General features: G+C 48.9%; 4 protein-coding genes and 2 pseudogenes across 11 annotated transcripts; 3 read left to right on the top strand and 3 right to left on the bottom strand.

The window, feature by feature from the left end:
* Positions 1-13,700: 13,700 nt before the first annotated feature.
* AGO2 (argonaute RISC catalytic component 2) lies at positions 13,701-104,486 on the top strand. 4 transcript variants are annotated; one of them, XM_057734223.1, is made up of 20 exons: positions 13,718-13,870; positions 46,614-46,859; positions 60,715-60,910; positions 72,479-72,599; positions 79,308-79,489; positions 81,120-81,256; positions 81,794-81,928; positions 82,679-82,766; positions 83,980-84,127; positions 84,921-85,040; positions 85,196-85,318; positions 88,289-88,422; positions 89,724-89,908; positions 91,097-91,256; positions 94,123-94,213; positions 94,790-94,984; positions 96,919-97,053; positions 100,897-100,998; positions 103,042-103,241; positions 103,502-104,486. In XM_057734223.1, the coding sequence occupies exons 3-20, from the start codon at positions 60,834-60,836 to the stop codon at positions 103,608-103,610; spliced, it is 2,442 nt and encodes an 813-aa protein (XP_057590206.1). In that variant the 5' UTR covers positions 13,718-13,870; positions 46,614-46,859; positions 60,715-60,833; the 3' UTR covers positions 103,611-104,486. The 4 variants fall into 4 exon arrangements, with proteins under 4 accessions (XP_057590205.1, XP_057590204.1, XP_057590206.1 ...); XM_057734222.1 differs by lacking the exon at positions 46,614-46,859 and having other exon boundaries at positions 13,701-13,870; positions 103,111-103,241; XM_057734221.1 differs by lacking the exon at positions 46,614-46,859 and having other exon boundaries at positions 13,705-13,870.
* A 15,759-nt stretch (positions 104,487-120,245) lies between these two features.
* CHRAC1 (chromatin accessibility complex subunit 1) lies at positions 120,246-123,990 on the bottom strand. 2 transcript variants are annotated; one of them, XR_009053998.1, is made up of 4 exons: positions 123,251-123,990; positions 122,306-122,494; positions 121,889-122,015; positions 121,285-121,294 (listed from the first exon to the last, which is right to left on the bottom strand). XR_009053998.1 is itself a non-coding variant. In XM_057737116.1 (3 exons), the coding sequence occupies exons 1-3, from the start codon at positions 123,395-123,397 to the stop codon at positions 121,173-121,175; spliced, it is 396 nt and encodes a 131-aa protein (XP_057593099.1). In that variant the 5' UTR covers positions 123,398-123,598; the 3' UTR covers positions 120,246-121,172. The 2 variants fall into 2 exon arrangements, 1 of the variants encoding a protein (XP_057593099.1); XM_057737116.1 differs by lacking the exon at positions 122,306-122,494 and having other exon boundaries at positions 120,246-121,294; positions 123,251-123,598.
* Positions 123,991-157,638: 33,648 nt separating this feature from the next.
* Positions 157,639-648,305, top strand: TRAPPC9 (trafficking protein particle complex subunit 9). 4 transcript variants are annotated; one of them, XM_057735068.1, is made up of 24 exons: positions 157,639-157,749; positions 165,098-165,691; positions 176,599-176,744; positions 179,581-179,709; positions 187,877-187,903; positions 199,188-199,309; positions 203,075-203,200; positions 210,320-210,536; positions 215,633-215,776; positions 257,199-257,325; positions 266,027-266,175; positions 271,742-271,827; positions 276,267-276,393; positions 278,710-278,842; positions 281,576-281,739; positions 292,142-292,294; positions 307,248-307,292; positions 317,290-317,414; positions 460,171-460,313; positions 480,327-480,437; positions 524,870-525,023; positions 538,993-539,083; positions 646,660-646,880; positions 647,511-648,305. In XM_057735068.1, exons 2-24 carry the CDS (start codon positions 165,108-165,110, stop codon positions 647,676-647,678), a joined length of 3,492 nt encoding a protein of 1,163 aa, XP_057591051.1. In that variant the 5' UTR covers positions 157,639-157,749; positions 165,098-165,107; the 3' UTR covers positions 647,679-648,305. The 4 variants fall into 4 exon arrangements, with proteins under 4 accessions (XP_057591051.1, XP_057591054.1, XP_057591052.1 ...); XM_057735071.1 differs by lacking the exons at positions 187,877-187,903; positions 307,248-307,292; XM_057735069.1 differs by lacking the exons at positions 157,639-157,749; positions 187,877-187,903.
* LOC130853350 (60S ribosomal protein L31-like) lies at positions 190,836-191,199 on the bottom strand (annotated as a pseudogene).
* LOC130853351 (protein CEBPZOS-like) lies at positions 219,321-219,561 on the bottom strand (annotated as a pseudogene).
* A 26,341-nt stretch (positions 648,306-674,646) lies between the features above and the next one.
* On the top strand, positions 674,647-757,212 carry KCNK9 (potassium two pore domain channel subfamily K member 9). Its single transcript, XM_057736918.1, has 2 exons — positions 674,647-675,310; positions 756,371-757,212. Exons 1-2 carry the CDS (start codon positions 674,647-674,649, stop codon positions 757,210-757,212), a joined length of 1,506 nt encoding a protein of 501 aa, XP_057592901.1.
* Positions 757,213-1,112,483: the final 355,271 nt, after the last annotated feature.

The raw sequence follows: 1,112,483 nt of genomic DNA, 5'->3' as shown, positions 1-1,112,483 counted from the left end.
TCCTATACTTACTGGCCATTTGTGTGTCTTTCCTGGGAAGTGTCTGCTCAGATATTTTGCCCTGTTTAAAACTGGGCTGTTTGGGAATTCCCTGGCGGTCCGTTGGTTACGACTCCACACTTTCATTGCCGAGGGTGTGGATTCAGTCCCTGGTCAGGGAACTAAGATACCACACGCCATGTGGCGTGGTCCAAGTAAGTAAATAAATAAATTAATTTAATTGGGCTGTTTATCATTCTGTTACTGGGTGGAAGGAGTTCCCTCTGTGTCCTGGATACTAGTCTTTGTCAGATACTTGTTTGCACACGTTTTCTCCCAGTCTGGGGCATGGCTGTTCATTTTCTTAACCGTACCTCAGTGTGATTTTACCTTAAAAATTGGTGGAGGGATTCTTGTGATTGGAACTTCATTGGCTTCATAGGTCAGTTTGGGGAGAACAGATACCTTCAGAATATTGAGTCTTCAAAAACATGAACTTAATATATCTCTATTCCTTTATATCTTTAATTTCAGTAATATCTTGCTATTTTCAGTGTATATAAAGGTCTTAAACATCTTTTGTTAGCTGTTAGCTGCATTCCTGTTCCATGTTTTTGATGCTATTATGTTTTAAATTTTTCTCTTTTTTTAAATTTTAAAACTGGATTCTCATTTAATTGATCTCAAAAACCAAAAACATACATCAGTACACACATTCACACACACTTACCAAAGGAATATGGTGCCTCCTATCAAGCCCCTTGCTTGGTAAGTGCCTTATCATGCTAGGTACATGCTACATTGTATTATTGCAACTTAAATAATGTTAAAGAGCATATCAATTTATTTTCTTGCTCTGGAAACATTATAAAATAGATGCATTAATTATATTAGACCTTTATGAATTTAATCTTGACTACTTTTAGTAATCTTTCTTACAAAATGCATTCCTTGATTTAATTCTAAATGGATTCTATAATATTCCTGTATTAGCATTTGAATCATAGAGCTAAGTCACCTTCTGACGGAAGCGTGTCTCTTTGGCTGGCAGGTTTGACAAGGCGGAAGGGCTCCACAAATCAGATTCTATGCCATATTTTTGCATAAATCGAATAAACTAAATCCGCAGCTCTAAGAGTTTGACAGGAAAATATATTTAAAGAAGTAATAAAAACTTTCATCTTTAAAAACATTTTATTGTCAAAGGTATAAATGAATGAACAATACTTTATGCCCCGTAAACCTTGAGTTAAACTTAGCGCCTCTAAGTGAAAGAATATTAGACATTGATCTCAGGAAGTTACTTCTCTGCCCAGACCACGCCACCTTTGATGACTTGCGCTTTATAATGTCTTGAAGTTGCCGGTGTGAGTCATCTAACTTTGTTCTTTTTTCAGGATATTTTCTTTTTGGCTCTTCTAACTCGTTTGAGGGAATTCCAGTCCAGAGAAAGGACTCTGTGCTTTCACTGCCAAGGGCACCAGTTCAATCCCTGGTCAGGGAACTAAAAGCCATGCAGCCAAAAAAAAAAAAAATTGAAATCAGTTTGTCAGTTTTCCTTTTTACAAAAAGCCCCTTGGGGTTTCGAATCCGCTTTTGCTGTGTAACATCACTTGCTCACTTCACTGTGCATCTGTGCACCAGCTGGTGGTCTGCTGGCCCCGCTACACTCGGCCTGGAGGCTCCCAGTCACCCAGGGCCCAGGACAAGGACAGTTCCTTTCGGTGACCTGGGTGGGCCATGAGAAGGGGGCCAAGCCCCGGCTGAACCCCACAACCGCACGTTAAGTCCTCTTAGGGCAGCTCTGCCGACATCCTAGTGGCCTAAGCAAGTCACATGGTTGAGCCCAGCATCAGCGGAGCGAGAAATAAACTATTCCTGTGGGAGAAGGCGTGGGAGCCATGACCCTTGGTCAGTGATCAGATCCACTGTGCCTTTCTTGCAGACTCTGTTGGGGTCATAAAAGATACCTGAGAAAGCCAGGTGATTTCCAGCACGGGGCTTTCCTCCCCCTGCAGGCAGAGCTCGTTGAAGGGTCCGATCACCACTTGTGATTGTCGGGGGAGGTCACTGTGCAACTCGCACCTCGCCCAGGAGGGGTCGGAGCTGCCACTCCTGCCACCTCTGATGTGAACATGGCCCTCAGCACTGACATCTCCGGAAATGAGCCTTGTCTCAATCCGGCGAGCAGTCCTTCCCTGCTCCGTGAACTAATCAAAAAAGAAAGCCCCATTCGTTACTTTAAAAGATGCGTTTCCAAATGAACCTACTTACAAAGCAGAAATGGACTCACAGACTTAGAGAAGGAACTTACGGTTACCAGGGGGAAAGGTGAGGGGGAGGGATAGGGAGTTTGGGGTTGACATGTATGCACTGCTGTATTTAAAATGGGTAACCAACAAGGACCTACTGTACAGCAAGGGGAGCTCTGCTCAGTGTTACGTGGCAGCCTGGATGGGGGCAGCGTCTAGGGGAGAATGGATACGTGTATGTGTATGGCTGAGTTCCTTTGTTGTGCACCTGAAACTATCACAGCATCGTTAATCGACTATACTCCAACATACAGTAAAAAGTAATTTTAAAAAAGATGCATTTCCAACAGAAGTGCACTTTTCATGGCTAAGAACTATTCCTCCAAATGTGCCACATATTTGTATTTCTCTCAGTTGTGAATTGACAGTCATAATGGTAAACCCAGAAGAATTATTTTTAACACAGCCTCGCAGGAAATAAAACAAACTTCAAAATTTCAACTTGTATATACATTTTTTGTTGTAGAGGAGTATGTTGTAGAGTGATCCATAAGACTTTTAAATGTAAAAATATTACTTTAGGATAAATATCTGGAAGAATTGAAAGGAAAAGGTGATTTCCGTGGGTAACAGATGTGGAGTGTCTAAACATTAAAGAGGTTCATCATGTACTGCTTGCAGTGGGTCGTGTTGGTTATCAAATCGATATAGTATTTATATTCCATCTGGTTACATTTTAAAGTGATATGACAGTTTTATTTTTAAGTGTCAATATTTACAGTATGCCAGAAATTGTATTCTTTGTAGCTATTTAAACTTATGAAATATTTTAGGTGTCAACTTAATGTGTGAGGGAGATAAAACATATTTTAAACTACTTTAGGGATTATGTGAACAAAACTGGGGACCAGCAATGCCACATGCATCAGTGAACCTGACAGTCAGAAGCAACCAAGAGATCAGCTGTGGAACCCTTAGTGTGACAGCCTCTCCACGCCTGTCGGGAAGTGGCTGGTGTCAAGGTTTGGACCAAGCCACTTGGGTTCAAAGCCAGGCTCTGTGCTCACGGGCTGTGTGGTCCCCTGCCTGTTTCCCACCTGTAGCCTGAGGGTTGAATGAGGAAATACCTGTGTGGTGCCGAGAACAGGCACGTGGACTGGAGGGAGCTGACGATGCCAGTGTTCACGCTCCTGCACGATCCCAGGGGGCAGGAGGTTATTCCTCTCCGGGAGCCACACTCAGCTCTGCTTTTTCAGGAAACACAGAACGAGACCCTTGGCTTCTCAACTTGACAGCCCAATAGGAGGATGGAAGCAGCAGCCCCTCCAACCCCAGATGGATTCACATCGTCCTCTGCTGTGACGACACTGTACCCAAATGTGTCCCGGTTCTGATTGTCCTCTGCGTGCCTGGCCGTGGGGCAAGGGCAGGAGCTTGAAGCACGGGACCTCAGGTGGGTGTTGGGGCACCATTGCAGAGCACCCACTGACGTACCAGGCCCCACCATAGGAATGAGACGTGTAGCCTCACTACTGACCACACCCAGCCCAGGAGGTCCCAGCAGGTGCGGGGGGACACAGGACCCATTCCAGAGCAGTGAGGCTCCACCCACTACCTCTTCAGAGAAGTGAGGCCATCCAGCTTCGCCAAGATGATGTTTATGAGACAGAAACCCGAGCACGGCATAAACGCCAGCTTTCTTCCTGTCTTGGTCAACGTCCCTCGCGGGGTGCTATTCAGCAGTGGAGGTGACGTTCTAGGTGTGGGCAGAAGACAAGCATGTTGGTCTCTGACTTCCTCCAGTGTGAAAACCTAGGTTTACCTCTGGGTTCTCTTTTCCTAACGCCCCTCAGTCCAGGCTCAGGGCATCATGAGGACAAGTGATGAAGGCGGCCAGGGTGGCCTCGCACAAAGCAGTGGCGGAGGGTTGGGGGCTGTTCCCGAGGAGGGAGGCCTCACCAGCCGGTGTCTTTACCCCCACAAGCAACAGGGTGGCAGAAGAAGTTTTTCAAGAAGTGACAGAGTCTAACATGTTTTGAAGAGTGGCAACTAGACTAGAGTAGGGCAAGGGGAGCCAGTCGCAGCAGGTAGGGCAGGAGGCTGTGAGAGGAGAGAGCTGGGTGCTCTAAGGTGTTGAAGAGGTGATGTCAGTGGTCATGGTGGAGGGTTGGCAGGTGATGGAGCGGAACTTCTAACATAAAACATTTGGGGAGGGCTTCCTAGGTGGCGCAGTGGTTAAGAATCTGCCTGCCAATGCAGGGGACATGGGTTCGATCCCTGCTGCAGGAAGATCCCACATGCCGTGGAGCAACTAAGCCCGTGTGCCACAACTGTTGAGCCCATGTGCCTCAACTACTGAAGCCCACGTGTCTAGAGCCTGTGCTCCGCAACAAGCTAAACCACAGCGATGAGGAGCCCATGCATCACAACAAAGAGTAGCCCCTGCTCTCTGCAACTAGAGAAAGCCTGCATGCAACAATGAAGACCCAACACAGCCAATAAATACATACATAAATAAATTTGTTAAAAAGAAAAATTTAAAAAAAAATTGGGGGAGGGGCTTCAGTGGTTAAGAATCTGCCTGCCAATGCAGGGGACGTGGGTTCGAGCCCTGCTCCAGCAAGATTCCCACATGCTGTGGAGCAACTAAGCTCATGTGCCACAACTATTGAGCCTGCATTCTAGAGCCCGTGAGCCACAACTATTGAGCCTGTGTGCCACAACTACTGAAGCCTGCATGCCTAGAGCCCATGCTCTGCAACAAGAGAAGCCACTGCAATGAGGAGCCCACTCACTGCAACTAGAGAAAGCCTGTGTGCAGCAACGAAGACCCAACACAGCTAATAAACAAATATAATTAATTAATTAAAAAACAAATGAAAGAAAATAAAATAAATTTGAGGAATTCCTTGGTGGTCCAGTGGTTAAGACTCCTCGCTTTCACTGCCATGGCCTGGGTTTGATCCCTAGTTGGGGAACTAAGATCCCGAGAGTGGTGCCACGTGGCCAAAAAAAAGGATAAGGACTCTTTTTTTTTTTTATATATATAAATTTATTTTATTGGCTGCGTTGGGTCTTCGTTGCTGCACACGGGCTTTCTCTAGTTGCTGCGAGGTGGGGCTGCTCTTCATTGAGGTGCGCAGGCTCCTCATTGTAGTGGCTTCTCTTGTTGTGGAGCACGGGCCCTAGGTGTGTGGGCTTCAGTTGTTGCGGCACATGGGCTCAATAGTTGTGGCTCACGGGCTCTAGGGCACAGGCTCATTAGTTGTGGCGCACAGGCTTAGTTGCTCCGTGGCATGTGGAATCTTCCCAGGGCAGGGCTCGAACCCGTGTCCCCTGCATTGGCAGGTGGATTCTTTACCACAGCACCACCTAGGAAGTCCAGGACTCTTTTTTTTTTTTTTTTTTAATTGACATAATCAAAACACCATTATCATAGCTTTAAAAATTTAATAATTATCCCTTATATCCCTTATATCAAATATCCAGTCAGAATTCAGATTTTCCTAATAGTCTCATGATTTTTTTCTAGTTTTTAAAAAAATCAATTCCAGATAAGGGGCACACTTATGGTGTCTTCCAATGAACAGAAGTTCTTAATTTAATGAAGTCCAATTTTTCAGCTTTTTTCTTCACGGTAGTGTTCTTTTGCCTCATTTAAGGAATCTGTCCCTACCTCAAGGTCATGAAAACAGTCTCCTATGTTGTCTTATAAAGCTTTATTGTTTTACCTTTCACATTTAGCCCAGAATCGCCTGGAATCGAGTTGTGATGCATTTTCCCCACATAGATACCTCAGTGTCCCAGCACCTGAGAAAGCCCATCCTTCCCCCACTGCTCCGAGGTACCAGCTGCTTCATAAGTTGAGTGCCTGCATATGTGTGGTCATTTGCTGGCCTCTCTCTTCTCTCCTGTTGATCCCTGTCTGCTGAGACTGTCTTAATTCTAAGTCCTGATCTGGCAGAGCAAGCCCTGCCGCCTGCTGCTTCTCAAGAGGGTCTTGGCTATTTTTCCTGTGAGTTTCCATACAAATTGTAAAATAAGCTTGTCAAGTCCCATACGCTGCAACCACCCCACCAAAAGCAAGCAGACAAACAAACAAACCTATTGGGATTGCAGTGAATCTATAGATCAGTCTGGGGACCAGTGACCTCTTTACACTAGTGAGTCCAGGAACATGCTGTCTTCCTCCATTTATTTCGGTCTTATTAAATTTCTTGGTAATGTCTTACAGATTTGTTTTATAGATTTCTTTCTTTTTTTAAGACTTTTTTTTAATGTGGACCATTTTTAAAGTTCTTATTTGTTACAACATTGCTTTTTTTTTTTTTTTTAATGTTTTGGTTTTTTGGCCATGAGGCATGTGGGATCCTAGCTCCCTGACCAGAGATCAAACCCGCACCCCCTGCATTGGAAGGTGAAGTCCCAACCACTGGACCGCCAGGGGAGTCCTTGTTTTATAGACTTCTGATGTGTTTTGCACATCTTTTATTACATAGATTCCTAGATTTTTGATGTTTTACTCTGTTTACATTTAATTTTTAATTGTTTGTCACTAGTATATAGAATTATGGTTAATTTAAAAATACTGACCTTATAGCCAAAAACCTTGCTAAATGATAATTTATCAGTCGATTCTTTCAAAGAAACATCATGCTAGGTGACAAAAAATGGCAGTATAAAGAAGTTGTTGTGGAGAGTTAAAAACCAATACTTGTTTACACTTTACATGCTTTACTCCTTTGATAAATGGTACAATGTTTACTTAATGGTTTCTCCCTATATGAAAAATAGCTTTTATTTATTTCTTTTGACTCCAGGAAATGCTATAAGTTGCCTACACCACATCCACACTCACCCCCAAGAACTTCAGGGAACAGGTATTTGGATGAGTTTGTAACCTTGTAACATTGATCTTAGAGCGGAAACAAGTTCTCCATGGCGCTGGCCCCTGCTTGGTGGGGGAGGGGCTGGTCCTCACACTGTGCTCCAGAAACCTGGGCTGTCCTAAGGCTGGGACCAAGGGAGGCAAGGCCACCCACACCTTGCGGGGGAGACCCAGGGTCCTTCAAAGGGGAACAGGATCTTGAGTTAAGTTTAAGGGGTGTCAAGGAAGTGTATCAGCCTGAAAGGTAGTGTTCAACGCTCGTGTGAAAAATGCAGCAGTTTGAGGAGAAACACTTCATAAAACCGAAAAGGACTAATCCTTGTCTGGAGAAGCAGAAGGTGTAGCCAGTGTTCAGACAAGACAAGCTCACAAAGGAGGGAGTGTGACATGCATGTCCCTTGACCCCATCTCGCCTGGGTCCAGGTCATCAGGCCACAGAGGATGGTGGTGGCAGATCTGAAAGAGGCTCACCTCCAGGCTCTGTGAGGTGGATGGGGCTGAGAAGGGGTGGATGGACAGGGGTCTGGATGGCTCCTGTCCCACTGCCAACCCTCTCTTCTCTGGTTGGATGATGAGGCTGTCTTTTGGCTGCTTCTTACCCTCCTAATAAAGGCGGCAGTCGTGAGGATACAGTCTGCACAGTATACTTCGTTGCCTTCGGGATGTTATGGGTAAAGACACGTGCCATATGTTACCTGAATCACCGAGCAGCTCAGCTGCTAACTTAGTTCTTCCGGGAGAGCATGGCACCCCTGGGGTGTTTCAGCTCTTTTTTTTCAGACTACCAACAGTTTGCTTTCAATGGGTAATCCCATGAGATAGCCAAAGTGCACATTTCATATTTCAATGACAGATGAAGGAAACAAACAAACAAACAGGTGGGGCTTTCCCAGGGCACATCTGTTCCTGATATTTTTTTCTGACAGTCCCTGATGGTGGTGATGGAACGGTCTACTTGAGTACAGGTGTGTGGGGGTGGGGCGGGGAATGACAGAAACCCTCATGGGCGAACCTGAGGTCGGCCACACAGGTGAATCTCCTCACTCCTCACATAGCTTCAGAGGTAAGTGACCTTGGTTGGGAGGTTGGATTGTGTTGTAATTCCCTGGAAAGCAGTTTCAAGTGTCCTAGGAACTGTTTTTTAGAGATTTAAGCCTGGGACCTGACTTCTCCAGGCAGGAAAAAGACCTTTCTTGCAAGGTGCCTTGGGATTAATCTAATAATTCTGTCCTGGGGTGGGTGTAGGTATGTGTGTGTGTGTGTGTGTGTGTATGTATGTGTGTGTTTGCGGGGTGGGGTGGGGTTCCAGCATATGAGGGTGTTTTTAAATTATTATTATGAACCTATTTGCTTTGAGATAATTATATGTTTACATGCAGTTAAGTAAGAAATAAAATGGAGAGATCCTAGGTACCCTTTATCCAGTCTTCCCAATGGTAATGTCTTGCAAAACTACCATACAATATCACAATCAGGATATTAACATTGATAAAATCAAGATGCAGACCTTTTCTATCACCAGGAGGGTCCTTCGTGGCATCTTTTCATAACCCACCGTCTTCCCTCCCATCCACTCCCTTTCAGCCCCTGGCAACCACTAATTTGTTCTTCATTTCTATTATTTTGTCATTTCAGGAGTGGTATATAAATGCAGTCAAACAATATGTAACCTTTTGGAACTGGCTTTTTCGCACTGTGCATAATTCTTGAGAGTCATCCAAGTGGTTGTGTATTTCAGTAGTTGCTCCTTTTTACTGCTGAGGAGTGTTCCATGGTGTGGACCAACCACAGTTAATTTAACCATTCACCCTTTAAAGGACATTTGGGTTGTTTCCAGTTTTTGGTTATACAGATAAATCTGCGAAAAATATTCATGTACAGGTTTATGTGTAAACTTGAGTCATCACTTCTCTGGGAGAAATGCCCAGGAGTATGATTGCTGGGTCACGCGGTAGCTATACGTTTGGTTTTTAGAGAAACTGCCAACCTGTTTTCCCTAAAGGATGTACTGTTGGACTCCCTACCAGCAAAGCAGGAGTGATCCACTTCCTCCACATTCTCCTTCACTTCGTTGCTGTCACTGTTTTCCATTTTAGCCATCCTGATAGGTGCGTGTTGCTATCTTATTGTGGCTTGAATTTGCGTTTCTCTAACAATCAGTGATGCTGAACATCTTTTCATGTGCCTCTTTGCCATCAGCATCTTCTCTGCAGTGAAATGTCTCTCTGTGTCTGTTGCCCACGTGCTCAATGGACTGTTTACAATTGAGTTTTGAGAGTTTTTCTATATTCTAGATACTAGTCCTTTGTCAGATGTGTGGTATGCAGATATTTTCTCCTACTCTACAGCTTGTCCTTTTATGCTTTTAACAGAGGCTTTCACAGACCAAAAGCTTTAATTTTGATGAAGTCCAGGGCATCCACTTTTATTTTTATGAATTGTCCCTAAGAGCTGTTTGCCTAGCCCTAGAACCTAAAGATTTTCTATTGTTTAAAATTTTATTTACTTATTTTATTTTTGGCTGCGTTAGGTCTTCATTGCTGCATGTGGGCTTTCTCTAGTTGTGGAGAGCTGGGGCTACTCTTTGTCATGGTGCGCGGGCTTCTCAGTGCGGTGGCTTCTCTTGTTGCAGAGCACGGGCTCTAGGCGCACAGGCTTCAGTAGTTGCGACACGTGGGCTCAGTAGCTGTGGTTCATGGGTTCTAGAGCGCAGGCTCAGTAGTTGTGGCACACAGGCTTAGTTGCTCCATGGCATGTGGGATCTTTCCGGACCGCGGATCGAACCCGTGTCCCCTGCATTGGCAGGTGGATTCTCAACCACTACGCCACCAGGGAAGCCCATCTCCTATTATTTTTAAAGTTTTATAGCTTTATGTTTACACTTAAATTCTTTATCCATTTTGAGTTAATTTTTCAATGTCAGTGGCATCTTGGCTGTTCTTTTATTATATGGAGGAAAGAACACACCCTAGAGTCAACTGTGTCTCCTGGACAAAGATTAGATTGCCCCCCGCCCCGTGCACTTCCGTGTTCCAGTGGCTGACAGTCTCTGTGCACAGTGGTGTCTGCACCCCCGGTTGGTGCGAGGAGGTGGCCCTGGTTGCCTCCATATTTAGGATTCTCGACTTAGCCTCTGTTGAGTGCTGAAATGACAAAGTGATTTATGTATCCAGACTAAGTGGTTTCTATTTAATGTTGCGTTCAGTGAGAAGAAATTTCTTAGGAGTATAGTTTGTTCTTAATATGATAGAAGTCTTTGTCAACTCACAACCACACTCTTAAGTTTTTAATTAGGAAAAACAGCCAATATTTTTATTCAGAAAATATTAGAACCTTAGAGCTGGAAGGTATCAGAGAAGAGCTCTACCTCAGTGTTTCCCAAAGCGTGCTCCACGGAACCTGGAGGTACCCTGTGATAAAAGAGTTCTGTGGTAAAGTGGGCTGGGACAGGTTACGTACAGTGTGTTTCCCTCCTTCATCTTTGTAGAATCACAACTTTTTTTTTTTTTTTGCCACCTGCGCAGTAGGCGGGGATCTTAGTTCCCCAATCAGGGATTGAACCCATGCCCCCTACAGTGGAAGCATGGAGTCTTAACCACTGGACCGCCAGGGAAGTCCCTACTGTTAATACTAGTCTCTTAATACTGTGATATAGGCTCTGAGAAGGTCTGCAGCCAATAAATCTGTTTAGTGTTGTTTAACTCAATGCTTCCCAGTTTATTTGGCCTCCTAACTCCTTGTTTACCACATGCAGAACATGTTTTTAGGAACTGTTTTATTTCAGGGCTCACATTTTAGTCTTGAAGAGACAAAGGGCCCCCAACATTGAGCGTCTTGTGGGCCTGGTGGCCACAGCAGCGAGCTGTATGTTTTCCCGAGTGTCCTTTGCCTTTGCTGTGGGGTTACTGCTCTGGATCTGGTGCACCCAGCATGCAGACCTGGGGGGTCCTTGGCTGTGATGACAGCCCTGCAGGCTTAGCAGAGCAGAGGGATCCAAATACAGAGCAATGAATCGTATCAGAGAGAAGGACTGGGCCCCAGGAGACCTAGGAGTCCACCCTGCGTGGTCAACACCCCAGTGTTGGATGAAGGCCTGGAGGAACAGAGCAAGTGAACAGCTGGAGAAGGTTCTAGAGGCATTTCCTAGACAACCGAGTGGACTGGATTAAGTGGGTTAAGTGAACTCACTCCTTGGGGGAGAGGCACAAGGCAGATGGGTCTGGGCTTTTCTTCGGTGGGTGGTGAATGTTGGCCCTGCAGAGGACACGGGACAGAGCGGGTTGGGAGGAGGGGAGAGATGTACTGGCTTGATGTTGTGGGTCTGGAGCTCGCGGGGGGCCAGGCGGGCTCGCAAAAAAGGGGGCGGGGTTCCTCGACACCAGCGGTGGAGGCTGACGCCTCGTGCGCGAAGGAGGACCGAGCGCGGGGAGGGGAGGCTGGCTAGTGCGTTCTCTGCGGAGAAGCAATGCAGTGAAGCGCTAGGGAGACAGTATCTGGCTGGACAGTAGCTGGCAGGGAGCCCTTGCAACAAAGTTACCCAACTAGAGCAATCAAAGAAGCGGAAGGCGAGATGAAGGGAGGCAGCAGTCACAGCGCCTTCTGCGCGCCTTTTGAGGCTCGAGATTATGATAGCAGACAGCAGAGCCGTGAGGCCTCTCAGTGATTCAGTGATTTCGGGCAGAAAATAGTGCGGTGGGTGTGTGAGGGAGCCAGGCGGACACAGAGCAGCCCCGGGGGGTGGCGGATTCCTAAACAGGAAAGTGATAACATTTATGCCTATGATTTTAAAGTGTCTTTATGGTGAAATATAGCAAAGGTACAGAAAAGTATATTTTTTTAAAAAATGTGCAGCTTAAGAGGTTTGCAAAATGAACAGCTCTCTCATGGGAAGGGGGCTCGTGCCTCCAAAGCCTCAGGCCTCTGGGTAGTCAACAGCACCCCTACCCCCAGCAGTACCCACCCCTCATTCTCTTAGGTAACCACTTTTTTTGCTTCAGTGTTTTACTACTAAATGATGCATCCGTAAACAATGTAGTTCAATTTTGCCTGTTTTAGAACTTTTATCCATGGACTCCTGCAGTATGGCTCTAGCTTCTTTCACTCAACTTTGCACAGATTCATCCACGTTGTACTTGGATGAAGGGTGTTCATTTCCATGGCCAGATTCCACCTGATGAGTATACATGGCTCTAAGGCTGATGGACATCAGGGTGGGACCCCGACTTCCTGGGCTCCTAAGCACACATTTCAGCTGAGTAGCTGCCTAGGGTGAAGTGCAGATTTGTGTTCCCACAGGGTGAGTGTCAGGTGGAGAGGCGGTCCAGGCCTCCGTGAGGGTGGAGGTGGTGGACAGAAGACTAGAGAGGGATGGATGGGTGTCTCTGAGGCTGATGCCACGGGACCGACTCCTGCTCGTATCAATGACTTGGTGATGATCGAAGTCCTTTTAAGTTTCTCTCTGGAGAACAGGCTGGTTTTCCTGCATTTACTGAAGAATGTCCTTGAGGACCTCAGAGACTAGAAATAAACCTATTGGATGCTTGCAGGCAAGACTCCCATTCATCTTTGTACCATCCTAGGCCAAAGGAATACAGTTACTGGCACCCAGTGTGCAGATGATATCTGCTTATAGGATGAAGGAATGAGCAGGCAAATATGTTAAAAACATGAGCAATTTCGGATTGCGTCTCACCTTCTGGTTTCTAATTACCACCAATTGGGGAGAAAGGAGTTGACCTCTTGCTGGACTCCTTGGAAAAGCCTCCAAAAAACAGCTGGATCTGGGGGGACTTGATCCACGGAGGAGGATTTGGGTTGGAGGGAGAACGTTTCCGCACACATGAGGCAAATACAGAGATGCAGGAGGAGCATGAGGGGATCCGATGAGGGCCCCCGGTAAAGAAACTGGGGAGGCCCCGGGGGCTGGAACGGGGGGTTTTCCTCTGACCGGATCATTGATAGCAGCCAAAATTGACCAAAAACTGGAGTTCTTTACAAGGATTATCTGGGTTCTCGGCCGGGAGGTGGCGGTGTGGTAGTGCGCGAGAGCCGGGGCGCGTTCAAGTTCAAGCTCCGGGTCGGGAGGAACCTTCGCGACATTCGCGTTTCCTTAATAACTTAAGAAAGCCTGGCCGAGACGCCGCCGCGCCCGCACGGTGCCCGAGCGCGCCCGGCCCGGCGGCGGCTGAGCGCGGGGAAGGGGCCGGCCCGCCCGCGCGCGCCGGCGGCGGCGGCGGCGGCGGGGAAACGAGGGGTGTGTTTTCTTTTCTTTCTTCCCGGTCTCCGGGGGCAGCGCCGCGCGGCCCGCTCCGCCCAGTCGGAGGAGACGTCGCCCTTCTGAGTGGCTGCGAGGGCGCCCCGCCCCCGCCCCGCCCCCGCGGCGGGGCCTCGCGCCACCCGGGCCCGCCGCCCCGGATCCCCCGGCCCCCCCCCCGCCTCCCCGGCCCCCGCCTCCCGCCTCCCGCCTCCCCGCCGCCGCGCGCGGCCCGGCCCGGCCCCGCCCCGCCGCCCGCCCCCCCGCGCTCCTCCCGGCCCCCGCCCGCCCTCGCCCCTCCCCCGCCCGCCGGCCGCCTCCGCCCGCCGCCCCGGCCGCGTCGGGTAAACCTGTTTGGCGGCCGCGCCGGGGCGGATCGTGCGGCCGGCGGCTCCCTCGCGGCTCGCGGCGTCGGGGCCCGTGGCGCGCGCGCGCGCGGCCGCCCCTCGGCCCCGGAGCCCCTCGGCGGCGCCACCATGTACTCGGGAGCCGGTCCCGGTGAGTCCTCGCGCTCGGGGCGCCGGCGCGGCCGCTCGCGCGCTCCTCCCCGCGGCGCCGGCGGCGGTTGGCGGGCGGGGGCCGGGGGCCGGGGCCTCTCGCTCGGCCCCGCGGCGGGCGCGCAGTCCCGGCCTCCTCGGGCCCCCGTCGTCGGGGCGCCCCGCGCGGCCTGGGCCCTCCTCGCGCCCCGTGCGCGACGCGGCCCTGCGGGCCGGAACCGGGCCGGCGCGGGGACTGGGCCGGGCGGCCCGCGTGTAGGCCCGAGGCCCGGGCGCCCGCCTGCGCCGGCCTCCTGCGCCTGGCGCCTGGGCCCCTGCGCCGCGCGGGGCCGGCGGGGCCGGCGGGGCCGGGGCCGCGGGCGCGCGGGGGGCGCGGAGGCCCGGGCCGGGGGCGCCGAGCTCGGGGTGCGGGCGGCGGGCGGAGGAGCGCGGCTGCTGGCGCAGACCGAGCCGCGGCGAGCCTGGAGCGCTCTCAGTTTCGTTTTTCTTTTTGCCAGCACTTCTGCGGCCCCTTCTCTGAAGGAAAGTCTGGAAATGCTGAATGTGGGCCAGCTCTTGCTGGTCGTTAGGACCGTAGACTGAGAGGGCTGGGAAGCGGCAGCCTAAAACCCTACAACTGCGTGCGTCTCATTTTCATTCCAGACACGCCGGCTCCTTATTCAAGTGCTAATTGCCTTTTATAATTTACTAGAGGAAGGTAAGGAGATGTGTTGATTTCCTTAGCATCCTTTTTCATAGTCAGCCTCTCTTTCTCTAGAAAAGTTCTAAAAAACTTAAAGCAGTAACACATTTTTTTAAACTTTTTTTTTTAATGCAGGGTAGGAGGGCGGTTAACTTTCTGGGCCAAGAAAATGGTCAAGTGTTGTTGAGCTTTTTCCCTCCTCCCGCCAGGCACGTGGCTCCTAAATTTCCCGCTGGCCCTGCCACTTGGACAGGGCATATCCTGTCCCTTTTGTCCACTAGGCTCCAGCGGGCTTGAGGCCCTGCCGGCTCAGCTTAGTCCTGCCTTCTGCTAGGTGCCCTGGCCCTCCCCAAGCCTGCTGCTGGTGGGGCCCTGGCCTGACCTGTTGCAGCCTCTGCTGATCCGTTTGGGCCCCTTGACATTTTCCCCCACTGCTGTGTCTGTTCACAAACAGTTCTGTGCTTTGTGGATACTTCTTTTTTTGATGTCACTTAGAAAGCGTCTCCAAGGCTGAGCCTGACCAACTTTTAAATCCTTCCAGACTCTCAGCAGTTTGATAGGAGAGTGGTTTTAAGCATAATGGTTTTAAACCGTTATCTGGGAGGTGACTCAGCGCTGGTGGGGAAGTGCCAGGGGCTCCATAGTCACCTTCCTGGGGGCTTCTTGAAACCCTGGATGGGCAGCTCCCACCCATGACATGGCAGAGTAGCCCCTCACCTGTGTGAGTGAGAATCTCCTCACTGATCCCTGTAAAAGGACCCAGCAAGTGTTAGCCACTACACGGTACATTTTTTCAGATTTTCAGCTTAAAAGTTGAAGGCCAGAAAAAATGAAGAACCTTGAGGAGGGTCAAGCTTTTGTGTTGTGTCTGATGTAAAGTAATCCGCTGGACAGCTTGCTAAGTTGGTGGTGGTCATTTTGAAGATGGACAGCAGAGGCTCAGAGCGGTTAAGAGCCTTGCGAAGGTCATGCGGCCAGCGAGCATGAGGACGGTGTGTTGGATCCCACGCTGGCTCCCCGTACACTCGCCTTAGGGGAGTGGCTCTCCGTCCTTTTGACCTTGACCCCCAATAAGAAAAACCTGTTACGTGTGGACTGGACCCACGTCCTCACGTGTTCGGGTGTGATTGAAACTTGAGTTTCCGGAAGCACCGCTAACCTGTGCTTTGTGCTCTGTACTGGGATGTTTTCTCGTCTGTCTCATTTTCAAAACAGCCTTAGTTCTCTGGATCTCCAGGCTTATTTCAGGTCCTTAACGGCTCTTAGAAGAATCTTGCTCAGATGTGGGCCTCTGCATTGTGGCCTGGTGGGGAGAGGGCCCCTTGTTCTCGGTGTACAGATAAACCTGCCCTGAAATCGGACAGCTTTGGTTAAAAAAATACGTGTGTCTGTAGGATAGTTCTTAGCCAGTGGCAGGACAGGAATGAACCCAAATTTCAGGCTGTACAAGCGTGCTGTAATTATAAGGCTGTGGTGCACTTCATTCTATACACTAAGGCTTTTAATTTTGTTTAAAAGGAATTTTTGGAATAGTCTCTTCAATGAAACTTTTTAATGTATTTCCTCATTTAGAATAATAAAAAGACATTTGATCTGGATTGTAGGAAAAAATCACAAATAGTTTTGCTGCTTTCAACTTTAATACACTTATTCAGTGACTTAGTAAATTAATATAAAAAATAGAGCCCACAGTAGGCCTCTGTTACGCCCGTTACAAATGCTATTACAAATGTGAATTGATATCTGGACTCTAAAATTTAGTGTTACTGTTTCTCAGTTTTTTTAACTATTTGAAAGCGTTAGTGGTTTAGAATGGATGGATGGATTCTCCAGTGACCCTGAACCTTCATAGGTGATCAGTTTTGTTTTTTTTTTTAACCGCTTAAAGACCTTAAACCATCTCAGTATTGCCTGCTCCAAGCGACTGTCTCGGTTTCACTGTGCACAGACTCCTGTGCCTTTCATTCCTCACAAATTTGCTACAAAGTTACTTCAGCAACATCTAAGTCTTATTTGAAGGTTGTCTCAACAGGATTGTGACTTTGACCAACTTTCACTGTGGTTTCTAGTGTCATTTAACTTCTCCTGCTCCCACTTCTCCCCCACCCTCAGTTATCTCAATGAAGATATGACCCGTCTCCCAATAACCGCGCACCGTTGTGGACCAGCAGCCGGCTCTCTGCGCCTGCGAAGCTGCCTGGGGCTGGAGGGCGTGGCTGGGTAGTCCAGCAGAGGGCCTGTTTTGTGAATTGCTATTGCGAACACTCAAAATGTATCACTGGACTATTAAAATAGTTTCTATTGTGAAATAATGTAAAATACACAGAAGTAGAGTGACTGGTGTAATGTGCTCCCATTTGCCTGTCGCCAGCTTCAAGAATTATCAGGATTTTCCACATCTGCTTCAGATTTGCCCTTTCCCCTTTTTCTTTGTGGAAATATTCTAAAGTGAATTCCAGATCTGTGGTTTCACCCTGAATACTTAAGTACCATGTCTGAAGGCTGGGGACATTTAAAACTCAGTGCCATTATCACACTTAACAGTCTGTGATCAATTTCTCTCATTATTTCAGGAGTGTGTTTACTTCCTGGTTGTTTTGGATCCTGAATTTTATTAAAAGTTCACAGATGAATTTGGTTTTATGCCTTTGAGGCTCTATAATCTAGACTCTACAGCTAGGGCACCCCCTTCCCCTGCCCCCAGTTGACTTGTGAAGACGTTGAAGTCCTTAAGATCTCTTCTTCAGAGGATGTAGATCTTTTCCCCCAGTTTTCTTTAATTGTTTCTAGAAAGATGCCTGTTGTTCAAGGTCCCTGTGTTTCATTGGTGCAGGCTGGTGAGACCCAGTTGCTTGTCACTTTCATTCAGACACACTTCAGTGTTGTTTCGGGACAGGTTGTTTTGCATCTTTAATTCTCAGTGCAGTGGAATCCACTTTTTACGTGGGGCTCTGTCGGCAGGAGGGCCATGGTGTGATGTGTGGAAAACGTGCCTGAGGCTTGTGCCTCTCCTGCAGCTTCTCCTTCTCGTTGGACTCCGTGGATCCCCTCCCCTCCCAGTGTACGGCGGGGAGATGGCTTTCAGTGCCCTCTGTGCTGTTTGCTCCCAGCCATCCCTCTAGACTTTACGGCCTCACCCCCAGCTTAGCTACTTCCTCCTCAGTTGGTGCTCCTCAGGCAGCACCCTCGCCTCCCGGGCTGGCGTGTGCTGCTGGAGTTACAGGCCTGTCCTTTTTCGCTCTAGGCAGTAAAAAGGTCATTTAGTATTTACTATTCTAATTTTTTCTCTGCTTTTTTTTTTCCCTCAAAATTTAAAAACCTGAAACCTCCTCACTCTGTGACTAGACAGCTGTGCCCTTCTAATTTAGCTTTGGACAGAGTGGTACCCTTGGCAACGCCACAGTTTATCATCTAAACTGGAAGCTTGTGCACATGAAACAGGGTACTGTTAATTACTTCCCTGGGACGACGACAGGTGTGCGCGCGGACTGTGGGCACACTGGGATGGAGGTCTCCCTGCCTGACAGTGTTTCTTAAGCTTTAGGCTTGTAGACAGGCTCAGAGATAAGGGGCTTCAACATTTTTCACTTGTTTCACTCTTCAGTGCTTCCCACTTACGAAAACCCTGACACGACCTGAAGGTCACAGGCGTCGTCTTAGGCTGCTGATTTGTGCCGCGGGGATGCGGCTGCGCCCCTCCTCTGTGATCAACTTCAGGTGGGGGACTCTGCCTGCTGAGAACTTGAAACCCCACCTTCTAGCCTTTCTCACTTGCTTCAAGGTCATGGCTCGAGCAGTGGACAGACAGGGAGCCTGGTCATGGGCCCCAGCCCTGTCCTCACCCTGGGCCTCAGGTTCCTCGTCTGGGCCCGGCTGCTTTAGGTTTGCGTGTCTTCGTCCTGAGGTGCGTTTGCTCCTCCGCGGACCTGTGATGTGACTGGAGCTGAGGAGGGAGCCCGTGGGCCCTGGGAACAGAGGGTGTGAATGCCCAGCAGCTGGTGGGCAGGTGATGGGGGAGGCCGCGCGTCCCACCGGGAAAAGCCCCATCTGCTCTGCTGGGCATGTGGAGTGTCATGGGATCAGACTGGTTCTAGGAAGGTAATCCCAGCAGCACTGGCCGTGGAAGAGGGGGTCTTGGCAGAGCAGCGTCGGGGGCAGAGTGTGATGGAAGCGGGACGAGGAAATTGTAGGTGGGCAGTCGGGGCCTAAGACAGTGGGCCCCTCTGGGTGGGATGGCCATGTGAGTAGAAGCACTCAGTACTCTGGCTCTGGCCCAGCTTTGGGTCTTGTTGTCTGCACTTACTAGGGAGACCCCACTTACTCAGCAGTGGCATCTGCTAGTATCTGGGCTCCAGACCACCCCTCACCAGCTCTGTGACTTTGGCAAGTTGCGTATCTTTTCTAGGCCTCAGCGTTTGTACTCTGAAAATGGGCACAACAGCACCGACCTCGGGGTTGCTGTGAGATGAGATGAGATGAGATGTGCTGGACCTTGACCTTGGGTGAGGGCGGGCACGAGTCTGCACAGAGCCTGCACGGGGGTCAGATCCTGCCTCCTCACGGGGAGAACCCAGGGACCCAGAGCAGGAGCCCCCCGCGTGGGGAGGGGGGAGCTGGCTGCAGCCTCGCCGTCCTGACCCCGCCTGTTGAGTGTTTGGACGAGAAGGTGCCGTGGCATCTAGCTTTACTGCCGGCAGATGGTGACACATGAACAAACATAAGGAGTAAGGAAGGACCAGCAAGCTTTGGGCAGGAGAATCATGCGTGGCGTTTGGCCATGTAGAGTTTGAGGTTCTGGGAGGCTGAGGTGGGCGCTGGAGGTGGAGGACAGGGTCTTGGGTTCGGGGGGACATGGGTTCACGGGCCTGCCCACAGCCTGTGCTCGCTGAGCGGGAACTGGGGCCCTGAGAGCCTGCAGCCTGGCGCACCTCCCCCCGCCCCCAGCAGCTGGTCGCAGAATCACCTGAAGGCTTTCCCCTACCTCTGCCCCTGCAGACCCAGGAAATTACATGTTGCAAATGTCCCAGGTGCTTGCTCTTTTAGCAGGAGGTCAAGACCCATTGGTGTGGGGAGAGGAGGCAGGGAGAAGAAATAGAAGTGAGCACCTTCATTGGTGATCGCCCCCTGGTAGGACCTCCTGCCGGAAGTACCCCTTAGAAGGCAGCCCTGAGAGAGTGTGGTTGCGGGTAGGGGCAGGGGTTCTGGGAGAGAGTGTGGGTGTTCCTTCCAAAGAGGCCTTTGCGATGGACCAGGTTCCCTTCCTGATAAAGCTGGAAGGTCTGACCGAATGACGACCACTCCTTTTCTTGGCTGTTTTGTGGTTCCATGTTGCTTTGAATGCAACTTGTCTACAACTTCACCTAGAATTGGGGCAGGAGGAGACTTGTGAAGGTTATTGCTGGGGACATCAGCGAACTCTCGGTGAAAATTGTTCTGTACCTGTGTCTTTAAGAACCCGTAGCAACTAACAGAACCGTAACCAGGCTGAAACCAGCCAGCTCCAGAATCGGGTAGTTTCTCACCTGAGTCTCTTTCGCTGTAGCTGAAGCCCATCTTGACTCACAGGTCCCACTGTCTCCTGGGCGGTCACTCAAGGGGCATTGTTTTTATGGTTTTTCACGTTGTTTCTGGGTGTTTCATCTCTGAGCTCTAGTACTTAGAGAATTGCACATAAAAGGTCAAAATGCTGAGGTTCATAGGTCTGAGTCATTTGAGATGTTTTGTCAGCTTTGACTCAAAGTGAAGTAATACAGCCATTGAGAGTAGATTCTTACAGTGTCACATGTGTGTCGTGGAGGAGCTTGACTCCAGCGGGCCCGTTCACATGGTCGAGGGCTGGGTGGGGGTGCTTTGTGCCATCCGTTTGTGAACTTGGAGCGTGGAAGGCCCCTGCATTGGGAACCTGCTCACCGCCTTCTCAGGCCCCCAGGGTCCGTCTTGCTTTAACTGAGCGTATGCAAGACAGGAAGGCGGCAGGGTGTTCAGTGTGACTGGGGCGCTCTGTAGCTGGTGCTTTGGGTGGCGGTCTCTGAGTCTCGGAGACCGTGACAGAGACCCCTGTCCCAGCGGCACTTGTGTTCTCGGAGTCCTTGCTGCCGCTCTTGTGGAGTGTGGTCCTGTCCATGCGGTGGGCTGAGCACAAGAGAGAAAACGGAGGACTTCTCCTGGCCTTCCAGGTGGCAGGCAGCGGCATCATTTGTGTTTTGTAGGAACGAAGGAACTAACAAAGAAATACAAGTGAAAAGTGGACAGAAAGCAAAGGAAGATGCAGAGCGATAGAAAAGGGTGACTTTGGACAAAACCTGGGATCTGGAGCTCCCAGGAGCTAGGTGTCCCTGTGATGCGAGCAGCCCTCCTCTCGCCGTGACGCAGACCCAGAGCATGGGCTCCAGGTCAGACTGACCTCACTTGAATCCTGGCTACGTGACCGGGCATTCACTCGGCCTCTCTGAACCTCAGTCTCCTCCTCGAACAGAGAATGAGCACCTGATGGTGGAGGTGCTGATCAGATGAGAGGATGTGGGCAGATGGCTGTCGCTTCCCTGTGTGCGTGCCCACAGGAAGTGCCTACTAGTTATTGCAGTTCCTCCCTCGGTCAGTGTATCCTTGCTGTTTACTCTGCACACAGTGGCTTCTCTCCCTCCGGTTCTGTCAGATGACTGCTCCTCTCCTTGACCCTCCTGGCTGACCTCTGGGTCTTTACTTTGTAAGCATGAGGGATAAGAACGCATTTTACAAGTCACATCCCTGATAAATACCACATACCAGGTGCTGTGTGTCCACAGCAGCCTTGTAAGGCTCAATACCAGGGAAATGAAAGGTTGGTCTTGGCGCTCGGAGCTCATATTCCTGGTGGAGTGGTTCAGAACAGACCCAGCTGTGCCGTGCAGTGGGGACCCACCTTGCGCGGTCACGTGGCAGGGGTGACGGGGTGGGAGCGCCAGGTTCTGTCTCCAGATGAGGAGCTGGCACAGCTGGGTCAACCAGGAGACAGTCTTCTGCCTGTGATTCTACGTGGTGACTGGGGGTGGAGGACATTGCTGGGGCTCTTTTGTTCCCTCCGTGTGCCACTGCTTTAACAGGTGTGCGGTTCGTTAAACGTGAACACGCGTGGCTCACTACAAGAGCATCATGTTAGTCTGCTAGTCTTGGAGGGCGTCTCAGTGCTGAGACTGGTAATTACAACTTAACCTTGAGCTGGAGGCATTGAAAGCTTTTGAGGGTGAACAGTCGGAGCACATGGGAAGGGAGATGGGGAATCTAAAGTCATGCACAAGTGACGTGGTTGTAAAGTGTGCCTGGGGCACCTGTGATGGAGAAGCCCCATGAGCGGGACCGGGGCCCTGCTACATGGTGGTCAGTTCAGGTGCATTGAGAAGGCACCTTGAAGCAGCTTTACCAGAAGAAGGGGAAGGAGGGAGGGCAGGCTGATCTCGGAGCCCAGGAGGGACTGGGCAGAGGAGGGCATCAGCTGGCAGGGTTTTTACAGGGATCTCTGTGGGCAGGTGGAGGCAGGGAGCCAGCCTGGAGGAGGTTTGTGGAGGGGCAGAGCCAGTGTCCTGCCTCCACCCACCCCCACAGACAGCCTTGTTTCATCAGGAGCCCTACTCACAGTCCTGCCCCTCCTCTTTTTTTGGGGGGCTGTGCCGGGATCTTTGTTGCGGCATGTGGACTTCTTAGTTGTGGCGTGCGAACTCTCAGTTGCAGCCTGCATGCGAGATCTAGTTCCCCAACCAGGGATTGAACCCGGGCCCCCTGCAGTGGACGCACAGAGTCTTACCTGCTGGGCCCCTGGGGAGGCCCCGCTGCGGCTTGTCTTGATGCAGACCCCAGTCATCTCAGTTAATTTACAGTGTGGCAGGAGATGCCTGTGAGGGAAGGTTGTCTGTCTTTTCCTCCCCCTCTCCCCTGATGTGACCCCTGGTTACAGGTGTCCTGGACGGCAGAGCTAGTGTCCAGATCTGCTCAGTTTCTCACGTGTCATAGGTTGTTAACAGCTGATTGAATCAGGGTCCAGGTAAGGCCCACACTGCGGTTGGCTGATGTGTCTCTTCAGTGTCGTCTTAAAATAAGAGCTTTATTGAGATGTAACTCATGTACCATACAATTCAGCATTTAAAGTGTAAAACGCCGTGTGCTTTAGTACATTCACAGACGTGTGCAGCCATCCTCACAATCTAATTTTGGAGATTTTTGTCCCCTCCCCCCAAAGAAAGGCTGTACCTATGAGCTGTCACTCCTCATCCCTGCCCGCCCCCCGCCCCCCGCCCCCCACCAGACCTAAACAACCACTGTCTTAGTCTCTAGTTTTCGCCTTCCTCTTTCCCCCTGCTTACTGTTGGGCTGAAGAAACCGGCTCGCGTGTGCTGCTACGTTTGCCACTGGCTGGGTTTGGCTTGCGTCTTCTTGGTATAATTCAGCGTGTTTGTCTATCCTCTGTGGTTTTCCTGCAAATAAGTGGTCAGATCCAAAGCCATGATCTGATGCAGGATCTACTCTGTGGGGTTTTGTTGCTTCTTTTTTGGTGTGAACACTAGCTGCTGCTGTGTTTGTTAGAATACCGAATGTAATCGTTAGGTTCCGTGAACTCATTAGGGTTTATACCACGTGGATGCTCTGTTTCCAAAACAAAAACTTCCCCTGGGCAGCTGTTTGGGTTTGAATCTGTCTTGACAGCAGAGGAATGTGAACAGATGAAGGCAGGACACCCTGTTGAGAAGAGAGGCTGGTCCAGGTAGGTGGGTTTGGGGGTGATGCTGTGGGTACCTGGTAGGTACCTGGTAGGTAAGCTGAGGGTGGGGCTTTTTTGTTCTGTAGGTAACGGGGACCCTCTGAGAGTATTTGGCAGGCGTGTGACAGAACGGGGTAGTCTGGCCTGGTGGCAGGAGTCTTCATCTGTGTCTGGTGGGGACGTGGTAAGATTCCCTGTTGGTGGCAGCTCGGTGCTGAGGGGAGGAGAGTGGAGAGAGCAGGGAGGCCTGCGTCTGGGGTGGGAGGCCACGACCACACCCCCAGTTGACTTGCTGGCCTCTGCACTGCAGACCACGGGTAAGGAAGGAGCAGCAGGGGTAAGTTTTCTTTTATAGATATGCTAAATTTAAGGCGATTCTAAGAAATCTGGGAGAAAAAAATCTGTGGCATTCACTTTGCATCTTTATAGCACCCAGTGCGTTTTGCCTGGTGGGGGTCTGTGTCCTTCACTGGGTTGTAAACTCCGTCTGCTCGCCGCCCAGGACCATCTCGTGTGTCTTTTTGCCCCGTTTCAGTGTCCGCCGTAGCGTGTTCTTTTTACTTGATGAATCCTCATTACCTGCAGTTCTTTGTTGCTTAAGAGTTGAATCTATTGAATTGAAACTTGTGGATGCTTCTGAAAAGCCCGGCCTGGCGCCGCTTCGCTCCGCTTGGCCCTGCCTCACCCCTGGTGCTCTGCGGTTCTCTCCAGCTGTCTGGGGTAGAAGGGGGCACCGCACGTCGAGGATGCTCACTGTCGAGCAGTGTGGAGGGACGTGGACCGAGGGGGGCGCTTGCCGATGGATTTACTCAGACAGACAATGGATGTACATGGGAAAGTAAACGCATACCTCTCAAAGGGCAGGCAGTGAGGTCTTCCCCCCATGCCCTGCAACCTCTCCACTCCCCTCCTGTGACTAAATGGGCTCTCGGTGTTGGTAGATTCAGCACAGGTGACACGGAGCTGGACCACGGATCTGGCCGTTAGAGGCTAACCACCTCCTTCTTGGCTTCCTTAGATCTTGTCCAAAGCTGTGGCCTCAGGAGACAGGCTTGGAAAGAGACACCCAGCTAGAAGCTGCATGGACCGTGGAGGGGGAGCCTGAGAGAGCACCTGTGCCTGTTTTCAGCCCAGTGTCTTCACCTGTGAAGTGGGGATGAGTGCCCCCATTCTGGTGAGGGTGAAGCACAGTAGCACGTAGACGTGCCCGGGGCAGCGCTGGCAGGTGTGCTGCTGGGATGGGACCAGGCCTGAGCTGGGACTTGTGGTTCGCCCGGTGCTGGCGTCCTGTGGTGAAGGGCTGCTGAGCCACCTTCGCTCAGTGATGGGTTTCTAGAGGGGAGGTAAGGAAGAAATGCGTGTCTTGGGTGAAAAGGCTCTGAAAAATAAATGCTGTAAAGTAAATAGAAAAGATGGTGAGAAATTTGGTTGTGTACCTGTCAGAGCTCTGAATGGCAATTTTCTTTTGTCTGTAGAAGAAAACAAAGAAGAACTAGGTTGACTTCTTGAGGGATTGGAATTTCATTCCACCAGGAAAGCCTCTCCCCTGAAATGATGGGCATCCTAGGTGCCTGGAGCAGCATGTTAAGAAAGAGGCTGAGCCCCAGTTTATCGGCGGAGGAGGGCGCCCAGAAGGGTTTATCAGCATCTGCCACTGGGGCAGCCGGCGAGGGTGGTGCCCTCCCGGCTGGCCAGCGGGTTGTGGGCCTTTCCAGCGCGACGTACTTCGAGAACGAGACACACCCTACTAAACTATCCGATGGTACCTGGTGTCGTTCCAACAAACATTTATTTGAAGAGCGGTTTATATTTTATTTTTGTATGTTTTTATTGAAATAAGGTGTTTTTAAGTCCATGTTGTAGAAGGATGGTTGTTAAAGAATCTTGCAGAGTCGCCTTTCAGGTTGGGCATTCTCAGACTGGTGCTGTAAGGTGGGGTTTTATTCCCCTGGTCCAGGTCCGCAGCCTCCTTTCCTCACCTTAACTTGGAGGCAAACCTACAGCACTTTCCGCTGCTGCTTCTGTTACTTGTGTGGTCTCTTCCAAATGTGTCTGCACGTTAACAAAGGGAGAGAAAAAAGATCGGTGTTTAGGAGAGGCAGTGTTTTCAAAATGTCATAGCCTCTTTTTTTTTTTAATGGATGTGAAATTCACATGACATAAACCATTTTAAAGGGAACAATTCAGTGGCGTTTAGTGCATTCAGTGTTAGGCAACCATCACCTCTATGTAGTACCAAAACATTTCCATCACCCCAGAAGAAAACCCTGTACCCATGAAGGAGGCACTCCCTGTTCCCCACTCCCTCCACCCCCGGCAGCCACCAGTCTGCATTCTGTCTGTGGAGTTGCTTTATCTGGTTGTTCCATGCAAAGGGAATCATAATATATGACCTTTTACATCTGGCTTTTCTCACCGCGCGTAGTGTTCTCAAGATTCGTGTGCTAGTGTGTGTCAGCACTTCGTTTCTCTCCGGGGTTGAATAATCCATTACGTGGCTCTATCACAGTTTGTTTACCCATTCGTCTGCTGTTGACGGGCATTTGGGAGGTTTCTGCCTCTTGGCTGTTGCGAGTATTGCTGCTGTGAACACACAGGTTGGTGTGTGGCGTATGTCTGCGTTTGTCTTGGGCGCGTACCTAGGAGTGGAAGTGTTGGGTTTTACTCTGTAAGTTTGTGAAGAGCTGCTGAACTGTTTCCATGACAGGTGCGCCACTTTACATGTCTGCCAGCAGCGGTTTCAGTGTCTCCACATCCTCACCAACCCTGATAACTGTCATCACAGCCTTTTAGAACGTGAAGTTTTGGGGGTTTTTTTGTTTGTTTTTACAATAAGCTGCATATATCTAAAGTGTGCAATTTGTTATTTTTTTTCTTATCAGTAATGTATATATGTCAATCCCAATCTCCCAATTCATCCCCCCACCCCGCAACCCCCCTCTTTCCCCACTTGGTGTCCATATGTTTTAGAACGTGACGTTCTTAATGTAATATATCATATCTGGCATATTCTATTACTTACCAAAGTGGAAAAAAAATATTAGATTCAAGCATGTTTTGCCCAGATCTACCTAATAGCTATAAGGTACATCCATTTCTTTGTGCTAGAGTTTAGAGTATGTTTGGAACCTGGACAATTAGATAAACACAGTAAAGCTAAACATACTTTAATAGAGTGGGAAAGAATATGAGAGTCCAGGACCCAGATCAGGCCTGTGTGTCTAGTGTCAGAAGCGTTCACTCTGAGTAAATACTGAGTGCCAGCTACATGCTAGGCGTCTTGCCCAGTGCCCAGAGAGCAGTGATGGGTGCCAACCCAGGTGGCTCCTGCCCCCCGAGCTCACTGACTGAGTCCTGAACACAGACGTGAATCGCATGGTCACCACAAACCATGGGAGATGGCAGGTGTTTTAATGCAGGTGGGAGGAGGGCACATTCCAGAGTGAATGTGACAGGGAGCCTGGCCTGTCAGGGTCCTGGGATGGAGCCACAGGGGCCCAGGGGCGGAGGCTGCCCTGAACACGGCGGATTTCATCCAGAATGCTGGGGAGCAGATGCGTGTGTGCCTGAGGAGCCACTGGCTGCAGGTGGAGAAGAGACGGGAAGTGGCATGGAGATGCACAGAAGTGTCACGTTGGAGAGGTCCTGAGGGTGGAGGATGGAGTGGATGTGGGTTAGGGAGAGCAGAGGGTCTGATGTCTGATTTATTTGGAGCTTGGTTGGGTGGTGATGCAATGTACTAATAGAAGTGGGCAGATTTCAGTTGAGTATTCAGTTTAGGCTTTGAAAACAGTTTTAAAGGATTTTTTTAATGAGGGAAAATTCAGTTGTACGTGAAAGTGGAGGGAACAGTACAAGGAGCCCTCCTGTGGCCATCATTGCGTCAGCCGTTCAGTCCAGCCTCGCTCTTCTGTGTCTCCCCCGCTCCCCCGCCCCCCCATACTTGAAGCATCATGTCACTGCATTCATAAGTATTCATGTGTTTTGAAATAATTTTACACTTATAGGGAAGTAGCCAAAATAGTACAGAGTTCCCATCCTTCCACCTAATGATAGCATCTTATGTAATCAGGGGACAGGTACCAAAATCAGGAAATTAACAGTGTTCCAGTACTGTTACCTCATCTAAAGGTCTTACTCAGGTTTGGCTGTTAGTCTGACTAGTGTCTGTTTTCTGGACATCCCACGTCCAGCGCTGGGCCCCTGTCCAGCCTACAGGGCCTACCTTGCATTTGTTGCCACGTCCCCTCACTTTCTCCAGCCTGTGCATTTCTTTTTCTTTCTTTGTCTTTCGTGACCTTGATGTGGGAGCTCTTTCAGGTTGGTGCCTGCGTCTTTTCAGCACGCCCCCATCATTTTCTGATTATCTCCCTTCCGGCCCCAGATACTGCAGTCTCGTCTTGTATTTTTCCTGGCCCAGTTCATTTCGTCAAGGAGCCCTGGTCCTTTTTGTTGGAGAAAGGGTGTGAGAAGCTAAGACCTGGCTGCCGAGTGTGCTCCCAGCCCCTGGGGTGTCCTCCCTCCCGGTTCTCTTGGTGGACACAGGATATACATGTACTTGTACTCACATGCCTGTACATACATGTATGTGTTAGAAACCGTGAGTTCACACTTGGCTTCTGCTTCCAGTCCAGTACCACAGAGTATATGCATGCTTCCCTCGTCCCCTACGTACAGCGTCTTCCTCAGATGGTGAGAAGTCTGGGTCTCATTATCCACAGGGTATGTGTGTATTTGTTGAGACCTGGCACGTTCAGAAAGTAGCTTTAGGATAGCTCCCGAGCCCCGGGAGACAAGCTTGCTGCTGGAGAGCTGATCTGCGGTATGTGCGCAGTCAGGGTGTCGGCTTCCGAAGCTCCCCCCTCGCCGCTGGTCCACCCCCTCTGGTGGGGTTACCACGCAGTCCTAGGGCGCCCGCTGTGCTCTGTCCTCCCGTCTCTGACAGTGACCGAGTGAGCTGTGCAGCGTGTGCTACACTGCATTATTGTTTTATTTTTAAGTAATTTATTTTAATTAAAGTATCGTTGAGCATTATTGTTTTGTGTCTCTTGTGTCCTTGTGTTCCAGGTTCTTCTAGTAGATGAGAAGTTCAGTTTAGGGAATTCCCTAGCGGTCCAGTGTTGAGGACGCGACACTTTCACTGCCGAGGGTGTGGGTTCAATTCCTGGTTGGGGAACTAACATCCCACAAGCCGCATGGTGTGGTGAAAAAAAAAAAAAAGAGAAGAAAAAAATTTAGTTTCTTGTTTGTGGATGGTAATAAGCAGTCCGGGGAAATGAGACTGTTATTTGTGTTGCGGTTGCAATCTGAAACAAATTGAGGAGACTCAGGACCCCAGCTCTGTTACAGGTGTTGCCCTATACCTGTTGCTGCAAGGATGTGCTGGGGCCCAGGAGCCCTGAGTTGGTAACACACTTGGTAACAGAGGCGGCTGCGGGGAGGGCGGGCTGTTTGCTCCACGCAGGTGGAATGTGGGCGCGGTTAGAATCCCGGGCGCGCGCCGCCCGCTCACTGGCTGGCGCGGGGCAGCCTTCCTGGGCCAGGAGCAACAGCCGTGATCTCCAGAACGGGGGGCGCCGACCGCTCCCCTCCATTCCACAGGTACTTCTTCCCGCCTGGACTGTGACCACAGGCACTGTGGTCTTTTGGTTCTAGTTTAAAAAAAAAAAATTATTCTATCCTTCATGATAGAAGGAATACACGCTCAGTTCAAATAATTTAGAAGATACTGAAATAAAAAGAAAAAAAATCCACCGGTAGTATTCCTTAGAAACAGTAGTTATGTGTTAACAATATGTATGTGTTTGGTTCCAGACTTTTTTTTTTTCTATACATACATAGTAGGGGTTAGCCTGCACTTAAAATTTTATGTTGTTTCTTTTCACCTAGTATCTTGAGCATTTCTGAGTGCTGTTTATTTGTTGGGGGGGGGGGCATGTTTACAACAGCATTGAAAGTGAAAACTGGTGACAGCACACGCGTGTCAGGTGGGGGCCTCCCACGGGACACAGGTAGTGCGCACGGGCAGCTGTGGCCTGAGTCCTGGTTGTGTGCCACCAAGCCACGTGACCGTGATCGTGTCCGTTGCGCCGAATGAGAAGACTGACGTGTCAGTGTTTCCCTCAAAGAGTCATTATGAAGGTTCGGTGGGTTAATAGGCGCAAGCACTCCGGTAGCTGCTGGTTTCACTACCATCCTTATGTGTACTCGGAGCTCTTGCTCTTCTCCTTCAGAGCACTTTTTTACCATCTGCAAGAAGGAGTTGCAGGGATGGCTTGGTGTCTTGTCTCTCACTGACTCTCAGCTGCCAGAGGACAGGGCTGTGTCTCTGGCTGTGGCTGCAGCGCTGTTGCTAGTGGAGACAAGGTCGTGATACGAGGTCATCGGTATCCATGTGGTGGAGGCGTGTGTGTGGAGGGGTGTGGAGGGCAGGGAAGGAGGCAGGCTGCTTACTAAAAACACACAGGCACTTAGAAAAGAGTCAGTGCTAAGACATGGCTATTCCCTAGGGGCTAACTACAGCCGCGCCTCACTAATAAGCCAACTTCACGCATGAGGTGGGCTCTGGGACACCTGCTGAGCACCGCCTGGGTGGGTGCTGCACCCCAAGGCTGAGAGCAGAGAAGAATGGAGCGACTGCAGCCCCTGGGGCGCTCCCGTTCTGGGAGAACCCAAGGGAACCGGGCAGGGGCTCTGCAGCTGCCTCCTGGGCTCACGGCATCACCTCACTCGCCATGTTACTTCTGGTGCTTCTAAAACGGGGATGGTGATAGCACCAATTTTTATTATAATTAATAACAATGTAAAGTTACATGTCATAGAGCTGTGAGAACCTTTGTGGACATACTGTGTTGTATTGTATGTAATGTGGAGATACGGTTGTAACAGATGTCCGCTGTACTTACGTGTTGTGACTGTCGGTGTCAGGGTGGTGGATGACGTACTGATTAACATAAGTCCTTGTTCCAGTGGTCATAATCGGCAGTCTCTTCATCGGATGGTAAAATGCGCTAACGTGGAATGTGCCTGCTGGTGCCTGGCACGTGCTCAGTGCGTGTTGCCTGTTGCTGCGGCAGTGGTTTCAGCGGGTGAAGCAGTGTTGCAGCTTCCTTGAGGAGTATGCCCTTCTCGGAGGAGTCTGAACATTATGCTTAGAGGGACGTCCGTGCCAGTGCTGCTCGGGGCTGGTGAGGCTGCACGAGGCAGGTGTGGCCGAGGCGGTGGGGGTGTCTTGGGGAGGCTCCTCTCTGTCCTGGGCCACGGGGGCCATGGGGCAGAGACATCGTGCAGGGATTGGTCACAAGGGTGCCTGTGCAAGGATGTGGGCCAGCCAGTGCAGACCTTCTATAGCCTCCCCGATACTCCACGGAGCGAGCCCCGCGTGTCAGCATATCCGTCAGTCCACAGGACCTTCCATTGTGTTCCAGAAAGTTGCGCCCGCTGGGGGTGAGCTTTGAGTTAGAGATTACAAATTGATGTAGATGAGTGATGTAGCATGTGTTTCTCATAAAAAACCCTTCTTCGAATGGGAACAGATCTCTCTTGTTCTAAGTGACTGTTCCCGTCTTCAGTCCCAGTTGTTGGCTTGCACACTGTCCGAATTATTTCTAAACAAAGCCCCAGAAGGAACAAAGCAGACCTGTGAGTGCTGTAACTCAATAGTGTGTTCTAATTTGAAACAGACCTCTGCGTGGATGGGTCCGTGGTGCCTGGAAGGGGAGCATCTCTGTGTGTGACAAAGCCGCGTGGAGAGCTGGAAATCGACACTTCCAAGAAGCTCGTCCAGCTTTTTAAACAAGCTGAACCACTCAGCGTGTTAAAATTTCATTTAGCCTGTGTTTATCTCCCCAAAACATGTCACAGGCCACGGAAACGACTGTTTCTGAACTGATGTGTGGTGTCCTTTTATTCTGTCTCTAAAATAGCCACTAGTGGGTTGAGGTCCCCCCTCATCTCGGTTCTTTGGCTTTGTTTCTGGGCAGCTCAGGTGGCTGTTTCAGTGGTTGTGAAAGTGGGGCCGTGTGCTCAGAGGACCCCCCTGGGTCCAGGGCGGCAGCGAGTGGCCACCTGTGGGGCCTGGGGTCTAAGAGCAGGTGTAGGCAGCTGGCGGCGGCTGACCCCTGGTCGGCCGCTCCTGGGCCAGCAGGACCTGCGTCCCGTGTGGTACCCTGTCCCCACCCACTTTATAACATTTTTGCTTATTTTAAAAGTGGTTTGTTTTACATGTTTGCATTTAGCCAACCGGTACCTGTATGCTTACAACTAAAGTGCCATTTACAGCGTGATTACAGGAGTTAGGAAGCAATTACTTGTGGACTGTGCTGAAAGCACTGAATGAGTGACGGCAGGGACCTTCGGGGAGTGGCCACAGGTCCCTGTGTGGTAAGGGCGCTGCTGAGAACCACACACGTGAAGCCTGAGGCTCAGGAAGTGTACGTAGCCTGCGAGGTGCCGGAGGTCCGTTCAGGGATGCCATCAGCAGCTCAGTGGGCGTCCTGCAGGCTGTGTGCCAGGCACTCGGAAGTGCTTTTCATATTCAGACTTGACCTTCGGGGGACCTGTCCCCCTCCCCCTCCCCCCCATTTTGGAATTGAGGAGACTGAGGCACAGAGTGCAGGGCACACAGCAGGAAGTGCTGGATCCCTGACTCGGACCTGGGCAGCCACCTGCGGTCCTAGGGCCTTGACCCCTGAGGGCCCAGACAGGTGGGTGAACTGGCCGGGGGGCTGGTGAGCACATGGGGAGAGTAGCTGTGTGGCTTTGCCATCATTATGCAAACGTGCAGGACTTTGTAAGGGAGTTCTTTGTAGTAGCACACACTTCATTGCGAAATAAAAGGGAAAAATTGACTTCGCTTAAGTGGGTTTGGATTTTCCAGTCTTTTAATTAAAGAACAGTCCGTTGATTTTGAGGGGGAGGGCTGCTGTTTTGAATTAGTGAGTACTAACTGCTTTTTACTTCTGCTTTCTTTAAAACCATGGATTTCTGAGTCTGTTTTGGGCCACGGGGTGCCCTCTGGTCTCTCCCCAGAGGGCATTTCCATTAACCGTCCTCTGCTCACATCCCAGGCGTTTTCTTACGCAGCCCCTGCCGCTCCCTGGCGTCTGGCTGTTTTCACGTGGGTCTGTGAAGGGTGATGACCAGGATGGGGTGGTGGGGTGAGCGGGGCCTTGTTACAGCCCCGTCCCTCCGTCCCGGTGCTGTTCTCATCCTGTTGCGTCAGGATGGAAAGGGCTGCGCTCAGGGCGGCGGCCCGGGGCGCCTCCGCGTGCGGGTGCTCCGTGGCTCCGTTCACGCTGCTCTCCTTGGCTGGTGAGGCGGCTGTCCCCGTCGCCCCTTCATGTGTGTCTTCGTCACGTGTCGCCACGTTGAGAGCTGGTTCCATCGTGTGGTGTGTCAGTGCAGGAGTGGGAGGTGATGGGGGAGCAGGTGCCAGGGTTGTTTTGCTTGTTTGTTTGTTTTTAAGGTTAAACGGAGAAACAGGCGAAGGAAGGCAGATTGTGGGCGTCTGAGGGCCCTCAGGTGATCTCCCTCCTCCTCTGTAGCTCCGTACCCTGTGCAGACCCTGGGCGGGGGAGCAGCGGGCACCGGCCCCTGACCCTGCAGCCTGGCGGCCGTTGATGATGCTGTTGGCTTTGCTCACTCCACGTGGTGAAGAGCCTCTGTTTGCTCAGGCGTTGTCCCTGGTGAGATTTTATGTATTTTGAAGTGAATGATGTTTGCTGTCTCAGACTTGAGCACTTGATAAAAAATCGTTGTTTAAACTGAAGTCACTGGATACCCTTGGAGGTAGCATGATGATTTGCCAAACCTTCAAAAACAAGCAAACAGACAGAAGGACAGGGAGTGTGCGTGGTGCGCTTGTCCCTGTATTACAGGATCCTGAGCGTTCAGTACTCGCCCAGACTTTGTGTCCCCACCTTCCTCCCTGTCCCGGCTTGTGTGTGTTAGCAGAAAGCTGTTCATCCAAAGACGTTTGTGAATCCCTTACGTCTGCTGTTGTGCGTCATCTCATTTCCTTTGAAACAAGCGTGGGCTACTTCCATGTTTACCAGCGATTGATTCTGTGTTTATTCTGGTGATGTTTTCCGTGTGTGTCCGTCTCCCATTTTGGGAGCTCGTATCCTAGAGGGCGGCGAGGGAGTGCGGTCTTCCATCGCTCGGCTCTCATCCCGGCAGCACACGCGACGGGGTGACGCCGTCTCCGGTCAGCTGCCGAGAGGAGCCCTTGACAGCGGCCGGAGGCCCCCGTGACCTGGGATGGTCAGACCACCGCCCTCTCCTGTTGCTGTTGTTGTCATCTGCTGGGAACCAGGTCAGAAATGCCTGCCTTGCCTGCTGTACTAGTCAGAGTGTCTTTTGTGTCACCGACATTTGCCACTCTTGCCTTTATTCCTGGAGAAACGTGAGACAGAACCACTCTGGGTGACAGGCCACACCCGTAAGATGACAAATTCAGACGGTGGTTCTGAAACCTTTTTTTGTCAGGACCTCTTCGTATCTCCCATTACCAAGGCCCGCAGAGATCCTCTGTTTAAGCGGGTTATAGACTGTATAAGATGTTAGCATTGAGGGGGTTGAAAATATTTAATGCATTGTACCGACAGGAAATCTGATATGTATTAGTGCATCATATTCTTATGGAAGAATTGCTTAAATCTAAAAAAAAAAACAAAACTGTAGTGAGAAGAATGGTGTTACATTTTGGTGACTCAGGTTTGGCTCACCAAAGGCAGCCGCTGGTCTCTGCGCTCAGTCTGCTGGGACGTGCTGTGTTGGTGGAAGCGTATGAAGGAGACCTGGCCCCATGCCGCTCTGTGGCTGAAAGGGAGGAGTATCAGTGGCCCCGGCAGGTTGTGGGTGCTCTTCTTTGCCGCCACACCAGAGTGCGACACGTCGTAGTTTCTTAAGAGCTAGTTGCTGTGTGGGGTCCAAGACCGTACCAGTTGCAGCCTGAGTCGATCTGTAGCCGGCTGACTTTGGGACATCGTGTCATCACCGGAGGACGCTGGTGTGCCGAGCTTTCAGGTCTTCCAAACACAGGGAAGAATCACGTTTGGGGACGTCACCTCACCACTGCTCTTGCCACAAGTCTTTAAGTATTTGGAGGCTTTAAGCTCCTGGTGGCGAATACAAGTTTTTCACAATTCTTATTTTCACGTTAAAGCTTGAATTTTATCATTGCAGCAAATACCGGCAGCCATGTCCTTGAAGGGGCAGGCCCTCTTGGTTCAGTTTTGAGAAAGTGTCTGCCCAGCTGCCAGCTCCAGTCTCCATGGAGAAAGGGGCTCAGCTCATAGCTCACACTGGGACAGTCGCTCTGCCTGGAGATTCCGTCGTGTTTAGGGATGTGAGCATTTCCTGTTTCTCACACAGATAGTGAGAAGGCCTGAGAGTCAGTGTTTCGCGAACCCATTCTGCTGCTTTGTGAAGGACATCTCTAGGGGAACTGGCGTTTCCCCGTTGCGGCGATGGTGCCGGCAGGAGCACAGGGTGGCACCACCGCCTCGGTTGGCGCTGAGGCGCCTGCAATTTTACCTGCCATTGAACCATCGATGGGCAGCTGTCAGCACAGAAAGGGCAAATGACATCTCAGTGTTAGAGGAACACCGTTGGGAATCCCCTCAAAGGGTCTTAGGGCCCCCCCAGGAGTTCCCAAGACCACGCATGGAGAATTGCTGAGTTACAAGAATCCTGAGTTCTGTTCTGTTTCAACCTACCGAACGATCTGTATGTGAATACTTAATTCCACAGTGTGTTAGAGAGATGTTCCACTTTCATTAAATTGTATCATGATTTACAAGCACGCTTTAATAAAACTACCCAAGAAGACGGTCTGACATGGAGTCTGAATTCTCGCTTGTGTGGCCCTCCTGGGACTGCAGGAGGGCTTTGGGGCTGGAACAGCCCGGGATGGGCTGTTCCCTGGAGGAGGTGTGGGTGGGAGGCTGTAGGACTGACTGTGGGAGGGAGAAGGGTCCTCATCTCTGCTGCAGAAGGGAGTGGGGTCAGTGCTTTCTTCGGGATCTTGTGAAGCACTGTGGCTCTCCCTCAGGTCTCAGAGCTCTTTTTGAAAATAGGAGCTTCAGTGAGTGGTGGTTTTAGTTTGCTGAATTCTATTTGTGCTTTTTGTGAGGTGTGTGTGAAGGTTGTCCTGTTGAGAAAGCCGCTGTCTTTGCCAGCAGATGCTGATGGGTTTTTCTGATCATCTGAGTACACATCGAGTTGGGGTGTCCATCTAAGAAAGGTTATCCGTCTGGAAGTGCTTCCATTCCTGGCTGACATCCAGAATGAGGTTAAAACATTTTTGTGGGCCTAGGAAAAGACCCTCCCCTTCCCTGCCACCCGTTCTGCTTGTTCTTTATCACCACCGTATTTAAAAATAAAGTGTATCCCCACCTGCCCACTTGGAGATTTGTTGCCGGGGGCGTCTGGGTGACGCGCCATCGCCGGGCCACATCCTAGAGTGGTTTTTATGGGCTTTTGCTCGTGGCTTCTGACCTCTAGAAAAAATGTGAGTGAACGGTGTGACCTACAAAGAGAAAAGTGTCCTAATTGATTCCTAACCAGCGGGCAGTCACTTCCACGTGTGTGAAAATTGTTAGTAAAGAGTTGTGCCGACTTACCTGCTGTCGTGTCGCAGCCCTGGCCCCGGGACAAGGACAGAAGCCCCCATCTGCCACCAGGATCAGGGCTGTGTCCCCCGCTGCCCTCTGTGCTCCTGGCTGCTGTCACGGTCCCCGCCCGCCTTCCGTGTGTGGAGCACCTGCTCTGGCGCTGGGCCCTGTCCTGGATGCTGAAGAGAACGGGGACCGCAGCAGGTGATTCCTGCTCGCAGGGAGCGTAGGATCTGGTTGGGGAGACAGGCAAACGGTCAGTGAATGGCATGTGTCGTGCACTGGGCAGGAGCGGGGAGCAGCACACAGTCCCACACGGCACGGTCCCGCAGGGCTGCGGCCGGGGCCCTGCTGCGGTCACACTGCCTACTTGGACACAATCAAAGGTTGCCGGTTATTTATAGAACTCGTTCTAACCCCTGGCGTGGCGTCAGGACAGGGACCTCACCCGGCCCGCCTGGCTCCGCTCCCTGCTTTGCCGTCCGTGCCCTGCTCTGGCCGTGTGGCTCCATGGTCACGGTGCTGGTCCCGCCCACTTTTCTGCAGATGGAAGTTCCTTCTTTCCCGGATCTGCTCTAAACGGGGTTTCCGTGAACCCCTGCCTGACAGCCAAGTCAGAGCGCCTCGGGCTCCCACCTCCCACGGCCCCCTCGGTCTCCTGCCAACGCGGCCGCTTGTTTCCGGGAGTTTATCTCCTTCCCTTTGTGTTCTCCGTGACCTCGCAGGCCCATCTCCCCAGCAAGGGGACCAGCAGCCCATCAGGGAGCTCGTGGTCCTGCCCAGCCGGCACACGGTTGGCAGGGTCTGGTGGGTGTCAGCCCCTGGAGGGGGTGTGTCGGTGGGACCCGCAGAGAGTTGCGGTGTAGCAGGAGGCGCTGAGTGGGCAGAGGAGCACTGGATGCTGGACAGATGGACAGGCACGTGGACGGACAGACCTGGCCCTGGACAGGGGCTTCGAGATTGGCTCCTTTGATGTGCTGATCCTGCGTGGGGAGACCTTCCTTGAGGCCACTGTAAAGTGCCCGTTTTGGTGTTCAGACGTCCAGAACATTCTGTTCTGACCCAGCAGGTGACCCTGGTGTCACTTTTTGGAGCAACTGGAGGGCAGAAACCAGGCAGAGGAGCCCCTCCCTTACTGCTTCCGTCCGGTCCCTGTAGCATTTAGGACTCCTGGCATTTTTTAGGGCTTGCAGATTGCTGGCCCCAAAGCACAGAAGGTCTGCCGGCTGAGAGTGCAGGACTTGCTGGTTTTCCTGGCGCCTCTGCCCGCCTGGGTAGCTGAGAGCAGCTCTGCCTGGGTGAGGTTTCCAAATGACAAGCTGAGTGCCACCGGCCGTGACCTTCCCTCAGCCCTGCTGCGTGGCCTGAGCAGCTCCCAGGAGAGGGGACAAAGACTGTATGTTAGGGTCTCCACCGATGATTTGGAGAGGAGGATGAGAGGGGTATGGCTTCCCGGAGGGTGTGGCTGAGTAAGAACAGAAGTGGTGGGTCATTATTGTCAGAGACATGTAAAAACCCATTGGTTACCTCTGTCTTGTATGACCTAATATTCAAAAACCCAGCTTTATTTTCTCAAGACCTAGCTCACAAAGCCCCAAATTACTGCTGTATTTTTATGTGTGATAATTCACGCGAGTGTGTTCTCCACTGAAGACCCCAGAGGAAGTCCCAGTTCCTCTCCACCGGCTCAGGAGCTCAGTGCCGAGAAAATACATCCATTAAATGCGGTGTATATGTGTATGTACACGTGCATATATGTTTGTATATGTGTGTGTAGGTGCATACGATAACATATGACATAAAATTTACCATTTTGAAGTATACAGGGCATGAGGTACATTCACAATGTTTGCACACCACCACCTCTTACCTGGTCTCAAATTTTTTGTCACCGCGAACAGCTGTACCCACAGCTGTCACTCTCCATCCTGCGTTCTCCCAGCTGCTGGCAGCCACAATTGTGCTCTGTCTCAGTGTGTCTGCCTGTCCTGGATATTTCGCATGAATGGAATCATACGCGAGGTGGACTTCCGTGTCAGGCTTCTCTCGGCTAACAGTGTTCTCAAGGCTCATCCAGGTTGTAGCAGGTGTCAGTACGTCATTCTTCTCTGTGGCTGAATAATACTTCACTGTAGAGATAGACCACATGTTTTATCTGTTCATTTGTTGACGGAAATTTGGGGTTGTTTCCAAATATTAAATTTTAAATTGTAAGATTCCTAATTTGCTGTGCCTTCGAGCCTGGCCAGAAATAAAGCATGTGTGACTCTCTGTCAGGGACACACAGATCCACCTGGCTCACCTTCCGCGGTGTGCTGAGAGCATCAGCCTTTGGAGGTCGCTGCTGTTGCTCCGTGTTTGCGTGGTGGGAAGGGAGGGCAGCAGGTGGGAGCTACAGGTGTCTGTTTGTGGGTCTCGCTGAGCCCCTCTTAGGGGTTAGAACCTACCTGCTTCCTTCGGGGGAATTAAAATGTAGTTGACGTTCTGAAGGACTGTTCTTCAATGTTGTTTCTCTGTGTATATAATTATGGGGAAATCTTACCTTATTTTTAGTAAACCTTTCTGAGCTGTAAGGTGTTTGTTTGTTTGTTTGTTTTGGTTTTGGGGTTTTTTGGCCGTGCAGTGAGGGCATGTGGGATCTAAGTTCCTGGACCAGAGATTGAACCCACATCCCCTGCAGTGGAAGTGTGGACTCTTAACCACTGGACCGCCGGAGAAGTCCCAGCTGTAAGGACTTTTAAGTCAAACTGCGTGAGCGTGACTGAGTTATAAGCACAAGAAAGCAATGTATTCTGCATGATTTGTTTATAATATTGGTCATGTTTAGTGTGTTTCAAGACTTGCAGGCATGGAGTAGTAAACAGAGTGGGGGAAACAGTTATTTTTGACACTTTGCTTCGTTTTACAGGAGTTAATTGACATGCCTCTTTGCCGAGGACCTCCACAGGCCTGGTGGTTTTCCCTGCACGAGGTGGTTTAACCCGCCCATCTTCTCTTTGCTTCTGGGCTGACTCTGAGGCCTCTGAGCAGGGCTGTAGCTCTCCCCCGCCTCCTGGAAAAGTTCCCTTCCCTCAGCTCCGTCAGCCGTGTTTGTGGTGACTCATCTTCCTGTTCACGCCTGTGGTCGGGAGGAGGCTGCTGGAGGGCCTGTGGCCTGGACTCGAGCGCGGGGCGTCATCGGCCAGGGGCACGGCTGACTCAGAGCCGGCTGCCCGCGCTCAGCGGCTCCAGCACCACCCGTGAATCGCGGACCCTCCCCGGAGGATGCCCGTGCACTCCCCCACGCCGCGGTTCCAGGCATGCGTGCCCTCTGGTTCGAGCCGGTGGCCGGGCCCTCGTGCGTCCGGGCGGGGGGGGCTGCCTCTGCGGCTGGCTGCAGCCCCACTCACGTCTTTCCTCTGGGTAGCCCGCCCACGATGGTCACCCGTGCATTTGCGCCCTTCTCACTTCCTAACACGTATGAAGGAAAGTCTCGTGGTCCCTGTGTATTCATCACTCAGCCTCAAGAAGAGCCAACACATGGCCTGTCTTCCTTCCTTACTGGAACATTTTGAAAGCAATCCCACATCTCATCATTTACCCACACATACTACTTCTATGTGTGTCTAAAAGATGGGGACTCACTCTAGAAACAGGGTTAGAACACTGACTCTTGAGGAAAGGTGGCTCCTTATACAGTTAGTGCTCAGGCTTCCCAGAGGGAGGTTTTCTCTTGGCGTGTGTGCGTCAGTGTTTGTGCACAGAACTAGCTGTTGACTCCACCGCACCTGAACATTTACAGGTACTTGAGAGCTGATTCCCAGCTGCCTGCCCAGCAGAGGCCGCATCTGCTTCCAACGTCCCCCCCACGGCACAGGACGTGCACTGGCCGCGCGTGTTTCAGGAGTGGGTGTTTTCCATTGCCTCATTTGCCTGTCGCTCCCTGAAACGGTGGCTTATAACAGCATCGACCCTTGGCCTGAGCCTCCAGGCCTGCTGGGTGTGCCCAGGCCACCACAGCCTGGCTGGACAGCTTTGCCACCTCAGCTGGGTCCCCTCACGGGCCTGGACGGCTAGCATCCTCTGTGCTGTGCTGCGCTGGCGTCTCATCCCCTGAAAGGTAGGGGAGCAGCAGAAACACACAGACTCTTTTGAAACCCCACGTCGTTGTGGAACGTTCAGGGCGGGCCGTGCACCTGAGGTGGGAGGGACCCTAGGTGCAGACCATCAGCCCCGCCTGCACAGCTCTTTGTGGAGACAGTGTGTTAAAACGTGCTCCCTCGAGGTTGAGTGCATTTGTATGAAATGCCCGGGGCAGGTAAAAGGATTGAGGCAAAGCAATGAGTGGTTGCGGGGCTGAGGGTAGGAGGGAACGCTAGGGTGTGGTTTCTTCTCAGGGTGATGAGAGTGTTCTGGAAATGGACAGTGGTGCAGGTTGCTCAACATTGGAAGGTACTGAAAGCCACTGAACTGTACACTTAAACATGGTTAGGATGGTAAATTTTATGTTATGTGAATTTTAATATGGTAAAAAACCCACAAAAACTGGCCTTGACCTTTCATACGAATTCATGATCCCAGATTTCCAAACTTGGTGTTGAACTTGAAGGCGCTAGCATACTTCGCTTTGAGGCATGCCTTTTTGGTTGATTTGTGACCAGCCAAAAGTGACATTTGGGGTTCTACCTTAAGCTCAGTGCGGCCCACCAGGATGCAGGAGACCCCAACTCTTGTCTTCGCCAAGCTGCAGAGAGCACTGGGCATACACAGAGACCTGACGGATGTGGGGCCCAGAGGGGATGGGAAAATGCCACGGTTGTGTCATTTCTAGAAAACAGCAGAGCGCATCTGGCACCATCCGCCATCTAGGATACGGGCAAGTATCATTAAATTTCTTTTCAGTCTTCTGAAAAACTCAGAAACACATTTCTATTTATTTTAAGTTGTGAGCTTGTTTCTCTTATAGAATTGATTAAAGAGGCCCAATAGTCCTGGGGTGTTATCTGCTTGATTTTCAACAAATTTACCCCAATTAATGACTCTGACTCAAAAAAATTGTACCTCTACGGGATGCCATTATTCAGAAGTGACGTTTCAAATATCTAGTTGTACAGATTTGGGGCATTTTCCAATTTCTGTGGTTTGGTAAATTTGCTTTTTTAAGTGTCCCCTCAAGGAGCTGTGTTCCTTCCATGTGTGGGGATTACAGTGGAATTAGTGCTCAGCTGAATTGGATTGAGCCATGGGTATCGGCCGCAGAAGCCTCGCTAAAGTGTGCAAGGAAATTTTACATCTTAAAGCGAAAGCTTATTTTATTTAGTCTTTTCAGATGCTTTTCTTGGTATAAGGAATATTCTGGGATTTGTTTGGTAGTAGCACCATGATACTTGGTATTCAATGGGTGCCTTGTTTTATTAACATTAAAGTAACATTTCTTTTCAAAGTATGGTGATTACAATTTAAAATAAACATGGGAGTATTCTTATAACAAAATCTGAGTTGAAATACTTGGTTTCTAAATATATCACTTAGGAGAGGAAATATTTTTTTCTTTTACATTGACAGTGTTGCAGACATGACCCTGTAGATATCCAGGCTGGAAATACTTTGATGTGTAACAAGAAACCGTGTTTATCACAAGAGACGATATGGTAAAGAGAAGGCTGAAGTCTTCCCTCATGGTGTTTATTTTTAACCTCTGTTTTACTCTATTAAAAATAAAGAGACTCCTGTTCATTGTAGAAAACGTAGTGACTACAGAAGGATGTACATGGGTGGGTCAAAAATTATCCACACTCTGGCTGTAGAATTTATTTTAATTAACTTTTAGAAAAGACAAATACATCATTTTTCGACATAATCTCCTTGCTTTTCAATACACTTTGTCCGTCTGTCAACAAACTTTCATATTCCCTCATTAAAAAATGTTTTAGGGTGAGCTGTGAGCCACGCATGCACCACTGTCTTCACTTCTTCATCAGAAGTGAATCTTCATCCTTGTAGGGCTGCTTTCAGGGGACCAAACAGGTGAAAGTCCAATGGAGGAAGACCAGGACTACAGGGAGGATGCTTTAACACCTCAAAACGAAGTTTCTGCAGAGTGTCGACAGTGTGGGCAGAAGTGTGCGGACGTGCACACCCTCAGACCACAAAAAGACGAATCCCTGCACGTTGCTCTTTCGTGCACATCACAAGTGGGGCATCCATTTTTGCTCACACCACAGTCACAAATGAACTGATGTAACACAGCAGTGACTGGGGAGACAGAGCCTTGAACCGAGAGTGCTGATCAGACAGTGTGGCCAACAGAAGTTTTAATATAACTGGAGTGCGGATAATTTTTGACTCACCCTCGTGTTAGTTGGGGCACATGAATATTTAGATCTTAACTAGATCTAAACATAGCAGCTCCTGCAGGAATCCAAACCCGGTAGAGATTGGTTTTTGCTGTGTGAGAATTTCCAGGGGTGTGTGGGCTTCATGCTCTACTCCTGGAGGGCCCTGAGAGCCAGGCTGCGTGCCTCTCCACCCTGAAGGCGAGGGGCCTGGAGGGCTGGTCTGTAGGGTTTCCAAGGGTCCGCCCGCAGCCTGTCTCCTGCCTACACACACCTAACCCACCGTTGCCTGCACAAGCCAGGTAGCCGGGCAGCATATGCCCATTTGCCACAGAGAAACAGGCAGCCAGACCATGGCAGACAGCCAGCAGACTGCCATGGTGAGGGGGCGACAGGAAAATTAGAGTCTACCTGAGCTCATCCATCACAACCACTTGCTTTTTGCCAGGTGTTGCCCTGACTGCTGGGGTAGCACAGTGCACGCTGCCCTCGTCGGGTTTGCTTGGTACAGGGAGGGCTCGATATGGAACGTGCCAGGCAGCAGATGCTATAGAGGCAGATAGAACAGGAGGTGGTGGAAGGGCAGATGCTGTTTTTAAGCAGGTGGTCAGCAGGGGTCTAAGAAGGTGACACCTAAACAAAGACCTGAAAGAGGCAAGCCAGCAAGCAAGCCACAGGGATCTCTGAGGAAAGAGGGTTTCAAGCAGAAGAACTGGCAGGTGCAAAGGCTCTGGGGTGGGAGCCTATTGGGAAAAAGGGAGCAGTGGGAGATGGGAGAGAGGCCGGGGCAGTGGAAGGACTCCGGCTGTTCCTTTGATTGAGATGGGGGCCTCTGGGGGTTTGAGCAGTGACATTGTCTGCCCCCCAGACAGAGGGGACCTGTTAGGAGTTGTGGGATCATCCACTGGGAGATATGACAGCTTGGACAATGGAGATGGTGGAGCTGAAGGTACAGGTATTGAAAGGGGGAGGCAATATGGGTTAGATGTGAGGAACAGAGTTGGGTGACACCAGCACTTAGACCTGAGCAGTGGCCTCAGGACTGAGGTGAGGACATGGGGTGGGGGTTGTTAATAATGCAGGGTCGTGGTGACCCCGTCCTGTGGGTTCAGAGGACTCAGGGGGACCAGCTGGTGCAGAGGGGGGAGGGGGAGGGAGCGCCAGCAGAGGTTCCTGGGGAGCGGGTCCGGGGGATGGTGGGCTGGGCTGGGACAGGCAGAGCCCAGAGTGCCTGGTCACGGAGTGCCTGCTGGATGGCCAGGCGGTGGTGTTGAGAGGGGAGCAGGGGGCTTGTGCGTCCTGTGAGCCAGAGGAGTCCAGCGGAGGCCAGAGCGCCGGCAGCTGCGCCACCAGGCGTGATCGCCGGGGTGCGCTGTGGACAGGTGCGCGGGGCAGACCTGGTGTACAGGGCTGAGAGGGCAGGGAGGGCGTGCGGGAGGAACTGGTGCGGACAGAGGAGGCGCCGCTGGGGAGCAAAAAGAGAAGCCGGAGGCAGCAGAGACTTTGTGGAGGAGGAGCTGCTGATAGCGGGGGGGGGGTTGATGGGGCAGCGTGGGGACCTTGCCGTGGTGGGGGCGCAAGCCCGACTGGGGAGAAGTAGGAGATGAGCAGCTGCCCCCAGTTGGTGGGTAGTTGGGGGAGGGCCGAGACGGTTGTGCTGCTGAGGCTGCTGAGGGCTCCCTCTCCGAGAACACCTTCATCGTCATTTTTAGAGAAAGTGTCTCTGAGCGCACATGGGTAGGTTGGGAGTCCTTTTCTTTTAGCGAGTCGATGTTCTTCCTCTCTTCTGGCCGCAGGTTGTTGTCCGAGTCAGCTGTCTGTGGTTGCGTTACCGCTGGCCTGTGTTTTTCTCTCCCGTGTCTTATAAGAGCTCTTCTCTTTGTCTCGCGGAAGATGAGAGTCATCCCCGCACACGCGTGTGTGCTCTTGGGGGAGAGCTGGCGCAGGGAGGATCTTGAGGCCGACGGAATGGGCGGCCCTGGCTTTGGCCGTTGGTCTGTGGCGGTGGGGGCGGGGGCTGGTCCCGGTGAGGCCCCCCACGGCTTATCCTGATAAGGTGAGACGCACAGAGTCCCCGGGGGTGGGGGGACCGTGGGCGCTCCCTCCTGACGGCCGTCGTTCCCTCTGCAGAGAGCCAGAAGCTGGGGCTGGGGGGGGTGCAGGAAGAAGGTGCCGGGGTGTGGGCGGGTGCGGGCCCCAGGAGTGCGTGCAGGGGTTGCTGGGAGGCTGGTGGTCACAAGGGTCTGTGGACCCAATGGCAGGTGGTGTCTGCCCCCATGGGGCTCCGGTCAGACCAGCGTGGCATCAGCCGTGGGCCCCAGGGGACCCCGCTCTCCCCGAGCTGACCGGCGTTGCGATCTGCCCTCTGTGGCTCAGCGGCGGCCTGCCCCGGCCCGCAGTGTCGCGAGGCCTGCTGCCCCCAGGCCTCAGCTGCTTGGCCGCGGGAGGCCTCTCCTGGAGGCGGGCTGTCTGTGCTCTGGGCACCTGGCGCCCAGACGTGTGCCGTCGACCCCTGACCCGCAGCCCCCGGTCCTTTGAACGGGAGCGTGACCCACAGGGGACGCCCCCCGGAACCTGCCTCGGCTCCGCCAGCCTTTCTCGGAAGACGCACACGGCGCCCGTTTATCGCGACAGGACTGAGGAGCAGGTGGCACTGCTCACAGATTGGTGTCTGTCCCTGTGGTCTGTTGCTGCCGGTGGCCTCTCTGGGTGGGGTCTGCGCCCGGCTCGGCGGGCAGGGTATCTCTGCTCCGAGCGGCCTCGGTGGGGAGGGAGGGCGGTGGCTCCGGGCCGGGACCGCCTGGGGACTTCTCCTCCACGGGGGCCTCTCCCGTGGCCCGGGCTGGGTTCCCCGAGGAAGGGGGTCGGGAGGACGTGTCTGGAGAGCACCCATTTCCAGAGGGGGGTGGAAGTGCCTGGCCTCACAAGTCTCTGGAGTTACTTCCCCTTCACACCCGACGGCTGATCCAAGCCGTCGCACGTCTGCCCAGGCTCACGGGAAGGGGGTGTGGACCCTGTCTGTCAATGGCAAAGGATGTGGGCCTTTTTACACCGCTCATGTCAGGTCCTTCCAAAAAACTGGACGCTGAAGCAGCAGCCTCGCGGTTGGCTCTGGTGTTGGAGACGGCCATCGGATGCCAGGAATTCCTCAGTGACAGCCTGTGGGAAGGACTGATCCCGTGTGCTTGGCTCCACGTCAGCACACGTTCTAGTAGCGAGTGACTCCTCGTCCGTCCAGACGGCCCCCCTGTCCCCGCTCAGCCGGCTTGGCTGGAGGGGGGGTGCAGGTCCCGCCCATGCCGCCGGCTGTGGGACCTCGGGCAGGTCACCTCACCTGCCAGTCTCTTCTGCACAGTGGTGATAATCCCTGCCTTGCAGAGGTGCTGTGAGCGTTACAGAAAACGTGAGGTGCCGGTGGTCCAGGGCCTGGGCGTGGCCTTGTCGAGTTCCGCAGTGCACCTCTGCACAGAGTTCTCACATGAGACAGCCTCTCAGGATCGGGTTTCCTCTCCTCCGGATGAGTGGACGTTTCTGGGGTCTTTAAGGCCCCGTGACGTGTGCTGCAGGCGTCTGAGTAGAGCGATGGTGGAGGCTGTCTCCGAGGGCAGCACTAATTAATTGAACTATCTTTCAGGTCAGTTTTATGCCTGCGCCTCTTTTGTACCTTACAGTTTGATGTTGTTTATAGACGGTGTCTTTGTAAATTAACTTTCCTAATTAGTAGTTGCTCACACATAGGAATGCAGTGGATTTCTGGAGTCTTCTTTCCTGCAAGCGTGTTGAGTTCTCTTTAGTTCTAATAGTGTCTGTGGATTCCGTCTTAACTTTGTGTAGGTGGTCATGTTGTCTGTGTGGCAGTTTTGTGTCTCCATTTCCAGTCACATCGCCTGTTTCTTCTCCTTCTGTTACTGCGCTTGCTCAGATCTGTTCAAGTGGTGACTCCAAGCCTCGCTGTTTGGTTCTGCCCTCAGCATTGCTGTGGAAGTGCTGTTTCCAGGAGGTTTTTATTAGATAATCTTTGTCAGGTCCAAGAAGTCCTTTACGCTAAGTTGGAAGGGGCCTTTGTCTGTTTTGTTTGTTTTTATTTTCTAAATCATGACAGGATCTTGTTTTCAAACAAGCAAAAACTTATAAGCCATGTAAAGAAGGTCTGTAGATGTGCCACCAAGTTTAAAGAAATCGCGTTAAAATGGTTCGAAGTGCTAGGACCACCTTTATGTAGGTGTTAAATGTCTCAGACCTCCCAGGCAGTGTAGCTTCAGGGCCCTGCAGGTGCAGACTTGAGGGCAGAGGCCGCCCCCGCCGGCCCCACAGCTGCGCCCCCTGTGCCCCGGCTGGCCTCGGGGTCTTCACTGTCTCTAAGACGTGAGGCCTCGAGATCCTGCCCTCTTTCGCTCCAGATCTCCGCACGCCTGCCTCCCCGCTGTGTGACCCTGATCGTCCATCCCAACCCATCCCGGCTGTGAAGTGGTGCCAGCGGTGGACCGCTTTACAGAGCTCTCCGTGCCGGCTGAGAAAATGAACCCCGTGTGCGCATTCACACGGGCCTGTCAGTGGGATGACGGACATCGTTACAGACGCTGAAGGCCGAGGCCTCACCTAGCCTCGACTCCCTGCAGGATCCCACCACGTGCTGGGGAGGAGACGTGAGTCAGCCCCAGGCTGGTGGGGAGACCGACATCTCGGCCGGCAGACCGCCTGAACGCAGGGTCACGTGGGCCTGGCACGGGACGCGTACGCAGTGGGATAGAAACATCACAAGGTTAGAGGCAGATTGGGGGAAATGTTGGGTTATTATCGCATTTCTCTAGTTGAGCAGACAGAGCAAAGGCAGAGCCGTGGGGAGATGTGCAGTAAGGTGGGCTCGCGGGCCCTGGAGCTCTGACTGCAGGATTTCCCGTTTTCAGGGGAGGAAGCGAGGAACAACTCACAGAGAGGGTGAGGAACGCACTCAGAGCAAGGGAAGCGGAGCTGAGGGTGTGAGAGCAGCCTCAGCAAGGAAGGAGGAAGGGCTGGGCCTCCCCTTGGGTAAAATGATTACAAAAGATAGTGGGTTAAACAGGAGGAAATGTAAAATCACTCCAGGTGAAGATTTCAGCAGTGTTTGGTTTTACAGTTGATTAGAAGGAACTGCTTTGGAATGTCACACCTCTGGGGACCAACCCGAACTTCTGCTTGGTTGAGTCCTGCTGCCTTGGTCCAAGATACTTCTTTTTGTGCAGTGACTTCAAAACATCTGGCCATCACCCCTGAAGTCATCCTCCAGGTGGGGACAGACTCTGTTCCCATAAGGTCAGATGTGGAAACCCTGGAGTACGTCCCTCTCCCACTGGTGTTGCCATGTTGGGTGGCTGAACTGCCTTGTGGACACTGGGGCCTGTCCATGCTGTCCCATCATGTTCCTTCCTCCTCCTCCTCCTCTTCCTGTGCTGGACCACGGAGAATAATTAACTTGGTGGTGGACAGATGCCCTGCAGCCTGGGCATCCAGGGTCACCTTTCAGTTCCCCAGATGGGCAGGTGGCATGGCACCTTGGTTCTCAGTGACAGGTGTGGGTGAGCAGCCACCAAGCTGGTAGAAATAGACATTTACTCTTTTCAAGGCAGGCAAAAGGCTGAGACTTCACTCGGTAGCCCTATGGGACAGAACTAAAATTGTGGGTTTTTTTCCTTCTTTTTTTGTTTTGTTCTGTTTTTTTAAATTAATTTATTTATTGGCTGCATTGGGTCTTCGTTGCTGCACACAGGCTTTCTCTGGTTGCGGCAAGCAGAGGCTATTCTTCATTGTGGTGCATGGACTCCTTATTGCAGTGGCTTCTCTTGTTGCGGAGCACGGGCTCTGGGTGTGCGGGCTTCAGTAGTTGTGGTATGCGGGCTCAGTAGTTGTGACTCGTGGGCCCTAGGGTGCAGGCTCAGTAGTTGTGCCTCACGGCCTTAGTTGCTGCACTGCATGTGGGATGTTCCCGGACCAGGGATCGAACCCATGTTCCGTGCATTGGCAGGTGGATTCTTAACCACTGCGCCACCTTGGATGTCCCAGTTTTTCATTCTTTGATGTCATTTTTATCTTCCTGATTCTTTTTCTCTGAAAACTCATCAGGCCTCACAGGTACTACTGGTAGATCAGGTTTTAGTGGATTTGCATTAGCTGGAGCTATGTGAATGCTAATTTATCCTTAGTCCATTACCGAAATTAAACTTAAGGCTTGAAGTCAGGAGGTGGTTCCCAGGGAAAGGGCCCTGGCTTGGAAGCCGGTCAGCGGCCAAGCCTTTACTGCCCGCATAGCAGTTGGGGGTGTGTGTCCACCGGCCCCGCTCTCCTGCTGCTCACCTGCGTGTGTGCAGATGGGACTCGAGTAGTTAATGGAGTGGTACCTGCTCTGAGAAGGTGAGGTGTGTTCTCTGTGTTGGGTTTTCTTTTACATTAAAAAAAAAAAAAAGAAAAAAAGAAAGAAATGTCGCCTGCCTGTGGGTGGCCACCTGCCGTTTGGTGTCACTGCTCCAGTGAGTCGTGTGCTACGCGTGCGAATCTCACCCTGCATCACGCTTCCCCAGAGCATGCCCTCCAACATCCAGCGGAATCCCCTTGTGCTTGCACATAAACAGGTGGTGGTTTCTCGCCACCTCAGAAGTTGATTCAGCCGGCGTGGAGGGCGAAGGGGTTTCCCGGCCTGAGTCAGAGCGCTGAGCCGTGGAGCAGGCCCGCCCCGTGTGCTGAGGGCCGCGTCTGTAAATGGGCAGAAACAGATCTGAGTTGATTTTTTTCTCGTGTTCAGTTCCAGTATGGGTTCCCTTTATCTGGGCTGTAAAACCCAAACTGTGGCTTTAATCTTGTGTTTCAAACAACATGTGTGCAGGCAAGTTCAGAAGCACGTGGTGAGCTTTGGGACAAGGACACCAAGGTTTACACCCTGCCCTGGAGGGTGAGTGCCCTTTGGTGGGTCCCCAGGCACTGCCCTGCACCTGGGGTCCTTCCAGGCCTGCTGGCTGCAGAGAGAGGCGGTGGCTGGCCCATCTTCCAGACGATGGAGCTGGGTGCCCTCTGCCTGCCGTGGGCCAGGGGCTTAACCGTCTCATCTCACGCTGTCTGTAAAACGCAGGTGGAAATCTTAACAGGCCTGCCGCAAATCCTGAATTAGGCAAGTTTTAAAATCAGTGTGGACATCTATTAAATGGGGGTAATGACTGTGCCTACATCTTATAGGTTTTTTAAAAATTAGCTTTATTATTATTTTTTCAATAAAATATATAATATGCCCACTTAAAAAATACAGAGGCGTAAAGAAGACTAACCATACTACGACCATTTGGGAATAATAAATAAACAATAAATAACAAATAAATAATCACTGTTAATATTTTGTTTTTTAATCCTTCCATGAATTTTCCCATTCATCGACCAAGCACATGTGTTGTGTGTGCGCATTTGTAAGTGGAGGGCAGATGTGATTGCATCAAACACTATTTTGGAAGTTTCTCCTACTTGGACATCTTTTCCACGTAATAATTATAGGTGTGTTGTGTCAGGAAATTACGGTGATGGTTTACTTAACCAGCCCTTCCCTGATGGACATTTACATCATTGTCCGTGCTCTTAGGTGTAGGTGTCTGAGTATTTTAGGGTAAACACCTAAATGTTGAGTTATTAGATCAAAAGGCACATGATTCTAAAAGATTTTTGAAACATACCTTCAAAACCACCTAGTTTGAATAAGAGTAATTTTTTTCCCCAAAGCTCTTATAAATGCCAGGTGGGCACAAAACTTACAGGGTTTTGTTTGTTTTGTGTTTCTTTGACTAAAGTCTGATTGTATTTTCTCTGTTTGTTGGCTACTAGAGTTTCCTATGTGCACTATCCATTCATAGATGTTGCCCAATTTCTAGTTGGAGTTTTAAGTCCTTAGAAATTTAAACTCTGTATCCAGGTTTATGTTTTTAGGTTTATGAGTTTATTATGTCAAAATTTTCTGAATTTATCCAGCGATTAGAGAAGTCTTAAAAAATCTCATGTACTCAAGCCTGCCTCCTGTGACCTCTGCTTTTGGCTTCCACCCCATAATTATAAAAGGTTATTCAACTTTAATATATTTCTTTGGATGTTTTTATTTCACTTTACAATGTCTATAGTTTGCACCCATTTGGAATTTTTTTTTAAGAAAATGTGAGGAAGCTCTCCTTAATTTTTTAATATTCAGAAAGCTCTTCCTGTCCTCCTGTCCCGCTCATGGACATGCCACCTTCTCCCGCCCTGACCTGTCCTGCGGCCCGCTTCCGGCCTCTCTCGTTTCTGCCTGCCCCGTTTTGAGGGTGAACGTCCTGAGAACAAGGTAGTCAGGGGTTCTCAGGAGATGCCCAGTGAGTGGAGTCAGGGAGCCAGTGTGTGGGAGCGCTCGGCACGGGGCCGGGCACGCAGATCTCGGGAAGGCAGCGAGCACCGTGCAGCTTGGCCTGGTGGCGAAGCTCTCATGCCGTGCGGGCAACAAGACGTGTGTCTGAGTCCCAACTTGGCCTGTCCATCACCTTCTGATCGCCTCCGTTTCCCGTCTGTAAAGCAGGGTCCTTCTGCCTCACCCGGGTGAGGACTAGACAAGATGATACACATGATACACAGCGTGTGTGCCTGGTGCCCTAGGGGTGGCCGTTACTTCCTGGATGAGTGTGGGAGCTTAAACACATGTTGCAAAGAGAAGTCACACGTTTTCTGTAGGTACCAAGAGGTGTTCTAGGTAACTAGGATGAAGTAGTTAGTGTGCAAGGGCACTAAATTGAGTTTTCTGAACTTTCCCAACTGCTTTAGAGGGATGATATGTTAGATTCTTGTATGTTTGGGGTGATGAAAAGGATTTAGGTTCTTTGGAGAAAAAGACTTTCCTGAAGTACAAGAAATGTCACGTGAACTCTTCCGCAAGGGAGGCTGGGGAGTGGGGGGTGGCATTGGTGGAGGCTCCGTGGGGACTGCTTTGGTTGGGGGGCACGGTGCCCCCCGTGTGGCCCTGGTTCCTCACCTGTGGGGGGACGGCGATTGGGGTCCGAGAGGATAGATATGAGGACAGTGAGGAGGCACCTGAGGTCTTATGCCCAGAACGTAGCAGGTGCTTGGTCAGTGCTGGCCTCTTGAGTTGAGATGGGGAAGGCTGCTCACCAAAGACGGAGTGATAGCCTTCACGTGAACGCCTCGTGTTCTTGCCCTAAACACTTGGCATTGAGTGTCATAAATCAGTAAAGGCGTTTCGACTAAGAGTTAGTGTGACGACACTCGGAATATTTTGTTTTCATCCGTTCATTCGTTTGTTCATTCATTCAGTAAACAATTGCACCAAACCAGGCATATTCTCTGCCCTGGTGATGCTGACGTTCGTGGGAGAGGCAGTTACTAATCAGAGGATCACAAAATAAATGTGAAATCAAAACTAGTAAGCGCTGCAGAGAAGTGTGTGGCAGAAATGCACATGTAAGATAGTTTTCCTGTTTTCACAGGGCTTTTTTGTAAAGCACTTCCAAATTTTCTGACAAACACTTGAAAGACCCACTAGTCCACAATAGTGTCACATCAGCCATTGGGGGGACCTTTCTATGGGAGGTTATTTACATTTTACAAGTATTTCTTTAATCTTTTCTTGTACTTTTTATAGTATTTCTAATATTGTTGAGTAAAGACAGATGGTGAATCAGAGGGGACATTTTTAACTGAAGAGGGAAAGTTTATTAAAACATTTTTTACGAGGAGAAAAAGCTTTCTTTTTTCAGATCACAGGGGTGGCTTTGGGGACCATTCCTCAAAGAAGACGGTGTTTTAAATGCTGGTTGGAGTTTCAGGTTGAACCACAAAAGCCCACTTAAAAACCCACTGTAGACAAAGTTCTTTGAGTTTGCAACAAAAATAAAGACTAATCTTGTCCACTGGCACGAGGGCAGCCGGGTGCTTGTCTCGTAATTAATCCTCAGTGACGGTCCATCTCTCTGACTCATGGCCTCTTCCCGTGCAAGCTGCATGCTCCCCTGGAGAAGGTTGCGGGTCAGCAGCGGTCCTGGCGCTGACCTGGCTGGGCCTGCGGGGCCGGCTCTCACCTGGGCACACCTGCCCCCAGGGTCTGCTCCCTGTTCAGGCTGCCTTCGGGGCCCTTTCTTTGCATGTTACCAAGAACCAGGCTGAGACAGGGGGAACTTCCAGTGAGAGAGGAAGATGTGAAAGGCTTACAGGAACTGGCCCGCGCGAGGATGACACATTTCCAGAGAACAGCTCTGCAGCCCACGCTGGCTGCCGTCCTTGTGGGGCCTGTCCCCACCCCCTCCCGGTCTGGGGAGGCTGCCCAGAGCGTCGCCGGGCTCTGCCCAGCCCGCCCTTCCTCTTCACCCGTGCTGACCAAGCCTGCCCGAGGGCGCAAGGAGGAAGCAAAAGTCCTCTGGGGGCTGGGGGTGCAGGGGAGGGGCTCCTGGTCCCAGCTGGGCCCTTCAGGCCTGGGGGCGTCAGCGGGGGCCTGATGGTCAGCCTGGCCGTGCAGAGTCCCTGGAGCCTCTGCGCTCTGGGCTGTGTGCTGACAGTGAGCATCCCCCTGTCTCCGAGCCCTGCCAGCCCCCGAGCTGACTCTAGTCGGTGGGGCGGCGGGAGTGAGGCCTGGGCCAGGCAGGAGGCGGCTGTGCCGCGGCCTGGAGTCCATCCCGGCTCCGCTTGGCGGGGCGCTCGGGCTGGACGTGCATGCGGGCCAGTGTTCCTGGGTCTTGGCATCTGGCCAGGCCGTCCGTTCCTCCGGAACCTAGCTGGGTTTGGTTTGTTTCTCTGCTCACAGTTGGCTGTCGGCCGCCCGGGCGAGCGTGGCAGTCGTGTCGGTGGTGTGACGGTCTGACCTGCTCTCCGGCTGACAGCAGGTGTGCCCCTCTGCATACAGAGTGCACGTCCTGAGACTGCTTCCACTCACCTCGCCGGGAAGGCTGCTGTGTCGGTTTGGCGCCGCTCAGTCAGTTTCCTGGCCCCAGGCGAGACCTGCCTGTGTCAGCAGCAGGTGGATTTGGCCAGTGGCATCCGTGTGTCCTGGTTTCAGCTGGAGAGTGCCAGTCAGATGGCATCTGCTGTCTGGTCTGTGCCCCCGAGCTCTTCTAGCCCACGAGGAGACCCAGGGGTGGAGGCACTCAGATCTGAGGAGTGGTCCTGCTTGGCCACTGCCTGGCCCGGGGAGCCTGACACATCACTCGTCCCCAAAGCCTCCGTACCCTCCTCACAGCGACGTCCAGAAAGCATAAAGAAGGTGACGTCCACACCCAGCGTGGCCTCAGGCGTGGTGTGGAAGGATTGGACAGCCCTGAGCTGTTTATATCACTTTCTTTTGCCTTCCTAGTTTCTGGCTGTGATACCCAATATAATGAACGGGGATGCATGACTTTGAATTCTAACACTTACTCTGGGATTCTGGAAAGAGCTTTACAATAGCCTCCTGGTATTTGGGTGGCAGACGTTTAATCCCAACACCACTAAGACGCCTCACTTCCTGGAGGAGTACCCTGCCCTCCAGCCTCCCAGCAAGGCTGTAACACACACACGTTCAAGTAGCACAGAACAGCCAGTGAGTACAGAACGGAACCTTTGGTTCCCTTGCCAATAACCAAAGCTGCTTAGTTTAAGAGCCAGGATATTCGTTTATTTATTGACTCTGTAATTCAGACTTTTCTTAAGGAACATTTCAGTCACCCAGGAGTGAACAGTCATGCAGATCTTTTTGTTTTTGAAGGTCAGATAACTCATAGTAAGATGTGGCGGAAGGAAGACTGTCGGGTGGGGGTGGTGGCAGGCGGCGCTGTGCCCCTTCTGGGAAGTCCTGGTGGTTGTCCCTCGGTGCTTTTACTGTTTCCTGGCCCCCAGGCCTGTCTCAGAGATGTGGCCTCAGCACCTGCCCAGAGCCGGCTCGTAGTTGATAACTCAGAGCAGGTGGGGGGTGAGTTACTCTCTCCTCTGGGTCTCCAAGGTTTTCCAAGGTGACTTCTGGCTCTAGGTTCTGTGATTTATTTCAAGCCGTCTGTGGTCAGAGATGCTGTTCTTGGCCCGATGGTGTAGGCTGGCGCCCAGACCTTTGTGTTTGTGCTTGTAACAGCAGACGCACCGTGAAGGCTGGAGTAGAAAGGGCAGGGGCAGAGGCTGAGGCTGATTCCAGATCCGTGTGCCTGACCTAATGTGGTTTGCAGTTTTTTTGAAAATTCAGTTCCATGTGCTTCAGTACTTAGAAAATAGCAGACCTGAAGAGCTTCTCTGAACAATGATGCCTGTCCCCTTGCTCAGCCCGGGACAGCTTGATGTCCACGCTGGTCATCGGGGAGACTCGCCTTGCTTCTTCCCAGGATCCGCTTCTGTGCCCTAGGTGGACAGCGGGCAGAGAGCCGTGAGGCCCTGGGGCGCTCTTGTCAGGCCTTCTCAGGATGTCTGATTTCTGACTCCCAGCTCAGCCGCGTGGTGGGCGGCCTGTGTGATGAGCAGAAGCCTGAAGAGCCTGTTGTCATGGCAGCCGGTAAATCATGAGCTCACATCACATCAGGGATGGGTGATCGCAGGGCAGCCATGGAGACAGGCCCCCGTTGGCCTGCTGGGCGTGGTGCTGTCTGCAGGGCTGTTCCTGGGGGAGGCATGTCAGACCTGCCCATCCTTCATGTCGCCACAGAAACCACGGAGGTTTTGTGACATTAGCAGCAGCCCAAACACCCTCTTCTCAGCTTAGAGATGAGGCCACCCTGTCCCCTTAGAGCAGGTGGTTCCCACAAGTGAGTGGTCATGAACCTCTCTGTCAGTCTGGTGATGCCTATGGACAGATCCCTTTCCAGAATAATGTTTTTTTAAGGCAAGGAACAAAATACATAGGATGACGAAGAAAACTGGTTGTATTGAAATAGTTCTCAAAATACCAAAACAAAAGGGTGACAATGTAACAAATGGGTCCTTTACCACATTTAATAACAAGGTCCAGCAGCAGGTCTAAAATATCATGATTTTGAAGTAGCAGCAGGTTTTAAGCACGCTTTGTGGGCCTGTGACTGCTGTCACGTGACAAGGGGGCCCTGTGCTCTCTGCTGTCTGGGTGCACAGTCAGACCTCAGGACGCGGCAGCGGTGATTACGCTCTCAGATGCTAATTGAATGCACTTGGTGAGGCTGCATTGTTAGGCACTGTTAGTGTATCTCTCTTACTAATTTTGTTTGCATGTTTTTAAAAAAGATATTTATTATTTGTTTGTTTATTTGGCTGCGTCTGGTCTTAGTTGCAGCGCACGGGCTCTTTCACTGTGGCGCGTGGGCCTCGTTGCCGCACAGCACATGAGATCTTAGTTCCCCGACCAGGGATCAGACCCACGTCCCCTACATTGGAAGGCAGATCCTTAACCACTGGACCACCAGGGAAGTCCCTTGTTTGGTTTAAACTTGTCTACTCTCACAGAAGGGCTTGAGGCAGCTCCGCTGGTGGAAAACCTCACCTGCTCTGAGGGCAGCAAGACCTGGGTTTTGAGTCTCAGCTTTGCCTGTTAGTCACCCTCTGACATAATAGGTGATTTAAATTTTCTTTGTATGTTTTGATAATCAAAGAGAAGGCTACAATATAGGAAAGATTCACCTGGTCTGCCCGCGTCTACCTACCGTGGTCACGGGCAAGGAAACAAGGCGGCTTCCTTGAGTGGAAATCACCCCCAGGTGCCGCTTTAGGAAGTGCCCTGTGATCTCGTCCGTCCCCACCGCGAGCTCTCGGTTACCTGGCACATCTGGAAGGAGGCCACACTGCCTTCTCTTGCAGGGGGTTGTGGGGTCCTGCTGGTGCTGGTCCACATAGTCAGCAGTCGCAGGGTGTCTCCTCGGGGCTGTGACCTGGGCCCCCAATTCCGGGTGGGAGAGACGAGAGGTGTCTGTGTGGTTTTGTGTCCACGTACCTCCATCCCTTGCAGAGGGCTGGGGTGAGGGAACCGCTCTGGCGAGGGGCAGGTGTCCAGCAGCCCTGCACTGGGACCCTCCTCTGACAAGTCGATGACAGTGCAGACCTTGTGGGGCAGTCTCTGTGGGGGGGGCCAGCGCAATGACAGGCTCTCCTCCCGTGGAATCTGTTGAAAGCGCTCTGGTTTCTATGACCTGGTTACTCATACAGGAAGTCGATTACTCATTCACTACGTTTCCCTTTCACTGATTGAGCTGTGGCTCTAAAAATGGAAACTGTAAACACACTTGTTGGACGATCGGCAGCAATTCCGCCAGCACTCGGTGCCTACTTTGTCCCTGATGCTGAGCTAGGTGCTCGGACTCGGGGAGCCCTGCCCACAGCGCTCTGGTCAGGAACAGGGGCTGGTGGCAGCTGCCAGGGACGCGTCCTCGCCCGCCGCAACAGCCAGTGTTCCTGGATGAGAAAGAGGGATTTTTGCCTTCCCCATCCTCAAGGTTCCACCCTGTGCAAAGGCAAGCCTGACAGCGGGAAGTCCATTCCAGACAAAGCTGTTTGATGAGTTGCCGGATGGGAAATGTGCTGTGTGTGCTGCCTGGGGTCAGGGAGGCACGCAGGCTGGGGTGTCTGCCGGCAGTTTTCACAGGAAAGTCAGCCCTGGCTTTCTCCATGAAGTGGGGGGGAGATGAGAGAGCCTGGAAGCTAGGGGATCCCTTGCTCAGCCTGCTGGCATGGCAGGAGTGGGGAGATGGGGTGGCCTCTTAGTGGGGCAGGCATTCGGGGCTGGGTCCCTGCTGAGCAGGTGGGGGGGGGGGGGACAGAGCCACAGCCAGTTGGCCTCATGCCGGCTCAGTGACGTCTCCCCAGACGCCGCCTCCTCTTGGGCTGTTCCTTGGGCTTCCATTTATTTGTCGATGTTGGTGGCACCCGCTCCTGGGAGCCCAGAGTAGGAAGGTCGACCAGGGAGCTCGTGCTCCGGGGGATCCCCAGGTCCCCTCCTCTTCCTTTCCCTCCGACACCCACCTGCCCAGTGCCCCTGTGTGTGGCAGCCCCCACGCCTGCTGCAGCAGCGAAGGGTCCGCTGAAGGGCCGCGGGCCGAGCAGGTGGAGGGCCTGGAGAGCTCACCTCTGGGTGATGCAGGGCTGGATTTTCAGTTTCCCCACGTCACACCCGTGTGAGCCCATTCATCCTTCTTTTGGCCTCGGGGCCAAGAGCTGACTCTTCCTCCCCTTCTCCTTGTGCCCCCCCGCCTGGGTGGAGCCCGTGCTGAGCTTCTCCAGGCACTGCATCCTCTCCGCAGCTTTGTCTGTGGGTCCGCCTGCTCATTTTGGCAGTTTACGCCCGGGGCTCCCCACGCACCAGAAAAACAGATCCACGGTGTCTCCCAGGACTGAGGCCCGGCGCAGTTCCCACGTCCCTCAGTGGGAGAGTGTCCTTCCCGAAGGTATAAAGCAGGTCCTCACCCTGTTCCCTCTGCTCAGAGGGCTTTAACTTGTGACTTTATATCCCGTATGCCTCCCCACTAACTGTCAGTATTTTCATTATTAGAAGCTAGAAGCAAGGAAGAAATATCTTATGAAATTATATATTTTATGAATATATTACCATTGCATTTTCCCCGTTGCTTTTATTAATAGAGGTTAGTAACGCAGCTCTCCTTGTTTCCCACGGCTTATTGTGTCGTAGGGGCCTGGGGGCATAGGAGGCAGAGGCTCAGCCTGAGGGCTGGGCCCCAGGCCTAACCCGGGTCCGTTGCTGGGATGTAGTAAGGCTGGGGACCAGTGGGGGAGGAAGCCTGGGTGCGGATGAAGTAGGCACATCAGCTGTGTTACTGTCTTGGGTGTGGGACAGCTTCACGGTTCACAGGTGACCCTTTTGCTCTGTGGTTGTGAGGTGCAATTAGAAAACATGTGAACCAGAAGGGACCTGCTGTGTAGCACAGGGAGCTTTACTCAATATTATGTAATAGCCTATAAGGGAAAAGACTCTGGAAAAGAATATATATACACGTGTGTGTGTGTATGTGTGTGTGTGTGTGTGTGTGTGTGTGTGTGTATATATAACTGAGTAGCTATGCTGTACACCTGAAACTTAGATAATGTTGTAAATCAACTACACTCCATTTAAAAGTCTGAAAAAGGAAACTGTGAACACACTTTGTGAGCTGGGACTCCCTTTAGTGTGGGTCATGCTTCGGTTCCTGAGGTTGCCCTAGGGGCCAGATTTCTGTGGCTCTGTGGCTGGACATTTCCTGGGACACAGAGGTTTAACCTTGACTCTGCATCCACAAGATTCCTCTTGCAGGGTAGGAGTCCACCTGAGAACAGGGAGCACTCAGTGCCGAGTGCAGAGACCCTGCAGCTGCCCCCAGGGAGCAAGTGTGCCCCCTCCGTGGTGTACTCAGGACCCTCAGTGCAAGGATCCTGTGTGACCTGCTGACTTTGGAGAAGTAAACACACGAATCCACTGGATGGCCTGCACTCAGACCCTCTCCCCCTCGGGAGGTGATGTGTGAGCTGCTTGAGGACACTGCTCATTTTTGTGTCTCTGGTCTCTGGCACACTACCCAGCACCTAAGAGGCACCCAGGCGTGCTTGTTGAAGGGATGGGCTGTTGTGAAAGGCTGTGAGTATGTCATCTATGAAGTCATAGTAGCTTAGTGGAGAGAGACCTGAAGGTCTCCAAATGGTTTAGCTCAGTGAGATTGATAACCTTTAGAGCATGTTTGTTTTCTCATAGAAAGAAACCAAAATATAAAACAAGTAATTCAAGGACTCTCTGAGTTTCTGTATGTCAGAAATCCAGTAAGAACAGCCTCTGTTATGTTTGTGGAGTGCTTTCGTTTCCAGTGAATGTCAGTAGGGATTGCAGTACATGGATTTTTTTTTTTTTAATGAGGATTTTTTCGAAACAAAGATATTCGAGCGAAAATTAAAGGTATTCTGTTATTGGAAATTGTTTTCATTGGTTTTTATCCTAAAACCACAGTTCGAATTTTATTAATGGAGTTACTGAAATTTTGGGTTGGGATGAAGGTTTTTTTGGCTTTTTGTTTGTTTGTTTGTTTGTTGTTTTTACTGTCTGTAGGGGGCGGGGAGCACTCCTAGATTAAATTAATGGATTTAAGAGCCATGAGGGAGGGACACTGTCCGGATGATCTTTTTTTTTTTTTGTCCGAATGATCTTGGTCCCTTTAATTCCATACGAGTCTCACCCCCTTTGGCCTTGTCTCATTTGCTGATAATTCACACTGCCCCGTCTTTAATCTCTCACATGCAAAGAAAGAGCCAGAAATGTACATGGCAAGTATGGTAACCAGAGAGGTATTACAGTGCATTTTTTAAATAATGAACTGGCGCCTCCTTTGTGGAAAGGTGATCTTGGTCTGTTGCAGAGAAGGGGGTGTCGAGTCTTGGCTTCCAGGAGAGAGATGGCAGGGGTAGTTGAGTGCTGTGTTGACCCAAGCACAGTTGTCGGAAGCCCCTGGAAGAGGGACTGTGGTGTAGCTAGTGGCGCTCATGGTGCGGTGTCACCGTCTCTTTGTGAGTGTGGGTGTCGGGGAGGCCTGGCTTTCTTGACTCTTGATATTGCAGACACCTTCCTTCATGACATTGGTGGTCTGTTGCGGAGGACACTTTGTGAGCGACCTTGGCAACCTTCCTTTGCCAGTCTGAGCCTGGGCTTCCCAGGTGTGAGTGGATGGGGTGGAGCCAGTGTTTCTGGGCTTGCGTGCATCAGGTGCTCTCTCAGACCTTGGTCCTCGAGCTGCTCATGGTCCAGCTAGGCAGGCAGCGAGCCAAGTGTGATGACAGCACGCATGAGGGCTACGGGCTGATGGATCCTTTGGGATTCTTGGGCAGGAGCTGGCATGTGCAGGGCTCTGCAGCGTGACGCTGGTTCTTGGGGGCGGGGGGGCGGTCTTAGAGTTGCAGAAGATAAGGCTGAGGCACAGGTGCCTAAATGTTGGGGTTGCGTGCTGGGGGCCACAAAGGTATTTGGCCAGGGTGAGGTGAGAATGTGTGGGACGTGGGTGAAGGGGCCTGAAAGCCGAGCCCCCTCTAGGATGGAACGGGAACCTGCGCTTAGGCAGAGAGAGCTGGATAGGAGAGGAGGAATTCAAGAGAAAAGCAGGTACAGTGATGAGTGTCGTTGAGCATTTGGCCGTGAAGAATGTGTGGGAAGGGTCTTGACAGTGAGTAGACCACAGCCTCATTGATGGAGGTGCAGGCGGGGGGGAAGGATGTTGTACTGTGGGTGCCGGGTTGGAACTGTGAGGCTGTCGTCGGAAGCCAGGAGGGCTGGGGGAGCAAAGGTGAGTGAGGAGGGGACCGGAGAGGAACAGTGTGACCGAGGAGGGACACGCTGTGGAGGGCCTTGAGCTTGGCACCTGGGGGCTCTGTGTTGAGGTGGCCCCAGGTGGGGGCGGGGCTGTGAGTGTCAGGAGGACGAGGAGCCGTGGGGAAGGAGGGCGTGGCAGTGCCGGAGGCGGCCTGGGTGGCGGGGTCCAGGGAGGTGGGGAGCGCCCAGCCGCCCGCTCAGCATGGGTGAGGCTGCGCGGAGAAGCCACCCCGGGTAACGGGCGTTCTCTTTGCTGTTTCTAGTGCTCGCACCCCCTGCACCACCACCGCCACCCATCCAAGGATATGCCTTCAAGCCTCCACCCAGACCCGACTTCGGGACCTCCGGGAGAACAATCAAGTTACAGGCCAACTTCTTTGAAATGGACATTCCAAAAATGGACATCTATCATTATGAGTTGGACATCAAGCCAGAGAAATGCCCAAGGAGAGTTAACAGGTATTCTCTTGTGTCCTTTATTTTAAAACGAATCAACCCTTCCATTCTTAGCTGATCCTTCTGACCTTTTTCCCTCGGGGGGCTTCTGTCGCGTTTATTTTTTTTTAAAGTGTTCTTGTACTGAGCTAGGACAAAAGCTGTGAGTGTGCAGCTTGGTGAGTGTCTCGGATGCTTATCCACGCTGGCCTCCTGGGGGGTGCCGCCCCCGCACCCACCCAGCAGCGCTGGGGTGGGTCCCTGGAGGCCCGCTTCCCGCCTGTGTAAATGGAGTCCACCGCCCGGAGAGCCCGGGCCGCCCCTTCATCCTGCTTCTCTCACTCAGCGGGTGAGCCTGACCTGTATCACTGTGTGTGTTAATAGCTTCTTATGTTTATTGCAGAAGAAGGTTACCATACAGTTATCTCATGATTCATTTACTCGTCCTCTCATTAGGTGCTTGGGCGCACTGGGCTTTGCTGTTACGAGCAAAGCTGCTGTGAACTGCTTGTTGAGGTCTTTTGTGGACATATGTTTTCATATCTCTGAATACACACCTGGGAGTGGAGTGGCTGGATCAAAGGGTAGTGTAGGGGCAGCTGCGTGAGACACCGGCAGGGAGCTTCCCGGTGCCCCTGCCGTGTCTCACGCCCCCTCGGCAGCGAGGGTTCCTGCTGCCCCATGCCCGTGTCAGCACTTGGTATGGTTAGTCTTTTCGTTTTTGCTGTTACGGTGGGTGAGCAGTGGTTTCTTGTTGTGGTTTAATTTTCATTTCTTGGTAACTAGTGAGTTGAGCACCTCTTCATGTGTTATTTCTAGTAAAGTGTCTGTTGAAGTCTTTTCCCTATTTTAGGGGGTTATATTTGTCTTATTGTTACTGATTTGTGGGGGGTTTTAAGTAAGATGTTCTAGGTGCAAGTCTGTATTGGGAATGTTTTCACGCAATCTGCGGCTTGCTGTCGCACTTTCGTAGTGGTGTCTTTAGTGAGCAGTTTCATGCCTTTACTGTCGTCCAGGCTGGAAGATTCTGGAAGCAATTGATTGTTTGTTGTGTGGTCTCTCTGAGAAATCTTCACTTCCTGAAGGTTACAGAAACACTTGTCAAATTTTTTTGAACAATTATAGCTTTAGTATAATTCTTTTTGCTACTGTTGTCATATATTTTACTGCTACATATGTTATAAACCCCATGGTACAATGTTGTTATTTTAAAGAAATTAAGAAAAGAAAATAGTGTATCTACCCACATGTTAATCACATCTGGTTCTCTTTATTTCTTCCTGTTGGTCAGTGTTTATACCTGGCATCAATTCCTCCTTAGCCTGAAGAATATCTTTTTTCCTTTCTTGTTGTGCAGACCTGCCAATGATGAATTCTCCCAGCATTTAAAAAAATCTGCAGATATGTTTATTTTCTCCTCATTTTTGAAAGATTTTTGCTGGACGTAGAATTTTAAATTGACAGTTTTTTCCCTGGCACCTTAAAGATGGTGTTACGTTGTCTTTTAATCCTCATTGTTTCTGATGAAATCTGTTTTTTGTTTTCTGTTTTAAATTGTAGTTCTCCAATATGTCTCTGTCTTTTTTCCTTCAAATACTTTCTGGTTAATTTTGTTTTTCAGCAGTTTGGCTATGATGTGCCAGGTGGAGTTTTCTTTGTATTTTTCCTTCTTCGGATCCTTAATGTTTATATCTTTTATGTTATTTGGGTGAAATACTGACAATCATTTCCCTTTTTTTTTTTAAGATTTATTATTTCTTTATTTTTGGCTGCATTGGGTCTTTATTGCTGCACACAGGCTTTCTCTAATTGTGGCAACGGGGGCTGCTCTTCATTGCAGTGCGCAGGTTTCTCGTTGCATTGACTTCTTTTGTTGCGGAGACGGGCTCTAGGTGTGTGGGCTCAGTAGTTGTGGCACGTGGGCTTAGTTGCGCTCCGCGGCATATGGGATCTTCCAGGATGAGGGATCGAAATTGGTAGGCAGATTCTTAACCACTGCGCCACCAGGGAAGCCCCTGGCAATCATTTCTTTACATTTTTTTCCTGTCCCATTTCCACCTCTACTTCCAGGATTGCAGTTATGTGTGTGTTAGACCATTTGATATTATCTTGTAATTGTGATTTAAAAAAAAAAAATGCTCCCCCTCTTCTCAGTTTGGATAATCTTCATTGATCTCTCTTTTACATCACTTTATCTTCTCCTCAGCTTTTTTTGGTAATATCCAATATTCTATGGTAACCATCCAATAAAAATTTTTCATTTATATACTGTGCTTTTTGGTTCTAGAATTTGCATTTGGTTCTTTTTCATAGTTTACGTTTTCTGCTCATAGTTTACGTTTTCTCGTCTGCCCATTCATAGCTGCTGCCTTTTTCCTTGATGACCTTGAGTGTATTCATAGTGATAGCATATTTACTACAGCAGCCCGTGTCTGCTCATTACAGCAGATGGGTCACTGCAGGGTCTGCTTCTTTTGGCAGGTTTTCCTTTGGATCACAGGTCGCCTTTCCTTGCTTGTTCACATGCAAACTGAATTTTCCGTTTGGTGAACATCACGTGTGTTACGTTGAGGGAGTCCGGCTTTTGCTGTGTCCTCTGGACCCCTGCCCCACAGACTCCTACCTCTCCTGCCCCCGCCTCCTCAGCACAAAGCCGCTGCTCCCTTATGCTCCCTCCCCATTTTGTGATTTGGAAATTGCTCCCAGCAGAGTGAGTGTATGTTTTCTTTCCCTCAATAATCACAGTCCTAAGCTGCCTGTTTTCCAGTGTCAAAAACAGCTCCCACGTTTTCTCTGGTTTTTTGTTTTTTAGGGCAGGAGAGGGAGTCTGCTTGCTTTGTCACGGTCAGAAACAGAGTTCTTAGTTGCAGTTTGATAAGTCAGATTGGTCACCCAGGTTGTGCTGGTGTCCTGTAATTTTTTGCTGTAATTTTTTTTTCCTGATCACAGTCTTTGTAAGAGAGAGACTGTTTGGGGATTCATTTCCCTTATTTGTAAAACTAAACAGTTGGATTCACTCAGTGTGGCCCAATATACATCAGTCCAGACTTTTTAAAAGGTGTCTTGGTGTATATGTTAAAATAAAAATATACCCTTTGACCCACCAATTCTGAGTATTTATCCCCAAAAGACATGTCTCCAGAGAAACAACACTTGACAGTTATATGAGGTCATTTAAATATGTACTTACTGAAAAATGTGTTTGTGAACCAAAACTCTGGACACAGCTGGTCTAAACAGCTCCGTTTACTAGAGGTCTTCTGAGATCTTTTCATGTGCCCTGTATGCTTTGTGACGCTTGGGGAATGGGGCTTGGTGGATTTTGAGTTTCCTTAGGACAAAATCCTGTGAGAATCTGTGATTTGGATATACTCTTAGAGCTGGAATGAAGGCGTGAAAAAGCGCATTTTCTGGGCTTTTGATTGGTATGGTGGCAGTTGGGCTCTTATTATGCCACCAACCACAGGGTACAAGAAGCTTTCTCTTATGAAAATAGGCATGACTAAGGCTTTGTCGTCTGGCAGCAGAAAAAGGCTGACGGTGATTAAAATGGGATGTTTTTACCTGATTGTACTCCCACAGTCCTGTTGTAGTTATGACTGTAAGGTTCTAAAGTTACCCAATATTTAGAAATTGCCTCCAGTCAAACAGGAAGTAGCAGCGCTGGGTGTTGAGCTGCATTTTGTGGCACGGCTAGCCTACGTGCTGGTGTGCCAGCCTGAGAGTTGCTGCCTAGTTAGATGTGTGAGCCTTCAGGGTTCTTCATTTTACTACTAATTCTGATGGACTTTGGCTAAGGTCCAATCTCAAAACTATAACCAATCCTAATAGCTTAGAAAAATGATGAAAGTAAAGTTTTTATGCGAGCAAAACCCACGTTCTAGCACCTTGACTTAGTCCCTCTCTGCAACCATGCTACCAACCGGCCAACATTTATGAAACCTCTGCCGTGTGATAGGCACCGTGCCCGCGGGCATACAGTGGGGCACAAGGTAGACACAGTTCCTGTCCCTAGTGGAGAAGAGAGAGTCAGGCCAGTGATTGACGGTGGAAGGGGAGGCGGAAGAGCAGGCAGTGTCCCCTGGCACTAGCCCTGGCCAGACGGTCCTCAACACCCCATCTTCTTTCACACTTGCAGCCTCTGTTAATGCAGTGTCTTAATTCTGAGTTCCCAAAACCTTGTGCAGTGCACATGGTAGATATTTAATAAATTCAACCCTGAGGCTTCGTGCAAGACTGAGAGGAAAATGCCATCTACACACGTTCTGATGAGTCATTGTGAATCCTAGCCAGGTGTGCCCTCAGTCTCTGGCAGTACAGTCGATCAGCGTTCTGAGTGGCTGCTGTGGGAGGGGGTTCAGTATAAGGCAAGGTCCCTCTTCTCAGGATGCTTCTAGTATTGTTGTGGCTGCAGGTGGTCACACACAACAGCCAGTGCCCAGAGCTGGTCTAGGCTGTGCTGGCCTTATGGCCAGCACTAGGAAACCTTGCCAGTGGGTCAGAATTAGCAGTGCTGTGCTTGGGAGCACGGGATGGGCCACTAGACGGGAGGGGTGCTCTTCGTCTTTTGACTGCACTTTCCCTCTTTGTTCTCTTGAGCTGTGTCAAGTGGCCCCAGGAGAGCACTGCACGAGTGCTGGCTCTGTGCTGGAGAAGAGGGGGCAGGGCAGCATGACTGTGTCATTTACAGCTGCCGCTGATGGGCACTGTCCATTGGAGGAAATGTACATTGGTCCAGACTTTTCAGAAGGTGGTTTAGTGTATATATTAGAATAAAAATAGTACCCCATATACCTGTGACCCACCAATTCTACTTCTAAGTGTTTATCCCAGAGAGAGAGATATACAAGGATGTCTAATAATGTGATGGCAAAGAGAGAAAAGAAGTCATTTGTATGTCAGCCAATGGAATGGTTAAACAAACGTACTGTGGAGTACTGTGACACTAGGGACAGCAATGAAATGGAGCTTCACAGTATGGATACCATGTCTGGAAACATAGACAACTATGTGGTTTGTTAATGTTACTTTACAGCACGTGATACAATAGCATTTCTAGTTCTAGACTTGATGCCACTTTGTATGTAGTGACAAGGAAAGGTCTTAAACTACATCCTGGGAAAACAGCAAGCTCCAGGACCATGTGTTTGATGCCATGTGTTTAAAAAATAATACACTATTTTTTTTATGTCCTTAGTATTTATATAAGTGCATAGGTTTAAAAATAATGAGGTTGCTTCTGAGAAGAGAATGGAAGTAAAGAGGTAGTCTAGGCAGACTTAGAGCATTATCCATATTTGAAATTTACAGTGAGAATGTATTAATGCGAAATGTGTGTAATTAGAAATTAACAAAAGAATACATTTTAAAATGTTTAGTGACTTGTTTATTTTATAACTGGAAGTTTGTGTACCTCTCGATCTCCCTCACCTATTTCACTCATCCCCTGCCACCAACCACCTGTTTGTTCTCTGTGTCTATGAGCCTTTCTGTTTAGCTATGTTTGTTTGCTTGTTTTAATTTTTAGATTCCATGCATAAGTGAAATCATACAGTATTTGTCTTTGTCTGACTTATTTCACTTAGCATAATACCTTCTAGGTCCATCCATGTTGTTGAAAATGGCAAGATTTTGTTCTTTCTTAAGGTTGTATAATACTCCAGTGTATGTGTGTGTGTGTGTGTGTGTGTGTATACATATACACACACACACTACATCTGTATTCATTCATCTATTAGTGGACACTTGGGTTGCTTCCATATCTTTGCTATTGTAAATAATGCTGCCATCAACATAGGGGTGCACATATCTTTTATATTGTATATCTAATTAATGTTTTTGTTTTCTTCAGAAAAATATCCAGAAGCATAATTGCTAGATTGTGTGGTGGTTTTTAACTTTTTGAGGAACCTCCATACTGTTTTCCATAGTGGCTGTACCAGTTTACATTCTCCCCAGCAGGACACAAGGGTCCCCTTTTTTCTTCATCCTTGCCAACACTTTTTGTTTGTTGTCAGCCATTGTGATAGGCGTGAGGTTATATCTCATTGTGGTTTTGTTTTGCATTTCCCAGATGATTCGTGATGTTGAACATCTTTTCAGGTGTCTGGCCATCTCTCTTCTTTGGAAAATGTCTGCTCAGGTCCTCTGCCTATTTTCCATCAGGTTGTTTGCTTTTTTGATGTTGAGTTGTATGAGTTCTTTGTATATTTGGATGTTAGCCCCTTATCAGATATATTGTTTGCAGATATCTTCTCCTATTAAGTAGGTGGCCTTTTCATTTTGTTAATAGTTTCCTTTGCTGTGCAAACGTTTTTCTTGAAGTAGTCCCATTTGTTTGTTTTTGCTTTTGTTTTCCTTGCTTGAGGAGACAGATCCACCCCCACCCCCAAAATACTGCTAAGATGATGCCAAAGAGCATGCTGCGTATGTTTTCTTCTGGGAGTTTCATGGTTTCTGGTCTTAAATATAAGTTTTTAATCCATTTTGAGTGTATCCCTGTAAAAAAGTAGTCCAGTTTGATTCTTTTACATGTAGCTGTCCAGCTTTCCTAACACCATTTAATGTCTTTTCCCCATTGTATTCTTGCCTTCTTTGTCATAGATTAATTGGTCATGTACATTGGGTTTATTTCTGGGCTCTCTGTTCTGTTCCACTGATCTGTGTGTCTGTTTTTGTGCCAGTACCATACTGTTTCGATTACTGTAGCTTTGTAATATCGTTTGAAATGAGGGAGCATGATACCTCCAGCTTTGTTCTTAAGATAGTTTTGACTATTTGGGGCCTTTTACATTTTCATACAAATTTTAGAGTTATTTATTTTATTTCTGTGAAAAATGCCATTGGTGTTTTGATAGGGACTGCGTTGAATCTGTAGAGTGCCTTGGGTAGTATGGTGATTTTAACAATATTAATTCTTGCACTCCATGAATGTGTCTCTCCATCTGTTTGTGTTATCTTCAGTTTCTTTCATGAGTGCCTCACCGTTTTCTGAGTACAGGTCTTTCGTTTCCTTGGTAAGATTTATTCCTATGTATTTCACTCTTTTTGATGCAGTTGAAATGGGGTTATTTCCTTAATTTCTGTTTCTGATAGTTTGTTATTAGTGTATAGAAATGAAACAGATTTCAGTATTATATTAATTTTGTATCCTGCACCTTTACCTAATTCATGTATTAGTTTTAATAGGTTTTTGGTGGTATCTTTAGGATTTTCTATATATGGTGTCATGTCATCTGCAAACAGTGACCGTTTTACTTACTTTCCAGTTTGCATTCCTTTTATTTCTTTTTCTTATCTGATTGCTGTGGCCAGGACTTCCAAAACTATGTTGTATAAAAGTGGTGTGAGTGGACATCCTTGTCTTCTTGTTTCTCTTCTTAGAGGAAATGCTTTCAGCTGTTCACCATTGAGTTATGATGTTGGCTGTTTGTCATATTATGGCTTTTGTTACGTTGAGGTATGTTCCCTCTGTACCCACTTTGTTGAGAATTTTTAATCATAAGTGGATGTTGAATTTTGTCAAAAGCTTTTTCTGCATTTATTGAGGTAATTGTGATTTTTATTCTTCAATTCATTAATGTGCTTTATCACATTGACTGATTTGCAGATATCGAAAGATCCTTGCATCTCTGATATAAATCCCACTTGATGGTGTATGATCTTTTTTAATGTATTAGTGAATTTGATTTGCTCATATTTTGTTGAGGATTTTTGCATCTGTGTTCATCAGATATCGGCCTATAATTTTCTGGTTTTTGTGGTGTCTTTGTCTGGTTTTGGTATCACGATGATGCGGACCTTATTGGATGAGTTCAGAAAGCACTCCTTCCTCTTCAGTTTTCTGGAATAGTTTCAGAAGAATAGGTTTAACTTTTCTTTAAATGTGTGGTAAGATTCACCTGTGAAGTTATTTGGTCCTGTACTTTTGTTTTTGTTGGGTTTTTGTTTTGTTTTGTTGTTTTATTACAAGAATGCATTTTTTTTTAAAAGAGGAAACTTCTCAGAGTGTTGGTAAGAAGGCAGACAAGCTGCCAGGGACTGTTTTAGCATCTCTGAATTAGAAGACATGTCCTGTTAACCATGAGGCAGTTTCACATCTGGCTACTGACACTCTCCAGTGTGTGGTTTGTGCCTCTGTGCCCTTGTGTATAAAACGGAGATGGTATTAACCTTCTAGGTTACTGTGAGGACCGAATGAGTTGTTCCATGTGCAGCCTGGCAGAGAGTAGGTGCCAACATGTTTGTCATCTTCACTCTACATTTTAATGTGTGCATCATTCTGTAAGATGCTGAGCACGTCATGTCTCTCTAGAATGTGTACAGATAGTATCTGGGGGCTGTTGCCTTTTGAGTGAGGTCAGGATCATAGCTTTAGGATTAGGTTCAGTAAAGGTGTTTGTCCAAGGAGCCAAACTGATGTAGTACAGGAACTTTGCTTTCCAGTGGTCAAACTTGATACGAAGAAAGAGCTAACCACAGGGACTTGAGGAATGACATGTCCCAGGTGCTGCCTCTCAGACATCTCTCAGCAGCGCCTGGGGAGAAGCTGGTCAAAAAAAGTCCATGGGCCTGGGTTGGGGTTGGGGTGGGGGAGTTACTATTTAATGGGAACGGAGCTTCTGTTGGGGAATAAGAAGAAGTTCTGGGCATGGATGGTGGTAGTGATTGTACAGCAATTGTGGATGTACTTGATGCCACTGAACTGTACATGTAAAAATGACTGATGGCAAATTTTATGTTATCTGTATTTTATCACAGTTAAAACAGAGAGAAGGACAAGAAGGAAGGAGGGTCAGTCACTGGTCAGTCTCTGGGGTCTGTCTGGGTTGATGGAGAGAGGGAAGTTTCACGTTTGAGAATTAGTTACCATCCTGTCATAAAAATTAAGCAGTATGATCCTTACTTATGTTTTGCACAAGATGATATGAGGTGCTCAAGTGGGCCGTTGAGGCATGGGGGTGGCGTGTGTGTGGTCAGGATGCTTTCTCTTGGCCCATGTGGTGGTCAGGGTTGTGTACCATGAGTCACCTGGGCAGGGTTGCTTCGTAGTCCATCCGGGCAACTCAAGAGGTAATGACTGAACAGCCTCCTTCTTTGAACAAATACTTACTGAGCCCCTGGTGTGCCACACTGCCAGGTGCTGGATGTTCCTGGGTGAGTAAGATGTGACTTCTGCCGACAGTTTGGTGTGTAAATGGAGTCATCATGCCAACTATTGAATTCAGCTGAGAATAGTAAGTGTTAGTATAGATAAATGTTTTGTGTCGCATGGACTCCATTTATTGCTTTGAATACTAGCTACCTAGTTACCTCAGCTCAAGGTATTGAGACGTGTACTCTGTCCTCTCTCTTCTCCTCCTTCCGTCATAAATGGAATGTCTGTGTGTCCGTGGGTCTTTTTCTGGGCCCTCTATTCTGTCCTGAGTTCCGGTTGTCTGTCCCTCCAGCACTACACTGTCTCTGTCACAGTAGCTTTTACGTCCACCATGTTCCTTTTGAAGAGTGTGCTTACCAGCCCTTAGCCTTCATTATTTCCAAATACATTTTAGAATTAGTTTATTAAATCTTATCAGATAAAAATTAACCCCTCTGGATTTTTCTTGGGATTGAAGGAATGAATTTGTTTGGGGAATTGAATATTCCTGTCCATGAATATGGTATATCAGTTGGTTGTTTAGTTTCTTATAGTGTTTCCAACTCCCAAATAAAAGAGTTGTGTAGCCCCTGTCCCTCCTTCCCTACAGGGATAACTGTGGGGAAGTCCATTTCTCATTGTAATACACTTTACTGGTCCCTTTAGGGAGGACCACATTGTTTTGGCTGGTCTACCCCAATCTTAGGGGAGAGAGGAGCAGTGGAGGGTGGGGCTTTCTCTTATTTTGTTCTGCATCTGTGTTTATAAGTGGGACTGTCCCATAATCACCTTGTTGTGTTTGAGATAAAAGTTTTTCTAGCCTCATAAAATGAGTTGGGGTGTGTTCCCTCTTAATTCTGTTCCTGATAAATTTGAGTTCAGTTGGATGATTTATTCTTTGAATGTGGGCGGAATTCCCCATTGGAGCCATCTGGACCTTGAGTTGACCATAAAATCTTGACCAGGCTTGGGGAGCAGTGGTCTGCAGACAGGGTGGAGGAAGGGGCCACCTTGTCTTGGGTGGCCCGGAGTAGTGTGTGGAGCGGCAGCTGAGACTGCACCCTGGCTGCTTGCTGGTCAAGGGCGGCGGGGATGGAGGTCAGAGCTGCACTGGCCGTCCTTGAGGCTTTACACCTGCTAGGGCTGTGATCTCCTGGTTGGCGTCAGAGGCCTGATGCATTCTTGGTGAAGCCAGCAAAGCAGAGGCTGCATCTGCCCCAGAGACTCGCCAGGCAGGGGGTGTTTGGGAGCAGAATTAGCTGGATCCCTAGACTCTCACTTCCTGCAACCAGCACAGTTGAAGGTCAGCTGGGCAAAGCCGGTTTGAATAAGGAATCCTTCTTAGGCCCACTTTTCTCATTCAAGGAAAAGAATGAAATGAATTTCTGATTCTTGTGTCCTGAAAGATGACCAAGGCTCTGCCCCAGAGAAAGACCCTTACAGCAAGGCTGAGCTCAGATGTGTCCCCCGCTCCTCCGTCGCCTCCGCTTTCCCTGCTGTCAGAGTCTCTCTCTCTCCCTTTTTACCACATCCCATGAGCTGCAGTTTCCTGGTGACTGGGATTCTGAGCCTCTAACAGCCCGTTTTCTATCAATGCTTCGCATGTTTCCCTTATGAGGACCTTTGGGGACCAGGCAGGCATCACAGCTTTTCCTGTCTATACTTTATCAGAGTCAGGTGAGGTGGGTGTGAAATTGTTGCAGAGATGTGCCAGGTGGGGCCCCCTTGGAGCAGAGATGTGTGGAGAGAGTGGTGGGTGGGCATTGCGCTTTCCCGGGCCTTGGGGCCTGCAGGAGAGCTGAGCTGTCTGGTCATCACAGTATGTTTCTGCGTGCTTCTCTGCGGAGCCGTGGACAGACAGGCAGCACAGGGCGAGGTGGGGCCACAGGTCTGGCGGTCCTCAGAGCTGCACAGTGGAACAGCTGCTTCGTGCTGGCCGGGTTCTTGCTGCGCCGGTTCACGCCCAAGGAGCAGGCAGCCCCAGTCTTCGCCGCTTATAGCCGCAAACCTCCATTTCACATTCAGGGTCAGTGTTGCGGGGCCCAGGCTGAAAGGGCAGCAGGACCCGGGGCGAGTTCTTCAGCAAATGACGGGAGCAAGAGGCCCGGGCCCAGCCTGCACCCGATCGGCGGGGTGGCGGTGCTCGGTGCATGTCTCATGCACAGCTGGTCCCGCGGCTTCAGGAGCGGAGCCCCGCCCGCCAGGCGTCAGTGGCTGCAGTGTGCACAGTGCTGGACACGGGGGCGGGCCGCCCATGTGTGAGTCGCTAAATGAGGGAGCATGAACCCACTAAGGTTCTAGTTTGATTTCTCATAGAGGGAAATTGAAAGTCATGTTATTAAAAGGAGCCACGGGGCTTATAAAATTGCTTAAAAGCCAGTGTCAGTAGAATGTCATCCTTGTATGCTGTTTCCCTGATTTTATTGACATTTTGCTCGAATTCTGTCTTGTTTCAGGGAAATAGTGGAACATATGGTTCAGCACTTTAAAACACAGATCTTTGGGGATCGGAAACCAGTGTTTGATGGAAGGAAGAATCTCTACACAGCGATGCCCCTTCCAATTGGGAGGGATAAGGTGAGCTCACAGAGGTGGCTTGGGTCAAGCAGTGTGCGAGCAGTCAAGTCCGTTGTTCCTCTTGTCACACACTGAATCACTTCAGCCAGGAGGAGAGAGCCGCTGCTTGGTCGTGTGCGTCATCGTGAGGTCCACAGAAACTGCCTTCCTGTGCTGTGGTTTTCAGCGGTCACAGGGGGTTAAGTTGTCTGAGTGCAGAGAAAAGCATTGAGAACTTCTCGAAACCACTAAACTTTTAAATGTAAAGTGCACACATGCAGGCACATGCCCCAGCCCAGCAGCAGACAGGAGCCCATATAGACCCACAGAGATGCGTGTTCGTACAGGGCGGGGTGGGGGGGCGGGGGGCGGGGGAAGGGGAGACAGGGTGGTAAAACACAGCGGTTACTCACTGAGGCAGTGATTCATCCGAGGTGATCGCCACAGCAGTCAGTCACCGCGGCAATGGTGGTGGTCTTAAATGTCGCCTTTCCTTATTGTGTGTGTCCTATCATGGTTTTATTTAAAAAGCAATAAAATTTCTGCCCAGAAGCTGTCACTAATTGGCACATCTTTCAGCCAGTGGGCTGCTCTGGGATGAAGATGGCTGTCGTTGATGAGAGAGGAAGACCAAAGATGGCTTGGAAATCATTTTTACCTGTCCTATTTTAAAAAAAAAAAAAAAAAAAAAAACCCAAACTAGTAATTTAACAATAACCCCAAAGAGACTGTGAAAGCTGATTCCCTTCAAGAATGACCTACACAATTAGCCTCTCACTCCCAGATTCCCCGAGAAGGAAAATAGCTCAGAGCTTAGAGGGTCTGAAAGTGCTGCCCCCATGACCTGCAAGTTCTCTACAGGCAGGACATTTTTTTTTTTTTTGCTTTTGCATTTTAATGATAATCTTAAAACAACTACTGTAAGCTCCTCTCTCCCATCTGGGTGGCCCGCAGGCCCATGGTTTCAGCTCCCAGCAGTGCGGCTCAGCTGGGAAGTGCGGCGCTCTGATAGGAGGAGTACGTAAGAGGAGTACGTTAAGGCCGAGGGTAGGCTGGTGGTGATAAGGGCTCCATCCTACCGGGCCTCCAGTGACTCTGGGAGATAGCAGAGGCTCCCGCCGGCCCTGCCTGGGCCCTGCCCTGCCTGGCTCCCTGGGACCTGGACCAGTGCCTGTCCGCTGAGCAGGGTTGCCCCGTGCAAGTTAACATGCTCTGCATTTGAAACGTTTCCGTGACAAGGTTTAATTTGCACGTTTGTTTTTGTTAAAGTTGTGTGAGAAAGAAAAGCATAAGGAGTTTGTTCACAGTTTTGCCTGTACGTATTTATAATTAGATACTGGGGGCTCAGGAGTGTTTTTCCTTCGGAAGGGGTGGGAGAGGATGTATGGTGTTCAAATTTGAGACACGTCGTTGTGGACATTCACACAGGCTCCAAGGTGATAAGAGGGCTGATCTGAGGCCTTGTTTCTCCCTCGCTCGTGGTGGGAGCTTGGCTGAGCTTCCTCACCCGCCACCCCTATAAAATGGGGACATGGTGCAGAAGCTGCCTTCCAGGGTTTTTGTGACAATCAAATGAGTGAACACACCCCAAGGAAAGCTCCTCCACCTTCAGTGTGCTTCCTGCAGCGCTGGGGCCTCTGTTCAGTGCTGGTTCTGGTTCAGCGTCTGGGGTGCCTGCATCTCTAAGCTGATCTCCTGGCGATGCCCCTAGGAGGACTGGGACATAGTAGGCACTTAGCAGGTGCTCACAGTTGCTGTTGCTGGTCTGAGGGTTCACATCTGTCATCCTGACCCGTGTTAGCGTCCCCGATGCCCACAGCAGCCTTTCGTACGTATTGCCAAGACTCAGTGTCTCTTAAACTGAGTCCCACCCATTCTCATCCTTTTTTTAGGTGAGCCCAGAGGACCTAGCCGAGGCCACAGCGTTTGGTTAGCTTGGGGTCTCCAGGTTCCAGACCCCTTCTTCCACTCATCTTTAAGGTTCTGTCAAATATTCCTGAGATGCAGAAGTTAATCTCTTCTGTTTGAGAGCTAAAGTAAGATGTTACCCTTTTCTATTCCCCTACCTTCACCTCTTGTAGCAAAGTGGCGTCCTTTTTTTCCTTTTCCTTTTATGTTTGCTCTCTTTTCTATGCAGTACTTTTCTTTGTGTCATGGGCACTTGTGTAGTAAGAGAGAACATCCTTTAATGTCCCAGTAACCCTGTGTCTGCTAGCGGCTGCCCGGGGGCTATAGGTGGCTCTGGCCCAGGTCTGTGCACAGAACGTGGCCCGGGGCCCTTACTCGGGGAAGGCAGCTGATGGGATCTATTCCTGCCCTCTCCTACTAGCTCCTCCCGACCTTGATCCCAGCCCTGTTATGGCTGAAAGACCCCCGTGCGCCAGGCAAGCCCCTCACTCCGCACGGGGTACTGAGGAGCTTGTGCGGCTGCTCGCAGTTTGGGGTTTGACTCCTGGATCCTCTTCAGCAGGAACGTGACGTGAGTTGCAAATGGGAAGATGTGTCATTTGTTGTCCTTGGTGCTGGGTCCAGCCCTCGGCCTCCCCCATCAGGTCTACAGCTTCCTGGAGCTACAGCCTCTCTGTTTATTCAGGGAAGGAAGGGGTGAGCATCTCCTTGTGAGGAGGAAGTGTCCCCTTAGGCCAGGGGCACACTCAGATCGATAGCAGACGGCGTGGGAGGCATTCTGGCCTCCACAGAGTCCACGGCGCTCCTTCTGCTCCCCCCGTGCCCCGGACCGCGAGCCAGGCCACACGTGCACAGCTGGAGGCGGCTGACTGGGGTGCCAGGCTGGAGAGTGTGCACAGGGCAGTGAGGCCTCTGCACTTGAGGGGCTCAGAGGTTTGAGGCGGGGCAGGAGGGGAGGGTGGAGGCGGGGGGGGGGGACAGGGAGCCATCCTTGGGGCCCCCTCCTTGGCGAGCACGCAGGGGGAGGGTCTGCTTGGCCTCGTTTGCCCCTCTTGGGGCTTCGTGCTGCCTTCTGGCTGAGGGTCCATCCAGTGAAGCTGCAGCACTTGTCAGGACGCTTGGGACCCGTCGGCGGGTGGAGGTGCCCGGCAAAGGCGGCTCCCCAGCAGCGCAGCCCCTCCCTGGCCCTGCCGTCCTCCTGCCGCGGTCACTGAACTCCCAGCCGTCTCCCAACACGTTGTCCCAGGTCATCTGAGGACAACTTGCTCGTTGGCGGAATTCTTTGTTGCCGTGCGTGGTCCCAGAGGACCTGTGCTCCCAGCAGCCTGTGCACCTGGAGCCTGGCGGCCCCAGGGCCTTGCCTCCAAGCCTGTCACTCTTCCTAACTTGGGACGGACATGACAGCCGTGTCTGGACGAGAAAAGCCCATTGAAAGCGTGGCTTCTGCTCCCCGGCTGTACACGCCTCTCCCTCCTCTTTTCAGTGCTGTTTTCGAGCTGCACAGCAGCACCACTCAGGACTGTTTCCATCCCAGGTCTAGCCTGTCACCCTGGTGACCTTAAAACAGAAGGGACTGAGTGTGTGGCTTTGATCTGTCTGGAGAGCCATCTCACCCTTTTCCAGGCCTGGGGTGGTGTCTCTATGATGTTGTCTGTGTTCGGAAGCTGGCAGTGGTCCCCTTCCTGTGTCACAGCTTCTGTGCTGCTGGCGTCCTCAGTTGGCACGGGCATCTGAGAGGCAGGTGGGCCTCCCTCCTGTCTCGTGCCCACAGTCAGGCCACTGAAGTTACAGAGCTGGGAGCCCGCACACCCTGTATAACCAGTCACTGTCCTTGGATGCTGCGTGGTTGGGACCAAGAGTTTCAGGCTGTTCAGAGACTGAGGTGTCTTGGTATGTGGAGCGGCTCGGGTGGCAGTAGCCCAGACAGGCACAGCTGAAGCCCAGTGCCACCCTACCCTGGGGGGTGACATTCCTCTTGAAACCTCCATCGTCCCTGAGATGCTAGATGTGTGTGCTGGTCAGCCTCTTGAGACGTGTGACAGAGAATGTCACAGAGCCTGGAGCTTATGCTTTTCCCTTTTTATGGGGACCCAAGAGGAGGCTGGTTTAGAATCTGTTTAAAAATAAAAGTACTTTTCGCTAAAGGAAAATGTGCCCCTCTGACTCCCCACTCAGTTGGATTACAGAGGCATTTTTAAAGAATGACATGAACAAGCATCTGATTAGCTCCAGTTCACAGAATTGTTCTTTAGATGCGCCAAGTGCTGCTGGGTGGAGACGTGTGCAGTGGGCATGAAGTGCCCGCTGTGGACATCGGTGGTGAGATGGACACGGGCGTGCGGTTTCCACCCACCTGTTGGCCGTGCCCTCCGGCCCCTCCCCCGTGGCCACGGTCCTGATGACCTGGGTCAGACTGACTCTTCCGTCACTGGTCTCATCAGCTGCCTGTACGTCCTTAACGTGTATTTTGCCCTGAAACGAAACAGACTGTACTGTCCCTCTGTGGCTGGCTGCTTCTCTTCAGTATTCGATGCTTGAAGTCCATCCCTTGTGGAGAACATGTTCCTTTCTCACTGCTCTGTTCTCTTCTGGGGGACCGTGGCTGTTCCCAGGTGGGGCCGTCGGGCTTGGCGTGTGGGCCTGCGTTGGAGCGCCCCAGGACGCAGGGCAGTCTGGTTGCGTCTCTGCTGCGTGAGGGAGGGGGCCCCTGGGAGTGGCGCGTGAGCGGAGGAGCTGAGTGCAGGCCGTTGGGGGAGGGCGGGACGGGGCGGGGAGGGGGGGCAAGGGAGTGAATGAACACGGAGCCTGGTGCCAGGACCTGTAGCACACCCCCCACCCCCATCATCGCGTAGCAAGTGGAAGGGCCTTTCACATCAGCCCAGCCGGCTCCCAGGTTCATGTCTGCCCTTTCATGGTGTGTGGCCTTGGGCTGGACTGTCCGTCTGAGGGTCTGTGTTCTTCTGTATAAAGCATGGTGAACAAGTCTCTCTTGCTGCGACTTTTGAGTGTTTAAGGCTGAAGTGTAGATAGTCTGTGCTCTATCAATAGATGTTCCGTAAACGTGAGGAAGTATTATCAGCAAATACTAAAATTGCTTCCGTCACCAACTGAGTGGGGTTTGTGTGTGCGGTGTTCAGTGCATTCATCAGTCAGCAGGTGGCCACTGAACGTGGCAGTGGTGGAGTGAAGTGCCTGGGCAGAGGTGCGCCTGGGCATCACGTGGAGCGGGGAGCGTGGGGGTGGTGAGGGGCGATGGAGAGCCTGGGAGGCGGGGAGAGAAGTGGATTCGCTGTTCATCAGAGGTGGGCTCCAGTGGGCACGCCGTAGACCACTGTCCTGTATACTGGCCACTAGCTGCACACGGCTGTGTGCGTTCAAACCTTCTAGAAGTTAATGAAGCTAAAAGTTTAATTCCTCAGTCACACCAGCTACATTTCAAGTGCTCAGTGGCCGCCTGTGGTCAGTGGCTTCTGTCCTGGTCAGCTCAAGAAAAGACTGTTTCCATCATCACAGAAAGTTCTGTTGGAAAGGGCTGTTATAAACATTGAGTGCTATTGTGTAAATATTCTGAGGGGAACTTCCTAGGTGGTGCAGTGGTTAAGAATCCATCTGCCAATGCAGGGGACACGGGTTCGAACCCTGCTCTGGGAAGATCCCACGTGCATTGGAGCAACTAAGCCTGTGCGCTGCAACTATGGAGCCTATGCTCTAGAGCCCGCAAGCCACAACTGTTGAGCCCATGTGCCGCAACTACTGAAGCCCACACACCTAGAGCCCGTGCTTTGCAACAAGAGAAGACACCGCAGTGAGAAGCCCTCACACTGCAATGAAGAGTAGCCCCTGCAGCAACTAGAGAAAGCCCGTGTGCAGCAACGAAGACCCCCACGCAGCGAATAAATAAATTTAATTAATTAATTAATTAATTAAATATTCTGAGGTCTTGCTGAGAATTTTCTTCCCAGGAAATTCTGATTGGTCTTGTGGTAGGTGAAGCTACTTTCTCTGCCATCGTGTACCTGGTGGTGCTGGTACCGCAGCAGCTTCCTGTGCACAGATGGGCATAGACAGCGCTCGGAACAGCATTGGGGCTTGCTTGCCTGGGGAAGAGCCCGGCGAGTGGTGTCCCCACCGCCCACATCCTTCATTCCGTGCCTGTGACCTGCCCTCGCTGTATCGTGGACGAGTTTAATCAGACCGAAAGGTGGGAGGAGCTGGAGGACGCACACCCGTCTGGGTTGCTGTTAGCGTTTTGCTGCTTCACCTCACGTCTGTTCCGAGAAGGCTTTTGTTGATGATTTATTCACTGCAAAACCAGCTTGTGGACTCAAAAGGGACCCAGAAAACAGGAGCGCCCAGACCCACCGCAGTTTTCTCAGTCCCACCGGAGGAAGAGTAACTCCTCAGGACCCCCCGGGAGCTGCCCACGCTCCCTTCCTCTGTCCCAGCAGCAGCCTCAGCATGGGCCCGCACCCCGCTTTCCTCTTCCTGGGGTGCCCCCCGCAGAGAGGCCGGCCCTGACCCCGGCTGAGCCGCTACCGTGCGGCCTCAGGACGCCGTCTCTGGCCGCGCGCTCTGACCGCCAGCGTGTGCGGGCGCGGGCGCGGGCGGCACTAGGTGGAGTATGGGAGGGGCTCGCCATCCTGCGTCAGTCACTGGCTGCTGGGGGAGGGGCTGAGCACGCCCTCTCCTGTGGGCTTGGAGAAGGACCGGCTGAGTTTCCCTATCCGGGGGTGCTCTGCAAGCTGACCCACCGCCTTTAACCTCCCGATAGCGTCTCAAGAGGGAAGCGTGAGTAACCGTGTGCTCTGTGTCCCCTGCCAGGTGGAGCTGGAGGTCACGTTGCCGGGAGAAGGGAAGGACCGCATCTTCAAGGTGTCCATCAAGTGGGTGTCCTGCGTGAGCTTACAGGCGTTACACGATGCACTTTCGGGGCGTCTGCCCAGCGTCCCCTTTGAGACGATCCAGGCCCTGGACGTGGTCATGAGGCATTTGCCGTCCATGAGGTGAGGACCGTCCGTGAAGGTGGGAACCAGAGAAGCAGGGGGTCTGCTTCTGACCACCCCCTCCCCCCGTTACCTGAGAGCATGAGTCCTCTGTCTGAGGGGGTGCTGGTTCTCGAGGTCGGGGTGGTGACGGCCACGTGGGCTTTTACGATGAGAACAGCAGCGGCGCCAGCTTGGGAAAAGCCGTAACGTAAAGTTAACTGGCCGGGTTCCCGCCGCGCACACACAGCTTGCCTGCCTGTCTCTGGGCACACGGTCACTCCACCTGACGTGCACGCTGGGTCCCGTCTCGCAGTCGCGCACACGCTCAGGACCTGTGTCCGAGGGTCTGTGCTTACCTGGCGCCCGCCCCGCGGAGGAGCCTTTCAGGACTGTGGGGAGCACCACGGATGCATCACATTTCGGCTTCTTTCTGTGGATGGCTTTCTTTCCCCTACTCACCACACTCGGACTTGCTGGGACAGAGGGTCAGGGACACTTTGATGGCTCGTAATTGACCAGATGGAGGCACGGGGCTGCCCCGACTCCCCCTGTGACAGCCGTGTGCGAGCCACACCCACAGCGCGGGTCCCCGGTGTGGGATACCTCTTCCTTCCACAGGTGTCGCACACAGTAGGGCCTCGGGAACTATGTGAATGGTAAAGTGAAAGGAGGAAAACCTAAAACTGAAATGAACCTCCTTACTGAGCTCCTTCAATACCCACCAGAACTCCAAGGTTTGAGGGGAGAGGGTACGTGTAAGAGGAGGCCCCCTGAAGGGCTGTGTTAGATTTTAAGTGGGACCCTGGTGTTCTCCAAACACAGGCTGTCCCTCCTGGCAGGGGTCCCCCGGCCCCCCGTCTGTCACTGCTTGGAACTGTTGATGTACGGAAGGCAGGTGGGCGCCAAAAAAAACAGCTGTTAAGGGTTATTGCCAAAATGTCGAATCCATGTTTTAAATGAGTGGCGGGAATTACCTTGACTTTTTTTTTTTCTGAATTCCTTTGAATTAATTACCATGTTACTTTTACAGTCAGGAGGAAAGTCTTACATTTGGGGAAAGTAGAGAAAGAGGCAGGGTTAATGTGTCTTCGGGGGAAGCAGAGGGCCGGGTGCGTGTCCTGGTTGGTGGTGCCGTCCGCAGGCAACAGGGTCTTTCCTCGGGGACCCTGCGCGATGCCGCGGCTGCTGACCGCTGCCCTGGAGGCGGAGGTGGCCTCCGGCCCTGGGCACCGTCCGTAACTGGCCCCTGGAGGGTGTGGGCCTCTTGGCACGCTGACCTCACTGTCGCCTGAGGCGAGCTCCGAGCTCCACAGCTCCCTCTCCCCTCTCCGTGGGGGAGCTGAGCGGGACGGGAGCGGGGCTGGGCGCTTGGTCTCTGTGAGGTCCTCGGCCCTCAGAGCCAGACGCCCCAAGGCCTGGGCTTGCCCCCTGCCCACCCCGTTCTAGCGGGCGTGAAGTGCTGCGCCCAGATCTGCTGGCTGCGGGCGAGGCGTCACGGTGGGAGGGTCGCGTGTCCCCAGCTCGCGGGAGGGAGGACGTTCTCCCGCGTGTCCCCAGCTCGCGGGAGGGAGGACGTTCTCCCGCGTGTGGCCAGTAGACGCAGGCGCGCGCAGCTGAGCGGCCGTCCCAGACGAGGCTCCCGTTCCAGGTACACCCCTGTGGGCCGCTCCTTCTTCACGGCGTCCGAGGGCTGCTCCAACCCGCTGGGCGGGGGCCGGGAGGTGTGGTTCGGCTTCCATCAGTCCGTCCGGCCTTCTCTTTGGAAGATGATGCTGAACATCGACGGTAAGTGGAGCCCGGGTCCCCGCTGCGGGCGGCGGGGCAGCGCCCCACGCGCCCGGCCCGGCGCGCTGCTCACGCGTGGCAGCAGAGCCCCTGCGGGGCCCGCCGTGCAGACACAGACGGTGGGTCAGGGGGCCGGGGGGGGGTTCCCGCTGCCCCTCTGTGTTGGATCCCCTGTAGGAACAGTGAGCTTCAAAGAGATGGTGAGCAGAAGGTCAGAAGGTGCCAGAAAAGCCAGGCTTGCAGTTGTCAGCATCATTGGGTTTTGTGTTTAAGCCCCAGCTTTTTTCTGAGGGTAACTTTATGTCTAGCCTCTACCCGTCCTCTTCCACTGCCCCTGACCGGAGCGGGAGCAGGAGAGCCCCTGTCTGCCCTGTCCCCGCCCCCCGCCCCCCGCCCGTGCTCTGCGGGTGGTGAGAGCAGAGGCCGGGTGCCCTCCCGCCTTGGTCCAGGCCCTCGGGGGGCGCGGGGGCGGCTGTGGGAGGGACTCTGCCAGGCAGACCCCGTCACGGCTCTGCTTTTGTCTCTTCCTGCCCATAGTCTCGGCGACAGCGTTTTATAAGGCACAGCCAGTAATCGAGTTTGTGTGTGAAGTTTTGGATTTTAAAAGTATTGAAGAACAACAAAAACCTCTGACAGATTCCCAAAGGGTTAAGTTTACCAAAGAAATCAAAGGTAACTAGCTTCCCAGCATGGAGGCAAAAGGGCGTGGCCTTGGTGGCCCTGGGACCCCCCAGTTCTTGTTCCTTCGCCTGTCTCCGAGGGGGAGGGGAGGGGGCCGCCGAGGGACGAGGACACCCGCCTCCCGGAGGAGAATGATTTCTGAGGGATGACTTTCTGTGCGGGGTGCCCTGGCAGTGTCCGAGCGTGGATGTGAGGGCCAGAGGGCAGCCGTATGGTGTGATCAGTTTCTCAGGACGTTCCGGAACATTGATTCCTTATCATTTAACTGTCACAACCTTGGCAGTGTCTGTACACTCTGAGCCTGGTTTCCACTCAAGGAGACGCAGTCCAGGGCCCAGTGACCTGGCTGGGTCCTCCTGCCCGTGGTCGGAGAGCTAGCAGGCCCCATAAGCCTGGCCCCTCTGCACCTGTCCTTCCCGGGGGTATTCAAAGGCCAACAGCAGTGCTCGTTGCTAAAAATAACCCCAAAGGAAGCACGGAAGGCCAAGGCGACTGACAGCCTGCTCTTAGCTGAGCCCGCGTCATCCCTTGTCTTTGAGAACACACCCCGCCTCTGGCCCGGACATCCCTGGGGCAGGGGGCATCCCTGCGGGTGAGATGGCCAGCCCAAGGGCCACCCAGAAGGCCCTCAACATGGGTCTGTGGGTGAGGTTCTCTGAGAGCTGATGGTCTGACCGTGGGGCATGCGCTGCAGGCCCAGGCGAGTCTCGATGCTCAAGCCCAGCTGCTGTGTGTTCTCAGGTCTAAAGGTGGAGATAACGCACTGCGGGCAGATGAAGAGGAAGTACCGCGTCTGCAACGTGACCCGGCGGCCTGCCAGCCACCAAACGTAAACGGCCTTTCCTTCAAACTCTTATCAGCTCTGACCTTCACTGTCAGTCAGATGTCCAAACTCCGCAGCAGTGACTTCTGGAAAGGATTTTCATTCTAGTTGTAAAATTCCAAAAGTACACCTTTGGCTTAGTCAATTCCATACTTTGCCTCATGAAATAAAATACTGAAGTTCCACCTGTACGGGCCGGGGGGGCCGGGGCTCCCTGCAGTTTTCCTCCTTGGGTGTCCCAGGTGAGAGAAGGGTCTCGTGGATCCGCTTTCCAGTCCTCCGTGCTGAGCGGGGTCCAGGCAGGGAGTGGGTGTTGCTCGCACTGCCTGGTCTGGCCTCACAGACACGGCCCCACCCACCTGAGGCCGGGGGCTCTGTCTTGTGCTCTCATCACTTCACAAACAGTTTGGGGCCCAGGTCTGTGTAGCACGTGTCCTGGCTGCACCGATGCGGCGCTGTCTTAGGTCGTGTGGCCCCCACACCCCACATTGAGGCCTCCTGGGTCCAGCGAGGACTCATTACTTTACTTTGTGGTCATTCCATGGGAGGTGCCTGGTGTGTCGCTGGGCATCAGTTATACCAAGATGCCCAGTACCCTGTGCGGCAGGAGGGCAAGGTGAGCCTGGGTCCTGGTCCCTGTGACCTCCTCCCAGCGGGCAGAGCAAAGGAGTCAGCAGACATCCCCCCCCGCTCTGTGCACGGCGCCCTCGGCCCCATCCTGCCTGGGGGCTGCCATGCGTGCAGGATGCCACCACACTCTCCCACCCCTGCATGTGGGCCTCTCCTGCCTCAGCTCACCACGCGTGGCCACAGAGGCCTGAGCAGACCCGGCTTGTCCTGGAAGGTTTCAGGTTCTCTGGGGCAGACACTCGGAGCACTCAGCCTGTAAACGACTTGCCGAGCCAGGGCGGGGCTGGCTGGAAGGTGCACAGGCCTTTCTTTCTGGGTGTGTGTGCATTTGTCCTGAACCCCTTCCGTGTACTCCAGACGCACGTGTCCTTTGTGATTAGTGCATACTGCAGGCGGCTCCAAAGATAAAAGGAAAATTTAGGGAGTTGGGAATGTCCCAGAGGGTGTGAGGTGGCTTTGAATCACCCCCCACCTTCTTCAGCCCTAAGAAAGCAGACCAAAGAAAGCCTCCCTGTGTGAGCAGGCACGTGGGATATGGCTGCCTGTGCCTTGGGGAGCTCCGGGCCTGAGCCGCCTCTTTCTTCCCTAGGTTCCCCCTGCAGCAGGAGAGCGGGCAGACGGTGGAGTGCACGGTGGCCCAGTACTTCAAGGACAGGCACAAGCTGGTTCTGCGCTACCCCCACCTCCCATGTTTACAAGTTGGACAGGAGCAGAAACACACCTACCTTCCCCTGGAGGCAAGTTCCCCCTCCCTCCGTCTCTGGGGGCTGGTGGGAGAGCTTCCAGGGTGGGGGCCCCAACTTTGCTATTCATGCCACTGTGGGACCCCGGGCAGGTTCACAGATGTGGCCCAGCCTCGGTTTGTGCATCACTAAGATGGGTTTGGTAACTCACAGGCCTCGTGTGCAGGTCAGGACCATGTGCGCCCAGCAGGCCCCAGCGCAGAGTGAAGTGTGTGCTCAGTCTAAAATTCACTTCTGGCTTGAAAATTCCGTGCCTGGGAAAGCGCAAATGCTGAAATTGACACAAGTTTTAACTCTTTTTCTGTTAGTGTTTTAAATTCTCAGTACTTGTCCAATAACTGAAACATCTGGGCCTTGGTTGGTTTTTCCTGTGCTGCGTCCAGAAGGTAGACTTCTTTCCGTCAGTGGCAGCTCTGTACACACCCCCACATCTGGGGACAGGGGAGTCCACACAGCCCATGGTGAGGACGCAGGCCCAATGCGCCCTGCGGCTGGGTGGGCTCAGAGGCTGTGCTGCTTTCGCCAGCGTGGCTCCCAGCTGGCGTTTGTGTTTTGCTGGGTTTCCCTGGGGGGGTTCTGCCGTGGACCAGAGGGCCTCCTCAGGCGTGCTATTCCTAGTGTATCTCAGGAACAGCCCCACCACTGGTGTCTGTGTGGCGCTTCACAGTTTACACAAGAGGGGTAGATGTGTCACTGGCAGAGCTGGGCACCGGCCCTCGTGCTCAGCCCCAGACCCACGGCCGCCCCCCAGCCCGGTGCTGACCCCCGCCCGTGTGTTTCTTCGTAGGTCTGTAACATCGTGGCGGGACAGAGATGTATAAAGAAGCTGACCGACAATCAGACCTCAACCATGATCAGAGCGACTGCCAGGTCAGCCCCCGATCGGCAGGAGGAGATTAGCAAGCTGGTGAGCGTCGCAGCCTCAGGCCAGTCGGGTGGGGACGCCAGACGCGGCGCAGGGTGCCCGGGGCAAGGCACCCCGCTGCTTTGGACAGACGCGGCTTCTGGAAGGAAGCCAAGACCACCTCTGACTCTGTGCCTTTTCTTTCTTCCCTCTTCAAGATGAGAAGTGCCAGTTTTAATACAGATCCGTATGTTCGTGAATTTGGAATCATGGTCAAAGACGAGATGACCGATGTGACCGGGCGGGTCCTCCAGCCACCCTCCATCCTCTATGGGGGCCGGGTAGGTGGACGGCTGGGAGGGGCGTGTTTTGTGGGTGTTGGGAGTGTGTGTCTGAACGTCGAGGGTGGAGCATCTGACCCCTTTTGGGATGGGACCCTCCCCGAGGTGTAAACCATGGTCAAGGTAAAGAATTCTTCCTGCTCCGGTGTGAACCTGTAACAGCTATGGGGCTTCGTAAGGGACTGGTTTCCTTGACCCTTTGAAAATTCTCTGAATCACCCTTTCTCTTCTCAGGAGGTAAAGTTTATTCTCTCATCAACATGTTTAAAGCATGGTTGTTTGTGGACGGGCGCTGTGCCGTGACGTGTTCCCTTCCAGCGGTTCGCGCTGCCCCTCTGCTCTCGGACGTCTATTTTGGGGGCGCCTGGGAGCAAGTGCGTCAGTTTAGTCATGGCACGGTTCCATTTGGTTTTGCCTGTTTGGCCTCTGGCTCTGACCCTTGAGCCCCTTAGAGCTCATGAGAAGTTCTTCTCCTTTCCTCCTGGGCCAAGGGCCACGCGCGCACGGGGTGGGCTCAGCTTCAAGGGCACAGCTTTGGTAATTCCTGGCGGTTCAGTGGTTAGGACTCGTCACTTTCACTGCTGGGGCCTGAGTTCAGTGCCTGGTCAGGGAACTAAGGTCCTGCAAGCTGTGTGGCGTGGCCAAAAAAGAGAGAGAAGGAGAGAGAGAAAACAAAGGTCAAGGCTTTTATGGGTCAGTGAGCACCCGTGGGAGCCTTGCTCTGCCTGACCTGACACCATTTTACCTGATGGGGTGGGACTCTAGTCCTCAGTGCTGTAGCAAGCCTTAGTTTTGTTTTGTTTGCAGGGCCTTTTCCTTTCTTGTTTTAAAATATAAGTTTTATTTTTTAAAATGTGTCAAAGTTCAAAAGATACAAACAATTATAGGGAAAAAAATCTCTTTTTTCCCAGATTCCAGTAGCTCTCCTAGGAGGCAATTCAAAATCGCTTCAGGTGTTTTTCACATATTTTTTTCAACCTTTCTTGTGCAAATAGCAGCATCTTAAATACACTTCTGTGCCTTGCCCTTTTTTACTTAATATTTTCTCTTAGACCTAATGGAGGTCGTGGAATGCGTGTGGCACTTGGTCTGTCGCGCGTCGGACTCCTTTGTGCAGGGAGCCCCGCCCAGTCCGTGGGTGTGGGAGCTGCTGCCCATTCTCTGCAGGAGGCCTTCTGAGCAAGGCCTCCTGGCTCCTTCTCAGCCCACTCGTGCACCTGGGAGCCCGGAGGCCACAGACATAGCACCCGCTTACCTGCCCTGCAGCCCGAGGAGGGAGAGGCGGATTCCCCTTGCCAAGCCGGTGGGGCGGCGCCCGAGGTGGTGGGACTCGCGCGGTGAAACTGGGATGGCGGATCCCCCGTCTAAAGACAGGAGGCGTCTGGGAAACAAAACAGCGCTCGTAATCTAACCTTTCAAGAATGTTAGCATTGTAAGGACTCAAACTTTTTTATATTTGTTCATTGTTGGCTGCATCGGGTCTTAGTTGCAACACGCAGGGTCTTTCATTGCAGCGCACAGATTCTTCGCGGTGGTGTGTGAGCTTCTCTCTAGTTGTGGTGCGTAGGCTCCGTAGTTGTGGTGTGCGGGCTCCGTAGTTGTGGTGCTCAGGCTTAGTTGCGCCTCGGCACCTGGGACCGTAGTTCCCCAACCAGGGATCGAACCCACATCCCCTGCATTGAAGAGCAGATTCTTAATCCCTGGACCACCAGGGACGTCCCAGGAGTCACACTTTTTAATGCTTCTAAATGAATGAATTTTTCCAGGTGTCTTAAACATTATAATGGAGCAAACACTTCTCATCACCTGCTCTACCCATGGTCCTGTTAAACAAAACATTAACTGTCCCCCGGGGATATTCAGCAATGTCTAAAGACTGGAATCTGATGGGCAGAGGCTGCTAGCATCCTCCCGTGCACAGGACGGCCCACAGCAGTCAGCCAGCCACGTGTCTTTAGGGCTGAGGCTGAGAAGCACTCAGGCAGTAAGAGTCCATTGCAATGTAAACTGTGTGTGCGTGTGTGTGTGTGTGTGTGTGTACCTACTGAGTCTGGAACACTACTTGGGTGGTCTTTTAGAGGAAGCTGGCAGGAGCAGAGTAGTGGTTTAGAAGGTATAGGAAACAAAAACAGTCATTTCTGTAATGTTTGATGTTTACAATATGCGTATATTATTTTAGTTGGAAAAAAGTGTTTTCCGTTAAACACTTATGCAGAGTAAATGACAGCAGCTGAGACACAGCCCTGTCCTTCAGGGCCTGGTGCCCACAGGCCTGCCCCCTCCACATGGCCCCTCCTGACCATCCCTTGTGCCCCAGAACCATTGAAGGCAGTTCAGAGACCCCTTAGGCGACAGCGCTGGGACCCTTCCCGATTGAGAGATGACAGAATTAAATGGATGCCTTACCTGCTGCTTTTCCTTCCCAAATGGGAGTAGCTTACACGACTGCGGGCAGCGGCACGTGGGCAGGGGGAGCTCGGTCCTCGCTGGCCTGTGGGCTCCCAGGCGTGGGACTGGGAAGAAGCACCTTGCTTCCTTTCCCTTCCTGGCTGCCCCACGGATGATGGATGAGGGAGAATCAACAGAAGCATGTTTATAAGACAGGAAGCCTTCCTGTAGCATCGAGAGCCTCTTCTGTTCTCCAGGCCGCCCGTGAGGTTGGATGGAGCTCTGGGCCCTCCCTGCTCATCCTTCCAGCCCCGCCCACGTCTACTTCTTCACCCGTCCCTCCTCTAACCCACCTCTTCATCCCTCCATCCACCCTCTGTCTTTCCTCCATCCATCCATCCATCCAACCTGCCCACACCTGCGGGCCCCCGCAGTGCCAGGCAGCCCAGAGATAGGAGGCCACACAGCCTCAGGGGCCACCGCCTGGTCGGGGACCAGCAGCACGGGGACAGTGACAAAATCCAGGGCTAGAGGAATATGTTTCCCATTCTCTTCTCACTCTAAACATGTCGCCATTTGCAGAATAAAGCGATTGCCACCCCTGTCCAGGGCGTCTGGGACATGAGGAACAAGCAGTTCCACACGGGCATTGAGATCAAGGTGTGGGCCATCGCGTGCTTCGCTCCCCAGCGCCAGTGCACGGAGGTCCACCTCAAGTAAGGCCGCCGGGAAGCGGCACCTGGCCTTGGATGGGTGGCGTGGGGGGACTCGAAGGGCACTGCCCGGGGTGGGCCGGGCCGGGAAGCGGGGGCCCCCAGGGCCGCTTCGCTGCTCAGACTTGCTGTTGGCATGAGGGTGCAGAGGTGGAGCAGGTTATGTAAGAAACAAAACAGGGAATGAAGAATAGTGTACAAAGTAGAGGCGAAGGAGAAAATTGTGTTCAGTGAATTAAAATTATTTTTGAAAGACACTTTAGGTTCATGTTTTTGTGTCAGCCCAGCCTGGCCCGGGGGCAGGCCCTTTGAAAGCAGCGCCGTAGACATGCAGCTTGGTCGCTCATGCTTTTGTGCCAGACAGACCTGATAGGGAAAGGCAGGCTTTGCCTCCCACCTCTCTTGGGCGGGGGCAGGAGAGCCTGCAAAGCCAGGGAAGGTAGCAGGTGGGCGTTTCAGCAGAGAGCGGCTCTGGAGAGCTGGGCCGAGGCGCAGGTGCCTTTCCTCCAGGCCGCCAGCTGAGCGAGCGGGCTTGGAGGGGAGCACGGGGTGGGGTGGGGAAAGGGGATAGAGTGGGTTAGAGTCTGATCTCGGGGTGCCTCTCCTCCCCGTCTTCTGTCTGTGGCCCTCATCTCACTTTTCCTGGAGCCAGATGGCCCTGGGATGTGTGCACCTGTGGTTGTAGGTGCAGGCCCAGGCTCATGTGTTTCTCTAACTGCACTAACATACTGGAGGTCGAGCGCTAACTGGTTGGGGTGCATCGGAGTGTCCTTCCTGTATTGTAAGAGGCTTAAAATAGAAGCCGTGGATCTCTCTCCCCCACCCCGCCTGTGACATCACAGGGCCTGTCGGCTGCAGCTGCTGGTGCTACTCTAACTGTGGGCTGTTTTGTCTTCTCCTGTGATTATGTCATCCAAGTCCAAGTTGTGCACCAGGAATAACTGGGGGGGGGTCCAAGGGGACAGGCCGCTCTCAGCTTTCCTCCCCTGACAATGCTCGGCAGCCGCGGGCAAGCGGGAGGCAGCTGCTCACACGCAGCTTTAGAAGGACAGCACTTGTCCCCGCCCTGGGAGTGTCACAGCTGGTGAGGAGCTCGTGGCCACGGTTTGAAGTGTCCTGTTTCATCGTGACTTTTCAGTAACCACCATGCTTAGCATGTGTGGCCGCCGTTGTACATTCCCATGTTGAAACGGCCCTGTGCAGGGCTATGACTGGGATTCGGATCTCGGCCCATAGCTTGGGGTCTGGATCTGTTAAAACTGTGCTCTTCCTCAGGGCTTCCCATAATGAGCTTCCTCCTTCAGGTCCTTCACAGAGCAGCTCAGAAAGATCTCCAGAGACGCGGGCATGCCCATCCAGGGCCAGCCGTGCTTCTGCAAATACGCGCAAGGGGCGGACAGCGTGGAGCCCATGTTCAGGCATCTGAAGAACACGTACGCGGGCCTGCAGCTGGTGGTGGTCATCCTGCCTGGAAAAACCCCCGTTTACGGTAGGCCTCGGCCAGCGCGGCCTCAGCCCTTTGTGTCTTTGCTACACGGAGGAGGGGCCTGTTTTTGGCCCACTTGAGAGCTAAGGAAGACCACGTGGTTTCTGATTGTGGCTGCACGCGTGCCCAGGGCTGCCCTCGGTAGTCTTGTCTGAGGCCGAGGTTCTTGGAGGGCAGCGTCCTGAGGTGGCACAGGTTCCGACACGTGTGCAGTTACCTTGTCCGCCGCCCGACATAGATGCCCTCACACTGATCCCCTCGGGGGCCGTTGTCAGGTCCTGCCTGGGACTCGGTCCTCCGCTGTGAGCGGTGCCGCCTCAGCATCCTCTGCAAGTCGATCAGAGTCCTCTTGGCCAGAAGGGCAGCTGCACTTTCACTTGGCTGGAAGTTCCCAGGCGCCTGTGGTGGAGCCCAGGCCCTGGTCCAGAGTTCCCCGGGGTGGTGGGGAGAGCCATGTAGACTGGGGATGGCGGGACAGGGAGGTGGGTGCTGTGTGTGTCTGCTGGAAGTCCCCTGGAACCAGAGGCCCCAGTACCGGGGGCATGTGGGCCTCCACAAGGTGAAGGGAAGAGAGAGGCGTGGTTGGTGTCAGCAGCCAGATTCCCCATCTAGGCAGTGACGGTATCCAGAAAGAGGAGGAAGGAGAAAGCCCTCAGTGTTCTCAACCTCCACATCTTTTCCCAGGAGTCACCTGCCTCCGCTGGCCCACCCAGGGAGCGGTTGACCAGTGGCTTCATGCAAGAACCCAGAAGTAGAGGGGGTGTGGGCCCAGAGAGCTCTTTGATGTCAGATTTGCATTTGCCAAGGATTTGAGGGTGCCATCGTTTATGTTTTTAATACTCAAACGCTTGCTTGCCATCCTGGAGACTGTGATGGAGGGTGGCCTTTGGAATGCGAACCCTGCGTTCCAGCCTGGCTCTGCTCGCACCACCCTGCAGGCCTGGATAAGTCGCAGAAACGGTCCTGATGGGGACTGGGCTGCACCCGCCTGGGCCTCCCCAAGTGACTGAGGGGGACGTCCTGCAGCTAGCGCAGGCCGGAGGCATGGAGCAGAGCTGGAACCCACCTCTGACCTCCTCTTGGGCCAGGCCCCTCTTCCACGGGCTTGGCTGCGTGTGGGATTGGGGCTCAGGGCGGGTGGAGGAGGGGAGTGCCAGGGGAGCCGTCGTGAGTGCACCGTTCTCTCCGCAGCCGAGGTCAAGCGTGTGGGAGACACGGTGCTGGGGATGGCCACACAGTGTGTGCAGATGAAGAACGTTCAGAGGACCACGCCGCAGACCTTGTCCAACCTCTGCCTGAAGATCAATGTCAAACTGGGGGGCGTGAACAACATCCTGCTGCCACAGGGGAGGTGAGGCCAACCCTTCCGCCACACGTGGGGCAGCCGGTGCGCGACTGCCTGGGGTGGGGGCGCCCGCGGCAGCATCCGCTCCCCTGTGCCACGCACCGTCCCGGACCTGGCAGAGGAAGGGAACAGGATGCTCCCAGTCTAGGGAACCAGGGCCGTCTGGGGGCCACTGAGGACCGGGTGCAGGGGCCCGAGGAGAAGGGACTTCTTACCCCGTCCAGGGCCGGGGGTCCCGCCTGTGAGACATGGCAGCTGCCCTGAGAGGGGGTGCGTGAGCGCGGGGAGCCGGCACGGTGCAGACGGGAGGGCCGGTCACAGACACGGCCTGATGGTCAGCGTTGGGAACAGAGGCTCTGAAACACTGAGGAGCAGGCTGTCCGTGGCCCAGGCCAGGGCCAGGTCTGTGCTCGGCGCTGGGGGCTGCGGCTGCAGGGCCCTGTGTCGTGTCCCCCCCCCCCCCCCGCCCTGTCTGGCTGGCAGCCCTGGGTGCGCGAGGGCAGGGCGGGGCTCAGAAACCCCAGCCCGTGGTGCAGGCAGGAGGAGATGGCCCACGATGAGACACGGGTGGGGAGAGGTTACTGGTAAGAATCAGAGATGCAGGACGACAGTCGGGTTGTTCAACGTGCCGTCCTTCAGCGGCTTTAACTGTCCTTGTGCAAAGGTGGGACTTGGGAAGGCCACAGGCAACCGTCGCTTCTTTTGCGTGCTTGGAAAACAGTTGTGAATGAGCACCAGCTGTGTGCAGTCTGCCCCGCTTTCTGTGTTTGCACACCTGGGTGAGGGTCGGGTCCCTGCGGGCCGTGCAGAACCCCAGAGGTTCTCAGCAGCGGTCCTGGCAAGTGGCCCAGTGATGCTGCCGCCGCCGGCCTGGGGGCCGCACTTGGAGGAACCACCGCGTGACACGGGAGGCAGCGTGGGAAAGTCCCGAATTTGGAGTCTCGCGGGCTTGAACTTGGATCGTGGCTCTAGGATGACGGGTCGTTAGACTCTCTCAGTTCACTCAGCAGCAGGTTCTGTTAATTGAGTGCCTACTCTGTGCAGGAGTCCTAGCCTTCCAGGGCAGGCCCTGGTGAGAGGGTCCATAAATGTGCTCCCGAGGTGAGCAAAGCCGCAGGGTCAGGAGCTGGGAAGGGTGATAGTCTCACTGGGGAGGTGGCACAAAGCAGCCTGCAGGCGCTGGGGGGCGGGATCTGTGGACGCCTGGAGAAGCGCGGTCCAGAGCGTGCCGGCCATGCAAGGGTCCTGTGGTGCAGCCTGCCAGGAGCGCGGCTGTTGTTCCAGTGAGAGACTGCGGGGCAGAGGATCGCTGGGGGGCCTGGCGCTCCCTCGGGGGCTGCAGCCATTGGAGGGAGGTTCACGAGGGGAGGTGTAGCTCCACTGACCTTGTTCTAAAAGGCAGCTCCAGCTCTGGATGGAGTGGGGACCAGGCCCTCCTGTGTTGTCCCAGGAGGGGGCCTGGGGGGCGCCCAGAAACGTGGATGATCTGGGGATGGAGCTGTGGGGCCTGCTGAGAGGCTGGATTTGGTCTGAATGGAAGAGGAGGATCAGGAATGCGCCCAAGGCTAGGCCTCTGGAGAGGAGGCAGCAGCCGGTGAGGAAGCTGGGGTGGTGGAGGTGGGGGGAGGGGGAGGGGAAACAGAAGCTAGGCGCTGGTGGGGGTTGTTTAGGGATCCTCACACGGAGGTGGTATTTAAAGCCTCTAGGCTAGAGAGAACCCCCAGGGCAGGGTGTAGACCCCTCAGCCGGGGGAGTCCAGGGTTAAAAGGTTGTGGCGGTGGGGTGCCAGCAGCACTGGAGCCTGAGAAGTGAGGGGCGGGGTGGGGATGAGCCGGCACGTGGCTGCATCACTGGGTACCGACCGGCCAAGTGTGATGAGGTCTGAGGCTCCACCATGGGGCTGGGGGACCCGTGTAGGTCGTCGGTGACCTTGCAGAGAGGAGTCTTGTCGCCATGGCAGCACGAGGCCTGCTTGGGAGGCAGTAAATGGGTTCAGCTAATTCTGGGAGCTTTGCCGCAAGGCGAGCAAGGGAAGCAGGGGAGCCGTGGGAGGAGAGTGGGGCCCGGAGGCAGGTGTGATTGTGCTGTTTAAGGTATGAGTCATCACTGCGTGTGTAGATGCAGCCGGGACCAATCCAGAACTGGGGGAAGGGGCGCGGGGAAGAGCCATGGGCTTGCGAGGCTTGGCACAGGGTGAGTGGGCAGAGCACACGCAGTCAGGGAAAAGAGGAGAGTGAGGCACAGAGAAGGCTCCAGAACGCACAGCCGGTGAGTCTGGGACACTGCCCCCCAGCACTGCCTCTTCAGGGTTGTGACCGCTGGAGTGCACCAGCGTTTGGGAGATCCAGGGAAAGAGCTTAGAGCGGTGCTTCTCAACTGGGGTGGTTTCCCCACCTGAGAGTATGTGGTCGTGTCTGGAGACATTGGGGTGTCAGGATGCGGGATGCTCCTGGCATCTAACACGTAGAGAGCAAGGATGCTGCTGGGCACGCTGCTGTGCTGCTGCAGGTCCAAGGTCAAGTAACAAGCAGTGGGACTCTTTGTATGTATCATCATCTTGGAGATTTTCATTTGTCAGCATGGGTAGAACCCTCCTGTCCCTGAGCCCAGCCTCAGCAGCCATCTGCACCTGACCACTCTTGTTCAGCCTGTACTCCCCCTACACCCTCTCCCCCACTGGGTTACTCTGAAGCAGTTCTCACACCAAGCGTCTTTTTGCCTGTAAGGTTTTGTGTACGTGTGATTGAAAGATAGTCTTTACAAACGCAGCCTCAGTACCCTTAGCACACAAAGTAACCCTGGTGCCGATACTCTGAGAGGTCCAGGCAGTGTCCCTGAGCCTCGACCTCTGACGCTCCTCTTCCCCTTGCAGGCCTCCCGTGTTCCAGCAGCCCGTCATCTTCCTGGGGGCAGATGTCACTCACCCACCCGCCGGGGACGGGAAGAAGCCGTCCATCGCAGCCGTGAGTGTCACTTCCCGTGGGGCTGTCTGTTGGTGTATGTTCCTGCATGTCCAGCGTCTCCGTCCTGCTGGGCCATTTCCTTGGCCATTTCTGATTGGCACGAACGGTGCAGCAGGGTGGCCCGGTGGGGTTGTGTCCCTGGCGCTTGCCATCTGGTTCCCTCTGGTTGGCACCTGCAGGCAACTGCTCTCAGGCCAGTTTGCTTTTGGGACACTCGTCACTCTTAGGGGTCGAAATCTTGAGTTTTCGTGAGTGGTTACGCATGTGGCTTTGGGAAAACAGTGTGCTTGAAAGAACTGGAAACACTATCACTGTCACCAGGTGCCTGCCCTGGGCTGATTGCATTCAGTCACCTCTGATCACCAGCGTCTAGGCTTCAGGACAGTTGTTGATTTCTTAGTTAGGTCCCTGGGGCAAACATTTGTCCTTGGGAACACATTTATAAACCCCACTGGCACACAGCAGAGGAGTCGTAAAGGTGGTGGGTTCGCATGTGACGAGCCCTCTGCCGGCTCCCACCGCCTCCCCAGAGCCAGGGCCCTCAGGGGCTCCTGCTAAACCCGTGTTGCCCCGCAGGTCGTGGGCAGCATGGACGCCCACCCGAACCGCTACTGCGCCACTGTGCGCGTCCAGCAGCACCGGCAGGAGATCATCCAGGACCTGGCGGCCATGGTGCGCGAGCTCCTCATCCAGTTCTACAAGTCCACGCGCTTCAAGCCCACCCGCATCATCTTCTACCGCGACGGCGTCTCCGAAGGCCAGTTCCAGCAGGTCAGCTGCCGCCTCCGCTCCTTCTCGCTCTGTTCTCAGTGTCTTAAATTCACCTGTTTCTCCGCAGGATAGCTTCTCGGGTTCGTTAATGAAGACAGTGGTGTGGTTTTTGTTGTGCCCCCAGGTTTATCTGGTCACCGTGTGGACGCTGGTCATGGGTGCGGGGTGCGGAATTCAGGCCAGCGCACAGCAGCCTCGGGCCCTTCCTGGTTCCAGGCTTTGCCTCATAGGCTGTGGGGAGTCTCTGTGGGGCAGGGACACCGTTGTGGCTGGGGGGTCACCTCTGTCTGCCGGAAAGGGGGACGGGCTGGAGCGGGGAGAGGGCAGAGCAGGGTGAGGACGGTGCAGGGCGGAGGGTGGGTGGGAGCCACTGTTTGGATATGGAAGGAGGGGCGGCACCTTGGGTGACGTGTGGGTCATCGCCTTGGGGAAACGTCCGGAAGGCAGGGAGCCTCTTAGATGCCGGGGCCTTGGGGGAGGGGCAGGTGAGGGCAGAAGGGGGTTGTTGCTGTGTTCCGGGTGAGAGCACCTGCAGCATCTCCAGGTCGAGGTGGCTGGGCAGCAGGGAATCCACCCAAACCTGGCACTCGGGAGGCTGGGGTCCTGAGTGTGTCCATGTTGGCCGGGGCTCATGCCACCTCCAGCCCCTCCACGGCCGCAGTGCACGCTTCGTCGAGAGAGGCCAGCAGGGGAGGCAGAAGCGAGGTGGACAGCTGTACCTGACGCTGTGGGAGACGCACCCAGACGGGAGGACGTCCTGAGAGGTGCCCCAGTGTGTCCAGGGGACCCAGGCCACCCTAGTAAACAGGCAGGATGGCATGTGACGAGGCGTGGACACCCGTGCCGTCCTGGTCCAGAGCAGGCGCCGCTGAGGCCCACAGTGGGTGAGGAGAGCGACCTCGAGGTTGCTTGGCCTCCTGGCAGCCTCTGGCCAGGGCCCCTGATTTGGAGCATCTGTGGGAACCCGGTCTGGGGGCTCCTGCGCCACCTCTCGGGTCCAGATCGAGCACGTGCCAACCGACCTCAGAGCTGCTTTTGTACTAGACCGCTGCTCTCCGGGTTCCTGCGTTGGCAGATGTTCTCCCCTCTTCTGAGCGCCTGTTCACCCTCTGCAGTCACAGGCTTTCTTACTGCAGAGGGGGGGTTGTGTCAGCCTCCGTTTTCTCTCTCTGTGAACCCCCTCCACGTCTTACAGAATCATTGCAGTGGGGTTTCTGGACCCAGAACCCAAGACATATTTTTGAGAGGTCACAACACAATACTTGATGAGGACAGTTGCTGAAACCCTGAGGTGTGTGGTCTCTGTAGCAGCCTCACCACCCCCGCCAGGCTCTGACACCGGTGGGGGGCAGAGACAGCGCCAGCATCCTGGTACCCTCACTCCTGCTGCTTTGGGGGTGACTTCAGTCTTCCCAGCAAGCTTGCAAGGTGGGATGCTCCCATTTTAAAACGGAAAAAAGTGGGAATCAGACAGGGTGTGTGGTTTTCCAAAGCCAGACAGGTACTGAATGGTAGAGCTAGGATTTGAACTCAGGTTCAGCTCCTAAGCCAGTGTCTTTTTTTTTTTTTTACTAGATTCTCTCCATCTTCTCCAATCCAGAAATAAGCTGTTGGGTTGGTTTGTTCACGTGTGTGTTTCCCACAGTGCCTCATGTCCACTGTGCGTGGTAGCACCTAGAACATTCCAGAGACTGTGCTCAGCCTGTTTATGCATTACCTAAGCTGAATCATTTAACCACGAAACCTGGGTATCATTTGCTCCTCGATGTAAGTGAAGAAACAGGCTCAGAGAGACAGAAGATGCAGCCAACAAGCTAGTGGAGCTGCAAGACTTCTATTTATGAAACATGCACATGACTGAGGGATTCATTCTGGGGGCCATGAGAGGCCTGGAAACATGATGATGCTCAGCGTGTTCTTCTTTCTTCCCGTAGGTTCTTCACCACGAGTTACTGGCCATCCGTGAGGCATGCATTAAGTTAGAAAAAGACTACCAGCCGGGGATCACATTCATAGTGGTCCAGAAGAGGCACCACACGCGGCTCTTCTGCACTGACAAGAACGAGCGGGTGAGTGTCCTCAGCCCTGGGCTGTGCGGCCTCGTGGGACACGGGTCTCACGCCTCGCACCACCTCCCGGGCTCTTGGGAGACCCGGCCCTTCGCAGCGACCCGGCCTGAGGCGTTGGAGAAGGGCTCTCCTCAGTTTGGTGAGAAGTTTGAACCTGTAAACCCCACAGGTCTGGGATAGGTCCGGTCAGATGTCATTTATCCGATAAGGAAATTACCAGAGATGAGGCTTCAAGGCCAGTTAGTAGCCGTGGTCACAGACAGCACAGTGTAAAGAATGCAGCAGGGTGCAATCAGGCGGGGAGCCTGCGGGCCGGTAGGGAGGGTGGGAGGGTCTGGGGAGCCCACTTGGGGTCTGGACTGGAGCCTCCTCCGCCTCCTGGCTGTTCTAGAACAAGAGGCACGCGTGTGCAGGAGACTCAAGACGTGCAGGTGTAACTGCTGAGAATTCTCCACAGTTGGAGACAGGTAGGAACCTTAGGTTAAAAGCCCTCTCCTGTTCCTAACAGGATAAATAAAAATGAATCCACACCTAGACATGTTGTCTTAAAGCTGCACAGCATCAAAGTAGCTGCATAAGAAAAAAGCAACCTCCCAGAAGGGAAGGATGTTACGTTAGACTGACCAGCAGCAGGGCCAGTAGTCGGGGGTTCGTGTCCATGCGGTGCAGCCCTCTGATGCCACGGTGGCACCACAGCACTGAAGATGCTTCCTGCCTAAACAGAGCACAGAGCGCATGTCTGTCTTGTGACTGAGAGTTAATAGAGAGGAAAGGGATACTTTGTCACGATCACAAGAATGATCCACGGGGAAGGTGTAGCAGCTGTGAGCGTGGATGTACCTTACACCGTGACTTAAAAATATGTAAAGGAAAAAAAGTGAAGCGAAAATGGATAGAATTTCAAGGAGAAATTGACAAACACACTATCAAAGAGGTCTGTTTTAACAGACCACTGTCAGAAAGTGAAACAGGCAGCAGTTAGTAAACACTGCAGATGGGAGGGGAGGAACGAGCCAGACCCGACAGTTAGAACCCTGCCCGTGGCAGGAGAGCGCGCGCCGAGGGCTTACGTGAGCCGACCTCGTCCCAGGTCACAGAGGAGGTCTCAGGAGGTTGCCAAACCTCTGTGTTCTACAAACCACATTTTGTGTTACACAATTTTAAATCAACAGTAGAAAAAAGCAAAAGAAAACTTAAAATTTTAAATTAAATTTTAAGGAGCACTGCATTAAAAATGTAAAGAGAATAATCAATTATGAAATGATCAGAAAGGAACAGAAATGAGAATTTCATATCAAACCTTGTGCAGTGCAGCTAAAGCCAGGCACTTAGAGGTAGAGTATAGACGTAGATGCTTTTGTTGTAAAACAAGAAAGAGAGCCATTAGTAAGTCCGAAGCTGCAGGAAGGAGGTTAGTCCCGGGGTCACGGGAAAGCTGAGGAGCTGGTGTACATAGGCCCCCTGCACCTCAGCCTTCAGACCTCTGCTTCCAGGAGACAGGCGGGTTCAAAGTCAGCTTGCTCCTGCATCCCACTCTCTCTCAGAATATAAAATACTGCACTAGAAAAAGAAGAAGCAGTGGAGCAGATTAACACAAGCGAAACGTACTTCTCTGAAGATAGCTAAACCTAGCAAGACTCAACAAAAAAAGAGAACACTTGTAATTATGTTGGGAGCAGAAGGGGAACGATGGCCGCGGGGGGAGTGTGTGTTATTTGAATCATAATGGGATGAGAACAGCTTCATGACAACGCATTGGAAAACTGAGAAGAAACAAAACACTTGTTTGTAGAGTTACATGTTGCCAAAATCAGCTGAGGAAGATAGTTCAATCATTGTTCCAAAAGGCATCAGGCCCAGAGAGTTTTACAGGCAAGCTTTACCAAGGCTTCAAGAATGGATCATCTTTAAAAAAAAAAAAAAGAATAGATCATCTTAAACTGTGGCAGAGACTAGGAAAAAGGGGGAAACGACTTAGCTTATTTTATGAAGTTAGTCCAGAGATTTTTATAGGCAAGTTTTACCAAACCTTCAAAGAGTAACCTTGTATAAAATATTTCAGAGAATGGGAGGCGTTGGGGGCTCCCCTTATGAGGTTAGCCTGATGAATACCACATGCTGTCAGGGATGTGGGAGCTGTGATGGGGAGCATCCCCTCAGCGTCCGGGCTGCGTGACCGCACGCTGTCAGCCCCTCTGCCCCCTGGACCACCTTCTCGGGATGTTAACACAAGAGCACTGAGCACAGAGTAGATGCATTATTGTGAAGACGACTCTACACTTTCGATGGGAGTACAAACGGATAACCAACTTGGAAAACAGTTTGGCAGTTCTAGAGATCTACCCTGGAGAAACCCACACACTTGTGTACAAGGAGCCATGTATAAGAATATTCTGGCAGTGTTGTTCATAGTTGCAAAAAATTAATCTGTCTGCTAACAGGAGAAAGGTTGTGATGTATTTATATATTGGCACTTATACAGCAATGAAAAGTAATAGACTATATTTGACTACCTCTCAAAATATGTAGGATACATGTATACAGTTTTAAAGTCTGCAAAGTAACACAGTGTAATGCTAACGGAGACTTAAAATATGTAGCAAAAAATAAAAGTATGTGTGGGAATAGTAAAGGCAAGATTAGAGACTGCAACGTGGAAGGGATATAAAGGTAGGCACTGTTTTCAAATATTTTACTTCTTTTAAAAATCTGGGGACTTCCCTGGTGGCACATGGTTAAGAATCCGCCTGCCAATGCAAGGGACATGGGTTCGATCCCTGGGCCTGAAGCCTGAGCGCCTAGAGCCCGTGCTTTGCAACAAGAGAAGCCACAGCAATGAGACGCTTCACGCACCGCAACGAAGAGTAACCCCCGCTCGCTGCAGCTAAAGAAAGCCCACACACAGCAATGAAGACCCAACACAGCCGATAGATAGATAGATAGATAGATAGATAGATAGATAGATAGATAGATAGATAGAGCAATATCAAAGTATATTTTAAAAATATATAAATAAATAAAAATCTGAAGATGTAAAAAAAAAAGGTTGACAAGAAGTAAAACAAAACAAAGCAAAACAAAAAAACCCCACACATCTGAAGATGCAAAGGGGTTACACTGGAGATTCTCTTTTTTGCACGTATATTTGAAAATGCACAACTAAAAAAAATTATTCAGTGACTTCGTGACTGATCAGGGGTTTTGCTGTTCTAGTAGCGTAGCTGGGTGTTTGGTGGTTTTTCGATGCTAGAGTGTAAGTTGAGAGTTAAGTGGTCTGATAGAACTTGTAGTCCCGCCCACAGGCCAGCTCCTGGGATGGTCTCTGATGGAGCAGCCCTTCCTTCCCTGTGGTGGTGACTGAACCCCTGCCGAGTGGGGAAGCGCCTGACAGCTGTCAGCGTTTTCTCGCTCTTGTGCCTTGAGTGTGTGTGTGTGTGTGTGTGTGTGTGTGTGTGTGTGTGTACACGCATGCGCACCCGTGCACAGGGGTAATGGCTGTCACGTGTCCATCGTCTGATCTTAGATTTGTATGTTGGTAGCAGTTTCCATCTTGGGCCTCAACAATAATGAGACCCTTCAAGTGGTCCACGCAGACGCTTCCGTGAAGGGAAGCCTGCGTTTCCCTCAGGGCCTTTACGAGATGGCAAGAAATAGCCCCAGCCCAAATAGAATGGGAACTAATTTAATTCAGTTGTTAGTACGTGTTAAATTTTCATACCATAGCACTGAGCAAGTGCATTGGCCAATTTAAAGACCTCAGAATAGAAGGCAGTGTGGCCGAGTCTTGTTTGCTTTACTTTGCTGTCCCCTGGACGTGTCTAATGGGTTCCTGTGTTGCTGAAGGTTGGGAAAAGCGGAAACATTCCAGCAGGCACAACCGTGGACACGAAAATCACCCACCCGACTGAGTTTGACTTCTACCTGTGTAGTCATGCTGGCATCCAGGTAAGGACAGAGGGTGCACTTTGGACCGTCTCAGTGTCTCTGAGGCGTCGTCCATACGTTCAGCAAACACTTGCAGAGCACGAACCTCGTGCCAGCGCTTCGGTGGGCACTGGGGACGCGGCGGTGAGCAGCACGGATGGGGCTCCAGTCCATCCCGAGGGAAAGCAGGCGGCTGACCAGGGAACAGTGGAGGCTCTGGACCGTCAGGTGCTGGGGACAAAGGACCCATTGGGGAGCTGTGCTGGGGGGGATTCCATTTTAGCCGAGATGAGGTCCAGGAAGAAGGAGAGTGAGCTGCAAAGGCCAGGCAGGCTGCCGGGGACGAGTGTCATCCCCATGTGCCTGGAGCTCGGCGAGTTCGACGAGGTCTGGGAGGTGACAGAGGGGCAGGTCAGCCTGCGTGTCCACCGCACTCGGGCACTGGTGTATGGGGAAGCTCATCACATGGCATTCCTTGTCACTCCCTGTGAAGAGACCCACCGCTTGCCAGGAGTGATTCTGAGGGAACGTTGCCACCTCAGCAGTGCCACGTGCAGCCATGCCTGTTCTCAGAGCTGAGCCACCGGGACCTGCAAGGCTGTGCCCCTTGGGACAGGAGGAACTCAGCTTTAGGCGCACATCCTGCTTCAGTACAGAGGGGCTTTTGGATGTTTCAAAGTATAAGTGAGGACTTTAATATCCTCCCCAAGGGATTTGAACATAAACTTGGAGGACTCCCTGTGAACTTGGTACTTCTCATGTGCGACGGGAAGTACACATCCACGTGCTGCACGTCACTGTGGCTCCAGAGCGGGGCTTGGCAGACTGGCCTGTGGGCCGCATCCCGCCTGCAGCCTGTCGGGGTGCAGCCCGAGGGCTGGGTGGTGTTTACATTTTTAAAGGTTTTTAAAAAGAAGGAAGAGGAACGAGGCTTAGAGAAGACAGAGACTTCTGCAGTGTTTCCTGCACACACCTGTCCCTATGATGGCTTCCATGTCTGGCGGGTGCCTTTTCTGTACAGGCCACCCTGGTTCCCATCACAGTCTCTTTCCTGGCTTCCCTCCTGGTGGGGGAAGCTGTTGCCCTCTGGAGCCTCTGGTGTGGTTAAGGGATAAACCTCTCTCCCTGCATTTTCTGTGCAGGCACTTTCTAATAGGGAAAATGTCACACTGGAGATACTTAAGTGCTGTGACAAAATGGGCCTTGGGGGGCCCTGCTCTGCTGTTATTGCCGTGTCCTCGGCAGACGCTCTGACACAAAACGCCCCGCTGCCCTCAGCCCCCATGACAGCCGGCGGTTAAATCCCACAAGTGGGGTGCAGAGTGCGTGGTTCATCAGGACAGGGGCGTCTGCCACCCACCAGCTCCCGGGAGCCTGAACACAGGCAATGGCGGGGCAGCGGAGACAGAGCCGGGAGTGTCAGGAAGGACCTGCTGGCTGGCTTGGGCTGAGTGGCAGGGGAGATGGGTGGGGAGAAGCCCGAGAAGGGCCCTTCCCTTGAGTCCACTTCTGGCTGACCCGCCCCGGGTGCCTCGGCAAGCAGCGCAGCGGCCGTGCCGGTGACAGAGCCCCCTCGGGCCCTCCGCGTGGGGGGCGGGCCAGGTGACCAACCCCACCTCCTTCCGTTCCAGAAGATTCCAAACTACGCACACTGCACAAAATAAATACCTTCCAACTCCCACTTAAAAGGTGTTCGTATGTAACTTGCTAGAGATTTTTTCTTGCCTTTTAAATAAAACATTGTAGAAAACCTGACGTATACAAATGACGTTATCCTCAAAACAACCGTTTCTGTATTGTTTTATATCTTCCCTGTGAGTTTTCTGGGCACAAATAAACGTGTGTGGTCTGCATTTTACCAGTAGGGGCTCACAGCATATGTGGCCCTGGTGCCTGTTTGTGATGACAGGTACTAAGATAACATAAACATCTTGTCAGCAAACGTCCGCCCACTGTATCCTCTGTGGGGCGGAAGTACAGCTTCTCCCAGCAATACCTTTTGCAAGTGAGTTCCGGACTTGTGTCTTGCACGTTTGCCTCTCTGACCCTCTGATCTGCTTTTAGGGCACAAGCAGGCCTTCCCACTATCACGTGCTTTGGGATGACAATCGTTTCTCTTCCGATGAGCTGCAGATTCTCACCTACCAGCTGTGTCACACCTACGTGCGCTGCACACGCTCCGTGTCCATCCCGGCGCCAGCGTACTACGCGCACCTGGTGGCCTTCCGGGCCAGGTACCACCTGGTGGATAAAGAACATGATAGGTGAGCGGCATGCCTTTCCCGGCTGGGGTCGTTTCTGCAACAGGCTTTGGCGGCTGCTTTTCCAGAATGGGAAGCAGGGGGTCCCAGTGGCTGGAGCCACCGTGACACAGACAGCCGAAAGCTAGCATCTTCACCGCCACTTGTTAGCTGTATGGCCGCCTCCCCAGATGGCTGGTACGTGGTCCTAACGTAGCTGTCACTGTGCTGCCTCGTGGTGCATTAAAGGCTGCGCTCTCTCTCTCTGTCCCCCATCCCTGCAGTGCTGAAGGAAGCCATACCTCCGGGCAGAGTAACGGACGAGACCATCAGGCGTTAGCAAAAGCAGTCCAGGTCCATCAGGACACTCTGCGCACCATGTACTTTGCTTGACGTGTCTTAGTGTTTACGATCGTGTACCGAGTTGGATTCACATGAGACCAGCTACCCTCAGAGCAACAAATGCCCAGCACTTCCGTGACAGCCAGCATCAAACATGAAACATCATTGATTTTAGTAGATTCTGCATTTTCCAGAAGGCCTTCTGTCCCAGATTTCAGACTTGGATTTTGAACTGCAGACCTGTATGAGACCCCATTGTCGTAGGAAATATGGTTTGCCAAAATCTTACAAGCTGCTTGTTAAAATAGAGTCCCGTGTTTCCTAAAAATCTCGTAAAACCAGTCTATGAACTCAGGGCTTTAAAACATTTTTAATTTATTTGGTCATTCAATTTACTTGTTTTTAACTCATAATTCTATGAAATTGATGGGCTCAAACTAGCTGTGAACGTGCTGTGAGCGTGAAAGCAACACAAAACACGTGGTTTTAAAGCCTTGAACATTCTGACATTGTCACTAAAGTTTATTTCAGAGTGACACCAGTGTGCTCCTGACCTGGCTCCACCAGCTGTCCAGGCCCCCGAGGACAGGGGCCGGGCGAGGTGCCCGGTGTCTCTCGTTCTGCCACTGCCCGCCTTTCACGCAGCTCGAAGGAAGGAGCGGTGGCAGAAGATGGGCCGAGTGTGTTTACAACATTTATAGGTCCAGAGAGATTGGCACAAGTGCCATTTTAATAAAAATTTATTTAAGAAAAGAAAAAGACAATATGCTGACAGTCTAATCATAAGATTTGTCCTATAGGACTGTGACATTTATTTTCCAAAGTTTCTAAAGAATACGGGTCTGTGGTGATAAATACAGTACAATCCTTTTTTCACTGTTATGTCTTTAATGTAAGAGAAAAAATATATATATCTGGTTTGCAGTATTCATGTGATAGATAGATGCTGTTTTTCATTTTATTGACTACGGGGTGCTTCTTGTGATCTGTTTAGCCTATCAAGAGTGTTTTGGCGCCTGGAGCCTGGACCACCCCTTGTGGTTCTCAGTGCTTAAGTACAGGAGTATGCAATTGACTCAGTGTGCCCGCGGCCCGCCCCCTCGTGTAGACCGTGCCGCCTGGACCCACCGGAGGACGGAGTGTGCTCCCGGCAGTCACTCCCCGCCGCCTCCCCATCCCCCTGTGTCGCTCAGCCGATGAAGCACAAATGGAATGTATGTACCCTTCCACTCCCAGGAACGCGTCCGCGTATCAGCGTGCACTTCTCTCTGCGTGTGGTTTGTTAGACAAGCGTCATAGGCTCTATGCACTGAAACAGAGAAGGCTGTCCGTGGCGGTGCTCTGCTGGCTGCGAGGCCACGGTCTGTGAAGGAGCCCAGCCCTCGGGAGGATGGCGGATGGTGAAGCCAGCGGGAGGGACAGACCCTTCTGCTAGGATTTGCGTCCTGGGCCCCGCACGTGGATCTGCCAATCTAGAAACCATTGCACTAAGAGGGATCCTGGGGACAGCTCGACATGGGTGACAGCAGAGAGCTCCGTTTGTGCTAAGTGGGCTTTTTGTTCTTGTAGGCAGTTTTTAAGAATCAAATCCACCTTCAGCACAGAGATTCTAGGAAGGAGACGAGCCCTCCTGTAGCGCTGCTTTGGGCTCCGTAGGCTTCCTCCGGCCCTGCTGAGGGCCCCTCTGTCCCGGCCTGACGTGGCCTGACACGGACCGCTGGCGCTGCGGCAGAGGGAGGGTCCCGGTCCCACGGGGCGCCTCTTGCTGGGTGAGCGCCCTCCTCTGTCTTGTGTGAGGGCTCCGAGGGGGCGAGAGGGGTGGGGAAGCGCTGTCATGGACACTCGGCCTGGATTTTGGTGGCAACTACAAAGGGATGACTATTATTTATGACAATATACTCAGAGTGGTGCGTGTGTGCGTGTGTGTACACACACGCATGTGAGTGTGTGTGTGCGCATGTAGGTTTCTTACTAATGGCATTAGTCTCTTCGTGCTGTATCTTTTTTTTTTTGTCTTTTTAAATAATGGAAGCCTCTGCTCTAAGAGATGTTGCAATTCCCTGTCATTTTATTAGCAAGTGGCACTTTCTTCTATTCAGAAGGATACTAGTACACTCTTGGCTTAAATTACCAGGAGCATTCACGCTAAGGAGGGGGTCTTCCCACTAATACACTTTTAAGATCTGAAATCAGGTTAGTTTTCAGTCACTTGGAGGATCATCTAGAACCTTGCGTCTGAAAGGTATGTTTCTACCACTTGCAGCAGGATCTCAGTGGTTGGGGCAGTGGCGGTAAAAATGCTCCCTGTGGCCTCGGAGTCAGATTCCCAGGGGCGGGGGCTGGGCGTCTGCATTTTACACCATCAGTTGGGGGTCCAGGGCTGCCTGGGACCGGAGAACCTCTGGTCTAGAGCCTTGTGGGGAGTGTGCTCCCTTGAGTACCAAGGGCCCAGCAGGGAGGGACTCCCCAGAAATGCAGGGAAACGTTTTCTAAGTTGATACCTGGCAGAAAATGAGACCTAAATTTTTAAAAAATCGTTTTGAAGGAAAAGCTTTCTTTCTAGAGGGCCAAAGTACTTTGAACGGGTACTTTTTACAGCCCTGTGCTTGTTTTATAAAACTTTTACTACTTAAAAGCATTCACCAATCGAACGTCTCCAGCTGGGTTAGCTGCATACCTTTGTACATCTCTGATGCTTCAGAATTCAAATGGCTGTAATTACAATTTCTCAGGTAAAGAACTGTTTTCCCAAATTTCTACCAATCCCGTCGTTATTAGGATAAATTTTGAGACAGTGTAAACCTCAAAGTGCAGTGAAGTGAGTCCAAGCCCTGTTCACGTGGGAGCGAAGAGGGGCCCTGCCCTTTCTGAGTGTGTGGTGGCCATGCGGCCGGCCCGAGAGGGGCTCCAGGACCTCCAGCCTCCACCTGGCCTGATGGGTTCCCTGAGGCCCGTGTGGGGCCTCGCAGGTTTCAGAGGTGTCCGCTCGCCGGCTTTGCCCCACCCCACTAAGTAAGGTGTGCCTTGCTTTAAGCAAACTGAATGTGAAAATTATGTTGCAGAAATCTGGATGCATTTCAGAGAAAAACTGGGATTTATCTCATCTCTCCAGAAGAGGTCTCCCTATTAGATTCTTATCCCGATACTCTTCCTAGTCTATTTTAACATATTCCCAGCCCTTCACCACTTGACAAGCTCTTGCCCTAAGAGCTCAGCGATGAGAGACACCCAGGGGAGCTGCTTCAGGTGGCTGTTTTGTAGGAGAGCGCTTCGGCCCTGCTGAGATTCCATCATGCTGTTCGTGTACTTATTATAAGCTCAGTGGTTCCTAGTTCAGATAAATTTTGTAAAACCGGTCACACCTGTACTTTTAGAAAGGGATTGTTTTATTTTGGTTTTGATTTTCTGTTTTGAGAAGTCTTCACATATACCCTTCATACTGCATTTCAGGGTCTGCCTTTGCTTTCCAAGATTGTGTTGCTTGTTGGCAGTGTTCTCACACTCCCGTGCATGGATGTTTGCACTCTAGAACCACGCGTGACCCCTGGCCATTGCGTTGGCTTCCCCAGGAGGGACTGGGAAGCAGAGGGATTTCCGTGCTGTGTGAGGCTGGCCGTCGCCAGTGCTGTGACTGAGGTTCCCCCAGCCCGTGCTCGTTAGAGGAGACCGTTTAAGTTCCGTCCCTGCAGCGGGGTTGGGGGGGGTGGGTGTTGATGCTATGTTGTGTGTTATTTTTATTGTTGTTAAATGCAAGTGTTGCTATTTATTTTTTCCTTTCTGCTCTGGTTTGATTTGGCTAAAGTGGGTATCCCAGCGCATGTGGTGCCTGATGAATACAATAGAAGTTGTTTCCCCAACTTTTATAATTTACCTGATGTCTACCGTCAGGTTTGCGGGATGATTTATTTTTGAAAGCCACAAGTGTAATTTTTCTGGATGAATTGTTTTTCTTACACATGCAGCAATGTAATTTTACATTGATCTGCAGGGTGATTTAAATTTTATTTTTACAAGGCAGTTTTTCAGTCAGATTATATATTTGATACAACATGTTAAGGGTAGACCAGCCAAGCGTCGTGCAGGCGGGACCCCAGCCTGCCTGGAGGAGGCCTCTGGAGGCTGCGATGGCTTCTCTTGTAGCTCGGCGTCGCGGGAGCGCTTGGCTCGTTTCGTGGAGCCGTGCATCAGGACCTGGACGGAGTCCTTGAGTGGGACTTGATCTGCTGGGCAGTTCAAAGGATTTTTCGTGGGCATTTTCCTATAGCTAAGGCAGTTCCATGAGGAGGAGCTTTACCAGCTGACGTTATCTGGACAGTGGACAATCCCAGTGGCCCAGACAAGCCATAGAAACTCCCCTGTGGCCTCTCTCTAGCTCATCTCTCACACACATGAGAAAGGAATGTACAGTAAATAGAAACTTGCTCATACGCCTCACTTTCAGAATGCAAATACTTTATTTATATTTTAAGCCCTCCCCTGAAGTAACCACGAATATTCTCTCTAGCTCCCATGCCAGCAGTTTCGGCTGCTGTGACATTTCTCAGTGTAGACACAGTGCACATGTGACTTCGTGATAGGGCTGTCCGTGTTACACACACGCTGACTTTTTTTGTAAGGAATTTTCAACTCAAAATAATTGCACTGATTTTTTGACAGCTTCCTTTTTATTATGTCCAACTTTGCATCTGCTGTACTTGTTTGAAATGATTGTAAATAGACTTAGGATAGCAGAGATGATGTGATACAACGCATTGCTTTGTTTTAGCGATCCTGCCACGTTTTTCAGTGTTATGTGTTAGAGCTGTGTGGGCTGGCCGCTGCCCTCCCCCTTCTGCAGCTGTGTGTGTGTGTGTGTGTGTGTGTGTGTGTGTGTGTGTGTGTGTGGACCATTCATGAAGGACAAATTAGCCTCGTTGCTGTCTTTTTCTGGAAGGAAGTTTGCAGTGTGTTGGAAAGAGAGTGTGCTCTCTCCTTGCCCTCTGAAGAGTTAATTCTAAGAGGATTAATTGTAAATCCTTTGAACACTGTTGGTCTGTTTAATTCCTTGTTATTTGCCAGGACTCCCTAAAGCATTTGCTGCTAGCTCCATCCAGCATTTGACAGCTTGGATAGAAGCATCTGAACGGCCAATGTTTCTACTGGAGAGTCAGGGCCTCCCTTGCTTCTCTTTCTTCACTCGTCATTTTAAAGCCATGAGGTCGCTATCGTGTCAAAAACACCATTTCTGGCTTCATCTGTAGGTGCCAGCCAGACCTGAAACCCAGTGCTGTTCCTTTAGGCCTCTTGATTTGGCCAGATGAGAAGTACTGCTCCAGCCCACAGTGTGTAATTCTGTTTGTGGTCAGGCTACCCACTGTCAGACACACAAAGGAGCTTTTAAGCCCAAACCAGTCATCTGAGTGGGTGTCAGTGTCACGTTGATGCCATCTCGGTGCCCTCACTTAATGCTTTTTTGGATGTTTTGCCATTTTATCGTCTAAAGTGAATGTATTGGCTTAGCCATATCACTACAGAAGGTGGTTTCTAAATACCTTTTAGTTTAAAAATAAATAAATGCAGATAAAGGCTACCTCTGAATTCTCAATAGATACATGTTTGCTTCTCAGCGTAGCTGTCCACACTGAAAATAGCCAAAATGTTGCCTGAATAAACTGAATTGTGAACATCTCTCTGTGCAGTTCTGGCTTGAATATTTGTGTGCCATACTGTGACCCACGGGCAGTCCCCTCCTCCCCCTCAGGGCTGCCCGGCTCCGAGATGCTAGGGCTGTCAGTGGCCAGCAGGAAGGAAACTCAAGGGCCTTTCTGCACCGTCCTCAGGTGCAGAGCCGTGTGTGGCGGGACCTGGAAGCGACCCGCTGTCCCTGGCTTTTCACTTTCCTGTTTGACATAAGAGAGCACTTTTTTTTTTTCTGCTTACTTATGAATGGGTTGAAAGTGGCTCCTTCTACTCTCTGCTCCCTTTTTGTACACTCTGTAAAATCACAAAGGTGCTTAAACACCGACTCTCGTGCAAATAGTACTTTTACAGTAGCTGCATGGTTTCAAAGTGCAGTGCAGATGTCGTTGACCTTTGACTTGGGAACCTTGAGTTACTGTCACTCCATGCATTAAAATGAGCTAAGGTTTGGAAGCAAAACGTTCTGCTCAAATCCAAGGCCCTTTGCTTGAAAGGAGCACAGGGTCCAGGGCGGCCGCATCTTGCAGTGGGGGTTCCAGGTCTGGGAGCGCGGGGTCACGTGTGATTAACCACTTTGCTGTCAGAAACGCCCTTTGCCCACATACTGCCATGGGCCAAGCAGTGTCACCCTCTGCTCCTCTGCGCCTTTTCTTTAGGTTGCTCGTGTTCTCTCGCCTTCAGAAGGTGAGCATTTGCTCCAGACCACTTGCGCTGGTTTGCTCCTAAGTTCTGGAGGGACAAGTGGGTGGTGTTGCAGTTGCAGACGTCTGGGTGTGCGGAGGTGGCTCTGCTCTCCTCTGGACCTTGACTTTGGCCCAAAGGGGTCCCAGGTGCACCACTACAAGGAAGTCCTTGCCTTTAACACTACATGCTGCGCTTTAATTCCGAAAGCGCCAAGTGTCCTTTTGCAGTTTAAGAATGTGTGATTCTGCAGCCGCACTCTCCTCTAGACACAGACGACCACAAGAAGCGTGGACACTGGGGGGTGCCTGCCACGTCTGATGACGTGCTTCCAGGGCCGCTGGGCTCCTCTGAAACGGCCTCGTTTTCAGCCAGAATCCCATACAGGGTCTTTCAGGGGCCGCTGTGCAGCCGCCCACCCCTCACTTCAGTGATAGGAGCCGTTGACTCAGATCTCCCAGCTGCTTTCTGCACTCCTGTCCCCGGGGTCCCCATGTGAGCCTCCCCCGCCATCTTTGTGTTCGTGAAAGATCATCAAAGATGAGGGAACTGAAGATTACTGGTGCTTTTGTTAACACTTTTCTATCTTATTGGTTGGTGTGGAAAATTCCGATGTGTTAGATCTTTACGTGCCCTTGGTGGTGTGACTGAAGCGTTGGGTCCTCACTCTCCCCCCACCCCCTCTTTAGGCAGTTAGAGGAGGCTGGATTATCTCCTAGTTACAACTTCCTTGGATTTAAGTAGTTCAGAGTGAAAGCTAAAACACCAAATATTGACTCCCCACACCCAACTCCCCACCCCAAGTGTCTCCAGGAGCCTGATGTTCAGGCCAACCTCATTCGGTACTTCTGGAATCTTCAAGGTCCTCAGAACTGTGAATTGATCCCAGGGACGTGCTCCCCCCTCCCCCCGCCAAACCTGGCCAAGGGGGTGTGATGCAGACGGGCTGCCTGCACCACTTGACAGAACCGGGTGCTCATGTGGGGGCCTGGGGCTCCTCTGAACTCTGGAAATCTGGGAGCAACCCGGGAGGGTGGGAGAGGGTAGCCCCTCTGACCCAGGAGGCAGGTGGCGCCCAGGCCTCCCCTGGTCTCCAGAGACCAGGGGTGCCAGACTGAGCATGTTCTGGAGACCCTGTCTCAGCCTCCGTGCCTTTCACGTCCCATCTGCAGTGTCCTTTCGGAATCCATTGGGGCTGCGTTGTTGTCGGGAAGGAAGCCTGGCCCGCTCCTCGGTCAGGCACTGGCCCTCTGCTCCTCGGCTCCCACGCACCATCTCCTACGGGAAATCACTGGGTTCTGGCTGCATGTCTCCTCCGGGCCCTGAGCAAGTCCGCCCACAGGACCCATCTCTTAGTCAGGTGCTGACCGTGACCACTGGCAAACCTGGGGGTTTAGTTCTCATGGTCACTCAAAGCGAATGTTGAGTGTAATGGGATGAGATGGTTTTCAGACAGGAATTGGAATTGGAGTCGTGTCTTTGTAAAATGCGTGTGAAGTCCTCAGATGTCAGGTGCTAGTTCAGTTGTTGGAGTGCTCTGCGTTGTTGTTGCTTGTTTTGTGATATGCAGGGAAACTGCTTCCTTGGGTTTTGATGTCTCGATGATGCAGGTTTTAGCTCTGACTTTTCCAAGCCAGGTATTGAGTTGAGCGGTTTTCTTGGCTGATGGTCTGGTTAACAGCCACCCTTCTCTGTCAATGGATGGTTTTAAGTGGGGGAAATAACCCAATGTTATTTATTTTAAACTGTCTAGCAAAGCCTTCTTTGGTGGCCACTCTTGGCCCTTCCCTCTCCTCCAACCCTCCGTTCTGAAAGGTAGAAGCACCGGCCTCAAGGGGGCTTTGGGGGCTGTACAGCAATGATGTGGGCTCCTCTTCAAAGCCAAATGTACATGTGACTAAAATTCTGAAAGTCTGCAGTTTAGCACAGACTAAATTCGCCTCCGAGTTTGATTGTGGATTTTAAATGTAGTTGTTGAAGGTATAAATTCATGTTTTGTAACTGTAGAGGCAAGTGAGTTTTTTACTTTTTAAAAAGTTTTAAGGGAATAATTGTAAGCTTCTGTGCAGCAAAGTGGCTAATTACTCATTAAATACAAGAATGTAGTATCTAAATCCAGATTTTTTCTTACCTCTGTACACTGCAGATTACTTACCTAATATGTATTGAGGGGTTTTAACCCTGTTTTATCAACTTTTCTAGTTTTATTTTATTTTTATAAAATAATTGAAAAAACCAAAAATGAATTCAAAAGTTCCATAGGTAGATCTTGCCCCTTCTTAATTTCCCCCCACAAAAAAACATTTTAGAAGACATTTTGAATCAAAATGTATTATGACCATTTAAAGTTTACTGTTTTCTAAGAAGCTGAGCAGCTAAAGGGCCTCGTTTCAGGTGGTACCGTGCATAGTCTGCGGACTCGTTTACCTGTGCAGTGGGTCTACGTGACAATGTCTTGTGCTTGCAATATAGAAACCGTGCAGTGCTGTTGTGTACATTGACAGTTCCTGTATAAACTAGTATTTATATACATGGCCTCTCTGTATAACTTTTCATTTGCTACATGAATTGTAAAATTAAATATAAAATTATAGTACCTGCTAAATATGATTCTGAGGCTTCCTGTCCTTGTCTTTAGTTTAATACCATTCTGTGTGTTTTGAGGATGTCCAATGCTTGCATGATGCTAGGTGGTAATGCCACTTTAAATTAAGCCTTAATCAGATGTTAAATTTGTAAGTTTCCAAGTATGCAAAAATATTAGGCAGAATGAGTTTAAACTGTTCAGATCAAGATGCTATATCATAATTCAACAAGTCTTTTCTCCAGAGTTATAAAGGGAAACTTTCAGTGATAGAGCTCTCTCTTCCTCTCCCTCCCCCTCTCCCCATCCCCCCCTACGCCGCGCCCCCCCCCCCCCCCCCCCCGCCCCCTCTCTGGTCTGGCTTGGCTGTTGCCATTGCTTGATGAAAATGGACCATTGTGCATTTCTATGGCAGTCAGTCAAAAAGACCTGTTCTGAAAGTCTTTAGACTTTTTCAGGGTTATTTTTAAATGTTTGATTTTTTTTTTTTCCCTCCAGTCTGAGATGTATTTATGGCCGATGGAGAGTATGATTTGGGCATAAATCTTCTTTGCAAACCTGCTCATGTTCTAAGCTTTCTTCAGGTAGAGCCACCTGTCATTGCTTCTGCATATGATTAAATGGATTTTTGTTTTTGTAAAAGCATCTTAAATTTAGACATAAAATGGAGGGGACCCAGCTTTCTTTACAATGTGGATCTACCTCAGTTAAACAGTTGGGTGCTATTTACTAAGTCTGTCAAATTAAATTGGAAAAAGTAACAAAACAGTGAACTATAACTCCACACGAAGCTTGAAATCATAATTTCCGTTTATTTAATATTTTTATTTATTTTGTGCCTTTTGTGTTGAATCCTAATGCATTGAAAAAATCAGTATGAAATTATTTTATATTGTACATGAGGAGAAAAAGCCCAATTGGCCGTGGAATTTGATAGATGACCCCCGCCAACTAAATACTAACATATATTGGAATCCCAACTGCCCCCTCTTGTGAAAAGAAACAGAGAATTATGTGCAAGAGCAAATTTGACATTTTACAAGCAAATTCCAGACTCTTCTATGCATATATTTGTAGCTATCACTTCATTTTCTGTGCCAATGAAGGGGCGGCCAAAACAACTCACAAAACGCTCGTCACTGCTTTTTTCACCACACGGGCCCCCCTTCCTCTGGCATATTTTGTATAAGTTTATATCATAAGCATCGAATGGACTGTTGTCGATTTCGTCTCTCCCAACCTCCTGGTGGGGGTGTTGATGACCTCAAAAGAGGAAGGGAGGGCCCTTGGCCATTAGGGTAGGAGGGTGGGGGGGTACTGTCTTCAGCAGCAGCCCCAGGGTTTCTGTAAGTTAGGAAAGCTTTCTGGCAGATGAGAAAATAAGATAGGAGATCGATGACTTTCCATGCTTTTATATTTGGCAGTTTACAAGTCTAGACTTTTCCTACTATGGCAGTCTTTTTTAACTTAATTCTTTGGAGGTAACACAATATTTTGGAGTCTTAAGAATTTGATTTTATACAAGAAATAAAAAGTCAGGATCTTTCCTGTAGTATATAGTTTTACTATTTTAAAGAGATCTCTGAATTTTACAAGAGAACCAACATTCCTTAGTGGCAAAACTTTGAAAGGTGACTTGGGAGGCTTTTTGCTGCAGGATCTCAAAAAAATTGGGATGATTCTAGTTAAATGTTTTTAATTTTTAAACTTCCATCAGGTCAATACTTAAGCTATATTTTGTAAAGAGTAAATCATCCTTTAGTATGCTGCATGTAAAGATCAGCGTCGTTGCACTTTCTCAATAATAATAAATGCCCTACAATTGGCTCACCAGTAAGCATTTTGTTTTTTACCTAACAAGAGTACTTTGGGGCAGGTGATTAAATTTATATAGGTACCTCAAGAAAAAGAACCTGAATATGCTGCATTTTGTTTCTTTAGCTTTTATATGTAGCATTTTGTTCTGCTCTTATTTTGTTTAGATATATGCTTTTTGGACCCCAATAGACTGTTGAAAGAGATTTTAAAGTTACTCTTGTCAGGATACAGTATCCTTTTTTTTTTTTTTTTTTTTTTTTAAACTTACTGCAATATCTGGTTCAAAGGTTGCCCACCAGGAGATTAGTATTTTACCCAAATATACCCAGAAAAAGGATACCATGTTTTTAAGCAGACAGTAGTGTTCCCAGTCCTTTCTGTTCATGCTGCTTTCTTAACTCTTTTCTCCGTATCATCAAGAGGTTGGATGACTTATTTCTAAGGTCAGACTTACACATCATGGCATCTTAATGTTTTCAACACAGACCTCACAAGGTTGCCATGGAGTAAGCAGCATGGCCCTAAAGGTATTGCTGGCGCTGGCAGCCGGATCCATCTGGGCTCTGAAGAGCCGGTCTTCACACTTCTCTTTCCCCAGCCCTCACCCCAAGCTGAACAGGCGGGGAGTGGTCTTGACTGACAAAGATTAAACTGGTGAAGAAAGCTAAAGGCTGAGACACTGAGCATCTATTGTCGTGTTTAAGCTTAGCTGGGTCCTTTCGAGTTTGTTTTACAGCTTACTAGGTTAAGTAGTTTGCACTATTTTTGCAATAAATCCATGGAAAACCTAACAGTTACTTGTTTTGTTTCTTATTGTGTGTATATAAACTAATACTAAAAGTTTGGCATAGTGTTTTTTTCACCTCCTTACATAACCTGTAACATGCACAGAATGCTGTAAATCTGATAAAATATGTGAATGATATTTTATAAACTTATTTTGTATAGTGTCCATTTTGTTTTGCCTCATAGTATGTCAGCAAAAAATAAAATAAAATTCCTCGTATTTACAGCTGCCTCTCCCAAAGATCTTCTATTACTTACATGTTTGTTTGGGGACTTCCTTCCACAAAGGTTAGGATTCCAGGCTTCTAAGATGGACGCTTGCCTTCAGTGATAGCAGTCTAGAGCTTTATTCTATGCACGGGGCCTGTTCCTTCAACAGTATACTCAGCAGAGCTGGGCACTGCCCCTGAGCATTTGGGGTCTAGGGGTAAAAATGTCAGGAATGAATTGGGTAGAAGAACAAATGTAGTATCTAGGATGAGATGGGTGTTTCTACTCCAGCAGCCATGAAAAAGGATGAAGTAAAAAGCCATTCAGCTAAACCCCACTCAAGTGCAGAACCCTGAGCTGCATGTTATGTGGGAATCAGAGCCACCTATATCTGGGGTTCTGGGCTTGGCGGGTCACTTAACACCCTCTGCCTGGTGGCCTTCCTCTGGGCTGTGTTTGACTTCTGTCTGCACTGAAAAGAATACAGTAAGTCCCCTACGTACGAACCTTCAAGTTGCAAACTTTCAAAGGTGCAAACGTGTTTGCGTGTCCGATCACATAAGTGAGTTCGTGTCTGCCATACATTGTCATGTGCGTGCATCCTCTACAAGTGGTTGTGCTTTTGTGTACTGTACAGTACTGTATAGAGTACAATAGTACAGTATCTTTATTTCAAGCCCAGGATGTCCAGAAGCAAGTGTGAAAACAGCAGTGATATAGCTGGTATTACTGTACTTTTCAAGGTACTATACTGTAAGATTTAAAATGTTTATTTTTTGTGTTCATTTGTGTGAAAAGTATTATAAACCTATTACAGTACAGTACTATATAGCCAATTATGTTAGTTGGGTACCTAGGCTAACCTTGTTGGACTTACGAACAAATTGTACTTATGAATGCATTCTCGAAAACGAACGCGTTCGTGTGTCGGGCACTTACTACTGTATGTGGTGTTGGGAAAGGAAAGGAAGGTTGAGTTAAACCAAAAAAAATAGCTGACAATCCCTAGGATATACATTGTTGCTAAAGCAAGCCAAAGTTTTATTTTCATTTTAAAGCTGTTTTCTGATGTTTAAGAATAATATTGGGACTTCCCTGGTGGTACAGTGGTTAAGAATCCACCTGCCCATGCAGGGGGGACATGGGTTTGATCCCTGGTCCAGGAAGATCCCACGTGCCACGGAGCAACTAAGCCTGTGTGCCACAACTACTGAGCCTACATATTGCAACTACTGGAGCCCGCGCACCTAGAGCCTGTGCTCCGCGATAAGAGAAGCCACCACAATGAGAAGCCTGCACACTGAAATTAAGAGTAGCCCCCACTCACCGCAACTAGAGAAAGCCAGCCTGCAGCAACAAAGACCCAACACAGCCAATAAACAAATAATAAAATTTTTTTAAAAAGAATGTTTTTATTAAAAACAGAATGATGTGTTCATTATAGAAAATGTAAAAATTCAGATAAAGATAGAAATTCTAAAATACGTGTAATCACAACACTGAGAGGTAATTACTCAACACTCTGGTGTATTTTGTTTGAGGCTTTTTTTTCCCCCTAATAAAATCAAGATGTAGTTCTTTTTCTTCCCCCCCTTAATGTATACAGGACCTAGTAGTCCTTACTTCTTCTTGGTATCCAAAACCACAAAGCACCTTTGTGACCACAGGCCCGGGACACGCTAGCTGAAACTGAAATACGCACGCGCTGCTGAGAGACCTACAGTACTCTTGATAAAGGCGTCCTGCCTTTCTTACCTTCCTGTCAGTGCACTGTCATGCACTGGCGGGCCAGAAGCAGCCATGACCTATGAAAACCCAAGTGTAAAAGCAGTGTATGATGATGTGCTATGTGAATTAGGAAAGGATTTCAAAAAGGAAATAGCTCCTTGATTGGAGGATGTACAAGGGATCTTTATGCTCCACAGAGGACAAGGAGCCCACCTAGCAGGAATGGAAGGTTAATGTAGAAAAACAGTAGGATACAGGGGTCAGATCAGTGTTGAGGGCCTTGATGGCCAAGTTGAGAATTGACCCCACTGACACTGGGGAGAACACACTTTTTTAAGCTCCAGTGAAGAGTGTAGTCTGGGCTTTGAATTCTAGTTCCATCACTTCCTAGGTGTTCCTTGGACTACTTCCTTAACCTGAGCTTTCATTCTCTTCTTTGTAAAACGTGGATACTTTGCAAGTTGTGAGGATTAGATGAAAATGTACACAACGCACACAGCCCCTAATGGCGCCTCCAATATCAGCTATTTTTAACACTTCAGGAAAAAAAGATTGTTATAAAATTGTTTTGATAATCTGATAGCAGCATGCAAAGATGGGAAGAGGAAAGAGGCTGTTTCAAGATGGTGAGGAGGGACTTCCCTGATGGCACAGTGGTTAAGAATCCGCCTGCCAATGCAGGGGACACGGGTTTGATCCCTGGGCTGGGAAAATCCCACATGCCTTGGAGCAACTAAGCCCGTGTGCCACAACTACTGAGCCCATGTGCCGCAACTACTGAAGCCTGCGAGTCTAGAGCCTGTGCTCTACAACCAGAAGCCACTGCAATGAGAAGCCCGAGCACCACAATTAAGAGTAGCCCCCACTTGCCGCAACTAGAGAAAGCCAGCGTGCAGCAACGAAGACCCAACGGAGCCAAAGAAATAAATAATATTAAAATAAAGATGCTGAGGAAACCAGTTAGGAAGCTACTGTACTAGACTAGCATGTGCTTTAAGGAGGAACCAAGAAGGATGAAAGCTCCCTCCGTAATTGGATCTGAAGGGCTTATGGTAGGATAAGGATGTTTCAGCTGGTTCACTCAAAAACCAGTTAGCATTTTTCCTGGGGATTTCTAAACCAGCATCACGTCACTATAGGCAGAGATACTGAAGGCAATGCAACGCACAGCATTTAAAACATACTGACACAGGAGATCTTTGTGACTCTGGCTTTGGTGACAAGTTTTTATATACAACAAGAAAAGCATGATCCCCAAAGGAAAAAACTGATAAAATAGATTTCCTCAAAATTAAGAATGTCGCAAAAATACAACTTATGTTCTCTGAACAAAACTGTTAAGGGAATGAAAAGACAAGCCACAGACAGGTAGAAAATATTTGCAAAGCACATACTCTAGCAAAGGCCTTGTACTCAGAACATATAAAACTCTGAAATCCCAACAACGACGACAATAACCCAGTAAAAAGATGAGCGAAAGGGCTTCCCAGGTGGCGCAACGGTTGAGAATCCGCCTGCCAATGCAGAGGTCATGGGTTCAATCCCAGCTCCAGGAAGATCCCACATGCCGCGGAGCAACTAAGCCCATGTGCCCAAAAAAAAAAAAAGATGAGCGAAAGATCTGGGCAGATCAAAGAAGATACGCAGAGCGTAAATAAGCAAATGGGGTGTTCAACATCATTTGTTTTTAGGAAAATGCAAATTAAAACCTACACCCACCAAAATGGCTAAAATTAAAAGCAAACTGATACCAAGCTTTGCAGAGGATGCAGAGCAGCTGAAACGCAGACTCACTGCTGGTGGGAATGCAAAATGGCGCAGACACTGGAACAGTGTGGTGGTTTCTTGTAAATTGAAATATGCAATTCCACTCAAGTGACATGAAATCATATGGTCACACAAAACCCGTACCAAATGCTTATAGGGCTTTGTTTGTAATCATCAAAACAGGAAACCAGAAAAGTTAAGGTTTTTAAAAGGAAAAAGAGAAAAAAACAAAAACAAAAAACAGGAAACAACCCAAATTGGGAGTTATCTATTCACCTGTGGAATGGATAAACAAACGGTACGTCCATACAAAGGAATCCTACGCAACAACAGAAAGGAACGGACTTCTGACACCTGCAACAACATGGATGAACCTCAAGTGCACTATGCTAGATACAAAGTCAGATTCGAAGGCTACATACTGTAGGATTCCACTTACATGACACTCTGGAAAGGTGGCTGGGCAAACCATGGTCTGTGGGTCAAATGTGGCCTGCGGTGTTTCTGTATAGCCTATAAGAAGATAATGGCTTTTACATTCTTAAATGGTTGAATAACAAGTCAAAAGATTTCACGACCCATGAAAATTTTACAAAATTTAAATTTCAGCGTCCAGCAATAAAGTGTTTTTGAAGCACAGCCACACTCATTCCTTTATGTTTTGTCTGTGGCTGCTTCTGAACTACAATAAAAGAGGTGACTAGTTGTGACAGAGATTATATAGCCCACAACATTTAAAATATTTTCCATATGGCCCTTTCCAGAAAAAGCTTGCTGGCTCCTGCCCTGGGGGCAGAGAATGGCTAGGTCAGCGGCTGCCAAGGTAAAGGGTAGGAATCGGTTTGACCATGAGAGAAGTTGGTGGAGGTGACAGAACTACTGTATCTTAATTGTGGTGGTGGTTACATTACATTGCATCTGTCAAAACTCAGAACTGTACACCAAAAAGTGGATTTTTAAATATTTTGAATTTTAAGAACAAGAGGGACAGAAAACATCAGTGACTGCCTAGGGATAAGGGAAGGAACTAACTCCAAGGGGATATAGAGGAATATTTGGGGTAAGGGAACTGTTCTATATATTGATGGTTTACAAAACCAACAGAATGGACATTAAAGGATGATTTTGCTGGATGAAAAGGGTTAGAGCCTGTGAGTCACAACTACTGAAGGCCGTGTGCGCCTAGAGCCCCTGCTCTGCAACAAGAGAAGCCACCGCAATGAGAAGGCCACGCACCACAACAAAGAGTAGCCCCCACTCCCTGCAACTAGAGCAAAAAGCCCACATGCAGCGACGAAGACCCAATGCAGCCAAAAACAAAACAAAAAAGACTGAAAAGAGCCAAAATTTACCCTGTGTGAAAAAAAAATTGGGCTTTATGGTTTTCTCTTGTGGACAGTAAAAATTACTGTGGGTGTGAAGAAAGGAACAGTAAAATGAGAGATCTTCAATACACAAAATGCTTTATAATTTTTTAAGAAAAACATGCTTACACAGAGGTAATATTTCTTACTGTATTTGATTTAATAATTTGACTTGAAATTCTTCTCCAGGAATAAAGGTACTAGAAAATGCTTATTTCTGCACTTCCCCAGTGGTCCAGTGGTTAAGACTCTGTGCTTCCACTGCAGGGAGCATGGATTCGATCCCTGGTCGGGGAACTAAGATCTCACATGTTGTGCAACACAGCCAAAAAAAGAAAGTACTTATTTTTAAATTTCACAAATGTTTCCAGGTAATAAGCGGGGCATTAGAATAACAGAGGGTTCTAAAACTAGTTCCATAAAACATTTCACTTTAAAAATATGTACAGCTTTTAAAAATGAAAAATTTATTTCTTTACAGGTTAAAAAAAAATGCAGTACTTAGACAAATACAAAGCCAAACAAATTTTCTTGAAGTAAAAAAGTTCAAATGTAACATACTAACCACAGACTACACGTTTAGCTAAAACAGGATCTAGCTGTTTACAAAAACTAATTTCAAAATATACATATGTGAATTTACATAACTGATATTTAGAAGTTCTTCAAAACCTATCTGTAAACCAGAAAGGTAAGCAAAGTCATCTCTGCCTCTACAGCTCACAGCTGCAGACTGGCTGTGGCTCATGTACACAGCCTTTTCTTGGTCCCCCCACCCCAGCTGCAGCGTGGGTCTGGGAAGGGAAGCTGCTGTCTGGGTTCCTTTCCTTCTGGCGATGTACAGCAGAGGCAGGCTGCTATGCTCAGTTTCAGCCAGGAAAGAACACAAGGTGCGGGAAGTCTCTGAAGAACGAACAGACTTGAGCCTGCTCGGAGCAAAGGCGCCAACCCCCGGGGGCCCTGCCCAGACCAGTCTCTGAAGCGCTTCTCTTCGGTCTAGGGTTCTGCTTCCTCGTCATCACGCTCATCGTTGCTGTCATTCTCCTCCTCCTCTTCTTCCTTCTTCTCTTTAAGCATTTTCAGATATTTACTAGCTAAAATCTTCTTTGGTAATATATCTTAAAAACATAAAGCTAACATCAGCAATGCAAATTTCAAAACGTGCTAGTTCCTGCTTTGACCTCTAAAATAGGTTTCAAGACAAGATAAAACCCAGACTACACATCTGGGTGAAATAGCAGGAAACGAGCACTGCCTCCCTGATGAATGCTACACAGCTGTTTCTATTCCACTGACTACAAACCACTCTCTCCTCTGTGCTGGTACCCAATGGAAGCAGCCCTGCCTGACCCACCCGCCACAGCAGCGGGCCCCAAGGATCCCCGTAAGCCCTTTTTGGCTGTGGTGCACACAGCTCATTCCACAACCACCATGAGGTTCTGTTTCCCCAGCCGAGTAAGGAGGAGTCTGAGGGGTGGGCCTGCCCGGCTCCCCCAGCCACCCTTATGCAGGTTGCCAACTTCTTGCTCTAGGTGAACTGCATTACAAACATACTCAAATAGACAAAATTAAAACTCTCCCTGCTTCAAGTAAACCCTTGCACCTGGAGAAAGCAGCAAAACGTCTATTTCAGTGAAAGGAGAAAAAGAGCAGGGAAAAAGCTGTAAATTACTAAGCATTTTTTAAACCAGAATGTTCCAAAGGCTAAGTACCTGCAAGAAACTGAAAAGTTTCTGATTCTTCTGCGGTATTTGATAAATCACTGTAAGTGAGTGCTTTCTTTTCTTTTCCACTGCCATGTCTGTACGAATAGGTGGCAAGATACTGAACAAAGAGTTCCTAAAATAAAATGAAAAAGTAAAATGAAAGATGTGCTTTGAAAAGTTACCACAGACCTTACTTTTTAATTCCATTCAGTTTAGATGACCTCTACAGTTAAAAAGAGGGGCGAGAGCGCCCCAGCACTGCAGGCGCTCAGGAATACACCGTTCGTCTTCTATCCCAGCAATCCCCGACCTTTTGTGGCACCGGGGACCGGTTTCGTGGAAGACAACTTCTCCACGCGAGGGGAGGGCCGGGGGTCACACCAGCGACGGGGAGTCGCAGGCGAAGCCCGCCCCCCGCCTCACCTCCTGCGGGGCAGGGTGGCGGTGCTCGGGACCCCTGCTCTCTCCGACCACGTCGTGTCTACGGTAGCGTCACACTCAACAACCTGCAGGTGAGAGACGACCAACTTCCCGTTCTGCCTCGACGCGCTCCCGAAGGCAACCACCTGGACCGAGCCGCCCTTTTCCTCAGAGTTTTGACTTTAAGTCCATCTAGTTCAGTTAGGAGGGGATTCAAGAAGTGCCTGCAAAACTCTTCTCACTCCCTAACGCCTACCGAGGGGACCGCGCGAGTGTCCCCGGGACCCCCCACGTCCGCCCCGGCGCGGGCGCCGTCCGCAGAGCCCGCGGGGAAGGAGACCCGCCGAGGCCAGGCCAGGGACGGGCGCGTCCGCGGGCGCCTCGGCGGGCACACGCGAAGGTCCCCGCCACGACTCGGTGCTGGCCCGGCGACGTCCCGCCCGCGAGACTGGGACACGGCGGCGAGCGGCAGGCCCTCTCACGGACCTGTGTGAGCAGCGGGGGCCTGAAGCCACGAACCATGCCGGAAGTGACAAAAGGAGAGGCTCTGGGGCCAGGAGTTCGGTGACGCTGGAGGGGGAGTCCCGAAAGGAGGCCCGCACTCTCTGCACCGCCTAGGCCGCCGGCGCGCGAGGGAGGGCGGGAGCGGAGTGGGCGGAGAGCGGGGCGCGCGAGGGAGGACGGGAGCGGAGTGGGCGGGGAGCGGGGCGCGCGAGGGAGGACGGGAGCGGCGCCGGGGGTGGGGCAGGGGCGCGCGCGACGTGGGAGGGGTGGGAGGCGGCTCTCAAAAGGGCGCGCGCGAGCCCGCGAAAAGGAGCCGGCGGCGCGCGGGCCGAAGGGGACGCGGCAGCTTGGCTGGGCCCGGCGGGTTGGGCGAGGCGGGACGGTTCCGGGCGGCCCCCACCACCGCCCCTTGGTCCTCACTCCTCCCCGCGCGGCCCGCCTCACCGTGGCCTTGGCCGTGAGCACCAGCGCCTCCTGGTTGATGCTGGACACCTCGGGGGAACTCTTCATGATGACCCGGATGCGGGACAGGGGCAGCGACACCAGCCGCTGCTCCCCGCACTTGTCCTTGCCCACGACCGCGTCCGCCATCTCTGCGCCCCGCCCCCGCGGCGGCAGCCCGGACCCGCCGCGAAGTGGCCGGCCTACACGGTCGGTGCGGGAGCTGCGTCCCGCTGCCCAGTGGGAGTTGTAGTGTCGGGAGGCGCGGCCGCGGGACGGACTACAAGCCCCGTGATGCCTCGCGCCTCCGAGGCTGCGCAGAGGGAGCGGAAGGGCGGCCGGCCGCTTCGGCGGGGCGGGGGTAGAGGGGCCGGCGGGAGGGCTGGCGGGCTCGGAGCCAACAGTGCGTGAGGGTTCTACGTGGGTGATGCTGAGAAATACCATGAAGGAAAACAAAGCAGTAAAAGAAGACAGAAACCGGGTCAGTCAGGGAGAAGGCGGGGCAGTGAACAGTGGAGAGAGAAAACAGCCCTATTGATGAGAAAGTGCTTTGCCAGGCAAAGGCCCAGGTGCAAAATGACCGCTGTGTGGGCCAGATGTGCTAGGTGAAGTCCGAGAGGTAGCCGAGGGGCAAGGTCCTGTTGGATTTTATTCTAAGAAAAATGGGAAGTGGTTGAAAAGTACCAGAGGGATGATGGGGTATGTCTTAAGTTTTAAAAGATACCTCTGGCTGCCGAGTGTGAATAGACCAGAGGGGAGTCGTGAGGATAGGGAGGTTGTGAGGGTGATGAATTGGATGCCTGTGGCCAAGGTGAAATGAGCTAAGAAAAGAAGGATAGGGGGACTTCCTGCTGGTTAAGAGAATCTGCCTGCCAATGCAGGGGACATGGGTTTGATCCCTGGTCCAGGAAGATCCCACATGCCTCGGAGCAGCTAAGCCCGTGTGCCATAACTGCTGAGCCTTCGTGCTGCAACTACTGAAGCCTGCACACCTAAAGCCCATGCTTCATGCTCTGCAACAAGAGAAGCCACCACAACGAAGAATAGGCCCCTGCTCACCACAGAGAGACAAAGTGGGCTCTCAGCAACGAAGACCCAACACAGCTAATTAATAAATAATTTTTTTTAAAAAAGAAGAATTGTATGAAGTGGCCACGGGCCAGGTCAGATAGGGCCTTGTAGATCATAGAATTCTTTCCAAAAGAGTTGGGAGGCCTTGGGAAGAATAAGGTGGTCCCACTTCAGTTTTACAAGGATTACTCAGGTTGCAGTGTGTGAATCGGCCGTAGAGGGGCGGGATTGGAAGCGGGGCAGAGAGTGCAGTTAGGAAGCTGTTACTGGGATGGAGAGAGCCAATGAGTTAGACTAGAGTGGAGGTGGTGGAGGTAGTAAGATTGGGGATCTAATTTGAACATAGAGCCAACAGGTTGTTGATGGAAGTTCAATTAACTGTCGAGAAAAAAGGGAATTTTATCCAAGTCAAACAGGATTATCACCCGGGAAAAGCAGATTCTCAGAAAGCCGTGAGAGCTGTTCTACCTGTTAGAAGTTGACGGCATAGTGTATATATTTGAGAGAAAGGATTGTACTTCAAAATGACATACTGATGTTTTACATAAAGTGCACCAAGGATACATAGTCCAGGTAAGCCCGTACAAAGCAAGCAGCAAGTCACCATGACCCCCTACAGAGCTGGGAAAGAAAAGTGTTCTTTTCAAAAGTTACATTGATCAGAAGAAAGAAAAAAAAAAATGGTCTTTACAGTTGAGCAGGCACTCCTATCTTTGAGGAGCTCTGGTTAGTGTGAACGCAGATGCACACTACACACAAGGGAGAGAGGGAGGAGGCCCAAACAGAATTTTATGTTTAATTTTTTTCCTTGTCCTGCCTTAAAATATAAATTTTATTTCATCAAGGTCTTACTAATGTGATATGGAGTATGAGTGAAAGGATGGTGATGCTGTTTACTAAGATGGGGAACCCTGTGGGAGGAGCAAATTTGGCAGAGGCCTGGTTTGGAGCAAGACAAGTCTCACTTGCCTATGAACACTAGTGGCAATGGTGAGTGGCCAACTGGCTATTACAGCCTAGAGTTCAGGCTAGAGCAATGGATTACAAGCCACTAGTGATAATTAAAACCAAGGACCTGAATGATTGTATCTGGGAGGAGAGTGTAGATGGAGCAGAAAGATCTAAGGACCACAACCTGGGGTACTCCAGCATTTTGAGATGAAGAGAAGGAAAATCCAGCAAAAGAAACTGGAAAGAAGTGGCCGTTGAGTAAGAGGAAAACCAAGAGATCATGTGTCCATAAAGTCAATCGAGGAAAGTTTTTTCTGAAAGGAGAAACTGATTAACTGGATTGAATACTGCTGGGAGGTGGAATAAGATTGTTCTACCACTCACAACAGTGTGACCTCAGGCAAAGCAGGTAGTCTTTCTGAACCACTGTTTCCTTATTTGCAAAGATGAGACAGGAGAGTCACACTTGTCTCAGGGTTGTTAAAAGGTGTGAACGTGCCTGGCACATAAACATCAAAGTCATCCCCCCATCCATCCAGCACTGCCACCCTCACAGGTCCCTGATACTTACAGGGAGTATCAAAGGAGCTGAGAATGAGAAAGCTCTTTGTCAACTGTACAGTACCCTGCAAAAACCTAAACTACCACGTAAAATCTCAGTGTTCCTGTTGCAAGGCCCTGTCACTCCAATCAACTTGGATTTCAAAGTTCACATGAAAAGGAGTCTGGAAAATTAAAAGTATATCTTGTTGAACCTTTCTGATTTCAATTCCACCCATCACTTAGGTAATGATTACAAAATATAAAATGCGTACTTGCAGAGCATGTTTCTGCAAGTTTGGTGGGTTCTGAAAATCACTGCCCTTCAGTCTGTGCGAGAAAAGTCTTCGCATCAACCTTCAGCCACAGTGACCCAGTCATCTTAGCAGCTGCTGTGTGCTTCGTCACTAGAAGGTGAAGGCCAAGGACGGAAGGACAGTGTCATCTTCATCTCAGGTCTTGGCCCAGTAGCACCCAGTACATGTCAGGCACGTCTAGGCACAAAGGAAAGGTACAGGCAGCGAGCAGGACAGCTATGGTCCCTGCTCTTACAGAATGTAGTTTCAAGTACAAGGAAGACAAGAAAAGTAACATCTCCAGTGGTAAGTGCTATGAGGAAACAGACCAGTGTGAGAGCGATGGGATAACCTCTCTGAAAAGGGAGATTTAAGGTCCGATCTGGAGGCGGGAAAGCAGCCAGCCGTGCAGAAGGGCTGGGACAAGAGGAGCACTCTGAACAGGATAGCCTGTGGGGAAACATCTGAGAAGCAAGATGTCTTGGCAAATTTGAGGAACAGAAAGGCCAGTGTGGGTGGAACTTCATGTTTGAGGCAGGCAGCACCAGAGATGTGATGGGCAAAGTAGGCTTGGCCTGCTCGGGCAGACAAGTGAGAAGCTTGGCTTTCGTTCTGAGAGCAACAGAAAGCCCAAAGAATCTAGAAGCAAGGGAGCGGGTCCAACTTAAAAGCTCATCCTTGTTGCCAAGGGATGACTGCGTGGCACCATGCCCTGTGCAGAGCAGAGCCAGAAGGTGCTGCTTCAGCCCCCAGGATTCAGCTCCAAAGCAAAGGAGCACCTTTCCTCCATAAACTGTCTATACAAGAGGGTCCTTGGGTCCACACAGGAAGCAAGCTGACATTTTAAAGTTTTTAGATGTTTTGTTTCTCTAGCAGGTACTGGTGTTTGATCGGGTTTGTCATTCTCTTCCGGTGTGTTTGAGAGCAGGACGGGTTAAGTTTAGGAAAGAGGACAGAAGAAGAAGGCACCTGGAGAATGAAAAGAGCCAGAAGAATTCAAGGAGCAAAGGAGGATGAGAAGCTCAGGTTGTGGAATCGGTGGGGCATCTTGCTGTCAGGAATCACTCTGAGAAGTAAGGAGTAGGGCAAACACAGAAATCTGCAGAAAAGAGGAAAAGTGCTCAGCATATAAAAAAAACAAAGTTTTGAACCTAAGACAGTGGGAGAAAGAATCTATGATCCTCAGATCTTTCTTGCCCTAGGAGAAGCACGAGTTCGTAGATATCCTGTTGTTGGTACTCTTACCCATCAGCCCGCTGATCCTCACGACGTCTCAGCGGTGCCCGACATCTCAGCTATGCCCTTCGCTTCTGCTGCCTTCCTTGCTTCCTGCTGTGTCTGTACCCCGAGTGCTGGGAGGCAGATAACTACACTTCCCAGAATCCCCCACCATCTGGCTTCTGGTTAGGGTCTGCCAATGGGAGACCCAGGTGAGAGAGTGCAGTGTGGATGGAGGAGGAGACATGATTTATGGTTGTGTGAAGACAGCAGGTGGGGCCTAGTAGGGGAGGGGGTAGGAGGTGGGGGTGGGGGCAGTTACAGTGAGTCACCGGCACCGGGGTGGGGGGGCCGGTTCACTCAGCAGTGGCACCTCAGGCAGGCTGGTGGGGAGTGTGGGCCCGGCACTTAGCCAGGAGCAGTACCAGCTTCCTGATCTCTGAGCAGCATCTCAGCACCGGCTCCCTCGTGCTCCTGCAGCTCTTCCACACCCTTGAAGTCAATTCTTGGCATTAAATCCCTCTCAGTTTGAAATATCTAAAGAAGTTTCTGCTTTCCTGATTGAATGTTGAAGCATATGTACTTGGTCCCAGGAAACAGACCCACAAAAATGGGAATCTGGGGCTGGTTATCTGATCTGATTGTGCTGGTGCAGAGATGACCTCCCTGGCAGCTTGCCCTGGCCAGTCACTTCAGTTGTCACCTGCCACTGCCTGGTTGGACGGCTCACTGAAGACAAGGCTGCCCCAAGTCAATGAAGCCTTGTGGGATGGGCTTCTCCTGAGGCTGGGAGAGATTTCAGAAAGAAAATTGAAAGCTCAGACTATAAACTCTCAGATCAAGCCCTAAGCCATTCCTTATCTTTTGTAGCCTCAGGGCTGATGGGGCTAAAGTTCACACTTGCCTTTAATCCTACCTGAGGCATAATTATGATGGAGGTTGAATTTACAGCTTCACCAGGACTTTTTTGTGAAGTTAGGCTGTTTATTGGGAATGGAGAAAAAGGACAGTTGAGAGGATACAAGCAAACTTTTAACCCCCCCATCCCTCGGCGCCTCTTTGTCAGTGGAAATAGCCCCCCTGCCTGCCTGATATCAGTCTTCACCTGCATGAAGTCCTATTAATGAGCTCACTTGTGCTTACCTGGCAGCCTTGGGGATGCTGAGTCTTCTCAAGACTTGCCCCTCATTAATTCCAATCCGTAATTGGAGTCAGATCCCAGCATGCCCCAGGGAAGCAACAGCAAAGCCCAATTCAGGAGATGTTCACACGATGAAAGAATTGCAGTGTGTTCCTGCATTTATCATCAGAAACTTGGGGGGATGTGGGGAAGGATGCTAAACGGCATCAGTCCAGGCAGACAGAGCTTAATGAAGGTTTGGGCTGAATGTATCAGTATCGTTGATTTACCAGAGATGCTTTATTCCGTGTGTGTTCACTGCAACAGCTGGGAAGCGTTGATCAGTCTGCTTAGCTAAGCTGGTGGAGCAAGGTTTGGAGTGACCTGAGCTGGTGACTCTGACTTGGAGAGACTGCTTGAACTTCATCTGAGTGTGCTGCTCTGCTCTCTTCACCAGATAACCTCGCAGATCTGGGACAGGGTGTCCGTGGCAGATCCAATAAGAGAGTCACAGCACAGTCTCTGGGGGATTTGGAGCAAAGATATAGAGCTTCTGCAAGTAATTATTCTCCATTTGAACAGCAACTGCAGATTTGCTGTGGACACTGGTAGAGACCAAATGCCAGACCCCTCATGAGTGTGTGAGCTGAGCTGGGTGTGACGTGTTCCACTGAGCCACATGCCACACTCCACCGTGGAAGGGAAGTCGACGTGGGCAACGATATCTGCCGTGAGCAGGTCCCAGGAGCACAAGTAAGTCCCATGAACAGTGGCTGAGACTCTCAGGGCACCTCCTCCAGCCCCTCCCCCTCACTCCCCACAGCAGGCCTCAGGGGATTCTCTGTGGGCAGAAGAGTGAAGACCCAGTTAATTGGTTGCTTTGTAAATATGCTGGCACCAGGCACGCAGGGAATGCTGAGCATAACAGCTTCACCCAGTGCCCGAAAGGTGGGGGTGAAGGGGCTCCCCCAGAGGGCCGCCTGCCCGGGTGGAGAGAAAGCCAGAGGTCCAGGATCTACACCAGCGCAGGGCAGCAGCTAATAGATTGACTGATGGTCTGGGAACTTGGAAAGAACAAGATTGGCGACTTAAAGACAAAAAGATCTGGGGAAAGGGTTTGTGGATGAACTCTTCAGAATGAGGAACGATGTGAGGGGAGGGGTAGTCCCTGTGCATGCTCACCAAAGGGCTCCTACACAGGAGGCCTCTAATAAACAAGTGGCAGGATGCCTCACTTGTACACGTCATTTGTTCTCTTTCTCCAGTCACCCCCCAGCACTGCCCAGTGCTTGCTCCGTTGAGCTTATGTATAGTGGCCATGGCCGCATGTGGAGCTAATGCAGCAAGGATGGCATCAAGGACCTTTGGTCTTTCCATCTTTCTGCTCTGTCATTCTTGGCATGTTGGCTTTAGGGCTCATGCTTATTGCCTCATGGTTCCAAAAGGGCTGCTGCTGTTCCAGACTTCATCACTGCATTAGACAGGAACAAGGGGAAAGGGCCATAGATAAAAGGCTCTTTCCTCATTAGGTCTCAAGGCTTTGTCTTTTCACTAAGGAAGGGGAATCTCCTTAGCAGTCTTCCCCTTACATCTCATTTGTCAGAATTGTGTCACTAGCTCACCCTGAGACCAATTACTGGCCAAAGGGAATGAGACTGCTAGGATTGCTCTGTACCGATTAAGATTTATCCGCTGGCTCTATCTTCCTGAAATCAAAGGATATCTGATCCCTACTGACAAAAACTGAGGGGGGTAGAAGGTGAGGTTTGAAGCAGGGAATGGTTGTAGGTTAGACAATAACCAGTATCCGTCAAAGTTGCCAACATTCGAAATTCTGGAGATTTGACCTATAACTAACCGGAAGAGTGGGAAGGTGAGACAGCATGACCCCACGTCTCCTCGTGGATACAGATGAGTCACAAGCTCTTGGGTTTGCCGCAGTCCCCGCCACTCTCTCTCTCTCACCTGTCTGCTTCACCATTTCTGTTGCCTGCTTGGCCTCTGTGAGCATTTGAGTTTGTGGCCCCTGAATTAGGCCGTTGTTTTAGAGCCATTTGTTTGCTTGTGTGTTTATCCCACTGGGCTGGCATGGCGTTTGGCACGTAAGATGTAAATAAGGTGAAAAAAAAAAAGCCCTTCCTAATGAGCCAAGCTGTGACATTGCATGGGAGGAGTGATAAAAGCTCTGCCATCACAAAGACCTAAATTACTAAATGACTGGCTCCCCCAGTCTGACTCTCACATTCCTCATCTGTAAGATGAGGCTAATCACATCTGCTCCCCAGCATCACTGAGAAGCTCATATGTTATAAAGCTTATGTGCATATAAAGCCCCGGGGAAAAAGCATAGAAGTTCCCTGTTCCTTCTCCAAGAAGGAGGAATCACCGACGTTGAAATGAATTTGGGATGGAATTAGGAAGGGAGATTTTTAAGAGCTGAGGCTACATCTTATTAGCTTTGCATGGCTAGAAGTGCTTAATAAATATTTAATAATGATAATAATGGTCATTTAGGTCAATAGAATATAATTATACAAATTGTGAAAATATAATTATGCCAGGCTGTCATTACCGATGACGGCCCGAATACAGGGATAACGTGGGCAAACCAGAGCCCACCGTGGGGATGGCTGCCAGCCGGCAGGAGGCTTGCGGTGCTGCTCCAGATATTTGTGTGGGGTGGGGGAGGGGCTGGCATCTGGTTTGGGGAGCCACACTACAGAGCCTCGGGGCCCAGGATGGAGTAGTGGGAAGGCACTGGAGAGTTTTCAGCGGGAAAGTGGCGAAAGCTGACATATGACTTTTTTTGATACATTTTTTTATTGTGGCAAAATATAACATAAAATTTAGCTTTTGAGCACTTTTTAAACGTACAGTTCAGCAGCGTTAAGCACATTCACAGTGTTGTGCAGCCACCAACACCATCCATTTCCAGGGCCTTTTCATCTTCTCAAACTGAGGCTCTGGCCCTTGTAAACACTCACTCCCCATCCCTCTCCCCTGGCCTCGGGCCCCCACCACCCTACTTTCTGTCTCTATGAATTCTGCTGCAGGTTCCTCACGCACGTGGAGTCACACAGCATGTGTCCTGTGGTGTAGCGCGTGTCGGGACTTCCTTCCTCTTTAAGGCCAAATAACATCCCCTTGTATGGATGGAGCACATTCGGTTTACCCATCCATCCATGGGTGCTTGGGCTGCTTCCGCCTTTGGACTGTCGTGAACAGTGCTGCTGTGGACACGGCTGTACGGATACCGGTTCCAGTCTCTGGAACTCTTGGGTGTATATATACCCAGAAGTAAAGTTGCTGGGTCATATGGGAGTTCTGTGTTTCGTTTTTCAAGGAACAACCATGGTGTTTTCTACAGTGGCTGCACCATATGCACGTTGCCACCAGCCATGGATAAGGGTTCCATTTTCTCCACCCCCCAGCCAACTTTTTCTGTTTGTTTTTTGGTAATAGCTATCCTAGTGGGTGTGAGGTAGTATCTCCTGGTTTGAATTTGCATTTCCATAATGATTAGTGAGACTGAGCATCTTTTCACAGGCTTATTGGCCATTTGTATATTTTCTTTCTTTCTTTTTTTAATTTTTATTGGAGTATAGTTGCTTTACAGTGTTGTGTTAGTTTCTACTGTACAGCAAAGTGTATGTATACATATATCCTCTCATTTGTACATTTTCTTTGGCGAAAAGGCTATTTAAGTCCTTTGCCTACATTTTAATCAGTTGTTTGTTTTTTGTATTTGAGTTGTAGTTCTTTATTCTAGATACTAACCCCTTATCAGATACATGATTTGCAGATATCCTCTCCCATTCCATGCCTGCCTTTTCACTCTTGATTCTGTTCCTTGATGCACACAGATTTTAAAGTCTGATGTAGTCCAGCATGTTTATTTTTCAGTTTTGTCACTTCTGCTTTGGTGTCATAGTCAAGAAATCAGTGCCAAATACAATGCTGTGAAGCTTTTTCCTTTGTTTCTTTTATGAGTTTTATAGTTTTAACTGTTAAGCTGGGGTCTTAGACCCATTCTGAGTTAATTTTTGTACATAGTAAAAGGTGAATCCAACTTCATTCTTTTGCAGGTAGATGTTCAGTTTTCCCAACATCATTTGCAAAAAGACTGTCCTTTCACATTGAGTGGTCTTGGTACTCTTGTTGAAAATCATTTGACATATATGCAAGGGTTTATTCCTGGGCTCTCTAGTCTCTTCTATTGGCCAGTGTGTCTGTCTTTATGCCCGTACACGCCGTTTTGATTATGACAGTTTTATAGTAAGTTTTGAAATGAAGAAATGTAAGACTTCCAACTTTGTTCCTCTTTTAAAAGATTATTTTGGCTATTCAGAGTCCCTTGAGATTCCACATGAATTGTAGGATGAATTTTCTGTTTCTGCAAAAAAAAAAATAATAATAATGGCTGATGCATGATTTTAACTTCAGGGTGTAATAATCATGGAAGCAGTTAAGAGGCAGTTCAGACAATGATTGCTGGTGTTTCTGAATGGCATGGTAGCATTGGACGTACAGAAACCTGGAGGGATTTGGGACGTGTTTGGATGGTGAAATCAATAGGATTTAGTGACACATCGGATGTGGGTGAGGAGGAAGAAAGGAATCAAGAATGCCTCCTTGGTTGTGGATTAGAGCAAATGGTGGTGCCCATTTCTGGGATGGAAAGAATGGAGCAGGAACAGGTTTGGGAACCAGGGGTGTCAAGAGTCCCTTTGAGGGCACAGGTGACTGGGAGGCAGCTGGATGGAAAGAAAGACAGTTGCATCATGGATACCCAAGCTTGGGGCACAGGGGAGACTACAGGGCTGGGGAAAGAAATATGAGTCTCAGGACTGGATGGGTGATGTGTAGAGCCCGGAGGCTGGTCTGGTGACTGAGGAGAGAGAGTAGCTGGAGAAGGGAGGCCCAAGGAGCCAGCCCACCCAGTTATTCAACGCGTGGGGCCAGGAGGAGCAAGAGTCAGCAAAGGTGGCTGTAAGCTCCTGGGGAGATTGTGCCCAAGCATGGACATCACCGCAAACCCAGGGGCCGGGCTCCTCCGTGACTCCGTGCATCCTGGGCTGGTGCTCTGTGGCTGCAGGGAGGTGCCCAGCATTTGAGGAGGCGGTGGGGCAGCAGGACCACTGGGCAGCATCCTCCTTAGCCTCGGGGTCAGGAAGTCCAAGTCCCCTATGCAGCCCATTTCTGGCCACGGCTCTCCACCAGGCCCCCAACGTGTCCCTTCTTCATGCCTCTCCACCCCCTTGAAGGCTTTCCTAACGGCCACCCCCATGTACCCCCTCTCCTCCTGCTGACCCCACGTGTGGCCCCTGTCCAGGCAGCTGGGGCCTGCGGAGCCTTGCAGACTGCCAGTGTGTTCCATTCATCTGTATTTTCCCAGCGCCCAGTACAGAGCCTGGAACATGGATCTCTGGATGGAGAGATTAAGGGGTCATTTTAAAATTATTTTTTCATTACTGTTCTAATTTTTATACCCTGGCCATGTATTATTTGTGTAATTATTAAAAATAACAAAAGATGAAAAAACACCCAGAGACGTGAAATAAACATTGGTTTGGAAATAACAAAATAACAAAAGATTGAAAAACACCCAGAGAAGTGGAATAAACATTGGTTTGGAAACGATTAAAAAATAACAAAAGCAAAATGCATGCACTCATGCGTTCCGTGATGTTGGACGGGGTACCCTTGGTGGGCAGCACCGGGCCAGGGACTGAGGATGTGAGTTCTGCAAGCAGAGGTCCGGTCGAGTGGTCCCCACTGTTGGGGAGAGGGTGCAGCAGCCGCCGCTCCCCCACGCTGCTGCTGACGAAGTTACATGGTACAGACACTTGGGGAAACAAGTTGGCGGTTCTTAAAAAGTTGTACATGTTATTACACATGACCCAGCAGTTCCAGCCCCAATATTTACCCAAAGAAACAAATGCTTATGTCCACACAGACGATTGCCCCTGAGTGTCCACATCCGCTCTATTCATGACGACTACAAATGGAACCAACCCAAATGCCCACGAGCAGTTGGAGCTCAGCGAACGGTAGCACCGGGCTTAGCCATAAACGAAGGACCGCTGCGCCGCATGGCAACCTGAATGAAGCTCAGAAGCCTCATGCTAAAGCAAAGAAGCTGGGCGCAGAGGGCACACATGGCCTGACTCCACCTGTGCGAACTTCCAGATCAGGCACAGCGAATCTGTGTTGACAGAAAACAGATCCCTGGTTGCCTGCGGGGTGGGGACGGAGCTGGCAGCAGGGGGCACGGGGGACATGTCTCGGAGCTTGATTGTGATGGTTGGTGACCAGGGTGTACACATTTGCCACAACTCATTAAACAGTACACTTTAAATGCCTGCCTTTTATCCTATGAAATTATACCGTGATGAAGTTGATTTTTTTAAAAAGGAAAGGCACTGTCCCTGCTCTTATGGAGTCAGTGGGGGTGAGAAATGTAATTCAAGTAACAGCAGAAATGCACACAGAGTCACGAACCGTGATCAGTGACCTGAAGAAAACGCACAGGGGCTCGGAAGGCACCTCACAGAGGGCTTCACCCCCACCCCCCAGAAGCAAGAGGCCGAGACGCTTGGGGGAGGGGAGGGGAGTTTCACAGCAGAGGTGAATCTGACGTGGGACGGAACCCGCACCCCCTGCGGTGGAAGCGCAGCATCTTAACCGCTGAACTGCCAGGGAAGTCCTGCTTGGCAGGACAAGTAATCTTTTTCTTTCTCAAAAGCAACATTTCTTGAGTGTAGAGGAAAATGAGAGGAAGCAGCTCTGTAAAAGGAAAACAAGGAGAGACCTCGTGCGGACAGCTACCACCCTGCCTCACACAGATTTCAGTGGCGGCCCCTCCAGACCTTCTGCCTGGAGCTGGGCCTTGAAGGGCAAGTAGGAAGGAGTTCCCCAGCTGCACAGAGAGGGAAAGGCACTCTGGGCGGAAGGAACAGCCCATACGAAGGCAGGGGTGCCAAGGAAACTCCGGGTAGAAGATCCAGCTAGGAACAGTGCCCCACCCCCCCAGGCCAGCTGAGCGAGCACCCACGTTGGAGAGGACAGCCAGACTCTCAGCTGCAGTTGGGGCTGCAAAGAGGGAGTGGCCAGGACCCAAATTCCTGATGGTGGGGGTGGGAAGGAGATGGAGGTAGAAATTTTTCCATTATCCCCGTGGGTCCATGCTGTCCCTCGGGCTTACAGAATTCACCTCTTGATTCACAAACCACAAAACTCTTTATTCCACTCATCAGCAATTAGGCTCAGAAATAATTGGGGGCAATCAGGCCCCCCAGGACACACATGTGTTGCCCACATGGCCAGATTCCTCTCCAAGCGGGCCTGCTAACTGTGTCCTGGGTCGCTAACACCCCTAGAGTCTCTCTCCTTTTCCTGTTCCTCATCAGAACCCAGCACTTTCCTGGGTCTGGGTTAAGGGCAGGCTGGAAACCTGGAGTGGCTTGGTTTGTGGGTGGGCCCTGGGGGGCCAGAGGCAGAAGCCTGGGGTCTGTCCCACGGAGAGCTGGGGTGGGGATGGGTGGGGGCGTGGGGGTGGGTTTCTTCTTCAGTGAGGGTTGTGTGGAGCTTTATCGTCATCACAGATCAGCCTCCACTATGAACCTTCTGCCCCAGCTCCCGGACCTGAGCTCAGCCCAGGTGGGGGCGTTTGCACAGCTCTCAGCCTCAGACCCAGCAACCTGCCCCCAGGTCTGGACGCCTCTCCCTCAGCACAGGGCCCCTGCTGGGAGCACTTTTTGTCCTGCTGCTCCTTTAGGTGCTCAGTTTCCTTGTTTCCCAGGGGGGGTTGCTGGTGTGTGGGGCACTGGGCACATTGCTTTGGCTCTCTGCCCCCCCCACGCCCCCCCCGCAGTAAAAGAACAGCACCCATTCGGCTGGTGTGAGTCCCCAGTGAGCCACTGTGAAAAGGCACCTCCCCAGTGCCTGACACCACGTGTGCAGTAGGTAAATGTCTAACCATCCATCCGTTCACACATCTTGCCCTGTGATTAAGCAGCTGAGTGTTTGCACATGTCCTGGTTTGCATAGAATGTCCTGGTTTACATCTTTTGAGCCAGAGTAGTAAACAAACAAACTTCCTTCACTCTCAGAAGTGTCCTAACTAGGGTGACAAGTGATATTGTTACAGTGGCACAAACCAACCACCTTGATCCTTTCTCATCTAGGAGGGGAAAAGGAACCACCTGAGAGCTTGTTTTATGTCATTTTACAGACTGGGAGTGAGCCAGCATCTCACTCCCAGTCTGATTAAGGAATCAACAAGATATATTAAAGAAAATGTCTTTACTGCTGTAGAGCACAGAAAACTATATTCAATCCCCTATGATAAACCATAATAGCAAAGAATGTAAAAAAAAGAATGTGTGTACATGTATAACTGAGTCACTTTGCTGTAAAGCAGTAATTAACACAACATTGTAAACCAGCTATACTTCAATTTAAAAAAAATTTTTTTAAATGTGCACATTTACAGTCATGTAATAGCAACTTCTAGTAATTTTGCATCATGGCCTAAAAAATATGTTTTTAAAAGACAAATGAAATATGTTCAGTGAATAAGAAAAAAAGAAAGAAAATGTCTTTAAACTGAAACACACAGAAGACAAAGTTACGTATGATGGTGTTGAAAATGGGACCAGGGGTTCACAGGAGCCCAGCCCTGTGTGTTCCCAAGGAGCAATGGCCCAGGATTTGCTAATTCAGTGTCAGTGGTGACTTAAAAACCACCACCAATAAGGAGCGTCAGCTGTGTTATAAAGCAAACGGAAGCAGTGGCGCTCCGGTGGTGAGGTTGCCAAGCCCTACTGCGGGGCCCTTCTGTGAGATGGTGACTTCCCCCGACCGCCAAATTGGACCCACTCACCTACCCTGCAGCTGGCCATATACCGCCACTTCTTTGGGCGCGTTCCTCAACTCTGTTGCCTTACTGTGTCCTTACCTGTAAAATGAGGATCGCACATCCTCAGTAAGGAGACAGTTGTGTAACCACCCCACCCTCCAGGTGCCCAACACTTACTTGTGCTCAGTTGATGTGCTACCTACCATGGTGTCATCTCCAGAACAGCTATCCTCTCTCTCTCACCAGCTGTCTTAGCCCTACTCTACAGACAGGACACGAAGGCTCAGAGCAGTCCCACAGCTTGCCTGGAGTCACATAACACAGAAGAGATGGAGTTCAGATTAAAAGTCAGGACTCGCTGACTCTGAAGACTGGGTTCTTTCTACTAGGTGAGTCTTCTTGTTCTTTCCGCATCTTATTTTGGACTCACTCACAAGCTTTACTCTGTGTAGCTCTGCCCCCAGAACACTCCCTTCTCTTATCTAAACTCCAGCTGTAAGGGCCATATCTCCACTGCGTAAAGTTTGGGAATTTAAAAAATTTTTCCATATCCCTCCACTGTCCCAGCCCCTTGATTTTCACATGTGTAAATTCCCTCCCAAGCATTTATGCAGATGTATTTTACGTGTTGCCTTTCTGCTCTTTGCCCAGTTCAGCATCTTGCATTTTTGCTCAGTATTAAAGTATTTCTCTTGCTCCTTTTAATGGCTTGTCTCTTCCTTAGACTCATAGAAGGAAATACATTTAATTGCCAGCAGTGTTTGTTATAGCAGTGCAATTCTGGAATATTTTACTTTCTCTCATTTTTAGATTTTGTGTAGTACATTTTAAGATTTAAAAATATGGCTAAAATGTCAGCCCTTGCTAGTCAGTGTCTTTAATTATTTTTTTTAATTATTTGTTTATTTATTTATTGGCTGTGTTGGGTCTTCATTGCTGCACACAGGCTTTCTCTAGCTGTGGCGAGCAGGGGCTACACTTTGTTGCGGTCCATGGGCTTCTCATTGTGGTGGCTTCTCTTGTTGCAGAGCACAGGCTCTAGGCATGTGGGCTTCAGTAGTTGTGGTGCATGGGCTCAAGAGTTGTGGCTCACAGGCTCTAGAGCCCAGGCTCAGTCGTTGCGGCTCATGGGCTTAGTTGCTCCGTGGCATGTGGAATCTTCCCGACCAGGGACCGAACCTGTGTCTCCTGCATTGGCAGGCGAAGTCTTAACCACTTCGCCACCGGGAAAGTCTGGTGTCTTTAATTCTTATCCACCCTTCTCACCAGCCTCCCCTGACTGTCCTGGCCCAAGTCATGTTTGAAAGAAAACACTCATAATCCCTCTCAGGAGGGCACCCTGGATATTTTTATTCTGAAGGAAGATAAGCATGGTCTAAATCGTGGCCACGTTTAAGGGAAGGAAAGATGTCCTGAAAAATCTCATCCCCATTTCTTTCCTGCTGCATTGAACAAATACAAGGCCACCCTTGAGCACTGGAAGGCAGGGACCGTTTCTTGCTCACCTGTTTCCCCAGTGTGCAGTACTGGGCCTGGCACATGGTAGGTACTTAGTAAATATTCAGAGAATGGGAGTGATTCATTTAGATTCACAGTGTCCCGGGGGGAAGGAATTTAAGGTTCATCCAGAGCATGTTTATTTCAAGGGCCCCAAGGAGAGATCAGAAAAATAAGCCTTTTGAAAAATCTCAATCAACAATCAAATGAAAAATGCCAGGGCCGCAGTGCCTGAGAACATTCTTCTTTGAGTTGCTAAATTGATGCAACCAGGGCTGCTTTCAGAAACCATCTTCTCCCATCTTATGAAATGAAATATGTGCCTTTTAATGAGAAAACCCCCAACATCGAGACAAAAGAACACAGGGCCCAGGCTTAGCTATGAATTTTCCGTGGAAATAACACTTTTTTGAGTGTTCTCTCGTGAATCTATACTGAAAATATTGACTAAAGTAGATTTACTTCAGGAGTGAAAAAATAAGAGCATAAATTCCTCTGGACCCAGGCTTCGGAGGGCTGCAGCCCCTGCTGCTCCAGGGGGAGGCAGGGTTAACTAGTAGGCATCTGGAGGTGCTTCTGGATATAAGTGGATATGCCTGCTGTGCGTCTACTAGTTCTTCCTCACACCGTGTGGTAGGCTGAATTATGGCCTCCAAAGGTATCCCCAGCCTAATGCCAGGAACCTGTGAATATGTGAGGTTGTGTGGCAAAGGGGAATTGAAGTTGCAGATTAAATTAGGGTTGCTCATCAACTGGCACTACCATAGGGGGATTATCCTATATTATCCATGTGCCCAGCACAAACACAAGGGTGTTTACAGGCAGAAGGAGAACTTAGGGAAGAGGCAGACCTCAGAGATGCTGTGGGTTCAGTTCTACCTCTGCAATCAAGTGAATATCACGATAAAGTGAGTTGCATGAATTTTATGGTTTCCCAGTGCATGTAAAAATTGTGTTTACACCGTACTATAAAAGTCTTTTAAGTGTGCAGTGGTATTATGTCAAAAAAAAAGGTATACATATCTTAATTTAGAAATGCTTTATTGCTAAAAGTGCTAACCATCACCTGAGCCTTCAGCAAGTCGTCTTTTTTGCTGGTGGGGGGTCTTGCTTGGGTGTTAATAGCTGCTGACTGATCGGGGTGCTGCTTGTTGAAGGTTGGGGTGCCTGTGATAATTTCTTAAAATAAGACAACAAAAGTTCGCTGCATTGATTGACTCTTCCTTTCACGAATGACTTCTCTGTAGCAGGCAAGCTGCTTGATAGCCTTTTACCCACGGTAGAGCTTCTTTCAAAATCAGAGTCAATCCTCTCACACCCTGATGCTGCTTCACCAGCTAAGGTTTTGTCATATTCTAAATCCTTTGCTGTCATTTCAACAACCAGGTTTGCCATCTTACACGGGAGTGGTTCGTGGTGCCCCCAAAACAATTATAGTAGTAACACCAAAGCTCCCCGATCACAGATCACTGTAACGAATATAACACTAAAGAAAAAAGTTTGAAATATTTTGAAAATTACCAAAATGGGACACAGAGATACAAAGTGAGCACATGCTGTTGGAAAAATGGTGCCAATGGACTTGCTCTGTGCAGGGTTGCCACAAACCTTTGATTTGTAAAAAATGCAACATCTGCAAAGCATAATAAAGAGAAGCACAATTAAAAAAAGGTGTACGTGTCGTCGAGATCACAGACACGTAGAATGGCATTTGCCAGGGGCTAAGGGGGAGGAGGAACGGCGGGTTGTTGTTTAATGAGTATAGAGTTTCAGTCTTGCAAGATGAAAAGAGGTCTGGAGATGGATGGTTGTACAATAGTGTGAATATCGGCTTAGTGCCACTGAATTGTTCGTTTAGAAATGGTTATATGCTAAACACTACTGAAGTGAACAGTTTAAAATGGTGCACCTTATTTATGTGAATCCTATCTCAATTTAAAAAAAGAAGTCTGAGACAGAACAATCCCTTTTTCCTGTCTCTGGGTTTAATATATAAGGGTGTGATGCCTGGAGCTGCTGCAACCATCTTGCAGCCATGAGGGACATTGGTCACACAAACAGAAGCCTAGCACAAAGATGGGAGGCCCCTGAAATAACTCACCTACACCTGACTTCTATGATGTGATATAGTGGAGATCCGGACTGTCAAAGCCAGTTACTAGGCTTTTCTGTTCCTTGTAGTGGAGACTATCCCTCCACAAGTCCCGAGCACACCATCAGGGGTTTCTCTCACCAGAGGAGCAAGTCTCACTCCCAGTGGCTGGGAGGAAGTAACATGCTCTCCTTGTTTTGCTCCTGCTGTGTCTTCTCCTCTGTTGCACCCACCTTGGGGCCAGCACTGCCTCCTTGGTTGTCCTTTTTGGCTCCTCTATGAGCTTCTGTTAAGCCCCCCCAATACAGCACTGGCCCCAGGGATTAGAGTTGACTAAGTGTCCTTCTGCCCCTTTCCTGGGGGGCAAGCCCTGGGCCTAACATTTTAAGCCTCCTTGCAGAGCCCGACACAGGCCCCAGCACTTAGTGTGTCCCCAGAAATTGCTTACTGAGTTGATCACAGAGGTGAGAGTGACTTAGTCACGGTGCACATGATGAGGTAAAATCAGCCTTGTTAGCAGGTGGGAGGAAGTTTGAGCAGAGCAGGAGCACCTACTATTCAGGCCCTAAGGCATTTAATCTCCACGGCTGCACCCTGAGGTCAGCGTTACTGTCTCCATTTTAGAGATGAAGCAGGAAGGCTCAGGTGGAGTCATGCGCCCAAGTCACGCGGCTGCTAGTGGTTAAGCTGGGATTCAGACACAGCTCTTGCTGACTCTGAGCTCAAAAAAATCTATAACAGCAACAGCTAACCTGTACGCAGTTGTCACTACTCGCCAAGCTCTGCTCTCCCTTGTTTGCCCTCCTGACAGCTCCACGAGGCGGTGGTGTCATCAGCTCCGTTGTATAGACCAGGAAACTGAGGTCGCAAGAGAGTAGAAGTCTCCCAGCAGGCAGGTGGCAGAGCCCGGCACTGGAGGCTGGTGGAGGCTCCAGAATCCTTGCTGTGCCCACCTGAAGTGTCCTGGCTCTAGCTCAGGACCTGGAACAGGGAGCTGGCCACCAGGCAGTGATGATGGTGATAGGGACAGGTTGTAGGCCAGTCATACACAGTGGCCCCACTGCAGGCTCTGGGGTGAGTTGTGTTGACCTCACTGTTCACTCATTGTAGGCTGACATGACCCCTCTGGTCTTTGAAACCCGACAGACCTGGGCTCTGCCTCTAACCAGCTCTGGGACCCGGGGCACACTGTCTCTGAGTGCAGTCTCCTGGAGGTAAGTGAGGGTGATTGTGTGCACAGGGTGGGTTGAGGGTCAGGAGAAAACAGGGACAGCCCCAAAGAAGCTCCCTGATGGTGGCTGTCATCTTGCCACTGAGTCTGATCCTCCCCTCAGGGCTCGGGTCCCTTCTTCTTGTGGTGGGCTGAGCAGTGGTCCTCAAAGAGGCCCATGAATATGCTACTTTACACGACAAAGGGGACTTTGCAGACATGATTAAGTTATAGGCCATGAGTTGGGAAGATTATCCAGGATTATCCAGATGTGCCCATTGTACTCACACTGAGCCCTTAAAAGAGGAGGAGGAACAGGAAGAGGAAGACAGAGAGTCTGTCGGACAATGAGGAGGACAGAAGAAGAGGCAGGAGAGACCTATAAGAGAGACTCATCTAGGCGTTGCTGGCTTTGCCGACGGAGGAAGGCAGCCTCTGGAAGCTGGACGTGGGTACCGGCCGACAGCCAGCAAGGAAATGGGGGCCTCAGTCCTACAACCACAAGGAACTGAATTCTGCCAACAACTCGAATGAACTGGGAAAACAGAAGCTACTAGACTTCCAACTACTGTGAACTGTGAGCTAATAAATTTGTATTGTCTTAAGCCTGTGAACTTGTGGTAATTTGTTATGGCAGCAATAGAAAATGATGCTCTCCTCAAACTCCCTATCCACTGGGAGTAAGGGTTGGTCCTCATCTCAGCCTTGAATTGAACCACAAGCGTGGGGCTCCCAGCCCTGTTCTCCTGAATCAACATGCAGGATCACTTTCCACAGTCTCCAGCTGGAAGGCAGGCAGGACGGTGGAGCCCTGCAAAGGCCAAGCTCACTTGGCTTTGTGCCCAAAATAAAGCTCTGGATATGAGTGTACTTGTTAAAAAAGAAAAAAAAGCCAAGTGCTGACCCACTTTTTTCTGACTGCTCTGGCTCAGACATGTCCATCTAAAAGGAAATTTACTTCCAGTACACGCTGTTCCCAGGGCTGACATCACCACCTCAGCTGGAAGGAGGAGCAGTACTTACAAGAGCTCTCAAGGGCTGGCGTCCAACATCTGATAATTAGCAAAGTTCTGCAAAAAGCTGGTGTTTTTTTTGTTTGTTTGTCTGTTTTTTAAACTGCATCAGCCTGGCGATAGAGGGGCTGGGAGTTTGGCCCAAGTCAGAATCTCCAGCCAGAAGAAATGCTCAAGGTGTCTGGTCCCAGGCACTACAGACCTCCTGCACAAACCCTGGCAGACCACAAAGCAGCAGTGTGGCCTGCTTTACAGTAGGGTTGACCACCCTTGCAGCCTGGCACAGGGGCTGCTTCCAGGGTAGACAGCCTCCCTTAGGAGACCGGGCCTTCCCAGTGGCCACATGTCTCTGAGCAGCTCTGGGTCTGTCCAGGGTGGCTCCGCTGGTGCCCTCTCAGAGGCCAGCACTAGCACTGGGATACAGAGATGCACTAGGTGGAGTCAGAGAGAGGATGTAGACTTTGGAGTTGACTAGCCTCTGCTTAAATCTGGACTCTTCACTCACTAACTGGGAGACCTGGCAGTGAGCACTGGGTACCCCGTCTGCAAAATGGGAGTTGTGTTAGTTTCCTGTTGTTGCTTTAACAAATAACCACAAACCTGGTTGATTGAAAAACATATTTATTCTCTTAACATTCTGGGGAACAAAACTCCTGAAATCAAAGTGTTGACAGGGCTGTGCTCCTCCTGGAGGTTCTCGGGAAGAAATCCATTCCTTACTTTTTCCAGCTTCTCGAGGCATCTGCATTCCTTGGCTCACAGCCCCTTCCTCCATCTTCAAAGCCAACAGTAATGCACCTTCAAGTCCCTCTCTGACCTCTGCTTTCATCACAGCTTCTTCTTTGACCCTGAGCATCCTGGCTCCTTTTATAGGGACCTTTGTGGTTTCATTGGGCCCATGCTGGGTAACCCAGGATAGTCTTCCATCACAAGACCCTTAATTGAAGCAGATCTGCAGAGTCCCCTTGGCCATGTAAGGTCACATGCTCACGAATCCCGGGAATTAGTGTTGACACCTCTGAGATCACTGTGTTGCCTCCCACAGGGGTGATCATGCATATTTTAAAGGTTGGGAGGTTTCACGACACGCATGGTCTGTTAGTTTGCTGGGACACCTTTCCTTAGTCCCCTTTCACAAGTGGGAGGGTCCCGCTGTGAGTCTGGACCTCGTGCCCTCGGTTCCACATCCCATCATGACATGGTGAACTTCTAATGTCAGTTCCCCTCATGGGTTTTCAGTCCCACTCTCGTCTCTCAAGTCAGGACCCCCACCCTCCATCCAGTTTTGGTCTTGTTACTTCTGTTTCTGGTCAGGGAATTCTTTATCTTGCTTTTTATGTACCATTACAAATATTTAAAATTTCCCTCTTTTATGCTTTCTTCAGCATTGCTGTGATTTGGAACAGAATGCGCGCCTGAAAGCTTGAATTTATCCTCCATCCTGATTAGAATTCTATTCCCTGAGAAGTTGTCTATACTACACCAGTGACCTTAAGACCTCTTGAAGAATTCTCAAAAACTATATATTCGCAAGTGGATTTTATGTTGATACCTGTATGTTTTCAACGTAAGCAGTCACAAAGGATATAAACCCTAGCATTTATAAATAGTGAAATTTTAACAGAAAAATATTACTTTTTAAAAAAAGTGTTACTTTAAACATATATCCAAGTGGAATCTAAATACCGTATCACCCTAACCCACTGAGAGCACACAGGCACACGCCATTCTTTAAACTGGGAACTGTATTTCCATTCCTGTTCCTCCACCAAGCTTCATCCTTTTACTGATCACCTGACATACTTCCCTTCCACCAAAAATCTATATAGATTAAAAATTTTAATATAAAAATTCCTACGCCTATAGGCACTAAGAATTAAAATCTTTTTCTTCTTCATTGATTTATCAATGTTACTATCGATTTATTAAAGTTACTATTGTACACAATTGACTAAAACATCATAAATATATTATACATTTTGATAACTATCCAATTAATATAAAGGTAAATTTTATTGGAAATAAATATCTTTTTGAAATAAATGCTTTTAAGCTATTTTATGGAGCCACAAACATTTATCGTTTTCTTGAATGGCAGAGATTACGCACCAAATGTATCCCAAGGTTTAGCTTTTGTGTGTAAGTGTTGAGAATCTTATTCACACTAATGTAGATGGGAATAGAGAAAATTATGTTGTGGCAGAGTCTCTCAATTCTCCAGACTTTTATAACAAAAATCAGATGGTGATGTAAGCTCAAAAATCAGTTTGAATGATTTTCAGTTAACAATTCAGCAGGTCGTCCTTTGATGTTGCTGAAAGAGAATAACTGAAACTGGTTAATTTGCAAAATGATTTGTCACCCAGTTGTTGAGTCATTCATGTTCTTAATTTCTGGGCAGTGTACTAAAAGTTCGAAATTTCAGGGCAGTAATACCAAGAATTAGCACATGACTCTTAAGTATACTTGTTACCCTTTTGCTTATAGGCACCTCCTTAAACCCAACATGCTCAGAAGAGGCTGGGAAAATGGAAGTGTTGTTAACTCCAGTTCACCTTTGCCAAGGTAAAAAACTTAGTATACATTTACAATATCCAATGATATTTTGGGAAATGTTAATGAAAATAATTGTCTTACGAGTCTGAATAATGGTCATGAAAATTTTTATAAAGTTAAAGTACATATGTCTAAATGTAATATTGATCTGTCAAAAGCAATATGAAAATTTTTTTTCTAAAAGGAAACTCTTGACCTCTTCCTCCCTCACTGAAATCATGTAAAATAGGCAACTGAGTTACAGACTGAGCTGCAGGAAAGTGAAAATACTCACAAATCCTTTCTCATTGCTGACAACAGTAAAAATGGAGAAAGAGCTTCATAGAAGATCGTTTTTTTCCCAGCATGCTTTTTACACATCTCAAGAATTCTAATTGTAAGGAAAAATTGTCCAAAACTTAGAAACGAGGCAGAGAGATTACTGTGTCCTGCTGAGTGTTTTGCTGGGTTAGTCTGGTGGTGTAATCTGGGGCTTTTATAAAGCTGTAAGGGTAGGTGTTATATTCTAGAAAACTGATAACGGTGCAAGATTCTTGAGCTATAGCACAGCAAATTAATATTGTCTTCTAGAAATGCAAATGAGAGATTACAATCCAAGACTCATAGCTTTATTTTGTATTCATTTCATGGTCTTATTCCTGTATTATTTATAATTTCTTTCAGGGAATAGTATATTTGCTTCTCTCTCACATCCTTTTTTTTTTTGGAAATGGCTTTATTAGCCTGCTGTTTCCTTCATTATGGAGTTAAGTTTGATATGGGTTCATTTTATATATTTGTTATCAGTTTTATTGAATACATTATTGCATACACTAACTACCCATTTTAAGAGTAGAATTCAGTGAGGTTTGATGAATGTGTATTCCTGTGTAACCACTGCCACAATCAAAGTATCAACCCAACCACCATCAATCACCATCAACAAAGAGTCCCTGTACCCCTTCCCACTGTACCCTGGCAACACTTGATTTGATTTGCCTTTTCTAGAGTCTCATATAAATGAAGTCATTTACTCTTCTATGTCAGACTTTCTTTCACCAGCACATCTAGGAGAGTATCATCGCTGGTTCCTGTTCAGGGCCCTGTAATATTCTTGTTTTCCTGTTGATGGACACTGGGTTATTTCTTTTTGTGACAGTTATGAATGAACTGCTATGAACATTCATGGACATATGTTTCTGTTCCTCTTCCTAAGAGGGGAATCACTGGGTCACATAGCGCATGGACATGTGTGGAGTGGAAACTGCCAAACCTTATTCCAAGGCGTTTATCCCCTGTGACATTCCCACTAGCAGTGTGGCTCTCCTTCCTCTGTCTTTTGTTATGTAGAGGGCACCAGCTGGAGAACCTAATTTGGGTAGCGGGAGATTTTTTCCCTCCTTTCCACGTACACACATGGGTGGGGAGCCCAGGAGCTCACATGCAGCTTTGTGGGTTAGCTGCCCCTGGCACTCTCCTTTCCAGTCCCTCAGCTCAGTGACACTGCTGGTCTGAGTGACTTCTCTCTGTGCCATGGATCAGACCTGGACTCCTGGCACAAAGCCCAAGTGGTCGCAGAGCTGACCTCATTTGTTCCTCTTCAGTCAGGATGCAGTCCTGAGGTGGCTGTTGTCCAATGTCTGAAAGCCGTTTTCTTTCTCCTCCCAGTTTTCTAGTTGTTCACAGTGGGAGGGTCAATCTGGACGCTGTTCTTCTCCTGACGTTTGTTTTTCGCCTTATGAAAATTATACTTTTACATAATTTTAAGGTAGATGTCTAGTTAAGGCATGAGGCTTTGCCATGAAATTTGTGGTGCGGGTGAAATGAGTATCTTTGCCTCTTGATATTATCTGCAGTTTCTCTCTCGGCGCTTACAGGCTCTCCCGTAGGTGGGAAAGGAGATTCTGTGCTTCACTGCATGTGGAGTCTGAGGTGGATCAATTTTAGGAAAGACGACACGTGGACACTGGGATTTTTGATGTGGAATTTGAGTTCCTTAAAGCAACGGAAAAGTGCGTGTAGTTCTTAAACTAGGGTCTGTCATACTTTAAGTGCTCAGTAAATGGTAGCTATTATTAGTACAAGATAATAAAGGAGGTGAGGTTTACATTGAAGACTGCCTCCTTTGTAGCATGCTACTTGATCCCCTGGGATGGTTATGTTATCCTTGCCAGCCCAGGGTTCTGAGCCAAACCTGCCTTCCTGGGCTGTAGCCATATTCCATGATCATTTCTCTTTTTACTCACATAGCAGCCTTCCACTAAAGTCCTTACCCCGTCCTGGTCCCTGTGCTAGAGATGAAACTCACAGAACTGTGAGTGGGTCAGATACAAGAATAGGGTAGAAAGTCTCAGGACAGAGAGATGCAGAGGGGGTTGAGGAAGCCCCGAGGACAAAGGAGCTTCCTCTGCTTAGGGAGTCAGGGTGGCTTCACAGAAGATGAAGGACTGAAATCAAGATTCAAAAAGTGAGTAGAAATTTGCCAGATGGGCACAGTAGGGGAGAGAAAGAGCAGAGCAGATGCAAAACTCAGAGGCATGGAAAGAATGATGTTCAGAAAATGGTAGCAGTTCCGTCAGGCTGAACGGCAGTGTGAGGGTGGGATTGCAGGGGGTGAGGCTGGATGGGTGGGCAGGGAAGTTTTTTTTAAACAACTTTATAAGTCACTTGGCACATAGTTCATCCATTTGAAGAGCACAATGCATTGGCTTTTAGTATGTTCAGAGTTGCATGAGACCATAGGAAACAATTTTGAAGCCCTTGTGCAGTCTTATTGAAGGTGGCCTGCCCAGGGCTTCCTGAAGTGTCTTTTGGGGGTTGTGTGGTGCAGAAAGTCTAGGGAAAGCCAGAGCAGCATTGGGTGGATCCAGACAGAAAAGAAAACAGGCAGCAGCCCTTGTGCTGAGCAAAGCAGAGCTCCATCAGGTTTCCTGTGGATTTTAAGGGAGGGGAAGGAAGCCCCCTGCAGAGCCCCCCACCACAGACCACAGCTTCTATAACCTGCGGTTGTGTCTTAATAGTCAAGGCAAAGGGGACCATAAAATACCAAGGGTGTGGTCCCAGACCAGACTGAGGCTCCCAGAAGTCCTGCCTTCCTGACAGATACCAAATGGAGGCCAGGTGCCCCAAATTGATTTGGGAAGTGCACTGAAATGAACACTTTTCAAGAAGTTCTTAGTCTTCTTGTTAAAGGTGGTCCTTTCTTAAATGGGAGAGAAAGAGTCTTCAGTTTAATGTCAGGAATGGAAAACAAACAGCTCAAAGGTTGATGGAGGCTGATTTTAACCAGGCAACTTGCAGGGAACAGCTTTTTTTGAGCTGCCCCAGTGACTGTCTGGATGAAAGGAAATGGGTCTGCACACACAGGCTGTTCTTCTTCACAGGCCATGGGAGTAGCTGCTTTACAAACCTGGCTGTGTTTTCACAAATACACATTTCAAGGCCACACCTCCAATGTTCTCATTCAGTACCTTTGAGTCAGGCCAGGAAATCATGGTGTATTTTTAACTGCTTGGACTTATTTTTGAATTCTCTTTTTGATGATTTTTAAACAACTGCAAACTTAATTTTCAACTACAGTACAAATAGTTTATTTTCCTTAACTGTTTTCGAGTAAGTGGCTGCCCCAACAGCCCTAGTTTAGTGTGGATTTTCCACAAACAAGGACCTTCCCTCGTAGCCCCACAACACAGCCATCCAAATCAGGAAATTAACATCAGTAAATTATTACCACCTGATCCTCAGGCTCCATTCAGGTTTCGTGAGTTGTTTCAGTTTTTTGTTTTAAAGCAAAATGATCAAGTCCAGATCGTGCATGACCTTTAGTTGTCCTGTCTCCTCAGTCTTCTTTCATCTGGGACAGTTCCACAGCCTTTCTGTGAGTTGCATGACCTGGACACCTGCTTTTGAAGATTGCAGCCCAGTTATGCTGTAGCATGTCCCTAATTTTGGTTTCTCTCTTGTTTCTTCACAATTAAGTCCAGGTCATGCATCTTTGGCAGGAATATCACAGAAGAGGTACTTTGTTCTATTGATTGCATCCTATCAGGTGGTACATGATTTAGATTTGTCCCATTACCATTGATTCAGTTTGATCCAAGTCCTCTTTTTTTTAATTGAGATATAATTGACATATAACATATAAGTTGAAGGTATACAATGAGTTGATTAGATACATTTCTATGTCGAAATATGATAACCACTTTAGTGTTAGCTAGCACCATCATTTCACGTGATTTCATTTCCTTTTGGTGGTGAAGACCTTTCAGATCTAGTCTGTTAGGACCTTTGAAATAGATAATACAGGATTGTGAACTATAATCACAGGGCTGAGCGCCAGATCCCCAGTTAGTCATCTTCTCACTGCAAGTTTGTACCCTGTGGCCACATCTCCCCTTTACTCCTACCTGCCAGTCCCTGGTAACCACCATTCTGTTGATACTTTGTTTCTCTGGGCAATCTGAATCCTCTTTCTCTGCTTTAGAGAAAGAAGGAAAGGGCAAAGTATGGGTAATTGAGGTTTAAAAAAAAACAAACCTTCCACTTTATGTCATTTGCATAATTTGATCTATGTTATTTGAATAATTCAGATAAATCCTGTATCGAGTTGGCAGAGAGCAGAGACTTAGTCTGTCCTTACTTTTATTTATTTTTATTTTTTATAAATTTATTTATTTATTGGATGCATTGAGTCTTCATTGCTGCACATGAGCTTTCTCTAGTTGCAGTGAGCAGCGAGCGGGGGCTACTCTTCATTGTGGTGCTTGGGCTTCTCTTGTGGAGTATGGGCTCTAGGCACATGCGCTGCAGTAGTTACAGCACATGGGCTCAATAGTTGTGGCTCATGGGCTCTAGAGCACAGGCTTAACAGTTGTGGCACTTGGGCTTAGTTGCTCCGTGGCATGTGGGATCTTCCAGGACCAGAGCTCGAACCTGTCTCCCCTGCATTGGCAGGTGGATTCTTAACCACTACGCCTCCTAGGAAGACACCCTAGTCTGTCTTTCCTTTTAATGCTGTAATATTTGATACACAAAGGCATAAATAACATAACTTGAATGGTAATAACTTGGTATGTAATACACAACATGTATTTTCAATTGGATTATTTATTACTTTATACGTAACATATAAGGCATATAATGTAGTGTAATATACAAGTTGAATTCTCAAGAATTACTGCCAGTTTAGCTAAATCTCTCTTGTGAATTCCTTCCTAACATCAGTCTGCTCTGAATTTGCCCAGAACTGACTGACCCAGGCTCACCTGACAAAGTGACAAAATCCCAGGTCTTGGAGGCAATTGTTGAGGCCATCCTAATTCAGACCAGACATGGATGTTTGTTTTTCTGGAGTAGCTACTTAGCTTGTTCTGGCATCTGGTGGTCACACATGGGATTGCAGCTACTCATATGTTACTCTTCTCAGGATTTTTCTTTCCCTTTTTGAATTTGTTTTTCGTTTGAACTTAAATTTGAAATATAAAATCCAATTTTATTTTATTAAGTTGGATATACTATAACTTATATTTACAAATTTCTAGCTCTACAAGTGGTCACCATGCATTGGTGAGAACTCAAGTATTAGCTGCTCACATTTATAATTTTTCAGTCTTTGATATAGTTTCTTGGGGGATGTGTGTGTGTGTGTTTGGGGGTGTTTTTCCTATGTTAATTCTAAAAATTTATTGCTACTATATGGCAGGCACTGAGGTAGATGCTGGCAGGAACAAGAATAATCTGGATGGCAAATTAACCTAGTGCTTCTGATTATACTCCATGAAAGAGGAAACCTCTTTGTTAAACTGTAAGGGAAGGAAACCTATCACTGTAAATAATATTTAGTGATCACCTGTTATCTTCTAGGTGAATACATGTTACTTCTCAGAAAATGTCACAGCACATGTGCATTGTTTGAAATGTAGTAAACAGTAAGTTACAATAGTTACTAGGCAGTTAGGTAATCATTCTTGAGATACCAGTGCATATTAAATTCACTGGTGAAAGTTTGATGAAGAAAAGGTTATTTATGCAATCTCAAAGTATCTTCAAAAGATCCACAAGTTACTTATTAATTACAATGTGAAAAATAGTAACTTTATAGTGGAGAAAGTTGGCAGACTGCACATTAATCAACCACAAACAGAAGAACCAACCTCATGTGCCTCCTGACATGATACACTAAGGACTCACATCACTTGTCTTCTCATTCTGCAAAAAACCATAACGTGAATCTAATCATGAGAACACATCAGACAAACTCAGAATGAGGAATGTTCTACAAAAATGACTGGACTGTATTCTTCCCACACAGTAAAGTCATGAAAGACAAAGACTGAGAAACTGTTCCAGATAAAAGGAAACTAAAAAAGATATGACAACTAATTGCAACCTGTAATCCTGGACAGGGGAAAATAGCTATGAAGTACACAACTGGGATCTATTTACCTAGAGAATGATAAAACCAATGAGGCAAAAATGTAAGTAATTGACGAACGTGGATAAAGGGTGTATGAGAGTTCTTGTGACAATTCGTGCCATTTCTCTGTGTTTGGAATTGCATATAAAAAAGTTAACCCCAAAAAAGTGTTTCCAAAAGTAACAAACTCTTTGATGACAAAGAACTGGTTTGTTTAAAAATGATTTATTTTTCATTATGAAATCAACGTATGTTCTAAAGGAGAAAAAAATATATAGGAAAGCTAAAAGAAGAGAAAGCATTAATCACCCACAGGTCTGTCACCGACCAAAGGCCGCGTGGGACGACGGAGAGGAGCGCCCTTTCACCGTGCAGGGATGTGCCGGGTGGAGGGCATCCTGGACTGAAGGAGCACACGGAAGAGACGAGGAGGCCTGACGAGGCACGGCTCAGGGGAAGACAGCAACGCTCTGAGGTCGGGAGGCGCGGGCTGGGACACTGAGCAGGTGAGCACGTGCTGTCGGCCCTCCCAGGGGGAGGGCGGTGCTGCAGCGGGAGACCGGCGCCGGCACGGGGCCCGGGTCCCTCCCCGCCCCGCAGCGCGCCCCGCAGCGCCCCCCGCAGCAGCGCCCCCGCCCGCCCGCCCTCCGCACGCCGCCGCCCCCTCGGCTCTGCCGACGCACTCGGGACGCCGGCCACGGGCTCGGTTTCCAGGGCGACAGGAGCCGGGCCTCCGTCCCCGCGCTCGCACTCGTGCGTCCCTTCCGGCCGCTCGCCGCCGGCCCGGCCGGCCTGTGGAGCGGCTCGGGGTGGGACCGCCTCCCTTCGTCTAGCCGGGGCGTCGCGGTGGGGACGGTGTGTGCCAGAACGACTGTTCGGCTCTGCGGGAGGAGCGGGTAGGGAGGCAGGTGGAGCGTAGTGTCCGGCCCCCAGCCAATCGCTTTCACATCCGCTACCCGAGCGCCGTCGGGAAGAGACGTCTCGTCGCGGCCAGACCTAGAGCATGCGCACTCGCGCCGAGGCGGCCTGGGCGCCTGTGTCCCGGGGTTTCCGGGCGGCGGCGGGGGGCGGCGAGGGGGCGGGGCACGCGGGGCGGGGCCTGTGGGGGCGGGGCACGCGGGGGCGGGCTGCACAAGCCGAGGCGTCGGTCGGCCCTTCGGGAGCCCGGCTGCGGCGGGCTCCGGAGTTTCACCGGCTTGCTCGCGCGCTCGCGGAACGGGTTGAGTCGCTCAGCCTTCTCCGAGAGCGCGCCGAGTCTGAGCTGTGCTCGGCGCTGGGGATTCGGGGATGAGCCGGTCTCCTGGACCCCACGATTTGGTGCATACTCTGCGGTGTCCCCTCTTTTCCTCCTGTGCAATCTCATGGCCTCTCCTCTCCGCTCAAGCCTGGTGTGACGTGCTTCTTGCACAGGAGGTGACACCCGGCCTCTCTCACTCCAGGGACCGTCCCTGAAGTGTCCCCATCCTTGAAAGCAACCGCTGAACACTGGATGATCTGAGGTGCAGTCCTGGGTAGCCGCTCAATTACTGCGCCACTTCCATCACCTTACATTCACCTCTGAAAGGAGAGTGGGTTAGTTTCGGAGGGGGTGTGAGGTTTAAAATGAACTTTGCTGCTTATCTTAGGGTTGAGACCCTGCTTTGCCCCTGATTAGCCTGTGTGACTCTGGGCCATTGAAGGGAGGCCTCTGTCCAGCACTGGCTGATACTCTTCTGGCTTCTTTTCTTTCCTTTTCTTTTCTTTCTTTTCTTTTCTTTTCTTTCTTTCTTTTTAACTGAAGTATACGTAGGTGATTTACAATGTTGTGTTAGTTACTGCTGTACAGCAAAGTGATTCAGTAATACATATATACTTTTTAAAAAATATTCTTTTCCATTATGATTTATAATAGGATGCTGAATATAGTTCTGTGTGCTATACTGTAGGACCTTGTTGTTTATCCATTCTATATATAAAAGTTTACATCTGCTAACCTCAGCGTCCCACTCTCTCCCTCCCCCAACCCCCTCCCCCTTGGTAACCACCAGTCAGTTCTCTATGTCTGTGATTCTGTTTCTGTTTCACAGATAGGTTCATTTGTGTCATATTTTAGATTCCACGTATAAGTTATGTCATATAGTATTTGCCTTTCTCTTTCTGACCTACTTCTCTTAGTATGATAATCTCTAGTTGCATCCATGTTGCTGCACGTGACATTATTTCATTCTTTTTTATGGCTGAGTAATATTCCATTATGTATATATATGTACCACATCTTCCTTATCCATTCATCTGTTGATAGACATTTAGTTTGTTTCCATGTTTTGGCTCTTGTGAATAGCGCTGCTTTGAGCATAGGGGTGAATACATCTTTTTGAATTATAGTTTTGTCTGGTTATATGCCCAGGAGTGGGATTGCTGGATCATATGGTAGTTCTTTTTTTAGTTTTCCGAAGAACCTCCATACTGTTTTCCACAGGGGCTGCACCATCTTGTATTCCCACCAGTGTAGGAGGGTGCCCAAGACTGTCTAATTCTAAGGTGAAGGATTTAGTAAACCTAAACCAAAACTTTTGGCTTCAGATCTAAAGCACCCCCTTCAACAGACATACTGGTAATAAAATTTACTTGTAAATATCCATTGTCTGACTTTTTTCTCCTATTCTTCAATTGTTCCACACTCAGGAAGAGAAACAAAGGCAGTGTTACTGCCTAGTCCCCCACATTAGAACAACCTACCTTATAGGCCCATTGTGAGATTATATGAGAAATTTGTACCAAGCACATTGCACTTTGCCTGCTGGATAAATGGTAGCTACCATGACTGTGTTATTTTGAGGGAGTAGATGTGGAAGCCCTGCTCAAGTGGCTGGTTCTTCATGGTACTAAATAAACAAATCTCTTCCCTCTTGACGTGGGCACTAGAAAGCCCAGGTGAGACACAGCCCTATGGACAAGTATCTGAGTGGACTGCATGGTACGAGAGCCCTACAATATGGAAAGGAGTAAGGAAACCTTTAAAATACTGTTGGTGGGTCAGAAATCTTGAGAGGTGATGGGCCTTGCCCAACATGGGGTGATCATATCACCCAACCAGAACACTTTTAGTCAGGACAACAGGCATAAACTGGGATTGTCCTAGGCAAATCAGGATATATGGTCACCCTATCCCAAAGCCATACAAGTAGCACATGAGAGAACTGAGACAGAACTTAGATCTATACCACTTGGTCTCAAAATGCTGTCTCATACTTGCTTCTATTAATCCTGAGAGTGACCTTATGAAGTGATTATTCCCATTTTATAGATGAAGAAATTGAATTTATATAGTTTGTGAGTAATGGAGCTTGTGCTCTGATCTGTACTTTTGACTGGTTTCAGTGGTAATTCTCAACTCCACCAAACCTCTTTGGGCATTGGTCTTCATCTTTGAGACTGCATGATTGGATGTTTCGGGGAGGCAGATTTACCTTACTGGAGAACTTTCTAACAGGGCTCTGTATCATTGTATGAAACTTTCTACCTCTGTTAGGACTTTTGTAGAGGGGATCTGGTGTGGGTATGGGGTTGGACTTGATGATTTTAGATGATCCTTCCAATCCAGCTGTAAGTGTCTAAAACTCCTTGAGAGCAGGTTTGGTTTATTCTTTGAATTCTCAACATTCAGAGGAGATGCTCAGGAAATGTTAAAACTATGTAAGGAACATAACTCCAGAAGCAAGATACACCTGGGACAAGCAAGCCTTTACCTTTTCTGGGCTTCAGTTTTCTCGTTGGTAAAGATGTAGAATAGTCTTTTCCCTCCCTCCCCCATAGATTTGCTAGGACAATGAAATAAATTAATGTGAGTACATTGTAAACAGAAACATTGTACAAAAATAGCAATGCTTCTTTTTGCCAGCTTTCAGTCTTGCTTTCCAAATTGCTTCTCTTATCCATTTATAGAGAGAATGAGAACAGAGAAGGACTATGGAAAGAGCACAGGCAACAGAATCAGACAGCCTGGGATTTGAATCCTAAATAGCACCAGCCTCTTGTGTGCCAAGTGGGGTGTTCTTTCTGGACCTCAGTGCTAAGAATAGCTACCTTGCTTGGCTCTTATGACGACATTGTGCGCTAAACATGGAGCTCTATTCCTGACACATAGACCTCCATAAAGGGTGGCCTCTTTTAATGTCTGTTTTCTGTGTTCCATAACTGTAAACCTGTGCTCTCAGCGCCATGGAGAAGCTACCTTGGAAAGCTTTTTGTAGTGTCCTTAGCTCTGGGCACCTGTGTTGAAAAATCCTTCCTGGCTGTCAGGTGTGCTGGAAATGCGCTCCACCTGTTTTGTCCCGAAGACGTGTTGTGCTTACTACTCCTTGGAAAACAATTCAATAAAAACTCAATTGGTTTTCCTCTGGCCCAGGGCAGGGATGAGGGATAGCACATTATTATTTTATAAAAAAATATAAATAAGAAGTCATAAAACACCACTGGTCATGGAGCAGAACGTCAATAAATGCTTGCTGGAGTAAAGTAAAAGTGATGGCTGTTTTTCCTTGGCTGCTGTATTGGCTGAACTATTCCTGTTCTCCGTTACCGTTTTTTTTTTTTTAAACTGAAAAAGAAATACATGCATATGTTAAAAAAAAAAAAATTCAAACAGAGCACAAAAATACACAAGGAAAAGAAGGTCTCCCTCATCCTCTGTTCTCTCAACCCTCCCGGAGATGCCACGGTTGACAGTTACTTGTGTATTTTTCAAATACGGTATGCACATCCCAACCCATGTATGTGAATTCCTTTTTAAGTTTTATTTATTTTTAACCTGGACGGGTTTAAATCCTTATGTGGCTTCTACCTCTACCTATCAAGCTGGGCTCTGGAAATAAGGACATCTGTCCTACAACAGGGAGCCTATTCAGAGCCCTTGATGGGACCCCCAGAGCCGGGAGTGGTTTTCCCAAGAGGGATGGGGACCACGCACCAGCCCTCGGGCAGCCTGCTCTGGGCTCAGGCTCCGACCTTCTGCCGCCCGCCCCCGCCCAGCCCCTGCGACCTCGCAGATAAGGCTTGCCCGGGAGACACGCGGCCTCAGTTTCCCAGCCTGTAAAATGGGAACTTATACGCTCCCCGAGGTAGATCAGAGCATCGGCGACAACGCCTGCGGGTGCTCGGTGCGCGCAGCGACGTGAAGCCCGGCTCGGCGCGGGGGCGAGGAGTGTGATCCCCTGGGGTGGTTCTGCAGGGGCCCCGTCCGGAGGACTCCACCACGGAGGGGAAGCTTGAGCTGCGCGCCTTGAGGGCCTGGGAAAGGGCGCGGAGGCAGGACTGGCCGTCTCCTTCGGGGCGGGCCGCCACGGGAGCCAAGGCCTTTCTTTCCGTTTCAGCCGCTCCCCTTCTCCCTCCAGGTGCCCCCATCCCGTCCGCCCGCCCCCCTCTCCCAGCGACCAGCGAGCTCCCTCCGCTCCTCTCCCCTCCCCTCCCCTCCCCTCCCCTCCCCTCCTCTCCCGCCCGCCTCCCTCCCCGGCCTTCCCGCGTCTCTCCCAAGACCCGGCGCGGACCGCCGACCCGGGGCGGGACCCGCGCATGCGCAGCGCGGTGCCGGCGCCGCGGCCAGGCGGAAGCGCCCGCGCTGAGCCGGGGGAGCTGCCGCAGAGGCTGCGCGGCCCCGCTGCCCGCCAGCCCGTCGGCTCCCGCTCCGGGCCCGGGGGTCCGGCCGTGTAAGTGCAAGGTGGGGGGCTCCCGGGCAGGGCGTCGGGCCGGCTGCGGGAGGGCCGTCCGCGTGTCAGGGCGCGCGAGGGGCCCGCCTCAGCCCACACCTGCCCGGGCCGCCTGCCCGCCGCGTTACCTGCCCCGGCCCGGCCCGGCCCGGCCCGGCTCTCCTCAGCTCGCGGCGGCCGCCCCCCACCCCCTCCTCCTCGGCCCCCTCCCCCCTCCCCTTCCCGCCTCCGGCTCCTCCTCCGCGATCTCTGCTGGACTCGGCGCCTCAGCTCCCGCTCGGCGGCGGCAGGCGCCGCTTCCCGGGGACGAGCTGAGAGCCCGGCGCCTCCCGGCCGGCTCTCGGGAGGAGCGCGCCCGCGCCCTGCCCGCCTCGGTCCCCTCCGCCGGCTCCCCGGCCCCACGGAGTTTCCTGGCCTCAGGATGCGGCGCTTGTTGGTGTCACGTGTTTTTAAAGAGCGAGGGATCACAGGGTTGAAAGCGGGGCTCGGTGTAGGTAAAAGGGAGCCGAAGGCCTGAGGCTGTGGCACCCTCCATCCTCCCCGCCGCCGTTTTAGAAGCGCCGGGCGCTCTGTAAAGGGTGGTTACAGCCGCTTCCTAGCCCGGCCCAGCCAGCATTCCTGAGCGTGAGATAACCGCGCTGAAGGCGTGATACTGGAGAGCCCGGAGTCTTGCAGTCCGAAAGGTCTCCTGGCAGGGTTTTTTGTTTTGTCTTTCTTCAGTTGTGGGGCGGTCCGGTAGTATAGAGGGAAACATAGTTGTCAAGAAGTCTTTTACCAGATAACAGCGTTACTGAGATCAGGTTCACATATGATAAAGTCCATCCATTTAAAAGTGTACAGTTCGGTGGTTCTTAGTATATTCATAGTTGTGCAACCATTATTATTCCAGGACACTTCCCTCACTTCAAAAATAAATTCCATACCTATTGGCAATCTCCTCTCCTGCAGCCGGGGGCAGCCACGAATTTACTTTCTGTCTCTCAGGAGCTGCATATGTTGGGCATTTCATGTAAATGGAATGATACCGTATGTGGCCTTTTGTGCCTGGCTTCTTTCACTTAGCATAATGTTTTCAAGGGTCACCCGTGTTGTAGCAGTGTCAGTAGTTTGTTCCTTTCTATGGCTGAGCAATAATCTATTGTTATGGCTAGACCACATTTTGTTTATCCCTGTATCAGGTGATGGACACGTGCATTGTTTCCACTTTTTAGCTGTTACGAATAATACTGCTATGAATGTACATGTACTGGTTTTTGTGTGGACATGCATTTTCAAATCTCTGGTATATACGTAGGAGTAGAACTGCTGTTTACATGGTAACTCTATGTTTAACTTTCTGAGGAACTACCAAGTTGAAGAAATATATTCTTGATATTTTAATATTTGTATTAGGTTAGTCTCAGACACCAGAGCTGGCTGTGTCAGGGCTTCATCTGATTCTTTCTCCCTTGAAGAAACTAGTGGAAAAGCATGGACTCTGGCTCCAGTTTGCCACTTACAGATTAGAGACCTTGAGCAGATGACTGAGCCTGGATTCTTCATCTGTAAGGTTGAAGATGGAAATGCTTGTTTCTTAGGATCGTTGTGAAGTCTAAATTTCGTAAGTTGTAAAGTGCCCAGTGCAGTTCCTCTTCCTACCTTATATGAGACAAATTTCCTCCCGTGTTAGTTGCATATTTTGAATCTGGGGCAAAAGTGAACAAGAAGTTTGCTGATACTGAGCTGCTTCAGGGAGAACCCTTGCTTGAGGTTGTAAGGCTTATTGAGCTGTGGCATGGATTTGATTGCTGGTCTGCTTTTCAGGGCCTAGCTGGAACTGGAACGGACCCAGAGGGATCTTTTAGTCCAGGGAGACTTGTTTAGATTTCATAGATTGGTAAGTGCTAAAAAGCTGGAGGGCCAATTATAGGATTGTCAGTTTTTATTTTTGCCCAGATAGAATGATGGAAAAACAACTGCTATCTACCCTCACTATTGTTTTATAAAAGCAAGAATGTTTCCGAGTTCCCTGGCAGTCCAGTGGTTAGGACTTGGTGCTTTCACTGCCGTGGCCCAGGTTCAATCAATCCCTGGTAGGGGAACTAAGATCCTCCCAGCTGCAGGGCACGGCCAATAAAAAAAAAAAAGAATGTTTTAACAGCAAAAAACAAGACAAGTCATAACCTAAAAATAAATGATAACAATAATAGTTAATATTTATAAAGCATGTACTAAATTTCCTTTAGTTTTATGGAAAGCTTATACATTATTCGCATTTTTCTCACTTTACTTCAGACTAGAGAAATTGAACATCTCCTGTCCTCAATCTGTGTGTGAGACCCACAGGCCACCTGTCTTCAGGCAGATCTGCATCTGTAACACACTTTCCTTTTCTGTGCATCGACTTTTTTGCTCATAGAAGAAGGGTGTTGCAGGGGCAGCAGAGTAGTCTCTCAATAGATGAGATGGGCTGGGCCAGGCCCTGAAGCTAGCCAACCTGCCGAAACCCACCCTGTAAGCTTTTTGAAGTTGGACCTTCTTCCTTTTTTAATTGCTATCTTTAACGTTTATGTACAGTTTAAAGAATGACAAAACAAGCACCCCTGGATCTACCATCTAGCTTAAGAGACAGGACATAACTACTACTGAAGCCTGCTGCTTCCCTCTCAGACTGCTTTCCTCTTTGCCACCCAAATAGCCACTGTACAAATTTATTTTTTCTTTATAATTTTACCATATGTGTGAACAGTATATGGTTTAGTGTTGCCTGTTTTTGGACTTTACATGAATAGAATGGTGCTGCTTGTACTCACTCACAGCTTGCTTTCTTTGCCCATCATGTTTTTGAGATTCATCTCTGTTCCTGCAGTGCAGCTCTAGGTCATTCATTTTCACTGTTCTAAAGTATTTCATGTTAAAAGACCACGGTTTAGTTACCCATTCTCCTGACAGTGGACATTTTGCGTTCTCTCCAGTTCTTGCTTCTGTGAACCTGCCAGCCACATGCCAGAGTTCCTCTAAGAGGGCAGTTTCCAGGTCTAGGATGTACCAGTCTACATGTCTACCTGTCAAATAGGAGAGTTACCTTTGGTCTGTATCCTTGCAAACACATGGTGTTTTTTATACTTGAAACATTTTGTCTGTATACCCATGTTCATAATAGTGTTATTCATAGTGGCCAAAGCTAGAAACAACCCAGATGACCTTCAAGGAATGAATAAATAAAATGTGCTATATACATACAACGGAATATTATTCTGCATTAAACAAGAAGGAAATTCTGATACATGCTACAACACAGATGAACCTTGAAGACATTCTGCTCAGTGAAATAAGCCAGTCACAAAAGGACAGATAGTGTATGATTCCATTTATGTGATGTGCCTAGAGTGGTCAAATTCACAGAGACAGAAAGTAGTTGGTGGGTGTGGGGGGGGCATTGAGGAGTGAGTGTTTAATGGGGACAAAGCTTTAGTTGGCAATGGTGAAAAGTTCTGGACATGGCTGCACAGCAGTGTAAATGTGCTTAATGCCACTGAACTGTACATTTTATGTATATTTTACCACAATAATTTTTTTCTTTTGGACAATCTGGAGGGTATGAAATGGTCTATTCCTGTGGGTTTTTTTTTTTTTTTTTGATTTATTTATTTATTGGCTGTGTTGGGTCTTCGTTGCTGCACTCCGGCTTTCTCTAGTTGCAGAGAGCAGGGGGGCTACTCTTTGTTGTGGTGTGCGGGCTCCTCATTGTGGTGGCTTCTCCTGTTGCAGGACACAGGCTCTAGGCACGTGGGCTTCAGTAGTTGTGGCTCACGGGCTCTAAAGCACAGGCTCAGTAGTTGTGGCACACAAGCTTAGTTGCTCCGTGGCATGTGGGATCTTCTTGGAGCAGGGAATTGAACCCGTGTCGCCTGCATTGGCAGGCGAATTCTTAACCGCTGCGCCACCTAGGAAGCCCTATCCCTGTGGTTTTAATTTGCTATTTCTCAGTTGCCATTGAGGTGGGGCATCGTTCTGAACACGTCTTGGCTACTTGAGTTTCCTCTTCAAAAATGTCTATTTGAGCATTTTGTCCACTTTCTGACTGGGTTATGCATCTTTTTCTTATTCGTGGATTACCCATTGTGCTAGTACTATTATTGAGGAGTCTGTCCTTTCCTACTGCCCTACAGTGGCACCTCAGCTGTATTTCAAATTACCATGCATGTGTGGGTCTGGTTCTGGGCTTGATGACATTTCCATTTTTCTCTCTATCCCTGTGCCAGTACTGTGCTGACTGTAGGTTTTTTTTCCCCTACAGATTTATTGAAATATAATTCACATGCTATACAGTTCAACCATTTAAATATATAATTTCATGGTTTTTAATGTATTCACAGAGTACAACCATCACCACAATCAAGGTTCGAACATTGCCTCACCCCAAAAAGAAACCCTGTATCCCATTAGCAGTTGCATCTGGTGGGACAGATGCCCCTCCCCAGTGGTGGTTCTTCAGGAGTCTCTTGGCTGTTCTTGACCATAAACTAACTTGTTACATTCCATGAAAAATCTGGTAGGAATTTTAATCAGCATTGTGTTGAATCTACATATCAAAATGGAGAGCATTAACATCTTTATGATATAAACTTTTTCTACCCATGACTATATCTGGCATCCTATCTTTTCATCTGTACAGAGCCTGGCACATGGGAAGTCCTCACTAGATGTTGGGGATGTGAGTGATGAGATTTTATACGCCATTAGTTTCAACCATAGATTCACACAAAAGAGAAAACTAACCTCGGTGAAGCTACGTGACTCACTTATGGTCACAAAGAGTGACAGTGAGTGCTGGAGCCGACCTGTTGGACGTGGTGCTTGCAACCACAATTCTCTGCCACCTACTGCTGATGGGGTAGCAGCATCCTTTTTGCTAATAATATATGCGGGTTGGCCGCTCTCAGTTTCATTAGTTCTGTCTTATCTGTAGGTGTTTATCTTCTGGTGGGCCTGTGTGTGATGTGTGACACATTAATAAAGATCTGTATTTGGGAGAACTCCAGGCTGGGTGCACAGAGTACCCACTGAGCACACGCTTGAATTGGGAAAAACCACAGTAAAGGTCTGAATTTTCATTACGGTTCAGACTTCTTGATTTCTGTGACCTATTATACCTTGATTTAGCCCACCTTAGTTTTGGAAGCACAAATATGGAATACCGTGATGAAACCTCATTGTATGGTATTGTAGAGAGAGGACCTTGTATGATTTTTCTCTGTTTTTTCTGACACTTGTTCTCCTGGGCCTCACAGATCCTGCATCCATTCAGCAGTACCCAGGGCTTGCTTGGTGCTGGAGTGAGGCAAAATTGTTTATAAGGGTCTTTCCTCATCTACTCTGGGCCTCTGTTTTCTTCTCTGCACAGTGAAGGCTTAGACTAGATAAGTGTTTTTCAATTTCTTTGCCACCTTTTAGAAACAGAAAATTCTCAAATCTCCCCCCATCTCAATGCTTAAGATTTTGATACATCCCCCAAGGGGTGACATACCTCTTTGTTGAAGGTTGATGTGCTTTTGGTTCTTTCCAGGCGGTGCAGAAAAGACTCTTCAGAGAATCATTGCAGGGAGGGGGTGGGCGGGCCAGTGTATCACACTTTATAGTGTGAGCGCTGGAGCAGGGGTTGGCGTGGCATGGGGTGGGTGGGGTGCCTGGGTTTAAATACTGCCCCTCATGTGGCCTCTCTGTGATCTTGTACAATGTGACACAATTCTCTTTCCCTCCGTTTCTTCATGTGTAAAGTTGGGGTGTATTATTTAAAGGTTTTCATGAGATAGTATACACATAAGCTATTTGTGTCCTATTAGTAGGCCAGGAGTGTCTTAAAAAAAAAAAAAAAAAGTCTTGTTCCTACTGCTCTGTCCCTGTGTGTTGTGAAGTTCCTGGAGGGTGAGGGTTGAATCTAAAGCCCAGCATGGGGTAGGTGGCCCCAGCATCTGTGTGCCCCCAGTTGCCCCTATCTCCCCAGTGTTTTCTCAGCCCAGGATGAAATCCTTGCCATCAGATTTACACAGAGGTCGAGTGGAAATGGCCTTTCATTTTTATTGTTTCAGCTGAGAGGGCTGCTCTCATTATCTCTGTAGTCAGGTTCTGGGGACCTGAAGGCTATGCAATTTGGAGTTCCTAGTCAAGAAAAAGGAAACACAATTACAAACACAAAATTAGACATAGGCCCATGGAAGGGGCTCTTGCATGTGGGGACCATTAGCTATTAGCTTCACGGTACAGTGGCCTCTGGCCATGAGTATGCATCCTTGTCCTCTCAAGTAGAAGAGACCAGTGGGGTTGGTGGAAGTACTTACTGTATCTCATAGGCTAGGCGTTTTCCTATTTGTGTGGTGTATTCCTTATTTGATACAATGAGCTCATTTAATCTCAAAAGCCTTTAAAAATTTAGACTTTTTATTTTGAGATGTACTGTAGATTCCCGTGCAGTTGTAAGAGATAATACTGAGAGAGCTTATGGACCCTTTGCCCAGTTTCCCTTAATGGTACCATCTTGCAAAGTTACAGTACAATATCGAAACCAGAATATTGACTCACCAACCCTTTGAGGTTTGTGTTATTATCCACATTTTTATTCATGATTAAACTGGGGCTTAGAGAAGCACACAGGCCTGCGCAGTGTAAAGTCAGGATGGAACGTGGGCTTCAGATTTCTGGGCAGTACCATTGTGATGGGGGGAGGGCTTCATTTGCTTGTTTGTTCATTCGTTCAGCAAACTTAACTCCAGTCGCAAGATGCTTTCATATGGGTTCTCTAATTGAATTCTTTAACAGTGCTGAGAATCAGGTAATGTGGTTTTCTTTCTTTTTCTTTCTTCCTTTCTCTTTCTTTTTAAAAATTAAAAAAACTTTTATTTATTTTTTCTTATATTTTTAAAGACATTTATTTATTTATTTGGCTGTGCTAGGTCTTAGTTGAGACATGTGGAATCTAGTTCCCTGACCAGGGATGGAACCCAGGCCCCCTGCATTGGGAGCATGGAGTCTCAGCCACTGGACCACCGAGGAAGTTTCCCTTTGTTCATTCATTTATTCAGCGTTTTTGAGCACTGACTCCATATCAGTGCCTGGCTAGGTGTTGGAAACAGAAAACAAGAGATGGCCCCTTTTCTGCAGGAGCTCCAGACCTGGCCCAAGACCAGGGTATTGTGATAAGAGCTGTGGTAGCCACGTGCAGAACTCCGAGGACACATTGTACCCCACAGCTTTGTGTGGAGCTTACCCTGCCTTCCAGCTGGCGGATGCCAGCAGCACTGCATCCCCTAGTGGGCCCGCAGCCTACAACACAGTGAGTACCTCAAAGCCTCTTTTTCTCTCTGGGCAGGGTGTTCACCATGAGTGTCCCTGACTACATGCAGTGTGCTGAGGACCACCAGACTCTCCTTGTGGTGGTCCAGCCCGTGGGGATCGTCTCGGAGGAGAACTTCTTCAGCATCTACAAGAGGATCTCGTCTGTGAGCCAGATCAGCGTGCGCGACTCGCAGCGTGTGCTCTACATACGCTACCGGCACCACTACCCGCCTGAGAACAACGAGTGGGGCGACTTCCAGACCCACCGCAAGGTTGTGGGCCTCATCACCATCACAGACTGCTTCTCAGCCAAGGACTGGCCACAGACCTTTGAGAAGTTCCACGTGCAGAAGGAGATCTACGGCTCCACGCTCTACGACTCGCGGCTCTTCGTCTTCGGGCTGCAGGGGGAGATCGCGGAGCAGCCGCGCACAGACGTGGCCTTCTACCCCAGCTACGAGGACTGCGGGGCGGTGGAGAAGAGGATCGAGGACTTCATTGAGTCGCTCTTCATCGTGCTCGAGTCCAAGCGTCTGGACAGGGCCACGGACAAGTCCGGGGACAAGATCCCGCTCCTCTGCGTCCCGTTCGAAAAGAAGGACTTTGTGGGACTGGACACGGATAGTAGGTAAGTCTGCCTGAAGCCCAGGCTCCTCTGTGCTGTTGCTTCCCAACATCCAGGAAGGGTAAGCACGTGGGGGGTTTACTTGGGGGTGAGGGGAAAAGCTGCAGTCCACTGGTTTTTAGACTTTTAAAATGGGACAGCCTTTGGTTCAGAGAAATCCTTTTAGGGTTCGTGTGACACTTACTCCCCCTTTTCAGCTGGGACCCCTGGTCGGACCCCTGGAGCAGCTGTCCAATAGGGTAGCCACTGTCACAAACTGAGGGGAGGATGGTCTGAGCCGAGGTGTCCTGCAGGTAAACCGCACGTCAGATGCGGAGACTTAGTCTAGGAAAAAGAATGTAAACTGTCTTGGTACGTTTTTTATTGATTACATGTCGAACTGATAACATTTTACCTGTAGTAGATTAAGTAAAATACATCATTAAAATTAGTTGCAAGTGTTTGTTTTTTACTTTTTAAAATGTGGCAACTAGAAAACTTTATGTGGCCCGCATTTTATTGCTATTGGACAGCACTGCCCTTGGGCGCAGTGTGGAGACTGTTTTTCGGCCTCATCCCTTCGAAGTGTGGGTGAGGTGCTGAACCTGGAGAGGCAGCAGAACGAGGGGCTAGCACCTGCAGGGCTCAGGCCCCTCTGGCCAGAGGGCAGGGCACCAGATCCCTCGCATATGGTTAGGGGTTAGGGTATCAGAACCGCACAGGGACTTCCTCAAGAGCTCCTCGCGCAGAGGAAGGTGTGTTCATAGTCTGTGTCTTAGGGAGTGTCGGACAGAGCAGGGAAAGCTCAGTCCTCCCTTTGTCCCTGGGATTAGTCACCAGAATTGCAGACGAGGATGAGATGCACGCCTTTGCTGGGGAGAGCACGGGTAGCTGTGTCAGTCCCAGCCTTGGGCGTGGGTGCCACAGTGCCCGCTGCAGAGCAGGTGCTCAGGGTTTCTTGAACTTACCTAGGGTCAAACCTGACTTTCCGGTTGCTGATAAGTTAGAGAAGATGTCAGAGAATTGAGGAAAAAAGTCCAGGCCAGCCCTGTGAGCGAGAGGCACAGAGTCCCCGAGTCACTCCTCCAGGTGGTCCCAGCAGAGTCTGGAGGAATTTTCATTTCCTTACCCGGACACGTCTGTATGGCCTAAGGAAAGGGGCAAGGCATGTTGTACCCATGATCCGCACTTAGTCCTCGCATGGCCCTGTGATCTACATGCCAGCGCTCCCCTTCTGCTCCTTGGGGCCAGGTGGCAAGGTTTAGGAGCCCGGGCACCACCGAAGGGCAGAGCTGCCAGCACCAGGCCCACTCCCTGCCAGCTCCTCAGGTCACCTGTTGCCTCCTGCTGAGCTGCAGGCGTCAGGGTAGGTGCTGAGGTAATCGTCCCTCACGAGGTGGGGCCACACATACACCCACGGCCAGCATTCCCCGCATCACAGGGCCTGCGGCCTCGGCAGGGCCTACCTTCTCCCCCCCGGGACAGACTGGTGGGTGAGCGGCTGAAGCCGGGAACCCTGCCCTGCCGCCTCAACCAGTGCCTTCTCCTTGCCACTGGAGGCACTGGTGACATTTTTGCTCTACAGCTTCTTGACTTGGAGGTTGCAGACTGACCAGAGAACGTTAGTTCGTTCTTGCCCTTTGAAATCTGTTCTTGCAACTTGGTGGGAGTAACTAGTTTCAGGACACTGTGCTTGACGCATGGTGGCGAATCCTGTTCCCAAGTGTTTCCCTAGAGTGAATGAAACCTCCCTCCTGGTGGGTCCATTCTCTTCTCACTGGTACCGTAAACACTCAGTCGTCACGTCACGTGCACTTCAGTGAGATGATGACGCCAGGGACCTCAACCCAAACACGTTCTCCTCCAGTCACTGTTCATCCCTTGCTGCTTTCACTCGTCTCAGTTATCTGATTTTTAAAACAGCGAGTAGGTGCAGGGGCAGAGCCTCACTCTCCTGCCGCTCTTGGTAGGTGTGATACAAAGTGTGCAGCCTGAAATGAGATTGCATTTCATGATGGAGTTCTGGTGTGAGGTGCTGAGCACACTGGCAGGCTCCATGGCAGGTGCTGCCAACCTTCCCGGGGCCGTAGGTGTGAGGGTGGGCTTTACTGAATGTCCACGTGTGCCCCTGGCCTCATCAAAGCCCTTGTCAATTCTTGAACATGCTGTCAAAGTTATTTTTGTTCTGGTGTGTTTCTAATTTTTGCTTGTTCCTCTTTCTTTTCTTTTCCTTCTTTCTTTTTCTGTCATACCGCCCTGTGAGTGTGTTGTTGGGTCTGAAAAGGTAGGCTGTGAACATGTTGCACTGAAAATAGCTAGATTTCCCTCTGAGCTGCCTTCTCACTGCCTTCATCGCTTTAAAAAACAAAAGCTAAACTGCTGCCTTGATCCGTGTATCACCCTGGTCATCTTTTTATTTTCTAATTTTTTTGAATTTTCGCTTTTTTAGCACATAACCCACTGGTGTTTGACAGCTGTTCAAATACTTGCTTTGGGGAACCTGTTTGGCCTTACTTATATTTGTTGATAAATGAGCCCTTATTAATTTTTGTTTGTTTTGAGGAAGTGAGATGCTAATTGATTTAAGTAGCTGCCGAGGGGTTTTTCATGGGATATTTTAACTTGGAAAGTCAAAGTCTGCCGCACCTTGCTTGATTCTGGCTTTTAAGTGAATGCCTCAGGCACGCGGTTCCTGGCTGTTGCTGGTGATGTGCATGGTGGTGCTTACTGGCCAGCAGTCACCGGTGAAGATGTGCCCGGCTTGGGAGTATGCTGGCTGCGCAGGGATGCTGTTGGAGGAAGCAGTCACCAGATTTTCCTTTGCTTTCACCTTGACCACACCTTTTACTTTACTTTGCCCTAGCAACTTCCATTCATAAAGGGGCAGAGGCTCGTCTAAAATCTGTGCCACTCTTTTGCCACCTTTACAAGGGCAGTTTTTCTAGGTATCAGAAAAATATGTCCTTCTCCTAAATAGCTAGTTCACTTGGATCTGGTGGACACAAGGATCTCTATAAGTGACCATGGCTTCCTCTCTGCTTTAGCCAGTAAGTGTTCAGAGCCAGGTCTGTGGTTTACCTTAGCAGATGTACAGGTCCTACCTGCACCAGCCTTTACTTTTAACCCAGGTTGGCAAGAAATAGCTCATTCTGTATTTGTTGAGGCTAATGGCTACCACTGAGAGGCATGTCGTTAGTTTGCAACTCCAACACCCAAGGTCAGCTGTGAAGGGAGATGATTTGGCTGACCTAGGACCTTGCATTCTTCCCCCTGATTCATCTCACCCCTGGGGAAGGGTTTTGTTACCATCACCATGCTGGCCAGGAGGCCTTGTTTCTCCTTTAATGCTCTGGTCCAAATGTGGACCCTTCATCTTTCATTGAGCTGGCCAGACTTTCTGGAAGGGTCCATTACATTCTGAGGTGGAGGGAACAAGGCAGAAGTAAGTGTAGCAGTTACAAGAAGAAGAGGCCGTCTGGGCTGGAAAACGCAGGGTGGGATCCTGTGATGGCTGGGCTGTGCCCTGGACACAGGTCCTGTCCCGTGACTCGCTAGATCCTGGGGATCAGAATGATAACAGCCTGGCCTCAGTTTCTCCATTCTCACCTGCTCACTGGAGGGTGTGCCTGCTCACCAGGAGCTCTCTCAGACCTTGAACCCTTCAAAATTCAGACCATGGGAGAAACTTGAGTCTCTTTTCCTGGGCTGCCTATGAAAGACTCGAGTGCCTTCCTAAGTGACGGGTGCCAGGAGACACCTCCCTCTTCAGCGAGCACCCTTCGGAGGACCATAACTCAGCACACACTTGTGAGCTTGTTGGGTCTGTGCTGGGTCCCGCGGAACCGGAGTTGAGATTGTCTTAGAGACAAAAATGACAGGACTGATTATGGGGCAGGGGTGGGGTGCGGGACGGGGGAAGTCAAATGTGACCTCAGGGTTTTGACTCAAACAGCTGGGCATGTGCTGGGACTGTTACTAAAACAGAGGAGACAGGGAGGTACTTGCTGGGGATTGAATTCAAGAGTAAATGGTGGACGTGTTTTTAAGAAGCCAGTCGACGTTCAGTTGATGCTTTCAAAGAGGCGCTTGGGTTTATGAGCCTGGGGCTCAGGTGACAGCCCTGGACTAGAGAGGTAGATTGGAGGTCGTCAGTGTCAGCCTGTGTTTATAATTGTGAATGGGATGAGCTCATCCAGAGGTTTGGGCTGAGGGGGAGGAAGGTCCGGGGCTGTAACTAGGTTGAAAGAAAGCCCAGATCATGGAGGTTTTGTGTGACATTTGAAGGTGTTTGGGATTTTAGGAGCAGCTGCCATTTATCCGCAGGTTGCCGAGGGGCAGGGCAGCCTCTGAGGAAGTCGAAGGGAACGTCGTGGCCAGGTCTGCATCTTAGGAAGATGCTCTGGCAGCAGGAGGGGGGAGGTGAGCCAGTGCAGAAGCCGGAGTTGGAGCAGCGTGGGAGAGGGGAGAAGGTGGGGTCACACTCACCTTTCGGGGAGGGAGGAAGGCCTGGGGAGGCATGAGCCCCGCCAGGTCCCGTGGACTGTCTTTCCCATGGACGCAAGGCAGGTCAGATGGGGGATCTGAGGAGGGGGGGATGGGCATCGGGAGGAGGGGCTGACGTGTGGAAGGATTGTTGGATAGTTCTGGAATGGTCTCTCCCCTCAGAATAGACTTAAAAAATCCAAATCTCTTAAGAACATTGATAGTTACTATGGAGGAAGCAGTTCTTTTTTGATCCTTCTAAGGGTGGATACAAAGGTGAACAGGACAGTCTGTCCCAGGAGTTTGATACTTACTAGGGGGAATATGCAAGTTTATGAGGGGAGGGAAACTAGCAAGGCTCTGTGTCAGGTACTAGCCAGCCCCCCCGCCTACGTATTTCATTCATGCCACATCGATGCCATCCATGGTGGGGGTTGGCAGCCCCCTTTTGCACAGCAGGAAGCCTTCTCAGAGAGGTTGTCATTAGCCCAGCATCACAGGGCTAGTAAATGCTGTAGCAGGATTCGAGCATGGCCTTGTCAGGCTTTAAGGGCGTGTTCTCTCTACTAATTCTGTTACCTCCTTGTTATATCTGGAATGGTAAAGTGGATCAGTTTTGGAGCCTTCCAGAAAGTCTCTGACTTCAGTGCTCCAGGTCTGTTTTGCAAAGCTCAGACTTGTCTGATGGTTAGGAAGCATCAAGGTGCTTTACATCCCAGAGATACAGGTCTCCATTTCACTCCTTCGACGATGACATGCTTGCAAATGACGCACAAGGTGCAAAATCAGACTTAGAAACTTCCTAACTTGTAATGGAAACTGTCCAGTCTTCCCTTAATCAGCTTTCCTCAGCAGAATGTGACTACCGCAGGGTACGCCTGGGCTTTCTTTACAGAGTGAGGGTTTGATATCCAACATTAGCATAAAACAGTTCAGATGGAGAAAATCAACACTGATGATTTATTTTCAGATTTCTTTAGATAAGATGCAGAATCAGTAAGGGCCCATATAGCATCTGAAATTGAGTACAGACCATTGCATTTCTTATTTTCTATTTAAAGCTCTCTTATAACGTAAAGTTGTCTACTTTGGAACTTCAGCTCCACCAAAGGGGCACCTCTCAGTGTGTTTATGTGATTGCATTTATGCTTTCGCACGTAATCTAGGCTTCCTCAGCCCCTAATATTCTAGTGCAAAATCATGGGCTGTAGCCATCACTTAATTATGCAAACACTTTTAAAACTATATAATACCAAAAAAAAAAAAAAAAAAAAAAGAGGTGAACTTTATCAAAGTTCCTTTGGATTTTAATTGCACACTCTTGTTGAACTGGTTTTCCTTTGGATTTGAATATATACATTCTTTGCATATAAATTGGGTTTTGGGTAAGAATATAACCAAGCCCTTGTTTTCTACAAGCCACGTAAATAGCACCCAAATCGCACACATAAGAAACATCTTCTTCTTTTATCTGACCAGAAGTCATGAGAATAATGCAGTGTATATCTGTAGTTGAATCGTTCTTAGAGTTAAATGTGGTGTGAGCGCCTCCTGTGACAGTGCTTGTGTCTGTGTGTTACGTGTTTTTGCACAGCTTCTAGAAAGGATGCCTTTCTCTTTTTCTGGGGAGGCTGGCAGGTCTTTGCCTATGATTTAGTTATGATTGATTTGAGGCTATTATGACTTGGGGGTTATCGGGTTGTTATTACTTTTTCTATCAATCCTTAGTTTCAATTCCTTTAACCTAGTGTTTATAACTTGTAAGAATAATGAAATAACAGGAGTCGCTTTTTGAAGTACTTAGAGCATAGTCACATTTTTGGCTAAGTTCCGTTGCTCATGGCTCTGAAATTCACCATTAGTTTTAAAAATTACAACAATTTATGGCATGTTTTGAATATTTGCATTTTGTGTTAACTTTACATTTATTTGCTACTGTGGCTTCATGTGTTTTTCTTTGTCATACTCATATGTTTTTTTCCCATATCCGTAAGCATATTCAACGGCCACGCAGTGTTGTTAACAGTTCTAATAATGTATATATGAGAACTCTGAACTTCTAGAGAGACTTAAAAAAACCTGATGTTATTGTTTTCAAATGATCCATGAAAGAAGGGTCCATGTCTTTTTGGAAAAAGAATTTTGATGCGAAAGCTTATATTCTAAATTCCAAAATTGGCTTAAAATATTTTAGTTTAAAATATCTTGTAGTTTTGCTAATTACAAGTCAAATTGTCTTAATTCCTTACCTGTTTCTTTTTCTTTTCTTTTTTTCTTAACATGCAATAAACTGCATATATTTAGAGTGTACAATTTGGTATCCCAGTCTCCCAATTCATTCCCCCCAACCCTCCCCACTTTCCCCACTTGGTGTCCATATGTTTATTTTCTACATCTATGTCTCTATTTCTGCCTTGAAAACCAGTTGATTTGTACCATTTTTCTATAGTCCACATATATGTGTTAATATACGATATTTGTATTTCTCTTTCTGACTCACTTCACTTGGTATGACAGTCTCTGGGTCCATCCATGTCTCTACAAATGTCCCAGTTTCATTGCTTTTTACAGCTGGGTAATATTCCATTGTTTATATGTACCACGTCTTCTTTATCCATTCATCTGTTGATGAATGTTTAGGTTGCTTCCATGTCCTGGCTCTTGTGAATAGTGCTGCAGTGAACACTGGAGTGCATGTGTCTTTTTGAGTTATGGTGTTCTCTGGGTATATGCCCCAGCAATGGGATTGCTGGGTCATATGGTAACTCTGTTTTTAGTTTTGCAAGGAACCTCCATACTGTTCTCCATAGTGGCTGTATCAATTCACAGTCCCACCAACAGTGGAAGAGCGTTCCCTTTTCTCCACACCCTCTCTAGCATTTACTGCTTGTCGATTTTCTGATGATGTCCATTCTCACTGGTGTGAGGTGATACCTCATTGTAGTTTTGATTTGCATTTCTCTAATAATTAGTGATGTTGAGCAGCTTTTCACGTGCCTCTTGGCCATCTGTATGTCTTCTTTTTTTTTAAAATAAATTTATTTATTTATTTTATTGGCTGTGTTGGGTCTTTTTTGCTGTGCCCGGGCTTTCTTTTCTGTTGTGGTGAGTGGGGGCTACTCTTTGTTGTGGTGCGCAGGCTCCTCGTTGCCATGGCTTCTCTTGTTGCAGAGCACGGGCTCTAGGCACGTGGGCTTCAGTAGTTGCAGCACATGGGCTCAGTAGTTGTGGCTCACAGGCTCTAAAGCGCAGGCTCAGTAGTTGTGGCACACAGGCTTAGTTGCTCCGCGACATGTGGGATCTTCTTGGAGCAGGGATCGAACCCGTGTCCCCTGCGTTGGCAGGCGGATTCTCAGACACTACGCCACCTAGGAAGCCCATCCGTATGTCTTCCTTGGAGAAATGCCTATTTAGGTCTTCTGCCCATTTTTTGATTGGGTTGTTTGTGTTTTTGATATTGAGCTGGATGAACTGTTTCTATATTTTGGAGATGAATCCTTTGTCTGTTGATACGTTTGCAAATATTTTCTCCCATTCTGAGGGTTGTCTTTTCGTCTTGTTCATAATTTCCTTTGCTGTGCAGAAGCTTTGAAGTTTCATTAGGTCCCACTTATTTATTTTTGTTTTTATGTACATTACTCTAGGGGGTGGGTCAAAAAAGATCTTTCTGTGATTTACATTGAAGAGTGTTCTTCCTATGTTTTCCTCTAGGAGTTTTGTAGTGTCTGGCCTTACACTGAGGTCTTTAATCCATTTGGAGCTTATTCTTGTGTATGTTGTTAAGGAGTGTTCTAATTTCATTCTTTTAACATGTAGCTGTCCAGGTTTCCCAGCACCACTTATTGAAGAGGCTGCCTTTTCTCCATTGTATATCTTTGGCTCCTTTATCATAAATTAGTTGACCGTAGTTTATCTCTGGGCTTTCTGTTCTGTTCCATGGATCTGTATTTCTGTTTTTGTGCCAGTACCATACTGTCTTGATCACTGTAGCCTTGTAGTATAGCCTGAAGTCAGGAAGCCTGATTCCACCAACTCCATCTTTCCTTCTCAAGATTGCTTTGGCTATTTGGGGTCTTTTGCGTTTCAATAGAAATCATAGGATTTCTTGTTCTAGTTTTGGTAATTTGATCGGGATTGCATTGAATCTGTAAATTGCTTTGAGTAGTACAGTCATTTTCATAATGTTGATTCTTCCAACCCAAGAACATGGTATGTCCCTCCATCTGTTTGTGTCATCTTTGATTTCTTTCATGAGTGTCTTATAGTTTTCTGAGTACAGGTCTTTTACCTCCTTGGTTAGGTTTATTCCTAGGTATTTTATTCTTTTTGTTGCCGTGGTGAATGGAATTGTTTCCTTAATTTCTCTTTCTGATCTTTCATTGTTAGTGTATAGAAATGCAAGAGATTTCTGTGTGTTAATTTTGTATCCTGCAACTTTACCAAATGTGTTTTCAAAGGATTGGAACAGAATTGCTCATAATCTTGAGATGACCCAGTCTTGGGGCATATGGCACTCCAAGAGTTAAATACTTTATATAAATCTATGATAGAATTTTGTTTGTCTGGTATTTTGGAAATTTTCTCCAAAGTATTAGGATTCATTCTACTTTTATATAATTTGAGATATTTTGTATTATTTTGTTGAATTGTATGACCTTAATATGAAAAATTATGAGCGTGTTTAGACGAATCCTTTTTTGTAAAAGTCCTATATTTTCAAAACCAACTGTTTCTGATCATAATGGTTGCACTTTTTATTTCTGAAAATGTTCTGGGCTGTATTTTGCTACAGCAGATGTGCACCTTTGTAAGTTCATACAAAGATATAAAAATTTACTTTTTTTGGAGAGTCAAGACAGGATGCTTTAAAGCAAATTTTAGTCTTAAGATAGGAGTAAAGTCTATTAAAAAAAAGTCTGAGTTAATATCATAGTGGTAGTTGTGAACTGAATCCCATGTTAAAAAATCCACAGTCATGTTAGTGGAGGAGGAAAATGTGCATTTGGATGCTGAATTCTTTTCTGGTTAGAACAGGAGGACACAGCAAGAAAGTGAGGCAAGCATGTCCACCTTTGGGAGGGAGAGGCACCAAAGTTGCAGAGGTTGGAGGCAGGGAAGTCTTTCTTGAGAGACTGAGTCAAAATGAGCCCTAAGGCAAGTGGGAAATAGCTATGGTGAAGGGTCAGGTGGCCCCTGAGGTCACTGGGGACCTTGGTACTCTGTGGTAAGGCTGGGGAGTGCAGGCGGGACTGTGGGAGGGGGCTAGAACTGTACTGGGGAAACTTTGAAGGCTCTGGGAGTGACATAATCAGATTTGTGCTTTGGGAAGGCCACTCTGGCTCTGTGTGTGTGTGTGTGTGTGTGTGTGTGTGTGTGTGTGTAGAAGGGATGAAGGGAGGGTGGTACAGAGTGGGAGGGTCATTAGAAGACCATTAGAGGGCTGCTGAGGTGACCAGTGGGGGAGAGATGGCACGGTCTGCTTGGGGATGGTGGGGCAGTTTAGTTGCAGTATTTTCTTGTGGGGAGGGATTGTTGGCGAGGGCCATCCTAGCAGCACCTTATGGCTGAGAAGAAAACAGGTGGAAGCCAGGCTGACTTTCCCCTTTCTCCTTCTCTGCCTCATGTGATGATCTTAGTTCGCCCAACATTTAGAACAGGAAAGCTACATTCCAGATTTAGAGCTGATGGGATTTAAGTTTGTATTGTGATCTGTACATTCATTTAGCTAGAAACTTCACATCTTTTGGATTAACATAGGGGTTTTTATCCTTGACAAGATTGCCTTCTTGGTGAGAGGAATTTGATACAGCTGCTGCGTTTCTTGAAAAAAATCTTATCTTTTAAGAAATTTAGTATTCAAAAGAATAGGAATATTTAAAAATGGTAAAGCAAAGAGTTTGGTGCAGTTTCTTTGGTTTCTGTGTTGATGTGGCATTAGAAGCTTTTGCATTATTTAATAGCACATCCTTGCCAATATTTAAAGAGCTGTTAGCCAGTGCTCCAGGCCCCACCTCTCAAAGCATCAGTAGAGTTTGCTCTGAAATAGTGAAGATAAAGGTCTTGTTTGCAAAAGCCAAACAGTTGGCTTATAATATGCGGCATAGTCCTCTTTATAAAATAATAGGTTTGAAGTTAAGAACGTGGAAGGTAATTGATTTTTTTAAAAAGCTGAAACAAACTTTCTTGTGCGAATGTCACGATTAGAAAATTTGAAAAGAGAAAGCCTACTCTAATATTATCCATGTGAAATACATATATGCTGTTAGGTTTAAAAAATAACTTCGCTCATATACTGGCAATGATGGTGGCTGACTTTCAATTGTAGAGCCTAAAGTTGCCTTCTTAGCATTTTTTTGTAGTGAGAGAATTGAATAGTGCTTGGCCAGTGTGCTTTTGGGGCAGAAGTCAGGCATTAGCAATGATACATTTCCCTGCATTTTACTTTTTAGACATTACAAGAAGCGGTGCCAAGGGCGCATGAGGAAGCATGTGGGGGATTTGTGCCTGCAGGCCGGGATGCTGCAGGACTCCTTGGTCCATTACCACATGTCCGTGGAGCTGCTCCGTTCAGTGAATGACTTTTTGTGGCTTGGAGGTAAGGTTATCTGATGAAGATGATCAGATATGTAATTATAGCAACCGTTACTTGAGATAAGAAAACCTAGAAACAGCCGCTCTGAAAACATAGGGTGAGGGAGGGAGGCAGTCAGCTGAGCTGGCGGCGTTGGGGAGTCTTCTGGGGTAACTGCCTCGCCTCATCTCCTGCCACTTTCCCACCTAGCCCTGCACTGCAGTCCTGCTGAAGCAACCGTGCACTTTTCTCAAAAACCCACTGAATTTCCCTGTTGCTCTTTTTTGTTTTTTTAAATCACATCTTGCCGTCTGCTTATAATGCCATTCCCCACGTTAGTCACCTCTTACACTCGTTCTTCATAACCTTATGCAGGGAATTCCCTGGTGGCGCGGGCTCAGTAGGTCCACAGGTCAGCTGGTGAGTGGATGAAGACAATGTGGTGTATCCATGGAGTGGGGCGTTATTCAGACACGAAGCGAACCCTGATCACATCCTGTCAAGTGAAAGGAACCAGACACAAAAGGCCACATGTGTAATTCTGATTATCTGAAAGGTCCACAATAGGCAAATCTAGAGGCAGAGAGCAGACTACGGGTTGCCTGGGGCTGGGCAGAGCGGGGAATGGGGAGGGACTGCTGATGGGCATGGGGTTTCTTTGGGGTGATGAAAAGGTTCTACAATTAGATAGTGGTAAGCGTTGCATAACTGAATATACAAAAGCTGCTGAACTGTACACTTTGAGGTGGGTGAGTTTTATGTTATGTGAATTATATCTCAATTAAAAAAAACAAAAAAAAATCCTGCATCAAAGGACAGCCTCTTCTGACCCCTCCATGCAGTGGGTGCCTGTGGGTCTTGTAGAGAATCCTGTCTGCACGGAGTTTACCGCCTGTGCTGGCACTGCCTGTTTATGTGTTTTTCTCCTTCAGGGACCATCTCCTGGAGGCGGGAGTGGGAGGCATGGTCTGTGTGTGTCCATCATCTAGCATATTGTAGATGTTCCATAAATGCTTGTTAAATAAATGTGGTGTGAGTGAGGACTAAAATAGGGTTCTCTTCTGGAAGAAGTTGACAGCTCAGTCAGAGGGCGCATCAGCCACTTGCGGTAAATACAAGTCAGAATGAAGTAACGAAGTTCTTCAGCAGAAAGTTAACAGCATCCTGTAGAACACGGTAAATATAAATTCTTAAAATGGACTTAAATTTCATAATTTGGCTTCCTAAAGAGCATAGGGAAATAAAAGTGGGAAAGAGAAGGAAAAGATGGAAAAGAAATGAGAAACGGGCTTCTTAGGTGGCGCAGTGGTTAAGAATCCGCTTGCCAATGCAGGGGACACGGGTTCGATCCCTGGTCCGGGAAGATCCCACATGCCATGGAGCAACTAAGCTCATGCACCACAACTACTGAGCCTGTGCTCTAGAGCCCGTGAGCCACAACTATTGAGCCCATGTGCCATAAGTACTGAAGCCCATGCGGCTAGAGCCCGTGCTCCGCAGCAAGAGAAGCCACCACAGTGAGGAGCCCATGCACCGCAATGAAGAGTATCCCCTGCTCTCCGCAACTAGAGAAAACCTGCGCGCAGTAACGTAGACCCAACACAACCAATAAAGAAAGAAAGAAAGAAGAAACGAGAAACAGATAAAGGATGAAGCAGGAGGGGAATGGCAAATGGGAGTTGTGCTTAGTTTTCTTGGAGCAGTCTGTAATGACTTGTGGACTGGCGGAGCAGAGCTGAAGGTTAAGTGCTTGTACAGGGAGAATGCCACCAGGCACCTGACCCATCCAGTGATAGTGGGTGATCAGGTGCCTGTGAAGGTGGTATGCAGTGGGCGGTGCTGGGTGCTGCTGGCCTCTTTTACTCTCGGTTCCTCAGAAACGCACAGTGGGGTTTCCCATGGGCTCCAGGACACATGACATCACAGCAGATTGAGCGCAGAAGCAGGTGTGAGAATCTAGTGCACTTGTCTCCAGCCAGACAGTAAAGAAATTTGTAAAAATACAGAACAGTGCCACTCTTCCAGCGTATTGTTTTTGTTCTGAAACATAGTTATTGTTCACAAAAATTTAACATGTAATGGGCCTATTATTATTTTAAAAGGAGTGAACACATAACTATTTAAGTCCTCTTCTAGTTTTATTTTTTAATATGGTAAATATCTATAGAGGTAATCTGCACAAAAAAAGCGCTGTTGGTGGTCCTCAGTGATTTTTCAGCATCAAGGAGTTCTAAGACCAAAAGGTTTAAGAACCGATGAGCTACTGGATAAAGCTGAACACCGCAGCCCAACTTGTGAGGCGAGTGACATAGCCCAAGGTGCTTAGGCTGTGCCTGCCAGTGGTAGAAGAATGAAAGGTTGCAGCAGCTCAGTGTGGCTGCCTTTGAGAGGGAGACAGACCTGCTAGGTGTTTGCTCCAAATGGGACAGGTGCATTCAGCGTGAATGATACAGAAAAGTATTCACGGTATGATTGTAAACATCTTTTCAGTCCAGGGCACTTTCTGCTACCCCTGTCTGTGGTGGCGGCAGCTGGCACAGAGCCTGCCATGCGGTGTGAACTAAGCTGTTGGTTATGTGAATGAGTGAACGGCCTGTCTCACGTGTGCTCAGCCCCTCGGTGAAACCTTGAGCATCGCGAGAGTTTTCTGTGCTGCCAGCCTCGACATGGGCCTGCAGAATGTAATAGGGGCCATGTTCCTGTTTGTAACAAAACCAGTGATCTGTAGGTTTGATCTCTATTTTGGGGAAAAGTTGGCATTTCCACATCATCAAAGTGTTCAAATTGTTCTTAGTCACTGCAGTTTTTGCTAAGGATGGGCCACTAACTGTATTAATTGAACTTTTATTTTAATGCCCAGCTGCCCTTGAAGGGTTATGTTCAGCTTCTGTCATCTATCACTATCCTGGTGGAACTGGTGGTAAAGCTGGGGCTCGAAGGTTCCAGGGTAGCTCGCTTCCTGCGGAAGCAGCCAACAGACATCGACCAGGTAAGCTCTGCTCTTGCCTCTGTCCTGGGCTCAGTTACTGTCCTTAAGCAAGCGGGAGTAATTTATTACTGTTCCCTCTGAGTGAAACTTGACTGATGTTTAAATAAAGTATAAAATCTGTTGCGTCAGAAATCCTGCGCGTGAGACATTGTCTTCTGATTCTATTGAATATGTATTGACCGTACTGAATCTTATCAAATGATATGAATGGATTACTATGAGGGGTTGATTTCTTGAACAATTGCATAAAATTTCATGGTAGACTGACTTTGAATTTCTGTGTCTGGGTCCTTGTCATAATTTCTGTGTATTTGGTGAAGTTAGTCCCAGATGTCAATTTTAACAGCTAATTCAGGGCCTGAGGGGGCTGTTTTATTTTTATGGTTGATGAAGTTCTCTTAATGAGTGAAGTTTGATTTGCTTATATGTTTGTTAGCACCTATGAAGAGTAAAAATTCATCTTTGGAGGAGCAGATCCACAAATGCATGTTGAATGAACTTGACCTGTCTGACCCTTAGCAAATGAATTTGCCTTAGATGTTCAGGATGTAGTTTTCATACCGCATAGGTCACAAAGATAATAACAAAGGATGCAGAGATCAAGGCTCTATACAAAACTACTAGGTGTTTTTTGATCCATGAGATTTTTATAGACTTTTTCCCCCAAAGAGAAAGCCCACAGCTGTTGATGTGTATTGGATGGGGAAATGGCTTAAATGTCCTTTTCCATTGAATTATACCATCCACCATCACCAGCAGAGACTGCAGAGACCACGTTTGTGAGACAATCTGTGTAGCCACACGGGCTGAATGTGGGTGCACTCTTTATAGAACTGCTCAGATGAATCTCTGATGGTTCCTGAGGATATTTTATTGTCCTTCAACAGACTGCTCCTAACAGTTTTAGTGGAGTCTCAGTTGTTGGAGAGGAAAGTAAAGTGGGCTGAGAAATGATAAAGTCTGAGGTCTAGAATGTCTCTGCTCCCCCCTTTCCTGTGCTTCGATTCTGACTTGAGATGTCTCCTGTGGGTGCTCACCTCCTCTGGATGCTCACCTCCTGTGGGTGCTCACCACCTGTGTGTATCCCTTGTTGGTATAACTGCTGCCTCTGCTGTGAGATTTCAGCATTTCAAGTCCACTTGTCTGCTCCCGCCAGCAGCCAAGTGTTAAAATCTCCAGCATGCAGGTGACAGCTGTTTTATCTTCTCCTTAGAAGAAAGTCTGCTGTCTCTCTGGGGGGTGCCTTTTGTTGGAGGTTGTTTTATTTTATTCTTTTTCTGCGATTTGAAGAGTTACAATGTGTTGAGACTGTTCTACTCATGTAGTTAGTGCGACTCCGGAGAGTTTTTAGGGTAATGTTTCACCTTCTCCCTTTGCTGAGTAGAGGCAGAAAAAGTTTTAAGCCTGAAAAAGTGCTCTGTGCAGTAGAGAAATGTTTTTATTTAGCTGTGCATAGTGTGAAACACTTGAGAACTTTTCATTGTTGAAGACAGTCTGTGGAAAAGAACATCCAGTGAAACCTGGATGAGAGCTGAGAGAGTGAGGCTCATCTCATTTATTGGGCTGGCCAACAGGTTCATTCGGGTTTTCCCGTAACATATTCCAGTAGTTGGAAATGATATTTACTACCTTTCAGGCAATAAAGGGTCCAGAGCCATGAATGGATTTGATATCATGAATATATATGTATATGTTGCTTCATCTTGGATATTAATTTCAAGATTAGTCAGTTTGTAGTGGCGGCCTCATCTTACATTAGGAATTTATGGTATCTACTCTTTGAGGTGAAGATCAGACAAACTGATTATTTAACATTCTCCCTTGAATTTATGTCTCAGGTTCATTTTTCACCAGCAAAATAGTAGCATATAGATGTCATTTAATGCCGATGTGACCCGGAGCAAGTTTAATCTCTCTGTGCCTCAATTTCCGTATCTGTGAATGGGGGAGATAATTGTTGTACTTCCCTCAGAGGGTTCTTGTGAAGCTGCTTGAGAAACCCGTGTGGAGGATCTGGACCAGCCCTAGCCAGTGCTGGATAAACGTTAGCAGCTCTCTTATGAGCAGTGTTATTACTGTTGATTGTCAAGTGGCTTCAAGACTTGGTAATATGAATTCGTGAATAATGGTAAAAGACTCTAGACATCTCAGATCCAGTTTACATAGTTTTCAAGATTTCCTCTGAGAAAAGGGATTTTTCCCACCTCTTAAAACTGAGTTTAGTTTCAAAAATTCTGTAGTCCCTACCTCTTTTTGCTTTAATTCTCCTTTTGTTGAAAAATTTTTTAAAAACTTCACTTTCTTAGTATTCAGAGGTTAGAGGCCACTAATTCTTTTTCTTGAGTCTTGTCCATGAACCTATAAGCCTGTAATTAATGAACAAAACTTGGTTTATTAAAAAATCAATAGGACGTTCTGCAATCAATCCAAAAGGAAATGCTTATTGACTCACGAATGTTTCTCCTTTATGGTTGTTTCTACTTTCTGGACCAGTTTAATTTATTAACAGCAAGTAGTGTCATCCACGAGTATTGAAACAGCTGTGAATGCTTTAGCACCTGCCCGAGGCCAGGCTGTGCTAAATGCTTTCCATACCTTTTACCTCATAGCAGGTGTTTGAGGGTAATTATCAGTAACTCCTTCTTGCAGGTGAGGGATGGCGGTTTAAAGAGATGGGGTAACTTGCCCCAAATCACGCAGCTGCCAGCGGCAGATTTGGGCTGGAACCAGGCTGGGGTTACACTGCACAGTACGCATCCTTAATTGCTCCTCCAATCAGCCTCCCATTGACTGGTTTCCCAAACTCCTGTGAATTCATAAATGATGGATTTTAGTGATCTCAGCCTGATGAGGTCTTAAAAGAAGAGATGTCAGTGAGACTATGAGATAGAGTGGCATAGATTAAAATTGTACATTTTCACAAATGTTTTATTCTAAACTAATGACCTAAAAAGTTAGTATTTTTTATTTTAATTCTGCAAGCACTAAAAACAAAACATTAAAAATGATTACAGTGCAAAAGAGAAATAGGCTTTGACAATCCAACCGTTGCAATGACTGCTTGTTTTTCTCTAGTGAGGCTTGTTGAGAGAAAAAGTTATAAAGACTGAATTGGTTTTATGTAGTCTTTAGTGTGGAAGAAAAGATTAAGCCTCTGAATGTTGAGAGAGTAAAAATCTTTACTCTTTTATTTCCTTATAATGAATATGTAAGTTGGTTTTTATGGCTTAAGTATATTTCCTCATTTGTGAAATTTGAATAATGTTATTTACCTTGTCTGACTGTGAGATACCTTGTACAAAGCACTCAAGAGATGGTCAGTAAAAATCTGCTGTCACAATGACAGTTTGGAAAGATTAACTCTGAATACTGAAGAGGGTGGTTTATTTCTGATGCATATTCAGTGTGTATATACATATGATATATGTGAATGTGAGTTAAAGTGATAAGGATTCAGTTGCTTTTTTTAGTGCAGTATGCAGTTTTGATGAGTGTCATCCTAGTAAGATAGGGACTGGCTAAATTGCCTTAAGCTGAAGAACTTGAAGATTATTTGTACAGAACGTATATTTTTACAACTCAGAATTCATATTGCCATGTAGTCATCCACTAGAACCTTTCAGTTGCTTGGAATTTGACCACAGCCATGACGTTTAGAAAAATCAGTATTGATTATTTTCAGAGAATAAACTTATATTTTTTGTGATTGAAATTTTGATTTTTTTTCTGTACCCTTAATAGATTTTAAATAATCAAAACTTTGATTTGAAATCTGTCACTTTTCCTTTATAGAGGGAATAAAAGTGGAGCTCATGCTATTTTAATATATAAATAAATGTTTTGTATTTCAACAAAATTGTGTAATGTGTAGTTAACTGCTCTTTGGGAAGTATTTTGCAAGACACTTAGGTTACCTACTGTTGGAAGCTTGCAGACATGACTTTTACGAATGTAGAGCTGGTACAGCTAGTGCAGGATGCAAGGACTAGGAGAGCTTTGCTGCAGACTGCTAGAAGGACGGATCCTGGGTGTCAGTCTCCTTGTCTGTAAGATGAAGAGGCCGCACTGGATTCCTTCTTCTTCGAAGATTTGTTTCCATGAGCCTATTTATATTCAGGAGTGTTAATTTCAGATTAAATATTGAATACCACTCCCTTCCTGAAGCAGAATTCAGTATGTGCTAGATAAGCCTTTAGTTACAGGCTCTGAGCATCCTGTTTTTAAAAACCTTACTGATGGTTTCTTATTATACAGGCAGTTTTTGTGTTGCATCTTTTACAGCAACCTGGAAAGCCTTTTTGGCCATAGGTGGCGCTGTTGTGCCTTTTAAAAGTCTTAATTTTCCTGTTTGTGAAAGAAGACTTAACTGACGTTCCTTTAATTTGACTTCTTTGTTTAATGCTTCAGGATAGCACAATGTCCGTTATGTCTGGATACCTGGAAAAATTATCCTAGTTATATCTTATTTTTATTCTGTTATCTCAGTGTGAACATTTCAGGCATGCTGCGCAAACAGTGGTGAAATTGGACTTTTCTTCCAGTATTAGAAACCAGTGAGCCGTGATTTTATAAAACAGATAGAAGCGGTCCCTGGGGCACCTTAAAACTGGAAAATGTCTTGAGCTCCCTGAGTATTGAACCCACCGCTGTGTGTTAATTAGCGGGGGGTGATTTGGTTGGTATAGGAAGGGGCGTAGTTTTTTCACTTGGGTTTGGGTGCACATGCTACCACTTAGCCATGTGAGCTTGAGTCTGTTCTTTCTGAGTTTTCCCCTTGTCTGTAAAATAGGGACGCTAATATCTGCTTTGTAGAATTGTGAGAATTAGAAATTATGTAAAGCGTTTAGCACGGTGGTTATCTCAAAAGAGCTCTAACCCTTAGCTATTGTTTTGTATGAAGCCATCATTTTATAGTCTTTAGCAATTACTAAGGAATTAAAATAGGAAAAGCCGGTTTTATGACAAAAGCTCCAATTAAGAAATGAGTAAAATATTTGAAGAGGGTCAGTAGTTCCTGTAATTTAGCAGCAGCAGCAGAATTAGGGCCGTTATACAGTCACCCTGAACTAAGCCACAGAATTCTTGGCTAATTAGTATATGTTGGGGCTTAAGTGGGCCCGGTAATTACGCTCCTCTTTTCTCCACTAGCCAACTGAGAGAGGAGACGAGGGTAGGTGGGTGCAGGTAAATGTCTCCTTTGTTACTGATAAAGCCACATTCTCTGTGAACTTTAGGGCTTCGGGAAAATGGGTGTCTTAATACTGTATCCTGGAACTAGAGAGACTCACCCAGTTGCAGGCAGCTCGGGCCACAGTGGGCTTCCTATCAGGAGACCTGTCCCCATCATGCTCAGGGCTGTCATGTCATGGAGCTGAGCATCCTGGGTGCTTCCCAGGGGTGGCCAGCACCCGGGGGAGAAGAAGGGTTTCCTATGCCCCACTTGTCTCCCAAACTCCCTGAGCCCACTCCTCACTCCACTAGTGTGAGGAGGGCTAGCCGTGGGCCAGGGGTCAGGAGTATTGAGGGAGAACCCTCCTCATGGCCCGGAGGAGTGGGGAGGAAGCGTCCCTTCCCCCGGTTTGAACAGGTGGTGGGGTGGGACAGAAGGATGCTCCCCAAGAATTTATAAATAGGGAAATAAGGATGTCCTCTGGGACTTAAACTAGCAAGGAAACTCTAAAGATGATTAGAAGGGAGACAAGCGGGCATGCTTCATAGTTAACAGTTGTTGAGCACCTAAAATGTGCTACATACTTTTCTAAGCATTTTACAGAAACTAACTTAATCCTTTAATCCTCACAACAACCAAGTGAGGTGGGATTGATTATTATCCCAATTTTACAGTTGTGGAAATTGAGGCACAGAGAGGGTAAGTAATTTGACCAGGGTCACAGAGCTAGAGAGTGGTGGAGCTGGGATTTAAACCTCAGCAGTCTGGTTTCCAGAGATGGGCTTTGGGTGTTTAGACGTGTCAGCCCATCTGTGGCTCTCTATGTACATCTGTCCATCATTCAGCCTGGATAGGGGAAAAGGGAGAGTTACACAAGCATTCACAGCTGTGTCTCAGCCACTGTCCATGCACCATGACCAGCATTCATTGTGGTCTAGGCAGCAGGTCTGTTCCTGTAACAGAAATTTAGTCCATCAAGTTAATCTAGGAAATCCCTCTTGCTCTGCATCTGTCCATGCTTGCCATGTGGCCTTCTGCCTATGATTGGGCTGTTGAGAAAATGTGCTGACTGCTAAACTCTGATATTTTAGTCTGATCGATAATTTTATGTCTCGTTACATTAATAAGTTAAACCTCTGGTTCCCTTACATCAGTCTCTTATGAGTTTAGTTAAAATGAAGTCAGTCCATTGCAGGCTGATGATGCTGATAATATAATTTCTGAGCACAGTGAGGTCATCCTACCCGTGGAGACCTGGCGGGAGGATGCCCCTTCCTCACTGTGATTTCTTCAAACAGCACCAGTTATTATCTCCCTACCCCCTCACACACACAAGACGAGAAGCCTTCTGAGTAGGCCAGAGAATCAGGTAGCAAAATCCATCGATCAGGAGACTGTTATATACATAGAAGTGGGTTTAATAAAAGGAAAGGGCTTTCAGGGAGTCCAATTAGATGTTAAAATCCATTTGGTAAAAAGCTGTCCAGTTTTTGTGGTTGAGCTTGTTCTTTGCTGTTCGAAAAGATTGGATTAGATGAATTACCTTAAAAGGCAGAAAAGGGTCGTTTCAGGTGGTACATCCACATCCGTGAGAAGTGATAGTTGACTGCCTGTGTGAGGCATGAGACAGAAAGGTTTTTACAAACTTCGTAAAACCACCTTAAGAGCTCTGCCATCTCAGCATACCTAGCGTGGGGCCCTGTTTGTTCCTGGATGCCCTGAGGGGTCACGTAATTGAGGATCAGGATACTGACTCTGAGGCATCAAAAAAGTCTGGATCACGTTCCCTATTTAAAGGTAGGGCACAGTGTAATATATTTCACCAGGTTTTTCACTGAACAGGAAGTTTTGAGCACTATCTGGACATCCCAAATTCCCTGAGGCTCCACACAGCTGAGTATCCCCTGAGTACCGGTCTCAGCACTCGTTGTGGGCACAGTGTCGTGGGCGTGTGATGGAGCAGCAGCCCGGCTCTGCATCCGCACTGCAGGCTTTCTCACCCCGGTCCACCTGGTAGGGCTGTCCTGACAATCACACATCGTGGCTGTCACACATCGTGTTTGGCACATGGTCGGTATCCAATAGAAAGCAGCTGTTTTTTATTATAATCGTGGCTTCCAAATTGCAGGGATTTTTAGTCTGCATTTAAAAATAGAGATTGCAATACACAAAGCAGCTCTTAAGAAGCATCATGGGACCTATTCTCTATATGGACAATTGAATACATACGCTCTTTCCGTAAGAATGTATGTTATTGGGACATACCTTTTTGAATCTTGTTCACATGTTTAAGAACGATTATTGCTAATGATAAGCAGGACTCTTGGACCCAGTACCTCTTAGGGTGTGTTTGCCATCATAGGAAATTATATTCTACAGAGAAGGCTCATTGGGTCTCATTGGTATTTGAATGGTTAAGCAGATGATCAGGGCTTTCAAAAACTTCTTGATAATAATGAAGTGAACTGTTTTGTGCTGTAAACTAACTACAGAGCTACTTCTAAACGTGGGGATTCCTCAGCCTGTGAAGTGTGCAGGACTTCTGCGTGTGTGTGTGTGTCTGTGATTTTAGGAAGGTAAAAATAAGTCCCGTATAGCCTTCTGATAGCTTTCTCCTCCAGGCCAAGGTGTGGGCATATACTTACACAAATAAATTGATATTTTCTGTCATTTGGCTTATTTGTGGGAATAAGAAATTTTCATACTTGTTTCGGAGGAGTTGGGGAGCATGCTCTTAGGAAGTGGGAAGGGGATGAAACAGGGAGGCACTTTAGAGTTTGTGCAGAATATGGGGACTGGTAGCTTTTTTCTTTTTTTCCTTCTAAAGCATAAAGGCACTGAATTGTAACATACGGTTACTCAGAATTGCTTTTTTGATCAGATACAAGTGTCTTAGATTTTTCAAGGCTATGTGAATTATGAAATGTGATTTAGTAGTTATCTGTAAAAGTGGTTTTGTTTTTCGAATAAAAGACCATAATCTGTTCTTTCTTCCAGGGGCACAGGAAGTTCTCATTGATCCAGGTACATGATCTACGTGCTTCGTTTCTTTGGTTCTTTTTACGTGCTTGTTTCACGGTGGTGTGAATGAGTGCTTAACGTGTCTGGATTATGATCTTTGGAACACATTGATTTAAGTAACTTTAAATCAGAACTGTTACGAACCTGATTGTTGTTTGGTCCTTGTTTGGTGGGGCCCCCCGTTGATTTATGTTGTCTGTCGCAGAGGGGCATTCTTCCTCCAGCATGGTCAAGTGAATGATCTGCAGTGTGCCTTTAAAATCCTCTGAATGCATTGAGCATGCCTGTCCTGTTAATTTTGAATTGACTACTAGTAATGACTTTGCTCTGATTCTGTGGCTTATGCTCCTCTCAGTGTGAATTTGAATTCTCTGTTGCATTTCATGTGTGTGTTCTTAAAAGGGAAAGACATTTTGCATTTTTTACAGAGGTGGGTTTTCCTTTCCCCTCTTAATGCCTTCTGTAATTAATACAGCAAAAATCTCTTTTATTGCAGTGCTTAATTATTTCATAATGAGCTCTGTTATTTTCTGCCTTAGTCAGAAACAATGACAAAGAGTAGTGATAAAAAATGCAAACCCTCCCTTCTTCTGAGCGCTAGAAATCAGGTGGTCATGCTTACACACGCTTTGTGACCAGCACATTTACTTCCATCTCACTGTATCTTGCTTCTGGAATGAAATTGCTTCAGGTGTTGTAGATTTTTGTTTTAACATTTGTGTTGCATTCTTTCTCTTGGCTGTTGTTTCCTGATGCAGTTTGTGGAAAGCATTTTCCTTCCTCTAGGAAGGGAAACAGATGCTTTGTTTTGTTTTTAGGAGACCTGAGTTGCTGATGAGAAAGCAGTTGTGGGTGGGCTGAGGAACTGAATGACACTCCCTCACTTCCCGCCCGAAACTGATGAACAATGAAATCAATGTTAGATGTACTGGTATTTGACTAATGGAAGCTGTTGAGCCCAGACTGGCTAGTTATGCCTGATGGAAAGTACCGGATTCACTTGTAGGAAAATTAGGTGCTTTACCAAGTAGAAGTAGCTTAGAGCTGTCAGAAAAACCAGTCCTATGTTGAGATTAAAAAAAAGAATATAATATTTTTAATTTCGGAAATTTTTCAAAATAAGGTTGTGTAGAGGTGTAATTGAGTTTCGAGCACTGGGAATGACGTGAGGGGGCTGTTGTTCACGGACGTGTCAAGATCCAGTGGTAGAGGTTGAAGCTTGCAGGAAGGGATGCAGAGCCAGGGTTTGGCGTCCCAGGGCACCCTCCACCGTGGGTCCAGAGTGAGGCTGATGCAGACTTGATCTCCCTTCCCCGAGGGAGAGCGAGGAGAGCACTGAGATTCTGCCCCCATCCCACCAATCCATTCCTGCCCCGGGGCCACACTCCAGTTCACCTGGGGCCCTCCTAGCCCCTGCCCATGGGGCCTGTGTCCCAGGACTGGCCGCAGCCTTCTCTTCACCTGCCAACGTCTCATCTGTCTTTCAGACGTTCTCTCTCCCTCTCTGCCCTTTAAACCCTGGCAGGTGTGTTGGTGGTCAGCCTGTGGGTGGGGACCCCTGGGAGCAGTGTGCTGTGATGCTCCTAAGTCTCTGCATCTGAACAGATAGCCTTCTGTCGGGGGTGACAAGACTGTTCGGCTTCATAGAAAACCCAGCACGAAATTATATCACTTTCATTTCATATAAATTATTTGAAGCAAACTGTTTCAGAGTTTTCACTGCTTGCTTTCCTCATGACGGTTTCGAAGACCAGAAGAAGGAGTTTGGTTGTCTTTGGTTGCTGGCTCCTCTGCTTGTTTGGTGTGGGAAGCGGGGTGGGTAGGGAGAACCAGGCGTCTTCTCCAGTCATTTCTAGCAGCTTAGCTTCTGAGCCCTTGATCGGCATTTGAAACAGAGTGCCTCGTGGTGTCACACTGTTATTTCTTGTTATTTCTGAATATTTCGTGTACATTCAATAGCTGTTTCAAGTGAAATGATCTTTTGTTCAATTTCAGTTAACTCAAACTTGCTTTTCTCATTTTTATGTAGATGGGAGTTTCTTCTTCCTATAGTAAAAATTAGCGATGTGAAGGCACTGGTCCAAGGTGCTTTTTTTCCTTAGCAGTTCTAATACAATGCACCCATTAAAATATATAGAGGTTTTTACTCTGCCCAGAGGTGTGTATCACCGTCAATCTTGGACATTTTCATCACCTCAGGAAGAAGCCCTGTACCCGTTAGCAGTCACCACTCACTTTCCCCATCTTTCTTTTGCCCCAGGCAGCCACTCTTCTGTCTCTCTGGATTTGCTCGTTCTGGACATTTCATATAAATGGAGTCATACAACTTGTAGCTTTTGTGCCTGACTTCTTTCACTCACTTAGCATCGTGTTTTCAAGGTTTGTCCCTGTCGTAGCCTGGATGAGTGCTTTGCGTTTTGTCTTTGCCGAATAGTATTTCACCTTATGGATAGACCGCCTTTTGTTTACCCCTTCATCAGCTGATGGGCATTTGGGTTCTTTCTACTCCTTGGCTGTTAGGAGTAATGGTGCTACGAACATTTGTGTGTAAGTTTTTATGTGAACATATATTTTCACTTCTTTTTTTTTTTTGGGCACACGGGCTTAGTTGCTCTGTGGCATGTGGGATCTTCCTGGAGCTGGGATCGAACCCGTGACCTCTGCATTGTCAGGCGGATTCTTAACCACTGCGCCACCTAGGAAGCCCTTCACTTCTTTTATGTATATGCCTAGGAAGTAGAACAGCTGGGTCATATGGTAATTAAATGTTAAACTATTTGAGGAGCTGCCCGTTTGTTTTCCAAAGTGGTTGTGCTGTTTTATGTTCTCACCAGCAACGTATGAGAGTTCCAGTTTCTCTATATCCTCATCAATATTTGTTATTACCTTTTTTTTTTTTTTTGGCAGTTCTGTAACTTTATTTGAAAATCAACAATTAGTTCTCATCCACATTAACTGTCTGTAGATTTTTGATAGTGGTGACAGGTACATAGGTAACCAGTGTACAGAGCTTGTTTGGTGAATCTTTGTCTTCATTGTGTCTTCTGGCCCCTGGATACAATACCGGTCGTGCCTTGTCCCTTTGGCCCAGCAGTTTTGTTGAGCCTGGTATCAAGGTGCACATCTGGAGTTCCCATCTCCTTCAAGGCACATTTCTGGATTTCTTTGAGTGCCCAAGGGGCTCGCTTCTTGAAACCCACTCCATGGTTGCGCCTGTGAATGTTGTTAGTGTGTTCTCTGGTCACCCCCTTGTTGATGGAGGATTGGCCCTTCTCGCTGCCCTTCTTTGCGGGAGCCATCTAAATCCAGGCAACAGGGAGGCTCAGAGCGGCATGCAACAAGCCCAAGCCAAGTCCTGCCTGCTGCCCGGCCTCCCGCAACCACCCTTGGTGCCCCTGGAGCTCCAGGTCAGGGTGTTATTATCTTTTTGTTTATCGCTATTCTAATAAATGTGAAGTGGTTTCTCTTTGTAGTTTTTTTTTTTTTTTTTTGTGGTTGTTGGTTAAAATGGAAATGGAATTTTTATTTGTATTTGTAATTATTTGTGTACGTTTACTAATATTAAAATATAAAAGTTTGCCATTATATATATAGTATTTCTTTTTAAAAAATTTTTATTGGAGTATAGTTGATTTACAGTGTGGTGTTAGTTTCAGGTGTACAGCAAAGTGAATCAGTTATACGTACACATATATCCACTCTTTTTTTTTAGGTTCTTTTCACATATAGGCCATTATGGAGTACTGAGTAGAGTTCCCTGTGCTATACAGCAGGTTCTTATTAATTATCTATTTGTATATAGTAGTGTGGATATGTCAATCCCAATCTCCCAATTTATCCCTCCCTGGCCTCACCTGGCAACCATAAGTTTGTTTTCTACGTGTGTGACTCTGCTTCTGTTTTGTAATAAATAAGTTAATTTGTACCATTTTTTTTAGATTCCACATATAAGCTGTATCATATGCTATCTGTCTTTCTGTGTCTGACTTACTTCACTCAGTATGACCATCTCTAGGTCCATCTGTGTTGCTGCAAATGGTATTATTTTGTTTCTTTTTATGGCTAATATTCCATTGTATACATACACCACATCTTCTTTATCCATTTCTCTGTTGATGGACATTTAGGTTGTTTCCATGTCCTGGCTATTGTAAATAGTGCTACTATGAACATTGGGTGCATGTCTCTTTTTGAATTATGGTGTTCTCCATCTCCTTGTAGTTTTTATTTGATTTCCCTTGTAGCTATTGATATCGAGCATCTTTTCATTGTGCTTATTGGACAGTCGTACATTTTCCTTGAAAAATGTCTTTTCATATCCTTTATGCATTTTTAATTGAGATATTTGTCTTTTTATTATTGAGTTGTAAGAGTTCTTTTTATATTGTAGATACAAGTTCCTCATCAGATATATGGTTTGCAAAAATTTTCTTCTATTCTGCGTGTTGTTTTTTCACACTTGATGGTGTCCTTTGAAGCATAGAAGTTTTAAATTTTTATGAAGTCCAGTTTATCTAAGTTTTCTTTGTTGCTTGTGCTTTTGGCGTCATATCTAAGATCTGAGGTGTTTTATATAAACTTTATATATAAAGCAATTTAGCTCTTGTAATGGTCGAGGTACTTGTTGTTATTCCCCAGTCTGTAGATGAGAAAACTGAGATGCAGAAAAGGTCACTGACTTGCCAAGGTTACAGCTAGTTAGTGATGATGTGGGCGTTGACACCCACTCGTTTGTCTCCAGCATCTGTTCTCTTAACTACCATACTCTATTCCTTTCTATGGGAATGTTTAATTAAAGTCTTTACTTTGATTTCTTACTAATTTTTTCCTCGTTAGGGGCCTCATCTCTTCATTTACCTCGCAGAGCTCAGTTTAGTTTTATTTTACGTCTAATGTAGGTGGAAGCATGGCTGTCAGTTAATTTCTGAGTTACTTACCCTCCAGTGATGATTGTTGCTAATTGACCTAGCGAAGTCATACTAAAGTCTCTTCTGGTCATTACACTGAAAGTAGAGTCGTGGCTGCAGAACGCTCTAAGAAAGTGTTTGGTTGATTTTATTTTGCTAACCAGTGAAATAAAAACCCCAGTGTTGACATAGATTATAAATAACTTTCCAGAGTAGGGTCATTGTCTTCCTTATATTTCATTTTTTTGGTCACAGTGTCTAGATAGTGCCTTATTGTCCGGCAGATTAGTTAGAACGTGGTGCTCATGAATCATTGTAATGACAGAATTTTGACAACAGTGTCTGTTGTTTGTTTCACAAGGAAAAAGATAATATAGAAATACTGCTCAGGTTTATTTTAAAAGTCTAGAATTTTGAGAAGAGTTCCACAAACCATACAAAGGTATTTTCACTAATTTTAGCTCTGAGACACATTATGGTTACATAGCAGAGTAAATTTATTAGCTAGATTTGACAGGAAAAGTATAATATTGATTATTTGTTTTAATTAAAATATTCTGCCTTGGATAAAGCAATTAGTGCCCATGAGTGAACAAAATAAGTTTGCATACATATATGACATGGGGGCAGACTTCCTACATATATATTATGTTTTGATCTCTTTTTCAGAGTATTTTTATAGCTTTTCAACAACGTTCTAACTTTAGAATTCTATTAAAAAAATCATCACTGTGTGTAGTGCTGTTTGTACTGAGTTTATCCTGTCTTATGCATAGAATTCCACTATCTCCTAGGTAAAGATTTTCCTCTCATTATGCTGAGTTAGTGTCAGAGTTACAGGAACTGTAATTTCTAGGTCTTTGCCCTTCATGTAGTTGAAGTTGGCTATCAAATACGATTTTCCCTTTGTTTCTTGGGTTTTCATTATTCAATTAGAATTTTTAAAATGAATATGTTTTAATATATTGTACAGATTTCCCTAGAAACTTGATGTGTTTATGCTTTTAAGTTTTCAGTTTATGGAAACCTTAAATGTACTCTTGTTTTTATTTTTTAAATTTTATTTTATCTTTGGCTGTACCACGTGGCTTGTGGCATCTTAGTTCCCTGGCCAGGGATTGAACCCAGGCTACTGCACTGAAGGCAGTGAGCCCTAACCACTGGACTGCCAGGGAATTCCCTACACTTATTATTATTATTATTTTTTCACATTTTAAAGTTCTTTATTGGAATATAATTGCTTTACATTGTTGTGCCAGTTTTTGCTGTACAACAAAGTGAATCATCTGTATTTATACATATATCCCCATATCCCCTCTCTCCTGCAACTCCCTCCCACCCTCCATATCCCATTCCTCTAAGTCATCGCCCATCATCAAATTGATCTCCCGGTGTTATGCAGCAGTTTCCTACCAGCTATCTGTTTTACATTTGGTAGTGTACATATGTCATTGCTACTCTCTCACTTCATTCCAGCTTCCCCTTCGCCCCCCCACCCCATCCTACTCTTGTTTTTAAGTAGTTACTTTTCACTAGGTATTTGTTTCTCTTTATAGTGAAGACTTTTTTTCAGTGAACGAATGGGTATGTATGTTTTAAAAAATATTTTTCCTCGTTGTAGAAGTTATGTTCATTGTGGAGGATTTAGAAAATAAGGATAAGCACAATAAGTAAATTTAGAAATTACGTGTAATCTCTCCAGTTAGAGATAAGTTGTAGTAAGTTTTTTTTTTTTAATATATATTTATTTATTTTATTGGCTGTGTTGGGTCTTCGTTGCTGCACACGGGCTTTCTCTAGTTGTGGTGAGTGGGGACGACTCTTCATTGTGGTGCGCAGGCTTCTCATTGCCGTGGCTTCTCTTGTTGTAGAGCACGGGCTCTAGGCGTGTGGGCTTCAGTAGTTGCGGCAGATGGGCTCAATAGTTGTGGCTCACGGGCTCTAGAGTGCGGGCTTATTTGTTGTGGTGCACGGGCTTAGTTGCTCCGCGGCATGTGGTATCTTTCTGGGGCAGGGATCGAACCCATGTCCCCTGCATTGGCAGGCGGATTCTTACCCACTGTGCCACCTAGGAAGTCCCTGTAGTAAGTTTTGAAATCAAGAAGTATAACTTTGTTCTTTTTTTTCAAGATTGTTTTAGGTATTCTGAGTCCCTTGGATTTCCATATGAATTTTAGGATCAGCTAGTAAGTTTCTGCAGAGAATCCAGCTGGGATTTTGGTAGGGATTATGTTGAATCTGTGGTCACTTTGGGGAGTATTGCCATTTTGAGGATATTGTCTTCTGATCCGTGAACATGGGATGTCTTTCCAGTTATTTAGGTCTTAAGTTTTTTTCAACAATGTTTTGAGTTTTCAGAGTGTTATTTTATACTTTTTTTTTTTGTCTTTATACTGAGGATAAGTATACAAAGTAATGGGATCAGAAGTTACTTGTATTTGTTCTTTAATCCTGCCTGTCAGTATAATTATGTTGTTTATTTGAAATATACTAAAGCCCACTTGTTTCTATTTGTATTCCATTATCAATCTTTATTGATAGATTCTGTTTTTACCATATGAATCATGAACATAGTTCCAAAAGTCAAACTCTATAAAAAGACATGCTCAGAGAAGCATCACTTCCTTTCTTCATCCCTCCCACCTTGTTGCCACCTGACCTACGCTTGTAGGTAACTAATCTCAGTTGCTGCTGGTTTTCCCCCTCTGGTGTTTTTTGTTATTGTTGAAAAAAAAAATAGATATTCTTATTTCTGCTTCTTGTGTACTTCGCTTTTTTTGTTTTATTTTTAATTTTATTATGTTTGTGTTTACCAATATATCCTGGAAATCAGTTCATATCAGCTTACAGACATCATCCTCATTCATTTTCACTACATGTCCATGAACCATGTTTTGTTTGACCAGTCTTCTCTATGTGGACATTTTGGTTGTTCCAATACTCTGTATCACAAATGACGCTGCAGTGAATAACCTTGTACACATGTGTTTTTGTGTTGTTAGATTTGTGTCTTCCTCATAAATTCCTAGAAGGGGAATTACTGGGTCAAAAGGTAGACATGTATGTACTTTTATTAGATTTTGTCAAATTTCTCTCCATCAAGGTCACACCATTTTGCATTCTCAGTGGCAGTGCGCGAGAGTGCCTTTTCAACACAGGTTCACCCACAGAGCCTGCTGTCAAGTAGGCATGTGAGAAATGGTATCTCTTACTGTTAGTGAAGTTGAATTTTTAAAAAGTGTTTAAAGGCCATTTTTATGTTTTTCTTTTATGAATTATCTGCTCATATCTTTTGCTCATTTTGTTCTATTGAATTTTTAGATTTTTTTTCTCTCAATTTTCATGGCCTCTTTCTATATTAGGAATGTTAGCCTGTGGGGATATGTGTTGAAAATATTTTCTCTCTGATTGTTGTTTATGTTTTGGCATTGTTTATGGTATTTTTCCTATATTTTCACATAATTGGATTTATCAATTTTTACAATTGCCTTTGGATTTGAATCACATTTAGAGAACCTTTCCCTATATCCAGGTTTGAGAGGAATTCTCCCATGTTTTTTGAACTTCTGTTATACTTTCCTGTTTTACATTTCAATCCTAGATCATTTGGAGTTTATTCTGGTGTTTGGTGTGAGGTGTGGGTCTGGTTTTATCTTTCTTCAAATGGCCAGTGAGCTGTCCCAGTGCTGTTTACTAAGAAGTCCACCTTTGCCCCTGTCATTGGTGGTGCTGGCGGAGTTTATCACACACTTGCTGGGCTTGACATCAGGCTTGCTGGCCGCGCTGTCTTCCTGCTGTGCTGCTGCAGAACAGGGCTGGTGGTACGCATGTGACAAGGTTTTTGTTTTCTCAGTAGGGGAGCAGATATGTGTGACCTTGTGAAGGGCCAGCCCGTTAGCTGTTCCTGGAATCATTGCCACACTGGTGACTGCCTGTTCTAAGCCCTCGTTGTTCTCCTCTTTTTACGGTTTTGCCTTTATCTCTCCTGCCTCATTTGTCTCTGCTTTATTCACTCTTATTTCTGCTTTGTTCTACTCTTTATGGACTTTCCAGCTTGTGCCTCCTACACAGTCTTGCATAGGATATGCCCTTGTGATTTGTTTTTCCAACTTTTTCCCGCTTCTTAACTTTGCTGTTTCTTTTCCTTTCCTCTAGCCTGGGTTTCAGCCTGCCTGTAGCATTGATTTTTCCTGTCTGTAGACTCCTTGTTTCACTGGTTCACAATAATGTCACATTTGGGCTGTCAAAACTTTATAGATGTCAAGAAAGATCAAATCCATTGTATACTAGTATTTTTAGAGTGTGTTATTCTTTTATTGAGTGAAATTAAATCAGTCTGACCCACTAAGCTCTCCCGTGAGCTATGCTCTTTTTACCTTCCTACAGGTCATATTCTGGGTTGCTGTGTATGCCTTTTCCCCCAGGCTCAGTACTGGAGTTAAGCAAATCATTAAGGGAACGCCCATCATCAGTGGCATCCTTTTTTTTTTTTTTTAAAGATGGAGGTAACGTTTGTTCCTTCTCCCTCGTTGGGGCCTTTTTGGATGAAGTGAGGTACCATAGGAAGAATGAAGAACCCACCTCATTCTCACCCCCACTCTTTCCCTTCCTTTCTCCAAGGGAAAAGAGTAAAATTCAACAACATAAAGACAAATTATTAGAGCTAATGAGGTAAATCAAGATGATGTATCATCTATTAACTGTTATTTCATGCCAGAAACAAATGTATTGTAAACATGAAAACCACACAAAGCAGGATAGTGCTGTGGTTAAAAATGTAGGCCTGAGTTCGAAACCTGCTCTGGAGTAACTGGCTCTGTAATCTGGAGAACTGGTAGGAATGCTCAGCTCTCTAGGACTTGTTTCCTCCCCTGCAGAAACAGGGCTCACTAGGAGTACCCCTTTCGTAGAGTTTCCATGGGTTGTAAATGAGGACACACGTGGACACCCCCTCACAGGTTCTGGTTCCTCATTAGTGCAGAATAACATAGCTTTTGCTGTGATGGCCTTATGACCACCCAGTGTAGACTCTCAGTGCTCCGAAGGGATGCCTTGTATTTTGGAGATGGACTTCTCAGTTCTGTAAGTCCCCAAGGATTGTGTCATTGGGCCTTGCTGATTTGAATCTGTTCTCTAGAAAGTGCGTGTTTTAGATTTTTTTTCAGGCATGCGTGCCCTTTTCTTTTATTATTTATAGTTCTACCCTCTCATCTCTTGCTGTGATTTTCAGTGAAATCTGTAGAAAAACAAAATCCTAAGCCACCTGCCTCTTCCCAGTTCTCTGTTGTGGTTCTTTCTTCCCCGACTAGAAGAGGATTTTGCATAGGAAATATTCTTTGTTTCCCTTTTCTTGGAGTCTCTCTGTCTGTCTGCCCATCTTTCACCTGTCCGTCTATCCATTTATCTATCCACCCACTCTTCTGTCTTGTTCCAAAAAGCATTTGAGGTAGCCTACAGAATAATAGAATACCACATGAGCAGGTGAGAAAAAAATGGGGTCAAATTTAGACAGCAAGGTGAGGAGATGAGCTTGCGTGAGGGTTGCAGGCCATGTGAGACACATGCCTTTGCCCGGTGAGTTCTAAGATCAACCGCAAATGTGTGCCTGAGTCTCCCAGCAGACATGAGGGAAACAGGATTTGTGTGATATGCTCATGGTCTGTGAAATAAACAAGTGGCTTAGGAGAAGCCCAGCTTTTCCTGCTATGAGGCTTAGGAGAATATTTTTTGAGAGTTCTGTGAAATCAAAGAGTGTTTCATCTTCTTCTTTATTTTCGGTCAGTGTTCTATGTGTGGTTGGTTACATTCTATAAATGGAAATGTCTCCAGAACTCTTCCCTCTGTGAGTTTGATGACCAGGAAACTAGGTAGTTCTGCTTATTGACAGGGTTTGGCCAGAAATAGAAAATGACAGCCTCAGAAATGGTGCCAGTATTTATAAGTGATGTTTTTTTCAGTGCTGTTCAGTTCAGAAAGTACTTTCACATAGTTTATCTCTACTTGAGGTTGCAGGGTGGTCTCTTGCTGGCATTAAGAGCTTAGCGCTAGAGATAATGCACACTGACTGCATTGCCATCAAGACAACTAAGCTAGTGATTGTAGACATGCTACTTTTAAATAATGCATTTCATGTTCTTTAATAAAAAGTTTCAACAGGGAGGAATACTTATTGTGAGTTAATTGACATTTAATACAATGCTTTGATGGTAAGACTATTCTAGGGAGTGTATAAGCTGTGAAGACTTTGAAAATGGTTTCATTATTTAAATTTCAGTCGGGAATACTCAAGCTTTATCTTATTTGTGCTCCTTTTTTAAAGTAACAAAGAGACAAGTCAGAAGAAGCAAAAGATTATTTCTTTTCTTCCTCTCGGTTTGCAGGTGCCCTCACCACCAATGGCATCAATCCAGACACCAGCACTGAGATTGGACGGGCTAAGAACTGCCTCAGCCCTGAAGACATAATTGACAAATACAAGGAGGCCATTTCCTGTTACAGCAAGGTGCCGTTACTCTGCAGAGCCTTTGTGTAACTGTGTTGTTTTAATCAGAAGTTCCTCTTTTACATTGTGTAATACTGCTGCAGTATCTCCTAATTATTTGTTTCTGTAAGTGTTCACATATTATTATTCCCCAGTGCATAATACTGTATGCTGAAAAATGGCATCTGTTGATTAAAAATAATGTATATTTAATTTAATAAGTCTGAGAAAAGGGGGAAAAGAGGCTGTCACAGCCCTGCTACTCAGAGATAATAACATTTTAATATCTATTTTCTGTTCTTTTTGTCGGTGTACATTATATCATAACAGTGGTGAGCATTCGGTATTTATTTACGGTGTGGAGACCTACATTTTTCATTTGGCAGATTATGTGTTTTTCTGTGTTACTGAATATTCCGTGGCATGATTTTTAATCACCTGTATAGCATTCCGTCTTGTGGATGCACCATTCTTGTTACTTTGGACTTAAAAATTTTTTAAATTCCAAATATATTTAACTGAAATGCTGAAGAAAAAGGACCGCGGTTGTACAGAAGAGTGGTATCAAGTAAAAAAGGAACATCCCCTACTTCCCCTCCCCTTATTCCCTGAGAGTAACAACTCTTAACAATCTGGTATCTCTCTTTCATGACCTTCATGCCTATGAAATATGTATGTATACATACACATATATGAGAAGTATATGCATATGCATATGTACATATATATGTTTCATTTACAAAAATGAGACCATACTGTATATTTTTTTCTGCAGCTTGGTTTATTCACTCAGTGATATATTGTAGATGCCCTCCCACGTCAGACCTGCTTGGTCCTTTCAAATAGAGTAGAGAAGTCTTCCAGGTCTTCACGTGTCCATCAGCTCCTTTCGTGGGAGACTGTATGAACAGGACACCTAGAACAGGATGGAGTGCCTGCCCCCAGAGCTCCCAGCTTGCCATGATTTACCCAATTATGGACACTTGGGTTTCCTTACTTTTTGACTCTTAGAAAAAATGTTTGAACATTCTTGTACTGTGTTCTTGTATGAGTATTTCTTTATTAAGATTTCTGAAAATTTAGTCGCTGGATATATTTACACTTATCATAGGTTACTTTCAAGTTACTCTCCAAATTCCTTCTCCAACAGGTAATGAAAAGATGAAGAATTACTCATTTAACCAATTCTCTATTACTGAATAGTATTGCATTTCAGTTTTTCTTTCCACCATTGTAAACAGTGCTGTGATAAATGCTCTGATGGATAAATCTTTTTGGACTAGTTTTTTTTAAAGGAAACAGAAGTGGACTTGAGTCAAAAAGTGTGCATACATTTTTTAGAGTTTATATATACATTGGTGTATCGTCCTCCAGAAAGGTTGCTAGCAGTTTGTTCTCCCACACACGGACACCATCCTTTTAAAGTATTTGCCATGTGATGACCAGTGAGGTATTGAACATTTTTCACTTGTTAGCCAATTGCATTTTTTAAAATGAATTATTTGTTTTTGTCCTTTGCACACATTTAAATTAGGGAGCATTTCTTGTTGCTCTGAGATAACTCTTTGTATGTTATGAATACTAGCTTCTTGTCTGTCATCCGCATATATCGCAAATCTTTTTCTTGATGTTGCTTGCCTTTTGTTTATGAGGTTTTTCATTTTGGTTGTGGTCAAAAGTGTTTTGAATATAGTAAGTGTTTTCCTTATGAGTTTTCTCTTTGGTATTATACTTAGAAATACCTTCTTACAGAGCTTTTCTGCTGATTTGCTGACACTTTGTAAACAAGACATGAGAAATTATTGGATATAAAATCTGTTTTGTTATAGTTTGCCCGGGAGTTCCTCTGTATGGGGTGCTGTCTAAGGCTATGAAAGGCTAGATCTGGACAAAGATAGGGTGATGGTCTGTGGTGCTGGACCCTCCCTAATGGAATGGGAGTTTCACTTTCATTTTGGAGTCATGCAGACCTGAGTTCGAATCCTGTCTTCACCAATTACTAGCTTTGTGACCTTGGGCAAGAAACTTTACTTTTTGGGGCTCTAATTCCTTCATCTGTAAATAAGTTCAGTATTTTAGGGTTTTGTTTTAGCATTGAATGAGATAATTCCCTCATTTATTTCTAAAATATTAATTGCATAGTTCTATGTTGATGCTTTGGTAGATGATTACTAGGGACTCAGCAGTGAAATGGGGGTATGGCCCCTGAGTCAGAAAGTGTATGTTCCGGGATAATGCTTGTAAAAGACTAGGTGTGTAGTAGACTTTAAGTAAATGTTCATTCTTTTGCTAATTCCCATTGATTCTATATATCTTTCTACTAATATATGAATGGTGTTTTTATGATTGCAGTTTAAACTTCATTGTAATATTTAAAATATGTAACTATAACCAAAATATGTGAAAAAAAAACTGAGTTGACTTTTATTTTCCCTTCAATATAAGTTGTTTTAAGATTTCAATGGAATCAAGTCCCCATTAGATTCATTTTTTTGTGTTGTTAAATGGTATAGAAAATTGATAGATTTTGACTTCTGTATTGGTAGTTAGGTGAGTACAGTTTTTTTTTTTTTTTTGGTGTCTTTGATAAATTATATATAATATATCACAAAATCTGTGCATGTTATATGTTGGAAACGAGGAAACACTGGAGACTGGCTCTTTCTGGCACAGTGATTTCTTTTTCCATTGTACAAGTAATTTTAGTAAGAGACATGAGCAGTTGTATATTTTTGCTTCTTAGTAATCAATAAGTGGGCAGACTGCATTTTTGTGAGTGTTTACACCAGACAGGCCTTGGGTCCTCAGCAGACACTTGCTGAGGGGGTGGCTGACTCCGTGGCATGTTTAGCGCCTCCGTTAGTGTTGGTGGGGGTCTCTGAGCCCCCGGCTCTCTTCAGGCACCAGAATACGTAGGCTTATCTCTGGAAGCCTCTTCCTCAGCTGCAGGAAGTCTTTTCAGATCAGATACCTCAGTTGAAAACCACTCCAGCTCGGGATAATTAGGGAAAAAGAAAAGAGAGCAGAAGAACAGGGGGCATGGAGGACTTTGAGGTGGGGCCTTGGGAAAGAGGAAGGCACAGGACGGGGGGGCCTGGGCTCCGAATCACACAGCTTTCATGTGGCCAAGGGCAGCTCTCCTGGCCGGATATCACTTGAGTAGAACTTTGAGAGCTGAAGGTGAGATTGGAGAAATTCTCGCCAGGATCATTACTGAGTGGATAAATGAAGTCCACAGTGCCTTTTTCTGTTCACGCGTCTTCATGTCTCCTTCATCTCAGGATCTGAGAAGCAGGAACAGGTAACTCAGAGAGAGAACCAGAAAGACATCAAACAGACATCAGAGGCTCTAAGAGAGGACAGATACAGTGATACAGGGAGCTAGAACTGTTGCAACAAAGTAACATGAATTGACAACTACTGCATCAAAGCTGCAGCTGTGAGAGAGTCTAAGAATGTTTTCCAGGACAAGAGATTAAGTGGAAATGAATAGCAAAGTTTCCATTGATAACTTTTTGAAAATTTGTGAAATATCCAGTACTGTTGGTTGTATTTCTTGAATGAATGCAAACGTATGTATATGGGCATTTATAGGCTCACTCAATCCCACCAAACCCCTTTTGCCCCCATAACGGATAGACTTTCTCAAACACAAATTCCCCCCCTTGCGTGGGCGGCACTGCAGGTCCTCGTGCTGGGGACGTGCTCTCAGTGTCACTGAGTCCCCATGGTATAGCCTTCACGATCTGACAGAAACATCTCTCTTCTTCTCTTTTGACCCTGCAGTATAAGAATGCTGGGGTGATTGAGTTAGAAGCGTGTGTCAAGGCCGTCCGTGTCCTTGCCATTCAGAAGCGGAGCATGGAGGCTTCGGAATTTCTCCAGAATGCAGTTTACATTAACCTTCGACAGGTGGGTGTGTGTCCACCTGTGAGCGGAAGAATTCATGCAGTTCTCCTGGAGCTTGTTCACCATGAGACCAAGTGATTTTGCTGTGCAAGGACTTGGTACGGCATGGTCAAAACTCTGGAGTCAGAATATGAAACCCTTATTAAGGGAGTTGTTTTACTTCTTTATATTATGGTCTTTTACTTTCAAAATTCAGAATTCTGTTCTTCAAAAAATTTTGTTGATTGAAGAAACAACTTTGCTCTCACCAGCTTTGTGACCTTGGACAAGCTTTATGCCTCTCACCTCACTTGGGTCACTTGTGAAGCAGTTCCATCTGTGACCCTGTCTGGGTTGTTCATGTTCACACACATGAAGTGTGTGAAAGTACTTTGTACAGCTCCTTTTACACCAAAGGCATTGTACAAATATTACTTGAATCTGGATGTGTTTTTAATAAGACAAAGTCATTAGAACATTTAGTTGTAGGTTACTAACGCAAAATCCCCAGATCGATAATCTAGCTAAACATCCACAACCTTTCTAATCTACCTTGGGTTTTTATGGCCAGGGCAACCAAGACTCAAGAGTAAAGCCGTTTGCTTACAGATCCCAGGATTAAAATATAGGTTACTGTAATTGAGCAGGTCTTTACTGAGCGCGGCATGGTGCTGGGAGGGGGCACGGAGGAGGAGAAGGCAGATTCTGCTCTCGTTGTGCTGACAGTTTCATGGCAAAGATAGACATTCTCCAGGTGAAGAACTTGGAGTTTATTCTAAGAACAGTGGGTTTTAAAAGAAATGTCTTAAAAGCATGGGAGCGATGGGATGTCCTTTGGCTTTGGGTGAGCATGGTGGGGCAGGCCAGGTGGGCAGTGTAGGTAAGTGGCTTCACTTGAGTGGTGGGACAGTCAATGGAAAAACACCAACAGATTGAAGACATGTTTAGGGGGTGAGAAGGAAGGGATTCATGACATAGGTGAGGGTCAGACAGAAGAAGCCCAGGTTTCTGGCTGGATTAATTAGGTAAGTGATGGTCATGCCGTGCTCGGAGAGGGGAAACCTGCAGAGGGAGTTTGGGGGAAGCTGGTGGATTCAGTTGTGGATATAATGAGAAGACTTAAATATGGGGTCTGGGGGGCTCAGGTGAGAGAGAGGGTAGTGGGTGGAGGGGAGGGGAGAGAGACTTTACAATCATTTTGTATTTTGAACGTATGAGAGAAAACGAGTAATTAGACACTCATGGCCTCTATCATCCGGGTTTAACATATTCACATTTTGCCATATTGGTTGCAGAGGTTCCTAATTTTTAAAATACAAATAAAATAGAAACAAAGCAGTGGAGCTGATGAACGTCTTAGAGTTGATTATACCCTGCTGATACGTATTTTGATGTCTCGTGTTTATAACCACAGTCTAGAAAAAGTTAAATATTTTAGCTTAAGAGTTAAGCACAGGGACTTGGAATACACACCGATGGGGCCTGCATCTCGCTGTGCCCCCTGGGTAGACTACTTAGCCTCTCTGTGCCTTGGTTCCCTCTTCTGTGAAGGTTGTAGCCTCTCCGCCCCCCACCCCCTCCAACTTCCTAGATGGGACATTGGGAGGGAGGTAGCTGAAGGGAGTGGGAAGTGGCAGCTGCCAGCCTGACACTGAAGGGAGAGACAAAAACAGAATTAAGCTGATAAACTGGGTACAAACAAACCAAAAAGAGAAAACAATCCCACGATGTGGTGAGCCATTTAGTGTAAGGGAAACAATACCACGTGGTCTCAAAGCTGCTGAGCACGGCGGTATCACGGGTGCGAATGTGTCATCAGAAAAAGGTTGAGAAAAGGTCTTTTGGTTTCCCTTGGTGTTTCTGGTAAAGATGGGCAGGGAGAACCAAAACCCACCACTTGACAGCGGAAGCTTCAGTTTCATGGGAAACTAACTGAAGGGTGGAAACCAGCTGTTAGCGGTGCTGGCAAATGAGCGGCTGTCTGGGTTGGATCCATCGTGCACCACAATTTCCGGGGGACCCGCTGCATGTGAGCTGCGAGCTGGGCAGCAGGTTTGCAGAGGTGACCAGGGCGTCATCCCTGGCTCTGCACTGCTGGTCCAATGAGCAGCCCAGGCGCACGCAGACCTCGTGGGACAGCCCAGGATGCAGCCCAGGGACCTCCCTGCTAAGGGCGAGAGGAGGGTCCCCCAGAGGCGTTTCCCTAAGGAGAGCGAGAACCACCCACTTGCAGGGGCTGAAGAGCCTCCAAGCAGGGGACCAGGTGTGGAGGCGTGGCCCGGCTTGAGCTCAGAGGGCTTGGGGAGCTGGAAGTGGACGGAAGAGATGCTTAAAAGGCAGACCTGTTGTAGGTTGTGAGTGAAAGTGAAGGAACGTGGACTTGTCAGGCGGGTGCGGGAGAGCCCTGCGGGTGTGGGGATCCTGGCTGGGGCGTCAGGCTGGACTGGGGAGTAGAGTCACGGGCTTGTGCGCAGACCCCACCGTGCCACCTGTTAGCTGCGTGGCCCTGAGCAAAGCCCCTCCACATCTCGATATTTTCATCTGTAAAATGATGGAATAACAAACTCATGGCGATCAGAAGGGGTGGTTTAGCTCAGATACTTTCTAGTGCAGCTCTGCAGAGATACTCAGCAGTTGCTCTTACACTCCGGCCAGAGGGCGTGGAGGGACATCTGTCATGGCCCAGGGGAGGCTGGGGTGGGGGTGGGGAGTGTTTTTAAATGGACATTCCCCTGCAGGCAGTTTGGCGGAGGGTCGGGTGTGGGGAGGACTTGGAAGACTTAAGTGTTCTAAGACTTGCCCTTATGGACCCGAGTTGCCTTTGCAGATTAATGTTGAACATTTGGGCTTTTGGTGAAGCTGTTTTCACAGGTGGGTATATATACACACAACATATTTTATACAATAAAATGCTTTTATTTAATGCATGGGAATTTGCAGCTGTTGGGAACAGCCCTTCTGTTGGCCTGGTCTTCGTAGAACACTAGAGGTCAGCAGAGCTGTGCGGAGGGCAAGCAGCCCGCCTTGCTGCAGCAGGTGTGACTTTTTTTTTTTTTTTTTTAATATTTATTTGACTGTGCCGAGTCTTAGTTGCGGCACACGGGATTTTTGTTGCTGCATGTCACATCCTCATTGCGGCATCTTTTAGTTGTGGCATGCACGTGGGATCTAGTTCCCGACCAGGGATTGAACCCGGGCCCCCTGCATTGGTAGCTTGGAGTCCTACCCACTGGACCACCAGGGAAGTCCTGACGTGGGGCCTTTTGGGTTCTCCCCAGCTCAGCGCTCTGCTGGAGTTGCCTCATCTCCATGTCTGTTGCCAGATGAGCAGACAGCAAAATAATGAGTCCTGGTAGGATTTTATAATGACAGTAACGAAGAGGGATCTGTAGTTTTTCTGAACCAGGACAAGCTTTTGGTTTTATTTATTTATTTATTGGCTGCATTGGGTTTTTGTTGCTGCACACGGGCTTTCTCTAGTTGCAGCTTTGTAGCAGCGTGCAGGCTTCCCATTGTGGCGGCTTCTCCTATTGTGGAGCACGGGCTCTAGGGGTGAGGGCTTCCGTATTTGTGGCACTCAAGCTCAGTAGTTGTGGCACACGGGCTTGGTTGCTCCATGGCATGTGGGATCTTCCCAGACCAGGGATCAAACCTGTGTCCCCTGCATTGGCAGGCGGATTTTTAACCACTGTGCCACTAGGGAAGCCCCAAGCTTTTAGTTCTTGATCCAGTGTGTTCCATTGTAGGGTCGATGCATTGCATCTATTCTGGAACTGATTTTGGCTAGTGTGGAAACTTTGAAAGGAACTGAAATGGAATTATTGCAGGTGCCATCTGCCTTAAGAAGCCCTGTGCAAATGTAGACATTGAAGAAGAGTACGTTTGGATCTGGTGATGTTGGGAAGGGTTTCTGCACGTTTCTGAAACATTTAAGGCAGAACCCTCCTCGCTGTGAGCAGGAACATGGATCTATCTGTCTTGTCTTTAGTTGTTTAAGAGAGTAGTTTCTGGTAATTAGCATTGACAGACGGCTGTGCGCATTGTATTTAAGAGCAGATTTGTTATCGGTAATTAGCATTGACAGACGGCTGTGCGCATTGTATTTAAGAGCAGATTTGTTATCGGACACGTAGATTTCACAGGCAAGTGGTCAGGTAGAAGTGAGAGAAAGAGCGAGAACCTTGGCAGCCCAGATTCACATTTCAATTGAGTTTCCTCTCCGTGTGACTTTGGACTGGAATATAACCTCCCTTAGCCTGTTCGCGAATCTGTAAAATGGGAATGATAATAATTGCTTCTTCCTGGATTTGTTGTAAGTTGTACATAGTATAACACATGTAGAGCGCTTTGCACACGGCTTGGCACTTAGAAAGTGTTCACTGTCTGCCCCACTGGTGATGTGTCAGAGCAATAAAGTAGCTCATGTTTGCTGAGGAACCACTAGCAGGCACTTGACTAGGCTGTGAATTTGGTTATTTCCTTTAATCTTTGTAACTCTGTGTGCTAAGTGGGTTTATTCCTATTGACAGAAATGGAGCCTCAGGGTAAAGAAGATTTTGTAATTTGTCCCAATCAGACCATAATTTGGGGTGTAGGGGCCTCGGGAAAGCATGCGCATTTGGGCTTTTCCTTCTCTACGTTCTGTACTGGAGGCTGGATGCTAGGCCCTGGACCTGCTGTCTCGTAGTCCGAGAATATTCAGCGGGCAGCCAAACAGACAGGGTCCTGTGCCGCTTGAGCAAAAAGTCCGGAGGGGCACACAGGTGCTAAATAGAAAAATGTAAAAACAAATGACTACAAGCTGTGATCAGCTCTGTAGAGGAAAAGAACATGCCTTGCCCTGCAGAGCTGGGGAATTTTCTAGTCGGGGCAGCTCTGCTGGTATTAATCTCAGGAAAACAAGTTCTGCTACCAGACGAAGACAGAAAGGCAAAGCATCTGCTATCAGGTAGACTGAAACCCGTTGATGATACTTACTGCTAACAAGCAGCGGGCTTGTTGTGCGCACTTACCTAGGGGTAGACACATCTTGGCCATAATCGTCACGGCAACTGTGCTCAGCAGTTTTACTGAAGCCAGTTTTAGCGATGAGGAAGTCGAGGCCAGGGTGTTTGCCTTGTAAAGGCCACCTCTGGTCTTCGGACCTAGTTTGCTGTGGCTCCAAAGTCCGAGCTCTGTGAACTGCATCATGTAGCTTCCCCCCAAACAACCCAGATGACTGAAATTCATTTTCTTCATTAGTAGGAAATGTAAATGACCATAAGAGAAAGAGGTAGTAAGGAATTGTTTTGAAAACTAGAGAAAGCCGAATACTTTACCAGCTGTTGGGACCATGCTCTAGCACCAGTGTACATTCAGCCCATGGCCGGGTGGGCGCCTCCTGCAGACCTGATGTTCAGGTGACTGAGCCGTTGACAGTGTTTTGGCGCTTCACACCATTGCTCAGAACCTGCGGCCTCTTTGTCTCTGGTTAATTTTCTCTTCAAAGCCATTTACATTTTCTATGGGCTATTCGGCTCAGATGTAAGAATAGCCTCTTTAAACTTCTTGATGCAGTTCCTTAATGAAGCTGTTGCTAAGGAAACCTAGCAAATGCCCAGTAGATACGCACATAATAATGGTAACCTCGGAACCTTATCAGTTTAAGGTCAGAATCGGAGGGACAGGAGATTCGGGAAAGGCTTTCTGAGATAGAAGAGGAAGGTGTGAGGACACAGCCCAGGTTAGAGGGAAATATCTTGGTCCTAGCCGGCAGGGTGCCTGGCTCTCAGGGTGGTATGGTCTCACAAAGAAAGAAACGGTTGAATGGGAAGGGAGGAAAGTCAAGTTTTTTACTGGAGAAAGAAAAAGAGGAGCTTTTTCCAAAAGGGAGCTGAAAAATTTCTGGTTGAACAGGAGTCAGGAATATGGCTTGATGTCCTTGTACTTAGGAGAGAGGAGTTTTGTGGGGACCCGTGTAGGAAGGAATCTCTGTTGGTGGGAAGTCAACGCAGCAGAGAAATGGGCAGGCCTGGGGGCCCCTGCTGGGTGAGCTGCCTGCCAGGCTGAGGCATGGGGCTGCCTCCCTCCTTCAGCTGGAGCTTCAGGCCTGGGTTTACAGCCCCGTACAGTGACAGGAGAGGGAGAGGGCTGATGGGAAAGGCAAGGCAGAGGCCGGGGCGCGGGCGCGTGCTTGTTGCGTTTAGCACGGGGGTCTGAGAATCACGCACGATGGTGAGACGGATGTTTCGATTTTCCCGCACGGGACATGCCAGCAGCTGATGCAGCCCTTTAACCCATGGGCATTGTGGCTCCTGCAGCTCATCATCTTTTTCTTTTTGCTTCAGCTGCCAGGGATCTTAGACCTGACTCTGTGGTCGGCCTCTATTAATTACCCGACCTCATGACATGCGTTTTTGTGACTTAACCTGCCCCTCGTTTCATTTAAGTATTAAATCCCCATTTTCTCTTCACCGTCATTTTTGTCTTTTTTATGTTGTTGTTAAATTGTGTTTAAAAAATTGATTTAGATCCTCTTTTAGAATGAGGCCGAAAGGAAATAAATGTGTACATAGACTATATCACAGACATTTACTGCTTTTAAAAATTCTAAGCTGTTTGCCTAGTAGTTACATTGCTGGCATGTAGTCGTGCTTAAGAAACACAAGTCATTACTACATCATAGAGTGGTTGGGACAATATGGTTGGGTCGTGGATGAAAAAAACTTTTTGTAAGCCATGAAGTCTTAATTTAAGTCCAAGTTAGGTGTGGTTATTATTAACGATTCATTGTCTAGCTACCTGGTTACCTGGTTCTATATATTTTGTGTTTTGGGAAGTTATGCATTTGATGAACGTTCCCGCCCAAATGCCAGTGTCTTTCCCTTTCTCTTTCCCTTCTCTGCATCTTATGTGCTGAGTAGCAAATACCGTTGTTCCAGAGAATACAGGCCTTCTTAGCAAAGGACAGGGTGAGCGTGGAGCAACAGAGGCTCAGAGGAGGCCTCGGAGCTCCACGTAGACTGTGTCCGTGCTTCTCTGGGTCCTGCCCTGTCAGGGTGCTAACTCGGCTTCCCTTTCCCTTTGTGTTTCCCTGGGCCTGTGTTTTACGAGAAGCTTCTCTGTGTGCGACTCTCTCACCCGCTTTTACTCCCCTGTGCCCAGCTCTCCGAGGAGGAGAAGATCCAGCGCTACAGCATCCTCTCCGAGCTCTATGAGCTGATCGGCTTCCACCGCAAGTCCGCCTTCTTCAAGCGCGTGGCCGCCATGCAGTGCGTGGCGCCGAGCATCTCAGAGCCTGGCTGGAGGGCCTGCTACAAACTCCTCCTCGAGACACTTCCCGGCTACAGCCTGTCGCTGGATCCGCAGGACTTCAGCAAAGGTACGAGAGCCGAAAGCTGCCTCAGTCCAGTTAATGGTGCGTGGCGTGAGCCCTGCTCTGCCTGTCGGACACGGTGACTGGTGTGGGTTCAAGATGAACTGCTGGTGGGTCCTGTGGCTGCCCCTCTGCGTGTGCTCTCTGCCCTGGGCTCTGAGCCTGTCACCTCTTGGGTGGCGGGGAGGATGTGCGCAGTGAGGCCCTGGTATGTGTGCTTGGAAGAGTCTCACTTGATTCTGAGAAGACTGATCTAGCTCCTACCCTCTCTTTACAGATGGGAAATTGGGGTCCAGAGGGGAGGGTGGGCTCTGCTTGGTCACGTTTCTGCTGGGAGCTCTTGTTGCTAATGGAGAGAGGAAGGGGATCCTGAGAGGGAGGCTGTTGGACAGGTGTGATGCGCGTTTCGGGAGGGGCTGGATTTGGGGAGCCAAGGTCAGACGAGTCAGAATGAGGGATTCGGGATGCAGGTCACGTTGGCCGTTGCCCTTGCATCTGTCTGGTGTTGCGCAGGGAGCTCTCCCGGGACACAGCCAAGTGAGGAAAGCAGCGAAGAGACCGCAAGGCCTGCAGGGGGCTAGGCTCCTGGCTCCTCACTGGTCTGCATTTACTTTCTTGTCTCCATGGAGTGAGCGCCCGTGTTCAGGGAGGCCCTTTCTGCATCCCGGGCTCTGTAGCCCTGCACAGTCTAGCTGTGAGCACCTTTCTGCTTCTTGGAGGAGAGGACAGAGCATGTAGACTGGACAGCACTCTCAGAGGCGTGCTATGTGCCCGGGGTTTACTTTAAGGATGGGGGGGCCGGGAGCTAAAAGGCAACACCCCCACGTGCTCTTCTGGCAGCTTTCCCTCCTCGATTTTCTACTCAGCACTGAGCGAAAGGTGGGACGACAGCAAAAGAGCCCCAGGGGTCGCCCGGTGGTGCTGGCGCGACAGGGTGTCTCCGTGTGTTCACACACGAGTCACGGGGAGTGGTTTCACCAATACGCCCATTTACCTAGGCGCTCCCCAACCCCCACCTCCCCATCATCAACAGCCCCACCAGACGGTGCATTTGTGACAGTGGATGAATCTGCACTGACTTCACCACCACCCAGAACCCACAGTTACGTTAGGATTTACTCTCTGTGGGTTTTTTTGCCATTACCACACTGCCTTGATTTTTGTAGCTTTACAGTGCATCTTGAAGTCAAGGATATCTTCATTTATTTAAAAAGTCATCCTTATACTTCCCAGTATTTTAAGTGACAAATACAGAGCAACGTCCTTGCTCGGTGGGGTCCCTGCCTGAGGGTGTGGCCTGCACAAAGGCACTGCCCTGGGTGCAGGTGAGGCCCAGAACCCAGAGCCTGCTGCCCAGGCCCAGCTGTGTCCCTGGCTCAGGGCTGGGGGGGTCAGGTGACTGAGCGGCTTGTCTACTTCACATGGTCTTTCTCGCAGCACACCTTGGACTTGCACTTGCCTTAGGCTGCTTGTGGCCTCAGGGTGAACGGTTTCATGTCTGTAACATCATTTCTCACGGCTTGGCACATGGGTGCCATGAGCCCCCTGCAGCACTTGAGGGAACAGAGCCTGGGGGAGGTTAAATGTTATTCCTGAGGTCTAACAGCTACTGAGAGGGCAACACGATTACTGACTAGCTGCGTGCTCTCCGTCAAGTCCTGTTCCTTATCCGTACAATGGGGAGGCTACTTTTATCTGTTTCATGGGGAGGTTGTTGTAAGGACTGAGTGAGTCAGTCCCTAGAAGATGCTAGGATAGGGCTCAGAAGATACTGTTAGGCGAGGTCCAATTCTGTCCCTCCCTCCGAGGCCACACGGAGGCTGGAATAAAGTGCCCTGAAAGCCAGCGCATCAGGCCTGGCCCCGCAGCTGGGGTGGCCCCCTGCCCTGGCCCTGGTAGCCGTGGTTGGAGTTAAGGGCAAAATAGCTGCACAGGCCCTAGAAGCTTGTGGGGTTTACATCTGAACAGCTGAGAGCTGCTGGTGTGAGAGATGAGAAGAGGCCTGTGGAGGGGACAGTTAAGCCTCCAGGCTCCTTCAGGCCATGTTCGGGAGAAATTTCATAGGGCGAGTTAGTGTCTGGGAAGAGGGTTTTTCCAGTGGTCACACTGTTGCTCTGTAGAGAGATGGGAAGGGGTATTGAGGTTCCAGGTGCACATCTGAGAGATGTCAGGAAAGGTCGCACTTGCTTTCCAGTGGCTCCATTTGTATCCCTCGAACATAACTGCAGGCTGGCTCCAGAGTAAACGCAAGCCTCCTGGGCTTCTGCAGTTACACTAGGATGGTCTTCACCTGTTCTTCCTGTGCTGGGCAGTTGTATACACTGTCCAAGAGTCCACTGCCAGGTCTCCTCCCAACTCCCCCTCCCTCAGGAACACTCCTCCCTGCCCGCCACCTGCCGCACCCCAGGTGTCCTTCAGGTCTGCAATGAGTGTCAGCTCTTCAGGAGGTCCCCTGCCATCTCTGCCTAAATGCAATCCTCTTATTTGCCTCTTTCATTGACTCCTCTGTTTTAATAGCATTTCCCATAATTTGTAAGTGCGTAAATAGGCTGAGCGGTGATTTAGCACCCGCCTCCCCCGCTCGGCTCTGTGCCCCGTGAGAACAGAGACCCTGCCCTCCCTGTGTCCCTGGCTGGCACAGGGCAGGTGTCCCCATAAATACCCGTAACGTGGGCCCAAACCTGACAAGCAGCTGGGATGACATGTGTTTGTTGCCATTTATTGAATAGTTTCTTGTTCTTAATTTTTAAATCACGTGAAGGAAATGTTTCTTTTGAAAAATGAAACAAGCGCACCTCCCTGTGATTTGTCACTTTTTACGTAACCTTCTGTTTCGGGAGGGGACAGTTACCATCATTTTGTGAAAGAGGTTGGGGAGGTAAGGCAAGAGATCAGATAAAGTAAAAATGATAAATGTCAGCTGGCTGTATTTTTAATGAGAAATAAAAGTTACTTTAAACCCTATCTCCACTGTCGGTCTGGACCACTTTAAACAATTTTCAGAGAATTAAATGGCAGTTTACTAAAACCCTGTAACTGTGGATAAAAGGCAAATTGTCTGTATTGGCAGGACCTGAAATGTATTTCTGTCTCTTTCTGGACGTGAACGTTTTCCCCGGCTGGTTCTGGAAAGCCAAGGCAGGGACACACAGTGTGCTGTGTACGTGCCGGCTTGGCAGGCTGCTGATTACCGTCTTCATCTTACTTGTGCTCCTGTACATGAAGGTTTTTTGATCATACCTTTTGCTCAGCCTTTTCCTGAACAGGGGATTAAATTTTCCTCAGGAATTCTTACCAAAGAGAGTGGCAAGGCATGTGAGTTTGCTGAAAGGCAGTAGTTGATGTAATGAACTCTCACATTGGTGAACTTTTTGCGTAGAAGTGTGTTGAAAATTTTATCACAGGCTCATATACTGCAGATCTGTCTTAATAAAAAGATTCAGATTTGATAGGAGGAGCAATTTGAATCTCATAGAAATTGTGACTTTTACACTATTTGGTGTTAAGAAAATTTATACTCGGTCTTATCGTAACTGCCTGTCGTAGAAGCTGGATCCCTGTCTGTGTGCCGCGTTCTTGGTATGGTGGGGTGGAGGTTAGTTAGGCGGGACATTTACACTTCCTGGCTAGGTTAGGCATGATGTTGATTTCAGCCTCATCATCCTTTTCAGAATCTCCTACTTCATTTCAGCCTTTGGGCTTTTTACAACCTGGAAATACTGCAGGGACTTGTCCTCCCCTCCTTTCCTGTCCTTGTGTGAAAAGATTTCTATAAGATAAGACTACTAGGATATCAAGGTTTTCATGTGTGGTTAGGTTTGGTCAGCTCTAAGAATTTCTGTTCGTAATTATTAGTAAATGTTGTTCAATTAATAGTTTAAAAATTATTAGGAAATAATTTAAATATACACAAATTAGAATAGTACAATGAGCCTGTCACCCAGATTAAGTGATTAATAAGATTTTGCCATATCTGCTTTATTCATACCTTTCTTTTTCTTCTTTTTGTTCTTTGTTGAAGTGTTTTACAGCAAATCCCAGAAATCATGTCATTTTACCCTATATACTCAAGTAGGCATGTCTGAAAAATAGGGGCCTTTTCTTTCATCGGGCTTTGAACTTGACCCACGAGCTGGTCAAGCTGTGTATCAAGCATCTTACTAGGCAGTAAGGATACTTGGGGGAATAAGACACCATCCTGGCTCTCAAGGAAATTAAGGACTGATGGAAGAAGCAAAGACACGAGCTTACAGGTGCCTCACTATACCTGGCAGATAACGCCTGTGGGACAAGATTTGTGCAGGATTCAGTGGAAGCTCACAAAAGGGACTGGTCAGCCTTGTAGGGCGGTCAGTGGAAGAGTTGATATAGGGCCATGAGAAGAGGAGTCCTTCGGTTGGAGCCGTAAATCCTTTCTCCCAACCCCACAGGACCCCTGGACACACAGCACTGGGTAGTAACTGTTTTTGACTCCTGTTACCATGTCTTCTTCATGAAGGATTTTAAGGTGGAAAACATTTAAAAGCAGTAACTGTTGCCAAAATAATAAATTCTAAAATCCTGTGATCTTAAAGAGATACTTTTCAGTGGCTGTGCAACCGATTTCTTCCACCTCTAATGTCAAACAAGCTCTTACTTTGGAGGGAGCGGCCACAAGTTTGTTGGTAACCTTTTCTAATTTAGCTTTCTTCTTTTCTGTTCTTATGCTTTAGAGAAATGCTGTGCTTTTAAATTTTATGTCCTTGGTTGTTGGTTAGGAAGGCTCCTTGAATATCAGTATTTTCTTGAAAAAAAAGTAGGCTATAACCGAAATACATGCCATTGAAAACAATCTTTTGTTCTAACCTTATCGTAATTATTTCATAGTGGGTTATTTTTAAAATTGTATCTTTAGAGAGGAGAGAAAATATAACCTAAAACTTTTTTTTTTAAATGTGTGAACACATGTATCACTTGTGTTCTTCTCTGGGATAAACACAGGGCAAATGCCTTTGAGCTGGTGGTTGAGGCATGTCTTGAAATCCCCGCTGTTACACGTTAGCTGTGGCTCCAGGGGGCTTACGTGTTGGCCCTGCGCTGATGCTGTGTGGCTTCCGTCGCAGGCACTCACCGAGGCTGGGCTGCCGTCCAGATGCGTCTGCTTCACGAGTTGGTCTACGCATCCCGGAGGATGGGGAACCCTGCTCTGTCTGTCAGGCACTTGTCCTTCCTGCTGCAGACCATGCTGGATTTCTTGTCAGATCAAGGTGAGTGGATTCAAACGCCAGTTTTTTCCCTGGAAACGTGAATGAGTGCACTCTTGGCGCTGGCCCCCGTCCACAGAGCCCCAGGATGGGGGGAGTGGTGTCGCCGGCTCCCTGTCCTCCACGCTGTCTCCTCCCCAGGGCCTGTCTCGCCCCACGCTACGGCCCTCTTTGCTGCTCTCAGCCTCTGGCGTGGGCTCCCCTTGCCTACGTTTTATAAAATGTAAATGTCAAAGTGTAACCTTTATGTGCAGAAGTGCATGATTCACAAGAGCACCGTGCAGTGAGTTTTCACAAAGTGCCCGCGTGGCACCTGGCCCCCAGATCGGACACAAGACCAGAACCCCGCACCTGTGTGGCCCTCTGGTCGCTGCTCCCCTCGCGCGGCGTCCGCCATGACTTTGGAGGGATCGCGCGTACCTTTGCCCACACATCAGGGCCACTTTCTTCTGGGTCCTTTGCGCCGTCATTTTCTCTTACCCATGCTGTTCCTGGGTGTCACGTGTTTTTTGGGTTTCAGTCACAATCCCTTTACTCCCAGCCCAGGTGTTCTCCTGCTGCCTGGCTGCCCCACAGGCACTTGGAAATCAGCCCTCTGCTGCCCCTGCATCACAGTGCCCTGTCTGTGCTGGTTCAGTGTGTGCGGCGGGTCCCCTGGGACGTGCTCTCGGATGTGCCGCCTGTGCGGGACGTTTATTAGAGGTGTTCTTGGGATCGATCCCCACTGGGAGGAAGAGAAGGAGGCAGGTCGGGTCGGGCGAGGTAGAGAGAAGCTGGGCCTCGGCGCAGAATCAGCAGAGGCCTGGGTGACCCCTGGGAGCTCTGGGCCGGAGTGGCCCCGGAGCTGTCCTGCACCATCCCTCAGGCCGGGCCTTCTGCCCCGTCACTGACCAGTCGTGCAGGTTCGCGTGGCGAGGTCGCTGTCTTCTGTGGAGGACACTGTGTGGAGAGGATGCCCAGTGCCGCAGGGATGAGGCCTCAGTGGGGCCTCTGGAGCCAGGATGGCCCCGCTGTGTGGTGAGGACCCGGGTCTCTGTAATCACACCCCCCGGCGCTGATGTGTGCTGCTCCCAGGGAGGGGGCGTGGTCATGGTGGGGCCGTCCCCAGCTGAGAGCAGTTTCTGGAGAGGGCAGCACTCCCTCCCCAGGGAATCAGCCTTTCTGTCCTGGGTGGCACGTCATTGTCTACAACCGTGCTGCCCTCTCTTGCAGGGGTCCCAGCGAGACCTCAGATGGCTCAGCCACTGCACCTCTCCCCCAACATCCTGGCGTCTGCCAAGTGGGCACTGCTATGTCCTTACATCCTTACAGAGGGACCACGCTCCCACAGCCATCGCGGTCAGTGATGAGCTCTCCTTCCCTGAGCTCCTGTAGCTCTCTCTTTCTCAGGTTCTTCCAGCTCTTACCACTGTCCCTGTCTCTGTGTGGGGTAGCTATCGTTTTCCCTTTAGGACTTAGGTGGCCCAAGGGAGTCCCTGCGAGGACAGCTGCCCGTCGGAGTGTTGCTCGTGGGTCGTGTGTGTCTTTGTGCTGCTGCAGAGTGGGCTGCGAGTAGAACCTGCACTCCAGCCTCTTTGAAGTGGCGGCGGGATGGACCGAGGCAGGGCCCCTGGGGTCCGGGAGGCCGACGCAGCTGGGCCTCTCTGTTGCTCGCGGTGTTGGATGTTTGCTTGTTGGGGGTGCCGCTCCCCCTTCCCCTCGGCCCCTGCGATTTCTGAGGCCTCCCCGTGGCCCGGCAGCTCTGAAGATGCAGTGCCTGGAACAGCGTCCAGGCTGAGCCGACTCCGCTCACGTGAAGCCTAGGGTTCTGCGTGCCTCCAGGTCCAGGGCTCTGGCTCCTCGCCCATTCGCTCCCAGTTCTGTTCTCTCTCTGTGTACGACCACTGCCCCATAGGGAAGAGTCACACAACTGTGAGCTGTGGTGAGGCGGCCCCACATCCCTTCGCTGAGCTGCTTCCACCTCCCTGCCTCACCTGCCTCATCCTGGACTTTTTTCTCACAAATTCACATCTTCCTGCAGAGGGCCTGCAATTGCTCTCACCCCTTCCCTGCTCCCTGCTCCTCGTCTGCAAACGCCCCTGGGTCTGTGCGTCCTCTTGGCTGCCTTTCACAGGTCCCAGGGCACCCGTCCTCCTGCTGTTGGGTCTCTCCCCTCCTGCACGTCTCACGATGCAGCGACAGAGCCGGTGTGTGTTTAGTCGACCTGTCTTCCCTGCAGAAGCCCCAGGAGAGAGGGAACTTGCTGGTATTTGAGGTCATGTTAATGAGTGATCTGAAGACACTGGGTCTAGAAGGAGAGAAACTTGGGACATTTGACCCTGTTGAACAAACCACTGTCTCATATGGGCCTGTGTGTAGCGGTATATTTTTAATTGGAGTCTTCTGAGAACAGGACTGAAGTCAGAAGGACCGAGGGTTCCTTCCACTCACCCGACCTCTAATTACCATAACCTCAGAGCAGTAATTAAATTCTTCCTGGGCCTTCATTTTCTCATTTGTACAACTAGGATGTTACAAATTGTGTGGTAGTTTGTTATTATTTTAATGATAGATACTGTAATTGATTGGGTGACCTTTCTTCTGGAGAGCTCATGGTACCATTCACAGAGTTGATAATTAGCGTTTCTAAATATCACTGCATTGAAATGAACTGTGGAAGAGAGGAGTAGCCTCCTCCTTGTATGTGAACCCATCTGGGTATTTGCAGGTGGAGGCGGCACAGTGTGGGGGTTCTTGCCCGGCTGTGTTGGGTCTTTGCTGCGCACGGGCTTTCTGTAGTTGTGGTGAGAAGGGGCTACTCTCTGTTGTGGTGCGCGGGCTTCTCATTGCGGTGGCTTCTCTTGTTGCAGAGCACGGGCTCTAGGCATGCAGGCTTCAGTAGTTGTGCACATGGGTTCAATAGTTGTGGCTCATGGGCTCTAGAGCACAGGCTCAGTAGTTGTGGCGCACGGGCTTAGTTGCTCCATGGCATGTGGGATCTTCCCGGACCAGAGATTGAACCCGTGTCCCCTACATTGACAGGTGGATTCTTAACCACTGCACCACCAGGGAAGCCCAAAAATGTAATAAATATTAATGAACTTACTTACGAAACAGAAAGACTCATAGACATTAAAGACAAACCTATTGTTACCAAAAGGGAAAGAAGGGGGGAAAATTAGATAAACGACAAGGTCCTACTGTGTAGCACAGGGCACTACACTCAACATCTTGTAATAAACTATAAGGGAAAAGAAAAAAATGTGATAAATATTAAAAAAATATATCTTACTATTTCATCTATTTTAAAAGGTTTGTATATTCAGAATTATAGGAGATTTTTTTTTAAGGAGAATCACTTTATTTTGAGTAGTAAACAAAACTCCACTTATAACATAATAAACCTTCCTTCAGTTTCTTCACAGTTCGTCCAAAGAATGGAACATCTGACTTAATTTAGAATTTACATTTAACCTTAAATATTCCAAAATCCATCTGTGTTAACTTTGGAGTTTTAATCTTGCCTGATACTATGAAATAGGGCAAACCTTTATCGATGGTTGGATTTCTAATTTTTGCTGTTCGGCCACTTTTGTTGATCTTGCTCTGTGATTCCGTACATTCCAGGGTGTTCAATGGATTTATAATAAACTTCTAAGATGAAGGGGAATTTCTTGCTCGTTGTTTTCCTGAAATGTCAGCTTGTGTTTATCTTTTTAAACGAAAAATATACTCCAAAATGCCACAAATTCAGCTACTAAAACTCCTTTAAAGATCTTCTTTGCCAGTGGGCCCATGGTACGGGCCATCCTGAGGTGCGTACTCATGGGGCTGCTGGGACCAGTTGTTTGCATACAAAGAGTGGGGTGTGGTGTGGATGCCATGGTTAAGCCTCCGTGTGTAAATAATGGATATAGGAGCATCACGGGGGAATCGACATTTCTTTTTAGAGGGGGAAGAATGGTTTGAGTAATGTTCCATGAAGAAGGTGACCTTGACCTTGAAGAACACATTGGTATTTGCCAGACCAGACTGAGCAGAAGGAATGGCTTCAGGTTGGAGCACTTTCTCCAGTTCTGGTGGAATTAAGAGGGTTTGGTTTATTTGGGGAATGTTAGGTACAGTGGTTTGTGTGATTCTGTTGCCTGGGATTTTGGGAAGGAAAGTGGGTGAGCAACAGTAGTGCAATATGGCCCTGCACTTCCCCTCCTCGGTATATACTCCGGAGGTTTGAAAATGTACGTCCACACAAAAACTTCTACACCTGTGTTCATAGCAGCATCACGCATAATAGGCCAGAAGTGAAAGTGGCATCCATCAGTGTCCATTGCCTGATGGGTGGATGAAGTGTGGTACGCCCACCCGGGTTTCTTGTTCTCTTCCTCTCCCTCATCCCTTCTCCCTGTCCATTTTCCTTCCTTACTTTGCCTACCGTTTTTTCCTCCTTCACATCTCAGTGTAGGTACCACTTCTGTTGTTTTCTACGAAGCCTTTCTTGGTCCCTCAAGACTAGCTTGTGTTTCCTCTGGAGTATGTGCTCACCCACCGAGCACTTCCGCCCGCTGTATTTCCATCGCTTAGTTGATCGACGAGCTCTCCATCCAGGCTGCAAGCTCTGCGAAGGCAGGTCTCTGTCCGACTTGCTGTGTTTTTGGTCCCTGTCGCCTGGTGGCTTGTATTGGCTGAATGCATGAATAATAAATGCTTTTGCTTTTTTAAAAATAACTTTATTGAGATTTAATTTGTAGATCACACAATTCACCTGTTTATAATGTGCACTTCAGTTTTTTAGTGTATTCACAGAGATGTACACCTATCACCACAGTCAATTTTAAAACATTTCATCACATCTGAAAGAAACCCTATTAGTGGCCACTTAAAGCCACTGTGGCCAGTTAGTGGCACACTTTGGTACTCATATCCTGTTGAATGCATTAATAATAAATACTTTCATTTGCGTTCTTTCTATTTTTGGTTTATTTTCGCTGTTACTGGGAATGCTATGGTGAGCTTCTTCAGCTCTTTGGCTTTTTGAGCAGGAGAGGGATTACTGGGACAGCCATTTTGAACTTTTTTTTTTGCTGTGGAAACATATTGGAAATTGCCTTCTGAAAGGATTGCTTTAATTATACCACCAGCAGCAGGGCTGCTAATTCAGTATGGAGAGAATGTTGCCTTATTGTTCTAATTTGTATTTCTGGGTAACTTGCAAGGTTGGATATTTGTTCTGTGTGCCTGTTTACTAATTGTGTGTCTTTTATGTGAGACTTTTACAGTCTTCTGATGGCTTTCCCATCTCTAGCCTCATTTGATTTTCATTTCTTGGGAGGCAGATAGTGTCCAGGCCGCAGTCCACAGGATAAATACGTGGCTAACTGGGAAACGTATCTTGTGCCGTCCGCAGACCTGAATGGTGCACAGCAGGTTTGAAAGAGTCAAGACACTTCCTGAAAGTGCTTCACTTGTTTCTGAACTAAAGCTGAAAGTAGCAGGAAAATCTGTTTTAAACATTTTATGATAGCTCTCCTTAGCATAATATGAAACTGGCAGGAACTCTGAGAAATACCTTTTACATTACAGAGGATTAGCTCAGGCCAGCGTGTGTGAATTTAACAGAGAGTATAAAGCTCACTACATTTGACTCACATTGGCCGTCCTTTGGTTTCTTGAATATGTCAAGAGTTTTGGTTTTTGGTGTTTTCCTGTCTCAGGTCATCGGTAATGCCCTCACCCGCCTTTTACGTGGCCAGCCTTCCCGCCTTCAGTTCTGGGCTGGGTCTGTGCAGGTGGCCTCCCTGTCCCCACCCTCACTTTGTTTTCTAGTCTTGTCCTGCCTTTTCTTCAGGGCGGGCAGTGTTTATGGTGGACCCTCCACTTCCTCTCTTGATGAAGCCCCTCTAGGAGAGTTGGGCTCCTCGGGGCCAGCAAGGCTAAGTTATGGGGCGAGGGGCTGAGCTGCCTGGGAAGAGAGGGGTTTCCTCTTTTCTGCTGGGTGTGGGTGGAGAAGCGTGAAGCCACAGGAGCTGCTGTGACCACCCTAGGTCGTGCGGAGAAGAGTCTGGGAGTGGAGCCGACTCTTCCTTCTGTGGTCCTCTCCATCCCAGCAAGCATACCTTAATCCAGTCCCTAGAGCCCCAGGGCCTCCCCAGCTAGAACATGCTTTCTAAGAAAGCAATGACGCTGCGTGGCTCACTGTACATTTGCAGCACCTAAATAGTTGTAGGTGTGCAGGAAATATTTGTGGAACGAGTGAGTGATGGTGGCAGTCATCAGTGACCACTCAGGAAATACTCCTGGAGGGGGCCTTGGGGAGGGCATGTGTTTGGATGCTAGGACACTTGTTTCGAAGGTGCATTTGAATAACATTTTACCTAAGATGACCGTGGCATTGGTTCATATTTTAAAAGTGAAATTGAATGGCCGATAGGAATGATGAGGTGATTAATCCCTCGTGCTCCCCCACCTCCTCACTCCTTGTCATAGCCTCCGGCCAGATGATCTGTATGGATTTAGTTTTAAGGAAAACCCAGACAGGAGAAGAGATTGAGTCTTCCGGGGAAGCTGAGGGAACTTTCATCAGGAGGTAATGAGTGCTTGAGATTGGCCCTGGAGAAAGAGCAGGTGTGCAGCAGGTGTGTGGGGGGACACAGGGAAGAGGGAGACGAAGGGAAGGAGTTTTTAGGGAAAGACTTGCGTGAATGAAATAGAGGGTGTGTCACTATGCTTGGGCTGAGGGATGAGACTCAGTCAGTGCAGACCCGGGTCTTCTGCTGCCAGGCCCCTCACCTCAGGTGTACTGTGGGAATGGTGGCCCAGAGGAGGGCGTCCTGGCATTCCTCCCCCGCACCCCGCGCTCCTGCGCTGCCCGGCTGCAGAAGGGCGCAGCAGAGTGAGGCCCCTTGCAGAGGTGAGCGCCAGGGTCCCGCCCAGTGAAGTGGCCTGTCCGGTCCCACAGCCGGGGCAGAACAGGCCTGGACCGCTCGGCTCCTGATATGGGGGAGGGGAGCCACTTGCCCTGACGCCTCTTGACAGAGAGGTTTTAGTTCAACTGCCAGATGACTGCCTGCTTCTACATGGCCGGTGGCCGTCGAGTGCTGACGGCGAATCCGTGATATCACAGTGCTGCTGACCCCTGGCAGGGGGGAGGGGGTGGTATGTGTGTATTTCATTGGAGGGAAAAACACTCACTGGCTTGGAAACAAGTTTCATGACAGTCTTTGGTGCACAAAGGACCTTGTTTATGGAAAAGGAAGACGTACCAGTTTGAAAACCATGACAAAACTGTGAAAACTGCTGTTCGGTTAGGGTTCTTGTATACATGCATGTGTAGTACACACATACCGTTAAAGAGGAACTGTCCTGACGCTTGTTAGAATGGCGAGGAGGACTGTTCACGACTGTTGCAGTAGGGTCAGCTCTGTTGCAGGAGGGAAGAGAGACCGAGCGCCCTCCGAATACACCAAGGAGAAGTGGGGGTTCAGAGCCAACAGCAGAGGAGAGGGGAGTGGGTAGAAAATTACTCAGAGGAGATATGGGGGTGGGGGATTCGGGCACAACTGGCCTAACAGGATTCTCGCTGAAGGCAAGCTGAGGACTAAGCCATCAGGGGTTGGGGGTGAGCAACTTGATCAGATGTTGAGGGTGACTGCATATCAAGGGTGGGGGGACTCTCAGTAACCTGATTAAGTGGGATTCTTGCTACCGCTGGCCTAGGTGAGGGGAGGACAGGGCCTAGTCAAAAAGAGGGCTCCAAGCAGCCTGGTCAAGGAGCGGTTCTGTCGCTGTACACATGTGTACGTACGTACCCACGTGCTTTATGGCTGCGATTTGACCGTACACGGTGTGAGAGCTGGCTGCACAGTTTTGTGGAGCAGTTGCTTCTGTGTGTGCTGCCGGGTCCTGAAGCCCTCAGGCAGGCAGGCAGACAGGCGGTTGGGAAGGGGAGGTGGTTGGAAGGAAGCAAGACGATCCGGGAACTTGCGAGGCTGAGCTGGACCCCACAGGGAGGGACTGGAACCACGTCGATTTCTCAGCACCTCCCAGCCCCCAGCTTTGATGATGGGAGCTCCTGGAGGAGCAGTCACCTGGCCCAGGAGATGGAGAAGCTGAAGCAGAGCGCCTGGGGGGCTGGAGATGCTGAGGGAGGAATGCTACCCTCCACGCCCATCCCTAGCAGTGTCGGTGGGCATGCCTATGCCTTCCAGGTCCCCATTGCGCTCTAGCTCAGAGTACACAGGGAAGGGGGTTCTGGAAAGTGTGGCTTCAGATTAGCTAAATGCACACAGTGGTGAAGATTCAACTTTGTGGTTTGAAGTGCACGTCCCCTTTTAGGAAGCAGGTGATCAGTCCCCATTGAGAAAAAGCATTCCTATTTTATTTTTTATTTTATACCATATTTGACATTTTACTTCTTGTTTTAGTACTGGGAGCAACTTATTTTTTTGCTTTCTCTTTGGTGAGCCCATAGTTATACATTTAGATGGGCTAGACAGGAATAATTCCTCCCATTTCCTCCCCTGCTTCTTCCTTCTCTTCTCTCTTTGAAAACTGTTGATCTGAGATTATGTGATGCTTTTTGAATGAGAGTGAATTGTACTGTGAAGAGAATAAGAAAATATAGAATTGCCAATTCCTTTAAAAATTTTGGTTTTTACATGTAAAGTAGATAGGTTTTTGAGTTGTGAGTGCAATTGTAGTAGACCCTTAAGGCTCCTAAAGGTGTATTTTAAGGGTTCTAGGAATACTGTACAGACGATGAGCGACGAGAGAGGAAGGTGACGACATCGGGAGGGCTCTTTGTCTCCTTTCTGTATTTATTGATCATCTCTGTGAGCTGGACATGATGCTGGGTACATGCAGTGCAAGAAGTGATCTTTGAGCTGAGCTATGTGGAGGTTGTGAGACTGCGGCCGCAAGGCTGTGGGGCGTGGGGCATTGCAGGCAAGCAGTGAGCTGAATGCTTTCGGTGTATTTGGGCTGAGCAGTGTCTCATATAACAAGACGCCCACAAAGCAGTGGGGTTCGGGGATGGCGGGAGACGCAGCCAGCAGGGGAGACTGGGTAGGGTGAGGGGGCCCTTCGTGCCAGACCTGTGGGTGGTACAAAGGGAAGCTTATCCACACGGTTGTCACATGTCACCTTCTTCATCTTGGGGAAGGAAAGAAGGAGGGATGGAGGATGGAGGGGTTTCCAGAGAAACTGGGTTCGGTATTTTGAACTCAGGAAAGAGCTAAAGTAGAAGAAGCCAAAGCTTGTTACCATCTAGCCCAATCCCTAACCCTCCCTTAAAAGACCCAGCAGGGATTTTTAGATTTTGGGGGTTCCTTAGGTAGAAGGGTAAATTTATGTTTGTTACCATCTACCTTTCATCTCTGAGCATCATTTTTGGAGGTGGGGAGACCTGGGGTTCAAATGCCAGGATTATCACTTCCTGCTTTTGTTTCCTTTACACTCCCAGCCCCTTCGAGTTCCTTTGGGTTGTCCCTTTGAGTCTGTCAGTGCCCCTGGGCTTCAGCTGCTACCTACTCAGTCTCCCAGAGCATCCTTTATCACTCAGTCTCTGCATCTCCACCATGTCCGAGGTCCAGGCCTGTGGGTCGTCCGTCACCTTCAGACGTTTCTCTCCATGAGCCTCTGTACTTCGAATCAGGGCCCATTTCCTGTCCCTTCCTGCTTTTATGATCTTCCGCTGTGATCTTGGGAACTCGTGGTCTGTCATAGCAAACTCCCCTATTTCATCTCAGCCTCTTTTTTCCCCTGAATGTTTTATTAACCTTGTATTAAGATAGTAACTCTTCACCACAGAGTTTGGAAATGTGTGGGAGTGTTTCTGGTAGAACCGTGACCAAGAGGTGTCCTTTGTGTTTTGTAGGAAGGAACAAGGCAGCAAAATGCAGGTGTAACGCAGGTTAATACAGCCCCGTCCTGCTCAGGATGCCGGCGGTGCCCCCACGGAGCTGTACGGGGAGGGAGACCAGCTCTTTCTTGCAGGCAGTGCTTCCCCGGCCACCCCTTAAGAGGCCGCTGTGTTTCCCTTCTGCACCCCGAGTACCTCGGGGCCTAGAGAAGGGGGAGAAGTCCTCCCGTGTTGCTGCTTCCAGGCAGTTCTTCTTCAAAACCCCAGCTGCTCACACCAGATGTGCTTTTCCTTTGGTTGTGGTTACTGACGCACTCTGGTCACCTGGCCCTGGCCCTCCCTGTCCTGCAGCGTCACCACTGTCTGGGTCCTGGTGGCATTGTCATTCACCCTGAGGGGCCCGTCAGACTGTCCTTCTCTTTCCCGTCTGTGCTTCCTCCTGGTGATCTTGTCAGGCCCAAGGCTCCAAGAACTCCCTGCACCCGTAGCTTTCGTGTTTATTTCCTCTACGGAGCTCCAGACCTGAGTGCCCGATGGCCTGTGCACCCTTCTTTGCCCGTCTCAGCAGGGCTCCTCTGTCCATCCAGTTGCTCAGACCACAGACCGTGACGTAAATCTTGACCCCCTTCCCCCCATCCCACCCCACATCTAAGTCCTCATCAGTCAGTCCTCCAGGTTTTACCTCTTAAACACATCCCTTATGGCCACTTCTCCCCAGTTCTGCTCTTAGAGGCGCGGCCTGAACCATGCCCTGCCCACCCCAGTCACTCAGCTGGGCATGGTTTTGGTTATTTGGTTCAAATAAGGCTGAGCCCTTGTGGGAAACACATTTTGGAAGAAAATAATGCTCAGCCAACAGTTAACTCAGAATTTACAGAGCCAGTTCCAGGGCCCCACTCTGGACCCAGGAGCCTGCATTTTGTAAACCTGTGTAAGTTATGTCGCATTTAGTGAGAGATGTAGTGCCATGTTTTAATTGGAAAGAAGGACACCGAGGCTGACGTGAAATCTGAGGTTGCGGATGCCTCGTGCGTCAGCCCAGCAGCCACCTGTGAGGGAGTTGAGGTGGTGACACAGGGCAGTGCAGCATCGGGTGCAGGACGGATGGGACAGATGGACACACCTTCTCCACGTCCCCCACCCCCTGCACTTTCACTTACCATGATTCTAGACTATTGTGAGTTAAAGTTACTTTTCTGGCCATCTTTTATAATCCTGGGTTTTAAAATATCTGTTCTTTACATTGTTTTGAATTTCAGTAAATTGTAAAACGGCATTGAAACTAAGAATGCATTATTTTACTAGATTATGGTATCAGACATTGTGGGGAAAATAACATGGCTATAATAATTGAAAGTCTCCTGTGATACGGACCAAGTTGAAAACATACGGGGTTTGGGCTTAAAGCCCTGTGTGTTGTGTCTTGTTCCCACTGTGAAGCACATGCAGACTTAGATTTGAATTTTTGCCCTTTGGCTTCATAGCACAACATAAAGAACTACAGCATGAACCCTGTCCAAAGATGAAGGCCAGAGTTTTTATGATGTGAAGGCAGTATATGTTATTCAGCTTCCTGCTTTCCGCTCCTGACATGCTCTCTCCCCCAGATGGTGTATGTGGTTTCTCCGGGAGTTCTGAGTTAATATGTTCATTTTTCACCTGGGTGGAGGAGGGGGGCTGAGCACAGGAATTGTTATGTTCAGAGTACTGGTGGGAGCTCTTCAATAAAGGGCTGTAATTTGTTTCTCTCGCAATTTATACAGTCCCTTTTGTTTGTTCAGAAATAGGCAGAAGAGGTTGAACAGAAACCCAGCAGAAATGAAGGGAAGCTTTTGACTTCCTTTGAGTTGTGTGTTGAGGAGATAAATACTGTGTAGAGCAACATAATAAGTACCTGCTGGTAAAGTGCATTCTCAGTAGAGAAATCATGTGTGTAAAATAATGAGGGGAAGAAAAGCTATCAGTGTGTCAGAGTCCCAAATACATTACTGCGTTTACTAGTTATGGGAAAATACTAATTTGCTAAGTATTAGGTGAACCAAAGTAGAACATCCCAGGGTGGTGTCATGAAGGACCTCTGCACCTTCGTGAAGAATTTAGTCTCGTGGGACACCGTGGTCGAGGTGGTGTGTGCTTTTCAGCAGTGGAGTGGGCCTGCTTTTCTGCGCACCGGCCCACCACCTGCTGCACGAAGGGCCAGCTGGGCGCCCTCCGGGGCAGGCTGCCGTTTCTGGTCTGGGGTATGGCGACACTTTCTGGGGAACCTCCTTGCCTCCCGTGTCACCTTTTCTCATCTCTTTTCCATGCAGACTATAAAGTGATCTTCCCAAAGAAGGTATTTATCCGTAGCAATCTGTGTGTGAAGACGGGGCAGCTGGAATTGAGACTTTTTTTACCCCCCGAACCCCAGCCTAGCACAAAGTCTGGCTCATAGGGGCTCAGTATGTGCTGGTTAAATGGAATTGCTTGTTTTCTCTGCGTTGTTTCCTCATCAGGAAAGTGGGGATTATGTCTGCTTTGCTGTGCTGGTATAGGGAGTTGAGACACTGTGTATAAAGAGCCTGAAACATAATATCAACTGAACACGTCTTAACTGTTATAGATTATATTGATTTGTTTCTGACTTCTGAAGTGTTTCAACATGTGCATGTCTTAAACTGGAGAGTCTTAAACTGGAGAACCGTATAGTTTTCTATTTTGATGATATGTGTGTATCATTCAAGGGGTAGTTTAGCGGCCTTGGACGAGATGCTGGTGTCCCTGGCCTGGGCTGCTCTGTGTGTAGAATGGGGACAGTACAACCTCGTTTCAGCAAGGAGTGCAGTGCAGAGAAACGCATGGGTTATCTAAGGATTGAGGCAGACCTGGGTTTACCTCCTATGTCTTCTACTAATTAAATGTAACCTTTGACAACTTACTTACTTTACTAACCTGCTTTCAACTGTAAGATTAAGAAGATAATGTCTGGTTAGCCGGAGGGTTATCAGAAATAATGTGTAGCAGCCACGTGGCATCCTGCCTGCAAGAGTAGAAGCTCCATAAACATTGGCATCTTCTCTTACTTCACCTACTTAAAAAGTCAGTGTTTCTCCCCACAATGCTATACGGTCCTTTCCATCTTAAAGAGCTTTTGGTGGATGTTATCAGAAGTTTTAGTAGCAGAGTAACCTGTTAAAGGTATGAAAAGAGAGTTTCTCTGTAGGATTTTCATAGTTAGATGGGAACGGATGGGGGAACCTTTATTTTTGGCTGTGTATGGCTCTAATCTTTAGCTGACCAATTTTCTCTGAAAAATGGTTATCTTGGTAGTATGCTGCAGGTACTTATTTATTGCCAAGGATGACGTGAATGATTAAAATGTAGGTGTCTCCGTATCAGGAATATGTCAGGGTAAGAGAAGAGGAATTTCTGAGTGTTAAATTCAAGCCAAAATGGAGCAGTACAGTTTTCATATGCAAGTATTGAATCTGAAATGGGAAGCAGCTGGGAAAGGTAGTGCAGACCATTTGGACCAGGACCTTAGGTTTGACTTAGATTTCCGGACAGGGATCAAGATGAGGAGTGGGGAGGGTGATCAGACTTCCCAGGTGTGACCTTGGGCCAGTCACTTCTCTAGTCCCTGGCCTTCACTTTCCTCCTTAGTAAAAAATGAAGCAGTTCGACTGAATGATCACTCTTGTGTGTATATTTGTTTATCTCATTGGCTCTGGACTAGGTATTGCATCTCAGAATTGATTTAGAATTTTGAATCTATTAATACTTTCTGTCATTTCAAGCACGGAGTTGCAGATGTGCTCCAGTAACTTACTGAGCCCCACAGAGGACAGCTGCCCAGGAGCCCTTCCAACAGTGGCCCTCAGGCTTCTCGATCGTGGCCCACAGAGGGAAGTGCACTGTGTGTGGTCAGCTTGGGCCACCGTAACAACTGGGGGCTTCAACAACACACATTTTTCTCCCAGTCCTAGAGGCTGCAAGTCCAAGATTAAGGTGTTGGCAAGGCCTCCTGAGGCCTCTCCTTGGCTGGCAGACGACCACCTTCTCCCTGTGCCTTCACACGTCGTCCCTCTGTGTGTGTGTTGCTGTGTCCTCATCTCCTCTTCTCGTGAGGACACCGGTCCTGTTGGATTAGGGCCCACCCATATGAGCTCATTTTAGCCTAACTCCTTCTTTAAAGGCCATCTCTCCAAATGTAGATGTATTCTGAGGTACTGGGTCCTAGGACTTCAATTCAGCATATGAAATTGGGTGGTGGGGAGATGCAGTTCAGCCTGTAACGTGGACTGGGATCCGTCCTGTCCCATCCCATCCCGTGGTGCTGCTCACTCCCCTCTAAGTTGATTTTTATGACCCACAGAGAGGTCAGAGAGCTTACAGTCAGTTACACCCTTCCTTCTCTTTTAGTATTGGCAGTGGGGTTTAAATGGAATAGGCTCGTTTGAAATGAGTCACTTGCAGACGTCCCCAGTGTCCCTTGTGACCCGGACTCCGCGTTTGTTAGCTTCATTCACATGTGTCACACGTGGACAGAATCAGATTGATCAGCCCGTGCAGCCATCACATCGTGCGGGTGTCCTGCCGCATCATTCTGAGAGAGAAAAAGAGGGCACCCATTCAGGCTTTTCTGGATCTTATTTTAAAAAAGAGATTGGGGTAAATTCAAATTAGTATTTACTAAGCAGCGTCTTAGAGGCAGAGAGCTATCTTAGGGGAAGAAATGGCATATTCCTTAGTAAAATAAATGCAGAGACCCTCGTTAGGATGTTCAGGTTTTAGCTCTTCTCTGGGTGGTGATCTTTACAAACTGCCCCCAGCTCTCGGGGAGGAGACCCTGGATGTGCCCACAGAATACAGACGCCAGAGAACAGAGCGCCAGCCCCCAGGGCCTTGGCTTTTTCTACTTGTGAACATCCGCAGGGGTCTGGGTCATGTAGGAGGTTTGAAGCTGGGTCACGTAGGAGGGGTGTTGGACGGTGCCCACGTGGACTTATGTGGCTGATGGCCAAGCCTGGCCAACTGTGGCTCCTGCACATCAACTGGTCTGTGTTCCTCTCTAATTGTCACTGTGTCCGCGGCTCTCTTAATGTGTCATCATGTTTTATGCACATGGGGGGGTAATTTTAGTGGCACTAGGGAAGGTCCAGAGGTCCGGAGACCTGTTTCTCCTGATTTCAAGGCTCTGCTGTCTGCATGAATAACTCCAGCAGTGGGAGAAGGGACAGATCTGTGGGTGTGGGAGAAGGGTGGTGTTTGATGTGGCTGTAGATGAATTTAGAGGAAATAAAACAACTGCATAGAGGGAATTCCCTGGTGGTTCAATGGCTAGGACTTGGCACTTTCACTGCCATGGCCTGGGTTCAGTCCCTGGTCAGGGAACTAAGATCCCGCAAGCCACGCAGGGGCGGGGTGTTCAGCTCTGGCCGGGCTTTCCTGGCTCACGGAGAGAAGGCGGGATGGGGCTGGCGTGGCAGCAGAGGGAGTGGCATGAGCAGAAACAGCTCCTCACCTGCTCTGAGATTGACCTGGTTCATCTCTAAAGTGGGGGTGATTCAGTGATGGAAATGAGACACTCCATACCCAGCAGGGCACCTGGCATTACAGGGAGGTGCCCTGCACGTTGGCCGCTGACCGTGTGCCTGGTGCTCACATCCCCTCCTGGGACCCAAGTGGGCCCTGTGCTGCTGAGGAAACAGGCCCGGAGCTGGGGTAGGGTGGGGTGGTGAGGAGTGGGTGGTGGTGGTGGTGGTGGTCACGGGCGTGTACTTGTCCAGCGGGAGGCGGGGCAGAGGGAGGTTCAGATGTGGGTGTGCGAGCCTCCTATCCATGCACACTCCTCTCTGGTTTGTTCTGTATCTCTGAGGGGCTGATCCTCAGTCTGAGCTCTCAGTTCTGCTTTCCAGATGGAAGAGCCCTCATCTTCTCTTATGAGCCTGTGCTCATAGGTCACAATTTTGGACTTCCAAAGCTTGATTAATTCATCTTCTCACTTGCCCAGCCAGTATTTGTTTTTTTAGAATGTCTGCCTCTCATATTGTTCCTCAATTTCAGCACCTTCAAGGTGCAGACACATGGCCAGGCCTTGCCTTAACAAGGGTCTCTGGGTCCTGAGAGTGTGTGCTGGTCGTTGATGTGCACCTTCTGTATTCCGTGCCCTTACAGGTGTGAATCGCCCTAATCCTCGCTGTTACCCCAAAGGGGTAGCCGCTGTCCTTAGGCTTATTTTACAGTGAGGGAATTGATGCCTAAGGAAAGGAAATTAGCTAGTGTGCCTAAGGGCTGCTCTGTGGTGTTTGGAGGAACTGGGATTTGACCCTCGGCGTCTGGCTCTGGAGTCCATGCTGTTGTCCTCTGGCCTCAATCACCTCCGTTGCTTGAGTGCACTCGTTGGCTGCTGATCTCGTTGCCCTGCACTGTGATGAGGATCGTACACACCGAAGGTTGCGTCAGGGACATCAGATCTCACTTCCGGTTTGTCTCTGTACTAAGGTTATCTACCAGCTTAGATACAGTTGTCATTTGTTTGAAAGACAAGGATTGGACGAGATAGAAAATGTCAGGTTTAATTTACTCAGTTTCTCCTTCATTTTATCGCCGGCTCGTTACTTGGCTGCTCAGCCCAAAGAAAATGCATTAGAAGTTTGCCATTGTCAGTGTCAGAGTAGATTGGGCCTTGTCCTGGGAAGGGTGCTCTCCTGGGGGCTTCATCCTGACGGGACGGACCCTCAGACTCCCTATTCACTGTGTCCTGGGGCTGAGGGAGGGAAGGAAAGCAGAGAAGTGATGCATTTTCCAGACGCTCCCAGTCTCCTCCGGTTCCCGTTCCCGTTCTGTGCCTCTCTAGTTCCACATCAGCTCTCGGTCGCTGCAGAGCAGACAGTGGGGCAGCCAGAGGCAGTCCTGGCCCAGGAGCCTCACTGCCCTGCAGCTGCCTCTGGAAATGTTAGGAGTATCTGTAGAATGAATTCTTTTGTTACACTGTAACTTGTGATCATTCTGTAATAAAATCAAAAAGGTTTTGTTTTAGTTTAAATGCTGTGATATGGAAGTGCATTTATTTCCTGCACATACTTCTCCTTGGGGAATAAACCAGAGCAGCCGGAAAAGAAACTTTTGGCTTAAAAAAATTATGAAGTTATTGTTACCCCAAAAGTAATTATTTGAGTTATGAAAAACAAGGTTATTAAAAACTAGAAATTACAAAGTGGGTCAGTGAGGGCGTACATTTAAAATAATCTGTGAAGATTTGTGGTGGGGATTTAAGAGTTAAGCTCTTGGTGTATTCAATATATACTTGTATTCAAAATAAAAATTTGTCTGTGATTTCACACAGTTATACGTCCAGTCCTGACTTCTGAGCTTCAATTTCCAAATGAAGGCTGGGTGTGTCCTTTGAATGGCATAGGACCCTCAGTAGAATTAATTCTTTTTCTTGAGGGTGTTACCATTTTCTTACTCTTGGAGGCTTGAAGCTTTTGGAATCATCCTCAAATTGTCCTACTTCTTCTAGATCCTGTGAATTGCTTGGATGTATTCCATATCGGTTCTAGTGCTTGAGCTTTTCTCCCGTGGGATTCTTCTTCCCCCTTCCACCATCACTGTCTTGGTTCAGGCTGACTTTTCTTTTTTCTTTTTTCTTTTCTTTTCTTTTCTTTTCTTTTCTTTTCTTTTCTTTTCTTTTCTTTTCTTTTCTTTTCTTTCCTTTCCTTTCCTTTCCTTTCCTTTCCTTTCCTTTCCTTTCCTTTCCTTTCCTTTCCTTTCCTTTTCTTTTCTTTTCTTTTCTTTCTCTCTCTCTTTCCCTCCCTCCCTTCCTTCCTTCCTTCCTTCCTTCCTTCCTTCCTTCCTTCCTTCCTTCCTTCCTTCCCTCCCTCCCTCCCTCCCTCCCTCCCTCCCTCCCTCCCTCCTTTCCTTCTTTCTTCCTTTTTTTTAAAAATTTCTAATGCTCATTTGTTCATTTCTTTTACAACTCTTGTTTGGCCTGTACTGTGTTTTTTTAGTCAGTTTTTTTAAAAAATTGAAATATAGTTGATTTACAATGTTGTGTTAATTTCTGCTGTACAGGAAAGTGATTCAGTTATACATATATATACATTCTTTTTTTTAAATTAATTTTATTTATTTATTATTTTTTGGGGGGTACACCAAGTTCAATCATCTGTTTTTATACACATATCCCCGTATTCCCTCCCTCCCTTGACTCCCCCCCACCCTCCCTCGAGTCCCCCCCACGCTCCCCGTCCCAGCCCTCTAAGGCATCTTCCATCCTCGAGTTGAACTCCCTTTGTTATACAACAACTTTCCACTGGCTATCTATTTTACAGTTGGTAGTATATATATGTCTGTGCTACTTTCTCGCTTCGTCTCCGCTTCCCCTTCCCCCCCCGCCCCCTCCCAAACCTCGAGTTCTCCAGTCCATTCTCTGCACCTGCGTCCTTGTTCTTGTCACTGAGTTCATCAGTACCATTTTTAGATTCTGTATATGTGAGTTAGCATACAATATTTGTCTTTCTCTTTCTGACTTACTTCACTCTGTATGACAGACTGTAGGTCTATCCACCTCATTACATATAGCTCCATCTCATCCCTTTTTATAGCTGAGTTATATACATTCTTTTTAAAATATTCTTTTCCATTATGGTTTATTGTAGGATATCAAATATAGTTCTCTGTGCTGTATAGTAGGGCCTTGTTTATCCATTCTCTATATAAAAGCTAGACCTTCAACACCTGTTTCTTGGATTGGTGCAATAGACTCCTAACATCATGTCCTGTTCCTTGCTTTGCTCCTTTGATCAGTTCTTCACATTGAAGCCAGAATTATCTCCCTGAAATGCAAACTGAATTGCATCCTTCTGTTCTTTAAGGACCTACCGTGACTGCCATCCTCCATCTAGTAAAGTCTCAGCTCCATCTCAAGGATGCTCAGGATTTGATGCAAACCATCTTTTTAGTTTAATTTCATACTTTCTCCATCTACATAATCTGTATTTCATATATGTTGGACTTTTAAAATCCTGTGTTCTTTTTCGTGCTGTTCTATGGTAGCTTGCTCTGTCCTTGTACTTTTCCTATTTCCCATGTTGTTAAGAGGATACTAGTTCCTGCCTCTTCACCTCCTCATTACCTTACTTAGTTCTGAATTAGGCACCATTTCATTATGTTCTGAGATCAATTTCACCATCTGGTTCCCTCACTAGATTACAGGCTCCTTAGGGATCAGACTGTGTCTTACTTATTCACCTTTCATCTTTCATCATTTTGGACAATGCTTTTACCAAGAAACTGGTCAATAAATGCAGAACTGAATTTAACACTGCCTTTCCCAACTTATTTCTTAGTATGTGTTCATTGAGATCCCACAAGGTGTAGAAAGAGGCTGAGGAGTTAGGAGATCTTATTGTCCTTGAAGATGTGGGGATCCAGCTGAGCACTTGAAGGAAGGGTTTTTCCTTTTATAGGGCAGGTACTCGGTATTTGTTAAAGGAGTGTTGAGTGAAATGTGAATTAGTTTTAGAAGAAAGGGAGCTGACTGAGCATGGCGACTGATTGCAGGTGAGAGCCTGGTGGGGAAGTGGAAGGCACGCTGACCTGAGATGAGACCTTTCTAAGCTCCAGTTCGCTCATCTGTGAAGCAGGGAGGACAGTGGCTCCTCTTCCATCAGGGTTTGGGATGATTTAATGAGATGACGTGTGCAGAGAGCTTGGCACAGTGCCTGGTGTGTAGTAAGTCCTCATTCAAGGCCGGGTGCTGCCGCCGCTATGGTTTCTAAGCTTTGCCAAGGATGGCTGTGGGGCCGGGAAGGGCTGTAAACGTCCTCACAGTAAAAATCTCCCTCAGAGTTGGGGAACCTCAAGAGCTCCTTACTCCACCGACCTTTTACGGTGCAACGTTCTTCATTCCAATGGAACATTGATAAACAAGCTCTGATTTTTCTGTATAAAACTTTCTGAAAACTCAACTTTAAGTATTTTTGGAGTAATTTTTATTATACAAATAATGTATGCTCCTTTTAGAAATCTTGAAAGGTGTAAACAAAGGAAAAAATTGTGTATAATTTTACATGGGCAAACACACACTGTTAACGTTTTACTTTATTTCTTTTATTTTTTTCTGTTTTTCAAAAAAAAATTGGATTGATTTTTGGAATTGCATTTATTTCCAAAATATTATTTTGAATCCTGATTTTCCGATTACTGTAATACATTTTTCATATTATTGCAGACTCTTTATAAATGCCATTTTTAATGATTGCATAAATTTGCATTATATTTCTGTACTGTAGCTTGTCTAACCATTATGGATATGTTCAGATTTTTTCTAATTATTTATTAAGTCCCTATTCTTAAGATCATTTTCCCTTCTGGGAGTTACATTAAGATCTCTAGAGATATTTAAAATTTTTCTAGGTAGTGTTTTAAGTAGATGGTTATGTAATGCGTCTGGGGCTTAACATCACTGCCTTTCGTTTTGGTAGAACATGTTTATACACTTGAAAAGAACAAGGGAAAATATTTAGTCTCCTGGTGTACTTGAGTGATTGCTTCTCAGGGCCTCCGACCTGTCACTGTGTAAATTAAGTGAAAAACAAGTATTAAGTAACAGTGACGGGAAGCAGTTAATGTGCCTCAGTGCAGGTTTATCTGAGTCCGTCAGTCTCCGTTAGGAGAGGCCTGTTTTCTGGGTACCTGACAGGGTTTGTTCTGGTTCTGTGGGTTTGACAGGTCATTCATTTCTGTAGTGGTGGCACGTGACTCCAGCCTTTGTAGCTGGACCATTATGCTGCCTTGAGTGAAGAAGAGTGAAGAAAAGCCAAGTTGATTTTTCTTGCTTGTAAGATGCTTAACCTGCTGGATATCACATTTCAGGATATCTGTGTTTTCTTCTGTATTTTCACATATTGAGGCAGCCTGGGTGGGTAGCGCAACAAAATGGAAAAAACAAAAATTTTGAGCTCATAGCTCTGAGTATGAATATAATTTAGCCACTTATTACTGGCATGACCCCAGGAGAGTTCACGTGACCTTTCCAAGCCTCAAATTCCCTATCTGTAAAATGGGCACAGTGATGCCCAAGGAAGTCACTGTGTATGGTGGGAAGAGCACTAGATGTGAGAACCCCAGGCTTGAAATCTCAGCCTGTTCACCGGCAGTGTGACCTCACAAAAGAGATCTTTGGGACTTCCCTGGTGGTGCAGTGGTTAAGATTCTGCGCTCCCAGTGCAGAGTGCCTGGGTTCAATCCCTGGTCAGGAAACTAGATCCCGCATGCTGCAACTAAGAGCCCAAATGCTGCAACTAAAGATCCCACATGCTGCAGCTAAAACCCGGTGCAGCCAAATAAATAAATAAATAAATATTTAAACACCCCCCCCCCCCCAAAAAAAAAAACCCAACACCACTATCACAGCAAAAAAAAAAAAAAAGAGACCTGGGATCTTGGCGCCTGAGTGTTCTTATCCCTACCGCAGGGCTAAGGGTAGCATGTAGCTCACTGGGTAAAGGGTACTATTGAGTGGGATGATGCAGGGGAAGCCCCTCGCGGGCACCTGGCTTTTGTGCTGCTGCCTGTAGGTGCTTTAAAGTGACTCGCTGCCCAGGGGACCAGGCATCGCCTACTCACTTCCCACCTGATTCTTAATTTGTTGCTGTTGGGTTCCTGCACCCACTGGTTTCTTTTGACGATGACAGATGAGCATGTAATGCCCGTGTGTGGTGGTGGGTTTTTTTTTTTTAACCTCTTTATTGGATTATATGATGGGTTTTTAGTCTCATCCCAATTGACCTTTCTATCCCTTTTACCCCCCGTTTCTCTTCTTTCCATAAAAACTCATCTTTTGGCTTCTTGAGGCTCATCTTGAACTTCTAGGATTGTTTCTTTTCAGACCCGTTTACTAGTTCTTCCTTTTGTCACTGCCCATAACCTCTGTGTTCCCCAGGATGTTGTCCTCAGACCCTCTGTTTTTCTTCTGCCACCTTCACACTTCACCCAGGAAATGTTATCTTTGCTGATTTTCATGGTACTCGGGATTCCATCTTATTCTGAGTCTACTTTCCTAATCACCGTCCAAAGTTTTTCAGGTCTTTTCATCCTTCTGGGTAGTCCCTGCACACTTCACACGCGACATGTTTAAACTGCTGTTTTCAGATCACATGACCCCTGACCTTTCTCATATCCTGTGTTTGCATCTTGGTCAGTGACCCTGTCCTCCTCCTGGACTCCAGAGCCCTTCCTCTTGGTGCCAGGCTTGTCTCCCATATCTTTTGCAGCTCCTGTGTCCATTCAGACAGCAAATCGTTTTTACTCGAAATCATAAATAATAAGTAGAGTAATTAGATTATGGCATCCTTGGTCGTGTCTGAATATCTCTGTATCTCCAGGACCTTTTACCGTGTCTGGCACCTATTATTATTATATTTTCATTGATTTTTTTAAAAATTGTGGTAAGACAGACATAAAATTTACCATTCTGTTTTTAAGTATACAGTTCATTGTCATTGCGTGTGTTCACAGTGCTGTGCAGTCACCACCGCTGTCCACTTTTGGAACTTTTTCATCTCAGACAGTCGCTCTGTACCCACTCAGCAGTGCCTCTCACCCCTGCTGCCAGCCCCTAATAGCCTCTACTTTGCTATGTTTCTATGGATTTGACTGTTTTAGGTACCTTGTATAAGTGGAATCGTACAGTATTTTGTCTTTTTGTGACTTATTTGCCTTAGCATGCTCACAGATCAGAATGTTCCTCCTTCATAAGGCTGAGTAAGATTCCATTTTATGGATGTACCACGTTTTGTTTACCCATTGACAGACACTTGGGTTGCTTCTACCTCTTGGCAGTTGTGAACAGTGCTGCTGTGAACATGGTGTACAAGGATCTCTTTGAGTCCCTGCTTTCAGTTCTTTTGGGTAGATCCCCAGGAGTGGAACTGCTGGATCCCGTGGTAACTCTGTGCTTAACTTTTTGAGGAACTGCCATGCTGTTTTCCACAGTGACTGCTCTGTTTTACAGTAGTGCACGAGGGTCCCACAGTTGTCTTCTGCATTACTCCGTCATGTTTCTTTTCATGAACGGAGAGAAGAAGTTGTTGAGACGTTAGCGTGTTGGGAACCGTTTGCCATGGGTGTCAGAGTGTGGGGGTGGGGGACGGGCAAAGTGATCACCTGATCATGGGGTGACTGCTTCGTGATCATTGCTGCTGATGAGGCAGACAGGCCACCTGTGTGTTACGTGGCCTGCCTCTGAACCAGCAAACCAAATGTGACAGAGCTGAGCACTGGGTGGAGGCGCTGGGAGGTAGTGACTGCAGTGGTCGTTAGGGCCTTCCCACACGAATCCCCACCTATTAGAAGCTAGCCTGGTTTCTATTTTCTATTTGTGAAGCAGTGCTTCCCCCTTAGTGGCCTGTGTACTGTAGAGGAATCTGAATCCAGGCCGAACCTAATCAGGGGGCTGTCAGTCTCTGGTCCTGGGAATGGGCATGTGACAGTTTGGCTGGTGAAGCAGGAGGACAGGTTTGCTTGGTGCTTTTGAGAAAGAAGCCTTCTTGCCTTTTTGAAAAAGCTTCCCAAAGCTACCTTGGAGTCTCTAATACATACGCCGTGGACATGCACGAGCAAGCATGTTCTTCCTGGGAGTCGCTGGCAGCTGTCTGTGTCCACAAGAAAGAGCTGACAGCACTGAAATAGGGCTGAGAAAGAGAAAGAAACAGGGTCCTTGATGAAGTCCCTGAGCTTCGGAATCAGGCCGACTCTGAAGCTTGACCTTGCTCTGGACTTACAGCTCATTGAAGAAAGAAATCCCTTTATTGTTTAAGCCAATTTCAGTTACATTTCTATTATTTGCAGTGTAAAAATGTGAAAATGACAGGCCTTAGTCTTGGTAACGTCAGTTAATGTGTAAATGGATAAATGACTTGCATCTTTAAAATAGCACATGGGTATAAATTCTGTCTATGAGACCCTATTTTTGAAGTAGAAAGGTCTGGGAAGAATTAATAAACCTCATCCCACAAGAGCAAAGGGTTTAAAAAATGTTTCCAGGGTTACGATTTTCTATACACTGATTTAAATTTACCATAACAACTTTATTCTTTCGGACTAACCCAGTGAACTTAATTTCAGGTTAAAGGTGTTGAGATTATGTTAGATTTTTAAAAGCAGTTGTAATAACTTACAAAATAATTGTGTTTGGTATTATGAATTACAAGTATAACAAGGAGATAAGTACTCAGGATAGAGACTCACAGCCGTGTTACTCTTCTATCTGGTTAAAGAGTTTTGAGTTTCCACAGACTACAAAGTATTGTAGTGATTTTCTGATCAATTTATTTCTTTGCTCCAGGCTCAATTTGGGTTTATTTTGTTTCATGGGTAACTTTTAAAGCCCATCTACCATGTTATAGGACATTTGAAACTACTCTGGATTGGACCTGAAAACAGAAGTTCTTTGAAGAAGAAAAAGTACACCATTTAGGTGTTCCGACCTAACTTGTCATTAAAAAGATGAGAAGATGTAAATGTGGTTGTGTTCTACTGACCTCTCTTTCAGCTGTGTCTTAGCTGCTTAGATCCATTTATTGATCTCTTAATTTAAATTGTATCTTTTATTCCTAGAATTCCTGTTTGATTCTTTCTTCTAAGTATCAATTCTCTAGTGAAATTCTTCATCTTATCTTTTTTTTTCTTAAACATATTAATTACATATTTTAAAGTTTGTGTTTGATGAACAAATATCTGGGTCGCTTCTGGGCCTGTTTCTGTTATCTGTTTTTTAAAAATTGGTCCCATTAATTAGTATGCCTGGTCATTTTTAAGTTAAGTGTTGGATATTATGTGGAGAACTGCGAGGCTCTTTATGATGTCATCTTCTCTCAAAGAGGACTTCTCTCCTCTTCTGGCAGGTAGCAGGAGGGTGGATGGCTTCAGTCTAGTCAGGCATCAAACTGGCTTGAGGCTCCTTGCAGCAGTTTTTATACAGTCTGGACTTAGCCCTACTCTTATTGTGCAGCCCATGGTGGGTGTAACCGAGGACCTGCGAAGTTTCCTGGGGTCCCTTCTCCCCGGTAGGTCCCTAACTCTCACATTTGTCTCTTTAGTTCCACAAGATTGCTGAAAATTTCTTGCTGCTTCTGGTATATAATTTGATTTTCTTTTGATTGCCAGATTTTGGTATTGGGACTATGCTTGCTGCATAACACAGGTTGGAAAGTATTCTATTCTCTGTTTCCTGAAAGAATTTGAAAGACTTTTTAAAATTTCTTTCCTAAATGTTTGATAGAATTAACCAGTGAAGCCATCTTGGGTAATAGTTTTTGTGGGATAGTTCTTGATTACAGACTCAGTTTCCTTAATAAATATGGAGTTATTAAGGTAGTCAATTTTTTTCTTGTGTTGTTTTGGGTTATTTTTTCTCCCAAGGAATTTGTCTCTTTCATCTCAGGTGTCAGATTTGTTGGCACATGGTCATTTATGACATTCTCTTATTATCCTCTTAGTGAGTGTGGGATATGCCCCTCTTTTTATTCCCCAAAATGGTGATTTATGGTTTTTTTTAAATAAATTATTTATTTATTGGCTGCATTGAGTCTTTGTTGCTGCTTGAAGGTTCTTTCTAGTTGTGGCAAGTGGTGGCTTCTCTTGTTGTGGAGCATGGGCTTCTAGGTGCACAGGCTTCAGTGGTTGTGGCACATGGACTCAGTAGTTGTGGCTCATGGGCTCTAGAGCACAGGCTCAGTAGTTGTGGTACATGGGCTTAGTTGCTCCACGGCATGTGGGATCTTCCCGGACCAGGGATCAAACCTGTGTCCCCTGCATTGGCGGGCGGATTCTTAACCACTGCACAACCAGCAAGTCCCTGATTTATGTTTTTCTCCTTTTTTCTTGATCAGCCTTGGTAGGGGTATGTAAGTTCTATTAATCTTTTCAAAGAACCAACTTTTTGGTTGATTTTTTAAAAAATGTTTTCTATTTTCTATTTCACTGGTTGATTATTTCCTTTTTACTGACTTTGGGTTTAATTTTATGTTTTTTTTCCCCCCTAGCTTTTACTTTGGAAACTTAGATAACTTATTTTGGGCCTTTCTTCTTTTCTAATATCACCATTTAAAGCTATTAATTTCCCTCTAAGCACTGCTTCAGGCACATCTTACACATTTTGATAAGTTGTATTTTTATTACCATTTACTTAGAAATATTTTAAAAAATTTCCTGTGGGTTCTTTTGGACCTGTGTTTATGTTGCTTAATTTTCAAGTGTTTGGAGCTTAGTAGATGTGCGACTGTCCCTGATTTCTGTTTGATGCTGTGTGGGTGAGGACACACGTGTGTGGCTTCAGCGTGTTTAGAGTCACTGAGACTCACTTCGTGGCCCAGTGCATGGCCTGTCCTGATGAGCTGCCTGTGAGCCCTTGAAAAGGATTTATGTCTGCATTGATGGGTATAGTGTTCTATAAGTGCCAATTAGGAGAAGCTGTTTGATAATTTGCTCACATCATCTACATCTTTGATTGTCTGGTATTTTTAATTATTTTAACAGAGTGTGTAAAGCCTCCAACTGTAGAAAAATTGTGACTTTCTATTCCTTTAGTTCCATCAGGCCTTGCTTCACATATTTGAAGCTCTGTTGTGGAGTACATATATATTTAGCATTTTTTTAAATTGAAGTTTAGTTAACTTGCAATGTGTTAGTTTCTGGTGTACAGCAAAGTGATCAGTTATACATATATATGTGTGTATATATATATTCTTTTCCATTATAGTTTATTACAAGATATTGAATATAGTTCCCTGTGCTGTACAGGAGGACCTTGTTGTTTAGTTTAGGTATAATAGTTTGTATCTGCTCATCCCAAACTCCTAATTTATCCCCCCGCTTCTTTCCTCTTTGGTAACCATGTTTGTTTTCTGTGTCTGTGAGTGTTTGTTTCATAAATAAGTTCCTTTGTATCCTATTTTATATTCCACATATAAGTGATATCATATGATATTTGCCTTTCTCTGTCTGACTTCACTTAGTATGATAATCTTTAGGTCCATCCATGTTGCTGCAAATGGCATCATTTCATTCCTTTTTATGGGTGAGCATTTAGTGTTATTATGTCTTCTTGATGAATTGACTCTTTTTTCCATTGAGACGTGTGCTTCTTTATCCCTTTGCTTCCATTGAAGTCTCCTGTCTGATGTTAATATCGCCACAGATTCCGTATGTTTATTTCTTGTGTTTGTGTGGTATGTCTTTCCCCCATTCTTTTATTTTCTCTGTGTCTTTGCATTTAAAGAATGTTTCATAAGAATGTTAAGTCCATGTGGTTTGGTCTTGTTTTTTTTCATCTAAGTCTTACATGGATGTGTTTAAGTCTACCATCTTGATACTTGTTTTCTTTTTTCTTTTTCTTTTCTTTTTTTTTTTTAAAGAACTTTTATTGAGATACAGTTAACAGACTAAGCTGCATATATTTAGAGTGTACTATTTGGCATCCCAATCTTCTAATTCATTCCCCCCCAAACGCTCCCTGCTTTCCCCGCCTGGTGTCCATATGTTTCTTCTCTACACCTGTGTCTCTATTTCTGCCTTGCAAACCAGTTGATTTGTACCATTTTTCTATGTCCCACATATATGTGTTAATATACGATATTTGTTTTTCTCTTTCTGATTCACTTCACTCTGAATGACAGTCTCTAGGTCCATCCATGTCTTTAAAAATGTCCCAGTTTCATTGCTTTTTACAACTGAGTAATATTCCATTATATATATGTACCACATCTTCTTTATCCATTCATCTGTTGATGGACAGTTAGGTTGCTTCCATGTCCTAGCTATTGTAATAGTGCTGCAATGAACATTGGAGTGCATGTGTCTTTTTGAATTATGGTGTTCTCTGTGTGTATGCCCAGCAGTGGGACTGCTGGGTCATATGGTAGTTCTATTTTTAGTTTTGCAAGGAACCTCCATACTGTTCTCCATAGTGGCTGTATCAGTTTACATTCCCACCAACAGAGCAAGAGCATTCCCTTTTCTCCACACCCTCTCCAGCATGTACTGTTTGTAGATTTTCTGTTGATGCCCATTCTGACCAGTGTGAGGTGATACCTCATTGTCGTTTTGATTTGCATTTCTCTAATAATTAGTGATGTTGAGCAGCTTTTCATGTGCCTCTTGGCCATCTGTATGTCTTCTTTGGAGAGATGCCTGTTTAGGTCTTCTGCCCATTTTTTGATTGGGTTGTTTGTTTTTTTGATATTGAGCTGGATGAACTGTTTCTATATTTTGGAGATTAATCCTTTGTCTATTGATACATTTGCAAATATTTTCTCCCATTCTGAGGGTTATCTTTTCGTCTTGTTCATAGTTTCCTTTGCTCTGCAGAAGCTTTGAAGTTTCATTAGGTCCCACTTATTGATTTTTGTTTTTATTTCCATTACTCTAGGGTCTGGATCAAAAAAGATCTTGCTGTGATTTATGTCGAAGAGTGTTCTTCCTATGTTTTCCTCTAGGAGTTTTATAGTGTCTGGCCTTACACTGAGGTCTTTAATCCATTTGGAGTTTATTTTTGTGTATGGTGTTAGGAAGTGTTCTAATTTCATTCTTTTACATGTAGCTGTCCAGTTTTCCCAGCACCACTTATTGAAGAGGCTGCCTTTTCTCCATTGTATATCCTTGCCTCCTTTTTCATAGATTAGTTGACCGTAGTTTATCTCTGGGCTTTCTGTCCTGTTCCGTGGATCTATATTTCTGTTTTTGTGCCCAGTACCATACTGTCTTGATTACTGTAGCCTTGTAGTATAGCCTGAAGTCAGGAAGCCTGATTCCACCAACTCCATCTTTCCTTCTCAAGATTGCTTTGGCTATTTGGGGTCTTTTGCGTTTCCATACAAATCGTAAAATTTCTTGTTCTAGTCCTGTGAAAAATGCCATTGGTAATTTGATCGGGATTGCACTGAATCTGTAAATTGCTTTGGGTAGTACAGTCATTTTCACAATGTTGTTTCTTCCAGTCCAAGAACATGGTATGTCCCTCCATCTGTTTGTGTCATCTTTGATTTCTTTCATGAGTGTCTTATAGTTTTCTGAGTACAGGTCTTTTACCTCCTTGGTTAGGTTTATTCCTAGGTATCTTATTCTTTTTGTTGCCATGGTGAATGGAATTAATGTCTCTTTCTGATCTTTCACTGTTAGTGTATAGAAATGCAAGAGATTTCTGTGTGTTAATTTTGTATCCTGCAACTTTACCAAATTCATTGATTAGCTCGTGTAGTTTTCTGGTGGCATCTTTAGGATTTTCTATGTATAGTATCATGTCATCTGCAAACAGTGACTGTTTTACTTCTTTTCCAATTTGGATTCCTTTTATTTCATTTTCTTCTCTGATTGCTATGGCAAGGACTTCCAAAACTATGTTGAATAGTAGTGGCGAGAGTGGACATCCTTGTCTTGTTCCTGATCTTAGAGGAAATGCTTGCAGTTTTTCACCATTGAGAATGATGTTTGCTGTGGGTTTGTCATATATGGCCTTTACTATGTTGAGGTAGGTTCCCTCTGTGCCCACCTTCTGGAGAGTTTTTATCATAATGGGTGCTGAATTTTGTCAAAAGCTTTTTCTGCATCTATTGAGATGATCATGTGGTTTTTATCCTTCAGTTTGTTAATATGGTGTATCATATTGATTGATTTGTGTATATTGAAGAATCCTTGCATTCCAGGGATAAACCCCACTTGATCATGGTGTATGATCCTTTTAATGTGTTGTTGGATTCTGTTGGCTAGTATTTTGTTGAGGATTTTTGCATCTAAATTCATCAGTGATATTGGTCTGTAGTTTTCTTTTTTTGTAGTATCTTTGTCTGATTTTGGTATCAGGGTGATGGTGGCTTCATAAAATGAGTTTGGGAGTGCTCCTTCCTCTGCAATGTTTTGGAAGGGCTTGAGAAGGATGGGTGTTAGCTCCTCTCTAAATGTTTGATAAAATTCAGCTGTGAATCCATCTGGTCCTGGACTTTTGTTGGTTGGAAGATTTTTAATCACAGTTTCAATTTCATTATTTGTGATTGGTCTGTTCATATTTTCTATTTCTTCCTGATTCAATCTTGGAAGGTTATGCCTTTCTAAGAATCTGTCCATTTCATCCAGGTTGTCCATTTTATTGGCATATAGTTGCTTGTCGTTGTATCTTATGGTGCTTTTTATTTCTGCGGTGTCCATTGTAACTTCTCCTGTTTCATTTCTAATTTTATTGATTTGAGTCCTCTCCCTCTTTTTCTTGATGAGTCTTGCTAGAGGTTTATCGATTTTATTTATCTTCTCAAGGAACCAGCTTTTAGTTTCATTGATTTTTGCTATTGTTTTCTTTGTTTCTATTTCATTTATTTGTGCTCTGATCTTTATGATTTCTCTCTGTCTCCTCACTTTGGGTTTTGTTTGCTCTTCTTTCTCTAGTTTCTTTAGGTGTAAGGTTAGATTGTTTATTTGGTGTTTTTCTTGTTTCTTGAGGTAGGATTGTATTGCTATAAGCTTCCCTCTTAGAACTGCCTTTGCTGCATCCCATAGGCTTTGGATTGTTGTGTTTTCATTGTCATTTGTCTCTAGGTATTTTTTAATTTTCTCTTCGATTTTTTTCAGTGATCTCTTGATTATTTAGTAGTGGATTGTTTAGCCTCCATGTGTTTGTGCTTTTTACAGTTTTTTCCCAGTAATTGATTTCTAATCTCATAGCGTTGTGGTCAGAAAAGATTCCTGATACGATTTCAGTTTTCCTGAATTTACCAAGGCTTGATTTATGACCCAAAATGTGATTGATCCTGGAGAATGTTCCATGTGCACTTGAGAAGAACATGTAATCTGCTGTTTTTGGATGTAATGTCCTATAGATATCTATTAAATCAAGCTGATTTATTGTGTCACTTAAAGCTTGTGTTTCCTTATTAATTTTCTGTGTGGATGATCTGTCCATTGGTGTAAGTGGGGTGTTAAAGTCCCCCACTATGATTGTGTTCCTGTCGATTTCCTCTTTCATAGTTGTTAGCCTTTGCCTTATGTATTGAGGTGCTCCTATATTGGGTGCATATATATTTATAATTGTTATCTCTTCTTCTTGGATTGATCCCTCGATCTTTATGTAGTGTCCTTTCTTGTCTCTTGTAACATTTTTTATTTTAAAGTCTATTTTATCTGATATGGGTATCGCTGCTCCAGCTTTCTTTGATTTCCATTTGCATGGGATATCTTTTTCCATCCCCTCACTTTCAGTCTGTATGTTTCCCTAGGTCTGAAGTAGGTCTCTTGGAGACAGCATATATATGGGTCTTGTTTTTGTATCCATTCAGCCAGTCTGTGTCTTTTGGTTGGTGCATTTAGTCCATTTACATTCAAGGTAATTATCGATAAGTATGTTCCTGTTACCATTTTCTTAATTGTTTTGTTCATGTTTTTATAGGTCCTTTTCTTCTCTTATGTTTCCCGCTTAGAGACGTTCCTTTAGCATTTGGTGTAGGGCTGGTTTGGTGGTGCTGAACTCTCTTAGCTGTTGCTTGTCTGTAAAGCTTTTATTTCTCCTTTGAATCTGAATGAGATCCTTGCTGGGCAGAGTATTCTAGGTTGTAGGTTCTTCCCTTTCATCACTTGAAATATATCATGCCACTCCCTTCTGGCTTGCAGAATTTCTGCTGAGAAATCAGCTGTTAACCTTATGGGAGTTCCCTTGTATGTTGTTTGTCATTTTTCCCTTGTTGCTTTTAATAACTTTTCTCTGTCTTTAATTTTTGTCCATTTGACTACTATATGTCTTGGCATGTTTCTCCTTGGGTTTATCCTGCCTGGGACTGTCTGCGCTTCCTGGACTTGGGTAGCTATTTCCTTTCCCATGTTAGGGAATTTTTCAACTATAATCTCTTCCAATATTTTCTTGGGTCCTTTCTCTCTCTCTTCTCCTTCTGGGACCCCTATAATGCGAATGTTGGTGCATTTAATGTTGTCCCAGAGGTCTCTTAGGCTGTCTTTAGTTCTTTTCATTCTTTTTTCTTTATTCTTTTCCACATCAGTGATTATCACCATTCTGTCTTCCAGGTCACTTATTCGCCCTTCTGCCTAAGTTAATCTGCTATTGGTTTCTTCTAGTGTATTTTTCACTTCAGTAATTGTGTTGCATATCTCTGTTTTTTGCTCTTTAATTCTTCTAGGTCTTTGGTAAACTTTTCTTGCAACTTTTTGATCTTTGCATCCAGTCTTTTTTCAAAGTCCTGGATCATCTTCACCATCATTATTCTGAATTCTTTTTCTGTAAGGGCGCCTATCTCCTCTTCATTTAGTTGTTTTTCTAGGGTTTTATCTTGTCCCTCATCTGGTACAAAGTGTTTTGCCTTTTCATTTTCTCTCTTTCTGTGGCTGTGGTTTTCTGTTCCACAAGATAAAATACTGCTTGATTCTGCTGCCTGCCCTCTTGTGGAGGAAGCTATCTAGGAGGCTTGTGGGTGCTTCCTGATGGGAGGGACTGATGGTGGGTTGGACTGGGTGGGCGGAGCTCAGTAAAACTTTAATCTGCTTCTCTGCCAATGGGTGGGGCTGTGTTCCCACCTTGCTGGATGTTTGGCCTGAGGCTACCCAGCCCTGGAGCTTACAGGCTCTTTGGTGGGGCTAATGGCAGACTCTGGGAGGGCTCACGCCAATGAGCACTTCCCAGAACTCCTGCCGCCAGTGCCCCGTCTTGTCAGTGAGCCACAGCTGCCCCCCACCTCTGCAGGCAGTCCTCCAACACCAGCAGGTAGGTCTGGTTCAGTCTCCTATGGGGTCACTGATCCTTCCCCCTGGGTCCTGGTGAGCACACTGTTTTGTGTGCCCTCCAAGAGTGGAGTCTCTGTTTCCCCCAGTCCTATGGAGGTCCTGCAATCAAATCCCACTGGCTTTCAAAGTCTGATTCTCTGAGGATTCCTCCTCCTGTTGCTGGACCACCAGGTTAGGAAGCCTGACATGGGGCTCAGAACCCTCACTTTAGTGGGTGGACTTCTGTGGTATAACTCTTCTCCAGTTTGTGAGTCACCCCCCGAGCATTTATGGGATTTGATTTTAACGCAATTGCGCCCCTCCTACAATCTCATTGAGGCTTCTCCTTTGTCTCTGGATGTGGGGTGTTTTTTTTTTTTTTTTTTGATGAGTTCCAGTGTCTTTTTGTCGATGATTGTTCAGCATTTAGTTGTAATTCCGGTGCTCTTGCAAGAGGGAGTGAGCGCACGTCCTCCTACTCTGCCATCTTGATTTCATTCGGGTAGATACTTGTTTTCTGTTTATCTGTGTTTTCTTCTTTTTCTCCTTTTCTGCCTTTATTTGGGAGAATAAAATATTTTCTGTGTTCTATTTTATCTTCTCTATTGACTTTTATAGCCACATCTCTATTTTATCCTTAGGTACTTGCTCTAGAGATTACAATGGGCATCTCTGACCACAGTCTACCTTCAAATAATATTGCAGTACTTCCCTTTTTGTACTTGGTGTATAAAAGAACAATGGAGAGTGAGGTAATAACATTGACCCTCAGAAAAAGGCGCTGCCTCTTCTGTCAGCTTCAGTGTTGGGTCTTTGCCAGTCTCATCTACGGCTGAGCTGGGCATAAGCTTTGTTGTGGCTCACTGGCAGCTTCTGGTGTTTGGAGGGCGGGGTCAGGATTAGACCTTCTACAGGGCGTGGGCTGTGAGTGCAGGGGACCCTGGGGGTCCCTCTGTGGTTTACAGCCAACTACCAGCTTTCCCACCGTAGGCCATTGCTCTCTGCTCTAAGCCAGGTGGTGGGGTTGGTGGGTCTAGGGGTCTCTGTTTGGTCTCCAGACCCACCTCTGGCTTTCTGCATTCTGTAAGCTTCCTCTCTACTCTGCCCCAGCCTTCTGTAGGCCACTTCGTTGCACACAGTGAAGGTCCCTGGTGCCTCGGCGGGATTGCTTTCAGCTCCTCTGTGCTGTCTGGCCTTTGATGGCCATGGCCTTGGAGGAAGGGGTCCCTCTTGTTCTCCTGCCCTGGGCTCAGCAGGCCTCTGCTTTTGCTCGGAGAAAGTGCATCACACCTCAGGGCACCCCTCAGCTCTCCTGCCTTGCCCAGATTTCTGTGGGCAGCTGCCTTACGTCTGAGGAAGGTCCTGAGCACCTCAGGAGGGGTCTTCCTCTCAGCCCCCAGCCCTCAGTGTGCTGCACCGACTGCGAAGGCCCAGCGGAGGATGAGTGTGTGGACTTGCTTGGTGGCTGGGCTGCTGCGAGCTGGAATCCATTGCCTCCATCGTGGAAAAAGCTCAGCTCTTTTCTCCTTTCCTTCCTTTCTGTTTGATTCCTCCTACTTCTCCTCCAGGGGCGGAAGCAGCTGCAGGCCTCCTCTCCTGGGAAAGGCTTGCCAGTTCTGGAATTCAGTTCATTTATGTTCCCTTTCTGATGGCTTTTTAAAAAGCCCCTTTTATAACTCATGCAGCTGTCCCCGTCGTGTGGCAAGGCCGTCTGGTGTCACTCTTTCCTGTTGAACTGTCCCCTCCTCTGAGCCACTTTTGGATGGATTTGGCAGCCTCCTGTCATGCAGAGCTGATTGGAAAAAGCCCTAGGGGAACCCGTGCAGGGAGTCTGGGGACCTGGCTCCTGCTGGGCACCTGGCTCCAGGCCGGCTGGCTCGGTGACCCCACACCACGAGGATACCACGGGCTCTGCTGGCTGCTCAGCCTCTTGGCGGTGATCCTCTCCAGGCCTAGAGTCTGCACACTCACCCGGGGTTGAAATGGATGCAGGAAGGGGGTTCATCGTCATGGGCATCCCTTCCCTCTGGACTCTCAAATCGTTGCTGCCGTGACAGCTCTCCAATGCCCCTCCTCTTCTGTGATACTTTCGTTGGCTCTTCTAGTTCTTGGTGGGAATGTTGTGTGCTATGAGCTACTCCGGAAGTGGAAGTTGTCACAGTGCTCTTTGTAACGGAGATTAGCTTCTTCACGGCAGTGAGGTGCTGTTGGGTGAACAGGCGTGGTGTGCAGAGATCCCAGATTGAAGGTGAACCCCCACCTTCCCAGATTGCTAGTTTTGTGGCTAATCACTTCCTCTTCCTGGACCACGTATGTCTCAGTAAAATGGTGTAACATACACGGGTTTGTGAGTGGAGAATCATATTCTTCACAATCCCTAACGTCCCTTTCCCATGAGGGGAATTCAGTTAGGGTGTCTGCAGGCCTCCCCACTCCGTCCCTGGATGCAGGTGGAATGGCTTACCTGATTACAGGATTGGTCCCAGGAGCCAGCGTGATCTGTTAGCTTCCCTCGCTCTGCTCTGCTTCCTCTCGGGGGGTGCTTCCCTGTGCTCAGTGCTGGAGGTCGGGCCTGGCCTCCGCTGGGTGGGCACCAGAGGTGTGCCCAGTTTAGCGCAGCCTGTGTCCGGACAGGAAGGTCTGCCTGCCCAATTCTTGGCGTCAGCAAGGAGCTGCACTTTCTAAGAATCCATGTCATGTCCTTTAGCATGGTCTGTACCTGGTGGTAAAGGTGGTATTTTAGTCTCTTTTCTCTTTGTTTTGTTTTCAGCTTAGTTAGAAATGAGGTGGACAAGAGGGGTCCTGCTTACTGGGAACCCGCTAAGAGATCTCAGCATTAGGTTGTGGAAAGATCAGCAGTATTCTTATGAAAGCAACTCAGAGACTAGCTGTGCTTTTTACTTCTGTAAGTGAAGGTGTCAGAATTGATCCTGAAAGTATCATTTCAGACTGTATCAGGCCATTCCTGTACTTTTTCCTCTGTATTCTTTTTCTTTTTTTTCTTTCCTCCTCCCCCTTTAGTTTTCTTATCTCAGATTTGGAAGAAAAGATGTACTTTTTTCTCTTATTTCTATTCTCTACCTGTTTATAATGTCATAACTGACTTAATGCACATGTGGTTGTCTCAGATTGTTACTTAGAAGAGACAAGACGAGACAGACTGTAAAATCGTGATGTGCTGGTTCTCATGTCAGTGTCAAGTCTTGAAACGGCAAATGGCCTGTGATCAAAAATTTTGGTGATTATATTTTCTGTTTCTGTAAGGAACCATATAGTTAGGTGGCAAGTAGGCTTTTATTAAAAATGTTCTGTTTGCATGTTTTCTTCAATTTCTGGGATGGAAAAGAACTCTCAAGCGCATTAGGTGCTCTAGTTTGGCTGAAATAATTGTTGGGTGTTCTGATTGGAATTGAACAAGATCTGTTGATGTCATGGGCTGAATGTTTGCGTCCCCTCCAAAATCATGTGTTCAAGTCCTGACTCCCAGCCTGATTGTATTTAGAGGCGGGGTCTCTGGGAGGTGATTGGGTTTAGATTAGGTCTGGGGGTGAGACTCTCATGATGGGATTAGTGCCCTACAGGAAGAGGAAGAGACATAGAGCTCTTTCTCCCTCAGTGCCCATGCGCCCGCCCGAGGGAAGGCCAGGTGAGGACGCAGTGAGAAATGGTTGTCCGCAAGCTAGGAAGTGAGTCCCCTGGCACCTTGAACTTGGATTTTCCAGCCTTCAGAGCTGTGAGAAGTAGATGTTTATTGTTTAACCTACCGTCCATGGTCTTTTGTCATGGCAGCCAGAGTAGACTAAGTTGCTTCTTAGTGAAATTAATGAAGGCGTCATCACTTCCCACTGACCAAATCATGTGCTTAAGAGAATGTTCAGATTAATCACAGGCTGCATTCCAGCTTGGCATGTGGAACAACGATTAGCCACCACCATGGCCTTGAGCTCTTTTATCTGCTTTGGTGACACCAGGTATCTGTGGTCAGGCCTAATCTGTAAGGATGAACCTGTTCCCTTCTGTATGACCTTGAGCAACTCATTTCACTTCCTTAAGCTCGTTAAATATTTTTACTGTGAAATAATTTCAGAAACAGAGGTGTAAAGAACAGTAAAATGAATCCCCATATAACAGTCACCCAGATTCAATGGAAATCAAGATTTTTATATGTTTACTTCATCTCTTACTTTTCCTATTAGTTGAATTATTTAAAAAAAAATCCCAGAGGCATCATTTCATTTCACACCTTCACTCTTTAGTATTCACTGCTAAAAAATGGACATTTTCTAATGTAACCACAATGTTAATGTTATACCCAAACATTAATAATTGCTTTTGGTAGCACTTAACACCAATCCACAGTCAAATTTCCCAGATTGTCCTTGAGTTCATTTTTATCACCTTTAGAAGGCAGTTGATAATGCCCACGCCTTCCCTCCAGGGCAGGAATTTTGTGGGTGGGAACACCTATTGTGGATGGAAAAGTTTTGAAGTTCTGTATACCAGGATTCCTTTCCTCTGAAGAGCCTGGTCCAAGACTGGGCACAGAGCAAGTACTCCTGCAGTGCTTTGTGCCAAGAACAGCTCTAGTCCCCGCGCATGTTACGTAGACGTGCAGACGGCCTGCAGCAGATCTGAGCTTACTCTGTCATTTTTCGTCTCTGAGTGTTTCTACATTTCTTCCCCTGGACACGAAGCCTCCTTTTCTGTCCAGCAACCGTGGATTCATCATCTGCTGTCAGTAGTGGAATTTCTACAGCAACTGTCACAAGTCTCTGAGGAGTCCTGTGTTCCAGAGAAGGGCCCACATTGGAGACGTGTGAAGTACCAATATTTGATGGTCAGTGTACCGTGACTCCAGTACCGGTCTCGCCTGCTGCAGCCACGTCGCCTTAGCCACGTCGCCTTTCCCACGCAGGTTCTTGTGCTGCCCCACCATTCAGCCCTTGATGTCCGCAGATGCTACCAGCCTTAGAAGCTTCCCTCTTGCCTGGTTCTTGGACAGTTTCTCTGTCATGTTCTGTTGTGTATGTACAGCTTACAATGATGTCATCATTCATCCTCTGTCCGTATTCTTGTCATTCTTTCCTTATTATGTAGCAAAACCTCAAAATAGTCACTCGTTGTTTTGCTCTGAGTCCCAGGACCCTTGACAAAGACCAAGCGTTGCCTCTTCTATAAAACCTTCTTTGGCCAAATTACATGCCCCATGTGCTCTTCTCCCAGACTTTGATCCTGCCTCTGTGAAGTTACTGATAAGGAGTTGTAATGTCCTTTTTTATTTGTTTGTTTATGTATTTATTTATTTAGCTGGCTGTGTTCCATCTTCATTGCTGCACACGGGCTTTCTCTAGTTGCATTGAGCGGGGGCTACTCTTCATTGTGGCGCGCGGGCTTCTCATTGCGGTAGCCTCTCGTTGCAGAGCACGGGCTCTAGGCGCGTGGGCTTCAGTAGTTGCGGCACATGGTCTCAATAGTTGTGGCTCACGGGCTCTAGAGCGCAGGCTCAATAGTTGTGGCACACGGGCTTAGTTGCTACGCGGCATGTGGGATCTTCCTGGGGCAGGGATCGAACCTGTGTCCCCTGCATTGGCAGGCAGATTCTTACCCACTGTGCCACCTAGGAAGTCCCTGTAATGTCCTTTTTTTTACATTGTGTCCTCTTTCAACTTGGGACACCCCAAAAGTAGAGCCTGCAGTGCTTCCATGTGCCTGGTGTTCAATGCTGTGCGTGTGTAGTAGGTGTTTGATGAAAGTGGAGTGTATGAGGGCTTGAATGAGTAAAGTCAGGGAAGATTAAACAAAGAGAAAGGAAAATAGTAACTTGATGAGTGAAGAAAAAGTGGTACAGGTAGTAGTGAGTGGTGGAATGCCTCAGATGATTATTTAAGCTGCTTGTCAAAGCAGAAAGTACCTGGAGAAGAATCACTTTGGTGGGGGCCGCGGTCCTTAGTACTGACACTGACGAATCCCGGGCCTTCTCTAAAAACACAGGGACCAACCTGCAGGACTCCTGCTGGCTGAAGGTGGGATGGTTTGAACATCAGAAAAGAAAGTGATGGAAGCCAACTGAAATAGCAAATATATAAAAACCCACCAGTGCATAGTGATACGGAGTCACATACGATGCACTGGCTATGACTGAGGCGGCGGGGACAGCAGGTCTCTCTCCAGTAAGTGAAGGGAGAGACTCATTTGTCAGCCCTCCTTTCTGTGTCATCTGTTTCAAGATCACCAAATGGTTGATGAGGGAAACTCCTTCCTTATAAACAAGTGCTGGGCTTTAAGTATGGAGAAATTAGAGAATTAAAAAATTCCCATTCTGTAATCCTTGATAAAAATAGATCTGGGCAACAACATCCAGCAGATGTTCAAATTTGTTAGGAGGGAGGTTGATGGGAACTTTCTAACAGAGGGAACACACTGACAATTGAACGTAAGCATTTAACCTCGGAAGCCCCACTAAAGTGACAGTGAAGTCATCAGGTAGCGGGAAAGCAGGGGAAGGGGTTCCTGTGCCCCGCGGAGGCCCCGGGAGACAGCAGGTCCTCTGCGGGTGATGTGACGAGGGCCGTGACGGTGGGAGAATTAGCTGAAAAGCGTCTTATGAGTTGACTGTATCCCCAGATCTCCTCCTTTGCTCCAGAAGCAGGTGGCTGTCCCTCTACCATCTCTGCAGAAGATTAGTATTTCACCTGATGGAGTAAAAGGAAAGCGTATGTGGCTGGAGTCACAGGCACAGCTGGCGAGCAGGGCCCTGCCGAAGACCGAGAGGAATAAATGAATATGGAGTGTTGACCCCTTCACCTGGCTTCCACGGCCAGCCTTGTACCCCACATGGGAAAGTCCGCCAGGGAAGAGTGCCCACGAGGAGAGGCTGAAGCGCAGACATGGGAGCCTCCCAGCAGGAGACCCTACAGTGAGGCCCACGGCTGTCTGTGTCCCCGCCGTGTCCGTCCTCTTCTCTGCAGCCAGCGAGCAGGACACCCTTGGTGCTGCTCCCTCTTGGGTAGCTTTGCGGGTGGCATTGGGTGTCATTGGTAGTTTCCTTCCTTTCTGCATCTCAGCAGGTTTACTGGGAGAGCATAATTCAGCCTAATAAGGTACCTAACCCACACGTGCTCTGCCCAGCGTTAGGCAAATTAGGTCACTTACATGCTGTCAGCGGGAGCCCTCTGGGAGATTTATCCCCTGTGAACTGCAGGTGATTTGATGATGAAAAGAATTTTGTTCATGCTGCAGATTAACATTACTGGGCCATATGCAGGTTACTTCTGGCTGCTTTTCTGCCCTCCTGCTCTCTCGGGAGGGCTGCTTGGACACAGAAAAGCCCTGTGGCACAGTTAACCCATTAATATATGTGCCTGAGATCTAGGCAGCCCCTGCCTGGATATTGTTTTGTACGGTCACCCGTCAGTGGAGCCTGCGGCCTCACCGTGTGGCCCTGTACCACTCTCTGTGAAGTCCTTGCGTTCCCTGCAGGCGCCTGTGTGACGGTGGTGACAGTGTCACCGTTCCTCTGCGCCCAGTCTCGTGTCCACCAGCCAGTGTTTTTAATTCACCAGTAGGGATTCTTTAGATGGAAGGATAAGGCTTCCCCTCAGGTGGTCACATCACAGCTGGGGGAAGACCAAGCCATGAACTGGAACCTGGTCTAACTCTAGAGCCCGAAGTCTCGCCCCCATGGCTGTGCCCCTCTATTCCTCTTCTCTCCGAGTCCTCCACCCTCCCTGCTAGCAGTGGCAGGAAACAGGCCAGGAGTGAACCCCCGATTCCTGGCTCCTTAATTCTTCCAAACAGTGTGGGAGTAAGGAGACCACAGGCTGAGGGCCAAACATGGTATTTTTTTTTTTAAGCTCTTTATTGGAATATAATTGCTTTACACTGTTGTACCAGTTTTTGCTGTACAACCAAGTGAATCAGCTGTATTTATACATATATCCCCATATCCCCTCACTCCTGCCACTCCTTCCCACCTTCCCTATCACAGCCCGTTAAGTCATCACCCACCATTGAGTTGATCTCCCTGTGTTATGCAGCAGCTTCCCACTAGCTATCTATTTTACATTTGGTAGTGTATATATGTCAGTGCTACGCTCTCACTTCTTCCTGACTTCCCCTTCGCACACCGCCCCGCCTCCGTGCAAACATGGGATTTTTGACATGACCTTTAACTTCAGTTGTGTTTGGTTTTCTCGTTTGCAGAATGGGCACAGTGATGCCTGCCGTCTGTGTCTAGAGCGGGTCGCGGGCGATAAGCCAACATGATTCACTACTACCTGCATCCTCTCTCCTCCCTCCTAGGGACAGGGACAAGGATGGGGTGAAGGAAACCAGCCTTATCTCACATAGCTCTCCTTTTGCGTGAAAACGTTGATTGGTAATTATTTGCTTAAATGTCTGTTATACAGGTGGACTGTACACTCCTTGGGGACAGGGCCTGGCATTTTGCTCCGCACCTAGTAATTGCTGGAAAAATATTTGTAAAGTAATAAAATATACTGATTCTCTAGTCCTGCCTGCCCATTGACCTTCTTGGAATTTGATAAGGATTTATTCTCTTGGAAAATGAAATCTCCTAGGAGATGGTAACTTAATTTCCTTTTCATCCACAGGCCCTTAAATGGAGCAGCTGCTAGTGATTATTTAAATAAATTGAATGAAGCTTCTATTTTCTGTCTCTTGTGGTCACTGCCCCTTTATTTCTGTCAGAAGATTGGACTCATTGCACTGTTAAGGATTGGGTTAAGAATTTTATTTTTGCTCAAAAAAAATTAAGTAGAAGAAAACAACCCCCCTCCCACTTTTTCTTTGGTTTAATTAACCTTTATTTTTTTTTTATTTTCTCATCAGAAAAAAAGGACGTGACGCAAAGCCTGGAGAACTATACCTCCAAGTGTCCCGGGACCATGGAGCTCATCACCCTCCCCGACGGCCTCATGCTGCCTCCGGTGCCCTTCACCAAACTCCCCATCGTCAGGTAGGACAGGCCAGCCGGGGCGCGGAAGGCGTGCGTCGCTCCCAGCCTCTGCCTTTGGTCTGATCAAGGATGCAGAGCTTTAGAAGAGTTCCTGTTTTCAGTTGGCTGTGTATCTGGTCCGGCATCTCATTAAGTTGCAGCAGCCTCCTGTGAAGTGTGTTTTATAGACAAGAGAATCAGGCCAGAGCCATCACAGAACTGCCGTGGTCCCGTGCCTGTCCATCGGCAGAGCCACACAAACCTGTGTCTGCTGGGTTCCACGGCTGAGACGTGGCCGCTCCGTGCGATGGAGACAAACCAGGCCTTGTGGCGCTTGCGCTTACCCGTGTCTGGTCGCACCGCCCCCCCTTTCCTAGACTGTGCGCTCCTGCACACAGCCCGGGGGAGCGCCTCCAGCTCGCTTGCTTCGTGTGGCTTATGAGGCCGTCTGTGGCTGCTCTGTCTCCAGACTGACCATGAGCCCCTTCCTTATTCCCCTGGACCCCCAGCCCTGCACACCCTGGTGGCATCACCGAGTAGGCAGAATGTGCGGTGCCTTTGCTCGGGCTCCACCTCCTGCTTGGAGTGCCTTTCCCTCCCTCGCTCTGCCTGGGGGCATTCAGGCATCTTTCAAGATTTGGTTCAAGGATTATCTCCTTCATAAAGCCTTTTTCGAGAGCCATCCAGATAGAAATAATTACACCTCCTATATAGATTACCAATTGTTTCAGTGACATAGAGCAGAAAATCTAGCAGTGGATAGCAAATAAGAGGTTATTTTTCTCATGAAGAAGTTGGAAACAGGTGGCCTCTCTGCCACCTCTGTCTTTACCTCGTGATGACAAGATGGCTGCTGCAGCTCCAGATAACACATCTACATTCAAGACAGGATGAAGGAAGAAGGGGCAGGGTCAGGGAGCCTATCTTTTGTTTACTAGGAAAGCAAAAGTGATCTTGACAGATTCATAGAAGGCTTCTGCCTCTGTCTCCTTGACCAGGAGTACATCTCGTGGCCACTGCTAGTCATAAGAGAGGCTGAGGAAATAAGTGTTTAGCTCTCCCAGACTCTGTGATATAGGTGGCAAAAGGAGAAGGAGGTAGGAATGGTGCTGGGTTAGCCAGCCAGCAGTGTCTTCCATGTCTTTCTTCCATTTCGTTTACAGAACTTGATTATACATCTTTGTTCTTTTTGACCGAGAGCTCCCTGGAGAGGCCTTTCGTCTTTGTAGCCCTTGGGTGTTCATGTGTGTTGAGCAGATGAACAGATCTGTCCATCAGAATTCTTTGTACAGCAGTTGGCAGACCCAGAGTAGCTTAGGCCAAAGGGAATTTACAGCACATAAAACTACAAAGTCCAGGAGAGGGATTCAGGCAGGGCTGGAGCCAGGCTTCAGGCCACCTCATCAGAACCTGTCTTCTCTCCTCTTAGCACTGCCCTCTGCAGTGAGGCTCTAGTCTCAGGCCCCAGGTGGCATCAGGGTGGAAGCAACAGCTGCTCTTCCCACAGCGTCTGGGAGAAGAGAGAGAAGGCAGTACCTGTGGGAGAAAGATGAAGCTTCTTTCTTTCAGGAGCCTCCAGAAATGCCCCTTGGTCCCCACTGTCTCTGCTGGAGTTATGGTTTCAGACCCAAGTCCCTGCTCCCAGCCCCGTGTTAGCCATTTCTTCCAAGAGCCTGGTCCCTTCAGCGGAGGGTGGGGTTTAAGTTAAGGTCTGGGTGCTGTGTGTGCTCCTTACTGTTGGGGTGTTGCTGCTCACAGTGGGTAGAACCAGGCAGTGCCTGTTTATATGCATGCATTATTCACTGCGTGTTCACGTCCGTATTTATTTCTGCATCTATTTCTATGTATCGGAAACTGTGAGTTGATACTGATACCTCCAATCCCACCCAACATCTTAGGGGGTCCTTCTGGTTTTCTTATATCTGTAGCTCCCTTCTCAGACGGAGGAAACCTGTCTCCCATTAGTCTCAATATAGTTACTCACTTGCTCAGTTCCTCTCTCGGTTTCAGTGGTTACCGTGTTGACCTCCCGCCCCGTGAGGAGCTCTGGCGGCCATGCTGTGCTGCTGCCCCAGCCCCCTCGGGCCCCTCGTGCCCCACTCCGGCTCTGCCTCCCCGCGCCGGCGTGCCCTCTGCCCTGTCGCCTGCTCAGATATGTACCTGCTCTGCCCTCCCTGATGGGTTCAGGACTGAATTGCTGGGGGCAGGAGGGAAAGGGGAAGGGGGCTTTCTCACCTGTTCTCATCAACAAAGAAGCTTGCCCTGCAGATCCTAGTGTAGCATGAACTGGGCTCACCCCAAAGTGGTTTCATGTAATTGTGATGCAGTTACACATTTTGCTGTATTTCATAAAACATTTGAGGCAGCTCATATAAATGTTTTGTTAAAAATAAAGTCACGGGCTTCCTAGGTGGCGCAGTGGTTGAGAATCCACCTGCCAATGCAGGGGACACGGGTTCGATCCCTACTCCAGGAAGATCCCACATGCCGCGGAGCAACAAAGCCCCTGTGCCACGACTATTGAGCCTGCGCTTTAGAGCCCGTGAGCCACAGCTGTTGAGCCCATGTGCTGCAACTACTGAAGCTCATGCGCCTAGAGCCCGTGCTCTGTGACAAGAGAAGCCACGGCAATGAGGAGCCCACACACCACAAGGAAGAGTAGCCCCCACTCACCGCAACTAAAGAAAGCCCACGCACAGCAAAAAAGACCCAACACAGCCAATAAAAAAAAAAATAAAAAAAATAAAAGTCACTAGAGTGAAAGGTAAGTCAGGGTCCTACATAATGGCTGGAGCTGGGGAAAAGCATGATTCTGTTGATTATATATCAATATAACTAACAACGGGTAAAGGAGGAAATGTGATTGATTACAAGATTCTCTGTTTCATAAGCAGACACAAACCAGTCACACTGGAAAATTATACTTCTTCACAGTAAGGAGGCTTGTGGAAACCCCTCTTGTGGATTCTCTTAAAGAGAACGCATTGAATGATGTCCTCAAAAACATCCCCACACAAATCTGAAGCAGGTTTTCATGGTGGTTTTGCTTGTGGCTTTCCTCAGTGCAGACTGCAGGCTTGATGCCAGAGGGGTTGAGTACACCCAGCTCTCCCAGAGGACAGAGCAGTGTGGTCCAAACATACAGCTCTGCTGTGGACTGCATGTACGTGTCCCCCCAGAATTCATCTGCCGATGACCTAACCCCAGTGGGATTATATTCAGAGGTGGGGCCTTTGGGGGGGGTGATTAGGTTTAGATGGGGTCACAAGGGTGGGGCCCCCATGATGGGATTAGTGCCCTTATAAGGAGATGAAGGGACCAGCGCTTTTTCTCTTCTCCACACTGAGGGTGCAGTGACCATGTCTGTGAGCCAGGGGGAGGGCCCTCAGCAGCACCTGACCACGCTGGCGCCCTGATTTTGGACTTCCAGCCTCCAGACTGTAAGAAATGAGTATTTGCTGTTTAAGCTGCCCAGACCGTGGTACTGTGTTATAGCAGCCTGAGCTAAGACAGGCATGCTAATACAACACTCAGGGTTGTTCCAGCCATACAGTTGGGACTTTCTAGAGTAACTCTCTGGAATTCCTGCATGAAGATGATTTCTCATAGGTCAGCTTTTGGCAAGAATTAGGCAGCAGAGAACTCAAAGTTATGTTCTCAGGAGAAAAAAAGGATGATGATAGGTGTTCTGTGATGCTACCTCAGGGTGGCAGACCCGTAGTATTGGTGTCCAGTCAGGACCTGGAGCAGAGTAGGTGTGTGTGACTTTGTGTGGAATGGTTGTGTCCACACTGAGTGTGGGGTTGTTGCTGTCTCACACAGTCAGTGTTCCTCATCTCTCTCTGGAGAGGGCCGGCACGGTACCCATGCACCCGGCCAGCGTTTCTTCTTGGAAAACAAGTCTGGGACAGTTTTTTTTTTTTAATGCTCTGATCAAATGTTTCAAGGACCTATGCCTGGAAAACATGGATTTTATCAGTTAATTAAAAAAAAATTCAAGTCAGGCATTGCAAGTCATCCCCTGTAGCCATAGGAGGGGCTTTGAAGGCCAAAGCTCCTGAAAAATGCCCACATTTCTGAGTAAATGATCAGATTTGCTGAATAGAATTGTTAATGTGAGCTAATTTAATGTCAGTGGTGCCTCATATTTATGCTTTTGGTTTTAGAAGAGACAATGGAGCCTTTTTTCTTTTGAGGACTTCCCTTGTTTTTGACAATAAAACCATTTCATCAATTTTCAGGAAAACATTTACTTGCTCTGTGCAGCATGGGAGCGTGAACTGGGCTCACCCAAAAATTGTTTCAAGTAATCATGATGCAAGTTAATTAAAAAAAGGGCCAATATAGATCCCTATTTTAATTCTGTTCTAGAAGTCAATTAATCGGATATTTATTGAGTGCCCGAGATGTGCTTGGCTCAGTGTGAGGGCTGGGGGCTCAGTGACGGTCAGCATGCTGGCAGTCCTTGTGCCTGGAGGCTGCCGAGCCCACGTCTGTTACTCCCGTCCGGAGTTCCAGCAGAGGGAAGTTCATGTTGCTCCTCACAGAATTCACAAAAGTGGTGGTGGACAGAGAAGCCACTATGAATCGTGCAGATTGTTCACACACTAGAAGTTGTGAATCATCAAAGAAGAAACCAGGGTAGAGTTTAGATGCTGTTTACAGGAAACCAGTGGGTCTTTAATTTGGGGTGAGATGGGGGTGGGGTGGGGATGAACGGATTGTTTCTTTGATGAGCTGACCTTGAGCTCTTCAGCCTGGCAGAGAGCCAGGGTTGATGAGCCTGTTTTAATTGATGAGGATGGAAGCCCTCCAGTCGGGATGAGCTTGGAGTTGTTTGGAGTGGCCTTGGTGCTTTTAAAACTTCACCTTTTAAGTCAATTGTGTTTGAGGAAGGATTTGAGGTGTTTATTCAAAAGGGGCTTAGAGGCCTCGCTATCAGGGAAGTTTTCTTGGTTTGTGAAGCAGGGTGAGCCCAGCCTCCTGGACGCCCATCAGGCCGTGACTCTCTGACCTCACCAGGTTCACAGCCACATACCAAATCTTCTATCACACTTGGTATAATCACCAGACCCACAACCTCCTTACGAATTTCTCAAACCAGAGCTTCTTGAAGAGAGTGAGAAATGTGTGGTATCATTGTGGGGTCCAAGCGGATAGCTTTGCACTGCTGCCCTGGCTGGCATGGTGGGTCCTCTCCAGCTGTCTCCACTGTGCCCAGACTTGAATGATGGGTGACCTTCACGCTGTTCCAAAGGGGGACAGGTGTGGCCCATCTGTGCAGAGATATCCAGGAGGTTCTTAGATACATTTCCCCTGTAAATAAGGGTGAAGGATTGAAAACTAAGAAAGAAAAAGTGAGCTGTTTTTTCCTGAGTCATTCTTCTCACCAATATGTTTTATATCACTTCCCCAATTAGTGTTCCACCACTGCTTTGTGTGGTCCTAATGAGCCACAGTATACTGAGAAGTCAGATTTTAAAATGTCAACCTTTTCCAAATGGAATCCCTGAAAATAATCCTTGTTTTGGACACTTCATCCCTGGAATTCTGCTTTAGTGTTGGCAGCTTCATAGACCAAATATAATATTATTAGTTCCACAGCAGTTTACGCTAAATAAATTGTGTTTCGTTTAGGTCAGGTGCCTCAAATGATTGTTTTTCTGGGTACGTTTTATAAACAGACATTTGATGCTAGATTCTGAGTTCTGAATGAATGCCATGACTGCTTGTGAGTTACTTTTCTGGCTGACCACACCCTTAGAATTTCTCTACATATTTTAAAAACCTTTATGTGATGTGGAATTTCTGTGCTTGCGTAGATGACTCCTAGAATCACAGATGACATCTCACTTTTAGGTGGTGATGGTGGCACAGAGTGGACAGCTATTTGTGTTGCGAGAAAATGAGATCACTTTATTGATGAGTAAATGTAAAGTCTCGAGCAGACGGCACTGGTCCAGGCTCCCAGGGTGCTCACGGCATCACTGGGACCAGTGCTTTGTTTCTTTGCCCCCGTCCGGTGTTGTGATCTTTGCGCAGGGACGTGGCTCTCTGTGCCTGTAAACAAGTGTTTTAGGGAGGGAAGAGAAAGTCCTTTGTGCACCTGCTACATGTCAGGCACTATTGCAGGTGCCTGATGCATATTAACTCAGTCCTCAAAGTACCCTGCGAAGGTTTGACGGTCTCTGCTTCAGACCACTCCCCCTTCTTTGCCTGAGTTTGGAATCAGCAGAAAGAGATGTCTGTCTCAGGCGGATGGCAGCAGCTCAGGGCCGGCCAGATGCTCCCCAGCCTCTGGCACAGCTGGGTGACTGTACACTCTTTCGTGGGGTGGGCCCCATTCCGTCTGTGCAGAGAGGCGGACTGAATACATGCTCTCGGCAGGCAGGTGGGCCCCAGGAGAAGGGCCTGAGTGATGCACGTGCTAGTTCTCCTTCCAAGTTTACCACCTCCCTTAGGAGGAGTGAGGGAGGGGAAGAGCGAGGTCAGGACCATTGCCTTAAGGTTGTCCCTCCTCGTGGAAACATGGAACCAGGGAAAGCAGGTGTCTTCCTTCTGCACAGCATTATAAGGTACCTATTATTTTTCCTGTTTCATAAGTGAGAGGGTTGAGATGCAGGGAGATGAAGCCTTCTGTGCGCATTGCCCAGCTGGTAGGTCCTTCAGACTGCAGTCATGTCTGTACCTGTCGAAGGTGCTTCTCAGGAGCACACAAGTCCCCCTAGGTTGGATGTGGTGAGCGTGAGATGTATATCAGATGTGGCATCTTGGCCAGTGTGAGGACCTACCCACCCTCATCCCAGTGCAACTCAGCTGGTATTTTTTGAATATGCACAAAGGGCTGGGGTTTGCAACTGTTAGTGATAAACTTCTTAGCCTTGAATATACAGTTTTGAAAGATTTGGAAGCTGAGGTTGAAATCCAGCTTTTGGGAGTTAATTCATTCATTTATTGAGAGCTGTGCATTGAAGTATTGTACCAGTGCCGGACTAGAGATAATGAGGCCCTGGGTACCCCTGTCCTCAGAAAGCTCACAGCTGAACTGAAACAGAAAACACAGTGATTCTGATCCTGAATGAGAAAAGCATACGGAAGAGATTTGCGAAGGCAAGGGAGTCAGAGCAAGTGTGCAAGACAGAATCCTTGGTTTGAAAAGCTGTGGTGTGTAAGCACCGTCTGCTGCCTTGTTTCCGTTGTGGAAATAGGTGAGAATCAATGTGTGTGACCCTCACTCTCCCGGGGCTGGACTCAGAGTGCTGTCAGTGATGGCTGGGTGTGGTGGGGTTGCTTGTGTGTAGGACAGGGTTGCACTAGAAGGCTGAGAGTCCTCCTAGCTGAGAAAGGTGTGATTTTGTGGGTTCTGGGAGGGGGTCTCCATAGCTTATATATACATAGTCACTGTAGGTTAGCCTGTGCTGTGGAGGAAAATTATTCCTAAAATCTCAGAAAAGTTAGCCCTCACTGCAACCCAGGTTTACGTCTCACTCACACGGAGTCTGATGCAGATTGGGCAGTTCGTTTCCCAGGGCGGCCAACCTCCCTGAGGTTACTCAGCGATCCAGGCCGCGTCCATCTGCTCCAGGTTGGGCGGAGGCAGGGAGAGGGCTGCAGGCCGGCGCACCGCTTCAAGTGCCGTGTCTCAGAGGGATGTGCGCTGCTTTCCCTCGTGACCCTCTGGCCTCCCCTTCTGCAGGGGGGCTGCGGGTGGGCAGGGAGGAGCAGTAAGTGTCCTGCCATCCTTCCAGCCCTTCCCTCCACCCCTTCCCTTCGGTCTCAGGCCTCAGGACATCCCAGATCCTGACCCCTGTCTTGCCCAGCTGCTCCCAAGGGAGGTCACAGGTGCTGTGGTTGAAAGGTGTACTGTTTCCTGCTGCCACTGGTTTCCAGCTTTGGGTTTTGGTCAGTACACCTCGTCTCTCCTGTGTCGATTTCCTCATCGATAACGTGGAGGTGAAGGTAATAGCAACCCAGCCAGGAAGGCAGATGTGAGGTTTCGTTGGGATGATGCATGTGAAGCGGTGAGAGCAGTGCCTGAAGGTGCTCATAGACCTTCAGTCTAGGCTGGCTGATCGATTTGAGCGTGGGTAGTGATTAGCAGACCCCACGGCTGGGAAAGCAATTTAATAAGATACAGACTGTGCAGGTGGGGAATCAGTTGTTCACATAAATACAGCCGACAGTGCTGCCGCCCTTCACTTGTGGTACCTCTGGGTCGTACGGGTCAAGGTCTTCACTTCTGTTTGCCTGTGGGCCTGCCCATCAGGAAGGAGGGAGGCAGAGGAGGGAACCAACTTCTGCTGAGCGGTGGGCGTGGTACCCAGAGTGCCTCGTTGAATCTTCACAGTGGTTCTGAGAGGCGGGCCGCGTATCTGCATCTTGTAGACCAGGAGCCGGAGTGTAGGGAAGGCGGGGCCCGGGCCCACAGGCGTGCAGCTGGCAGGTGCTGCAGGCCAGGCTTCCACTGGCCCTCTGGCCCCAGGGGAGCAGCCCAGGGGCTCGGCTGCTGCCCGGCCATGGACGTCTTCCCTCCCTGGGATGGTCTGCAGGGGTCGCGTGCAGCCTTCTTCTGCTTGGTCCTATGAAACGGAGCGCTTTTCCTCCCCTCAGTTTACCTGCTGTTAAGTGTATTGTCTTTCTGACACCTGATGTTTGGTCGTATTTACGCTGAAACCTAGCTAACAAGGCAGCTGAAGTACTTTTGTTCCCTTTGAAACTATAGGCGTGTGAAGCTGTTGAACCTTCCTGCCAGCCTCCGGCCACAGAAAATGAAAAGCTTGCTGGGCCAGAGCGTGTCGACCAAGAGCCCCTTCATCTACTCGCCGATCGTCGCACACAGCCGCGGGGGGGAAGAGCGGAACAGGAAGACAGGTGGGCCATCCCCCGGGCCTCCGGCTGCGCCCCGCTGCCGCCGGCCCCCGGGGGCTTTCTGGACTTTGCGCCGTGAGACTTGACCGCGGTTCACGCCTGTGTGTGCGTACACAGCCTTGTACAGATCTGTTCGACGCTCTGTGCTCGGCAGGCCATTGCCCACAGACCTGGCTTTTTAATATCTGTTTCATGAAAGGCGGTTTTGTGGAAGTTTTAGAAAGTAGGAGACCTTTGTTATCTGAGACTTAACATAAATTACAGAAGAGAGGTACTTGGAGATCAGCGTGATTTTCCGTGGCCTGGAGTGACTTCTGAGTCATTGAAGGAGGTTAAAGGTTGACTTATGTTCAGGGTTGACTAGGGCGTAAGGACATGGTTTCATTTTCCCTGAACGCTGGCAGCGCTCGTTTTGGATTGTGCTAATGATCGGCACTTCTGCGATGCCCGGTGGCTCAGCGGGGAGAGATGGCCTCGTGTCCCGGGAGGGAGGGACTGGGAGGGAGCTCTCACGCCTGGGAATCTCCAGTGTGCTTCCCGCGCGCTCCGCTCCTGGCTGCCTCCTGGCCTGCAGCCACTCCTCTCCTTCCGCACCCCAGGGCTCCCTCACCCCACGGTCCCTCCCGAAGCCTGGCCGTGCCGCAGGCCTCATTCCTCACCGGCGTCCCCCTCCTCAGGCCCCTCACATTTTGAGGTTGAGATCGTGGTGCCTGCGAGTCGCGGCGACAGAGCTAAAGGGCTGAGAGGCTCGTCTCTGGTTGGTAATTGCTGATTCCGTCCGGGGCGTTCCAGCAGAAGACCTGTGAAGCTTTTTGCAATTCAGTGCTTGCTTCTCCTTCTGTCTTCTTTTTCCTCCTTTAATTTCTATACCCCCGATGTAGGAGAGGGCATCCTGATGTCACGAGGCCCTTCTTCCCAGGATGCGCGTGTCCCGCTGCAGCCCGCAGCTGGACGCGGCTCTCCAGACAGCGCTGTCTGCCTTCCCGCTCACCTCCCTCCCTGCCACCCCTGTTCCTCGGCTCCAGACACACGGCCGCTTTCTCTTCTTGGGACATGCTGTCTCGTTCCCGTCTCAGGGCCTGCTTGCAGCACCTCCACCTGGAGCTCACCCCGTGCCCACCCTGCTCACTCTGCGGGCCCCACTCAGAGAGGCCGCCTCCGACCTGCACCTCACAGGGGCTCCTCCCCCCCTCCCCTCACTGCCCGCTGCTCTTCACGGCACTTAGACGCGACCCTCTGTTCATGTTCCTCTCCTCCCTGTCTCGCTGCTGCTAGAACAGTGTGGGGTGGATGAAGGAGTGGGGTGGATGGTGTGACCCCACTTTACAGACAAGGAAGCTGAGATTCAAGACGTGTAACTGACTCCACAGAGAGCCTTTGCCCTGTACGGTGGAGCTCAAGGCCAAGGCTGATGCACACCCCATGACCTCGGTGGAGGTGCCTTACGTTCACACCAGCACTAGAGTTTCTTGGCATCTGTAAGGATCTCATAAAAAACCTCATTCACAGGTACCAAACCATCTGAACACCTTGAAAATAGAGTGTTTCTAAGAGATACAGTTGTTTCCTGAGATAGAGGGCGTAATGAGGGTAGGGGTGTTGAAAAGACCCTGTGCTTTCTGGTAATGCTCACCATTTCTGTGATTCAAGTTGTGCTTTATAAAATGTATCACATTTTAGCTTATCTAGCTTTCCTAGTATTTTCAGAGGAAGAAATTTTTACCTCCCTTTAACAGATGAAGAAACAAACTCAGAGAGATGATGAACTCCCAACTTTTCAGACCGAGTGTACAGTTCCAACGAGTGCCCTCTAGCTTTCCCTAACGTGTGCAGCACGCCTGGCCTGGGCCTCGATTAGTGATAACACACAGCCCCTGCCTCCCCCAGCCTCCAGGTCAGCTTAGGCAGCAAGGCAGTAATGCACGAGAAGTTGAATATCCTAGGACTGCCGCCAGCAGCACCTGGAACTCACCTGTTGCATCTGGAGAACTCATGTGCATCGGATGAGGTGGGAGGAGGGGCATCTGAGACTCGGGAAGGCCTCCTGGAGGCTCAGGAAGCAGAGCTGTCTCTGAGGAGCAGGTGGGCTTCTAAGGTGTGGCTTGGAGGGCTCTAGTTAAAATCAGAAAACAAAGGAATAAAAATGGGGCACTGTCCTTAAAATAATAGCACCTGATTGTAAATTCTGGTAAATTTCTGAAACCACGAGCCCTAAGTGTATAGTACACGACAGCCTCTGTGTGCGTGCACGTGTGTGTCTCTAGGTCTAGTCGTTCACCGGTTCCTTCTCTCATCTGGCTGCTCTTTTTGGGTCTTGTTAGGGTTCATGATAAGCTTTCTCCCCTAAAGAACATTTTAGGAAACTTTTACCCACTTTGTTTAGAGAAACCTCCAGAGGCAGTTTTTGGGGGACTGAAGGTGTGAGACTCCTTCTCAGGACCAGCTGTGTGATTTGTGGGACCCTGTGCAGAATGAAAATGTGGGGCCCCCTTGTTCAGAAATTATGAAGACTTTGGAGACAGAGACAGCATTAAACAGAATGTGGGGGCCCCCTGAGCCTGGTGCCGTGTGGCTGCAGGGTCACCTCCCATGAAGCTGGCCTTTCCTCTTTATTTTTTTCCTATCTAATCTTTAGAAGTAGCTGAGGCTTCCTTTTATGAACAGAATACTCTGCATTTGCTACAAAGGGCTTCCACCTTATCTAGTAATTCTTTTTTTTTATCTTTAATTTTCTATATTTGGGGGGAGGTAATAAAGCAATATAAATCATCAGATTCAGCCTCATAGAGCAAACACACTCAGGTCAAAGTTCTTTAACCCTTCTTTTCCCAGCCAGTGATTCTTATAACTGTGTGTCATATTCCCAGTTTACAGATAAGAAAATTAAGACTGAGTGAATATAAATTCCTGCCCTAAGTCAGGTAGCTAGTAAGTGGCAGAGCTCAGGCTGTGTCCACAGCTTATGACTCAAAGCCCAGGGACTTTTTCCTTTAAATACGGCTTTTCATGATAGCGAGAAGCACATGTTTATCTGGGCTGAGGATAAATTCAGTGGATGGTGCAAGATTTTTTCTGGGATAAAACAGAAACTTCAGCCAAAATGCTTGTTATTTGTTGAAGGCCCATGGGTAGGAAAATGTAATTTATATTCTGTGGCTTCTAATATCTTTTTGGTAGTAGACTCATCAGCGAGTACCTGCCTGGAGGTTTGAAGAATCACGTCTTTAACCTAGAATCCCAATCTCTATAAATGAATCTTTGTGTATAATTGGGGGAGTTATCACAGCAAGGGGCACAGAATATTAGAGAAGAAACCCTCGAGGGCAGTTCCTGAGACCGTTTCCACGCTAACTTGGAATCGTTTACCAGTCTTTCTGTCTGCTAGCATCGCTGTCATCTGAGTTAAACTCCACGCCGAGGTGATGGCTGCACACGTCCTGAGCGTGAGCCCAGTGAGGTGTAGGGCTTTATGTGATTTGTGCTAGGACGTGGTGGTGGGGCCAGGCTTCGTGCTGAGATCGATGTCTGCCCCGGAGGAGGTGTGGTAGCCTGGACAGGCGAGAGCTGTCAGTTAGATGGCCTTGGGCTGCCGCCTGGCCCCCCTGGGCTGCAGTTGCGCTGTCTACAGAGAGGGGGCGCCAGAAGCTCACTGGGAGGGTTCTTCTGAGGGTCAAGTGAGATCATGTTCCTAAAGGACCCAGTGGCTGTTCTCAGAAAGCCCTGAGCAGCCTTGCGTGCGCTGTCCAAGGTGCTGGGAATGCAGTGAGAAATCAGGAGTGCCACCTGCCAGGTGGGTCCAGCCAACATGCTGGAAAGAGATGAGCTTGTCAACAGAAGCCAGCAAAAGAAGCCGTTTGTCCACGGCTAAGAACACACATGGGGCTGTGCACCACAGAGTGGGGAGGGCCTCATACAGAGGGGTGTTTAATAGCCTTCAGTGTTGTCCCTTCCTGAGGTTCCTGGGACAGAATATCAAGGAAGGGGCCCCACTGTGTGCTTTGACACAGTAAGGCTTGGGAAGATGATCTCCTCTCAGACGTAAATAACTGTTCCTGTAATCAGGGATTTATCTTAGGTTTACTGTTAGTGACTAGGACTGTGCAAGTATGAACAACTCCTTCAGAAGCCCAGGAAAATGACTTTTAAAATGATGGTTATTTGACCGTGACAGAGAACACAAACCGTTCCTTTGCTATCAGGCATAGCAAGCTGTTAAAACAAATGACATTTTCATTGGGCATGAGGAAGGGCTGGGGTGCTGGCCGCCAAGGCAGTGATGGGCTCAGTGATGCTGCTGAAGGCGGGGGTGGGAGCACCGTGTGCTCCAGAGAAGGCCTTCTGTGACCTCTGCCTCCCCCAGGGGTTCTCACCCCAAGGCGAGTGAGGAGAGGTGGGTTTCTGGAGCCTTCCAAGGGCTGGACGTGCCTGCTGCCCAACATGTGTTACTTGGTGCTGAAGTCCCTTCTGCTCTGCCTAATGGAGTATCTTAAAGGGAGGATAGGGCAGTGGAAGTGCGGAGGGACTGTATTAGTTTCCTGTTGCGTATAATGGATGACTTCAAATTTAGTGGCTTAAAGAACACGAATTCATTTTCTCACTGTTAGCACCATGAGTCGAGCATGTGTTTGCTGGGTCCTCTGCTCAGGGTCTTGAAGGCTGAAATCCAGGTGTCAGCTGGGGCTGTGTTCTCATCTGGAGGCTTGATCTGTTTCCAAGCTCCCTCAGGCTCTTCATCCATTCCTTGTGGTTGTATGACCGAGGTCCCTGTTCTCTTGCTGGTTGTCATCTGGGCCACACTCAGCTCATAGAGGCTGCTCTCAGGTCCTGGCCACACGGCTTCCTCCATATGCCCTCTCGTGCTTTGAGTCTTTTCACTAGGGATGGGCATGTTCCCTTCCAAGGGCTCACCTGGGTAGGCCAGCCTCTTCCAGGATAATCTCCCATTGAATAACTCAAAGGCCACTGCTTGGGGGCCTTCATCACATATGGAAACCCCTTCCCATTTGTTATATAACATAACCTAATCATCATATCCACACTTTGGGGGAGAGGATTACATGGCGGGTACGCTAGGGGTCTTGGGGGTCATCTCAAAATTCTGCCTCTCGTAGGTGTTGAACTGCAGCTGACCTGGGAGTGGTCAGAGAGGGGAAGCCACCATTTTCTGTCACAAACTTCAGGAGGGGAAAGAGGAACCACGCTATGTGCCACTTAAAACTGACCACAGTGCCATTGTCCTAAGTACCAGCCTCTGGGCCTGCAGAGGCCTGTGTGATGTATGGCTCTACACCAAGAACAGTGCTGTCTGGATTGATTCCAGTTTCATGAAGCTGTGTTTGGCACTGAGGGAGAGAAACATCAGTCACAAGGCATCCAAGTGGCAGTGATGACGTGCTTTGCTTTGGGGAAAGCTAGCAATAAAATAGCTTTAAACTGTGTATCTCAAGATGACCATAATGTCCACTGCTTCATTGGGAAAATAAATTGCCAGAGGAATAATCTGAAACCACGTGAAACATGCAAAAACACCAGCTAATACATGGATTCTTTTGGGTGTATGTATTTCTAGATTTCCAGTGGGTTCAAGGAGATGTATGTGAAGTTCAGCTGATGGTGTATAACCCAATGCCATTTGAACTCCGAGTTGAAAACATGGTATGTATCATGAATCATTTGACCCTTTTGGGCTAAATGTCAATTTACCATTAAAATAAGTTTTTTACTTAGTATTTGAGGCATACTGCCTGTAATATATCTGTTTTTAATATTTGTTTTCCCAAAGATTATAATCTTCGTGAGCGAAGACCACGTCTTGACATTCCCATGTCTTTAGTGCTTGGTACTCAGTAGATGTGTGAGTCAGTGAACAAAAACATCTTGGATTTGAACACACACAGAGCTTAGTTGATTGCATATAAGGTTTGAAATAATCATATTGAAATTTACATGAGATTAGTGAGGTTACAAAGTCTATATTGTGCCCACCACTCAATGTCACTGTTACTTTACTGCTAAAGATGATAAGATGATCAAGGCCTAAGGGAATAAAAAACTAAAAATAGGACTTCCTAGGTGGCGCAGTGGTTAAGAATCTGCCTGCCAGTGCAGGGGACATGGGTTCGAGCCCTGCTCTGGGAAGATTCCACATGCCACGGAGCAGCTAAGCCTGTGCGCCGCAACTATAGAGCCTGTGCTCTAGAGCCTGTGAGCCACAACTATTGAGCCCATGTGCTGCAACTATTGATGCCCACATACCTAGAGCCCGTGTTCCACAACAAGAGAAGCCACTGCAATGAGGAGCCTGTGCACCGCAATGAAGAGCAGCCCCCACTTGCAGCAACTAGAGAAAGCCCGTGTGCAGCAATGAAGACCCAATGCAGCCAATAAATAAATAAAATAAATTAAAAAAAGTTATTAAAAAAAAACTAAAAATAGAACTACCATATGATCCAGTAATCCTGCTACTGGGCATATACCCAGAGAAAACCATAATCCAAAAAGAAACATGTACCACAGTGTTCATTGCAGCACTATTTACAATAGCCAGGACATGGAAGCAACCTGAATGCCCATCAGCAGATGAATGGATAAAGAAGATGTGGCACATATATACAGTGGAATATTACTCAGCCATGAAAAGGAACGAAATTGGGTTATTTGTAATGAGGTGGATGGACCTAGAGTCTGTCATACAGAGTGAAGTAAGCCAGAAATAGAAAAACAAATAGTGTATGCTAACTCATATATACGGAATCTAAAAAAATGGTACTGATGAACCCAGTGACAGGGCAAGAATAAAGATGCAGATGCAGAGAATGGACTGGAGGACACAGGGTTGGGAGGGGGGGTGAAGGGGAAGCTGGGACGAAGTGAGAGAGTAGCATAGACATATATATACTACCAACTGTAAAATAGATAGCTAGTGGGAAGTTGCTGTATAACAAAGGGAGATCAACTTGAGGTTGGGTGATGCCTTAGAGGGCCAGGATAGGGAGGGTGGAAGGGAGTCGCGGGAGGGAGGGGATATGGGGATATATGTATAAACACAGCTGATTCACTTTGGTGTACCTCAAAAACTGGTACAAGAGTGTAAAGCAATTATATTCCAATAAAGAGCTTTAAAAAGAAAAGGCCTAAGGGAAGAGGGAGCTCTTTATTTACAAGAGAATAAATGACTGCCCTGCTAATACGAGGTTTCCCTCAGGTTTGAAATCGATGTTCTGTTTCTGTGTTTGTGTTTGGTGTTAGAGGTTCACTTTGCAGTGGTTTCCATTGGAACTGCTCCCCTAATTCCGCAGTGAGTGGGGCTGAGATTCGTATGGCTCTCCAAGTTGGAACTAGTGTTTCCAGAGCAGAGCCCTCTACCCAGCGGGTGGATTCCAGTCCTCAAGTCTTCTTTATGCTTATTATTGTACAGAACCGCTCTGTAACTTCAGCCTTGTGTGAAGGATGGTGTGAGCTGAGTGATGCTTTCCTTTGAGGTTTTAAGACTTGTGTTCAGGGTGGGAGGTGGGCTGTCCACACAGGTGTCTTGCTCAGTGCTGGTACCACGTGTCAAGCCTGGGCCCTGCCGTGACTGTGGTCAGAGCTGTGGTGGGGTGTGTACGAGGTGCTGCAGGACCCACATGGAGAGTCAGGGGAGGCCCTGCTGAGGACACAGGGTAAGTGGAGCTCACAGGCAGACCAGTCGTTATTGAAGATGATGTTTAGGCCTCTGGCATGAGGGATGGTTTTCCCAAATCATTTGGAGCTCTTAGAAATTCAGCTGAATGTTAAGCTTACAGCCCTGAGGTCACTCCAAGAATGACCAGAATGAGGTCAACCTGTAGGACGAGCGTTCCCTCCTCCTCCTATTGCCCAAGAATGTGCCGACCTGAGGGTTCAGCTCTTGGTCGGTCCTTTTCGTGCCTTTCTGTCTCTTGGCCTAAACCTGGAATAATAGTTGTTTAGGAACGTTTTCCCCAAAGTGGTTAAAGTATCAGATGCCTGCTATTCATTCTTTCTTTCTCTCTTTTTTTTAAATTTTACTTTATTGGACGTGTTGGGTCTTTTTTTTTTTTTTGCTACGTGCGGGCTTTCTTTAGTTGCGGTGAGTGGGGGCTACTCTTCCTTGTGGTGTGCGGGCTCCTCATTGCCGTGGCTTCTCTTGTTGTGGAGCATGGGCTCTAGGTGTGTGGGCTTCAGTAGTTGCAGCACATGGGCTCAGTAGTTGTGGCTCACGGGCTCTAAAGCGCAGGCTCAATTGTTGTGGCGCACGGGCTTAGTTGCTCCGCGGCATGTGGGATCTTCCCAGAGCAGGGATCAAACCCATGTCCCCTGCCTTGGCAGGTGGATTCTCAACCACTGCACCACCTAGGAAGCCCCCTACTGTTCTTTCTTATACATATTTTTAGTCTTAAAAAATAGCTTTCATTTTTATCTGGTTAAAAAGTAATATGTGCTTTTTATCAAAAATGAGGAAGAACAAAGAGTAAAATAAAAGTTACCACTAGGAAATAGCCCACAAATCAAGTTCAGAATTAAAAAATTAAATTGTGAAATATTTCAAGCATATGAACTGTTATAGGGAATAATAAGCCCTTATATACCCACCATTCACGTGTAGCAAATGCTCATAGTTGGTCATATTTACTTTAGCTATTTTAAAAAGAAATCAAATGCCAATATATTTTGCCTGGAGACAGTAGCCATCTAATTGGTTTTTCTGCTTCCATTCTTGGCTGCTGCATCTGTTTCACACACAGTTAGATCATTTCATGCTTTTGCTCAAACTCTGGGCGCAGGTGTGCTCATTGTTATTAGAGAGGCTTTGCTTCTGGGTGCTTTCTGTAGATGGAGTTAGGAAAAGTCTGCATGCACACATAGACACGTGCTTACACACATACCTACGTACATACGTCTGCACGTGTATGTACACACATACACATGTACCCAAAGACATGCGTATACACAATTCAGATACGGCCCTCATAAATCCTGACTTCACAGCCATCCCTCCAATTCTAACCTGTCTCCGTAGGATTAGAGAGACGCCTTCCTCTGTTCCACGTCAGCGTCCTTTCCTCCAGTGTGAGAACCTGGGCTCACAGCAACATCAGCACACTTCTCGTCTGCTTCTCCTGGGGCAGATCTAAACTAGTTTCAGGACTGCTTTGACAATAGCGCTGCAGAAGACAGCTCCCCTGGGGAGAATCCAGGATTCCTCCTTCGTTTAGGTCTTCTTTAATGTATCTCAGCCATCTTCTGTAGATTTCAGCGCAGGAATCTCACGTACCACTCATTAGACTTATTCCAAGATACGGGATGTTTTTGATGTCTTGTTAATGGTATTCGTAATATTTTATTTTCTAATATGTTTTGTTTATTGCTAGATCATAGAAACGCTTTTGCTTTTTTAATGCTGACTTTGTTACTCAGCTAAATGCTCTCGTTAGTTCACGTTTCCTCGTGGGTTCCGTAGGGTTTTCCACAGATTGTGTGTGTGTGAATGATCGCCTTCGTGCTCTTTCTTTCTTCTCCTGGCTGTCGTGGACGAGGCCTCTGTCACAGTGAGGAGGAGAGGTCCTGGGTGCTGAGAGGCCCTGCCGTCGTGGGGGCAGCTCCAGAGGCAGGGAGCCTGTCTCGTCTGCTGACGAGCACAGGGCCTGGCGCTTGGTGAAAACAACTGATAATTCATGGTTGCACTGGAAGGATATTAACTGACGATCAGTTTCCGTACTTCATGCTTTTTCATTTGTAAATAAAATATTTTATTTTCTTTTTGTTTGTATTCCAACTTGGTAAAACAAAACAGAACAAATATTAAGAATATATCAAGCGGGGCTGATAGTAAGGATGGACTGTTGCTCAGCGCCAGGGGTGCTGTCGGTTCCGAGAACGTTGGATATTAATCACACTCTTAGGCAGGCTCTGCAATTCCCTGGGGACTTTTATAAGCGCCACTAATGTGTCTTTTCCTTCTGAGAGTCCCAGGGCTTTCCTGTGGGCGATACACGGTGCTCGGGGGCTGACCAGTTGCTGACAGGTTGCTGACCGGGAGTGGCTTTGGCTTTGGGGTGGGGCCGTGCTCACTGGCGTCTCTGTCGCTGCTCCAGGGGCTTCTCACAAGTGGAGTGGAGTTCGAGTCTCTCCCCGCCGCGCTCTCCCTCCCGGCTGAGTCTGGTCTGTACCCAGTGACGCTGGTTGGGGTCCCACAGACGACGGGGACGATGACTGTGAATGGTAAGGAGGTTCGGGGGGTGGGGGCTGCCACCTCCCGTGCTGCCCAGCATCTGGGTCCTCACCCATTAACAGGTCATGACGGGCAGCGCTTCTTTGGGATGTGACACAAACCGTGTCGCGTGTGCAGGGTGTGGAGGGCGCCCTCCTTACTCCCGTCTGTCTTCCCTGGATGTGCAAACACTCTCCAAGGTTCTCTCACTGCAGTTAAGCCCCCACCCCCCGAGCCCACGATTTCCCTTCTCTGTGGCCTCATCTGCTGTCTCTCCTCCGAGCAGACCTCTTCAGACATGCTGAATCCACTCTCCCACCTCTGTGTTAGTTCTCTAACCCACTGCGTCCCGGGTTTAGCCATCACTTCACCAACCCTGCTGTTACCAAGGCCACTGGCATTGTTTTCCCAGCGAAATCCGGTGCTTAAGGTGTTTCAGTTTTTGTCCAGCTTCACTGCCTGGTGGCCTTTGGCACCGCTCCCCACCTCCTTCCTGGGTAAAGGGTGTTGTAGGCAGTGCTGAGATAGGCCCAAGCTTATGAGAGGTGGGGGAGGGGTGACCCAGAAGGGGAGGGAGATGGGGCAGGACTTCTGACACGTGACCCTGAGGTTTGGAGGTGAACTAGGAGTTATCTGAATGAGTGGGCGAGGAGTAGGGGGGATCCAGGCAGGAGGAACTTCTGGTTCAGGCTCTTACTTACCAGGTGGTAAGAGAGAACAGGCTGCAGAGGGAGCTGGCCTGAGGGGTGTGTGGGGGAAGGGCTCAGAATAACTGGTCCAAGGCAGAGGGGCGTGGTGACGAGGCTGGGAAGGCAGACAGAGGGGTCGACCCAGAGGGCCTCATAAACCTTCCTGAGGGTGGTGCCGGCTGCTGTGTTATTTGAAGAGAGAAGAAAGATGGTCTGACGGCTGGTTCAGAGCTGCTCCAGACTGCTGTGTGGAAATGGGCTGGAGGCCGGCAGGACTGGAGGCAGGAAGTCCCAACCGTAGTTCCAGGGAGAAGATGGCAGATGTCGGACCCCAGCTGTGGGTGGCAGAGAGCCAAGGACACAGATGAGAGAGGAAGTAGCCAGGACCGAAAGGCTTGATTCAGAGCGACACACAGCCCAGGACCAGTACGTCCACGGATGAGTAGCCAGCCCTCGGGGACAGAGATCCCTGGGACAGACTGGTTGGTGTCCGTTGTTTGGGGAGCCTTATGTGTGAAGTGTCACTGGATGTAACAGAGCATTGTCATCAGGTTTTCAGTTTATTTGCAGTCATCTTCAGCAATGGGCAAGAAAAGGAAAATGACTGATTTTAATTAAGAAATTGGAAACAAAGTTTCTTAGCAGCCAAAGGCACATCCTGTCTGGTTTCATAGAAAAACAGTATGAGGGGGCATTGCGCCAGATGTGGGTTTCTGGGGAGGAAAATGTTTGCAAGTTAAATTAAAGGTGTCTTTGAAGGAACACTCTTTAAAAAGAAGGAAATGTGGGTACTGTGAATTGGAGTTACTTTAAGTTGAGGGGCCAGTTGGAAACTGTAGGAGGTAAAGGGGCGCATTGGTGAGGCTGTATCGGGGCCTGTTTGTATCAGGGCCCCTGGCTGTGTCAGGTACCAGCTTGCTTCTTGTTGAGTGTGTGGCCGTTTAATATGAATGCAGAAAAGTTGTCACCCTAGGCATTTAGCCATCGAGTATTATTTGATGTTGTTATACAGGGAATGTTGTTTATAATAATTATCTCAAAATTTCAAAAGCCACTTTAAAGCTTTGCTTAAACAACTTCAAGTGCTTATCTAACCCATGGAGGGTTTTTTTTTTTCATGGAAATTTTGCTAATCTTAAATTATAGTACTCGTACACATCGAGCAGACTTGCCATATCATGGAACAGTTATAATAACAATTATTGACTCCTGAACTTTCATCTCTCAGCAGAAGATTTTGAGTCATTTTTCTTAAATACTTATTAAGTCTCATTATGTCCTGGAAAGGAATACAAGCTATCATTTTCATTTTGGAGATAGATAAATTTGAAAAGCAAATTAGTAAATGGATGAGACACTAATTATTAACTTGTGTGAGATTTATAGTTTATACACTGTCGCTTGGAAGCAGCCAGCCTTGTGAAGTGGGCACACAGGTGCCACTCGCACCTCCGGCGAGGAAACTGAGGTCTTGGGGTTCAGTGCGGGAGCTGTGGGTGAGCCCGGCAGGCGATGGGGCCTGCATCTCAGCTCAGGTCAGAAAGGGACCCTGCGCTCCTGTCACCCCTGGGGCTTCCTTGAGGTGTGAGTGTCTCACGAACCCTTTCCAGGTGGTGAAGCTTTGCCTTTTGTCCCCAGGCTACCACACCACGGTCTTTGGTGTCTTTAGCGACTGTTTGCTGGACAGCCTCCCGGGAATGAAGACCAGTGGCTCCACAGTGGAAGTCATCCCTGCTCTGCCCAGACTGCAGATCAGCACCTCTCTGCCCAGGTAGAGCCCACGTGGTGCTGGGTCTGCTCGCTGACAAAGGGGCACCTGGGAAGTGCTGTTCAGCACTTGTCCAGGGGCTCCAAGTGTCTGGGTTAACCTGGGACCCTTACGACCAGAACATTGTTGGTTATCAAGGTAGCCAATAGGCCGTGCTCTGCTTGCAGCAAACTGGAACGAGGTTGAAGTGTTTCTTACCAAGATCAGAGCAAAATGTGAAATTAACCTTTGGAATCAAAATTTTTGTGAGAAACAGTTGAGGTTTTAGAGAATTTAAGAAAAAGTCTTATCTTCTAAAAAAATAGTGTTTTTTTTCTCTCTCTCTCTCTAGCAGTATCAGAAGGCATAAAGAAGAAACGGAAGTGTCAGAGAGAATTACTATTAATGCTTTCTGGTGTTTCCTTCCATTGTTTATCCATCCATTGGAAAAAAAATATGTTGGAAGAGTGGTGATCATACTACATTTTATTTAGTATCATAGATTACCTTTTGCAAAAACATATAACATAAGCTAAAAAGTTTCTATTTTGATTGCTTAATAAAGTACATCATAAAGATATCTCAAAATCGCATCACCATTCATTTCCTTGCTTTTGGAATTTGGGATTGTCTCAGTTTTTGCTATGAATAATGCTTTAATATTTATCCTTTGGGCTGTTTTTATAAAATGTATCTTGGCATTTTCTGAAATGTTTTAAAAGCTCAGTCACTTGTTTAATGGGCCCCTTTTCAGTGCCAGCCTCGTCCCGTCCTTGCTCAGGGCTCTGACGCGTGGGACGCTTTGCTTTCAGCGTCTGTGTCCGGGCCAGGCCTTTGGCCTGACTTTCTCCCTCCTTCTTTTCCCACCATCCCAGAGAGGCTGGCGTCCTCTTTGCTTGAGAGGCAGAGTAATTTGTGTCGGCTGTGTTTTATTTATTTATTTGTTTATTTTTTCAAAATTTTTAATTAATTTATTTATTGGCTGTGTTGGGTCTTCGTTGCTGTGCACGGGCTTTCTCTAGTTGCGGAAAGTGGGGGCTACTCTTTGTTGCGGTGTGCAGACTTCTCATTGCAGTGGCTTCTCTTGTTGTGGAGCGCAGGCTCTAGGTGTTTGGGCTTCAGTAGTGGTGGCACATGGACTCAATAGTTGTGGCTCGCGGGCTTTAAAGTGCAGGCTCAGCAGTTGTGGTGCACGGGCTTAGTTGCTCCGAGGCATGTGGGATCTTCCCAGACCAGGGATTGAACCCTTGTCCCCTGCATTGGCAGGCAGATTCTTAACCCCTGCGCCACCAGGGAAGTCCTCAGTTGTGTTTTAGTTTTTGCAAACACCTTGTCTGCAAATTCACATTGACTACAGACAGCTTTCTGTTGAGGACTACGTGCTAAAATGTGGGAAGAAGTCATTTATAGTGAAGACAGGAGTCCTTTTCCTTCCCTGACAGAGAAAGTTTATTTCTTGACCCATGAACAACTTTAAAGATACAAAATGCAAAGGAATTCACGATGATTCTTTATGCTGTTATTTTTGGAACGTGTGGTTTGGATGTGCTTTTTAACCCCACCTACCACACGCACCTCCCTCGTTGTTGGCTGGCTGTGCCTCCGGAGCCTTTTCTCTGTGGTCACTGGTGACCTCCTTGCCTGGAGGTGGGTTTGCTGCCTGTGGGTTGGGAAGGAGACCCCAGGGTGATGAGCACTGTGGATCGAGTGACAGTCAGGAGGGCTCAGGTAGGAGCTTCAGCCTGGGGCTGTAGTGCTGGAGCCTCAGGAAAGTGTCAGGCGCGCCTCGGGGCCTCCGGACGCTGGGCTGCACCCCCGTGTGGTCCAGGGCCCCCTCCGACCAGGGCCTGCCAGCTGCCCTGGGTCACGTCAGGAGCTGCCAGCATTGCTTGTCGACTTTACCTGTGATGTGGAGGCTACTGTACGTACTTTTCATCTCTCTTTTCCTCCAGTTCCTATGTCATCCTTGGAAGTGGTTCATTTAAGCTTTCTTCTTAGACTTATGGGTTTCCCAAGGCATTTCCGAGCATGAGACTTTTTTTCCCTTAATTCATCTTCAGTTGTCAATAACCTTGAATTCCTCAGAGAGACCCCCCTTGGTGATGGTCTGCAGCCCTTTTTATATACCGCTAGATGTGACTGCTGCTTATGTGGTCGAGGAACTCCGCACCCGTATTCGTGAGGGTTAGTGTTCCGTTTTCCCTTGTGTTGTCTTTGGCTGTGTTGTTAAGATACCACTGCCCTCATAAGATGAATTGGCAAGGTTTTGATCCTGTTTTCTGAAAGAGTTTTTGGAGGATTGGTATTAGTTCTTTTTTAAATGTTTCACAGACTTCACCCATGAAGCCGTTGGGAAATAGGCTTCTGAGAATGAGATTTAAAAAATTTTTCAAGAGAGCAGAACACTCACAGATCATTTGAATTAATTCATTGTTTCACTTTTGTCCTCACCATAATCCAGTCATTAAGTATTTTTATGCTTCACACGTGCATGAGAGAGTAAGGCCCGTGAGAGCAAGCTCATGGATGACATGTCAGTGACCCAAGGCGCGTCTGCGTGTAGGCAGCACTCAGCGTGTGGCGATTTGCCCTTGAGCTCCTGGTCGCTGGGTACTGATTCCATGTTAGAGGCGAGGCTCCCTAGTTCCTGTTTCTGAAATGCTTGTGTGGTGATGTGAATAATTCTAAAATGCCATTGGTTTTCTTTGTTTCTTTCTGTCTTTCTAAAATATGTTCTAATTATCACTGTTATTTTAGGTCTGCACATTCATTGCAACCTTCCTCTGGTGACGAAATATCTACTAACGTGTCAGTCCAGCTTTACAATGGAGAAACTCAGCACCTTGTGGTGAAACTGGAAAATATTGGGATGGAACCACTGGAGAAACTGGAAGTCACCTCAAAAATTCTCACCACCAAAGGTAGGGTTTTTAAGTAGGTTTGACCCCAGAAATGTTTATCTTTTTTATTTGCAGAAGAGACACTTTAGGTAACCAGTGTTCAGAAAGTCTAAAAATTTCTTCTGCTTTTAATTTGACGCCTCTGTGAAATTGTTGTCCTAATTATTCGTGAAGAACATGCAAAGGAAGATAGAGCACAGAACGCACCTGTGTATCCACTGTGCCCCAAACACTGGTCATATCCTGGGGAAGCAAATCCCGGAATGAATGAGGAGAAGCATCTGAGGCTCAGAAGCATTACCACCTGGGACCATCCGTCCAGCCCAGTCTTTTCTGTGGGTTCAACACTCAGAGCCTGTGCACTCCCTCTTAAAGACAGATGCTCTTTCCTAGTTCTAAGGCACACATCACTTGGGGTCATAAGACCTGTGTTAAATTTTGGCTTCACTATTTACTCACCGTTTGTCCTTCACATGCCTCAGCTTCCTCCTGGGTGAGCAGGGGAGGTGGTACTTACCGTGAAAAGTTGTTCTGAGAATTAAGGGAGGCAGCATGTGGCAGAGGACCTGATCTGTTAGTGGTTGGTGAGCAGTGCTGATCAAGGGGGGGATATGTTGTACAGGAGGAGGGGAGAGCACAGAGAATAGGAGGTGGAAATAAAATCAAGTCATTTAACAAAGTTAGAGAAATTATGCCGTCTGGGGAGACCAAAGACAAAGACAGAACAGGGAGAGCCAGCTGGTGGGGCTTTGGGGTGTTTGCTTGCTTTTGATGGAGGAGCGAGGTGAGCCAGACATCCAGTGGGAGCTTGGGTGCACCTGGGCTCTGGTTGAGGTCGGTGCTGCCTCAGGGTTCCTGGCTCTGGTGAGCCGAGGCCGTTGTCTGCCTGAGGGCCCCCAGGATCGGGTGCTGGGCGATGGGGCTGCAGGCGTCCGGCTTCAGAGCTGCTTTTCCAAACTCCAGTTACGCCGTCATCGCGTGAGAGTGACGGCCGCCCCGAGTCCTCTCTGCTACTTGCCGCCGTAGTCATTTTATCTACAGTGGCGGGGGTGGGGGTGGGGTGTAATGCTCTAGCACTGGGTTTAATGCGCATTTCCTGGGGACCAGCAGAGTGGAACACCTTCCATGTGGTTTTGGATACTCGGGTCCTTTGTCGTAGCAGCGCTTTGTCCTTTTCTTCCAGTGGGTGTTCTGCCGTCTGTGTCTCTGCTTCTCTCTGGCTCTGTGTGTGTGTCTCTCTGCCTCTGTCTGCCCCTCTCTCTTGACCTGCAGGATGTCTTTGATCCTGAGTGTGGGTTCTTTGCTGGGAAGGTGTGGTGTGACTACCTCCTCCTCCTCAGTGGCTGCCTTTACACTCTCTCAGCTGTGTCCTTGGATGAACACAAGTCCATTTTAGTGTGGTTCACCTAATCATTCTTTTCTTTTATAGTCATTGCTTTTTGTGTCTCTGAGTCTTTGGGGAATTTTGATGATCCCACCTTAATCTCAGCCTTTCTTCCCTCTCCCTCCTGTTTTCAGGAGCAAACATGTACGGATTAGGTAGAAAATGCCTGCCTGACACAAAATCCCTTCATCTGGTAATCTGAAGTTAATTAATTGGTTATAGGGGTTGGTTGATGTTTGAACAAGCGAACTAATTGAATGACAGAAAACTGCAGAGTATATAATAGTAAAAAATTTTCACATCTCCTGTAATTTACCTTGCCTTCATAGCTTAGCAACTGGAAAATATCTTTTCCTTTTCTCAAACCCAAATGGTAACAGTGTATCCGTTATTCATTACAAACCTGCTGCTTCTTTCTGAAGCACAAATCTGCGCCTTTCTCCTTTGGAAACCCCTGTTGTCCTGGCTTCCCAGGCCCGGATCCCTGGCCTCTGCCCCAAGCTTTATCTTCATCTTTTGCCACGTCTCCCCTTAAATTCTCGTTACATTGATCGTTGGAACTAGTTTCCGTTTCCTGGACATCCATGCTGTCTCTGTAAACTTGAGGATAAACTGTCTCCTCTCCCTAGAAGCTGACCTGCTCCGTCCTGTTCGTGCCTTTGCCTCCTCCACTGCAGTTAACGGTCCTGTGGGCTTCTGCTTTGTCGTCACTCAGGAAGCCTTCCTAGGTGGGGCGGCTGAGGCCCCGTTTGTTGTCTCAGAGGCCCGGGGTGGCTTCTGAGGAGCCCCTTTCGCTCCGTGTTGTTGTTGCTTGTGGGCTGGTCTCCCTCTTGCCAGGTGCGAGTCTCTCAAAGTCAGCAAGTGCGTCTCCCCTTTTATTTCCAGGCCTGGTTCATGGTCGGTGTGCAGTCCCAGGGCTTGTCCCTGGAGAGGGGTGTTCTCATTTCCAGGATGGGTCTAGCAGGACTGTGTCGCTCTCACTTGTTGGGTGAGTGGGTCACGATGATATAAGGGTGGGTGTCGCTTTGAGGTTCCTCATGCGCTGCTGGCTCCCCGTAGAGCCTCCCTCCACCCCCGCATGAGCTTCTGCCTCGGCTCCTTTGCTCAGACCGTCCCCCCCTGCCCCGGGAGGACCATCTGCGTCCCAGTAATCTCGGTGCTGCCTTTCTCAGTGTCCAGCTTTTGCCCCGCTTTCTGGGCTACCCTGCCTTCGGTGTTCCTATGCTTTTGAACACTTCTGGAACTTATTCTTTGTATCAGCCATCCCCTCCCTCTCCAAACCTTCATAATAAAAATATTCAAACACACAGAATAGTGGAGAGAATTTTACAGTGAACACTGCACACCTACCCTCTAGGTTCTGTAACGTTTGGCTGTATTTGATTTTTCATACATCTATCCAGCCTACTGTCCATCCATTGATCCACTGTGTTTTTTTGTCATTCAAAATAAGTTGCAGATTTCTGTGCATTTTACCCATTAATATTTTAGTGTGCATATCATTAGAGTTCAAAGCTTGTTTACTTTTCTTTGGTAAAAAGTATATGGTGTGAAATGCACAAATCTTAAGTTACCATTTAATAAGTTTTGACAAATACATGTGTCTCACCCAAACTTTTTTTTAAAAAAATGTGAATTTATTTATTGGCTGCATTGGGTCTTTGTTGCTGCACACGGGCTTCTCTAGTTGAGATGAGCGGGAGCTCTTCTTCATTGCGGTGGGCGGGCTCCTTAATGCAGTGGCTTCTCTTGTTGTGTAGCACGGGCTTTAGGTGTGTGGGCTTCAGTAGTTGCGGCACACGGGCTGAATAGTGGTGGCTCACGGGCTCTAGAGCGCAGGCTCGATAGTTGTGGCACACGGGCTTAGTCGCTTCGCAGCACTTGGGATCTTCCTGGAGCAGGGATCAAACCCATGTCCCCTGCACTGGCAGGCGGATTCTCAACCACTGTACCGCCTAGGATGTCCTCACCCAGATTCTTATCAAGGTTGTCATAGACCTTTCTCATCATCTCAGAAAATCTTCTCACGGCCCTTTCAGCTGATCCCTGCCCAACCGCAGAGGCAGCCACTCTCTGGTGTTTACCTGGTCGGCCCTCGGTCGTGTTTACTGGCAGTGCTGTGAGAGGTTGGAAACACGTGGGAACCAGGCAGAATCCTGGGAGAAGCCTGGTGGTGGGTCCACCCCGCGCCGGCAGTAGGCACCCTCCCGCCCAGCTCTCAACATGGTCTTTTCGAGGGCAAGGGGGCAAGTTACTGCCCTCACTCTGTGGGTAGGAAAGTGAAGGCAGAAGAGGTTAAAGGACGTGTCTGGATCACACAGCTGGTTCCATCACATGTAGCACGGGACGGCCATTCAAATCAACACGTTTGCAAGTGAAAAATTAAAGCTGTCATTCTTTTTTAATTCTCATCCTGAGCTGCTATACGTTTAAATGTGGAATTAAGTTAATGAAAATAAACCATCTGCTTCCAGAATATACAAAGGGAATAATGGTACTACATTCTACAGTACAAAAAGCTGTCAGTATCAGTAAATGATGTAATATAAATGTGAAGACGGGGAAATGTCTTCAGCTGGGAACGTGAGTATGTCCCTGTGAAGCGCTTCCACAGGGAATTAAGTGCTTCCTTCTCCAGGTTCCCTGTTACTTTCTTTACGTCTCAATAGTAATAATAACTTTTTAGCACTCACCACATGCCAGCTGAGTGGTGTTTCAAGTAGTTTTAGCTCTTTTTGGGGTGGGGTGGCCTGTTGTCTCACTGCTGCAGCCCCGGGGCCCAGGGACTGAGACGAGTGCTTGTCATAGAGGAGGTGCTGGGGGAGCCGACGCGAGTCCCCGCCACGCAGGCCGTCACGAGGCGGGCCTGTTAGTGCAGAACACAGACGCTCTGAGGACAGCTCTGAGCACAGAGAGCCTGCGGCCTGCTCGCCTGCGGGTGCTGACGGCTCGTGGTGCGCCCTGCTGGCAGGGGGTCTGGCGCCTGGGGCCTTGGCCGTGTGGGAGGCCTGCCTGCGGCCTCCACGTCTTCTCTTTCTCCCCGTCCTGCTGCCTGTCAGGGGCCCTCGCAGGTCTCTGGTCACGTCCTCCCTCCCCTCTGAATAACCCCATTTCTTCAGATAAAGAAAAGTTTCCTGTTGTGTCTTTTTCCTCTGTCTTCCTTGCTTTCCTGTCTTGTGGTAATCCCTGTTCTTACACTCATTTAAAACTCCTTTTGCACGTTCAGCGTGTGGTAGGGTTCAGTGACACCGAGCCACACAGACCTCTGTGGGCCTCCCTGGGTCTGCGCTGCTGTGTGGGTGCTCGTGGGGCATGCAGCCTCCCGACCTGCGGCGGAGCGCTTCCAGTCCACCCCACCAGGACCAGGGTTATCTGCCTGTGTCATGGAGTGATTCTAACTGCAGTCCGTTTGTGAGCACGTCTTTATTTGTAGGCTGTTAAAGAGGCAAACTTCTGCCTTTACGTAAGTAGCGTAAGTAGTCATAAATTTTATTGAAATTCAGCCCAAATGAGGAATGTATTGTATTTGCTTTTCAACAAGTCTTCTGAGATACACGTGTGTATACAAACACACATGTGCCCACGCCTGTGTACATAAAGACACGTACACGTCCCTTGGTTTCTTTATTCTCCCAGTTTAATTTTTGGACAGGAAGCTCCGCTGCGCATGGCTGTGATGATTGAGGTGAGGTTCCCCGCTGCCTCCTGCTCTCGGAGCGTCGCGGCAGAGCCTCTGCGATTAGAAGCACGCGTGAAAGGTGCGCAGACGTGCGGGGTCAGCAGCCGTGCCGGCTGCTCTGTTACTGCCCGTGTCAGGTAGCCAGTTCCACTTCACGGCACAAAACTAAACTCTAGCGTCAAAATAATGACTGTAATTTTGGAAGCTAAATTCCACAGGGGGGAGAAGGAGTGACACATGCTACGGGATTGATTTATGTTTATCTTGTGATTCCTGACAGCGTATCATGGCATAGGATTTTGAAACGCCCCTCTGGGCATCGCGTTTTATAGCACAGTAATGAAGGGAGGACCAGAAAGGCCCCCTCTTGAGGCGCAAAAACATGTTAAATCCGACAGTGAAGCTATTCGGCTTTCTGTCCTGATGCAGCTGGGGGGGGAGGCCGTGCGTTGTGACTTCCTCTGTGTCATTACTCGGCTGTAAATACCTCGGTTGTTTGGCAGCATAAGGTGAATAAGCCGTTCCCTGTGAGTGGACTCGCGTGTGGCCCGAACGCATCCCTCTTCAGCCGTGGAGCTTGATGCGGAACTGAGCAGAGCAGCTGGCACGCTTTCTAGGTCCACCCTAAGCGTGGAGGCGGTACTCTCCTGAAGGCAGGACTTCGAACCTTATTTAGCTGCTGGCCTTTTCTGGGGGTGGGGGTGGGGGCGGGGCTGGGTGGCAGTTTTCAGGTCTCTTTTTTTTTTAGTTTTTTTTAAATTATAAATTTATTTATTTTATTTATTGGCTGTGTTGTGTCTTCGTTGCTGCACACGGGCTTTCTCTAGTTGCTGAGAGCAGGGGCTACTCTTCATTGTGGTGCACAGGCTCCTCATTGTAGTGGCTTCTCTTGTTGTGGAGCACGGGCCCTAGGCAGGTGGGCTTCAATAGTTGCGGCACATGGGCTCAATAGTTGTGGCTCACAGGCTCTAGAGCACAGGCTCAATACTTGTGGCGCATGGGCTTAGTTGCTCCGTGGCATGTGGGATCTTCCCAGAGCAGGGCTCGAACCCCTGTCCCCTGCGTTGGCAGGCAAATTCTTTACCACTGCGCCACCTAGGAAGTCCCTCAGGTCCCCTCTTGAGCTGTGCCGTTTGCCTGCGTGTTTAGCGGGAGCGGCCAGCACCGTTCCGCCCTCGTCCCTTTCCTGCCACTCTGCTGGTCCCTCTGTCAGGGCTGGTGGCAGCACGGCCTCTTTTCAGCCGGTGACTGGACAGATGGGTGTGGAGTCACACAGGCTTGGCCCCCAGCCCCTGCTGCTGGTGACCCAGCATGGCTGCCCGCGCGGGCTGCTGAGCGCCTGTGGGTTAACGCTGCAGCCTGCGCACCCTCGGCCCAGTCCTGCTCTCATCTGGTGATTCCAGAATGAGCGGTAGCACTTCTGGGGCGCCCAGCACAGTGCCTGGTGTGTGATGGGTGCCTGCTAAGTTCCCTTCCCTGCAAGTGGGGAGTGAGCTGCTCTTTTGCGTCACGTTCGCTGCATCTGGGCAGCGTCTGTGGGGCTGGGCAACCAGCCCTCAGCACCGCCAGGGCCGACTTGAAATAAACTCACGCCCCACCTGAGGTGGGCAGGGGCCTGGTCCACGTTTTCCGGGTTGATCTCTCCTTGAGCTGCTCAGAAACCAGCTTAATTTTCCCTTTGCTCTCAAATTTTTCCTGGAATGGTGAAATTTAATGATCCCCCAGGTGAGTGAGGGTGTCCTGGCATGAAACCCTGCTCGTCACACAGGGGGTGAGACCAGGAGATGTGAGCCGGTAAGAAGCAGCCTGGGGGGCCATGGGCAGCTCTGGCAGCCAGGAGCCTGCTGGCTCCCGTGCCCCTGGTTGCCCAGGGGAGCCTGTTAGCTGAGCGACTCTCAGGACTGGAGGGGCTCGGTAACAAGCTGTCTGAAGGCCCATGAAGGCGTTACAGTAAGAGTTACCCTCCCTGCCGAGCTTTCTAACTTTTGGAGGCTGGTCTTTTTCCGAGGTGCTTGTGTATGCCTTTTTAATGTAATTCTTAAAAACAAAATTATGGCAATACAGGGAAAAATTTAAAAAATAAATCTTGCGAAATGTGGTTTGTTACTTCTTAGCATGGTCAAACCATACAAATGTCTTGGAGAAAAAAGACTCAGTTTCTTCAGTCTCTCCTTTAGTGCTCATGCCACGTCCTGCCTGCATGTTAGGGTGAGGACAGAGGCAGAGGGGAGCTGGGAGGAGGCGGCTGGGGCCGCACGGGGTTAGTGGGCCAGGCGTTACTGGCAGAGGCAGCCGCACGTGAGGGTGGTAACGGGCACGGGGTGAAGGGCGGGGAAGGGGAAGAGGAGAGGGGTGAACCCAGACTGCTCTTCCCAAGCCGCTTAGGTCCTGTCGGGGCCCACATGTGCTGGTTCAGCGGGAGGTGTGCTGAGAGCCCTCGCCTGGTGCCTGCCCATCCACGGGAGCAGATCTGAGTGAGTGAGTGCTTGCCTCTTGGTGCCTGTGTTTCAGAAGCGGCTCGATGGAATCTTTATGGGGAGGGGTTTGTGGGGCCTCAGTATCTTGGCCGGCATTGGCATTTCATAGAAAAGTTGGCCAGAGCTGCTGCGGCAGATGGAGAGGCTGTTTAAAGAAGTGAGCACGCACTGCTGTCGTCCTGGGGCTTTGGGATCTGGGCTTCCAGCAAGCAGGGCCCAAACGGTTCTCTGTTCTGCCTTCATGCCGCCTGGTATCTCATACACCCTTCCTTCCTGAATTAATCTACGGGATTGAAAAATAAAGACAAAGAGTGTATCAACCTGGTTCACGTATACTTATAGAATGTGAGCTACTAGGTCATCGAGAGGATTATGGTAACATTGGTGCTTTGGGAGGAGAGGCAGTAACTTCCATTGTGGAGTCGTGTGCTAGCAAAATACCCAGAGAGCAATATATCCAGCAGGACTGGAGGTCAGGTTGGTTTGTAAAACTCAATCAGTGTTTTGCAGATTAGGCTACTGCCACATACTCAACACTAAAACAATTGCCAGCAAACCTCTAGAATCTGTGTGTTCTGTGCATTATTCTGTAGGAGGAGGGTGGCAAGACTGGTGTGCATGTGAGGAGGTTTGAGTGTAATGTCCATTAAATGTGTCACACACACAGAAGGGTGTGTGGACACACACACGCCAAGTCCAGAGCCAGCCACGCGGGCCCCACTCCTCTTTAACTGCCTGGCCTCTCCTCATCTTCAAGTCTTGTCTGAGTTGCAGTCTCTCCCGGAGGTTTTCCCTGGATCTGTGGTTACTGTCAGGCACCCAGATATCCCGGCCTGTGGTGATTAATCATTCATGTTGTTGTTAAGTCTTACCTCCCAGGAGCCAGCACTTTCAACAGTGCAGTCATCCTTATCCCAACTGCGCATCTGTCTTTAGGTCAGTCTGAAATAATGTAGTAACATCAGTCTACGAAACATCTGAAGACCGTGTGAACTAGTGCAGTAGGTGATGCCGCTGTGCAGTGGATACTCGTGGAGCACCTGTTGTATGCCAGGTCCTCTGCTGCCCAGCTGGATGACCTCCAGCCAGGACGTGCATCTCCTTGGTTTCCTAGGGGGATAATGACCATGGCTCTGCTGGGTTATTGTGGGGATGAAGTGAGATGATTCACATGTGGAAAGTGTCTGGCACGTTGGAGGCTCAGTGTTCAATGAATAACTAAATAAATAAGTGAATGTGATGTGGTTTCTAAACACCTCTCAAGGACAGCGCCCCTGATCCTTGCCTATTTAAGGATACCCTAAGGATAAATGTGCTCTATTAGACGTGTTCTGACTGGAGCTGGGCCGATTCTGGAGGGAACACACTCTGGACAGGAAGGCATGAACTTATTTTGCGTTTTCAGCACAGTTTGGCCTTGTGTTCTTGCCGTTAGCAAACCCCACAGGTCTTTTTTCTTCAATATGGACCTTGATCAAGCTCTCTGTCTTCCACTGGGCTCTTGCAAAGTTGATTTTTGGGTCCTAAGAGGGGGACTTTATGTTTTAACCCTGCCTTGATGTGCCTTCATGCAGGAAGTGAATGTCGTGGCTCTAGAATCATTTGGATCTAGAATTCTGGCTCTTTTCCCTAGTTTTTGACTGTGGGCAAGTTACTCAGTTTCTCCAGGTGTTCGTTGCCTTATTCTGATGGAGGGAATTTAGCACAGAGGATTGGTTCATTTAAAGGGAGGCAGAAGGTGACCCAGATGTGCTGGGCCTGAGGGACAGCGGGAAGGCCTCCTGCTCACCTCGTTGGTGTGGAGGGACTCCCGCCCCAGGGTCATGAGGATGGACAGACACACAGCACTGGATGCTGGGTGGGTGAGATCCCAGTCCACCACGCAGGGGACGGGGAAGCCAGAGACCGTGGGAGGCATTTTGTAGTGTCAGCGAGGCGGGGTGCCCCCTGGTTCCCACGAGGGCTGTGATTGGCTGGCAGGGAACTGAGACCCGCCCTCAGGGCTAAGCAGGAGCTGCAGCTAGTCCCCGGGATAAGGAGTGTGGTTTGTCAGGGGACCGTGTCCTCGGGAGCAGAGGCAGGAGGGGAACTTGTTCCAGGCCCTCCCGGTTTCACCACGTGTCAAGGCGGTGCTAATAGTGGGCTTGATTCTAGGCCTTACACACTCCCTCCTCCCAGCCTGTGGATGAGGCGGGGGTGGAGCCGCAGGGGTGACATGGCTGCTTCCAAAGGGCACAGCCGGTGGCCCTGCCCTGCCTCCTTCTCGCCCCTTCCTCCCTCAGCACGTTTCAGCTTTAGTTTTTACAGTGCTTTGCAGGCACCACTCAGTTTAATCTGTAAAACAGCCCTGTGATGTAGGAGTTGTCGCCCCCATTTTATACACGAAGAAACATTGGCATAGACAGGTCATCACTCCCCATCCTGCTCCAGGTGGTCAGAGACAAAAAGGCATCGAACACAGGGCCATCTGACTCTGAAGAGCTAAGGAAGCCCCCTGCCAGGCCCTTTCTGATTTTGTGTTCCTGTTTCCTGAAGAGGGTCTCTCTCCTTCTCTCCTTCCCACTAAACGTGGATCAGTTTCTCTTTAAGGTGATAGAACGCAGAGAGCACTGGTTGAGCTCTGGCTCTGTTCTTGAGAGCAGAGAGTGCACGGCTCTTGTCCGGGAGAGAAAGCTGCTCCGTGGGTGCAGTGCTCATAGACACAGGCGAGGGCCTTGGAACAGCCGTGATTCTGGAATTTTCTGGTACTTTGATCCATCACATTTTAAATGGTTTGCATCTTTCTTTGCTTTTGGAGACGCATCCGAGTTTTCTAGGGGGGTTGCTGAGTCTCATGCTGCTGCAGTGGCATCACCGTTGTCACTTTTGTTACTGTCATTGCAGAAAAGTTGTATGGCGACTTCCTGAGCTGGAAACTAGAAGAAACCCTTGCCCAGTTTCCTTTGCAACCTGGAAAGGTGGCCACTTTCACCGTCAGCATCAAAGTGAAGCTGGATTTCTCCTGCCAGGAGAATCTCCTCCAAGACCTCAGTGACGGTAAGCTCTTCCCCATGTTGATGAGCACGTCGGGTCCCCAGACACATGGCAGCAGTCAGCATTCCTCGAGCCCCGCTGTTCTCTCTCTGATGTGCTTGTCGTCCATTAACTCGAGCAGCGTGAGACTTCTCCTGGGCACGTGCTTAACCAGTGAGTTACTGTGTATGGGGAAAGTAATAAAAGTACTTTCTAGTTAAACGATTTTTTAATTCACTCTTTACTATTTTGTGCTCATTTGCCAGGAGGTCATCCTAAATTAGTGGAATGTAGGAATTACTGCATTTTTTTCAAGCATAACTGCTGTGATCCCTCAGACATCTAATTAGCTGTGATTATAAAGTTCTTCAAAGTCTGGTGATTTCTGTAAGGAGATGGAGTGTGGAGAAAATGGTAATTTATTTTTGTTATAAGATTGGGGCTAGCTGTTTAGGGTTAGATCTCATAGACTCATTGTGTCCGATTATGGAGCATGCATTCACACGTTCATGTGGGGCATCGTGGGGTGTCTCAGTTAGCTCAGGTTGCCGCAAGGGAACACCACAGACAGCGAGGCCACAATTCGAGCTTCTTTTCTCTTACTTTTGGAGGCTGGAAGTCTGAGGTCAGGTGCCAGCATGGCCGGGTTCTGGAGGGCTGAGCAGGCCCAGTGTCTCTTCCCCTGCTTTTAAGGATGCCTGTTTTATTGACTGAGGCCCTACCCTGTGGCCTCATGTAACGTTCATCACCTCTTCACGGGCCCTGTCTTCAGTTACAGTCACATCAGAGGTTGAGGCTTCAGCATGTGAACTTGGGGGGCCATGTTCAGTCGAAGGATGTTATTGGAGACAGTCAAAGGATTCTGTTATTAGAACTCAGTAACTATGTGACTGACTCTCTGTGCCTGAATCTTATGACAGTAACACCCATTTCCATGCTTGTCGTGAGGATTTGCCCTTCATCTGGAAGATGGTAAGGCGTCAACAAGTGTTAGTTATATTATATCCCCCCACCCCCCATAACAGATTATTGCATTAGAAGACATTTGACCACCTCTTATTAGAGACAAGCACTTGTCTGGGCTCTTGGAAAACAGAGGTAAATGAGTAATGGTCTGCCCCCCGGACAGCTGTAATAACAGCAGCTAATGTTTAAGAGCTTTACATAGATCAACTCACTGAATCCTCACAGCAAACCTGTGAAATAGGTGCTATTAATAGCTTCGTTTTACTCTTTCTGGCTTACTTCACTCTGTATGACAGACTCTAGGTCTGTCCACCTCATTACATATAGCTCCATTTCATTCCTTTTTATGGCTGAGTAATATTCCATTGTATATATGTGCCTCGTCTTCCTTATCCATTCATCTGTTGATGGGCATTTAGGTTGCTTCCATGTCCTGGCTATTGTAAGTAATGCTGCAATGAACATTATGGTACATGTTTCTTTTTGGATTATGGTTTTCTCTGGGTATATGTCCAGTAGTGGGATTACTGGATCATATGGTAGTTCTGTTTTTAGTTTAAAACAAATGCTGTATGCTAACTCATATATATGGAATCTAAAAAAAAAAAAGGTACTGATGAACCCAGTGACAGGGCAAGAATAAGGATGCAGATGCAGAGTGGACTGGAGGACAGGGGTTGGGGGGGCGTGGGGCGAAGGGAAAGCTGGGACGAAATGAGAGAGTAGCATAGACATATCTACACTACCAACTGTAAAACAGATAGCTAGTGGGAAGTTGCTGTATAACAAAGGGAGATCAACTCGATGATGGGTGATGCCTTAGAGGGCCCGGACAGGGAGGGTGGGAGGGAGTCACAGGAGGGAGGGGAAATGGGGGTATATGTATAAATATAGCTGATTCACTTTGGTGTACCTCAAAAGCTGGTACAAGAGTGTAAAGCAATTATATTCCAATAAAGAGCTTAGCTCCGTTTTACAGACAGGGACATCAAGGCATAGAGAGATTGTACAGTTTTTCTTTTTTTTTTTTTTTTAATTTTTTCTTTTTTTTTTATTGGCTGCATTGTGTCTTTGATGTTGTGCGGGCTTTCTCTAGTTGTAGCGAGCAGGGGCTACTCTTCATTGCGGTACGTGGCCTTCTTCTTATGCAGGCTTCTCTGGCTGTGGAGCATGGGCTCTACGCACACGGGCTTCAGTAGTTGTGGCACACAGGCTCAGTAGTTGTGGCACACGGGCTCAGTAGTTGTGGCACATGGGCTTAGTTGCTACGTGGCATGTGGGATCTTCCTGGACCAGGGCTCAAACCTGTGTCCCCTGTGTTGGCAGGTGGATTCTTAACCACTGTGCCACCAGGGAAATCCTGGTTGTATAGTTTTTCCAAGGTCACACAGCTGGGAAGTGGCAAAGCTAGGTTATGAAGCCAGGCTGCCTGACTCCAGAGCCTGTCCTCATAACCATTCTGTGGCCTGTTGTTGCCAGGAAAATAAATATGTGGCTAGAACACCCTGAGACTCAGGGATATAACTGAGGTGCAGCTCACTTTATCAGTCGGGTCCTGCAGGGCCTCCCAGAGCTAGTGTGTGACTTGGACCTGAATCAGGGAGTATCCTAGAAGAAGAAAAAAGCCTGGGCTCCACAGCCCTTGTAAGGAGCAGCAGGGTCACCCTGCATCACTGACTGCGCCTGTTCCTTGAAAGTGTCTTGTTTGTTTTTCCTGTCCTACTGCCTCCATCCTTTACATTAGAAGTTTTGCAGGAAGGACCTCGTCTGTCTTATTCAGGCCTGTATTCACAGTACCTGGATGGTGTCATCGAAGAAAGAGCAGCTATGTGTCTCTAGGGGGAGGAGTGCATGGGCTCCTCTCACCTCCTCAGCTCGTTGTAGGGGCTCTTCACTCCTGACCTCATCTGACCGTAAGGGCCACCCAGAGGCCCCACCTCCCAGTACTGTCACGGTGTGGGTTAGGGCTTCAGCACAGGAATTTTGGGAGGACACACACGCCATAACACACTTCATGAATTTCCTCTCCTGTGCTCTCCGGAATGCTTAATTAACCATTCCATTTTTTTATATTATTAATGAAGGAAGGAAGATAAGTTTACTGTTGGACACTCTAGAAATGGAAAATATCATGTGGATTTAACATTATACCAGAACTTAAACAAGATCAGATGAGATGGATACTTTTTTCTGTCTCTAAATGGCTTTATACCACTGGACTGCATCTTTCTGTAAGTAGACAGAGGGTTACAGACAGAGGTTCTGACGTTTCCTTTTCCCAGGAAGGGGCTTTGCAGAATCCGTGGTGCCTGACACCTGCCCAGGGGATGCTTGGTGAGTCGTTACCGCAGGGAGTGTGTCTGGGCCAGTGGACAGCCTGCTGAGATCATCTGGATGTGGCTTGGGCTGCTGACCCTCTGGGGCAGGTTACTCCTGAGAGAGAAGAGGGAAGGCTTCCGGGTGGAAACTGAAGCTGCTTTTGTTGTGGTGGCTCCTTGAGCTTGTGTTTAATGTGGACATATTTTGTTATGTTTCTGCCTTTAGTTACGGGGTTCTAGAGGATTGTCTCTGCCCTTCTAAACTGAAAGTAAAATTGCAGCTTGAGATTGATAGTCTGGAAATACCTTCTTCTGTCTTTTAAAATAAAACCAAATCAAAGAGAGCTAGAATTAGGTTTACCAAGTGGTTTGTAAATGTGAGGCTGGCCTAGTTTCCAGGCAGGCAGATACAGCACAGGTATGCAGTCGAGCATGGTCATCATTGATGAGATGCCCTCCTTCTTTTTGTGCTGATATATGTGTTTTTATTTTTGTAATAGTGTTGTAGTTTATGGCATTTATAGTAGAATAGAATTAGAGTATACTTTTTTATTGTGCATTAAAGTAATATCCTTTTACATAAATTTGCATTAATGTATCTGGTGGTCTGGCAATTACAGTATTCTCAGTGAGATGCCCTCTCTGTGGATAATGCACAATTTAAGTAGCAAATTGTAGAGTCTGGACACAGAATCTTAATGTCCATGCCTGGGCAAGTTCTGTAGAGGAAGAAGTTGGACAGCAAGGCCCATGAAGGACCTTTGCAGAGTTTGGTCGGTGGATAATGCATTGTCCCGTGGAGTTCAGTCTGAGCAACCGGGAGCCTGTGCTTTAGCCCTTGTTTGGAGACAGCTGTACACTCAGTGGCAGAGGCTCATTTGCGGCCTCTTGCAACTGGGAGATGCCCCATGGGTGGCGCTTGGTCTGACCGTTTCAGGACCTCCAGCTGGGGACCCCTGTGGACCTGCTTGACTTTTTAGGCAGGCACTCACATTAACTATGGTTACTGAAGCTGGATGCCATTTAAAAGTCTTACAGCAATCAATGTAGCTGTCACAGAGCGGGACACTGGGTCCAGTGTGGGCTGCAGACGACGGAGGGGAACCCGTGTTTGCCGAGCACTGTCAGATAGTGCGTATCAGGCCTGGACCCGCCACTTTACTTGCATTATTTCTATTAATCCTCCCAACAGCTCTACAAAGTAGATGATTCCATTTTGTAAAAACAAGTGGGAGGACTGTTCTGGCTTAGAGGACATGGAAGAGATCTAACAGTCAGATGCTGTGTGGTTTCCTTAATCGTATCCTGAATTAAAACCAGACCCTGGAGACATTTTGGGGCCTCAGGATTCTGGGTGGGGCAAGAGAGAAGTGTATGTCTCGGCACGTGTCCTGCACAGCTGAGGACGCACGGTGCACCCCCCCAGCCTCCTTCAGCTCCCGAGGGAGGAGTCTTGGGCTGAGTCGGTCTCTCTGGGTGCTGAGCTGCCGCCTTCGGGGAGGGTGACGTGAGTAGAGCCAGGCCGTGCCCCCGACCATTTCTGTGCATCCAGTCTCAGATTTTTGTGTGCTGGGCCCTCTCTGCTGGACCCCTGGATCTCCACAGAGGCCCTCTCGTGTGTGTGATGGTCTAATACAGTGTTCTTTGGGGGAGAAGACGGCAGAAAACTCTTATTCTGCCACAGTGGTGATGCCACCCTCTGCAAAAGTGATTTTAAATCGTTTTCAGTGATTGTTGTGGCAGAGATAGCGTTGGCCTTGGTGTTCTGAAACGTGTGTGAACGTGCAATCAAGTAAATGATCAGTTCTGTGATAATCTAATTCTGGCATCTGAATCTGGTCCTGAGCGAGGATTCTCATATGGAAGAGTAACTGATGTCAAATCATAGAGATGAAGTAAAAACCTTGTAGTCTAGAATTTAAATAAAAGTTATCACTAAGAAATTGTGGGGTATTTAAAGATCTGTCTATCTATCATCTGTCTCTCTGTCTGTCTGTCTATCTATCTATATCTACCGTATCTACTGCAAGGCCTAGGAACCCTCAGCCCAGCAGCAGTGAGCATTCCTAGTGCCCACATCATGGCGTTGAAAGAGACCTAGTGCCCACACCATGGCCTTGGAGAAGTGGCCACTTGCTTGCAGGTCTGGAGCAGGAAGTGTCTATGGTGAGGTGATCTGGGAACATCCTGTGAAACCTACAGCAGGGAAGCTGTCAGAATGAATTTATGGAAGCTGTGAAGGAGGACCCAGCGTGAAGAGGCTGCCGCTGGCAATCTGAGCACCAGCAGGGGTGACACCTGCGTTTCAGTCTTGGGTTCTTAGTGTTGCTGGAGAGAGCTGTCCACTTCTGGAGAATGGTGGGGAACCAATTCATTATTTTGAAGGTGAGAGGTAATGAGTACTCTGCCTCTCCATACACGTGTACGGTGGGACAACCTTAAGAGTTGACGAGGGCAGTTTCTCTTTATAGAAGTATTCCCGCTAACACGTGAGAAGGGAGAATAGAATTAGAAACCCGCCACTTTGCAGTTCCTAATGGATTATGGGTTGAGACCATGAGCGTCCACACAGCAGAATAGGAGACAGGCAGGCATTACGTTCTTCCTGATGGGAGAACACACCCTTCCCATGAGTTATCGTTGCCCCAAGTCACAGCTGAGGCTGATTAGCATTCCAGCTCTCAAGGACCAGTCTGTAAGAATTCGGCCAACGGGAACACCGAGAAGCTACTCCATTTCAGGCTGCGGTTAACTCTACAAACAACCTTGTTTCTTCCACAGCCAAGTGACAAGAGAATAAAAGGGAGGAAGGCCTGGAGATGGCTGGTCAGGATGGCTTCTTGCTGCACACCTGCCATCTCTCTCGGCCATTCGGAAACATTGTTTAGGCCTGTTCCTCCACTGGTGGTGTCTGTCCATCCTGCCTCTGCCTGCTGAGTCCCCACTTCATCACTTCCTCTCTTCAGCCCTCACGGCCCCTCCTCGTGCTCACTCATGGCCTTGCTTCCCCTCGGCACAGTGAATGCTGTCACTGTTTCACATCTCGTCTCTCTACTCCCAGCACAGGGCCTGGCCCAGGAAATATTTATTGAGTTGAGAGGATGAAAGGCATGTTGTGAAGCCAAACTGAGTGGTCCTGACCCTGAGTTCAGGGAGAGGAGAGCTGTGTGGGTGGGGACGGCCAGGTGCTGGTTTCTGGATGCAGGACCCTCAAACAGGGCCTGACTGTGGGGTGAGCTGGATGCAGTGGGCAGGGGTGGAGGTGGCACGGTTGGGAGTTCAGGAGAAGGAGGGGATCCTGGTCTGAATAGTTGGCTCAGGCAGGCTGCAGAAGGCCTGAGACTCGAAGGAAGTAACTCAGATTTCACTGGAAGATACTGGAGAGTCCCTGAAAGTTTTTCAAAAAAAGGTTGATGTGATGGAGACTGTTGGGAGAAGGTGGGTGGCCGGGTTTGAGGGGTAGCCCGAGATTCACCTGGTGTGGTAGGTGACAGGTGTGAGTGTTCAAGGGTGAGGCACGTAGGTCTTAAGCAGGAGGGAGCCAGGTGGGCAGGAGAGGAGAGGATTCAGAAAGCCAGCGCTGTGTCTACTTGGAGGGCGTCCTTCCCACCCTTCCCCGTGGCAGAAAGCCTCTGGGTGTTTGCAGCACAGGATTTAGGAGCTGGTCCAGAGTTTGGTGAGCTATTAGAATTTCTTATGCTCTGCACAGAAAAATGCATTTCTTCTTACCTGAAATGTCTCTTGTTTGTTAAGCTAAAGACAGACTCTGCCTGGCAAGTTCAGATCGTTTCAGTTCTTTGTCCAGAGTTGGAGACTTGGGTTAAAAAAAGCCATATTTACTTTTGGCATTTCATTATGTTTTGCTTCTTGATAACAGATGGTTGGGCCTATCACTGTGGCCGGGGATTGGTTTGAGAGCCGTCGCTGGGGAATCTTCTGTGTTCCCTTTCCTACCTGTCTCTTTCCCCAATGACTGTGCCTGAAAGCAGGGCGTCACTGAGTGTCTTTGCCCTGGTCTGCCGCTCTCCTCAAAAGGAAACAACTAATTTTTGGGAAACTCAGTCTTATTTTTTAAAGAACAGTGACTCATCCTGAGTTACAGGGAAATCAAAGACAAAGGTGGTTGGAATCTTAATGTCAGAAGATTTCTCTTTTTCTTTATAATTCCTAGGTGCCTGAGGCTTTCATAAACATATGTGATTTTTAAGAAGATTTGCTTGAAACCTGGGTTTTTTCTGAGGCTACAGAGTATGGAGGCTGGAAGGAGATGAAGCTGTATTGAGTGTCCCCTGAGTTCTGGTGTGTGATGGAGGTGCTGACGGTTCTCTCTAGCCCTGAGGGGCCTCTGAGTTTGGGATCTGTGCCCCCAGCTCTGTGGTCCCCTTGGCTGCACCAGCTCCCAGCTGCTGGAATTGTCTGCATTACTGGCCTTTCTCACTGTAGCACACCCACCCTGAGGGCAGGGCCAGAGTCATCTTTGTCTTTTTTTGCTGTTTGTTTGTTTGCTTTTGGCCGAGCTGCATGGCTGCGGGATCTTAGTTCCCCGACCAGGGAATGAACCCGCACCCCCTGCAGTGGAAGCTTGGAGTCTTAACCACTGGATCACCAGGGAAGTCCCCCATCTTTGGCTTTTAATTCCAGCTGCTGGCTCCCGGCCTGGAGGTGGGCTCCGCCCTCTTCACTTGCTTTTCCTTCCTCCTCATGGCAGCTCTAGATCAGTTCCACTTGCTGCTTCCTCCTTTCCCTCTTGACCATTACAGAATGGAATCGCTCAGGGCTCCATCCAAGATCCTCTTTTTTCCTTCCAGGTTTGTTCTATCCTAAGACTGTCTCATCTTCCAGATGGAGTCAATGAGTCTCCCCTACCCCACCCCCCGGCCAGACCTCTCCTCTGCACTCCTGGTCCTCGGATCTGACTGTGCGCTCCGAAGGCTCTTGGTTCTGGCAGGGATGGGGTAGGTGAGGCTGGGGGGAGGTGTGCTTGGCGGCTGCTGTCCTCCGCCTGCCCCCACCCCAGCTGTGGGGGTTTCCATCCCTGCCCTTGCACTGCAGTCTGTGCTCTTCTCCTCTGGTCCCCTCCCAACCAGCCCCAAGAGGCATCCTCAGGATCCTTCTCCTGGTGGAAAAGCCTGCATGGTGTGGACGGCAGCCCCCAGGAGCCTTCCCGCTCTGTCCACGCCAGGCCTTTAGCGGTTCATTAACAGTGTCTCGCTGAGCCTTCTGACTGGCTTTCCTGGCCCATGGTACCTGTGCTGGCGTCCTGCTTCTTCCAGTAGGTGCTTGTTCAAGATTTCTGGTTAGTTTTCCCTATGACTTCACTTCTCTGGTCAGTTCAGGAAAAGTTAATTTCCAGTTTATCCAGCTTTTTTCTTGAGGATGGAAACAATGCTTTTCTTGACTCTCAACATCTCCAGGCTGTAATCAGAAGCCCACAACCTTTATTTTCAGTCAGTCCTCCAGTCATTTTCGGACGTGCTGGCCGCTTGTCAGGCTGCACGCTGCTTTTGCTTCCTGTCCAGTGGGCTGCCTGCTCTTGTTCTGGAGGAGGTTAGTGAGGCACCGGAGAGCCCGCCTGCCTCTCTGTCTAGCTTGCACCGTCCGCCAGCCTTCTGACTCACAGCCGTGATTTCACAGCACGGGGGCTCAGCCGAGGGAAAGGTCAGGCTGCTTCTGCTTCCCGGAGCTCTCGGGCGCAGCTGAGTGAGGCGGAAAGCTGAGCTCTTGACCCCCCACCTAATGACCTGTGGGGGTGCCCTGACCCCCTGGTCCCTGTTAGCCTGCAGGTGGGATAGTTGACTCAGCTCTGATTTACATTCAGGGACAATAACGTGCTGACCCACTAGGAGGGCATGAAAATCCAGGTGTTTGTCGTTCATCAGCAGCAGGTGATCCTACTGCAGGCAGCCAGGGCTGAGGCCTCCTGGACCGTGGACCTCACTGTCCCCATTACAGCCTCTCCCACCTCACTGGTGCTGATTCACTGGGGGTGGTGTTCAGTTGAGGTGACTTAAGAGGGCTCCCCCTGCTCCGCAGAGAGAAAGGGGTGACTTCCACAGGTCCCCGCGGGTGGGGCCGTGTGAGCTCATGCCTGCCATCACACCAAGTCTTGTCAGTTGTGTTTTCCAAGTCTCTCCAGCCCTTTCTCTCCACATCCACCATCACTGCTCTGCTTCAGGCCCTGATCATTTCTCATCCGGACCACGTGGGGAGCCTTCTGACTGGTCTCCCGGCAGCTCATTTTGCCCCTTCTTCGCTGTCTTCCATATTTTCCCTGCAGTCCTTTCTCCGGAGCAGAATGTGTTATGTCCCTCTTCTCCGTGCACCTTCTAGGGGCTTTGCATCACCCTCAGATGAAGCCTCAAGGCCGCCTTGCGTGGCCTTGCCCTGGTTGCCTGTCTGGCCTCCTTGCCCATCCCTCATTTAGTTTGTGTTCCAGAAATACTGAGTTACTTGTTTTTCTGACTTGCTGCGCCCTGTTAGGCTCATTGCCTCTGAATGTAGACCAGTAGATTCAAACTCTGCTGCACATTGGAATCAGCTGGAGATCTTTAAGAGCTCTGCCTGGCTCCCACCCTAGGCCTCATGATTTCATAGGCATGGGGTGTGACCAGGGTGTCAGGATTTCTTAAAGTGTCGCAAATGATTCTAATAAGCATTGGAGTTTGGGAACCATTGCATAGACCACCTTTCTTCCTGAAAAATGTGCTCGTCCTCCGAGTCGCCCAGCCTTCTTCAGGCAGACGCAACTTGTTTTCTATTTCCTCTGAAAAGTTTTCCCATCGGGTGGGCCAAGTTCCCTTTAGATGATCGTTCAGGAGCTTTTTGGATATTTTCTGTCCTTTGATCTCAGATTTTAGAATCAGTTTGTCAAGTTCCTCATGGTAGAATATCGATTGGGACTGCATTGAGCCTGTGGATCAACTTGGGAGAAGATTGATACTTCATGAGACCTGGGCTTCCTAACTGTGACGCTTGCCTCTCCATTTATTTGTCATCTTTAATGTCTTTCCATAACATTTTCTAATTTTCCTGTGACGGTCTTGTAGTATTCTTCTGGACTTATTCCTAGGTATCTTTTTATTATAAACGGTATTTTTGGGTCCTTTTCAGTGGAGGTATAACTTACATGCAGTCATGAGCACACGTGTGTGCAGCTTGGTGGGTTTACTCGTATATTCCTAGTCGCCCTTGCATTCTCCGCACAGACGGGGTAATTTCCAGCACCCTGGCTGGTGCTCTCCTGCCCCCTCCCTGCTGATGGCCGTGCATCGAGGTAGCCTTAGCTATGACATCGTCATCATAGATTAGTTCTGCCTGTTGACTTTCATATGGAAGAAATAAATACAGTATATGCTCTTTTGTGTCTTTTTTTTTTTATTGGCTTTAAACAGCACAAATTTATTCTCTCACAGTTCTGGAGGTCAGTCCTGTGTGTCTTTTTCCCCACTCAACATTGTGCCTGAGATTCAGGCATGTTGTGTGTGGCATTTGTTCCTTTTTATTGCTGGGTGATATTCCACTGTGTGGAAATACCACAGTCTATCCATCTACTCGTGATGGACATTTGGGGTGTTTCTGCTTTTTGGCTATTATGAATAATACACACCCTGGAACAGGTATTTGGTGGACGTCAGCCTACGTTTTCGTTGGGTGTGGGCCCAGGAGTGGTTTTACTGGACCATAGGTTCTGTGTGCTTTGAGCTTTAGTAGCTCTACAGTCTTCCAGATTTTCAGACTGCTCATTTTGGTTCTCACGCCGTCTCGTGCGAGCGCTCTGGTGCTCCAGACCCTCAGCGCCAATTGGTGCGGCCAGTCCTGGGTCATGTGTGACCTTGTGGTTTTCACTGGCTTTTCCCAGATAACTAAGGATGTTGCCCAGTGAAAAAACAAAATATTTTAATAGACACCTCACAAAAGTGTATATCCAAACAATCAATAAGCAAATGAAAGGTGTGCAGCATCATTAGTTACCTGTTTTGCAGCTTTATTGAGATAATTCACATAGAACATTGTGTAGGTTTAAAGTGTGTTGTATTGATTTGATACTTTGTGTATTGCAAAGTAATTATCACTGTAGCGTAGCCAACACTGGCATCACATCACTTAATTACTGTTGCTTTTTTTGTGGTGAGAACATTTAAGATCTGCTCTAGGTAGCAACTCTCAAGAATATAATATGATACTGTTAGCTGTAATCACAGGCTGTGCACTAGGTCCCCAGGACATGTTCATCTTCTGCCTGAGAGTTTGTACCCTTGGACCAGCATCTCCCCGTTTTGCCTGCCTCTCTGCCCCTGGTAACCACCACTGTCTGTTTCCACAGGCACGGCTTTTTTTAGATTCCACATGTAAGTGATATCATACAGCATTTGTCTTTCTCTGATTTCACTTAGTGTAATGCCCTCAGGGTCTGTCGATGTTGTTGCAAATGGCAGGATTTCCTTCCTCCTCATTGATGTGTTCACCTGTAGAGGTGTGCTTAGGTTGTTTCCTCATCCTGGCTATTGTGAATTATGCTGCAGTAAATATGGGGTGCAGATATCTCTTTGAGATCCTTTTTTTAATTTCCTTTGGGTATGTACTCAGAAGTGGGGCTGCCAAATCATATGGTAGTTCTATTTTTTATTTTCTGAGCAACCGCCACACTGTTCTCCACCGCGGCTGCGCCAGTTTACACCCCCATCGGCAGTGCATGAGGGTGCGCTTGTTTCTTTGTCTCCTCGTCGTTGCCAACGCTTACCTATTGTCTTTTTGAGAACAGCCATTCCAGCAGGTGTGAGGTGACGTCTTGTTGTGGTTTTGCTTTGCATTTCCCTGATGATGAGTGATGTTGAGCACCTTTTCATGTAGCTTTTGGCCATCTGCATGTTGTCTTTGGAAAAGTATCTTACTTAGTTCCTGTGCCCATTTTGAAATCAGATTTTTTTTATTGGGTTGTATGAATTCTTTATACACATGATATTAATCCCTTATCAAATAGATGATTTACAAATATTTTCTCCCATTCTGTAGATTTGCTTTTCTGTTGATTGTTTCTTTGGCTGTGCAGAATTGTTTTAGTTTGATGTAGTTCCACTTGTATTGTTTTTGTCGCTCATGCTTTTGGTGTCAGATCCAAAAAATTGTTTCCAAGGTCAGTGTCAAGGAGCTTTTCTCCTGTGTTTTCTTTCTTTCTGTCTTTCTGTCTTTTTCACAAATTTATTTATTTTATTTTTGGCTGTATTGGGTCTTGGTTGCTGAGCGTGGGCTTTTGCTAGTTGTGGTGAGCAGGGGCTACTCTTTGTTATGGTGGCTGGGCTTCTCATTACAGTGGCTTCTCTTCTAGAGCACGGGCTCTAGGTGTGTGGGCTTCAGTAGTTGTGGCATGTGGGCTCAGTAGTGGTGGCTTGTGGGCTATAGAGCGCAGGCTCAGTAGTTGTGGTGCATGGGCTTAGTTGCTCCGCAGAATGTGGGATCTTCCTGGACCAGGGCTTGAACCCTCGTCCCGTACATTGCAGGCGGATTCTTAACCACTGCACCACCAGGGAAGCCCTCTCCTATGCTTTCTTATAGGAGTTTCTCAGTTTCGGATCCTATATTTAAGTCTTCATTCTATGGAGTTTATTTTTTGTAAATGATTTATGATAGGGGTCCAGTTTTATTTTTCTGCATGTGGTTATCTAGTTTTCTCAGCACCATTTAAGAGGCTGCCTTTCCCCAGTGAATATTCTTGGCTCTCTTGTCAAATATTAGTTGACAAGAAAGTTTATTTATGGGCTCTCTATTTTCCATTGGTCTCTGTGTCTATATTTTTATGCTGTTTTGATGGTTTTGATTACTATATACTATTTTGATTACTATATAATCAGAATATAATTTGAAATCAGGAAGTATGATACCTCCAGCTTTGTCCTTTGTCTTAGGATTGCTTTGGGTATTGGGGTCTTTTGTGGCTCCCTACGAATTTTAGGATTGCTTTTACTATTTCTGTGAAAAGTGCCATTGGAATTTTGATGGGGATCGCATTGACTCTATAGATGGCTTTGGGTAATATGGACATTTTAACAATATTCTTATCCACAAACAAGATATCTCTCCATTTTTGTTTCTTCTTCCGTTTCTTTCATCAGAGTCTTACAGTTTTTAGTGTTCAGATCTTTCATTTCCTTGGTTAAATTTTTAACAATTTTATGTTTTTGATGCTATTGTAAATGGGATTTTCTTTTTTTTTTAAATTAATTAATTAATTATATCAGCTGTGTTGGGTCTTTTTTGCTGTGCGCCAGGTTTCTTTTTTAGTTGCGGTGAGTGGGAGCTACTCTTCATTTTGGTGTGCGGGCTCCTCATTGCCGTGGCTTCTCTTGTTGCGGAGCACAGGCTCTAGGTCGTGGGCTTCAGTAGTTGCAGCACATGGGCTCAATAGTTGTGGCTTATGGGCTCTAAAGCACAGGCTCAATAGTTGTGGCATACAGGCTTAGTTGCTCTGTGGCATGTGGGATCTTCCTGGAGCAGAGATCGAACCCATGTCCCCCTGCGTTGGCAGGTGGATTCTTAACCACTGCGCCACCTAGGAAGCCCCCTGTAAATGGGATTTTCTTTATTTTTTCAGATTGTTTTTTTGTTGGTGTGTAGGAAAGCAACGGATTTCCGTATGTTAATGTTATGTCCTGCAACTTTACTGAATTTTTGGATCAGATATTGTTTTTTTGGTTGAGTTTAGGATTCTATATAAGATCATATTATCTGCAAATAAAGATAATTTTACTTCTTCCTCTATGATTTGGATACCTTTTTATATCTTTTTCTTTCCTGATTGCTCTGGCTAGGATTTCCAGTACTATGTTGAATAAGAATGGTGAGAGTGGGCACCCTTGTCTTGTTCGTGTTCTTAGAGGTAAAGTTTTCAGCCTTTCACCAGTTGAGTATATTAGCTGTGGGCTTGTCATATGTGGCCTTTATTTTGTTGAGGTGTGTTCCTTCAACACCCAATTAGTTGAGGGTTTTTATTATGAAAAGATTTTGAATTTTGTCACATGCTTTTTCTGCATCTATTGAGATGATCATATGATTTTTATCCTTCATTCTGTTAATATGTGTGTATCACATTTATTGATTGGCTATGTTGAACCATTCTTGCATCCCAGGGATAAATCCCACTTGATCATGGTGTATGATGCTTTTTAATGTATGGTTGAAATTTGATGTGCTAATATTTTGTTGAGGAATTTTGCACCTGTATTCACCAGGGATGTTGATGTGTAGTTTCCTTGTCTGGCTTTGGTATTGGGGTAATGCTAGCCTGGGAAAATAAGTTTTGGAGTGTTCCCTCTTCCTTAGTTTTTGGACGAGTTTGAGAAGGATTGGCATTAATTTCTAAATGTTTGGTAGAATTCACCAGTAAAACCATTTTAGTTCCTGTTTTAATCTATAGTTTTTGAGCTAATTTTGTGTGTGTATATATTAAGTACTCATATAAGTATTTGAATGGGAGTGGATATTATAGAATATTTGAAGTTATGTCATACAGTTTTAAGTTATGGAAATGTAACTAATTACTAGTATTCTGTTCTAATCAGGTAACAGAACTTAAATAATTTCTTTCTTTCTGGGTTTTTATAATGCAATGTGTAGTTAAGTAAAGTAAGCAATTATGGCGTGTACTTTTCCCTCTCCCCTAACACATATTTATGGAGTGTCTGTTTTATTCCATGTAGAGGCATACCTTGGAGATACTGTGGGTTCAGTTCCAGACAACCACAGTGAGTCACATGGTCTTTTTGTTTTCCAGTGCTTATTAAAGTTTTTTACACTATAGTCTATTAAGTGTGCAATAGCATTGTCTGAAAAAAAAAATGCACATACCTTAAAAATACTTCATTGCTAAAAAAATGCCTAAACATCTATAATAATATTAAATATCACTGATCACAGATCACTGCAACAAATACAATAATCAAAAAGTCTGAAATACTGTGAGAACTACAGAAATGTGAGACAGAGACATGAAGTGAGCAGATGCTGTTGGAAAAATGACACTGATAGACTTGCTTGACACAGGGTTGCCACAAACCTTCAATTTGTAAAAAGTGCAGTATCTGGGAGGTGCAGTGAAACGAGGCTTGTCTGTACTGTACTGCTCTTGGGATTGTCCTGAGGAGTAAAATGAGACGCAGTCTGTGCTCTCGAGGAGCTTAGTGTCCAGTGCAGTGCTGTCCATCAGAACTCTGCGATGGGGAACTTCCTGTTCTGAGCTGTCTGGTAGGGTGACCATCGGTCATGTGTAGCTTGGATCACTTGTGATGTGGATGGTGCATCTGAGGATCTCAAGTATTATTTGATTTTAATTACTTTAAAGGCCACTATCTTGCGGCCACTCAGACCACACAAGTCTAGTGGGAGAGACGGGCAATTTAATAATTGATGAAATAAATGAAATAAATAAAATTTTCACAAATAAATGAAAAAAGACAACTTTGTTAAATGCCAGGTAGGAGAGGTACATGTTACTGTGACTGTATCACAGGGAGTGGGGGAAGCCTTGTCTTCGGAGGTAAAATTTACAGAATGAGAAGGACCTAAGAGGGTGAAAGCGAAAGGGGTGGGGAAATTAGTTTTTCATGCACGTGTAAAAACTGTGGCAGAAACCAAGTTCTGGGAACTTAGTTTTTGAGAAGTGTGTATGTGTGTGTGTGTGTGTGTGAGAGAGAGAGAGATTCTAACAGTTATTCGTTAAGAGAGTTTACCCCATTAGTATTAGCAACTAATTAGTTGGAGAGGAAAGGTTTTGGGGGATGATGCTGGGGCGAACTTTTTCTTTTGATAATTCCTAAAATTAATGTCCTGACTTGAAACTTCAGCTTTGTGATTTCTGTGGCTTGGCTAACTCTTTAGTGAAGAAATAATGAGCTTCCTAGTTTTTTAGGGATGTGCAGTGCTTGAGAACTGCTGTGAAGAGGGCTCAGACATTCAGACTGTACTTTGAATTTCTTGTTTCTAAAAGAACAAGCACGTGTCATCATTTGGCTTGGAACCACCACTCTCCCTTTGTTATCGTGGAAAAGGCATCCTATTTCCAATTTTGAATTGGCAGTACTCTGATTTTGTTTTCCTGATTTTATCCTAAAATAATATATGCTAACAGAGCTATTCCTGTGGCTTTCTTTGGAGAATTGATGTTCATTTATTGTATTTCTCTTTAAGTAGAAATGGAATAATACGTGTAAACAAGATATAAAAGATGTGTAAGACCCAGAGTGGAAGCATGAGAGCAGCATTTATTAGCACTGCTGAGACCGTTCCTGTTGATCCATGATCAGTCTTTCCCGAGGTTGGGGGCAGGGGTTGGCAGGGCCAGGGCTTTGCTTCCATGTCCAGTGTTCCTTTAAGCAAATTGGTTCTGGACAGACAAAGGGAACATGTCTGGGATTGGAACACATGTTCTCATGTCTCTTTTTAAAAAGTAATTTTTTAATTGAAGTATAGTGTTTACAGTGTTGTTAATTTCTGCTGCTCAGCAAGGTGCTTCAGTTATACATCTGTGTGTATATTGTTATACCCTTTTCCATTGTGGCTTATCACAGGATATTGATTATATAGTTCTGTGTGCTGTACAGTGTGTTCCTCAAGTGTCCTAATCCTTCACTTCCTTTGAAGATTTCCAAAGAAAAGAGGTGGCACTCTCAGGCTCCCATTTCAGGGCTCTGTCACTAGGGGTCCCTGAGGTCCTTTGGCCGAGTGTCACCTGCTTCAGTTTCACTTGCTTCTTTTTTTCTTAACCGTCTTTAGAGGGGCAGGAACTCAGTAATGTCCTGAAGCTAAGAGGACCATCACGTGGTTTAAAAGTCCACTGTAGTCGGCTTCCCGTGTGGCCAGTGACTCAAATGGTGCTGCTTTTCAGCAAAGGTGACCAGCAGCAGCAGGCTCCCCAACACCGTCTCGCTGGAAACCGGCTCTCATAGCACGTTGTACACCTTGTCTGCTGTGAAAAGGTATGGCTTTCATGCTTCGCTGTGGAGGTGACAGCAGGACGTTACTGCAGGAGAGTATTCCTCGTATGCACAGCAGTGTGGAACTAGACCTTTCGTTTCTTCTCCTACTGGGACACCAGAAGGAGATCCTACTCTCAGATTTTAGGACTGCAGCTTCAGAGGCCTTTGTGATACTGCTTCATTCATAGCAGAGGCTTCTGGCAGAACTCCATTCTTCTTTATGGCTGAGCAGTATTCCACTGTGCGTATATGTGCCATGTCTTCTTTATGCGTTTGTCTGCTGATGGGCACTTGGGTTGCTTCCATGTCTTGGCTGTGGTAAGTAGCGCTGCTTAAGCACATCAGGGGGGTGTGTATCTTTTTGAATTAGTGTTTTCATGTTGTCCGGATTTATACCCAGGGAGTGGAATTGCTGGATCATATGGTAGCTCTATTTTTAGTGTTTTGAGGAACCGCGTACTGTTTTCCACAGTGACTACACCAATTTACACTCCCAGCAACGGCGTATGAGGGTTCCTTTCCTCGTTGAGCTCCTTTAGTGAGGATGTATTGGTGCTAGGTTTTTTCAGCTTTTGTTCTGAAATGTCTTTATGTCACCAGTATTTCTGACAGGAAGTTCTGCTGTATATATAATTCTAGATTAGCAGTTAAACTTTCTTAAACACTTTGAAGACTAATTCTTACTGTCTGATGGCTTCCACTGATGTTGGAAAGTTAGCTGTTTGTGTACATGTTGGTCCTTTGGATACAATATCCATTTTCTTTTTCCCTGAGGTATTTATATTCAAAGAAGGTTACACTACACTACACTATTTATATTCAAAGAAGGTTACTTTCAGTGGGTGAATTGTATCATTTTTTTTGAAGTGTGCAATTTAGTGATTTTTAGTATATTCAGAGTTGTGCAATCAGCCAAGGTGAAAACATTTTGTTCATCCCCAAAGGAAACCCCAAACCCGTTAGGAGTCATTCACCATTCTCCCCTCCTCCAGCCTCTGGCAAATAGAAATCTACTTTCTGTCTCTCTGGGTTTACCTATTCTGAGCGTTGCATATAAGTGGAATCATGTAAGCTGTGGCCTTTTGTGTCTGGCTTCTTCCCTTTGGTGTGATGTTTCAGGGTCATCAGTGTTGCAGCCTGTGTCAGCCCTCATTCCTTTCCGTGGCTGAGTAATATCCTATTGTATGGGCAGACTGTTTTTGTTTATGCATTCGTTGGTTGATAGGTCTTTGAATTGTTTCCACGCTGGCTGCCATGATTAATGCTGTTATGAGCATCTGCGTACAAGTTTTTCTGTGGACACGTCCCTGTATGTTTTTAAAAAGATCTTTTCCTTATTTTTCGGTATTCTACAGGTTTACTGTGTCATTTCTAGGTTTGTGTTTCTTTCTATTGGTCCTGTTGCGCTTTCTTGTGCTTTCTGAATTTGAGGATTCATATTTTTCCATTATTCAGCCAGTCTCTCTTCAGATACCAGCTTTCCCCACTTTACTCTCACCTGCTTCCCTGACTCCTGTTCCCCGTGTGGCCTCTGATGTTCCTTTTACATTCCTCCTCTTCTCCATGTGCCGCATTCTAGATAGGGAATTGGAAAAAACAGGAGCGGAAACTAACTTTTTGTTTTTGCCTAATTTTCTGTTTGGCTCTTTAATGAGTGTTTAAATTATCCAATTTATTTTTCACTTTGTGAGGTGATATTTGGGGAGTTCCCTGGCTGTCCAGTGGTTAGGACTCAGCGCTTTCACTGCTGTGGCCCCGGTTCAATCCCTGATCAAGGAACTAAGATCCCCCAAGCTGCACGATGCTGCCAACAACAAAACAAAACAAAACAAAAAAACACACAAAAGAGGTGATATTTTGTTCTTAAGTTGCCTGCTCATTTTTTGATCGGCTCTTCTTCCTTATTTATTCCTTCGAATTCCCTTTTATTGTTTGCAAACATATTAACAGCTCATTAATAACTTTCTTGGAAAATCAAATATACACATAGCATATAACCCAACCATCTTATTCCTGGATATTTAACCAGAAGTGACAGCATATGTCCATACAATGGCTTGTACGCAGTTGTGCAGAGCAGCTTTGTTTGTAATAATCAAAAACCAGAAGCAACATGAGTGTTCATCAGTAGGTGAGTGGATACACAAATTGTGTCATATCCACTCACTGGAATGCTGTTCAGCAGTAGAAAGGAGTGAACTATTGATAGGTGCAATAACGTGGAGTGATTCCAAGATGAGTGTGCTGAGGGAGAGAAGCCTGCAGAAGAGTGCGTTAATGCATAACAGGTATGATGCGTTAACTTCTGGGAAACACACACTCACCTGTAGCGCCAGCAGAGGGTACCTGGCCGGGAGGGTGGCAGTGAGGGCGTGTGAGGATGCACAGGGAATCCGGCAGTAGGTGGATGTGTTCACCAGCTCAGTTGTGCTGCTTGTTTCAGGCCTGTCAGAACTCCCCCAGTTGTACACTTGAAATGTCTGCAGTTTATGAGATGCTAATTGTGTCTCAGTAATGATGATAAAAGGAGAAGCCCTGGTACAGGGCGAGGGCGCCCAGAATGAATGCGTGGAGGAGGAAGAGGTTGCAGACATCCCGGGAGCCCGGTCGTGGGGCGAGAGCAGTGAGGGACCAGTGGGGCCCCTCAGGAGGGCCTCCTTGCCCCCTGCTCTAGCGGGAGGAAAGGCCAGGGGGTGGAGGGAGGACTATTGCCGTTTGAATGGTGTATAAAGACCCTGTTTCTACATGAATTACTTTCTCTTCCTAAGCCTATCCCGGAGTTTCTGAATGAATGAACGCACCACTTTCTCTATGGAAATTGAGGATGAGTATTGCCTAATTTCTGAGCCAAATGCTTCTCCTGCTTTGGTTTTCTTGAGGATATTTTATGATAACCAGATGGGCTTTTTGGCACCCATGGACTTTATGAATAATTGAAAAAGCGTCTTCAGAATATATTCTACCTGGAACAGCGTACCCTGACAAACTCCCACTGGGAAATGGTTGTCCCCTTTGGCCTTTGTAAATATATTTTATTCTGGTTTAGTTTATTTCATACACTTGTCACCAGCGAGGAAAATATGTATTCAGCCTTCAGTATTAGTGTCTGTTTTGAAAGTGCACAAAAATGGACACGTTTCTTGAGTGGCACCCTCACTGGAGACGGATGCTAAACCATCGTGAGGACCCTCATGGCAGGTTTCGTGGGATGGCGCCCTGCAGAGCAGCCTGGCTGGGGCAGCTTCATGGAAGCTCACGTTAGGGCTGAAATGCGTCGTGTGTCCCAATTCTGTTGGGTCGTGGCTTTTAGTTACGGCTGTGCCTCTGATGAACTCCCGAGTTACTTAAGTAACTCAGCTTCCTCATCTGTAGGACTGATAAGATCATGCCCACCTCGTGGGGCGTGAGGAGCAGTTAGAGGACATGTCCTGCATGCCCAGTGCTGTGCTGAGCACACAGTAAGCACTCAGCCACCAGCCCTGCGCAGTCGCAGAGTTTTATTGTGACTGTGCTTTTTCTCCCCGCTGCACATCCCACTTTCAGCTGTCATTTCTCCCACTTGTCACCGTGGTTGTGATACAGCTGACTTTGAGAGACAGGTTCTATTTTAGCCTTTAAAATTGTATCTCTGAATTGCCCACAGAGATGCTCTTAACAGAAAAATGGAGCTCTGTAAACGGTAACTATGAGATTCTGTCTAAAAGCTCAGTTTGATTCATGATGGTCTAGCAGCTCGTCCCATTCTTAAATACCCTGTCCTCACAAATCCACTCAACTCTGCGGTCTTCCTGCGAGGCCGCCTTCGTCTGTTTGTAACTTTTTTTGTCTTGTCTTCCTGTTAATTGTCATCCCAATCTGTTCTCTGTTCTATTCGCGGTAGCCTGTGTTGGCAGGAAAATTGGCCAAAATGGTTGAACAGAATTTCCTCCCCTCCCCCTGCCCAGCTGGGAGTGGCCCCCTCCTTGCTCACTCGGTTGGCTCCATCCAGCCTCTTGCCACCCTCTGCTGCCACCCCCTTCTCTCCAGCCCCCTCCTCATGTGGGTGAAGGGCTCCTCTTCCAACCTCCCAAAGGCTGACTTCTGTCTCCCACTTGAGCTGGTGATCTTCTGTCTCCATTCATAATTTATACATAGCTTGTCTTTTCCATTCTTGATTGGATTGGAGGGCAGAATTCTTTAGTCTTTGAAGAAGCGGGAGAGTAGCTTTTTTAGTATATGTTTTTTTCTGAGCTTGAAGATTACAGGTTTCTAAGGTTTCTTTGAGGACTTTGTCAGAAATGGAGGCAAATTTCAAATGTAATTTCTAGCCTTTTTGGCTAAGTGCCCACGTCCTAGATCTGTCCAGTTCCAAGACATTGCAGATTGGTACTTTTCACTGATTCCCTTGAGTTGGTCCACATTTTAGAGTCAGAAAAACCGAGGTCTCAGGGTTGTGTGACTTGCTCAGACTCTCAGTGTGATGGGAAGGATGGCTGCAGGAAGGCCCTAACCTGTATCTTTAGAACATACAATTCAAAGGAAGATCCACCGCACCTGCCCCACCCTTTGTGGATCAAATCTCAGAAACGCTTTTTGAGCCCCTGCTGGATGAGCCACTGTTGACGGGACGTTCCCATCTCTCACCACGGCTGGACTAGGGCCATCCCCGATCCCGCCAGAACCACCTGGGGTGGAGAAGGAGGACAGACTAACCCACTGCTCAGGACATTTCCCTATAGCCCGGTGCCTCTGGACCCCTGCAGAAAGGCGGTGTTGAGCCTTGTTACGTGAGTGAAACAGGATTGGTATTTCCAAGGCAAGGAGGCATCGCGGTCCTTGGGGAGCTGGCAGCATTTGTGTCATCTGCTAATGACGGACGCTTTCCATAGGGGAGAGTGGAGGACACTGTACCCCAGGCCACGCGTGGGGGAGCGAGGGATGGCATTTACCGTCTGCTGGGCACCTGCCTGAGCTCAGTGGGGGATGACCTAGGGGCTCACCTACAGGCCCCACTTGACCTCGTTTCTAGAGTAGGATGCTGAAGAGTGTGGAGTTTGTGTTTTGCAAATGTCTGTGTTTGTAATACTAGTTCCCTCACAGCAGACACTGTGGTGTACTGGAGAGGTTTTATAGATGATGCCTGTGGTGCTTGGAGAATGAGAAAAGGGAGAGAAATAACTCATTTAAACCTCACAGCTTTGGATTGACTTTTGCAAATAGGTGTTTGCACAGAGATACCTGATGAAATTTCAGTTAACTGTGAATTGAGTTGATTATTGAATGTGACTTTGGGATGATGGAATTTTCACTAACCGTGGCCTATAAACTACTAAATTTGACCCTATGACTTATTCATTTATTTGACATGTACTGTGGGTTTATGATTTTCTAGAGCTTGTGCCAGCTACTGTTGGGGGGGGGGGTGTGCGATAGTGAAATTGATAAAAATTTTGTCCTCAAGGAGTGTATAGTCATGTAAGAAATCTAGGACATGCATATAAATTGTTGTAGAAACATTAGCTGTTTTTGCTGACTGTTTGCCAGGTACCAGGTCTTGTGACAAACACTTTATATGCCCTGGCCCCACCAGGGCCGTGCCTCCTGGCCTGTCTTCCTAGATACAGGGCCACCCACCTGTAGTGAGCGTGGGTCTCAGTGTAGATGGGTGCTGGGACTCAGAGGAAGGAGTATTTCCAGCCAGGGTGGCTAGCGGAGGCATGATGAACTGGGGATTTTAGGGTCCACAGAGGTGGTTGTCAGAGGTGCACAAAGGTGAGAAGACACAGGACAGAGCAGGGGCGACAGGGAATGTGTTTTGGCAGAAGAATCGCCTGAATCTGATGGCAGGTACTGACCTGATTCAGAGCTGGGCTCTGCTCCCCGGGAGGCTGCTTTATTTCCAGTCTACCCTTCACTTGGTGTGTCATCCTTGAGGTCTCACTCGAGGCTTCCTGGGCTTACCATCCATTCTTTATAGGGGATGCAGAATGTCACTGCCACCCAGCCTGGTCCTGTGAGTGTGAACAGCTCTGCTCAGCTTCTCAGCCTGTTGGTCAGTTCTTCAGGGAGCTCCAGGCACTTCTGGGAAGTTGAGTGCCAGGCCCGTGCCCCTGTGTTTCCTCCTGCTGCCGAACCGTGGCCCTGCAGGGCTTCCCCTCCTCACTGGCCCTCCAGCGTCTTGTCTGCGACCTTGAGTTGTTCTCAGCGGCTGGGCTGGTCTGAGTGGTTTACCTGCTGTTATCAGAAGTCGGCGTGCCTGAGCTGCATTTGGTGCCTGTTCAGTGTGCGCTGCTTGTGGGTTGGGGATGTGTACTCACCTGCTTGCCTGTTGGGTGACGTGTTAGCACCTGGTTTACTTGTGAGTGAGTTTTGGTGTTGCTCTCTGCTGCTCTGTTGACTTTCTGTTGGGATTCTGAGGGATTCATAAACTGTCCTCTAGCCACCATCTGGAATTGTATTTTGGGTTTGCTTTTTCTCTGCTTAGTGCAGTTTACTTAAAAATTAACTTCTCATGGTGCTGTTCCTAACAAATGTTTCTTCAAAATTGACGGACACCTCCATGTAATTTAGAAATGGCCCTAGTTGATAATTGAGTCAGTTTCTTTTGGGGTGCAGAAGATACTTACCTACACTGTTGTCAGCAGTTTTTGTGGTCTGAAAATGAGAGTTGGTGCATTTTCCTTCAACCTCATGTAGTTGTTGTGCTGTGCACAGGGCCCTTGAGTAACACGGGGTGTCCTGGGGGTGGGGTGACCTCATTTACATTTCCGTGGACGGAAACGAGCCAGAGCAGCAAGGGGGCAGCTAGGAGGCCTCATCCTTAGTCCTGGAGGGGGTGATGGTGACCCAGACCAGGATGGTGGCCTTCCTTGAAAGCCATTTCTGGAAATACTCCCCTCCCAATAAATTTATTTATTTATTTATTTATTGGCTGCTTTTTGGGTCTTTGCTGCTGTGTGCGGGCTTTTCTCTAGATGCGACAAGTGGGGGCTACTCTTCATCGTGGTGCACGGGCTTCTCATTGCGGTGGCATCTCTTGTTGTGGAGCACGGGCTCTAGGCACATGGGCTCAGTAGTTGTGGCGCACAGGCTTATGTGGGATCTTCTGGGACCAGGGATTGAACCCGTGTCCCCTGCATTGGCAGGTGGATTCTTAACCACTGCGCCGCCAGGGAAGTCCCATTTCTGGAAGTACTTTGAGAGTTGACGAGGATTCCTGTTGGATTGGATGCGGGGTGTGAAGTAAAGGACTTAAGGATGAGCCCTGGATTAGACCGACAGGTAACGCTGCCAATTAAGAAAAGGAACAGGTGGCAGTGAGTGCCCTACAGAGGTTTACATACGGTCCTGTGACACAGTAGTGGCTTCCTGAAATTGGAAGAGGAGGTGGCTTTTAGACTAAGTTCAGGTGGCACGGTGAAGCCAGCTATGGGAACGGGGGCTGGGGAGCAGCTCGTACAAAGGCCGAAGGTAAAGGCAGCTTGGCATCGTCCGAGCACAGGAAGCCGGGGGCCGGTGCAGGTGGCAGGGCCCTGTGGCTGTGCCTCCTGACAGGCGGTAGGCATCTGGCTTCGCTCAGAAGTGGTACGTCCTCAACGTTGATCTATAGCAGGTGTGAGTGTACGTTCATGGGCGACTCACCAGGCAGTTGTAATTAACACGAGATAGAGAAGTGCGGACAAACCAGAGCACTGCTCCAGTTACTAGTGATTTTTGAATAAAATCTCCCACATTAAAAAAAAAATCCGGTTAATAACTCCTTACTTACAATTTTATTCTTGTCTTTCAGATGGCATCAGTGTGAGTGGCTTTCCGCTGTGCAGCCCCTTCCGCCAGGTCGTGAGGCCCCGGGTGGAGAGCAAGCCTGTGAACCCAGCTGAGGGCAGCCGGCCTGGGGACCCGGGCCACGTGAAGGTGAGTCGGCCCCCACAGGGCAGCCTGCCACGGGCTTGGCGCTCTGAGTTTCTGCGGAGCCTTTTGGAGGCAAAGTTTTGAGTGTTTTTCAGAAAGAAAAGGAAGCGTGTATTTGATAACGGATCTGTGTTTGTGGAAAGCTGTTCCTCAGCGTTTCTCCTTCTTTGTGAGGTGCAGGAAGCAGTTAGACTGAAGCTTGAGTGCCTCGTGTGGCGGTGCTGCTGCCTCCTGTTTCCTGAAGCTTTGGGAGTTTGTGGGTTGAGTTGAGGACAGTACGGATGGAAGTAGAACGTTGCCTGCCTTTTTCTTGTTCATTTGAAAAATTTATCTAATGCATAATTATTCTCAGTTCAGATGTTTATCCCATAAACTTTTCTTAATCCTTAGGCAACTCCTTAAGCAGCAAGGGAGCCAGAATGAATATACAGGTAAGAAGTGAGTGTTAGTGCGAAGGTGCCTTGGGACTGGAGCGTGAACAGAGATGAGCTGTCTCCGCAGAGCACGAGGAGGGTTGGGGCTGAGCTCTGAGTTGTCGATGGGTTGTCAGCATCTGGAAAGCTCAGGTTGGATGCGCCTGCCCGGGGAGAGTGTGTAGAGCGAGGGGATGGAAGGTCTCAGCAGCTGTGACTGGGGAGCAGGCAGCACAGTCACCTGAAATGACTTCAAGTAGGCAGACGTTTGGGCCCAGGATTTCAGGGCAGTGCGTGTATTCTTGACGTTTAACGGGCACTGACTGATTAGACCCATCAGAAGAGCTTGGCCAAACAGGCTGTGAGTCAGTGGGACCACAAATTGTGAGCCATTGGGGCTGCTCTTGACGAAAACAAGATGACGGTGAGAGGACCTGGATGCCTTCTGGTGGGAGGGAATGCCCCGACCTGGGTTGACAGAGGCCGCGTCGCTGGATTGAAACGCTGAAGAGCTGGGTTCAGGGAGAGAGTCTCCACGTAGGGCCCTGTGGGAAAGAGGAAGGTGGTGTCTCTGGGAGTCCCTGCCACTCAGATGCTCACACGGAAGCTTGGTGACTGGGTGTTGGGGCTCTCGTGTTGGCCAGGGGCCCTGGGATGTGGGAAGAAGATTCCCGCCTGAGGGAGTGAAGGCGTGGAGCGCAGGGTGCTGTCAGGGTGCACTGTTGGCAGGCGGCGGTGGAGGAGGAGCTGGGAAAGGGACTTCCTCCCAGGCCCCGGTGTCTTCCCTGCCGTCTCGTGTGCTCCTCCGCCCGGGTCAGGCCCTTCAGTGTCGTTACGTCTGCCTCTGCAGCTGGCCGTGTGGCCTCCCCCTTCCGTCTGCTGTCGGGGGCAGCCGTGGCACGAGTCTTCGCATCCACACACCAGTCTCCTCTCAGAGCTGTCAGCTGTGCTGTGGGGTGGATGTGCTGCCTTCATGGGAGCCACCCGGTGTGTCTGGGGTCTGTTGGTGAGTCCACGCCTGCCGGTCGTCCAGCTGTGTCCCTGTGGCTCAGTGGAACGCGTGAGGCTCGGCGCAGGAGTGCCGTCCCCGAGCAGCTGCTTCAGCTTCCGATGCTGTCGTGTGGGGGCCTCCTGGCACTGGTGAGCCTGTTACGTCGTCCTCTCCCCAAAGCAGGAATGGTTTTAATTGGGAACATGCTAAACCTGTGAAGTCCTCGCTGAGGAATGGTGTAGTCATGGAAACAAGTAATTCAGTGAAAGCGGCTTCTGGGAAGCCCCTCGAGAAGTGGGAGAAGACAACGTGTTTCTTCAGATTTCCCACAAAGATTCCTTCCCCCGTTCAGTTCGCACCGTGTCTGTCCACGTTTATGCCTGGCTCTTACGCACGCCTTGAAGCGTCTTCTAGGGCTGAAAACAGATCGTGTGAGGCGGGTGCACGCTGGACGTGATATTCCTGTGAGCCAGACTCTTGCAGCGCAGCTTCTCTGACCCTCAGTCCCCATCTGTCGAGTGCAGTGATCATGCGTCCTTCACGGGGCTGTCGGGAGGCTTACATAACAGGAGAGCCCGGCAGGGAGGAGAAATGCAGCTGATCAGATCAAGAGCTGGTAATGAACTGGACCCTGGTCCCTGTATACCGAGAGAGAAGTGAGGCTGGGTGATCTAGCCCCGCTGGCCGTGAGAGGGGGGCGGCCCGCGTGGGCTGGGCGCCGGGGCGCCGACCTGGAGTCTCTCGGTGGCTGGTTCAGTGCCGCTGCTGAGCTGGCTCCCTGGTGACAGCGTGGCTGGGCCCCGCCTTCTGAGTCCATATCTTGTGCACGAAATGTGGCCGCGTGACTGGAACGTGGCAGGGCTGCACGGAGACCTCCCCCCGCCCCCCACCGGGAGGGGCTAAGCTCGGGGACCGCCTGTCCTGGGCTGGGGCTGCAGAAATGGGGACACGTGGACGGACAGGAGGCCTCTTGCCTGTTGGCTGTGTTGTGTTCCCCTTGAGGCTACCCGTAGCTTTGCCCGATGGAGGCGTCCAATTGACAGCCTCCAGGGCTGGACTACACAGAAAGATGAGGGCTGTATGGGGTCCTGTCCCACTTGGGCCTGGAGCATGAGGGGCGGGGGCGTGCCAGACAGAGCCAGATCCAGTGGAGGCTGCTACCGCGTCCACCTGCTAAATACGCCCCAGCTTCCCCTCCTTAGACAGTAGTGCTGTTTAAAGGCATCACACCTGCTGGTAGTCTGCCACGAAGCAATTGGAAATCCCAAAACAAAACCAAAGTTCACCAGGTGGCGGGGCAGCTGGGCCTGTCCCCGGGCTCTATGCACGTGGTTCTGGGGAGCTTGCTGGTATGTGCCCACCCTTGTCAGCAACATCCCGTCTTTAAAAACATCAGGGAACAGGCCTAACAGCCTCGGCCATCAGGGTGCAGCTCCGCCCACGGGCGTCTCCCGTGGGAACCAGTGTCGTGCTGGCTGCTTTCCGGGCGGTGAGGGTTTGAGCTGAGGATGTAGGTTCTCCTGCCCCTGCATGTTCTGCGGTCTCCTTGCTGCTCTGACAACGACACAGTCCATCCAGGGGCCCCATCCCTCATTTAAAACACCCGAGCCCCAGTTTCCTCACCTGCAAAGTGGGGAGAAGATCCTTTCTCACAAGGTCGTGAAGATCCATTGCAATAACGCTTGGGCAGGTGTTTTATTAAAAACAGCACACAGATTGGGGAGGAGGAACAGGACTGGGGGCTGCCTGGGCAGATGAGCTGAAGGGCTTGGTGGAGACGTCCTTGGTTACAGAGCAGGTGGAGACCAGGCCTCGCTTGTCCAGGTGGTGTTGCCCACCCAGCCTGGACCCTACCTGCCTGTCCCAGACACGCCATGTGGCAGCCTGTGTCCTGTCCTGTGGCCGTGCCCTCCTCCCTCCCTGCATGCCTGTTGTGTCAAAATAACGGATGATGACCGTGTCCATTAGTACATGCACATGAGAAGAGAATCTCAGAGGAATCTTCAAAATTAAGTAGTCAATCTTAAATCCAGGAAGACTTTTCTAAGTAGATGTGCAGGTCGTCTGTGACTAGAAAGTTTTACTTCTTCCTTTCCAAGCAGGATAACTTATTCCATTCCTATTGTACTAGCCTTTTTCATGATTGTGGAGATAAAACATTGTCTTTCATTATTGTGTGATGTTAGCTGTACATTTTTTATACATGTCCTTCATCATATTAAGAAAGTTCCCTACAATGATTAAAAAAAAATAAAACCCAGGGTGGAGGGTGAAGGGGAAGCTGGGACGAAGTGAAGAGAGTAGCGTTGACATACATACGCTACCAAATGTAAAATAGACGGCTAGTGGGAAGCTGCTGCATAACACAGGGAGATCAACTCGATGATGGGTGATGCCTTAGAGGGCCAGGATAGGGAGGGTAGGAGGGAGTCGCAGGAGGGAGGGGGTATGGGGATATATGTATAAATACAGCTGATTCACTTTGTTGTACAGCAAAAACTGGCACAAGAGTGTTAAGCAATTATATTCAACAGAGAGCTTAAAAAATTGAGTTAAGTAAAGCCTTGAAAAAAAAATACAGCTGTATATGTGTGTGTATGTATATATACATGTATATATACAGCTGAATCACTTTGCTGTACAGCAGAAATTAACACATTATAAATCAACTATACTTCAATTAAAAAATTACTTAAAAACCCCAAAAGTTATAGCTAATAAGCCAACAGAGGAGGTAGAAGTTGAATCATAAATAATATCCAGTTAGTCCAAAAGAAGGACTAAAGAGAGGACAAAGGAAAATGGGACAGATGGAAACAAATAGAAAGATGATGGTGATAAACTTACCCATGTCAGGAACCAGATCGAAAGTAAGTGGTCTAAATGCTCTAATTGCGGATAGAGAATGTCAGGTTGGATAAAACAAGACTCAACTCTAGCTACCTCCAAGTGATGAATTTTAAATATAAAGACAAAAATAGATTGAAACTAAATGGATGGAAGAAGATATACCATGCTTACACTAATGAAAAATCTGGAGTGCATTATGGAGAACAAAGTAAACTTCAGAGCAAAGAATATTACCAAGAATAAAAAGGTCTTTTCATAATGATAAAGGTCTCAATTCTTCAAGAAAATGTAAGCCATAAATATTTATGTACCTAATAAGAGCTTCAAGATACATGAAGCAAAAACTGATAGAACTGCAAGAAAAAATAGAGAGTTCAGTATCCTTCAATAATTGATGGAACAAGTAGACGGAAATGAGAAGAGAGAAGATTTGAATTATACTGTCAGTCAATTTGGCCTAATTGACATTTATAGAACTCAGCTGTTGAATACAGAGTACTCGTTCTTTTCAGGTGCGCATAGAACAGTTACCAAAGTAGACCATATTGGGGCTGTGATGGTTACATTTTGTGTGTCAACTGAGTCAGGTTGTGGTGCCCAGTTGTTTGTTCAAACATGACTCTAGATGTTGCTCTAAAATGATTTTGGAGATGTGATTAACATTTACAACCAGTTGATTTTAAGTAGAAGAGGTTACTCTTGATAATATGGAGGCTTCATCCAACCAGTTGAAGGCCTTTGAGTGACAATTGAGAATTTTGGGGGGAGAATTTTCCAAAATTCCTTTCTTCAAAAAATGGAGCGGAATTTCTGCCTCAAGGCTGTGATGTAGCTCCTGACTGAGTTTCTAGCCTGTCAGCCTGCCCTACAAATCTCAAACCTGCCAGCCACCACAACCACACTGGCCAATCCCTTCAAATAAATCTCTTTGTACATATGTACACACAAATATCGCCCACACATGCTGGCGATTGGTTTGTGGTTCTGATTCTCTGGGGAGCCCTGACTGATACAGAGGGCCACAAAACATCTCAATACATTTAAAAGGGTTCTCATTTTATAAAGTATATTCTGACAGTAATACAATTAAATTAGAAACCAATAACAAAAATCTTTGAAAAACCCTCAGACGTTTGGAAACAAAATGACACTTATAATTAACCCATGGGTCAAAGAAGAAATAAAAAATTAGAAAGTATTTTGAAATGGGTGAAAATGAAGGCACAACATAGCATTTGTGGGATGCCACGAAAGTAGTAATTCTGGGGAAATTTATAGTACTTATTGCCTGTGTTGGAATAGAATAGCCTTCAATCAATAAACCTCAGCTTCAACTTTAAGAAAGTAGAAAAAAAGTGGAAGTTAAGCCTGAAGTAAAAAAGGAAATAATAAAGACCAGAGCAGAAATCAGTGAAACTGAAAACAAAAAACCTGATATCAACAAACCAAAAGCTTATTTTCTGAGAAAAATTAGTGAAATTTATCAAATTCTAGTCAGATGAATCAGAGAGAAAAGACATAAATTAAAAATATTAGGAATGAAAAAGGTGGCATCACTACAGGTTCTACACATATTAAAAGAACAACAGATATATTATGAACAACTTTATGCCAATAAATTTGAAAACTGAGATGAAATGGACAAATTCCTTTTTTAAAAAAGTTTTATTGAAGTATAGTTGCTATACAGTGTTGTGTTAATTTCTGCTGTACAGTGGAGTGACTCAGTTTTACATACATATTCTTTTTCACATTCTCTTCAGTTATGGTTTATCACAGGATGTTGACTGTAGTTCCCTGTGCTCTGCAGTAGGACCTTGTTTATCCATCCTGTATATTAACAGTTTGCATCTGCTAATCCCAGACTCCCAATCCTTCTCTCCCCCATCCTCCTCCCCCTTGGCAACCCTAGGTCTGTTCTCTATATCTGTGAGCCTGTTTTTGTTTTGCAGATGTGTTTATTTGTGTCGTGTTTGAGATCCCACATATAAAGTGATATTGTATGGTATTTGTCTTTCTCTTTCTGACTTACTAAGCTTCATATAATCTCTAGGTCCATCCATGTTGCTTCAGATGGCATTATTTCATTCTTTTTAATGGTGATAAATTCCTTGAAAGACACAAAATATTACAGCTTTTTCATAGAAGTAGATAACCTGAATAGTCTTACAGCCATTAAGGGAATGGAATTTTTTATTAAAATCTTCCCATAGAGAAAATCCAGGCCCAGGTGGCTTCACCCATGCAGCTTAGCAAGCATAAAGGGAGGAGTAATACAAATTTTATATAAACTCTTCTTACAGGAAACTTGAGGAGGAGGGAATACTCCTAATTCGTTCTGTGAGGTAAGTTACCCTGATACCAAAATCAGACTAAGATTATGAAAATAAAAACGAAGACTCCTGAACATATAGATAGGAAAATTTTAAGGGAATTTTTTTTAACCATAATATTGACCAGGTGACATTTATCTGAGGGTTGCATGGTTGGTTTAACATTAGAAAATCAACAAATGTAATTCTTCATATTAACAAAGAAAAGAAAATGATGTAAGCATTTCGGTAGACGAAGAAAAAGCATCTGACAAAGTACAATGTCTGTTTCTGATAAAAACTCAGCAAACTAGAAATAGAAGGGAACTTCCTCAACCGGGTAAAGTGCACCCACAAAACTTCTGCAGCCCTCTTTGTACTTAAAGGTGAAAAACAGGTTGTGCTTTCCCCTAAGTGTAGCCACGCCGGCCACACACCCTGGTTCCCCCGGGGGGACCTCCCACCCTGCTCTTCGTTGGTGCTGGCTCTCCACTTTGATGGGAGGTTCTCTCTCAGTTCCTTTGATTCCTGTCATGGCCTGCAGTCCTCCTCCAGTGCCAGGCTCTGATGTTACCATGTCTGCTAAGCCTTCAAGGGTGGCCCTGGGCTAATGTCCCCGAGTTCCCCATATCTGTGAGCTGCTCATGGCTGTGGGTTGGTCCCTGCCTCCTGGCACTGTGCTCAGCCTTCGGAAAGCTTCCTGGATCCAGATGTTCCAGAGAGCTAGGAAAATATTCCCTTTCTATAGGACTTCTCTTTTCTTTAGAGAGATTCTCTCTGTCAGTGAGGCAAAGCAGGGCAGCAGAGTAAGTTTCTTCTCACTCAGAGTAAGGTCTGATTTTGAGATTCTTTCAGGCTCAACGACATACAGATGATGTCTTATGTCCTCTTAAATATTTTATTTTAACCTTTACAATAAAGAGCCATAGGATGTTGATGAGGTTCTTACGTGCTTTCACATTTTAATAGTTGTATTTATAAATGGACTGGACTGGAAGAATCTGCTAAGAAAACTTAAGAGTAAATGTATTCAAGTTAAAAACAAGCAAGAAAACCCTATGTCATGCAATAGCATATTTTCTTAATCAAGCTGTATTACGAGTGGAAAATGGTTTCATGAGGCTTTTGGTGCCTGGGGGCAGCAGAATGAAGGTTCTCATTAGCTGGGAGGAGAGAGTGTATCAACCCATTTGTTCACTGATCATTTACATGCTCCTGGATGGCAAGCAGGTGGGCGTGCCCAGGCTGGAGACTGTGCTGGCCAGAGAGGCTTGGAACGTGGCAGCAGAGAGATAGAACTTTCTACACAGTATTTACAGGTTACCTCTCTTATGACTGCAACTTCACAGAATTTGGGTATTACTGAACAGCTCAGAAAGATTAAACAACATGCCCAAGGTCAAACAGTTTCAAAATAGAAGCTAAAATTCAAACCCAGTTATGGCTAAATCCAAAGCTAGTACTGTTTCCACAATATCATGCTTCCCCTCGATATATACTTTGTAAATTTCCAAACTTATTATGGGATACAAAACATCCTCTATTGATTTAAGCCATATTTACAGAGCAGTGAATATAAGTTTTTCGCCTATCTGACCCTCAGTTTTCAATCTGTAAAACGCAGATAATAAGCCTTCCTCCTGGGCTGTTGTAAGGAGGAAAGTGTCTGCTATTAGCCGTGGTAGATAAGAAAAGCTTACAAAATGGCAAATCCAATTCAGTTCCAAATTATTTCTAATCTGTCCCAGTAATAGTTAGAGACAGTTTAAACTCTACAAAGTTTAAGCATAAAAGTGTCAAAAGAATCCTTTAATCTGCTCAGCAGTTTCAAAACTTAATAAGAAATGTAGCACTAAGGGAAGTGGAGAGTCCACTGCTTGTGGAATTCTAAACTGAGGTCCGGGAGAGGGGCCGGAAGAATGTTCCTTGAGGTTCCGTGACACAGTGAAGGCTTTGTCCACCGTGATGAGCGCTGTTCATCTGAACTCCCAGTAACATTTCATCCATTCCACCCATTCAGCACGCTGCTGGTGAGTAACTGTTCAGGGCGGGTTCTGGCTGAAGGGGCTGTAACAGAGAGCAGGATGTCGTCCTGGAGCTCATCTTCTGGCAGAGGAGACGACCGTAAGCTTGAGGCAGGCAGAAGATGAGGCCTACTTGCCGTTGGCAGAGGCCTTTCTGCAGAGACACCCTGGCAGCCTGAGATGCGCACACACAGTCAGACGGTTTCCTGTATCGAGGCAGGACACGGTTTAGGACATCATCATCAGCTACCAAAGGACTTAACTATTTTATAAGCCAATTTTTTTTTTTCCAGTAGAGTGTGAGTTAGTCAAAGCTAAGGATAACCCCTTATTAATCTTTGCATTTTCGGCACCTGGTTGCGGGAGCCGGCACATCATAGGCTCCCGGGAAGTGTTCAATACTGCACAAGAAAGAAAAGGAAATGGCTTCTAAAGCACTGCTGTGCTCTCTCATTCCTTTCCTATTAATCATATGCTACGTTTGATCATAGCAGGGCCTTAATTCGTTGGTTGGTACACGGTAGCATGCATCCAAGTCACCTGGAGGCTTGTTGAAACAGTGCTGGGCCCCATGCTCGATTTCTAATTCAGCAGTTCTGGGGCGGGGCTGAGAGTGCATTTCTGACGGGTTTCCCGCCGCTGCTGCTGGTGGCTGTGGGAACCACTGCCTTAAGGTATGAAATGTTTTCGATTTGTTTAATATTTTTTACTGTTTGTAGGACTAGACTGTGAGAGTCCTAGACCTTTCTGATGTGCCTCATGACCTGTGGTGCAACTCATAGGTTAGCACATGGGAAGCTCTCTAAGTAGCTCGGTTTGAGGTACCTTGGTGACTGATTTATAGCACCTGGATTCCTGGGGAAGCATTTTCATAAACATTTGTGGTAAAATCTTAACATAAGCATACAGTTAGAATTAAATCTGGGCATTCAAATACTTCTTTGGGGGGAAGTTGAGAAACACCTGTCTAGGAACCTAAGCCCGCCAGCCGTGTGCAGCCCAGGGCCCTTCCACGGGGCTAGCTGTGTGGCGGCTGCCAGGAGAGCACCCGGCGATTCACCAGCAGGACCCATGGATTCCCAGGCAGACAGTAGAGGAAAACGCGTACTTCCGTTGCTTTCTTGTCAAACAGGAAGATTGAGTTAGATCAGCCTTCCTGAATGACTGACAGAAAGCCCATATGTTTGCTTTGGGTAAGGAAATGGAAATTTCAAACCATGGACATATGGGGTCCAAGAGTCATTTCACAAAAGGTACTGTCATACATATTTAGGTGATCTCATTAGTCTCTAAAAAACCCAAAACTATTTAAGTAGCAGCCACATGAAACAAAAGAATTCTGCCCCCTCTCCCAACCTGGAAACATGTACAGTATTGAAACAAGCAAGATGGGGAACAATTATTTGGTGTCAAGCAGCCATGGAGTAAACCTCAGCACTGTCATAGTGGATGGGTACTTAGCCTGTGAAATGAGGTCACCCTTAGTCTCTCAGGGGTTTGTGAGAGTGAAGCAGGTCACAGAACCCAGGTTTGGAGACCCCCGGCTCTCTCTGCCCTGTGGTTGGCACTTCCCTCCATCTCTTCATCGCGGATGGCGTTGTTGGCAGTTGGCTCATCTGTCATCCCATGTGGCCCTAAACTCCACGAAGGCAGAACATGCTCATGTTTCCTTACCCATGATCCGCAGAATATCTAGCGCATGCTGTGTGCCCAGTCAGTGACCGTTAGATTAGGAGAATTGCAGAAGGCCCGAGGAGGAGGCGGGTGGAAGGAGGAGCCTTCTTCTCCATGGGGAAAAGGCATTTGAAGCTGAGGGACAAGCCTAGACAAAAGCAAGGAGGAATAAGCTTCTTTTACACATTTGGAGCAGTTCTGCTAAAGTATGGCAGTAAAAGGTGAGCTAGGAGAAGGTTAGATGAGACTGCATGGTGAAGAGTCCTGAATGCCTCCTCAAAGACCCAGCCTGCTTAACGTGGGCAGTGGGAGCCACTTTGAGACCATGAGGGGGCAGCAGTGTCCCTGTGACCGACCTCAACCTGAAATTGCTGGCTTTGTAAACCCAGACTTGCACGTCCTGGCTTTTCTTCCTTGCTCTGCCAAGGAAGTCAGCATGTGGAGGATTATGTGATGTCCATCTCAGAACAGGTATAAGGTACACAGTGACAAAGGAAGTCATTGCTTTTAAAACAGCAGCCCCCGAAGAAAGTTGCGAGAAAAGGAAGCAACCAAGAAAGTACAAGACTAGATGCTTAAAAATAGTTATCAGATACTGTAGAAAAGGCCTTGCCTGACTTTAAAAGCAGTGACATAACTTAGAGGACAATTATTTTACCTTTCTGACCCTTCTTTTTACCATTTTGTTGAGAGTTTAAAAAAAAATTAGGACTTTCTCAATGCTTTTTGTATGTCCGTTGAGTTGAACGTATGGTTTTTCTTTTTCAGTTTGTTAATATAGTGGCTTATACCAACAGGTTTTAGAATGTTAAAGCAACCTTGAGTTTTTGGAATAAGCGCCACCTAGTCTTACTGTAGCATCATTGTTAGCCTTAAAACATGAGATATTTAAGAATAAATCCGACAGACAGTGTGAAGGACCTGTGCCCTGAAATAGTCAATAAGGGAGAAGTTGAAGGTCCAACGTAGGAGGAAGTGGGGGCACGCAGGAAAGGTACCTGTGTTTCGGAGGCTCTCCCAGAGGTATCAGTGCTGCTTTGTGATAAGAATCAGTGCTGAGAGTGTGAGGTGAAATCACAAGACTGGCTGTGAGGCTTGGGTAGAGGGTGACTCCCTACCTGAGGTGGAGCCTGGAGGAGGAAAGGGAGCATGCTGTCCACACCCGCCAGAACTGCCAGGCAGGACTTCCAAATAGGCTGTTAAGTGGCAGTCTTAGAATTCGTTTATTTACATTAAAGTTCTTAATCTTAGATTTCCTTTGATTGTGACATTTAAACAATAATAATCCTATATTAATGATACTTACATAACACTGTCTTTCTAAATGATGCTTTTAGTGACGGATGTTTCCCATCTTTCTCGCTTGCACGGTTTGGGTTCGTTTTCTTGCAGGGCTAAAAGTAAATGAGCACATTTCCTGCAGCCTCCAGGACGTGACTTCGTGTGTTGTGTGATACAGCTTTTGCTTTTCAAGTGACTTACCCATATTTTTGGTAAGCTTTGTGTCTTCTGAGTACCAGTGATGTCTGATTTAACCCCTGGTGACACTAAGAATTTCTAGGCCGCATAATTTTGACATTACAGTCGTAGGTGACAGACTTCAGGATTACTCTTCAATGTGATCACTTCTGCATCCAGTTTGGGTTTCCTACATACTGACTTCTCTCTTTTCCTTTCCTTTTTTTGTTAAACGGACATCTCCATAGATGATTTTTGAATTCTTTGAGCAAGATCTTCCTGTTCATTAGTTTTGTTCACTTTCTTCTCCCTAAACTTAACCTTCTAGCTTCTGGCTTAAATTCTCAGCATGTTGATGAAATAACTTTGGGAATCTCTGTAAACTTTTTTCTGTTAATGGTATCTAATCTCTTTTGACTGCCCTCATTCCTCTTATGTCTTTTCACCAGATTTGACATGACTGGACACTATAATTTCCTTTATGTACCTCTCGTCATTTCTACTTTGTGTGTGATAGAGGTCGTCTGATTTTCCTTCATGTTCTTAGTCTTTGAAGCTTAATACTGGACTTGTAAGTGATACTTCCATTACCACTGGACACAGTAGCCAGGAAGTCCTGCAGAGTCTTTTTTTTTTCTTAAAAAGCTCTTTATTGGAATATAATTGCTTTACACTCTTGTACCAGCTTTTGAAGTACACCAAAGTGCCTCAGCTGTATTTATACGTATATCCCCATATCCCCTCCCTCCCGCGACTCCGTTCCACCCTCCCTGTCCTGGCTCTCTGAGGCATCACCCATCATCTAGTTGATCTCCCTAGGTTATGCAGCAACTGCCCACTAGCTATCTATTTTTGATTTGATAGTGTATATATGTCTATGCTACTCTCTCACTTCATCCCAGCTTCCCCTTTGCCCCCCACCCCAGCCCTGTGTCCTCAAATCCATTCTGCAGAGTCTTTTTGATCAGTGTCTCTTAGGTCCGTGTGGTCTTTTCATGCCCACACTCACGCACTGCCTTCGCTGAGTCCTCGCCTCCAGCTGAATTCCTTTGGTCTTTTCTGTCTCTTTGATTGACTCTACTTTGCCCTCATCTGGTGGCTCAGCCTTCCCCACGCACTGATTGAGAACCTAACGTTCATCAAACGAAGTCCAAAGTCATTGGCTGTGTTTGTAATGGGCCCTCAGGTAGGTGTGAGCGTTACACTGTTGCTGTCCTGACCTCACTGACCAGCACTGGGAGGTTGTTGGAGCATGGGGACATTTCAGACAGACATTCATTCATTATCATTAGAGAAGCAGTACCAGCAAAAACTGATTCAGTAATGCCGTTTACAGGAGCAAAAATGAAAGTAAAACTTCACTCTCCCACTGCCCAGAGGTCACCACCGTGAAACCAGAGTGCAAGTCATTCTGAGTTTTTTAATGAACATGCGTATGTGAATACCCATGTGTGTTTTTTCCCCTAGATCGAAATAATACTGTAAATATTGTTTTGTAACTTGCTTTGTTCAATTAGTGCTCTTTAGTTTTATATTTCAGTAAATTTTTATTGCCTTGAATATGCAGATGATACTGAAATTTCTCCCACTTGACCCTCAGATTCTATTATAACAGTTAGTCTGAACCAGTATATGATCTAGGACCACTCATTACACCTGGGCAGTGTGTCACTTAAGTTTTTTTTCGTCTAGTACCTCCCTGTGTTTTGTTTCTTGACTCTGACTTGAAGAGACCAGGCCAGTTGTCCTGCAGAACGCCCTGCCTCCTGCATCTGCCTAGTTGGGCCTCACAGTGTTGTTACTTCATCCACTGCAGATCGTAGGCAAAGACTTGATGGATTCAGATGGAAGGTTTTGGCTGGGATGCTTCAGAGGTGAAGTTGGTATTAGTTTCATCACATTAAAGATGCCTGATATCTCCCTCTCCCACCATCAGTGAGGTTAATACTGACTGCCAGATAGGGTGGTAATGGTCCCAGTCCACTGTGCTTTTCCCCTTGCAACTAGAGAATATTCTGCATGTCAGTACTTCAGCAGAATTACAAAGGCATCAATAATGCATCTAATGTTTTTTAAATCAGTTAAATGATAATCCTTGCCTGATTCAAAGTGTCATTAAAATTTTATGAAATGATTCTCTATTATGTCTTCTACTTTTATAAAGTGGCCTTCTCCCATAAAGCAGCACAGCTCAACTGCTGGGGCTATTTAATTACCCAGAAGTACAATGCCTGCTAGGAAAACAGAAACAAAATGCTTTTTTTCCTTTTAATTTCTAATTTTGCGTTAAGGAACTGTTTAAAAACCTCAAATAGTGAGAAATTAGGGTTGTTTTCCCTCTTCTTTTTTGAGTCCCATTATGATCTCCGGTTTTTATTGGATCATCGTGTTTTGATCCCTTAAAATTGTTATTCTGGTTGCTCCACGTGTCACCACTTTAGCCAGTGATAGCTTTCTTGTGCCCTTTTGACATGACTCATTAATCGTTGAAAGAGTGACTGCTTTTTGCTGCAAGGAGCTGTCCCAGAGCAGGGGGATTGGACCCGTTTTATTCTTTGGGAAGTTGAGGCTGAGGGAGTTGAGTGACCCCCTGGAGCTGTGCTGCTGGGCCGTGGGGGGCGGGGGGGGTGCTCACCTCCCGGACTCTGTGCCCAGTGGGCTGTCCACCCAGCCCATCTGTGTTTAGCGTTGATTGGACTCGTTAGTTGTCACTGCTCCCAGTCTGAATTCACTCCTTCATTTGAACCAGTTACCTACTGCCACCTTATTCCACATCATTCCTTCGACTTGCAACCGACTGGAATATTATTTCTTCTCCTTGGCAAGCATGTCTGACACAGAGATCTATGTCTGCCTTCTCAGGTGCTGCACTGGGCACCACAGGGGAAGACAAAGATGACAAGGGGTGGTTCTGGCCCTTGAAGAGCTGGCAGTCTTGGGGCGAGGCAGAAGGACACATGGGTCACCGGATGCAGACCAGAGAAGGGGGGAGGGAGAGGAGAGCCGTGCGTATCGGCTGACGGTGGTGTCAGCTTTGAGGTTCCAGACCAGAACCCCAAGGTCAAGGGGGCCTACATTTCAGTTATTGAATTAAATTAATTAAATTTGCTAGAGTGGAAAGAGGAGGGTTTTTGGAGTCTAAAGCTGGTTTGGGTCCAAGTCTTGCTCCTGTTGCTTTGTGATCTTAGACATTAGTTTACCTCTCTTTAAACTTTAGTGGGGGAATCATGATATCTCCCCTCTCCCTTTTTTCCCCTCCTGGTATAGTTTTGAGAATGAAATGATACGAGAGGACTTTTAGTTTAAGGTCCCACCAAGTGTAATTAGTTGTTATTCTCTTTGTTATTAATACAAATCTCACTGGCTACAGAGAAGCAGTGATTAGGAGCATGGCCTTTGGCTCCATAACTTATTAGCTGTGCCACCTAGGGCAAGTTACTGAACCTCTCTGTGCCTCTATCTTCTCACCTGTAAAAGGGGGACAACAGTAGCACCAGTCTGGTAGGACAGCTGCGAGTTAAATGGAGAGCAGCATTGAGACCAGCACTTAGATGCAGGACATGCTCAGCTTACTCTTATCACTCTGAAACTCAGCGGCCCCTCTGCCGCTCTGCAGCCTCATCCCTCTGCCCCCCTCACCTCTCTCGGTAATTCCATTTCTTTTAGAAAACCTTCCAGAGGAGAGCATCCCATGGTCACTCTGCTGGGTGACTCTCGGTGCCCGGAGCACTGGATGGTGGAGGGCTGAAGAAATGCTGCTCCCACACCAGCGGGGTCTCTCTCAGCTGCGTGGCTCAGGACACCAATTTGCATCTCACTAGAAGGTAGCTTAAAAGTGAGATTACAAGTGAAATTTAGAATATCTTATGGAAATAATAGAGAAGGGAAGAACTGAGAGACGCCAGTGTTTTGGCGTGCTCTGACAGCCGGTACAAACCAGCTCTCTGACATTTCCAAACACCAGAGGAGCAGTGGAGAAAAGGTGCCCTCTTTGAAGCATGTTCAAATTGTCGTTCCCCCTGGGAATTATTAGCTGCGAAGGTTGTGGGAATTTGTTAGGCAGCAGTGGAAAATTAGTCCAGCAAAGACGGTGCTACGTGCTTCATACAGAATGTGCTCTTGACATCTTGCCAACGAGCTGTAATCTGTCAGTGTCTCCATCTGAAATGGGGAAACTCAGGCCCAGAGCACACACCTCCTAACAGTCGAGATAGCTGATAAATGGCGTTGCTGCAGGCCAGGCCGGTCCAAACTGGGCTTGTCTGAGCCCACAGGCGTCCCTGGAGTTCTTTCCTCGGTGCCCTGCCCGCTCCACCGGCTCTGGTGGTGTGGTGTTGGGTTAGGTGTGGGGACGCTCCCTCCCACTGGACCCAGAGCACCGCCCTGCGCCATGTGCTGGTGTCCCCGGGGGACACGTGCTCACCAGGCGAGGCCATCATCCCCCGAAGTCTCAGCCCACCCCTGGATGCTGCCCTTTGCCTCCTCTTCCCCTTGGATAAGCTCTCGAGTGGGCGTCAGATGCAACGAGGAAGAGTGTCACCAGCGTCAAAATGACTCAGTTAAAGTATGACTGTATTTTCGCATTAAATATCAGGACCTGTCATCTGACAGAATGTGTAAGTGGCGAGACACAGTGTTTGAAATGCGAGCTATTCTGGGGAATCAGAGATCTTCTGTAACAGTATCCACAGTGGGCACTGAACGAGTGAATGGAAACTAACTCTGACATGGTTTCTGGTGTAAGATAAAAGTTGTCAAATATGAACTGAGTGTTCAGGAAAAAAAAAATCAATGGGAGGCATCCTTACAAGAATCCAGGAGCAGTTTTGCTTTACATCGAGCCAGATGGGTTGGTCAGCAGTGTTTACCTAGGGCACGGGAGGCAAGAGCCTGATGAAATGTAGTCCTCAGCTCTGCTTTAGTTTGTGACCACGTCTCAGTCTTTCCTTGTTTTTCATGACCTGGACAGTTTTGAGGAATATTGCTCAGATATTTTGTAGACTGTTCCTTAACTCGGGTTCCTTTGATCTTTTTCTTTTTTTCTTTTAAAGATTTATTTATTTATTTAAGGGCTGCATTGGGTCTTCATTGCTATGCATGGGCTTTCTGTAGTTGAAGCGAGTGGGGCTACTCTTGGTTGCAGTGCACAGGCTTCTCATTGCAGTGGCTTCTCTTGTCGCGGAGCACAGGCTTTCGGCATGTGGGCTTCAGTAGTTGTGGCACATGGGCTCCGTAGTTGTGGCACATGAGCTTAGTTGCTCCGCGGCATGTGGAGCTCCCGGCCCAGGGCTCGAACCCGTCTCCCCTGCATTGGCAGGTGGATTCTTAACTACTGCGCCCTAGATCTTTTTCTTATAACGAGACAGAGTTGATGTGCCCATCTCATCGCATGTCGCTGGCGTAGTTGACTGTGGCCCCCTGGCTGGCGTAGTGTTTGCCGGAATAGTCTGCATGCTCAGTTGTCTGGAAGCAGGTCATCGAATGCAGCCCATGGTCTTGGGATGGGGTGGAGAATGGAGGGTGGGAATTAAGCTCCACCTTCTGTTGGGGGCGTAGCTCTAGGAATGATCTGGAATCCTGTGTAAGGAGGATTTCCCCTGGCGTGGCATTGCTTCTAGGCCCCCTCAGCCACAAGGGCTGGGAGATGCATGTGTGTAACAACCTGCATGTCTCTGCACATCTGTAATTACTTGTGTGTGTGTCCAGCTGTTTAAGTTAACATCTGTGTAAGTAGAACAAGATTTCATACTAATGTCTGACTTGATCAGCCCCGCTGAGTTTGTTCTAGCTTTCCTCTCGTTTATCTGCAGCTTTCCTCCCCAGCAGTGAAACATCCGGCCCTATCACCCGTGTACTGATTTGCTCGGCCCCAGTGTACATGTAAAGCTGTTAAAGCGGTTTCTGAATTGTTAGCCCAGACTCGTGAGAAACCACGCTCCCAACTAGAGTTCCTGTGTGGTGCCTTTTGTCTGTAGTCCTACAGATTGCAGTCAGAATGGTGTCTTCCAAAGTTTACTGTCTCATATTTTGAATATTTATTCTTTGTACATTTTAAACTGTACATGTGTATAATTTAAATGAATGTGCCTATTGGGGGTACATTCTGAAGAGGTTTTTTTTCACTAATGGGGGCATATAATAAATAAAAGTAAGACTTTTGGGTATAGACTGTGGTGCAGATATCAGGCAAAATATTTACCTTTGACTTTGGGGATGTTTTCTTCATCTGTATAGCTTTGCTTTATTGATTTGAATAGCCATTTAGTGGAAGCAGCACAATACAGTGGAAATAACAAGGCTCCAGGGGGTTAGACGGCTCTGGGTTCAAATTCCAGCTTCGTTACCGACTAACCATGTGACATCAATCAAGTTACATGACTTCTCTGACTAATGTTTTTGCACCTGTAATGTTGGTTAATATTGCATCTCACAGGATTGTTGTGTAGATTGGAATACATGTCTGGAATACTGTACGCTCCTGCTCCTTGAAGTGTGGACCACCAACTAACAGCATCAGTGCTCCCTGGGAGCCTGTTGGAAATAGAGTCTCAGGCCCCACCCTGGACCTCCTGAATTTGGAATCTGCGTTTTCATAGTATCTCCAGGGGACTTGAAAGTGTGTTGCAGTTTGAGAAGCCCTGTCTATGCTGGGCTTTGAGAAGGTGTGGTCCAAACAACCCCCTAGCTCCCCTGACCCCTTTCCACTCTTAGTGTTTCAGACCTTGGCCGTGCTGGTGTCTCCTCCAGGAAGCCCTCACCCACTCCTTGCCGTGTGCTTTCTTGCTACATCTAGCCTGCTGTGTGTCCGTCCTCACTGCTGTGCCCTCTGTTTCTGGCACAGTGTGTGGCACACTGAGTATACTCAGTAGATATGCTGAGCATGTAACAAGGCTCTTGGTTCTCTGCCAAGTTCTGAGAACACCAGAGGGAAGCAAGTTGTGAGAAATACCAGCCACTCAGGAACTGTACCCGAGAGGCGAGGCTGGCTTGATGTGAACAGTGGTGCTGCAGGGTCAGATGCTTGATGCTGTGAAAGCCACGAGGATCAAATTTAGATTAGAAAAGTTTGTTTACTCATTTATTCCTGCAGATCCTATATTGCCAACATCTCTAACCATCTGATTAGGTTTCCATGAACAAGTCTGAGACATGTTCATTTGTTTTGTGTTCTGTACTCTGGAAGAGAGAGAACTATTTTAAAAAGTAGCACGAAACTCATTAAATGAAATATCCCTAAGGGTTGGATTGTGGCCTGAATGCCATTACATGTCTGGTAAGGAAAGAGGAAATTAAAACGCACATCGCTGTGTTTCATCTGGAGAGTCCTTGATACCAGGGTGGACAAGTCTTGATCGCGGGTCTGCAAACAGTCGCTGTGAAAGTAAAAAACCCACCCTAGAAGCGAGTCCAGGTTCTGTTCCCTGGTTCCTGTGTCCTTGAAAAAGTCACTGTGCTGCTCTGGGCCTTTAGTTTCTCATCTGCAAGGTGGGAGGGCACTGCCTGCTCTCCTTTCCTCAGAGGCCTTTTGAGAGAGTTCCCTCTGGTTGCCTGGGCTTAGAAAGCTGCCTTAGACCTGCCACTAGAATTGGTGGCTCTGGAGGCAGGACTGGGCCCATGCTTCCCTTTTGCAAAATCATAGAACATAGTAGCTTCCGCATGCTGGGAATGGCTTTGCCTCTCCCGCTGTGCTTAGGGCTTCTCACGCATCATCAGCACTTCCCAGAGCAACCCTGGAAGGTCAGTATGATGACCGTCATTGACAGCGATGGCGAAAGTTTGTCCACCGTTAATGTGGCTTGGCTGCCTGCCCTCAGAGCACATACTGCAGCCTGCCTGCCCCAGCCTCAGACCTTTCAGTGGGACTTTCTAGCAGTATGTAGGCACAATGATCAAATAGGCATTTTTTTTTTCTCCTGAAAGTATAGAAATTTCTTCTGTTTATGGAGCTTTGTGGAACAGTGCCATTTTGTTTCTTCTTCTGGCTCAAACCTGAACCTCTTAAACTTGCCAGCGATCTTAAAAACAAAACGAAACAAAACAAATTCTGTCCCGGATGTTTTAAGCTCAACTTTGCAGATTTATATTCCGTAGACTCAGGTGTACTTTGCAGCGTCTACAATGAGAAGCTGCTCTCTGAAGCTAGGTCACTCCTTCTGGGTTATATCTGTGTGTGTGTGATTTTTAAGCTGAGATCTGTAAGAGCCCAAGCCTTAGCTCTAGGTGTGTAACTGAAATTTATTTCCTTGGAGGAATGACCAAGATCTCCATTAGAAAGTCACCCTGGAGTACATTTTCCCCGTTTAGATTGTTGAGCCAGGGAGTTAAAATATCGTTAAGAAACTTTTCTCCAAGCAACTCAAGAATGGAGTATGTGCGGCAGAGCTTGAGACCCATCTTTCCCCAGCGGAATACTTGTGTTCTCCCTGCTAGATTTAAAAAGCCATTTCTTGAAAGTCTAGGGAAAGTACCTAGTAAGTAGTGGCTGCTAGTTACTAATATTAGGGAAAGTGGTTAATAATAGCTACCTATGTGACAAGCGTTCCGTTGAACACAGTGCATATTGTTTCTAGTACCTACGCGAACCTGGTTGGAGTCGGTTTTGCAAGTGCCGAAGCCGCGTGCCACATAACTTGCTTTAACTTTCTGGAACCTCTTTCCGAGGCTTGGCGATTTACCCAGCCTGCCTGGCATTCATTGCCTGGATCTGGGTTTGCAGTTAGAGCCCATCAAGGAACCTGTGTTGAAGCCTGGGGTTAGAAATGAACACAGCTGGTTTTGAGTCTCTTGGTTAACCACGGATCTAACGTGTCACGGTTATAAAGGGGAGAAGGGGTGTCCCGGCACATGCCTGCTGTGTGCTGGGTGAGATCCCGAGAGGTGGATGCCTGCCTCCCTGCAGGCAGGCTCAGGCCCAGGGAGGGGGTGGGGTGGGGGTGTGTGTGTGCGCACGCGCACGTGCGAAAGAGTATATTCAGACCCTGGGTTTCTCCCCCTTCGGCCTGTGCACTTTGCACTGTGCTGGGGGGCTGTGAGCCCAGCGCTGTCTGCCTTTGCTTGGGGCCGTGTACTCCTGTTGGAGGGAATATGGGACTAGGGTTCCAGCGCTGCCCTCATGCATAGGCAAGTGACGGAGCTTCAGTGAGCCTCTGTTTCTTGATTTGTAAAGTGGGAATTATACGGGCCCCACAGCTCTTGTGAGAAAGAAAGAAAACGCCCATGAAAGGGTCTAGCACACAGTAGGCTCTCAGTAAAAGCTGCTTTTCCTCCTGTCCTAGTGATGCCTTGGTGGGGGGCAGTGCTGAGAGTTTCAGAGGTGGGTGTGATGTTCCCCTCTCCCCACCCCCCTTCTCTGCTGTCCGCTGATTCGTCCTCTACGAGACCTGCGACCAACCCTTCTGCTTATCTGAGAGCAGTCTGGGCCACAGAACTGAGTAAGTTCTTGAGTTGGCTGAGCTATTTTTTTTCTTTTGGATAAATCTGCTTCTCAAATGGCGAATTTCTAGCGGGCGGAAGCGGGGAAAGAAGTGACAGGTACAAAGGGGTGTTTTCTTCCGTTAAGCCTCGCGCCACTTTCTCTTTCCACGCGCCTGTGTGTGGCGGGATGAGCACCCCTGCTCGAGACAGGTGGGTCCACCCCGGCCCTGCCCCGCGTGCGGCAGGACCTGGGCTCTCCGCACCAGCTCCCACCTGCCCGGGTAACAGCCGTCCTCACCGGAAATCTGGTCAGATCTGGTTTCTGACCAGAGCTCCCGGCACAGCGAGCAACCGGCGATGCTTAGCTTGGGTTTCTCTGTGTTCTCAGTTCACCTCCCCACGTGTTGATGGAAGCATCTGTGCTCGAACACTGACTACAGAGTGTGGTGATGCCCTTGATGGACAGGGGAGCCGTGGAGACTGTGCCTGCCCTCCAGAGCCTGGCGCTGTCCCAGGCCCGGCACACGGGCAGGTTAGCTGGGAGGGGGAGGAGGGGTTTGCGGGGGAGAGGACGGCGGGGAACGGACGGCTGGCACCGGGAGCCGCAAACCCAGAGCAGGAGCTTGTGGAGTTTGTTCTCTTGTGGGTGCTGCTGATCACAAAAGTAGTGAAAGCTCCTTGTAAGAAAAATCTGGAAAGTTAAGAAGCTTGTAAAGGAGAAGGCAGGTTAGTCCCCACGACCCCTCTAAGAACTGAGCACTGTGATCACTGTGCTGCATTCCTTCCAGGTTCTCTCTTTGCATCTTCTTATATAGGTGAGATCAGACCTTGGGGACAATTTAGTCCTCTGCCCATTGCACTAAAATTCTATCATAAACATTTATAAACTTTCCCTCATTGCACAAAAGACCCTTTGCAAGCTTATTTTTAAGTCCTGTGCAACAGAACTGTACCATGATTTACAACAGGATTGCTGGTTTGATGTTTTGATGACAATGATGACACTTTGACAACAGCCACTAATCTCATGAAATCATGAGCCAGGGAACTTTGTAAGCAAGGAGTTACATATCAGCTCTTACTCTCAGGGCCGTCCCTCCAGTGCAGTGTGGAAGTGAGCCTGGCAGGAGGAGGTGCTGGAGGCAGCAGGAAAACTGTCCGTTCATCTGGCTGGCTTTCAGCAAGTGTATGCCAGGCATGTGTCGGGCCATTTAGGAGGCTGTTGAAAAAGCTCAGGGATAGATGATTCTGGTTTGCAGAAGGCAGTTTTAGTGAGGGTAGAGAGGAAGGGATTGAAAAACAGTTCTTGTGAATGGGTGGATTCTGGAAGCAATTGGAGTGTTACGTGGACCACGTAGCAGATAGAGATTCTACCCCTTGGGATGGTGACAATGGGGGGAGGGCATTTCAGAGGGCATTTGGGTGGTTATAGGGCTGCTTGCTGGACACACAGGTGGACGTGTTCTATTAAAGAAGTGAATTTCAGCTGCAGTTCTGGGGGGAGCTTCAGGCTGGTGAAAGCAGGGATGATCAGCCTGGGGATCGTGACTGCATTGTGTGTGGTTCCTTGGAGTGAATGAGAGACGGAAAGAGGAGCAAAGGTGGATCCTTGGGGACACCAGCATTTAAGGGGCGGCAGGAAAGTGGACAGAGACACGAAAGATAAGCACGCTTTCCCAGAATTAGAGATATGAGGGGCACTGCAGACCCCGCGGATGGCAGGGCAGCGAGACAGGAGTCTGTCCCCCCCCCCCTCAGAGCTGCTGACTTGGCCCCGAACTGCTTGTCCCGGGCTGTTAAGGGAGGAGAGACACAGGGCCATCATCTTTAGGTCACTGGCATTTCGGTGCTGGTGTGGCGCCCATACCTCTGTCCCAGCCAGCACACCTGCCTGCCCTCGTGTGACTTTCAGTTTATGCTCTGCACTGAAATCTGCTGTGACTCGGAGGTCACAGCCTGTGGCTGTCTGCTTGGTGTCCTTGTGAATTTATCCATCCCTCCGCTCACCCTGCTGCCTTGTGACTAAATGTGGGTGACATCTGCTGGACTCCAGGCTCCCTAGGGCAGGAGGGCACCTTGTCCTGTCTGAACAGTGTGGCTCAGGCTGTGTCTGTGGGATGCAGCTCACGTCTACACAGTTCCTGGTGCACGGCCACCACTCAGGATGTGTTCTGGTCTCTGACTGTGGACAACTGTCAGTTTTATAGCAGAATTGATAGCTGGATGTGAGAATGTAAGTGGGATTGTAACTATTATCCTACTGTTAACAACAAAATACCTTGTGGAATGAACACTCTCCTGTCTGGAGATGGTATCGTGAATTGCGGAATTAAAAATTGTTTCATTTTTTTTTATTCATTAATTCTATGAAAATCTAAAATTTGGTCAAGACAGAGCTTGCTTTGGGGAGAAGCAAGGGCGGATGCCTGAGCAAGGGCTGTGTTCACTTTCTTGAACTGAGCACTGGAATTAGATGTTTGCTTTGTGATGGTTCATTGAGTTTACCTTTATATTTTGTGTACTTTTCTGTATTTGTTTCAGTTATTAAGGTATAATTGACAAAACAGTTTGATGTACAGCATAATGATTTGATGTATGTGTGTATTGTGAAATGATTAGCACAAGTTTAGTTAACATCCATCACCTCACAGTTACACATTTTTTTGTGATGAGAACTTTTAAGATCTCTTTTAGCAACGTTCAAATACAGAATACAGCATTGTTCACTGTAGTCACTGTGCTATATGTTACATCCCCAGAACTTAATTATCTTTTGACTGGAAGTTTGTACCTTTGATCACCTTTACCCATTTTCTCCATCCCCTGCCTTCCTCCTCCCTCCTCTGGCAGCCATCAAACTGTTCAGTTTCTATGAGTTTGGGTTTTCTGATTCCACATGTAAGTAAAATCATACAGTATTTGTTTGTCACTGTCCAATGTATTTCACTTAGCATAATGCTCTCTAGGTCCATCATGTCACAAATGGCAAGATTTTCTTTTCTATTACAGCTGAATAATATTCCTCTGTGTGTGTGTGTGTGTGTGTGTGTGTGTGTGTGTGTGTGTGTGTAAAGTATGTCACATCTTCTTTATCCATTCACCCACGGGTGGACACTTAGGTTGTTTACACATCTTGGCTATGGTAGATAATCCTGCAATGAACATGGGGGTGCAGATAGCTCAAGGTAGTGATTTTGTTCCCTTTGGATGTGTACCCAGAAGGGGGATTGCTGGACTGGAATTCTATTTTTAATTTTTTGAGGACTCTCCATATGGTTTCCCATAGCAGCTCCACCAACAGTGCACGAGGGCTCCCTTTTCTGCACATCCTCACCAGCACTTATCTCTTGTCTTGTTGATGAGAGCCAGTTTTAACAGTGTGCGGTGGTATCTCACTGTGGTCTGATTTCACGTGCCTGTTGGCCGTCTGTATGTCTTCTCTTGGAAAATGTCTGTTCAGTTCCCCTGCCTGTGTTTTACTTGGGTTGTTTTTTTTTTTTTTTTTTTTTTTTTTGCTATTGAGTTGTATGAGTCCTTTATATATTTTGGATATTAACCGTATCAGATGATTTGCAAGAATTTCCCCCCATTCTGTAGGTTGACTTTTTTTTTTAAGCTCTTTATTGGAATATAATTGCTTTACACTCTTGTACCAGCTTTTGAGGTACACCAAAGTGTATCAGCTGTATTTATATTCCCATTTCCCCTCCCTCCCGCGACTCCCCCCCACAATCCCCGTCACGGCCCTCCAAGGTATCACCCATCATCGAGTTGATTTCCCTATGTTATGCAGCAACTTCCCACTAGCTATCTATTTTAGAGTTGGTAGTATATATATGTCTATGCTACTCTCTCACTTCATCCCAGCTTCCCCTTCGCCCCCCGCCCCCACAACCCTGTGTCCTCCAGTCCATTCTCTGCATCTGCATCCTTATTCTTGCCCTGTCACTGGGTTCATCAGTACCTGTTTTTTTTTTTTTTTTTTTTAGATTCCGTATATATGAGTTAGCGTACAGTATTTGTTTTTCTCTTTCTGGCTTACTTCACTCTGTATGACAGACTCTAGGTCTGTCTACCTCATTACATATAGCTCCATCTCATTCCTTTTTATGGCTGAGTAATACTCCATTGTATATATATGCCACATCTTCTTTATCCATTCATTTGTTGATGGGCATTTAGGTTGCTTCCATGTCCTGGCTATTGTAAATAGTGCTGCAGTGAACATTACGGTACATGTTTCTTTTTGGATTATGGTTTTCTCTGGGTATATGCCCAGTAGTGGGATTACTGGGTCATATGGTAGTTCCATTTGTAGTTTTTTAAGGAACCTCCAAACTTTTCCATAGTGGCTGTACCAGCTTACATTCCCACCAACAGTGCAGGAGAGTTCCTTTTTCTCCACACTCTCTCCAACATTTATTGTTTCTAGATGTTTTGATGATGGCCATTCTGACTAGTGTGAGGTGATACCTCCTTGTGGCTTTGACTTGCATTTCTCTAATGATTAGTGATGTTGAGCCTCTTTTCATGTGTTTGTTGGCCATCTGTATGTCTTCTTAGGAGACATGTCTATTTAGGTCTTCCACCCATTTGTGGATTGGGTTATTTGCTTTTTTGGTATTAAGCTGCTTGAGCTGCTTGTATATTTTGGAGAGTAATCCTTTGTGCATTGCTTCTCTGGTAAGTATTTTCTCCCATTCTGAGGGTTGCCTTCTTGTCTTGTTTGTGGTTTCTTTCTCTGTGCAAAAGCTTTGAAGTTTCATGAAGTCCCATTTGTTTATTCTTGATTTTATTTCCATGATTCTAGGAGGTGGGTCAAAAAGGATCTTGCTTTGATGGGTGGCATAGAGTGTTCTGCCTATGTTTTCCTCTAGGAGTTTTATAGTGTTTGGCCTTACATGTAGGTCTTTAATTCATTTTGAGTTTATTTTTGTGTATGGTGTCAGGAAGTGTTCTAATGTCATTATTTGACATGTAGCTGTCTAATTTTCCGAGCACCACTTCTTGAAGAGGCTGTCTTTTTCCCATTGTATATTCTTGCGTCCTTTGTCAAAGATAAGCTGCCCATATGTGCTTGGGTTTACCTCTGAGTTCTCTATTCTATTCCATTGATCTTCCTTTCTGTTTTTGTGCCAGTACCATACTGTCTTGATCACTGTGGCCTTGTAGTATAGTTTGAAGTCAGGAAGCCTAATTCCACCAACTCCGTCTTTTCTTCTCAAAATTGCTTTGGCTCTTCGGGGTCTGTTGCGTTTCCATACAAATCGTAAGATTTCTTGTTTTAGTTCTGTGAACAGTGCCGTTGGTAATTTGATAGGGATTGCATTGAATCTGTAAATTGCTTTGGGTAGTATAGTCATTTTCACAATGTTGATTCTTCCAATTCAAGAACATGGTATGTCTCTCCATCTGTTTGTATCGTCTTTGATTTCTTTCATCAGGGTCTTCTGGTTTTCTGCATACAGATCTTTTGCCTCCTTAGGCAGGTTTATTCCTAGGTATTTTATTCTTTCTGTTGCGATGGTAAATGGGAGAGTTTGCTTAATTTCTCTTTCTGCTCTTCCGTTGTTAGTGTATAGGAATGCAAGAGATTTCTGTGTATTAATTTTGTATCCTGCTACTTTACTAAATTCATCCATTAGTGCCAGCAGTTTTCTGGTTAGTCCTTAGGGTTTTCTATGTATAATCTCATGTCATCTGCAAAGAGTGACAGTTTGGTTTCTTCTTTTCCAATTTGGATTCCTTTTATTTCATTTTCTTCTCTGATTGCTGTGGCTAAAATTTCCAAAACTATGTTGAATAATAATGGTGAGAGTGGACACCTTTGTCTTGTTCCTGTTCTTAGAGGGAATGCTTTCAGTTTTTCCCCATTTAGAATGATGTTGGCTTTTGGTTTCTCATATATGGCTTTTATTATGTTGAAGTAATTTCCTTCTCTGCCCATTTTCTGGAGAGTTTTTATCATAAATGGATGTTGAATTTTGTCAAAAGCTTTTCCTGCATCTATTGAAATGATCATATGGTTTTTATCCTTCACTTTGTTGATGTGGTGTATCACATTGATTGATTTGCGTATATTGAAGAATCCTTGCATTCCAGGGATAGACCCCACTTGATCGTGGTGTATGATCTTTTTAATGTGCTGTTGGATTCTGTTAGCGAGTATTTTGTTGAGGATTTTTGCATCTATATTCATCAGTGATATTGGCCTATAATTTTCTTTTTTTGTGACATCTTTGCCTGGTTTTGGTATCAGGGTGATGGTGGCCTTGTAGAATGAGTTTGGGAGTGTTCCTCCTTCTGCTATGGTTTGGAAGAGTTTGAGAAGGGTAGGTGTTAGCTCTTCTCGAAAGGTTTGATAGAGTTTGCCTGTGACTCCATCTGGCCCTGGACTTTTGTTTGTTGGGAGATTTTTAATCACAGTCTCAATTTCTGTACTTGTGATTGGTCTCTTCATAGTTTCTATTTCTTCCTGGTTCAGTCTTGGAAGATTGTATTTTTCTAAGAATGTATCCATTTCTTCCAGGTTATCCAATTGATTGGCATACAGTTGCTTGTAGTAGTCTCTCATGATCTTTTGTATTTCTGTGGTGTCCGTTGTTACTTCTCCTTTTTCATTTCTAATTCTGTTGATTTGCGTCTTCTCCCTTTTTTTCCTGATGAGTCTGGCTAATGGTTTATCAGTTTTGTTAATCTTCTCAAAGAACCAGCTTTTAGTTTCACTGATCTTTGCTAGTGTTTCCTTCCTTTCTTTTTCATTTATTTCTGCTCTGATCTTTATGATTTCTTTCCTTCTGCTCACTTTGGGGTTTCTTTGTTCTTCTTTCTCTAATTGTTTTAGGTGTAAGTTTAGGTTGTTTATTCGATAATTTTCTTGTTTCTTAAGGTAGGACTGTTTTGCTGTAGACTTCCCTCTTAGAACTGCTTTTGCTGTGTCCCATAGGTTTTGGGTTGTGTTTTCATTGTCATTTGTTTCTAGATATTATTTGATTTCCTTTTTGATTTCTTTAGTGATTTCTGGGTTGTTTAATAGTGAATTGTGTAGCCTCCATGTTTATGTATTTTTTATACTTTTTTTCCTGTAGTTGATATCTCGTCTCATTGCGTTGTGGTCAGAGAAGATGCTTGATGTGATTTTGGTTTTCTTGAATTTACGGAGGCTTGATTTGTGACCCAAGATGTTATCTATCCCGGAAAATGTTCCGTGTGCACTTGAGAAGAAAGTGTATTCTGTCGTTTTTGGATGGAATGTCCTATAAATATCAATTAAGTCGAGATGGTCTAATGTGTCATTTAGAGCTTGTGTGTCCTTATTTATTTTCTGTTTGGATGCAAGTGAGGTGTTCAAGTCTCCTACTATTATTGTGTTATTGTCGATTTCCCCTTTTTATGGCTGTTAGTGTTTGCCTTCTGTATTGAGGTGCTCCTATGTTGGGTGCATAGATATTTACTATTGTGATATGTTCTTCTTGGATGGATCCTTTGATCATTATGGAGTGTCCTTCCTTGTCTCTTGTAATAGTCTTTAAAGTCTAATTTGTCTGATATGAGTATTGCTACTCCAGCTTTCTTTTGACTTCCATTTGCATGGAATATCTTTTTCCATCCCTTTACTTTCAGTCTATATGTATCCCTTGGTCTGAAGTGGGTTTCTTGTAGGCAGCATATAGAAGGGTCTTGTTTTTGTATCCATTCAGCCAGTCTGTGTCTTTTGGTTGGAGCATTGAATCCATTTACGTTTAAGGTGATTATTGACATGTGTGTTCCTATTACCATTTTCTTAATTGTTTTGGGTTTTTGTATGTCTTTTCCTTCTCTTGTGTTTCCTACTTAGAAAAGTTCCTTTAGCAGTTGTTGTAAGGCTGGTTTGGTGGTGCTGAATTCTCTTCACTTTTGCTTGTCTGGAAAGCTTTTGATTTCTCCCTCAAATCTGAATGAGTTTCTTGCTGGGCAGAGTATTCTTGGCTGTAGGTTTTTCTCTTTCAGGACTTTCAGTATATCCTGCCATTCCCTTCTGGCCTGCAGAGTTTCTATAGAAAGATCAGCTGTTATCCTTATGGGTTTTCCCTTATATGTTATTTGTTGCTTTTCTCTTGCTGCTTTTAATATTTTTTCTTTGTGTTTAATTGTCATTAGTTTGATTAATATGTGTCTTGGTGTATTTCTCCTTGGGTTTATTCTGTGTTGGACTCTCTGCGCTTCTTGGACTTGATTATTTCCTTTCCCATATTGGGGAAGTTTTTCCACTATAACCTCTTCAAATATTTTCTCAGACCCTTTCTTTTTTTTTCTTCTTCTTCTGGGATGCCTGTGATTCGAATGTTGGTGTGCTTAATGTTGTCACCAAGGTCTCTGAGACTGTCTTCCATTCTTTTTACTTTTTTTTCTCTTTCCTGCTCTGTGGCAGTTCTTTTCCCTATTCTATCTTCCAACTCACTTATTTGTTCTTCTGCCTCAGTTTTTCTGCTGTTTATATCATCTAGAGTATTTTTAATTTTGGTTATTTTATTGTCCATTACTGTTTGTTTGCTCTTTAGTTCTTCTGAGTCCTTATTAACTGTTTCTTGTATTTTCTGTATTTTGTTATTGAGATTTTGTATCATCTTTACTATCATTACTCTGAATTCTTTTTGAGGCAATTTTCCTATTTTCTCTTCATTTATTTGGTCTTGTGGGGTTTTTTCCTGCTCCTTTGCCTGCATGGTGTTTCTTTGTTTTCTCATAGTAGTCCAAACTTCAGAGGTTGCTTGTGCTGGCAATAAAGGGGTTTAAAGAAGACTGTCCAAGCTCCAGAGTAGTGGCAGAGTGTTGAGTCAAACAAATACTAAGTCAAGGAAATACATACATGTATAAGACACACAAATACTGAATCCAGTAGAACATAAGGCACTGGAAAGACCTGACAGAAGAACCCCAGTATGCTATCAGACAATCAAAGGAAAACCAAGAGAAATTCAAAACCAAAACAGAACAAAACAAAAAGAATCAAACGAACAAAAAACACCACACACACACAAACACTAATCCAGGGAGATTTTGAAAGCTGGGATGAAATACAATAAAGAGTAAGAGTACCACCAGACAGACTGAAGAGTCTCAGAATGAAATTAGAGAATTATACTTAGAACTAAGATAAAGACAAAACCTAATAATAAATACCAAAGCAGTGTGTCATCTGGAAAATAAAGCAAGGAAACAGAGCAGACCAATAATATTGCTTATAAGTATATTAAGATAAAGTAAACTAAAAAAGGATAGAAGACAGGGCAACAGAAGAGCGTAGTGTGACTGGAAATATGAAAAGAAAATGAAAGAAACAGAAATGTATAAAAGAGAAGAAAAGAAGGTAGGAGAGGTACAGTCAGCATCCCGAAAAACTTAGCTAGAAATATATAAATAGGCTAAAAATAAAAATAGAATAAAAAATAGAATAAAAAGTATGTTATAAAAGGTGTAGACCCTTTAGGACTAAGATCGTAATTAATAAAAAAAACAAAAAACAAAAAACAAAAACTAGAACTGACCCCAGAATGGACCAGATCAATAGAATTAATACTAATATTTCTATTTCCCTGGGGTCTCAGCTGTAAGTGTCCCTCTACCCACCTTGGGCTTTTTGTATTATTCTGCAACCAGCAGAGCTTCCTTTATTGTTTGTCTGTAATCGCTGGTGTGTGGGGAGAGAGAGGGTACAATAGTGGCTCTTTACCCAGGGGGTGAGTGAACAGTGGCTCCCTGCCTGGGTCATGGCAGCTCAGTCGGCCGTGGTGGTGCCTGTTGCAGAGGGATGCCAGTGGCTCAGGTGTAAACAGAATGTCTCCAGAGCTGGGCCATTCTGTGGGCTTTTGGCTCTCAGCTGCAGGCACTCTAGGCCAGCCCCGCCTGGGGGCCTTTGTTATCCCTGAGTGTGTTAGCTAGGCCCACAGAGGTCCTTCCTTTGTCTGTCACAGGCACCAAGAGAGAGGCTACACCTGCAGCTAGCTCCTCCCCTCTGCTTGTGAGTCAGCAACATCGAGCTGCCACTATGGCCACACAGCTTTCTGCGGTAGGCACTCTCTGCTGCAGATTTCTTCCCTCCTGTCCTCTCAGTCCCTCTCCCCACTGCCAACAATGTTTCTCACCCTGAACCAGTTCTCCGGTTCCCATGTTCCAGCTCCCAGACCCCTGTTCAGCTGTGAATCGTCGTCTCAGGCCGGACATGCTGAGCTGTGGTGCAGACCCTCTGTGTGTTTCTCTTTCCCGTCTGCCACAGCTCATCTGCTTCACCCTCTTTGAACAGTCCCAAATGCCTCCCTTCTGACCCAGGGAAATCCCCAATTGGAGAAGGGGTTTCCCTGTCAGATAAGGGACGTTTCCCCGAATTCCGCAGTCTCCCCTCTGTTTCAGATCCCCCCACCTTAGGGTGTGGGACCTGTCCCTTTCCTTTCTTCTCCTCCTCTTTCTCTCTTTTTTTTCCCTCCGTCCTACCCGATTATGTTGGGATCTTTGCAGTCCTTTCTGGTGTCCAAGGTCATTTGCTGATATTCAGCTGGTTCTCTGTGGGAATTATTGCATCTTTAGGTGTATTCCTGATGCATCTGTGGAGAGGGATGCATTCCATGTCCTTCTACTTCGCTGCCATCTTTCTTTCCCCAGGGTGACTTTTTATTTTGTCAATGGTTTTCTTTGCTGTACAGAAGCTTTTCAGTCTGATGTAGTCCCACTTGTTTGTTTTTGCTTTGGGTCATGTTCAGATAATCATCGTGAAGACTGATGTCGAGGAGGTTACTGCCTGTGTTTTTCTAGGGGATTTATGATTTTAGGTCTTATGTTCAAGTCTTTAATCCATTTTGAGTTAATTTTTGTGTGTGGTGTAATATAGGGGTCCAGTTTTATTCTTCTGCATGTGACTGTCCAGTTTTCCCAGCACCATTTATTGAGACAATGGTGCTGTCCCCATTGTATGTTTCTGCTCCTTTGTTGTAAATTAATTGATTATATAAGCATGGGTTTATTTTGAGGCTCTCTGTTCTGTTCCATTGTTCTATGTGTCTTTCTATGCTAATACCGTACTATTTTGATTACTATAGCTTTTTAAAATACTTTGAAGTATGAAAGCATGATACTTCCAGCTTTGTTCTTAAGATTGCTTTGGCTATTTGGGCTATTTTGTGGTTCTATATAAATTTTAATATTGTTTTGTATGTGTTTTACTTTGTAATAATGTAGTATTTAAGAGGCAGGTAATTTTAGTTACTTTGAAATATAAAAATGGTTTAAAAATGAGCACCATTGTTACCAGTTAGACAACCAGCGTCAAATTTGGGGGAATTTTCTTCCAGTCCTTTTCCTTCCTGTATATTGCTTTGTAAAGAACATGTAGCACTTTTAAAGTGGAGAAAGGGCTACGAAGTATATCTTTGGGATACTTACAGGGAGGATTCTCTTTGATGCCATTTGAGATCTATCACATTTGTGCACTTTGCTCTGTTTCCCTCCCATCCTGCTGTCTTCCCCACTGTGGCACTACTGCTACACCCAGCCCACCACTGCTCAGGAGATGATGTCATTGGCCATTTCTCCTGGGCTGGCAGAAGCAGGAAGGGTCAGTCTGTCTCATAGGGTAGAGAAGACTATCACTCAAACATAACCAGTCTCAGGTTCTTACTGTTAGAAGCTCATGACTGGTTACCAGGTAATGTTTTTTCTCGGTTCGGACATGAACTCTCAGAGCTGCTGCCTATAACCGTAACTAATAGAGATAGGATTCTGTACTTAATAGTCTGTAGTGTTGATCACCTGTCTCCTAGGCTGGTTCCTTTGACTTGTGTCATTGGCCTTGGTAGTCCCTCCCTCTCTCTGTCCCTCTGTCTGTCTCTCCCATATGTTGAGTAAACCATGTCAGGTTTTGGGACTTTGCATACACATCTGCCGCCCACCTTTCCCACTCCGTGGCTGCGTTGTGAGACTTCTAGGCAGGGATCTTCTCCCTGATTCGTATTCTCTGCTGGTGCCCAGTGCAGTGGCTGGCACCTCATAGGCCCAGCAGATGTTTTTGGACTGAAGAATGAGGGAAGGTGTGGTCTTTTCCTGAGGGAAATGATGGCTTCGTGCTAGAGAAAGTTAGAGCTGGAGAAAATAGGGCAAAAGGCAATAACATTTCTTTTTTCGCTCTAAGTTTTGCTTGAGAAATGAGTGAAGTGATGTACAGGGAAGCTTCTGGCTTACTCTGAAAGATAACATAAGGTAACTGTGGTGACACAGACAGAAAGCTGTAGGAGGGAGAGATCCCTCGGTGCCTTTATTGGAAAGGCTGGCTTGGGAGGTCAAGAGGTGAGCAGTGGTTCGAAGGGTGCATCAGGTGGAGAACACAGGCATGACACCTGGCACAGGTGCTTAAAAGGCCAGATGACGTGTGTGGCTGAGACTACGGAGGAGAGCCAGGTCAAGGGGGTCTTGATTGCCAACAGTGTGTGTTTTTAGAATTTGAAATTTCTTGCAGTTAGCTCTTAGGATTTAATAGTCAAATGGTACAAGGATTTGTTCTGCCAGCTCCTGGTAGTCTTTACTGAGAATGAGATGGAAGGGCTCTGACTGTGCAGAGGGTTGAGAATACATTTAATGAAATAACACTTTTCAGTGGATCACTGTGCACTAAATCTTTTAAAAATGAGTACGAAGGCAGAGCCGTGTAGTTTAAGAATTAGCAGACATTACTGTGTCAATAGTGAAGCTATTTTCTGTCTATTGAATAACAGCTTGGGGAAGTAGCCCTTTTCAGAAATATTTGTGAAATTGAATCTAAAGTAGCGGGTGGTTATTTTTGGAGGCCAATCTTTCTAAGCCACATTTCTTTTGATTTAGCTGAAATAAGTAGAAAATACATTGATAGACTCAGTTCTTAGGGAAAGACAGTCTTCTGAAACACTCACCTGCTTCCACCCAGAGACTATAATTTAACATTTTTTGATATTTGTATGCACCAGAAACCTAGAAAGTAAGATTTCCACCTTTCTGAAACAAAAAGGAAATTCATACTAAAGCCAGATTGCCTCCTTGTGATGAACTTTCCTAGCCATCACTGGGCTCCTGATGCCAATGTGGAGAAGGGTGTCCAGGCTGCAGGCCTTGGGTGCTGAGTTGTTGGGGGAGCGGCAGGGAAGCAGCCATGGCCCTGCACCCAGCACTGTGGGCAGGCAGAGAGCTGCAGGAAATCAACAGTTCATTCAACTCTGCAGGCAGCAGCCAAGTCAGATTTAAAACTTCTCTGTAGAGACACTTGCCCAGCAGAGACACACGAGCTTCCCACAGGAGATGGTTTCCACAGAGGATCAGCACAGTCAGAGCCTGCAGACTGCAAGAGGAGACAGACTGCCATGAGGGGGATCTACAGGCACAACAGGTGGGGAGAATCTATGCCTCAAGACAATGAAATAATAGGAGAGACCAAAAGACTTTTAAAGAGTCCTGTTTGAAATGAGGAGGGCGGTACTGGAAGAAATGAAACCACAAGTATGAAACAAAAGCGGGCAGATTTGCAAAAGAACCAAATGGATATTATGAAAATTTTAAAATTAAAAAACCCCCACAAAACTATTGACGTAAACAAAAGAAAACAAAACAGAGTCAATGGGTTAAAGAGGGGACTAGGTGCAATTAAAGACTGAAGTGAGAATAAGTGAATTGGAAGATAGATCTTAAGGAACCTCCCAGAATGTATCCTCATAAGACAGATGGAAAATCTGAAAGGCGAGTTAAGAGGCTCTAATATATGAGGGTGAGTCAAAAATTACCCGCACTCCAGTTATATTAAAACTTCTGTTGGCTCCACTGTCTTATCAGCACTTTCTGTTCAAGGCTACTGTCTCCCCAGTCACTGCTGTGTAGGTGTGAACGTTTTACATCACTTCATTTGTGACTGCGGTGCGAACAAAAATGGATGCTCCACTTGTGATTTGCACGAAAGAAAAGCAGCATGCAGTGATTCGTTTTTTGTGGTCTGAGGGTGTGCACGTCTGCACACTTCTGCTCACACTGTTGACACTCTGCAAAAACATCGTTTGGAGGTGTTAAAGCATCCTCCCTAGAGTCCTGATCCTGCTCCATCAGACTTTCACCTCTTTGGCCCCCTGAAAGCAGCCCTACGAGGACAAAGATTCACTTCTGATGAAGATAGCAGTGCATTCGTGGCTCACAGCTCAACCTAAAACGTTTTTTAATAAGGGAATATGAAAGTTTGTTGACAGGTGGACAAAGTGTATTGAAAAGCAAGGAGATTATGTCAAAAAATGATGTATTTGTCTTTTCTAAAAGTTAATTAAAATAAATTCTACAGCCAGAGTGTGGATAATTTTTGACTCACCCTTGCACATCTAGAAGGAGTTCCAGGAATAGAGAACAGGGAAAAATCCTGGAGAGAAAAGTATTCAGAGATTATGAGTGACAGTTAGCTTATGACATACTGAGCCCTTAATCAGACAAGTAATCAAGTTTTTAGTTTTCAAGTGTAATGAGAATGGTAAATCCTCAGATCCAAGAAGTGTAACAAACCCCAATCAGGAAAAACACACAAAAAATCACATCATAATCAAATTGCTGTAAACTGGTTGAATTGAGAGAAATCTTTAAAGCAGTTGGAGAAAAAAACATACATTCCATGGAAACAAAAGTAATGATTGTAGACTTTATGTAATGTACTTAACATAGACATTAAGTAATAATTGTCAGAAAAGAATGCATCCAGACAGTAGAATTTCATCTTTCACTTGGCAAAAAACCCAAAAACTGACCCCCATCCCCCCCCCAAAAAAAAAACCAAAAAACTGTTAACTTAGGTTTTTATATCCAGCAAAAATATCCTCAAAGAAAGAATAAGAAATAAATATGTAGAGACAAATGTTGAGTTTATCTCTATTTAAGACTTGCTCTGCAAGAGTGCTTAAAGGAAGTTCTTAAGGTGGAAGAAATCAATGATTCAGATCTTGAAATGTGTTGGAAAGAGTAGAAATATGGGTAAATGTAATGGTAAATATAAAATGTTTATTCTCAGAAGTTAAAAAAATTTCCTCAAAAGAAAATTAACCACACTTAAAAACACCTCTTTTATTGTTTCAAAACATATATAAAATAAAAATATGGCAAAAATAGAGTGGAAGGGAGAAATGGGAATACATGGTGGTAAATTCTTACACTGTGCACACAAATACATAATATTATTTGAAGTTAGATTGTGGTAAATTCAGGATGCACATTGTAACCACAGGAAAAACCACACAACCAAAATAGTACAATGGGTTATAGCTAAGTCACTAATGAAGACAAAATAGAACCCTAAAAAAATTCAATCCTAAAATATAGCAGGAAAAGAGGGAAAAAGGAACAAAAAAGAGATGAGACAAATAGCAAGATGGTAGAACTAAACTCAACCACATCCATAATTACATTAAACGTACAGAGTCGAAAATTTCAGTTTAATGGTAGAGACTGTCATATTGGACAAAAAAATTGAGACCGGACTGTGCACTCTTTACAGAAAATTCATTTTAAATATAAAAACACAGTAAATATGAAAGGATTACAGAAGATATATCATGCAAAAACACTTATAAGAAAGCAGAAGCAAATATATTAATAAGACAAAGTAGAACAAGAATTTTATCAGATACAAAGAAGGACATTTCATAATGATAAATGGGTAAATTCTTCAGGAAGATATAGCATTTCGAAATGTGTAGGCACCTAATAACAGAGTTACTAAATATACAAAGCAAAGAACTGACAAAATTGAAATGATAAATGGACAAATCCATAATTAAACTTGGAGATTCTATCACTCCTATCTTGGTAATTGATAGATCAACAAGAAAGAATATCAGTGAAGATATACAAGACATCAATAATGCAACCAACCTGATGGAGCTGATATTTATAGATGATTTCACACAACAACAAAATAATTCACATTCTTTTCAAGTACATGTTGACATTTAGCAAGGTAGACCTTAATGTAGGGCCGTAAATCAAATCTCAGTAAATTTAAAAATACTTAGATCATACAAAGCATGTTCTCTGACCACAACAAAATTAAATTAGAAATAAATAACAATAAGATGTCTTGATTAACCCCATTTGGAAATTAATTAATGCATTGCTTTTTAATTAATTAATTAATTAATTGGCTATGTTGGGTCTTCGTTGCTGCGTGCAGGCTTTCTCTAGCTGCGGAGAGCAGGGGCTACTCTTCGTTGTGGTGCGTGGGCTTCTCATTGCAGGGGCTTCTCTTGTTGCAGAGCATGGGCTCTAGGCATGTGGGCTTCAGTAGTTGTGGCACATGGGCTCAGTAGTTGTGGCTCGTGGGCTCTAGAGTGCAGGCTCAGTAGTTTTGGTGCACAAGCTTAGTTGCTCCTCGGCATTTGGGGTCACCCCAGACCAGGGCTCGAACCCGTGTCTCTTGCATTGGCAGGTGGATTCTTAACTACTGTGCTACCAGGGAAGCCCCAAAGTAATGCATTTCTAAATAACCCCGAGTTACATGAAGAAATCACAAGGGCAGTTTGAAAACATTGTGAATTGAGTAAAAATAAAAACATAGTATATCATAATTTCTGGATGCACCTAAAGCATTGCCTTGAGGGAAATTTGTAGCCCCCATTAGGAAAAGAACATTGATTAATGAACTATACTGTATTTGAAGAAACTAAGAGAGAAGAAAAGAAGAATGAATTAAAGCCAAAGTAACCAGAAGGAAGAAAATGAAGACTAGAAATCAGTGAAATTAAAGACAAACAGTAGTGAAAAACCAGTGAAACCAAGACCTTGGTCTTTGAAAAGATCAATAAAATGCATAAACTTCTAGACAGACTGATCAAGAAATAGGACATAAATGATCAATATTGGAATGAAAGAGGGGACATCAGTTTTTCCTACATACATTACTAGGGTAATAAAGGATTTTAATGGATATCTTCAAGTGAGTGAATTTGATATTTAGATAAAATGGAAAAATGTCTTGAAGACACTCTACCAGAATTGGTTCATGGTGAAATAGAATGCCTAAATAGCTCTGCCTGTTAAAGAAAATCAATTCATTGTTTTAAAATATTCCCCCAAAGAAAATGTTGGCCAGGCATCATCACTGGTCAATTTTATCACATTGTAATGAAGAAGAAATACCGACTTTTCCAAAAACTTTCTCAGAAGATTAGAGGAGGGAACACTTCCCAATTTATTTTATGAGAATAGTGTTATCCTGATACCAAAATCAGACAAAGACATTACAAGAAAACTACGGGCTAATATCCTTCATGAATACACATGCAAAACCCTTAAAATTATTAGCAAATAGAATCCAGCGATATACTTATTAAAAGAAAAAAAGAATCCAGCAGTATATAAAATGGGTAATCATGATCTGGTGGGATTTATCCTGAGAATGCAAGGTTAGGTACATATCCAAAGTCCAGTTAGTTTAATTCAACATATTAACAGAACAAAGAATAAAAACCATGATCATATCAATAGCGATATTAAAAAGGCTTTTACAAAATCACACATTTATGATAAAGAAGCACCCAGTAAGCTAGAAATGATGGAAGCTTGCTCAGATTGCTAATGGGCAGTCACAGAAAACTCTTTCCTTAACGTGATACAGAGTGGTGAGTGCTTTCCTCCTCAGGTTGCCAAGGAGGCAAGAATGCTTACCTTACTGCTTTTGCCTGACATCGGACTGAACAGTCTAGCTTGTGCCATGAAGAATGAAAAAGAAATAAGAGTCCATAGATTGAAAATGAAGAAATAAAACTCTTATTTCCCTGAAACCTTTTTATGTACATAGAAAATCCTAAGGAATTTACAGAAAGTATACTAGAATAGTTAATTTAGCAGGGCAATAGGATACATGGTCAATATACAAAAATCAATTTTATTTCTGTATATTATTAGGCACTTCAGAAAATGAAATAAAAAATACACCATTTAAAAAACAACAAAATCATATACCTATTTAAGAAAAGATGTATGGTAAACTGTACATTGAAAATTATAAGATTTATTTTCTTTCAGAAAAAAGACTCAAATAGTAAGCTATTGAGCTGTGCATATTCATGGGAGTAATACCTAATATTAAGATGACAATTCTTTCCAAAGTGATCCTTAGATTAAGTTCCAGCAGGCTTATTTTATAAAGAAATTGATAACTGGATTCTAAAATTTATGTGGAAGTGCATTGGACCTGACATACTGCAGACAACAGAGCTGCAATAATGAAGACAGTGTGGTATTGGCATAAGGATAAACGTATAGATTAATGGGAGTCTAGCAATAGACATATATATGTATGTATGTATATATTCAATTGATTTTGGACAAATGTGCCAAGGTAATTGAAAGGGGGAAAGGATTAACTTTTTCAACAAATGATGCCGGAACAATTAATTATCAATATGTGAATAATAACTTCGACACTTACCCCACACATGCAGAAAAATTAAATTGAAATGGATCAGAGACCTGGAATATAAATGGTAAAGTGGTAAAGTTTATCGAAGAAAACATTGGAGAAAATCTTGGTCTTGGGGTGTGCCAAAGTTTCTTGGGACACAAAGCATGAAATGTAAAGGACAAAATGATAAATTAGACTTGGTGAAAGTCAAAAACTCCTACTCTTCAAAAGTCACTTTTATGGAAATGAAAACACAAACTTTGGCCTTGGAGTAAGTATTTGCAAAACATACATCTGTCAAAGCACTTGTATAAAGAATATATTAAAAAAACTCTTACAACTCAGTGAGAAGGAGACAAAGAACCTGATTTTAAAATAGCCAGGAGACTGACCAGCTAATTCATTAAAGAAGATACCTGGATGGCAAAAAAGCCCACGAAAGCTCAGTATCATTGTCAGTAGGGAAATGCAAACTGTAGCCATGACGAGATACCGTTATCACCTATGAGATGACTGAAGGTAAGAAAAGTGCTTATTCCCAGGGTTGCTGAGGATGTAGGGGAGCCGGAACTCTCCTCCATTGTTAATGAGAATGTAAAATAGTATAGCTGCTTCGGAGAGCTGTTTAGCATTTTTTACAAAGTTGCCTTTAGGACTCAACAGTTCTACTTTTAGGTATTTACCCTCAAAAAGCGAAAACATAGGTCCGCATAGAGACTTGACTGTGTTCAGCGCAGCTTTATTCATAATAGCCCCAAACTGGAAAAAACACAAATGTCATGATCCGGTAAACGAATGAACACGGTGATACATCCGTACAATGGACTATCACTCAGCTATAAGAAGATATAAACTACTGATAGGCCCAACAGGACAGATAAGTCTCAGAAACCCTCTACTCTGCTGACAGAGCCAAACACAAGAATGCATACTGTATGATTAAGGGGTTCTGGAATATGTGAAACTAAACTTTAAGGACAGGAAGCAGATCTTTGGTTGCTGGGGGCTGTGGGTGAGACAGACACTGGCATTAACAGGGAGGAGGTGAGAGCTTTGAGGGGACGTGGAAATATCCTGTGTGTTAATTGTGCTGGTGGTTACACCAGTAAATTCATTTATTAAAGCTGTTGTTCTGTCTACTTAATGTGGCAGCATTTTATTGCATGTTGATTATTCTCAGTAGAAGTGATTAAAACAACTTTGCTGTGTCTTCTTTGACTTTGTTTCCTCGCCATTCATCCTGCTGATGTGTTCGGTAGTGCCCTGTGTTTTTATTTATGGAATCACTCAGCTCACACTGAGTTGTAATTGCCTCCTTCCCTGCCTCCCCCATCAGGCTTTCAGCTTCTTAAGAGCAAGGAATGACTTTTATGCACGTGCCTCCAGAGCACAGCCGACAGTGTTTGGCATACTCATTGCTTAAAGTCCGCATTTAGTGTAATAGTGTGTTTATTGACTGCCTCCCATGTGCCAACAATAGTGCTAAATGCCTTTCACTTATTTCTGATCTTCAGTAAATATTTGTCGTGCAAATGAAGAATCCTTACTACATTCCAGAAGTGATAGTAGCACAGTTGCACACTGTCGAGAAGCTTATCTCACGAAAAGGCTCAGATGGTTTAAATTTTTGGTTAAGTTCATTCAGTTGTTGAATGGCAGTGTCATGATGAAAACCCAGGGAAATCATTTGATTCTCTGGCTTCACATACAGATCTTCAACTATTGTCTGCATGCATTTAACACTCCAGTTACCTCTCTGTTTTTTAGAATTGGTCTTATCAGCAAGTGGAATTTACTTTGGAGATGTGAGCCTTAAATTTTCTAATCTCTTTAACATCAATTTCTTCTGCTTGGGTGATGGATTTAAAGTAGGCGATATGCTGGAAGCAACTCACCTTCAGAGGCTAGCCAGGCATTTAAGTTGAGCAGCATTATTGCTTGCTTAATTGCATAAGAAATGTATTAATTATACGATATAAACCTGAAAACCTCTCATGACAACTCTGGTGCCAATTTCTGTTTGCTGCTTTTTCCTCAAGGAAAAAAATCCCTTACTCTCAGCATAATATAAATTCATAATTCAAAAACCAGTTATTTTGGAAACTGTGGGATAAATTTTCTTTGGCATCCTTTTGTTGGCTGATTCTCCTGTTAACAGTGTGCGCTGTTTTTCCGTAGACATGTGGAAAGTGGTTATCTACTGGAGACTAATTGCGTTGGGTGGATTCTGAGAGTTGATGATTGAAACCAGGCAACACTAAAACTACTACTGCCACATTTTTCTTTTTCCAATAAATTCTAAAGAGATTTTTAAATATCATTGACTTTAGATCACAGTCAAAACCCACAGCCCCTAGCTGCATTGCAAAATAGTTTGGCGGTTCCTCAAAAAACTGAAGTTATCATATGAGCCAGCAGTTTCACCCCAAGGTATATGCTGGAGAGAGCTGGAAACATGCATCCATACACAGACTTGTCCACAGGTGTTCACAGCAGCACTTTTCATGATAGCTGAGCAGTGGAGACAACCCAAACGTCCACCAGCTGCTGAGCAGAGGACCCAGCTGTCGGGTGTCCATGCAATGGAGTGTTACTCAGCTGTAAGGTCTGATGCATGCTGTGACGTGATGAATCTTGAAAATATTTACTAAGTGAAAGACGCCAGTCACAAAAGGTCACATGTTACATGATTTCATTTCTAGGAAATATCCAGACTAGGCAAATCCTTAGAGACAGCAGATTTGTGGTTGCCAGGAGCTTGGGGAAGGGAGAGGGAATTTGGGGGTGACTGCTTAATGGGTACTGGATTTCTTTGGGGGGTGATGACAATATCCTGAAATTAGATAGTGGTGATGGTTGGACAATTCTGTGAATACACTAAAATCCACTGAATTGTACAACACTTTTGAAGGGTGAATTGTATGGCATGTGTATTATACCTCAGTTTAAAACATCCCCGAGCTAAACTTTTTCTCCCCTTCTCTCCTTGCCTGCTATTGTACCCCACCCCCACTCACATCTTCTGAATAATAATTATAACAGTGGGCTGCATTTACTGGGCTCCTACCATGTCATGTGCTGTGCTAGGCGCTTCATATTTGCCATTTTATCTAATGCTCCAAAACTCCATTTCACAGATGCTGATACCACGAGAGGCTCAGAGATGCTGAGTCCCTTACCAGTTTCACATCGTAAGTGACAGAGCCAGGATTTGAAGCACGTTCTGTCTCCTGGCCTCCCATATACTCTTCTGCCTCATTCAAGCATGTCTTCCTGGTGTATGTTCTCAGCGAGTGCATAGTTAAGGTTAAGCCCTGATCTATAGACACACCCTGGACCAGGGTTAACAAATGCTTGCCAGACAAGCAGGTCTCCTACTTCAGGTGAGCGAGAGACCGGAAGGTCTGTGCTCTGCGTAAGGCATTTCAGTCACTGATTTTTATAAGACAGGGAGAGGCCTAAACAGGAGATGGCTTTAACCCAAGGGTTCTAGCTTGTGGTTCCACCAATGCATCTGTTTCCTTCCACTTCCCTCCTTTCTTGCAATTGTAAGGTAGTAATCAAAAGTCTTTATCAGTTAATTGATGGTGTATGCAAGCCACTGTAAATGTAGTAAAACTGCAGACTCCATGCAACGTTGCACTATCTTTGCTTGTCCAGAGTGGGAAGTGACTTCTCAGTGTGTCTGTCTCCACGGCCGCTGGCTCACGTGTTAGGGCCCCATGATCGCTGACTCTAACAATTGTGAGCCTTTTAATTCCCACCCCGCCCCCGGCTTCAGATTCTCCCCTCTGGTCCATTTCTGACCCACTGCCAGCAGGCATAGTGGTTTGAAGGCAGTTTCCACAGTCAGACTGTTGGACCCAACCACTTTGTGGCTGTTGACCTTGGTCTGTAATGTTAATCTCACTGAACCTCAGTTTAGTTCTCTGTAGAATTGGGAATGATAGTACTTTCCTTGTAGGTTTTAAAGGGGATTGGCTGTAACAATAGTAGGAGCTCACTTTGTGTGCTTACCGTAGGCCGGAGACTTCCTAAACTCATGGAAAACAGCACAGTGCTGAGCATTTAGCTAAGTGCCCAGAAAATGTCAGCTGCTATTATTATTATTGTATCTCTTAAAAAACTAAAATCTAATTAGGCTGTTCCTTTCTTAAATCTCCTGCCATTGTCTGCCAGAGATAGTTCACACTGGCATCCAAGGTCTTTTTTCAGTCTGCTATGATTCTGGCCTCGCCGCATTATCTCTTGTGGCTGTCTTTTCCTCTCTTCTTCATGGAGTCCTCCTCAGCTCAGAATGCTCTGCTGTGTTTTGCTATTTTTTGGATGGACGCATGCTTCCAGGCCCAGCCCAATGTCACTTCCTCAACGTGCCCTTCCGTTCCTGAACAGGGAAACACATCTTCCTTTGTTCCTCCCACAGCAGTTATTGCATGGAGTTCCCATTATCTGTTCACTTGTGCTTCAGATCGTCCTTCAGCCTTTCTCCAAGTCTGGGTTCTCCAAGCCTTTTCCACATGCACCTGCAGCAGTTGACATTTTTGTTAATTTTCCGCCCTCCCCACTAAACCAGGCTCCTCTCGAGGACAAGAGACTTTATATTCTGGATCTTTGATCCTGGGCACAGGGTGCCGTGGTTTGGTGTGGTCATATTCCACACCCCGATCTCACTTTTAATGTGTTACAAGGTATAGATATTGCTTCCTGCACTGGGACACAGCACAGGTGATGTCCCAGCTTGTTCCTGCAGCTCCTGGGGTCCCTCTGTTCCTCCAGACGCACGTCCGGGCATCGCCAGGGTCAGGAGTTTGTGTGAGGGCCGTCGTGAGGGGGTGGGAGAGCCTTCATGGTGAGGACCTCAGCTCTTTTATGTGCTGTGACTCTGGGGGTTACTTTTATATCTGGCTCTTTATGGTCATCACTGTTAATAGCTCTGAAACGATTTAACAGGACACAGCTGTAAGCATAGATAATCACAGTCACCTTCAGTGACATATAAGTAATGGTTTTTAGATCTGTTCCTCCAGAGGAGTTAATCTTCAGCAGTTGTGTACTTAAATTTCGTATAGATATGTATTAGTGAAAATTCATTGTTTTCAATGGATGGATGAATAAATGAATAATGTTACAGTATTTATTTAGTAATTTTTCTTTATTCTTTTAAAAGAGTATTTTCCGTCTCCTATATATACTACCACGTATCTGTTTATGTCTACTATTAGTGATGCAGTTTTATTTGTTCCTGTCATATTGATGTGTAAGAATGTTAAGATCGAGGAGGGCATTTTGATTGTATAGCCCAAGGCCCAGAAGTGCCCAAATGACCCGCTCATCACCTCTCCCTCCTTGCCTGAGGTCCCCAGGGGGCTACGTAAGAACGAAGGTCCAGATGGGGCTCAAGGAGCCTGTCAGTGGCTGTGGGAAGACCTCGTAAGCTGCAGGATTGAACTCTGGTAGAAGTAGGCTTGGGGCCCAAGACTTGCCTAGCTGGAGGCCTCAGTTGGCTTCCCATCCTTTCTGTGCTCTCCCCTCTCCTGACTCTAAATCTTACAGCTCTCTCTGGCCGCAGCTCTGTAGAGGGGGTGGGAAACAAATGCCTGGGTCTGTAGGGGGCATCCTGGTGCGTTCCACTCTCCCAGCAGTGTTCCTGGTGGCAACAGACAAACACAGAGTAGAAGGATGCAGTGTGACTCACCTGCCAGCACGGCCATCCAGTCCGCACCACAGGTCCGTACCACAGGTGTGCACCGGTCAGGGCAGCTTGTCCTTCGGGAGGTGTAGGGAGGCCGTGTGCACGGTCCCTCGTGTGTGTGTGTGTGTGTGTGTGTGTGTGCCCAGGAGGTGTTAGCTCCCACTAGTCCCGCTCCGTGGCAGCTGTCTTCCCTGGTGGCCGTGTACTCATTCTGAGTCAGAACTTCTAGAGTAGGATTCTTGATGCCGCTGATGGCAGAAACCCAGCTCTAAGTAGTTTTCTCAAAAGAGATAGTCGGCTCATTGCATGGAAAAGCATTGGTGGAGCTTTATTTTCAAATTCAGGCTTCACCTCTTAACTCTCTTCTGTCTCCTGCAAATTGGCACCATTCCTTGCTTCCATGTGGCAGAAATGTGGCTGACCTCACGCTTGGCCTATGTTCCCCAAGGCTCAAGATGTGGGGGCGGCACGTGGAGGACCTGGTCCAGGGCCAGCCGGCCCGCAGGTGCATCTCTCTCTCCTGCTCCACCCTCTACCCTTTTACTTCAGAGCCCTGAGCTCTACCTCTTGTGTTGGAAGAGTTCATCGTTTGTCTCCTTCACTAGAACGTAAGTCTTATCAGGGCGAGGACGAGGTTTTGTTCACTGCTGTGCCCCAGGTGTTTTGAATGGTGCCTGGGACGTTAAAACGAGGCTTTTAATAGGCACCTATAGACTGAATGCCCAGATGCAGGCAGTACTGATGTACACTGCTCACAGTGCCCGGGGGAGACGGGCAACTGAGCCACAGAGAACGAGGGGAGCCTGGGGCGAGGCGTGTGCCCAGAGCCTCCACATCCCTGCAGAACCTGGGAAATTCGATAGTTTCTAAGTAAGTAAAACTAACATTACTTACTCGTGTTTTACAGCGAATATCAATGAGACTTGCAATAAAGAATGATTATTGAGTGCAAATCAAAACCACGGCGAGATGCCACCTCACACCCACTAGGACAGCTGTTATCAAAAACATGGAAAATGATTTGGGGGGCTAATTCCTTTTTCCTTCTTCACAATTTCATGGCTAGAAGTTCAGTGTTCCTGTGAGTCTCAGCATCCCCGGCGTGTGGTCTGCGAGTGAGTGGAGATCCTTCACCTCTTCCTTCACGGAAGCTCCACGGCTGCACGCTGGCGTGTCTGCCTTCCTGGCATCACCAGCATCATTAGTAAGTGAAACAGGGGTCCCTTGAACACGAGCTCGGCCATAGCGATGGTCCAGTGACAACTAGGACGGCTGCTAAGTCACTAACGGGCAGGACGCGCTGGACAAAGGGGGTGATACCTGGGGTGGGGCGGGTTGGGCAGGCGAGATTTCATCTTGCTCCTCAGAGCAGCACGTGGTTTAAAACTCATGCGTTGTTTATTTCTCGAATTTTCCATTTAACATTTTTGGACTGAGGTTGACCATGGGAAATTGACACAACAGATAAGTGGGTGTGGGGACTGCTGTACTTGGGTGTGGCATTGCCATTGATGTTAATTCGGCACATTCATCCCTGGAGCCTGGGTGTATGGTTCATTTTTAAGATGAACTGTCACTTAGATGACTCTGTCTTGGGTGATCTGGTATCCTTGTGGAAATAAAGGCAACTGACGGCCAGTACTTGTGTTTGGTTCAGCGGCCTGTATTTTTGTCTCGAGTGGAGACAGTGTGGGGATGGAGCGAGTGTGGCTTTTGGATTCAGATAAGCTTGAACAGCAGCTGTGGTAGCTGGGAGATTTAGGACAAGTGGCTGTCCCTGCAGCTGCTGAGTGGAAGTGATACCAGCTCCCTGCTGAGGGGGAGGGGTTTGGGAAGCGTGTGAAGCACAGGAGCTGCACCTGGACACCCTGAGGCCTGGCCCCTGTGCCTGGAGCACAGAAGCAGGCTGCCCACACATGGCGCTGTGGCCACCACTCAGGGTGTGGCCCTGGGGGGAGAGCTGGGCCTCGCCAGCTTCTGCACCAGCGGTGTCCGAGGGACAGGGAGGTGGAGGGATGTTCACGGACGAGAATGAGGAGGAAGCAGGAGGCAGGGTAGGTCACAGAAACCAAGGGTCATCTAAACAGGTGAAATGATTGATAGTAAGGAGGTCTGGCAGGAAGAATGTGGAAAATATCCTCTGAATTTGGCAACATGGGCATTGTGGACGGCTTCAGGAAGTGACAGAGAGGTTTCAGTAGCGAATGTGGGAGGAAGCCAGACGGAGGGGCTGCAGAGTCACCAGGATGAAGGAAGCAGCGGGTGGAGTTACTTTTACAAAGTTTGATTGTAAAACTCAGGAGAAATGAATCAGGACTGAGAAGTGGGTCCTGTGCATCTCGTGTCCCTGCCTGGCACCCTCGGCTGGTGGGAGCTGCCCGGCAGGGCCTGCTTCTCCCCACCTGTCTCACACACTTGAGGAAAGACAGTTCTACATATCTTCACTGAAGGTTTACGTTAGCAGCTCTTTTATTATTTGAGATAACTTTATTAGGTGAGATAGTTTTAGTTTCTCAAAAAATTTCTTTTTATTTGTTAATTAATGTGGAATCTTCTTTTACATATGATTTCTAAGCCAGTTCTCTTTTCACAAGTCTCTTCCTGGGCCTGGAGCTCATAGGCTCTTGCATCGACCTATCCATTCCTTGACATCTGAACTGGTAACTGTATTCGGAGCTCTGTCTCTCTCTCTCCTGTCCCCACTTCCTTCTCCCTCTACTGTTGATTTTTCCTTGAAGATGCAATTTATTGAAACAGAGGCAGTGAATTAATGGAAAATATTGATGTATCACATAAGAGCAGTCAGATGGATGTGATTTTAGGACTCGGCTCCCAAGATGTGGGCTTCCGTGTAAGCCATGCCTCGTAAACCCTCTGGCCTGCTGCCTGCCCCTCCATTTCTTACTGAAGACGTTCACGCAGGGCTTCATTGGTTCATTTGTTGGGTCATCCGGCACTGAGATGGCACCATACTTGGACTGGACTCCCCTTGTTGGTGCACAGCAGCAGTAGCGCCCAGAGAACCCGACACACCATCTCAGCTCTGTGTGGCGGCTGCTGTCCTCCTTGATTGAGTGCTTCCTGGGTCCTGGGCGTTGGAAGAGCTTCATCCGTCTTCCTAAGGAGCGCACAGCCTACGTTAGACGCTGGGATGATTTGACTTTGCCAGTTGTTGTGAAGCCGATCCACCCAGTGTGCAGGTGGGAGACAGTACCTGGTGGGCGTCCTGGGCGTGGAGGGGCTGCAGCTCCGCCAGGGCTGGTGCATCCTGTTCGTCCCGCAGCCCTGCCTTGCTGCGGGGAGGAGGCAGCTCTAGTGAGCTGAGACCCTGTTCTTTAAAAATAATTATTTAGTTTATAAAATTATGGTAAAATATATGTAACATAAAACTGACCATTTTATTCACTTTTAAGTGCACATGTATAGTTCAGAAGCTTGAAGTACATTCACATTGTTGTGCTACCATCACCCCGTCCACCCACAGAACTTCATGCTTTTGATTCTACCCTCCTCCCACAACTGAATTATTTTGAAGTGGTGGCCAGGCTACATAGAGTTTATTCTTTCATTCATTCCTTAAATATTTATTGAACACCTGCTGTGTCTTATGCACTGGGCTTAGTACAGGGAAGACAGAGCGTACCAGTACTGTCTCTATGGAACTCAGACTAAGAAGGAGCACGGACTAGGTTGGAGTGCATGGAAAAGCCTCCCACGCAGAGGAAACAGCATGTGAAAAAGCACAGAGGACTGAAAACAGCAGGCTAGTCAGGGGAAGCTCTAAGGGGTTTCCTGCAGCTGGAGCCTAGGGTGGGCGATGGAGTGCTAGTGCACTGTGTGGTGGCAGGTGAGGCTGGGGGCAGGTGGTGGGCTGGGCTGTCCTGCAGCTTTTATTTGGGTTTTTCCTGCAGCAGCAAACCAAACATTTCAATCACTGTCAATTTCACATGGATCCTATAGGTACAGTGGAGAATAATGTACGATTTGGACTTAGCAGCAGGCCATGAGCTCGGGGCGGGTAGATGGTGTCACGTGGTGGGGCTGGCGTTGTAACAGAGGGCTGGTGGGCAGCCTTGTGCAGAGAAGGAGGGCTGCAGTGGTGCGGAGAGTGGCATCTCCAGGGAAAGACCCTTCGGAACTCTGTGCTGCCGGAGCTCTCAGACTTGGCCGTGGGAGGCTGTCAGGTGTCTGGAATTAGGCTTCTTTTGTTGGCATGTCTGCGTTGCAGGGTTGCTCTGGACACCCTGGTGGCCTGTTTAGCTGGACTCACTTCCACATCCCCCTTCTTCCTCTCTGCGCCCAATGGCCTTGCTCCTCTTGGGTTTAGAGCTTGAGCGTGTTGTCAAGTCTCTGCTGTGGCCGCATGAAGTAGCTGAATGAGCAGATATGTCTGGAGCAGCAGGACGGGGCTAAGTCCTGACTCTGCTCCTTGCCAGCTGTGTCGTCGTGGGCAAGCCACTTCCCCTTTCAGAGCTGGAGTTCTACGTCTGTGAAATTAGCATGAGGTTTACCCTGAGTGTCGTGCAGAATAGAGATCATGTTTGCAGGGTGCTTGGGGCACAGCCAGGGCCCTGTGAAACCTGCAGATGATACTTTACTGTGTGTCAGGAAAGGGAAGAGTGGAGGAAGGGTTAGGCCTGCTGCTTCTGATGAGGACCATCTGGGTTCCAGGGAACTCTAGGGGTCCTCAGTTATTAGCTAGGAGACCTTTCAGCAAGTCATTAACTCCTCCAAGCCTCAACTTCTTCATCTGTAAAATGGGATGACAATAGCCATGTGTGGCTAAATCAGACAGTGATTTAGGCCCTGGACACGTGAAACGGCACGTCCTGAGCGCTCAGGAATTGATGGCTGCTCCTGGCTTGTGTGTGTAGGGATAGTACTTGCTCTTGTTTCAAAACTCAGGACAGTCTGATTCCCTGCTATCTGCTCCCCTTCCTAGACGATTAAATAGGGTAGCAGATTCTAGAACAGAGGCCAGGAAACTCAGTTGTTGGAAGTTAACAAGGCATCTGGGCACCATGCAGCGTTGCAGTTGCTCTGTCTCACCACACAGGGGCTGCCCTTTCTCAGCGAAGTGCTGAGCTGCACTGCTGTCTGTGGGCACCCAGACCCGAACAGAGGATTCTGTTAGAAATAGTATTGAAAGGTTGATTTGGTTTCTTTTTTTCCCCTCTCTCTTTTTTTTTTTAAATACATGTAATGCTTGATTTTCTTTGGAGTTGCAGAGTGAGAGACCTGATTTCCTTCTTTACTTGAGCTGAATGGCTTGGATGAGACTCAGAGGAACTTCCATGGAATTCTGCTTTATCTAATGGGCAGACTCTTTTCTCTTGCCTAATATGCTCTCCTTGTGGACGTGATGTGGAGGCTGGTAGGAGGCAAACCTTTGTGGAGAAGACATCGGCTGATTTCTGTATTAAATAGAGTAGGTGGGGGACTGGCTCCCCCGCCTCCTGGTTGTCAGCCACTGGGAGGGGTGCTCCGCTGAGGGCAGGGACTCTCTGGTTCACTTCAGTGTCTGGTGATAATTGGCGGTCTCTTAGTATTTGTTGAATAGTTACATGAATCAGTTAACCTGGGGAAGTCACTTGACCTTCTTGAGGGGTTGTTGTTCAGCTGTCAACTCACATTAAGTAGGTCCTTGCTTCCAAGTTCAGGAGCACAGTACTTGGCACACAGCTAGCGGAAGAGGATACCTGGGCTCCCTTATTCCCAACCCTGTGCTTTTCATCTCTTCACATGTTCCTTGTAGGCCATGAGCAAAGGCATTGCCCACTGTGGTTTCCAGGGTATGCCCTTGAACTTGCGAAGTGGTGGCTCTCAGGCTGTTTTCAAGATTTGCAGGTGTCTCCAAAAAAAGTGAGATGTCTTTTTTTTTTGTTGTCACTGTTAGAATATAGCCCCTTTTCCTGTTAGGCATTGGCAATCAATTTGGCGACTGTTGCAGGAACCAAATTATACTCTCAGTTGGTTTAGCTCGCCTGCTTTTTTGGGCATTGATTGACACTCAGGGGTCACGTGTCAGTAGAGCTGCAGAAATTTATCTTTTTGGACGAAGGGTTGCTTATGAAAACAAATGGGACTGTCCTTTTAATTTAGTATTATTTCTTGGGATCTAAGGGTCAGAAGCCATCAGGACAGTTGTCTACAGGGTCGCTGGGGGTGCCTGGCGGGTCTTCTCTGTGTCTGTTTCCCTTGTTCCTAGCATTCATGTAATAGGTGTTCAACAAATATTTAAAATTAATTTATTTTAAATTAAACTGAATTAAAAAAAAGAATTTTAGTCCAGTCTCTACCAAATACAGGGATTTTTTTCTATAGCGTGTGAGCAGTGGCTGTGGGGTCTCTGTGTGGTCGTATCCAGAGGCGGGAGCTGAGGTTCTTCCTTACACTGATCACCCACGGGTCCTAGCCCCTGCCTTCTGGAGCCTCCCCCTTAGAGACTCCTAACAGGAAAAGGGGTCTCCCTTTTTCTGAAGCTTTGTTTCTTGGAGCTAAACAGTCCCTGTTTGGAAACCCATCTAGATCTCCTTGCCCTCATGTTTACCAATGAGAACTTCTGCCCTTTTAAGTCGTAGCATCCAGGTCTGCCCATCCCAGGAGTGAGCCCTTCCGCCATGAGATATCTACTGAGCATCAGCTAAGGGTCGGGCATCATAATGAAAGCGCTTCCTACCGCATGGAATGCACAGTCCAGCAGGGGGAGATACAGCAATACAGTACCCAGTGGCGCAGCGGTCTAGTGGCATAGCCCAGCCCTGTGCTAGCCTCCCGACAAGGAACAGGGAGCCCAAAGGAGGGAGGAGCTCATTTCTACCTGAGAGTTGCGGTGAGTAAAGGTTTCATGTACATTTACTCACATAACAAATACTCACTGAGGGCCTTCTCCGAGCCGGCCGTGTGCTGGACCACAGGGCGTAATGACACGGTCTTTCTCTCATGGGGTTTGTAGTCTGTACACATAACCCTCCTTTTCAAATAACTGGGACAGAAGCTATGAAGGAAGAGAATGTGATTCTATGAGGTCATAGACTGACCTAGACAAGGGTATCGGACAAGATTTTCCTGAGGAGGTGCTGAGATGGAAGGATGAGTGGGAGCTTGGCAGAGGGATGAGTGGGCAGTGAACACTGAAAGCAGAGGAAGCAGGGCGAGGGGGTGGGAGTGATGGTCAGGGAACCTGGGCGTGCAGCCTGTGGGCCGCGGTGCAGTTTGGCATTTGTTACCAGGTAGTGGGAAGCCTTTGGAGGATTGCAGGTGGGGAGGGGACAGAGGAGTGAGAGGTGAGATCTGCACCCCAGCGCCAGCTCGCGGAGCGGTGTTGGAGGGGAGGCTGGCGTGGAGAGCGGTCAGTCAGGACACTGTTGCACAGTCCAAGGGAAACACAGTAATGGCTTGGGTAAGGTGATGGCATAGAGCCAGAGGGAAATGGATGGATTTCAGAGATATTTGGAAACAAAAAAGGCTGGCCCTTGGTGGCGGAGGATGTGAAGGAGAGGAGATAGATAGGATTTCTGACATGGGCGTTTGAATTGACGGCAGAGTCGTGGCTGAGCCGGAAAACGTGGGACAGGAAAGGAGTGCTCTTCCTTGGCAGAGGCAGGGTGGACCTAGTCATGGGTTCACTCTCAGATTTGGGGAGTGTGGGTGCCTTTGAAATAGCCAAGCAAAGTAGACAGCTGTGTAAACAGATATAGAGCTCGGAGGTGATGTTTGAGCTGACTCTTGAAAAAGGGGTTGGCTGGTTTCCAGATGAGCTGTGGAGAAGGACATTCAGGGCGGTCCAGCATGAAGGGTGACACGGCCAGCAGAGGCTTGAAGGAGCTCTGAGGTTCAGGGGTCGTAATGGTTTTCAGGGGTTTAGGGAGTGGGGTGTGTAGCAGGAGATGCGAATGGAGAGATGTGGGGCTGGGGCAGGTCCTGGAGGATCTTTTATGCCGTGAAGGAAGTTTGGGCTTCATCCTGACGCGTATCAGCAGCTATTGAAGGGATGTTAGCACGTGAGTATTATGGTCAGATTTGCATTTTGGAAAAGCCACTTTGCTGGTAGAGTGGGGAATGGGCTTGATGAGCCCCTCTCTACCCCCCTCCTTCCCTCCTTTCCCTCCTTCCTCCCTCCCTCCCTCCCTTCCTTCCTCCTTTCCCTCCTTCCCTCCCTCCCTCCTTTCCCTCCTTCCCTCCCTTCCTCCCTCCCCGTCCTGGTGCCGAGCTCTGTGTCAGGTGCTGGTGGGACAAGGTCAGTGAGGCCCGTAAACGTAGCTGTAACGTGGCAATTGTAAGGATGTGCATATGCACAGAGTGTGGGCAGTCCGGAATAAGGGGAGCTCACCTAGGCTCTGTTTAGAGAACGTTTCTAAGGTGAAATAAAACAAAGTTTTAAAAGAATTATAGGAGAAGTGGTGGTCACAGAAATTGCATTCCAAACAGAGGAAGGGAGAGCAAAGTCATGGAGGGAAGAAGTAGCACCGTTAGCAAATCTCCATCAGTTTCTTGCCAGAAGGCAAAGAACGAAGCAAAAGTGGTGAGACATGAGGGTGTAGACATGAGGGGGTCGGAGTTCCCGCAAGGCCAGCAGTGTGAGGAGGAGGCTGTGATCGCGTGAGCTTTGCGTTTTAGAAAGATCACCCTGACATCCAGGGAGAAGGGGTGTGCGGTTGAGATGGTGAGGACTCCTTCACCGTACGAAACAGCCCCATCAGGGAGAGAGTGAGCACCCTCAGACGAGTAACGGGTGGTGGTGGAAGCTCACTGCCAATGTTGTCTTAATGGTGTAAGTCAGGATGCTCCCTGAGACCAGGAAGGAGACACTCTTGCTGTTCCTGTTCAGTGTTGTATGGGAAATTCAAGCCGGATAATTGGGCCAGGGTGTGAAATGCAAAGTCTCCAGGTTAGAAAAGAGGAGGTAGAACTACTTCTGCTGGCAGGTGACTGATCTCATGTAAGTCATTCAGTAAACACTATTAGAACTAATAAATGAGTGTGGCGAAGTTGCAGGATATTAAGAAAGTAATTCTTTTAATAATAGTATTAAAAATTAGAAATTAATTAGGAATAAACTTAACATAAAGAAGTGTAAGACTTGTGTACCGAACACTGCAAAACATCACTGAGAGTAGTTATAGAGGACCTAGGTGAGGGGAAAGATGTCCTGTGTTCTTGGATTGGAAGACTTCCTACAGTCTGCACGTGAGCCTGCAGGCAGCTATCTCTGGGCCAAGGAGGGGCCTCTGCAAGAGCCCAGCCTCTGCAAGAGCCCAGCCTCTGCAGGAACAGCCACCCAGTTCACAGACCTGCAGCCTCCCGAACTGGAAGATAATACACTTCTGCTGTTTCAGCCACACCCATTTTGTTACTTTACTTTGGCAGCCCTAGCAGGCCAGTCCAGAGAGGAAGGAAGGATGTTCAGTAGGAGGGATTATCCACCAGCTGGTGGAATCCGGGCCTGCCTGCCAGCTCCGAGTACCTGAGATCACCCTGCCCTCCGTGCAGGGGCTCCTCTGTTGGTTAACATGACCCTAGGGTGTGTCTGTCCCCTGCTGAGTGTCCTCCTGGTCCCTCTGGAGCAGGAACAGAGGTGGGCGTGTCAGGGACCCGCTGTCCTCCTCCATCCCATCATCCCCCATCAATCTCCACTTCCCCATATCTGTCCCTGTGCAGTGGATTCCTTGCAGCCTCGATGTGGGAGGTCGAGGAACCTTTGCTGAATGTCATCTCACTGGTTTTGATGCGATATGTCAGCCAGTAGAAGTCGCTTACAATTTCAGCTCTGCTGTCTCTCGTCTTAGCCCTCCAAGGGATTGAAATAAACTTGCTTGTTCTGTTCTTACTTAAGTCACTGATGGGAAAAAAAAAAAACCTTTAGGAGACAGTGTTAACGGGGAGGCACCAAAGAGACCCAGCCACGCCTCTGAGGCCCTTCTCCTGGCTGCTGAGGGCCAAGACCGTCTCAGCACTCCTCCACCCTGGCCCTTAAATGTGGGGGTGGCTGGGGTTTGATTACCAGGTAGTCAGTTTGTACGTTTCAGTCTCTGTCTTGATGGTCTCCTCTCTTGGTTCCAGTTACCACTTGTGGCTACTGGTGATTTTGGGGGCCAGTTCCTTTGGTCTGGCTGGTATCCACCCCAGTGAACTCTTGGGCTTCATCTTCCTCGTCTGTAAAGTGAAGGCCACAATAATAATTTATTCACATGAGGTCGCTATGGTGATGAAGTGAGGTAACAGCATGGAGAGCTTGGCAGTAGTGCCTGGTACGTGCTGAGCTGCAGTGTGTGCGCATCCACCCCTCCCCCTCCGCCGGGGCACCTCTTCCTCATCAGACATGTCCCGCTGCGGGGCTCACATGCCACAGCGTGCAGTGCTCTCCTGCTTCCTCCGCTCATCCAGTTGGAGTGCTCAGGGATTTACATAGTGTTATACATACCTACATAGATACATGCATACTTCTATGTGAGTGTACAGTACTGTACACGTGTGTATATATGTGTGTGTTGTATAGAGTCCTCGTGTAGGTTCCTCAGGCCTCTCGGGGTTCATATGAGGGTGAGTCAAAAATTATCTGCACTCTGGCCGTAGCATTTATAGAAGTTTTAATGTAATCAGAGTGCGGATAATTTCTGACTCACCCTCATATTTGTGCTTCACATACTGGGTCAAGTTGAGCAAAAGCTTGGATGAGATGAGCAGGGAATTAATAAGTGTTTGCTAGACACCTTGGAAGGAGATGATTTAGATACATTTTAATCAACACAGCAACCCTGAGTGTAGATATTTTATCCCTGCTTCACAAATAAGCGGTGTGAAGCCCAGGCACTAATCTGAGAAAGTAATATTCTTAATCCTGTTTAAGAGCCCAGGGAACCTGTGGTTGCTCTTGACCTTCCTGGTCTGTTCGGGATTGGCTGGCTGTCTGGGGATACACTGACCATGCCGGGGTCCCACTAGCCTTCGTTTGCAGGGAGGCCAGAGCCGTGGGTACGCAATCAGAGGTTGACGGCACCGTCGCTCTCAGGAGTGGAATAATAATAATAGCTCCTGCCTCCTGGGATGTGTTTTCATATATATTACCTTATTTAGCTTCACCAAACCACTGGTTTAGCCCAGCAAAGTACAGATTGAAAATGTAAAGGACTTACCTGTGCACTTTCTCTGTTTTGGAGACCGTGAACTTAACTGGAAAACTACTCCCAAATGGATCAGTTCCTTCAGGAAACATAATCAAGAGAACATGGCTGTAAAGAACGTCTGTGAATTAGCAGTTTGCGTCCTCATAAAGCACGATCAGGTTGCCCCAGTGAACAGGGAGCCGGGCTCATGGTGGGAGTGACCCCGTTCACGTTGTTCATGCTGTTGTGCGGCACGTGCTGGGAACTGTGAGCCTGCCGGCTCCCAGAGCCGCTCCAGGCCTTCCGTGGCAAGGTGATTATCGGTATCTTTGGGTAGGGATCTCTAAATGAACTGCCTGACGTTTTCTCTGCATTGCTGCAAGACCGTTGGAAGGAATAGGCCTGAGAGGAAAGCCTTTTGGAGGAACCCCACAGGGTCTGAGTCAGTGTGGATGCGAAGTTTTTGGCGAGGCAGGTTGGGACAGTGGGGTGGCGGCACCCTGTCATCCTGCCTTCCGGAGTCTCCTTGTGGACAGTGTGTGTGGGCAGTGTGTGGCGTCGTGGTACATTGACACGACCCTGGGCAGTGTGAAGGAGATGCTAAGTGGACCATCCTCAGGCTTCTTCCCAGGTAACGAGCCCATGACACACACTGGGGATTCAGTTCTCCGGCAGCAGAAAACATGTTATAGAAGAGAATTCAGGGGAATAAGGTGGAGCCCAGGATCCAGGTGGGAGAGTCACATGAGGATGTGTTGATGGCTATGAATCGTGGCCCAGGGCATCATTTTTATTAGGATGGTCGGGGTGTGTCAGTGCTAAGTGTGCAGGTGCACCTGACCCCTGGAGGGCTCTGGGTGTTTTCCCGCCTGCCCGCACACACTCCCCTGGCTCTGGGCCTCCAGGCTCATGGGTACGACCTCGAGGATAAGCTCCCAAGGGCGGGCTTTGGCTGTCTCGTTCATTGCGTGCCCCCGGGACCTGAGCCAGCACCTGGCACAAAGTAGTATCTTGATAACTATTTCCTGACGAAGTGAACAATCGCACAGCGGCTTTTCTTCTGTCCAGCGTTCTGTACGAGAGGCTGTGTGCGCTTCCCTCCTGCAGCCCCAGAGCCCTCGGCGCTGGGCACGGGGCGCTGCTCCGTGTGCTTTTCCTGGATGATGGTGTCACCGTGCCTGTTCCAACTTCACTGTCCTCTTCTGGGAATGAACTCACTCTGGCTTGAGAATCAACTGCAATAAAACGTGTAAAATGCTTTTTAAAAGCAGGGAGTGTTGGTGGTGGTTGAGCTGTGTCTGTCTGTCTGTCTCATCGGTCATCGTAATTATGCTCATTTAGGCCAGAGCCTGAAAGTGCTGTTCACACTCAAGATAAAAATAACTCTGATAATGTTAGTAAGTTCTGCTTTGTTCTTTGATTTCCCATCTTCCTGCCATGAAGTTATCCAGCTATAAATAAATATTATGACTCTTTTATGACAAAGAAATTGAAACAGCACTGTTTTTCTGACACAGCCAACTTATCTTGACAAGGTTAGCCCGAGCAGCTGCGTGCCGCCTCTAGTTATTGATTATGCTTTACTGTCTCAGGCCTGGAATAAGGCACCAGCTGAGAAATGGAGACATTTATGAGATGTGAACTTCCACACGTCTGCTGAGACCACAGGAGCTGCCCCCACTCAAGGAAAGAATTCATTTACGGGTGCCGTGAATACGAGAGATGTGGCGTAGGGGAGGGACCCTGACGTAGGCAGTTCTTGCCTGTGGGACACTTACGCTTCATTGGGTTTTCTGCTTAGGTTCGTACTAAAGGGGGTAGGTAGTTAGCTGTCTCCTGTTGAACGTAGAGTAAAGCATGGACCCAAAAAGGGAGACAGGGAGGCAGTCATGCAGAAAGGAAAGAGGAGGTGGATATTTGAATAGAAGGGGAAGGAAACAGGTCTCTGTTGAGCACCTGTGTTACGTAACGGGGAATTTCACACACTTCATTGCATTTAGTTACTAAGATTACACTGCAAAACAAGTGGTCTTATTCCCATTTTTTTTCTATAAGAAAGTGGAGCCTTAAAGCTGTTAACCAACTTTCCCGGGATTATGGAGTTTATTAATGACAGAGCAAGTGGTTTCAGAGCCTGCTGAGTGAGGAACTATAAGCCCCTGGTTAGTGATTATTTGTTATAAAGTAGAAGAGGCATAGGAACATAGGCGACAGGCTGGCAAGAGCCGTATTATTAAGGTGGAGGCCACACCGAAACACTCAAATTAATGACAAAATGTCACAGTGTTGGTCTTTTAAAAAAAACGTTTTACAAAGAGTTGATGTCTAGGAGCATGCTTTTTTAATGGCGATATTTACATGGCTTGAATATAGGTTGAGGGGGAAAATGTGTATATGTATATAATCCCATGGCCACACCTCCCCTCCTCCTACTCCTGCATACATGGCGCCTGTTGAAACATGTCCTTAGAGGCTGAGTGTCGAATCTAGTCTTCACCAGCCTTGGCACCTGCGCTGGAAGGAGTGGGCAGACAGGTGCCTGCTGTGGTGAATGGCTCTCGTGTCTTGTGGCCCACACGGCTGCCCCTGTGTGTGTAGCACTGTGTGAGGCATGAGGAGAAGGGATTTAGAAAGTCCAGCCTGTAGAAGAATTGAGTAGCTGGTGAAGAATTTACTAAGTATATCCTTATAAATTCCTTAAATATGTAACAATTCCAAATGCTGTGTTCTTGAAGAAAATTGGTTTTGAAAATTCGACTAGTGTATTGAACTTTTAGCAATTTGTTCATTGGATTGAATCAACTCTGTTATATGCCTACCAGGGCCTTTAATATACTTGTCCCATTTAAGGGAATAAGGACTGAATTTAGATAAAGGTTTAGCGAAGGAGAGACTTGCAGACAGGGAACTGGTGTGGAATCCAGGCCTGCTCAGGTCCTGCTTGGTTTCATCCTTGCCAGGAAAAGAGCTGAGGCAGTAACAGAAAAAAATTGAAAGGAGAAAACCAAAAATACCTCTTTGAGTTAAAATATATGATAAACATACATTAAAAAAATACAAATAAAAAATTATGAAGCAATTAGCTGTGTTCTGGATCCCAAAGTTTCATTGGTACTTTTAGCACAATGCAAAAAACTGAAATAAAACGTTAGCAAATGAAATTCTGCCAGGTATAAAAGGAATAAAAAGTCAGGATCAAGTAGATTGTATCTTAGAAATGCAAGGATGGTCCTATGTCAGCAGATCTCTCAATGTTACATGTTGTACTAGCAAATTAATTGAGGGAAAAACAATTTAAATAGGTACAGAAAGTCAGTGAAATCCAGCATATGTTCATAGTGCAGTATTCATAGTGTACATGCAACATAGTGTTCACAGCTCTCAGTAAGCTGACTTCAGGGAGCATTATTAGTATAATAAAAGGTGTCTGTGAGAATCCACAGGAAATGTTATGCTTAACTGCAGAACTTCTGACACATTACCTTTAAGTCAGGAACGAGAGAAGGGTATTTGCTCTCACTGCTTCCGCTCGAAATTACTCCAGTTCTAGCTGATGCAGTAAGAAAAGATAAAAACATGAGAGATGTATGAATTAGAATGGAAAAAACAAACCTGTCTTTATTTGTGGATGATCGGATCATTTATAGGGAAAATTCAAGAGCACCTGCAGACACCTGTTAGGAGGATGGATGAAAGAGTTCAATAAGCTTTCTTGATTCAGGATAAACATTTAATAGCATATCTCCATACCAATAAAAAATAATTAGAAAATACAATTTAAAATATTCTTATTCACAATAGCCGTAGATACCCCAAGGGACTCTTAAAAAAAAAAAAATCTAACAATATATGTAAGACCTTAATGAAGAGTCTTACAGACCTTAAAAGCAGACCTGATGAAATCATGAACTATGTTCCGTGTTCATGGATGGGAAGGCTCAGTGTGAAGATGTCAGCTTACTCCCAGGGCTTATCTGTGAGTTACATATCATCCCTTGCAAAATTCCAGCAAGATTTTTAAAATCAACCTGACAAGCTAATGTTAGAATTCCTATGGAAGAAGAATGTGAGCAAGTCGTAGAATCTTGCCCTGTGAGTTACTAAGGCTCATGAAACAAGAGTAATTAGAACAGTCTGATAAATGTACAAGGACAGGTAGACACGTTTTGTAAAAGGGAGTAGAAAAGTCCAAATCAGGTCTCTAGGTATAGGGAAATCTGACATGCCCAATTTCATTAATTCTAAGAAGCACCTTTGTTTTATCTCTGAAATACAAATTCATCTTACAACCTATGATGCTTTATAATTGTTGTCAGCCAGATGGCAGGCCTAACATAGTTTTATAAAAACGTTCTGATAAGAATTTTAGAATTGATGGAATATGGAATGACGGGGGGGGGGGTCATTGTAAATCAGTGGGAGAAAGTCAGAACCTTTTCATAAATGATGCTGGAACATTTGGTCACACATGGAGAAAAGAGAATTGGAATACAAGAAACAAAATTGGTATTGGGTAGGATAGATACACAGGTATGAAAGGGTAATATACTGTACAATTCTACCATTTTAGGAGATAACATAGGAGACTGTCTCAATGACTTTGGGGTAGAGAAGGGTTTCTTAGGGTTGGCATATAAAGCACAGACCATAAAGGAAAAGACTGACCAGTTTGGTTATGTTAAACTTATACAAAATTCTGCAAAGGGGACTGTGAACAAAATTTAAAGCTAAGTCACACGTACATTACATGTTTCGTATCTTTCAGTATGTATGATACATCCCGAGTAAAAGGAGGAGTTAGAAACAGAGAGGGAGTGGCTCCACCAAGGGGGAGGTGTGACCAGCACACATCACTGACAGCAGGCTGGTTCCCACACTGGATGAGGGGTCCTCACGGATGTGGGAATCAATATGAAGTTGGAGAAACGGCCAGGGGGGGTGAGCTGCCCTTCCCAGGAGAGGAGGCTGAGCTGGCGAGGGTCATGCTGCCAGTGCCCCACCCTGTGATCTGATTCTTAGTGATGCTCTGTAAACGCTAGCCAGGGAAATGCATCAGTAGCAGCTCCCCAGTCTCCACTCTGTTACCCTTCCTTATGGTTCTCCGTAGCACTCAGGACCCTCCCGATGGTCCTTGCATCATCTGTTTTATTTCTGTGCGTTGCCTGCTCCTCCAAAAGGGCAGTGATTTTGTCTGTCTTTTACCTGTGTCTTCAGTGTTTTTAGCAAACATTTCTCGAGTAAGTGACTGGAAGGACAGACGTATGGATGGATGGGACAGCTATAGTTTCACATTTGTAAAATGTACCCATGAGATTGGGAAAATAAAAACACATTCTTTAATACCAGAAATGGCAAGGGTGTAGCAAAACAGGAACTCTCATATAGTGTTGACCAAAGTATAAATCTGTACAACCATTTGGCATTTTTAATAAGGTTGAGGCTGCATATGTTTTTGACTGTTATCCCCACTTCTTGGATGATACCTCAGAGAAGCTCTTGAACAAGGAGGCAAGCACAGGGCCCTCTGTGGCACTGTCTGAATAGTGAAAATTAGAGACCACTTGAATGTCTGTTGATAAGGGACCCTTAAATAAAGTGTGTTAAGTTCATACACTGAAATACCACACAGTAGTTAAAATGAACGAAGTCTACATTTATCAGCATGGTTAAGTCTTGAAACGATCATATATTGAGTGAAAACAGTAAGTTTCAGAATAAAGTGATGGGTATGATTACACTTCCATCATGTTTAAAATCATGCAGGACAATATTATATCTACATACATGTAACAGTGGTTAAGAATCCGCCTGCCAATGCAGGGGATACGGGTTCAAACCCTGGCCCAGGAAGATCCCACATGCCTGTGGAGCAGCTAAGTCCATGTGCCACAACTACTGAGCCTGCGCTCTAGAGCCCACATGCCACAACTACTGAAGCCTCTGTGTCTAGAGCCTGTGCTCTGCAACAAGAGAAGGCACCACAATGAGAAGCCCGCACAGCACAACGAAGGGTAGCCCCCAGTCGCCGCAACTAGGGAAAGTCTGCGTGCAGCAAGGAAGACCCAACACAGCCAATAGATGAATGAATAAATAAATAAATTAAAAAAAATATATGCGAACAACATACATCAGCTTCAAAGTAGTGGTTACCTCTGAGGAGGAAGGCAGGGGCGTCGGGGGCCTTCACCTATGAGTAAATATGGCAAAGTGTTAAGATTTCTTACAGCCCTGTGGGTTTGAGTCCTGGGACGATGACTGTATCTTCTTTACTATACCCCTCAGCTCATGGATTCTTAACATTTTACCATGTTGCCAAGTCGGCCTGCCTGCCTTCTAATGAAATCAGGCGGTAAAGACACAGTTGTGTTAGTACAGGATGCAAGAACCCCCGACTGGATTCCTTGTCCTGCCTCCCCACTCCACGACTGACAGTCACTGTTTCAGATTTGGCGTTTGCCCTTCCAGGGCCTGTTGGGTTGGCCATTTGGTTGGTCTGTTCTGGAGGTACAGGTGCCGGTGGGTTGGAGGGATGTATCTGGGAGTGTGCGTGCACGTGCCCATGCCCATTCGTGTATGTATACATAAAGCACACCTGTAGACACGTGTGCATGACCGGGGTCTGTTCACCAGCAGCCACTGCTCAGTGTCACGCGTGTTCCTACCAAATTCGACCACGGCTTCAAGGTGAGCTCTGCAGATCCTACACTCACCTCTGAATTTCCTTAGTGAGTTAGTTTGGTTTTGAGGTTTTAGAAGACTTTTTCCCTTATTGTTTATGTCTCCCCTTAGAATCCCTTCATAAAAAGGAAAATGACCAGAACCACTGTATTTTCTACCCGGGGGTGGGGGTGGGTTTGAAGGAATTTTAAGATACTTCTTTTTTTATAAAAAGGACTAGAGATGGGCAAAACTTAGGAAAAAATTGTAATTTTCAGATCCATTGGCAGAGAGCCCCCCAAATCCAAGACGTTTCTCTTCCTTTAAAGGGCAGGCAGTAGGGAAGCGAAGGCCACCGCCTATAGTTGTCGGGTCCTAGCAGGGAGACGTGACAGGCAGCATATGTCATGGGCGAGGCCCTGAGCAGCTGACAACAGTGGGAGCTGCCAGCCCCTTTAGGCCTGCAGGGACCAGGGGGCTGAGGGGTGTAACCAGAGCCTTCTGAGAGCCACAGCTGTGGAAGCATGGCTGGACAGGGTTCTGGGCACAGGGACACCTGGCCCCCCAGGCTGTCGGGGACAGACACCCAGCCTCCCCTTCCACTGCCCTTGGGTCTCCTTCCTTTCCTTCTTGGGCTGAGCCCAGCCAGGTAGTCCTAGGATTACGGCCCGAGGGTCGGGAGAAGCAGATGCAGCGCTTTCTGCGCTGCTGTATCTCAGATAGCTTCACCACACCTCTGTGAGTCAGGTCCCGTGTCTCCTGGGAGAGGAGACGGAGGCTCATGCACGAGGTAAGTGAAACCCGCTGGAATGAGTCCTCACGTGGGTCCCCGTTTGCGTGGGGCCCTCGGGTCCAGAGCTCCCTGCTGGAGCCCAAGTGGCTCTTTGAGGGCAGGGGCGTCTGTTGGCAGCCCCTCTTGATGTAGGTAGATCCTTTCCTTGCCATATACGTTCTGTTGCCCACATCCTTTGGGACTGTAGCTAGAATATGGTTTCATCTCTTCTCTGACTGATGGGATGGTTGAGGAATTGTGACAAGTGGCAACAGAGAGGAGGCAGCCGGGGGGCAGTGCCGTTCCACACTTGTGTCCTGGGGCCAGGATGGCGCCGTGGTCACTCATTCATTTGTTCCCCTACCAGCTGCTCCTGTGGTGGGCACCAGCCTGTGTGGGTACAGAGCTGGGGTTATGTGGTCCCTGCCTTCCAGAGGGTTGTGGTCTATGTGAGTAGGTAGGAGAGTGAGGGACACAGGAGGAAAATGTGCGAGTTGAGTCCCCCTAGGTGCTGGGTGTCTTTCTTTTACTCTCTGATTTATTCCTTAAATCTCTGGCTTAGGCATTCATGATCCCTCTTTATAAATGAAGAAATGAAGGTTTGGAGAGGTTGATTTATTTATGCAAGTAAACTAACAGTGTGGCTGAGCTGAAATTCAAGTCTGCAAGTCTCTGGCTCTGAGCTCCCTGCTCCTATGCGGAAAGCAACGTGTATTTTAGGAGCAATGTGGGTAAGATGTCCCTCCAGGTAGAAGTAGCAGAAATCAGGGAAGATTGCACGGGCGTGGCCTCTGAACCTGGCGTGGAGCAGAGGCAAGGACGGGACATCCCTTCCCGGGAGCTGCTGTTCACCCTGGCCCTTCCTCCTCCATCGGGGTCACTGTAGGGACAGCCTTCCCGGTGAGTGTGACGTATGGGGCCCACTGGGGAGCTGCCCTGCTGCGTAGGGTGCCCGGGCGGTTGCTCCAGTCACGTGGTGAAGCTGAACCCCCTTTCTGCTTTGGGGGCTGCTTTTTGGAATGTTACAGTGAAAGACGAAGGTCATAACGTGTCACATAGTCTATTGTGTTCCTCCAGTGTTCACGTCTTGGCACTTGGGAAGAAGAAAATTAAAAGTCATTCTGTGTGTGTGTGAATATGTGCACGAGATGCAGTGTTTCTGAGGACACGTCTTCAAATGCAATCGTGTGGAGCTATTTTTAGGCATCCCTTCTCCCAACAGTGCTGTTTAAAGATTCAGCTCAGGCTGCTAATAGGTATATTTATAACCATTCTGTAGACTGGCCCAGCATGAATGCTGCTGCAGATGATGCTATTCTTGGAGGCAGTTGCCATGGTTACCATTAACCCTTTTGCCTTGGAAGAGTCTATCAGTTGGTATGCTTTGTTCCCCCAGGGCTCTCAGTAGCATTTGAATGCATACATGTACTCTGAAATGGAAACAAAAATGAGGACATTTTATGCTTAAACAGTGAATAAACTTGATAAATGAATGGGCAGCACGAGTGATCAATATTAGTAGAGGCTTCTCCCTTGCCCTTAAAAAAAATAGAACATTAAAGTTAGCTTTATAGCCATTGCTGAGCACTGGGGTGCTAAAATCATCTTTTAAATTTGAATACAGACTCACAGGTGAGGAGAAAGATGACTGAGTCCCTTAAGATACATTGTTCCTGCTTCACTACCTATGATTTCTCTAACTTTGCAACTTATTGGTTTAAACAATGCAAGTATCTCTTTATTAATATTCATTCATTAACTGGAACGCCACTACAACAAGCTCTAAAATTGGCCTCCCTTGGGATATAAGTTCAGTCCTGATTTACCTAGGAAGATTCATTAGTCACTGGGTTCAAAGTAAATAGAGCCATAATCCGATAAGTAGACTTATTCCCCCCCATTTTTAACCATCCCTCATTGCGCTGTTAGAAATGGGATTGCTTCTCCTACCCACAAGTGGCTTATAGTTGGAAGACAAGCAAGCGGTTAATTACTCTGAAGTGAGGAACAAATCAGTGTTACAAAAAGAACAGAAATGCTCTGTAGATACATAGAAAAGTTGCCTTTTGGGCTGATCCTCAAGGATTATGATTAGCATAAGTGGAGAAAATCTTGGCGGGGGAAATGTGTGGCAATGCTCGGCCAGTAGGGGCAGTGACTGTAGCATAAATAAATCTTTGGAAGCAGTCTAGTGGGAGTTGAGGCTGGAAAGATACCACGGGCTGGACCCAGGGAGGCAGAGAGTGCCAAGCTGAGGAATTAGGATTGACTGAGGAGAAAAGTTGACTTGATCTGACTCCTGCTTTATGAAGACAGCTACGTGAGTAGTGTGGTGAGATTTTGGAGCCAGAAAGATCGTAGACTATGAAGTATTGCTGGGGATTTTGAAATACATGGGGCTTTTCTCAACTGGGATATAAGAGCATCATTTGTTGAAGTGAATTGTCTTTCATTCACATTTCTCTGCTCTGATTAATCGCTGGGCTCATTGCAGGAAGCAAGGCGTTAAGTGGACACACACACACACACACACACACACCAATAGGAAAACAGAGATGATTCTTGCTAGTTAGAACTCATGACTTAATTGGAAGACGTGCATCTCTGGAGGGAACAATTTAGCTGAAGAAGTTAAAGGTGAAATGAAATTTGGAAGCCTGGAATGAGTGGTTTGAGATCTAGTGGAAGGGCCACTGTGGGGAGCTGGGATGTCTGAATTCCAGGTCTTGCTCTTTGGCTTTCATTTCCTTGCATAAAATGAAGAAAGGGAGAACAGCTCTGGGTTCAGTGAGTGGTCCATCTGAAAGTATGGGTCTGCTTGCAGGAAGTCCTATAGTGTCTGTCCCTCCGCGCCCACCTCCTCACCTCCTCACCACCTCACAGTTACCTGTCCCTGCACGTGAGCGCCGCCTTGTGGTGCTGCCTCCACTGGGCGTGGTCTTTCCCCTCCTTCGTCCTCCTCTCCCCTGCCCCACTCTCACTTGCCCCAGACTCTTTTTTGTCTCCTCTCCCACCCCCAACATCAGACTGTAAGTTCCTCCAGGCCAGGAACTGATCTTAGGTACATGTATTCCCCATTCCTACAGTGGAGTTTGGCTTATAATAGGTACCAAGAGTGTTGAACAAGTGAACAGATGAAAATAAAGCTAAGAAATAATTGATGTTTTTTGGTGGAGAGGTTTTTAAAAAATTGTTAGGAACTATTTGAGATATACCGAAAAGGTACAAAGAATAATATAGTGAGTGATTGTATATCTACCGTCCAGCTTAAGGGGTAGCTTGTTTTGATGCCTTTGAAGTCCCTGTGTATAAGGACCAGCCAGAGCTTCCCTCTCCACGGGGGGAAACCACAGTCCCATGCATCTCTCTGTACTTCCATAAAAAGGTACCACTCACTTAACAGTATCTAACAGTGATGTGTGTATTTTAAACTTTTCGTAAATTGAATTTTGTGTATTGGAGTGAGACTAGCTTCTAGGACAATGTTGGACACACCTTTGGAGGGGAGATGTGAGAGGTAGAGAGCTGAGTCTTGGAACCGACAGCTGGCTGGCAGGGGCGGGCCAGGGAAGGGAGCACAGCCCAGGGTGGGTGCCCCGAGCGGGGGGAGGTGGCACACGTTTGTGTGATGTAAATCGCCAGGAGCCCCTGACTTGGTGCAGACTCTGGGACGTGCATGGCACTTGCACACTCGTTTTCTCTTTTCATCTGTATTTGAGAAATAAGCATGACAGATGCTGTCTGTGTTCTCTGAATGAGGAAACTGAAACTTAAGAATATGGTAATGCAGGAATTTTCACCAACCACGCCTGAAAACGTCCCAGAAAACTGTGAATTCCCAAGAAACTGAGGAAGTGCTGGGTTTTGCTTGGGCACTAACTTTGAAACACAGTGCTGTAAGCTCTACTTATTCATGGTTGTTTGTAAATCAGTTACGTGAGTCAGACTTTGGAATGCTTTCTGTTAACCACGAGAAGAAATGAGCATGCTGTCCAATATGTGTTATCATTGAGCTTGCCGGTGGGCTGCAGCTATGGATGACAGACCTCTGGAGAAGCTTCTAGAAAATAGAAAATACAACATTGTTTTCTCAAAAACCTTTATTTAAAGAAAGATAAAAAAGGTGTACCTTGAGGTGGGTTTCCGTTCTCTCTTTTAAAGGATTTGCCTGAATTGTTTGGTATCAGTTGCCCAGGAGGTAAGTAACCAAAATGTCAAACAAATTCCAGGAACAAACTATCACTTTCTGACATTACATACTTTAGAAGTGGATTTTTGAATAAAGGTGCCATTTTTAAAATGCCACATAGTTGGTAAAGAGGCTACACTATCAGTCCTTTTTTGGTGTCAGCTTGAGTACACATTTTAAGGTGAATTTAGAATAAGCTCACGGGTGCCTTCCTTGTAGGGTGGTTTGGGGGCTCACTGGTTTACCTGGTTTGAAGTGGTTTGAAGGGAGGTAGCTAGCTTAGTTGGTTGGGGCATATAGGAGCCTTTGCTTACGGTGTGTCCTACAGCAAACCCCTTGTGGCTGGTGGGGCTTCTGTGGCATTTAAAACTTCAAAAGAGGAGAAGGTGGAACCAATTTTTACTTTAGTTGAAAATACTCTCTAACAGGGAACTATTTATTGGTGCAAGCAGGAACCTGAGGGTTGAGGTGGCTATAAACTTAGGAAGATGTCCCGGGCCACTGTGTTCTCAGGGCTGTGGCTTATTGCCTGAGGTCCTTGGGAATGGAGGAGCCCTTAAATTTCATTCATACATGCAGGGATTATGTGTCTTCACCAGCTGCATTTCATCATCAGTAAAGCAGAGTTGATAACAGTATTGACGTCAGAGTCACAGTGAGGACTGAAGGGGATGCTCTGGGAGAAACTCTCAGGGCAGCACTTGCCCCTAACTTAGTGCTCCGTCAGTCTTGGCTGTTAGGTGGGCACCACTTACTCACTGCACCGTCTAGCCTGTGCTGGGCACTGGGGTTGCAAAGCATAACAGAAGGCAGCTTATGGTCTGCTTTCAAGGAGGTCATCAGGTAAACAGATGCTTACTGGTGTCCATCATCTAGTGAAAATATCAAACAGGCTTTACTGTGAAAAAAAACCCTTGGTTTAAATTCTGGTTACTGAGTGCCGGAGGTCACCTGTCACCGTGCTCTGAGCCTCAGGTGTCCATCTGGAAAATGAAGGTGGCACCGACCCGGCAGGGCTGGTAGGGGCACTCAGTGAGATCATGCACTCTGCCCAACCCTGCACTGTCCCATGACATTTGCTCAGTAAATGGTAGCTGTTTTGTTTTTTTTAATGAAGTTTTTATTGAATTAAAACGTAAACGTGAGAAAAATGCAGAAAACATAGAGTAGCTTAATGAAATTATGAGAACCCGTATATAACTGTGAAGTTTTGAATCCTTTCATGTAGCCACTTCTCAGATCAGAAGTAGAAGACCAGCACCCCAGGCGGTCCTCCTCAGGGGCCCCTGCTCAGTTACCATCCTCTTCTCCCCCAAAGTCTTGTACCGTACATTGTTTGGCCTGTTTGTGAACTTGACATAAGTGACTTCGTACAACATGTGCTTTTTTGGTATCTGGCTTTTCCTCAACATCATGCTGGTGAGATCTGTCCATGTTGCTGTGGCAGTCGTTTATCCACTCTTCACTGGGGTGTAGCATCCTTGTGTATGAACACACCACACTCATTCATCCTGCTGTTGCTGGGTCTTTGGGTTATTCCCTGTTCAGGGCTGTTATATAAGAGTACCGGATGGGTTTTCTTGTGTCTTTCTGGCGCACATATTTACATGTTTTTGCCAGATATGAATCTCAGAGTGGAAATGCTGGATCCTAAGCTCTGAAGCTGTTTTTGTGAGAAAACTGTTAGGAGTGCAGTGTAGTAAAGGTAAAACTGGTACAAGGAGGGGAGTACCGATCGTCCCTGGGAGGATGTAAAAGAAAGCATCACAGAATCTGAGTGGGCCTGATGTCTGGGTCGGAGTGCACCAGGAAAGTCAGGGGCGGACCTCCTCAGCAGAGGAAACAGGAGCCCCTGGCACCCACTGGGCCTTGACTTGCCGCCCTCCCTGGGACACCGTGCCTCTTGGATCAGGAGTTCAGGGATGCTCTAGCTGTGCTGTCCTTTGCTTCTGGAGCCCTTCCTTTGGCTGCTCTCTCTAGAGGGCGTGTGCCATGGACTTCTGTGCCTGACTCTGTCCCCAGGCATCCTGCGTGGCTGCTCCCCATCTGTGATGCCATCGGGGCTCTGGCAGGGAGTCAGCATGCTGGGCGCCTGTACAGTCCAGCAAGGCCACGCGCCGACCATGCTCTGCACCGTGCTCAGCATGTAGCCCCGTGCCCCGGCTACAGCCGTCACCACCCACCTGGGTCAGGGTTGACTCTGCTTCTGTGTCTGAAGCCATTACCCCCTCCCCCCTTTTTTCTTTGAATTGTTTTGTTTTTGTTGTCTGTTTGCTTTATAACCACTTGTCTCTCGTTAAGGCAGAGCACACTGGCTACATTGCTGTCTTTCTGTGTTTCTGCTTCTTTAGACTCTGAGCGGAGAAGGCAGGATGCCCCTGTTGTTCTGAGGTGCTGTCCCCATTTGGGGCGTCCGCTGCGGTGGGGAGAAGCTGCTCTCTCACCCTCTGGAATCAGCCCGGACCTGAACTGAAAATTACCGTTAATTCCAACAAGCACATGGAGGAGCCTTGAGGTGCACTGAGAGGATGTCAGGCAGATAATAGAGCTGGCAGAGGCACAGTTCTAGAAAGGGTCTCTAGGGTATGTGGCGTCCTTTTAGCCTCTCCCAAGCTTTCTTAAAATACCGGAGAGAGATTGTGTGTCCCGCTGGAGAAATGGTGCCTCTTGCATCGGTCTGTGCTGCCCAAGTGTTAGCTGCTATTTTAATTATTGCCTTAATAATATGACAGTAATATTGCCACGTATACACCAGGATTTCAGGGAGATTTGGTGACACTGCGTGATATGCTTAAAGCACAGATTTCAGACTCAGACATACGTGGATTTGAAAGTCAACTTAGTTACTATCTTGGACAACATACACAGTATCACTAAGCCTCCATTTTTCATATTCAAAGTAGAGATGCCAATACCAACTTCACGGGAGCTGAGTGAGATACTGCAGTGGAGCACGTTCTTCCCAGGTGTGACGGGGCATGCCTCCTCTGAGGGTCCTGCTCAAAGTAGGAGACTCAGCAGCTCAGGAGTGGGGCCGAGGTTGGAGGCTGCATTTCTGTCAGGCTGGCAGGAGGGCCCGGCACTTCCGGTGCTGGACAGCGTGTGGAGTCGCCGGGGGTGAAGCACAGGGCAGGTCTGAATGCCTTAGGTGCCCAGGCAGCGTTCCGCTGCATCTGGATCCGAGGGTGGCCCGGTGCTCTGCCACCTCCCTGGCTGTGTGTGTGCTTTCTGCCGCTAGTAATGCTCCCTTTCCTCCACACCTCGGGGTCCTGCCCAGCCCTCTAGAATCAGATCTTACCTCTTTCTTACGCCTTGGCTGCTCCTTCTCCCCTTTCTCCTCCCTCCCCTCGAGTGCCTTCGTGGGCCCTCAGCTGTAAATTCCTAGAGTCTGAGATTAGAGTTGTCCTTCATCTGGGTCTTTCTCAAAGTGCCTCACGGTCCCTTGCCCGCAGGTACCAAGCAGTCAGTGTGTAGTAGTGAGCCTGGGGTTCGTCCTGCCCAGCCCGCCAGGCAGCCCTGCTTTGCCCTGTCCTCCCGCATGGGCTCCCACTGGTCACCTGGTATTGTGTTGCTTTGCTTTTTCTGCTTTGCTTAATCCAGACCAGGTTCCTCCCGCTATTCTCCCTTCCAACCCTGCCCCCACGGCCTCCTGGCCACCGGGGCCCCCCCGACTCCCATGTCTCTTTAGGACATGCTTGCTTTCCTTTCCACGTTGCAGAAACATCACAGATAGAAAGGCAGAGAAAGTGATCCATCTCCTTTTCTTCGCCCCATTTCCCCTCTGAGGTAATTTATAGTTTTCCTGATTGAAATTTAGTAGTTTGTCACTTTTGTTTTATTATCATGATGTATCTTTCTCAAACAGCTGATTCTCTCATTCTTCTCCTTAAAACCCTTGCTTGCAGAAGGAAAGACTCCTCCCCTGCCTTTCCAACCCCCCCCCACCCCGCACCCCACTGCTTACCCTCCCTGCTGCCCCCACTCCAAGTGCAGCAGCTGTTTAGAACTCTATTTTTAAAAATTTTATTGTGCTGTATATGTATGTGTGTTTATATAGATACTTTTTTTTGGAAGAAGTAGCAGGTTGTTTTCCACATTGGTTCACCATTTACATTCCCAGCAGCAAACATGCAAGGGTTCCAGTTTCTCCAGGTCCTCAGGAATGGTTGTTGTTGTTGTTGTTGTTATAGCCATCCTAGCAGGTGAGGAGTGGGATCTCACTGTGGGTTTTGACTTGTGCTTCCCTAATGACTAACAATGTTGATTATCTTTTCACGTGCTTATATCTTCTTCAGAGAAATATTTAAGTCCTTTGGCAATTTTTAAATCGGGTTGTCTTTTTGTTCTTGAGTTGTAGGAGTTCTTTATATATTCTGAACATTAAACCTGTATCAGATAAGATTTCCAAATATTTTCTGCCATTCTGTAGGTTATCTTTTCACTTTCTTGATAAGTCCTTTGATGCTCAAGAGTTTTTTATTTTTTTGTATTTATGTATTTATTTAGCTTACACTCTTGGTGTCAAATCTAAGACTCCATTGCCAAATTCTGGGTCATGAGATGCTACTGAACATGTGTGCAGGTGAGTGGTTATCTGTGACCCCTGGAGTGTCTGGATGGAGAGGACCATGTGGACAACTGAGTCTGGGCCACTCAACCTCAAGAGTTTATTCCCTCAAGATTTCTGTGAAGGAGCAGGTCTTGGGTGTGATTGCTGGGAGAAGAAAAAGTCAGTTGGCTAGGAGAAAGAGCATGAGATTTCCACTGTAGGGATTGAAAGTCCTACAGCTCCAATCCTTACGAGCTTTGAGGCCTGGAGCAAGTCACTTGACCCACTGGAGCTTGACTTTCTCAATATGTAGTTAGAGGTTCACACTAATTTCTTTCCTTCCTCAGGGCGTTGTTGCAGGGGCCAGATGAGCTATGTGGGTCTACAAGAAAGCCTTCTAAGTAGCTAAGTGCTGGGCAGATGGTGATCGTGTGAGAATCCAAAGCCGTTTTTCGCAGATCCTCTCAATATACCTTGTGTAGTGGAGTCCAGTATAATGTTTCTGTGGGGCAGTTTGGCAATCCTCTGTGAATAAAGAGCCTTTAAAAAAGTCTGTATCCTATTACCCCATGATTCCACTTCTAATTTTCTCTAAGGAGAAAAAATCTGATATGCGAAAGGCTCTGTGTGTAAAAGGGTTATTGCAGTGTTATTTATAACAAAGGAAAAATTGGAAACAATCTGAGTATGGTATAATAGAGGATTGATTAAGTGAATTATTGAACAACTTCCTAATGTAAGAATATGCAGCCACTGAGAAAGTTGAAAAAATACATTATAAAATATTGTATTTTATACAATAATTTCAGTTTATTAAAAATCCATACACAGAAAAATGACTGAAAGCCTGCATGTGGAATTCATGGCTGGTAGCTTAGTGATGGGATCATAGGCTATTTTAATTTTCTGTCCTATTTTGTGAAATTTTAATGAAGAGAATTTACTATGCTCGACAAATTTGTGGTGTATTTTTTCTTTGGAAACAATCACAATTTACTAGAAGTTTCTAGTACAAAGAACTTCTTTTCAGAGTAAGTTGTCAGCCTGATGCCATCACCACTGAATTCTCGACTATGTGTTTCCTGTAAACAAATACCTTCTTTACATAACCACTGTGTAATCATCAGAATGAGGAAGTCCCCAGCCCGTCCTCAGACCCTGCTCCCATTTAGCCAGCTGTCCCCCCGGCGGCCTTGGTGACAAAAGGGTCCCGCTCTGGGTCACTTGCGTCTTAAGGTCTCCTTCCCTCCTGCAATCTGGGTCAGTTTTCCTTAGACTGTCTTTGAGTTTCATGACCTCGATATTTTAAAAAATTGTAATTCAGTGGTTTTGTGGGATGTCTGTCCATTTGGGTTTGCTCTTCCCTCATGATTAGGTTCAGGTTGTGTATCTTTGGCAGGAACGTCACAGAAATGGTGTCGTGTTCTCACTGGCTCTGCCGGGGGCTCATGATTTCTCCTTGTCCCAGTTCTGAGGATGTTCACCATGAACGCTTGGTTCAGGTGGCATCTGCCAGAATTCTCCACTGGGTAGCTACCCTGAAGTTCATGGGTATTTTATAGGAAGGTCCTGTGAATCTGTGTAAGGACCCTGTTCCTCATCTCACTCCCGACCCGCTCTCTCATTTATTCGCACCAGTATGAACTCACGGTCTCATTCTGCTTCATGCTTCATAACCTGTTACTATGACTGTTTAGTTTGATGCCCAGATTTTCTCAGATTTGATCAGTGGCAGCCCCTTCAAGATGTCTTTGATTTTTTGACACACGTCCATCTTTTTTTCAGTCTGTCCTTGCTTTCTGGCATGAGATGTTCCAAGCTAATGTTGTACTATCTTTACTCCAGCTCTGTAATTGACTATTTCTCCAGGAGCCCTGGTTCCTCAGAAGCCAAGATTTGAGAGCAAAATGTGCCCAAAGCCCCTGGGGTGTCACTGCTTTGAGGCCGTCTCAGTGGACAGGTCACATATGTGCACACGTGCTTATGCTCACACACTCACGTCTGCTGTTATTTCTCTCTCTCTGTTGAGAAACATGGGTTCTCGGCAGTATTGCTGGCCTTCCAGTTTTCTCCCTCCATATTTGTAACTTCTTTTTCTCTCTGGGAGAAGCCTGGCTCTCCTCATCCTCTGCATATTTACTCATTATTCAGTCCCCTTGTGTGACCTCCTCATCCCGCGCGTGTAACCTCCGCGTGCCCTGTGCCAGGCTGCCTGCCTCTCCTGTGCACATCCTTCTCACCTGCTCAGGCCCTGTCCCCTGGACTGCTTCACACCCAGGTGTGGACACCCTTTGTGGTCCCTCACCCCACGTTCATATGCCCCAGGCCCCTTTATCTCTCCAGTAGGATTCCCTCCTGTCCCAAGGTGGCCCTTCACATGGGGATGCTGGGCTCCTCCAGCCAGGACAGACACGCCTCCACTGAGAGCCCCTCGCATCCCCAGGCCTGCCCCACCCGTGGATGTGCTCCTCATCTCCTTTGGGCTTCGACTCCTTACACTGGGTGCCCCTCACTTGGTGTCACCCAGCTCGCCTTTTTTTTTTTTTTAAGCTCCTTATTGGAATATAATTGCTTTACACTCTTGTACCAGCTTTTGAGGTACACCAAAGTGAATCAGCTGTATTTATACACATATCCCCATATCCCCTCCCTCCCACGACTCCCTCTCACCCTGCCTGTCCTGGCCCTCTAAGGCATCATCTATCATCGAGTTGATTTCCCTTTGTTATACAGCAACTTCCCACTAGCTATCTATTTTACAGTTGGTAGTGTATCTATGTCTGTGCTACTCTTGCACTTTGTCCCAGCTTCCCCTTCACCTCCACCCCCCAACCCCGGGTCCTCCAGTCCATTCTCTGCATCTGTACCCTTATTCTTGCTCTGTCACTGGGTTCATCAGTACCTGTTTTTTTTTAGATTCCGCGTATATGAGTTAGCATACAGTATTTGTTTTTCTCTTTCTGGCTTACTTCACTCTGTATGACAGACTCTAGGTATATCCACCTCATTACATATAGCTCTATTTCATTCCATTTTATGGCTGAGTAATATTCCATTGTATATGTATGCCATATCTTCTTTATCCATTCATCTGCTGATGGGCATTTAAGTTGCTTCCATGACCTGGCTATTGTAAATAGTGCTGCAGTGAACATTACGGTACATGTTTCTTTTTGGATTATGGTTTTCTCTGGGTATATGCCCAGTAGTGGGATTACTGGGTCATATGGTAGTTCCATTTGTAGTTTTTTAAGGAACCTCCAAACTGTTTTCCATAGTGGCTGTACCAACTTACATTCCCACCAGCAGTGCAGCAGGGTTGCCTTTTCTCCACACCCTCTCTAACATTTATTATTTCTAGATGTTTTGATGATGGCCATTCTGACCAGTGTGAGGTGATACCTCATTGTGGCTTTGACTTGCATTTCTCTAATGATTAGTGATGTTGAGCCTCTTTTCATGTGTTTGTTGGCCATCTGTAGGTCTTCTTAGGAGACATGTCTATTTAGGTCTTCCGCCCATTTGTGGATTGGGTTATTTGCTTTTTTGGTATTAAGCTGCATGAGCTGCTTGTATATTTTGGAGGTTAATCCTTTGTCTGTTGCTTCATTGGCAAGTATTTTCTCCCATTCTGAGGGTTGCCTTCTTGTCTTGTTTATGGTTTCTTTCTGTGTGCAAAAGCTTTGAAGTTTCATGAGGTCCCATTTGTTTATTCTTGATTTTATTTCCATGATTCTAGGAGGTGGGTCAAAAAGGATCTTGCTTTGATGGATGGCATAGAGTGTTCTGGCTATGTTTTCCTCTAGGAGTTTTATAGTGTCTGGCCTTACATGTAGGTCTTTAATTCATTTTGAGTTTATTTTTGTGTATGGTGTTAGGAAGTGTTCTAATGTCATTCTTTGACATGTAGCTGTCCAATTTTCCGAGCACCACTTCTTGAAGAGGCTGTCTTTTTCCCATTGTATATTCTTGCCTCCTTTGTCAAAGATAAGCTGCCCCTATGTGCTTGGGTTTACCTCTGAGTTCTCTATTCTATTCCATTGATCTTCCTTTCTGTTTTTGTGCCAGTACCATACTGTCTTGATCACTGTGGCCTTGTAGTATAGTTTGAAGTCAGGAAGCCTAATTCCATCAACTCCGTCTTTCCTTCTCAAGATTGCTTTGGCTCTTCGGGGTCTTTTGCATTTCCGTACAAATCGTAAGATTTCTTGTTCTAGTTCTGTGAACAGTGCCGTTGGTAATTGGATCGAGATTGCATTGAATCTGTAAATTGTTTTGGGTAGTACAGTCATTTTCACTATGTTGATTCTTCCAATTCAAGAACATGGTATGTCTCTCCATCTGTTTGTATCGTCTTTGATTTCTTTCATCAGGGTCTTCTGGTTTTCTGCATACAGATCTTTTGCCTCCTTAGGCAGGTTTATTCCTATGTATTTTATTCTTTCTGTTGCGATGGTAAATGGGAGAGTTTGCTTAATTTCTCTTTCTGCTTTTTCGTTGTTAGTGTATAGGAATGCAAGAGATTTCTGTGTATTAATTTTGTATCCTGCTACTTTACTAAATTCATCCATTAGTGCCAGCAGTTTTCTGGTTAGAGTCTTTAGGGTTTTCTATGTATAATCTCATGTCATCTGCAAAGAGTGACAGTTTGGTTTCTTCTTTTCCAATTTGGATTCCTTTTATTTCATTTTCTTCTCTGATTGCTGTGGCTAAAATTTCCAAAACTATGTTGAATAATAATGGTGAGAGTGGACACCTTTGTCTTGTTCCTGTTCTTAGAGGGAATGCTTTCAGTTTTTCCCCATTTAGAATGATGTTGGCTTTTGGTTTCTCATATGTGGCTTTTATTATGTTGAAGTAATTTCCTTCTCTGCCCATTTTCTGGAGAGTTTTTATCATAAATGGATGTTGAATTTTGTCAAAAGCTTTTCCTGTATCTATTGAAATGATCATATGGTTTTTATCCTTCACTTTGTTGATGTGGTGTATCACATTGATTGATTTGCGTATATTGAAGAGTCCTTGCATTCCAGGGATAGACCGCAGTTGATCATGGTGTATGATCTTTTTAATGTGCTGTTGGATTCTGTTAGCGAGTATTTTGTTGAGGATTTTTGCATCTATATTCATCAGTGATATTGGCCTATAATTTTCTTTTTTTGTGACTTCTTTGCCTGGTTTTGGTATCAGGGTGATGGTGGCCTCGTAGAATGAGTTTGGGAGTGTTCCTCCTTCTGCTATAGTTTCGAAGAGTTTGAGAAGGGTAGGTGTTAGCTCTTCTCGAAAGGTTTGATAGAATTTGCCTGTGACTCCATCTGGCCCTGGACTTTTGTTTGTTGGGAGATGTTTAATCACAGTCTCAATTTCTGTACTTGTGATTGGTCTCTTCATAGTTTCTATTTCTTCCTGGTTCAGTCTTGGAAGATTGTATTTTTCTAAGAATGTATCCATTTCTTCCAGGTTATCCAATTTATTGGCATACAGTTGCTTGTAGTAGTCTCTCATGATCTTTTGTATTTCTGTGGTGTCCGTTGTTACTTCTCCTTTTTCATTTCTAATTCTGTTGATTTGCGTCTTCTCCCTTTTTTTCCTGATGAGTCTGGCAGCTCGCTTTTTTGGGCTCAGCCACCCCACACCCAGCCTCCCCTCCTAGTGGGTGCCTTCCGTGCCCACCTCACCCAGTAACATCAGGACCAGATTGCTCAGAGGGAGATGGGACTCCAGTTGATGCTGCTGCTAATGAAACTGGCTCACGTAGAGAATTAAGTGACTTTATAGGTGACTTAAGACTTGGGAAGGGGCCTTTGCCTTCTGTTAACTGAAAATCCCATGAAAATCCACCTTGTTGGCAGTTTCAATTTGTGCTAGTTCCCTTCTTTTACTGCTTTCAAAGAAAATGAATTTCCTTCCCCCAACTTTCAAGTTTATCATCCTTCTGGATGCAGAGGCTCCAGGCTTGTGATGAGAGGTGTTGTTGGGTGACGGGTCCAGACACATGGTCCCTGAGATGCTTCCTTAGCATCCCTCCATCTGAGGTTACTAGTCTGTGTCCCCATCATTTGTGTTTAGCTGTGCCACCTCAGATCCTTAGTCGCTGTTTCCTGGATACAACCACCCATTGTGGGTGGGCTCAGGGTGACAGAAGGCCCACCATGATCACTCTGGCCGTCTCCTTGTGGATAGCACGCTAATGCTGGAGCTGTGAGTGGTTTCCATGAAAACTCATCTTTTCTTTTCCTGTTTTAAAGTAAATCAAGCCATAGTCATAGGCTGTCTCAGCATCAAGCACAATGTCTTCTGAACTATACTGTGGTGATCGGAGATAAACAGTGACCAAAGAGCTGCAGGAGAGGGAGATGAGCATTTCTTGCCTTAGACGTTGATAAAAACAAATTAAACAGATGGTGAACTCTAACTTTTTCTATATGTCATGGTCTGTCCCATCTTTGTTTTTGGCTAAAAAGCCAATTTGGACCTTCACTGTGAATCATTTTAGTGAGTCGGGTATCTTTTTTTGGTTTATTACTCATCCTGCAAAAAATGCAGTGTTACCTGTACTTTCATAATAAAAGTGAATTTGGGCTTTAGCATTATGACTTCAGGCTAATCTAGTGAAATTGCCTTATCTCATATTCAGGGCCTTCATTGTTGGCAAGAACCTGGTAGAGTAACAGACATAAATATTTGTAAACTTAGACTTTTACTGTCATAGTTTTAGGTGTTTGCTAGTTTACGTGTAGGAGCAGCACTTGTGGTTACAGTTGGGTCTTTCCCGTGATGGGATTGCCTTTGTCGCCAAGTGCAAATCTCCTTTAAATGTTCACTGGTCAAAGGAAATAGTTTCTGGAATATTTTTTTATCATCAGTGAAATCTGTGGCTTAAAAAAGACCCATATTGTTAAAATGGCTCTTTAAATTGAGGCCAAAAGATTCTTCAGTTTATTTGGCTTGTGGGATGTTTATTGAGTGCCTGCTGCATACCAGTTACTAGTCTGCCTGCTGGGGGTGTGGTTGTGCATGAAACGTGGCCGCTGCCCTCCAGGGCTGACTGTCTGATTGGAAAGAGCTGTGTGACGATGATGTGATGGTGCATTGTACAGGCTATGGCACATCCTTGCGGAATTGAGCTTTTCCTTCCGGCAGCTAACTCATGGAAAATCATTTTAATTCTGCTCTCTTCACTTTGTGTTATATTTGGCTGTGTGTGTGTGTGTGTGTGTGTGTGTGCGCGCGCGTGCGCTCATGACCCTTTACATTCACTTGTCTGCTTGTTCATTATAAGTCCACACAGGCACGTGTATTGAGCCCCTGTTCATCATACCGGGAAGCCAGTCACGCTGACTCAGTACATGCCCTCAAGGAGCTTCTGTCTAGACCCTCGTTTGTTTTGAAGGAAACAACTCTGACATCTGCTTTGAGAAAAGCAGCATGCTAAATGGTTTTTACTTTTCTTTTTCTTTTTTCTTTTTTTTGCACGGTACCATGTTTCATTCTCACAGCCCCTTGGAAAGGGGTGTCTCTCTCCCGTGGTTTACAAATAAAGGACTGGTGGTTCCAGATGTACTTGTTAGGGAGGCACTGATGTGGCTCTTGAAGAAAGGCGGGCTCGGCTCCAGAGCCGGCTCTGCCCGCCCACGCAGGCCTGTGAGGATCAGACCTCCCACCTGGTCTGTGTGCTGTTGAGCCAGGCCCCCGTCTCTGCCGGGTGTCCCCCACATCCCGGCAGCTGTTGGGCTGGGAGATGGGGTTTGGCAGAGTTAGCCCGCTGAGCCAATTCTCCTCACTTCTTCTGCTCTGGCTACATACATTGTCCTAATTAAATGTTGCTTTTTCATTTAAAATTCCACACTGCTGTAATTCAGATGAGAAAGCTACTATTTTGACAGATGATGTCATTTAATTTGGGGATCATTGTGCTTCTTGTATTCAACCACAGACTAAATTGGACCCTATCTTGGAGCTTTTATATATTATAAAACGTCACGTTTTTGCAAGTGTCTGGTTCTCTTGACTTGCTGGGGTGCTGATATTCTCTGAGAGAATCCCCTTCATGCAGGTCAGGGCTTAATTACTTAATTTACTCGTTTGGAACCTAGTGCCGTGAGAGTCCAGTTCTGAAATGGACCCATGTGTCTTCACTTGTCGGGTGGCCACAGACTGTGTCATGCTTAAAATGCTCCACGTGGGACCCACTGTTCTCCCTCTTCTATGAGCCTTCTTCCTTCACCCACCTTCTCCACAGTGCCTAAGGAGGCTCTCATTTCTCTCCTCTGTCTGATTGCCTCCGAGTCCTCCTGACCAGCTCTTTTAAATCTCCTTCACTGTGGTGTAATTCACATACAATAAAATGCCAGTTTAGTAGGCTGGAGGATGACTTCTGACAGATGTATACGCCCCTGAAACCACCACTGCAATCAAGATACAGAATGTTTCTACTGTACCCCACCCGGGTCCCCCCGGCCCCCTCCCGCCACTCCTCGCCCTCATCCGCAGACTGCTGTCGTTCTTGGTGTAACTCTAGGTTAGATCTGCCTTCTCTAGAGCTCCACGTACATGAGTGATGACCTCTCTCAAATCTGTTTGGATCGTCAGGTCTCTGCTGCAGTCCTGGAGGTGGGCTCCCTTTGTTTCTTCCTGGGTCCGTGCCCTCCCCCACCTCCAGTCCACCCCCGCTTCTGTGCATCCCTCACAGCCTCTAGGGGGAGCTTTCTTGGCAGCAACCCAGCCTTGTGGTCCCCTCTTTGGACCCTCTGGGTAGCTGTCTGTGCAGCCCCAGGGAGCGTGGTGTCCTGCCCTGGGTCAGCACCTGCCCCGCCTCCCGCCCCGTTCCCGCTTCACCTCCCCCCACAGCCCCTGTCAGGAGGCCGCAGAGGGATGGTTGTCACCTAATGACGAGAACAGCAGTGTCAGGATTATCTCAGGCCACCCCGCTGGGGAGCAGCGAGGCCTTCCGCCTTTTCTCAGGAGCTGCCTTCAGAGTACTTTTGCTCTAAAGATGGCAAGATTCAAACTGGAGGATTGTGAACACCTTCCCTTCCAGCTCTGCGAAATACAAAACTGTGTATTCCCAGAGTCAAGTAACGAAGACACTCTTCTCCAAGAGATCATCCTCCCTTGGACATCAGGCTTGGTCTTGGGATTTGCTTTGGCCTGTGTGAACGGAAAGGGCATGTGGTAGATGGACTGATGTCCCCACACAGATGTCCATGTCCAGTCCCCAGGCCCTGTGATATGCTCCCTCACACAGTAGAGGGGCTGTGGGATGCGGGTGGTTAGGGAGCCCGAGGTGGAGAGTTATCCTGCGTCGTCCAGCCAGGCCCAGGGTAACTGTCAGAGGGGCCTTATTAGAGGGAGGCGGGAGGTTCAGCAAGCGGAGCAGGAGATGTGGCGATGGAAACAAGAGGTTGGGGTGGTGCCCGATGGGGCCCTGAGCCAAGGAATGCAGGAGGCTCTGGAAACTGAAAATGGCGAGGAGACAGAATCCCCCTGAAGCCCCAGAAGGAACGCAGCCCTGCCAGCACCTGGCCAGGACTTCTGAGCCCCACAAGCTTCCTTAATGGATGGTGTTTCAGGCCACTGAGTGTGTTGTCATCTGTCAGGGCAGCTGCAGGAACCTAATACGAGGCCTGTGCCCCTTCCGAGTGGGAGCTGTGAGAGCCGTCGTGGGCGCGGCCTCTGTCTTGTGCCTCTGCGTGAGGGTCAGCCGTGCTCTGGGCAGGGCCGTGCTTCAGCCAAGGTCCAGCACGCAGACTGAGCAGAGCCTGCCCCTTAAGGTCTGGACCCTGTTGGAAGCCCCTGAGGTTTGGGTGGGGGTTGTGGTCACAGGGTGACCTAGCCTCTCCTCATTGACCCACTTTCCCAGGGGAGGTTACATCCCTCACAAGAGCGCACACTTCCATTCAGTCAGCAGGTGCCTTTCCGTGCCGTTTGGTGGCCAGGCCCTGCATTAGCCCCTGGCAGACAGCAGGCAGCGGACAGACATCATTGTTATTCCTGTGATGCTTGTGGTCTTGTTGGGAGGACAAAAGATACATCAATAACAAACGTATGTGGAATTATAATTTTTGATGAATGATATGATAGACATATGTGAGGAGTGGTGACAGAAGTAGAGTTTGGTGGGGTGCGGGGGAAGCCTCGTAGGAGGCCACAGTGAGGCTGGCCTGGCGGGAGGAGGCTGGTCTAACCGTACACAGTGGCATGGGGAAGGTGCTGGGGCAATGTGGAGAGGAGGAGGTGTGGCCGAGCGCTGGGGAGTGGGGGATAAGTGGGTACGAAGGATCCAGGGGTGGCAAGACCAGGTCACAGGGCCTCATTGGCTGTGGGCTCAGGGGTCTGTATTTGACTAAAAGGCAGTGGATGCCAGGGAAGGGTTTTTAAGCAGGGAAGTCAAATTTGCAATTTCACTTAAAAAAGAAAAAAATAGCCACTTTGGCTGCAGTACAGGGAAGAAGGTGAAGAGGGCAGATGGAGTTGTGGGAAGGCCAGCCTCAAGTTCGGGCAGGCTTTGAGGCACTTGGATGATGCTGTGAGAGCAGCAGCGCGGGGACGTAGGGACCTGCAGTCCACTTCAGGATGGACAACAAGATGTGCTGTGGCACAAGGGGTGGGGGGAGGAACTGGGGCAGGTGAGCAGCGCCCCGGTGGAGGCCTGGGGGAGGGTCAGATCTGACTGGAGAGTGAAAATATTCATTTGCGGAGGCACTAACTTTCAGATGCCGGGGTGACGTCCAAGGGGATGTTGGGCCAGTGGTTGTGTAGGTGAATCTTGCCTGGTATGTAAGATGGAACAGAAATCTTACAGGGCTCAGAACACCTTTTCCAGGTGTGCGTCTAGCGAGCACGCCGTGTGTGCAGACTGTGAGTGACACTGAGCTCGCTTGGCTGCCGAACACCGCTTCCGAAACCGGTCCTGTCCTTCCAGGCGGGCTCGGCTGCCCCTCCGCACGGCTCTGTTTAGCAGTGGCAGTGACCACTCCCGGGCTGCGTTTGTGCTGGGCTGGGCGCTGTCCTCAGGGGCCGGCTCCCGCCTCGGGCACTGGTAGGGGTGGGGGGTGGGTGGAGGGGCAGCTCTGTTCCATCTGTCTCTTCCTGCTCCTCGCCTGGTCTTCTAGGTACAGGAGAGCCTGGAGCGATAGCTGATTGAGTTCCTCTTTGTGTCTGATCTAGTCATACACTTTCTGAAAACTTGAATTCTCATGGAAATCTCAGCCCGTAAGCATAGGACTTCTCCTAGAAAGGAAAGCGAGGCTTAGGGAGCTTAGTGTCTCTTCCCAAGTCGCATAGCTGATATGTAGCAGATCTGGGAACTGACTTAGGTCTCCCTGATTCTAAGATTCTTGTCCAACCGTACTGTTTGTATTAGTTACCTGCTGCTTGTGACAACGTACCACAAACTTAGTGGCTTAAAGCAGCACGTATTCATTATTACACAGTTACTGGGGGTCAGCATTTGGGGCCTGGCTTAGCCGGGTCCTCGCAAGGCTGAAGTCCAGGCATCGGCCAGAGCTGCAGTCTCCCCTGGGGCTCGGCTGGGGCTGGATCGTTTCCATGCTCCCTCAGGTTGTTGGCACCATCCAGTTCCTTGAGGTTGTAGGACTGAGAGCTTCTGTTTTTAGCTGGCTATGGGGTGGAGACTGCCTTCAGCTTCTAGAGGCTACCTGCAGGTCCTTGCCACGTGGGAGTTCCCCAAATGTCTGCTTGCTTCCCCAAAGACAGCACCGGGGTGTGGGGGAGGGCGAGAGAGCCTCCAGCAAGACAGGAGCCATGGTCTCATGGGACATGATCACACGCAGCCCGTCACCTCTGTCATGTTCTCTGGGTCAGAAGCAGCTCACAGGTCCCACCCCCACTCAAGGGGAGGGTCCCACACAGAGTGTGAGCACTGGAGGGTGGGCTTGTGGGAGCCCCCTGAAGAGTCTCATCTGGGGGTGTCATACTGACAGAGGACCTTGTCTTATCGCTTTCGTCCCTGCTGGAAGGAGCACAGAGCTCCGCAGAGGAGGTATTGGCAGAAGTGAAGCCAATGCTTTTCCATCAAAGCGCTTACAGTTGAGTCTACAGGAGGGCAGGCACACAATTCTGCCTTTGGCGGTAACTTCACAGAGCGCCTGTAAATAGAACATTGGCGAGGAACCTGGGTCAGCTCCCCCGAATCCGCTGTGTGCTGCTCTTGCCGCTCCTGCTGCGGCCCTGCCGTTTCCTCCTGGGCCACTGCGACCTCCCTGCCTTTGGTCTGGCCCAGCCAGTCCATCCTCTCCCCTGCCAAGGTGTCCTCCTTCGATGAAGACCTGACTGTGACCTCCCCAGGGCCTCTGGAACAAGCCCGGGCTTCTTGGATAGCCACGTCCTCGCGATCTTCCCTGTTCTTTCTCCTGCAGCCCGTCTCTGGACACCATCCCTCTTGTGTCCCAAGGTCCCACCACACCTTGGGTGCCCTCTGGTGCCCTCCTGGCTCTGTGCTGACTCAGGCCTCTCTCCCGGCTCTCCACACGTGGCTTGGTGAATTCCCACTTCTGCAAGACGTGAGGCGAAGCTTCCTCCTCAGCGGTGGCCTCGCGGACACCCTTGTGGACAGCACGCCCTCTTCACTTTGCCGTGCAGTGCTGTGTAGACCCCCCTTCCAGGATTCCATGTGTTGTGGAGTAATCTGATGTCGCTCCTTGACTTTTAAAAGATTTGCATCTTTGTACGCTCAGACCCTTGCCCAGTGTGTGTTAGCGTGTGCTCCATGAGTTGTGATAGGATTAATGGAAAGGATGAACGAGTGAGTGATGGGAGAAAAGTAGCACAGGGAAGCTGTGTGGAACTGAAAATCTTAAAAGCAAAATCTATTTAATATTCCCTTCTGTGAGAGGCACGCTATATTATATTAATTAACTCAGAAGCTTGCAAACGAGGTCTGTGCTAACGATCTCTTTTTCCAGTTACTGAAGAGAGGAGCTGGCCGAGTCCCTGCTTCATTCATCACTTTGAGCTTAGGTCTGGCTCTGCTGATTTTTCTGGTAAATGAGGAAAAGAAATTACACCATATTTTGAGTTGGAGGGAGCTTCCTAGGAGTCCGGATTTCCCTGAATTTCTGTTTTGTGGATGTGTGGATATTGCCCAGTTCAAGATTGGGCCACGTTGCCTCCTCGTGTGGCACCTGTCATAGCACCTAGACCAGGGCCGAACATCTATACACTAAAAACCTGGGGGTCTCCTCAGGAAACATATCCACATTGAGCTTCACCCACCTCCTGAACGTTTAGTGAGTACTGCTTATGTGAAACAAGGCGTCCAGGAGTCTGAATAAGGCTCGAGCCAAGGAATTCAGTCTCGCAGGTAGGGAGATGGGTGTGGGGAGAGGTGCAGGTAGGGCCAGCAGGGCAGGTGCGCCAGTTCTGTGGGAGCCCAGCAGAGAGAAAGGGGAGTTCCCTTCCTGCTTAAACGAACTTGGAAGGACATGACATTTTGGGAGGCCTCATGGTATGAGGTGAATGGATTTGGAGTCAAGAGACCTGGCTCAACTCCCCACTTTATTTCTCAGCTGAGCTGCCCCGGAGAAGGTAGTGATCTCTTCTTACTGCAGTTTCTTAACCTCTAAGATGGGAATATTCACATCTCCCAGGATGTGTCCATGTGGCGACCAAATGATGTAACAGTACCTGAAGGGATTACATTCACTGAAATTACTTGTTGGCGCTGGATCTGAGGCTGGAGGGGGGTGCAGTACATGAAGAAGTGGGGCGGGGCTGGGAGTTGGTCTGGGGGCCAAGAATGCCCAGCCTGGTGTAGGCTGTGTGGTGGGGACCCAGGGAGGAGGGGTGACTGGGAAGAGCCACTCTAGGGGTGATCCTGAAAAGACTCCTGCTTTGTTTTATCACGTGTCGCATTTTCGTTTAGCCCATGCATCACCCTGATGAGTTTTCTTAGGCTGTGGATAAAGTCAGCCTTGGTTCCCTGAACTCATTCTGGACGACAGCTCTCCTGCCAGGGATTTGCTGGCTGCAGGCTGACAGCACCAGCGTCGCTGGGGGGCCTCCTTTTCGCCCTCGCCCTGCCGTGTGCTCTGGCTCCCTGCTCCACGCTTGTGTTTTCCAGCACAGCTGTCCCCTTTGGGTCTCCTGGAGCCCCTTAAACTTCGGATGGCTTTGGTGTGACTGCTCCTGGAAGGGGCCTGTCTGAATTAAGATCTTGATTGTAGTTAGCAAACTCACTCTCAAGCCATCCTGAGCTAAAGAGGGAATGCACTGGGGGAGAGGCGTGATGTCTCCTGGAACCCAGGGCAGGCACACTGCGGAGCTGGCCTGCAGGTGGGACCCCGAGCTCGGAAGCTCTGAGACCAGCCTGCCGGGCTTTTGGCTCCAGCGGGCCTGATCTCTCGCTCTTGCTCTCTCGATGGTCTCCTGTCCCTCCTTGGTCTTCCTCTCTTCACCGGCTCCTCTGCTTCTCTAAACCCATGGTTGCCCGAAGTGGCCATCTGACACGGCCACGGGTGAAACGAACAGCCCTGATCGGTGATTCTCTCAGCCCCAACTCCATACTTCCAGGAGGAGGCGTCTTCTTGGCCCAGCTTCTCTCATGTGTCCTCCCCTGGTCCTGTCACCTGGGGCCAAGTGGGGCACAAGCCCATTAGTGACAAGCATGGCTACTGGTGGCCTTGCCCATGCACAGGCAGACAGGTTCCCAAGAAAGGGGAAGTTGTGGGCTGGGCAGAGACCGCAGACAGTATCAGTGAAGGCATTGTAGGTGACTGAATCCTTGGCCTGCCGAACTGAGATCCCAGGACCCCTTTGGAGGCCTTAACAGCTGTACTGAAGGACATTCTTTCCCTCAACACGTACTACTCTCCTGCAGTGCAGGCTGGATTCTGAGGGTAGCGGGTCTGTGTTTCCTTGGTCCCTCTCCAGAAGCCTCGTAGAGATCTGGCTTTACCTGTGCTGCAGCTTTGTCTGCTCGACTTTGAACTTCGTATCCAGTGCCCACTCCTGGCTGCCCTGCTATTCTGCGGACACTCTAGCCGTCAGGGTCCTGCTCCTGGGGAGAGGGGAAGCGCCTCAGTGCATCGCACAGGGCTTCATCCCCATCAAATCTTGGTTCCTAATTTGTAAAATGGGATTAATAGTAACCATCTGGTGGATTTTTTTGTGAGAAAATAGGCTGTTATGAATTTTATGAGCTCTGAAGTATTATGCAGATGTGATTTCAAATTGCCAGTGATTTCAGGTAAATAATGTAGTTGAGTCATAAGAGATGAATTACCAATGCACTGTTGGTCTTTGTAGGTCTTAAGCTTGGGAGGAATCTATTTTTTACTTTGTAGACAACGTGCATTTGATGTTGTATCGCTTAGTACAAATATAGTGCTGAATCAGAACCTATTTTCCAAATGCCTTTCAAGAGAAAAAGTATCAAGCCTACCTTTGCTACTCACTGAGTCCTGTTCAGCAGCATGTTGGAGGCTGTTTCACTTTTTGTAGGTCTGTCTGTTTCACTGCTTGGCACTGAGTAAAGCTGCCTTAATATTCCAGCTATGTTCCAAGCACTTTATGTGCATCACCTCATCTTTTCCTTACGCCAGCTTGCGAGAACACGTTATCACTTCTCCTTACAGGTGAAGAAACTGAGTCTGAGCGAGTAAAAATGACCTGTATAAGTTAAGTTAATAATACTCTGAGACTCCACAGACCCCCGTCTCCCCATGGCACCACATTGCCTCACAATGTAGAACGAGGGCACGTTACAGCGTCTGGCAAGAAGACACCCCCTACTTCTCTTTTTGTGGACTCCGGCAGCATCTGAGTGATGTAGGAGAGCTCCAGTCCCAACTCAGCCTCCCCCACCCCCCGGCCTGTCCCACCTCCAGGGCACCCAGGAGCCTTTAAGCACACTTGGAAGCCATGACTCTCTTCCCCTCCCTGCCCACCCACCTGCACATTTTATATCTTGGCAGACTGTGTCCCCTCGGCCAGCCCCTCCCCTGAGGGCCATCACGCTGGTCAGCTGCTGCCAGAAGGGTGCACGCCAGATCCGAGCACAGCTGGGTAACTTGTCCTCACAATCGCAGCAGGCAGTTATTGTCTTTAAAGAACAAAAGCCTTATGAATCAATGTTAGCGCCTGAGAGAGAGCCGCGACTCCGTGTAACGGCTCCCAAATTTGTAAATTACAGGCATCCGTGTCAGTAAAACAATGACAGCGCCAAACCCGTGACACGTCAGCTCCCTTGGCTTCTGCACGAGTCTTACCTACTCTCAAAGGAGGAAAAACCAGTGTGTAGTTGGCCGCTTGATTGGATTGTTCTGGAATTTTCACAGGGGGAGAACACGTCACATGTAGATTAACCAGCCCCCGGGGGTGGCCAGCACTCTTAGCTGTGAGTTGTCTGCCTCTGAACATTGGCCGGTTTCTTCCGAGGGGTGTGGGATGGACCCTCTCCACTTTGCATCATGGCTGGCCAGGTCTTTCTAAAAGGCGGACAGGGTTGTATCTTCCTCTGCTCTAGACTCTTTCATAAAAGCTCCCCCCTTACCCGGCGGGCACGCATTCTGCCCCTGCCTCTTCACCCCACCCTTCACCACACCCGCCACACGCCGTGCAGTCCCCTAACTCCTTGTGTCTCGTCACTCCCCCTGCTGCTCTGCTTAGAACCACCTCCCCGACCCGTGCACCCCCCTGGGGCTCCTTCACATCACAGCTCAGGTTCTCCCTTCTCTGAAGTCGTTCCTTCTCCCCAACAGTGTTCATAATCTCAAGTGTCAAGAACACCCCTTCCGTGCCCAGAGCAGGGGGGTGGCTCGTCAGTGTGTCCAGGCACTGCCTCATCCAGCCTCACCCTCCACCCCAGGCCCCTCCAAGGGTGTTCTCTGAAGGAGACCTGGGGAGAGGGGGGAGGGAGCAGCATGCCCTGTGTCCCACAGCCCGGAAACGTGGGACTGGTTTTTAAACCGAAGTCCATGTGATTCCAGAGTTGATGGTCTCCTCGTCTCTTCAGGCTGCTTTTCTAAGATGACTAACTAGTCCCTTCTCTGTGCAGTCCCTACACTTTTCATTGCTACAGTTAGCACACCACCGTGTTGTAATCTGTTACTTTCAAACCTGTGCTGGCTATAGTGTGAGCATCCTGCCATTAGGCGCTAGCCTTTTCATCTTCAGGCTCCCTCCACCCCCAGCGCGAGTCTAGCTCCCGGGAGGTTGAATGTGGCTGAGTGGATTGGGCACGGACGCTGCATCTTTCTGTTGGAGTCCTGTGTATACGTGGTCGCCTCGCTTGGAAGACGGCTGTGTTTCTGAATCGCTCCTCTCTTCCTGCCTCTTGACTACTTTTTACTTCCCTCCCGTTCCAGAAGCTTTTCTGTGTCCACTAAGTCTTGGTGGGGAACTGGTGGGGGTCACGGTTCTCCAACCCCCCCACCCCATGCTTTCCTGTCCCTGTGCCTCTTATTTGCTCCCCTAATCACGACACTTCACCTCTTGCTTCCTCCTTGGTCTTTAAGTCTTGAATGTAATGACCCAGTGCCTAAAAGCAATTATGAAACGATTGTGTCGGTGATGGATGGTCCCATTATGATCGCAGCCTGTGCTGGGATTGAAGATCTTACCGTGAAGCACCAGGAATGACTACATTAATGTCATCTTTTTGATCAAGCATAACTCAGATTTTTGTCAACGAGAATAGTCAAGTTAATGACACTATGATAACAGATTTCTACTTTAGGCCACGTGCCCTAAAGGACCATGTGTCTTTTACAGTGTCAGCTGCTGGTGTTCAGAATGTGTTCTTTTTGGAAAGAGTTTTTTAATCTTTTCAGCATTTTCATCCCTATAAAGCAACGCTGGGCACATTTCAGACACCCATGCTTGCTGGGTGCATGACCTGGGGTAGCATTCAGTTTATTCCACACACGGTCAAGGAGAACGTCCTTCTCTAGCTGGGCCGGGCGACAAGATGTGAGCAGGAATGAAATGCAGCCCTTGCTCCAAAGGAGGATGCGTTCTGTGGGGACTTGGATGACTTAGCAGCAGTACCAGTGGAGGACCATGAGGGTGCTATTGAAGGACACCAGAGGCCATTGAGCTTGACGGAGGGCTGGGGAGTGGGGGGGGCATCTTGGAAGTGATGATTACTGCCTGGAGACTTTAGGGCAGCTCCTGTGGTCCATGTGCCCAAATCAGCCAGTTTGCAAACGAAGCAGAAATCCTGCAGGCGAGTGGGCCTGACCCGTGGGCAAGGTGGAGAGCATGGACTGCGGCCTCTTGAGGGGCTCTGGGGTGGGGTCTGGGCTTAAGCACATTTAGGGTAGAAATCAGTCAGAGGGTGAAAAACAGCACCCACGTTACCAATAAAGTTGGAAATAGAGGTTTGGCTCGGTCCTGCTGGCCACGTGGTCTTGCGAAGCCCCCAGCACCCCCACCCCTGCCCTGAGTTGAACTTATCCCCAAGGCCTCCTCCAAGGACCCTGCCTCTTTGTGACGACCTATGGCGCAGGGTATAAACGTGTTTCCTACCATTGGAGCTCCCAGGGGAGCAGCGGGGCCTGGGCTGAGCAGGCCTGCCTTCCTCCTCCACTCAGGCCCACAGGACTCCCAGGGCGAGCGAGGCCAGAGCGAGGCCGGCACCGCTGCCGCCACCATTTCTAGGGTAGGATGATTTGTCTGAAAACTTCACACATGTTAGGAAGGTACTTCGAGGTTGAGGATGGAGAGGAGGCAGCACTTCCCGGCTGCAGGCTCTCAGAGGAGGTGGTGGACATGCGTGTCGGGCTGGCTCAGCTGCAGATCCCTGCCGCCTGGAGAGTCCCCCAACGTCCAGCCTCAGCTCAGCGGTCCTCTCTACAGGCACACCCCAAACCAGGACTCTTCCGGCCCCGTCCATCCTCAGAGGCCCGCCTTCCGCACCACTCGCCCCTGGTGTTTTCCTGATGTCCTCCTGGAAGTGCCCTCTGTCCTGTGCAGGCTGGGAGTGGGTATCCACTTCACCTGACAGAGCACACGCTGCTGCTCACCTCTTTGTTCCTGGGACCCAGCTCCTTCCGGGCAGGGACCATGTGCTGTGTGTCGCTGTGGCGCATAACTCAGTGCTTGGCTGCAGTGCTGCCTTTGCCGTCCTCCTCTCTGCTCCCCAGGTGACACTGGGCTTACTCCCCTCCTGCAGTGGCCTCGTGTATAACATTCATGGGGTGCTCAGTAAATACTGCACGAATAAATGGCTAGTAAATAATAAATGAGTGAAAAATTATATGGAAGAATATCTTTATTAGATGTCAAAAAAAGAGGAACTTAAACACTGAGGATATGTCTAAGCTGTAGCAGAACATAGTAGAAAAGAGGAGACCTTCGGATCAGACCCCCTGGGGCTGAGCCTCAGCTTGGCGCCTCGGGGGCAGCTCAGGCCTGTTGAGAGGAGTGAAGGCGATGCAGGGAGGGTGTCCAGCTCAGAGCCTGGCGTGAGGCTGCGTGTGGCGGCTGCGCCACCATCCGGAACTCTCCACTCCCTCACGCCTCCTGGGCAAAACCTGCCAGAGCTTCCTGTGCTTCCATTTATAAAGAAGGCCAACTTGAGGAAGGGGAACGACGCACAAACGCTCTCTTCTGAGAAAGCCGTGTTTCGTGAAGCATCCCCGAGTCTCCCGGAGGCACCGCAGCCTCCTGTGGGAGGCACCATGTGAAAGTGTCCCCTTGGTGGCGCGTGCTGCGTGCGTGGGTCAGCGTGCGTCTCTTCAGCCTCTTAAAGTCATACATTCCTCAAGGAGCTCTGTCTGCTCAGTGTTTCTGTATATCCACCCATCACATGGATCACGCTCAGGACGGAGCGCCTTGCCTTCATTCTTATTAGGGCGTCACAGACACAACTGTCAGTTTCCTTCTTTCTTCTGTTTCACCGCAGCTCTGGAGTCAGTTTCCATGTGGTCCTCACCCATACGTTTGCGACCTTTAGGGGGCTCTTGGCGTCCTGAGGGAACAAGGACGTGGGCAGTCAGGTGCGTCTCGGGGCCTGTGGCTGTGTGCTGTGTTCCTCTCCTGCGCGTCCAGTCGGTTCCCCCGCCCGCACATCCCAGGCACAGCCTTGAGGTGGGGGGAGGGCAGGCTCTCTAGGCTCCCCACCCCTTCCTCTCCGAAGTCCCCAGGGCAGCAGCTGAGCAGGCGCACAGCTGGGGCTTGGCCCTGGAGCCTGGCTCGGACTGAGGTGGGCAGGTGAAGAGAAGAGCTGGGGTGGCCTTTTCGAAGGCGGTGGCCTCCGAGCTCGCTGACCGCCCCTGGGGATCAGCTCCCCACCTGTGCACGGGACCGGGAGGAGGTCCTACGGGTTACCACGCCCACAGGCACCTGGTGCAGGGTAAGCCCAGGCCAGGCCTGATTGTGATTGAAGAGGAAAGGTGCTTCCGATGGATGGATGTTCCTGAGGGTCCCACAGGAGGCAGGCAGTGCCCTTGGGTAACTGGGGAGGCTGGAATAAAGGGAGCCTCCGTGCCCATGTGAGTGGGTGGCGGAGCAGGGGCTAGCAGTGGCTGGGGGCCTTGAAGCCTCTAGGTGGAGGGGCCGGGAGAGGCAGCCTCGGGGAAGAGCCGCTCCCTGCGTGAGGGCTCTGGGGTCTGCCTGCAGGATGGGGTCTCTGGCCTCACTCCCTCTGCCTGCTCATCTCCTGCTGGTGCCTCCCATCCCCCAGCCCAGCTGGAAGCGCGGGGTGTGGGGCTGCCTGTGCCGCCGCGTGGATCCGCCGCGTGGATCCGCCGCGTGGAGCACGAGCCAGGTGGGCAGTGGGTCTGGGGGAGGCCCAGAGTGTGTCGGGCAGGAAGGGCTTCTGTGTAAGGACGTTCCCCAAGGCCCTGATGCCAAGTCCACTCAATCCAGAGAGACCTTCCCCAGCGTCTGTGAGACTGGGGACAGGCAGGCAGGGTGTCCAGGGCGGATGTCTGCCTTTGTCTGTCTTCTGCTTCGATGCCATCGGGGGTGAGGTTATCGGCTGGCCCACGAGGAAGCGCACTGCAGGGAGGCTGGATGATGTGCCCGCATCCTTCAGGACTTATGAGGTGGAGTTGGGGCCCAGCGGGCCTCTTGGTGGCTTCTCTCCATGCCCACCACCCTCTGTGCACACAGGCTAGAGTCTAGATGGAGTCCCACCACCTTTTCTTTTATAATCTGTAACCCGTGAGGAAAGTTGTACTGCCTCGGTCACACTGCTAACAGGTGGCAGGCCTGAAGTTCACACCCGGATGTGTTGGCTCCGTTCTCGTTGGCATTTCTCCACTGGCAGCACATCTCACTGGAACCTGACGTGGACCCTGACCAGGTGATCACCGTCTGCCATCTGGACGCGTGGTGGCTCGTATTTAAGGAGCTCCAGCTGGTTATCGCTAGTGTGACCCTGTGCCCCGGATTGTCCGAGACAGGCCCTGTCCACGCCCACGGTCCCCTCGCAGAGCTGGCCTGGAGCCCCTCCGACTGCCTGCTGAGCTCCCCACTGAGGGTCCTCAGCCTTGTGTCTCTGCAGCCCTCGGCCAATCAGGGACTTTGCTGACCTCCCCTCCCCTCTCTCGAGGCATTTTGGGACCACATTTGTTTCAGAATTGGAAAGGAAAAGTAAAGTATTTGGGCTTGTTATAAATTACCTCTATTTTGATTTTTGGAAACTCCTTTTATATTGTGCTTTTTTTTTTCAGTTAGTATAAAGGCTTCTTGAAATAAGGAAAAGGAAAAAACCCTCCCCTCTAGATAGTTGCTGTAAGTTTATTCTTAGCCCTAGGATGTTGTGTCAAGTGAACCCCCGAATACAGAGCAGATGAAAGTGGAGCTTCTGTTTGAAACTCGTCAGTGGACGTCTTTGGTAATTCCACGTGTATTTGTGGAGGGTCTCCTGCGAACTGGGTGCTGTTCTAGGCTCTGGGGACACAACAGAACAAAACAGACAAAAGACACGGCCAGGAAGATGACGTCCTAAGGTGGGGAGAGGCTGAAACCACTGTTCGAACAGACTTGCTACCTTGAGCTCACCTTCCTGCTCGTGTACTTGGGTGGGGGTGGGGGGGGGTTTTGTGCTAGACGGGGGAGGTGTGCACATATGCTTCAGCCCCTTCTCTGTGCCGGCGCGCTCTCTCTCTCTCTCTCTCTCTCTCTCTCTCTCTCTCTCTCTCTCTCTCTATTTCTCTCTCGGTGAAAGACCAGAGTAGCTCATGGAACTAAGGGAGCACTGGCCACTGGCCACGCGAGGCTGTCAGGGGTGCAGACAGAATCCCAAGGGCTGTGCCCCCGAGAAGCTCAGGCCTCAGGGCTGGGAATGTGCAGTTTGGGTTCTAATTCTGGTTTTGCCAGTAACCAGGCAGCTGATCTGATAATTGTGTACTTGGTTATCTCCCGTCTCTGGGGCGCTGTTTCCTTGTTTGGAAATAGAGAGTTGGGCTGGATAAACTCCTAACCGTCCCCTTTCCCAATTCAGCCTCATAGATTCATGAATCAGTGATTGTTGAGAATTTACCCAGAGGCTGTCTTATTTATGCCCACAGTGCATACATAGATATACACACACACGCGCGTTTCTTTTTCTTACTGTTTGGAAAACTGAGCGCCTCACACTTGCCCTTCCTGGCCTAGACTGTGGGCAAGATGAAGAGCTCGGGAATGTCTTAGTCTTGTCACTCGTCTGCGCAGATTCTACATACATGCTGCTCAGAGTTATGCATCACCCACCACGCACACACTCTCATGCCTCCTCCTGACAGGTGCAGTGCACCCCGCACACTTACCTGTCTGGCAGCACGTCTCACCTGGCGGCCTCATCTCTTCTCAAGGGTGCAATGATCCCATTTCTCTCACCTGTGAGCCCCAGCAAGTGCTTGTTTCCTGTCCGCGAGGCTCTTCCTCTCCCCTCTGGCCCTTTGCCCTGGCTCCTTCCTTAATTCTCAAGTGTCGGCTGAGTTGCCCCCCCGCCCCGTCCTGCTGGCCTCGGTTTCTGCCTGCCTGGGTGCTCCCGTAGAGCCCACGGGCCCCTCGTGGTGTGTTCCCATCGCCTGGTGCCTTCGGTGCCTTCATTGCCGTCACCTTGAGGCCGGGGATGTTGCCATCCTACCTTCTGCTGTGGTCTCAGCATGCAGCGCCGTACCTGCCCCCTCGCAGGAGCAAGTGGAGTATGTGAGTGGAGATGGGAACGGCTGCTGGAAGGGCCCTCCAGTCCCGCCCCTCCATGTCTGGGAGTCCTTAGTCACTAAGGACTTATATAGACGGGAACTGCTGTAACACTTCAGAGGAGGTGGTTGAGTTGATCTAGGGCTTGAAGACTTGAGCAGAGGGGAGGAATGACTATGCCTGACGGTGGTCTCAGTGCCTGTGTACGGTGGTTCTTACTCTAGTCTGGATCAGGGATGCCTTAGAATCTCTAAAAAAAGCCATGATTCATTTCCTCAAAAACAAAACAAAACTACACATGAGGAAAATCTCCCTTATGATGTCAGGAGGATCTTGGACCGCATGGAGTTCAGGATAAGAACTCCTGTTTTGGACAGAGGCACCTATGAAACAAATCAGAACTTCTACAAATATTCGTTAAGACTGGACCACGTGTCGGCAGATGAGTTGCTGGGGACAGGATGATAAGAAGTGCTCAGGGTGGGAAAGGGGGAAGGGGTCTGTTTCTTGAGCGTCTCCTTGGAGGCTGGCAGGGTCCGAGCCCTTTGTATAGGTTATTTCTATTAATTCTTATAACAACTCTTAAGTAGTAGGCATTGTCCTCTTTCTTCTTTCGTAGGAGGAAATGGAATCTCAGAGAGGTGAGATGACTTTCCCAAGGTCATGCAGCTAGCAAGGGGAAATTGGAGGTCGCAGTCTCTCTTGCTCCCAAGCCTGGGCTCTTCGTCCCATCTCAGACCTTTCTGAGGACGTAGCTCACTGCGATTCTCTGGCTCTTTCCACTCATGGTGGCTTTGAGTCGCCGTCCCAGCCCCCCTCGCCCTGCAGCTTGAGTCCTGGCATCACTTACCTGTAGGCGTCACAGCGAGGCCTACCTTGGCCACCTTTCTGCGGGACAGACGTGGCACCAACGTGACGAGGACCCAGGAGCCCCTCTTCCGGTGTTTCGTCTGCTCTTCTGAGTCTTACGGTTGGGAAATTCTTCTACTCTCATGTGGAAGCAATTTCCCAGGCACCTGTCTCTATCAGCAACTTTTCCAGCCTTCTTTGTGCATACCACCTGGCTCCCACATGCAGACCTGGTGCTCGTTTTGGGGGAGTCGGGGCCTTGGCTCTGTTGGCACCACGGCCTTAGTCTGGGGCCGAGTGAGGAAGCTGAGAGGCTCTCACGGAGCCATTGCTGACCTTGCCTTTGTTCTGAAGGTTGAGCCGAGCCCTGTGTGATTCGTCGCCTGGCACGTTGTCATTTGTGTTTCTTTTTGATCTGAGCAGCAGACATTAAAAAAAAAAATTCATCGTTACAAAATCTGCATTCCGCTTGGTGATTGAACTCCGTTTGGACTTTCCATTGCTCTTCCCCTTCGCTCCTGCTTCGGAGGGAAGGTGAGGGACATGCCTTTGTGCTGCACGTGTCTGATGGCACGGGTGGCCCAGCCCTTGGGACACCAGCTGCTGGCTCTCTGTCTCTGGGGAGAGCCCCTCAAGGGGGCCTCTGCCTCAGACCACGTGCCACCTGGCTCCTTCCTGGCGGGTTTTGTGGCCCAGACGGACTGGAGGACAGAGGTGGCATGGGGAAGGCCCGGAGAGAGAGAGAGGAGGGATGAGAGGGGCTGGCGAGGTGAAGTCTTGAAGGAGGATGGTGCATTCACCAGGCAGAGGGGGAGAGACGGAGGGAGCAGGTTCCAGGAGGGGGACAGGGTGGAGAGAGCGTGCTAGGAGCTGTACGTGCGCAGCTCTGCCTCTACCAAGCTTGTATCTCTATGAAGTGTAGCTGTGTCCTCTGTGTAAGCTAGGGAAGCCAGATAGTTCCGAAGAAGGAAGAGCTTGTACCAAGAACAGGAAGGACTGGGCTGATCAGCGTGGGAATCACACCCAAGAATAGGACAGGGAGGCAGATTCAGTACTGTTAGCTGACGTCGCAGGAGGAGAGCTGACTACTGAGAGTAAGTGACCAGCGTGCTCATCCGTTTACCAGGTTTGTAGAGCATTGATCACAGGCCAGGTGCTGTTCCGGCACAGCCTTGAGATGACGCCTCTGGGCGACCCTGCTAATTACAATGCTAGCAAAGCAGAGTAAGGGAACAGAAAGGAGTCTTCCTGGTCTTGAGTTGGAAGAGGGGACGCACTGGGTGATGGGTGCAGAGGAGGCGAGGGGGCTGCGTCTGGATCTGTGTAGGCCTGCGTCCCTGGGGCCTGGAGCCCTGGCCAGGCCGTTCTGTCCTCCTTGCCGCACGGTGCTGGCCGTGCCTGGCGGGCATCAGAGGAGCTGCGCGTGTGCCCGTCCAGGCTGAGCCTGAGGCCGGGGAGTTGGAGCCCCACGGGGGGCAGTGCACAGGGTATCGGCCGGGGGCAGGCGGGGGCAGAGTCGGCCCACGTGCCTGTGACCACTCAGCCCTCTCCTCAGGAGGGTTAGAGAGAGGTGGGGAGGCTTTGTTTCTCTGGGGTGACTCTGGGAAGCACACTCATCACAAGAGAGATGTTTCAGAAGAGCCCGTGTCAGGTGGGCTGGGCAGAGGGGCAGCCCGCTCATAGCGCCTGGAGCCAACACCGTCCTCCTCCTGCCTCAGAAACACTGTTTCAGGCACCAGGGCTGAAAACGCTTGTCCCTTGTTTTCCACAGCTGGTTCTTGTCTTCTCCTGTCCTGCTGTCATCCTTCTTGCGTGTTCTTGATGTGACCCCTCCTGAGTGTCCACCTGTGTGTCTGATTGCCCACTAGGCAGTGAGCATCTCAGAGATGCCAGGGCCTAAGCCCCTTTGTTCCTGATGGTCGCCGTGCTCCTCTGTGCTCCCCGCCTCCCTGGAATCTGCTCCCTCCTCTGACCGGCTGGAGGGGAAGGTTGGGTCTTTTCTCTGTCCCCTGAGCCCTGAGCCTGTATGACTTCTGGCTCTGGCGTTGCACTTGTATTAGACTGTCATCCTTTGTTTACAGAGCTGCCTTCCCTAGACGATTTCATGCCGTGTCTCCAGCTTGGTGCAGAGCTTGGTTCACAGGAGAAATGCTACGTGAATGTTGAGAGATGGAGTAAGCGTATGGAGCAAAGGGATGGTCCAGGCCGGGATCAGGAGATGCAGGCTAATAAGGGAGTTATTCAGAGAGCTTTCTTCACGTGTTGAACATCACACATTTCTACAGCCGAGGAGTCAGATGCTGGTGTGCACGGCCCTCCCGTCCTGGACGGGAGGTGGAGTAGTGGGGAGAGGGCAGGCTCTGCAGTCGGCTGTCCCGGTTCGAGTCCTGGTTCTGTCACTTACTTGACAAGTCATGACGCCTTTGGGAGCTTCAGGACCTTCATCTGTAGAAAAAGAGTAGTCGTAGCACATCTCAAAGCTGAGCTCGCGGCTCTGGGTGTCATTAGTAACATTGTGCCGGCTGTTACTTCTCCTTGGTAGGTTCAAGGCACTGGCCCTTCACGTCAGGCTTTCTCAGCAGCAGCCCTGCTGAGGTTGGCTACCACCAGCATCCTGGCTTCTGCCCGCAAGTTGCCAGTAGCAGCTCAGCCCCCACCGGTTGTGACAGCCGAATTGTCTTCAGATACCTCCAGATGTCCCCTGGGGAGGGCCCCGGCCTTACTGTGTCCTCACAAGCCTCTGAAGTGAGTCCTGGTACTAGTCCTGGTCTGCAGAGGGGGAGGCCGAGGCGCAGAGAGGTGACTAATTGCCCCAATAGTGCTGTTAGGAAAGCTTCTGCAGAAGGAGGGTTCTGACAGTTGTTTTTGCGGCTCACCCTCCTCTGCCGCTGCTGTGCCGGCTCCTTGCCTCTCGGCACCTTGGTCCCCCTCCTGGAGGTGGGGGTGGGGCAGAGGGGTTCGGCCAGTCCCCTGCTGCTGTGGAGCCTGACCTGGAGCTCTGTTTCACTTCTTTCCTGGCTGTGGTGTTGGGATTGCACCTCCTCCTGGCAAGTCAGATGCAGGCCTGGCTCCTGGGACACATCCAGCGCAGCCGCCCCGTGAAAACGGGAGCCTTGGGGATGTGGAGGCCGCCATCCAGCCCAGGCCATCTCTGCGGGCGGACAGAGAGGCGCACAGGAGTGAGGGGATTGGAGGTGGCGTCAGAGGCGAACCTGGTGCGGCACGCTGAGTCCACACCCACACTCTTCCCCCAACTCCCTTTTCAGCCACCCCAAAGGATGGCTCTGTTCCCCGTCTCCAGTCCCTCTCCTCCCAGCCTCCCTTCCAGGAAGCAGGCAGGAAAAAACCCAGACCAAACTGTGCGCACGAGTGTGTTTGAAAGACAAGAAGGAGAGAGGATGGGAGACGCTGCGTCCCCACTCAGCCTTGACCTCTTAGCGTTGGAACGTTCTAGCCCAGTCCTGGTCCTCTGCTCCGTCCACACTCACTCCTTTGGTGACCTTGTCCACGCTCCAGACATCCACATTCCATCGCCTTCTCGGTCCCTCTGCTGGACATTTGCTGGTCATCCTAAACTCCACGTACTTGGAACTGACCTTCCCTTCACGCCGGCTCTGCACACGTCTCAGTGGATGGCAGCTCCTTCCATCCAGCTGCTCAGGCCAAACACTCTGGAGTCTTTCTTGACTTTTCCTCTTAAACTTCATCCTTAATCCTTGAGTAAGTTCTCTCTCTCGCTTTCTCTAAAACATACCCAGAATCTGGGTACTTCTTGCCTGTTCCCCTGATCAAGGCACTGTTAGCTCTCACTGGCATCGTCCCAGAGATTTCCTAACCCATTGCCGTGTTTCCAGCTTTTCTCCCTGTGGTCTATTCTGAGGGGTCCTGTTAACTGATGCCTAAGCGAGGTGCATCACTTCTTTTCAGTGGCTCCCTAGCTTCTCAGAGGAAAATCCAGAGCTCACCGTGGCCTGAAAGGTCATCCATGACCTCCCCCACCCCCTGCCACCAGCACGGGCCAACCCTTTTTTTGCCATTGAAGGAACATGGTGGGCGCAGTTCTGCCTTACTGCCTTCGCAGTAAGAGGCTGTTTTCTTCCTGAGATGCTCTTCCCCTGGGTATCCACGTGGCTAATGCCCTCACCTCCTCAAGGCTTTGCTGGAATGTGAGCTTCTCCATAGACTAGGCATGTCCTGAGCCCTTGCGCTCCTCTCCCCCGCCCGCCCTCTGCTTCGCCCCACGTTCTCGTGTTTCTGAGCACATTCACTCTCCCATGTGCTGTGTGATATGCTTGTCTGCTATGTCTGTTGTTCATCATTTTGCTCTCCTTGCTGGAAGATATATTCCTTGGGGATGGCAGCGGGGGGGGGGGGGGGGGTCTTTGGCCCATCTTACCCTTCGATAAAGAAACCTCACAAGTATCCCTCCTGATGAGTGTCTGGAACTGTTTTGTGTTTGTTTTGTTTTGTTCCATGCCAGGTAAGAAGGGGTGCAAAGTTTCTTGGGAGCCTGTCTGGAGGCCTTAAGGGGGTGCTGAGCTCACAAGGCCTGGCTCCCCTTCCTGCCTCTCTCCTTCCTGTTGTCTTTGTCGCTGAGCTGTTGGGAGAGCCTGCTCTGCTGCTGGCTGACTTGCTGTTCTCTGGCCCAGCCTCGTCTGTTGTCCTGCACCGCCAGGCCTGGCGCTCAGAGCTGGAAGAGATACATGTGCTTTCAAGACCAAGTCTTGTTCTTGAGGCGTCCCCTTCCCTTCTTACATGCCTATCAGGTCACCACCACATACCAGGCTTGGGGACTGAGGGTGCACAGCCGAGCAAGAGGCAGGCGAGCTGGGGCAGGCTTCCGCTGTAGCAGCCCTTCCTTTGGGCCTCTCAGATGCAGTGATGGTGGGAGCTGGGAGGGGAACACTGGGCTCCAGGGCTGGAGTGAGGGTGGCTTCGCAGCCAGCCTGCCCCGCCCAAACTGTGTCCTCACCTGTGCCCCGCGTGTCCACCTCTGCAGCATGGAGACGACACCCCCGGGCCCAGGCCAGGCATAGCAGTGCTGGGTTGCCACGCCTGCACACAGCAAACATGCCCTGTCACTGCTTCCGGGTCACCGTGGTCCTTCCAGCTGGACAACACGGTGGGGAGTGACAGGCTGATCTGTAGAACGTGCCTGATGGTGGGAGTGGGGATGAACAGGTGGGCTGCCCACGAGGGGCCACGCTGAAGCCAGGTCAGCGTGGAGCCCGCGCTGGGCCGGCTTCGTGATCTGTGCAGATGTGGACTCTGGGGGGTGGTGTGGAGGAAGCAAGCGTGGTGAGGATGACTGAGGGTCAGGCCACAGGGGTGGGGAGCGGCCCTGGCTGGGACTCTGATTCCAGGCTGCGAGTCACTGCCAGGCAGCCTCGGGCAGGCACCTTTGTCTCTGGAGGGCACGGTGTCCATCTCTGCCAAATGAGCAGGCGGGGTTGACCTCCCAAGTCTGCAGCATTAGCTCTTCCGCCCTAAGCCTGGTTGCTGGCTGCTGAGCTTGTTCTTCAGGTAACAGTCACGCATTGGTGAGGAGAAGGCGCTCTGTTTGTACCTGACGGGGACCCAGAGCAACTTCTTGCACAGACTCTGCCTCAGGAATCTGTGCCCGGAGCGTGTGAGAGGCGCTGCTGCAGGGACTGGAGGGCGCGCCCCTCGCCCAGACTCGGGAGGTTCAGGTGGCGAGGGTGTGCAGGGCCTGGGCGTGGCTTGCACGTGGGCTGACGAGAACGGTGAGCAGGAGGAAAAGGTTCTTCTCTCCGTGATGAAAGCAGCGGTAGTGACTGAACCTGTGATTGTACCAGGCGCTGTAATCGCGCTCTGCGCACACGCTGTATCAGCTGTCAGGTTTCCCGATAACCTCGAGGTCAGCGTCTTAATCCCATTTAACAGATGAGGAAAACAAAGCCTGGAGGGTTAAAGTAATTTGCCCAAGTTCTCATGACCTCTAAGTGGCAGAACCAAGAATTTTTTACTCTAAATCCTTGCACTGTATGTTCACATACAGAACGAAAATCGTGAAAAATATAGAAACACGTTACAGTCGCTTTTGGCCCCGCACCCAGAGGCGATCACCTTGTGGGGTGTCTGCTCCTTGTCGCCCCTCCTTTGCTGAAAGGAAAACAGCGGTCACTTTGGGTTGTGGTGGGGTGGGTGAGGGACGGGACGTGCTTGTCATGCTGCAGGGGGTGCTTGGCCTCTCGGAGGGTGCGCGTCTCACTGGTGGGAGGAGACTGGGATGCTGCAGCGGCTGGAGCCCTGAGGAGTAGACGGAAGAAGGGACTGTGGTTAGCAGGACCCCCGGCGCAGGTTAGGTGCTCCATGAATGGTGCTGCCATCGTTATTTTGGTGGAGGCGGCATTTGATGAGTCTTGGGGGCCTGCTGAGGAGCAGGAGGCAGGACGGGGAGGCCCCCTAGACAGAGGAGAGGGCTGAGGCCTGGCAGCTGGGCTGCGTGGAGGCCTGCTCAGGGCTCTGGGGCTGAGTCGGAGGGTAGCTTGTGGGGCTGGCAGGAGGCGGGTCTGCAGGGCAGGATGGGCCAGACCTCGGAAGGCCTTGAAAGCCGCACTGGGGGTCAGCCTCTGTCCCGAGGCTGTGGGGGGCCACTGACAGCTGAGAAGAGACTGCTGGTCATGCAGTCCTGGGCGGAGAACAGTGTTTAGTTCTCAGTTATTTTTGTAACTGCACCGCAGCAGGTGGGACAGCAGATCAGAACTCTTTGAAGCTGACTTCAGAGGCCCCTCGTGCCCCTGCTTCACTACTGTCTCACGTCTTTCATCTCTGCTCTTATCTAGATCACGGCAGTTAATTATCTCCCCCAATATTAACTCTACCCATGACTGTATAATGAGATCGTCCGTCATCTTCTAAAGAGAACCTGCTGGTTTCTGCAGGAAACACCCTTGGTAGTAATATTTTGGCGCCCGAAAAGTAGACGCAGCAGAGTAGCTGTCCAGATGCAAGTGATGCTAAAAGGGGCCTCCTTTGAGCAAACTCGGTGAGAAACTCGAGCGGACTGTCTGCCTCTGTCCAGAGCTCAGGGCCGCGGGCTCCCTCCAGCCCACTAGGCCTTGCCAGTCTGTGCTGCTGTCTCCTCTTCCATGGCGTTTGTTCAGGGTTTGGCCTCCGGGGTTATGAAGCCGGCAGGGCTGCCACATGTGACTGGGTGCTGACAAGTGGACGGACCTCACGGGGAGGTGCGGGGTGAGTGACGGGGAGGGAGCCTCCAGCAGAGGGCGAGGGCCGGTGCCTGGGCCGCCACCAGCTCTTTCACCGCAGTGCCTGGTCTTTGGTAAGAAGGGATGTCGGTTCTTAGCTGGCATTTCCGCGTTAATGACTTACTTGTGTATATTCGTGCTTGGTTCTTTCTCCCCCTGTGCTGTGCCTTCTCTTCAGACTTGGAGGCTGGCTCAGCATCTCAGGCTCTGAGACTCCACCCCCTCAACACGGGGTGTGCCGGCATCTCTGGGCAGAGCTGCACCAGCCCAGCTCTCAGAGGCCAGTCGGTTCATGTGCTGCACCAGGGGGTTTTGTGTACATGTGACTTCCCCCTCAGCCTGCGGGGCCCGCCGCCCGTGAGCAGCTGCGTGGGGAGCAGCCTGAGAACAGAGCTGAGCCGGGGCGATGGCTGGCTGTTGGCTCCCTGTGGGGGATTGTCTGTTGCACCTTATTCTGAGTGGACCAGACACTTGAGGGGCCTGAGACAGGGCTTGGAAGGCTGCTGCGGGCGTGGTCCTGGTGGCTGTCCCCTCACTGTGTTTCAGAAGATGGTCAGTCCCACTTGGGATAGCTGTATTGATCTAAAGAAAACCACCTTCACCCAAGCAGGGTGAAATTGTATCAGCCTGGGCGTACTCCCTGTACAGTGGCCTCATGTGTCTTAGTTCGGGTCCATCCTGTGGTACCCAAGAGGGAGTCTCCGGAGGTCGCCTCATCTCCCCTTCTTTGAGGTTGTGGATACAACCCCACCGCATCCCTGAAGAGGCGTCATGAAGGAGCTGAACTCGGACAGGTCCACGGCCCTTCACCTGCTGCTGCTCTGACACCCAGAAAGGGCCCAAAGAGAGGGGTTTTCATGAAGAGGACTCCAAGCTGTTGGGTGGTGAAACCTGCTGTGAATTTGTGTGAGGCCATTTAATGCCTGTCTTTCCTTCACTTAGTAGGACTGTTGGTGGATTTTACTGCAGACTTAGTGTGTCTGGTTCCAAGGTGCTGCCTAGTAGCGTGGTGTGTGTGCCCCGTGACCGTCCTAAACCTGAGCAGGTCTCTGCTCTGGAAAGCACCTGTCTCCAGGGACTGTGGACCAGTGCCTGGCCGGCTTCTGACCTAGAGCAGCTGGCTGAGATGCACGTGCAGGAAGTGTCGCCTCTGAGAGCCACCAGGACGCCTCTGCCTTCCTAACGGAGAGCGGGGCGGGCTTGGCCTCTCTGTTCTTCGCTCCTTCTCCCTTTATCTTTCTCCCCTGTGTTCTCTCTCCCAGCTCTTCATACTCTCTCTCCCCTCTTTCCTCCCCGTTTCTCTTCCCTCCCCCTTCACCCCCACGCTCCGAGCCCCTGTTGTGCTTTCTTGATGCCAGCACACCTCAGCATCCCTGTCGTCCCCCCACCCCCCACAGTCTAAAAGGGAAGGGGGCCTCAGACAGCCTGCCAGGTGGCCTTATGCTCCGCAGGGGCATCATGGGTGGAAATAGGAGTCTGAGGGCTGCCCCTGCAAGCCCGGACCCTCCCCTCCTAGGTGGCCATGCCCGCAGCACTTCCCAAGGCTGTGGGGGGAGGCAGTGGTAATGCTGCGACTTTAGGAGGGGGTTCTGGCAGCACTTTGAGAAAGAAGTGTATTTTTAACAATGAATCAGAGGAATGAAAGGCGGTTGGTTCATTGACAGAGGCAGGCTGGGCTGCCGCATGGAGAGCGCCAGTCAGGGCATCGTTCGTTACCCAGCAGCGCTGGCTCTCCTCTCCTTTGTGGGCCGTGGGGCGGGCCTCAGGGCCTTGCAGTGAAGGGCCTGCCACTTTCCTCTCTAAGTGGACGGGGGACAAGAGAGATGTTTGCTTTGAGACAGAGCAGAGTGGTCACCTGGTGAAAGCAGAAGCCCTGTGCTGCCCTGGGGCGTCTGCGTTTGTGGAGCGCTTGGCTGGGTGAGCCTGTGGTGCTGCCCTGGTGCTTTCGTTCAAGGGACTTGTTGATTCTCACTTTACAACATAAAGACCACCTGCATGGAAGAGAAAGGATGGTTTAAAGAGAGAGTTTTCCTCAGGACCTTGAAGATAGAAGTTGAAATTTGTATTTTGTCCTATAGTCTTAGTGGGTTTCACGCTTAAAAAAATCGAAACAGCAGCATCCTTTCTGCAAGCAGAATCATGCAGAGGGACCTGAGGTATAAACAGTCATAACTGGTGTTGCCCACTGGAGGTGGTCTCGTGGGCTGTGGAGGAGCCTCCATCACGGGGCCCTGTGGTTCCCGAGACAGCAGACGTCGGAGTGAGGGGATCCCCCAGCTTCTGGACGTCATGGGCCTTTGCAGGGAAACATGGCTCAGTCTTTCTGTGTGTCACTCTGTCCAGTATCTGTATTCTGTGGGTGATTTGCTGATGCAGGGCCAGCGCAGTGAGGAGGTCGAAAGCCGGGCCCCAACCCCAGCCCTGTCATCCAGGCAAGTGACTGAACCTCTCCAGGTGTCCATTTCCTGCTCATCAAATAAGAGTAACAACATGCCTGCCCTCCGGACTTGTGAGAAGTGAAAAGCACAACCCTAATAGAGTGCTTAGCACTGTGCTTGGCACTGAAGCATGCTTGGTGAGTGCTCTAAGGTAGGGAAGGTGGCATCCAGACCCAGCGCGCTCAGGGGGCAGGTCGGCTGGCTGAGAACAGGCAAGACTTCCCTGGACCCTGGGCACCAGTTGGAGCCTTATGGGGGTCCCAGTTCCACTGAGCAGTCAGGGGGAAACCCCAGTAGAGCTCAGAAGGCAGGTCAAGCCCTGGTGACATGATACATATGGGTTTTCATGTCAGCCTTTGGGAAGGTAGGTCAGCCAGGTATGAAGGACCTTGCTGCCTTCATGGCTGGGATGCAGTGCTGCAGGCCACTTCGGCGGCTTCTGGACAGGAAAAGAACCTGCCCAGGAAGCTCCTCACTGGAGTAGCCATCACGCTGGGCTTAAAGGCTGCTAAATGAGAGGAGGTCTGAAAGCAAGGGTACCAATAATACTTCTGTTACCTTATCCACTTAGTGTTTTTAGTGGACAGTTTTACACATATAGAGATTTGTTTTCATTATAATAACATAACAAGTTTACTCTAAAAGACTTAAAAAATACAAAAATGTTGGAGAAAAAAATCAACTATGATTCTACCGCTCACTCAATCACTGTTTTTTTTTTTTAATTAAACTTTTTGAGACAGTTGTAGATTCACATGCATTTGTAAGAAACAATGCAAAGAATATATGCAGTTTATTGTCTGTTAACTGTATCTCAATAAAAGTTCTTAAAAAAAAAAAATAATGCAAAGATATCCTTGCATCCTTTACCCAGTCTCCCCCAGGGATGACATCTTGCAAAACTGTAGTTCAGTGTCATAGCCTGGATACTGACGTCGTGATACAGTCGAGAGACAACAGATCCGTCCCCCCAAGAATCCCTCATGTTGTCCTTTTAGGGCCACACCCACCAGCTGCTTCTTAACCCCTGGGATCCTCTATTCTGTTCTCCGTTTCTATGTTTGTTTGATTTCGAGAGTGTTGTATACACCTGCCACACAGGCATTTGGATTGGCTTTTTCACTCCCATGATCCTCTGCAGAGTCACCAGGGCACTGGGCCCACTCAGTAGTTCGTTCCTTTCCGTGGCTATTAGTCCATACAGCGGGTGCACCGTCGTTAGCGCAGCCGTTCAGCCACTCAGGGACATGCAGGTGGTTTCCAGTTTGGGGCTGTTAAGAGGAAATCCGATAGAAAATTTCACGTGCAGGTTTTTGTGTGAGCAAAGGTCTTCATTCCTCTGGGGAAAGCGAGCAGGCATGCAGTTGCTAGGGAGTGTGGTCACGGCATGTTTAGTTTACCAGCAAAAACTGTCGAAATGGTCTCCAGAGTGGCCGTACCATTCCACCGTCCCCCGCCCCGGCAGCCTCTGAGAGACCCAGCTTCTCCTCATTCTCATCAGCATTCGATTCCGTCGCCATTTGTCTTCTCTCTCCTACACACTGTTGTAAGAGGCACAGCCAGATTTATTGAGTGCCTACTGTATGACAGATACTAGCCTAAGCTTTTCCTCAGAGCAACTCCCAGAGAGGGTTTTCTTTTCCCCGTTTTACGTATGTGGACTCTGAAGATCAGGTAAGTTGAGAGGTTGGACTGGGACGGCACGGCTGGTCAGGGGCGGAGGTCAGCTGTGAGCCCTGCCCATCTGATGCCGCGGTTCTTGCTCTTTCCGTGTACCAGGTGGTACGGACGTTACTGTATCCTGGCTTCTTTACTCAGTGTTGGTACCTTTCAGTCAGCGTCGTCGTCCATGTAATCTTAATGCTGTATGATATTCTATTGCACAGAGTGACCAGAATATTCTAAATGTGTTTTCCAAGCGTTAGACATTTAGGTACTGACCTTTTTATTGTTAATTTTTTAAATTGCAATATAATTGGTTTACAGTGTTGTGTTAGTTTCTGGTGTGCAGGAAAGTGATTCAGTTATACATACATGTATATCTTATTTCAGATTCTTTCCCATTATAGGTTATTATAAGATATTGACTATAGTTCCCCATGCTATACAGTAGGACCTTGTCGTTTATTTTATATGTAGTAGTGTATATATGTTAATCCCAAACTCCTAATTTATCCCTCCTCCCCCTTCCCCTTTGGTAACCATAAGCTTGCCAACCTTATGGTTACCTTTCATTGTTAATTTAATAGACACTGTGGTGATTAATGTTTATCTCCTTGGAAAGATTTTGTCCGAGTTCCAGATCATATTCTTAGGAGAGATTCCCAGAAGTAGAACTGCTGTGTCAAAAGCTGTGAACGTTTGAAAGTCCCTTGTTATCTGCTGTCAAATTGCTTTGCAGCAGGGCTGCCCCACTTCATCAGCAGCAGCTGCGTGGGAGGCCACCTACCTTACTCCACGCTCTGCAGCAGTGGACGTTCTCGTTGTTAGGACCTCAAACAAATGTGAACTTACCTGAAACATATTCTGACCTGCACGCACATGATCTCGAACCAAATCAGATTCTTTTGACTTCTTTTGTTTAACAAATGCACTCTTTTTTTCCCTTTAACAATCTTTTGCAAAAGCTTTATTTCTAGCAGAAAAATTAATTTGAACGTCAGGCTGGAAAAATATGAAGTTAATAACAGTTTGTCAAGGACCGGGCTATTCAAAGCAGTGTGTTCAAGTTGAGTAGTTTATAATCCTCAGCTTCTTAACCCCGTCTCTTTTGTGTATCTGTCACCACCTTAATGTTAATTAGGTTGTTAAAATGCATTAAAATATCAAGCCACAGTGACACTCTCCTCTTGGTCTCACCTGTCTTCATTATCTGGCAAATGAGAATGCTCTCTCTGCCAGAGCTTTCCCGGGCATCTTGTCACCACCCAGCCTGGGGGCCGTCTCCACTGAGACATTGCTGTGTGGAGGAAAACAGTGATGCACTGGTTCTTTCAGTGCATCTTTCGTCCCGAGAAGACACACTGCTGTCTAACGTGATGTGTTAGATTCTTTTTCCCTTTGAATTCTGAGAAGAAGATGGCTGCTGGGCCCAGGTCATAAACATATGTGGTGTTCGTGTGGCTGTTGCATCCGATAACAGAAACAGGAGGCTTTCATGTGAGCTGGAGAAAAGCTCAACTTTCAGATAAGGAAGAAATGGGTCACCAGATTTTAAAGCTTTTCCTTCTACTGACAGCATCCTTCCCTTGTTAAGCATTCTTCAGTCTCATTTCGTTTCTGAGCTTGTTGTGAGGATGTGCTGTGTGTTAGAGAAGGTTGGGCCCTGAGAAGTACAAGGTGAACGGTGGAGCCAGCCCGTGGTTCCGGGGAGAGGCAGAGCTATTGCTGGATGCTTGGTCAGTTCAGTCAGTGCTCTAAGAAACGTTGGTGGAGGTGCTCCTCAGGACCAGGCCTGCGCTTGGGTGTCAGGGATGGAGAGAAGCACTGAGATGCACGCAGACTGGGGGGGAGGACGGGGGGCAGCTGGTCTGGCTGGTCTAATGATACGTTTATGACCCTGACCATTTAGGATGCTTGTAGTGGACAACTTTATGTTTGTTTTCATTATAATAGAACAGTGACTGAACACGTGTGTGCCCATCTTTCCCAAACCAAAAAAAAAAAACAAAAACGGGGAGGACCCCACGAAGGAGTTTTCCCTTATTTGTGTCTTTATGTGGAATATCTTATAGTGGCATCAAGTGTGCGTTAAAAAAAAACTGTATCTATCTGTATCTATCTATCTACATACATATATATTGTTTAACAGGCTCTTCGTTTGCTGTTGAACTGCTGTTACACCTTTGTTGAAAAGCGATTGGCCAACGTGTGTAGGTCTATTTCTGGAATCTCTTCTGTTGTGTTGATTTGTGTCTCTTTCACCATGTGTCTTGATAAAGCAGCTTTGTAGTAATTCTGGAAGTCATGTGGTGTGAGTCTTCCAACTTCTTTCTCAAAATGTTTTTCTATTCTCATTCCTTTGCCTTGCCATATTATTTTTAGAATCAACTCATTGATTCCTACCAAGTATTCTGCTGGAATAGTGGCTGGGATTGCAGGCATCTATAGATAAATTGGGGGAAAACTGATGTCTTAACTGTGTCAAGTCTGTCAATGAAAAAGGATTCTGCTTTTCCCATTGAATCACTTTGATGTTTTTTTCAAAAATCATGAGTTTGAATCTGGCTCGATCACTTAGTAACGATATCAGCTTAGAAAAGCTGCACCATCCCTCTGAGCCTCAATTTCTTCATCTGCCAATTGGAGAGAAAAGTCCTTACTTACCTTTTGGGATGGTTGTGAGGATTAAGCGGGATAATATGAGCAAGGCAGCTGGTGTGGAAGCCGGCCTGGGACGGAGGCTCTATTCACGTTTCTCCAATGTGTTTGCCACCGAGGCTCATCATTTTAAATTCTGATTGCAATTGCTAATGGTTTTGATCATTCAAAGAAGAATTCATGTAGCTTTGAGCCCTCATTTTGTGTGTGTGTGTGCACGCTACGTATGTGTCTGTGTATGTATGGTGCATGTACTGTTCACACACACATATCACGTGTACACGTGTGCATCAGGCACATGCACACGCACACAGGTTAGGCATGAGCTCATGTATGTATCATGTTTGCGTGTGTGATGCATGTGTTAGGTATGTATGTGTGTTTTGTATGTATACACGTGTCTGCATGCATGTATGGTGTTTTAAATGTTAGGTCCAGTACTGGCAATAGTGTGTGGAGACTGGTATGTAAACATGTATTTGTTGCCATTGTAAGTTGGTACAGTCTCTTAAGAAGGCCGCGTGTCAGTGCATATAACCCGTGCTATGATGGCTGTTCTTTCTTTTCCTCCGTCTTCATAAAATTCAGCAGCAGGGGAAAAGGCGTGCACAGAGGTGCTGTTCCAGGCTGTATCTGTGCTAGCAAGTAAGAGGACAACCTGAATGTCCACCTACAGGAAATAGTTTTGGTGGCTTATGGTCCATTTAAGTAATGGAATATGATGTGGGCATTAGAAGGTATCTGCATGTGAGTTACCTAAGTTCACTGAGACCATGTGCATTTATAGATTGTGTGCGTGTGGTCATGGCCCAGAGGGGGAAACCCACAGAAGAGGAACAGTGAGGCCATCTCAGACCTCTTTTGCTGAGGCTGGTGCTCTACACGTGTCCACCAAATACCCCATCCCAGCCTTTCAAGGTGGATAACAGGATCCTTACTTTTTAAGGGAACAGACTGAGCTGTTAATGTGCCCAGGTCATGTGGGCAGTGAACTTTGACGGTGAGGTCTGACTTTGGATTCTGTGCCCTCTGCACCAGTGCTGTACTGGGTGGTGCTGGTAGAATAGCAAGATTGGGCTGGATTTTATTTATTCTTTACAATTAAGTAATTTTGCTCACATTCTTTAAAAGTTGTCTGAGCATAGTCACTTCAGGAGAGGAATAGGGATGCTCTGTCTTTATAGGCGTAACTATGAAGCTTGTGTCAAAGCCTGGGGCCGGCAGGCATCCTGTGTGTGCCAGGCCTGGGCTCTGCAACCGCCAGTTGCTTGTGCACTTCAGGAAGTAATTTTTTTCAACATCATTTTAAAATCTTGTTTTCCTTCTAGTGTTTTTTTTATCCTCAATATGTTGTGGATGCAAGGGAAATTCAAGGGTGACTCACCTAATATGGTGACACGGGTAAAATAATCCTGTTTGCGTTGACAGAGGAAAGGTCCATGCATAATTCATGTGGCTGACACTCGCTGATTTAATTCCTTAGCCGCGCGGTGTTGCTCTGCCAGATGAAGCATCGTTACTTGTGAATGAGGACTGATCAAGCGGCCAGAGCAGCGCTGTTTGTGGTAAACTGATTAGGCTTTGATGGCTGCCTGCAAAATACACACAGACTAATTAAGCTATTTCGATTTAAGAATTTCATAACACAGGTGATCACCCACTCTCGTTTCATCCATCAGCCTGGTTCCGTTAGGAGATCAGCTGAATTTGACTTGTTCTCTTGAGTGAGGAATATTGTCGACGGACATGTCCTTGAAAGTGAAAATTATTTAATTCATAGTTATGTAAAATTTCCCAGTGAAAGTCTCCTCCAAATATAAAAGTTTCTGTCACCTGTGCTCCTGCTCAGCAGGCTTTGCTGTGATGTGCCGTGACCGCAGCATCTCTTGCAGTCCCCGCGGGAGTTGGAGTAGGCTCCTTCTGGTGGCATTTGGTGTCCCTGACTGCAGGGCTGCCCTCAGCCAGCAGAAAGTCTGTGTGCCTTCACTGTGCTGTTTCTCTTGCCTGGAAAGCCACCCGTCCTCTCTCCATCCCCTGAGATGCCGACATTTCTTTCTTAAATGGCTCAAATATCACCTCTCCATGAAGCCTGGCCTACTTTTCCAGGCAGCTCTGTGCTGTGACTGAGTGCCAAGTACAGCACTGAGGTGTACAGGTGAATCTGTCACAGTCCTTGCTTGCAAGGAGCTCAGACGTAGAAGGAGGCTGATGATTCCCACACAAGGAGGGACACACACATGTACACATGCACATGTAATATTGGTAAGTGCCAAATGCAGGCGACCAAAAAAATAAATGAAGGAGTGCACACACCCACGCTTTGCTTGCCTGATGAGCAGGCTCTTCCACGTGCGCACGCAGATGCGCCCCCTCGACGTGCCGGGTGTGGGGCCTGGTTCTGCTGCTTGGTCGATGTGGCCCGTGCCTCCCTCCTCTTTCCACAGTCCCCTAGAGCTTTGAGTATGGCGACCACGTGTCCCCAGAATTCCCTCCTTCCTTCGTGTCAGCTTTTCCTGTTGTCACATGGGTTCAGGCCTCGCACTGATTGTGTCCTTTCTCTGCATGGGCTCTGATGGGTCTATATCAATAGCATCTGTGTACTGAAAGAGCAGAGAACTTTGGCATTTTATGCTCACCTCCTTTAACGTACTGTGCTGTCCATTCACTTACCCCGTGACCTTGGTGAGGACACGTTCTCCTCTGGATTTTCATCTGCAAAGTGAGGACACTGGGGAGGACGCCCTCCGCTGTGCCTCCCCGCTCTTCCCTTTGCCTACATTTACCCAGAGGCCACGCCCTGTCTTCATCTCAGTGGATAGTGCACAGTAGTTTTCTCATGAAATCTGAGGGAAATCAGATGGGTGGTCTATTGTCAAGAGTTAAATTTGACTATTTTAAAAGTCAGGAGGCTGAATTAGAAGAAAAAGGTCTTTCCAGAGCTACTGCTTTTCTGCAAATGACTCTTACATTCTTTTGAAAGAATATGTGACTAAAATGCTTCAAGGAGAGGAGATATTTTTACACTATTCAAGGTTCTCTCACCACTCCTTCTAGATACATATTCCCTAGACTTCCACCTGGAGCCATTAAGAGGGTGCCCGTCGCTAGGTGGCTTGAATTTCCTGTGCAGGTGCCTTTCTTCTCTGGTGCTTTCTCGCAAGTGCTCCATGGAGACGACAGAGCATCCTGTCACCAGGCGAGCCTGTGCCTGAAGTTGTTGGGCGTCACGTGCCCCATCACGGCTCCCTTAGGTTCTGCAGTCCCTGGTGTTGGTACAGGGAGTTTTGATCTCTGTCTTCTTTTCACGCTTCCTTAAAAAGACAAAGTGGCTGTTCCTTAGGTGCTGGTTTTATGTGGGCTCTCCACATGGTAGGTGGTGAGTAAATCCTTGGTATTTAGTGGAGAATTGCATCGTGCACATAATTACCCATTGATTCATTCTCTTTCCATTGACCGTTTTGCAATTAAAAATGCTACTGGTAATTTTCTCAAGTAGACTGCCTGTTTTCGGAAACTCGTGGGTCTCGCCCCAGCCCATATCAGCTCAGCTCAGCTCCCTACAGGCCAGCGTGTGCTCTCGGTGCTGACCACGGGGAATCACTCTGAACACGGCGCAGTCACTTCATCGAGCAACTCACAGCCATCCAAGACCGTTCCTGCCTCTTCAGTCTGTCCTCTCCAGGTCTCTCATGGCTTAAGAAAGGATTCTGTCAAATCTCTCCACCCTGCTTGCTGCTCCCATCTCTTCACCTGTTTGTCAGGGACTGAGCTTCATCAACAAGGGGCAAACCTCGGCTGACTTAATCTAAACCAAGAGTGTTTAGGAATAAGAGTCCTGGACTGCTAGTGGGGAGGCACAAATCATTGACGGTTTTGACTGATGGCAGACATACCACAAACGCAGTCACATGCCGCATTCTAAGTGCAGCAGTGCTGGGGGGTCAGAGAAAGCTTCACTTAGGCTGAGCTTTTAGGAGTATATAAAGGGGAAGGGGACATGCGAGCTGGAGGCGTCCTTAGTTGTCATCTGCTCTACTGTCATTATTTTAGAGACCTGGAAACTTGGCTGGGAAAGGCACACCCTCCCCAACCCCCAAAAGCAGAACTTTGATAGGATTCTGCCTTCCCAGGAAACCCAGTTGACTCTGTCTCTGAGTTGCCACCTATCTCAGACCATCCCTCGATGAATGCTTTCATCTTACACAGACTTTCTCTATTTGAAAAGGAACCACAAGTTAAGTATTAAAAAAGCAAAGCAAGTAAACAGGTGGCAAGGAACATTAATGCACGATGTATTAGCCATTCGTGTATCCCGTCTTTCTCTTTATCACAGGGGGACGAGCTCTTACTGCTGAAATCACCACCAGTGCCTTGGCACAAAGTTGTGCCTCATTAGAAGGGAGAGATGACAGTTACATCAACAAATAGGGTCATTGCTTCCCGAGTGGGGAAGACATGCTATCACTTTGGATTCCACAGCACACATTTCAGTAGGCTCCCTTGGGGAGAGGCCTTTACAGCCCTGTAGAAAGTGGGGAGTGTTCTGTGTACTAGTAGGCACATCCAGACCACAATACTGTCCCTTTTCCATAATCTGATGTCCAAACGAGTCCCGTTGAAACACTTTGTATAGATCCTGTTGCCTGGAGTTCAGAGTGTTGCCAAAATACATGGACCAGTGTTTGCAAAACTGCAGGACAGATGTCTGCAGTTCCTCTTCCTCACACAGCTTCCTGCCATCCTTTTAACCCTCCAGTGTTCAGGCCTCTAGTGCGTGCATGTCAGTTTACCTGTGATCCTTCAGTTGTCTTGCTTTGCTGAGACCCTATGCCAAGCACAGGGGAAATCAATGAGTCAGACGTGGTTCTTGGCCTCCAGGGGCTCAGGAAGCCCCCGTGGAGAGCCCTCTGCCACAGGTATCCTGTCATCCTGCGTCTTGTTTTCTATGAGCCTTCACTTTTCATCAACTCAAAAATGTCTTCTTGTCCCTCCATATTTTTCTGCCCTTACTTCTTCTTTTACCATTAGAACTGAAATCTCCAACTCATATTACACAGAATTCTGGGTATATATAAGTAAATGTCACTTTGTGAAACAGGATAAATTAAAAGAAATGCTGACCATTTCACACAACCCATTATTGTGCAAACACAACGACATTCTGTTTTTTAGGAAAGGGTCATGTGGTTTAGTGTGTACTCGGCATAGGAATTTGTTATTCCTGCCAAATACATCAGTTGAGTTGGGGAAATGGGCTGTTTGACTGTGTTGTCGTGGAGAGGTCTGCTGTTAGGATGTGCAGAGTCGCAGAACCACACTAGAGAAATGGTGCCTGAAAAACATGGAGAAACAGAAATTCATTTTCCCCAGGAAAGGCCTCACTGAAGGACTGCCATTTCACTGCCATTTCTCTTCAAGGGAGAGTAGAATTTGGCTGGTAGGAAAGAGGAATGTGGCAGTAACAGAGATGCAGAAGCACGAACGCGGCTCCCGGCGCAGGGGTGTGCCTCAAGAGCAGGGCGTGTGGGGGCAGCATGGAGGGTGAGGCGGGGGGGGGGGTCCTGCTCCCCCCCCCACCCCAGGCTGCTTCTTTGAGAGCAGAAATGTTTTCGGTTACTGTCAGTGCGGCATCCTGCTGCGGTAAACCTTTTATGAAGAAAGTAGGTGCTGAATGGCCCGACTTCTACTCAGGCATCGTTTTTATTCAGTATCAGAATCCAAGTGTCCTTTACTGCCACTCTGCTTGTTCTGTTCATCCATCCATTCAGCAGACATTGTTCCTGGGCCACCTCTGACTGGTTGGGGAGTTTCCCAGAGTTAGTACCATTGTAACTGACTCACGAAGGGTCTGTAGGAACTCACTGGATGGATACGCGCGGTGAGTGCGTTAAGCAGAGGGCCACATGCACAGACAAGTGTGCATCAAAAGCCCCATGTTTGGTGACTTGGAAGTACCTTGTTATGGCCGGGCCGCTGGGCGTATGTGAGGCCAAATTAGGAGGAGCCTCGAAGCCCCTCCATTCATTCATTCCTCAAGTGTTCACTGAGCACCACTGCATGCCAGGCAGCATTGTGAGTGTTCGTTGAGCACCACTGTGTGCCAGGCACCCATGCGTGTCTGTTGGGGACGGGGCAGTGAACAGGTGAGGTCTGCGTCCCCGCGTTATGGCTGCTGCCCTCTTCCCAGCCCTCCCCCATCCCATCCAGGCTCCTGGTCTAGTCAGTCTTGTATTTCTCCTGCTTTAGGCTGAAAGCACATGCCTGATGCTTCCACTTCCTCCGCCCGCCTTAGGCCACCTCATCCTTGAGAACCCAGCTCAGACACCTCTTCTTCTGGGTGACTTCCCAGACTGGCTCCCCAGCGTGCCGGCCCCCGTCGGAGCACCCCCAGCACTGTGCTCATTCGCTGGCGCCCATTTGCTTCTCCATTTCCTCCTTGACTGTGGGCTCCTGGAGGGCAGAGACCAGCCTTGTTTGTGTCACAGCCCAGCTCCTCAGATGGCGGCTGCATGGACTAAGGATCAGGGTTGAAGCTGCAGCCCAGTGCGGAGGGGGTGGCCTGGAACCCTGCAGGAGAGGACACAACAGGCTGCTGGACCGCACTCCCGTGGGCGGCTTGCCCCCCTGTCGCTGAGCTTGGGGATATTTGTGAGCCGAGGGATTACACTAGCTGTAGGATGTGACCCTATGGTCACCTCGCGAGTTTTGAACTCTTTCAATCGCTCCCCAATGCCCGTAGCCCTGGTTCTCAATTCTGGCTTCAGATCAGATCTGAATCATCTGGGGGTATTAAAAAAAATGCCTACATGCCGTGCCAGCCTGGCTGAGTCAGAATCCGAGGTGGGGTCCATACCGTCTCCCCAGGCAGCTCTAACGTGACTGGCAAACGCCTGTACCATGCGGCCTCTCCCTCTTAGAGCCCTGCTTCTCAGACTACCTGAACATTGGCATCGCCCGGCGACCCGTAAACGTACCAACACTGGGACCTCCCCGTACATCCTGATTTGGTTGATCTGGAATGTGGCCCGTGCACTGACTTTTCTGAAGGCTGGCTAGGTGAACACCAGCCTCTGCCGCGATGGAGCGGTTGGCGGCAGGCTTGCCCCCTGCTGTGAACCACCAGAATATTGGGGGGGGGGGGCGGGGGGGATTTAAGGGGTGGTTGTCAGACCACAGCCAGGAAACAAAAAGCCAGCACAGTGCCCCGCGAGCCCTGAAGGGAGAGGGACGAGTGAGGGGAGCCCCTGATTGCCTTGGCTTGCTGCCAGGGTGTGTGGGTGGAAGGAACTCAAGCAGGGAAAGGCAGTTTTGCTGTGCTGAGGAGCTGGAGACAGAGTCCTGGAAGGCTGAGATGTCGAAATTGCCAGGGCGGAGAAAAAGCTCCAGAATCTGTGTAGGGGCCGTCTCGAGTCCTTGCCCACGGGGACGGAGACCCCTGTGAGCCGGGACAAGAACCACCAAAGGGGTGTGAGCCGGACGATGCCAAGGGCGCACGGCTGCCTGGAGGCCGTCATGATGGACACCTGCGGCTTCCCAGGTGGAGCCACCCCCAGATGGCGGTCACACCTCAGGACTCCGGCCAGCCTGGCTGGAGAGGAGAGGCAGTTCTAGACTTGCCCTGAAAGAGCTGAAAAACAAGCCCGGGAAGGAGCAGGCTGAGCCCCGGGGCTCTTAACCACCAGTTGAAACTCCAGCAGCCTTGAAAGGAAGACGAGAAGTCGAGACATCCGACAACACGAACCCGCCAGTGCCTGAAAAGAAGGAGAAACACAGGAAACATCACATGGAGAAGGGGCGGTTCGTTGGAAAAAACTCAGAGATGATTAGGGCGTGAGGGTGTTGCCATACTCAGCTGTGCTCAAGGATTTAATGAAAAATAGGAACAGAATGAGGAAGGAAAGGGAAGAAAAAGAACAAATGGGAACTTTTATTGCTGAAAATACAGCTGGAGTTGTTTCTAGAATATATAAAGAAATTATATAAGACCACCCAATTAAAAGGGCGCAAAAATTTGACCAACCTAAAAAAAAAAAGGTATATAAGCTGCCAATACACCTCTGAAAAGGTGAGGAAGATCATACATTTTCAGGAGAATTAAAGGCAAAACCGCGAGACACGACTGCACACCTACTGCCCTGGACGGCCAGTGAGGAGTGGAGGGAATGGAACACCTGTGCTTCTGGTGACACCATAAACTGGTCCAGGCACTTTGGAGGACTGTCGGTGCTTTCTTTGCATGTTAAACCTATAGTTTCCATACAAGGAGCAGTCTTCTTACTTGGTACTCATCCAAGAGAGATGAAACTTTGTTCAGAATGGCCCCCAACTGGAAATAACCTGTGTCCAACAGCAGGGAGATGGACAGTTGTAGGATTGTGGAGGGCTCCCGGCAATAACAAGAAGCAAACCGCGATGCACTTCAAAACAGGAATGGATTTCAAAACATGACGATGCCAGGCATAGAAAGTACATACTGTGTGATCCCATTTGTGTGGATTCTAGAACCAGCAGACTCACCTAGGATGATAGAAAGCAGATCTCTGTTTTCCTGAGGGCTGGGAGGGCTGTGAATTGACTGACAGGAGCAGAAAGGAGATTTGGGGGTGGGGGCATGGAGAAACTTTATTGCTGTGCCAAAACTCTTTGAACTTGACACTTAAATGCATGTACTCTGTCTTATGGAAATTATGCTTCGCTACCATAAATTTAAAAAACGGCACTACCACCACAAACCTGTCCGGGAGTTTTCAGTCTGCAGCAGAGTTTGAGAACTACTGCCTCTGCCTGTCTCTCCATCTCAATTCCTCCCTCTTTTTCCATCTGTCACTCTTTCTGCTCTGGCCACAAGCCCACATGGAATTACATGCAACTCCCCGAATGGGGCATCCTGTGTTTGTTTGCTTTTCCACACGCTGTTCCATTGGCCTGAAAAGTCTTTCTTCCACCCCGTCTGCGTCTGCCCCAGGCCGTCGTGGAGATCTGATGCTGTGCTGTGTGTTTCCCCAGGGCCCTGCCTGCCTGGCTTCCCTCTGACTCTGTGGCGTCTTCTCTTACCATTTCGTGAGAACTTGTGGTCCCAGGGCTTGCGTTTCCATTCCTGTATCCTGGTGCCCAGCTGGACCAGGGCCAGAGGTGTCTAGTGAGCAGGAGGGGCTGAGTGGATGGATGGACGGACGGATGGATGAAGGGGCGAGGCAGTCTTTGTGGAGGAAGCGGGGGGGGGGGGGGGCTCAGAGAGGCGAGGGCAGCGTTCTGATAAAGGGAAAGAGGGAAGTCAGGAGGAGGTGCAAGGAGGTTTCATCAGTGGGTTTATTTCTCAATTAAACGCTCTTGAGTTGACACTGAGACCTGTGAATGTTTGTAGGCAGGGCGTTTGGAACTAGCCGTAGGTGACAGCAGTGTGTACAACCCTGCCGCTCCCGGGCATCTTATATATTAAAGATTCTGAGAAGTGACTGGGGGAAAGGAAATTAATTTTCCATCGACACTGACTGATTTTGATCTCAACTCATTTAAGGGCTGACCCAGGAATCTTCTGCAACCAAGCGGGGACAGCGTCCCAGAGACTGGACTAGACGTGTCCTGTGAGCCGCCACGTTTGCCAAGAGCTTCCCGTATGTGACGTGCTTAGGGAAACAGAAGCTGGCACGCAGTGTGGTGCTGCCCACAGTCTCATGGACGTGGCTGCCCTGGGAGGCGTGAGGCCGCCCTGAACGCGGAGGGTTGGGGGAGACTCGCTTGCTGGCTAACCCAGCCCCCAGCCCTGCCTGTGGTTTGCTGAGCTCTCCCCAGGTGCCGGGCTAGGCTCGCTGCTCCCACAGGTGGGCTCTTATGTGTGACACTGCCAGCCTAGCGTGACATCCTCTCCTCTCCACCAGGGGAAGCTGAGGCCAGAAAGGGTGAGAAGCTGCTGCCGCATTGGCACAGGGGCTGGGGGCGGAGCCCTCAGGCCTTGCCGCTGCCTCTGGTCGCACTGAAGTGCTCTGAGTACTTGAGCAGTTGTGCTCCTTCCTTCTCTTTGCTCTTTCTGACCCAGCCTCCTGTGTGAAATGATGTTGTTACCCAACAGCATGTAGACATTTTTTTTTGGTAGGAGAATTCTCTCCATCTACGTTGGGGGGGGGGGGGGCGGGGGGCTCGATATGAGTGCCCAGCAGACAGTCGTGGTTGGTCGTGGGTCTCTAGAGGAAATCTGGTGAAGTGGAGACGCACCTGGCTTTGCCGGGGCAGAGGTCATTTCCTTCTACAGCTGCAAGGACTTTGTGCTTTGACCTTTTTAAGTCTCTCTTCTCATCTGTAAAATGCAAATGTAATGCACACCTTGTAAGGCTTCACGATAATCGAGTGGAAGTGTGTGCGGAACCTTCCAGCAGGTGGGCGGATATCACGTCACACAGATGCACCGATGATCATCTCCTTCCCAGCTCCTTCTTGCCCTGGGTCCAGCCTTTGTGTTTTCTGCCCTCCTGGGGGCCTTAAGCGTTCAGCGTCACTATGGAGTGAACAGACAGCTCTTTAGTCACCTTTGTGACTGGTGCCAGTGCTCCCAGGCCAGGGTAAAGAGACCCCCAGCATTCCCTTCGAAGGTGAGAACTGAGAGGTGAGGGGTTGGTGAACGGGCCCAGGTGGGACAGGGGCCCAGGTGGGACAGGGGCCCAGGCCTTGCCCTGCCCCGCGGCGCCCAGCACTCTCCTGCATGGCCTCACCTTGGAGAGTGCTCCAGGAGCTTTCTTCCTGAGGGCTGTGCAGGCAGAGGCTTGGGTCACAGTGATGATGAAGTGGAGGTGGAGCCAGCCTGTGCTGGTCCTGGTGTGGGCGCCTCTCACCTCCCTGTCCTCCTAACCCCGATCCACCGCTCGGCACCTGCAGGACCTTCCTCCCTCTGCCTCAGTCTCCTCATCTGTGAAGCGGGCACAGTGGGCTGCAAGTGGCAGTACACAGGCTGGCGTGGACTCAGCACTGAGAAGGTGTGCGTGTGTCTTGGCTGCTGCCGCAGCTGCTCCTTGCTCACCATTAAACATTTTCAACTTTGTTTTCTGAACTAATTTCAGAGTTAAAAAAAGTTGCCAAAATAGTATGAAGAATTTCTGCCTACCCTTCCCCTGGCTTCTCTAAGTGCCAGTGTCTTACATAACCACAGTAAAATTAGTGAAGCCAGGAGAGTAACATTACTACCATACTCGTAACTCGTAACCTGGTTCTGGTTTTCTGGCCGCTTCTCTAGCTTCCATCTTCTGGGTCAGGGTCCAGGTCTGGTGCAGGATGGGGCAGCGCGTCTGCGATCAGGCCTCCCTCATCCCCTCTCATCCGGGATGGTCCTCAGTCTGTCATTGTCTCCCATGGTCTTGACACATGAGAAGAGTACTGGTCAGCTGTTGTTGTTTTAGAATGTCCCTCCATTTGGGACTGTCTGATGTTTCTTGGTGGTTAAGTGGACGGTATGCGTCTCAGGCAAGAACAGCTCAAGAGCAGTGCATGCCTTTCGCAGGGCATCACTCGGGAGGCACTGGCACCTTTATGTCTCATTCCTGACGGTGGCAACTTTGATCACGTGGTTAAGGAGGTACCTGTCAGGTCGCTCTGCTCAAAAGTTGCCATTTTCCTATTACAAGTAATGAATGTTGGTGGGAGGTGCTCTGAGACTCCAATGCCGCTTCTCATCTTACTTTTACTCACTGATTTCTGTGTCCATTGCTGGTTCTAACCGTCAGTGATTACCAATGTAGTGTTTGATAAGTGATGGTTTTTCTAATTCCATCGTTCCTCCTACATTCATTAGTGGGAATTCTCCTGTAGGAAAGAGAAGGCCCTTCTTCTCCCTTGATTTGCGGCTCTCAGTAGAGGGTCATGCTTGTCTTATTCTGTGAATTCTAATTCATCACTGACATTATTTATTTTATTGCCCAGATTATCTCAGACTTGACCATTGTGTTTTCCTCTCTGTTAAAGAGGTTTTCCTAAATTTCTGTCCTCTTAAGATAAAGGATTTTTTTTTCCTTGCCAGAGAAACACTGTGTGCTAGGATAACTTTGCACACACTGTCTGCTACAGTGATTTTGAATCAGCAGCAGAAAACCTCTGAGCTGGAACACCAACGTCTCCACCCTTGCTTGCCCTGCCCGGCAGCTTTGCCTGCTCTGCGCATGGCCCTGGCGGTCCCCTCTGCCCCTGCCACGCCAGCCTTCCTCCCTCGCTTATGCCCAAAAACTTCCGTTGCTGGGCAAAAGCTGTGACCCTGACTGCAATGACGTAATTGCTGTGGATGCATTTGGGTTGGAAACCCATGTACGCACATGCTGTGATTTTTTTTTTTTAATTTTTGTTTTGTATTGGAGCATAGATGGTTAACGATGTTGTGCCAGTTTCAGGTGGACAGCAAAGTGACTCAGTTATACATACACATGTGTCTACTCTTTTTCAAATTCTTTGCCCATTTAGATTATTGGGTTATTTAGAATATTGAGCAGAGTTCCCTGTGCTATACAGTAGGTCCTTGTTGGTTGTCTGTTTTAAATATAGTAGTGCGTACATGTCAACCCCCAATCTGTCCCTCCCCCCCCCCCCCCCGCCACCCTTCCTCCCCGGTTACCATCAGTTCCTTCTCTAAGTCTGTGAGTCTCTTTCTGTTTTGTAAATAAGTTTGTATCATTTTTTTAGATTCTGCATGTAAGCGGTGTCATAAGAGTATTTGTCCTTCTCTGACTTGTTGCACTTGGTGTGATCACCTCCAGGTCCACCCATGTCGCTGCAAATGGCATTATTTCATTATTTTTAATAGCTGAGTGATGTTCCATGGTGTACATGTGCCACATCTTCTGTATCTGTTCATCTGTTGAGGGACACTTAGGTTGCTTCCATGTGTTGGCTGTTGTAAACAGCGCTGCAGTGATCATCGGGGTGCATGTAACCTTTCGAATTATGGTTTTCTCCAGATATATGCCCAGGAGTGGGGTGGGATCGCTGGATCATATGGTAGCTCCATTTTTAGTTCTTTAAGGAACCTCCATACTGTTCTCCGTAGTGGCTGCACCAGCTTACATTCCCAATTTACATTACGTTATGTGAGAATTAAAAATAGTCACTAATAATGAGTTTAAATGTGGGCTCTTCTCATTGGTTTCTCCTCTGCATATGCTCACCTAGAAGTGTCTCAGGACCGTGAAAATCTTTCTCTCTTACCTGGGGGAGCAGCCATCCTAATTAAGCATCTTTAAATAATTGTGTCTTTTATAGGCCACTTAGTATAAAACCCCGGAGAATAAAAATTCCCTTTTCCTGAGAATATGCTGTTTTATGTTCTTAAAGGCAAAAAAAAAAAAAAAAAAGAAAAAAGCCATACTTTACTGTTCAGTGGGTGGGAGCCAGATGGGTGTGGTGTCCTGTGCCTGCTCATCTGTTATGCCAGGAATCAAGACTGGTCTGGAAGGGGAGAGGGACTGATAAGATGCTTGCTGGAAAAGCAGACAAACTTGTAACCTTCAAGGCATCTGCATCCATAGTGTGGAAGGCAGGGGTCAGACATTCCCGTGTGTATACTGACCGCAGACCCTGCAGGAACCCCTGGGTACTGCCCATCCTGGCAGGTCCCGTGGCGATCACGGGTCTCACTTTGCTCTGTGGCTCCCACTTTTAAAGCCCTCACTGCCCGTTCAGGCTTCCCAGTGAGGTGGGAGGAGTTCACCCGAGTCTCCTGTGATGCTCCGGTGGTCATGGGTACAGCTAAAGAAAGTGCCTGGAGTGGGAGCCCATCCTTCCTGTCACCACCTCGTATGGAGTCCCTCCGAGTGAGGCCGTGTCGTCACAACAGTTGAAAATCTGAAAATAGCAATCAAGGCCCGCTTTAATGACTTCAGTCCATCAAGGAGAAACGAGGGGCCCACCAGGCACCCTGCCTCCGCACGTCGGCCCGCGTAGCCGCCTAGCAGGTACCTGCAGGGTGGCCGGGATTTCCTCCCTCCGAGACTGTTGGTATTCTGTTCCCTCAGCGTCCCGGTGAGCCCCCGGGCTCCTGAAGAATCACTTCCTCCCCCTCCTTTCATCTCCCCTCCCCAGATGTTGGTGGAGCACTTGTTTTCCCAGGTGGAATGTTTAGGGGTGAAAGGGTGGCCTGAGTCCCTGGGAGGACCAGCGAGGGGCTGTGAGCCCGGGATAATCCCAGAGGGGTGGTCTATGCAGTAACAGGGGCAAGACCTTTTTACGCTGGCTGGAAGAGGGCGGGCCAGTTGACTGTCCTGGGGGCAGTGGGCAGGCCTTCCTCAGTCACGTGGCCCTCGGTGGAGTTGGGATAGGGGTCGAGGAGCCTGGGCTCTGTGCTCACACTCCCCTGGGTCCTAGGAGAGGCTGGTGGGCACAGTTGTCCCATGTGTGAAATGGGGGTTTGTTGTGAGAATTATAGGGGAGGACACCTGCTGTTGCTGGACGTGGTGGGCTTTGCACACACACAGCAGAGCCCCTTCTTTGCTGTCGCTGACCGGATGCCCAGACTCCACAGGAGGCCCGGCCTCCACACTCTGTGCTTATGGAGTGAGTAATACTTGTGTTCGCGCCAGCCTTGCCACGGCCAGCGCTGGAGGGAACTTCAAATTCACGCTCTGGAGAGGAGCTCCTGATTGATTTTCATGACTCAGACTGCAGGGAGCCCAGCGTGAGCTGACCCAACCATATCTGCCTGCCTTGAAAACCACAGGGGCCTGCTGCCCAGTCCCCTCGCTGGGTCCGTGCAGAGCGGGGCCAGTCTCCTGGCTGGAGACTCGGTCCCCGAGTGTCCCTGTCACTCAGCCAGCCAGCCCAGGTGACCCTCTCTGTACTCACGCCCTTGGCTGCAAGCTCAGTGCTGCACCCGCAGTCATCCGCCAGCATGGCAGGCTTCACGGAGCCTTTAAGCGCATTTTCTCTGCGTACCTTCCAGTGTTGGCTCAGGGGCTGGCCTTGGGGCTGAGCTGCAGGGGTTGAGGGAGGACCTGGGGCAGGTTTTCCCCTCTGCATGTTGAGGAAGGAGCTGGTAACGCCCCAGATTCATTGGAGGATGTTCTGAGAGGCCCAGCATGGCCGCCGAGGGGCCGCAGGTGCTCAATAACCCAGCATCCTTCTCTGGTCCAGCCTCTAGGAAACCCCAGGGCCTGGAGGTGGGGGAAGGTGCCCCTTCGGCTGGATGGGAGTAAGTTTTCAGAGGTTGGTGAGCCTGTGGGGAGGAGGCATGATGAGGAGGCCGCTGCTGACTCTTGGCCGATGGGGGAGCAGTCACGCTCTGGGGCAGGCCTGGCCGAGGGTGTCAGGCTTCATTGCAGGCAGTCTCTTCCCACCTGTGCACCGACAGTCTCCTGTGCCTTCTCAGGGCTCCTATTAAAAGAGCAGGAGCCCAGCTGCAGTACAAGTAACCTTTGAAAGCTCCGCTTCCTCAAGCAAGTGGGCCGCGCTGATTTGGAGCGCACTGATTTTGCACGTAGCTCAGAGAGGGTGCGTTTGCTTTGTGAGTCAGCTGCCACGGCTCTCCTGGGCAGACAGAAGTTTCGGGCACAGCCTCACGCTCTGGGACAGAGCCTGGGCCGGAACCCCCGAGCCATGGGTTTTAGTCGTGGCCCTGCCCTTCCTTAGTGGATTGTGTGACCTGGGGGAGTTTACTTCACCTTCCTGGGCCCCAGTTTCCACAACTGTAAAATGAGAGGGTTGGGCTGGATGACCTGTAAGATTCCCTTTAGCCTGAAGGAAAGGCGATGAGATGAATTCTGGGATGGAGGGAAATACAGACCTGTATATATGACCCTGTGTGTGCTACACATTCGGGTGTTTGTTTGTAATCACATCTGTGGGTCTGCCTTCCTTCTAGCTCACGTTTTTTCCTTTCCTTAAACATTCCTGGAATTTCTGTTGTGTTCCAGGCACTGGGGTTATAAAGCTCAATAACACCCAATTTCTGCCTTCAGAGAGGGGGTGATCAGACTAATTGGTTAGGAGTAAGAGAGGCACAGATTTCTTAGATGCTCAGGTCGTGCAAGAGCCTGTGTCCAGCTGCCTTCGTGCTGGGTTCTGCTCCTTCACTAACCTTATGACTCGGCTGCATCTCGGTAGCTCTCTGAGCCTCATTCTCCTCTGCTGACGGGCGTCACTCCTCCCGTGGGGCAGGGTGAGATGAGATGATGCTCAGGGAGGTGCATGTAAGTGGTGGGCCGTGCCCGGTGTCACCAGCCTGTGTGTGGCGGGCACTGCGCTGGGCGTGAGGACGGTGCGGTTCAGTGGGAATTACACTGAACCTGCATCCTGGGCTTTGGGGTGTGAAAAGACTCTCTCCCCCATGCCCGAACTGCACATACGACCTTTCTGAGCCTGGACCAGCTCGTCTGTCGGTTGCAGCTCTTGGTCCCCTCTTCACGGGCAGCTGTGAGAATCAGATGAGCTGTTGCCTGTTATGGCGAGGATGTGTAACCAGGCTGAGGGCCCCCTCCCAGTGCCGGGCCCTGTGCCCAGTAGTGTCACCCTCTTATCTCCCAGCCCTTCCTCCCGAGAGCTGCGCAGAGCTGGGCCCTCAGAGGCTCAAAGCGTGTTTCTTCCAGAGCGTCCAGTGAGGCTGTCTCCATCCCGAGCAAGTGCTACAGCGTGGACGCTGCAGTCGCGGTCGCCATTATACCTCGCGCGTCGTGATGCTTGCGTGCGTCAGGCTCAGCCCTCACAGCCACCTTGGGAGGTCAGGGTGGTTGGCTTCATCTTCTAGACAGGGAGCTGGGCTCAGAGAGTTGGCTGCCTTGCTCAGGGGCGCACAGTTACTAATGCAGTGCTGCACCAAAAGCGGCCATGTCTTTCTCAGATGGTGTCCCTGATGGGTGGGGCTTCCCGCCCGCCTTGCGCTGGATGCTGTAGGAAGGTGCAGTCAGCTGGCTCCCAAGGCTGGTGCTGTGTGGGGCCTCATTTGGGTTCTGGTTGGAGGCCCGAGACTTTGGCTGGATCTCTCTGGCTGGTCAGCACGTGCTTCTGGCCCTTGATGACCCTTTGCTTCCTGCTGTGACGCCCCCCCACCGCCGGGAGCTCAGCTGGGGGCTCCTTGTCTCAGTCTTTTCCTCTCCTGCCATCTGGGCACTTACCTCCCCAGGGTGCTGAGTTCCTGACTCCACGCCTCTGCCCCGCCTGGCGTGGAGTGATGAGTGATGAGCTGTGGTACCGTTACCACCGGAGCCGGACCAGAGCCTGGTGCCCTCCTGCTAGAGGCGGGGGTGGAGCCCAGCAGACGGGTCACGACTCACACGTCTACGCTGAAGAGTTTCCCACACGTCTGAACCGCGTCAGTGCCTCACTCTCGTGAGGGACTCGGAAAGCACAGCCGTCATGTCGTTACCGCTGTTCTGTGTTTCTCAAACAGAGGCTGAGGATTTGCTGACCCCCGGCAGGCGCGCGGAGAATCAGGGGGAATTAAGCACCGCGTTGGAGCCCCTCCGGCCCCTCTTGTCTCTTTCTTCATGAGCAGCATGTTTTCTCTTTCCTTTGCCCCAAGGCAGGCACTTATTTTGTTCTTTATTCTCTAACCTCTTACCTGGACACGAGGTGAGCCGCCCCCAGCTCTCCAGAGGCACCTGGGCCTCAGGCAGCAGCTTGCACGCCCACCGCCTTTCAGCTCTTCACGCTGACCTGGGCTGCTCTTGGCTTGCTCCCTCCCGTTTCATACCTGCCCGCGTGCTCGAGTGGCCTTCGTGGAGCTGCTGTGCGTGTGTGTGTGTGTGTGCACGCGCGTGCGCACATGTGCATGTGTGTGTGCGCGTGTACTGCAGGAGGGGACAGCGCAGGCTGCGAGACTATCTGCCCTAAGAGTGTGCGGGGCTGTGTTCAGCTGCTTCCACAAGCCTTGCCCGTGGAAGCTCACGTGGGGGCCTGCAGGCCACGAGGCCGAGCCCGTCCTGGAGGACCTTGGTCCACCTTCGCAGGCAGTTCTGAGGTAGAAACAAGAGCAGTTTACTGCAGATGTGACAGGACCCTTTGTAGACTTTGTCTATACATATTTCTATCCCTCAGGACAAAAGCCTACAGAATAAGTGATATTTCCCTCATTTTAGTACCAAAAAAAGTACAAAATGACCATCTCAAGACTTAGTACTTTGTGGCAGATGTGGGCCCCTCCACGTCTGAAGAGCCTCTGCGAGTTGTTTCCTGAAGGAGATACAGCAGAAGTGTCTTCCGAGGCTGTGGACGGTGTGATGGGTCTCCCCGTGGTCCTGGAACAAAGGCTGGGGACGGCAAGCCGCAAAGCAGGGAGAGAAAGGGGTTCAGTGGCTGAGGTGTCGTGGAAGGTCCCCTCTCCTCCTCCCTGGGAGGCTCTCAGCCTGCCCACACCCATCTCTCTAGTCTCATCTTCCCACGCCAGGGACTTCTTAGGTGGGTGTTCCTTGGGTAGAAGGCGGGCTTGCCCCACTGTGCTCTCTGGATCCAGCCCCACATTTTATGTGAAAACAGTCCCCAAATTTCTTTTGCTTCTCGTTAAAATTCCACTATTCTTTTGAGAGGGACAACTGATCTATGGAAAGCCCGTGCTGCTAGAATATTAACTCTCAGTACATCCACTTCGCCGTCTTGGCGATAACTGCAATATTTAGAATAATATTGACTCAGAGCGACTGTTTGGAGAAAGGAAGGAGTCAAGGAACACAGTGGATCTGGGGCTGCTGGCCACATGGCGGTTGAGCGGGCAGCATCCTTGCACTTGGACTATTGGTTTCATCCCCCAGAGGCTGTGAGCGCCTGCCTTCCTCTTCGTCAGGCAGGAGGTGTTCTCCCCATGGAGGCGGAGGGAGCAGAGCTAGATAAACCCACGGCCCTCATTTGGTTTCTCCCTCATTGCTCACAACTGCCCAGCAGGCAGGGGTCCGAAGCTGGAGTGAGGCCGCCTGCCCCCGGCCCCCAGCCCACAAGTGCACGGCTGCATCTGACCTCGCGCGTCCTCGGGCTCCTGGCCGCCTCCTTTCTCTTCCTCGCCTGTGCCCTGGCGGGGTGGCCAGAGGCAAGGGCTCAAGTGAGGCAGGAAATCAAATGCTTTGGTGGTGGCTTGGCTCTTGTTGTGGGGGAGAGGTTCTCAGCCTTCATCCTGCATCTGTTTTGTTTTTGATACTAATGATGCTTTGCAGTGACTTACTGACTGTTCCCTAATCCTGGCTTGCCTCCGGCTTAATGTTTTCAGCTGACACAGAATGTTACTCCTTTGTAATTTATATTATTTAGCTATTCTTAGTCTGAGTGAATGCGTCTTAGGTGAGTGTAATTAGAAATGCATATTTAGCACACAAGGGATAATTTTCTCTTACGCAGCTGTGCATTTAAAAAAAAAAACATTTGCAGGACTATAAGGTCTCCATTTATAATAGACTTATTCTCCCAGAGGCTGGAAGCCATAATCCTCTGAAAGGTCTTCATATCAACGCTGAAGGTGCTCCTTTCATGCATGTATGTATTTGTTCAGCAAGCGGTGATTGGACTCCTCCGTCAGTCAGTGTGCCAGGCTCTGAGCCAACCTGGGGACCCCACCGTGCCTGGAGAGACTCTCAGGGGAGGGGCTGGACGTGTAAGTGGGTTATAGTGACTGTTTCTACAGTGGTGCCATGGCTGTTATTACGAGGACTTCGGAGTTGGGCAGGTGTGGGGTTACATTCTGCCTTGGACACGCTTTGCGATTGGCTGGACAAATCACAAATCCAAGCCACAGTTTCTTTATTGGCACGTGGGAGGCTCCATAGGCCAGTGGTCTGGCGAGGTAAGGGTTTCAGAGTCAGTGGCTAAGTGTAGGGTCACACCTGGGTCTGTCGTGACTTGCTTTTGTCATTGTTGTTCGGCTGCTGGCCCAGCACCCAGGCCTGGGCCCTGAGGATCCTCTGCTGGAGCTCGGCTGCTGGCCTGCCAGGTGCCCTGCCCACCTCCACTGGCCCGCTCCCCATCTTTCCTGCCTCCATGCAGGTGGAGTAAAATGTCACACCGCAAAAGGGTCAGCCTGGTTTCCTCTTGTCTCCAGGCTCTTCTGGAACAGCCTGACCCCTCCCATGCTCTCGGCAGGGCGTGCGGCATGGTAGACGGCTCGGGGTGGGGCTCGATGGACGTCTGATGGACAGTCGAGGTGGTGACTCTCCTTGGCCTGCCAAGGAACCGTGGCAGGAGGGGGTGTTAGACTGTCAGCCCTGGGCTGGGTGGGTAACAGGGTTTGAGAGGAGCCTAGCTAGCACCCTGCATGCACTATATAAGTTTGGAACAGCAGAGAGGTGTGTGCAGGAGTGGCTTTGTCTGCTCACCTACCCAGAGAAGCTAGGTTGGAGGGCCTGCCTTGCTTTGGCCATGGGGGCTCCCCAGCACCTCCCTGTGGAATCAGTGTGTCCACGCAGTCAAGGGCAGAGCTGAAGACCATGATTCTCACCCATGGGGCCGGCTCTAGGACCTGGGCCAGCCAGCAAGGGCAGTGGAGGACATGGAAGGAGTGGAGCCCGCAAGACCCATCCTTTCCCATCTCACCATTGTGGGGGCCTGCCCTCCTCTCCCCATCTGCACGTGGTAGCTCTCACAGTGTGGTCTCTGGACCAGTAGCTTCAGCGTCCTGGGATCTCCTTGGAAATGCACACTCTCAGGCCCCACCTGGACCTACAAATCAGAAACACTGGTGTGCGGCCCAGCCCTCTGTTTAAACAAGCCCTCCAGGTGACTCTGACGTGAGTTCTAGGGCAGAGCGCTGCAGTCAGGAGATGTGCTGGGAAGAGGTGGGCTATAAAATTCAACTGGAGACCCCGGTTATTGGTCTCTTAGGCCTCAGGGTGGCCAGTGGGAGTTGGGGTAGCCATTGTTTTCCATGTGAACCAGGGCATGGAAGAGTGGGGGAGAGAGTTCTTTATGTGGAAGCAGAAGACTGGAGAACAAGGTTCTTTGCAGAGGGGTGGTCTGGGACATGCTGCTTAATCCTTCTTAAGCCTCCTTCCTTCACCTGAAAAATGGGGCTAACGAGCTCTTCTCTGAAGGATTTTGAGGCTTAAACTGCACGATAAATTGAGAAAATGCAACTCAATGTAGTGTATAGTAATAGATGGCCATTAAAATGCAGTTTTATTTCCTTTCCCTCTTTTCCTTTTGGCTAAGGTGTTCTGGAGGATCTCAAAAATGGGAGAGCAGATTATAGACCAGAAGAGGAAACTCTTGGTATCAGAGTTAGCCTTTACTATTGGGGACAGAAGCGCAACAGAGGGCTTACAAGGGCACCCCTAAATCTCAGCTGCTCAGCTTTCATCCTGGGAGTAAGATCACTGAGGTCTGGGCGGGACAGGAGGCTCTAGTCTTGGCCTGTTGTACCAACTGAGCTGGAAAAGAATTCTGTAAAGCAGCTGTTAAATTGATTCCCACTGTGAAGATAAAGGATGGAGGTTCCAGGAGAGGTGGGATTTACCAGAGTCACCCAATTCGAGGACCTAGAAGTGCCATTGCTGGCCATGCAGGCAGAATGTTTGTTTTCTATTTAAAGAAGGGAGTTTGCTGAAGTGAGAAAGAGGCAGAGGCCACAGGCTGGAAGAATTGTTGAATAAGTGAAAACATCAGCAGAAATCAATTAAATCAGGAGCAGCGCAGCTGCAGAGAAAGCAGAGCCCCGTGAGATGTGGGCTTTGCAGTGGTCACCGCCTCGTATCCTGAGCAGCCTCATCGGGCTTTTCAGCCTCTGATTCTTGTACGTCTCTTTAGTAAAGCCATGATTGCATCTCAACCATCTGAGTAAATGAATGTCCACGTTTCCAGCCCTGGTTAACAGACCACGTGGCCCCAGGCCTATCAAAGAGGCAGCATATGGTGACGGTGGATGATTGTGGCTCCAACATTCGAGGCTGGGATGCTGTTAGGCACTTAGTGAAGGTGCAGCAGGGTGAGGCAGGGCTAATGAGATCAAAGACGGCTTTGCTGTCACAGATTTAATGTTGGATGGGATCTTACCATGCACTTGGCTTCGGTTCAGGAGGTGGGCTTGTGCTCTGTCACTCCCACACCTGTGTACCCCGCTTCCTGTGAGGACCGCGTCCTAGGTCTAATGGCGAAATGCTGGGAGTCCTGTCTCTGTGGGCCCCCCAGCTGAGGTGGGGGCAGGTCCCACAGCACTGCCCTGTGTCCTGTGGAGGAGGGTGTAGGGTGCTGCCTGCTGCTGCTGCTGAGGAGAAGGAAGAGTACTGTCCCCTGACCATGAAGGTGAAAACTGTCCGGTCATGTGGATCTGATCACATGAGCAGGTATCGCACATCTTGTTTCCTACCAAGACTGCTTTGCCCAGCTCCCTCTCTCCTGTCTCAGTGGTGTTTTGAGCCTCCACCTGGCCACTGCCACGCCTGATGCTGGGTGTTCTTGAACAAGGACAGGCCGCCTCCCTCATGAATGAGTTACTGTGTGCTCTGCTTCACGTCCATTTGTAGCTCACCCGCTCAGAGGGTGCGTGCCTGAGCTGGGGTCACATGTCCATTCACTCTCAGCCTTTGTCGATTATTCACGGGAGATGTTCTCTGCATACACTATTGGTAATACAGAGGCAAATAGGACAGAGCCTTTGGAAACACAAATTCATGCCACAGTGAGATACACATCTACTGGAATGATTGTCATTTAAAAAAATCGACAACACCCAGTTTTGGCAAGGATGTGGAGCTCCTGGAACTCTCTTACATTGTTACTGAGAGTATAAAATGGTAAACCTAACTTGGAAAACTGCAGATTCTTATTAAGTTAAATATACATTTGCCATAATGACCCAGCAATTCAACTTTTAGGTATTTATCCAAGAGAAATAAAAGAAAATATTCACGTGCGTGCACACACACACACACACACACACACACAAACTTGCATAAGAGTCTGTTAGTAGCAGCTTGATTTTTTTTTTTTTTTTTAGTGGCTGTGTTGGTTTTTTTTTTTTTTTTTTTTTTTTTTGCTTGCTGTGCGTGGGCTTTCTTTTTAGTTGTGGTAAGTGGGGGCTACTTGTTCGTTGTGGTGCGCGGGCTCCTCATTGCCGTGGCTTCTCTTGTTGTGGAGCACGGGCTCTAGGCACGTGGGCTTCAGTAGTTGCAGCACATGGGCTCAATAGTTGTGGCTCACGAGCTCTAAAGTGCAGGCTCAATAGTTGTGGCTCACAGGCTTAGTTGCTCTGCGGCATGTGGGATCTTCCTGGAGCAGGGATTGAACCCGTGTCCCCTGCATTGGCAGGCGGATTCTTAACCACTGTGCCACCTAGGAAGCCCAGCAGCTTGATTTTTAATACTCTCAAATTGGAAACAACTCAAATGTCTATTAATTGGAGATTGGATAAACAGATTGTGGTGTATATTTATACAACGGAATGCTACTGAGCAATGAGAAAGGTGTATGTCTGTAGCCGTAATAGTGTGGATGAATCTCACAAGCGTTCTGTTGCACAAGGGAAGCCAGCTATCAAGAAGGCGTACTCTAGGAGTTCACTTACGTAAAATCCAAGGAAAGGCAAAGCTAATCTGTGGTGGAAATTTCCAGAAGAGTGGTTGTCTCCGGGAGTGTGTGTCTTTGATGAGAAGGGGCCACAGGGGAAGTTTTGTGGTTGGCAGAGGTGTTAGGCTGACCGTTACATGGGGCATACATCTATCAAAGCTCATTGAATTATACACTTGGCAACATTCTTTCACTTTATGTGAAGTTTACCTCACACCAAAAAGCAAATATTAACAAATATTGAACTCTAGTAGGTAGATTTGCTTTTTACAATAGTATGTGTTAGCGATTATGAAAACACTTGAGTAAATACACTGAGGATGGTGGGAGCGACGCTTCTCATGTGAGAGGAGGTTGTCACAGGCGTGGGCAGGGGGAAGACGAGGAGCTTGTGTAAATCTGGAACTCGAGGTATCACTCTCAACTCCCTGTTTGTGTGTATTTCTGCATCTTTGTCCATATGTATACTTATATCTGTATCTATCTATAGCAAGAGGTAGATATGGAGGCCAATATATACATATGTATGTATATACAGGCACACATGTACACGTATGTGTATACGTATTTCTCAGGTTTGTTCACTGGAAAAGCCTTGAAGCAAGAGCATCTTAGTAGCAATGAGCGATGTTAGAAAATTGTCAGTGGATGCTAAAACCAGTGACTGAGAATTTAATGAGGAATAGGGTATTTATCGATTCTTAAAGCATCTCCACACAAATTGCTTGTTAATTCCTAATGTAAAAATAGTAACAGTACAGTGGAGAAGACTTGCAGACACCATATAGTCATTATCTGTCTGTCTGTCTATCTCTATCTGGAAGACAGAGAATTAAAAAATAATGGGAGAAAATGTGAACAGTTGTTGATTGGGTAATGGGGTGTTTTTTTGTACTTTCAAGTTTTCTGTCAATTTGAGATAATATTGAAGTTAAAAGTTTAGAAGATAAACCTTAAAATCATAGAGGAAAACAGTAGAGAATAATATTTTATGAGCTTGGAGTGCAGAGAGTATTTCTAGCCATGATTCAGGACCCATGAGAAAGCCAGAGACATAAAAGGAAAGATTGATGCATTAACTGCAAAAAAAAATTAAACTTTTCTGCAAGGCAAAGAACATCATAAATAAGCCCAAAGACTCTGTCCGACTGTGGAGAGATATGTGCAGCTTATATCATATACAAGGAGTAATTTCCTTAATATATAAAACCACCTAGATATCTGGAAGAAAAAAAACTGATAGGTCAATAAAAAAATGGTCAAATGATATGAACACATTCTTCACAACCAAAAAGGTGAAATGGCTGCTTTTTTTGGTACCAGAAATCAGATTTTTGACTTGGCCTTTTAACCGTCCTCAGACACATCCCCCTCTATCTGGACCTTGTGCCCTAACCCTCCTCAGTCACCAGGTGTCTTCTGGGCCTCTGGAGTCAGAGCTGTATTGGTGACGGGTGTTGCTGAGATCCGTCCCTACGTTCTTGTGGATGTACCATTTAATTTGTAGTCACTCGGCATCTTTAAGGCATAATTAACACTGAAGAAAGACTTTGGCCAAAAGTGCTAATTAACTGGAAAGTAATGGTAAGGCTTTCATTTGTATGTTTCATTGACCTTAAGTAAACTGTGGGACTGGCCTCTTGGGGTATGAGCCCCAGCTGGGACCTGTGGTCCTGAACATTTGACTTATTAAGTGAATAACATCACAGCTGTTAATCTTGTGTCACGTCATAGAAATAGAGCAGAAGGAAATCTGTGGTGACAGATCCATTTGGGGTCTTTAGAAACTAGAGTTCTGTTTCTTAGATATATGAATCAGTTAGGACAGTGTACGGGGTGATTATTTCTCTCTGGCAATAGCCGAGTTAGAAATCATGGAACATTAGATTAGTATTAGGAAATTTGTATGAGAACTGGTGAGAACCTCAGGCAGTATCGGACATACGTCTCAGATTTTACAGATGAATATATTGAGGCCTAGAAAAAGGGCATGGCTTTTTGATTTATTTTGTTAAATAATAAAATTTAATACAGTAAGTTTTAATTACAGTAAATCATAACCCCACTTCTAAGACCCTGTGCGGAACCTGGGGACCCTGAGGCTCCACATTCGTCCCCAGACATAGGCAGCCTTACAATAGTATGGCCCACACTGTGACTTTGGAGTCTTCTGTTCTAATGTTTGCAAGTGACTTTGTGCCTAATAAGGAATCAGGATCAACTTCTAAAATCAACCTTAATGGGTGTAAGTTGCTTTCTGAAACATGCAGCCACGTTAATTGTACAGCCATCATGATATAGAATATGCTCATTATTGCCACAAGTTTCCCAGTATCCATACAGCTGCTCTGCTTTTTGTCCTAAAGAGTATCATTTTCTAACATCTCATGTACGTGCAAGCATATGGTGTATACTCTTCTGTATCTGGCCTCTTTCACTCGAAATAATGTTTCGGGGATTTTTGCATGTTGTATCCATCAGTAGTTTGTTCCATTTTGTTGCCGAGTCATATTCCATAAAATTCGTTTATCTAGTCACCTACCTCCTGTTGGACATTGAGGTTATTTTCAGCTTGGGATTAACTTGTACTATGAATAAAGTTTCCAGGTACATTTATATACATGTCTTGGTATGGATGTATGTTTTTATTTTTCATGGTAGGAGTTTCATTGCTGAATAATATATTAATTCTGTGTTTAAGTTTATGAGGAATTGCTTAGTTGTTTTCGAAAGTGATTGTACACTTTACATTACCACTAGCAATTTCTGAGAGTTCTAGTAGATTCCTTATGATTGTTTTTGAGTACATGACTATGTCATATATGAACAGATAGTTTTACTTCTTCCTTTCTGACATGCATGCCTTTAATTTCTTTTTCTTGCCTTATTGACTTGCCTAGGATCTCAAGTACAGTGTTTATAGAAGTAATGACAGCTATGTCCTTGCCTTATTTGGGAGTTTAGGGGCACAACATTGCTTATGATTAAGTATGGTTTTAACTGCAAGTTTTTCATGGGTGCACTTTGTGGATTGAGGATGTTCCTTTTTATGCCTAGTTTGCTGAGATTTTTAAAGAAATCATAAATAGGTTTTGAATTTTGTCAGTTGAGTTGATCATATGACTTTTCATTTTTTTGTCTGTTAATATGGTGAATTGACATTGATTTCCAATGTTAAACCAAACCTTGCGTTGTTAAGCTTACTTGGTTGTGATGTATTACTTATTTTAAATATTACTGAATTTGACTCGGTAATAATTGTCAGGGATTTTTACATCTAAATTCAGGAGGGATCTAGGTCTGTAGTTTTCTTTGTAAACTCTGCTTTTAGCATTTGCATAACACTGGCCTCATAAAAAGCCTGGGGACATTTTCTCCCTCTCTTTTCCGAAGGTGTTTGTTCAAACTGGTATTGTCTCTAACATTAAGTTTTGATAGAGTTCAGCTGGGAAGCCGTCTGAGCTTGGGGTTTCTTTTAGGAGGGTGTTTTAGTTTCTGAATCTAATGTTTTCACTTAGCAGGAGGTTCTTCAGGTCTCGTATTTCTTGTTGTTTCCATTTGGTAATGTGTGCCCGTTTTACCTGAGGTGTTGGGTCTGCTGGCACTAAATTGTTTGCACTCTTTCTTCATTTCCTTTTCATGTGTGCACAGTCTGCCCTGACACTCATTTTCATTCCCGGTGTGAGTAATTAGTTTCTCAATTCTTTTTCCCTTGATCAGCCTAACTTAGAGGATTGTCACTTTTATTGATAGTTTCACAAAATAGGTCTTAGTTTGAATGATTTCTTTATTCCATTATTTGTCCAATTTCTATGTAATAATTGCCCAGTCCTCCCTTCCTTGCCAGGTCATTGGCTCTTCCTCTCTAACTCCACACCAGATGCACACAGTCTTTTTTTTCTCCTGCATCCTCGTTCATAATAGGACACTTCTCCGTGATGTAATATGTCACAGTTGTCTTAGGTGTGTAGAGGCCTGTGTCTTCGACTAGACTTGAGCCCTCAGGGGTGGCAGTGTGTCTTCTGCCACAGTCCCTCACACTTAGTAGACACTCATTCAGGGTCGGTGAGTGAATGAGTGGGTGGCTGAGTGAATGAATGCTGTCATGAGCAGTTTGCATACATGGAAGAGAGTGGGCTGTGCAGCCATGCAGCTCTGCATCTGAACCCTGGACGTGCCCCTTCCTGGGTGTGTGGCCTAGGCCAGTCACCTAACTGCTCATTTGAGAGAACTGGACTTTCCTTGTAGGACTCTTAACATTAGAGCCCATGTGCAAAGACAACTTTGTAGGTGCTCAATAAAAGGTAGCTCTTGAAAGACCTTTACTTTTAGCTCAAATAATAAATTATATTGGTAGTATACCTAGAAAATAATTTTTCTTTAATTCTTTGCCCATTTCTGCTTTTTACAATAGTTTTCTCTCAAAGGAAAGACTGTCACATATTCTAAGAAGGGAAAGTCTTACGGCAGAGTAGGGCATTGTTTCTCCTTATATTTTGATTGAAATAAAGCTCGGACATTGTGTGTCTTTATTAGAGTATTCTAATTTTATGGGACTTGAAGAGCCTTTTTTTTTTTTTTAATCAAGGAAGAAAGGCAGTAATACTCAATTTTACAAAATTTTTCTGTGCTTGATTTTCATAAATTACACATTTCTCCCCATAATTATCTTTTCCTTGCTTCTCTACAGAGTAAAGAAACAGCCAATTCCAAGGAAATAGAAACACAGACTATTTCTTCTATGTTATATGGTGCTTGACCCTTATCTATCTCTGTGTATTTTTTGCTCACTTCCCAGGTGATTTCTACTGTGTCACTCCCAGGAGACGACTTTTAAGTTTACCTTTAAAAACAAAAAAGTGTGACTTTTTTGTTACTTCACAGATTTTGGCTTTTCAGGGCCATTATTGAGAATCTGTTTTTTCCTTGACCATCATGCCTGTGATTTGTGGAAGCTGCCATGTGTGTGTTCAGTGATGGATTGGCTTTATTTGTTTATTTATCAGTTAATTTATTCAGACACTCATTGACTCAACATTTTTGAACTTTCTGAGATCAGGGACCATACTGTGCTCATTGTTCTAAGCACAGATCCTGGCACTCAGAATGTACCCAGGAAGTAATTGAAAAGATGAGTGAAAGAATAGACCAAACAAATGAAGAGTCAGTTGGATTGAGGAGGTCATGACAGAAAGGTTTATTGCAGTGTGCATGTGAGGGATCTCGCCTTCTGCTCACAAACAGGGGTTTTCCAAAAGTATAAGACGTAAGACTGGCAATCCTTTGAGATGACAGTACAGTGCTTCGTGCTGTGGGGAAAGAATTTGGGATTCTGGTGAGACTAAAATATGATCCTTGAGTACTTTTTTAAAAATCTGTGTTTCATGGAGTCCTTTTAAAGTAAGATAGTATAGACTTCTTAATGGAGAAGGCATGGCTTTTGGGTGGCCATGAAGAGGAAGCAACACTGATACATGTTGAGGAGTGGTGGGAGGTGAGTTGGTGAGTTCCTCAGCACTATGCTGAAGAAACAATGAGCGTTTAAAATGGGACTGAAGGACTTGAATAGACCTTTCTCCAAAGAAGATACACAGATGGCAAGTAAGCATATGAAAAGATGCTCAACATCATTAGTCATTAGGGGGATGCAGATCAAAACCAAAATGAGATACCACTTCACCCCCATTAGGATGGTGATTATTTAAAAACATATCAAGCAAACAGGAAAAAAAACCAAGTACTGTTGAGGATGTAGAGAAATTGGAATCCTGGTGCATTGCTTGTAGGAATGTAAAGTGGTGCAGCCCTTGTGGAAAATGGTATAGTGATTCCTTAAAGAGATTAGATATAGAATTGTCATATGGTCCAGCAGTTCCACTTTTGGGGATAGACTCAAAGGAGTTGAAAGCAGGGACACAAACAGATACTTGTACACCAGTGTTGGTAGCAGCATTACTCACAATAGCCAAAAAGTGGAAGCAACCAAAGTGCTTGTTGACAGGTGAATGAGTAAACAAAGTGTGGTATATCCATTCAGTGGAATATTATTCAGCCTTAAAAAAGAATTAAGTTCTGATGTAAGCTACAACACAGAAGAACCTTGGCAGCACTCTGCTGAGGAAATAAGCCAGTCACAACGAGACAAAAATGCTACGATTGCATTTATATGAGGCACCTAAAGTAGTCAGACCCATGGAGACAGAAAGTCGAATGGTGGGTGCCAGGGGTGGGGGGAAGAGGGGATAGAGACTTTTGTGTAATCTGTATAGAGTTTCAGTTTAGGAAGTGAAAAATTCTGGAGATGGATGGTGGTGATGGCTATACAACAATGTGAAAGTGTTTAATGCCACAAAACTGTGTACTTAACAATGGTTAAGATGATCAATTTTATGTTATATGTATTTTACCATGATACAAAAAAATGTTAAAATAAATGGCATTGAAATCCATTTCCCATTTCTTCCTATTTTAAGCAACGTTGCCTTAGGGTATTGGATGGTGAGGTTGCAGAGGGAGAAAGGAATCTATTTAGTGAGTGCCTACTTGTTCTGCTACTTGGTTTTCTCACTGAATCTTCGTTAAAGTCCAGTGAAATAGATGTTAGTTTTTGTCCCCATTTAACACTTGAGAAACTGGGCTGAGAATGGTGAGATAATATGCCCAAGATCTCACAGAGTGTCAAGCTGAGCTTACCTACCCTCCACACCTGCTCTCCGTCCACTGTACCAGGCTGCCTTGCCTGTCTCTGGAATTTCTGTCCTCTGGCCTTCCCAGAGGAAAACCTTTCTCTACCTGGCATGCCTCTGACAACATGCACACACAGGTGGTTTTCTTTAGTTTTAAATAATTCTGTAGCTGTGGCTGCCTCCTTTTTGGAGAGGGGAAACGGGTCAATGAAAGCAATAACTGAGGGCTAAATGCTGTGTCTCGCCTGGAAAGCTTATTGAACTGTGACTCTCAAAGCACAGGGAGGAGGGCAGGCACCTGCTCTGCGGTTGGAAAGTGTGCCTTGCCTTGGCTCTTGCGTGTGGGAATGTGCTCAAGTCCCCACCGTGAACACATGGCTTTGAAACTCCTATTTGGCACTGTCGGCCCCAGACAATGCTCTGAGCTCACCCTTACTCTTCCTTTTCTGGAAAGTGCTTCCAGTAGGGTCACTGGTGACCAGCGATCTCCATTAGTGTGGTGGACACTTTCTCAGACCCTTTTTACGTGGCTTGGCTACAGCCATGGGCACTCTGGCTCTTCGCAAAGCTCTGCCTTCCTCGGGTTTCCATGACACCAGCCTTTTCTCTTGTCTCTTGTGCTTTTGGTGTCATATCTACAAAACCATTCCTAATCCACGGCCATGAAGATTTCCTCCTGTGTTTTCTTCCTAGAGTTTTATCGGTGAACTTTTAATGTAAAGGACCATATAGTAAATATTTCAGTTTTGCTGGCCACCTATGGTCTCTGTTGCATATTCTTCTTTGGTTTTGTCATTTGTTTTCTTTTACAACCTTTTAAAAATGTAAAAACTGTTCTCAGCTCCAGGGCATACAGAGCCAGGCTGCGGGCCAGATCTGGCCCATGGGCCACAGTGCGCTGATGCCCGTTTTAGGACCTTACGGGAAAGGCGGAGTCATTTTAGTGAGGAGCTGGGGTGAGATTTCCTGTTGCTATGGTTACTCTTGGTGCAGCCCAGGCTCCAGATTGTGCTGGGGGAAGAGGAAGAAAGTAGGGGCTGCTGAGGTACCAGGGGTTTTTCCCATAATGGTCCTCCCTCCTCAACCCTGAGCTCTCCCTGCCTGCCAGCAGCTGGCCAGGGTCTCTCCACACCTTCATGCCACCCCCAGAGGCTTCTTACCAGGTGGCTGCTAGGTCTGTGCCAGGAGCAGATAGGGCTCTCTGTTGTCCTTGGGCTGCCCCACTCCTAGGTCGGAGTGGTGCCCCCGAATCCTGTGTGGGGGCTCTTGGGGTCCCTGCCCCTCCCCACCATAGCAGCCAACCTCTGCCTGGTGTAGTGGTGGGCATTGTGTGTGAATGGGCTTCCCGCCTCCATCTCTAAGCAGTGCTGTAGGATCCTGGCCCTCCCTCCACTAGAACAGATCTCTAACCCTGTCTTTATGCCCTTGGCATTTGCTACCTCTCCTCCAGAAGCTTAAGATTTTGCTTTAGAGGAGAGAAGGATCTGGATGGGGTTGGGATGGGGGTAGGGGATTGGAGCTGGGGTTTCGGCTTCTTGCTTTTCCTGTGGTGGCCGCTGACCCCCTCCTCCAGGCCTGTACCACCCAGGGAGGCTCCCCCACACTTCTGCCCCTGCCGGTCCTGTGTGTGAGCGCCCAGGGAGGCCTTCGGAGGAGAGCCTGAAGTGGGTGGTACATGTCCTCAGGTCTGGGCTCCCAAAGGGTCTTCTTGGTAAGCACTTCTCAGGCTTTAGCCATTCATCAGTGTCTGAGCTGCTGCCTTCCTGCCAGCTTGTATGGTGGCTGCCTCTGTCCCTGGGGATATGTGTCCCCACCCTGTTCCTCCTCGTTGGCCTTCTGGCTACGTGGTTGCCCTGTGACCTTACCTCCATGGGTACGAGGAAGTGTCATGAGTTTGTAGCTTGTCGGTCAAACTCAGTGTTAGCCTGGGAGCCTTTCTCTAGCTCCTTGGTGGAATTCCCCCGCCGGCCCCAGCCTGATCTGTGTGTTTAAGTGACGCTGATTGAAATGCATTTTTCTCTCTGAAAGATGGTGCCAGGTGCCAGGTGAGAGTTGCCCAGTGATAATAGCCTTACCAGTTGGGATGATCTTCAGCCTTATCTGAGTGAAGCCTACTGGCTGCAGGAATGGTGATCAACTTCGGGAGTACTGACTTACCATTTTTTACATCTTTTTAGACCCTGGAAGCTATCCTGAACTTCAAATACTCCGGAGGCCCGGGCCACGTGGAAGGATATTACAGGAACCTCTCCCTGGGGCTGCATGTGGAAGTTGAACCATCTGTATTCTTCACACGAGTCAGTACTCTGCCAGCAACCAGGTAAATGCACATCTGCTCTTCGATCACCTTGTTCTCTAGAGGCTGACGCCACTGCATTCGGAATCCTGACCTTGGTGTCCATCTTGGTCCCACCTCTCATTGTTCCGAGTTGTTTAGCCTCCCTGGGTCTTTGTCAGAAAAACAGGCAGTGTAGAGAAATGCCCTTCAGTTAGGTGGGAGTGGGTGGGCTGTGCACCTCTCCCTGTCCTGTCGTAGGAACGCTGACGTCGCGTGTGCTTGCTGCGGTTGTCGTCATGCAGGGCACGGCCCCCGCTCGTTGTCCTGGGCTTGGTCCTCGCTCCAGCCTGGTTCAGCCCTCCTGTGAGCAGGGGCTTGGCAGATGGCTACTTGTCTTGGAGACTCCTGGAGGAGTCCCACATGTCTGTGTCACTTCTGGCGCCCCAGGAAGACTTTGTGGAGCCAGGCTATCCAGCATGTCGGGCCCCTTCGCAGAGCTCCTGGCCGTCTGGTGCGTGAGGTCATTTCTGCCCAGAGCACCTTCCTGCAAGATGCTTTCTCTCCTGATGACTTCTCCAGGCCTGGTCTTCCTTCGGGAGAAGGAAATCAGTTTGTACGTCAAACCCAGAAGTGGTCAGAGATACTAGAGGTTATTCCTCCCTTAAGTGGGAGAAGGACCCCACAGTCTGACCTATGGTGAGCTGGGAGTAATTGAGTCTGAAAGCACTGCATGGGACTCCAGCCTAATGGAGACCCTCTGGGTCAGATTCCTGCCCGGGTGGTGAGCAGCCTTTGGAAGGCAGGTCCTGATCGCCCCCGGGTGCTTCCACATTCTCATGTCCAGGGGTGCCTTACATCTCGGTGTGGGATGAAGTGGGCTGGGATTACTTATTTTTAATGGGGTTGAGGCTGCACTCACCTGTCTGTCCTTGACCGTTGGGAAGAGAACATCACGTGCAGCATCCCCCCCACCAGTGGGCTCTGTGGTCCACAGAGTATAGCAGAGGGATGTTAACGTCGATATAAAACTCCCTTTTAAGTGATACAGCTCCCAGAAGTAAGCGTAGCTTTAGTTCATAGGAAAGACTGCAGTCCCAGCCATTGGAGAATGGCTTCAGCAAGAATTAATGGCTTCGCTTGGGCTTTTCAGCATCACATTTCATCATCTATCACTTTTTCAATCCATAGAGTAATGGTCTTTCTTGCCAGCGCTCGTCTCTGTTTTGAATTTGTATAAAGCATCAAAGCACTTGCCGGCGGGAAGCTCTGGCCAGGATGCCTGCCAGGTTCTCAGGCCCTTCCTGGGTGTTCAGTCCTCTCCACCATAATCTCCTGCTGCCACTGCTCATATAAATAGGTCTTAAAAGCAGCACAGGTCATCACTGAGTTAGATTATTTTCGCCCTGTTGATATCTGGCTTCCATGCAGCTCTCAATGACAATTTAAGATGAGAACAATGTAGCTTGTGGTTTGGTGCACACACTCTCTGAGGAGTTGGTGGTTAGCTGACATGCTGCTTGGCTCCTAGTTACCCACCTGCTGCCCTCACTGTCTGTCTTTGGCTGACGTGTTTCTTTTCCCTGCTCTTGGGATTGAGATCTGATTTCCTCTAATCCTGCCTGTCCTTTCCTGCTAAGTCTACCTGGGCCCCAAATCCTGTGGGTCGAGCCGATGTCCTTGCATTCCATGGCACATCTTTGCCGTCTTTCTTTGGGACTCTGGAAATACTTGCCTACCCAGTCGTCCCCCCCCCCCCCCCCGCCTCCGGCCCTTCTCCTGCATCGTCCTGTAAATACAGATGTTCCCACGTCACCGTCTGGTTTAAAGATTTTCCTGTGCAATGAAGTTCAAAGTCCCCACACTGATATTCAAGGTACTTAAAATTTTGATCTAGACGTTTCTCTTCAGCTGTTTGTCCCCAGTCCCTCCTCACTTCATATGAAAGACACTTTGCTTCTCACCATCACGAGGATGTGTCAGGACAACTCACTGCAGGGTGCCTTTGCATGCCTCCTTTTCTAAAGCTGTTCTTTTTCTTAAAGTATCATTCCTTCACGTAACCTTTTGGAAAATGTCTGTTCACCGTTGATCTCTGTTACGTTTTTACAAAACTCTCCTGACCGTGACTGGGCATAGTTGGGGTTCTTCTGTGGGCCCCGCATACAGTCTTTGTATGTCTAACAAAGCACTTAGCAGACGATAAACCTTTACACCAACACCTCCAGCGTTGTAGATGCTATGTGAAGCACCCGCTGGGGTCAGACATGGACGGAGCATGGTCCCTGTGTTTTATCAGCCTGGTGAAAGCTCACTTGGCAACGATAATACTAGATGGAAACTCGTATCTACAGTAAGGAATGATGAATCCCCAAAATAAAGGGAATAGGTATAAGAGATTTTTTATCCTCACTTTTCAATTTCTTTAAAAGTGTACTGTCTAAAGAAGAAATGATAGCATTTAATTTTGTAGTGCATGTCATATAAAGTTGAATATGTTAAAAAAAAAGTGGCACAAAGGAATGGAAAAAGAGGGAGCAATGGACGTTTTTATATGCAAAATGTTGTATTATTTGAAGTTAGAATATAAGAAGTTAGAGACGCATGTTGTAAAGGCTGGAGCAATGACTTAAGGTATGGATATTATACCAGGAGAGATAAGACAGAATACTAAAAAATAACCCCCCAGAGGGGGAAGAGGTGGCAAGAAAGGAGGAGAAAAGAACCAGGAATGTATAGTTAAGTAGGAAACAAATAGCGGTGTAGTATACTTAAACCCATTGTACCAAGAATTACATTAAATGTAACTGGACTAAATGCTACATTTAAAAGTTGAAATTATCATACTGTATAAAAATACACAAACCAACTATATGTTTTCTATAAGAAACTTGCATTAAATATGCACAGTTTAAAAGCAAAAAGATGGGGGGAAAAGGCATGGCATGCAAATAATCATAAGAAAGTTGGCATGGATATATTATCAAATAAGTAGACTTTCAGGAGAAAAAGAGAGAGTAAGTGGATAATTTGTAGTGATAGAAGGGTCAGGTCAAGAGTGGCTGACAATCCTAAATGCAAATGTACTTAGAAACATAACTTCAGAATAAAATCGATATGTGAAGGGAGAGATGAAAAACACACAATTATAGTTGGTTATTTCAACACTTTTCTCTCAGTTTTTGATAGAACAAGGAGACAGAAAATTAGTAAAAATATCAAAGGCTTGCACAGTTCTAGTGAACAACTCCAGCTAACTGATGTCGTAGAACACTAGTCGCTTATGCTGGAAGTTGAATGGCTTAGAGTCAGTGGTAGAAGTGTCCGTGTTACATCAAGAAGAGCAAAAAGTACCCGGAATAAACAGAAGAAAAAAATAATAAAAAATGAAATGAAACAATAATATGTAAAGTAAATGGAACCCAAAATCAATTCTTTGAAAAAATTAATGAAGTAAGTAAACTAGAGCCAGGGAGATCAGAATTTTAAGAAAGAGAGTGAACATACAAATTACTAATAATGAGAATGAAAGAGGGGGCATCCCTAGATTCTGCAGACATTAAAAGAATGATAAAAGTGTACTGTGAGAAGTCATATTCCAATAAATTTGACAACTTAAATGAAATGGAAAAAATTTTGAAAGACATGAATTACTAAAGTTGGTATAAGAGAAAATAGAATCCCTGCGATAGTCATATCAGTTAAAGAGTTTAATATTTAGTTTTAATCAATTAATTAGTTTTAATTCTTTTTTAATATAAATTTATTTATTTATTTATTTATTTATTTATTGGCTGTGTTGGGTCTTTGTTGCTGCACACGGGCTTTCTCTAGTTGCGGAGAACAGGGGCTACTCTTTGTTGAGGTGCGCAGGCTCCTTGTTGCCGTGGCTTTTCTTGTTGCGGAGCACCGGCTCTAGGCATGTGGGCTCCAGTAGTTGCGGCACATGGGCTCAATAGTTGTGGCTCACAGGCTCTAAAGCACAGGCTCAGTAGTTGTGGCACACAGGCTTAGTTGCTCCGCAGCATGTGGGATCTTCCTGGACCAGGGATCGAACCTGTGTCCTCTGCATTGGCAGGCGGATTCTTAACCACTACACCACCTAGGAAGCCCAGTTTTAATTCTTAATTAAAATTTTTCCATGAAGCAAAGTTGAGGCTCAGATGTCTTCACTGTGAAATACACGAAGCTTTTAAGAAAGAAGCAATATCACTTTTACAAAATCTCTTGCAGAGAATAGACAGGAAAGGAACACTTCCAACTCCCATTTTAATACTAGCTTCACTCTGATGCCAGGCAGACAGAGACATTATGAAAAAATAAAACTTTAGACCATATCCTCATATACATATAATTGTAAAAACTTGAAACAAAATACTAACACATCAACTTTGGTAGCGTATAAAAAGGATAATGCAACATGACCAATTCAGGCTTAACCCAGCAGCACAAGGTGGTTTTACTTATCAGAGAATCAGGCAGTATTATTTACCATATTAGCAAAATAAAGAGAAAAATCATTAGATCATGTCTCATTTTTCTTCAGTGATGACGAAAAGTCATTTGACAAAATGCAACACTTACTTATGATTGAAACTCTCAGTAAGTTAGGCTTAGAAGAGAATGGCTGCAGCCTGGTAAAAGGCATCCACAGAACCCTACAGTTAAATACTGATAGTTAACACTGTACTTAATAGTGAAAGGCTGAGTACTTTCTAAGATCAGGAGCAAGGCAAGTATGCATGTTCCCCACCCCTAAAGAAATTATTAGAACTAATAAGTTAGCAAGATTGCAGGATACCATATTAATATTCAGAAATTAATTGTATTTTTATATACTAGCAACTAATAATTTATAAATGAAAATTTGAAAATATTGTACATATTATAATAAAAATATAAAACACTCAGGGGCAAACTTTTTAAAGTATGACTTTTATCTGGAAAATGACATAGCACAGTTAAGGGAAATAAAGAAGACTTAAATAGTTGGGGAGAGATACCATGCTTGTTGATTGGAAGAGTCAGTTATTGCTAAGATACCAGTTTCTCCATGTTTGATTATAAATTCAATGCAGTCCCAATTAAAATCACAGCAGAATTTCCTTTGGTGGGGTGTAGTAATTGACAAGCTGTTTTTAAAATTATTTCAAAATGGAACAGATTATTGCCAATAGAATTGGCAAATGACTTGACAAAAGAACAAAGTTGGAGGACTTAGGCTATACGATTTTAAGAGAATGCAAAGTTACAGTAATCAAGAGAGAATGCTGCTGTCGTAAATACAAAGAGATCAGTGGACCATCTCTTGTGGTCCAGAAATAGACTCACTCATGTATGATCAATTGATCGTATGACCAGCAAGGTGTGAAAACAGTTTCATGTGGAATGAAAATCTTTTCATCAAATGATGCTGGAAGAACTGGGTATATATGTGGTGGGGAAAAAAGAACTTTGATCCATTCGTCACATCCATGCAAAAACTTCATTTGAGACAGATTCTGGAAAAAACGTTAACTATAAACCTTCTCAGAGTAAAAGTGGCAGAGTGTCTCTGTAATGTGGGGGCAGAGATTTCTCAGATGGGGTGAGAAGCTACTACCCATAAAATACAAAGTTGATAAGATAGTTTTTATCAAAATTAAAACCTTCAGCTCAGCACAAAGCAAGCTCTGTAGTGGGAGAAAATATTTATGTTTGTGCGACAAAGGTCTGCATCCAACGTGTATTGTGAAGTCCTAAAAATAAATACCAAAGAGACAAATAAAAAATTGGCAGAATATTTGAACAGATATTTCATAAAGGAAGGTATACTAATGCCCCATAATCACCTCAAAGTGCTCAATGTTGTTTATCATCAGGGAAGTGAAAGTTAAAACCACAATTAGACACCACTGTAAACCCTCTAATGTGGTTACAATTAGACTGACAACACCAAGTGCTGGTCAGGATGTGCAATAACCAGAACACTGAGGAACTGCTTCTGGGAGTGTGAAGTGGTACAGCCACTTTAGAAACGGGTCAGGCAGCTTCTCACTAATTGTAGCATCTCCCCCGCCCAGCGTGATCCACAGATGTTTATGTTAGAGAAATGAAAATTCACATCCACTGAAAGACTCCTGCAAGAATTTTCATAACAGCTTTATTCATATTAACTCCAGACGGGCACGAGCTCCAAATGCCCGTCAGCAGATGAATGAATAAACAATGCGTGGTCTGTCCGCACGGGGGAATATTACTCAAATACAAAACTGCTGGTGTGCGCAGCAGCGTGCAACAAGGTCGAAATCATGGTGCTGGTCAGAGGAATCTCATCACAGAGGAAGTCACACTGACTCCATTTATAGCAGTTTCTAGAACAGGAAAAATATATATTTCATTGTATATAAAAAAATTTTGCTCCAATATGAAAACATGTATACAGTTGAAGAGAGACCTGAGTTTTACTGGAGAAGTCTGGGAAGGCATAGAAAATGAAACATTGTCCTAATTGTTGAAGAATAAGCAGGATTTCACCACCCATTCACTGGGAGGGTTTGGGGAGTGTTGCTGACCTTGAGTTTGGATTCTGAGCCCTGTGAATCCTGGTGCCTCCAGGCCTGGCACCTTTGGTCCCACAGTAGGGCCATGTGAAGACTTAAGGGATGAGTGCATGACTAGATGTAAAATACCAAGACTGTGTTTATTCAGGCATCTCTTTGTGTAAAAGGCATGACTTTTTTTCTTTTTAAAAATATTTATGCTCTGGTTTCCTTATAGACCTGTATAAATTGTGTGGCCTGAAATACAGCAGAATTATGCATTTGATCTGCACTTTGTTGAAGTTGATGTGACATGGGTTTTATTGTGGATGCATTAGTTTTTGTCTTGCTCACAAGTGAAGATTTCTCTTCTAGCATCATGCCATCTTAGAGTCAGGCATCCCCAGGTGGCCTGGAGCAACATATTTGCATCACAGATGAGGCCCAGAGAGGCTGTGTGCTTTTCCCAGGGTCTCACAGCTTGCTGGTGACAGACTGGCTTCCAGATACCCCGACTGCAAGGCCTCTGCAGCAGAGATGGCTGGATGACCCTACTCATGTTAGGTGGAGTCTTTATGGAGATTCATGCTGACTTTGGTGCAAAAAGAAGCCATACGTACACCAAAAGATAACTTTATTGCTGGAATAAACAGAATCATATACCCTATTCTGAAACCAAAATACCAAGGGATATTAAGTCATTTGCTCCTAGGATGGTTTGTATATCTGCTCCTCTCAGTAATATTGATGATTTATGCAGTTTTTCTCATTGATGGTCTTTTACCGATAGAGTTCTAGAAGAGACGTGGAGGGGCGCGGGGAGGGAAATCCTGTTTATTCAGGACCCACTCTCTTCTGTGGTGTGTCCCAGGTCTGCCGTGCAGCGTCCCATTTAAACTCCAGAGAACCCTTTGAAGTCAGCATTGCTGTATGGAGATGTTAAATAATGCACCCTGGGTTGCACATTAATGAGAAAAATATATAATGTGAATTATGGCCTTCTTGGCACCAAAACCCATGCTTCCTGCCACATGTGCTCTGAACAGGGATTCCAGAGACCCGGGTTTCCCTGCCCCCGCTGTGTCTTTGGAAGCTTCTCTGTATCTCTCCCGGCCTCAGCCCTCCTGTCCCTCACTGGAGTGATCACTGGCTCTGCTCACCTCATGGGGGATGAGAGAATCAAATTAAACAGTAGAGGGGCCAGTGTTTTCTCAAAGCCAAAGCACAATCTAGATGGGAGGTGGAATTCTCATTGCTTATTTTTTCTTTTTTTTTAACCGTTCTCCCTCGGGGATGTACCTAGGTTTCAGCCGACTTTTATTTAGGAGATCAGTTACCTTTGAGATTCACTTTTTACACGAAGCTGCCTGGTAACGTTGTTAAGGACCAGATGGAAATGGATTAGGCCACACTGCCCTGAGTGCCGGGCCTCCCCCTCCTCAGGAGCAATTCTTTTCTAGGTGGTTAGGATGAATGGTCCAATCTTATACATCGGTACTCTCAGCTCTGTGGAAAATACACTCCCCTGAGCAGGGTGCGAGGTGTGGGAGTTATTACATTATTAATAGAAATCATACAACTTGACACACCAGCACGCTTCTCCCCAGCCATTTAGAAAAATTCCATTTCCCCCCGTGGGGTGGGACTACTCCGTGCTATAGGGAGCCTGTGCTCACAGACATGTCATAAAGGCAGTTTCAGTGTTGGGTTTTATCATGGTTGATCTTTCTCAGCTTGCTGTGTTGATTTAAAATGCTTTTAAATTTAACAAGAATTTAGAATTTTAACAAACACAGGATACAGAACCCGTTGTACCTGTATCTGATTTCAAATTTTGATTCTCCTGCTTATTTGCTCTGTGGTCTCGAGTAATTCTTTCCTATTTCTTTAAGCATCATTTTTCTTCATCTTGAAATGGAGAGAACATTGATCTTGCAGGGTTGTGGTGAGGTTTAAAGAAGGTATCAATACATAAACTGTCTAATACAGTGCCTGACAGGTAGAAAATTGAGAAACGATGGTTGTCTGTTGAGGGCAAGGTCAGGGGCTCCCCCTCTTCCTTGTGGAAGTGGCACAGGGACAGCCCAGCTGGGGACTCACTTCTGGGTGGCTGGCAAGAAGACCAGGGCTGTGTTTCTCAGAGGGAATCCCTCGTCCATCTGGCAGCCTCACCCTCTCCATGGCCGTCACCAGGCCCGGGCTGTGAGGGGCGCCCTGGGGAGGGCATAAGAGGGGACGCGACACCTGCACCGAGACCTGCCTCTGTGGTGGGAGGGGCTGGGGATGCACCCAGCACGCCTGCCGCAGGGTGGCCCTCTCAGTGTGGTCCGTTCATCGAGTCTCTGATTGGAAGGAGCTTAATGACTTAGCGCAGTTGCTTCATGCCCTTCTGCTCCTGTCGGCCTGTGTTCCCGGAGATGAAGAGCACGCTTCTCGTCGTCTTTCCACGTGTCCATATAGTGTAGATGGGTGCAGGCAGGAGCTGGGGCCCTGTCTGCACGGCAGCTGGACGTGTCATCTAGGTTGACACAGCAGTTAGCACCCTCTGCTCCCTGGTGTCACCAGTTTGGAGCTGCCCAGGTGGTGAATCACCTCCTATTTTTCTGTCTCTGCTCACAACTGTACCTTTAAGGGACCTATTTTATGTCTTAACCGTATATATTATTAAGTTATTACAATCAATAATTTTAAGTGATCTGTATTTTATTTTGAACTATTATATAGTGAATGTTATGTGTTAATGTTCGCTTTTTAAAACACTGTCAATATTCATTATTTAAAGACAGATTTAAAGGTTGTTCTATTTAACAAGTAATATACACTAATTGTATTGAGTATGATTTGTAAACATCAATTACAAAGACCCATGTCATACTTCATTTAGGGATGGGGTGTATGTTAAAAGGCAGATTGTCCATCATCAACAACTGGCCAGACTTTTTGTGGCCTTCCATGTAGAATTTTGGCATTTGGCATTTTCAAAGTTTTAATCATTATGGAGTTGATTTCAAATAGTGATGCATGAACCATGACTTCAGGTTGTTATTTGTAAGTATGTTTCCATCCTTTTTGAACTTGGCTTGTCTTCATTCACAGAGAATGAAGAGCCAGGTGTGACGTAGTTGTCATTATATGTTGTCTTTTTAACCTTGGATTTTGAGGCACAGGTGTCTTGATGTTCAGTCATTTTCGTACCCCTCTTAACATGTGGTCCTCACAGTTCTTTTCTCGTACCCGTTGTCCATTATGATTGCAAAGTAGACAGTATAGCAGAGAGTAAATGATGTGTTCATCAAGAGCAGGGCGGCGCTGAGCTTTGGGCCTGGTGAGGGGAAGCCGTGCCCGGGCTGAGCTGTGAGGTGCTGATCTGACCTCCGGCACCCCCTGCGCTCTCGCTGCCTGTACACCCGAGCTTTACGGAAACAGCATTTGCAAACCACACAATTCACCCACTTAAACTGTATAATTCAGTGTTTTTGGTGTATTCACAGAGTTGTTCAACCATCACCACCATCTAGTTTTGGAGCTTTTTGTTCTCACAGTAGAGGCCCTGTACCCGTTAACAGTCCCTCCTGTTTCTCTCCTCCCCTGCCCGCCTCCCCTACACGTTTCTGTCTCTGTAGATTTGCCTGCTCTAGATATTTCATATCAGTGGACTCATACAAAACAGGACTGGCTTCTTTCACTTAGCATAATGTTGTCAAGGTTTACCCATAAGGAAGTATCAGTATGTTATTTCTTCTTTATGCTGAATAGTATTTCACGGTGTGAGTGTGCTACATTTTGTCTATCCATTCATGAGTTGATGAGTGGATTCCACTCTTTGGCTGTTGGATATAACGTTGTTGTGAACATTCATGTACCAGTTTCTATGTGGACTTAGGTTTTCATTTCTCTTGGGTGTACCTAGGAGTGGAATTATCAGGTCATGTGATAACTGTTTAACCACTTAAGGAGCTGCCTGATGTTCTCCAGCTCGACTGCACCATATTACATTCCCACCAGCAGTGCTGGAAGGTTCCAGTTTCTGCACATCCTTGCCAATGCTTGTTATCCTATGTCTTTTTTTTTTTTAACTCTTTATTGGAATATATTTGCTTTACACTCTTGTACCAGTTTTTGAGGTACACCAAAGTGAATCAGCTGTTTTATACATATATCCCCATATCCCCTCCCTCCCACAACTCCCCCCCCCCCCCCCCATCCTGACCCTCTAAGGCATCTCCCATCAGGTTGATCTCCTTTTGTTATACAGAAGCTTCCCCCTAGCTATCTATTTTACAGTTGGTAGTGTAAATATGTCTATGCTACTCTCTCACTTCGTCCTAGCTTCCCCTTCGCCCCCCACCCCTGCCCCGTGCCCTCAGGTCCATTCTCTACTTCTGTATCTCCGCTTTTGCCTGTCACTGGGTTCATCAGTACCATTTCTTCAGATTCCATATATATGTGTTAGCATACAGTATTTGTTTTTCTCTTTCTGGCTTACTTCACTCTGTATGACAGACTCTAGGTCCATCCACCTCACTACAAATAGCTCAATTTCATTCCTTGTTATGGCTGAGTAATATTCCATTGTATATTGCCACATCTTCTTTACCCATTCATCTGTTGATGGGCATTTAGGTTACAGGACATGGAAACAACAACCTATGTCTTTTTGATTCTAGTCATTCCAAATTTTTTCCTCTAAAGGGAACATTTTAAAACATTATTTATTTATTTAAAAAATAATTTTTAAGATAAATAAAAAATGTGTTTATTTATTTGGTTGAGCCAGGTCTCAGTTGCGGCTCACTGGCTCCTCGGTTGTGGCATGTGAACTCTTAGTTGCGGCATGTATGTGGGATCTAGTTCCCCCACCAGGGATCACACCCGGGCCCCCTGCATTGGGCGTGCAGAGTCTTACCCACTAGACCACCAGAGGCGTCCCTAAAACATTATTTTAAAACTTACTAATTAAAAAAATCAGAAACAGAGGCCCTTCCTGCCCTCTACAATGTGCAGCCCCAGGACCCTTCACAGAGACCAGGCTGTGTGTCAGCCGTCCACAGGGAGATGTTCCCACGTTTCAGTTGGTCACAGATCTGTCCTTTCCACTTCAGTAGCTCTGTATTGACTCGGGTGTGTCACCTGTGTCCCTCGGGCCAGCCTCCTCCTCCCTTTCTTGGACAGTTGCAACAGCGTTTCAAAGTCTCTTTGCTTTCATTTTCTCTCTTTCCAATTCTTTCTCCAAATAGATGCTGAAGTGTTGGTTCTAAAACACAAGCATGAGTTTGTCCCTTCCTTAGGGTCCTTCCATTGTCTGTAAGTCACGTGTTGGTTCCAGAGCTTGGCACACAAGGCTTCGCGTAATCCGCCCCAGCCTTGCTTTTTCACTTCCCTGCCCCATGCCTCTCCTGGCTCAGTGAGGAACCTCGTTCAGGCTCCCTGCACAGTCCCTGCTGCGCCAGGCCTGTCAGCTCGCACACCCGCTCTGTCCTCTCGCAGGAGCCTCTACCCTTGCGGGCTGCTCTCAAGCCTTTGGTCCCTCAGTGGACGCAGGAGCCACTTCCTTCCGGAAGGCTCCCTGCTTTTTTCCTGTGCCTCGGAGCTGCAGCTGCCCGCTTGTCTTTCTGGCCAGTGAGACTTGGCTCCTTGCAGTCCCTGGCCCAGAGAACACCAGAGCCCCTGACTGTGACCTGCGGAGATTCTGCCCCATTGTCTCCTCCAGGACCAAGGGGTCTGTTTCAGGTGGACCTCACTTCACACTTTGGGAAACCCGATTCTAATGGACAGGAAATCTACTCGCAGACTCTGGCAAGGTGTGGCGGCTCCGTAAGCTGTGTGGCAGAGGTGAAGATGAGATTATGTCACCAGAAGAACATTCTGATTATTTGTTCTATTTTTTTTGTCAGCTTAGATTCAGTAAGCTTCCTGGCTTTCTTAAGACTTACAAGAAAGCCCTCCATCCTGAAACTGGCTACTAATTTTTCAGGAAAGAAGACTGATTGATAACAGGCAGGCTCATGGAACTTTAAGAGACCACATGGGTTTGGCCAGAGGTGTATGTGGCCATCACTACCTGTTTGGCTGTGTCTCCACTCACTTTACCGTGCCCCTAGGAAGATGAACGGTTGTGTCTGGACCCTGGGAGGCCTGGGAGAATTTGGCCAGACTGGGGGAGAAAGAGCCCCTCTTAACTTTCTGGGCATGGTGCTGTGGTTTTTAGATAGACCTTGGCGTGGGGATTGCGCATATTCACTTTTAGCTGAGTCAATATTGAATAATTAGCTGGGATTGCTTTGTTGGCAGGGTTGTGTGCTTTCCCTTTTGCTGCTCCACTGACTGCAACCAAGCTAATAATAATCACTCCTCATGTTTATGTAATATTCTGCTTGTGGTTTACAGAGCACTTTCACTTTCCTCCCCCGTTGGAGCCTCCTAATAATTCCATGACATAGGCATTCTTGTCCTCATTGGGGAAACGGAGGCTCAGAGAAATTATATTACTTAAGATATGATACCCATTAAGCAACAAAACTGGTATTCTGATAAGAAATATTCAGACTTTGAATCCTTTCCCTTGTACTAAATGCATTATTTACTCAGGCTGCTTTCAAGTGGCTTCTTTCCTTTAGCTTTTTAAAGTTAGTTTGATTAGGATGTTTCTGGGCATAGATTTTAAAAAATTTATATTGCTTGGGGTTTGCTGAGCTTCCTGAATCTGTAAGTTTATGTTTTTTGCGGAATTTAGGGGATTTTCAGCCATTATTTTTTCAAAAGCTGTGTGTGCATTTTGTTTTGTTTTGTTTGTCTCAGGCTCCTATGACATGACTTTTAGAGCTTTTCTTGTCTCACAGGACTGTTTTTATCCCTAGTTTTTTTTTCTCTTGGCTGTTTCCATTGAATAAATTTTTACTCTATCTTCAAATATACTAGTTTCATTCCTTTGTGGTCCAAAAAAGTACTTGTGTGATTTTTATTCTTTTAAAGTTGCTAGAGGTTTTTTTCATGGCCTAGAAATGGTTTATTTTGGTAAATGTTCATATAACTTGAGAAGTATGGATATCCTGCTGGTCTGGGGTAGAATGTTGACAAAGCATCAGTTAGCTCCAATTGGTAAATGGTTTTGTTTATTTTATGTCCTTTCTAATTTTATGTATGTCTGCTTGTCCTCTCAGTTACTCATACCTGGTGAATTTTTTGCTTCAGTTTTTCCTTTTCTAAAGTTTCTCTTTGCTTCTTCTTTACATCTTCTACTTCTTTGCTGAGATTTTAGCTTTTCATTTGTTTCAAGTGTGTTTGCCCTTACTTTGTGAAATGTGTTTCAAGTCTTTTTCTGATAAGACTGTCACCTTTAGGTTGTTGTCTGTTAATTTTACTTTCCTTTGCAAGTTGGCTTTTTCCTGGGTTCTTCCTATGCTGAGTAGTTATAGACTATATTATGGACATTTCAAATATAGTGCTGTGAGATGTTGGGGTCTTGTTTGAATCCTGAGGAGAATGCTGGAATTTCTGTTTTGGTGGGTGGTCCGCACCACGGTCCCACAGTGCCTTCTGGGGGCTGTGCTGTGGTTCTTGTTTTAGAGTCTGTGGTCCTCCTTGGATCAGTCCCTTGTGTACCACCCAGTGTTCTTTGCTAGAGCTCCGCTGCCAGGGCCCAGAGTGTGCTGCCCAGGCCCTGTCCCCTTGTGCTCACTCCACAGTGAGCCTGGGTCAGGTACCACTTCAGCAGACTACTCTCTTCATCCGTTTCCTTTCCATAGGCTCCTGGCACTGTCCAGGGGAGACTGTTCCCTGTTTGCCCACAGCAAAGCCAAGGTGTGAGATCCCCTCTGTGTGTCTGAGTGTGGAGATTGAAGGGACGGGCCTGGCCCTGTGCTTGTGGACGCAGTCCCTTGGGTCAGAGAGGTGGTTTCCTGGCCTCGGAGTTGTGTGTGCTGTGCAGCCGTGACTGCCATCACAGCACTGTCGCGTAGCGGTACTGCCCAGGGGCTGGGCTGGGAGAAAGGGGGGAGAAAAAAGAGAAGCCTAAAGGACCCCACCCCTCCAAACACACCTTTGTGGTACCCTGTCCCCACCTTGGACCAGGGACAGAGGCGGCTCCTAGAGCTCAGCCTGTGTGTACCCGAGGGACACCTCCAAGCTCCAGGCCGTCTTTCAGGACAGGTGGGACTGAGGGAAATGGAAACTCACTCTGAAGTTCAGAGAAACTTCGATTTTGGGTCTCCTTCTGAAATCCACCTTCTATAATTTACTTTTCTACCCTTCAGATAGCTGCTTCATGCCTTCTATGTATGGTTTATAGTTGGCTTCAGCAGGAGAGACGGGTGGAGTACTTGTGCTTACACCATCTTTTCCAGAATAGGAACTCATCATCTTTTTTAAACCTAAACCAATTCATGTGACTCATCTCCTTGAGACTCTAAAGACAGCTTCCCTTCATGCTTAGCACAAAATCCGAACCTTGGTCACGACCTTCCCTCTGGCGTCAGTTTCACACCGCTCTCTCCTTGGCTCCTCCTGCCCCTTGGCTGCGCCACGCCTCGAGATGCGGCCTTAACCGCCTTCTCTGGAAAGCGCTCCTCCAAGACCTTCACGGGATTGCTTCTGGTCGTGTGGGTCTGAAATGAAATGCTCTTTAGTCAGAAGGGCCCTCCTTTGCCATCACATCTGAAGTCAGGTTTTATCTCTGTCTATGATTTTAGGAGATGCACTTAATTAAAAAGAAGTTGTTATCCACAAGTCTTGTGCGCTGCCTCAAGTCCTGGCCCACGTTGCACGCCAGCCGTCTCTGCGGCAGCCAGAGTTGTGCAGAGGCAACTGTACAGCACCTCGCCTCAGCTGTGCTGTGCAGCTCTTGGCTTCTGGAATGTTCTGAAAGCTTCTCTGAGGCTGCAGCGTGGGCGCTCACTCTGCACAGCACATGCGGAAGTTGCGGGGCATTGACCCCTTTTGGGGGGAGCATGACCAGGGAGGGTGGGGGCCAGTGGAGAAGCAATCCCGTCTCTTCTGCCTGAGCTGCACACTTCAAGGCACGGTCCTTGGCTCTTCAGAGGGACCAGTGCGGTGCGCGCCTGCGGGCCCGCAGGGCGGCCAGCTCAGTAAGGCGCCATGGCACTGCCTTCTCCCCATCCCCGCCTCCCGCTGCTCCCCTCGGCACCCCGTCCCCAAACCCCTGTCCCACTCCAGCCCTCTGCTCAGGCTCTGCTTTCTGGGGGATAAGACAACATTCCAAGTGACATTAAAAATACCTCTTATAAAACATGCCAAGTGTCAGCAACATATAAAGAAAAGTCAAAGGGATACTAATCTATTCAGCCACACAGATTTGCCTCATTTTTACATTTTTTTGTATTTGCATCTATTTTTCTAATTTAAAGAAAGAGAAATGAAACTGTTAAAGCTCTGTGTGCCCCCCTGTGGCCCTATTCACTTTCTCCCTCACCAGGAGTGACTGCTACCCTACAGTGGGTTATTATAAGCAATACACAGTATTTTTAAATATTTTAAGCTTAATATAAATGTATACTGTAATTATCTCCTGCAACTTGCTCTTCACTCAACCTTATTAACATGAGACGTGACCGATGGTGAGGTCTGTAGTTCTTAATTCATGTTCGCTTATGTATAGGTTTCCAGTGTATGACTGTTACAGATTTACTTATCTGCAGTTATTTGATGTTATAAATGATGCTGCGATGAACCTTTTAGAAAGCATCTTTGTGTTGAACTCTGAGAGCTGATCCAAGATACACGCGTACATGTTGAGTTGTTAGATCAAAGGGTTCTCATCTACTGCTTGGCCAGGTCATGTCAACCTGCCCTAGGAAGCAGTTGTACCAGTTTTCACCCCTAGCAGCACTGAATGAGGATTCCCATCTCCTGCTGATCTACATCTTGGCCAACACTTGGAATTAGAGCACATATTAAACATTTGCAGTAGGTTGGGTGGGAGATCGTACCTGAACACTGCCACTTGGGTCATATATCCATTACCTTACTATAGTCATGGGTCTGCTTCTGGGCCTGTTTTTTCCTTCACTGATGTGTTTATCACTGCCCCACGGCCTTCGTTGTTACAGCTTTATAACAATTCTTGACATCTGGTTGGCCAAATCCCTTCCAAAAATCTTCCTCATTGTTGTTTTGCATGTTCTTGGCCCTTTGATATTATATATAAATTTTAGAATCAGTGTATCAAATTTGACCAAAACCAGAAGTGTGTTGGGATTTTTTTTTTTAATTTATTATTTTTTTGGGGGAACACCAAGTTCAATCATCTGTTTTTATACACATATCCCCGTATTCCCTCCCTTCCTTGACTCCCCCCCCGAGTCCCCCCCCACTGTTGGGAATTTTTATTGAGTAGCCTTAAACTTACGTAAATTAGGGAAGAAGTGAGTTATTTAAAAATGCTGAGTTTTCCTGTCCTTGAACATAATATCTCTGCATTTATTCATCACCTTTAAGATCTTTCCATAAAACTTTAGAATTTTTTCCATAAACATCCTGCATACATTTTGTTATATTTATTTCTAGGTGTATTGCTATTATAAGTATATTTTCTTAAAAATTGTATTTTGTAGTTTTTAGTTGATATATAGGAATGTTGTTGTTACTGATTTTGTGTGTGGATGTGTGTTTTAACCCTGTATTCAGCAACATTTTTGTACCTATTTTTCCTTATTTTACAAAATATGACTAAATTTCTTTTACTTTTAGTACCCCTCATCTTCTCTAGAGCCCTCCCCTCACAAGAGCATGAGTTCCGTGAAAGCAGAGACCCTGTTTCTCTTGTTCACTTCCATATCCCAAGGGCTTAGACTAGCACCTGGCACACTCCAGGTACTCAGCAGGTGCTTACATTTGTTACATGAATTAGTAAAAAGGTTAATTGTCCTAAGAGGAAAGAGTGTGTACTAACTACATAGATGTGGCCTGACACGCACCATGCTCTTTGCCTGGACCGTGCTTCTCCTTTCCACCTGGCGGCCTCATCCCCTCCACCTTAACTCCAGGTTCTTCCCTGCTGCTGGGCCTGTGCCCCCTTATCCTCGCCGCCCCCCGCCACTGGGCAGGTGGATCTGTAGTCTTGCTCCAGTCTTGGTTCTTTTAGGAAGCTTTCCTGTACTTTAGAAAGATGGATCCAGAAAAACAAACAAAAAATAAAACCAAAGAGCAGAGGAAAATTAAATTATCTGCTGAAATACAGGTTAAAACGTAAGAGAATCATCGAAAGTGATATGGAAAGACACACGGGGTAAATGACATGATGGTGGGCACACAATGCTACTGCAGTGTGGGGAAGGGAATTAATTTATGAATAATAGATAGAAAGTGAAGATCCACCAACATCTCATCCTGCCAACGATCAGGAGGAACAGAAACACTGGCTCGAGCCGCCCCCGCACTCAGACAGTGAGTCAGAAAAAACAGAGGGCGGAAAGGTGTTATATTCCCATGTTCGTTCCTGTGCAGTTCTCTAACACTATATGCCGCGAGTGAAAATAACACGGATTTGAACCCTGTCTTTCCTGCTTTAAAAAATCACTTCAATTTTCCGCCTCTGATAAATGTTTTATGAATTTCCTTTTCTGATGAGAGATTTTGCTGTGATTAAAGATTTCATGAAGTTATGACAAAGGCGGAATAGATCTTCATTCTCGAAAGCTCATTTTCCTGTGAGCTTAGTGAAGAGGCCTCTTGTAGGCAGCTGTCAGAGCTAATGAATGTTTTTCCAAGGACTGAACCTCTGCAGAGGACACCCCCACCCACAGAACCCAGAATCAACTAAAGGTGTGTCGTGCAACATCTCACAGTGCGTAGCGGGACAGTCAGGCTGCTACTTTACTTCCTCCCTTGGGGGTAGATACACGTATGTGTTTTGAAAATGTGGCATTTCACAGGTGCCCAGTGGACTTTGGATGATGTCAGTCTGTGTGTGTGTGTGTGTGTGTGTGTGCGTGCGTGCATACGTGCGTGTGTGAAGCCCTGGACACGTCCCTGCAGCCTCTCCACCTCAGTCCCCTTCTCTGGAAAGAACAGAGGACGCGATTTGGATTGGAATGTGCGTCTTCATCCACTGCGAGCACTACAGGATTTCCAGCTCCAAGTCTTGAGTCTCTGTCATTCAGCAGCATTTGTGGTCATCTCCTCAGCCTCCCTCTCCTCTCCCGTCAGTGGGTCTTGGGAGGACAGCCTCCCAGGGCTTACGTATGAAATAAGCAAGTGCAGGCAGCCCGGCACGTGTAGGTATGAGCCCTCCTTCCCCTTTGCTTAACAACCAGCAGAGCTGTACATCATCCCACTTTGAGAAACACATCTGAGAATTCACATGCCCTTTGGAAGGTCATGTTTTGAAGCAGCGCTCAGCTGAAAATGACCCAGAGCACAGATCCTTTTCTGAGGCTTTTTTTCCCTTCTATGAAAATCTATACTTACCCCGTTCCTCCAGGAAGGAGAAAGGCTCCTGCCTCTGTTGCCGGCTGCCCTGTCTGCTCCTGTCTCGGGTCCGGGTGTCCCATTTCGATGAGCGAACACTTATTGATCAGCTGTCACGCGCCAGCTTTGACACTTGGTATTTGAGATGCTGTGTTTTAGGCAAGCATTCGACCATCATGGGGACCTGACAAATGGCAGCTAACGCGAACCACAGCGTGTGTGGCTGCACTTCTGTTTTTCACATGTAGCTAAGGAGCCTGTGCTGTCATTTCCCAGACCCCCCGGCCCCACTCTGCCCTCCACAGTCGTGGTGTTTGTCCCCATCGCCCCTGAGAGTCCCTGAGCTTCCCGGTGTCCTGCTCCTCCCTGGGGAGGAAGCAAAGGGAGCCAGGAGGCAGAAGGGTGGTGCCTTCCCCTCCCAAGGACTTGTCTTCTTATTTGGGATGGAAAGTCTCCAGAAGCCAGTTACTGGCTGGAACTTTGTTCCATGGCCCTCCCCTTGGGGAAGGGGTGGCAGGAACTGGGTTACTGCAGTTTCACTGTCTGCAGTAGAGAAAGCCAGGGAGAGGAGGATTCAGGTGGGTGGTGAGTGACCCCATGGTGTCGCCCACAGTTCCGGGGGAGTGAGGGGTGGCCCCTGTGAGGACTCTCGATGGACGTGCATACAAACAGCATGGACATGGCTCTCCGTGTACCCCTGCCCAGCACCTGGCCCGGCACCCGTGGGAATCCAGGACCATGACGCGGTCGTTTCTTGAATGACACTATATGCCGAGTGCTTTCCCGCTGGGTCAGGCATCCTGGTCATCACATGTATGAGGCTTGGAGCACTCAAGTGACCTTCCCAAGGTCACTCGGTGTGTAAAGGGCGCAGCTGGGTTGTCAGCACGTGTCCCAGGACCAAGGAGGACCTTCTGTCCAAACCCACTGTGTAGAATTCACAGTTCAGAACGAGTCTCAGGAAGTCTTTGTATCCAGGGGTACATGACATTTTGATAAATCGCACTTCTGATGTCCTCCAGTGGTGTAAAATCTTGAGGGGGCGGGGAAGCACAGTCACTCTTCTCTTTGGCTTTCAGAAGATGCTGAACTTGGCTTTGTCTTTGCACCACAGTACCCGGCAGTGCCACCTGCTCCTGGATGTCTTCAACTCCATGGAGCACGAGCTGTCCGTCAGCGCCCGGAGCAATGAAGAGCTCATCCTGCACGCGGGCGAGTGCCAGCGGTGAGTGTCCCCAGGGCCCCGTATGCTCCCTGGCCCTGCTTCCATCACCCTGCTTGGGAGGTGCTGAAACAGTCCAGCCTCTGAGACCCTAGAGGGTGAGCAGTCTGGTCCCCCTTTCAGAGGCATCACAGCCCTTATTCAGGTTCAGTGAAAGGGTTGGAAGTGGTTGTAAAGTCAAGATAGAACTGAACAGTGTCCATCTGCAGAAGCAGCACCGCAGCTATAGATCTTTCAGGCACCATGTCTGAGGTCACCCAGATGTCTAGGCAAGACCTTACACTTTTAAATTCTTAAGAAAGCTGTTTCTGGGGTCACTGGGTGTTGATCTGAGGGACGCATGTCAACGTCCGTGGGAAGTTCCTTGGAGGTATTAATGCCACAGAGGACAGGCCAGGCAGAAGTGCCTGGAGAGGTACAGTGTCACCCAAGTTCAGCCCTCAGAGGGCAAAGAGAGGTGGCCCCACTGGGCCCTGGCCAGTGTCAGCCACTGGATGTGCCCTGGTCCAGCAGAGGCGAGTGGGGAGCCAAGGTAGAAGTGAAGCCTGACCAGGAGCAGAGCCAGGGCCTCGGGGGCAGGTCCCGAGGCAGGTAGAGCTCGGTGACTTTGAGAAGAAGCCCTTTGCTGTGGTGGGACCCCTTCCCCAGGGCCTGGCCCACTCCCAGCTGGGCCTGTCTCCAGACCCCCAAGCCCAGCTTGGATGTTAGGGCCATACCCTTATAGTTGGGATTATAGATAGAGTAAGATATAGGCAGATTACAATTTTTATTTGTACTTGCAACATGTCAGTACTTGAAACATACAGAAAATAATTTAGGTGCTAGCATACCATGTCTCAGATTTCAGCACTTTGCCGTATTTACTGCAGATCTCTCCTCCTCTCTCTCCCTCTCTGTCTCCGTCTCCCTCTGTCTTTCTGTCTCTTCTCTTTCTCTGTCAAGGAAAGAAAATGTTAAATAGTGGACATTAACACCATTAGTTGATGGGGAAGAGGGAATGCACATTTAAACCACAATGAGACAGCACTGCACGCTCATGAGAAAGCTTAAAATGACAGACTGACAACATCAAGTGTCCACAAGGCACATGAAGCAGCTGGAAGGTTCATGCCTGGGGGGGAATGTGGAACAGTGCAGCCACTTTTGAAGAGGACGCACAGTTTCTTACCAAACTAAACACACATGGACCCTGCCCAGCAATTCCAACTCTATTTACTTAAAAATAATTTAAAAACATATGTTCACTAAAAGACCTATAAAGAATGTTCCAAGCCAAAACACAGAAAGAGCTCAGGTGTGCGTTACGGGAGAATGAATTAACAAATGGTGGCATTTTCCTAATGGAATATTACTCAACAGCAAAAACTAGCAAGCTCCTAATACATCACCGTGGGCGAATCTCGGGAACCTAATGTCGAGTGTGGGGAGCCTGACGCAAAATAGCACGTACCATGTGGTTCTGTTCACCTGACATCCCAGAACCGGCAGAATTCTTCTACGATGCTAAAAACAGAGTGTCGGTTGCTTTTGGAGAGGTTGGGCTGAGCTTTGACTAGGAAGGGGCACAAGGGGATTTTCTAGGTGATGGCCATGTTGTATAACTTGATGTTTGGGTGTGGGTTTTACAGGTGTTTGCCGTTGTTAAAATTTAGCCAGTGTGTACTTCAGATTTGTGCGTTTCGTTGTAAGTTGATTTTATATCAAAAGAAAAACTGTAAGAAGATGTTACAGGATGTCCTGCCTGTTGAAGGACTTGGGGGTGGTGTGATATCTGCACTAGTCTTTGGAATGCCTAAAAGGTGGGATTCCTGGATGGGTGGAGGGATGGGAAGGTGGATAGACTGGGGTGATGAAGCAGAGAGAGGAGAATGTTGATTATCGAATGTGACGACAGGAGTACGGAGTATTTACTGAGGAATTCTTTCAACTCATAAGAAAACATTGGAAAAAAACAAATGAAAAAGTAGCAAAGCCTGCCCCCCACCCCACCCCACCCCCCCGCCAGCCTCTCTTCCTCCTTAGGGTGACTCTATGTCTCTGAGGCCGAGGCCTCATCCACACCGCACTTTACCACTTTATTGTATTTATGATTCCACCTTGTGCGTCTTTTTCTGTATGTCTGTCTATAACTTTAAGTCAGCATCACGCTCTGGAGCTGAATGTGAATCAGGTTTTCGCCTTCTGACTGCGCTTCCTGCCTGTTTATCCGTCTCCATGCTGAGCTGCTACGCGGTTGCTTCCAGGGCGCGGCTGTTTAATGTCGTTACTGATGAGGACGCCTACGCGTGCACGGTGTATTTGCCGTCGGGCTGATATTGGAAGGGCGTTTATGGCCTGACCCTTGAGAGGAAGGAAACACTGCCTCCCAAGAGCTCCTTGTTCTAGTAGGCTCTTGCCGTGCAGCGTGTGCAGGGCTCACGTGCTGAGTGTTCTGGCTCCGGGGTGTAAGGTCAGGCTCCTTCCTGGGCCGCTGCTGCATCCTTGGGGCCTAGGTCCCCGGCGGCTGTATGGACCCCGTGCTGGTCTCCGAGTTGTGAAGGAGACCATCTGCCCCCTGCCTTGCCTGCCTTGCCTAGATGTTTTGATGTGGCCAGGATCCCAGAGGACATCATTCAGGTCGTCGTATGATACTGATATAAAACCTGCTTTTAAAAAATTACACATTGCTGAGCGTGTTCTAAGCTCGACTCACTCTTGGCGACGGAAGTCTGAGCGATGGTAACGGTCCCGTTCGCAGACAAACACAGTTCAGTCTTGTGCTTCTTCCTTGCTAAGCGTTTTGCTTAAGTTCTTATCTCTCAATGCTCCTAACTCATACGTTCTTTATTCATTCATAAAATGTTCATTCAGTAAATATCGGTGCAGCGCGAGCTCGCCCTGCGGCACCTGCATCAGGCTCCAGGAGCGACAGGATGGGAGGGAGGGCAGGGCCCCTCTTGGCCCGGGGGTGACGACCCAGCCCACGTGACGAGGGTGCCCTACAGTCGGGGCGGCCTGCCTTTCCTGCCCAGCGGGGCTACACCAGAGGTCGTGATGCTGTTTTTGTCTGGGGGTCAACTTTGGCTCTGCTTCTGCTGCCCCCACTAACCCAGGGGTGACAGCCAGGCGACCCAGCGTCTCGGGGACGCAGGGAGTCCCTGCGTGTCCCTGTCTCCAGACCTCTCCAGCCTCGGCTGGTTTGGATGCGTGCTCTGCCTCGTGGAGGGGGCCCAGGTCTTTGGTCTGACGGAGCAGGTCTTGGGGAGGAAGCTTCGGTGGGTGGACCTTGCCTGGCAGCCCCGGGAAGCCCCTTGAGGCCTGGGCTTCTGTCTCCATACCTCCAGGCTCTGTTTCCTCAGAGCCCTGTCCCTTCCCAGAGTCCTGAGCTCAGCACCCACCAGCCTCTCCACCCCAGGAGGAGCCCTCCCCACCACACCCCAGGCTTCCCTGGGCACTGACGAGGGCGGCCCTGGCCAGGCTTGGCCGCTCTGAGGAGGGCAGGGCGGGCAGGCTCTCCCCGGTGGTGAGGGCGGCAGTGGTCCTCAGACTCCGGTTGTATCTCCAAGCGCAGCAGGCCGCGGCTCCGGGGGGTGGGGGTGGGGGGCGATGCACCACGGGGTGGCACTGCCGGGGTGGCACTGCCTCGCCTGCAGCGGAGAGTCCTGTCCCCAGAACCGCAGCTGTGCTGCTGCTCTCCCTGGAGCCCTGCGTCCTGGGCCACCAGGCACTTGCGTCCGTTGAAGGGTGAGCTGCGGTCCAAGAGAGGGACTCACTCACTCCAGTTAGACTGTTGGGCGCCTGCCTCTCTCTCCCCCTCCCTCCAGGTAGAAAGGCGTGCCCAGTGTAAGACAAACGTGTCCTCTGGAGCATGGACTCACAGTTTCTGAGCCCCATGTGTTTGCAGGAGTCCGGGCGCTCAGTCCGCCTAATACCCTCACACAGGAGCTTCTGTCATCATGTTATAGACAAGCAGACGGAGTACAGAGATCAAAGGCACTTAGTGGGACCCAGGTCTGTCTGACATCACGGCTGAGCTTGCAATGGCGATCTAAGATGGGCTGGGGGCGGGGGCGGGGGAAGCAGGTTCTATTCTTCTCTCATCTTTCTGCTCTGTGCAGCCTTCGGTAGGCTGTGACCAGCGTTGAAGTCCACTGTCAAGTGTAGAGGCCGGCAGAAGAAGGGGAGGTGGAGGAGCAGGCTGGGTGTTTGGCTTCCAAGGTGTTCATGAATTCATTCAACAAGCATCCCTGAGTGTCGGCGAGTACCATGCCCTGCCAGGACGGAAGACAGTGAGGAAGGGCCGCACTGTGTCCTCACTGTGCTTATGTTTGGTGTGGAAGAAAGGCAGGGATTGTCACTCAGGGTGAGGAGAACCCCAAGCTCGGAGGAAGAAGCCCACCTTGGGGCTGGGAAGGCTTCCTGGAGGAGGTGGTGCTGATACAGAACAGGACACTTGGTAGGAGTGAGTGAGCGCTGGAGTGCAAGGGAGAGCAGTCCAGGTGAAGGAGCAGCATGTCCTAGAAAGCGGAGTGTGCTTGGGGTGGCATGAAGGACTTCTTCCTACGCTGGGTGTTTGAGTTTTTAAACCGGCAATACCACTCTTACCCTTATATTTCTTAGAGATTTTTTTTCATCTTATAATTTAAAATACAACATTTTAGCAAATGGATGTAGAAAGTACCTTTTCACCTTCCTCATCTCTTCCATGAAAGGTCCTTTGGAAATCAGTGACTCACCTCTGTCCCTGTGGCCTGGTTGCTGCATCAGTTCTGTCATTAAGGACCATTAGTTAACTCCACTTTTGCCAACCACGATCTGTGATGCTTGGTCTGTGCTGATTGCATCTCCTGGGGCTCCACACCATCGGTGGTGACATTGAGAACGCCCTCCAGATGCGCTCGATGCCTGCAGTAGCATTCACTTTTCACCTGCGGGAAGGTGTAAGCAAGAACCTGCCTCACGAACGTGCACGCCTTTAATCCTCGCCCTCACGGTGTGGGCATTCTGCCTGTTCCTGCTTACGCGTAAGGGAGGTCGGACTTGCCAGGGGCCGTGCAGTCAGTTGACGCTGGAACCAGGGCTGCCCGAGGGAGTTACCTACGCTTCTTTAGCCGGCATCCCTCCTCCTCCGGTTTCAAAAGATGACCTGAGACAGTAGAACGCTTTTCTGAGTGGAACCGTGTGAACTTCCTTAAGAAAATACAGCGTCGCCAGCAGCAAATTTACTGGGAAAATTAAGATATGATAATTATTGTGTTTTTGCTTAATTATCAAACCATTAAAATTAAATTTCATGACAACCCTCACTTATGCATAAATCCCTCTTAACTTACGGTGACAGATGCTGTCTCATCCCGCGCTTTGGGCCACCCCGCCTGTCCTACCTCCCTCACAGGGAGCAGGCCTGGCACGTCTGGTCTGGGCGCCTCCTCACTGGAGAGCCTCATTGCTGGTGGGCTGAGGATGGGTCAGCCCTGTCTCGTGTCCGGATAACGCTCCACACGGGCCCTAGAAAGGATGGTCCTAGGGTGGCCGTCGGGCCACAGGGGCAGGGACGGGCTCCAGGGCAAGTGTTGATATGGCTCCAGTGCTCTGAGGCTTTCCCCTTGACCATGAGGGCCAGGCCCTCGCACCTGGAGCACCCTGGCGGGGCTCTGGGCTGGGAGTGAGCAGGCCTGGGCTCTCCACGATGTCGTGGTTGTGTTTCAAGGGTCCTCTTGATGGTCTGAGGGGGGCCCAGCCTGGGCAAGTTGCTTGGCCTCGTTGAGCCTTCAGGTGAAGTGAGGATAACGATGCCTGTCCTGCGGACCGTCATAAGCACTAAAGTCCCCGCCCGGCACGTGCCCCCCAGCAGGCGCTCCGCGAAGGGCAGCTGATGTTATTTTCAGCTGTGAGAATGGCTCCCGCCGCGCGAGCTGCACGGCCTGGGGGAGGGCGTGCGTTTGGGGTCTCGTGCTTCCGTTCTGGGGAGGCGACCGTGCGGAGCTTCGCTCAAGCAGTTAGTGACTGCCTGGAGCCTCACTGCCCAGGCTTCCCGGCATCTGGACACCACCAGGGACAGAGGAGGTCCTCGCTGGTCGGGAGCCAGAGGCCACACAGCTGCTTCCCAGGGAGGACTTCCTAGGGGGGGTTGTTAATGAGGCCTAACTGGGGGACTGGTAACCAGGGAACCCGAAGGGTAGAGGGCAACACTGAGGCGTCTGGTGTAGCAGACCTGCCACTTCTGGGTGTGGGGCCCAAGGTCAGGGGGCCGGCACCATTACAGCTGGGAGCTGGGGGTGGCGGCATGCCGGGGGTCTGGGGTCTAGGGGAGGTGCAGCTGCAGGCGGCCACCCTCAGGAAGTGACAGGAAGGCGCCGAGGGAGCATGGCCTGCCTCCTCCTGTGGTCCCGTGACCTTCGGCGCAGATGGGAGAGCAGAACGTGGCCTGCAGGGTCAGCACTGGGGGGCTTCGTCTCTGCCGGGTGCTCCCTGACCCCCTCACTGGAGGCGTGTCTGCTCTCCTGCGTGTCCGTGGGTTCTTGGATGGTGTTTGTTATTTTCTACCTCACGTCTCACTCGTGCCAGACTAGAGGTTCCCAAACTTCGCCTTATGTTGTAATTACGGGGGATCTTTAAAGAGTGGTGCCCCCCCACCCCGCCCCACCACATCCTCATCTGGTTGTTTGGGTGCCGCCTGGGCATCGAGACCTATGAGTCTCCCGTGGTGACTCTGACGTGCGGCCCCTGCAGGGACCACGGCATTCACCTGTGGGTTCTTTGAGGCCAGCGTGTGCACCTTGCTTGGCTCTGGACATCCCTGCCACCTTGGTCCACTGTCAGGCACGCACTGGGAGCTCAGGCAACGTGCGTGCGTGCGTGAACCGTGGGCGTGCCGAGTGCCATTCACCGTGTCCCCTCCTCCTCGCAGTCCCGCTCAGGGCGCCTCCACTCACAGCCTGACGCGGCAGGCTTTAAGCGGACCCCGTCGGGGGACACGGTGGTGATTGTCTTCCTGGTTCAGCTCACTGGGAAGAGGCGAGGCGTAGTGACACCGGTCTTGTGTTTTCTTTGGGGCTTACGCTCCCGTCAGGGCTTACCACTCACACTCCCGAGCCCGCTCTCCCTCGACCACGGCGCTGCAGTTGGTCTGGGGCTGGAAATTCTGGGAGCTCATCCTTCCCTTCCTGGGGATTGGATTCTGGCTGAGGAGCCCCATACTCAGACCCCTCTAGGCCCTCAGATGTGTCTGCGCGCCTGTTAGGAAAAGGGCCTCATCTCACGTGGTGGGAAGAGGAAAGTGCCCCGGACGGAGCCGAGCCGTGTGCTGCAACCCCAGCTCTGCTGGTCCTCGGTCGTGCCCTTGGCTGACACCTCATCTGTCAAGTTGCGGGGGCGGGGGGTGCGTGGAGCCCAGCCATGCCCTCCTCGGCAGTGGGCCACAGCAAAGGTGCCAGAGGGAAGGGGTGTCTTCTTATTCATTCTTTTACTTAAAAACTTTATCATGGGAATTTCAAATATACACAAAATGTGCCGTAATAAGTACTTCTCACCCGGCTTCTGCAAATAGTGACTCGTGGCCCATCTTTTTCATTTCTCCCTCAACAACTTCCCCATTTCCTGTGTTATTTTGAAGCAAATCCAAGATGACATATTATATCATCTGTAAACATTTTAATAGTCAACGTTGGAGCTCTTTTTAAAAACATAACTGCAGTGCCATAGCATGTTTTAAAACGAGCAGTTCCTCAGTATGATTGTTTAAATTTCCAGTGACCTTGGTGTCATGTTTTTTAAACCTTTTTTGGAGTCAGAATTCAGGAGGTTGATACGTCTCAGATCCGTTTTCCATCTGTAAGTTGCCTGTGCATCTTTTTTCTCACAGTGGCTCGTTGGCTCAGCCCGGTCCCCCAGGAGGGGATTTGGCCAGCTGGGAGTCTGTGGTGGTGGTGACCTTGCTCCTCTCACTGACTCCTTTTTCCTTATTCCTCATTAAATTGGTAGTAAGCTCTAGAGGCTTGATCATACTCAGTGATAGTTTTCTTTTTTTGCCTCCATCAGAAGGCACTGGTGTCTGCTTATCTATCTTCTGTGACGGAGTCATTATTATTAGATCTTTTCCTCTTAGGTAACCTTACACCCCAAATGTGTGCCTTTTCATCCCCAGTGAATCAGGAAACATTAAGAAATTCTCTAACGCTTTTTCATAAGCTCATTTGGAAAATGACCAGCTGAAGAAGTGAAGCTGTCTCCCGTGTCTCTCGGCTCCAAACCATCCTGCGCGTCAGATCATTAAGGCTTATTGTTCTCAGCGGCTGCCCAGAGAGACGTGGGGGGACGCTGGTGCTGTTTAGGGCTCTCAGAGGCCCCGTGGGCTTGGGAAACCTCGCGGCCACCTCTGGTAGCTGACGCAGCCCTGGAACTGAGTGGCTCCGGATCTGGCAGGACCAGGCTGTGGCTCCCACGGGAGTGGCAGCTTCCTGGCTGTCCGTGGGAGCTGGTTTCAGGGGCTGGGGGGACAGGAGGGGGAGCTGGGTTGGGAATGTCTGGGACTTTGTGGTGCAGATTAGCCTGAGAGGCGCCTGTGTGTATTTGTCACACATTATGCTGCTTCCTCTAAAACTAACTTAAGCTTGTAAATGTTTGTGTTTTTGCAGGGCAAGAGTTATTTTTCCCATCTGACCTCACTGGAGGTTAGGATGGGAGAGTTGGGTGTTTCCTGTGGCCTGAGTGTAGGGGGAGGTGAGGGGCGGCCTAGTCTGGGTCAGATCTTAGCGGACCTTGGATGCTGGGGTGGAAGGACATGCGTCTTGGTACATTTTTAATGAGGGAGGCACTTGTCTTTTGGGTTTTCCCTGTTTCCCCCTGCAGGATAAATGACAACTTCACCACTGGCAAGAAATCCTTCTGTGAGGGCCATGGTCAAAGCCATTTCTGACTTTGGGGGGGAAGGGATGGTCACAGGAGAGTTTGAGGCAGGAGAGTGCCAGATTAACCTTTTATGAAGTGTCTGGAAGGGGTGACAGCTGGTGAGAGCCTGGGTGGTCTCGGGTAGGGCACAGTGGCTTTGCCTGGGGGCTCCCTTTGGAGCAAAGAGAAGAATCTGAATCCAGAGACCCTCGGGAGGGAGGACGAGTAGAGGGTTGGTTGGGTGTGGGGTGTGGAGAAGGAAGGGAAGTTTCTGGCTTGGGCCGCTGAGTGGGTGGTTTGCCATCTGTGTGCCCAGGGGACGCAGGGCCGGGGCAGGGTGGGGAGGTCCGAGGACAGGAGGCTCCGGGGTGGGGAGGTCCTGAGCACTCGGAGGCTCTGGGGTGGGGAGGTCCGAGGACAGGAGGCTCCGGGGTGGGGAGGTCTGAGGACTCGGAGGCTACGGCCGCATGGCTGCCATCCTTGCAGGAGCAGCTGGCTTCCTGCTGCACTGGAAACGCCACCCTGTGACCTTGGGCAAAGAGCACAGCACTGGGAGCCGAAGGTCTGGCCTCTGGTTGCATCTCTGCCACGGCCTGGCTCGTGACCCTGGGCTTGTCATCCAGGGTCTCAGTTAGGTCCCCTGAGGAAATAGCAGTGGATCTGATTGTAACCTGCAGGACACTTAGAAGACTTGACCATTTTATTTTCTTTCCTCCTGTGCGCGAGACCCTGGGGGAAGGCAGGGAAGAGACCAGATCATCCCTCTCTCCAGGGAATAGCCGTTCTGGGCAAATGGGGCCTTTCTCTGGGGCTCCACAAGGGACCTCAGGCTGCCGGCACCTGGCTCTCCCAGCCCTGATCAGGCTTGTAGCCAGTGAAGCTCAGAGAGGCCCGCGGGGCCCCTGCGGGACTCCAGGTGCGGCCCTTTTGTTGGGCCCAGCTGGCGCCCCAGTTCCCCAGCTTAGGGAAGCGCTTCCCGTTCAACCCCACACAGGGCCTCTCGGCCTGGAAATGAGGTGCAGATCCCGCTGTCGGAGGAGCAGTGAAAGAGGAGGGTTGTGGGGCGGCCTGAAGCTGGGCAGGCTGTCCCAGGGCTGGGCCTGCAGGGGTCGGCAGGGTGCAGCCAGTCCAGGGACCCTCCTCTGGGGCAGGGGTCCACAGCGTGCTTCTCAGCAGACTGACTGATGGCCCAGAAAAATCACTGCATCCTTTCTTAGACTGCCTTACACAACATCTTTCACATAATGAAGCCTTTCAGGGTTGAAATTTGGCTGGAACTTGGATAACAGGGCAGCCTCAGAGCAGACCGTTAGAACCACGGGCGGCAAAACCAAAGGGAAATGGGGCTGACGTGATGGAGTTGTTTAACTTGTCAGTTCGTAAAGTCTCCACGAAGTTACATTAACTCAAAAGACCTGTTAGCCTCTGGAACCTGCCCACGATGGACACAGTAAAACCCCGCTGGCAGGGGAACCCCCTCAGATTCCAGAACGCGAGCCCTCCTGCCGGCGGCCTTGGAGGGGAGCGGGCATATCCGAGGCGTCCACATGGACTGCTTGCTTCTGTGTTATACGGGGTCACGCTTTCTAGCCCTCCCTGTCAGCAGGAGGCTTCTGGACCTCTCGTGTCACTCCCCCCCTTCTCTCATCTCTGCGTGCCAGCTGAGGGGGCAGGCTCGACGGGATCAGATGGCACTGCCGGTAGGTGTCGGTGTCCGAGCCAGGGTTTGAACCAGGGTCGTGAGAGGCAGTGAGCTCCCTCCTCTCGGCTCCCTGGGTCGCTCTACCTGTGAGTCGAGAGCTTCCCAGGAGTCTCTCCAGGCGCTGGGGACGCAGGTGTTCCCAGACAGTGGCTTGGAGGACCTGAGTGTATTGGGAGGGAAAGGCCAGCAACTGGATGGTCACATGGGTCAAGGGCAAGGCCCCAGGACAGATCAACACAGGAGGGGCGCCGTTACCACGTATCCTCCCTGAGGCAGTGACGCGCAGCCTTGGAGCGCGCGAGCGGGCGTCTGCCCCTCCGGGGCCATCTTGTCAGTTGCCTTCCCTGCCATTCCCTTTCAACTTGGGAGTGAATATATTGCATAGGTGTTACACGTGCCCTGTATGTGCGCAGTGTACGTACATGTGCGCAGGTGTGCCTAAATACGCCTGCACACACGCAGGAGGCTATGGGCACTATCCTCGTTGTCTTCAAAATACTGTTACAGCTCTGGGGGTTATCTGAGTGCGGCCGTAGCTGAGAATCTCTCCGCTTCAGAACTAGAGGAAAAGCCGTGGCTTCAGGGTCACGGAGACCTGGGCCAGGCCCTCCCCCCTTGACCTCTGCCTGCCTGTTGTACAATCTCGGGCAGTTACTTACCCTGCCTGAGCATTGGTGTGGGCATCCGCACACCCGGGCTGATGGCGGTTCCTGCCCAGGGAGGTGGGTGCGAGGGTTAATTGAGTGAGTAGCTCTCGGGTACCTGCAACTGCTCCACAAAGGCCAGTCCACTTCTGATGTCTCAGAGACACGTGGAGTCCTCTGCTGTGTCAGTCATAGGTCATCCTGGAGAGAAAAAGAGGCAAAGGCTCTTTACGGTGAGCTCACAGGGAGCAGACCACGCCTCCCTTTGGGGATGTCACCTTGTTAACACTTGGTATCAGTTGTCCACCAGCTGCCCGACTCCAGGGGCTGAGTCCAGTTGCCCCTTCGCGCTATGTCCTCCCACCTGTCGTCAGGACCCTCCTGGAGACCCCTGAGATTCAGGGGAGGCTGGGCCTCCCATCCTGGGAAAGAACTAAAGACTTCTGAGAGTAGGAGCCTGTTTTCCAGGGCTTGTTAGTGACCGGGGCACATAATCAGAAAACAGGCACTGGAGAGGTGGGAGGACTGAAGGCCATGGGGCAGAGGCTGGGAATTTCCCAGTTTAATGTAAAGAAAAACAGCACGTGCATATGTCATTGTGGACCTCCCTCCCCCTAGACCAGCTTTTTATTGGGGAAAGTGTTTTTGGTTTCTTGGGTTTTTTTTCATTCTTGGCTGTTGTACGTTCTGTGGGTTTGGACACATGTGTGATGACGTGTATCCATCATTGTAAAATCCCCTGTGCTCCTCCTGTTCATCCTTCCCTCCCCTCTAACCACTGGTAATCACTGGTTTTTTTACTGCCTCCTTGGGTTTGCCTTTTCCAGAATGTTATATAGTTGGAAGCATACAGGATGTAGCCTTTTCAGGCTGACTTCTGTTATTTATGCATTGAGGGTTCCTCCATGTCTTTTCACGGCTTGATCTCATTTCTTTTTAGCACTGAATAATACTCCATTGGAAGCACCACAGTTTGTTTATCTGTTTACTTACGGAAGGACGTCTTGGTTGCTTCCAAATTTTGGCACTCATGATAAGGCTGCTGAGAGTACCCATGTGTAGGATTTTGTGTGGATGTAAGTTTTCAGCTTCTTTGGGTAAATACCAAGGGGCATGACTCCTGGAGCATATGCTAAGAGCTCATTTATTTTTACCAGAATCATCGTGCATTTTAAAAAGCCAAAAACAATGCATGCTTTTTTGCCTCTTTCATCATCCAGTTTCCAAGTATTGTTCTATAGCAAAAGGGAAAAGAGAAAGAAAAAATGCTGGAGTAAAACGACACATAGCACAGCGGGGACTTGGGGCGTCCCGTTCTCTCCCGGGAGCGCCCCGCCCAGCCCAGCGAGCCTCAGCATCTTCTCGTCCTGGGGCATCCTCTGGACTCCTGCCACGGTATCCTCGTCTGCTTGCATGTCTCCTCTGCCCTGGCCTGGAGGAAGTGCTCCTTGGTATTGGTCAAAATCAGCTGTCTTCATGGCCTCGTGTTAGCATCCTGTTTAAATTCCTCCGCTAGACTTGATATGTACCAAGGACCTTTTTCTCTTTAAAAACCGCCCTCTGAGAGAACTTGGGGTGTTGTGCTGGAAAGCCTTGTGATGGAGGCTGCGTGGCTCCCCAGGACGCTGTCTGCCTTGCTTCCTTCATCGTGGTGTGCTGATGGCTAGGTTAGAGGGAATCCTTTTATTTCCAATCAGTCATCCCTCGTGAACCTGCTCTGCATTCAGCACACAGCAGACTCCCTACTCAACATGTAGCTTCCTCGCTTCCCCCCACCGGATTCTTCTCTGTTTTTTTAATAAGGAACTGCATTGTTTGTGTTTGCTCCTCGTGTTTTGGAGATGCTTCTGGAAGAGGAGAGCAGAGGCTGTGGCTGCTGAACGCTAATGGACACCTTGAGAGGGGCGCCCGGAGACCAGCAGGCGAAGCTGCTTTGCTTTGGGAACCTCTGTTCTTGATTAGTAGTTCTGACAATAAAAAATTCATGAAGGCACTGTTTCTGCTAAACGGGACCCGAGGACCACCTCGTCCACCCGCGATCTGCAGCTCTGTGCCCGAGAGGCGTGTGCAGACCCCAGTCTGTTCAGAGGTGACGGGGCCCCAGGTGTTTTGACAGAAGGCAATTTTCAAGGATACCATGTGGGGAGAACCGTAACCTCAGGGAGCAGAACAAGCCAGTATTGCAGCTACAACGGGCATGTTTTAGACCACACAAGAATATTCTCAACAACCCTTTCTAAAGGCCTGAATGTCGGAGGCCCTATGCTAGGTGCCGAGGGTCTGCAGATGAGTAAGCTCTACACGCTGCACTGTAGTTACAGGTGGTGCAGGAGGGAGCCCGGATCTAGGGAACTAAGACAGACGGACAGTTACCACCTGCCTGGGCAGCTCAGAGCACTCGTGGCCCCGGGGCAGGGGCCATGAGTGCCCTCGCCCTGCACTGCTTTCCTTGGATCAGTATAACGTGAAGCTTCATCTCTGCTCAGCCTCGGGGAGGAAATCAGTCGCTGTTGGGATAACTTTATGGACAGCTTTCTTCTGCTGTTTTCACTGAATAATCTTCTCAGGTGTGCCTATTAATAGCACTGGGGTCAAAGTTCCTTGGTAGAGATGTTTAGTATTTTAGGGAAATTAAAAATCTAGCCTCTATCAAACGTTACTTTTCCCAGAATTTGCTGAGTGCTTGAAGTTGCATAGTCTTGCCATGTTTGTTTTTCTTATTTAATCTCTTCATGTTTTCTTAAATAACTATTCTAAGTATTATTTTGGAGATGCAGTTCTTCTGAATATTTGTAACGATTGTTGTGAAAAATACCTCTTAATTCCATCAAACTTTGGAAACTCCATCAAAGTTGGAAGGCAGGGGGGCCTTTGAGACCCTCAGAGCCCTGACCCTTCATTACAGGTGGGGACCCTGAGGCCACCGAGAAGGCAAAGTGGCCTTTTCGAGATCTCACAGCCGCCTGGAGGGAGAGCCAGCCTAGCCTGGGCGTTCTGGCTTCTACATCCCAGGGCTCTGGATTCCCAGCAGGGGGGTTGAGCCGGGGTGTCTGAGAGAGGGTGCGCCTCAGAATCAAGTCTAGGCCGGTGCTCTGCACTGCCCCCCTACCCCGAGGGAAGAGATTTCTCCCTTCTGTCTGCCTGGAGGATGTGTCCATTCTCCCAGACCCAGTCCAGGTGTCCACTCTGCCAGAGGCCTGCCTGACCTCCCGAGACAAGACACATCCTTCTTCTCTGTGTCCCGCAGTTCCCGGCGCCTGCCCCAGTGTTAGACTTCACTCTGCCGTGACTGCGTCTGCAGGTGTCTCTCCCCAGTAGGTGGTTGACCCCGGGAGCAGGGGCCATGCCTTCCTCATTGTCTCTCTCCCCAGGGCCCAGTGCAGCACCAAGTGGTTAGCAAGGGCAGTGGGCAGGATGATGCCCCCTGCCCCCACCCCAAGAGATGTCCACGTTCCAATCCCCAGAACCTGTGATTGTGTTCCCTTACGTGGCAGAGGGGAGGCTACAGGTGTGATGGAGTTAAGGCCCGTAAGGTGGGGAGATTACCCTGGTGTCTTCGGGCTGCTGTAACAAAGTAAATGACAGACTGGGTGGCTTGGAAATGATAGAAATTTGTTTCTTGTAGTCCCGGAGGCTGAAGTCTGAGATGAGCTGGTTGGCTGAGGAACGGGGTTTCACATCCAGGTCTTTGCGGCTCCAAGGCCTGGCACTTTCCCTGCATCTGAAGCTTCCAGATGTTTCTCCTGGTCCTTACATTGCTGGAGGTGGTACCTCACGAGGTGGGCTTTGAGGGCGTTGGTCAGAGTCATTTCCTGCTTGTCCTCAGGCTCCATTGGGATTCGGGAGCTTCTAGAGGAGCGGGCCCCAGGTCCTATGGGTCCCTCTCTCCCCACGTCTGTATCTTCTGCCTGAAGTGTTAGGGTTTCTATGAACATAGACGCACCTTTGTGCGTCTACAGCCTTCCTGCAGAGCCATTTGAGAATCCACGAAGAGCCTTGAAAGTTTTTGAGCCAGTGAGTGAGTCCCTCCTGGGAAGCTGTCCTGAGGGAAATAAGTCTAAACTACAGATGCGGGTTGAACCCAAGCGTGGTTGTTTCTATGTTATTTTTAGAAACCAAAGCGTCCGACAATAGGGCATGATTAGTGAATTACGGTACATTTGTTTAATCGACGGTTACGCAGCCATCAGAGATTGTGTTTTTACAGAATTTGTAATGCCGGGCTCTATTGTGACAATGAGGCTTGTGATGCCAGCAGACACAGGCAATGGAGACATGCTCCCTAGATGAGAGGGCAGGAAACACTGCGCCCGGAGCAGGAGGCCCCCGGCGCCGTGGTCTGTGAGGCAGGGTCCCCGAGATGCTGCTGAGACCCCGGGGCCGTGCCTGGGTGCAGTGGTGGTCGGGGGGAGGCGTTGGCCCTGCCCAGGTTCTTGCAGAAGCTCTTGGGCTGTCCCTTGGGATTGTGGATCCTCGTGGTCCCACTCAGTGTACCTGACCCCCGGCTCTGTATCTGCCTGTTCACCACCTGGTGGATACTCACTGATGCGTCTGTGAGGCTGGGAGGGTCTGAAGTCCATCTCCCAGGATCAGGACTGAGGCCCAGCAGCCCTCTCCAGACCCAGATTGCAGAGGAGCCAAAGTTCATTCCTACAGCATGGGTAGGTGTCCGCTGCTTCATGTGCGGAGGAGGCAGGATGTACACTGGTATTTGTAGTATGATGCACAGGACAGATCAACCGACATAGATGAGACGCACGCAAGTTCATGTGACTGGAAGGAAATGCAACAGAGTGCTCATAGGAAGAGAATCATGGGGGAATCTTTTCCTTCCGTTTTTCAGTTTTTATGATGTGAATGTAGTTTTATTATTTGAAATATATACAAGGTATTTTTTTTTTTAAAAAACCTCACCACATTTCATGACCAGGTGCGTTTCAGTTTTCCAACCCATGGTGTTCACCTCTCCATTTTTACTGTTCTGTGTGTGCGTTCGGACATGCTCACTTTTTGTCCACCAGGAGTGCCGTGTGTCTCTGGGGACGTGGCAGCTTCGTATTTCTCTGGGGTGGATTTGAACTTGACACTTGCCCCCCTCATCTCATCTCCCTTTGCTGACCCAGGCACCTTCCAGAGTTCGCCGTCCTGCCAGGGCCTCCGCTGTGGGGGTCTTCGTTGGAGATCCAGGCTGCCTGTTCCCGACCCCAAAAGAAAAGCAGACGTGTTTAGAGAAGCAGCTCTGGGGTCACTGCTGCCTTGCGGGGAGGCTGCAGTGTGAGATGATCATCCACCCCATGCAGCTGGTGATCTCGTTTCTTCACTCCGCTTACTCCCTCTCGGCACCTATGGAGTCTTTCTCACTTGTGTTTGCTCAGCTACTGAAGCTGCCTCCAGCCTCCCAGGGAGTTGTATGTTGACTGGCTTCCTGTGTGACATCTCCTGAAGCGACAAGGATTGCTTAGCCGATGCCTGGCTCTTGGCCACCTGGTGGCCAGCACTCTACCTCACCTCTCGCTGTCACAATGGCCTTCAGGGCATCTTCTGTCTCCAGCTCTCCTGCCAGACTATACGCTCATCTTTAGGCTCCTTCCTTCTGTTGGCTTCACAGGGCACCCCTCCACCCAGTCTGCCCTCCCGTTTCAGGATCGTCATGTAGATGTGTCATTAGTTTCCCGCTTAAAATACTTGAATGCCTCTCTGCCTGTGCAGTGAAGTCTAGCTGCCTTCACGTGGCTCACGCGCTCCCCACCTTCCTTCCCTCCTCCCCTCCCTTCCTCAGGTACATGTTAAGAGGACGCAAGGGAATTTGAACAGTTTCTTAATCTTTGTGTACCTGGAGCCCACTTGGCGTGTATTTGGTCCTCAGTATGTTTGTTGAATGAATGAATGAATGAATGAATGAATGGGACACACAGCTTATGCTCTCACACCTCTGTGCCTTTGCTTCTGCTTCTCCAGCTTATGGAGCATCTGTAACTTCTATTCCGTTACAATTACAAAATTACAATTCCTTCAGCCCCTGATAGAGAACAAACCCCATAGTCCGTACAGTCCTTGAATTCAGAAACGGTTCCTGCGCCTGCTCCCAGCTCCACACAGTGGGCACGTAGGGGAGCTTCGTGGGCTGCAAGTGCGTGCTCTCCTGTGTTGGTCTCTTCTGGGTTTTAATGTGTTCCTGCTGCTCTGTTACTACTTAAATGTCATCTTAAATATATGTGAGGAGGAAGATGGACATTCACTACTAGAATCTGATGTCCCATGATCTGCCTTGCTTGTGTTTTTGGTATTGTTTTTGTTTTTCCTGTTTGTCTCTGACTCAGAAGGGCTTAGAAGAGGTGTTTTGCTGCTGTTGGCTTGTTTTCTAGAACTTGGTTTTAGGAGCAGTTGGACCCAGAAGGCAAATCTTAAAAAGCTAGGGGTTTAGCCTCCAGGCAGCCTCTACTCATCCTGCTGTCCCCCTCAGAGCATCACTGGGGCCAGGTCTCCTTGTCACGGAGCCTCTGGGGGAGCAGCCGTGCAGCAGGGACAAGCATGAGTGACAGGCTGTGCCCCAGGCCGGTGCTGGGGCCCCACGCCGGACAGCCCTGCATGGAAGCTGGTGTCCTTGATTCTGGCTGAGGAGGCTGAGATTCAGGGCCGCTGGGCAGTGAGGGAATGTGCTAGAAAGAGGCAGTGAGGATTGACACCTGGCTTCTGTGGTGCTGCTCATGGTGGCCGTGATGTGGTCCGGCCTTTGGGGAGGCCACAGACACAGGTGGTATGTGAGCTGGCCTGGTCAGGTTTAAAGGCATAAGGAACAGGATTGGCCGGAGAATCCGAGGGTGGGAGGCAGGTTGAAAACAGGTGCAGAGGTGGAGGGCCTCTGACCGCAGGATGAAAGCGGGCTCAGGGGCCAAGTTCAGCCCTCAGGTGGCATCACCGGGCAAACTCGTCCTGATGGGTCTCCCTGAGCGTCTCACCACATGGGTGTCCAGCCCCTCAGAGCTTGATGGTGCTCAGAGAGCCTCCTCATGGGCCGGGCAGGCCCCAGGCCTCCGCCGCCGGCAGCTGGCTCATCACAGGCGACGGGCCCAGGCACAGTGATGCTTGAATCCCAGCCCTGGCACTCATTTGCCACTGATCTCAGGCAAGACCCTCGGCCCCGGGCGTCTTGCCTTCCGTATCTGGAGACAATTCCTTGTGCGTAGTGCGTGAGCTTATGTGTGTACGTGTCTGCTGCAGTGTCTCACGTGCCTTTCTCCGTGGCCCCTTTCACCACCACCTCCTCACCTCCCTTGCCCCACCGCCCCTGCCCTTCATCCACAGGCGAGGGTCTTGGGTTGTGGCTGAGCTTGGGGCTAGGCTGAGACCCTAGGTCTCAGATGGTCTGCAGTGATGGCCGGGGGATGGCCTCACTGTCCTTCTGTAGTCCTGCATCTCGCTGGGGTGAGACCCACAGGGGTCCCGAGCCAGCTCTCCATCTCTTCCCCTCTGTAAGGCAGCCATTGCCAGCTGGAGTAGGGGCTTCACCTGACAGGCAGTGCTTGTGCATCCCCTGGGGGGCTGTCTCCACTACAGTGGTGGCTGAGACTGTGCTCTCCTAGGGAATAGGGTTTCTCTCGGTGGGGCTGGTCTGTGGACACTCTGGTCCACCTTCCCATTCTCCTTCGTTTGTCCCTGTAGTAAAGCTAGCAGTGCCCAGGGGGCTTGTTGGGCAGGGGTGCTGGCTGTGGCACAGTGGCCAGTGGCGCTGGTGTCCTGTGAGAGAGCAGGCCAGCTGTGCTGCCAGGCCATTCCTGGTGCAAGGTTTGGCTTCACCTCTTATAGCTGTGGCACTTAAAGGCAAATCATTCCCTCTCAGAGCCTCGATTTTATCTGCCCTGAGATGGGGGAGGCGACCTGCCTCACAAGCTGTGCCCGAAGGCCGTGGGTGTATGGAGGTGTGGCAGCCAGTCCCTGCACACAGGAAGTGCTCGACAAGCGCTGGGGGAAATTGGTGTTTAAAACCCTCAGTGTATGTTGGCGGCCTTGGACCAGGCACTCCTCACAGATGGGTCACCAGGCTGTGACCGGGATGCCCACCTGCCTCCTCCTTTGGGTGCGGTGGTGCGGTTCTGTGGTTTGCTCTCCGTCAGCTGCCCAGAGGCGCCTCATCTGGGAGCCTCCCTCCTCTCTTACTCAGACCCGGCCGCTGGCCCCTTGGGGCCTCACCAGCGGGTCCTCTGGGGTCTGCTCGTCTTTTCCATCAGGCACGGGCTCCCGTGGCAGTGGTGATGGTGTCTAGACCGCTCTGTGTGTCCTTGCAGAGGGGAGAGGGCCCTTCCTTAAGGGCGAGGACGGTTCCCCTGCAGCTCCCTGTCTTCACAGGAGGCTGTGTCTGTGTGTGGAGTGGTGCCTCCCATCCAGAATCGCCATCTGTGGCAGTGTGGCTGCCTTCCTTTCAGGCACGGGGGCCTCAGAACCTGTATGTCTCCAGTGGGAGCAGTACTTTCCAGGAGGGGGTGCACGTGCCTTTCCTTCAGACGGGCTGAACTGGTAACTGCGAGTGCTGGGTGCTGTCGGCGCGTCAGAGATTATTCAGAAGGTGTCCCTGCCCCGTAAAGCCTGCCGTCTGGAAGAGGAGGTGAAACAAGACCCACCTCCAAGCAGTAGAGACGGTGACAGCTGCCTGTAAGCAGGTGTTGGCAGGGACCCTGGGTTCCACGGGGAGACCTGTGAATTCTTGGGAGTGAGGCGCTTGCAGGAGCCGCGTGGAGGCATCTGAGCTTGGACTCGTGCAGTGGTTGGGGTTCCAGCATGCCAAGATGTTGGGGGAAAAGTCATCGAGGTTAAACAAATGGGAATGTTTAGCTGCAGGACTGCATACATACTGCAAAGACACACCCACACTGGCTCAAGATGATGGGCAGGAAACGGGTGTCGTGGGGAAGCTTCTGGGACTTGGGGAGTCATGGGGGCCTGCGATGGCCACGCTTCCTCCTCTGCCTCGGGCGTCCCATCTTGGGTGCCTTTTTCACACTTGCTCTGGTCTCCTTGCCAACCTGCAGCTTCTTCATGAACCCCTACTTTGACCTGCAGGGAGCCTCAGTGACCACGGGCCTGCTCTGGCCCCAGGCCCCACCACGACTGTCTCAAGTCCATGGTTGGCCGCCACCTGCCATCGAGGAGCCTTGTGTACACAGGGCTCCCCGCAGGGTTGTGGATGGAGCTGGAAAACTGTGAAGACGTCAGGTTCAGTTGGGAAAATAGGTCACTTTAATTGGAATGCAGGGCCTTTGGAGGGGACGAGAGGAGGGTGGGAAGGTGGGGGCCTAGGGTGCTGGCCTGGCTCTGTCTGCAGACGGTTCAGCCCATGAGGAGCAGAGAGGGAGGTTTGCAGTGCCTTCTGGCCTGGCACCTGGCTTCTCCATCAGCCGAGAAAGTGAGTGAGGGGGCTGCGTGGCTGTGGCTGAGCTTCTGCTCTGAGATGTAGCTGACACCAGGTGCCCGACGGTCCTTCTTCTTCTCTCCGAGCCGGCACAGCTGGAGGTGAAGGGGATCAGAGACCATTCACTGAGCCCTGAAGGGCACGGCCCACGGTCACACGACATCCATTTGTTACTGAGGAACTGTCCACCTAGGTCCTCTTGGTCACTGTGGGAGAGGTCTGTGACCCACCTGTCAGGCTCTGAGTGCTTGCTCTCCTACATCCCGTGATCTCCTCAGTTATTTTAAAAAGGAAAGGCTGACTTAGATGTTAAAACATTAGGTCATATGTTGTTCACCTGGGACAGGTATTTGCAGGAAGCATCTGTCAGACAGTCTTAGTGCCCCCTCCCCCCCAGTCTGGCCCCCAGGTGGCCCTAGTCCCCAGGAACCTTGCAGGTAAGAGAGGCCGAGCCCTTCCTGCCCACTAGCCATCCTAGCTGTGCTGTTTCTATAGCAACCAGAGATGCTGGTCGCTGTTGGGACTAATTGGAGTTGTGTGAGCTATTTTTAGCGCCTGTGAGGGGGATCTTTTGACTTGGAGATACCACAGGACCACGTGTGTCCAGAGCACACCGGCACCCTTGGTTGGAGCGAGTTTGCTCTTTCCGAGGAAGCGGGCTCCTATTGCCATCTTCTCTCACACTCAGCGGTGCATGCCAGAAGTGCCCTTCCGTTTCCCCTGGTTCTCTTTCTCCGGCTCTTTTAGCTCTGAAACACCCACACCTTTACTGGGCTGATTAGAAGACGAGATGATTCTGTAGTGACTTGGGGCACCCCACTGTGCCCAAGTAGTGCCAGCCTGAAGGCAAGGTGCTTTCCTCCCAGGGTGAGGGACTCATCCTGCTGGCTTACCCCGCCCCCCAATGCTGTGCCCCTGAGCCAGGGCCACGTACGGACACGGCCAGCCTGCAGGTTCCAGTGTGGGGATGTTGGGGCCACCGGGGCACCATGTGATCTGTCCCGGCCCTGTGACCCCTGCCACGAGTTAGCTGGGCACAGAGGGCGGGCCTCGGCTGAACTGGGCACCGGCCCCGCAGTTCTATAGAGGGATCTGGAAGGATGTGAAGACCGTATCAGGGGCCACGGGGCAGGGGTGGGGGGAGTGAGGCTGGAGGTCTTTGGGGTTTTTTTTCCCAGTCTGTTCAAGAGCAGAATTATATTCTTCCTTGACGAATAACTTATGTTTTCATGTTTCCTGTGTTTAACTGCAGTTCTCTGTGGGTCCTTTAGTATGAATAATGGACTGAAATGGTCTGGGTAGCCTCTTCACTGCCACATGTAACCCAGTTTTTGTGTCCAGAGTGGCTCGTAGGAGCCGTCGGAGCCCACCAGGGACATCTGGTGATGCTCGGGCACCTCCCAGGTCGTCTGGTTCCTCTCGGGTTTGATGGCCCACGATCCAGTCTTACCTGTGCTTTCTGGTCCTCCGGCCACTGGTGAGGACGGTCCTTGGGAAGTGCCTTCCTGGGCTGCACAGCACCTTCCTGCCCGAGCTCCGAGCAGCTGTTTCTCTCCAGGCCTCTGTGCTAGCTCCCCCTGACCAGCCCCTGGCCTGCCTCCAGGCGTCCCTGCACTGTCCCCCTGACACTCTCCCATGACACGATGCTCGCCATCCTGGGCGCATCCTCCACAGCAAGTGACAAGGCCCAGAGACCTGATTCTCCTCCTGTAACCCCGCAGCGCCCTGACACGACCTTCACATCCCTCGAGATCCCTCGACAGAACGCCCCGAGTTCAGCCCCCTTCCCCTCCCGGGGCTCCTGGAGCATCCGGTAAATGAAGTGGCGCTGCCCTCCTCCGCACTGTGCACAGGTGTTAGGCTCCATTGAGCTGGACGAGCTACCCCAGGCACGCGGTCTAGGTCCTTGTCCGCAGAAATGGCCTGTCCTGATCTCAGACAATACCCATGCAGTGTTGACTGCGCGAGGCCCGGGGTGGGATGGAGTTGGAGGTTGGGCACAGGCCCTGGGCCGAGGAGGTTCTGTACAAATGCTTGAGTAACAAGAAGCCACATGGAGTCAAATATATGAGAAGGCAGGTGCGGGGGGGATGGGGGGAGGTATGCCAAGCAAGCAGAGCCCCTCCCTCACCTGTTCTCTCCATGTTACCCAGCGTCTTCCCTGGTGCCAGGCAACAGGAGATGCAGGGGCGGGTAGGGATTCAGACACGCCCTTTACTCCAGGGGCTCAGGGCGGTGGTGGAGGAACACGCGGCGGGTCGGGAGGCTCATGCGCAGAGAAGCCATGGCACCTTGGGAAGCTAACCTTCAGCTTCCTCATCTCCACAGCGTGGTTGACAGCAGAGTGCACTTGTTGGGACTGACAAAGCTCATGTGATATTATATCTGATGCTCTCAGCACAGGGTCTGGTTCAGAGGTAGTGCTCAATGAATAGAAAGGTGATGTCCTGACTGCCACCCTTGCCCTGCGTGGTGGACCTCCGCTGCCTCGGCTGCCCCCGCCCCCCTCCGGTGTCCTGGCCCGTCTGGTGGTATCTTGTCCTCAGGGTCAGCACCCCCCAGATGTTCACGACTCGCTTTTTATTTCCTCTTGTTCCGTCTCTTTGGCACATTGTTGCCTCCGGTTGTGTTATCTTGGTGTGCGCTTTGTTCACTGTTCCTCGGGAGAGCCTCGCATAATCCCAGCTGCTGGACACCCGTAAAATCTCCAGTTTTGTTTATCCTACTTTAGCCTTCTATGATTTTGTCACTTACGTAACTGTTTGGCTTGGCAAGTCACTTAAACCCCCTGAGCTGCTACTGCTTCTGCAGTAAGAAGAAAAAGAATGATTTCATGGGATTTTGGTGAAGATGAGATGAGACATTGAGTCCAGGCATGTCACTCCTGGCTCGGGAAGGGAAGGAGAGGATCTCTAATGATTATGAACTGCCTACTGTATGCCAGACACTGAGGCAGGCTTTTCACATCCCTGTTCCCATTTAATCCCCAAATAATCCCTCAAGTCGATGCAGTTATTGGCCCCATTTTACAGATGATGGAACTGAGGCTCAGAAAGATAAAGTAATTCCACAATGAGGAATCAATGAAACTGGAATAAAGATCAGCTCTACTGGACACAAATTTTGATTGGGCTTATTCTGCTATACCAGTATAAATCTTTGGGCTTCTGTTTCCTTGAGATCGTCCTTAAAAGGGTGTGGGATGGTGGTGGGGTTCTTGAGATGGATGAGTTGGGGAAATACCACATAGCTATTTCCCCCATTAGAGACTTACAATGTATATAGTGTCTTAAGTATTCTGAGACTTCTGTTTAAAAAATAATTGAAGTTTTTTCAATTTTTATGGTGAAAAATTTCAAACACAGAAAAGTTAAAAGAATTTTACAGTAAGTACTGGTATATCCACCGCCTAGATTCTGTCATTACTATTTTGCTATACTCGCTTTATTGCATGTATGTTTACATATTTATCTCTTTACCCATCTATTAATTCATATTTTGTTCATGCATTTTAAAGTAAATTGCAAACATTAGTGCACTTTCCCCTAAAAACCTTGCCACGTGTGTCATTAACGAGGGTGTAACACATGTTCTGTGTGACTTCCAGCATCTAAGATAGATTAAGACTAGTCTCATGGCCTGGCACATGGGTCACCTTGGGAAGGTGACCCATGTGCTGGGCCACGTGGTTGTGCACTTGGGAAGAACGTGCCTGCTGAAGTTGCTGTGGTGGTCTCTAAGTACCAGTGACATGGGTGAGAGCACCCTGGCCGTGCTAGCACGTCCCTCCCCACTTTCCTGTGCGCTGCCCTCTCAGCTGTGTGTGCTGTCCCACCTCTTCCAGGCCTCCATCTCAGCTTTGCTCATTTCCTGGCTCCCAGGACATATCCCCCAAATAGAGCACTTAGCACAGTGTGGTGTGGTCACCTGCCTGCCTGTCCCTCCATCTCTCTCCCCATCCTTTGAGCGTAGAGACCATGTTTTATTGGCCTCTCTGTCCCGCGACCCAGAGAACAGGGGACACTGTTTACCTGTATCTAGAGGTTGGAGGTTGCCAAGAGGGGAGGAGGGTGGGGAGGGAAGGAGCGGGAGTTTGGGATGAGCAGATGCAAACTATTATATGTAGGATAAACAGCAGGGTCCTACTGTATAGCACAGGGAACTATAGTCAATCTCCTGGGATAAACCATAATGGAAGAGAATATAAGAAAGAATGTATATATGTGTATAACTGAGTCACTCTGCTGTACAGCAGAAATTAACATTGTAAATCAACTATACTTCAATAAAATTAAAAAAAGAGGGAGGGAGGGGAGGTCAGTCTGGGAGACAGGATACTTCACTCAACTGCTTTCTCCTTTGACCTCCAAAAAGTAACGTGGGATGACACTACGTGTCTCAAGGGGTCACATAGTTAAGAGCTTTCCCATAAAAATAGCATGTTTCAAATGACCAGCTCCTCTCTGATATTCTTATAGGATTTCCGTGGCGGGACCACTGGATTGAGGCGTGGGGTGGGGGGTGCAGGTTTGCTCTGCTACCCAGAGAAAGATGTGGATGGGTATGAGGTGGGAAAGGGGCTCCTGCTTTATTGTTTTCATCCAGGAAATTCTTGGTTGCCCCTAACTGCCAATTCCACATTGTGAAGGACTTTCTCCTTTTCATATTTTAATGGCTGTGGCATTTTCAACATGAAGCCAGCTAGAAGGATTTTTCTAGCTGAATCGATCTTCTGCATGGTTGATTTCCATTTTCAAATCCCCAAAGGTGCACAGCGGCTCAGGAAGCCTACCTCTCTTCATGTGTCTTCTGAACGTATTTTCGCCTGGTCTGCTTTCTGAGCCGCCCAGACGCTGAGTTGGATGCAGGGCTGTGGCACTAACTGTAGCGCTGGCTCTGTCATCTGTGGTCAGAGGCTCCGTTGCCCCATGCCACCGTCACTTAGGAGGTGTAGCAGCAGCAGGAAGGACACGTGACATTTATGTTAACATTTCCACGTCACGCTCTGCCTTCCGAGGATTTTCGTCCACGGCCCTTCCCCTCTGCCAGGAGCTGTTCCAGGGTCGCCTCGTTTTCTCCTCTTCCAACCCGACCGTGCACGGTGTCCTGCGTGGACAGTGCTCGTCCCCGCTGGTCTGCGCACAGGGATCCTGTCTGCTTCGACTGTGTCACCATCACCGCGCTGGGGCCCTCATCCCCTCTGTTGTCCTCCCACCCTGCCGTCCAGCTTCCTGGGAACAGGGTTTCTTTTCCCCTTTGAGATAGCATCCCTTATCCCCACAAAGCTAACATATGTTCATTTCAGAAACGTCTCAAGAAGATGTTAAATTATGCTCACCCCACCTCCCAGAGATGACGCCCTCACCGCCCACATCCTCAGCCACAGTGACAGCTGTGTCTGGTTTATTGACACAAAACCAGGATCATGTTGTGACCGCTCTTTTGCAGCCCGCCTTTGCCCCGCAACATCACAAAAGTCTGTTGTTACTCTTCAGGAACCCCTATTTTCATGGCTTCACAGTATCCCATAAACCTGGCTATTAAAGCAGCTCCCTGTTGGGGACACAGCATGGTGTCATCTGACCCTCACCCACCTTCCCACCTGAACTCCGGCCCCTGCTGCTATGCGCTCACACTGTCACCTGCTGAAGTGCCGTGAGTCCCGTGGGGGCCGCAGGCTCACCACCCCGTGCCCGTCCTAGGATGCCCTGCTCTTCCTGCCAGTGGGGGTGCCGCTCCGCCTCTGGGAGGTGGGGTCTGGCACTCAGCTTTGTTACAACATCTGTCACACGTCCGTGAGTGGATGTCAGCTTCTGCCCCAACCACTCGCTCCTGCGTGTGGAGCTGCGTTTCGTCTTCGTGTTTCTGCTACGTGGTCCAGTGCTTTTTACAGTGCAGGACCTTCGGGTACATTTTTTTTTTTTTTTGGTAAATTATTACACATTTATTATATCAAGTTTATTTTTGTCTTTATTTCTCACCTTACTGGTAACAATGTTTCTCACCCTGAACCAGCTCTCTGGTTCCCACGCTCCTGCTCCCGGACCCTCCGTTCAGCTGTGGATCGACGTCTCGGTCCGGGAACGCTGAGCTGCGCTGCGGACCCTCCGTATGTTTCTCACTCCCTCCCGTCTGCCACAGCTCCGCCGCTTCACCCTCTTTGAGCCCTCGTAGATGCCTCCCTACCGGTTATGTCGGGCTCCTCGCGGTCCTTTCTGGTGTCCGAGGCCGTCTGCTGGTGTTCAGCTGGTTCTCTGTGGGAATTATTGCGTCCTTCGGTGCATTCCCAATGCATCTGTGGAGAGGGATGCACTCCACGTCTCTCTACTTCGCCGCCATCTTTCCCCCCCCTCCTTCGGGTACATTTTACCAGTGAGTAAATATACTGTATCCTCAGAAATCACTTGGGAAGTGCTTTGGATCGTGCATCTCTGAGTCTTCCTCTGGTAGGACTGGCGAGGCCTGGCGGCAGGTGCCAGACGGTCTATCAGCCTGTGGCTCTCCTGGCCTCGGCCACGTCCAGTCTCAGCAGGGCAGTGTCTGGGGATTCCCGAGTCTTACCTGTGAGGGACCCGAGCATCTTGACAAGCCAGCAGTGTCATGAGCACCTGCGGTGACGGCTGTGGAGTCCCTGTTCCCGACAGAAGATGTGAGAGTCAGAGCAGTCTTACCTGGGCAGGTCCTCAGGGAAATTCTCCTACAGCTGGAGAAGGAAAACTGGGTCATGAGAACCGTCAGGCAGGGGAAAAGCGATAAAGGTCACAGGTGAACAGACAAGGGGCCGGGGGTCTCGAGAGGAGAGGGGTGGCTCTTGGCTGGAGAATGAGGAAAGGCTTCCAGAAGTGGTGGCCTTTGCAGTGTTCCCAAGGCTCAGCTTCGGCTGCTGTGGCAGGGTGCATGGGCATTCCAGGGAGAAGAGCTGCTCGCCTTTCACCAGGTCGTGCTGTGGTAAGAAACTGCCCGAAGCGTTACTGAATCGGAGCCCAGCTTGCCGTCGTGCTCACATCACATGTGGAGGAGAGGCAGTTGAGGCTCAGGGACGCTGCCCCGCACGCCTTTCCTGCTGCAGGAGTCAGAGCGGTACGTGTGCTCGCATCTGGGAAGAGGACCGGCCGGCCACACCCTGGGCCTCGAAGCCCCTGACCCAGCGTGGGTGTGTCACTGTCTCCCGTGAAGGCCCACCTGGCTCCTGTGCCCTTGCGTGTCCAGGCCGTGCTTCCGAGCTCCAGCCTGCTGACTCTGGGGTCGCCTCAGACTCGAGCTGTGCATCCAGCCTTCTTCAGCCTTTTCTTTCATTTTGAATCATATCGCTGCTCTTAGGTGCTCCTGTAACACCTGACAAATTCTCTGTGAATAAAGGAAAAAAATTGAAGCATAAATCATCCGGAGAGTAGCATTTTCTAATTTGGATGTGTGGCAAAACAACTCCAGGTGATTTTTTTCCTTTATTTTCAGCAGAGTTTCTCTGACGGGCCATCATCGTCTGCTGTGGAGCGATAAATCACTGTCATGTTTTCAGGGGAAAGCAGGTTTAATTTCTCATCGTTGTTTTCGTGTTTCCCTTCCTCCTCTGCTTCCTGGAACTCGTAATCTGTAACGACTCTGTGAAGAGACATGATGGTCAGAGCCTCAGTCTCATCAAGGTGGGTTGACAGGTGAGAGAGAACTGAGCTCCTTCCATTGGTGGCCTGGGCTGAGGCCATCGGAGGCGGTTCTGGTTTTGCCACTGGTGGGACGGTCCTGAGTCCACAGCCCCATCCAGACGAGCAGGCTCGGGGTGAGGGCACCACCCAGACCCCGGGGCCAGAGGCTCAGGCCCAGGGCTCGGTGCAGCCTGTGGAAGCTGGCTCGGGTTTGTTGAATCTCTGCAGAGGGAGGGATGCACTTGTTCCCTTTTGGCTGTAAAATTCCACACGCTGAAGGTTGGGTTCCGGGGGCAGCTGTGTTAGCCACATGTTTGAGGGCAAGCCAGATCCTCTGAGGAATGTCCTTCCTTCTTTCTGGGGTTGTGCACAGGTTCCACTCGTGAAGCCTCGTGTTTGGAAGTTGCAGTTTGCCCTGCCGTTAACCCCCGCAGTCCTCACCTCCTCCTCCGTGCAGTGGGGGTGCAGCTGTCCAGAGTTGTGAAGGTTGCAGGCAGAGCTGTCCTAGCGCAGCCCGTGTCCCGTACGTGGCAGTCACCTATGACCGAAATGCTCACATTCAGATCAGAAGGCTGAGCCCACGAAGCTGAGGTGGCCTCCAGTCATCTCATGCTTGTAATTGCAGACATGGGGTTGGAATCGCCTCCAAGCTCTCGCCCTCGCCCCGCTGGGGCAGCCCGGGAGGTGGGATAGTGAGGGTTGGGGTCTCAGGCTTGCTTCCTGTGCAGGACAGCAGAGCTGTGGAGGGAGCAGCCTCGGCGCCCAGGGCCAGCTCCAGCGGGGGCCTATCCTGCCTGCGCCTTGGTTTCTGCATCTGTGGAAGGGGGGTGTGGCTGAAGCAGCACGTGTGCCCACCGTCCAGTGAGCACTGCTGCTGCCCTGTGGTTGTTTCATCTCAGCATAACCCCGTGTAGCCTCCTTCTCTCCTCCTTCCTCTCTGAGCCTCTCCTGGGGGTGTCAGGGTCTCAGGGACCACCAGTCACCATGGTTGGTTGAAAATGAAACCTAAGTTCCCTCCTCCGCGGGGCCAAACATGGGAATGCCTCTTACTGGATTTGACAGGTCTAGAAGGGTTGAAATTATCTTTGAATGTTAATCTTGTCACCTTTTTGTCCTTTTAATGTCTTGGCTGGAAAAAGGAGGATATAAATAGCTCTAGTCTGTTCCCTTAAAGGCCTGTGCTGCGTTTGCTACTTGAATGCAAAGCAGGAACTGTTTCCAAAGCTTCGATCTGGTCATTAGCTGCCTGTTTTCCATTGTAAGTGCTCTGGCCGCTGCTTACCGTAGCTGTGTCCTGCTCCCGGTAGTGTCAATTCCAGGGCGGCTGTGGCTCCTGCCCCCGCCCCACGTGCCTGGCCCATCCCAGGAGTCGGAGCAGAGGGTGAACGCATGTTAGGGCAGCAGGCGCTGTGGGGCCCACCCTCCAGGAGTACCATCCCCTCCAGGTGATCCCAGAAATAAGGGAAGTGAAGCCGTGCTTGTGGAGCACCTGTTACACGCCGCCCCCCATGCTGTGTGTTTATGTCTCCTGTGCGTATTGAAGAGGTGTAGAGACACGGGACTGCTCCCGGGGCCGTTTACTTCCATGGCCGTCAGGGTTGAGTCCTGCTCTCAGGCTGGAGTAACCATCACCCACGAGGAGGCGGTTATCACCCCATTTTACAGGCGAGCACGCCGTGGTCTGGACCCTCGAGCTGGTTGGATGGGGTGCGTGAAGCAGAGAGGGCTGGGCTGGAAGTGAGGCTGGAAAGGCAGCGAGAGGGTCCCAGAGCCCCCTCCTTAGTTCAGCCTGCTCTTAAACACCCTGTGCTCACCTGCACAGCCTTGCTGGGGCCGTGGTTACAGGCCAGGGGCACCTCTGCTCCCCACACCCGCACGTCAGGCTGTGGCTGCGTGTTCCCGAAGTTGCAGGCCACTTGTAGAAGCCCAGTTTCAGGAGAGGAACAGAATTATGCAGGGCTGCGGAGACCTGCACATCGGGGAGGAGCAGCAGGTGGTGTGATGCTCTGTAAGGAGAAAAACAAAGCAAGAGCCAGTGGCTGCCTGAGGCGTGGAGGGGCTGAGCGGCTTTTGTTTGCTTTTTCCCTCAGTTGAGAGCCCAGAACGCGTTTGAGACCGGCTGCGTCATCAAGTTATTGAAAGGCCCTTAGCTCACGTTTCTGAGACGTCACGCTGTGTTACGGTGACTCTAGGTTTTAAACTCATTTGCTCGTTGGCGGGTGGTTCCAGTGTGGGGATTGTCTTGGGCTTGGCATCACTTGTTCTTGAGAGTGGGTCACATCTTCCTGTTTCCTTGCACGGCAAGTATTGTACATTGTTCCTGGACATTGTGAACGCTATTTCTTGCAGACTGACTCTGAGGGTAATTTTTTATGAGCCTCTGGAGAGCACTGATGGCTTGTTTTGGCAGGCAGCCTGTCCAGGGAGGCTCCCATCGTAAGTCCTGCCTTGCCCTCCGGGGCTGGAAGTCGACATCTCTGTCCTCTGGCTCGTTCCGCAAGCCTCTGCTCTGCTGGTTTGGGTCTGTCCAGTGTGACCTGCTGAATTGTTAACAGCTCACCCTGGATTGTAGCGTTTGCCAACTTCTGTGGTGCAAATGCTTCCCCTGTGGCCAGATTCCAGCTCCCGTGTGACCTCACTGGATGAGGGGCTGAGAAGAGAGGCCAGCAGTCACGCCCTCAGGCCGAGGGGCTCGTGTCCGTGCTCAGAATCCCAGCCAGGCGGACCGGCCGCTGCCCTGCTGGCCGGTGCCTGTCCTGTGCGCCCACAGCTTGGGGTGAACGGAATCTGAGACGTGTGTGTGTGCGGGGAGTCAAATCCCAGTTCTGTTCTCGAAGACTTTGCTGTGTTGGGTTAGGGAATCCCGTCCTCTGAGATTCCGCTCCCCCAGCCCCCAACACACACCCCCTCTGCCACCTCCTGGGACCCCTTTTCTGGTTTTCCTGGCCAGCAAGATGGCGCTCCTGTCAGAGTTGCAGCCATTGGTGCTGCTGCCTGATGCTCTGTAGTGGGGCGCCCGGGCCACTCCGTGGAGAGGAGAGAGGGGACCTGGAGGCCCACCCCGCATGGGTGGCTAGTCCACGTCACTCCCTGTCACACCTCCCGCAGTGCTCTCCTCCCAGAGCTCAGGGGGCTGCCTTTGTGCTGGTCCAGACTTCCTCGTAGTCAGTGGGAGGGGTGGGTGTGACTTCGGTCCCTCTGTCCCACCCTCTGGGGCCACACGGAACAAAGCTGGCCCCTCATTCTCATCGCATCCTTCAGCTTATCAAAGGCAGCTTTCACGAATTCATCCAGCAAACTCTTGTTGAACACCTAAGTTCTAGGTCTGTGAAAGACGGAGAAGACAGTTTCCTCACTCTGTGAGTTCATGGTCGTGTGTGTGTGTGTGTGAGAGAGAGAGAAATAGGCGTGTGAAGCAACCAGGGTCATGTGTGTGGTTACCTAGCTGTTAAACAGTGGGCACAGTGTTCAGGGTAGGGGTGCACTTGTCGTGGGGTGGAGGGGCGAACAGGTCAGGGCAGGCTTCACAGAGCTAGTCCCTGAGGCGTGAGCCAAGGCCCAGCAGCAGGCCCCGAGGCAGGAGGTGGTCCCAAGGGGCAGGGGGTACGCAGGTGAGTTAGGATGATGAGGCCCGGCGGTGCGTTGGCGCAGGCCACGGGGGCTTCGCGTGCCTTTCTAAGGAGTTTGTATGCTCTGTGCCTTCCTGGTTTCCTTCTGCTCCCTGTGGCCGGATTAGTGCCAGGGTGGGTGATGTTGACGGTGGAATGTGATTCCAGGTAGCCCCTCCCTTGGAGTGCATCCTTGGTGCTCAGCACGTGGCCCAAGACCTTTTAAACCACATGACTATACTCTGACGTTGGCCTCCTTATCCTTGTTTTTACAGCAAGAAAAGGCTTCAAAAGGCCAAATCGTTTCCCAGGATGACACAGATATGGGGCAGAGCGTGCCCAGGTCTCTGCATCTCCATGGCCCCGAAAGCCCTGTCTGTCCCCTGCACTGACTCCGGGGGTGAGAGGCTGGGCCGCACCCCTGTGCCCCTTCCCACGCTGGGCACATGCAGCGAGATCTGACTCCTTCCTGTTCCTGTTTGCTTTCCGCATTGAGGTTGGGAAGTAGGACGTTTAACTTGGAACCAATGAAATGTGTAATTAGATGTAAAAGCACGTGTTTACTAATGGCAGCTGACTTAGTGTGATTGAGGCATTTTGTTAATAAAATGAAGGCATTTCGCTGCCTTAAAATCAATCAGCTCATGGTTCCCTCTGGGAGGGTAATGCTTCTGCCACATGAAAATCTTTCAGGGTGACCCTTAGTTCAGCCTACATCTTCTTCAGCCACAACTGCAGGCCAGGCCTCGAGCCAGGCGCCAGGAAGGCGAGGACAGGTAGGCTACGTCTCTGGCTTCCGAGCTCTGTCAGGTGGTGTGGGGAGGTCTCTGCAGTGTGTGCTCTACTAGGGCGGCTGCTGGAAGCACAGGGGGCTGAGGGGAGGTGGGTCAAGGGTGAGCTTAGCCGGGTGAAAGGTATAGAGTGCTGAGTGCGGCCTGGACACAGCATGGGACAGCCTGGGGACAGTGAGATCTTCGTGGTGCCGGCGGCGGCAACAGGAGGTGGATGGAGTCCGTAGGAAAGCAGGTCACAGAGGCTGGCGTGGTCCTGAGGTGCCCGGAGAAATCCACGCCGTGGCTTTCACTGGTGTCAGGCAGTGTGTGGAGGCTGCTATCTTGGTGACAGCTCTGGTGCCATCTTATGAAGAGGTTTCTCATAGGAGGTGCTGTCATATGGAGATGAGCCGGCTGTGGACGTAACGAGGATCGTGTAGGTACCTCTGGAATGAAGGCCAAGGCCCCCCTTTCCTCCTGCCCCCAGCATCCCACCAGCTCCCATCTGGGGACCGTGGCTCATAGGCCTCCACCCTTGCTTCCTGATGGGCCTGGGGTTGGCTTAGGAGCCTCCGTTTCTGTACAAGCCGTCCGTGCAAACAGGAATGACCGTGCTGCACTCAGGGACTTCACGGGGGCTGGGTGAGAGTGAGGTCTCAGCGTGCTCGGCCCAGCGGACGGCCGCTTCTGCCGCGAGCCCTGAGCGCTGCCAGGACAGAAAGGCCTGAGCACAGCACCTGGCCCAGAGGGAGGCCTTGGACGTGGTAGGGATTTTCACTGTGAAGACTGAATTCCTCCCTGGCATTTAGGCCTTTTTGAAAGAATTTTGATCTTCTGGAAATGTAGTCTAATTTTTATTTTCTAAAGAAATCTCCCTTAATTCTATTTCTGTGTTTGTAAATATATTGTGTGTGTGCACCATGTGTTGATGGTTCCCCAAATGTTATTTGCACAGAGATGGTAACCAGGCAGTTTCCAACCTGTCAGTCCCTTCAAGAAGCCCGTACCTTAGAGATTCCGTTTTTCTGATGGTGGTTTTGGTTTGCTTTGGTGCCACTGCACTGGCCTCTGAACGGGCTTGTTACCAGTCTCTTCCCCCTCCAGCCTTCCTTCTGCTAAACCTCCTTGGGCCCTTTGTCTAAAGAAAGCTCGAGAAGCTCTAGGAAACCGCTTCGCAGGACACTGAGGTCCTTTGGAGTTTGCATCCACTTTTCTTAGGCTTTGTCACCCTCATCCCCAGTTCTGTTCTGCAGGCAACAGGAGCCCTAGAGAACCAGGGCCGTGATCCGAGTCCTGCACACAGGGAGGGTGCAGAGGACTGAGGGGGAGAGGCCGGGAGTTAGAGCGACACTGCCGTCAGGCGGCCCACGCAGAAGGGGGCAGAAGGCCTGAACTAGGGTGTGGTAGGGTGCGGGGTCAGTCCACACAGCCTGCTGCCCAGGCCTGCAGAGCAAAGGGCCCGGTGTGTGGGGAGATACGGGAGTGAGACGGGCCTGGAGGAAGCAGCTGGGAGGCGGTGTGCTTCCGGTGTTTGGGTGTACAGAGCTCGAGGTGACAGTGGGAAGGTATCGTGTAATAACAACGGCAGTGAAAGAACTAGGATTTTTAAAAGCCTTTCCTATTAAGAATACACTGTCCAAATTAATCCACAGATCACCTCTTCTTAGCTAGGTCATGTGCTCATTTTGCAGGTGACAAACCCAGGTCACAGTGTTCAGGACGCTTTCCAGGGGTTACCCTGTCTGTTGGCGAGAGAACAGAGCCCAGCAGAGGTGACTCGCTCCTTTGGGCTCCACCCTGGAGACTGGTTGGCGTCTGCAGGGTGCCTGTGACCCTTTCTGGACGTACTGTGATGGGAGGGAGCTTCGCTCCAGTGACACAGGGCCACGTCCGCCTCCCAGAGCGCCGTACTCCTGTGCCCCCGACACGGCTCTGAGGTTTCCTCTTCTGTGGGACTCGGGCACTGATAGTGATAACGTTTATCGCTGGGGTGATTGTAGAGAACCCAGCAAGGACCTGGTGGCAAGGAAGATCTAGGTGAGGGGACCACTCCCAGGCGCAGAGGCAGTGCCGGATGCCCCACCCCCTACCTGGGACCCTCCCTTCCCTGATCTCCAGGTTAGGTAGAAGCAGTCCTGTGGAGGGTGGGAAGTCTGTATCCCAACGTAGAAAGATTGCTGTCCAGAAAGACTGATACAACTTGGCAGTGTTTTGTAGGTTCAGCTCCACTTAACAGGCCCATTTTTATACAAGGGAACTTTTATTTCTGCAGAGGATAATTGAAGTGTTATTGTCCTGCAGCAAATGCAGTATATTTTCATTTACCTTTGAAACTGGCAATGTACCAGGAGGCTTGCACTATGTTTGATCACTTTAACTGTCTGATCCATCTGTAACTGTTCTACAAAAGCTATTTTAGGGTTATTTAACTCTGTTGGATCTTTTGCTTCTGATTAGCTTGATGAGGGAAGCTGCCATGGTCTGTCTTAAATCCAGATGTCAAAATACTTCTACGTATTTCTCTCACGCTCTTTCTTTAGCATCATACTAGGAAAAAAATCTGCCAGAGATGTTCCAATTTGTTTCCCTCTTTCTCTTCATCATCCTGGGCCTGGGGCTGGACCTCCAAGTGCTGCCCCATGTTTGCCGAGCGGGCTTGGACCCCACCCCCACCCCTGCCCCCTGTGCGACCCATGTGCTGTGCTGAGGCAGGCTGCCTTCTCAGTTTGCCTTCTCAGTTTGGAATCTTGGACCCAGATCTTGGGCTTTGGCTTCCAGGCAGCATCTCTCTTATGTGCCACCTGGACAGGAGGGAGGAAGCTGCTCCAGGCCGCCATCCCCACCTGGTCTCTGCGGAAGGACATTTGTGTCAGGTCAGGAAGGCCTGACCCTTGGCGGTCACGCCATGGCCTGTGCCTCGGTTTCCTCATCTGCTTTGTGAAGATAGTAAGACCACTTGAAGGATGGTGTGTGTGCTCACTGCAGATACTCAGCAATTGTTCTCTCCCTCTGTGTTTCCTTTTCCTCTGCCTCCTTCAGTTCCTCCTTTTTGTGCCATTTAAAAAAATTTTTCCTCTCTTCTTAAAACTCGGCTTTGACACTCCTTGCAGTGTGGGTCCACCTGCACGGCGGTGTAGCCATCTGTTGGGCCATGGCGAGCAGGGGATGTGCACGCCCCCGATGAGGCCATGGGAGCCTCCGTGGTCTGACCCCCTTACCTCTCCGGCCTCGTCCCTCCCGGGCCCCTCTGAGTAGCCAGAGTGGCTTCCGGGGAGCCGAGCTAGCATTCACGCTCCATCACGTCATGCCTGTGCCACCTGTGATGTTCCCTCCCACCGCACCCCGACTCCCAGCCCGAGCAACTTAAGGGACAGTAGGCAGGACTGGTCGTCCCCTTTCTGTGCTGCGTAGCACCCGGGCACCCTTGTCTCATAGCACGTGTCACAGCTCACCACACACCTGTCAGCCCGTCTGCCTGTGGTCCGTCTCCCACGGGATTCTGAAGCTCCTAGGGGGTGGGGCCTGCTTCAGGTTCACCCGTATCCCTGCATGCCAAGCGCAGTGCCTGTGACGTGCCGACTGCGCTCTGGGTGCCATCGTGCTCGTCCAGGGTGGTGGGTCCCAGGTTCTCCCCTCAGTCTGGCCCAGGCAGTGCCCCGCTTGAACCTTAATGTTGCTCACAGCACGTCCCACCCTTGCGCGTTGGCTGGCAGAGCTGTGGGGTAAGGGGACTAGGGGACGACAGTCAGGGGTCCCGTCAGCCTGTGTCCCTCGGGCACAGTCACTCACTGGCAGCTGCTGTGTAGGACCCTGACTTCTCAGGGGGATGGGGCTGCCGGCCGGGATCTGGGCCGGTGCCCTCACCCTTAGGTACAAGCCGCCCCATGATGCGGCCGCGTCTCCTGCAAGGGTGATGGGAGTGAAGCGGGCTCCACGACGGGGACACTGCTGCCTTAGAGCCCCCCGCCAACATGTTACTCTAGGACTTAAAGGAGCCGGGGGAGCCTGCGAGTGTGTTAATGTACCTGTTTTTTCACTTAAGGGTACGTGACGGCCATGGCCCGCCTGCCCCAGCAGAGGCTGCCGCCCTGATCTGAGCTCCTCGGCGGCTTTCCCAGCCCACCCTGAGCAGAGGCAGGAGAAGCAAGGACTCACACGGGCTCGCTCACTCATACAGGCAGAGAAACTTGAAAGCACTCATTTCCTGTTACCTTTGGCAGCAGGTGGAAACCAGCCCTGATGATGCAGCAGCTGTGCCGTGGCCGGGCCCTCCCTTGGGTTAACTCTCGTGTCCCCTCCCTGCCAGCCCAGGGGGGAGGCGTCCAGTGGGTGACTTGCCGAAGGTGCGGCTGATTAGAGGCAGACCTAGGCAGAAACCAGGGCTTTCAGACTTTAAAAGAACAGCAGAAAGCTGGGAAAGCACCTGATAGGTATTTTGATCTTAGTACAGACTTCCCCAGAGTCGTCAGTGAGGAGCATTGGAGAAAACCCCAGGCTCACCCTTAGAGGCCCGACATCCAAGGAACTGTTGAAATGATCTCTGGTGCCACCAGAGAGGGAAGGCCCTGCTGTGGCCAAGCTTGCGCTGTGTGGGGGGTCTGTGAGCGCGGCTGCGGCAAGAGGGAGACAGGAGATGAGGGTAGAAGGCAGGAGCTGGTGGGGCCTCAGGAGCCAGGGAGAGCCATGGAGGATACGGGGCTGAGGACAGAGTGAGAGGCTCAGATGCTCTCGTGTTAGTCTTGGTGACTACAGGATGGTGACAAGAATAAAGTACCTAGCATTTATCTGGGGTTCTTTACGTCATAAATGTCTTTGTAAATGCTTTCCTGTTGGGATTTCAATCCATTCTAGAACTTTCTTTTACCTCCCCCCCAAATAATAGCTATAATTTTGATCACCAGTTACATGACAGGTGGTCCAAATTCTCCACAATCCTGTCTAAACCCACTGTCAGATACCCATTTCACGTGTAAAGAAGCTGAGGCCTGGAGACACTCGGGTAACCTGCCTCTGGCCACCAGGCTCCCAGGTGATGGGGGTGGGTTTAGATTCTAGGTCTGTGTGGCCGCAAAGCCCACGCTCCTTTATCCACACAAGTCTGCATCCCAGAGGTGACTGCGGTCAGGGGGCCTGCCCTGGACCCCACACCCGGTCAGGAGCGGACTCGGGCTTCAACTCCCGCCTGCTGGCCTGTCATCCTGCCCTTCCCCCCTGCACTCCAGAGGCCCCGGCTCTCCGTGCCACCGCTCAACCCTGTGGCAGGGCGCCAGCAGGCCAGGCAGCCCTGTTGAGATGGAAAGGCTCGTCCCGCAGGAGGCCTAGCAGAGAGAAATCAATTAAAAGTGACCCTGGGAAGCAGGGATGCAGCCCTCACTCTGCTTCCTGCAGTTGGGGGGTGGATGGGGTGGGAGGCAGCTGGCAGCTCAGTGACATTAAGAGTAAATCTCATTTTATTAAGCACTATTTTCTGTGCCAAGGAAAGTACTTACAGGTCCCAAAATAATTGTTCATCTACAGAAATGCAAGGTAAGGGGTTGTGCTTCCTGAGAAATGTTGGCTGAGATGGAAGGAGACTCTCCTGACGCTTCAGAGCCAGCGTCACTTTGTTTATGTTTCTCAAATACAGAATAATTTCGTACAGGAGGTGTCGGCGTTTGGGGGCGACTCACAGGGTGCACATGCAGCTGTGGTGAAAGCAGCCCTGGGCTGGAGATGGGTCCGCAGAGCCCCGGCCACCCTCGGGGAGGAGGAGGGCAGGACACTGGGGACTGCGGGGGGGGGGGGGGGACTTGGGGGCATAGTGACAGAGGTGGGTGCCCTGCTGGCCTGGAAGGTGGGGTGGGAGGCAGGGAGGCTGGGTCTCAGGGGGCGGGCATAGTTCAGGTTCCCTGGAGGAAGCGGTGAGGACGGTTGATGGGCCTCAGGAGGGCAGGTCCTCAGGGGGAGGAGGACTCTTTGCTCTCAGCTCACCCCTCTGTAAAATGCGGCAGTGCCCTGGGGTCCCCATGTGTGGATGAAGGGGGAGCACACGTACAGGGGGAGGGTGACGGGTGCCACATGGGGTCTCTGATTCTTTTCTCCTGCAGAGCCAGCTGTTGCCTCGCCCATAATCACATCACACAGTCGCTTTTCTGGCTTTTCTGAGATGCTGCTGTCTTGGCAGCAAGAGGCTATGGTCCCCACTCCTGTCCCCATACTTGGCCTTGGATGAACTCACAGAAACCCAATCAAGCAGTGGGTGGGCCCTGAACAGCCTCCAACTCACGGATGAGGAACTGGAGATTCAGATGAACTGAAACCTCAGAGTCAGACTTGAGATCCCAAGAGTGCAGGATCTGTCCGACACTGGCATCCGCTCACCCCTCCAGGGGGTCCCAGCCTGAGCCTGGAGCCAGCTAGAGGGCAAAGCCCTGCCCCCAGGTCCACTCTCGCGTCTGAGCTGCACTGACCCCGTCAAGCGCTCTGTACCTTAGCCGCATCCGCCAGGTGTGTGCCTGGCATCAGGGAGCAGGGACACCTCTCCGGACCCCCGTCCTCGCCTGCCGTGGGCTTCGGGCCCTCCAGGCCAGGTTAGGAGTCCCCTGCCCCCTTTGCCATCCCAGTGGCCTTGGGCAGCATGTGGGGGTGATCCTGCTGGGGCTGCCGTGGGGATGGACGTGGGTGGTGGCAGTGAGCCGCGTGCTGGGCACCCAGCGGCCATGGGGGCTTCCGCTCTCATGTTTGGTGCAATCCCTGATGGTGCTTTGATTTTTGGAATACAGTGTATTTTTTTCCTTCAATTAAAAATAGTAATAAGGAAGTTTTTTCTTGTTTTTTTTAAACCATAACCGATCTACGAGGGTTAAGGAGAAGATGATCTTCTTGGGTGTGATCCAGGTGTCAGTGTCAAGGCCATTTTCTTGTCCGTTGAAAGTTCTTCTCATTCAGGATGGATGACTCCAGAAGGCTGGCTGCTTCCCTTTCACTTGAATTGTACTTCATCATAAAACAGAGAATAGGCTGGTGTTCTGTGCAGTCAAATAGCCTCCCGAAGGATGCACCACATAAATTCAGAATACCATCTTCTACCTGTCAATTATCTCCCAGTGAAAGTCCAATTTAATTGTATGTGGATAGTCCTGAATCCGACTCCTCGATTTGTATTTAAGTGTCATCATTATGACTATCCTGGCGAGGTTATCAGCTGTTCAAAGCCTGAATCATATGATATGGTATTTTAAAAACCACCGCTTTTTTATAGACTCTTCAGAAATCACAGCACCTTTTTTTAGTGCCAACTCTTGACTATTATTGTCACATTTAGCCATAAAATTAAACATGAAAATTGGCATTCAATAGTAGTATTAATTTTATTTCACTCCGACTCGGCAAAGATGAACAGAATCGAACAGTGGTGGGGACTGTCTGGGGGAGGAGGCTGGGGAATGCGCTAGGATGCTGGGTCAGCTCTTCCATGAGCAGCGCAGGTTGTTTCCTTAACTTCCCAGCCCCTTGGTCTCCCCATGTGTAAGGTGGGATCGGTGATCGTGACAGCGGCCACTGTTGTAGGATGCTCTGTGTGCACTGGGCACTTGATGACCATCTTAATCTACACAAAATCTTACAAGATGGGGTTTATTATCCCTAATTTGGGTGCACGGTTTTGCACTGTGAGGTGCTGCCGCTCTTCCAGGAGGGTGCGTGCCTCGTGGATGGGCCTCATGGCGGAGCTGACCTCCGATGGCACGGCTCACCGGCACTGAGTCAGAACACTGACCTCTCCCCCACCCTCTAGGTCAGTATTGCTGGCCTCATTCCACAGCGATGCTCAGGGAAGTGGAGGGCCACACCCAAGGTCATGTTCAAGTCAGGGCAGAGCTGGGGGTGCAGCCCAGGTGGTCCCCTCCTGAGCCGGGGCTCCCTGCTCTGTGCCCTCTGCTGCCTTGGTGCCCATGGGGTGGACGCGGGCTGCCCTCCGGGGCCTCAGCTCCCTCCCCTCTGGGGGCTGCCACAGTAGACGTCTCCCTCCCTCCCCTCAGCAGCTCTGATTGTCCCTTCTCCTCTCCACGTGGGGGTCCTGACACCTCCACTTCATTTCTCCCTGAGCGGTCGGGGTCCTCACAGGCTTCCTCCTGCTCCGAGTCCTCTGTGGGCAGCTGGTTTGTGATGGACTCTGAGCACACAACTCTTGAGCTGCTGCGTCATAAGGGAGCACTGCTGTCCTCAGTCAGGGGGACCTCCTGACACTTCTGCAGGTGGACCTGGAGCAAGGGTGCCTCCCAGAGCACCAGGCAGTGGCTCCCCCTCCAACAGTGCTGGCCCTTGGGACTGGTTTGCATCACGCAACATGTCATGGAGGACTCAGCTCTGGGAAACGTTTCCCGGCCTGGCTGCCGTCCCCTTCCCGGAGCGGAGGGAGGAGGAGGGTGACGGGGCTCAGGGCTGTGCCCCAGACCTGCGTAGATAGAGACGTGGAGGCAGGCAGTGCGTCTCGGGTCCTGGAGTTGCCATCCTGGCTGCAGGATTTTAGGCTGGGTGTCCCTAGGTGAGTCACTCAACGTCTGGTACCTCAGTGTTATCATCTGTGGGAAAGGAGGAAAACCGCCTTTGGTCCTGGGGCTGCTAGGGAAGGAGGGCTGTCGTAAATGTGGGGAGTGCTGTGGTGTCTGCGGGTGCCAGGCGCCGCAGTCATGGGGTCTGTCCCACACCAGCTCTGAAAGCAGCGTGAGCAAAAGTCATTTCCTTGTAGGTGCTGTGCGTAAATAAGCAAGGCAGAGCCAGATAAAGCAAAACACGGGGCCGCGTGGAGTCTGAGCGGCAGGCTTTTAGAGGAGGTGCCAGCTCTGTGACGCTGGGCAGGTGGCTTACGCTCACAGAGCTTCATCGCATCTGTAAAAGGAATCAAGTCACTCTCGTCCTTAGGCTGCTGTAGTAAAAAAGGTGAATGTGTATTTCACACACCTGTCCCAGGGCTGAGCATGTGCTGGGCACCCAGTGCATTTCATGTTCCCCTCTCCTGTTTTGTGGGCACACCTGGCTGTGCTTTCCTTCAGGAGGGTGGAGGTGGATCGTGTAGTATGATGCTTACTCAGTCAGAAATTGTCTGAAAGAGCCGCCCAGGCAATCACGCAAATATAATCCCGGCGTCCAGTGTCCAGTGTGTGTTCTGACCCTAAGGCTGCCGAGAGCCTGGCCTCTATCCCCTTTTGCACTGGACAGGAAGAGAGCCGGGTAGCAGGTTGTAGCCACACCCATTGACAGGTGACAGTCATTAGTTCCTTTTGCGTTATCAGGTGGTGAGCTGAATTTGGCCTTTTCAGTGAAACATAGGAAATATTCTGACCTTTTGTTTGAAGAGAGCACTAGTTTGCTTCGGGCTCCCTTGGAAGTGAGGGAGTAGGAAGCACTTCCGCTGGGTGGGGAATTAGAAGCACTCTGGCTGCACTCACAGGGGAAGAAAGGTAAATGGCTAATAAGCACCTGAAAAAACGTGCAACCTCGGGAGTCATTCAGACCTGCAGATTAAAACATCAGTGAGGCAGCACTTTGCCTCTTACCAGCACGGGCTGAAAACTGATCCTGGCCAGTGCTGGTGGGGGTGCAGAGAGGGGCGCCTGCCCGCACTGCGCGAGGCATGTACCTCGGGAAGAAGCTCTCTGAGAAGGACCTTGGTCCTCTGCCCCTGAGTCTCAAAGGTTTTCACACCCTCAGATCAGTCATCCCGCGTCTAGAGATGGAGTCTAACATAAACGCAGAGGAGAAGTTTAAGCACAAAGATGGTTGTCGTGATTTTTTTCCCCAGTAATTTTTTAAAGAATGGAAAATCCCTGAGCGTATGAAAAACCGGGGAGTTGTTAAGTAAATTATGGTACATCCATGTGACAGAATATTCTGCAGACTAATTTTTAATGACGTGAGATTGCTCATCATATATTAAGAGAATAAAGCAAGTCGTAAAATTATGTGTATATGTATGTGCATACACGTATATTTAATACTTATATAATGACATGTATACTTATATAATGATTTAAACTACATTAAAGTACAAATACTTGGAAAAAAGACTGTAGAATTAACATATCAACCTTTTGGTGTGTTTTTCTCTGTTTTCCAATTTTTTTTTTTTTACAGAAAGCCTATCTACTTGTATAATCAGAAAAGAATGGCAAATGTGATTTTTTGAATGTGGTCTTTGGTATGAAATGCACTCTTTCTGTGCTTACACAGAAGTGCCTCTAACTCTTGGGTAGCTGACCCTTGAACGTCCTGCTCCCGGCCAGATGCTGTGGATTTCCTGACATTCCACTAGTTCTTTCCAAGCTCTCAAGACCTCTTCCTTGGGTTTAATCTTATATTTATACACCCAGAATACCAGTTTCTGGTTGTTAAAGGAAAAAGCTCCAAAGGCCAATTAGAGCGTGCTGGGGTTCAGCGGAATATTTTGGCCACAGCCCAGACTATGAAATAAAATGCCTACTTTTATCCATTGAGTGACAGTCATCTTCAGGGCCTGACATGAAGGAACCCCCTCCTTCCTCCCTCTCTTTCTTCATCCATACTTGTAACACATTTTTGCTGAGTACCTGCTGTATGCCTGATTTCTTGGCAAGAGATAGGATTTCACACAGCCCCTGGCTATGTGAGCGTCCGGGGCCGGGGCCTGGGAGTGGAGGCAGGCTGCGGGCGGTTGGCTAGAGCCTGCCTGCCTTCCACAGATCAGGTGCTGTAGCAGGGGATGCAGCTGAACGTGGAGACAGGTGTGCAGGCTGGGCAGCAGTAGGGAGGGGGAGGTAAACCTCGGCCTGGGGTATTAGGGAAGGGTCTTAATTCACGTGTTCATTTCTTCTTTGAACCTGTTACTACAGTGTGCCAAACAGGCATTCTTCTAGGCCTGGAATACACTGGTAAACAAGACAAGAGGACTTCTGCCCTCAGGGAGCTGAATTCTGGTAGGACTGATAGACAGCTAACAAGTCCAGACGTAAATATTTACAGCTCATGGTAAATGGGACTGTAGAAATAGATTGAATGCCGTGACGGGCAGTAAGGCGAGGGGGGATGGGAGAGAGCCGCTGTGGAGAGGAGGGCTGGTAAGGCCTTTCTTAAGCTCAAATCTAAAGGATGGAAGGCTCCAGCGGTGCCAAGGGTCAGGAGAAGGACATTTCCTCGTGGGGAGCCATGGGCACAAAGACCAAGGGAGGAAGGGCGTGGTGTGTGATGGAAACTGCCCCAAGGTTGAGAGTGCAGGACACAGCAGCAGCGTGGGAGCCTTTGTAGAGGAGGTGATGCCTGGGCAGAGACCTGGAGGGAGAATGGGGTCCTGGGCGCAGGGGCCGAAAGTGGGCAGGTGGGGTGCTTGCAGCTGGCGGGGCACCGTGTGGCTGGCGGGACACAGCATGTGTGAGCAAGTCCGTCTGGCTGAGGATGAAGTGTGAGGTGGCAGGCAGGGCTCTGATGATGAGGCTGCAGTTCCCACTGGGCTTTTGGGGCCCCAGGGCTAAGTAATCGCCAGTCCTCTCTGATTTTCTGTCTGGTTCCTCTCTGCCTTGCCCTGTTCCAGAATTCAGATTTCCTTCTGGGGTTGGACTCTCTGACTGTGTCTTCAGTGCTAAACTGTGTTGAACCAGCGATGAAGCCGGTGCTACCCTGGGAGTCAGTTATTTCATTTTCTTGGAACAAATCCGTTATGAATTACTAACGATAATGATTCATTATCCTGTCTCACGCTGGCATGTGCTGATTCTCCAGCAGCCCGCAGAAGAAATTGCCCTCCTGATTAATTCTCTGCTGTGTTTCCCCCTTCTTTTAGAATGGCTATTCAAGTGGACAAGTTCAACTTTGAGAGTTTCCCAGAATCCCCTGGGGAGAAGGGGCAGTTTGCAAATTCCAAGCAGCTGGAGGAGGAGAGGCAGGAAGCCCGAGGCCTGGAGATCAACAGCAAGCTGGACATCCACTGGACCATCATATCCTTTTCCCGGCGCCCACCCCGGACCTGAGGACCCCAGAGGGCTCAGCTGTTGAGCGCTAGCCACAGATAATTCAGAAATGGCACGGCGGGGAGATGCGGACCAAGAGTGCCCCTTTCTTACCCTCCCATCATGTCCAGGGCCCCACAAGTGGAGTTCTGGTCCAGGATGAGGAAAGGCTTCCTTGGGGCTGATGCTGGATCGCGTGTTTCTTGTCGGTGTTGAGATTCGTGTTAGTGACAGGTTCTGACGGCCACCTGTCAGTGCTGGGCTTGAGGGCTTCCACATGCTGACAGTTGAACGCTGGGTACGATTGTCAGGGAAGCTGAAATCAGGTTGTACAGCTCAGCAAGGCACACAGATGCCGTTTTGAAAAGACCGGGGTGGCGGTTAGGAGGACTGTGCTATAAGAGACGGTTTCGTAAAATAACTGGCCCTGCCCCGAGCTTCGGGTCCGTGCCTGGCTCGTGGTAGACAGTTAGATGAGTGGGAATCTAGAGAAACCCCAGCTTCACCTGTTTATGTGTTTTTTCACTAATTGTTACCAAGCACCTGCTTTGGGTCAGGTGTGTAGCGGGCGGCCCGAAAGGCTGAGATGCAGAGACGGGGCCTCATGCGATTGCGTGGTCTCGAGAGGGGTGGATGCCATCTGAAGAGTAAATGCATGGCCGGGCAGCAGGGACAGAGCGTTGTGCCAAGTGTTATGAGGACGAAGCTGCTGGGTGCAGGGCAATCAGGGAAGGCTTCACAGAGGGGGGGACATTAGCGTGGGCTTTTTAAGGGTGAGTAGAAGTTTATCAAGGGGACAAGGGTGGGAAATGCCCCACAGTTCTCATGGTGTGAGAGGAAGGCTCGCTCATAGTGTCTCCCAGGAACTCCAAACTCTGATGGAAATGTCTGTTAATTATCTTGTTCACACATTGATTCGGTGCAAATGGGATGGTCGCAGCCTGTTGTGTGGTCTCAGATTATTCCAGACCATCACCCTGGATTCTGGAAATATCCTTGGGCTGTAGGAGGCGCGGTTTCCAGGACCGAGGCAAGTTCCTTCACACCAGTTAATGTGAATCTGGGCTTGGTAGACAAGAGCCGTGTCTCAAGGAGCTTGTGACAGAAAAAGCGCTGTAGATGGAAAGCTTTGAGAACTAGACGGTAAAAATAGAGCACTCGGGCTCACGGAGGGAGCCAGGCAAGTGTGGTGGAGGTAGGCATTTGTCTTCCGTACAGAGAGAAGTGAAAAGGTGGGGACCACCAGAACCCCCTTCCCTCGGTGCCCCCACCGCTCAGCAGAGTCGGGGTCGTCAGCTGGTTCTGGTGAGTGAGTGGTGATGTAGCACGGAGGAGGGTGGCATCCACGCCCCGTCCCAGGCTCATCCCAGGTGCATCCCTCACCTCGGTTAATTCTTCACACCTCTCTGGTCGGCACTCTTGTTCCACTGGGGAAGCAGGGTCTCAGCAAGGTGCGCTGACTCACCGCAAGTCCAGCCAGGAAGTGCTGCATCCGGGGACCCACCCAGGTGGGGAGGCCAGCAGAGTGCTCACCCGCCAGTTGGGGTCCCCATGGGGAGCCTCGTGAAGGTGCTCATGTCCTGTGGGGTGGGAGGGGGGCTGGGGGGGGGGTTGTGAAAGGAGGCAGTTAGTGCTCAGTCCTGGCATCTACGTCCTGACACTGGAGCCGGGAGGGGTCTTTCTGGGAATGGGGGTCTGCACTTCCTGAGTGGGGTCCCCTTGTGAGCAGGAGGTGCTTAGCTTCACGCAGGAGCTGGTGCAGAGCCAGGCAGGCCCCGCTAGAGGTGATTCAGCCCGCGCCTGGGGAGGAGGGGCGGTGTGCTTGGGGGACCCGGTGGGAAGGGTTCACTCTCCTGAGGGGTCTTATTCTGGGAAGGGGGGGCCCTGCCTCCCCGAGGTCCACAGAGACTGGGCGAGTGTCATTTCCTGGTGCTGCCCCCGGGGCCCACGTGGTCCTCAGCACCTGCTCGACAGCTCCCAGGGCATCTGTTCCCGCTTCTTACTGATGCAGCCGCCTCTGAGTTCCCGCAGAGAAAGGGGAGGAGCCGGCACTGAACCCATCAGCCTGCTGGAGCCTGTAGTCCTTGCCTTCTAATGGGATTACGTTGACCACCAAAACTCTAATGCGCTTTGAAGATTGTTGTTGAAAACGTACTGAAATGTCTTTGGGTTTCTCTCCTGTTAGCCTGATTCTTTTAAGAAGCTGACTTCCCTGTGCGGTGTTTGATTAATAATTCATGTAACAAATCCTTACTGGATGCCCGCCGTGTGCCAGGCCCACCTGCCTCCTAGATTTACTGGTCGGAAGACAGTCCCCGCAGGTGAATTTGAGTGAAGAGAATTATGGACAATCCCTCCCTCCCCGCCCTCCTGTCTGGTGATGACATCTGGCATGGGATGAATAGCAGACTTTTGCTATTGTAAACCTAAATTTAAGCAGATGGAAAGACCAAAGATTGAACTGGCTAATTATTTTGTTATGCATTGTAATATTTTCTCAATATTTAGACTTCATAAAAAAATTAAGCCTAATTTGACAGCCATCTGTAGTAATAAAAATGGCTCACATGTAGCACATAAGGCTGGATAGACGTGTTTTAAAGGAAACCTTGGCTCTTGTGGTCGGTGTGGGCACCCCTGTCTGGGTAACGTCTGTAACATCCAGGTGAGGGGTGGGGATATCGGGAGCCCCAGACCCGCTCTGTACCTGGCTAGCAGTCTGTACGTACTGTTGTTTCCGGGTGCTGGGCCCTGGAGATGCCCCCAGCCTGTGGGAGGGGCAGGTGCAGAGACGGACACTGGCAGTGCAGCCCCAGAGGGTCGAGACAGGAGCATTCCTGCAGCGAGGGCCGGCAGAGCCTGACGCACACTCGGGACCTGAGTCGCTCCCTTGACTGGTTGTACTGGATGCAGACCGGGGAAGGAGGTGGGCTGGCCTGCCTGCCTTTCCCCCACTCCCCTTCTAAAGACACAGGTTAGGTCCTCTGGCCTCCTCCTTCGGGTCGTGCCCGCAGCTGCTGTGAGCATTGACCTCCAGGGCGCTCTAGCAGAGCCCGGCCTCCCTGCAGACAGTGAGGATATGTCCCTCCCTCCCAGAACACCCCAGCTGTGCTGTCAGGTTCGTCCTCTCGTCTGACCTCATCACTGCTCTGTGAAAGATGCAGGGCAGGCTTTTTAATTATTTTTGTTAAATTTATTTTTAATGGAAGTATAGTTGATTTACCATGTGTTAATTTGTTGTACAGCAGAGTGACTTAGTTATACACATATATGCCTTCTTTTTTATGTTCTTTTCCATTATGGTTTACCCCAGGATATTGACTATCGTTCCCTGTGCTGAACAGTAGGACCCTGTTGTTTATTCATTCTATATGTAATAGTTTACAGCTGCTAACCCCAGTCCATCCCTCCCCCACCCCACACCCCTCCTTGGCGGCCACAAGTTCAAGGCAGGCTTTATTACAAGGAGCCTGGTAACCCTGAGAGCTGACAGCCCAAGGGTCCCAGCAGGCTGCATGGGGGGGTCAGGAGACCCACCTCTGCAGGACAGGGTGACCTCGTGTGGAGGAGGGGGTGGAGGGCAGGCGGCCGTCCAGGAGTGGTGAGCACCAGCGGCCCAGTGGTGTCTTCAACCCTTGCAGTTCACTGGTTCTGAGGTGGCGTTTACACGCTGGCCCTGGGCCCAGCCAGGTGAGCTGATGTACTGAATGCTGCTCCTTCCCCTTAGGTTTAAGATACCTCTCTCTTTTCTGAAACGCTGTTTATCATTTCTGTTATTATCACTGCTATGAAAACCGCTGCTCGCGCGGCTCCTGTGTGTCAGTTACGTAGAGTGTTGTCGGCGGGGCTGGGCAAGGGACACCGGGCCGCAGAGCTGGACGCGGGCCGGCAGGCACTCTCTCCCCACCTGGCTTCCCTTTCCTCCCGTGAAGTGGGGCGGCAGTCGCCACGAGGAGCCTGCAGGACCAGCACCCTCCCCGCCATCACGCTTGCCCCGCCACAGCCAGGGCTTCTCCTGTTCCCGCACCTTGGTCCTTACTCTACCCAGGACGAAGGACTCCTCACACGCGATAACGTGTCCTGAAGCCCATCCTCTTCCCTTTTTTGCCGCCTCAGCCTGGTGACTTTTAAAGGGACTTGTCCTGCCGCGCTTTCCCCTCTCTCAGGAGGAACTCACGTGAGGTGACGTCTGTGCGGCTCCTGGGGGGCGGGGCGGCCCACACAGGCAGCATCGGTGCTTTCTGGATAAACACATCCTTGCTTTACAGTCGTCTCCTTTTCACCTTCTTCTACCCTCCAGCTGCCACTTTGGGGCCATTTTTACTGAAATCAGGAAACCTTCACACAGCCAACTCTCCCTGAACTCTGTCGGTAGCAGGTAACCTCCGCCCGTGACCCAGTGATGGTCTGCATTTGACTTTGGGCTGGGACCAAAGATGCCACGTCGTGGGAGGCTGGAGCCCCGGCTTGGAAGGCCTGGCTCTGCTGCCTCTTGCACCAGCAGGGAGGTGGTGCCGTCGGGCCAGGGTCCTCTTCTGTTCAGCACTGTGAGGCTCCTGCTCTGGGGCTGCCGTCAGATTCCGTTCTAACAACTGTATGCGCCCTTCTGGTCCCAGACGGGTGCCAGACAGGCGTGGGATTTTCCCTCAAATCCACATAACAGGTAGCACCTACCCCTTTTTAAAAAAAGTAAATAATTTTGGAAGTAACTCACCTGAGATGGTGTTGGGAGCTGGATAGCAGGATCCCGGAACTTGTGTTATTTCCTGTTAACTGAGGTCAGCCTGAAGTGAGGCCCCTCCCGTGTGGTGCAGTCATGGCTCCTGACCCTAGAAGGTGTCAGCACAGGTGAGCCCCCCGCTTCCTGCCGGAAGACCGGCTCTGCTCAGGTGACCCGGCCTCAGGTGAGGCTTCTCCCGGACAGGGGACGCTAGACCAGACCTCCCCCATGACTTTCCCCCTGTATCCTCACCTCTGCCTCTGTTGGGGCCTGCCTGGAAGGGGCCGGGACAGCAGTTCTGAGACTCCCCTGGAGTGGCTGGTTTGGGGACATTTGGAAGCTGACCGTATCTGTTCTCACTTTCCACGGTAATTCAGGGAAGGAGAAACCAGCGTCAGCGTTGGAGCAGGTGTGGGTCATCCCATACAACTGGCCTCACGTGTCCGCTCTTCCATGGAGCGCTCTCTGCCGCCCCTCCCATGTGGCCCTGGCTGGAACCACCCCTCCTCTGGGCTCCTGCAACTCTCAGTGCTTAAGTCTTGTTTGGAATCATGCTTACAGAGCCCAGGAAAGTTTGTTTTCTTCCCAAGACTGTCTCCCTTGCCAGGCTGCGCTACGCTCAGGGTCAGGCCATGCAGCAGCTCTTTTCTGATGCCCTGCAATGTGCTGGGGTTTGTGCCTGGCACCGGGAACACTGGTGAGCGAGCTCGGGTGTGGCTCTGCCCAAGGAGCCCGGGCGTGCCCTCTCCTCCCCGCCCCTGCCTGCGCGTAATCCTTATCACGGAGGTACTGAAACCATTGGTGAATGAATGGTTTCCATTTCACTGATGCCACGGAGTGGTCACCAGTTTGGCTGCACTAGCTGAGTGCAGCGATGAGCTTCAGTAGGAAGGGAGTTTGCAACCAGCAGGGTTCGTCTTAGTTGAAGCCTAACTGCCTTTCCAGGGGGCAGCCTTGCACAGACGGTCTACAGTGGAAACAGCTGTGGGAGATGCTTGGAGCATGCTTGGTGTCAGGGCCCCTTCTCGCTTTCCTCGTTTTTGTTGCAAATCTCCCATCGGAGAGCGTTTCAGGGGTTGGCGAGGTGCCTGCTGACCTATCAGAATCCAGCCCTAAGTTTCCTGACAGGAACTGGGTGCCCAGTTCAGCAGATCCCCACGGAGCCGGTGGCCTGAACCATCTGGGCTGCGTCTCGGCCAGGTGGTCTGATAAGCACGCGTGTCCCGCCTTCTGTCTGGAGATCGTGTGGAACCATCTGGCTGCCTCGAGGGGGAGGCAGAGGCTCAAGGAGCCCAGAGGCAAACTTAGCTTTAGGTGCCTAAGAATCAGGAGCCCAGAGGGGGGCTTGAATGTTGGGGGGGGGGGCAGGGCGTGCTGAGGGCTCACAGTCGCAGGTAACTGGGAAGTGGGAGGACGTGGGGTAGTGTGGCTGTTCTCTCGAGAGTGCGCTCGTGCCCCTGGGAGGGGCTGCCTTCCCAGGCCGCGCTGCGGATGGTGGCAGTGTTTGGCCTCACAGACACCAGTCACCTCCATAAATCCCAGAAGCTCAACGGCGGCTGTGGTATTTGTCATCAGGTTTTACTTGGCGTTTCGCAACCCTGTAAGACTCTAGGCACGACGTCCTCAGTTTGGTTGGTGACCACGAGGACAGGCCACCTGGCACACGGCCACGCCCGTGCGGAGAATGTGCCAATAGCCGAGCCCCGCCTCCGCCGCCCCTCCCCCTCCCTTTAAAGCAGGGGCAGAGGCCTAGCTGTTTGCACTGGGCTGCCTGAGATGCCCCTCAGCCCCTCTAGTTGGCTTCTAGCTAACTCTCAAAGGTGCTTCCCATGGAGCTCTGTCTTCTCATCCCCTGAGAGAAATTAAGTATTTTTAGATAAGACTCCTTTAAAACAGTGCGCTAGGTTTTTCTCATAGTCGTGTTAGGAGAGACAGTTTTATGAAAACCAGTTTTACTACAAGCAGCTCCCATCATCAGTACAGAGGATTCTAGATCATCTTCAGTCACGTGCAGGGTTGCATCTTGTATCTGTCTTCAGGGAACACGTGTTTATAGCTGTGGGTGATGACTTGGTCAGAGGCCTTTAGTCCTCACGGTGGGAAGCCGTGCCAGCCCAACGGGGGCGTTGCTCTGGACCTTCGAGGCCGTGACGTCGCCCGGGCCCTTGAGCCCCAGCGGACGAGGGAGTGTCCAAATCCACATACACTCACCTTGACCTTACTTTGAAAGGAATCAGGGTTTGGTACACAGAGAGCGTAGATTTCAGGTTCGGTTGGTCTGCACGCATGGGGGAGGACTTTCCTGTGGTGTGCAAAGCAAAGCTCCAGATCTGTGTGTGTGAACATGCACACGAACCTACACGTTCTGTGCGCTTTTGGTGTGACAGTTATTGTGAGCATGTGTATCTCATATAGTATCGATAGAACCATACATTACAGCGCTTAAGTAACAGCTAACACCTTACGGCACTTACTGGATGCCAGGCACTGTTCTCAGCTATTTACCTAGATTTACTCAGCTTTTACAAAAACCTGTGAAGTCGTTTTTATCCACGTTCCACAGATGAGCGAACTGAGGTGCTGTGAGGTTACCCCACTTATTCCAGGTCACTCAGCTCGTGAGCGGCAGAACTCAGATGCCCGTGCAGCTGTCTGGCTTCGGAGTCTGTGCTCTTATTAGCTCTGTGCTGGGAGAAGCGCAGAAGAGTGTCTGGTCTCTGCCAAGGCCCTCAGGTTATCCCCGTCTTTCAGGTGAAGCCAAAGAGACGCAGCGTTCCTTGGGCACGCGGCTGATTGGCACAGCTCCCGCAGCGCTCTCTCCACTCGGCCTGCCCTCCGTCCTGGGACTCGACTGTTACCACCCAGCAAGATCTGCAGCCCCGAACCGTTGCAGACTCTCCGGCGCCGCGTGGTGCTGCCCAGGGAGCTGAGCCCAGACTCCCGCCAGTGCCCCTGTGGGATGAGAACAGCCCAGCATCAGCATTCTCAAAGTTCACGAAGCAAGTTGGAAAAGAGAGTCACGGGAAAGAGGCTCATGAATCACCTAAAGCAGACTTTCCATTAGTGTAATTTCTAGTTGTGACAATCTGCTAATTCATCTGAGCTGAAGTGGGGCTGGGTGAAGTCCCCGCACCTGCGGTTATCACGCCAGAGCTGGCACGTGGGGTGCAGACAGCCCATCTTCCTGGGTGGGGGCGGGGTGTTGAGGTGCAGGCCTGCTTCCCAGTGAGCCCCCCACCCTGGAACCCTCACCTAGGAGCCAGATTAGAAACGTCTGCGCCAGCTGCTCTCACGGGCTGGGTCTCAGTAGATCACGTGTAACAACCAGGTGTTCAGAGCCCACTGCTTCCTTCTCCCCCGAGAGGACCCAGCCTGCCACCTGCCGGGTTGCACGTTCCCCAGGGGAAGCGCTGATTGAACAGTCATTTTTTTCTAGAGTGTCAGACGGGGGCGTGGTAAACTTCAGTTCCATATACACAGGCAGGGTCGCAAAAACTGCTCCATGGTTTCAAACGGTCCTTTGATTGCAGCACATGACTGAATATTTCACTGCTAATGGACTAGCAGGAAATGAGACGGAAGGTGTTTTATTAACCGTCTGCCTTTTCCTTGCATCTGGTGGTGGTTTTCAAAGATTTGGAAACAAATACCCATGGTTCCCAAGACGCGTAGAAGATTAGCTGAGACAACATGCATGACAATGTTTGTAAACAAAAAACCTCTGCTCAGATATTGATTAATTAAGTATAATTAACAATGATGGGTAGCTAATAACAACACTAAGATATGATCCTCGCACAAGAGGCTTGGCTTCTTAAAAGTAGGAAGGATCTCATCTGGTTGGTCTTTTCATCCCCAGCAGCTACCACAGCCCCCCATGTAGGTATTGATACCCTGGTGTGAATCCAGGTCCGGCCACTGGTAGGGAGGCTCATGGGAGCAGATGCACTTCCTGGGGTCAAGTGCAGCGTTGATGCACTGCAGGGTGTAGCACTCCCAGCCTGGGGTATAGGGGGAGGCAGGGGTGATTCCTAGGTTGGGGGTGGATGGTAGAGGGCATCCCGGATGAGGTGAAGTTTAAGCTCGAGAGGGGTGGTGGTCTCCAGAAAGACAAGGCCAAGGAGGGTTCCAGGCTGGGGGATGCAGGAGTCAGGGCATCAAGGCAGGAACCAGCCTGTCTGGTATAACTGGTACCAGTGGGTTGGCTTGGCTTGGCTTGGCTGGTGTGCACTGAGGGTCAGCCAGGGGAGAGGTGGAGGGAGGGGGATCACAGGGCATTTGCATCATGTGCTGGGGAGCTGGGGTTTTATCCCTAGAGTGCTTTCAGGGTCTCCAGCAAGGGGCAGATGTGAGCCGGCTGGGTTTAGGGAGCTGGCTCTGGTGGAAAGACGACCTGCTCTCCTCTCCACCCTCTCGTTCGGTGTGGGGCGTCCCTGAGGACGTCCCTGGTTCTGTGCTGCAGGATTGCGCCTCCTGCTCTTGGAAATGGGTGGGGGAGTCTGTAAAGACAGGACGTGCAGGTGTGCCTCTGTGTTCTCCCGTCCTTCTGCTCCTCAGCTCTCGGCCAGGGCTTTAAAGGGTGTTGAGTTGAAGTGGAGGAGCTGCGAGGGTCGCGGTCCCCATGGGGCTGTGGGCTGCCTGACACCTGCTTGTGCTTTGCAGGTTTACTGGGGAAACCAGAGCAGGGGCACCACTGTGAGCCTAGTGTGTGAAGGATGGTAGCACGAGGCCTCGCTGAGCCTGGGAGTTACCCTGCATGCTTGATTGTGTATCTTTGTTTGTTTTCTGGTTTTTAAATGTGTAAGCCTCTCTTCTAGTCAGATTTTAGGTTCAAAGAGGGGATTGAGACATGCTACCATCGGAGCTGGGGCTGTGTCACATGCATCACCTCGGTGTCCCCTCTTGTCTCCGAAGAGCCTCTCGTTTGTGAGGGGCGGGGCGTGAAGCGCAAATTGGCCACACCCGGGGTGGAATGACAGCGGCTGCTGGTGGGCAGGAGCCCCCGTAGGCCAAGGCAGCCGAGGCGCTCAGCAGATGCTCCCTAACCCGAACTGTGCGGGGAGTGGTTTGTGGATAAGCTGTGGCCTCTGGAGGTCGTAACTTAAAACTGCTGCGTTATTCCTGGAAAAGTTCTCTCATTTGGTTGACTTTTACTGCCTCCCGGCCATGCGGATCTGAGTTAGGGACTTGGTGACGGGAAGCCTGGTCTTGGCCGCCACGTGCTCGCCACGGCCTAGTCAGGGAATCAGCCGTGCAGTGAATATCCGTGGCCCAGGGTGGCCGGTGCTACGTGGGAGTCAGGCAGGGAGCCCAGAGCTGAACAGCAGCCTGCCGGGTGTTGTGCTGGTGCTCAGGCTGGTCAGATTGGGGCTGCCCTTCCCTGCAGGTGGCAGCCTGCCCCCCTTCCCAGGAGGGGACCCGCTTACACATGCCATGTTGTCTGGGAGCTAAACACCGTCGTTTTGTCTCTAGGGATAAACCCGTGCCCTTTATGGGTTTAAGCCAGCACTGTTGAACACATCTGTGTCCCCACCACCCTCTGGTCCCACCCTGGAGCCTCATAGATTACCTCACAGGAGGAAACGTGAACCATCCAGGGTCCAAGGGACTCTTGCCCTCAGCAAGCTGCCTCCCAAGGCTCCGTGGCACCCTGAGGTTCTGCTCCTTGGAGGCACCTTGAGGCTGGTCTCACTGGGAGCGTGTGCTGTATGGCCAGGCTGGCTGGGTGGGGACAGGGTGCTGCACCTGGAACTGAAGGCTGAATTGGATCCTCACGCCCTCCCTTCCTGGCTGTGCAGCTTCGCATCCGTGAAGGGATTTCCTCACCCTCGGGGTTGTGAGCAGCATGTGAGGTTATCCGCAGGTACGTGGGTGCTCGGTGAGTAGCAGTGGGCGTTGATTGAGTACCTGCTGTGTGCCAGGCACAGTGTGCTGACCGGGGGCACATCCCGTACTCTCCCAGGCTTGGAGCCACAAGCGGCCCTCTGAAGTCTTTCTTACTCGTTTGCAGAAATAAGCAGCCAAGCAGTTGGGACGGCAGGGCTGCCCGCTCATCGCCTGGCAAGTTTAAGGGAGGGATGGCAGCGGAAGTTTAAACTGAGCCAGGGCCAGCCTGCGCCTCGTGGCTCGCCACCTCCGGGCATGAGTGAACTGTGGTGGCTCCAGGGAACTCGGCATGGCTTTGAGACAGGAAGTGGCGGGCGCAGAGGGCACTGTGAAGGGACAGTGTGTCTCCTTGGAGGCGGCCAGAAGCCGCCTATGGGAGGCTTCAGAGAAAGAATGAGTGTGAGTTGGGTGAACAGAGTTGGGCACTTCGGTTTGCTTATGTTCCAGGTGCATAGGGCTTGTCTGTCATTACTCATGGGTGTGCCTAGGAGACTTGCAAATCCTGGTTGGCACCAGCAGTGGTCCACAGTCCCCTTGCTGCACTGTCCCTGCCCTCCGAAGGGACAGGAGTAGATCTTGGGGGCAGAGCCCATTGGCTGACTTGAAAACTTAATTGCTGTGTCCCAGGGTGGCTAGGAAGGGCTTAAAGAGGACACAGACTCTTCAGCACCGCGGAGAGCTCCTGGCGGGCCTGCCTCTAGGCTGGAGGAAGGAGGCTGGCCAAGCTCCGTGCTGGGAGCAGGCAGTGACTCTGCCCCTGCAGCGGCAGGGTCCTGGCTGGGCCCAGGCCCTGTGCACGGAGGATCCTCGTTTAGCAAGTGGGGATCATGGGTCCTGGCTTCCACGTTTACTGTGAGGAATCAATACAGTGTTTATAGTAAAATGTCTGAAAATGGGGGCTGCAGCATGGGCTCCAGGGTCAGACGGCCTCGGTCCTGCCACTTTCTAGCCGTGTCTACTTTCTTGTTATCCCCATGGGCCTGAGTTTAAAAAAATCCCTGACGTGGAAATAATAGTCCCTATGTTATACCCACCGCATTCTCAAGCCTTAATTTAAAAATAAGGAGTATTAAATTGAGAAGATACACGTTAAACACTTAGCACTGCAGCCTCCCTCACGGGACCCACTTTGGAAATACTCTTTCTGGCAGACGTGATAGGGGTTACCGGCATTATCCTTTGCTGGCCTCTTGCCCCAAATGCCAGAGTCCACATGCTGGAGGAGGGGGAGCCCCGTCCACATCCACTGTCCTCACTGCAACACTGTCACCTGGGCTGTGAGAGTGGCTGCCTGGTCAGCCAGGGTTGCGTTGGTATGTCCAGGCTCAGACATAAAACTGTCTTGGTGGCTTATGCGGCTGAAGGGGAGGGGATGGGCCAGCAGGTGATTAGCTTTATTAGCTCAGCTGTGCAATTTTATGGCTCATGTCCGAAAGCAAATTAATACAGAAATATGCTATTGGAATGGTTTCGAAAGCCCCAGTGCCATTTGGCAACTTTGTAATTACTCACACGCCAACTTGCTCTTCTAACTAATCATTTCAAAGCTCCTCATCCTGGCTGTGTTTGTTAGGCACTGTTTCTGTTCTTCAAGCACTGTGGTGTGATCAGTCTCAAAAGCCTGGCGTGAAATTTTTTTTTTCTTAAACAAGAGGGAGTAATATGCCATATTCTGAAGTCTTAATTTCATGTAAGTGAAAGCAACTCCCAGAGAGAGTCAGGAAAGAAAACGGAAAGAAACACACACACACATGGCCCCTGCACCACTTGCCGGGGATGCTGACTCACACCAGTGCTCTTTCGGTCCTCAGACAGTGTGCGCGGAGCAGGCACGACATCCCAGCACCAATCCGGGCCCCAGGATGAGGGCTCTGCCCTCACACTGCTCACAGGCTCGTGGTGAAGCCCCACAGCAGCAGACACACACTTCTGGTGCGGGTTGCCACGGGGATGCCGAGAGCCTTCGGAGCAGAGACAGCTCAGTGAGGCCTTCCTGGAGGAAGCGAGGTCTGAGATGAGAGTACAGTGAGGAGGGGGAAGAGGACGGGGAAAAGCATTTCCAGGGAAAGAGCACAGAATGTGGAGGGTGTGGAGTTCTGAGAGAGCACGTGGTGTTTTGGAAGAACGGAAACAGGTCCGAGGTAGCCAAAGCAGGACCGGGGGCTGGAGAGGTAGGTAGGGGCTCCTGCGCGTCCTGGACGCTGACAGCTCAACCTGAGCTCCTGTCTGAGGCCCGTCACCATGTATGGCCAGCTGGCTCTCTTGGGCAGCCCTCTTGTCTGAACAGCTTTCTGTGATGCTCAGCTGGGCTGTTTGAGGGCTGGGATGTCCCTCTTTGGCAGGAGGAACCCGGGAGCTCTGGTCCTCACTCCCTTGGGGACTTGGGACCCCTCTCTCGCCTCCCTGGCCCATTCTCCTTTGCCTGCGTGGCTTTATCCTGACGTGGCTGTCCTCAGGCTGGGCGAGCGCAGTGGTCTGTTCCTATAGTGTCATCTTTGTTGAAATGGGAGCCTCTCAAGTTCAGGGTCCGTGTCCCATCATTTCAGTGTCCTCAGTGCTTGTCACCATGCCTGTCTTGTTTCAGACACACTCTTGTTTGTTGATTGCAGTTAACTTGCTAAAGGAAGAAAGTAATGGGATTTTCCCCCACTTCCCTAGTCACCAGAGAATGTCAGAAACTGCATTCTTCCTTTTTTATTGCAACTTAAATACCGGGTCTTTAATTTATGTAGGAAAAGGGAAAGAGGTTTATAGATCTGTTTCTGAGGACCACACTGGCTGTTTAATATTAGCACCTTGGAGACATCTATTTTCTGCGTTTCTAAAGCTAATTTCTTCATCCACTGATACTTGCTGAGAGGCCGTATGACTTCCTCGATCATGAACTCGTATAAGTGAGCCTGTTCCTGATAAGGTGTAATTACATCAAGATGCGTAACACGACAGACGTGAAACCAGCATGAAACTGACACATGTAGAGAAATGCGTTTGGTTGTATTGAACAGTGAGCCACAGTTTGCATGCTTTATAGGAAAAACAACCTTCCCTCCTCTTTATTTCCCCCAGCAAGAATAGCTGTTGGATTAAAATTATCCTGGTGGATTTCCCTTCTTCATGTAACAGCTCAATTTACCAGATTTGGGGGGGAGGGGGGAGAGGCCCTTGACACATTTATGTACCTGTTTCCCACACACACAGGGGATGTCTTGTGGTTGGTTAGACCATCCCTTGAGAGGAGGGGGACGTCCACCTATTATGGGAGATTTCCTGTCTGGGAGTCTGTCAAGAAACTTCTAGAACTTCTCCTGGCCCAGGGCTTGCCGCCATGGAGTTTTCCTTAACGACACTCACCCCTCTCTGAAGCGCACAGGCGAGGCGAGTGTGGAAGGACTCCTGAACCAGCTGGTCCTGGAGCACCTGCAGCTGGCTCCTCTGCTGTGGGGTGAGTACCGCTCGTCACCTCTGGGTGCACGGGCTCCTTTTCTCAGGATGTGCAAGCTCGTGTTTGGCGGTGTGTACTGATGTCACAGAGAACCATGGGGAACGGGGAGCTCGCTGCTGCACCAGTGCCTGCATCTCACGGAGCTCGGCCCAGGGGTGTGAACAGGCTCGCTGCCCTCTGAGCACAGACGTGGTGATGGGTGTGGAAGTGCCCTCAGGGTCCTGTTGCTGCGGAGTCTGCCGCCCTCCGTGGTGGCACTTGACGGTGTATGCATGGGCCTGTCTTCTGCAGATGTATCTGCATCTCAAGTGGTGGGGTGGTGGGAGGGAGCGAGGGTGAGGGAGCGGTTACCACCTCTCTCCTGGACTAGCTCTGACAGCTTTTCCCCATGTCCATGTGGAAGGGTTTGTTTGGTAAACACCTTAACTCAGCCTGGTGCTCAGCCGTAGGTGGCACTTAGCACAAGGTATTTGAACATCAGCTGTCTGTTGCACCTGGAACTTTCACCCCAGTCTGTGTCTTCCTAAATAGCAGTGAAAAAATTTTGCTGAGAAACAAACTAAATGTAGACTTTTTGTTGACGTGAGAGTTTTTATTATTCTCTGGAAATGATTCCATCGTGTAATCTATGTTGGGTCAAATGCAAACTATCATATATATGTACCTTCTCTCTTTTCTTTACCCCAGAAACCACTGTAAATTAGTATATGGTCTTTCTTCCACTTAATTAGCTCAACCTCACCCTTTTGTGTGCTAGAGATGCAGGGGCTTGAGGGGAGAAACAGATCCTCCTCCCGGCATTCCCCCACTCCCCTTCAGGTTATGGGAGCCCCTCGCGCTGCATGGGGCCGCCTGCTCTGCTGGGCTCCCTGCCGCCACGGGTGAAGGTTGTTGGGGGTCTTGTGAGTGGTGCCAACACGGCAGCCATGAGTGGGCTGTGTTCTACGGCCCCTTCTGTGGAATCTGCCCGCCTTGCTAGTCCAGCCCGAGTGGAAGGAGGGGCGTGGTGTTTCTGCAGATTGTGTCACTGTTTGCACCTCTGGGGGTGTCCCTCACTTTCCTAGTTTGGAAAGTCTTGTCTTGATGACCTGGGTCCAGCCAGCTACTTCCATCATATGAGGCAGAGAGGAGGGTCAGACACCCAGCCCTCCTGCCCCTGGGGCTGGCACAGGCCCCAGGGAACCAGCTCTAGGAAACACAATGACACGAAACTGGTATTAAGGCATCATGTCAGTCAAAAGAAAGAAATTCCCCAAGGCACCAGCAGTCTGGCAGTGAGCCCTAGAGGGTCTGACTCATTCCAGAGATTGAGGGTGGGGGCACATTGGGAGAGGCCCGAGGCCCTTGCTGGGTTTGCACTGGTCTCCTTACAGGTGTTTTCCTTGTCACGTGTTACGTGTACACCAGTGTGTTGGCAAATAATGCAGGTGTTAAGGGTTTCATCCTGGAGAAGATGCATGACTTTTTAAACAGTAATACCAGGACCTGAAAGGCATTTCTGCCAGGAGGTCTCTCTGGTAGCGTCCGCGGTGGCAGGCAGCTCAGTGCTGCGCTTTCGGGCTCCCAGCAGCGTCCTGTGTGGCCCAGTTCCTGTGTCCAAGACACCCACAGTCTCCAGAAACAGTGTATAGTATTTTCCTGTTCAGTGTCATGATTAATTAATTAATTAGGTTTTTTAAGGATTTATTTTATTATCTTATTTTTGGTGGTATTTGGTCTTCTTTGCTGCACAGGGGCTATTTGTTGTGGTGCATGAGTTTCTCATTGCGGTGGCTTCTCTTATTGTGGAGCATGGGCTGTAGGTACGTGGGCTTCCATAGTTGTGGCTCGTGGGCTCAGTAGATGTGGCACACAGGCTTAGTTGCTCCTCGGCATGTGGGATCTTCTGGCCCAGGGGTCGAGCCCGCATCCCCTGCATTGGCAGGCAGATTCTTAACCGCTGCGCCACCAGAGAAGTCCCATGATTAATTTAACTGTTACCGTATCTGGCTGTTTCCAGGGAGTATCCTTATGCACATGTTTCTTTGATTTTCTGACTTAGATCCGTTTTCTAGTTTTGGAGTTACTAAGTCAAAAGACGTGCACATTTTTAAGGCTCTTGAGCTGTTCTGTTGAGTGAATGTGTGACTCTTGGTCATTGATGGTGAGTGAGCATTGTGGGAGCCCGGGTTTCTGGGGTGACTGTCTCACCCTGTGGTGAGCGTAGTTCCAGGGCAGTGGCCCGCGAGGGAAGGCAGTGAGTTTCATCTGCTTCTCTCCTGCACCCAGCTGGCCTCCCCAGCCCACCATGCGTCTGCAGCAGGGCAGGGTCTTCATCCCTGGCCCCAGCGCACATCACCTCCCGCACTGCCTGCCACGTCTGCAGTGGAGCCAACATTTTGGGGCTCCAGCTCCTCACCCCATGACTTGGGCTGTCCTCCTGGTTTCTCAAAGGCAGCTTTCCTCACCCTGGAATCTTGACCTTTCCACTAGCTCACTTCATGAAAGCAATATATTCTCATTGTAGAAAGCCAGGGAAAATCAGAGAAGTTGAATAGAGAAAAATTATCCTTTTCCCACCCCCCAAAAAAAGTCTCTATTTCACTTCATTTTCATGCATTTCTAAGTCCGCTTGCTGTCCCCCAATTTACACTTTGTCCACGGTGGTGATCATAGTGTGCTTGTACTTCTGTGTCCTGTTTTACACGTGACAAAACATGACTATTTCCCGTGTTCTAAACATGTCTTACACATGCTGTTCAAGTCTTCACCATAATTTCATCAAGTGGTTACAAGATAACTTAGTACTTGTTCTGGTGTTTGGATGTTTGTGGTTTGGGGAGGTGTTTGTTGTTATGTAAGTTGCTTGCATTGGCTGTACATGGAGCGTTTCTGTGTTTTGGGGTCATTCCCTCAGCAAGGACACCCTGAAATTGCTACTGCTCTGTGGGGCGGTGGCAGGGAGCACAGCTGTCTGTGCTGGCTGTGTGACGGTGACTGCGTCCCGTGTCACAGGCGGGCCTGTCGAGGGCCTGAACCCACCCCGGGCCTCAGTCTTGGCTCTGTGTGTGGCCCAGGCCTCCCTGGCAGCTGAGCTGCCCTCTGACCCCCGCCTCCTTCCCAGGCACCTTAGCACTGGTGCTGGGTTATGGATTTCTCCCCCACAGCCCACACCTCCAGGCTTTGCCCCCGGGTGGGAGTGTCAGCACTCAGGCCCACGGCCAGGCTAGGTTTGCTGGGCCCAGTGAATCGGGTCCGCGGCCCAGCAGCCCGGCAGTGGGTGCAGGGAAGCCAAGAGGCTGAGTCACTGTCCTTCTGGCACCTGTGCCAAATATAAATATGTAAATTGATAAAAAATGGAAAAAATTTATAAAGGATATAAAAGTAGTTACATTCTTTTTGAAGGAAAAAAAAACTGAAAAAACACCCCATACAAAGAAACAGCTGCAGGCCACTCCTGGCCCCTAACCAGGGAAGGACCCTGTGGGATCAGCTGGGCTCCTTCTGCCCTTTTGTTGGTGGGTGACAGCCCTGCTGTGGGCCCCCTGTGCCAGGCGTGCTCTGTGAGCTGCCCTCCCCATCCTCACAACTGCTGAGGGCTGGCACCGCTGACTGCCTGGAACCCCGAGAGCCTCGGCCCAAGTCACAGGGGGAGCTGCCGAGGTGCTGGGCCCCGCGGTGCCCGGAGCCTGCTCCCATCCTTCTTCAGGACGTCCTCTCTCTCCTCTGCCCTCCCACACCCCCTCCACCCCACCCCCATTCTTCTAGTTGATCCCCAGCATTCTAGTTTTAAAATCACGTTTGGGAGCCTGCTTAATTGTGATAAACTTTCCCAAAAGAATAGCTGCGTTTGGGGAGTGCTTTCTACATGCAGCATGTCAAGTCACTCTCTAGCCTCATTTATTCTTCATAACAACCTTCTGGAAGAAGCATTATTCTATGTTTTATGGAAGAAACTAGTGAGTGAGAAGATTACATGATTGGTCCCCCAAACCGCTATTCTTGCCCTCCGTCTGCTTCCTGCGACCTGGGGTCCTTACTGCACCCCAAGTGACCCTCCCAAATGTGACCCAGATGACGTCACTCTTAAACACGTAAAATACTTCCTTGGCTCCCGTATCCCTGAGGTTAGACTGGAGCATCTTTAATGAGGCTTAGAAGGCCCTGCCCAGCCTGCACGCCTGCCCCTCCAGCCTCCGTCCCCTCGCTGTGTGCTCTCCCAGCGCCGTCCTCCCGAGGTGTGCGCCATGGGCTCCCTCCACTGCTCTCCCTTCCATCAGGAAGCTGCCCTCTCTTCCAGGCCTTTGTCCCCGTGCCCTGTGATTTCTCCCCATTCTGTCCTCCTGACTTCGGTTCTCCGGGGAACCCTTGCTCGCTGCCCCCACCTCCACGCGTTCACACCCCACACCCGAGCTGTGTGTCCTGCTGTGCGTTCCCCTCCTCAGGTTCTCGTGGCCTGTAGACACTGTCCCCAGCTCCCGGTGAGTGCCTGGGGAGTAGGCAGTGTTGGCCGCACCCACCAGGTCTCAGTGCTTGCCGACCACATGCAAATGATCAGTGGGTGAAGGCCGTCCTCCTCACACAGGGTCAAGGCCATTTGAGTCCCAGTCCTCAGATGTCCTTCTACCATGTCATTTAAATGGTTCCGTGTTGATGTGCGCAAGTGCGCTTAGGCAATCTCCTCGAGCTGGTGATAAAATGGTTTCCGGTTTTTCCATTCATGAGACTGAGGTGGACATTTTCGGCCCTTTTGACCTCAGATCAGTCCCCAAGGGCCAGTGACCACGGCAGCGTTACTGGTGTTCTCTGCAGGCGCTGCATGCTTGTGGCCAGCTTGGCTCCAGGGTGGCCGTGTTGATCCACACTCCCGCTGGCGAGGAGAAAACGAGAATGAGTTCACCGTGGATCCCTCTGGATCCGCTGTGACGTGGCAGCTAGGAGGGCCAGCTCCACCCTAAGCGTGCGGGCCAGGCTGAGTGAGCCCCAGCCCTGCCCTTGTCCTACCCCAGTGCCAAGAACCCAGGCAGCCGGATGGCGCTGGGCTGGAGTTTGCTCCTGGGGACCAAGAGTCAGACCAGGGGTTCTGATGCTGGGCCAGAGGGTATGTCTCTCTGAGCCAGGTCCCTGGGGAAAACTGAAGGACAGAGGACGGCACGTAAACCAGTTGGGTTAGCATTCGGCCAGCTTCCAGCTCCTCCACCTGTAATCGCTCTGCCGGACCCCTCAGGGCTCTGCTTAGACATTCTCCCAGCAGGAAGGCTTCCTCTCTCGCTTCCCCACCCCATCATATCTCTCACCACCCCAGGTTGCCTGTTCACTTGTCTGTCTTGCTCCTGAGACTGAGAGCTCTGTGCAGGCAGGTTAAGGGAGGTGCTCGGTGAGCTTCCTGCATCCGACTGAGATGGACCTGGCCCTGGGGGGACAGCGGTTGTGAGGGGGGCCAAGGAAGGCCCTCATTTGCGACTCTCACTCAGCCTCTTTCCTCGGGGGAAGGTGACAGATGGACCCAGAGGCAAAGGAGTGAGGGTGCTATTGGAGAGCTGCGGGGAGGGAACACCCGGGGAGCTGGCTGATTCCCCCCAGCTCTGCTGTAGGTGTTCATTATTACACTGGGCCTCCAAGAAGGCCATGGCTGATGCTTCCTCTTCCGCTTCCTATAAAGGGGGGCTGTAGGGCTCGGAGAGGCTGACAGACTGATCCAGTGTCCCCAGGAATCAGCAGCAACCTCGAAGGGAAATGGACCCTTTGTGAGGCATGCAGTCAGTGTTTGTGTGATTTGTTTTTTTTGTGAAGATAAAATGTCTGTATTTTCCTCCTCGGATACCGCGGGAGAGCTTTCTGCCGCTTTCCTTTCTTATGTATTTATTTGGTTCCGTCATGTCTTAGTTGCAGCACCTGGCCTCTTTGTTGTGGTGCTTGGGCTTTTCTACTTGTGGTGTGCCAGCTCAGTAGTTGAAGCAGGCTCTCTAGTTGTGGTGCATGGGCTCTAGAGCACATGGGCTTAGTTGCCCCACAGCATGTGGGATCTTAATTCCCTGATCAGAGATCGAACCCGAGTCCCCTGCATTGAAAGGTGGATTCTCAACCACTGGACCACCATGAGGTCCCTTCTTTCTTACTTAATGACATAGTCTGGATCTCATTCTCTGTTGATACATGGTGGATACACACACATACCTGCACGTGGAGCTGCCAGAGTCTTTTTAACCACAGTTTAAGATGCATCGTAATTTTACTCTGTAGCTTTTGATGGACCCTTAGTAATCTTCTGCTATTATAAATGTTGTTGCAGCAAATATCCTTGTAAGTATTCAGGTCCTACCAGGAGTGAGTCAAACTGGAAGATACTTATTTAAATTTAACAATGTCTTTTATAAAAAAACAAAAACAACCTTATGTTTTTGTATCGTACTTAGAAAAACTTTCCTCATTTAGCTTACATTTTAAAAAAATTCTAATACTTTTATGGGCTCAGTTGTTTTAATATTTACATCTTTTATTTATCTGGAATTTATTAAGGTGTGAGCAGTGAGGCATGCAGCCACCTTTTCTTTTTCCAGAAAACTGTCTAGTTATCCACAAGTCACTTAATAAATGATCTGTCTTCACTAATAAGCAATGCCACTTTCTCATATGTTTAGCAAAATCTTTGGATTTTCTCCCATTAATCTGTCTATCCGTGGGCCAATATCACCCTTGTATGTATATTATGAGTTTATAGTATACTTTAATATTTGCTTGGATAATCCTCTTCAGTGTCATTTTCTTGTGTTCATTCGTTTATTTAAATATTGTGGTTAAAAAAACACATATTGCAAGTTTGCCATCTTAACCATTTTTAAGTGTACAGTTAAGTAGTGTTAACTATATTTATATTATTATACCAAAGATCTCTAGAATTTTTTCATCTTGTAAAATCAGCCCTATACCCATTGAACATCTTTCATATTTATTTTTATGACTTCAGAAAGAGCTTGTATAGCTCATTAAAAAAAAAAAAAGCTTCTATAGGTATTTAACTGCCTCTTTAACTGAGGGTTTTTCCCCTCTTTTTGCTTCTTTTATATAATTTTGCTTCCTCTTCTTTTTCTTGATTGAGCTAACACATCATCTACTTTCTTCATTGATTCTATCCCCCTTCTCTTTTCTAATTCATTGATTCTTCTATCTTTATTAATTTCTTCTTTCTGCCTTATTTGGGCTTATTATATTGTTTTTCCCTCACTTACTGGGTTGGACATTTAATTCATTCATGTAAATTTTCCTATTATTAGTATAGTTTTATGGGGCTATGAATTTTCCTATGATTACTGCTTTAACCATGTTCTGGTATTTAAATTTTTCATGTTTGATATTTTTAGACATTCTGCAATTTTAGTTTGTTTCATCTGTATCCCAAGAATTGTTTAAAACATAGTTTTTGGTTTTGTTTTCTCATTTTGTTATAACTTTCTAATGTAACAGCACTGTAATCAGTTTAGTACTATTCTCACCTCTTAGAATTTACTGAGATTTCTTTGTGGTTAGTTTTTTTGTGTGTGACATTTAAAAGGAAGGCATATTCCTTGTTTTAAGTGTATTGAGTTGAAATGTATCACTTAGCTCTACCTTATTAATTTGCTTCGGTTTTTAAGATCCTTGCTTATGGGATCTACCGTGGACTTTGAGAAGTAAATTACAATTACTGCTAACTTGGGTCCTCTTCACCCTGATGGACTTCTGTCCGCTGTCGTGAAGCTGTCTGTCCTGTAATACATGCAGTATGAAGTCTGATGGTCTTTGGTGCACAGATGTCATCAATTATTCTCTTTGCCATGCCTTTTACCATTTAAAGTGCCTTTCTCTAGCTCCTCCAATGTTTTTTGCCCTTATTTCAGTCTGGTCTGATACTGTAACTCTCATCCCCGCTTTCTTTTTGTTTGGCTGATGTACTGTTGCCTCTTATTTTGTTTTAAACATTTGAGAATTGGTTCTCTTAGATGAAGCGTAGGGTTGAGTTTTGTTTGTGATCTCACTTAAGTGTCTTTTTCATTAATAAGCGAGTTTAGACCATTTACATTCCTTGATATGGCACGTGTGTTTGGTCTTATTTCTGTCATATATTCTGTTATGCTTTTTTCTTTTTATAATCGTTTCTTTTCTTGACTTTTATGATCTGTGTCTTCCTGGTTTCATTTTGTGTGATGATTTTATTTTTTCTTCCTCTTCCTTTCTAAGCTCTCTTACTTCTCTGGTCTCCCCATCCCCCATCACCTTCTAAGGCCATGCCTGCATTATTTTATTTTATTTTATTTTATTTTATTTTATTTTATTTTATTTTTTTATTTTATTATTTTATTTATTTTATTTTATTTTATTTTATTTTTTTATTTTATTTTATTTTATTATTTTTTATTTTATTTTATTTTATTTATTTTATTTTATTTTATTTTTTCATGCCTGCTTTATTTTTCTTCACCATTCTTATTATCCTCTGAAAGTTCATTACATATACAGGTTTTTTTCTTGTTTGTCTCTCTACCCCTGTTAGAGTATAAGCACAGAGGGAGAATCTGGACTTCCCTGTATTCTCAGAGCCTGGCATTGTTACTGGGACGTTTCAGTGACAGCTGAACATATTGGCTGAATAAATATTTGCTGAAGGAATTAATAATGTAACCTTCACAGTCTGTCTCTGAAGTGGGTAGTGCTTTAGGGGAGAAGAAATGCAAAGCATACTCAGGGCCATTCAGCCTGTGAGTGGCAGAGTGAAGACTGGAGCATGGTCACTGTGATTCTAAAATCCATGTTTTCCCCGTTATTGTGCCTTGCAGAATCATATAATGAGCTAGTGGCCTACAGCTGGATTTCAAGCCTGGGTCTGCTGACTTCTAACCAGAAATTCCGCTGTACCAGAAGTCTTTTAGAAGGAAAAATAAGGAAAGAGAAAAAAAAAAGACATAATTGTGTTATTACTCACAGACTTGCAGAAAAGTTGCAAGTACTGTAGTTAGAGTTTTTTGAGCCATTTTAGAGTCAGTGGCTGGCCTGATACACCATCATCCCAAATTCTGTGTATTTCATACAAACAAGGACATTCTCTTATTTAATACCACCCAGTGCTGAGACCCAATTCAAGTTCTGCCAGTTGTCCCAATAGTATCTTTTGTTCCTAAAGGATCTAGATGGGGGTCAGAGCCATGGCTGCCTTCAGCTGTTGTATGTCTCTAGTCTCCATTGTCTGAAACAGTTCCTCAGTCTTTCTTTGACTTCTTTACCTTGGTACTTCCAGAGATTACCAACCAGCCACTGGTGGAATGCCCTTCAACTTGGGGCATTTGTGTGATGTGTCCTCGTGATTGGGTTCAGTGCCCGTGTCTCTGGCGGGAGTCGGAGAGGCAGTGCTGGGTCCTTCTCCCATCTCTCAGATGACTCAGCGGAACTCTCAAACGTGCGTTCCATTTGTCCACCTACCAGCGGTGGCCGCCTGGATCACTTGACGGGGTGGTGTCTGCCAGCCTTCTCTGCTATCAGGTTCCTTTCTTTGTCTTTGTAATCACTGAACATTCCGTGGGAAGGTACTTTGACACTTTGTAAATACCGATTCCTCATCAAACTTTCCTCTGTTCATTTACTCTGAATGGATTCAGCATTTCCTATTTTACCCAGTGGCTTAAGGTATGCTACTGTCATTATTTATTTTGATGCACAGTGGGAGCTCTTTCAGGCTGGCTTCTGTGCCTCTCGACACATTTCCATCATTCTCTGGATGCTTCCTTGCTTGCTGGCACTAGGTGTCCCGGATTCATTATGAATACAGCTCTGACAGCATCCATTTTCCCAAGAAGTCTCGGTTCCCTTTCGTGAAGCCAGTATTTAGAAACCAAGATGCAGACGTGAGAATGGTCGTTCGTACTGGGGAGTTGCTGCTGGCCTTCTCGGAGGACAGAGCCAGGGAGTATACACGTACACGTAAATATAAACACACACACACTCAGCATCCCTTTCCATCTGTGCTGACAGACACCAGTGCACTCTGATACCTCGAATTCCAGGCCGACACGGCAAGGTTCCTTCAGTTTTTTCCCCTTTCCTCACTTCCTTGGCGTGGAGAAGTTGGCTTCTGTTATCCCTAATGCCATTACCAATCTGTCAGTCGTCCCACTGTAACCAGTCTTCCATCTCCTCCCCAGCCCTCCCCCACTCTCAGCATCTCAACCTCTCACACTGCACAGGGCGGATCCCACGTGGGGTGGCTCTGCTCTGCAGAGGCCCTCCACCCCCTCCCTGGTCCCCCAGGCCCCCCTGCCCCCACCCTGTGACCTCAGAGCTGAATTGTCCGGGAGGGGTGCCCAGCAGGAGGCCCTGTCTTTGCCCGACACCCCCTCCCTGCCATCTCTTCACACCCTTTCCTGGCTGGCTCCCTCTCCCTTATTATCCAGGCCCTGCTCTCCACTTGACGTTACGTCTCCACGGTGGCTCTCTCCAGTTCCCCCATGCGGATCTGTGCCTGTCTCACGTTCTCCGTGAACTCACGGGGGATGAGGTCCAAATTAACATCTGTCTCCCTGTCCCCAGGGCCTGTTCCTCACCTGACCTAGAGTAGGCACAAGGCAAATGGGTGCCGAGTGACTGGTAAACAGCAAGCCTTCGACAGTCATTTGTTCTGTGAGTGAATGAATGAGAAACAGTCCATTTCCCAAGGAGTTCATGGGCTTCTTGGGGAGAAGGGCTCCGCTCCTACCGGACAAAAGTAGATGGGCCAGAAGACCTCCACTGGGGAAAACATCCTGTCTGTCTGTAAAGGTTCCTGTGGCTCTGGATTCTGAGAGAAGCGTCTCAAGCCTCTTTGTCACCCCACCCCACCAGGGGCCTTAATCATGATGAAGCTCCTCTCCTGGGCTGGGCCTGCTTGAGGTCTCTCCTCTGCTGCCACCTAGTCACAGTGAAATCGGGGGAATCTAGATGGCCTGTTTGAATGGGTGCTAATTAGTGCAGATTTAGGTCAAGTCCAGGTCTCTGTGAGCTTCTTGGTTCTGAAGTTTCACGTGAGATTCCAGGCAGAGCTCACAGGCGTGTTTCCTGTAGCATTTATGCCGTCACTTCTGGACCTGCCGCTGTTGATGATAGGCATCCTAGGATGCTGGTACCCGCGGGCCTTCCGCTGGCTCATGGAACCACAGGCACTTCACTGCCATTGAACAACTGCAGACATGAAGCGCTTTGTCCCAGCGTGCGCGGCAGCCCTGGTGGGAAAGTGACCCGCCCCAATGCAGGCCACAAGGGTGAGTTCTACTGGATTGGGCAGACCCAGGTCCTTTCTGTTTGCTGAGGTTTCACCATCAGGATCAGGAAGAGAGTAGCAGGGATTATTGCAGTGCTGTGGGAAGAGCCAGTGTGTGAGGCTGGAGGGGCTCGCAGCTCTGCAGGGCTTGCCCACTGCAAGCCCTCTGCCAGCTGCCCTGCTAACACCATCGTGCTTGCCCCGCTGGGACCCCTGGAGCACGTTGAGGTCCCTCAGCTCCCAGTGCCAGAGACAGGGCTCCGCAGAGCCAGAAATGGGTCTCCTGGCTGGAAAGTCACAGAGCTGGTGCTTGAATCAACCACAGGACTCAGCTGCTGTCGCATTGTCTTAGGTGTTTTCCCTTTCTTAAATAAGAAAGTGAATTTCAAGGTATGCAACATGCTAAAAACAAGTGATGGAGATTTCGGTCTTTCTCTAGTTTTCCCATTGATTCTTTACAAGATAAGAATTTTAACCCCTAGAGCTTCCATCTTACAGGAAATTTTCTCTCTGGATTCTGCACCCTTTTCAAGCATATGTTGTGGTTAGAGAGAAGAGTCATGGAATGGAGTATGGGCGTGGACCAGCTGGGACTCACTGTACCGGTGAATGAGATCTCTTATTATTCTTGATGCCTCATCCAAGGACAGCACAGCAAAGAGCCTCTGGTGCTGGCTGAGTAAACAGCAACTTGGACGAGCCAGTGCCCGGGGCTTCCGGCAGGGACGCTTGCTCAGGAGGAGGCGTCCTCTGACCGAGCCTCCACAGCCAGGCGAGCTGCCGGGAGCACGGCTAAGAAGGCCATTAGACGGGACCTTGCTGAGATCCTGGTGTCTGATGTTCTGCTAAATGCAGGCTGAGGCAGCTCGGAGCTCTGGCTGGTGAAGGCCACCCACCTGGAAAGTCATGTCATGGTTGGGCAGGGGTGGCCATGGCTGCCACAGGCTCCCCTCGGGCTCAGGTCCAGGCTGGCCGGGGGTCCAGCAGCTCCCCCACATCCCAGCCCTGTCTGTCACCATCTGCGTCCGTGGCAGAGGCCTGCCTGCCGGGTGGTCTGCCACTGCCACCTCCTGCCCCTGCCCTTGGTGCCTCTTCTCCTGCTGCTGCTCTTCCTGCCTGTCCTCCTCCTCCTCCTGATGCCCCTTCTCCTCCTTCTCCAGTCAGCATGTTCTGTGCTGCTGCCCGAAGACGTCCTAATGGCAATGGCCCTTCCCTGTCCCAGGTCATCCTGCCAGCCCCTGTCACCTAGGACAAAGCCGGAAGGCCAGCATTTGGGGTGCAGACTCCTTCCCCCACTGACCCCATGCTTCCTCACGTCATGCAGAGGGCCTCGCAGTCTGCTTCCCATCCAGGGGGCTGTGGGAGTCCCTGGGAGGTCACGTCCACTCCTGTGGCAGCCCATCCAAGCAGCCTTGCCTGCCTTTCCTCCTCTTTTCCTCCAAGGCTCAGGTCCCCTTGTGGCGCTGTCCCCATACTGCCCAGCCGTCACCTTTCCCCGCACTGGCTATCCTCGGCACAAACGCAGCGAGTGCCAGTCCGTGTGTGTGTGTGATGCTTCTGTATATGTTGGCTGTGCCAGCTCTGTGTTCTTGGGCTGGTGGTGCCATATATTCTTTTTTTTTATTTAATAAATTTATTTTTATTGGCTGTGTTGGGTCTTTGTTGCTGCGTGTGGGCTTTCTCTAGCTGTGGAGAGCAGGGCCTACTCTTCGTTGCGGTGTGTGGACTCCTCATTGTGTTGGCTTCTCTTGTTGCAGAGCATGGGCTCTAGGTGCGCAGGCTTCAGTAGTTGTAGCGTGTGGGCTCAGTAGTTGTGGCTTGCGGGCTCTAGAGCACAGGTTCAGTAGTTGTGGCGCATGGGTTTTGTTGCTCCACAGCATGTGGGATCTTCCTGGACCAGGGATCGAACCTGTGTCTCCTGCATTGGCAGGCGGATTCTTAACCACTGCACCACCAGGGAAGTCCCTTATATTCTTCTTAAATTATCCCCTGTCTCACCATCTGGGGTGGAAGCTCTTTGAATACAGATACAGGATCAGCTTCCCTTATTTCACCTGATTCATTTGAGAAGGTGCTGGAGGGTGTACATACCTGGGTTTTCAGTTTGCAAAGTTCTTGCCTATCCGTGTTGCATCAGAGCCTTGGAAAGACCCTGTCGGGGTGACAGCATCATTGTCCCTGCTCTACAGAGAGCCCAGGGGCAGACAGCCAGGCGAGGTGACTTGCCCAAGGCCTCCCACCCAGAACATCAAATACAGGTCTCTGACTCCCTCTGCTGTGCTCCTCAACTCCCCGCAGCGGCTCTCCTGAGACCTTGTACCGGGGCATCAGGCCTGGTGACAGCAGCGTGGCTTCTGTGGAGAGGGAGTAAGGGCACCTGCTGAGATCTGGAACTGGGGGCGGGGAGGTGGGTGTCCAGTTCCATCAGAGAAGAGCAGGTGAGTCGCTAGGATGCTTGGGCCGTTTTCTCGCTGAGCCGGGATGGGGGTGGGCAGGGAGGAGACCAGCAGCGTCCAGCTCCTCCTCACTCCCTTCCACCTCCACCTCCGTGTGGACTTGAGAGGCAGCTGCCCTGAGCTGGAGTCCCAGCATCGTGACCCTAGTGACTGTCTTGACCTAAGACCTGGAAGATGGCTGTGAGGACCAGCAGCCAATCAGTAACATGTGTCAGCCTGCCCTTCTCCCGTGGCTCCACAATGCCTGTCCTTGTGTAGTTAACATCCCAGCCCATTCCCTATGCAGACGGGACTGTGTGTGGCCTGATGGGACTGTGCCTGGCCGGATGGGTGACTAGGGCATTTTGACCCCCATTGGCAGGCGGTGCTGTCCCCAGGGCAGTCCTGGCTGGGACCCACGGGGCTTTCTAGCAACCCTGGGTGGTGTGGCTGTTGCCCCGAATCCTGGATCTGTTTCCAGCCTGCCACGGGGAGGGGCTGCTCACTGCCCATGCTGGCAGGCCGTCCTTGTCTCATTGGTGGCGTGCATATTTTTAGCTGCAGCTTTCAAACCAAGGCTGCAAGTGAGACAGTGCGTGCGGGGAGCATGTGGTGGTGGTGGTGGAGGGGGTGCCTCCGCCTTCCCCACGTTGACAGGCTTGCCATCTCAGCCCTTCTCAAAGGCAAGAACGTCTTTTCTAGATGTGCACATGGAGGGCCCATTCAGCATAGGCCTGCGGCCGCGGCATGAATGAAGCCACAGCAGAGTGCTTGAATGGGGAGCGGGCGCCTTGCCCTGCCCGCCCTTGCTGGGTTGGCACTCTGGGCGCTGAGCGGGCCGGGACTCAGTGAGAGCAGAAGGGGGCCTTGGAAAGCATCTCATGTATTTGTTCTCCCACTTTGCATTAAATTCAGCCAATTCTCGTGGCTTTTTCTCATGGAGAAGGTGAGCCGAATGACCTTTTATCTGTATTTTTGGAGTGTCTGCTGAGATAAAGGCCCAGGCCTCAGGTGGGGTTTCTGGCTTCTTGGCCAGAGGAGGGGCCCTAGGACGGTGCTTCTGTGCTCCTGGCTCTGCCAGGAGGTTGGGGAGGCCCCTGACAGCCTGTTCTTGCTCAGAGGTGTCCCAGCCCAGAGCAGACTGAGTTTGGTCTGCTCAGCACACCCCGCTGTGGAAGGAGGGCTGAGCAGGAAGAAAGGGCCACTCCACGGGCCACGCCACTCGTTTGCATCTCAGGAGGCCTGAAGGATGAGGCGGGGCCATGCATAGCTTGGTTCTCCCTGGTGGGTGGGTGGTCAGGAGGTGGAGGGCGGGAGGCAGCAGGCACTGACCTTCCCCGTGCCCTCGGAGCCCAGCATTTGGAGACTGCCCAGGGGCAAAGGCGTTTCCCTTTGGTGGGTGGAGAAACAGCTCACAGTTCTGACAGTTCACCCAAGATCAAGCATCAGGAAGCAGGGCTGGATCTGGGCCCCGCACTAGCCTTGCCGGCTCCTCATACCCTGTCAATCGGCCGGCAGTGGGGAAGAGCAGGCTCTCCCTGGGAGCGGGACCGCTGGCTACCCCACACCGACTGCCTCCATGGCCTCGCCAGGAGCTATCCACCGGCCCCTCCGCACAGCTGAGCTGGTGAGGGGCCAGGCAGGCCTGGCGGCCTGGTTGGGTCTCCCTCCTGCCTGCGTGGTCCACAATGCTGGTGTCTGAACTGACCCCACCGCAGCCAGGAGCCACCAGCAGTGACGGGTGTGTGCCTGGACACACAAGCTCCGGCTTCCGTTGTGGGCCTGAGTGACCCTTGATACGTGATTCTTACCCTGAAGGCCCCTCCCCAGGCCAGGCTGAGGGTGGAGTGAGGGGCTGTGTGCATGGCCGTGATCGGAAGAGCTCATGGGAGCATGCATGTGGGCAGGGCCTCCCAGGTCACCCAGCTTCCCGCATGCAGGGGGCCCTGTGTTGGCAGGACTAGAACCGGGTCTGCCGCCTTCTGGTCTGTCCCTCTCCCTCAGCCACTGGCAGACGGGGCTGTTGGCCTCGCTCTACTTTATCTACTGTTTCTGTGTCTTACCCGCATTATTTGGAACATGCTAAATAAGCACAGAGCAGATGCTTAAGGGAGAGTGTTTGAAATTAAGCTGTGTAATTTCTTAGGAAGGAAAAGAGGTCTGGAAGCAAATGTGGGTCAGCTTAGGCTGCAGTGCTAAGAGGTTTGGGGGGGGGAAATAATTCCTTCCCATTTGAGGAATCGACAAAGGAAGCCATCCTTTAGAAGGCGCTGGCCTCCAGGCCGCTTTGAAGCCAGACCTTGAGCCTGACAAGGCAGCTTCAGAGACTCAGCTGCTGACCTTTTCCAGGCGGCTCCTGACAGCAGCCTTCTCCCCGAGGCCTTGGCTGGTGGTTCGTCACTGGACAGTTGATCCAGTCCAACAGCTGGAGAAAAACAGCTGAGTGACCTTCGCTCTGGGAGATGTCAGTTTTATCAGAGGATCGGCCCCTTAGCTTGAAATGAATTCGCCAGATCTCCCTTGGTGGTGGAAAATGTAAAAATCCCGATGGAACAGAAAAATGCAGGGCACCGCCCCATCTACCGAAATCATGGCAGATCAGGAAGAGCACGGGCTTCGGGGCCGTGTCCTGGGTCCTCCTCCTCCTTGGGTCTGATGCTTTTCCTTGCAGAACCTCTGTCTCTGAATCTGTAAATGGACCACAGTCCCAGTTTATGTGACTGAGCAGAAGGTTAAATGACACAGTGTGTCCCCAGTACCTGCTGAGCCGGAGCGCATGGTGCACATTACCTTCTCAGCAATAGGAGCTGTTCCAACAAAAGGATGGGCCGAGCGTGGCCACAATGTCGAGAGCTCCTGGGACCCTAACAATAAGTGCGCAGTCGCACGAGCCTTTAGGTTCCCTTCTGCAGAGAGCTAACCAGTTCCTGCGGGTGTTTCACCCTGTCCGCCCAAAGTGCACTGCTTCTTGCGGAAGAACCCCGATTTCCCGAGGGTGGGCAAAGTTCCATCCTAACAAGGCAGCTGAGGGCGGGGCAGCGAAGTAGACGTGATCGCTCTGCTTTTCACAGAGGAGACCAGGTCTGAGAAGCTCAGAGCGTCTGCTCAGTCCCCCAGCTTGTAGGTTCCATAGGACCCAAGCGCACCCCTCCTCTAGTTTGGAATGGGCAGAAGCAGCTGTGCCAGGCACGCGTGGAAACCGGCTCTTCCTGACAGCATATGTGGCTTGACAGAGAGTACAGGTGTGCAGTTGTGGGCAATGCCAGAGAGCCACGTCCTGCTGGCCTGTGAAATGCCCGCTCTTCCGTGGCCGCGCGGTTCCTGGGATCTGCAGGCTACGGTGCGTGCTTATTGCAGCCTTGTCAAGAGCATCTCTGTTTAGGGGGCTGGGTGGGGGGCAGGCCCACCATAGGAACCTGCGGCTCTGCCAGAGGCCTGGCGAGAGGCCACCCACCATGGAGGGGCTGGGTCGGTCAGCGCTTGCTTCCTGGGCACATACCCTGAACCCAGCTCCGGGTCTGGTGTGGGGCCCAGGGGGATGGGCTGGTAGGAGATGCTGAAGGCAGTGTAGCCTGGTGTGGTGGAAGGAGCTGGGCCTCAGATGTCCTGACCTCGGGCCCCGGCCTATCGGAGGAGCTTGAGCACATGGCGAGGACTGTTGGAACCGCCCTGTGCTCAGGACACGGCAAGGCACCGGAGAGGCTCAGGGCCCAACTTCAGGGAGCCGACCCTCTCGTGGAGAGACAGCCTTTCACTCACCCGCCCGTCACTCAGGGACTCGGCAGTGCGGTGGCGCCAGGGTGGTGCAGGTGGTCATGGAGCAGGGCAGGCGGGCAGTATGGAGTGAGTTTCTTGGGGAGGGGGCCTGAGGAGGTGACTATTGGGCAGAGATAAAAAGAGGTGGGGAGCAGTGCGGGCCTGAGGATGCTGTGTGTCAAGGTGGGGGTGCTCTCCATGGGGCCGTGTACCTGGAGCCCGGGCAGTGAGGGCCGCTGGAGACGGGTGAGCACCAGCCCCTGCAGCCTGGGGGATGGGGCAGGGGGTGGGGGTGGTCGTTATCCTTCTCCAGCTGGCCGGGTGGGAGGAGGCTAAGCCCCCACCTCGGCAGGCGGTGAGGCATCTATAGAGTCCAGATGCGGTGGGGCATGTGTTTCATAGCAGGAAGATACAGGGGTCCCGCTTGTGGCCTGTTTGCTTTGTGAAACAGGAGGGGAGATCGTGTCACGGGATTGGGGGTGTGTCGTGGATGCTGGAAGTTTGAAGAGTACAGATGAGTTTACCTATAGTACAGGGCACGGAAGGAGCGTGGCCACAGTCAGAACTCATGAGCTGTATGCTGAATTAACGCAGGAGGGGAGAGGGTGGGAGGGATGTGGTCAAGAAAGGGGAGGATTCCATTCTGGGAGGATAATGCAGGGAAGGGGCAGGGAGGTGGTCCCAGCAGGAGCCGAGACTGTGAGGTGCCACACCTGACAGGCAGAAACGTCTCCATCCATCCAAGCTGCCAGGAGTGCGAGGGCAGGGCCAGGAAGGACCAGGGAGCATGCGGGGGGCCTGGAGCAGAGGGGTTTGCCCTGAATTGTGTTTGCAGGGGGCTGTGAAAATCCATGTCTCCCTTTCCCAATTCTCCTTCTTCCCTAAATCTGAAACCATGAGGAGAGTACAGATGGGTCCGTGCAGCCTTGTCAGGGGTGTCCACAGTCAGGTGGACCTGGACGCGGCTGGCACTGAGGAGACGGGTGAACGTGTGGTTCCGAGGACAGAGGTCAGCCCAGATGTGGGCTCTGAGACAGCACCGGGCAGGGGTGGGCAGAAGGGACTCGGGGAGCGGCACGCTGATGATGAGCGCCAGAGGGGGTGGATGGGTCTCAGTGGCCACGTGCCCCAGAGAGCTCGGCGACAAGGCGGTACCGTGCACGGTGAACCCTACCCTCTTTCTGTCCCTGTGCCTGTCGTGCAGGTGTTTTGTGCCCCGGCACCTCCCAGGCTGTTTCCGTGGGTCCCTCTCATAGCACTTTCCTGCTCCCCCTCAAGAGACCTACACCTTTCACTTTGGGTGGTGGCCGTTCCTGTGGGTGTCTCATTCTCTGACCACGACCTTCCTGAGGTCAGAATCTACCCTTCATTTGGGTTCCCGGCCCCTCTCAGTGACGCATGTGGTTCTGGACACAGACTGATTTCTTAAGTGAAGTTGGAGCCCAGGGGCTGACGTAGGATCTGGTGCTTCCGGCGATTAGAGGCAGCCTGAGTGCTGGAAGGTTCACTGCAAACTTGGAAGCATGGGGTCTTCTGGATGTGGGGACAGCCATAGAAAGTTGGAACTCAGAGGTCCCCCTGATGTTTGTGGAATGAAAGAATGGTTGGGGGTCGGGAAGGCGGGGTTGCCCTGAGTTGACATTGTGTTCTGGTGGCAGTATTTGGTGTGGGATGGATTGGTTTGAATTACTTTGGCTGAATTTTGTGAAAAATCCGTTTGAGCTTCTGAGAAACCACGGTGGGAATGTCGCAGCCTGCGTTTCACCTGGGCGCGCCCCCCGCCCCAGCCCCACGCTGGTCTCCGCGAGAGTGGACCGGGGGCAGCGGCTCGCCTTAAGCGCAGAGGCCTGCGGTGGAGCAGCGCGGGCCACCCGAGTGCCTGGCACGGGAGGAGCGGCTCCCTGGGCCACGGTGCCTCTCCTCTCTGGGAGCCTGTGACACCTGCAGCAGCCTCGTTATGACGACCTGGGTCTGTGCTATCAGTGCAGGGCTGGGGGAGGGGGTTGACGAGCTTGTTCTGTGTTCGAGGAGGATGTGGACTTCTAGAACCCGTGTGTGCTCGGCTAACACCCACTCACGGTCGTGGGGGCTTGGGAGCACCACTGATCCGATTGTTTATTCACTCAGTGCTGCGACGCGCCCCAGGCGTCGGGCTAGACCCTGGAGGCACAGAGACGCAGAAAGGTTTGTCCTCAGCGCTCACAGTCCACTGAGAAAGTTTGTCAGACAGGAGCTGGCTGTGAGTTGTCCTCAAGCAGCACAGGGTTACCTGTGCTGTATCTGGGGGTCCATTTTTCTGGGAATGGGGTCTTTAGTTTTCATCAGATTTTCAAATGGTTTTGTGGCTCCACAGAGGGCGGGGTCTCTACTGAAAGCACTAGCATGTGGTCCCGTCCTCACTCCCTTCTCTGCTCCACCTGGGAGACTTACTCCGTCCTTCAAGGTGCAGCTCAGCTGTCACCCCCTTCTGCCGCGGACCGCAGAGCTCCCTGCACGAGCTCCGGGAGCGCTTCCTACACCCGTGTCACCCTGGTGCTCTGGGCCCAGGCCCGTGCACCTTGCTGGCTGCGTGGGGTGGCACAGGCATCAGGACCCGTCCTGTGTGTGCGAGGCCGACGGCCACGGGCAGCACTGCCGCCGGCCGGGGAGCAGAGGCACTCTTGGTCGTTCCCTGTCTGAGATGCGCAACCTGCCAGGCTATCATTAGGAGGAAGCGTTAATTTCCCCGCTTTCTGAAGCTGTGGTGCGTTATCACCCACGTGGCTTTTCTATTTCTGGAAGCATGAACTTTATTATGCAGAAATCCAGCTTTGCTTAGTAAGCAGTAGAAAGCCCTGCTTTCACTAAATGTCTTTGTGGGTCATGGGGACGGTGAGCGCGTTGATGGCTGCTGCTAAAAATGGAAGTGTGGGACAGGCCTGATGGTGGGGCGGGGGCGGCTGAGAGCTCCTGTGCGCCCCAGGCCAGGCTCGGCGGTCCGACCACACAGCTGCGGGGGCCACCTGGGCTTCGGTTCAAGTCAGCGTCACCTCTTGATTGTGATTCGAGCCACTGATCGGGGGACGGGGCAGGGGGAGAAGCTCCTGGCCCGTCAGCCCGACCTGGGCATTCTCTTACGGTGCTGAGAACAGGGAGCAGTGCCTTGGTTGGTGCTGAGCGGGGAAAACTTGTGGAAGAAGTGGCATGTGAGAGAAGGCTGAAAGTAGCAGTGGAATTTCAACACGCAAAGCAGAGGGAAAGGTTTCTAGTTGGAGACGGCAGGATGAGCAGGGCCGGGCGGCTGGTGGTGTATCTGTGGGGTGCATGGGGAGGGTGGCAGAGGCACAGGCCGGGTGCCCTGTGTTCCCACACGCCTGTCTCTGCTCCACCACCGGCCGGCTCTGCTCTTCCTGAATGTTCAGTGTCCAGGCCTCGCAGGTACAGGGGTGTCACTTGAACGAGCTGACCGCAGTACAGTGCGTTCCCATACTCCCCTCCCCCCACACGCTCGGCCACTTGTCTCCTCCACGGAGTCGCCTGTGCCCTCCCTGCTGCCCACTGCTCATAAACACCTGATGGCAGAGCGCAGAGGAAATGCAGAGCAACTGTGAGTCCATCGCAAATCTTGGAGAAGTTGGAGAATTTCTCGAAGTTGGTGAAATGATCCAGGCCTCCTTGGAGCCCTAGCCCGAGCTTGGGCCGAGGAGGGGCCATGGCAGAGCTGACAGCTGAGGAGGGGCGAGCAGGGCCGGCCCGGGGCTCTCCAGGAGGTGCGCAAAAATGACCCTCCTGCAGTGACACTGCTACGTAAAGGGCAAACCCGCACGGCCCGCTGTGCTCTCGCGCACGTTCTCAGAAAAGGACAGGCAAAGACCATCACAACTTGACTCTTTCTTTGCTTTTTCAAAGACTAGGACCCGTGGCAAACATAACCTGGATTGTATATAACCTAAAATGAACTTGTTTTCATAATTCTTTTCATTTTATTTCCAAAGTAAAGCCTCAATTTTAACTTATTTTCACTGTTTGCTGTGACAATTTGGTCCCATTTGTAAGTGGATTCCCTTAGAAGTAGCCTTTCTTTGAGCCATTCTCCTCTGAGGGCGAGGCCTCCTGTCCTCAGGACACCTGCCTGTTCAGTGGCTGGTTGATGGTGATTGAAAGGCGATGGGTTCACGGGCCAGGCCGTGTGGGGCCATGGGGTCTTTGTCTGCTGCGCCCTTCACCGGCCGCAGGCTTCGTGGCAGCGGCGGGGAGGAGCCCACGCCCCCACGGCAGTTTTTGCTGATGAGAGGCGGGCTCCACCTCTGCCAGGGAGGAGGCAGAGGGCCGAAGGGACCCGTTGCCGGCTCCTTGCTCTTGTGGGGAGTGGCCGGCAGCCCCGTGGCTTCCCCGGCTGGCCTGCTGCTGCACGTGGCTCTGGGCAGCCGTGAGAGGCCTGCGCCCTGGACCCACGTCAGCAGACGTGTTGGGGGCCCCCTGCCCCGCTTGCCCACCACGTGGCCCTCAGTCTCCTCCGCTGAGGAGCGGAGGTAAGTGGGCACCACCCCTTGAGGCTCTGGTTGGACGCAGTCTCAGATTGTGTGCAGGGTCTTTGTGGAGACACGGGCAGCCGTGCTGTTCTTATCCAGCTCCCATGGCTAAGGCCCTGTCGACTTCATGTGCCCACCGGCCCCCCTTGTCCTCAGAATACAAACTCCCCAGCAGGGCCTGCCAGGCCAGGCCTGGTGGCCCCTGCTGGCCTCTGGCCTCGCCCCTCTGCCACGCTGACTCTGTCTGAAGCCTCGGACGATCACACCTCCGTGCCTTTCCTCCTGCCCAGGGTGCCCTGTGTGCCTTCCTGCTCGCCTCTGGAAACGCGGCACAGGTGCCGCTCCCCCGCCCTGGGTGCCAGAGCGTCCTTTCCGCTGCGCTTCCCGTGTCCTCTCACAGACCACGAGCCCTCCCGAGAGCAGAGGTGTGGCTGAGGGCCTTATGTGCCCCCCCAGCCGAGCACAGAGCCAGATTCAGGACGGCTGCCCGGAGAATGTTTGAGTGAAAGGTGCATGACTGGATGGACAGATGGTGTTTGAATGAAGGAACACAGCAATGGAGGAGTGTGTTCTCCACCTTGGCCGCTTCTGCACTTTGCCTCAACCTCCTCCCCTTTCCTCAGTCCGTCCTTTCGAGCAGGCGGGAAGAAATTAATTCTGAAAGCAAGTCCGTCACGTTTACAAGTGGAGACTGTGCTCAGATATGGTTAATGCATTTGCTTGAGCAGAGGAGTCGGTGATTCGTTTGCCTTCTCCCCCTCCCCCCACCAAGTCTGGTGCTTTGCTCTTGACCTGCGTTACAGGTGAGCTCTGGGGAGGCCCAGGTGAGCCTGGGAGGAGCCCTGGCAGCACAGCCCCTCTTGCTGGAGCTCAGGCTGCTGTCAGGAGTTGTGGGTTCACTTCCCTGCCTCCTGGCCCCAGAGCTGGGGGGCAGCAGAGGGAGGGGGGTGCCCAGGGCTCTCAGAGGTCTGTCTCCTAAGGGAGCAGAGATGGCTTCAGGACACAGGCCCCTGGGAGGGTTGGCGTTGGTCCTGAGAACCTTCCAGGTAGAGGTGGCTGTTGGAAAAGGCACGTCGAGATGAGGCACTGGGCACATAGCTGCCCCCAAGGTAAGACCCCCGCCCCCCAACCTGATCTGCAGCCCTGCCCAGTGTCTGCACGCCCCTCTTCCCACAGACCTCCTTTGTGGTGCCGAGGGTATGGTGGAAGGGATTCCCACGTTGGAGTGAGGACGGGTGAGATCACTGCTGGAGGAGGGAAGGGGCCAACTGCACGTACTGAGTCTGAACTGTCACCACTCCTTGTGGACGTTGTCTTGTTTCGTCTTTGATGTAACCCAGGGAGGTGGAGAAATCATTCCGATTTTACAAGCGAAAAGACTGAAGGGCAGGGACTCGGGGAGCTAGGGTCAAGGTCAGACAGCGCGTTTGGACCAAGTTCCGTCATGCTTCCACCAAGCACACAGCCTCCCTGTTCTCTTGTTCTGTAGGAGCCATGCTGGCTGGACCTGGTGACGTGCAGGGGTCGCCTCAGGGAACTGCTCATCTTATAGGCTGTATAAACCGTGCACCAGTTGGTGGCTCCAAGGCACAGGGTCAAGCTGGGCCTTCCAGGAGGAGAGTGCTGTTTTTTCAGGGAAGCTCAGAGGTGCCCCAACCCTGAAGGGGCTTCTCATTAGCCATTCCTGCAGGGACGGTGCAAGGTGCTAGGTCGGCCACTTCAGAATCCCTGGAAGAGCTTATAGGAGGGGATTCCTGAGCCCTCGTCTCCTAAGGATCCTTATGTAGAAGGTCGGGGGCAGGGCCGAAGTCTGTACGTGGGATGAGCAGCCTCGGAGGAGCCGAACTGAGACCCTGCCCATCACTGTCCTGGGTCCCAAGGGACCTGCTGCTTCGGGGATGCCAGTGTCATTTGAAGTTGCCGAATCCGAGCCTCAGAGATGTGACGGGACTTGGCGAGGCGCTGGAGCTGGGATGCAGACCCCGCCAGGGGCCCAGAGTGGAGTGCTGGGCACCCCAGGACCATGTGGTCACAGCTTGGGATTCTCAGCAGGAGGCCTGGGAAGTTGGGAGCCTGCTTTGTGGGTTCCGAGGAGAACCAGTACTGAGTCACTGTCTGCTCACCTCCACGCCCAGTGGCTTCATGGTCCCGAATCAGAGTCATCGGTCCTGGATATTTATTTATTTGTCTTTTGACCTGTGGCCCAGCTCCTGGTTACAAGGTAACCAGCTAGGCCGGATTGCCTTCCAGGCATGTTTGTGGAGGAGGCAAAGTCTCCCGCCTCCCCGAGACGTGAACAAATAGTGGTTTAATAATTGACGCTCCTGTCTCAGGAGCCCCGTGCCAGCTGCATCTCAAGGTGATTGATTGTCCAGTGGAAGGAGCCGGCAAGCCATCCAGAGCCCTGGCTTCAGGCTGGCACGGGGGGAGCCCGGTCACAGTGATTTGCAGGGGGAGGGGGAGGCCGGCATGCTTCGCAGTGTGGGTCCCAGGGTGTCCAGTGCCGGCCTCAGTGCCCAACTGGTGCCCCCTGTGCTGGGCTCATTCAAGACCCACCGCTGCCAGCGAGTCTTCTGAGAGATTTGAGCTGGAGAGAGAAGGGAGAGAGGGGTTCGTTATAGCAGCGTTTGTTCTAACTTGGCTGTGTGCTGGCCATCGTGCTGAGCCTCCTTGTGAGGGAGCTGCTGTGACCACCATGACCCTCATCCTGCCACGCTGAGAGCCACACAGCCGGAAAGTGGGGGAGCCGGGTTTGTGTCTGGGTGCCTGGCTAGGCTACCCTTTACCAGGGGTGTCCCGTACACCAGACACTGTGCCCAGTGCTCCCACACATCCTCTCCCCCCCTCCACGGGCAGGTGCACTGAGAGCACCCCGACCCGCACAGCCCAGCCGCTGAGGGTCAGATCACTGCCCAGATGGAACGGGACCCCGACCAGGCCTGACTGCGCTGAGCTCGTAGCTCCTTTCCAGACCCAGAGCGTCATTAACAATGGCGTCTGCGACCTGAGGTCCCAGGGAGCAGAGCCGGCCCTGTCAAGTCCGACTCAAAGAGAATGAGATGATTTCGGTTCTTCATGTTGCGCAGTCATCAGGGGAGTGGAGAGATTTTTCACGTGTTGGAGGAGCTCCACCCGCAGAGGTGTCTGAGCACAGTGCGCCTCACAGAACCCCCCGAGCGTCTGATAAGCTGGTAGGAAGTGGTGAGTCTGCTGCCCCAGGACGCTCAAAGACACAGCGTGCTCAGATGCATTCATCCTTCTGGTTTTATTGCAGTGAGACCATTTTCCCTGAGAATTAACACAAAGCAAAAATAATAAACGAAACCCCAAATAATATTTATATATTTTGCATGTTCCTTGTATAGTTATTTGTAATCTGTATATATGTAATAATTACATATAATTATAATAATTAGGTGGTATATGTAATATTAAAATATTAAACATCCACACACTTAGAAGTAAAAAGAACAAAGCTGGAACAAGACCCCTCTGCCTCCTCTTTAAGGTTACCACTGTTGGTTGGCCCCGACTCTGCCACCATGTGCCCTAACCACTGGGGTGCCTGTCCCCAGGCTCTGCCCCAGGTCCCCAGGGTCAGCACACCAGACCGTGCTCCACCCTCCAGCCTTGGCTTTTCTCCAGGTCTTCTCCTCACCCCTTGGGCTGGCCCTGCCTTCTCCTGGTGCTGACCATTGCTGGCCCTGAAGGAAACAGTCACAGCCTCATGGCTTTAGAACTGACTCACACCCTCAGGGGAACAGTGGTTGGAGTTCTGTTCGTTTGCACATCTGTTTGTTTGCTCGTTGATTCAACAAGCGCTCCGTGAACCCCTGCCTCGTGTTCAGCATAAACCAGGGTCTGTCCCTTTGGTCCCATCTCTCCTAGCGGTGGGGCAGACAGACTGGTGAGTCACTGCATCCACGCCCCGTGGTGACTATCAGGAGGAAAGCACAGACACAACTTTTTAGCTCTTTCCACAGTGGAGGAGGTTTGGAAGGTGCTTCTGAGTGACTGTGCTGATCCCCAGATCCCCCCTGCTGTTCACCCCACGGGGACCCAGGAAGAGGCCCTTGTGCATCCCCATTCCCACTGCGGGGGTGCTGTTGACACCTGCTGAGTGTGGGGCTCACTGGCCACACAGGCAGGCCTTCCCAGGACAGAAGTGGCACTTTGAGGTGCTGATGGGACAGGAGTGTCACCTCAGAACATTCCATGAGATGCCTAGATCAGACCCATTCCTAGGAAAGATGGCACAGAGAACACTTTGGAGCTAAGAACACGCGTGGCCTGGCCAGCAGCTCACGGATGCTCGGAAGGTGGGAGTGGCCAGGGGCCTGAGGATAGCCATGTGTCTCTGCTGCCTCCGAGGAGCCCTCCCTCCAGGGTCCACCCACATTTTGAAAGATTGTGTCCCAGCCTGTTCAGTGAAGGATGATGAACTCATTTTTTCATCTCATTAATCAAAACCACATCTCTGCCGACCAGAGCTGCTGCCGGGCGTGGTAGCCCTTTAACCGCAGGGAGGGATTTGTGCGCACTCTACCCCGAGGGGTGGAAGTGTGATGCTTTCTTCAGTTTGTGCTACCTGATGGAGGATAAACATACAATTTCCAGTTGACTGCCTGAAGTATTGCAAATCATTACCATTAACACCATCAGGGCCTTTGGGAGCTCCAGGTGGGAGCCATTGGTCTGATTCTTCTCTGTCACTTTGTGCTTCTGGAAACTGTGTCCACGGGAAGGAAGTTTATGAGTACCAGGACCAGGGAGGGGAGCTGATACCGACTGCATACCCAGCTCTGCGTGAGGTGCTTACGGTCCAGGGCCGGAGGCAGGAGCAGATGAGTGGATGACCCAGAGCTACAAAGCGAGGTGGGCGTGGCCAGTGCCACAGAGAGCTGGGCAGGGCTCGGATCTCAGGGATGAGGTGCTCTGTTTCCCAGGTGCCTAGCAGTGTGCTCTTCCCCAGGAGGACCCAGGGAATGACCAGCATCCTCTCTCCATCACCGGCTTCACACGGATGGAGAGATTGGCCTCCTGGCCTTGGAGAGTTCTTCCTGATGCTGCCACAGTCTCTCCAGAATGGTCACAATAAAGTTATTTTCTGCACCAACAGCATATGTTCCAAAATCTTTAAGTATGAATATTTCCAATAAGTCCATAGGAAGTCCTTTCCTTTCCTGGTTGGTTTGCTGGCTGAATGTTTACACTCGGTTTTCTGGCACTCTCCAAGCTTCCAGGATGCATCCCCATGTCCAGGACCCTCTTCTTGCTCTGCTTTCTCTGGAGAACCAGCGGTGTCTGGCCAGACCAGAGCCTGGGGACCTTCTGCGGAGCCGTCCCAGGTGCCCTTAATCCCAAGACACGCTTTCAGGAAATCTGCCTTCTTTTTTTTAAAAGGTTCTTTTGTTTTTGTTTTTTTTTTGATGTGGACCATTTTTAAAGTCATTATTGAATTTGTTACAATATTGCTTCTGTTTTATGTTTTGGTTTTTTGACCATGAGGCATGTGGGATCTTAGCTCCCCAACCAGGGATGGAACCCACACCCCCTGCATTGGAAGGGGAAGTTTTAACCACTAGACCACCAGGGAATTCTTGAGCTACCCTCACACGGCTCCTGGAATCAAGATGGGGGAGCAGCTGGTAGCATTTGGGGGTCCGCGTTTGTACTTTCTGAGTTGCTGCGGGCCTGAGCTTCTGTTCTTATTGAAAGCAGATGGTAACATGGGACAGGTATGAGCTTTTGAATCACACTGACTTAGGTTTGAATCAGGTCACGTTCAAATAAGGTACAATATTCTCAGACCCTGGTACAGGTGCTTCCAGCTCCCGCAGTACCTTATTCCTGCCTCCCTTCAGGACTTCAGTGTGTTGTTTTCCGGAAGTTCCTCTACTTACCAACAGGTTAGACCCTGAAAGTCTGTTCACTAGCCTATCCCAGAGTGACACCATGTGAGTGACCCATTGCACCCTGTGGTGGTTGGGGGCTGAGCTGATGTACACCCTCTGCAGTATTTTAGCTTCCCTTATTCTCATGAAAGTTCCCAAAGTGAGAGGTGTGCGTGCAGGAGCTTCCGCAGTTTGTTTTATGTGACGGTATCCTCTTTAAGACTAAGAGTTCCTTTGAGGTAGTGAGGGTATCTTATTCACCATGGTGCTCCAGTAGCTGGCAAGTTTCTTGGCCTGTGATAGGACTTCCATAGTGATTTCTGGAGAGACAGACGGGAGGGCGGCAGGGGGACGATGAGGGCAGAGCTGCATGGTGAATTATTGGATAGGCGAGCGGATGGGTGAAGAGTTGAGTGAGTGGACAGTCGGTCGGGTGGGAAGGATACAGAGTGCATGACTGGTGGACGGACAGATGGCTGTGTGCCTCTGTGCATGGATGGATGAACTGGTCACCCAACTCACTGACAGACCAAAAAGCCTTCCATGTGTGACTTAAATCCCTTCAAAGGCAACTTTCATGGCCCAGCTTTTGCAGATGGTTTGGGAGGTGTATTCGTCTCACGCTTTCTTTTCTTTGACAGTTATGGTGACTTGTGGGGAAAATGTTGTCACAAGTAACCGCGCTCATCAGCAGGACAGAGGCAGTGCTCCTGAGGGTGACGGGGAGGAGCCCCGGGGGTCGGGAGGCGTGGGGTCCAGACCTGGCTGTGCCTTGTGAGACCTGCCCACCCTGCAGACCTGAGCATTAATTGGGAGCATGGATATGAGCGTCACCACTGTAATTGGCACGTAGCGAACACTCAAAAATTCTAATGTTTCTTCTGTCCCCCCAATGTGTAATGTGTACCAGATGGGGTAACGGAGGCTGGGGCACTGTGACGACAGTCGCAACTCCAGGGGTTCTGGCTCCAAATTAACTGGGCGGAGGGTCAGGGCTGGGCTTGGGGTCGCTGGGGAGCTGCTACAGGAACCGGGAAGCAGAGGGAAAACTCGGAAGCCCGGGCACTTGCGGGCGAGGAGAGTAAGGGCGCACAGGCCCTCAGGCCACGGGCTGCAGGCCTTCCCAGGCCCCTCCCCCAGGGTCAGGGGTCACTGGCGCAGAGCTGGCCCTGACACAGATGGACTTGGAGGTGGTCCCAACAGGGCGACCTCGAGGAAGCTCCTTCAGCTCCTGGCCTGTTCCAGGAGCAGGTAACGCGCACCTCACAGGCAGCACGAGGGTTTGGCGAGGCAGGGGGCGAGGGGCCCTCAGTGCACCTCCTAGTGTGCGACATGCTCAAAAACATTCACCTCCCGTGATACAACCACCTTCGTGTTCACTGCTGTACTGGGTTGGCCAAAACCTTCGTTTGTGGTTTTGCATAAGATGTTATCAGGTTATTGACTACTATGTGCCGTGATACATAACCGAGACTGTATTGTCTACTTAATATGGCAAGTGTTGCGTTTGGTATAAAGTTAGAACCAGTCCTAGGCAGCTCCCTTGTGATGATGAGGACACGCCTAGTGCGGAGGGTCACGGAGCTGCACAGCTGGCGCAGAGCGGGCTGAGGGAGGCAGCTCAACGTTCCCGTCCCGTCCTGGTCGTGTCTGTGGCACCCAAGCAGGCAAGGCTGCCGACGCCGAAGACCGTGAATGCTCCCGGTCGCATGAAGCTCTTCCCGTGACAGGAGCAGCATCCCTGGCCTGCCCCGCGTCACCTGCCTCCCATCTGCTCTCTGCTCCACGTGCGTCCCCTCTAGTGTGTTCTTGTGGAGGAGGGTGGGCAGGAGATCTACCTTTTCCTCAGATACCTAGACAAGGGCAGGGGAGAGAGGCCACCCAGGGATGACCTTGCCTCGGACCCGCTGGAGACGGGCCGTGGGGGCAGTGGGCAGGTGTGCCCTGAAGTCACCTGCATGGAGAGTTATGAGTTGAACAGAAGCCTTTCAAGGTGACCGCATTCAATGTTTGATGTGTACAGAACATCCCGTCCTGAGCAGACCTGTCCGCAGCCGACATGCACGGTCAGTCTGGACCGTCCACCTGCAGGGGGGCTGGAGTCAGCTCATCAGAGTGGGAGAGGCACATGCTGAGCCGAGGGAAGGCTCCTTCAGGGAGAGCACACAGCTCAGGGTGTGGCCAGACGTGAGTCTCCCTTCTGAAACCCCCTAATCCCCTAAGCACGTAGACCTCTATTTCAGGGGCTTGGAGTTGTGTAAACACACATACATATTTATATGGAGAGGGCGAAGTCTGTGCACGTCCGTGTCTATGTACAGAGATGCATGTGCACAGGTGGATTTTGCATAGATACGTGTGTGTGCGTGTGTATTCCATACAGCGCTTCCTGGTTCTCCAATGTCAGTGGAGGGTTTTCTTCTGCAGGTTATTTACTAGGTGATCGATCAGTGTGTCAGTGGCCCTCTGGTGCGTGTGGGTCTCTGTGCACACGTACAGGCATGTTTCACTTACCTCCTGTGATCATTAGCGGCAGCGTGGGCCTCAGGTCAAGCAGACCAGATGATGACGACTCCTGGGCAGGTCGTCGGGCAGCTCACGGAGGGAGCGCAGTGCCCATCGCTCCCGTGGTGCCTACGCAGTGCCCCAGAGCTGCTCGCTGGTGGTGCCGCGGAGATTTGGCTGACGCCCGAGGGGCCCTGCTGTCTGGAGAGCGGCTGTCAGCTGCTATATTCTCATCACCGGTTCCTGTCCTCTGTCTTCTCCCTCAGAGCCTCTTGAGAAAGCCGTTTCCATTGAGTGATCTGCCCAAGAGCTTCCCGGCACAAGCCCTGTGGAGTGACTGAAATTCTCCCTCGGGGACCTTGTTTGGTTCCTGGAGACCAAAGTTCAGACCTCAGTATCCCACAGGGAGCCCTCGCTGGCGGGTTTGGAGGGGCGAGGCTTTGTCGGTGGTGGTCTTTGGTCTTGGAGGGGTCTTTAAATGTGCTCCTCTCCCCGACCCCTTCGAGGGGGAACACAGATGCTCACGCTCATCCCCAGGCTAGTCCGAGGCCGCCGTTTCACTTTTTCACACTTATCTTGAAGGATAACGCAGGGCTGAGTGAACACCATCGCTGGCTGCAGGATCCCGCAAGTGTGTCTGTGTGTCTGGATGTACGTCCTCCAGACGGAATTAATCAATTGATTCCACTCCTCGGCCAGGATGAGTGTTGGTTCCGTTCTTTTCTCACCTCAGCGCTCCTGGGTGTTCACAGAAGGGTGTTTGTAGCACGTGTGTTTCCGCATCTCAGAAACCGCTTTCTTCCTCTTCCCCAGGAGCCACATTCAGCTTTCTTCGCAGAAAGCGTGGTTTTGGAAAACAGATGCGTTTGTCCCTGAGGGGCCCAGGGACAGCAGCAGGTCGGGGTCCTGGCACAGGATCGCCTCTTAATAAGTAATCAATGAATGAATGATTGAAAGAATGAATGTTTCGATTGACTTGACCAGATAGTTTCAGTAGCTTCCTAATGAATTTGGATAATCAACCTGATAAAAAAAAAAGTATTGATTTGATGTCGTATTGGACTGATAGACTGCATCGTGTAATCAGAATTCTGACCTGCTGTGCTCGCCTGTGGCCTCCCCAGCAGGAAGTGCGGGGCAGCCTTGGTAGCGTCAAGGACCAAGTAGACGGGGAGCTGAGCCCTGTCTACGTGTGGCCACTGGGGCTTGGAGCGTTGCGTCTCTCTCACATCTGAATGCATCAGCCAGTGTGTCTAAAATCATGTCCCTAACTCAGAATCACCAGAACTCGGTGAAATAGTTACATTTTCTTTCCAGGACCATTATAATTATGTGTGCTCAAGAGAGTTACTTTTTTTAAAGTACTTTGTAAATATCTATCTTCATTATTCACTGTATTCCGGCAGTGATGTATTCATTGCATGTACTCTGCTGATCTAGGATGTGGTTCACCTTATCCCATCAGAGTTGTGGGGCTTGGAGCCCGAGGTTTGCAGGCTGGCGAGAATTTGGCGGGGCCTGGAGCTGGGCCGTTAACTGGAGACACAGCAGCAGAGATGAGCAAGTATCATCCAGTCACCGTCCTCCCGCAGTGCCAGCCACTGTCACAGGGGTGTAACTAAGAGCTCCGTTCAGTTTAGGATTGATGGCTGGCCTGGCGGGGAGGGGAGCGGGGCAGGGTCTCATCCCTTCTTGCTGGGACTGTTACGAGGTCCTACTGGTCTCCTCCCGCTTTGGGCCTTCAAAGACTTTCCTGAACTTTCCTTGTGACTTCAGGGCCTGTCACAGCCATTCCCTCAAGGTCTCGCTGTTGCTCAGGTCCTAAGTAGGTGATGCTAGTGGTTGCCATGCCTCCGCCAGCCCCTTCCCGGATCCCCTGATTGCCCTCTGAGCTGTGTTGCCTCCTATCCACGAAGCCTGCCCCATCCGCTGGTCCTTGGTGTGCCCTCCTCCCAGCGCTTCTTCCCCCAGGCTGACATGGGGCCCGACTCAGCTGGCCCACACACTAGCCGGTGAACTCTTGAGAACAGGGACCGAGCTGTGACACACAGAAGCTGTAGGTTATGTCCTGTGGTCTGAGGTTTGGCTACTGTAGCAGAGACCTCAAAATAATAGTGGCTTAAATAAAGTTCCGATGTCTCAGTCACATGAAAACCTGGTGGCAGGCAGGCCAAGGCTGGTGTGGTGTGCCCCGTGCCAGGGGACCTGATTCAGGATTTGTTGAGTGCCCCCCCCCCCACCGTGTGCCAGGCACGGTGCTGGTGCCAGGTCTGTACCAGCAGGAACGATAGACTGCCCTGCCTCCAGCTGCCTGTAGTCTGACTGCCAGGCCCACGGCTGGCGGGGGACGGGACCGGCCAGAGTGGGCAGAAGCTTCCTGGCCCAGCAGGCCCAGCAGGCCCAGCCAGCACTGCCACACCTCTCTCTCTTCACTTGCGGGGCCTCGGTATCCTCATTCGTAAAACACATTCTCACGCTGCCCTGCTGGGTTGTAGGGCGTTAGGTTAGTTGACAGCTGCCCCCAGCAGGCTCTCCACGAGGATGCTAAGTGTAGATTACAGAGCACCTCCCAGGTGACGGGGATACGCCCCCAGAGCACCTCCCAGGTGACGGGGATACGCCCCCAGAGCAGAGGGGCGAGCACTTTGAAAGCCGTTGGCCGGCAGGACTGCGAACTGCAGGAGGACGGTGGTGCCTCTGGCATCTGTGCTGCCTGGTGAGGACCCCGTGCCGGGTCAGCCCTGTGCCCTGAGCCCACCCCTGCAGGTCCCCTCCTACCTCCTGGTGCCGGAGAAGCTGTGATCATGCCCGGGGCAGGAAAGTGAGAAGCTGTGGATTCACTTTATCAGCCTGGCGGCTCCCCCGAGTCCGCTGACTGTGTTCATTTGTCGGGGCTGCGGGGAGGCTGTGTCCCTGGGTGGGGTAACTGCTCCAACTGGAGGGGAGGCAGGTTTGCTCTCCCCTCCAGCGCTCCCTGCTCACTTGGAGAGAGGCCAGCAGGTGGAGGCCTGGCTAGAGGGCTTCTCTCAGGACGGAGCTGGGTAGTAGCAGATTATAAAGCAATTGCCTGAGGCAGGACGCTACAGGAGCACTGAAAAGGGAGAAGGAGGAGCCACCCCAAGGCGGAGCAGCCTCCCTATTTCAGTGGCCAGGAAAGCAACCCTCCCCGCTGCTGTCCAGAGAGGCTGCAGCTTGGCCAGGCTGATGTTAGGACAATCTTCAAGGGCACATTATGGAGCCTGGGGCTTTAGAAGACACCCAGAAAGTGGCAGTTGAATTTGAATCATCTGTGGGTTTCCTGGGCTCTGGATGAAGTTCATTTGTGTTTGCCTGACCCCCAGCCAACCGCGCCCCCAGGTCCCACCCCGGACCCCACCCTGATGAGGATCCTGGCATGTCAGCCGTGACTCTGGGTTAAAGGCTGAGGGAATGAGGGCTCTGGACCCGTGGGCGGCAGAGGAGGGCACCGCTGTCTCGCAGCCCCAATGCCACAGGCCTAGAGAAGTCAGGTGACTCTCCAGGGTCACCCGCCTTGTCAGGAGCACAGCCAACGGCCAGTGGAAGACTGTCTGCTTCCCAAGCTCATATTCTTTCCAACCCCAGACCTGGGGTCCTTCAGCAGGAAGCAGGGTGTCAGGATCCCCTGGTTTTTAGAGTTCAAATCAGCTCTAAACTTGAGGACCCCCACACGGCCAGGCCGAGGTCCCCCGGGAACAGGTGGTGCTGTGACTTCCTGCCGCGAGGGCGCTCCTGGGCCAAGGCCAGCGGCGGGTGAGGGTCATCATCAGTCCTCCACTGGCTCCGCTGCTTGCTCTGAGGCCCTGCAGCCTTGCACCAGGAGGGCCCTCGGGGCTTCCCGGGTCTGCAGCAGCACCCAGGCCCCTCGGGCATTCTTGGGGAGCCGTGCCAGGCTGTCACATCAGTTTTAAGAACCTGCATTCAGATTTGCCCTGATGCCATGACTACCACATTATGTGGCATTAAAACACCTGGTAAATGATGACGAGCATTCGCTCGATTATTCATTCAACAAATATTTATCGGGTGCTGTTTGCTAAGCCCTGAGTGTGTAGTAGTGCACGGTCCCATGGCCTTTCCGTGGCCCCTGGCCTGAGGTCCTCCAAGCAAGGGACGGGGGCTGGGAGCCATCCCCAGCACGTCCGAGGGCCTTGCTGTGTGCCTGTCTCTATCTGGGCTCAGGCAGCCCAGACCAGCCGAGAGTTCCCTTTACCTTGCTTTCGATGGGAAACAGCTTCCCCGGGGGCATCACTACAGAAGCAAACTAATTGTTAATGCCGCACTTTCTTTGGTGCCAGAGTTTCTCAGAAAGTGGAGTCCACTAGAGACAGCACAGGGCACTGCCATGGAAGCTTTGGGTCCTGGGTGGGAGAGGCCACTCGTTTTTACCCCGTGTCCGCGGGCCTGGCACAGGGCTGGCACTTCCCATCTCTAGAAGGTGCCTGCTCTCTCTCCCGGAACAAGGGCCTGCCGTGTGCTGTCCTGGGAACACTCCTTTCTTCCTCCCTCCCTCCCTCCCTCCCTCCCTCCCTCCCTCCCTCCTTCCCTCCCTCCCTCCCTCCCTCCCTCCCTCCCTTCCTCCTTATAGTGCTCACCAGGCATCCCTCAACCTGAAGGGATGAGGAGTGGGAGGAGCACCCATGGGGCGGGTGCCAGCCCATGGCGCGCAGCTGATGGCGGGTGTGCAGAGCGAGTGACCCCTCTCTGATGGGCGCCTTCAAATGGACAGAGGCGAGGCCCACCGGCACAGGGCCTCGGCCCCTTCAGGTCGCCACTGTCGGCCCTCATCCCTGCGCCAGAGGCCTGTCCGGTTCTCTCCCTCGGCGTGGACGTCGCTTGTTGAAAGCTGTCCCTGGCCCCCAGGGGTGCGCGGGGCACACCCCGCCCAGGCCCTGCTCTTGCTGCACCCACCACCCGGCTGGACATCCCATGGTGCTTACGTCCCCTGATGACGTCCCCCCACCAAGTGCAGTGTCAGGCACGTAGCAGGTGCTCTGTGTTTGCTGGACGCTTGAGGGAGCGAGTGCTTGAGGTCTTGCCTGCAGGAGACGCAGAGCGTCTTTAGCCCAGTTAACAACTCAAACAAAGGCCAGGGGTCGGCTGCCCGTCTTGTGGTGCAGTTTGTGCTACTTGGTAGATGGTGGTACCAAATAGACCTCTCATTAAGGGAGAAGCTGCCCCCGAGAACGTGGCTGTGTGTATTTTTACCAGCCTGGTGTGTTAGCTCCCTTGTCGCTACAAGGCTGGCTGACCCAAGGCTGTAGCTTCCCGCCCGCCCGCCCACCAGCTGGTAGAGGCCCTGATCTCCCCAAAACAGGACTGGAAGGGAGAAGACTAAGGGAGGAAACTGATGATCAAGTTCCCAGGCAACCCTGGATGTTCAGCCTCATCTAAAGGAACCATCGGTCAGAGGCAGCCATAAAAATGCCTTTGACAGGGCTGAGAATGTCCAGTGGTCTCCAGCCGGGCAGCCTCCACCAGGCAGAGATCGCTGTGGATGCCTAGGTACCGGTGACATGTCTGTCATCACAGCCAGCAGTCTGGTTCTGGGGGCCCGAGTGCCCAAAAGGAAATAGGCTGACTTACGCTGGACAGAACACCAGCACCCGGAGAGCTCTGATGCCCTCAGGTCCAGCAGAAGGAAACGGAGACTCTTCCTGGAGCATCTCCGAGCAGCTGCGGGAAGGAGCCGTCCATGGCACAGGCCCCCAGGCTTGGTCCCCAGCACTGCCCTGCGTGCTGGAAGACCCTGTGTTCCCCGTGCTCACATTCCTGCAGATGTGCTCGCTGTGCTCACAGAGCTCCCAGCCCAGCAGGGAGGAAAAGCGATTCAGTACATAGGATGTCAACCAAGTATGACAAGGGCTAAACGGGAGCAGATGTGAGGGCCCAGAGACCCCTTGGAAGGGCGCCTGGTGCCGTGGGCCCTCTGGTGGGGTCTGGGGCAGCTGCACGCCCAGGAGCAGCACCCCGTCTGGCTTGCCCACCGTGCCGTGGCATCCTCCTTTGGGAACAGTGACAGGACCCCCTTCTCCCCCTGCCTGCCTCGGGGCTCTGTGAATGCAGAATGTGATACAGCCCTTCCCACTGTCACTGCCAACGGGACTCTGCACACTCACATTGTGACAATAAGGACTGTGGTCTGGCTGGTGACCTTGAACAGCCTTTCTGTTCTGTGCAGGTATGTTATCTTGGGCTTTAAAAGTTACAAAGTATTTTTCTGTCCACTTTCTAACTGGTTCCCTGTCCAAACCCCACAGCTGGGTTGATGCTCAGGGCCATGCCGTGAACTGTACCGCCTTTGCTCCTTGGTCAGGGTCTCACAGCTGAGTCTGAATTTGAACCCAGGTCTCTAGGTTCCAAGTCCTCATCATTGTTTTTCTTCTTAAGAAAAAAAATATATATATGTATATATACAGAAGCAGAAGAAGCCGTTCCCATCAGCCTTTCTGACTCCCTGGAGGCAGTGGGACCGAATCACTACTTCTGTTTTCAGCAACAGTAGCAAACACTGGGGTTGGTAGATGATCATACTCTTTAGTTTACAAAATAAAATACCTCCGATTAGAAGCACCCTCCTCAAAGAGCATTTGTTCCTTCTCAGAACAAATGACAGGTGTGCTGAGATTTCTCAGAGCCTTGGTCTCCACTGAGGGGAATTCAGCAGAATGTTCCAGGCTTTCAGGAAGCCCAGCTCATTCTCTTCCGGCGTCCAGATGAATTGTGAGTTTTCAATCCTTAGCTAAGTCTTACGTCCCACGGGCTGCAGCATCTCGCCTGTCGAAGTGAATGGAGCAGCTTTGGGATCAGACAGCCTGGGGCTGGGTCCTGGGCCTGATCCAAGCTCTGTGCCCTCCAAGTCCATCTGTAAGAGGGGCCTGGCGGCCTCTGGTGCGCTGGACCTGGGGGGAGATTACACGAGCAAGTGCACGCCCAGCCCAGGGGTCAGAACCAGAACGGCATCCTCCCGTGTCTGAGAAGGGCGAGCGAATCTTTGTCTAGGAGCGCTTCCCTTGGTGAAAAGTACCATTTGTCCAAAAATAAATACGATTCGTCCAAGCGGCTGGCAAGGTGCGGCCACCTCCCCGGCTGGAGATTGGGGAGTGGGATTAACTCCTGAGCATCACCAGGCTTTCTCCACTGCCCCTGAGTCCCGTCCTCCCTGTCACTGCTTCTGTGGGCTTTCTAGGGAAGCTTTTATTGTATTTTTAATCTTCAGCTTTGCCTCTCACGTCTCGGCAGACCCAAAGAGGCTTGGAGTCTCTTCATTTCACTCTGACAGTTCTTATCAATCTCCTCCTTAATTAAAGAAAGCAGAGTTGGCCACAGTGCCTCTTATCTGCTGTCAGCTGGGACGCGATCAGTTTACAGCAGCAGTGCTCGGCCCCTTGTGCCGCCTTCCACTCGCGTCCCCAGGGTTATGAGTTACGATGTTTCGTGGATGTAAGATAGACGCATAGATGGATGGTGGGTAGATACATACGGAGAGACAGACAGACACCGACAGCATCGACCGCAGGGGAGAGAGGATGATAAGGACGCTTCTCACAGAGCCGTGGCGTGCAGAGCCGGGAAAGGCCTGCAGGATTCTGTTGCGTGCGTTCAAAATTTATTAATCAAATGCAGTGTATTTGCAACTGAACATATGAAACAAATAAAAAGCAGCTCTGCTCTGGTTGTAGGGGGTGAGGAGGCCAGAGGACTGGTCAGGTGGGTGAGGACTTGTCACCCTCCAACCCCAGTTTAAGAAAAAAAAAAAAAACCCCAAAAACTGTGCTCTAGTGAGTGCAGGGCTCAAAGAAGGGAGATAGGTGCTCACTGGTCGCGTTCACAGCAGCGGTCCCCCATCTGCAAGATAGCCTAAACACCACAGCCTAGATAGTAGACCCCTCTTCACAGGGGCACCTTTATCTTTGAAATCTTCCCCTCAGTGTCTCAGTCACCCTGGCCAAGTGCATCAGCCTGGGATAAGAGAGCCCACAGCACCTGGAATGGAAACGTCCTAATGCAGCGACTGCTGGGGTGGTGGGCCGTCCCTGGGCCTGGACCCCGGGATAGCCGACCCCACACAGCAGAGCTGCTCCCCGGGCCTGAGACTTACATGGTCAGAGCTGCGGTTTCACATCTTCAGATAGGGATGCTGATGGCCAAGCCTGTGCCTCTCAGGTGTGACCTGTCTCGAGCTTCTGTTGTGCAGACTCCTGTACAGGGAGACCTCCATTGTGGAACTGGCCACACCAAGGACGGGCGGAAGACATGGCACTTTGTAGCCTGCGCGGACCTGAGTCCACACTCAGGCTGTCCTGCCGCCTCCTGGTCAGCCAGACCAGCGGACCCTGGCCACTCCCTCCACTGCAGGCGGGGCGATGACGGTACCCGCTGCTCCAGGTGGCCCCCAGTGCTGAGAGTCACACAGTGCGGCATCCTCAGCGTACGTGCCCCGTCAGACTTCGAGTATAAAAAACAGCCTTCAAGCCCAATGGCAGTCAGATGTTATCGTGTAAACGCTGCTGGTTTTACGGGAAGGCCAAGGAAGAAAGTGGCCATTCTGCACTTTGATTAGGAAATGGGCTCACGAGGCAGCAGGTTCCATCTGAGGAGACCAGGGAGTCTGGCGGGGCAGAGGGAGCCTTGCCCGGGAAGCTCTGGAGCCCCAGGGACTGTGCCCTCACCCCTTTCATAGCTTGTTACTGGGTTGGGGGACACCCGTGGCAGCCTGAAGGAAGGATGCCAGCTTGGGCATCTCTGAAGCCCTGGCCTCAGCTGCCCAGGGGCCCACTCCTGCGCACCGGGTTTGGCAGGCCTCTCCTGCAGGCCCCTGACCTATGAGAAGCCCCACCCCACCTTCTCTGGACCAGACCATCTCTAACTCTCCCTTTCCGCCTCTTGACTCTTCCTTTCAACTCAGTGTCCATGCGGCCAGAACAGTCTTTCTAAAACACCCCCAGCCACACCTCCCTGAGAACCACACATCTCTGAGGGGTCTCTGTTGGCTATAGGATTTACTCCAGTGGCCTCTGTCCCCTCTCACAGCTGGTTCCCCCCGGGCACGGGAGAGCCCTGCCCTCCCCGCCCTCCAGGCAGCACAGGCGCCCGGCTCCCAGTCGGCTCTCTTCCATGAGGGCAGCTGGTGTGCACTGCTCACCTTTCTCCCCAGAGCCTGGCACGGCCTTGCACAACCAGTGCTAAGGCTGCGGCGTGTGGAGGGAGGGAGCCCAGCCTCAGCCCTTCAGCCTTGAACCCCAAGTCTGTCTCATCGTCTTGGAGCTGCAGCTGCCTTCTCTTGGCTCCCCAGGACCCTCCAGGGGCATGCGTCTCCAGCGCTGTCCCGCAGAATGCCTGGCTGAAAACAAGCCAAGAAACACAGTCTCCCGGGGCTAAAAGTGACCTTTTCCTCAGAACTTATCATGGAAATTAAATTTCCGTTTTTGTTGGTAACGTTAATTGACCCCATAGGGATCAAGGGCAGAGATTCTGGGGCCAGTTTCAGAGGCGCCTGCCAGCCCCGCCCGGGTCCTGCAGCTCTGCTTTCAGGGCCCACGTCCGTCCTGCCAGCAGCTCCAGGGACACCCCTGCAGCACTGCCCTGAGTGACACATGGCCGGGACTGGGGCCTCGAGGGGCTCGGTGCTGCCCACACCAACCCCCGACCGCACCCCTGCCGTCTCGCCTCCTTTCAGGGAGGGAGTGAGCTTCTGGATTCAGTTGGGCTGCGGGCCCCAGAGGGGGAGGCTGCATGTGGGAAAGCCGAGCTGCTCCCCTGCCTGGCCCTACAGGCTGCAGGTCTCGCCTCTGGTCCTTCCAAGACCCCGGCCCTCAGTAACATCTTTCTAGTCCCTTCCCGTGGACTGATTCAGCCCAGTGCCACCCCCACCCCCCGCCTCGGCCCAGGAGCCCCAGGTGGGGACACTTGTAATAGCTCCTGCACCCACTTGGCCTCACTTGGAGCTTAATAGCTGAGTTTTGCTTAGAAACAAAGGGAAAAAGAATCCCACAACCCGTGTTCAAAGTGCCGTCTGGGATGGCACAGCTGTCCCGTGGGAAGAGAGCTGAACTGGTTCCCCAGTGAGGGTCGCCGACACCCGCAAGCTGAGGGGCGAGCCCCCACCAGCCCTCAGCCTGCCAGCCCCCCGACCTTGGACTCCATCCTCCAGAACCGTGAGAAACAAGTGTCCGTTGTGTGAGCCCCTGCCTGTGTTGTCCCAGCAGACCAAGACAGAGGGAAGGAGGCTTTGTGCATATTTCTGTTACCAGGGCTTCATTGTCCGCCTTCTTCCCGTGAGGTCGCGGCGGAGCCCTGTCCCTGCCCTACAGTTCCCAGTGCACACGCCTCCTCGGCAGGGTGTCTGTCTCCAACACCCACATGGAACGTGGCCCCTGGACACACCCCCTAACAGTGCTCTTCAAGCACTGAACGGTTTGTAAAGAAACACCAGCAGGGTCGCCAGGGCCCCTCTTCTTCCCTGGGCTCTGAGCTGGGACGGGCCTGGGTCTTTTCCCTGTGGGTCCAGCACCCGGTGCTCCTTCTGGCATGTGAGTGCTGGGGCTCAACACTCTGTTCTACATGTGGGAGGACTGCCCTGAGAAAGCTATTGAGGTCACCTCTCTGCGTGTCACCAACCCCCATGACCTGGGAGCCGCCAAGGGGCAGGGTCCCTGGGTCTGCCCCTGTCTGTTTCCTCGGGGCCCAGTGCTTGGCCCGTATTAGGAGTAGGTGGAAGAAGTCACCCCTGCATCCCTGGGGCCTGGCACAGGTCTGGCCCAAATCAGCTCCAGGCACGGAGTTTTAGTCGAGCTGATGAACTGGTCTGTCCAGAGCCTCAAGGCTGCAGAGCTCCCGGCAGCTGAGTGTGTGTGTGTGTTGGGCGGGGGTAGCTTAGTCTCCCATGTCCCGCGCCCCGTCTGGGGCTCTGGCGGCCCACGCGGCCCCTAATAGAGCCATGCTGACAAGAGGACAGGAGCCGAAGCGCGGCGCCCTGGAAGAGCTCTCAAATCTCTCGGCCTGATTGCTCAGCCCCACTCAACTGGTCCCCCGAGTGAGGGCAATTTGGGCGCAGCCAATAGCAGAGCTTGGTGCTGCCACCCACTCTCTCCCTTGAGCTCTGCAGGGAGGGCTCCAGCTGCTGCTGCTTTGATTCCTATTTACCAGGCTATTACGGTGCTGAGAATCCTTGATCTCTCTACTCGGAAGCCTTAACAAGCTCACAGGTCCTGTAAGCAGTGATCACGCCTGGACCGATGACCAGCCTGGGCACGGGGGTTGGTGTTCAGTCCAGAAAGCACTTATAAATCACGTGTTAAATTCTTTACATCATACGAGTAATCCCTGTTCAGTTTAACTAGTGCAATAATGCCGGATGGTGCAAGATGTGTTCACCTCCCTATATTCTCAGTTCTTATCCTTGGAGGAGAAACCCAGAACCAGCGCCCTGGTGTAGATGTTTATGTTCTTCTACACGTCTCTGCAGGCTCGTGTAGCTGCAGACACATAGGTTTGTATGTATGAAATGTGTTTGTTCTCCCTAAGTGGGGTCCTACCATTGTTAGGCTCCTCTAAGAGTCATGCACTGGACGTTTCATACGCACCCTGGCCCCCTTCCCTAGAGGGCACTGCTGTGAGAGGTCACATGCCCCCCTGCCCAAGTCCTCCTGCTTCAACTTGATGGCTTCAGTCTGCACCCTGATGGGCATAACACGCCATTACTGCTCCAGTTTGCCTCTCCCTGACGCCTGGTGAGGTTGGGGGTCTCTATTTATTGATCCTGTAGGTTCCTCCCCTTGAAGCCCCTGTGTACTCCCTCTACCCCTTCTCCTGAGACCCTGTGTCTCTCTCTTATGCACACGTAGGAAGTTGTAACCTGGACATGAGAACCGATTGCTGGCTGTGCTGCGGGTGCGTTTTCCTCATCTGTTTCTCGTGACTTTGTCCTCGTGGCTTTTGCTGTAAAGAGTCCCTTCATTTTCCTGCAGTTCAGTGTCCTCTTAGGAATGCCTCCCCCACTTCCTATTTTATACATGTTCTTTTCATTTCTTTTTTTGTTTAGAATGCTAATCTATCTGGAATTTATTTGTGCTCGTAGAACGAGCTGGATCCTGTCGTCTTAGAGATGTTTGGTCGGTTATGCCAGAGCCAGTTTATTTTGCAAACCATCCTTCCTCCTCTGAATTAACGTGCCATCTATGTAATATATTTAGTTCCTGTGTAAACATGGATCTACTTCTGGATTCTCTTATCTGTAGTATTGAAAAGATTTGTCTGTTTCTGCACTAATACTATGCCTGTCTATCATAGTAGCTTAAGGATAAGTTTTAATATCTGGCAAAGCAAGCCCCCTTCTCACTATTCTTCTTTCACACTTTTCTTTGTTGTATGTCCGTATAAACTTTAAGAGCATTTTTTCCACTTAAAAGTTAACATCCTAATTAGAAATGTAACAAATTCATATATGTATATATTTGAGTATGTAAAATATTTTCTTTTTTATAAAAACATTTCTTACAGTTTAAATAGTTTTCTTGTTTTTTAAGAGGTTTTGGGGGGAAGTCTTCTAAATTTTTTTCTAATGACTTTTGGCTTTTATTAATGTAATCCTGATTTTTCCCCCTTTTAAACATTGCAGTGAGTTAGGCTGACAGACTTCTTTTTTTTTTTTCTCAATCGTCTGTATTTATACACATATCCCCGTATTCCCTCCCTCCCTTGACTCCCCCCCACCCTCCCAGTCCCAGTCCTCTAAGGCATCATGCATCATCGAGTTAAACTCCCCTTGTTATACAGCAACTTCGCATTGGCTATCTCTTTTACAGTTGGTAGTATATATATGTCTGTGCTACTCTCTCACTTCATCTCAGCTTCCCCTTCACCCCCCGCCCCCCCAAACCTCGAGTTCTCCAGTCCATTCTCTGCATCTGCGTCCTTATTCTTGTCTTATCACTGAGTTCATCAGTACCATATTTAGATTCCGTATATATGAGTTAGCATACAATATTTGTCTTTCTCTTTCTGACTTACTTCACTCTGTATGACAGACTCTAGGTCTATCCACCTCATTACATATAGCTCCATCTCATTCCTTTTTATAGCTGAGTAATATTCCATTGCATGTATATGCCACATCTTGTTTATCCATTCATTTGTTGATGGGCATTTAGGTTGCTTCCATGTCCTGGCTATTGTAAATAGTGCTGCAGTAAACATTATGGTAGGTGTTTCTTTTGGGATTATGGTTTTCTCTGGGTATATGCCCAGTAGTGGGATTACTGGATCATATGGTAGTTCTATTTTTAGTTTTTTAAGGAACCTCCAAACTGTTTTCCATAGTGGCTGTACCAACTTACATTCCCACCAACAGTGCAGGAGAGTTCCCTTTTCTCCACACCCTCTCCAGCATTTGTTGTTTCCAGATTTTGTGATGATGGCCATTCTGGCCGGTGTGAGGTGTTACCTCATTGTGGTTTTGACTTGCATTTCTCTAATGATTAGTGATGTTGAACATCTTTTCATGTGTTTGTTGGCCATCTGTATACTTCTTTGGAGAAATGTCTGTTTAGGTCTTCCACCCATTTGTAGATTGGGTTATTTGCTTTTTTGGTATTAAGCTGCCTGAGCTGCTTGTATATTTTGGAGGTTAATCCTTTGTCTGTTGTTTCATTGGCAACTATTTTTTCTCATTCTGAGGGTTGCCTTCTTGTCTTGTTTGTGGTTTCTTTCGCTGTGCAAAAGCTTTGAAGTTTCATGAGGTCCCATTTGTTTATTCTTGATTTTATTTCCATGATTCTAGGAGGTGGGTCGAAAAGGATCTTGCTTTGATGGATGTCATAGAGTGTTCTGCCTATGTTTTCCTCTAGGAGTTTTATAGTGTCTGGCCTTACATGTAGGTCTTTACTCCATTTTGAGTTTCTTTTTGTGTATGGTGTTAGGAAGTGTTCTAATTTCATTCTTTGACATGTAGCTGTCCAGTTTTCCCAGCACCACTTCTTGAAGAGGCTGTCTTTTTTCCATTGTATATTCTTGCCTCCTTTGTCAAAGATAAGGTGCCCATATGTGTTTGGGCTTACTTCTGAGTTCTCTATTCTATTCCATTGATCTTCCTTTCTATTTTTGTGCCAGTACCATACTGTCTTGATCACTGTGGCCTTGTAGTATAGTTTAAAGTCAGGAAGCCTGATTCCACCAACTCCGTCTTTCCTTCTCAAGATTGCTTTGGCTATTCAGGGTCTTTTGAATTTCCATACAAATCATAAGATTTCTTGCTCTAGTTCTGTGAAAAATGCCATTGGTAATTTGATAGGGATTGCATTGAATCTGTAAATTGCTTTGGGTAGTACAGTCATTTTCACTATGTTGATTCTTCCAATCCAGGAACATGGTACGTCCCTCCATCTGTTTGTGTCATCTTTGATTTCTTTCATCAGTGTCTTAAAGTTTTCTGCATACAGATCTTTTGCCTCCTTAGGCAGGTTTATTCCTAGGTATTTTATTCTTTTTGTTGCAGTAGTAAATGGGAGAGTTTGCTTAATTTCTCTTTCTGCTTTTTCGTTGTTAGTGTATAGGAATGCAAGAGATTTCTGTGCATTAATTTTGTATCCTGCTACTTTACTAAATTCATCCATTAGTGCCAGCAGTTTTCTGGTTAGAGTCTTTAGGGTTTTCTATGTATAATCTCATGTCATCTGCAAAGAGTGACAATTTTACTTTTTCTTTTCCAATTTGGATTCCTTTGATTTCTTTTTCTTCTCTGATTGCTGTGGCTAAAACTTCCAAAACTATGTTGAATAATAATGGTGAGAGTGGACACCCTTATCTTGCTCCTGCTCTAAGAGGGAATTCTTTCAGTTTTTCCCCATTAAGAACAATGTTGGCTTTTGGTTTCTCATATATGGCTTTTATTATGTTGAAGTAATTTCCTTCTCTGCCCATTTTCTGGAGAGTTTTTATCATAAATGGATGTTGAATTTTGTCAAAAGCTTTTTCTGCGTCTGCTGAGATGATCATATGGTTTTTATCCTTCAATTTGTTATGATGTATCACGTTGATTGATTTGCGTATATTGAAGAATCCTTGCATCCCAGGGATAAACCCCACTTGATCATGGTGTATGATTTTTTTAATGTGCTGTTGGATTCTGTTAGTATTTTGTTGAGGATTTTTGCATCTATATTCATCAGTGATATTGGTCTGTAATTTTCTTTTTTTAGGACATCTTTGCCTGGTTTTGGTATCAGGGTGATGGTGGCCTCGTAGAATGAGTTTGGGAGTGTTCCTCCTTCTGCTATATTTTGGAAGAGTTTGAGAAGGATAGGTGTTAGCTCTTCTCTAAATGTTGGATAGAATTCACCTGTGAATCCATCTGGCCCTGGGCTTTTGTTTGTGGGGAGATGTTTAATCACAATCTCAATTTCCATACTTGTGATTGATCTGTTCATAGTTTCTATTTCTTCCTGGTTCAGTCTTGGAAGATTGTATTTTTCTAAGAATGTATCCATTTCTTCCAGGTTATCCAATTTATTGGCATATAGTTGCTTGTAGTAGTCTCTCATGATCTTTTGTATTTCTGTGGTGTCCGTTGTTACTTCTCCTTTTTCATTTCTAATTCTGTTGATTTGCATCTTCTCTGTTTTTTTCCTGATGAGTCTGGCTAATGGTTTATCAATTTTGTTTATCTTCTCAAAGAACCAGCTTTTAGTTTCATTGATCTTTGCTAGTGTTTCCTTCCTTTCTTTTTCATTTATTTCTGCTCTGATCTTTATGATTTCTTTCCTTCTGCTCACTTTGGGGTTTCTTTGTTCTTCTTTTTCTAATTGTTTTAGATGTAAGGTTAGGTTGTTTATTTGATATTTTTCTTGTTTCTTAAGGTAGGACTGTATTGCTATAAACTTGCCTCTTAGAACTGCTTTTGCTGCGTCCCATAGGTTTTAGGTTGTTGTGTTTTCATTGTCATTTGTTTCTAGATATTTTTTGATTTCCTCTTTGATTTCTTTAATGATTTCTTGGTTGTTTAATAGTGAATTGTGTAGCCTCCATGTGTTTGTCTTTTTTACAGTTTTTTTCCTGTAATTGATATCTAGTCTCATGGCGTTGTGGTTGGAGAAGATGCTTGATATGATTTAAATTTTCTTGAATTTACTGAGGTTTGATTTGTGACCCAAGATGTGATCTATCCTGGAGACTGTTCCATGTGCACTTGAGAAGAAAGTATATTCTGTTGTTTTTGGATGGAATGTCCTATAAATATCAATTAAGTTGAGATGGTCTAATGCGTCATTTAAAGCTTGTGTGTCTTTATTTTCTGTTTGGATGATCTGTCCATTGATGTAAGTGGGGTGTTCAAGTCTCCCACTATTATTGTGTTACTGTTGATGTCCCCTTTTATGGCTGTTAGCATTTGCCTTCTGTATTGAGGTGCTCCTATGTTGGGTGCATAGATATTTACCATTGTGATATGTTCTTCTTGGATGGATCCCTTGATCATTATGGAGTGTCCTTCCTTGTCTCTTGTAATAGTCTTTACTTTCAAGTGTAATTTGTCTGATATGAGTATTGCTACTCCAGCTTTCTTTTGACTTCCATTTGCATGGAATATCTTTTTCCATCCCTTCACTTTCAGTCTATATGTATCCCTTGGTCTGAAGTGGGTTTCTTGTAGGCAGCATATAGAAGGGTCTTGTTTCTGTATCCATTCAGCCAGTCTGTGTCTTTTGGTTGGAGCATTGAATCCATTTACATTTAAGGTGATTATTGACATGTTTGTTGCTGTTACCATTTTCTTAATTGTTTTGGGTTTGTATTTGTAGGTGTTTTCCTTTTCTTGTGTTTTCTACTTAGAGAAGTTCCTTTAGCAGTTGTTGTAAGGCTGGTTTGGTGGTGCTGAATTCTCTTCACTTTTGCTTGTCTGTAAAGCTTTTGATTTCTCTGTTGAATCTGAATGAATTCTTGCTGGGCAGAGTATTCTTGGCTGTAGGTTTTTTTCTTTCAGGACTTTCAGGATATCCTGCCATTCCCTTCTGGCCTGCAGAGTTTCTATAGAAAGATCAGCTGTTATCCTTACGGGTTTTCCCTTATGTGTTATTTGTTGCTTTTCTCTTGCTGCTTTTAATATTTTTTCTTTGTGTTTAATTGTCGTTAGTTTGATTAATATGTGCCTTGGTATATTTCTCCTTGGGTTTATTCTGTATGGGACTCTGTGCTTCTTGGACTTGGTTAATTATTTCCTTTCCCATGTTGGGGAAGTTTTTCCACTATAACCTCTTCAAATATTTTCTCAGACCCTTTCTTGTTTTCTTCTTCTTCTGGGATGCCTATGATTCGAGTGTTGGTACGCTTAATGTTATCACTGAGGTCTCTGAGACTGTCTTCTATTCTTTTTTCTTTTTCCTGCTCTGTGGCAGTTCTTTCCCCCATTCTATCTTCCAACTCACTTATTCATTCTTCTGCCTCAGTTATTCTGCTGGTTATACCATCTAGAGTATTTTTAATTTCAGTTATTTTGTTATCCATTGCTGTTTGTTTGTTTTTTAGTTCTTCTGAGTTCTTATGAACTGTTTCTTGTACTTTCTCTATTTTGTTATCGAGATTTTGTATCATTTTTACTATCATTACTCTGAATTCTTTTTCAGGCAATTTTCCTACTTCCTCTTCGTTTATTTGGTCTTGTGGGGTTTTTTCCTGCTCCTTTGCCTACATGGTGTTTCTTTGTTTCCTCATGGTAGTGCAAACTTCTGGGGTTGCTTGTCCTGGTGATAGAGGGGTTTATAGAAGACTGTGTAAGCCCCGGACTGATGGCCGAGTGTTGGGTCAAATACTGAGTCGAACTGATTCCTCTTGACTTTCCTCCCTGACTTCCAGTTAGTTGCCTCGCTGGTAGACTTCTTGGTGTGAACCTTCCTTTGGGGAGACCATTCTTGGTCGTGGTGACCGTGGCTCCTCCTGTGACACACTGCAGGATTGGACTTGCTAACATCTTACCTGTAGTTTTTGCACCTGTGCTCATACGTGGCATTTATCTACGGTTGTCTCTGAAATGCTGTCTTCCAGACATCACTTCTGTGCCCTGATGAGGTGGTCCCTATCTTGGGGGGACTCCCTCAGGAACAGTGCTGGTGCTGGGGAATAAGTGCTGTGATTGAGGCCCGTGCGAGGGGCTGCGGGGCCGGAAAGTAGTGTAAGGGACTGTGCCCGAGGAGGGCAGGGACGGCTTTTCAGGGTGTCAGCATAGGAGCTGATCCTTATAGGACGTCTGAGATGTCGCCGAGTGGCAGAGAGGAGGGCTGTCTTGGGTGTGCCTCCTGCCAGGGCCCGCTCTCCTGCGGTGCCACCACCCAGCAAATGGCACCTCCCTCCCCACTCCTCCCAGCTGGCGGGGAGAGGAGCTCATTCTGGTCCCATTTCATGGTACAGACCAGCGACAGCAGGTGCCCGGGAACAGAGCTCCCCTAAGGATCCAGACTCTAGGCTCCAATTCGCATGTCCCTCCGCTCCCAGAGCAGCACCCCTGTCACCGGGCCTCAGGCTGTGTCACTGTGTGCGGCATTCACGTTCACAAGGTGCTTCCCACCCATCCACCCGCGCACGTCCCCACGCTGGGCCTCCTAACCCCTCGCCTCTCGGCAGCTGCTCCTTTGTCCTCGGCATCTGCGGGGCTGTGTCCATAACTCTTCACTGCTTTATTTATTTTATAATTGGGGTATAGTTGCTTTACAATATTGTGTTAGTTTCTGCTGACCAGTGAAGTGACTCAGCTCTATGTGTACATATATCCCCTCCCTTTTGGACCCCTCCCCCCCATCCCACCCATCTAGGTCACCACAGGCACCGAGTTGAGCTCCCCGTGCTTTACAGCAAGTTCCTACTAGCTATCTGTTTTACACGTGGTAGTGTATGTATGTCATTCGCAGCCTCCCAATTCATCCCACCCCCATGTCCACACGCCCGTTCTCTGTGTCTTCCCCCCTGCCCTGCAGGTAGGTTCACCTGTACCATTTTTCTAGGTTCCACATATGTGCACTAAGACACTGTATTTGTTTTTCTCTCTCTGACTTCACTCTGGACGACTGGCTGCAGGTCTAGCTTCACCTCTTCAGTTACTCTCTGCTTCCCCCCAGGATGGTAGCCCTCTCCCCCAGCTCTCGTGGCCACTTTCCTTGTAGCTTCAGCCTTATCTGTTCCATCGCTGTCCTTTCCATGGGTTTCAGGAGGCAGCAGACGATCGCGTGTGTGCCTCAACCCATCCACGTGGACTCTACCACCACTGTTGTGTTTCCTTTTCCCCAGAGACCCCGCACCCGGGGCAGGTGTGCTCAGGTGCCAGATGCACCTGCAGGGGGGCAGGAGTTGGGAGGGCGGAGGAATTGGGAGCACTTGGGAAGGCGCCCTGTTAACCTCAGGTCTGGCATGTAGGGTGTCCCTCTGGTTGTCTCTGCCTGTGTGGTGGTGGTGGACGGTGTAGTCACAGCTGTTGGTGTGCTCGGGCTGCTGTGGTTTCGGGTGTGTGTGATGGTGCTGGCAGGAGTGGCACTACTGTTCCCTGGTGACAGAGGATGGAGGCTCCAGTGGGGAAACGAGGAGCAAAGGGCTGAAACGGCAGGCTGGCTGGTTTGGGAGGACCCCAGATGCCAGCTGGCGGACTCAGACTTGCCCAAGACCGTGGAAGGGCGTCACGGTAGGAAAGAGACAGAAATGTTCGGCGATGGCCCAGGATTCATTCCCTGGCGAGCTCTCCACCCGCTTGTCCCATCGGCATGGATCGATTTCACAGCCCACCTCCTTTCTGGAGCAGGACTTCGCGCGGTGGCACTCAGGGCGTTTAGTGCTGCTTCTCAGCTCCCGCTCTGACACTGCCAGCCTTTAGTCATGCTCACAGGATGGCCTCGCTCCCGTCACTGTGCCCGTTTAGTCCAAATGTTGCTGATGTGCATGGGGCAAAGTGCTGAGTCCGCCTTTGGACAAGGCTGTACTGTAAAGTCAATTTCAGAGCGGCTTCTATATAATTCGAGGTAACACGTTTTTGCTGTGGGGGCAGATGCTAGGTGGGACAAGTTCAGTGGATTTTCTGGGCTTTGCCTTGGTTTCCCTGTTCTTAGAAGGTTATCAAGTTCGATGTTTTTAGAGATTGATCCTTGTTTTGAACTAGGTCGGGTACAAAAACACAGGGGTCTAAAGCAGGCACATCCTCTCCTTGGCAGAGAAAAATGAAAACATACAAAGGACCAACCAAACCTGTGCATGAGTTGTCATGGCTGAAAGTGGAAACAGCTGTGCAAGATGTCCCCCAGCTGATGACTTAGCCACTCGAGGGTCTCTCTGTACGATGGGATGTTGCTTGGCCGCTGATAAACGCTGAAGTGTGGATGAGCGTTTAACATATCGTGCAAAGTGAAAGAAGCCAGATGTAGAAAGTTACATATTGTCTGACTCCATTTATAGGAAACATCCAGAAAGGGTAAATCCATAGAGACAGAAGGTAGATCAGTGGTTTTGGGGGGCGAGGGGGTGGGAGTGGCAGCTAATGGGCGTGGGGTTCCTGTTTGGGTGATGAAGTGGTGATGGTTGCACACTGTGAACGTACTAAAAACTCTGGAATTATACACCTTAAAGGGGTGAATTGTGTAGTATGTGAAGTAGATCTCAAAGATGTTCAAAAGTAATATATATTTTTTTAAAGTCAGGCAGAACCCTACCTCTGCCAACCTTGGGCTCTGCGACCTTAGCTAAGCACCTTAACCTTTCGCGTCTTTCCCTCTTGTGTAAATGAGACTCGTGACACCCACCTGTATGCGGGGAAATCGCAGCCCACCAAGGCAAAGCCGGAACTCAGTCCCCACGCCCCGAGCCACCAGCCCCGTGTGGGCAGGTCCTCCACCCGGCAGTTCTGCTGCGCACCTGCTGTGGACTCTTCCAACCTGCTTGCAGTCACAGGCTTTCCCGGGCATCAGACAGAGAGAGCTGGGAGACAGGAGCCCTGCTGGGGGCACTTTCCCCAACCGTGTGGGGCCCATTTCAGTCTCTGTGGAACATTTGTTCTCCAAGCCTCTGCGTGGTCTGCAATTCTCAAACATTCGGGCAAGAAGGCAGCACATGCACCTCCACCTGATCAGTTCCATATTCCCCAGACCTGCAGAAACTCCAAGGCAACACACGTCTTGTGGGGGCGGGGGTATCTTCTCTGCATCTGGGCTGAAAGCCGGGGGCCCCGCCTGCCTGGAAAGGCCCAGAGAAGCCTCTGGAGAGTTCAGTGGGGATCGGGCAGCTTGAAGGAGGCAGGAGAGAGCCTTGGTCTGACTCTCACCAACTACCCAAGCGTGTGCCCAGTTAGGAGGTGTCTCTGAGCCCCCAGCATGAGAGGAGCCCTCCCCAGACAGGCTGGAGGCCTACAGTGATGTGTGTTGTGTGATGCACGAGCCACGCTGGGAGCGTTACTGACCCGGACGGGAGCAGGTAGTTGGAGGAACTGGCTGCAGGTCCAGCTCTTCTGCTGCCTGGCAGGTGGGGGCTGGCCCAGACCTTTGCTGGTTGAACTTCAGGCTCCCACCCGGCACGGAGGGATGGTCTGAGGTTAGGGGTGTCTGTGGAGCACACATGTGGGAGCCCTGGGCAGGAGCCACGGCTGCCCCCATGGGCTGGTGGTGCTCTGTTTGCAGACTGGGGCTCCTGGGGAAAGGCACATGGGCACATCCTGGCTTCGCAGAGGGTGGACTCAGGGACCGTTCACACCACAGATTTGGATGGTGTTTAATTCAGATTGTTGCCTCCGCAACTAAGATAAAAATCTGCACTGTGGCTTGTCCCCCCCGGGCAAGGTGGGGAGGGGAACCGTGGTTCTAAGATAGGGAGCTGGAGCCAAAGGGCGTTGTGCACTCCTGGAGAGACTGGCCCGCCTCCCAGCCGCTCAGTGGGCCTTGAGAGGAGAGGTTTCTCCTCTGAGGAGAGACGGCTTGAAGTTCTTTGGAAAACCTTCCACCAGTGAATCGGGAGGGGAATTAGCCTTGTTGATGGTCAAGTGTGCAAGTCACGAGGATGGCCCCTGGGAAGAGTGGGTGCTCAGCAGTGTGGGGGAGGGGACTTGCGCATGACTGTGGCTGCCAGAGGGCAGAGGCCACATCTCCTGGTCCAGCCGCCCACTCAGAGACGATTCTGGGTCTGAGGGTCTCTTGCATTTTTATTGTCCGGGGGTGGGCTCCTAAGCGAGATGGCTGTGCCCTGGCCCTGCGTGTGGTCCAGCAGGGATGGGGTGCCCTGACTACTTCCTCCAGGGGCAGCGGAGTTGGTCTCTGCACACGGGGTGGAGGTCAGGGGCAGAGTATGGGCCAGGTAGTCTAAAGTTTCCTTCTGATGCTGCCTTCTGAGAGTCCATGAGCTTGGAGAGAGCCTGGGACGGGCCCTAGCAGCACATACACATGCAGAGACACGCGCCCTCACACCGCACAGGTACACAGACACACAGCACCATGCAGACTCTCACACTCACGCAACACAGATACACAAACGATGCTCAGACATGCAGACACTCGCACAACACAGAGACAGACACACAGACACACTCCACATTCTCAACCCCTCTGACGCTTACGGCATGAAGCTTCAGTTCCCAAATCAGAGACACAGCTCCTCATTCGAGAGGCAAAGTCATTTTTTCCAAACAGGACGTTATGCTGCAAATGCGTTCCCATCATCATCAGAAATAAATGCTAGTTGACATCTTGCCTGTAAAAGAGACTGCTCCTCAGTCTTCCTCCGTGGGGCTAATGGAAGCATCTTAATGGGATTTGATAGCTTACACCTTACTACTGTATTTCATCTACACAACAACCCTGTGAATGCTGCAGGGCCATCCCCATTTTAAAGATGAAGAAACTGAGTCTGCAGGCCAAGGGCTGCCCAAGGCCACGCTGAAGAGTGATAGGAGCTGGGTAGGGGGGCATCCCTCTGACCACACATGATGCCCTGCTGCTGCCCAGTGGCCCCTCACGTGACCAGGATCTCACGTGACCCCTCACGTGATCATGTTCTTCCCCCAACACAGCCCCTCTCCCTGCTCCCTTCCACCCCTTCCTGAGAGCCAGTCCCCTGCCCCTGGTCCAGTCAAGACCTGAAGCCTCACGCAGGGCCGGCCCACAGGAGGCATGACCAGAAGACAGCAGGAGGGCATCCCTGCTGCAGTGAGCTGGGCAGCCATGCTCCTGTTTGTGCATCTGTGCCCAGTGGGAGAATCAGCGCCTGGCAGGGTGGGCACTCAGCAAACCCGTGTGGGTCTCAGCCAGACTGTGGGGGACACAGGTCAGAGCAGAGGCCCAGGGCTTGGTGTGGCGGTGTCCACAAGGCATGTCTGCAGGCCTCTGGGGGCTGGTTGGCGGGTCCTGCAGGCTGGTACTGAGTTGGGAGGCTGCTGAGATGCTGGTGTGCAATGGCAGAACTGCCGCTTCCTGTTTGCATGCTCCCAAATCCCGTTTCTTAGCTAATTGGTGCTTGAAAAGTTTCAGGATACAGAATAGAACTGAGGAAAGGAGGTAACACAGCATAGCTGACGGGCGGCTGGAGTGGATTCCTGGCTGGTCCCTCACGACTGTGCAGTTGGGAACCAGAACTCCTGACTCCACGGTGCTTTCTGGTCGGGACACCGTCTCCTGGCTCGGGCGCCGCCCCCCCCCCCCCCCCCCCCCCCCCCGAGCTTGTTACAGCTCACAGCGCTTTCACGCCCCCACCTCATTCACCTAATGGTGGACACAGCCCAGGCCGGGGCGGGGGACGCCCCGCAGAAGCACCCCCACCCCCCTTGCACGGCGTCCACATGCTCCTGGTGCCCCGGCCACCTGGCCATGTGCTGCTGGTTACATGTCCGCCTCTTATGGCCTCTTTACTGTGCCAACCAGCCACGACAGCCAAGGCTCCTGTGTCCCCATAAGAACACTGGGAACCTTGTCCATCAGTGGCTTATTCGAGGTCACCTGCATGAGGGCTCACTTGACCCACGTGCTTTAGGACTCAGCCGTAGCACAAACACTGTTTTCCCCCCAACATCGGGTCTGCTTCCTCTCCTCTGGAGCTAAGAACCAAATCCCATTTGGGTTTTCCTTTCCACAGTGGCACCAGGAGGCTCCAAGCCAGATTTGGAAGCCCAGTCACAGCAGTGGTGCAGAGCTTGGTGGCTTTGCCCGGTCCCGAGAACCACGTCTACACGTGGTAGGGCTCATGGGGCACCTGTCACATGCTTGTGTTTATTTTATTTTATTTTTTTGCTGTCCTCCACTGCAATGTATGAGGACAGAGTGTTGTCTAGTTTGGGGGTGCTTGTTGGTAACTGCTGTGTCCCCAGCGTCTAGAATAGTGTCTGGCACACAGCCCGGATGCAGCCTGTGTGTGTAGAGGCATTTTGGTCCTTGACCTCTGGGTCGCCTGTGCCAGCATGGACGGGGAGCAGGCAGGAGGCGCAGGCCACCACTGTCTCCACGGTCTGATTCTGTCAACTGTGTTTGCACCTCGATGCCGGACACAGGAGTTTGTTTTTTGGTTTTGGGTTTTTTTCCTTTTTTCTTTTTTATTATGGTGACATATATATAAAACATAAATGTACCACCTTAATCGCTTCTCAGTTTACAATTCTGTGGCATTAAGGGCATTCCCTTTTTTGTGCAACCATCACCACCGAGCATCTCCAGAAGCTTTTCACGTTGTAAAATTGACTCCCATTTCCCCTCCCGCCAGCCCCTGATGAGCCCCAGTCTACTTGGGGAGCCTGATGTAAGTGGAATCAGACTGTCCTCTTGTGACTGGCTTACATCTCACTCAGCCTGTTGCCTGTTTCATCCACGTTGTAGCCGGTGTCAGAATTTCCTTCCCTTTTAAGGCTGAACGATATGCCCTCGTACGGATACACTGCACTTTGTCCGTCCTTCCTTCTGTGGACGCCTGGGTTGCTTCCACCTTAGTCCACACACATTTTAGCAAACACATATCGAGCGCCCAGCACTGAGCGGGTGAGACTGCCTTCAGCCCTTCTTGAAGCACGTTGGACGGTATGTTGGCACACACGTGAGTAACGGGCTCTGCCTGTGGACGTGTGCGAGGGCAAGGCTTGGCGTTTGTCAGTGATCTAGATTATTCCAGGCCAACTTGGTGCCAGCCCTGCCAGAGGGCGACGTCACAGAGGGGAAGGACTAGGCTGCCTGCACATGCTGTGCCCACCCGGGCCGGGCGCCGTGTGGAAGGAAAGCGGCTGTGCCCCCAGGGTGACGAGAGCAGCTGAGGCCCAGGCGGGGCGGGCTGGCCAGGCATACAGCCAGGCGAGGAGGGGAGTCCTGTCCCGCACACCCCTGCCCCTGCACCCACCCGGTGAGCAGAGCCCCTCCTCCTGGTCCTGCGGCTTATCTGGCCTCTCAGAGATAGGACAGCATGATTTTTAAATGCGAGGCTTAATTATCTGACAGCTAATCAAATCTTCTATTATTTTTATGGTCTGTTCTTTCAGTGAAAGTAATGAAGCACTGAGCTTTCATCTCCATAGTAAATCCCGCCGTCACCCTCCAGCCGGGGAGCCAGCCCTGACTGCGAGTCACTCCCTACCTGTGTCCCCACATTTTCTGTTCTTGTCATCATTTAATTCATTCTTTTGATGTGTATGTAACACCTACTGCATGCCAGGGACAGAGCAGGGAGCACGGCAGACACAGCTCCACCCTCTGGAGCCCACTTTCTGTTGGGGAAGATGGACCAGGACAAACATTGGGTGGTGGTGAGAGTCAGGCAGGTGCCTGGAGACAGGGGGCGCAGGGAAGGCACCCCTCTGCTGGGGGGGGACACCCACAAAGACCTCGAGGGAGGTGGGCCACGCCAGGGGGTATTACAGGAGGGACATTCGAGGCCGAGGAACGGGCAGTGCCAAGCGTCTGGGTGGAAACGGCTGACCACGTTCAGGGGCCGGCAGGGCTGGAGCAGAGTCGCGGGGGCTGGGGAGCAGGCAGGCCACCGGGAGCCTCGAGGACGTGTTAGCATTCAGGCTTCGATGGTAATTCTCCTTCAGCAGATCTCTAAGAAGAGGGGCCTTTGGGGCCAGGTGCTGAGAAAACTCAGCCAGCAGGTGCTGACCGCCTACTGTGTGCGCCAGGTGGGAGCTTCCGAGCGTGGGAGAGTCAGAGGCTGCTGGGAGGGAGAGAGAAGTAAAGAGACAGTGAAACAGCGCTCAGGGGCCCCGGGAGCCCGGAGAGGGTCACCAGGCAGGCCTTCTGGAAGAGGTACTCTCGGCTGCAAGGACAGGTGTGGTGGGGATTGAGAGGATTTTCCCAGAAGTCCTGTGTAAGCACAAGAGCTCCCTGAAGGCCTTCGGGCACGTTCTTCCACTCAGCACCAACCACACTTCCACAGATGGTGGAGCAGGTGGTCACTAGAGAATGGAGGTGCAGAGGTGACGAGTGCCATGCTTGAGGCCCCACAGCTCATAAGGGTGCGGGTGGCAGAGGGCACTGAATAAGTGGGATTGTGCCTTGAGAGTGTACCTGTGCCCAGCACAGAGCCAGTCTCAGTAAACATTTGACAAGTGACTGACTGAGCCCCGGCACATATAACCACAGGGCCTTCAGAGGCTGCCTGGCCCTGCTCCTTCCACCCCAGTCCTTGCAGGAGGGTCTGGCTGCTGCTCTAAGGAAGAGCTCACAGGAGCCGCCCAGGTCCCTTATCCAGGGGCTCAGTGTGGATGGTGGGAGACAGGGTGGAGTTGCCATGGTGACGACATGGAACAAGGAGCACAGGTTCTGATAGAGCCTCCTGAGATTGGACAGAAAATGCAGTTGTGGGGAAGTGGACCCTTTTGGAAGCCAGCGAGGGGGCTGTTTTCAACGGATTGAGGCTTAGAGTTTGATGGATGTGGTTGTGATGATTCCACTTGTCTGCACCCAGAGCAGGGGGCAGGCTAAGAAATGGCTCTCCAGGGATTTCCCTGCTGGTCCAGTGGTTAGGAGTCGGTGCTTTCACTGCCGGGGCCCAGGTTCAACCCTGGTGGGGAAACTAAGATCCCACATGCCGTGCGGCACAGCCAAAAAAAAAAAAAAAAAAAAAACGGCTTTCCAAAAGAGATCCAAGTTCTGATCCCCAGGAACTTGTGAATGTGACTGTACATGGCCAAAAGGGGGTCTTTGTAGGTACGAGTAATTAAAGGAACTTGAGATTATCCAGGATAATATGCATGGGCCCTAAATGCAATCGTGTGTGAGGTTATAAGAGGGAGGCTGAAGAAGATGCGACACACAGAAGGGAAGGCCATGTGCCCTGTAGCCAAAGATCGGAGCAGGCGGCTTCCAGCCAAGGGTTGCCAGCAGCCGCCAGAAGCTGGAAAAGGCAGGGAACAGAATCTCCCCAAGGGCCTCCGGGGAGAGGGCCTCCGGGAGGAGTGCGGCTCTGCCAACACCTTGACTTCAGTCCAGTGACACTGATTTCAGACTTCCAGCTCCAGAACTGCAAGAGAATACATTTCTGTTGCTTTAAGCCACCCAGGTGCAGTGATTTGTTAAAGCAGCCACAGCAAAGCCTTCCATGCAGGACTGCTTGGATCCCATTATGTGTTTCCATATCGGCTTATTGAGGCGATGGCCAGGATCCCGAGTTTCGGAAGATAACCATTTGGAGCGGCAGCTCACACAGTCTCCAGTGGGTCGGAGTTAATGATACCCTTTCCGGAGCCACCCCTTCAAAGCACAGATCCCCATGTAGCCGCACCTTGGGCCACACCCCTCCAGACCTCCCTACCATCCCTCTCTTTGAAGAGACCAAGCAAATAACAGTCAGAAGCATCTATCACTACAGTTCAGGTCCTTGTCCTCTCCTGGGTTAGCACAACAGCCCTCTTCTGGTCTTCTGCAGCTCCAGTATCTCCAGAAGCTTCTCTTCAGGATGATAAAGTAGTATTTCTAAATCTCAGCTCTGATTAAAAGCCTCTGTTCTGCTGCAAGATTGGTTTATCAATTGTATTTCTATACAGTGAACAACCCTCAAATGAAATTAAGAGCACAACTCCATCTACAATAGCAGCACAAAGAATAAAGTACTTAGGAATAAACCTAAGTGTATGATGTATATGCTGAAAATTACCAAATATCCTTGAAAGAAATTAAAATGTTTAAAAACCTAAATAATTAGAAAGAAATCCTTTATTCATAGATTGGAAGACTTAATTTTGTTAAATCAGTAGTCCCCAAATTGATCTACAGATTCAGCACAATCCCTATCAAAATTCCAGCTGGTCTCTTGGCAGAACTTGATAAGCTGATTCTAGAATTCAAACTCAAGGGACCCAGAATAACCAAAATAATCTTGAAGCAAAAAAAAAAAAAAAAGAGGAACAAGGTTGGACGACTCACACTTCCCAATTTCAAACTTATTATGAAGTTACAGTAATCGAGACAATGTGACACTGGCATAAGAATAGACATACTGATCAATGAACTGAAACTGAGTGTCCAGAAATACACCTGCACATTAATGCATTGATTTGCAGCAAGTGTGTGAAGGCAGTTCAGTAAAGAAAGAACAGTCTAGTGGACCCTTGAACAACACAAGGGTTAGGGCGCCACCCTGCCCCCTCACAGTCAAAAAGCAGCACAAAACTTCATAGCTGGCCGTCCACATCCAGAGTTCCACGTCTGCAGAGGCAACCAGCCTTGGGTCATGTGGTACCATGGAAGCTGTTTACTGAAGACAATCCACATATAAGTGGACCTGCCCAATTCAAACCCATGTTGTTCAAGGGGCAGCTGTATTTTCAACACATGTTGCCGGGGCAACTGGATATCCATATGCAAAAGAATGAAAGTGGACCCTTCACACCATATGTCAAAATTCATTCCAATGAATCAAATGCCTAAAAATAAAAGCTAAAACTATGAAACACTTAGAGGAAAACACAGGGGTAAATCTTTATTACTTTGGATTTGGCAGTTTTTTCCTAGATAGGATACCAAGAGTACAACAATAACAACAACAACAAAAGGTAACTTGCGCTTCATCAAAATTAAAACCTTCTGTGCTTTTAAGGAGTCTATCAAGAAGTGAAGCAGGACTTCCTAGGTGGCGCAGTGGGTAAGAATCCACCTACCAGCGCAGGGGACACGGGTTCGATCCCTGCCCCTAGGAAGATTCCACATGCCGCGGAGCAACTAAGCCCATGAGCCACAACTATTGAGCCCATGTGCCGCAACTACTGAAGCCCACGCGCCTGGAGCCCGTGCTCTGCAACAAGAGAGGCCATCACATTGAGAACCCTGAGAACATCGTGCTGAAGAAAAGAGCCAGACACACGAGCTCACCTGCTGTCTGGCTCCATTCACACAAGACTTCCAGAACAGGCGAACGTATAGAGACACACATGGATTAGTGGTCGCCTGGCTCGGGGGAGCAGGGGACAGCATAGGGAGTGACTGCCGTCACCCGGCTCCTGAGCGTGCATCTCAGAATCGGGGTCCCGGAGCTGGAACAGACCTGCCAGGTGACTGAGGCTGACTCCTCTCCCTGAGCCCCAGCATCACTGAGTGACCTGTGGCAGCACCCCCTCCCCCCATGACCACCACCACCACAGTGCAGAGCTGGGCTCTGAGCACCCGGAGAAGCCCAGGGCTGTGAATATCGCTGTGAGCAGCGCGGAAAGGAGAGGGGGCATCCGGAGCAGGCTCCCCCATCCATCTCTGCTTGCACCGAGGATGGCAGGCTCTTAATGATACCGTTTGAGCCCTACCCCCACCTTCCCCTGTGTTGGGTTTGCCCAGTGACTGTTTACCACAGCTGGTGACCCTGAGCATCACGTGCTGGGGTCCCTGTTCCCTCCCTGTGCTGTTTTGCGGAGGGGTCTTGGGCTGGTGCTTGGCTGGTGCTTGGCTGGTTTTCAGTTCCCTAGGTCTGCCTCCCACCCCTCGCATCTCCCCGGCTGGGCAAGCATTGTGATCTCTGATCGCTTCCCAACACTTCAGTTGCGTACTCTGGGTTTCAGGTTAGTTGTGGATTGTTTTTCAGATAATTGGAAAGGATGCTTTCAGGTGCTAAATGGTGGTTGTAAGTGCTCATCAAAGTGTCCACTTGCTGATGACGTCACCTCTCCCACCGCCCCCACCACACTCCTGCCCGGCGTTGATTACAGATCCTGTCAGCTGCATTGCCTGGCAATGAAGCCGTGTGAGCCCCAGGGGAAAGCTGTGTCTGAATCATGAAAACACAGGCTGCTTAAGCTGGAAGGGTCCCTGGGGATTATCTGGCCAGCTCCCCTATCTTCTAGGTAGTATTTTGAGATCTCTGTGTCCAGGAGAAGCCTGGTGTCTTGCTGAAGGGCCCATGGAGAGGTCACTGCTGTCACCGGGTGGCAGCCTGGCTCTTCCAACTTGTCAGCGGTGGCCTTTCTCCTACCACAAGTGTTGGGTGGATGGGATCATGGGCAGGTGCAAACATGGCAAAGAAGACTAGGCTCTGCATTGGAGCCAGGACACCTGGGCCCCATCCCTGTTTCACCATGGCCTGTGGGGACCTGGGCCAGGCCCCGAGTCTCTGTCATAAAAAGCCCAACATGGTGCAAAGAATCAACTTTTGTGCCTGTCCGTAGAGCATCTTGTGTCTCCCCCCAAGAACCCAGCAAGTTCTTTCTTCCCAGGGCTTGGAGGGGACTAAGGGAGTTAGGTTATGAGACATGCTCAGCACATAGGAGGGGCTTCATAAATCCTGGTTCCTGTCTTCTTATTCCTTTGCTGTCTTCACGCAGGCTTAGGAGAGGAACAATGTGCTTTCTGGGCTGTGGGCCTGATGTTGGGTCCCTCTCGGGATGGACGCGGCCTCTGTCGCATGAACAGCTTTAAAGTGCAGTGAATTCCCAGCAGCTGCTGCTGCTTGCTTGGAGCTTGAGGCTGCAGTCAGTTTGAGGGTCTTTATTTAGCACCTGTCCCTGCCAGACCCCCCAAGGCTCAGCCAGGGGAGCCCCAGGCAGAAGCAGGGTCTCCTAGCGATGTACATAAGCGTGTCCTCTGCTGTGCAGCCCCGGACCCGACAGAGAATAGAGGGGGCAAGTGCGGTCTGCGGGCTGCGGTCCAGGAACGAGGCCAGAGAGGACAACCGAGCCCCTGTCCTGCTCCTGGGGAGTGCACGGCTGCCGGGCAGGGTTCACAGCTGGGTTCCCAGAGTGAGAGTCTAGGCTCCCCCGGGGGAGCCTGGCATGGAGAGCTGTGTTTGGGATGCTGCACGTGGGCTGAGCCCCTTGTGGGGATGCGCTGCCCCTCCGCACAGTCGCGGCGCCGAGGAGTCCCCCGTGTGATGAGTGTTGCCATTTGGCCTTGGGACCCTCTTTTCCTGTCCTCCTGTCTGATGGCAACTTTGGGCAACCTTGCCTGAGTCATGCCGTCGTTTAGGGCCTCCCTGGGCAGCGAGAGCCCCACGGCAGCCACGCTGGTGGGAGCTGGGGGCGGCCAGGAGGGCAGAGTGGGTTGTGGATAGTGCCGGGTGCCAGGGCGGGGAGGGGGGCTTGTCCCAAAACAGTCTCTGAGCTCCTGGGGCACATGTCCAGAGAACGGGATCCCCATCGCCGTGGTGCCACAGCTCAAGGCCCCTCGCTTTGGCCACTGCCTGCGGGACTTTGTGGGTTCACTGAAGTGGGGCCTTCAGACCTGGGGGGAGTACAGTCTCTTCCCTCCAGAAATCCAAAGTATGCGGAGCCTGTCTGATGGGAGCAGCAGAGGGGGCCGGCTGGGCGGGACTCAGGTGATGCCCCCGCGTGGGGTGGGTGCCCTCTGCAGAGGGGAGCACCACACGGATGGATGTGGTAGGGTCGGAGCAGAGTCAGGTTGGCCTTTAGAAAGCTCCTGTGTCTTGGAACCAGCTCTGGGCCTGGAGAGTCACCATCCAGGTGATGCTGCCTCTGTGCTAGGTCCCTAGTCACCACCCTACTTGCCTAGGAGTAGGGATTAAGTCCCATTGTAAGAGAGGAGAAAACTGAGGCTCAGAGAAGTTAAGCATCTCGCCCAGGGCACACAGCCTAGTAAGTGACACAGGCTGGTTTTGAACTTGGCTCCTTTGCCCCTGACAGCCTGGCTGCCTTGGACCCCCGGCTGGACGTGCCACACACTGCAAAGCCGGACCAGTGAGTCACTCGGGCAGCAAGCCTGGCCTTTTGGCTCTGAGACCGCCAGGAGCTGCCCTGCCAACAGCCAGCTCCTGCCTCTGACGCACAATGGCCCAAAGAAGCCCTTGGTCACTCTGCTTTCCTGTGAACGATGGTTTTATTCAACTGCTGTTGATTGTCAACTCTGGACAAATAGGATTTAAAGTCCAACCAAACAGTGTCACTTTGCCCCAGAAGTGGTGCAGGCCCAGGCCCACCCTTATTGGCCTTTGGATGTCAGCTCTGCCCTGCCCTGTGCAGCGGGAGGTGGGGTGCTCAGGCCCGCATCCACTGAGCTCCTGTACCTCCCACGTGGGTACCGACGTGCTGAGCACTTGCTCCCTTGAGGGGCTGGAATGGGGCATGTGCACAGGAGAGGCAGGGCCCCGGCTGCCTCTCAAGCCCCACAGCCAGGTTCCTGCCAGCAGCCTGCTGCTCTGCTTGGGGGCCATGGGACCGTGTCTGTCACACACACACACACACAACATCACACGCCCCACACGTGAGCGTGTGTGCCTGTGTGTGTGTGTGTGTGTGTGTGTGTGCGTGCACAGGCTGTAGAGGGTGCCTGTGGCTGGCCAGCTAGAGGCACTGATGGGCAGCCCCCAAAGGTTTGAGACCCCATTCTCACAGGATGTGTTGTTTGCTCCCCTCCAAGCCCCATGTCCATCTCCTGTGGCGAGGGCTGCCCGCCCGGGTGCTGTGGAGGTCCAGGGCCGTGTGCATCTTTGTGGGACATCCAGCAGCACCTCTGGCCTCCACCCACTGGATGCCCATGGCACCCCTCCACCAGGTGCAACAACCCGGACTGCTTCCCGATGTTGTCAAGTGTCCTGGAGTGGGGGGAGCAGAGCCGCTCCTTGTTTGGAAGCCCCTCTCTGTGTTCCCAGCGCCCTGAGCCCCAGGGTGGAGACCGAGGCCTTCCTGTGCCCCGCCAGCAGGGCCTGCCCAGCGAGCGTTGGCTCCCGGGCCTTCGTCCCCACACCCCTGCTCCTTCGTGCGCCCTCCCCCCGCCCCCGGCACCTCTTGCTGGAGGACAAAGCAGGCCTCCCAGTGTCATTTATTCTCAGGTCACAGGTTTGAAAATCTAGGCGGTCGATTCGGAACGTCTGAATTTGATTAGCGGAGCTGAGCTCTCCGGCGTCAGCGTTAGCAGAGCACTTGGGTTCCTGGTTCAAACAGGGCTAACCTTATCTTTGGGAAAATAGAGTGTGTTTGAGGCCTAATCATAGGCATGAAAGCCATTAATTAGTGAGAAGATTCAATTTCCCGGTGTCCTTGCCCGTGTGTGTCCTGATGCAGAGATTGTGCTGCGAGCATTTTCCGCAGATGCATCGACAAACACCTGCTGTCCCAGTTCAGCGGTGACACGTCGTAATGTTCCCCAGCCCGGCCAGGCCCTGAATAACCCCATTACTGAGAAAGATGGTCCACACCAAATGTGCTGCCTGCAGCCGGGAGGGGCGGCGGAGGGGAGGAAGCAGGAGGAGGTCCGGGCAAAGCCCTCCTCAATCAGATTACCGATCTCAGTGTTCCGATGGAGGCCCGTTAATAAAATGGATGAGCTCTCACCCAACAAGGCTACCTTTCCGACCTCCCCCATTAGCACGGTTCTCTCGTTTTTGCTAACCTCTGCCACCCGCCACCACCTGCCTCCCTCTGGTTCAGGGTCAAAGGTGTGCTTCCTTTTCATCCCAGCCCAGGACAGTGGGGAGCAAATAGCCAGGAGCACGTGCTGCGTCCGGCCAGGGCAGGAGGCCGCATGGATGGTTGAAAGGGGGAGGTCTGGGTGCCCCAGGCTCCAGGGCCATCACCACCCCCTCCCCCCAGCTGGGTGAGCTGTGGTGTCATATCGACTCACCTCCCGCCTCCGTCTCTGGCCACCGAGGACGGGCACGAGGGTCCTGATCACGTAGGCGTGCTTCCAGGTCACGTGAGATGACGGACATGAAGTGCACGGCCTCCAGGAAGCCCTCAGTGAGACATGCAGGCCCTCCTGCTTTATAATGTGGCTCAGCTGGGCTAAAATTCAAGCAGCCTGGGGTGATGAGGCCAAGTCTGAACAAGTGTGTGAGGGCAGGGCAGCTGAGCCCTGTGGCCTGGGCAGCACGGCTACCTCCGCAGGGAGGCAGGCAGGGGAGACTGTGTCCTGGCCTGGGGCTGCACAGCGCACCTGCGGTCCGGCCCTGGCTCTCTGGGCTCACGTCTGTGCTCTTCCCTTCAGGGCTGACGGGCCCACCTGAAGGGGACAGAGCAGGGGAGGTGTGGGGAACCAGAGCTTACGTGAGTGCTGCACTTTCCATGGCAGGAACTGCAGCCCTTAAGTCTCTGGCGCGTCTTGATTATTTTTTGACATTTGGATTAATGTTCATGCTGATGGTCTTAGCTGCACTGTTCTCTTAATTCCCTGGATTTATTTGCATCTTAGTGTACAGAAAGTTTCTCATATTAGAGAGTCAAGTGTTTGTGTTTTGGCTCTTTTAAAACAAGGCAGCCTTCATTTGGACTTTTCTTCCAAACCCTTCTGGTCTGACCCGGAGGCTTTTGGCAGAGGGGCCCCCACATCCGGCTGTGTCCCTTGCAGAGCCCCGGGACCAGTGCACCCGGAAGGCAGGAGCCTGGGTGCAGTTTGTGGGTTCATCTGTTCAGACGCTTGATGGGTGACCTTGTGTTGGGCGGGAGCTGTGGGCCGTGAGCTCTGGCCCCCAGGCTCGGCAGTTTGAAGCTGCCCTGGCTTACCTGCCCTCACTTCCCACCCCCTTCTCTGCCGGGTCTGCTCTTTCCCTGGAAAGGAAGGTAGATAGCAGATGGAGCCCAGGCACAGGCTGGAGTGTCCACAGCCACCACCTCTGTGCACGGACGGCCACCCCAGGACCTTTGCGGGGAGCCAGAACCCATTTCCCCAAACTCCGGGGACCCTGGTACACGGGAGGCATCAGTACCAGTGACCCCAGACCTCACCGACGGGCTGGGCTTGCAGTCACTTGGCCTCAGTCCAGCTGGGTTCCAGCCTGCCCCCAGCCTCTCTGAGCCTCTGTCTGCTCTGATGAAGGTGGGGTTCCTGTGGGTCTGTGAGGGGGAGCGAGGGAGAGTGCACAGAGCATGCGTCCCGGAGCCAGGCAGCACTGGGGGAAGCATTTGACATGTGGTCCTTGCCGGTCCCTCCACGGTGGTGGTTGTTGGGAAGTGCCCGTGGCAGATTCCCACAGCCTCCCCCGAGGGGTAGTCTCAGCCCAGGCTGGTGTGCTGCCCACTGGCTGCCGGGCCCAGCAGGTGTCGGCAGCAGGAGGCCCAGAGCTGGGATCCTCACTGCTCCCTCCCCAGCAGCCTGGCATCTCTGCCTGGCCTGATGGTTAACAGTTCTGACAGGCCAGGCTATTTTTAGAAACCTGTTCCCACATCTTTTCCCTGTGGGAAAAGGAAAGCAAGTTAAATTTTAAATTAACCCACCACCCCGCCCTCCTGCAGCACACACGGTGGCCACTCGGGGGTGCAGGCCGCGCAGGAGGGGCTGGGGGAGGGGGCGTTTGTGGAGGGTTCTCTGCACGGCAGGCTCTGTGAGGGGCACTTGCGTGTGAGATCTGGGGGCAGGGAGCGTCCTGTCTGGTGCCCACGTAGCCGTCACCATCACGCGGCCGTGACGTTGCGGCTGAGCAGAAGCACGATCAGGGACGGGAGAGCTGGTCGGGGTCACACGGCCGGGAGGGCAGGGCCCAGCTGGAAGCGGGCCGTCGGCCTCTGAGTGCAGTGCTGTGTTGTCCCTGGGAATGGGTTGGCCACAGAGGGGTCCCCATGGGGGTGGAGGTGAATGCCCACTGCTGGTGGGCCCCCCTCACTTCTGAGCCGCCCTCTGTGCCTCCCAGATCTCTTCTGCTCCCAGCTAACGTGGTGCTGGTGATAGCCCTGGGCGCGAGGCAGTGTCACGGCGTCACCCCCATGCTCCCAGGCAACCTTGAGGGCCAGCCGTGCGGTCACAGGTTACTGCAAGTCACACCTCGGAGCGGCTTTCTTGGGGGGCCTGGCCAACACCCAGTGGTCCCTCCCTGGGCAGAAACTGGCCTAGGTGCAAACTGGCAGGGACACTTGGTCCAGTGTGGGGAACTGTTAGATTCACAGCTTGAAATACAGTGGAGTTGATTTGAAAAATAAATTTAAAGTGGACATTAACAGTCACTAATTTTTGAGTATTAAGTTGATAAAGATTTAGAAAAAAACTTAAACACAGATTAGCATCTTTGACGTGATCCTTCTGCACTGACGTTTTCAGGAGGCCCTTTCCTGGCTCAGAATCGAGGTCCTCATCCTCAGAGCGGGTCCAGCAGCCGTGCTTCCGGGCTGTGATACGAGGGAAGACACTCCTGACGGGTGACCCTCCAACGCTGGTGCCTCCTTCCCCTCTCTGCGTGGGCTGTAACGTAGACGTGAAGCAGCTCAGTCACACTGAGCAGGAGTTTTCCTCCTCACACGTAGAGTAAGCAGTGACGAGGCGTTCCCCCAGGCTGTGACTGTGCTCCTCAGGCCGTCCCTTCAGCACTGTTCATGGAAGAGGCGTGGCCTTCCTGGGTGCTGGTAATACCCGTGAGCCCGCGTGTGCCCTGGCTGAGTCAGTTTCTGAATTTTTAGCAAATGTGTTGAGGTCTCGTTGACACACAGTAAACTAATGTCCGAAGTGTACGTTTGATAAGTTTGGACAAACATACACACTGGTGAAGCCATCGTCACCCCGAGTTTCCTCTTGCTATGTAGTAATGCCTCCTTTCTGGCCGCCCCTCCCCACCCCCACCCCACCCCAGCCCAGCCCTCCCATCCCTGATCTGCTTTCTGTCACTGTAGGTTAGTTTTATGTAACTAAGTGGGTTCTTTCACTGCATGCTCGTTTGTGACGGGCTTCTTTCATTCAGAACAACCATTTCTGAGATTCCTGCACGTTGTGTGTGTCCGTAGCTTGCTCCCTTTTGTTGTTGGCGGCACCCCACGAGGTGCCTCACCTTATACCCCTTATCCGCTCACTTCACAGACACTTGGCTTGTGTCCAGCTTGGGACCACCGCCGTTCCCATGAAAGTCTTTGTAGGGACGTGCGCTGTCACTGCCAGGGACTGGAGTTGCCGGGTCACGTGGTAGGCGTGTTGGCTCATCTTCTTCATGTCGCCCCTCCCATTTCTGGTGCTGATCCTTTGCATTTTCTCTCTTTTCCTGATCAGTGTGACTAGAGGTTTACTAATTCTATTGAGCTTCTCAAAGACCAGCTTTTGGTTTCATCAATTTTCTCTATTGATTTTCTGTTTTCTGTTTCATTGATTTCCACTTTGCTGTTTATTTCCTTCCTTTTTTTTTTCTTTTACTTTGGATTTAATTTGTTCTTCTGTTTCTAATTTCTTAGTGTAGAAGCTGAAATCATAAATTTGAGATTTTTCTTTTTCTCTAGTAGGTGTTTAGGGCTCTAAATTTCCCAGTAAGCATTGCTTTATTGACATCTCACAAATTTTGATGTTTTCACTTTCACTCAGTTCAAAATAATTTCTAATTTCCCATTTAATTTCTTTCTTGACCTGAGGGTTATTTCGAAGCGTGTTGTTTAGTTTCTAAATATTTGGGGGCTTTCCAGGTCTCTTTTTGTTATTAAATGCTAATATAACACCATTGTTGTTAGAGAACATACGTTGTGTGACAATCTTCTTAAACTTACAGTTGAGAATATGGTCTGTATTGATAAATACTTCATGTGCGCTTCAAAGTAATGTATATTCTGTCTGGGTGGTATGCTCTGGAAATGTTAATTAGGTCAGGTTATTTGATAGTGTTGTTCAAATCTTTTATGCCTTGACTGATTTTCTGTTTACTTGTGATAGCAATTATTGAGAGAGAGGTATTGAGATACACACCTGTAAGTGTGGATTTTGCTATTTCTATTGGCAGCGCTATCAGATTTTACTTTACAGACTTTGAGGCTCTCTTACCAGGTATCGATACGTAAACATTTAGGATTCTTTTGTCCTTTTGATGAATTGATCCCTTTATAATTATGAAATTACATTCGTAACTTCATAATGTCACTTGCACTGATATTAACTTAGCCAGCCACTTTTACATTAGTGATTTCATGATACACCTTTTTCCGTACTTTCAGTTTTAATATATTTGTTTCTTTCTATTTAAAGTGCATTCTTTTAAGCAACATATGGTTAGATCTTGTTTAGTTTTATTTTGTTTTTATCCTGACAATCTCTGCCTTTTATTTGGGTCCATTTACATTTAGTCTATTAACATTTAATGTGATTATTAAGTTTAGCCTTGTCTTTGATATTCTGTTTGCTGTCTGTTCCAACTGTTCTTTGTTCCATTTTCCTGTTTTACTGCCTTCTTTTGGATTTGTTAAGTAATTTTATGATTCTATTTTTAAGAATAGACTTTATTTTTTACAACAGTTTTAGGTTCACAGCAACATTGAGGGGGAAGAACAAAGAGTTCCTATATGCCCACTACCCTATCGTCAGTATCCCCTACCAGAGCGGTTCATTTGTCACAGTCAGAGAACCTACACTGACACTCGAGTATTCCCCAGAGTCTACAGTTGACATTAGGATTCAGTTTTGGTGTGATTCATTCTATGGATTTTTGACGAATGTATAATGACATATATCCACCATTAGAGTATCGTACAGAAAGAATAGTTTCAGTGCCCTAAAAATCTTGTGCTCCACCCGTTCATATCCCCCAAGACCCCTGACGACTACTGATCTTTTTACTGTCTCCATAGTTCTGCCTTTTCCAAAATGTCATGTAGTTGGAATCATATAGTATGCAGCCTTTTCAGATTGGCTTCTTTCACTTAGTAAAATTCATTTAAGGTTCCCCCGTATCTTTTCATGGCATGATAGCTCATTTCTTTTTAGTGCTGAATAATATCACATTGCCTGGATGTACGACAGTTAAGGTATCCACTCACCCACTAAAGGGCATCTTGGTTACTTCCAAGTTTTGGCACTTGTGAAAAAAGCTGCTATAAACATCCATATGCAGGTTTTCTTTGGACATACATTTTCAGATCATTTGGGTGAATAGCAAAGGGCATGATTATTGGATCATATGGTAAGAGTTTAGTTTTGTAAGACATCACCACAGTGTCTTCCACAATGATTGTGCATTTTGCATTCCCATCAGCAATGAGTGAGAGTTCCGGTTGCTCCATAGTCTCATCATCACTTGGTGTTGTCAAATGCTTTAGAATTTGGGCATTTTAACAGGTATGTAGTTGTATCTTGTTTTAAATTGGAATTCCCTACTGACATATGATGTTGAGCATCTTTTTATATGCTTATTTGCCATCTGTTATCTTTTTATGGCAGGGTGTCTGTTCAGGTCTTTTGCACATTTTTTGAGTTGTTTTCTTATCATTGAGTTTTAAGAGTTCTTTGTGTATTTTAGATAGTAGTCTTCTACCAGATATGCATTTTGCAAATGTTTTCTCCCAGGTTTGTCTTCTCATTCCCTTGATGGTGTCTTCTGCAGAGAGGAGTTTTTAATTTTAATGCATTCCAGCTTACCAGTTCTTTATTTCATGTATAGTGCCTTTGATGTATTTTAAAATTTATCATCGTACCCAAGGTCATCTAGACTTTTCTCTTATGTTATCTTCTAGAGATTGTGTAGTTTTACATTTTATATTTACATGATCCATTTTAATCTAATTTCTGTGAAGGGTATAAGGTCTGTACCTAGATCCATTTTTTTTTTCTTCTTCTTTTTAGCACGTGGGTGTCCAGTTATTCCAGCACCATTTGTTGAAAAGACTGTCTTGTCTCCATTGTGTTGCTTTTGCTCCTTTGTCAAAGATTGGTGGAGTATATTTACCTGGATCTATTTCTGGGCTCTCTAGTCTGTTCCATTTGTTCATGTGTCTGTTCTCTTACCAATATTACACTGTCTTAATTACTGTAGCTTTTAGTAAGTCTTGAAGTCAAGTAGTGTCAGTTCTTCAATTTTGTTCTTTTCCTTCAATGTTGTGTTCACTATTCTGTCTTTGGGTTTGTTTGTTTGTTTGTGCAACTCTGTATAAACTTTAGAAGCAGTTTGCCAATGTCCACAAAATTACTTTCTGGGATTTTAATTTTTTTTTTTTAAGCTCTTTGTTGGAGTGAGATTTTGATTTTGACTGCAGTGACTATAAATCAGGTTGGGAAAAACTGACATCTTGACAATATTGAGTCCATTTACAAACATGGGATATCTCTGTATATGTTTATTAGTACTTTGATTACTTCCATCAGAGTTGTGTTGATTCCTCACATAGATCTTAAACATATTTTGTTAGATTTCTGCCTGTTTCATTTTTGGAGGGTGCTAATTGACTTTTGTATGTTTACCTTGTATCATCTAACCTAGCTATAATCACTTGGTTCAGGAGGTTTTTTGGTTAGTTTTTTCATTAGGATTTTTCTGCATAGATCATGCCATCTCTGCGCAAAGACAGTTTATCTCCTTTTTGGCTAAAACTATGGCTCTTTTACTGTATTATGTTAGTAGCTGGTTTAGGGTTTGTAGTATACATCTTTAGCTTATCTTAAAGTGATGTTATAAAATTTATGTATGCTTCAAGGACCTTAAAATAGTATAGTTCCAATTCTCCTCTCTGAGTTTCAGTACCACTGTTATGCACCTTATTTGTATATAAACTATAAACCCCACAAAACATTTTTATTATGGAGTTTTCAATAAGAACAAAATCTTATATATTTACCCATGTAGTTACCGTTTCCTGTGCCTTCATTTCTTCTTATCAATGCACGTCTCCATCTGGTGTCATTTTCTTTGTACCTGAAAGACTTTTTTTTAACATTTCTGAAAACGCAGGCCTGTTTCTGATAAATCCTTGCTGCTTTTGTTTTTCTGAAAAAGTCTTTATTTCACCTTAGTTTTTGAAAAAGTCGTTTTCTACCTGGTTTCAAATTCTAGTTTAACAGGTCTGCACCCCACCCCATCCAGCATTTAAGATATTGCTGCACCATCTCCTCTTCTACATTGTTTCTGATAAGAAACCACTGTCATGCTTACCTGTGTTCCTCTGCATGTGACATATGTTCCTCTCTATGTAGAATTCGTTCTCTGCCTTTAAGAATTTTTTCCAATATTACTGGGTTTGAGCAGTACGATTATAGTGTGCCTTGGTGTAGCTTACTTCATATTTCTTGTGCTTGGGGTTTGTTTGGCTTCTTGGATCTTGGAATTTATAGTTTTTATCAGTTTTGGAAAAAAAATTGTCCATTGTTTCTTATTTGTTTTTTCTGTGTCTGTCCATGCCCCTCTCCTTCAGGGGGCTCCAGCTGCAGATAGGTTTAGCCACTTGAAATTTTCCAAGAACTTACTGATGCTCTTCTTTTTGTAAAAATTTTAATCTGCATTTTTCATTTTGAATCTTTTCTATTGCTGTGTCTTCAAGTACACTTATTTTTTTCTTCTGCAATGTAGTCTGCTATTAAGTCCGTCCCATTTATTTTCATCTCAGATATTGTACATTTCGTTGATGGACGTTTTAATTGGGTCTTTTTTGTGCCTTCCATGTCATTGCTTAACTTTTGGCACATCTGGGATTATTACAGTTGTTTTCATGTCCTCGTTTGCTAATTCTGGTGTTAGTTCTGGACCTGTTTTGACTGTTGAGATTTTTTTCTCCTCATGTGAGTCATATTTTTCTGCTTCTTTGAATGCCTAGTAAGATTCCGTGGGATGGCAAACATGATCAATTGTGCCTTGCCGGGGGCAGGATATAAATATTCTTGAGATTCTGGGACACAGGTTTATTACTTAGCAAAGGTTATATCATTTTGGGTTTTGCTTTCAAGATCTTTTAGGCAAGACCAGAGCAGCCTTTAGTCTAGGGCTAGTTCTTCCCCCACTGCGAAGGCAAGAACTTTCCAACTAGGCCAACATCTTATGAATTCTGATGTTTTGTTGTCTGGCGGGTGGAAACAGGCGCTGTTCCTGGATCTATGTGAGCAACAGGCACTTTTCACTACAATCCTTCTAGGTGGTCCTGTCCCAGCCTTGGGTACTTTCTGAATGTTGCTGAGTCCTTGGGGGCCCCTCTGGATCTCCACAGCTGCTCCCTTGCCCTTGCTGTCTTTTCTCCAGTGTTCTGTCCCGTAAGCTCCAGCTGCCTTCAGCTCCCTGGACTCTCAGCTCCATCTTCTCAACTCACAGAAACTTCAGGGTCCCCCTAAGGTCCCCATTCCCTGTGTCGTGACCCGGAAGCCTCTCAAGGCAGTGAGCTGAGGCATCGTAGCCTCACTTCATCTCTCAGGTGTTGCTGCGCTTTGATGCCTAATGACTAGCGTGTTGAACACATTCTCTCATGTCTTTTGTCCAGTTTTTGTTGTTCTGTGCTGTGCCAGGAGGAGGGTAAACTTGTCCCTTGCTCCTTGGCTGGAAGCGAAAGTCTCTTTCACTCTAGTTGTTTTCACACGATTTTGTTTCACCAGAGTGCGCATGTGTATGTAAGAAGTCTCATGGCCAGCGCGCATCACTTGTTCCCTGTTGTCAAGGAGAAAACCATTCATTCATTCATTTGCTCGTTCAGGAAACGTTGGCCTAGTCCCTGCAGGGCCGGGAGGAGAACACAGGAATGAAACAGGCACACCTGTGGGGCTTATTTGGCACCAGATCCAAGGACGTTTAACAACTGCCTTGGGAAAACTTAAGAAGCGTAAAGCCTTCCATCATTCATTCAGCTGACATTTACTAAGTGCCTGGCATCTGCCAGACCATCTCGGCACGGCCCCAAGGAGCACGTAGGCTGAGAGGTAGATGTGCAATCAGAAAACAATCTGCTGAATGCTGAGACGGAAGTCCAGAGGAAAGGTGCTGGCTTTGACCACAAGATGGAAAGAGGACCCTTCCCAGAAAAGGTGGCAGTGAACCTGAACTTTGAAAGATGATCAAGGCAGGGGCCTTGGAAGGTGAAGTATCAAGGTGGTGTGTTCAGAGAAGAGGAAGATGTCTCAGGTGGCGGGAACCAGAGCATTCGGGGGCTCAAAGGCGAGGCTGGCAGGGGCGGCCTCAGGCAGGGGTCACACACAGGCTGCGGGGTGGCACTGCGGGAGCTGCAGGGGATTAAGGCACATCGGATCTGCGGTTTAATAGAAATGATTATGTCGTCATGTTACAAGAATTCAAAGGCATGATGGACTTCGGTTTTATTGCCAAAACCAAAACCAAATCATTTTTGGTTTCCCTGAAGGAACTTTTTGGTAGTTTCTCAAGTACAATTCATAATTACTTTTGTTGGCTTGGGAGCCGATTGTAGACCAGGCTCTTGAAGGTAGCACCACACATGCCTTGCCTTGCCACAGACGTGTGCCCTTCCATGCATGCATGCCTGAACACAGCAGACAGGCAGTGCAGACAGGCCACCTGACAGAAGCCCCTTTGGAGGCTGGGTTCCGGAAGGAACTTCGGGTGAGGCAGCCTGGCTGCTGCGTGGTCAGCCGCGCTTTCCTGGTCAGGTGGTTGGTTTGGTAATTAGGATCCTATTTCCTGGATGAGCTGTTTTGCGTCCCCTTTCTGTAAACAAGCTGTGCTGCTGTCCTCACCTCCACACCCCCCCCTCGGACCAAGGAGCCCCTCCTCGCCTCGGGCGGCCGAGGGCAGGCTGGTCAGAGCTGTACTGTGAAGACTGGGTGAGTCAGGCAGCAGGTTCGTGCCCTGCCTGGCCTGCTGGCCACGAGGAGCAGGCTTTGCTCGGGCCGCTGAGGGACCGTGTACCCCGGCCTCTGGCCGGGCTGGGCCTGGCATTCGTGTGCAGGCCAGTAACCTCGTAGGGTAGAGAACACTCCGCCTGGATCCCGAGTCCCCACTGAACTAAGTGTGGTCCTGCTGGGTCTGCCCCGCGTGGTCCTCTTGTCCTCAGTAAGGCGGTGGCCAGGCTGGCAGCCAACGCGCATCCAAGTCCCCTGAGAGTGCCTGGTGGGGGCGGGGGGCGGTGCTCGGGGGACTAGCGCCGCGTGCCTCGGGGGGCAGGGGCAGGGGCCAGGCCACACGGCTCTTGGGTTGACCCCCTGCCCGTGCCAGCGGACCCCTCCCTCTAAGATGTGACCTCAGCCCTTGACCTCCCAGCACCCAGGAGAGCGGCTGGTGATGTATAGCCTGAAAGACTCGCGCGGTGCCCAGCCTGGGCCAGAGGCCCTTGTCTCAGTTTCTGGGAAAAGCAAATGTATCAGCTCATGAAAAGGGGAAATGTTTACAAGAAGGGAAGGCACAAAACGAATGAATAATTGTAGCCCTGTTCCGGGTCCCCAGAGACCAATATTCTGGTCTCCTGCTTTCATTAGAGAAGTGAGCCAGAGAGAGAGAGCTCCCCTAGAGAACTGGGAGCCACCCTGCCCCCGCTCCCACACTGAGGGGTGGGAGGGCGCCCTGAGGGCCTCCTGCCGGGTCCCCCCCTGGAGGAGGGGCGAGGGCAGAGGGATCCCAGCTCTCCCGGGAGTCCAGCCCCAGGCGCGGCAGCCCCCAAGGTGCCGCTGGGCCCACTCCAGCCTTGGGCGTGTTGGGGAGGAAGCCCCTGTTGGCCCTCGAATCACAGCCTTCAAGCCGCTTCTTCACCAAAAGCATTCCCCGAAGGTCGCACGATACCACTGGGTCGCGTGCCCCTGGGCCCGGCAGGCTTGGTGTTAACTGTGTGTTCTCGGTCCCTCCCGAGATCCCCAGAGTGGGCGCCTTGGACAGGCATGGGGGTTGGGCTCGAGCAGCTGAGGTCACTTCCCAGCTCTGTCCCTCCCTTGTCATTCAGGCAGATCCCCTCCCCTTACCGAGCCATCCATGTCCTTATCGGGAATAATCATCTCAATAATTAATGGTAATGAACCACACGGGGTTGACAGGAAGATACCGCGCTTCCAGCTTTCCTTCGGTAAATGTTCTGAAGCACCTCTCCCCTGCCCGTTTCACAGTGCTGCCCCCAGGGGGGCAAGGCCAGGGCCGGGGAGGCGGGAGCACCCCCTTGCGGACGGCCCCCGGGGGAGGTGGCGGCCAGCTGGGTGGTGACATCTTTGAGTGGACCTCAGAGGTCACGCCAGACGGGGCCATGTGCAGGCAAGACGGAGCGCCACCTGGCGTGCAGACATGCGTGTACATGCGTGTGCGTATCACGTGGGTGGCCCTGAGGCTGGCAGCGTTCCCAGCCTTTCCCACCCCCCGGATCCAGGCTGCCAGCACGGTGCTTCTCCCGGGCCCCGTCCGAGGCCTTCCTCGGGCCTCTCTGCATCACCTCCGCCGTCTCCTCGCGGCAGGCAGCCTGGGAATCAGGCTGTCACTCTTCTGCCGAAACCCCCAGTCACCTCCCAGCCTCCGGGCCTCTCTGGCCACCCCCTCCGTCCTCTGTCCTGCCCGCCCAGGCGGGCCCTTGGCTGCCCATCCACCAGCCTCAGAAGTCCTGCTCACGTCCTGCCCGCCCTCCCCCAGCGCCCTTTCCCACACGGCCCGGGTCTGTCTCGCCCTCACTCGTCCCGTTTCCTTCCTAGACCTGATCCCTCACCCGTGCGGGACGTGCCGGCCCCGTGTTTCCACCTTCCTTCCCCATGAGAACCTGCGCTTCAGGGAAGCGAGCCCTTGGTTTGCCTAATTTATTTCTTTCTAGAAATGTGTTTTCTTTCTAGAAGAGTGCCTGACATGTAGGGGGAGCTGCGTGAAGGGTCACTGGAAGGATGAATGCATTCATTGGTTGGTTTCAGGCAACAGGGCTGCCGTGGCCACAGGCCCACAGGGAGAGCCGGGTGTCCACCACGTGGGCGGCGATGGGCACCTGGGGCACCGGCGCAGCTGAGCAGGGAGGGGCGGCCGTGGGGGGCGAAGGGGCACACGGGTGGGAAGCTGTTGTGCCATCAACCCCTGAGGCCCCTCCTCAGGGAGGACTCTCCCCCAGCCTCGCCCCCGTGTCCCGCTGGGGTGGGTGCTTCCAGGTCTCTGATTCCCACCGCCCTCCATCTGCTGCTCTGCCTGGGAGCAGACTCCTCGCTGTTGTCAGGGCCTCCGGCTGCCGTCGGGAGCTTTACCTTCATCCACTTTGATCTTAGTGGTCCCAGTTAGCACTAAGTGCTGCCCAGCGTTTACTCCGGGTCTTAGTTAAGACCTCTTCGAGCCACCAGCACGTGGAAGGACAGCGGCAAGGCCCCGCGGGCGCCAGGCACCGGGCTGGGGTGGCCGACCTCAGCGCGCTGCCTGCCGGGTGGGCACGGAGCGTGGGACTGCGGAGGGGGCCGTGCCCCACCCGGAGCCAGGCCCCGGCCCACAGCCGCCGGGCTCCCGGCAGCTGCCACCTCGGGGACGCAGACCTCAGGCGGGAGATGCGGTCGCCTCAGGCCCGGCCCCACCTCCTGCATGAAGCCCCTCTGCAGAGACACACGTGGGCTCGGCCGTGGCACTGGGGACCCCGAGTGTCATCAGGACATGGGCAGAGGACACCAGGCAGGGCGATGGGGGAGTGGCCATGGCAGGGAGCCCCGAAGATGGGGACAGATGCCGAGGCAGCTGAGGGGACCCTGGCCGCGTGGGGCTGAGGCGCAGTGGCCGTGGGGACGGCTGGAGTGAAGGGGCTTGGGGGCTGTGGGGTGGGCCCCTCACGAGGCCCCGGCCTGGGCTGCCCGGCTGTCTTTCCTCACGTCTGCTTTCTTCTCTAGCACGCCTGTAGCTCCTGGGGCAAGGGCTGTACCACGTGCTCTGAGCTCCTGAGCCCCACGTGGGTGCCCAGGCCTCTCCTTCACCCACCCAGCAGGACACCAAGGCCTCTCTGGGCCCCTGCCCCCCTTCTAGCGCAAGGCATGGCTCGCCCACGTCTCGCCTCCCAGAGATGGGCTGTCCTCTCTCCTCCTCAGTCAGTTCTCTGCGGGGTGAGAGCCTGTGGGCAGGTCCGTGAACCTTGAGCCTCCACGTCCTCATCTATAACATGCATAAAAGCCCCTTTGCCAGGCTGGGCCCCCGTGGGGGGAGATGAGATGACACACATGTAATGCCAGGCCCCGCGAGGGTGCCCCACCAAGGCCTCTCCCCCGTCCCCTGCATACGCAGACCCACCCATGGCCGTGTTCACCTGTGCGCGTGCACACGCGTGTTGGCCATTTGGCTTGATTAACGGTCACTTTCCGTTTGGATGCCAAGTGATTTTATAAGCAGGCTATATATAGGCCTCGGAGACTGGCAGGACGAATCGATAGCCATTAGCAGCGTTCAGGCAGCCAGCGCCCCTGCCGTCCCTCCAGGCCAGGCTGCAGCGTGATTACGTTCCCACCGACGGGCTGTCACCGATAGCTGAGTCACCCTCCTGCCCAAGCCACCCAGGCAGCCGTCCGGGTTCGTGCCAGGGGAGACTTCTCCGGGCCCCAGCTCTCAGCAGGCGAGGCTGCAGGAACTGTGTGCCGGGACCCGCCTGACCCGGCTGTTGAAGCTGCGGGGCACGTGGGGTCGGCCACCTGCACACACACAGGCTGGCCTCACTCATGTGCACGCGTGACAGGTGTCCTGGGGTCCCAATCAGGAGCCCCGTCCCCCTCACCTGCCACTCCTGCAGGGTGTGCTTTGAGCCAGTCACCCCCACCTCCCGGAGAAAGTGGGTGTAGGTGGTCAGCGAGGTCCCTCCCAGCTCCACCGTTCCAGTCCTCAGTGGCCTGGGTGAAGTGCAGTCTTCTCTCCTTGTACATTTTTTATTTGAAAGCATACATTTAAGCACCTGTTTCAGAAGAGAAGACACAGAAGAGTTGCTCATGTGCCTCTGTTGAAACCTGTTACTCTCCTGCCTTAGGCGGGGCCGGCAGGGCTCTGAGGCTCAGATAAAGGATGCCCAGAAGCCCCCAGGTTCAGTTTGGCCCTGACTTCAACCGCCTGCTGTTGCTTCAACTGGCATATAACTTAACCTCTATTGATCACGCTGGAATGGGGCCCACCCTAAGGACCCCCTTTTTTAATTAATTAATTTATTTATTATTGTATTGGCTGTGCTGGGTCTTTTTCTGCTGTGCGCGGGCTTTCTTTTTAGTTGCAGTGAGTGGAGGCTACTCTTCGTTGCAGTGCGCGGGCTCCTCATTGCCGTGGCTTCTCTTGTTGCGGAGCACAGGCTCTAGGAGCATGGGCTTCAGTAGTTGCAGCACGTGGACTCAATAGTTGTGGCGCACGGGCTTAGTTGCTCCATGGCATGTGGGGTCTTCCTGGAGCAGGGATTGAACCCATGTCCCCTGCATTGGCAGGCAGATTCTCAACCACTGCGACACCTAGGAAGCCCCAGGACCCCCTTTTAATTTAATCACCTCTTAAGAGCCATCTCTCCAAATACAGTCACATTCTGAGCTGCAGGTGGTAGAGTTTCAATATATGAATTTGGGGAGACTGTTTAACCCATAGATATGACATACATTGGTGTACATTTAATACAGATTGTACAAAGACGAAAATTAAAGTGGGCTGTAAGCTCTGTTCAGATAACCCTTATTGAAAAATTAAACAAAAAATTCATGCTCATTGTAGAAAAATAACAATAATAGGGGAACACAAAGAAGTTAAATGTTAGCAGTAATCCTGTCATCTGGAGGTGGTAACTATTAGAGAAGAGGTTTGCAGTTGTTTAGATTAGTTCCTGTGGGCATCTTTCATAAAAATGAGATGTAACTGAAAATATAGGTATATAACTATGCGTTTTCTTAACGTACATAGTCCTGTCTTTCCGTACCAGATGTACCTCTAAAACATGATTTTTCATGGCTGCATAATGTTCATGTATACTAGTATTTCCTAATCTATGTAACCTGTCCCCTCTATTTTTAGACTGTAGGTAGTTTCTGGTTTCTCAGTGTCATAACCCGAATCCACCCACACCAATAACCTCCTATAGAAGTGAAATCACCGAGTCAAAGCGTGTCTGTTTTTCAAGGCTGTTTGCTACATATTTCAGCTTCTAGATGCTAACCAACCATGTGTGTAAATAGCCATTTCCCCTGACTCTTGCCAGCAGGGGCTTTTATTTTCCCTGGAGACCTGTGCCAGCCCACAGGGGCAGCAAGGAGGGGGGCTGCGGGCCTCCACTTTGCCCCTTTGATCGCTGGCCGGGCTCGGCTTCTCACCCTGTGTGCGTCAGCTGCTGTGTCTCTTCTTGGACGAAGCCCGTCACGTCTGCTGTGTCCCTGTCTCTGTGCAGAACTGGGCCCGACCAGCTCATACCTCCTCCCCACCTCTGCACTCGACTCCCGTGCCTCCTCCATCTGGAAGCGTCTCCCCATCTTCCCCCCCGCACCTGTCTGAATTCCCACCTGGTCCACCTGTCTAGCCCAGCCTCGGTCTTGTGGCATCTCGCGTTTCTCCGTGTGTGGAGTTGAGGGACCACTCACCTCAGAACACGTGGCCGGAGTGGGGAAAGCAGGGCTTTGGGATCAAGCAGAGCAGGTGTCACCGTGGGCTTTGGTCCCGGGGCCTCTCAGAGGCTGCCTTGCGCCTGCAATCTGAGGAATGGTCCTTCCCACCTCGCATCGCTGTTGTGAGAGGTGAGACAGGTGATGTGTGAACCCCAGAGTCAGTAGAGGCTGTGGTCGTCACCGTGGTCCTCACCGTGGTCCTCAGCCGCCTCAGGAGGGATGGCAGCAGCGGGTACAGCGCTGTGACTGTATTGTGCCCGGAGCTCACAGTTGCGTTGGAGGCACACGTGTGTCGTAGGGACTCAGGACAGGTGACGATGCTGTAACGGCCAGCGCATGGGACGCCCAGGCAAGCGGTCCCCTCTGAGAACAGGGCACCCCTAGAGGATGTGACAGGGGCTTGGCTTTCCCTGTGAGGAAGGTGCTGTCAGGAGGAGCCAGGCGGGGAGGCTGGTGCGGGCGGGGCCCCAGCCCTGAGACCCCTCTGTGGTCTCCTCTGGTGGGGACCTTGGGAGCAGACACCCTAAGAGCAAACACTGTGGGCTGAGCGCCTTTGCAGGGACTAGCTTGCGCGTCCCCACACGATGCCAGGCAAGCGCGTCACAGAGAAGGAAACAGAAGTGCCCCAGAGGGGCCTGCCCTCTGCCAAGTCCAGTTGGTGGTAAACGTGAGAGCCCTGATTTGAGTGTCTGCCTGATACCAGCGACCCTGGTCCAGGAGTCAGTGCCTGTTTGTTGAAGGAAGGACTTAGATGGGACACAGTCTGCGTTTGCAGATGTTGCTGTCACTCTGGGGGCTCATGAGCGTCCAGCCGTCATGCTCACCATGGGATGGGGGCTCAGAGGTGGGCTGGGAAGGAGGCCTGGCCCAGCCAGGGGTCACCAGGCACTGCAGATGCCGGATCCGGTGTGGTTGGGCAGGGTCCTTAGCACCCTGGCCCCTTCTGTTCACAGGTGGGGGCAGAGCCTGAGAGCCCACCTGCCCAGAGACATCCCCCCGCCCCCTGCAACGCCGGGAAGCTCCTCCTCCTTTCCATCGCTATTCCTTGAGGTTTGGGGCCAAGGGATTTGGCAGGTTCCCTGGGGCCTTGTGAAAAAGAGAAAAAAGGAAAACATTCCGCTGTTGAATTGCTTTGTGTGTTAGATGTTGTGTCTATGAAAATTGCTCCGTGATTATTTTTATCCTTGTAACCCGTTTGGGGATAAAGAGTTCTGTGTCCTTAAAGGGGCCCACCGGCAGTTCCCGAGCGCCAGATCAGATGCTGGAGAATCTGGCCGCGCGCGTCTCCCAGTCCTGGCCGCGCCAGGGTTCCCGATGGGAGCGGTGCAGGGAGGAGTGTGTTCCGGGCGGGTCGTCTTCATCTTGTGGGCACAGACCCGCTTGTGGGAAAAGAGCTCCCTGGGGAGTAACTTGCAAGCAGATGGGGGTGGGCTTTGCATTTCGAGAACATGTGTCTCTCGTACCCACACCCACAGCTCCTGCTTTCAGCCCCCAGAATCTCCCCCGACTCAGCACGTGGGGCCTGCCCTCCCCCCCGGGGATCCTGCGCCGTCCCGAGGGCCTTCAGCATCTGCCGTTTCTCCTGCCGGCACGTGGTGGGGATTCTGACCTGTGAACGGATCTCGAGGCCTTCTTCATGTTCCCTTCCTGTCTCTTCCTCTTAACTCAGAACCTCTTTCCCTCCCCTCACCTCCTCCTGCCTGGGTCCAGCCCATCCTTTAAGATACTGGCGTTTACCTCCTTGGGGCCCCGGAGTGTCTCAAGGATCCAGTGGAAGCTTTGAACCCCCTGTTCAAGAAAGCGCGAACTCACACACGTACCTGCAACGTGCCTGTCCTTCCAGGGCATCCAGGACCATGTGGAAGTGGGCTGAGCTGTCGGAGGCCCCCGCCCTTCCAGGGAGTCTTCCCGACTTTGCCTGGCTTTCCCTCCCTCCTGCTTCCAGAAACTGGGCACCTACCCAGGACTCATGGTGGAGGCCACTTCTGAGTATGGTCAGTAAGCAAAGAGCCGTGGGATGGAGAACCGATGAACCAGCCAGAGGGAGGGAGGGCTGGCCAGGCGCTGGGGAAGTGTGCCCTGGACATGGGGGTGAGGCCACAGCAGGGATCTGCCCTCCTGTGGCTCCCAGGTGCGTCTGGGCTGCCCAGAGCCGGTTCTCAGTAAGTCCTCATGAAGGAACAAAGTATCTGCTGACAGAGACTGACCACAGAGAGCGCCTTTTATTATGAACAGGCGCCATGGGTTTTCCATTGCTGAAGACGCACCATGGGCCAGGCGCTGGGGTGAGCAGGAGAGAAGACAGAATCCCTGGAGGGGCGTCTCACCAGGGAGGCAGAGGGATGCAGCTGTGGGACCAGAACCCAGCACGCTTTCTGCCACGTGCTGGCGTCTCCTTCACGTCACTCCATGGTTCTTTGAACCCATCTGAAGTTTCTGACTCCCGCAGCCCACCTGGATGAGGGAACACGTGCCTGGCTGACTCAGAACCTGCCGTGTTTCCTGCTCTGCCCACAGAACCGCAGGGGACCGCATGGGACCCGTGTGTCCTGGGCACCTGGACTCTGGGAAGTGCACACACCGGAGGGGTGAGCAGCCCAGGCTGGGCAGGTGTCTAACCCAGTGCTGGGAAGGGGGAGGGCCGCCCCGAGACAAGGGCCATGTTTGTGCCTGTGTTTCTGGGGTCCCGGGCAATAGGAGTCCTCTCTGAGCCCCACCTCCTCACGGGGCCATCCTTCTGTGACAGGGCGGTGTCCTGCTCTGACCACCGTCTCCCTCATTGCCTGGCGTCACCCATCCCCTCCCTCCAGGATGGTGCCCATCGGCAGAGATGCTGTGCCATCTGCAGCGTCAGGGCCTCCTGTGGCTCTCATCCTCCCCCTTTACGGCCGTAACTCTAACGCGCGGTCTTGCCTCCCTCCTCCCTCCCTCTTCCCGGGCTCTCTGGAAGCCCCTCCCTCCCCACACCCACCGCTGGGTCCCCCTGCTGTCACCTGTCCTGTCACTGCATTGTCACTGTCGATTACCTTGTCCTCCCGACACCTTCTCCACTTGGCTCCTGGGACACCTTTCTCCCTGGGGTCAGGCTGTCCACTCCTCTGCCGTCTCGCCTCACCCCCCACCTCCAGGCATCGCGGGGCCCCTGGGCTCCGTCCTCAGGTGCTGATGTCTACCTGCTCTGACCTGCGCCCGGGTTCTCATCCAGTGCCGTTTCAATTCCATCCAGACCCTCAACGCCTTTCTTAAAATGAAGATGTGATTTATGTGTCTTAAAGTTTACCCTTTTAAAGAGTTCAATCCGGTGGTTTTGGTATTTTCACAAAGTCATGCAGCTGTCACCACTGTCTGGTTTCGGAACATTTTCCTCACCCCACTAAGAACGTCCGTACCCACTAGCCGTCACTCCCAGTCTCCTCCCTGGCCCCTGAGCTACGTCTCCCCATCATTTGCCAGTTCTGGACAATTCACATCAATGGATCACACAACATGCACGTGGCCTTTGCGTCCAGCTCTCACCGAGTGTGGCGTTTTCCAGGCTCGTCTGCACAGGGGCACGTGTCAGTGCTCCACGCCTGTCCTCAATCCCCTCCCTGGATGTCTAATGGGCACTTCAGCTCAACAAGGCCAAGATCACATTCTTCTTACCCCAGACTCCCTGGTGTCCTCCTACCCCCAGTCCATGGTCAGCTCTCCCAGGGCCCAGGCTCAGCCCCTGGGTGCCTTCCCCACAACGAGGCCCCCACGAAGCCTCCAGAGCACGGCTTGCTCTGACCGCACCTTACGTCAGCACTGCTCCGTCCTCTCCCCGAGCCGCCCGCGGGAGCCTCCTGACTCACCTCCCGATGCCCCACTGCCTGCTTCCCAGCAGCCCCAGCGAGCCCGCAAAGCTGAGGTCAGCTGCCCGGTCTCTCTGCCCAAGGCCCTCTGGGGTTTCCATCTCATCTGATGGAAAGGCCAAGCGCCTCCTGGATGCAGCCCGACCGCTCTCCCCAGCACACCTGTGACTAGTCCCGCGGGCCTTGGCACCTGCTCTTTGTCTGCCGGCACTCATTCTCCAGGGGTCTGTCTGTACGTCCGGCTCCTTCAGGGCTCAGCTTTCACACTGCCTCCCAGAGACCATCCCTGACAACTGCCGTAAAACAGCTTCCCATCCCGCCCTTATCCTTCACGCCTCAGGACCGCCTGACCGGCTGAGATGTGTGTGCGTCTACATGTGTGTGCATGTGTGCGTGTGTGTGTTCACTTGTTTCCTGCTTTCCTGTGGGTGCTCAGTGAGAACCTCTGAGCTGGATGGACAGGTGGATGGCTGGAAGGACGGACCTAAAGAGCTCTCTGGTCGGGAAGACAGGTCATCACTTCTGTCAGATTCTGTTTCCCCAGGACTCAATGAAGGCATTTCAGTGAAGAATCACTTTCCTAGGTGAATCCACAAAGTTTCTCGTTCTTCCAGGAGACCAGGCCTTCGTGTGGTTTTGGTGAAAGATCATGAGCTGTGTGTTCAGACAGAGTCACGTTTTAATCCCAGCACCACTCATGGCTTTAATCACATTACTTAACCTCTCCGAGCCCTGATTTTTTTTCCTTCTCTCAAGCCTTGCTTACAGGGTTACTGAGAAGACAGAAGAGTTCTTTGAAACATGCCTGTTGCCGTATGACACTCTGTCAGTGTCAGATCAAGGCCCTCAGTAAATATTATTCTCTTGCCTATTCGATCAAATTACTGGGACCCATCCTGCTTTCAGAAAGCCGGGTGCCAGGGTGGCCGGGGTGGGCTCAGGATTCCGCGCCAGCTCTGCAGCCCCGTGACCCCAGGAGCCTGGGGCTGGGGCTTTCATCCCCGTGTTTCAGGTGAGGTGCAGCTCAGGCCTGCAGGGGGAGCCACGTCCCACAGGGGAGAGGGGCCGCCCGGGGCTTCTGGCCCCAGGGACCTTGGCCTGACTCGCCCACCCGCCTCCTGAGCAAATACGTGCGGCTTAGAAGGAGCCGGTGCTGGAGATGATTAAATTATTCAAGAGAACAAACTGTTTTGAGCGCCCTGATTTGCATACAGCTCCTAACGTGCTCATTACAACATTCTTCTGGGTTCTCTGAAGCAACAGCCCTCCAGCCAGCCCTCGAGGGGGCTGCCCAGCGTGCAGTAGGGGTACCGCAGAGACATCCTCAGCCGGGACCCAGCCTGTTCAGACCCGGGTCTCCCCTCTGATGAGCGTGTGTCGGGTGCCGCCAGCAGCCTCCCATCTGTGGCTCCTCACGGCTAGGTGCCCGCCGCAGAGTCTGTCTCCCTCGGTCAGGAACCTTCACCTGAACTTGGTGCCAGAGCACAGGCAGAGGGGCACGTGAGAAGGGGAGACAAGCAAAGGACACGTAGGTGGGCGCCAGGCAGGACGGCGAGGGGGGGGCCTGGCACTGGAAACTTCAGGGGCGATGGCGCCCCGCTTGGAGAGGGGCCGTGCACTGTGGGAGCCAGGGCGGAGCTGGGCGATTCTGGGTTCAGGGCTTGGGTGACTGCTGGGGGCGTCCCTGTGAGGCCAAGGGGCAGCCCAGCCAGGAGAGCGGGGAGGGATTGAAGGCTCGCCAGCAAGTCACCGGGGGGAGGCACAGAGGCCCGGATCCATGGGTCTGGACCCAGAATGCTGCTCAGCAGCCCTGGAGGTCGCAGAAGACACGGGAGGGAATGGAACCCCTCTGAGGGTGAGGAGGGAGGAGACCCGCCAGGGCACTGGTGCCCCACAGCATCACGTCCCGGCCCGGAACTCCGAGGGGCCACGGTTCTAAATTTGGACTCGGCCTCCCAGCCATGATGAAGGTGCATTTGTCACGTTAGGAGGATGAAATGTCTTATGTCCTGGTTTGTTGACTGTCTGGCCCTGTGGTAGGTGGTCTCTCCTTGTGCTCTTGCCCTGAGTCCCACGGCCGGCGTGGGTGGGTCCGGCTGGCTGGGTCTCTCCCCAGCAAAGGCCATGGCAGCCGGCTCCCTCGCGTCAGGAACCTTGGTCCCCTGCCCAGGGTGCTGCTCGGTGACTGAAATTGCTTTCCTGCTAATTAAGCAGACAACACGGCAGGCAGTCGGCTTCCAAGTTGCTTTTAAAAATTCCATTTTTCTCCTGGAAGCACTGTCGTCGGCCCGGAGAGGAATGTGCTGCTTCTCGTGTGACAGTGAGAGGCTGATCAGCCGAACCAGGAGGGCGCTGGGTGGGGCAGAAGGATGGTCTAACCACCCGACTCCCCTTCAGCCATTCAAGGATCCCCACACTTACTCCTTCACAGGCACCTCCGTGCTTCCCCGAAAACTGCCCCAGAGCCCTCCTGCCAGGATCCGCGCCCTGCACGACCTCCTCTCTCCCTGCCTTTACCCCACCCCGCCTTGATCCCCAGCCGGGATCCGCACTTACCCCCCCACCCCCACCCATCATCGGGGCCTCTCCAGGTGGGGTGGAGTGGGGTTGGGTGGAGGTGGGAGTGGAGAGCAGCGTCTGGGTATGTGTGCAGGTCCGTCGGACGCCTGTGTGGGGCTGCCAGGGAGGTGGCCGGCTGTGTGAGCTGGAGCGGAATGGGGGAGGGGACCAGGGTTCAGAGGGAAGGGCCAAGAGGCTCACCGCCTAGAGGGATGGTTCTGTGAGGAAACCGCAGCCGCGTCACTGTCTGGGGGTCAGGTGAGGATTGAGAGCCCAGCCTGGAGGCCAGGTCAGACTTGCAGAGGTGCGCTGAGTCTGATGGGCCACCGGGACTAAGCAAAGGTGTTCCAGGCACAAGCACAGGGTGCGGCCGCCCAGGGCTGCACACCTGCTGGTGTCGGCCTTCCCTTAGCTTTCCTGAGCCTCAGGTTTCTCACCTGCAGAACGGCGCCATTTGTACCTTCTCTGCAGCAGGGAGCCCAGGATTGAAGGAACGAGCCTCGCACAGCGGACGTGAACGGCGAGTGACACCACGCTAGGAACAGCTCCAGGATGGCGGGCCGTCAGCCCCGGGACCTCCGGAAGCCACAGTGGGCTCTGCAGTGCGGTCACGCTGCCGAGTGCCCCCCACCCCGGACGTATCGCCAGGGCCCGGGCTCCAGGGCTCCCCGGCAGCCCCTGCTGAGCAGATTCGTTTCCCAGATGTTTGCTGGTCTTCAGACAGCGAGCTGAGCCAGGAAGGACGGGGAGCTCCTTGTCTCTGGGCTTTGGGGCTGAGGGCCTGTGAGTCTGCGGACTTGCTGGGATTCACAGGCTGTTTAGGGTTGAGGGGCTTGGGCTCTGATTTCGGTGGGCCAGGCCCTGAGAGACGCCGTCTGCCGTCTGCAGGGAGATAGGGCTCCGGGGGGAGAGGGGGGCAGACACCAGGCCCCGGGCGTGTGCAGAAGAGGGGGGCGCTGGGGGCTTGAGGGGCTTGCTTCATGGACAGGGTAGGAGCGGGCGGGGCAGAGGCACCGTGGGGCTCCACGTGGAGGGCGGCGCCCACTGCTCAGGCACGGAGCCAGGGTCCCGGGGCTGATCCATGCGCCCATCCACGCGCTCACGCACCAAAACATGTCCAGGACACCCTCTGGCGAGGCTTGGCATGGGGCTTTGAACGCAGGCCTGGGGTCCCCAGACCCCACACTGAGCTTTCCAGGCCCCACACCCTGGGGCGGCTGGAGTGAGATGTAGGCCGTAGAGGCCGTGGGCCCTGCTGATGAGGGTGAGGGAGAGAGCAGGTGACCCTGGGTTTCTTTTGTGCCGACCTTGGCATGCTGGCACCACTCTCTGAGCCAGTGAACAGGGCGTTTCTCAGGCTCAGCCGCAGCTCACAAAGGGCCCCTTGCGGGTTCCCAGACCAGAGATCCCCGAGCGGGGGAGCATAATGAGTGACCCCCAGAAGAGACCGGCGGGAGCTCAGAGCCCTTATTAAGTCTGGTCATCAAGTTAGGAGCCCCCCTGAGCTCCCCACAGAGTAGGCTGTCTCCTGAACCCGATTAGGCAGGGTCAGTGGCCCTGGACAGATGGCAACCTGGTGAGCCCCGCTCAGGTGGGCAGATGTGCACCCGCTGCTGCAGGGCGGGGAGACCGGGTTGCTGCTCCTCAGCAAGGATGTCCTGAGCACCTGCTGGGCCAGGCCCTCCCTGGGGACACAGGACACGGGAGCAAGCAGACCCCCTCCTGGCCTCGCTGGGCCTTGGCTGGTGGGCAGTGAAGGTTGAGGAGAGAGACGGCTGGTGAGGGGACAGGGGTGGAGTCTGGTGGGTCACACAGGCCTGGCCTGCTCTGGGCCTGCCACATGCCCACGGCAGACCCCAGCACGGGAGGAAGGAGGTGACCGTGTTCCTTGGAGCGGTGGGGGCCCAACCCTTGGGGGCCATCCACAAGTCCCTCCTCCCCACCCCCACCCCTCCTGCATCTCTGGGGACTTTCTGTCTTTAATTTTTTATTTTCAGTTAATGAGAAACCACTGGGCAAACAGATAGTGAGGCCGCATCAGCTTTTCCCTGAGGCTCAGCTGCCTTCGTTGGGACGGAGGGTGGAGGTAGCAACTGTGCCAAGAGGACTTCTCTTAGGAGCCACCAGCCAGGGAATGAGACGCTTGCTCACTGCAAACTTAAATGCAGGGCCAGAGGCTAGGGGGAAGTCCTGCTGCTTCTGTAGCAGTGCCAGACCTGCAGGAGTCACCACCAAAAAGATGGGAAGTGGTGCGACCTGGAAGAGATTTGTGTACTCAGCCAGTCCATCGACAGGCCAGCCGGGTCAAGGCCACAGGGAGGTCTGAGCAGGGGCTGAGGGCCAGGAATGTCCCCACGGGGGGTCGCTTAGTCCAGTGTGTTCACAGCACCCTGACTCTGGAGGCCCTCACGGCCTGGGCTGCCCGCTGCTGAGAAGCCAGCAGGCACGGCTCCTCCGAGCTTTGAGCTGAGAGACAGGGCCAGGGATGGGGGGAGGGGGGTCGGGGGCCCCTTGCTCTAGGCGGGCAGGTCCAGGAGGGCTTCACGGGGGAGGCAGCGGCAGCACAGGGGCCTGCAGGGTGCGGAGGAAACCCTCTTTGCTACGGGGCCTCTGAGGACACTCTGGGAGCTTTGCTTGGGAGCTGGCATCCTTGGGGCTGTGGGAGCCTTCTGAGCACAAAGCCACTGCCTGCCTGCCTTGAGACAGACCACGTGGGGAGGGAGGGGCCAGGCAGAGGGCACCCAGCCCCCCGGGCCCCCCGCTAGGCTAGGCCCTCCCTGGGCTGTCTCCCTGCCCCCACTCTCTCTCTTTCCCTGCTCTTTGCTCTCTCCGTCTGGGACTGCAAGGACAGAGGAGGAAAGGATCCACGCTGACCCCCGACCCCAAGCCCTGCCCCGCCCTTCCCCCACAGGCACGGCCTCCCTTCAGTCTCAGAAGCCTCCGGAGCAGGTCACGTGCCCTCACTCCATACACTGGCCCATTCACACGCGCGTGCAGGCTTCAGGTTGCGAGGAGGGCCCGAGGTCACCCCATGCAGCCCCGTGCAGCGTGGAGGTCCAGGGGGCCTGGACGTGCGGAGGCGGGCGTGGGATGTGCAGCCCCTCTCAGCACCCCAGAGGGGCTCCCGTGTCTCCCCTAGGCTTGGGGACAGCACGCGTTCATCTTTCAACCAGTGTCCACAGGGAGGACGCGGTGCTTTGCACTGTCAGAAAATTATCCTGACACTTGTTAGAGCAGTACAGGGACTTTATTTAGGACTGTTGCAACAGGGGTCAAGCCTATCCAGTAGCAGAGAGTGCTCAGACTTTGTAAATGCAGCAGACAGCTGGGGGTGTAGAGCCCACAAGCAGAGCGAGGGGTCAGTGGATGGAAAGTGACTAAGAGGAGACGTCAAGGGCGGGTAATTCTCGCTGAAGGCAGGCCAGGCGATCGGACGTTGGGGTGGGGATTTTTGCTGAACTGACTGGGCAGGTTCTTGCCAGAACTGGGGCATGCTGGCCAGCAAGGCCAAGTTCCAAGTGTGCCGTTCCAGCCTTCCTGCTGTCAGCGTCCCAGCGGTGCCAGCGTGGCCGTCAAGGGCCTGGAGCCACGAGCCTGCACCTGGCCTTCCAGCCTCTACCCCTCACCTTCCTCGCGAAGACAACTGGGCATGGCTTCCACGGACCCAGGCATGGAAATGCCCAGTGCTACGCCAGGAACACCGTAAATGCCCAGTGGGTGCTAGCCCACCACCTCACCTCCCCTCCCCACGCCACAGCCTGCTGCGAAGATTTTAAACAGCCACCTGGGTCCAGCCTCCAGCTCTGCCACTCACTGTGCAGCCTGGACAAGTGACCAACTTCTCTGAATCTCAGCTTCCTCATCTGTAAAATGGGAGCAGTAAGGGCTCCTGATGCAGAAGGTTGCTGTGAGGATTAGAACAGGGCCGGGCCCGTGGAAGGTCCTGGTACATGCAGCTGCTGTCACAGGCAGCGGCAGCTCTGTTCTCTCTCAGAGTTGGACCAGAGAGAGGCCCTGCTCAAGTGCGTCGCGTCTCGGGTTTTCAAGTCTCCTCCTCGGGACCCCAGGCAATGACAGCACCATGTGCCGTGAAGCTCTCGGGGTTCATCTCATTTAGTCATTGCAGCCACGCTGTCTGTGCTTAGTGCTTTGGCCCATTTTACAGATGGGGAATTGGAGGCTCAGGAAGTCATCCAGTTTAGCCAGTGGTGCAGCCGGGGTGTAAGTGTCTCTGACCCCAAAGTGAAAGCCAGTTTTTAACAGCAGGAGGCCTCTTCAGCAGGAAGGGAGGTGTGCTGTTCAGCTTGCGCCACAGGTTGGGGTCCCTGGGAGACACTCGGGTGGGGACTGGTGCTCGGTGGGGGGGAGTGGTGGCGGGCTGTGATGCAGGCCCCGTGAAGCAGCTCTGGAGCGGGGTTGGCACTTTGGGGTGAGGAGTCTGGGGCTTGAGACCCTGTGTCGGCCAATCACCGGATGTGGGCCACCCCAGGAAGTGGCTGTGACCTTGGGCAAGACAGCCTCTGAAGGGTTGCCCTCAAGACTGCTCCCAGCCCCTGGGGGCCTGAGGCCTCACTCCAGGAGTGGCTCCCGGGCAGGCGTCGTGTCGTCCACGGCAGACTGTCCGCACTCCGGGCTTCAGTCCTGTCTCCGTTGAGGGCAGGTGCAGACATCCAGGGTTTACGCCACAGCCCGTGCTCGGTGGCCTTGCTGTGGATTACGCGGCTGAGACTAAGCTCTGGCGGGGGCTGGGGGTCGGGCCTGGTTTGCTGCCCCATTTTACTGAGAAGGAAACCAAGGTCCAGAGAGGGTGAGGGCAGCCTTGGCCGTCCTGGCTGAGGGTCAGGTTAGCCAGGATGAGCTGAGAGTATTCCAGAGTGTCTCTCTTCTTGCAGTTCCAGGTTCAAGGGTTCAGATCGGCCCTGATGGAGTCAATTCACTGCAGTAAATGTTTCCTGAATTTCTACTAAGCGCCAAGAGATGGGGTTGGGACATGCAAACCATGTGATGGTGCTCCAGCCGAGGCGACCCCAGAGACAAGGAACTGTCCTATAAGCCGTAACGCAGAGTAGGGAGAGGGCTGATGTTGCCTGACTCCTCCGTGTGCCGAGGGCGGGCCTGCGTATATCTGTGTCCTTTAATCCCTGGTCACCATAGTCTGTGTTCCGAGTGAGGATTCTGGGGCTCGTGAAGTGAGTGGACAGCCAAAGGGCAGACGGCTCATAAATCCAGAGGTAATGTTTAAGATGGCCTATTTGACTCCAGCAGCCGAGTAAAGGTGCGGTCAAGGCCCCTGGGAAGTGTGGGGAAACCTCGGAGGAATGCAGAGGGCTTGTGGTGAAGACTCTAGTGGGTTTAGGCCTCAAAGGCTGATGGAGAGGTCCGCGGGCACTGGCGGTGTCCCACCCTGAAGGAAGAACAGGGCACATTAATAAAGTGGGAAAAGGCAATAGAGATTGTGTGGAAAATGAATGGGGGGGGCGGGGATGGGCGGAAGGACGGGCAGGTGATGGATGGGAGATGCGTGGGTGGGTGGCCAGGTGAGTGGGTGGGTAGACACACGTATGGGTGGTTGGACGGGTGACGTGTAGTCCAGTGTTGGTTGAGTTTGTGATGGCAGAAGACGAAGTGTCTGGATCCTTGTTCCAAGGCTGGGGCACAGAAGCCCAGATAGGCAGATTAGAAGGAGCTGTGGGCACCACCCTTTGCCACAGAGCCAAAGTCACCAACTTGAGTAAGTGAAACGGAGGAACCTGTCCCAGTTGCCAGAGGTTACAAGCTAGGGCTGGAGCAGATAGGAAGTGAGCAGAGACAGAGAAATGAGTATAAGGGCCAGGGCATGGCCCTGGTACCTGAAGCACGGATGCTTATTGGTGACCTGGTTTCTGGAAGGGCCAGGTTTACCTGAGAGCCAAGGTAGGGGTCCATGCCCGGTGCTGTGGACTTGGGCCCTGAGCATCCCTGGCCTCTGGACCCTCACAAAGATGTGTTCTGTTTAGTTCCAGCTGCTGGTCACTTCAGGGCAGAGAACTCCACTGTGATTCCCATAGCGCATCTGACAGAATCGGGCCAGAGATTCGGATGTGTAGCTAAGTGGACCGACCGGGTGGGCTGCCCTTAACCTTCCCTGGGCTGGACCAGGCTGGGCTCGTTTCAGACGGCATGTTGATGGGCTCAGTAGGGAGCAAGGCGGCCGTCCACAGGATGCCCGAGGTGAGGCTCCTCCCCTCCTCCCCTCTCCCCCTCCTCCCCTGGCGCTTGGCCTTCTGCACGCCTCGCGCAGGCCGACCTGGCTGGACTGCCTGGTGGAGCGGCAAGAGCCCTTGGCTCTCGTGCTGGAGTTGCACTTGGTTTCTCCGTGTCCGATGGGGTCATCCGTCCTGCCGATGTCACTTGCTGCTACTGCAGGGGACGAAGGAACTCGTGTGGAAGGAAGCAGTTAAGAATGTGAGCTCTGCAGCTGAACCCAAGCTCAGGCAAGGACCTGACCTCTGTGCACCTTGTCCACAAAACGAGGACAATAATACCGTTTGTCGTAGGGCCCCCAGTGAGGAGGAATGGGGCAGTCCGCACAAAGCACCGAGCACAGTGCAGGCGCCCGGGAAGCGCTCGGGAGGGGAGTTAATGGTTGGCTGTGGCGGCTGCCGGGGCCAGGGGTCTCTGGGAGCCGGGAGGCCTGGTGTCACTGCAGGAAGGACCACGCTCTTCACTCCGTGCACCATTCATTCACAGACACCCACTGGGCGAGACACCGATAGACCTCCGCCCCTGCCCTCGGGGCTCCCAGTGTGTGGGGGAGCAGCAGGGACCGGCAGCCACAGCGCAGGGGGCTCGGGGCTGGGTACGGGCGTGGCTGCAGTTCTGCGGGCTCCCGGGAGCGGGCACCATCCGAGCTCGTGGGACAGTGCGCTGGCACGGGACATCGCGATGCTCCTGTGCCTTGTGTCTCCAGCATCCCTGCCAGGTGGGCATCACCGTCCCATCTTACACGTGAGAGACTGAGGCTGGGTGAGGGCCCCACCAGTTAGTGGCCTGGCAGCCCCCCTCCCCCCACATGTGCCAACTCCGGTCCTGGACCCTCACGGTGCATCCTTCCTCCCGAGCATTTCCCCCAAACCTCACCTGCCTCAGGTGTATCATCTGTGCACTCACAGGCCCAGGGACAACTGGTGGCAGTCCTGATGTCTCTGCAGAAGGCTTCGTTAAGGAAGCCAGGTCATCCCGGAAGGAGCCTCAGAGCTTGCTCTGGGGTCAGTGCTCTCTTGCGTTGCCACCGTGTCTGTCGGGAGGACAGGAGCGTGTGACATGCAGCAGCTACCGAGACTGTTAGGACAGCCCCTCCCCCCCCCCCCCCCGGCCCCAGCCGGGGGCACACTGCCCAAGTGTTGCAGGGCAGGGGCACCTGGGCGACAGGTGGGGTTTGAGTGGCCACTAGGGACTCATCCCAGGGCCCCTCAATCCAGCTTCTCGGTGCTGGAAAGTGCATTTAGGGAAGCTGCCAGTCCTTGCAGAGAGGCAAGGGGCCCATCCCCGAGAGCAGAGGCCACAGGCCGGCCGGGGGGCCCTGGCAAGGCCTTCTTTTCTGGCCATCTCTGCCCCCCCCCCCACCCCCGGACAGACCCAGGAGTCCAGAGACCTGGCTTCTAGGCCTGGCCCCAATACTGACCGCAATAGGTCTGCAGATCCTGGGGGCGGCCCTGCTGGGCACCGGGGATGGACGGAGGCATGTCCATGTCCCACCCTCTGGAGTCTGTGGTGGAGGCAGGACCCCAGGTGAATGCAGAATGCTGACCACAGTGCCTGAGGCACCATGGAGGGAAAGCTTCCCGTGGAGGCGAGGCTGAGCTGGACAGGCGGACAGGGCAGGCCCCCAGGCCCAGGCAATGAACAGCCTGTGCAAAGGTCCAGTGGCATGAAACCAGCTGTACAGCCCCTTCCCATATCTGCTGGGACCCTCCAGTGCTCCCTCCCCTCTGGCCCTCAGCTTTCTCATCTAGGAAAGGAGGGTCCTTAGATGCTTTCAAATCCTCGTGGTGCCAGCAGTGCCACCCGTGTGACTTGACCCTGCGTGAGAAGGTCTGGAATGGGGACGACCTTGTGTGGCGGGGACCCACCTGGATGCAGTGGCATGGGAGCAGTGGAGGGGCCTGCCTGGGTGGCTGCAATCTTTGCTTTATTTAGAAAGTCTTGAGAGAAGATGAAAAGTGAGAGATTGAAAAGGTAGGGACGCTGCTCAGGGACAGAGGAGTCATTTTAAATTCTCTGCTGTTCTCAGATGATGTCTTTGCACAGTGCTGCCAGCCAGCAGGCATAGCTTTCATTCTTTTCTCCCCTTTTTCCTGGTTTGTCTTCAGTTGTCTGAAGTGCTTGTCTAAGAAGAGAAGGTTGAAGGCAGAGGACTTAATAGAGGCATTGTCTCCAGCAAGTAAGGTGCTGCCTGTGCGAAATGCAGTTCTGTTCCCGCTGGGGAGGGAAGGGCACTTGGGTTCCAGTGCCCACACCACCTCTGATTGACGGCATGGCCCTGGGCACGTCAGCTCTGTGCTGGGTTCCAGCATCCCTCGTGAAAGGGGACAGTTTGGATAGACGAGTGGGCGGTATGTACCAGGGAGAAGACAGCAGAGGGCCGGCCACCAGCACAGTGCCCTCAGGAGAGACCTGGGTCTGAGTGTCGGTCTGCCCTGAACTCAGTCTCTTCAAACTGAACCAGCCTTGTAGCTGCGCCTGCACCACCTGCACTGCTACCTCTGGTTCCCGTTGTGACCCCTCGCATTTGCCGGGCTCTTCTCTGCCCCAGCTCGGAGCTCACGTGTCTCCCGACTCCGCACACCAGTCCTCTGGCTGCATCGCCCCCTTGCAGGCAAGGAAGCAGAAGCTCTGGCTTCTCGAGGGGCTCTCCCGGAACCTGGGCTTGGGCTGAGCTCCACCACCCTACTCACCTGGGCAGAGACCCCTGGCCTGGTGGCTGGTGTTGACTGTGTGAGGTTACGCCCGTCACCGGAGCAGGTTCGCACCATCCACAGGCAGCCACAGGCCACGCAGGCCGCCGCCGCCCCGGCTCCCCTGCACTGGCCCCCAGTCCCCGCACGGCCCTCGGGTGCTGGCCCTGGGCGGACGTGCCGGACAGCCAGAGAACATCTCCACGGCGAGCTCCAAGCCACACGCCTCTCCCTTCCAACTCCGGCTCGCCTTAATTTTAATTTAATTCCCTTTAATCTTTAATGAAAAGTTGTAAAAGTAAATTATTTACCCAAGAGAGCCAAATGGCTCCTCAGGAGCTGTTCTCGACTTGAGGGTAATTACACGTGTGGGTCTTACGCCGTCTCCCTCCCCGGGTGCTGGGGAGGAGACGGTCTGGTTTGTGAACTAATTAGCTACCTCAGTGACTGTTAGAAACGCGCGCCGTTTGGCACATGGAGAGCAGGGCCCTGGCCTCGGGCGGTGCCCACGTCGACCAGCGCCCGGGGCAGGACAAGCCTGTGCTCTGGGCCCGTGACCCAGCGCCTGGGCAGCTGAGCCGAGCTCTCGGCAGCAGCCCTTCTCCCGACCGTCGCTATCCTGTCACATGCCCCCCGTCTGAGCCAGCACAGAGACAGAAAGACCCCCGCTTCCCCACAGTGCGGGGGGGGGGGGCGATGGGGCTGTGCAGTTTGACGCCACCTCCCCAGGTGCCCTCTGCCTCTTTGCCTGTAAGACCCTTGCCCAGAACACCGTCACCCCTACCTCGGGGCATTTCCGTGCTTCTAACCTCTTTTGCAAACTCTCTCAATAAAGTAGCAGAACGTTTGAAATGTTTGGACTAAGGGCAACCATATTTGGCACAGTTGGTCAAGATCTGGAGGAGCAGGCATGCAGGAGAGGGTATGTGTGTGTGTGTGTTGTGTGTATGTACTGAAATTCAGCTCCTGAGGGCTGACATGGTGCCCTAGGTTGGTACACGTTTGGCTCTGAGCTTCGTAACAGCTGCAGAGAAAAGGTCAGCTACTTGGCTCTCGTTGGTAAAGAGGGAGAACTCGCTGCCTTGGTTGCATACCTGTCGACTAGCCATGTTGGCATTGGAGAAAGTTCACCACTTTTTACTGAATAATCAGAGATTGCAGGGTTTTCTACTAGATGTGCCTGTGCTTTCCCCCCGAGGACAGCTGGTGCTGAGCAGGGAAGGCGAGGCAGACAGGCCGGGGGCCCTGCCTTGGTTCTCATCCACGTCCCAAGGCTCAGCTATTGTTTTTTTTTTTTCCCACTTGAGCTTTTTCTTTGTTTTGTTTTTTCGCTTCGTTTAAAGGGTGGCAAAACTCCTTGATTAATTCCCAAACCTAGCCCTGCCTGAATCAAATTTGGCTCTAAAATCTAGGCCCACCCAAGACTGATGCCAACTAGAAAAATGTGTGTCTTGTGAAATTTGAAATTTAAATGTGCTTTAGCTGAAGCAGGCTTTGCCTCGAAAACCTGACTCACTCCGGCTGTTCCTGGGTCTTCACCTCATTAATTCCTACTGCATTGCTCTTAAGTCTGTAAAATGTTTTGTCCAAAATTAGACCTAAAGTCTACTTATAACCATCCAGTTTTATCCAAGAAACCAAAGGCAAGGAAAGTGGAGTTGTGGGGCGAGGCCGGGAGTTTGGGTTCTGGGGGAAGAACACGCCTTCTGCCTCCGGCCTTGGGAGCTGTGTCCTAAGGAAGGGACGAGCGGCTCCTTAGAGGAAGCAGTTGAGGAAGAAATCTGCGAGTCACGCCTCTTTGCCACTGGAAAAAGTGACTTGCGCATGACCCTGGGGGGCCTGCTGATATTTCCCGTGTTTCCTTCAGCCCCCAAAGGAACCGTGCTGTGCCGGCTTCATCCGAGGTCCCACTTCATGCATCTTCCACGCCTCTCAATGTGAGACTGTGGCCTGGGAGAGAGAGAGAGAGAGAGACACACACACACACACACACACACACACACACACACACACACACACACACACACACACACACACACACACACACACACACACACACACACACACACACACACACACACACACACACACACACACACACACACACACACACACACACACACACACACACACACACACACACACACACACACACACGTCAGAATTGACCTGGAAACGAGACTCCGAGGAGCGGCCAGGCAGGTCTCTTTTTAAAAGTCCACGGTGGTTTAGAACCGCTGGGCTGTTCACAGCCATTTGGCAAGTGTCTCCCGAGTGCCAGGAGCATCTGCCTGCCCCTGACCTTCACACCCACCCTCTCCGTGGACCAGACTAGAGAGACAGCTGTGGACGCCACAGGGCCGGCCTGACTGCTGGCCCATCCCCGACCGGCTCCTCCTCAGGCTCCGATCTCCACCTGGCCCTCCTCTTGGCTCCGAAGGCCCCGCTCCCACCTGCCCCTCTGAAGTCTGGGTCCTGACGCTCTCTGCTGGTCTCAGACTGGCCTGGCCCCCTGTTCCCTGCTGCGCACGAGGGGAAGGGAACCCACACTAAGTCCCAGCCCTCCGCTCGTCCCCAGGTTCCAGGAGGATGAGTGGGGCTAAGGCGTGGAATTCCAGAAGGCTCTCAGCCAGGGTAGATGAGTAGAGAAGCCCGGACAGAAGGGCCTTTGCAGACTCCTGTCCCGGCGGGCAGAGGCGCACGTCCACCCCTGGGGCCGTGAGGGCCGCAGCAGCCCGGCCAGGCGTGGGCACAGCAGGGCGAGGCCGCTGCCCCTGCACGGGGGTGGCTGGGACAGAAAGGCAGACGATAACCATGCTGGGGGGACGTGGAGAATCTGAACGCCGCGGGTGGGGCTGTAGACCCCGCAGCGGCTTCAGAACACAGCCTGGGGGTTCCTCAGCAGGTTAGACACAGACCCCCACGACCCCGCAGTTCCGCTCCGAGCCGTGTGCCCTCGAGAAGTGACGTCTGTGTCCACACAGACACTTGCCCTTGAGCGTCCACAGCACCGCTGCTTAAAACAGACGAGGGTGGACGCGCCCCCGTGCCCGACCCCACGGTGCAGATCACTCCAGGAGCGAAGTGCAGGCTCCCAAAGGGCGGAACCTCACTGACATCACGCCCAGGGGAGAATCGAGTCATTAAGGACTGGGTAGTGATGGTTGTATTTGTGTGAAAGTCCAGATCTGGGGGGTCTGTGGCGCTAGAAACTCGGTTTGTGGTTGTTCAGGGCTGGGGGACGGGGAAGAGGCCGGGAGGGTGAAGCGTATGGGGTTTCTTTTCGAGGTGATGGAAGTGCCCTCACGTTGCCTGTAGCGATGATTGCACAGATCTGGGAATGTATGAAAAGCCATGGAATTGTACACTTCAGTGGGTGAACTGTGTGGTTTGTGAACTCAGTCTCAGTAAAGCTGTTTAAAAAATAACACAAGCCCCAGTGCCCCGGGTTCCAGTGGGAGCTGGGCGCTTAGCTGTGCACCTCGGACCGGGGCAGGTTCACCTGTAAAGCGGGGCAGTGACAGCACCAGCCTGATGGGATTGGTTTTAAGACTGTGTGAAGCGATGCCTGTGAAGCCTTAGAGCAGTGGCTAGGGTGCCATCAGGAGCTCCTGTCACCAGCGAGAAGAGTAACGGTGAGAAGAGCGGCGGGCCAGTGCCTGCAGGGGGAGGGCTGAGCCAGGACAAGCCCCTTCCACCGCGCTCTCCTCCTGTTCCTGGGCGCGTTTGGACCAGGAAACCTCTGGAGTGCAGTGGGCGTGAGAGGCTGGCAGATCCCAAGGGTGGCGCCTCCCTGTCTCCTGGGCACCAAGAAAGGCCAGTTCCCTCCAGGCACAGGGCGCAGCAGAGGCAGCATTTGGCGAGGCCGGGCGGGGTCTAAACCAGCCGCATGGGAAAGCAGAGCTGTTCCAGCCTGTCCTAGGGAGAGAGGGGAAACCAAGGCTGGAGGACAGAGCCCCCCCACGACCTCCAGAAGCAGGACTCCAGCCCTGATGCTGATGCCAAGGCCTGGATGACGGACACTCTGTCAGAGCAGTGTGTGGGGCAGGTCAGAGGCCCCAGGCCCTGGCAGCTCCATCACCTGCCTACACCTCAGCTAGAAAACCTGCTAGAGCCGCACCTATTCTCTCTGCCCTCCAGGAGCACATGAGGTTGAGGGGAGGGGGCTTGGCCCTGCGCCAGGCACAGGGTGGCTGGGTGCGTGCGGGGGGCAACGTAAGACTCACTCCACCACCCGGTGGAGCCTCTGGGTGTGGGCACTGCCCCCATTCTCAGTGCACTTCCACCGTGTGAACCCCCGTCCTGCTGTCCACACAGCGGCTGCCCTTGGCCGGGGCGCAGGCTGGCACTGGCCGGCTGCCTTTCTCCTCGTGCCTCCCTCGCCAGAGTGGGCCCCGCAGGCCCTTCCCTCCTCTCGCCTTCTATTTATAGCATGTGTTTCTGCCAGAGCCTGTCGACGTGCTGTAGCATAAACGTGGCAGCCGTTTCAGAAGGGATTCTGGGCCAGATAAAATTAAGTCCGTGACTCTGGCTGGTATTAAAAGTGAAGGAGAAGCAGGGCTGGGGCGGCGGGAGAAGATGGACTGTGGCCCAATGAAATGCTTTGAGGGAAGAGACTAATCCACTCCCAGGAGATTTCTTACAACGCAAGATTCTCCTGCATAAATCATCTCCACGAAAGCCTGGTCTGCGAGTCAGGACCAGAGCCGGGCAGTGACAGCTTGGTCCTAACGTCCTCTCTGCAGGGCACTTTGGGGACGTGGCCAGTCCTCATGAGTTCCAGAGGCCCGAAGAGGGCGGGGCGTGACCGGGATTTGAGCCCAGGTACCCCGGCCCCAAAGCCCATTCATCTGCTCATCTACTCATTCATTCATCCACTCATTCGTTCAACAAATAGGAAATAGAAGAGTGCCCGCCTGGCCTGGGTGTCAGGGCAGGGAGGAAGGAACACAGATAGGTAACAGACAAGTGGGTAAACGAGAACTTCAGGTAGGACGTTGAGGGTCACGAGAAAATGAAGAGAGTGAGGAAGAGGGATGGGGCAGGAAGGCTCTTTGCTGTGAGGTCAGAGACCTCCTCTCTGAGGAGGGGGCCAAGGTGGCGAGAACAGCAGGTGCTAAGACCCTGGGGCAGGGGTGCGCTGGGCCTGCTGGAGGAGCTGGGAGGCGGCAACAGCAGCCGCTGTGATGGGGGAAACCTGGCTCAGGGCCGCGCGGGGCCCTGGAGACCAGGGTCCGCGGCCGTAAGGTGATCAGAACTCCCTTTGATTCTGAGACCAGGCAGGGGGCAAGCAAGGAAGTAACAAGATGGAGTTTCAGTTTACACTGCTGTGAACTGGCTGCCGTGCGGGAAAGGCCCAGGGAGGGCCGCTGGCCCGGGCTCGGGTAGAGCGGTCAGGGCGGAGGTGGGGATGGTCCCCAGTGTGGGTGCCCGGGGAGCACCTCATTGTGACCTGCGGGTACCAGGCAGGCCTGCTGGGTGGGGCCGCTTCTGTACAGAAAAACCTGGGGGGGCAGGGTGTCAGGGAGATAGTGGGAGAGTTTCGTTTTGGCCACGTTAAGGGTGAGACCCCGCTAGACACCTGGGCGAGGATGTCAGAGTTGCCCAGAGGAGCCGATGCCCGGTTTCGGCCATCACCGAGTCCGAGCCCCTCGTGCTGGTCCTGCTGGGCGGCCACCTTTCCTGTCCATGAGTCCCTCCCACTTGGAGCTGCTTGAGGGTAGGGCCATATCTAGGGTGTTCCACAAATACTCGTAAGATGACAAGTGCTATGGCCTTGGCCTTGGGCCTCGGGTTTCAGAAACTGGGGGCTTGGGGACGGGTCCAGCAGAAACAACCTCTGAGCACTTCCCTTTGGCACTTTTCACAGAGGATGTGACACTTGCTGCCTTTCCAGATGAGAGATACAGGCAGGGTTTGGACCACACGATCCAGCTCCAGGCTGGGCTCTGCCCGCCCTCCCCTCAAGCCTGAGAGGCGGCGGCTCCTGGTCCCTGAGCGGCACTGGGGCTGGGCTCCTCGGCCGCTCTAACAGGCGAGGACCAGCCTGGTGGCTGAGAATAGCATGAACTACTACCCCACGGTTCTGGAGGTCAGTCTCAGAGGTTGCCGTCGGCTGGGAGCTGGGGAGATCCCGTTTCCTGCCTTCTGAGCTCCAGAGATACCTGCACCCCTTGGCCCCGTCCTGTCTTCACAGCCAGTCGTGCAGCTCCGCCCAGCCTCCCTCTGCCCCGCCGTGGTCACACAGCCTTCCAGGCTCTCTCCTGCCCTCTCGTGCCCTTGTAAGGACCTTTGTGATGGCTTCAGGCCCACCTGGATGCTCCAAGATACTCAAAGTCCCTAACTGAATCTCACCTGTGAAGTCTCTACTATGTGCAGGGACACACTGCCCAGGCTCTAGGGATTAGCACGTGGACATCTTTGGGGATCTCTTCTGTGTACTATACCACCCTTTCTGGTGGCACAGACTCAGGGTTCTGGGAGCTTCTCAGGGACAAGGATAGACCTCACAGAGCCGGTCCTGAGGAACCCCCAGGTCGAGGTCCCCCATGCACGGCTCTCCGGCAGCCTGGGGGTCAGGAGATGGGCTTCCAGGCTGGGACATTCCTCCCTGATTCCCTGGCTGGATGGGGGATGCCTCTGGCCTGAGGCTGGGATATTCCAGGTCCTGGTGTGGCCCGCCTGCAGGGGGGCTGTGGGTCTGCATCCCTCCTGGACAGAGTGGCCAGGAGAGGCTGAAGGGACTGGACCTGCTGCCTTGGTCCTCTCTGTCCGTTGCATCAGCACCACGCTGGTCATCTTCCCCCATCAGCATTCACAGCCTGCGGGCGAGGAGGGGCCCTGGAGAAACTATATAAATGCAGAGGGTCCCCTGGCTGGGGATTAGAGCTGGTCAGGGACCTGGCCCGTCCCGCACATTCTCCACTCGCCAGCGTGGATGCAAGCGCAATGGGGATAAAGCTCCGGCCCGCAGAGGCCGCTGTGTGCCCTGACCCCTCAGCTTGCGAGGTTCCAGTTCTCACAAAACCTCTTTGAGGTGGGCTTTCCTGTTATCCCGTGTGAAGGTGAGGAAACCGAGGCTCAGAGAGGGCAAGCGGGGAGGAGTCAAGGAGAGACTACTTGAACTGCACAGCAGCAGGAATCCCCTACCCCCGGCCTGGGGATGGGGAGAGGAGTCACCACCCCCAGGAAGTGGACAGTGGCAGGGGCCTCGTGGGCCCACCTGGAGGCCAAGGGGAGCACCCAGACCCCACACACCTGGATGTCAGACCTCGGGTTCCCACGGGGGTCTTAGTGAGCCCACCCTGGACGCTGCGGGAGGGCTTCCAGGGTGGTTGTGAGGAATCCTTGGGGAAGGGACATGCCTGCTGCATGGGACACACTTGGACTGATGTCCCCACCCCTCCCTGGGGGCCAGTTGGCCAGTCCTCAGTGGACACAGAAGTGCTAACCCGCCATCACTGGCGGGGCCCCGGTCTGGTGACTGCGTGGGCATGCTGCCGCCTTCCCCACCTGAGGGTGGCGGGGCTGGGCCAGGTGACCCCCCCAGGGATGGTGGACGGGAAGTCGAACTGAGCCCTGCACGTGCCACAGGGCGGCCGAACTCCTGGCCGTGCTGTGACTTAACACGTGGTTTTCATTCCTCTGGGCAATGTAGAAACGGCTCCAGCACAGCTTCCCTTGGAGACATTTTAAATTATTTCTTCCCTGCTCCTTCCTCGTGAGTTCTGTGAATTGCTGGTGGACAGCTGGGGCTTCTCCTCTCTGGTCTCAGCTGCTCCTTCCAGCCTTGTTCAGCAGGGCTTCCACGCAAGAATGGCCCCCTGTTCCCAGCATGGGGCACAGCTGCCCTGGTACAGAGTCAGAGAAGCAAATTCATTACAGCAGGGGGTGTGCTGGGACGTTTGTGCTGGTGGAGTTACAAGCCTGCAGCTGAGCAGCCATCACCATCTCCATCATTACCATTATCTCAGATGCATTTTCACTAGATTTCGTGCACAGTACCCCTTGGGTCCTAGGAGAGGCCAGCCCTGACATCCTTTTCAATTCAGGAAGCATATTATATTCTCAGAGAAAATGGACCTCTGCTGTTTCTTCCTAGTGACATGGAAGGTTTGGTGCTCTTGGACCCAGATTGGAGATGTGGAGCTGCAGGGTGGAAGGAGACAGCGGATTGTTGAGCCCGGGAAGTCTTCAGTTTGGCAGGCAGTTATTGTGGGTGCCAGGCATGGGGGTGGCGTGACCAACTGTCCCAGTGTGCCCGGCACTGAGCGGTTCCTGGGACACAGAACTTTCAGTACTAAAGCCAGGATGAACCAGGACAGTTGGTCACTCATGGGGACACAGCAGGGAGCAAGACAGGTGGGCCCTGACCTCTAGAGGGTCGCCCTCCTCCCTGGGGAGACAAACCAGGGCAGGACAGGCCAGGCTGGGTCCTCTGTCCACCTCGGGGTCATTACCTCCGGGATCATTACCCTGGTTTTGTAGGTGAGGTGAAGGAGGTTCAGTTTGGCAAAGGGCCTCCTCCAGGATGAAGGGTTGAAGCAAAGCCAAGAGCCGAGCCCAGCCTAGCCTGTGGCTCAGCCAGGGGCCACCTCCGTCCCCCACCCCTGCCGCCCTGGCCTGACCTCTTTTTAGAGAATGTCAGGGAAAATTCCCACCAGGAACTGTGTCCATAGCCTCATTTCCCCTCTTCATTGCCCCAGCGGCCAAGTAGAGCTGGGGGTCAGGGAAGTGTTAAACAGGCACTGCCAGGCGGGCTGGGGGCTGCTCTGCAGGTGAGCCATGGGCCATTCCTCAGCTGCCCTAGCACGTGGCCCACTCGGTTCTCCACAGGGGAGAACAGAGAGAGCAGAGGTGCAGGGAGCTGGCCACCTTTCACTGATTTGCAGGTAATTCTATCTTCCCCTTAGCAGAACCAGCAACCGAGGCGCTCCTACACTTACACTCTCCACACAAGGCTCATACTGCACCTGGCTGGATTCTCTGTTGAGCACACATTACTGGGGCTTGGCCTGAGTGGGAGAGGGACCAAGGACTGTCATTACCCCCACTTCTCAGACAGGAAGCAGAGGCCTAGGACAGAAGCCACTGTCTGCCAACGTTGAGACCCGAGATGCAGGTCCCCCGAATGTTCACTGTTTGCTAGGATAGGGGATTGGCTTGATGCTGGGACTGGGTCCCTCTAGCAGGGTGTTTCCAGAACCAGAATTCACACCTCTCACACACTGTGGTCCATAGGGCTGTGTAGCACAGCAGTTTTATCTCATTACACTGTGTCTCATGTTAGTGGCAGTATTGGCTACATTTTACAGAAGAGGAAACTGAGGCTCAGGAGCTGTGGTGATATGCCCTGGGTCTTATAGCTAGAATAGGCCAAGCTTAGGTCCCTCCAATTCCAGCTCCTGTGCTCAGCAAAACAGAACAGCCAGAAGAAAGAAGAGCTGGTCTTTGTGAGTGTCTGCTGTGCATCAGGCACTCTTGAAAGTGCTTTATATGCACTGGATAAACCAGTGAGTAGGGGACCCAGACCCTCCCCCCCCAAGTTTATCTCAGGCTGGTCAGACTCAGCCCAGGTGTCCCTGCACATCCCAAAGTGTAGGGTGCAGCAAAAGCAGGATGTTGAGGGCAAATCATAGCCTTATAAAAAAATTATGTTGGGAAAGGGAAAGGTGTCCTCTTCTCCAGGAAGCCCACCCTGATGCCATCCCATGCCTGCATTGAGTGAAGGGCTTCTCCTATGGGCCCCATAGGAAACACTCCCTCCTCCCCACCCACACACACATCTTACTCTGTCACTGCTGTCCAGCATGGCTGAACTCGGCTCACCTCTCTTTCTCTTGCTGGATCGTGAACTTTCTCAGAGTTGGGACTTGTGCATTTCTGTGCTCCTCCTCACCTTGCCTGTGGGTGCTGGCAGGAGTGAGGGGGCATGGCAGTGAGTGTTGGAATGAATGAATGCTATCCAGTGGTCTCCACAGCCTCTCCCAGCTCCTGCACAGCCTGCCCTAGTGGAGGCTCTGCCCCTGGGTGGGGGCATGAATGGACCCTCAGAGTCATGCGCTGGGGTGGGGAGAGTGGAGCATGGGTTGTGTTCTTTACCTGTGAAGGTGGAGAAACTGCAAGGGGCAGGCCCTGGAGCCTTGCTGGAGGGCAGTCTACCCTGGTGTCAGATACTCGTAGAAATATTTTTACTTTTGTTCCAGTAATTCCACTTCTGAGACTGTATCCTAGGAACATAAGTCCAGAATTCAGACACAGCTCAGTGTACATCAGAGGTATTTATAGACCAAAAAAGTGGACGCAGCCTACCTGTGCTTGGGTGAATAAATTACAGTTTATTCTTTTCATGGAGTCTTCTGCAGCCTTTGTAAACATTCCCACGAAAAATGTCAGCATGAGGTACTTTCTTATGTTCTCATGGTCCCAGAGAGCAGATTCAAAACTATACATCAGCTACCACTGCCACGGTAACAATAAAGGTGGAACCAGACAAGAAGGAAATGTTCACCGTAATGCTGAGAGTGGGCATTAAGGGAGGGGCTGGAATTGTGTGGGATTTTTAAAAACTTATTGTTACTTCTATAAACTTTCTAAATTTTTAATAATGTGTTATAAAAGGTTATTATTTTAATGAAACAAAATATGGGGGGAGGCTCGATCTCAGAAGGCTTTCCTGGAGAAGTGGACTTGATGGGAAACGTGGTGGATGGTTCCTTGACCTCCAGATACACCCCCTCCTCAGTGCACCCCACTTCCTAGCTCCCCACTGAGCCCAGGGTCCTGGGGGCTGTGCTCTCAGCCTCCCTCTGTCTCTTGTTCCTGACATATCCTCTCTCTACACATTCTCACACACGCTTACACACACACACTCACTCACTCTGAGCCCTGGGTGTGCTTCAACAAGTTCAGCCGAAGAGACGCCAGCACTCCTTGGGGACTTCCACCTGCCTTGGAGGGAGGGTCTGCTTGGCCCCTCCAGGGCCGGCCACTCTCCAAACCCATGCCTTCCAGGACCCCCAGTGAGGAGCTGGCCTCCTCCCGTGAGCACCGAGATCCCACAGTGTTGGGCAGGAGGGCTCACTTCCCTGCAGTCACCCGGCATCAAGAGCAGAGGCAGTGACTCAGGGGGTGTCTCCGACCAGCCTCTGCTGCAGGATGCAGGTAATGGTGGGGTCAAGTTCGTGACACACGTGCCTGAGGAAGTACACAGGTGACACGGTCACATCATTACTCCTGGACCTGTGGACGTGATGAGGCCAGCTGGCCGACAGGGCTCAGGGTCGGCCCTTGGTAGCCCCACGGCCAGTACTGAGTGGTGTGAAGTCCCACTGCAGGCCGAGCAGCCCCTTCCCTGGTCTCCTTGGCCGGATCAACAAGCCGGTGACCTTCTGGTGGCCGGAAGGGCCCTTATTGACTATATCAGCGTCCAGCGCCGCCACAGCAAATTACCACAGACTGGGGGCCTCGAGACAACAGGGACTGACTGGCTCTCTCTCTGTTCTGGAGGCTGGAAGTGCAAATTCAAGGTGTGGGCAGCACTCTGGGGGAGGCCCCTTCCGCCTCTCCCAGCTCCTGGGGCTGCAGCCACATCACCGCAATCCCTGCCTCTGTCTTCACCCGGACTCTCCTCTGAGTCAGTTTTCTCCTCTTCTGCCTCTTTTAAGGACGCTTGTCACGCTCAGTTCCCTGCCTGTGCCTCGTACCTGTGCCTGAAAGCGGGTCCCCCAGACCACCCGCGCCGCCGTCCTGCTGGCGTGTCGTGTGGTTTGAGGAGGGTGGGGGTCACAGCATGGCCTCTCCAGTCTGTCTGCCCGATCCCCCCACCCCTTGCTGCCCCTCCTTCCCTGTTCCCTGCCTGACAGGCGCTCACCCTGCTCCGTGACTCCCAGACGTTCCCCTAGCTGGTGTCCCACCTCCGTGGTGCCCCCAGGGCCCCCCCAGCCCTCGCTGGGCGAATTTGAGCAGGTCGTTCTGCAGGGGACTCAGCAGAGGCCCAGCCAGGTGCCTGCCGACGCCTCATCCCGGGCCGTGCGTGGCCCCCTCCAGCCCTGAGTCCCTGCCCTGGCTGTCCTCCACCTGCAGGAGCCCCTGGGGGTCAGGGCCAGAGCTCCGCCCTTCCAGACGGGGGCATCTAGGAGGCCGTCCTGGACCCCCCAGGGGACCCTGGGGTCCTTTCAGCCCCTCCAGCGAGGCACAGGCCAGCTCGGGTGCAGCTCTGGCCCCCACGCCTGTTTCCCCTGGTCTGCACGTCGGGAGAGCCGGGACTGGGCCCTGCCTCTGTATCCCAGGCGGCAGCCTTGGCGGATGAAGGAGCAGAGAATGAATGGAGGGAAGGAGGCCGGCCAGGAAGCGCCCCTGACAGTCTTGTGTCCCGTGTCCCTTGCAGACGTGCTGGTGGACGGACAGCCCTGTGACCGCGAGGCGGCAGCCTGCCGGGTGGGCGACCCCGTGCGCCTGGAAGTGCGGCTGACCAACCGGAGCCCACGCAGCGTGGGACCCTTTGCCCTGAGCGTGGTGCCCTTCCAGGACCAGCAGAATGGTGTGCACAACTACGACCTGCGCCATGCCGTCTCCTTCGTGGGCTCCAGCACCTTCTACCTGGACAAGGTGTGTGTGGCCCCCAGGCTCTGCCCCCACCCCGCCTCCAGTGGCAGACTTGGGGGTTGGTAGACCCGGGGACCTCTCTGCGTTGACCCTGTCTACCTGACTTGCGCTGAGACCTCAGACAAGTTCACGTGTCTGTACCTGAGTCTTGGGACCGGAACCAGGTTGGGGAGAGGGTTGGTAAGGAGCTAAGGCGAGTGTGTTGGGGGAGGGGCAGGACAGCATCAGGTCCCTGTGCCACTGGCACCATCGCCCTGCCCCCCGCGGCCAGCTCCTCCCTGCTCGCGGTCACTGCCAGCTGGCCCAGGGGACAGATGAGGTCACAAGGCACAGTCCTCATGCCCCACTTACCTGTCGAGTTGGCGCTTTTGCCCCAACAGTCCCCCCACTCCCTGACCCCCAAAGGGCCCAGGAAGGAAGTGCTCTTAGCTCCATCCAAGGAGAGGAGCTGAGGCCCAGAGAGGTGCGGTGTTGCCTGGGGCAGCACAGCAGGGAAGCCCTGGAGGGCCACGGGAGCAAGGCCTGGGGGCCCCGCCCTCCCCCTGCCCCGGTATCTGGGTAGGTTCGGGGGTCTCTTGGACGCTCTGGGGGTCTATGCTGCTCCCAGCTGATGCCGCCTCCTCCTCCCCTCAGGTGCAGCCATTGGGCCAGTCCGCCTGCCTCGGGGCCCTCCTCTTCCTCTACACGGGCGACTTCTTCCTCCACATCCGCTTCCATGAGGACGGCTCCAGCAAGGAGCTGCCGGCCTCCTGGTTCTGCCTGCCCAGTGTGCACGTGCGCGCCCTGGAGGCGCAGGCCTGAGCTGCTCCTGCCCTGTTCCAGGTCCCTGTTCCTGCCGGCAGAGATGACCGGAGGGCCACCCGGGCAGGGGACAAGGCCTTTGTTGCAATTCCTGTCCCCTCCTCACATCCCTCCGGCCCCAGCCCCCACCTTCCACCTCCCCTTCTGCCTGCGGCGTCCTCTCTGGGCTTTGCAGGGGCCCCCAGACACGGCAGCCTCACCCCTTCCCACGCTGGCCATCAGGGCCCCCATGTAAGAGCCTGGCGCTAATGCTGACCAGACCCCAAAGTGTGGCCCCACCCAGCCCAGGTCCAGGGTCCCTGCACCTGTTCCTGTGACCTGGGGTTCGCAGCTCAGCCAGTAGGAAGCAAAGGTGAGCGTGCGGGAGGCGCACATCCCAGGTGGGTCTGGGGAGCCTCCCTCGGCCCCCTCGGTCCCTGGCATCCCCCGAGGGCTGGCTCTTCTCCCAGGGACCCTGAGGCAGCCCAGCCAGGACAGATGGCACCATGGTTGACACCACGAGGAGCCACCTGCCCCCGGTGGGTAGACCTTTACCTCTGTCAGCTTTTCTGGGCCCTGGGGGGGCCATGGCCCGTCTGTGTCTGTGTGTCGGTGACAGATTCTCCAATAAAGGGCCTGCCTTGCTTCTCTGCTGGTCCACCTGCATCCCTGCCTCTGCTTGTTCAGTGTGGTCAGAGGGCTGCCCCCAGCTCATCAGCCCCCACTGCAGGCAGGGACTCTCACGACCCCCCACAGCACACACAGCTGGCGGCCAGCAGGGTTGGGCCTGTGTCTCTCTGCCCCTGTGGCCCCCCAGCCCCCTCCCATGCATGTGCTCTTTGGGCCTGGGTCCCAACCCGCTCAGGACACTGTCTCGAGTCCCACACCATGGTCCTCAGCCCCCATGACGGCTTTGGCCATCTTGGCCTCTCACTTTCTCTCCTGAGGTCCACGCACGCTTGGGAAGATCCTTGGCGGCGACAGGCATCCAGGATTGGGATGCAGGATTGGGGTGCAGATTCCGCAGCTGCCCTCGGACCCACCTACCCACCCACCATGAGGGTTGCCTCTCCCCTACTCCTTGCTCCCCTCCGGGTCGCCCAGCCCCCACCTGCAGCCTCACTCCCAGCCCGGGAGGTTCAGTTCAGAGTCCCACCTCGGCCCGGCATCCTCAGGCCTTGTCTAGCGAACTCCACCGCTGAGCAGAGTTCTGGGGCCAGAAAGAGGGCGAGGGTCCCAAGACAGAGAGCAGGGCTAGGGTAAAGCCAGAGGTGCCCAAGGCTCCTGGTCACCCTGTTTCCAGGAAGTCCCCCAGGCAGCAGGCGCATGGCCGCCCCCCACACAGGCTGTCGTGGGCCTGAGGTGCATGGCCTGTGGGAACCCCACGACTTCAGAGATGGGTGACCCTCCACGCGTACTGGCGCAGCCTGATTAGAAAGCATCTCAGTGAAGGCTCCGGCCTCCGGGCAGCGAAGAACTTCCTGGCCCGCCTCACACGGGCTGCACGTGTTCCTGGTCCCAGTGCCTGGCATGGCCGGGACTTTGCCCTGCTGTGCCGTCCCCAAGCCCTCTGGGCCCTGGGGCGCTGCCCTAGGGGCGGGGGGACTGATGCGCCAGGTGCCCAGAGCACAGAGCCAGAGGTGGGCGGGCAGAATCTGAGTCCCCACTGCTCTGGCCGGGTGACACCAGACACACCGGGAGGGGCCGCCGTCTCCCACACTCTGCCTCTCTGAGGACGTTTGTGGCCCTTTGCAGGCTCTTGGGGCCCAAGCCCCGGCCTCGGGGGCCAGGCTGCCACCCGGGGTTTTGCAGGGGCTTGTCGCCTACCAGGAGGTCGAGTGAGGGCCCGAGTCCTGTCTTGCGCCACGTGGGGCTGTGCCACCTGGGGTGGGGGGGGGGGTCTTTTTCAAGTTGCATAAAGCTGCCACATGACCCGTGGTGGCCCGTCCCCTCCACTCCATCAGCCTCTATCCTCGCAGACCTTGCTTCTCCCAGGGGCCTGCCCTCAGCCAGCCCTCCCCTCTGCCAGGGCACACGCCCGGCTTCTAGCAGAGGCGGCCCGGGGAGGGTCTTCGTCTGAGCGCCCTGTAGCAAACCCTGAATCTGAGCACAAGCTCATGTGGGAGGTGGGGGACCCCCACTGGGGAGTGAGGGGTCAGGGGAGGAGCCAGAGCAGAAGCGTTGTTGGGTCCTGGGGCTGAAATCCCTGGGCGCCCCGGCGGGGGCGGGGTGGGAGCACAGCCTCGGACTCCCCCCACCAGCGGTGAGCGCTGGCCTGCGTTCCCCCACCCCGCAGGGCTTCACTCCCGCACGGCAGCCGTTCTCAGACCTGAACAGATCAGATACCAGCCTGGGGAGCCCCGGGCGTGGTGGACATGCCAAGAAATCTTGGGGTCTGGGAGTGGGGGCTCGTCCACGGCTATTTTCTGAGACTGGCTGAGTGTAACATAATAGGGATTTGGTCTCTGCCCTCAGTTCCTGACACAGCTCTTTCATCCCTTGGGATTTCCTGAGGGATAGGAGCATCTCTTGTTCAAAAAAGGCACCTCTGGGTGGGCTCCTGGGTGGCTTTGGGATGGGGGCTGGTCACCAGAAAGGCCCAACATGACTAGAAGCTTGGGCCTCTCCCTCCCACCCCCGTCCTCCAGCGAGGGGGGAGGGGCTGAAGATTGAGCTGATCGCTCGTGCCTGCAAGACGAAGCCCCCGCAGAATTCCCGCAACTGCGGGGTGTGGAGAGCTTCCTGGTTCGTGAACACGAACTGGCAGTCACACACCCCACCTCCACCAAGACAGAAGTGCCTGCACCCAGGACCCTTCCAGACCTCTCCCTGGGCACCTCTTCATCTGGCCGTTCATCTGTATCCTTCAATTGGTCAACGTAAGTAAAGTGTGTTCCTAGGCTCTGCGAGCTGTTCTAGCAAATTATCAAACCCGAGGAGGGGGTCATGGGAACCCCATGTATTTTTTAGTTTCCAAAACGAATGCAACGGTTGCCAGAGAAGTTACTGAATGCACCGAGAGAGAAGTCCCCAAGGGCTTCTTGGAGGAGGGGGTGTTGGACTAAGCCAGGCACCCTGAAAGGTGACCCGGGTGAGGCCTGTGTCCCGAGCACCCCCATGGTGGAGGAGGTGACCCGAGTCCGGCCCGAGGACAGCCCTGTGTGGACTGGGAGCGTGTGGCGCTTTCTCGTGGGGTCTGCGGGAGCCCGGGAACCGTGAGAGCGGGGCCGTTGCTGTTGGCGCTCGCGTGGCTGGATGGCTGCAGCGTGGCCATGGCAGAGGACCCAGGCACGGGTGTCTGGGTGACGGCTCCGCGTCCTGGTTCTTCAGGTCCCACACTGATGGCTCCTGGGCGCCAGTCCCACAGCTGCTGTCTCTGGAACCCTCCTCCCTCCTGAGGCCAGAGGAGGCTAAGCCAGGAATAGATTGTGTCCTTTCATTTCACCAGCTGAGCTGGCTTGGCTTTGCCTCCTGGCATTGTTCCCTTTGGGCAGGACAGGCCTACAGTGACCCTGTAATCACCCAGCCATCACGCTCTGTCATCCGAAATTCACCAAGCAGAGCCCAGATCCATGGGAAGATGTCCGAGGAATTGGACTCCAACTCAGCCACTTGTCAACTCTGCGACCTCAGACACATCACTGAAGACTCAGTTTTTTTCATCTGAATAAACAGAGATAAAAATACTTTTTTTCATGGGCACTTTTACATTAAGAGTTTGGTTTGATCTCAACATTCCTACATGTGAGAGCAGCTCTTCCTAAATACTGATTCCTTCCTCGTACCCCTCCTGTTGCCTGTGTCCTCCCATCCACATCCGCTACGTGTGCCTGGAATTCCGTCATTCTGAGAAGCTTAACAAGTGATATCGCTGTTTCCCGTTAGACCCCTGCACAGGTTAATTTACTAGGAAAAATGAAATAATATAAGGCAGATATTTCTAACACAAATGCTCAAATGGGAAAGGGATTGTCTGACAAAGGAGTGACAATATGTGATTCTTTGTAGTCAAGCAAAAGCTGGAATTGTGGATGGTTTCAAAAGATGCAGGTGTCAGATGAGGCCTGTGAGCCCAGAAGCCACTGTCATTAGATGTCTTAAGAGCCAGTCTGGTCCAGGGAAGCAAAAATGAGAGTGAGGTGCATGTGATCACCTGGCTCCTGGGCCTCTGAACAATGTCTTAAGGGATTAAGACAAATAATAAGCAAAGATCAAAAGAGGGTGTCAACATGATGGAGTAACGGCTCAGACTAAGCTCCTATTGAAAACAACTAAAAGTGATGGTAATTATATAAAAACACATTTGTGAGTGCATCCACAAGCTGGCAGGAAAGTAAGAAATACTCAGCCCGGTACCTGTGTGTAGGCAGAATCCAAAAAGGCAAGCAATGAACTGACGCCAACTTTCATTTTGAGGGTTTTTGCCAAAGAAGGAGCATCCGTTTTTTGCAGTCTCACAAAACAGGAAGGAGGAAGAAAAATCCGAGGGCCCACCAGGTGGGAGATCCTGTAGAAGACCACTCCCCAATAATTTGGGAGCCCTACCATACTTAGAGAGTGGATACAAAACTGCCCTGTCTCAACGCTTTGATTCCAACCCAAATTGGCCCTCCCATGAATCTGCAGTCCCAAGGCACCCTCCCTGAAAGCCGCCCCCAAACTTCAAGTCGCTCATTAATTTGAAAATGATCCTAGACATATACATTCCCCCCCCCACCACCACCACACACTGGACATCTTACAGAAGTAAATGCATCGTTTCTGGAGGAATCTGCTCTTGTCCCCAGTCTCCAAGGGTTTCTACAAGGAAAATGAATAATTCAGAGTTGCGAATGAAAGAAAGTCATTAAATACACAAGGAAACAATGCATCATGTGTGAGAGCCAGAAGAAACAAAAGCGGCAAACGCAGGATTGAAAAGGAATCGGATATTGGCTTTATCAGACATAGACTACAAAACAAGTATGCTTTATATGTTATGAGAAATAAAAAAAGATTAAAAGGTGTAAAGACCTAGAACATCATAAAGTAATCAGATGGAACTCCTATAATTGGAAAATAGAGCTGAAATTAAATACTTAAAGAAATTAAATAATGAATACTTAATGAAGAGCAGATTAAACCCAGCTTGGGGGACAACTAGTGAATGAAAGAGCTGAAGATGTTATAAAAAATGCAGCCCAGAAAGGCCAAAAAATATGAAAGAAACTTAAACACAGAGGACAGCGTGAGACACTCTCACATACATCTAATCAAGTTCCTGGAGAAGTGGGTAAAGAGAATGGAGAAAAGGCAGTATTTGAAGGGGTAATGACTGAGAACGTCTCAGAACTGGTAAAGACAAAAATCCACATATTCAACAAGCCCGATAAATTCCAAGTAGCATAACATTTGAAAGACACAACAGACATGTCATAATACAATCTCACAGACCAGATGCAAGGGGATGATTTAAAAGGAGCTAGAGAAGACAGATTACCTTCAAAGAAGGGGCAATTTGATTGACAGCTGACGTCTCATCAGCAAAAACAAAATCCAGAATTCAATGGTATAGTATCTGAGAATGTGCTGAATGATACAGGTATTTTTCAATAGGTGAAATGATTATATTTTCATATAAACAAAAATAGGGTTTTCCACTACCAAAACCTCACCAAAGGGAATTCTGAAGAATGAATTTCAGGCAGAAAGAAATTGATGCCAGATACAAAGTCAGAGATGCAAGGAAGAAGGAACAACAGATTGAGTGGCACACGTGGATAAATCTAAACAAACACTTACTGTATAGTAACAAGGATAAATTTAAAACAGAGTTAACATATAGGAAAATAACACAAATGTTGGTAAGGGGATGATTGGAATCAAAGTATTCTAAAAAGTGCTTTAATTTCAATTTTAAAGGTTCAGGAGGAAGGTAAAGATATTGAGTAACTTAGACTTAAGCTTTGGTGCTTTGTTTATGGAAGTTTCAATTTCTGGGATAAGCATTAAGAAAATGAGAAATAGCATGAACAACTTCTAAACTAGATGCTACAAAAAAATGGACTAAGGAACACTAATTATTCAATCAAGAAGGAAAGAAAGAGGGCTTCCTAGGTGGCGCAGTGGTTAAGAATCCATCTGCCAATGCAGAGGTCACGGGTTTGATCCCAGCTCCAGGAAGATACCACATGCCACGGAGCAACTAAGCCCGTGTGCCAAAAAAAAAGAAGGAAAGAAAGAAAAGAAAAAGGACCAAAGAAATAAGTGGGAATGACAGAACCAATAAGACAAAGTGACAGCCATAATGGTATTATTATCTCCATATTACATTTGAAAAAAATGAGGCACAGAGCAATTAAGTAACACCTAGAAGTGGTTATAAAATAAGTTATAGAAATAAAGCATATCAGTACTCAGAGTAAATTAAATTAAATATCCCAGATAAAAGACTAGATAAAACTCACAAAATCATGTTTGTGATGTTTACAAGAGGCACTAAGACATAAGGATGTAGTAGGTTGAAATAAAATGTTGGAAAAAATGTACCAGAAAAATCCTAATAAAAAGTAAGTCTAAAGCAAAAAATAAATTACTTCAAGAAATGAAAATAATAACATTATGATGATAAAAGTAATAACATTGGAAAGCCTATAATAACTCAAATATGTATGCAACCAATAATATAGCCTTAAATACATACAGAAAAAACTGATAGAACTAAAAGGAGAAATAGACAAACTTCTCACAGTAACTAAAAGATCAAGAAGACAAAAATTATTAAAGATATAAGAGATTTGTAAAATTCCATCATTAAATTTGATTTAATGGATTTATATAGAATACTCAGGAGTTTAGAAAGACATTTTTATCAAGCACATATGTCAATATTTCCTTTATGGCCCAGTAAGTAGTTGAAGGTCTGTTACCATATAGATACATTATCTGAACCCAATATATTGATACTTGTTAGAAATCAGTCACAAAAAAACCCCAAAACAAAACAAAACAAAAAATCAATCACAAAAAGGTCATTATAAGATTCTCATGTATTTGGAATTTAGTAAACACTTCTAGATAACTCAGAGTTGAGGGAAGAAATCACTGTGGAAAGTAAGAAATATTGAAATTGAATAATAATGAGTACATCAGAACTTCTGTGATGCAGATAAATCAGTATTTAGAGGAATGTTTTATAAACTTAAATGCTTATATTCAGAAGAGGAAAGTGTGAAAGTTAATGAACAAAGCACCATCTCCAGGAGCTAAAAAAGATGGCACAAGAGACCCAAAAAAAATAGAAGAATGTAATAAAGATAAGATCATAAATTAATAAAATAGGAGACACACAATAGCAAAAAGCCAAAGATTGTGTCTTGAAAAGGCTAATATAATTGAATGAGTAGATTAATAAAGAAAAGGCACAAATAGCCACATTACAAATAAAGAGGGGACATCAGATACTGCAGACAATAATAGAATATTATAAGAGGAAATTATGAAGAAATTCATAACAATAAACTTGAAAATATAAATGAAATACAAATTTTCTAATAAATATAATAAAAATTAAAGTTTTTAGTAATAAATAGGATGAATAATCCTAGAACCATGAAAGAAATCAAAGCTGTAGTTAAAAATTTTAAAAATCTTTTCAAAAAGAAAACTCCAGGCCCAGATGGTTTTTAGCAGTGAATTCTAATTCAAGGAACAAAAAATTCTAATGCTACACAAAATATTTCTGAACATGGGAAAAGAGGTAAAACACTCATATATATTTTATGAGGTGGGTATAACCTTGATATCAAAATCTAACACAGCATAAGGAAAGAAAAGTTTAGGCTAAATCTTGCATTGACGTAGATGCAAAAAATTGAATCTAAATTTTAGCAAACAGGTTCAGTAATATGTATAAAAGAACACCATGACCAAGCTGTATTTATTCAGAGAATGCAAGGTTGGTTTTACATTGGAAAAGCTATTAATGAATCCACCACAGTAACAAATTAAAGAAGAAAAATCATATCATTCTTATACATGTAGGGCAAGTCTTCGATGAGTCAACATCCTTTTATGACTTTCAAAAAAAACAAACCTGAAAACACCCCTAAAACCTCTTAGTAATCTAGGTCTAGAAGAGTTTCCTAAACCTAATAAAATGATGTCTATTAAACATATACATACAGCAAACATTATTCTTAATGTTGAAACGTAAGCACTGTCTTTAAGATCAGGAACAGAACAAGGATGCTTATTATCTCCACTTTATTCAACACTGTATAACTGGTCCATGTCCCCACAGAAACTTAGCTACAAGAACAAATAAAAGGCATACGGCTGAAAAGCAAGACACAAAACTGTCATTATCTGCACAGTATATCATCAATTCCACTAAAAAACCCTAAAGAATCTTCAGGTTTATTGGAATTAATAAGTACTTAGCAATGTTGTTGGATACAAAATCAAGATAGAAAATCCACAGCATTTTGGTACCACAACGAAAACCAGCTAGAAAGTAAAATTATAACTGTTACTTTTTCTAGAACTATAAAAAAAAATATGTAAAGAATCGGTGGTAGGCAGGATAATGATGTTGCAAAGATGTCCATGTCCTAATTCCCAGAACTTGTGAAAATAGTGGGTTCATGGCAAAGGGTAATTATGGGTACAGATAAAATTAAAATTGCTAATCACCTGCCTTTAGGAAGATTATCCTGCATTATCCATGTGGGTCCAATACATTCACAAGGTTCCTTAAAAGGGAAAGAGGGAAACAAAAGAAAACCAGAGAGATGGCAGTGTGGGAAGAATTTAGCCCCATGTTGCTGGCTTTGACAATGGAGGAAGGGGCCGTGAGCCAAGAGACGCCTCAACCTCCAGAAGCTGGAAAAGGCAAGGAAAGAGATTCTCCCCTAGAGGCTCCACAAGAACAAAGCTCTGCCCACATCTGGACTTTTGCCCAGTAAGACTCATTTTGGACTCTGACTTCAAGAACTGTAAGATAAGCAGTTTGTGTTGTTTAGGCCACTAAGTTTGTAGTCATTTGTTACAGAAACAATAGGAAACCAACACAGAATCCAGGAATAAATCTTTTCGTAAATGTGTAAGACCATTATGGAGAAAGTTATAAAAATTTATTGGAAGACATTAAAGGAGATCTAAATAAATGGTTGGAAGACTCTGTCTCATAAAGATGTAAATTCTCACTAAATTGATCTATAGGTTCAATGCAACACCAATAAAAATCTTTTTTTTTTTTTTTTTTGGTGAAGCTTGGCAAGCTGGTTCTAAAATTCATGTATAAATGCAAAGGCCCAATAATAGCCAACATTCTCTTGAAGAATAAGTCAAAATGTGTTATAATGCTAAACAAGTACACAGTGTGGAATAGAAAAATGGACCAATGGAAAGCCCAGAAACAGACCTATGCATATAGGGACATATAATGTATAAAATATTGCTGTCATGTGCCAGTGGGAAGAGGATGGACTTTTCCTTAAATAGTGCTCGGGAAGTCAGTGAGTAGCTATAGGGAAAGAGAGAGATTGGGCCCTTCTCCGTACCATACGTAAAAATTATTCTAGGTGAACAGACTTAAATGTGAAAGACAAAGTATAAAACATTTAGGAGACATTAAAGATATATTATGATCTTGGGGTAGGGATAGGTATCCTAAATAAGACACAAAAAGCACAAGCCACAAAAAATGATAAATTTCACTATGTTAAAACTAAGAACTGTTTATCAAAAGATATCATAAAGAAGATGGACGAGAAGTCACAAACTGGGAGAAATATGAGGAGGGTCTCACACTGTAATGAGATTATTCAACCTGGAAATAATGTAAGTCACTTATGCTCACAATCCATAGAAAAGAGCAAGTTACGTGGTGTCACCTGACTGCAAATGGGGCGTGTCTCTTTTAGGGGGGAGGAGAGAGTGAGCACCGGAAGCTTCTACCACACCTAGTGAGGTTGAGCTGGTCACACCCTAAGACCCTACGATTCTACTACCATGTGCGTAGTGTAATGAGTACACAGGGGCTTGTGTAACGTGAGCTGTGGGCCAGGACGTTTATAGCACAACTGTTCACAGCAGAAAAGGACATGAGTTCACATTCCATAGTAGGAATGGAACATCAAGACCCATTTCAGCACATTCGTATAGCAGGACACGATGCAATGATGAATACGCAGCAGTGCAGATGCAGTCCAAAACCCAGCGCCGATGGGAGAAAGCAGTGGGCAACAGAAAAGCACATGCAATATGATGCTAATTACATGAACTTCCAAAGCAGATCAGTGTGATTGTTAAAGATGCATACCAAGTTGTTAAAACAAACAAACAAGCGACAGTAGAGACAAATAAGTGAGTGACAAAATTTAGCATAGACTCCCTCTGGAGTAAAGGAAAAGGATGGGATTTGAGAGGGGAAACAGGGCTCTGGGAATCAGGCAATGTTCCATCTATTCACCTGGGCAGCGAAAACTTCTTTCTATGCCTCTCTGCAAAAATTGAGATGTTCAATTCACGCCCAAGTGATGAGAATTGTCAAAGACATGGCTTTTGGTTTAAAAAAAAAAGGAAGAGAAAGAAAGAAAGCTCCTTTGGCATGGATTCAGCAAGCCAATAAAGAAATTCTTTCCTTCTTCCACCTTTAGAATTGAGTTTGCCATTTCAAACCTGCTGAATAATCACAGTGTGTTCCTTGGCAGCCACCCAGACCAGCTTCTCTGAAAATGGGTGAAGTGGGAGCCCTCGGGCAGGATCACCTTCAGAACCATGGACAGCGACCCGTTGCCGGCCCTGCAGAGACCAGCTATACAGGGTTTCAGAGAGTTGCAGGAGGGCAGAAGACTTCGAAGTCATGGCCCAACTGGCAGAGGACGAAGTAGAACCCAGGTCTCCTGATACCTAATCTAGTCGTCGTTCCATTGCTCCTGGCTTTGGCTAAACGGATTGGAACTCCTCCCTGAACCAGGAAGTCACCAGGGGACTTCCACGTGTGACTTCCACATATGCCATTGAAAGCTTGGGCTTTGCAGTCACTCTCAGCAGGGTTGAGATCCGGACTCTCCTCGCACCATCTGAGTGCTCTCGGAAGTCTCTGCACCTCTCCAAGCCTCAGTGTCAATCATATCAACTCCCCACAGAGTTGCTGCAAGAATTCAATAATATTAGATCTTGTGCTCTGGTGCACATTTAAAACCAAGAAAATTCCCTTTCCCTCAGTGGATTTCAAATAGAAAAAAAAAAATGTTCTTTGGAACATTTAAAAGATGCTGAAACAATTAGAGGCTGTTTTGGAAACAAACCCCACAAAATTTCTGTATAAAATCTTGGCATTTGCTAACAGATATTAAGGCCCCCTTGGATGCCTTAGTTCTGTCCAGTCCAGTTCAATAAAGCCCCCTGATCATTGCCTAATATGCCCTTACATGCCAAGAGATGCTTGGAGAAGAGGGGTGAAAATATGCCTACAAAATGTCCCCAAGGCTAAATGTCCTCAACCACACACTGCTTTCCTACAATGAACTGAAGGGTAATATATCGCTTTCTTGATTAGTTGCTAGATTCTATTTGCTAGTATTTTATTTAGAAATTTTCACCTATATTCATGTGTGCCATCTGTCTATAGATCCCTTTAGTTTGTATTATTTGTATTAAAGATATTCTAGATGCACAGAATGAATAAGGGCATTTCTCTCCTATCCTTTTCTATGACCTCAAATAGTTTAAACAGTATTAAAATGATTCATTCTTTAGAAATTAGATAAAACTCAGCTGTGAGCCTGTCTGATTCTGCTGTCTTTTCACTGGTAGATCTCCAATCACCTTCTAATCTCTTCTATGGTAATTGATCTATTAAAATTTTCCATTTTTTCTTGGACTGATTTTGGTAATTTACTAGGAAATCATTCATTTCCCTGAGGTTTTCAACTTGTTATCACAGAGCTGCATATAACATTCTCATAATTATTTTTATCTCCCCTGTATCTGTAGTTATATTGGTATGTCTGCCTTCTCACTCCTCATCTTGTCTAATTTTACTCTCTCTCTTCATTCTCCATAATTGGACTCACGAGGGTTTTTTCTATTTTATTAGCCATTTCAAAGAATAAGCTTTTGCACTTACATATTCTTCTCACTATTTAAATTTTTTTTTCTATTTCATCAATTTCAGTTCTTATCTTTATGAATTCCCCTTTCTTGTTTCTTTGGTTGTTTGTTTTCCTAATTGCTTGAGACAAGTACTAAAAATAAGGTTGCGTTTAGTCTTTGCTGCTTCAAGTGAAGGCATTTCAGGCTGTGTTTCTAAGCTGTGTAAACTTTACTCCATATGTTTTCACATGAGGCATTTTCTGTTTCTTTGTTTTCTAGATAATGTATAATTTCTCCTTTGATTTCTCTCTTTGATCCAAGAGTTATGCAGGAATGTTTTAAATTTGCAAGTAAAGTGTTTGGCTCACTTTTTATTACTAATTACTACTTTCATTGAATATGGCTAGAGTACGAGGCCTGTGAAAACTTCCCTCTTGTGTTCTTGAATTCGGCAATGTTTTCTTATCACTGATTTTCCTCAGTGACCTTCGGGCACATAAAAAGGGATTTACTATTTGAAGAGATATCTATATCTATATCTATATCGAACTGTATATTACATATACATTCACAGTTATTTGTTACATTATTCAATTCTGGTGTTATTACTTTGTTGTTTTTGAATTTCAAATATACATAAAAGCAGAGAGATAATGTATACTATACATCCATCAAGATTAAAAAACTGTGTACATTTTGCTGTGTTTGTTTGTTACTGAGGTATTTAGAATTAAGTTGTAGGCTTCATGGCATTTCACCCCCTAGATACTTCAGTTTACCTCTTTACTAAATAACGATGCTTCCGTAGTTAACCATGATACCATTACTGCATCTGAGAAAATAACAGTGATGTTCTATAATCTAAAACTCCATCCATATTTAAATCTCCCTAATTGTCCCTCAAGTGCCTTCTAAAAATCTGACTTGTTCAAACGAGGATCCAGTCAATGGCCATGCAAAAGATCTGATCGCCTCTTAACTTCTGATACTCTTCTCCATTTCTCACAGAGATGTGCAGTTGTCTCTCACTATAATTTTATTTTGATCAAGTTCTCTTTCCTTTCCTAATAGGTTTTGCTTATATATTTAACTCTTTTTAATTTTTTTAAAATACAGGGTCATGACTGTATAGCACTTCATTGCATAACATTCTAATTTATCACATATAAATATTTTAAACCTTTTTGAGATTACTATATACCAGTCCTACTTTATTTTCATTTGCTTTATCCTTGTAGATATTTTCCCGGCAACTTATTTTAAATATTTAAAATGTTATTTTGTTTCAAGCGTATTTCTAATAAACAGCTGATTATTGGCTTTCCTTCTTTATTTTGCTTGTTGAACCCTATCTGACAGTGTTTGTCCTTTAATGAGAGAATTCAGTTCTTTCCATTTAAGATATGAACTCATAAACTTAATGTAGTTTCTACGAGACTCTATTGATTATTTTATATCATTGTTTCTTCCTCACCCTTTTTTTTGGCTGCATTGGGTCTTTGCTGCTGCACACGGGCTTTCTCTAGTTGTGGTGAGCAGGGGCTACTCTTTGTTGTGGTGCGCGGGCTCTACATGTGTGGGCTTATGTAGCTGCAGCATGCAGCCTTGGTAGTTGTGGCTTGCAGGCTCTAGGGCGCAGGCTCAGTAGTTGTGGTACACAGGGTTAATTCCTCTGCAGCATGTGGGATCTTCATGGACCAGGGATCGAACCCATGTTGCCTGCATTGGCAGGCAGATTCTTAACCACTGCACCACCAGGGAAGTCCCTCTTCCTCATTTTTGATAGTTTGATCAAGTTACTCCTTCCATCTTTCCCTTGTTAATTTGGAAGTCCCTGTTTATGCCCTTCTCCCGTGTGTCTCCCCAAAATTCATATGTTAAAGCCCTATCCCTCAGTGTAGCTATTTGGAGATGGGGCTTCTAAGGAAGTAATTAAGGTGAAATGAGTTCAGAAGGGTGGGTCCCAGATCCAGTAGGATTAGTGTCCTTATAAGAAGAGACACCAGAGCTTGCTGTCTCTCCCACTCCTCCTCCCAGTACTTGCACAAAGAAGAGGCCATATGAGCACACAGCCATCGCAAGCCAAGAGACAAGACTTCAGAATGAAACCTGCCTTGTGGCCCCTTGACATTGGACTTCCAGCTTGCAGAACTGTGCGAAACAAATATCTGTTGTGTCAGCCCCCCAGACTGTGGTATTTTGTTATGATCACCTAAGCAGATAGACCCTAAGACCCCAGGACCCCTTCCAGTGCACTAATGGCCACCCTCTCTTCCCTGTCTCCCAGATCTCTCGATGTTGAAAATAAGATACCAGCTATTCCGCACAATAAGGTATTCTATTTTCCCCCTAATTATTCCTTCTCAATCTAATAAGATGACACTTTCAGACATCTTTTATTTTCTTCCTTTCCCCTCCCCCTCCAAGATGAGATTCTTGCAAAGTTTATAAATTTCCCTCCTGGCCATAACTCTTAGCTATTGCTGAGCTATGACTTTTATAAATAGACTATCATTACAATTTTTCCTTCCAGTACGGACCTTCAATTTCAGGAACCCTTACTTAGCACTTAGATGACACAGTCTGAGACAGGTCTATTCTTATTCATTTTTATTTAATTTACCCACATATCAAGGTCCCCTGCTCACCACTGTGTCTTTCCCTTTTCATCTTTCTTCATTTTGTGGGCTCTGTTCTGTCTCCTTTATTTTCAGGGTTGAGTCTTCGCTTGAGTCTTTTCTTCAAATGAAGGATGCAGGAGACAGGTGAGAATTCAGAAAGTGTGCTCTCAGAATCTTCCTTCTGCCTTCACAGGTGAGTGGGAACTTGCCCGGGACAGGATTCTTGGGTGAAGGTCTTTGCCAGGCATGAGGGTGGACAGAAGACCTCAGGCTTGGCCATGTGGCCTGCTTTGCCCAACACAGTGCATTCAGAAGTGACGGAGGATGTTTCTGGGCAGAAGCTTTTGGGACTGTGGTGAGATCTATCAGGTTCCCTCTCCCTGTCGGGGATGGTGGAAGCCTAGGGCAGGGGAGCATCTGTCGGCCTGGGTCTCAGGGGGCCAGTTACCAGAACTACTGTCAACTGACATGAGCAGGAAATAAGGCTTTGTAATTTGAACCACTGATTTTTTCATTTAAAAAAAAAGTTCTGGTACTGCTATGTCTTAGTCAGCTCAGGCTGCCGTAACGAAATACTATAGATGGTGTGACAGGGAGCGGGGTGGGGGCGTTAAACAACAGACATTTATTTCTCACAGGGCTGGGGTGTCCGAGACCGGGTGCTGGCAGACCTGGTGCCTGGCAAGAGCCCTCCTCCTGGTTTGCAGATGGCCCTTTCTCATTGTGTTCTCACGGGTCCGGGTCCGAGAGACAGAGAGAGAGAGAGAGAGAGGCAGGGCAGGGAGGAGCTCTGATCTCTTCCTCTTGCTGTAAAAACTCTAATCCCATTACAGTGCCCCACTCTCATGGCCTCATCTAAACCTGATTACCTCCCAAAGGCCCCACCACTAAATGCCATCACCCTGAGGGTTAGGGTTTCAACTTATGAATTTGGGGGAGCACAAAGATTCAGTCCATAACATGCTGTATAATCTATCCCATCCTGACTGATTCAGAAACTGATAGGACGTGGGGTGCTCTCACCCTCCGGGTGTAACTCTCCGCTTCTTGTCTGGCTCTGGGCCCCTCTAGATACTGTGATTTTTCTTTGTCAGCTCTTTGGAGGCGCAGATCTGATAGCTGAGTGCCCCTGTGTGAGTGTGGGTCCTCCAAGAAGCAGATGTTGAAATGCAACGGAAAACACAAGAAATGTGCTAGGGAGGACATGTGTGAGAGGAAACAGGAAGGGAGCTGGGAGAGGCTGGGAGCGCCATCCTACAGTGATGCAGATCTGACCCAAGTGAAAGAGGGAGGGGAGGAAGGATGACGGGGCAGAAACTGAACACTCAGTTAAACTCAGCTGCCAAAAGCCTCCTGCTCAGAAAAGGCAAATAGACAGGAGATGAAGCAAGGCATGGGCTGCACAGAGGAGGAAGGGGTGTGGGGGGCATTTGGGACTGAATTGTGGACAATATTTCTGACAAAGGATCATGGAAGCCACAGTGCCTTGGTCTGTGATATGTAAGCATCCTGACCTCACCTTTGCAGCCTCCAGGGCCTGGACCAGGAACTTGCCGAGTAGATGCTTAATAATCATTCATGTCAAGAAAGAGTGAACACCTATATCTCTATTCTGGTCTCAGATTCTCAGATATGGTCTGGGAGAGAGAGACTCTGGGGCAGAAACACCAAGGAGGGATCCACTTGGACCAGAGTCAGGGAAGCTTACACAGATCATCTCAACCCTGCTCGTCATCTCTCCCCCTTCCTCCTGATCTGCCCCCACGTTCTCCCTCCTCTTTGATTCCTGCACCTCCCCTTCTTCTCTCTGACCCCCTCTCCATCCTTCTCTCTGGTCCTCCACTTTCCCCTCCTTTCTGATGTCCCAATTCTCCTGCTCCTGCCCCTACTCTGCTGGTTCAAAGTCTCAGGACTGTTGTGCAGGAGTCACTGATGCCCCTGCATTTGGAGAAGCAACAGTAGCTCATGAGAGAGTGAGGTTCAAAGCCAGGGACCGAGACAAACGCACCAGCTCACCTTCCTTCAGCGAGCTGACCCTTTTCCTTAGCCAGGCACTCTGCTAAGGGCAAAACACACCACGTCCCCATTTCACAGATGAGGAAACTGAGACTTGGGTGAAGTGATAGGCCCAAGGTCACACAGCCACTATATGGTGGAGCCAGAATTCAAACCCAGGACCATCCGACTCCAAAGCCAAGCCATTTGCACTACCCCCACCCCAAGCTCTGAGAATGTGCCCCTGCAGTGCCTGGCTCACCTTATGACTTTTCATCCTCACTACCACCTGATTGCCCCGCAGCCCTTCATTTCACCTGTTCAGCAAGGGACAGGCCTGAGGCTCAAAGTCCAGGGGCCTCAGCCAGGCAGTCAGAGCTCAGATCTGAGCCAGGTCAGCCCAATGCACACACAGGATGAGTCCTTGACCATTATGGGCCACCTCCTCCCACAAAGTCCCCTCCAGCCCCCCTCCACCCCCAGTATCACGGTCCTGATGCGCCCATGCTCCAGCCAGCCTTGATCTGGGGCTGTTTGCTCCTGTTGTGTTAGGACTGCACGGTAGTCATGTACTCAGGAAGGATGGAATCTCTGCCTGGCTCTATGTGAGCTGCACAGCGGGAACTGAGAGTGACAAACAGGAGTGCAACCTGTGATGTGGTCCTTCTAGACTCAGCCTTCTCTCCTGGGCTTCCTCCTCTCTAACCTCACCCTCGAACCTTCTTGAACATCCCTCCCCTTTGCACTCTCACCCACTCCCTTGCACTTGACACTTAAGGAAGGTCTTACATCAGCATCCGTGGACTTCAGGGTGAAAAGTCAGTGTTTCCTAGGACTGGACCCATTGCTGAAATGGTGCTAACTTTCCTGGGGAAAATCCTTAGGATTTTTTTCTTTTGTTGCTTTATATTTCCCTCTAGTTTTTAGGTTTTATGCAAAAAGTATTGTCTGTGATGAAGAATAGATTAAAAGGATGCAATGACTATAAAGAGTCAGTAATTCAACCTGCCGCCATTAAAGAGATTTTAGGCATCCGGGTGGAGGTGTGGGAGGGATTTGGGGAACTGGGGACCCCACCTGGTGCCGTGGAAATCACACCTTGTCCACCAGGCCTAGCTCACTGGAGGCCAGGCAGCATCAGAAGCTGAAGTGACTCTACCCAGCTCGGCCCCGGGGCCCCTGGTCCCCTGTGAGTGGACCCCGGGCCTGACTAGAGACCCTCAGCAGTGGCCTCTGGGAGGCTGGGGCCGTAAGCTGCGTGCCCTGCGGTCCCAGCCCCTTCACACTCATCAGAGTTGGCGTCGTCACTGTTTTCACGGGCCACCCGTTTCTCGGGGGCCTTTATTCCTCCCGGGTGGGGAGCTCCCCAGGTGCCTTGTGCTGCTGGTGCTACAGGATACGGGTGCCTCATGGCGCCCAGCGAGGCGGACGGGCCTCCTCGCCCCCCCCCCCCCCCCCACAGTGCACCCGTGGCCGTCCATGAATGCATACATGAAACCCATCTTCCTCCCGTGGCCTGCGAGAACCTCTGTGATCTGGCCCTGCCTCCTGTCCTCCGGAGGGGCTCGGAGCCCTTACCTCTGACCTCATCTTGTGCCAACCTCCCCTGGGCCCAACATCCCAGCCACATCTGCCTTCTGGCTTTTCCCTGAATAAGCCAAGGTCCCTCCCCTGACCCCAGGGCCTTTGCACAGGCTGTTCCCTTTGCTTACACACCCTTTCCTGGCTCTGAACATGCCATTCAAGTCTCAGGTCCAATGCCACCTCCAGCGATGGCCATCCCTGACCACCACACCCCAAATCTCTCTTTGCCCAGCACGCTTTTCACCATCCCACGTTTCTCATCTACTTGTAATCCCCTGTCTCTGGCTTTCTCCTGATGGTTAACTGGTTTACTGTTCACTCTCCCAGCAGGATGACTGCTCTGTGACAGCAGGGACCTTGCTGCTGGCTCCCCAATATGCCTTGAGGCAAGAGCTGGCTTGCCAAGCTGTGTAAACTCCCTGGAGACCCTCGGTGGGGCCTGGACCTGGGCTCGGGGGCCTGGGAGGTGGATGGTGTCCCAACTATGCTGACGATGGTGACCCCGTGACCTCCTGTAAGTCCCTGGACTTCTCCGTGCCGCAGTCTCCTTATTCGTCAAATAAGGAAGGACACCTAATTGCCAGAGTCCCTTCCAGCCCTGCGGGAAGAGACTTGCACCCTGGATGGGGCCCTGCAATGTGTGCACTCTCAGAGCATAGCTGTGCCTGCTGCACACTCACAGCAACCAGAGAGCTGGGATCAGCCCGTTCTGCGGCCTGGGGACCAGCAGGCAAAGTCCCCTGTGCCGGGAAGCGCTCTGGGGTCCCCCAGTCTGGGCTGGTCTGATCTCCCGCAGCCCTCTTGTGACCCACGGGTCTCCAACTCCAGACCTGCCATCTCCTGTTTATCTTGTGTCACAAACTCCCAGCCCCCACCTGGCACGGAGGCCACCAGGCTGGCAGGTGATGTTGGGGCTGAGAGCAGCTCAGAGGCAGAGAAAGCCTCTCCGAAGCCCCAGACCCTTGCAAAGTCCTGGGGCGTTGTTCAACTCAGCGGATGTTTCCCGAGCCCTACTCTGGGCTGGGAACACAGACAGGTGGGACGGGCCCTGTGCTGGTATCTTGAGGCCTGGACCAGAGCAGGGGATGGAGCAGCAGTGCTGAGGATGGGGCTGTTTGCAGGGGAGCACACGGGCCATGCCCAGACCCTGCCTGGGCCAGGAGGGCTTCCTGGGGGAGGTGCCGGTGGAACAGGGGCCTCTGCAAGCACCCAGCCCTCTCTTCCCTCCCCCTGGGAGGCGACAGGCCCGTAATGATACAAACGATACACCTGCGAGTCCCCAAAATAGCAGCAGTGTGTACAGGGACGTCGTGTCTCGCCGCGAAATTGCTGCCACCCCGGCTGCGTTTGCAAAAATACCTTCTGCCACACAAAGGTGAAAATGGCAGAGGCGAGAACCAGGCTTCTGAAAAGGAAAAATATTTAAACACCTTGTGTGGGGATATGAAAACTCTCGGCACAGGGACAACGATGGCACCATGTGACTGGGCTCAAGTTAGCTCCCACCAGAGGGAGCCGGCTCTGGGGTGGCATCTCCACTGCGAGCAGGTGGCAGCTGGCCCCGCTCCCGGGGGGCGGGCAGGGAGGTGCAGAGAGGGGGGCAGCCTGTCCTCCGCATGCAGGATGAGGACCCACACCGCGTGCCCCCCGCACAGGCGCCGGGCCTCTGCCGGGAGCTGCACATGCTTCCCTGCACTTCATCTGGATGGATGCGGACACCTCTTCGGCTCTTGCCAACCCGCAGGGGGTGGGGGGCAGAGGGGGCCACTCACTTGCCCACGGCCACACCAGGTTGAAACGACAAGCCTGGTATTTGGACCCCAGCTGCCTGACTCGGAAGCCTGTGCTTATTCCAAACCTGAGTGCCACCCAGGGCCCGTCTGGGAGAACTGAGCTTGCGGATGATGGACAGCCTGGTCACACCCTGTGTGCTCTTTAGGGACAGGCTTCTTTGGTGGAGAGGGTCCCCAGCCCGGCCTCCACATCCCAGCTCTATGCCTTCCGTGTGCTGGACAATTTCCAGGTGTTCCTGTCCAACCACATCAACAGCTGCAGGAGATAATCCCATCTCACACCCAAGTTCAAGCTTTCCCGATGTCCCAGAGTTAGAGTGTTCTCCATGAACTATTGTTTCTGTTTATTTTTAAGAGCAGATTTTTTACTTTTCATTTTTGTTTTATTTATTTATATTATCATTATTATTAAGAAGGAGAAGAGCTGGGTTCAACAAGTGTCCCCTATGGGCGTCTAATTATTTCAGGCACTGGGTGGTGAGGAGGTGACTGAGAGAAAGGTCACCAATGCTATTTCCTGGCCACTGCTATGTCGTTCTCGAATCCATTTCATTACCCTAGTCAGCAAACGCCCAGCAGCCTCTGCTCTGCCAAGCCCCCGGTACCCAGAAGCAGAGGCTGGGGACAGGATGCCCTCCCCACTGCCCAGGAGTCCCGCTATGGGTGTGGACACGCTGCCCTCCCATCTCCTGGGGCTGGTTTTAGGACAGCCTCCCATGGGAGTCGGCCCTGCTGCTCCGGCCTTGGTTAATGAGATCCTCCTGGTGGGCATAGGGTTGTGTGCCTCCAGCAGCCCCCATTGGAGCTGTCAGCTGGTGAAGCCTCTGCCAAAGACCTGACTGATCCTGGCAGCACTGGGGCTCGGTGGGGAACGCGACGGAGCTATATATGGGTCAGGTGTGGAGCTGGGCAGTGGTTCAGGCCGCATTAAGAAGCCTGAAATCCATCCACATTTCCTCCAGCGAAGCTAGGGCGTGTGTGTGCATGGGGCACTGGGGGCCGTCCTTGTCTTGAAGGAGGGGCCCTGGCCTTGCCTCTACCCTCATTCACCATGTCATCCTGAGTCCCAGAGCAGATGGCTGGCACCTACCTAACCTAGATGAAATTCCCGCTCTAAAAAGTACTCTCACTCTAGGGGCAGATCAGATCTACCCTGAGCCTTGATTCCGCACATCGATCGTTCCTGCAACAGTTTAGAGTGTGAATCTCCCAGGTGTCTTTGCCCATGTGGCCACAATTGGAGACCTCACTACACACGGAGAATTCTGGGGCTCAGAAGTCCCCAGTAAGACCCCCTTGGGCTTCACGTCTCAGGGAGGTGTCCCACCCATTTGGGGCTCGTGTCCTCACATCATCTGTTGATGGACATTCAGAGCAGCTGGAGGTCCAACAACCCAAGGTCACAGGCTCTAACTGTCCACCCTATGAACTACTTCCCCTGCCCCTGACAGGACATTCTGGAACCCTCTGGGCAGACTGAGCCTGGCCCGGCCTCAGTTTCCCTTTTCTGTCATTGGTGGTGCCTCTTGTATCTCAGAAGCTCTGGGCCATTTTCCTGCCTCCCTCCCCCTGACTCTCACCACATCAGCCCTGGGACTGGCCTTGGCATCTTTTGGATTTAATTGCGGGGCCAATAAAACAACTTTTAGCACCTCCTTTGTACCAGGGCCTGGGCTGACCCTCCCTCTTCCTTCTCAGCCTTCCTGCCATCACACTGGTCCAGCCTGGTTGCCTGTGCCTGGAGAGAAGGACACAGGCCCCTCAGCTCCCACCCCACCCCACCAAGGATCTGCCGTCATGCTCACTTGCCCTAAGCTTAGAACTTCAGCTTCATCACTGGCCAATGGGATGATGATGGCCTCACAGAGTCATCATGAGTGCTCGACGCCCAGCTCAGGCCGAACACCCAGCAGGCGCTCGAGAAAGGCTCACTCGGGACCAGCCCACCAGAGTGCCATACACCATCATGGTACCACTCTCGCTCAAGAACTTCTCACAGCTCCCTACATCCTCTCACAATGGGTGTAAGCGCTTCTTTGCCACCTCAGCCGGGGCCAGATTGGTGATGGCCTTGAAAGGAAACAGGTGAGCACTGAGTCCAGGATGAGCCCTGTATGAACCCCTGTGTTCAGGATTCTCAGGCTGTAACAGATCCAACCAAAGACAGGGCTGGGATCGATTAGCAATGTCTGCCGTGGGTCCAGGCGGAGAGAAGGTAGCCGGTATGCCAATACTGGTGAGCTCACCGTTGGCCCCACTCCCCTCTGCAGGCTCACTCCCCACTCCTTCCACTGCTTGAGCTCTTGTTGCTTTCTGCGCTTTCTTCCACCTCTGTCTTTTGTGTTCTTTCTCCTCCTTCTTCATTGCATTGGCTCCCCAGGGACATCAGAGATCCTTGGGGGCCCGGGCAAGCAACCACTTTTGCCATCTGAAAAGCTTTTTTTTTCCTTCTTCTTTGACTCTTCTGCATCTGCTTCCTCCTGCCTTCCTTATGAGCTATCTCACTTGGGGCAATGACCTCAGACCCCCTGGCACGTGAACTCAACTTTGCTCTTTAGTGTTTAACAAACATTTATTATGCACCTACTGTGTGGCAGGTCCTGCCTGACCAAGCTGAGATGAGCATGGCCCCTGTCCCCAAGGAGCTCACAATCTGGCAAGGAAGATGTGACTGGCACCAAAGGAGTCACAGGATATAAGTGTGTGCAGAGACGTGGGCACCTCGTCCAGCCTGGGGACAGGGCAAGCTTCTGGAGGAGACGCTGCCGGAGCTGAATCTTGAAAGATGAGGAGATGAGGGCCTGGAGAGGACAGGGAAAGGTATGTAGGCAGAGGGAACGGCATGAGCAAAGGCACGGAGGTGTGATGTGCTCCACTGGATGGCTGGCCTAGAGCACCGTACCTCCCTGCCATCTGCCTGCAGCTGAATCTTTCACAGACACGCAGTGCTGATGTGGAGGAAGGGAGTGGGACTGGACTGGGAGTGAGGTCCACTCTGATTCACTGCAGGACCCGAATAAACTGGTTGGCTTCCTTGGGTAAGACAGTGTAGTGATTCTTGGCCCCAGAGGCTATGGACATGCCCACCACGTGTAAAATAGCTAGCAAACAACTAGGCTGTAGACAGGGTTATAAAACCACGATGTTGTCTATTATCTAATCAGATACATCTGTTTTTGCTAAAGAAGACACTGAGGTCCAGGGAGGCCCAGGGACAGATCCCTGGAGGAGCACAGACAGCTGCCAGCTCACAGGCACCAGCAGCACAGCTGCTTGGGACCAGCGCACAGTGGTCCAAGCCTAAGAGCGAACGCACTTGCTCCCAGGAGGGGAGCGGCCTGCAGCCTCAGTACCTGCCCCCGCCTTCCACCTTGCCTCCTCTAAGAAATGCTTTCCCAAGGATCTCATTGGTTGAGCGGTGAGCCACGCTCTGATTGGCCACACCTGAGCTCTGAATCCACCTCTAGGCTGAGCTGGAGTTGATGCTCCCAGCCCACAGGGGCAGAGAGCGGGGAGTCTCCCCAGGCACACTGCCACCAGCCTAACCGCTTTCTCGACTGTTGTGGGGCAGCAACCCAGACAGCAACCCGCAGTGCTAGCTGAGCAACTGCCTTGGGGATGAGTGCTGGGGACACAGGGAAGGTGTGAAGACCCAGGCTCTGCTCTAAGGAGCTCCCTTCCACCTGCAGGTCAAGACCATGGACGGAGAGCATAGGGTGAGGAGAGGAGTGCAGGTGCTGGATGGGCAGACCAGGAAGCCCTCCTCCTACCCCGCTCCCCCGCCAAGAACCCTCCAGAGGCCCGACTCCCAGGCTTGCTTCTCTTGAGTCCAGAGGCCGTACTGGGAAGGGAAGAAAGGAGGAAGAATGGGCGTTTGGGAATGGACTGTGGCTGTTCATGGCATTGTGAACTTGGGGTCAGAAGGCAGCTGAGTCCTTGAAGGAACGCAGGACAGAAACCAAGAGGAAGTTCAGTGCCGGTGCTGGATCCGGAGAGCTTTGCGTCCCTGGGCACGTGATCCTCTCCCGTTGGAAGTGTTCCCATCTGTAAAACAAGCGGTCGGGACCGGTTTATCTCTGAGGTCCCTTCCAGCGCGCACACAAAGCGGCTCCGTTTTCCTGAACGGTTGTATGAGAACCGAGTGAAAGTGGCTCCCTGCGAGGCTTGGAGCCTGTGGGTGGAGAGCATCCCATCCCCCGCTGCGGCGCCTGCCCGCGGGGGCAGCGTGGACTGTCCTGCTGGAAGCGCGGCGGCCAGTGGGTCGGAGCCCAGTGCCCTCTGGTGGCGCCCCGGAGGGCCGGCGGCTCCCGGACGGCGCAGGCCCGACGGCCGTGACTCGGGTGGCGCCGCTGCAGGGCGGCGGGAGGCACGCCTGGGGTTCCGTCGCGGGCCGGGCCACGGCGCAATTAATTACCAGCTGCTGGGAATCCTCGTCGCCTGCTCGCGGTGACTCACCGGGCGGCCAGGCTCATTCGCCGAGCGCGGGGGCCTCGGTTTCCAAAATGAATTCCGGGGAGAGCGCCTGCTGGGGGTGGGGCTCCCCGCCCCCGCGCCCAAGACCCGGCGGCCCAGACGCCGCCCACAGCGCGCGCCCCCTTCCCTGGTGCGCCCGGGGCCCAAGCACCCGCGAGTCCCCAAAATGTGATGGAGAGCATCCTAGCCGGGGAGCCTCCGTGGGTCCCTAGACTCGCTCGACCCTGAGTCCGGTGGACGGGAAGCCCGCGCGCATGGCTCGAGGGGGCGACCCACAGGGGTCAGCGCTCCATGAGCGAGCTGCGCGAGGGTTGAGGCTAATTCCCTGGCCTACCCCTCATGGTCCATGGCTAGCCTCTGCCCCGTTTTTCAGCCCGCTGCCAGGGAGATGGAGACTTGGGGAAAGGGGGGGCGCCCCTTTCCCCAAGTCTCCATCTCTTTCTTGGCTGGGGTCCAAGGGATGTCGCCTCACACAGGGAAGGAGAACCCGGGGGTCTCCGCGACTTCCGCTTGCCTCTTTCAGGCTCCACTGTTCAAGAAGCGATTCAAGGGGCCAGTGGTCGAGGGAAACTACCTCGACGACCAGAAGGGGGATGAGGGGAAGAGGGCAAAGGAGGCTGAACTAGAAAGGGGTAAAGCCGAGCGAAGCCCCCTCTCTGGACTCAAGGAATAGCTACGCCCAGGCCGAGCCTCGGGTTTCCTCCCCAGGCTGGTCGCGAGAGGCGCCGCCGCGCGGTGCGGGGAGCAGAGAGGAGGGTCAGGGTTGAGTTCTGGGTGCACCCCGCGCCCAACCAAGGAGTGCTTCTCGGAAAAGCAACAGGAAGCGGACAGGGAAAGGGGAATGCGGCGTCCCCCCCCTCCCCCCCCAGCGGCCCCGATCCCAAGAGTGGCGGCTCCTGCCACCCTCAGCGCTCTCCCGGGGGACAGCTCAGGTCTGCCGGCGCTGAGCCACCCGGTCGGCGATGCCCTCCGGGTCTGACGCGGCCCTAGGGACCCCAGCAGGCGACGAGGAGGTGCCCCAGACCAGTGACACGTGCCCGCGCCAGGGGGCTGACCCCGGGGGAGCCGCGTGCGCCCCCGCGCTCCCCGGAGCCCACGGACTCTCCCCTTGTGCTCCCACTCTCCGCCGGATTTCTCCTCTCTCTTAAGCGGCCTGTCGGCCTTCTCCGGCTGCATCCCGTTTCTTCTCCCAACCCCGGGCCCCTCAAACTGTCCGCCTCGCGTGGCTGCATATGCTCTCGGGGAGCTGGGCTAGAGCTGCCCGGCAGCCTCATTTATCCTCCCATCCCCCGCCGAAACCTTGCTGGTGGCTCCGCCCCCCACCCGACTCGGGCGACACCCAGTCCTCGGCCCGCCTCCGCCCCCTCCCCGGCGGCACTGGCCGCCCCTCCCGGGCTCCCTTCGCGTGCGCCGTGCGCCGCGCTCGGTCTGCAGCGGGAGCCGCCGCGGCTGCCTCGCCAGCTGGCGGGCGACCAGGCGGGAGGTGGCGCGCCCGGGAGGCTGCGGGAGGGAGGGAGGGAGGGAGGGAGGGAGGCCGGGCCTCGGCTTAGCCCGGCCCCCGCCCCCCGTGGCCCTCCCGCCCGAGCCGGGCTGCCACGCGCGCGCGCGCGCGCACACACATACACACACCCGCGCCCGCGCGCGCATACACACACACACACACACACACACACACACACACACACGGGCACACATACGCGCAGACACACGCGCACACACACTCGGGCTCCCTCCGGCGCGCACGCACGCAGCGCTCCAGGCAGACCAGCGCTGCTGCCGCCTCCCCGGACGCCCGGACGCCGGAGGGCCCCGACCCCCGCGCGGCTCATGCGCCCGCGCCCACCCCGCATCTCCGCGAGGCCCGCGGGACCCCTCCCGCCGCCGCCGCCGCCGCGCCCGCCGCCCCCGGAGAAGCGGACTGGCCGACCGCCGCCGAGCCGTCCCCCGGCCGCCCCCGAGGCCGCTCCGCCGCGGGCCCTGCCGCCCGGGGGCCGCGCCCCGCTCCCGCGCCTCGGGGGCTGAGCCGAGCAAACTTCGCGGACCGGCCGCCGCCCGGCGCGGGCCCCGCCGCGTCCCAGCGCGCCCGGGTGGACGCGGGGCGCTCGGACCTCCGCGCATCCGGCCGCCCCGCCCGCTGCACCTGCTCGGCCCCCTGCCCGCTCGCCGGGGACTCCGGAGACGCCGCCACTTCGCAAACTTTTCCGCCCCCCCCCTCCTCGCAGGGGGCCGCGGCGGGGTAGCAGGGGAGGGAGGTCCCGCGGGGCGCGGGCAGAGCCGCGGGCCCCTAGCCGGGCGCCGCCTCCCCGCAGCCGGACCCCGAGGGGCGCGGGCCCCGGCGGCCGCGCTCCGGCTCCCGCTCCCGCCCCTGCGTTCCCGGCGGGAGCGGGGGGCGGGGTGCGGAGGGCAGCGAGGCCCGCGCGGGGCCCGGCGGGGCCGCCGTGCATGGCCCTGCGCAGTGGGGCGGGCTGCTTCGGCCGGGTCTGGCGCAGGGTGTCGGGGCTCCCGGACGCCTGGCCCCGGCGCTCGAGCAGCCTCCTGTGCCTGTCCGCCTTCGCGCCCGAGCCCGGGCCCGCGCCGCCCCTGCCCCGCCAGCCGCCTCGCGGCGGCCCCGGCGCAGGGGGGCCCCCCCAGCCTCCCCGCCCCCCGCCTCCCCGCTGCTGCTGCTGCTGCCGCCGCCGCCGCTGCTGCCGCCGCCGCTTACAACTTGGAGGCGGCGGCGGCGGCGGCGGAGGAGGCGGCGGCGGCCGCCGGGCGCTGCAGTGGGACGCGCGCGGCTGCGAGCCTGCGGGACATGCCCCCCGCGCCGGCTCCTTGCTGGCGGCCATGAAGAGGCAGAACGTGCGGACTCTGTCCCTCATCGTCTGCACCTTCACCTACCTGCTGGTGGGCGCCGCCGTCTTCGACGCCCTCGAGTCGGACCACGAGATGCGCGAGGAGGAGAAACTCAAAGCCGAGGAGATCCGGATCAAGGGCAAGTACAACATCAGCAGCGAGGACTACCGGCAGCTGGAGCTGGTGATCCTGCAGTCGGAGCCACACCGCGCCGGCGTCCAGTGGAAATTCGCCGGCTCCTTCTACTTTGCCATCACGGTCATCACCACCATAGGTAAGGGCTGGGCGCGCCGCCGCCCGGCTCCCCGCGTCCCGGGAGGAGTCCGGGGAGGCGGCTGAGCGCGCGGCGCGGGGCTGGGTGCGGGGCGCCGAGGGTTAAACGCAGCCTGCCGCCGGGGCCCCTCCCGCGGCGCCCCCTCCCCTCCCGGGGCCCCCGCCTCTCCTGCGCCTCCGCGCCGTCTCACCCCTCGCGGACCCCACCCCGTGCTCTCCTCCGCGCCGGTGTCTGGGCCCGGCGTGCGAGCCCGGAGCGAGCGTGCCGCGGAGCCCGGAGGGCGGAGGCGCCACTTTTGCGAAGAGAGTGGAGCGCTAAGAATAATCCCGTCGCAGACACCCACCCACCCGCCGCCCCGGCGCGGGCTGGGCTGCGCGGGGCTCCAAGCCTTACACTTACTACCTCTCCGGGAGTTGGAGAGGGCTGGCCGGGCACCCGCGGCACGGAGACCGACTCCGGTGGCCAGGCACTGCTCTCGGAGCGTGGGAGGCGCTGACCCTCGCCAGCCTCCAGCCTTCTCCAAGCCCAGATTTCAGCCTTCCTCCCTCCTGGCTCCTCTTCTTCCAGTGCTGGCTCCTGGTCGTGCCAGGCCCCTGGGAGGGGAGAGTTTGCTCTCTGGTGATGGCGGGGTGGGGGGCGGTGGCAGCCTGGAGAAAGGCTCTGGCAGCGACGCGGAGGGCCGGGGAGCAGGACCAGCCCACCCCTAGGCTGTGACAGTGCGTAAGGCAGGTGTGCTTATTGCCCGGAATCCCGAGAAGTTCGGCCCCCGTCTGGGGAGGGAGGCCAGTTGGTACACCCTGGGGATTCTTGTGGGTCCTGAGCCCAGAGGCGCTGCCCGTGAAGCAGTCTCTCGTGGCTGCCTAGCACAGGAACCCCACTGAGGCCAAGGGGTTTGGAGAACTTGTGTCCATCCCACCTTGAGACCCGTGGGAACTAGAGCAGGTAACTTCATCTCAGTGGATGTGGAGATGCCCTCCCCACAGTGGCGGGAGGCAAGGTGGTGTCTCTGTGGTTTGCAGCTTGTCCCAGCACGGCCCCCAGCCTCTCATGGCCACCTCCTTGGACCTGTCAGGGCCAGCGTGTTGGCTCGGGGCCGTCTCTGTTTTGCTCCCTCCAGTTCTTTGTGCCCCTGTGCCAGGAGAAGAGGCCTCCTCTTCTCCATCCTTCTCTCCATGCCTCCCGCCTGACTTCTCTGGACCTCCTTCTCTGATTCTCCCCTTGATATGTTTCTTTCTCTGGAAAGCTCTGCGTGCTGAAAAAACAGAATTTCTCAGTGCCATATGCAACAGGAAGCACCAGCACAGGACGGCTTGTCTTTCCTTCTCGGTTGAAAAGACTTTTTAGAGAGTCATCTTGTTTGAAATGTTTAATTCATTGGTGTCGGTTTTTATGTTTTCAGAAGGAAATTGTCCTTCTGTTGTCTGCAGAACCAGCTTTGCTCCCTCTTGCCACACGCCCTTGGCCCAGCGGCCAAAACACAGTAAAGTCCTTCCTTTCCCACCCTGTGCTTCCAGCTCCTGAAAGGGCCAGCCAGTCATAATCATCGTTTCTGTCTTTAAACTTCTGGCGTGAGCTATGGCCGTGACACACACGCACAGGGCGGCCATCGTGCGGGGCAGGGGCCTGCTTGCAGGAGAGCCAGGGAGCCAGGGATATGCCTCCCAAAGTGACCACCCCTGGGGAGGGAAGAACTCATCATTCTCTAAAGGGCTTTCGTGATGTAGACCCAAAGCAGATGAAATCTGCGAGCATGGTGGCCTCCAGTCGTGAAATGAGCACAGGAAACCTTTGGCTGGCCCCAGGGGTTGCACTGCAGCGCTGAAGAGATGGTTGGAGTGAAAAATCAAATCCAGAGACATCCCGATGCACCTGATAAGGTTCTTACCGATTGCGTTGATTGATTCTGATTGGCAGTCATGGGCCTATGCTTCTACGGGTTAGGGCCGCAGAGCGAGGGTCAGGGCAGGGTGGCCGAGAGGAGGGTGTGATCTTAGCCAGAGGTGTGGGCAGGACTCCAGTCAGCACAGGAGGAGGGGCAGCTGAGGACTACGCTGACTTTTTCTCACTTCTCTTGTTGAGTTTCCAACTGATTTTCCAGAAAGAAAGGCTGGAATACATGTGTAAGGGTAGGAAGAAAAGACTGCCCTAACTCAGCTGCCCTGCAGTGGGAAGATGCTAAGCCTGGAGCCCGCTGAGCGCGCTTGGAACCTGAGTCCGGTCAGACTGGAAGACCATGGAGGGGGTGGTTTCCTGACTCCTGGCCTCAGTTTCCCCTGCCGTAGAAGGGGTGTGACACAGTAACCGCCCGCCATGTGGCTCTGAAGGACCAGTGGGGTCCCTCGTGCCAGCAGCCGCCTGGTACAGTGCTGTCTGCACTTCGTAGGCGAGAATCCATGAATTCTGACATCAGCCGAGCCTCAGACTCTGCCCTAAGAAGCTGTTTAGCTCTGAGGAGCTCACATCTTCAGGAAACCAAGCACCTTTCTAGTTAATTCCGTTTGTTTTCTTCTTTTTTTAATATAAATGCAAATTAAGGTGCGCCTAGGCCTAGAACAGAACCCAGCCCCAAGCCAGGCCCTCCAAGGAACCGTCTCCTATTGGACAGTGATATTAATCAGTCAGGTGCATTTTCACCGGCGTTCTTTTTAATCTAACCTTGAGCGGTTTCTTGAGCGTGTGTGCTTCAACTTTGAGCTCGAGTCTCCGCGGCGGGGCAGGAGCCACCGGCACTCCCTTGGCTAATGCACGCCGCTTTCCCGGGTGCAGTTGTTAGTTTATTAGCGCATTTGGTGAAATGGAGCTCAAGAACGTGTATAATTGCCACTTCGCCTTGGATGTGTGGCCACCGTCTTCGTAAGAGGCTTTGTTGGACGGCCACCCTGACCGCCACGCAGCCCTCCCGGGAGCCCCGGGCACAGCCGCCTCTGTCCGGAGGAGGGACGAGCACAGATCCCCCTGGCTCCAAGAAGGCAGACTCACTCCCGTCGCTGATCCAGTTCTGGGTGCCGGCCGTCCCTGCTCGCTGCTTCTGATGTCTGTGCCACTTGTAGCTACTGCCCAGGAGATGGTATTGTTGCGTTCTAAATTTGGCAAGCCCGAGGCCTTCGGAACTCTCCATCATGTTCAAGATGAAAAATCCTTCTGCGTAGCCTGCCGTGCCTGTCTGATCAGCAGGAGGGTTGGAAGCCCTCCCACCCGCCTCCCTGAGCTGTTGGTGGGAGTGGAGGGAGTCGGAGGCGCCTGGTCTGAAGTGCCTGCTCTGCTGGGGGCTGAGGCCTGGGTGGGGAAGGAACCCCCGGCACACTTGTACTCTTCCTACAGGAGGCGCTTGAGGCCAAAATTGTGTCCCACAATCAGCCACAAGTCCTGACAACAGCGGGAATCTCCAGACATTTCTCTTTTGACTCTAACATCTGTGTTCTAAGTGGTTACCACCTTCAGGATCATTAAAGAAGAAACTGTGCTTAGAATTCAGATCTCATTTGGAGGATCTAAGAGGACGATTTAAAAACTGGTCCTCACAGGGGAAGGAGGGAAAGAAGGATGTGGGTTTTGTGTCTCTGCTGCCCGGCTGGAGGTGGGGTGGCCGCCAGGAACCGAGGTGACCAGCTCAGGAGTCGGGTCCCTGCTGGGGGTGGGGCACCGTCCCAGAAGGTTCTGCACTCCTGCCAGTTCCCTGCTCAAGGCCCCCTCGAATGCAGTGGGACACCCCGTTTCCTCGCACATCCACAGGACCTTGAACACAGTTCCCACCAAGGGGGAAGCGTTCCCCTCGCCGTCTTGGCGTGCTCTGGGGCGCAGGTTTCATCCATGGTACACCCCCACTGTGTGCGGTCCCTGCCTGGCCTGTGCTGCCTCCAAGGCTCTGGGGACCGTCTAGATGACAAGATAAGGCCTGGCCTTGAGGCAGGAGGGGAGCTGGAAACCCGAACAGTTGGGTGCAGTCCAGCGTGAAGCCGGGACAGCTAAACTCAGTTAACCCTTCCCTGCCACCGGCAGACAGCCTGGGGTGGGGTGGGCAGTCCCCGCTGGCCCTCGCCCTCCGGGACGGCTGGGCTTCTCCTCTGCTTCTTACTGCCCCCCTGGGCCTCCGTCAGCCCCAGCGTTGTTGATAAGGCTGTCTTTTCTGCCCCAGGAGGGACTGTGTCTCTCCCGGCACCTGCGGGGCCCGCACATAGCCCCGCACAGAGTGGGTGCCTCCGGAAGGACCGCGGATGGAAGCGGGACTTCCACACACTCGCACTCACGTCACCCCGAGGCGGGAGGAAGCACTGTCCCACTTTACAGATGAGGAAACCGAGGCCCAGAGGAGGCAGCGCAGCTTGGGGCCAAGGGCCTGGAACGCTGCAGTCAGGACCTCCTTCCTGCAGGCCCCAAGTATGGATTCCACCCGGGAGCCAGGGATGGGCCTGTGGAACATTCCACCTGTGTCTTTCTGCTTCTCCCTTTACCTCCGCAGTTCAGAAAACCTGCTCAGCCAGAGCCCAGTGAAGGCCCGGGCACCCAGCACACTGTGGGCTGGATGGGAGGGCTGGCGTCTCCCTGTGACGCTCGGTGTGGCAGCCTCAGGGCGTGGGAACGTGAGGTGCCAGCGTGTCGTGTGCAGCTCTTCCTCCCAGGGCTGCCGGGACCTGGCCTTGCTCCGTGTGGCCCTGGCCCTCCAGCAGACGCGGCCTATTTATAAACGTCCTGGGGGAGGCGGAGGGGTGGGTTCCTTGACTCGGGGCTCTGAGATGGCGGGTATCACGTGAGACCCTGTGAGCGGACACCTGTTGCCTTCACCTGCTCTCTCCTGACGGCCCGGACTTCCACCCACTAAGTCTGGGGAGGTCAGAGCAGGAGGTGGACCAGGCTGCCGTGTACATCTCTCCCGCTGTGGACCCATGTTCACACCTCCAGCCGTCCATCCCCCATGCACCCAGCCCTCCCTGCACCTGCGTTACTATCCACACATCCACGCAGCCATCCGTCCTTCCCTCTGTGCTGTCGTCCACTCACTCATTCACTCACTCCCCATTGCGGTGTTACCCGGCTCCTCCCACGGGATGGGGTGGGGGGCACAGTTGGGGGGGGCACGGCGCCCCTAGTGGGACTCAGTAAGTGTAGTGCCTCGATGGCAGGGATCTTCAGGTTGTTCCAGCCTCGTCTCCTTCCCGCCAAATGGTCAGCCAATCCCAGTCACTTTTAACTTGACAATGTTTAAGGCAGTAGAGTGTTCTTGTGGAGATGTGCACATAGCACATGTGTCTTGTTCAGTGACTCCTGTAAACAAAGCCTGCCATGCAGCCAGCACCAGATCAGGAAGCAGAACATGGCCAGCACCCCAGCTCCTCCCTCATCAGCCAGCCTTTTCTTGAATGCCTCTAGTGGCAGAGAGCTCATCACTTCACACGTGAAGAAGTGTGTGTGCTTCGATGAACGCTGAGGTTACTGTGTGAGGTTCTGATCTGTGGGCCTCCATGTGGAAAGGGGGTGTGTGTGTTGGGGGGGCTCTTCTCTTAAAGTGCTGGACAGTCTATGGTGGTCACCTGAGGAGGGGCCAGAAGGTCTCCACTTAGAAAGTGGAACTCAGGGGCCCAGGCCCAGGAGAGGAGAGGGAACTCGGCACACAGTGAGGGTGGGTCTGGAGCGGGAGGTGTGTGGAGTGGTCTAGGGTGTGATTGGTCCAGGGAGCCAGGATGGAAGGTGGGCGGCCCGGGCACCTGCCCCTCTGAGCCAGAGCACAGCGCAGCCCTGCGCTCCACTCACACCAGCTGTGCCAGAGGACCAGGGAAAACGCCTGGTCTCAGCTGCGTCCTGGGAATTAGGAGGCACGGGCCCTGGACTGATAGAGCACAGCTACTGGGCGCGCTTTGGAGAGTCCAAGGGTGGCAGAATCTGGGACGTGAGAGTTCAGTTGAGGGTCTTCCCCTCTGCCTGGTGGACATCCTCCTCCAGGCCACCCGGGGGTGGGGGTGGGGGGTCTGGTGTTCATTTTCTTAGGGGATTTTTTTTTTTGTTCACAGTTCCCTTCTCCTGCCTGTCCCCACTCTGGGACCTGTGTCTGTAGAAAGTTCTCCCTTTGAAGCTGAAGGCAGCCGCCCTGTGGCTTACAGGTCTCTAGCGGAAGGGCTGAGTAGAGCTTGGTTCACTTCCTATCCCATAACAGGGCCCCCAGGGCCCCTGAGTCTCTCTCGATCATGCCTTCATAAGCCAGCCCCTCTCCTCTGAGCAGCTCCGGTGTGCACATGTGCTCTCCAAGTCTGGGCTGATGGTGCAGGGAGAGCAGAGAATCACCTCCACCGGTCTAGCACTATACTTCTGTTAATGCTCCCAGTTAGTGCCCCAGCGTTTCTGGGCAGCCCCCTCCCTGCACTGACGTGTTTGGAGCTTCTGGCTCATTCAGACTTCTTGGGTTGGGGTGGACCCAGGTACAGGCCCTGACGGTGCTCTTGGAGCACAAAACAATCATGCGCTGTGGACCGAGAGAAGCAGCGATGGTTGATGGGAAAATTTGCAGCAGGGGAACGTGAGAACATTCAGGAGCCTCTGTGAATGCGTGGGCCGGCTTGTCAGGACACGGCGAGACGTCTGTCCCAGCTGATGGCTGTTGGCTGCCCTCGGCCACCTCCCCAGCCCTGCTCCTTCTGGGGGCCTTGGCCTGAGCGACGACGGGCCTGGTGGGGAACCGCTGCTCGGAGGTGGGGCTGCCCGTGTGGTGGGCTTGCCCTGAAGAGCCCTCACTCTCGTCGTGTCCCCAGCCCTGGGAGGAGCCCGGGCAGCCGTGAGGTGGAGGGTGGGGCCAGACCAGAGGCGGGTGAGCCGTGGCTGGGTGGCTGCTGGGGTGCAGGTGCTCTTGGAGAGGCAAGGGGCCTGCTGGGCCGGGCGTGTGGAGAGCAGAGGGGGCCGGGGCCAGGCCTCACCTCTGGCCTCCGTCCCCCACCGGGGGGAGCGGGTCACGGTCCCCCCTGCCTCCAGAGCCTGAGTGCAGAGGGACGAGGGGGAGGGGGGCAGGCAGGTCCTGGGGGTCCCGTGGCTGCAGGCAGGACTGCTCACGTCTGCCTGTCCTGGAGGCCTGATCCTAGGCGCGGCCCTCGGCTTCCTCGTCTGTGCAATGGGGACGTAGGGCATGGCACGGTGTGTCTCGAGCATCAGGGAACGTGCCGTGGAAGGCCCCCTCGCACAGCCCCGGGGCTTTGCGTCGGTGACGGTGGCTGGCAGGTGCTGTGCCCCACGACGCTCCGCCAGCTCTGGGCAAGTTGGAGCGTCGTCACGTGCAGCTTCCCAGCCCTGCTCTGTGGCCCCCCGCCCCTGCTGGCTCCGTGGCCCTGACCGACAGGGGTCAGCCCTGTGCCCACGCCGCGTTTCGAGAGCCACCCCAGAGATGGAAAAGCTCTGGCACCTGGCGGAAGGAGGCTCCCCGGAGCGGGGCGGTGCCAGGCTGGGGGCTTCTGGGGCCGTGGGGTCCCAACCTGGGCAGTAGGTTTCCTCAAGCCAGGCCTGTTGGGGAGGTGTGGCTCCCCGGGAGGCCACCCTCCCCCCTGCAGCCACGGTGGTCTCTTTGAAGCCCATGCCGCCGTCTTCCCCTGCCACCGGCCCCCCGCCCCCAGCCTCTCGGGTCAGAGCCGGGCCCCCTGTGCGGCCGGCCGGGCGCTGCGCGTGTGTGTTTGCACCGCAGCCTGCCTGTGGACGCCTGAGTCCCCAGGGCAGGGCTGGGCTCTTGCTGGTCTCAGGCTCCCCAGGACCCAGCTGGCCCAGTGCCACGCGGGGCACCCGCTGGAGGCCTGGGCGCACGCCTGGCCCCGAGAACTGGGGCGACTTTGAACTGAGTGGTTTGGGGCCGTCTTCCCACTCGGTTGGGCCTCGGGCCGCTGGACAGGTGCAGGGCAGAGGCCCGGCCTTTGAGCAGCTGCTGGTTTTCAGGGAAGACGGCGGGTTAGGGACCTGTCTTGCCAGGTGGGGAGCCTCTCACTCCCGCGGCTTTGATGTGTGATCTCGGTCCCCGAGGCCACTGCTGGTGACAGCGATGGTACCTGGTGGGAAGAGACACCCACCTGTGAAACAGCCTTGGGCGGTCACCGGCCCTGCCAGACGTGAGGTGCGGGAGGGTGAGAGGCTCCCAGCTGGCAGCAGCACCAGGCCTTCCCCCGGGGCCGAGGGGCTCCGGCGTGTGCCCTCTGTGGCGCATTGTCCTGGCACCCAGCCCTCCGCCCTGCCCCTCCCGCCCTCCCAACTTGTGCCCCCTCATCCCCACCCCCCCTCGCTCCAGCTCGCCCCACACACCCTGGGACACCACTGCTGGCAGTTCCCACCTGGCACCTTCCCTGTGCTCTCCCCTCCGCCAGCCTGGCCCCGTGCGCTCACAAGACGCTGAGGCTGTCCTCGTGTGCGTCCTCTGGACACTGGTCCATAGGTGACAGCAGGGGCCGGCACGGTGCCGCGTCTGCGCACACGAAAGGCGCTTGAGGGCTGGGGTCAGGCCTTTTATCCCAGCGTCCCGAGCGCCTGGCAGGTCCTGGGCCCCAGAAGGTGTTTGATGACTGACCGCCCGATGGCCTGTCAGGAACAAGGTGTTATCCTCAGGGACCGAAACGTCGGTCCGTGTGAAGCAGGTGGGCGTGGTGTCTTTGGTCCTCTGGCCGTCTGTTGGAGGTGTGCAGGGTGGCACACGTCTGGAGTGCTGTGAGTGGTAGGGGCGGGGGAGGCCTGCTGGCGGCGAGGGGCAGAGCCTGGCGCTGGCAGCCGCTGCGGGAGCTGCCCGCTCAGCGGCGGTGTCTGCAGCCCTGAGGTGCCCAGGGTGCGCACAGGTGCTGCTTGGACCCTGGGCCCCCGGCTGCCCCCCGGCTGCCCCCTTCCCACACCTGAGAGCCGGGGCCTTCGTGCACGGGGAGCCTGTGAGCATCGGCCTGCCGGCTCTGGGCGATCCCATCAGGTACCCCGTGGTGCCCACGGGCACGGGCCCCGCCTCCGTGGGGGGCAGACCGCGTCTGCTCGTGAACCACAGTGAGGATGCTGGCGTGAGGGGTGCAGAGAGCATGGACTGTGCACGGGGCCCCAGCTCTGGCCACTGGGTGACCTGGGGCTGGGGCGGGGTTTTCCCCGCGCACCGTTGACTTTTAGGGCCGGATGCCTGTTTGCCGTGGGGGCCGTGCTGTGCCTTGTGGGACACGGAGCTGCATCCCTGGTCTCCATCCTCTAGTTGCCAGTGACAACCCCCCTCTCCCACCCAGCCGTGACAAATAAAGATGTCTCCAGACATTGCCAGATGTCCCCCAAAGTGCAGAAGGTCCCCTGGCCTGGTGACTTCTCTTCCCTGAGCCTCTTCTGCAGACTGGGAGAAAAAACCACCGTCATGGCCAGGGGGTGGGGGCGCGTGGTGTGGTGTGTGCCCGCAGAGGAGGTGCCTGGGAAGCGGTTTCCTTTCCTCTGCCTGCCCGCTCCGTTCTGCCCAGAGGAGGCCACACAGCCCCGTGTTGGGGGCGGTGCTCTGGAGGGAGGTGACCCTGGAGTTGAGCTTTTGGGCCTAGTCCCGTGTGGGTGAGAGATGGGTGCTCCGCTGGGATTGGGGGGTGAGCTCAGGGGTGTTGGGGAGAACTGTGGGGGGGCAGTTTTGGCTCCCCCACCCCAGAGCAGGAGCTCTAGGCAGTGTTGTTACGTTGAGGGGAGCGTGGTGGCATGGCTTCGGCTCCAGCCCAGCTGCAAGGCCCCAGGTACTTCTGGAGGCAGCTCGGTGCCGGTGCACCTGCAGTGTCAGGGCCTTTTCTGTCTTGGACTCTGGTGGGAAACGACCGCCGGTGATGCAGGCTGGCCTGGCTGGGCTCTAGCCACGCGTCTCGTCTGGGCCCCAGGAAAGGGCCTGGCCTAGGGATGCTGCGGGCTATGGGGGAATGTTCCCGCTGAGTCTGGTTGTAATGAGGACTTTCCCAGTGTGAGTGCCATTTCTGGGGAGATCATGACCTCTTTGACCGCACCCCGAGTGCTCAGGGGCCCTGGCAGTTGGCAAAATTGGTCTAGCATCTATGTGGGACAAGTGTTTAGGCCGGAGGGATTTGAATACCAGTGAAGTGGACACCAGTTTATGTTGGTTCACAAAGTAGCTCTTATGTCAGTGCAAAGGGGAAGTAGTGAGCTGTGGCAGAGATCGTCTTATACAGAGGGCAGAAAAGTCCCCACTACTCCCCTGTGGTCCCGCGGTCACATGCAGGAATGGCTTTAGCTTTTCATGTTCACATTCTCGTCAGTGCTCAAATGTGCCCGCTGTTTTTATCCTTTCATCAGCTGCCTATAGCAGAGAACTCGGGTAACAGTGACTGGACCAAATAGCAGTTAAGAAGTCTGGGGCACGTAGATGGGCTGACAGGTGACTCCATGAAGCCTTCAAAGACTCAGGCTCCTTCTGTCTTTCTGCTCAGCTGTCTTAGCTTGGCTTCAGTCCTCATGGATCCAAGGTGGCTGTTCCAACTCCAGCATCACCTCCATTATTCTTTTGTGGCAGGATAAAGGAAGAACAAAAGACAAAGCCATGTACCAGCTGAGCCTGCCCCTTTCTAAACAGCTTTCCTGGATGGCCCACCCAAGGACTTCTACTTACATCTCATTGGCCAGGACTGTGTCTCATGGCCAAGCCTAGCTGCAAGGGAATCTGGGAGAATGTTTCATGTTGCTTTTCAAGCCAAATGGGTTCTGAAGGTGAGGAAGGAGTGGAGATAGGTATTGGTAGGCCCCATGGTGTCTGTGGCATGTGTCTAGCATTTCAGAGTCCTTTTCTCTCTAAGCTTATATCAAACATTACCTTGCGTTTCTGAAGTCTTAAGGGAAATTTATTTTCACAGCTCCATAGCCACTAAATGAATGTACAATCATCTATGTAACCACTCCTCTATTTATAGTGTTTTAATGTGTCTGTCCTTTTTTTTTTGCCAATTATAGGTAGCACTTTATTGAACGTGTGTGTGTGTGTGTGTGTATGTAGATCCTGGTGGGTTATTACTTAAGGGTTTGCTGTGGTGGTGGGATTCCCAGGTCAGAGGGCATGAGCACCTGGTAGTGTTGTGTGTTGTCCTGTAAACAGTAGCATATGGTGCAGGGCTTCTGGTCTCACTGCAATTTCAGCAGCCCTCAGCAATATTGAAGGCTTTTTTTTTTTTGATGTCCTTACTATTTCAGAACATTTTCCTAGTAATCTTTGTGTGGCCTGTACCAGGTCATGTGGGGTTGGAGGGCTGGTGTCCACAGCTGTGAAAACCCATCCTCATCCCAGACTCAGCTAGTCCAAGGGGGTCCGCAGGTGCAATTGACACCTAGAACCCACAGTCTCCTGGACACCCCAGAAGCGGGTGGAGGCAGGGGAGCCAGTGGGGCTTGGTCTAGCTTCCAGGATGGTAGGTTATGCCTGATCAGTCTGGTCCAGCCAGTTGGCTTGGTCACAGGAACTCTGAGCTGAGAAGCAGCTCCAGTGGGGAGGAGTGCTGTATGTGATTGATTAGCGATGCCTGCCATAGGTGTTGATTAGTCATGTCTGCCATCGGTATAGAATGGACCATGGCAGCATGCCTGCCATGTACTTGCCCACTCTAAGCTAGTGAGAGACAGCGCTTCAGAGGTGGAGGGCTTTCCCTTCAATATGCCTGGAGTGAGAACTCTATGGATATTGCTTGTCCCTGGTATTATCTAATTTACAAGGCAGGGTCCCATCCACCACCATCTTCCATCCGCATAACAACCCTGTGAAACAGGCATGGTTAGGATTAACTCTGTTATGCCAGTGAGGCCAGACACATCCAGTGGCTTCCCAAGGTCACACGGTTGCATTTGGGACTTGAACCCAGGTCCTCTGCCCTCAAGCCCAGCATTCTCTTCTTTATACCATTGTTCACCTGCCTGGGGTCATGGGTTGGATACAGGGCAGAGGACCTGCCTCAGAAAGTATTGTCTGACTGTCAAGAGGACTCAGAGGTCATGTGGTCCTGCCCTTTCAGGATGACATCATTGCTTGACCCGCTGGCAACAGGGAGCTCACTGCATCCCTAAATTAGTAGGGAAAGACAGATGTGGGATTGATGTTAAAACAAAAGAAGACAAAAGGTCTCTCATCTGCTTGTCTTGGTCAAGCTTAACCTTGAGTCCCTGTCACAACAATAGAGCTATCACTCATGGGGTTTTGTTTTTCTACAGACACCATCTCAATTAATTTCACCCTCTCAACGACCTTATCACATACATATTTTCATGTATGCCCATTTTACAGATGAGGATATGGGAGATCAGAGAGGTCAAGCAATTTGCCAAGGTCACACAGCAAAATAATGTCAGAGCAGGAGTTATACCCAGGCAGTCTGACTTCAGAGTCTGTGGTTGTAACTATTTTATTATATACTGCTTCTTTCAAGCTTCTGTATCAGTTAGCTAGTGATGTGTAACAAATCACCCACAAACAGAGGCTTAAAACAATGACCATTTATTATTGTTCACAGACTGTGGCTCAGATGGGCTTGACTGCTCCAGAGAGCTCAGCTGAGCAGCTTTTTCTCCCTGCTGGTCTGCAAGCTGATGCGGCAGCTCTGTTCCAAGCTGTTATGTGTTTTCCACTTGGTGATGGCAGAGGTGCAAGAGGGCCGTGAAAGCAAGTGAGGTGTCTTATGCCATGACCCTGCTACCATGCTGTCTTTTCTTCCACATACCATTGTCTGAAGCAAGTCACATGACAAAATACAGAGCATAAGGGCAGGAGATACACCTGCCCATGATGAGGCCAAGGCAGGGATGCAGTCTGCTCATTCTCCTGGCTGACCAACAGTTTGTCCACGCCCCTTGCTGAGCCCTTCCTGCCCTCCATGCTTTGCTGCCTGGTGCAGTGGAGAGAGCATAGCTTTGGACTCTCATCTGGGTCCAGACGCCGCCCATTTCATAGCTCTAAGGTGACGTGCTGTTCTCTCATCTGTGAAATAGACAGTGCACCATCCACCTCTGTATTAAGCTTAGCCTGCACCATAACAAAGCACCATAGACTAGGCAGCTTAAACAACAGATTTTTTGTTGTTGTTGTTCTGGAGACCAGAAGTCCAAAATCAAGGTGTTGGCAGGGTTGCTTCCTTCTGAGGCCTCTCTCCTTGGCTTAGAGATGTCCATCTTCTCCCTGTGTCTTCACATGGTTGTCCCTCTGTGAGTGTCTGTGTCCTAATCTTCTCTTCTTATAAGGACATCAGTCACATTGGATTAGGGCCATCCTAGTCACTACGTGTTAATATAATCACTGCTTTAAAACCCCCCATCTCCAAATTTGGTCTCATTCTGAGATGGGGGGTTAGGATTTCAACCTATGAATTTGGTGGGACAGAATTCAGCCCATAATGTCTTCCTGGGGCTGCTATGAGCCTTAAATGAGAAAATGGAAATGGAAGTACCCACCCAGGCCTGTCGTGCAGAATTCCCTCCTCAAAGGTTGATTCCCTGCTCTATCATGTGTGACAGTGTGAGTGTATTTCCTCATGGCCAAGGAGATTTTGTTGCCCCAATGTTAATTATTCTATCATTATTTTCAAAATCTGATTACATGCTGGGTCAAAAGGCCGCCATGGTAGAGTGGACCCAGCCTGGGATATGTCATCAAGAGACCCGAGCTCAAATCCCTGCTCCATCTCTTATGGGCTGGGGGTGGGGGGGGGGTGGCAGGCCAACCCCTTCCCTGGTCTCAGCCTCGGTGTCCCCATTTGTACCCTGCGGGTGATCCGTCAGCATGTTTTGAGGTATATGAGATCTACTGTGCTTCTTTTAAACTTCCTTCTTAGTTGTATTTTTTAACAGGTAGCATGTAGTACTTCTGTAATTAAACACACATACACACTAATGTTAAGTTTTGGTGTGATTATTTTATTATGGTTATGTATAATAAACGAGTCCTTGTCTTTTAGAGATATATACTAAAACATTGAGAGATGAGATGAAATGTCTGGGATTTGCTTCAAAATTATCTGAATTGCAGGGAAAGTGGATGAAGGTTTAGATGAAATGAGATTGGCCATAGGTTGATAATTATTGAAGTTTGATTATTTGTATTTGGGGGTTTATTATACTTTTAACCTCTATTTTAGTATATATTTGAAAATTTTCATAGTAAAAAATTTAAGAAAATGAACAAAACGTAAAGTAGAAGTGAAAGTTTCTTGTCACAGTCCAGCCCCTCAGCCCCCACTTCCAGGTGACAGCTGCCAGCAGGTTGCTGTGTAGAAGAGGATGAAACACGTGGCTCCCATGCAGGCTTTGGCCTGCTCGTGAGTTTTCTTTCGCCCTATGTTGCTTGAAAATATTTTGAATTAGTTGCCAACATGTACTGATCTTCTAAAAGAACCAGTTCTTGATTTTATTATATTATAGTTAGGTTATCTATCTTACTGATTTTTTGCTTTTGTACATATTAAGTACTCATTTTACATTCTTTAGTTTTATTTTTCTTTTCCTCCCTTTGTGCACTGACAGTTACTAGGTTTCCTGTTTCTTAAATAAATGTATCAAAGGCTATACATGTTCCTCTGCATGCCACTTTGGTTGCATCCCATAGGTCTCTCATTATCACTTATTTTTAAATAATTTGCACATTAATTTTTTCTTTAACCCAAGAATTATTTGAAGTGTGTGTGTTTTAAAATTATGTGCACACACAGACACACACATAAAGTTAGCATGGTAATTACAAGCATGGGCTTTGGAGCCAGACTGCCTGGGTATTATTCTTTCTTGGCCATTTGCTAACTGTGACCTTAGGATTTTCCCATCTATAAAATGAGAATGATGATAGTAATAATAGTAATAATAAATAATAATAAAAATAACCCTCAAGTTGTTGAGAAAATTGTTAGCTATTGCATTCCAAACATTCAAGGTAGCTGATGTTTACTGAGTGTTCACTATCTGTAGGCGTGTTTTTTTCTTTTTTTTTATATTAATTAATTAATTATTTTATTGGTTGTGTTGGGTCTTTTTTTTTTTGCTGTGCACGGGCTTTTTTTGTTTTTTAGTTGCAGTGAGTGGAGGCTACTCTTCGTTGTGGTGTGCAGGCTCCTCATTGTCGTGGCTTTTTCTGTTGCGGAGCACGGGCTCTAGGTGCATGGGCTTCAGTAGTTACAGCACATGGGCTCAATAGTTGTGGCTCACGGGCTCTAAAGTGCAGGCTCAATAGTTGTGGCGCACAGGCCCAGTTGCTCTGCGGCATGTGGGGTCTTCCTGGAGCAGGGATTGAACCTGTGTCCCCTGCATTGGCAGGCAGATTCTCAACCACTGCGCCACCTAGGAAGCCCTGTAGGCACATTTCTAAAACATAATTTCTGTATTCTAAGATTTACTGGACCTTTTCTTTGTAGTTCGATGATTACTTTTTTGTAGAGTTCCATGTATATTTGAAAAGCACACTTATCTCTTTGTTGTGCATGAAGTTCTATATAAATCTGTTAAGTCAACCTTGTTTATTATGTTGTTCAAAACCTTTTAAAGGGTTGAAACTAGTGATTATTGGCTAAATCAGCCTGCACGTATGTTGTATTAAACTTATATACTGTTTTAAATGATCATCCTTTTGTTAACTTTTATGCCTTTAATGGAGCATGTGCTCTGTCCAGTTCACCACAGTCCCTATCATCATACATCCAGTCACCTCACTCATTTACTTCAGCTGCCTGGCTCTACAGACATTGCAAAGTGTGCCCTTGCCTTGTAATCATCTGATTGTCGTTATTATTAGGCCTACTTAATTTCTGAGGGAGATATTTTAGTGTCTCTTTCAGTGCTTTGTCACTGTGGTTTGTCACTTTCTCCTTGTAGTTCTGTCAATTTTAGTTTTATGTATTTTGAAGCTATGTGGTTAGATGCATAAAGGTTCATGTTTGTTATTTCTTCTTGGTGTGGTGATAAGCTTGCCTTTATAAAACAAGCTTTTTTATTGTGTTTGATATTTTTTGCCTCAGGTTCTTTTTTTCTTGATATTATTTCTGTGCCTGCTTTCTTTTATTAGCATTTGTTTTATGTGTGTGTGTGTGTGTGTGTGTGTGTGTGTGTGTATATTCATGTTTTCAGTTTATTTTTACCCTTTCTCTTTTAGGAAGATTTTCATGTGACTTATAACAAAAGAACTAGAAATAAGGTGCATAGGTCCAGGAATCTGGGCTCTGTGTGTGATTCATGTATATTCACCCTCATGATGGCCATGATAAAAGTTCAAATTTACATGGAGTTTCCTAGGATAAAGGACAAAAAGAAAACATGTCACATGTTATAGCTCCTATTGTAGAGTGTTTGGCACTCAATTGCACAAGAAGGGCTCACTGAGTAATGTCTTGGTGTCAGGAACATCGATGAGGCTGTGTTGAGATGTGGCTCACCTGGAGGCAACGGGAGGACGTGGAGTTCCCAGGGGTTGTCTGGGTGGGGCGTCCGGGGGTGACGGTGGTGGTCTCTGTGGTACTCTGTCCAGGGCTGTCTGGGGGCCCAGTTGCTTTGATTTTCCTGCCTTGTCTTCCTCCTGTGTGTTGTCCCTTACACTCCTGTTGATCATAGCTGTGTCCCGGGCAGGAAGAAGAAGGACGGGCCAAAGGTCAGAAGGGGTATTCCAACTGAGATTGCCCTTTGAACAAATTTTCCTGGGAGCGCCACCCAGCAACTTCTGCTTCTCCCTCATTGGCCAGGGGTGGGTCATGGGGCCAACCATTGGAAGACGATGGAGAAGGGGGTGTGTCTGCATGCCCCCTTTCTCACCTGCCTGGAGGCCTAGGAGACACGTTGGCCAGACTCCTGGAGTGGAAGGGACCTCCTGGCAGCCTGTTCAGGGGCCTTGCAGATTCTGCCTGTTCACCGCTAGTCACAGGGACAGCCCTCTGAGCCCTTGGCCATGGTCAGCTACCACACGTCCTGGTATGTGACCTGGTACCACGTGGTCAGCTCCAGCCCTCGGGCAGCTTTCCCTTCTGTGCCTGGACTTTCTCTCCCAAGTGGGAAGTGATCCTGCAGACGAGGTTGGCCCTGAGGTCTCCAGTGGCTGGTAGTGGAAACCCTTGGACCTGCTGCTGAAGGCACAGGCCACTGGCTGCTTTATTTGGCATCTCGGGGTGTCCCGAGAGTCCCTCGTAAAGGGATGGGAAGAGAAGACGGAGCTGAGATGGGGAATGCTGTCAGCAGGGGAGCACCTCATGTGGGAGGAGCAGGGGTGGGAGGGGTGAGCAGAGGGAGCTGCTGGCAGGTGGTGACGCTCTCCCTGCTGCCTTCTTCTCACGCCTGGTGTCCAGGCACCTGCTCTCTACCCCTCTGGCAGGGGAGGTGCTGGCGAGCCTGTGCCCTCATCTCCCTAAGCCTTTCTTTCTGGACCCAGCAGTGACCTTTACAAGGTGGAGTGTTAAGTGCTGTTGGTACCTTTTACTCACTCCTTCCTATCTGGTGGGCCTTGGCATCGGCCAGGACCTTGTCCTGTCACCGTCCCCTCCCCCAACCCCTGGATGCCCCTGGCTGAAGTCCTGCCTCCCCCCAGACCTAGGAGACCCGGCCATCGGAAATCTTCTGGGTTTTTTCCTTCGGATTTTGTTTTCCAGCTCAGCCTCGGTCTTTTCTGGGCACACAGAGGAGCCCTCTCTCATTTTTGGCTTCCTCTGGGGATGACCTAAGCATTTGTTTTTAAAGGGCTGGCGGGGGGCCACGGGGCCTTATGCAACACCGCACGGAGACCACGTTACCCACTCGGCCTTGTCCCAGTGCATGCATTTCTGAGGTGGCTCAAGGCCTGTGCTGATGTGCACCAAGCCGGCCACGGGCCTTCAGATCAGATCGAGTCGCTCCCCTGCTCCAAAGCTGTCGATAGCTCCCCGCTGCCTGCAGAGGACAGGCCTCGCCCACCGCAGCCCTGCAGTCCGAGCTGTTGCCTGCCACCCGGCCCCGTTCAGCATCGCACCCTGTGCCGTGTAGACGGAGTCCCTAACCACTAAAGACCCCTCCTCTCTGGCTGGTTAGGTGTCCCTCCTGTTGTCCCTGTAGCTCCAGGGCCCCCGCCAGCTCAGCTCCTGTCACCCCGTGTGTCCGCCGCTCTCCTGACTTCCTCCCCTGCCTCCCACCCCACCCCCCGGCCTTCTCAGCAGGGACTGAGGCGTTTGTCCGCCAGCGTCTGGCACTGAGCAGGCCTTCGGAGAATGTTTGTTGAATGAATATAGGCACGGCAATGGAACAGCTTCTACGGGAGCTATATTTAATTGTTCTAGAATATTCCTCAAGTCTTTCAGAAAAGCAAATCCTTGAAAAACCACAGCCCACGAATCTGAACGGCAGGTGTTTGCAAGAAGTGGTGGGTGGTCCACTTGGGAGGGTGGCCCCACTTTCCGTGGGAGTGGGGTTCTCCCTGCACCCCTCAGCCTCCCAGCTCGCTCTGAGGAGCCTGCTGATTTTGCTGTTTTTCCTCCAAACCCCAGGGTACCTGCAGTGCCCGGTCCGGTTCCCTTGGGGTTGCGGGAGCTTGCGTATGATGGGCCATGGGAGGAAGGGAGCCTTGCTTCGTCCACCTGGGGCTGGGCCACTCTTCCAGGTGGCTCGTTTTCCTGAGCCCCGAGGGCGGCTCTGACTGTGGCCACACGAGCTGCTGGTCAGTTGAATAAAATGCCTCCGCAGCATCACTGTGCGCCGGTCCACACGCTGACCTCTCTAAGTAGGGTGCTGGGTGCAGGCGTCCACTGCAGGTGACCATTGCCCCACCCCTGATGTAGGCCCACTGCCAGCCTCACCATGGAAGCCTCTGGGACTCTGGTACCTTCCAGCAAAGGGAGCAGGCAGCCTGTTGTTCCCTGCAATCTGGGGTGAGCTTCCTAAAGCCTGTGGTCCTCATCCCAGCCCCCAAACCCTCAGGGGCCCCGGGAAGCCTGCAGGGTCAAGTCCAAACCTCTAAGATGTGTGGACCTCCCCTGACGACTCCACCCACCCCTGCCAGCATCCTCTCCCCCTCACACTGTGGTCCATGCCTCCTGCCTCCCATCTTTGCTCAGGCTGGTGCCTCTGCCCGACATCTTTCCAGGCTGCCCTGCTGTTTCTACATTCAGTGTGCATGCCTGGAGCAGCTTGTGAGGGAGAGGAGCTCAGCCCCATGGTTAGAGCCACTGTGAACTCAGGCTCTGTGGGTGCACGCCCTGGCCTGCCTCTTGACCAGCTCAGGGTTTTCATATGTAAAATGGGTAGACCAGTGGCTGCTTCTGAGAGGTTTTGTGAGGATGAAGTGAGAGAAAGTGGGAAAAGCGCTTGGCCTGGTACCTGGTACCTGGTCCATAATGGATGGACGGTGGATGCTGTGGTGGTGGTGTTGACGTGCTGGATTCTGCCAGGTGCGGTCGGCTCAGAGGTGGATGAAGCAGACATGAAAGCCACGTGTCTGCTCGGGGAGATGGTTGTTAAGTAAAGACACAAATCTGAAGCTACAAGTCGTGGGATGTGCTGTGAAGGGCAAGAAGTGGGCGTCGTGAGAGTGAGTGATGGGGACGAAACTCTGATTAGGTCGTCAGAGAGGGCGTCCCCCGGAAGTACCATTTGAACTGAGGCTTGATGTGGGGAGAAGGTACTTGCCCAGGACCAGGGAACAGCATGGCATGTGCAAAGGCCCTGTGGCAGGAGACGGACTGAAAGAAGGGTGGGGATGAGGCTGGAGCAAGCACCCCGGGCTGGATGGGTTTGGCCTGGAAGAGTTGGAGTGGGGTGAGCGCGCCCTGAAGTTAGAGAATTAGACCAACGGGGCTCAAGTCCTGGCTCAGCCCTTTACTAGTGTGTGGCTTACTTCACCACATTACGTGACCTCGCTGTGCCCTCATTTTCTTGACTCCAGAGTAGGGGTCGTGAGTGTCAGCCTCAAAGGGCTGTGTGTGGATAGAGAGAGAATACAGGTGCCGGGCTCGGCACACAGCAAGTGCTCACCTATCTCGAGACACTCCCTCCGCTGAGTGAATCACTGGATGCAGTTGAGTGCAAGCCGGTACAAGGGGGTGCAGGGTGCAAGGTGCACTTGAGAAAGAGCCCTGGCTGCAGAGGAAGGGTGGGTTTCAGGGCGCTGAGGGGGGAGGGGAGAGTGGTGGACTGCAGCCTTCATGCCTTCACCTGGTGGATGCAGAGGGAGGCTGTGGGTGGGGTGCTGGCCTCGGGAAAGAGGTGAGGCAGACCTGAGATGCTGAAGTCACAAGAGGGCAGTTTCCTCCACGGGAAGGAGCCCTCCCTTCTGCCCCTCCCCCAGCCCCAGGACTGTCCCCGAGGTGGCCCTCATGGCTGTCCAACTGCAGCCCCTTGGAGGTGCGCAGGGCACAGGAGCGGCCGTGCAGGTCCTGGGCGAGGCCCTCGCTCTGACTCCCAGGGTCATTCAAGCGGGAGGTCAGGGTGGGCAGCTGAAGGGGGTGCCTTGGTGGCACCGGCGAAGGCTCCTTCCTGAAGCTGGGGGCCGCCCTGTCCCCTGTGACACCCCTGCAGGATCAGGCCTTGGAACTTCCGGTCCCTCCACCTCTGCTTCTGCTGGCCAAGGCCAGGCCAGGAGCCCGCACTTGGCTGGCCCTGGGCAGAGGCTGTGCCAGCCGGAAGAGGCGCTGCCAGCTCCTGCTGGCCTCCGGCGTGCCTCCCCAGGTCCCTGCAGGCACGGGTGGGGCCAGGTGGCTGGGAGGACAGCACCAGGAGCTGCGGGCCCCCAGGCCACGTACCCCAGGCTTGCCCCACTGAGGCCGGGCCATCACTTGGTTAAGTGATAACAGCTGTGACGTGGCTTGAGGCAAGGCTGGGGAAGAGCCCCCGGCTGCGGGCCAAGTGTGGGCTCCAGGCCCAGAGCAGAGGGGCCGGGCGGGCAGCGGCCTGCATCCTTGCTCCATCCTGTCCCCATGTCCTGACTCCGCGCTGCTTGTCAGCGAGTGAATCCACTTGGAGTCCCACGCTGCCCCAGGTGTGGAGTTGCTTCCCTGCTCTGGCTTCAGTCTCCTCTTCTGTGAAGGAGGAACCTGGGTGTCTCTGAAAAGACCTGGGTTCAAATCCTGACCTGTGCCCTCACAGGCTGTGTGACCTCGGGCGAGTTCATCAACCTCTCTGAGCAGTTTCCGCATCTGTAAAATGGGACTGCCAGTGAGGACTAATGGAGAAAAGACTGGCACATGGTTAGCTTTTGGTGGCCTTGGCTGGTTCCTGCTAACATTCCCTCAGCTTCATCCAGGCACGTGGCCCCCAGAGGTCCCAGGCTGAGTGAGCGCTCCCTGTGTCAGTGAGGACTGGGTTGACTTCTTGTAAGTCTTGTTAAGATTGTGACCACGGCAGCTTAATCCGTTCAGGATTTCCCCCAGAACAGGCCGTTTGGGTGCAGCTCCTTGGGGAAGTCCCAGGCGCTGGATCCCAAGGACCCAGGCCCTCCTGGCCCCCTGCGCCCCGTCTTAGTGAGCAGCTTTTACTCACGGGCCTGCATCCCGCCTCCTCAGGGGGAGCAAAGGCGGGTGTCTGCTGGGGCTGTGCCTGCGTGTCCAGGACGCGGGCTACCCCAGAGCCCTGCCTGGCGGGCGCTCCCGCTGGCACTGGGCCTATCAGGGTCCCGTGCCCACCCCTGGTGTTTCTAGCTGGGCCTGTGGCTGTTCCGAGTGAGACTGGGGTTCTCTCAGTGAGGGGGGGGGTAAGGTATGGAGTGGCCGACCCACGTGCAGGCCCCAAATCAAATGCATGCTACACTGAAATGGGCTTAAGGAAACACCCGCAAACCTGTGAGGCGTCGTCTTTCAGGCCAGTGTAGACCTGGGCCTCTGCAGTAGCAGCTGTGTCTCTGTGTGGATGTAACGTGGGGTGTAGCCATGCCCTGTGAGGAAGGGTGCCGCTTGAACGCTGACTTAATGCCTGGGGAGAGGCCATTCATTGCCGCATCTTAGAGCCAGACCCCGGGTCCAGGACGGGAGCCCCTGCGCCCCTAAAGGCCCAGTGATGGCCCTCAGCCTGGCCAAGACACCCCCAGACTAGCAGCCCCGGGCTCCCGAAGGGAATGGTGTCTGTGGATGTTCGAAGTGGCTTCACAGCTGCACCAGGGACCTTCTCAACAGCAGGCCCAGAGGCCCCTGGGGACACCAGGGGACATCCTAGATGCATGAGGACCCAGCTCCCCGGAGTCTCATCCCAGCAGAGCTGGAGGCCCCTGCGGAGGGGCCGAGCCGGCTGCGGACTGAGAGCCAGACGCACTTTGAAGTGACGTGGAGGGGGTGTCCCGAGAGGCCCGGTGAACACGGGGCCGTGGCCCCAGAGGGACAGAGACCTCGGCATCTCAGCCCACAGAGGGCAGGTGGGATCAAATCCTGAATGCGAGAGGGGAGGCCCGAGAGGCAGACCTCCCAGGAGCGGCCTCTCCTCGACCCCATGCAGTGCTTTCATCTGATGGAGGGGGCCCACACTTGGGCAGAATCCTGCCTCCAGAGCTCCCCCAGGGTTCCTGGGGCCCTGCGGAGCCTCAGGAGGAAGGGGGGGACTCTCGAGTCCAGGAGGCTCCGGGCCAAGCGGCGGGGCAGCGGGTGGCCCTGGGCTGGCGGGGCGCTGGGCCGTCCGCTGGGGAGCCAGGTCCCGTGCTGGACGTGGGCGCGTCTGCCTGGTTTCTCTTCTTGTCGAGGGTTCTGACCCACTGTTCACCCTTTGCTGAGTGCTCAGCGATTAGAGGAATCATGTTCTCACTTGGCCCCGAGCTGCCTCTTGGGGTTTCAACAAACCAGGAGGCCAGGTGGGCCGGGGGATGAACACCTCTTGGCATTTGGGGTCAGACGAGCCTGCAGGACAAGTGTTGTGGACAGAGCTGCAGGCCCCGGGGTTAGGCAGGCCTGCGCAGCAGCCCGGCCCTGTCCCTCCTCCCCGGCGTGACTCAGGGTCTCGACCTCAGTTTCCCCCTCTGCCACACGGCGGTTTGCACACCCAGGGGTGACTGTGCAAGCGTCTGACACCCGGCACAGGCGCAGCTGCCGTGGGACTCGCTGTGCCCGGCGTCAGCCTTTAGCTGGTAGATGTGAGGGCTGGGGCCGTGGAGGGTGCAGGGTGGGGAGCGAGGGAGTGGCCGCCTCCCAGCTGGTGGGGAGAATTGCAGTGTCTTAGCAACGTGGTCTCCCCGTGTTGGTGAGAACCGCTAGTGACATGCGCGCTGACCTCGCGAGGGATGGTGGCGTCTGTGAGGCACGTCGTGTGCCGAGTGCAGTGGCCCTGGAGGTCCCCTTTGGTTTCCAAGCCCCTGGGATAGGTTCCTCCTTCCCAAGCCCAGGTGGGCTCCGGGGCAGGGAGGCCCAGTCTCGGGGGCCACCGTCCCTCTCTGATGCCTTACTTCCGCCCAGATGGGGGGCAGTGTTTGTCCTGCTTGTTTCCTCCGCCCCGAGTGCCCGGGACTCGCACTCCGCTGAGATGGGGGTGAGCTGCTCACAAGGGTGGCTCTGGGGATGATTTGACCCTTGGGCCAGACTGTGATGGCCTGGATGCGTCCTCAGCAGGAGGTGGGCTGGAGAGGGGACAGGCACGAGGCTGGCCTGCCTCTGGGGGAAGCACGTGTTCCGGGCCCCGTGGCCTGGCTTTCATCCTGCCTTTGCAACCTGCCTGCCGCGGGCCACGGACAAGTGACTTACCTCGGTTTCGGGCGGGGAAAAGCAAGCACACACTTGGGAAGAGCTTAGGACGGTGCCTGGCGTGGGGCTGACCTGTCGTCCTCGCTTACACTCGGAGAACCCGGCACAAGCTAAGACCGGAGGCGCCCTGGGCACAGACGTCTCATTTTGCAGGGGGTCCTATTCGAGGAATTCTGGTGTCTTCGTCAGGCAGAAGTTACGCTTGCTTGTTGTGCGCCAGCCCCAGCCAGGGGAACAGAGTGAGCAAGTGACGGGTCGTAGCTTGGTCACAGACCAGGGCGGGAGAGTGACAAGAGCCTGGCTAGTGGTGGTACGGAGGACCAAGGGCCAGGAGGGGGTTGGAGGAGGGAGCCACGACCGGACGGACGTCCTTGTTGTTGGGGAGGAGTTGGGGCCGTGTGTCCGTCAGCACAGGCTAACTGCTGTCACAGACACCCTCACGTCCCAGTGGCTTAGCACAATACAAGTTTATTTTGCTCTCACGTCTGCTCCGCCAGGTCACTCAGGGCCCCAGGCTCCTTCCGTCTTGTGGCTCTGCCTTCTTCTCGGTCCTTGGCATTCTTTCTGTTCAGCCAGTCAGTGGGGAAAGAGAGCCTGGAGGCGTGTGCGGAGACAGACCTGGAATTGGTGTGTTTCATGCCCACCCGCCTCCCATTGGCCAGCATGCAGTCATGTGACCCTGCCTAGCTGCAAAAGGAGTCTGGGGGACGGAATCTAGCTGTGTGCCCAGGGGGAGTGCGTGAGGTTTGCCAGGTTTGGTGAACACCAGCAGGTCTGTCCCAAGAGGCTTCTGGGAGAAGCTAAGGCTGGCCGTGGCGTGGAAGACGGCTGGGAGTGGGGAAAGGAGACAGGCCCTCCGGGCAGGGGGCAGCCTGGGTGAGGGCTGAGAGAGCCCTGCACATCTCGGGGAGACAAGAAGCCCAGGGGACGGGGCGCGTGGAAGGGCGTGCAGGGTGTCATGGGATGTCTCCCCCCCCCTCCTCCCCGCCCCGCCCCACGCCTGTCCCTGGGGTTTGCACTGCCTGTGCCCGAGCAGGCCCTGCTGTGAACATTGCCACCTCGTTCAGTCCTTCCACCTCTGCTCCCTTCGGGGCTGGTGGACAGCCAGGGCTCCGGGAGATGAAGGGCTTTTCCTGTAGCTCCCTCAACCAAACAGCGTGGAGCCAGGATTCGCATCCCAGTGTGTCTGACTCCGTGGCCAGTGCTATTTCTGGTGCCCCACACCGCGTCTGTGTCACTGGGCCAGGAGAGCGTGGGGGGACCCAGTGTGGGGGAGGCGCGGGGGGAGGGAGAGGGGCCTGCCCAGGGCCGCGTGCCTTGGGTGTGGTTCAGGGAAGCCCTGGCCGCGCACAGGGGCCTCTGAAGGCCTCACCCTGTGCTGAATCCCTGTCTGCTGCTTGGCCTCAGGGCCACCGGGTGCCCAGGCTCCCGTGACCCCGACAGCACGGGCCCTGTCGCAGCATTGCTGTTTCCACAAGTGTGCTGGCAAAGGAGGAGGGCCTCGAGCAGAGCAGAAGTGGGGTCGGGAGGCTGTCTGGCCACGGACGGGGGGGATGGCGTGGCTTTATGGGCAGAGCTGGGCACTGGGGCCTGAGGTCCTGGGTACGAGTCCTGACTCCCTGCTCCGTAGCTGTGTGCTTTGTCGTAGAGCCTCAGGCTCCTCATCTGTGGAATGGGGGTGCGGGGTCCCCTGCCTCGCAGACAGAAGGTACTGGGGGCACTGCAGCCTGTCCACCTGGCCCCGGCACCCTGTCTTGGTCAGCTCAGTGACCATAACAAAATACCGCAAGCTGGGTGACGTACACAACAGAAGTTTATTTCTCACGGCTCTGGAGGCTGGAACGTCTGAGATCAGTGCACCAGCGTGGTCGGGTGAGGGCCCTTTCCTGGTTTGCAGACAGCGGCCTTCTCGCTGTCTCGTTCTGTGTTGGAGAGAGAGAGCTCTAGTCCCTTCCTCTTCCTATAAGGACTCGAATCCCATTATGGGACCCCACCCGTGTGACCTCATCTATGACCTCCCAAAGGCCCCGCCTCCAAATACCATTGCATTGAGTGTTAGGGTTTCAACATATGGACTGTGGGGAAACACAAACATTCGGTACGTAACACACCCCAAACGGGCTTTGGGAGACAAGCGTGGGGTTATGTCTGCCTGGTGTGCACAGTGGTCTAGAGCTGGAAGGATCCAAAGGCAGCCCAGACAGACGAGGCGGCCGGAAGGGCGGAGCTGCCTTGGGCTAGAGCAGTGGGGTCTGGGTTTGGGAGCAGGGGGCCCCAAATCTAGCCTGGGAGGAGGCCGGGGCAGTGGGTGGGTGCTGGAATGGGCTCTCTTCTCCCTGCGGGACCCTGAGGTCCCACCGCTGCAGAAGAGAATGGGAGGCTGGGCCATCTCTTGGGCGGCGTTTTCACAGCCTCCAGAGGTGCTTGTCCCGCTGTCTCAAATGTGTACGGCTGGCATGTTGCGTGTCTACACTGCGCTCTCTCCAGCCTGTGTTTCCAGCTGTGCAGCCCTGGCGCGCTCTTGACGCTCTCGTAACCCAGCTGTCCCCACCTGTAAAATGCGCTGCAGGCGTTTACCAGGGCAGATCACCAGGGCCGTCAGGAGCGATACTGACTGTCCAGGCGGTGGGTGGAGTGCCGGGAAGCCCCGCTGCTCACCCGGCCCGGGCCAGGTGCTGCTGAGGTGCCTGCGTCCTGGCACAGCCCCGGAGGGGTTTTCTCTCTTCTTTGTAGCAGCTTGATTGAGAAACAGTTCTTAGACCATAAAATGTCCCCATTCGAGGTGTGCAATTCCATGGTTTTCCGCATATTCACAGATTGTGCAACTGTCCACGGTCCCTTTTAGAGCCATTCATCACCCTGGAAAGAAACCCTGTGCCCTTTAGCCGTCCCCCCCCGCCGCCTCCCCAGCTCCAGGCGCCCGCTGGTCGCCTTGCTGCCTCTTTCAGGCAGGGCTTTGCGCCCGCCTCTGCTGGTGTTGATTGGCCGCCCAGAGGGGTTAGGTCCCGAAGCCGAGGACCCGGGGCCTCCTCGCTGACCCCTCTGGGCGGCACCCCATCCTGCCGGGGCCGGGCCGGCTGGACCCACAGCGGTGTGTTTGCATCTCCCGCCGTGTCGCGTCCCCCTGCCGGACGGGCCGCCCCCTGCCTCGCCCACCCTGTGGGGCCTCGTGCGAGGCGATGCTGGGGCGGTGGGCTCAGGGGGGACTGTGACGGTCCCGCGGGCTTGGCCAGCCTCTCCTGTGGCCCTTCCCAGTCCACACTTCCCAGGGTGTGGCCGACCTGCAAGCTCCTGACCCCCCCCCCCCCCGTCCCTGGAGAAGACATGGGACTGGAAAGGGGGCTGGGCCCTCTGTCCCCGAGGCAGGCTGTGTCCCGGAGAGCGGGGCCCACCTGCCCCACGTCCACACTCCCCCGGAGGTGGCCCTCAGGCGTGGGGCCGTTGCCATGGGAATTGTGTGTTGGGATCTATTTTGAGACCATTTCGTAGCATGATTTTTAATACTGCCTGGTGTTGGCTGTTGCTTTTTCTACGTGTTACCCAAGTGAGCGGGTTTGACTGGCCAGCGGGGTTGGGCCGGGTTTGTGTCTGGCTGTGGCATTGCCCAGAGCACGGTCTGAGCAATTAGTAACAGGCGCGGGGGTGGGGGGGGTGAGGGTGGCCAGGGGCCTTGCAAGGACCCCCTTCCGAGGGCGCCATGCGGGGTCCCTCCCCCAGCCTCTGCTGGCCAGCCGGGGCGTCAGTGGGCGGGGCCCACGCCCTCTGGGACAGGTGAGGGACCCAGGAGGGAGCCCCCCCCGGGCTCTGGGAGTTCGCCGAGAGGCTAGGGATGAGAGGCCAGCTGCGGAGCCCTGGCCGGCACCGTGATGAGAGGCGGCTGTTCACAGGCGCTCCGGCTGCCGGCCGGGCTGATGTGGGGTCTCGCCTGCTGTCGGCTCCCCGGGCCCCTAGCCTCCCGCGCACGGGACTTATCCTCCTCGGAGCCTGAACGGTGAGCCCAGGGTGTACTCACTTAACGGCTGCCTCTCCCACTGGGTTGTAGACCCCATGGGGGCCACGCTGCTCCAGCCATCCCCCCCGGGTGCCTGGCACGAGGGAACGGTGAGTGACTCCTTACGAGTAAGGGAACGGGTGTAAACAGGAGGCCTCAGGGAGGGGCTCGATGCCGGCCATGCCTTCTGCCTGCAGGGGCTTCCACCTCCCCTGTGCAGGCTCCGGGGTCCGGCTGCTGGGGCCACAGAGCGAAGAACGGAGGATGTCGGCCAGAGGGGGCCCAGGAGGGTGACCCCATGAGGAATGAGCCAGGAAAGGGAGGGAGGGAGGTGCCGACGCGGGGAGCCCGTCTCTGGGGTCGGGCTGCCTGGAGCCCGGCCTCCTCTGCACGTGGGCTCCCTGCTGCCTCTCTGGCCCCGGGAGCAGCCTGGCGGGTGACCCGCCTGCGCCCATGCAGGCCAGCTGCTGCTCCTATCTGGATATGCTCTTACTGACATTGTGATTAAAGCAGACGTGGATCCAGGAAGGAAGCCCGTGGGATGAGCGGGGGACCCTCCCGCTCCTGCTCCACGTGGCTGGGTGGGGGCGGGGGTCAAGGTGATGCGGCCATGGAGCCCTTGCTCGGGGATGGGGACGTCCCCGCGGCCGTCCTCGGATCCCGGAGCGGGGAAGACTCCCGGTGGGAGGTCAGGCTGCCCGCACGTGTCCCATTGCGGTGTTTCTCACTTTAAAAAACAAAACGGTTTAATGAGGTCGGCTGTGCGTGCCCATTGGGAGCAGAGGTACGACGCACGGGCAACGGAAAAGATCTGATTTCCTCCCCGCCGGATCCACGGCTTTTAGTGTGTTGGTCCACACTTCTTAAGTATCAGCACGTATGCAGCCAGCCTCTGTTCCCAGTTCCTGTTTTTATTTATTTTACAAGAAAACAGGATCGCACTACACTTACTTGCCTGGACCTTTGGTGTTTGCCGTTTAGTGTCTCCAGAACCTGCCTTCATGGACGTTTTTAAGTATAATAGTGGACATCTCCAGCCCTGCCTTAATGGGCCGTCTGTGCGGTGGAATCTTAGTAAGCCGTAATGAACTGCTCTCTGCTGTTGGAGATTCACGTCCTGTCAAGTTTTGCTGTTGTACGGAACGCCGTGCTGACCGCCTTGTACGCCGTCCTTTGTGCGCTGGTCCAGTTGCCCCCTCAGGATGAGTCCTGTGTGCGCCAGTGCAGTGTCGTCATCTGTACCTGACTGCTGCATCCTCACAAAAGCTGCCTGGGCTGCGAAGGTGGAGCCCACGTTGGGGGTCCTTGCTGGCAGGCGTGGACAGCGGCCGACGTGTGCGGCTCTGCGCTGTGTGGGGCTCCCGCACCCTCCAGGGCTGCTAAGCCCTCTCTGCTGGCACGGCAGTTATGCCCGTGACCAAGGGCCTTGGTCTTCTCATCTCTGCCACGGGGATAACGGGTGCACCTCGCTGGATCTTCCTGCAGGTGAAGCCTCCCGGCGCCGGGCCCCCCGTGACGTTGGGCGCTGGCCTTTCTAAGGAGGTGCGTGGATGGTGCTTCTGGCCGGGTGGCGTCTGGGTCTTCATCCTCTCTGTCCCCGGGCACGGCCAGGCCACAGGAGGGCCACGCGTGTTGGCAGGACCCACCTGTGAGCGAATCGCTTCATCCTCTGTGCCCTGTGGTGTCGGGATCGATTTTACAAAGAGGTGGTGTTTTCTAGGAATGGCAGATGGGGGATGGGGAGCCAGTGTCCTCCTCCGCCACCTTCAGGGCCCCCTGAGGCTCCTGCAGGTCCTTCAGGGAGGAGAAGAAACGGGTCCAGGTTAGTGATTGGTGTCATTGCTGAAAAATAGTTCCGGCGTGGTGGGTCAGAGGCTTCAGAAGCCTGAGGGATGTGGTGGGTCTGGGGTCTCTGAGCAGCCCTCCTTTTGGGGGGGGCATGGTGGGCTGGGGGTTGTCCTGACAAAGGCTTTGTCTGTTAGCCTCGCGATTCCCAAAGAAGGCAAGGGAGTCAAGGCAGGTGGGGTGTGTCCTGCGGGTCGCGGGGTCTGTGGCCCCCACATTCCCTTCCCCCGTCCGCCGCCACGAATAGGCAGCCCTTCAAGTGATCCCTTCCTCCCCCCCACGTAAGCCTGTCCTTTGGCCCTTCCTTGCCCAGAGCTCCAGGAGGGGACTCTGGGCGCCAGTGGATGTCCTTGTGCCTGAGAAGGCAGTGTAGCTGTGCATTTTGGGGCCAGGACCGTTTACAGTCGATACCAGTTGCACCCTTACCTTGGGGAGGGGGCTTCGAGGCGATGCTGGAGCGGGACAGGGACCCAGGCCCACAGCGCCTGCCCTGGCGGCCTGGGCGCCGCTGCTCCTTCTTGGCCCCTGAGTCCTTGTGCTGCTCAGGTTATGGAGCCAGGGGGCCACCGGGAGGGATGCAGTCAGAGACGCAGAGGGAGGTCGAGGGTGACGGAGGGGGCGCTCGCATTGGCGCTGGGCAGCGGGACCAGTGGGGAAGGGCCGTGAAGGGTCCCCAAGGGAGGGGCGTCCCTAAACAGCTGCCCACAGGTCACCTGGGCCCTGGTGAGAAATCCCTTTAACGAAGGTTCCGGAAGGGGGTGTGTGTCTCAGGGTCCAGGCAGGTGGGGCGCGGGCTGAATCTGGCCGCACGGTCTCCCTGGGTGACACCTCCAGCGCCATCTGGGCGTCCTGGCTCCCTTCGGGGCCGTGGAGCCGGAGAGGTGACGTCAGGTTCATGTTCAGGGCCCCACAGCCCCTGAGGACCTGAGCCCAGACTCCTGCCCGGGCCCACCTGCCGCGCCACGTGATCCGGTGATGGTGCTGCTGAAGCACAGGCTCCTCAGGAGGGACCAGGTGGCCCAGGCGCTGCTGCAGGCGCGCCTTCCCGCGGGTGTGCGCGGCCCGTCAGCCTGGCGCGGGCGGGGGTGGTAGGACGTGACGGGCAGGAGGGCTGCCGGCCTCCGTGGGGCCTCTTCGTTTTCACCACAGGTCCAGGGCGGCGTGGAGAGAGCCGGGGTCTGAGTGCTGGCCGGTCTTGGCCACCCCCTGGCTGGGTGGCCTCGGTGGGCAGGCCCCTCCGTGGGGCCTTGGTGTTGTCTGCGGGGAAAGGAAGGGCCAGCTGGTGGCTGTGAGGCTGCAGGCTGAGAGGGGTGAGGGACACATTTTACCCTGTGGCCCCGTGCCCGCCCACCCGTCCCCCCTCTCCTGGAAGACGGGCGGCAGTTCCGTGAGGCAGCGAGGACGGGGCTGCCTGGGCTGTGCTGGTGCTGGTCCTGCCTCTCTCTCCCTTCCGTCCTCCACGTGTGCCCCCTCCTCCTCGCCCTCTCATCTTTCCTCTTCATTTCTTTCCCACGAGCAGAGAAAGATGTGGATCACGGCTGTGGAGTGGATTCCTCGTCCACTGCCGTGGTCTGTGGGTCCCTGCACCAGGCCTCTCCCCGCCCTGCCCATCTCCCCCGTCTAGATGCAGAACTGGGAAGACATCCTGAAGACGGGACCTTTGTTCATTGATTTCTCTAAGTCAGTGGACACTCTTAAGGGGCAGCGTCCAAAGGGTGCAGGCTCTCTCCAAGGTCCTGGCCTTGACGTTGGAGTCAGGCTGCTCTGAACGCTTAGCACAGAATCTTGGACGAGCCCCTGGCCTTGGAGGCCTCGGCTTTTCCCAGCTGTGGGATGTGTCCGGGGACCCCGGCCTCTGGGGTCCCGGCAGGGATTCAGAGGGAAAACACACGTCCCAGACGGGGCACCATGTGGCCCTCGTCCTGGGAGCATCGGTCATCCTTGACTGGGCTCCTTCCCCACCTCTGGCCTCTGACTCCACCCTGGTAGGATGGAGAGAGGGTGTAGGGTCCCGGTGAGTGGCTGCACAGCTGAACCCCAGCGGAGTCTCCTCGCCTGTAACGGCGTGAGAGGTGTGGAGATTCCTTCCTGGGTCACCTCTGGAGTGGAGGTGTTAAGTGCCAGACCTGTTAAAGGCCTTCCCTAGGCTGCGGTGTGTTGCTGGTGTGGACGGGTCGAGTAGAGATGTGGCGGTGGGGGTCGCGTCCGTGGATGTTCCTTTTCCTCTGCTGTAGATTCGTGGTGACTGAAAGCCCTTGGTCCCTGTGTCAGCGGTGCAGGAGCCATCGTGTGCTGGGCCCTGTGCTGTGTTTTCTCTCACGTTGCTTGTGGAACGTGGGTGTGGGGCCTGGCTCCCGTCTCACTCGGGCGCCTCTGAGCTGCGTCACGCTGCAGGCACGCAGGCCCGAGCCGGGTGGTGCTTCTCCGCTGGGCCGCGACCACCGAGCCGTCGGGTGCGGAGCGGGTGGGTGGTGCACCAGCCTGAGGCAGCCACGGTGACGGTGCCGTGGGTGGAGGTGGGGGGCCTTTGCTCAAGGGCGAGACCCAGCCCCCCTCCAGGCCAGGCCAGGCCGTGGGCGTCCGTGCCCAAGGAGGCACGTGGCTGAAGGTCAAAAAACCGGATGAAGGAAATGTAAGTGGAAAGGAGAGACAGTCACACTGGAGGTGGGTGAAGAGTTGGTGGGGTTCCAGGTATTAGATGCAGTTGGATGTGGCTCTGGATTTCTCTGTGGAGCCTTTTCAGACAGCAGTATTTGAGCACCTGCTGTATGCAGTGCTGCTGTGGCTCGGAGCACAGACGCGGGCCGGCTGCTGGCTGCAGGCGCTGCTGTGCGGCTCCTCAGACTGCAGGGCTGCCTGCCGGGTGGGTCCTCCCTGGCACCAGCTTCCTCTCCTGTAAGATGGGGCGATGGAGCTTGCAGAGGGTGCCAGCGAGGGGCCGACCCGTTCACACCTGCCGCACCCGAGAGGTAGGTATGTGCGCCCACGCGTGTGTATTTATCTCGCACTTCATAGAAAGGGTGTATAGCGGGGCTTAGGATCCTGTAGCCTATCGTTTTAACCACCCTGCACATCAGGCTTTGTTCCCATTTTACAGGTAGGGAAACCAAGGCTCAGGAATATTAGGAACTTGCCTCTGGTCACGCAGCCAGTACTTGGTAGGAGCCAGATTTGCACCTCTATGCTTGTTAGTTGTTTATTCGCTCCCAGTTTTCTCCGCTCTAGACTAGGGATGCCCAACTGCCCCTGCACGCACGGCTGGTAGCCAGGTGGCTGGAATCAGACCCCAGGTGGGTCCCCGGTCCTTCCCTTGCAAGATTCAGCTTTGGGGGGCATTTGGCCAAGGTTACAAACACAGTGCTTCCCAGCTACGGTGCTGATGGGGTGGAAGGTTGGCGTCAATGGGCTTAGCTCTGACGAGGGGGGCTAGAGCCGAGATGCTCCCGCTCGGCCGCGCTCAGTGCTGTCTGGGGCCTGCAGCGCTGGCCTCGCCTGGCCGCTGGGTGGACAGGTGAGTCTTGGCCAGACCTTCGGCATCCAAGGCTGCCTTCTGACGAGAACTCCCCAAGGGACTGTGCACGTTCGAGTTTGAAACGCGCTGGTCTCGGGGTTATCCACCTCGGCTATTCTGGGGTCGATCTTGGGGTAGTGCTCCTCACCCCACTTTGTGCCTCCTTGTCCCATTTCACAAAAGGGGAAGTTGTTAGGGGAGGGGTGGTGGGCAGGAGCCAAACTCCATGGGGACCAGCTGTGAAGTGTCCCGGGCAAGGTGGGCACCTGGCAGCTGCGGAATAAATGCGCCCTTCACCTGGAAACGTCCACACACCTGTGAATACGTTACCTTGCACGGCAGGGAGATTTCAGGCAACAGGTGGAGCTGAGGTTGCTGCCAGCTGACCCTGAGATGGGCACGTGTCCTGGGTTGTCCGGGGCCCAGGGTAACCACAAGGGTCATTGAAAGAGTGAGGCACAGGCCCAGAGTTGGACACATCGTGATGGGAGCGGAGGTGAGAGAGGGAGAGACGGGAAGAAGCTCTGTGCCGGCTTCGAAGGTGGAGAAAGGGGCTCGGCCCCAGTATCCAAGCAGCCTGGAGAAGGAGTGCAGTCCTGCCCATGCCTTGGCTTTAGTCTAGGGAGACACAGTTCAGCGTCTGGCCTCTCAAACTGCAAATAAATAAACTTGTGCTATTTTAAGCCACAAGATTTTTGACGATCCGTTATAGCAGCCGTAAGAAGCCAATACACACAGCAGATATCGACCTGATTACTTTCTTGTTGTTTTTTTTAATTTTATGGAAGTGTAGTTGATTTACAATGTTGTGTTAGTTTCTGCTGTACAGCAAAGTAACTCAGTTATCCACATATATATTAGTTTTCATATTCTTTTCCATTATGGTCTGTCACAGGGTATTGACTTTAGTTCCCTGCGCTGTACAGTAGGACCTTGTTGTTTATCCTTCCTATATATTATAGTTTGCATCTGCCGATTACCTTGTGGATAACTGTGCTGGTACTGGGGTCTGCCCATCCTTGTTTTGGGAAGGAAATATCCCCAAGTCCCTCAGGTAGAACTGCTGAAGACCCCTTTAGGGGGTGGGGGTGGGGCCAGCCTGGCGAGACGCTGGGGGCAGGGGAGCTTCCTTTTAAACTCCTCACACTGAGGAATCACCCCTCCCACGCTGGCCCCAGAGCTCCCAGCCTTTTGCCAGGATGCCCCATCCCCGTGGTCCACTCCCAGCCTGAGGTTGGTCCCCCGGCCCCCTCTCATCCCGCTGCAGCAGGGTGGCCGGGCTGTGCATCTTTGGTTCATCCTCTGTGCCCAGCAGTGTCTGGCTCAGAGTAGGCCCTCGTGAAATATTGAGCCTCTGTAGCAATGGTGCCCAGTTATGGCCATGGGAGCCTGACCCTTCCTCAAGGCCAGGGGCAGCGGGATGAGCAGGGGTGGGGGGTGCAGGGTGGGCATTGGCGGAGGCCTTAAGCGGGATGTGTGCACACAGCCCCCGGGCCTGCCTTGGTTGGAGACTCAGGGTGAGGCCATCCCTGACCACGTGCCTGTCTCACTCCAGCCACACCCGTGCCTTTGGGGCACTCCAGATGCTGTGTCCACCCTGCCACCTCAGACTGGACAGCGAGGAATTGTAAGGCGATTGTCATGGCAACGGGGAAGCGGGGGGGGCGGGCTTCTGGAGGGCTGGAGTCCACAGGCTCAGCCTCCCTGGGTGCTGGGGCCCAGGCCTCCGTCCCAAGGAAGACTTGGGGAGCCGGGCCCTTGCTGCTCTGAGCCTCAGTTTCCCCACGAAGGAAAGAGGCTGTGCCTATGCCTTGGGGCAGCCGGCAGGCCTGGGTGCTGAGGCAACAGCCTGGTGGGGTGACTTCCGCTGAGCCCTGGCTCTGCAGAGGGCAAGTCTAACCTCTCCGTGCCTCAGTTTCCTTATCTGTGAAATGGGAGCGATGTTAATCATCATCTTCGTAATCGCCCCCTGCCCGGTTCCTCCAGTGGCCCCCCCCTTGCCCGGGGGTTGGCGCCTTCCTCCTCCTAGTCGCTCAGCTGGCAACCTTGGCTCCGTTCAACCCAACACCCAGGCTTGTGGCCCCACCCGCAGCAGAGACCCAGCCTCCGGCCCTCCTCCTGCCACCTCGGCCACACTGTGGACAGGCCGCTGATGCTAGCCTGGCCTCCCCTCCCCCTGCACCCGCTCTGCCCATCCCTCCTCCCGCACACCACAGCCAGAGTGAGTGAGATCCCGCTGGAGCCAGAGTCTGATTGCATTGTTCTGGCTTTCATTTGGAGGGAGATGGAAGCTTCTGGAAGGTCTGAGTCAAGTCCTCAGCGTGGACCACAAGGCTTTGGTCACCTGCCCCGCCTTGTCCTCCCCCCAGGAGGCAGGAGGAGAGCAAGAATGCGGTCACCCTGCGCCCGCTGCTCTTCGCGAGCGCCCGCCCGGCACTGCATCTTCCTCCAGCAGAGATGCTCTCCCCTTGGACACCTCCACTCCCTCCGAGATCTGCTCAAAGCCTGCCTGGCCGCCTGGCTGCGCTCTCTTCCAGCCCCCGACACCCCTCGTGTGTTGTCATCTGTGCCCTGGCCTGCCTCACTCTGTCTAATGAACTAAATGGTCACAACTCCTCCTCAGGGAGCTTACATTCCAGTGGGGGGAGATGCCGTCCCCAACTCACTGTCCTCAGTGGCTAGAACGGGGCCGACACACAGCAGGAGCTCAGGGCATGTTTGTGGCATGTTTGTGGCATGAATGGTCCCTGCTGTGTGGCTGGAGGCCCGGGCCTGGTTGATGCTCTGGTGTCAGCCACCCTTGGTGTGAGTCCTGGCTCTGCCATGTTCTAACTGGGGCCCCCATAAGGTATTTAGTGTTGAGCATTTTCATTGTGTTTCTACTGAAGATGTGTGGAAGGTGCTGGTGCTTCTTGGGAGCTGGGGGTGGAGGATGCTCCCCTGGGGGTGGGGTGGGGGCAGCAGTGGGGGTTTTGAAGCTGAGGGAACTGGGCTTCTCTACTGACTGGCTCTGAGATCTCCTTAGGCAGATGGCTTGACCTCTCTAAGCCTTAGTTTTTCCAGCTGGAATATGAGGATGGTCACAGGCACAGAAATTCTCGAAACAGCCTGGGTGGGAGTGACTGTCTCATGTGCTAAGCCCCTTAAGGGCAAGCAGCGTGTATCACTGATAATCAATGAGTGTTTGTTAACTGAATGAAAAATATATCCAATACGTAGGTTTTACCCAGACGTTTCTGTGCTTTATATACAGGAGTTGGGTCAAAATAGCCCCGTTCTTCCTTGTGAGCCATTATTACCGAGTGACTGCTGCCTGCGATTTGGTGGTCTAAGTGCTTTTTAGAGATTCTTACATTTCATCCATATAATAATATTCCAGAGAGGTTGAGGCTCAGTTTTATTACTAATACTAGCACCTTCGGAAATGTGTTACTCACCCAGGGTCGCATAAAAATAAGTAAAACCGCTCTGACCAGCTATTTGATCCAGTAGGTACTATTGATACATTTCCATAGTTCAGGTATTAAGCCACGAGATGAAGGTGTTCATTGAAATAACTCACTCCCATCCTGTTCTTTTCATCCCATCTGCATCTGTTTTTCCATATTCTTACTAGTAAAGAGGGAATCATTTTTATTAATATCTTGCATTTCTGATGGAGACACAAACATCTATTATTACTGCCCCCGTTCCCCCTTTCTTACACAAAAAGCAGCATCTCAATCACTGCTCTGTCTTGCTTTCTCCTACGACAAATCCTGGAGATCTTTGCGTAGCAGGAGGTAACTGCCGCTTTTTTTTTTTGGCATTGGCACAGTATTCCGTTGTGCAAACGTACCAGGATTCAGTGAGCCCTCTACTAATTGATGTTCTATTCCTGATAGAAAAGGACTGGAAACAACTTATGAATAAATAACTTTGTACAGATGTCACTTCATACGTGTGCAGGTGTGCCTCGAGGATAGATGTGCAGGAGTGGAGTTACAAGTGCATTCGTAACCTTGGTGGATGTAGAGATTCCGCTCCATGGGGTTGTACCACTGCACCTGCCCACCAGCAGCCTGTTAGTGGGAGATGGTAGCTTCGTGTGTCTGGAACATGAGGTTGAGTGTCTTTTCCTATGTTGCGTGGTCATTTGTGTTTCTTTTTATCCAGGAGATTGTCTGTTCATGTCATTTGCTCAGGCTCTCAGTTTCGACCCCCCAGGTGCAAATTCCAGCTCTCCTAGAACTTGAGAAGAGATAGAGGAATAATAAAAAGAGAAGGGGGGACCTTTGAGAAACAGGCCCCCAGGGAAGGATCCCACCCTCCCCCTTTGCTGGTCTCTTGGCCACTGCTGCCTGAGAGCTGGCAGGCGGGTGCCTCGAGCCGGGCCACGGGGTCAGGTCCGAGCTGCAGAGCTGCCCAGTGTCAGAGGGTAGGACGGGGCAGCATTCTCCATTTGTAATCGATGTGCCTGAGGCAGAGGGGGAAGAGGAGAGAAGCCCAGCCTGTACCCTCCATCCTAGGCACGAGCTTTGCTGCAGAAATTTGAAGAGGACCCCTGGGACCAGTAAGGAAAACCTTGGGTTTCATCTCGGGGGTCCGGGACCCTAGCCTGCAGCTGTGTCCCTGGGGGCGGGGGTGGGGCTTGGGCCAGTCCCCTGTGACAGGGTCGCCGTCCACATGGGGGTGCTTGGGGCACAAGCACTTCCTGGCCTATGAGCTGATCTGACGCCCACAGGGCCCCCAGTGGCTTTGCACATGCGGTTCCTCCCGCCTGGAATGCCTCGCTCGATAGCGTGTCCTGCCTCGACATTTTAATTTTTATTTTCACATCACTTCGGATCTTGTCCCCTTGGGGAGCTTTCCAGGACCACCGCCTCCACACCCCTCTAGAAAACGTGACGTCTCCCCACGCTGATGAAGCTTAGCGTTACCCTGCGAACGCGGGGGTCTCAGCACCTCGGACAGCGCCCGAGTCCGCGGGCACCTGGAGGGCGGGTGCAGGGGCCCTGACAAGCCTGGGGCTCTGCGGGGAGACAGAGGCTAAGTCAGAGCTCCCGGAACCCGGCCTCGCTAGCCGTGACCACGCCATCCGCTCCGCTTGGCAGGTGGGGGAAGGGCAGTGCTCGCAGACCCAGCTGCTCCCTTCTCCTGAGGTGGACGGCAGGGAACTCATTCCCCGGCTCCCCTGCGCTCTAGTCGGGGGGGTTTAGCCCAGGGGAGGCAGCGGCAGAAGTTCACGGGGCAGCGTGACGAGAGGGTGCACAGTGCATGCCCCCTCCCCCGCACGCCTGGCTGCGGCTCCGGCTCCTGGGGGACAGCCCCATGGCTCCTGCTCTGGCCAAGTGACCTTGACCCTGGCCTGCCCGCTCTCGTTGCCCAAGCCTGGCGGCAGCTTCTGGTCCCCACTCTGAGCTGCCTCAGCTTTCTTGTCACCCCTGTGACTGGGTGGAATGCCCTCTGCTCTAAATTTTTCAAGTGGGTCCTAATTTCCTGGTCAGACTCCTAAGAGGGTTACGCTCAGAGAGGTTCAGAGACCTGCCCGAAGTCACACAGCCGGTTAGGTGCACCAGGGTGCCTGAGTTCAATCCTGGCTCAAACCAGCGCCTGCCTTTCCACTGCTCGGTGCAGCCTGGCTTCCCCGGGAACACAAGGGCAGGCTTCCTGGAGGTGGTGACGTTGGAGCTGAGCCCCAGGGGAGGAGCAGGACTTAGCTAGGAAGACCTGAAGGATGGAGTTGGCTGTTCCTTGGAGGACACAGCACGTATAGTGGTGTGGAGGGGGAACGTGGTGGGTTTAGAATGGATCCCGAGGCCAGGGGGCAGCAGGAAGATGGGGCCGGAAGTGGGAAGCCCAGGCTGTGCAGGAGTGGGGGGGCGGGGCCGAGCCTGGGGCGCTGGGGGTTGAGCATGGCTAGGGCATGATCTGATTTGTGTTGGAGAGAATCACTCTGGCCACTAGATGATCTGGCCCTCGTGCCAGGGATGGCGAGGCCATGAGGAGACTGTGGCCTGTGTTCAGGTGAGAGACGATGGTGGCCTGCGCCTGGCCTGTGTGTGGAGCCCAGGAGAAGCGACAGGTCCAGGAGGGGATCCTGATCGTTCAGGAAGTCTCTGTGGCAGTAGACAGGGCATTGTGTGGGTTTGAGCTCCTCCAGAATTCGTCTTAAAGGAGGAGGTAATCAACTGTTTCCAGGAAGGAGGGGGTGGGAGGGTGGAGACTTCCTGGAGGAGGGGCCCCCTGACAAGGCTCCGCGCACCTGGCCGCTTGCTCGTCTCTCTTCTCCGCGGGGCTGGGAGCCCCTCGGGGGGAGTAGTGACGGCTGGCCTGAGATGGTGAGGGAGAGATGATGGTGGCAGGGAGAGTGGTCCAAGGAGAATGGGCAGGAGGAACAGTGTGGGCGGAGGCCCGGAGGTGAGAACATGCTTGTTGCATCTGGGCAGCAGGTGTGGCAGGGAGGTGTGGGCTGGAGGAGGCTGGAAGGTCGGGGTCTGGGGCTGCACCACCTCCGGCTCCCCTCTCAGGCTGCTCCCATTTTGTTTCCTGTGCTCTTGAGGGCCAGGCTGGTCGCAGGAAGAGCTGACAGCTGCCTCTCAGCTCAGCTCTGGGCACCAGTGGGGTTTATGCACCCGCACTGGGGGCATCAGCCAGCCCCTGACCCTGGCTGGTCCGAGCCTCCCTCGCTGTGCCCGTGAGGAGTGGGAGTCCCCTGAGTGAGTGTCCACCCAGCCGTGTGGCTCACCCCACTTCCCTCCCAGGGTTTTTGTTCCCATTTGCAGATGAGGAACCTGAGGCTCACAGGGCTCCAGGAACTTTCCCAAGACCCCACAGCATTGCTCTGCCTCTCACCTGCTGTAGGTAGGAATCCTCTTTTGAACCCTGTCTTCTCCTCCAGGAAGCCTTCCCTGACTACGCTGGGTTGGCCCACCGCATCTGCTTTCTCCCTTCTGACACTGGTTGGCAGAGCCCCTGCATGAGGAGGCTCAGGGTGTGGGGGGAGCAGGCTGGTGGAGTTAGCCACGCCTGCCTGTGCGAGCTTGAGTAGTTACTTCCCTTCTCTGGGCCTCAGTTGACTCGTATAAGAAATGGGGATGACGGCCTTCCTGGCAGGGTGGATTGGGGATTCACCATGTTGTGACAGCCCGAGCACAGGGCTTGATGCCGCTCAGCTCCCTACTTCCCTTCTGGCCCTGGTGGGAGTCCAGCCTCCCCTGCCCCTTCCCTCCCCCGTCCCCAGCTCAGGGCTCTAGAAAATCTGCCTCGTCAGGTTTGAATGAGGGAGAGCCAGGCAGCCAGCGTGTCTGGGTGGCGAGAGAGGCTATTTTGGGAACGAGCGGGGAAAGGAGTGTTTTGTTTTGTTTGCTCCTCGTGATTACAAGAGGTGGCAGAGTCCTGCCTCTCCTCCCCTGGACACCAAGTGAGGGCTGAGCCAGGGACGGGGAAGGAAGGAGGGCCGCGGCTCTTGGTGAGATGGACTGTCAGACTTCCTGACAGCTGGAGGCCACATGGGTCTGCAGCCTGGCCCCTGTCACTTGTCACTGTCAGCCTGCTCCCAGGCAGAGTCTGAGAGGAGGGGAGTGGAGGAGGGGAGGGTTGAGAAAGCAGGGAACTCGGCAGGCCACACCAGTTTTATTTCCAGCTCTGCCATGTGCTCCTGCGTCCACCCATCTACCCACTGACCTGTCCATTTGCAGCCAGCCATCCTCCTACCCATTCACCCATCCACTCATTTATCTACCCAGCCATTCATCCCCCAGCAACGCACCCACGCATCCATCCATTTGTCCCTGTGAACCTTCTATCCATCGAAAGTTATCCACCATCCATCCATCCACCCATGCATCCATGCATCCATGCACCAATCCACCCATCCATGCATCCATGCATCCATCCTCCCACCCACCCACCCATCCATCCACCCATCCATCCACCCATCCATCCATCCACCCACCCACCCACCCACCCATCCATCCATCTACCCACCCACCCACGCATCCATCTCTCCATTCACCCATCCATCCATCCATCCATCCATCCATCCATCCATCCATCCACCCATCCATCCACCCATCCATCCACCCATCCATCCACCCATCCATCCACCCATCCATCCATCCACCCATCCATCCACCCATGCATGCATGCATGCATGCATGCATGCATGCATCCATCCATCTACCCACCCATCCACCCATCCATCTCTCCATTCACCCACCCATCCATCCACCTATCCATCGGTCCATCCGTCCATCCATCCACCCATCCGTCCACCCACTCACCCATCTATCCTTTTCCAGCAGGTATCACAGGTGCTCCATAAATCTGTGCTTTGTCTTGTATGAGGCCCCAGGATAGGGTGGTAAACAAGACACACAATTGCTACCTGCCTTTCCCACTAGAGGCTACGATTAAACAACTACACTAACACTTAGTGCTCATGTTTCTGGACCTTACAGTATCCCGAGGGGTCTGGAAGGACTTGAACCATGTGCTGCGTGAGGGAACCACTAGGGGCCAAAATGAAAGGCTCCTGGAGGGGACGATGTTCCAGCTTCAAGCCCGGGAGAGTCCAGGTGTCCGCCCAGCACGCCCCTCCACTGCGGCCACCTCAGCTGAGCGAGGAGCCGGGCAGGCCCCGCGGTGGGAAGGGGCTTGTTGTCAGGGAGCCAGAGGGTCTGCAGCTCAGTGAGGGAGGGGGGTGGGGGTGGGGGGTCAGACAGCGTGGGGCCCTGAGGGCTGGAGGGTGTCTGTCCGCCTGTCTGATACAGTCCGTGGCACACCTGGAAGGGTCTGGACACGTGGCACGTGCTCTGAGGCTGGTTTCCTGTTCAGAAAGTCTTCTTTGATCAGGCAGAGCTGTCCCCAGATGAAGGGGCTGGGCCAGTGAGACACTGGGGCACCCGAGCTATTTGGTGGCTTATGTTTTACAAGTAAATGTTAAAAACACTCCCCAGAGCTTTCCCCGGCTGCATAAGCTGGAAACTCAGGTAAACCTCAGCTATCCCCAGGTTATCCTTGGACTCACTTAGAGTTTTCTTTTTCTTAAATGAGAGCATCTTTTCCTCCTCAGGTGTATTAACCTGGAAAGCTCTGTTCCTGAGAGAATTGAGTGGATGAGGCCTTGGGCACGGGACTCAGAGTCCTGGCCTGGGCACTGACTTGCTGTGTGTCCTTTGAGCGCTTACTTGCCCACTCTGGGCCTCCGCTGCCTCTTGGCTTAAAGGAACATGGGGATTAGAGCCTGCCCCTTCTGCTCTGAGGCTCTGGGGTTGGAGGCCTTGGGCAGCATGGAGCGGAAATTCTAGGGAGGATGTTGCCGAGAGCTGGCGGGCTGGCGTGGGGAGGGGTGAGCTCGTGGGCCTCCAGACAGCATGGAAGACGGATTCTTCCTGAGCCCATAATACTGTCTTGTGTTTGGAGAGCGATTTATGGATTTTGAAAGCGCTCTCCCTTGTGTCATCTGATTTGCGTTTTCAGTGTCTGAGGAACAAGTGTTTGCATATAGTGGACAAGGGGGAGCCTGGCCCTGCAGGGTCAGGGAGGCAGTGGGGCTGGCTCTGCTCCCAGGGGCTCACATTCCCATGGAGGCCTCAGCCACATCCCAGAAATGTCTGGGGAGAGCAGGAGGAAGGGTGGGCCTCTGGTGGGGGTTCTGAGTGTGGACCACCGGAACCGTGGACCCTGAAATGGGGAAGAGGGTCGTCTGAGGGAGGTGGGGCGGGGGGACTGGATCGGGCAGGGAGGGGCTCTGGGTGGGGGACCTCAGTTTGCTTCAAAACACATGTGGCAGCAAGAAAGCAGACATTTCAGGTACTCTTTTTATTATGTTAAGGTAAAGCTGATGTGTATAAAATATGTCCAAACAGTTTTTATTCCTGGCCAGGTGTTTGTGATCTCTTGCCATAAAATGCTTTTTAAAAGAGTGATCTCAGCCACGTGGAAACGGGTCTGGAGTCAGAGGCCGACCGGGCTGGTGGCTGGTGTGATGCTGCTTCATCGCTTCCTGCAGGGAACCCTTCGCGGCAGGGCACAGGTGGGCCAGCACCCACCTGTGGCAGGAGGGCCCCTGCGCGGCCCCCGGGAAGCCGCAGCCATGGCCCCTGCCATCTCGGCACACAGCGCACCGTCCCTAGCCCTCAAGACACCGGGTTCCGACTCCAGGAGGGAAGGTGAGGACGGAGTCAGAGCCGGGAGCTCCTGCCTGGTCTCCGTGGTTTTGAACTCGGAGGGACCCTGGGCTGCTGCCAACCAGGAACTGGGCGTCAGGAGTGCCCAGAGCATGTCACCTGCTGACGGGTGCTCCCGGCAGCCAGCGGCTGACAGCGTTTGGCTACACAGCGCTTGGTGTATTTATGGGCCCATAAAATATTAAAGAATCATCACGCAGCACTTTTTCTCCTGAAAGCTCTTCAGGGTGCATATTTCCCCCATTTGGAAGGCAGAACAAATAACCATTTAATTAACCTCCAGCTCCCGGCACGAGAATCGTGCCCTTGGAGGATGCCAGGGTGGGCAGTTCCTACCTCTTCCTGCCCTTCACCTGATGAATATCAGAGGAAGACCCCCCCCCCCAGCTTTTTACAGAGAGGGGTGCCAATGCAGGCAGCAGGCCAGGGCAGGACAGGGGCTTGACTCCTGAGCCCCTGGAATAGCCGAAGAGCCGGGTAGGGAGGGCGGGTCTCCCAAAGCAGGCGGCCCCACATATATGGGGTCAGCTTGCCACGCCCAGCTGCTTAGGTGTTGGTCCTTAAATGCATTTAAGCGGAGACGCGTTCTTTTCACAAACGAGGACAACCACCCTGGAGCCGCCCTGGACTGAGGAGTGAGCGTCAGGCTTGAAGCCAGGCGAGCTGTGGGTGAGTCCGACGTGGCGGTGCCTTTGGAAAATCAGGTCTGAAGCACGTCACGCGTCCGATCCTGGGCGGTTTTGTCACCGGTCTGCTGGGAGGGCGTGGCGCCGTGTGGAACCTCTGCGGCGGGTCTTTTTCACCTGCAGGCCACTGGCCTGTGCCCGCCTATCCTACCATTTCATTTAATTCTGCAAAAAGCTGGGATCCTGTTACCCAGCTCATAGGGGCTTGTGAATGAGGACATTTGAGACTCAAACTGGTGACATAGGGTGTTCACAAGATGGGGGAGTTCAGCGTAGACCAGATTTCAGGTGCTTGGGTTGCGGATCTGAGGGCTCAGGTGATGCTGTCAGAGCTAAGAGAGGAGCCCAGGTGTTTCTCTCTGCAGTGAGGAGGACACGGAGGGTGAGTGGCGCTCACGGCACTGGCCGGAGCAGCGACGGCATCCTTCTGTGCCAGGGAAAGAGTCAGGCCGAGGGTGGGATGGGCTGTGATGGGAAGCCCCGCCCCCCAGGACCACAGATTGGGGGTGTATATGGTGGGGTGTTGATCTTGGAGGTGGACCAGATGCCTGTGTCTCCGGCCGTGGGGTTGTTGGTACCCGCTGACAGAGGCTGAGTTAGGCCCTCAGAACATCCTGCGTCCATGCTGCCTCCAGGCCTCCCTCCGGCCCTGGCCCCTCCTCCAACGTTTGGTGAACGGCTCGAGGGTCATCCAGCCTCGGCCTTGCAGCCAGGAAGGAGTGGAATGGAATTTTAAACGCATTCTCTTGACCCGCAGCCCAGCATTCTTGCTTCTGCGTTCATCCAGAGATTCTGGAGCTTTCCACGTGAGTAGGGACGGACGTTCTTAGGGTTGGGTGGGGCTGCAAAGGCCCCCACCCTGCATCGCTTGCAAGGGGACGAGGGGCTGCTGGAGTCTTGGTGAGTCTCTGGGCTCAGCTCACTGAGGGCCGATGGGAGGCCCTTCTTTTCTCTCCCGCCTCGCCACCCGCTGTGGAGGGGCTGCTCTGCCCTCCCCACTCTGCCTGGGTGCAGGCCCCTCCCCGGCATCTTGGCCAGGGCGTTGCCTTTCCCAGGGACTCCTGGTTGTTGGAAGTCACTCGGGGGCCGTTGCAAACGTTCAGTCTGTATCCGGTCCAAAGCCAGTGCCTTCCCGCTGTGGTCAGATGGCAGGGACCTGAGGTGGGGAGGGTCCTCCGTTCACCCTCCTTCCCCTCCCCCCGGGGGCGGGCGCCTCTCAGTGGGGAGGAGGAGGGATGGAGGAGGGGCAGAGCGGCCACAGGCACCAGGGTGGGCACGGGGGCGCCTCGGCTCAGCCCCTTCCCCCGTCCTAAGCGCCTGCCCCCACTGCCCCCCCGTGGACGCTTGGGCGCCCTGTGAGTGGTCATGAGGAGCCCTGAACAGACCAGTGTGTGTGCCCGGCTGTTTCAGGGTGAGACTTGAGGCTGGGCTGCGCTGGGTGGAGCTACTAGTACCCTCAGAGCTGCTGTGCGGGTGACGTGAGTGAGCTGAGGCTTTACCTGGTGAACAGAAGGTGCCCCACCTTTGCCCTCGACAGTCTGCACTTCACTGCACTTCACCAGGATGAGCCATTGAAAACTGAACTCAGATTCTGGACTCTGGAGCTTATTCTGGGTGAAACGAGAAGCCATGGGGAGTTTTGAGCCAAGCTCCTCCCATGGCCTTGGGACCTTAACTTGCCTGGGTGGGCTCCTCCTGCCCCAGGACCTTTGAACTTGCTGTTGTTATCTCTGCCTGGAATGCTCTCCCCTCGGGTGTCTGCTCGGCTTGCTCTCTCCCTGCCTTTTGGGAGATGAAATAGAGGGCCCTTCCCTGGCCACACCCCCCCCCGGCCCCCGCCCCGCCACACTACCTCTTCCCCCAGTGAACACAGAGCTCCTGCTCAGATCCTCCGTTCTCGTGGGGAGACTTTGTATACTGCCTCACCAGCAGCGCTGCTTTGTTCTCTGCCGTATCCCTAGATCTTAGAACATGCTAGGTGCTCAGTCAATATCTCTTCATGAATGATTGAGGCAGAGAGGTTAAGTAAGTTGCCCAGGGTCACACAGCTGAGAAACGGAAGGGCTGGGATTGGAAGCCAGGCAGCGCAGCCCTGGAACCAGACCCCGGGTGTCTCGAGGGTGCCGGCGAGTCACCAAAGGCACCTGAGCAGGGGAGTGTCCGGCGGGCACAGCGCAGGGGGAGGGTGGGGAGTGGGGGTTAGCCCAGAGTGGGTTGCAGAGTCCGGGCAGGAAGCCGGGGGCGGCGCGCGCGTTGTTGCTCAGTCCACCCTGTCTACACCCACGATGCCCACGTGCTGCCAAGCCCCCAATCCAAGCTCATCCCACGGCCTCCTGCGCCCCGCCAGCGTTTGCGTAGTTAAACACACGCTTCTGACACGCCACTCTGGCCCATCTTCTGGATCGGGTCTACTTGAAAATCCTGTCATTTTCCACCAGCTGAGTTACAGTGAAAAAGGAGAATTTAACCGGAGTGCATCCGTCTTCAGTGCAAGTGAGCAACTGGGCCCCATCTGCCGTTGAAGGTCCTGAAGTCCGGGCTGTGGGCGGGGCGAGGACACGGCTCGGAGGGCGAAGCGCAGCTCAGCCTTCTTGGATGATTTTGGGGGACGTTTCCCAGAAGTGAACTATGAACATGCACGGAAATACTTCCTTAGGCTTCAGGTGGCTCCTTCCCCCTTGTCAGTAGTTGACCACCTGCCACGGGGGAGACGGGAGGCGGTGACTGAAACCGAGGAAGATGGGGCCCGCCGCAGCCCCCCGCGCAGTCCCAGGACAGAGCTCTGGGCAGCCCGTGGGTGTCTGTCCCCCCCCCCCCCCCCCCGTAGCCCTGGGGTGGCTTCCTGAGGGCAGCGCCGGGTCCTTACCTGTCAGCAGGCCAGCAAGTGCTTCCCACTGGTTAATCCCGTGTGTGCCCGGCTCTGGGTGGAGACACAGCTGCTCGGGGTGGGCAGATGCCAGCAGTGTGTATGGTCACTCGCTGGGTGAGTTCCTGGATCTGTGTGCTGAGCCAGGGGCCGCGCCCTCGGTGGGGGGAGGGCTGGGCCGCAGGAGCCCCACGTGGGGCTTGACCCGGCAGCTACCACCATTGTGAGTTAGGGATGCTATGCCCGCCCCGCCCAGTTCCAATTGAGGTAAAATACATACCATACAATCAACAATTTTAAAGTGTACAATTCAGTGGCATTTTGTACATTCAGTGTTGTGTAACCATCCCCTCTATCTGGTTCCAGAACATTTTCATCCTCCCAAAAGGATACCCCGTACGCATTAAACACTGACTCCCCGCTCCGCACTCCCTCCAGCCCTCAAACAGGCATAACTTGTTTTACTGCGCTTTGCAGATACGGCTTTTTGCAAATCAAAGGTCTGTGGCAACCCTGCATCAAGCAAGTCCATTGGTGCTATTTTCTCCAACAGCATGGGCTCACTTCGTGTCTCTGGGTCACATTTCTGTAATTCTTACCACAGTTCAACCTTTTTTGTTATTGTTATGGTGATTTGTGATCAGGGATCTTTGGCATTTCTATGATAATTGGCCTTTTTTTTTTTTTTTGCAACAAAGTATTTGAAAATTAAGGTACGTCCATTTTCTTAGACATAACGCTATCACACACTTAGTAGACCATAGTGTAATATAAGCGTAACTTTGACATGCAGCGGGAAACCAAAAAGTCCATGTGACTCGCTTCACTGCCACATTCGCTTCCCTGTGGGGGTCTGGAACCGGTCCTCGGCTTTCTGTCCCTGCGGACTTGCCTACGCTGGGTTTTTCGTGGAATCCTCCAGCACGTGGCCTTTTGTGTCGGGCTCCTTTCCCTCAGCAGGATGTTTTTGAGGTTCATCCACGTTGCAGCCTGTGTCAGACCTTCGTCCTCTGCAGCGTGTGTGCACGCTGAGCGATGCGTAGGTGCGGGACAGACACATTCAAGTGTGGAGGGACCCGGGGTCGTCGCCACCTCTTGGCTGTTGAGAGTAGCGCTGCTGTGAACACGTGTCTGTCCGAGTTCTGTTGTCAGTTCTCTGGGGCACGCACCTAGGAGTGGAATTGCTGGCCCATGTGGTCATTCTAGGCTGAACTTTTGGAGGAACCACCAAACTGTTTTGTACAGCGGCCATTGCATTTTATATCCTGCGGTAGCCTCTGGAGAGGGACAAAGATAGGACTTGGAGTCCTGCGGGTTCCACTTAGAGTGGAAGTTAGGGCAGAACACTTTGGTTTCAGAACCTCCTAGAGCTCCCTGTGTCTCTTGGAGGAAAAACCAAAGCCCTTACAATGGTCCACAGCCCTGCCAGTTTGGGTCCCTGCGACCGCCCCTGTCATTCCTCCTTCCTCTCACCGGCGACCCCTGGCCACCCGGGCCCCTCTGCGGTCCTCCAGCGGCCAGCGTGCTCGTGTCTCAGGGCCTTTGCACGGCTGTCCTGTAGCCATGGGGTCGCTGCAGAAGACAGTGACGTGTGCTCTTACCACCCTCTCTCCTGTTGTATAATTTACTTATCTATTGTGTTTGGTAACCATTGTCTCCCTTCCTTCCTCTGCCCCCAAAGAATCCAGAGGTCTACAACTGTGCCTGATGGTTAAGTGCGCAGTAAATATTGGCTGAGTGGATGAATGAAGGCGAGCACACAGATGAGCTTTTCCCCTAGACCTCCCACGAACTTCTGAGGCCTGCGGGCTTGGGGAGGCGGGGAGCCCCCTTCACACTTCTGTCCCTGGGCCCATCCCCCTGTGTCAGCGTCCCCCCGTAAGCCACGCTCCCCGGAGCGCAGCCCCAGCACCTCTGCCTGAGCCTTTGCACCTCAGACTTGCCGGACATCCTGCTGCCGACAGAGGCTGGGACGGGACGCTTCGTTAGGGGCCTGGGAGCCCCGTGCACGGAGGGACCCGTTCTCCGTCATGTGCATAGCACGCCTGCCATGTGGGTGTGTTAGGGATGTGACGCTGGTGACCAGTGTCAGGACGGTGAGCCAGGGTCAGCCTGTTAGAGGGGTCAGAGGTCTCTTTTGGGGGGGCCACATGAGTTCACTGCATTCAGCTAAGGGTACCCACGAGTGCCAAGCCTATGCTGGTGCCAGGAACATAGAGCCCATTTTGGGAATTCTTGTTTATCACGATTTTATCTTGTTAGGGTCAAGATTTTAAAATGCTGGAAAGATGTACAGAACTACCACCCACAATACCCTTCATTCAGTCAGTCATTTAGCAGATGTCCCTGGAATACCTGCTGTTTCCATGTCTAGGACAGTGCTTGACACAAAGTCCCAGTCTCCTCCCGCCTGGTGTGGACCCGGGTGGGCCTGGCGGCAACCCCCCCGCCCCGTGCCCCCTGGGGCCGCCGGGCAGGCCTCCCGAGCCTGTCTCCTCAGCTCCGCATCGGGAGCAGTGATGCCCACGGACGCATGGGAGTCTGAGCCTCGGGACCCCCTTGAGCGTTGCAGCCGCTCGCTCCCAAGCCCACCCCACCCGCCTCGGGCTGCAAAACCCTCCCCAGGAGCATCGTCTAAACCATGGGCTGTGAGGCATGAGTGGGTCATGAAATCAAGTGAGTGGGTCACCGCCAGAATATTAAACAACACACTAGAATAGAAGGGAATCAAATAATAGGCTAGAGAGCGCCGTGCTGTCAGGAGAGCCCACGCAGAGACCTGGCTTCGCACCGTGGCTGCAGCCACACCGCGGTACACACGTTTCTGGCCACGTGGGTTTCAGCCTGTCTGGGTCTGACGGTCGGCTCTGCCACCTGCAAGGGGGGGATGCTGGTTGGTTCCTCCTGCTCTGTCTCGCGTCGGTCAGACAGGATAATGAGAAAGTACCTACACCCCGCTGTCCCCAAAACCCCTTATTTGCAGAACGTGTGGCGCGGGCCTGGCCCTTGCTAACGGCAAGAGTATGAAAGCCAGGACTCGTGTTACTTCAGCAACAGCTACCAGCTTCCGAGCGTGGGTGCCGTGGGAGGGGTAGGGACCACCGCCACCCCCCTCGTGGAGCCTGGGTTGATGCCAAGAGCACCCCAGGCCCAGAGACCTGGAGTCCAGGGCAGTGTGGAAAGGCGCCCTCCCCACAACTCCGTGGGTGAGGAAGGGCCAGCTGGAGGGAGGGGCCGTCTCACGGGGCCGACCACGGAGGCCCACCTGGAGGAGGTGGCAGGCGAACCACGGCTCAAAGGATAGGAGAGACTTTGGGTGGGGGGTTGGGGGGTTGCTGTGGGAGGAGCTCCAGGCATAGGGGGTGGAGGGTGCTGCCTGCAGTGCGGTTGGACTGGAGCTGGGGCGGGGAGACTGGGTCTGTCCAGGTGGCAGCTGCCAGGGAGGACTATACCCTCCTTCCTCCCTCTCCCTTCCCTCTCCGCTCCCCCGCCACCATGTTGCTGCTGTGGGGCTGGTTACTGGTGAGCCCTGGGCTCACCTTTCCACCTGCTGTGGGATGCGCAGTGCCAGGTGGGGGCGTCCTCAGAATTCTGAGAGCCCCTGTGTCCCGCCTCCCTGCCGGGCCCTCTCAGTTCCTCCCCTCCAGGCATCTCCGTCCCTAAGCTCCCAGCTCAGAAAAGGAGCATGCATCTCGGGGGGCACAGGGCGTGGTCCCCAGCCCCCTCCCTACCCTGGGTCTCTAGGGTCTTTTTGGAAAAGCCCCCACTTGGTCTCACCCAGGTTTTGGCTCGGGCAGTCCCTCTGTCTGGGACCCAGCCCCCCTCTTCTCCGCCCCCACCCCGACCTGCAGCTGAGTCCTGAAGGGAGACAGGTTTGAAGTCCTCTCCTCTGGGGAGCCTTCTCTGGACCCCAGTCCGGGTGAGGGACATCTCCTGCTGGCTCCCAGGGTCCCCTTCTCATCTCCTCCCACAGCCCAGGGACTGGCCAGGGCAGACCTTGAACCTGGCTTCCAGGGTGGGGGGCCCTGGCTTTTCCCTGATCCGCCCAACTTGTCCACAGCGAGCTCTCTGGGCTCCTGCAACGCCCGCCCACAGTGGGTGTTCAGCCATGAGATGAATGAACGAGGGGAGGGATGCTTCTCCCCGACCTTCTCCAAAGTGCTTCCTGTTAGAATGTCAGGAGCACTTCCTGTAAGGGGGGGCTCTGTGAACAGGAACAGCTTGGAGACACAGAGGTGGAGGTGATCGGGCTGGCGGGTTTCATGGATTCTGAGCTGTTTGCTGAGCTTGGTGCCGGCAGCAGGTCCCCATTGTGTGGGGCAGTGATGGGGTGAGGTGGGGAGTAGGGTCTTAGAATCTCCACTTGACAGATGAGGGTGCCTGTGACCTTGGCAGGCTGGCTCGCCTGCTGCAAGGGTGTGAGGCTGAGGGCTTAGTGGGGCTCATGGAGACTTAGCTGAGTTTGGGGAAGGTGGGGAGAGGTCTCAACCCTCAGACCCCGGGCTCTGGGCCTCGTTGGAGGGTCTCTGGGGTGTCCCTGGGGGTGTTTGAGCAGGGGTGGGTGGCAGTTGCCCCGTTTCTGACATAGTACACAAGTCACGTTCATCAGCTATCTACCCCCAAACCTGCTCTCCTGCCGGACGGAGAGGCTCCTGGAGCCCCGGCGTGGATTACATACTCACCCGGGGCCCAGAGCCAGCTGGCCAGAGCCCTCTGCCCGCACGGGGGTGCCGTTGCAGGGGCTTACTTTTTCTCTTTGGGGGGTGGGTATGGCCGGGAAGGAGGCTGGAGGAGGCGTCCTACTTGGTGATTTCATGGTAGGGGAGCGATCGGAGAGCAGGGGTTGGCGTCACCGTCCCACAACAAATTCAGAAACCCCCTCTTGGCCTCCTGGGCCTGATTCTGGAGTTTTCTTTGCTCTCCCCGCAGCCTCACTGTATCCCTCAGGCGTGGGGTCCAGCTTGGGGCTGCCAAACGTCCACCTGCTCAGGGTGGGGCTGCTCCCACCCTCACTCCTAAAAGTCCTGTGATGGGGGTGGGTTCCGCCAAGGGAAGGGAGCTTCTCCCAGGGTCCCTCCTGTCATGCGTTGTCTGCGCGCCAGGCCTTTTGGCACCAGGCTGAGCCGGGCCGGGGGAGACCCCAGTGGGGCCCGGGGAGGGCACGTGGACTTGCACAGTCGCCTCACAGGGCGGGGGCTAGTTCGCACCCATGGCGTTCTCCAAGAGCCTCACCTTTTTTTCTTAAACTCAGACTTTAAAAAAAAACATGCTTTTAAGCCCACTAAAATTGTTTGTTTTGATTACAATGAACAAGTGAATTAGAGTTCTTCTCTTTCAATTAATTTAATTGTTTTGGTGTCATTCCCAACTTCTTCAGGGGCGGTAGAATCACCTTTGTTCAAGGACCTCTGGTTCCAGCCACGTTCTTAGCATCTCCTGAGTCTGGGTGGCTGTCTCTGAAGTAGATGCTAAATGTGTGCTGAAGGCTGTTCTTGGGATTAGGATTTAGTTGATTTTAATTTTAGGTGGGGAAAGGCCTGCCCTAAGTCATAAAAGTCACTTAGGGTTATAGGAGCACCTGAGCTGGAGTAAGGACACTTCCGCGTTCCTTCTCTGATGCAGGGGTCTATTCTGGACCACCTGGGGTTAGCGGTCGTCCAGCCTTGGCTTGCATACTCTCAGCCATGGGGAGCTCACTACCTTACTGGGCTATGGCTGGCCCCTGCTCTGGAGCTGCAGTGGACATCTGTCTGGCAGAGCCGGAGAGGAGACCTGTTCATTGCACAGGGTAAGCCCTGCCGGCTGGACAGCTCCTCCAGTGGGCCCTTCCAGAGCTCTTGTCTCTTATCTCGGGGAGCTGCTGGTCAGGTGTGGGCTGGCCAGGGGTGGGGGGGCGGGGAGGGACGCATACTACCGAGAGGATTGTGGCCCTGCCCCGGGGCAAAGCTGGGCACTGGGCAGAAGCAGGATCAGGAAAGTTGCGATGGATGGGCTGCCAAGGTCAGCTCGTCCTACAATAGGCGTAAAACCAGACAGAGGGCACGGCAGGGCCAAGGCTGCTGGTGAGAGGTGGCTGGCCTGCTCAGGGACATCGGGGTAACGTGGTATATGGGAATTGTGCAGCAGGGGGCAGGCTGGAGGGGTGGGGGTGGGTCAGAGTGGGGGAGGACACGTTATTTGGGCGGCCCTCACATGCTGCTCCATCTCCAGGAGAAGAAAGGTCCCGACGCCCATTTCCTGGGGGCTGAGGCTACCAGGATGCCGGGGCCCAGCCTCCCTCGGGCAGTCTGCAGCAGGCTGTGTGGTCTGTGCCGAGCCCGGCACGCTGACCGGTGGCCTTTCTGCCGCAGGCTGGGGCAAGCCGGGTGGTCTTAGGAGGCAGGAGATGGAGAGGGACGTGCCCTGAGTGTCCTGTGTCCTGCGGGTACCCTGGGGCAGGGCTGGACGCAGCTGCAGGGCGTGAGTGAACCCTCCCTGCGGGGTGGTCCAGGCGTCCACTGTGACCCTCAAACGTACAGGTCACAGCGTGCCCTGAGCCACCAGGAGGGACAGAGCCCCTCCCTGGCCAGGCCCTGGGCAGGGCGGTTCCCTGGTGATCTCCCTTGATCCCCTGTAGAAACCAGTAACACTGAAACACACGTGTGAAAACAGTTCTTAAAGGTGGCTGGCCCAGGGATAGGTGTGCTTTCCAACCACATTCAACAACGGGCTGTGGAGGGTCCAGTGACCAGGAAGAGCTCCCAGGGATGATGCGTGTGCACGATGTCTCAGAATGTCCCCAGCCGCACACACGGCAGGGAAACGCGTCCCGTTTCTGTGGACGTCACCGCAGCAGCCACGACGGACCCCTCTTTGGTTTGTGGTTCACAAGGGGAATAGAAACAATCGCTAAACCTCAGCCGGAGGGGGCGAAATCGAAGATGGTGTATTTTCTCCCATCTGAGTTTTGGACGCCCCTAAATCCTATCCACAGACCCCCAGGGTTCAGGGTCCCTGTGCAGGGTTGTCCTCAGCAGCCCTGAGGGCAAATGGGCTCATGGTTTTAGGAGGCCCTGGTGAGCCCCAGATGGCTCTGGGTGCAGGTCTGCGACCAGGGTGAACGGCGTTGAAGAAATACAGTGCTCTGGGTGAGCGTTCTGACCGTGGCCAGCGCGGGGCTGCAGGAGCTCAGGGAGGACTCCAGTCCAGCCCAGAAGGACCCCGCAGCTGAGCCTGACTGCCGTCTTGGAGCAAGGGGTGTGCGACGTCACAGGCTGGAATACTAGCCCGTCCATCATCCCAGCGGCTGTCAACAACTTGGCTTTGTTCTGGAAGTGGAACGTGTACAGCGTAGCAGGTGCTTGGCAGGTATTCTGGAATAGAGCAAGGGAGAAAGACACTCAAGGAGGCGGGTTAGGTGACAGACTAGAGTTCAAGTCACCAGTTTGACTGCTGACGTGCTCAAGCCGGGATGTGTTGCAGATGTGAAGGCCAAGGGCGTTATTTCATTTAAGCGCCGCACAACCTCTCTGTGCTGCGTGTGGCCGAGCCCGGCGCCCGGGGGCCCACTCCTGAGTGTTAGCCGAGGTCGGCTGGTGTCACTGCTCTTCTGGGACTGGGAGGTGTGCCGCGCATGGGAGGCCCCGTGGTGTGCATCTCGCCCAGAAGAGCAAGGAGAGGCTGGGCGCGGGGTGGACGGAGGTGTGAGGCGCAGGCTCAGCGGCTGCATGGCCGTCTGGAGGCTGGTGCCGGGGCCAGGCAGGCGTGAGGCGGCCGCTCAGCCCCGGCGGGGGCAGCCCTCCCCGATGCCGTCTCTGTGATGGGTGGGGCCGAGCTGGGGTCCTTCCCGCCTCTTGCAGGTGGCGGATGCTGACCTCAGAGGGGGTCTGTCTGAGGCCCAGCTGGGCGGTCTTGCGGGTCCGGCCGGGGCTGGCTTGTGCAGTGCCGGCGAGTCCGGGGCTTACTGGTTTGGGGGACTCCACTGGGTTGCCTTCATGTGGTCACGCTCCTGTAGAGAAGCTGGGGTCTTGTCACACACACATGGAGGCTGGGCGCCAGAGGCAGTCAGAGAGGCCAGCCCGGAAGCGGAAGCACGTGTCCATCCTTTCTCGCATCGCACGTGCTGCTGTCCCGCTGGCTAAAGTGAGCCCCGTGGCCAGGCCCAGATGCCACATGCTCAGAGCTGTGCGGGTGGAGCCACAGGCCAACCTGCTCTGTAACTGGCTTCTCTTCCTTCCCCAGCTGCTTGGCACAGGGCGTTTACTCACCCCGTGGCCTCAGGGCTCCTCGGCACTTTCGGACACAGAAGGGAGAGTGGCTAGCATTTGTGGGTCACCTATATGCCAGGCAGGGTGCCAGATGCGCTTGCGAAATGAGCAGATGCGTGTAGTCACACCGCCTGGGGTCAAATCCTGGTGTTGCTGCTTGCTGGTGGCCTGGCCTCTGGTAGGGCCCCTCACCTTCCCTGGGCTTCCATTTCTGCTTCTGCAAAACGGAGCTGACACTAGGACCTGCTAGGGGACTATGTGCAGAGTTAGTGGGCTTATCCATGTAGCATCACTTGGCGTAGAAAGAGTGCTCAGTGAGTGTTAGCCGCTAGTATTTTATGAGAAAAGCGGAGCTCAGAGAGGTGAAGCAACTTGCCCAAGGTGGCACAGTGGGCTACTAGGCTTGCAAAGCTCCGGTTTCCCCCTCTTCACGCCCCTGCCACCTATGTTAATAACTTCTCCTGTGGAATGCCTCTGTCAGTCATAGGGCTCCCTGTGAACACTGTGCCTTGGTATTGCGTGACGTTAACTTGGCGTCAAGTGCCCATAATATGTCAGAGGCAACTGAGGCCACGGGAGGGGGCTGAGTCCCCTCCCTCTGCTCTGTCGGTCACACGAGACTAGGCCCACGAGGGGATGGGAGCAGGTACCTTCACCAGACTGTGGGTCCCCTTCATTTCTCCCTGTCCCCAGTCTGGATCCCAGCTCCATTCTGCACTGGAAGTAGAGGAGGAGACAAGATTTGAGTTTGAGGTGGCACTTTCGACTTTCTTGAGGTTTGGATAACTGAAAGGGACTGGAAGGTCATGGCATCTTCCCCAGTTATGGTGAAGGGATGATGGGACAGGGTGTGGCTGAAGGCAGTGACTGGGAAAAAATGGAGGCAGTCCTTACATCAGTGAAGTTCTGTTTCACGCATTTGGGGGGGGGCCTTTGTCATTAGAGACATATGTTTATAATTGTGATGCCTTCCTGATAGATTGAACTTTTTATCCTTATAAAATGTCCTTTTTTGCCTCCACAAAAAATTTTTGTCTTAAAGTTTATTTTGTCTGATGGTAGTATAGCCACACTCCCGCTCTTCTGGCAAGTTTGCATGATCTGTATTTTCCATCCTTTTGCTTTAAGCCTGTTTGTGTCCTTGAATCTAAAGTGTGTCTTTCATAGACAGCCTATAGTTGGATCATGTTTTTGTTCTCTGTCCATTCTGCCAATTTCTGCCTGCTAATTGTAGTATGCAGTAAATTTATATTTAATGTAGTTATTGATAATGCAGGGTTCAAGTCTATCATTTTGCTATTTGTTTTCTGTATGTATTCTTTTTTGTGCCTTGATTCCTCCATTATTGTCTTTAAATAGATATTTTCTAGTATATAATTTTGATTTCTTTGTTGTTTCTTTTTATATATATATAAAAATTATTTTCTTAAGTTTCCCTGGGGATTATAATGAACATCTTAACTTTAAAAAGTCTAGTTTGGATGGATACCCACTTAATTTCAATGGTATATAAAAGCTGCTCCACTATAGCTCCATTCCCTCTCTCTTCCTTTGCACCATTATTATTAAAAAATTACGTCTTTGGGAATTTCCTGGCAGGCCAGTGATTAGGACTCTATGCTTTCACTGCCTAGGGCCTGGGTTCAATCCCTGGTCGGGGAACTAAGACTCCTGCAAGCTGCATGATGGAGCCAAAAAAAAAAAAAAAAAATTACATCTTCACACACTATAAGCCCTTCAGCACTGCTTTATTATTGTTGCTTTATTCAGTTGTCTTAAATCAGATAGGAGAAGAAACGGGTTACAGATAAAACACGTATATACTCATATATTTACCTGTGTTGTTATCTTTACTGTCATTCTTTATTTCTTTGTGTGGATTTGAGTTACCATCAAATGTCCTTTCATTTAATCCTGAAGGACTTCATTTAATATTTCGTGTAGGGTAGGTCTGCCAGCAATGAATTCTTTGAGTATTTGTTTATCTGGGAATGTCTAAATTTCTCCTCTGTTCTTGTAGTTTCGCTGGATATAGAATTTTTGGTTAACAGTCTTTTTCTTTCAACACTTTGAACATGTCATCCCAGTGCCTTCTGGCCTCCACGGTGTCAGATAAGTCAGCTGGGATCTTATTGAGGAATCCTTGTACATTTTGGGTTATTTTTCTCTTGCTTCTTTCAAGAGGCTATCCCTGTTTATGACTCAGTAGCTTAGCTATTATGTGTCTAGGTGTGGATCTCTTTGAGTTTGTCCTGTTTGGAGTTTGTACATCTTCTTTGATGTTTTCATCAAATTTTGGAAGATTTGGGTCTTTATTTCTTTGCATATTCTTTCTGCCCTTTTTTTCTCTTTTCCTTCCAGAACCGTAATGAAATAAATGGTAGATCTTTTATTATAGTCTCACAGGTCTCTGAGGGCTCTGCTTATCTTTTTTCCACTCTTTTTTTTCTGTCCCTCAGACTTGGTAATCTTGATTAACCTGTCTTCAGGTTCACTGTTTTTTTTCCTTCTGTCAGTTGATATTTGATGTTGGACCCTCTGGTGGATTTTTCATTTCACTTATTATACTTTTCAATCTCAGAATTGTTATCAAAGAATAATTTCTACCTCTTTACTATTTAGTGAGACATCAGTCTCATGCCCTTCTTTATTTCTTTAGACATGTTTTTAGTCTTTGAGCATATTTAGGACACCTAATTTAGCATCTATGAATCTCTGGCTTCCTCAGAGACAGTTTCTGTTGACTTCCACCACCCCACCCCCCTTGTATTCCTGTGTATGGGCCATACGCTTCTGTGTCTTTGTGTGTCTTGGAATAGTCTGTTGCAAACTAGATGTTTAAAATGATATACTAAGGAAACTCAGGAAATCAAATTTAGTCTTACCCTCCAGGATTTAATGTTGTTGCTTTTGTGATTGTTACTTTTTGTTGTTGTCGAGGCTGCTGTTTGCTGGCTTAGAGACTTTCCTGGATGAATTCTGTAAAGTCCGTATTCTTCGTCACAGGTGGCCCTGACGTCTCTGCCTGGTTAGCTTAGTGGTCTGCTGATTGTTGGACAGAGAGTTCCTTAAATGCCTTGAGCCAATAAGTCTCCCAGTCTCTGCTGAGGGAATCTAGGTACAGGTTGGGGTGCACCGTGCTCTGGCAGGCAGTTTACAACTCCACCTTAGCCTTCGCTTCCTGTTTGGATAAGTCTCATGGTCATCCAGAAGTGGGAGATTAGGACGACCTAAAGTGTCCCCTGGTAATGTGCACAGCCCTGTATATGCATGTGGCCTTCTAGGTCCCCAGGAATGTGTCAGAGCTTTTCAAAGTCTTCCAGTCCCCAGCTTTTCTTTTCTGATTTTTTGGTCAGCCTCTTATTAGCTCCAACTGGTAATAGCACTTCAGGCAGCTGCATTGGTAAAAAAATTGTCTCTGTTCATTTTCAGCAAATGCCCTGGGGATGTGGTTTCTCACTGCGCAGGCTCCGAGTCAGGTCACATAAAGACTAGTCATGGGAGTGGAACTTTTCAGGAAGCTGCCAGACAGGTCAAATAGTGGCAATTCTCTGGGCATAGGTTTTTTTTTGGGAGCTCCAACCCTCCTCTGTCCCCTCCCGTGGCTGCTGAGATGCTATTTTCACAGCTGTCATGACTGCTGGGATGTTGGTTTGCAAGGCTACTGTGGAGCTGGGGACAGGGAGATGGGACTAGGAAAAGTTAAAATACCATACAGCTTTCCTTTCTTACTGAGATTTAATCATTTTTCTTGAATGAACACCTTGGATTACGGAAAGTGTTTAGTTAATTTCCAGAATTTGAACAAGTTGATTTTGATACTTTTCCCAGTGCTCTCATTGTTTTTCTGGAGGAGCAGGTTTTTGGAAGTCCTCACTCTGCCATTCTGGAAGTTGGCTGTCCATTCGTGATGTTCTGGGACCTCAGAAAGCACATTAAGGATTGGGTTCATCAGCAGTAGGTGGGATCTACCTCTGCTGAAAGGAAAGGGCCACAGTGAGGGGAAAAGAGGGACTCTGGCTCTGAGCAGGTGAGAGGCACAGGAATTGACCCTACCCTGGGGCCTGGGTGTCTCCAGCCCTGGCTGTGACCATCAGCACGCCAGCGTGAGAAGAGCTGGGGCTTTGGGGTCATACTTGCTGTGTGACCTGGGGCAGATCACTTCACTTCTCTAAACATGTGTCTTCATCCAGGCAAATGGGGGTGATGGTCCCTAGAAGATGGGCATGCTGTGGGAAGAAGGTTCTAATTAGACGCTGCCCTCAGGAAAGGGGACAGTGAGGGATCCTTTTCAGTTTTGAATTTCTTGCCGTGCTCAGCCTACGTTCAGGCATTTCTTTGGTTTCTGGTCTTTTTATGTGGTATGAATAAAACACCAAGGGCCAGAAACAGTGAACTTTTGGCTAAAACACAAACGGTTATTAGCAACAGAGACAAACTGGAGATCAGTGGATTCTCCATTTAGGTGAAGAAATTATGACACGTCTACTTGAAGTTTATGAAGAATTAAAAGTGATGTTTGTGAAGGATTTTTATTGGCAATATAGTGGCCTAAGCATTTTCTTATAAGTAGAAAAAGAAGGCTTCGTAATTGTTTATCTACAGTCTGCTCTCAGCCATGGAAGGTGCATTTAGGAAAAAGGTTGGAGGAAATAAAACAAAATGTTCTCAGGGCTGCCTCTTGAGTGGTGGGATTGTGGGCAATTCTTTCCTGCTTCTGTAGACTTTTTTTAACTTAGTGATGCTCTTCAGTAAGCAAGGATTATTCCTACAGTTAGCAGCTTACAAAATGGAAAAATCTCAAAAGCGGAAAATACAGGGAAGTGGCTGCAAGTCCAGGAGATAAAGTAAGGAGGATTAGGTCGGTGGGGATGTTTCTGTCTCTTGTTTGGCATCTCAGTGTTTGATCTCTGCAAGGTTAGATGACCTGCCCAAGGTCACACGCCTGAGACACGGAGGAGGTGGTGCCGGGACCTGGGTCTTCTCCCGTAGTTGTGACAGAGTGATTACGAACATAGAGCTTCCCCCTCGGAGATGCCAGCCTGCTCCCCTTGCTGGGGGTGTCTGATGCTCCGGCATCAGATGAGGATGGAAATTGGTGGTGACAGATTCAGGAGAGAGTCCACTCCAGTGACTGTCACCCTTGGCTTTTTCGGGAAGGGTATTAAAGGCACTGCTCTGGGTGGGCATGGTTTCCTCCCTGGGGGGTTGGTACAGAGAAGCGTAAATCAGTGGGTACCCGCCTTTGGGGGCCCTGTGAACATCTGTCCAAATTGCATCCAAACTCTCGGAGATCCAGCCAGCTTTCCACCTCACACCAGGTTCAGAAATGGGCACCAAACCCAGAGCCCAGCTCAGGTTAGGGCTGTTGCTTTCAGACCCCAGTTTGGGTGGGTCTGTAGTGTAGATTCTGGGGTCCTGATTCCATGGGGCAGGGGCAGGGCCCGGAACCTGCATTTTGACCATGCCCCCAGGGAGTCCCAGGAATGGTCTGTGGTCATGCTTTGCGAAACACTGGGTAGGGAGCACCTGAGTGGATGGTACCTCAAAAGGAAGGGGTGTGGGATTTTGCAGAAAGACACATGGGGGTGGCCTGACTTGGGGAGAAGATGGCCACCGTTGGGACTTGAGTGCGCCTGGCCGTGGGCTGCATGCATCACGACAATGCCCACCCCCCATTGTGGGGGTTCCTTTCCCTTTGACAGATGAGGAAACAGAGGCTCAGAAAGGCTAAGTGACTTGCTTAGTCATGTGACCCACGTGAGCACCGCAAGTCCAACTGTAGACCAGACAGCGCAGGGCTCCCTGAATGTCACCTCCATCCTGTGGGCAAGAGGTCAGACAGCTTTCCCGCTGCAATACTGACCTGGCTCTTCCAGCAGACTGTCTTGGAGGAATAGGATGCTGGGGACAGGTTTTGATTGGGGGAACCATGGGGATGGGAAGGGGGTCAGGTTTTGCTAACATGTTGAGGGCCTACTGTGTGTCTGCGACGCCATTTCCCATCAGTCACGGTGTTCTGAGGAAGGGCGGTAACAGATGGTGACATGCTGCTTTTCGTGGTGATGCAGCAGTTTCTGTGTACCTGGCCCTGTTTGATTAGAGTTCAGGTTACCCCACTGAGCCCTCCCAGCCACCCCGGCAGCAGGACCGATCTCGTTCCACGTGGCAGAGGGGAAACTGGGTCCCAGAGAGGCCAGCGCCCTTCCTGTGACCTGAGCCCAGTGCTCTTCCCGGGCCCGTCCCTCAAAGGCCACCTCCCCCTGTGGCCAGCGTCTGGGGGTCTCCGGAGGAGTGCGGTGCAGTCAGGAGGGGACCTGACCCGGGGCAGCCACAGAAGCGGAGCCCATCCTCCTCTTCCTCGGGGGCTGAGTGGGCGGCGCCCATCCCGGCAGAGAGCTTGGCCGTGTGGGCAGCAGGATGGGGCGTCCTCTCCTTCCTGGCCCCCTTGGGCGAGGCTGAGTCTCTAGCCCTGTACCAGCAGCTCCGGGACACCAAGCCACTAACAAGACAGTTGCAGGGCCGCTCTCACGGTCCAAGGGCCATCCCTCATCCACAGACAGCTGGGCAGGCTCCTTAATTAAAAGGGCTCCATGGCTCCGGAGAGAGGAATTGAGGCCAGCTTCTGTTTGTGAAAGCTTCCTGCAGCAGGGATGGAGGTGTCTGGGCAGACTCTTCTCTGTGGGGGTGGGTGGGTGGGTGGACGGATCCCCTCCTCTTCTCAGATGCTGAGTCCAGGGCTGGGTTCCTCATTTACAGCTGGGGGCGGGGTGGGGGGCCCAGCAGCTGAGACCCTGGGGAGGTGACGGCGTGAACTGAGGATACGCTAGGCTTACCCGAGAGCCCTTCTCTCTCACGTCCTTTACAGCACCCTGGTGGCTGCTGTGCCTTCCGTGACAGTGCCGCCGACCTGCAGCCTTTAGAACTTTGCCCGACACAGAGCATCACCCCCGTCATCCCTGTTTTGTCCTCCTGCTCATGGCCCTCACTGGCGCCGTCACCCTTGGCCTTCCCAGCCGCGAGCGCGGTGCCCGCCACAGCATCCCCTATACCCTCGTCGCCCCCGTCCTGCTGGTCCGTATCGTCACCTCGCTGCTGTCCTTACCGTCCTCCTCGTCCTCTGCGTCCGTATCACCGTGCTCCTCCTCCTCATCCTCATGGTCACAGTCGTCAGCATCCTCACTTTTGTTGCCATCCTCCTCGCCATCCTGCTCCCCGCCCCCCCCCCCGTCATCATCCCCGTCGACATCATCCCTCTCTCGGGCTCCCCAGTGCCCAGCACGTGGTGGGTGCTCAGGGGTTACCTGTGGGATGAACGAAGGGATGAAATAAGTGCCTGCGTGTTCCAGGCACTGGGAGTGCAGAGATGAGAGACACAGGCATTTCACCCGCCGAGGCAGGAAAGAAGGAGATGCTCCCACCCGGCGCTGCGGGCAGTCTGTTCACATAAAGGCAGGTGTCACCCTTGGAGACCTCTGAGCCCTTGGCCCCGATGTCAGGGCCCTCAGCCTTCCTCTCGTCCATGGCGACACTCCCACCTGCCTCTTTGCTGCCTTCCTGGGCTCCTTCCCAAGGCCCTGCCCTGTACCTCCCCAGGGGACAGTCGGCACTGCTTTGTCGTATGTGGACGATCTGACCCCCATCCTGGCAGCAGGGTGGCCTCAGGGACGGGGCACGAGGGGGCAGCGTTCTGGGTCTGAATTCCCTCTTTGCCGTGTCGACCGCTGGGTGATGTCCTCATGTCCTCTGAGCCTCAGTCTCCTTGTTTAAAATATGGGTGTAGTAACTGTACCTCCCGAGGGTGTGTAGAATGGTGCCCACACGTGGCCGACCTGTTACACACTCAATGGTTTCTAATTGTTCGTTTATTCAATTGTTACACAAATGTTTCATTGAGGTTCTATGTACCAGATACTGGGGATACTTAGGGCCATGCATAAGCCAGGCTTCAGAGAGCTGTGTGAGGGGCACCGCCTGCCCCCAACTCTGCCCACAGCCTGGCCGCCCAGCCACCTCTTCCAGGGCTGCCTGTGCCGTGGGGCAATGATAGGATGGTGACCCGGGGCTGCCCCGCGCTCCCTGGCCAGTGTGACAGGTGATTCCCACTCAGCCACGGACCACCCCGTGCCCCCCGCAGCGCCCCTCCAACAGAGTCCTGGAGTGTTCCTGGCAAAACTCGATGCCCGCACATACCAGGCGAGGGCTGGCACGGCTTGGCTAGTCTCTCCCTGTATCATCTGCTTCAAAGGGTCCCCCTGACGTGCAGTGTCCGTCCCTCTCTGGACACACCAGAGGGGGCCTGCCTTGTCTGGCCGGTAGTTCGGCCAGCAGCTACCCCCTCATGCCGGGCTTGGACCCGGGGCTCCAGAAACAAGTCAGAGACTGCCCTTGAGGTGTTCCTGCTGGTCTGGGGAGGACAGAGGGGCCAGCTCACCTGTGCTGGACGAGGGGGTGGGGGAGGGGGGAAACCTCAAGGTGTGGGAGAGATGGTGCTGTTGTGCGGGGCTAGTGATGTTGGACGTGCCGCCGCAGCGACCCTCGGGCCGAGGGGAGGGAGGGCTCTGGGGAGGGCACGTGGCAGACCCCCGGCACCCAGACACCAATGCCTCCTCGCCGGAAGGATGCGGAAGACATCGATGAAGCAGAGGCTTTGCAAAGTTCGGTCTGTGCATCTGGACACCTGCCTTTCTGAGAAGGAGGTCAGGCCCCCTGGGCTGCAGCCCCTCAGACAGTAAGCGGCTGGAGCTGCCCGCACGCTCCCCCCTTCCTCAGGGTCTCCTCCACCCGCTGACCTCTGGGACAAGTCCTGCTCCCTCGGGACTGGCATTCACCAGGTCCCTTGAGGCCACCAGCCTAGGGGAGCCACGAGGCAGGGGCACCTCGGCTCCGTACTGGGTCCCTCCGCTGAGCCGTCCCAGTCCAAGGCCGAGGGGCCAGGGCTGAACCCGCAGGCCGGGTGTGGAGCCAAGGGGGGGGGGCTGCCAGTGTCCGTGGCTAGTGGCACAGCACATGCAAAGTCCCTGGGGCATAAAGTAGAAGAAAGGAGACTCGTGTGTGCCTGGGACAAGCTCATCTGCAACCTTTGCAGGGTGTCTGGGAAACCAAAAGGCAAAAATCAAAGACCAGAAGTGTTTAGGGAGAAGTCCCTGACCTTAGGAAGATTGGTGCCTGGCATTTCATGTCTGTCACCTGCTTTAACTCTCATGGCAAGCCTTGGGGGAGGTGCGGGTTTACTTGGCCTCCAGGACAGGCCCGGGCACAGGGTGCTGGAGTGTGTTCCCGGAGCCACGCGGACGAGCAAGCAGGCCGAGCTGGTGTGGCTCGCCGGGGTTTTTCCACTCTGTCTGGAGACACCTTGGGCTGCCGTTATGTAAGCGAGGGTCTGGGAGAGCCGTGGTCTGGAGAGAGAGAGAGAGAGAGAGAGAGAGAGAGAGAGAGAGAGAGAGAGTGTGTGTGTGTGTGTGTGTGTGTGTGTGTGTGTGTGTGTGTGTGTGTGTGTGTGTGTGTGTGTGCATGCACGCGCGCGTGCATCTCCCCGCCGGTGCTGGCTGCAGCCTTCTGAAAAGGAGGCAGACACAGGGCGGTCGTGCGGCAGCCGAGGGTGGCCCACGTATTGGTTGTGTGTCCTTGGACGAGTGACTTGGCTGAAGTCCTTTGATCCTGCGCGCCCCACAAGGCTGTGTTGTCATCACTGTCCACCTTCCAACGAGGGAAGCGAGGACAGGCTGTGCGCTGCGCGTCGCCCCGTGGCTCTCCTCCAGCGTTCGCACATGGTGCACGTGCACGGTTCATACCTGGGGAGGGAGGTGGGGCTCGTCGGGCTCCCCGGCTTCATCTTGCTTCCTTTCTACTGCTCTCCAGCGTCAGGCCCCAGAGGTGCATGTGTATGCGCACGTATCTGTGCACGTCTCCGTGTGTGCGCGCGCATATGTAGATGTGTACACTGTGTGCACGCGTGTGTTTGCGCGCGCGTGCACGGGGCCCCTTGGCATCACACAGCAGGCTGCACTGTGCAGTCACACCCATGTCCCAGGCCTCGCCCCACGGCTCATGGGATGTCCCCAAGGTCACACAGCGAATCATGTCCCCGAGACCAAGTTTTCTCACCTGTGAAGTGGACATGGCCGTCCCCGCCTGGCCACGCTGGCCGATGGGGGAACAGGCACAGAAGTGCTCTGTCCATGTCTGCTCCCAAGTCAGGGTGTCCGTGGGATCCTGCTGGACAAGCAGGGTCGGCCGGGGCTGTCTGGACGTATCTGTCCTTTGCCTGTGGCCTCTGCGCTGGGAAGTCGTGGCCTCTACTAAGTGCCTGTGTGAGCCGGGGGCGGAGCAGGCGCCTTCCTCGCGTCCCCGGCTTCATGCCGCCCCAGTCCCTTTACCTCCTGTGTCACAGTCGCCAGACATCAGCAGGGCCTCTGTCGTGCACGGTCCTTCAGGAAGTGGCTCCACGCAGCTGGGGGCTCCGTCCTCCCCGAGGCCCCGCGTCCACTCCCTGTTCAGGCAGAGCAGGGAGGAGGAGGGAGGGAGGGGAGACAGGAGAGAGAATGCGAGGCCCGAGGCCGGGGTTCACGGGCCAGGCCTGGAGCCCTGCTGGCCCCGGGGAGCCGTGTGGCCGGCTGTGTGCCGGAGCAGGAGGGGGCCACATCTACGTGAGCACCAGCGCTCTTGGCTAGAACCCAGCCGCCTCTGCTGCGTCTCGAGGAAATGAGTGTGTCTCACCACGTGGAAGCAAGTCTGCTGCCCCCAGACCCTGGCAGGTGCTGAGCTGTGCGCGTGTCAGAGGAGCTCGGTTCTAACTAGCACCACGCGCTTGGGACCGGGCCGGGCGACGTCCCCTGAGGCCGAGCGCTGACCCCATCAGCTCTGACAGGCCCCTGCCTCCCTTCCGATCCCTCCCTGCACGGTGGTGGGGGCCGGTCCAGGGAGCTGGAGAGACGTGCAGAGTCCCAGGCCTGCACCCGCTGACTCAGGACCTGTCTGGGAACGAGGACCCCAGGGCAGCCGGCCACGCGCCCCGGGCGGTTTGGGAAGCCGAGCGTCTTCCCTTCACCTCCACTCAGCTCATCGGGTGTGTGAGAGGCAGCGATGTTTGCGTGTAGCATTTTCAGCTGTGAAAGCAGTGTTGTCTTTGCTCCCCGGCCCTGCTCCCCACTTAGCGGGTGAATCACGTTCCTTGCGCCGAGGCGGGAGCCGGGCTTGGCGACAGGCCGCCTAACTCCCTGTCCCTTAGGTCCCTGGGTGCCCAGGGCGCCTTTGGGATTTCGGGGTGAGGAGATGAGGACATCCCTGGAGGAGGTGGCCTTTGAGCCGGGCCCTAAGAGGGGGCAGGAGCTTCCTGGGGGGAAGGGGAGGCCGCACGGGGGGCTTCGTGGCCCTCCACGCAGTCTGAGTACCTGGCCTCCAGGGCGCTCTGTCCTGCCCCCGGGGACCTGTCCCCCGTCAATTCCCCTCCTCCTGCACCCCAGGCCCTGAGAGAGTCTCCGCGTCCAAGGGAAACAAAGCACGCGTTTGAATAGCTGTGGCTTGGTTTCACTTTAAAAAAGCAAGCATCAATGATCACCCAACGAGTGGGTATTCTTGGGTGTTAAGCCTGACTTAATATTTCCTTATTCTACCATAGACTTTTCACAAGGCAGCCCCATGTTATATGGTTTTTCTTACAAACTTGATTTTTAAATTTAGGTCTGTTTCCCCAGATTTCCTTGTAGTTTTTGTCTGGCTTTGGGGTGGGGGTTACGGACTGTGGGTGGCGAGGGAAGGAGAGCAGAATGGGCGAGAGGGGAGGATTTTCTTGGGAGGGGCTGGAGGAGACAGAAGGGAAGCACCTCGTCTGCCGGGAGCGGGGCGTTAGGGGGGGCACCAGCTGGGTCTGACTCGGGGGCTTCTCCTCCGTGCCTCGGGGAGGACACCCCTCCCGTCACCTCCCCGCAGGGTGGCAACATCTTAGCTGGGTCCCGGCACCGTGCACGCCTTCAGGAGAGGGTGGCCGTGGCCGCCACCATCGTCTCTTCCTGTTCATGTTATTATGTCTCGCCAGTGCTGCCGTCGGTCGGTGGTCACGTCTGAGAAGGTCGCCCCGCGACACATGTCCTCTATGGAGAGGATGAACGGCTCCTCCCTGGCTCCGGCTGCGGCCCCGGGGGGCCCAGGGCGGGCGGCCGAGGCCCGGCTTCTGCAGTCGTCCGCGTGCCCGCCAGAGGGCGCCCTTGCCCTTTGGTCGCTGACCGCGGGCGGAGGCTGGTCGGCCGGCGGGCGGGAAGATGCCGAGGCCCGGGGACTCCCACCGTCCCAGCAGCCCCGCGCGCTCCGCGCTGGCCACGCTTTACGGGACCCTCTTCCACGGCGAACGTACTTGGTGGGTGGAGGACCTGTAGCGTCTTCCTGCAGCGCGGCTCCCCGCCTCGCGGGTCCTCGCTTGAGATATGTGAGGGGCTGGAGGCGGGGTACGCCTTGACCCCGTCCCACGCCTGGTGTCGGTCCTGCTCAGGTCCGAGCCGGGACTCTGGAAAAGGGGAGGAGTTTGGCTTTAAAAATAAGTTTTCCCCCCACTCCTTACTGAGGTGCAATACGCACAATAGAAACCTGGCCATTTTTCAGGCCTCCCAGGTGGTGCAGGGGTTGAGAATCCGCCTGCCAACACAGGAGACACGGGTTCGAGCCCTGGGCGGGGAAGATCCCACCTGCCGCGGGGCATCGAAGCCCGGACACCACAACTACGGAGTCTGCACCCTAGAGCCTGAGAGCCACAACTGCTGAGCCCACGTGCCACAACTACTGAAGCCTGTGCGCCTGGAGCCTGTGCTCCGCAAGAAGAGAAGCCACTGCACTGAGAAGCTCGCACACTGCAACAAAGAGTAGCCCCCGCTCGCCGCAACTAGAGAAAGCCCAAGCAGCAACGAAGACCTACAGCAGCAAATAAAAAATAAAGTTAAAAAAAGAAAGAAAACTAGCCATTTTCAAGTGTACAACTCAGTGTCGTTCAGGGCATGAACAATTTCTGCAACCACCACTTCAGTCTAGTTCGGGGACATTTCCATCACCCCCGAAGAAAGCCCAGGGCTCATCAAGCAGTCCCTGTGTTCTCCCCTCCCCCAGCCCCGGCGACCCCTAGTCTGCTTTCTGTTTCTACAGACTTGCCCTTTCTGGATATTTCATATAAATGGAATCATACAGTTACATTTTGTGTCTGGCTTCTTTCTCTTTGAATAACGTTTTCAAGGCTCAGCCACATTGTAGTATGTGAGAGCGATTCCTTCCTTTTAAAAACATTTTTTTATGGAGCTATAATTGAAATATAACATTATATTAGTTTCAGGTGCATGACGTAATGATTGGATATCTGCATATATTGTGAAATGATCACCACAATACTTCTAGTTAACATCCATCACCAGACACAGTTACGATTTTTTTTTTTCTTGTGGTCAGAACTTTTAAGATCTGTTCTCTTAGCAACTTTCAAGTATGCGATTGTGTGTTATTAACTATAGTCACTGGTCTGTACATTACATACCCAGGACTTTATTTTATAACTGGAATTTGCACTTTTGACCCCCTTCACCCATTTTGCCAACCCCGACTCCCGCCTTCAGAAACCATCCATCTGTTTTCTGCATCTATGAGCTTGATTCTTTTTTATGATTCTGTATGTGAGAAAATACAATATTTGTCTCTCTCAGACTTATTTTACTCAGCGTAATGTCTGTTTGTGCTGTCACAAATGGCAAGATTTCCTTCTCTTCTATGGCTGAGTAATATTCCATTGTATACAAACACCAGGTTTTCTTTTTTTAAAATTAATTTATTTATATTGGTTTATAACATGATATGCTTCATGTGTACAGTGTTATATTTCTACTTCCGTACACAGCACCGCGTGCCCACCACCAAAAGTTTGGTTTCCATCTGTCCCCACACTGTTAGACCCCTTTACCCATTTTGCCCTCCCCCCTTTCCCACCACCCTGGTAACCACTACCCTGGTTCTCTGTATCTATGTGTTTGTTTTTGCTTGGCTTATTCATTAATTTTTAAAAATTTTCTTTTAAAAATTTTTATTGAAATTTAGTTGACTTACAATGTTGTGTTAGTTTCAGGTGTATAGCAAAGTAATTCAGATTACACACACACACACACACACATATTCTTTTGTAGATTCTTCTCCATTGTAGGTTATTATAAGATACTGAGTATAGTTCCCTGTGCTTTACAGTAGGTCCTTGTCGGTACTCTATTTTATATATAGTAGTGACTATATTTTAATCCCAAACTCCTAAGTTATCGTTCCTCCCATCCCCCTTCCCCCTTTGGTAACCATAAATTTGTTTTCTATGTCTGTGAGTCTATTTCTATTTTGTAAACAGATTGATTTTTATCATTTTTTAAAAATTCCACATATAAGCGATATCATATGGTATTTGTCTTTCTCTGTCTGACTTACTTCACTTAGTATGATCATCCTTAGGTCCATCAGTGTTACTGCAAATAGCATTATTTCTTTCTTTTTTATGACTAAGTGATATTCCATTGTATATATGTACCACATCTTCTTCATCCATTCATCTGTTGATGGACATTTAGGTTGTTTCCATATCTTGGCTATTGTGGATAGTGCTGCCGTGAACATAGGGGTGCATGTATCTTTTTGAATTATAGTATTCTCCAGTTATATATGCCCGGGAGTGGGATTGCTGGATTGTATTATAACTCTATTTTTAGTTTTCTAAGGAACGTCCATACTGCTCTCCATAGTGGCTGCACCAATTTACATTCCCACCAACAGTGTGGAGGGTTCCCTTTTCTCTACATCCTCTCCAGCATTGATTATTTGTAGACTTTTTGGTGATAGCCGTTCTGACCAGTGTAAGGTGATACCTCGTTGTTGTTTTGATTTGCATTTCTCTAATAATTAGCGATGTTGAGCATCTTTTCATGTGCCTGTTGGCCATCTGTATATTTTCTTTGGAGAAACGTCTATTTAGATCTTCTGCCCGTTTTTTGATTGGATTTTTTTTTGATATTGAACTGCATGAGCTGTTTGTGTATTTTGGAAATTAATCCCTTGTTGGTTGCATCATTTGCAGATATTTTCTCCCATAGGTTGTCTTTCCATTTTGTATATTTTCCTTTGCTATGCAAAAGTTTTTAAGTTTAATTAGGTTCCACACCAAGTTTAATTAGTTTTCTTAAAACTAGGTTAGTTTCTTTATCCATCTATCCACCAATGGACACTTAGTTTGCTTCTATTCCTTTTTTTTAAAGCTGAATGATATTCCACTGTAGAGATAGACCACATTTTGCTAATCCATGCTGATGGACATTTGGGCTCTTTCCACCTTTTGGCTGTTGTGACTAGTGCTGCTATGAAGAAGTGTGTATGAGTATTTGAATACCTATTTATTTATTTATTTATTTATTTATTCATTTATTTATTGCGTTGGGTCTTCATTGCGGCTTGCGGGGGCTACTCTTCGTTGCCGTGTGCGGGCTTCTCGTTGCAGTGGCTTCTCTTGTTGCTGAGCATGGGCTCTAGGTGCACGGGCTTCAGTAGTTGAGCACAGGGGCTCAATAGTTGTGGCTCTCGGGCGCTAGAGCACGCACTCAGTAGTTGTGGCGCATGGGCTTAGTTGCTCTGCCGCATGTGGGATCTTCCCAGACCAGGGATGGAACCTGTGTCCCCTGCATTGGCAGGCAGGTTCCTAACTACTGCGCCACGAGGGAAGTCCCTGAATACCTATTTTAAATTCTTTTGGCTATATACCTAGGAGTAGACTTGCTGAAAAGTCTTTAAAGGAAGTGGTTTTTTGTTTCCTTGGTCTGTGCTGAGTAGAGAACATTCTTAAGCAGACTGTAGAGTCTTGCCTGTTGCTTTCCTGCTGACTTCTGGGTGGTCACCACCATCTGCCACGGCGTCATTCCCAGCACCCTCAGGGCCCCCTGGAATGCATCTACGCCCCCATCTGAGGGGTATCCTGATGCCAGCCTCCCAAGGTCTTTGCAGGACTAAAGGAGAAGCACATGGGGCTGCCCAGGCTCAGTTTCCTCATCTGTAAGATGGGAATAACAACATGTGATCGGACCCCACTGGATCCTCATAACATGAAGGAAACAGGGCCTGGGGAGGTGCAACCCAGGGGGGCCAGCTGGAGTCTGGACCAGGCTTTCTAGGAGCCCCCCGTCTCGCCTGCCAGGCGCTCCTGAGTGATAACACGGACCAAGCAAGAGATGAAACGTCCATTTAACACAAGCGGGGGAGCGGGTGCCAGGTTGATATGAGCGTGAAGGCCCCTGAGGCCGGGTGGGCTCTGCCTTCACCTGACACCCCTCATCCCAGCCTTCCAGCCCTCCCAGGAGGGGGCTCACCGGCTTCTCCCCGGGGCATCCTTGCATGAGGCCTCCCTCCAGACAGAAGGAGAAAGAAAGACCTACCATGAGCAGTCGTTAGAAATTCGTACCTTGTGAGCTTGTATGTTTTTCAAAATATATTTTTAGGTTTCCTTTCCCCCTTAAGACATACAGTGAAGCAAAACCAAAAGGGAACATTTCGGGAAATTAATAATAATAATAATAATAAAAAGCCTATGAGGGAATTGCTCTGTCATTAAATAAAACACTAAATCTGCCAGGTTTTCCTCCAGGGATCACAGTGCCAAATCGGTGATGGAGCAAGTCACCAGGCCTCCAGGCGCCTCCAAGAGGGGCCCGGGCTCAGCCTTAGAATCACACAGCCCTGGACAGAGAGCCTCAAGGTTCTCATCTGTGAGATGGGGTCACGGTGCTGTGGGCTGGGTCCCCGTGGCAATGGTGGGAAGGGGCCTCCATCTGCCCGGGATGGGTACGCGCGCCTGCTCTGCTTGGTGCTCTGAGCAGGGCAGGGCTGACCTCTGCCCACTTGGGGGAGGTGTGTCTGCAGCCTTGTTTGTGTATCTGTGAAATGGAGCCAGCAGGTGGCTCTTGCCACAAGGACCTCACTGTGACAGGGGAAGGTGGGTGGGGGGCGTGAGATGGGGCTTGGGGGTGGGGAGCCACGCGCCTGGCTGGCCTCTCGCTGCCCCCTCCTGCTCCCTCTGCTGCCCCCGTCCCCCTCCCCTGCGGTCCTCTCCTTCCTCCAGTTCTGCAGCATCGTGACTTCTGCGTTAGACAAACAGATGGTCGGTTTTGTCTTATTTTGTTTGGCCTGTGCCACGTTTTAAAGTGTTTCATTAGATACCAACTAGATTCCAGTCGCAAGTAGTTCCAGCTTCTCTTTAAAAATCAGGACATTGGGTCACCCTGGCTTGGGGAGCAGCTGCTCTTTCCGGGGCCCCGGCTCCCCAGCTGGCCACCGGCTGCCCGCGGACTTGGCTGGCCTCACCTGCCCACCTCCCCTCGGACAGACCTGGTGGCCTGTAGGAGAAACCGTGTGAGGTACAGGGCGTGTGAATTGCAAAGTGCTTTGTTATCCATCCCTAACTGCTCTTCATTATTTGTAGCCATGCTGAGGTGTGGGGCATGGTGAGTATTAATCCACTGTAATCAAAACACTGGCTGAAGCCAGATTATTGGGACGAGATGGGAGTGCCCGGGACGGGCTGACCGGAGGCTGCGCTCAGGCCTGAGGGTGGAGCAGCAGCCCCTGTTTCTCAGGACAGCCTCCTCCGTGGCTGGGCTCACCCTCATGGTGGTGAAGTGACTTCGGAGGCTCTGGACATCACGCTCTGGCCCCTTCAAATCTGGCGGGAAAGAGCAAAAGGCTCATTGGTTCAGGGCTTGGCCGGAGATTCCATCAGAGCCCACAGGAGGCATCATCCCTTCCCGGGGGCGGGACAGGAGGCCTGCACGTCATGCCAGGTCCCCGCAGGGGCCCCGGGGGACATCCGGGTTCGGTTATAACGTGAGAAGGGTGTCTTGACCCGGGGCTGCCACAAGGGATGGCCCTTTCAGGTGAAAGAATGAATGCAGAAACGCTTTGCAGACGGTAGAGAGCTGTGGAACGGACTGGAAGGGACGCTGTGTTCCTCACCCTCCTCTACAGGAGAGAGAGTCAGGCCTGGAGTCTAGGTGGCTTTCCCAAGGTCATGGTGGGTGAAGTAGGAGATGGAGCCAGAGGTAATCCTTGGGACGGACTGATTTCTACCCGGGGAACCTCTGGAGGACCCTTCCCGCCCACCCTCACCCCCACTCCCCATGCTCCACGGGGCCAGTGAATCATTTTCCTATTTGGTGTCTACAGACACCTGGGTCTTAACAACATGAGGAGCCCGTGCCGGGGCTGGAGCTGGGCCAGTGCCGTGGGGGGATGGATGAGCGGGCTGCTTGTTGCAGGCTGACGTGGGGAGCGGCCAGAAGGCACGGGGGGCCGAGGGCAGCCCCCTTCTCTGGCACCTCCCTCCTCAAAGCCTCCCTGAGTCATTCTTTAATGGAATGTGTGCCTATTTGAATTCCTACAGGCACAGAATCCTTGCGTGTCCTTTATAAATATTTCATTCTCTTCCAGCAGCAAATTTCCTGATGCCCAAATGCCTGGGTGGCCATCTTCTTCCCGGAGCCAGGTGGCTTGTGGCTGGGGGTGACACCCACGGCCGTTCTCACCTGTCACCTGGCCTCGATGGCCGCTTCTGCGCGGGGAGCAGCAGAGCACCCCCCGGGGGTTGGGATCACCGTGAACTTGACAGAAGAAGATGAGGAGGCCTGGGCAGGGAGGTGACCACCCATGTGGTCCCTAAAGGGCGGAGTCAGGGCTGCAACCCAGGTTGTCCTGATGCCAGGGGCAGCTTTGTCCTGCCCACTGCAGTATCCTGGAGGAGAATTCAAGGGGGTTGGTCATTTCTGGCAGAGGGATCAGGGCAGGCTTCAGGGAGGGGCACTGCACAGTGAGGGAAGCTCTGCAAACTGTGCAGTGCGGTGAGAGTCTGGAAAGGTCATTTACGGCCAGCTGTTGTGGGCCTAGATTCCCAGGGAACAGGAGGGAGCCATAGATAGTTCTGGAGTGTCAGGAGCGAGGCTGGTCTGCGACCCACACTGCCCAGTTGCCTGATTTACTTTTCACAGTGAGGACAGCCCGCTGGACACTCATGGCGTCTTAATGAAATGCTGCCCAGGGCAGGAGCCGGGCCTGGGAAGTCTCGTACCTGGTGGCTGTCACGCTTCTGGGAAATCCCATGTGAGCCGGGGGAACACAGGGTGTCTTGCAAGGGAGCGCTGCCTTCTAGCTGGCTCTTTGGGGAGCCCCCAACCCAATGGAAATGATTAGTTTTATTACCCTCCTTCCCTGCTCACTCCCCTCGGGAAGATTCAGCCTATTCATTTGCTTTATTTGTTAGCCAGCTGCAGCCCAGAGATGCAGGCCTCTTCTCTGCAAAGCCTCTCCCAGGACAGATCAAAGAGACCCACTAAGTATATTAAAGGGGCCGTGAAAATTGGGCTGGATGATGCAGTGTCTTGGGCAAAGCTGCCCCCAGCCATGCTGGGCTCAGAGCTGGGCTCGGGGATGGGCCAGAACTTTGAGACAGGCTTGGGAGATGGAGGTCACGTGCACGGCGATGCCGCTCTTTAAATGCCGAGAGCCTACTCCGTGCTGGGCTCTGGGATCCACGGGGTGAGCCAGGAGTGGGCTCTGCTCTCCTGGGAGCTCACAGTCTGGCCAGAAGGCAGTGGAAGGGAGGAAAGAGGGGAGGACCTCCAAATGGCATCTCACTGGAGGGTTAGGGTTTCAACATATGCATTTGTGGGGGACAGACATTTAGTCCATAGCAGGGAGCTGGTGACCTGATAAGAGGTCAATTCCCAGTGCATCTCTGTCTCTCGTTGCTCCTTGTCCTTGGCCCCATTTCACAGATGAGGAAACTGAGGTGTCTTTCTAGGATACTCAGAAGTCCGGATCAGCTTTTCAAGGTGGAGCTTGTTATTTGAACAGTTCTCTCCCCATTTTGGAGCTGTAGGTTAGGAAGCCCGTGCTGGCCTGTGGTGTGGAGCTGGGCTCTGCAGCCCTCTCTGGGTGGGGAGGTCAGTCGGGTGAAGTGGAGGTTCTTTTCCAGGGCTGACTTTCTGCATTCCTCTTAACAAATAGCCTTGCAGCACTCCGTATGCTCCATCCCTGCACCTGGGCTTAGCACGTGGGTGTGCATTCACGTGCTGGGATGTGGGGCTGGGCTCGTGGTCTTCCTTTCTGTGCTCCTAAACCTACTTCACCACACACGTCCACCTGCCCTGCCCTTAGCACTCCTGGTGGGGAGGCCAGTGTCCTGGGCTTGGGCTCTAAGCAGAAGCCCATTGCCTCTGCCTGGTCCTGGGCCCTGCCACCTGCTGACAAAGAGAACCCCAGCCCAGGGAGCACAGTGTTGGAGACACAGCTGCCATGCGTATACACTGGGCAGGCTTTTCAGGCAGTCACCACAATTACTGTTCCTGTCACTGGTCCCCATGGCTGGCCTCACACCCAAGGGCCTGGCCCCTTGTGGCCTCCTGAGCAGCCCACAGGGCCACAGGCAAGTCTGAGTCTCTGGCTCTGGACACGTAGAAAAGCCAGAAGAGAGGGGTGGCAGGATGCAGAGGGACAGTGTGAGTCACTGTGTCCCCTGCATGCAGGGAGCTTCACACCTGGTGGCCAGTGGCCTCTGTGTTCCCCAGTCTGTGGAGGTCTGAGTGGCAGTCATACTGGTTACTGCTGGGCTCCTGCAGGGCTGATGAGGACAACCCCGTGTCTTAAGGAGAGGTCATAAGCTGGTCTGATCTCCCCTTTGCAGCCTCATTTCTCACATTTGTCCGGTGAACTGAATGACTTTGCTGGGGTCACAGAGCAGGAGCCCAGAGGCATCCACCTGGGGCTGGGGTTTCAGCATCTCTCCTGTGCCCCATGCACACCTCCTGAGCCCCATATAAATCAACTTTAGATGTCTCTTTGCCAAAAGGATGAATTGCTTATGATGATGGAAGGATGAGCAGTATGGTCCTAGGTGGGATTCCTGAGGTTATGTCGGTGGAGGAGAAACTGGCTCCCAGTGCCTGGGAAGATGCGGGGCAGGGGGAGCATAGGGTCTTAGAGGGAAAACCAGGACAGGGATGTGGCTCTGAGCTTGCAGGAGTGGTCCTCACAGGTAGGGTGGGAGGTGACTGAGAAGAACAGGCACCCAGCCTGGGAGTCCTTGGCCTTGTGACACCCATGCCCTCCACCTAAGGTCCCCTTGCGCAGGCACTGGGTGGGGCTCAGGGCATGGGCTGGGTGGCAACCCTCAGGAGATCTTGGGGGAAGATGAAAAGCTCCCGTGGACCTCTGTGCCAAGCACAGGTCATGGTGCGTACATAGTCAAGGCTCTTGATGAGTCTGAATGGATAACGTATGAGTAGATGCATAATTCCGGCTCCCAGCCCAGGGAGGCCAGGCTGTCTTCATTCACTCACAGATTAAAAAAAGAGTCTTTTAAGATCTGAGTTGTCACACATGTTCTGTGAGAACATTGAAGATTTGTAGCCTGTTCTCCTCTTGGGCTCTCTACCCTGTTCCATTGATCTATATTTCTATTTTTGTGCCAGTACCATACTATTTTGATTACTGTAGCTTTGTAGTATAGTCTGAAGTTAGGAAGCCTGATTCCTCCAGCTCTGTTTTTCTTTCTTAATATTGCTTTGGCTATTTGGGGTCTTTTGTGTTTCTATACAGATTTAAAATATTTTTGCTCTAGTTCTGTACAAAATGCCATTGGTAATTTGATAGGGATTGCACTGAACCTGCAGATTGCCTTGGGGAGTATAGTTATTTTAACAATATTGATTTTTCCAATTCTAGAACATGGTATATCTTTCCATCTGTTTGTGTCATCTTCAGTTTCTTTCATCAGCATCGTATGGTTTTCAGAGTATAGGTCTTTTGCCTCCTTAAGTAGGTTTATTCATAGGTATTTTATTCTTTTTGATACACTGGTAAATAGGATTGTTTCCTTAATTTCTCTCTCTGATCTTTTGTTATTAGTGTATAGAAATACAACAGACTTCTGTGTATTAATTCCATTTTTCCTCTTGGGAAGGAGAAGCTGTCTTCTCTCACATGTGTCTGGCATATGTGCATTTTGTATGTTCTCCAGCACATGTCATACCTGTAATCTGTAGATGTCATGTATGCTATTGAGATACTCATATGTACAATCCCCACAGCATGTGCATACATGTGGTGCGCACATCCTGTGTCTTGAGTGCACTTTCTGTGCACACCCACATCCCGTGTGGGTGTGCTGTGGGTAGACTGTAGATGCTTTGTGTGTTGTTCTAATGTATATATGGTACATGGCTTTTGCCCATATGTTTCACATCCATGTGCAATTTCTCTACCTAACACATCCATCTTTCATAAAGTTCCAAGGGCATGCCGTATCTGTATAAAGCAGCCACAGGTGCTGTGTCTGTGTGCTCCGTAGATACTTTCTATATATTCTATATGTAGACGTGATATGTGTCGACCCGTTTGCCTGCAGTGCCCACTGTGTTGCATCATAAGCACATATGGGAAGCAGATCCGGTGGGGAGTACACGTGGTACATCAGCCAGGGTCTTTGCACGAGGTGGCATTCTCAACTTGAACAGTTAATTAATGGGCTATTTATAGCATGGGACGTGTGGGTAGGGTAGAGGGAAAGCAACGAGGGCAGGTGTGGTAGCCTGGGATGAGCAGCTGTGGATGGCTGTCAGTCAGCCTGCCTGGGATGTAGCTGCTGGCACTTGTAGAGTCACTCCGTGGTGAGAACCTGCTGGCAGGTGTAGCTCATTACCAAGGTCCTCTTCTTCCTCCCTTCCTCCGACCTCCTGCTGGAATGAACGCAGCTGGACACCAGAGGGCCAAGAAGCTCTTGAGGTGGCTCATACAGGTGAGCCTCCTCAGTGGAGAACAGGCTGGAGATGGGTGTGTCTAGATGGGGACATTGAAGATATCTGGCTGGGCCTCCACCTTCCTGGAAGGCTCTGCAAGTTGGGCAGCTTCTCTTTCGCTGCAGTGGGAACGGTCCTGTGCCCCAGACCACTGGGCTCCTAGGAGATGTATTCACGTGGAAGGCCCTGAACTTTGGGGGTGTTTCTGGCCCACATTTTCATGCACATGTCTTGCTAAGGGATGTCATCTCTGTAACGGACCAGTGAGGTATCCTGTGGGGCATCAAAACGATCGAGTTCTTTGTAGTATGATGGGCCGCGGGAGAACTGACACCACCCTGAGACAGGATACACGGGCGTACTGTTGTCCAGGCCCTGTGAAGGGACACCGCTTCCAATCTTCTTTACTCACAGGAAGGTGGGGGAGGCTGGCACCTGGTTTTGACCCAGCAAATGCTGTGCTGGTTTCCTCCAGTAAATATATCCCATCCGGAACCGTAAGCTAATTTACCGCCTTATTAAGTTGCCAGCAATCTACTGTTTTCCCGCCTCCATCTGGGTTTTATATCAGCCACGCAGGTGAGCTGTATGGAAATGTCGTGGGATTCCTGCCCCTGCATTTTGTATAAATATAAACCCACTTGTTTATCAAGATGCGCTTCATTCTTTCCTGAAGACCTAAGTCTCCATCTGGTGTCATTTCCCTCCAGGCAGAAGAACTTCCTTTAGTAATCGTGCTGTGCAGAGCAGCTGGAAAAAAGTTTTTATTCTGAAAGTGGATTCTGCCTTCATTCTTAAAGGATATTTTCCCTAGATAGACAGTTCTGGGTTATGGTCTTTTTAAAAAGCTCTTTAAAGATGTTATTCCACTGTTTTCCTGGCCTCTATTGTGTATGATTAGAAGTAAGTGCTGTTCAAATAGTTGTTTTCCTGTATGTGATGCATCATTTCTCTCTGGTGCTTTCAAGATTTTCTCTCTCTGGTTTTTGGTAGCTTGATTCTGAAGTGTTGGTTTTCTTTCTATTTATCTTTCTTGAAGCTTATCAAGTTTTTCGAATCTGTAAATGTGTGTCTTTCACCAAATTTGGTTAATTTTGGCATTTCTTCAATTTTTTTTTGTCACTTTCTTTTTTCTAGGACACCCGGTAACACTGTCCTACAGGTCTCTGAGGCTTTTAAAATTTATTAATTTTTGATCTTTATTCCTCTCTTCAGATTGGATAATTTCTACTGATACACCTGTTGTTCTCGCCTTCCTGCTGTGTCCTCACCTGACCTTTCTGGCCCAACTCCAGTGTTGTCCTGCCATGTCCCCTCTTTCATAAGGGCTGTGGGGTTGCCCAGGGGTCAGAGCTCTGCGCTGCCTCAGTGGGAGTGAAGGCCAGAGAGGGTACAAACGTGTGATGTCATCTCTGCAGTGAAAGTGTGGCCCCCGGGGCAGGCAGGACGTGGCACAAGTCCATGCCAGGGGAGAGGCAGGCAGGCTGAACATCAGTGATAAGTCTCTGATTGAGAGGCGTGGGCTACAGCAGTCAGAGCAGGCTTCCTGGGGGAGGTGGTGGGAGGGGTGCAGGTCCCTCCTGAGTCCTAGGGCCCTGGGCTAGGTGCTCTCTGATCTCAACAGATCTGCACAACAACCCCACCTCAAAATTACTGTCCCATGTAACAGATGAGGAAACCCAGGCTGGGAGAGGTTGTCTGGGGCCCAAGGTAACACAGCTGGTTAAATGAGCGTGGGTGTGTGCCTTGGGGAGCACCAGGGAAGCCTTTCTTGATGCGGCAGGATTTGAGATGTTGGAAGGCCATGTTCATCCTTCAAGTTCTCAGTCCAAATACTGCCCGAGATCCTGGTTTTCTCCTGGGCAGTATTAGTCCTGGAACTTGAACTAGTCTTAGGTTCCTTCTGCTGTATTGTGCAGACCCTGTCCTGGCTCTGACATGATCACTGACCAGCTGGGCAACCCCAGCAGGTCACTTCCTTTCCAGCACCACTGTCCTCATTCAAACGTAAGGAAATACAGGCTCAGCTTTGCATAGTTGATGTAGGACATCCATGAAGTGACAGTCTGTGAAGCTGTGTGATGAGTTTCAAAAGCACTGACACACCTGAGGTCTCTAAAGAGTACCTGTTCCCTCCATTCTTTTTTTTTTTTTTTTTTGGTTCCCTCGATTCTGACAAGGCCGTGTTCATGCAGTGGCAGTCATTTATTCTGTGCTTTGTTAAAGAGAGACTTTATATGCTCGGTGTGTCTCTGTGTGTGGGGATGCAGCAGTGAACAAAAGAGGTAAAAACCTTCGCCCATGTGGTGTTTAGCTTCCAGTCTGCAGTGTCCCCTCTCAATTCAAGACCTCGGCTTTGAAGCCTCATTCTTGGTGGCTGAAAACTCTGGGTTCAAAGCCCAACTCTGAAGAAATCAAGTCATCTGCTATTAAGCAGCTAACTCAGTTTCTTGCCAGCGGTGTTGGCTGCATCGTGCCTGGTTTACAGGGTCATCATGAGGTTAGAATGAGGCCATGTATGACAAGGAGTGGGCACAGATCAGCTGATCAATCCTGACTTCCTGAGCTGGGCACCGGGAGCCTGGGCAGGAGGCAGGGGCTCTCAGGACCACACTGAGCTTTCCAGCACCACCCTCGAGAATGTGGAAATGGGGGTTCTTTCTCCCCTTTCCCAGCACACCCAGAGAGGACTCTAGTGGCTCCATGACCCTGCCCCCTCGGCCCCCACCCCTGCCCTGTGCACCCCTAGAACCTTCCCTGGGGTCTCCGCCTCCCTGGGCAGCCCCACTGCTCTCAGCAGGGAAGGTGCTGGAATCTGCACTTCCTAGGCTTTCCCCCCACCTGTCTGCCTAATCTGGCCTTAGACTGAACACTTCTTTAAGAATAAAATCATGGAAGTTAAAAACAATAACAACAGCAGAAAAACCCAGTTAGGATTCTTTGACTATCCACTCTCATCATTGATCCGTGGGGGGCATATTTACTGTTCTCCCTTGGACTGGCTACTTCTGCAGTTTTCTACAAAACATTGTGAGTGAACATGCTGCTTTTCTTTGAGAAAACTTTGTGTTGCTCTAAGAACAGTGAAATGACCCCCAAACTCCTCCTCTGACCGCCCCCAATTCAATGCCCCACACCACCTCTCCCATCCCCGAACTTTAAAGGATGATTTTTCATTGATTCTTCCCCCGTTCTTCTCCCCACACCCCTTCAGGTTCTGGGCCTGCCCCCAGCTCCATCCCAGCTGCCATGCCCACATCCACCCCCATCCCACGCCTCAGGAGACCCCGCCTGACTCCCTCTGCCTGTGTTCTCACCTCCTCTCGCAGGTTACGGGCACGCCGCTCCGGGCACGGACGCGGGCAAGGCCTTCTGCATGTTCTACGCGGTGCTGGGCATCCCGCTGACGCTGGTCATGTTCCAGAGCCTGGGCGAGCGGATGAACACGTTCGTGCGCTACCTGCTGAAGCGCATCAAGAGGTGCTGCGGCATGCGCAACACGGAGGTGTCCATGGAGAACATGGTGACCGTGGGCTTCTTCTCCTGCATGGGGACGCTGTGCATCGGGGCGGCCGCCTTCTCCCAGTGCGAGGAGTGGAGCTTCTTCCACGCCTACTACTACTGCTTCATCACGTTGACTACCATTGGGTTCGGGGACTACGTGGCCCTGCAGACCAAAGGCGCCCTGCAGAAGAAGCCGCTCTACGTGGCCTTCAGCTTTATGTATATCCTGGTGGGGCTGACGGTCATCGGGGCCTTCCTCAACCTGGTGGTCCTCAGGTTCCTGACCATGAACAGCGAGGACGAGCGGCGGGATGCCGAGGAGCGGGCGTCCCTCGCCGGCCACCGCAGCAGCATGGTCATCCACATCCCCGAGGAGGCGCGGCCGGGCCGGCCCCGGTGCAAGGCGGACGTGGCGGACCTGCAGTCCGTGTGCTCCTGCACCTGCTACCGCCCGCAGGAATACGGCGGCCGCCCGGCGGCGCTCCAGAACTCCTTCGGCGCCAAGCTCGCCCCCCAGTACTTCCACTCCATCTCTTACAAGATCGAGGAGATCTCACCAAGCACACTGAAAAACAGCCTCTTCCCGTCCCCCATCAGCTCCATTTCTCCCGGGTTACACAGCTTTACCGACAACCACAGGCTGATGAGACGGCGGAAGTCCATCTAGGGTCTGGGGCGGGAAATGCAGACAGAAGTCACTTGTCATAGTCGACGTGAAGTCTCACTGGCCCAACTCGTCTTATTTATTTATTATGATTTTCCTTTATGAGTGTGATTACGTCATCATTTTTTCTCTCTCTCCTTCCTTCTTTCTTGGTTTCATCTCTTCCCCACCTTTCCAGCGAGACAGAGCAGGCCAGAGGGAAAACAGAAAGGCCCGTCTTCCTGTGGAACTCGCATCTGAGCCTGAGGCATGGATTTCTTCCTTCTTCCCAGCAAAGTATGCCTTACACTTCTCCCCAGCCCGCCCCATCTTCGGGGCGGCTTTCCCAGGACAGGTGTGAGACCCAGACAAGGAGACAGAGCCCAGCCCAGAGGATACCCGACCCAAAGTTGCACATCCGGCTGAGAGCCTCGAGGGCCCACCTGCAGCGGTGTCTCTGACCCAACTCCTTTCTCGTCTCCTCCCCAAGCAGCGGGTGGCCGTGTGTGTGTGTGTGTGTGTGTGTGTGTGTGTGTGTGTGTGTGGTCTGAGTACGTGAGAGTGAGTGCACACACAGTGTGCTTCTGTGTGCGTGATGTGACAAAATGGAAAGCATCAGGTATTCATCGTTCTTTCCCATCACACAGTTTTGTTAATAGCCTGCTTTCGGCTGCTTCCAAACAAAACGGGAAAACAAAACCCACGAGGTTTCGGATTTATCATCTTGCCAAATCAAGCATGTTCCATAAGCAGTCTTTATCCCAGATGTGTCATGACCGCATTTTTAAAATGCTAGGTTCTAAATTATATTAACTTCTTTTTAGGGGGTGGGTGGGCAAGCCGACACGGTTCATTTTAGCTTGCCAGTTCAAAAATTTTTTAAACAAGCATGCACTTTGTTAAACTGGTATGCACTATCAACACAAGAAAACAAAACTAGCAATGGAATAATCAAAAGCCAATACGATTAATTTATTAGAGACATTTTTAATTTTACCATCTCTAGTTCCAACAATTTTCCATGCAACTGGTAGTGTCAGGGGGAACTGGAAAATTGTTGCAACCACAGAGTATTTTATGATTTCTCTCTTATGTATGTGGTGATTTGTGTAGCATCTACCTACGTGAATAAGAACTACAGTATGGGATGCTTGGATGAGAATGGGTACAAGTCAGCGGATGCGGTTTCTTTTCCTAATGAAAGATGACAGGGCATTCCTCGTTTTAAAGAATATAATGCATTTTAAGAAAGATTGTCTCTAACTGCATTTGATTTGTAAATAAGGGAATGTTGGTGTTGGTCTCAGGAAGAGTTTAACGGCAAGGAGCTGCGTCTTGGCCTGCTGGGAACTTAACCTCAGGGGATGATTTTTTCTGAATGATGGAGAAATTCCTCCCCACTCTCATTAGGGGATGACTCCCAAGGGAAGGCCTGCTAACATCCTGGGGGCCTATAGAACATGGCCCGTTGGAGGCCCTTTTCATGACAGGAGTAAAGGGAAGTCTGACCTGCAGATTCATGGAGGGGACCTTCATTTCTCTCATCATGGCCTCGGCCGTTTCCAAAAATCAGCCATCCTCACACCCCTTTCCCCAAAACTAGACGTTCAAGGCTCTTGGATAGAAACGGGCTTTGGCTGAGCTGCTCAGGAGAAGTGGGGGGCCCAGAAGGATCTCCCAGAATGGAGGATCTGCTCCCTAGAAAGAGCAGACCTACAAGATTTCCTAAGAGACAGCCCCAAGTGCACCTCTCCCAAGCATTTGGGCCATTGGACTGAACACAGCCCTCAAGATTCCTCTGAAAAGGCAAGCACTTTAATGTTACATCCCATGTTGAAAGTGGCCCCTTCATCCAGGACACAGGACCTGTGGAACGAGTCTGGGAACCTGAGATTCTCTAGGCCAAAGTGGACAATTACCGATCTTCAAGGGTGTATCGATTAACTCATTTTTAAGATTTTAAAAAATTTTAGGGCTCTAAAATCTGTCTAGAGAATAGAAGTAGTTGGTCGTTAAATTTTTTCTCTCTTGGATGAGATTGTTGGCTCTAGGGGGGTCACAGGGGCAGAAGTACTAGTGCATACTTGCAGAGTGCTTCAGGATATGGAAGAGGCTGCTTGGAGTAAGTATGGGGTTTCTCAGGAAAACCTTTGTAAGACTTGCCCTCAAATGGGGTGCGCGTGATAATCTTTGATCTGTAAAAGAAACAGGCACTGAGAGGGTGAATGACTTGCTCAGTGTCAGAGAGCTGGTCTTTGCTAGAACTGAGACATTAGTCTCAGCCTGGACCCTGAAAGGGTCCAAGAAGCTGACTCCACCACACCCTGGCACCGTCATTCAGCCCTCAGATAAGGGAATCTGCTTCTCTTTCTCTGCAAGTAAGTGCACCAGGCATTTACCTGGTCAGTTAGAGGAACAGGGGTTCAACCCTTCATTCAGGACTGGTGCCCCCACCAATGTACAGTGGTCATAAAGTGACCTACTTCTGCTTGAATGCTTCTAGTGACAGGGAGCTCCCCCCTTCAGAGGCAAGGTTAGAAAACATCCCGTAATCTCTGTTTCCACAGAGCTGACCCTTCTTTGTAGGATTAAGAATGGTAAGGAAGTGTTTTATGTTCATGAGATGACCACCAACTTAAGTGTCTGAAGCAACTTGGAATTTCTCTTGGGTCCACATCCCCCGTCCCGCCACCCTTTGCTACCAGCTCAGCTCCCTAAAGGACACTCACTGAGTCGTCTCTTCTGAGGTTAAACATCCTTATTTATGCTAGAGTGTTCCGGGGCAGAGGTGAACCTCGGTTTGCTTCCCTTGTGATTTCCCTCTTTTTCCCAGATGGTCCAGCTCTTCCCTACCACACTCGCTGGTCGAGTCCTCTGGGTTCATCCAGTGGGGTGCTCTGATGGAGGTGCTGAGTCAGGGGTTCTCCTATCTTGACCAAGCAGGCCTGGGGCACCTCCACCTAGAGTTTGGCCCACCCAGTCAGCACTGGAATCCTCAAAAGCCAGGGGAAAGCTTAGTCTGAGTCACCTGGGTGAGGTCCCTCATCGTCGGAGAAGGAAACTGAGGTCTTGGAAGGCTGGACCCGAACCTGAGGCCCCGCAGACAGCCTATGTCTTCCCCCCTGTTCTTCTGCTGCTTTTCTGGCTGCTTTGTCACTACTGTCACTTACACCCTCCAAACTGTCCTCGTTGCTGGACTTTTTAGCCTCTCAGACCCAGGCCTCTCTTTCCCCCTCTCACAGCTGGTGATTTCTTTCTTTTGGCCCAGGTTTCCCACACCCTTCTTCCAGTTGGCCACACCCAATCAGGGAGGGGAAAGAAATCGCACCAGGTTGTTTGAATCTGGGCTTCAACTTCTGTTAGGATGAGCCACATTCCACCAGAATCACAGGAGGGTGGCCTGCCATGCAGTCCCTGGAGGGGTCTAGAATTCAACATGCCATATAGATCCTTAGAGATTTTGGACTGTCACTTGAATGCTTTCCAATGAGGAGATCTCAATCCATCCCCGCCATCAAAGACAAGGGGAAGGTAGGCAGTGGGATTGATTATCCCGGCAGCTCTGGGTACCATGCTTTCTAGAGACCATCCCATGTTCATCTTTATGACATCCATCCTGCGTAGAAGGTGCTGCCATGCCTTTGGTCTGCCAGATTCTTTACATAGGAATGAACCAACCTGTTTGGGTTTTGAGATACCCAGTTAGTCCCAGAGCTGAGATCAGAGTGCTTCTTTCCATCCACACCACTCTGTCCTGAAGTTCAGGCAGCAGCCTTTTAAACACAGTGGGCTGCCTGGTGCTCTAAATTTAAACACTCTCTCTGAAGCATCTGCTGTGCTCCCCTTGTGCATCACCAGTTGGGAGGAGGATACCTGCATTTTGGAATGATCACAGCAGATCCCTTGCAGCCCAGGAATCCCCACTGGGTCCCTCATCCTTCCAGCAGAGGAAACAGATGGATGTGGACTGCTGCCCAGGAGGCCTGGCTTTGCAGGTGCTTGTTAAAACCCATCTGTGAAAAAGGGCGTGTTGACTGCTTCATCTTGGCTCACCGTTTGGTCTCTGCGCATGGGGCCTCAGGAGACTATCTGGATAGCGACTCGGGAACCCGCAGAGAAGCTGAGGCAGGTTGTTCTTCTGTGCCTCCAGGGTCGTGATCCCTAGTGATTCCCGGTCACTAGCAGCTTGAAGCTGGAGGGAGGCAGGTTTAGATGCAGTTGTTGTGCATGCTGCGTTTAGAGAGGAAGGTGAGAGAGGTCAAAATGGTTAGAGAAGGAAAACCACCCACCACTGAGGCTTTCGGCCCTATTTCTTTCTGTAATCTTTTTAAGTAATAGGCCCTAAAGAGGGTACCGGTTAAGTGCATCCACAGATGTGTGAGGTCTGAGGCCTGCGCAGGACTGTATCTATTCTCTTGGTGGGACAGGCAGCATCGTCTGTCCAACACTGCAGTGAACTGCCTTCTCTCTGAAAGGGGTGAGACTTGGGGCCTGTCACATGCGGGCCTGCTGCCTGGGGTGGAGGGGTGCTGAAGTGTGTTTCTTACAGGGTCATGGTTTGTGTGGGACTCCGGAAGCATCCCAGGCACGGGAATGCTGGCAGGACAGGGATCCGGCTTTCACCTCCGGCTTCACTGGGCTCCTGGAAGCCCTTTCCCCTCCCTGGGCCTCTGTAGCTTCTGCATCAACACAATGGGCCAATTTGGGCGGAATTTGTGAGCATTTAGCACAAAATCAATTTGACCGATGAAAACACTTGGCTTGATGTTCTGGTCACTGGGCACATTTGAGGGTTGAGCCACAAAAATGAAAACCCAAAATCATTTTGTTTGGCAGTGTCCTGGGAGCTGGGCAGATGGAGAGGGAACAGGCAGAGGCTTTGAGAAGGGTGGTCACCGTGCAAACCAAAGTCCTGTGTGTGCTGGGTTCCCTAACGCCCTGGGCATGCATCCATTTTATGTGGTTATTTCTTGAGCACACCTTAGTAGAGGTTACTGTTTCAGAGGGGAAAAAAAATCCCAAACCCCTAACTTTCTGTTGTGAAAATTCCAGATTTACAGAAAAGTTGAAAGAATAGAAGGATGAATGATGAACTTTCACATCCCTTTCACCCAGGCTCACCAGCCTTTGATACTTTTGCCACATTTGCTTAAATCCCTCCCACCCCCCACACCCCCCCACATTCATACCCAGAGGTATTTGGGGGACTAAGTGACCTCTGCAGCGTTTAGATGGTCCGGCCAAAGGAAAAATGGTCTCTCTCCCAGGAACAAGGGCGTTCTCTTTGGTAACAGCACCATCAACACCCTTAAGAAGTTTAGCATTCATACAATAATATTAGCTAAGATACAACCCGTATTCACATTTCCCAAGTTGTCCCAGAAATGTCCTTTGGGGCCTTTTTTGTGAATCTGAGGGCTAATCCAAGGTCACATCCCACATCGCTTGTCTGCTTGCCCCAGGCCCCCCTAGCCTAGGACATTTTTCTCTTCCGTTTTTGTTTGTCATGATGTTGCCAGCTTGGAGTCTGGGCCGGTTGTCTTGTGGGCTGGCCCACAACCTGCCTGTTTCCTCAGGTTAAGGAATTTTAAGCAAGGTGATGGGATGATTAGTGCATGAGAAATGGGGCTCTCTGGAGACCTCTGATCCCCTCCTTCATCGTAGATAAATAAGGCATGTTAAATGCGGTTCTGCTGTCAGAGACCCTAACTGAAGCTGCAGGAGGGGTGTCCAGGAGCCCCTGGATGCTAGGTCTCGTCACCAAAACCAAACAAGTCTCTGCTATTTCTCACGTCTCCCACGGATCTCTCGTCTGTGCTGAGAGTCAGCAGTGTTTCCCCTAAACACCTGTGGGCGTGGTCCCGCCATAAATAGCCGTAAAGCAATGAGACGTTCTTTCACTGATTGTAAAGGGCTAGCAGGTGTAGCCCAGTAGGGCGGCTGGAAGGATGCCGGTAAGCCAGTGGGGTACTCGGCACCCAGTGGCTTCTCAGTGAGTGGTGACGATTGCCAAGCCGGTCCTGTCATTATCACTCGTAAAAACGTAATTTGTTGTTACGGCCCTGTTCTTGTCCATTAAGGGCTAAAACTTATGACCTCTGTTATACATGTGTGTTTGCCCTGGCAAATTCTGTAGCACAGCCTTCTCAGTTCTGGTAACATGGAAGGACCCACCAGCTGTGGCTTGGTGCCTTTAATTTTGATGGAGAAAATATGTCCATGCAGATTCCTGCCTCTGAGCCTTTGCCCATGCTGTTCCTGCTACCTGGAAGGTCTCCCTGCTGCTCTCCAGCATGGAGGTGGCGATGGGAGCATCTCACACATCCTTTAAAAGCTCCTCCTGTTTGCTCCATGAGGGACTCAGTGATACCGTCCCCTGGGGCCCCCGGCCCTTTTTCTCATGGAGAAATGTCCTGGGAAGCCCGCCTCCACTGGCCCTGGCCACAGGAGCTGTACGTGCTGAGCAGCACCACGCCGGGGGATTTAGACAGACCTCCAGCGTCTTGCCTAAACGGCCACTCATCACTGTCATCGAGGCACGTGTGGCTTCACTGCAGGCCTTTGTTCCATCCCCGGAATCCGGTGCACATTCACGGGATGGAAACCATCACCCCACCGTTAGCGATTCAGTGGCACTTGCCTGGCCGAGTTGGGTGGGCCACGCGCAACAGGGCCACGCACGGTCCGCAGCTGGGCATCTCCCATAAAGCAGGGGCTCGGTGCGTCTTCAGACTCCAGGGCCACGCTCGTGACGTTTCACCCTGCAGCGGGTGAGCCCTGAGATGCGAATGTCACCAGCAGCCAGGGTAGCACTGTGTTCTCATGGAAGTACTTCTGGTAGAGGCGGAGCCGTGCGGGACACACACAGCGAGGGACGGGATCCCCGGCCTTGGCTCTGCACCTGCCCAGCGCTTGCTCTGAGGCCCCGAGACAGGCGAGGGCAGACTCTTCTTTTTCCGCTGAGTAATGTGGGAGGAAAGCTGCACACACACCTGGGACCAGCCTCTGCTGTTCACAGGCAGGTGGTGGTTTTGCCTCTCTGAGCCTCAGTGTTCTCACCTTTACGTTGGAGATTACAGTTAGACCCCGCTGCACAGAGTGGCTGTAAGGACAGCAGGTGATGACATCTACGGGCACCGACTCTGAGCCGAGTGCAGAGCTGGAGCTCTTACACCATTTGCATTTCTTGTAAAGGCCAGTCCAAGTCTCCTACAAGGTTATCCCTGGGCATTTGACTTGAGGTCTAACCATGGAAAGGAGGTGATCGGTTTGCTGGAGGAACTTAGGCCAGGCTTCAGGGAGGAACTGGCTCTCGGTAATCTTTGAGGAGAGCCTCGAAGGCGCAAGTGGGTGCTGTTTTAAGCAGAGGCATGGGCAAAGGCACAGATGTGTGAAAGGGCAGGGACCAGTGATTTCATCCAGTGACCAGCGGATTCCTGCCACAGAGCCTCACCTGATAGACAAGGCAGTGAACTGTCACAGCCCTTCACAAACTGGTCACATCTTAAGTCATCCAGGCCATTCTCCTGCTCAAGAACCTTCCATGCCCTCACATTTTATTCCAAGGTCCTTCACTCTAACAACCATAGCTTGAGTCTTGGGCTCTGATGGAGAATCCATCTCTCCCAATATCCCTGTGGGTCCTCCTCTGATAACAAAATCTGAAAATAGATCCTGGAGTCTCACCCAATTTGAATTCTATGATGTCCTGTTCTTTAGGTGAAGGTTTTTTCTTTTTCTGGACATTAGCTCTAATTTGCATATAGGAATATTTCTGGATAAGATCGACTTGGTCTTTCACTTAAGCATCCTTGGGGCTTTTTCTGATGAAGACTTCCAACAGCTTGACCAAAGATTAGCATGAAACCACTAAAGGGAAAAGGTTGTATAATTGGGTTCTCTTGGCATGAGGGATCTGCCATTCCCTGACTGACTCTGTGAGCAACAGATTTTGTGACTGCCCATGACCAGGAAGCGGGGATGGAGGGAGGAGAGGAGGACGCAGTTAAGGGCAAGGTAACTTTTTACTTGGGAAATTTTTATTCTTCACATCATCCCATTCACTCTTGGATCCTAACTCTGGCCTCTCAGAGGCTCCAGTCCAGTTTCCTGAAGACCCTTGCCATCCAGAGAGCAGCTCTTGATCTTGAAGAGGGAGGTCTTATGAAGTTTAGCCATAAGCCTTAGCCACGAAAGACATAAAACCTCAGCTTTGCCCCTTCCAGCTCCTAAGCACGGGGAGATGGAGACCTCGGGGCCTTAAGTGCTCCCTGACACCCCGACAGCAGCTTTCCTTCCTTCCTCTTGGTAATCAGGCCAAGTGGCCTTGGGTAAGTCACTTCCTTTCCTCTTTGACAAAGGATGAAATGGCCAGGGGAGAGGCAGGTGCTGGCAAAGATGAACGGAGATACGTGTCATTATGTCCCAGGCTCTTGGTTGATAGTTCCTTTGGGGGGCGGCTTTGGAGGCGGGATGGCCAAGTCCTCCCAGCGTAGGGTTCCTGAGCTGGACCAGCTCCTTTCCCCGGGGATGTCACATTTTCCAGGTAGTGTTGTTCTACAATCCTCCTTGCACCAAAGAATCGTGTCTTTACCCAGCTCCTCTGACCCTGCTGTTGACGGGTTCTCCTTTGTGACCCTGCTCAGTCCCTGGTGGACCACATGCTTGGTGATGCTGTTGCTGGGGGACATTTCCCAGTGAACCAAAGCCCAACTTTCCCTGACAAACCTTGGGGAAAGTCCTACCTTTCCTTAACCTGACGTGAGCTGCAGCAGCGGTGGGCCTGGTGGCTCCATGGGGCTCCTCTGAGCAGCATTGCCTGCCCGTCGACTCACTTCTCCAGCGATTATTTATAGCGCTTTTGGCCACCTGCCATCAGTCTCAGTGAGAGGCCATCATGGTGAAGCAGACGGTCAAGTTTCCTGGCCTCATGAGGCTAAAATTCCGTTGGACCACGTGTTCCCAAGATGCACGAGTTCTAGAAGCAGAGGCAACACTTCTTGGAATCAGAACGTGGCTCAGCTCTCGCTGCACTTCCTTGAGCTGAATTGTAGAAGTTGGGTAGAAAAATAAAAATCCAATGAAAGGCAAAACACGATTCGTGGGAACCCAACGAAGCAGAGCCCACAATTAACAAGATTTCTCTATAATTTGATGGTCCCTCAGAGAAGAACACAGTCCTGAAAAAGGCTAATTATATATTTGTTTATTCAGCCCACAAATAGCATTTTGACAGCCGTGTGGGGCTGGAAGGGACCTCCAGAGGCCAGCTCAGTCCACCCTGTGCTGTATCAGACGTCTCCACGGGATAGAAAATACACTGGATTAGGTGATGCTCTTGGCCTTACTGAGTGACGTTTAAATAGGAAAACAGACTCACCCCACCTGGAAACTCTGAGGCTCTCTCATATGTCCCTACTGTCGATCAAGAGGCTTGTGGTTACACACACACACACAGGAGACACAGGAAGGAGGTGAAAGAGGTTGAGGAGATATTAAGCCACTGAACTGCTTAAGAAGGAGGAAAAATTTCTAGTCTGTCCCCAGCAGGCCAAGAAACCGCTGATACTCCGTGTACCATAGTCACCTTCTAACTTCAGCCAACTGTGTATCCTTGTACCTCAAAACATTGAACATTTAAAAAGTGTCATTTGTGACCCTAGGTGTAGAAGAAGTTAAGCTTGAATTAGGTTCAAACTCACACCATTCAAATGATTGGCCTATAGGCACAGGGGGTTCATTCTGGGGGGTGGGGCACAGAGATGGGATCCTCGTTTGTTCACTTGGGGCGCGCGTGTGTATGCACTGACTGGGCATCTTTGGGTCTCTGGAGTCTTTTCTTTTTTTGGTGTCGCTGGACACGTTCATGACTGCGCGGTAAAAGGACCTGGGTTTGTTCGGATGGTGCTGCTGCTGCTGGAGGGCCTCGAGAACACCCCCCGGGAGTGACGGAAACTAGGAGGTTCCTACCGAGAGGCTGGGTCAGCCTGGCCACAGTCTAGGAGGATGGGATGGTTTGACCCGAACCCTTAGCAGGGACCTCCCTTCCCACATCAGTGGGCGTCTGGGATTTGGATGACAGGCCTAACTGTGGTCAAGGCATCAGACCTTGGGTGGGAAGCCACACCAGACTGGGCAAATCCGGTGATCCCAACTGGACCACAGAGAACCAAATTCAAAGAAGCCTACTGTTCTTGTTTGTTTTCCTTTTGTTTATCCTCTCTGGCCTTCTCCGCCTGCGGAGAGGGTGCCTTCACAAATGGCCTTAGAATGCCGTTCTGAAGTTTAACAGAATGAGACAACCATCGAATGAATATCAGAGGTATTTACTATCGCAGCTTATCTGAAGAATGAAAAAAAACAAAACAAAACTGTATCACCAATGTTTACAAGTCCAAGTAGACATCCAGCCCATGTAAAATATGTAATTTATGCAAGGGATTGCATCTTTCTTTTGTAACGAATGCACTAAGCAACCCTGTATATATTTTACAATGTCTTTACAGAAAAAGAGAGACTCATTTACTGTAGTGTTGTAAAATAATGCACTTTTCTAATTTTTTCATTAAAATCTCTATGGCACGTTTGCAAATGTGTCTTGGTCTTCCTTCACTAGGGAGGGGGAGGTAAGAGCTGTTTTCGTCCATGCTCTCCTGCCTTTAAGCCACATTCAGAAAACTTTCTTAAGCAAGGCGGACAGAGTCAAAACTGGGCACCGGTTTTGTCACTGGTCTTTCTCACTGCAGGCAGGCCTGCTAAGAAGACTTGCCCCTAAAAACCCCGGCAGGACTTCCAATAAAATCAACGGAGACCTGATTTGCCGATTTGTGTTTTCCTGGCTGAGGAATTTGAGTTCAAAACACGAGACGACCCCTTTTGCCCTTTTCTACCTCTCTGTGTGTGTGTGGAGAAAAGAAGGAAAAAGAGGCAGCTATAGATACTTAGTAATCTCTACATCAGAGGTAAACTCTTCTCCTGGCAACCTGCAGTAGCTGCTGAAACGTTAGAGGCTCTGACTTCCCTCGTGTTCTGGAGGCCTGCACATCGCAGAACTCTGTCTGGGGGTGCCAGGCTCAGAGCTTCCTGGGCGGGAGGTGGTAGTTCTCCGATTTTGCCCCCACCCAGAAGGCTCCTGAAAGCAGATTGCTGGAACCCACCCTCTATGTGGGTCCCGCGTGGGGCCACGACTGCTTTTCTAACGAGGCCTCAGGGGTCCCGATGCTGCTAGGGTGGGGGCCACACCTCGAGGACCGTGGCCTTCTCTGTACTCTCCCACCTCTGAGGTTAAGGGGAGATTCTGGACTGAAACACATCACGGCCGCAGGTAGAGCTCCGCGAAGCCAGGCTCCTTCCTACCTGTCTCGTTGGGAAGGCACTCACGCCTGGAGTACCTGCTGCCCGCCCCGCTCCCCCAGCACAGAGGCTCATACAGGGAACCTGCTGAGAACCTTGACTCTTAATGACCAGTTTGTCCCCTTGATAGGCTATCTTGTTTCAGGAGCCAGGTCTTCTAAGCCAGGGGTTGGACCACTTTGACTAGAAAGAGCCAGATAGTACCTATTTTAGACTTAATGCGACACCCCAGCTCCACCGCTGTGGCAGGAAAGCAGCCAGAGCCAGTGTGTACCTGAACAGGCACAGCTGTGTCCAACACACCTGTATTTATGGAGACTGAAGTTTGAATTTCACGGCATTGTCAAGGGTCACAAAATATTCTTTGTCTTTGGTCTCTGCACCCCCCTCCCATTTAATAATGTAAAACTCTTTCTTAGCTGGCGGGCCACACAGAGACAGTGTGCCTCCAGGCCGCAGTGTGCAGACCCCAGCCCTAAACTCTTCTCCAGATGTGGACTCATTTCATCATCCCACGACCTCCAAGCTTGGCTGTGTTATTACCACTGTGTTCGCCTCTGAGCCAGGGTCTCTCACAATAGCAGCAAAGGCTGAAAACCACGTCACGGGTAGGAGGAGGCTTTATTTTGTCCATCTTTCCTGGACGCCCCGCCTTTGGGAGGGTTCCGAGAGACTGTCAGCCTGACCAGCTCAGGCCAGCCTTCCCTGACCCTCACCCTGTGGTTCCTCTCCTCGCTTTGCACCAACATTGACTATCAGCCAAGACACTGCCAGACCCAGCGGCCCCCACCTCCCTCCTCGAGGTGAGGCCGGGGCGCTGAGGCCCTGTCCCCAGTGCAGTGGCCTTGCAGAGAGCCTGCTCACGCTGGGTCTCCTTGTTCTGTCCCTGGGAGGATCCCACGAAGACCACAGGCAGCACATGGAGAGAATTTTGCAATACGTGTTGACGTTTTAGCAATGAAGGTCTTGCTCTACTCTGTGAGTCTGTGTGCCGTGACAGGCCTCCTTCTAGTGTCAGCCCGGCCGGGCCGCTGAGGACACAGCAGGTCCCCGACGGGACAATAGTCGGGTGTGGGTTCCTCCTGCTCTCCCCTCCCTTCTCCCCCTCCCTCCGTCTCCCCCTCCCCCACTTCCTCCCTCTTCCTCCCCTCCTCCCCCTCCCCCCCACCTTCCATCCAACAAATGTTCATAAAGCTCTCCGGTCTGTACATCCCCCTGCCTGCTGCGCATGTCCACCTGGGTTGCCAACGGGCATCGCCAGCTCCACAGGTCCAACGTGGACTCCCGCTCATCCCCCTCCCCCACTTCCCCATGTCCCCGCTTCTCATCTCAGTAAGTCAGTGCCATCCTTGCTGTTCTGCCAAAGAACTCTTGACTCCTTGCCACCCCAAATCCAATCCCTCAGAAAGTCCTGTTGGTTCTGCCTTCAACATTCATCCGGAATCTGACCCTTCTCACCTCCACCAATGCCCCCACACCCCCGCTCCGCCCTGGTCCACATTACAGGTCTCGCCTGGATTCCTGTGTCAGCCATCCCCCACCTCCCCACCGTGTCTGCTTTCAATTAAGGAGCCAGTGCACACGTTTGCATTTTAAACTCAGGGTTAGTGAGGTGTAGCTCACCTACAGAACAAGTCACCCTTTCTGGGTGTAGCATCCTCTGAACCCTGACCACACACTGGGACTTAAAGCAACACTTCTAGAGGGAAGGCCACTTCCCCACTCCCCCCCCCCCCCCACAGTGTTCCCATCCACACCAGCTGACAGGCCCTCCCAGCCCTGCTGGCCTCCTGGCTGTGCCGGGCCACCACTGTCCAGTGTGCCCTTCACAATGCGGTCTGTCATCCCTAATCAGGAGTCACAGGCCTCTTTGTCACCTTGGTTTCAGCTGCACTGGAGTGTAACTGCTCTTTCCCTTGGGGTCCTCCTCAGGGACCCCTGAGGTGAATGTTGTGTACACCTGCATTTAATGTCAGGCCATCACAAACATACCTAACAAACTTGATGAAAATCCAACCACATGATGTAGTAACAGAGCCCATAGTCTACATGAGGGTTGACTGTTGGTGTCGTACATTCTGTGGGTTTGGGCAAATAGGTAATGACATGTGTCCACCATTAGAGTGTCACGCAGAGTAATTTCACTGCCTTAAAAATCCTCTGGGCTCTGCCTGTTCATCTGCTACGTCCTTTTCACGTAATAACTGATAGCTTTTCCCAAAATACACTCCATGGAATGCTTGTCCTATACATTGCCCCCCCCCAGCCCCCAACATAGGGTATGTGCATCACTGCATCCTGTGTCCTTTCCTGAAGACTGACAACCCCCGCACTCCAGTTCCTCACAGCCTTTACTGTACCAAGAAACTCAGGGCTTCGTTAGCCCAGTGACGACCCAGCGTGATGGATGAAGGAATGCTGTCTCCCCAGCGCACTTGTTTACAAGCATCAAAACCCTACCCCGCACGCCCTGGTGCATCAATTCTTCCCAGCTGCCCACTCTCCAGGCACAGGCAGTTGGCACTTTCTGGTCCCCTGGGGGGGTGGCATCATGTGACTAGTTCTGGCCAATGAATCATGAGGGAAGTGACATTGGTTCCTGCTCAGCTAGAGGATTAATTATCAATGTTAGACCCACCAGAACATTGTGCTGACAGGTTTCAAGATAGGGCCTGCTGAGTCCAGGTCCTGAAGTGAGGAGGTGGGGCGTGGAGTCCCCAGCTGGCCCACGGTGGACACAGAAACTGAGGGAGAAAAATACCTTTAAACCACGAAGATGTTGGGGCTGGGACCATCCACAGCCTGCATCCTGACTGAGCCACATCCCTTGGGACACTGGTTTCTCAGGCGTGTGGTGCCTGGCACGTGCTTGGTCCATAATGAGACCGAGTCCCCCTAAAACCAAGTTCCTCTGCCGAGTTTGTGATTAACCGTTGAAACCGTACACAAACCCCCGTATCCCTGTCCTTGGAAATAAAAGGCTTTTGTTTTAGTCTCCCAGGCCTCCCCTGGGTCTCAAAAGGCTGACTCAAGAGTAAATGACTGGGAAATGGGAAGATTAGAAACAGAGAATAGCTGTTGGGCCAGGAAACTGGTAACAACTTAGACTCTAAACCCATAACATGGCAGAGTCACCAAACTCCAAGTTCCCTGAAAGATGTAGATAAAGGCCTGACGCACATTCCTAAGTTGTTTGACAGGAAGCAGAGCCCCCCCGCCCCGACCCACCGCCACCAGATGAAAACTTCTGACCACCAGCACCTAGACCCTGGACCACTGAAACCGGAAGTTTGATGATGCTCGAAACGTCACCGTGATGCCAACCAGGCTGAGAACTGTGTACGCGCTGATCATGCCGCCGGCAGCCCCTCCCTCACATGGCCTTTAAGCCCCTTCCCTAAAAGCCATAGGGAAGGCAAGCACGGGCTGTCTGCTCTCCCTGCGTTGTGCCCTGCAGTAAATGCTGCAACTTCCTTCACCACAACCCAATGTCAGTAGGTTGACTTTACTCTCTGTGGGTGAGTGGACCCGGATGTGGTTGGGTAACGGTAATAGAGACCTATGAGGGGATGAGCCGCCCACAGCACCTCCCTGGAGGGAGTTGCATGCACTGAAATCAGTGCTGTGTCAGGGTCTTACTTATCTGGGTTACGCACAAGCCACTCCAGTCCCAGTCCCATTTGGGGGACTTAAAAAGACTCTTTGGCAGATCCAGCACCTCCCCCTGCCATGCAGAGGAGCCCAAGTCGGGGGGAAGGGGGATGTGTGTGACACCCTCTGCACATGAGGATGTGGAGAAAGCTACTTCCTTTCCTGGGTCCTCAACATCCTCTCATCAGCAGTGGTAGAAGTTGGATCCAGAGGCACTGGCTGCGGATAAAAATCCAGATCCTTGTTCTTATGTGTCGAGAGCTGGTGGCAGCAGGGAACAAACCTCAGCCTAGCTGTGACTCCAGGCCTGCCAAGGCCTCCCGAGAGCCCAAATCATTCATCCAAAGAGAGAACGCAAGACATCCGGAGGGAACTCCAGGCGCGGGGTCAGGGACACCGCCTGGGCGTCCTCTCCAAGTCCCCGCTGAGGAGTTAGAAAGTCTATAAACTCAGCTATCAAACTGCCTGAGAAGCTCAAGTCCACTGTCTTAGCAGCCCCCATTCACTCAGCCCCAGCCAGACCAAGGATTGCATCGAAAACCAGACTCAAACAGCCCAAGGATACAGGGGTCTCTCACCCGGCCCACCTGCCCGACGGGGCACAGCGGCAGGGAGGGTGGGAGCCCTGGGCCTGCCTCCCAGCTCAGCGCCCACCGTCCCGGGTGGCGATGCTGTTCAAGCTTGCTACACCCCACCCTACACTTCTGAAGAATTATGATGATTAACGTCACCCCGCGTCAGGGCACCCACTGAGGAAATACGGACCATGCCCGTCCCGCGTGCCGGCCGCGTGCCAGCACTGTTCTGAGACCCTGCGTGCGCGGTCACTCTCTTCGGCTCTGCTGTTTGCATTGCACACACTTTCCCTTCGACTCTTGGTCTGCCGCGGGCTGTGTGTCTGCTGTGGAAAGTGGCTTCCAGGGTGTTTATTCGTCTGGCACCTGCCCCCTTTTGCTCCTTCGTCTGGTAATCATCCCGACTTGAGCCAGATTACTGGCCCAGAAGACTTCGAATGAAGGGGAGGCTGGGTTCCCTTGAGGAAGGACCTGGCTACATCACTAGAAGTATATCCTGTTAAGCTTCCTCCCAGCCTTCCCTGAAGGGACCTGTGGTCGTTTGCCGGGGTGACTGTGCAGCGGGGAAAGGGAAATAGGCTTTGGGGGGAGGGCATTCCTGGACACTGTCTGAGCTGACACTAATTCCAGGAGACCCAAGATGTCACCGTGGTCCCCCCGTCAGAGTAGGAACTTGTACAGGTCAGATGATCCATGAGCTCAAGTCTGCCTCCCAGTGGGTCCCCCAAGTTTTCCTGTGTGTGCTGCTGCAGCTTCTGGGCTGCATCATTCGGCAGACACAGGCAGCAGGGGCAGGGTCCCTGCACGGTGACAGATCTTGCTCCCAGCCACAGGCATGGCCTGTCATCCCAGCGGGGCTAATTACAATGCCACGTCCCCTGGGCCACCGCGGTGATTGCTCCAGGGGTGAACATGTGACCCAAATCAGCCAGTGGGAGCCCTCCCTTTTGGTCCACAGCAGGGCTTGGTGGGGAAGAGCTGTGTCTGCCCCCAGCTGTGGCTGGGGCCTCTCGAAGCAGGCAGGCTGAGAGGATGAAGCCAGCCTTCAGACACAGCTCACAGAGCCTGAGAGCATTTAAGTCTTGAATCAAGCTCTAGCTGAGACCAGATCTACCTCTGCCCTTTCTACTGGCTGATGATATAAGCTAATCAACTTCAATGAGCCAGTGAGAGCTTGGATTTAACTCCAGCGTCCAGAGTTGACTGCCGTGCTGGGAATCTTTTATTTTCCCCTCCGATCTCTCTCCACCTTTATCCACTCTACTCGGTGTCCATGGAAACGAACCTGTGTGGCTTCCTTTTAGATTTGGCCAATGGGGAGCTCCGGCATGAAGTCAGGAGGTTTGAGGAAAGGGAGGGGGAGCATGTATTCCCTCCCTCCGTTTGAGTCGTGGAGACCCTGGGGGTCTGGTTGTTTTCTACAACAAGGGTCCCAGACTCTCTCTGCACAGCCTCTGCTTCCCAGGTTTGGAACTGCCCCTCTTCCTCTGGCCCAGGGGGGTAAAGGTGCCCTGACATTATTAGCTCCTGGTATCACACTACCCTTTATGGGTTCCTGATAGTCTAAGTTTTTGAAAATAGTCTCTTCATTAAACTGGTCTCAAATCACCTAATGTGAGTACGCCGTCTATCTTATGGCAGACCTGCCAGCTACACACACCACACCCAGACAGCTCCGCCTGAGTGGACAAAATATCACATGGGAGCATCTCTGCCCAGACAATGAGCTCGGGGACGATAACTTCGGTTGTCCAGAAAAGGAAAGTGATCCCTTAGTATATGAGTGATTAGGACGTGAGGACTGTGATTGATCAACTGTCCAGGATTATGTGGCCATGCCTCCTTCAAAACCAGAACCTATTATCTGCTAAGAGACAGGCGAGCAGGCTGAGCCTGGGAGTGGAGGAACGGACCAGGGAGCGGGTGGGGGAGGACGATGGAGAGCACCTGGGTTTCCCAATGGCCACATCCCCTGTCACCTGCAAAATGGGAATAATGCTTCCCCAGCCCACGTGACATGTCTGTTAAACTGAGATGCAGCCCGGTGGGCACAGGAAGACACAGAAGATGAAGTTGCTCCTTCGCATGGACACAGAAGTGCAGCTGGGTGAGGCTCAGCCTTATTTCCACCTCCCGGGGGTCTAGCTGCCCCTGACTTCCCCAGGTTCGGGATGGCTGGCTCCAGACATGGCTCTGGGCTGAAGGGACAGGACACAGCTTACACGAGCTCTTTCCTCCACTGTTCTCCTAGGAAGTTACCGCCCACCCCGTGTTCCCCTTCAGGGGGTAACAGGGCTGATTTTTCTCTGGAGAAACACACCTCCCACACTCTCGGCCCATACAGCCCACCCCGTTCCTAGCCTCAGCATTAGAAACAGGACCTGGTTTTATGCACTTCTCAGCCAACTCTTCTTTGATGGCTACTCTGCCAGGGTCCTTGGCCCCTGGGTTGGATGTGAGGCAAGCTCAGTAAAGGAGGGAAGGAAGTGAGGATGTGTATTCTGCTCAGAGCAGATGGTGCTGGCTTGCACAGCCGCTCCATGAACCGTGAGGTCCCCACAGAACCATCAGAGAAGCAAGCCAGCTTACCGGGCCTCCCGCGTTGCCCTGTTACCATGGCAACACCCCAGTGCAGCACCAGGAATAGATGGTTTTTAAAGGAGGGGTGGGTGGGGGGCATCTTGTAAAAAGTACTAGCAGTTGAGGGGGAGGGACTTCTCTGAGTGGTCGCAGAGGCCTGGGCTGCACCTCCTCCCCAGCCCCCAGTTCAGGGCTGCCCCCTTCCTCCCTGTCCTGCCAGCAAGCGGCAAGTTTTTTCATTGTTGAGACACACGTCAGCTGATTGCATGGTGTGTGGGCACTAGGGGGAGTGAGGGATGAAGCACGGGGGCAGAGGTGGGTCTAAGCAAGACCCACTCACCCCTGAGTCCTGGAGGCCAGGGCCCACCCCAGGCCACACGGCCTTCCACAGTCAAAGGCAAAGCCTTGGAGCTTGGGGTCAGACGGGCCCGGGTCCTCATCCTGGGTCTCTGCTTCTTGCTGAGCAAGCACCAGGCAAGGCCCTTAACCTCTCCAAGGCTCAATGCCGCAACCAGCCGGGGCTCAGCCAGAGAAGCAGGACCAGGAGATGTGCGCGAGGAGATCCACTGCAAGGGGCTGGTCTACCTGATTGTGGGGCTGGCTCAGTAAGTCTGGAGTCCGAAGGGCAGACCCTCAGGAACAGCAGACGGGACTTCCCCGGCACGGGCTCAAGCTGCTGTTCACAGGTAGAATTTCTTTATCAGGGAGGCCTGACGCCTCTTGGACACCTGGCATTGTGGCAGGAAGTGCCTGGTTTGGCCCCAGGGCTCCTGAACTCAAGCTTCAAGGCTTGGTCTGGGATAACTTCCTCACAGATGTGTGTGCTGGCCGTGCTCCAAGCCTACTCTCTGCCCATCCCTTCCCCGCTCTGCGCCCCGGGAGGCTGACCCTGTGAACGGCATCATCCAGGCGCCCTCTGGCTTCTCGCTGGAGTTGGTCAACGGGAGACACTGGTAGGAGACGGGAGGGTGGGAAGAGAGGTATGAGGACACACACTAACCTTGACGCCTCCCTGCCTTGCCACGGAACAGCAGTGGCCTGTCTGTCTCTGGGCCTGGCAACACCCCCCACCTCCTTTCCCCCAGACCCTTCCAGGCCCCAGAGTGGCAAAGGCTTCCCGTAGTTCTCGGACCGCTCATGCCTCACCATTCCTTCCCGGTGCCCCCGACTCTGCCCTCGTCTCCATTAATAGTTCCTTCATTACGCTCCCTCTAAGGAGACCCTTGGGCATGCCCTCCGTCTCCTGCTGGCGCCCTGACAGACCCGTAGGCCTAGGTGGCAGTCCACCTCGGGTGATGAAGGCGTCTGCAGGAACCGAGGTGGGGGGAGGACAGGGCCACTCCAGCCTCTGCAAGAGGACAACACGCTCTATGAGTCTTGGCTAGGATCTGCTGAGTCTGCCCCCTCCCTCGGGTGTGTGAGAGAGGAGCAGGGTGTCAAAGTCATTCCGATTTGCCTAGGATGTTCCTGGCTTTAACATTAAATGTCCCCCCCCTCTTCTCGGACCCCCCAGTCCCAGGCAGATAGGGACAGGCTGTCACCCCAGAGTGACATTACCCTTCTTTGGCTGTGCAGGACTCTCACTGGCCTCGCCGCTCAGGGAGATGCCCAAACTCATCCCCAGGAGCCCTGGTCTGGGCTCCACGGAGGAGGTGAGAGGGGCTCGGCCTGCAGAGATGGAGGGCCAGAGGGAAAGGGGCAGCTGGGCGGGTCCTCTCTGTCCCTCCTGCATCACTGTCACAGGGAGCTCGCAGCCTGGAAGTGCCACTTCCTTCAACAATTCTCTTTGAGGCCTGGCTGGGTCTAATCTTGTGGCAGATTGTACCCTCAGGGCCCAGCACAATTACTGAGTATTTAATAATAATTAAAAGACAATGAGATAAGCTCTTCTCCTTTGCACCTCTCCCTGTAGGGTCTGCATTCCCCTAAGCACTCTTAATTGCTGTAATGACAATGTCAACTTACAAGCTACCTCCTCGTAAAGTCCTGACAGAGAAGGATGAGCCGCAGTTTGGGTTGAATCAGTGATGCCAGGCGGGGGAGGGGCTATATCACCCCCATTTACACATGTTGTTCCCTTGGCCTGGGCATCCCTCGCCTCATGGATAAGCCTGGTACCAACCCTCCCTGGCTCAGCAAACAACCTATAGGGTGCTTACTCCATGCGGGGCACCCTTAGGAGCCGGGCAGCCAGCCCTGAACCAGACCAGTGGGGCAGAGTAGTAGTTGCAGGGCTTGCCCTGTGCCCATCACCAGGTGGACCAGGGCAATCAGAACAGTGCCATGTGGAGAAACCCCTCCCTGGGGGTCCAGGTCCTGAGGCCTGGGGGTGACTTTGAGGTGTCTGTCAAACTCTGGTCCCATCCGTCACTGATGTGTCAAATCTCAGAAGGGAGTCAATGATCACTTTCTGCTCTGAATTAAATCAGAGTCTCTCAACACTCACATCTACCTTCTCTGGTTGATGACAAGACTACTGTGTCCTAAGCCAACAAGAAGGCATGAATAGGTTCTGGGCAGGGAGAGGCCACTGTATGAATTATTTGTCATGGGCTACAAGACCCTGCAAGTCCCGCCCTGCCTCCAACACACTCCTCCTGGCTCGCTGCTCTCCAGCTGTAATACAGTCGTCTTCTCCTGGCATCCTCAGGGCACCTTATGTTCTCCCAACTCAGGGCCTGGGACCCTGCTCTTTGGTCAGCATGGGAAGCCCCCCCTCCTGGGGCCTGGCCAATTCTTACTCACCCCTCAGGCCTCAGCGATGGCTTCCTTGGCCATACCTCCTCTGTCCCCTCAACATAAACTCGTTTCCTCTTGTACTCTCTCATAATGCCCTGGACTTTTATAGCACTTGTGAAAATTTGCAAGAAGACAGTAACTGAATAATTGGACAAATAAATGTGCCTCCCCCAACCCTGAGAGCAGAATCTACAACACTGGCATTGCTGTGTCCTCAGGGCCCAGCATCGCGGCAGGCACTCAGTGTTTGCTGATTTAAATAAAGTACTACTTCCTCTTGGAAGAGAAATGTAGACATTTGGAGAATCATCCTCTATGGGAAGTGGGTTTTCCTCTCTTGTTTCATCCACTCCAGAGCCTCCTGTAGAGCAAACACTTCTATAGCACTTGCGATGTGCCAGGAACTGCTAAGAGCCTTACACCCATCATCTCATTTAATTGTCACCACTCTGCGAGGTGGATAATATTATTATCTCCAGTTGACATAGATGGAAACTGGGGCACAGAAAACTTCAATAATCTTAAGCAGCTAAGGAGGCTGCAGAGAGAATCCCAGTGGGATATGATGGTAGTTTCTTCAGATCTTCAATTCAGTGATCATAAAAATGGAGTGAAGGGGTAGGCTCTTCTTGTCTGTGGACAGAGTCAAAAATCAAAACTGATTTTGGGTATCTGACTTCTTTAAGAGTTCAGATGTCTTCTTAGACACCAATCTTTTTTTGCAGTTGTTGGATTGTAAATTTCATGTGCTTGCTTTTGGTAGAAATGTACCATCCTAAGCCCCAAGTTTCTTTGATTTCATCTTAATTAAAATTTGGTTAACACCATAGATTATGAAATTCACCTGTCAGTTAATGAGAATACCTTTGAAAAATAGCTTTTATAATGAAGCTGTTCACACAAGTGCTTTGAGAACACAAAGCACTGGGTTAGCCAGGCATCAGCTTTAGTTTGGAAACAAAGAAAAGATTCAGCAAGTATTTGCATAGTAGTGTCTGTAACATTTAAATTTCAGCTATACTTGCTGTGTATATGTCTTCATAACATTCTGCAGGAAAATGACTTACAACTTAGAATTCTATACCAAGCAAAACTATCATATGTGATGATATAGTATAAAAACACTTTCAGGCAATATTTGTCCTGGATCTTACTAATAATGTTGGCAGTCGGTCTCCTGGTAATGGCAGTTATCAAAACTTTGTCCCTGATTTACTCTTCCAGTCCAGACTTACTGCTTGCTACACAGCAGTCCTCTTGGATCTTTCATCATTTATGGGTTTCATCTCTTGTGTCCTCTATCCCACTTCCCCTATGTACTCCATTGTTTTGTTGGAGCATATCCTCCAGGAGATTTCTGCAAAATGGTTGCATGGGGAGTAAGTTCTTGGAAAAACTTTTCTGTTAAAAAATCTCTATTTTACCATTATATTTGATTAATAGTTTGAAAAGAAATAGAATTTTGGTTCAGAAATTATTTTCCTTCACCTTCTTAAAGGTATTGCCCTAGAATTCTGTCTCCTAGTGTTGATGTTGGGAAGTCTAAAGACATCCTGACCTTTGATCATTTGATGTGAGTTTGTTTTTTTCTTGAAGTAAAGTATACAACCTTTTTCATCTCTGTTGTTCCTTAATTTCATGATAATGTATAGGGATTGATATGCAGGGAACTTGGTAATCCCTTTAGTCTTTAAAGTCATGTCCTTCATATCTGGGAAAACAATTAAAAAACTTATTAATGACTTCCTCTTCTCTGGTTTCCCTTTCTGGAACTCCTATTATTTATACCTCGTATCTCCTAGGATGGTCTTTTAATATTCTCATGTTTCACCTTCTATTATTCATCTCTTTGTTCTTCGTTTACTTCCTAGAGATTTCTTCAGAAATTTCTCTACAACCTATTGAGTTTTCCGTGTCTGCCTTTATTTTCTAATTCCAAAAGTTCTTTTTTGTTCTCTAACGTATATTTTCTTCTAAAAAAAATTGCCTCCTGTTTCATGTCATGGATGCAGTGTCTCTGAGGATATTAAGTTTTTTCCCCACCTTTCTTCCTGTTTTGTCTCAAGTATTTCAACTTTGTTTTCCCACTTATTTTGGTTTTTGCTTTTTGTGTTAGACTTTTCCCTCATATTTCTGGTAATCTTTGGTTGCCTACTTATGTTTAAGAGTAGGGAACAGAGGAGCTGATGGGGTCTCTGAGCACAGTGTGGAACTTGCTGACTGTGAACTTCAGTGTAGGGTGGTCTAGCCAGGCCTTTTTTGGGGAGAAGTCCTTGATGTTGGTCAGAGTTCCCAGAGAGTACTCTCTCCAACTCCTATACGAAGGATTGAGGTTGAGCCGCCAGTGGTCAGGAGCTAAGAAAGGAAATGAACTGGAACATCTCCAGTTCCATCTCCATGTGCTCATGACCATTTAATGCCTTGGTTTTCTAGTAGTACTTCTGCCCCTTAGCATCCAGGGATCCTCTAGATTAGAGAGAAGTAGAGAAGCAATGGGAGGCTTGATTTTGTATTACTTTGATCTCCTTTCAGTATGTCCCTAGAAGCCCTGGAAAGCAGAGGCAGGCGACATGCTGATCTGAGCCAGTGTAGGGTGGGCTTGGGGGGGGGACAGGCCTGGACTCTGACCCCAGCCCCCCTTCCTGGTCCTGGGGCCTGGCCCAGTCACAGGAAAACGGGGAGAATTAGTCTCACAGAAACCTCATGAGGCAGGTGTAGAAGAAGCCCCAGGCTGGCCCACGTGAACAGTCATCCTCGTCTCCAGCTAGCGGGGTTAGTCTGCTCCTCCCTGGAACGCAAGGCCGGGTTGCCCAGAGCTGAGACGGAACCAGTCTGTGTTTGCAAACTTGGTACCTGTCAACTTCACTGAGGACTTTTCTGGACTGTCTAGATCAGTGGTTTTCAAATGGAACTGATTTAGCCTGCAAGGGATATTTGGCCAAGTATGGAGACAGTTTTGGTTGCTGCAGCTCCCGGGGTGTTGGGGAGGGTGGGGGTGCTGGTGAGTAGAGGCCAGGGATGCCACTAAGTGTCCTACAATCTGCAGGACAGAGCATCCCCCACCCCACCCCACTCCAAGAAAAAAAGAATTACCTTATCTGAAACATCAATAATGCCTGCTCTGGAACCCAGCTCTAGAAGATACCTGATCAGATATCTAATCCTAGCCACCGTTTACTGAGTATCTACTACAAGGAGGCACTTTATGTTCAGTATCTCAGCTCCAGACTAGGAGGCTTGTTGAGTTTAATACCATCACTCTGGAGAGGAGGAAAGGAGCAGAGAGGGGAAAGCAAATTCCTCCTGGTGTCTTGTCCCTAAGGCCTTGGGGCATGGATTCAGATTGAGGTGGGTTTGACTCCAAAGCCCAGGCCTTTGCTACCCAGACCTGGCTGCAAAGCTATGGGGTGGGCTGTGCTTACGGTCTGGTGGGAAGATGCTGCTGCTGGGGGGATGCGGGCGACTTGATGCCTGAAACAATGCGTCGGGGGAGGGAGCTTCCCTTGGGACTGGAGGAATCACAGTTTTAATTTAATTTTTTGAATAGACAATTCATTCACACAGTTCAAAATTCAAAAGGTACAAAGAGGATTCAGTGAAAATTTCTCTCCCACTCCTGTCCCCCATTTACCCAGTCCCCAGCCACACAGGCAGCCAATTTAGCCAGCTTTTTTTTTTTTTTAAAACACATCCTTCTAGAGATAAAGCATTTAAGTTTTCTTAGAAAATTAAACTGCTTTTGTATTTTTTTTTTTTACAGTGAACATGTATTGCTTGTTTAATGAGGATAAGCAAACAGAACCCAAGAGGATAAAATTGTCCATAATCCCACCCCAGAAAAAAGTCCCCCTGCATGGTTTGGTGTATAACTGTCCAGATGTATTTTCTATTCAAAAAATTATTAAGAACTCTCTATACATTGACAGGAAAATAACTTTGGTATAATCATATAAAACTTCATAAAAAATTATAAAATAGTAATATTAAAAACAACTTTCCAAAAGCAAGACAGGAAACCCAGAAGCTGGACAGTAAGAGAAATGTGACTAAAAAGATTAAAAATTTGAATAACAATAAGCACTATATAGTCAAAAGACATAATAGCCTGAGGAAATGTTTATCCTTATAATACCAGCTGAATAGGTAGGAGTCTTATGTAACCCATTTGAAAGATAAAAATTAACATTTTTAATATTTAAGCGGTACACTTTTCTGTCCTGCTTAGGAAGGCCTCCAGCACAACAAGCTTAGTACATTTTTCCCTAAATGTTCTTTTAGGAGTTTTATTACACACATTTGTTATGACTTAAATCTTTACATTTTTACATTTATTTTTCACATATGTGCTTCTCCATTTCTAATCCACCTGGTGCTCATTTTTGTATATGGTATGACTTGGGGGTCTGGCTTTGCTCTCTTCCAAATGGGGAGCCAATTTATACCAGCAACGTTTACCAGTTAATTTCCATTGAATTGAAATGCAGCCTGTATCATAGAGTGAGCTCTCCAAGGTGCACAAATCAGTAGATCAGAATTAAAAAAAAGAAATAAAGAGAGATAAGATCATGATTCTCATACAGATGTAAAGATAAAAAGTTAAATATTTTGTTTAACTAAATAATGAGAAAACTGGTGAGGTGGTACAACCAGTTCAAAGGAGAATCCAAAGACACGTATTTATAGATCAGAAATATTGAAAAGGAGGTGCCAATGGAGCTGGAATGGATTTTTTTGGGGTGGGGGGGTGGAGTATTCATTTGCATTTCACAACAAGAATTATTTTGCACCGTTATCAGTCATCTGCCACTTCCAGAGTTGTCAAATAGCTTCCATAAACTCAGAATCTCACACAGGGGGGAGTGCTATAGATACACCATCGTTTTCCATTGAACCATGCATTTTTTCCCCCTGTATCCTCACTTTTAATCAAAGTTAAACTGAAAAGAAAGTGTTCTTGATCACAGAGTAAGGCTGGTCTTGTTGGTTTGGGCCTGATTGTGTACATAGGTACACTGAGAGTGTACCTAAGCTTGCTTTGCTAGTTTTCATAAGGAATCTCAGAATGGACTTTTAACTAAGGAGCCCGCAAGAACTTTGAAGAATGTAAAGGGGGTTTGGGGAACAAAAATACCATCAACACTGCTGCTTTAGGACAAAACTACTCTTCCTTGCAAAACATGTGCATGGTTATATTTCTCTGAAACCATTGCTCCCAAGTATAGTCTCAACCACTTATAATAATTAATACATTAACTATACTGGTTATCTAAAAACAAAGTAGTTGGGACTTCCCTGGTGGCGCAGTGGTTAAGAATCCTCCTGCCAATGCAGGGGACACGGATTTGATCTCTGGTCCAGGAAGAAGCCACATGCCGCGGAGTAACTAAGCCCGTGCGCCACAACTGCTGAGCCTGTGCTCTAGAGCCCAAGAGCCACAACTACTGAAGCCCGCACACCTAGAGCCCGTGCTCTGCAACAAGAGAAGCCAACGTAATGGGAAGCCTTGCACCACAGCGAAGAATAGCCCCCACTCACAGCAACTAGAGAAAGCCTGTGCGCAGCAACAAAGACCCAATGCAGCCAATAAAAAAAAATTAAAAAGAACCCAACAAAGTATTTAGTAGTATTTTACAGAGAAAACTAGGGGGTAATTGAGAACTGTGTGTCACACACCAGCATTTGAGCTGTCAGAACTCATGGAAATACACAAGACAGCTTTCTACAGCTACACATGCTCCTTACACAACTTCTCAGTGGCAAAATGAACCTGTTCTAACAGACCCAAAGATATAGCCTCTGTAATGTATAAAAATAAGAAGCAAAATCACCTAACCATAAAGTCATGCTTCGTGATCTGGGTTTCACAATTCTATTTCACTTGGAATTTATCTAAGCATCCAATGAGTATCACTAATTAACTCAATTTAACATTTGTCCAAGGTCTTAAGTTATCTAAAGATCTTGGCAATGGAATAGTACTCAGTTATAAAAAGGAATGAAATTGAGTTATTTATAGTGAGGTGGATGGACCTAGAATCTGTCGTACAGAGTGAAGCCAGAAAGAGGAAAACAAATACTGTATGCTAACACATGTATATGGAATCTTAAAAAAATGGTACTAATGAACCCAGTGGTAGGGCAAGAATAAAGATGCAGATGTAGAGAACGGACTTGGGGGGGGAGGGGGAGGGGAAGCTGGGACGAAGTGAGAGAGTAGCATTGACATATATACACTACCAAATGTAAAATAGCTAGTGGGAAGCTGCTGCATAGCACAGAGAGATCAGCTCCATGATGGGTGATGACTTAGAGGGGTGGGATAGGGAGGGTGGGAGAGAGGCTCAAGGGGGAGGGGGTGGGGATATATGTATAAATACAGCTGATTCGCTTTGTTGTACAGCAGAAACTGGCACAACAGTGTAAAGCTATTATACTCCAATAAAGATCTGAAAAAAAACAGATCTTTGAAATTATCTTCAAGCTGACAAACTACAAAACAATGTTGAGATACAAGTTTATCATAAGAATGATTTAATTTAGGTAAATGCAAATTTACATTTTTCATGACATTAAACATGTAGGAGTAATGTTAGCTCCTTTAATCAGTAAACCTGAAACCATTTAGGAGGAACATCCAGAAGTAGAATAAAAACGTATGCTTGTATTATACTTAACATTGATAGATGAGAGAAGATTTAACACTGACAAATCAAAGATACAGCTCTGTTTTTGTTGAGCTGAAAATATTAATCTTATTTGCCAAAGATTTATGCTCAATTCTGTGAGCTTGAACTCTTAAAATGAGTTGACTTTTTAAAAAATAGTCATATTGAGATATAATATGCATGCCATAAAATTCAGTTTTAAGTGTAAAATTCAATTTTGAAGGGTATAAGTTGTACCAAGAAAAAAAAAATCACTGCAATCTAATTTTAGAATGTTTCCATCACCCTCAAAAGTAGTCAGTCCCATCAGCCCTAGACAACCACTAATCTACTTTGTCTCCACTGACTTGCCCATTGTGGACCATTCATATTACTGGGAACACACAGTCTTATGTTGTCTATTGTGTCTGGCTTTTCTTATTTAGCATCGTGTTTTGAGGTTTATCAGTATGCTAGCATGGATCAGTACTTCTTTCCTTATTGCTTAGTGGAATTCCAATGTAGGGATTGACCATGCTTTGTATTACATATTCATCAAGTGATGGACACCTGAGTTGTTTCAGGTTTGGGGCTATTCAGATTTATTGTTATTGTGAATGGGGTTTTATTCCAATTTCATTTCTAGCTTTTTATTGTTAGGGAAAAGCTTTATTTTTTAATACAAATCTGCTATTCCTCACCATAAGAGATTAAAAGTTACGTCTACATTTTTTATTTGTATTTTTTTTTACCTAGGTCGCTAACGTTTCCTGGATTTACAGTTATGCAATTTTAGCATCTGTAAATAAAGTTCTCTTTTTCAAACACTTGTTCTGAGCACTTCCTTTGTATATCTTATTATGTCTGTTAATAGCTCTGAACATATTAATATTTGTTGGTGGATAGTCTTTATAATGTCTAATAACAAACATAACATCGGAAAATGTTCTAGATTTTAATGAAAATTCCCTTAATAAGTAATAGCTTCTATTTAATCCTATTTCACACATAATTTTTTATTAGGAATTACTGCTGAATTTTATGAAATGCCAGTTTGGTAGCCATTGATACAATTTTTAAACCTCCTTTATCATGTAACTCATTACTTTCACAGGTTAGAATTCCTGAGGTTGAATTCTTTCTGTATTCCCAGACTAAAACTGATTTGGTCACTGTCTATTGATGCTGCAGATTGGGTTCCGTGGGAACAGGTTAGATGGAGAGTTATATGCAACAACAAAGGAGGGAGAGAAGGAAGCAGGATTGGACAGAAGGGTGTGTTGAACTGCTACCCCCACAGGGGATGCTGGGACCAACGGATAGAGCATCAGCGTTGTCTTGGATTGAGGCGAGGTGGTTGGGCCTTTGTACCCCCTGCATCCACCAGGAAGGGGGTATAACCTTGGACCTTGGGGAGACACTCAGTCCAGTCAAGGTCAATGCCCAGGGAGGGTCTCAGCTGAGAGCTATCAGCGACCAACACTCCCATACGCTGGGAGTAATTCCATCGACAGAAGGGGTGGCACGAGATCTGTATGAGGCACTGTCACGTCAGCTCTAATCTGTTGATGTGCCAGTAGTTTGCATGATTTATTTACATTCATAAGCATCTATATTTTTTGTTTTATTTTAATTAGATTTTGATATTAAAGTTACATTAGTTCTAGAAAATTAAATGGTGAGTTTTCCATCTGTTTCTGGTATTTAACGTCCTAAATGATCTCACCTAGGAGGCTGGGTGTGAGTAGAGAAGAAGACTAAAGAGCAGACCCTAGGACTCTGACACTTCGAGGCGGGGTCAAGAAAGAGGATGCAGTGAAGGAGACTGAGCAGAGGTGGGTGAGGTGGGAGGAAACCACGAGAGCGGTGCTGAGTCCCCAAGGCTCCTCAGCAGCTGCCATTTGATTTTCCGTCATAAGATGAATATCATGGGGGGGATCTTTCTTCTCCACCCCAGATGTTTCCTTCTAGGTGGGACGATTTCAAGTACTGTTAACTCTTGGCTTTGTGCCACCTCTTCATCCATTTTGCATCAGGGAGAGAGAGTAACTTGACCAGCTGGTAAGCTCCGGAAGAATAACTGGGCATGCCCAGCTCAGCCCCTGCCTTTTCTCCTCTGGGTACCAGCCGGCCAAAGAGAACACCACCCCCCTAGCTCCTTCAGGCCAGGCCTGGGCCCTGCATGTTCATGATGGGGTGTGTGTGATCGCTTCCCTTGGTGCTCGCTTAGCAAGCCCTTTGGCTCTCGCAAGAAGTTACAAACCCCAGCTCCACCTTCGTCAATAAAGCTAACATGTTGGAGCTTCGTCCGCCATGCCTTCACAGGTTCCCTGAGTGTGTTCTGAAACCAGTGCGGAACGGGAGGGTCGGGGGTATTTATCAGGTGTGCCCTCTAAAAATTTAGTTTCCTTTTTCTGCTCTTACAATGAAACTCAAACTTCAAGCTTTTGTGATAACAGGATCCAGATCACTCTTTAGATTCCAGATGACTGTTACTAAAACGCGTCCATCCGACAGTACATCCTCTGAACAATGCATAGAGTTAAACGCAATTCAAGCATCAAGATCATCTAGATTTAGCTTGTGTATATGTGGAGTTAAAGTTTATATACATACCTGATCACATTTAACCTTTGCAACAGAACTATGGTTTAGATGCTATGATTAATCACACTATAGCAACACTTAATGGGTGTAAGTACTTTCCGTTCTTTTACATCACTGTTGGAGAAAGTTCTCTAGGAAGTAAACTTCTACAACCAGACATAATTGAACCTGACTTGCCTTCATATATGGACAAGCAGAATTGAAAGCACCACACCATATTGCAGAAGAGCCCCATTTTAGGAAAGATGAAATAATTTAAGCTCGTTTATTAAAAACAAAAATGCCCAGCTCTCCAAGTAGTCTAGAAAGAGATTCAGCCACATTGTACTAAAGAAGAAACTCACATCAACTTGTTTATCCTTCTATCTTTAACCTTCTGTTTTTGTTTCAGGGCAATGCAAACAAACAGAAAGGTGGCATGGAGATACTGATCTCAGACACAGTAAGAAATGGAATGAAGAGCTATGTTATGTTGATAAATGATGCAATTCACAGCAGAGAGAAAATAGTTTGCTAATATGTTCAGTACATAGGTCCACAATAACATTCAAAGTTCTAAGAATACCTACTTATGCTTACATATGTGACTCCTTTTTCCCAAATCCTGCTGAAATGACCAGTCTAACAGTGAAAATTATGTAGTGCTGGTGTATTCTTGGGAAGAGTCCAGTGCAAATAGCAGGAATCACCGCAGAACCAGTGTTGAGAGACTTGCTTTTCGTCCGTCTTCTCATGCACGTGGACTGAGATCCTTCACAGATATTCGAAAGACTTATGGTCAAAATAGATAATTAGTCTGAACAAAAAGCAAATATTTGCCAATGAAGTGGAGTTACTGGGGGAAATTGGAGTGAATAAACAAGCCTCAAATGTCAACATCTGGCAAAACTGTAAAAGAAAGGATAGACAGTGTATTTGTGAAGATTCTTTTGTTGTGAGTGAAAAAAGCTTAGTGGTCCAGTTATCGATTGCTGTGTAACAAACCATCCAACTTCTTTGTGGCTCAAAACAATTCATGATTACCTCTTATGGTTCTGTGGTTTGGTTGGACTCAGCTGGGTGGTCCTCGCTTAGGCGTGCTAGTGTGATTGTATTTGTGTTTGTGTATTTGTAGCTGGAGTGGATGTATGTGTTACTGAGGGCTCTCCAGAGAAAGAAAACCAGTAGGCTATATATATGGGAGAGAGATTTATTTTAAGGAATTGGCTTATGTAATTATGGCGGCTGGAAAGTCCAAAATCTACAGGATAGACCTGCAGGCTGGAGATGTAGGGGAGAACTGATGTTGCAGTTCAAGTCCAAAGCCTGTCTTCTGGCTGAATTCCTTCTTGTTCAGGGGAGGTCAGTCTTTTCTTCTAGCCGGGCCTTCAACTGCTTAGATGAGGCCCACCTACATGATTGAAGGCAATCTGATTTACTCAAAGTCCACTGAGTTAAATGTTAATCTCATCCCAACACATATGGAATAACATTTGGCCAAATATCTGGGCACTGCAGCTCAGCAAAGTTAACATGTAAAATTCAATCTTTAGGACAGGCCAGCATCCTGGAAATTCAAGCAAGACTTGCTGTTGTAGTCTTGAGTCCAAAGGCTGGAAACTCAGGCAGAACTTCTATATCGCAGTCTGGAAGCAGAATATCTTCCTTTTTGGAAGACCTCAACTTTGCTCTTAAGACCTTCAACTGATTGGATGAAGCCCACCCCTGTTTTGAAGAGTAATCTGCTTTATTCAGAGTCTTCTGATTTAAATGTTAATCCCATCTAAAAGTGCATTTCTGGCAACCTTTAGGCTGGTATTTGGCCAAACAACTAACTGGGCACCGTAGCCTAGCAAAGTGACACGTAAGATCTACCATCACATGGAGTCTGGAGTCATTTGAAGGCTCCGTGGAGCTGGATGTTAAGGTGGTTCACCCACGTGGCTGGCTGTGGCTGCTGACTTGGTGGGTGCTCAGCTGTCTCCTGGCATGGGCAACATGGCCTCTTAGTGGAGCTTGGACTTCTCACAGCTTGGTGGCTGTGTTCCCAAAAGGCATGTCCCAAGAGTGAGCAATCCAAGATATTTCTTTCATCAAAGGATGATTTCTCTAGATGAGCCATCTTCTTTTCTGTATTTGGTTTGTCTTGAGCTTATGTTGATGGAGTTTTTGGTCTGCCCTCTAGGTCCCAATGCTGGAAACACCAGAGGGCACTAATTTCTGAACAGAACTGTTCTGTTTTGACCTGTTCCTCAGAACTGGAAGTAGGCAAGGGAGATCTTCAAAGCAGAAGAGCAGCCTCCTTCTTCTTGCAGTCTCTAAATGCCCAACTGTAGTGTTTTCTCGTCTCCCAGAACTCATTCATGAGCTTGTCCACTAGCTGAACAAGGATGAGCTCTTGTAAATGGTTGGAGCTGACCACGGGCCAAGACTCAAGGAGTCTGTTTAGTTTTTCTTCTCATAGGAGCCTTTGTCTAATAGAAGTAACTGTACCCTTTTCTTAGCTGTGTTTATGCTTGTTATTCAGTTTCTTAAAAGGCTATCCAATAGATTTTTGTTGTATTTCTATTATAGCATTTACATTTATTAAACAGTAAGGAAATTGTGATCATATTGCTAACTTTTGTGTTAACCTTTGGGTGCTGGGAGGAAACGGGGTTGCTATGAAGGAGGTACACAGAGGGCTTCCAAGGTAGTGGAAATGCTTAATTAACCTGGATAGTAGATGTATATTCAAATAAAAATAAGGCAAATACCCTTATATGTTGTAAACACCCTTCTACATGTATAATGCATTCTTAATTGGTTTAGAAGACAATCCACCTGCATAATATTCCAAGAGAAACTTGTAAACTTAAGGACAAGAAAGGTTTTCTATTGTTATCGGGTTGGTCAAATTTTCTACCTCTTAGTGAGTCAGTCATTCTTTTTCAAATCTTTTGCTAGGAAAGCGTCTGCTTCCACTAGGTTTTCAAATTTGTCACAAAGTTGCAAGTATCATTTCCGTTAGATTTTCTAGATTTTCGAACTAGCTGTCTTCGAGTTGCGAAGTAATTTAATAAGCTCCCATAGAGTTGCAAATATAACCACAGATACAGAAATACAGGAATATCTTCCTTTTAAAATGTGGTTCCTCTATGCATATATTCACATGTGCTTTTACATAAACGCCAAAATTGGATGATAGATATCTTATAGAGTGTTCTGGGCAGAGCAGCAGTGCGAAGCGGGGCCTCGGAAGGGAAGGCAGCACTCGAAGGTAACCACGTGGCTGAGGCTTAGGTGATGGGGTGAGAAGTAGCAGATGAAGTCGGGGAAGCAGGTAGGGGCCACGGTACCCAGAGCTCTGTAGGTAAGGATTTTATACCCTAAGGGCTATAGAGATCACAGAAAAATAACACATCAGTAAATACAAACATGCCTCACCATGTTTAACGGCTGCATGATACCTGTATGATACAGAAGATTTGATTAAAGTCCTACTAATGGATATTGTAGCTGATCAGTTTTTACTAACTTCAATAATGTGTTGGGTATCTGTGGACGTATATTTTTGTAAGTTTGTGCCATTACCACCCTAAGATAAATTCCTTAAATTGGGTTGGTGGGTCAGTTAATACGCCTATTTTAAGTGGTCACATTTTATCAGATTGGAAATCACGCTGGTAGAAGTGTAAATTCGTGGCATCTTTCTAGAGGTAATCAACCTCGTGGACCCTAGGGGCATGGGGATTTTATCATCTGGTCACCTTGTCTGTTGCGTTCAGCAGAATTCTTTCCCTCTGACTTTCATTCTCCCAGTTTTACAGCGCTGGTGCCTGAAACCTGCATTTTCCAGAACCCTTTTCCAGTGTATCCTGGTTTAGCCTCTGTCATGATGAGGTCCTCAGGCAAGAGTTTGGAAAGTGCCCCTGAAGCAAAAGCGATCTTTCTTCTCCTGGAAGTTGCAGGCAAAGGCACAGCCTTGGCTGACCCTGAGCTTTGCATTGGCCTCTGTGGGGTGGGGGTGGGGGGCAGTTCTTTCCTATTAGTCCAGGCCTGGGGGCAGGAGCAACTTTCAGATTCCCTGGAGGAAATCCTGAGAGCTAGCAGGGGCCCTTCCTCAATTTCCCTCCTCCAAACTTTCCAGATGTTTTGTCAACACCTACCTTCTTGTTTTAAATGCTACCTACTTGAAATGCCAAGAGTGGCTTCTGTTTTCCTAACTGAATCCTAACTGATCCCTTTGCATTTTTTTTTTTTTTTTTGGTTACCGATGAGGTTATCCTTTCACAGATTTGTTGGCGTTTGTGTTGTTTTCATGAAGCCTTGCAGCAAAGGCTTATTTGCTCTTTCTTATTTGCAGATTTTAAAGTGTTCATCCCTTCTTAGTGCTTTGTAAATGATCTTTAAAATTAGGCATTTGTTTGAATGGCACACGGGTTTAGAACATTTTCGCAAGATGAATTTGAACTTCAACTAAAAATTGTGTTTTAACATAAAAAAAAAAACCACCAGTAGGTGACATTGGGCCAAATAGTCCTCTGTAGTCGGGGGGCGGGGTCCTGTGCATTATGGGTCATTTAGCAGCATCCCGGCCTCAGCCCACTAGCTGCCAGTAAGGTCCTCTCCCTGACCTTGTTTGATAACCAAGGCTGTCTCTAGACGTTGCCAAGCGTTCAACATTAGATACCACAGAAGACGCTCATCCTTGTATCACAGCCCAATTAACCACAGGGAGGGGACTAGCAGTGTCATCTCCAGTGTGTCAGGAGTGGTCACTACCCACTCACTATCAGTAATGGGGTGGTTCTTGCAACCTGGCCAGTCAGTGACCCAATTCTAGTGTTTCATTAAACTCTATTGCCAAGGTGGCTCACTTAACCAAACCAAAATCTAAGCCTATAAATGCCTCAAGGTTACAAAATCGAAACCTGAAGACAACCAGTCACAGACCAACAATAGGCTTTGAGTGAGAGCCAATCAATTTCCTTTCTTTGCCTCTGCACCTTCTCTGTGTGCATCAGTCTTTCTCCAGCTCCTGCTGGCTGAGTGCCCCAACCACTTCTGCTTGGTGCTGTGTGATTCAAATTGAGTTTTGCTCAAATAAACCCTTACATTTTTAAATGTGCCTGCCTGGGCTTAACACTAGATTTCCATTCTGAGCATTTGCCTCCGAAGGCCACTTCCAGTACCAACTGTCTTAGTTAAGGTCCCCCTAGAAGCAGATTCCGGGGAAAGGACTCAAGTGCAAGTTCACAGCCTTCCTATGTCCCTCACTTCCTCATTCCTTCACCAGCATTTCCTAGGATCATTTTCCAAATCAATGGTACATCCTCAAGCAAATTAAGCCGTGGGAATCAGAGATGGATGCTGTTGCAGAGCTCTGGGAACCAACCCAGAACATGTGACTTAGGACTATTCCACCCAAGATGTGAGGGAGGTGAGATATTCATGTACACCTTTCCATCAGCCCCTGGCTAGGGTGGCTTCCAGGAAGTACAAATTCTCAGGCACTCAGGTCTGTGTGCGTGCAAACAGAAAAGGCTCCAGTGGCCAGAAAAAGCTGTGGGATGGAGGGGTGGGGCGGGGGAGATGCTGGTGGTCACCACATGCCTTACAGTGGGAAGGCCTGTAGGGAGCACCTATAGCATCTGATGCAGTGAATTATTGGGGTCCTGATCACTACTGGAAACTAGGGCTCACTGAGTTTCTGGAACCCTCTGAGAAACCATGTAGAATGTGCTGTACAAGGCATGAAATAGGGGAGTATAATTCTACGATATTCTACTACCCTTTGGCCAAATGGTAACTACCTTGCAATTCCAGGTCTGTGGCTGAGCCAGAATGGAGACATGGGTTCCCACAGGTATTCATGTGGCAGCAACAGAAGCCCTGAGGCAGAAAGCAAGACAGATGTGCGATTAAGAGAGGTGTCTGACTACCCTTCCATAATTGCTGAAACAAAAAGGTAGACCAAGAGGGTATGAGGTGGGCATCAAAGATTGCTAAATCCACACTCCAACATTTACATCTTTCCCAGTCTTTGGATTCTTTCTTCTGTGTTTTATTAAAGAAGTTCTGGCACCTTGACTTCACTTAATATAAGCCAGCACTGAACTCTTGTTTAAACCAACAGCTTTACTCCTAGCTGCTTAAGATAACACATTAGATCTGGACCTTTATAGTAAGCACTCTATTGCTGGTAATTTTGGACCAATGCAATTTTACATTTCTTCATCCCTGGTCTAACACCCTTATTTCCACACCCATACCTAGGTTTTGGCTGATATAACCACCAAAATTTACAGTTCTGACAATGTGTATATGTCCTATTTTCAACCTGTCTCCTGGGTATGTTTAGATCTAACTGTAGTTTCCGATCTGGAGGGAATGAGGGTTGCTGGAGGTAGGCTTTGGAGAGATGCAGAGTCCTCTGCAAGGTAACCTCCTCAGGTAAAGTCAGTACTAGGAGCACTAACCAAGACCAGGGAGAAGCTACTTCCTACTTTGGCAGGAATGAAAGTCAATGGGATTTAGAGGTTCATGATTGATTTGAAAATAGTATCCTTAAAACTGGAATGCAGATATTTTAATGAATCTGACTTTCATGAATTAAGAGCCTTGATGTGGACAGGAAACTAAGTTTTGTAATTCTTTTACCACTTGAAGGATCAAAATTTGGGTTTGATGTTATAATACATTGACAGCATTGCTGCAACAGATGAGATGTTCTTTTAGGGATTTTTTTTTTGGTGTCAGATGTCATATAATTTAGGGTAAAGAAAACAGAAAAACCACTGTAGTTATTTCAAGCAGAAGTGATCTAATTCAGGGAATTACACACTTATAAAATCACTGGAACAACTAAGGGACAAAAGCTAGAGGAACCAAATCTAACTTTCAGGTTCTCTGCTACAGAATCAGGTAGCAGCCTTTACCCAGAATTAGAGTGCTGCTTGTAGAAATTAAACTGCATAGCTCTCCTGCAGGCCTGAGGCAGGACAACAGGATATCTTGGAGGATACTGTTTAAGTTCGAATTTGGCAAGCACATGCATTAGAGGTGAAGAAATGGATTCTGTTTAAATTTCACGTTTCCAGGTTTACATGAGAATTTGTCATTAGCAGAATGTAAATAACATCTGGGACCCAAGAGGTAAGGGTCCAGCAGATATAGTACCTGGACCCCTCTGGCACAGGGGGAAACAGAATAAACGCTGGTCTATTCCAGAGTTTCCTCTTTCCCCAAAACAAGCTTAAACAATAGCCAACACACACACACAAAACAAATACGTTGAAATTGTTGGCTTTAAAAGTGTAGACGCTCTGAAATGGTGAGGGGAAAAAAAAATCCTAATTTTGGCAAAAGGATTGGATAAGAAAAGGACAGTTTTTACTAAAGAAATGATTTTGGACATTGATTTGTTCAACTATATGTAGAGACAATTGAGTTGAAATTAGTGCTCAGCATTTGCAAAGTTTTGAAAGTACTTGTTTGGGAAGATGTCTTCTCAACAATCAATTATGATACTTAATGGAAGACATGAAATTTGCATTGCTAAATTGGTCAGATGCTTATTTTAGTCTCCTATTTATAATAAGTTTGTGTCTTGGCCAAGTTGAATGTTTGATAAATCTTAGCGTTTAACTGTGTACTCAGAAAAAAATCATTGATTTATGATTTAAGTATTCCAGAGCAAAATAAAGTCTGAATTATTGAATATTAGGTATTTGATATAAAGTTTATTATTTAAATTTTAATTTTAGTTTTCCTTTTAGGAAAAGGAATTTTTTAATAAAACAATCAGGCTAGAATGACTATATGCTTAGAAATCAACAGATAAAGCTCTAGGCTTAGTATAAAACAAAAACAAACAAAAATGTTTATAAGCCTTTAAATTCTTGTTTGAGGCAATTACCTCTCAGTGGAAAGGGAAGGAGAGGCTAGCTAGTTCAGTTCTCCTTACTTTTTAGGAGTTCTGTAAAAGTAGTTATTAAACACCACAAAGTTAAATAAATAATCAGAAAGCGGTTAAAAAAATAATACAAGTGCAAAATTTTAGATTTCATTTTTAACACGTCAAATTTGACAGATGCCGCTAATTGCATTAGGGAAAATGTTTCTTGTTATAGTAAAGTGCTAATAGGCTTTAACAATTTATTGGTGATTCATGTTTCACCTCTGTAATACCTATGAAATTGCAAAAAAAGCAAGACTGAATTGCAGGTATATTCGATTATAAACCATGCAAAAATTTAAATATATACACTTAAAGGAAAATTTAGATATTTGCACTAATGGTGAAATAACTGATGCAGGTTTCATAAATTGTGAATTTGTTTCTATAGAAACCCCAGTTTACACAGATTACTTGGTTTGCTATTTGGAGTATCTAAAACAATGTTAATATGCCATTTATGTACTAAGAATACTACAAGTGCTATAGGATGATATTTGTTTCTTTGTGGTCCTAATACTGTAAGTGGTAAATGGGCCTAGTCAATGTGAACTTCGGGTAATTTTTTAGATGGCAAGATTTGCCATTTTTTTCCCCTAAAAGGTTTTGATACTGACAAATTTCTTGATAGTCTTAATTTCTCCATCTTCCCATCTTCCCTTCTCCAGAGAACACTGAGAAATCATAGTTTAATACCAGAACTTCAGGTGGAAAAAAACGTATTTGAAGTAATAATGTATAAATTTTGTCCATAATTTGGGATTATCTATAGATAATTGACCCAGACACTTCAAAACATACTAATGTCATTTTAAAAAATGAGAAAAGTTGAGACCAAACCAGCCTAAAGAGAGAAGCACTTGTGCAATGACAGAGGAAGAACCTCTGAAAATTCACCCCTCCATACAAAGCAACATTTGGCAACATTTGTCAATTAATTTTTTTAGGACTCTTGAAATTAGCTAAAGGCTTGAAACAACCTGAGGAGCATTTATTCAAGAAAACTGGCCCAGTCTAAGTTGTCACAGTGAGGTTCAGTGCATTTTAATTTGCCCCATCCCATCCCTATCTCCCAAGCCTCATAATAGCCCTGAAAACTACAACAGCCTTACAACTATGGTAGCCTTGAGAACCAGCAACCTAGTCGCCACTGGAAGGAACAGAGCAGTTTGGAGCTCTTCAAAAGCCCCATCCACAGAGAATTTGCACTATTTGGCTTGAGAAGCTCCATTCTTGGGACTAACTGTGACCAGTTCTATTCAAATACCAGTTAACCAGGGTGTTTGTTAAAAACAATCAGAGGCAATTGTTTATCATCATAGATGTGTGAGGTAGCATTACCAGTTGGGGATAACAAAGACTGACCCACAAACTTAAAGGGAGAAAAACTGGGGAATGAAATGTTTATAGGATGATTTGAAAAGGTCCAACATACTCCTGGGAATATAGATGGGGGCCACACACAAGTGAGAGTTGTTGCATAACCAGAAAAGTCCTGAGAAAGCCCTAATATCTCACTTCTAGCTGACCTTGAGGCTCTGTGCTAACAGCAAGTAAAGGCTGAGAAACAGTTACAAACCACCTGCCAGGGCATTGATGGCTTGCTCCAACACAGTCACAGATTCACTGAGCAAAGCCTGGGTGACTTACAGTCTCAGACATTTAAGGAAGCCCCTGTCCAATCATTAGCTGACCACCAAGTTAACTGAGCAGAGACTTCAGTGGCTGTGGATGACCAAGAGTACAGATTTTACAAATGTATCCTAGAAAAACAAAAACAGCAGCAGCAGCAAAAAGCAACAGGACTGGGAGGAGGGGGGGACCTGACTTTCAGTTAAAACGTCTACTTGAACAAAAAATTACAAGACCCACAAGAAATATGGAAGTATGATTTATATAGGAAAAAAAAAAAAAAGACAGCCAATAGAAACTGTCCCTAAGGAAGCAAAGATGTTGAATGTCCTAGAAAAAGACTTTGAATCAGCTACTATAAATACGTTCAGAGGAAAGAAATCATGTCTAAAAACTAAAGACATGAGAACATCTCCTCAAATAGAGGATATTGAGATTATTAATAGAGAATATTAATAGAAAATTATGAAGGAAACAAAATTGTGGAGTTGAAAATAGAACTACTCGATCTGTTCTACTAGATCCGCCGTGAGGTCCTTTCAGGAACAGTTTCTGTTGATTTATTTTCTGTTGATTTATTTGTGTGCCATGCTCTTCTGTTTCTTTGTATGCCTGGTGTTTGTTTTTTTGAAAACTCGACATCTAATAATGTGGTAACTCTGGAAATCAGATTCTCCACCTTCCCCCAGAGTTGGCTTTTTATTGTTTTGTTAATTGTTTTAGTTTTATTGATTATTGTAGGCTGTCTCTGTGCTAAGGATCCGCCTGAGGTGTAACCATAAGGGCCTTTCAGGTCTTTTCTGTGACCGTATCCCTAGGCATATGTAGTCACTTTCTAATTTTCCCCGTATATTCAGCTGCTTTTAAATGCCCTACCCTAGTCTTTAATGCCCGGCTTTGCCAAGGAGAAAAAAGAAAAACAAGAGGAGAAAAGGGAGCACCAGTCTTTAAATCCCCTGGAAGTCACTTCAACCAGGGGGGAGGGCCTTGTAATAATACAGGGTTGGGGGGAGGTGGACCGGCAAGGCCAGCTGCCTCTTTGCTGCAGATCGCAGAGGTACAGACAGTCAGCGATAAGCACACAGATCCCTGATGTTTGGAGGACAGGGTCCTTTTTCAAAATCTCAGTAAGCACTTTTGTGGATATTGACAAACGGTAACAAAAAACATGGAACAGCCAACATAATAATGAAGGAGAATAAACAAAGTTGGAGGTCTGACATTACCCACCTTCAAGACTTTCTACATTACTGTGATCAAAACAGTGCGGTCATGTGTATAAATACAGCTGATTCACTTTGGTGTACCTCAAAAATTGGCAGAGCAGTACAAAGCAATTATATTCCAATAAAGAGCTTAAAAAAACCCCAGCAGTGTGGTCTTTGTGAAAAAATAGACACATAGATCAATGGAACAGAATAGAAACCCCAGAAACCGATCCATACACATATAGTCTATTCATCTTTAACAAAAGAGCAAAGGCAAAGGAGAAAGGATAGCCTTTTCAACAAAAGGTGCTATAACAATTGGATGTCATATGCAAAAAAGTAAATTTAGACACATATGTTACAGCTTTCACAAAAATTCAGAGTGGCTCATGGACCTAACTGCAAAACTATAGAACGTCTAGATGATAAAATAGGTGATATCGGGCTTGGTGATGAGATTTTAACAAAAAGCACAAGCCAAGGAAAAATAAAGTTGTACTTTATTAAATTTTAAAGCTGCTTTGTGAAAGTTGCTGTTAAGAGAATGAAAAAGAGTCAGAGACTGGAAGAAAATATTTGCAAAACACATCTAGTAAAGGACTTGTATCCAAAATACAAGAAGAACTCTTAAAACTCAAGAAAGTAAACTCAATTCAAAAATGGGCAAAAGATCTGAACAGATATTTCAGCAAGGAAGATATACAAGTGGCAAATAAGCATATGAAAAGATGCTCAAAATCACTTGCCATTAGGGAATTGCAAATCAGAATAATGAGATGCCACTACACACCTATTAGAATGATTAAAATCTAAAACAACTGACAACATCAATGTCAACAAAGATACAGAACAATAAAACCTCTCATTCATCCTTGGTGGAGGCTGCAAAATGACACACTTCGGAAAAGAGCTTGGCAGTTTCTTACAAAGGTTAGCATAGTCTTAACATACAGTTCAGCAATTGGGCTCCTAGATATTTCTACCCCATTGATTTGAGGGCACGCCAAAACCCGCATGTAAATGTTTATAGCAACTTCATTCACAATTGCCAAAGACTAGAAGCACCCATGGTATTATTCAATAAATGAGTGAATAAACAAACTGGTACATCCATTCAATAGAATATCATCCAGGAATAAAAATGATCTAGCAAGCCACTACAAGTCATGGAGCAAACTTAAATGCATGTTGCTAGGTTAAGAAGCCAATCTTAAAAGGCAATAGACGGTATGATTCCAATTATATGACAACAAGACTATAGAGATAGTAAGAAGATCAAGGGTTTCCAGTTTGGGAGAAGGGAGAAATAGATGGGACACAGGGGATTTGTGGGGAAGTGAACCTATTCTGTATGATACCATAATGATGGATAAATTATGTTATGTGCATGTGTTTTAAAGTTCTAAAGGTTCTGACAAAAAGAGTAAACCTAATGGATGCAAGTTAGGAAATCGCTTAAGAGGCCAGGGACTCCTAGGAAAGAAGGCAGATTGTGACAACAGAGTCTAACTGTAGTTTACATTTGTGAAACAACCTCTCTGGAGAGGGTAAGGGGAAAGGTGATGGTCCAAATGACATTAGAAATTAAGGGAGGCTGCAAGGATAACGTTAAAAGGAACCGCACTTAAGTACCCACGAGGCAAGAAAGCTGATTCCAATGGGAGGATGCACCAACTCCAATAGTGCTACATACGTTTAGTGCAATCGAACAATGAAGTAAATGGATGTGATTGATGGCAGCCAGATTTCTCGCTGTTGGAGTGGAAACTTACAGATCAGTAAGGGGAGAAGCTGGAATTCTCCATGTGGTGATGGATGAAAGTTGGAGACATCCGTGTGAATTCATGCTTAGCTTACTGTAAATGCAGATGAATACATATAGAAGCACACACACATGTATTTCTTTGCTCTGTCCGCTGAGAGGGCCTAAAAGAAATGACACCCAAGGAGCAACAAAGACCTCTAGTGCCTAGACCTTGTTTTCTACGACCAGTCTCCAGTGAAAGGAACCAGGGCACGCTGGAGAAATGGGCAAATCTGAGACTGGGGCAGAAAGTGTACAAGATGAGTCTGTAGCATCTTATAGTGTCAGAAAGTAAGGGAATGTACAACAGAAAGATATAAACTAAACAACGCAAAACAAAACACATGGGGGGGGGGGGATGTCAAACAGGTATAGGAGCCAACCTAATGAGCTTCCCGTGGCCAAAGATGGAGCACTTTGAGCAAGAAAATTAGTATTGGATTAGGACCCAAGTTATAGAATAGCTATCCATGAGTCCCCCAAGAAGAAGAATTTAAACTGGATTATTTAAGCTATTTCACTCTAAGAGAGATGGACTAAATTTCCTCGCTCTTTAAATGTGAGTTGTGTATAGTGACTTCTTCCCAGAAAGGACAGTACAGAGAGGAGGTGAGAAATCTGACAAATACCTGACCAACCAGCTGATAAGGTCAACATTAACTGTCAAATCCTGTTAATGGTATGTACCCTTCAGGGACTTCCCTGGCGGTACAGTGGCTAAGAATACGCCTGCCAATGCAGGGGACATGGGTTTGATCCCTGGTCCAGGAAGATCCCACATGCCGCGGAGCAACTAAGCCCGTGCACCACAACTATTGAGCTCACGTGCTACGACTACTGAAGCCCATGCACTGAGAGCCCATGCTCTGCAACAAGAGAAGCCACCGCACTGAGGAGCCCACGCATCACAATGAAGAGTAGACCCCCCCGCTCGCCGCAACTAGAGAAAGCCCGTGTGCAGCAATGAAGACCCAACACAGCCAATAAATAAATTTAAAAAATAGTATGTACCCTTCATATGTGGTAAAATGGCAACTTTGTGATCTTCCTCCTCTAAAACCTGTAACACCAGTCAAATCATGAGGAAACCATCACATGAATTCCAATAGAGGGGCATGGTACAATATACCTGACCTACTAATGTCCTCAAAAACTAGTACATTCTATGAAACTGTCACAGCCAAGAGCCCAAGGAGCCATGACAAGTACGTGTGATATATTCTGGATGTGATACTGGAACAGGAGAGGGACAGTAGGTAAAATAAGTAAATCTGAATAAATCATGAACTTTAGTTAGTAGTGTATCAATATTGTTCATTAATTGTAACAAATGTCATTCTAATGTAATATGTTAATAGTAGAGAAAACTTTGTATGGAAGTGTATGGGGACTCTCTTCCTATGTGCTACAATATTCCTATATGTAAACCTAAAATATTAAAGTCTAACAAAAGTATTTTTAAAAAAGGACAATTACACAGATCAATTATAAAACTATTGATGAACTTCTAATGTATAAGGATATAATTTGTATGACAGTAACAGCACAAAGAATGGAGAGTACAGTTATACTGGGGCTAAAGTTTTCTGTACTATTGTGTTAGTTGGGGTTCTTTATAGACAATATTTTATATATAAATGTGAGAGATCAAATGCAAGTAAATATCAAAAACTGGTGATCTGGGTGAAGGATTCTTTCAGTTTTTAAAATAGCTTTGAAATTGTTCAAGAAAGTCTAGGAAAAATATATTTTTGAATATTTTAAATATAGCTGAGACGAACAACATGGGTCCACTTATACTTGGATTTTTTTCAGTAAATAAAAAGTGTAAGACTTGTATGGAAGTGGATAGCCTATGCTTACATAGGCATAAGGGAAGTGATATTTAACATAAAATGTGTCAGTTCCTTCTGTTTTATAACTGTGCTTTCAAAGAATTACATTACCATACAGTATGCCTCTCTTGTAATTGAAGAAACTGGATATCAGCCCATCACAGGTAAGTGGTTTTTTAAAACATGTAACAATGTTTCCAATACAGTATTATAAATGACTGTAATACTGCATAAGATTTTATAACAATTCATTCATTGCTGTACAGGCTAGGGTACCTTGATGCAACTGTATCCACTACACTAGCCTACCATAAAGCAACCACGCTGCTGCTTCTCACCAGTGCACAGATCATTATACCTGGCAATGACCTTTTCACATCTTTTCATTTTTGATGTCTAGTGTTAGTAATTACATATAATACACAGTTCTGTATTATATGAGACAATACTGATAGAGGTACTGACAGACCCTCTTGTAAAGGACAACATAAACTTACAGTATCATTAAATACAGTACTGTAAATGTATTCTCTATTCTGATTCTTAATTTTCTTTTCTCTAGATTACTTTAAGAATACAGTCTATTGTACACGTAACATACAAAGTGTGTTAATCAACTGTTATCAATATGGCTTCTGGCCAACAGCAGGCTATTAAGTTTGGGGGGGAGTCAAAAGTTCTACATGGATTTTTAGCTGTATGGTGGGTCAGTGCCTCTAACTTCCACATTGCTCAAGGTCAGCTATAAATATTAATGAAAAAAGATCTGTATTTCGGCTTGCCGAACAAAGAGCTAAAAGGAAACTTAAGAAAAATTCCAAGAACTAGTTTCTGCCTGAGCGCTCCTCCTGGTTTTATCTGGGTGTTATCGAGTCTATCTTTTGCTTCATTGTGTTCCCTGGAGAGTTCTGGCAGAGTTTTGTTTTCAGACAGTCTGGCTGTTTCCAAATGACACTCAGAGAAAATCAGCTGGACCATTTCACAGTGCAACTAATCAAGGTGGTGATGTTGAGTGCTTATATAAAAGTTTGCAAGAAGTAAAAAATTAAGTGCATAGGACCACATCATCCCCAGGTGAGCTCTACCTATGTGCGACAGGTAATTTTGTGTCATATCCTGTTGTCCCATCTCCAGTTTCAGCTCAAAGGACGGGAGCTGTAAATCGGGTCAAAGAACTGCAGAAGTGATCGGAATCCCCTTTATAGACATAGGAAACACCTAGTATGCTGAAGATTATACTTCTTTTGTAATCTATAGGTCTGTACAGGTATATTTGGTCATGCCTGGCATATTTGGGTATGATGAAATAAGAAGCATGGAAGAAAGCTGAGGGAGTTTGGGAAAAACAAACAGTCCTAAAGGAAAAAAAAAATTATTAAAATATATGGGAATCATTTGAAATAACCCATTAAAAGACATCCATGAAGAGAAATGCTAAGAGACACCAACTAAGCCAGCTGTTAGGGGCAAAGTCTTAGTTAATTGTCCAGGAGACAGACGCGCAGGGCATCGTGTTGTAAATGCTGAATGAAGGCTTAGCAATAATTTAAGGTCCCCAGATGACTGACAATTCAGAGGGCTCCAGCTGACTTCTCTGGTCCTGGGATGGATCCCAGCACCTGGCTCTTTACATTTTTGTTGCTGATGTTTAAAGTAGGAGTCAGGGTCCTATTTCATAGTCTAGGGTGGTCGTGACCATCCATGTTCCAATGCCAACTGGACTGCGGGCATAGAATGACAACTTCCAGGGTGTTAGACTCATCTGGTCCCCACCCACATGGGAGCATAAATGACACCCATAGAGTCACCTTACCTGTCAGCCTCTGATGCCAACATCCTGTTTACACTTAGAGGCATAAAGCTGTCTGGCTTTGTTATTGGTAGAAAATACTGAAGAATTGGAATATTGGTTCAAGGAAAGCACTGTGTGAAGGCTGAGAAGATCCTAATTAGTATTTTTATTGCATGATCTAAGTTTGCCAGATTTAGCAAATAAAAACACATGATGTCAAGTTTAAATAAGTGATTTTTTAGCATAATTTGTCCCTTGCAATGATTGGTATATACATATATTTTTAAAGTTTGTTTTTTTCTGAAATTCAAATTTTACTGTGCACCCCTGAGTTTTATCTGGCAAACCTAGAGAAGGTTATATTTCAGAAAAGACTGTTTGGAGTAAAATTATGCAAAAACCCAGAGATACCATCTGAGTTCAAAGGGCTGTACTAAATTGGACACTTTTGTTTGGAGATTCTATTAATGTTGATACCAAACCAAACTGCAACACTTAATTGGTGCTAATAGACGTGAATCCAAAGTAGCAAGAAAATTTAATACAGCCAACAGAGCAAATATAGTATATAAGTTGGTGACCAATTATGTTCAGTCATCAGAAATCAGACTAAAGGAGTGAAAAAGCCCTTTCCAAGCAATCTCTAGACTTTAAATTACTGGGCTTGGCTCCATCTTCAGGCCAGACATCCAGCCTCTTTTTATTTTTGAAATAGATCTCAAACAGTCAATATGGTATGGTATGGTATGGTAAGGGCTTCCCAGGTGGTGCAGTGGTTAAGAATCCACCTGCCAATGCAGGGGACACAGGTTTGATTCCTGGTCCAGGAAGATCTCATATGCCGCAGAGCAAATAAGCCCGTGCACCACAACTACTGAGTCTGTGCTCTAGAGCCTGCAAGCCACAACTATTGAGCCCATGTGCCACAACTACTGAAGCCTGTGTGCCTAGAGCCTGTGCTCTGCAACAAGAGAAGCCACCACAATGAGAAGCCCGTGCTCCGCAAGGAAGAGTAGCCCCCACTCGCCGCAACTAGAGAAAGTCCTTGCGGCATCGAAGACCCAACACAGCAAAAAAATAATAAAAATAAAAATAAGAATTTAAAAATTTAAAAAATACAGTATGGTAAATATATTCTTGAAATTCCCATGACCCCAAAATAGAAAAAAATAGAAATATACTTAAAAGGGACATAGCAACATTCTAAAAGCTGGTGATGAGGCTGTGCCTCCTGGATGTTGGAAATGTTGGAAATTTCCAGACTCCTGATGAGTCTGGAAATAGGAGGTGGCCAGGAGGCCGAAATCTGTAGGTACCAGGGCCCTAGACTCCACAGGAGTCAAATCATAGAATCCAGGCTCACCACATGAAATAGGGCTGTAGGACATGCAGGTCTTTTGAAACCATCATCACAGGACCCTTTCAACTCTTACCCTGGGCCTTAAGAATGAAAGTGGCTGACCCAGCCCGAATATTCTAAATATTCTAATAAAGTATCCTGACAGAGAATACATTAAATCGGAGATCTATCTGTAGTGATATACCACTCACACAAGGAAGCACTTTCAAAAGTTAACAGAATGGATTACGGTTGACATGTGCCTGGGGACCAAGTGCTTCAAGTTGTGTGGGTTTCATTTGCCGTCACTCCCAGTGACCCATCTGTGGATCTGTCCCTCTTCCTGATCTGGGCCTTTCAGATTTAGAGCCACTGGTTCCCCAAAGGGGCACACTTATGTCAGAGGACATGGCAAGAGACCTACTTAAGAAAGAGCCATGGTTGCTCCCCGAGCACTCAAGCCTCCTTGAGTGGAGGGACCAGGAGACAAGAAGGGACACCATCTGGACAGGGGTAATTGGCTCTGATCACCAGGAGGAGTAGAGGCAGGAAAGGATGCTTCGTACCTAGACTTCTTGATAATCCCTTGCTCTGTTTTGATCCTAAAGGGGCAAGTGCACAGCATCCCTGGCCTGAGAAGAACATGCTTTCAGATGCAGATCTGTGAATGAGGAGGATCTTGTTTACGCCACCAGGAAATCCACCGAGACCAGGAGAGGTGTGTTAGGGTACGGGAAATCCAGAATGTGAGGAGGGGGATGCTGTGTATGTGTTGCAGCCCTGACACCAGCTGCCTCTCTCCAACCTTCTATTCTTCCTTATTCTATATTTCCCTCAGGATAAGCCACTACCTGCCCACCCCACCCCCACCCCCCGGCATCGGAATCCTAGGGAAACGTCTCCTACAACTTATACCAAAAATTCGTGGTGCAGGGGCTGTGGTGTGCCCTGGCATAACACTGCCCAAGCTCCTCTCCAGGAACAAAGGGATCCTCGTCCAGGGTGGACGAAGTGCTCCTGGAGGAAAGTGCTCCCTGAGGAAAGCCCTGAGCTGTTCCCGCTCTGCGGGGTTGCCTCGGCTGAGGGGGAACTGCTCTGTCTACGCTCGCGTACCGTTCCCAGGGTGTCAGTCCTCTCACCCGATCTGGAGATGGCTGAGTCATCATCCCAGCTTCAGAATTCTCTGCAGGGTCAGTGGTGTTCTTCACTGGAATGAGTCATTGGTCAGCTTTTCCCAGTCCAGTCCTCCCACAGGTATTGATTCCAACAGCGCTCTGTAATACACTGCTTACACATAAATCTCCTTCTACAAGACGGATTCCTGAGTAGGTCAATATGCAACAGCTTCTGCCCTTAAGGACTGTTGCCAGGCTTATTCAACCTTCTGAGCTCAGTCTGTAATAACTTCAGAATGACAAAAAGCTGTGTGATCCCAGAAACACTGCCTTAGATGCAGGTGTTTCTCTTTAGAAATGATTGATGACAGAAGCCACAGTGACGACCACAGAGAATTACTCCCAGAGGACCTGGCTATGAGAGGAAAAGGGACCCCATCTTCAGAGATTCAGGTGTGGAAGGTCATGGGACTTTAATTTCTGAGGAATAGATGGTCTTTGAGAGGGGCTGGTCTTGCTTTGATGGAAGAGCCAACACAACCCAAAGAAGGAGTAACTAACGTCCTGGAAGAAGGTCCACACCTCATTCCTAACTCCTGAGATTAATCAGATCCGAGGAGAAGATGAACAGGACAGTGTTTGACACAAGCCTTTCAGTTACCAGGGATTTTCAGAGGAAGTCAGCCTGGGTCACAGCTGCATCCACTTCATATAGTTACTAAACCAAACTCTACTCCTGGCTCATTAAGGTGGAGAGTTGAAGCCAGTTCCACCGAAGTAGCCTAATCTGTGTACGTGGTCTTGCCAAGCATCTCTCAATAGATTGTGACTCTGACAAACACATCTTGGTCTTGCTGACATGAGACCCTTTGGAAGTACACCAGCTCAATCAGATGGGTCCTACATACTTATTCTATGTTTCCCGGAAGGCTTTTAAATTGATATATAATTCACATAACATAAAATTCACCATTTTAACCATTTTTAAAGTCGTCTATTCAGTGGTATTTAGTATATTCACAATGTTGTACAGCTGTCACCACGACCTAGTTCCATATTTTCATCATCCCAAAAGGAAACCCCACACCCACTATTCCTTCATATGGATTTGAGTTGCTGTCTCGTGTCATTTTCACTGATGTCTGAATGGCTCCTCCTCTCATTTCTCGTAGGACATTTCTATGAGTGACAGACTCCCTCCGTTTTGTCTTTCTGAGAACATTTTAATTTCTTCAGTTTTGGAGGACAGCTTTGCCAGATCTGGAATTCTTTGAGTTTTTTCTCTTCTTTCAGCACTTTAAATACATTATCCCAGTACCTTTTGGCCTCCAGGATCTGATGAGAAATGTGATCTTTGGGTCCCTTGTACGTGAGTTGCTTCTTTTTGCTGCTTTCATGAGGCTACATTTGTCTTTTGACAGTTCGATTGTAATATGTCGTGAGGTGGAGATTTATGTCTTTCATCAAATTTGGGGATTTAGGGGCCATTTTTTCTATCCCTTTCTTCTCTCTCTCCTATGTGTGTCTTGGTAGGCCAGAGCAAAGATGCTGTCAGCGACCAGGCCTGAGGATTCCCTGACCAGATGTTTCCCATGGTTTCCACAGATCCAAGACTGGATTTAGGTTAAGAGATTTCCATGGAGGGCTGGGCTTGAGCCAAGATAGAATGAGTCCCAAACCACTACCTACCCCTCTCCATCGTAGGAGAACAATCCAAGTGCAACTGATCGTTCACATTGAAAGCATTTGAGATAACAGGAAAAAATATTTAATAGAGAAAAGTACTACCCAAAGCACTTGGACACTGCTAACATTTTTAAAATACCATTTTAATGCAAAGAAGATGGAAAATCCACCTGTTTTGACCATCCACTTATCAGCTCGTACTCTGCATTGCAGACAATACTTACAGGGAAACTAAACCTTTATCTTAATACCTGCTACTCCACATCGTCAGTCCTCCACCATGCCCTTCAAAAGCCCCACACCACCAGTCCTGGGCATCCCAGGCTCACCTCCCACAGCCTGCATCAGAACACCTGAATCTTCTTTGGAGGCTGGCTGTCCATAGGCTGCAGAACCCACTTTGTCTGCAACATAAAAGGCTGGAAGTGCCTTGGAACTAACACCCTCCTCCCCAGATATCTCTGGAGTACCCCTTAATCGGTGACTGACAAGTGTCAGGAGTGTATATAACACAGCTTTCTCCATCTGGGATCATTCTGAAGTATGTGTTTTATACTAAGCCCTAGAACTTGCCGAAGGGTTAATCTCTGGTCACTCACTGTGGCAGCGAGTTTATTAAGATGGTTCTTATCATCTGCCTTCCCTCCCCTGTATCACCTCCTCACTCCCTGGTCAGCATTCAGAGTGGACCCTTGTCTAAGGCCTTTTCTCAAGGCCTGATTTGGGGGAACCCAGCAAAGATAATGGGAGAGACATAATTCCATTGAAACATAGCTAAGTATTTGGTGCTGGTCGCTGATGTCTCTTGCCTTCATTTGATGCTGCTGTTTTTTCAGGTGCCACACATTGTGAAGTGGCAACCCAGTAGGGAAAGCTACGGGAAAATTGCTTCCACTAAGGAGTGTGATCAAAGCTCAGGTTGGGTTGCAAGTGAATCAGAACTGGGTCAGTCACGAGCTGTGAAGGAAGCAAACTTGGAGGAAGGAGGAGTGAGGAAGAGGCCCGCCTCAGCTGAGGTTTGAGTATCAAGTTTAGTCAGTTTGAATAGAGGAGGTAAAAGGAAGTTGAAGTTTATGAAGGGAAAGAAAGGTGTTAAGGCTAGCTGAAGCCCACCTACTCAACTTCAGTAACTCCTGTTGCCCTGATGTGCCTTTTGTTTTTTTTCTTGACAGCTCTAATTAGTCTCTTCCCACCTGAAGTTCCACAAGGGCAGGAACCTTGTCCACCTTGTTCACTGATGCATCCCTTATGCCCAGAACAAAGCCTGGTACCTAAATAGCAGGCATCCATCTTTGGTCAACAGAGAAGAACCGTGTAGACAGTTGCAGGATGGAAATGGAACTTCCCAGATGGAGGGGAGTGCTAGCACCTGCAACAAGGTGCAGAGGGTTGTCGAACTGCTCCGTTCCCACCTCTGGAAAAACGGAATTAACTCATTTCAGGGAGAAGGACTGCGTGTGAGCAGAGTACTCTTCACTTTCGCCAGTGGTGTCTCTCACCAGCCCATGGCAAACACACTGCTTTCAAAGGCTCCCCTTGTCTTTGGAAGGAGAAGAGTACAATGTGAACCAGGAAGGTTACCAGCAACGCAGCATTTGGTAACAGCCCCATGGCTTACCCAGTGACTAGGCAAGTCAGCGTTGAAGGCTCTGGGCATCCAGCGACGGGAGGGCTTGGAGTTTCAAGCATCATGCTTGTCTGTTTTATCAGTCACGTCACCTACCCGAGGCATCCACCAGGCGACAACCAGTGTCCGCTCAGCCACGCTCGTCCATTCACTCCACCTGTTGACAGCTGGCTAGAGACGTCGTCCTTATTTTGAGCCAAAGCCTGCCTTGCTGTAAATATCCTCGATCCTATTCCTGACCTGATGACCAATACCAATGCATCTCATATTAGACAGTGTTCTTTAAATAGAAATAGTCTCCTAGTCCCTAAACCTTCAAGACAAAACAGTCCTAATATAAGCCATTCCCCACAGGGAATAAGCTCTAGACACTGAATCACATTCATGCCTGAAGCCAAAAGATTCGTTCTTTTTTTTTTTTTTAAGAACTTTTATTGAGATACAGTTAACAGACAATAAACTGCATATATTTAGAGTGTACAATTTGGTATTTTTTTCTTATTAGTAATGTATATATGGCAATCCCAATCTCCCAATTCATCCCCTCCCCAATCGTCCCTGCTTTCCCCACTTGGTGTCCATATGTTTGTTCTCTACATCTGGGTCTCTATTTCTGCCTTGCAAACTGGTTGATTTGTACCACTTTTCTATAGTCCGCATATATGTGTTAATATACGATATTTATTTTTCTCTTTCTGACTCACTTCACTCTGTATGACAGTCTCTAGGTCCATCCATGTCTCTACAAATGTCCTAGTTTCATTGTTTTTTACAGCTGAGTAATATTCCATTGTATATATGTACCACATCTTTTTTATCCATTCATCTGTTGATGGACATTTAGGTTGCTTCCACGTCCTGGCTATTGTAAATAGTTCTGCAATGAACATTGGAGTGCATCTGTCTTTTTGAATTATGGTGTTCTCTGGGTATGTGCCCAGTAGTGGGATTGCTGGGTCATATGGTAGTTCTATTTTCAGTTTTTCGAGGAACCTCCATACTGTTCTCCATAGTGGCTGTATCAATTTACATTCCCACCAACAGTGAAAGAGGGTTCCTTTTTCTCCACACCCTCTCCAGCATTTACTGTTTGCAGATTTTCTGATGATTCCTAACCAGTGTGAGGTGATACCTCATTGTCGTTTTGATTTGCTTTTCTCTAATAATTAGTGATGTTGAGCAGCTTTTCATGGGCCTCTTGGCCATCCATATGTCTTCTTTGGAGAAATGCCTATGTAGGTCTTCTGCCCATTTTTTGATTGGGTTGCTTTTTTGATATTGAGCTGGATGAACTGTTTATGTATTTTGGAGATTAATCCTCTGTCTGTTGATTCATTTGCAAATATTTTCTCCCATCCTGAGGGCTGTCTTTTCGTCTTGCTTATAGTTTCCTTTGCTGTGCAGAAGTTTTGAAGTTTCATTAGGTCTGACAAAAGTTTCATTCTCGATTCGATGCTTAAGTGACCAGGAAGTCAATTATCATTGTCTTGCTCATGGTTCTTGATCTGGTTGCCACATGAGCTTTAAGAATGAACACATGACTGGGGGCTTCCCTGGTGGTCTAGTGGCTAAGACTCCGTACACCCAGTGCAGGGGGCCTGGGTTTGATTCCTGGTCAGGGAACTAGATCCCACATGGTGCAACTAAGAGTTCACATGTTGCAACTAAAGACCCTGAATGTGGCAACTAAGACCCCGTGCAGCCAAATAAATATTAAAAAAAAAAGAATGAACACATGACTGTAAGACCACCTTACAATGCCATCCTGGCATTGATCCTAGTATCCTGTTTTTATTCATTCTTCCCAATGCCTCATTTTATAAGTGAGCATATACAGTGCTATCCATCACAGTGGCAGAATTCACCCTCAGAACCAAGTTTTGTCACTCCCTAAAATGGTATTGGGTTTACATTAATCCGTCCACCCTGGAGACAAGTGTCTTATGTCTACCTTAAGGGTCTGTTAGCCCCATGGAACCCACAAGACAGTATCCTAACTAGACAGACCTCATAGAAAAACATGGAATTAAGATTTGCTAGTAACATTCCAGACACATAGAGTCTGTTGATAAGTGGCCTCAGATGTCAGATTTCAAAGCTAAGATGTTTTTAATTTGGGGTGAGACTGGATTATAGACTCATGAGTAAGGCTAAAAATATCTATTGAACATTTCAGAATAAGAATGCCAAAGCATTAAATATTGTTCTGTTGTAGTCAAGAGTCACAGAATTAGCCCTGTTTTTCATTCTGTGCAGTATGAGTGAAGATTCTTACACGGGCAGGGGACTGTATCCTGTTGCTTGAGAACCACCGTTTCGACTGGTAAACATCTTCTGATGCCGCCCCTGTGGACACTGACAGCTCTAACGTGATAATTCCAGAGACGGTGAGACCAGAGCAGGAGCCGCTGGTACCCATCACGGGAGGCGTTTGGGAAAGGTCTTCCAGCGAAGCCACGGGCATGGGGTTAGACTGCAGTATTGCCTGCTCTGTGAGCATGCTTGCATGAATAGCAGTAGCATCTGTTATGTAAGAACAGCACAACTGTGGGAAACACCATGTGAGCTCATCTCTAAGATTTGGACTTAGGGGACATTTTCTAGCACATCTCTTTATTTCAAGTTTTCAGCAAAGAACACAAGCTCATCATATTTAAAGATAGCTGGCACGTGTGGTTAGCTTTCTGTGTTCACCTGATTGGCCTCCTGGGTGCCCAAGTATTTGGTCACACATTCTGGGTGTGCCTGTGCAGGTGATTTTGGAGGAGATTAGCATTTAAATTGGTAGATTAAGCAGATTGGATGGCGGGGCCCATATTAGGGAGGCAATCTGTGGAAGGTCTGCGTAGAATGAAAGACAGACCTCCCAAGAGGGAATTCTTCCTGCCTGTCTTCAAAAAGGGATGTTGGGGCTTCCCTGGTGGCACAGTGGTTAAGAATCCACCTGCCAATGCAGGGGACACGGGTTCGATCCCTGGGCCGGGAAGTTCCCACATGCCGTGGAGCAACTAAGCCCTTGAGCCACAACTACTGAGCCTGCTCTCTAGAGCCCACAAGCCACAACTAATGAGCCCATGCTCCACAGCTACTGAAGCCAGTGTGCCTAGAGCCTGTGCTCCACAACCAGAGAAGCCACCACACTGAGAAGCCTGCACACTGCAACGAGGAGTATCCCCCACTCGCTGCAACTAGAGAAAGCCCGTGCGCAGCAACAAAGACCCAACACAGCAAAGAAGCAAATTAAAAAAAAAAAAAAGGGGATGTTGGCATTTTCCCTGCCTTTAACTCAGATGGAAACATTGGTTCTTCCTGGGTCTTGGACCTGCTGGCCTGCAGACAGGAACTATGCCATTGGCTCTCCGGCTTGCTGACTCATTCGGTATTTGAGACTTGCCCACCCCCATAACTGCATGCGTCAAGTCCTTAGTACCTTCCCTCCCCCTCCTATTGGTTCTGTTCTCTGGGGACCTCTGACTAACAGCACGTCTGCTGGCGAACAGCATCTGGGTAGTGTCACAGTGCTCTTGGGATTGCATTTCCCATGGGATGGCCGTTACGTCATCAGCGCTCAGTTACCCAGTGTCCTCGACATGGACTAGGTCATTCATTAGTGTGGTTCTAGGTTTCCTGCAGCCAGAAACAAAGATGGCTCCTTGGAGTTTTAATCAGATTGCACATCATTTGGGAGATTAACACAAGGTTACCAGCTTTGCCACAGGGCTCGTGTCACCATGAATCACATGGAAACATTGTTCTTGGTTAAGAAAGATTGACTAACCACAATTCAACTTGCCAAACTGTGTCTTAATGAACCAAAAAAAATTTAATTACATTAGCAAACACTGATTCTGAAGTTGCTATTTAAACAGCAGTACTGTCTGATACCCAGTCAGTACTTTGCGAATATACTCATGAAATTTAGTGGCAAGTTTTCTGGGGTCAAAGACCACAGTGGCCTATGTCTCTGCTGAGGCCACATCCACGCCTAGCATTCTGGGCACAGTTAATGCAGTTTTATTACAGAAAAGGGGCCTAGAGATGATGGCTTCACTTTCATTCATTTACTCCTCAGGAAAGTCGGCATCAAGAATCTCGGCCGAGTTTTACCATAAGCATCCTGCCTTTTGCAATCCCACAGGACACGTGCCGCCATATAGGTTTATTTCCATCAAGTAAGTGACTCACTGAAGCTTTACACAGACTTCTACTGGTCGATAAAGCAGCATCCCCATCCATCACCGTTTAATCCTCAGAGGGCACAAGACCTAGTGAATAAAATAATAACATCCCTAGGACAGGGCCTGGCTCTCCACGGGCATTGCGATGGCAGCCGTTTTCCTCACTGTGGAGTCTTTAGAGACTGTTCTGTATCTCCCCAAATTTTGGATCGATAGGACTGCTTTTATTGAACAGAGGACCACACACAACTTGGCCTTCTCTAACAACTGCCTGGTTTAATGGAAATGAGCGAGGAGAAGTTCAACAGGAGCATGAAGAAGGGCGTCAGTGCACGGCCCCCCTGCATGCCCACAAGGCTCCACCCCTCGGTAGTCAGCAAGCCTCCACTGCTCCCCCTCTAGTCTCCCACCTGGCTCTGGTTTCCATGGTGATGCAGAATCCCTTGGTTGCTCTTACGCCAGTCAAGGGTTTTAGCCATCTCTTCCCTGCCCTGTACTTTGGAGTCAATAACCCAGGCCTCACCCTGGCTTCCTGAACTGGGGGTAGTCAGTTTCCAAGATCCTTTTCTGAAGGACAGGGGAAGGTTTCAGAAGGAAAGAAGGGCCCCTCGAAGGGACCTGGTTCTAGCAGGACCTCCTCATGGTCTCCTTCTGGTTCTCACTGGGTAAAGGCTGTCATGCCCTCTGTTCCCTCGGGGACTTACATACCTGCCGCCCTGGCCCCACTGTCCCCTGAGGATGAGCAAGTGTGAGGACAGGAGAGCCGGTAAGGGAGAGGGGGAAGGAGGCAGCCAGGGAGCCTTGGGAGACAAGTTTCCCGAGGAAAAGCAAAGACAGTCCCGCAGCTCTGCTCACTGCAGTCTCATAGCACTTTCAGATACCCCTTTCCCTCCCCCAAGAGCCTGGACCGTCCAGGGTTCACGGGCCTTCTCTCTGAGGACAGAGCTGCTGGCCCAGGAGAGCTCTTTGAGGAGGGTCACCCTTCGCCTGCTTCCTCTGCCTTTTCCTTCTTCCTCCAGTTTATTGGAATGTTGAGCATCTGGGCCTGGAGCCCCTTTCTTGCTGGTTGCGAGTTCATGGGTTTCCTGGGTGAGGAATCCTGAGTCCTGGGCCTTTGAGGACTTCTGGATGGTGGGGACAGTGATCGCCTCTGGTCAGGTGGAAGGGGGGCACTCCGAGACAGTTCTGTTTTCTATGTCTTATTTCAAGTGAGAAAACTACCCAATATTCGTTTTCATGGTACATTGGGATGTAGGTAGAGAGGAGGTATTGTCCACTGGGAACTTGCTGGTGTAGAGCCAGGGTGTCAGAGGCAGGGGGATTGATGCCAGCTCTGATTATGTGTTGGAGTGTCTGCTGAAATTGTGGGGCTGAGTGCCAAGAGAAGAAATGCACGCCCTCTTGTTAAAGAAACCCGAGCGCAGGGCCCTTCTGAGCCCAGGGAGTGTGTGTGACTCTCCAGGCTACATGCCCATGAAGCTAGACCTGGTTAAGAGACTTAGTATGTGGGGTCAACATTTGAGCTGGGTCTGCATAATATTAGTAGAATATAGACATGTCACCGTAAGGTCATTTTCTACATTAAAGTATCTGGAGTTTTTTTTTAAAGTAACTATTGAGCTTTAGAAATTACCTTTAGCTATGTCTATTTCTACAGAGAACATAGGTCATAACTGCTGAAACTAGGAATTAGCAAAAAAAAAAAAAAAATCACTTTTACAGGCATCAGAACCACAGAAACACAGACAGCTAGATAAACTAAGTTTCAGAGAGGGGGAAACAGCTGGTGGTGACTTGCAGCCGGCCACATTTTGCTGGTGGCAATTGTCAGTTCCAGGCGTGGGCTGAGGATCTGATTGGCCCTGGGCGGGGGGGGGTGCTCTGCTGGGACAGAGAGCTGCAGAGCTTTTATTGATTGTAAGGGCTGCTGTGACAAATTGGAAATGTGAAGGGTTTTGAGTGTGTGACCAGTTTTCCCAGTTTTCTTAGGGCTACACAGAAGGCTGAGACGTGGGCCGAAAGCTTATAAACAGCAGAGTGAAATGATTAGCCGTCTTGCCATGCTTCGGACACAGATGTGCTGGGGAAGGGCCCCCCAAGCACACTGCTCCGTCTCCTCTGAAGACATTTTTCCAGGTGTTGTGGCTGTGGCGGGGGGGAGGATGCTCTGAAGGGCAGAATGAGATCTCCAACATCCTTCGTGGTGAAAGAAGCAGACCTCCCAAGCTCTCAACCAAAGCCCAGAAATGAGGACAACTCAGAGTCTTACTAAAACTGCCACCTGGCCTCGATCAGCTCCGTCTTTGATGTAGGGTGAGGGGAACACCCAACAGGGAAGATGATCCTCTCTGGTAGGAGATGTTCTTAGATTTGTTCACAATGCCACTTGTTCAAATGGTTAGACAAGTAAAGAGAACACAGCCAAGAATCAAGAAGAAAAATAACCTGAGCACACCTGCTGGCCGTCTAGATATGAGCTCTCTGAAGTCTGTGGATGCTCCCCCAGGACCCTCAGACACCCCCCCCATTTGTGTGGGAACAGTTCCTCATACTTCATGAGCACAAGAATGTGACAAGAAGTCAGCGAGACAAGGGATGCTATACACCGATCCTTCTCATGTCGTTTCAAAAATCCTGAATAATTTTAGTAAGTCAGATCCAGTGATCTATAAAAATAATTCAGCATGATCAAATAGGTTTCTTCCCCCTAGGAATGCAAGTGCTATTTTAAACACGGAAGACAAAAACTCAGTGAAATTCGCCCCATGAACAAATAAAGTGAAAAAAGTCACGATGACTGGGGTATACACAGCAACACCTTATCATTGTTGAATAAAGCAGCATCAGCAGATAATAAAAAACCCTATGGTAAACACTGTACTTTAATGGTGAAATATTGGAAACATTTCTTCTGAGTTTGGGAAGATGTCCAAAATCACTACTTTCCCTGAAGGCTATACTGGAGGTATAAGAAAATAGAAAGATATAGAAAGCCTAAGGATTCTAAAGAAAGAAAACTTATGCATAGATGACTCTATAAAACCCAAAAGCAGCTACAATCTATAAGAATACTGTTTTTAAAAGTTGCTGGATATGAGGTTAATTTTTTTTAAAGTCAATTGCATTTTTATATACAGAAAAAGTGGTAGAAAATAGAATTAAAAGTACTGAGTATATAGGTATGTTTAGAGCTGCAATTAATTTTCAGTGTATGGTGTGTGCACTTTTCTCAATGTACATTGTACTTAAAGTTCATTTTTAAAGGTAAAGATATTTTTAGTGAAAATAAATTTGTCCCAGCAGACTTGCACTATGGGTAATAAGACTGTTCTTCAGATACAATAAAAACAGTCAACAAAATGAAAAGGCAACCTATGAAATGGGAGACAATATTTGCAAATCATATCTGATAAGGGGTTAGGATTCAAAATATATAGAGAACCTATACAACTCAATAGCAAAAACAACAACAACAAAAGAACCCAACAATCTAAGATGTGGGCAGAAGAGCTGAATAGACATTTTTTCCAAAGCAGACATGCAAATGGCCAACAGGTACACGAGAAGATGTTCAACATCACTAGTCATCAGGCAAGTGCAAATCAAGACCACAATGAGATATCACCTCACACTTGTTAGGATGGCCTTCAAGAAGGAAATAAGTGCTGGTGAGGACGTGGAGAAAAAGGAACATTTGTGCACTGTTGGTGGGAGAGTAAATTGGTGCAGCCACTATGGAAAACAGTATGGAGGTTCCTAAAAAAGAGTAGAACTACTCTTTGATCCAGCTCTCCCACTTCTGGGTACATGCCCAAAGGAAAGGAAAACACTATCTCAAAGCAATACCTGCATCCTCATGTTTACTGCCACGTAACTCACAGTAGCCAAGACGTGGAAACGACCTGCTTGTCTGTTATGGGTGAAGGGAAAGATGTGAGATATATATACACACGATGGAATATTATTCAGCCATGAGAAAATAGGAAGTCCTGTCATTTGTGACAACGTGGATGGACCTTGAGGGCATTATGCTAAGTGATATAAGTCCGAGGAAAATAGTGTATGGTAGCACCTATATGTGGAATCTAAAAAAGGCAAACTTGTAGCAACAGTGGAATGTGGTTACCAAGGGCTGGAGGGTCGGGGAAATGGAGAGATGTTGGTCAAAGGGTACAAACTTCAGACTTTCTACGTGGCGCAGTGGTAAAGAATCCGCCTGCCAACGCAGGGGACATGGGTTCGAGCCCTGCTCCAGGATGATCCCACGTGCCACGGAGCAACTAAGCCCCTGTGCCACAACTATTGAGCCCATGTGCTGCAACTACTGAAGCCCACGTGCCTAGGGCCCGTGCTCCTCAACAAGAGAAGCCACTACAATGAGGAGCCTGCACACCACAATGAAGACTAGCCCCCGCTCTCAGCAACTAGAAAGGCCGTTTGCAGCAATGAAGACCCAGCGCAGCCAATAAATAAAGAAAGAAAGAAAGAAAGAAAGAAAACAAAGGGTACAAACTTCCAGCTGGAAGATGAGTAAGTCCCGGGGACCTAGTGCACAGCATCGTGGTTACAGTTAATGTTATATTGAATACTTGGAAGCTGTTAAGAGCAGATCTTACACTTTCTGACTATAAAAAATAAATGGTAATTAGGTGAAATGGAGATATTAACTAGCATTATAGCCATAATCATTTTGCAATATAAGTACCAAATCAACACAGCATACATTTTAAACTCACACAATGTTACACATTAATTATAACTCAAAGCTAAAAAAAAGCTAACCAGGAAGAAGTAAATGGTTGCAGATGAAGCCTGAACAAAGGAAGGAGTGAAGGATGACGAAAATATAGATATTGACTAATAATGAGAAGTTAAAATACATGTCGAAATGATATAAAATATGACATTAAAATCAGGACTGAGTATTGTTGTTACAGTAATCTAAATGTCTCACATTTTCTGAGGAAGAGGTAAAAGTCCTAACTTATATTAGATTTTGATATCCCTAACATTGCAGAAATCCCTAGGATAACTCCTAAAAGATTTAACATTAGAGCTTGGAGGAGAAATAAGAAAAAATAAAAATCAACCTAAAGAAAGCAAGAAAGAAGAATTGGAACTTAGAACATGTGGGATGAATAGAAAGCACATAGTATAATGTTGGAGTTAATTATCAGGAACTCCAATTATATTAAGGTTAAATGCAATGTGTTCCAGTTAAAAGTTATGGTCTGGATTTAAAAAGAACACACACAAGACATCTTCCACTGTCCCTCCAGATCCAGTCTCCGTGCTTCTCTACCCTGCTGTCTGTTCCAGGGCCCAGCTACTGGTAGCCAGATGGGCACCAGAGGGCACTGGAGCCTGTTGACAGGTAAGGGGAGACCAAGCGGGATGTCAGAGAAAAGGATGGGTGTGCAGTCCAGGTATTTAAAGACGGGTTCCTTCTATGATGTTGCAGTGATTGGCTCTGTCTTCCTTTAAAAGCAGATCCTGAGACAAACACTTTGATGCTGTAGTTTATCTGAGAACTAGTTCCAGGAAGCAGAGGTGAGGAAAGAGGAGGAAAGAAAAGGGGAGATAAGAAAAGCCAATAAGGAATCACCACCATTGGTAACAAGACCTCTCAGAGCCTACAGAATGCCTCTTGGAAAGACCTATTGAGAACATGAGAACAGGAGTCAGAAGGTTTTATCTATTGGCTCTGGTTACCCCTTGTCTGAAGGTTACCCCAGAGACATCAACACCTCCACTTTTCTGAACCGGAAGGCCTAGTGGTCTCCAGGCACTGGAGAAGGTCCTGAGGCAGAAGGATGCAGGAGTGCTTGATGTGGAGGTTGTCCTGCATGTAGGAGGGGCTGTCCAACACACCCGTGGCTGAAATCAGAGTTGGGCTTAGGAGAGTGACTTGAGCTATTTGCCACAGTGGGGGTGCTGGGCAACAAACTGCTCTTTCCATGGTTTCTTCTTCAGCTCCATGACCTCGCCTATTAGGGGTGGGAGACTATGAGTGGGGGATTTAGGGCATCATGACGGAGTGATAAAGCAGAAAGAACTAGATGGAAACACAGACCCCTGTGACTTAAAGGGCTCGACTGTGGGTCACAAGGACTCCTTGAATACCTAAAGTGAAGGAACAGCCTGATGGGTGAGGGAGGGAGCAGATGCGGCCATCTGGCTAACACAAGGAAGCAGAGAGTTTAGGCTACCCCAACCCACTCTCTGGCTCTACACAATTTCTCAGATGGAAGGAAGAACATATTAAATGCTAATTATCAGAAAGGAACCAAAAGGGCCCTTTGCTTAAAAACTGGCAGGGATAGGGAGCAGGGAGACGAAAACCAAGGTAAAACTTTGTAAAAAGCCCAACAAAGGGACTTTCTGTACTTTCTTGGAGATTTTAAGATCTAGTCACGTGTTATGAACACTTCTAAAATAGCAGCATGTCAGCTAACAGAATAAGGAGTTAATAGCCTTCCTATAACGTATTTATTCCCATTAATATCAGAAATAAGTGTAGCATAATTACTGCTTACATGTGCACACTTAACATGTCCCCACCCATGACAGTTTAGTCCATGCACCTGACCAGTGCCAGCCAAGAGCCTTGAGGTGGGCTTTATCTGCAGTGCCCAGCCTGGAACCAAGACACAGGATTCCCACCTTCATTCCTGGTCACAGTCCAAGAGTCTTCCCCTGGTCTTGAACTAGATTCTTCAGCAAGCAGTGGAGATACCCACTGTTTCCTGGAGCACTGCCCAGCAGTGCCCCGAGAGAACAGGTCTGGAGCCCTTCCAGGTTCCCCAGCTTTTTGAAGCACTCCTAGACTGGGCTCCAACCATGTAAGCACCACAGCTGGACTCAGTCAACCAGGCTAGTATTGCGAGTCTGGCCAGTTATCCTAGCGGAATGCTGGGAGCTGCATCTCTACAGCACCTCCCCCTGTGGCCCAACAACCCTTGAGTCCAGTACCTTCTTTTAAAAATTGGGAAAGATTCAGCGACACTCCGGATAAAGATTCCCCAGCATCTTGAGGACCTCAAACAGGCTGTTTTGTCTCTTCAGCCTCCAATAAAATCTGAGGAATGCTTTCCCCATGCCCCACTCAGTCTCTTCCTCCTTGGAGGAGAGTGACTTGAGCTGAGATGGCTTTGAGGCAGGAGTCATCCTCAAGTCTGGCCTCCCTGCCTCTCCTGGGGGTTGGGGACATGAGAGGGGCAATGAAGTTCCAATGATGAAGTAGGAAGCAGGATACGTCTGCTGTGCTGGGGACTCTGCTTCCCGATTATGGCCCGTGTTCCACTGCTAGTTCATGAGACAGTGAGAACACTGGGAACATTTTAATATAATTTTATGTCCTGTTTTTATTAAAAGAGTTATCATGTATGTGAAATAAATAGGCATTCTATAGCCTGAGATGTAATAGCTATATCAGGAATCATAACTTCAAACACATTTAAAGAAAACACTAATTTAAAATAAACAGGATATCATTTGGTCTTTTATATTACAAAGGATACATTCCTCTCCTACACTCACATCGACACAAAGGAATCCATCAGAAACTGAAAGCAGGTGGGATGTGATTGAAGAGAGGAACCGCGAGTTTGTGATTCACTCAGTCTCTTTACGACTTTTTTTTTCTTCAACTTCCAACATGGAAGATGGTTAGTGTCAAGTTCAGGGCCGTATAGGAAGAGACACCAGCCCCACAAAGCTCAGAAGCATCTTGGGGTCCCCTCCCCCGTGTCATCCATGTATGTGTGAGGTGGATAAAGGAGGGGGAACATCAGAGGGTCAGGTTAGCCTGAACTCAAGGAGTCTGTAACCTCCTAAGCATCCAATTCCAAGGGTGACATTTTCCTCCGGACCAGACTGCCCCCCACCCCCACTTCACCTTCCAGTCAGTGGTCAGATAAGTAGTCCCAGAGCTGTGCACTCTGACGGGGCATCAGGTAGAACATGGCCCCTTGAGAGGGGCAGCTCTCCATGAACCACGTTGTGGTATGTTTCATTGACACCAGAGTTCTCTCTACTTCTCTCAAGAGCCTGACTCCCCTTCTCAGAGCTACGGCTCCACCTGGTGAACGACTTCACTCGGATACAGGGGCTTTTACACCACTTAGATTTGGATGAGACTGTTCTCTAGGTGTTCTAGAAGCAGTTAAGGCTGTAGCCAGGGCACACGGGTAGAGAAATCCTATTTTGGAAGCCAGCAGAACCATCCTTCGGGGTGGACTCCTACTCTTGGAAACTTTTGTTATCCTTGGCCTTTTATTCTCAGTGTACATGAACTTGCCCACACACGTCAGCCTTCATCACCACCTCGGCCTGGCAGGGTTTTCCTTGTGGTCTCCCTACCACCGTCCAGGTCAGTGATTGCTGCACCCCGAAAAGGAATCCCCGGCCCAGGCTTTGTGCTCCCAGCCTCGCAAAACCATCCTGTGGTTGATTGCAAGACACATGATCTTCATAGCTGGAGACACCGCCAGGCCTCTTTCCTGCTATGCCCGATTCAGATGCCCAACAGTGTGACAGAATCTGAACCCTGAGTCAGCATCCACTGAGGACACCACATGTGCATGCACACACACACACACTGGACCTTCCTGGGGATGCAGAGTGCTCTTTGCGACCTAAAACGGGTTCGTTGGGCCTGTGGTACAGAGACCTTTGATTGGAAACTCCAAAAGACTTTTCACCTCTGGACATCATTTGCCATTGGAAGAATAATTGCCACTTTTTGCTTTTAAGGGACAAATCAAGGTTCTGTCATGGTGACATTTTGTCCTTGGAGGATACCTAAAAGCAGGCTGAGGTCACAGATGCAGTGTGATTTATTTTGGGAGAAGGTTCCAGCTGAGAAGGAAGCCAGCTCAGTGAGCCTTTTGTGTTTGTTATGACATGGGAAAAAAAAAAGCACCTCTTGCTCAAAGCCACCATCAAATACAAATGTAGAATATGTGGTGGGGTGGGAGTGTCTGGCAAAACTTCGGTTTCATGTTTGACATCAAAAAGGCCAAACAAGATGAGTTCTGGTGACAACATGGTGATATGGGCCCAAGGAGTTCCCAGATAAGGACAGGATGAGAGGGAGACAGTGAGGCAGCAAGACGGCCAGCGATAAAGAGATCACTACCCCTTCTTGGCACTCAGAGATTCCCCAGCCCAGCAGCTTCCCCAGAGGGCTGGCCTTTCTTAGAACCATTCTGTGCAGGGCCATGGTCACCTCTGATTCTTGGAACAGTGTGCCCAGTGTCTGAGGTCTGGGTTGAGAATGGGTCATTTTCCAGATGAAGAGTTGCTATTTTATGGACAATTTAAAAATATTGTGAGCTACCTTGGAGGCTTGGCTGTGTCTAGGAGTTCCCCTGTGAGGTGCCTGCAGTCTTCAGAGTCACAGCAGAGGGAGGCACTGGTCCATTGCTAACAGGGCGGTTGTGGCAGAAGAGCTCTGGGAAGAAGATGACTTAAGTATAGTGGCCTATGCCCCAGAGGTCAGGGGGACAAGTGACCAGGACACTAATCACACCAGCCATCTTCAAACTCATTCCATAAAACAGAGTTGCAAGTAGACTCATGGGAACCATCCATGACTCAGATCCCACCAACCACAGCTCCACACTGTAAGGTACAAGATTTCATTTGTTGCAACATGTACAGAAACCAAATCCTTAAGATGGGGAAAATAATCTTCATGAGAGTTGTGTACACAAGATGAGAGCCCGTGACAGCCTGTGTCGGACGCCCTCCCCAGCCCGCATGGTCTCATACTCATTGTAGGACCTACAATCTTGAGCAACAAGGCTCTAACCAGCCCTACAGTATGGCCTTGTGAGAAACATACAAGACCAGAATCAACAGAGTACAACTTGCACGGCAGGCAGAGGTGTGATGCTTGGACCTCCCTTCAAGGACGGATCAAGAAGGAATTTGTCATTCAGGTAGGCGCCTCCACCTGCAAGGGCAACTAGGTTCTTCTGTAGCTTCTGAGCTGAAGCCATCTTCTTCCCAATGACCACACATAACGGGGTGTGAAGGCCTGGCCATGTCTGCCACGCGTAGGACTTCCCTAATGGGCAGTCTTTGCTCTTGAGCTCCAACTTGGGTTGTCTGAGACTTTGTCATACCTGCACCCCCTCTGAAGCCCTCCCTGTCCACTCCTGCTTCCTTTCTCTTCTATTCTCTGAATTGCTGGAGCAGATAGTAGAAGGGACTTCAGGGCATGTGAGAGGGGAGATATTACATGAGGCCAGAATAACCCAGAGGGCTCTGCACACTCTGTGTCCATAGGTCACGTCCTTCAGGAAGACCATCAGGAATGTGTCCTGAGAGGGGCATGGCATCCCTAAGTTCAGCAGGGGCCCCTCTGTGGGCCACAGCTGATGACAGTGGACATTTCTCAATGGGAATGATCAACTCCAAAGCAACAGAGGCTCGGTGGTGGCGCTTCCTCCAGAAGCTGGAGCTATGCGTACACATTACATGCACACGTGATGCCAACTCATGGTCCCCACTTAGAAAGCAAGTGTGGACGGACAGCAGGCTGAATTCAGCTGCTATCCATGAAGCCAAGATTCCTTGCCTGCTCTGGGTTTCAGATCAACATTTGGGAGGGAACATCAAGTACAGAAGCGTAAAGATTCCCGCATCTCATGTTAATGCCCACCGTAGAGGAACCACTGAACAACCCAGTAGAGAAAATGACTGTCCAGTTAATACCAGCCAGTCCCTGATATGAAGAAATAAAGTAGTGATACTTGCTGCAACGTGGATCAGTGTTGAGAAGGTCATGCTATGTGTGTGATTCCGTTCATGCGATTGTCTAGAATAGGCAGGTTTAGAGAGGCAAGAAGTAGATTAGTGTTTTCCTAGAGATTGTGGGGCGGGGGTGTTGGAGGGAGGCAAGCAGTGGCTGCCAGTGGAGAAGAGTTTCTCTTTGGGGTGAAGTTCTTAAATTTGTGGTGATAGTTATACAACTTTGCATATGAAACACCTTCAATTGTATACCTTAAATGAGTGAGGTTTACGGTATATGAGTGATGTCTCAAATTTGTTAGATACACACAACCTGGCTTTTATCAGCAGCCACAGGAGAGGTGGTGCGATGGGCAGATGAACAGACAGGCCCTGGAAGCAGCGATGGAGGCTGCACAAGGGCCCAGCGGCAGGGCAGCCCCCCTCTCAAGGCCAAGCCAGCTCCTGCTCCAAGCGTCCACCCTGCCAGCAGTGGAGACTTGAGTCCCCGGCATGGCGCCATGCCTCGAGAAGACCACCAGCTCACATGGTGTCATTTACTCTATTGCGTGGGTTCTTTCCTTCCTGCAGAGGCCGACAATTCACTCTTATGTTGATGGGTATATATTCCAGGTATGGATTTGCCATCAGGCCCTCAAGCAGGAACCTCTTTGGGGGGGGCTTACTGAATGCCTGACCCACGGTATGAACTGATACATCACAGCACGACTGGTGGAGCCACTTTACAGTGAAAGGTGAAGGCGAGACCCTGGGATTCAGGGGTGGCCTCATATGCTGCACCTTTCAGAGGCTGCTGGCCTGGCAGAGCACTGGCACTGCCTCCTGAAGGCACAGCTGCCACTGCAGGGCCACGGTGGTCCTCTGCAAGGATGGGCATCACCCTTCAGGATGCTGTGTACGCAGTGGAGCGGATGCCTCTAGGTGCTGTCTCCAGTAGGAGGAACGCGCGGGTGCAGGAACCAAGGGGCTGAGAAAAGAGGCCCCCACTTGCCATAATTCCCAATGACCCACTGGGGAACTTAGTCTAATACCGCAGAGCTAAGAGTTTCAGGGACAAGAAGCACAAAGCTCTGATCCTCAAAGATCGCACACTCTCGACAGTCCCTTTGACCATCCAGTTATGGCTGCTGTCTGGGTACTCTGGGCTTCCTGTGTCCAGGAACAGCAGGCAAGAAGAGAGATCACTTTCTTGGTGGGAACAGTGGCCCTGATTGAGATGGGGTTTCTGTGACAGCAGGGAGCAGAATGGAGGAAGGATGGCATTGAGTGGTCCCCTTGGACATGTTGTGGTCCTTCCTCACCCAGAGGTGAGCGGACACATCCAGCAACACCAGCCCGAGAAGGGATAGTTGTCAGGGGCTCAGACTCCCTCAGGAAGGAGCTTGAGTCACACCATCAAGAAAGCCGCTGAGAGCAGGAGAGGTGTTAGCAGAGGTGAGAGGTTAGGATGGGCAGCAGAGGAGCAGAAACCTGAGTACCAGTTATAGCTCGAGACCAACTGCAGCGATAGGGCTGTAGTTCATTCCTCCAACCTCCCTCTTCTAAGTCTGCCCACCAGACGCTGGGGGAGATGCTCCCCTACACGCAGGGAGAAATGTGTGCCTTGGGCCCTGAAGAAAGGTGTCTGCCTTCAAGGAGGAGTCATCTGACAGCCTCCAGTGGTCAGTGTTTTCAGGACTCATCTCAGTATTTGAGTTGAGGGTTGATTCTTCCTGGGCAGCCCCCTGCCAATGATTGAGCATCCCTAGCCGACACAGGACTTCTCTAGGTGGCCGTTCACACCCTGGAGTCCCCATTTGATTAAAAAGGTCAAATCTGCACTGGCCGAGCCTGGCTAGGGAGACAATGAGGATGAGGAAATAAGTGATGTAGGGAAAACGTGAAGTGATACAACGCAACGCACCCCTCTTCAGATTCTCCGTCACAAAGAGCTGAAAACTGATGCAGGTTTGGCTTAGTATGTTCATTTCCTAGGCCCAGAAGGGTCATGAAGATATTGTACTATTGAGTTGTCTGTGGAAGAGAGACAAAGGAGAACTTACCGGCCTGCTCCCTCTCATCTCTTCCTGCAGGTCAAGGTTCACCCCATGTGGTGCTGAACCCCAGACTTCAGGCACCTTTGGTGTCTTCTCAGGAACCCAGATACCATACCCTAGGCCATCAGGTTGCAACCAGGTCTAAAAGTAGGTCAACCTGGAACCGCAAAGCAATAAGATGTTCAAGAAGTCCCTAGAATTTGTGCAAGGTCATCTCCATCCCTAAAACAAGACAGTCTGTGAAGTCTCACAGATGGGATATATCCACATTGGAAATCAATGGTTGCCCATGAAGCAGCCTGCACTTCAGAAGGGAAGGTTAATCGCATTTCCCACAGTGACCAACTCATGTGCTCCCAGCACACCTGCAGCTGTGGGGTTAGCACTGAACAGTCTACACTCCCCAGCATGGGATTCAGGAACACTTATGCAGTGGTCATAAGGTGCCACGTGGAGACTTAACTCTGAGATGCTTCAGTCAGAGAGAGAAGGGGGACAGGACCCCGACCCAGGGGGAGACAGAATATCAAGCCATGAATGTAGAAGGGAAAGTTCTATTCCACACTTAGGTTAGGAATAGTCAAACCAAGCCTCCATTTTTGTATAAACTCCTTTAGAAGAAAGTTTTTTAGGTGCACAGCAAAGTTGAGAGAAAGGTACCGAGATCTCCCTGCACCATGCACAGCCTCCTGCGTCATCAGCATCCCACACCGCGGTGGGTATTCTAACATTGGTAGTGTTTGATGAACTGCTGCAGACACACGATCACCCAGAGTGCAGAGCTTACCTTAGGGTTTGCTCTCCGTGCCGTACTCGTGTTCAGACAGCTGTGCGGTAACACGTACCTATCACGGTCATACACGGTATTTTCACTGCCCTAAAAATCCTGTGCTCTCAAGTTTCCGTTTCCTCTGAGCAGTCTCAGTACCAGCTTTCACTTGTCTCTCTCTGTCTGGAGGTCTTTGACCCTGAGAACTTACTTGCAGCACTCTCTGGGCTCTCTTGTCCAAGTTTAGGGAGCCTGGTGTAAGGATTGTTCCAGGACATGGAAGACAATGTTCTAGGACGAGTGTCAGGAAGCCCCACCCCACCCCCCGGTTGCAGGGGAATCACCGAACACCTGCTCCCCCAGAGGGTGTTCTGTTCCAAAGATCACTGAGAACATCGCCCTCCACGGTAGGAGCCGTGTGTGCATTCTGAGGTATGTGCTCTTCTCTGCAGGCTCTGTCACTTTCAGTACTGGTAAGAAACAGGAAAAATAATGTCGCTTAGGAAACCACTTCCTTAGATTAATGTCACCATGAAAATAAACTACTCATTGGCAGCTTCATTATTTGATGCCTCTGTCCGTGATGAGATGCCACAGGAAAGCATCTCTTCAAAATTCTGGGATGCCCGAGGAAGGCAACTCTCGGTAAGTCCGGGGAGGTGATCTGTTTGACGTTTGCTCCAAGCACCTAGCCCTCCAGAATTAGGTCAATTCGTTTCATTTGCAGAGCCACTGAGTTTGCTTTCAGTGGAAGCACCTCTCCTGATCCCCCCACCCGCCAACACACACTGACACACATTCTGCCAAATGCTGTGTAAGACCCAGTTTATGGGACAGATTGGTATTCTTTCCTGTGAATCTGGTAGGGTAGACACTTTGCAACTGAGAAGTCAGGAGCCTTCAGACTTCTTAAAGTGTACCAATACCCTTCCGAGGAAAAGGCACGAACATTATTTCTGCAGATCTCATGAACTGTCAGGTAGAAATTCTTCCAGGAAAGCTCTGGGTCATGTTGGCCAGTTTGAAGCTGGTAAGGCACAGTTGTACCTGTGGTCTCAGCCAATTATGGGCAGCAGCTCTCCTGGGCCCTAGTAGGCTTCTCTTCCTTGAGGAGAGGAGGAAAAGGAGCTCAAGAAAAGGAAGACTAGCAGGATGATCTAGTCCACATCACTGTGGTTGGTCCCAGAGATGCAACTGGTACCCATTGTCTTCCATCCACTTTCTGTTCCGAGACCTCCCTGACCCTCAGTTATCACCTATGCTACACTCACTGGCATAGGTAGTTAGAACTCACTTTCATTCCTGAGAGTCTGAGCCTCCAGTAGACACATCTTTCTCAGGATGGTGGTACACTCATCCACTCATAGTCACAACTGGGCAGGGGAATATCAGCGGATTACCCGAGTACCACATTCCTTTCTCTCTGCCCTTTTATAATAGCAGCATCTTGCCTGATGGTCCTGGATACAAGGAGCCTAAAGTGCCTGGGATGCAGTCACACCTTATACTCCAGGAACCCCTTGCTCTGTCCCTGGCAAGAATGAACCCTACTCCCACCCTCTTCAAGCCTCCATCCTATTGGGACTAGGACCTCCAATCCTACAGAGTTGAACTGGAGGTGGTAAGCACAGAGTCCCCTGTAAGAGACTGAGAATGATGGTAAGTGAGGCCACACCTACTTCTGTCCCTTGGTTTCTGGACTTTGGGGTCCTTCCTATTGGGATAGACCACCACACAGAGTTCTTCTACTTAGTGTGCATTCTGAATCCCGAAGGATGGCACCCACCCTCATGCGGGAGGGTGGCCTGAGCTGGTGTGTCAGCTGTACATGCAGCGGGGCATTACTTTGCTTCATCAGGACAGTTCTGTGGTGCTGTCAGCAGATGGCCTTGATTTAGAACCCTGGGAACCTGCAGTGTGATTTTCTCATGGTGCTTTCTTTACCATGAGCCCCACGATGACCTTTTTCCCACCACTCACATCTCCAGCACCCTAGGGTCTGCCTGACCATTGGCCCAAGCGTCAGGGCGTTTGCCCCACAGCCCAGACCTGCTGCAGAGCCCATGTCTGCTCTCAGTCTCACACGAAGCTGGCGGCCTGTCTCATATTATCCAGTATACAGGTCGGGACAATGTACCTAGATTTGGAGAGTGGCCTCTAGAACCCCAACAGGCTTGGCAGGCACTGTGATTCTTTGCTGTTCTAAATGCAAGATACAATTTGTATCTTCCTTTGCAGAGAGGTCCCAGTGCATCTTGACCTCTTGGTTCTAAAGCCATTACTGAAACAGCAAGCTCCCCAAAATCCTCGGAGAATCTCTCCCCCCTTCAGAGGTGTACGAGTCTTACCACGTCCCCCTGCATGCTAGCCCCATCTTAGTCATCAAGCATGATCAGCAAGGTGCGGTCTGTGTAATGGATTTGTTTTGCAGGACGTTCGACCGTTTCAGTCTTTTTGAACTAGGATATAAGAGCGCAGGGAAGTTTACACAGTCCTGGGAGAAAACTGAATGTATAGTATTGAATACTCTGAATAGCGAAGTGCTTCTGATCCTCTTGCCCTATTGGGATATGAATTAATGCATCTGCTAAGTCAATGGGCATATAGTACACAGCAGACGCACCTGAGTACAATACCTGCTCTACCAAGGATGCTGAGCCCACCACAGTGGCTAGGATCAAGAATTCTGCTTTATGCTCACGGTGGTCTATAGTCATCCTGAAGAATCTCTCCAGTTTCTATAGAGAAGTGACAAGTGAACAAACTGGGGCTGTAATAAGGACAACCACGCCTGCATCTCAAGTATCCTTAAGGGTGGCGTGAGTCTTGCCATTACTGGGATACAGTATTGTTCAGGATTTGTTATTTTTTTCTGGGGGAAGGGGCAGCTTAAGCAGCTTCCACTTGGTCTTGCCTGCAATGATAGCTTGTTTCACAGGCCAAGGCCAATGTGGGGGTCATTCCACATCGAGGATGCTATGCCCAGTCATGGATCCAGGGACTGGAGAAAAGACAACCAGGTATGTCTGCAGGTACAGTGCACCCAGAGAAAGCTGGGCCTTGTCCAAGTGCCCATTTAAAATCTGGCCCCAAATGCCTCCTTTTGATCAGGAAACACAGTGAAGGTAGAGATTTTGGAGCATTGATGTCCTCTAACCCTTTCTCTTAAACAATCCTTGAGGTGGCTGGGTTTTTTCTTTTCCTCACAGTATTGTCTTGAATAAATGGCTATAGGTCTTCTTGGGAAAGACCTGGTCAAATCACAAGAATATATACTTCTGGATTCTTTGGGCACTTGGCCACTTCTTTAATCAATGGTTCTGGGTCTAAAAACCATCTTAGGTCCAGGAATTGTGCAAGAGATTTTAACCCTACAATGATGACTGCTTTATCTCCTGCCTTTAATCCTCACTTCCTTTTGATCATATCTACAGACTAAAATAGATATTCAGCCAAGACGTGTACTGCTTGTGATCTGACATTCTCGTAAATCATCTCTACTGTTCTTTGAAGGTCATGGCCTCTTGGCTGTAACAGTCACCTTTCCAACCATTAGGGGGTTAGGTGCTGCACTCTGGCCTCTATTGCTTGGATTGCGGTGGGGGTGTGGAGTAATCCCCACTGCTGATCAGTGATCTGAGTTCCACAAATGCCTCTGCCATCAGCCCTGTCCTGCAGGGGAGCCACCACTGCACTTAATGATGCTGTGCTCTTCTCACCAGTGCGTTCCTGGTGGCCTTCATAAAGCAGTGCCATCCAAGCCTTTGCAAGGGCATCATCTGTCTATTCATCTTCTGGACTCACATAACACATGCTCCCCCGTGTGCCCACTTCCCTGGGCCCCTTCCTCCCTTCTCTGCTGTCTGCCAGGGCAACTCAAGAATTTCAATTAGAAGCCTAGGAAAGCTCTTGCTGAGAAAGGGTGAATTTCGGCTATCCCCTGAGGTTCTTAGGGGTGTCAGAGGAAGGGGTAGAGATCATGCCTTTGGCTGTCCCCTTCAAGGGTGCCCCAGCCTTCTCTAAGGCAGAGAGACCACTGGCTCTACAACCCATTCTGTACTAGCATCTCCCCATTTGACAGAGGTGGATGCCATTCCTTGATGAGGGAACTGAGCTTGCAAGTAAGAGCAAGCTTCATGTTCCTGCTATATTGAGCTCACTATGGTAGGAACCATTCTGAAACTCATAGGCCATATATCTGAGATCAATGAAAGTCATTGATTAGAACTTATCACTCCATCACGATAGATAGCGAGAAGACCCCGAGATGGCTCAATTTGTTTGCTGTGAGAGTCACCACGTATCCAAGGGATGTGGCTGGCGTGAAGAGGTGCAGCTGAATGACCAAGCTTTATGGCAATTCTTCCACCAGGCAGGCAGCGGATATAGTTCTGAATACCGACGAACTGAAGTTTCCCATCTCAAATAGGAAGCATTTGGGAAGAATTTAGGAAGATGGGAGGGAAGTTCAAGAGAATGCTCTCTCTCTTCTTGGGTAATTTACCCAAATTCAGCTCCTAGCCTCTCTGGCAGTTGCCTCAGCTTGCACCTTGTTGCAACACTAGAAGTACATTTTCCCCCAACTTTTTAAAACTTGCATTGCAAGGTGAAGGAAAAAGGGATAAATTGTTTTTAACATCTCTATATTCTTAGTGTAAAAGCAAAGGAAAAGTGTGGCTTAGAAAATAAGACCAAACTACCAGAGATTTCCTTCATAGAAGAGGTATTGTATTTTAAGTCAAATGTTATCCTTGCAAACAGATTGTGTAGAGATTTTAAGTTCTGTGTGTCCTTTTGAAGTTTAGTTACTAATAAGCATTACTGAAATTTAGCACATGATCTAACTCCATAATTTAAACTACTTTAGGTTCTCTCAAGCCATGAAATAGCCGTTTGCCTGGTCTGGATAACCCTCTGGTGTTTATGTCAGCCATGGTTGCAGAGAGGAGCCGTCTGTAGATGCAGCACTGCGACCAGGAAACCCAAGAGTTGGGAAAGCCCCTACACCAAATTCAAACCAGCACTTCTTATGTACCCACGGAAGTCTGAGGGGTTAGTGAATAAGCTAGAAGATTCTAGATGCATCTTCCTTCAGCTTGGCTGTCTTCAACCACCTCTCACAAATGGACCTTAGTATGGACCACTCTGCCCCAACTTTAATGTCCTATTGAAATCCAAGGAAGGAGAACCCAGTCCAGAGTGACCTCTGCTTCTGGCCTCCCAAATTCCATGGGTCACAATCCACATATTAAACAGAAGTCTTCAACTCAACTCTCCTTTCTGTATCCCATGCAGATCAGGTCGTAGATGATCCAGGGAAAGCTGAGAAAGAAGTTCTACTTTTTGTCGTCAATCATTTCCCTCCTCTTGACTTCAGTTTTTACTTCCCAGTTAAGACCCAGCTTCATTCACCCGTACCTCCAAGCCCCTCAACCTCATAATCTAACAGAACTTATTCCAAGGCTTGGCCAACCCCTGAGGGAATCTGGTCTAATTAGAAGACCTGCATCCTGGAGTTCCTCTGGTCTTGGCAAATCACATTGCTTCATCATGCCCTAATGTGTGGCTATTTAAGCCAAGTCCTCTCCACATTTGAATTTCATTTTGAAATAAACTGAGACCAACATGAAGTGGAAACTTCAAAAAAACTGGGCGTCTAGATAGATCTGTCAATGAGAAGGAAACTGAAGCTCTGGAATGACTAGAAATGTCAACTCTCTAACAACCCCCAGAAGCCATTCCCTAGCCAGAGTATGGACAAGTAAGCTCCACGAGCCCAAGTGTCACGAATCCAGATCCCCCTTTAAATAAGGTCTTGCTGCCCAGCTGTGGGGAGTGGGGCTAACGAGCCACTTCCAGATGTCCTCTCCTTCAGGGATGCCTCACGTGAGCTTCTTTTCCCACTATCGTACCCTTCTCAGGGGAGCAACAGCCAATGACTGACAAAGGTGGGAGGATAAGGACCTGCCTGTTTTGACCCAAGGATTTGTTGGGTCCAGATTCAAGTTCAATATTTTCTCTGCCTGATCCTACATCTTCCCCCTTCTTCACCCAGGTTCTGTGCCTAGAAGACATCCTTTCTGTAGGACCATTTCTCAACATCTGCTCATGGAGAACACAACCCATGAAAGAGAACAGAAATACAAGATTCAGGGGAAAAAACCACACCTGTTAGGGAAGGGGAGGACCCTGTCACTTTGGCATTTTCACCTATTCTTTGTCTGTGTTCAGACTGAACTGCAGAGGGGTCTCTTAATGTCTCATCCCATCATTGTCATGAAGCAACATTAATGTTGGTATTCTATGAAACTAAGTTTGGGCCCACTACCAAAGTGGTAAAAGCTATTAAAACACTTTCCACCCGTCTCTCTCATTGTCTCCTTTGGCCAAGGGCAGAAGTCAGACCATCTGGACCCTAACCAGTGCAGTCGTTCCAGCTGGCAGCTTGTCTTGGGAACATGGTCTGTAGTTAGACTAGAGTTATTCAGATTCCTTTCATTGAATGATGTGTTATAGGAACATCTGACTTAGATGTACTGTAGCTCTGAAGACTCTGGATAGCACTCGGCCAATTGCAGTAACAAAGTAGCGCTCGTAAACATGACTAGGTTCTGGTTAGGAAATCATGTTAAGAACATGTCCCCAAATCCAGCTGGGTCTTTTGTGAGAAGCCAGGTGGCTTTCCTTTTAGCCTAGTTACAGGCCATTGTACCTGATTGGTTGTACTTCTGTAGTTCCATCAAGAAGTGTTTGTGTTAGCCCAAATTCCTCCTTGCCCAGCTAGGAGGGGGAAAAAAAGTCAAGCCCTACATGATTGTTCATCACAACTATGGCTGATGAGTTTAAGTTGCACCGTTGCACCTCTGGAGAAGAGCTTGTCATTAATGCCTTTCTGGGGTGAGATGTTACTGACCGATTTCCATTCGTATGATTCCTACTGCAGGAATCCCAGCTTGCACAGCATGTGTGGACAGTGGGTTATTGGCAATTCTCCTAAGTAGCCCACAGCTGCTAATTTGGGAGGTTTCTGGGTGTCCTTGAGGAGAGATGGTCCACTGGATAGGATGTGGTTTTAAGTCTGAAAGTCTAACAATTACCCCTTGTTCACTCTGTCTGCCCTCTGCCCCTGCCGAGGGGCCCTGTGTGGCAGCGTCCTCTCCTAGGCTCTGAGTATGTGACAAGTAACCTTCTGTGGCTTCATCTGTCCAGCTGCAGAGTGGGGGTGAAGAGAGAGATTAAAACAATTCACAGCAGTAGCCTTAGCCTGAGAAAAAACACCCACAATGGCTTTGTTTTTGCTGAAGTGTCAGAAGATGAACATAAGGGACCAGAAGTAACAGGATGGAGAGAAGCGTGCAGAGACGCGTTTAGCTGGCTGCTAGCTTGTGCAGGACCAGAGTCAGCAAGATTAGCGGGTGTCAGGGGAACAGAGAGATGCTGGGGAAGCCAGAAAGCCAGTATTACTCCATTGTCTCAGGAGAAGCAGCCTATTCCCTGCAGTCAGCAGCTCAATTTGACAGTTTGGGCTGGAAGCTGCCTACTCCCTGCAGGAAGTCACCTACCAGAAGGTGCTGGAAGTAGGAGAGGAGGAGCCATACTGGCTAGGGACCTGGCGATGTGAGAAAAACCTAGCAGTGAGTTTCTTGGGTTTTTGTCTGACCTTCTGTTCACCCCCGCCTGGGCACTAGTGAGACCCTAAGCCAGGGAATGTCAACAGGCACAGACGAGAAACATCCCCAAGGAAAGTCTATTCTCTCTAGCCAAAGCCTGCGGAAAGGACACCCAACATGATAGGAGCCCTTTAATTGCAACTGCCTGTTCTTTAGTTGAGAAAAGTCAAGCCCCTCCCCCACCTTAGCGAGCACAGCTGCAGCAGTTCATGGGAGAACCTTCTCTTTCACTCCTGCAGTGGTGAGGGGATGGCCCTCTCTCCCAGAGCCCCTGGGCAGAATGCCCGTTTCCACCACACTTCCTTCCTGTGGGAGGAAGCTCTCCTTCCCTGCTCCAGGGAGACCCTGGGGAGAGTCTTGTCATCTGGGTAACACAGGCGGGATCCACCAGGATGGCACAGCAGCTTTATTAACTGAATTGACATTTGATCTACTGCTCCTAAGTGGGATGCACATTCTGAACAAACAGGTTGACTACCTGCTAAAATGAAAGATCAATAGGAATCAGTCTCACAATATTCAGAAGCCTAAGGTACAGCCCCAAATTACATACTCATACAAAGGTCCAGAAGCACTTCAGCTTGAATGAAAAAGAAAAGAGAGGGATGGTAAGATACAGACACTAGTTCAAGTTCAGTCGAACTGAGGGAGGAAGAGCTCACTGGGCAGAACACTTGCACGAGCTCTGACATCCCATGTCACTGTTTTGGCTAAAGCCCTGAAGTAGATGGACCCTTCCTAGAAAAGTCCTTCTACACAGGAGGGGAGGTGATGAAACATTGTCAGGTAAAATAGCTACAACCTTAGAGGCTCTGAGGGAGGGAGGCCCCCGAGCCAGCCCTGACCACTAGGTCAGGTGCTCTCTCAAGCAGCTCCTGCTCCTGGGGTTGGTGCCTCTGGCTAGTGACAGTTCAGACCCTGAGTGAGCAGGTCAGCTGAGGGCAGGTTGACTTCTCTGGTCAGAGCTCTGCTTTGTCCACATTGAGAAGCCAGAAGACCCTTGCTTCTAGGGGTCAGAAAGCCTAATAACCTGGCTATGCTTCAAGCACATGCAATGAGGATTCTCTAGGGAGAAGCATGCCCCAGAGTCACTGCTGTGTTCAGTGATCTGGAACTTGTCAGGACGTCCTCATTAAAATGAGGCATGTTGCTGCCTTTGCACTAATGAAGACAAAGGCATAAACTGGTAGGCATCTTTAGAGTTGGGGGATGTAACACATTTGTGGATGCTGCTCAGATCCATGGAACAGTTCTTACAGATGCCGTTATCGAGTCTGACATGAGAAGGCTAGGATGAGCTTCCATGAAACATCGTCCTTACGTCTCAGAGGATATTGTAGCAGAGAGAACTGCTGCACGGAGCCACTGGAAAGCCCCAGTTGCATGGCTAACTGATTCCTGGAGGAGAAGAGCCATGCCTACTTCTGCCGGCAAGTATTCTACATTTAAAAGCCAACGCCTGGCTTGCTCCTGGGTCCTGATAGCAATAAAATCCTAACAATGGTTCACTAAATGCCTGGAACTTTTTTTTTTTTAAATACAACAGCTTTATTGTGATATAATTCATATATACAATTCACCCACTTGATATGTACAACTTACCGGATTTGGGTATATTCAGAGTCATGCAACCATCACCACAATCAATTTTGGAATATTTTTATCATCCCTAAAAGAAACCTCATACCTGTCAGCAGTTTCCCCCACCCCTTTCCTACCTAAATCTCCCTCTTTTGGCAACCACTAATCTATTTTCTTGTTCTATAAGTTTGACTTCTGAATATTTCACGTAAATAGAATCATATGTGATTTTTGTGTCTGGCTTCATACACTTAATGTTTAGTTTCATCCATTTTGTAGTGTGCATCAGTACTTCATTTTTTTAAGCTCTTTATTGGAATATAATTGCTTTACACTGTTGTGCCAGTTTTTGCTGTACTTCATTTCTTTTTAATTGCCAAAAAATATTCAATTGTATAGATATACCACATTGAATTTATTCCTTCATTGGTTGATGGACATCTGGATGGTTCACCTGGAACTTTCTAGTGTACTTATGAACCCTATCACAAGCTGATGTCATCCACATCATAAAGTTGCACTTCCCAGACTGTCAGTAGGATAAGAAATATTTAAAGGACCGGCTGGCTCAGGTCTAGAAGTCTCAAGTAATCATGTTATTTTCTTGCACTCGAGGATTATTGCTGCTTATTCAACGATCTCTGGTCTGATTTGAGCCTTGATCACATGGGTAACAAACATCTTTCCTTGATTTGTGCTTCGGCATCCGGACTCAGGAGCTAGAATGAAAGTTCGAAGCGCCTAATGCCAGACTCAGCTGTCTGAGCATATTGTGCGGGGGTCCAGCATCGGAGGTGGCCATCATCATCCCTCAAACTAAGATGAGGAGTTGAAGGCGGGGTTCTTTGACCTAGGCCAGATGCACCTCTTTGAGGGAAAGACATTTAGCCTCATGTGACTCTGGAATCCAGGCAGCTTTTGATCGCTAGAGGCCCATCAGGAATTCTGTTTCACTCAAAAAAGATTGATCTGATCTTAATTCCGCAGGAACACCGAGTACTCTTGAGCTTGAGGTCAAGGTCAAGTTGCCCAGTGTTGGTGCCAGAGCCCTAAGAGCCAGGTCCAGGCTGGTTGCAACCTTAGAGGAGGTGGCTTTTGTCTTCACTAAGTTTCTTGGGGCCCGTGAAACACTGTCAGTTTTTGGTACGCACTTACAAAAATATTTTTGCCTTGACTGTGGTGAAGGTATCATGGGTCTATGCATATGTCCAAGGTCATTAAAATGTATACATTACGTATGTGCAATTTTTATACATTAAATATACATAAGAAAGCTGAAAAAAACTCCTCTAGTTTCTGACCCTCAAGACCTGGCCGATATCAGAAATTCCAAGGCCTCTCTAAGGTTATGGAGGCCCCTCAGATGTTACACACACATGTTCAGAGGAGGATTGTGACCTAGCACAATGGCTGAGGTCTTCACCTCGAGTTTTACCATGATCCCTATTACGTCCCCATACTGCATGGGGATAAACTCCTTCCTGACACCAAATTAAAGGATCAGGCTCTGATCTTTAAGTTGAAATATTCTTATGCAGGATGATAGTTAAGTGCACCTCACTGGTGTGCAAGTTGCTCCTCAGCTTGCCAACTTCCCTCCGTTACAGCTGGGACTCTTTCCTAGAGCTTCCCCATTCCTGAGGTCACGTTTGACCTCTGTTTGCCACTTGAGAATTGCCTCCTTTCATGCACATGGGATGGCCTGCAAATTCTGTCCTGTCTACTTGTAGGCAAAGTGACGGAGAAGGGCCCTAAGCACCAAGTTCAGAGTAAACCATGGGCTTTCACTTAAGAACAAGGAAATAGGTCAAATGGTCAACTCTGTCCTCATCAGGGTTAAGTCTCTCAGGCCAGCTCAGAGCAACCACAGGAGCACAGTTGACCTGGACACAGATTACATGGGCAAGATCAGCAGCAGCTGTGCAGCACAGGTGGGGAGAACCCCTGAAATTCCTGCAGAAACCCTGCAAAGTGTCAGCATGGTGTGGCTCACGGATTGCCTTACTTCTTATCACCCACGTAAAAGTCACAAACCACTTCTGGAAGGAGATCTAGAGGCCAATTGCTCCTGCACTTGAAGACTACGTGGAGGAAGGTTTCTAATCCAGGTAGACAAGAAGTCTCAAGCTGCCCGGTGCCACCAACTGAGCATATGAGCCCCAAGCAGGGACTGGGAGGGGAGTGGCACTCACCGACCCAGCAGACAGTGAGTTCCCGGCCTAGCTCTGAAATGAAAGGTCCAGTCTGACCCAAGTCTATGTATAGTTTTAGGAGCAAGAACCCCGGAAAGGGAAGAGAAAGGACCATAGAAGAGGGAGGCTGGAGAAGAGGGCTCTCCTTTCATCCTCCAAGCTAAGCCTCTGCGTCATTCTAGACACACTACCCAGTCGACTCCAGCAGGGCCTGGACTGGAGATGGAAGGAATGAGTTCAAGAATTTGGTGCACTACCACCTTCCCCCATATCTGTTCCTATAAACATACCCAGATCGATGCCAAAGTGACCACTCTGGGCTGTTCTGGAAAACAAAGTAGCAACATGTTAATATGATAAGTTGAGTGTATAATATGATAAGTTGTGTGTATTATGTGGACAAGAATACCTTGCATATTTTAGAGACCCAAACACAAGATGTAACTATGACCAAGTAAGATGTCAGCAATTCATAACACTGTAACATACTACTACCCAGTCACCCCCAGGGGCTGAATTTACAGACCAACATTACTAATCACTGGTTAGTATGCGAAGCAACTAGAACTTCCTTGCATGAGAATGTAAAATGGCACGACCTTTTGGAAGACTGTCCTCATGTGTCCCCCAAAGCCAAGCACATATAGTCTATGACCCAGAGATTTCACAACAAGTTACGCCAACAGGAAAGCACGCACGTGCCCATCAGTCACCACCTCCGACAACGCCATGCCGGCCCTAGTTGTAACAGCCCAAGCTACCCCCCGAGTAGACAGCAACAGTAGAATGGGTAAGTGGAAGCGTGTTCATGATGAAATGCTACACAGCAATGAAAGTGAGCTGCATACAAATCTCAGATGGTGTGAAATGATTAGCGTATATAAAGGGACTCACAGTAAAAGCTTCAAAAAGTTTCCCCACTTCTGTCACTGATTTTGTCTTTGAGGACAGTGACTAGGAGGCATGAGGAAGGCCTTTGGTTTGTTGGTAATATTCTATCCTCCTGGGTCATGGTTTCACGAGTATGTTCACTTTAAATTTCCCCCAGCCTCACTCTTCAATGTTATTTCGTTAAACCGAGTAAAGGACAAGTTCAAAGGCTGGTGAATTCTCAGTCCAAACTTTGCGAGTCTACCCCTCAACGGTGCTGTCCTATTCCCAGCAACTGGGAGCTTTTGGCCAAGTCCTGGAGAAGGTGGCTGCAGACCTAGATCTCCCGAAGGGCTTGCTGGTCACTATGGACATGACCTTGGTGTGATGGACTTTGAGAAGTGTGGTTGAATTCCTAAGGCTCCCAGACCTGCCAGAAAGACTGTCTCCCAGCAGACTTCTTACCACACTCGTGTTTATTAGCTTGAAGTAAAACTCGAATGTCAGTCTTCTGGGACCTGTACTTTTGCCCTCCAGCTACTTGTTTGCTGGAAAACTAGAGACATTTTGATATTTTTTATGAGCTCAAGAAACTTGCTATTTGAAAGAACAACAGTGAACACTTCCTGCATATCTACCACATAGCCCGCCGGTCACAGACACTTGATTTAAAGCTTCTTGGACTCTATTACTTGGGCGCCCAAGTTACACAGGAGCAGCAGCAGTAATGATCTGTGTTCTACACGCCTGATCAGGCCTTGATGAGCCTTCTTTGAGGTTCTGGTATCCAGACAGCCCTGCAGGAGGAGGCTTCCTCCATCTTCAGTTTCTCAAGGTCCTGTGTAGAGCTCTGACGACAGAGCAGGCTGCTCTCGGCCTCGTTCCCTAACAGGCTTAGCCTGCTGGAGCTCAGGCTTGCGCCCAGGCCATGCACAGCCCAGCTCCTGCCAACTATTCTATTTAGTTTTGCTCTTACCCTCACCTTCTTCTGCTCTAGCACAGACCTTAAGATCAAGTGTGTCTCAGGCACGCACTTCCTGACCATCCACCTCAACCCTCACAGCACACTCTTCTCTCACTTAACACTGAGGTTCTATTCATCCCTTGGATCAGGAAAAACTCACCCACTGAGGAATTTTGGGGCAGTGAGAACACCATATGGTACTACAATGGTGGGTACAGGTCATCATGCATTTGTCTAAACCTATAGAATGTACATCACCAGGAGTAAGTCCTACTGTAAACTATGGGCTTTGGGTGAAGATGATGTATCAATATAGGTTCATCGGCTGTAAAAGGCATCCCTCTGGTGGGTGACGTTGGTAGTGGGGGAGGCTGTGCATGTGTGGGGCGGGAGGTATGTAGGAAGTCTCTGCCTTCCTCTCAGTTTTGCTGTGAAACTAAAACTGCTCTAAAGAGGAAAGGAAAAAAAAAAAAAAGAGACACACCCCAACTGGCCTGAAGCTGAGGTCACAGAACTGGGCATCTGGGCTGACCCACCAAACTCTACCTGGCAGGTCTCACAGCGTTTCTAGACTAGTCCGATTTGACCTTAATTAGTACATCAATAGAGTGTTCTCTAGAGAGATTTGGACCAGAGAGACCCAGAACTGAGGACCTCTGCCCTTAACTTCCCCCTGGACAAGTTTCTAGTCTCATGGTGGGTAACCACACAGCTGTCCCCTCAGCCTGGCTTTGTACATGCTTAGTATATAAGCAAAGCATGACCAAGACCCCACAGCATCCAGACATCTCTGGGTCTAAGATGGGATCACTTCTGGGGACAATGCACGTTAGCTCTTTGAGAGCAATGTGGCAATTTTTACACGAAGACTAATGTTATTTTGATACTCCTTGGTTACTGGATAGTCACTTGCTAAAGTTAGAAACATTGAGAGCCTTTTGTAGGAATCTGAGGGGCAGTTGGTAATTTGAGTCTCCAGGGGTGATGTAGGCACTCAGGGAAAGTCACTGCAGAACTTCTAGGTACCACTGGAGAAGGGGCACTGCCAGTCACCATTCTTGAGATTTAGTTTTACAGCTAAAATAAGGGGATGCTGAGATAGTTCCTCCCTAGCACCAAAAAAGTTCTCAGGCTCTCACTCTAGTCTCAACGTTCCATTGTTTTAAGTGCTTCCTATGGGTGTACCCAGCTTTTAAGAGTAAGTACTATGACCCAAAACCTGGCAGATCTTAAAAGACTGCCATCCCAATAAATCAGTATCACAAACTAGAGTACCACTTGCTAGGCTCAGTCATCTGGCAAAACTCACCACAGGCTAAGTTCATACAATGGGCCCTGCTTCCCTTAGCCCCCTCCAGCTTGGGGGAGAGGCTTAAGGGCTGATGTATCTTAGACCCCACTCTCTTTAACTGCTTACTGTATGTAGTGAGAGGTGAGTCTTCATCTAATCCTTGGAATGCTGATCCCATTCTCAAGGCCCTCAGTCAATCAGACTTGGATTCCAGATCTTTGGATGGATGGGGTGGGGGTGGGTGGGTAGAGGTCTAGTTGCCTACTAGGAGCTGCCTCTGCATCTAAAATCTCATGGCCGTGACAACATTGCCTGATTTGAAACCCAACATGAAGGAAACATCTTTCAGCTCTTCCTATTGACTTCAGAATAGCTGCTTAAACCCAAGATATCACCCAAACCATCAGTACAATGACATCTGGAAACTTAAAAGGGATTATTTTACTCTTTCAAAACAGATTTAGCCAGTTTAGGGGAGACTTCCATTTAGCTAAGTTTGATGCACCTTTGAGACTTAAACAGGGACAGGTAGTATGTATTTGAATATGCTGGGTTGAGGCTCAGAAGAGCTCCACTAGAGGTGAAGATGGAAAGAGGGGGAAACAGAAGTCCGTAGCTCTTCGTCAAGGCTGTGAAGCTATGAGATGGACTTGGAGCGCGAGTGATGGGGGCCAAAGAACAGCTTGCAAAGGAGACAGGAACAAAATAGCCAGAGAGGTATCAACCCCAGGACCAGGCAGCAGCTGGGCCAAAGCCCTCTCAGCCCAAATCCTCACAGCAGGTCTAGAAGAGAGGTTGGAATACTTGTTTGGAGCCGACTAACCACAAGAGCATTCAGACCCCAGAAGTTTGGGGCCATCTTATCAACAGGCCATGTCACAAGTACTGTGTGGGAAAGTCACCAGGGTGGAGACCCTGGTCTTGGAAGAAGATCCAGGGCTAGAAAGAGATGAAAGATTTCCAGGAAAAAGTAAAGGGAGGGAATCCCACACAAAGGAGAAGATACCTTTCTCCAGGTCAGAGGTAACTCCAGTTAACGAGACAGACCCCCAGCAGGCTTCCTGCCACTGAGAAGTCATCTTTGAGGAAATCCAAGGGCAACATGGGTGGTGGCAAAAATACAGATGGTGCGGCCTGGAGGATTCCTGCAGTTCCTAGGAAGGAATACAAGGGTTGTGTGTTCATCCAACCCAGAAAGCCACCTCTTGGAGGGCCAGCCACAGGAAGGATTTCCAGGTGCACGGTGACCTGTATAATCAGAAGTCCCACCAACATGGGACAGATCCCTAGGCACACAGGTGTACAGGAAGGCCAGAAAACCTGAGCTGGCCCCTGGGGCCGGGGTCTCCTGGGGCCAAGGTGGGAGAAGTCAGGTAAATGCTAGTAGAGAAAGAGGCAGAAAAGCAAGAACCACCAAGATTTGCTTGGGTCCCTGGGATCTTGGACCACACCAGACTTGTCCTCTCATCTCCTAGTTTCTGATGGAGAGACTATGGTTCCCCCACAAACCACAGGACACTGGTGCCCTGACAACTCAGCCTTTAGGACCTGATGGCACATGGCAGAGACTTATCCAAGTTTTGCTTCTGGAACAGACAATGAAGCCCACGTGGGCAGAAGCATCCAGTTTCCCTTTCACGGGGAAGGACACAGACTCTAGGGCTTAGGCACAAGGCAACAGCCCTATTCTGCCAATTTTACCCCGAATCCTCACTACAGGCAGGTTTCCTACGGTGAGGAGGATTTCTCCAGGCACCTGAACTTTCTGGTTATTTCAGATTATGATCTAGTCCTCAATTCTGAAAGAGGGAAAGAGATTTGATTTGTATTAGAGTATCACGGGCTCAACATTATTTGGAAAGACAAGTACTGGGTCATATCAGGAATCTTTTAGGCTTTCTTATTCCTCATGCACTGCCATAGAATGTTTAAAACTCTTGAGTAACTGATACACAACAGAGTTCCTTTCAGTTCCTTCAAGTTGTCTAATATCACTTCAGAGCAATAATAACTCTCTCTAAAAACAAAAAAACCCCAGCAACCTGAAGCCACCTGTGGCTCTGATAGAGGTCAAGAGCTGTTATTTTTGCCAACATGCCAGGGATGGAGGAATCTAAAGCTAGCAGATCCGCTTCTTAAGAAGGGTTCTTTCGTGCCCTGATTTCCCCCCAAACCCCAGTTTTAGGGCTGTAATCACTACCAGTGATGCAGAAACTTGAGACTGTACTTTCAGCGGTTAGTATGACCACCTCCCCTGGAGGTCCCTCTCACACTGGGACCTACGCTCCTTTGACGCAATTCTCAGGAGCAAAAGGATGCTAAAGCTGGGAGATTGTTTATTCCCCTGACCATCGGGTCATAGAGAGTTTCGGTTTTGTTAGTTACAGAGCACTTTAATCTTAAGAACCAAGCACTTTAATCTCAACAGCTCTCCTATAGAGATGACAGCTCTGGAAGTCAGATATCAGAACGGAGCGTTCATCAAGGATTTTCTTTTTGAAGTCATTCCCCTTATCCACTGCCCAGTATTGGGTAGGAAGACATTATGCTCATGAAAGAGCCTTGTTTCCGGAGCCGTCCTGTGATGGCACCAGGGATCTGCTAAGCAGATGTGCATTTTTGCTCTTGAAAGTAAGCTTCAGAGGGAGGTGTAGTCACATTCCGCAAATCCAGCCACAAGGGATACTGTCTGCTGGACGCCATGTCATCTGTGACCCAGACTAAGTGCCCAGAGGACCTTCTGCCCCCCCCAGTATGTCTTGACTGAATGCACCTTTCAGAAGCACAGCTTGTATCAGCATTTCACGTGGCTTGGGTTTGCCAGACTTTGCCTTCACTTTGACAAAGTCAGGTCTTTGTGCCACAGCTAGAAGACAGGCTAGTTGTTCAGGTCTAATGACCCTGCAGCTGAGAAGAGGCTGACATCCAGTCTCAGAGAGAACACCCCAGGACTTGAGGTTTTCATTGTTTTTGATTTACTTTAAGCAGACACTTGCCTACCTGGGACACTTGCTGACCAAGGAGCAACTAACCCCCAAATAATCCAGCTTGGTGGATGCCTGGAGCTTCACACCAGTGTCAAGTTTAGTTGTGCACATTGGGGGAGTACTAGTCCTCAATTCAGGAACAGAAATATTCCTCCCTTTACCCTCCTTCCCAAGGGGGGTCTCAATGGGGATGACAGAGCCAAGCTCCTTATCAGCAACATGTGTTGCTAACTGGTGTCCACCTCACTAGACAAGGACCAAGACTGACAGCAGGATCTGCCTGCATGTCATTGACAGCCACCCCACCTCCACGGCTCAGCAGATGGAGGTCAGGCTTGGCAAGGACCAACCCTGCAAAGCTCCAAGGTCAGCATCCCTCATTACACCTCAAACTCAGTTGCCAACCTCTGACTGCATTAGAGTCAGGCTGAACAAAGATGGTCCTATCGGGAGGTTTCTCCACGGATCCCCCTTCTTGCAGAACTGGTCCACTATGCCAGCTGCTGCCAACCTTTCTGCAGACCATTCGTTCACTTTGCATCCCTTGTTCCTTACTCCCAGCCTACAGGCAACGCTTGGTGATATTTGGGCCAGCCTTTGGTGATTTTTTTTTTTTTAACCACTTGCATTCAATACCACTTTCTCCCTTTGACAAATGCAATCCTTATTAGCTACCAGGCTATACTCAAGCTGCAAACTATGAAGCAGAAGAAACAGCTCTAAGGAGTCCATGAATATCTTAAACTATCACTTTAAAACAAAAACAAGACCAGATATAGGCCAGGGAGAAGGGGAGGGCAAAGTAGCAACAGCTGAGTGTGAACAAACCCCAGGCAAACCCCAAAACGTGTAGATCTGAGCCAAGTCTAAGGGGGCTGCTTCAACTGCAAAGCCACTCAGGCCAGTCTACTCAGCTCCCATTTGGATTCTAGGATGAGGCCATCAGATCTTCCCGCAGGACCATGGTCCAGCTTTTTTTTTTTTTATTCCACTGGAACCAGACATCCGGATGGATTCTGGTCTTGGAAGTAACCACTGTTCCTTAAGCCTATGAGCAGGGGCTGGTGCCGGGCCATCTCCAACTAAGCCTGCTCTTTATTCCTCAGGACTCCGGGATGCTCCAAGTATTCCTACCGGCCTGACATTTAGACCTAACACCTATCAAGCGATGTTTTGGAAAAGTTTTGTGTTTTGCCCTTAACTCTTACATCCTGATGAGTCTCACTAGGGAGTGTAGAAACGAGACGCTCAGGGGAGATTGCTGGAGGTGACAGCCACAGAAGTTTCTCTCCATCTGAGCCTGTTCACTCAGACCTCTGATCTAGGTGTTGCAGACAACATTTCTCCTGGGGAGTAATAAGCCTGTCCTCTGGGCACCCAGAGCCTCCCAGTGTCCGCCATAGGTGCCACCTGGGCTCACAGGTGCCCTGTAGGCTAACAGCTAAGTGGCCCCAGCACAGACGTCATGGGACGGTGTCAGGTCACCAGTGATGTTTCCCTGCCAGCTGCACACTGATGAGCAGCCTCTGAACACACCTCATATACGTTGACTGTGGCCATTTGCAGCTCAGCTTTATAAAACAGTTAATAGTTACTTCACCGAGCGTTAGAAACCGTCACCCACCAACACAAACCCTTAGACTATTGTTTGGGAATGACTAAATGACTGGGAAAACCCTAAAGGAGACTTTTCTCAGCCATGACAGAAGAAAGGGCAGCTTGCAGGAGCTGGAGTGAAAAGCCAGGCTCGTGATCAATACGGGATGAGTTTTAGTGGCTTCTTCTAATTAAGCATGTAAACATTGGACTGCGGTATTTTCTGCACCATAAGGGGGCTTAAAGATGTATCATTATTTACATCAGGATAGCAGAAGCTAGGCAACACCCCAGGTTGTTAGTTTGCTCTCCAGGATGCACACTTAGAGGCATTTTCTAGCCCCCTGCATTTCCACGTTCTCCACGAGGAGCGCCGACCTCACCTGCATTTAAGATGAGATGCAGCTGTTGGCTATTTGTGGCAGCGTCCAGGGGGCTGCCTCGAGCAATGCAGTTAACGCTTCACTGCCAGCTGCATTTTCACTGCTGCACTCACAGGAGCAATTTAGCTGGTGTCCCCCAGCTTTAGGCCTCCAGCACACTGAAGGGGGGCCTGTGAAAGCCTCAGAAGCTATTACCTACTCCCTTGTCTTACGAGTTAGGGTGTCTGTGTCAAAGCAGCCGAGAAAGCGTAGGTTTACGAGAATAGAGAGGAGTCAGGCTAAAACCGAGTTCGCATGGTTCCCAGCATTGAGGAATGGAAGCCAGCAAACTGGGTAGAACTGGGTCTGTCTTTTCTCCACCAGTAACTAGTTATGTTGCTTGAAAGAAAGACCCAGCTGACAAGGGATTTCCTAAGATGGGGAGGATGTGTCCTGTAGGGGGAACTCGACACGAGTGTGAAAGTATGTCATCATGAAACCCTGGAACTGGGATCAGGGTCACTTCCTCTTGGTGACATGAATGCTGACTAGAGAAGCAGTGCAATTGGCTAGGGGGTGCTGAACCCCTGCAGGTTAAGGAAAAAGATGATTGGGTTCAATTAAGCCTAGTTTACCACATGCCAAGTCTTAGAGTGACGGTTAAACTTGCACAAATACCCAAGTTCAGCAGCTCGTAACTTGCTGACAGTCTGGTACCCAGATAGCACTTCGGTGACAGGAGACAGCATGCCCTGTGCTTCATAAGTTAGGGGGATGAGGTCCTAAGGGATTTCTAGGGGTCAGCTATGCCGATAATGACCTCTTGCTACTTTCTCAGCCCTCTCACTCCAGGAGTCCTCAGTCTGATCTAGTTACTAAAGGGGTCTAAGGACCAGAGCCTCTGCTTTAGTCACCCACTGCCTACAACGGGGACCAGCATCCTGGGCTTTGGGCAGAGTTGCGGCGAGATCTTTGCCTACCCCACTTCTGAGTACCTTCTTACCGATGCTGTGTGTGCGTCCAGCACCAGAACGGCTGGCTTAGGGGTGGGGAGGGACTGGGTGGGGAGGCCCTGGCTCTCAGTTCAGGTCTGAGGAGTTGCTTACCCCTCCCCACAACCCCAGGAGGAGCTGATGAAGTGGTCCCTGGTGCTCAGGGGCCCTGGAGTGGCAGCTGCTGGTCCCATTGTTCAGGGGTGAGGGGTACATAGCCTGGACGTAGGGAAGCCTGCAGCTCAGTTTAGGGTCTCAGGTTCATCTGTTTAATGCTCTCATGTTTCTCTTTGCCCTGATGGTTCTAACAGGGTTTGGCTGGGCTGATTCTCACGGAAGGCAGACGATAGCCCCAGTCCCTCAAAATTTCCCAACTTCCCATTCCCAAGCTTTGCAGAGGCCCTGTCTGTGGCTCTCCCCCTAGCACTGGTTTTCGTGTTGATGTTGGGGGTGGGGGGAGGGGGGAAGCTTTTGAAACCCTGCTCTACTGTTCCCCCTGATGTCAGGTCATTAGAGGCCCAGCCAGCGCCTTCCTGTCCTGTTCTTTTGGATAAACTAACTGAGCTTTACCTTAGTGCCCTGGGCCAAGGATGTGCTGTCCCTAACCCTCTTCTGAGGAGGAAGGAAAGGCCTAGAAACAAAGGAGGTTCTTTATGCAAAGAGAAGACTGCAGACAGCGGCGGCAGAGACACACCAGGTCAGGCTTTTGTTGGCTGCAGCCTCTTTATGCTCTAGCAGGAGAGAGAAAGAGAGGCAGGCAGAGCACCTTCAGGGGAGAAAGAGCTGAATCCAGAGAAAGAGCCAAACTTGCAAGCTTGAAAACACCCCTCCGCAGCCCCCACCACTCCACCCAACCCCATCCCACCCTTCAGGGAGCAGCCGGAGACCCTAGCAGCTCAGGACAGTCAGGAGCAACGACAGGGGAGGTGGTACCGCTCGCCTCTTTATAGGCCTGCGTTCTCCCCGCCCTCCTGTTAATTCAACTCCAGCCACCTGAGTCTGCAGCCCCTCACCAGGCCCACCCCCACCAGCCTCCAGGAGAGTTTGGGGGGCTGAGGAGGGGTAGCTGGGGCCTCCAGGGGCCCAGTCTGCGAACACAGCTAAACAGGGTAGAGAAATGAAGCTTGGAAACAGCCATCTGAGCCCCAGCAGCTTACTCTGAACAAGAAAACCTCTCAAGGGCGATCCTCCCGGCCTTGGGGGCAGGGACGGGGGAGGGATCCTTGCAGTGGAGCCAAGAGTTCAGGTGGGGTGAGCAGCTTGTCCCCGCTGCCTGGGACTGTCTCCATTTTAGCACAGAAAGTTCTGTGTCCCTGGAGACCGCTCAGTCCTGGGCAGATCTGAAGCTGGTCACCCAAGCAGAGGAAGATGTGGTGACTTCCCCCGGGGTTTAGAGCAAAACTCTGCAGTGCAGGGGCCCCTGAACTGGCTCCCCACAATTGGCAGGGGTTGGACTGGGGGCTGTAAGGAAACATTCTGCTTTAATGAAATGCTTTTACATTTTTCTACACCACTTAGATTTACAAACTACCTTACACCTCTCTCAACTCTTGCCTATTTAAAGGAAAAAAAGCCTTTCCTATGACTTTTTTAACTTCATCATGTTTTGTTTTAATTAATTTGAAATAGTTTATACATGCAGAAGAACACAGACGCTAACGTTTCAGACACCCCACATACCCAGCATCCTGACTTTTTTTAAAATTTTATTTATTTATTTTTTGGGGGGTACCTCAAGTTCAATCATCTGTTCTTATACACATATCCCCGTATTCCCTCCCTCCCTCGAGTCCCCCCCACCCTCCCCGTCCCACTCCTCTAAGGCATCTTCCATCCTCGAGTTGAACTCCCTTTGTTATACAACAACTTCCCACTGGCTATCTCTTTTACAGTTGGTCGTATATATGTGTTTGTGCTACTCTCTCGCTTCGTCTCCGCTTCCCCTTCATTCTGTTACTCTTAATTCAAATTGTTTTAATTTTGGGTAGAAAGCCTAAGAGTTTTGTGAAATTTGTTAAAGGTGTATTTCTGTGTATTAGTTATGAGCAAACTCACCAACTGTGTCCAGGGAGATTTTTTTCAAAGAAGTTTGATTATCCCCGATTTGAGGCGTTGCATGTCAGGTTTTTAGCTTTAGGGTTTGGTCCCTGTGAAAGATATTAGCTCCAAAGGCGAAGATCCCACGAACAGAATGTAACTGGTTAGAGTGAGGAATGGAATTTTAACTCTGTAATGGTTGTAGGTTTCTTTATTTCATTTTATTTGTCCTCAGGATTGGGAAATCCAGCAAGTTCAATGAATTGAATGGTTTCTGTTTCTTTGCCAGCTTGGTATTAAAGCAAAGCATGTTGAAAATTCTGTCTTTTTAAAAAATATTTTTTAATTTAATTTTTATTTTATTTAATTTTTAAGTAAAAAAACCTTAAAATTTTTAATCAAGGTATAATGTATATGAAGCATATACAGAATACATTTTTTAACATATACATATATCTATTCTTTCCCAAATTTTTTTCCAAATTAGGTTGTTATAGAATATTTTGTGAAATTTTGTTGATTTTAGGGAACACGTCTTAAACTTTATATATGTGTATATCTAAAGATGCTTATTGTGTTGTCTATGTATAGTTTAAGTAAAAATATTTCAGTATAAACAGTGTAAGGTGTTTGAATACCTTTAGTCTATATCCCAGGGGCATTCAGTTAACTTTGAAGAAATGTAAATGAGATTCCATATCTAGAGGAGACTGCCAGGTACCCCTCTGCTTCTAAGGGATGTTAGAAGTCGTTTCTCTGGCACAATGAGCAAAGGCCAAGTCACGTGGCTGCCTTGAAAACTGCGCAGACGCCACCACTTTTGGGCAGACAGGGTCTAGGGACCCAGCAGCTAATCAGCCCAGCACTTTCTCTTGGACTCTGTATTGGGAGTAACTTTTGGGGCAGGAGTCTTCCACTCAGTCTCTCTGTCTTCACACATGCTTCAAATCACTGAAGAGATGAAAGGTTTGACCTGTGTTGCCTTGTAGATATCAATGCATTTGCCGCAGGGGGAAATTTTCACTTGGGGACAAAGTGGAGGGAACTCCCTGAATTTATAAAATACATGACCGCATGGTGCTTGATTGCTGGTGGGAACCTGTGTGTTTATCAGAATGGGCTCGAAGCCTCATCTTGGCTGTGATACGCTCTCTGGTCGTAGGGTTATGGGAGGGGAATACCTTCCACCTGCCTCTAGTGCCTGATTATTGTTTAACAGCCACAAAAAAACAATTAACAGATAGCTGTGGAATGGTCCAGTTGTTCTCAGTCATTTTGCAATAGCATTTTTTAAAGTCCTACCTACACCACATGCCCCTACACACACACACTTGGGTGACTTGGCTTTACCCATTTGCAAAGGAGACATTTTCTGCAAATGGTTCTTTATGCCCTGTCCACGGGGTGACTTAACGCCTGTGTCCTCAGCATGAACAGTGTCAGATTAGTGCATCTCTGTTCTCTGAACACACATTCCATGCATTTGTTGAGCACCTCTTACATCCTGGGAAATGCTGTGCTGCTGTGAATAGCAGTGAATACAATAAACACAAATCTCTGTGTTGGTGGAACTTGAGTTTTAGTGGGAGCAGGTAGATCACAAGCAATGATACATTTCTTGCTTGTCAGGTGGAGACAGTGCTGCAGAAATCAACATGCCATGTAGACTGGTGGGGGTGGGGGTGGGGGGGGGTGCAATTTAAAATCAGGTGAAAAGATAGAATTAAAGACTGAAGGAGGTAAAGGACTGAGCCCCTGTACTTGTTTAGGGGAGACTTCACTTAATCGGAGAGTCTATTTGTGCAAAGACCCTCAGGTTGGACTGTGCCTGGTTTGTTCCAGAAACAACCATGCAGCCAGAGTTTCTCGACAATGGGGAGGGCATTAGGGAACAAGGCCAGGGAGGTAACTGCCAGGGCACCTGGGTCCTTGAAAGCCTTTGTTAGGAATTCGGCTTTTCTTTTAAGGGACTTGGAAAAGCCCTAAATGGTTCCGAGGAAGAGTCTGACTTGTATTCTTAAAGTATGTACGCGCTGTAACAGTGGCTGCCAGCATGCATGCAGGCCCTGGACCCAGCAGAATCAGCTGACCCTGGGAGCTTGTCAGGAGGGCACATTCACAGCCCCCACCCCAGACCTAACGAATCAGGAAGAGCAGCAAACTGTGTTTCACCAAGCCCTCCAGGGAGGAGATAAAATACAGAATGCCCAGGTAAATTTGAATATATTTGGTAAACAGTGAATAATTTTTTAGTATAACAATGTTCCACCCAACATTGCAATACTCATACAAGAGAAGCACTTATCTGAAATTCACATTTAACTAGGTGTCCTGTACTTCTACTTGCTAAAGCTGTTAAGCCTATCTCCAGATGATTCCGATGCACACTCAAGTTTGAGAACCAGTGTTCTAGAAGCTATCCCTGACCCACCAAGGTGCCCTTCACCTGGCCAGGGTCACTACCCCCTGCCTCTGTGAGCACTGATGACTTTGAAGATGGAGGAAGACGCCACAGGACAAGGAATGCAGATGCCCTCTGGGAGCTGAAACAGACAAGGATACGGATTTATGGATTTGCCCCTAAAGCCTCTGAAGGTGGGTCAGAGTCAGAGAAGGAGAGATTAGAGTGCTGTGGCCGTAAGCCAGGGAACGTGGGTGGGCCGCCGCCAGACGCTGGAGAAGCTAAGGGAACAGCTTCTCCCTTAGAGCCTCCAGAAGGAAGGCACATCCAGGACTTTGGACTCCAGAACTACAAAGAATCGATTCGTATCATTTTGAGCCACTACCCGTGGAGTAATGTGGTATAATAGCAACAGGAAACAGAGGCAGAAGACCCCCCCACCTTAGGGGAAGATGAAGCAAGGACACAGATTCAGGGCCTCCTGCCCTGCTCCTGGGAATTCATCAGAGGGAAGAGCCTCTCTGGTCTCTTTTGATCTCAGAGGCTCCTCCCCCCCTCAACAGGCTGGGTAGCAGCCGTTGCCTGACCCAGAAGCTCTTCTGGACGTTCCAGTTTCTTGGTGTTTCATTTCCCTCTGGAGGGACCATGATCATGATTTGTGCTGTTATCTTAATGGGTTGATCTCGGGTTTCCAAGCAGAGACCCTGGGGCGGCTGTTTGATGTCCCCCGTGTTCATAACACACATTATTTCTGCTTCAGGTACTGCAGTGTTGAACCGCTTTACCTCGGAAGAATTCATCCTTAGAAAAAGCAGCTGGAATACTAATTATCACCAATTTCTGAAGAGGACTGTCTGCAAAATAACCCGAGAGGACCCTCCCTTCTTTAACACGTCATTTCCTCAAGTTTCCTGTACCTGCACAGCACGCAGAGGAACGTTGTAAAGGGCAGCCCTGTTTCCTCACTATTATGGGATAACAGTGATAAAGGAGCCTTGATTTGGAGTCTGTGCAGAATTTGTAGCATGGAAATGTGGCGTGACGGGAAGGAAACCAAGAATGGAGAACCAAGAGGGTCTCAGCTGGAATTCTGCATCCCCAAGACTCACCAGTGTGTGTTGAACTTGTCTAAGCCCCACTTTTCTCACCAGTGAACACGGAGTACTAAATCTCAGAGTACTGGCTCCCCTGGATCCGTCCACGTCACTGATGGCAGTGTGCGGCTCAAAGAGGGAGAGCCCTGCCTGGGGAGTGTGTCAGCGGTCAGCCTCCCGCTGCTGCATCTTTGGGACTTGCTCCTTCTGCCACTCGCAGTAATGGACAGCACAGCCAGAACAGCAGAGCCGGGCATTTCTGTCCAATACAGACTCCTCTCAGCTGCGCTGTACTCCGGGTGGCCTGAATGTGACTCTCCAAGAGTATGCTGTGGTTCCTGCCTTCCTTTCCTTCCTTTCCTTTCCCTCCCTCCCTCTTTCTTTTCTTTTTCTTTCTTTCTTTCTTTCTTTCTTTCTTTCTTTCTTTCTTTCTTTCTTTCTTTCTTTCTTTCTTTCTTTCTTTCTTTCTTTCTTTTTCTTGCTTTCTTGCTTGCTTTCTCGCTTTCTCACTTTCTCGCTTTCTCTTTCTTTCTTTCTCTTTCTGATACTCAAGTACTGTGTATTAAATCAATGAGTAAGATTTTTTAAAATTGAAGTAGAGTTGATTTACGATGTTGTGTAGCTGGGGTCACTTGCTAATGAGGAAATTGAAACTTCCATACTTGTAACTGCTCACTCTCCTCTATCTTGCAAAGGCCTGCTCGCCACTCTCAGTTAAACAGTAAAATGAATTACTAAGCATGATCAGGTAAGGGAAGAATGTCTCGCTCTCAGGCACCCATCCCAAGTCTTTGTTTGAGACCCTTTGCACATAGACTTGTTAAGTGACCATTAACTTCAACCTACAACCAGTATGAGAATGCCAATTGTGACCTTAGTCCTGATAAGTATGGAATGTCCGGCTCCTACACGTTTCTGTTTGGAAACACCCCCTTGCGTGTAACCCATGGCAACTCCCGCGCTCTGTAACTGCCCGTGACCTATAGTAATTTGTAGCCAATCAGTTTGTACCAATTATAGCTGTATGTTTTAACCTACATAAGGAGAAGACTCCCCTGAAACAGGGCCCAGAATTGTGGAGCATTAGCTCATCTGGGTCCGCCAGCGTAATAAACCTGAGTTCTCCAACTCTCTGAGTGTGGTGCTTGGTTTCTCGTGGGATCGGTTTTCTGCAACATTGCTAACCAATCTTTTTCCTTCCCCCTTTCCTTTCACAGATGTCAGGCCTGCCCTGCAGCCTGAAAGCTCTCCATACCTGCTCAGACCCCCTCTCCCCATCATCCTTCCCAGACATCTCCCCTAGTAAATCTCTTGCGTTCCTTCTTAGTGTCTGTTTCCTACGGGGCCTGGACAGCTGGCCCTACACATGGAAAAGTGCGTACTTCATCGGTGTATACATCAATATTCTCACATGTTGAGTACACCCATGCAAGCAGCACACAGACCAAGAGAAAATCATCACCAGTGGCAGACAAGTTCTCTGTATCTCCAGGGAGTTTCTACCCCCACCCTAGGGTAACCACCATCCTGACTTTTAATGGCATAATCCTGATAATGAAACCTAAGACAGACATTATAAGAAAAAAAAACCACTAGAGGCTACTGTTTCTATTGAACATAGAAGCAAAACCCTCAACAAACACTAGCAAATTGATCCAGCAATATAGCTACTTACAGCCAATAATACATCTGGAACCTTGGCATCTCTTGAAACTCTTCTTTCATCATAAATAAAATTTGAAAAGTCATCATGGACTTTAAGTACTTTCTCACCTGTGATTATTTCTTCTCTTCCTGACTCTTCCACTCAGCTGGAAATTTGGTTACTAGGTATCCATGATTTTGAGGAAAGCTTCCTGACTTGTCAACATGGCTAGGCTGGACAAGTCACCAGTTACTAGATAACGTTAATATAGGTGCTGCTCTAAATGACTTTTAGAGATATGGTGAAAGTCCATCATTAGTTGACTTTAAACTAGAGGGATTATCTTGAGTGGGCCTGATTTAATCAGTTGGAAGACCTTTTAAGGGGTTATGCTTATCCTGGGGGGAGAGAGAGGCTCCTGCCTTTGGACCACATACCTGCTGGTGTCTAGTACGCTATTCTCTTCCCTTCCTGATGGCCTGCCTTACAGACCTCAAACTTGCATGGACGGTGCCAGCAACTGTGTAATCCAATTCCTGTGATAAATTGGCCCCAGTGACCCTCTCTCTGTCCCCCTTCTACACACACACTATTGGTTCTATTTCTCTGGTTGAGCCTTGACTGATATGATTGCTCTGTTACTGTTGCCAAATCAATTATTCTACTTGCAATTTTCCCAAAGCCTTTGAGCAGATACTTTTATTTTAGGCAAAGTTATACTCTGAGTTGCTGAGTTAACAACGTGGAACTGTGGAAACCACTGCTGGCGGGAGGCAGAAGTTCCCAGCACACCCATTTTACCACCGGAGTATGCTCCTGGACAGATCACCTAAGTTCTCTGAGTCTGTATTTCCTCCTGGGTAGCATCAGTATTGGCTGAACCATCCCTGGGCCAAAGCCCTTGAGAAGACAGAGGTGGGGAAAGAGATGCAGTTTTGCCATTTCACTTGCTTGGTTCAAGGTTGCTCTTTTCTTCGGTGACCTCTTTCATCCATCACGTCATTTTGGCCCAAGCCAAAAAAAAAGAAATGTATTCTTAAAAAGCTGAGTATAATAGGGACTGGTTTGCAGATGGTAACTGCAGGCCGGCGGATGGTGATAAATGATACATTGAATACAATCGATGACAAAGTTATAGATCTTATTTCACACTGTGGATTCACTCCACTTGCTCAGAGTCTCCAGAACATGAGTAATGACCCTTTGACAGTTTAAGTGTCTGACCTTTATTTGGTAAATGGGATTACATAAGGAATCTTAGGGATAATTTAAGGACCAAAACACAGAAATCTTCAACTAGAGTGACCCAGGAAAGTGACAAGGTCACCACCGTAGGCTCCAGCTCTGTGTGACCACCCGGACTTCCAGGAACGTCTTCGTATCTGGGATTCGGCTCCAGTTGTTCCTTCTGGCAGTACATCCTTTCCTTCCCTCCCCACCCCTGCCACCCGATTGTGACTTTAAGCAAGTCGCTTAACGTCTCCGGCCCCAGACTCCTCCTCTGTGAGATGCGGGGCTGAGACAGATGTCTCTTAAGGTCCCTTCCTTCCAGCTGGGAAACTGCCTGAGCATGAAATTTGAGCATGAATTTTCAGCATCACTTTTCTTTGCGAGATTGAAAACAGAGGAATGAGAAAACTGCTTTGGCTCATTATTTGCAAATGAGGGATTGGGGAGATTGATGTGTTTGCCCAGAAGAAAAATAAACCTGGATGTAGGGTCTGTAAAGTGTACCCTTTATGAAATTGTGAATTTTTCAAGAGAAAGAAGTTACGTACTCTTGGGGTTATTGCTTGACTCGAGGCAGAGAAGGTATTTATAACCCCTGCCAGGACTCGGAAAAGCAGTGAAGGCAGAGGGGCCAGCATCCTGCCTGCACCGCTCTAAGACACGCACCTTCGCCTCCCCTGGCCTCCCGCTGCCACGGCCGTCCTGTTCCTTCTCCTTGCCATCTGGGTCAACCTGCTCGCCCTGCATTTGACTCTCCATCCTGCCGTTATTCCCTTGTCCTGCTGGCTCACATTCTCCTTGTTCAGGCCAAGGGAATGCTGTCTTTTGCCAAGAACCCCAGAAGTCATGGCATAGGGAGTGAGTAAAGTGCCAGCTGAGGCTGCAGAGATGTATAAATGGATTTAGATTCAACCAATATTTATCACATGCTCACCGGGTGCCAGCCCTTTGCCAGAGCTTTTAAGTACATTGTATCCCAACAACCCTGTAGTTCAGTGTTGTGGGCTGAATGGTGACACCTCCCCACTCCCTCCCCCCCAAAATTACAACCACATCCTGATCCCTGGAACCTGTATATTTTATCTGGAAAAGGGTCTTTGCAGATGTAATTAAGCTCAGAATCTTGGTTTATGAGATCCTGAATCCAATGCAAAGTGTTCTCCTAAAAATGAAGCAGAAGGAGAGTTGACATAGAAGAGAAGAGGAGCCCAGGTGGCCAACAAGGCAGAGATTGGAAGGATGCAGCCACCAGCCCAGGAACACCTGGAGCCACCAGAAGCTGGAAGAGGCAAGGGATGGATTCTCCCCTAGGACCTTTGGAGGAAGCATAGCTCTGCCAATACCTTGATTTTTGACTCTGGCCTCTGGAACTGTAGTAAAATAAATGTCTGTTGTTTTGGGCTACAGAGCTATGATAATTTATTACAGCAGCCCAGGTATCCTCCCTTGAGGGGATAACAGAGAAATTTGGATGTCATTGGGGTCAGTGTCCTAATATGTATTTGAAATGGGCTCTCTTTTTCCAGTCCCGCTTCTTCCTTTCTAGTGGAAACCTAGTTTTTTTTCTGAGTGTCCATTCTTCTCCAGGAAGCTGTGTGCTACAAAGAAAGGGACCCCACTCCAGCTTCAGGGCATGTGTTCATTTCCTGGGAAGGAACATATGGCCTTGTCCTGGCTGAAGAGTTATCAGGTAAAGTCTGATGAACCTTCTGGGAAAATAGTCCTTGATCCTAATAGAGAAGCAGGAAGTGACACTCTTTTCTTCCACAAGGTGTCAGTGGATCACATGTGAAGCTTATAAGATTATAAGCCATCTTCCCCCTGGCTTGAGGGTGAAATCGACACTAAGGATGGCAAAATGGAAAGATTGAAAAAAAAAAACAACAACAATTCTTGCAGACATCTTTAAGGCACTGAAGCCTATATTACCTCTGGACTGAATATTATGTGAGATGATATATTTCCTTATTTTTTAATACCATTTCGACTAGAGATCCCTTTCCAGGCTGCCAGCATCTTCCTGACTGGTTGAAGGCTCCCCAAAGGTCTCTTGTCTCCTGTCCTGCTGCTGCTGATCTTCACATCAACCCAAGGATCACCAAGGGCTCCAAAGAGTATAGCTTGAAACCACAGGCTGAGTACAACTCTTCTTTTTGAGATGCAACAAGATGGAAAAGAACTTCTTCTCTGGGTCCAGAGAATTGTGCAACTGTCCAACTATATTTTGTAGAAATTTTAGACAATACATTTTGTTTTGCTCTGAGGATGGGACTAATCTCTGTGTCCTATGAGACATAATTTTTATTTAAGACAGTCTATGAGCCAGGAATTGTACAGAAGCGATTTAGTCTTCAAACAGCCCAGCAAGGCATTGGCCATTTTACACATGAGAAGATTGAGCTTCAGAAATCAAGTGTCTTGTGCAGGGTCACATGGCTGATAATTTGGGGGGTCGGATTCAGATTCCAGGTCTTTCAGATTCCCAAGTCTGCCTGTAAATTAGGTGAATTAAATCAGGTCTCTGTCCTTCACTTTCACATAAAACATCTGCAATTTATCAATGCTTATATCCTTTTGAGTATAAGTGGAAAACAATTCAAAAGAATTGAAGGATTTTGATCAAGTTCAGTATTCTGCTGAAATAAATCATTGAAGGCTCATTCAATATCTATTTCAGATTGTTATCGTAAAACAAAATAGCAGCCAATCAATTTTGAAAAAAGATATCTAACAAGGGGAAAGGCTAAATCCTGGAAATAGCTTGGATGTGGTTCTGTGTCTCATTTTTCTTCTCTGAGAAAGGGGTGGTTACCTATAGTGATTTCTTCCCAGCTTTGTTCTGAGGGTCAAATGTGATCATATACGCAAAAGTGTGGGAATGCCCTGCTGGTCTAGTGGTTAAGACTGCGCTTCCATTGCAGGGGGGCGCCTGTTTGATCCCTGGTCGGGGAGCTAAGATGCAAAAGTGCTTTGTGAATGGTGATGGGAGTTACCATGTTAAGGGCTTTGGGTTCTTCATCTGGGATCAGTAAGGAGACAGGAATCACATAAGCTATTTAAACTGAGAGAAGGTAATATAGAGAATTGTTAATTAGGTTATAAAAAGATAGGGTATTCTAAGGGTATTCACAGAGGTAGCAATTTCAGGGATAGAGGATCAAAGAGAAAAGGCTGGAAGGATGTGTAAAATTTAGACATTTAGAGGAGGGGTCGTGGAGCTGAGGCACATCGGGGGCTGCTCTTTTGGTACTGGTGTCCTGAAGAAGCCGGTTCTGTGAGTGTTGGGAAAACTGCAGACTGGATTTCACCACCCCCAGGGGAAGGAGTGAGCCACTGCCAGGGTGGAGAAACCCTGTGCTGTGATGCTTCACAGGAACAGGAAGTAGATGGGACCTCCCTGGGGAGCAAACAGGAAGGAGCTTCTTTCTCCCCCAGCACCTGCTCCAGAGCCCCCATTGGCAGAGCCTAGCCTGGAACCAGCTGGCCAAGCAGAAATGTGGCTTGCAGTCCCAGCCCCAGCATTACAGAACAGAGTACTAGAAGGGTGGGTACGGGGCTATGACCCAATCATTTCCGAGCTGGCGCTGGTCCTCATTTCTAAGTCCTGTAAGATCCTTGAGGAGCAGCTATTGTCATTTCCATTTTACGTGGTAGAAAATTGTAGCTGGGAGACATTAAACTTTCCCAGAGTTCAGCCAGAATGTTCCAGAACCAGGATTATAATCCGGTTGTGTTTGACTCTGCAAAATGCTCTGTGGGTTAGCTTCTGACTCATTTTTCTTCCTATTCAACTGCAATATTCGATAAATATTTATCATGCTCCTAGATGCCAAGCACTATTATATGGACTGGGGAGACGGCAGTGAATAAATCATAATCCTTCTCCTCCTGGAATTTATAATCTCTGCTAAGCATTATAAGCACACACACACAGGCCCTCCATTCACTGTATGAGCCCCACAATTGTAATGCATTCAATAACATTTTGAACGTATGTGTCCAAATAAAAGTTACAATTTTTTCACAAATGAGAGAAACTAGGAAGGGAATTTTAGAGCAAAATATTAGTGGACTCAATTCTGAATTTTCCACAAACTTCTTTATTATTTCCTCCATTCCTTTAATCTATTTTTTTTCTAGTTTGTTGAACACTTAACTTGTTTATATTTATTCTTGTTTTTTTTTTTTTCCATCTGAGATTTCAAAGTACACTTTTCTTTGAGTTCTGTTTGTTCTACTCTTTGTTGGTTTCTAATTTAATTACTATATGGCAAGAGATCGTGAGCTGTTTATCAATTCATTGAAACGTGTGGAAACATTTTTATGAGATTTGTGAGGGGAATATGTGCGCATTTGTACTCGTTCAGTCATAATACTTCTAATCTTTTACATTAAAATATACCATCAATTGTGGATTTGTCATTTTTTCTTTAATTTTTATTGTACATACTTTGAGATTGTGTTTTGTACGCAAAGATGTAGGCGAGGTCCTGCATGGGATACCTTTTGGATGCATAGTTTATCCTTTTGTTGACTGGATCCTTTTATTCTTTTAATATGTTTCTTTTGGTTCTTTTTTTAATCTGATACTAAACATTGCTAAAATGACTTCTCTTGGTTATATGGCTGGAAAGCTGTTTTCCATAGTCATTGTCTAATTATATATCTTGAATCAGTAGCTAACCCTTCAACAGTGTGTCTGTGCGTCAAGCATTGTTCTGGGCACAGTTACATATGCAAATTTATATAATTCTCACAACTCCCTAGAAGGTAGTTATCTTTGCGTTATAGGTCAGAAAACTGAGGCCAGTTCCATGTAATTAAGTAGCAGACCCGGGTTTCAAATCCACGTGTTCCAACTCCAGAGTCATGCATTTAAGCACTAGTTTTTGCTGCAACTCCATTACAGCGTAGTTAGGATTGGAATTTGGGGTTGAAAATTACTTTCCTTTGGCACCTTGAAGATATTATTTCATTCCCATCTGCATCAGTTCTCTCACTGATGAGAAATCTGTTCTGAAACAGATTTTTGGTAAGCGGTCTCTTCTTTTTGGAAAGCTTCTAGGAGTTTTTCCTTGTTCTTTATGTTTTAAAGTCTCTCTAGACATCTCTGCCTTTTGCTTAGGTCTCAGAACATCATCTTCTATGTGAAAGTCTAAGTCAAGCATCTTCGCTCTGGAGTATTTTTGGTTACTATCTCCTTTGTCAGCATCCATTCAGTTTCTTCTTCTGGCACCATCACTACACGGATGCTGGAAGTTCCCAGTGCTGCTTCTCATGTCTTTCATGTGCTTTATTGCTCTGCACGGCATTCTGGGCAGTTTCCTCAGTCCTATCTCCCCATGTACCACCTATTTGTTCTACTGGATCTAGGCAAGAGTTTATCCTAATGGGACCACAAAATCATTTTATGATGACATAATTGACGTACCATCAATTCAACCCATTTAAAGAGTGCATTTCAATTTTTTTTTTTTTTTAGTATATTCATGGAGTTACATAACTATCACCACCATTCAACTCTGCAACTTTTTTGTCACTCCAAAAAGAAATCTACCCATTCACAGTCATTCCCATCTCTCTGTTCCCTTCAGGCCTTCGGTGCCCTTGGAGGAAACTAATCTCCTTTGTCTTTATACATCTGCCGGTTCTGGACACTCCATGTAAATGGAATCATATGCCAGATGGCCTTTTGTGTCTGGCTTCTTTTACGTAGTATAATTTTTTTAAATTGAGGTATAGTTGTTGTGTAATATTACATAAGTTTCAGGTAAATGACATAGTGATTCATAATTTTTGAAAGGTTATATTCCATTTATAGTTATTGTAAAATATTGGCTACAGTCTCTGAGCTGTACCACATATCCGTATTGCATGGTAGTTTGTACCTCTTCATTACCTTCTTTACTATATCTTTGTAGTAAGTTTTAAAATTGTGAATCTTCCCATTTTGTTCTTTTTCAACATTGTTTTGGCTACTCTGGGTCCCTGGCACCTCCAAATAAGTTTCAGTATTTTCTTGTCAATTTTGCAGAATATACCCAGCTGGGATTTTAAAGGAGATTACATAAAATCTGTAGGTTATTTGGGGGAATATTGCTGCTTTACCAATATTATGTCTTCTGATCCACACACTTGGGCTTTCCTTTCATTTATGTTCATCTTTAATTGGCATCCACAATATTTTAGACTTTCAGTGTAGAAGTCTTGCATTTCTTTTTTAAAATTTATTTTTAAACATTTTAATCTTACCAATGATATTATAAATGGAATTGTTTTCTAATTTCACTTTAGGGCTGCTCATTGCTAGTACACAGAAATACAATTGAAGTTGGTGTATTGATCTCGTATCCTGCAATGTTGCTGAACTCATTTATTACCTCTGACAGTTTTTTTGTGGGTTCCTCCAGATTTCCTATATACAAGATAAGGTCATCTGCAAATAGAGGTGGTTTTATGTCTCCCTTTTAAAGTGTCTCTTGCTTAATTGCGCTGACTAGAACCTTCGGTAAAAGGTAGACTAGAGACGGTGAGGGCATATGTCCTCGTCTTGTTCCTGATCTTTGGGGCAAACATTCAGCCTTTCACCCTTAAGGGTGATGTTAGTTGTGGGTTTCTCATAGATGGGCTTCCATCCGGCTGAGAAGCCTCCTTTTATTTCTAGATGGTTGAGTGCTTTTATTATGAAAGGACAGTGGATCTTTGTCAAATGCTTTTTCTGCATTAATTGAGATCACCAGGGGGTTTTTGTTCTTTATTCTATTGAAATCGTGTATTCCATTGATAAAAAAAGTCATCATCCAGACCAGAGTTTTGTTAGCAGGATTTTTAAGGCTGTGTTTTTCAGATGGGGGCTCCCAACGTCAGCTGCTGGTCCCACAGTGAATGTGCTTCCTGCTTTCCTATGGGGCTGGGGGAATATTCTCTCAGCTTCTTTTCCCTCTATGTCCCCAATATCTAGGAACAGGGTATGCCTGTCATATTACTTAACTAAAGAGAGCAAGGATTTTTCTCCATTTGTTGCAAGATGTATTCTACTTGCTTAGAATAATGAGTGAATGATCAAACAAAGAAACGAAAAATTGAGGCTGGGAAAAATCCTTTAACAAAGATCAGCTACCCCTGACCTGCTCACTCAGACCCCTAGTCCTCAGGGCTCGGTTTCTTACTTAGAGCCGAGGAAAATTCCTGTACGTGTGCCAACCCCATCAGCAAGGGAGGCTTTTCCCAGCTCTTGTTTCTGGGCGATGTTGGGTCACCGGGGCTCACATGGACTAAAGGCTTTAAAACACTGGGCATCTGTCTATCCTAGACCCATGGAGAGTTTATATGCACAGAAGTGATTATTCTGGTGGCCACGGAGTAGGACAGTGGTTCTCAAAGTGAGGTCCTTAGACCCACAGCAGCAGCCTCCTCTGGGAACTTGCTAGAAATGCAATCTGTGGACCCCACCCCAGACCCACTGACTTAGAATTTCTAGATCTGTGTCTTAAAAAGCTTTCCAGGTCCCTCTTGTGTATACTAAAGCTCGGGTACCACTGGGGGAAATGAGGAGAGCACTAAGAAAGGGCAGCGAACGATTATAGGTGAAGGCTTTAAGTCAAGGGAGTTGAAGCCAGAGAGGAGGAGAGAGAAGTTTAGGAAAGAAAGAAAACAGGCTGCAATGACTGTGCATGTGGGTGGGGAGAAAGGAGACAAGAATCGGGGATGGTTCTGTACTTGAGCTGGGGTGACTTGGCCATGCCGTGGACCAAAACAGGGAATAAATACAGGGAGAGAAATAGGTTTAGAGCAGGGATGGGCTGGGCTGTGTATCTGACTCACCCATCTATTTGGAGTCAGGGGACCTTGTGGAAAACTCCCAATAAGCCACTCTTGAGCCGTATGACTGTGAAGTGAGTCACTTTCGGCTCTTTGAGCCTCAGCCGCTTTGGCTGCACGGAGAGACTGTTGACAGTAACATCTTTGCGTCGTCTTGAAAAAAAATTGCTGCTTGTGAAAGTTGTTTGTTAGGACTAAAGCACCATACGTATTTGCAAAGTCTTAAGGCCCGGAAGGAACGGAGGTCAGTTCCCTCCTTGCCACTTGTTATCGGGGGCCTTGGGTTCATCACTTCCTGCCTCAGTTTCCCTGTATGTTACATGAAGATAATAGAATCTACCTCAAAGGTTGTTGTAAGGATTAAATGAGTTAACTTGTGGAAATCACGTAGCACAGATCCTGACCCTGATAAATGCTCGGTAAATACAAATCATGATTACTGAATATAACCAGTATTACTTCTGAAAATAACATGGAACACAATTAGCTTAATATTAAGTTTCCAATGTAAATTTCCAACGCTTCAGTTTTCACTGAGGACTCAAGTTTCAGTTCAAGTCAACGGCTCACGTCATAAGCATCACGACATCGCTGGTTTTGGGTGTCCTAAGAGGAGCACACACAGAAAAAGCTTCAGAGCCCAGATTGGGGCCTTTGCTAATTGCTTGGGTCTTCTTTTCTGAGGTGAGTATGCTTTGGGATCCTATGAAATGGTGATGATAGTGCTAATACGCGAGTTCTATTTTGAGGGGATCCAAAAAAGACCCTAAAATTAATTACGATTATTTTTGCCAGAAACAGGTGCAGGAGGGATGCTGGAACACACGATCCCCTCAGATCTGCACTGCGGTGGCAGAGGCCGCCTCTCTCTGATCTCTGCCCTCCGGGACCCATCCAGAAACCACGTCCCACCGTGACAGCGTCGTCATTAAAATGTTCTGTGTCGCTTCCTAAAAATCACCCAGAGAACAAAGCGGGGGCCCCTTGTGCTGAGCCTCTAACGATGCTCCTAATTGGGTCTCCAGCCCTGAAATGTTCATTTAAGCACATTGTTAAACTGTTCATTCTAATCAACATCATCAACATAGCACTTCATCTATTATTCACACACTCCAGCCCGGCTCCTGATTCACGAGAGGCAGATAACAAGCGTTCAAGTTGCCCGGTTGGGGAACATTGAGTTCTGCTGATTTTCTCCCAGGGGTCTCGTCTCTCCTCTCTGCTTCCTCCTGCTGTGGGGTCTCCTCGCCAGGACCCTCCTCCCGGTGCTACCGCCCCCAGCTCCTCTTCCCCTGGGGAGCAACACAAGGGGCCGCCAGCCTTGTCTTTGAATCCAGTTCTAATCGGGCCGCTTCTCCACTGCAGTCCCCCGCGGCGATCTATGTTCCTTTTGGAATCAAATCGAAACATCCAGGAGAGCATTCTGGGCCCCAGCAAACTACCTTTTCATTCCCACCCCCCTCTCGTCCTCTTTTCATTTGTCCTCTGCTTCCACCACCACGGAAGACTCCTCCCTCCCTGAGACCCACTGCCACGGTCACCTCACCCCCTTCCTGGTGCCTCCGACCGTGCGGGTTCCCCACTCTCTCCGGGGCGGGGGCTACGGCAGTTCGGCCAGCCTTCGAGACCTGGCTCCAACGCCCGCTCATTCCTGAGGTCTCTCTTCCTCTCCATCCTCACCGCGGAATTTAAATGCTGTTCTCTGGGTTCTGTTGTCCTTTAGGATGCAAGGGAGAAAGCAGGTAGGCCATAACATCAATAGTCATGTTCAAAGAGTCTCAGCCGCTTGCCAAAGCTGTTTAGGAGCAAGAACCGTATTTCCTTCTACTTTATCTGGCTTATGGATCCGGTAACATGGGACCTATTTGCCCTGCAAAGACCAACATGCCAATTGTATCAACATCCTGTTCATTTTAACATTTATCCTGATTTAGCCCTTTTAATGGCTATTTTAATATTAAAAGTAGCAATAAAACAGGCCTGTAAGCTCCATTATACATACTCTGCAGTGTGAGAGGCACTGTCTCAGATGTTCAGTGGAGGGCAGATTTTTTTTTTTTGGTCTTTATTTGGCTTTTATTTTATTTTTTAACATACAATAAACTGCATATATTTAGAGTGTACAATTTGGTCTGGAGGGCGGGTTTTGATATGGTACAGACTGCATCAGGAAAGACTGACCCTTTTTCTGGCCACCTGGCCTCTGGGGTTGGTGCTGAGAAAAGGGACTGATGGTGGATATAACTGACTCAGAGGTGCAGGGCTGTGGCTAGGCTAGCATCAGAGGATTGGGGTTATCCTTTCTAGAAGAACCATGAGCGCTGGCAGTGGGCCTGAACAGTGAGAACATCCAGGAAGCAAACACATAAGAAACAGTGCTTGGGGACTTCCCTGGTAGCCCAGTGGTTGAGACATTGCCATCCGATGCAGGCGGTGGGGTTTGATCCCTGGTTGGGGAGCTAAGATCCCACATGCCTCGTGGCCAAAAAACCAAAGCATAAAACTGAAGCAATATTGTAACAAATTCAATCAAGACTTTAAAAATGGTTCACATCAAAAAAATCTTTGAAGAAAAAAGAAAAGAACAGAAAGTGCTTGGCCCAGGGCATGGTCACTTCCTAACTCTGTGGGGCCACAGAACTCAGAAGAGGGGTTTCTGCAGGGGTGGGTAGGGTCTCTTTACTCTCTGCCTTGTACTTAGAAGCAGGATGAACTCCATTCGATCAAATAAGCCCCTGGACAGGAAAGAGACGCTGCATGTACTGACAAAGCTGCTCTGTTGCCTTATTCGTCCATCCTCTGTGCTACTGAAGGAGTCGCACAGCTTACGCACTTGACTTGATTAATTTCATGATGATCCCACAAAGCAGGTACTGCTGGTCTCCACTGCCTTCCTAAACCTAGGTCTAGACTCTTCCCAAATTCCAGCTTCAGCCGGTAATGAGGGGTTAAAGTGTGAATATCAAGGTATAAATTAAACAAGAGGCATCCTCCTTGCCCTGACGAATATGAAATATTCAGAGAGGAGCAGGCCTGATCTGCCTGCAATGCAAATGAATAAGCAGAGGCCATTTGGTCAGAGGCTCTCTCTCCTGCGCTCGGGAAGCAACTTCCTGACTCCAGCGTGGCACTCCTCAGGCGACTCAGCCAACTGCAGACGCACCAGAAGGGCTGCAATCTGGCCCGGACGCTGCAGAGGAAACTTTGGCACCTAAATCTGACGTTTGCCACTGGCAACAAGATCTCTGTTTGCATCAAAGTGATCCCTTTGCTGAGCACTCAAGACTTTTCAAAGTCATTTCTCAATCAATCACCCAGGTGTTAGAGCTACTTTTTCATCGGGGGTTTGGTGGGATATCCACCTCGCCACTCATCCGGGCATCTAGAAGCTGACTTACTGGGTCAGGGTCCGTGTTCCAACAATGACTAGAAGGGAGGCCTTGAACAAGTGACTTAATCTCTCCTTGCCTCACTTTTCTCATCCATGAAATGGAGCTGTTTTGAGGATTAAATTAGAAAACACAGGTAAAGTGCTCACTATCATGCCTGGTCTATTGTAAGCTTCCAGTAAATATCAGCTTTTACCGATAAGGTTGGATTGGCATAAGATGCACCTGGGAAGGCGTATTTGGAAAAGTTTTGCAAATATATTTAAATAATGAATGTGGTTATGACTTGTTCTGTCTTCTTCTTATGTAGGCCTGGCATAGATGTGACAGGTAATCTTTCTATATTACACACTAAATACCTGCACACGGAGAGATGGATGAAGCTGTGTGCCACGTGGTATCTGGTGGAAGGGTCCTTCCTATTGTTGTAGGTTCTCTTAGCGTACCATTACAGGGCCCGGATGTGACATGGGGCCTCCCTGAAGGCCTGAATCTCCAACGTCAGAGGCTGGGTGAGGCTGGTAGCCTCTCCCCATCTGGCATGTCTTACCGTGACTTTCTCGTGGACCCCTTGTGCTCCTCTGTGTGTCTCTGTGTCAGTTACTCTGAGTGAGCTGGTACACAGCCTCCAGCCCTTCACTATTTTTCTCAATAAAATACAATTTCCTTCAAGACTTATGTTGTTGAAAAACCTTCCTGTGGGCCTGAGGAGTCAGTGGGGATGGTCTTACAAATGACCTTAGAGGTTTTCCCGCCGCCTGGCTCTCCGACCTTAGCTGGGCTGCGCTTGCGATGGTTCTTACTCCGCGTGCTGGCATTCCTGCCTCAGGCAGGACCCTGGAAAATGCAGTCCTGCCCATCACCCCACCTGGTTAGAGGTGGAAGACAAAGTCATGGCTACTGACCCAAGCTCTGGTTCCAGACGCTTTGGGTTCAAATCCAGGCTCTGCAGCTTACTAGTCATCTCCGTGAACCTGTTCTCTTATCGGACAAAAAGGGATAATGGTGGAACAAAAACCACAGACTAGAGAAAGAACCATGCTTTCCTGATACTCTACCTGCTTTTGATTGGAGACCACATGGAGTCCCTTTCATAATCTGCTTTTATCTTATAAGCAAAATTCCATTTCCCTGTAATGACACACTGTGAAGGCAGACACTGTTCCCATTTTATAGGAAAGTTTAATTCAGTTCGGAGAGTTTGTAGCTTGTTCTCAATCACATAAGTGTTATGTGATGTAATCACAACCAGAAATCCAAACTTGTAACTCCTGACTCCAAGTCTAGTGCTCTTTCCACCAAAGTTGTATAACCAGCCAAGCTAGGAGCAACCCGACAGGCACATTTCTACCTGTGGTGGGATAACAGCAAAGACAGACAGACAGACAGATATACACATAGACCTGTGTGTGTGTATATACACACCCTTCAGTTCTATAGGGGATGAGAGAGCCTAGTTTTAAGAGTATCAGTTTACCCAGGGTAATGCCTCTTACCTTATGAGCTAATTTAAAAGATAAGTGGTTTTGCTTTTGGAATCCTGAGATTCTAACTAGCTCAAACTAGGTGCCCAAAGATTTTTATTTCTCATTTGTTTTGCTGTTGGAATTTTATCAACTGACTTTTTTTTTTTTAAAGTGATAATCTCATGAAAACAACTGACACTTATTGGACCTTGGACTAGGCCAAGTGCTTTACGTGAGTCCAATTAATCGCCATGACAACCTTTTGAGGATGTTTTATCGTTATCCTGATTTTGCAGGTTTGGAAAAGAAGCAAAGAACTTTTAAAGCGCTTGCTTAAGGTCACAGCTTCAAATCCACAAATTCTGGTCTTTACTACTAAGCGGAGTAATCATGATTGCGTGTGACTTGATACCTGGCATTGTAAGTAGATACATTCATTTATTAACTTTGTACCTTTACAAAAAGCCAGCAAGGCATTGTATCAATTGGGATAAAACCAGGAAAGCAGACACCATTCTGTGTTGAAGGAGGTCACTGAGAGGATGTGACCTCTGACTGACCCACGAGCTGGACTCAGGCGCTAGGAAGCTCCTCGGCCCCCTCTCCTGTGCTTGGAACGTAAGCTGGGCCCACAGTCCCTGCAGTGGGAGTCATGTTCAAGGACGCAGCCTTGAGAGAGTATACGGCATTGAGACCATCTGGATGGGGTAAGTGACTGAACCCTGTTAAAGTCCTCTCTATAAACTTTGAGGGTCCCGGTGGGTGGATGCAGAGATCTCCTGTCTTGAGGCCCAGGGCAGGCCTCGTAAGTCAGTGCACTGCTTATTCCATCGGCCACCTTCCCATCTGGACGGGCTGCCCCATTCTTCCATCTCTCCTTCCCCTCTGTGCACAGGGGCCAGTTTGCAAACCAACAATTTCGAGTATTTGAAAGAGAGGGAATTTGATGCAGGGAGTTGGTTAAACAGGTAATAGAAAAGTTGACAAATCAATAGGTGATTTGAGCTAGCCCAGATTTAGTCACACCGCAAATCCACTACCTCCGTTACTCTGGCGTCAGGAGGTACTGTTACTGTATCCAGTGGCCAGCATTCTTTGACAACAGTGGGAACCACCACGGACCCTCTGTTAGGAGGTGTAGCCGCGTGAGACATGGAGCTGCTGTGGAAACACTGCCTGAGCCACGCCGCAGGGAGCAGAGAAACATCTGGGATTAGATTTGTTTTTACAATAGAATCTTCTCCCTTTCGTCACCCTACGATGGACCAGGGGCCCTTCCTGATGGTCTACACTGGACCATGGAGCGTGTTTGGGGATCAGGGCCGTGACTCCCAGCCCTGACCTCCTTCGACTCTGAAGAACAGAGCTGGGCTGGTGGTCACGGGGGGAGGCGTGGAGCTGGACGAGGTGCGCCTTTGCAGGCGTTTGGAGGCTCAGCTTTTGACGGGATGTGTGTGTGGCCGCCTCACAAAGCCCTAAGCAAGCAAGCCTCCCTTCTTGCCCATTTGCTGAGCTGCTGTTTGTACCTTCGATGAAGCGCAGATTGGCTCTGTTTGCATGCCCCACCCCCTTGCTCTGAGCCTTCACCAGCCTTCCTGAAGGCCAGGTCTTGGACTAAGCAAGCAAGAGATCCTTTCTGAGTTAAGGCTACAACATCTTTTTTTTTTTTTTTTTAAGATGTGAAACTTTTTTTTATTGAAATATAGTTGATTCACAATGCTGTGTTAGTTTCAGGTGTACAGCAAAGTGATTCAGTTATATATATATATATATATAAATACATTCTCAGTTGCCACCCGCACACTCACACATGCTCACAATTGCACAGTGTTCACACGTGTAGTCAGCTTTCCTGAGAGCTTGAGAGGAAGGAGGGAGGTGTTTACGCGGACACAGTACAATCACGATCACGCTGGGTAGTCGATGATTCCCAGACTCTAAAAGGTGCACTGGCCAGCCAGCTGCACTAATTAGTAAGTCCACGCTCCCCTTTCTTCCAACGCTCCACGTGCTGTTCTTCTCTAGGACTGAGCATCTTAGCTTTCTCATGTGTTCGGCTCTGCACGCTCAACACTTTAGTGCCTCAGTGTTGACTCAAGCAGCTTATCAAGGTTTCTTTTTGAACAAGGAGGCTTTATTTTGGGTGCCAGCTCCAAGTCCGTCCTCTTATGGATGCTTATAATCAAGTTGGTGGGGAGAAGCGGAGGGATGGAGGGAGGGGAGGACAGGAATATCCACTAATACTATAGAAGCATGCTACTCACCGCGGGGAGAGGGGACTCACGGAAAACTAGAGGAAACAAGTTCTGTGATGGTGGTATGTGCAGAGTCTTGGGAAAAGACAGAGGAAGGACAATCACCCAAGTTTGATTTGTCCTAAATAAATGGAAACACGGAATGGAATAATCTTCCCGAGCCTGTATATTGCATTTATTTTAAGAGAACAGAATTCTGGTGAAGAGGGGAAGGAAGGAAGAGTAGAAACAGATGTGGAACAATACACATGTTCCTGTGTATGTTCTGAGAATGTTCACAAGCTCCCAGCTTGTGAAAGATCAAAACAGGAGGGTAACGGCATAAAATCAGACACATAGACCAATGGGACAGAATAGAGAACCCAGAAAGAAAGCCATGCATATTTGATCAATTAATTTTTGATGGGAAAAGAATAGTCTCTTCAATAAATGGTGCTGGGAAATCTGGAGATCCACATGCAACAGAATGAAACAATCCCTATCTTAAATCACACACAGAAATCAATTCAAAGTGGATTGAAGACTTAAACATAAGACTCGAAATCATGATATTCCTGAAGAAAACAAAAGGCAAACTCCTTGACCTTGGTCTTGGCAATGATTGTGGACTTGACACCCAAATCAAAGACAACAAAAGCAAAAATAAACAAATGGGATTTGTTTATTAAACGTCTCTCTATGAGGGTGATTGTGGTCGAGGTGGTGAGAAGTAAAGTGTTATGTCTGAGGATCAGTTTTGAAAATAGAGCTGGTAAGACATGCTGAGAGCTGGCACGTGGGGGCTGAGGAAAAGAGAGTGGGGGAGGATGGCACCCAAGGTTTTGGCTGGAGTAGGCTATTGGCGTCAATGACTGAGTTGGTAAAGCTCGAGGAGCTGGCAATGGAAGGAGGAATCAGGAGTTGTCCTTTGTGAAGTCTGGTTTGATGACTAGACAACTAAATAGAGGTTGAGTGGACAGGGGCCTGGAGAAACTGGAGCTCATAGTGTGTATATGTATAAACATGGAAGCTGTCAGCGGAGCGATGGTGTACAAAGCCGTGGGGTTGACGGAGATCACACAGCAAGTGTTTAGATAGAGATGAGCTTTCAGGGATGAACCCTGGGTACCAACATTTAAACAAGGAGGAGGAATAAGACCAGAAAGGCAGGAGGAGATGTCGAGAGAGTGTGTTGTCCCAAAAAATAAATTCAAGAAGGATGCCATGTTCAACTGTCAAGTGTTGATGAGAAACTGAGTATGGTGAGTTCTGAGAGCTGGCCACTGGCCTTTGTAAGATGGGGAGAGGTTGGGGTACTGAGGCCAAGCGTCTGATGTGAGCTAGTTGAGAAGAAAATCAGAGGTGAAGAAATGGAGATGATCATAACAGACACTAACACTGAGTTTTACTATAAAGAGGAACAAAAAAGTATCTGTGCCTCTTCCAGAAATGATGGAGCTGTTAATGTTTTCAATTAAGAATCCATCCTTTCATTCTAAAATAATATTTTATTATTTTAATTTTAACTTACTGCTGAGTTCTATTTGCCTGTAATTTATTATGGAATTTTATAGCAATAGTTCAAAGTTGGACTTTATTTTTTTTCTTAAGCTGTCTTCATCAGAGTTTGGAAACAAGATTATATACTGGATTTAAAAAATTGAGAGCATTTCCATATTTCTATGTTCTAATACTGTTTATAAAGAATAAGAACTTTGAAAAAAAATTTATTCATAAACTGCCTTGGGTGAGAACTTTTTAGGAAGTAATTCTATAATTACCTGCTTTCCATTTTGGCCCATGGTTTCCGTCCTAGTCAGGTTACCTCTGTTTTCTAGTTATTTTATCTCATTTTTGAATTATAAAACATTTATATCCAGATTTTTTAGTTAAGGCACCACTTTAGTATTTTAACATCCTCTGGGCCCATTATTATATCTTTGTTTTAAGATACTAATTCACCCTAGTTTGAATTTTTGCGTTTTCCTCTTTACACTTTTTCTTTGCAATGTGGGATGGGTTGGCAAGTTTTTCAGCCATATAGTTGATTTTATTCTATCCATTTTTATACTCCCTTTAAAAATTATTTTTACAGACTCTGGTATGATTTTTAAATATACTTGTTGCCAGCTTTCCCATTTCATCTCATCCATTTTCTTTTCCATTTTGCCTGGTTGCCTCAGCTTGTTTTATCCTGCGGTTTTCTGGGACTCTTTGCAGGGGATAGTTCTCATTACATCTTTTGAAAATTCCAAACAGCATCTCGGAATTTTCCACTTCACTGAAGTAGATTATTTTCAGTGGAATACTCTGTGGATAACCTTGACTTTCCCTGCTCATGCCATACGTCATGGGACCAATATATATATATATATATATATATATATATTTTTTTTTTTTTTCCCCATATTCCTCATGGAATGAGGTGGATATTTGTTAATTACATTTTTTTGCCAAAAGGCGGGGTGTTTCCATAGGGCTCTTCCTGGAATTCTGAAGTGATGGTCAGAGACTGCTCAGATCTGCAGCTGAATGTTAGAGTGATGTATCTCTAGCAAGCACGTCCCTGGGCGCTGTCCTGGCCTCCTCTGCCTGACCCTCTCTGTTTCCCTTGGCCAGAACCTTAAGTCTCCATGCATGACTCCGTTCTCCCTCTTTAAGTCAGACCCCTGTCCCCACCTGCAGTCACCCTAATTATCCTTTACTCTGTTGACCCTTCCCTTATTTGCCAGTGTGATCCTGAAAAGTTGAAGTTTTAACTTCCTGCCTAGACCCAGGAACTGTCAATTCTGAACATCCTTTATGCTAGAAACCATCCCTCACCAACTTTCTGAATAAAAAAACTATTTCAGTAAAGCCCACTGTGTTATAAAAAGTAAGTTAAACTAACACATAATGATAACATCCCTGTGCAGAAGTCCATTCCTTTGATTCAATCCCCAGTGGGGATGTCTTAGCACTTACCGCTCTATCATGGAGTCTTGAATTGTGGTATTTATAGCCAGTGCTTCAAAAGTCGCATAAACACACCAATTCATATCCTGCCTCCTACAGGAAGCCTTCCAAGATCACCCTATTCTAATTTTTCATGCCTCGAACCTCTAAATTCCACAGCTTTTTCCCCTTAGGGGCGATATTTATATTGGACATAGTAACTTCTATTTGACAGTCTATCAAGTCACAGAGCAGATTTTGCATACATTATTATCTTAACAGAATTTCTATGAACTAAGTAGTATAAATTGTATTTTGCATTTGAAGAAATAAAAGATGAAGAAATTGTCCGGGTTTACACAGTTAGCAAATGGCTGAGGGAATGGAGAGAAATAACTTTGTCAGGTTCTGTGTTATTAACATGTCTCTTCTGTAAATGAGGAGAGATTCACAGGAGTCAAATAAACCAATAAATCACTCAGACACAGATCATTAGCATGAGAGTCAGCATTTGAATCTTGGTCTGTGTGAACCTAAAACCCATGCTCTTTTCTCTGTATGAGCAAGACCTAGGTCACACTTAGAACAGTGCTACTTTGGGTTTCCCTCACAGGTGTAAGTCTCTCTCTCAAAAAAAAAAATCATAAGAACTCAAAAAGTAGACGTTATTAACGTTATGATTAATAACATTAATTGTTAATAATTAATAGCATGTTAATAACATTAACATTATTATTACCACCACCACCACCATCATCGGTTTCAAGGCAGAACTTAAAATGTGCCCACTCTGGGTTTTGTGCAATTCTTCCAGTCAGTCGACTGTCTCCTGGGTCTTTGTGGCACGTGGCATTTACACAGACTTCACGTCTCAAGGTCAGGTCTGTGCGTGGTTATTTGCAAATGTGTCTCCTTCAGTAGACTCCTAGAGATCAGATTCTGTGAGTCTTGTCTTGATTTAATACCTTGAATATTGAAGTGCTCACTCAGTGTATCTTGAGAGGATTTTTACTTATAACTTAAAGAGAGGCCTTCCACACTCACCCTGTGTTTTGTTTTGTTTTGTTTTTTAATAAATTATTTATTTATTTGTTGGCTGCGTTGGGTCTTCCTTGCTGCACACAGGCTTTCTCTGGTTGCGGTGAGCAGGGGCTCCTCTTCATTGTGGTGCACGGGCTCCTCACTGCAGTGACTTCTCTTGTTGTGGAGCATGGGCTCTAGGCTTGCAGGCTTCGGTAGTTGCAGCACACGGGCTCAGCCGTTGTGGCGCACAGGCTTAGTTGCTCTGCGGCATGTGGGATCTTCCCGGCCCAGGGATCGAACCCGTGTCCCCTGCGTTGGCAGATGGATTCTTAACCTCTGCACTGCCAGGGAAGCCCCTCACCCTGTGTTTTAAACCCCAGACTTAAACAACGCTTTGATTGATGCTCTCATATATTGGAGTTCTGACTACAAATATGGTTTTACATGTATATGTATGAGTATTTTAATTATTCTCAACTCAGACTGTCATTCCCCATTAATGACTTGGTCAAGTCCCTGTAAAAAAAATAGACTCAGGCACTGGCCAAGTAAATGTGTTCCATAATTTGGCATCTGAATACCTCAGACCATTTTTCTTTGGTTTTCTACTGAAATCGTCTCTTTGCTTGACCTAAGCTATCAACCTCAGTGGGTAAGGGATGTCTCCTGCTTCAGGGCTAAAATATTTTCTCTCCAATCTCTGAATTGCTGAACTCTCTACTCTGTCTTTTGGGGCTGGGGCTGCCATGGGACACACATTTTTTCTTGTCAGGAGTGACTTCTCTGCTGCATTGTTAGGACCCTTCCGCATCTGCTCTCATCGTAGTGGTCCAAGCAAATTCCCTGATGATTCTCCGAATGTGATCGGAACTTTTTTTACCCCTATGCTGGGGTATATGCCTCCTGTATACTCTAACTAGACCCAGGGAAGATCTGGACCAAAAGTTCTAACACACACATGCAGACTTATTAACTGGTGTGCGTGTGTGTGTAAAGTTCTCTTTCTTATATAGTGCATGATATGTAACAGATCAATAAGTATATTTGAATGCATAAATGAATGGGTGGATGACCGTATGGTGGCCTGAATAATATAAGGTGACCTTCACATGTCCTGGGCATTAGGACCTGGACATCTTCCCCCACCTAACCCCCCCAGATGTGCACATCCTAACGCCTAGGACACGTGCGTGTCACCTTATATGGCAAAAGCTACTTTGGGGATGAGAATAAGGGGAGGTTATCCTGATTGCCTAGGTGGGCCTGCTGTCATCACGACAGTTCTTATCAAAGGGAAGAGAGGGAGCAGAGTTGGTCATAGCATATGATGGTGGAAGGGAAAAGTTGCAGTGATGTGAGGAAGGAGCCATGAGCCAAGGAATGCAGGTGGTCACCAGAGGCAGAAGAAGGCAAGGAAATGGACTCTCCTCTCAGAGGCTATGGAAGGGACTCTGTCTTGCCAACGCCATGGTTTTGACCCTATATGACTCACACTTCTGACCTCTGCAACTGTACAAGGATAAATTTGTGTCATTTTAAACCACTAACCTTATAGCAACTGGTTCCAGCAGCAATAGGAAACGGATACAGGTGGAATGAACGAAGCTGTTCTAATCAGTATGTTCATTCCCCAAATCATTGACTTGCTAAAGCCACACGCTCCACCTGGATGGCCCTCCTGCATGCCCTCCATCCACCTTCTTCATCCTCAAGACCCAGCTCAGGGAAGTCTTTCCTCCTTATCCCTGCTCACAGTTTTGTCTCTCATCTGAGGCCCCAAACACATTGTCTCCACCAGCCTCCACTATAAGCTGTAATAAATACGTGTTGAATTGCCCTAATGCAGGAATCATATTTTTCTGTATTCTTATGCAGATTAAGTTGCACCCTCCAGTATCATTTGCTGCGTTCTGCATTGGATGATGATTGCTCCTGCTATACCCTCCTGTGAGAAAAGATTTAGCACAGCAGCCCTGGACTGCTATGCTAAGAAAGGCCTTCTTGTAAGCTTGGTCCTTGCATGGAGATGGGCGCCTGGGTTGGGGAGGGTTTCCACCACTCCCGGGATGAATGAGAGTGGTTCTCTGTGCCTCAACTGTTGGTACAAACAACGTGGTTTATGCTGAAGTTCTGCTTTCTTCCTGGGAACCCTGCAACACTAGCCCCCAGTGAAAACCTGGGCGCTGAGTCTCCAATGAGCTTTCCTAGAAGGCAACACGGGACATGTGCTTTGCATCTCATCACTGTGGGAATGAAGTCCATCCTATACGCCTGAGATAAGACCCTTGGAAGCTTGCACCTGGTTTCCTCTGGATTTTGCCCTGTGTGCCTGCTCTCTTTGCCGATTTTGCTTTGTCTCCTCTCACTATAATGCAGCTTAGCCATGAGTATGACTGTAAGCTGAGTCCCATGAGTCCTCCTAGGGTATTATCTTGGGGACCTCAGATACATCTTTGTTCAATTGCAAATTTCACATAGAGAGGGACCATGTTTTTGGAACCTCCCCTACTTATTACCCAGCAGAGGTTACATACAAGTCCTACTGGTTTCTTCCACGTTTGGTTCAAAGAGTGGAGTATTACTTACCGTCAAGGGGAAAGATGTGGACCACTGGGAGGATTACAAGTGAAGAAGGGGTGCGTCGAGAAAATCAATTTGTTTACCTCCTTTCGTGTGTCCCTCTGAGGAGAATCATTACAGAGAGGGGCACGCTATCCAGTCATTATGTGCTAAACACGTCATGTGGATTCACACTCCGCGTTTTTTGCGGTGCTGTCCTTCCGCCTGAGATGCTCTTCTCTGCTGGCTTCCATTCTCAGCGTTCCCATCAGGACAGAGTCTGTAGGGGACTTACCCCTCTTCCCACATGAGAACAAATTACTGACCATTTTCAAAAAATTGTGAGGCTTTCGGTAAAGTTGCTTTTAGAGCATCTGTCAATTACAGATCATTGATGGATCGAATTCTGTTCCAGGGCATCAAAGTCTTAGGAAGTGAGGTCACTGAAGAATCTGGGCAACTAGAAAAACTGTGAAGTGTCCAAAAAGTAACTCAATGTGCCTGTGATGAGTGATCGTCTCCTTAACAAAAAGTTTAAATCATATTGAAGACGTTCAAAGCTTAGGAGACTCAGCAAAGAGATGAACTGTTTGGGCTCATTGTAGATGAAAGGGAGACGTATTTTTGCATCTGTTCTTTCCAACTCGTTATACTGTCTCCCGCAAGTTCGACAAATTAAACCTTGGCTGGTTTCCATCTCATTAGGGACCAATTTCCATGAATTACAGGTTTGCATTATTCAAGATTTGTGTTTAAAGGCATTAAAAAGAAAAAGAAGAAAAGGAAGTAGCAGAAGTAACCCTCACCTTTAAGCTTTTTATGTTGCTTTCACATTTGGCTTTATTGCCAAAGCATAGAAAGTATTTTTAGGGTTAAAAGCTGCTGAAAAAAATGAATAGATAAGGCTTTTTGTTAGTTTAGAGGCCTCTCCACAACTGAAACTCCCTCCCATTTTCTTTCTGCAGCTCAAGTTCAAGTTCTGCTTGTCTTGGAGCCCTGGATCAGGTGTCTCATCCTCAGTGGGAAGCAGGATGTGTGCGTGAAAAAAGCAAGTGCTTCCAAGTTAACTGGGCCAGAATCTGACTCCTGGCTGCAATCCTAGTGGATAATAAGTACCGTTCTAGGTGTTTTCACACATGCTATACTACTTCATTTTACCCTCTCAGCAAGCCCGCCGTGTGTGGACTGTTATTCTCACCTTGGAACTTGAGGCTCAGAAAGAGAAGTGACTTTCCAAGGTCCCAGTGTCGGGAAGTAGAGGCGCCCAGACGGAGACCTCCATCTATCTACCTGAAGCCAAGCTTTCCTGTCTTGTCCGTAGAAGACAGATGGGCGTACCTCGTTCTTGTGAATACAGCCCCTTCGTGTCGCCTCTAATTCACACCCTGAATTGCCTTTGCCTCTTTCCTGTCCTCACCTGCCATATCCCCACTCTCTGTTCTACGGTTACCTTCCTTCCTCTCTCCCTTCAGACTTGGCCTTACAACGAGAACTGAAATAAAAGCTTTCGTCTATCTAGCGGTTAAGAGCCAGCTGAAAGCAGCACCAAGTGCCAATGCCATTGCTTACTTGCTGTTCCACTTTGGGCAAGTAAATTATTTCAACTCTCCTAAGCCTCAGATTTTACATCTGTACTTCTGGGTGACGAAACCTACCCCTCTGGGTTTCTGGGATCATTGAATGAAATAATATATACAAAGTACGCAGCATAGGAACTGGCCAGTAAATTACAGTCAGAACTGTTAAGCATAGGATTTGAGCTTATCCTCCAAATATTACTGGTAAATGGTGCCATCATCCCCATCTTACAGACAAAGAGAATGAAGCTCAGGGGAGGTTAAGGCATTGATCCAGTGTCATGTGGTAAGTAGGTTCTGGGGCAAAGGTACAGTCAGCTCCTGGGCTTCACAGCCTCTGCTAGTCCATTATGTTTCCTGTGAAACTTCTGAAGTAGTTTTCCAACGAGACTCAGCTCCTCCTCCCTATGCAAGAGCATCTTGCTATGATGAAAACTTGACCTCATCATCCCCTTCTTCTATGACCTAAGGACTAAGGCTGAGTTTATGCAATTTGGAACAATGATAGTGTGTCCATATAAATGGACTTAGTGACACTGAAAATAAAAATAAACAGCCCCATGAATCAGAAATCAAACAAATGTATTCTGCAGCAAATAAGGACTTGCTATGCAAACCTATCGGACACTGGGCCAGAAACACATGTGTGCAGCCACGTGTTCAAACCTTGCAAGATCTTACAATAAGGGAGATTCAGGTTCAGTGCATGATAACACATGATCCGGGATCACTGCATGAAATAAGGGACTCAAAGCAGGGAGTGAACTTGCCCTTGAAAAGAGGCAGCTCAAGATTGTGATCAAGGTCCAAGGCTGTGGCCAGAAGGATGGTGATTTCCCAGAGGAGCAGAAATGAGCAGAGGCAGCCCAAGTGGAGAACTGGGAAAAACACCATCCTGACCCAGGGACCAGATCAGGAACATCCCTGTGAGACAGGAGTCCTGAGCTGACAGTATTATATGTGGTTTTAAAATGGGGACCTAGGAGATAATAGAGAACAATACTAAGAAGAAACTACTGAGAATATATAATATACTTACAGATATTATATATTGCATATAATATATATACATATATACATATATGTGTGCATATATATACGTGTGTATATATATATGGAAACAAAAAATATATGAAAACAAAAATGAAATTGCACTTGTTTGGAAGTAAAATAAGAGGAAACCGGAAAAGAAAAAATTCTATAAAATCATGGAGTGTTATGTGACAAAACAACAGAGAAAAATGAGAAACAGGTGTTTAAGAAACCAAAGCACTTAGAAATTCTGGAAAATTTTTTTTAAATTGATACAATCAAAAGTCAACAGGTAGAACAACTCCAAAGTGGAAACAATCAAGAGAGAACTGAGAATTGGAAGATAACTGTGACAAATTCCCTAAGAACAGACAGGAGGATAAAATGATGACAAATTCGAAAGAGATTTTGTAAGATATTGGGGACAGGTTGTGGTGTTTTAATAGGCATCTAATATTATTTCCAGAACTAGAAAATAGGTGGGGTAGCAAATGTAGCAATATTCTAAGAGAAAACTTTTCTGCAGTTAAAGATAAACGTGAGTCTTGCTAAGTGGAGTAAAATAAATTCTCGCCTAGAAACACTGTGGTAAAAATTCAGGACCTCAAGGATGAAGAGAAACTTAAAATTTACCAGAAAGAGAAACAAATATTATGTACAAAGGAACAACAAGTAGACTGATAGGAAAAATTTAATCGGCTAGAGTAGATACTAGAGGAACATCTTCAAAATGTGGAAGGGAAATATCAACTAGGAATACTGAACCCAAACTATATCATTATTCAAAAGCAAATTGAAACAAAGATGGTTTCAGACATACATACTGAAGCACCAAGCTCCATAAGGGTGTACTGCCATGAGAAGAGAAATGAGTCTAGAAAATTGTGCTAGGATACAAGGTAAAAGAAAAAGAGAAACCAGTAAACCATGTTGATAAATCTAACTAAAGCTTACCTTAAAAAAAATAACAGCAGGACTTCCCTGGTGGCGCAGTGGTTAAGAATCCGCCTGCCAATGCAGGGGACGTGAGTTCAAGCACTGGTCCAGGAAGATCCCACATGCCGCAGAGCAACTAAGTCCGGGCGCCACAACTACTGAGCCTGCGCTCTAGAGCCTGTGCTCCGCAACAAGAGATGCCACCGCAATGAGAAGCCTGTGCACTGCAACGAAGAGTAGCCCCCACTCGCAGCAACTAGAGAAAGCCTGTGCACAGCAATGAAGACCCAATGCAGCCATAAATAAATAAATAAATAAATAAATAAATAAATAAATAATTTTATAAAAAAAATAACAGCAAATAATATCTGCTTATTTGTTTTTATGCAACATGAGAAAATACTAGATAGTAATAATAATAACATGTGCATTAGTAAAGAGAGAATCTCTAATTAAAGCATGCTGAGTTCTAACCCTGGAGGAAAAGTGGCAAAAATAGGGAAACTGAGTAGCTTCATATATAGTTAGAAAAATGTCTATATTTTGAAAATTTAAGAGTAATCACTAATGGAAAAAAATAGATCTGTAAGGGCAAGAGAAAAGCCCGCTATTAGTCCAAACCTCTATTACTCCAAGAAAAAGCAGCAAAAGAGAAAGCATATTGGTAAAAATGACCAAATGTTATCAGTGACTACAATAAAAGTAAATAATTATGCTCATGTATTAAAAGAGAGTACGCTAGATTTGATAAAACAAAATCAAAAAATGCATTTATCCTGCTTACAAAAGTCACTTCAAAAACAAAAGCAGAAAATACAAATAGATCAAAGTAGCTGAAGTAAATGTGAGAAATAATATCAAAAATGAATGTATCTGTGTTATTATCAGATGATGTGAAAAGGGGTACTACATAATGATAACTAATTTGCCAACATATATCAATAATAATGAACTAGTATGCACATAATAACACAGCCTCCAAATACATACAGCATAGCAAGAGTCAAGCCCTTTAACATGGCCCACAATACTCTCTGTGAGCTGGCCAGATATAACCTGTCCAGTTTTACATCTTTGTACACAGTCCATACTTCACACACACAGAGGCTTGAACACATCAGATGTTTCTGCCTTTCCCTCAGTGTTTGAAGGCCTCAAACTTCCAGGCCACCTAAAACACTCAAATCCTTTTCTCTGTGAGAAACTTCCTTTAGCCATCAAACCCTCTCCTCTCTCCAAGTAAAAACTTCTTTGGCAGTTGATTATTCTATAGAGGAATAGGGAGTAGACCATTTGTGGCAGGAGACAGAGACCCCTGCTCACTGGCCCTTTAAGTCATCTGTGAAGTTACTCCAGGTCAGGACGCTTTGGAGTCAAGTAAAGAACCACTGATCTAAGTCAAGCTTCTTATGTCACTAGTTGTGGGACCAAGACCCATAGAGGGAAAGTGAATTTCCCAAGTTCACTCAGTGATACAGGTACCAACACGAGGGTTAGAACTCACATCTCTTGCTACTCAATGTTCCTTCCCGCCCACTATTTCCCATCCCAACCTACAGGGACCTTGGGATGTAGACCTTTACAAATGAAAAGGCCTGTACATCATCTCAGCTAGACTCTTGATTCCATAGAGAGGAGCACGGAGGTCCTGGGAAAAGGGATGGGGACCCCCGCCTAGGAAGGTGAGTTCCTATAACTCAGCCACTAGCTTTTGGTCCTAAACTGCGCAAGCATGAGGTCTATATAGCCTTGTTTATATAATGAAGTGCAAAATGGCACTTGGTGTGTATGCCTCCCTTTTTGGTTTTAAAACATTTCATCCTTTTCAACACAAGTTAATATATTTTCATTATAAGAAATCAAGAGTGAAGAGTTGTATGAAAATCAGAAGCAAAAGTTCCCCTTTACATCTTATCTCTAAAACCAATTCCCCAACCCAGAGGCAAGTGCTATTAAGTAATTATGAGCTTTCCAAACATCACTTTATGCATTTACAAACATACCCTCATGATTTACAAACACACGTGCTCATACACTTGGACACTCTCCACGTATTCAATGTTGATGTCTGTTATGGGCTGCACTGTAACTCCAAAATTCTTAGAATCTTTGAGATTCTAATGCCCAGGACTTCAGAATGTGGCTATTTCAAGACAGAGTCTTTAGAGAGGGAATTAAGTTAAAATGAGGTCAGTAGGGTGGACTCTAACCCAGTGTAACTCAAGTCCTTATAAGAAAAGGAAATTTGGACACAAACAGGCCCAAAGGAAGACCATGTGAAGCTATGAGGAGAACACAGCCACCTACAAGCCAAGAAGAGAGTCCACAGAAGGAACCAACCCTGAGGACAGCTTGATCTTGGACATCTAACTTCCAGAGCTGTGAGAAAATAAATTTCTATTCTTTGAGTCATCCAGCTTGGGGCACTATGTTATAGCAGCCCTAGCAAACTAGTGCAATGTCATTTGAAAACAAATGGTATCATACCATACTTGTTTGCTGAGGTTTGCTTTTTCACTTCCTTTATCAAGGACATCTATGGTAGGCTTATAAATCTATGTTGCATTGTTCTTTTAAATATGTCAGTATGAGTATAATATATTAAAGTCTCTATTTTATAGCAGGACCACTGCAAGGATTTTGAGACCAGCATGAAACGGCATGTCCAGTGAACTTGTTTGTTATTTCATCTAGAATGTTCTTTGCAATTGTTTATCTTAGACCAAGTGGTAAGAAAAAGGGATTCGGGAATCAGAAAAGCTTGGTGCTATGGAATGAACTATATCCCTCCAACAAATTCGTACATCGAAGCCCGAGCTTCCAATGTGGTTGTACTTGAAGGTAGGGCTGTTAGGAGACGGTTAAGGTTAAATGAGATCATAAGAGTGAGATCTTAATCCAAGAGGATTGGTGGCCTTATAAGAAGAGGAAGAGATCTCTTTCTCTCTGTCCATGCACATGCTTTGAGGAAGGGCCAGGTGAGGACCCAGGAAGCAGGCAGCTGTCTGAAAGCCAGAAAGAGAGTCTCCATCAGGAGTTGAAGTGGCCAGCACTTTGGAACCTCTAAAACTGTGAGAAAATAAATTTCTGTTGTTTAAACCACCCAATCTGTGGTACATTGTTATAGTAGCTCAAACTGACTAAGACACTTTGTTTAAATTATCCAGGCTCTTCCAACATGAGACAACATACTAAGCTTGAATTTCCTCATCTGTAAGGTGGAGCAATGCTATTTACTTCTCATGTTTCTGTGAAGTGTCTTAAATCAGACATTGCAAGCAAAGTTCTTTGCATTTCAGACGTCAGCAAAGACAGCCAGTGAACCCTTCCCCACCCCCCACCCTCCCAAGAGAAACTTATCTCCTCCCATCAGACTTTAAACCCCCTGAAAACAAGGAATGTGTATAAAGATCCTTTTGTATCTTTCAGTGTATCTCGGGCGGGGTGATATATTTAATACATCACCTACGTTTCCAGATCATTCCTTCTAGTACTTATCCTCACACCAGTGCACTGCTGTTCACACTCCTTGACATGATGATTCCTGAAAAATCGCTACCAGCACTCTCTTTCTCTATCCCCTCCCAGCTCTCTTGCCCTTTCTTTGCTCTTGGAAAAACCCCAGACCTGTAAAAGAGTTCTTCCCTGCTCTGTGCCTGCAGCCAGGTAGCTAAATATGGCAGGAGAAACCAAGAACAGCCACGGTCCTACTTAAAACGTGTGACTCTGAATCTCTAAGGTGTGGCCCTTTAATGGAATCTCACAGTCCTTACACCTTTACCTGCTGGTCATTCTCCCGTGCTCGATATGGTGACATACTGTGCCTCTTGGACCAAAAAATCTCTCCCTCATCCTCACTCTTAGGTAATGGCGTTGCTTCTAGTTCAAAAAATAGAATTGATAAGAAAAGAAATTCCACATGTGTTCACGCCCACACCTCTCCACCTATCAGCATCTGTCCCTACACCTTCTGCCTTCTCTCCAAGTACCGTAGATAAATTCTCTAAGTAACATTTCAGGGCCTGCCCCACCTCTCAAGCTCGCGGTGGCACCCCCCTCTCCTACTCAAGGACATGGAGACAGTAATTTTCCACTCCCTTCTGCATCATCACTTCCCTGCTCGACCAGATCACTTCCCTGAGCATGAAAGCCGGCTATTATTTCTCCCATCTTAAAAACCCAGCGTTGATCTCACTTTTCCTTCCCTGCTCTGTTCCATTTTCCACTCCTGTTTACAGAAAAACTCCCTCACATGGTAGTCTCCTCTTGCTTTTTCTTCCTTTTCTCTCTTAAACAAACTCTGAGCCTTTGTCACCACTTTTAGCGACATGACTTGATAGCAGCAACATCTGTTCCCTGCTGTGAAACCCTGTGGTCATTTCAGAGTCTGCATCTTAGTTAAACTGTGAGGAGCACTGTTGATCTGTTGATTTCATTCTTTTCCTTCAAACTTTTAAAATTTTTCTTTTCTTCTAAGACAACACAGACGTTAGTTGGGGTTTCGGCAGTATAGGTGAAATAGCAGGGATTTTTAAAGAGACCTTTTCATGAATGGACTGTTTAGAGAAGTGTGACAGAGCAAAGGGATGTTATTCCCCCTGAGAATAACCACCCTAGGAAGCTGTCAGCATTCTCAGACCTGAAGGGGCAAAGGATGCAAACGTTGTTACCAGGACCGCATTGGGAGCTGGAGCCAAAGAAGCGGGCATGAGGCACGCAGTGTGCTCCTGGAGGGATGCAGCGCCTGCCAGAACAGCCCCAAGGAAGGATGGCAGGGAGGAATAAGTGCCCCAGCCACTCTCTGTACCCTCTGATGCCCTGACAGTGGCGCCCATTGGCTAAACCCAAAGAGAAGCTAGAGGGCAAGGAAGCCCGTGGGATGGATCAAGTAGGTGACAGCCTTCCAGGGCACGTGCAGCTGGAAAGGACAAGGAACGAATCTGGGGTGGTGGCAGCAACTGGAGAGCAGACTACACACTGACTGCCCCCCCCCCCATCTCTGCTGGGTCTTCCCTCAGCTCAAGTTGGACTTCCCCACAATTCAGTCCTCAGTCCTCTTCTTACCTTCTCTATCTGCATTTCCTCAAGGACCTTTTACCATCTCATGATCTCTAAGGCCATCTATATTCTAATGACCTTGACATTTATGTTCCCAGATCAATCTTTGCTTGGAAACCCACCCTTGTATATTCAGCTGCCTGCTCGACAGTGGCCCTTGTTCCCAGGTCCACGGTTGAACTCCTGAGCATCCCCCCAGACCTGCTCCTTTCATAGTCTCTCCATCTCAGGTCATGGCAATTTGATCTTTCTAGTTGCTAGGTCAACAGTCTTGGCTCATTCTGGCTTTTTTTAAAATTTCATACCAAATATCCAATTTATCAACATGTAATTTTTCCTCTACTTTCAAAATGGTTCAAGAACTAAGCACTTCTCCACATCTTGACTGCTAAGATTCTTGGCCAAGCACCATTGCCAATTACACAGACCTTGCAGTAGCCTCTGTGGAGGGTTCTGTGGTGTGCAGCCCAGACCCTGTGCCCCCTCAGGACTGAGTCCACCTTCCCTCTACTGCTGAAGAGTTGGTGGCTGAAGGCTCTCAGTGAGTCCCTCACTGGGAACTGTCCTCCACTGAAGAGAGCAGCCTAGTACAAGTTACATCTTCATCTTGGAGTCAGGACGCATCCAGTGACTGGCCACTGTGTGGTAGAAAGACCCAGACCCCTTATCTCAAGACTGGACAACATTCAAGGGCCATCCCAGCTTCAGAGTCCCTTGGGATCAGATGAGGCTTTTTGCACATGCATCTCTGATCCAACCCTCCCTCTTCTACATCCTATTTTTTTCCCTCCCCACATAAATCCAACGTGATCCCTGGTAAACGTTCTGCATGCAGATTTCCATCTTGGAGTCTGGCAGGGAAGGATATCTAAGAAGCCTCCTCGGTGACCTCCCTGACATCATTCTTGTCCTCCTGTGGTCCATCCCTAAACCCTGCAGCAAGAGTGCCCTTTTAAAGCTCAGGTTGACACTATGGACAATAGTATAGCAGTTCCTCAAAAACTTAAACATAGAATTGCAGTTCAATCCAGAAATTCCACTTCTGAGTATACATCTGAAAGAGCTAAAAGAGGGTCTTAAAGAACTATTTGCACACCCATGTTCGTAGCAGCATTACTCACAACAGCCAAAAGACGGAGGCAACCCAAGTGCCCATCGATGAATAAGTGAATCAACAAAATGGGGCAAATACCTACAATGGAAGATGATTCAGCTCTAAAAAGGAAGAAAATTCTGACACCTGCTATACCATGGGTGAGCGTTGAAGACATTATTCTAAGCAAAATAAACCAGTCACAAAACCACAAATACTGTATGATTCCAATAATACGGTGTACCTTGTTCAGTCAAATGGATAGAGACAGAAAGTAGCATGGTGGTTGCCGGGGGCTGGGGGAGGGGCAAATGGGGAGATGTTGTTTAATGAGTACAGAGTTTCAGTTCTGCACGATGAAAAGTGTTCTGGAGATGGACTACACAACAATGGGAAGGTGCTTAACCCTACTGAATTGGACGCTTAGAAACGGTTAAGACAGCAAATTGTATGTAATGTGTATTTTATCACAATTAAAAAAACAAAACAAAACAAAAAAACTCAAGTCAGATCATGCCATTTCCTGCTCAGAATTTTTTAGAGATTCCCCCTTTCACTCAGAGCAAGATCAAGGTCCTTATGGTCAAGGCCCTCAGGGATCTGGCCCCGCTAACTCTTTGACTCTAGCCTCTTCCTTGGCCACACGGGCCTCCATGAAGTCCCTCCAGTATGGCAGCCCTGCTGTTGCTTCTGCGCCACGTCCTTGCTGTTTCTCCTGCCAGGAACCCCCTTCCCTGCAATATTTGTGTGGCTTCTCTCAACTCCTTCAAACCATGCTCAAGTTCACATTGTATGGGCTTTCCTTATCTATTTGACTGCAGCCCTCCCTCCCCTGACATCTCCTATCTCCATCCCCTAATTCAGTCTTCTCCCTAAAAAGGATTATTTTCTCCTATACTTTAACACGTATTTTAATTACTGCAGGCCAGCTCTGCCTCCTCTAGAATGTCCTCTGTAAGGACAAGAATGTTTGTCTTTTTTTTTCATGGCTGTTATCACCAGTGCTGGAAAAGTGATCGGCACATAGTAGGTGGTCAATAAAACATTGTAGAATGAGTGTTAGGAGCTGGATATGTATTTTGTTAATGAAATGTAATTTGTTTGTCCCCTTCTCCATATTTAGGATTAGTTAAGAAGAGGTTTCTAAAAACACAATACTGTTGGAACAATTTTTTTTTCTCATAGATTTAGTTTAACTCAGGAAGGATTTAGTGAACATAGTATATTTTCAAGAAGAAATGCTCTTGAGGATGGATGCCTCAGTGCTCGAGATAAAGATGCTCTTTGATTTTGCCTTGCGTGATTGAAAGAACACAGCTTGAAATGTTTTTGCCCCACTTTTGGATGCATTTGGGCTAAGTTCCTGGAAAGGGAGATGGCCTAGTTAAAAAGGCAAGAGTGATGTATCTAGCAACATGGCAAGTTTTCCAAAGTGAGTGATCCAAGTAGGTCTCCATACAGTAGAAGGAAGTGAAGAGGTAGTCAGATGCAGAGATTCAGCTCTTACCTCTGGGCCACTGCAATACCACTAAACTTACTCATGTATTTGGCAAATATGAGAGTTCAGGGCACTGTCACCTTTCAGGAGCCATTCCACTCATACCTTTAAGACTGGAATCTGGTAAAAGGACCCGCTGAAGATTGCACCACGATGTCAGCTTATCATATATCTTCCAAGCTGTAGTGTTGAGGGAGAAAGGAGGATGAATTATTTATTTGAACTTCAAATTATTGGGCCATTTATTAAAATAAATTTAAAGTCAGAATCCATTATGCATTCCAGTTTATTGCATGCAAAGGTGTTAATTGGTTTCCCTGGATTCAGAGAATTTCGGCTCTGCTGACTCCAGCGTTCAGCCCTAGTTTCTGAACTGAAACACTCAGGATTCAGCTTGCAGACCTGTGCAAACAGGGATATGTATTTATTAAGGTCGTCTGCTTTCATAGTGCAAAGCTTCTCAGGAGCACTGAGTGAAGAGATCCTGTATTTTGCCCCAAATCTTACCTGTGTAATTTTTTTTTTCAAATTCAGAGAGAGGAGAAATTTATCTTTTTTTAAAAACTAATAAAGGCATCTAATTTAATTTGTCAATGTTCCAGACCCTCCTGGTCCAGTCTGTAAGACTGAACACAGTGGAGGAAGCTAATCAGCAAATCCATCACTTTCCCCCAAGTTTTCTGTGTCTCCCTAGGTGATCTTTCCCTTACATGCCTCGTCATAGTCTCAGGTTCCCAGGCAACCACCAATCTGCTTTCTATCATCACAGACTAGTGAATGTTTAAAATGGAATCATGCAGTCTGTACTATTGTTTGGCTTTCCTTCACTGAGGATAATTATTTTAAGATTCATCTGTGTGGTTGCGTGTAACAGTGGTTTCTCTCTCTTTATTCTAAGTGCTATTTCATTGCACGGACATACCAAAACATGTCTGTTCATTCACCCGTTGAGAGATATTTGGGCTGTTTTCCTGTGTTTGCCTGTTACAAATGAAGAGGCTGGGGTGTTGGTGCACAAGTCTTTGTGTGGACACAAACTTCCATTTATTTGGGGTTGGGGGGTGAGACCTGTGGGTGGAATGGCTAGATCAAAAGGCAGGTGAATGTCAATCTTAAGAAACAGACAATCTGTTTTCTATCATGATTGTTCCATTTTACGTTCCCACCAGCTTTTCCCTGCCAGCTGGAGGAAGAAGCTCAGGATGCCCTCTGGGCCCCCCTCCAGTGACACCCAAGGAGGGTTCGCCTACTTATTGCAGGGTGGGGATGGGAGTTCTGGCTGCCCATGTAGTCTCTGCTGACCTGGGGAAGGGGGGCTTGTGCCTCATTACAGGTGGGCAGGGATGACAGACCTGGCTCCCTACTTGGCCTTTAGCCTAGAGAGAGGGAGGGGACCTCCTCACAGCCTCCAAAGGGTGCAGGAAATTCAGCTGCACATTTTGGCATGGGTGGGGGGCCAGTTTTTTCCTGGGGTGTTTGTATGGAGTAGGGTGGTTATTGACTAAAAGGTTTCTGTCTTGCAAGGCTGCCTCTTTCCTAGCCCTGTGGCTAGAAGGAACAGGCTTTCATTGGGAGTTTTTGGTTGCAGCCACTGGTGTTTCTGAGTTGCTTTTTTCTTCAGGTCCAGGTCTGGGATATATGAGGCAGAAAGAAAACCCAGGGAGATCACCACCTTGTCGTTCCTGAGTTCCTGAGTTTCCTAATTGGCCTGCCTTCTCTCCATGATTCAGAGTCCTTCTCTGTTTGTCTTGTATATAATGTCCCAGTTTATCCATTGTACTTAGTGGGAGGAATAGGCAAAAGCTCATTCTCCACCTTCCTGCAAGTGAAAGACCCAATAGTAGTGTTTTTTAAATTACAGCTTTTGATTGTACTTGCTAGTGTATAAAAATGCAGTTTTTTGTTGTTGTTGTTGTTGTTGTTTTTTAAAACATTGATGAGGTATCCTGTAGCCTTGCTAAACACACGTTCATTCTCAGGTTGAAAATGTTCTCTTCTATTTATGATTAGTTGAGTGTTTTTATCATAAAAGGGTGTTGAATTTTGTCAGATGTTTTTTCTGCATCTGTTGAGGTGGTCGTGTAGTTTTTGTCCTGTATTCTATTAATAGGGTGTATTACATTGATAGTTTTTGAATGTTGAACCAATCTTGTATTCCTGGGATAAATTCCACTTGGTTGGGTTGTATAATCCTTTTTATACATTGCCGGATTTGGTTTGCTAGTAATTTGTTGAGGATTTTGCATCTATATTCATAAAGGATACTGATCTATAGTTTTCTTGTGATGTTGTAGTTTGATTTTTGAATCAGGCTTATACTGGCTTCACTGAATGAGTTGGGAAGTGTTCTCTCCTTTTTTTTTTTTTTTTTTTTTTGTGCAAGAATGTGAGAAGAACAGCTGATTTCTCAACAGAAACTCTCCATCCAGAAGGGAGTGGCACGATATATTTCAAGTGATGAAAGGGAAGAACCTACAACCAAGAATACTCTACCCAGCAAGGATCTCATTCAGATTCGAAGGAGAAGTCAAAAGCTTTACAGACAAGCAACAGCTAAGAGAATTCAGCACCACCAAACCAGCCCTACAACAAATGCTAAAGGAACTTCTCTAAGCGGGAAACGTAAGAGAAGAAAAGGACCTACAAAAACAAAAACAAAACAATTAAGAAAGTGGTAATAGGAACATACATATTGATAATTACCTTGAATATAAATGGACTAAATGCACCAACCAAAAGACACAAACTGGCTGAATGGATACAAAACCAAGACCTATATATATGCTGTCTACAAGAGACCCACTTCAGACCTAGGGACACATACAGACTGAAAGTGAGGGGGTGGAAAAAGATATTCCATGCAAATGGAAATCAAAAGAAAGCTGGAGTAATGATATTCATATCAGATAAAATAGACTTTAAAATAAAAAATGTTACAGGAGACAAGAAAGGACACTATATAAAGATCAAGGGCTCAATCCAAAAAGAAAACATAATGATTATAAATATATATGCACCCAATATAGGAGCACCTCAATACATAAGGCAAATGCTAACAACTATGAAAGAGGAAATTGACAGTAACACAGTAACAGTGGGGGACTTTAACACCCCACTTACACCAATGGACAGATCATCCAGACAGAAAATTAATAAGCAAACACAAGCTTTAAATGACACAATAAATCAGCTGGATTTAATAGATATCTATAGGACATTACATCCAAAAACAGCAGATTACACATTCTTCTCAAGTGCACATGGAACATTCTCCAGGATCGATCACATTTTGGATCATAAATCAAGCGTTGGTAAATTCAAGAAAATTGAAATCGTATCAAGCATCTTTTCCAACCACAACACTATGAGATTAGAAATCAATTACAGGAAAAAACTGTAAAAAACACAAACACATGGAGGCTAAACAACCCGCTACTAAATAACCAAGGGATCACTGAAGAAATCAAAGAGGAAACCAAAAAATACCTAGAGACAAGTGACAATGAAAACACAATGATCCAAAACCTATGGGATGCAGCAAAGGCAGTTCTAAGAGGGAAGCTTATAGCAATACAATCCTACCTCAAGAAACAAGAAAATTCTAAATAAACAATCTAACCTTACACCTAAAGAAACTAGAGAAAGAAGAGCAAACAAAACCCAAAGTTAGTAGACAGAGAGAAATCATAAAGATCAGAGCAGAAATAAATGAAATAGAAACAAAGAAAACAGCAAAAATCAATAAGCCCAAAACCTGGTTCTTTGAGAAGATAAATAAAATTGATAAACCTCTAGCAAGACTCATCAAGAAAAAGACGGAGAGGACTCAAATCAATAAAATTAGAAATGAAACAGGAGAAGTTACAACAGACACCACAGAAATAAAAAGCACCATAAGAGATTACTACAAGCAACTCTATGCCAATAAAATGGACAACCTGGATGAAATGGACAGATTCTTAGAAAGGTATAACCTTCCAAGACTGAATCAGGAAGGAACAGAAAATATGAAGGGACCAATCACAAGTAATGAAATTGAAACTGTGATTAAAAATCTCCCAACAAACAAAAGTCCAGGACCAGATGGATTCACAGCTGAATTTTATCAAACATTTAGAGAAGAGCTAACACCCATCCCTCTCAAGCCCTTCCAAAACACTGCAGAGGAAGGAACACACCCAAACTCATTTTATGGGGCCACCATCACCCTGATACCAAAATCAAAGATACTACAGAAAAAGAAAACTACAGACCAATATCACTGATGAATTTAGATGCAAAAATCCTCAACAAAATACTAGCCAACAGAATCCAACAGCACATTAAAAGGATCATCCACCATGATCAAGTGGGGTTTATCCCTGGAATGCAAGGATTCTTCAATATATGCAAATCAATCAATGTGATACACCATATTAACAAATGGAAGGATAAAAACCACATGATCATCTCAATAGATGCAGAAAAAGCTTTTGACAAAATTCAACACCCATTTATGATAAAAACTCTCCAGAAGGTGGGCCTAGAGGGAACCTACCTCAGCATAATAAAGGCCATATATGACAAACCCACAGCAAACATCATTCTCAATGGTGAAAAACTGGAAGCATTCCCTCTAAGATCAGGAACAAGACAAGGATGTCCACTCTTGCCACTACTATTCAACATAGTATTGGAAGCCCTTGCCACAGCAATCAGAGAAGAAAAAGAAATAAAAGGCATCCAAATTGGAGAAGAAGAAGTAAAACTGTCACTGTTTGCAGATGACATGATACTATACATAGGAAATCCTAAAGATGCCACCAGAAAACTACTTGAGCTAATCAATGAATTTGGCAAAGTTGCAGGATACAAAATTAACACACAGAAATCTCTTACATTTCTATATACTAACAATGAAAGATCAGAAAGAGAAATTAAGGAAACAATCCCATTCACCATTGCAACAAAAAGAATAAAATACCTAGGAATAAACCTAACCAAGGAGGTAAAAGACCTGTACTCAGAAAACTATGACACTCATGAAAGAAATCAAAGACAACACAGACAGATGGAGGTATATACCATGTTCTTGGATTGGAAGAATCAACATTGTGAAAATGACTATACTACCCAAAGCAATTTACAGGTTCAATGCAATCCCTATCAAATTACCAATGGCATTTTTCACAGAACTAGAACAAGAAATTTTATGATTTGTGGAAATGCAAAAGACCCCTAATAGCCAAAGCAATCTTGAGAAGGAAAGACAGAGTTGGTGGAATCAGGCTTCCTGAGTTCAAACTATACTACAAGGCTACAGTGATCAGGACAGTATGGTACTGGCACAAAAACAGAAATATAGATCAATGGAACAGGATAGAAAGCCCAGAGATAAACTATGGTCAACTAAACTATGACAAAGGAGGCAAGGATATACAATGGAGAAAAGTCAGCCTCTTCAATAAGTGGTGCTGGGAAAATTGGTCAGCTACATGTAAAATAATGAAATTAGAACACTCCTTAACACCATACACAAAAATAAACTCAAAATGGATTAAAGATCTAAATTTAAGGCCAGACACTTTAAAACTCCTAGAGGAAAACTTAGGAAGAACACTCTTCGATGTAAATAACAGCAAGATATTTTTTGATCCACTCCCTAGAGTAATGGAAATAAAAACAAAAATAAATAAGTGGGACCTAATGAAACTTCAAAGCTTCTGCACAGCAAAGGAAACTATAAGCAAGACGAAAAGACAACCCTCAGGATGGGAGATAATATTTGCAAATGAATCAATGGACAAAACATTAATCTCCAAAATATATAAACAGTTCTCCAGCTCAATAACAAAAAAACAGACAACCCAATCAAAAAATGGGCAGAAGACCTAAAAAGTCATTTCTCCAAAGACGACATGTGGATGGCCAAGAGGCACATGAAAAGCTGCTCAACATCACTAATTATTAGAGAAATGCAAATGAAAAAGACAATGAGGTATCAGCTCAAACTTGTTAGAATGGGCATCATCAGAAAATCTACAAACAGTAAATGCTGGAGAGGGTGTGGAGAAAAGGGAACGCTCTTGCACTGTTGGTGGGAATGTAAATTGATACAGCCACTGTGGAGAACAGCATGGAGGTTCCTTGCGAAACTAAAAATAGAGTTACCATATGACCCAGCAATCCCACTGCTGGGCATACACCCAGAGAACACCATAATTCAGAAAGACACATGCACTCCAATGTTCATTGCAGCACTATTTACAATAGCCAGGACATGGAAGCAACCTAAATGTCCATCAACAGATGAATGGATAAAAAAGATGTGGTACATGTATACAGTGGAATATTACTCAGCTGTAAAAAACAATGAAACTGGGACATTTGTAGAGACATGGATGGACCTAGAGACTGTCACACAGAGTGAAGTGAGTCAGAAAGAGAAAAACAAATATCATATATTAACACATATATGCAGACTATAGAAAAATGGTACAAATCAACCAGTTTGCAAGGCAGAAATAGAGACACAGATGTAGAGAACAAACATATGGACACCAAGTGGGGAAAGCAGGGAGGGTTGTGGGGGAATGAATTGGGAGATTGGGATACCAAATTGTACGCTCTAAATATATGTGGTTTATTGTCTGTTAACTGTCTCAATAAAAGTTCTTTAAAAAAAAAAAAGACTGTGAGAAGAACTGGTATTAATTCTTAAGTGACTGGTAGACTTCACCAAGGGGGGCTTGTCCTGGACTTTTTGTTGGAAGTTTTTTGATTACCGATTCAATCTCTTCTTGTTAGAAGTCTATTCAGATTTCTATGCTCTTGAGTCAATTTTAGTAGGTCTTTTTAGGAATTTGACCATTTAATCTAGGATGTTTAATCTGTTGGCATAAATTCGTTCATAGTATTTCCTTGTAATACTTTTTATTTCTGTAAAGTTTATAGTGACATCTCCTCTTTAATTTCTCATTTTAGTTATTTGTGTATTTTCTTTTTTTTTCTTAGTCAGTCTTCCTAAAGGTTGTCAATTTTGTTGATCTTTTCAAAGAACAAGTTATTGGTGTTCTCTATTATTTTTGTGTTCTCTATATCATTGATTTCTGCTAGTGTAATTTCTTTCCTTATCTTTGTTCAGGTTTAATTAGCACTTATTTCTCTGTTTTCTTAAGGTGGGAAGTTAGGTTACCAACTTGAGGTCTCTTTTTTTAATATAGCAGTGATAGGTATAAATTTCCCTCTAAGCACAGCTTTAGCTGAATCCCATAAGCTCTAGTATGTTGTGTTTTTGTTTTCACTCATCTCAATGTATTTCCTAATTTCCCTTGTGATCTTTTCCTTTGACCTCTTGGTTATTTCAGAATGCATTGTTTCATTTCCACATATGTGTTAATTTCACAAATTTCCTTCTGTTATTGATTTCTAATTTCATTCCATTGTGGTTAGAAAACATACTTTGTATGATTTCACTTCCTTTAAATTTATTCAGATTTGCTTTATGGCCTAATGCATGGTCTATCCTGGAGAAAGTGTACTTGAGATGGTGTATCTGCTGGAGTTGGATGGCGTATTCTACAGATGTCTGTTAGGTCCATTTTGGTTTATCATGCTCAAGTCTTCTATTTCCTTGCTATCTTCTGTCTAGTTGTTCTGTATGTTATTGAAAGCGTAGCATTAAAGTATTCTGCTGTTTTTGTTGAACTGTCTATTTCTACCTTACATTCTGTCAGTTTTTCCTCATGTTTTATTTTTGTCTTACCCTCCACTGCTTAATGAGATTTTTCTGGCAATGAAGCTCAGAACTATGCATTTTAACATGTTCACTGAAGTTTGAAAACCACAGTTCAAGTTAGAATATTTGATTTTAGTTATTGACTGAAGCCCAGACAAAGGAAGAAATTTCCTCTGTCTGTTGGCATCTAATCCAGGTTATCCCAGTGAATTGTATCAGAAGTGGGGCTAGCAAGGGTAAAGGTTCTGCTCTTACTTTGAGAGAATAACAAGCTCCCTAACACAGCAACAGAAACAAAGAAAATTTATAAAGCAGATGCCAAAACCACAAGAAAACAATGAAATTCAAAATGACAAGACTAATATGATAGATGGGGTTATTTTGCTGGAATGAAATGCTAATTGTAATGTGGTTGATCACAGCTGCTATAGGACAAGTCTTGTTGAATTTTTGATGCCTTGACTGCTCTTTGCCACATGGAAGCTTAATTTCCTTTCCATGTCTCCTTCTAAACTATTGAGAAAACTTGTATCATGCAGTTCACTATCATTTTCTTCTACTGGTCCAGATATAAACACGTTACTTACATGATAATCTGCTTTATTCTTCCCTCATTAGTCTGAGACAATTAACACAATATTATTAGCCACTTGGTGCCAACATGGTCATAAACAAAAGTGATTATGCCTTGACAACAGGTTCTAGTAGATTAAGTATTTCAAAAGTATGCCTGTATCCCCATAGTACTTGAAATGAAGAATCTAATCCTCTTAAATGTATTCATGCAATCAAATCAGATATCAAAGCAGGAGAAGCTAGTTAAGCAAAGAGCTCTTAAGAACAAGTGTACAAACAAAAGCACAGTTGATTTTCTAATTGTTCTTCCCTTTGGAAAGTCTACATTATGAAATGTTTGTTTCACATGTTCAAAGGCAGAATGGTTTTAATCAGCTTCTACTACATACAAACCAACTCAAACTGTAGTGATTTAGCATAACATCACTTGCGGGTGTTATGAGTCTGTGGGTCAGTACTTGGGCTGGGCTTAGCTAGGTAGTCTGCTTATTTATCTAGGCTAAGCTGACCTTGAGTGGGGCTTATTGGTGAATTCGTTCAACTCCCAGAATGGCTGGGGGCCAGCAGAAAATTCAACTGGGGCACCAGCGTTCTCCTCCACACAGAATCTTCCAACAAAGGAAACTAGACCTGTTGCCGTGGAAACTGAGTTCTAAGAGTGACAGAAGAAGCTTGCATCTCCTCTTGGGGCCCAGGCTTAAAATGACATGACATCACAACAAAGCAGGTCAGAGGGTGGGAAAATAGACTACACTCTTGTTGGGAGATGCTGCAAAGAATTGTGGCCATTTTTTCCCCCTGCAATCTACCACAGAGTTCTGTCTAAGGAGTCTGAATGGTTCTGAGGTTCATGACAATTGTATGTGTGTATCATTAAATTCTAGATTTTGAGCAAACACCGGGGGTGGCAAGCTACTGTCCATGGGCCAAATTGAGCCTGCTGCCTATTCTTGTGAATAAAGTTTGGCTGGACAAAACATAGTGGAAATAAAGAAATCAAGTTTTATTGGAACATAGGCACTCATTTTATATTGTCTATGACAGGTTTCATGCTACAACAGCAGAGTTTAATAGTTTCAACTGAGATTGGATGGCCACAACATCTCAACGTTTATTATCTGGTCTTTTACAGAAAGCTTCGCTGACCCCTGTTCAAGACCATCATGCAGTATTAGGGCCTGACATGCATTTTGTTTATGACCATATTGGCACCAAGTGCCTGGTAATATTGCATTACCATACAGTTTAAGTTATCTTAGATTTATTACAGTTGCTACCTAGAGGGGCAGTTTCCACCCAGTGTTCTTTATTTTAAAACATCTTGGTTTGTATCCTGTGTTTACTTTTTTCCGGATAAACTTTAGAAACACTTTTTGAAATTTCATAGTATCACACTAAGATTTAGGTTAGAGTTGTATAAACATAAGTTAATTTGAGAAGAGCTGATATTTCTACAGTATTGAGTGCGTCTCGTTGGGAACATGCAACCATTCCCTATGTATTCAAATCTGCGTTATGTCCATAATAAAACTGTGTCAGATTTTAGTGCATGGGGGGTGGCTCTTTTGGTTTTCATTATTTTGTTTGTTTTCAAATCAGCTGTATCCATTTATTTTAAGCTTGTCGAGGTATTTCATCCTCTTTACTGCCCTTATGAGAGAAAAAAGGTTTAATGTACTTCATAGAAAATGTTCAGGCACATTAGAAGAAGCCATTAAGAAATACTTAATGGAGTAATTTAATTAAAGCCAGTTCTCAGACTCTTTACTCTGCCTCTCTTTATTAGCTTTCTTTGCATATTTGCATGTATTTGAAAGTAGAAAATTATATGTCGCGTAAAGGTATTTTAAAATACACACCTCTCCCAGGCCTCGTCATCAAACAGCCACAACTAATATTATGTTCCTTATGTGCTTGCACGTCAGTCATCTAAATTCTTCTGCTCACCACTCTTTACCTTTCTCAGGGGATCTTTAGGTCCCTGGTTGTACCTTCTGGTCCCTTGGCTGAATCGAGTCAAAATTCTTCAGTGACCTTTACATAACCCCTGTTGTCACTGGTCTCTTTGGGCTCCAGCTTAGCTCAGCATCACCCTTCCTTCCCCTCCTTGGTGGGGACCTTGACAGTGATTTGGAATGACTTGAACCTTGGAGTTGAGGGGATGACAGCCAGGGGATGGGAAAGATGGAGAGGCTGCCACATGTCCCTGCCCACTGTTACAGCATCCCGGCCAGAGGCAGCATCCCCGGGAACTCCAGCACCATGCTGCACACTCCCCATGTGCTGGAGTGCGTGGTGGGAATGGAACTTCCTACGGGACTCTTCCCTGCTGTGGTCTTTGCGGGTGCCTGTCTCGTGGTTCTGCATTGAGACAAGCTGCTTCCTCCGGGCTCCTCTCAGGGGCTCTCATTTCCACTTAACAGATGGTGGTTTTCACTTCATTGCTTTATCCACTGGCAGCCAGAGTCCATGCTCCAGGTCACTCCCAATATGTCTTTGGCTCGAGGAGAAGGCAAACTGGTGGTGAATAATTTCCTGTGCCTATGAATTGGTAAGGATGCCAAATGATACTCATTTCAAATCATGCTTGTCCATTTTTTAAGGATGGTTTGACTAATTGGACTAGGCAACTCTCCGTTGACCTAATTTTAGTATTATAAAAAAGGAATTTGGAATTATTGTCATATGAGGATGTTTTCATGATATCGTCTTTGTTTTGTTTTGAGAAGAGACAATATGGATATAGCTGTCCTCTAATAGAACTTGAAGCACGTCCTAGGGACACAAAGAAATACTTCTTCCACGCTGCTGCAAAGAGAGAGATGTAAAGGACTGAGTGAATATTCTAAGATGACATTTGTTTCCCATATAAGGAAGATTTATTTTTACATGCTCAGATGTTCAAAAATGGAAATGGCTTCTTCAGTAGGTGGTGAGCTCTCTAGCAATGGAGGTATTTAAACAGGGATGGGATGCTTACTGAGGGAATAATTTGCTCGAGGGTCTCACCTGTTTTTATTTCCTGTAGGGGTTGAATATGGTATCCTGCACTTAAGAAGCAGTAAAGAAGAATAGAAATAATACAGGCACTAGGATCAGACATACTTGGTTATAATCATCCTTTATCATTTATTTTGGGGCAAATCACTTCATCTCTCCAAGGCTTAGATTCCCCTTCTGTCCAATACATGTTGCCCAGATGTCACTTCTCCCCTGTATTCATTTGCTAGGGTTGCCATAACAAAATACTGAGGACTGGGTAGTTTAAACAGAAATTAATTTTCTCATAATTCTGGAAGCTAGATGTCCAAGACCAAGGTATCAGCAGGATTGGTTTCCTCTGAGCACTCTCTCCTTGGCTTGTAGGTGGCTGTCTTCTCCCTGTGTCCTCACAGGGGTCTTTCCTTTGAGTGCCTATGTCCTAATCTCTTCTTTTAAGGACACCAGACAGAGTGGATTAGGGCTCACTCTGGCAGCCTCATTTTAATTATCCCCTTAAGATTTCATGAGGGAGATGGAGGACAGACCCCAGGATTACACCCTCTTCGGCACAGGATTTAGAATCATGAGTCAACGGTTCTCTTTTTGAAACAGGTGAATCCCAAGTCAATTATTCCCTCAATGAGTAACTCCTCGCTGCTTAAACGCCTTCATTACTGAAGAGCTCATCACCTCTCTAAGCAGTAACTTCCATTTCTGAATTTGTGTGTGTGTAAAAATAAACCTCCCTTATATGAAAAATAAATGTCATCTTAGAAATTTCACCCAGTTCCTTATAGCTCACCCTTTGGAGCAGCGTGGAAGGACTCTCTCGGTAGCATCTGTGCCTCTTCTGGGATTGTTTGGTTGTGTGTGTTTTTCCTCTGTTCACTCCACCTGCTCCTGCGGTGATATCAAGCTTCTAAGCCCCTCTTTCTTTGTAGATTCCAATCCCTATTCTATTAGCAAAGTCTCCCCCACCTCCACTATTAAGCAGAGATGAGCACGTCTCCCCATAGTTAACTGTACAGACCCACCTGGTGCTCTGCAAACAAAGGGACCACCTCCTAGCGGGGCACCTCCTTCTTAGAAGGCAATTTACAAGGACCTTTGGAGACTGGTCCCCTGCTCAGGAGGCTTACATAGGATTTCTCCTGACTACACACAGGGCTGCCTCAACGTCTCACTGAGAGGAGTTCTGCGGAACGAAATTTTCTCCATCTGGATTCAGTATGCTACTGATTGCATGCATCTCGGGTGGGAGGGAGGGGGGATGGGAGTCTTATCCAGGCTCAATAAGGCTTTTTTTTTTTCCTGAATGAATGCATGAGTGGATGAATGCTATAAAAGAAATTCAAGGATTCGAAAGAATATTGTACTATGTGAGCTGGCCCTGAGATGACTTTGATTTTTTCTTCCCAGGGGATGTTGTGTAATTCAGAATTGCTAATTTGGACTTGCTTGCTTTCCATCTCTACACAGCTCTGTTTCTAATAGCGAACCTTTGTCGAATGCTTATTATGGGCCAGATAACTGCCCAAGTGCTTCAGCTGTGATGACTCATGGAATCCTCACAAACAGCCTGTGCAGAGGGACTCTTGCTGTTTTCCCTTTTATCCCGGCGAAACTGAGGCAACAGAGGTTAACAACCTGCCCAAGTTTGTGAGGCTAGTTAGAGGCAGAACTGGTTCAAGTTCAGGCATCCTGGGTCCAGAGCCCACAGGTGAAGCCAACACCACTCTTCTCCAGTGATGGCACATCTTGAATTCACCCCAAGATCTATGATCAGGGGTGTCTTGAGTCCCAGCTGGGTGATGTGCTGATTAAATGGCAGTCAACAGAAAGCATGGCTGCCCTGGAGAAATAGATTAGAAATGGGAGCTGGTTGACCACGAAGTCCACAGAGTCCCAGGGTTCAAATGTACCATCAGGTCACTTAGTCTAACCATCGACCAGCTGCTTGGTCCACTTTGCTCAGCATCTTCTTGTGCATACTGATCAGTTCAAATCCCAAGCTCCACACTTCCCAGCTGACCTCAGGATGCTACTTACATCACTAAGCTTCAGCCTCTCATCATTAAGATGGTATATTGATGCCTGCCCTAATGGTCCGGGTGGGGGTTAAATTAATTAACAGAATAAAGCTATCAGCACAATGCCTAGAATATAGCATGAGGTTCATAATTGCTGGCCGTGGTCATAACCATCATCATGTGATCAGCACATTGCAGTTAACGTAGAACTTTCGCATCTTCAGTCTTGTTGGACGTAAAGAATAAATCAGTCAAAAAGCAACACTGTGTGTGAATGCTTTCCTCCATTGCAAGTAGTGACACTGAGTCTCAGAACATTAATTATTTTTCCCAAGGAAAATTAAAATTATGAGTGGTGGAGCTTATGTGATTTTAGGGCATCTGTTTCAAAACCTGAGCCCTCTTCTCTGTATTGATTCCTCAGTTTCTCACCTTGCTCATTCATTTATTTGACAGGTATTCATTGCCAGGCACTATTGTAGATGTTGGAGACAGCTGTGAAGCTAGCTGTGAGAAGATCTGGGCAGAGAGAATGTTAAGCTGAATGGAAAATGCCTGCAAAAGTCCTTGAGCACATTTTGAGGAGCAGAAAAAAAATGCCTCTCCTGAAGAACAAGGTGAGCTCAGAGAGGTGGAAGGGCTCAGAGAATGCAGAGCCTTTTCACTAAACATACAGGACCAATCTAGCTGCTAAACCCTGTATATGTTTGTCAAATGCTTATTTTCAAGTGTCAGAACCCCAAGTCAAAGTGACTTAAATTTAAAAAAAAAAAAAAAAAAGGAATTTACCGTTCCGTGTTTTGGAAAGCAGTCTGGAGCAGCTCAGAGAACTGGGGAAGGACAGGAACCACCTCAGGGACGTGATGTGAGGACTTGACACGCACCTGACCCTCGTCTCTGTCCACCTTGGAAGCTCCACTGGTCTCCGCACAGTCAGAGGCTTCACTGTCTTCCTCCTCTCCATGGTGCAAGTCCCAGCTTGGCACCCTTAGGACAAAGAAGGAGACGCCCTCCTCCAGCACCTGGAATATCAACCCCCAGGGACAAATTCTGATTGGCCTTTTGGGTCATGTGATCGGTCCTCCGCCAAACCCTGTGTGCGTGATAAACCTTGATCAGACCCACCTGTGTGCGGCTATCAGTGGGAAGAAGGGAGGGAGTCAAGGTGTGTCCTCAGAAAAGCAGGATGCTCATGCTTGCTGGACCACTGTGCAGTTGTTAAAAACATGAGAACCAGCATGGCGTCGCTTATGCTAAGTCCCACGTCACCAAACCAAGGCTTACGTTAATTACAATTTCTGCTCTCCCAGAAACGGAATTGTAAATCAATCAGGAATCACCTGATCAGCACTAGTTAGGTCATCTGCCTGACAGACCCCTGCCCGCCCCTAAAGGAAAGTGACCTTAACATAACCAATCTGCTTTTTTTTTTTTTGTCTAGTATAATGTCCATGTCCTGCGCCCTTCTGCCCATAAAATTCTTTCGTTTTGTACAGCCCCTTGGAGCTCCTTTCTATTTGCTACGTTGGATACTGCCCAGTTTAATCGTTGAATAAAGTCAATAAGATCTTTAAAATCTACTCAGTGGAATTTTGTTTTTTAAGACAATCCAGAATGACCACAGACCAGAGGAACTCCAAGCCACAGGAAGACGGTTCCGTGTTCAGATACGCGGAAGGAACCATGGCCTGTCCACGGAAGGGAGGGTCTGCAAGTCCCAGGGAGTGAGGAGCCACCAGTTCCCTCTCCTGCCCCCCAGAGTTGGCACAGAGGGAAGCCAGGTGTAGAAGGAAGAGACAGGAGAATATGCAGAGTGTGAATGGGAGTTAAATCAGCCCCTATCGGGTAGCTCCTCTTTAAGCCTTTAATAGGTAAATTTCTCTGGTGGGGCTCCGGGAGGGAGTCTGAGCTCCTGCTTAAGGGAGAGGGAGAGTTTCAGGTGAGAAACAGTGGGAGCAAAGGCGCAGCACCTTCAGGGAATCATAGGTGACCCAGGGTCTGCCGTGCTCCTGGTGTGGGTTGGAATGGTTGACAGGGCCAGATGGTGGTGGCCTTCAACAGGCCATTCCAGGGACCGTGCACTCTGCTAGGCTAGGGGGATTGGTTTCCGTGGGATCTGATCTGGGATCAGCAGTGTTTTACAATGTTTTCTCGTCCCTGAAGTCTTCCCTGATCAATGTTGTTTATGCCGATTTCTTGATTCTCCGTATTCTAGGGATGCGTGATTTGTCTGAAAGAGGAGAACAATTTAAGGTCCATCCGTGGTTAAGAAACACCCACACCGTGGGATTGGTGGGGCGTTAAAGATAATAGAGGGAGGGATGTTACTGACATGGGAAGGTGGCCAGGAAGAATTGTGAAGTGACAGAAGCACAATGGGGAATGATCAGAATGGTAAGATCCCACTTACTAGTTTGGAAAGAAAATTCTGGAATAGGGAAAGGTATGGAAGGGGATGTATAAACTGTGCATGGTGAGTGGTGCATGGTCTGGTCTAATTAGACCTCTGAGGAGACAAAGTAGGGCCGGGGGCTAGGGATGGTCTCCAAGGGGCCATGAACTCTGGAAATTGACTACAAGTCAATGTACACGTGCACTTTCTGGGGGAAAGAGATCTTTACATCCAACCCATCTTCAAAGATGCTGAGAGAGGCACAGACTCACCAAAGGGCTTGAAAGTGTGGATGTTGGAGGAAGATGCCTTCGTATTTCAGGAGGCTGACCCCTTCGGACGCTAAGAGGGTTGACTTTCTTTTCTCTGGGGATGAGGATTTGATTGTGACAGTCTGTGGCTGCTATTCAGTGCCCCATAATCAGATTATTTCAGCAGAAGGATACTTCACTGTTAATTGGCATGGGGAGAGCGCCAGGAGCCAAGGTGTCCTGCTAGAGGAGGGAGGGGGAAAATTAGAGAAGGCTTGAACACTGAGAGGTGCCTTTGGAGACGTTTAAATGGGTTTGAGAGGGAGCCTGTCACATCTGGTTGTTGTGATAATTAGATTAGGAAGCAGAGAGTTGAGAGAGAAGGCGTCCAGTGTAATTGGCACAGACTCGGCCAGAGCCCGGAGGCGGATCTGAAAATAGGTGGTGTGCAGAGGTGACCTCCAGAGGACCACATGGCCCAGAGCCTGAGGTCCGTGGGCCCCGGCCCTGGAGGGCATCTGTGCAGCAGCTTCCAACCCTGTCCACGCAGCCGTCTGTGGATCAGAATCCCTGGGGTACTTGTTTGACAGTCAGGTCCCCGGTCCTGCCCCTGAATATTCCACATGCGTAGACCTGGGTTTGGCCCCAGGGTCTGTATTTTAAACAATTTCCTGGGTGATTCTGAGGCTTGTTCAGTTTAGTAGTCACTGACCTACTTCAACATCGGTGATTGAGAGCCCTAGAAAACAGGGTGAGGACCTTCACCCGGGACCACAGCAGCACCCACGCGCCATGCCTTTTACATACAATGTATCTCATTTAACCTTCCCAGGCAGCCCTGCAGCTGACAGATGAGGGTACTGAGGTTCTGAGAGGACCAGAGACATGGCCAAGGTCACAGAGCTAGTGAGTGATGCACAGGAGAGAGCATCGCTGTCCCCCGGACCCCACAGGTCATTGCTGTCTGGGCTTCCTGACACAGTCCTCAGAGCCCCCAGCCATGAAACCGCACTAGTTGTATGAGGATCTCCCAGCAGACCCCTGTCCACCCAGGATCCAACTTCATCCTTCTCCTGTATCCTCACCTTCTCACACACGTAGCTGCTCATGTTTCATTGGGAGAAGAGACAGAAACCTCAAACGCTTCATCCCTCGTTCCTGGTTCTCTCCATTAAATCGCACAGCTTCCTGTCCACAGTGTTTTGACCCAATGCCCGTGCCCATCAGGGGCTCACTCTCGGTCTGTGCCGTCGGCAGGTGAGGCATTCAGCAGCCCCTGCAGCCAGACTGGCTTTGATGAGTGTACGTGCATGTCTCCGAGCCCGTGCGGAGTCTCCATTCCTGCCGCCATGCCCTGTGTCCATGGGCCCATTGGTTAAAGGTGAGATGACTGGGGAAAGAGGCCGACATCCAGAGAATTAATCATTTCATCCACCTGGTTACTAAGACCCTCCTCTACTGTAGCTGCTCTTTGGTGAGCATTCGCACGTGACACAAACACCTTCACAGTTGTGCCCGTTCGGAGAGGTCTATCCACATACCTCTTCCCCAGACTCCTTGTTATCAATTTCCCAAGCATCTTACTTTCAAGTCCCTGACTCTCCAGCCAAACGTTAGTCAATGTTCATGAACCAGTGTAGATGTAGACCTCTGATCATCTCTTCTTTTAGGCAAGTTGGATAGTCAGAGGTGCACTGCTTGAGGTTCTGGTTACTGCAAGGATTTCCCTCTATGGCTTTGATCATCCTTTAGGTCTGCTCCTGAATGTGGCTGAGACCCTGCCTCTGTCCCTTTTTGGCTAGTGTCAGAATCTTTTCTTTTATAAAGTGAAAGGGACACTTTTATTTTATTTTATTTTATTTATTTAATATATATATTTTTGGCTGCGCATGGGCTTTCTCTAGTTGTGGTGAGCGGGGGCTACTCTTCATTGAGGCGCACAGGCTTCTCAGTGCAGTGGCTTCTCTTGTTGCAGAGCACGGGCTCGAGGCACATGGGCTTCAGTAGTTGCAGCACATGGGCTCAGTAGTTGTGGCGCACGGGCTCTAGAGCGCAGGCTCAGTAGTTGTGGCGCATGGGCTTTGTTGCTCCGCGGCATGTGGGGTCTTCCCAGACCAGGGATGGAATCCGTGTCCCCTGCATTGGCAGAGGATTTCTAACCCCTGGATTCCTAACCACTGTGTCACCAAGGAAGTCCCTAGGGCCAGAATCTTAACTTGTGCCAAACGCTCTGTAAACAAGGCTTGACAGTTTTCTTTCTCAGTTAACTAGTCGTGGGGCATTCCCCATGAGGCGATGGGCACTAAATTGAGGGAGGGGAGGGGATGTAGGCAGAGGAGGAGTCATGGGAATCACCGCCACTTGCCCATGCAATTTCCTTGAGCCTCAGAGCCCATCAGTCCAGTCTTGTACACACCATTTTTGTTTGATGATGGAGTGCTTCAGTTCATGATACACTTTTAACATGTTGGATCAGACAACATCCAGTTCACGATGGGGACTAAAGGTTGCCTGGTAATTTGGTGAGTTATGGTCAAGCATTTGCTATCCACTCCAGCCTGTAGCAAGCCAGGAGCTCTCAGAATAGGATCTGAAAAGGATAGCATAGCTTCCCTCTAAATTCTTCAAGGCTGGTGCTGTGATTCTTCTCTGGAGCCTGCCAAGGGCTCCATAAAGCATCTGTATCTACCAGAGACTTCAAACACCATCAGATCTGCTGGTTACATGGCCTAAGGGCCAGAGCAGCTTGAATGACAGGTTTGACCTGATCCAGTGCCTTTTCTCCCTCTGGTTCTTAATCAACATGGGCAGCCTTCATGTTACTTGGAAAGTGGGTCAAAGTAGCTTGATCAAATGAAGCATATGCTGCCTCTAAGATCCAAAGAGACCCACTAGGCATTGTGCCTATTTTATGGTTGTAGGAGGGACCAGATACAGCAACCTGTCATTCATGTTGGGAGGATTATATCAACATGCCCCCAGACCACCAGGCCCCTAGAAATTTCACTGAATTTTCTTGGAATTTAAGATTCTGTTGGCCAGCAATTTGGAATGGTCTCAACTAAGTGATTCTTCCACAGTCTCTCCCGAGTTCCCTCCTGTGGTTGCATCATCTGACAGTTCGCCTGGGGCAGGGTAGTCTCAGGTGGCCTCACCCACATGTCTGGCAACTGGTGTTGGCTCTTGGCTGGACCTCTGTCTCCATTTGGTCTCTGATTCTCGGGGAAGGGAGCCCAGGCTTCCTCATAGGGTGGTGTCAGGGTTCTAAGAGAGAGCAGAAGCTTAAGGCCTTTTCAGGCCCAGGCTCAGAACTCCCACAATTTTACTTTTGCTCCATCCTAAAGGTCAGAGTAAATTACAAGCCAGCTCAGACTCTGGGGGCTGAGGGAGGAGGGGTAGGTCTAGAAATAGATTCTACCTCTTGATGGGAAGGACCACAAAGCCACGCTATAGAAGGGCATGGATACAGGGAGGGGAGGAATTTGTGGCTACTGTTTGCAATCTCCCACAGAATCCATTGATGTACAAAATTCAGGTCAGCCTCTGGGGCACAGAGCAAGCCCCGGGATGTGAGTGATACCCAGCATAACACTTTAAGAAAACCTATGAGAATACAAGCAAGAGGGATGCTTTCACAGAGGTAACCTTCAATTTCCCCCCAAGTTATTTATAAAGTACATCATTTGAAGTCCTTCAGTCATTTAATGGTCATTAACTTCCGGTTGCTTGTGCCCACTGAGATACACCAGAGAGTTGACACCAGATTTGGAACCAGCTCATCTAGACAACAGGGAATATCCAAGAATGAGCAAAAGAAGGTAATTTTCCCTGGAATTCCTGTGTCCTGCTCTGTTCTAGACAAATAATATTTCTAGGGCTTAGACCTATCAGTTTACAAGTGGGTTTAGTGATCTCAAATTAAATTAGATGATTTAATCATCTAGATATATTTTCTTGAGTTTTCCTTTTACTATAGGTTTAAGAAATGATGTATTGACATAGAAAACAAAGCTATGGTTACCGAAGGGGGAAGGAAGCAGAGGATAAATTAGGAGTTTTGGATTAATAGATACACACTACTATATATAAAACAGATAAACAAGGTCCTACTGTATGACATAGGTAACTACATTCAAAGTCTTGTAGTAACCTATGATGGAAATGAATCTGAAAAAGAATATGTATGTACATAGATATAACTGAATCACTCTGCTGTACACCAGAAACCAACACAACATTGTAAATCAACTATACTTCAATTTGAAAAAAAAAAAGACATGGTGTTGAACATAGACGTACACTATTACAAATCCATGTCCCCAAATGATTTCTGTCTACTAAAACATGTAAATGATTTTGAATAGTCACAATGCTTGTGAAACATGCAGGAACACTGCAGTGCTATTGGTTCTGTGTGATGTGACCCATGTGGTGTCTGCTGCGTGGACATTATTAACCTTTCACACACAGTTCTCTTGACACAGCCTTGCCATGTGCCACGGACTGTGGGTGATGGCTTCTGAGTCAGGAAACCAGGTGTTTTCTTGCTTGTTTGTTTTATGACATTTAGTATGGATCTGGACATGTTTGAATCCTGCTTGATGTTTTGCCTTCCTTTGTAAGTGATTTATTTTTTCTGCTTGAAGCTTATTTTTTTTTAAATTGTTGAGTTCAATATATCAACTAAGAAATGCCATGGAGTTGAAGAATTTGAAACAATTCCGAGTTATCGATTCATGTCAATCTTCCTATGTCTTTTCTATATTTGAGAGAAATTCGCTTGTATTTTACCTTTAAATATGTCTTCTGTACCTTTGTTGGGTTTTCTACTTCAGAGCCACCAATTATACTTAGCTTGGCTTGCTTTTGTCCTATATATCTCTAATTGCTTTAATATTTCTCCTTTTCATCAGAAATCACTAGGTAAAACCCATCCCATATGTTGATAGTTCAACAGCCAACCATGTTTATTCTGCTTAATAAACTTATGAGTTCTATAATGTCAATTTAATAAATCATCCATATACATTAAGACAAAGAATAAAACCGAGTCATCATTTTAAAATCTCTGTATATAAAAGGGGGAAGATAAAAATAATTCCAGACTTGTCTTCTATAGCGATACAGCTGTTGACATATATTCAAATATTACAGATTAAAGTTGAATACTGTTACCAGGCCAACTCAGGTGTGTAATCTGCATCCATCTCTCCAGACCTACTTCCCATACTTTCCACTCTGCCCTGTGATCCAGCAGGCTAATCTCTGTGGGACGTGTCCCACTGGCTCCCAGGGCCCTTCCTTCCAGTTGCGTTCAGGCAAGAAAGGCACTGGCAGGAGATAGGAAGGGAGCAGAGAGAGGTCCGGGTATTTGCTACCAAGACTCTCTCCCAGCTGGACCACAGCTGGGCAGTGGTTGGGCTCCTCTCCCCATGGCATGGCTGCCATCAGACAGACCTTTCCTACAGCTCCAGTTTTTGCCGGCTCCCAGCTTCTGCCAGCTCTCAGCTTCTTCCCTGTGTCCCCTCAGCCCCCAGGTCAATGACCTCTTGCTGTTGCTCGTACTTTCGTGCTTCACTGCCATCTCGTGCTGATCTTCCTGAATGCTTCCCTCACCTTTGTAAACAGGCTATTTGCTCCATTATTTTTATTCACCCCTTTTGAGTATGCCATCTGTTTCCCGTTTAACCTTGACTGCAATGATCTATAAGCATAAAATCCTTTAGCGATTAAAGTTTATATTCCTCGGGAAACCCATTAAAGCCTTGAAATCTGGATGTCTGGAAAAAACTTCTTGTGTTTGCTTGTTTTGTGAGCTTATTTTTGCTGCCTCCCTTCTGTGGTCTGTGTGAGTGGCTACGTGCCATCTCTTTTCACTTCGACCATCACTAGATGGCTCAGTCCTTTCTATTTGTTCTGATGTAGTGAGAATACGTCTTGACTCACTGCTCATCATATGTGAGGCAACGCTTTTTCTCTAATAGCTATGGTTGGAGAACAGATTCTGTCTACTCTTCTGACTTAGGGAATTGCTAGAGGTTAGTTGAGAAGTTGTCAAGTCAGCTGAGATGGATTTGGGGTTAACATCCGAAAAAAGAGTTCAGCACCATCTTTTGGGATTTGATTAAATGTCTGGTGCCAGGTTTTACTCCACCTGCTTGGAGATAGTAACTCATTCCATGGGGGATACCTTTGGGCTTCATATTTTCCTCCCAATGTAGCTTTGCTATCCTCATTTGCATCAGAGAGAGACGAGGGTGAGTCACCTCTGTGTCAGGTTAAAGATGAACACAAAGTATCAATACTCTTCCCACTGAAAATGGGGTCTACTTCCCCTCTCCTTGAGTCCAGACGGGCCTGGGACTGCTTTTACCAATAGATTACATAGTCCAGTGGACACAATCTGATGCTTGCTTTGGGACTGCCCTTTAAGACTGGCAACTCCTGCCTTGTTCTCCTGGAAGACAGCCACCATAGAAGAAGGACAAGTATCCTGAGATCACCATGTTGTGAGAAGCCCAAGCCACATGGAGAAGCCCTGGCAGAGGATATGTCCCATGGAGACAGAGGAGCCAAAGAACATAGAGATGCTGAACTTATATGTGAAGAGGCCAACTTGGAAGTGGGTCCTCCAGCCGCAGCTGCACCCCTGGACACCCTGTGGATAAGAGTTCCCAGCCCAGGCCCTTCTGAATCTCTGACCCACAAAACTGGGAGCAAAATAAATTACCAAATTTGGGGATGGTTTATAATGCAGCAATAGATAACTAGAATTATCTCTTTCAATGATTTTGCACCAGTGATTTTTTCTAGTACTCTTCTGTCAAATGAGAAAAATTTCCATTCAGTTTCATTTCCCTCTGGATTTGGGGTTGATTCACCAGTTCTGCTTTGTAGATAAGGGTGGTTCCATGCTGTAGGTCTCTTTATAGGACAGGCCTAGCAGGTGATGGCAGGAAATCATGGCTTAGAAATTGGGCAAGCATGATGGAAACATGGGTACTAAAGGGAAGGTGGGAAGATCTTTTATTTAGTCCTTTCTTAGTTGGCCAACATTTATGTGCCACCTGTCCTGTGCTAGACAGTGGAATAACCATGGGGATAAGTAAATGAATAATGAAGGGTGTGTGTCTTTCAGGAGTTTACAGATTAAGGAGTACACAGGCCCAGAAACCAATGACTAGGGAACCATGTGATAAGTGCTTTTTTGTAGAGACACAGGAAGCATCTTGCAAGTGCTTCCTTAGGGGAGGAACATTGACTTCAGTCTAGGAGGAGGTGCAGTTAGATAGGAGAGGAAATACATTATAATCAGAAGGAAGGTACTGCAAAAATCAAGGAAATATAAAAGTCTGGAAACTAGGTTTGACCAGGGCACAAGGCAGAGAGAAACTTGATCATGGGCTGTGGTCCTTATGTCATGGATAAGGGAGTATATTCAGTGATGTGCTGGAAAACTGACTTTCAAAAAAAATTCACTGATTTGTACCATTTGCCATTTTATTTCCTCTAGAGTAAATAGTCCCACCATGGTCAATTTCAAGCTAACAACACTTTAACAACTGGCTTGTGAAATTCCTGAGTATTAACAATTGACTCTCAGAAGATGATATGAACAGACTCCAGCACACCACTGGGCCAATTGAAGGATTTTAGAGTGACATAAACCAATTTGTATCTTACAACATCACCGTGTAACTGTTTCAGGGCCCATTGCAACAATCTCGATGAAAGATTCTTAGCTTAGTTATATATCTATATCTATATATAATTAAATATATTATGTTAATAAACATATTAAATATACTAAATATTACTAAAGTATAAAATGTGTGTTAAATATAATATAATACATATGTTTTAAGAGGAACGTTAACAGGCTTTGATGCCAGGTTGGATGCAATGAGCAAAGAAAAGGGGCCAGAAATAAGCAGAGAATTTGGAGATACAATTTGAGGATCATGTCATGAAGAACCTTGCATGTACATCAAAGGATCTTGTCTTCGGTAGACAATAGAGAGCTACTGAAAGATTTAAATTGGGGAAGGAGATGTGTTTTTTATGTGGTTTTATCTTGAAGACAAATGATACCTCTCAGAAAATACACAGAAAGGCTCTCTTGACAGATATTATAATAGGTTAGGGTGATTGGCTTTAAAATTTTTTTAAAATAAGTTTCAAATGGCAACATCTTATCCCAGAAATATGGTTTAACACCAGAACATTCACTAGGGCAATTCAACGCCTTAACATATTTAAGGGAGAAGAGATATGGTTATATCACTTGGCATGGAAAAAAAAGTATTGAATAATATCTATATATAAGAATTCTTATAGAAAAATAGAAATAAAAGGGAGCCTCCTTAATTGATTAAAGAGTATTTTTAAAAATTATAGTAAACATCATACTCAGGATGACCTGTTAGAAGCATTTCCATTATATTAAAAACAGGACCAAATACTTCCTACCAGCATATTTATTTAGTATTTTACTAGAGATCTGACTTAGTACAGTAGCACAAGAAGAATAAAAAATGAGAGATGTAAGAATTACAAAGAAAGAGAGAAAATTGCAAAGAAGTACAAAAGAAGAGAGAAATTTCCCCTTATTTACAAATAAGTGAATAAGGTTGTCTACATGGATAATCTAAGAGAACTTTTAAGAAAACAGAACTAATCAAAAGGGTGCTGGATACAACATGAATCCACAGGAATCAATGGTATAGCTATAATAACTGCTTAGAAACTGTCATGGCAAAAAAAAAAAAAAAAAAAAAAGACCTAGTAATTTGATTAGATACCTTGTAAAAAATCTAACAAAATATGCAAGGCCATCATATAGAAAATTCTGACGTATTAAAGGATATAACAGAAGACAGAATAATGGTGATATATACTATGTTCATGGAAGAGTAGACGCACTGTAAGATTCTGATCATGTCTAAATGAATCTAAAATTTTAACTCCCAATAGCCTATTTTTTTTCTCTTGGAATTTAAGCTTTTTCTAAAATATATATAGCAAAGGGCCAAAAATTTCAGATATTATACAAAGATAGGGCAATTAGGACATTGTGCTATTAGCATAGAGCTAGGAAAATAGACTAATGATATACATCTCATACAATTAAGTGAGATAATACAAGTAAGTGCTTAGTAGGATGACTTTATGTGGGACTTAAACTATAGATATAGACTGACTAAGACTATCTATCTACCCATCCCCCACCTACCCATTCATCATCCATTCATCTATCCATATATCTGTCTCTTCAACCCCATGGCATGCTTAATAAAATCTTTAAGTTGTCCACCTAACCGCCCATGTGTCTCCCTTGACTGTGTTCCTCCTCCACCCCCAGCTCCAGGGGTCACTGAAGTTGGGCCTCTGCCCTTCCCAAGGCTGTTCTTGGGAAAGTTGCCCATCACTTCCCCTCTCCAGCCCCATCCTGCCTGACATCTGTGCTGTGCTTTTACTTTGTGGGTTATCTTCTCTTTCTTGAAAACCCACCTCTCCTGGTTCTTGGGCTGCTATCCTCACCTGTCCTCCTCACACCTCCCTAGCCCTCACCTGTCCTCACACCTGCCTGGCCCATTCTCTACAATGGGCTGCTCTTCCCCTGCTTTAACATTCTTAAAATGTCAGCACCCTGGTGGTTCTTTCTGCAGTCCTTTTCTCTCCTGAAACTTTTTTGATTGCATGCTTAATTATTTGGCTGGCCATCTCTCTGTGTGACCTCGTACATCCCTCTAGAAACAGTTCCTTTCAGTACACCGTTCAGATTCCTAACCTCTCTGTCGCACCTGGACAGTGGCCCTGGGCCTGTCTGCCTCCTGGGTAGAACCCTCCTCTGCCGGCAAACTTGTTCCTCCACTTCCACACCTGGTCTTTTTAAATGGCCCATTTTTTCCTCCTTAGAAAGAGGCTGTCACCACAGCCTCTTAAATAATTGCAAATATCTCTAAATATAATGAAAATAAGAAGTCTAATAAGGTTTAGGGAATGGGTATTATCAGGCATCATGCAGAGCATTTTATATAGCTCATCTCTCTTCCTTGGCATAGAAACCCTATAAGGTGAGTACCATAAAGTCCCACACTTTTTCCAACCTGGATAATGAAGATAAGTAACTTGGGTGACTTTGAAGAGGTGGAGCCCTTTAGTAAGGCATCCTCTCCTCTGCTTTCCCGTTGCCCGCATCCTCCTTGCAGGCAGAAATCTTCCTAAAACCCATCAAAATCATCACTTCCTGGACTTCAAACCACTTGGGTCTCCCAACAGCTGTAGGGTAAACCCAACTTCTTTGCATGACGTACCTTGCTGTAATCTGGATCCCACCCTTCTGTCCCTTCTCAGACTCTGCTATTGATGGCTCAGTCTTGGGCTTGCCTGGATTCCCATGGGAACCCCGCAATCCCTTCCCAGGTGATGCTGTTCACCAGGCTCCTACTTCACCTTACTGATCCAGAGCAGCACCTAGAAAGCTCTTTGCTGCCCCCTTCTGGCCCTCATAAACTATTGGTGAGGACAGGACCGTCTACAGCCTTCCCCCTTCATGATCACCCTTGGGACTTCATGATTCCCGTGGATTCTATGCAGACATTCCTGCTGTGTTGTGTGGCCCACATTCCCCTTCATCACCAAAGGACCAATTTTGCTGGGAAGGCTGCTGGCTAACAGTTCTCCACTCTTGACTTTTCTGGAACTGCCTCAGCTGAAGAGGGCTACCCAGCCCTGGGCCACATCCCCCACCTTCCAGGCCAATTCACACCTAGTGACTGCTCAAGAAGTGTGTAAGGTGTGGTCCCCTTCTTCCAGCTTGGGCCAGTCCTGAACGGCTACCCCAGATCCAGAGTTTCCATTAGGTTCCACTGAAGCCTTGTCGTGGTTTATGACAGCCCGACCTGCACCTTCCCTTCCCCTGTAGGGGAGGAACCTGAGACTTCTTCCCAGCAAGTGACTGGCACCTTCTTTCCACCTGCTTCTGAGGAACTCAGCCCGGGGCCCCTTCCCTGAGGCAGAGGCGTTGTCCTCACCGTTCCCAGACTTGAATCAACCAGCTGAGGTCGGGCCTCCAGAAGCTGCATTTTTGTTGAGTATCTTAGGTGACTCTTGTGTTCAGGAAGGTTTGTGAAAACCTAGCAGGTTGATGTCAGCCAGACCTGCGTCCCAGTTCCTGCTGAGAAATAGAATATTTCCTGTCCTATCACTAAACAAAGGATGCCACAGTCATCAGCAATTGCAGCCCTCCACGAGAGCCTGTGAGCCCTGAGGAAACTCAGGATGTGAAAACACAGGGTACTGGCCCCAGATAGCTGAGGTGCACATCAAAAGAATGATTTCAGTGAGCCCAGACTCTTGCATATTTCTGTACATAGAAAAGTGCTAAATTCCTTAACTTGGGCTATCTGGTTTTCTTTAGTTCACAATAATCTTTTGATGTTTCCGACTACCTGCCCTTTGTTGCAAAACTTCTATATGGCCTGGCTCCCTGCCCCGCCTCCTCAGAGCAGTTTCTCAGGGTTACTCGAGGTGCTGCCTCCCAGGCTTTAAGTCCTAAAAATCCCCACCAAATAAAACATAACTCTCAACATTTAGGTTGTGAATCATTTTTTAAGTCCACAGTGTTCTGCTGCTGTCTTGCTGCTCTTGGCAAGTCAAATGCCTAGCTCTCTCTTTACCTGGGGGAAAAAAAAAAAAAGCCAACAAAATGAGATTTCTTAAAACCTGCCTCAAAGGATTGTCATAAAGTTTGAGTACGATAAATGCTTGCCAATCATATGTTTAAAAGCTTAGCAACATGCCACACACAGTTGGAGGATTCAGCAGTTGGAGGATTCAGTAAGCGCTCACCCTCTTGAGAGGTAGAGAAGTGTGGGTGAATGTAAATTGGAATCTGAGGGCCATAGAATAGAACACACCGAAGCCCTCCCATCCCACAAGACCTGGGCTCAGACTGCTGGAAATTCTTTTCTGTGGCTGAAGGCATCTTCTTTCACCCTTGTTAACATGCATATGCCCTCTGGGTAAGTTCAATAGTCACTCCAAAAATTCCTGAAAATTTTGAAAGTCCTTGCTGTAGCCCAGGCTGTGTTAATCAGATTCTCTCCAGGGCTGGTTTGAGGGGGAACTGAGATCTAAGGCACTAAATATTATACTGGGGGGAGGAGGGGAGTGTGGAGGTGGGGCCTTGGGGAAAGCTCTAGAAAAGCAGACAAGACAAATACCCCTGCAGGTGCTTTTTTGGTCCTTGGAATGCTGGCTGCTTCTTCTTGGAACTCTTCCCCTGCTCCACCTTCTGCAGACTCCCTGACCAAGTCCATCCCAGAGACCCTGTGATCCAGATTAAATTCCCAGAAAATGACTTCAGTGCCTGGAGGATCATCATCACCTTGAAACGAGAATGGAGTTGGCAGAGGGAAGCTGGCAGCAGCCTCCCGCTACTCAGTGGCGTGAACACCTGCTTCTCATTTTCGATCCTGAGATTACATCTCTGCACCTCCCTGAAGTCTCAGCTCACCAGCCCTTCCTCACTAGACAGTGGACCTGACCCACCTGCTCCGCAGGTGCCCAGTCCCAGGCACTTCCTCTCCTGCGGGATAAAGATGCAGAATGTAGTGGGTTTTCTCCAGAGGGCAGGCCCAGGTCATCAGTTACACCCTCGGGGAACAGAGTGACTTGTTTCTGAGCTTGATTCCTGACATTCTTAAACTCTGGGCTGGACCACCTGGACGGGGACCTTGTACCTCCCCTTTAATGCTTAAATTTCCACCCAGATTCATCCCCAGGCAGTGATCCCTCCTTCCTTGATCTAGATCTCGGTAGAAATGGCCCACCCCCCTGCCCCTTTCACGCTTGGTCATCGCAGGATGTGCTTCAGGTGTGCAGTGTTCCCTGAAGACGCTCAGATGGACATTGTCAGGAGACTGCCCTTTGCGGTGGCCAGTCCCCATGCTGTTCATCCCCATATGGCCAGAGAGAAGAAAGATAAGAGGGAAGGAGACAAAATCATAAAAGAGACAGAAATAAGGAAGAGGGAGAAGAAAGGTGAAGGTGGTGAAGAGGGTTAGGCATGATCTAGGAACATGGTAATCCTGAGACTCACAGTCAGATTTCAAAGGTTATCAGGCCCCCGAGTCAACTGTAACTCTTACCTTTAAGAGTCAGAACTCCCTTTGCCCACTCATTTCCATTGTGTCCCCTGGAAAGGGGGGGACCAACCATTTCTTAGAGTTACAACAACAAGATCCAATATACGTACAATATCTTACACTTTTCCAAGAACGTTCACTTACCTTCTCATACTTAATGACCATTCCATCATTATATGAAGTTAGTTTCCCACTTAGGACGTTCTTTTTTTCTGTACCGTGTTATTTAAAGTCTATTAGAACTTGGAGATGAAAACAGTACCATCGTGTGTATCCGTTTTCAGGTGAGCAAAATTAACTGGAGAGAAGAAGGAATTTGCTAAAAGTCACGCAGGTGTTAAGTGGCAGAGCTGGGATCTGAACACAGGTTCTTTATTAAAAATCCTGTGTTTCAGTTTGTGGGGACAACTGCAGGAGCATACGCTGCACCTTCAAGTGAGCCTGTCTGAGCCAAGCATGGTCTCAGCACCTCTCAGGTGCTGACTCTCCCCTCCCAAAGGCATGCTGAAAGCATCAAAAGAGGTTTATTTAAAGGTGGGGTGTGGGGGGGTCCCAAAATAGTCTTGTGCCTGAGTACCATAAAAACCAGACTTTTTGGGAAAGTAGCAAGTGTTGTATTTCTAGTTCCACATGAAAAAAAAAAAAGTAATAAGACCATGGTGAAAAAAGACACCCAAGATACCAGATCAGTAAAAAATAGCAAAGAAACTCAAAATAATAACAGCTCCTTAGTGGGGAATCTTAAAAAAAAAAATCTCCTGTCTTCATCACACTTCACTCTTTCCAAAAAGGAAATAAAACAGCATCTGATTTTCCTGGAATAAATTTGTGAAAAATATGTGTTTTCTATGTTTCCCTCCATCCTAGTAGGATGCCACCTTCTAAGAGGTGTCTGTCCTTCCATCCCCAGTGAGAGGCACTCTTACCCTCTCTCATTCTCATCTTCTGCCCTGTGGAACACAAAGCATTAATTGATTGACTTTTCCTGACCCAGACATGCAGAATCTCACTGGCTGTTGGCCAGAGACATCCGTTCCTTGACATGGGGTAGGGGTGGGGAGGGCTCTCTATAGGGCAGCTGGCTTCCCCCAGAATGAGAACCCAGAGAGAGACAGAGAGAATAAGAAAGGGCAAGCAAGACAGAAGATCCAGTCTTTTTATAACCTAATCTCAGAAGTGAAATGGCTTTTGCCCTATTCATTCATTAGAAGTGAGTCACTAAGTCCAGACTATACTCAGAGGGAGGAGATTATACCAGGGTGTAAATATAAGGATGTGAGGTCGTTGGGGGTCATCTTAGAGGCTGCCCCCCACACTCTGAGTCCTCAACTGAGAAGATGAGTGGAATCCAGCTAAGTCTGAATGAACCTGGAACAGCAACTGACCTCGAGACCCAGAAATGAGACATAAATGATTGCTGTCATAAGTCAATGAGATTTGGCAATTGGTTATTACTGCAGAGGAAGTTGGCTAAAGCACTCAGTCAAATGGAAACATCCTCTCCTCTACTCAGGGCTTCCTATCCTCTTTTTCTGATTTATTATTCTCCACAGAACCTATCCTATGTCATGTCTACAATATAGTATGTATTATACCAAATAAAATAGACACTATATTTTTCAGATTTTTGGTTTCTTGTTTGGCTTCGCCTTCTAGAATGTACATTCTATGAGGATTGGGATTTTTGTCAGTTTTGTCTACTGCTATATCCCTGGCAGTTATAACAGTTAAAACAGTCTCTGGAATATAATTTCTCCTGATAAATATTTGTTGAATGGATGAATGAATGAATGCTGATGTAAGAGACACTTCCGGGAATTCATGATGTCAAAGGGAGTCTATTCTCATAAAGAAGAGTGGCTATTATATCAGGGTATATATATCAGGATGTGAGGTCATTAGGGGTCATGTTAGAGGCTGCCCCCCACACTCTGAGTCCACAGGCTTCAGATACTTACTGTAAACAAAGCCTGGCTGAAAAGTTTACCTCCATTGGTCCAATATCATAGAAGAAGTTTGCATCCAAGAGGAACAACTTAACAAGTAGTCACAAAAAATAGAAATAAGGGGACTTTCCTGGTGGCGCAGTGGTTAAGAATCCAGCTGCCAATGCAGGGGACACAGGTTCAAGTCCTGGTTCAGGAAGATCCCACACGCCATGGAGCAACTAAACCCGTGCGCCACAACTACTGAACCTGCACTCTAAAGCCCGCGAGCCTCAACTACTGAGCCCAAGTGCCACAGCTACTGAAGCCTGCGCACCTAGAGCCTGTGCTCTCCAACAAGAGAAGCCATCGCAATGAGAAGCCCGTGCATCGCAGCAAACAGCAGCCTCTGCTCACTGCAACTAAAGAAAGCACACATGCAGCAACAAAGACCCAACACAACAGATAAATAAGTAAATAAGTATATAAATAAATAGAAGTAAGACAGACATGCAAAGAGCCCCCTCCAGACAGGACTGGTGGATGCAAGGTCAACAGTCACCACCCTTTGAGTTCCTGATGTCCATGTGGGGTTGAAGACGAGTCACAGGTGGGTTCCGTATTAGTCTGCGAGGGCTGCGTAACCAAGTACCACAGCTGGGTGGCTTAAAACAACAGAAATTTGTTCTCCTGTAGCTCTGGAGGCTAGAAGTTCAAAGTCCAGGTTAGTTAATTTGTTAGTTATTTCTTTTTGAAGGGTTCTGACAAGTGTCCTGTCAAGTGTCAATAGTGCGGGGTTAAAAAATGCTGGCTTAAAGGCAGCACATAAAACCATGGGCACCATGACCTGCCCTGAGGAGGGTGAGGGTGAGAAAAGCAGCTGACAAAGAACAAAGGCACAGGAGTCACCGGCACTTACCTGGAAGACCACGTGTAGAAGAACCAGGACATGGGGTCTGAGGCACTTCCAGATGGAAATGACTATCAGTTAGAGGAGAGTTACTAAAATGTGCTAATGCACATATATACATATATAATTATATATTAATAATGTATATATGTTCACGTATAATGTAAATATATATTTGTATAATACATATATATAAAATCATATACGTACAACTGTATAGATATGTATACATATATAAAATCATATATATATATATAACTGTAATCATATATACATAAAACCGGAATTGAACACTAGCTGTTTTAAAAACCAACCCGTCTTGTTTTGGAGATTATAAATTCACCATCCTCTTAAAAGGCCTTTTTCAAACACAAGTTCTGGGTTGCCCTGTGGCCAGTCTTCAGGAAATGAGGAGAGGCAGAGTGGAACAGAGACACCCTCTGGAATCTAGCCTGACCCCAAGGACACCAGGGGTAACTGGCAGAGGACATCACGCGGGCATAAGGTGAGCCAGGCTTTGGGGGTGCGCTGGAACCAAGATGGCGTCAGCAGAGACCATCCATCCTCAGCACATAGTGAGTGAGAAAGCTGAGTAGCCCTGTGGGTAATAAACTTCAGTGGGCTTCCCAGGCAGGGTTTCTAACAAGCTTACTTGAAAACAGCACAAACAAATGACCGCTTGGAAGAGAAGCCTGTCTGATGGAGAGAAAGCCTTGTCAAGGACAGGAAGTAGAATGATTGAGAAGACCTGCCTCACCCCACACCAGGGAAGGAAACTTATTTAATTACAACAGTAACATAATATGATTGTTTTTAAACTAGTGCCTAAACACTCATTTTCATGTGTCTTTCAAAATACTGCCCTTAATGCAAAGACAGGAATAGGATAGAGAGCCCAGAAATAAACCCATGTACCTATGGTCAATTAATCTATGCCAAAGAAGGCAAGAATATACAATGGAGAAAAGACAGTCTCTTCAATAAGTTGTGCTGGGAAAACTGGACAGCTACATGCAAAAGAATGAAATTAGAACATTCTCTAACACCACACACAAAAATAAACTCAAAATGGATTAAAGATCTAAGTGTAAGACCAGATACTATAAAATTCTTAGAGAAGAACACAGGCAGAACACTCTTTTGGCATAAATTGCAGAAAGATCTTTTTGGATCCACCTCCTATAGTAATGAGAATAAAAGCAAAAATAAACAAATGGGACCTAATTAAACTTAAAAGCTTTTGCACAGCAAAGGAAACCATAAACAAAATGAAAAGACAACCTACAGACTGGGAAAAATATTTGCAAATAATGCGACTGACAAGGGATTAATTTTCAAAATATACAAACAGCTCATACAGCCCAATATCAAAACCACAAACAACCCAGTCAAAAGATGGACAGAAGACCTAAAGAGACATTTCTCCAAAGAAGACATGCAGATGGCCAAAAAGCATATGAAAAGATGCTCAACATTGCTAATTGTTAGAGAAATGCAAATCAAAACTACAATGAGGTATCATCTCACACTGGTCAGAGTACCCTCATTAAAAAGTCTACAGATAACAAATGCTGGAGAGGGTGTGGAGAAAAAGGAACCCTCCTACACTGTTGGTGGAAATGTAAATTGGTGCAGCCACTATGGAGAACAGTACAGAGGTTCCTTAAAAAACTAAAAACAGAACTACCATATGATCCAGCAATCCCACTCCTGGGCATGTATCTGGAGAAAACCATAATTCAAAAAGATAGATGCACTGCAATGTTCCCTGTAGCACTATTTACAATACCAAAGACATGGAAGCAACCTAAATGTCCATCAATAGATGAATGGATAAAGAAGATGTGTGCATACACACACACACACACACACACACACACACACACAATGGAATATTACTCAGCTATAGAAAAGGAATAATGCCATTAGCAGCAACATGGATGGAACTGGAGATGATCATACTAAGTGAAGTAAATCAGACAGACAAAGACAGTTATCATACGATACCACTTATATGTGGAATCTAAAAAAATGACACAAATGAACTTACTTACAAAATAGAAACAGACTCATAGACTTAGACAACAGACTTATGGTTACCAAAGGGGAAAGGTGGGGGGAGAGAGAGAAATTAAGAGGTTGGGATTAACATATGCACACTGTTGTGTATAAAACAGATAATCAGCTAGAACCTACTGAATAGCACAGGGACCTCTACTCGATACTCTGTAATAATCTACAGGGGAAAAAAGTCTGAAAAACAATAGATCTATGTATATGTATAACCGAATCCCTTTGCTGTACACCTGAAACTAACACAGCATTGTAAGTCAACTATACTCCAATATAAAATAAAAATTAAAAACAAAAGCAAAATACTGCCCTTAGGACACTCAACCCTTGTTCCAGTGACATGGCCTTGGCGCGAAAGGCCTGGGAAGTCCTTCTCCAGCCACACATCCCATCCTCTGGGCTCATCTTGGCCCCACCTCCTCTAGAAAACTTTTCTGGATGATGACACCCGTGCCTACTTTCCTCTTCTTTCTCTGGAAGCTTATGAAATATAAAGTCTGCAACTCAGAACTTATTTTCAAGGAGGTATTTGTCTGTTCGTCCTTGATTCTATCATAAACCGCGAGGATTGGGTGGAGAGTTACAGCAAGGACGTTCAAGCCCACAACAACCTACTGCTGATCACTGGTTGGAGGTTTAATAACCGCCTGACCCTGTTCCGCTCACGTGTGCTAACTCAGGCACTCACCTCAGATGCCCTCTGGAGCAGTCAGAGGACGGTTCCAATACTTTGTTCAAAGTCACAAAGCTGGTAAGTGACAGAGCCAGGGTTTGACCATGAGCTGAATGATTTAGGAGCCCGTATTCTTAGACCCTCCACCACATCTGGGCTGCAGCCCGATATAGTCCATCGTGATTGTATGACTCGGACCAGCTCTTTCTGGTCTTTGAGCTACAGATCTGTGCCAGGCACGTCAGTCCACCTGTGCATCTGATGTCTTTCCATGTGATTGGCTCTGCCTACAACCCCGGGCACTGAGCCATTTGTTGGGCAGCAGTGCGTGAGGAAGAGCTGACAACTTGAAAGGCTCTGCCCCAGCAGAGAACATCGGAACGAACCCCTTCCTTGTGAATTGCAGGAGGAAAGACACAGGGCCATTGAAATTCAGTGGTGGGGTCTATTTCTCTTGGTCTCTGTGAGATGAGGTAGGGGAAGCTGGGACAAAGTGAGAGTAGCATTGACATATGTACACTACCAAATGTAAAATAGATAGCTAGTAGGAAGCTGCTGCATAACACAGGGAGATCAACTTGATGATGGGTCATGACTTAGAGGTCTGGGATAGGGAGGGTGGAGGGAGTTGAGGGAGGGAGGGGATATGGGGATATATGTATAAACACAGCTGATGCGCTTTGGTGTACCTCAAAAACTGGCACAAGAGTGTAAAGCAATTATATTCCAATAAAGAGCTTAAAAAAAAAAAAAAAGGAAAGAAAAGAAAAGATGAGAGTGAGAGTGAGAGGGAGTCTGGGAACCAGAGGACCACCCTACCTGCTTTCTGGTACAAACCTCAGAGGAGTCCAAAAAGTCTAGATTCAGATGCCTGGTAGGTGGTTATGATTGCATGCTTGTCAGTGTGGGAGACTGGAGGACATCTTACTAACAGCTTGCCAGGTGGGCTTGTAGTGTGTAAATAATTGGGTCATTATTGGGCCTCTATTTGCATCCGTGCCCTGGCTCATGTGCGTGTTGGGAGATGGCTTGAGTACGAGCCACAAGGGCAAGTAAACTGGGCTTGGTGGAGAGTGATGGTGGGAAATGGCTATTTCAGACTTGGTGGTCAGGGAGGCGCTCTCCCTCTGGGTACAGACCCGGAGGAAGGGAGGGACTGAGCCACAGTGCGATCTGTAGGAAGGGACCCTGGCAGAGCAAGTCCCAGGACTCTGAGATGGGAGGATGCTTAGCAGATTTGAAAGGGAAAAAAACAAAATCTACAGTGAGTATGGCCAGCACAGAGGAGCAAAGAAGGGGGTGGTAGGAGATAAGGAGAGAAATGCACTCAGGGACCAGATATGACATATGGTCTCAGGAAAGTAGTTTCTGCATTTTATTCTGAGGGAGGTGGGAAGACACAGGGGTGTTTTGTTGTTGTTTGTTTTGTTTTTTGTTTTTTAATCATGAAGATTTCTAGTCATAAGTCAATGAAGGAGAGATGAACAAGGTAAAAGCATAACCCCACACGACAACAACAGAAACTAATTAAAGAATCACAATAGACTTTGAAACCACGGCTTCAGCAGGCCAATTTTCAGTGGTTGAAATAGAAATGATTCCTACACACATTTTGAGTTTAATTTCTGGTATCACATTTACTAAATTAGGGGCAAGATCTTTGGGGCCAGATGAATTTTGGATTTCATAGAGCAGCTGAGTGACCTTGGGCCACGGGTCTCATGAACTTGGTCTCTGAGCCTCAGATTGCTTTTCTTATGAACCATTTTAAACATGTGGGAAAGAACAGAAGACAGCATAGAAACATGTGTACACTTACCATCCACTTCTATTCCATTTGAACATCTTGCCATGCTCCCTAGAGAGGATTTTTAAGAAACATTGTAGGTACAGTTGAGGCCTGTGATGTAATAACATAGTAACAATAGACAGCCCCCACGCACTTGCCCTGCGCCAGGCCCTTAGCTTTTCCCACCCTTCCCGCAGTCCTTTGAGGTGGGCGATAAGAGCATCCTCATTTATGACCGGGGCGGGGGGGGGGGGGGGGGGGCGCGTGAGGCACACAGAAGTCTTGCCATTGCCAAGGCCATGGTTGTCTCTAGGAAGCTGGTCTCTGAACCAGACTCTGTGTTCTTAACTGCCATGCCCCACTGACTTTCAAACATGTAGTTATGGGTTTTGTTTGATTTTTTCCCCCTGTTTTTTGCATCTTTCCTAACTGTATGAAATTGGTATCATTCTGACTTTATCATAATGCAAGTTCCTCTTTCTACCATGTTTGTGAGACTCACCCAGGTGATGTATTTAGGCATTCATTCATTTCATTCAGCGTCTGGTATGCCAATATTGAACATTTCCAAATTTACTATTAACGTTTCTGTGGATATTTATATGGTTTCTTTTTTATCTCTCTCTTACAGATTTTACAAAGAACACTCTTATCTCCTATGAGCATGTATTTGTATTTGAGGCAGTGTATCTCGACTCTGGCTATACACTTAAAAGAATTTAAAAATGAGGGAATTTAAAAGAAGGGAGAACGGATGCACACTCCCATCCCCAGACATTCCAATTTCATGAATCTTTTTTTGGTTGGATTTGATTTTTAGCTTGCCAGGCAATTCTAAGGTACATCCAGGTTTCAGAACCACACCTTAAGCCATATCCCTGCGTGCACAACGACAGAATTGTCAAATTTTGTGTATGTTGCCAAACTACCCTTCAAAGCAGTTTTCCCGATTTACTTTCCCATCAGTGATATATGAGGATCTGCAGTTATTTCCTCCTTTTATTTCCTGATCTTGATAAAACATGTTCATTCACTCCTTTTTATTTCATTGGTATTGCTAAAGAATTACCAATTTTATTGATATTTTCAAAGAGTCAATTTTTGGCTTTGATTATTTTCTGTATTTTACATTTTTTTTTCTATTCTGTCAGTTTCTGGTTTTTATTATTTTATTTCCTCTTCTATGCTTCCTTTTTTCTTTTTGAGATAGAATTGAATTAATTTTTACCTTCACTCTCTTTCTAACATTATATGAATTTGAGGCTATACATTCTCTCCAGGGACTGCTTTGATTGCATTGCAGAAGTTTTGCTACCTTGTATCTTTAATGTTCAGTTTAAAACGTTTCTGCTTTTTGTTGTGATTTTTTTCTTTGACATACATTATTCAAAAGTGTACTGCTTAAATTACTGTTCAGTGATTTTACATTTATCTTTGTTATATATTCCTAGCTTAATTTTACTGTAATCAGGTAATACAATAAGAATCATCGCAATCACTTGAATTTGTGAAGGCTTGCTTTGCAATCCATTACATGGTCAGTTTTGGAAAGTGGTCGCGTATACTCGAGAAGAATGTATACATAGGTGCCGTGTTCATTTCATCAAATAATTTGTCTGTTTTGTTTTGGTTTTCTTTATTTAGCTATTGTAAGAAGTGTGATGCAATTTTCAATATCCTTGTGAATTTCTTTTTCTCCTTTTGGTTCTGTCCATTTTTGCTATATGTGTTTTGAAGCTATATACATGTTTGGAAATGTTGTTGCTTCCAGGTGATTTGGCTCCTTTTTCATTAAGGAAATGTCTTTTTTTCTTTAGTAATGTTTTTGCCTTAAAATCTACCTTAACTGCGAGTAGTACAGCTAAAACCAGTGTTCTCAGGCTTAGGATTCTCATGATACACCATTCCTTCCTTTGCTTTGTGTGTTTGTGTCCTTATAATAAAGGCATGACTCCTGTCTGCAAAATATTGCATTTGCTTTTATATCTACTCTGATCATCTCAGTGTTTTAAATGAATATTTAATCCATCCACGATTAAAATAGGCACGAACAGTGGGGTTCTGTCAGCCTCCCTACTATTTGTTCTCTCTTGGACCCATCTGCTTAGTCTATGTTCCTATTTCTGTTCTTTGTAAATTTTTTGCATTCTTTTAGATTAAAAAAAGTTGTTTTCTTCCTCTATTAACTAAGTTATACATCTGTTACTATTCTTTTAGTGATTACTCAGTGATTAGAATATGGGTCCTTGATATATTGTAATCTAAAACAAAAGAAGGGTAATAATTAGAATTTGAATATTCCACGGCCCTAGCATCATGAGAAAACTGATAAAAGTAATCATTTGTATTTGATTTGCAGTAGGTTGGGGGTAACCACTAGAACATTAACAAATGTCCTTCTGCATGGAGGGATGCTTCAGAGATGAAGGCAAGATAACAATACTTTTGAAAGAAATGAGATACTTTAATATCATCAGACCTGCACTAAATACCAAAGGCAGAAGTGATTTCCTGTAAAATTAAGGAAATGAGGGATGAAATGAAGAGCCCAATTTTAGTAGATACATGTAGGATGGAAATTCCTAAAAACTGTGCAAAAGATGGGAGGGGTAATAAGAGAGATTTTTAAATTTCTATGATTATAAGAAAGTGGAATGCAAATCATTTAGCATTTTAGTGTCCCCTACTGCGCAGCTTCAGAATTTAGCAAATGTCTTAAGCAGGAGTTGGCCAGCTTTTTCCGGCAAGGGCCAGAGAGTAAATACCTTATTTAGGCTTTGCAGGCCATGTGGTCTCTGCTCAGCCCTGCCATCAGAGCAGGAAGGCAGCCGCGAGCAATCTGTAAATGAATTGACGTGGCCATAGTCCAATAAACTGGCTCGGGATGCCATTTTTGGTATATATAGTTTGGAAAATATATAGACATTTCATATCTGAGTGTGTTTATTTCTGGAACTTGTAACTGTGCCTTCGAACTCTTTATTTATGTCTTAGTTACTGTGGTTTTAAAATTAATCTTTATATCTGTTAGATACAAAATCCTCTCCTTGTTATTCCTCAACATTGCCTATGCTATCCTTGACCTTTTACCCGACAGTGTCTATTTTAAGATGTTTGCCGAGTTCCTGAAAAACCTTGTGAGACTTTTCGGAGCAATGGAAATGTTCTAAGTCCTGATTGCGGTGGTGGTTACATTGATGTAGATGTTTGTCAAAACTCATCAAACTGTACCCTTGAAAACAGATGCATTTTACTTAATGTAAGTTATAGCTCAAAAAATTGATTTTAAAAAGAAAAGTAAACCCACCAATCAACTAACCTTGTCAGGATTTGGCCTGGAATGGCAATTAATGTATGCTTAATGTATGGAGAGGAATGACACATTTCCAATAATTTACTCGAACTAGGATAATTGGACCACCTACTATATGTCAGTCCGTTTTGTAGGCCCTGATGGTAAATCTTCCCATCCTTAACCATGGTCTATAGATCCTCATTTGCACAGGTCTTATTTTATGTTTAAATTTTTTTTCTTATGTTCTTTGGGACAAACTTGCACACATTTTGTTAGATTTACTCTTGTTAACCTAAGTTTTGTTGCTTTTAGTGACTGAATAATTTTTAAAAATTTAAATGCCTATACATACACTACCAACTGTAAAATAGATAGCTAGTGGGAAGTTGCTGTATAACAAAGGGAGATCAACTCGGTGATGGGTGATGCCTTAGAGGGCCAGGACAGGAAGTGTGGCAGGGAGTCGCGGGAGGGAGGGGATATGGGGATATATGTATAAATACAGCTGATTCACTTTGGTGTACCTCAAAAGCTGGTACAAGAGTGTAAAGCAATTATATTCCAATAAAGAGCTAAAAAAAAAAAAGAAGAAAAAAGAATTACATAAATGTTGTAAAGTGAAAAAAAATTTAAATTTCTAATGGGTTATTGTTATTCTTTAGAAATGCTCTTGATTACTGAGTGGATTTCTCTGAAATATCTGTTTCTCAGAGCTTCATTTCCTGCAGTGGTAAAATATGCAAGTTGGATTACTTGAACTGTAAGATCCTTTTCAGCAACCTGATTCTATTTTTCTCTTTTCTTTGGGCCTGCTAAAACCTTCAAGAATGTCAAGGACACTTTTAAAATTACATCATCAAAAGACCTTTCTATTTATGTCTAAAGCATCCCCAGTTCCAGTCTGGGTCACATTAGGCCAATTTCCTTTGCAATTTATTCCTATTGTCTAAAGAAGGCATTGTCTGCAGAGATTTTGCTTTTAAAAAGGAAAACAAAACAAACTTTATTTTCCTTTCAGAAGAGACAAAATGTACTGATGTAAAATATTTGTAAGATACAGAAATGCATAATAGGAAAAGCAAAATCCTCCTGAAACCCCATCTCAGAGAGAGAAACCACTAATCAATTCGCCATCCATTTCTCCCACATTTTGGTGCTTACACTGTTTATGCATATTTCTACATTCAACAAGCATTTGTTGGTTCCCTCTGAGAGGCAGATTTCAGTCTCATTTTACAACATGGACCATCATTGTTACCCTTGCCTAAAACCTCCAGGGTCTTATACAGATGGCCAATAGGCACATGAAAAGATGTTCAACATCACTAATTATTAGAGAAATGCAAATCAAAACTACAACGAGGTACCACCTCACACCGGTCAGAATGGCCATCATTAAAAAGCCTACAAATAATAAATTCTGGGGAGGGCGTGGAGTAAAGGGAAACCTCCTACGCTGTTTGTGGGAATGTAAATTGGTGTGGCCACTATGGAGAACAGGATGGAGGTTCCTTAAGAAACTAAATTAGAGTTACCATATGATCCTGCAATCCCACTCCTGGGCCTATATCTGGACAAAACTCTAATTCAGAAAGATACATGCACCCCAATGTTCACAGCAGCGCTATTCACAATAGCTAAGACATGAAAACAACTTAAATGTCCATCGACAGATAAATGGATAAATAAGATGTGGTACATACATACAATGGATTACTACTAAGCCATAAAAAAGGAAATAATGCCATTTGCAGCAACACGGGTGGACCTGGAGATGATCACACTAAGTGAAGTCAGTCAGACAGAGAAAGACACACACCAGATGATGTCACTTATATGTGGAATCTAAAATACGACACAAAGGAACTTATCTATGAAACAGAAACAGACTCACAGACAGAGAGAACAGACTTGTGGTTGCCAAGGGGGAGAGGGGTGGGGGAGAGCTGGACTGGGAGTCTGGGATGAGCAGATACAGACTGTTATATATAGGATGGATAAACAACAAAGTCCTACTGCAGAGCACAGGGAACTATACTCACTATCCTGTGATAAACCACAATGGAAAAGAATATGAAAAAGAATGTACATGTATGGATAACTGAGCCCCTTTGCATAGCAGAAATTAATGCAACATGGTAAAGCAACTATACTTCAATAAAATAAATTAAAAAAATACACCTCCAGGGTCTTCCCCTTGGTTTAGGATGAAGGAAGACATCTTTTTTAAAGCCTGGCAGCCAGCTCCCCAGCTCCCTCTCACCCTGCCTGTCCTCTCCAGCCTCACTGGCATTCTCTCAGCTCCTTGGAAGTACCATGGTCCATCCCAACACAGGGCTTCTGCTCACGTGGTTCCTCTCCCTTGACAGCCTTCCTCTTCTGCTCCTTCCCGTCTTGAACTCATGCCTGTACTTCTCAGCTGAAGTGCCACCTCCCCCAGGTCATGCTCTGGTATCCATCTTCCTGAGAGGATGTGCCCTTTGACTTCTGGACTCTGCTGGGAACTGCCGCCCCTCCCATCCCACGTACCAGCTGCTTCAGTCCTGGGCCTCATTCATGTTGTTACCTGTTAACACGTGCCTGTCTGAATGCCGGCCCCTCGTAGAATTCCCACTGCTTCAGTCTCTTCTGAACCAGGATACTTGGTCTCTGGTACAATCACTTGCCTCTCCCCAGATGCCCTGGTGACTAGTAGCCTGGGGAGATGCATTGTAAGACCCAGGAGGGCACTGGCAGATCTACATCTGCTCCTCATTTTTCAAACAGCGCCCGATACGTTGTAGGAAATGTTTTTGCAGTGTGGGATTAAACCATAATTGTTTCCTCCCACTATGCTGAGCTGCCACCCTCCCAGGGATACAGGCAGGGTTAGGGGTAAGCCCTCACCAGGCCAGCCTCTTTAGCCACCTCTGTATAACCTCCCCTGATAGGACACATCCTCCAAAAGCCAGGTGATCTCCAATATGGGCATTGGGGATTTGCCTATGATACCTGCACAGAGAGAGACACAAGGGCACATCTCCTCAGGAAGTCAGAATGACCAAGGTGGGATGCCTGGGGGGTGGCGGATCATGGAATCATTTTTATACGTTCTGATGACTTTGGAGAAAGGCTGTAGCCCGCACACACTTCTGGAGTTTGAAAAATTAGTCTAATTGATTTCAGGGGGCAAAGCGAGAAATTATATTAAGCGCGTTGCCAAGCCCTTGAGATATTTTTGGATCTGTCTCTATTCTGCAATGACAAGGGCTTCTGAGGGTCCTGAGGCAGCCCTCATGCCCTGTCCACGGGAGGCAGGTTTCTGTGGGGGAGCAGCTTCTGTTGGGAGCTGTGCCCAGGAAGGTCTGGGCGCCAATCGTTGGTCTGCCATTTAGGGAGAAATTCTCCAAATCGATAGCAATCTTAGAAATCATCTCACCTCATCCTCTCATTCCTTGTAAATAATAATTTGAGAAAGCAGCTTGACGAAGACGGCTGGCTAATTAGAACCCTTTGCAGATCACCATGCTGGAATGGCAGTGTAGGGGAGGATTTAAACACACAGATTTTGAAGGTAAAAATTCTGCATTAGATCTTGGCTCCACCATATTCTAGCTGTGTGGTATTTTCTTCTCATATTTATCCTGTTCTTCCTGCCCCATTTGTTGAAAATTGATACTTCTCTCCATTGAAATGTCAGATAACAGATGATATATATGATTCGCTCTATTCCTTTGACCCATCATTCATCTATTTGTTTCGTGTTACACCAGTGCCACACTCTCTTGGATACTGTAGCTTTCTCTTAAGTTGTGATATTACTGTCATGTGAGAGCTTCAGAATTTTCTTCAAGATTGTTTTGGCTATTTTAGGTCCTTGACATTCCCATATAATTTTAGAAACAATGTGTCTCACCTGAATAATGAAATCAGTAGCAGCAAATATAAATAACCAACATTCATAGGACATATTGGTACATGTTTGACAGTATGCTGGGCACTTCAGATATATGATCACATTTAATCTTCAATGAATTCTAACAACAGGTGCTTTTATGAATATAATTTTATAGATGCAAAAACTGAGAGTTAAGAAGTTTTAATAACTTTCAAGTTTTAAACCCAGTTCCCTCTTTCCCCACATCCAATGGTCCTAACCCCTACTGAAGGATGCCTCTAAAACCCTCGACTTCTTCCATTACTTACTATTTTCACAAGGACTTGATTTTTAGTCTCAGGTAAATGGAGCATCACAGCCATCAGGGGCAGAGAGTCAATCAAATTAAACACCTCCAAGGGTCTTGAAAAAAGTTGTAATAAGCAAATAGGTATCCACACTAGTAATTAGCACACTCATGGCTGAAGAAAAGTCAATGATGATAGCTTGTGAATTTCACTGTGCAGATAAAACATTTTCTTTTCCTCCCATGATTTACTCAATACATCTATTTCTCCATTGCTCTCATTTCTATAAACCTTGAGCCTACCTTGACAGTGAATCTTAGTTCTACATCATGGAGAGTGCTTTGGTGACACACCTGTAAGTTAATGAAGTTTATAGAATAAACCATGGAGGATAAACAGAGTTCTTAGAAATGATTTCAAATTAAACCAATATGTAAAGAGTTAGGATCTCTTTGACCCCAAACCTTTGGCTCTTACCCAGATCTCTGTTCTGTCCAGAGAGAGAGCCGAGTACGCTCTTTTGGAGAAGCAAGTGCTGGCACCATGAACGTTTTTCTAATGAGCTATTTTGTAGGGTAGAGTCCATTTCCCATGGGCTCCAGGGGGTAGTAGAGGCCATACACTCATCTGAAACAGCACATACTTGTAACCCAAGGAAATGTTCCACTGAAGACTCCAATCAATGAGGGCACCCTATTTTCAAATGCACACTGATTACACTCAGAGCTTGGAAATATGTGATTGACAACTGAGAGCTCACCTCCAAAATAAGCCCTAGAAGCCAAGAAGCCGATGCTTGAGTCTTACCAGGTTTGGAACTTCTGTTTTGGGACTGTTTTCACTGTAAGAAAAATTTTCTTCCCATTCATCTAAGGTAAGCTGCCACACAGAATTCCATCCCTTATTCTGCTCTTTTGGGCGAAAATGACAAAGACGACCCCTCTTCTATGTGACTGGTCTTCATCACTGGCGACCAGGACTGGGCTTCTCCGAGGGATCTGCAGGACACTTGGTCGTGCACATCACCTTTTCCCTTGGGCACTTCATTTCATAAGGCAGTTCATTTCAAAAGCTTACGGGGTGTATAGGTGGTATAATTATTTTCCTATTGCATTGATGTGAGAGGGTTACAGAGGCCGACATTTGAGGAAAGTTCCGGATTAAAGAACGTGGGGTATAGAAGACACTGTAGTAACTTGAACTCACCAGGGTGTATAGACCAGGGTTTTGAACTCCCTGCAGTTTTGATCTGCACTGGCACGTACTTGTTTATGGGACTTTTCTTGGTGAGGGAATCAGGTCCTCCAGGGAGGATCCATGACCCCCAGACGGGAGACAAGAATGCAAAGTCTGGAAGCCTGGAGGATAACAGCACTGAAGGATCAGGCAGAGCAAGGACAGCTTATGAACGATACGGAAAAAACAATTAATTGGACCCCAAGATATTTGTTAAGATATTTCCATGAACACAGGAGCTGGGGGACACAGGGACATTTTTGGCCCTCTCAGCTCCACAATTCTCTTTGTCTGACTGATCCTAGATTCCTGATATCAGGGTTCTCTCCCTTGACCCCCATTATTTCTTCTTTCTGCCCTCAAACAGCCATTCAAGAGGTAGTATCAAAGTTGTCTTTAGTAAACAACCCAGAAGAGACTACATCTCACCACTTAAGAGTCACAGAGCTGTCTGGCTTGGGAAGATGGAAACTCTTCCCACCCATCCCCCTGCCGTGCTGGTGGTGATCTCTGCCACCAGCATCTTTATCTGCTGGGTAGGGAATTGGATTCAACTCCGTTATCTTTCCTCTCACCCCGCATGGCCTGACAGAGATACATTCGATGGAAACGAACAGGCTTTGAAGCAGCACTTCATCCAGTCTCCATCTTCACTACTGGCAGGCACGTCCGAGGAAAAGTCTAAATCTGCTGAGTTAGGCTGTCCCTGTGTGTTTAACATGGGCACTTTCAGCAGTGTTGTGTGAGATGTTTAGAATTTAGAGCCCAAAGACTTCTGGAATCAGAAGATAAACCTTTTGCTCCTTTAGAACTTACTTTTCTCATCTGTAAGGTCAGAAAGTGGACTAGACGTTTCCTAAGATTCCTTCTCACTCTTAGATGGTCTCTATTCCAGCCACATCATCTTCAAGATGTAAAACCAGAGAGGATGGGCAACTTGCTCAAGATCACACAGCAAGTTAGAAAGTATACGGGGGATTCCCTGGTGATGCAGTGGTTAAGAATCCGCCTGCCAATGCAGGGGACACAGGTTTGATCCTTCGCCTGGGAAGATCCACATCTAAGCCCGTGTGCCACAACTACTGAGCCTGTGCTCTAGAGCCCGCGAGCTACAATTACTAAGCCTATGTGCCGCAGCTACTGAAGCCTGCGTGCCTAGAGCATGTGCTCTGCAACAAGAGAAGCCACCACAATGAGAAGCCCGCTCACCGCAAGAAAGAGTAGCCTCCGCTTGCCACAACTAGAGAAAGCCCACGTGCAGCAACGAAGACCCAATGCAGCCAAAACGTGTTAATGGTACAGTGTATTAAGGATAAGTCTGACTTGTGCAAAGAAAGACACTAAGCAAATAACTTTGAGTTTTCAAACCTGCTCAAGTGCCTCTATTGTTGTCCTTGCATCCTTGGTATGTGGTTGCCTTTTACCAGGAGAGAGAAAAGGTGTCACTGAACCACAAATCTCAGCAACTAACTTCAAAGTTTCCTGTCTATAAACTGTCTTTCCCAATGAGAGGTAATCATCCGTGAAATTTCAGGAGTGGAAAGTCCTTTATTCAGGTGAGACTGTCTTTAATTTCTTCTCACCCACCTGCCTCTAATTCCATAATTAAGGAAGAAGCTTTAATACCTAAACACAGACCTTTCTGTCATTTGTCAAAGTGTGCTCATCTCTGCCACGGCCAGTGTTGCGAGCTGCCCACAATGAATCACTCATCTTAAAGGAAGGATCTAACATTGGCTGAGGGGCCTGTGCCAGATTCTGTGATGGGGTTCCCCAGAGATGGCCTTGTTTTGTCCTTGTATGACACTGCCCAAACCAATCAGAACAGATGCCAGCCGCACCAGCCACCAGGCCTTCCGGATGGAAAAGGATGGATACCGGGCCTCATCTTCTCCATCTTTCCAACCAGGAAACACAGCCAGAGAGGTGAGCAAACTTGGCCAACCTCACATGGAGACACAGAGGGAAAACTTAGACTCAGGCCTGCCTGAACTAGGCCAGTGCTCTCCGCGTGACCCTGACGGGCCTTCCGACCCTCCTGACATCTGGTCTCTCTCTGCTTCCTGTCCCCACGCTGCTCTAGGTCATACTCCACCCTGCTGCCAACCAGAATGACCCGCCCAGACGGCTGGAAAACATGCCGCTGACACGCAGTGGAGGAAATAGTGGCCACTCTTGAACTGTGCACAGCACCAGCCCCGACTGTATTTCATCCTTGCAGCCACACCTACAGGAAAGCAGAAGTGGCATTACCAGCTTTCAGCTCCCAGCAAGGACCTTAGTGTGAGGTACACAGTAGGCACTTAATAAATGTTTGATGAATGCATTTGCTGATTCAACATTTACAGTGAGAGTCAGGAGCTGAGAACAGGGTAGGGATTGGCCCACAGACCTGTGGTGTTCAATGAAATGTTGGAATTAGAATAAAAATAAAAGAAAAAAGAAACCCTTAAATGATGGCTGGGCACTCTTTGTAAATGTTAATTGCATATTCCTTAAAGCAACTCAACGAGGTGAGTCTGGTGATGTCGTTCCCATTTGGAGGCGAGGACTCGGGCACCGAAAAGGGTTTCCATTGTTCAAGGTCATAGAGCGGGCGAGCAGCAGAGCCTGAATTTGGCTCAAGGGCCTGAGGCCTGGTCCCTCACTTTGCTGCGGCCACCGCTTCTCACTGCATCACAGCCTCCATCCAAGTACCGGCCAAGATTCTCTGGGGCTGTTAAAGGGTCAATGGTTATGCTCATAGCAGCTGTTTCCATTGGTGCCAGCATGGGGACGGGAAGCAGAGAGAGACCAGATGTCAGCAGGGTTGGAAGGCCCGGCGGGGTCACGCGGAGAGCACTGGCCTAGTTCAGGCAGGCCTGAGTCTAAGTTTTCCCTCTGTGTCCCCGTGTGAGGTTGGCCAAGTTTGCTCACCTCTCTGGCCTGGTAACCTGCCTCGGGGCCGTGTGTCACAGGCAGATACAAACATTACATGAGCACAGGTGGGCCAGCGGGTGCTGGCCCTGGGATGTGGTCACCCACCCCCCAGAGCGGCCCCACCAAAGGCTGCCTTTCCAGAGCTGCTCGTGAGACACGGCTCTCTGCTGGTCAGCAAGTTCGCCTTCTCACCTGGGCCTCCCCTCCTAAATACTTGCGTTTGCTGCCGTCTCACACACCTGTGCCTCTCAGGACGGCTGCCTGCCCTTGAAGCCAGTCCTGGACAACACAGCACCTCAAACTACGATGCCTTCTGTTTCTATTACATGGCAAATAGCTGTGTAGACACAGCAAATTACAGAAAACCTTACGGTGGGTGGAATTGGAGGCTGAACTGCACCCTTCCCAACTGCCCGAACCCCCAGAACCTCAGAATGTGACTGTGTTTGGAGAGGGGACCCAATTATTAATTAAAGAGGAAATCTAATTCAATTGAGGTCACTAAGGCGTGCCCTGGTCCAGGATGGCTGGTGCCCTTATACAAAGACGAATTAGGACACAGACAGGGAAGGAAGACCACAGGAGGACACAGGGAGAAGACCAGCCACTACACACGGCCAGCTACAACCTGGCACTTACCGTCGACCTCTACGAGGGTTAAGTCAGGTGCCGCTGCAGCTGCTGGTCCTCACCGCCCCCTTAAAGGAGTTCTGGGTGGAGATCAGGAATGAGGCCCTCTGTGCTCTGGGGAAAACCGGCAGAACAGCTCATCAGATAGGCCTTTCCGGGAGAAGATTTTATGAGCTCAACTCTTGTATCTTCTCATATCTAGAAAAGCACTAAAATCCTTCACGGTGACATCTGCGCCCTGTGACGAGCAGTCACCCTCTTGAGACCAGCAGAACCTTCTGCAAAAAATATGTGTTTGCATGTACTCCCCTTTCACCAAAATGACATCTCTACTGACCTTCCCCACTGTCTCTTTGGAGCAGTTTCTCAGCGATATCTGGAATGCTGTCTCCTGGGGTATAGTCCTCATTTTGCCCCCAATAAAACTTAACTCACAACTCTCACATGGTACCTTTGTTTTCAGTTGGCAAAACCAAGGAGAGAGGCTTCAGAAGAAACTAACCCCACTGACACCTTGATCTGAGACTCCTGGCCTCCATCATTGTGAGAAAATACATTTCTGTTATTTAAAGCCCCCAAGCCCATAGTACTTTGTTATGGCAGCCTCAACTAAAAACTGACTTAAACAAACACAGGCTTATTTTACCTGAAGGTAGGTCATCCAGGGCTAGGGTAGCTAGTCAACCAAGAGCCCAGAATATTTCTTTCCTTTTAGGTTTTCTTCCTATGATTGCAGGGTGGCGTCTGCCTTTTGGGTGGTTAGAAAGGGGAACATAAAAGAGAAGGGATTTCTTCTGGTGTGGTCTCTCCCTTTTATTAAAGTCCCAAGTTTAATTGGCCAGAGCTAAGTCACATGACCACCCTGGAGCCTGGAGGATTCACTTCAGCTGTGCTCATTCCGTCCGCAGATAACATAGGGCTTCCTTAAGCCGTAGGGGGCGGCACAGGGATATTGAGTAGAAAAATTACAGTGTCTGCAGCCCAAGTTAAGGGCACCTGCTGAAACGCTAAGCCTTATGCTCATGCCACAAGACCTCATCCTGGAGGTAGGGTCACCCTCAATCAGCAGCATCGCCTCCCTGCGAAGTGGAGTCGACACTGAGCAGGACTCTGTGGGGCTCCTGGGCACAAAAGCCTTTCTGTGTCCCCCACTTCTTTCTGTAGGAAATAGGCTTCATTCAGCGTCCATGACCTTCCCAGAGTTCCAACGGGCAGGTTCAAACAGCTGCTGATCAGGGAAGGGAGAGACAAGGGAGGAGCAGCCAAAAGAAACCATAGGGCAGCCTTGGGGCCTGTTCCCCCTCCAGGGATACACGCAACAGTATCTTTGAGCTGTTTTGCAGGTGTTGAAACCCCCACGACGTGGGAGGCGTTAACTGTATGCTGCCCACAAGCATGGAGACCGCAGGCCATTTGGAACCAGGAAGTTGATGATGTGGACGCCCATGTACATCACCACCAACCAATCAGAAGAATGTCCGTGAGCTGATCATTGAACCATTACTGTACACCTTCGCACTACTCCCTCCAGGTTGGGCCACACAGTTTTGAGGGCATTAGGTCACTGGGTCCCCCTTTGCCTGGCAACACAATAAAGCTATTCTTTTCTACTTCACCCAAAGCTCTGTCTCCAAGATTCAATTCGGTACCGGTGTACAGAGGCAGAATTGTTGGCTACACAGTTAGGTGTTCATGTGACAGGGCCGGGGGCTCACCTGGTAGGGTCGTCTGCCCACTTGGCAGGGCCATCTCCCCATCTCTTCTGAACGCTGCTGGGACAGCTGACGTCTTTGGTTGTGTGGGATAATGAGCCACGTTTATTTGCAGATGAGAAATCCAGGCATTCAATCTGCTCTTTAGGAAATGAGACTGCGTTCCTTCAGGGCTTTTGGCCGCTCATCAATTTCCACTTTGGTAAATTATCCTCACGAGGCAGAGCTACTCATACTCTGGTGAGACCAGCGTGATGTCTCAAACGTATGTATTCTCCCTGGCATGACAGTATCTCCAGACCAGAAAGAGCTTCTCCCCAAGGTTCAGCGTCCTCTGTGGGGGATGTGGGGAGACAGCCACCTAGCAGATAAGAGGCATTCACTGCAGTGCCTGCTGCTGGCCAGGCATCAGGGTCTAGGGACCCTTCCTGGCTGGAGTGGAGAGGGGCTGGGGGAATTTCTGCTCATTTGTGCTGCTCTTTGGGTTTGGTTAAGGCTCATTTAAGTGGTGTTTGCATCATGTGAAGGGAAGTAGCTGTCTGCTTGTCTTTTCTTTTTTTTGAGAAAGGTGGACAGAGCTTCTTCATTATACGTTTTGATCCTTTTTATTTGTTTCCGAGCCTTTATCGTGCCAACAAGATCATCTTTGGGTTGTCTAGCTGTCATCCCATTCAAGTAGCTGGCCCTGTGTCTTAGTCCGATCAGCTGCTATAACAGAGTATCATGGACTGTTTGGCTTATAAATAACAGAGATTGATTTCTGACAGTTCTGGAGGCTGGGAAGGCCAAGATCAAGGCACCAGCAGATTTGGTGTCTGGAGAGAGCCATCTTCCCGGTTCATAGACAGCTGTCTTCTCACTGTGCCCTCACATTTTGGAAGCGGAAGGGAACTCTCTGGGGTCCCTTTTATAAAGGCACTAATCCCATTCATTAGGGTTCCATCTTTGTGACCTAATCACCCCCTAAACCCCTCACTTCCGAATACCATCATTTTGGGAATAAGGTTTCAACATAGGAATTTGGGGGGGGATGCAAATATTCAGCTTACAGCATTCTGTGTTTGGCTGGTCCATTTTGGACTTGAATTTTCAGTAAATCCTATTTTCATAGGTCACTACTGTCTTATCTAAGCAAAGCCCAGGTCTTCCCTGAATCTCCAGGCTGTATTACCTGCCCGCTTGGTGCTCCCATGAGACCCTGCAACCCCCTCTGTCATAGCACACACCATGCTACTCTCACTTTTGTCTGTTACGTGAATCTTCTTTTCTAGACTGGAATTCACCGTGGCGACCTGGGAGGCTGCTGCCCAGTCATGTCACCTTCCTGAATCACAGTCCCCTCATCTATGAAATGGAAATAATAGCAACCCTGTCCTTCCTTCTTCTCTTATTGGCTTGTTGTGAGAATTAAATAAGTAACGTTGATGAAGATAAGTGGAGAATGAAGTCCAAAAAGACAGGATTGATTTCCAGTCTCCGTGCTTTAGTTTCATAATTTGAAGTTTGGATCTATTCACGTTTCCCAGCCTGTGGTCCGCATTTCACCCAGGACAGATGGACGTGTTCCAAGCAGTGCTTGAAGCTAAGGAAAGAAACATCGTGTGCGGTTTTGTGCTGGGAGCATCCATCTTATGTATAGATTTTGGTGTAAAAATAATTGAATAACTTAAAAATATTACCCTGATGTGAAGAATGGGGGTTGATATGTCTGGAGTGGAATATAAAGTATGCGAGATTTTTTTTTTCCAAATAGAACAGCATATTTGCTTAAAAGTAATTTGCTTCATTGGGTGGGCATCTTGGTGCCACTGACCTGGATGCAGGGAGGGTGTGATGGCCCTCCTCTCCTGTACGGGTGCGGGCCTTGGCGTTGTGTCACAGGGAGCAGTGAAGCCAGGGAACACACTGTCCTCCCAGCTCCTCCATGCCAGGATTCTTCCAGGAGGTCCTTCCCATCTGTCTCTGATTGCTCCCCACCCAGCCTCATGTCTGTCACCACAGCAAGAAGCTGCATCCTAGGAACATGAGAAGAGATAAAAATAGAGGCAGAGGAGGGGAGCTGGGGTACTGAAATATACCATTTGAAGGTTATCATAAAGACTCGACTTGGGAGAAAAAGAATGCTCTGTCCACTCTTGGTGTAGGAATGGCGCCTTGCTTTCCCACGGCACATACTGTCCAAGAGCAAACGTGAACCTGTGAGGACCTCGATATGCTCTAGGGTTGCCCAGGGTCACTGGGCTGGGATGGAAGGGGTAAGCACCACACTGCTTGAGCATCTTTTACATTCAGTGCCGGGCACATTCCTCATCATTGCATCATTTAATCATCACACACACCCCTGAGGAAGTACTGTTGCCTCCACTGGGTAGATGAGGAACCAGAGCTTACAGGAAGTTCCTTAAATTGCCCCAAGTCGCACTCTCATAGATGGTGGGACTGGGATTAGAACACATACTGGTTTATGCCACAGAGGAACTAAACCCATGAGTCACAACTACTGAAGCCTGTGCTCCTAGAGCCCCAGCTCTGCAACAAGAGACGTACCGCAACGAGAAGCCCGTGCACTGCAGCTAAGAATAGTCTCCGCTCACCGCAAATAGAGAAAGCCTGCGCATAGCAACGAAGACCCAACACAGCCAATAAAAATAAATAAATAAATTTATTAAAGAAAAAAAAAAACCACAACACATACTGGTTTGAACCCAGAGCCCACCTACTTGCCTACCATCCTAGGGTGTGTCTGGAACTCAGGTCTTTCCACTCCAGTGATAAGACAAAGTGTCCAGCTTGTGTCTGGCATGTGGCAAGCACTCAACACTTGTGTCTTTCCAGATCAACTGGAAAGAACGTGGCGGACCTGCCCACAGTCCTGCACTTGCTGTATCCAGTGCCGGTGCTCACGCTCTTCTCTAGGCTGGCAACATTCTGCCCACTTCCTGCCCATTCAGTCTTTCCTTCTTTCAAAGCTGTGGTCAGTGATTTCCTTCACCAGGAAACCATTCTAGCTCTCCAGGCCAGACACACCTCTCTTGATTGCATGTTTTTCTAGCACGTGTTTTCTTCTTTCTCCTGGTCTCCAGCCATTCAGATCATGTCTCGGGTGTCCTTCATGTTGCTAAGCACCGTGCTGGTCACTGTGAGACAGGCTGGGACCTCGGACCCTTTGCTGCAGTGCTTGCACCTGCATAAATGTCTCCTGGAGCAACAAAATACAAAGAGACTATAAGGGACTAAAAATAGCTGTGCGCATGTACATGCAGTTGGGGCAAATTATGGACAACAAGATACAAAAAGACCAAAAAAACCCAACTGCCGCTTCTGAAGAGCCCAGCAAAAGCAGGGTCCTGTGCACGGCCCCACGCACACCACCACCAAAGGGGTGGGCAAACCACCTTAGCCACCCCGCCAACCGACCCCTGCACCCGCCCCTACCCTCACCCCAAGTGAGGAACCAGCTCGTCCCACCCAGTTACTTGTTTTCACTCCTTCCTGTGGCTGCAGGAGCCCCAGTAAAGCCTGGCCTGAATTTCTTGCCTGGCCTCTTATCAATTTCTATCGTTTGGGAAAGGCCAAGAACACTGGTGGGTGTCAACCGGAAAGAGTACGATGGCCATGAGACCCTGACCTTATCTCTGGGAGGGGGCAGACCACAGAGAGAGACAAGCGGAAGTAAGTGCAGGGCACCTGCTGCCCCAAGAAGACTCAGATGGAGAACAGTGACTTGCAAAGCCTCGAAAATTCATCCCATCCACGTCGTGAAGCATTTCAGAGCCCCCTTTTTATTAACTCGGACAATGTTGTAGGCTTGAGCTTCACGATGTCCTCACTGGGGATGAGGAAAGCCAGCCTTCACAAAAGGGTCCCAATCTATACCCGGAAGGTGTTACGTGGCTTAACAATCCAAATCTCTCGTGTGAGCCACACCCCACATGTTAGAAGAACACAGGGGCAGCTTCAAAAGCACTTGCTCATTTTCTCTGTCACTTGAGCATCACAAAAACCTTTCAAGTCACATGTTACTACCCTTTTCCCATCAGTAGTGAAGCTGGAGGTTGACAGGTCAGAGAGACCTGATGGTCACAGCCAGGGTTGGTGGCGGAGCTGAAGGGGGTGTGGGGAGGGATTTCAACTCCAAACCTGTCCTCATTTCGGTGCTCGCCCTCAGGCTAACAGCGAACAGCACGGCTCACGCTTCCCAGGAGGCTTTCAGCCTACAGCACCCCTCTGCTGCTGTTGCTGCTCGCGCAGTGTCTCTCTCCTCCACAGCCTTCTCCATGCCACGTTCTTCTGTTTTACTCATATATACATATATATTTACCACTTTTTTTTCTCGGTTTCTTGGATGGCTTTGCTATCCACTTTCTTCCTCTAGGGGCTGGGGTTCCTGGGCCACCGCACTGCTTCCGTGCAGACGTCCTGCGAGGGAGACTTGTCTGCCCTCTAGGCTACCCTCCTCCTCGGGTACGGGGCTCCATCTCCAGCTGCATCCCCGCTTACCAGCTCCGGCTCTGCCTCTGAAGCATCTGCCTCTGGTGGTGCCGGATGTGAAATTAACCAACTCTGTCCTCTCTCAGAGACCTGCTGTCTCTTATCTTTCCTTGGGTGTGCAGGGGTAGGGACCTCCAGGGGAAGAGAGGAACACCTTTGTCACAAAGTGGGAAATGAGAAACTACAGGGTTTAAAGAACTTACACTGCAGGTGGAAAAACCGAGGACCAGAAAGGGGAAGTGAGTGGTCCAAAGTCACACAGCTGAGCCACAATAATGTCACTATTTTTCAGGCTTCCCATTGAGGTGAGTTTCAGTTCATTCATTCAAACAAGCTTGCAGAGATCTCAAACCTACAACCATAAGGCACCTGTTATGTGCAATCAATCCACAGAGACGGAAGTAGCCATTTAGCAGAGAGAATGAGACATTACTTCAAGAAACTTATAGATGCCTGGGGGAGACACACTCAGTTAACAACAAACACCATGTGATACGCCCCAGGGTAATGCCCAGGATGGGTGAGGTTCAAATTCAGAGGCTGTCCCTGAGATCTGGACAGATTTTGACCAGGCTGGTTCAACCTCCACAAACCTCAGTTAGTCTCCCCTTGAAATGAGCCTCGTAGTTCTGCTGCTCATGGCAGGAGAGGATGGGAAATAGACTTGTGAAGGGGTTTTGAAAAAACTGTAAGGTGCTTCCCAAGGTCGGGACTTACCTTGAAGGTGCGCTTTGAGGATTAAGAATGTAAAGCAGGAAGCCTGGGCCCGGCACAAGAAGGAGCTCCCCTGGGATGGATGCACTGTTGTCTTGGTGTCGTGTGCATGGTGCAGGCAGACGAAGACAGGTGGGCTTTGGTCACACGTCTGATCCAAGTGTTGGAGGGATCCATAGAGGCAGGCAGGACACCAAGGCTTGTAATGCAGGAAGCAATGTTTATTGTACCAGTACAGGCCCAGTGGAATCACATCCAAAGACTGAGCCCCGAACCAAAGGAGAGCTTCTCCTTTTATAGACCAGTTCCTGCATTTTTGGGAGCCTATAGCTATGTCTATCTATGCAGAAGCAATGTACAGAAGCCAGAGTGCAGACGTTAGTTTTTCCTTATCTCGTTGCCCCGGGTGTTTGCATTGCCCCTGGCAGGGTCTTGTGAAAGAGGCCATAAGTTATTTATTCCTGGGGGCTTGCATTTTCCTATGTTTGCCTTGTCCTTCCCTGTTTTTGTTATTAGCCTGCCGCACAAGGTTGAGTGCTGCCACCATGAAAAAGAAATGGTGCCATTTGCAGCAACATGGATGGACCGAGAGATTATCACACTAGGTGAATTAAGCCAGAGAAAGACAGACATCTTACGATGTCACTTATATGTGGAATCTAAAATATAATACAAACGAACTTATTTACAAAATAGAAATAGACTCACAGACATAGAAAACAAACTTATGGTTACCAAAGGGGCAAGGGGGGAGGGATAAATTAGGACTTTGGGGTCAACAGATACACACTACTATATATAAAATAAACAACCAGGACCTACTGTAGAGCACAGGAAACTATATTCAATATCTTGTAATAACCTATAATGGAAAAGAGTCTGAAATACACACACACGTATATGACTGAATCACTTTGCTGTACACCTGAAACATTGTAAATTAACTCTACTTCAGTAAGAAACAAAACAAAACAAAATGAAAACAAAATTGTTTCCAGTTCTTTAAAAATAGCCATTTAAAAACAATTATGTGTTAAAAAAAATCTACTTATGAGAGAGATGCTCCTTGGAAAGTCAAATATTTTTAAAACACAATGAATCAAACTTTTCAACAACCACTGGTCCTCCCTCCCTCCTGCAGCTCCCAGTTGTTTGTTTCAAAATGTCGATATGTTTCACTTTAGTGCTTTAGTGATGGGCCCTGGAGGATGAGGCGAGGAGAAGGTAAATGGAACCAGGCATCTCCGCCTCCAAGACAAGCGTCTGTGGCCCTGGCAGCTCTGAGATTGTGAGTCAGGCATCTGTCCCTGGCAGTCACTGCATATTTAATTTGACCTCAGGAAACTAGCTTTCTCTCAGCTTCTTGGGAAACTTTGTTTTTCTATTGAGTATTTTCAAAATCCCAGCCACAAAGAAGTTAGAGGTTTGGCAGTGGGGATGGACAGCATCCAGGCCATTTGGCTGTTGTGGCCTCATTTAATTAACTGACCGTCTGTGCCGGCTGGGTACATGAGGCATAAAAATCAGAGGCTATTTGTGGAACTTAGGAGAAGAAAACGAATCAGTGATTCAGAATTGCAGGTGCATCCTCCTCCTTTGCTTGGAGAATGGCTACACCTGTTCCCCTGGGGTGTGTCCGGGTGTGGGCTCCCCTCATTCCTCTCCTCGCCTTCTTTCCAGGGGACTAGTGCTTGATCAAAAAGAGCCCAGGGATCTGGGGGGTGGGTGCAGGCTCTGCCTCTAATGAGACACTTGACCATCAAGTCCTCTCACCTCCCTCAGCTCAGTTTCCTCAGATGCACCAGGAAGGAGTTGGGCTCCATGATCTATAAATTCTTTTTCAACTCTTAACCTTTGGGAGTCTCAATCCATGCCAGGCTCTGGGCTAGACACTGGGAGATTTTGTTGTCATGGAAGTTACCTTATCCATGGGGAGACAGAAAACAGAGACGTAGGTAGGCAAACACAAACGGCATCCTTGCAGGACGTATGTGCCCTGAATGAAATGAATGAGAAAGGAACCCACAGAATGTGTATCTGACATCTCCCTCCGTCATCCCTCTCAGCTTCTTCCAAGGGGAAGCCAGGGGGCCCTGAAGCTGGTTGCTATGGTCCACATCTGTCAGCTTGCTGGGCAGAGAACAAGGTGGGAGAGGGGTGAATGGACCAGGAAAGGCAAACAGCTTTTATCTGTCTCATCCTCAAGAGAATCTGAAGTTACATCAAGTGTAATTTGCATTCACGATTCAAAGAGGAAATTGTAATAGAAAATTGTCAATATCTTGTATATTGCTAATACTGAAAGTATTACACACTAAACCATGGTATTTTATGTTGGGAAAAAAGAAAACCTTACAACATAAGTTAAGCATCAAGAAGTTTGAAAAAAGGACAAGACAGTTCTCCCCCAACTCCTCCTCATGTATAAGAAATATCTATATATAAGACTAGAAAATAGTGACTTAGAAAACAAATATAAAACAGCAATATTTGTTTCTTCGAAGTGCTAATATTTTAGACATCTGATAATACTCACCAAGAAAAAAATGACAGAGGGTAAACATAAGTATTAGGAATTAAAATGGAACATAACTACAAATCTAAGACATTAAAGACGGAAGTCTCTTACGAATGCACTTTGTCAATAAATGGAAACATTACAACGTGAAAATTTTCTTGAAAACTAAGATTCAAATGTCTCTAGAGTAGGACCCTCCCAGGCAAGAGGGAAATACCTATAAAATTCCAATTTTGTACAAATGCTTCCATAGAATAGAACTCATCCCCAACTCATGTGTGAGGTGAAGGAATACAACTTCGTATCCAAACCAGGTAAGATCAGCGCAAGAGTGAAAAATTCAGGCCAAACCACTCATGAATGTAGACCCCAAATCTTGAACACGATATTAGCAAATTAAACCTAGGTGAGGAAGTGAGGCAAAGCGAAGTGCTCTTTCCTGGAATTCATGGACTGTAGGTGGCTGACCCAGGTCTTATCTTAACCTCTGCCTCTAGAGAGAGGGCTCTGCTTGACCATGGTTATTAGGATGGTGTCGAGAGGTCTAAACTTTCGCACATCAAAAACGAGTGTGTTCTCCACAGGTAGATAGGACTTTGAGCATCTTCATGGCTTCTCTTACTGGTTCTCTTCCAGCCTATTTGACGATCAGAGTGGGGAGACCAGCTCTTCCCGGCTTGCCTGAGACTGTTTCTATTTTATGTATTTATCTTTAATTTTTATTTATTTATTTATTTTATCCTACCGTGCAGCATGTGCGATCTTAGTTCCCTGACCAGGGATTGAACCCGCGCCCCCTGCATTGGAAGCTCAGAGTTCTAACCATTGGACAGTCAGGGAAGTCCTTTTTTTTTTTTTTTTTTTTTTTTAAGCTCCTGTTTTAGAACTAAAAGTGTCACTTTGTGGGAACCCTTCAGTCCTGGGCAAATCGGGACCATCTGTCGCCCCAAATGGGGACAACCTCGGATTCCTTATTTTCCGGATAGCTTCCTCCAGCAAAGAGCATGGAGTCTGGAGGAAAGTTCAGTTTGGTTAGTGATGGCTGGAGACAAATCCGAGCCACAATTAGAGGCCTGACAGGTGTAAACCTCTGGCAACATCAAATCTACTGAGTCCTTTCTGGTGGTTGAACTCGAGGCAGGCTCTTACTAACCTTGCATCTACCATGACAATGACCCACCAAGATAGGTATCATCACCCCGTTTTGTATGGGAAAAGGAGAGGCGAAATGGACAGAGAGCTGTGAGGGAGGAAAGTGTGAATGAGTTAATCAAGGAATAGGGTAATAACTTCATTGCTTCCTTTAAAGTGACAGCCTTGATTAACAAGGTGGCATCTGGCCTTACCCCCGCTCACAGAGCCCGCTGGAGCTTGAACAACGAGCCCCAGGCCCCCGTGAATGTGGCACAGGCACCCTTCCCGGGTCCGGCTGTCACCTGAGGTCCTCTCCAGAGCTTCCCCTCTGCTCTCTCCTGAAAGCGGGCAGGTGGCCTGGCCCATTGCTGACTGTGAGTCAACAGAGAGTGGTTCCATCTCCTTGAATGAGAGAGAGGTGGCCAGGCAGCTCTGGTGATGCTCCAAGCTTACCTGGGACACCTGGCATGAAGGACTTCTGCACTGTGGACTGGAGCTGGCATTCAGAGGGCTCGTGGGTACTATTTCTAGAAGATCTGGGCTTGGAATGTTCCAGGACCATCAGAATCCCCTGCACACTCAGATGCCCAGAGCACAGCCAGGTACCTAGTGGGCATTTAATGGATTTCAGGACTGTCTGGCTTCAAAGAATTGCTTTTATAACAAGCTGGTTACTCATTTCTTTCTCCTTCTAGACGATGAGCACCCAAAGAGTAGGAGCCACGTCTTTATATCTCTATATTCTCTGGGCTGAGTACAGTGTCTGGTACCCAGACACATTCAGGAAATGCTTCTTTTCTTTTCTGCCCCTCTTCCTCTCACAGTGTCCTTGGTTATGCTGGCCTGGTGAGCAGCCTCCACGCAATGAGGGTGAGGAATGAACATGAACTTGAACTTCCTGTGTAGGCACAGACATAAGTCCCTGTTGCAGGCATGGTGTTCTGGGGACTGGGAGTCAAACAGATGTGCGTTCAATTTCCAGGGTCACTCCAGGCCTCATTTTCCTCACCTGTAATATGGTGGCTGCCTAGCTGGGTATTTTTATAGTTAAAGGTTATGTTGAATAAAACTCTTATATTAAATAGCCCACAGGGACTCCCCTGGTGGCTCAGTGGTTAAGAATCTGCCTGCCAATGCAGGGGTCACAGGTTCGATTCCTGGTCTGGGAAGATATCACATGCCATGGAGCAGCTCAGCCCATGAGCCACAACTACTGAGCCTGCACTCTAGAGCCTGTGAGCCACAATGATTGAGTCCACGTGCCGCAACTGCTGAAGCCTGCGTGCCTAGAGCCCGTGCTCTGCAACAAGAGAAGCCACCACACTGAGAAGCCTGCGCACCGCAACGAAGAGTAGCCCCCACTCACCACAACTAGAGAAAGCCCGTGCATAGCAACAAAGACCCAACACAGCCAATAGATAAATAAACAAATTTATAAAAAAAATATTCCTCAAATGAATTCCATTTTCAAATGTCAACTTCAATGACTCTTTTTTTAAATCGCAGGACTTCTCAGAGCTTCTCATAGTCTCTGGATATTATGTCTCCAAGAGGGGTCTGTTGTGACCCTCATATGTGAAATGTATGCAGTCATTTTGTCAAGGAACATCTTGAAGGTCTAGAGTTCTTGGATCACACTTTGGGAAATACAGAGAAATCCCTCCTTAAGCACTAAAATTAGTATCTGCTCTTAGTATTATTTTCAGATTATTACTGTCATTTCATTACTTATTTACCAGTTGAAATCATACAGGGAGCCTGAATCCGAACATCCCTGAGATCATGTTTCAAAAAACAATTTTCCGAACAGAATTTCATGCTGGATTGAGTCAGGCCCATCTCCCGAGAATTTCACTAGGTTTAAAACATACAAATTGAAAGTAGACAAATCCCTTCTCTCCTTGCTAATTAGGATGATGGATGGTAGAGATGTGATCCTGCCATGTCACAGCAGAGATGATAGCGTTGCTTTTAATTAACCAGACAGGGATTTGAGGGAAGCGGGAAAAGTGGAGACCAGTCTCCAAATGGACACAGATGGACTCACACCCCAAACATACCAAATCTTCAAGGACTGGTGACAAAGAGACCCGAGGATGCAAACACCGCTTAGAATGTCTGTGTCTCTTTCCACAAGATGAGGTAAAGAAACAGAGAACAAATGGAAGATTCCCAGTATTCAACAGCACCAGCCTTTCTACCAGTCTTTCTGGGCATGAGCTCTTGTTCCTTGGACACTGTCAATCCCAAATAGTCACTTAAGTCATGAATGATTTTCCATTACTTACATGCACGTTTTGTATCCAGTGAGTTCTGTTGGTCTTTAGGCCCCCAGGTTTCTGGGAAGCAGGGATTCTAGAAACAAGCCCTAGACTGGGAGTCCACCTCTGGGTTCTTATCTAGGGTCTGCTGTTAACTTACAGAGGGCATTTCTGAAGGTCTCTTGTCCACCCATCTTCCCTTTCCCAGGAGCTGGATCACTTCTCTGTGAGAGAGTTGGGGTGTGGCTGGCCCTGACTAGTTTCTCTCAATTCAACAAACATTTGATCATCACCTGCGAGGTTCTGGGCCCTGGGATACATGGAGAAGCCCAAACCCACTTCTGATCTCAAGGACCAAACAGTCTAGTTGTATAGGTAAACACAGACACATAAATATAATGTACATCATATATAAGAAAGTCAAGAGGAGCTGGGTGGTCAGAAAATGTGTCACAGAAGAAATTCCACCTGAGTGGGATTCAGAGGATTTATAGGCTTTTGTTGGATGGGTTTGATGGAAGGAAAGGCTTCTTGGATGGAGGGAATAGCAATTGCAAAGTAACTGAGAACTGAAAAAGTATGGTTTATGTAAAGAACTGAAATCAATTAATTGTTGAGACAATGTGCGTGTGTGTGTGTGTGTGTGTGTTATAGGGATGTCGGGAGTGGGGGGGTCAGTGGGGTGATCTGGCTTATATTTCAAGGCAAACACGTCTCCTAAGGTTTTGACTGGAGTTGGTGGCATTTAATGGGATGGGGATGTTGGTGGGGAGCAGGCTTATAAGTTGCTTTAGAATCAAGAGCCACTTTGACACAAATCAGGAAAGTCCATAAAATAATTGCTTTTTTCTAGAGCTCAATGGACCATCACAGAAGTGACTCATTTGCAGCAAAAACTGCCCCTATGATGAAGCCTACGGGTTCTCCTGTAACAACAGACAGCACAAGTTTGGCATTTTGCCTTAAATTCTGACTCCTCTTTGTTTGCCAGCTGGAAGAAAAAGAAAGAAAGAAAAAGAAAGAAAGAAAGGAAGGAAGGAAGAAAGAAAGGAGGAAAGAAAGAAAGAAGAAAGGAAAGAAGAAAGAAAGAAAGAAGAAAAAGAAAAAGAAAGAAAGAGAAAGAAAAAGAAAGAAAGAAAGAAAAAGAAAAAGAAAGAAAGAGAGAAAGGAGGGAGGGAGGGATGGAGGAAGGAAGGAAGAATCAGCTTCCCCTGTTTGGCTGAGAAAGCAGCGGGCAGGAAGGAGGGATATCTGTGAAGGTGAGGATTTAGCTGTACTTTCCAGTGTGGAGACGTTGAGGTGAGTAAATCAGGAGGCTGACTTTGTTTTCACAAGGCAGGAGGCTAGGGCTTTACCCTCCAGCCAGCACATTCTATTTACCTGCCTGCAATTCAGTGCTGCAAAGAGATGCTTCCAGAACGCAGGTCTGACCTGTGAATCCTTTCCCCAGCTTCTTCTTGCTTAAACAGTTTCTTCTAAGCCAGGTCCCCTCTGATCCGGACCCTGACTCCCTTCCCAGCCTCACCCCCTTCTCGCCACTGACCTCTCCTTGTTTCCCCCAATGCAGGGGCACTTTCCTGCCCCATGACCCTGCTCTTCATCTGTGACTGTCCCCTGCAACTCACCCTCCTGGCCACCAAACCACTGCCCGAGTGTGAAGCAGGACGTGGTTTCTCTGGGAGAGGTACGGACAAGCGGTGCTGAAGGACTGAAGACACTTCCTCTCCTTCAGCAGCGTCCCTGCCAAATCCCATTTTACTATGATCTTGCCTGTCAGTGTTCTGTGTATCTGTCTCTCTCTCCCACTGCCCGCTCTGTATGCTTTGAAGATATAAATGCCGCTCAGGGAGAACGCATCCTGAAAGCCTCACCCACTGAAGATCTCCTAGAGGAAACTTTGTAATATGTTCAAGGTGGTAATGGGTGAAAAACTTGGATGCTGGAGTTTGGTGGAAGGAGTACAAAGACAAGATGGAAAGAGTGTGGCATGTTCCTATGCGATCACCAAGGAATGGGAACGTCTCTGCACCCCAAGACCTCCAAGACCCCACCTCAGGCTTCCTCCTTCTGAAGGTAGAGCCTGGTTGTGATTTTCTTGATCGACTGCCTGCCTCTTGCTCAGCTTCCTCTGCACCTTGCAGAGGGCCTGGCATACGGTAAGTCTCAATGAATATGCCCTGAATGGATGAGTGACACGTAAGTCCTGAAAGAACAGCCACAGGTTAAAACTCTCCTGCCCAAATCTGAAGCAGTTTGCTTTCTCCAGGAATGCCTTCCTGCTTCCATCTCCTGCATCAAGCCCATCCATCCTTCAGGGCTCCGGTCAAGCATTCCCTCTTCCGCAGCAGCCCCCCTGCTTCCCAGAGGCAGACGTTCCCCTCCTTCCTCCTGTGTGCCCATCCCCGCTGCAGAGAGAAGCAGGACCACTCTGGTCCTCCTCCCTGGTGACAGCAGAACTCTCCGGCTCATGTTTGCCTCCCTCACTGTGTTGGTCTGCTTGGGCTGCCACAACAAAATACCATAGACTGAGTGGTTTAAGCAACAGTTCTGGAGGCTGGAAGTCCAATATCAAGGTGCCACGTGGTCAGGTTCTGGTGAGGACTCTCCTCCTGGCTTGTAAATGGCCACCTTCTTGCTGTGTCCTCACACGTGGAGAGAGAGGGACAGGTCTCCCTCCCTTCTTCTTCTCATAAGGCCGCAGTCCTATCAGACTAGGGCCCCACCCTATGACATTGTCTAACCTTAATTACCCCCTAGACACCCTCTCTCCAGATACAGTCACCTGGGGCATGAGGGCTGCCACATGCGCATGGGGGAGGGGGGGTGCAGTTCAGTCCGCAGGACTCCCAGAGCCTTAGAGGCAAGGAGCTGGAGCCCCTTGGGGACCGCTCACTCCAGTCCTTGTGCTGACTATGGATGCCATTTACTGAATGTCTTCTATGGTCATGGCACGTCGCTAGATGCTGCGGTTCCAGCGTCTTCTTACAAAGGAACGATTTCACGAGAGCATCTAGGGACACTTGGCATCAGTTCAAGTCTCCCTCAGATGGGTTCTGATCTCATGATTCATTTTGCGTGACCCTGGGGTTACAGGTTGTTTCTAGAAGAAGGTCTAAGCCTTGTCCGTAGGTTTCCATCCCACCCACGGGGGTCCCCATCCTTGTTTCCAGCAGTCCTGCTTCCCCTGGAGCTGGAGCCCTAGCGGCCACACTGGGCTTTGCTGCTGGCTGGAAGAGATGCCTTGTCCCCCACTCCCCTCCCTCATCCCCTCTGCGCCGGCATTGCCGAGGGTCTGGTCTCCACTAGCCTACATTCTAGGCTGTCAGAGATGAAAGAGCTCTGCTAGGGAGGAGAGGAGGCGGTGCAAGCCCACTCTGCTCTGGGGGCTCTACTTACTGAACGTGGGGGGAGGGGACTCTTACACTCACACTAACGCTGAATGACATTTTCCAGGTGGCCACACCGTCGCTCGGAGGAGTCATAAATGCTCCTGTCGTCACTCAGCGGACAAGCGGCAGAGAGTGGATGTGCCCCCGGATGTCTCCTCTGTGATGGGTGGCCGTGGTGCTGCACTCAGGTCCCTTCATCTGGAGGGCACACCTAGTCCCCACCTGCCCAGAGTGTTGTCTGCTGGGGACCCCCCGATGTGTCCCCTTCTCCTGACATTTGTCCTTGATGGAAAGAGCATGTCCCCGCCCCAGGGGGCAGCCTGCAGCCAATGGCTGGCTGGTAAGGGACACAGATGGCTGACCCCCCTGCCTAAGGGGACCACCCCTATCTTCCCCCCCCCGAGGAGCAGGCTCAGCTCTGTCCCCTGCTCCATTCTGAGTCTCTTACGCCCTTTCAGATTTCCCCTGGGGGGTCACTCCCTCCGCATGTCACATGATTCCAAATCCCCGTCTTCTAGGGAAGCTGACCTCGGGCAGACTCCCGAACCCAAACATGTTCCCCAGGCCTTGTCCAGAAGGCTCCATTCTCAGCCTCTCTCTGTCCTGCTCGGTGCCCTGCGATGCTGGGTGACGATCGTGAAATTGTCGTCAGGAGTCATTGCCTGCTGGCTGGCAGATGGTTTGGCCGCTGGTGGCTGGAGGCACGGGGACAGAGGAGGGAGCATGGGGGTACTTGGTCCTCTTCTCCTGCCCTGCATCCGTTTCCGCCATGTTCCAGCTTTGAACCGACTCTTAGCACCGAGTCCTCCCCTGCCCTTCTTCAGGGGTGGCAACGTCTCCCCCCCCCCCACTGCTGCCACCCCCACGACTCAGCGTCCTTTGTTAGGGTCCCTTCTGCTCAGAGTCCCTTCATCCAAAGTCTCCAATGGTCCCAGCTGAGGTGGCACCTGTTTCCAGCCAGCCACCCTCGCTGCTTCAGCTTTCACCTGACAAGTTGATACAAATTGATTGTTAATGGCTGCCTGCAGTGCTGGGTTTTGAAAGATGTGAGGCTTTAGTCCTAGCCCAGCAGGGAAGAGTGCTGTGATCTATTAGTGATGCCTGTCAGTGCGCAGCATGGGAGTCCTGACACCGGTGCCGCGTTGTCCGCCCGTTCCTTAGGGGGGTCGGTCCCTGAGATCCCTTCCAGCTCAGATGTCCAGGACCCACTTATGGACAGAGATGAGCTTCCCTGACCAGAGCGACCTAAAGAAAATGCTGGAGTTAATGACTCCGGCCAAGGACCGACAGCTTCCTCAAACAAGCCGGTGGTGCCTGAGACGTTATCTGTCCTGTGTGGCCGGCACTGGTGGACTCTGTGGGTGCCGCTGACAGGAGCGACCACCAGGGGGCTGCCTTCCACAGGGCTGGACGCCAGGTAGAAAAAGACCGGGTGGTTCATGGACTCTAAACCCTTCCAGTTACAGGTGGGCTGATTTAGACCCGAGAGCACAGACAGATTTGCTCAAGGCCACGGGAAGGTGGTGTGATGTCATCACAAGAGCACAGGATCAGAGCCAGAAACCTTTCTTTTTTTTGAATCTTACTTCTACCCCAGCTCTCTGCGACCTTTGTAAATTCATGTTTTCATTAAAGTACTTTTTGACTGGTTACTGCCAGTCAAACGTTTGGTATTTTCTGAGAGTTCCCTCAGAATAACTCTACAGCCCTAAGCCTGTGGAGGTAGGTAGGTAGGAAGCCCTAAACAAAAATCACATGGATCAACGTGTAATTTCTGAAATTGATTCAAATGATAAAGGTGATGAATGTGGGTGGGGGTGGACTTTAGTTACAGGGACGTTTTGGCTACAAAAGACCTGAGCTGTAAGAGGTTGGGAGTGGCTGGGTTACTGGTCCAGGCAGTGGGGACAGGAGACACCAGGACCCTGGGAGGAAGGAGGGACTGGAAACCAGGCTGGAGCGTTTTGCCTCCGACGGCAAAGAGGGCAAATCACTGCGGAAGAAGAGGAGGGGAGGCGGGGCCAGGGCAGGCAGGGGTGAGGCCAGGAGCACACCGCTGAGGCTGGACCTAAGGCATCCAGCAGAGCGCTCCCTGAAGCTGGGGGTGGACAGGTGCGGGGAGGTGAGTGCAGAGCTGGGGAAAGGTCCAGACAGAGCAAATGAGAACCTGAGCGTCCTTGTCTGCACGGTGCAGGTACCACACGTATCCGAGGGCCACAGTGAGGCTCCAGGGGGGTCCGAGGGGAATGCGTGTTGTCAGCAGGAAAGGGCAGTGGGCGTGGCCGTTTTACTCCACTTGGTGAGCTAGCATCAGTCATCTCCTGAGTGGCAGCGAACGCAGCGCGGCTGGTGCTCGCACAACCTCTGGAAGCCCCAGGGCCGGAGCCCCTGTAACCCAGAAAGGAAGCTGTTTCTCTCTCTCTCTGCCTCCCAGCTGGCTCCATCTTTTGATTTCCGGCTCCTACCTCTCCTTCACACACACACGCACACGCACACACACACACACACACACACACATGCACACACACACACTCTTCCCTCCTCAACCCACCCCCGGCAGTGGCTTTAACACTCCCCTTTGGGTCCCCGACCTGCTCCCCTCCTCAGGACTCTCTAGGGCTCTGTCTGCCCTGGATGCAAGCACAGCTGAAGGCTCTCCGTGGAGCCTGAAGGCCACTTAGGAGGATGGGGCGGGGCGGAGGGGGGTGCCGAAGCCGCGCAGGTCCACCCAGTCACACTCCGTCCTCACCAGCCACTCGCTCCGCCCCACCTGGCACCTCCCGGCTCCCCGCTGGAAAGCCCTTGCTCTCTTCTTTACCCCTGGACCTATATTTGCCCCTCAAAGCTCAGTGAGTTGATCTCTGAATCCCTAGGGTGGTGGCTCTGTCCCTCCCCTCCCCCAGTCCTCCCACAGCGCCTGTTACCATGTCCAGCAGAACATGCGTGAGGCTGTGGGGCCCATGTCTCTCCCACACAGTCGGCTCCCTGCAGGCTGGAGGCTCCTGTTTAGTAGGCAGTCAGCGGAAGTTCATCAAAATATGAATATGTGAGTCAAGGAATGTGTAATTGAACACAAGTCTAGGGGACATTTCTTCTAAAAATACACGAGAGTAGCCACGCCCACGCCCCTTGCCGGAGTGCAGCTGACTCGGGGGCAAGCCCACCAAGTCCTAGGAAGTGCCTCTCATACTGCAGAGAAGATGATAAAGAGAGAAAAGTATCATTTCGTCTTCAGCTCTCTGCTCCTTTCTGAGGCAGCCATGTAGCATAAGCTCAGATTCCAATTAGCAGCTGGAGCCCAGAACCTGAAGGCTGGGTCTCCTCCCTGCCATTGTGAGGAAACCAACCAGCAATAAATCCCCAATTAGCAGAAAGGAAAATTGATTGAGCCTTTTTTTTCTCTTCCTCCACTTTTGTTCGGTGCTCCTTGTAAACAGGCTGTGTGGCTGGCATTCAAGAGGAAAGAAAATTGAATTTAATGTCATTTTAAGCTTTGCCATGATTAATGTCATGCCAGGTAAGCCGTGCAAAGGAACATTAAAAGACTACAAAAATAATTCTATTCCTAAACCAGCAGAAGTTACCTCCCTATATGCATATGTACATATCCTGTAGATCTCTATCTTCGTGAGCTTGGGCTGCTGTAACAAGGATACCATAGCCTGGACAGCTTAAACAACAAATGTTTACTTCTCGCAGCTCTGGAGGCTGGGAATCTGAGCTCCAGGTGCTGCAGGTGTGGTGTCTGGTGAGGCTTGCAGAGGGCTACCTGCTCGCTGTGTGCTCCCATGGCCTTTCCTCCGTGTGTGCCCCTGGAGAGACAGATTCCTCTCTCTTCCTCTTCTTATAAGGTCACTAATCCCATCATGGAGGCCCCACCCTCATGACCTCATGTCAAACTAATTACCCGCTAAAGACCCCACCTCCAAATACCACTCATCACACTGGGTGCTAGGCCTTTAGCATAAGAATTTTGGAGGGAACCAACCTTTCAGCCCATAACAACCCCTTCACATTAAACACATACGAAAACATGATGGTAGCACAGCATCTCTACACACGTTTGTATTCATATGTAACGTATCCATGGAGAGCATGTAATACGTACGGGTGTATCCTATCCTTATAGAGCACGGCGTCTAGAAACGTCCTACAGATAGACGGGCATAAGCAGAATTGTCAAAAGTCAGGCCGGCCTGTCTTCAGCATCACGTGGACAGAAACTCTGTGATCCTAGACGCTGGGTTAGGGTGCTTGTCAAGGTTTGCCAAGCCCTGCCCTTGCTTTCAAAATAGGGATGCCAATCACAGGTTTGGTAGGATTTCATGAGAATGCTATACGTGAAACATTAGCACAGAACCTGACATCTACTAAATGTGTACACACACAGAGACAAGTGTACTTTAAAGACATATATTTATACCTGGCATGTAAGGAATAGAGTTACTGTGTGTATGTGTATCTGTGTATATATGAGTGGGTATGTATACATACATATTCAGTTTAGAACAGTATTTTTACCCAAATATTTCTACGCCGGTTACTCATCTAGCTGTGATTCGAAACCAAGATTGGGATTTGGACTTGGATCTGGATTCATGTTGTGTCTTGACCTAGTTCTGCAAGATACTTAGCCTGGCCTAGTGTCAGCCTCCACTGTAAGATGGAAACATTAGAAAACCTGCCTCGGAGAGTGTTTGTGGGGATAAAACGAGACGATTTATTAGTTTGTTCATTCATTCCTCTGGTCCTCCTTTCCCCAGAGAAGAGGATGGAAGGAAAAATGCGATGGAGTTCCACCCCCACCATGACCGCATGGTGGGCGAAGCAAACTTGGAAAGATGTGGAGAGGCTGGTACCCGCGGTGCAGGGGGCGCCGTGACAGGGGTCAGTAGTTACACTGAGACACGGTCAAGAGGAGGACGGTGCGCCCAGCGGGATTCTGCCCCATCCCACCTCCTACCCGCCAGTCCTTTGAGTCGCCCGACTCTGTGTCCCTTCCCTGCAACACAGGAGGGTATCACAAGTGACCCCGAGGTGCAGGGGATCATGACTTTGACTCCATCCCTCTCCTGGATCCTTGCGACAGCCACCTACTGGCCCTCGCTGCACGCTTGCCCCAACAGCTGACTTCAACCTGGCAGCCAGAGCTATTTTCATAAAATGTAAGTCTGATACCGTATAACTCTGTTCACACCTCAAATGCCGTCTTCTCGCTCTCACCATAGAAGCTAATTTTCTTTCCCATGAGCTGGCCTGATTCCCCCTCCCCCACCCCACCCCCTCACCCGGTCTCCTCTGTTCACGCGTGTTCACTGGCCTCCTTCTTTCTCCCAGAACAAGCTGGACTCACTGCCTCCTCCGGGGCGGCTCTGTCCCCTCCACCTGCTGTGTCCTCCCCCTGAAAAACCTCTCTCCACATCCACAGAGCTGGTCATCTCCCGTCCTTTAGCTCGTTCACACGTGTGGAGAAGGCCGGTCATAGGTGGTGTTCCACCAGAAGAGACACTGAGACGGAGGTTTCCATGCGGGAGGGGACTGGAGACTGCTTGCGGGAATAGAGCCTCTAAGCACATGCGGGAGGGTGGGCTCTGCAGGGAGTGAGGTGCTGACCTGCAGTGTAGTTGCCTCAGAGGCCTCACCTGGCCCCAGGGAGAGCTCTGCACCCAGGGTGGGCCCTCGGATTGGAGGCACGGGGGCCCGGTCTTGGTACCCCAGTGCCGGCCCCTTACTGGATGTGGGCTGCAGCCGGGCAGGGGGGTGTCTTAGGGGAGGCAGCCCTCTCCAGATGAGGAAGAGCAAATGTCCCGTGAGCCCTGTGATAGGGGTTCTGGCTGAGGACCTCTCTATCAGAATAGGTGTCGATTTCAATCAAGATGATTTACACCCTTTCCAGGGAGGAAGGGCTCCAGTGGGATTGTACTTGACACCAAGTGGGTGGTTGATCTCTTTGAGGAATGGTGCGGTCTCAGAGGCTCAGTGTTGACCTTGGCTGTTGACAGGACGGACATTTGTGGCTGCAGAAGTCAGGGCTCCCTTGGTGAGCAGAACCCATGCTGTTGGGCCCCTGCCACCAATGGGTACTTACCAGCGTCATGTTTATGGGAAATTCTGGCCACCTGGTCAATTGATGCCCTGGGATCAGGGGTCCCTTCTCTCACACAGGACCAAGCGTCACGGGCAGCTGTTTATTGGCAGAGCCTTGCTCCAGACACATAAGGTCTACATTGCGTGTCTCCTTATTAGGGCTCGCCATAAACCCCACACAGCATCTTTTCCCACCACAGATACGTCTAGCACCTTAGGGTCTGTTGGTTCCTAGGGCCCGAGTGACAGTGCATGGCCCTAAAGCCTGGACCTGCCACAGAGTCCCTTCCTGGTCTGGTCCAGCTCAAAGCTGGCAGCCTTCTGTGTCGCAGAGTAAATAGGTCAGAACAACATTCCAAGAGCAGGGTGTGTACTTCCTCCAGAGCTCAGCGAGGGCCATGGGACACCACGCTTCCTTCTTAGTGGTGGAGGGGTGTATGGGTGCAATAATTTGGCATTTTCTTTGGTAGGAAAGTCCCAGGATGCCCCAGGCCACTAGATCCCTAAAAACGTCGCTAGTCCCAGACTGTCACAGACCACTAGAGCCTTAAATATTAATATGGTTTACTTCCCACAGTTTGGAGCACACATTTTTATAGAGCTTCTTCCTCAATATTCTTGCCGTTATCTTGTGCATCCTGCCCAATTAGCAAGATGCCATTGGTGTGTTAAATCAATGTAGAATGTCCAGACAGTCAGATGCTCATGCTTAAGGGAGGAGAGAGTTAACATACTGGGTAAGACTGTAATCACATACAGGTGTTCTTCTGAAATAAAAAAGAAGGGGTTTAGTTGTCCTTCCTGATGGGACTAAAGAAGAACGTCTTCACAAAATCCATGGCTGTGTACCGCACACCTAAAGCACAACTGGGTCAGTGAAAACGTCATTCACAGGAGGTCTCTGTAAACTATATATCTAACAAAGGGCTCATATCGGCATATTAAATAATGAAAAATCAATAAAAACAGATTTGGAATCCAATAGAAATTTGGGCAAAAGACTTGAACAGAGATTTCACCAATGGCTGATAAATACAGGAAAAGGTGGTCAATTTTATTGGTCATTGAGGGAATAAAAATTAAAGACACAATGACATAATAGCACACACCAGCCCATGAAGGGCTAAATTGATAAATATTGACAATATGAAGTATTGGTAAAAAGTGGAGCGATGGAACTTATATGTTACTCTGGGGGTACGAACTGGTTCACCCGTTTTAGACAGTGGCATGCTCTAAGTCTCAGCAATTCCATTCTTATGTATATTCCGGAAAGAATCGTGTACGTATATTTATCAAATCATGTGATGGGCAAAAGAAGTTATGTGGAATCTAAAAAATATACAGCTGGACTTATTTACAAAACAGAAATAGACCACAGACATAAAAAGCAGACTCACCGTTACCAAAGCAGAAAAGGGGGAAGAGGAACAAATTAGGAATTTGGGAGTGACGTATACTGCATGTTTCGAGCAGCAATTTTTATAACAGCCCCAAACTGGAAACAACCCACTGTCTGTCTACAGCAGGGTGGATAATTAAGGGGGTGTGTTCAGCAAGTAGATCACATATGAACAATGAGAGTGAGGAAACTACAACTACAGAAAACATCATGGGTGAATTTCACAAGCTATTTTGAGGGGGAAAAAAAGCCAAACATGAAAGAGAACCTACTATATGATTCCATTTGAATGAAGTTTAAAAAATACACAAAACCCACGTATGGTGTTGGAAATTAGCCCCGTGGTTACTCTTGGGGGATAGTCAGTGATTGGAAGGGGGCATGAGGCATTTGTGGATTCTGCTAATGATCGATTTATTTGTTGGGTTGTTAGTTAACACATGCATTTGGTTTGAAAAACGTCATCAAGCTGGATTTTGTTCACTGCTTTGTATGTATGTTATACTCTGATGAATTCTGCTATGAGAAAGTGACCTTCTATATAAAATTCCCATGCACTCCCCCACTCAAAACCTTCCAGTGATTTTCTATCGCACTTAAAAGAAGATCTAAACCCACCGGCCAGGTCTCCTCAGCTTTTAGGATGTGGTCCAGCCTGTCTCTACAGAAGGCAGCAGCAGAGGTCCTGCTCTGGAACACATTGCCTGAGCTGGGACCCCAGTTCTCCACACGCGAGCTGGGCAGCTAAGTGACTTCATTCCCCTCTGTGTCTCTATCCATTCAATCCTGAGGCTCCCTCTGTGGAGTTATTGTGATGTTAAAGCGAGATGATGCCTGTAAGGTGCTGAGAAAATGTCAGTCCATACCAAATAACACAGCCGGCCTGGTTTCCTTTCATTCTCTTGAACACATCAAGCTTTTCTTTTCTTTTTTTTTCCCCCAACTCGGGGCCTTTCATGCTCTCTTCCCTCTAATTAGAATTCTTTTACCCCATCTCAAAAAACAAAGCTTGTGAAAGATTCATTCCATTTGGACAAAGAGTTTCTAGAGGTTAAGTAAGTTGTCTGAGAGCCCGTGGTTTGTCAGCGGCAGAATTTAAGCGTGAACTCCCCTTGTCCATGTTCCAGTCCAGGGTTCTTCCTGTAGTCACATGTCAGTTCCCTGAAGGAAAAGGCAAGTCTAATGTTGTTTTGTAAATTGTCTTGTGGCTTAAAAAGCTTAGGAAGGATGTTGGTGAATTGAATAGCTTTCTTGAACGGACATGGTTCCTGAATGAGCTTTCAGACCCGTTTGGGAGACAATACACAAACACTCAGAATCAAATAATAAACTTATGTTCCAATGTCACAGTCGAAAAGCTTTCACGAAGCGTGATTAATCACCAGGTGGCCAATGCAGATGGCGTTCAAGTTTAGAGCAGCGAGGGCTCTGTGTGGGCTTAGAAGCAGAGGTCTCCGCATTGCCTTCTGGCCTTGGGAGTGCTATGCCCCGATAGGGAGGGGTGTCAAGTCTGCAGCCTCAGAAGACCCCAAGCAGTTTGGAAAGTCTGCAACTTTGAGGGGCATCCCTGGGCAGGGTCCCCGTTTTCCACAAAGGTCTTGAAAGTTCAGCCATTCTATGAAGTCTTGGTCCTCAGGTTTCTCCACCCTCCAACTGCAGGAGATGAGAACTTTTTGGCTCACAGAGAGCTGTCTGGCATTCAGACCTGGCTCCTAGCTGCCTGCTCCTCCTCCCAGCCATTGTTGCCCTTTTGCAGAATAACAGTGGTGCCCAGGAATGGCCAACTAGCACCGTTATCCTATGACTCCTTCACAATTGCAGGTGACTGGAGTGGGAAGGGGTCACATGACAGCAAAGACCCCACAGGGCCTCGGCTGCCTCCATGGGGAGCTCCGGAGTGAGGCTGGCCCGTCGGCGGCCGCCCCCTGCTGCCTTGCTCAGTCGCCAGTGTGGACTGTCCCCAGAGGGGCATGGCCTCGGACACAGAGGCTCTCTGCATCTGAGTTGGACCCCGGAGGAGCTGAGAGCCGGAGGCTGCCTACTGACCCTGCTCCCCGGTGCTGGATTCTGGGTGGCAAGTCAGCCCTTGAAGGGATGTGGTGGTGGAGTCCCCGGTTCCACAGTGATGTGTATCGTCACGGTACCCGGAGTCTAGGATACAAGGCACACGTGGCCTGGGAGAAGGATGGTTACAGGCTTGAGTCTTACTGCCGTGCTCTTAGACAGAGATTGGTGGTGACACTGTATGTGTAGGAAGGGAGGGAAGACTTGACGCAGGCTCTGGGGCCCCTTCTGCACTCCTGGCCATCATTCTGGAGGTGTCGACTGAAAAAAATGCACAACCGAAAAGTTGAGAGTTATGTGAGTTATGTTTCATTCAGCGGGCTTTCTGAGGACTCCAAGCCCAGAAGACAGGACTCTCAGATCACTCTGAGGGACTTCTCCAAAGAGGTAAGGAAGAAGCCAGGATATATAGAGTTTTTAAACAAAACCAGGTAGTCAGACTATCTAAAGTTTCCTGTTAAAGAAGACCAGATATCCAGGTTAATGAATTTAGCAATTGTCTACGTATGGGGAGATGCAAAATCTGGGCTCATCGCAGTCATTTCCTCTGATGTGCACCTCAGCCATCTGGGGCCAGCGTTCTGTGCTGTCTCATCCTGAGTGCCCTCAGGGGGCACCGTTGTGGGGGCCTGCCGTGATTGAGGGCCTGATGGTACCACGGAGGGGGGTGGCTGTAGTGTGATGGTTTGGTGGCGCAGCATCCTTTTTTACTGATGTCACAGGCAAAACTTCCTTCACGGAAGGGAGGGAGGAAAGTCTGGAGGTATCGAAGGAAGGCAGAAATCTCCCTCCTTCCTCCCTCTCTTCCTCCCTTCCTTCGCCCTCTCTTCCTCTCGGCCTCTCATTCTTTCTCCCTCTTTCTCCTTCCTTCCTCCCTCCCTCCCTTCATCCCTTCCTTGAAAGGAACCAATGCCAAGGTTACAGGCCATGGGAGGAAAGGGAGGCAGGCGCAAGGGCCCCCGCGAGGCTGAAACATCACAGAAAACAGCCTCTCTGACTGCAACTCGCCCCTACAGCAGCCCACTCCCAGGCCACCAGGGATGGGGGTTCTGCGGCTGCCGTTCCTGGGGCCCAGGACGCTGACAAAGCTCTTTGGAGAGAGGCTGGATTTGAATAATGCCTCATCTACATGCAGGCAGCAGCATGTGGGATAATTATCCAGCACCTGAGTGCTCTTCAGCCCCCAGCCTTGAGCACAGAAGTGCCAGGCTGGCAGAGAGAAGGCCCTGGGGCCGGCGTGCGCAGCCTGCGTGTGGCTCTGGGTCCCTGAGTGGCCAGTCCGGAACTGCTGTTTGGAATCCAGCTTGAAAACTTTTTTGGAAGCATGTCAGCGTCGGGGAAGCTGCCAGTTCTGCCCATCAAACTGGACACGTGCAATGACCCGCAGGTGGCTCAGATGTGGTGGGCATAGCACTGGAGCTTTGGAGCAAAATGCTAGTAAAGCTGATATGATGCAGAAGCAGCCTGTGGTCCAGGCCAAGCTCAGCACCGCACTTATAAAACTCTCTCTGTGAGAGCTGTGCTATTAAGCCCATTTTAAGACGGAACATGGCCAGTGTGTGGAGTGTTTACTACTAAGATGGGCTGTGCCAGCACTTGAGAGGGGTTGTCTCATTCAACACTCACAGCTCAGCGGTGTGGGTACTGCTATGACCGCCTTTCAGCAAGATGAGGAAACGGAGGCTAAAAGACATTGTGTCTATAATTTAGCAGCTTGTGACTCTAACCAATTGGCTGGAGGAGTGTCGCACTCAATCCTACTCTCCTGTGGAAACATGCTATCCTGGCTGAGAAGGGCAGGTGGAGCTTTGCTTTAGAGGGAGGCCTTGAGATAATCAGTTCGGCCTGTGGCCTCCTGCTTCCTTACTGGTTTAATGGCAGCCATCACATTGACCCTGACCTCACCAGACTGTCACTATGCAGAGAAGGAATAAAAATTCAGTGAGTTCCATCCCAAGACCAATTGTTGGTCCCTCTTGGTGTTCATGGCAGTGATCTGAGCTCCCTGAAGGAAGCCAAGACCAAACAAGTGATGCCCCAGAGGAGAGTGTGGACCAACAGGGAGATGGATGCTCTGGGTCACCCGACATGCAAGGTGCTTTTTACATGTTCGTTTCCCCACTTAGAGCCGGGCAGGCAAGGGCCAGGGTGCTGAGTGACTGGCCTTAGGACCGTTTTCACTGCAGGCAACTGGGACAATAAAGGCTTCCTACGCCAAAGTGTAGGAGAAAATGTAGAGAGACCCAAGGTTGTTTGTTACCATTTATAAGAAAATAAGAATGACGCTGATGATGCAGATGATTGTGGACCAAGACGCCTGCGGCCACATCAGCAACAAAGGATGTTTCAGCCATCGGGCCATCAGCCACTGCAGTGTCCCCAGGGGTGCACCGTGAGGGGAATCAGGACGGGAGAGAACAGGATACTGGCCCTAGATAAAGGTGCACATCAAAGGAATGATTTCAGTGAGCCCAGGCTCTTGCATTTTTCCATACACAGACAAGTGCTAAATTTATTAACTTGAGATATTTGTTCTTTTCTCTAATTAACAATAATCTTTTGATGGTTCCATGACCTGGTTTTTGTTGCAAAAACCCCTATATATCCTGGCCCCTCCCTTACCTCTTCGGAACAGTCCCTCAGAGCAATCTGAGAAGCTGTCTTCCTGGCTTAAGTCCTCCGTACGACTGTCAAATAAAACATAATCCTCAGCTTTTAGTTTGTGCATTTTTTTCAGGCAACATGACAGTGATATTAAAGATACTGTTTTTGAGAGTGATGACGGTGACTCTCACTAGCTAACACAGAGAAGTCATTAGATGACAGGAGCTCTTATAAACACTGTACTGTACGTGTGTTATTTAATTGAATCATCTTGACAACCCCATAAATAAGTATTATTATTATTATTATTATTATTATTATTATTCCAACTTTCCTGATGGGGAAATTGAAGCTCAGAGAGGTTAAATGCCTTGCCCAAGGTTGCTTGCAAGCTATGCCCATCCTCAGGGAGGGGTCTGGGAGAGGGAGGTCATTTGTCATGTGCAAAGGAAGGATTAACCTGAAGAGTGTGTAGCAGATGTGCCCTTCAGAGAGAGGAGAAGGATGGGGTAGAACTGGCAGAAGCACCTAAAGACAGCAGTTTTTAAACAAAAGACAGCAGTCTGGCAGCTGCAGTTGCCCGGTGCAATCGTGGTCTTTCAGGGAACGGGCTGGGCAGGACCCTGTGGGGCTCCTGGGCACAAAAACCTTTCTGTGTCCCCCATTTCTTGATGACAGGAAATAGGCTTCATTCAGCTTCCATGACCTTCCCCGAGTTCCAACTGGCAGGTTCAAACAGTTGCTAATCAGGGAAGGGAGGGGATGCAGAGACAAGAGGGGAGCAGCCAAAAGAAACCATAAGGCAGCCTTGGGACAGGGTCCTGGTCCCCCTCCAGGGATACACAGAACAATATCTTTGAGCTGTTTTGCAGATACTGAAACCCCCACCAGGAGAAAGAAGTTAACCGCATGCTACCCACAAGCACGTAGACCCCAGACGGGCTGGAACCAGAAGGTGGATGATGCTGACGCCAGCTTACCTCCCCACCAACCAGTCAGAAGAGTGTCCACGAGCTGATCACGCCCTCCTCTTCGAACCAACAGGATAAAACTGCTCCTTACCCCCTCCAGGTCAGGACACACGGTTTTGAGGGCATTAGGTTGCTGAGGTCCCCTTGGCCTGGCAAAGCAAGTAAAGCTATTCTTTATTCTTTATACTTTGCCCAAAACTCTGTCTCTGAGATTCTGTTTGGTACCGGTATACAGAGGTTCGAATTTCAGCATCAGACACACTCATGCAGAGGGTGGAAGCAACTGAGCAGGCTAGGTTGCTGAGGACGAGGCTCCGGAGAGAGGAGATGAAAGTCCCTGTGCTTCTCACTCTCTGGGATTCTCTGGTAATGTTTCAACACCTTCAATCAAACTTCTGTGCTTTTTGCAAGAAACAAGATTGGCGTTAATCTGCTACCAGGTAAAGGCAATCGCTTGCTTTTTCTCTCCTGGAAAATGCAAGATTTGCAAAGTCAACTCTGATTAAGGATCACAGACCTTCTTAAGGAAACAGTGATTATGCATCACAATGAAAGGATAAACAGAGCCTGGAATGAGGAATTTGCCAATTGTTCTTCCCAGCTGGGAGCACCAGTCCCCCTTTGATGGCAAGCTTATTGTCTGTGTGTATAAATTTTCCAAATTCGCCCCCAGTGGCTCGACAGAGGAGTAAAGAAGAACCATTTTTTAACCTTCTGAAATGAAAAGGAGTCCCAGTCCTGCTCTGAATTTTGGCTGTGCAGACACTCCTGTCTAACGACCACATTGTTGCTCCCGGATCTCCCGGGGGAGTCAGGTTTACTTCTGAGGAGCTCACTGTCTGCAAAAGAGCAGAAACAGGGACACGGGCTTACTTGGGAAATGGCTGTCAAATCAATTATGCCCTGAATTCGATGAGCAGACTCACAGTTCTCACAGGTGGCGGGTTCATATCCCTCACCAGGACCGCGTTTCGATTTCGAAACCCGTGGCACCGGGAGAAGGGGCGGAGGACAGGAAGGGGACAAGGCATCCCCTATCTTGGTCTTTGCTGTTCCTTATTTGGTCATTCTGTAGAGCTTGGAAGTCGTCACTGCCAGAGCGCTTCAGAGCTCAGAGGAGAGAGGATTTTTGTGTGCCAGAGTGTTTTTGGAGATACCGTGTGGACCTTGAAGGAAAATAATTTGTAAAAATGGCATTTTCCATGTTTATGTGTTATGCACTAGTCTCACACACCTCTCATTTCTGGGCTGTGGTTTTCTTATCTACGAAGAGAGGGGATTGTCTTCAAGGGCAGGTTACAAATTCAAATGATAAAGAGGTTAGCTGGGTTATAGCTGTGAGAGAAGCAGCCCTGGATACGGGTGTTAGATATCAAATGACACTCCGGGATGGGAGGCTGAGGGGCTGTGGCAAATGCGGGCCCCATGCCCCTTCTAGAGGGTCAGCAGCTCCAGCCCGTGGTGGCTGAGCGGGAAAGTATGAAGAGTGTTCCCAGAGGGTCTTGCTTCTAAAGACAAGCTTGCCATCTGGATTCTCCCGAGAAATATTTTCACCATTAAGTATCAGTCACTAAATCAATTTATCTTTGAACAATTAGGACAAATGGGATCTAATCTGGGAGGCTAGTTTGACCTTCAGACTGCCAGTTTTCAACTTGCGTCCTAGAGAAGGAGAAGTGAGGTTCTGCTACGGTGGTGATAAGGACTGTATACATTGTCCCCCCAAATTCATAAGCTGAAATTCTAACCTCCCCATGTGATGGTATTTGGAGGTATGACCTTGGGAGGGGGGGTGATGAGGGCATGTGGGTGGGGCCCCCAGGATGGGATTAGTGCCTTTACATAAAGAGGACCAGAACTAGCCCTCTCTCTCCACCACGCAGGCACACAGCAAGACAGTGGCCGTATATAAATGGCAAGGGGGCCCTCACCAGAAGTAGACCATGCTGGCACAGTGATCATAGGCCTGCAAGCGAGAAATAAATGTTTGCTGTTTAAGCTGCCTGGTCCATGGTATTCTTTTGTAGCAGCCTGATCTACAATGAGTCTGCTCTGGGGCCAGCAGATCCCTCAATGACCCCCACGCGTCCACTCTGCCTGCAGGGAGGGGCTCCCCTCTTTTCTGTCTTTGCCCCTTCCAGAATGTTGTGAGCAGGGGAGCACGTGTATCTGTATGTGTGTGCAGCCTCCCGAGAGACTGGTGCACAGACTCAAGCTAAATAGATTTTGGCTGTTCCCTGTGTTTGCCGTAAGTGCCACGATTAGTCTCCAAAGAGCTGCTTCATTATTCTTTTGGTCACTCCAGAGAACATCTGGGGGGCTTTAGGAGGGCTACGTGCGGGTACCCCCTGCTTTTTGAAAGTTCATTTTACATTACTTTGCTTTCGTGAAAGACCTAGAAAGACCTACAGTAGTACCTGTTTTTGCTGACAGAAGAGGATTTTCACTTTTACAAAAAAAGGCGAAAAGTAAAAATCACGTTCAATGTTTGTTTTGCAGGGAGCTGAGCTGTTATAGAGGCAGTGAGTACGCAAAGCAGTGAAAGCAGCCCTGCCAAGCACCCTTCTTTCCCGGGAACCACACTCAGCATCTCAGTATTGAGCCACCATAAGTTTTGAACTGTGTCTGTGCTTTATCTTGATTTATGTTGTGCCTCCATTAGCAAGATGTGTCCTAAGGCAGTTGCCTCTTTGCTTTACACCATTTTGACTTAGGAAAGATTTCATAGGAATGCACTGCTTTTGGATAGTGGGGGACACCTGTGCACTGAGAGCAGACAGACTTTAATTGCGCCACTCCAGCTCCGTGTATCACCCTGGACTCCGTGTGATGTAGGACCGGCACCCAGGAGGGAGGGGGTTAGTTAACTGGGAGCAGATCAGAGGTACGGGCAGGGGGCGGGGGGAGAGGACGGGAGGTGGGTGCAGGCAGCCTGACTGCTTACCACCGTCTCCCCCTCGCTACAGTGATGAAGCTAACAGGAACACACAGCAACATCTCCTGGGATTGACTGCCTCTGTGTGTCAGTACTTGACAGTGTTATTGGAATACGCCTTCACAACCACCCCCAGAATGACATGGTATGGTTATTTCCCATTTACAGAGGAGTCCACTAGTGGCTCGTGCCCACACATTAAGCCACAAGCCAGCTTGGCCACGTTCCTCCTCCAGCACAGGGCTCCGGGCTGGCCGCTCGAGCTCCTGGCTCTTCCTCCGGCCCTGCTCATCTCACTGGGTTCAGGGCCGGGGGTGGGGGAAGGGAGAAGCCATGCACCGTGCTGCTCATGTCACACAACGTACTAATATCCGCTCTTGCAGAGGGTAGGAGGGCTGATGACGGGCACTGTGCAAAGTGCCCCTACACAGAGGGTGCCACGATAGGTGCATTTTAGGGACCCCCACGTCAATATTGTGCTCAACAGATGAGCGGACTGTGTGGGTCCACCCTAGGGCCAACGATATGCCTGGAATTGATCTCCTGTTGGCACCAGGACTGGGCAAATGGGGGTCCAGTCCCAGAAACAGACCTGACCCCTGGGTGGACCAGGTCAAGGGGGACACAAGCCTTGATGTCAGAGCACAGAGCAGGGGTCTTATTACCTTTTTTTGTTTTTGTGTTTTGATTCACCTAATAAACACCTCAAGACCTCAGTGGCTTCAAGTTGCAAATATTTCCATTTCTCCTTTGCAGGGTTGGGGTCAAGTTCAGCTCGGCTCCAATGTCTCTGTTCTCCTGGGACCAGTCTCCTCCCACAGCTGCATCTGCTCCTTGTGGCAGGAGCAGCAAAGGAGCCAAGGAAACAAAGAAACGGGGTGACTCAACATTTCGTGTCAAAGTGGGTTGACATCTACTCCTCAGCGTTCCATAGGCCAAAGTCCCAAAGCCCCTATAAAGACGAGACTCTTCCCAGGCCAGTGGGCAGTGTTGGTGATCCCATGAGCACGAGCAGGCCGCGTCACTCTGGTTCCGGGTGGGGACTGAAAGTCAAGAGCAAGGGCAACCTCCCCAACATCCTAACACGCGAGAAGAATATGCCCACTTCTGAAAGGGGTCCCCTACGGGCTCCCCCAACACCAGCCCCTCTGTTTCAACCCTCCATCTCCCTATCCATCTGGCGGGTTTTCCAGGCAGAAACCGGTACTGGAATATTCCTCTCCTCGGCCCCAGGGCCCAGCACTCCCCCGGGGAGAGGCCAGTGTTCTGAGCGTCGCAGTGACGCCCGCCAACCAGCTGGTCGCACTTGTCTCTCTGTTCTTTCATTCTTCCCTCCGAACTGTGAGATTACTCCCCTTGTTTGCACATATTCTGAATCACTTACTTGAAAAGGAATTTTTCTCACCCAGATCTATGGATCCTTATATGCTACCTAAACCCGAACAAACGAAAGAGCAAAAACCTGCAAAGATGTATTTTTAATGGCTTGGCACTCCTTGAGAGAAAGCCCTGGGCATTGTTGCTGCCTGCTCCATGCCTTTGCTCCAGACTAGCGCCCACAGGAAGTAATAAGTGTGTGATGGATGCTGTAACACACAGAGGCAGCGGCTCTCAGGGGTGTCACGGCCACTTATTTACCACCTGCTGGAAGCCTCTACCACCTCATCTGTAAAAAGGGAGCGATACCTATGATGCTGCAATAAAGGCGCTTAGCAGTGAGCTGGGACAGTGGTGTTGGAATCAGACATAGAATATGAATCTGGGTGGGCTCTTATATCGCTTCTCCAATGCCTCAATTTCCTCATCTAAAAATAGAGGAGAACAACTCCTAACTCACAATATTACCCCAAGGACGCAACAGCATGACAGATTTGGAAGGGATTTTGTAAAGCAGTGAGTGCGAGGCACTTCTGATAGGGTTTGATGCCATTGGCATAATCATCACTATTTATTTTTTAGGCCAAACAACCAACTGTGGTTTGCTGATGTGTGGTGCGTGGTGAGTATTTGTTTTATCGTTTTTATTGACTCAGCTGCTGGAGTGAGTTTGCACCAGGCAGGGACAGCCAAAAAGAGTGTGCCAAAGTCTGCTGGCTGTCAGTCACCCAGCTCAGAGCCTGCTGTCTGTCACGTCCCTGTCTTGTGTTGCCAGCGTCCTGGGAGCTCCTGGCATCCCAGTGTGGTAGATTATAAAAATGGCTGCAAATTCCTCCCTTCCCCGTGTCCATGCCCGGAATGTTATGATGCACAGAGGGTTTCTCTGCCCCTTGAGTCTGGGTTAGCCGTGGGACCAGCTTTGGTCAGTGGGGTATTAGCAAACATGAAAAAAGCAGAGACTCAAGAGTGCTCGTCCACTGGGGCTCTGCCTCGGAGCAATTGGAATCCTGCTGCACGTGACAAGCTGCAGTTAGCCCGTTGGATGAAGAGAGACACGCTGTCCAGCCTCCCCCACTGCGCTATCTGGCATCCACCCAACCCCAGCAGCAAAGCCATTAGCTGATTGGTACTTGACCCATGTGAGTGAGCCCAGCTGAGAGCAGAACAATAGGCTGGCTGAGCCCAGTCCAAATCGAAACCTACAAAATCAGGACTACATATAGTTATTGTGTGAGGCCACCGAGGTTGGGTTTCTTATACAGTTCAAGCTCAAGGACACAATCAGTCAGTATCCCTGGTCCAGACCACTCACTTTACGTCTTGATAGGACACCCTTGACGGGCATGTAATATGTTGACAAACAGAGTACAGGCGGCACCTGTGTCCCCCCAAGACCACCCACATGTTCCACGATTCACTGGAAAGACTCACAGAACTCAGAAAGGCTGTTCTACTCATGGTTATGGTTTGTTACAGAAAAAGGATACAGCTTAAAATCATCAAAGGAAACAGGACACACACATCATGTTGTTTATGCCCGGTGGAGTGGCATGGACCACAATTAGTTCTCTGAACAGCCCTGTGTGACAATGTGCAAATTACTGGGCCCTGATTAAAGGTAAGAGCCCTTCTCTGGCAGGAGAATAACTCGGACAGAAGGGTTAAAAGGTTCATGGCTTGGATGACGTCAAACGTGTGCTGTGTGTAGAAGCTTAGTGTGGTTGGAGCACAGGTTGCTGTGAATGTCACAGAATGCTGTCATTTACATGAGAGCTAGAAAACCAGCCTGAGGCACAGTTCTGTTTAAAACTTCTTTGGTCAAGTCTCCTCTTCTCTCGCCCTCAGCCTCCTCCAGTATGGAATGAGCTGGTCAGATGAGATCACCTCCGAGGCCTCATTTAGCTCCATGATGCTCTGACCCTCCAAACTTGAAATGTCACTTGCAGGAGTCACTGACTTGGGGCCTGGATTCTGACAATGCCCTTTAAATGTCAGAGATTGTATTTCCTTAGTCATTATTCTAATGATCTGCTTGTCTTGTTTATTCCAAATGGAGATGGAGTCTATTTCCAATCCCCAAGATAATCAAGCTTTTAATGTAATTGTGGAAGAAGGATCCCCGAGCATCAACAATGGCACAGCTCTGCCATCCCTTGAAAGTGTGAGAGATGTGAACCTTGTATTCATTCACTCCTTCATCCATTCAACAAACCACATCTTTAGCCCCCACTGTGCACCACGCACAGAGCTGCATACCGGGGGCATGTGGATGCAGAGATGTGACTGCAAGGAGCTCATAGGCCAAGGACGGAGGGTGATGATGAGTGACAGCCACAGTGCAGGGTGGTCCGTGCTTTGCTGAAGGAAGCATTTGGTGCTACAAGAGCCCAGATGGGGCCACCCACCCAGGTTGGGTCCCCCAGAGAAGGCTCCCTAGAGAAGTAAGCTGAGTGTTCAAGGTGGACAAGTCCGGCCAGCGATATATAGGGGGTGGAGGTGGGTGAGAGGGTGGACCAGGCAGGGGGGGGCGGCGCATGGCAGGGCTAAAGACATCCACCAAGCTGAGTGTAAATTGGGTGCTTGCAATGAGCCCTACAACACGCTAGGTTCCTGACTTGCCTTAGCCAGTCAGGAGGCTGGTGCTCTTACGATCCCCTCTTCATAGAAGAATAAACTGAGCTCAGGGACATTACAAGTAGAGTCCAAAGAAACCAACTCATGTTAGTTAAAAGCAGAACTTGTTGCTGAGACTCTCTGTCTGCAAATGACAGCAGGGGGCATATTTGGGGAAGTGCTCCCATGAGGGTAGAGAGAAAAAAGACAAAGGGAACCATGTGGGCCTAGGGAGACAGCCAAGGGCCAGGGCACTGGGGGGGGGACTTATGTGAGAGGCTGAATTTGGCTTTTATTCACGGAACCAACAATGTGAAGTGATGGGAATGGAGCCATGAGCCCGGCTGACACCTGCTGCGGTGACCCGGGGCGAAGCCAGGGGTGTGAAGTGCTCCGGGGGCAGTGGGATGAAGATGTAACAGGCAGCTGTGCTGTGTGAATTTAGAGTCATTCAGCCCTGGGCTTGGTTGTGGACGAGTCATGGTCTCAAAGACAAATAAGAGTCCTGAATTCTAGTTACAGCTCAATGGCCTGGCTCTCTGACCTTGAGAAAGTTACCTGAACTCTTTGTGCCTCAATTTCCTCATTGATCAATGAAGCCCAGTAGGACTGACATTGAGTATTGGAGGTTTCATCTATCTAACGTATGCTGAGCAGGAGATAATAGAGGACAATTAATGAATTAACAAGTTCACAACTGAGTGAATGGGTCAATGAGTGAAAAACCTTAAGGCGGAGAGGACCATGGCCAGATCCTGAGCCACACCACGGACACTTCCCTCTAGGTCCTAGTACCTTGCTTAACATTCTCCTTTTTAATTTCAGCTGCTGTGTTAGGAGACTGCTAGGATTTGCTCCCAGATTCTAATACTGGGTAGTTGTGTGACCTTGGGCAAGAGACTTGCATTTCTATAAGGCTCAGAGGACAGAATTCTCATGGTATCGATCTCCTAGGGTTGTTGTGAGGACTAAATGACATAATATACGTAAAGCACACAGCACAATAGAACTTAAAAATTCAGTCCTTTGAAGACCTAAAAATACTTTCCTAAACATGAGCTCCTGTGATGCTCACAGGTTCTCTTTGGTGTGTGTAGGTCAGAAGTTTTCATAGGTGAGAAAACAGAGGGACAAATATAAAGTTATTTTTCTTTTTTTCTGAAGTCAGGAAAACCAGGATTAGATCCTTGGTCCCTGGACCCACCTCCCTGTGACTCCCATGATGCTCTCCCAGCAGGGCCAGTCCGTGTATCCCTGTGTCACGTCTGATAAATTCCTACTCCTCCTCTAAGGTTAAGATCTCAGGCTGTTTCTCCTGTGAAATTCTCCATGACCTCCTGAAAAGAATGAAGTAACTCATCCAAAGTTCACACAGATGAAATGGGGTATCCAAGTTGGCATTCCTATCTTCTCCCCCCATAACTAGTGTGCTTTTAATGACATTGCCAAGAAACATCAGGAAAGACTTGGAAATGGGCGAAAAGGGATTGGGTATCCTTCCACCAGAACCCTGGGCATTATCTGTGTCTATCTGATTGTATAGGGTTCTGAGTCCGTCAGAGTCTTTAACTGGGCTATTTTACAACTCTAAGTTATATATTTCAAAAAACTTGAGGGTAAAGAAAATACATTTTTCCCATAGAGATGTAAATGAATTTTAAATTTTGCCTGGTGGCGATGCAATTGACTTCCCCACCCCGACCCAATGGAAAAGCTTACTTCAAACATTACATTTGGTTGGATAGCATATATCCTTTTTAAGTTTTGTATCTATTAGCAAATTCATTTCAACATCTGATTCTTGGTTACGTGTTTCTTCTTCAGATCTTCCTCTTGAGAAGATGTCATATATTACTGGTTCCTGGTTAAGAATTTAATAAAATCTTTTGACATGTGTTTAATATTTGTGTGAAAGTCATGATTTTTGTTATTTTGAACGTTATCTTTTAATAACATTATAGCGGGCTAGGGAGAGTGGAAAGAAACGTATTAATGTATATGAAACAGAGATGCAGAGCTATGTCAGAGAGATGTATACAAATAAATGTTTGCAGAATGAATATATGTTTTTGCATATCTCTAAATGTTTCTTTAGATGAGCACATACATCTCTAAGTACATAAGCACACAGCCTCAACACTAATTTTGAGGCTAAATTTGCTAAAGAAATGACTAGAGGATATACTTCAGAAAGAAGGAAAAATAGCCTCCAAAGAAAGGTTTAGGATGCAAGAAAGAATAGTGAATTAACAAATGGGCAAACGTGTAAATAACTCCCAACAGACATTCTTGGTGTTTAATAATAATAACTTAAATATATGTGGTTGGAAAGACATAATAAAATGCCAACATAATTACATGTAAGTGAGTGGGGGTTTATAAGAACCAAACTGATAGAATTTACTTGTGTTATTTGGGAAAGAAAGACATGGTTTTGATTAATTTTACAATGTGTAGAGTGATTTTCATAGCACAATGTCAAGGACAAAAAGATTGGAAATGAAAAAGAAAAGTGTGAACAAGTTCCAAACTGGGAGGTACAATAAGCAAACAAGTAAAATTAGAGGGAAAAAAAAAATCTCTAAAGATTTAGCAGATGTCTTCAGAGCTTACTCGTACCTTCTCAATCCACTTTGCTGTTCAGCTGTGAGATTCTCCCAGTGACAATGTCTTCGTGCTTCTCTCTGCCTCAGGTATGGCAAAGTTAATGCCCCAGAATTTATGTAGGAGTTACATTCACAGATACAACAGTATTAGCAATGTTCCAGCTCTTTTTTTTCAGCTCATATATATATAAAACCTCTCCTGTGTTTCACATTGTTTAATATTTTCAAATTTTGGTCACACACACAGAACGTAAAATCTACCAGCTTAATCACCTTTAGGTGTGCAGTTCAATGGCATTAAGTACCTTCACATTTTTGTTCCACCATCAACATCATCCACCTCCAGAACTCTTCTCATCTTCCCAAATTGAAAATCCATACCCATTAAACAATAACTTCCCGCTCTTTCCTCTCTACGGCCATCTACTTTCTGTTTCTATGAACTTGACTGCTCTAGGTAACTCACGTAAGTGGAATCATCCAGAACTCATCCTGCCGTGCTTGGCTTCTTTCCCTGAGCACAATGTCCTCAAGGTTCGTCCATGTTGTCTATGAGTCAGAATTCCCTTCCTTTTTAAGGCTGAATAATATTCCACTGCACGTAGGTACCACATTTTATTCATCCATCCCTGCGTTGAGGGACATTTGGGTGCTTCCACCTCTGGGCTACTATGAATAGTGCTGCTATGAAAGTGGGGGTGCAGATATTTTTTGGAGTCCCCGCTTTGAATTCTTTGGGGGTATCTCCTTGAGAGTGGGACTGCTGAATCATATGGTAGTTCTACTTTAAATTAGGGGGGAAACTCCATACTGTTTTCCATAGCTTTCGCTGTTTTATATTCCGTCCAGCAGTGCATGAAGGCTACAATTTCTCCTGTATACTATTTTGAGAGAAGAGGAAGCCATAGTTGTCTGGTGCCACCTGCCACAGACATAGTAGGAGGAACAGCACACACGTGGGGAGTGAAGCTCCTGACCTACAGGCGTGTCCCCTCCTCCACCACAGTGAGAGACCCCACCAGCTGCCGACTCAACAGCAAAAGCCAACTCCATCCACAACCTCACGCGGAGTCAGGGAAACGGGAATACAATTAACTATGAGACAGAACGTCTGACCATCCAACTGACAGAAATTCATAGGATTTATAAAATTCATGACTGGCAAAGGCTTAGAGAAAAAAGGACTTTTCATATGTTGCTGATGGGATTATAAATTACTAGGGTCATTTCAGAAAGTAATCTGTTTTATTAAAATTAAAAATGTATCTAACTCTTGACCCGATAACCCACTTTGGGGAATATCCACTACGGAAATAAAATTACCAGTGTGTAAGAATGTACAATGATATCTTTGCAGAATTTTTTGTGGCAGGGCGAAAAATCCTGGAAAAATGTAATTATGGTATACTCATTCTGCTGCAACTTTGATTTCTCTTGATAGAAAGTAGCTGCAAATATGTAGAAGAGAAATGTGCATCTCAATATATTAATTATGGACAGCGGTATGATTATACAAGTGCAGAGGAAAGTCTGGAAGGTACACACACACGCGTTAAAACTGAGCACCTGAAAGCAGGGTTTTTGGCTTGTTGTAGAGTTTGCTCTACCAGGGGCCAGACAGTGAGTAAATCTAATATGGATACTGATTCCAGCAGTCTCCAGGATACGGTGTGATGAGTGGGGTATAATTCTTGGAAGAAAGACTTGGTTCAAATTCTAAGTCAGTTACTCCCTAAGATGGGCTGCCTTCTCTGGGGGGAGTACCCATCACTGCCTCGCCAACTTGAAAACTCCTATTCTTCCTTGGAGCCCCAGCTCGACCACCTCCTTCCTTGTGAATATCTCCTGGTCCTTGTTCCAGGAGGAGATTACGTCCTACAGAAAAGTCTCCCAATTTCTAATACGGGGTTTAGTCATAGCCCTCTCAGCCCTGAATTTCAATTCAGTGCATCTCTCTGAAATACTTTATTGGAATATGGGCTCCTCAAGGGCAGGAGGTGCAATTTCATTCATTCATTTATTCATTCTTTCCTGACACTCATGTCCCCTCCTCCTCCCCAGCCAGGACACAGGCCCTGTAATTAGAGATGAGGGATTGGGTGCAGCATCCTTCATGGTTATGTAAATTTACATCACACCGTGGGGTTGGAGAAGGGCAAATGCTCTTTTATCATTGTAAAGTCAAGCCGATGTTTGCAAACAGTATGAATCTCTTATGTAAGTTTTATGAGATATTTTGGCAAGAAACTAATCCTTATAGTGCAGGACATATTTTTTTAAAAGATGTTAAAAAAAAAAAAAATCAAGTGAAGCCTGAAGTAGGAATTCTTCATCATCCCTCCTCTCCCATTCCTAAGACTCGGAGTCACTCCCCCCACCCAGCAGCAGAAATGGGGTGGAGGAGGGCACATCTTCCACTGAGTCCCGGAGGCTGGACTGTTGCCATTGGACAGAGGAGACTTGTGGGGAAGGATGGGGAGGTGGTGCTTGGAGAGATGCAAAGGGGATAGAGAAGGAACCCCAGGAAGGCCGGTATGCGGGTTTAAGCTCTTGCTCACAGGGATGGGGAGAGGAGGCAATTGGACCAGTGGTACAGCACCATTTCTCCCATTGTCAAGGGTTTGCTTTAGCTCTGGAGCCTCCTAGGCAAGACATTCATACTTCAGGTGAATAGTGGGAAAGGCCTTGCAGGCGTCTCTTGGTATCTATGGAGGATTAGTTCCAGGACCTCCGCAGATGCCGAAATTCATGACTGCTCCAGCCCCTTCTGTAAAATGGCATAGTGTTTACATATAGCCTGTGCACATCCTCTGCATACCTTAAATCATCTCTGGATTACTTATAATACCTAATACAATGTAAATGCTATGTAAATAGTTGTAAATACAATGTAAATGCTATATGAATTGTTGCTGACTTGCAGCAAATTCAAGTTTTGCTTTATGGGACTTTCTGGAATCATATATATATATATATTTTATCCATGGTTGATTGACTCCACAGACTTGGAACCTGTGGATTTGGAGGGTCAACTGTACTTGGAATAAGGCAGAGGCCATCCACCTCCCCCAAGATCTCCAATGAGCTTCCAAACCCTGATGATGGACTCTGGGCAGGTAAATAGCAGACACAGGGATGACCCTCCTGGCTAGCCGTTCACCTAGGCTCAGATAGAGCCATGCCCTGCAGGACACAAGGGGGGAACAAGTGAATCCCATTGAAATAGACATTGTTTCAGTGTTCTATACTAAGTGCCGGAAAGGGATCTCGGTGGTAGGTAAAAAAGATAGCTGCTTAATGAACATTGATTCTGCCTCCTCCTGGTTTGCAATACCTGGTATTAATAGGTATCCAGTCTCCCCTACATTCCCAGGTGCTTAAAAGAGATGCTGACCCCAGTCGCAGCTCCAGGGCAGATACGAGTAATCAGGATAAAACCATACATTTTGCTAGTGATTCATTCAGAAAGAAAGGACTCAGCCACAGGTGATGTGATTCCCCTGGTCATAGAATTTATCTCATCGGGAACCATCTGCTGTAAGAGGGAGCTTTGGGGGCACTTTAAAAATTTTTTTATAATTTTTTTTTTTGGCCACATCGCACGGCATATGGGATCTTAGTTACCTGACCAGGGATCGAACCTGCATCCGCTGCATTGGAAGCACAGAGTCTTAACCACTGGACTGCCAGGGAAGTCGCTAGGGGGCACTTTTGAGAAAGGAGCATCCTAGCTCTTAAAAGAGATACCCCAGGGACCAAGCATTGTTCTTTCTTTGGATTGGAGTCCCAGGGCTGCTGCAGCCAACTTCTACCCTCAGGGATAGAGGGTCACCTGGAGGGGGCCAGGTTGGGGGAGATGACAGAGATTCTGAGCCAGAGCCCTTCCTGACCCAGCCGGACCACCGAGCTGCCTTGGGTGCGTTCACTTCTGTGCACCAGTAATTCTCTCTGTGGGGTCAGGAAGAGTGAAAAACAATTAGCAGTTAAGGAGAAACAGAGGTGAGTGTGTGCAAAGCCAAAGGTGTGAGTCTTGAAGTAGTTGGAGGGAGGGAGTAGCAAGGGCTGAACCCTGAGAGGCAGACAGACCTGGGCACTCAGAGCTTGTTGGGGAAGTGAGCCTTCGGCTAGTGCTTGTCTCCCTGGACCTCTGTTTTCTCATCTGCTAATGGAGATCTAGTCCCTGCTTCGTATCACATGCATGTAGATACCTGGGTGGACCAGGCATGCAGGTGAGTCTTGGGTGGCAGCCACCTACACCTGTGTAAATGGGGTGAGGTGCTTCCAATTCCAGTTTCTTTAATGAGTATTTTTTTTTATTGAAGTATAGTTGCTTGACAATGTTGTGTTAATTTCTGCTGTACAGCAGTGTGATTCAGATATATATGTATACACACACATTCTTTTTTTAATATTCTTTTTCCATTATGGTTTATCGTAGGATATTGAATATAGCTCTCTGTGCTCTGCAGTAGGACCTTGTTGTTTAGCCATTCTCTATGTAATAGCTTACATCTGCTAACCCCGACCTCCCACTCCATCCCTCCCCCAGTCCCCTCCCCCTTGGCAACCACAAGTCAGGTCTTTATGTCCATGGTTCTGTTACTCTTTCACAGATAGGTTCGTTTGTGTCGTATTCTAGAGTCCACTTATAAGTGACATCATAAGTCAGCTCCAGTTTCTGGTCTTGGGCAGAACTTAGTAGCTGCGAGCTGAGGCTCCTCTACGGTTTGCATCAGCGGTAAATGTTTAACGACTCTTTAGGAAAAAAAGGCCCTGCTTTCTCGCATTTGCCAGTTTTCATGACGTGAATACTCCCACCGTGATCACATGGAAGTTCCCAGCAGGATGTCATCAGTGAGGAACTGGGAAGAAGAGCTCACAGTCCCTGTGAGCCGTTACAGCTGGCTCCAAATCTCCGCTGGTTTCTGCAGCCCAGTCCTGTTACTCTTCATGCTCTAAATGTTCGTCAGTGGGCAAGTGAGAAGCCAGGTAGGAGATGTGAGCTTTTGCAATTTTTCAAAATGACTGATACTGTCCAGCCAGAGGGCCAGTGCAAAGGATGCTTGCGCAGCAGACGGGGAAGGAAGAGTGAGACCTACAATACAGAGAGGGGCATGTCATTTATGAAAGTGGATTGATTTTTCTTCTTAAACCAGAGGGATGGGCACTGCCACTCCAAAGCCAGGACACAGTTCCTCTGTCCTTGCTTTTCTGGCTTTTGCTCTAAGACTTTCATCCCAGGAGGGCAGTACTGCAGACCAGCCCTCACTCATCTCCGGGCACCGGGCTCTTACCTCTGACCTGTCCGGCAGGGGGACATGGTGACCTTTGGGCGGCAACCCTCTCCCCAGCAGGCTGGGTGGGATTGAAGAAGGTTCTAAGCTCCTCGGCTTCACCTGCAGAATGGGGGTTGTAACATCAACCCTGCATTTACTCACTTAAGCATTGTAACTTTTTATTTTCTGTTGGCGTATAGACAATTAACAAAGTTGTGCTGGTTCCAGGCGCACAGCAAAGTGACTCAGCCATACACATATATGTATCCATTCTCCCCCAGACTCCCCTGCATCCAGGCTGCCACATAAGGTTGAGCAGAGCACCCTCTCAAACGCATTTTGACACCTATCATGTTGCTCCTTGGGAAACAGTTGTTGAGAGGAAAACATTTGCTGACCTATGGGACATGCAGGGTACAGTGCAGGTGCTCCTTACACACTGCTCTTCTTCCTTTTCTTCTTTGCTGAGATCCACCTCACAGACCAACTTCTCTGTTCTGAAATCTCCATCAGCTTCTTCCTCTCTACGGGAAAAAGCCCACATTCTTTTATTGAATGGACTCTCACAGTTAAGATGTTCAGGGAAAAATTCTATCAAAATTGAAGCTGTGCTTACTCTCTGACCAAGTGATGTCATTTCCAGGAATTTAGCTTAGAGACACAGAATAGAGCAATACGTACACACACGGACATTTGTGCAGTGTTGTTTGTAGCAGGAAAAAGAAAAGAAAAATACCCATCAGTGGAGGAATAGTAAAATAAAGGACACTATATTCCACTATCGAAGAGAAGTTTTCTAGGGCTTAGCATGGCACCTGGCATGTAATAGGCTCTTAATAAATGTTGAATAAATAGATAAAATGCAGGGTGATCATTTCAACAAAGAAGGCAGATCTCAATCAACTGAAACTGACTGATGCCCAAGATTAAGTGAAAAAAGCAAGTTATAGAACAGCATATACAGTTTTTTATTTCTATTTTGTAAAACAAATTCATTCTCCTTCTCTCTCTCTGCATCTGAATACCTTCAAGTACCCAGAAAATACCTGTAAATCTGTAGAAGAAACACTTTGACGTTAACTTCTAGCGAATGAGATGGGAGACTGTATAATCTGCTTTTTCATTCAACGATACGCATTAGGCAAGTTTACATGAAGATCAGTACAACTCTTCATCACCCTCCCTCACAACTGCCTAATAATTCATTACGTGGAGTCTCCATCATTTGTTTGTGTTGCTATTTAGGTTATTGCCAATTTTTCACAATTAGAAATAGTGCCAAGACAAACTTTCTTGTGCATACACCTTTGTCCATAGAGACTATATTCCTAGATGCCAGGGGAAAAAAGTTTGTGTTTACATTGAATACTCTGTTTTTTGATTAATTTTGAAACCATGAAATGGCTCAGCCACTCATGAACCAGAAAAACCTCTGAGTCTCAGTAAATCTCAGTTTCCTCATCTTGAGATAGGAGTTTCCAATCATGAGGGGTTATTGCAAGAATGAGATATGATTAATGAATGGAAATTGATCAGTTCACAAGGGCTCATCATAAGCTCACACGATACGAACAATAAATAGCAGCTACGATTTTTACTTGAAGCCAATGGGACAAGAAGAACCAGGAGATGGGAGCAAGCCATGCTGTAGGGAGCCGTGAGCTCAAAGGCAGGTGAGAGCGAGGTCAAACACTGCGGCCTGGTCCCAGAGGGGGACGTGGGCTGGAAAAGGATGACAGCACAGATGGCGGTCACTGGTCCTCCTTTCTTCTAGAGAGAACTTTGCCAAGAGAAAAAGAATCTCTTCCTCGATTCTAAAGACACAGGCCCATGAGCATTGTGGAGATTACATCATCGTCAGCAAAGGTGGACCCTCCCACTCAATAAGAAACAAAGCCAGGGCAGCCTGGCCAGTAGAAGCCACAGCACAGCCAGACTGGCCCTTATGTGGAGGCCACAGCGATCTCATGGTCAGGCCCACAGGTATTGGGTCCGGGGGCCTGTGGAGGCCCGAAGCTGCCAGCTGTGAGGGCGGGAGGAACAGGGTCGATCCGTGGACGTGGGTCACCGCTCACCTTCTGAGGATGCCCAGAAATTCTAGAAGCGGGGAGCTTCTTCAAGGGCAGGAGTGGGCAGGGGGCTCAGAGGATTTGAGATTCAGTTATTGAAGGTCCTCTTTCAAGCCTGGGTAAAGAAACCCATCCTGCGCTTGCCCAGGTGGCTGGACAAGGCACTGGGTGAGGGTGCGTCAGTCTTTGGGCTCAACTGAATTGAAATGCAAATTGCTGAAGAACTGGCTTCAGGGTCCCCTCTGTCTCCACTGCCCAGGGGTGTGTGAGCATCACATTAGGTGGGGTGTGAGCCAGACACCCAGCCTGGGGGATGTGGGTGTGATGATTCTTAACAGTTTCTTCACCCACCCAACCTTGAGCCTCTCAGCAGGAGACAGGTAGGCTGTATGGACTTCATTCATTCAACCAGGGCAGGGGTGAGCGCCCTCCACGGGTCAGGCTCTGTTCTAGCTGCTGGGTATACGACCTCTGCTCTCGAGGATTTGAGTGGGAGATTTTGATGGTAAAGAGCATATTGCAGAGAGTGCTGATTGCTAGTAAGAGAAGACATCCAGGGCGAGGAGATAGGGTGTGAAGCAGGTGTTGGCTTAAAAAGGATGGTCAGGGAAGGACTATGGAAGGAGGTGAGTTTTGAGCAGAGATCTGAAGGCAGTGAGGGTGCAGGACATCTGAAGAAGTGCAGCCTGTGACACCCCGAAGTGGAGGAGCTTGGGGTGCTTTGGAAGAACAGCTGGCTGGAGCACATTGAGTGAAAAATGGTTGAAAAGGGGCCATTGGACAAATCGCCAGGAACTCAAAGGACATAGGAAGGACTTGAGATTTGATTTTCTGTGTGAAGAAAAGGCTTCGAAGGGTTTCCAGGAAGGGTGATGCAATTTGATTTATATTTTTAAATGATCCTTCTGGAGGTGGCTGATGGGACCAGAGCCTGTGATGGGGGAGGGGCTGATCAGAATCTCGAGTAGGTCATGCATTCCAAAGACCCCCCCCCACCCCCCCACCCCCACCTCCAGAGAAAATGGAGACACATGGGCCCTTTTTATTCCATTAAGGTGAAGTCAGAAAAGATTATGGTCTCAGCTCCATGGGGGAAAATCACTGAATTTGCAGTCATAACTGCTTTTGCCCAGACATTGTCTGAAGACTGATGCATCCCACCCTCATGTGGGCCCTCCTGCGAAACCCTGGCGAGGTTCCCCCAGAGCCAGGCTGGGGTGACTTCACCATGGCCGACCCCTGTGTGGTGCCACCCAGGGCCCAGATGTGAGCAAGGGCTGGGGAAGGTGAAGGCTGGAATTACATAAGACCAAGGACTCCAGGCAACTGATCGTTTGCTTCCAACTGGAAGAGTCTGGGTTCCAGGAGCGGAGAGACTTTGCAAATCACTTCATGTTTTGCTAGACACGTGTTATTTCTTAAAAGAGAAGTCTGTAATTTTATGGAAAGGAATAAATGGATTCTAACCCCAAATCTCATCTTTATGTGCAATTTTCTCTACTCTTGCAATGAAAAGAAAGTGGAGCAAAGAGTAAGCTGGTATTATCAAGTGAAGTACTGAAATAATGGGTCTTTGAAGGCTTAAAAATTCCTCCGTATAATGTCCATTGTTTAAAAGCAAAATTGCCTTTGTAGAAGACCCTGTGCAAAGACGACCAGGGAACCTGGCGACCAGTCAGAGCTCAGCTTCTGAGCATCCCCTCTGGGCCGTCTCAGAATGGTGGCTTGAGGCAAGAGTGAGTCTTAGAGTGTTTGGGGCACAGAATGAGTAGGATGCGTAAGCGAGACAAGTAGCTAATCAGCAGTATTATCTTTGGAATTATGAGGCCAACAGAACAATTACTCCTGTCGACTTATCGTGAAACATATGGGATGGGAGGAGTGGCTACTACAGCGATCGAGGCTTCGATGCTTTGTGTTGTGAAAGTCATCCATGGAGACAGTCCCTCTGTCTTGACAGTAAGGGTACAGTTCATCTGCAAATTCTGGTTTTCAGTTCATTTCTCACTATTTTAGGGAGACTCATTCAAGTTATTTCTCGGTGTTCCTACCTGTAAAACAGGTGGGAGGAATGGTTTTGTCTGATATTGAAGAAACTTATGCATCCTAATATTCTATAAGAGCAAAAGGCCATCAGCTCCAAGCATTATGAAACACTTGTGTTTGTGACAATTTTGTTAAATGTCTGGGGAGATGTGTATCACTCTTCTACGTAGTCTGTAAAGTCATTACATACATACATACATACATACATACATACACACACACACACACCCGCAGGATATAACAGGTTGTCAAAGAAACACACTACTGATTCAATCAGAACCTTTGCATGGGGTCCACACATGGAACCTCTCTCTTCTTAAGCCACAAGATTTATTCTTCCTGTGTCTTCTTCCCTTTGAAACCTATTAAGTGTCTTAGGTCCATCTTAGAAGCTCTTTCTGACGAAGTTGTGAATAGCTAAAAAGTAATTTTCTGCTAAATCCTGGAGAAGACCTAGATTTGAAAAAGGACGCCTCTCTCTAAGCGAATTTAATGAAAAAAGAAAAAAGAAAAAAAGAAAAAACCAACAATAGAGAAGGGCTGTATTCAACGTTAGAGACAAGTCTATGTCATTCAACTATTTGTTTGTCTATAGAACTGGTCTGGGAGAGTATACTACAAACCAAAATATTGATTTACTTTAGGTGATGGGATGAACAGTGATTCTTTTTTGCTTATAATGCATTTACCTGTCTCTTACTCTTTCTTTTAAACTGACCTCACTTGCTTAGTTATTATTAATTTTCTAAGCTTTTTCTTTCTATACCCCTGCTTTGGAAAGTGCTTATTGGAAATCCTCTCAAAAGGTGGAACTTGCTGATTTGGGGGGTGAGGGAAGTACTATCAGGAGACCCCCCAGGAGGAGGCCTGCCCAAGGCTGACATTTCTCTAGGACACGTTCTGCCAGGTAAGACGTCTGGTTCTCGTCTCTGGAGGAACGTGCTGGGCATCTGGAAGTTACACTGTTTCACGGGTTTATCTTTCATCTTCAGGCTGACCGTGCCCTGAGCTGACCAGTGTGCACCTCCCATAAAGTTCACGTGGAGCCCAGTCTGGGGAAATGCACCTGGCCCCACTGAGCACTTGAATAAGGTGCTAGAAACCCTGGCAAGAGCTTTGGGTTGAGCAGATTGTTTCAAATGGTGAAGCACAGTTTGGGAGTTGCTGTTTTAATAATTGGTAACTGACACCACGTGCTTCCTGAGACGAACATCTTGTCAATACTTAAGAAGTGCAAGTCAGATATATACCAGCCTCTTCCATATTTCCGGTAAGAAATTTGTTGTACAATTTGGAGAATTGAGCAAAAAAGGATGGCCTCCCCAAAAAAGGAGGTTTCAGGCTTATTTCAATGTGCTTAGCACACTTTGTCTAAATTGAAGCTCTTACCTGAGAGATGGTCCCAAAGGTATCTAAGCCAGATAGCTTCCTATCCTGCTTCTATACTGTTGCCACTGCAATTGATTAGATCACTACAATCGCGTGTCAAAGACTCAGGATGCTTGTGCTGCCCGTCTTTTTCCCACTCCTGCTGAGACTTGAGATGTGACCTTCAGGCTCTGGGCACAGCAAGTCCCCGGGGCTGGTACCTCACCTGCCTCTCCAGGGCAGAACTTAATTTGGCCACTGTCACAGCACCTTTGTCTCCACATCCGTCATCTCAGCCTCCAACCCATCTGACCACAGTGTGTTTTTCATTGACAATTTCTATCCCAGCAGAATTATAGAAAGTCAGGGTTCTGCCTGTTAGAATCACATGGCTTCACGTTCTGTTGATCCATTCCAGTTTAAATGGAAGAGTTATTTTGAGAAAGTTTTAAATTTTAGGGCTTTCTTTTGGTTGACAAGCTTCTCAATGGTGCGTCCAGCTCCAGCGCAGGAGGGCACAGTCAAATGAGCATGAAGTTGGCTTCCAGCTGGAACACTGCCCTTTGCCAGCTTGGGAACTTTGCCTCTGTGAACCTCAGTTTCTTCATCTGTGAAATGGAGGTAGTAATCTAGTGAGCAGGGGAATTGAAAGTTACAACAGAGGGCACATGGTGGTCGTACAGTGCATGTTATTTTCTTTATGATTAAAACACCTGAGTGCCACCTCAACAAATATATACAGCTCGTGAACAATCATATGAAAAGATGCTCCATATCGTATATGTCACCAGGGAATTGCAAACGAAAACAACAAATTAAAACCATTGTACACCTATTACACGTAGAATGGTTAAAATCCGAAACACTGACAACACCAAATGCCAACAAGGATGTGGAGCGACGGGAACTTACATTCATCGCTGGTGGGAATGCAAAAAGTGGTACAGTCACCATGCAAGACAGTTTGGCAGTGTCTTACAAAACTAAACATACTCGTACCATACAATCCAGCAATTGTGCTTCACGGTATCTACCCAAACGAGTGGAAAACTTACATCCACACAAAAAACTGCACACAGATATTACTACAGATTTACTTTTACTTGTTAAAACTTGGAGGCAACTAAGACATCCTTTAGTAGGTAAATGGATAAAAAATTGTGGTCCATCCTATAGTGGAATATTATTCAGTGCTAAACAGAGGTGAGCTATCAAGCCATGAGAAGACGTGGAAAAACCCTGCAGATATATTACTAAGTGGAGGAAGCCAACTGGGGAAGGGTGCACCTTCTGATTCCAAACTATACGAGATTTTGGAGAATCGAAACCAGGGAAACTGTAAAAACACCAACGGTTGTCAGAGGAGTGGAGAGTGAAAGGGATGAATAGGTGGGTCACAGTGAAACTGCTCTGGATGGTTCTGTAATTGTGGACACGTGTCATTATACATTTGTCCAAACCCAGAGACTGTACAGTGAGGGAACCCTAGTATTAACTATGGGTTTGCGTGATAATAATGTCTATGTAGGCTCATAAATTGTGACAAAGGTACCAACCTGGTGGGGAAGTTGACGGTGGTGATGTGGGGAGGAGGTGTGTGGGATCTCTTTATACTTTCCCCTCAGTTTTACTCGGAACCTAAAACTGCTCACAAGAAAAAGTCTATTAATGTAAGAAAGGAAAAAACTAACCCTGCTTGTTTAAGCCACCTGGTATGTGTTCATACTAGGAAGTTTTTTTTTACAAAGAATGTGAGAGAAAGAAAGGAGAAGAAAGCAAAAATTTTAAAAGAATCAACAAATTGAAAATTATTTAAATAAGTGGTTTTAGTTTTCAGAAAATCTATCAGTAAGGAGACAAGTTCTATAAGGCCTAAAGTGAAGAAGAAAGCCGTTAATCACTTAGGGCTTAGAGCACCGGAGAGCCAATCTGGACTTTAAAAATATACTCTGCTCAAATGTCAAATGAAAAATTCATTCATAAAGCTGAATCAATGGCTTTTTATGGGGTAGCAGTGTTTCTTAAACGTTGGAACTGAATCTAAGATGCAGATGTCATTGTCTCATGTTGATATCATTAGCTCAAAAGCAAACTAAAAAAAAAAAAAATCAGTGTCCTAATTGCATGCATTCTCTTCCCCACTACAGCTTTTTATAAAAGCTATGGCTGCACATTCAGCAACCTATCTATGAAAGGATTTATTATAAGCAGAATTTGTGGCTAAAATATAATCACCTGGTGAATAGACAAATCGTGGGAAATCATAGATAGAATACAACCTGCCAATAAACATAGATGGAGCTACTGACATACACACTCCGGATGAATTTCAAAACCATTATGTTGAACAAAAGAAACCAGACACAAAAGAACACTGTACGATTCCAATTATACAAAACTCTAGGAGAAACAAATTGAACCAAGTGACAAAAAGCCATCAGTGGCTGCCTGGGTTGAAAGAAGTAAAGGAGTAACTACACAAGTTCAAGATTTTGTAACTACATTTTGATGGTGTATTTATTTATCAAGACTCTTCAAACGGTACACTAAAATAGACCTCATAAAGTGTATTTTAAAATACGTAAAACACCCCTGTGAGTGATCAATATCACGAGTCACCCCACCCCCACTCCATTCATTGAATGCTTACCATCTATCAGGAGTTTGCTCTCATTCTGAGTTTCCTAGACCCTTCTCAATGGCATTCAAAATTTGGCATAGTTTTGAGAGCAAGTTTTCCTCTGGCAGTTGCTCAAAGCTGTCATCAAAGAGTAGATGCTGTGCCTCTACCCCCAAAATAGAACTCTTGGACTAAAATCAGGAGAGTCTGATGACTTTACATAGTGTTTGAGAGTTTTTTTGAGTACGTTGCCAATATGTGAAGTTCAGATTTCTCATTTGGAAAAATAGACAACAGGACTTCTGACTTCTCTGGGACTCGCAGGTTTGCTTCACGGTGCTCTCATTTCCCAAAGGCAGCAAGCAACCCGCTGGTGCTCGGGGCCAGGTCTGCTTTGGTTGAGACCACGTGCTCTCCAATCAGCCACAGTCCCTGCCCCTCCCTATCGTACCACACCAAGCTCCTTTACTAGTTGATATTACAGCTTTGCCCCTTTAGGCAATTGAGTTTGCCACCTCTGGACTGGATGACGTGGGCTCTGTCTTTCTTTCTGGTGAAGTCTTTCTACCTGGTGATAGAGTTTGGAAGAGGGGATACAGGATATCACAGAGGGTATAAAGTGAGTGGGTGAGCGTGTGGAGGAGGGAAGATGTCTCAGGGCTCCTTGGACAAGGCTGTCATGGGGCCAGGGGCTGTCACAGGGATAATTTAGTTTCTGAGTCCCCTTCTTAGGTGGGTTTCCTGAGGCTGAAGTGGGGACTTCCGTGAAAGTGATCGATTGGTGGGTGGAGAGTTCAGAGGAGATAGGAAGGGGGAAGTGAGGTCACAGAATAGGGACCAAAGCTAAGACATTTCGGCTGACCTGTGTCGCCTGTTTGATCCCGGGGGTAGCTCTGACGCACGAATGGCACCGCAGAGCTGTCCCAAGTGTGGCCGGGGGCCATGTGTTTGAACTGCCATGTCAGTGAGTCACAGGCTGTGGGCCGCCCACTCCCTTAGGGTGGGGACAGGACCTGCCAGCTATTTCCAAGACCAGTAGCTCCCATCAGCCAAAGGCATCCCTTAAGAAGTGGGTGGCACTCTTAGGAGCCTGGGGAGGAGGGCACCAGCTCTGTAAAGGGGTTCTGAGCACAGAGTAACCGCCTTGCCTTCAGTCCTCAAGGAGAACCAAGGCCAGCATCTGGAGTCTATCGGCAACACACTTTTGCTCAGAAGATAAGAAATTAAAAAGGGGAGCTCTGGGTGATTGAAGGGACAGCCTTCTCATGCAGGGAGGCTCCCATAACTAGTGTTCAAACAGAGGCTGTATGGCGACTTGGAAAGCTCTCTGCGAGAGGGAGTGATCCTAGCCTTGGAGGCTGTGCCAGGTGTCCTTCTAAAGTTCCTACCAAAGCAGAGGCACTTTGATCCTGCAAAGAGCTGCCTTTCCCACTCACCTCTTCCTCTTCTTGTAATCGAAACAAAGATGAGAGTGCAATTACCACGTGCCAGGCCCACAGCTCCATCCCATTCAGCCCTGTGACAGTCCTGTGATAAAGAAATTGGGACTCACACTTTTCAGATGATGTTATTCATGTTCAGAGAGGGGGAGGGTCTTGCCCAGGAGCACCCTGTGAACACAAAGAGCCGCCAGAGGAAGAGCGAGGTTTGAGGGATGCCTGATTCTTTGCCCAGGAAAAGCTAGTACTTAAAACAAGCAAAACCAAGCAAACAAACAAAAGAACATATAAGTTCACCGAAGAGAATAAGGACATAATGTGATGGAAAGGGCCACGAGCATTGTCGGAGGTAAAAGAGGAACACGGAGATGAGCAGACTAAAACCAAAACAATGCGAAGCTGACATTAGCATTCTGTTGGGGCAGGAGTTCACAGGGCGGGTCCAGCAGGGGTCAGTCAGGGGTTTCTAAGTGCTGCCGGGGGTGGGGTGGTCACGGTGGTTATGCTAATCAGGTGTTGAGTCCAAATTCCAGCGAATGAGTCCATAGTTTGAGCAGGACAGGTGGGAATGAGCCCCGCGTCCATGGGTCTCAAAGGTCCCAGTAGGAGTTCTTTGAAAACAAGCTTAATTTTGATACCCTTTAGGCAAGTGCAGCTGAGGGGGGGGCGGTAATTTCCCTGTTTGGGAGACCACCCCACGTCTCAGAACTGATGGCCTGATGAAATTGGCTGCAACTGTCAGGAATATAATTGTTTGACCTGATGGGAAAGTCCAGTCCTCCCATCTTACGCAGGAGAAAACTGAAGCCCAGAGAGGGGTGAGTTCCCTGAATCACGTGTCACACATAGAGCCAGGACCATAACGCAGGTCTCCTAAGATCTCAGGACAGAGGCGGGCTGTTCCTCCAGTGTTCTGGCTCGTGGTGAGGGTCCCCGGAGCCAGAGGAGAAACTGACATCTCTCCCGTCATGGTTTGCCCAGGACCCAGCGGTTTGTTGAATGGAGAAGAGAATGAGCTGGTGGGAAAATGGATGAGAGAGTGAACGCGTAGCAGGACAGGACGGAGCTCCAGCTGGCGGCTGGTCTAGAGCCTATCTCAGGACATATGTTTCTAGAGCTGTATTCATGCCATGGTATTTAGATTTCAAAGTGATTCCTCTCTCAGAAATCATAATCTCTAACACAAACTGCTTCCACAATCCTTCCTGACGCAATGCTCTTAAATTGGAAGAAATATTTTATCTGAGACTGCCTTGCCCCACCCCCAAAGACATTCGTTTAACAGTCCTATTGTTTAGCATTCCCGTTCGTATGGCCTTTTTTTCACTCCTAGCCCACGAGTGGAAGCTGAAGAGGCTCATCTAGTGATGACCAGGTGATGAGGGCTGATCTCTTACACTGAGTCCTGTTGACACAAGAGAAGGGACCTTGGATGCAAATGGATTCACTCAGTGTTTCTCAGCCAGGTGACGATGCACCCCAGGCACCCCGGCAATACCTGGAGACCGTTCTGATTGTCACAATCAGAGAGGAGATTCTACTGGCATCTAGCGGCGGGGATGGGGGTGGGGGGAGGGGCAGGGGTCCTCACCGCCCTGCAGTGCACGGGATGGGAAAGAATCATCTGCTCCCAAGTATTAATGGCGCTGAGGCTGAGAGATTAGCTGAGGAGAGCTGGACCAGAGGACTGACCTTGAGCTAGAGGTGGAAAAATAGCTTCACGGTGAATACTATTTATGTCTGACTATGGTTGTCTTTCTGTCAACAACCTCAGAAAAAAAGTTAATAATATTTAAAAGAAATTATATTCCCACCACCCGAAGACATCTCTTGGTATGTTTTAGGTAGAGTAGTGGGAAGTAAAATAAGGGCTTTTTATTTTAAAAAGTCAGATGGCCCTGGGTTAAAATTATGTGTCCGTCATGTGCTAACCAAAGGGCCTTGGGAAAGTGGGCTTGCCACTCTATTCTCAGACTTCCCAGTTTAAGAAATGCTGGTAAGTCTCATTTCTGAAGGCAGCCAAGTGATTGCAGCAGAACAGCTATTATTTAAAGCACTGTGCACATAGTGTGTGTTCAAATATTATTTTCCATTTCCTAGCCACAGGCATCCTTGGCTTGAATAGAATTGTCTTCACAACACTGATGCAATTTTTCAATGCCATTTTCTTATGCAGCAATATTATTAATTATGCTTTTAGGGTGAATAAACACCATTTGCAATTGCTTTGTAACATCCCAACAACTGGAAAATCCATCCTTGACGAATGCCCTGTTTTTATCGCAATGAACATAATGGTGTGTACAGCTCTCCCCTCCGGGGATTCTTTCCCTCCGGTAAATTCTGGATGAGAGTTGGGGAGGATTGGGTTAAAGAGCGGTGTAATGGTCTCGGGAGTTTTAGGACGCACATCAGTGAGGAGCCAGACGCCAGGGTAACAAGCACCAAACAGGAGGAAGGGCCAGCAGTTACCTGGGGATCTTGAGGAAGATGCACCAAAAGCTCTGCTTTGTCGAGTTCAATCAAGTTAACACGGGTACAGTATTTTAATCTCTTCTGTCACCTTCCTTCCTGTTCTGTAAGTTGACCCCAAAATGTCCTTTATAGCAATTTTCCTCTCCAGGATCCACTCTAGGGTCAGGTATGGTGTTTGGCTGTCAGTTCTTGACATCTCTTGATGTGATAGATTGAAGAGCAGCTTCGTTGGTGCCCGTCTGTCTTTAGCCACGTGCTAATGCCCGCTTCCATAGCTCTCTCCGGGTCACAGAGCCGGCTGCCACGCTGACCCGCTGCTTATTCTGGCCACTGTTCCCGCCTCATTCATGACAGTCCTGCACTGCCACCTGCCTTATCATTTACGGATCCTGTTATTTCTTTCACAGTGTGCCAGCACCCTCCCTGTCATCCTGCCCTTGGAGACAACCACAGGCTCCTCGACGACACTGGTGCTTTTCTTAACAGCACGTGTCCCACTGTTGTTGGGTGAACTGAACTGTCCTCCAGCCCCTTTTGCGAACGTAAAGAGCCGATGAATTTTCCAAACACATCACATGTCCACGCTAGTGCCCACTTCTCTGAGCCTGGGATGACTTTTCCACCTCACTTGTGGGCAATGATTTCTCCAAGGTTCCAAGAGCTGTCTTAGCAGTGTGTGGGGTCACCTGTATAGTGAGAGTATGTTCTACACCTCTCAATTCTCCTTACCTAATCTTCTGTTTCATCCTCCTTGGGCTGGTACCCCCAGCATCCATCTCCGTAATGCTCTTCTGGTTCTTGCTCAGGACACATTGGCAGGTCCTGTAGCTCCTTCGGGGTGGAGATCCTGTCCTCTGCTAGCAGAGCCAGCACTTTTCCAGCTGTGTTGGGCTGCGACTAAACCCTAGCTGTTGGTCTGGTAGCCATCCTGGGAGGTAAGTGAAATTATTTTCTGTGATGCAGAGACTCCTGTGTCATCTTCAAGCAAGGGATAATCTTAAGTAGGAAGGAAAGGGGCAAGTCTGATGGCCTAGGGGTTTTGAGCAATTTTGAGATGAAAGATTTTCAAGTATCTCAACTGAGATTTCCACATCAACATAGCACCGCAGGCTCCCATTTCTTTGCAGTCACAGCCCCGGCACTGGTGCAGAAGACGGTCCAAGGCTGAGAACGAAAGCCCCTCTAGAGTTTTGTCACCCTTGTAATTAAGCCCTGTGTATGATCCTTAGCTTTTATCTGCATGTCTGTAGGAGAAAGGAGTCTATCTACACAATACTATGAAAGTTCTTGATCTTAGCTTTTGTACAGAAAAAAAGGGTAATACGATTTTATGGCTTCACGTGTTGTAATGATCTAAGACAATTGTGCTTGTAAACAGCCTGTCTCAGAAGCTGTTACATAGTAGATTTTTGATAGCGGTGAATGGAATCGATTATGATTATGAGATTCAGGCTGGGAATGGGTTGGGCGTAGGGAAGGTTTTCAATCACCCTCAGCTGTGTCAATCTGACTCCAGGTTAATGACATTGAACTGCCTAAACTCAGTACCTTACAAGTTGGATACATTGTATTTCTGCCCAATCTCTGCCTTCCACCGCACGTGCTCAGATGACACGTCCCATTTTTTGTACAAATCTTGGGCATATTCTATGGCTTTCAGGACACTTTTGGTTATGAAAAAGTCTAGTTGAACTTAGCTGAAAGCATAAACTTGTATCCCATTAAAATCTCGTCTCTCTCCCTGCAGTGTTTAGACCAGACCCCTGCCCTGAGGAGCCCAGACTTAGATGAGCACAGGACTGAGTTTCTCCTACCTCCTTCTCCCCCTACCCCTGCTGCTGGCTCCAGCTTCTCAGAAGGCTGGAGGGAGGGAGGCAGGTGTGGAAGATAAAGGATAATCGTTTTCTCCTTCGGAGACCATTGTGTGGCCCGCTCCTGGCTGTCTCTCTCTCTCTCTCTTTTTTTCTTTTCTATTTTCATTTTTTGGCTGCGTTGGGTCTTTGTTGCTGTGCACAGGCTTTCTCTACTTGTGGCTAAAGGGGGCTACTCTTTGTTGCGGTGAGCAGACTTCTCGTCGCGGTGGTTTCTCTTCTTGAGGAGCATGGGCTTTAGGTGCGCGGGCTTCAGTAGTTGTGATGCATGGGTTTAGCTGCTCCACGGCATGTGGGATCTCCCTGGATCAGAGATCGAACCTGTGTCCCCTGCATTGGCAGGCGGATTCCTAACCACTGTGCCACCAGGGAAGTCCCCAGTTGTCTCATTTTGATGGGACATTCAGATGCTGCCTCTCTAATTGGGCTTTTGTGAGGTTTCCCCCAGGCCTAGCAGGACCCCCATCACTGAACATCACCCAGGTCACGGGGTGCCATTCTGCCTGGATCTCTCCCAAGCCCCTCTCAGCTCCTGTCTCTGGTGATACACCTTATCCTCTTACTGCGGAAGTTTCCTTGCTCTGCAAATGGGCATCTTGACTGGGTACGAGCACAATGCCTAGACTCTTCTCCGCACTTCATTTCCACTGGCACACTGGACCATGGAGTGTGGGCAGCCCGATGGCAGCCCTCTCTCCACCCTGGCATCCCTGCCCAGGTCTCTTCTCCATGTTCATCAGGACCCAGGGTGGGGAGTGTTGTTAGATTAGAGACTTTACTGAACCTGAGTGTATTAACTCCCGGGGCTGCTGTAGCAGAGTACCAGCAACAGAAGTCTATTCTCTCACAGTTCCAGAGGCCAGAAGTCCAAACACGAGGTATCAGCAAATCTGGATCCTGCTGGGCCAGGAAGGAACGTCTGTTCCGGGCCTCTCTCCTACCTCCTGGTGGTTTGCTGGTGCCTCTGACATTCATTGGCTTATAGACTAGTCACTTCAGTCCTCTGTCTTCATGAGTTCTCCCTGTGTCTCTTCATGTCATCTTCCCTGTGTGTGTGTCTGTCTCTGTGTCCAGATTTTCCCTTTTTCATAAGGACACCAATCATATCGGATGGAGGCCCACCCTAATGACCTCATTTTCACCTGATTACCTCTGTAAAGACCCTACTTTCAAATAAAGGCACATTCTGGATACTGAGGGGTTAGGGCTTCAACAGATCCTTTGGCGGGGGTTAGGGGGCAGTAGACATAATTCAACCCTGGCTCATTCTGACTCCAAAGCCTATGCTTCCCTGAGGTATAAATTAGAGAGTGGTGAATTCTATGAAGAGAAGAAAGGGATGAGGTCAGGGCAGTCCTAACGAAGGAGGTGATGCTAAAGTAGTGGTTTGTGAAAGCTGCAGGAACCCCCGACACAGACTGGGGAAGAGCTCTGCTCACCCCTTCCAAGCAGCCAGACATGCAAGTCCTCCGGCTTCCTTCTCCTTCCCATGGGCCTCTGTACCCCACGTGACTCTGATGCTGCAATTCCTTGAAAATGCCCGTCCCAACCGGCACCTTTGAAATAAGATTGAGGGCCTTTGGGACAAGATTATCTGATCACACTCGATCCCAAAGCATAATTTCTCTTAAGGAAAATGAAATGAAAAACCTTCATGATCACTGCCTCCCCCCTTGAATGTTTCCCAGTATAAATCCATTCTCCTGCTTGTTAGAATGTCCAAGGAGCTGCTGGTTTCTATTTCTGGACCAGATGGAGATGTACGAGGGAACCCTGGGAAACAGACAAGGCTGTCTGTAGCCCGATCCGACGTTGTTCATTACACGCACTTGGTGAATGACGACCAGACCACAAAGATGTCTGAGCCAGCTTAGTTCCCTTGCTAATTTGGCTGTAATTTTCAGCCTAGTAACAGATATTATGGCTCAAAAATCCTGTTTTTCTATTGTGGCTGTTCATTTAAGCCATTCCTCCATCCATCCATCCAATACAGCCGTGGGCAGTGTGTGCTGAGCTGGGGGGAGGGGCGCTAGGTGAGCACAAGGGCTTGCCCACAGGGACCTGTGTCATGATCTTTCTTCCTGGAGGGACTCTGGTGATTAAATAAGGTAACATATAGGAGTGTCGGCTCATAGCAGGCACCGGTCTTGCCTCCCTGCCCTTCCCCTCTGTCCTTCTTGGGGGTTTTCTGTTGCTGCCTAGCTCTGTGACCTTGAACAAGTTACTTGCCATCTCTGAGCGTTGGTCTTCTAAGCTGTAAAGAAGAGGTGATGCTCGCCGTCTTACTGGATGCCTCCTAAGGCTGCTATTAAACGAGGTTACCTTTGTAAACCTCCCAGGGTGCTGAGGACCAGAGCCAAGAATTATGAAGATAATTCTCCACCTGCACACACTCTGTTCTACTCCGTATTTTAAATGGGTACAAGCACACTGCACTGTACTCTCCACCATAAAAGTCAGTGGAAAATCAGGGAAAGAAAATGGATGATGGAGAAGAAAGGTAAGCTTTCCCTGGGTTGGGATGAAAGTATATTGAATATAACCCAGAGATTCCTTCTGGCTTCTGTTCCTCCTCTCCTTCTCCTCACTGCTTCCAGGTATCCTTTGCTGTCCTTTCTGCTAATGACTCCCAAATTCATCTCCAGCCTAGATTGTTTCTCCTGAAGAACACATGCACCTATTCACCTGCCCTTGGGTATCCTCCCTGGAATGTCTCACAAACACCTAAACCTCAAGGTGTCCACACCTGCCCTCGTTACTGCCCTCAACCTGCTGCGAGCCTGTGTTGCCTCCCTGAGTAACTGGCACCCAGTCTCTCAAGCCAGGCTCCTCCCTGCATGTCTCCCTCAACCTACTTCCCACCATGCCCTGCAGTCTTCTGCTTGAACAGGTGCCTCTTCTCTTTTCTGTGCCTTTTCTGAGACCCCCTCCCTGGTCCCTCCTCTGCAATGCTGCTGCGATTCTCTTCCTGGAAGCAAGTCAAAGCAGACCTCTTTGTGCCACCCCTGTGCCTACAGACTTGCCCTGGTCCCCAGGGGTCTTCCTGGTAAAGTGTGAGCTCCTTCCCTAAGTTACAAAGGAAGGCTTGAGTTGCCTTAATAGATGCCTTTCTTCAAATGTGAAAACGTTATCTTCCTGTGAATCCCACCTTACCCCTCCAGCCTGAGCTCTCACCATCTCATCACCTTCCAATTCTAAAATATCAATCCTCAGCTTCCCTCTGGAATATACCACGTGCTCTCGCTTGTCCTGTGAGGGATTGAGGAAATGGGGAAGGTTATCACTGGTGCACCATCTTGCCCACCTGCCTGCTCCCCAACCATCCTCCTGTGCTCAGTTCAGGCATCACCTCTTCCAGGAAATTTTTCCTCCTCTCCCTAGATTGGGTTTGATAACCCTCCTCTTGGGCTCTGCACACTGACTCCATCATGTTTAATGGTCTCTTTCTGCCTCCGCTACTGGACTTCTAGCTCAATGCAGGCAGTGCCTTAGACAATATGCCCGGCCCATCATTAGCACGTGAGTGAATGAGTGAAAAAAAAAAGGCAATGAAATCCAGAGTACCACCATCTGTGTCCACAGAGTAGCTCAGACGTCTATCCTTCTCTATAATGTTCTGTTATAGACACAACGACGGCAAACATCACACAGTGAAGTTCACTTTATAGAACATCTTCACCTCTGTTCCTCTTATGGGACCTCACACACCTGTAAGGTAGGGGTTATTGACTGCACTTAACAGGTGAAGAAGCTGAGGATTGAAAAATAAGAAAAATAGCAGGGATTGAACACTTAGGGGTGCTGGGTGCTAAGTTCTTGTCATGTGATACCTCATATAATTCTTCTGGCAACCCTAATGACGTATCTGTCATTTTCCCTGTTTTACAGGTGAGGGGGCTGAGACACACAGAGTTTCAGTGACTTGCCAAGTAAACACTTGCTTGATTTGCACATAGAAGGGACATTGTGTCCCTGAGCCCAGCCTGGAGAGAACGTGTATATTTCTGTTCATTCTCTTAGATGCCGGCCCAGCAGCTGTGTGAACAAGCCCAGGACAGTGCTGGAGAAAGAGGGACCACATAACAGACACCAGGTACTCCGTCTGAGGCCATTGCAGACCAGCCGGCCCCAGGCAAACTGCAACCACCTATAGAGCCATATTTCAGTAGAGCTGAAAACAGAAGGCACATCTAATGGAACCTAACCCAAATTTTGGGATAAATGAATGGTAGTTGTCTTATTCTACCAAGTTTTGAGATAGTTTATTACTGAAGCAAAAATCTACTGACTCATGAAAAGGTACCAAACATCATTATTTACTAAGGGAATGCAAATTAAAACCCCAGTGACAGACAACTTCACACCCACTAGGGTGGCTATAATCAAAAGACACATAATAACAGGTGCTGGTGAAGATACGGGGGCGATTGGAATTCTCTTATTATGCAGGTAGAATGTAAAACAGTGCAGCCACTTTGGAAAACAGCTTGACCGATTCTTAGAAAGCTAAGTGTAGATTTACCACATGACCCAGCAGTTCTACTCCTGGGTACCTACCCAAGAGGAATTGAGGCATATATCTACACAAAGAGTTAGACAGGAATGTTCCAAACAGCTTTATTCCTTGAAGCCAAAAGGTGAAAATAACCTGAATGCCTACCAAGGGCTAAATGGATAAAGAAAATGTGGTACATCCTTGCAGGGGCACACTGTTCAGCAAGAGGAGAGAGAAGAGTATTGATCCGAGCTGCAGGATGAACTTCCCGAACATTATGCCAAGTGAAAGAAGCTACTTGCAAAGGCTTAGTGTATGGTTCTATTTATATGAAATGTCAAGAATCAGCAAGTCTACAGAGACAGAAAGTAGAGTACTATTTGCCTAGTTCTGGCACGGAAATGAGAAGTGATTACAAATGGTTGTGAAGGATCTTGATGGGTTGATAGAAATGATCTAACACTGGATGATGGAGAGAGTTGCACAACTCTGTAAATGTAAGAAAATCATTTAATTGTGCCTGTAAAACAGGCGAATTTTATGTGATATAAATTACACCGCAATAAAGCTATTAAATTAAAATAAACACCTAATGATTCATTGATGTAACGTATGATTCAGGAAAATATTGCAGAAAGAAAACACATACATACACTCCCCCGTAAGCTCCTTGCTTCAGACCATGGTTTTCAACATCGCAGGGCCCAGCCCAGCCCATGTGGTGCGTGTGGTGTGCGGGGTAGCGTGTGGCGTGGGGACCCCCAGGCTGCAATGTGCTGACTCTGTTTGCCTACCCCTCCAGCCCCCCATGGGGATGTTGCATGCCTGCCTCATATTCAGTACTCTATAAGAGAAGACTCCCTTGTCAACCACTTAATGTATTTCTCTTTATGAAAATCCTCCAAAAAGATCATAGGTATGTGATAAGATATATTTTAAAGTAAAATAATACTCAGAGATTTAAAATTTTTTCTTTCCGTCAAATTTTATCCCTACCCTTGTGGAAACATGGGGCTTTGAGATCCCTTGAAACACCATCCTTTCAATCTCTCGAATCATTCAGGCTGATTCCTGGCTCTGAGCAAGATACACTGATTGGAGCTGCAGGAACAGAGACACCCAGGCTGGGACTGTGTCCTCGGGGGCCGCCGTGGGCAGGGTAGACGACAGAGCTTGCCAAGTGCCACGATGAAGGCAGACTCTCTAATTCCCGGGAAGACCTGGCTCAGGGGTCTCTGCACCTGGAAAGCCCTACCTGACCACCTGCTTCCACTTGTCCAAGGGACCTGGTCATACAGGGAGGTGCATCAGCGCTCAGACAGAAGGTCTGGTGACCCTATAGAAGCATGTAACATGCGCCAGGCATGTGCTCAGTGAAGTGGACAGAGAGGATGGGACACCCTCTGGTTGCTACAGCTATGATGGGGAGGGGGGGCATGTCACCATGACACCATGGCATGTGACTTGCTAAGTGCTGTCCTAGTGATTAAATGAGGACCAAGTGTGGCAATATCCCACACACTGGGGGTGGCCAGTAAGTATTTATGGCTATGAATTTGCCTCCGGAAAGAGAACTAGGAACCAAGAGATTAACTTCAGTCCAATTCAAAAAGAACTCCCTCACAGCTGGGAGTTTTCAACTGGGACACCCCCCGCCTGCCACCTGCCATCACTGGTGGGATTCACTCAGCCGCAGGAGTGGACCCTGGGGTTGGGGTGTTCACAGAGGACTCTGCTCTGGGCTGTGAGGCTGGGGGGATGTCATCTAACCGCGTCCACTGCTGGATCTTGTCAGAGATGAGGAAGTCACCGCTATCCTCACCGTCCGCATCTTCCTTCACTTGGGAGACGAGTGGAATTCAGAGACGTGGGGAAACCAGCTCAAGGTTGCACAGCCAGCAAGCGAGGGTGAACTCTAGTTTTTCTAAACTTTCTCCCGATGCTGGTGGGCGCTGCATTGACTGTGTGACGCTCCTGGGCTTGCTTGGCACTGGGGCTTCAGGGCTGTTTGCTATGGTGGTTTGCACCTCTGGATTCCTGGGGAGGTTGGGCCCTGTCCTGCCTCCTTGTTAGGAGGTTTCCACGCAGGCCTGTCCCACCTCCTACTTCACTCACTTACTGTAACACCAGTGAAAATCAGAGAAATTACAGCAAACTGGCTAAAGAACCCATGGTAAGTCTTCTCCAAGTTCAAGCTACTTCATTTGAACCTCAAAATAAAATATTTATGTACCTTTTACAATTTATAACATTTTCTGATGGTGACTTACCAGAGTCTAGTTAGTGAAATCTAAGTCATGCCATGGAATGCTCCCTTTACTAGTCTGAGACGCTGCCTACCACAGAATGGGCGGCTTAAAAAACAGAAACGTATTGTCTCAGGGAGGCTGGACGTCTAGGGCCAAGGTGTGGGCAGGGTTGGTTCCTCCTGAGGCTGGGAAGGAACCCGCAGCATCTCTCAGTTTGGTGGCGATCTCTGGTGTTCCCTGACTTATAGAAACATTATCCTCACCTCCGCTTGCCTTTCCCACAGGGCTCCATGTGCCTGCACACCTGTGCCTGAAGCTCCCCTTTTTAATGACATTGGATTAAGGCCGCCCCACCCCCGCCCCCGACTTCAGTATAACCTCATCTTTTTTTTTTTTAATTTTATTTATTTATTATTTTTGGGGGGTACACCAAGTTCAATCATCTGTTTTTATACACATATCCCCGTATTCCCTCCCTCCCTCGACTCCCCCCACCCTCCCCGTCCCAGTCCTCTAAGGCATCTTCCATCCTCGAGTTGAACTCCCTTTGTTATACAACAACTTCCCACTGGCTATCTATTTTACAGTTGGTAGTATATGTATGTCTGTGCTACTCTCTTGCTTCGTCTCCGCTTCCCCTTCACCCCCCGCATCCCCCCAAACCTCGAGTTCTCCAGTCCATTCTCTGCATCTGCGTCCTTGTTCTTGTCACTGAGTTCATCAGTACCATTTTTAGATTCCGTATGTGTGAGTTAGCATACAATATTTGTCTTTCTCTTTCTGACTTACTTCACTCTGTATGACAGACTCTAGGTCTATCCACCTCATTACATATAGCTCCATCTCATCCCTTTTTATAGCTGAGTAATATTCCATTGCATATATATGCCACATCTTCTTTATCCATTCATTTGTTGATGGGCATTTCGGTTGCTTCCACGTCCTGGCTATTGTAAATAGTGCTGCAATAAACATTATGGTACATGTTTCTTTGGGGATTATGGTTTTCTTTGGGTATATGCCCAGTAGTTAACCTCATCTTAACTTTACTAATTACATCTGCAATAATCCTATTTTCAATCAAGTTCACATTCTGAGCTACTGGGAGTTAGGGCTTCAACATATGAAATTGGTGGGGATATAAGTCCATCTACAATGTCCCCTTTAACACGTGTGCAAAGTGAGGTTCTGCGTATAGGTTTCCAAGCAAATTCAGAGAACCATACCTTCACACTTGGGTGTACAGGTGCAGTGTCACACACCTGTTGAAATGGTCTTACTCAAACTTTTATTCACATAGCGGAGGAGATGAAGTCCCAGAGGGATGTGTTGACTTGTCCAAAGTCACAGAGACCAGAAGCCAGGACACCCGATGGCTTCTTTTAGAAACGTTTCTGCCACATCACACTTTATTCTCATGTACTCACAATTTAGTCCATTCCTGGGCCTTTAGGAGACAATTTTTAAAAGCTGTAAAGGGCTCTTTGGTGAGGCCTCCTGAACTCATAAACCCTTTGCAGCCTTAAAACAAATTTGCTGTAGGATTAAAGCCCCTAACACCAAGCCCTTCCTGGCCCTGGGCCACAATTATCCTGAAAGCGCTGGAGATGCCATTGCCCCCAAGACAAAAGGACAGGCTTCCGTGTCAAGAAGAAAAGCTCCCAAGAAAGATCTCTGGGTCTAAAAATTGCACAAACACACTCAAAATGCTTTTATTCTCTTAGTGGCCAACTCTGCCAAGGCAGGGATTTCGCTCAGCTCAGCAGCATAGGGATTTGACATGCATTTGAAAGAAATTTAGGAGACTTCCACTTATGACCAAGAGAGACTAAAAGGGGCCAAATTTATTTTCCACTTTAAACAATTAGAAAACTGAGTATATACTTCATTTGGATGCATATATTATATGATGTAATATACCCCTAACGAGTATACACATGCTACACATACATATAGTGAATTCTCGACATTGGAAACAGAAGGCACAGGACCGAGTTCCCTGAGAATGTGAATAAAGGGAAGCAAAGTGAGCCCTGCGGTTCTGAGTTTATGACCTAATGGCAGCTTCCAGGCTGCAGTGAAGGGAGGGGTGAGCCAAGAAGAGCCCAGCAGTTATACTAAGTGGAGAAGACAGGAATAAGAGTGTGTGTGTGTGTGTGTGTGTGTGTGTGTGTGTGTGTGTGTGTGTGTCAAGGGGACAGAATTTGTGGAGAAAAACATCAAAGAGAAGAGAGCCCCGGAGAGAGAATCCTTGAGGTCGGCAGAGGCAGCCTCATTGGTCTTTGGCTGGAGACTGATCTGATTTTGTGATGCTCGGGCATTTGGTAGCATGTATGGGATGGCGCTGATTTAGTAGGGTGGATAAAGCTGCTGTAGTCTAAAGGCTGCTTTGGATCTGCCCTTACAAAGCTGAAAAGCAAAATAGATCACCTATCTCAAGAACTTAGCATCCCAGAACCAAGCCTACACCGTTTAAAGGAATATTACAAAATCCAGCACCAACGCAATGTCTGGAATTCAATCAAACTTAAGTAGGCAAAGAAGCAGGAAAATGCAACTGAGAACCAGCAGAAAAAGCAATCAATAGAAACTGACATAGGAATAATAGAGATGATGGAATGGTCAGATAAGGCCACTAAAATGCTATTCTAAGTACATGCCAGATATTAAGAAGATAGATAATAACAAATATGATAGAAATGGAAAGTATTAAAATATCTTAAAAAATACTTCTAGAGATAAAAATACAGTATCAGAAATGAAAAATATTGGTTGGAATTAACAACAGAATGGACTTGAATAACCATCGGTAAGCTGAACACACAGGAACTATTCACAGGGAAGAAAAAAGGAGGAAAGTAATGAGTAGAAAATCAGGGTATGCTTTAAATATATGCAGTTTATTGTATGTCAGAAAAGAAAAAAGGAAAAGAAAAAAAGAAAATCAGGGGCCGTTTTCATAATATCAATTTATTTAACATACATACAGTTGGAATCTTTAGAAGAGACAGGCCAAAAACAAGTGTGTGAAATAATGGCTAGAAATTTTTGAGATGGTGAAAACCATAAACCCAAAGAAGAAAGTTCACATACAGCAAGCAAGAAAAAACTTTAAAGTATCAAGAGATTGTATAATCAATCAAACTGTTGAACACTGGTGATAGAAATCTTAAAGCACCCAGAGAAAAAAGACATATTACACACTTCACGCAAAGGTCCTTATGAAAGGAGCATAGATGGTAATATTTGAGTGAGGATAAGATATATCTTATTTTTCAATACCTTTCAAAGATAATTGAATGTTTAAAGCAAATGTAATTTCAATTGTGGGATTTAAACCAAATACAGCAGTTAAATGTATAAGAACTAGATAGAGCATGAAGGCCAGGAGAGGATATTGGAAGCACCCTGGCAGGGTTTTAAAGCTATGTGAAGTGTGAATATATGAAGAGATTTCACATTATTTGAAACCCTAGAATGCCCACTTTAAAAAAAGTAAAACTAAGAGGTATAGCTGAGACATTAGTGGAAACAAAATGAAATAAAAAATTGATCCGAAAGAGGGTAGGAAAAGGAAAAAAACGATAGAGAACAGATGGAACAAATAGAAAATGAATACCAAGATGCTAGATTTAAACCACACCGTACTGATAAATTCTGTAAATGTGAAGTGACAGAAAAGATCAGAGGGAATTTTGGGTGGTGATGGAACATGTTCTGTATCATAATTGTGATGGCAGTTTCATGACTGTGTATATGTTTGCCAAATCTCACCAACCTGTACAGTTACTGTTTGCCGAATCACACCAACCTGTACAGTTACAATTAATGAACTCTGACACAAATTATACCTCAACAAAGCTGTTAAGAAATAAAAGCAAAGTAGAAAGGTGCAGGGGTGAAAGAATGAAGAGTGAAACGGGCCCAAGATCAGATGCGAAAGTTGATACCTACACACACACACACACACGTATGCGTCATATGTGCAAAGCTTTGCAGGTTTTTCCTTTTTAAAGTTAATAAATTATTTGCACAATTTATTTAGAAAATGCCAGAGAATACGAAAATATTCTGTATAATCTTATCACTCGAGATTTTAGCACTAGATTTTCTCAAGCATATTCTTCCAAGCATAAACACATGTATGCTTACGTAGATACACAAGTACGTTTTTCTTCCTAAGAAGATTATCGTATTACCCATAAAATTTTCAATCAACAATGTTTTGGAAGCATTTTCTTATGTTGATAAATATACATACATTTTTACAGACACCATGTTAAGAGCTGCCTGCAATTCCACTGTGTGTGTGTGTGTGTGGCATTCCCACTGGCATACGGATGGTTACTTGGGTTGTTTCATGTTTTAAATTTCTGTCCTTAGCAGTATTGTAATGAACACACTGATATTTGTTTTTTCCTTTTTTTCTTTAGGATAAATCATAAGCCTTGGAATTCTTCAAAGGGAAAGCATTGTTTTCACGAGGACTTTTACAACCTCCGCAGAGGTCACGGCAGCCCACACACCTTTCTGGCAGAGCCCGTGAAGGCCAGTGTCCCCGCACCCTCATGCACCACGAGTATCCTCAGGCTTCTGATCTTCCCTCATCGGATTCCTTACGATGTTCCAGGGTGTGTGTGTGTAAGAGCTTTTGCAAGGTGCTTCCAGAGGCTTTCAGCTGCTGTTTACAGGTATCATGAAGAAGCTCAAGACGCAGGAAAAGGTAAGGCTGGGGCCTTTGATGCCGCATCTCTGTGATGCCTTATGGCTTATAACATGCTTTCCGATATCATCTAATTTAAAAAAATGAGTGTGATGAGGCCCACTTCACAAGATTGTTGTGTGCGTATTGGAAATAAAGTATAGAATGCTTTTTAATGTAATGTTCTTTCTTACAGAAACATTGGAAACCACTTAATTTTTAATACCTAGGAATTAGCTCAATAATGTGTACCATCCATGTAATAGAACACACTGCGGTCACCGTAAGGGCATTATAGACGTGAGATTATTGAGCTGGGAAAATGGTCATGATAGATTGCTAAGTGGAGAAAAAAGCAGGTTATAAGTAGGTATGTGTGCTATGATTCCATTATTTTGCTAAATAATCATATACAAGTAGAAAACGATCTGGAATTACATGCATTTTTCTATTCACATTGATTGTTTCTGGATAGGCGAGTGAACTTTTTATCTAGCACGTTTCTTCAGTTTCTTCTGATGGCTGATGGGTTCGTTGTAATAAGAAAAAGGCAATTTCATAAGAACAACCAATACCAAAATTATTTAAAGTGTCTAATGGGTGCCCAGTAAATGCTTATTATCCTTTGACATTTTCAGCATCTCTGAGTGTGGGCCATTATCTTCTCCACGTGCCGTGTGACGCCGGGGAAGCCGAGGTTCCGGGAGTGCAGGTACTTGACCCAAGGTTTCCTGACTAATGGGAGGCAGTGCAGGCCTTTAAGCCAGTTCTCTGACCCCAAAGCGCATACCTTTCTGCTTCACTCATCACGGCACGACCCATCGGTCCCGAATCTTCCTTCTCCTCTGCCTTCTGGTAGCAAAATTCCACTGCAGCCTGGTCCTCATCTTATACCTTCCTCTTCCAGCATGAATCAAGGGCACTTGATAAGTTCCAGTGGTGGACCTCTTTAGAAAGGACCCCGGTGCACCTGCATGGGTGGGGGCCCTGGAGGGACAGTCCTCCCCCGCCCCCCAGCCTGTGAGCCAGGATGCTTCAGACTCCGGGGAGAAGCCGTGATGGCGACGCTGCAAACAGCGCCTCCCCCGCCCCCCATGCTGGAGTTGCACGGTGGCTGCTGTGACCCCACCCAAGGGCCATCAGAAAGGCGGATGCAGTTGGGCCTCGGAGGAAGGGCCACTGAGGTCTCTCAGAGCCCAAATCTGTCCACACCTTCCGCAAACATCTCAGACTTCAACAGCACCCACATGTTGCTGGACACTTGATGAAAAAGCCTCCTTCCGTGTGACTGTTACTCACCAGCAAGTCACCCGAGGAGGAAATTGGGTGGATATTAGCACGGTACCCACTTCACATAGAGGTTAAGTGGCTGAGACACAGCCAACAAGTAGTCCAGGTGGGTTGGAACCCACGCTCTCTAGGTTCAAGTCCACAAACGCCCAATGCGGAAACAGCATAGTGCCTGCCATCAAGATGTGTCCTCCCTCCTTTAGTCTTTCCTTCCCTGGGAGCCAGAGCTGGGGACACAGACAGAGGGTTTGTATTACAACCGTAATTGTACACCTCTGGTCAATAGCTTAATCTTCTCTGAGCATCACCTTCTTTTTAAATAAAATGGTATTGTAACTTGTAGGATGGTCAAGCCTGGAGACAGTGGGGTTTATGAAGCACCTGTTAAAGTACCCAGTGCATAGTAGGGGTGTAACAGACATCAGTTTATACAGACAGGCCCGGGTATGAGCAGTAGAACTTCTGTTGCCTGGGGACCCGATGAACTCAGGCTCCCCAGGGCACCTCACTGCACCCCCGCCCACCTTTTCCCAGGGGGTGGGGGGGGGTCATGACTGAGGGTGGAAACAAGCCCCCAACAGTCAGCCAGACCTGTGTTTGAATCCTGTCTCTGCCATCTCCTAGCTGTGTGTCTTAGGTGGGCTATTTAATCTCTCAGCCTCAGTTTGCCCATCTATAAAATGAGGGCAATTATACCCACCTGGAGATGTTGAAAAAAATTAAACTAAATCCAGCAGATGGAAAGTGACCCTCAAGAGATCAGGGCTTGCTGTCTTTTGTCCATTGCTGTCTTCCTAGCAGCCAGGAGAAGGGCTGCTTATCATGGAAGTTGGGTAAATATTTTGTGAACGAAGGGATCCAGTGGAACATGAGGCAGCCTGGCGTGGGTTCTGAGTCTCGTTAAAGAACGGAGAGCAAATGAGCTGACATTTACTATGAGCTCAGTGATCGCCACACCCGAAAATGAGTGAACAGGAACATGGATTCCAGCACCCTGATGGGCAGCACCCCCGAATCCTCCTGGTCACTGTGATTGCACGCGGCTGCCAGCATCCGTGCCCGTCATCAGAGCCCACAAACTCTGCTCAGCAGGGATGCTTCTCGGTGCCCCTAGAAGCTGCCCCTGACTGCAGCCTCTCAGAAGAGAGGGCCCCTTCCCTCCACACGGGTGTGGAGTTTCTCCTTCTGCACAAATACTCCACGTGCTGGGAAGATGGGGCTTGGCCCTCAGTCAAACGCCAGCTCGAGTCCCGAGCCCACCGATTCGGAGCTTAGTTATCTTTGGGTGACTCACGAAACCTCACGGAGCCAGTTTTCTCATGGGATAATGGAGCTGCTTGCTTTGCACATTTGTTGGAAAGAACAATGTCAAGATCCCGGCATACACCGGGAATTCTGCAAGACCCTCGCCACCATTGGCACCAACAGTGAAAACTTTGTCTCTGGTGACACCTGCTGGTGCCTGGTCCATGGCAGGGAGGAAAGCCTGAGATTTTTGGAATCACAGGGTATTGGGAGCGGGAGCTGGAGCTGATGACAACCCAGTATCACAGCTAATGATAATGGCCACGCCCCCAAGGCTGGGATGGCCTCCTGCTCCCACTCGTGTGCCCTGAAAAACACCGCAATTTAGCAGCTGGGAGAACCTTGGGGGTAAAAAGCCTGCCTACTCAAAGCCTGCCCTTGGTTTCCCTTTAGCTTAGGATGAATCCAAGCTCAGCACCTTGGTGACAAGACCCCACGTGGCCTGGCCTCTGACAGTGTTCTGTTACCTAGGCCCCTTCCTCCATGCATGCTCTGTTCTGGGATCCGCGGAGACCCCTACTGGTCCTTATGCCTTGGACGTTCTTATCCTGCAGGCTGGTTTCCATCCTAGGGTGTCTATTCACAAGCCGCCTACGCCCCAGCTCTCTCCAGTGTGTGGCCTCTGCCCCAAGCCCACCCCTGCATCACTCTGCTTACTTCTCAACAGCAGCCATCAGCTCAAGAAATGAACAAAGACGCGGACCGACGGCAGGTCCTAGTTACGCCTGTCTCTCCCACTAGAATGTGAGGCCCACGAGGGCTGGGACCCATTTTTCTGCTCCTGCCTTGACACACAGTGAATACAGGTTTGCAAACTCGTAGACTTTCATCACTTCTCCACAGTGAGGGGCACTGACAGGAGACACAGCCTCCCCATCCACTGCAAGGCCAGCAGCTACCCAAGTCGTTTCCTTCCACCCCTCACCCGTTTGGGCATGTCTGGGAAGAAAGCTGTGGGGGAGGGTCCCCTGGCAGAGAAACTCAGGCCTTGTTTTCTCACCAGCTTCGCACACCCTTCCAGTCCTGTCTACTCTACTGGTCAAGGGCCCATGCATTCCCTAGATCGGAGGCAAACCCAGCGCACACCCGTCCACGTTTATCCACATTTATCAGAACGGCCTGCAGGATCCTTGTGAGGTTTCGATACCCATCAAATAGGTATCACGCACGGTTCAGGGTAGCTGACTGACAGCTAGAAGCTGATAACCAGGCGCTGCTCGTGGGCTTTCCAAGTCTGAGTCTGCGCGCGAAGGGGCCAGAGGGTGGCTTTTAAAATGTGTTCCAGAAAGCTCCGTAGAGACTGCGGTGGGCAAAACCATGCCCCTGCCCCTCGTCTGCTCTACATTTTGGACTTTGGAGAAAGGTTTTGTTTAAGGAAAACCTTCTCTCCCCTGCAAGGCCACTCCCCATCTCCCCATCCAAAAAGAAAAAGAAAAAAAGAAAAGAAAAAAAAGAAGAAAGAATGCTTGACTGCTTGTGTGCTATTATCTGTGTGGAAAGAGGTCCGCACATGACTTGGGATCCTGGTTCTGATCCCAGTCCTGTCTAGTCTCGTCCAGGGGCTGTGACCGTGGCCAACTCACTTCCATTTTCTGGGAATCCATTTCCCCAAACATCCAAAAACTGTAACTGCGTCATCTCCCTCTCTGGTGGGTGAGGATTGAGTTCTGCATTGCTGGACAACCATTAACCAGACATGTGGCAAAAAGGAGCCAGCTCTAAAAAAAAAAAAACAAAAAAAAAAAGATAAGAAGAAAAAGGAGCCAGCTCTAGAGCTGGGAGCCCGGTGCACACACTCTTCTGCCCCTCCAGCTGTGTGATAGCAGAGAAATGACTTCACCTCTCTGGGCTCAGATTTCACAGGTGGATGATCGCTAAACTTACAGAGTTGAGCCAAGGTGGGGGGTGGGGTAGGATGGGGGTGGCTGAAGCCCCTGAGCCCACAGCTGGTACCTCACTCCTTGGTGCTAAAAAATGTGACTTCTCTTCCTTTTCTCTGTCTCCCAGGCTCCTACCCCAGACTGCCTGGAGCTTTCTGAGGGCTGCCTGGGACGGCTGCACAGAACTCTTTTCATCCAGGGACATGTTCTGCAGCTCTTTTTGCTCTTCCTTCTTTTTTGATTCACACCAAAGGGCTTTGAGAAGCTGCAGGCACATAGCGATAATTTTGGGTCTTGACGTTCTCTCTCTCAGCGGGGTGGAGATGCCGGGCTGCGCCCACTCGCCACAGAAGCGTTCATTCTTCATGTGTCCTGTGCATCTGCAGCTGGACCACGCTGTGTACGCGAGTGGGAGGAGGTGGAGCTGTCAGCAGGCGGCCCCCGCAGGGCCGGTCCCGGACCGCCTTCCTGGCCCTCCCTTCCTCCCATCTCCAGGGTCCTGCTGACGGCTCTGCTATGCCTGTGGGCAGAGGGACGTGTGATGGATCATACAGCTGATGCGTTCTCCTCGGGCGGGGTGGGGGTCTGCAAAAAGCGTCCCCAAAGCCAGGGTGCTGGTATCAGCTGCTGAGAAAATTCTGAGCTAGGACGTGGTCTCTCCTCCTTTCTTTGCAGTAGGAAGAAAGGGGATCAGAAAGCGTCTGCAAAAAACCAAGCACTGCGCCAAATCACAAAGTACTTTATCTTAATTCCCCCCAAATTCAGCAAATTGTGATCATTAGCCCCATTTCCTGGGCACTTACGTGTGCCAGGTGAGAAACTACCAGAGTAGTCTAGTGTTAGAAGGAATTTCAGCCCATGAGCAATGCTTTTTGAGCAAACTTGAGAATGCAGATTAGCAAAAAGAAGGTAAAAATCACCCCAAGGGCCACCACTGTTGACATCTTCAAGTATATTCTTCCAGACTTATTTAGAAGTTCCCTGTAAGGGGAGTGGTGTGGTGATATGAGGGAGACTTCTGGAATTACACTGTCTGAGTTTGAATCCTGTTCCAACCACTTACTAGCTATTGACCTTGAGTAAGTCTCGCTCTCAGCCTGGATTTTCTAACCTCAAAACGACAGTTAGTACGGGTGTATCTTGGAGATGTTATAGGTCCAGTTCCAGGCCACCACAATAAAGCAAGTCACACCAATTGTTTTGGTTTGCCGGTGCCTACACAAGTTTTGTTTCTATTATATTGTAGTCTATTAAGTGCGCAGTAGCATTATTTTAAAAACCAATGTACATATCTCAATCAAAAAATACTTTATTGCTAAAAATGCTGACCATCCTCTGAGCCTTCAGCGAGATGCAGGAGGAAGAAAGATTGCTGATTGCAGATCACCAGAACAAACATAACGAAAAAGGTTGAAATATTGAAAGAATTCCAAAATGGGACACGGAAACATGACGTGAGCAAATGCTGTTGGAAAAGTGGCGCTGGTGGACTTGCTCCACGCAGGGTTGCCACAAACCTTCAATTTGTAAAAAAAAATGCAACATCTGTGAAGCACAATAAAACGAGGTGTGCCTGTCTGTCTGCACCAGGGGGACACTGTCAGGAGCAAAGGAGATGGAGGGTGCAGGTAAAGTGCTGGTTAGCGAACGCTCAGTAAAAGCCAGCACAGATGCGCACAGATGTATCCATTCAGAACATTGTTCGAGCCACTATTATCTGCCAGACATCGCACTAAGGACTAGGGTGAAGAGTGTGTGTGTGTGTGTGTGTGTGTGTGTGTGTGTGAATTGTTTACCACATTTGGATTTGACCCTTCACACTTCCACACTACTTGCCATTCTGCAGGTCTGTCTGGGTGAGGGAAGCTTAGCCTAAAGAAAAGGAGACTCTTTTAATTCTGTCCATGAGTTCTGTAAGCACAAGGGGGTGAACTTGCCCTCCCGTTCTCAGCGTGGTACCCAACACCTAGCAAGAGACCAAGACATGTTTGTTTGGTGAAGAAATGAATGATTGAGCAAATGAGCAAGTTAATTCTGAGAGCAGTTTTAGATGAAAAACTCTAAAGGATGGGAGGACAGGTTCAAGGTCTCAGAGATCTTGGTCCAGGGCAGAGCTGTCCAGGTGGGGAATGGCAGGCAGACAAACTGTGTTCAGGGGCTGCCCGTGCCCGCTGTGTGATGTCAGGAGGCCTCTGCTTTCCCGTCTGTACTGTACTGTCAGATGGGGACCATCTCTGAGCCCCAGTCCCTGGCAGCCATCGTGTGGCCATTGAGATCATCACCACTTCTGACCCTCCTGCCAATCCCAGTGTTGGCTGGCTAGCCTCGGAGCCACGGAGGAACTGTGCTGTGAGTCTGCCGGGTGTCTGATTCATCTCTCTCCTCCTCCGCCTCTTCCCCTGCCCACTTGGAATGTCATCATACCGTCTGTGGTTTGCTGTACTCAGCAGCGGCTGCTGGGAGGTGATGGATGGGCAGCGATTGCTTCCTACCTGGTACCCAGCAGGGCCATCCGGGCATCCTTCCCTAGCTTCTACTGGTCCTGCTGATTCCCTGCCTAGTCTCCAGCCTGCATGTTGAATGTGACTGAATTTTAAAATATGACTGTCCACTCAGCAGAATTTACCTACTTCTCTACTATTTAATCTCCAAACATTTTTCGTTTTAAATTTGTGCAATGAGAAAAGAAATCTACCCCCTGCAGTGGCTGCTGTCTGGAAAGTACCTGTCCTAGTGCTCAGAGGGCATCTTCTCAGTACTGGCACTCTGGCACTGCCATCTACCTGTTGTAGGAGTATCCAGCCGACTCAGAAATGGGGGCAAAGGACGGGCCATAGGCTGGGTGTGCCTGTCTGCTCTGCAGAAAGACTGTCTAAGGATGACTGAAGGTAAATTGTCTCCCGAGACACCTGTGCAACTCGATGCCTCCTCCCACCTACACAACACATACCCTCCCATTTGCCAAAGAAGGAAATGAGTCCTAGGTAAAATGGCTTTTGCACAGGTCACACATTTGATGCTGGATGCCATAGGAGAGCCGTGCCTCACAGCTACAATAGAATTTCCCTCAGAGCAGCAGCTGTGAACAACATGTACCTGACACCGGCTTGACTACCTCTAGTAACGGGGAGCTCATTCCCATGTGGAGGTGTCTTTTTCACCTCTGGGATTCCAGGAGAGTTTTAGTCACACAAGATCTGAGGGAAACTAAAGTAAATGGGTGGAGAAAACCATGGCCCTAGAAAAGGATGCTTCATAGTGGCCAAGCTCATGGTAAGCAGATGCTTCTTTTTATCCCTCATATTTGAAGGAGAAAACTCAACTCACCCACCAAAAACTAATGAGATCCAATCCTGAATCCTGATAACTCATCATTCTCTTGGTAAAAGGATTATTTCCCTGATTGATCCTAAATGATTGCCAGCTGGACCCAAGACTATTGGATGACAATAGTATTCTAGTCAGTCCCTTTCTCCTTTACCAGACAACAAGGCATTTATTTTTACCAGACTCTTATTAACTGGTTCCAGAAATCTGGGAGGAAACCCAGCACCCAGATCCATTCCATGGCCTTGGGAGTAAAGTCACAAGACTACAGAGGTATTCAGCGGCCAGAAGCAGACATCTCAACTTCAGTGATTTAAACAAATAGGTATTGGTAGAAAGGAAGGAAGGAAGGAAGGAAGGAAGGAAGGAAGGAAGGAAGGAAGGAAGGAAGGGAGGAAGGAAGGAAGGGAGGAAGGAAGGAAGGGAGGAAGGAAAGAAGGGATTTATTTTAAGGTAGTAAAAGGTACTGGCTCATGTGAGTACAGATGCTGAGAAGTCTCACGATCTGCCGTCTGTGAGCCGTAGACCCAGGAAAGCCCTGGTGGAAATAGTGTGAGGTAAAGGATGAACTCAGCAGGTGTCTGCATCCTGCACTTTCCAAAGTCAGACCCTTGCCTGATTCCTGGGAGGTCACCTCTGAGCCCGTGGAATATCTTGTCTGATATGAGCATCTTTGCTTACCTGGGAGCCTGGAGCTACACCAGAGAGTCTATGATAACAATGCGATTTCTGGTGGGGCCTTAGCCATGTGATAACATCTTAGCTTCTGGAGGGGCTGGCCAGGCATGCCTACATCTGGATTGACCCCCAGTAAAAACCCTGGGCCTCAAGGCCTGGGTGAGCTTTCCTGGCGGGTTATATTCCATGTGGGTTGTCACACCTTGCTGCTTAGAGAATTAAGTGCTGTCCACACAGCTCCACTGGGAGAAGACACCTGGAGACTCATCCTGAAATCTCCTGGACTCTGCCCTACACATCTTTTCCACTGCTGATTTTAATCTGTTTTTTCCACTGTACTAAATTGCAACTCTGAGTGTAATGGCTTTGCTGAAGTCTGTGAGTCCTTCTAGTGAAACACTGTGACTGAGGGTGGTTTTGGGGACCCCAAAACACAACTAGTCTGGGAATTCCTGGTGGGTAGCCTATGCCCTGTTCATATTTTACCCCCACAGATGCCGCAGTCAATGTTTAACAAATATTTGAAAAAGGAAGAGGATGGATAAACGTAGGCCCATCAGCTCTCTTTCCTCTGCTGTGGGAATGGAATGGTCCTCACACTGTATGCTGGGAGTACCTTTCTCAAGGTGACAGTCAATGACTGTTGTTCATTGATCTGCCAGTTTCCTCTGCCTTTTCCCGGGTATGCTTTCCATAGCATGTGCGTGGACAAGATGTGCTGGTGGAGAAACCAAGGAAAGCCCAAGTAAGAATCTACAGTTCACACTATCATTCACCTCTGTATATATTTTTCCTGACTGTTACTTTAGTTTTACCTGGATTTAGCATCAATAACCCTTTTCTCATCTTTGCCTTTGTCAGAAGTAATTATAAAACAATAAGTGCTTTTTTGTGCAGGCTTTAATTCATACCAGTGGACCATCTTAGGGTAAAGACAGGTCACACTTTCTATTCAGAATTCTATGACAGGTTTCTGTCTTAGGTTGGATTCCCCAGGTGCCCCGATGCTACGGGGAACCTTGATGGGCTTCAGGTCACTGGTATCAGGGTCAACGTGGATTCTGTACCCAGAGTGTTCGAAAGTTCTGTGTATTTCTCTTACCCAGTGTACGGTTACCAAGCAAACGTCCAAAGATCACTTTGGGAAGAGAAATCATCACTGCCACCCTTTGCCTGGCACTGCAGGACCTTTCTTCATGAGACCTGGCCTCTCCTGTAGTTGATGGGTTTGGGGGCTTAGAAATGGCTCAGATGTAAAAAATTGGCCAAGAGATGTTGACTTTCCATAGGGGTAGCTAACCCCACTCTGCTCATCTGTCCTTGATCTTTTGTGATAAAACATGTTAAACCATCGTTCTGCTAGTTCTCTGGCCCCCAAGATCGTGTACCCTGGGAACCAGCTTCACAGACTCCTGCAGGTTGGGTGGCTTCATGCTCTTTCAACCTCACAGCCCTTCAAGGCGATGACGCCCAGCTGACTTCCGAAGGCTGATGCTGCCCCGGCCTCTGCTGCCCTGGGATTCTCTCACGTCTGTGGTCGTGGGGGGCCTGGCTCTGTGCCAGCACCCCTGCGGTCACCCAGCCTGCAGTGGACGGCATCACCCAGGGCTTGAGCGGCGCTGGGATCCTTCACTCTCCCCCTTGCCTTGCTGATGACGGGGGCCTGACACCTCCTCAGGAAATCGCCAGCCTGTGGATTTCCAAGTCTCCAGGACCCACCCCTTCCATCGTGCCCACTTCTCTGAGCCCTTGATCTTTTCCTCCTGACCCGTTACAGCAGTTTTGGTGTCTCTGCTCCATTTCGGTGGGTTGTCAGTGCTTCCAAGCTTCCCCATGGCACTCCAGCAAGATATGAGAGTCAGGCCCCAGGTCCCCGCTCAAGGGTGTTGCATCCTGTATTGACAAATTCTTTCTTAACTAGCCTATTATCTGTGCCTCTCTGTCTAGCACTCCCAGGCGTGTCTTCGGGGTTTCTTCTGATATATGAGAGCCACACTCTGCAGCCCCTCTGGAGTAATATAATCCTTGTAATCCAACAGCCTTGGTGGGCTTCACTATAGGTTCAACCCTAGATGTGGGTCTGGTGACCGGGAACATTGCTGGCCCCGACCTGGAGAACAAACATTGTCCTACAGGAAGCGCTCCCTTCTTTGAGTCTCTGGCACAGTTGGCCATTTTTTTAGGGACAGAGTGTCCAGGGGCTCTGGGAACTCAGGGCTCTCAGTACCTCTGCCCAGATGTCCCCATATCCCAATCTCAACCCCCCCACCCCTTCCCCATCAGGGCCCCTACGTTGTCATAGGCTGATCACAAAGAAGACAGAAGCATGAATTAAATCCCGTGCCTGGTGATCAGCTCCGTCCGCCCTCCTGCTGCAAAGTGATGGGTGGCTCTTAAATGCTGCCAAGGATGCCTCTGACTCTCCCGCTCTGCTTTACGTTGGTTAATTGACCCAAACCTGCTCCTTTCTCTTCGATGCATCAATTGCTCCCTGCAGTAGCCATGCACTTTCACTGTTTCACTGGGACTATTTCTCCCAGGCGGTGCACACCTGCCCACCTGCATTCCATCCCATCTCACCACAGGTGAAGCTCTTAGCAGCTATACCCCCTGGAGCATAGCATGCCTAGAGCTGTACTCATCAGCCTGAAGGGCCCTCGTTGCCATCTCGGTGGTGGGTGACCCCACCTCCAGAAGCCCCTCTTAGTCTGCCTCCTGGACCCTCTTCTGAGGCCTTCATTTGATCACATGAGGGCAGTTTCCCTACTGCCAGGGCCGACTCCATGGGCGTATGAGTTTTTGCATGCTCAGAAGGGCCTGTGCCTGGTTTAATGCCCCGCTGTTGTCTTCTTGAAATGTTCTTTGAACTCGTGTTTTGCAACTGAAGTCCGATGGGACAAGGGGGCATGTGAGTCAGTAGAGGAGGTTGACGGGGCATGTGTCCACTGTCCTTGCTGCCCTGTGTCACGAGGCCCCATGGGCACAGAAGGCCAGTGGACCCTCCATGGGGGAGACCTCAATGAGAATCAAAGCCAGCACAAGGAAAACGTGTCCCATCTTCCGCTGAGGAACAGGATGCTGGCAGCCCAGAGAAGCCATGCTTTCCCCTGGGACCTGAACTCCTCTTTGGAATGCCAGAGAAGGCAGTGGTGTTCCAAGACACAGGAAGAACCAAGGAACCCTAGCAGATCCTGTCTTATTCAAGTAACTTTCCTGTATTAGTCAACCACTGACACCTAAAATGAGGACATAGATGGAAAGGGAAAGACAAGACAATTGATAGTCCCTTTTCCTTCCAACCCTTCCTAACTCATCAGTAAACCAAAAACCAGAGCATGTTCTAAGTGTGTGCCCATGGAGGAGAGAAATGAAAACAGGTGACTTTTATGCAGTGTTTTCATTATGCTGGCATGGACCAAGAATGGCGCCTGCAGCATCAGTAAACAAAGGATGCTGCAGCCCACAAGCCATCACTTTATAGCTGCCCCCACCCCCCACCTCCCACAGTGAGCCCTGAGGGCACTCGGGATGAGAAAGCATGGGATGCTGGCCCCAGGTGGCTGAGGGGCACATCAAAGGAATGACTTCAGTGAGCCCAGACTCTTGCATCTTCCCATACACAGAAAAGCCCTAAATTCCTTAACTTGAGATATCCAGTTTTCTTTAACAGTAATCTTTTGATGTTCTGACTACCTGGTCTTTGTTACAAAAACTCCCATATATCCTGGCTCCCCCCTTGCCTCTCTGGAGCAGTTCCTCAGAGCTATCTGAGATGCTGTATCCCGGGCTTACGTCCTCAATTTTGTCCGCCAAATAAAACACAACTCTCAACTTTTAGGTGGTGGATTTTTTTTTCAGTCGACACTGGTAAGAACGAAGTACACAGGCATCTGCGAGAGATGTGCTACAAATTGTGTCACTTTGGTGATTCTGCCTATGAGTTAAGTGCTCAGCATCGCACATTACAAAAAGGGTAAAAGTCAGGCTAATAACTTAAATTTTAGTTTTTCTTTACCTAGGATGACAAAAAAACAAGTAAACACCATAACATAACAGGAAGAAACTCAGAAGGAAAAAAATATCATTTTAGTATGTTTACTGGCAATTTTTTTTCCCAGTTTTTTTTTTTTTTAAACAAAGGGCCCTGTATTTCCTTTTTGTATTGGGCCCTCAAAATGAAGTAGCTGGTCCTGCTCCCAGTACCAAGAGGGGGTCAGATTAGAAGAGTCCACTCGAATTATTCTACAACTTTTTGTTACTAAGCGTCTCACACAACTTGTCTGGAATGCTAACTATTTCAGGTTTAAGTACAAATGTACATATGGTGCAACTCTTACATCTTGGATCCGTCTTACCCTCAACCCCACATCCCAAGGATCCCCAACTCTAATTCATTCTACCCTTTAATCTGTCTCCAAGGCAACTGCTTGTTACCACTGCCCCCGCCACACTGCGTGGGAGAAAGTCACCATTATTTCACAGGAGCGTCTTTGATGGTCTCCTAATGGTCTGTTTCCAGTCTTGCCTTGCTCTCCCCACACCCAGTTGGCGGAACAACGTCTTACAATGTGGCTCTGATCGTGCCTCCTGCCCTCCCCAGGCTTAAAACATTCCCATGGCTCCCCACTGCCTGTAGATGGTAGGGGTCAGACATCCCCCTGTGGCCAACGGTCCAGACTGATCCGGCCCCACATGCCCCCTCCTCCACATCATCCCCAGACGGTTCTGCCGGCCCCTCCACACCTGCCGTGAGTTCCTGCTATCCTGAAACAGCTGCTATTTGCAGAAGGAACCTGACTCACTCAGGCCCTGGGGCCTTTGCTCACACAGCTACATGGCATTCGCCTTTACCTGATCAGTTTTGACCTATCCTTCCAAACTCAGATCAGGCCCTTACTCCTCCTGGAAGCCCTCCTTGGCTTCTCAGCTGGGTGAGGAAAATAACCCGTGTGCTCCTATAGCATCTTGGACATCCCCCAGCTGATCATTTTCCCATTATACTGAAATGATGGATTTATGTGTTTGTTTTTCTTTCTAGATATTGAACTCATGGAAAGCAGAGATGTTTGTCTTGTTAACTATTGGAATCTGAGCTAATACAGGTACAGCTCATTTTACTGCACTTGGCTTTATAGTGCTTCACAAATACTGTGGTGTTTTGTGGGTTTGCTTTTTGCTTTTCCGTCTGTTGTTTTACAAATTGAAAGTTTGTGGCAACCCTGTGTTGATCAAGTCTGTGGGCCTGATTTTTCCAACAGCATTTGCTCACGTTGTATCCGTGTCCCATTTGGGGAATTCTCACAACATATCAAATTTTTAAATTATTATTATATTTGTGATGGTGATCTGTGATCAGTGATCTTTGATGTTACTTTTGCAGAAAGATTATGACTCGATGAAGGCTCAGAGGATGGTTAGCATTTTTTTAGCAATAATGCATCTTTACACAACACTTTTTTAGACATAATGTTATTACACACCTACTAGACTATAGTATAAGCATTATTTTTTTATGCACTGGGAAACCAAACATTTGTGGGACTCACTTTATCGCGGTGGTTTGGAACCTGAGCTGCGATATCTGAGGTGTACCTGGGGAAGGGATTAGAGGATGAATTTCCACTGGATTCCTTACTTCTGTCTCCGCCTGCTCTCCTCAATTTTCTTTGAATGAGTGCCTCAATCAAACAAAAAATGTACACCTTTAGGGGTGAATGAACCCCCCTTCCAAGCTCACCATCTAGTGAGAGGGAGAAAAATGAGCAGTGACATTTCCGTACACTCTCAATTATTACACATTTGGAACGACTACCCCTGCGGGGAGTCAGGAAAGACCGTCTCCACGCAGACCTTCCAGGATGAGCGGAGGAGCACACGGTGGCGCCCATCACAGAGAAGATGCTACCGTCAACAAGCAGTTAAACGTCCTCCATCATCGAAGCCACATGATTTGGCGACTTTGGGGCTTGAGTGAGACAGCTTCTCATCGTGTCTGCATTAAACAATTGCCTCTTTATCTCGTGGTGCCTCGCATCAGAGTCCATTTACCTTGGGGACATTTTTCATTTTCCTTCCCGGCCCTTATTTATTTCAGGCAATTCATCTTTCTCTCTGTGCCCTTTGCTGCCACCTTGTTAATTGCTTGCTGTTCAAAGTTTTTCATGCTTAAGTTTACTTTTTTATTCGGTACCCAGGATGCACAGTTTAAAAAAGGAATACGTGGTAAGATATACTAGAAATACAGGTGGTTTTCTTTGGGTTTTTGTTTGTTTGTTTTTGTTTTTTTACCTTTTCTTCCCCCGCCCATAAAAATGTTGAAGGGGAAAAAATATCAGCGTAAGGTGGGGATTTCTAGTGCATTCACTGTGGGTGTGAGAGGAAGGGGCCCCTGCATGGTGACCCTGCTGCCCACAGGCAGGAGGCCTGGGATGTGTTTACACCCAGATCTGGAGGGAAATTAACTCAGCCCCTATTTTGTTTTGTTTGGGGTCTCTGAAGGTCCCAGAGTTATTTAACATGATGTAATGAGTTCCACCCGAAAATGCAACAATCTGGAGGAAAAAGACTATTTGAAAAGATGCCATATAGTTATTTTCAGAGAATCAGATAATCAGACTAGGAGAGGCCCTATGGGCTCCAGTCCACGATTCAGCAGCAGCTTCATGTCCCTCTGCCCTGAGCCCTCTTCGGGGACCATCACTTGATCTGTTCCTGAGAGTTCAGGCCTCTGTCCAAAGCTCCCTCCCCACTCAGGTCCACCTGACCATCCTCAGCTGATCAATCTCCAAACCCCTCTCCTGATGACTGATGTGGCTCTGTCCCTGCTTGAAATTACAGATGTATTTGTTGCCGTGCTCACTACTGGTCTCCCCCCAGTACGTTCTAAACATTCCACTACAGCAGGGACTGTCCTGGTGCCCACTTCATCTCCACGGTGGGCACTCAGAAAAATCTGGTGAACGAGAAAGCGAAAGAACAATGTCTTGGGTAGAATTTAGCATTTGCAAATTCCTCATGTGAAAATGACAGTGATATTGAGAATAGTAAAATAACCATTTTTTAAACTATGATTTATCGGCTAGTAGCTAAGTCTCGGGCACTGCATAAAGGGATTTGTGTGTGTCATCCGACTTCAGCTTCACAGTGATCCTATGAGTTTCATATCACTATTTCTCCCACTTTCCAGATGAGGAAACTGAGGCTTCGCAGAGTCTGGGGACTGGCCTGAGTTAACACAGATAGGAAGTGATGGGTGTGGACCATAACGCATGCCTGACTCCAGTGCTCCAACCTTTCACCGGGATGCTAAGCGCAGCGGCTGCTGGTTCCGCATTTCTTACACAGAGCAGAATGGGAGCCCCGAGCCTTAGAGCAACCTCCCTGAAATGTCCACCGAAAGGGTGCATTTCACTGTCAAATAATGTCTCAAAGGTCTCATCAAGTACCCCCTAAAGTACAAACAAAGTCAGGAGGGGGTCTCGTGGGGAGGAAGCCCTCAGGAGACAAAGCCGAATGAACTTCAGCTCGTTCAAGGGCGGCGTGCCCACCCCCTCCCCTGGGAAGGTCAGGACTGGCCTGGCAAATTCTTCAGCACCGTCAGATGTGAGGGGAGTGATGACGGCAGGAAGGCACCATCGCGAGAAGAGCAAGACGGGTTTTCCAGCTTTCTAACTCTATTCGTTCATTTTTTTAATTTTTATTTTTATTGGCGTTGATTAACAATGTTGTGTTAGGTGTATAGCAAAGTGACTCAGTTATACATAGGCACGCATCTATTCTTTTTCAGGTTCTTTTCCCATTTAGGTTATTATGGAGTGTTGAGCAGCGTTCCCTGTGCTCTACAGCAGGTCCTTGCTGGTTACCCATTTTAAACACAGCAGTGTGTCCATGTCAACCCCGAACTCCCATTCTGTCCCTCCTCCCCCACTCTTCCCCCTGGTAACCATAAACAAACTTATTTACAAAACAGAAACAGACTCACAGACTTAGGCAATGCAGTTTTGACTTGTGACGTTGCATGCTCTATGTACCTTATATCGATGAATTCTCCCGACAGCCCTGAGAGGTTGGTATTCTCAGCCCCACATATGAATGGTCCAGCCAGCTTGAAGATGTTATGAAACCAGGCCAAGCCCCCCCAGCTAGGAGGAGACAGGGCTTGTGTTCGAACTCTTTGCCAACCTCCCTGAAGATCATGACACTTCAATTACTTCACTCCCCCAACGCACATCATGTCTTCTATTAAAATTTTTTAAAAAATTATCTTTCATTTTAAGCAGAACTGTGAGCACAGTTCTTTCTCCTGTTCTTCTGTTTAATATGAAATAATGACCCTTAAACTCTGTCAAATAATAAGAAAAATTCAAATGAATTTAAAAATAACAGTAAAAAAAAAAAAAAAGAAAAGTGGTAGGAAGGAAAACCACAGGTTGTCATTTTGCTCCTATGGCCAATTCTCAAGTGCAAATAAATATTACCAGGAGACACCCTGCCAGAGTATCACGGCCTTGACCCTGACCTATAACCTCCACTCACTGCTACCCAAAATTTGTTGGCAAGCTCAGCTTCTGTATTTCCCCCTCATGGCTTCCTAGAGAGAAATGGAAGTTACATGACTTCTTACTGTGTCACTTATTTTTCCCCACTGAGTGTGCCTTTGTCTATTTATATTTTTACAGCTTAATTGACATCTGTAGAACTGCACACATTAAACATGTACAATCTGAGTTTGAACAAGTGCAAAGATCGATGAGCTGTCATGATGATCAAGGTAATACACATACCAACACCTCCCCAGGTTTCCTTGCATCCCTTTTTGTTGTTTGGTTGGTTTTTTGGAAGCACCCGTAACAGCACCGTCTTAATTTTGAGATGCACAGAATGGTGTTGTTAACTGCATGCACTGTGTTGGCAAATCTCTAGAACATATTCATCTTGCACGAATGAAACTTTATACCCACTGAGCAGCAACTCCCCCTGCTCCCAGCCGCTGGTCACCACCACTGTATTTTTTGCTTCTACGACTATTTCCGTTTCCTCTTATAAGTGGAATCACACACTCTTGTCCTTCTGTGACTGGCTTATTTCACTCAGCATCACACGCTCCAGGTTCACCCTTGTTGTCACCAATGGCAGGATTTCCTTCTTTTTTTCCAGGCTGCGTCCTTGTAAATGCCAGATTTCAGGTTTATTCTTTTTATTCAGTTGAATTGTCCGGTGAAATTCTCCTCCTTGTCATGTGTTTTCTTAGCCATGATGATTACAGCTCCTTTGAAGACCTTGTTCCCAGGGAGTCCAACAACTAATTCACCCGAGTCTGTTCCTATCATCTTTCTTCTCCCTTTTGATGCTGTTTCTTGACACACCTGGGGATGTTTCAAAGTAACTGTCTGCCATTGCGTACGGAATATCATGGAGCTCTGAGGATGTCACCTGTACCAGGTAGATCGAGTGGGATCAGATCACCCTGAGATTCCTCTGCAGTGCTTGTGAGGCTAGAGCAACCTTAGATTCATCCTGACTCATGGGCTTCAACTGATGACCTGGTGATTTTATTAGGACCTATCCTCCTTCGTGGGCTGTGAGTTCCAAGTTTTGTCTTCTCAGCACCCCGAGATCAGGCTTAATGTGACTGCATTTCTTCAGTGGCTTTTTCTGCACTTCGCAGACCCTTGCCTGTTCGCTTTAAGAATATCAATGCTCTTAGAGGAACCAGCTGAGTGCCATGCCCACTGCTCTCTGGATCCTAAGTCCTGGCTGCCTCGACAGCCCCAAACTCCATTTTTTTCTTCTGTCTCTCCTGCCTCATGAAATTTCCCTTTCCGCTGGCTTCTCTGCCTTCTAGCAGCGACCCTCTGCCGGTTCCCGCATGTGGGATCCTCATCTGCTCAGCCTGGAGTATGAATCAGCAAACACACAGAGGGAGAGGCAGGTACAGAAGGTGGGCTTATTTTTCTGCAGTTCCCTGCTTGCAAAAATCTTGTTATTGGATCCTGAATGCTGCCGTGCTGTCTGCCACCTTCAAGCAGACCTTCCAGCATCCGATCCGGCTTTTCTATTTGTTGTTGCTGCTGGCATTGCTCGGTTTCCAGCCACTGCTTCATGGCTGGAAGGAGAAGTTCTCAGGAGAGATTTCAGTATAGCAGGTGGCATTTCTGATGAAGTTCAGAAACGGAGCTGATACAGGCCGGTCATTGGGCAGCTCCCAAAAAGGAGCTACAGGAGGCAGGTGGTAGGTGGAGTAAAACCATAAACCAAATAAGGAGAGGAGAAGTGGTGAGAATGGAGTGGGGAACTGGATAGTTCAGAATGGATGGAGAAGCTGCTACTTCCCAAGGACACGCCTAAGGAGCAGGAGATTACACCGGAGAAGTGGTCCATCATCCACACTGAAGGACCTTGAACAACAAGGCAGCATCTGGGCTTTTCCCTCCACAATGGGAGGGTATTGAAGGAGTCTGATCAAAACTAGATTTTCTGCAAATATTGTATACTAATGCGTATATGCGGAATATAAAAAATGGTATTGGTTTGCAAGGCAGAAATAGACACAGTTGTAGAGAACAAACATACTGATCAAAGGGGGAAAGCGGATCGGGGAGGGGTTGGGGTGGGATGAACTGGGAGTTTGGGATTGCCATATGTACATTCCCAATAACAAAAATATCAAATTGTACAATTTAAATATATGCAGTTTATGGTGTCAATTATCTCAACGAAAGTTCTTAAAAAACAAAACAAAACAGAAACTAGCTTTTCTGAGAATAGTTCTTTCAGCAGAGAGACCCACTTGCTACTTCACCATCAGAACTGAGACAGGAGAGGCTGAAAGAGTAAAATCAGGAGGTTAATGTGGGCTTTTGAGAATTTGCAAAGATGTATTTCAGGGGGTGACAGCAGAACTGGATGGGAACAGAGAAATGGACCGGACCTTGGGGATCCTGCAAGTTTTTTCTGAGCTTCACGTTGTATCTTTTCATTCTGTGTACCATTTGTGAGTCGTGTGGCTCTTGGGATGCACATAACTCCTCCTGTGAAGGAAGAAACTGCCTGGATTTGTGTCCATGGAGTTTATAAGAGGCAGAGGCACACTCAGAAGGCCACTTCTCCTTTTCCATCAATCAGCAACTGCTTTCCTTTGGGACAATGTTTCGCATCTGAGAGCAATTGCCTGGTGAACGTGCATCTTCTCAGGAGAGCCTGGCAGGCAGGAAGCCTTGCGAGGGAGCAGTCACCGTGATGAATTCTCCAGCCTCCAGGGACTTGCAGGTTCACAGAGATGGTTTCAACAGCCCACAGGGGCTGTGCTTTGGCTCAGAGGGGCGCTCACATTAGCTAACCACACAGAAGCGGGTATGTGAACCAAATCCACTTTATTACATTACAGTGAAAAATAGCCCTTCACGCTGGCAGACTCATGTTAGTGTGACAATCCCATTTTCTCCCTGTAGGTGGACCTATCAAAAGCTGTCAAAATACCTAGAACCTTTGAACAAATCCATAGAAGTAGAATTACAAATTCAGGAAATAATCAGATATGTGCACACAAATATTTGCAGGCACAAATGTTTCTTACAGTGTAATTTGTGAGTGAAACTGGAAACTATTAAAATGTCTTACAGCAAGGGAGCTGGTAACATTGTGGTATAACCAAATAGTGAGCTAGCCTGCAATGATTTCAATTTATAATTGGTAAAGTAGGTAGTTATAGATAAAATGCAGACAATATTTTCATTTTACAAGGTAGATTGGAAATTTTGTATCAACATTGACTGTGTATGGAGAGAAAGAGAAGCTGGGGGAAAATACCTGAAATTTTTAACATTACTTATCCCAGAGTGATGGTCCTTACATTATTTCAATTTTCTACTTATTCCACAATTAACATATATTATGTTTATACTTACAGGAAATATATATTTCTTTTATACTTTACAAAATGCATGTTTACACGTTTTGTATTAAAATATGACATAAGGATATAGAAAAAATTCAAGACAGCAGAATATCCTAGAAAAAACATTTAGAATGAAGCAGACCTTGGGAATTCCCTGGTGGTCCAGTGGTTAAGACTCTGTGCTTCAAATGCAGGGGCACGTGTTCGGTCCCTGGTTGGGGAATTAGAATGCTATGTGGTGTAGCCGAAAACAAAGAAACAAACAAAATCACGAGGCAGATCTTGTTTAAATCAACACTCTGCCAATTTCTAACTCTCAGATCTTAGCCTTAAAAGGGCGGTTCACCATTCTTTGAGTTGTGTTTATTCAAAATGGGGATTCATGAGACGTCCCTGATGTGAGATAAAATGAAAAGCCTTTAGCACATCATACGTGCTCAAATAAGGGAGCTGTTATTATTATCAGAGAACAATAATAATATCCCACTTTTCTTCTGTGCAGGGACTTGTGCAGATGTAATTTTGTGACTCAGAGCAAAGGGTGCTGATTAGGTGGCCTGACCTAAGACTGCGAGGCTGCTGGGGTCCCAGGGCTCGGGGCACCCAGGCCCAGGGCAAAACCCGCTGGGACGGCCACCGTTCGCCTCTGTGGCTCTGCTTTCTCTGCGTGCTCCGTGGACCAGCCTCTCCTGCTCTGCAGCTTCTTTCCTGTGCACAATGATGGTGATGATGGTGGTGATGGTGGTGATGACTTTAGTAGGGATAGATGGGCATCCTTCTCCTTCGGATGAAGGGGTGGTCTCTGCTCTCATCCATTCTCCATTCTTAAGGACAATTCCCTGAGGACCTCAGATCTTACGTATCACCACATTCAAAATCCAGAAACGCAAACACGGCACCACCTCTGAAACCTCTGCACAGGAAGCACATATTCTGATGCAAGTCCTGGCAGGACTGGCAGTTGGACCCTCTCCGACTTCCAGCCGAGTCCTCAGTGACCCTCTCTTGCAGTTGGGCATCTTTTTAAACAATGTGTGAATTCAAGCTCTGCCTAGTCTTCGCTGATGATTTGAGGTGAGTCACTTCCCCCGGGCTGGGCCTCTGCGGAGTCTCAGATCTCCCCAGCTGGGGCGGGGGGAGGGGGTGGTTTGTTATGCATCATGGAGTCCAAACTCCTCATCTCATCAGATGAACAGTCACGCCACCCCCGGCCCCATCAATCTGCAGCCCCATTGATCAGGCTTGGCCCACCCTCACCCCTCTGCTGGAGAAGCGGGGGCTGGAGCATCCCAGGACAGGAGAGGCAGTGGTGACTCATGGGCATGGAGGGGGCCCCCTTTGCTGAAGAGTCAGTTGTGCTATGTGCCAAGGAAATTCATCAGCATGGAGTCTGGCTCCAAGAAATTTTATTTCTGATTTTAGTTTTCTGTTATCAACATTTATTTTGCTAATTTCAGCTATGAGTATCATGTAGACTAAGCAAGGGCAAGGTAAGCTAATGCTTTCTATCTAATTCCTACATCCGTGCTTCAGGAATATTAATGTTATCCTCATTTCAAGGAAGTGGATGTTATATTTTAGAGTTGAGATTGGGAGATTTAGAGACAGCCAGCTGTCACACAGCTGGTAAGTGGGCTGTAAAAAGCAGTTGATGATTACTATAGAAATAAGAAGCTGGAACTCTAAATTCCATTTTTCCCTTTACAAGTGAGGAAACTGAGGTTTTGCGATGGTGAGTAACAGGTCTGAGGTTCTCACATTTGAAGACCAGTGCTAGGATTCAGACCTGCTCTTCCAGATCCAGGAAGGATGCTGCCTCTCCTTGCCATCTTGGCATCTTTCATCACGTGCTCTGAGACTTTTGCTTGAGGCCATGTCACTGGGCCTCTGCCCCTCGTTTTGGAAACTAGCCCCCCTTCTACATTCGGCAGTGTCCATAGATCTAGGCATGTCCATCCATTGTTACAAGGTTTCTTGGGAGAAATCTGCCTCAATGACAAGATCAGCGAATGGTCCCCAAAGAGAGACTTGCAGCCTGAGCTGGGGATGTGAAAGGAGAGAGGAGGAGGGTGTGCATCCAGGTGGCCTTGGTGAGAGGAGCCAGAGGCAGGCTGCTTTCCTAAGGATCTGAAAAGTGAGCTCTGGGGCTTTGTTTTGTTTGCCTGCTTTCTCACATCCTGTTATTTTTGGTCACCTCCCTTGCCCTCCTCACCTGTCTGTGGGAGTTACTCTCCATCTTCCTTGTTTCTGAACAGAGTACTTGGAACTAACCTGGTGTGAGATTCACCACAGTTCAGATCAGACTCCACGTCAGATTATACTGTCTGTATATTCAGAGTAAATGGGCATACAGTAGGTGCTAACAAAAGCAGTACTAAGAGGAAAGTTATAGCAATAAAGGCCTACATTAAGAGAGATAACAAATAAACAACCTAACTTTATACCTCAAGGAACTAGAAAAAGAACAAACTAAGCTCAAAGTTAGCAGAAGAAAGAAATAAGATTAGCACAGAAGGGACTTCCCTGGTGGCACAGGGGTTACAAATCCACCTGTCGATGAAGGGGATATGGGTTTGATCCCTGTTCTGGGAAGATCCCACCTACCGTGGAGCAACTAAGCCCATGTACCACAACTACTGAGCCTGAGCTCTAGAGCCCATGAGCCACAACTACTGAGCCCATGTGCTGCAAATACTGAAGCCCATGTGCCTAGAGCCTGTGCTCCAGAACAAGAGAAACCACTGCAATGAGAGGCCCGTGCACTGCAATGAAGAGCAGCCCCTGCTCGCCACAACTAGAAAAAGCCCACATGCAACGAAGATACAACACAGCGAAAAAAAATTTTAATTAAAAAATTAGAGCAGAAATAAGTGAAATAAAGGCTAGAACAGAAGAGATCAATGAAAATAAGAGCTATTTTTTAAATGATAAAATCAAGAAAAAATGATTCACATAAATTGGGAAATGAAACAGGAGACATCACAACTGATGCCACAGAAACACAAAGAACCATAAGAGAAAAGTATGAGAACAGAATGGTGGGGGAGGGGGGTTGCTTTTTCGATGGGTGTAAAGAGGTTGTGTTATGTGAGATGAATAAGTTCTGGGGATTCACTGTACAATATAGTACCTCTAGTTAACAATAACTAGAGGTTAAAAGTATGTGCACTTTTAAAGTATGTATACTTTAAAACATGTTAAGAGGAGAGATCTCATATTGTGTTCTCAGCAAAATGAAAACAAAAACCCACAAAAGAACACAAGGACATCTTTGGAGGTGAGGAACATGTTCCTACTTTGTTATGGTGAGGGTATCACAGGTGTACTCATACACCCAAACTCATCAAGGTGTATACATTAGATGTATGCAATTTTTTGTATCTCAGGGATACCTCAATAAAGCAAATAATTTGTTGAATACGTGAGCAAATGAATAAAAATCCCAACTTCCATACCTCTAGTTTGTAAACTGAGGACCAAAAGGCAGCTCCGTTCAGTATAAAGACCACAGACCAGCATCAGACAGACTTGACTTCAAATGCTGGCTTTGACTTGTATTAGTGGCTCAACTCTTTTGAATCTGTTTCCTCTTCTCTAGAAAAGGGTAATAATTCTTACCGGTGTGGTTGTTGGGAAGATGAACATTAGCTCTTATTTATATTGTTATTCTATTAGTATAATTTTCAGTATTATGACGAGTGATTAAATCTGGTCAACAGCCCTGGTCTGAGTCGGCTGAGTCCATCAGAGGGGCAGGGAGAGGGGCCAGGGGCTGCACTGGTCTGAAGTGGACCCTCTCCAGGTGTCTAGTCTTTGACCTTCAGAAATACAACCGCATAAGCAGAGATGTCATTGATCTAAGGCTGCCTTCTGGAGGCAGCTGAGTCATCCGGTTTAGAGGGATGTGGAGGGAGGATTCCACTGGGCTCTGTAATCTGTGAGTAGAAAAGGACGTGGGCTGGTTTCGTTGCCTTTTCTGAATTGTGCTATTTCCACCGAGCTCTATTTCAGTGGATCCTGAGAGACCCTCTGTTCTGGAGACCAGAGCCAGGCTTGATGGAAGAACCCAGGAGGGGACGCTCGCGGCTGCTGCTTCCTGGGTGTGCAGTGCCCTCTAGTGGCGAGGAGCCCAAGTGTCCATTCCGCTTCCTTTAAGCAGGTGTTCCTGCTGAAGGGATGCTGCTGAGATTCCCACCATCCTCTGGGCTGTCCAGCTTCCCTTGGGAGCCTGGAGATCTAAGAGGGAAGGAGGACACGGGGCGGGGGGGGGGGCCCTCTCATTGTGCTCAAATGGGGCTCATGTAATGGATCTGGGCTGTACCACAAACTCACTGCGTGACCTGCAATGACTCGCCTGGGCTTACTGAGTCTGTTTCCTCGGAATTGTGTTGAGAGATTAAAGAGGACAGATAGATTTCACATATAGGCATTAATATGTGATATTTTTGGAATCTGTCTTCTTTAATCTCACAACACATTTCCAAGGGAGATGACCTTATTTGCAAAGCAGAAGTAGAGACACAGATGTAGAGAACAAAAGTATAGATACCAAGGGGGAAAGGGGTGGGGTGGGAGGAACTGGGAGATTGGGATTGACACATATACACTATTGATACTATGCAGAAAATAGACAACTGAGGGGAACATACTGTATAGCACAGGGAACTCTCCTTAATGCACTGTGCTGTCCTAAATGGGAGGGAAACCCAAAGGGAGGGGATATCTTTATATGTATGGCTGATTCATTTTGCTGTGCAGTGAAGGCTAAAACATTGTAAAGCAACTCTACTCCAACAAAAATTAATAAAAAAATCAAAATTTCCCTTAAAATTGCTCCATAAAAAATAAAAGTAAAAACAAAAAAAATAAAGAGGACAGATAATGCATGTGGAAGCACCTGGAGCATTTCCTGACACCCAGTGGATTCACATTAAACACTTAGTTAGTTGCCTCAATATTTTCCTTTCTCAGCTAGATGAAATTGCTAAAGCCCAGGAAAAAAGTCTAAATCTTTCCATGGATGTCAGCTGAGTGCCAAAGAGTGATGGGTTCACAGATCTCTAAAACCTGCCCCCCGGGGAGCTCATAAACCCAGCGGAGAGAAAGAGCTGTGCAAGAAAATAACTTTGTTTTTAAGACAGTTGCATGAAAGTTAATCTTCTTAATGTATCTCTAAACTAGTTAGGCTGTGTTCTCATTATAGTCCCATCCCTGCTTCAGAGATAGAAAAGGAGTTAATGGTTCTAACAACCGTATCTGTCCAGAGGGTATCTGTGGGGGTGGGAGCGATGGTCGTGTGAGAAAATCCCTTTGGGGTTGACGTGAATCTACTGCACCTCAAAAAGAACAATTAGGAAATGAAATTAAGTATGCCACGGCCTTTGACCCAGTATTACACTCTCAAGAGATTATTCTAAGCAAATAATTTCGATGAAAATTTTAAAAAGAAATTAAAGTCACATGCAGAGGATGTTGTTAACTTGGTAAAGGACACAAAAAGATGGACATCATCTAACGGGAAATGGAATTACATTTGTCAGAGGGACCGTTATGCAGCCATACAAAGGTAGAATTAAGAAGACACTGACAGGTGGAAAGATGTATGCAATTAAGTACAAATGTAAGAGCAGAGTATAAAGTTGCACATATTTACACCTAAAAAGGGAGTCTATATGATGAAAGAAACTATCATTAGGATGTAATTTGGGATATGGTTTTGTGCTAACATTATAAAAAATGAGGATCAGACTTTTATATAAAGATGCACACGAATTTTATGTAAAGATCTTAATCCTAATAAAAAGTGAATAATCGAAAACCACAGCTTACTCTCAGTTGTCCAAGAGGGAGGTAGACTGTGATGTGACTTCAGAATGGTGAGGGGGCCCTTCTGGGCTGGGCGGCTTGTGCTGCCGTCTTGGAGTTGGTGACGCGTACCCTGAGCAATGAAAGTTGAAAAGCTGGGGTCATCCCTGAAGATGGAACAGCGCAGGGATTAGAAACATAGGATTTGGAGCCAAAATGCCTAGATTCGAATCCACACCTGTTTTGCTGTTCAACCTTCAGCAATACTCAAACCCTTGTGATTCAGCTTCCTTCGTGGTACTGTTAGATCATAATAGGACTTGACTTAAATGGTTCTTGTGAAGCCTAACATTAGTTAATATTTGGAAAGAGCTTAGTATATGTAGAGTTAGCATTTTCTGGATGTCTTGTTGTCACCATAATTCTCATCACCATCATCATGTAGTTTAAGTTGAGAGCTAGGAGAGGCTCTAGAGACTGAAAAGTCTTGGATATGGGACAGCATTAGCTTTTAACCTGTCCCAATTTTCATAGAGGAGACAGTAATAGATGATGTTACGGGGCAGGTCTGTGGAGGTGTGTAAGTACCTGAGTGGACCCTGGATTTTACCCCATAGGGACCTTTGAGATTCACAGGGAAAATGTGAGGACAGAAGGCAGTGTGTCCCATAAAGGCATGCGTATGTCAGCCACGAAAACCTCAGATGTGCCTGGGAGCAGCGTTACCAAGAAGCCATTTCTTCAGCATCTTCACCAAATTGCGTGGAGCAATACATAAAACCTCATATGGATTTTATGCTGCAATTTCACGCTCGTGACGCTGGAAGAAGTTCAGCAAGCAAATAAAAGAAATTCGGCTGAATTTTATTGAGTTGGTTGACTCAGCAACAGACAGAATTTTGGATTGCACAACCCTAAGTCCACTGTCCTTTATGAGACCATAAACCAGGCAGGAGATGAGAGTGGGGAAGGGGGAGTCTCTGAGCTGAGACAATAGCCAAGCATGGTCTGTGTCCAGAGGGGTCTACTTCCCTGTGGCTTTCCTGAGTGTGCAAAATCGGAGTCCCAGATGTCTGGTGCAGTAGGAGTCAGTGTGTGTGTTCCACAAGCGAGCACCAAGGCCCAATGCAATGACCCGCCACAGCGGTAAGGGGCTACGTATGGGTTAGGCAAAAAGTTTATTCAGGGCTTTCCATAAGATGTTATGGGAAAACCTGAGTGAACTTTTTTGGCCAACCCAATAGATGATGGGGAAAGAGAAACCAAGGTTCAAATTGAGAAGGCTGTGCAAGACGTGGGTTCACATCCACCAACTGAGCACGTGGGGTGCCAGCCGTGGGGCCTCAGACAAGTCTGCTTCTAAACCCAGGTCTCCCAAGGTCCCTAGAACTTCTTTGTCTAAGTGAAGTGTTGCTTTGACATCTTCAAGTTGTGAGAAGAAGGATCCTTCCCACTCTGCTGTGGACTTCGAGGCAGGTGACCTTGCAGAGGTGCGGTGGCCCAAGTTCAGCCATTGGTTTAAGTAGAAGCCAGTACCTGAGAGGCACAGGCACCCACCTGGCCAGCCCTGCCCCAAACCCATGCCTCACAGCAGGTGACAGTCCTGCATGGCACCAGATGTCTCTTTGAAGTTTCTTCTTCATGCCAAGTGGTTGTAACAGGAAAACAGAAGTGTTACAATCTCTGGAGTCACCATCTCCAGATGTATCATTGACTGGATATTATCTACTTGGTGCCAAACCTTTGTTAGATGCTGTGTAGACCAAGGAAGATAAGTTCTATTAACTAGTTGATATGATGACCTCACTTTGCATCTGAGGTGGAAAAAAAAAAAAGAAAAAAGAAAAAGGACCTCATCCTAGTTCTTTCCTGGAAGGACCTCCCTGTCTATAAGAGGAAATAGTCACCAGGAGCTACAGTTTAATGGATGTGACAGGGTGAGTGCTCTGATAGCTTTCTGAGTTGCCTCAATGGGACCCCAGAGCAAGGGTACCTACATCCTCTGGGGGAAGTAGATGCAGGTCCAGAGTACTTCCTGGAGAGGCAACACTTTAGCTCAGTAGAAGTTAAGCTCAGGGTTTCTCAATTTTAGCAGTATTGACATTTTCAACTGGATAGGTCTTTGCTGCAGGGGGCTGTCCTGTGCTTTGTAGGATGTTTAGCAGCATCCCTGGGCTCTACCCAGTTGTGAAAATCAAAAATGTCTCTGGACATTGCCCAATATCCCTCCTCCACTGAGAACCACTGATGGAAGTCCGTGAAGGTGGGTGGGAAAGTGTCTGGAAAACAGAACTCAGCTTTATTTGTAGGGAGTCCTTGTGAGGTTTTAGAGGTCATCCTGCCATGAGGCTCACCTGGCAGAGGCGGTAGCTAGTGGCAATGTCCTCACTCAACTCAGCTTCTAATTAGGCAGGAGGTCTCGGGCCAGTCTCTGGTCTGATCCTGTCCAAGGCAGCTTTCCTCCAGAACAGCCATAGTGAGCCCTCGGGGGTCCTACGTGGCTACAGGGCTCTGTGACGTCAACGTTTCTGATTTCAATGTGACAGGGGCTTCCTCTTACAGTGTAAACAGCACATGAGCAAAGGGACTTTGAAAAACAGAAAAATGCAGGTTCTGGTTCAAAGTGAAGTTCTGTTTGAAATTCTGATTTTCAAAGAAGTTTGGGAGTCTGAAGTTCACCGTGGAAGTCATCTGGTTCATTATGTGGGTGGTTGGTAGAGAGAAGGGAGGGGCTTAGATACCAGTATTTTCCTCGAAGACCCTCTGTCCTTCAGAGGTGAATTTGTTTGGGCTCCAGACACTGGAAGAGGACTTATACTTCCCTGGGTAGCAGTATACAGGTAAAATAAATGGTATGGCAGGGACCAGTGACATCCCATTTCACCCATTCTTTCTGAACACACATAACTGGGGTATTGGCAAAAGCAGGACAAAGACTTGTGGACCATCAAGAATTTGTTGGCCAATACTTTGATGTTATGTGGTAGAGAACAGTGATTTCTTGCTTAAAAGAAGGCATCACATGGAGACAATAACTGTCATTGAGCTATTACTACGTGACATTCTACCCTGAGCATCAGCAGACCTTCCCCTGAGCTCCCAACAACTCTAGAGAAGATGTGACTTACCCAAGGCCACACGGCTAGCAGGTGACATGAGTGGGACTGTCTGACCCCAGATCTCTGGCTCCTAACCCCTGTGCTGGCAAATGCTATTTCCTCCCATTCCTGGGACACTTTAAGATCTGGTGAAATTGCTGACACGTGAAGTCATTTGAAATAAAACTGTGATTCCTGGATAAAACATCAGAATCACCTGGAGGACTTGTTAAAACAGGTTGCTGGGCTCCCCCACCTCCCAGAAGTTCACTCCAGGTGATGCTGCTGGACCAGGCTATTCGATGAATTATGTGGCATTGGCATCAGGAGGGACGGGTGTTGTGTTTGGATAAATATCTTAGAAGTCCCACACAAACAGCTCACCCCGATCCTGGTTGCTCACAGCTGGCTTCATTAGTGTCCCTGCCTCCTATTCTTAGCCTGTGCCTTAATGTGCATTATTCTTGGTTATTGACTTGGATAACTGTGGTTGAGCGCCTTCTATCTTTATCATAATTAAAAGGCTTAGGGGAAAATAAGTTTAGCTGCTACGTGCCTGCCCATAACCTTTCAGGGTTGGGGCACAATGCTGGGACAATTTAAAAAGTGCCATAGGCTTGTCCTCAGTGATGAAGGCCATGGAGTTTTCAGTTCAGGGATCTCGTGGCCCCAGGCAGAGGTGGAATAGGACAGTCTACATTTCTCCTCCAGCTCTGTCTGGTGCTCAGGTGCTTGCCAAGGGACTGAGCCAAGCTCCCCGGGGCAGCTGGGCTCCATGCCTCAGGTGCAGGGCACAGAGAGATGACCCAGAGGTGCCTAGAGCTGAGGCCGGGTCAAGGTCACTGGCCATCACACCTCAGTGCACAGGCCCCCCTGCCTCCCTCGTGGCTGTCAGGGTGTGGAACCCGGACACAGGGCAGGGCAGCCTGAGCCTTGGACTCTGAACACGATTATTCAGACCCAGCTGTGGAACACATGAGACCACAGCTCCGTAAGCTTTGGTTTCCTCATCTGCATGTTGGCCACCATAATAGTTCCTGCCTCAGTGTTAATGTGAGAACTGAATAAGATAAAGGACTATTGCATATGGAACTACGAGATTAGCTGTACTTGCACTCACCCCAGAGAGCTATTGGTATTTATGCACCTAATGGCATCATCTGTACCCTGTGAGTCAATGCATCTTATTCCCAGAGGCTGGCCCACAGCTGACCATGTCCTAGCTCTTAGAGGCACACTAAGGATTCCTTAATGCCCACAGCTTCTTGAGATGTAGCACAGAGCTTCTCAATTAATGGGGAAATAAATCGCGTGGGTCTCTTGTTAAAATGCCCTCACTATTCAAAGAATGGGCCATGGACCTGGGAGCTTGTTAGAACTGCAGCATCTCAGGATCCATCCACCTCAGACCTATCGAATCAGAATCTGCAGTTTAACTAGTTCCACAGGTAATTTGCATGTTCACTAAAGCCTGAGAAATCCCAGCTCAGAAAATCTGGTTAGAAAATATGCTTTACTCAAGATGTTTTAGAATCACATCCTCTAATCCTCTTTCCCCCACGGTCACTTACTTTACAACTAATAACACTATTTCTTAGCACTTACTGTCAGATTACATATATATTCATGATTTTAATCCTGGTAATGACTGCATAAGGTAGATTCTGCATTCTACAGATGAGCACGCTGGACTCTGGTAACTAGTATTAGCTCTCCAAATAGCTGGGCCAGGATTTGACCCCAGAACTTTCTTACTGTCAGTGATGTGCTTTCAATGCTTCACTACCCAGAACTTACCAAGTGGAGGACCTTCACTTCTGTACAAATTGCCACACAGATTGTTTGTATCTTCTTCCAAACAGAGGAAACCAGTTCTAGCATAAGAATGTAACTGCATGCTAATACTGATGTGATTTCTTTATGAAAATTCAATCATGAAAACTGATACTAAATGGAAAGACACCAAGACGTCTTCATCCGACTTCTCTAGGTCTTACCCCTTTGATGCAAGCCCTCTGCAGGGGGAGTTCCCCAGTGGTGGGAACAGTATCTCAGAACCAGAAGGTGCCTGGAGAGCCCAGACGATCCTGGTGAAGAGGCTACGTGAGCTTCTGTTATCCCTGGAATTAATGAAAGTGTTTTCTTGTACACCAAACCAGATTTTTAGTTTTCAGAGCATTTTATACTCATTCTCTAGTTTCATCCTCCTAAACTCATGAGTGAGCCACATTTGAAATACTGATTTCTATTTTACAGAAGAGAAAATGTGGGCCCAGACATCCTCCCCTTGAGAGGGATGCCCAGTGCCATTTATAAATCAGTATCCAAAACATTTTTACAAACAAAGTCTGGAAACATCAGTAACTCCCTTGTTACAGGTATGAACCAGAGATTTGGGAGGCCGAGGGACTTAGTCCACTCACTGAATCTGTCTTGAGATTCAGAGCAGTTAGGTACATTGACTACAAGACAATACCATTAAGTGAAAGTTTTGCGGAAGGTATCTATCTGAGCATCAATCCTTGCCGTCAGCCATGATTAACTTGGTCACACAGCCCCCATGAGGTCCTTCCTTCTGCTCCCAGCTGAAGGGGCCTGTTCAGACCTGTTTCCAAGGAAGGTGGAGCCATGACTCACCCTCTAGGGAAACAACGGATATTTTTGCAGTTCACTTTACAGTCCCCAATAACATCCCCATTCACAGTTGTTTGAAAGCAACGGTAATCCCAGTTTTATTGAGTCTGAAACTCAAAGAGCTTAAGTGACCTGCCCGCAAGTACAGAGGTGGGAGGTTAGAGCTCCAAACTGAACACAGTTGTTCTGAACACATGTGTCTACACCGGGATTTCTCAAAGGATAGCCCACACTTATCACCTCCAAAGAATGATTTCAGGTGCTTGTGAAACGGATTCCTTGGTACATGCAACAAGATACTTGATGAGAATCTTTGGGGTGGAGCCTGGGACCTGCTTTTTAAAATCTCACCAGCATCTTCCCGCACTCCCAATTTTGAGAAACACCATCAGTACCATTTAGCACTTCCCAGCAAATACAGCCCATCACATCACATTTTTTTCTCAAATGTTCTTTCAGTGCCCTCTCCCTGCAACAACTTGCAGGAAGACCATTGCGCTTTCTTCTACTTGATTACTTCCCAGTACTTGCTGTGCCATTAATACGTGGCTGGTCTGAGAGGATTTGTCACCCTAGTCTCATTAGAGCCATCGGTGTCCCCCATGAACAGATGCAACAACAAAGGCTTAGAGAGATGAAGGAACTCCCGCTAGGCATTACAGCAAGTAAGAGACGCACCGAGCCTGAATTCGATTTCAAAGTCCAATGTTTACATTAAACTGTCCCCATGACGGCACAGAACAGTAGTTAGCACAGGGTGTCTGCTCGATGTTTATTGAGTGACTGGGTGAATCACTGCATCCTTGGTGAACTTGTTCTCTGAGCTCCCTTATCACACATTAGAACTCGGGGAGGGTAATATCTGCAGCGGGGTGGTGAGTAGAAAACGCCATGCGGGGGCTTCCTAGCTGGTGCAGTGGTTAAGAATCTGCCTGCCAATGCAGGGGACACGGGTTCAATCCCTGAACCAGGAAGATTCCACATGCCACGGAGCAACTAAGCCCGTGAGCCACAATTATTGAGCCCATGTGCCGCAACTACTGAAGCCCACATGCCTAGAGCCCGTGCTCTGAAACAAGAGAAGCCAAGGCAATGAGGAGCCTGCGCACCACAACAAAGAGTAGCCCCCGCTCGCCGCAACTAGAGAAAGCCCGCGTGTAGCAATGAAGACCCAGCACAGCCAATAAATAAATAAATAAATAAATTCATTTAAAAAAAAAGAAAGAAAATGCCACGTGGTATGGAGGGTAGTGTAGGACAGCTGCCCCCTAAGTGTTAATTCCCTTGCATCTCCTGATCAGGAGCTGCATCTATTTCAAAAGGTGTTTAAGCTGAGCTGAACTGCACTCCAGGGTGATAGAAAAACTGGAAACCTCGGGAGGTACAGTCATCGTCTCCAGGAGCCCACGAACAGGCCCGGGCAGGCTCTGAAAACACACCCCACACACACTCACAGGGGAAGCGGAAGGGCGAGGAACCCCCCTCGCCCAAGCTCACCGCAGCCAGTGGTGTTCACACCTCTCCCGCAGGGTCAGCACCTGCGGGCAGCCCGGCCCGCGGGCACCTGGCCGGGAGGAGCTGGGAGCCAAGGCTACATCAACGTCTTTTTTTTTTTTTTTTAAAAAACAGAGGTTCTTATTTTATTTTTTGCGCACTGGCTTAGTTGCTCCACGGCATGTGGGATCTTCCTAGAGCAGGGATCAAACCCGTGTCCTCTGCATTGGCAGGCGAATTCTTAACCACTGCGCCACCTAGGAAGCCCTACATCAACGTCTTACATCCTTGCACTGCAGGCAGGGGGGTTGAGGGCTCCTGATCTCCTGTACTTAGGTCCTGGGCAGCAGTCTCCAGGCAGAGCTGCTCAAGGGCTTGTTTTGGAGAGTGGAGACAGGGGACACCAGGGCAGGGATCGGCGTGAGGAAGGGTGGTGAGGGCCCAGGAGGGATGAGGCTCCGCAGTGGCTCTTGGAAAGCATGTCCAAGAATGTGGAGGATGGCATTCCCGAAGCCCAGGCTGGGGCCCTGCAATGTATCTGTGGCCGATTTCCCACTGGATGTGGACAAAGGTCTTGACTCGGCTGTGCCTTGGTTCCCTTAATTCTCAACACAAGCAGACGCAGCCAAGGCACAGACCAGAAGCTCTCTGAAAGGCTCGGGGCCCTGAGCTTCCTGGTTACTGCCTCATGGAAGCAGCCGGGTGGCCACTGTCACTGCCACCCCATCACTGAAGCCACCACGAGGCTCCCTGGTGGGGCGGGTGGCTTGGACACGTGTGCACTGGGTGTGCCTACTTCTACCTCGTGTTAACTGATCCAGCCATGCCTTGCATAAAAGCTTAACTGAGAGTCAAAACAATATTCCAAAATAGACCTCTACTACCCTTTCGGTAAGCATCAGACAGTGAGAATTCTTCTACCCCACACCAGACACAGGGTCATTGTATTAGTTCTTGAAGCTGCCACAACAAATTGCCACAAACTGGGTGACTCCAAAAACTGAAATACGGTTCTGGAGGCTAGACGTTGGAAATCAAGGTGTTGGCAGACTTGGTTCCTTCTGGAGGCCCTGAGGAAGGTCTCTTCCATGTCCCTCTGCTGGTGGTTGCCACCGGTCCTTGGCTTTTGTGGGGTTCCCTCCAATCTCTGCAGCCACCTTCACATGGTTTTCTTCCCAATGTATCTCAGCATCTGTGTCCAAGTTCCCTTCTTCTGATAAGGACAAAGGTCATTGAACTAGGACCTTGAACCCTAGTTCACTGAATCCAATAGGCCCTCATCCTAATGTGATTACATTTGAAGAGATCCTATTTTCAAATAGGGTTACATTCACGAGTACCGGAGAGTAGGACTTGAACATGTATTTCGAGGGCCAATCAACCTGTGACAGGTACTTAGGGACCAAACTTTGGTTGCCTTCCCTAAGGATTCTGGCTGGAGAGTGTTGTATGTTCTTTAATAGGCTTGTGCAGCATGGATAACTACTTAGAAAGTTTTCATCTCAATCCCACTGATTTCATAAAAGAGGGTCTATTTCCCACATCCGACAGGTTACTTAGAAAAACATTTCGTATCGATCAAAGGTAAAATTTACCACGTACCCACACCTGGAGGTGTCTTCTGATTGAAATGCTACTTGACCAGCTGAGATGTGGTTTCCTTAAAGTGATCATCTCTCTTCGAGACATGTTGTGCACTCACCAGCGCACACATTCACATGACTGTTTATGGTGAAGTATGCACGGACTAAAGATGCTGCCGCATCAGCTGACATATCTACTGCGCTTGGTCGCCAAGTGAGAATAAGGCAGTACATTCTGTTATCTCTGGTTAATAAACCACCTGGAAGAAAGGCGAAGCCACTAGCTTAATAAAACAGTTAAATTGTAGAGGGAGAGTGAAAATACAGTCTACTCACCCCAGTTTCTCACTGAGCTTAGACGCACTTCTCAGTCCTTCGTAACTTACTCTCATTTTACACTTGAGTGACCTTGGATGGGTCACTTGCCCTCTCACAGTTTTAGTGCCCCCAATAGCATAAAGATGGAGAAGTTGTTTTCTGACAGGATATTTGTAGATCAGTGGAGGTAAAAGTGTTCTGTGGACTCTAAGCTGATAGACATGTACCAGGAGGGTCTTGATGGGAATTTTCTGTTTCCAGAGTGGTCTGCTGTCTTAGCTCTTTTAACAAGCACTGAAACAGGTATGGAAGGTCAGGTATTTAGGTCTAAAAACCAATAGCTTCTCTCTGTCACTCAAGGAAATGTAATGGAAGTTATTTTTTTAACCAATCTTCCAGCTGAGTCTGAGCACAGGGAGGTTAGGCAGAACTTTTTCATAGAGCCAAATTGTAGCCAAGATGTAGGTCTTCCTGTGTAGCTAACTCCAAATCTTCTCTAAGGAGGATAGTCACTGAAATGTCCAGATGTTTCTCCAGGGAGTAAAAATTTCCTCTTATCCCCTTAAGTCAGCCATCCATCAATACGCATTTCTAAATTTAATTATGAGAATTTTTACCATTTTAAAATATAGCTGCATTTTAGATACTTGAAAATCAGAGAGTAGCCTATAACATCACCCCCCCCCACCACCATATCACAAAGCTTATATTATTTGTATTAGCTTCAGGACATTCTTAAATATTTCAACTTTTACATAAAGTCATATTGTATTTTTTTATCCCATTTTTTCCTGCTTACATCATGGTGTATTTTTCCATGTTGTTTTAGAGTTTTCTTAACTCATTGAAAAGATCTGAGTGTATATACTATAACTTACATATCTATTTACCTGTTATTGATTATTTAAGGCTCTTTCTAGTTTTTCCCCATTAAAAATGCCTCAGGGAATATATTTATACATAGATGTTGCTTTTCTTTCTCAGACAAGGAATTACATCCTTAGGCTCAGTTCCCAGAAATGAATTATTGGGTTAGAGAATATGAATATTTCTTTGTGTCTGGAAGTATTTGCCAAATTGCTTTCCAAAATAGTCATTACAATAAAAGAGGGACAGGGAGAGAGTTTTACTAACTCCAGTGATTTTGTGTTTTGTTTTCTCCTTCAGCCACTGATATTTTAACAAGCAGAAAACTCTCCTTCTTCGGATTTGGATTTCTTTGTGAGACTGGCCATCATTATGTATATATTTGCTACCAAGTTATTTCCTAAGTCCTACGTTCTTTTCATGTGAGGCCCTCCAAGTGGTATTAGGTGTCCCTGGAGATTCAGGCACAAAGCAGCCTGGGCTTATTACACAGACGTGGGGTCCAATTATTGTAGTTGAGAAGGGATTCAAGCCTGGTGCTCAGTCATGACCAGGGTTTGGGGAACTGGTGGGTTACAGAGAGTCAAGAGAAGGGCTGAGATCCAGGCTGTGTAGGGTATGGTTGCTCGGTTGTAATTCACACCCCAAGTGGAAGAGAAAGCCTGAGGACGAGGATTTAGATGGTGGCCACTGTCTGAAGGTGCAGGCTCATCCCCTAGCCTGGCGTGTGTCACCAGGGCCGAATCATTCAGTCTGGGGCGTGCCTGCTGAGCACCTGGCCCCAGCGGTCATGAGCAGCCCATGTTCCTGAGACACAGGCCCTGCCCTCAGGGCCCAATGACTTAGTGGGAGCAACTGACATCCTCAAAGGAGACGTCACGCATGGTTGTAGGGGCCACGTCTGAAGCCCCCAGAGCTCAGCACCATGCTTGCCACATGCCACACCCTCGCTAAGTGCCATCATGTTCATTAGCAGGTAACTAACAGTTGCATGGTTAGCACGTGTGCGACGTTTAATGTCCTGGAACCCGACCCGTACGTCAAGGAGAAGGAACCGAAGGTGTCAGGATCAGGAAAGAGGCCTGTAATGTGACAGACCATTTGGGTTTCAGAAACTCAAGAAAACCCTGAAGGAGATGACAGCTGAAGGCTGTTGCAGGCAGGATTTCCAGGAGCTGAAGCCACCAGTCCTTCACTGAAGGAAGAGCTGGGTGATACCTGCAGGTGTCTAGGACGTGATGACACTACAATAAATATTCCTTCTAGTTCCCCTCTTGTCCTTCAGCAGGAATTGTCTATGCATACATAATTAATTGGCAAAGTCAAAATATTATCGCGAAGCCACAAACCAGAGCATGGATAGAGCTTTTAGGGATGTTACAGACAACCCAGTTAGGACCCCACGTCTTAGAGATGAAGGAACTGAAGCCCAGAATGTTCTGCGGCTCAATGCCATGTCCAGAGTCAGAAGGAAAACCACGCTCATACATCCCAAGTCTCCCATCTCCAGCCCTGGACTTGTCCTTCTGTGGCCATCAGAGCATGAAGCATTAGACTGGCCCCAAGGTCCCCTGTCCACTCAGATCCATGTGTCTCCTCTGCTGTCCCCAAGTGCACTCAAGAGGCCCAGGATAATTATTTTCTACATGTGGCCTCAGGCTCCACAGTGATCCTAGAGAAACCCAGACTCCCTCCAGGAGTGGGAAAGCCAGGAAATGTGTGCAGTAGAACAGCCATGCCTGTTTGTGGTCCACTAAGTTAGACTCCCAGCCTGCACCTTGGGCGGCAGGGTTAGGGTTAGACACATCGGAGTGAAACAACAGTAGCTGTGGCTGCATGAGACCTGGACACACCCTCATCTGTGTGGTTAGTGGGCTCTGTGGTCCAAGGAGAGCCATTCCCTACTCTGTACCTCAGTTTCCCCATCTGTCAAATGAGGAGCACAGAATAGGGAGCATCTCTTTTCCGTGAGATTTTCATTTCTTGCTTTCAAGAAAAAGAAAAGGCAGTCTTTTTCTTGCATGTGTTTTCTCAAGTGCCTTTAACTCAAAATATTCCACATGCCAGAGAGACATAGTTTGGGATGGCGGGTTCTGAACTCCAACAGCATTTCCAGATGTTTGTGGCAAAGGGAGCAGAGCCCTGCTCAGGTGTCAGGCTCTTTAAAAAGATGCAGCTCCGGACCCACCAAGATGGGCAGGGGTTCTTTGGGACAGGCGATGCTGATGGGAGGGACCGCAGCATGGCAAGTGGCCTAGGGGACAATAGGCCTGGTGTCAGCTGATGAACTGCGAAATACCACGAAAGCTAACTTCATGAATTCAAGTGTGGCTGGTATCACAAAGAACAGCCTATTCATTAGTTGGGCTAGAAGTTGTATGCTCAAGTGTCTGCTCTGTCTAGGGAAGCATGTTCTGTCCGAAAAACTTTTGCTGCTTGGTAAGTAGTAAGTTTTATAAGAAACAAGATTTTCCAAAGTGTTTCACATCTTGAATTGGTGATAGGAAGCTCTGGTAATAGGAATCAGGTGATAGGAACTTCCTTTGTATACTTGATAGTAAGTTCCAGTAAAATGCTAAGAGCATTGGCTTTGGAGTCAAAACCTAGACCCCTACCTTGACTTTACCACTTATTAAATCTTAGATTGTTCAAACATTCTTAATATGTCTAGTCTCTCACCTCAAAATTAGGGAGAATACTAACCTGTGAGACATGTTCTGAGGATTAAATGAATGAAAATAGCAGTTGGCACCTGGTAGATGCTTCATATGAATTCAACAGGCAGCAGTCACGTTTGAAGGAACTGCTCTCGTGATACATCCAACCGGTGTGGACACCCTCATCTTTTCCATTTTGATTCTTATTTCATCAGAAGGGCCGTCACATCCAAATAACAATTCTGAGTCTTGGCAGGGATTTCCAATGAGTCAGTTCAGTTAGCATTTATTAAACACTCTTCCTGGGTGACGGGCTGGGTGCTGAGGAGACAGCTTCACTCATGCATTTATTAAATACTTGCTGACCCAGAACCTACCAGCATGAACACTGGGGAGAGTCCAGGGAGGTCCCCCTATTCAGCTACGGGTTTCCCATCTCAAGAACCAAGAGATCGTTGATAACGTGAGCTCTCAAATGCTGAGTTGTGAAATTCTGGCTGTATATTCAGGAAAGATCACTTTTATAAACTGGCTTGTTTTACAAGTTCAACTAAGAACAACAAAACTTTTCTTATGTCACCAGGCGATTATTTGGAACATGTTGGTCCTGGACATGGTTTTTTTTTGATGACATTTGGAGAGGAAGCCCAACCAAGGTAACCTTAAGTAACACTACTTCTAAAAAAAAAAGATTCCCTTTGGATTCATCCTCAGACCACCTGGAAAGAGCATAGACTTGTACATGTGGGACTGTAATTGGGTCTGTGTGGGCTCCACTGAGTGAGACGTCTGAGTCATTATTGTAACCCCAGAGAATTGCATGGAACTTGGAGAAGAGCAGTTGCTCGAGCTATGCTTGTGGAATGACAATCCCATAGTGGTAATGGAATCAGCCAAAGCAATCCATTTATTTGTTCATCTCTTGGGTGTTCATTGCGCCTTTCCTGTCTGCCAAGCCCTCTGGAGGATGTAAAATTGAATCAAATGAGAATTGTGCTCACAGTCTAATAGAGAAGGCAAGACATGCCAAGTGCAGGGTAGAGAGAACTGAGACCTGGGGGAAGGACTGATAAAGTTATTGGGTTTTAAGAGAGATTATTTCTGGATGAGATGAGAGGTGGAATAGGAGATGTGGACCATCTTCATGATGGCAGTTGAATTGAGTTATAATAGTTGTATATACACACCATGCACTGTTATCTACTACACACCTGGCGATTTAACTATGGTAGCTTATAAACCCTCACCCTGAACTCTCAAGTAGCTGCATACACGACTGGCATTTTATGAGTAAAAATAGCTCAGAGATGTTAGCAGTTTGCCCAAGATCACTGAGGAGCTCATATGTAACAGGATAGAATTTGAAACAAGATTACTCTTTCCCCACCTCAGACTCTCCTCCCCACATTGTGCCGCCTACTAATGATGGTCTGGTCGGCTGATATTAAAGTTGAACATGGACATGGCCGGGCAGGGAGGCAGGATGTGTTTGATGGATGGAGAGCAGCAGCATCTGTTGCAGGCGTAGTGGGTGAGGAGTAGAAGGTGTGTGCTGAGCCCAAGAGGACCCTCACTGCCAGCTGGAGAGTCTGAGCTTTATCTTGTAGGCAGTTGGGAGCCACTGACGTCTGTGGAAGAGGAACAGCTGAAACAGAAGTTGGAGAGACCATTGGAGGTAGAGACACACAGCGGCAATGATTTAAGCTGGAGGGTGAGAGCTTATAAAGAAAAGTGAGAGGACCAGACGTGCTTTCCTGTACCATAAAGCCTGAGTTAGGATGAGGGTGAGTGCAGCTGATCCCTGGTGAAGGGCTTCAGAACATGCCACTCCGACACATGCCACCTTTGTGTATTATTTTGAGCTGAAAGCACTTGAGAAATAGCAGATGCAGGAAGGGCTACGGACCTACCCCTTTCTGTCCTAAATGCAGGTCACAAAGTTTTCCTGGGAAAGGTACCTGCACTGCGGCAGGAAGAGAAGATCAATCTTAACACCAGAGGTGGGGCAACACCACCAGAAAGAGCCTATATAAGCCGACCGAAGGGAACCCTCATCTTCCATTTCTTTCTCCTGTATATTTCCTGCTTGCTGTCCCACAGTTTGCTGCCCTAAGCCCAAGCCTCTTCGTCTACTTACATCCCCCCAATCATTATGTGTGTGAAAAGAAGTGGAAGGTTTTGGGACCGACAGCTTCTTTGAGTGTTCGTTTTCCTTCTGAAGACTCCCATGTATGTGTAAAGATATTAAATTTGTATGTCTTTCCCCTGTTACTCTGTCTTAGGTTCTAAGAATCAAACCGACATAAGAGGCTAGAAGGACATGTTTCCTCCCCAACACTGGTGAAGACGTAAGGCCTGTGTTCATTTCTAATGTGCTTGTGGTTGCCAAATTCCCTTGAGTTTTATTAACATGGGCTTTTATGTGATAGGGAAAATGAAGAAACAGGCACACTCATGACCCTCACATACAGGCATGACCCTCGCTCATCCATACACAGGCTGCTTGTGTAATAGATGCTCAGGTCATAGGACACATCCCCAATTCAGAAACATGGAAAAAATGCAGAGATGTGCAGCTTGCACGCAGGCACCGAAGCTGACTGCTCCGAGTGGCCTGTGAGTTCCCTCCAACAAGGGAGTCCAAGATTCAGCTGTCAGACTCACTAGACCTCCGCTGGGGGAGGGCAACAGAACCGTCACTCACTGGCCTCCAGTCTGAGGCTCAGAAGGGTTAAGAAGTGTGTTCAAGTCACACAGCCAGGAAGAGGCAGAGCCAGGATCGATCGTTCCAATTCTGTCAGTTTCCTTTTTCTGTAAAAATAGGACTTAGGCTTCACAAAATTGCGCTAAGAATTAAATAATGCATGCACACTGCTAGCTTAGGACCTGGCACCTGGCAGGTGCTCAAGGCACAGGAATTCATTTTAATTTACTGCACAAATACAGAGCTTCCTATCAATCATAAGATGTTAGAATCAGTGATACCATAGCAATTTTATAATCCAGCTTCCTTGCTGTGCAAAGAGAAAGCCGAGGCTGAGAGATGGGGGATTGCTCTGGTGGGGCCAGGGATGGACCAAATGAGAGAGAATACTCAGGTCTCCTGACTCCGGGCCAAGAGATTAGCGTTTGAATTGGTGGAGTAAAGACTTGGCCGACTGACATAAGTCACCCTCTGTCACTGGCCACCCCGCTGCTGACATGAAGAGCACATGAACCTAATGACCATGGGGACAGCATGGAAGTTATGCGTTGGCCAAACAATATGGGCTCCCACTCATGAAGGCTGATTTAACTACTTTGAACCTCTGACAGGGACCAAAGCCAAGGCCCTGGAATGATGCCATTACTCTAGGAGCCTGACTTGGAGGTAAGTGTGAAGAGGAAAATTAGAAACTTGCACTCAGCTAAAAATAACTCCATGCTTGTTCTGCTTTTGTAAAATATGCCTGCTGCACCGTGGGAAAAAAACAAAACAAAACAAAACACAGGATGACCTAGCAATCCAATGTAACCATAAGATGTTTTGCTAACAATGGAATGTTCTGTACCTGCTCTTGTAAGTTTCTTCCATGCTCTGTAAACCAAGTAACCAATCTACCCATGCTAACTGTAAACATGTGCACTGACCCCTATAAAAGTAAATCTCACCCTGAGCCCGGGGCCCAGAACTTTGGAGCGTTACCTTGTCTGGGGCCGCCAGCTTAATAAACCTGAATTCTCCAACCCACCGAGTGTGGTGCTTGGTTTCTTGACGGACTGCTTTCTGCAACAAGCAGACTGCACGGGGCTCCTTCCACCACAGAAGGGGCAGTGACTTATACTAATAAGTAAACCTCTAACCTATGGATAAACTCAGAAAGTAAATTATGCAGCTGGTAGGTGAGAACTGCAATGGAAGACCAGCTCTGGAGCCACTGGAATGCATCCCCATCCTCTTTTTTTTTTTGGCATATGGAGTGAGTGGTCGAGTGTTAGCTAATAAGCCTTTGGCTGTATAGAATTTTACAAATCATAAATTTGACTCATAGGTTACATGCATTGATCCATCCATGAGGCAAGCAAGACTTTCAACCTCACATTACACACGAGAAAATTGCAGCCCACTCTCTCCCGTTTCTCCCCCACCTCCTGCCAGACCAGGGTTTGAAAAGTGCTCACCCAGGATGTTAACTCTAAAACCCTACTCAGTCCTTAGTGAACTCAAGAAAATGTTCATACTGTTCATATGCTTTAGCACATTTCATTGAGATACATTAATGAATTAGCTACCTAAATGTTCTGAACCTCAACTAAGATAATTGCGTGTAAAAATCATTTGCACCCTGTAAAGGACCATGCCAGTGGGTTGACAGTGAAAACCTGAAAACATAGGGTCATTCATAAGCATTCTGGAATTCCTAAGTAACCTTGATTTTCAAGGGAATGAGGCAATAAGGAGTAATGTCGTGCTTAGTATCATAATGGAAATGGGTGGTGAGAAGCAGACCTGTGTCTGACTACAGAAGAATGATTTTCACTCAGGTTCACAGGCACTTTAGCAGAGTTTCAGCACTATAGGTTCAAGGATAATTTGGAAGAAGGAAGAGAACTTGGAGCAGGAGGAATCCAGCTCAACCAGGACAGGTGAACCCCGAGGCGCATCCCTGCTGCTCCGTGTCACACTGCAGAGCTCAGGTGAAGGTAGCACTGCCTGACTTAGACGAGTCCCAGCACATCCTGAAAATCAAAGAAAAAGAAAAGGCTGCTTCCGACACTTTCTGGAAGAAGACAGGGTATATGTTATAAATAAATATTGTCTGTACCTGCTGAAAACCTCAGCCCAGGAATCAGCACTGAAGGATGTTATCCTCCTAAACTCCCTCCACCTCATCTCAGGGGGAGCGATGGTTCTCTCTCCTAGGTTTCCACTGCCGTTTTACATTACTGTCTTAAAAATACCTCTTAAACGGGAAGACTCCCGATGTGCCTGCAACCTTGTATCAGGGTTATGATGTACTCTGCCAGTTAACTAACAGGGGAAGTTGATAGTAAATCCAGGGAGGTTTCCCTTGAGGCTAGATTTCTTGTTGCTGCTGTTGAGAGCAAACGTGTACTATGTGTGTACTTTGCACATGTGTTTAACTACAACCTAACCACTTTCCCTCATTTATTTCACATGGCTCCTGCTACTTAGGAAACGAATGAATGTATCATAAAGAGTGGACAGAGATGGGAGTGTAGGTAAGTGAGGCTTATTCATCTGGGAGAGTTATTAAAATACGTAGTATTAGAAATGCCCCTTCTAACTCCTTCTGAGAGAAGGGGAAAATCTTAAAGGCCACAAAATACAGAAGAATATTAGATAACTTACAGCTGGTCTATCCAAATCCCCTCCATGTTTACAGGTGAGAAGGGTGAGGCATAGAAGGCCCAGGTGACTGGCCCCAGGCTGCCCAGTGGATGACTTATAGACGAGGACACAGGACTCAGGTTGTCTTCACCTGAGGTGGGAAGAATATATCCAAATACTGGGCTGCCCACGGTTTCACGCAGTGTTAGGAGATTACCTCCACAGACACATCTTCACAGCGATCAATCTCCCAGATTATGGGAATATAAGTGTTCAAGAAAATAAAGATTCTGACCTCAAAACTTACTAGCAATGGGACTTTGAGTAAATCGCTTAGCATCTCTGCACCTCAGTTTCCTTATCTCCTTATCTCTAAGTGGGAGATGCTATCGCTCCATTTCAGAATCAAGCAAGCTCATCAGTGCGCATCGGACTCTTCTCTTTCCCATCCTGCGGGTAGAAAAGCCCCTTTGTGGAAAGGTGAGATTGCCACACAATGGCTAGAGCAAAACTGGCCAAGAGGACGTGACACCCTCCTGAAAGTGAGGGGTCTTTCAACCTCCAGCACAAGTTAGTCACTGGCTATGGTCACCCCAGGAAGACGTAGACTCCCAGGCACTCCTCGCTGCCTGTGATATACCTGTGATATAGTCAGAGGGACCCAGGTAGCCCGGCGCTCATGGTAGGATGTCCACCATCATAGGTGGTGGCCCACTCGGCTTCTGAAGGGGTCAAGCTGGGGCTATGGTGGGTCAGCAGATCCTCCGTCTCTGAGTGCGCTGTGCACGGTTCGCCTCTTCCATTTCACAGGAGGCTTGGCTGGGGGCTGGCACCATGTTATGAGCTAAAGTGACTTAACTCCAGGTGTTATGCATGGCTAGGTCCATTCTGAAGATGAACCTGTTTCTCTTCCAGTAAGTACGTCCTCAGACTGAACTGGCTCCGTTCTGAAAATTGAGGGATGAAGACTTTCCACTGGCTTCCGCTCACGTTCCCTCGCTCTCGATGTACGTGTGCGCATTTTCACACATATATCCATGTACAATCATTCTGGGTCCCTATCTTGTATTATGTTTATATTTACACCCTACTCCTTTGTCAGCTGCCTTCATCTTGCCCTAACGAACCCTGTGGCCTGTTGGATTCCTATGGTTAAAGCTCCAGCCGTCACTGCGATCTTGCTCTTTGGTCAACAGTTATTTGATTCTTGATTTTGATCCTTGATCGTGGTCCCTCCATGGCCTGTGCTCTTCTGTAATCCTATCAGCTCACGGACACTAGGTGACCCAGCATCTCCTGATATCACCCTCCTCCGAGAACTGACAGCACAGCTCAATGCCAGGGCCCTCCCCCAGCACATTCAATAAAACCTGTCCTCTAGGAGGGTCAAGACAATGCTATGGGTTGATGGGCTTTCAGGTCTCATACAGTAGATCCTTCCAACTATGCCTTCTTGCCTGAGCCCTTCCATCACTTCCTGAAGGCAGTTCTAGCATCTCTTCATTTGAAGCTTTTTCTCACAGTATTCGTAATCCCTCCTAGCATGTAGTAGAACTGTCTCCAAGGACTCTGGCCAAGGCATTAAATCCCAAGCCATGGGAGAATGCCCCAAGTCAACACTCATTCATCCTTTTCTTGTCGAGGACCCTGAAGATCTGTTCTCAGGTATACTCTCCCAGTTTCTAATAGTACTTTGGGTCAGAACCTGTAGCTGATTTGATCAGTAATTTTTATTCTTTGGGGGTAATGCTAACAATGTTCAATCTAGTCATAATGAAACTGACCCTAGTTAGTTGTTAACATGTACAACTCATGGCACATGACTTTATCAACTAGAGCACAGTGCTTATGTACATTTCCTTTTGCCTTTAGCCTTACAGACTCCACTCAGTTAGTTAGGGATTTTATTCCCCTGCCCCCATTCAGTGAAGGTCATACCTCTGTAATTCATTTCTATTCTTTCCTCTGAACTGAAGTTGATCCTGGGATCTCCCAAAATCCTAGATATTTTTTTTCTAAGTCATGAATATTAAGGTTTAGTCCTTTATGCACTTGTCAAATGCCCAAAAGAAATTTAAAGTGCAGTATATTATATTCACCATTACATATGAGAGCAATTATTCTGTATTGCACCATATCCTCAGCGCTTCATCTATTCTGTCTTTCTCTGGTTTATGGTATTACCTGGCCAGTAATCCTAGCCTTATGGCATGAATTAAGGGTTACCTCTGCTTCTAATTTCTGGAAAAGACTGGTGAATCAATACCATTTCTCCCTGAAATGCTTACTAGAATTCAAAGCAATCTGGGTCTGGTACATTTGGGTTTTAATTATTGGTTCTATTTAATAGATGTAGGGATATTGAGGTTATCAGTTTTTCCTTTTCTGAGTTTTAGTAGTTTGTCTTTCAAGGAATTTGGTCAACTTCATCTAAATTATCAGAACTGTGGGCCTAGCATTGTTAGTCATTTTTATATTACTCTTTAAGTGCCTATGGGTTCAGTAGAGATGACCCCTATTTCATCTGATATTAATAATTTGTCTTGTCTTCTTTATTAATCTGGCTAGAAGTTCACTTTTATTGATCTTTTCAAAGAACCTGCTTTGGATTTGAATTTGTTTTCCTAACTTTAATTTGTTGATTTTTGCTCTATTGTTTTAGGTTAAATTCGATCTTATGCCTCTAGTTTAAGGTATAAGTTCGGGTTATTGACTTTAGACCCTTACTCTTTTCTAATATGTTTATTTAATGCTATAAGTTTTCCTCTAAGCACAGCTTTGGCTTCATCCCACAAGTTGATATGTAGAACTTAGTTCAAGATTTTAAGATTTATCTTGATACTTTATTTGAACCATGTGTTTAGACATATGTTTATTTTGCAAGTGTTTGGAGATTCCCCGTGTATCTTTGTTATTGATTTCTAGCTTAATTTTATCATGGTGTGAGAACATTCTTTTATGATTTGTTCTTTTACATTTAAGATGTATTCTATACCCAGAATGTGGTCTATTCTGGTGAGTGTACCATGCAAGCTTGAGAAAAGTATTCTTCTGCTGCTGGAATATTCCACAGATGTCAATTAGATGAAGTTGATTGACAGCACTGTGCAGGCCAACTTCAAACTTATTAATTTTTTTGCTGCTTTGGTTTTCCTTTCAGCTCCTTGCCTAGGAATTTCAATGTTCTCGTTAGGCAAATACAATACATTTAAAATTATTTAAAATTGACCCTTTATCATTGTGGAATGTCTCCTTTTATCCCTGCTAAATTTTTCTTGCTCTGAAATCTGCTTTGTCTGAAATATTCTAACCTTCTGAGTAGTGTTTGCATGGTCTTTCTTCATCCCTTTACTTTCAGCCATTCAGTATCTTTATACTTAAAATGTTCACTTCTTGGGCTTCCCTGGTGGCACAGTGGTTAAGAATCCGCCTGCCAGTGCAGGGGACACGGGTTCGATTCCTGAGCTGGGAAGATCCCCCATGCCGTGGAGCAAGTAAGCCCGTGTTGCACGACTACTGAGCCTGTGCTCTAGAGACCACTAGCCACAACTATTGAGCCCATGTGCCACAACTACTGAAGCCCATGCACCTAAAGCCTGTGGTCTGCAACAAGAGAAGCCACCACACTGAGAAGCCTTTGCATCACCATGAAGAGTGGGCCCCCGAACACTGCAACTAGAGAAAGCCCATGCGCAGCAACGAAGGCCCAATGCAGCCAATAAATAAGTAAATATTTTTAAATAAAATAAAATAAAATGTTCACTTCTTGTAGATAACCTACTTGGACCTTTCTTGAAATCCATTGAAAATTTCTGTCTTTTAATTGGTGTCTTTACACCATTTACATTTAAGTTAATTGATGTATCTCAATGTCAGACTGCACAGGCTGCTATAACAAGACTGTGTAGGCCAGGTTGCTTGAACAACCTGGAGGCTGGGAAGTTCGAGTCTAAGCCCAAGGTGCCAGCTGATTTGGTTCTTGGTGAAGGTGCTCTATCTGGCTTGCAGACACCCAACCTTTTCACTGTGTCCTCATGTAGGAGACTAGAAGTGAGCTCCCTGGTGTCTCATAAGAACACCAATCATATCAGATTAGGTTGTATCTCAAGGGTCTTTGTTCTTTATACTGTCGTGCTTTTATACTACCTTATAACCATTCAGGGTGTGTTATTATCCTCCAGTTTATATGTGAGAACTGAAGGTGATTCTTCAAGGTTTTAAAGTGTTTAAAATTTAACCTTCCCCCAAAGATGCACTTTTTAAATAGAACCTTGCCTATACAATATAGAGCCAATAAGAAATAAGGACCCTAACATTTGAATGTGTTATACTCTGCAAGTTGGTTTCTGCAACATCATCTCGATGACTCCTCAAGGGTGCTAAGAAGTGAGCATTACTGATCCAGCTCTGAGGTGAGGAAACCGACTCAAGGAAGTAAAGCAACTGCCCTATTTCATCTACAACGTGTAAGTAGAGGTGCTGAGGTTAGAACTTGTCTCTGCTGGACCTGAAACCTCTTTCTGCTATAGGCTTCTGCTTCCACTGGAGTGTTTCTCACACACCCAGACTCTAGCTGGGGGGGATCAGTGGCGCTAGGATTCCCTGGAGGGATGTGGGGCTGGTTGGTCACTGGCAAGGCCAGTGACACACTAGATCCATCTGGTTTTGTGTCTACCTCATGGCCCCCTGTGCACGAACAGTGAGAGCCAACAAGGCTGGTGGCTTTCAACGATGGGACCTTAATACCCAGGGAGGGTCATGGGAGTCTTCCAGCGGTGGCCTATGTTGAGATTGTTATGCTTCTTGAATTTTTAGCCCCTCTGCTCTCTTTTCCTGCTCTCTTCTGCTCCGGACGGTAATAGCATCACCTGGAATGAATAGGTTTGAGGCACCTCGTGACACAGTGCTGGGCTTTATGTCAGGATGCTCCAGCTGTTCCAGTGCCTGGCTTCAGCTCTAACTAGAACACAACGCTGTGTGACTTTAAGGCATGAAGAATGGGGACCAACCAAAAGAAGAGGCATCTTAGACCCTCTCATGCAAGCAGTTTGCTAATATGCCCCCTCTCTCGACCATGCGAACTCCCCCAGGCTCAGGAGTTGCTGCTTTGCATTTTCAGGCTTCCATTTTCTGCGTGCAGACGGGCTGCTTTTGAACTATCAACTCCATTTAGCACGCTGGCAATCGGGCTGGTGTGATGACACATACCCTCTGAAGAAGTCACAGATTAAGCTGCTATCCTACAAAATGTTTGGTTAAACAAGAAAAAGCAAGGAATACATTCCTCAGCCTCAAGACAGTTCTTTATTTTTGCAAAGCTTGCTTGGAGGGACACTTGCTGGTTCTCCTCAGCAACTCTAGGAGTCCGAGGAGCCCCAATAACACTCCATCGTTCATATTACGACTTCCACAGGTAGGGTCACTGTCACTACGATTGTTTGTGTACCCAAACAGAGCTAAGCACTTTGCATGCAGTTTTAGCCAGTCCGGGATGCTGTAACAAAAACCACGGCCTGCGTGGCTTAAATAGGAATTTCTCAGCTCCAAGATCAAGGTGCCGGCATGGCTGGGTCCTGGGGAGAGTCCTCTCCTGGCTGGCAGAGGGCCTCCTCCTTGCGGTATCCTCACATAGTGGCTCTTCCTCTTCTAAGGGGCACTGATCCCATCATGAAGCCCCACCTTCATGGCCTCATCTAGTCCTAATCTCCTCCCCAAGGCCCCATCCTCCTAATACTCTCACACTGGAGGGGCTTCAACATGAGTTTTTGGGGGTGAGGATATTCAATCCACAACACATGCGTTTCCTTCTCAGTGAATCTTCACAACAGTCTTGTGAGATTAAACTAGTCCCTATCATTCCCATTTTACTGATGGGACTCAAACTTAGAAATTTAACAATTTATCTCAGTTCATGCAAGTAGGAGGCTGACCAGAGTTTCGAATCACGCACTGAGCGACACCAGGTCTGTGCTGGGACCACACTAGCACCGCCGTCCTTTCCTTGTCTGTCATGACGATGCACCTTTTCCCTGTTGTGTTGTATTTCTATAATCGTTTATTGCCATTTACAGGTGGCTTTCACCAGCATTTCCCCCTTTATTTCTACCTTTAGATAATTGGTTCCGCCACATGAATCATAATTCAAAGACTCAGCAAGATTAACTGGCTTTCCCTTCCCCATCTCAGCAACATGTCAATCTTGACCTTGGAAACTTCTGTTGCTCATGCTACACAGGAAAGCAGAGAAGCACACATTGACGTTTGCTTAGGTTTCCATGAAATTCTGTAGCCATGTAAGTATTTACTCAGAACTTTAAGATTACTGCGCCAGATGACTCCACTTTTCTTTCACATTTTCTGGAAAAGAATCTTAACTGCAACTTGTATCAGGCCTTGAGAGCAGACTGATTCACTGATTCAACTTGACCCCATGGACTGAACACTTCCTTTGTGCCAGGCGTGGGTGGCATCCTCAGGGAAGATGGGAAGTGCTTATCTGTCAGAAGCTGAGAGGCCAGGGAGAGCTCAGGTGCCTAGATGCCCACAGTGCAAAGCAGAAGGGGGCAGGTGCTGTGGGGCTCCTGAGGACAGGCTGTTTTCCCCTGGACAGGCAGGGTGAGGCTTTGGGAGGAACAGAACTCGGGGTCAGGCACACCTGGGTTCAGATTGCCTTGCCATTCACGGTGAGGTCTGGGGCATGTGACTTAGACTCTTCACGGCCTCTCCTGGTGGGTTAATCCCATCAAAACCACAGTTCATTGCACACTGACCTACGTGCCAGGTTTGACACTGGTCTAATTTATCCATGACATCTAACATCACTATTCCTGCAGTCATACCAATTATCACAGTCACCTGGGGAGGTTTAAAACCCGCAGGTCTATATAGCTTCTCACGCCTCATTCCTGGCGGCTCTGGCTTCGTGGCACCTGCGAATCGGCAATTTTAGCTCGTTTTGTTATTAATGTTTCCTGGGAGAGCAACACTCAACTTGGGAAGTAGCATCATAGGGAAAATGAACAGGCAAAGCCTCCGAAACAAAGTTGAAGCAGAGAGACAGAGAAAACCATCACTACAGCCCAGGCAAGAGATCGAGGTGACTTGGGCTGGAATAATAGGCAAAGGTTGGAAGTGGTTTGATTGACAGTGGAAGGGAGGATGTTCCAGAAGTGTTAGAAGAGAACCAGCTCTCTAAAACAGAAGTTAGAGCATGTGATCTGACTAAAAAACATTTTACTGGCTCAGTGGCTCCCGTGACTGAGAGATGCCCAAGGCTATTTGTGACTGCCCCCCTCCCCCCACATCACCCAAACTTTCCTGCATGGGTTTTCAGAAACTCTGCATGGGATCTAGTTCCTTACATACGCAGACATCTTACTCCTCTGAGCATTTGTACGCACTGTTCCCACTATTTGGAACACCCAGAGATCCACATCCAACTGACGTCTTCAGTGACCTAAACTTTCAGAGCATTCAAGTTCACAGCTATAAGAATACAGGTTATGGACTGGATGTTTGTGTCCCACTAAAATTCATATGTTGAGACTCTGACCCCCAGTGTGGCTGTATTTGGAGACGGGACCTCAGAAGAGGTAATAGGGTTATATGAGGTTATAATGGTGGGTCTCTGGTCTGATAAAGTGAGAATCCATATAAGAATCCCTATAAGAAGGGGACCAGAGAGCTCATTTGGTCACGTGAGGACGGAGCGAGCAGGTGACCATCTGCGAACCAGGACGAGTCTTACCAGAAACCAAACTGGCCAGAACCGTGAACTTGACTTCTAGCCTCTAGAGCTGAGAAAACACATTTGTTGTTCAAGCTACCCAATTTGTGACATTTTGTACAGCAGTCTGAGCGGAGTAATGTAGCACGTAAGCCAGGAGGGAGGGAAGGAGATAGCGCTCTAGGACCCTATCATTCCCACTCGTGAAAGAAAATGCCAACTTATGTTAGACCTTAGTATTCCAAGAATGTAGCTGATCGTCGTCCTAGGATGAACCACTGAACAGTGAAAGAATACCTAATAAGGTAAGAGAGGAGAGGGAAAGAAACGATATGAATTATTTAGTTAGTCCGGAATAAGAACAAAAGGAGCACAAAAGATGAGAGTGGAAAGAATACTCCGTAAACACTAGGAGTAGCAGAAAGATGCCCTGGAGCCTAAGGCACTTCAGGCAGAAGAGGAAAATCCTCAGAAGGCAGCCACAACACAGCGTTTTTTAAGAGCTCAATATGATCGGTGCATTTCTAGAGATAACGTCCTCACTTTGGAAACTACTTACATTGCCCCTCAACTAACTGGTTCTGACCCTGGGATGTGGATCATCTATTTGGACAGAGGAACCCCTAACAGCCTGGTCGATGGAGGCCTGGGAGAGTTGAGTAGAAGCAGGGCGCCTCCGTTGACTAAGAGAGGCCCCAAAGTTAACTTCGTTGGCTTCTGCACGTCCACTCCGGTGGCGAGCCCGCATCCCCAGAAGGTATGACTTAACCACTTTATTGCCATTCACATGGCCTATTTCCAGTTCCACAGTTCTCATCTTTGATGAGGTTGAGTTGCAGTTAACAGCCTTGGGCAGAGTTTATGATAGTCACAATGTAAAATCCACGACAAGGGCAGATATTTAGATATGCAGGCCCTCCAAGTCCACATCAGTGAGGGTCCTTTCATTATTTTTCCCTGAAGGCAGGTAAGTAGCAAGCACAGTGACAGAGCTTTCAACACCCCTGAGTGTCTTCCTTTAAGTTCCTGAGCGCATCTCTGCTACGCAGCCTGACACCGGGACTGACTCCCCGTTTCCAGCGACAAGGCTCCTGGCTACTACGGTGAGGCATTGAGGTCACTGATGCTCCTTGAGACAGTCAAATAGAAGCCAGCAAAATGCCACATAGTCTTTCTTCTTGAGCAGGAGAACCTCAGCCATGGCTGGAGTCCATATTTTTTTAAGAGGTATCCTGAACCCTGGAGATGTTTTCCCTCTCAACCTCGACCATGTAGAAAGTTTCACTCCTGGGTCTCCTGTGAACTGTGACTCCTCCTCTAACCATCCTCAGGTTGGGATCTCGATGGCTGAGGAAATACGATCCTAGAACACCGACTTCCTAACAGCTGGCCTCTGACAACAAGGGACAAATGGGTCCTGTGTTTGCTAAGCTGCTCTCCTCTCTCGGGATTGTTTCTTTCAGGGCAGCACCTAGCATGCTGCCACCACCTACAAGAACATAGTTACCAAGATGTCACAACATCATCAAGTTCGGCCACAGCTGAGCAGAGCAGGTGAGGAGACCCCTATGAGCTTCCTGATAAAGTCCCCGGGGAACTCACAGGATGGGAGGAGATGGGAAGTTTTCAAAACGAAGGAAACAAAATACCATACGACCCCGAAGAAATGGAAACGAGTGAATAGCTTTGGTACCTATGAGAGCTCCATCTTTTAGAATGGGATACGGATTTTTTTTTTTTTTTTAAACAGTTCCTGGAAGGAAGCCCAGGAGAATGACTCTACATTTGGGGAAGAAAAGATCATGAATGATCAACTAGCAATTTTAAGTCTTATGCAGAGGAAATGAGGCAAAAGTTAACTTGTCTATGATTGATTCCCTGCAGTCTGGCCTTCCAGAAAGGGAACTGGTCTCTTGCAAGACCTCACGGACACTGTCTACTGCTCAGCTTAAGGCAATCAATCCTCAAATACGACTATTACATTCTAGCCCCCACAAAAGTCACACTGGAGGGGCAGTTTCTTCTCAACCATGACCGCCAAGATGGCAATTCCTGCTGTGGGGTTTTACAGCTGCAATGGCTAGGTTAGGACCTATCCCCTGGTCACATTTCGGGAAAGTCTAAATGTCCCCCAGCCCATGAATACTTCACAGGTGGGATAATTCTCAAGATTCTGTGATGTGCCGTGATCACACCAGATGAGAGATTCTTTTCACCCTCATCATAGGGCTTAAAATCCCCAAATCACAAACAAGGACCCCCGTCCAGAGTCTATCCTGCCAGACTGCTACACACTGCCCCAGAATACAGAAGCACCACGCACACACTCCTCACCGTGGCAGAGGCCAGGGAGAGCTCTTCGCATTTTCTTATTATGGAAAAATTTCTTAAGTGATGTTTCTAGATTCAGGCAACTTATGCCAACCTTGTGGCTCAACTGGCAGAGCACAGGGGGTGTGGGGGAGTCCAGGCAGCCCTTGGGCGCCTCCAAACCTCAGGGCCCTCCAAAGTGTTGTACTCACTAGGACAGAGGTCCTGGTTAATCTGCCTTCTGTAGGTGCCCATGAAACTCCAGATTTGAAGGCTGGGCACTTCCTGAAGCCACTTTGAGGAGTAAGTGTGTGATTAAGCTGCAACACAGTCACCAAAAGCCACAGCTGGGCCCTTGTTCTCACTATCATTTCTTCAGTGAACTCAGGACTTCTGGTATTCTCCAAGGACTGGTCCAGCTGGAGACCCTTCGGGAGACCCAGCGGCAGGCTGCAGCTGTTGCAAAGTCATCCGAAGGGCTATAAACGCGGGACCACAGACAGGAACCTGAATTCTTCCTAGCACACTGCTACCGCTCCTGCTATAGGAATCTGAGCCTAGATGGAGAAAAGACAGGCAAGGCTCTCCTACCCTTAGGCACCTGGAGGGAGAGAGGATGCTGACCCAGTCCTGACCTCTGTATCTAAATCAGGGCCAAGTGAAGGCAATTACTGACAACATGGCCTGAACCTCTGACACAGGAAATGTCACCAGCCCCACCCCCATCCTGGGATGGGAAACCCAGCACAACTGTGGTGAGAGGGTCAACTTGGCCACCCACAAGACACAACAGGCTTTCGTATTTCCATGACTTTGTAAGAGGATCATAACAAAAGATGCATCTACAATGTCTTCATCTCATTGGAGACCCAGGAATTTCCCAAGCACGTGGCTTCCTTGGCCTCACGTGCATGGGGCACAGGACTGCAGTGGGGAGCACACCAAGCTCTGCACGCTGTGAGCAGGTAGAGTCCAAGGTGTCTTGTGAGGAAGGTCTGGTCAAGCCAGACCTGATGAGTAGCTCACCAGAACTTTATATGGAGGAAACCTCAACATTCAAGGCTTAATTAAATCTGCAGAGATCTGTCCTGGACAGCAGGATGTCACCACTTCTGTGTCTCTCCATGTTACTGGGACTTAGTCCAGTACAGCTCATTTCCACAAAGGCCGCCAAGTGTTGCCCCTCCCACCCCCGCCCGGCGGCGGAGCAGTTGGTGCACATTTCGGGTCAGGCGGGTGCGACACGTTCATCCCATCTCTTCCTGCAGTTTCTCTGCTCGGGTTGTCTGCAGGCCCATCATTCTGGTCCCTGGGTAGTCAGGAAGGGGCCTCTTTGCCCTCTGACCTCAACCTGCTCCTCGGGAAGCAGCACATCAGAGTGGAGGGCAGAGCTGGCCCCACCCATGCCCTGAGCCTTTAGACCTGACCATGCAAACCCGAGTGAGCCCTAAAGACAGTGCTGGATTCAACACCCCACCCTAAGGTGACCACAGCAGATAAACATCCAATTTGTCCAGGGAAAGTGACGTCGTGGGCATCCTTCCTCTGCAACTACGGTTTCAGTCTATGATGTGGTCTCTCTCAGGGACCCTCATTCCTCACACCTGAGGGTCTCAGGTTCAGAAAGAAAACAGGTTCTGTGGACTCGTGTGTGTGGCCTGTAGTTACATTAACCCCAGCTTGTCTAAGACCGATTGAAAGCATCTTGTTCGTGCTTATGGGCAGAGATTTCCCTCTGGACTTCAATTCTTCTTCTCAATCACAGTTCTGTTCTGCTTGTCTGTCCCTGATCTGTCTGCTGAGCACTGAGACCCCAGGAAACAAGGCAGCATGGAGGTCAGGCCTAGCAGCCCTCTCTGGACCACTCGGGGGCTGCAACCGGCCATGGTGACTACTGGGGAAAGGAAGTGTCTGCTACCAGCCAGGACTTCTGTCACCATGGATACCTGAGCTCCATCCTCGGCCATCCCGGTTGTCACGGCCTTAAGAAAATTAACAAAACTCATTCCCATCAGAGCAGACATCCAATGGGTGACTCACCCAAATCCCTCCTGGAAAACTGGACCTTGTTAAGCCCTCCTTGATTCCCTTCCCCTCTTCCCATCACTTTCATTATGTGGTGAAATAGGACCTAGGTGAGAACAAATCATTCCCTCAATCTTGCAAAGAAACCAGAACTCACATGAATAAAACATTCTAGTCAACGTTAATAGCTTCTGAAAATGAAGCCGGGAGCGAAAGCTCACAGGCTTCTCCACAGGGCAGATTCTATAACTCAGAAGTCTAAGAAGCTAAGAGAAAATTTAATCGTTTAAGGCACCATTAATGCACCAGCTGCCCAGAGTATGCCTGCTGTTCTGGAATGATTCGATGCAGGAAGGAGCAGGGGGCTTTAGGTAACACGGGGCATTACTCATGTGCACTGCAGTGTGCCCATAGAGCCTGCAGGACAGTTTGCTCCCAGCAGTGACAAGGACCTGGGTGACCCTCTCATTACAACGCGATAGCAAGAATTCCACAGATGTGCTGAATGTCCAGCACAGCGAGAAAAACCTCAGCCGTGTCTTGGCTGATCTACCTGCCCGTCGGTGTCATGAGTGTCAGAAGGTCCCTGTCCAACACGCCCACCCTCCAGCAACGGAGGTTGCTATGCCAGGGAAGACACTAAGGTGGGAGAGAGCTCTCTTGTCCTCTGGTCACCAGAACCTCAAATGCTCTCCTACTCTCACTCCTGCTGACACAACTCGAATTGTAAGTCTGCACCAGAACCTGGCTTTTATGACCCATCGGAAGCTAAATGTTAATGAGGAAAGGGGAGAAACTCTGGGCCAGCCCTCTAGACCACCACTTCCATAACTCCAGTTTGCATCTTTAGGAAGGTGGTTTGATCAAGTCGCCTCGAGAACATTAGGCACTGAGCTGGAGCACAAGCGTTCATTTGTCGAGGGCACAGGTGGATTCCCCACTGTGGTACCCAGCCTCCAGAGCCCATGAAGTCAGAGAGGCCAGGCTCCACGTAGATACACACAGGTCTTCCTGTGCCACCTCCCCTCCCACTTTTGTTGTCTCATGCTCAGACATCTTCCAACAGTTGAGGACGGTCAAAGGCCATGCCCATGCAGATCACAGAGAACGAGGACAAGATCTGAAGGCTAGAGGTTCTAGCAACCAGTTCACACACATTTTACATGAGAACCAGGAAAGTGGGGCCTACACAACTTGGCTAAGATGAAACAAAAAAATCACTATTTCAAAGCGACCAGGAAGGATGACAGAAAAGGCTTTTTCTAGAAAGGAAGCAAACCTTCTAGGATCAGAGACTGCACACTTCAAGACTTTTATACTTTCTGCCTTCAGGTCTCCTGACGTGCATGTGTACATACAACCTCGGTGCCCTGCCCTGTCCTCAGAGCCGGTGAGCTTTCTTCCTGGCCTTACAGTTGGCACTAGATGTCTCTAGCTGCAAGCCCCCTTGCATCTAGTCCCCCTGCGGAACCAGACGAGGGACCATCAGCCCCAGGTTCAGCCTGGCTCGTGGCTTCAGGGAGTTTCCTTCAGATCAAGATACCACCGTCCGGCCTCTCTGCAGGAATCAGGTATCCCAGTTCAGAGAGGAGTATGTAAAATGCCAAACGGCAGTACGTCAGCATCTGATAGGATGCCCTCCCGAGTTTCTAGGGGGTCCAGAGAAGCAAAGGCCATCCTAGGTCATAAAGTCTCTCCACAGAAAGCCCCCTCGAGTACAGAGGTCTGTTTCTAACAGCCACCTTTGCATTTTGGACATCACTGGGCACTGGTAGAATAATGGTCAACCTGGCCCTGGGTCATGGTACTTTATGGGGGAGTATTCTCTATGGACAGAGTTCTAAAACGGCCATCGATTCTGAAAGGGATGCTTGGACATCAGCTCTGGCTCACTGCCTTGAGCAAAACGGCCTCGTGTGAGAGGAGCTGAGACTAGTCTGCAGGCCCAGAAACACCCCCGATCAGGGAAAAGTAAAGATCAACATTCAGGCCACGAGGGCACAGAGTGAGGCCCAGAGACAACCAAGCCATGGGTAGAGGTGAGTTTCCCGGAACAGCACCCAGCTTTGAAGTGGCTCTAAGCCACATCTGTGCTCTTGCACTGTGTCCTGGGCTCCATGCTTCAGCTGAGGCCAGCCCGAAATTCAAGGTCCCCATCTCTATGAAGATTCTTGTTCCTAGCTGCACTTCAACACCTCAGATTTCCCAGCTCTCTGGATGTGCTCTTACTGGTAGTTCGGGAGTTCCAGTGCTGCCTCTGGATCCAGCATGTTGACTATCTTGGGGACATTCACCATCCACAGGAGCCCAGGACCTGAGAGCAGACAGGTCCTTCGCATCAGGTCATATGATCTTCGGATTTGACACGTGACTACACATCTTCTCCACCCTTCTTGTAAAATCATCACTCCCTATACTCTAATTTCTATTTTTGTATATTCAATTATAGTTGACTTATAATAGGATGCTAGTTTTTGGTGTACAGCTCCAGATTCTTTTCCATTATAGGTTATTACAAGACGTTGAATATAGTTCCATGTACTATACAGCAAATCCTTATTCAGGATACAGGAAGACATAAATGGGTCAGTGTGAGAAGAGACTTTAGCCACGCCAGCCACAAAGCCATGTTACTCTGGATTTGCCACACCTGGCTTTCTTATACCTATGCCATCCTCTCAGCCCATTACTGATAGCTGCCTGGTGTCTGTCACCTGTGCCTTTCCAGTGAACAAGGCTAAAACAGCCAGTCCAGCAAAGTCACTTCATTGATCTCTGGTGCCACTTAGCAAGGCACCTCTCCCCATAGACCCCTGTACACTTTTACTTGAGCAGCCAAGTTTGGCAGAGGGATTCCCTTCATAAAACCTATTTCCTCCCAAATCAGAGGTTACTGAAGGCCCCAAAGTCCTAAGGGTAAAAAAAATGGGAGGAAGGAATACGTCTCTGGTGCTCGGGTCTAGAAGGCCAGTTCCCACTGTACCAAAGAGCTTTGTCACCCTACTGCCACAAGAGGCATTGCAATACTTCTAGTTTAGTATGTACAATTTACATTTAATGAACAGATACAAAAATCAGTTTTACTCTCCATACACACATTTATTTTTGTAGCTATTCCTAGCACTTGCCAGCCCTGTGCCTGCAGGAATGACGCCCCACTTTCTAGAGTTTGCCAGTAGCCTTGCTGGGAGGTCATTGCCAGATCTTAGATTCCTGAACCCAGACTCCACTTTTCTTACTTTTGGAGGCAAAACAGTGCTCTGGTGGGCCACTTACTAGAAGGGCTGGTAGCAAAGCTGCGAAGAGGTCCGGGACAACAGATTATGCCATTTCATGAAGGGTGACTCTCCAAATGGTTACACAGGGCCTGTGCTGTGACTTTTTAGAACAGTTTTCTGGACCAGGCTCATCTGGTCAAAAGCAAGTGGACACGAAGACTCCGTGTTTCCCCCACTCAGTTTAAAGCCATTCCAAACCCTGCTCTCCTACAGCCCAGTCTAATTTGGAGGACCGAAAGTCAGGGTCGAGGTCAATGACAACTGGAGGAACTACGTCTGTTTCCTGTTCGTGATGGAAACCAGACTGCAAGTTTACTCAGAAGTGGCATCACCTACCCCAGAGCACTGCCTGGGCTGCTGCTGACCACGCAGAGGTCCTGAAAGCCTCTATGTGGTCACATGGCAGGAGAGCCATTCCATTCGCTACAAGACACGTGTGGTCTGAGATGTAACCTAGAGTCTTCCATTGCTAGGAAGCTGGCCTGCGTTTCTAGGGAGGCGTCCAGTCGAGAGCTTTCAAGTCTCTAATGGGATAGACGAGAGCAGACACTAGAGGTTCACTATGACACTGCAGGAACACTTCATTTGCAGTGCTCACTGTAATCATAGGTTCAGAGACGAGGCATTTCATTTTTTTTTTTTTTTTAACTGGAAGCCATTGTCTTAGTTCTTTATCTAACCCTCTTGGAGTAGAGATGGCAGCGCTGGTCTTGGGACATGGACATACTATGCGGAATTCCAAACACATAGAATGTTATGTAAGCAAGTAAAGGAAAGCTGAACACTCTCTCACCTGGACCTGATTAAGCGACGTAGCCAAGATAGTGACATGCACTACGGCTCAGGAGTCCGTGGAGATGCGGAGCAGGGCCTCTGGCCTTCACGACGGCACTCGTTAGTGACCACTCCTGAGCTGAATGGACAATTGGATTAGAGGATGTGGTCAGAGGCCAAGGGCAGAGTCTTCCACAAGACACTGAGGTCACTGTCGTCCTGTCAGAGGAAGCTGGGGCCACAGAGCAGACTCTCAAGATGCTGCCAGTTCCTCCCCGTGGCCGAGCCCAGCTGAAAGCTGGTTCTGCACTGGAAGACAGGCTCTAGAGGTCAAGTATCCCATGATTTAGGGTACACGAGAAGCAAGAAATGGGTTGGAAGTCAACAGGACCAGTGGCAACATAATGCACGCAGTTGAGCTGGTCAGACTTAATTTCTAATAGATGCAACTTGAGACATTTAAACATAAGCATACAGTTCTATTTTGAGACAGAAAAGTATTCCTGCTTCTTTGGACTCAGTTTAAATCAGGATTTCAGATCAGTAAGTGACCAACCCTGCACTCAACCAAAAGAATGAGTTGGGAACCTCTCCTCCACGTGTGCAGAGTGAACAAAAACAACTGTGATTATTCCACAGATGCAGAGGTGAACATTAAAATTAGTGACATTATATGCTGAAGTTATATGGTTATAGAATTTTTTTTAATGTTCAGTTACCCGTGTCCCTCCCCTACGTTAACAAGACAACAAATGTGATCAAAGTCATACTTTGAGAGGAAATCTAAAATTCTAGAATAAAAACTGTGGTGGATAGGATTAGCAAAAATTGCAGAGGAAAATAGCAAATTTCAGGACAGAGCAATAGAATTATGTCCAAAGTAACAAAATGCATAAGAATAAGTGAATTGTGGACAAACTCTAAGCAACCTAACGTAACTGGAGTACCTGAAGAGGTGAGGAGGCAGAAAAGTGACTTAGTGGCCAAAGCCTTTCCATATTTTAAGGCAACTATAAATTAACAGAATCAGGGACTTCCCTGATGGTCCAGTGGTTAAGACTCTGCAGTTCCACTGCAGGGGGCCTGGGTTTGATCCCTGGTGGGGAACTAGATCCCGCATGCAGCGTGGCACAGCCAAAAAAAACTTTAAAAGAATAAAATACATTAACAGACTCAAACCCAAAGAGTACAGAATAGAGACTACGTTAACTGAATCAATGAAATGAATCAAAGTTAGTAGAGACTTAGAGCTCTTGGTACCTACTCGTCGGGAAATGCCAATTCAGTGTATCAACGGCATGCCCCATGGTATTTTGGCTCTGATTAACAACCAATAACAAGTAGACACGGACAACCCTGCTATTAGTGGATGGAGAAGCAAGGATGCCAACCAGCTATAGCTATGAGCATCTCTGGTTTAAGAGCTTCCCTGGCAGTTATATTGTGCTTCCAGGAAAGGACGGCTTCCATCCTTCGACCTCACATAGCTCCACTTTGTTTCAAAATTACACTCCTTGGTAATGTGATCTGTAGCCTGGAGCACTCTTCTTATAGCCGCCTTTTTGAAGGGCTCATGCCATGGGGCCCTTTACTGTAATGTCACTTATACAGGAAATTTCAGACCCCTCGCCACACAGCTCCCCTTATTGAAAACAAGTCTCTGCCATGAAGCGGGAGGAGGACTTCATGGCGGACAAAGCCTTCACCATCCCGTGCCCTTCATCTTTCCCAGGATCCTGATCTGAGGACTATTTCTACCTGGCCTGCCACGAAGCCGCTAGACGACCATGTTCTTGGCTACACCAGGTAAATATCTAGATCCTACAAAGATAAATAAGCCTTGTCCGAAAACTAACAGTATCTCCATTGGGCCATTGTCCTGGTACCATGGAGAGAAGCTTTCTTCCAAGAACCTGGAGCATTAGATACCCCTTCTCCTCTTATGAGCTCTTACCTCTGCTGGTTCCTTCATCTACTATGTTTGTCCTCTTGTCTGGGAACTTGTTGGGTGTGCGGTAAGCTTCCCAAGCACCAACTTCAGGATAACTGGCTGAAGAAGAGGGAGGCGGGGGTAGTGAAGGGAAATGTTCTATTCACAGTCACTAAGGAATCACTTGACTGAACATTCCTCAGAAAACTTAGCCAGAAAGTCACTAGGATCAGAGGAGTGAAGGGAACATGGAGGACTCCCACGAGATCTTAGCCCATATCCGCCACGGGATGGTTTTGAGACATTGCACAATAGGGAAACATATAGGTTGAAATAGCAGCAACCATCTTTGCAACTGACCACCCCGGCTCACTTCAATTTGAAGAAGTGGCCAGGACATTCTAACGAATTTTTACTTTGACAAAGTAGGTAGATGGTTACATGTAGAAGTCTCAGGAGACCGATTTTCCCAAAACTATTTTAATATCTCAAAAGTGACTGTCTCAAATCTGACTCTGCATAGGAGCAGGAGAAGAGCAGAGCCTGATTCTGGTAGAGAACTACTTCTGTCCTGACAACCTCAAAGCAGCTAGTCTGATCCTTCCAACTCCATCTTTGTCGGCGACAACGTGTTCAAAGTCACATATGTAGGTCTCCCTAGGAAAAAGGAGAGGGAAGATGGTCATGTTTATATGAATAAAGTGACTTCCCACAGGCTCAAGAAGTGGTGGAATTTAACCAGAACAGACGAGTATGCGGACTACCACGGCAAGTCAGGAGTGTACCCACTCTTGACTAATCGCAGGTCCAGAGCTGCCTGGACCAGCTGAAACTGTCCTCCCTGCACATCATGTTCCAGGGCAGGAGACTGACAGAGAGTCCCACTCACTGCTGCCAGGAGGGCTGGTCTGGCAGAATAGGCTGTACTATATGGGAGCCATCGGTAGAGCCAGAAATGAAAAGTCAGGCAGGCTAGGGATGGGGCACGTGATGGAGGAGTTTGACTTCGCAAGGAAGGGCCCTTGGCCCTCCCTCTGATGGCTCCCGCAAGCAAATCCCTCAGCAGGATGAGTCTGGGATATTGGTTAACTGACTCTAGCAGCTTCTAACACAGTCCCGGGGAGACTAGTGGTCAGCCTGGGTCAGGTTCAATTTGGAAACCAACCTCATCCTACGACGACTGGAGAACAACGTAAGGAAGAACATCTCAGCCAATGGCTGGCCAGTGTGACAGAGGCAAACGAGATTTAGGCTCTTGGGTGCTCATGGTATGACCTGGACCTGCCAGGTGATACAGTCAGGTCTGAGTTGAGCAAGGGCAACTCAAACTCGAAGCAAGGCTGCAGGGTAAATGGAAGGAAGACCCCACTCTACCAAACACGGTAGGAGATAAGTGATTCTACACCTGAAATTGGAAGATCAAGTGGGTAATCGAAAGGCATGTTAGTAACAGGCTTAAAGTAGACCTCCCCTGCCCTTTGCAAGGTCTGGCTGCAATCTCCCATTGTATCTGGGGAGGGAGACTGCGTTCTTGGGAAAGACATGACATCCTATGTCCTCCAGGTGGTCACTCAGGGATCCTGCATTTATTTTTGGATTGTGGGGCTGATGAAGCCGGTCTTTCTCCAAGACACGGATGTGCTGGGACAAGCCCTTTGGCCACAGAGCATCCATCCATGCACCCGGAGAGCGTCTACAACAGCATCCGGCTCTCATTCTCTCAGCACGTGACCCGATGTGTGCCAGTGCCTAACACTGCAGTTATTGGCTATTCAGAGATCCTGAGACTTCCTGGGGCTGCAGGCCACAGGCAGGGCAGGCCAGAAGTGCTAGACAATTAACAACCAATGGATAGACTCAGTTAATAAATACCCAAGTCACTTTGGACCAAAACAGGCACGTTCTCAACGTCTCCTAAAGTTCCCGAGTGAGATTGACCTCTAGGTGTGTTAAACAAGGACTCGTTTAATCGCACACCCTTACCTTCAAGGTCACATCCCCCCAGTGCCCTACAGATGCCAGTGGGGTCACCTCCCAGATAAATTTGCACTCCAATATTTGCCGCAACCTCTGCTTTCGAAATTAGATTTAAACAAATGGCAACCCTACTCATCCTGGGATTGATCTCAGGATGAAATTCAGGTATTTCCTCCAAGTCCCCAGTGCTGACGGGGGTCACACAGTGGTGACCCCCTGGTGTTGCAGCATCACCGTTACTAGGATTCTTGTGGGAAGGAGATCGGGACACAGTACAGGCTGGGTGTGCTCGATAACGCACATAGTGCTTCCTGTAGCCAGGCAGGAGGGCAGTCGTGTTGCAGGGTAACTCAACACGCTACCAGCCCCAGAGCTCTGTGCTGGGAGAGCTGAGGATGTATTGCGGCTCAACTTCTCCATCTGACCCACCCTGTTTCTTCCCCTCCCTTCACTGGTGGTTGTGCCTCACACCCCACACTTGGTCTGGGCATCAGTTTCTCCTTGTGACCTGTACTTCCTAAGAAGACATCAGATCTAAATAGCTTTAGTGAAGCTAGCCTCATGTAAGCATTGACCTTGTGTGAAAGTCTTAATTTTGCACTGTCTTCTGTGAGCACCCAGAAAAGATGACAGGCAAGGTTACTGTTCAGAGGTTCTGCTATGGTAGAGATGGCTTTTTCCTCTCCTTGGGCTTTGGCTTTAGAAGCAAGCCTTCTCAAGGATACCTTGGAAAGGGTCACAGATATCCCCAATTCAACCTGTCAATATCCTACATGGACCCAGAAAAGGTGGTCTTGCCATGGGAAAATTCATCTCTTGCTTTTATAATCCCATGGGCCACAGTCTCCATGTTGGATGTAAGTTGTCAGGCTATCTCCTTCCTCCTATGTCCAATCAACCTGGCCAGCTCAATCTTTTCTATGCTGAAGTCACATAAACCCTAGCTTCTATTCCCAATTTTTCCTAGTCACTTTTAGTCATGATCCTGTGATAAATATTTTCAGTGACCCTCACCACATCCTCAACTATCCATCTTTATAGTCTGATAAGTTTTTAGGAACTGGGACATTGCTCTTGAACTTGTTTTGAGAAATCTATGCACTTGAGATACCACGATCTAGGCAGATTCACGTCTCTGAGTTATCTAGCCAGAGACAACTCTAAACATCATGGTCTACTTGGGTTCCAAGGGCACTAGGACCAAGATGAAGCTGAGATTCCTTTATAATATTTGGCATCTAGACTGGCTTATCTTTTAAAGGGAAACAGGTTTGGACATTGACATTCAGACTTACACTCAGTCCCCAGCCATTCACTTGTTCTTACAAAATAAAACCAAACTCAGAGCAAATTGGTATTTGCCAGATGGGAAGAGGGTTGGAGGGTGGAAAAAAATAGGTGAAGGACAGGGCCACGAAACAAACTTTGGATGTAACTGGGGGGATGTAATACACAACATGGCAACTATAGTAATATTGTATGGCGTCTCTGAAGATCTCGGAGTAAATCTTAAGTTTTCATCACAAGGAAAGAAACATTTGTCACTTTGGTGATGGATGTTAACTACAGTTTACGGTGATCACTTCAGTGTATGCAAGTGATTTTGTATACCTCAAACTAATGTTATGTCAATTTGATCTCAAGTTATAAGATCTTATAAATGATTTTAGAAAGTAAAGCAACACTCAGTGACACTCCGAACAGGCTCATGCTAATAGAAGTAAGGAATTTCTAGTTAGGTAAACTGCTTTCCTCAGTAACAGCAGAAATATGCTTGCTTTACTTAAGACCAAAATAAATAATTGTTGACATGGCCCTGGGATTTTTCCTAGCTCAAGTGATTTGATATTCTGTGAAGTTCAGAAATAACTTGGAGCTTTCCAAGCCTGGGACACGGAAGAGACTTGGCACTCCTGTTCTTTTGGCAGGTAGACCCAGAATTGGGGTTCTAACTTTGGTTTCTTTTTGTAGATGAACCTGGAGAAGGCTCTGGTCCGCTTCAGCAGTGTCCTGTATCTTGTGCTGTGCAGGGACAGGAGTCATCTGCCAGGCTCCTCAACTATGTACAGTGGACCCAGGAGTCCTGTGGTCCCATTGCCATCTGTCTCAGATGCAAAGATCTGCATTAGAGACACCAAAGCAATGGTGGCTCAACCACAGCGCCTTTAGGAAGCGCAGTCCTCCATGAAAGTGCTGTGGGCATGGCCTCCATCCATCCTAGGGCCTGGAGAGTGGCTGAAGACTCAGTGTGGCCGGGAGGACAGTAGCAGTGGGTCCTGCCCGGCAGCCCAGCAGCCTCAGAGCCAGAATTTGAGAACAGTAGTTGCTCACAGTGAAGGACAAGGAACGAAACAGGGGAGATGGGGAAGATGACCAATTTGCTGAGGATGAATTATGCACAGACATTTGGAAACAGTCTTTACCATGATTTTACCACCAGAGAAGGACTGGGGCACTGAGCAACCCCACCATCAAGCGTATGTAAGTGACCCCTGGTTTCAAAGGCATGCAAGGCGTCAAAAGCAGAGCCGATTGCCAGCTCCTTAAGGGGAGGGCAATTGCAGCCATGTGAATAGCCTCAAGCTTGGACCCGAGGATGCTTCTCAAAAGCAGCCAGGAGAAAGTAGACACCCATCACTCAACCACAAACCAGCAGCCTCATTCAAGCCTTTGAGAACTGATTTCCTGCCACTGCTATCAGGGAAGAACTGGCTAGACAAACAGGCATCCCAGAATCCAGAGATGGCTTTAGAACCAGAGAAGTGGGTACCCAGGAGAGCAGAAGAAGGCCGGTGTGTGCCGCGGCAGAAGGCTCCAATCCCAGCCCTCATCCACAGTTCCTTTGGACCAAAGCATCCTGTCCCCCATCCCCAGCTTCTCTCCCCTTCCTCCCCGCCATCCTCTCAGGAGCATCCAATCACTTGCTCAGTGGCTCCTTTCTCTTCCACGTTCTTTGTTCCTTGAGCTCCTCTGGGGGTTGTGCAGGCCAGTGACCAGGAACCAGAGTGGTCCAGCCCACCCAGGCTGTGCAGGAGAGAACTCACCCACCTCAGACACTTATAAGGAGTCACTCATCTACAGCCTGACCCTGGGAGGGGGCTCATCCCCTCACTCCTCTGGTGTCAACAAGGAAGGTGACGGGAGCATAAAGAGCACGCTGGCCTGGCAGCACTGCCCCCTGGGACTCCCTCCCAGCCTGACCCTGACCATCCTCAGCAACAGGTACAGCATCTGGTCACCCAGGCACATCCCACACTAGGCCAAGGTGGGGTGAGGGGTCCCATGTCGTCATGGCCAGAGGGGAGGGAATCGGGGAAGGGACAATTCTGTAGCCTGAGCACATGGACACACGTATGGTACCATCAGGCACCCCAGCCACAGAGCTGTTTCCTCTGTCACTGGGCCTACAGCACACCAGCATCTGTAGAAACATTAAGCCCCCCAGATGAGCTCCTCTCAACCACGAAGACCAGGAAGAGGCCTCATCTCTTCTGTGTGAGGAACAGCAAGAGGAGGACCTTCCAGAACCACCGGAGGCATGCCCCACGGCAAGGAAGAATTTCAGGCTCCTCTCGGCATGCTGCAGAGCTCACCAGGGCCTCAGCTTGAGCAGAGAGGCATCAGATTTCCTCCCCCACCCTTTTAGACCTCTTTTCCTGGATGTGGAGCCAGCCTGACAAAGGAACAAGGACACCCAGCGTGTTGCGGACCAAGCTAAAGGCAAGAAACAGTCATCACTTGGAAACCCAGAGGGAGTGTTTCCTGTCCTTCAGGAGGTGCTTCCTTGCCTCCATGATTGTCGCCAAGCTCAAATGGCCTCTGTAGTCACCATGGCTACCAGGCAGTGGACATCCTCCCTGAAGACTGAATGAACCAGAGTATTTGGAGGACACTCATGCCCCTCTCCCTGACATCACCACACCTCAGCCATCCGGACAATCCCAGAACTGAAACCAGAACATGGCAAGCATAGGTCTAATGACTCATCCACATGGGTTTCCCCTCCCGGCAAGATCAGATGTCAAACCTGAAGTTAGGTTGGGGTATAGAAGAGGGAGGATGCTCCATGTCTTAAACTGGGAGCCCAGGAACATGCCTGTATCCTAGCTGTGAGTATTGGACCTGGTAACGGAAGGGGCTCATGTCTTCATTTATTGATGGTTAATTCAAAGGTTAGGTCCATAATATTGTGGAAACTTTAAGTCTTGGAGCATTGAAAATATACAGAAAATAGCAGAGAAAGGTATAATAGGGACACCAGGAATTCACTCAGGAAGGAGTGTGAGTGCGGCTCTTTCCATAGCTGTAGCATCTTTAGGTGTATGGACATGCATGTTTACCCATCATCTTTTTTCATGTTGTATGAGGTATAAGTTGTCTAAGCCTCTTGGTGGTCTTCTTTCATCTGTCTCCTCCTTTTTTTTCGAGTGCTAACTTAGAAAGATATATCCTGAATTACCAAGCTACATGACTTTCCATTGGTGCAATAAAAATCTTTGTAAACTCAAGATTATTCTGATTCATATATAAACAAGTGAACTCCTTGAACCAGGGTATTACCCTAATTCCAGGTTTTCTGAGACATATAATCCCAACCTTTGAGTTTATTCCTGGAGAAATGTCAGGACAGTTATTGCCCCTCTATGCTTTCTAGAAGTTCTTCTATTTTTTTCTTAGAATTGTTCCCCATCATTGGCAGGCATCAGCTCTAGGGCAGGTAGACACCTTAAAGTCCTTCCATCCCATCCTTGGGAACTACTGTCACACTATCACAATGTTGTCATGGATGGTAATGACCTCCTGGAGGTTTAGTTTTGTAAAGCTTCCTTCATGATCAAGCTACAGGCTAGGCATACACTACTCCCTAACTCTTACCACTCTCAGTTGGTCTAGACTTTTACAGATTTGAAATTTTAAAAGACATTCAAGAGGCAGTTACCACATATGCCCCAGTGAGTCATTAGGCTTCCAGTGGTACCAGAGATTCTTGCCTGAACTGCCCGGAGGAAGAGGCAGCTGGAGAACTAGCTCCAGAGGATTTAGACCTTGAGACCAAAAGGGGAGTGGTTATCAGGAGTCTCTCTCATATCAAAGTCACAGGTCTCACCTCCGACTGCAGTGTTCCTTCCTTTATTACCTCTATTTTCAGCTTCTCCTTATTAAAAACTAACAGATAGCCTGAAGTTAATAGAAAAAGGAATTCAGGCTGGCCCATACAATCCCGGCCTCGTGGAAGTCACGTCCATGTCCAGTCTTGCTCTGGGCATGAAACCCAGTGGACTTCTGTATCCTCAACGTGGGTTGAGGTAAAGGACATAAATCTACCTGCTGACTTGATGTCCTAGAGCCCAACGCCAGGGATCTGGGGTCCTCTTGGTCCTCATTCAACCTGCAGCTTCCCTTTCTGCCTTGAGGATTTCTTCAGTTCCAAGTCTCTCATCTAAATATCCATCTTCCATCCCTAAACTTGAGCTTTTACGTTTCCTAACTCGTCTGCTAGATTCCTACTCGCCGAGTCATTCTTTATCTTTACTCCTTGTTTTCCCAGCTCTTACAGTTTCATAAAGTTGTCTTTCAGACCTACTGTTTCCTATTTGACTTGGTGTCTATTACAATTCTTGTTTGTAATATGACTTTTCTCTACTGCCCTGTACATACTCATCTTGCTTATGTGAAAGTCTCTTTTCCTCGGTGTCGGGAGGCAGTCACATCCCCCATCCCACTTGGAGTCCGTGAGTGAAAAGGTTGAGCATGTCCGCTTTGGGTGATATGTATCTGCTCTAGGATGAGCTCCCTCACCTGGGTCCTAGCACTTGTGTTCTCAGGACAAGAACAGGCAGTGTTACAACCCCAACCATAGTACCCACCAACTGGGGGCACAGGCACAGGAAGGCATTTTATCCTTTGAAATTCATGGTGCGCAGGTCGTGGCTGGAAATTGAGAAAAGGATACTGACACCAATTTGACCTTCCCTTCAGATGTCTATCAGCAGGCTCTCAAGTTATCACTAACATCCTCCAAGTGTTTAGAATAAGCAGCAGTCCAAGACAACGCTGGCATAATTCTGTGAAGTAAGAGGCTATTCTGCTCATAGGGCATCCTATGTGAACTATTTCCAGAGCCTAAGGAGACTCCAGAATTATAAACCAAGTTTCCCACTATATACTGAAATCCTTAGCCAATTGTCTGAGCTCTTTTAATTCAAAGAGCTCATACATGTTTTAAAAAAGTCAATGATTCCAAAGTTGCCCCTAGGTTGTGAAGTCTGTTTTTCTCATGACCCATGAGAATTTCTTAGTAGTTACAATTCAGCGGATGATAACTGCTGCTCAATACTGACTGCATCTCAATGGGATATATCCTGAGATCAGGACTATTGGAACTGCTGCCAGCTATTAGATTTGTCTTTCAGTTGTCTGGATTGCCAGAAGTGAATTCAAGATCCTGTAACGTTACAATCCCCTTTGTATTGTATCAAGAGTAATCCAGTTTCTCCTGAAACTGCTCCATCGGAAACTTTGTCCTAATGTGGAAGCAGACACAGCCAACCCTGGGAGACCATCTCAGTTCTGGAAACCTTACAAAGTCAGGCTCTCTACGCACAGTCCCAACATTCAAGTCTGTTCTTCTAAAGCGACATTTAAAATCCGACTAGCCATAAGACACTTTCAAAGCCAAGCCCCTAACCTCACTATCTTTACAGACCTCCTCCCAAGAACTGTGGCCAATGAGATGCTTTGCATGCACTTGTCCTCCAAGATAGAGCCTCTTAAGTAGTTTCTGGCAGCAACAAGCCCAGGTCAGGGCTCCAGAGTCCCTTGTTACCTTGCAGATCTCATGCCACACTTCCATCGGCAGAAATCCAGTGCCTCGCTCCCTACCTGGCTTATGGGAAACATCTTGACCACCAAGTAGATCTGCAGGGTTTCTTTACGTAGAACTACTTCCCTGCTTTGAACTCCCAGGAGGACTTCGAACTCCTTTTTGCTGACTACCTCCTCCTCCAGACATGCTGCAGATGTACTGCCCCTGAGTACAGGGTCCCACAACTTTGTAGCTTTAAGTGTATAGCTGCACTTGGACTTGTACCTGCCTCAACAGCAATCACAAGTTATTGGGGTGTGTGTGTGTGGATGTGGTCTAGTTTCTAGGGATCTGAAAACTTCCAACAGCTTGCATCCCTTTGACCTGGCACCATGTCTGTCCTGGAGGTGAGCTGTACCATGTTGCCAGCTAGGGTCCAAGAGACTTCCTGCCAACTTACGAGTGAACGCAGTGAACTGAATCAGAGCAGGAGACGCAATCAGTGAGGTAGGTGTCGAGAGGAAAGAGGCAGACGATACAAAAGTAGCATTGGCAATGTGGGATGCAGGAGAGGTCTGTCCTGCCCGCAGTTGTGGTTTCAGAAGGAAGAGGTTAGGACAGACTCAATATTCAATGTAACAACAGCTGTTTCCCAAAACTAAGATGCATATTAACTTTTGCCTTCAGTGAGAACTATTTACATTTTACTTTAAATAAAGTCGGCTACAAATAAGCCTCACATCCTGGTCCAGATTCATCACATTCAACCCCCATCAACCAATTCCTAGAATATACCTGGTGTTACCCAAAGCCAGGACTTGATAAGAAGTTTGGCTTCTTGTAAGCTACTGTGATGTAGCCAGGGAAGCTCTGGGGCTCTACTGTGCCCTCATCTGGCACCAGGCCCAGCACAAGCCACAGGACTGGAGGACACCCAGTCTTTTCCATGTCCAGAGCACTTAACTCTTTGGGTAGAACTCCTGGGCAGCCAGGACTCTTGGCACTGAATTGGGACGATATTGCCTGGAGAGATTCGAGCCATTCCCATGGTTTAGAAAGACTCAGATGACCACTGCATTTAAATGCACGAATAAAAAAGTGCACAAATATAGGTCACCCCAAGACTGAGATTTGTAAAACTGAAGAGCAATTGTGAGGCTCAATTCCAGACACATGATGGTCAGGAAGGTCCCTGGAGGAACCTTGTGGTACTGCTGGAAGAAGCAAGTAACCGAGTTTCAGGAAGAATTCTTAAATCTGGGATTAAGACAGTAGGATAGATGCTTCCAGGAAAGATTATCCCTCAAGATGACCTGTTCTGCCAACACCCAGGATGTGTTGTCCCTTCTCCATCTCTTCATCAGAAGCAAGTAGCTCCTAACAACACAGCACGTGGTCAAAAAATTTTTTACAGGACTTTACACTTGTAACCATCCTGGTAAACCTCATCACCAATCTCATCTGTCTGTCCCTCATTCTCTGCCTGCCAACACATCCCCATGTGGTGTAGCAGAGACGCAAGAGCAAGGTTGGACCCCTGACCCCAATTTCATCACATTTTTCATGCAAATATGAGACTCTTCTAATCCTTTGTGATCATGAGATGAGTCTAGACAGTTTCCAGAATTGGGATCTCAGATCTTTTGAGTAGACTTAATGAGAGTCAACCTGGGGGCATATTATGGGGTAGGCTGTGGGAAGACATTCAGGAGCCTTTCTGAAACCTTGAAAATGTTAAAGTATGTGGGCCGAGCGATGGGATTCAGAATGTCCTGCTTGAGCAGTGGAGGAGCTGAGGGTGCGGGGCGTGGGGACTATGGGGGCATAGGCAGAGGGTTGGCCGTCTCTAGGGGCGCAGCCCCTTTCTCCCTGCACACCTCATATCACCCTGTTTGGCCCTGGAGGATGGCTGGTTAGCCAAAGACGGGTAAGATTCCTCAGGGGAGGAACAACCTAAGACAGGCACAGTCGCAGAGGGGCCAACAGGGGTGGTGCATAGAGCCTTCCTTATATCACCCTGTTTGGCCCTGGAGGATGACTGGTTAGCCAGAGACGGGTAAGATTCCTCAAGGGAGGAACAACCTAAGACAGGCACAGCCGCAGAGGGGCCAACAGGGGTGGGGCACAGACCCCTAATCCATCTGAGAGAGGTCTCCTGCCCCCAGGGCTGTTTTGCTCTCCACGCCAGCTCAGATCCACACCTGCTCAAATCAGGCCCAGGAGGCAAAGATCATTACCCCAGTCATGTGAGGCCTTTGATTGTTTATGGGATTAACCTGGGCGTGTTAGCCAAGAACTCAATAAAAGCCACGTGGGATGAATCAGCAAGGCTCTTGATCCTAGAGGTCTCGAGTCCCCCGGTCCCATCTTTCTCTTCAGTCTGTGTCTGTGTCTTCTTCAAGCTTGCGGCACCCGTCACTCCCCTCGCGTCGCCGAGCTGGTCTCGGCAGTAGGCAGGATCTGCCTGTTAAAATAAGGCAAGGTGACCGTTTCTAGGACTAATGGAAAGGGCTCATCTCATCCTTAAGGTTTGGATTCATAGTTTGATGACCTGGCTCCTCTTTCAAGTCTAGGAAATGAAGACACCTAAACATCACATTTTTTCCAACTGCCATCATCACAAAGATTAGGAACCAAGGAATAGAACAAGTTCAGACACCTACCAGATACTCCCACTGGCGACTCACTGGGTTTTGGAATTCAGGCTGTCTAGACTTGATCTCAAATATATGGCCCAGATATCAGACGGGTCCAGTAGAGATGGAGGTCAGAGGGCAACATGAGAGTGCAAGGGGCGGTTGATGCTATGTCAGTGAGTACCACGAAGGGCAAGAGTCATCCCTGGAAGGGGCTGAGGCGGCCCGTGAGAGCAGGGCTTTTAAAAGTATTGATGCAGCTCCAGTCTGTTCCCTGCGTTCTGCTGCATTTTTATGGGCAAATTACCTTGAGAACAGATTTTTCACATCAGGCAGTCGATGGAAAGTCTGAGAGACTACGGTCAGTCTACTTTTATACAGGATGTAGGGTAGCTCAAGACAATATGTAGAGTGCCTGAAGTTACAATATCCAAGCCCTCCAGTTATGAGATGGTAGAAGCAGCCACGTGTCTGTAGGTAAGCGTGAGACGCACTGGCATGATTTCTAGGTGAGAGCATTCGAGGTCAGGACGTAGATGACCATCCCCAGGGCTAATTCATCCCAACACTGCAGAGAATGCCAAATTCTGAGGCCAGAAAGACAAGCCCTAGTGAGAGGGTGGCGTGAGGGAGACAGAGACCTTGAAGCTATCCTTCTGCTGATTTTAAGACTTCAGGCTGTATACAGGGGCCTCAGTGACACTCACCTGGAAGGCCACGCTTCAAGGGAGCATTAAATAAGATTTTCCAGTTACTAGGACCTGCAGGATCATAAATCCCTCCAGAAAAAACCAGGGAGATGTTGGGTAGATGCCAGAGAAGGGAAGAAAATTCCATGTAAAGATATCATGGTGAGTGGAAGAGGTATCTTAGGTGCAGAGCTCCCAGCAAGGCAGGTGAGCTCAGGGAACCCTGCAGAGAGTATTTAGGTCGCTCAGGTCCAAAAGGCACGTGGACCAGCTTTACTTACAGCCTAAAGTCAGAAAATGTGGATTAAGGCATCTAGGAACTAGAGGAGGCCAGTCACCAGAACGGCAGGACGGATGTCAGGGGAAGCCCCTAAATAGAGGGTTGTAAGAGGTCAAGAAAATTCTATTAGGTCTTTGGAACAGAAGCGTTGGTGGCTTTAGCTATGGTAGCCCCATGCTTCGGCTTTTTACCTCAAGGTGGTGACAGCTGGCACCCAGAAGGCCACCAGGAAGAAGCCCACACCCATGTTCAGCAGGGGAGGCACTAGAAGAGGAGGCTCCTGGCCCCCCGCCCCAGCGGGGCAGCGTGCCTCTGCTGGGCCCACAGGGAGCACAGGCTGCACCATGGTCATGGCTCTGTCCTTTTCCACCTTTGGCTTTTTCTCTGGGGCTCCCGTGATTCTGGAGCCCGCCCAGATAATCCTGGGTCACCCTCCTAACCCGAGGCCCATGGCTCCCTGCAACAATCAAGGTTGTAAGACAGAAGGGGGGTGGGAATCAAGGACATTTCAAGCTGACTGACCCAGAACAGCCCCATAGGCCCTCTGGACCCCATGACTTAGGGTTGTCACAGGTGCCACACCACGTATGTTCACCCACCGTCAAATCCGAGTTGTCACATTCGTTTATCAGCTCAGGTCCAAAGGGGGAGCCTTCCCGCCCCTGCCCGGATGCTCCTGGAACCTAACGTTCCCTCCATCACCAGCCAGACCTCCCAGCTTGCCCGGGGCCTTGGGGAGAGCTGCTTCCACCCGCAGAGGGAAGCAGGGCGTCGGGGAGAAATGATGGTCCTCACCTGACATATAGTTGCCCCAAATGTAGTTTACTCCCCACTGTCCTGTAGGGGTAACAAGCGTTGTGAAGACTGCAGGATGCGGTGCTGGCCAATTCCAATACTAAGATGCACTTGGCAGTGGGGCTGCAGGACTCTGGGCCCCTGGCTGCGCTCGAGTGACAATGAGTTTTCCACGCTACTTAATGCTTTGGGGAGGATGTTTGTTTTGAGAGCTTGAGGGAATAGCAAACTCTAGACACCACCCACGTGCCCACAGGTGGCCCTCGTAACCTGCCCCATTCTAGCTCGTGCGCTCTCGTCTGTAAGCAGATACTTAAGGCACCTGTTTTGAATCAAGGATCACCATTCTCGAAGAATCCCAGGGCCGTTCCCATTAAAGCCCTTTAGTTCTCACAGTTGATTGGTGGCCACTTTGATTGCTGAACCTCGTCTCCCTGGGCCTTATTAACATGAGACTTTGTAAAGGGTTAGAGAAAGTTCCAGTAACCAACCTTTTAACCCTCAAGTATCACTTAAAAACAGTCCGACCACACCTGGGTGCTGGGATGGCAACTACCGTCTTACATGTGGAAAAGGAGAGAACATGAAAAAAGAGTCTCCTGGCTAAGGAGTCCGCGGTACTGTTTTCCTTCTAGGTCTGCAGTTTCTAGGGCCAGCCCAGCCCTGCTTGCTTCTTCGCTAGAGACAAGGAGAGAACAGCTCTGGTAGGGCGTCCTTCCCTGGAACTCCCGCATCCTTGTTTCACAAGCTCTGGGGCAGCCTTTTGTGCCCGCTCCCCATCCACCACACCCACTTTATTTCCATGGCAAACTGAGGCCTCTGGACACCTTATCCTGTTGCCCTAGAAGGTTAGGAGGGATTGGGTCCTCTCTGTCTTGTTCTTTTCTGTAAAGCGGCCTAAGCTTCACCCTGCCTGCTGAGCTGAGGACATGCACTTCTCAAGGTCTTTTGGCTGAGGATGGAGGGGGGGGGGGCTTCAGAAGAAAGGAGGCTTTCTTTGAGGAGGCCAGCAGCAGACCCTCCAGAAGCACGGCACCTTGGGGAGGCTGCCAAGAGGTCTCCCCACATCCGCCCCTCCGCTTGTCAGAGAGAGATGGGACAGCAAGAGAGTCCTGCAGGGAGAGTGGGCTTAGGGAGGAGAGAGCCAGAGAAAGAAGAAAAAGCAGGGACTTTGCCCTAAAGAAAAACAGAATCCCACAGGCCCCCCAGCCCCTTCTCCCTGGAAACCCATTCAAAACAAACCCAACCCCTGCAGCAGAGTCCAGCCCAACCCACATCAGCAACGCAGCCACCCTCACAGCCTCAGCCCAGCAAAATGAGGGACAGCCTCAGGCTTCTCCTTATGTACCCTCTGCTCCTCCCCAACAATTAACAGTAATGATGCCTGCCTGGGCCCTGGCGTGGTCCCCCCGCCTCCCTCGTCTACGGGCAGCTGGGGCCTTCCAGAAGCTCAGAGGGTCTTGCTTCCAGCACCTGGGTCCATGGGGAGAGGGAGGCAGGGGAGCAGGTCTCAGTAGTTGAGCATCTTATCGCAATCAGAAAATCTTGCATTTGCGAAATCTGTGGCTCATTTACAGCACCAATGAAGAGTGGTTCACCCTTTGCATGGGGCCCGGGGATTAAAAGGGCAAAGAATATCACCCCAGTTTCACAGGAAAAACCTTAATTTGTGGAGTTGTGTATGAACTTGGCCTCACTGAGTTGATGGCATTTGATGGTGTTATATGGTCACACGCTGCATTGATTAAATTCTCTGAGTTGTCCTAAAGCGTTTATCGCCGTTGGAGAATTACCTTTAAAATATGCTCTCACTCTTCAAAAACATTAACAAAACCCTACGCTTTTCAATTCACATCATGTACGTCTTGTTAATAAAAGAAATAGACCCATGAAACTTAAAGTTAACATTTTTTATGAGAAATTAGTTTGATCTGTTTGTGGTACTTTGTATAAAACCATTTATCACAAATTTTATTTTAATTTGCTTTTATTAAGGTGTTGAGATTATGCTACTTTTTCATCGTTTACCATCACATAATACTCACTATGTGACAGTTTGCGCTGAAAGCTGTTTTCTTTGGCTGTATGATTTCACTGATGCAAAGAATTCACTAAACCAGGGCACAAGTCCATTCAGGAAATAGCAGTATCACAGGTTACCTACCCAAGAATTTGTTCCTCTACCTGAATACCTAGGATATACTCCCACTGGTACTTCTCACCCAGCTTTGGGATCCACGTTTGTTCTGCTGAAGGGAGGTGAATGGTTATACCTCATTGGCCATCCCAGTTCTGCCAGTGTTTGACCCCTGAAGCAGTGCAGCCTTGCTTCACTCAGATATCACATCTCACATGATATGTCCTGCTGTCTAGGCTACAAGGAGGGTGTTTAAGTCTCCACGAGACTTGGAAGATAGAGCTGAGGACCCAGAGGACATAACTGCTGGGAGAGGGCTCGGCATCCGCTTCCCCATGCTGCCATGATGGCCCTGGCGTCATTGTGAGACGGGCCTTATCTATGTTTAAGACGATAAGATGCAAGGGAAGAACCCCCTACCACAACTCCAGGAAATGTTGCTTCCTGCTCTTGAAAATCATCACCAAACAGAGTCGATGAGCATTTAACATATTCTGGTGTCTATTCATCCTAACACGTAGGGAAGTCTTAAAATTATGAGGCCTTGTCCTCACCATTTATCCTGAATCCTGGTCAGAGTAGGATGTGGGCATGTGAATCCATTGCTCTCTCTGGAGACTTAGGAATGGATTGAGTGCATCTGTGGAGCACATGGGACCAACTTTCATTCCCACTGGAGAGAAAGGTATGCATGCAATTAACGTTCCAGTTTGAGAAGGCATCCATGAAATATCAGTCCAAGCATGGTTCCTGAACACAGCACCCACTCAGGGTCACACTGAGTCCTCGACTCCAAGCTCCAGGCACAGCACAACTCACCTTGGAAACCACAAGCCCAAATAACGACACCCACCAGATGCCTTTATTACAGGACGCTCTAGGGCAGATTCCACTCCGGATCCTCCATCTGAGCCTCGCTTCCTGGTGACTGCCCCTCGGAGCCCTCTGGCCCTCCCGGTACGTAGGCTAGACAATCACGTGATCTTCATGAAGTTGGTCAGAACCTGCAAGGCAGCAAAAGCAGGATCTGAGATATTCAAATTGCTCGAGGTTACTTGAATAGTTTGTTTCTTCTTTGCTTATTACCACCTTCCACTCTCCTCATCCTTTTGGATGTGTTGTATCTGTCCCAACTCAAAAATGTATTGTTGTCAAGGTGAGTCATTACAGAAGCCTGCTTTGAGGGTTGTAAGTACATGTCTATGGAGGGTGATATATGGTCCATTTGAAAGAATAACAACGTCACGGATCTTAATATTCCATACTTTCGTTTAAGCTCATCTGCCTAGTGTCCCCAGAATTTAAAAATGACTCATGCAGAGTTCCAAGGGTCCCTCCACACTTGGCAAAAGTGATTGTGTAAAGAAACCTTAGGGATAATTTAGGTCGAATGTGATGTGGTACATTTTGAGCAAAATAATTCATTCAGGAACATTTTGATCTTATTACCCTTCCTTCTGCCCTACACTCCAGTCATACTAAAGTAGCTGAATTTTCACAAGCTGTTTTCCTTTGGGGCACTTGATTCAAGCAGTTTATTCTGGACGGGATAGCCTTTTCCTCTAACCCCATACTTATTGACACACATATTTCAAGCCTTTGCTTAACCTGACTTTCTTTAAGGAGTTTTCTGTGCTTATTGAATCCAGGCTGGACTCTCTGGATCAGCCCGTGATGGTCCTGGGTTAGGAGGTGACTTGGAGTGTCACCTGGAGAAGCTAAAATGTCACAGGCCCCTCTGGCTGGTGATGTGAATCCAGTGCAATGTGAGAGGAGGTGACAAGAGTCCTGGACGGAGAGTCAGGAATCACCGATTCTAGTCTTGGCTCCTCGAGTGAGTAGCGTTACATCTTCGTGGGTTATTCAAACACACTGACCTCAGATTCCTCATGTGTAAAATGAGCATCTGGGCTGTATGATTTCTAAGGTTCCCTAATTCCAGCTGTTAAATTCTATGGGTATTTGAAATTTCATCATCACAGACGATTAAGGTCAATTTCACTCTAATTCATAAATATAAATAAAAAATGAGAGTAATGATGAATGTTTCTTGCTTTGGAAAATGAGGAATTAGTAAGACAGAGGGATTGGCCAATAACAAGGTTATTCAACAATAACCTTGGGTGCTCGGACTGTAGACCATATGTTTTATAAAACTGTAAATTTTTTGTTTGTTTTTAAGAGCTTTATTGAGATATAATTTACTTACCATAAAGCTCATCTATCTAAAGTGTACAATTCAATGGTTTTTAGTATATTTACAGAATTGTGCAATCATCATTATAATCTAATTTTAGAATATTTCCATCATTCCAAATAGAAACATTGAATTCCCTGGCAGTCCAGTGGTTAAGACTCCCTGCTTCCACTACAGGGGCCACAGGTTCAGTCCCTGGTTGGGCAACAAAGATCCCACAAGCTGCAAGGCGTGGCCAATAAAAAATAAAAAAATAAAAAATAACTTTTAAAAGGGCCAAATAGAAACATTTATTTTTTAAAGGAGAAGGTGAGGAACCCTTACAGTTGCGCTACTTGCTTGAAGCATGGGCTTTATTTATAGCCCTGCCCAGGCTAGAGACCCAAATGTGACGGAGAGGCACCTGACCTTGGATGGGGCCCACTCTAACCCTGCCCCTCCCCCAGCTCTTGCAGGGCGGCCTCCTGGGCTTTCTTCCCTGCCCTCTGGGTCACGCTGCACTCTGCTCTCCCGACTCCCCACCCCACAGTTACAGCCTTTGTCTCGCTGGCTTGCAACTTCCCCATGTGGAGAGCAAAATGCTCTCCTTTGCCAAGAACCCCAGAAGGAAGAGCACAGGGAGTAAGGGGAGGTTCCAGCTGAGGAACAGGCACCTAGAAACAAATTGCGAATCGCCCACTATTTATCTAGCGCCAGCCCTCAGGTGGAGCCTTCAACGTATCATCTCACACAACCCTGGGGTATGTAGGGTCAGGCATTGCACACAGATAATTGAGAATAATCTTTGAGATAAAGCCAGCGGTTTCCTAACCTAAATACTTTTCTTCAATAGAAAAACATTTTTTTTTTCAAATGAAACCTGACGTGGATACAGCTGCATACAACCTCACGAACTCACATACTTGCATGTGATTTGTAAAGGTAACCTGCCCAGCAACAGCTCAGCCTGTGCTAACAGCAAAGTGCCTTGGTTGGAGGTTAACCCCAAAGCCGTGTGCTGGGAGTGGACCAGTGCATGGAGGGAGGGTGTATGAAGGCTTCTGGGGAAAGAGGAAGAAACCTTCTAGGAGAGAAAGCTAATATGATGCACTGTCCCTTTTTCCCCGGATCTAGTGTTCGTGTGTGACCAGTGGAATTGTTGCAGCAGCCTTTCTCTGAGGCTAAGAGTGAAGCCACAGAGTTCATGACAATGTGAAGAGAGAAAAAAAACACACTCGTTTTCGATGAACTCATTGAGTCACTGAATCAAGCAACCACCAAGCCCCACATCACCTTTGGACATAAAATCACAGCATATGCAGTAGTCCTTGTTTCTGATGTTGAAGTTAGGAGTTAGGACCCCACTGACACGGAGCTCAGAGCCCTCTTGGGGACCTGCCTGCTGCGGCCCCTCCCACGGGCCCCCCAGGCACCTTTGAAGAACCTCGGGGCTCCAAGAAATAAAGGTTGAAAGCTTCTGAGATATCCCAAATCTTCTTACAAATGTAACAAGCTGAAAACATGTTATTTACAATAATTCATAAAGTAGGTGCATTGACCATACACCACCTTCAGTAAGTTCATTGGAGAAGGGAAAGACTGATTAACTTTCAGATCCTTTATCCGATGATTAGCATAAGTGTGAATATTGCGTAAACTTCTAAGCCATTGAGTTGTGAGTAGTTTTGCGTTGTCTTATCTCTATAGGTTATTTTTTTCCTTTGTGTTTTTATTCCTGGCATTTGATCTAATTCATCGTGGTCGGAGCGTATGGACTGTATTTCAGTTATTTCAAACTTGTCGAGATTTATTTGTGACCTGGTGTCTGGTCAAAATTCCACGTTTCATACGAATATGAAAAATGATTTTTAGATTAGCTATGTTAATGCACTACCCTTTTTGTATATTTTATTAATTTGTGTCAGTCTGAGAGGAAACTTTAAATCCCTGAATGAGTCTTAAAAGTGGTCTGCAGTAGTAGAATGTCTAGTCTTTTATTCTGGGTATATATCAAGGGCTTATTTAATATATTCAATATTTTAAACAAATTCATGTATTCAACAATATTGGCCGAACCTTTTTACTATGTGCTCACCGTGTATCAGGCGGTGATGGTCAAAACTGAACAAGAAAAATAACCTGCCAAGAGGGATCTTTCGTTGCAGGAGGAAACAGTGAGTCATGAACAGAGAACCGTAATGTAATTGGTGATCTCAGAGAGGGGGAGGATGTGGGGGCGGGGACAGGAGGGTGATTCACAAGGTGTTAGAGGAACGTGGAGGAGCACAGGCAGGGGCATCCATTACTGTCTTATGTGGAACAAAAAAGAGGGCGTGTGGTAGTGTGGTAGCTTCTGGGAGGAGGTGACACTGATTTGAATTTAAAGCAAGAGTAGGAGACAGATTCATGGTAACAGCCACTTTGAGGAATGAGGGAGAGAAATTAAACTGCAGAGGAGAGCATGGCACTTCTGCCTTACTTCCTTTAGAAAGGTATTTTAATTTCATACATGAAAATTATCAAAGTTCAAAAAAGGAAGACTCATTAAGAGAATCAAAAACCAAGCCACAGTTTGGGAGAAGATAAACAAACACCCAAGTTAAAAAATAATCGGCAAAAATCTGAACAGACACTTTACCAAAGATGGTATACAGATGGCAAATAAGCATATATTACAATAAAAAATATTAAAAAGTAAAAGCAATAAAAAAGATGCTAAATATCATATATCACTAGGGAATTGCAAAGTAAAATGACAAGATACCACTACAAATACCAAATGCTGACAAGGATGCAGAGCAAAAGGAACTCTCATTCATTTTTGGTGGAAATGCAAAATGGTACAGCCATTTTGGAAGGCAGTTTGGCCATTTTTTTACAAAGCTAAACATAGTCTTATGATTCAGCAATGTTCTTCTAGTTATTTTTCCAAATGACTTGGATAGTTAGGTCCACACAGAAACCTACACATGGAAGTTTAGATGAGATTTATTTATACATCACTAAAAACTGGAGACAACCAAGATGCCCTTCAATCAGTGATTAGATAAGCAAACTATGGTACATCCATACAATGGTGTATTATTTAGCAACAAAAGGAATGAACTATCAGGCCAGAAAAATACACGGGAAAATGCCTACTGCTAAGTAAAAGAAGCCTGTCTGAAAAGGATAAATAGTGTGTGACTTTAATTATATAACATTAAGAAAAAAGCAAAACTGTAGAGAATGTAATAAGAACGATGGTCTCCAGGAGTTCTGGGGAAGGGGAGAGGGATGGACAGATGAAGCAGAGATTTTTAGGGCAGTTAAACTAGTCTGTATGATGCTGTGCTGGTGGTGGGTTCATGACATGATGTATTTGTCCAAACACACAGACTGTACAACACAAAGAGTGTACTTTCATGTAAGATATGGTCTTTAGTTAGTAATAATTACCAATATTCATTCTTTAATTGTAACAAATGTACCACAGTAATCCAAACTGTTAATAGGGGTAATTTGTGTAGGGGAGAGAAAGTATATGGGAACTCTATAGCATCAGCTCAATTTATCAGTAAATCTAAATCTATCTATCAATTTATTCAGTAAATCTAAAACTGTTCTAAAAAATGTCTGTTAACTAAAAAAAATGTCTAATTTAAAAATAGAGAGTTTTCTTGGTAGATAGATATTTAGAAGAGCATTAAAAAGAAGAGGATGTGAGTGCACAGAGCGTCAGCTGAGAAATAGCAGTGCATGTGGGGAGGGGAGCTGCTGGGGGTGGTTGGTGGGTATGAGTGGGGGCAGGTAGTTGGGGAGGGGCCCTATCACGGATTCCATGTGGTTGGACCACACATGATAAGGAAGAAAGTCGTGAGTGAGGGAACAGGGAAAGCAGACAGAGGCCAGTCCATGGATCCAGTTTGGGGAATGAATTTTAGCCTGGGGGTAATGGACGCTAGCATGGAGATGTAAGGTGTGTCTTCTGAGATGGCGCTGACAATGCCCGAGTGTCTCATCACACAAGGCTGTTGTGTGAGCCCAGTCAAACCACGTCTGTTGAATGCTGACAAGATCAAGTCGTCAATAAATGGCCTGTCACTTCTCTATGAGTCTCAGTGTCCTGACTTCTCAAAGGAGGATCACAGCATCCTTACACTTCTAACTTCCCATGCAGTTTCTGCATGTGGTAACGTCCACGCAAGTTCAAGACCTATCAAATCACTTCTATGGTGTAACCAGTAACAGTCAGAGGTGGACTGTCCTGAGAAGGGACTGGACTCTGGCTCCTGTAGGGACATTGGAAACACCCACATCCAGTCAAGATGACTTGGATCAGAGCAAAATTCCAGAAAGTACAATTAACAGTATGGAATTGTGGCAGAATCCCATGGCCTGAATGACACCCTGTGTGTAAAATCTTGAGAAAAACAAACAACCAAAAGAAATGGACAAAAAGCCCAAATGTATCACGACTACCTGGAGGAAGAGTTATTTCATTCAACATGGCCAAAATTGATTCTCATAAATATAGCTGTAAAAGCAATAGACAGTTAATCTGGGTATAAAATCAAACAGTAATTAATATTTACTGAGCGCTTTCTACACGCCAGGCTGTCGACTATAAATTCCCTCATTTTCATTGTTAAAAATGACTTCTCAGAGAATTTAACTTACACAATGTGCCCAATGTCAGCCACGCAGGAAGCAAAGTGAGATCAGAACCACAGGAGTCAGACTTCAGACTCCATGCTCTCAGTCACAGTGCATTTCTGTCCCCAGCTCTAAAAGAAGGAGAAATATCCCACAATAAAATGAAGCATCAAAAATCATTAATTCCAGGAATATTTTAACTCTTCAGAAATGGAGTACTGTGAGAGTACCTTTGGGGACAGACAGGAGTGGTTCAAATTCTGGTTCTGCCGTACATCGGCTCTGGGAACGGTATTGAAACTCTGTAAGCTTCTGGTACTTTCACTCACAGAGTCTTTATTAGAATGAAATATGATAAGATGAATACAATGTCTAGCGCCCAGTTCACCACAGATACTGTATTCATGTTAGATCAGCTCTCAGCATTTACTTTTTAATGACTTGGTCTCCTGAACGGCTCTTCCCAGCATGAGAGAATGCACAGATTATTTAGGCAGCTACGTCTCCCCATGAAAATCAATAAACTGCTGCTCAGTTTCATGTCAGGCACTTGATCAATATGCATCATTGTGCAGAATGAGATAAACTCTTGGAGAACCTGTGAGTTCTGACCTTTAGGTACATAAATCTATGGACCAGAGTTGGAGTTCATTCAGTTCACTGTCTGAGCCAGCAGTCTGCCTCCCCCTCTCATATCAGTACAGGACATGCAGAATTCCTCTTTGATGACTTCGTTTTTATGGCTTCTATTGATGACGGTGTAATGATATGGTTATTAACATCCTAAACTGCTTACCTGGATGGCACATCAACGATAATTCACCGAGAGAACAAAAACAAGACGTCTCGGTTGGTGAGCTCAGAAGCGCACGTCCTGTTAATCTCCTGCATCTGGGCTGCACCTCCTGGGTGCTGTGCCAGCCCTGGCCTTAGCTCTCCTACCGCTCCCCATGCCATTGGGGTGAAGCTGCTGTGCCCCCTGCAGGAAGCAGTGCATGGAGAGCTGCTAGTCTATGCGTGGGACGGGGTGAGAACTCGAGTTCTAGAAAACAAGGGCTATAATTTTATTTTATTTTATTTTTTACAAGGGTTATAATTTTACAGGGCAATGTCCAAAGCTCTGATTACTGATATTAAGGGTGAGATATTCATTTCTCTATCCTAGCACTTAGGATGCTTGGTACCAGTGTTAGAGTGCTGGGTGCAAGTTCTCAGGAAGGAAGATGACACATACCAATATCTACTTGAAGAAGGCAGTGGTTTTCTGTTTATTTCCTGGTGTATCACAAGTGTCTAGAATAGCGCTTGGCAATAACAGAGCCTCTGCCCTGTAAGATATATCCCCAATGCCTGATGTGTCACGGATACTCTATTATCACGTATTCCAGTAGCATCTCCTTCACCAGCACTGGATCCATCGCTAAAAAGCAACTTCAGGACAATGATGCTTAGGGTTGAACCTCTGATCACATTCACTCCTAATTGGTTCTCCAACCCTGGGATTTTCATTTAAGCACATTGTTAAAATATTCTTATTAACTTGCATCATTAATACATCCTTCATCTATTATTCATATTCTTTAGTTCTGCAGCCTGGTTTGGAAGAAGCAGACACCAAGGGATTTAGATTACTCAGTTGCTGAAAACTGCTTTTTCTGATTTTTTCCCTGACTACCTAACTTCCCTTCTCTTTCTCCCTGCCACCCCAATGCTAGTTCAGGTGCTCTTTCTCCCTGGCATGGACCAGTTCCAAAGCTTCCATGTCACCTGCATTATTTCTGATTCATTTTCCCCCTAACGAAATAGAACTTCCTGGTTGCCTTCTAAACACTATGCTGATTGCACCACTTTTCCTTCCTGGGCTTAGCATCACTTTCTGAATCCAAACTGACGTTCCCTTGAGCTGTGAAGGTCCTTCATCATTTGGTTCCCTACTCTGTCTTCCTGCCCAGCTTCCTCCTCTCTCTTCCATGCCATGCTTGCACCACAGTCAATGATTCATCATTCTTGAGCACCCACATGTCCCCTTTCCCCTTCCCTCAGCTGGAATATCAAATATCTTATCCTCAGTACAATCATCCTTCAAGACAAATTCAGATATGACCACATACATCCATGCCTCCCCCTACTTACTGAAATGTACCCCACTCTCACACCTTCTTGAACTTCTTAATGCTGTTTTTTGTTTGTGCATTGTAGAGTAGGTATTTATGTTCACAGGTGTCTCAGCCTGCTTTCCATTACATTTTGGAAGTTGTAGAATATTGCAGAAAGAGCCACAATACTTTTCATCTTTTCCCATCAAAAGCTGAAGCCCAGAACTATCATTAATACCCCCAAATTGGACAGTGAACATGGAGGTGTTTAAATACTTTCTTCCAGCTGTGGAGGAAATCAGCTGGTTATTGAGATTAGTGCAACCTCACTTATGGAGAAAGAGAATGGAAATTGATATCTAGGTGGATGCTCTGTCTCCAGTAGTTAGTGGAGGTGCAGGTTACCTGGGGCCATCGTCTTAGCCTCTCTGAATAGTGACAGACCTTGCTGCACATTGGACATATGGTGCTGACCAGAAACCAAGATTCTCAGTTTTCAATAGTAAAAAAGAAATATAAGCCAGCTAATAAGCACACAGAATGTGTACCATGGTATTGTAAGTTCTGATTACCCATTTTTTTTAAAAAAATGATGACACAGTGCCTTCACTTCTTGACTGCCAACCCCTGGATTTGACAATCATGTGCCCCCTCCCTAGAGGTATCCCATACCTGTGCACATGCTGCCACTTGCTTCCCGTTCTCAGACTCACTGGGGTGACGAAGGCACACATCTCATCATTCAGATGTGGCAGAGGCCTGGCTAATAGAAAAGTCTGGGCAAGCAAACTGAGCTCATCCACAAAGCTGAGAAGATTGTTCCTCCGAGTGTGCCCCATGGGCAATCTGCTACAGGCTTCAGCAGCTCCCGGGAGGTCCAAGGCTGGATCCGGGGGTCTTGGGTGAAGCCTGGGAATTGGATGCTGATCAAGCACCCCTGGTTAGCACAGGCACGTCAGATGGGGACTATGGAACTACTGCAGCTCCAAGGTTGTAGGGGAGGCTGCTCCGACCAGCATGTAACGGGCTCGCTCTTGCCATGGCAGGAAGACCCTTTCTCCATTCTTGCCACAGTAACTCAGCTCCCAGCACAGGAAGGGTTGTTTTTTGGGGGGCGGGGGGTGTTGTTGAGAATGTGAGTGTAAACTAAATAGCTCAAGGATGCAGGGCTGTGCCCCAGGTAATGTTGGAGAGAGTGGGATTATCTCCAGGAAAAAACCAAAACCAAACACCAAAACCCTCAATCTCAGTTTGTGCTGAATCAGAACAGTAAAGCATCTGGGTCATTTTTCTAGGGCTCCTGTTACAAAGTGCCACAACTGGGGGGCTTAAAGCAACAGAAAGGTATTCCCGCACGTCTGGAGGCTGGAAGTCTTGAAATCAAGGAGTCAGCAAAGATGTGCTTGCTCTGAAGGCTCCAAGGGAGCACGGAATCCACACTCTCATTGTAGCTTCTGGTGTTGTTGCCATCTTCAGTGCTCCCTGCTGGTAGAGGCATCACTGGACTTGCATCTACCACCATGTCATGTTCTCCTGTTTGTGTCTCTGAGTCTTTTCTCCTCTTCTTACAGGGACACAGCTTTCCTGGTCCTCCAGCTTGCAGACAGAAGCCTGAGGGACTCCTCAGCCTCTGTGATTAGGTGAGCCAAGATCCCTAATGAGCCCCTCTTGTATACCTCTAAGTATCCTAGTAGTTCTGTGTCCCTGGGGAACCCTGACTAATACACCTTCCACGAAGTGGCTAAGACTGACGACTGACTGACAGAGGGATGCAAATGCCCAGCCTAGGGGCTGCCCAGATCCAGAGCTCCCAGATCCGAGGCCTCCATGGCACCCCACCACCAGTCAGCTTCTTTCTTTGCCCCGTCTGGCCTTCTGCTTTCTTCAGTTTACATACTCACTTTCTATTTTAGCTTCGTTTCTACACACGCTGCTTTCAGACACCCACTTTGGTATCCCACAGTGGATCCACTGGTCATTTCAATTGATGACGTTATTCTAAATGTCCCTGCTCAGCAGGTTATAGTGGAACCCTAGGGAGTTTAGAGAGGCATACGCGTGTCCAAGGATGGGTGTGAAAACCTGCAGGAGACCCACGGTCTGCCACGTGGGTAAGGTTCCTATGGCCCTATGGGCTGGGGTATATAAGGATATTTCTTAAAAAGAGATAGATGCAATTTGCTGCATTTGCAATTTGCAACCAAGAAAGAGATACAATGTGGTAATTCTCTCTGATTTTTGGTGGTAAGATACACTATCTTTGGGCATGATGTTCCGATACATTTACCGAGTGACTGTTAAACCTTGAGTTTTATTGGGGACTTGTAGCCAGAAAAGGCTATGCAGCAGATCCAAGTGTTCTGCTGCTTCAGCCTAATGATACTAGAAGCATCTAAGGCAGCCAGGGGTGCTTATGGGTCCTCTGGGAAGTCCTCTATTGATGAATCTCAGCAGAGACGTTGAGGATTTTGGAGTAAAATCATCACCTCTGTTGAGACAATGATTCTTCTCTTGAAAAGCACCTCTGGTTTCCTGGGCTCTGTTAGCTACTGAATGCCTCCTCCTAGGACACCAAGTGACTCAGCAACTTCAGTTTACTTTCATTGGCTGAATGCTTGAGCTGGTAAATCATAAAAAATGGTTGTTTGATTAAATGGAAGTTATTTAAATGAGACCAAACCAATCCAGAGGCACAGGTGACCTGCAGGAGAAGGGGTTCAGATCCCAAAGTCACCCTCTCTGACTGTGCCGTACAATGAACTGTGTCTTTCTGAAATCCCATGTTGAAACCCTAACCCCATGGTGACTGTATCTGGAGATAAGGTCTTCGGGAGCTAAAGGTAGATAAAGTCATAAGAGTAGAGCCATAATCTGATAGGACTATGGCCTGTGGCCTTACAGAAGAGGAACACCCCCCCCTTGCTGTCACTCTCTCGACCCCATGTCTTGTGAGGAAACAGTGAGATGAGGACCATCTGCAGGACAGAAAGAGAACTCCCTCTAGGACCCACCCATGCCTTCACCCTGACCTTGGACTTCCAGCCTCCAGAACTGTGAAAAAATAAACGTCTGTTGCTCCAGCCACCTGATCTATGATATTTTGTTATGTCAGCACAAGCTTGCTAATACATACTGCTCTACTACTTCTCCTTCAACTCACACCTACAGAATCATGTGCAGCCCTCTGTTGGCATCCAACACCATGGGAAAGAAGCTAGGGTCTCTTTCAAAGTCTGCACAGCATGCTGTCATCACTGGAAGTGAATGGCAGCTGCAAAAGAGCCCCCCAAGGGTGCCCCTATAGGACGGTTACATAATAAAGTTATGCAGTGAAGAATTTGGGTAGTATTTCTATCCATTCATTGTACAATGGAAAGACAGAACCTGTATAGTGATTGCGAATGAATTGGTTGGCAGCTCATTTTTTTTCCAAAAAATAACTATTGGAAATTAGGTGTCACATAGAGGAGTGATAGGTGGATGGACCTCTTGGATGGTGAATTAATATACTTATGATAAAACTAAATAAACACCAGGAGACATAACCTATTGGGAAAACACTCAATAACCAGGTGGACAAGGTGAACATATGTGGACTTCCATCAGCCTCTTTCTCCAGGAAACCTGGCATTTTCTCTATGGGCACAGAGATTCTGTGGCATCAGGAATGAAGCCTATGCATGGGCTCTACAAGCTGGACATCCTTCACCAAGCTGAACTGGACACTGCTACTGCCAAGTGCTGACGGTGTCTTTGGCAGTGCCTTATGCTAAGCACCTGACAAGCAGGGTAATTGTGCATTCACATTTGCCTCGAGAGTCTTGGTTTATCACTTTTGTCCTGGTGTCCCATTAGCTCCTCTTTTCATTCTCAAAAGTGTCCTACTTGAGAAAGTCAATTGTACCGCCACCCTGCTGATACATCACCACCCCCAAATGCAATCATCCTGCTAGCAGGTGGTAGGTGTAGTACTTTTTCCCCTTCTGTAGTGGAGTGGGCAGCAATTTATCCTAATAGAAACACATACATATTCTAGGTGCAGATTTGTCTTCCCTGCAGGAAATATTTCTAACACAACCATCATCATTCAGTGACTTGCAGAATTCATCACCATATTATCCCACTTTGCATTGACACTAACTGAGGAAATCATTTTACTGTGAGGAGAACTTGTAATGAGCTAAAACCTACCAATTAATTTTTTCACCATGTGCCGTATAAAACAAAGCCACTGGCTTGACAAACAGATGGAACGGGCTTCTGAGACTCAGGACACATTGAGATAAAGCCGTGTGAGGCTGGGGCACTGTCCCATGAAATGTGTCCCTTTCACCAACAGCTATTTGTATTAGTCATAATCCACAGGAAAGTGAAAATGAAAAGTTTAATATAAAGAATTGTTAAAGAATTATTACAATAGGAGATGAGCTATCAAGGGAAAAAGAGAAATCTAAAGAATATAATGATGGATCTACTGTACAGCACAGGGAACTATACTCACTGTTTTGTAATAACCTGTAAGGGAAAAGAATCTGAAACATATATGTGTTATAACTGAATCACTGTGCTGTATACCTGAAACTAACATGAAATTGTAAATCAACTATACTTCATTAAAAAATTAAATATAGCTAAAAAAAATAATAAAATGAAAAAAGAAAAAGAGTACAATGATGACAGATCTTTAGAGCAGGCAGAGCCACTAAAGCTGAGACAGACCATCCACAGGGGTACAAATCTGTAAGCACCTTACCCTCTGGCTGGGGCTTTGGATTCTGGCCTCACTGTGTCCTTTTGTTTCCCACACAAGCAGCCTTGTGCTCAGAGGTTTCAGATGTCTAGTGCTCAAAGGATGTCTACTAACCAGGCTATATAATAACATTTTTGTCAAATGAGAATTGGAAACTCCCTCTTAGGCATTTGGTCTCCTTATAATGTTATACCAACACACGAAGAAGAGGTTCTTGTATTTGCCGGGGTGGTTGATTCTGATTACCACGGGCAAATTCTGTTACTAAAACACCATCGTCAAGAAATACATTGTCAAGAATGTGTGAAACTGGAGAAATGCACTTGACTATTTCTTAGATATCTCAAGCCCCCAAATAACAGTCAGTAGGCAATTTTGACAATTCAATAAGGAAAGGTCCAATAAGGATGTGAATTCTGTGTGAATAAAGGCATCAGTGACACCATCAGGAAGAGAATTCCAATTAACCGAGAGGCTGTTAGAGGGGATGGGAAAGATGAATTGGGGGTGGAAGAAGGAGGCTCCAACTTATTAAATTATTCCTTCGAATATCTACAGAAATAGTAACCCAGAACATGTTTGGTTAATTAATTTAACTGCCTTTTTCTTCTCCCCAATACTTTACATAAAAAAGCACCAGTGGTGCCAACATCTCAAGTTTCAGGTGTGAATTATATTGACATTCTTTGGATCCCTCACCTTCAAAACCTATGTAACATCCTACATACTAAAGTATCCTAAGCATCCTGCATCCTAAGCAGAGTTTGAAAGTACCTGGATGTGATGTGTTAGCCTGAGTAGCATCATGAGAACCTGAACTATCTCTGGAAGGGTCTTCAAGATAATGCCTAGTCTGTGTGGCCATACGGGTTTCTCCAAGGACGCTGGGTGACCCAGCTGCCTGCTACCTCTGTGCCTGGGACAAACCAACTTCACTGGACCTTAGTTTGCCCACCCGTGACATAAATAAAGATGCTAACACACTGCATGTGGTTATCATGAGGCACACATGTATAATGTCTATAAAGCAATTGGAAAATATTAAAATAGTGTAAAATTTTAAGTGGTTATTTATTTATTTTTGTTGACTGTACAAAATTCTTCTATCATGTCAAGGTAGTTAACTGAAAGGCTCTTATAGAACTCTCATCTTGGTGTCTGTATAAAACAGAGCCCTAGCAAAAGACAAAACAAAACAAAAAAGAAAAAATACATAGAACAAAAAACCTAGATGAGCAATAGTAGTCAGAAGAAGAGAGCATGACCTTACTTTAAATACCTGGAAGCATGTGCTGGTGTCTTCCATCCAGGTCCACTGGAAGGTTCTTCCTGCATTGCAGCTTGACACATGACCTTCCTTTACCATTATCTGGTTCGAAAGATGTGATAGCAGTTTAAACTAGAGTTGACCTAAAGCAGAGCCTTCCTTTGTGCAAAGCCCATTTGAAAACTCTCAGCCAGTCAGTTACCCTATGGGTAAATGGATTTGAACAATATTCCCAAATGCAGTACATGGTTACCTCCAAAATCCAAAGAGATCCACAAAGCATCATTATCCTGTTCTTCAGAGCTGTATAAGGTGAAGCAAAAATCTACTTTTAAAAGGATTATTTTGACTGGCCCTATACTCTGGAACCCAGAAACTTCATTAATGTGGTAGAGCAGTTACCCAACTGTAAGACAGATATAAATTGAAACCTGTCATCTCACTGCCTTAATCCCAAAATGACTAATAGTATTCAGTGATGTTTTGGGTGCCCAGGATTAGAAATTTCCCTTTTTCTGGTGCACAATTACGTTGATGAATAGCCATAGGTTTTTTCTGTGGCCATTTATGTATTTAATAATATATAATGATTGTTTTAGCAATTTTAAATTTCATCAACAGCTTTGAAAATATGTTTCTCTAAGTTTAAGAATTTATACATTTTCATCTCTGAATCCATTATTTTAGCCCCACTTGAAATTACTAATGGTTTTAATCTCAGTTATTTTCCTCCAAAATTTGGAGGTATTTTTGCATATTTGTTGTCTATATTGTTTATCTGAGTCCATGGAATTTTACATCTCCATGTTTTTTAGTCCCCAATGTGACTTTTCTCTTTTTGTCTAACTTCCTTTTACATCTCATCCTGCTGGCTTGTTGTCTTAGATTTTGCTTACCTTCTGGTTTTCCGCTCCATTTTACAGAGGCTTTGCCTTCTTGAATTTTTGAAAAGCCAAACAGTATAATGCCCATTGAAATGCAATTATACTTAAAAGATGAAATAATGTTCTCTTTAGTCATCATTGACTGATGTGATATTTTTTCTGGATTCACTTCCAGCAGCAGGTAGTGTGGGCACGTAGGGCTTCTCTTGGCATACTGAAGTGATGATCAGAAGCTCTTCTCAGGCTGCAGCTGGATATCACATTGTTGTGCTTGCCGCAAGTATGCCCTTGGTGAGCTGTCGGGGAGCTGTCTGTGGTACTGAAATGCTTCTCTTGACAATTCCTGGGCTCCTGGGGTAGTGGACTCCACCTTCATGGTATTTAGAAACTAAGATCTAAAAGCAATGTGCACGCTGTTGGTGGGAATGTAAATTGATACAGCCACTATGGAGAACAGCATGGAGGTTCCTTGCAAAACTAAAAATAGAGTTACCATACGACCCAGCAATCCCACTGCTGGGCATATACCCAGAGAACACCATAATTCAAAAAGACACATGCACTCCAATGTTCACTGCAGCATTATTTACAATAGCCAGGACATGGAAGCAACCTAAATGTCCATCAGCAGATGAATGGATAAAGAAGATGCGGTACATATATACAATGGAATATTACTCAGATGTAAAAAGCAATGAAACTGGGACATTTGTAGAGACATGGATGGACCTAGAGACTGTCATACAGAATGAAGTAAGTCAGCAAGAGAAAAACAAATATCGTATATTAACACATATATGCGGAATATATAAAAATGGTACAAATCAACCGGTTTGCAAGGCAGATATAGAGACACAGATGCAGAGAACGAACATATGGACACCAAGTGAGGAAAGTGGGGAGGATTGGAAGGGAATGAATTGGGAGATTGGGATACCAAATTGTACACTCTAAATATATGCAGTTTATTGTATGTTAACTGTATCTCAATAAAAGTTCTTATTAAAAATAAATAAAGTAAAATCAATGTGCACTAACTGTACCCTAGTGTTATTGTCCCCAGTCCCTCTCAGTGGAATGCACACACACCCCTTAAATCTAATTATTTTATATCTATAACTACTTATTCATCTATTCAATAACACATGAGGTACTAAGGTGTCTTTCCATAGTTCTACCTCCCCTCTTGTCATTGAAGAGCTGATTTCCATTCCCAACATATTTATTTATGTGCTCAAATTCATGTATGCCAATCTATGCCTCCTTTACCCTGTTCTGATACTGGATCTCAGACTACCATTTCAGTCACCAGTGGACTCTCTCTGTGGTCTTGTTTGGATACCATCCTATAGGATACTGTTACTGATTCACTTTGGTCTTCCCAGTGACTTTTGGACTAAATTAATTGAGGAAAGAAGGAAGGAAGGAAGGAAGGAAGGAAGGAAGGAAGGAAGGAAGGAAGGAAGAAAGGAAGGAAGGAAGGACAAAAGTACGGAAATTTGGTCTATTCAGATCTTATCCAAACTTCAAGGCTCAGTTCAGAGAAATATTTCCTAGTTACGCAGAATAATGGCCTTCCAAAGATGCCCATACCCTAACCCACAGATCCTATGAATATGTTACCTTGTATACAAAAAAGATCTTGAAGATAGGATTTAATTAAGGGACTTAGATGGAAAATTGTTACAGTGGGTCCAAAGTAACCACAGAGGTCCTTGCAAGTGAAATTGGGAAGCAGGAAAGTCAGAGAGAGGCTTCATGGTGATACATTCCTGGCAGTGAGGATGGAGAAAAGGACCACAGGTCTAGGAGTGCAGGTCTCTAGAAGCAGGAAAAGGCAAGGACATGGATGCTCCCTTAGAGCCCCCAGAAGGAGCACAGGCCTGCCGAAACATCATTTTCAGTCCTGTGAAACCGAGGTCTGATTTCTGGCCTCCAGAACTGTAAGAAAGTAAATGTGTTATAAGCCACTGTTTGGGTAATTCGTTAGTGCAGCAGTGGGAAGTTCATGCACTGGTCTTGGGTGATATTACTTGAGGACTTTTTATGATCCTCACCAGGGTTCAAACTCCACAAAGACAGGGACTGTACCTTTTGTGCCCCTCTTTAAAGCCAGCACATGGTTGTATCCCAGGGAAACTGACCCCTCCAATGGTTTAAATTTTGAGGTTCGACTCATTTATGTTAGTGGGGACCTTTAGGGCTTTGTGTGAATTACAGATCAAGAGAGGTGACCTTGAGATTTTCTGAGTTCTACTTCATTTCCTATTAATCTACAAAACAATCAACATACCAAAGGGAAGCAATTCAGTCTAGGCATTGTCTTCTAAACATGCCCTGTGTGTGCATTTATTCCTCCATACTTTGCCTTTGCTGGTTCCTCTGTCTAGAATGCCTGTCCCTTCTTGCCTTCAACTTTTACTACTGCCACCCAGAACAAAGATTAGGAATGCATTATTCTCTCTCCGCATGCATTAGAACACATCTAATGTGAGACAGTTTCCAGGAAATTGCAAGGCTATAGTCAAGGTTGCATTTATTGATGACTTCAGGAAGTGAGCTCATCAGAGACACTGGGGACTATGAGATATTGGTGTATCTTCAGAGATTGCATGATTCACTCAAATTCTCTGTCATGAATGATTATCTCCTAATAAGGTGGTAAAAATTATAATGGAAACCTGAAATGCTTATAAATCTGAGCTAAGGAAAAATATCTGGGCTCATTTAGGGTAAAGAGGAATGCATTTTACATCTCTGCTTTCCTACTCATTACATTATGTCCTATAAGTTCAACAATCTGAAAGTCAGCTTTCCCCATCACTCTAAGGACCCATCAATGACTTACGGCTTTGCATTATTCAAGGGTTTGTTTAATCGGGATTTGCTTATTAAAAAAAGAAATGATGAAGAAGCTTTGACCTTTCAACTCCTCACGTCTGGTTTCAAATTTGGGTCTGCACTCATCTAAAAGGAAGACTTTGGCATTGCAATCAACTGAAATTTGAAGCTTCTCTTGCATAAGAGATTATACATTGTCTTCCTCTGAAATGGCTGCCTTTCATCCTCCTGCAGTAAGAAGTTCTCATCAGTGGAGACCTGGATAAAGTGTCCCACCCTCAGAGGGAAGCGAGGTGGGGGTGTGAAAGAAGGGGAAACATTCATTAGGCTGACTTCTGCTGCGATCCTGGAACTCTGTAGGTTTGGATGTGCTCGGGGGCGATATCATTCTTTACGCTTTGATAATGTTTATAAATAACACTTCACTTATTTTCGTGAAATGTTGTGAAATGTTTATTGAGAGGGCATCTTCATGAAAGATAGTTACCCAGCAATCCCACAAAGAAATCACTGTTCTTTCCATCCTTTGAAACCTGAGAACTTGAGGCTGATACACATGACACACCCAAGGTAACTGCTGTCCACAGCAGTCGGGGGTCAAGCTGATGCAACTCAAGCTCCTCATTTTCCCAACAGCAAGATGAAGTCCACATTCGGAAAAGTGAAATTTGCAAAAATTACTCCATGACTTGGGGTCGAGGAAGTATTAGAGTGCGGTCTTCTGGACGTGATCACTAGCGTATTTCCCAGCACTGAAGTCAAAGAACACAGGTGTGAGGAGTGAGGAAGCAACTTACATGCCATCTTATTCCTGCCCTTCGCTGTGTATTTGAGAGCCCTGAGGCCCCTCACGGAGAGATAGGGACACCATACAATTAGATAAAAGCCCCGTGACTGAGCTGCCGTAGCAATCATCACCCCTAAACTTCTCCTAAACTGAGCAAGCATGGATTCTACTTAATGTTATCGATTTACTGAGGAATCACATCCCCGGCCCCCCGTGTTATACATCTATTCCCCTTTTTATTTTTCTAATATATTTCATATTTAAAAATTCTATTTATAATAAAAACTGAGATTACCTTTTAATTTCATACACCTCACCCCAGTTCTCTAACTAGATAAAATTCCTATTAATAATTCATTGTGCATTCTTCCAGATACTATTGGATTTCTTTTGTATTTATGAACACACACACACACACACACACACACACACAGTGTTGGTGTTTTAAAATACAAATGATATCATAATATACATACATACTATTAGTTGCTTCTTCCCCATAAATATCATGGCCATTGATGTCAATATCTGCATATTTACTTCATTTTTTTTCAATATTAGGGCATGAACAAAATGCATCCAATATGTACGTGTTACAAGGTGTGTTACTTATAAGGATTTAAGGCCCACATTAAAGGGAATGTTCAATAACTTGCTCATCTTTCCCATACATTAAAACTATGCTAATAAAAAGGGTCCATCCCCTCATTGACACCAATTCCTCTCTGTCCTTCTTTAAACTCAATTTAGTAAGATTGCAACCTCACTCCACCAAACTGTCCCTAGCAGAGTCACGCAGGGCTGCCATGTTGTGAAACCTAATGGTCACGCCCCAATCCGCACCTAATTTTATCTTTTAGAAGTAGTTGAGCAACGGGTCCTCTCTTCTCCTCGAACACCTTCTGTGCTTAGCTTCCAGCTTGTCTCATGCTTGCTGTCTTTCTCCTAACTATACCTCAGCCTCCTTTTCTGTATAACCCTCATTGCCCAACTTACAAATGCCAAAGTACAACAGAGATCAGTTTTGAGCCTCTCTCCTTCTCTCCATTCACTCCAGAGATCAGTTTTGAGCTTTTCTCCTCCTCTCCATTCACTCCTTGTGTGATCTTACTGAGTTATAAGGCTTCAAATATTACATAGCACTGGAAATTCCCCAATTTTTTATCCAGATCATTTTATTTCCTGACCAGACATCTCTCCTGAATGCCAGACTTTTATACACAAGGACTTACTCAAAATTTCCAATTCTATATTTACTAGTTAATTCATACATCACAGATCTAAATCTGAACTCCTGATCTCCACCCTAAAAACTGGCTTTCCATCTTTTCCCTATCTCAGTTAAGGCAAACTCCAGTTTTCTGGTTGCTCAGACCAATAACTTTGGAGTCATTCTAAGTTATTTCCTTTCCCTCATACCCCATGTCCCATATGTCAGCAAATTTTCTTGGTACCATCTTTAAAATATACCGAGCATCTGACCATTTCTACCACCCCTACTGCTACTCACCAAGCACAGACCCTGTCTCTCCACCTCATGGCAACAGCCTACTGTCTATTCTTTACCCTTTTGTCCTTGGTGCTTGTTGTCTATTCTCAAAAAGTTGCAAGAGTAATGCGAATAAAATATGAAAGTCTGTTATGCATCTGTTCAAACTTGCAAATGTTCTGAATAAAAGCCCAGGTTCCTTCAAAGTTTTAAGATTGCTTTAAGAAAGAATGAGATTTTAAAATTGCAATGAAAAAAAAATTTCCAACTAAGAGAGTTAGAGAAGGCTTTATGCAGAAAGGGGAGCACTTAGGGATGTCCCTGGCGGTCCAGGGGTTAAGACTCCAAGCTTCCAATGCAGGGGATGCGGGTTCCATTTCTCCTCAGGGAACTGGAATCCCACATGCTGTGAGGTGTGGCCAAAAAATGGAACTTAAAAAAAAAAAGGAGCACTTGGCTTTTCTTTTGCGTGGCACATTTTGAGAAAGGCACAAATATTGGAAAGTATGAGCATTCAGGGTAAAAAGTGCATACAGAGGTACCACAAAAGAACTACAGGACACATGAGTTTTCCAAAAAATAACTGTTGATTGACGAGTGATTTACCAGGAGATTAAAAACAAAGGGCAAATTTAAACTAGATTGTAATAGGACATTCGTATTCTGGACTAATTTTGGTGGGCAATGGGAACCACAGAGACTTTTTCCCACAGAGAAATGATGTGACCAGAACTGTAAGAAGTAATCTGAGAGCAGAATGTTAGCTGAAGTAGCAAGGAGATTCATTCCAGTGAGGGTACCTTCCCAACAGCACAGGTGAGGGGTAGTGTCCCATGGTGATGAACAGGCAGTTGAAAATTAGGTACAAAATATAAGGAGGACTCATTGATGACACCGGGAATTTGAGCTTTGGTTACATACTACATAGTTGAGAAGCTATTACAGTATTTCTGGAAATAGACACCAGTATTCTAAACTGCAGCAGTGGCAGTTGGGGTGCAGAGAAGTAAGTGATTAGATGAAATATCCAGGAATTCTCTCCTCTCTGCTTCTCTGCAAATGAAAATCACTACAACCTCTTTAAAATTTTTCCCCCAGCTCGCAAACTTAAAGAATGAACTTATGGTTACCAGGGAAGAAGAGCTGGGGGGTAGTTAGGGAGTCTGGGATTGACATGTACACACTGCTACACTTAAAATGGATGACCAACACGGACCTACTGTGTAGCACAGGGAACTCTGCGCAATATTATATAACAACCTAATTGGGCAAAGAATTTGAAAAAGAATATATGTATATGTATAACTGAGTCACTTTCTTGTACGGCTGAGGCTAGCACAGCATTGTTGAGAACGATACTCCAATATAAAACAAAAAGTTAAAATTTTTCCTTCTGGTACCATATTTAGAGATATATTTATAGGGCATTCAGGTCAGAAGCTTGTTTTTCTGATTCTGTTGCCATGAAGACATGGTGTCCACACAATATGCAGTTGGAGTCCTGGTGGTATAGAATGGACAGGATATGAGGGCCGGATGAGTGAGATGGGTCAGAGTCATGGAGGACTTGACGATGACTTTTGACTTTTACAGTTCCAACATTTAGTCCATCTTTTTAGAAAATCCTTCTTTATAGCATAGACAAGCTTTCACCCACAAAACATTATCCAAGAAAACATGACTGGGTATGTGCCTAGTGGTTGTCATCGAGAATATCTTTTTCATATGAAACAGATGTGATGTGCAATGAAGAATCCATAACTTTGCTCAAGTCAAGATATATTACACCTGTCACTGTCTTCCCATCTCTAAGCCCCATTACCCTGTCATGGAAGATTAGACTCATCAGGCAGAAAATGTTCCTTCAGAAAAATCTCTCAGGCTACTGCCTAATTCTCTGTTCTCTTTGGTGGTACCACAATTTGTTTTCAGTGAGCATTTTGTGACTATGTAAGAGGCGAGATATCTGGCTTACAGCTAACATAGCTTCTAATGGTAGTTCAAAAATTCATTTGGAAAATATATAGATCAAAATAGTTGCCTGAATTTGAATTAACTACTTGACAAAATAGATAATTTTCAACATGCTAACGTTCACTTGCTTTTGACTGCAAAGGGAAGATGCAAAATTTGTTGCATGCAATTATTTAACAAGTATTTATTTGTGTTCTAGTGATATTATAAGCTAGGAGCCAAAAAAAAATTGAAAGCTCTGGGAATATCAGAGGTCCAATCTTCATTCCTTCTGCTCAGCTCTGTTAAGGAACTTATATTCTACTGCCTCAGCTTCAGCAGCTCAATCAATATTGGCCTTGGAAATTTCCCCAATGAACATTTTTTCCTGTGACTGTGTACTACTGTCACTTGTTTGCCACCATATCTCGGAGGGTTGCCCTGCAAGCACCTTACCCCATATGTGATGCTTCCCTTCTAATCTTGTAATCAGGCTTGGCCATGTCTCCTCCTTCAGACCAGACACTTCTCCCTCCCCTCTTGGATCTGTGTATCTTGTACAGACTTGAATACAATTGTCTTCAAAATTAAACTGTATTTATGCTTCTTGACTATTCTCTGGGTCCCAGGTTTGTTCCTTGGCTCTGCTTCCTCTAAATAAATGCTCTCCCATGGATGCCAATTTCAACACATCCAATCCTAATCTCCAGCTCCACCCTCGTATTCTGAAAAATGTTCCTGAGTATCCCCTGACAGAGGCAGATTTTCTAGTTGGCCCTGAGTTTCAATAATATTTATACCTAACATTTCTAATTTAGCACCTTTATAGTGAAGTCTAATGTGAATGTGTAGCATATATGCCAGCGTAGTTCTCTCACGCTAATAAGACTATGGTACATTTAGACCCCAAATCTGGCTTATAAAGCTTTGTACTCCCCACACCTTGACAGAGCCTTGATCAAACAAGGTCCTCCTTGCTTACTTGTTAAATATGTCATAAAAACTATATCATGGGATAAATGAACCATGGGAGATAACGGAGAATAACATATGTGGGTCATGCCCTCAAGAAACTTACCATTAAACAATTGCACAAATGAATCCATCAATACCTACGATGCAGAATGCTCGGCTATGTGTGTGGCAGGAAAGAGAGGGCACAAGCAAGCTGGATAATTTGAAACAAGCGGACAATTTACAAACATGCAGGCAGGCTACAGGGAAACCACAACAACTAGTGCTATACCTTCGAGCCAGTGACTACGGGTGTCTCTTATCATACCTGTGTCTTCAGGGGCCCAAGGAGAGAGTGGTGACAGGAACCCAAAAGGAGGAGGTCATGTGTGTAGGAACTGGGGTCACAGATGGAGGACTCAGCCAGGTCAAAGGATGCCAGCCCTGTGGGAATGGAGCCTGGGCACTTCTTAAACATTCTCTTCTTGAAATCTTCCCAAGTGAGCTCAGGTTTTCTACAGTGTGTGGATCCTGAGTTGACCTCTCCTTATGGCTACATAATCTTAGATTTTCAGTGTTTGTTTTGTCTTGCATTATCACCAGTTTTTTTTTTAAACAAGTATCATTTACTGCTCATCTTTACTGGTGCTAGGTGATGGCTATCAAGCTTGATTTCCTTCCACAGGGAAATTCACAGTCTATCAGAAACACAGACATTTAAAGATCCAGTAAGAGCTTTAGCAGAGCCATGGATAAATCTAACAACAATGCAAAATGCAAATCAGTTAATTTTGGGATGAGAAATAAAAGGTTTCCCCAAGAGGCACTGGCCTGACTCTTAAGAATAAGAAGTTTTCCAAGAGAAGAACAGGAGTCATGACAACATCAGAATAAGCACATGTGCAAAGAATAATTCTTGAAGAGTGTTTCATTTCAAAAACTGTAGAGAATTTCAGGCCAATGATGACCTAGGGTGTGTGTGGCAGAGTGGTGGGTTTGACATCAGGTAATTTGAGAACGAATTACACAGGGCATTGTGCTTCATTAGCTATGGCACTCAGATTTTGTCCAAACCGGCAGACAGGACATGTTTTGAGGGGTCCATCAATGTACCTTTCTGGCATGCCTTCCCAACTTCAATAGCCCCGATCAGAGAGTTAGGTTGTGTGCCCAAGAGTCCATGTTGATCTGCACCTCGGACCACCTTTCCTTCCACCCCAGTTGTCCACACCTGGAAGGTTTCAGGGCCCGCAGAGGAGTGCTCAAGGGCCTGCATTCTCTATTTCAAGTTGGTGGAAATATTCCCTGGAAGTCCATATGATTCCCAGAGCCATAGGGCTTTCCAGAGGCTAAATATAGTAACTCTGCCACAATACTTTTCCAGTAATCCTGGGTCTGCTGGGTCATAGGGCCCAAGATGCAGGGCCTTGTTTGCAACAGCCTGGATATGCTACAGTCCATTTCCACAAAACGGGTAATCCCTACTTCTCCTTCAAGACTAAGCTCAAGTATGCTTTCTTCCATGAAGACTTCCTGATCATCCTGATGCCTGACTTATACAAGCTTTCATGTCTACCACCTTCTATTCCCTTATAGCAATTGCTACTCTGTGTCATAACCATGCATTTGATTATCTGAGAACTCTCTGGGAAGGCAGACAGAGTATATATATATATATATATATATATATATATATATATATATATACACATCTTCTATGCCCAGCATAGTCTTGGTGAATAAAAGACTGCAATAAATTCTTAACATATAAATGAATGAATGATCAACCTTGTAAGTGGGGTATTATCTAGTCAAATTCGGGTTGGTTTCCTTGTTCATTCATTGTTTCAGAGCAGATATTTGGATTCAGTTATGTTTATCGGGCTTTTCTTACATTTTCCACTAATCATGCCTTGCTCTTACCTGGGAAGTGTGGTGCGTATGTTCTTGTTTACTCCTTACACCCATCCTGTGTAGTTCACATCAGCGTTCTCATTTTTTATACGTAAAGAAACTAGGACACAAATTTAAGTAACTAATCCTTGTTTACCAAGTTAGTAATTGTGGATCCAGGATTTGGACCCAGGCCATGATTTTATCAAATACTCCTTCTGTCATCCAGGATGTGCAGTGCCGTGGCCTCCCTGTTTCAGAGACGTTAGGTCAACAAATAGGTACCAGACGGCAGCTCTGGGTACACGCTACATTAGGCACCAGAATGAGAGCAGTCTCTGCTCTCGGGGAACTTACATTCTAGTGGGATAAACAGACAATTTAACAGCTAAGTACCATAAATTGGATGACTATTCTGGGAAAGGAGGTCTGGGGTCTGTGAGAGGACAAAGCAGGAAGACAACCTGAGTTCAGCATCTCCGGGAAGGCCTCCCAAAGGAAAGGCGGAGTCCTGGAAAACAAGTAGGAATAAGCCAGACACAGGTAGATAATGGCTAATGTTGAATCCAGGTCATCAAGAAAGAAAAGTAATAAGGAGGAGGAGAGAGAGAAGGAAGGAAAGGAGGACAAAGAGGAGGAGGAGGAGGAGGAGAAGGGGGAAGAGCAGGAGGACAGTCGTGTTAGCTGGAATCCCAGCACAGAGAGATAACCACTGTATTTTTTACCATATTCTCCCAACCATTCTATATGCACATACAGGACAGATGTCTACAATGCTATTGTGTAAACATAGATTTTATTAATTCTCCCCCACCTGACTGTATATAATGTATCATATTATACATCCTGAAACCCAAGCAAAAATGTCTGCAGGTCCTTGAACAATCCTTGAGGAGCTCAGGTGACCCTGCCTGACAACAGACCAAGAGGGGCCCGTGGCAGGTTCTCAGCGACGTGATTAAGATGCACCGGTAGCTTTCAGGGTGATGTTTGATGGAGTAACGGTTAAAACCGACACATGCAAAGCTCTCTCACGTGCACACACAGACACAGGCGAATTAGCGCCCTTGCAGGGCAGCCGCCTCTCACTTCCTGGCTTCTAACATGCTGTGAGTGGGAGACACATTTCCCGTGTCTAATTGGGAAATTGCCAGAATCCTGACTCATCTATGTACTTCCTCAGCTTTTCAGTGACCTACATGCTGGGGAATAGTTTTCTAAGTATCACATCAAAAGCCTGTGGTATTATTTGCTTTCCTTCTCTTTAAAAGTTCTCCAAGGGACTTCCCTGATGGTCCCGCGGTTAAGACTCTGCACTCTCATTGCAGGGGCACAGTTTGATCCCTGGTTGGGGAACTGAGATCCCTCATGCTGCACAGTGTGGCCAACAAACAAATAAATAAAAGTCCTTGGAATGTTTGTAAAAGTGGAGTTGGCCTATGGATGTATGTTAAATATGACATCCCTCCTTGGTTTGGGTACAGGTGTATGTCTCACAAGTACATGGTAGGTAGACTCTTCCCTGCAGCCACCCCAAATCTACAGAGACTGAGTATTAAAGCAGGGGTTATATGGCCACTGAAAGAACCATGATTTTACAAAAATGCAAAATATCTTTTGTCAATGAGATGATCTTGCTTTAGTTGGTTTGTGTTTTATTTTTTCTATGCCAGGGGCATTAGGGTAAACTACTAGAACATCGTTTACCCTCCAGGCATGTGGACCAAGTGGGCCAGAAAGAGCAAGGGAACCTCCCTGCTACTTCCTGATTTCCAGGGCAATGTGATCGTGTGATAGGTGGGCTTTGGGGTAGAACAGACATGAGTTCAAGCCCTGCTTCTGCCACTTGCTGTCTGCGAGACCTGGAATAGGTCATGTCACTTCTCTGTTCAATGGGATAAGAAAACACTAACTCCTAGGATTGGCTGACATGATGTGACCAAGGGTAAAGGGATCAGTTTTCCCTTCCATCTTGCATCTCTTCCCACCTGCCGAGACCAGCTCAGCGACTCGAGGTGAGTGACGGGTGCTGCAAGCTTGAAGAAAACACAGACACAGACTGAAGAGAAAAGTGGGACCGGGGGACTCAAGACCTCTGGGATCAAGAGCCTTGCTGGCTCATCCCACGTTGCTTTTATTGGTTTCTCGGCTAACACTCCCAGGTTAATCCCATAAACAATCAAAGGCCTCACATGACTGGGGCAATGATCTTTGTTTGCCTCCTGGGTCCGAGTTGAGCAGGTGTGGATTTGAGCTGGGCCTGGAGAGCAAAACAGCCCTGGGGGCAGGAGACCTCTCTCAGATATTAGGGGTCTGTGCCCCACCCCTGTTGGCCCCTCTGCAACTGTGCCTGTCTTAGGTTGTTCCTCCCTTGAGGAATCTTACCTGTCTCTGGCTAACCAGTCATCCTCCAGGGCCAAACAGGGTGATATGAGGAAGGCTCTATGCACCACCCCTGTTGGCCCC

This window comes from Hippopotamus amphibius, chromosome 5 (assembly GCF_030028045.1).
Source record: "Hippopotamus amphibius kiboko isolate mHipAmp2 chromosome 5, mHipAmp2.hap2, whole genome shotgun sequence".
NCBI classification, from domain to species: domain Eukaryota; kingdom Metazoa; phylum Chordata; class Mammalia; order Artiodactyla; family Hippopotamidae; genus Hippopotamus; species Hippopotamus amphibius.
This window is presented reverse-complemented; position numbering and strand designations above follow the sequence as displayed.

Excerpts from the sequence above, each read along its gene's own strand:
- AGO2 (XM_057734221.1), top strand. The coding sequence starts at position 13,849 with ATGTACTCGGGAGCCGGTCCCG. Across the intron at positions 82,767-83,979 it reads CGGCCTGCCAGCCACCAAAC|GTTCCCCCTGCAGCAGGAGA; the intron begins GTAAACGGCCTT and ends TTTCTTCCCTAG. Across the intron at positions 85,041-85,195 it reads AGGAGGAGATTAGCAAGCTG|ATGAGAAGTGCCAGTTTTAA; the intron begins GTGAGCGTCGCA and ends TCCCTCTTCAAG.
- KCNK9 (XM_057736918.1), top strand. The coding sequence starts at position 674,647 with ATGGCCCTGCGCAGTGGGGCGGGCTGCTTCGGCCGGGTCTGGCGCAGG. Across the intron at positions 675,311-756,370 it reads CACGGTCATCACCACCATAG|GTTACGGGCACGCCGCTCCG; the intron begins GTAAGGGCTGGG and ends CTCCTCTCGCAG.
- TRAPPC9 (XM_057735068.1), top strand. The coding sequence starts at position 165,108 with ATGAGTGTCCCTGACTACATGCAGTGTGCTGAGGACCACCAGACTCTC. Across the intron at positions 165,692-176,598 it reads GGACTGGACACGGATAGTAG|ACATTACAAGAAGCGGTGCC; the intron begins GTAAGTCTGCCT and ends TTTACTTTTTAG. Across the intron at positions 480,438-524,869 it reads CACGCGGGCGAGTGCCAGCG|AATGGCTATTCAAGTGGACA; the intron begins GTGAGTGTCCCC and ends CCCTTCTTTTAG.
- CHRAC1 (XM_057737116.1), bottom strand. The coding sequence starts at position 123,397 with ATGGCGGACGCGGTCGTGGGCAAGGACAAGTGCGGGGAGCAGCGGCTG. Across the intron at positions 122,016-123,250 it reads TGCTCACGGCCAAGGCCACG|GAACTCTTTGTTCAGTATCT; the intron begins GTGAGGCGGGCC and ends ATTTTATTTTAG. Across the intron at positions 121,295-121,888 it reads AACTTTTCAGTTTCTTGCAG|ATATATTACCAAAGAAGATT; the intron begins GTACTTAGCCTT and ends TATGTTTTTAAG.